Genomic DNA, 1,012,295 nt, shown 5'->3' with positions numbered 1-1,012,295 from the left:
TCACTTCAAAACCAATTGGTTCCTAAAGTAAAAGAATTCTTTAAAGGCTATACTAGATGGGTGCTTAAAGCCTGGTGTTGGAAACACCCTATTTTATAGGAAGCAGAGGGAAAAGGCATGGAAGCACTCATCTTGTTTGCAGACGGGTGCTTCCATGCCACTCTGGATGACGTTAGCTGGCTTTCAATGTCAGAGGCATTGAAAGTGCCTCCAACTATTGGCTGAGGAGAAATTTTCCCTGTACATGGAGTGGTTAGCCTTCATTTGCTTGTATGTTATTTTTGAGAAGACTGTGTTTGACAATGAGAAATTTATTTTTGATTTGAACAGTTTACTATATGTGATGGAAAGTATTAAATAATTTAAAAATTCTTTTGATTGCCACATACATTTAATTCAAATTCGTTGTACATAGTTTCTAATTTTTCAGAATTTTCTACTAAATACTAATACCTATTTTAAAAAATAGGATAAATTTTATTGTAGTTATATTCTAGTACTGGCATGTTAAACTCGTTTTGCACCACAGGCCATATAAGCTATTTTGCATTAGGCTGAGTGCCACGTGTCGTCAATACTCAAAAAATAAACAAAATACAATTTTTAGAATTACTGTATTTAGTATATACATAACTTGTTTTGTATCCTATGTTAGTTTTTAAATTAAAAATACTTTACAATCTAATAAAAAAATAAACAAAACCACAATTTATTATTATATCATTTTTTAGAGGACACTTGGCATCGTTTTCCACAAAACAGATCATCGAAATTTGGTTGAATGTCTTGAGCTGTTGTTGTTGTTATTTGGTTTTTAGGAGCATTAGCAACTAAGGCCATATTGCTCCGGGATATGCGGTGGTCATTCCCTGAATGACCTTTCCGCATCCTCCGTATTTGGTGGTGACGGGCTCGAACCCCGGTCTAATCAAGAAGCGTGTGCTACGCACTGCTGCTCCTTCCCACCTGGCTACGGAGGCGCCGTGTCTTGAGCTGATGTAATCTTTGAGATTGATGATAGATGGTGATTGGTTAATCTTGACCTTTCTGGAGTTTTGCAATTTTTCATCGAAGAAAAGTTGCTCACATAAATATGTGCTCCCGAACATAGCCAGTATATTCATAGCGAAAGAACATTTTCGGAAATTGATCTGCAGGTAAATAAGAGTAAAAGTCTGGAATTCCAACTTCTGTATATTTTTGACTTTAGCAAAAAGTCACATTGGATTTCAATTAATTCCATTTGTAAGCTCTCATCAACAATTTCAATATCAATAGAAAAAGACGAAACTGTAATTCATGGTTTTTGAAATCAGAAAATCTTTCATCGAACTCCATTTCTAACAAACTTTTTTTATGAAAACCCCAAACACGAGAGGTATTGGAACCTATAGTACTTAGTACCATGCTTGGGTTGGAGGTTGAGAAGACGAAAGACGATATTTGTTGACATTAGACTTCAACTGTAATTTTCAGGAAATACGTATGAAGGAAGGCTATGTATAAATATAGTGCAAATGCATCAGAAATACATAGCTATATCTGAATAAATCAGAATATTGGTAAAACGGCATCGTTTTAAGTTATATCTCATATTGTGAATACCTTCACAACGAGTTGCCATGATATTGCACTACTTCGAATAAGTAACGCTTCACCTAAGGAGAAGACTAATGTTACTTATTCTCAGATGGATACCACCACCCAGACGGCAATGTTTCAGAGCTATTTGGCCCTTCTTCGGTGGGTGGGTAGGTACCCGAGTGATGCAACGATGGCAAAACAGTTATGAAGTATAACTCCACAATATGAGAGATGCCTGATGGTGTATCATGTATTTAGACTCAAGCGTTTAGGGCATAAGCCTCAAGCTATGAAGGAGTCTAGACTATGTATAAATATAGTGCAAATGCATCAGAAATACATAGCTATATCTGAATAAATCAGAATATTGGTAAAACGGCATCGTTTTAAGTTATATCTCATATTGTGAATACCTTCACAACGAGTTGCCATGATATTGCACTACTTCGAATAAGTAACGCTTCACCTAAGGAGAAGACTAATGTTACTTATTCTCAGATGGATACCACCACCCAGACGGCAATGTTTCAGAGCTATTTGGCCCTTCTTCGGTGGGTGGGTAGGTACCCGAGTGATGCAACGATGGCAAAACAGTTATGAAGTATAACTCCACAATATGAGAGATGCCTGATGGTGTATCATGTATTTAGACTCAAGCGTTTAGGGCATAAGCCTCAAGCTATGAAGGAGTCTAGACTATGTATAAATATAGTGCAAATGCATCAGAAATACATAGCTATATCTGAATAAATCAGAATATTGGTAAAACGGCATCGTTTTAAGTTATATCTCATATTGTGAATACCTTCACAACGAGTTGCCATGATATTGCACTATTTCGAATAAGTAACGCTTCATCTAAGGAGAAGACTAATGTTACTTATTCTCAGATGGATACCACCACCCAGACGGCACCATTTCAGAGCTATTTGGCCCTTCTTCGGTGGGTGGGTGGGTAGGTACCCGAGTGATGCAACGATGGCAAAACAGTTATGAAGTATAACTCCACAATATGAGAGATGCCTGATGGTGTATCATGTATTTAGACTCAAGCGTTTAGGGCATAAGCCTCAAGCTATGAAGGAGTCTAGACTATGTATAAATATAGTGCAAATGCATCAGAAATACATAGCTATATCTGAATAAATCAGAATATTGGTAAAACGGCATCGTTTTAAGTTATATCTCATATTGTGAATACCTTCACAACGAGTTGCCATGATATTGCACTACTTCGAATAAGTAACGCTTCACCTAAGGAGAAGACTAATGTTACTTATTCTCAGATGGATACCACCACCCAGACGGCACCGTTTCAGAGCTATTTGGCCCTTCTTCGGTGGGTGGGTAGGTACCCGAGTGATGCAACGATGGCAAAACAGTTATGAAGTATAACTCCACAATATGAGAGATGCCTGATGGTGTATCATGTATTTAGACTCAAGCGTTTAGGGCATAAGCCTCAAGCTATGAAGGAGTCTAGACTATGTATAAATATAGTGCAAATGCATCAGAAATACATAGCTATATCTGAATTCTGATTTATTCAGATATAGCTATGTATTTCTGATGCATTTGCACTATATTTATACATAGTCTAGACTCCTTCATAGCTTGAGGCTTATGCCCTAAACGCTTGAGTCTAAATACATGATACACCATCAGGCATCTCTCATATTGTGGAGTTATACTTCATAACTGTTTTGCCATCGTTGCATCACTCGGGTACCTACCCACCCACCCACCGAAGAAGGGCCAAATAGCTCTGAAACGGTGCCGTCTGGGTGGTGGTATCCATCTGAGAATAAGTAACATTAGTCTTCTCCTTAGGTGAAGCGTTACTTATTCGAAGTAGTGCAATATCATGGCAACTCGTTGTGAAGGTATTCACAATATGAGATATAACTTAAAACGATGCCGTTTTACCAATATTCTGATTTATTCAGATATAGCTATGTATTTCTGATGCATTTGCACTATATTTATACATAGTCTAGACTCCTTCATAGCTTGAGGCTTATGCCCTAAACGCTTGAGTCTAAATACATGATACACCATCAGGCATCTCTCATATTGTGGAGTTATACTTCATAACTGTTTTGCCATCGTTGCATCACTCGGGTACCTACCCACCCACCGAAGAAGGGCCAAATAGCTCTGAAACGGTGCCGTCTGGGTGGTGGTATCCATCTGAGAATAAGTAACATTAGTCTTCTCCTTAGGTGAAGCGTTACTTATTCGAAGTAGTGCAATATCATGGCAACTCGTTGTGAAGGTATTCACAATATGAGATATAACTTAAAACGATGCCGTTTTACCAATATTCTGATTTATTCAGATATAGCTATGTATTTCTGATGCATTTGCACTATATTTATACATAGTCTAGACTCCTTCATAGCTTGAGGCTTATGCCCTAAATGCTTGAGTCTAAATACATGATACACCATCAGGCATCTCTCATATTGTGGAGTTATACTTCATAACTGTTTTGCCATCGTTGCATCACTCGGGTACCTACCCACCCACCCACCGAAGAAGGGCCAAATAGCTCTGAAACGGTGCCGTCTGGGTGGTGGTATCCATCTGAGAATAAGTAACATTAGTCTTCTCCTTAGGTGAAGCGTTACTTATTCGAAGTAGTGCAATATCATGGCAACTCGTTGTGAAGGTATTCACAATATGAGATATAACTTAAAACGATGCCGTTTTACCAATATTCTGATTTATTCAGATATAGCTATGTATTTCTGATGCATTTGCACTATATTTATACATAGTCTAGACTCCTTCATAGCTTGAGGCTTATGCCCTAAACGCTTGAGTCTAAATACATGATACACCATCAGGCATCTCTCATATTGTGGAGTTATACTTCATAACTGTTTTGCCATCGTTGCATCACTCGGGTACCTACCCACCCACCGAAGAAGGGCCAAATAGCTCTGAAACGGTGCCGTCTGGGTGGTGGTATCCATCTGAGAATAAGTAACATTAGTCTTCTCCTTAGGTGAAGCGTTACTTATTCGAAGTAGTGCAATATCATGGCAACTCGTTGTGAATGTATTCACAATATGAGATATAACTTAAAACGATGCCGTTTTACCAATATTCTGATTTATTCAGATATAGCTATGTATTTCTGATGCATTTGCACTATATTTATACATAGTCTAGACTCCTTCATAGCTTGAGGCTTATGCCCTAAACGCTTGAGTATGAAGGAAGGTTGTGGTGTGTATATTCTATAAATTTTAAGCCAGGTGATTTTAACAACAGAGATTCGCAACTTTTAAAATGAGAAGTTTTTCTTTTTCTATTTGTTTGTGCCAAAGTAATGATTTTTCTTTGAAAGCATTATTTTGTAATTTGATGTTTTCCTTGTAGTTTAAGATTAAGTTGGTTAAGATGGCTTGTAATGTCAACTGAAAAGGCTAGATCCTTTATCTATTGTACATCTTTTAATTCAGTAAATTCATAATTCTTTGTTTCCAAGAACATTAGAAGAATCGTTTTAAGACTGATTCGAAATCCATTGAACTTCTGTATAATAGGGTAGATCAGTGTGTTCACTTTCTATATCTTCCAGAAATGAAAATTGTCGATGATTAAGTCCATGTGCTTGAATAAAATTTTTAATTTTGGAGACTTTTTTTTTTTTTTTTTTTTTACACATGTCCGATATTTAAAGCCTTGGAACATAATACTTGCTGGTAAATAATTCAATGAAATTGTTCGAACTGATTATTACCATGGCGTTTGCATGTTTCTTTTAGTTTTGCAACAACACCTTAGTAATACCCGTTATGGTAGGTGCACCATCAGTTGCAAGACAAATCAACTTGCTCAATGGTAATTTATATTTATTCAGAATTTCCATGAATGTACCAAAAATATCAGCTCCAGTGGTTGTATCATGCATAGGAATAATTTCTAAAAGCTCTTCACTTACTTTCCAGTTGGGCGCCACCGTAGCCAGGTGGGCAGGAGCAGCAGTGCGTAGCACACACTTCTTGATTAGACCGGGGTTCGAGCCCCTGACCACCAAATACAGAGGATGCGGAAAGGTCAGGAATGACCACCGCATATCCTCGGAGCAATATGGCCTTAGTTGCTAATGCTCCTAAAAACCAAATAAGAATGGCCAGTTGAGCAATATCTCTAATGTCTGTACTTTCGTCCATTGCAATAGAATAAGCTTCAAATGTGGATATCATTGAATTGAGCTGATTTCGTAAATTCTCAGCTATTCAATCAATCCTATTAGCTGCTGTGTTTCTACTTAAGCTTACACTTTTGAAGCTTTTTACTTTCTCTGGACACAACACTTCCGCTACTTTAATTAAACACTCACTAATAAAATCTTCTGTAAAAGGTTTTGATTTGCTTGCAATTAAATGTGATAACAAGTAACTAGCTTTAACAGCTGCTATATTTTCCTCAAAGGTTTGTTAAACAAGTTTTGTCAATTTTTAAGAATTGATTTCAATTCTAACAACTTGCTTTCACAATGTTTCTCAACTGCAGCATGGGTTTGTTAAGGGAAAGTCTTGTCTGACAAATTTGATTGGTTATTATGATGTGGATACAAAGGAACTGGATGCAAAAAATAATTTTGATATCATATACTTGGATTTCTGGAAGCTTTTGACACTGTTGCGCATGGAAGACTACTGTACAAATTGGAGCAGAATGGTATTAAGGGTAAATTGCTACAAAGCTACACCGAACCCTGTGGAACTCCATTAGTTGCAGTCCTACAGTGTTGGGTCCACTGTTGTTTTGTATATTTATCAATGATATTGATGAAACTATATCAGGCTTAGTGTTGAAGTTTGCAGATGATACAAAGGTTGGCAGGGTTGTTAATGACAGTAATGGCACTGTGCTACTGCAACAGGATCTAGAAAATTTTGGCAGATGGGTTGAGAAGTGGCAACTGAAGTTTAACCTTGAAAAATGCAAAGTACTGCATATGGCTAGAAGTAATCCCAGAGAAACATACCAACTATGTGGTACTATACTTAAGGTGGTAGAAAATGAAAAAGACCTGGGAATAATTGTGCAGTCAGATATGAAGTTTTCTGAGCAATACAGACAGTCTGCCAGGGCAGGTCATGGGAGTGTTGTCAATGATATATACAGGAATTTTGCTAGGATTATCCCTCTGTATAACGCAATGGTCAGGCCACGCACTAAGTACTACATACAGGTCTGGAGGCCTTGTTTTAGGAAGGATGTAGATTTGCTTGAGCGTGTACAGAGAAGGGCAACAAGATTGGTGAGGGGAATGAAGGGATCCTCTTACCAAGAAAGGCCTAAGCCACTGAAAATTGTGGCTGGAGACTAGGCACCTGCGAAATGATCTGATTGAGGTGTACAAGGCCTTGAATGGGTTGAGCACGCTGAATTCTGATGGGATTCTTCCACGTTCAGATTATGAACCTAAGGGGGCATAAATTCAAATTAAGGAAAGACAGATGTAGAATAGATGTGTGGAAATTTGCCTTTAGCCAGCAGGTGGTTAATTGCTGGAACAAACTTCCATCTGTCATTGTGAAAGTTCATAGTTTAAGGAGGAACTGGACAAACATTTAGAGGGATTTGTTTTGTAAATTTTTTTTTTTTTTTTTTGCTGATGCTGCATAAGCTCACACACTTGCTTTCTTGCATCACATGCCACTACTACTACATTTTTATCATAGATTTCTTTATGACGTGTATCATAATGTCTTCTGATATTGTATTCTTTGCAGACTGAAATAGATTTACTACATATTAAGCATACTATTTTGCTCTTTTTCTGGATGTAGTAATAGTCTAGCTCCCATTTCTCTTGGAAGTTACTGCGTTCTTCTTTGATTATTCTTTTATTACTCATACTGGTATTAGGGGTTGACATAATGTTTATTTTTATGCATCTTTTTAATTTAATACAAATAAAACACAAAATTAACTGCACACAGTTAAAAATATAATTCACAAAAATACAACTGAGCAAACACTTTGCGCTGTAGTACTCGAAGCTGTTGGCGAAAGCTTAAAAATGAAACATTGTATCCTATCTTTTCTCTCTTTTTTGAATGCTGCATTGAAAATTGCTTAAATGTAAAATTCAAAATAAATTATGTGAAAATAAACTTGATTAGTATTTTTTTTTTTTTTTAATTTCTTTTAATTAAAAAAAAAGATTTTTAAGAAATCTTGGCAGGCCACAGCCTTTTTGCTGGGAGGCCTCATGAGGCCGTGGGTCACATGTTTGATCTGCCTGTTCTAATATTTTGCCGTTGAAATTTTTAGAAAAAGAATCTCTTATTAACATGCCTGAAGACCACCCTCTAACTGCTGTTGTTTCCATTCCCTCTTCCATCTCACAAGTTAGTGTTTTCGAAAACATATCCATCCCTTCTTCTCACAAAATTATGCAATATGCAACAGTTTTTTATTATGTCAATAGCTGAATGGTAATTCCGTAATATGCTAGAGTGAAAAATGCGCAATGTATTACTCAGTATTTCAAATGTGAATTCTACAAGTTGCATTGCTCAGGTTAATCTATAATTGAAAATTCTTCACTCGCTGCTCAAATTTTTTGATGGGTATGGTCATATTAAATTTTCAGTCAAACAATTTCTTGTGGAAAACTTTCCATGTGTTTCAAACATAATATAAAACTATCCTGTTTTTAACCTATTTGAATTTGCTGGATGAATCCACCATCGTTGTTTTCTCTTTCTACTCGCAATCAACTGTATACATAACTGCACAATACATCCAACTTAAACAACATCCATCTTGGAACTGAGAATAGAAAAAGTGAGTTGCTGGCATCCAATGAAACTTTAGAAACACCCTTTCTGGTTTGAAACAATCTGACGTTAGAAATGTTACGCTACGTGTAGTTTCCTGTTTTGGAGGTGTTTATAACCCCAGCTAATGCCGGCACTTTAAACTGCCCGTCCGTTATATCCCTAAGTAAATGTCAGAAATTGATTTACTGGCTAGTAAAATCACTGGGGCTTAGAGGGGAACAGGTATCCTGTGTGTTATCAGACACTCAGCCTAAAACACTGATGGATCCAATATCTCTCTATTACAGAAGATTTAGGAGAAGTCCGGTTGGCCTGCCTCCCTAAAATCCACTCATGCACACCTTCTCGATGGTAAGCCCTGTTATGACACTTAGGTGGCAACGAATGTGTAGAGTGGTTCTCTTCAAGACGCCTGGTCAGTGTGAAGAGGAAAAGACCAAACCCTCCAGCATGAGAGCACAACAATACAAATGGCCCTCAGTCCCCAGCAGCTTTCACTCTCCCTCTTACGGCAGCGAGAGGATCAGAGTGGAAGCAGAGGGTGCTAAGAATCTCTGGGTACAACCAGGCTGCCATGCACGGAAACTGAACTTGGCCTGTTATAACGTATGATCACTCATCGGTGAAGACAGGATATTAGAGCTGGAAAAGGAATTAGAAAATGTGAATTGGAATATCATCGGTTTGGCTGAAACAAGAAGAAGAAATGAATCACTTATAAGTTTATCAAGTGGAAATCTGCTGTACACCACTGGAAACAGTGGAAAGAGTGAAGGTGGAGTTGGGTTTCTGGTCCATAAAGATTTTAAAAACAACATTTTGGAATTCAAAAGGACATCACCAAGGGTGTCAAGGCTAATACTCAAGATTTCTAAGAGGTACAAGCTAAAGATTATAATGATTTATGCACCAACATCGAGCCATGATGATGAAGAGGTTGAAAAAATGTACACCGAAATTGAGAGTCTTCTAGATGAGCAGAAAACCCACTACACTATTGTTATGGGGGACTTCAATGCTAAGGTTGGAAAAAGGCAAAACAGCGCAGAAAGAGGAACTATAGGAAATTTTGGAATTGGTGAAAGAAATAAGAGGTGAAAGACTTGTGGAATTTGCAGAATCTCAAGGACTGTCAGTAATGAACCCTTTTTTCAAGAAAAGGGTGAACAGAAAGTGGACATGGAAGAGTCCAAATGGATTAACAACTAATGAAATCGACTTCATCCTCACTAACAGAAGATATATTGTGAATGATGTTACCGTTCTGAATAAGGTAAATGTTGGAAGTGATCACAGAATGGTAAGATGTACACTTGATATAGATGTAGGAAAGGAAAAAACTGACTCGAGTAAATAATACAAAGGTCTTTGAGATAACAGAGGAGGAGAAAAAGCAGTATGTACTGGAACTTAAAAACAAGTTTGAGCTTCTGCAGACTGCTGAGGACCAAGATATCGACGAGGAATATTACAACTTTCTGAAAGTGATAAAGCCCAAGAAACCTATAGGGAAACAGAAATCCAAAGAAGAAAAAATTAGTCAAGAAACACCTGTCATGATGAACCAAAGACGACAAATGAAGAGCAAGAAAAACACTGACAGGGAGAAAATTGAGTATACTGAGTTATGCAAAGCCATTAGAAAGAGACTCAGGGAGGACATAAGAAGATTTAACACAAGAAAAGTAGAACAAGCATTAAGGGAAAACAAAGGATTTAAATCAGCAGCCATGAGCAGTAATACAGAAAGACAAATGAAACTGAAGAATAGCGATGGTGTACTTATAAACAGCAGAGAAGGCATAATTCAAATAGCAGAAGACTACTATAGAGAATTATACAAGGAGCGAGGAAATGATACCAGCAGTGGGGAAGATGGATTGCAAAGTAGCAACACATACGACATACCGATATTCTTCCTGATGAGGTAGAACATGCATTGAAGAAAATGAAGAATCGGAAAGCCCCAGGGGAAGATGAAGTTACTGTAGAGTTGTTAAAATTGGGAGGAAGAGGCATAACACAAAAACTGGCAAGGCTCTTCACAAAGTGCATTAGAAAAGGTGTGATGCCTAAGCAGTGGAATAATGCAATCATAGTTTTGCTGCATAAGAAAGGAGATAAATCAGAAATTGGAAATTATAGACCAATTAGCTTGTTATCCCACATCTACAAGTTGTTCACAATGGTCATTACTAACAGATTAGAAAGAATACTTGATGAGAATCAGCCGAAAGAGCAATCTGGCTTTAGGACAGGATTCTCAACTATGGATCACCTTCACGTAATATCACAGCTAATGGAGAAAGCAAATGAATATAAAACACCATTATGCCTGGCATTTGTGGATTATGAAAAGGCATTTGACTCCATACAGCATAAGGCAATGTTTCGGGCACTGCAAAGACAAGGCATAGATACCCCATATATTATGATTTTGAAGAAAATATATGAGAGTGCTACCTCCTTTATTACACTAGACAAAGACAGTAGGAAATTTAAAATTGAGAAAGGAGTTCGACAAGGAGACAATATCTCCGAAGCTGTTTACTGCTGCCCTTGAGGAAGCTTTCAGAAGATTAGACTGGTCGCAGAAAGGAGTCAATGTGAACGGAGAGTACCTAAACCATTTACGATTTGCAGATGACATTGTGGTTATAAGCCACGATCCCAAAGAATTAGAGGAAAATCTTAATCAGTTATGCACAGTTAGTAAGGATTTTGGACTAAAGATGAATATGGCTAAAACAAAAGTAATGATGAACAAGTATGCCACGGAAAGGGAAATAATGATTGAAGGAGCAGTAATTGAAAAGGTGGAGTCATATACTTATCTGGGACAAGTTATTAGCTGTAATAATGATAAATGGCTGGAAGTCAAGAGAAGAATAAATTTTGGATGGATGGCATTCAGGAAATATAGTCACATACTGAAGAGCAATATCCCAGTCTGTCTGAAACGTAAAATAATGAACCAATGTATACTCCCCACCATGACTTATGGAAGTGAAACTTGGGCACTCACCAAAAGAATGGAAGAGAAGCTGAGAACTACACAGCGAAGAATGGAATGAATTATATTGGGAATCAGACTGTTAGATAAGAAGAGAAACACATGGATTAAGCAGCAAACTCAAGTAAAGGACATTCTTATCAAAACTAAAGAACTAAAATGGTCTTCGGCAGGACACATAGCTCGAAGACATGATGACAGATGGACTAAGAAAATAACAGAATGGTACCCAAGAGGAGCTAGAAGAAAACCTGGAAGACAAAGGTGGAGATGGATAGATAATAAAATAACAGAATGGTACCCAAGAGGAGCTAGAAGAAAACCTGGAAGACAAAGGTGGAGATGGATAGATGAAATTCATGAGTTTTTGGGTAGTAAATGGATGGCCAGTGCTCAAAACAGAAGGAACTGGAAAATTGCTGGAGAGGCCTTCATCCTGCAGTGGATTGAAAATGGCTGATGATGATGATGAAAATCACTGAACAAAATAAAATGCATTATATTTCAAAATTTTAGCATAAAATGTGGCTGGCTTTGCTGGAACTATCAAATCTGTCAGATCCTAAGTCAACAGCTGCTCATCATTATGGGAGCCCAATTTTAAATATATTTCAGCAAATAGAAGGTTGTGAAGGTAATTTTTGTGAAAGATTGTCTCACACTAGACAAATTAAGAAATTACTGATGAAATAATTGCGAATTTTTTTGAAAAAGAACAATTCTGTGACTTTGTTAGCTCCTGCAATGCAACCAACATGGAAGCTGCAATCACTTAATAAAATAGTTACAACAAAATAAAAATATCAAGTAAAAGAAATCCTTGTCAAACATTTCAAGTGAAATATCGTTATTCAAGAATAATCAAATTGCGTTGAAAAGATCATTTCAAACAATCTTTTTATATTTTAATTTTATTTCAATGTTTGTTCCTCTTTAAAATACATATTTTTTTGTAAATAATATATAAGTATATACAAAATTTAAGGCTGCCTCCGTAGCCAGGTGGGCAGGAGCAGCAGTGCGTAGCACATGCTTCCTGATTAGACTGGGGTTCCAACCCTTGACCACCAAATACGGAGGATGCGGAAGGTCAGGGAATGACCACTACATATCCCCAGCCCGGATAAAGGGTAAGAGTTGACATCAGGAAGGGCATCCATCCAGAAAAATTTCATGCCAAAACAGTAAAAATGCTGACTCATATATATATATATATATATATATATATATATATATATATATATATATATATATATATATATATGAGAAGAGGGCAAGAACAAAAAAATACAAAATTTATAATAAATTTGTTGAAAATAACAAACAGGGAAATGAAATGCTGATTTGGGCATCATAATGAACAGTTTATAAGTGAAAGTATGTCAGATTTCCACATCAAGCTGTTTATGTTAAACAAAATAACTCGGAGGTATTGCTTCTGACAAAAGTACCAGATCTTGCTGTCAGCTGCATATAGCAAGATATTACTATTGTTTTGTAATATGATACGTGGTGCAAACCAAAAGTTTGAAGTACTGGTATCAGTATATAGGCTGGTGAGGACTACTTCAAAGGGGAACAGTGCAAATGTTTAACTAACATAAGTTAATTAATTTTATTGCTCCAGTCCAGAAACTTTGGCTCACACCTGATGGAGTCCTTGACCCAGTAGTAGCACAATTGTTTTATTTAATTAAAATGCCATACTAAATTGAATTCATTTAATTTTTAAATATATTTTTGTTACTCCTATAAATAGCATTATTCTTAATAAGACACCAATTTTTTTTTATTTGTTAATTCTGAATAAGGGGCAGATTTCTTTATTTTTATTCAGAAATAAACAGTGATTATGAAAATGTAATGGCTAATGGCAAAACTGGGAGTTCATTTTAAAAAAAATCACAAAGGATATTTTTTGGAAATTCATCAAAAATAAGCTTGGGCAGGAAGCTACAAACAGTGTAATTCCAGAGTAATAAATATAGGAATTATATAAAAACTGAATTTCATGTAAATGTTAACTATAACTATTGCACTTTTGAAACTAATTCTTGACTCTTATTTTATTCCTAGCCAAAAACGACTTCTCAATTTCTTTCTCTTTGACTAAAGTATCTTGGAATTTGCCAGCTGTATTACATATTACAGTTTTGTTCAAAGATGGATATGTTAAGACTTAATATTTTTTTGATCATCTTAATAACAACTGTTCTTGGAAAAATTGGAAAGGATTATTATAATATTCTAGGAGTAAAGAATAGTGCAACAGAGAGAGAAATAAAAAAGGCCTTTAGAAAACTAGCTGTGAAATATCATCCAGACAAAAATAAAGGCAAGGATGCAGAAAAAATGTTTCAAGAAATAGCACAAGGTATGTTTCTGTTTTGTTTTTTTTTATGAAAACCCCAAACATGAAAAGGTATCAAAACCTATAGTACTTAGTACCGTGCATGGGTTGAAGGAGAAGTATGGGGGGAGGGGGGGGATGCCGGAAACTTTGCTCTAGAGACTAAACATGGGTTTCACCACTTCAAGCCTCCAATAAGCAATTTATTATACTTATTTTAAATGCTTTTCATTCTGAGATTCAAATTAAATTGAACATTGGCTTACACTAAATATAAAGTGTTTTTTAGCAATTCTTATGATGCAGTCATAAGAATTGCAAAATTGTTATGATTGCATTTTTTTGTATTTATGTAATTGTATTTTATGATGCAATCCTTGTCAATTAACTCTTAAGCTTTTGGGAATGTCTTAGGGAAGTGGAAAGTAAAAAAAAAAAAAAAATACTACAAGGTCTGATCTGTTTCTATAGTAATGTTAGTGGTAATAAAAAAGAATGAATTTGAGCTACTGGTTTATGCTGAAAATTGTTATAATGGAGTTAACAGAGACTTGGCAATGCCCTGGTAGGGGATGAGTTGAGTTTTTCAACATACAAGTGGTGCATAATATTAGTTACAGTAAAATGATGCAAGGAAGCAAGCTTATGTAGCACCTACCAAAAAATAAATATAAGAAAATAAAGTAACTAACTAGTGTCACCTTCTCTCCTTTCATTTACCTATTACTTTCAAATATTTATTCATTCCCTCTTTAAAGTAGATAAACGTTCGAAAACATAGATAGGGGTTATTCCAACAGTCAGTTACTCTTTGAAAGAAAAATTTTTGAATCTTCATTCTACAATTATCCCCACTCAGTTAAAATTTGTGCACCCTGTGTATGTCATACAACTGAGCCATAAAAATTCCCTTGCCATTTGGTTTACTTAAACCTTTCACAGTCTTGAACACCTTGATCAGATTGCTCTTCAAAAACTTGTTTCCATATATTTGTAGCCCACAAAACCATATCTCTTGATAAGAATATTGCTTTATTAACAATTGGCATTACTCTTCTCTACCCTTTCCAGCAGGGCCCAGTGACTCAATCTTTCCTAAAATAGAGTCTCCATCATTTGCTGATAACCCATGCAAGGTCTATGCAGTGCAGCAGCTAACATAAACTGATCACATCAAAGTAATAAGTTTGGTCTATGGTTTCTTGCAAGAATGAAGGTTGATGACATCTGGCCAGGGACCACCTTGTGGTTTGTCTGATGAGGCCATTTTTCCAGTTAAATATTAGTGTAAATGCCCATAATTGTAGGAAGGGCCAGATCATTACTTCCAGGTGTTGTAAACAGAGTGCCTCTCCATTGTTCAGATTTTGCTGTTTTTCTTCATAGACATTCTAGCTCATGATCTGGACAATGATCATGTAATTCCTGCTCTTCAGGAGGTGTTTAGAAAAAACCACTTTTGTATAGCTGATTTACTGTCTGCATGTTGGTCAGCCAGTGACTCAGCTGCTTTGTAATGTGCTCAATGATGACTACTTCATTTGTCATCACTTTAGGAATGTTTGCCATCTCTGTCTTTAGAACTCAATCCTTATGACTCTTGGTTGTGGGGATATCTCTAGGATATATCCAATCTGACTGATATGAAGGAAGGCATCACAAAGCATATCACTAGCATTCCCCATAACATGCTTTGGACAGTTGACCATGCTTTATTACATTTCCAATATACAGTCAGTCCTTATATAATATGTGTTTACACTACACGAATTCAATCATACACGATTTATAAATAGGGGAACAATATCTTATATAACATGAACCAGATTCGCCTTTGTGTTTACAAGAAATGGCAGTCGAATGCAGAATCACCCCAACCGAACGCAACACAATAGCAATGAAGAGAAGATTCTGAAAATGTATTTGTTTTTTATATCAGTGAAGGGGAAACACATTTCACCATAATAACGTAAAAACCAACACAATTCCAGCTATCGGTATTATCGCAAATGCAATTAGATCGAGTTTACTAACAGTTTATAACAGATTCCACTAGCAGAAACGAAACTGGAATTTTATTGTTTTATGGTAGTAACTCCTAGAAATGTGAGGTGTTAATAGTGTGTCTCTGCCTTTACAGTGTTGTTTATTCAGTTGCTACACATGCGCAGCTTTGTTTATATGTATCAAGCATGCCTCCTCGTTTTGTAATTGTGCTTTATTCCCTAAAAATGAGTAAAATACTTAAAAGGTGTGAAAAGGAAGCGTCCTGGTAAAGACACTGCAGATTCAGATCGAAAAAGAAAAGCAATACTGTATCGATAAACAGAGGCGGACTGGATCAAAAATTCTTACCCGGGAAAATTTATAGTGGTCTCATACTATGGTTAATGGCCAAAATCACACCGGCCTCCGGCCCACCGGGGTTTCCCCGGTAAGGCTTATGGCCAGTCCACCTCTATCGATAGAGAAAAAATATGAAATTGTGAAACGCTTTGAGCGAAATGAAAGATCATGTGATATTGCACGTGCTACAGACCTAAATGAGGCAACGCCGAGAATTAGAAAGAATGCAGAGAAAATAAAAACAACTTTCATAGCAGGAACAACTCAAAGTGTAATTAAAATCCATTTGATTAAGACACAAAGAATTGGAAGAGATGGAACGGCTGTCATCTGTTTGGATAGAAAATAAAACAAAAAACAAGTTTGCTTACGATAGAAGCAAAAGCATTAGCAATATTTTATTATGTAATAGTCGTAATAAAATGCTTACGTATTTTATTACGATTATTTATTGTGTTTGGTAATGTTTTGGTTACAAATGTGTGTTCAATCTTGGGTGGTCAGCACCTAACCCTATTTTTCCCATAGGGCCTGTTGTTTATATTGCACGAGGGTTTCTAGGAACACAATTATCGTGCTATACGAGGACTGACTGTACAGTGAATTGTATGTCTCGATCTTTGTCTATGAGGGCAGTTCAATAAAGAATGATCGTATTTTTTTTTTTTTTTTCCAACGTGCCTTTATTAATCATCCATATTTTGATAGTCCTTTTCAAAGTAGCCCCATTTGATGAAATGCACTTACTGCAATGTTCATTCTTCAAAAACATAGCGGAAGTCATTTTTTGATATGTGTTTGAGAATCAACTTCTGTATCTTTACAGCTACTTCTGATGACTAGAAACTTTTTTTTTTCTTATAGCTCCTTCTTTAACTTGGAAATAAATAAAAAATCGCAGGGTGCACAGGCCTGTAGAATGGATAAGCAGTATATTTAACATTAATGCTGGCTAAGTACTCAATGACAGTGGCCCCGGGTGCCAAGCGTTATAGTGATCAAACGATTTTCAGTGATTTCTAGAGCGTTTTTCTCGAAGCTGCAGTTTTGTTCAGTTAAAAAGGTTTTCTTACGTTTTCATTAAATACTAGTAAACTTAGACTTACGATCTGTAACTAAGTTTCAGAAAGGCAAATCACCTTTCTTTTTTCCATTTAAACTAATATACTAACTTTTATACCGCTTGGTCACTCTAGCGGCACTGCTCCTGCCTCCCCGTGGCGGGGCCGGTAACCTGGGAGAAGAAATCCACTCTCCCGGGGCTGAAAGGAGCAAAGATGGATAACAATACGTTCCCACCTTTAGAGCCTCCGAGCTCAAAACTAGCAACAAAACACACCGATGATAACTTTTCCCAACCCAAGAGGTTGAAAACAAATCCTCAAGAGGAGATACCAGCATTCCTCATACTACACTCTACATCAGACCGGCCTTTGAGTAAATTGTCCCCATTCCTTGTGCAAAAATGCTTAGAGGCTGTCGCAGGTTCACCAAAATCAGTAAGACGACTCCAGTCTGGGGATCTTCTGGTAGAGACCATGAAATCCCAGCATTCTGCAAAGTTTTTAAATCTGACAACTTTCGGCAGACATCCAATAAAAGTCACTCCCCATGCCACCTTAAATTCCTCCAAGGGAGTAATTGCAGAATGGGACTTATTAACCGTATCAGAGGAGGAAATAGTCAAAGAGCTACGAGAACAAAGAGTCATCCAAGCCAGGAGAATCATGACTCGTAAAGATGGTACTCTCATTCCAATAAGGAGCATAATCCTCACTTTTAGCTCTCCCATCTTACCAACATCTGTCAAAGCAGGCTATCTCCATTGCCGTGTCCGACCCTACATCCCAAACCCAATCAGGTGCTATAAGTTCCAAAAATATGGACACTCTCGGACTGCATGTAGAGGTGAGGCAATATGTCCTAACTGCGGATCGAAGGACCACAACCAATCCGATTGCAATGCTACCACTCCTCATTGCCCAAATTGTAAAGGTAATCACCCAGCTTTCTCCAAAATATGCAAACTATGGAAGCAAGGGGAAAAAATACAGAAATATAAAGTGGAAAACAAAGTCACTTATTCAGAGGCGAGAAGAGAAATAATCAAAATGGAGCCAAAGCTTACGTATGCCACAGCTGCCAAACAGGTGCAATCAGTAAGTATCCAAACAGACGTTACAGTTCCTCCTAATACATCTATCGCGAATTGGGCACGATCCATACTCACTTCTCCCAATCAGTGTCCTTCACAACAAACAACTGAACAAGCCAGCAATACTCCAATCTCCATTCCAGCCAATGCGTCAACAATGAAACCAAAAGCTACAGAAACCCCAATGGTGCATCCACGGATTTCAACGGAAATGGATATTGATCAGCAGAAAAATTCAGATGATGGAATTTTAGAACTCCACGCAACTGATGAGATGGACATGACACGTCCTTTCTTTCCTAAGAAAGACAAAGTGAAAATAGAGGTATAAACAAGCTACAACCAAAAAACTGTCAGAAGCAAAAACAACTAACAAGATCGCATAATGGAAAGAATTCTTCAGTGGAATTGTAGAGGCTTTCGTAATGCAAAAGATGACTTGCATGATCTCGTAAACCGCTATGAACCAGCATGTATATCCTTACAAGAAACCTATTTAAATCCACAAGTGTGTCCTACCATTAAAAATTATACCATGTTCAGAAGAGATAGGAGTATCGACTCGCCAGCCCGTGGAGGCGTGGTGGTTCTTGTTAGAAATAATATTCCATCTAAACCTGTTGCTCTTCAGACTCCTTTTGAGGTAGTGGCAATGCGCGCAGAAATTGGCATGACTATTACAATAGCATCTATATATATTCCCCCAAATTCCTCAATCTCCTCAGAAAATCTAGAAAATCTAATAGACCAGCTACCACCTCCTTTCTATTTGCTCGGAGACTTCAATGCTCATCATTCGCTGTGGGGATCTCCAACAATCGACAAAAGAGGTAAACAAATAGAAAATCTTCTCGATGTGTGCCAACTTACCCTTTTGAATACTGGACAGCCTACTTATGTACATTTTTCTACAGGATCCATGAGTGCAATAGACCTTTCAATCTGCTCTCCCTCCATATGTACTAATACAGAGTGGTCTGTTCTTGAAAATCCACTAAATAGTGATCATCTACCAATTCTCTGCAAGCTGCAAACACGGGTAAACTCCCCTTTTGCCGGGTCGCTCCAAATGGAAATTTCGTAGGGCATACTGGAATGAATATGCCTCAAATGTTCAGTTAGATGATGAAATAATTCAACTTCAACCCATAGATTATGTCACACAACGTATAACTAATCAAATATTACAAGCTGCCAACTCTACAATACCAAAGTCCTTGCCTGGGAAACGCAAACACAATAATTACTGGTGGAATCCGGATTGTACATACGCTAAACAGGAAAAAAATAGGGCTTGGAATTTGTTCCGCAAATTCCCCACAACCAGTAACCTAATTAGTTTTAAAAGGATGAAAGCTAAGTTCCGCCAAATAAGAAGGAAAGCAAAAAGAGAAGCATGGATTAGCTTTTCCTCTAGTATAAACAAGGACACAGATATAAGACTCATCTGGAAGAAAATACAAACAATTGATGGCAAATATGTCCAGTCCCCGGCTTCAATATTAAACTGGAAAGGAAAGGAGTTGTCCTCTCCGGCAGAAATTGCAAATGCCTTAGCCGAATCATTTGCCAGTATATCAGGCGTATCCACCTACAACCCAATCTTTCAGAAAATTAAAAAATCATCAGAGCAGCATAAGATCAATTTCTCCACTAGAGTTTCACACCCGTACAACCAGCCATTTACATTAACAGAACTTTTAGGGGCGCTCAATAAAACTTCCAGTAGTGCTGCTGGTCCAGATGGGATCTACTACGTCATGATAAGCCAACTAAACAACAGAACAAAAAGGGCATTGTTAAAATATTACAATCGAATATTTCTAGAAAATACTTACCCAAACTCCTGGCATCACTCAATTATACTAGCCTTTCCAAAGCCAGGAAAGGATCGCAGCTTTCCACATAATTACAGGCCGATTTCACTGACCAGCTGCTTAGGCAAAGTCTTGGAAGAAATGGTTCACAGGCGGCTAACGTGGTTCCTGGAAACTAACAACTTGCAAAATAACAATCAGTACGGGTTTCGAAAAAACCGGTCCATGTTAGATGTAATGATAAAAGCAGAAGCAAACATCCGAAATGCCTTCATAAGGGGACAACATCTGGTCATGATCAATCTTGATATTGAGAAAGCCTTCGATAACACCTGGCGATACAGTGTACTTCAAGATCTTCATTCTTTTGGCTTGAGAGGTCATTTACCCCACTTTATACAAAACTTCCTATGCCACAGAACATTTCAGGTTAGATACATGAACAATTTATCTAAATCATTTGAACAAGAGGAGGGTGTTCCTCAGGGGTCCATTCTTAGTCCGACATTATTTTCAATAAGAATTACAAACATGACACAGGATGTACCTAATACAGTAGAATCGTATATGTTTGCTGATGACCTTGTTGTTTCTTGTCAATCCCAAACCATGAACACCATTGAAAGACAACTCCAAACTTCCATCGCTAAAATTGAATCATGGGCATTGCGGAATGGCTATTCCCTATCAGAAAAGAAATCTAGTGCAATTCATTTTTGTAAAAAACGCAAACTTCACCCGGATCCAGAAATATTTTTAAAAAACAACCTGATTTCTGTCACTAACAATTTCCGTCTGTTGGGGTTATATTTAGATAACAAACTTAATTTTGCTTCCCATATTGCTTTCCTTCGAACTACATGTCTTAAAAAACTGAACATCCTGAGAGCAGTCTCTGCTAAGTCCTGAGGTGCTGACAGAAGCTCTCTCCATCTGTATAGAGCTTTAATAAGATCACGATTAGATTATGGATCACCTGTCTATGACTCCGCTAGGAAAAGTTCACTATTACGTCTGAACACCATACAGCATAGTGCTCTTAGGATAGCTGTGGGAGCCTTCAGAACATCTCCGGTCCACAGCCTGTATATTGAGGCAAATGAACCCCCTTTGCATCTCAGGAGAAAATCCTTATTGTGTAATTATGCAGCAAAAATTAAAAGCATGCCATTCCACCCTAGCTGGCAGTACCTGTTTGATCCTCAATATGCTGAATTATATCACAATAAGCCTAATGAAAACCGCCCCGCAGGGATTCGACTGCAAGAACTCACGATCAATTGGGATCTTAAATTTCACAACATATTCCAAGACCTTGCTACTCCTGAAACTCCCTGGACTGAATTCTCACCTCTCTGCGACAATTTCTTTTCAAGATGGGGAAAATCCTCTCTGGAAAATATAAACTATCAACAGCTCCATAAAACTCATTTGTTGGAAAACTCAGATAAAGTACCTATCTATACTGATGGCTCCAAAACAGATGCAGCCGTTGGTGCTGCAGCAGTTTCTTCTGCCTTCTCAGTTGCTGTGTCTCTTCCTACGGAATGCACTATCTATACTGCAGAATTATTTGCAATTAAACTAGCTCTAGATAGAATACACAACAGCTGTATAAAGCAATCTCTGATATACACAGACTCCTTTAAGCGCAATCACTGCCATTCAAACTACCATGTCGCCCTCACATCCGATTCTTAAAGAGATACGGTCCAAGTTATTTTACTGTCAAAAAGCCAACCAGAAGGTTACCTTCTGCTGGATACCTAGTCATGCAGGCATTCCAGGTAATGAACAAGTGGACACCGCCGCTAAACACCCTGACTCAAGCACTTCCAGGCAACAAACAGTGCCCTACACCGACTACAAATCCATTATTGAAACATCATGTAGGAAGCAATGGTCTGACCTCTGAAAAGCTCAAATAAATAATAAACTGCTGCAGATAAAAAAAGAGCCAAAATTGTGGACATCTAGTATCAGGAAAAGCAGGCGACAAGAAGTAATTCTAGCAAGGCTCCGCATTGGACATTCACATCCAACTCATCTGTATTTGCTTATGGGAGAGAACCCTCCTCAGTGTTTGTTGTGCCAGTCGCAGTTGACAATATATCATATTCTCATTGAATGTCCCCAACTTTCAACTACCAGAAAATCAACCTTTACATCCCTATCCCATTTGAAGGAACCGATTACCTTATTGCAGATTCTTGGCAATGATGCAAATTTGGAGGAACTGTTTACTTATTTGAAACAGATAAATCTCTATAATAGCCTATGATCACAATAACATGAGAAAGTTGTGATAAGCAAATATCGAACAGGCACAATATGGCCCAAGAGGCCCTTGTGCCAGAAAACCCAAATACAACAACAACAACTCAATGACAGTATGAGTAAATTTCACTGTAGGCACAATAAGTCTGTATGGTATTCTTCACCACATCTACAGCGAATCGTTTGTCTCCCATCAGAGCCATGGAGGTTGAATTTCTTCTCATCTGAGAAAATAACTGACTTCCACTACTTGGGGGACTGTCCATTTGACATGCTCCTTACACCAAATTAATTGGGCCTTTTTTATTTTTTGTGTGAGGACAATGGGCTAAAAGTCCATTTTTGAAGAGGCAGTCTGACTGTTATTGCACTTGCTACCACTCCTGTATGTTCTTCCCATTCTCTTTTCAGCTCAGAAGAAGAAGCTTTACGGTTTCTAAGGCATAAACGCTTCAAAACGCAGTCCTGTTTTGGGGTAGAGACTCGTTTGCATCCAGTGCCTTTTGTCCTATCAACAAAACCAGTGTTCTTGAGTTTGGAAAGAAATCTACTCACTGTTGACTAATTACAAGACACTATAAGCAATATGACGGGAAGAACATCCTTCCTCACGTAAAGCAACAATAGCACTCTTTCTTCATGGCGTCAGCTGCATGTAGCTCACCATCCTGACACAAGCAAGGAATGACTGCAACTCTTGTAGAGCGTGCTGATGATATAGCTGAAAGTAACAGCTGATGCAATCTGTAAGAAATATTGCCGTATACTTAATGTTATTTGAACGACAATTACAATTATAAGGGAGTGATGCACTTTCTTTGAACACCAGTGTATGCTTCAGCTTATGTTTTTTTGAGACGGAAACAAAATTTGAGAGCAGCATACTGTTCCTCGTGTGTCATCCTTTGTTATGTAGGCAATACTGAATGAGCGTAAACTTGACCAACTGCCATGCACACAACTCAACTGCATGGGTGCTATGTGATGCAGCTTGGTTGTTCTTAAATTCTGCAACTCAGCTAGAAATAGCAAGTAGTACGGTTGCTCATGAAAAATTACAATCATTCTTTATTGAACAGCTCTTGTACTAATTCAACCAAATGGTCCTCTACCTTGCTCCCTTGGTGGCAGTCTTTTAGACCTTTTTTTTTTCTTTTCTTTTTTTCTTCCACATTAGTAGTAGCATATGATGCAAGAAAGCAAGCTTATAACTCATTACCAAAAAAAAAAAAAAAAAAAAAAAACTCTCCAACAATTTGTCTAGTTCTTCCTTGAACTTATTCAGACTATCTACCACCACAATAACAGATGGAATTTTGTTCCAACAGTCGACAATCTATTGGCTGAAGGCAAACTTCTCTCTAGGCATCTCTCCTACGACCATTCTGCCACAATCTGAATTTATGCTCTCGTGTGTAGTCTGAGCAAGAGGAAAAATGCTACCAGTGTTGAGCTTGCTCAATCCTTTCAAGGCCTTAAACATCTCATTCAGATCACCTTGCAGGTGCCTTGTCTCCAGACAGTGCAGTTTACAGAACTGAAGTCTTTCTTGGTAAGAGCAACCCTTTCTTCCCTCCACCAATCTTGTTGCCCTTCTCTGCGTCCGTTTCAGCAAATCTACATCCTGAAGCCACTTTGCACTACCCTGAGTAGTACCACACAGTTGGTACGTAAATCTGAGATTACTTCTACCCATATGCAATACCTTATATTTATAAACGTTACATTCAATGGATAATGTCCATTCCAAATTTTGTTTTCTGCCATTAAGTTTTCCACCTAGAGCCAGCTGAAATGATATACTTAAACTATGAAAAGTATACAGTTGTCCCCTCTATCGCACTTTGTGCTTGTTTGCTCTAATGCTCTGTATTTTTGATACCTCCTCCCCAGAGTTGTGCTGTGTTCCTGTAAACTAGCACTATTCAGTCCAAACTTCTGGAAGGAGCTACTAATTAGCAGATGTTAGATTGCCTAAGAAGCTCCATCAATGAACTTTTTAATACTCTTCAATCTGATTTTCCATTCAGCTGTAACTCATGAATATAAGGTCAATTTGGGAAATGAAATTGCAAGAATAACTTTTGCATGCATTAAGTGGAGTAGAACTGAAGGTTATAATGAAAAAAGTGATTTAAACCAGTTTCAAGTTTGGAAGTATAAGCAGATGCCACAGAAAGATGCACTGTGTTTTATCAATGATTTACCACACCTTTGTGTATAAGAATAAGGAAATTAGAATTCTCTTATACTGGTCAATGATAAGACAGCATTGGGAATATGGTGTTTAAGTTTGGAGACCTCATTTATGGAAAGACAGGTGAAAGTGTTCAAGAGATTATACTAGTGAGAAGAGAAAAGACATTTGAAGGTGTTGGGGCAAATTGAATAATAAAATTCATTGTAAACATCGAAAGACCAAACGCAACCATCTTTGGTGCACAACCTCTGAACAGTATCATAGATTCGTTGATAACATCATCATCCCCGGGAAAGTATAAATTACATAAATTTGTAATCACTAGATCAATCAGGGGTTGAATTTTATATACTGATATGCAAAATTTAAGGACCAGTCAGGTTTTCACCTGTAGCTTCTCATAGGAGTGGCCTGCATATGGGAAAAGCATACCAAAGGAACCTCGTGAGGTACAGAGATGATGAAGGAAACAAAACGGTACAGGGGACTTTATTTTAAAATGGCAATATAGCACTAGCTGCCATGATACAGTTGGAACAAAGGGAAGAGGTGGTCCTCAGGAGGTTTGTTTGTTATTTGGTTTTTAGGAGCATTAGCAACTAAGGCCATATTGCTCCGGGAATATGTGGTGGTCATTCCCTTGACCTTTCCGCATCCTCCGTATTTGGTGGTCACAGGTTCAAACGCCGTTCTAATCAAGAAGCGTGTGCTACGCACTTCTGCTCTTTCCCACCTGGCTACGGAGGCGCCTCCTCAGGAGGTATGGCGACCCCTAATGTCGATGCAGGCTTTGCACCGCCTATCCATACTTAGAACAATGATGTTGATAAGTTCTTGTGGTGACATTGTCCATTCCTCTGTTAATGCCATCTTCAGCTGGTGAACATTTTCTGGTGGGTGTGGACGTGCCTCTAGGCATCTCCTAAGAGCATCCCATGTGTGTTCAATGGGATTTAGATCGGTGGAATGATCAGGCCAATGTCCTCACTTTCCAAAAGCATATCAACAGCTGCAGTGTGACAGGGTGTGGCGTTATCATCCATAAACACTAACTCGGAGCCAATGGCACCTCGGAACAGATGCATGTGGGGAGGGATTACTTCAGTACAGTAGCGTGCACTGGTTACAGTACTGCCTTCCAGTATCTGGAGTTGTGTACGTCCATCCAAGGTAACACCTCCCCAGACCAGAACACCTCGACCACCATATTGATCCCTTTCAGTTATGTTTGCGGGTAATGCCATGTCAACCTCTCACCAGATTAGCTGACTTCCAGAATCGCTGCTGAGACTGAATCTACTCTCATCAGTAAAGAGTACCTTAAGTAAAGATTTTGTGGTTGTAACTTTTAGAAATAGTGTTGTCCTTAAGTTTTGCACACCAGTATACAATCGATTAGAATGTTCTGCTGTGTTGTCTGCAAAATGCCAGCATCTTAGTAGGCTAGTAAAACGACTAAGTCATTCCAAAATTATGTAACAATGGATGATAGTACATGGGTCAGTTTTGCAATAATACTCCCACCTCGGATATGAAACAATACCTGAGAATAGAGTGAATCCCAAACACTTTTTCATTTCAGTTTCATTAGTATCTTTCCATTGTTGCATTCTTCCTTTCACTTTTCTTGACTATTCATAACCTGATGAGCATATAAATTTGTCTAGTTCACCATAAGATTTATGACATCTTCATTTATAAATTTATAATAAATGCGGTTAGAGAAGCTTTACCATTTTCCCTTATACTGTCAATATTTTGGATACCAGATTAACCTATGAAAGTTTCCTTCTGAGGTGGAGAAGTTACAAGTTCAATGACTTTTACTAACACTAGCAGAACCTTCTTCATGTTGCCCTGATGTACCTGCCGTATCCATCAATTGTGTCAATATTTGTTGCATTTCATTTCCACCGTCAGTATTAGGCTCTGAAACTATCTGGTACGTAATCATTGTCACTATCGCTAGAAAATGGCTCATAGTCACTTTCCTCCAACATTCTTCGCAACTCCTCTTCACTAAGTCCACAACCACCCATTTTCACACTAGAAAATAACTAACTTGAGGTCATGACCGAAACACTTCAATGTCAACAATATAACCCAAAAAGTAATAAAATTGGCAGGTAGTTGTAAATGAATCATATGTGATTCATGGATGTGGAGGGGTAAATTTGTATTCACAAGTCCGGGCATCACATATGATGCATAGTAAAAAAATGCACATAAAAAAACACTACATAAAATATACAAAATAGCTGTATGTGCATACTTACATACACACCTTAATTAATCTGATAGTTTCATATCTGAACTTCTGAGGTCACACAAATGTAATGTATGGGGACAGTGAATATTGACATTGCATATTTGTCTGAACTATTTGCAAAGTTCAATAAAATGTATTTACAGTTGCAAGGAAATAATATCAACCTTAAGGTCAAATCTGTAGTATCCACTTTTATTTCAAACTTAATTTTATTCAAGTGCAATATAGGCCATCACAAGCTATATCAATTTCCCTCTCTGTCTGAGCTAGAAAAGATTGGGGGGTACAGGATGACGATCTGCAAGTCTTTTGTGACCATTTGGATACGCTGCATAAAGATATGTCTGAACAGATTTAAGAATCTGCTTCTGATCGAAATTCCAGATTGGGTGATGAATCCATTTTTAGGTATTAGAGGAAGAACTATTTGAGTTACAAAATGATATTGAGCTTAAAACAAAGTTTTTAAGAAATCTTATCAAAAGTTTTGGCTAACAGAAGAAAATTTCTGATCACTATCCTGCACTATGGACAGTAGTTAAGAAGCTACTTATTGCATTCCCAACTTCATATTTAGTAGTTTTAGTGTAGGCATCGAATTTATCTCTAAGCAGCAAAGAAATCGACTCCAGATTACTGAACGTAGTGATTTAAGACTCCTAAGTGACTTTAAACCGAATTTGAGAAACTGATATTATGTTATCAAGCCCAACCCTCACATTAAAAATTCACAGAAAAATGAACTTGTTACTAAATGTAATTCTGAGACATTTTGTTAAATGAGCTAGAATCACTACTCGAGTAATTTTCAATACATTGAATTAAATAAAATAACTTTCATTGGCTTTGAAATAAATGTGCAATTAATCATTACTGTTTTGAATTATATATATTTTTTTATTATCTCCCTCATTGGATCATGCAGTCTGCTACTTTAAAAAATATTTTTATAAGTTTAGACTAGACCGTTGGGGATGCATTTTTGGAACCAAGGGGGCAGAGGCTCGAAAAAGTTTGGGAACCACTCTGCTAACTCCTCAGAGGTATAACTTCAAAAGTTGTACTTGTGAGGTGTTAACTGCTGCCTACAATCAGGCAGTTAAATAAACCAAAGTAAACAAAAGGAAATTGGCTTTTTATTCTTATAGAAATTGTTCTGTTTGTTTTCCTTGCATTATTCCAAGCAGCATTTGTGCCTTGTCGTTGCAGGATTCTATACCAATGTTCTTCCCCTTGTGAATATTAGTTTTTTGTAGTTTCATTTGTTTGTCTAATTTGGTTTATTTTAATTTGCTTGGTTGCACGTTAATACCTAACAAGTTAAAAATAACTTGTTAGTTACCAACAGTTTTTTATATATTGTTAAAAAAAAAATTAATTTGATACATCATTTGTTAATAACACCACATTTAATTCATATTTTTAATAATTCAAATTGTTTCATGTGCATTATTAGATGAACCAGTTATAAAACCACATGCATTAGGTGATCCTGTTATAAAATATCTTAAAGGAGTATTGTTCAGCAGATACAGCTGCTTTGTAATTCAGGAAGCGGCTGCATTTGTTAAGTCTGCCTATCTCCCTGACCCGTTTTCCAGCCAGTGGTCAGGTCAGAATTGTTATTTGAACTTGCATTTTAACATTTGTTATAATTACTGTGGGGGATTTTTACTTCCCAGATATTGACTAGAACTTGTGGGTTGTTCACTCGTACGCTAGCAAGACCTGTGGATTTATTGGATAATTGTTTTCTGCAGAGGCAACCAGAGAGAGTAATACTCTTAATCTGATTATCAGCAGTGGTTATTCGTGCATTAAGAATTTGCAGATAAAGGACCCACTGGGTGGCAGTGATCACAGAGTACTGATGTGGGATTTGCTTAAAGATATAACTACCATCAGGTGTAAAGAGAAGGGTTTTTACTTTCGTAAAAGTGACTACAGTGGGACCAACTGATGTTACCAATAGCATATTCTAAATGGGAAGCATTCGAGGAATTAATCGTGGAAGCTACTAGGGTTTTCATATCGATTTTTAAGAAATACTGTTCAAGGTTTAGACCTAAAAGAAAAATGCATGGGATGTATATAAATTATCAGGCAACACAGAAGCCTATGGTAGATATAAGCTAGTCTGTAATCAAGTCACAAGGGAGGTTACGCAGTTGAAGGCAGATTATGAGAAATCTTTGGCAAGGGATGCTAAGAAAAATAGCAAGGACTTCTTTACTTATATAAACTCTAGAAAGAAGGAAATGAATCAGTTTGGTCCATTTGATATTGATGGTTCGATTGTTGATGATCCTACTCAGATAGCTGACAAACTGAATGAGTATTTTGCATCTACATTCACAGGAGGAATTCTGTAGGGAAGTGGAAGACAATCTTATTAAATTCTAACAGGGCAGCTTAATGATTTTGTAATAACTGATAGCAAATTGGAGGAGAAATTGTTGAAGTTAAACATAAGAAAGGCACCTGGGGTGGATAGGATCTATCCAGTTGTATTAACGGAAGCAGCAAAAGAAGTAAGCAAATCCTTAGCCATAATTATGAGAGCATCCATGGACTCAGGCAAAGTCCTCACAGACTGGAGATGTGCAAATGTATCACCAATTTACAAAGGTGGATCAAAGGATGACATGAATAATTACAGACCTGTCACTAACTTCTCTTTGGGGAAATTAATGGAGTCACTGGTCAAAGAAGCACTGCAGGATCATCTGATAAGACTTCAGTTATAGTTCAGACACAACATGGGTTTGTTAAGGGGAATTCTTGTCTGACCAAGTTGATTGGATAATATGATGTGGTTGAAAGGAACTGGATGCAAAAAAAAATAATTTTGATATCATATACTTGGATTTCAGGAAAGCTTTTGATACTGTTGTGCATGGAAGACGCTACAAATTGGAGCAGTAAGTACGGTATTGAGGGCAAGTTGCTACAAAGTATGATAGGGTGGTTTAGTGGGAGAAGACAGAGAATGGTAATCAATGGACGCTGCTCTTCATGGACTGATATTGTTAGAGTCCTCCAGTGTTTGGTCCAATGTTGTTTTTTACATTTATCAATGATATTGATGAAGCTATATCAGACTTAATGTCCATGTTTGCAGATGATACAAAGGATGGCTGGGTTGTTAATGGCAGTGTGCTATTTCAGCAGTATCTAGAAAAGTTTGGCAGATGGACTGAGAAGTGGCAGATGGACTTTAGCATTAAAAAATGCAAAGTACTACATATGGGTAGAAGTAATCCCAGAGAAACATACCAACTGGGTGATATTACACATAGGGTGGTAGAGAATGAAAAAAACCTGGGAGTAATTGTGCAATTAGATTTTAGGCGGAGGGAGAGTTTTACCTGTGAGGTATCCCAGTTTTCTTCTTTTTTTTTTTTCTTTTTTTTTTTTTTAAAGAAGAAAACTGGGATACCTCACAGGTAAACCTCTCCCTCCGCCTAAAATTGGCTAACTCCTCCAATCTTACTTAAAATCACACCCAGGTCTCTACAAACAAGTGACTGAATAAAATACCCTACTGCCATGTAGGTGTTAAGCAGGATAAGAGGAAACAAGCACTGTAAAGCAGCTTTTAACAATTTCTGTTTGGAGGAGGAGGAGATTTAAAAGTAAGAATGTATCAAATTCCAGCATGTAAGTTGACTTTTGAAGATCACATTGAAATAATTACACTCAAACACCAGCCAAGCGGTTAAAATTTTACTATAAAATATAATAAAATAAGATAAATATGATACAAATATCGGTTAAACTAGACTATTACATTAAATACAATAAAATAGGTTAAAACAATTAAAAACAGTGCTAAAATCGTTTAAATATACTAAAATACTGAAGCTTTCAGAGACCGCTGTCTCCTTCCTCAACAGTGTACTATTACTGGCACGACACATCCTAAGTAACAGGCCCATAGCACTCAAACAAGTGATTCACCAGGTACATAGTCGACATTTCCCACTTGCACACTGGAAACGGAAGTGGCTCGGGAGCATGCCATACGAAATCGTATGACACGCTCCCAATTTGTTTTATTTTATTATATTTTATAGTAAAATTTTAACCGCTTGGCTTGTGTTTGAGTGTAATTATTTCAATATGGAATTACCCAGCCCCCATAGGCCTTTTTGAAGATCACATTACCTAAATAGGATTGCCAAAACATGAGTCGCTAATCTCAGATTCTCTATAGATTTAAAAAATATAGACAAATACTATCTCTATTTATTGCTCTGTTTTCCCTGGCTTTAATTATAATCTTGGCATCTGATTTGGCAATTCCCAAAAAATGCTGTCATTTGCAGTGATAAATCTAAATATGATTGCAACATATTCTTGTATAATTTCTCAGCTGCATATGTACATTCAGCATGCTGTCACAACATGTAATCAGACATACATTAGTGATTAGCTACTGATATTGAACTGCTACAAATTAAGAATTATATGACCCAACAATGAAGTAGTACATCTCATTAATGTATACAATGTTTAGAATTAGATATTCTTTCACTGCTTATTGAACTAATTTTTTATATTTCTCTGTGAATACTTCTAATAAGTATGAATGAATGAAATAAAAAATTTTTTATATAAATGCTTTTTTTATGATTAATAATATATAACTTGAAGGTTTCTTCATTTATATTGATTTTGTAACGCTACTTGCATACAAGTCTTTTTTTTTTTTTTTTTTTTTTGGTTCAATTATAAATTATTAGATTAAGAAAAATATCATTGTATCCAAATCTGAACTCTATTTTCTAGCATATGAAGTGTTGTCAGACCCAGAGAAGAGAAAGAAATATGATACACTTGGCGAAGATGCTTTTGAAAATGGCAGTGAAGGATCTAACAGGTTTCACTTCAACTTTGAAGACTTCTTTCACCACTTTGATGATGCAAGCTCATTTCATTCGGGCCAACACCAAGGACACCAAGGTCACAATCATGAAAATCAAGGTTACAAATTTTCATTTGGTAGTAATGGGGGATTCTTTAATTTTGATGATCTCTTTGCTGATAGAGGCTCAGAAGAGAGTAATTTTGGTGGTTTTGGTGGTTATGACCCATTTCCAGGTGAAAGTTCATTTTTTGCCTCTCACTTTAAGCAGAATCAGCATATTCATGGACAGCAGTATCAGTCTCAGCAAAGGTATAGTTATTCAGGTTAGTAGTTATTTCTGGCATTAACAATTTTCTGTAAAAATAAACTATTATGGCAATACCTCGCATAGCACTGATAATTGGTACTGAAACTGTTTCGTGTTATGTGAAACCATGCTGATTGAAGCATAATTATAATGGGTTTTAATTGAATGCGTACCAGAGAAACAGTCTATAACCAAGTTGTAATAAATCTATAAACAATTTGCAGTTGATAGCCAATTAAAAGGATTTGAAATTAAAAATATTGCAAAAATTGTATTAATGAAAGGTAACATCTTTAGAGATGAGAAAAAAGCTTTGTTTATTTAGGTATTTCAATAATAAAGTCTGGTGAAGTCGTCTCTTCATTTTCTCAGCATACAAGTCTTTGTAGCATCAAAACCCATCTTGTAAAATTTGCCGTATCTTGATGCTACGTTCAACATCCGGATCTCCATTCACAATCGCCTTGCAGGCCTCGTGAATCCATCCCCCCCCCCCCCGAAAAACTTCTCCAATTCTTTTGGTGCCACTTCGGTGTTATCCACTTCAGAATTGTTTTCCTCTTCTTCGTTTGCAGTTTGCTCGTCAATTTCAAGGATAGTTGCATCATCCAAGTCATTTGCATGTGAGTCGATGCAGTCACATACATTGGCAGTGTCAAAAAGTTTCAAATCCTAAGTCTTTTCTGATCTTCAATGTCTTTGGCAATTGTCTGAATTCGTGATTCAAAACCAGTGAAATAATTTGCGAAATTTACGTAATACATCGCGTTGTCATGAGTTGGTTACTGAATCAGAGCCTCCACAGCCACCACAAGGCGGAAGGACATTAGAACTGGAGGCGGAGAGAAGAAAAAGTTCAAAGTTTCAAGAAAATATGATGTGGACTACTTGAAGTTTGGATTTATTCAAGAACCTGGAAATGAACTGGATCCACGGCCGCTTTGTATTATAAGTTCTGAGAGTTTATCCAATGATGCCATGAAACCTTCGAAACTTGGCAGGCACTTGCAATCAAAACACCCAGATTTAGCTAAAAAGCCAGTTGAATACTTCCAAAGGATGTGTGAAAATTTGCAAAAGCAAAAAACTTCATTAACAACAGTGATTGTTGAAGATAAGTCCTTAGTAAAATCTTCTTATTTGAAAGCACTTCAAATCGCGAGATGTAAAAAGCCATATACGATTGGACAAGAATTAAGCCTTGCTTGTTACAAGCCTGTGAAGAGGTTTTGGGGAAACAGGCTGTCCAGAAACTGAAAGGAATTCCTATGTCCGCTAACGCACATAACTGTGAAGCGCAGAATTGAAGACATGGCCGAAGATATTGAAAATTAAGTGATTGCACTTGTAAAAAATTCTACATTTTATTCAATTCAACTTGACGAATCATAACTAACAAGGCAGTTCTTTGTTTTGTGAGGTTTGATTGCCAAGGAGAATTAAAGGAAGAACTCCTCTGTTCGCTAATCTTGTCGGGTAGAACAACAGGCTTTGAAATTTTCAATGCACTTAATTGTTATTTCCTGAAACACGGTATTGAATGGAAAAAATGTGTTGGGATATGCACAGACGGTGCCGCAAGCATGACTGGACATCGTTAAGGAGTTGTTGCAAAAGTGAAAGACGTTGGACACCCAGACATCTTGTTTACTCATTGTATTATACATCATGAGCAACTTGTGGCGAAAAGATTATCTCCAGAACTGCACGAAGTACTCTCTCTGATGTAATTAAAATTGTAAACGAAATTCGCCACAAAGCGCTCAATTCTCGAATATTTGAGGCTCTTTGTGAAGAAATGGGCTCTCCGCATACTCGTGTTCTTCTTCGCGCTGAGGTGAGATGGCTGTCGAGGGACAAAGTACTAACACAATTGTTCGACCTGCGCCAAGAAGTCAAGTTATTCTTCCAGCAGCACAATAATTTGAGGTTCCATGATCTCTTGTCCGACAATGATTGGCTAGCCAAGCTTGCATACCTGGCAGATATTTTTTTCTCTGTTAAACGAGCTGAACACATCCTTGCAAGGACAGCTTACGGACGTGTTCACACTACAAGGCAAAATGGATGCATTTCAAAGGAAAATATTGCTGTGGCAAACACGGTTGACTTGAAGAAGATCTGCAAATGTTCCCAAATTTTGATGATTATATGAAACAGGAGGATGTCAGGTAATAACTCTTGTTAGATTGCAATTACAGTCGCTCACTGACTCTTTTGGTCGTTATTGCCCAAAGGAAAGAGGAGCCCAGACACGGAAATACGTGGATAATAGATCCATTTTCGGCGAAAATCAAGGATAGTAATTTGAACATAAAAGAAAGCCTAATCGATCTATCATCCGACGACAGTCTCAAAGGTAAATTCCACTCGTCCCTAACAAGATTTCATTTTTGGCTTTCCGTAAAAAGTGAGTGCCGAGTGAAAAGGCCATTAAAATTTTAATTCCATTCGCAACTACATATATATGTGTGAAAAGACATTTTCATCAGTTAAGACAATTAAAAACAAGTACCCCTGTCGGCTGGAAATACAAACGGCTCTCCATGTTGCAGTAACATCATTGGAGCCAAGAATCCAACAGCTAATTTCAAACAAGCAGCAATAAATGTCACACTGATTATTTTGCTGTAATTAATCCTTTATACACCTCTATGTCGAGGTGCACTTGATATTTGATAATTGTTAATATTAATTGTTTCTGTTAATTCTTTTTTAATAAAATGAAATTTAATGTTTTTTGCATTTTTCATATGAATATATCTGCGTTTATTAATTATACTTTTTTTTATCATTATAAGGCCATTATATTATTAATTATGTTAACATTAATGATATCCAATTTTTTGCAAATAACTTGGAGTGCAAAAACAAGTGTAAGTACCATTTCATATTTAGAATGTTACTTTTATGGAAAAAATCATGGTAGTGGTCCGCGGGATTCAAAATTTTGAGTTTAGTGGTCCGTGAGGCCCGAAAGGTCGGCGACTGCGGGACTGTATGACCAAAATAACATTCTGTAACACAGGCAGGGGTTATGAACAAGGTTAAGAGCTTGTTCAATGAAATTAATGAGGAATTGGGAGGGACTGAATCATTTTTGGCTAGCAGGGACTGGTTTTCCCAGTTCAAAAAAACCAGACCAGAATTCGCAATGTAAAAATTACTGATGAGGCAGCTAGCACCGACACTGCAGGTGCTGAGGAATATTCTCCCATATTCCAAAAGTTAATGGATGAGAGCTTGCTACACCCCAGAAGAGAGGTCTGCCCCAGGTTTTAAGGCTGAAAAAGATTGGCTTACATTATTTCTGGGTGGTAATGCATCAGGCACTTTTAAGTTAAAGCTGATGTTGGTGTACCATTCAGAGAATCCACTTGTTATGAAAGGCATTATGAAGACTTGGCTTCCTGTTTTCAGGCACTCTAATAAGAAGGCATGGATGACCCAAACCACTTTTTAGTGAGTGATACTTATACTTATGTCTAGAGGCAGCCCAATTTTGTGCAGCAAACAACTTGCCCAAAAATGTTGTTTTAGTCCTCGACAATGCTCCATTACATCCGGCCAACCTTAAAGATATCCATAATGTTATGGATATGAAAGTTGTTTATTTTCCACCCAACACCACTTCACTGTTGCAGCCAATGGAACACAGCTCTTCCATCTGAAGAGCTGTTACTAACATATTGAAGCCCTACTACAATATGTTAGAAGAGAGAAAGACTCGCCAGACATCATTACTGTAGTTCTTTTCTAAGGCCAAAAAACCTGCAGAACTGGTCGACTCACCATCAGGCCCATCCCAATAACACCTCGTTATGCTACTGTCAAAGAACATCAATAAGGGGAGGGGACAGACAGTGGCATTACTACATAAAGATATTTCTACAGGAACGACGTACTAAGTTAAATTTTTATTTTATTACTTATATTTTATCTATAAATATTATTTATATCTTATAATTATAAAATAACCACAAATATTTAATATAAAAACACTTGTATTAACTCTTATGGTTCAATCTTCGTTGTGAAGGAACTGTCTCATTTAAATAGTTCTTCCTCGATTTACGGTGCTTCAGCTAATGACCCTGAGGAGGTAGAATGTAACTCCGTTGTAAATTGGGGCTACCTGCATTTTAAATCTAAATTTAGCTGGTGTAAAGGGTGTGTTTGCGTTTAAAAAAAAAAAAAAAAAAACTGCTAGTTTGAGTGACTAGATAGAAGTAATGTTCCTTGATATTACACCAATGTCCCTGTTAAGTTGAAATTCTGTTTCGAAGTGGAGAAACTCACTGTGTGAAGACATTTCATGCTCCGTATTGAAATAAAGGCAATTGGCTAATCTGGATTAGTACAATGTATAAGGCAGCTCTTTATGAAAGTTGGAAGTGCTCCACATGTGGTCTATTCACTCTAACTTTAATCCTGGCTTAAACATATCAAGTAAAGCTCTTGCTGGTCACTTCTGTAGAAGTACCACTGTACTGATTAGCAACTGACCAATGAGAACTTTATCTGATATGTCAAAGTTAGCGAACAAAGTATAGTGATGAGATCACCAGTGGAACCTTCCCTTTCTTTTTAATACAGAAATTGAATTGCAAGGGAGAGGTATGCACTTACTCAATTCCTCCTATCATGATGGGATTTGATGCAATGCACCAGAGCCCCAACATGGACTACACACAGGAAAGAGTAATAAATTCTGATTGAGGAAGAAGAGTTTCAGGAGAGATGTGTGAAGTTTTGTCTTCAGCCAGAAGGTGTTTAATTGTTGAAAAACTTCTGTTTTTGTGGAAGTAGTTTGAATAAATTCAAGGAACAACTAGACTCGCATATTGGAGTATATGTTAACCCAACTATTGGAGTATATGTTAAGTATAATTATAAATGATGTATACTTTTGCTAGCATACCAAAGCAACATAAATCGGAAAAGCACAGAAAATGTTACTCTAATTATTTCCCACCATATAAGCTGCACCCATGATTTAGCAAAGATTATTTAAGGGGGGGGAGGTTAGGTGCTGATTTATTTTATTGCACATACCACATTACTTTTAATTCTTTTTAAACAAAAGCATTTTATTACACACAAAGTATTTTCATAATACTGTACATATTAAGGTGAACCAAAAATACTTTATCTCAAAATCCATATATAAAAATATTATTCTAATTCATTTTTAAAGAACAATAAGAAAATGGGACATTGAAGGAAAATAGCACGGTTTTTTTTTTTTTTTTTTTTTTTGTTTGTTTTTAATTCATCTTCAAAACCCAAAAATCCATCACTGCCATCTTTGTTGAACTTGTAAGCAGCAGTAAGAAATTTCCTTTGTGTTTTAAAAGTAATTTTTGTGTTTTTATATCTCTAAAACGTTATATTCAGTTAAAGGTGACCAGATCTGGTACTAGGAATCAAAACATGACGTCACATTGACTGCTGGAAGGGGCTGGGATCGGTGCAGCATAAATAAACAAATTTTTTTATTTGAATTAATTTTTATTATAAAACTGGTTTATTAATTTTTTTTATTTGCATTATCTGCGGCATACAAATTGAGAAACACTGAAATAACGTGGTTTATATCATGGGCCTTATAAGGGCTATAGGAAATGCTGTGGTTTATTGAACTTTTAAATTTTATTTATTTATTTTATTTATTTATTATTATTTTTTTTTTTTGTCTTGTCCTGTATATGAATGATTTTTATTTTATTTTTTCTTTAATAAAAAGGTGGAGGCCATTGCAGAACTGTGACACAACGTATTGGAAATATGGTTACAACATACACACAGTGTTCTTGATTTGTGTATACCACATCCTAGTCAAAAGACTGAAATGGACGTTACAAATCTTCTGAAGCCTTCGATGTGATAGATGATCTGTAGTGTTTTGTGTACAGCAGAGGTCAGTTTTTCCCAACAGGAAATGGAATGGTTTTGCATCGTGCCTTAAATTTCGTTAGGCTAGCAGTTGGTTGTCCTCTGTTTTTGATATGCATAATACATGCATTTTTCTAATTTTTACATTGTAAAATGACTCAGTTTTAGCATTACTGTGGATCCTTGTTGCTATTTGTAGCAAGGATCTGCCTTTCTTTTTTTTTTTTTTAGATTTATTTTCCTATATTATTAACTAGAGTTGGATTTTCAAAGCAATGTAACAAACAGGCAAGGAAAATTGACAGCTAATCAGCCTTTCTGGGGATAACTATTTGTACTGGCTGCAACAAACAGTACTAAGTAACAGTACAAACAGGACTATTTCATACCACAGGATAATATTTATAGGTAACACCAGTAGTTAATGATTAATTTATAATAAGCAAATGTGTATACTTGCTTATTGTACTTTATTTGACCTGATATGTCAGGGTAGTCAGTGTAAGAGTGCAGTAATACATGGGTCTGAGTTGACTGTGATAGCAATCAATGAAATTGCTAATATGTTTGTTTAATGATATTCTTTTCATATTACTAGTTGTAAACTTCTCTGATGTATTTGGTTATGCCAGAGTATAAATATTTTATACTCCTATAAAATAGTATAAGTTTTTATACTATATACAAAATGCTAAAAGAAAATGTCACATGTCAATTATATGGTTTTATTTATGATGCAGTACACTGCAATACTACACCTAAATAACTTTATTCAATGGTTGTATATGAAACTAACCCTTACATTATGAGATTGTGCAGATTGCTAACTTTCCAAATTTATGGTGGCAACTTCATTTCTGTCAACTTGTTCTCCTGCACCATTCTGACAATCCCCCCCCCTCTCCCACAGAGAAACTGAAACTGTGGTTTCACCATTAAATTTCTTTGTTTGTCTCTAGTTAACAAATTGGCTGTCAGGTGTGCTTGTCTGCATAAAAGTGGTGGAATGCCTGAAATGAATTGGTAAATATCTGTAACATTGAACTGCTTTCTTTGTATGTTGGTAAAAAATTAAATTTGATTTAGCAAGGTCCTTCAGTGAGATGCCAAAAAAATGTGTTTAAGAAGGCCGTATCCAAGATTTTGTAACTGTATGTTGAGCCCCCTTTCAGTGGCAGAAAGTGCAATGTAATTGCTTATTTGGAAACAAATAAGCATGAGAATAATGTGAAGTACACAGAAAGCAATGTGAAAGTAGATTAAGCATTTCTAAGTGAAGATAGTGTCATGCTTGTGCGTGCTGATACTGTCATTTATTCTGGTAGGATTCTGTCCTCTTGGAACAAATTCTGGGCCCAAAATGGTCAACACCTGGGAGACAAATGCTTTACTAAAATAAAGCAAAACTTAGCTGAAAAAAAAGCCTTAAATTACATTTATTTAAATAATTCAAACACTGTGCTCATGTTTTTTTGTTTTTTTTTAAGATTGTATGAACATAACTATTATCACTTATCTCTATGTGAACATAATTTAGTCCTCTACATGTGGTTTTTATAATTTTACCATGTACAATAGTAAGATCCACTGTTTGAGCCAACCAGCTTACTTGATTTGTATTTTTCTGCCAGGCTTGGACTAAAATATTTATTTTTGATAAAATATTTTGTTTTGACGATGCAAGATTCTTTTTATGCAACATCTGTTGTTTTTTTTTTTTTATGTTTTCTTTAATTTAGTCAATACCTCAAAAACTCATGGCAGCACACATATGTTGGTATAAGAATTCTCTGATCAGGGGGGGGGGGGTTTGGATAAATGGCAGGAAAGTGAGAAGAACTCTATTTTGTAGATTTTTATTTTGTATTAATAACATATACAAAATTTTATTTTGTATTAATGTTTGGTAATGCTATTAGACTGGTTTTGAAGAAAATACTTTTCCACAAGATGATAATTTTTAAATTAGAATTGTTGGTAAGTCAGTAAAATATTTTATAGATCTTTGACCCAATCAGTCCCAATATATAAATTAAAATAGCATCTATCTGAGCAGCTTATTGAATTCTGCTGTTGGACCTGAGTTTGGGTTCTGAGAATTTCTACTTAGAAAAACAGTTATATTGAAAACTAGAATGTGACTTAAAATTATTCGGTACAGTTCAGTCTTCTCATAAAATTTTGTAGCTGGCAGAAGAAAAAAAAAAGTACTTCAACCACACTCCCTTTTTTTATGCAAAACTGCTGAGATTTTTGCAAGACCAACCACATACAATTTCACATCATGCAATTTCACTAATTCATTTTCCATCTTTACAAAATAGAACATTTCCCTTCTCCCCAACTCCACCCTTTCAAATGTTACAATGTTGATTTGGACAAACCATGTTCCACTAACATCTTCGAAATTCTTATAGGCACTAACTATCTGCAAAGAACAAATTATTGATATGTCTGCTGTAATGCTGTATCCTAATTAGTAGGCCTATCAAATATAATGTATTTAGTACATTTTTATGTCTGTAATTATAGAAACTCAATTTAATTTTATATGAAATGAAACAAAATTAAATGAAAGGCATTTAATTCTTAAAATATAAATTATTCAGACTGTATAGCCATTGACATAATTTATATTTAAACATAGTGTATCACAATAATAGACCTACACTTAGTTTAGTATTATATCCAATGAATATAATTTCATAAAAACAGCATGATGTAGTAGTGGCATGTGATGCAAGAAAGCAAGTGTATGAGCTTATGCAGCATCAGCCAAAAAAAAAAAAATCCCACCATTCCCTCCAAATGCCTGTCCAGTTCCTCCTTAAATTTATTCAACCTATCGACTTCCACGACAGATGGAAGTTTGTTCCAGCAATTAACCACCCGCTGGCTAAAGGCAAATTTCCGCACATCTGTTCTACAGTTGTCTTTTCTTAATTTGAATTTATGCCCCCTTAGGTTCGTAATCAAAACAAGTGGAAGAATCCCATCAGAATTCAGCGTGCTCAACCCATTCAAGGCCTTATTCACCTCAATCAGATCACTGCATGGGTGCCTAGTCTCCAACCACTGCAATTTGCAGAACTTTAGCCTCTCTTGGTAAGAGGATCCCTTCATTCTCCTCACCAATCTTGTTGCCCTTCTCTGTACACGCTCAAGCAAATCGCCATCCTTCCTAAAATGAGGCCTCCAGACCTGTACGCAGTACTCAAGGCGTGGCCTGACCATTGCCTTATACAGAGGGACAATCACCTCCTTTTCCTTGCTAGCAAAATTCCTATATATCATTGACAAAACCCCATGACCTGCCCTTGCAGCCTGTCTGCATTGCTCAGAAAACTTCATATCTGACTGCACCATTACTTCCAGGTCTTTTTCATTTTCTGCCACTTTAAGTGTAGTACCACACAGTTGGTACGTTTCTCTGGGGTTACTTCTACCCATAAGCAGTACTTTTGCATTTGTCAAGGTTAAACTTCAGTTGCCAACTCTTAGCCCATCTGCCAAAATTATATAGATCCTGTTGCAGTAGCACACTGTCATTAACAACCCTGCCAACCTTTGTATCATCTGCAAACTTCGACACTAAGCCTGATATACCTTCATCAATATCATTGATAAATATACAAAACAACAGTGGACCCAACACCAAACCCTGTGGGACTCCACTAATAACATTAGTCCACGAAGAGCAGCACCCATTGATTACCACCCTCTGTCTTCTCCCACTCAACCATCCTTTTATCCATTGTAGCAACTTACCCTTAATACCATTCTGCTCCAATTTGTACAATAGTCTTCCATGCGCAACAGCGTCTAAAGCTTTTCTGAAATCCAAATATATGATATCAAAATTATTTTTTGCATCCAGTTCCTTTATAACCACATCATAATAACCCATAAAATTTGTCAGACAAGTCTTTCCCTTAACAAACCCATGCTGTGTCTGAATTATTTTACAAGGAACAGAAGTTAAACTAACTGGTCTGTAATTACTCATGTCACCCTTCGATCCCCCTTTATGAATTGGAAATGCATTTGCACATCTCCAGTCTGTGGGAACCTCCCCTGAGTCCAAGGATGCTCTCATAATTATGGCTGCCTAAGGGTTTGCTTGGTTGCTTTGCCGCCTCCTTTAATATAACTGGATGGATCCCATCCACCCCAGGTGCTTTTCTTATGTTTAACTTCAACAATTTCTCTTCCACTTTGCTCTCAGTTATTACAAAATCATTAAGTACCCTGCTACAATTTGATTACCTTGTGCCATTTTCAATCCTTAATAATTCCTCATGTGTGAATGTAGATGCAAAATACTCATTCAGTTGGTTTGCTATCTGAGCAGGATCATCAACAGTCGAACCATCGATGTCAAGTGAACCAATCAGATTCATTCCCTTTCTTTTAGAGTTTATATAAGTAAAGAAATCCTTGCTGTTTTTCTTAGCATCTTTTGCCAAAGATTTCTCGTAATCTGCCTTCGCCTGCCTAACCTCCTTTGTGACCTGATTACAGACTAGCTTATATCTGCCATAGGCTTCTGAGTCGCTTGATAATTTATATGCATCCCATGCATTTTTCTTTTCTGTTATGAGTCTCATTAGTTCATTTGATAACCATTTAGGCCTAAACCTTGAACAATATTTCTTAATGTGAAATATAGTTGAGGCAGAATGTGGCATTTTGACTGCAAGCTGGTGCTTTGAATATATTGCTCAATAAATTTACCCATTATACAAGTTAACTCCTGTAGTAGTCTTATTATTAAAGACTTGATACAATTATTAATTATAATAAACTACCTTACTAGTAACAGATTGCAATTTTCTTTCACCATGCTTCTTTCTTTGCCCAGATTTAATTTTCAAACTAAATAATGGGCTTTTTTGTTTGAAAAACCAGTAAAACTTATGCTGTTGTCTGATCATGTCCCTGTTTCCCATTTGGGGGCTGTAGAGCGAAACAGCCTTAGCAGTTTCTGTGTGCATCTTCTGGTATTAAATGTTAGTGTTCTACAGCTGTAATAAGGGCATGAAGATGGGATTCAGCAAAAATCCCAACCAAGGGCCAAATTTAGTGTTACATTGTTTGATAATGCATTTTATCACTAATTAGTATTGCAATAAACTAAATTTTCACAAAATTATACTATGTCCATGGTAAACCCATACCAGTTGTACCATGGACTTGACTGTTTTCACCTACGTAAACTATGTTACTCTATTATGTCAGCAATTTTCGTTATTGCTAAATTCGTGTTACCTTCAAGGAACCTCTTTCTAAATCCCTACCACTGCTATGTCTTACACATTATCATTATGTAAAAGGTGATCAGTCTTTTTAACAAGTTCAAATGCATGATTTCATCATCTATGATGTGCAAACATCATGCCACAGTTAATTTCCATTGTTATATAACTTCTGTTTCATTTTAGTAACCTCGAGGCTTTCTTAGCCCTCTTCAGTAACACACCAAAGGGATTTTTCTTTTGTAAATTGTGCATGTTATATTTTCATTTTTAGTCAATACTATAATTACATAAGGAAATAATGACAGCCATTAGAATACATAAATATGAAGACTAACACCTTAGTTCATAACTCAGCATTAGGTAATGCAACAAGTTAGGCTCTTCATATAGTACTAGTTGATATGTGTACAGTGGATTTTCTGTGTTCATTCACATATTACCCTATTTTAAATGGAAGCATCTCTGTGCTCCTTGAAAAAAGCGTGCAGTTTATCAACATTTTTTTTTTTTTTTTTTTTTTTTTTTTGTTCAATTTTGTGCATGAAAGAGGCATTTTTTTTTTTATGCACAAAATGGAGAGTTCAAGGAATATTGATATAACACATTTCCATCAATTTTTTTTTTTTTTTTTTTTTTTATGATATTTTTGCAATGAGGTTATTCAACACAACCTCACTGCAATTATGAAACTTTTAGCAAGAATTTCATTGGTAGGGTTTGAAGCTATTCCACATTCTTCCCTGTGTCTCGGAATGTTTTTTTTTTTCCTTTCCCCAAAGAACATCAGATGAGGAAGTTAGAGGATGAATCAGCCATGAATAAATTTTTAGCCTTTCAGCCAAAAAATTTTACTTGAACAAAATACAAGAACTTGATCTTTAGAACAAAACTGTAGAATCTGGATAAGAAATTCCCACATAAGTTTTGCCCGCTACTAGGTTTGGTTTCTTGATTCCCAATTTCAACTCTATATATTGTAATGTATTATTTTCTCTTGTAAGAAGTTTCCTGTATAAAAAGCTTTCCTGCTTAATGAGTAGTTGATGATAAAGAATACAGTGTATTTTTATAATTGTTTTCCCACTTAATGTGTTTTTTAAATATAGAAATTCTTTATTTATATTAAAAAAATAATGGGAACATAAACATTTTGGTAATCAAACAAGTTTGTGCATAGCATCACTTAATTTCATAGTAAATCACTGAAGTAGGTGAAATGGCTTCATTTTTGTTACATCTTATATCGTGATTGCCTTCACAAGTTGCCCTGATATTGCACTACCTGTAATAAGTAATGCTTCGACAGTGGAGAAGATTATTATTTATTCTCTGCAGATACTGCCACCCCTATCCGCTGAGAAGTCACTGGTGAAGTGTTGCCTATTCAAGAATCCACTGTCGAAAGTAGTTCGGTATCAGGGCAACTCATTATAAAGGCATTCACAATATGAGATATAACAAAAATAATGCTGTTTCACCTACTTCGGCACTTTACTAAAAACAAAAATGATACTAACTTGTTCGATTAGTGAATTTTCCATAGACAGAGGCTTTAAGCGTTAACAGCTTTTTAGTATAAACATTATGATATAATGGAAGTGACATATTTCAATTGTTTCATTGATATCTATAATTCGATGTGTCAACCAGGTTAAGTGTTTTCTGATGGTTGTGAAGAGTTCCGAATTACTTAGTGGATTGTGAATTTTAAGGTATATTGATACTCCAAAGGAGCTCATTCTTCCAACTTTGGTAATGAGTTTAATGAACAGAATGTTAAACAATTAGAAATCCTCAGTTTAAAAATGTTTCCCCATAGGCAGAGTAAAATATTTATAAATTTTGAAATAGTACTTAAAAATGATCTTTAAGTTATATATGTGTATGTTTTCATTTTTATTTGTAGTTAATATTTCATACCCTTAAGGCAACTTTCCCTTGTAAGAGGTTCTAAACCCCCATGCCCTTGGGAAAAATGTTATCTGGGTTCTGCTGTATATAGAATTAGGTAGGATATAAAAAAAATAATAATAACAAATTAAAGACAATCTTTTATCTACAAGTCTCTCTCTCTCTCTCTCTTCAAAGATTATGCATGAAACGTTTGAACTGTGGACTTCTCAGTCCACCCCCACAGTTCATAATCTGATGTTATATAACTTATCTACTTTGCCTGTTTGAGACAATGAAGTATCATATTAAAAGGCTACAAGATACTAATCAGGTTTTTCTATATGATGCTATCATTTGCTTTGGAGGTGTATAGATGTGTTCATTGGCCAGTTTGCATGTTATGCAGGATGAAAACCTAGAACAAATTGTGCGGCCATCTGCTTCCTCTTCTTGAGATTAATAACTACATCCTCAATTGGATAGGCTTTTAAGAGATTCTCCAGGGGCCCCAACCGCATTTAAACCCAGACCTCTCCAAACCATGAATGGTCAACCTATAATGTCACTGTAACTATATACTGTTCTGTAAAATCAGTTATTTTGTATATAGATTATCTTTACAGTCTTGACTTTTTTTTTTTTTTTTTTTTAAATAGTATTTGTAGTTATTGTTTTAGAACTTGCTTTTATTATGATACCAGAAGCAGGCCTCAGGCTGTAGAGGAATGTCCATTTCCATGCCATTTTTCTCTTCCAGTTGATTACCTGTATAGGTGTGCCTAACTGGGAAATTTTTCTTTAATTTCTGAGATAGTAATTTAGGAAACGATGCGTGAAAGAGGCAGATAAACACTAGTGTAGGTGGTCCTCCTTGTTGAATAGTGCTCCATAGTATACTTCAGCATCCATTATTGATTCATTATAAAAAAATTTATGATATTTGTATATCTTATATAATGTGCATATAACTTTGGATATTTTATGGCTGTGAAAAGACAAAAATTGACACAGTGCCTGTTGAACCAGTCCAACATCACTGCAGCCCTGTGATAGTGAGAAATGTCTTGTTGAAGGATGCCTTGATGGTGGTCTACAAAGATGGTCACCATACCTTATAGCAAACTGCTCCTAGTAATGCAACAAGGTTCAACAGCTTTGTGTTGAGTATGCCACACTTGCCTGGTAGAAACATGATTCAATGCATTAGGCACCATATTTTCAGTCCTCCAGTACTGTGCCTACTGTAGATGAATTTGCTTGCTGACAGTTGTCAGCAGGGACACACATGGGGTTGACTGTCATAATATCAAGTCTCCCTTGATAAGGGTACCCTTTTGTGCCCCTGACTAATCTTGTTACTCCTCCCTATGCCTGTTCCAACAATTCCACATCCTTCCTAAAATGTAGCTTTCAGACATCTATACAGAGTACTAAAGATAATGCCTAACCATTGTCTTATACAACAGGATAATCACCACCTTGTTCCTGCTGGCAAAGTTCTTGTATATACTAGGCTTTTGGTACAAACTAAGAAATATCTTCACAGTTTAGGCCTAAATGGATGTCAGATGAACTGATGGAGGCTTGTGGCATAGAAAAAAAAAAAAATGGAAGGGGTGTATAAAAATTATCAGGCATCTCAGAAGCCTATGGTAGATATAAGCTAGTCTATAATGAAGTCACAAAAGAGGTTAGTCAAGCAAGGGCAGATTATGAGCAATCTTGGCAAAAGGATGCGGAAAAAAAAAAACCAGCAAAGACTATTTATGTAAACACTACAAGGAAGGGGATGAATCAAATTGGTACACTTGATATCGATGGTTCGACTGTTGATGATCCTGCTTTGTTTACTGAAAAGCTGAATGGGTATTTCGCATATACATTCACACATGAATAATTCTTTAGAGGAAGTGGATATCAGAAGTTTATCAAGCTCTAACAGGGAACAAAATTATTTTGTAATAACTGACAGGAAAGTAGAAAAGTAATTGTTTAAGTTAAATATAAGGCACCTGGGTTGGAGGTGATCTATCAAATTATATTAAGGGATGCAGCGAAGGAAGTAAGAAAATATTAGCCATAATTATGAGAGCATCCTTGGATTTGGGGGAAATCCCCACAGCCTGGAGATGTGTGAATGTCCCCAATTCCCAAAGGTGGGGGGAAAGCAAAATGTGATGTGAGTAATTACGTCACCCTTTGCTTTAATTAGATGAACTTCTGTTCCAAGGAAATTAATGGAGTCACTGGTTAAAGAAACAATGCAGGATCATCTAGACATGGCTGCAGTTATACTTCAGACACAGCATGGGTTTGTAATGAGGAAATCTTGTGTGACCAGTTTGATTGGACACTGCAATGTGGTCACAAAGCAGCTGGATGCAAAACATAATTTTGATATCATATATTTGGATTTCAGGAAAGCTTTTAATACTGTTGCACGTGAAAGATTGCTGTACAAATTGCAGCAGTGTGGCATTAAGAGCAAGTTGCTACTATGGACAAAGGGATGAGTGAGTGGGAGAAGACAATGGTAATCAATGGACACTGCTCTTAATGGACTAGCGTTATTAGTGGAGTCTCCCCCAGTGTTCAGCCCATTGTTTTCTATATTTATTAGTGATATTGATGAAGGCATATCAAGATTATTGTTCAAGTTTTCAGATGATACGTAGGTTGGCATGGTGGTTATTGGCAGTAATAACAATATGCTGCTGTAACAAGATCTAGAAAAATTAGGCAGATTTGCTGAGAAATGGCAATAGAAGTTTAACATTGACAAATGCAAATTACTGGATATAATAGCAGTAACCCCACAATATTGTACCAACTATGTGGCACTACATGCAGGGTAGTGGAAAATGAAAGAGACTTGGGGTAATTGTGCAGTTGAATATTAAGTTCTCTTAGCAATGTAAACAGGCAACCAGAACAGCGCTTGGGGTTCTGTCATTGAAATATAGAAATTTTTATAGCAGCAACAAGGAGGAGTAGATTATCCCATTGTGTAAGGCAACGGGCAGGCCACATCTTCAGTAATGCATACAGGTCTGGGAGTCCTAATTTTAGAAAAGATGTAGAGCTGCTGGAACGAGTACAGAGGAGGGCAACATGATTGGTGAATTGAACAAAGGGGTGCTCTTAGCAAGAAAGGCATCTGTTGCAGCAGCTGGAGACTTGGCACCTGCGAGGTGATCTGATTGAGGCATTTAGGACTTTGAATGGATTGAGCAAGCTCATTGCAGATTTGATTCTTCTGCTTGCTCAGACTATTCATGAGGGGAGCACAAATTCAAATTGACAAAGGACGGTTGTAGAATAGATGTAAGGAAGTTTGCCTTTAGCTGGTGGGTTGTTGATTGTTGTAACAAAATTCCATCCATTGTTGTGGAAGTTGATCACTTAGATAAATTTATGGAAGAACTAGACAAACTATTGGAAGGAATGGATAGGTGAAGTGTAAAATTTTTTTTTTTTTTTTTTTTTTTTTTTAAATGCTGTATAAGCTTGCTTTTTGCATCACTTGTCACTACTAATGACAATGAGTGTTAGGCACATGCAATAGTGATGAGTTTTTGTATACGTGGTTACATATGCTTTTATTTTTTGGACGAGTGACTAAAATTCACAATTTTTAAAATCTATTTCTTTATAATATTTATTTGCAAAGTATTTTTATGAGCATGAACTAAAAGTGAAAAATATTAAGCAGATCCTAAATAATAATACTCCTTTATTTACAAATATACATGGTATATAAGTGAATACTTTATTTTCACATTTAAATATTAGAAAGCAGTACTTATAAAAGTGTATGGATCTTTGTGTGAACCGCTTTACTCTTATAATAAATTATACTGTTTTCCAGTTCAACTCTTCCTTTAAAGTATTATTTTAACTTATTCTTTATAGTTTTATTTTAACTAAATTATACTGAGAAACAGTTTGACTCTATGTACTACAAAATGTATTCCTGAATATTGTTCATTAATCAGAATTTGGTATCAAATGAAGTTCTCTTTAAAAAAGGAATTATTGCCCTCAAATTATGATAATATTGCCCTCAGATTATGATAATACAAGAGAAAAATGTCTGCTTTTATTAACAGAAAACTAGCAGGAAGTAAAACTGAACAGTGTTTGTATTGTGAATATCAAAAATACAGATGTCATGGTACTTGTCTATTATCATGCTCACTAGTGTAAGTTTAGCATAACCAAACCAGACCAGACCAGTGTATATTTATATATATATATTTATTTATACATAGATTAGGTTAGACTTACTTGTAACTTACCCTTGTGGGAGAATAATTGACAACTACTGAAATCACTTTGTATCAATGATTAAATTAAATTATTCCTTTTTGCAAAAACAGATTTTAGTATTTCATTGTGATTTGAGCTTTCTTGATAATCCATCTAATCCATGCTGGGTTGTGAAATGATTTTTCAATTGCAGTATTATTTATTTAGTATGACCTTCATTATTTATGTATATTCTCCCTCCCCACACACACAAAATGTGGCAATCAACTTTCCAGACTGGTGCAATTAAAAGAACACCAAGTTGAAGGAGCTCAAAAGTGGTTTTATTTTTATTCAAAGTAATCAAAGCTGTTCTAAAAGTTTCTGAAAAAGCAGTGAAGGCCCAAATGCGACAAACTCTGTCTCTCTCTCAAAATTGCGGCCTCACTCAGGAAATTCACTTCAGCACTCTTCAAAACACCTGTACATAGAACAGCATTAGGATTTTCATGACAAGTATGGATGAAATCTTCACATTATGACACTTTCGCTCATCTATAATATTGCCCTCAGCACAAATTTTCACAGATTTTCCTTTTACTAAATCTGTATGCTGAATTTGACAAATTGTTTCCTTAGTCATATTCAACTCTCCATCAATCTGAAGGTCAAATGACAATCTCTTTTTGCAAGTTTGATATGCACCCACTTCTTGGGTCATTACAAACATCCTCACATCAGTCTTTGAACCCCTTATACCATTCAAACACACTGGTACAACTTTAACACTTCATCACAAACAGTTTTTACATTTTCTTTCGCAGATTTTTCCAGTTTAAAGAAAAATTTAATATTATTTCATTGCTCCATTGCAAAATCAAGACAGGAATATTAATTCGGCTATGGTAAAGAAAGCCTGCACGAGAAGCATGCAAAAGTTCGATGAAATTTACCAGTAAAAGTACTTTGATGTAGCGGCATGTGTATTGTTGCTCGCTCGGTAAACAGGCTGTGGGTGTTATCAGTCTGGAGCTTGAAACCCTCCTGAAGTGGGGGGGGGGGTAACCTGACCTTTTTTTCTTTAGTATCACTAATTGAATTAGCTAACTGAATCACGAAGAGTCATATTGGAAGTTCTGGCGTTGTAAAAAATGTTTGTAACGTAGTTTCACCGGTAAAGTTTTTCGAAGTTTGCTGTGCTTCTCGCGTGGGCTTCCTTTGCCTTTTTATTTTTTCTTAATAAACAATTTATCCACTAGTCCACCAGTGATTCAAAGAAAAAAGGTCAGGTTACCCCCTCCACTTCAGGAGGGTTTCAATCTCTCATGGGATTCAATTTCTACTCCTGGCCGATAATATCCACTGTATGTTTACTGACGAGCAACAATACAAATGCCGTTACGGCAAAGTACTTTTACTGGTAAATTTCATCAAACTTTTGCATGCTTCTCGTGCAGGCTTTCTTTACCTTTGCCATTAATTCTACTAACGAAACTGGTTGTTACTTGCAACCTGTTAGCTTACTGGACAATCTCTATACCACCATCTGTTAGAGAAAGTTTGAACATGACCACAACAGCACCAGTCCAGAAGCTTTATTGCCACACCTTCCATGTGTATATATGTATAAGCCGAACATTGGTTTAATGAGCATCGTAGTAATTAAAAATGTACATAGATCAGTAAAAAAGTGATTGTAAATACTGGAATTTGGCAAAATATTTAAGATTTTTATTAAAAGGTCAATATTTTTGAAATTGTGCCATATTTTAGATGTTACTAAATTTAGATTAATGCCGGATTAACAAGATTTATACTGTATTTTGAAAATATTCTTATTGTCTCAGATCAGAGATTATTCACTTCTTAATATATATGGTGTTGCCAAAGTATAATATTATACCTTTGATGACTAAATTTAAGGATATATTTTTCATATATTTAAACTAATTTAAAAAAGTAATATTTGCTGCAAATATTATAATAATTGCATATGAAAAGCACTGGGGCATATATTAAAAATAATTTTAAAGAAAAGCAGAGTATTCAGATTTTGAATTATTCATTTGGTGATAAAATCCAATAAATCAATAATAGAATGTTCTTCCAAGTAGCAGCAAACAAAATATACATGTTAGGAAAAGCTAAGGTTTCATGTAGGGTGCATGCCACTTATTGCAATCACAGATAATGTCATCACTTTTATGAATTCCCAATCAGATGTATACTAATACAGAAAAAAATGACATTTATTGTAATCAGCAGTTGAGTTTTTGCCTTATCACTGTTGTGCAGTGGCAGTGATTGTGACATCCACTTTTGTTCTTAGAATCCAACATGTTTGTGTGTGTCCAATTACTGAGTGATAAAAATTACTCTGTCTGTACTCCTAAAACTGCTTTACAGTAGAGCACCTTTTCTAATTTGTGATTTTAATATTTCTCTGTTTTAATGGCTTGTACAAATTCTAGGAACATTAGTTTCATTTCAAAAAATTAGAAAACCGCATTAAAGTATTTTTGTTTTCTTTCTCTCCACTTCCATCTTTTTATATACATATCTGTTCTGCATCAATAAATAATGCTCAACAGTTGTATTCTGGTTTCATTGGATATTGTTGTCAGTTTAGCTGAGTCTCAAAGTGATCATAATAAGTGGCATCCACTGTGGCGCGGCCACGGGCAGCAGCAGTGCATAGCACACGCTTCTTGATTAGATCGGGTTCAAGCCCGTAACCACTAAATACGGAGGATGCGGAAAGATCAGGGAATGACCACCGCATATCCCCGGAACAATATGGCCTTAGTTGCTAATGCTCCTAAAAAACAAATAGCAAATAACCATCCACTGTATTTGATTTGATAAAGTATATGAGAAGAGTTTCTATTCCAGGTATTTCCTCTTTATACATAAAGGTTATTTATTTTTAAAATTTTAATGTGTAATATATGTAAAGAAAAATTTTTTTTTTCAGTGTCTTATTTTTATGTAAAAATATTTCAGAAGCATCTTATTGTGAACAGTGTTTGCAGCGTTTTGGTACCATTGTACCATCAGTTCATTGTACAAACACATTAAACGCAATAAATATGATTTCTTTTATTGTGCCTTCTCATTTTGGTTATCCACATCTTCTTTTGAAATCAAATTATACAACTTTTCATTTGATTCTCTTACTCTAAATTTGTATTGAATTATTGTTGAAGCATTACCTTGATATCCAGCCCCATCACAAGTGGGTTATAAACTAGTCTATAAAACAAATTCAAAATCCTCATTTGCATTGGCATAATAAAATATTCACTGCACTGTGTTTTATAACCTTTCACTCAGTGAAAATTATTTTTAATTAAGTACATTTATTTAAACCTTTAAAAGATTCTTCATTTTTCTGAGTTAGGTGCCACACTTCAAAAGCTATGCTTCATTGCTTTTAGAGAATTAAATATATCAGTTCTTATCAGATTTTATTTTGTTTAATTTTAATAATTATACTCTTACTACTCTTAATTTTTTTAATTTAATTAAACAGTTGATTTAGAAGTTCTTGTACAGTCAGCTATCACAAGAGAATGTGGTATCTTGATCTTTTACTACTAAGATATAATCTTGTAACTCAATACCCAAAATTCTTAACCTTATTTTAATATACAGTTGAACTCTTAGTTTATGACCATTTGAAAACTTTCATTCTGAAAACAAGTTGCCTCTGGGACATTTGGTTTGTGAATTTTTTTTTCAACTTCGGCTGTCACCTTTAAGAAAGTAAAATGAGTAAGGATGAGGCTTTTTGAGGTTATAGATTTAATATACAATAAGACGCCCGTATCCGCGGGGGATACGTTCCAAGACCTACCATGAATGGCTGAATCCGCGGATATAAGCAAACACCTTCTGACCCCGTATATAATGTGATTTTCTTGTACATACATAGTATAATAAAGTTTAATTGATAAATTAAACACACAGTATGACATTACCAACATTAAATACTTTAATAATAAAATACAGTAGACTAGGGTTACTGGGATTGAATTAACCAGGACTCCAAATAAAAAAAAAAAAAAAAAAATCAACCAGAAATCATAAAATTCAGGTAATAACTAGAATAGGTATAAACATATTTTGCAAGTTGTAAATAAGCGACAACAACCGGCATTGTAAGTCGTCATTGGGAGATCGGTGTAGGTGGTAGATGACTCATCAACCGGTTAAATACCACTTTGCTTATTGGAGGCTTGAAGTAGTGAAACCCATGTTTAGTCTCTAGAGCAAAGTCCCCCCCCCCCCCATACTTCTCCTTCAACCCATGCACGGTACTAAGTACTATAGGTTTTGATACCTTTCGCGTTTGGGGGTTTCATAAAAAAAAAAAACCTATTATCATGCAACCCCCACTGGCTTCACACCTACCCCTCAAAACAAAAAGGGAGAGACCAAATGTTTAGTTTGATTTAGTGCGTCACGTCGATTGTTCTGTCGACCTGGAAAACACATTTTGTTTCGTTATTTATGTCAGGGATGTCAGAATTTTTTTTTTTTTTTTTTTTTTTTTGTTTAGAAATCACGAAAATCATTGGTAAACGCAAGAATTGTGCTTTCAAATTAAACAAAAACTTGAAATTATTCAAAAGTTTGAAAACTGTGCATCGGTTAAATCTCTAATGAACCATTATAATGTTGGTGACCAAACTATGCGTGACGTAAAAAAATAAAGGGAAATTATTCCATTTAAAATTGACATATTGGAGATGGGTAGTACGTGTTAAGTTTTTTTTTTTCTTGAGTAACTGAATAGCGGATAAGGGGCACAACTGTATACAAAAATGCAGTATATTGTTTAAAGCAGCGGTCTCAAACTAAAATTGCATGCGGGCCGAATGCACGATCTGAAAGCAGCTGACGGGCCGAATGCACGATCTGAAAGCAGCTGACGGGCCGCAATTTTTTTTTTTTTTTGACAGAATGAGAGTGAATATAAGCACCGTATTTACAACATACGTAATTGAAATGTATTTGCGGGCCGTGTAAAATTGCTTCGGGGGGGGGGGGCGCCGGATGCGGGCCGCCAGTTTGAGACCACTGGTTTAAAGTATACTGTATTTATGAAATATTAACAAACAATATTTTAATTTATTGCTGAGGGAAATGCTGGGTTATTCTTTCCAGTCATTTTTTGATAATTTTATTGTAGCTGTATAGGGGGTGGAAGGAGCTTCTTGTTAGTTTAGTTGCACAGCAATTTGACGTGTAGAAGCTTGCATTACAGCTCAACTGTAGTTTGATTGTCTACAAGTTAAACTAACTAATTATAAGCATGAACTAGAAGTTCTGTGGTTAATTTCTATTTTTAAGTTATTTAGGAATAACCATTCTCTCTATATGGAGTTTCAAAGTCATGTTAAACTACAGCACAATAATTATATATGTATATACAATTGATAAAAATTATAGGTTGTAGTGATAAAACGGAACATTTAAACTGAATAAATATATAATGGTTTATGGATCGGGGAAACAGATAATAATAGCAGAAATGCACAGCAACTGCCCAATGCCCATAATAAATTATAGACAAATAGATTAGATAAGCATATAGGTAAAGGAGCTGACTTGGCAGGTGTAGCTACAATGGAAAAAAATTAAAAAAAAGTGCCTCAAAAATAAAAGATTAAGTAAAAGTTTAAATGAAAATATATAAATATGCTATTTAATGATGTAGGTCCTAAGATTTTAACTACATCATCAAGAGCCGGCAGCAGAACTAAAGGAAACAGCGATAAGCAAGGCCTCTGTTACTGTTATGTATAACGCAGCACGCAAAGCATCTCATGTAAATAACAATTAATGTAATTGATTGATGTAAATAACAAAAAACAACGCTTGTAAATAACAAACAACCAAAACATGTAAGAATTTAATTTTCACCACGGAGTCAATTAAAAACCGGAAATAAAATCCCCCCGGACTCAGCCCCACCCCGGCTGACGTAGGAATCAGCCCACTCGGATGACTTGCAAAAACATCACCCTACAACAATATCAAGCAACAATAGGCGCGGCTGCGCACTCAAAAACCAAACCAGTGATAGAACAAACAATGAGTAGGGCAAACCCCTCGTTTACCGAAAGACCACCACCGGACAGATAAGTATAACTCCACTCGCTTATTCCGATAATTACCCGTTGGGCTTTGTTTCCCCTCTACCAGTTTGCCGAATCCGATGTTAAGATAAAAATACTTTCAAAAATTAACATTAAACTAAAAGACAAATTGCAATAAAAATATCCATATTCAATTAATTAAATAGACTTAAAGAGCAAAATAATCTCACTGCTAAGGCAAAACTGGTAAGGAGATAACAGAAACGGGTAATTATGAGACATTCCTTTAAAACTGGCTATCGAGCCGCCCAAAGCCCCCGATGAAGTAGCGGATAGATGACCAGGTGAGGGAATGTTAGTTAGTTAGTATTGTATGATGATTAATTAATGTTAAAATAACTATAATTAAAACTAAATTCATTATATATTATATAATTTAATACCATTACAGACCCCCAGGAATAGGTTAGAATAAAAACGCTAACTAAATCTCCTGTTCATTATACACCTTAATACCCTATAGAAAATAGATACCAGAAAAATTTAAGTAATCTAAGCAATCAAAATAATAAAAAAAAAAAAAAAAAATATATATATATATACACACACATACAGGGTGATTCACTATCAGTGCGACAAACTTGCAGGAGGTGTAGGGGGCACAGACGAATCGGAATCACAGCATTGCAGGGTCCAAAATGCCTTCGTCATGCGGGAGGTCGTATGAACAAAGAAGCAAAGAAAAAGAACAAACAGCAACTCGTTAGTGTAACAGAAATCATTTTAATGACAAGTTCTACATTGGCAAAAAGCCATGCTACAGAAGGTGTTTGAAAGTTCGACCAGAAGCAGTCACACAGCGCCACCGCATGGAATCCCTAACATTCTGGAAGATTCCTGGCATGTCTCGAATCTCCCCGGCAGCTACAGAGATGCGAGACGACGAGGTCTTCAACTGAATCAACGGGGGTCTGGTACACCAATGTCTTCATTTGACCCCAGCAGAAGTCCAGGCATGATAGGTCTGGCGATCTAGCAGGCCAATGAACCGGACCACCACGACCTATCCAATGCTGTCCAAATGTAACGTTTAGGTGTTGGTGGACATCATTGGTGTAATGTGGGGAGCCCTGTCATGCTGGAACCACATTGAGTGGTGCAACGACTGAGGAGCATGTGCTTCAATAAGTTCGGGCAGGACTTGCTGTAGAGAGATCAAGTATGCCCTACCGTCCAGACGAGGGGGCAGAAGGTACAGTTCAATGTGGTCTCCAACGATGGCGGCCCAAACATTGACAGAAAAACGGCGTTCAGTTGCAAGTGTTCGCGTACCATGGGAGTTCTCCAAAGCCCACAAATGGCCGTTATGTTGATTGAAGGTTCCCTCTCTTGTGAAACTTGCCTCATCCGTGAACAATACGGACGCAGCAAATGCGCTGTCTGCCGCACTCTGTTGAAGAAACCAAGTAGCAAAAGTCCTCTGGAGTGGATAATCCGCAGGCTCCAATGATTGGACGCGTTGCAGATGGTATGAACTCATTTGGTTTGTTGGCAGTATCCTCCATACAGTGGATTGGGAAATACCCAATCGTTGGCCTATTGCTCGCGTACTCTTACTCGGATTGCCTTCTGCAAGACGTAGGACATTCTCCTCATTGTCTGGCGTCCTCGTCGTTCGCTCTCGATTCATGGTACCTCTCATGAAACAACCAGTCTCACGTAACCTGTGCACACGTGCGAAAATCGTATGATGAGCACGCCTGTGCAGGAAACGTTTCTGGTACAAGCGCAGAGCGGCGTGCCCATTACAGTCCGCAGCTCCATACGCGAGGTGCATGTCGGCCAGTTCAACGTTTGAATACTCGTCCATCCTACTGCCTAGGGAACCGGTTCGCAAATGCTGCCTTCCAGCGGGATCGCTGTTCACGCGACCTCCCGTTCAACGTCCTCTAACGCATGACAAAGGCCTTTCGGACCCTGCAATGCTATGTGATTCCGATTCGTCTTTGTGCCCCATACACCTCCTGCAAGTTTGTCCCACTGGTAGTGAATCACCCTGTATATAGATATATTTTTTTTTAGCACCTAAGTATATTCCATCTCCACTGTGTATCGCAATGAAACTTATTTTAAACTCTTAAGGTTTCAATTTTGTTGTTGGACAGCTTGGGATCTCATGGCTATCCCATATCCCATGAAAATCTGATTTTTTTTTTTTTTTTTGGAATGTCTTTTTGTTATGCCACCATGTCTAAAGAGGAAACTCTTCAGATTTATAACCTGCTCTTCAGGAATATAAGTGTTCATAGAAGTTACTGGTCAGAATATTAACATTGTGACCATGAAATTTCAGAAAAGAAATGCATTTACAATAATTAATGCAAGTTCTCAATTCTAGAACTTTGAAGATGTACCCATATCAGATGTTAGAATTACAGCTTTAATAGCAGCAATTGTATTGCCTAGTCTGATTCTGTTATTCAATGTTGTACAATGCATTTTTTTCAACTAAAGGAAAAACAAACCCTTAACTTGATTCCAAGCAGATCAATTTTCACTCAGTTACCACTTGACGAATAGCTTCTAATGTAGACATATCTCATTTGATTTCACTCTTTGGTGAATGTTAGCATGATATTAAGGAATTTTAAAAAAATACTGGCTCAACGTCAAGACTTCTGAGCAGGTAGCAAATAACCATGTTTGAATCGCATTTTGACAGGAGAAACTATTTTTGGCAGCGACAGAGTTGGTCTATCTTGGCACGAGTAGTAGTATGGTTTTATTCATTGGAACTTTTTCGTTCAACAAACCAACTGAAGAATAGCACTATTATAGGAACATTACCCTGATGCTTTTGTTTTAACTGCAATGGGAATGAGTTCGGTATGAGAATTATAAAATGGGAGGGGGGAGGGGAATAGACTGATGTTGAACCGGAAGTTACATTACTGTATATCCTGGTACCTTGTGACTGCAGCCAATACCAATTTTTTTAATGTTATGTAACTACACTACTATATAAACATTGCACTAAACATTCCCTTGTGGGTAGCATGGTATAATCATTCCTACACCACATGGATAAGACTCCAGTTCGAATGTTGTCAGTGATGCGAGGGATTTTTATGGGTCTCTTTCAAATTTGATTCAGTAGGTCTCATGAGGGAAACTTAGTTTTTTCTCCCAGAAACTCAGGTTTTTCATCCAATAAACCAACCACAGAACATGCAATTTACACACATAATAGATGAAGTGCAATATTGCCTAAGTTGCTGAAGTGCCTTAAAAAAAAAAGTCTCTGGGAGAATATATAACTGTATATGTTGCCTGTAAATTGCAGTTCTTTGGTTGGTTTAATGGATAAAAAAAATCCAGAGTTTCCGAGATAAAAGACCGTGTACTCATCCGAGACTCCCTAACTTAGCCACATTAAAAAGGTCCACAAAATTCCTCACATCTACAGGATTCAAATAAAGGCCTTTAAAATGGTGTGGGGAAGATGTGCTGTTCTCATTGGAAGGAGCTAATTTGGGTTTTTCTTATATTTTCTTTAAGTCAACACATCCAAGGCGATATTTTTTAATGTCTATTCCTTCTAATATACTTCCTTTATAAACTCATTTATTCATAGGCTTATTTTCTGAATGGGGAAAAAAATAAAATATTAGGTTCTTTATTTTATTTAATAACTACAAAATGCTTCTACTTAATACTATCCACCCAAAATATGACCACCTACCTAAAAGTAAGTATATATCTAACTGCCACATAAGGTATGGACTCTATAAGGCCTCTGAATGTTGCAGTAGATACAAGTCACTTGGATTACATCCCATAAATCTGTGATATATATATATATATATATATATATATATATATATATATATATATATATATATATATATATATATATATATATATATATATATATATATAATTATTGATAAAAAATAAAGAAAGAAAGTTAAAACGACAATAACTGTAACTAATATGTAAATAATATTTATGAGTCAATGCAGTTGCAAGCAATCATGCAATACACCCATAATGTCTATAATATTAAGGATAATATAAAGAACCATTAGAATAAGTAAATCAATCCAATAATAATACCATCAGGGATCTAAGAAAACGCAAATATATATATATATTATCGCTTTTTACCGACAATCTAGATGACTTCAACTGGGGCCAACCACCCAGAATGAAAGCAAAAAACGACAAGTTCTCTGTTTCTGTGATGATCAATATATGCTAAGTAATTTAAATCTAACCAGAATAGGCCGGATGTAAATCGAATATAAATAAATCGAAAGAAGATAATAAAAGTTAAAAAAAATTTAGAAATATTAGAATCAAAGGTAAGAAATATAAGTAAAATATAAATGCAAGCATATATTAATCATCGTTGACCCGACAGAGAACGTAATTTAATGATTACAATAAGATTAAATATATAATACATACTACATATTGACCGTATCTAGGACATAATGTAATAGTCGTCAAAATAATATGTGGTGCCCCCTGTGTGATGGATACGGTAAAAATAAATAATTAAATTAACGCATAGAGAAACATGCAGATAGTAAGAAGAAAAACTAAAGGAGTAGGAATAATAGAACCTGAACTCCATAAAGGCGAAAAATAGTGGTATAGATAAGAAATAGTTTCTCCTACGTCCTCGGATTGCCCTAATAATTTCGGAGAAATAAAAGTAAAGAGTGTAGGACAGTTTAAAGACATTACAAGATATAAGTTGTGGCTCGGGTATGCCCGGGATCGCAAACCCGTTCCTATAGTAGGACCCTGAGCTGAATTTGCATGTTATCTCAGCGTGAACTTAAGTAAATTTAAATGAATTTAACTATATATATTAAAAAAAAAAAAAATGATACACTGTAATTTGCAAGCCGGTGGGTACGAGTTTTCTACGCCGTAAGACACCAAGAATGCAAAGTGTATCCTATTTGCATATATACATGGCACTAAATATAACGATTATATTGAAAATTATATTAAAACAATAGGTTCAGAAAACAAATTTTTGAAATTAATTATGTTTATCGCTTTCCTGAAATGATATTTCAGGTAAGCGATAGGGAAATTATTATTGATCAACCTGCCGTACAACGCTGTTAAGCCCGCTGAACAATTTTTATTACTATTGCAGATATAAGCAATCCTTAGACATTGCGATAAAATTATATTAGCATGCACTGATTTTGATATATTAGATTTCCAGTTTGTAAGGCTGACTACGTTAAAATTAAATGCATCTCTTTTATTATATATGTTTACGTCTATATTATTATTATGGAATATTTCTATATGAAGATCCAGATAATTTGCTATAGTATCGGAATTATTAGTTTTTTCCAATACTAGTTCTACTGGATATAATTTACTGTAATCCTGGACAAAATGTGGACAATTAAAAACACATATATCATCTACGTATCAATATATAAGTAGGTTATCTTGGAATTCTCTTTCTGTATAATGTAGATAAAGGTTTGCGATTATGCTTGATGCTGGACTTCCCATAGGGGTGCCAGTCACTTGTAGGTATAACGATGTTCCATCATATACATAATTATTAAAGATGCATGATTTTATTAGAGAATCCCAATAGGTTAAATCAACCTTTATAGCATTTTTATTTTCTAAATATAGTTTCTGGAGGACGAATTTTAAGTTATCAAGATTAATGCTCGTAAATAGACTGTTAAAGTCAAATGTTTGTATTTGATGAATATTGTTATTTTTTAGAGCATTTATAATAGGTAAGTTATTATTTATTATAATAGTTTTATTTAAGTTATTTAATATAATTTTAAGTAACTTTTCTAACATTTTTCCGGGAAATTTAGCATAACTATCTGTACATGATGTTATGAATCTAAAAGCAATCGGTGTTTTATGGAATTTGGGTATGCCATATATAAATGGATATTTTAGGTTATTATACTTTAACTTTAATTTTTTATGTAATGCAATTAATTTTTTGATTATTATATTAGAAGAAGATGTTATCTGTTTATATGTATGGCTAGACTGTAGTTCATTTTTTAAAATTTCTATATAATATGATTTACATATGATTGCATAATTGCAAGCAGCTTTGTCAACGGGAGTAATTACAAAATGTTCATGTATATCTTTGAGCTGCCTATTTATTAATTTGGTATTATATAGATTATCCTGTATGAATTTCAATTGATTATATTTGCTAGATATGATATTAAGCATTGTAAATAGCCACATGTGGTATGCTTCCACCGGTATGATATGGTTGTATGCTGATCTTATGCAGTATTTAAGTAAATCTAGATATAACAATTTTTTAAAGTTAGATTTATTAACAGGTAAATTAGGTCGAAATTTAAAACCCAGTGATAAAATATCTCTAAGTTCAGGATATGGGATTATATCTAAATTGCCGGTTATAATGTGATTATGGTTAGGATCCACGTACCTATGAAAAGAAGGTTTGTGGCAAACACATATCTCCTGTCCGATGTTAATATTGTGAAAGTTTGTAGCTATTGATTTATAGTTACACGCTTTAAGACCAAATGGTCTAGAATATCTAAATCTGATATTAATATGTAAGTTATTAATAGGCAGTAAGTCATTACGTAAATTAATAGTTTTATGTATATCTAAATCATCCATTAATTTATTTTGAAAGTATAAGATGAGGACAGAGTTTTCCGGCTGCTTGCTAACATTCAAAATATGAAATCTGAATTTGACAATGTCCGATATGATGTGCATAAGATGAGAAGATAGAAAGACGTAATCATTGGTTTTTCTATTTAGTGCTTTGAGTACACTAAGTTTAATACTGAAAAGTGTGTTATGTATTTTACTAATATTTATAGGATCCGTGTCCCACATTTTGAATAAATCTATGAAGTCTCCTATATGTTCTCGGTTGCTTTTATATGTGTTGGATTTACTATATTTCCTATTGCGATTATATTTACGAAGTTTGGCAATTTGAAACATATTATAAACGCAAATATCTTTTAAATTATTCGTCATATATTTTTGATTAAATTTATTATTTAGACCGTATGGATATAGTGTTTTATATTGTAACATGCTAATATCTTCTTGCAATAATCTTTCATATGCGTTATTAATTACGTTAAGTATTGAAATGAAAATATTACCAAAAGTATGTTTTTGGAAATGTCTGAATTCAATATCATGTTCCAGATTACCTGTTTTCTTGCTGGATTTTGTTATTATAAGTTTTAATATCGGAACGATGAAGGTTCATTCTAATATTTAGATTATTGCTAGTTTGAGCAATATATTTAACATTGCAAGTACGACATGTGATCATATATATGACGTTATTCATTTTACAGAAAATATGTGAATTCGTATTAATTGTAGCATGATTAGGATACATATAGGGGCAAGTAAGACATAATTTGTTATTACAAGGTTGAAATTTAAGAGATGGTGATCGGATATTAGTGCCAGAAGCATTATATGCTAAACTGCTCTGTAAAGTGTGTGATATTTGTGTATGTGTCGATGTATTAACATGGTTAGGATTACTATCCAGGGCAACAATAGTATCCTCGGTCACTTTTATCCTACTCTGCCGATGTAGTATATTATTATTATTATATTTAAGTGACATAATAAGAGCAAAGTTAATATAACATAAAGTAAAAGCAAAGTTAATATAAAATAAAATATAAATTAAAATCAAGATGCGCAAACATAAATCCATGAAGGTAAAATTAAGAAGCATTACATGCATTTCTTACTATCTGCATGTTTCTCTATGCGTTAATTTAATTATTTATTTTTACCGTATCCATCACATAGGAGGCACCACATATTATTTTGACGACTATTAAATTATGTCCTAGATACGGTCAATATGTAGTATGTATTATATATTTAATCTTATTGTAATCATTAAATTACGTTCTCTGTCGGGTCAACGATGATTAATATATGCTTACATTTATATTTTACTTATATTTCTTACCTTTGATTCTAATATTTCTAAATTTTTTTTAACTTTTATTATCTTCTTTCGATTTATTTATATTCGATTTACATCCGGCCTATTCTGGTTTATATTTGGTTAGATTTAAATTACTTAGCATATATTGATCATCACAGAAAAAGAGAACTTCTTGTCGTTTTTTGCCTTCATTCTGGGTGGTTGGCCCCAGTTGAAGTCATCTAGATTGTCGGTAAAAAGCGATTTTTTTTTTTTCTTTTGCGTTTTCTTAGATCCCTGATGGTATTATTATTGGATTGATTTACTTATTCTAATGGTTCTTTATATTATCCTTAATATTATGATATATATATATATATATATATATATATATATATATATATATATATATATATATATATATATATGAAAACCCCAAACACGAGAGGTATTAGAACCTATAGTACTTAGTACCGTGATTGGGGTGGAGGTTGAGAAGACGAGAGAAAATATTTGTTGCATTAGACTTGAACTTCTCTAGACTGTAATTTTCAGAAAGAAAGTTGTTCCAGAAAACAGCAGTTGAAAGAATAAACGAGGAAGATGAAAAGTTGGTTCTGTGAGATTGAAGTTGGACAGTAAATAGTAGTAGTATAAGAGGCATGTGATGCAAGAAAGCAAGTGTATGAGCTTGTGCAGCATCAGCAAAAAAAAAAAAAAAAATTACAAATCAATTCCCTCTAAATGTTTCTCCACTTCTTCGTTAAATTTATTTAAACTATCAACTTCCACAGCTGGAAGTTTAGTCCAGCAATCAACCACCCGTTGGCTCAAGGCATTTCTGCCCATCTATTCTACATCTGTCTTTTATTAATTTGAATTTATGCCCCCTTAGGTTCGTAATCTGAACAAGTGGAAGCATACCATCACAATTCAGCGTTCTCAACCAATTCAATGCCTTATATACCTCAATCAGATCACTGCGCAGGTGCCTAGTCTCCAGCCACTACAATTTTCAGAATTTAAGCCTCTCTTGGTAAGAGGATCCCCCTCACCAATCTTGTTGTCCTCTATACACGCTCAAGCCAATCTAAATCCTTCCTAAAATGAGGCCTCCAGACCAGTACTCAAGGAGTGGCACGCCTATATATGCAACAGAATCTAGATAATTTGGGCAGATGGGCGAAGAAGTGGCAACTGAAGTTTAACCTTGACAAATGCAAAGTACTGCATATGGGTAGAAGTAACCCCAGAGAAACGTACCAACTGTGTAGTACTACACTTAAGGTGGTAGAAAATGAAAAAGACCTGGGAGTAATTGTGCAGGCAGATATGAAGTTTTCTGAGCAATGCAGACAGGCTGCCAAGGCAGGTCATGGGGTTTTGTCAATGATATATAGGAATTTTGCTAGCAGGGAAAAGGAGGTGATTATCCCTCTGTATAAGGTCACGCCTTGAGTACTGAGTACAGGTCTGGAGGCCTCATTTTAGGAAGGATGTAGATTTACTTGAGCGTGTTCAGAGAAGGGCAACAAGATTGGTGAGGGGAATGAAGGGATCCTCTTATCAAGAGAGGCTTAAGTTCTGCAAATTGCAGTGGCTGGAGACTAGGCACCTGCGCGGTGATCTGACTGAGGTGTATAAGGCCTTGAATGGGTTCAGCACGCTGAATTCTGATGGGATCCTTCCACTTGTTCAGATTACGAACCTAAGGGGGCATAAATTCATATTAAGAAAGGACAGGGGTAGAATAGATGTGCGAAAATTTGCCTTTAGCCAGCGGGTGGTTAATTGCTGGAACAAACTTCCATCTGTCGTTGTGGAAGTTGATAGGTTGAATAAATTTAAGGAGGAACTGGACAGGCATTTGGAGGGAATGGTGTGATTTTTTTTTTTTTTTTTTTTTTGGCTGATGCTGCATAAGCTCATACATTTGCTTTCTTGCATCACATGCCACTACTACTACTACTACTACTACTACTACTATATACAAAGGAACAATCACCTCCTTTTCCCTAGAAGCAAAATTACTGTAAATCATTGACAAAGCCCTTGGCAGCCTGTCTGCATTGCTCAGAAAACTTCATATCTGACAGCACAATTATCCCAGGTCTTTTTACATTTTCTATCACCTTAATTAAGTGTACTGCCACACAGTTGGTACGTTTCTCTGGGATTACGCACGCCGAATGCTGAACGGATCCTTCCACTTGTTCAGATTACGAAACTAAAGGGGCATAAATTCAAATTAAGAAAAGACAGATGTAGAATAGATGTGCGGAAATTTGCCTTTAGCCAGCGGGTGGATAATTGCTGGAACAAACTTCCATCTGTCGTTGTGGAAGTAGATAGGTTGAATAAATTTAAGGAGGAACTGGACAGGCATTTGGAGGGAATGGTATGATTTTTTTTTTTTTTTTTTTTGGCTGATGCTACACTTGCTTTCTTGCATCACATGCCACTGCTACTACTACTACCACTACTTCTACCCATATGCATTACTTTGCATTTGTCAAGGTTAAACTTCAGTTGCCACTTCTCAGCTCATCTGCCCAAATTTCTAGATCCTGTTGCAGTAGCACACTGCCATTACTGTCATTAACAATCCTGCCAACCTTTGTATCATTTGCAAACTTCGACACTAAGCCTGATATACCTTCATCAATATCATTGATAAATATACAAAACAACAGTGGCCCCAACACAGAACCCTGTGGGACTCCACTAATAACATTAGTCCAAGAAGAGCTGCACCAATTGATTACCACCCTCTGTCTTCTCCCACTTTTATCCATTGTAGCAACTTACCCTTAATACCATTCTGCTCCAATTTGTACAATAGTCTTTCATGCGCAACAGTGTCAAAAGCTTTCCTAAAATCCAAGTAAATGATATAGGAATTATTTTTTGCATCTAGTTCCTTTATAACCACATCATAATATCCAATCAAATTTGTCAGACAAGACTTTCCCTTAACAAACCCATGCTGTGTCTGAATTATTGCTGCAGTCTTGTCAAGATGATCCTGCAATGCATCTTTAACCAGTGACTCCATTATTTTACCCGGAACTGAAGTTAAACTAAGTGGTCTGTAATTACGCGTGTCACCCTTCGATCCCCCTTTGTGAATTGGGGATACATTTGCACATCTCCAGTCTGTGGGGACCTTCCCTGACTCCACGGATGCTGTCCTAATTATGGCTGTGGCTTTGCTTCCTTTGCCACCTCCTTTAATATCACTGGATGGATCCCATCCACCCCAGTTGCCTTTCTTATGTTTAACTTGAACAATTTCTCCTCCACTTTGCTCTCAGTTATTACAAAATCATTAAGCACCCGGCTACAATTTAATAACCTTCTGGCATTTTCAATCCTTAATAACTCCTCATGTGTGAATGTAGATGCAAAATACTCATTGTTTGTTTGCTATCTCAGCAGGATCATCAGCAGTGGAACCGTAGATATCAAGTGGACCAATCAGATTCATCTCCTTCCTTTTAGAATTTATATAAGTAAACGAATCCTTGCTGTTTTTCTTAGCATCCTTTGCCAAAGGTTTCTCGTAATCTGCCTTCGCCTGCCTAACCTCCTTTGTGACCTGATTACAGACTAGCTTATATATATATCATAGGCTTCTATGTCGCCTGATAATTTATTTGTATTCCATGTATTTTCTTTTCTGTCACGAGTCTCATTAGTTCATTTGATAACCATTTAGGCCTAAACCTTGAACAAAACTTCTTAATAGGTATGAAATTTTTAGTCGCTTCCATGATTAATTCCTTGAATGCTTCCTACTTAGAATTTAATGTTGGTAACATCGTCAGTTGATCCCACTGTACAGAATTTAAAAACTGTATGAGACCACTGTACTCACCTTTACGGAAGCAAAAACCCTTTCCTTTACCCCTGATGGTAATTATATTTTTAAGCAAATCAGAATTAAGTACACTGTTATCACTAGTGATAACAGTGTACTTTGCTGATAAAGGAACCACTAGGTTCCTTTATCAGCAAATTCTTAATACACGAATGGTCACTGCTGGTAACCAGATCAACAGTATTACCCTCTCTGGCTGCCACTCGAACATGCTGCTGCAGAAAACAATCAACTGTTCCACAGGCTTTTCCGTCATATTATGCTCTTGCCTATCAATATACTCGTGAATCCTCGCTATAGCAAGTCAGCACAATATCATGTGAATTCCAGAAAAGCCTGGGTTTCGAATGATCTATCTAGTGGTTCAAATTAGGACAAAATCCTGCGCCCTCAAGTCTCACTCAACATGTCACAGTGAGCGTACTCGCAGCGACAGAATTGCGTTGTGTTTTTTCATCCCGAAACAACTCTTAGCTAAGGGCTGGTTCGAAATGCCGCCATAAATGATTCTTAAAAATAATTATTGTTCAGTGAATTGTATGTAATTTAGAAAGAATGATCAGAACGCAAAATAATAACAAACAAAATAAGGTTTATTTAACATATATGTATACAAGTGAGTACAATATAACTGGTAAATAAGTTAGATTAATTGGTATTTAATTGTTAGACAAATTAATTGAATGCAAGCATTATCTTGCTGTTAGCTATATTACAATGTTGTAATATTCTTCATATGGTTTTTCCACTAATTCCTTAGCAAGTACAAAATAATTAGTGTTTGTCAGAGCATACCACTGTTCAAAATATGAAACAGGTAATTATATTATCTTAATAGTGTAATTAGTAATTGACAATTAAATTAATAAGTCGCATTATTATTAAGGTTGAATACTAAGAAAATAATACAGTTGTCGGGGTATATTTATGTGAGGAAAGGTGTCTTATAAAGGCATTAAAACGTATGCAGGTAATAGGTTGGCTTTTGGGTGATTTAATACAGTTTGTTATTAAACAATAAGGGTTGTCTCACCCGAAAATATTCTGCAACGCCTCGGGGGGGGGGGGGGGGAATCTGTATCAGACATCAATACGATTCTTTTCTCATCTTTTCCTATTAATTATTAATTTACCTCTTCTTCACATAATGACAAAAATCGGCCAAAACTATCACTACCCTTTCTTCAGTCATGTCTTGCACCAAGATCACTGTGTCTCTCTGTGTGTCCGTCCTTCTTCCCCTTTTCCAATATATACCTCCGCATCCCCTCAACTGCGCTCCCTAAGAATTGTCTTATTCTCACGAGTCAACTATGTGGGGGGGGGAAGAATTAAATGGATACTGTACCATGCACGGCGTCGTAGTGACAATTAATATCTTTATAAAGGTCTTGTTATGCAAGACCTGCTGTGTCTTGTTCTGGTAATTTCTACTCATATACAATTCACCGTTCTTCGGACCTTTGCGTTCGATCAACATTCTTGTCCGCTCAGGAGAACGGGTGACGTCACTGTGGTGTAGTATTACGGCGAGCGCACCCCTGGGGTGTTTGAATTCGAAAGTAAAAGCTTAGCTCAAGTGACGCTATCGTTATATAATTTAGTTGTATAGGCCGTGAAAAATATATCAGGCATTATTAGGCCAAATACCTCTTGAAAATAAGTGAAAGGGCTGAAAATGAAAAATATGTTTCACACACCTTCCCCCTACGGATAAGAAATTCTGAGCGCCGAGAATTTCACAAGCTCAAAATTTCTCAAGTTTTTTTTTTTTTTTTTTTTTAAAAAAAAAACGTGTAACATGAATTCTACCGGTGTAAAAAAAATGAAGTGACAGACATCTTTCCTCTTACAGAATTCGGATTGTTCTCCACTATGATAAATGGTACCCCAAACAAAAAGAAAAAATGTGTCTACATACTTTTCAAAATCTTCTGAGTCCTCTAATCCTACCTTGGATGAGCCAACAACTTGGTCTGCAGACCTTAAACAAAATCCCATATTAGCAAGTAAATTTTCACAAGAGGTGTTTATCATATATGCAATGTCTATATTGTAGCAATGTTTATTTTTGTATTAACACAAATTGTTGTAGTATGTTGCACTGAATGTTCTCTACACAAACGTCTGAACTGGACAATTGAAGCACTGGAATACTGATAGGATTGTTCATTGTTGGTCAGGGAAAAATACTGAAACTTCTTCTCAAAGAATTCTTTGGTCACATTTCCTTTATAACAGCATTGACTCCGCACAATAGTATTACATGCAACAAAAAAAAATCAAAGAATCTGTATCTATTCTTTTTAACATAATTAGTATAATATGACACTAGATATACTATTCATTATGACAGTTAGCAACTGAGACAACACAAATATTCAATACATATGACATCCTTTTATAATAAATGTATTTAAAAATATATCAAGTAAACAGCAAAAAAAAAATATTCTTCTAACAGGTGAACATTTTTTTCTTATGCTATCTTATTTATTTATTTATTTATTTATTATTTTTTTTTTTTACAAGAAAAACATAGCAAACATCAAACACTAAATGATTATATAATATAAATCCTCAAATATAATTAAATTCCTGCAACTAATATACAGAATTTGCAATAAGAACAAAAAATCATAGAATACATTGAATAAATATGGCTGCAAGTTCCAACTTATACTTGCAATGTTATAAGACTACAAACTGAACTGTAAAAATTTAGGCAGTTATATCAACTGACCAATTGTATAGTTTTAACTGTTCAGCACCTTCTGATGGTGCAACCATCATCTGTGGAGAATATCTCACTAACTCTCCAGACATAGAGAGAGTTCTTGGGTTCACAAATCCTTAAAGTTTAAGGCCACTGAGTACACTTGTCAGCTGTGAAGACTGCATCATATTCCTTGAGTGATTTCATGGAGATAGTCCTTCACTATTCACTGGAACACCATGTCAGAGCATGAGAAAGACTAAATGTTCACTACAGTTCTGAATAATAGAATTTTTTGCATGCCTTCAGAGGAAAGTCATCTGTTGTGCACAATAAAGAACTAAGACATCCTGAAAAATCTCCTCGAAGCAACTGAGCAAGAAGAGGGTAAAATGTTAAGTGGATCTCATTTCTCTTTCTTTCTTTCCCTTTTTTTTTTTGATCAACACGTTCAAATGTCATGTTCACAATCTTTATTCATCTTTTCAGATTTGTTTTGACTTGTAGGAGAGGGGGTGAGGTCTCATGCCATTTACCCTTCATCTATACACTTTCCACTCACTTTTCTTGTACTTGATCACATTCCAAAACTGTCACCTCCTTATTTCTTTTCAATAAATGGATTTTTCTCTCTATTTTCAAAACAGAAACACACAAGTCACTCATGACAGATAAACAAGATTCCCATAAAAGGAATTGGTAACCAATCTCTAAACTTGAAAATTTTCAGCACACTGTTTTAATTATCAGCTGTTTGGATTATCAAAGGCAAGAGCACAAGATTGATACTTCAACAGTTTGCTTACTGTTCCCTTTTCATTATTGCAGTTGATATAGTCTAAATATGCATACCATCCAAACTCTCTTTACATTAATACAATATCATTAACCTTTCTAATGTCATATGGTACAAGGAAAGATACTCTTATCTTCATCTAGAAACACAGGTGTTACTATTTATTACACCCTACTCTTCTCTTCGGAGGAACGACAAAACAAGCAGTAACTAGGCGGAACCAGCCGTCCTCAGGCCACTTATTTCATCCGATCCTCAAAAGAAAAAGCCTAAATATATATATAGACATATGTATATTTTTTTCCAGAATCTTTTCTCTTGTAGTGAAATTTTAGTCAGCAATGAGAGAGAGAGAAAACAAAAGAAACTAGGGGGTGCACCCAAAAGGCCCTAGTATCCACTGCAACCTTCCTCTCAAAATTGGCCTATACAATTGCAACATGTTTTGTGGAATGAGGGTGATAATATAGGTTCCATAAGAAAATATTTTCCTCAATGGTCAAATTTGAATAAGAGTTCTAGTATTTATCTTCTTTTACCTCCTCTTTTTTTTTTTTTTTTAAAACAACTCCTGAAAATAACTCTTGTTTTTATTTGAAATCCAGATTCTCTTTCCATGTTTTCACCTTCATCCTTTAATTCTCTGTGCTCACTACATCATCCATAACAAAACTGCTGATAAACACAATGCTTGTGTCTGATGAGAACTAACCTTTCTTTTCCCTTTGTAAATAAAAACTTCATGGGTCTGATACTCTAATTAATCAGAAACTTCATTTAATGTATCTCTTAGCTTATAATCAAATCATCTTCAACCGAATGCAATATTCATCTCATGACACTATGCATCAATTTAGCATGATACTGGAATCATTATTCTTATATAACTTTCCCTCTCCAAGAACTGACTTCTTTTCTTTAAAGATGGAGGAAACACAATAACAAACTTTTCCTCATACTGTTTTCTCTTTCTCACAAATTTCAATTTTGCTTCTTTATAGTTTTAATCTCTCCACGCATCTCTTATAAGACCTGCCAAATCAAGGCCTCTGTCATCATTTGGTGTATTTAACCTCGCGGTAAGTGGACTTCCCAACATCCACTGAATAGTCCTATCTAATCCACTGGGTTGATCAGCGTGATCTGCACTTCCATGTTCTTCTGTATTTTGATCAGAAGATTCGCCTCTCTGCATCTCTGTTTCATGAGAGGAGCTTCCATGTTCTGTTCCTACTCTACTGTCAGAAGCTGATTCGTGAATTCTCACTTCATTTTGTGACGGTGGATTGAGGGTTACCACATATGGTGTGTGAGTTACACGACTACGACTGCGCAAATTATAGTCATGTGTCTGTGCTGGCCTATGGGTAGATTCAACTGTCTCCTCAGACTGTTTTCTCACTGATGGCCTATTTTGGTTCTCTTTTGGAGACATCATCATAGGTTCTGAAATAGGTGCAGTTCTGGTTGGCTGCAAATACACAGGTTGGAGGTCTATGGGTGGGATTAAATCACATTCTTCTATTATGGGGTCATCAAAGATCCATGTTTCTTTTGGCACTGTCTCTGTACCAGGTTGATCTTGTATTTCACCATCTTCTGATTCTTCTGACTCTTCTACTCTAAGTTCAGGAAACACTTTTCTATTTACCACCTTTGTCAATCTGTCAACATGCACTAACTGCTTGTCCTTAGGTTTATTTATATTCTGTATTTCAAAATTGACTGGAGAGGTCTGATTGATCACACGGTAAGGTCCTGTACTCAATCGAGCCAGTTTCTTCGTGGTACCGGCTTTTACCTTGGGAGTAAAAAGGTAAACAAGGTTTCCTACTCGAATATTCTTATCCACAGCTACTGCTGCTCTACGCTGTTCTTGTTTCTGCACTGCTTCCTCCAAATGTTCAGAGACCATTTCATAAGCTCTACGGAGTCGTGCACACATTTCTTCTGAATAGTTCTCTAAGGATGCGTAACTTGGCCTTAATTTTGCATGCCATAAATCTGAAGGTAACACTAAATCTCTGCCATAGATTAAAAAGTTGGGTGTTTCTTGAGTAGAACTGTGAGTTGCAGCATGATATACAGCCACAGCCAATGGAATCATTTCATCCCAGTCAGTCTGAGTCTGATTTATGACATGGGATAATATGTTCGCTAAGGTACGATTTATACGTTCGACTTTTCCGTTTGCTTGTGCATGGAAGCTAGATGTATGTAGTTGATGAATGCTCAACTTCTCACACACTTGTCGCAATAATGAGGACATGAAATTTGTACCTTGATCTGTGAGTATGTATTTAGGAATTCCATGTCTCGCTATCACATTGTTTATAAATGCTGTGGCTACTTCATCTGCCTTCTGAGTTTTGAGTGGAACTGCTTCAACATAACGCGTGAAATTATCCACTGCTAACAATAAATATTTGTGTCCTCTCAAGGACATAGGAAGTGGTCCTAGGATATCTAATGATACTCGCACCCAAGGTGAACTTTCACTGGGAACTCTCATCAGAGCTGCTTTAGCTTTCGGATTGTACCCTTTTCGTTCCAAACACGATGGACATGACTCAATATAATTCTTAATGTCGCTGTAAATCCCAATCCAGAAAAAATTCTTTTTTACCTTCTCTAATGTCTTCTGTAGAGACCAATGGCCTCCGTTGTCGTGGCATGCTTTCAATACCTCTGTCTTTAGGCCCACGGGGACCACTAATTGTTCTGTTGGCTCTTCTCTTGTCGCTCCAGGGTCAGATAAAGTGTAATGATATAGTATTCCCTCTTCAGATAAATAAAAGGTATCTGGGATTTTTGCTGATGCCTGGGGTATTCCTTCCAACTGTTCAATTAACTTTCTTAAAACCGGATCTTCTCTTTGCAGGGTTTTAATTAAAGTTCTGGTTTGTTGCTGAGGCATAACCAGTGATTCTATGGTTACATCAGCCGATATGGGAGCGACTAACTCAGTTGTTCTTGTTACCTTTGACCTTTTTGGTTTTTCCTCTGCTTCTAACACAGGTCGCGAGAGGAAATCTGCATTTGAATGCACTTTACCCGGACGATACACAATTTTATAGTCATACTCTTGTAACAGCATGCTCCATCTCGCTAAGCGGGGCGAAGGATTTTTCAAATTGAGCAAAAAGCTCAATGGTTGGTGGTCCGTTATGAGCGTAAAGTGATTGCCCACTAGAAAAGGTCTAAATTGCATAACTGCAAAGATAATAGCCAATGCTTCCTTTTCTGTTGTACTATAATTCAATTCTGACTCCTTTAATAGCCTAGAAGCATAGGCAACTGGCTGTCTTGTATCTTCATCCATCTGAAGCTCGAGACAGGCCCCTACACAGTACGCTGAGGCATCAGTAGATAAGAGAAATGGTTTTGTAAAGTCAGGAAAAACCAACAGAGGTTCAGTTGTCAAGGCAGTTTTCAGTTGATCGAAAGCGTGCTGCGTGGAACAGTCCCAAACAAAAGGTTTTTCTTTTTTTGTTAGCGAAGTGAGAGGTCTTGCTATCTCTGCATAATTGGGAATAAATTTCCTATAGAAACCTGCCATTCCAAGAAATGATCGGACTTGTTTTACGGACCGGGGGGGGCGTGCGTCTCGAACGGCGACTAAGTTTTCTCGATCCGGACGGATGCCTTCAGAACTAACTAAATGCCCAACATATTTAAACTGTTCTTTCAGGAACTCACATTTCTTAGGTTTTAGCTTAAGGTCGTATTCTCTCAGACGCTGGAAAACCTTTCGCAACCTCAAGAGATGCTCATTCAGGTTGGGCGATGCAATAATTATATGATCAAGGTAAGCGAAAATCGATTCTTCCCTGAGACCATGAAGCACTAATGATAAGGCTTTCAAGAATGACGAAAATCCATTTTTTAATCCATGTGGCATTCGAGAAAACTCAAATAAGGCTTCTCCAGTAGTGAAGGCGGTTTTGTGTCGATCAGCTGGGTGCACCTCAATTTGATGGAATCCACTTCGCAAATCAAGTGAAGAGAAGTAGCGCGCTTTCCCTACAAGTTGGAGAATTTCATTTAAATCTGGGACAGGATATGCATCTGAAACCGTTTTCGCATTCAATCTCCGAAAATCAATACACAGCCTATATGATTGGTCCTTTTTGCGCACCAAAACAATTGGCGCTGAATATGGGGAGTTGCTGGGTTGAATGATGTTTGCCTCCAAAAGTTCATTCACCTGCCTTCGAACTTCATCTTTCAACAAGAAAGGAACTCTATAAGCTGACTGCTTAACCGGTATACTGTCCGTCAATTTAATTCTATGTTTATATACCTTTGAATTTCCTAGCTGAGCTGGACATTTGGCAAAAACATCTCTATATTCATACAACAAGTCTGATAGTTTACGTTTCTGATCACCAGTCAAATGATCAAGATTAAAATCATTTAAAGTCACAGGAGATGTCTTATTGTCTTCTACTTCCTTACCTGCAAGAGTAACTGGATTAATTTCAACCCTTTCCAAACTAGCAATACCCATCCCCTTTGGAAGATATAAAGGCTCAGTTGACAAATTTGCCACCAGGACTGATACTAATCCATCGGCCTGTACTTTGTCCACTGAACAACGGACAGCTAAGTCCTCATGACCAAGGTTATAATTAGGCTCTGTTAACACAAGTTGTTCTGTGGAAACAGCAAGCTGGTTACAATATGCTGTCACCACCCTTTCGGAATATCCAGGTAGCACATGTTTACATGTGAGTTTAGCTACCACGGGTTTAGAACTCATAATTCGTTCCTTAACACCTACTTCTCTTAAACAAATATTCAATGGGATTGAGCGAACCATTTTTTTACCTAAGTCAATTATGAACGAAAAACGTCTCAAAACATTCAATCCTAATATAACATTATATTGTCCGGTGAAATTTCCATTAGCTACCAAAACATTATCTTGAAAACTTGCATTATCCAGTTTAATGTTTACTGTAATTTCAGTATGGATCGGTACTACATAACCAGATACACCCGTTACCGTCAAGTTTGGAGTTCTTCGATTTAGAGACTTATCATGTTTAATTTTATTAAATAAGTCTGTATTAATTAAAGTTACGCTAGCGCCTGAATCTACCAAAAATTTAGCCTCAACATTTTGAACTGACCCCATGATCAATGGCGATTGAGAATCGTTATCTAAGATATAAACTCCATGTTGCACATTTTTGTGGTTGGCATACGATTTAGCTCCTCTATAATAATTTTGACCTGGTAACACGTTTCTATGACGCAGATAGTCCCTTCTATTTCCTTCTGACATCCGTTTATGTCAGAAATACCTATCTCTACCTTGTCTGTAACTTACATTATCTACCTGGTTAATTTGCCTACCAAAAGTCGCTTTAGGGTGAGTTTGTACCTGATTAAACTTATTTCTAGGTATTTCTTTTGTTGCACCCGTGTAAGAGTTCATATCTGTCCTATTTCGATTATTATAATACATTTGGTTTGCATTTTTCACCCCATTTCCATTAAAATTGCAACTTTGTGTATTAACATAAGGCGTCCGATATTTTGGTAACGCAGTGTATTCGCGCGCTCCGCGACTCGGGCACGGACGGTTAGAATAAGTTGGTGTCGGTCGGGAGCTGCTCGGACGACGGCAAGCGGCATAGCGTCTTACTGCCTGTCTTGCTTCGTATGTAGGGTTACAGTATACATGCTTCCCAGCATAGCACGGAGCAGGAACGCGTCTCTCACTTTGGGCGAGTTCATTGTTACTGACACCTGAGGGCATAGCGTCTCTTCGTTCGTCAGACTGCGAATACGTAAAACTGGGCGCTCTGTTATTGTAGGGTGAAAAATATGGATAAGCCGCAGTATCAAAATTTTGACATCGTTCCGTTTCGTAAATTGGCGTTTGTAAATTATTACAAGTCGCGTTACTTACAGCTAAGGCTTTAAACGATTGTTGTAAATCTAGTATTTGATCTTGTAAAGGTTTAATAAATTTTTCGAAATAATTTTCCTGCTGGCTATCGACTTCATTATTAGATTGACAATATATGGCATTAACTGGTTTATGTTTTGTTTCTGTAATAAGTTCATTTGTTTCCTCTCGTTTCGAAATAATAATTGCTTGATGGAAAGTGAGGGGGTTTTGTGACAAGACTATCCTTTTAATTTTATTTGAAACACCCCTAAGAAATTGGGCTAACATTGCCTGATCTAAAATCGACTTTGCTTCAGGGGTTTCATTCTGTATCTTAAACGCCTTTCTTGCCAGGTTTTGAATTCAGGCTCCAAAGCTGGCGACATTTTCGTCAGGTTTTTGCACAGTATTAGCGAATTCGCTTAAACAAGTGACTATGGGTTCCGTTTTTTCAAAGTGAGCTAAGAAAGCATTTTTGAACACGTTATAATTTTCTTCCTTACGCAATTCAGTGGATTGTGCTAGAAATTCTGATGCCAAAGAACGAAATTTAGATCTTGAAATGGCGATCATTTCTGAGCTTTCCCAAGCCGCTAATTTCCCTACGCTTTCTAAAGTTTCAAAAAAATATTGGACCGATGGGCCTTCGTCTGTACCAAAAAAAGTAGGCACCAAACTTAGGTAACCTGCGATATTAGCCACACGCAGCCTACCTGTTTCGGGCGGGGCTTGCGTTTGTTGCGTATCAAACAATGCAGCAGAAAGGTCGGTTGAAGTTTGTGGGATTTGTTCTTCCATGTTGGATTTATAAGTGTCTATGTTAAATTAGACGACTCTATTAATATTTGAGTAAAATTTGGGGTGGAAAGGTCCCTCCAAAATAGTGTACTTACCTTTACGTAGCTGAAACAGAACTAAACAGTTAGTACTGAGCCATGCTAAGATCAAAATGAGTTTCTAACACATATAGCAACCAAAAATTTTTTTTTTTGTAATTTATTATTATTATTTGTTTTGACAAATCAATTAACTACTTCTAGTTGCTTCTAGTTGTATGTATTACTACTGTGTATGTACTTGAGGACTATGTTATTTGTATTGCTGAAAAAAAAACTAAAATTAATTAAAATGCCTCTAACCATTCTCTGTATACACACAAAATCACTAGTGTTAGACGTTTCCCTTTTATTCGATTACCACATTAATCCCTTATTTGTCTTCTATTCACAGTTACTCTTGTTGTGCTTTGCTCTTCAGTTTACAGTAATCCTCATAACTCACAAGCTTTCATATATAAAAAAAAAGAGGTTTTTCATCCCGCAAAAGCACATTTCATCTTGGTCACGATTAGCAACAGTGTTCCACAGGCTTTTCCGTCATATTATGCTCTTGCCTATCAATATACTCGTGAATCCTCGCTATAGCAAGTCAGCACAATATCATGTGAATTCCAGAAAAGCCTGGGTTTCGAATGATCTATCTAGTGGTTCAAATTAGGACAAAATCCTGCGCCCTCAAGTCTCACTCAACATGTCACAGTGAGCGTACTCGCAGCGACAGAATTGCGTTGTGTTTTTTCATCCCGAAACAACTCTTAGCTAAGGGCTGGTTCGAAATGCCGCCATAAATGATTCTTAAAAATAATTATTGTTCAGTGAATTGTATGTAATTTAGAAAGAATGATCAGAAAATAAGGTTTATTTAACATATATGTATACAAGTGAGTACAATATAACTGGTAAATAAGTTAGATTAATTGGTATTTAATTGTTAGACAAATTAATTGAATGCAAGCATTATCTTGCTGTTAGCTATATTACAATGTTGTAATATTCTTCATATGGTTTTTCCACTAATTCCTTAGCAAGTACAAAATAATTAGTGTTTGTCAGAGCATACCACTGTTCAAAATATGAAACAGGTAATTATATTATCTTAATAGTGTAATTAGTAATTGACAATTAAATTAATAAGTCGCATTATTATTAAGGTTGAATACTAAGAAAATAATACAGTTGTCGGGGTATATTTATGTGAGGAAAGGTGTCTTATAAAGGCATTAAAACGTATGCAGGTAATAGGTTGGCTTTTGGGTGATTTAATACAGTTTGTTATTAAACAATAAGGGTTGTCTTACCCGAAAATATTCTGCAACGCCTCGGGGGGGGGGGGGGGGAATCTGTATCAGACATCAATACGATTCTTTTCTCATCTTTTCCTATTAATTATTAATTTACCTCTTCTTCACATAATGACAAAAATCGGCCAAAACTATCACTACCCTTTCTTCAGTCATGTCTTGCACCAAGATCACTGTGTCTCTCTGTGTGTCCGTCCTTCTTCCCCTTTTCCAATATATACCTCCGCATCCCCTCAACTGCGCTCCCTAAGAATTGTCTTATTCTCACGAGTCAACTATGTGGGGGGGGGAAGAATTAAATGGATACTGTACCATGCACGGCGTCGTAGTGACAATTAATATCTTTATAAAGGTCTTGTTATGCAAGACCTGCTGTGTCTTGTTCTGGTAATTTCTACTCATATACAATTCACCGTTCTTCGGACCTTTGCGTTCGATCAACATTCTTGTCCGCTCAGGAGAACGGGTGACGTCACTGTGGTGTAGTATTACGGCGAGCGCACCCCTGGGGTGTTTGAATTCGAAAGTAAAAGCTTAGCTCAAGTGACGCTATCGTTATATAATTTAGTTGTATAGGCCGTGAAAAATATATCAGGCATTATTAGGCCAAATACCTCTTGAAAATAAGTGAAAGGGCTGAAAATGAAAAATATTTTTCACACAACCAATAAATTCACAAAAGTCTTACTAGCGTGAGACCAAGCCACAAGTTCCAGTCAATATTTGGGAAGTTAAAATCCCCTATTATAAGACATTCTGATTTACTAGCCCATTCTATTTCTCTGTATAATGGTTCATGTTGGCTGGTGGCGGCACGTGTTCGAAGTGTTTTCAAAGATATTCAATGATTTAGGAAGGATGTAGATTTACTTGAGCGTGTACAGAGAAGGGCAACAAGATTGGTGAGGAGAATGAAGGGATCCTCTTACCAAGAGAGGCTTAAGTTCTGCAAATTGCAGTGGCTGGAGACTAGGCACTTGCGCGGTGATCTGATTGAGGTATATAAGGCCTTGAATGGGTTGAGCACGCTGAATTCTGATGGGATCCTTCCACTTGTTCAGATTACGAATCTAAGGGGGCATAAATTCAAATTAAGAAAAGACAGATGTAGAATAGATGTGCAGAAATTTTCCTTTAGCCAGCGGGTGGTTAATTGCTGGAACAGACTTCCATCTGTCGTTGTGGAAGTTGATAGGTTGAATAAATTTAAGGAGGAACTGGACAGGCATTTGGAGGGAATGGTGTGATTTTTTTTTTTTTTTTTTTTGGCTGATGCTGCATAAGCTCATACATTTGCTTTCTTACATCAGATGCCACTACTACTACTACTACTACTACTACTATATGCGGTGGATTTGCGATTTGTACAGTTGTGAACAGCTGTTTGGAAGAAAAGTAACGCCGAGAGCGAAAGAGAAAACTAAGTTTTTTAGATGCAGAGGAAGCAATATTTGTAATGTGCTTGTACCAATTGAGGTTAAAAGTCGGGGTATTTCCCAAAAAAGATATGGGAGGTTTATCTTTTTCCCAAAAAAGTGGAGTGTCGCCAAAGATAAACATAGGAGCAGAAGAATCCTTTTTGCGAGATATAAGACAAGACTGATGTTATTAGTGGACTAATGGTATCAGTGGAGTCCCACAGGGTTCAGTGTTGAGTCTACTGTTGTTTTGTATATTTTATCAATGATATTGATGAAGGTATATCGGGCTTAGTGCCGAAGTTTGCAGATGATACAAAAGTTGGCAGGGTTGTTAATGACAGTAATGGCAGAGGTATACTGCAACAGATCTAGATAATTTGGGCAGATGGGCGAAGAAGTGGCAACTGAAGTTTAACCTTGACAAATGCAAAGTACTGCATATGGGTAGAAGTAAGCAGTGGTGGGATTCAAATAATTTAACAACCGGTTCGCTGCCCTAATGACCGTTCTAAGTATAAAAAAACTATATACCGAAAGGTAGTTTATTATTTCATGCAGTTAATACTTAAATAAGAACAATAAAAGAGGTCCACAAAACTAGATTATGTTTTGTGGACCTCTATAAGAAAGAGTTTTAAAATATTAATGAAAAAATATTAAATAATACCTGACAAAAAACTAAAACTGTTATTTAAGATATTTCCATATTGCTTCTTGATTGGCGTCCTCGCTTGCAATTTTCTTCGCTTTTATCCGAGCATCATCGACTGAGTGATCTATCCTTGACCACTGTAGGAGTAGGATCCCATTCCTTTAGAGGTAGGCCGATTGGACTAATAGTCATTGTGTTTGATATATTAGAAACAGTTAGGCGACTTCTCTTCTCTGAACATATTATGTTCATCTTTGAAAAACCCCTTTCCGCTTCTGCTGAACTTACAGCAATTGTTCTGACAATATTTTTAGCTCTTTGAACACTTTCAGGAATTTGTTATACTGGGGGGGGAGGTTTATATTATACTTCTTGCTTGCTTATTAATTACTTACTTTCGTTCGGACTTCTCTGGACAACACATCTGTATGGCGGGACGTTTTCCTTCCTTAATCATTTGTTCAATAATAACCCCAGTATACTCATGTGATTGTCTAGTGGTTTTTCATATTAGGACAATGGTCTCGGCCCTCGGTAACCCTATTCAACGGCAGGGAATAGGAAAACTGCAGCTTTGACCAGGGTGTTGTGTCAATACCCAAACTCTTTCCAATTCTAGGCAGAAATTCGAGTACCCGCAATAAAAGTTCTATATATAATTCTTTACTTACTCATTCGTGTGAATGGAGAATAGGCTTGAGGCATATGTTTAAAACAAAACATAGTTTAATGCAATCTATTACAGAAATGGTACATATTTAATAACTACCGCCCTAGTGGCAGTGACAAGCAAATCCTAAATCATTTGGTTACAATAATATAAATTGATTTTTATGGAAGTATTTAAGAGTTCTTAGCACTATTGATATTTTGGAAATTAATGGGCTCTTCACATAGGTGTTCTTCGTGTGGATACTTCATCTCAGGCAAGAACTGGCATGTGACATAGTTATACAAACGTGATGGGTGTCAATACTAAACTATCGCGCATAAGATGTGTTTTAACTTATTGTGCACTATTTTATCTATCGTTAATTGTGATAGACGACCATCTAAATGATGTGCTATTTAAGATAGCAGCATTAGGATATTCTATACTTAACAATAGCAACATAATAAATCATACTGGTTACATTCAGTGTCAAATAGAAGTAATGGGAGTTATTACTAAAATGTCGCGCTATTTAGGATAGCACCCATAAGATAAGTTTTACCCTGTGATACACCATGCTACCAATAGTAAATTATGATAGACTGAAATACTATGTAGTAAGCTACTTAAGATAGAAGCAATTAAGGTATTCTACGATTTATCAATGCTAACATAATTAATTATATTACTGAGGAGTAAGGTTTATGTATAGCTGTTGGGATAACTTACCTAAATACGGATGACTCATTCTACGGGGGGCGGAACTCGGTGAGGGGATTCCGTGCTTTCGCAGCCTTCCTTCGGGTTCTGCTATCTTTGCTCGCTCATTCTGTATCTTCTTGCGCTGTTCTTCAAGCTTCTCTCTGTACAGTCATTCTGTAACGTAATTCCCGTTTCCAAAAACTTACTGTATTTTTTCACTCTCTCTCATACAGACTAACTAACCGACTGCTTCTACCAAAAGCCACCACAAAACAACAACCTTTCGCTCATCGTCCACCAGGGTATATGCTCCTTATCGCATGAACTTTCGCCTCACACCAAGCTTGAACTAGCGTGGGACACTTTTCTCACGCGGTCAACATCAGACACACTGACCAGTATTTGTCAGGGAGAGCGAAGCTCGTATTTTCGTGGACTTGTGAACTTACTTCTACGTAGCGACTGTTATCTTCAGTTAGGAAAATAATGGCAAAGGGAATTTATAACTGAGAAAGCAACTAAGTCGAATTTTACCATTCTATATTTGACAAGAAACTGATAGCGGTTACTCATGTACGATTGGCATTTATATTTTCTGCTGAAACGGTCAAAACAACTCTTTAGCAAGAAGGGGCACAGCAAAGGGGGGGGGGGAAATGCATGGGAAATATCTGTAAATTAATATGAAAAATGTGGGCATTTTACACTCCTCGCCACTACCGCTGAGGATTTCAGTCGGGGTACACAACTAAGACTGAAATTCTCAACGTCCCTACTGGGGCTTTGACTTTTGTCAGGGGGGGGACAACATAAACATTCCTCCTCTTACAGTATGTAAAAGAAACTTAATTACTAACATATTATATGGATATAATCAAATAAAATACAAGACAAACAAAACAAAGCGTATAGCACTTAGTTCACTGTGTGGACTTAATGTATTCACACTTCTCAATGCTGTTCGCTCTCCACATGGAGGCCATTGTCTGCACCCATCTGTTGAGAAATTGTTTTTTTCTTTTTTTTCTCACCACTAAAGTCTGTGCTTCAGTTAACAGTTTCCCTGGTTTAAATAAGTGAGCATTTTGAAGCACAACAGAAAACAGATCTGGACTTCCAGGCTGAGGTTGTCAGGCAGTAAAAGAAAAGTTCTTCTGTAGTCCATGATTCGGTGAGGTTATTCTTCAGCAGGCTGGAGACACACAAAAGGAGCTTATCCCTCCAAGGAATGTTCTGGGCACTGCTTTTGTTCATAGTCCTTACTTGGCTCACAGGCACGACATAAAACATAAACAATCACACAATTAGTAACTGTCCTCAGGTCATGGACACAAAGCATCTGAAGTTCATTAACAAGTACATTGTAATTGTATACATGTAACTAAACATCACAATAATATAAACATGAACTAATAACTAAAATGGATCATTGCAACATACATAAAAGAAATATCATATATGTAAGGTTGTGCAAGAATACTGAAGTTAGGTCTATTTTTGACTATTGTAGACATTAGCAGTATCCTTACACAGAAATGAATGGAATTGCAATCTCTTCTGTCTCCACGCTTCAGGTTTTTTTTTTTTTCTTATGTTTGGTCTAGTCTTCCTTGGCTGTTACCACACGGCCTGGTGGTAAACCACTTTCACTATTCAGTTCTCAGGAAGAGCTTTTCTTGCCTTTACTAGGCCGATGAATTCCAGCCACTGGGTGCAAAGGTTCACTGTGCGGACTGCACAGTGGTCCGCCGGATGGTTCCAGGGACAATGAAAGGGATTGTTTCTTGGATCAGGCAAGAATTCTGGATCGGGACAGGAGAAGACTTTAGCATCCACCACAGTCCGGAAGGGAAGGACTTTTTCCAGGCTTCGTGCCTTTCTTTCTCCTATAGCTATGATCGTTTGGTATGGCTTCGTAAGGATGCTTAACCATGATCCGAAATGCCGAGATGCAAACGCTCCTGCCTTTGGGGTTGATGCAATATACTGATGGTCCCAACTTACTAGGGCAATCTCCTCTACTTTGAGTGCACTTTCTTGGTTACTGGCAAATAGAAAATCAATGACGATCCACTTCGAGAAAGGAGGAAGTGATCCAAGGGGGTGTGTCGTTGGTGACCGGGGAAGGGCAGGTGTGCACCAGGTTGGGCGGACAAAGCGATTCACCATCCCAAGTCTATGTTTTGAAACCTGCACCTCACCTTTCCAATTTAGGAAACTTCTCGTGCCATGGTTCTCATAGTGGCAGGGAAAACGCATTTCCAGGGCTGCCTTAAGTTTCCTCCTCATGGGTTGAGACCGCCTTACTTCCTTTTGTTTCCGCTCTTGCTGGGAAAGCTGCTGCGGGCTTAGAATCAGCTCAGCTCCAGAAGACTCCTGACAAGGACTTATGGATTGATTAGGCGCTGGGATCTCCCTTTCTGTGGTGGTCACCCTCTGTATCCAACGTAAAGGTGCTAGGAGGAAGGTCAGCATTGTAGCGATGAGGCATCGTACAGACCTGTGAAACTCCACCATCGCGACTAAACAAGGACGGATAAACACGACTAGTTAGTGAAGAAAATACTTCTGTTTATGCATTCCATCCATCCTCTCTTCCATACTAAAGATTTGCCCCACTTACACATCTTTTCCTCCTTATACTTTCGAATCCCGGGTGAGGGAGTATTTGGTACCATACATACTCCACATTTACCTTTCATTCATTCTTCCTGCTCTCACTCACAACCTCAAATGTCACTTTCTTGATTTCCTTGCATACCTCTCCGAAGACGAATTACTCAATTCATTTGCAAAATCAAACATGCCATGCATGGAAAAAAAACTAATATCCCCATCAGAAAACAAAAACTTTAGAAATCATTCTCTTATTTTAAAATAGCCCTTGATTCTCCTAATTAGCACAAAGTTTTGTTTATCAGCAGTCTGGATTTTTGAAGGCACAAACATGAGTACACTACTTCAGCAATCTTGTTTCTGTTTTTTTTTTTTTTTTTTTTTTTTTTATAGTCAATATTACCTATATGTTTTGTTCTATATTGACCTTCTTACATTAATGCACTATCACTTACTCCCTACTGTCATACATGATGAAGTTCTCATTAGTAGGTAAACTTTATTCAAAAAGAAATTATTGACGGAATTAGAATTCTGATTAATATTGTTTTGAGGATTTCTTTCCACAGTAAAGTTTTTTTTTTTTTTTTTTAAATATATATTATTTATATATATGTAGTACAAGAAGATGGATCCCAAGTCTAGATCTTGAAGTTCAGAAGTTACCTCCTATTCACTTAAAATTTTTTTTTTCTCTGGAAAGTGATAAAAACAACTAGTGACTGGGAGGAACCAGCCGTCCCCAGGCCAATTGCCCTATCCTCTCTCCAAAAGAAACCAAATATTATCTCCCTCTTGTTCTCCCTTTTTTTTTTTTTTTTTTTTTTTTTTTAGGATCCTCTCTCTTGACTTTTGGATTTCGATGTGCAATGAGAGAGAGGGAAAACAAAAAGTGACTAGGGGATTTCCGGACATTCCCTCAGCCACCTGTATCCTTCCTCTCTCCATTTTTATACCGCATAATTTCATAAAGTCTAGATATATTTGGTGGAGAAAGGTGTTTGCTTTAATAGTATTAGCTCAATGGTCATATTTGAATAGAATTCGGATACAAAATCTCTGGTTTTTTTTTCAAGGTTCATTGGAGTGGTTCGTGCTTCTGCGTGAGATTTATAAAGATAAATTAATTCTATTTTCCTACTTGTGCCATGTCATTCAATTTGCCATCCATTTATCTGGCTGCTGATAAAACACACTGCCAGAATCCAACAAAACTGATCAATTTCTTCACCTCTGTGGTCAGTTATGTACTTTGATCCTTTTCTTATCATAACTTCGCTTATCCCCTCTCTCTTTCTCTTGAAATAACACAAGTGTTTTTTTTTTCACATTAGTACAGGAAGATGATCTACTTATCTAAAATCTTGATCTCCTGATGTCATAAATTTTTTTTTTGTACTGGTAAAGTGGTATGTAAATTAAAAAGAACCCTTTTCTCAATAGTCCTACCACAGTTTAAGCAGAAATGCAAATTACATTCCCAATCATTCCTCATACTCTCCTCAAAAAAAAGACTCATGCTTGCTCTTCAGATCTGCTCCTATAGGTCTCAGTATTCTTTGCTCCTTTCATCTCATGCATTATTATGCAGGGGATGTGTATACATGTGTATATCCCTTCCCCCTTTCTTTTTGTATCTTCTCTCTTCTGTGTTTTCACCTGTGCCATTTATACTTCTCAATCCTTTTTCCCGCTTCCACTTTCTGTCACCAATCTTATTATTATTATTATTTTTTAAATTTTACTGGTGCTGGTTCTGAAACTGGTCGTTCGGTGTACACAACTGTCTTGCCAAAGCATTCACTTTGCTAGTAACTGTAATTATGGCTTGTTTCTCCTTGAAATCGATACACATCACTATCCTCACTTTAGTCTCTCCAGGCATCTCTCAGAATACCTGCCAGATCAGAACTACTGCCATCGAATGTTGTCTGTCAATTTAATTCTGTGTTGGATAACTTTTGAGTTGCCTAGTTGGGCTGGTGATTTGGCAAACACATCCCAGTATTTGCGTAACAGGTCTGATAATTGGTGTCTTTGATCGGCAGTCAGGTGATCAAGCTTAAAGTCCTCTATGGTTACTGGAGAAACTTCCCTTTTGCCTCTTTCCTGGCTCTTAGGGTTAATTGATTGAGGATTCAGGTTCTCCAGACACGCAATACCCATGCCTTTTGGAAGATGCAGCGGTTCCGCTGTTAAATTGGCGACGAGCACAGATATTTTCCCACTTTCGTCTACCTGGTCTATCGAATATTTCACTGCTAAATCATCCCGGCTTAAGTTTGAATTTGGCCCTGCTAATACTAGTTGTTTGGGAGGAGCAGCAAGCTGGTCACAAGATACTGTTACCACCTGTTCTGTGCTTGCTGGGAGCACATGTTTACATGTAAGCTTAGCAACTGTGGGTGTGGAATTCACCAATTGTTGCCGAATATCCTCTTCCCTCAGGCAAATCCCTAATGGAACTGATCGTATGATCCCTTTACCTAAGTCTAGGCTGAATGAAAACTTCCTTAATATGTTCAAGCCGAGGATGATATCATATTTGCCACTAAAATTTTTTGAAGTAACCAGAATTTTCTCCCTAAAAGTTGCCTTATCTAATTTAATATTAGCAGTTACTGTAGTGTGTATTGGCACAATATTTCCCGAAACTCCGGTTACAGTTAATTCTGGAGGTCTGAAATCTAACGATGTATCATTTTTAATTTTATTAAATAAATCTGCACTCATTAAAGAAACGCCAGCACCTGTGTCTAAAAGAAATCTAGTTTTAATGTTTTGTACAGAACCCAATACCACAGGTAGTTTAGTATTATCCTCCAGAATGTAAATGCCATGTTGTGTTCTGATGTCTCTGACTTCTGGCTTACTAACTTTACTAAAGTTAGGGGTTGGCAAAAGGGTTTTATTACATCGCGAATCCTTCCTATTAAGTTTAGAGCCCCTTTTTAGTCATAAATTTCTATCTCTATCTCGCCTGTAGCTTCCTGTATTTGTATAATTATTTTGTCTGCCCTGAAATGTTTTTGGCCGAATTTGCCCCTGAATATGCTCATTCCTATATGTTCCTCTCCTTATCCTAGAATAAGAGTCTATATTACTCCTATTATGATCAGCATAATACATTCTATTGGCGGCTTGATCTCGATTTTCATTAAAATTACAATATCGATTGTTAGCATAGGACGTCCTAACTTTTGGGGATGCAGTGTACACATCCGTTTCGTAATTCGTGCACGGGCGGCTGCGGAACAGTTGGGTGGGTTGATGGAAGCTGGGACGGCCGTCAAAAATGCGTCTTTCCCTTCGTTCGCGATTGTTTACCATATTTCTGGCTGCCTGCTGCCGGCCGTGGTATGGCAAGATTATGCGTCTTTCCGGGCGGTCAACGACCTCTGATCTGAAGGTCACGTTAGCGTCGGTTAGCGGATCTACTGCGCTGTCCGAGTGGAGGTAGGTAGCGCCTAATGCTGCCTGACCGTGGGGAGGGGAAAATTTGCCCACCTTCATAGTTTGCATCTGCTGACTCAGGGCGGCTATTTGTGTCTCTAAATTGTTGATTGTTGCGTGATTTACTGATAATGAACTTAACGATTGTTGTAAGTCGCGTATTTGATCTTGAATGGGTTCAAGAATGTGTTTGGGATTATTTTCCTGTCGCTCCCGTTCACTCTCGGCCCTTACAGGACTATTAATAACATGTACAGGGACAGTTTTTGTGTGAGTAAGTTGGTCATTAATTTCCTCTCTTTTCGAAATCTCAATTGCCTGTGAAAAAGTTAAAGGATTGTGTGTGAGCACCATTTTTCTAATTTTTCCCGATATGCCCCTAAGGAATTGGGCCAGCATTGCCTGGTCTAAAATGTTTAATACTTCAGGTGTCTCTCCCTGAATTTTGAAAGCTGCCCTTGCCAAATTCCTCACGCGCGTGCTATAACTCGCAATGGTTTCCGAAGGTTCTTGCACAGCACTGGCGAACTGCTGAAGGGAAGTGATAATTGGTTCCGTTTTTTCGAACTGAGCTAAAAAAGCATTCTTAAATATGTTGTAATTCTTTTCCCCGCGTAATTCAAAGGATTGGGCTAAAAAGTCGGCTGCCGAAGCGCGAAGTTTAGATTTCGAGACTGCCAAAAGTTCTCTGTGTCCCCAGAGTGCTAATTCTCCAACACTCTCCAAAGTTTCGAAAAACAATTGGACTGAAGGGCCTTCATCATTTTTGCCAAAGAATAATGGCACAAGACTTAAAAATCCTGCGATATTCGCTGAATGCGGTCTGTCTGGTTCTGGGGTGGGTGGTGGCTGTTGTGTTTGAGGTAGGGGGGATGATATTCCTGTTGTTTGAGGAATTTGATCCTCCATTTTTTTTTTAAAATTACTAGGAATTGGGAAATTTAATTGCTAATTTTGGGCCCCTGTCTTCCAAAATAATGTGACTTACCTGTTGCTGAAACAAAATTATGATGTTAGTAATCACTTATTTAAAACAAGAGTGTGTTATAGCATGTAGTCATTTGTTTATTAAATCTAATTATAAAAATAGCAATAATTTATTAATTAGTGTAGATGTCCTGTGTTGTTGCAAAGGAGTAATGCCTCCTACCTATTCTCTTAGTGCACGAAATCAACAATCTTACTACTTATCAGTAATCCCTTTAGATTCTTTCTCTTTGTGACTTCTTCTTCTGTGTAGACAGCTTTTCATCCCGCAAAATATTTAATCCTGGTCACGGCACCAGTGTTATACTGGGGGGGAGGTTTATATTATACTTCTTGCTTGCTTATTAATTACTTACTTTCGTTCGGACTTCTCTGGACAACACATCTGTATGGCGGGACGTTTTCCTTCCTTAATCATTTGTTCAATAATAACCCCAGTATACTCATGTGATTGTCTAGTGGTTTTTCATATTAGGACAATGGTCTCGGCCCTCGGTAACCCTATTCAACGGCAGGGAATAGGAAAACTGCAGCTTTGACCAGGGTGTTGTGTCAATACCCAAACTCTTTCCAATTCTAGGCAGAAATTCGAGTACCCGCAATAAAAGTTCTATATATAATTCTTTACTTACTCATTCGTGTGAATGGAGAATAGGCTTGAGGCATATGTTTAAAACAAAACATAGTTTAATGCAATCTATTACAGAAATGGTACATATTTAATAACTACCGCCCTAGTGGCAGTGACAAGCAAATCCTAAATCATTTGGTTACAATAATATAAATTGATTTTTATGGAAGTATTTAAGAGTTCTTAGCACTATTGATATTTTGGAAATTAATGGGCTCTTCACATAGGTGTTCTTCGTGTGGATACTTCATCTCAGGCAAGAACTGGCATGTGACATAGTTATACAAACGTGATGGGTGTCAATACTAAACTATCGCGCATAAGATGTGTTTTAACTTATTGTGCACTATTTTATCTATCGTTAATTGTGATAGACGACCATCTAAATGATGTGCTATTTAAGATAGCAGCATTAGGATATTCTATACTTAACAATAGCAACATAATAAATCATACTGGTTACATTCAGTGTCAAATAGAAGTAATGGGAGTTATTACTAAAATGTCGCGCTATTTAGGATAGCACCCATAAGATAAGTTTTACCCTGTGATACACCATGCTACCAATAGTAAATTATGATAGACTGAAATACTATGTAGTAAGCTACTTAAGATAGAAGCAATTAAGGTATTCTACGATTTATCAATGCTAACATAATTAATTATATTACTGAGGAGTAAGGTTTATGTATAGCTGTTGGGATAACTTACCTAAATACGGATGACTCATTCTACGGGGGGCGGAACTCGGTGAGGGGATTCCGTGCTTTCGCAGCCTTCCTTCGGGTTCTGCTATCTTTGCTCGCTCATTCTGTATCTTCTTGCGCTGTTCTTCAAGCTTCTCTCTGTACAGTCATTCTGTAACGTAATTCCCGTTTCCAAAAACTTACTGTATTTTTTCACTCTCTCTCATACAGACTAACTAACCGACTGCTTCTACCAAAAGCCACCACAAAACAACAACCTTTCGCTCATCGTCCACCAGGGTATATGCTCCTTATCGCATGAACTTTCGCCTCACACCAAGCTTGAACTAGCGTGGGACACTTTTCTCACGCGGTCAACATCAGACACACTGACCAGTATTTGTCAGGGAGAGCGAAGCTCGTATTTTCGTGGACTTGTGAACTTACTTCTACGTAGCGACTGTTATCTTCAGTTAGGAAAATAATGGCAAAGGGAATTTATAACTGAGAAAGCAACTAAGTCGAATTTTACCATTCTATATTTGACAAGAAACTGATAGCGGTTACTCATGTACGATTGGCATTTATATTTTCTGCTGAAACGGTCAAAACAACTCTTTAGCAAGAAGGGGCACAGCAAAGGGGGGGGGGAAATGCATGGGAAATATCTGTAAATTAATATGAAAAATGTGGGCATTTTACAAATTCCATAATCCTGGGAATTTTTTAAAACGTTTTCCAAGAAATCTCGATAATCATTAATATCAATTTGGTAATTAAAAATGTCATTAAATACAAGCAATTGTTCTTCAGCTGCTTTCCATGGAACTAGTACTTCTGCAATATTCCAGTAATCTGGTTCCAAAAAAATGAGAAATTGTAATTTTTTCCTCTCTTGAAATTGGCTACAACTTGCTTTTAAATGTTCGCAATCCATTAGTCTTTTTTTTTTTTTTTTTTCAAATTCGTTATGATGTTTTCTAAAAGTCTTTCTCGAGGAAGCCCGAGACAAATCGATGATTTTCTACAAATTTTATATTTTTGAAGGTTTCTGAAGTAATGAATTCATCAACTTTTTTTTCGTATGGAACCTTTTCCTTTCCAAGCATTTGAAATGCTTTAATAGATCTTATCACGAGTTTTTCAGCCTTTATTATGTCTGTATTTCTTGCTTGCAGTGCATTTGAAAGAAGAGAAATTTCGTTTAAAATATCAATCATCAATGCCAAATCAGTTATAAAATATATATTTTCAAGACGGGCAGCCATACCTAAGTACTTTTTATTTGAATAAAAATAGTGATGTAGCGCTGGATAAGCGCGCCACATAGCCAGGGTTGACCTTAAACTACAGGCAGCCCATCTTGGTCCCAAAACTCTACCAATCTTTATAATTTCAATTCCAAGTTGTTCGGATATTTTGGAAAGTTCAGTTTGGTTCTTATTGGATTGATGAAAAATAGTATATATCTTATCATTAAATATTTTAAAATGATTTACTTGCTTTGTTTCCTTTATCGAATCATCTAAAACAAGATGGAGGCGATGATTTAAACAGTGCCATATTATTATGTTTGGAAACTCTTTTGCAATCCTAGTGCTCACTCCAGATTTTCTCCCAAGCATAACATTGGCACCATCGGAGCAAAATCCTATTAATTTTTTTTCTAGGTAGTTCTTAGTAAGCCCAACATTATTTAAACTTTCCATAATTGAAAAATATATTGTCTCTGCATCTTGTTTTTCCAATTCAACTAGTTCAACGAAAATTGTTGGTGATGTAACTGAATCCAAGGCCAATTCTAATACAACAAATTCTGATTTTGGTTTATTATTGAAAAAAATCTGTCAAACTCTGTTGCCTTTTCATCCTTTTAAGGGCTACTGCAAAAAAAAATTTAAAAATGTTTCCTTTTAATATATTATAGAGTAGGAGCGGATATGTGCCAATATATTTGAATATTTTTACTGGTTTGTCCACGTGTGGTCATATCATAAACTTTTATAAACAAAGCACTATGCTTATACGATTGATAAACATCAGTCAGAACATACATTTTCTTCATTTTATCGATACTAAACGAAAATTTCTTGCTGAATTAATAAATGGCATTGAATACTAGGCACCCACCTTAGAGAGAACCCTGATCACAAGTGCCATTTTAACAACCGGTTCGCCGAACTCAACAAAAAATTAGGTATCGGTTCTGCCGAACCGGTGCGAACCGGCTGAATCCCACCACTGGAAGTAACCCCAGAGAAATGTACCAACTGTGTGGTACTACATTTAAGGTGGTAGAAAATGAAAAAGACCTGGGAGTAATTGTGCAGTCAGATATGAAGTTTTCTGAGTAATACAGGGAGGCTGCCAAGGTAGGCAGCCTCCCTAATCATGGGGTTTTGTCAATGATATATAGGAATTTTGCTAGCAGGCCAAAGGAGGTGATTGTCCCTCTGTATAAGGCAATTGTCAGGCCACGCCTTGAGTACTTTGTACAGGTCTGGAGGCCTCATTTTAGGAATGATGTAGATTTGCTTGAGCGTGTACAGAGAAGGGCAACAAGACTGGTGAGGGGAATGAAGGGCTCCTCTTACCAAGAGAGGCTAAAGTTCTGCAAATTGCAGTGGCTGGAGATTAGGTGTGATTTTTTTTTTTTTTTTCCTTTGGCTGATGCTGCATAAGCTAATACACTTGCTTTCTCGCATCACATGCTACTACTACTGAGTTTTAGAAGGATTGAAATCAACTAAGTTGTCTTTGCTCCACTGGAGAATTACCTGGAGATCGGCATTTAAGGAATTGGTAGCGCGGATAGATATTCGTAAGGTTGACGCTGATTGAGCTGCGCAAAATTTCTCAAACTGGAATGGGGAATGCAATGTGCTATCATAGGCAAAACTATGGACAGTATTTTCAGTCAATGGAAGAAGGTCATTAATATACAAGAAGAAGGGAGTGGGGAAAAGAACTGAACCTTGGAGGACACGGGCATTAGTGTAGAAGATAGAGAGCCATCTACCATCATCCTCAGTGAGCGATCAGAGAGAAAACTGGATAACCAATTACTAAAAACAGTTGGCAAACCATAAGATGGAAGCTTGTTTAGAAGACCTTTATGCCAAACACGATCGAAAGCCTTTGAGATGTCAAGTGTTTCACCGAACCTTTCCATTGAATGAGTCCATAAATGGGTAACATAAGTCAGAATATCACCAGTGGATCGACACTGACGGAATCTATACTGGCGATCGTTGATCAGACGGAAGGTTTCTAGGTAGTTTAAGAGTTGGCAGTTAATTGATTTTTCCATTACTTTAGAAAGAGTAGAATTGCAATGCGACGATAATTGGATTTGTCACCCTTTTTAGGAACTGGCTGGAAATGATCAAATTTCCAAGCAGAAGGAAAAACACCTTTGGAATAAGAAAGTGAAGAAAAGGCGGCAAAGAACAAGAGTAAATTCAGGAGCATTGGTTTTGAGAAGAAATGGAGAAATAGCATCAGGTCCTTTGGCTTTCTTAGCATCAAGATTCGTCAAAATCCTTTTGACGGAAGACCACAGGAGACATTGAATGAAGCGTGTTGGGAATGGTGGGAGGTGTTTTAGCAAGATTATTAATACATTACTTGGAAGAAACATGGGATACTAGCAGGTCATCTTTATCCTTGGCCATAGTGACAACAGAACCATCTGGTTTTGACAGAGTTGGGAGCTGAGATGGGCAATAGTTGCAGCCGTAACTTTGAATTTAACATCTTTAGAAATTCAGGATCACGATCGGACGACAGCAAATATAAAAGTGTCTCGCATCTGTAGTTTATCTTAAAATAAAATTATAAATGAATTGTTGATCAAGGGACTGGATTAATGCTGTGGTATTTTTTGGTAAATACATGGCCAGAATCTTTCCATCTTTGGATATGAGACTGTCAGTAGATGAGTGTGCTGGACAGTTACCTAAAAACAGTAATGCTTTTGGTTTGATGCATATTTTTCTCAAATGCCCTTGCACTGATGGTACAAAACGTTTCGTGCAACAAGGTCAAAAATAAATTTGAAATCTTCCATGCTCTTTGAACTGCTCACATATTCTACAGGGAGAAGTTTTCAGTTGATGAATTTAAACATTGCGGATTCTTACTTTTCTTGATTACCACGGGAGGCAGCTTATGGGTTTCTGTTTTATTCAAACACAACAATGGGGGTGACATAATCCTCACTTAATTTCAATACTGCCTTGTTTGGAGCTGATTTTAAATTCAAAGATTTCGTTGGTAATATTCTGTGAAACAGTGCAGACCCATCACAATTCTTGTCGCATCACGGAAACTTTCACACATACATTTTAGGTCACTAATAAATTGTTTTGCACTCTCAGCATCTGATGATTTTGCTTCACTGCTAATTGTTATTTCCCCAATGCCATTACGTTTCTGCCAACGCCATAGCCATCCATCACTGGCAGACTTATATAAAAGCTTGATACCAGATGTATCAAGCTTTTATACAAGTAGTATTTGCCATGTGTATAATCAATCGTGCACTACCTCATTTTTGCAGTCTTGATTTCTTCCTTTCCAGTCTAGGGGTTTTGTCCAACTTATCCAAGAAGGAATATAGTTTTCCTTCTGCAATCCATCCTCCTATTGTTCCGTCCAGAATACCCAACCTCCGTTCATTTTGTGATTTCGAGACACCACTTTTTACTTGTTCAATTATGGTCAGCTTTTCCTTAATCGTCTACAACTTTCTTTTATTAACGTTCACATTAACCCGTGAAATCAATTTAAATTAGCCTTTTTTTTTTGTAGTGACAACCATCCTTTTATCATGTTTTATACAAGAAAACATGATCGATAATCTAATGAGGCTAATACAACCTTGCATCTTTCGAATGCACTGCTCCCATCTGACCCATTTTCAGGAAAACCGTTTTGTGTTGGAGAAGATAAAGCAAATCGTGCTATAGATGTAGTGGTTAGCAAGACCTGCGCTATGGATGTAGCGGTTAGCAAGAAAATTAGCAAGTCCTGCCACTCAAGGAAACGGTAAAGTGGGACAGGATACCATCGCAAGAATAAAACTAGAACTGAGCAGGAATTTTTGTTTGATAAACAATCATTTTGCTTCAACTGGGCAGGAGGGTAAAGGTCCCTGGGATTTCCGAGAACTGTCACCTTTTCTCTCTTGCAAACACTAGGTCATTTGAATGGGAAAACCTCCTGCAGTGCACAGTTTGCAAGAGAACAATATTTTTCTCGGAATTTTTTCCAACGGCAGTAAAAATCTGCAATATAAAGGGCGGCATTATTTCATTTGTCAATGTTAAACTTCAGTTGCCACTTCTCAGCCCATCTTTTCTAGATTCTGTTGCAGTAGCATACTGTCATTACTATCCTTAACAACCCTGCCAACTTTTGTATCATTAGCAAACTTGGACATTAAGCCTGATATACCTATATAAATAAAACAATGGGCCCAGCACCAAACCCAGAGGCCACGTAGAGCAGGCCTGGGCAAACTATGCCTGGCGAGCTTTAATTGTATTTTAGAAAAAAGTTTATTTTATGTTTTGGGGACGAATAAAATGATGTCGAAAAATAAATTTGTATATCTAATACATTATAGAATTTGTCAACTTGTAAATTGTTTTATCATCTCTCTATTGTTCAAATTGAGATAGAATTTCAAATTGTGCATGAACCGGAGCGAGCCAGCAGGTGCTTCTATAACGGTATAACTTGGGATTATAAACCGCACGAAACTACGGTAACAGACAACCGGCGATGACGACAACAGCTTTGTTGCGGTGGCAGAGTAATAGAATAGGACTGCTGACCGGCCGCAGTTCCAATCTCTTTTCTCTGACGGTCATCCCAGTTAAATAAAATGAATTTTGTTTATACTCCGGGACGACCAAACGGTCAGAGTTGTTCACAAAATAGATAGAATACAAGAAACAGTACCGTATTCAGTAGTCACAGGCTTGAACCCCGGTCACTCAAGGCACGTGTACTTATGCACCGGCACACCTGACCACTAGGCTACACGGCCTGATTAGTTTTATTGCGTTATCTTTGGTTATCATCTTGGTACCAGTAGCGATAAAAATAATATTTATGCCCTTTTAAAAGTGAATAAAAAATGAAAAATTCAAAAAGAGCATCGTGTCTTTAATGAAGAGTGGAACCCAAAATATTTTTTTTGCTAAAATAAATAACCAGATTATTTGTCTCATCTGCTGGGAGAGCGTCTGTGTTGAAAGAGTACAATATTAAAAGACATTTCACTACTAAACATTTCGAATATGGTGCCAATTTAACTCCGGAAGCGAGAAATAAAACTGCTGATGGATTGATTCAAAATTTATCTATAGACAACAAAATGTGTTTACGCGGCTAAGGAAACAGAAGCTACTATAGAAGCAAGTTTTATTTCTCGTATAATTGCAAAAAGCAACAAGCCTTTTTCTGATGGAGACTATATTAAAGAATTTATGACTGAAGCTTGTGGAATTATATGTCCTGACATTAAACACAAATTTGAGAATATAAGTTTACCTCGGTGAACCGTAGTAAGAATTGAATGAGCAATTATTATCAGTATCAGAATCCATAACATTGTACTCGATAGCTCTTGAAGAGCTGATATATTTGAAAAATGCTTAACAAAATATAATTTACAATGGAACAAAATGGTAAGAGTAACAACTGACGGAGCGCCAAGTTTGACAGGTAAAAATGTTGGAGTGGATAAAATTTGTGACAATTCATTACATCAACAAGTATTTTTTAAAAATGTGTTAAAAGTTGAACGTCACGTCTTGTATTAATACGATCAAGGAGCCTGAAACAGACAATTCGTTAATTTTCTTCAAGACATTGAATCTGAGTACACAGATATTCCTTATCATAGCCAAATTCGATGGCTTAGCTTAGGAAAAGTTCTTCGGCGAGTATGGGATCTTAAAGATGACATCATTCTATTTTTAAAACTGAAAAATATTATGGACTTTCCCGAACTAACTGATAACTGGTTATGTAATTTTGCACTTACCCTGGACATCGTGACAGTTTCAACAGTGTTAGAAGGCAAAAATTTATACACCCATATGTTAAAAAATTTGAATGGATTTCAATTAACTCCAGTTGTTTGTTTGTTAGTTATTTGGTTTTTAGAAGCATTAGAAAGTAAGGCCATATTGCTCCGGAGATATGCGGTGGTCATTCCCTGACCTTTCCGCAACCTCCATATTTGGTGGTCACAGGCTCGAATATCGGTCTAATCAAGAAGGGTATGCTAAGCACTGCTGCTCCTGGCTACAGAGGTGCCAAAACTCTAGTTGTTCCTTCGACATTTATTGATTAACAAGGTAGACCACTTTCCAACCACGAAGTTGCTGAAGATTCCAGAAAATAAATTTCAAAAATATTGTGAAATTATCAATGCTTTCAATGACAACTTTTCATGAAGATTTGGCGACTTCCAAAAAATTGAGACAAGTTTGGCAATAGTGCGCAACCCATTTTCAATAGAAATTGATAGTGCACCGAGTGAACTACATCTTCAGATTATAGATCTGCAGTGTGATACTGATTTAAGGGAATTGCACCGTCGTGAAGAAATCTGTAAATTTTACAATACACTTAATTCGACGAACTTAAAAGATTTTGCCGGAAAAATGTTGGTTATTTTTGGGTCATTTTCTATCATTAATCTAAATAAAAATTCTTTACGATCAAACATCACCAATGAACATTTACAAGCAGTTTTAAGAATCTCAACTACAAAATTTAAAAAAAATGTTAAAAGATGTAACAGTTCCATTCATCTCATTAAATTCTTGGTTGTTAGAGAATAATTTTTTTTTAATATTTCTTCATGATAAATAATAATATACATCTAAAAATAGTATTTTACATGCAGCCCACCACCTTTTTGAATTCCTAATGGGGCCCTTCAGCCAAAAAGTTTGTCCAGGCCTGACGTAGAGCAATGTACATTTATTACCACACCAAGCGGTCTCTCACTCAACCATACCTTTATCCATTGCAACAACTTGCCCTTAATGCCATACCACTCCAATTTGCACAGCAGTCTTCCAGGTGCAACAGTATCAAGCTTTCCTAATATCCAAATTTTTTTTGCTTCCAGTTCCTTTGTGACCACATCATAGCATCCTATCAAATTGGTCAGACAAGACTTCCCCTTAACAAATCCATGCTGTATCTATTACTGTCGTCTTGTCTAAGTTCTCCTGTATCACTTCAACTAGTGACTTATTTGCCCTGGAACGGAAGTTTAACAGGTCTATAATTATTTGTCACCCTTTGAACCCACTTTGTGAATTGGGGATACATTTGCACGTCTCCAATGGTACCTCCGTAGCCAGGTGGGCAGAAGCAGCAGTGCGTAGCACATGCTTCTTGATTAGACTGGGGTTCAAGCCCGTGAGCCACCAAATACGGAGGATGCGGAAAGGTGAGGGAATGACCACCGCATATCCCCGGAGCAATGTGTCCTTAGTTGCTAATGCTCCTAAAAAAAAAAAAAAAAAAAAAAAAAAAACCATCTCGAATCCATAGGGACCTCCCCTGAATCTAAGGATGCTCTCATAATTATGGCTAAGGGTTTGCTTACTTCCCTTGTTGCCTCCTTAAATGGATAGATCCCATCCACACCAGGTGCCTTTTTTTTTGTTTGTTTAAACTAACACTTTCTCCTCCACTTTGCTCTGTTATTACAAAATCATTTAGTGCCCTGTTACAGTTTAGTAAATTTCGTCCTCCCCTCCCTTATAGAATTTCTCATGTGTAAATGTAGATGCAAAATACTCATTCAGTTTGTCAGCAACCTCAGCAGGATCAACAGTCAAACCATCGATATCAAGTGGACCAATCTGATTCATCCCCTTCCTTCTATAGTTTACATCAGTAGTCTTTGCAGTTTTTCTTTGCATCCTTTTCCAAAGATTTCTCATAATCTGCCTTCTCTTGCCTGATCTCCTTCGTCACTTGATTACAGACTAGCTTATATTACCATAGTCTTCTGTGCCACCTGATAATTTATGTATTTCATGCATTTGTCTTCTCTGCATGAGCTGCATTAGTTCATCTGACATACATCAAGTCTAAATCTTGAACACTATTTGGTATGAAAAGCCTAGTAGCTTCCAAGATTAATTGCTTGAATGCTTTCCATTTAGAATTCACTGTTTTTAACATCAGTTAATCCCACTGTAGAGAATTTAAAAACTGGTTAGTGGATCAGTAAACCAGAATGTCTTGCAACAGGGGATTTTAACTTTACAGTTATTGACAGGAACTTGTGGATTGGTCACTCACACACTAGCAAGACTTGTGGATTTATTGGAGGATTGTTTTCTACAGCAACATGTTTGAGGAGCAAGCAGAGGGAGTAATACTCTACAGTGGTCTCAGACCACTGTAGTCACCTTTGCAAAAACAAAAATTCTTCCCTTTCCCCTTGATGGTAGTTACATCATTAAATAAATCCCACATCAGTACACTGCTATCACTGTCACCTAGTGGTTCCTTAATCTGTAAACTCTTAATGCATGAATAATCACTGCTGATAATCAGATCAAGAGTATTACTCCCTCAGCTTGCTGCTCAAAAACATTGCTGTAGATAATCCTCCAATAAATCCACAAAAGTCTGGCATTTGAGTGACCAATCCACAAGTTCCAGTCAATATCTGGAAATTTAAAATCCCCCATTACAAGACATATTGGTTTACTGGCCCACTATTTCTCTGCACAACTGTTCATTGTACTCAGATTCATTAGGTCTATAATTTAAGGCCTAATGACTTTGATGAGTACATCTCATTTTCCCTTTCTCAGTGTTTGTCATACCAAACTAACTCAACATTGCACTGTCCACCCATGTCAACTGAGTGCACTTCCTTAGATTATATGTTTCTTAAATAACAACATAACCCTTCCTATTCTTTCTGTATACATTGTACTTCCCAAATTCCAATTCTGCACTTCTTATATCCATAGACACCATGTCGCTGATGTCCCAACAATATTTGCCTTTGATGCCTTGAACAGCAATTCAAATTCATCAAATTTATTTACAGTACTTCTAGCATTGGTGTACATGCAAGTATATACATGAACCTGTCTTACTCTTAGTTACCCTAACACAGCCCATGTATTTACTTGTTCCATGGTGACTCCCAGCAACTTGCTCTCTAGGCTGCTACAACATTACAATAGAAGCAGTGCAGCAATCACTTTCACCTCTGCTTGCAGCTACTGTTAATCTTTTAGTCTGAAACCCACCCTCCCAAATTATCAGTTTTCCTACCCACCTAACACTGCCCCAAAAGCATCAACAAATATTCTTGCACCCTTTCTATTTAAGTGCATCCCATCCCTGTAGAAGCAATCTCTCCTGTTAGCAAGCACAGAACACAATGAAAAATGTCTACCCCCATGAGCCTTGCACAATCTCTTCAGGGCCCAATTAATTGACAAGGCTCTCATCACACGCTTCTTCCTATCATGTCTGGGCAGAATTGTAGACACTTAAATTTAACCTAAGTTTAAATTTAACTTTGTTAACCAATAAGTAGAACAATATCACCTTTTGTGCCCTTTAAAGATGATATCGGCTCTATGTCATCAACTTTTGCACCTGGTAGACATACCCTAGTTCTGTTCCATCTATCCTTTTTGCATATATTCCCCCTCTCCCTGACAATAGTCACCTACAATAACTAGCTCCTATGGGACCAGCACATTCTCCAAAAGCAGAATGTGCTGGTCCCATAGCAGAATGTGCTATGGGACCAGCACATTCTGCTTTTGGAGATTGCTGCTGTGTTGCCTGATGCACAGGAGTGAGATCTGGCATTAGGTTGGGTAGTTGAGAGGGCATCTACCCTGCACCTCAAACTCTCATACATGACCATCAGAATGCTGAGTTGGCACATAATTTCTTCACTGTCTCTGCCCTTTACACACACACACACACACACACACACACACACACACACACACACACAGTGGCTAGATCATGTCCTGCTCTTGAAAAGTCTGCACATTTTTTTAGACTGATACGTTGGAGAATCGCCCCTTCAATTACCCCTGGAGCCACAGCACTCCGGCTAATCTGTGCACATTGCTTTGCTGCTCTAGTCTGGGTCATGATTTTGTTTAAGTACAATTTAATTAACAATGAAATTTAATAAGATTAATAAATTTTACTGATTAACTGATAATGTTATACTATGAAAACAGATTTCTAATACAGTGTTATGCATTTCACAGAAGCGCTCTGAGTGAGATTTTTTGGTGCGCCCTCACCAACTTGAAATTTACAGCAAATCAGTGAATTTTTGGGGCATTTTGTTCTCCCTAAATTTTGCTGCCCTGTCGGGGTAACCACTTGATTGTACCTTAAGCTGGCCCTGGTATTTCTATATCTAGTTTTACGCTATCAAGTTCAGGATATACGTTATGCTATTCAATATCATGTTTGTGATTTGGTTTTTAGCAGCATTAGCAACTAAGGCCATATTGCTCTGGGGATATGCAGTGGTTATTCCCTGACCTTTCCGGATCCTCTGTATTTGATGGTCATGGGCTCTAACACCGGTCTAATCAAGAAGCGTGTGCTACGCACTGCTGCTCCTGCCCACCTGGCTACGGAGGTGCCTCAATATCATGTAACAATGGCAGCAAGTTATGGACACTAAGTATTAACTTTCAAAATCGCTATCTAAATTCCAAATAAACCAAGGAGTTTGACTAGGACTATAAAGCTACTTATAGAAAATAATTTAATATGACAATTAAGTCAAAAAAACGACTAAATATAAATAAAAACTTGTTTGCTGCAAAATCTTGTCCAACATGTGGCTTGCTTATGTAGTTCAGGAATGACTGGACATGAGAGCTACTTATTTTATTTTAGTGCTTTCTTTCATCGATCTTAGTTTTATCCTTACTTTATTTATTTTTATTCTTGTTTATGTAATTATATTTTATTAAAATTTGGATTTTAATTCTTGTTTGTCAGTTACACAAATCTTGAGCTTCTTAAGTGTTTCTTCCATGAGAGCTGTAGTTAGATAATCTCAGGTGCAAGAAGCAGTTTCTACTGGATTATGACAGGCTTTTTAGCACATAAAATGTGCAAATAAGCTCATGAACACTCATTCGATTTTAGACATAACAAACCAGCATTATATGAGCAAAGACACTGATGCACCATAAAATGAACATATGTAAATTTGCTAATTCTTGGATGGTACAATAATGGATTGCCAGATTTGGGAAGCTCAACTTGTATACCATTATTATATCATCAGAATCCATTGTTTACATAAGTAGACAATGAAATATCAGATAACCACTGAATAATAGGGAAAGTTCCTTGAATAAATGATAAATGGGCCAGTAAACAATACAAGAATACATCATATTCCCATATAGTATATTGAATAAAAATGGTGGACAGAAATAATACCATGTTGAAGATTGGCTAGCATGCTGTTTAAATTGCATAGCAAAAACAAATGTTAAGAAGTTTAATCTTTCTTTTCTCTATTGTTACAAAATATTGGGTTGTAAGCCCAGAGAAAAAAAAAAAAGACCATGTCCAGCTATTATTCCCAGATAGGTAGGAGGATATGTCAAGTAAATTAGCTACTTTGAAGCAGATTGTCTACAGCCAGTCTTGGTATATATGGTGGTATGATTGATGTGCAGACCAATAAAAACATGCATATAAGTAAAGTTCAATAAGTCACTCTACTTCATTCATTCTGTTAAACTAGAATGACTTTTTTTAAATTTTTTTAATTGATTTTTTTATTCATCGCATGCAAAATTATATAATTAGGAACAAAAACAATACAAAATGTCACCTTTTGTATTTGGAAAACAGTTTTAAGAAATTCACACGAAACTATTTCAGTTTCAATAATATAAAACAATTAGAAAAACATTTTTTAATTCAAATAATTACTGTGAAAAATTAACAGATGTAACAGCATACAGAAGTGTTCATACATACATATAATTAATATAAAAATTTTGATGTATTTATTAGAATCAAAACAGATTAGTATGAAAATTACAAATTTAATTATAGACAAACAGAGAATCTACAATGACAGTTAAAATCAAGGAGGTTATTTCAAATTAATAATTTCTTGTATGCCTTACAATTTCCTATATTCTAGAAAGTTCTTAATTTGGAAAATTTGAAATTTATACATGTTGCAAGAAATATATCACAAAGCATTAATAAGACAACAAGAAAATTCAAACAATTTTTTTTTCAATTTTCACACACACACACACACACACACACACACACACACACACACACACACACACACACACACACACACACACACACACATGCCAGGGTTCTTTAAGGATTAAAAATATTTATGGCATAAGCATAATAAACTTATTAAATTCTTATTTGTAGATGCAGAAGTTGGACTTCTACGATTGGCGCATATATATATAGTTAATTTTCAAAACTGGTTGTGAAAGGATGAAGAAAAAATTAATATCTCTAAAAAAACTTGTTATTATATAAAAATATTATTTTTATTAATGAACAATACAGTAGTGAAGATTATCCATAAAAAATAAAGTTTGTCTACATTAATTTTTTTTTTGTGCAGACAATTTTAGAGCATCATGGACTTCAGTGTTCATAAAAATATGTCAGGACTTACAAAAATTCAGTATACCTCTATCCTGTACATTTTAAAGATATGTCTCTTTTCCCCCATTAAAGGTGGGATTGTATTTACTAAAAAAAATAATTTTTTTAGGAACATTTAAACAAGTTTACATGATTAAAAGGTATCATTCAAACAATTCAGACAGAAACAGATAGAACCACAGACACATGCTAGGTTTGTATGTATGATGCATTGCAGCTTCTGTAAAGAGTAGATACATAATTATATAAAATATCAGAACGGTTCTGGAGGACACTGTCGCTTTTTTTCCACACCAAATTTCATAATAGTGATATATTACTATATACAAATACAAAATGCCTAAACTGCTATTTGGTATAATAGTGGTTTGATAGATGTACTTTGTCATTAAAATATATCAGAAACACTATACTGAGCAAGTCAAAGTTAAGTTCAAAAAATATTAACAAAATAACAGTTCTGCCACACTAAATTATATCCAAGTACCAGTGACTGTGACAAAAAAAAAAAAAAAAAAAAAAAAATCACACCAATATCAAAGATAATTTTTTATCCATTCAGCATATAAAAAGAATGCTTATGTATCAATTTGATATTTCTTTTTCTAAGCATGTTCATTAAAACTAACTGTTCTGAAAAAACAAAATCTTTAATTTTGTGCATCATACTATAGCTTAAGTCAAAAGAAAGGACACATGGGATATATAAGTAAATCAAACAAGGCCACAGATCATAATTAAAAAGACAAAGTAACACTGGTGGAATAGGAAGAATATACAATTGGCACTCAAAGAGAAAGACCAAATCTAAATGGTATGAATACTCCTTAGGAATGTATATCTCCTCTGGAAAAAAGGCTCCTGGAATAGCAAAGATATCCCCTTTGTAACAGCATAACCATCAGCAGAAAAACAGAATGCAGGAAGCTCTCACTCTCTCTGATCTAAATGCCTGTATACATAGGGGCACGCTGTTTTTAACTTGTTTTCAAGTGGGCCCAAAGCATCTTTACACTGTTGCCATTTATTCCACTTTATATAATCTGAAAATATTGAATTTTCATTATTTATTTAAAATTCATATAAAGCAAAATCAAAGAGTCAGTGAATTTAGTTTTAAAATATAGTAAGATATTTACAAGCCAAAAAATTTTATATTATCTAATTTACAGAAGTCTTCTGCCAATAGCACATGCACAAGCTTTTTTCCCAATTTGATATAAATTATTACTCTTAACTATTTTTTAACAATAAAAAGTTAACTGTAAATAACAAAGCTGCATGCATAAGCCTTATGTGATTAAATTCTATACCTTCAAAAGTATCTGGACACACCAGTAATGTTGAAAATAAATTTTTAATAAAAAAGTTCATGCGCAAGAGTACCTCTGACCTCAAAGACAGCAATGAATTGAAAGTTGGTGCGGTCACCATACAGTTGAAGTGTGTCATACTAGAAACATCCTGATTACTACTAAATTGTCTGATATCATAATGAGAGTTTGACTGTCATTAGCAAACATGATATTTCAGAAATGAAAAATTCAGTTGACCCAATGTACCATTATATGTTTAACACATGCTAACTAGACAAAATGTCAGCACAAAACATGTTTAATAACAGTAAATGCCAAAAACTTGATACTTGTCATTACATCCATCACCAGTATCATCATCTGAACTCCACTTCCTTCTAAGAATTCATCTTCAGTGCCATCAAGAGCATTGTTGATTCCTCATTTCTTGAACAATTTAAGTCTCTAGAAGGAATTAGGATTTTATTTGGGGGGGGGGGGGGAGTGAAGGAAGAGATCTAGTGGGACATGCATAAGCCCTCACTCTGATATAATAGGCAACAATAATATACAGGTTTGATCTAATACAGTCGATTCTGGTTATTTGGGACACATCGGGACTAGTGTATTTTGGCCCGATTAAGCAGCTGCACCAATTATCCGAAGTTTCGTGTAAAAGTTCAAAATACAATAGACCACCACTTTACAACTGGTTCATTGTACAATCAAATCACACTATGATGGAGTCACCATAGTAAAGTACCATTCACTATATGATGTATAGTAAACGCCAGTCATCATGATCACGTTTGTGAATTGAATTTTAATTCTATTAAACAGCAATTCTAATTAGCAAAAATAGGAGGAATATTACCCACAAGCTATAAAAGTAAAGATATATTAAGCACAAATTTACCCTTTATTACCTTACCAATTAAAAAATTAAATGATACGTGAAAATCGGAAGATATACGTGAGAATCGGAATAATTAATATGTACTATAATATGTACATACTAACTTGTTGACATTTCTGTTCACTGACATTTGTGGGTGGAGGTTAAAATTTAAAACAGTTAAAAGATAAGCAACCAATAACAAAGAACTCGGCAGACACAAATTGCAAGTAACACGATGCATGTGAGAACAGAGTAACAAGTTATGAAGTTTTAAAAATAGGAATGAAGAGAAGATTCTGAAAATAATTTTTTTTATGATTGAAGATTTCATGGAAGTATTATAAAATATAATAGAAATATAAACATATTTCACCATAATAACTCACAGAATTCCAGCTGTCAGTATTATCGCAAATTCAATAAAATCGAGTTTACTATCCGTTAATGACGGATTGCACTAACAGAAAAGCCCAATAAACAGATGACTGCTAATTGTTTTATGGTTGTGACCTCCAGAAATCCGACCGAATCACGTGGTACAGTTGGAGACAATCGTGGGGTAATCTCCAGTGCTGCGGTCTCCTGCCCCAATTAAAGGGAATGTTGTCCCAGTTAAGCGAAGTAAACTCTGGCTATTTTCTTGAATGGGTTCTGTTTTTCAAGATTTTCCTCAAATAAAAAGTGCCCCGATTAACCGGTGGCCCAAATAAACTGTGTGTGTGCGTGTGTGTGTAAAATCAATGCATGCCCCTTCATACTATTAAAACAGGGAGGAGGATTTAAAGAAAACAGAGTCAGTTTTTCAGATAGTGTGCCTGAAAAAGTAATGAGGCAGAAAAAAAAGCCAACTGTTCAAAAAAATAATTTATTATGAAAATCATAATCCCCCAACATTATGATTCTTACATTTTAAAAGCAATTCTTGAAGTTCTTTTAACAATCTCCTTAAAGTTGGTTCAGTTATATTCTTTTGGATGAAATGAAATCATTTCTTTCATATTCATTTTCAGCTTCATAAAAAGACAGTAGTTCAGTCAGAGCCAAATCTAAAGGTGTGTGTGTGGGGGGGGGGGGTGATGATCTCACTAATTCCTTTTTGTAAAAGCAACCTTCCAATAATTAATGTAGGATGTGTACGTGTATTATCATGCAATAAAAACCAATTTTTCTCCTTGTTTGGTCTCCATGAAGTCTGGTCTGAACCGTTGAATTCTTTGCAAAAATTGTTCCAATAATTATAAATAAAATCAGGCATTTGTGGTTCTTCCTTCTTTGGGAAAGAAAAAAAAACTTACACTTGCGATTTTTGAAATGGATTTTTTTTTCTTTTCTTTCTTTCTTTTTTTTTTTTTTTTTCGTCAAGTGACTAGCAGCATTTGGAGCTCTGACGTTGTCTGCAATTTGTATTGAAAACACAAAATTTTGACGTTTCTACTTTCCATTAATGAATGTGGTATATAAAACTAGCACAAATTTTTTGTTTCCCTAAATTATCTGTTAAAATTGTCCTTATGTATTTCCAGTAACAAACTCACTTGCCAACATTTCTGCCATTCTTGTAACAAAAGGCTGGCCTTCTTGCTTCATCTAAACAGTCTTCTTGAAATTCCTTGAGGCTGTCACATCACAGACATTTTCTCAGGTATGCCAAACTGGGATTTCTACCTGTGAATCTGAAACGCTGATGGAACTGATATTTGGGAGAGAATCAAATAAGGTGGAGCTAATTTCAACGAAGTAGTAGTAGTGGCATGTGATGCAAGAGAGCAAGTGTATGAGCTTATGCAGCATCAGCCAAAAAAAAAAAAAAAATTTACAAAACATTCCCTTTAAATGTTTCTCCAGTTCCTCCTTAAATTTATTTAACCTATCAACTTCCACAACGACATATGGAAGTTTGTTCCAGCAATTAACCACCCGCTGGATAAAGGCAAATTTCCACACATCTATTCTACATCTGTCTTGACTCAATTTGAATTTATGCCCCCCTTAGGTTCGTAATCTCAACAAGTGGAAGAATCCCATCAGAATTCAGCATGTTCAACCCATTCAAGGCCTTATACACTTCAATTAGATCACCTCACAAGTGCCTCGTCTCCAGCTGCTGCAATTTGCAGAACTTAAGCCTCTCTTGGTAAGAGGATCCCTTCATTCCCCTCACCAATCTTGTTGTCCTTCTCTGTACACGCTTAAGCAAATCTACATCCTTCCTAAAATGAGGCCTCCAGACCTGTACACAGTACTCAAGGTGTGGCCTGACCATTGCCTTATACAGACGGACAATCACCTCTTTTTCCCTGCTAGCAAAATTCCCGTATATCATTAAGGACACCCCATGACCTGCCCTGGCAGCCTGTCTGCATTGCTCAGAAAACTTAATATCTGACTGCACAATTACTCCTAGGTCTTTTTCATTTTCTACCACCTTAAGTGTTGTACCACACAGTTGGTACGTTTATCTGGGGTTACTTCTACCTGTATGCAGTACTTTTCATTTGTCAAGATGGACTGAGAAGTGGCTTCCATTGCCACTTCTCAGTCCGTCTGGCCAAATTTTCTAGATCCTGTTGCAGTAGCACAGTGCCATTAACAACACTGCCAACCTTTGTATCATCTGCAAACTTCGACACTAAGCCTGATATACCTTCATCAATATCATTGATAAATATACAAAACAACAGTGGACCCAACACCAAACTCTGTGGGATAACATTAGTCCACGAAGAGCAGCACGAAGAGCAGCACCCATTGATGACCACCCTCTGTCTTCTCCCACTCAACCATCCTTTTATCCATTGTAGCAACTTACCCTTAATACCATTCTGCTCCAATTGTACAGTAGTCTTCCATGCGCAACAGTATCAAAGGCTTTCCTGAAATCCAAGTATTATGATATCAAAATTATTTTTTTCCATTTTCTTTGTAAACACATCATAATAACCAATCTAATTTGTCAGACAAGACTTTTCCTTAACAAACCCATGCTGTGTCTGAATTATTGTTGCAGTCTTGTCTAGATGATCCTGCAATGCATCTTTAACAAGTGACTCTATTATTTTACCTGAAACAGAAGTTAAACTAAGTGGTTTGTAATTATTTGTGTCACCCTGCGATCCCCCTTTGTGAATTGGGGATACATTTGGACATCCCTAGTCCGTGGGGACCTCGCTTGAATCCAAGGATGCTCTCATAATTATGGCTAAGGGTTTGCTTACTTCCTTTGCCGCCTCCTTTAATATAACTGGATAGATCCCATCCACCCCAGATGCCTTTCTTATGTTTAACCTCAACAGTTTCTCCTCCACTTTGTTCTCAGTTATTACAAAATCATTAAGCACCCTGCTACAATTTGATAATCTTGTGGCATTTTCAAACCTTAACTACTTATATGTGAATGTAGATGCAAAATACTCATTCAGTTTGTTTGCTATCTGAGCAGGATCATCAACAGTCGAACCATCGATATCAAGTGGACTAATCAGATTCATCCCCTTTCTTTTAGAGTTTATATAAGTAAAGAAATCCTTGCTGTTTTTCTTAGCATCCTTTGCCAAACATTTCTCGTAATCTGCCTTCACCTGCCTAACCTCCTTTATGACTTGATTATAACTTGCTTATATCTGCCATAGGCTTCTGTGTCACCCGATAATTTATATGCATCCCATACATTTTTCTTCTCTGCCAAGAGTCTCATTTGTTCACTTCGCAACCATTTAGGCCTAAACCTTGAACAATATTTCTGTTAAGAAATATTGTTCAAGGTTTAGGCCTAAATGGTTGTGAGCCCCTAAAAGTTTCATTGTTCTTAATGAAACTTTTAGGGGTTTACATCTGGTGAGTATGGGCTTGGCACAACCAGGTTTCTGAGCCGTATATCATCATTTGCTTTTCCAATCACAATTGGAGAAGCAAAAATTATTAATTTGAATTTGTTAAATGCATAAATTGTTCTCATAAAAAAATTCTGAACGAAATAAGAGAATCTACTTTCCACACGTTAATTGTAAATGAAAGTACTGATATTTCAGTACAAAAAGTATTAATTTTGTATTTTAAATTTTGAGTGAAAAATTAAACATATTACAAAACAGTATTTGGAGGTGTTTTGAAGCTTACAAACTGTGACAGTATGTCCATTTTAAAAAAAAAATAAAATTTTTGTATGACTAATATAATCTTGATATTCAAAAGATGGTAATGTTCTCATCAGATGGAGCAAGTGTTACTGCTTGGAAAGAAAAAATGGAGTAGCAGGAATTCTCAAAAAGGAAATATTACATCCGAACAACATTGTGCTTGCAATGTCTTGCACACCGAGAAGATTTAGGATTGGGCAACGCATGGAAAAATGTATCTATTATGCAAGATATAGAGACGTTGCTTAAACTGTATACACAATGTTTAGCAGGTCTAGCATAAAATAAGGAAAATTAGAAGAACTAGCCCAAGTTACAGAACATGATGTTGTATCTTTTAGACCATTAAATAAAGTCAGATGGTTATCCAGATATTTTGCAGTTGATGCTTTAGTAAAAAATTATGAAACATTAATTGAATATTGCAATGAGCAGATTAACGAATGCAATGATCCTATTAGTAAATAATGTTTACAAATTTTGACAAATTCACAATGTCATGTGGCATTAATTGCGCTCAATGTATTTGGAGAGCTTGCATCGCTTTGCAAATATCTACAAAAAAGTTGTTTAAACATTGATGCACATGTTAAAGCTAAAATAAACTTATGTTAAAGCTAAAATAAACAAATTAAGAAGCCAATATAGCTTGGAAAAAATATTTTCTGGAGTGAAAATGTGAAAGAAGTATTATCAAAAATTCAAAGTGATGTTGACACTGCAGCTATAATTCGCTTTATCAAATGTGTATGTGATCACTTAGATAACAGATTTCCTGATGATGAATTAAACAATTGGAAAGTATTTGATATTAATGCTATCACAAATGAAAACAATAATTTTGACTTTGGGAAACTTAATGTGATACGCCTTGCAAAAAAATATTCATGATTTATTAAAAATAACAAAAGTGATGTTATTTCTAAAATATCAGAAGAATATTCGGAATTAAAATTTATAATTGCCTAAAAAATTAAAACATTTAAAACTTTCGGTGACATTTTAAATTTCGTACTTAAAAATTTATAGTTTTGTAACATATCCATTCTCTATGATATTATGGGAACTTTTCAAGCATCAAGTGCAGACTGCAAGAGGATTTAGCACTATTAATTTAATTAAAACAAAAAATCAAAATAGAATACATGAAGATCATTTAAGTGACCTTATGAGAATCAAATTACAGAATGAATTTAACAGAAGAACAGAATGAATTTAACAGAAGAACAGAATGCATTATGGTGCAACAATAAATGTAGATGATGTCTACAAAAGTATGGACTTCTACAAAGAACAGAAGAGAAAAATTCAAAGAAAAATAAATAACTAACTGTAAAGTGTAAATTTATTGTTAACAATTTTTTTTATTATTATGTATGTCCCTACTTATAATTAAAACAATTTGTAAAAATATTGCACATATTTAACCTTGTCTGAAAATGTTTTACTCGGGTGCATTTCTGCACCAAGCAGCTATAAGAAAAATTAGAGGGAACATTGGTAGTAAGTAGTAAGTTTTCAAAGTTTAAACCAAAATGTATGTCATATGAACTAATAAGCTTGATAGAAGAGAAGAAAAATGCATGGGATGATTATATATTGTTAGGACACAGAACCCTACAATATGTATAAATTACTCTGTAATCAAATGAAGTATTTCATTTGATTACAGAGTAATTTATTCATTACTCTGTAATCAAATGAAGATTTCATTTGCTGCAAATAATCAAGTTAGCAGCAGGTTAGGAAGGCCAAGGAAGATCATGAAATGTTTTTTGACTAAGAACACAAAAAAAGTAGAGAGCAAGAAAGCAAAAAAATTAAAATAAAAATAAATAAATAAAAAATAAGGGAGAAAAAAGCAAAGAATTCTTTACTTAAGTGAACATTAGAAGGAAAGGAATAAATCACATTGGTCCATGTGATATGAATAGCATAATGATTGGATGGGTCACCCAATTGATGATCCTGTGCAAGTTGCAGACAAATTGAATAAACATTTTGCATTTATGTTCGCACATGAAGTTTTTAGAAATGGTGATGGCAGAAGTCTATTTAATACTGACTGGTAGTTAAATGATTTTATAACTGAAAGGAAGCTGGAAGAGAAATTGTACAATCTAAAGAAGCACATACAGCACCTGTGACAGACAGGATTCATCCAGTTTCATTAAAACCAGCTGCCAAAGAGGTAATCAAAACTTTGGCTATAATAATGAGAGCAACCTTGGATTCAGGGAAATTCCTTACAAAGTAGAGAAGTGAAAATGTGTCAAATATGGTTCGAAGGCTGAAATTGGTACTTACCGGCCTATAAAATTTTACTTGTATGGCAGGGTCACAGTCAGTAGTTAAAGTAACAGAAGATCATCCTTAGAGGAATGAAACTACAGTCAAACTTGGTTATAATGAGCATCAAGGGACTGACAAAATTTCCTCATTATAACCGTTACTCGCTATATCAGTGATAGTGGAGATGGGGAAACCCCTGGGGCTGTTAAACAATGAACACTTTTTATATCAGTGATGATTTAAATCTATCTCTTATTTTTTTAAATTCTCTATAACTTGATAAAAAGATAGATTCAAAAAACAAAAGAAATATCAGAGAGAAAAAAATAAGTACAGTAAACCCCCGCTATTTGTGTATTCGTGGTCGCTGATTTAATATAAAATGAAACCTAAAAAACATGTGAATTTTAAAGCACCGTGAACATTTTCCGATATAAAAAAACATGGGCGTGGCTAAAATCATCTTTCCCGGTCAAAACAGTGCTCAGTGGGTGGAGGATGACAAAATCACGAGTGTGAATATTTCCCGCTAATCCTTGTTCAGTATGTGTTATGCACTTGTCATGGAAAGTTTCGTTGTTTGCTTTTAAATGCTTATAAATTGAATAAATTTATTAATTTATAAATTGATTTGCTTACAAAAGGGAAAAATCTACCGTTTCGCAGTGTGTGTGTGTGTGTGTGTGTGTGTGTGTGTGTGTGTGTAAACAGCCTTTTTCGAGTGTGTTAACGGTTAAAACAAAGTGACTTTATTGTGGACAAGTTCTTTTCTAACCCCTACAAAAATATGGCTACGAACAACAAGGGAATTGTGATGTGAAAAGATATTGCACATATTTAAGGTGATGACATTAGAGAGTAAAATTGAGTTATTAGACAAAATTTCTAATGGTGAAAGTGTCTCTCGTCAGTGGCAAAACATTATAAATCAATGAGTCAATGGTACGATCAATCAAGAAATTGGAAGAAAAAATTCGCTGTAGTGTCCGTGAAAACGCGCTAATTGCTTCAAAAATTTGCTCTGTAACTCTGTAACAAAAGCCTGTGGCTTCCTTGCATTATATGACTATAGTAAGTCAGCAAATTCTGAGCTGCTGGGAACAAATAAATCTTTTGAAAAATTTTGTTTTATTGACCTAATTAGCACATTAAATGGTATTCTATAAATAGCTTTATAGTCCTAGTCACAATCATTAGTTTATTTTTAAATTTAGCTAAAAATTTTGTAAGTTACTACTGAATATAGGTAGAACCTTTGTATTGGTGATTTGGCACGAATATGGTATCTCGTAACTTTGTACCGAAGTGCACAGTAAGGGAATTCTAGTGTCTGAATTAAATTAGAATTAGTTAAATTAGAAAAAATGGAAAACGCTTTAAATCTGTGGATAGAAAACTGAACTCAAAATAAAATTCCGTTAAGTTCACTCATCATTCGTGAAAAGGCAAAATACCTTTATGAACACTTTAGCGAAACTGGTGATAGCACTGGCAAGATAAGTTTTTTTAGCTAGCAAAGGAGCTGGTTTGAAAGATTTGTTTGAAATTTCTAATAAATATTACATTTAATATTAAATTGTTTCTTATTTTCATTTCGATGCCTTATGCTTGTATTTCAGTATGTACTGTCTATGTACATAGTCATATTATGAAGGTACATATAATACATACATAGACAAAATTTTAGACTAATTTTTCTTATATATTTCATACTTTGGAAAGGAACCCTTTTATTACTATGGGAGCCATAACTCAGTATTTGCGGCATTTCTCAGGAACATAACCCCCGCGAATAGTGGGGATTTACTGTATATACCTACATATTATTTATATGCTTGTATTAATATGCTTGTATAAACTACAATACACTTAATATTAAACAATTTATTTGTCTGTAATTTTAAAACCATACACTTAATAGTAAACACAATTTATTTCTCTGTAATTAAAAACAATACTATTTAATAATAAACACGATTTCAATTAGTCTATTTGTGAATCATAAAATTAATGTTTGTTTTAAAGATATCACTTTCATATTTATTAAGTTTCCCCTTAAAACACTCAACACGTTAAGTCTCATTACTTGCCTCAGTTCCTTCAAAAAAAATTTACTAATATGTCCATTACACCTTGAGCTTGTGATCTCTGATTTTGATTCACTTTCAATTGTCATCATATCATCATTACAATCATCATCTTTACTATTGTCATTATCATCTTTGTTGAGCACAGCATCTACAATGTCACTCTCTGTAGGAAGACCACTAGTTAATAAGTTGTCACCTACTCGTACAAATTCATCAATGTTAGCTGTATTAAAACCTACAATGTTGTTACGTAGCAACCATTCAGATAATGGTAAGTTGTTTTCTTCATTTCCATCTTCATCTACAATTTCTTGAAGCAATTCAATGTGGTTGCCGAAGTAATGCTCCGTGCATCATTCAATAAATTTACAGCATCCAATATCGATATTAGACTATGTAAATTCTGTTCTCTTTGACTAATCAGATGTAGAACTACAAATCTTATATAAAATCCTTTCCAACTCTTGATTACACCTATGTCCATTTGTTGTAAAATTGATGTCACATTGGGAGGCAGAAACATTAGCTTAATGTTGGACAAATTTTGAGTCTGGGGATGTGCAGGACAGTTATCAACTATCAATAAAATATTTTTCTTTTTTTTTGAATAGCTCCTTATTGCAATCATTTACGTCTTGCCGAAAAATATCCAAAGTCACCCAAGCTTTCTTGTTTGCAATGTAATCCACAGGAAGTTTACTTACGTTTTTGAAACACCAAGGTTTTAACAATTTTCTGATAACAAACAGTTTTTTTTTTCATCAGTTCCTATCATATTTGCACTTACGAGCACTGTCAAGTGAGCTTTTGATTCCCCCCCCCCCCTTTATTGTCTGGTGTCAAATTATAAAAAAGTGCTGTTCCATCAGCGTTGTAGATGTCTTCCTCATTGAAATCTTTCCGGATTTCTGTCCAAACACGGTCAATCAATTTATTTGCCGTTACTGGATCTGCGGATTGAGATTCTCCACTAATTTTTGCATTAACGATGTTATGTCGGTTTTTAAATTGGTTCAAGCCAGCCGTTGTTACATACAAAATTGTCGTGTCCAAATTGTTTAGCAAATTTTTCCACTTGGGTCTTCAAGGTCAGACCGTCTATTAAAAATCCAGCATTTCTTTGTGTGGTGAACCATTGAAGCAATGCTTCATCAACGTTTGTAACCTTGCACTTATCTAAAAATTCCCCCTCCCCCTCTTTTTTTCGGTAATGTTCTTTTCCAGTGCTGATATGTTAACATCTTTATTCTTCCACAATGTCAAAAGATACACTTGAAGAGGACAAAGAAAACCTTTTACACACTTCAACATTTTTTGCACCACATTCTAACTCACGAATAATTTTATCGTTTTTTTTGCAAATCAAGAAACACCTTTTATTGGTAGACATGTTTAAGAGGGAAGGGTTCATTTCTAACTGATTTTACCTTAAAATGATAAAGTGATCTGCGTACAAAGTTCTTAAGCCCGAAAAGAATACAAAGTTCTTAGCACTGCTAAAATTCTTAGAAGTCCTGAAATAAATTTATGGTTTGTTGTTGTTGTTTTAGATTTGTTGGTGCATCAGCAACTTTGGCTATAATGCACTAATTACTGTCTGATATTTCTCTCGTTTTTCTTACAGGTGATAGGGGGTTCAAGATAAGGTGATATTTATTTATCAATTTTAGGAAAAGAAAAATTGTCATCCATGTTTTCTCGATCTCCTAGGACACACTGTAGTGTTAACTGATTGCAATTATGAAAATTAGAGGAAAAAGCTGTTTTTTGTTCTTTTTGATAATTGCGGGCATTCTATGATGATATGCTTTACTGTTAATGGGCATAAACAATTACTGCATTGTGGAGGGTCACTGTTTGTTAGTAGATAGCTATGAGTGAAGAAAGTATGACCAATGCATAATCTGGCTAGGATGGTTTCTTCCTTTCTGTTTCATCTCAGGCTGGATTGCCACTGTTTAAGTTCTCTTGATTTCCAAGTTTATTATTTGTTTGATCTTTTCACATGCTTGTCCACAGTTCTTTACATGTCTGTTTGATAAAGGACTTATGATCACTATAAGGAGTCCTGAAATTAGATGGCATCACATTTGTAGCAATTTTAGCAGCTAAATCTGCCTGCTTGTTTCCAACATGTCCAGGGATCCAACAAAATATTACGAGCTGTCCATGAGGAAAGCAAATAATTTGTATTTTCTTACCTACTTATTGCTTTTTTTTTTTTTTTTCCCTTCTTTTTCTGACCACTGCAACAAAAGCCTGTGGCTTCCTTGCATTATATGGCTATAGTAAGTCAGCAAATTCTGAACTGCTGGGAACAAATAAATTTTGCTGTTTTATTGACCTAATTAGCACATTAAATGGTATTCTTAAATAGTTTTATAGTCCTAGTCACAATCATTAGTTTATTTTTAAATTTAGCTAAAAATTTTGTAAGTTACTACTGAATATAGGTAGAACCTTTGTATTGGTGATTTGGCACGAATATGGTATCTCGTAACTTTGTACCGAAGTGCACAGTAAGGGAATTCTAGTGTCTGAATTATGGTAAATTGGTATCTCAAAAGTTTGAATCACATATGCTGGTGTTAAGAGATAATATTATTAGCTATTATAATTAACTTATAACTTTACAAGTATAAAGGCATAGCATTAACTTGATAACATATTACGTATAACATAAACTCGATGAAGTAATACATATAATGTAAATGAAATATCATAATATATATTTAAGAATGTAAACCTGATAAAATAATATGTATTATTGATGCATAACTGGTGCATACTGAAATTATTGTGTTTAAGAATATTACTATAGTGTAGTATTCTCAATTAAATTGAATTTTAATGGAAATCATGCCACAGACCACAGCAGCAAAGCAAAGGGCCCAAAGTAGCAGGAGTGGTGTGGCTCAGGAGAGAATTGAGGAGGCAATTGTCCTCCAAATCATAGCCTCACAAAATGTACTGCTTGTTTGATGTTTGTGGAACTATCTGGAACAGGACATGATACAGCCAAGGGCTTTGTGTGTGTTCAATGTAGAAAATTGTGAGGATATTAGGCATGAACTCAGCATTCTGATGGGCATTTATGAGAACTTGAAGAACGGGGTTGATGCTCTCAAGGTCATTAAGTTGGGGCCCATCAAGCATTCAGCTGCTCACCTCGATGCCAATTTCCATTTGCACAGCAGGTAACACAGCAGCAACCCGAAAGCCAGAATGTAATGGTCCCACAGGAGGTAGCTATTGTCAGCGACTCATGTCAGGGAAATGGGAAAAATAATGTGCAAAAAGGATAAGTGGATTAGGACTGCCAAGGGCAAAAGTTGATGACAATGTAGAGCAGATATCCTTTAAGGACACAGAGGATGATGCTGCTGTTCAGGTCGCACTAATTATATTAAGAATAGGAGACGTAATGGCTTACTTACCAAGCTGGCAGCAATGTTGAGAAAAGTCACAAGTTTCATAAATTTGAAAGTGTCTGCAATTCAGCCCATTTGTGAGGCGCCTCCGTAGCCAGGTGGGAAGGAGCAGCAGTGCGTAGCACACGCTTCTTGATTAGACTGGGGTTCGAGCCCATCACCACCAAATACAGATGATGCGGAAAGGTCAAGGAATGACCACCGCATATCCCCGGAGCAATATGGCCTTAGTTGCTAATGCTCCTAAAAACCAAATAACAAACAAACAAAAAAACAGCCCATTTGTGATAGGAGGGAGTACATGATGAAAGCTTTGTCAATCAATTCTGCCCTCGAATATCATGCAAGGTTCGCAGGATAGAATTTTTCATAATGGTCTGTGGACAAGGGAAAATGCTTCTATAGGGATGGGATAAACTTAAATAGAAAGGTAACAAGAATATTTATCGAGGCAGTGTTGGATGGGTCAGAAAATTGCTAGCTTGAAGGGATACACAGACTAACTGCATTGTTATTTTGGTTTTTAGGAGCATTAGCAACTAAGGCCATATTGCTCCGGGAATATGCGGTGGTCATTCCCTGACCTTTCCGCATCCTCCGTATTTGGTGATGACGGATTTGAACCCCGGTCTAATCGAGAAGCGTGTGCTACGCACTGCTGCTCCTTCCCACCTGGCTACAAAGGCGCCCACACAGACTAATAGATTAAGAACAGCCAGAAATAGAAGCCCAGCAGCCCAGATAGCAAGGTATCAGGAATTTCAAGGCCTGCTATGGGTTATCACAGAACAAGAATGGGTGCATGTATACCAATTACAGACCTATTAGCTTAACTTCTGTTCCAGGAAAAATAATGGAATGGAGTCATAGGTTAAAGAAGTAATGCAGGACCATCTACACCACAGGAGTGCAGTTTACTTCAGTCACAGCTTGCAATTGTTAAGGGGAGATCTTGTCTGACCAATTTGATTAGGTACTATAATGCACTGACAAAGAAACTTACAAATTGGAGCAGTGTGGCATTATGGGAAAGTTACTGCTATGGATAAAGGGATAGTTGAGTGGGAGAAGACAGAGTGGTAATCAATGGACACTGATCTTTGCGGACTAATGTTATTAGCACATTCCCAGGGTTCATCAATGCTGGGCCCACTGTTGTTTTCTATATTTATTAATGATATTGATCATTGTATATATCAGGCTTAATGTCTAAGTTTGCAGACGATACAAAGCTTGGCAGGGTGGTTAATTACAGCAAGAAAGGTATGCTGTTGCTGCAAAAAGATCTAGAAACATTAGGCAGATCAGCTGAGAAACAGCAACAATAAAGTTTAACACTGACAAATGCAAGGTACTGAACATGGCTAGCAATAATCCCAGAGTAATATATCATCTGTGTAGCTACACTCAGGGTGGAAAATTAACAGGACCTTGGGGATAACTGTGCAGTCTGATATGAAGTTCTCTGAGCAGTGCAGACAAGCTGCGAATACAGTTCATAGGGTTTTGTCAATTATATACAAGAATTTTGCTTGCAGGGATAAGGAGGTGATTATTCCATTGTATAAGCAATGGTCAGGTCAATCCTGAATATTGCATACATGTCTGGATGTAGAGTTGCTGGAACAGGTACAGAGAAGGACAATGAGATTGGTGATGGGTACAACAAAGGGATACTCTTACCAAGAAAAGCTCCAGTTCTGCAAACTGCAGCATTTGGAAACGACACCTGTAATGTGATCTGACTGAGCTGTTTAAGGCTTTGAATGGCTTGAGCAAACTTAATGCTGATAGGAACCTTCTTCAGACTATGTACATGAGAGAGCATAAATTCAAATTGAGGAAGGATGGTTGCAGAACAAATGTGTGGAAATTTGCCTTCAGCCAATGGGTGGCCGATTGGTAGACAAGGCTTCCATCTGTTGTCGTGGATGAATAGGTGAAATGAGAGGGTTTCCCCCCCCCCCCTGATGCTTTATAAGCTTGCTTTCTTGCATCACTTGCCACTATTAGTACTAATACTAGATAAACAACTTAGGTGGTCTGAAAATGGTAGTTATCACGCTGGTAAATGGAGTACACTGTATTTGCCAATGGTAAATGCAGGTAAATGGAAAAATGCAAACCAAAAGGGTAAATGTAATCCAATGGTAAATGCAAACATCGGTAAATGCAGTGTACTCCATTTATCAATGTGATACCTGCCATTTTTCAGTTAAGCCTAGAATAACATATAGTGTGAATATCACCAACTTTCATTATAGTTGATAATGAAAAATACAGGGTGACTGTACACAGTCTGACAGTTTTCTGAGCTGACAGACAGCTTGTGGTATAAAGCAATTGTTGGCCATATCTTGAAGAATACTAAATCACATCTGGAAATCTCATTTTAGGAAGGATAGTGATCTACTGCAAAGGGTGCAGAAATACTTGTGTGCCCCTCCCCCCCCCACCTGCAGGGAATGCAAAAGTATTTTTACCAAGAGAGTGGCCCGGGCTCTAACAATCTGGAAATTAGGCATCTGCACAAAAACCTACCTGAAATGCTAAGTCTTTAAAAGGGCAAGCAAACTGAATGGCGATGGCATCAGGCACACATAAGAGGGCAGAGCTTTATATTGAAAAACGATGGTTGTAGAAAGATATGCAGAGATTTATCTTGAGCCACAATAATTGTTGGATTTAAACTTCTTACTCATGTAACACTAGGTGAAAGTTAGTGTTGTTTAAGTACAAAGTTTAAATTTATTCAAAGGATTGAACAAAAAAAAAAAAAAAAAAATTTTTAGACAGAAATGGGGTAGGCAAATGAATTTTTTTTTTAAGTTCCACAATTAACTGATGAAATAATAATAATCACACACTTGATAGTAATAAATATATGAATACTTTGACTCTTGTGATTAATTCATATTTAGTATTACTAAAAAAAAAAAAAAAAAAAAACCACAGTATCAACAACTACCAAGAACAGTTGAAGCCTTATCAACTTCACATATTACGATATTCCACTTATTTCTTAAGAAACGTCTCAGAATTTGGAATATTCTCTAGTAAGGAAGAAACTTTAATTAAAAAAAAAATTACCTTTCAAAAAAGTCCACAGTCTTTAAGATTGTTTTTAATGATAACATCTGTCACAGCATCAAAGACAAATTGTATATTGTTAGTATCAGTGGCACAAGTGAAGTGAGTATAAATTTCTTTTGTGTCCTTACGCTTATTCAGACTTTCAAATTTCATTTGAATATATGCTGCAGCTTCTTCATAAGTGTTATTTCCTGAATAAAATTAACACAATTATATGATTAGAATCAATGACTAACAACTTCAACTTTAATATTCCAAAATTAGAGAAAATTTGCTAGACACTAAAACAAGAATTATTTCTATAATAACTGTTGAAATTAATGTTAAAATTATTATATAAAATTAATTGTGTATAATTAAATCTTACATCTATGTAACTAGGTATTTTTGAGAGTTCCAGCAAAATATCTGACAAGACTATAGTGCTTATCATTTTAAATTCTTATTTTGTTGAAATGAAAATATTATAAAGACTATCAAAAGATTTCATTTAAAAAAAAAACAAAGCAAAAACACTTCTTGACTAGTTGATTCCATAAATTTCCCCCCCCGACATTTTGACAGACAGATGCACTTGCTTGATGAGCAGTTTCCAAGAAAAATGGCCTGATTATTATTACTAACCCTTGAAATTTGTACAACAAAATGAATAATACTTTAAACAAAATTGCTTTAGTATTTAAAATGATTTCCATGTTGAAGCATTTTGGCCTAATCATCTGTGAAATTAGCTGATTAACATAATAAGATAACTTCTAACTAGTATAATCTTATAAAAAACTAGATGGTTTTAATTTTAGCGTAATTTTGATTTTTACTTATTTATTTTAGTATTATATTGGTTTTGTTTTTTATTATTCCTTTTCCTTTTGGTCTCTGTCGGGTCAGCTCTGATGTATATGGCTGCTCGCTTTTTCTGTCTGCTACGTATACATCGCAACAGAAACCAAGGGCTTGCTTATTGCTGTGATTCCTTTGATTTTGGTTGCCGGCCCTTGATGACGCAGTTAAAATCTTAGGACCTACAGCATTAAGTACCATTTAATTTTATTTAAAATTTTTATATAATCACTTTTATTTTTCAGGCACTTAATTTTTTCCATTGTTACTACACCTGACAGGTTAGCACCCCTATCCATACACTTATCTAATCTATTTGCCCATATATATATATATATATATATATATATATATATATATATATGGGCATATAGTTTTTTTTTTTCAAGTATCAACAAAATCGAAAAAATTAACATTAATTGCATAAAAAAAAAAAAAAAAAAATGAATGTTAAACATTCATAAATACTGCATTTCAAACCACATGTGTAGCTATACAATAGAGTGCACCCAGCTTTATGATATTAATCTGTTCTAGAGACACCATCGTATCGTGAACCCAATAACACATTGTTTTTTAGTTATTCGTTCCAAGACCTCGGAAGTTTGAATTTTCGCTATATAACTAAGCTGTTTATCTCTCTAAAAGGTCATTTTTATAATGTAAACTGCATTAGTTACCAATTCAAAACATTAAAATGCACTACACTTTCATCGTTATTTATCATATGTTCTGTTATAAGAATCAAATTTGAACACCTTTGTGATATTTTTCTAAAGCACATTTCTGGAAGTCACTACCATAAAACAATAAAAACAATTTGCACTTTCTGGTTTATTGGGCTTTTCTGTTAGTGTAATCAATCATAAATCAGGTAGTAAACTCGGTGTTATTGCATTTGCGAAAATACCAATAGCTGGAATTGTGTGGGTTTTTACGTTATTATGGTGAAATGTGTTTCCCCTTCAATCATATAAAAAACACACAAAAATACATTTTCACAATCCTCTCTTCATTCCTTTTTTTTTTTTATAGCTTTGTAAACTTGTTACTCGGCACGGATTGTGTTAGTTGCAATCTCACTTGCACGTATTGTGTTAGTCAGTTGCAATTCGTGCGTGCCATTAAAAAATGCTTATGCATGCTATCGTGAACTTTATAAAGAAAAGAGAAGAGATTATCTTGGAAACAAATGCCTCTTGAAGCATTTCTGAAGACTTTAATCGATGCATTTAATCGATGAAGACTAAACATTCTTTTAAATTTGTAAGTCATAAATAATTTCTTTAAATTATAATTTGCTTGATTTTACAGGCTATGTTTTCATTTATTTGGATAAATCAATCATTGTTTAAACAAACTAATTAGCTAACTAATTTCATTGTTGAGAATGTAATGCCTGTTTTTAACATTACGTCTATGGGAAATAAATTCCCACTTTACGAGTGCGTGCTAGGAATGAATTAACTCGTAAAGTCAGGAACTACCCACACACACACTGAAAGGAAACAATTATTTGAATACCTCTATGCTCTTCGTGTATACCTATGTTATACATGTAGAGTATACACAGGGATTGTCATCAAACAATATCAAACATGGCTAAAGAAGTAACCTCATGTTGGCCAAGTATATCCTCACAAAATAGTTTGGAAATGCCAAACGGAGATACTGTCATGAATGAGGATGTTGAACCAAACAAGAACATATCTTTTTGTATTGGCAGTATATCTTTCTTTTGTTGTTTCTTGTTATCTTTTAGAGCACTGTAAAATGATGTGTTGCCCTATACTATGAGTATAGGGCAACACATGCAAGTAATGATCTAGTGCAGTGGTTCCCAAACTGTGCTCCATGGACCCCCAAGGGATCTGCAAACAGTTCCCAAGGGATCCGTGGATAATTTCTGTAATGGCTACTTTGATTTTACTTATTTTTGACTGAGATCTTTCAAAATGGAAAAAAAAAAAAAAAAAAACCAACATTCTTCACACTACTAGCCTATGAGGTATGATTGATTGTATGCTCAAATAGTGACAGTTTATTATTCAGTTATTTTGTGTCAGTCTAGGCCTCTTCAGGCCTAAGCTGTCACAAGAATAAACAGAAATTTATTTATTCAATGTTTACATTTAAGAAGACCATTTACTGTGCAGAATTTTATTTTTAGGAAATTGATTATCCTATTAAGGAAAGGTTAATACTTGTGTTAATGGATCTTTGGCAGTATTATGCATACAGTCTTTCCACAATATTTCAGTGCACTATAGGAGGATCCAGAAAAGACAACCTTTCAAAATACAATTTCTCAGTTTGTCCTACATAGTAATATGCACAGAATAAACAATAAACAACAGATTTCATATATGACCTCACACAAAGTAATCTACTGGTGCAAGGTCTAGTGATCATGGTGACCACTGCATAGGACCATTCTAACCAGCTATCATACACATTTAAATAAGTCAAAAACACCATGGAAAAGTATGCAAAGCTGAAAGACCTGTGGATTAACTCACCTGGTGGAACTCTGCAAGGATTCTGGGGGAAAATCTTTTTTAATATCGTGGCCTGCACTTGTAAGTAGAAGGAATCCTTTTTTTTAGAGACAGAATATATTTAAACAAACATGTGGTAAGGTTTTTGCCAGTAACACTGACAGTACTATAAGGGCTTAGAGCAACTGCTAAATGGAGGTGTCATACAGAACACATTTATCTGATAAATGAGTCAAAGTAACACTTGCACACACATTAAAAGTCCTTGTTTATTGCTGCAGCAACTGATATTGGCAAGGTGTTCTGAGGGTAGCAACATTTCAAAAGAACAGGAAGCTAATGTTAGGGAAACAAACTTAACATTTTCGCTGCTGGCTTTCCCCATGACCTTTTTCACCTAGGATTGAGTCAATCTGGATTAGAAAGAGCAGAAATATTTTTGGGCTTTCTTCACTATGACTGAATTAATCAGCCTCTGGTGAAGGTTGCTTGACAAAGATATCTGGTTTTCTTTCTGTAAAAATTGTAAGAAAAAGTTTTAAGGGTAGGGTGGTTTCCCTCCAAGTAGATTATAATCCGAAGCTACATATCTACATTTAGGGAGCAGTGAGTGTGTTAAATAACTTCAAGAGATGTGTCAGGGTAGTAAATTATATAAGAACACTTTGTCTCAATTATATATACAGTAATGTCAGGAGTATCGACAATAAAATGAGTGAATTCTAACTCCTGGTCTAGGATACCTAACGTTGAAATAATAGAGCTAAGAGAATCAAATGGTCTCACCCTAAAACAGGCAATGATCAGTTTCATTATAGTACTTGCAATGTATATAGGAAGGTCAGGGAAGATAGAATGCTTCTTACCAAAAGCAGCCTGAGTGTGGCAAAAGCTTTCGATCAGAACCTAAGCACACTAGTATAAAATCAGTGATTCTATAGTGTGATAATTGTAAGTAAAGATATAATGAGAGTGGGGTAATCTAGAGACTAAAAGATTGTGAGATTATGATGAGGGCCTCTCTGAAAGTACAAGCAAAGAGAATAAATGAGAGCAAGTGTGAATGCCTCAATATGGGCAATTTCAATATACAAAACTGACTGGGGCAAGAAGGCAAATTACATGGAAACAAATTTTATAAATCGGCTAGATGATTGTTATTTATATCAACACATCAGAAAAAGTACTAAGGGAAATATATTCTAGGCCTGATCATCACCCACAAAATCAGATGACATCATGGGACTGAGAGTACAAGCACCATTAATCGGGGGTGATCACAGAGTTCTCAGTTGGATGATGACAAGAGAGGTAGCAGTTGTTAAGGCCAAAGGAATGGATTTCAATTTCAGGAAAGTAGATGACAGCTCACACAGTGTGAATATATTAGAACTATGGTATAACTTCAAAGGTATAGTCACAAAAGCCTTGAGAGCACAAAACCATTAAGAAAACATAGCACAAGGAGAATTCTAGATGGATGAATAATGAACTAGCCAGTTTTAATAGAGCGGGGGGGGGGGGATGGCACATGTGCCGAGAACATGCCACTCCACAACAACACTTGCTGTTGGGCGATGAGACTTTCCTTGACTGGAACCTGCTTTGCTTATGTCGTCTTTAGCCAAATTAATTTCCACGTGACTGCCATCACATGGAAATTAATTTATTGAACGTGAAAATCTAGCATGATTTGATACAATTGATAGAGAGGAGTGTAGGCTAAATACTGAAGCCATGCTTTCACCACTCTCTTTCTTACTAACCTGATCAAATAGCTGAACTTGTGTACTTTCCTGTGTTTTATATGCAGATTTATACAATGATCGTCGTTGCCATTTGTTGAATAGTATGATTGCAACAATACAAGTATCTGATTATAAATACAGTAATACACCGAAGTTACGCAATAGGTGGGTCCAACGAAAATCGCTTAAGTCGAATTCCTGTAAGTCGGGGCACAACTTTGCATATAAATTTTGTTTAATTGGGACCAAGGACTAACAAAAACACTAGTTTAGAAGAAAAATATTTAATAAAATTACAGTTCTTTATACATATTAATACAAAATATGTATTAAAAAAATAAATGAGTTACGTAAAAAAGTTATTTTGATGTCGATGGCTTCATAAAATCTAACAAATTCGTCTGACGACACAGCACCTTTTTTTCACGCAGAATTTCTTCGTAGCAAGCTAATAATTTTTTTATTCCTTGCTTTGTAGCTATAACACGTTCTTCGTTGGAGTCTATATTTTCTATCAATTGAGCTGAGACCTTCTGTCAAGCTTGCAAATGTCATGTGCTTTTCTGGTGGAACTGGGTCTGAAGTGTCGGATACTTCAGTGACGTTTTGCTCACGCATATCTGAGCTCATTCATTGTCAGTTCCTGACTATGTGAATCCAACAGCTCGTTGACATCATCACCATTGACTTCCAAATCTAATTGCCTGGAAAGATTAACAACTTCTTTCATCACACGAGTGGCACGATCAGTTTCTGGCATTGTTTTAGTCATTTTTCAAAAATGGACAAAGTTTCTTCCAGACACCATTCAATGTTTTTTTGTGAATTTCATCCCAAGATTCTTCAATGATTCTTACAGCATCTAAAACATTGAATTGTTTCCAAAAGTCTTTAACAGATATCTCACTATTTTGTCTCATAGCTTCATTCAGACGTGCAAACGAATGCCTCATGTAGTAAGTCTTGAATGTTTTGATGACTCCCTGGTCCATCGGTTGAAGCAAGCTGGTTGTGTTTGGAGGGCAAAAACACAACTTTCACACGTGGGTCAAAATTAATTAGGGTGGTAGGAGGGTGACCGGGTGCATTGTCAATAAGAAGCATCACTTTAAATGGAATCTGTTTAGACTTGCAATAACGTTCGACTTCGGGTATGAAGTGGTGACCAAACCAGTCCTCAAAAACGGAAGCTGTCACCCAAGCTTTATGATTTGACTTCCAAATCACTGGTAAGCTAATTTTAGATATATTTTTTAAAACTCTTGGGTTTTCAGAGCGATAAATTAAGAGAGGTTTTAACTTGCAGTCACCAGCTACATTCCCACCAACCATCACTGTCAATCGGTCCTTGGAAACCTTAAAGCCTGGAAAGTTTTTATCTTCACGCGCGATAAAAGTTCTTTTAGGCATCTTCTTCCAGAACAGGCCAGTTAAAGTATAATCCACTTTAAATACGATTTCACTGCTATAGTCACCTTCTATCATAGCCTTGATTTATTTGGTTTTTAGGAGCATTAGCAACTAAGGCCATATTACTCCCGGATATGCGGTGGTCATTCCCTGACCTTTCCGCATCCTCCGTATTTGGTAGTGACGGGCTCGAACCCCGGTCTAATCAAGAAGCGTGTGCTACGCACTGCTGCTCCTTCCCACCTGGCTACGGAGGCGCCTCATAGCCTTGAGTGTCTCAGGAAAAGAAGATGCAGCTTCTTTATCAGAACTTGCCGCCTCTCTCCACTCTCTGCGATACTGTGCCAGTTACAGCAAGTTTTAAATTGGTTGAACCAACTGTTACTAGCTACAAAGTTTTCATCTTTGCCCACCTTCCCAGCTTCTTCTTTCAACCTCTCAAAAATCAACTTAGCTTGATAGCACACAGTGTTCTGATCGACTGGACAATTCTTCACTTTTACTTGATTATCATACCATAATTTCAGCATTGTTTCCATCTCAGCAATAATACCATGGCATTTACGAATTATGCTTGAGTTCAAAGACTGAGCATTTTTCACCGCTCGAGAATTCTTTATCTTTTATGATTGTTCTTACTGTGGATTCCAGTATCTCAAACTTCTTTGCTAATTCACAAATTTTCATTCTGCTATCAAAATCCTTGATAATGTTAAGTTTACATTCCAAAGATATCATTTTCCTTTTCTTACTAGGTGCAGGAGAATCAGCATAGAACGACATAGTTTTTTTTAAGGGTTTAGAAAATTTATAACAAAACAATCTTAACTTTCGTTGATCGTAGAATTGTAATTGTGCACGTAGAGTTTGTGTGAAACATGTCCAATGCATATCCAAGCAAGAAAAAATCAAGAACCGCGTAACTCGAAGTTCGTGTAAGTCGGGGTATTACTGTACTTGTATTGTTGCAATGTTTGATTACAAATGCTTGTATTGTGTTCACTCGCACACTAGCAAGCTTTTTGTGGATTTATTGGATGATTGTTTTCTACAGCAGCATGTTACAAAGGCAACCAGAGGGAGTGACACTCTTAATCTGATTATCAGCAGTTATTATTCACATACAGTCAGTCCTCGTATAACACGTGTTTACATTACAAGATTTATAAAGAGGGGAACGACATCTTATATAACACGAACCGAATTCGCTTATGCACGATTCGCCCCAACTGAACGCAACACGATAGGAATGAAGAGGAGATTCTGAAAATGTATTTATGTGTTTTATATCAGTGAAGGGGAAACACATTTCACCATAATAACGTAAAATTCCAGCTATCGGTATTATCGCGAATGCAATTAGATCAAGTTTACTACCAGTTTATAACAGATTCCACTAGCAGAAAGGCAACTGGGAATTGTTTTTATTGTTTTATGGTAGTAACCCCCAGAAACGTGCTTTAGTAAAATGTGAGGTGTTAATAGTGTATCTCTGCCTTTACGGTGTTGTTTATTCAGTTGCTACATGCGCGCAGCTTTGTTTGTGTATCAAGCGTGCCTCCTCGTTTTGTAATTGTGCTTTATTCCCTAAAAATGAGTAAAATACTTAAAAGGTGTGAAAAGGAAGCGTCCTGGTGAAGACACTGCAGATTCAGACAGAAAAAAAAAAAAAAAAAGCAATATCGATAAACAGAGGCGGACTGGATCAAAAATTCTTACCCGGGAAAATTTGTAGTGTTCTCACACTAGCGTTTATGGCCAAAATCACACCGGCCACCGGGGTTTTCCCAGTAAGGCTTATGGCCAGTCCGCCACTGTCGATAGCGAAAAAATATGAAACTGTGAAATACTTTGAGCGAAATGAAAGACCATGTGATATTGCACATGCTACAGACTTAAATGAGGCAACGCCGAGAATTACAAAGAATGCAGAGAAAATAAAAACAACTTTCATAGCAGGAACAACTCAAAGTGTAATTAAAATCCATTAGATTAAGACACAAAGAATTGGAAGGGATGGGATGGAACGGCTGTCATCTGTTTGGATAGAAAATCAAACAAAAAACAAGTTTGCTTACAATAGAAGCAAAAGCATTAGCAATATTTTATTACGTAATAGTCGTAATAAAATAAGTATTTTATTCGTAAAAAATACTTACGTATTTTTTATTATTTATATTATATTAAATATAATATAATAATAATAAAAAATATTATAAAAAATTATAATATTTTTTTTATTACGTATTTTAATCGTTATAAAATACGTAAGTATTTTATCACGATTATTTATTGTGTTTGGTAATGTTTTGGTTACCAATGTGTGTTCAATCTTGGGTGGTCGGCACCTAACCCTATTTTTCCCATAGGGCCTGTTGTTTATATTGCACGAGGGTTTCTAGGAACACAACTATCGTGCTATACGAGGACTGACTGTATTAGGAATTTACAGATAAAGAAACCACTAGGTGGCAGTGATCACAATGTACTGATGTGGGATTTACTTAAAGATACTACATAAGGGGCAAGGGGAAGGGTTTTTGCTTTCGTAAAGGTAACTACAGTGGTCTCAAAGATATTTTAAATTCTATACAGTGGGACCAACTGATGATGTTACCAACAGCAAATTATAAATGGGAGACATTCAAGGAAGTAATCTTGAAAGCTACTAGGTTTTTTGTTCCAACTAAGAAATACTGTTCTAGGTTTAGACCCAAATGGATGTCAGTTGAACTAACAGACTTGTGGCAGAGAAGAAAAATGCATGGGATGAATATAAATTATCAGGCAACACAGAAGTCTGTGGTAGATATAAGCTAGTGTGTAATCAAATCACAAAGGAGGTTAGGCAAGCAAAGGCTGGTTATGAGAAATCTTTGGCAAAGGATACAAAGAAAAACAGGAAAGACTTCTTTACTTATATAAACTCTAAAAGGAAGGGGATGAATCAGATTGGTCCACTTGATATCAATGGTTTGACTGTAGATCAGTGGTTCCCAAACTGTGGGCAGCAGCACCCCAGGGATATTTTAAATTTGAGGGAAACACAGCAATACTCTACATCTGTCAGACACTGTACGAACTACTAGCTTGAGGTAGTTCACAGTTTCACGGGTAGTTCTGTTTTTCACAAGAGAATTGAACTTAGAGGAATCAGCTTGGTTAATTAATTTGAAATCAAACTGGTGTACATATGAGCTGCATTTTAATGAAGAAAATAGCCTACTGTGATTTATTGGAATACCCGGGATACACTTGTTGTAATTTGCTATCAAACCAAATAACAAAACAAACAAACTTGTTGTAAATAAGGCAGATATCAAGTAAACATTGTAAATGTAAATATCAATACTAGGAGGAAAGACCTTCTTGGGAAACTTGGGGGGGGGGGGGGGAACTTAAGTTCATTATTTGAATCTTGTAACCTCCTGCTGGTTGGACTCTGGAAACAGATACCATACTGATTTGACACCACATAGCTCAATATAAAATTGAAACTACATGCTCAAAAATGCCACTTTTGGAATAGATAATATAAATCATGCCATGACAGTCTCATTGCAACCGTTCACAGCAACTTTCATCACTACTAATTTTCTGATCAAATGATTTCCTAGACTTGACTGCATGGGAAATGATGAATTGTGAAATTATGTATTATAGAGGTGCAGTCTCATTGTAGCTGTTGACCTCCTTCCTGAGGCTAGAAGATTTTGTCATCTGCATCCAGTACATCTCTTCTGTGGAAGACTGAAAAGCAAGAATTCTATTTGTCGAGTACCTTTGACTGGGAAGATGACAAGGATCATCATGCTGTTCCATGGCAGCTGTCTCTTGTTAGGTTGATATTTCAAGTTTAGTAATGTTGTTTAGGACCAGCTAATATTAATGGGCTGTGACAGTCTCATTGTGGCTGTTCGTAGCAATCATCACCACCATTAAATTTTTGATCAAATTTTCCTGAATTTGGCTGCGTGGGAATCAATGCTTTATAGAGAAACAGTCTCATTTGCATCTGATGTTTCCCAGCTAATGATACTGGCTTTATCATCTTTATCTTCCAGTATGCCTCTTCTCATAGAAGATTGTACAGATGTATTTTACTGCTGTGTATCTTGGAGCTGAAAAATCAACATGCTTCCTGTGGTAGTAGTCTCACATTGTGCCTAATTGCCACCGGATATCCCTTTAAATGCTTTTGTATATAGTTAAAGTTTTAACTTTTAAATTTTCTTGCATTGTGATATCTACAAGTAAGATTCAAGTAAGGTAAAATATCAGAATTTCTGAATAAAATAATTACTAGGTTAATTTACACAGGGGTGTTTTTTTTTTTTTATTTTTACTGGCTCCCTAGTTTGGGCAACCTGGGAGCAGGATTGCTGGTGCCCACTGGTATTGCACTATCTCCGGTGGGTGTGTAGTGTATTTAGGGTCTAACGGCACCAGGAGTTTTCCCCCCATCTCCGTGTTGCTTTCATTGTAAGTGTAAGACAGTTCTCTGCCAGAGGGTTAAAGTGTGTGGGTTGGTAGATGGATCTCCAGTGTGTGCATTTCAGCACTACAGGAGATAGTGGACCCAGGTCAAGCTCCTTGTACGTTGGGACGGGCACTGAGCAGCAGTCGCCCGGATGTTAACTGCTCCCTGGTGGCGGGGCGGCCTGAAACAAGCAGTATGGCAACACATCCACATTAGGCTGACACACAAGCACCAACACTTTTTGGGCAGCTCTTCAGAGGTACTGCATCACCACAGATGAACAAGGTGAAGATAGGCAAAATGCCTAGAAGCAACCAGCGAAACCACACATAAACAGTTTCAACATTATCACAGTTTAAACACTACTTATTAAGTTGCTTTGACCTAACTACTTAATAAATGGAACTGTTTGATATTTCTTTTGGCCTAGGGGTGCAGTGAAAAAAATTACTGAGACACTAAGGGCACTGTGAACCAAGAAAGTTTGGGAACCTCTGCTGTAGATGATTGTTCTCAGATAGATGCCAAACTAAATGAGTATTTTGCATCTACATTCACACATGAAGAGTTATTCAAGAGGAGAAGGCCAGATGTTTATCAAACTCTAACAGGGAGTTAAATGATTTTGTAATAACTGAGAGCAAAATGGAGGAGAAATTGCTGAAGTTAAACATAAGCAAGGCACCTGAGGCAGATGGGATCTATCCAGTTATATTAAAGGAGGTGGCAAAGGAAGTAAGCAAACCCTTAGCATAATTATGAGAGCATCCTTGGACAAACTCAGGGGAAGTCCCAACAGACTGGAGATGTACAAATGCATCTCCAATTCACAAAGGGGGGATCAAAGGGTAATGCAAATAATTACAGACCTGTTAGTATGACTTCTGTTTCAGAGAAAACAATGGATTCACTGGTTAAAGAAGCACTGCAAGATCATCTAGACAAGACTGTAGTAATAATTCAGCCAGAGCATGGGTTTAAGGGGAAGCCTTGTCTGGATACTATGATGTGGTAACAAAAGAACTGGATGCAAAAAATAATTTTGATATCATATACTTGGATTTCAGGAAAGATTTTGATACTATTGCACATGGAAGACTACTGTACAAATTGGAGCAGTATGGCATTAAGGGCAAGTTGCTACAATGGATAAAAGAATGGTTGAGTGGGATAAGACAGAGTGTCCCCCAGAGTTCAGTGTTAGGCCCATTGTTGTTTTGTATATTTATCAATGATATTGATGAAGGTATATCAAGCTTAATGTCAACTGTCTGCAGATGATACAAAGGTTTGCAGGGTTGTTAATAACAGTAATGACAGTATGCTGCAGCAACAGGATCTGGAAAAGTTGGGCAGATGGGCTGAGAAGTGGCAACTGAAGTTTAACATTGACGAATGCAAAGTACTGCATATGGGTTGCAGTAACCCCAGAGATATGTACCAACTGGGTGGTATTACACTCAGGGTAGTGGAGAATGAGGGAGACCTGAGGGTAATTTGTCAGATATGAAGTTTTCTGAGCAGTGCAAACAGACCCCAGAGTAGTTCATGGGGGTCTTGTCAATGATATACAGGAATTTTGCTAGCAGGGATAAAGAGGTGATTATTACCTTGTATAAGGCAATGTTCAGACCTCACTCAAATAGCTTGAGTACTGCGTACAGGTCTGGAAGACTCATTTTAGGAAGGATGTAGAGTTGCTAGAACAAGTACAGAGAAGGGCAACGAGACTGGTGAGGGGAACAAAGGGGTGCTGTTATGAAGAAAGGCTTAAGTTCAGCAAACTGCAGCATCTGGAGACTAGGCACCTGTGAGGTGATCTGGTTGAGGTGTATAAGGCCTTGAATGGTTTGAGCAGGTGCAATTCTGATGGGCTTCCTCTTGCTCAGATTATGAACCTGAAGAGGCATAAATTCAAATTGAGGAAAGACAGTTGTCGAATAGATGTGCGGAAATTTGTCTTTAGCCAATGGGTAGTTGATTGCTGGAACAAACTTCCATCTGTCGTGGAAGATAATAGCTGAAATAAATTCAAGGAAGAATGGGACAAACTTTGGGAGTGAATGGATGGGTGAAATGGGAATGGTTTTTTTTTTTTTTTTTTTTTTTTTGGCTGATGCTGTATAAGCTTGCTTTCTTGCATCATATGCCTCTATTAATGTTGAATGTTGCAATCACATAAGTATGATTGCAACAATACAATGCCTCTGGCAGAAGCTACCAAAGATGCCACTTCCATGTCACATTTTTTGCGACTGATCAGATTTACTTTGTTGAGGTGCCCCTAAGGAGGTTTCACATCAAAAAGAGCATACAAAAGTTACTGAGCAATAAAAAGTACCAAAACCTGTAACAGCTACAAATTGATCTGTTAACAATACCACAAAAAAGTTCAGGCTGGCAAGAGAAAATTATGAGAAATCGCTGGCCAAAAAAGCAAAGGGCAAAGAATGGGGACATGAAGTTTTTCTTGTATGTGAACAAATAAGATTGTACCCTTGCATAATTATGTGGGAAAGTTAAAGATAACCCTGCTGATGTTGCAGTTGAATTGAACAAGTGCTTTGCATTGATACTGTTTACTTTGCATTGATACATGAAGAAAGACCCTTTGTGTGTCAAAGAGAAGCTATGCAATTGAAGCTGGAAAGCATGAAAATAGCAATACTGAAATTTCTGATGATTCTTTATTAGAAAAACTTGAGCCTAAAGACAAGTAAGGGTCCTGCAGTTGATGGCATATACTCAGCAAGTTTCAGGAAAGTACCAGGAGAATGCATTGAACCACTGAGATTAATTATGAGGTTGTCACTAGACTCGGGAGTTATTTCCTTGGATTGGAAAAGTGCCAACGTATTGATAATACATAAAGGTGACTAAGAATGAAGTGGGTAACTAGTCAGTTCTGCCATAACACGGTACATGTGTTCCTAAAAATCTCTGCATTATAGTATTTCATGCATTAAAAACAACAGTGCTTATGGGAAAAATAGGGATGGGGCATGAAATGACATTTGAGAAAGAGCACTCAAAAAAAAAAATAAAATAAATAAATAAAATAATAAAAAAAAATAAATAAGAATATATGTTCAGTCTGGCAAGTAAAACACTAAAAAAAAAAAAAGTTAGAAACCCAATAAAATTGATAACACAAGTTGAAATATCTTAAATTTCTAATAAATAAATAAATATTACAACAAATATAGCACTTTACCTTGACAAGATACCTTGTATTATCAGAGACTATGTACACTTATGTACATAGCGTAACTAATACTGTAATATATGCATATCAATTGATATTTCTGTTCACCGACTTTTTTTTAGGTTGTAAAATGAAAGCAGTAAAAAAGATAAGCAATCAATAACGATGAACATGGCATGCACAAATTGCAAAAGTGAGATAAGGAGTAACAAGTTTAGAAAGCTTAAAAAATAGAAATGAAGAGAAGATTCTGAAAATTTATTTAAGTTTTTTTATATGAATGAAGATTGCATGGAAGGGGAAGCACAATTCACCATAATAACGTAAAAATCCACAGAATTCCAGCTATCAGTATTATCACAAATGCAATAAAATATAGAGTTTACTACTCATTTATAATAGATTGCACTAACAGAAAAGCCCAATAAACCGGGAACTGCAAATTGTTTTATGGTAGTGACCTCCAGTAATGTGCTCCTCTGCTCATGCTATCACACTGCAGGAGCAGAGGAGCACATTACTCTGCTCATGCTATCACACCGCAGGAAATTTCTGTTCAAACTGAAAAACGCGAGCTCCCGAAAACATGATTTGGCCTACAATATTACCTCTTATCTTGTGAATACAGTGAATGACAACAGTGTGTCTCTGACCAATACAGTGCAGGTTTTGCATTCAACGGTGTTACTCACAGATGAAATTGTGCATGAGCTAACACGAAAATCACATTATACTCGCATTGTTCCCTGATACATCAGTCGTGTTGGAGCAAATTAGTGTTGCTAAAATCTACATTATAGCAGAATTGACTGTACTGGCCAGTTGGTCTGAACCAGGCAGTAGGGAAAATCATGGAAGCAATGACAACAGTGCATTACAGGATCACAAAGACAGGAATAGTATTCTAAAAAAAAACATGGCACAGGTTTGAATATCACACAACAAATCAAGAGTGTTTTGCTACTGGGTAACTGCTAACTCGTGAGTTCCCATTGATATCTGGAAAGTGTTAATTCCTTCAAAGGCAACAGACCTTTTATTCACGCACTCAAATTCATTTAACGATATGATAACGTTCTGCTTAATTCCCTCACCCGCTGCATCTGGCACATGCAATAAGGTTCACAGGAGAACCACCTTTGGAAATTCCCTGCCCACCTGAGCCAAGGTATCCTAATTGCTCTAGGTCATATGCTTTGCTGCTTGCTACTCTAGTCCTAGGAATACTCTCAGTTAAAAATAAATTGAATTAGCCTTAATGCATTAAACCTGAATACTAAACAACAAACAATGTTATGTGATATGCTTGCACAATAGTAATAACACTACACTATTACACATGTATTACGTAATATTTATGAACTACTACAATATTAAATATATTACCACCACAGTACTTCACAGAAAAAAAAAAAAAGAAAAAAAAAAAAAAGAAATCACAAGAATTACACCGATGAGCCAAAACATTATGACCACCTACCTAATATGATACTGGTCCTCCATGTGCAGCCAAAATAGCTCATACCCAAAGAGGCATGGACGCTACAAGATTTCTAAATGTGTCTTGTGGTATCTGGTACCAACACGTAACCAACAGATCCTTTAACTCCTGTAAGGTCCAGGGTTGAGACACTGCAGATCGGAGGTGCGGTTCCAACACAAACCACAGATAATCGATGGGATTAATGTCTAAGAATTTGGAGGCCAGGGCAATACCTGGAAGTCTTCCTCATGTTCCACAAACCAGTCTCAAACAATCCAGGTGGTGTGGCATGGTGCATTATCCTGCTGAAAGATGGCACTGCCAGAGGGGAAGACCATTGCCACGAAAGGGTGTACCTGGTCAGCAATATTGTTTAGGTTAGTGGTAGATCCATGCCATCCATGTGCCTGGTACATGGATGACTGGACCCAGGGTATCTCAGCAGAACATCGCCGCCACCAGCTTGTTTTTGTCCCATGGTGCATCCTGGAGCCATCACTTCCCCAGGTAAGATGCACACGTACCTGGCTGTCCACATGGTGCAACAGAAAACATGATTCATCGGGACCAGACGACCGTCTTCCAATCACTCAAGGTCCAGTTTCAATGCTCGCATTCACATTGTAGGCGCTGTTGCCAGTGAACCGTGGTTAGCATGGATACTCAGAGTGGCCTGTGGCTACGCAGCCCCATTTTCAGCGGGGTTTCATTTTCAACGTACCATCCGGGAGAACCTTCGCTCACCTCGAGCATCGATGAGCTGTGGTCGTCCAACACCTCACCGGCAGTTAATGGGTTCCCCCTCTTCAGACCACTTTCAGTAGGTACTAACCATGGCTGACCATTAGCACCCCACCAGCCGTGCAGTTTCGGATATGCCCTGACCCAGTCGTCTGGCCATGACAATTTGGCCTTTGTCAAACTGGCTTAAGTCCACTGCCTTTCCCATCTGAAGAACTTGTCCTTCAGATGGGAAACTAACACTGATTAACGGAGCTCAGTATCAGGTGTTTTTTTATACTGTGTCCTGACCCACCGTAGTTCACATGCAGTTGCTTCGATTTGCATAATGACTCGCTAGTCAATGTTTTGGCTCATTGGTGTATGTTCTGGATCTGTTTACAAACTTTTTGCAATAGTAATATTCCAATGCCAACTTTACTTCTAGAAAAACAAAAATAAACAAATCTCTGCAGTCAATGCATTTAAAACTATTCTCCTACTACATATTATAAATATGTTAAGCTAAAAACTTCCAAATTATTGCAAAAAAAAAAAAAAAAAGTCCTGAATTTACAAGCAAACTAACAAAAATCCAATACAGAATAGCCAAATTTGGTAGTAAAGTGATACTTACCTGTATATTCAGGAAAACATATGGTCAGAGGAGATTTAGCTATTTTCTCTTCAAATAAATCTTTCTTGTTAAGAAAGAGGATAATAGATGTCTCAACAAACCACTTGTTATTGCAGATAGAGTCAAACAGCTTAGTACTTTCTATCATGCGATTCTGTAAAAGAGCAAAAAGTCTTAAAGAACACAGTTTGAACATGCTCAGAAAAATTATATCAAATGAATCTGCAATTATAATAAAAATTTACAAATATTTGAAAATGTAATACTAACCATTTCTTCATCTTCGGCAAGAACCAAATCATATCCACTGAGTGCTACACAAAATATAATTGCTGTGACATCTTCAAAACAGTGTATCCACTTTTTCCTCTCTGATCTCTGTCCTCCAACATCAAACATTCTAAATAAAGTTAATTATGTATATTCATAAACATTCAGAAATAAATAATAATTTTATAACAACATAAATAATAGAAGTGCTTTACGTTTGTTTACATAAGGCTGACAATGTATAACAAGTCTAAATTACTTTAAATTTTAGCTATATCAGTAATTTTATTATGACAGATGAACTTAACTCCTATTGGCTTTTTGATGAATATTTTCACTTGTTTGTTCAATGACTCTTCACAGATTTACACAAAGTTAGAATTAAAAGTGCATTAAAGAATTTCTGATATTTTACTATTAATACTATGATGTATTTGGATATAAGCATGACCTCAGAGTGATAATCATAATTAAAGTACTCTTAAGGATTATTTGAAAATTTGATTTCCTAAGGTCATATTTCTTATTACATAAAGATCAAAATTTAATTCATAAACTACTGGTTGTGGAGTAAATTAAAAATTGGAATTCTGATCACGTTATCATTTTTCAGAAGTTAAAACTTCAGCAGATGTCCACAATATCATAAATAATTACTATTTATCCTTATTAAACTGCAAAATTAACTCAGCAGCAGCCACATCAGCATTTCTTGTATACATGTAACTTGGCAATTAAAATGGCTATCAGAGTGATATAAAGTATGACTTTTAATATTCCTTCAGTACAGTTTTGACTTTTGATCTGCATCCCCAATTTTTTTTGGAATTTGAGAATTATGTACCACATTAAGCAACTATTTATATAGCGTAAGAAAGTGTGAGCATGGTAAACAGACAGTTTGTAGGATAGTGACTAAACTAAAATAAGCTGTCAGACATAAGTAGAGGGGAAAAAGGGATAATAAAACTAATCCACACAAATGAGTACTTTATTTCTGTCAAGTTATCTACTACTGTGCAGCACAATACGACCTTCAAAGATTATATTAGAATACATTCTTAATAATAAACACCACCATTAAAAAATAAACTACCTGTAAATGAGCACTATTATGCTGATGGTAACAACAGAACATTTCCTTATCCAATGAAGAAAGCATAAGAATATCATAAAAAACAATAGCAAGCATCTAACTTCTTAGATCAGTAATTAAAAGAAACCGATGAAACTATTTTCATGACATCACAGACCAACCATAAGTAGTCAAAATCAGCAATGGTGAATCTTTTCTGCTCTATATTAAGAAAATTGAGCTGAAACAAAAATATAATAATGTTAGTGTCCCATAAGGGGAAAAAAAAATCTGACCAAAATTAATAAGTAGTCTTACTAATTAACAATACCTGAAAGTTTCTAATGAGAACTTTGTTACTGCATAAATCTGCACATTGCACTTATGGTTTTCATCAGCATCATTGACAGACTGTAAAACAAATCTGTCTTTAAATAAAAAAATATATACTTTTTATAATACAAATAATTTATGGATGGCCACCATGTATTTGCCTGAATGCTGCTCATGGCATGTCTACCACTGGTTTGCCACCCTTACATAATGAATAAGGCTTCAACAAATATAGGTCATATTACCAACAAGAATGCAGCAAAACTACAGATAGTTTAACACTTTGCTCAAAGCAACAAGGGTCAATCTGAACAGCAGAGAATAGGAACTGATACTCGAATCCCTGAATTCGAGGACACTGATCAAGCCTCTCTGACAAACCCTCTCCTATAAATTAGATTTAAGTTACAGAACAAATGACTATTTTCTAGAATAACTGTAAGTGGCCACTCAGTTAAAGTAAAAAGATCTTCAATCTAGTTTCTAGAATTATATTGCCATAAAATGAAGTTTAACTAAACCTAATAAATAAAAAGTAACACAAATGACTTCTTGAGGGAATTAGGATGAATCCTTCCCCCAAACTTTATATTCATTAAGAGGGAAATTTTGTGAAATTTTGTGCTCTTCAGTGAAATTTTTTAACAAATACAGTAGACTCTCAATTTTCTGAAATAGATGGCACAAAAAAAAAAAAAAAAAATTCCTGGATAATCGATTTTACTGTTAATCCAAACATACAGCAAGTAACCTCAATGTAAGAGATACATTCCAGGACTTCTTACATATGAGGGTGGTTCAATAAAGAATCGCCCTGACTTAGCTGCAGAGGTGCTAGCCTGTTGATTCTTGGCACAAGGTTTTAGTCCTTCTCTACATAGTCAACATGCAGATTTACACATTTTTTCCATCAATGAATGAGGCTATGGATACCGTTTTTGTAGAAGTGGTGAGGGTTGGTCTTTGAACCATGACTCTGTTGCAGAAATAAGTCTTGTCGTCAGAGAAGTGGGTCCCCCGAATAAATGATTTGAGGGAAGGAAACAAGAAGTCCGATGGTGCAAGATCGGGTGAGTAGGCTGGATGGGGCAGTATTTCAAATCCACAAGTAGCTGCTTGTGTTGCTGCAATTTCAGAAGTGTGAACTGGGGCATTGTCTTGAAGCATTCTCACACCTTTGGACAGCATACCACACCTACATGTTTTGATTTTCTCCCGTAATTTTGTGAGTAAGTTGGCATAATAGGCACCTGTAATTGTTCTACCTTTCAGCAGGTAATCAGTCATTATTACACCTTTCTCATCCCAAAACGCTATCAGCAAGACCTTTCCTGCTGACGTTTGGAGCCTTGCCTTCTTGGGGAGTGGGGAACCATGATGTCGCCATTCCATGGACTGCTTTTTACTTTCAGGGTCGAAAATGGTGTATCCAACTTTCATCCTGAGTGATTAGACGAGAGAAAAAGTCTTCCTCATTTTTTTTGGCACAGGGCTAACAACTCATGATTTCTATTGTCAATCAGCCTTCTGGAAACCAGTCAATAACCGGGGAATCCATCTTGCACTCAATTTCCGTAAATGGAGTTGGTCATGGACTGTTTCAACAGAGCCCACACTAATCTTCACCTCCTGGGACAATTCACGCACAGATATCTGGCAATCTTCCATGATTAACGACTCCACTTTCCTGATCATGCTGTCATCAATGGCTGAATGGGCTCAGATTCTATCAATGTCCAACCACATCTAAACTGTCTTATGCCAGTACTTCACAATGCCATAGGATGGGGCTTCATCCTTATATACAGCAGTCATCTCCTCGTAGATTTCCCCTTCAAGAACAGATACCGGATTACAGCTCTGGCTTCAACTTTGTCCATGATGCTACTTCGTCACACGTTCAGCTCTGTAAGAGAAAAACAAATTAAGACACCGATCTGAAATTTTACACCTTTAGTACAGAGATATGTATGATGCCACACACAAAATATCATGACTCTGCAATATGTGGAAGTAGGTGAGGGCGATTCTTTATTCAACCACCCTCGTAAGTCCAGTTTTACGTAACTTGGGAATGGCTAATAAAATATTGCTACTATTATGTCAAAATTACAAAAACCACATAACATCCTCAGAAAAATGAAGAGAAATAGTTATATATTTTTAATTAGTTCAATTAAAAACTTTATCTGGGGACAGCGGTGAAGTAGCCAGAGTGGCACATAAGAAAAAAAAAACATAAAAAGAAGAAAAAACGCATGTTATTGTAGTGTAAAAAGTGATATGTATTTCGTGGCCTTGGTTATTATAATTGACTTCATTGGTGCCGATCCCCTCACCACTTCTCGTATTCTGTCTTTCTACTTTATTGTGTTCACTGTTGCCACTGACAAATCTGAATTCCGCGCAATACTTGTTAATGTTTGACCATTTTCATACATCCTTATCGTTTTAATTTTCTGATCCAACTTGATCACTTTCCTTTTCTTGATAGATTTACTAGTACCACTGTCACTTATTCTCTTAGTCAGCACCATGATAATAGTCAAAATTAAATTTTCTGAAAAGAACTTCACAGGGTTAAGGAGAAAACCTGCTATTATCACCCCATGCGAGCTCACATTTTACTAAAGCACATTTCTGGATATCGCTGCCATAAAACAATAAAAACAATTTGCATTTTCCAGGTTATTTGGGCTTTTCTGTTAGTGCAATTTATTATAAACAGATAGTGGTTATTGCATTTGCGATAATACTGATAACTGGAATTCTGTGGGTTTTAAGTTTTATAGTGAAATGTGAAATGTGTGTTTTCCCTGCACTGAAATCTTCAGTCATATAAAAAAAAAATATAAATAATGTAACATAAGTCCGAAGCTACGTAAGTTGGGGACTTACTATACTGAAAAATGTTCAGCAACCTACGTGAAAAGTATGGCAATAGATAAAAAAAACTTACCACATACTACTTGCATGTCCAACACAATGCTTCCCTTTATTTTTTATAATGTCGCATATGGATTGGTCACCAACATTATAATGGTTCTTTAAAGATTTAATGAATGCACCACTTTCAAACTTTTAAATAATTTCAAGTTTTTGTTTAATTTGAAAACACAACTCTGACATAAACAAAACGAAATTTGTCCTCTGACGATGCACTAAAACAAACTAAACATTTGGTCTGTGTTTTTTTTTTTTTTTTTTTTTTATAGCAGCGGGGTGTGAAGACAGTGGGGCTGCAAGATAATAGGTACACTAATCTCCCAATGACAACTTATAATGCTTATTTATGACTTGCAAAACATCTGTTTATACCTTTAAATTTATTACTTGAATTTTATAATTTCTGATTGGTTGTTCATCCGATCCCAGTAAATCGAGAGTCTGCTGTATACCTTTTACTCCTAGCTATGCCACTGGCTTCAAAACAATATATTTCTTTTGAATGTTTTCAAAAATAATAATAAAATATAATACAGTTCAGTAAATACCTACTTGAAGTGCAGTCCTTTGAATGTGAAATGTGTTTCTACAATTCCTGTTGTTTTCACTCTAGTTCGCAAAACATCTTGCTGTGTTGGAATGTAATTTGGCTGTGAAATCCTGTCAAGGGCACTCAAGTAGCTGCATTAAATAAGAATTATTGTACCACACATCAAATTTCATTATATATACATAAATTTTAAAAATTGCTGTACATTCTGTATAATTCATTGGAAAATGAAATGAAACAAAAGTTTAAAAGCTAATTTTAATATGGTAAACTGAATGGAGGTGAATTAAGTAGAAAAAAAATACTCCAAGACTACATCAGATTTTAAATAATTCAAATTTAATGTAGTCTTGGAAAGCTGTGTTGAATATAGATAGCTAACAATGAATTAACATCATTTTGGTAGATCTGCTAGGGCCAATTTTGAAAGCCACAGAGCATTACTCCAGTATTTCAATACTGGAGTAATGAAGATAAAATAGTAAATCTATTTTATCTTCTTAGATGACACGATAAAATAGTTTAGATAAAACTAATTTTTGTACCAGTTTTAAATTCTACTATGGCAGTTCTGTCCTACTTATCTTCAACAGAAAATCTACTTCTTAAAGAAACTGTACATTTTGTTTTGAGAATTATCTTGTCACAATGATCAAACCCTCCAATACATTCTACTCATCCATTGTGTTGACCAGATATTTGCAATTTTACTATGGTTATTGCAATTTTATGTGTACAATTAGTTCTAGGATCACTGTTTGTTATAATTATCTATGAACACAGATTTTTTTCGCTCTCCATGGATACTCTCCTAAGTTTTGAGGCTATGCTGGAAGCAGTTTCTAGAGTGCCTGCTTTGACGTAATTGGCTTCACAGTTACCAATCAACACAGGAGGAAAAGGTAATTTCTCCCAGGAATCCATCCACCTTTTACTCCTGTTTTCTCCGTGGAACCTACCTTGTTAAATTCAAAAGATCAATTTTATGTTCCTTACTGTGTCCACACATTCATCTTTAAAGAGTGCTCAATTGTATCGGTAAAATGCATTTATAAGCAGTTCCCGTTTTCATCTAACTATACCTGCCTAGAAAGCACTATAACCTCTATTTCTGGCAATTTATTCAGTCATTAGTTAACCATTCATTTAGAGCTGTGCTCTCATTGCAAGTTTTATTAAACAACAATGGTTTGTTTCTGTCACTATCTCTATATGACACAGGACTTTTCATTTTTTGGTTTTCATCACATGGCCTAGTGTCATCTGGTGATATTATTTCTCCGGCTCTTTGATGGTTAGATGCAACCTATTGCTTTCTTATGTGTTCAGGCCTCCCTGGCAAAAAACCTACTGGGGGGGAGTCTGAACAATTGAGAGGCTGACAGGGAGGCCTAAAGTTACAGAATGAATAATCTCTGGAATACTGCAGCATATTCAATATTTGGTCTTAACTTTCTTTAAACAAGTTTCTATAGTAACAACATGTCTATTGGGTCTTCATTACTGTATAATTAAAACTCAAGGAATAATATGAGCTGTTATATTTCAAGTCCTCCCAGGTCCTACCACCATTTTTCCTACTAAAATACCATTGTACTTCAGTCTTTTCTTCTTTTTTATTATTATCTGCAGTGTTCTGCAGTTTTTTGGAAACTGAAAATGCAAAACATTGTTGCCTCGTGACTTTTTCTTCAATGACACTCAAAACTATTGGATACTTGTCACCATTAAATCTTAAGCTTGAAAATGATGTACTGCTAACTGATGAACCCCTGAATTTATTAAAATATATGCCACTACCCTCAGGACATAGCATGAGTCAGATTTCTGAAGGTTCCGGTTTTTGAAAGTGCTGCACACAGCCAAGTATCCAAAGGCAAATCCTTGTATTACAGGATAAAACAAATGTTAGATTTTTGTAATTTATGTCATGTATTTCAATATGACACTCAAAATATTTAAAAAGCAAAGATAAAATATACGTAAATAAACATGAAAAATTATATATATCATAATATATACCTCTTGCCCCCTTGCCTATACCACATCTTCACACCATATCACAGCCTAAACATAAAACAATAAAATACATAACATTAAAATCCAAAGTTTATAACTAAATTTTTAAAACTAACAAGTGGCCGAATTTGAAAAGAAGACACTGCATACTTATTGCACACTTATCAATTTATATATCTTGTTTATATCACATAGCTAGACGCCGAGGTTGAGGCAGCATCATCAATAGTGGAAATGATTGGTTCATAAATTTCAGTACTGGAGGGTTTCTTGCAAAATTTTCTTAAAGATATTGCACAAGTTAGCTTGCTCCATGCATTTTGATCTTTCCTTAAGAAGTTTATCCTTAATCCTGTACAAATTCATTTCGTCTTGTGATTCAATAAATGACTGCTGCTCTAAAGCTGATATTGTGTCTATTGAAGGTTTGTTTGCATCTGTTTCATGATCATCGCTTTCTTCATAATTCTCACATTCAGGTTCTGAAACCATTTCAACTATTTCTCCATCAGTTAAACTGATTCATGCAGATACATTATTGTCTGGCACCTCCGTAGCCAGGAGCAGAAGTGCGTAGCACACGCTTCTTGATTAGACCAGGGTTAGAGCCCGTGACCACCAAATACGGAGGATGCGGAAAGGTCAGGGAATGACCACAGCATATCCCCGGAGCAATATGGTCTTAGTTGCTAATGCTCCTAAAAACCAAAATAAATAACATTATTGTTTATTTCCATTCAGTTTTTCACATCTTCTAAAGCAAAATCCTTTGTAAAGCATTATTTGTTGATCCTTTAGCAAACTCCATAATTTAAAACAGTCATATTTTTCACTAACATTAAAACTTATAAAATCTGGTAGAGATTCATCACATTCTTCAAACAGGTCACAAAATATGCCAGACATTTTTCAGTGCTGCTGCTGCTGTTACATCGTTCCATGCCTTAACTAGATTCCAAAACAACACCTTGGCCTCTACTGCAAGCAAAAAGAAATTTCTGCATTAATTGCTGTCTGTAATAGACCACAATATTCCCTGGTACATTGGTTGATTACAGATGCACAATCTGGAGGAAAATAAACCACACACGTTACCCATTATCAAAATTGATGCACCTGAGTGGGCAGGATAGTTATCTAATGTCAGAATTATTTTACAATCTTTAACTAGTCCCTTATATTTACAGCGAGCATGTACTGCCTCCAGATTCAAAGTAATTCATAAACCAATCCAATATTATTTGAGAAGCTATCCATGCATGTTTATTAGTGTGGTAATGTACCAGATAATCCTTTACACCTCTTGGAGCACACTGGTGTGAACTTTTACCAATTACGGTTAGCTTTAGTTTGTGCATACCTGTAGCATTTGTGCAAACAAAAATGGTCATCCTCTCCTTTGACGACTCCACTCCAAATGCTTTATTCTTATCACTAGCTGCAAGTGTGCTCCAAGAAAGACATTGCTAAAACAATCCTGTTTCATCCACATTATATATTTGCTCAGCAGTAAGATTTTCATCTGAAATTAACTTCATATAACCCCTCCACAAACTTTTCAGCAGAATCCAAATCACTAAGTTTTTCCAGGCAGCTAATTTTCATATTCCATGACAAAGTTGAAGCGATGAAGCCAACTTTGTGAATAATCACAAGCTTTTTTGATTTTCAAATCATTATGGAATTTCCTTGTTTGCTGTAATAGCAAAATGCCCGATATTGGTATAAACCTTTGCTTCTTTGTTTAAACCATTCAAATAATATCACTGACCTCACTGATCATTGACAAGTGTAATGTTTTTTGGATACTCATAGCCTTAGGAATGCCAGTCTACATTAATATGTAGACAGTATATTTAATTGTAGAATATGAAATTTTATGTGTCACAAGATATGTGGAAGCATAAAATTTTATGCAACTCACCTTTTTGCTTCTTCAAGTCATACACAGTAGAACTGCCTATATTCGTCACAGTCTCTTAACTGAAGCACCATTATCCAGTTTTCTTTAGAAGTCTACATTTTGTTCAATAGAAAGACATTTATGTTTACACTTCATATTTCTATAGAGGGGTTTCCAGCTTTCCTCATGCATTCCAATATGAAATGATGACCTATCCTGAAAAACACACAACTGACTAGTGCAAAGCTGACACCTTGATGACAATGCCATAATTTCACCTGTACAGAATCTGAGTGAGTGGTGTGTTCAAATAAAAAATGGTGGAATAGGCTACCCATGACAAGAGTGGGGCTTAAAGGAGAACAAGCATTCTGTGTGTTATCAGACACCCAGTCTAAAACACTGACGGATCCAATATCTTTCTATTTCCGAAGATTCAGGAAAAGTCCGGTTGGCCTGCCTCCCTAAAATCCACTCATGCACACCTTCTCTATTGTAAGCCCTGTTACGTCACTTAGGTGGCAACAAATGTGCAGACTCTTCAAGACACCTCATCAGCGTGAAGAGGAAAAGACAAAATCCTCCAGCACATGACAGAAAGACAAAACAAATAGCCCTCAGTCCACAGCGGCTTTCACTCTCCCCTCTGACGGCAGCAAGAGGATCAAAGTGGAAGCAGCGGGTGCCAAGAATCTCTGGGTACAACCAGGTTGCCCTACACAGAAACTGAACTTGGCCTGTTACAACGTAAGATCGCTCATCGGCAAAGACAGGATATTAGAGCTGGAAAAGGAATTAGAAAATGTGAATTGGAATATCATTGGTTTGGCTGAAAGAAGAAGAAGAAATGATTCACTTATAAGTTTATCAAGTGGAAATCTGCTGTACACCAACGGAAACAGTGAAACGAGCGAAGGTGGAGTTGGCTTTCTGGTCCATAAAGATATAAAAAACAACATTTTTGAATTCAAAAGTACATCACCAAGGGTGTCAAGACTACTACTCAGGATTTCTAAGAGGTATAAGCTAAAGGTTATAATGATTTATGCACCAACATCGAGCCATGATGATGAAGAGGTTGAAGAAATGTACACTGAAATTGAGTCTTCTAAATGAACAGTAAACTCACTACACTATCATTATGGGGGACTTCAATACTAAGGTTGGAAATAGACACAACAGCGCAGAAAAGGGAACTATAGGAAATTTTTGGAATTGGTGAAAGAAATGAAAGAGGTGAAAAACTTGTGAAATTTGCTGAATCTCAAGGATTGTCAGTAATGAACACTTTTTTTCAAGAAAAGGGTGAACAGAAAATGGACATGGATGAGCCCAAATGGATTAACAACTAATGAAATCAACTTCACCCTCACTAACAGAAGATATATAGTGAATGATGTTACTGTCCTGAACAAGGCAAATGTTGGAAATGATCACAGAATGGTAAGGTGCACAGTTGATATAGATGTAAGAAAAGAAAGGAAAAAACTGACTCGAGTAAATAATACGAAGGTATTTGAGATAACAGAAGAGGAGAAAAAGCAGTATGTACTGGAACAAACTTAACAAGTTTGAGCTTCTGCAGACTGTTCAGGACCAAGATACCTATAGGTAAAAAGAAATCCAGAGAAGAAAAAATTAGTCAAGAAACACTTGTCATGATTAACCGAAGATGACAAATGAAGAGCAAGATAAACACTGACAAGGATAAAACTGAATATACTGAGTTATGCAAAGTCATTAGAAAAAGACTCAGAGATGACATAAGATTTAACACAAGAAAAGTACAACAAGTATTATGGGAAAACAAAGGACTTAAATCAGCAGCGATGAGCAGTAATATAGAAAGACAAATGATACTCAAACTGAAGAATAGCGATGGTGTACTTATAAATAGCAGAAGAGTAGTATAGAGAATTATACAAGGAGAGAGGGAATGATGCCAACAGTGAGAAAGATGGATCACAAATTAGTAACATATACAACATACTCGATATCCTTCCTGATGAGGAAGAACATGCATTGAAGAAAATGAAGCACCAGAAAGCCCTGGGGAAGATGAAGTTACTGTAGAGTTGTTAAAATTGGGAGGAAGAGACAACACAGAAACTGACAAGACGTCACAAAATGCATTAGAAAAGGTGTGACGCCTAAGGAGTGGAATAATGCAATCACAGTTTTGCTGCATAAGAAAGGAGATAAATCACAAATTGGAAATTAGAGACCAATTAGCTTGTTATCCCACATCTACTAAGTTGTTCACAAGGGTCATTACTAACAGATTAGAAAGAACACTTGATGAGAATCAACCGAAAGAGCAAGCTGGCTTTAGGACAGGATTCTCAACTATGGATCACCTTCATGTAATATCACAGCTAATGCAGAAAGCAAATGAATATAAAACACCATTATGCCTGGCATTTGGGGATTATGAAAAGGCACTCGACTCAATACAGCATAAGGCAATGTTTCGGGCACTGGAAAGACAAGGCATAGATATTCCATATATTATGATGTTGAAGAAAATATATGAGAATGCTACCTCCTTTATTAGACTAGACAAAGACAGTAGTAAATGTAAAATTGAGAAAGGAGTTCAACAAGGAGACACAATATCGCCGAAGTTGTTTATTGCTGCCCTTGAGGAAGCTTTCAGAAGATTAGACTGGTCGCAGAAAGGAGTCAGTGTGAATGGAAAGTACCTAAACCATTTACGATTTGCAGATGACATTGTGGTCATAAGCCACGGTCCCAAAGAATTAGAGGAAAGTCTTAATCAGTTATACAGAGATAGTAAGGATTTTGGACTAAAGATGAATATGGCTAAAACAAAAGTAATGATGAACAAGTATGCCACAGAAAGGGTCATAATGATTGAAGGAGCAGTAATTGAAAAGGTGGAGTCATATACTTATCTGGGACAAGTCATTAGCTGTAATAATGATAAATGGCTGGAAGTCAAAAGAAAAATAAATTTTGGATGGATAGCATTCAGGAAATATAGTCACATACTGAGCAGCAATATCCCAATTTATCTGAAACAAAATAATGAACCAATGTATACTCCCCACCATGACTTCTGGAAGTGAAACTTGGGCACTCACCAAAAGAATGGAAGATTAGCTGAGAACTACACAGCAAAGAATGGAACAAATTACATTGGGAATAAGACTGTTAGATAAGAGAAACACATGGATTAGGCAGCAAACTCAAGTAAAGAACTAAAATGGTCTTGGGCAGGGGACACAGCTTGAAGACATGATGACAGATGGACTAAGAAAATAACAGAATGGTATCCAAGAGGAGCTAGAAGAAAACCTGGAAGACAACAACGGAGATGGACAGATGAAATTCATGAGTTTGTGGGTAGTAAATGGATGGTCATTGCACAAAACAGAAGGAACTGGAAAGTTGCTGGAGAGGCCTCCATCCTGCAGTGGATTGAAAATGGCTGATAATGATGAAGATGACAAAATTTTTAAAAGTGCACTTTTCAAAAAGTACTCGAGTTTTCATAATTCCTGATGTTCAAATGTCATCTTTATCAAGTTCTACGGCATTTTTTATGAACACCACAATAAGATGTAACAGTAAAATACTTCAACACTAAACAGAAAAACAAAGCATAAAACTCTGCTTTACATTAAGTTGTAAATAGCGAATAATCAAACAAAAATTGAATTAATAAACAAAATATAGAAATAGTCTTAATTTTGACTGGAAAAAAAAAATAATATTAAAAAAAAAAAAAAAAAAAAAAGAGAAGTGACCAAATAAAAAAAGCAACAATTTTTTTTTATTTGGAATTATAGAGGAATTTCATAATTTTTTTTTCTAGTAGCACTAAACGGTGGGCAATATTAAAAAAAAAAAAAAAAGTTTTTCAAATCTGTCAGACACGCATTGGGAAAGTCAAATTGATGCTATAAAACTTCTAGTATTCAATCTACAACAAATTGATGATGCTCTTTATGAAATATATTCAGATTGTGATAATAAATTCAATTTAAAAACAAAACATCAGTCTCAGTCATTGTCAAATAAAATTAGATCTTTTAAATTCGTGAGGTCTATTATTTGGTTTGACATTTTATTTAATGTAAATTTTGTAACCAATTATTACAAAATACGCAATCGGATATATTAACATCTAAAAAAATTAAAGGAAACGATTATAAACTCTAGAACAGATGAGCATTTTGTATGTGTAATTGAAAACGCTGCAAAACTTGGTAACCGATTACAAATTGACACTGATTTTCCGAAAGATAACTTAAGAATGGGAAGGAAACAAAAAATTATTTGATTATGAATCTAGAGATGAATTTGCCAACACCAAAAGATAATTTTAAAATAAACTTCTTTTTTGCCATTTTAGATACTACAAGAAACGCAATACATGAACGTTTTGAACACCACGAGATTTATAATAACAATTTTAATTTTTTTACACTGTTTCAAGCGAGCTAAGTAAAATATCAAAACATGAAATTTTGAAACATTGTTCAGATTTAGAATTACAGTTATCATACAACACCAATGAGGAATGTCCAAAAGATATTGTTGCTGTTGATCTTGCAAATGAAATACATATTTTTATGTCCACAAATCTCCACAAGATATTAAGTTTTATATTTAAAAATAATTTAACCAGTCTAAAAATAATTTAGACTGGTTAAAATTATAACCAGCTCCGACGTCAACATCCACAGATGATGTTATGGATGATTATTATGAAAATCTCCAAGCAATGCAAGATCTCGTCCCAAAAAAGGACATTTTTATATTCAAGGGTGGTTTCAATGCAAAAGTAGGAAAGAGTTTCTTCTAGTCTGGAATGTGGTAGGTTTGGGCTTGGCAAGAGAAATGAATATGGAGAAAGTTTCATTGAATTTTGTCATCTGAACAGTCTTGTCATATGTAACACCTGCTTTCAGCACACCCGAGAAGACTCTACACATGGAAATTTCCTGATCATAAAAACAAGGAATCACAATGGAAACCTTTTTCAGCAAAGGTGGCATTCTAGTGTAATCACAGAAAAGACATTTCCTGGAGCAGATTATGGCAGTGATCATCAGCTACTCCATGCCATTCTCAAACTGAAGCAGAAAAAGAACACGAATACAGTTTTCCCCTGGATGACTGGATGTAGAAAATATTCCACCCGATTATATACTTCAAACAGGCAATCGTTTTCAAGCTCTATTAGAATTGGTTGATGACAAGATGCTGCCTGAGGAAATGTGGGATTATACAAAATATATTATTAAGGATTCAGCAAAAAGATACATTAGAGAGAGGTCAAAGATCAGGAAGCCATGGATTACAGAAGTTACGTTTAAACTTATTGAGCAGAGAAGAATTGTGAAAGCCGAGGGTGTACATCATTTTTTTTTTTTTTTTTTTTTATGAAACCCCCAAACACGAGAGGTATTAGAACCTATAGTACTTAGTACCTTGCTTGGGTTGGATGTTGAGAAGACGAAAGAAGATATTTGTTGACATTAGACTTGAACTTCTGTAGACAGTAATTTTCAGGAAATTATGTATGAAGGAAGGTTGTTCCAGAAAACAGCAGTTGAATGAATAAGTGAGGAAGATGAAAAGTTTCCTGGAAATGAAGGTTTCCAGGAAAGGCATGCAGCAGAAACAGTACATCTAAGAGACAGCGAGTGGAGAGACTTTGTTAAAGATGAGTCATTAATTAACCCAACTGCCCTCTACTGAATAGAATCTAGAAGCCTGAAGAGGTTTTGGGGGCACCACCACAGATGTGGGAACAATATTCCATGGTAGGGCAGATTTGCGATTTGTACAAAGTGAACAGCTGCTTGGAAGAAAAGTAACGCAGAGAGTGAAAGAGAAAACCAAGTTTTTTAGATGCAGAGGAAGCAATATTTGTAATATACTTGTGCCAAGAGAGATTAGAAGTCAGGTTAATCCCCAAAAGAGATATAACATCTTGCCTAGAAATCGGAGTGTCACCAAAGATAAGCATAGGAGCAGAAGAATCCATTTTGCAACGAGACGGAGTTTTAGAAGGATTGAAATCAACTAAGTTGTCTTTGCCCCACTGAAGAAATACCTGGAGATCGGCATTTAAGGAATTGGTAGTAGATATTCGAGAAGTTGAAGCTGATTGAGCAGGGCAAGGTTTCTCAAAATGGAAAGTGGAATGCAATGTGCTATCATCAGCAAATCTATGGATAGGATTTCCAGTCAATCGAAGGTCATTAATATACAAGAGGAAAAGAGCGGGGGAAAGAACTGAACATTGGAGGACACCGGCATTAGTGGAGAAGTTAGAAGACAGAGCACCATCTACCATCACCTTCAGTGAGTAATCAGAGAGAAAACTGGATAACCAATTACAAAAAACAGCTGGCAAACCATAAGATGGAACCTTGTTTAGGAAACCTTTATACCAAACACGATCAAAAGCCTTTGAATTGTCAAGATCAACTGCTTGTGTTTCACTTAAAATTTCCATTGAATTAGTCCATAAATGGGTAACGTAAGCCAGAATATCACCAGTGGATCGACACTGATGAAATCCATACTGGCAATCATTGATCAGACGGAAGGTTTCTAGGTAGTTTAAGAGTTGGCAGTTAATCGATTTCTCCATTACTTTAGAAAGAGTAGAAGTAATTGCAAATGGACGATAACTGGATGGGAGGGATTTGTCACCATTTTTAGGAACTGGCTGGATAGCAGCAAATTTTTAAGCAGAAGAAAAACACCTTTGGAATAATAAAGTGAAAAAAGGCGACAAGGAACAGGAGTAAGTTCAGGAGCACAAGTTTTTAGAACAAGAGAAGAAATACTATCAGGAACTGGAGCTTTCTTAGCATCAATGCACAATTTTAGTCGCATATGCTCTGACATCAACAACCACAGATTATGTTACGGTTGTTTATTATGATAATCTCCAAGCAACGCTAGATCTTGTCCCAAAAAAGGACATTTTTATACTCGTGGGTGATTTCAATGGAATAAGAAAGTGAAAAAAGGAAAAAAAAAAAAATTAGGAATAAGAATACGAAGCATCAAGATTCGTCAAAATCCTTCTGACATCCTCTTGACAGAAGACAACAGGCAGCATTGAATGGAGTGTGTTGGGAATGGGGGAGGTGTTTTACCAATATCATTAATACACAAGTTGGAAGAAAAATGGGATGATAGCAGGTCAGCTTTATCCATCGCTGAAGTGACAACAGAACCATTTGGTTTTGACAGAGGTGGGAGCAGAGTTAGGTAAAAGTTGCGGCAAGTAGCTTTGGCAAGAGACCAGAATTCTTGGCTACCATTAGGGCAAGAAGCAAGTTTTCTACTCTCAGCCTGTTCAAAATCTAGTTTGGACTGATTAATAAACGCTTTACAACTGTTGCTAGCTTTGGTGTAGGCAGAAAATGAAACTGAAGAATTGGAAACAAGCCAACTACGATATGCAACATTCTTCTCTTGAACAGCCTTAGCACTTTTATTGGAAAACTAAGGTTTAGATAAAGGACGAGATTTTAAAGTGGAGTGTAGAATAAAGGATTCCATTCCTACAAGAATAATTTCACTGACACGATCTGAGCAAACACTGACATCAGAAGTTTGAAACAATAATCTGACCAAGGAAAAGAAATCTTGCAGGTCATCCCATTTTTCATTCTTGTAATGCCAAACAACATGAGGTTGGGAATAGCCATGAGATAAAGGCTCCATTGGAGAAGAGACAATCACCAAGTTGTGATCTGAGGTGCCTAAAGGACCACTCATTTCGACCGTGTACTTAGAAGGGCTGTTTGTGAGAAAAAGATCAAGCATGTTGGCTGTATAGTTAGGATTGTCCAGTATTCTTGTAGGTAAATGAACAATGTGCAAGGTCATTAGTAATTGCAAAAGCCTCAGCATCTCGACCAGCTCGGTCGGTGTGGCTAGAAAACGGAAGCCAGCTGGGGTTGTGAACATTAAAATCACCAAGGAAAATCACCTCACTGTTAGGAAAGTTGGACTGCAGAAAGTCAAGTTGCAAAGAGAGGAAATCAAAGAGCTCAAAGTGATTAGTGGAGTTGAGAGAATTTAAGCCAGAGAAGATCGAAAAGAGATTTCAAATTACCAAGTCTCTGACAGGGAATATCGGAACAGACATATGTACCACTTTTGAGGCGAAAGGAATCATGCAGTGAATAATTTGGGCAACTGAGATAAGCAGTAGTTGTTTGTTTGTTTCTTATTTGGAGCATTAGCAACTAAGGCCATATTGCTCCAGGGATATGCAGTGATCATTCCCTGACCTTTCTGCATCCTCCGTATTTGGTGGTCACAGGCTCGAACCCTGGTCTAATCAAGAAGCGTGTGCCACGCACTGCTACCCCTGCCCAGCTGGCTATGGAGGCACCTGAGCAGTCGTTGAATCAACTGATAACGGAGATTCCGCTAGAAAAAGTACATGGGGTTTGGCAGACTGCAAGTGGAAATGGACATCGTTGAGATCAGAACTGAGCCCCACATTTCCATTGAAGGAAGAAGTCGAAAAAAGCCAGCAGAGAACTGATGTGTGGCACGTCACCTGGATTTGCTTAAAATTACAGTTGTGAAGGGCACCGAGTTTTTTCATAAAATGATTATGATAATAACCGTTTTTCCAAATCTTTACAAAAGATTTGGAAAATGGGATGGTGGCCATCAGATTGGAAGAAATCAATTTTCATTCCCTTACCAAAAAAAAAGAGATCTGAAAATTGACTCAAATTACGGGACTATTAGCCTAATTTTTTCATACTAGATTCTTCTTAAAAATCATATTAAAAAATTAAATAGAATTTCAAGAAAACTTGAAGAAATGCCAGAAGAGCAAGCAGGTTTTAGAAGGGGCAGAGTTCACAGAGAGTCAAATCTGGAGTCTATGACTGATTATTGAAAAATGCAAAGAATTCAATGTTCCAGTCGTTTTGTGTTTTATAGATTATTCAAAAGCATTTGATTGTGTTCGACATGAGAAACTAGGGGAAACAATGACTATCATAGGATTCCCAATTCACACAATTCAGCTACTGTACCAGGAACAGGAAGGTACTCGTGATAATCAACATGGGAAATGCAGACTTTTTAAAATCAGTAACAGTGTCAGGCAGGGCTACATTTTGCAACCTCAACTTTTTAATCTTTATGCCGAAGATATTATGCGTGAAGCTTTGGAAGATTTAGAGACTGGCATCAAAATTGGAGGACTGAAGATAAACAACCTTCATTATGTAGATGATAGTGCTAATTTGCAATTCCAAGGATAATTTTAAAGAAACTCTGAAGAGAGTATGTGAAGCAAGTGAGAAAAAAGTATTGTTTCTGAATGTATGGAAAAACTAAAAATTATGGTGATTGGTGATAATCACTATTCCAGGAAAGTGAAGGTTAACAGGCAAGATGTCAAAGAATTTGATGAATCTGATTACTTAAGGTCAAGAATAAATAAAAATGGTAACTGACAGCAGCAATTGCTAAAGCGCTGGTCACTGATCTGACAAAATTATGGAGAGATCAAGATCTACCCCTAAAGATGAAACTGAGAATCATTGACTCGTTATTTTTTCCAGTTGCCACTTATGGATGTGAAGGATGGAATTTGAAGTGAGTTGACAGGAAGAAAATTGAGGCATTTAAAATGTGGGATTATAGGAGAATACTGCATATTTCTTACCTTGATAGAACAAATGAGTTGCTATCAAATAAAATTGGAAGGCCTAAAATTCTTCTTCATAGCATCAACAAAAGAAAACTTAAAAATTTTTTGGACACATAGTAAGGAGGGAAATTTTCTGTTGAAGAATACACTGTGTGCAAAACTCAAGGACCAACACTATTTCTAAAGATAACAACCACAAAATCAAACGAAACAGCCTGTGGCAATTTGCATAACTGTGGCTGTTCAGTAGAAAGCTGGTGCGCATGCAAAAATCTGATTCGTGATGAGAGGGCTCACATAAACAGATAAAAGCAGCAGTTCAGCAGTTATGTGCAAATTACCGAATGGTGAGCACAATTGTTACAGACATTCGATTGGTTTCATACAGTGTTACAGACAACGAAATGGCCAGTAGACAACATCGAATTACTTACCAGGGGGTCGAATAAGTGGGAAGCTCAAGGAAGGTCGAAGTGCGAGGAGTGTGGCTGCAGTTTTCAGTATCGCTCATAGCATCGTCCCACATGCATGGTTGCGAACGACAGGTACAGTTGTTCGAAGGACCAGCAGTGGTTGTCCACGAAAAACAACGCCCAATGATGACCACTATATATTCCTACAGGCCAAGAGGGACCGACACCAGACAGTGGAATCCATTGCAAACCAGCTGCACAGGACGCAGGATATCGTGGTTTACTGTGGCCAGGTAACTCCACAAAGGTGGACTGTTTGCCCGACAGCCAGTACGCTGTGTCCTTTTAAACACCTGCCCATCGAGACACCGTTTATAGTGGTGCATCGACACACAAGGACTGGACAGCAGCACAATGGGGTAAGGTACTCTTTAATGATGAGAGTAGATTCAGTCTCAGCAGCGATTCTGGCGAGAAGTTGGTACACAGTATCACCCCACAAACATCACTGTAAGGGATCAATATGGCGGTCGAGGTGTTCTCGTTTGGGGAGGCGTTATCTTGGATGGACGTACACAACTCCAGATAATGGAAGGCAGTACTGTAACAGGTGCACGCTACTGTATTAAGATAATCCTTCCCCATGTGCGTCTGTTCTGAGGTGCCATTGGTCCCGAGTTCATGTTTATGGATGATAACGCCACACCCCATCGCATTGCAGTTGTTGATATGCTTTTGGAAAGTGAGGACATTGTTCGTATGGATTGGCCTGCCCGTTCCACAATCTAAATCCCATCGAACACATATGGGATGCTCTGGGGAGATACATAGTGGCACGTCCACACCCACCAGAAAATGTTCACGAGCTGAAGATGGGGCTGACAGAGAATGGACGATGTTGCCGCTATTTACTTTTTTTTTTTTTTTTTTTTTTAGGAGCATTAGCAGCTAATGCCATATTGCTCTGGGGATATGTGGTGGTCATTCCCTGACCTTTCCGCATCCTCCATATTTGGTGTCACGGCGCTCAAACCCCGGTCTAATCAAGAAGCGTGTTGTGCTACGTACTGCTGCTCCCTGCCCACCTGGCTACGGAGGCACCAATGTTACCGCAAGAACTTATCAATAACATTGTTTTAAGTATGGACAGGCAGTGCAAAGCCTGCATCGACATTAGCGGTGGCCATATCTCATACTGAGGACCACCTCTTCCCTTTGTTCCATCTTTGGTAGTGATGCATCTGTATCATGGCAACCAGTGCTATGTTGACATTTTTGAATAAAGTCCCTCTGTACTGTTTTGTTTCCGTTGTTGTGTCCTTCATGATTTCCGTACCTCATGAGGTTCCTTTGGTATGCTTTTCCCATATCCAGGCCACTCCTACGAGAAGCTACTGGTGAAAACCTGACTGGTCCTTAAGTTTTGCACACCAGTGTATAATGGAAGGAAAAATTGAGGTGCTGAGGATGACCTGCAGTTAGGTGGAAGGATGGGATTAGCGAACTTTTGGGCATGACATTTTGTGATGCCACTCGTACAGCACATGACCGATGCAGTGGAGGAATTTATTGATGGCCACAACAGCTCCTCAGGGAGCTATGTGACTGGAAGAAGACTTCTTATTTTATTTATTTCATTAAGAATAATGTTAAACAATACTCGTATCAGTATCTAGTGGTAAGCGCTCTTTTTTTAAATTAAAATTAATAAAAAAGTTATGTCCATTCATCAACAAAGATTAAATAATTTGGCAATAATATGCATAGAGTGATATTTGTGATTCTTTAAATATAAAAAAATACTGAGTGATTTTGCTACAGCCAAAGCAAGACAATTTAAATTTTATATAATGTTTTGTTATTGTTTTATTATTATATTATTATTAGTTATTATTTACATTAAGCTTATATATACTTTTTCAGATCAAAGCAAAATAAACGTAGTTTTCATTATTTTTATTTTTAACATATTTACTTCATGCATCATAATATATATTATTTTGTGTTTAAAAATAAAATATATTATTTTGGAAATATATTTTTTTAAATTTCCAAAAAAAAAAAAAAAAATTATATAAGAAAAAATGACCGTGAGGGGGTGGCAATAAGAAGTTAGCACCAGGGCGGCTATATAGCCTGGTGCTGCCCTGCCTATAGGTTAATGAAGTTCAAAGCACAAGATTTCTTAAACACTGTCAGATTAATGGTTTTATTAAATATGCTGAATCGTAATATAAGCAGATTGTATCTTGTTGTGGATTGCTGTCTTAGATAAAGTTTACTTCAATTAATCCTAGAAATAAGTGCTTTATTTAATTTAGTTATGTTTACCAACAAATTTCAATATTGAATCTCGGAACATCATCCCTATTCTTGTATGGGATGTCCTTCAATCACAGAGCTGCCTGTTAACATATTTCAGGTAGGGGTATTTAGAAATAGCCCTACAAACACTTGCATATACAGAGGTGAAGTTGCCAGTTCATCCCACAATGGAATTGAGATCAAGAGCTCGGCTGGTTAGGGTGCTTCAAGTTTGAGTAACATTAAGTGCTTGAAGTCTTCATGTTCTTGAACAACTTTTTCACTCAATGCCATTCCTTGTCGATAGGAGTAAGCATGCAATAAATTTTGCATATCCAATCTGCAATGAGTGTTTAGAGATCCTCTGGCATTCAACAGTGCTCCATAGTAAGATTAGCTGGTATTAAGGTATACACACACTATTACACCTCCTCCAATGGCCTGCATTGTCACTACATAATAGGATGGTACCAGGATGCACTCTTTCATGAAAAACATAAATCAAGATTCAGACTGCATGGCCTACAATTCACAATGCCCAAAAATTCTTTCAAGAATGCACTGCAAGAGTTGTTGCCAAATCTTGCATGGCATTCTTTGAAGAGTTTTTGCTTGGTGCAGGTAGAGATGTCTTCTGATTTGTCTCATATTAAACGAAGAGATTAACTGTTCCACCATTTCATGACAATTACACTCAGTAATCTGCTCCAAACAGAGGCTGACCACATCACCTTATTTTCAGCTGCAGTTTGCCAGTTCACCTACCTTTTCTGGATGCTTTCCCACTCATAAAAGACTGGCACTAGTCTTTAACCACTTGCTAAGGTGCTACCATCCTCTTTACTACAACACCAACTAAATGCGCACCAAGAATCATAACTCTCTAGAAATCCATGAAATTCTGTCCATTTTTCCATTGCTGATGAAATGATTTGTTGGGTCATATGGATTTATATTGCTTTTGTATGTGTCACATATTCTGTAACCTCTTCAATTTATATATTTTTGCATAAAGCCAAACCCTCCATGTTCCTGATAAAGTGACCAGGCAGCGTATGCCAAAGTGGAAATCATCCTGATCAACTGCTCTTCCTTTAGGCTGGGAAAATACAACTTGTAGTAGTTCTTTAGATGAAAAAATTTTTCAGTCCGTTCCTTCAAGATAAAGTTTGCAGAGCAAGATTCTTTTTGCCAAATGCTTGAAAAGGCATCTCCTAATATATTAACAACTGCAACTGGGTCTTAAAGGATTTAAGTCAGATAGGAGGAATTGCTCTAATTTTCCTGACCATTCCCACTTTGGAGCTAGCTCACTGTATAACTGTCCACTGGACACTGAAACAGACAGTCAGGGTAAGCACAGGATGTGTGGTACCATTTCATTAGTGGTGAGTAGATACCCTGTGAAAATATATAAATGTAGATATCAGTCACAGCAAAACGGCATTTGTGTGAGAGCAGCATGAAATAAGATGACCTCTGGCATTTCCATGTGCTGCAGTGGATATTTTAATAGCACATTCCAGTCTTATGTGATTGAAATGGATACATGTTGGATATTTCTTTCAGTTGTGGCAAGCAAAATAGAAGAAGTGATTTCACCACAGTGACACTCTTGTGTAAAAACATCTTCTTTGATAGGAGGCAATTACTTTGCTGTATCCTGGTGGAAGTGAAAACCAACGTCCTCTTCAGTAGGAGGGGACTAGTTTTTCCTAAAAATGCGATCCATGAAACATCATATCAAAAAAAATTTCCACCATGCAGTGAAAAGCTCCTAAACATTTTCTTGAATGATTCTTGCTACACGAGTTGATCTTCCAGCTACATCATATTGAAATTAAAATTCCAAGAAGTAACCAGTTCCTACAACATGATATCCTCCGTTAAGCTGCTTCACTTGGAGAAGTTTAGATTACTGCAAAATGGTTCTTTGTGCCACGACCAACAGCTGGTAGACAATCAGTGATTCAAGAGGGCTAGTACAAATAGGCCAGGTTATCCCTAGTTAGCCCATATTTCATCACTGAGTGATCTTTCAAGTCCGAGTACTCGAAAAGGATAGGTGCTTCAGGGTGTACATTTGATTATTGATTGGTCTTTGAAGTCTGTATACTCAACAGAGGCCACTGGAAACATCAATGTCTAACGAAGCATATTTCAACTCTTGCAACAGATCTGTGTTCATTTTCTGACTGCAATTTACTAATGACAATACTTCCACGGTGTGGAATTTTGCTTTCTGGAGTTTCTCATTTATTAAAAATACATTTTTCCGAGACTGGACATCACATTGAAATTGTATGAGCTGAATGTAATTTCTCATTAGCTAATTTCGTGGCAGGGACTTCAAATTCACGTTACATGAACAGCAAGGGCTTCGATGCCTCATAATGTAGCAAGCACATGAAGTGCAGAACTTCAGTGTCTTATAAGGGAGTGGTATTAGTGTTGCAAGTCTAATTATCTGTACAGTATTATAAATATTGGCAGGGATGCCAGCAAAGCTGGCTGGGACCATCTAGTACAATAAATTTTTTTTAAAAAATTTACAACTGTGCCATACCTAACGAAAGATGGCTAGAAAATTAATTTCACGAATTCCTGTCATTCTGACATCTAAAGCAAAACATATTTGAAGACTTGTTTTTGTCACATGGTAATGTGGGCAGCTACCTCGTGCTCTAATCTGTTCTTTTCTAGCTTCCATACATTCACAGTTCATAGTTTTTTTTTTTTTAACACTGCACTATGTTTCTCAATTTATAATTTTGGAAAGTAACAACAAAAGGTCAAAATTTAGGAATACAGTGCAGTGCTAAAAGAGGAATTTGTAATTTCCCTCTGACTTCGTATATTTGTTTTAGCCTTGTTTTTCTTGTGAATTACTTTAAGTAATTAAATCATAAACTGAAATGCTCTCCTGCTTAAACAAAACATCAGCTCTGTGAGTATCCAGAAATATTCCAATTGAAAATTAAATGGTGTTTGAAATTGCCCGGATCTTTGGCCAGCTGTGTGGTGAAATTGATGCTTTTCCCTGTTGGCAATACCTTGCCTAGTGGATTCCTTGTTATAATTCAAGATCAATATCTAGATTAGTTCAAGGAAATGACCTGCTTCTTGTGAAGTCTGCAAGTCCCCTCATTAACAAGTTTCAAATGGACCTGGTGTCATATGGCATATCTAACAGGAAAAGATCTTATCAATGTAATATTAAATATAATGCAATATGTAATGCAATACAACTGAATTGCACGTTTTTTTTTTTTTTTTTACTCTGTAAAACCTACTAGGCTCTCTCTCTCTGAAGATATTGCTTTAAAATTATTTTTTATTTTATTTGAAGAGATAAAGGATTTTAGCACCATTTTGGCAACTGTGTTGGAATCTTTCCCATACACGTTCCAATGCATATCTTGATATGCACCAGAATGATGTGTGTATTTCTTTTCTGATAGCAGAAGTAGAAATTTGATTTTGCATGGCTCAGTGTTTTTGAATAGAGAATATGGAGCCAGTATGCAACTCACATAGCATGCTCTTGTTGGTTTTTTAGCGTACCAACATCTTAGGACATTATGCTGGATTACAGATCATTTTCAGTCCCAAGGGTAGTCCATGGAATTGTTTTGTACCTTACTGAAAGTCTCAACAGCTTGTACTATATATGAGGAAACTTTCATTTGGTGTGTGTGTGTGTGTGTGTGTGTGTGTGTGTGTGTGTGTGTGTGTGTGTGTGTGTGTGTGTGTGTGTGTGTGTGTGTGTGTGTGTGTGTGTGTGTGTTTCCTTCTGTGAAACATACTTGTTAAGCTAATGTCATAGCTTCATGAAAACAGAATTTTTTTTTTTTATAAAGACTGATATTAATTACTCACACACTTGATAAAATCATGCATTATTTGGCAACACATTACAGCATCTTTTCTGAAGCCTTGCTCACTTGCAACTGGATTAAAGCTTGATAAGCACAAATATAATTTTCCAAAGAGTTTACAATGTGATCAAATTTTCATCTACTTTTTTAACAGGCTAAAATTTCCCAACTCTTAGCCCTGTTCATCATTGAATTCTGTTACTGAATAATCCATTCCAAAGATCAGATATCTTTCTACCACTGAGCAAATTACTCTGAAGAATGACTACTAGCAGTTGCACAAAAAATATACTCATGATTGTGAAGGAAAATTACAAAGCTTAGAAAGAACTGGTGAGTTCCTGTGGTAATAACGACCCCTGGAGTAGTTTACAAAATTTGTTCTAACAAGTTGAGGCACCCTGTTGGAGACATGTTAATGGTAGAACTTCAAGATCTTGGGAAAAAAGCCTGCAGCTTATCCTTGATCATCTGTTAGGTAATTCTAACCTAAAGGTAGAAGACACTGACACTGGACCTGAGGAATACTTGGAAATGAAGGAGTTAAATGATTGTTATAAAGATAAGGGAGATGAGTGACTTTAAACTTGAGTTAGAAATGGCTATTTCCAAGATCAAAAACAAAAAATGTCCATGAATGGACCGTATTGAGGGTGAGGTTATCAAGTGAAGTTTCAGATTGATTCCAAGTCATCCTCTCAGCATCTTCAATGCATGTCTGTGAGATGGGGTCTTTCCAGCGGAAGAAGGCATTGCAAAAACTTATTTTAAATCTCCAGTGAAACCAAAGGACACAGGGGAACCTTATTGCCTGATTGCTCTATTTAGTGGATTGGGAAAGTGTATGAAAGATTCCTGGCAGTGCAAATAGTGAATCACGTGCAAGGTAACTACATTTTATTTGGTGATCAACACAGTTTCACTGCAGGCAGGGGAACAGGATACATTACAGTAGCTGATCAATTGTGTGCAACAGTGCATGACTTAATATAATTTGGGCATTTTTACTGATTTCATGACAGTATTTGACACAATTGATTGGAACAGTATGTTGTTTGTTATGCAACAAGCAAAATGTACAGAGCAATTATATTCTGTCATAAAGGTTTATTTCACAAAAAGAACTGTAACTGTCAAGTCTTCCTGTGGAATGATTACAAGGAATATAGTAAGAGGTTGCTCTCAGGGATCTGTTGGGCCACTTCAACGGAACCCAGTGCTCAACGAATGGCTGAGATGAAACTATAATCATGTCTTGATAGTAGTTTATGTCACTGACCTGGTTTTGTTAGTGGAAGGTGATTCACGAGCACAACTGGAAGAACATTAAAATTGATTCTGTTGGAACTACATCAAACTGCATAGACTGACAGTGTCCACAACAAAAAGTAAAAAACTGTTATTGAAAGGGCACCTGTCAGTGACCAGAAACCTAGTGTTTTCTTTATATGGAGCTCATCTCTAGTCTGTGAAAATGATAAAATGCTTAGGGATCCTAAATGACAGGCAGCATTTTTCCCATATTACTTATGTAGCAGATAAGATCCAGAAATTTGTTGGAAGGATTGCACAGATAATGAGGAAAGAATAAAAGAAAGGACACTGAATTTATCCTATGACTGCATCTTCTTGCCAATTGTTAGTTATGGTGTACATATGTGATTAGACTGTGGGATGCAAAAGATGAATGTCTCAGGAAGCTGTTTTCAATAGAGCATGCAATGTTATTGAAGCAAGTGCAGCCTACAGAACTGTTTCTAATGATGCATTGCAGGTAGTGACTGGACAACTGCTTCTAGGCCTACATTTAGTTTTCAATGTCAATGTGTTTTCACTTAAGGCATGGAGTACCATACAGGCATCTACCAAATGAAATTGATTGCACTAGTGCATACAAAGAAGAGAGGGAACGATAGTACTAAGGGTTGAATTACAAATAAATTTCTTCCACATGTAAATATTAATGGTAAATCTTGGTCCAGATGGTTTAGTTGAAATTTACACACCACCTTCTTGACAGGACATTGTTGTTGTTGTTGTTGTTGGATTTATTGGTACAAGGGCTATCAACAGGACATGGATCATTTTTTGCAAAATTACACGAGTTAGGTAGAGTACTCCGATCTTAGGGAGGAATTAATAGCAAAGTTGCCAAATCTATATGCATTGAATCCTGAATGTGAACAACTTCTGGTAGGAACAGAGGCATATTTCATATCCTAGTTTGCCTTCCAGGTATTCTGAAGGTAATTAATCTTGTTACAAAATAGAGGAGCAAGGAAATTAATTATTGCACTGTGTAATGGTCTTGCAGTTGACTGGAAAAAAACCAGGTTGGATGATCCATTAGAACAGATTTCAATATTTCAACTGAGTAAATGCAGGATACGTGGTACCATTCTAATTATAGGTGGGAGCTTACCCTGTAGGCAATGATACCCAAATTGTTTCAGGGAGAAAGGCATCTTGGAGGATTCTTGTGTCGATGGACTCTGGACATTATTGCCTAATTTGAATGGATGTACTTCATTTTCTGTACGATACTATGAATTGTATCTGTAATACTGAATGTATGGTATTGTAAACATACAGCAGGGTGGACGAATTGGATAGTGAAAGACTGGTTAAAAAAAAAACAAAAAAAAAACCTTCCTTTGTTTTCCCATTTAGTAAAATCCTCTCCTAATATTTTGACCACTTGATTGCATGCCTCCCCCCCACCTCACAATCCTCATTTTTTTTATTATTATTATTATTTTTTATTTCCATTGCAAACTTGTTTATGAGTTCCCCGTATGAGACTTGTCTCCCTGATATATTTTCCTGAATTAACAAATATCCCGATAAACTATTTAAAAAAATCCAAAAAAAAACCTTGTTTATACTCCAGCACAACCACCAGGTTAGAGGAGTTTACAATAAATCATAAACAACTGTTAATCTTATTAAGGTCCACTCAAAGTGGCACGTGCTACTGCACTCTTACCCCCGCCCGCTCGATTAATAGGGGTGTTGGATCTTTTAACCGATTTCCCATCTTGTTCAAAAATAACCATAAACCACATTTTTTTTTACAAATTATTTTTGATTTTTTTCTCTAGTCCATTTAATGTAAAATATGAATATTGTCCCTTTTTGTAATCTAATTTTTGTCATATACAGTAAACCCCAGCTATTCGCGGTTTCGCGTTCGCCGATTTAACATAAAATGAAACCTAAAAAAAATGTAAATTTTAAAGTGCCGTGAACATTTTCCGCCATAAAAAAACATGCGTGGCTGAAATTATCTTTCTCGGTCAAAACAGCACTCAGTGGGTGGGTGGGAGAGGGGTGACAAAATCGCGATCGTAGATGTTTCTCGCTAATCCTTGTTCGGTATGTGTCATGCGCTTGTCGTGGAAGGTTTCGTCGTTTGCTTTTAATTTATATGCTTGAATAAATTTATAAATTGAATAAATTTATATGCTTACAAAAGTGATAAATCTACCGTTTTGCAGTGTAAAACAGACTTTTTCGAGTATGTTAACGGAAGAAAGTGACTTTATTGTGGAAAAGTTCTTTCTAACCAGTACAAAAATATGGCTACGAATAACAAGGAAATGTGAAAAGATCAAAGAAGGTGATGACATTAGCGAATAAAATTGAGTTATTAGACAAAATTTCTAATGGTGAAAGTGTCTCCTCAGTGGCAAAACATTATAAAATCAATGAGTCAATGGTACGATCAATCTAGAAATCGGAAGAAAAAAAATCTGCCGTAGTGTCAGTGAAAATGCGCTAATTGCTTCAAAAATTTGCTCTGTAACTTAAAAAATATGGAAAAAGCTTTAAATCTGTGGATAGAAGACTGAACTCAAAATAAAATTCCGTTAAGTTCACTCATCATTCGTGAAAAGGCAAAACTCCTTTATCAACACTTTAGCGAAACTGGTGATAGCACTGGCGGGATAAGTTTTTTAGTTAGCAAAGGCGCTGGTTTGAAATTTCTAATAAATATTACATTTAATATTAAATTGTTTCTTATTTTCATTTCGATGCCATATACTTGCATTTCACTACGTACTGTCTGTACGCGGAGATGGGGGAAACCCCTGGTGCCGTTTGACCCTAAACACACTTTACGTACTGTCTATGTACATAGTCATATTATGAAGGTACATATAATACATACACAGACAAAATTTTAGACTAGTTTTTCTTATATATTTCATACTTTGGAACGGAACCCCTTTATTACTATGGGAGCCATAACTCAGTATTCGCGTTTTCTGTATTCGCGGCATTTCTCAGGAAGTAACCCCCACGAATGGCAGGGGTTTACTGTACTTCCATTTTCCTTATTCCTGAATTTATCAACGGATTGATATACAATGATGAGCCAAAACATTACGACCAGCTAGTCATTATGCAAATCGAAGCAACTGCAGGTGAAATGCGGCACGTTCAGGGGTCAGGACACGGTATAAAAAAAAAACACCTGATACTGAGCTCTGTTAATCAGTGTTATGCTTGTTCTTCAGATGGGAAAGGCAGTGGACTTAAGCGAGTTTGACAAAGGCCAAATTGTAATGGCCAGATGACTGGTCAGAGCATATCCGAAACTGCACAGCTGGTGGGATTGCTCATGGTCAGTCACAGTTAGTACCTACCGAAAGTGGTCCGAGGAGTGAAAACCCACGAACTGTGGGTGAGGTGTTGGACAACCATGGCTCATCGATGCTCAAGGTGAGCGAAGGCTCTCCCGGATGGTATGTGGCAACAGAAGGGTGACTATGGCACCACTCACTGTAATTGGATTGCTAGTGACGGGAGTAATGTGTCACAACACACAGTACATTGAATCTGCTGAAAATGGGGCTGTGTAGCCACAGGCTACTCCGAGTGCCCATGCTATTCACCCATGCTGTAGCGTCCATGTCTCGACGCATATGAGCTGTTTTGGCTGCACGTGGAGGACCAACATCATATTAAGTAGGTGGTCATAATGTTTTGGCTCATCGGCGTATCATAGTTTGCCTAGGAAACAATATACAAGGTGATTCAGGAGGAATAGTAAATATTTTGGGAGTTATAGTATCGATTATTCTGAGTAAAAAAGTTCATATAAAAAAGTAAAGTGCAGCCATTATCAACCCACTGCAGGATGGAAGCCTCCTCAACAATTCATGCTGAGGGAAATGGACCATAATCTGCCACGCTGGTCCAGTGCAGGTTGGCAGATCGACCGTATTCAGCAGTCAGGGGCTTGAACCCCGGTCTACTCAAAGAGCGTGTGCTACTGCACTCCCGCTCCTGACCACTCAGCTACGGAGTCCAATTCTCCATTGAGAATTGGACATAGATGGACACAGCTCCCTAAATCAGATGTGACCAAGAAGCAGTTATAACCTGATGCTGTTTGATGTTAGAAGTGTTGTTAAGAATGCTGCACATCTTCACACGTGCCGAATATGCCAATATGGTGGTTGTCTATGGTTTTGCAGTGGAAATGCTACTGCTGCTTGTAGATAATACCATTGATAGTTTCCTAACCGCAGAATACCGGATTCAAGAGTGTTTACCAGTGTTTACACCAAACTGCACGAGACTGGTATAGTTCCCAGAGCTCATATTTCTTCTGAACGTGCAAATGAACAAAATGTGAATGAAACAGAACATTCTTCAGTCAGTATAAAGTAGTCCTACTATTAGCACACAAATAATTTCTACGGGGATTGGTGTTCCACAGACAAGAGTATGGCAAACATTACGTGAGCACGGCTTGTATCCATTTCACATACAGCAGGTGCAATGCCTTCAACCAGGAGACAATTGAAATTTTGTCGGTGGGTAAATGCTAATCGCCGATTAGCATTTACCTAGCTGATTGGGCCTGTTGTGTTACAGGGCCCATTCACCTAGAATTTCTGCAAAACAAATGTCCACTACTATTGGAGGAAGTTCCCTTGGCTACAAGGATTGGTATGTACTTTCAGCATGATGGAGCTCCTGCACATAATACCCATCTGGTGATACAATATCTAAATCAAACTTTTCCTGAACGATGGATCAGCCGCGGTGGTACCATTCATTGGTCACCAAGGTCTCCAAGACCTCACTCAGATTTTTTGTTTGTGAGGATAGATGAAAAGCACAGTATACAAAGAAAAGATGCATAAAAGAGATGAATTGCTTGCTCGCATTTTGGATACTGCTGCCCTCAAAGGAACGCCAAGACAACCTCAGAAGAACAACATGTCATATTACCACAAGAGTTGCAAAGTGCATGAAGTTTACAGTGGGATTTTCGAATATTTATTGTGAACTGTAGAAAAATTGTCAATTATTTGTTTTATATCATTCAAAAAGTCAATAAATACAAACAATAAGTCATTTATCGTTCTTTAATACCTCTCATAATGACTTTTGCGTACCACTTTGAAACAGCTGTATCTCCGTATCCATTGAGAATTGGACACATGTTTATATGAACTTTTTTACTCAGAATAATCGATACTATAACCTCCCAAAATATTTACTATTCCTCATGAATCACCCCGTATATATTGAACATTTGACTATTCCTTCCTCTATTTTCACATTGCTATCACAAATTACAATTCATCTGTTTGATAGTTTTAATAAGCCAGATTTTAATACTGTGTAAATGGTTGGAAGAGAAATTTAAGCATCTCCCTATATCTGTATTTGTTTGTACCTAACACAACCTTCTTCATTTGCTAAAGTATCCAAAAACAGTAGCTGATGTTGTCCTCTTTCTAATTTGAAGGAAAACAACCAGCTACCATTTTTGAATGTCTTCCATTTCTAGTTTGAGGGGCAATAACCAGCAACCCTTTTTTGAAGTTTTAATCGAAAAAAGGTATCGTTGTTGTTGGAGTGGGATTTATTGGCACAAGGGCTGCTATGGCCAAACTGCACCAGAAGGTGTAGTGTTGGGTACCCAGGTGTACAGAAAAAAATACACATGTATGAAGATAATAAAATTTCTCTTCTAATCATTAAAATATTATTAAAACTTTAATACACAAATGTTTTCAATTTGTGACTATGACTACAGCATAAAAATAAAGGAAGAAATTAAACATTAAAAAGTTACAAAACAATGGTTTTCTCAGGCAAACAGATGAAACTATAAATTCAAGAATAAGGAAAATATGGAGTCAAAAGCAACATCTATAGTGTACATTAAATGGATTGGGCTAAAAACAAGAAAAATTTGTTAAAAATTAATGACTTAGAAGTAATTTTCAAACTGATAAACAAGATGGGAAATCAGTTAAAAAAGATCCAACACCTCTCTTAAAAAGAAGAAATATAATTTATTAGAATACTTGTGAATGTAAGAAATATGTGTCAGGGACATGCAAGCGATGAGAAACTTACACACATCAACACAAACTAGTTTCCAAAGGCAATACAAAAAAATAATAATAATAAAATTAAAAAAAAATTAGAATTCAACATGCAATTTAGTGCAAATCAAATCTTGCATACACTTACTTATTCAATTACATCAACAATAAAATGGCAGAATACTGCCAAAGAATATCATGCATGGCCTGTGAAGTTCCTTTACATAGTAAAAAAGCAAATATAGAAAGAATTTGTAATTTCACATCATTAATCAAAATTATCGGATTTTTTAATAGAAAAAAAAAAAAAAAAAATGGTAAAAAATGATGCTAACTTTAAAAGGATACAATTTTTTTTTTTTTTTTCTGAAACACACACATGCACACACTCTAATGTTTTCATCACCCCAATTTCCCCTAATACTTGCTTGCCAGACAAACATCTTTAAATCCAAAAAACAAAAACTTTCATTTTAGCTTTCCAAATCAGGATGATGTTTTTGGGGTTTTTGACACAAACTACTCTGGTCATAGTGTGCTGATTCACAGGATCTTTATCATGTGCATATCTGCAATTGTACCAGTATTAAATGTGTTCATGGAGCAATCTGTGGGATCAAAAACCTGGAATAACTTACAGGGGGACCCCTCCTTCTGCCTACAGGAGAAGGAATTCCTCTGTAACTACAGTCCCAACTGAAACAACCATTTATATTTCTCTTGTCTCCAATGGAATTTCTATTCGGGTTTGAGTATAATATCATAAAAATGCCATTCAAACTTTGTTCCACTTACTACGAAGCTGAATCGTTAAGCTGATATTCCCTCGATCGAGCAAAGCACAGCTGAACACCATGATCAAGCCATAGACGTTTCATGATATTTGCTAGTTCTGGAGTTAGCTCTCCTTCTTGCGATGCCCCAGCTATGGTAAAAAACTGCCTTGCATCATCCTGAAAATGCATATTGTATGTACCATTACAACTTAGTAAAACAAATAATATCTAAGAAATGAAGTTATATTATATAAAAAGTTAATGAAATCATATTTAACACAGATAAACTTTTGTTTACCCAGATTCCCTGGCACTTTAGGGTTTAAGATAATCAAAAATTACAAATATTCAGAAGTTATAACAATGATGCAGCACTACAGAGCACAAGTATCAAATAAGTAAAAAAAAATATATAAAGAAATAAAAAAAATAAATAAATGCCCCAGAAACTGAAGTTACTTCACAAATTTTTACCATAAACTTTAAGTCTGCTAAGTGAGGTTTTCTGATGTGCACTAATGTGGGCACACCTACTGGAAGCTGTCAGAACCACAAAAAATCAACAAACATTATATTCACAACAGGAAATATGATTTATGTTGCAGGAAAAAAAAAAATCAAGCGAATAATTAAAATTATTCTTAAAAATATTCACTAGAGTGATACTGATGTGAAATTTTAGTACACACTTTTGCTCTAGATCATCCAGTGTATTAGAACTGAAGATGCATTAATACAGAAATATCAAATAACAAGTATGCTCTCACTGTTAACATATTAATACCTAACATACCAAAAATATACTGTTTGGTATTTCTAGTTGGGCTGTGTAATTTAAGACCAAACCAAGCTGCATCATATAGCAACTATGCAGGTGACCTATGTGCACAGTGTGAACTTAGCAGTCGGTCAAGTTTATACCTTTTCAGTTTCTCAGTGCATGGACGTGACATGCAAGGAACGGTATGCCACTCTCAAATTTTGTTTCTGTCTCAAGAAAACATCAGCCGAAGCATACGAAATGTTAAAAAAGGCTTAAAGTGAATCTATGCTTCCATACATAGCACAGCTCACAGATGGTTTAGAATGTTTAAAGATGAACATGATTCAATCACAAAAATCAGTGGTCCTGGATCGCTAATGTTCACGACTGTTTTGTGCTGTCACCACAAAAACCATAAACACTGCTTCTTTAATTTTGAGAGAAGATTGTCGTATAACACTAAGGCAACTGGCAGAGATATTCAGAATATCAGTGGAAAGCATTCACAGTATTCTCCATGACCATTTTCATATGACACGTGTTTGTGCATGCTGGGTTCCAAGACTACTCACACCTGAGCAACAGCAAGTCAAATGGCAGTTTGTCAGGAGCTGCAATGGATGGTTACTGAAAATGGTAAGGTTCTGCACAAGGTGATAATGGCAGATGAGACATGGCATCATCATTTCAACCCAGAGCAACAAAGCTCTGTGTGGAAGTTCACTTTACTGCCAACACAAAAAAAAAAAAGTTGTGGCTTCTTCAGGAAAGGTTATGGTCACCTCTTTTTTGACATTCAAGGAATAGTTTACCAGCATGTCGTGCCACGTCATATGACTGTTATGGAACCTTATTACACACTTTGTGGATCACATTCGTTACAAACGACCACAGCTGCATGCAGGTAGATGGATGTTGCATCACAACAATGTGATGCAACATCCATCTACCTGCATGCAGCTCACAATGCTCATACTGCCATTGCAAATTTAGCCAGCAATAATGTCAAATGTGTTCCTCATCTGCCCTACAGGCCTGATCATGCACCCTGCAATTTTTTTTGAATTCCAAAGTTAAAGAAAGAGCTGCAAGGAAAACGTTTTGTCGCTAGAAGAAGCTGTAAAGACATCGGCAGAAATTTTCAAACGCATGTCAAAAAAATGGCTTCCACCATGTTTTTGAAGAATGGCAGAAAAGTTGGAGTAAGTGCATTTTGTCAAATGGGGCTACTTTGACAAGAACCACCAAAATATGGATGATTAATAAAGGTATGTTGTAAAAAAAAAAAAAAAAATTATTCTTTATTGACCAGCCCTTGTACATTAGTCTTTTCATAAATTTATACTGATATAATTGATATACAGTAGATTCTCGATTTTCTAGAATAGATGGTAAAAATAAAATTCCCGAATAATCGACTTCCTGGTTAACCCAAAAATATCGAAAAATGTTCAGCAACATATCTAAAAAATATGGCGATAGATAAAAAAACTTACCACTCACTACTCTCGTGTCCAATACGATGCTTCTCTTTATTTTTTACGATGTTGATTTTAAATCTAATAGCTTCCCTTCGTTTTTTATGATGTCGCATATGGTTTGGTGTGGTCACCAACATTATAACAGTTCATTAATGATTTAACAGATGCACCGTTTTCAAACTTTTGAATAATTTCAAGTTTTTATTCAATTGAAAACACAACTCTGTGTTTATTCATCATTTTTGCAATTTCTAAACAAAAAAAAATTTTTTACTATAAAAAAATTGACACGCCTGACATAAATAACAACAAAAATTGTCTTTCTGAGGTGCAATGGAACACAATCCACTAAAACACACTTTTGTTCTCTTTCTATTGTTTTTTCGGTGGTGGGTGTGAAGACAACTGGGGGGGGGGGGGGTTACGGGATAATAGATTCATTCATTTTCCAATTAAGACTTATAATGTCACTTCTTGTTGCTTATTTATGACTTGCAAAACACCTGTTTATACCTATTCTATTTATTACTTGAATTTTATGGATATATATTTTTTTTCACTTTGGGGTCTTGAAGTGTTCCAGTTAATCCGATCCTGGTAAATCGAGAGTCTATTGTAATTATATCAATATAACCCAATTGATATAATTTTCACCATACTTGCCTATAAAATTCTATATCTATTAATAAACTGGAATATATATCATAGAAAACAGACTGTATATTGCTAATTGCTTTCACTTGTACATTAATGGGTGTTGGGTCCCTGTTGAGTGCCCATCAATATACGTATATAAGCTGTAATCAGCAGGTGATAATTTTAAATATTAATACCCTTTTAAAATCCCTTTTATCCTTCTTCACTATTGCCCTTAGTTGCACATAAGTAACTGGTGCATTAGACATGCTAGTACATAAACAATTGATAATTTATCTATGGTTATTATATTATTGGTTATTACTCAAATAATTTTAATGGCATAATAGTTTTAATTATATCAATATATATAAACTTTAACTAAATGAATAATAAAGAAAAGGAAAATGGAAAAAAAGAAGACAAGACAATCAGTATAGCAAATGTCAGTGGCTGCAAAAATATCACCTACCACATGTTGTGGAAACAATTAGAACATAAAATAAGAATATGCCAGTGGCATAACAAGCCAAGTAAGCGATAAATAGAAAGAAAACACCAGTATGTAACCACAGCAACAAACAAAGAAGGATGGGGGGGGGGGGTAAATCTAGATAAGGTGTTGCAGAAGGAATGTGATCCTAAAAGAATTTAGAAAGAATTCCAATTAAATAAGAATACCAAAACATAAATTTACACGAATGCCAATTAATTAAAATTTGGTTGCATACCCTTGATGGTACAAGTCCAACTACATGAAATATCACTATAAATGAGATGAAAACCAACTGCAATGTGACCAAAAGTGCGAAACAAAAAGTAAAATAAAATAAAAATAGATTGTCAATGTGCCCCATCTCAATGGAAGGTTACAAGGCCAACAACTGCATTTCGAACATTAAACAAATCAATGCATTACCACATTACAGACACTAATCAACCCAGCAACACAATGAATAATGGAGGTCTTTACGCAATGAAAAATTATAATAGATCAAAACACTTACAAGGCAACACCAAACCACTGACATATATAACAGTTAAACAAGAGTACATCCAAAAGAAATTGAACTATAGAGGGAGAACTATTTATCCCCCCCCCAACCTTTGTTTGTCGGCCCTGGAGTGCCATGCATTCTTCTCAAGTGATCTCAGAGTGCGTCAGATTTCAAATTTTTCATTTATAGAGAGCTCTTTATTTCTATATTTTAACTAGTTCTTTGCTACAGGTAGTAATCAGCAGTCTTAGACAATAAAGTTACCTTACCTTTTTCTTATTTGTATTATTCAAATAGTCCAGGTATCTACTAACTTTAACTGCTGTTTGGTCACTTGGTGGTACTGCTGCTGCCTCCATGAGGCAGGGCCAGAGTTCTGGATGGTAAAATTAACCCCCCCCCCCCAGGCAAAAAGGAGCAAACTTTACCATCCAGGTTATAATTAAGCCAAATCATGACACTTCTAATCCTAAAAGATTAAAAATTAGCCAACCTCAACAGGACTCTCCATTGTTTTTCCCGTTCTATTCATTATTGAATCAGTCACCCTTTCTCACTCAAAAACATCTAGAAAATTCTGCTGGTTCGCCAAAGACAGTCAGAACTCCAATTGGAATATCTACTTGTTGACACCGTAAACAAAGAATTAGCAGCTCTAAACAAGCAAAATCCCTATCAAGGTAACTCCTACAAAGGAGTCATCGCTGAATGGGACCTAATCACAGAGGAAGAAATCATCCAGAAAATACAGAATCAAAGGGTTGTACAGGTAAAACAGTTTCTTATTAGAAAAGATAATATATTGGTAACATGCTAACTTTCAGCACACCAATCTTGCTAAATACTATAAAAGCAAGCTACTTAAGTTGTTGAAGCCACCCATACATTCTGAATCTTATAAGATACTACAAATGCCAGAAATATGAGCATTCTCAAACTGCTTGTTGAGGAGTTTGTTTGTGCATGGTCCTTGGAACTACAAACTGACTAACCTTCCAAACTGCTACAGGTCATGTGCACAATGGAAATGGAAAAATAAATACAAAAATAAAAACAGATAAAAACACAAGGTAACACATCAAGGATGCCAAAAAAGCAAGTTTTGTCATATGTGAAACATACTTATGCTACAGCAACAACAGTCTAGGAACACAGACTGACACACGGATCGCTGTAAATATTTCGCTAGCTAACAAGGTCCAATCACTACTTACTTCCATGCAGCAGTCTTCTGAGCAATCAGTAAGTGCCCAAGCAAACAATACACAGATTTCAATCTCTCCAACCACCATCCCAACCGAGTCAACAAAAACAAAAGGACAGAACTATAATTTGATAAAAAGCAATTGAAATACCCATATAGATACTGATGACAAATCTGACCAAAAGGAAATATTAGAGATATATGCAGAGGACAGATACTGGGCATCTGTCCTCTCTTTCCTAAAAAAAACTAAACTGACAGAAATAAACCAGGTACTTACTATGAAGAAACAAACAGATTCATCTACTAAACAAGAATAATGCACACTGTAATTCAATGGAACTGGAGAGGTCTACAGGACTGAGTCCACTGCGCGCGCGCGCACACACACACACATCAAAGTATATAGGACCATAATGCAGCACATGGCAGTTGCCCTACATGTTTACTTTCCTCTACAGGACAATTTGCATATCACATATTGTCATTTGCATGCAGACATTTTAAAACTGTTGCACTGTTCAAAGTGTTGAGTAATGGAACAAAGAGCATGTTACATGTTTCAAGTTGATGAAAAGTACAACTGAACCCTATAAATTTGTAAAACAAGTATATGGTAATTTTTTTTTCACTGATTTGCAAGATTTCAGGATGGTCATGGGGATTTGAATGATGACAACTACTGTGAACTCCATAAATAGTTGAAAACAATGTACACAAATTATATATGATGATTGAATGACTATATTCAAATGATGAAAGAACTTCACATTAATAAGAAAATGATTTGGGTAATTCTGGCAGATCTACACTAAGTCCATTTCACACTGTACAACTGACAAACACAAGCTGCTCAGGGCTTGAATGAACTCTTTTCAATGCTTCAAGCTGTTGATGAAGATCCCTCTTTACTGGATGCAACAGTAATAGGCAATGAGTCAATGTTTTGAATGCAGTATTATTATCTTTTCCAGGTTAATTGCATGTCAAATATTTATATCCAATTTGAGTAAATTTCTTTTAAATCTATAGTGCTTATAAAGCCTTTGAACATTTTTAAAAATTAATTACTAAAAAATTAAGCCCTATAGAAAAATATGGTTTTCGCATACTTATATACCTGTAATGGAATTTTTGATGATAGCACCACAAGTTTGGTTACAAGAGGACCAAATCTGAAGGTGTTTATAAAGCATGGAAATGTTTCCACAGGACAAAGCATTAATAGTTTGCCTCCACTAAGAAAATAATCAGTATCATTAGAGTCCATTCTGCATCATATAATGGCGCCTCTATAGCCAGGTGAGCAGGAGCAACAGTGCGTAGCACACGCTTCTTGATTAGACTGGGGTTCAAGCCCATGACCACCAAATATGGAGGATGCGGAAAGGTCAGGGAATGGCCACCACATATCCCGGAGCAATATGGCCTTAGTTGCTAATGCTCCTAAAAACCAAATACCAAACCAACCAAGCATCATATAATACTTGCAAAGTACAATATGAAGAAGACAATCACATTTCTGGCCTCTACGTTCACAAAACCTGACCCAACCAGATTTTTTTTTTTTTGAGATGGCACACACATATAGAGATAATCCCATTTCTTTACACTCCCTGAAAGCTCACATTCAACATGCATGAGGTTAACACCAACTTTTCTTACATGTTTCAGGTAAGTGTTAGCAACAGGGGCACACCAGACAGATGGCTGCTGAGAGGGGTTAACCCCCCCCCTCCAGAGGAACTCTATATATAAACCCTAAGAAAAAGCAAACTAATCTTCTTTAGGTCAAAGCAGCAGCAGCTCTGATCCTCGTGGATTCCTTCCTTCACGTGGGCATCTATGTCATCTTCTTAAAAGCTGTATTGCCAATTTTTTAGACCTAAGGTATCTCCTTCATCCTCACTTTCTCCCCAAAATGAAGCAAAGGATTTCTTAGTTACTTATAAAATGCTTTTTAATGTGCTGGAGATTTTAATAACCTGCCTGATACACAATTAAATTGTGGAAACAGGGCTACAAGAACTGTTGAGCACCATTCAATGCTGCTCTAACAAAAGAGATTTATTTAAAGGGCTGGGATAATAAAATTAAGAAAACAAAATAAACTCATTAATTTTGTTTTATACTATACATGTTGAAATGCCTAAAATACTTGTTCTCATAAACTTCTGTGAAAAAAATCTGTAATTACAGTCAATTTTACAACAAAAAATTATGTAATTTATGACTATGGAGAAAATGAATTCAAAATGAGAATTTAAAAATGCTAAGATTCTTACACCACCCCCAAGACTTTACGCAGTCCTTCAATCTACAAGGTTACTCATTTACTGCAATAGTATTGATGAATGTCAAAGAAAATGGCTGCTGCTCTGTACAATTAGCCTGTCAAATACTGAGGAATACCATAAGTTCTAAATCAAACCATAATCTACTTTCAAGTCAGAGCTCCCAGAAGACCACAGTTGTGAAAAATCTGGTGGGGGGGGGGGGGCATTGAACTTCTTATAAGCTGTTATGCCCTTAATATTATAATTTTGTGATTGGAATTTATAAACATATTAAAAGATAAATGTTTGAGAAATTAATTTCTGGTGGAAAGAATAATTATTCTACTAAGTAATATAAGTCATTTAACTTATTACTGAATTTCCATTTTATACATTTTACTTACTGTTCTAGATGAATCAGCAAAATCTATCTTAAGCTGTCCCATTGCACGGATTATAGCCATTAAACTCTGAATAGTATTACTATGAACAACTGGGCGATACTGCAAGCATTCATCTTTTGAATAACCAGATTCATGAATAATTCTGTAATAAAATTTTGTAATACATTATCAGCAATATTCCAGCTCTGTTGTTAAATAAACAAAATTATTCATAAAAGTGTATTTTGAAATTAACTTTCTAGTGTAAACTTCCTTCACTAGACTTCAGTCTAATGAAAGCAGTTTACACTAGAATATTAATTAGTCTATGAAGTGACCTATTAGTTTACACTAAGGGTTAACACTAGAAAGTTAGTCTGTGAAGTTAACTAAGTTTACACTAGAAATGTAAACCAACAGTTAACTTCATAATATGAAATGAAGTGTAACAGGCAACTTTATATCTATAAAAACATAAATGATAAATTTATGTCAACTTGACCATTTATACTGTTAATAATTAGAACCTAATTGAAAAATGGGATTCCACCTCAAGAATTGAAGGATTCCTTCATAACTCTACTATTAAAGTAAAGGAGATAAATGGACTTGTACAGTGATTGACAGGTTGAATGTCTAACAAAGTACTGGTATTAGTTATATAGAACAAGGAAGCTCGACTTTTTTTTTGTGCCTGACAGGTTGAATATCTAACAAAGTACTGGTATTAGCCATATAGAACAAGGAAGATAGACTTTTTTTTTGTTGGCACAAAAAAAAAGTCTAAGTGTGTGTGTTCCCCAAATTATATATACATATAATTTCCCCAAGATGTCAGAGTCAAATATACATGGAGGTAATCATTCAATTAATTAACAACTCACCAGCTAAAAAAGAAAGCTGCTTGAAATCCAGTCTAAACATCTTCTCCCATAATTCTCATCTTTGGACCCTTTCAAGAAGCCTGACCTTTTTTTTTTTTTTTTTTTTTTTTTTCAATCTCCATACTTTGAGACAGTATTCCAGATGCAGTCTACAACTGCTGCCATATACAGGATTATAATCTCCCTATCTAGACAAGCAAAGCATCTGTTTGAAAAAATCATTGACAGGACAACACTGGCCTTCCCTTGCTGCCTGTCTACACCATAGGGAAAACTTGGTATCTACCTGCATCATCACAGGACCTCTTTGCTGCAGAATCACAACGAGCAGGACATGTGTGCTGGTCCCATGGAAAGTAGTAATTCTTTCTTTCGAGGAAAAGCCATGAGTTCGGGGTGAATTTTAAAGTGTCTGGAATTTTGCCAAGACATGACAGGACAATGTATGTGTGTGTACCTGGTCTATGGTGGCTCCTAGGTCCATCTGTACCTAGTGTCACTGTGATGCATACGAAAACTCTGTGAAATTGGCTTGATGTGAGGTTAATGAATGTATATGTAGTGTTAGTGAATGTTCTGTAGTATATGTTGTAAGTGTCAGGCCTCTTTGCCACCAGGAAGCAGCCATCACCTGGACAGCTGCTGCACAGCTGTCCAGGTGATGGCTGCTTCCTGTATTTTATTGCATCCAATGGAGGTAGTGCAAAATCAGTAGATATATTGACCCTGTACTCAGGTTACACAGTCCTGAATACCACACTAACTTAACTACGGGCTTTTTCCACTGCAGGGTGCAATGCATAAAATCCTGCATCCACAGGAGGTAGTGCTATACCTGTGGATGCCAGCAAAATCCAGTGCCCAGGCACTGGATCTTGGGTACCAGTAAAAATAAAAATAAAATAAATTAATTAAAAAAAAAAATTTTTTTTTTGCACCAGTGGACTTGCACCAGTACAATACTCCGTAACTATGGACTAACAATTCAAAAACAACTTCAAAAAAAGTCCAACGACAGTTAAAAAAAAAAAAAATGAAAGCACAAAACAGCACAAACATACAATATAAACTTATATACAGTTTCCTCCTCAAGTTACTAATTTCTCAATGTATTTGTTTACAATATCACGTCACATGTTCCTTCACCTCTAGCAAAGAGTAAATAGACACAAATTCTTTCTTTTCCAATTTTAGGACTATATTTACACCTTATAGAAACCTATGGCAGGTTTAGTCTCCAAAATTTTTACTTTTATGTTCTTTAGTAACCCGGTTTCTAACAATGTAGAGACTTGTTCATACAATCATGCTATCCATACATGTTCTTCTAAATATCTCAACAGTTACCACCACCTTTCAACACAAGTTGAAAGTTGGTATCTAATCTTGAAAATTGAGTCTAATCACCTGTAACTTGCTGCTGACCACAGTAATTCCAATAGTATTTCCACAATATTTTCAAATCGTACAAATTATGTCACATGCCATTGCATCACATTTTTACACCACACAAAGGAGCCTTGCCTTGCATTCTGCTAAAAGCCAGTTATAAGTGAATATTCAATCATTCACCTCTGAAGTGAAACTGTAGATTTCTATATCCAACTGAACCAGCTTAGCCAGATATGTATATCTTTAATGTTGAAGTTAATTCGACCAACACAAATAGAAATTAGATTCAATTAATAGAGTTCATATTTAAATACTATCCCTTTTTTTAAAGTCTTCACTATGCCCCATACAAACTATTACTGGGTTATAACCAACTAGTCAGCAATAAGGATTAAAAAAAAAAAAAAAAAAAATCTGTAATTGTTCTAGAAGTTAAGTTCTAAATTTTTAACTTTACTGTAGATAAAAACGCCGGAGGAAAAGCAGAGTAAATCCTAAATGTGCAAATGTAACTCAAACTCAAGGAAATGGAACAATTATCAAAGTTATCAAAAGTGGATATTGTTGGGATGTCAGAGACATGGTGTCACACAGATGTAAGCAGTGCAGAATTGGAATTTGGGGAGTACAATGTGTACAGAAAGGAGAGACAGGACAGGAAGGGAGGAGGGGTTATGCTGTTCATTAAGAAACACAAAATCTAAAGAAGTGCATCCAATTGATGTTGGTAGACAATGCAATGTTGAGTCTGTTTGGTGTGACATAAACACTGGGAAAAGGAAAGTGAGAGTAGGTGTGTGTGTGTGTGTGTGTGTGTGTTATAGGCCTAATAAATCTGATGAGAATAATGAGCAATTGTGCAGAGAAATACAGTGGGCCAGTAAATAAGAATGTTTTATAATGGGGGATTTTAACTTTCCACATATTGACTGTAACTTTTGGGTTGGTCACTCGCACATTAGCAAGACTTCTGTGGATTTATTGGATGACTGTTTTCTACTGCAACATGTTCGAGAGGCAACCAGAGGGAGTAATACCCTTGATCTGATAATTCATGCATTAAGAATTTGCAGATAAAGGAACCACTTGATGACAGTGATCACAGCGTACTGACGTGCGATTTACTTAAAGATGTAACTACCATCAGGTTTAAGGGGAAGGGTTTTTACTTTTGTAAAGGTGACTATAGTGGTCTTAGGGAGTTTTTAAATTCTATACAGTGGGATCAACTATGATGTTACCAATGAAGAATTCTAAACGGTAAGCCTTCAGGGACTTAATATTGGAGGTCAAAGGCACGCCGAGGGTGAAGCAAACGATGCTCTTGCCTCAGGTTAAAAGCTGAAAGGGGCGCCAAAAGAAAGATTAAATAATTGCCAACATTGCTATCATTAACCACAGGGCGCAATTTTTCATTCTTGCCTCAGGTATTAAAATGGCTCGGCAAGGCCCTGTGGGAGGCACTAGGCTTTTCATACCAACTAAGAAATACTGTTCAAGGTTTAGGCCTAAACAGAGGTCAGATGAATTAATGAGGCTAGTGGCAGAGAAGATAAATGCATATAAATTATCAGTGACAAAGAAGCCGATGGCAGATAAAGCTAGTCTGTAATCAAGTCACAAAGGAGGTTAGGCAGACTATGAGAAATCTTTGGCAAAAAATACAAAGAAAAACAGCAAAATGTTCTTTACTTATGTAAACTAGAAGAAAAGGGAAGAGTCAGATTGATCAACTTAACACAGATGGTTTGACTATTGATGATCATGATCAGGTAGCTAATAAACTGAATGAGTATTTTGCATCTACATTCACAAATGAGGAGTTATTCAAGGAGGGGAATGCCAGAAGTTTATCAAACTCTAACATGGAGCTAAGTGATTTTGTAATAAATGAGAGCAAAGTGGAGGAGAAATTGTTTAAGTTAAACATAAAGAATGCACCTGTGGTAGATGGGATCTATCCAGTTATATTAAAAGAGGTAGCAAAGGAAGTAAGCAAACCCCCTAGACATAATTGTGAAAGCTTGTTTGGAATGAGGAGAGGTAACCATGGACTGGAGATATTCAAATGTGTCCCCAATTCACAAATGGGAATCAAAGCGCGACATGGGTAATTACAGACCTGTTAGTCTAACTTCTGTTCCAGGGAAAATAATGGAGTCACTGGTTAAGGAAACAAGGCAGGATCATCTACACAAGACTGCCGTTATAGTTCAGACAGACACAGCATGGGTTTATTAAGGGGAAGTCTTGTCTGAATAAATTTGATTGGATACTATGAGGTAGTCACAAAGGAACTGGATGCAAAGAATAATTTTGATATCATATATACATGGATTTTAGGAAAGCTTTTGATACTCTGGCACACGGAAGACTTGTATAAATTGGAGCAGTATGGCATTAAGGGCAAGTTGCTACATTAGCATTAGTAGAGGCATATGATGCAAGAAAGCAAGATTATGCAGCATCAGCCAAAAAAAAAAAAAAAAAAAAACACTCCCATTTCACCCCTCCATTGGTTCGAAATACCTGTCCAGCTGAGCCTTATAATTTATTTAGGCTATCAACTTCCACAACAAGGAATGGAAGTCTGTTCCACCAACCAACTACCTGCTGGCTAAAGGCAAATTTCCACACATCTTTCCTCAATTTGAATTTATGCCCTCTCAGGTGATTATTCTGAGTAAGAGGAATAATCCCATCGGCATTGGGCATGCTCAAACCATTCAAGGCTTTATACACCTCTATCAGATCACCTCGCCAGTGCCTAGTCTCCATACACTGTAATTTGCAAAACTTAAGCCTTTCTTCGTAAGAGCAACCCATTGTTCCATTCACTAATTTTGTTGCCCTTCTCTGTACTCGTTCCAGCAGCTCTACATCCTTCTTGAAATGAGGGCTCCAGACCCATACACAGTACTCAAGGTGTGGCCTCACCATTGTCTTATACAAGGGAATAATCACCTCCTTATCCTTGCTAGAAAAATTACTGTATATCGTTGAGAAGACACCATGAGCTACTCTTGCAGCCCATCTGCACTGCTCAGAAAACTTCATATCTGCCTGCACAATTACCCCCAGGTCTTTTTCATTCTCTACCACTGTCAGTGTAGTACCACACAGTTGACATGTTTCTCTGGGGTTACTGGTTCCCATATGTAGTACTTTACATTTGTCAATGTTAAACTTCATTTGCCACCTCTCAGCCCATCTGCTCAACCTTCCCAGATTCTGTTGCAGCAGCATAACGTCAGTAGTGTCCTTAACAACCCTGCCAACTTTTGTATCGTCTGCAAACTTGGACATTAAACTTGATATACCATTATCAATATCATTTATAAATACAGAAAACAATAATGGACCCAACACTGAACCGTGAGGGACTCCACTAATAACATTAGTCCACAATGAGTAGTGTCCATTGATTACCACTCTCTGTCTTCTCCTCCTCAACCATCCCTTTATCCATATCAGCAATTTGCATCCAATGCCACACTGCTCCAATTTGTGCAGCAATTTTCCATGTGCAAGAGTATCAAATTCCTTTCTAAGATCCAAATATATAATATCAAAGTTATTCCCTGCATCCAGTTCTTTTGTGACTACATTATAGTATCCAATCAAATTGGTCAGGCAAGACTTTCCCTTAACAAAACCATGTTGTGTCCAAGCTATAACTGAAGTCTTGTCTAGATGATTCTGCAGTGCTTCTTTAACCAGTGCCTCCATTAATTTTCCTGGAACAGAAGTTAAACTCACAGGTCTATAATTACTTGTGTCAGCCTTTGATCCTCCTTTGTGAACTGGGGTCAGATTTCCACATCTCCAGTCTATGGGTACCCCTCCTGAGTCCAAAGGAGCTCTCATAATTATGGCTAAGGGTTTGCTTACTTCTTTTAATATAACTGGATAGATCCCATCCACCAAGGTTGCCTTTTTTATGTATATCCTCAACAATTTCTCCTCCACTTTCCTCTCAGTTATTACAAAATCATCTAGCTCACTGCCAGAGTTTACTTCACCTCTGGCATTCTCCTTCCTGAATAACTCCTCATGTGTAAATGTAAATGCAAAATACTCATTTAGTTTGTTAGCCACCTGAGCAGGATCCTCAACTGTTGAACCATCAATATCCAATGGACCAATCTGATTCATCCCTTTCCTTCTAGAATTTACATAGGTAAAGAACTCTTTTCTGTTTTTTTTTTTTTTTTCTCTTTGCATCCTTTGCGAAGGATTTCTCATAATTTGCCTTTGCCTGCCTAATCTCCTTACAGACCAGCTTATATCTATCATAGGCTTCCATGTCACCCATTAATTTATATGTATCCATGCATTTTTCTTCTCTGCCATATGTCTCATTAGTTCACCTGACATCTGACGATATTTCTTAGTTGGTATGTAAAGCCTAGTAGCTTCCAAGATAAGTTCTTTGAATGCTTCCCATTTTGAATTTACTGTTGGTAACATCATCAGTTGGTCACACTGTATAGAATTTAAATACTCTCTCAGACCATCGTAGTCACCTTTACGAAAGCAAAAACCCTTCCCTTTACCCCTAATGGTAGTTACCTCTTTGAGTAAATCCCACTTCAGCACACTGTGATCACTGCCACCTAGTGGTTCCTGTATCTTCAGATTCTTAATGCATGAAGAATCACTATTGATAATCAGATCAAGAGTATTAGTCCCTCTAGTTGACTCCCGGACATGCTGATGTAGAAAATAATCATCCAATAAATCCACAATAGCCTTGCTAGTGTGTGAGTGACAAACCCACAAATTCCAGTCAATATCTAGGAAATTAAAATCCCCCATTATAAGACTCTGATTTACTGGCTCACTCTATTTCCCTGTACAGTTTCTTATTATACTCATCAGAGTCATTAGGCCTATAGCACATTCCTACTCTCAATTTTGATCTCCATATGCTTATGTCACACCAAACTGACTCGACACTGCACTGTCCAGCGATGTCGACTGGTTTCACTTCCTTGGATTTTATGTGTTTCTTAACTAATAACATAACCCCTCCTCCCTTCCTATCCTTTCTGTACACATTGTACTCCCCAAATTCCAGTTCTGCTTTCCTCATACCTGTGTGACACCACATCTCTGATATCCCAACAATATCTACCTTTGATATTTTGAGCAATAACTCAAATTCATCAAATTTATTTACCAAACCCCTTGCATTGGTGTAAAAGCAAGTATACATGCAACTGTTCTTTTTCTTAGCTACCCTAACACAACCCATGTGTTTACTAGTACCGCAATGACTCCCAGCAGTCTCTGAAATATCCCGCATCTTGTTTTCCAGGCTGCTTTTTTTTCTTGTTAGTTGTTGGCGCATCAGCTTCTATCGCCATAATGCACCTCCCCAAAGTTTTTGCATTTTACTGTGATCCAAGCAGGAGGAGGGAATCTAACCCACGACCTTTGGGTTGCCAGACATGCACTTTACCTACCTGGCTAGCCCGGTCGGCCTCCAGGCTGCTGCTCAATCCAATAGAAGCAGGGCAAGAATCACTTTCATCTCTGCCAGTGGCTACTATTAATCTATTAGTCCTTGTATTCCCCGAAGCTAACAGTTTTCCGACCCACCTAACACTGCCTCGATAGCATCAGGAAATATTCTTGCACCCTTTCTATTTAAGTGTATACCATCCCTGTAGAAGCAGTCTCTCCTGTTAACAAGTACAGACCAGGCTGAAAAAAATTCTACCCCTTGAGCCTTGCACAATCTTTCCAGGGCCGAATTGATCGACAAGGCTCTCATCATATACTCCCTCATATCTTGTCCTAGCAGAATTGCAGACACTTTCAAATTCAACCCTAATTCACAGCTTTTTTTCAACAGTGATCTGTACTTGTTAAGTAATTCTGCAGGTCTCCTACTATTAATATCATTAGTGCTAACGTGTACAACTATATCACCTTTTGTGCCCTTAAAAGATGATATCTGCTCTACATAGTCATCACCCTTTGCCCCTGGCAGACATACCCTGGTCCTGCCTTCCACCTATCCTTTTTATAAAGCATGTTTCCCAGTTTCACTGACAATAGAGTCACCAACAACTACTAGTTCCTCTGGGACCAGCGCATTCTGCCTTGGGGGTTGCCACTGTGTTACGTGATGACCAAGTGCAAGCTCTGGCATTGATGAGGGCAGCTGAGAGCTTGATGGGCCCCTCAATTTAGATCCTTCGAGGGCATCCACCCTGTCCTTCAAGCTCTCATATAGGCCCATAACAACGCTGAGTTGTCACCTAATTTCCTTATACTCCTTACATCGCGCGCACACACAAAGACAAACCCCCATGGCAATATCATGTCCTGTACCCAATTGTTCCATAAACATCAAGCAAGCAGTGCAATTTAAAAGGCTGTGATTCAGAGGGCAACTGCCCCCCCCCCCCTTAGTTCTCCCCTGAGCCACAGCACTCCCATTAGCTCTAGCCTTTTGCTTTGCTGCTCTGGTCTGAGTCATGATTTCGATTTAATTTCAATAAAATTTCAATTTCAGTACAAAATTATAACCCTAAACTTGTATCCCAACACAGTTATAACACTACATATTTTTTCAGTATCGTGTATTATCTACGAGTTCCGTTTATATAAAATCCGTATCAAATTATGTATTAATTAATTATATTACGTTTGTAATCTAAGTCGTTATATGTATTTAGTTAAAAAGTACAATTTAATTGACAATGAAGTTAAACAAGATTAATAGATTTTACTGATTAACTGGCAATATTATATTATACACTATACTGCATTGGATAAAAGGATGGTTGAATGGGAGAAGACAGAGTGGTTATCAATGGACACTGCTCTTCATGGACTAATGTTATTAGTGGAATCCCCAGGGTTCGGTGGCCCATTTTTGTTTTCGATATTTATCAATGATATAGATGAAGGAATATTGGTGTTAATGTCTAAGTTTGCAGATGATACGAAGGTGGGCAGAGTTTCCAATGACAGTAATGGCAGTGTGCTACTGCAACAGGATCTAGAAAAGTTGAGCAGATGGGCTGAGAGGTAGTAAGTGAAGTTTAACATTGCCAAATGTAAAATACTGCATATGGTTAGCAGTAACCTCAGAGTAAAGTATCAACTGGGTGGAACTACACTCAGGGTACTGGAGAATGAAAACAAAATTGGGCCACTGAACCCTAGGGTAATTGTGCAGTGAGATATGAAGTTTTTTGAGCAGTGCAAAAAGGCTGCAAGAGTAGCTCATGTTGTCTTGTCAATGATATACAGGAATTTTGCTAGCACAGATAAGGGGGTGATTGTCCCCTTGTATAAGGCAATTGTCAGACCACACCTTGAGTACTGTATACAAGTCTGTAGGCCACATTTTAGGAAAGATGTAGAGCTGCTGGAATGGTACAGAGAAGGGCAACGAGATTGGTGGGTGGAACAAAGGGTCGGTGTTATCAAGAAAGGTTAAGTTCTGCAAATTGCAGCTACTGGAGACTAGGCACCTGTGAGGTGATCTAATTGAGGTGTATAAGGCTCTGAATGGATTGAGCAAGCTCAATGCTACTGGGATTCTTCCTCTTGCTCAGATTACTCACCTGAGGGGGCATAAATTCAAATTGAGGAAAGACAATTGCAGAATAGATGTGCGGATATTCGGCCTTTAGCCAGCGGGCGGTTGATAGTTGGAACAAACTTCCATCTGTTGTAGTGGAGGTAAGCAACTTAAATAAGTTCAAGGCAGGACCAGATAAACACTGAGTGAACGGATGGGTGAAATGGGAAGGGTTTTTTTTCTTTTTTTTTGCTAATTCTATATAAGCTTTCTTTCTTTCATCATCTGCCTCTACTAATGCTATCCACTTACCTTGTACCAACCATCTGGGATCTTAGTTAAAGTCTCTTGAGAAAATAACTTTTGATGCAAAATCCTGAAAGGTTTCAAAATTTCCTGGACCACCCACAAGCAGGTGAACATTACTGTTTAACAATTCAGGAATTTCTCATCAGTATCTGTATTGCATCAGAATAGAGATGACAGTCAAATAAAACAAAACATGAAACCACGTTTCTGTTTCTCCACATGTACACCAAGGATCTGGCTCAAGCCTCCTCTCAAACAGTTTTGACCTGAGTGAGCAGTGTCCAGTCAGTAAATACAAATGTATTCACTTTAGGAGAAAACCATGGCTTCAACAGTTTACAAATCCACATGGTCAACCTTCGGAACGTATTTTCTTGTTACCTCTCCACACTCAACTACTATTCCAGCATTGTTGCCAAACTTATACCAAGAAAGTCCAAATCCTTGTTTTCTCATTTTTCAGATCATTAGCCAGGGTCTGAAGTAATGTCTAGTTCGGTATTAGACAAGCCCTTTTTTAATTTACTTATCATGCCCAAATAAATAATATGTAGATCTAAAGGCAGTGTGCCAGCAAGTTCTTGAGGTTGTCACAGACATTCTTTCAGATATGCCAGACAAGCTGTACTTGCTACCTGGGAGTCTAAAAGCTGATGGAACTGATATTTGGGTGACAATCAAGTCAAGTAGATCCAATTTCTGTGAAGTCCGGATGTTCTATGACAGCCAAATCCTCTGCCTGTACCTTCACGATGGTGGGCTATTACTAATCCTGGGTATAACCTCCATGCATAAGCACACTGGGTAACCACCAGGTATGAACCAATGTAAGCAGGTGTCGAGGTGTAGTGCCCACACCACATGGAGAAATGCCATCCTTCTGTGTTACCAGGCAATACTAGGTGGCAGATAACTCATCAAACGGTGCAATACCACCACTTTGCTTATTGGAGACTTGAAGTTGTGGAACCCATGTTTAGTCTCCAGAACGAAGTTCCGGTCAACCCTTCCCCATCTCTTCCATCATGCAGTATGACTGATGACTTTGAGATTATAATGAACATCATGGAGAGATCCAATCTTCCTTACATTTCAAGGGTACAGCTCTAAAACGGTGTTTGCAGGCCGGCCGCTAGTTAGTACACCAGACTGAACCTATTTAACTCTTTAGGAGGCTTCCGGATCAGCTAGTGTATAATCTTGCTACCTCTACTCTGCCAGATAGTGACTGGAGTGAGTCCCAGTAGTGCGGGGGACATTGTTGAGGCCACGTTATGTCAAGGATCTGAGTATATTCTTACCATGTGTAAGCCATATCCAAAAATTTCATTACTTCATACAGCATGTCCCCCCCCCCCACCTTTCCTTACTATTGAATACACCATGACTTGTTGTTGTTGTTTGGTTTTTAGGAGCATTAGCAACTAAGGCCATATTGCTCCAGGATATGCGGTGGTCATTCCTTAACCTTTCCGCATCCTCCGTATTTGGTGGTGACGGGCTCGAACCCCGGTCTAATCAAGAAGCGTGTGCTACGCACTGCTGCTCCTTCCCACCTGGCTACGGAAGCGCCACCATGACTTGTCAAACTAACAGAGTAAGCTTATCTGCGAAAAGATCTAAACCTCCCAAAAACTTCCTAGCTCATTTCACAAATATACGTGGTCTCTTTAGACATGTCCTATCAGAGTGAATGGTGCCTCCTCCTTACCCTAATTATCTGGAATGCCTCACCGTGTGTGTGTGTGTGAGAGAGAGAGAGAGAGAGAGAGAGAGAGAGAGAGAGAGAGACGTGTCAAAGTGTCTCTGCGGATATATGTGAAATGTAAGGAAGGAACACTTCCTAATTCATTTCACAAATATACGTGGTCCCAATTCTAATCTCAATGATGTCCATTTCCACTTGCAGTCTGCCAAACCCCATGTACTTTTTCTGACAGAATCTCAGTTACCGGTTGATTCAACTACTGCTCATCTCAGATGCCCAAATTATTCGCTGTATGATTCCTTTCACCTCAAAGGTGGTATTGTGCATATGTCCGTTCTGATATTCCCTATAAGAGACTTGGTAATTTGGAATCTTCTCTTTTCGATCTTCTCTGGCTTAAAATTTCTCTACCTCATTCTGTCAAATTGATCTGTTGTCTCTACTGTTCTCCCAACTTCAATAATAACTTCGAGCTCTTTTACTTTCTCTCTTTGCAACTTGACTTGCTCCAGTCCAACTTTCCTAACAATTAGTTAATTTTCCTTGGTGATTTTAATGTTCACAACTCCAGCTGGCTTCCGTTTTCTAGTCACACCGACCCAGCTGGTCGAGATACTGATGCTTTTGCAATTTCTAATGACATTGCACAGATTGTTCATTTACCTACAAGAATACCAGACAATCCAAACCATACAGCCAACAAGCTTGTTCTTTTTCTCACAAACAACCCATCTAAGTACAGGTCGAAGTGAGTGGTCCTTTAGGTACCTCAGATCACAACTTGGTGATTGTCTCTTCTTCAATGGAGCCTTTATCTCGTGGCTATTCCCAACTTCGTATTGTTTGGCATTACAAGAATGCAAAATGGGATGATTTCAGAGATTTCTTTTCTTCTTTTCCTTGGTCGGATTACTGTTTCAAAACTTCTGATGTCAACATTTGCTCAGATTGTGTCAGTGAAATTATTCTTGTACGAATGGAATCCTTTATTCCACACTCCACTTTAAAATCTCGTCCTTTATCTTTTTTTTTTTTTGTAGTTGTTGGTGCATTGGCTTCTGTGGCCATAGTGCACCTCCCAAGGTTTTTTGCAGTACTTTGATCCAAGCCCGAGGCGGGATTCGAACCCGTGACCTTTGGGTTCCCAGGCAGGCACTTTACCCACCCAGCTAGCCCGGTCGGCCGTCATTTATCTAAACCATGGTTTTCCAATAAATGTGCTAAGGCTGTTCAAGGTTAGAACATTGCATATCGTAATTGGCTTGTTTCCAATTCTTCAGTTTCATTTTCTGCCTACACAAAAGCTCGCAACAGTTGTAAAGCGGTCATTAATCAGTCCAAACTAGATTTTGAACAGACTAAGAATAGAAAACTTGCTTCTTGCCCTAATGGTAGCCGAGCATTCTTGCCTCTTACCAAAGCTATTAGCTGCAACTTTTGCCCATTTCTGCTCCCACCTCTGTCCAAACCAGATGGTTCTGTTGTCACTTCAGCCAAGGATAAAGCTGACCTGCTAGCATCCCATTTTTCTTCCAACTTGTGTATTAATGATCTTGGTAAAACACCTCCCACCATTCCCAACATGCTCCATTCAATGCCTCCTGTGATCTTCCATCAAAGGGATGTCAGAAGGATTTTGACGAATCTTGATGCTAAGAAAGCTCCAGGTCCTGATGGTATTTCTCCACTTATTCTCAAAACCTGTGCTCCTGAACTTACTCCTGTTCTTTGCCGCCTTTTTTCACTTTCTTATTCCAAAGGTGTTTTTCCTTCTGCTTGGAAATTCGCTCAAAACTAGCCAGTTCCTAAACAGAGTGATAAGTCCCTCCCATTCAATTATCGTCCCATTGCAATTACTTCTTCTCTTTCTAAAGTAATGGAGAAACTGCCAAATCTTAAAGTACCTAGAAACCTTCCATCTGATCAATGACTGCCAGTATGGATTCCGTCAGTGTCAATCCACTGGTGATATTCTGGCTTATGTTACCCATATATGGACAAAATCAATGGAAAAGTTTGGTGAAACACAAGCAGTTGCTCTTGATATATCAAAGACTTTCGATTGTGTTTGGCGTAAAGGTCTTCTAAACAAGCTTCCATCTTATGGTTGGCCAACTGTTTTTTGTAATTGGTTATCCAGTTTTCTCTCTGATCACTCACTGAGGGCGATGGTAGATGGCTCTCTGTCTTCTAACTTCTCCACTAATGCTAGTGTCCCCCCAAGATTCTTTTCCAAAATTTTCTTTTCCCCCGCTCTTTTCCTATTGTATATTAATGACCTTCTTCCATTGACTAGAAATCCTATCCATAGTTTTGCCAATGATAGCACATTGCATTCCACTTTACATTTTGAAAAACCTTGCCCTGCTCAATCAGCTTCAACTTCTCAAATATCCGCTACCAATTCCTTAAATGCCTATCTCGAGGTAATTCTCCAGTGGGGCAAAGAGAACTTAGTTGATTTAAATCCTTCTAAAACTCAGTCTTGTCTTATATCTTGCAAAAGGAATTCTTCTGCTCCAATGCTTATCTTTGGTGACACTCCGATTTCTAGGCAAAATGGTATATCTCTTTTGGGGATTACTCTGACTTCTAATCTCTCCTGGCACAAGCACATTACAAATATTGCTTCCTCTGCATCTAAAAAACTTGGTTTTCTCTTTCGCTCTCGGTGCTTCTTTTCTTCCAAACAGCTATCCACTTTGTACAAATCGCAAATCTGCCCTAACATGGAATATTGTTCTCACATTTGGGGCAGTGTCCCCAAACCTCTCTCTCAGGCTTCTAGATTCCATTCAGAAGAGGGCAGTTAGGTTAATTAATGACTCCTGTCTAACAGAGTCTCTCCACTCACTGTCTCATAGATGTACTGTTTCTGCTGCACGCCTTTTCTTCTGAATTTGCTTCTCTAATTCCCATTCTCTCTTTCAAAACAGTCTGAACACGTGCTGCCACCAGCCAACATCCATTTACTGTCTAACTTCAAACTCACATAACCAACTTTTCATCTTCCTCGTTTAATCATTCAACTGCCGTTTTCTGGAACAACCTTCCTTCACACGTATTTCCTGAAAATTACAGTGTACAGAAGTTCAAGTCTAATGTCAACAAATATCTTCTTTCGTCTTCTCAACCTCCAACCCCAGCATGGTACTAAGTACTATAGGTTCTAATACCTCTCGTGTTTGGGGTTTTCATAAAAAAAAAAACAGTACAGAGAAGGGCAATGAGATTGGTGAGTAGAACAAAGGGTCGGTGTTATCAAGAAAGGCTTAAGGTCTGCAAATGGAAGCTTCTGGAGACTGTACGTGGCACATGCATGATAGAAAGAAGCATTGATATTTGTATCAAAATTAGTTTTGTTTTTATCTTAGTTTTATTAGCTGCAATATGTGAAATCCTGGAAGCATAAGACACAATAGGAATAAATATAGTTTTATAATATAAAAATAAGACCTTTTTGGGTAATCCCCATTCCTTTCTAGAGATACATATTACGGATGCAGTAAAATTCTTTAATTTTTCCAAAATTTTATTAACATTTACCTGAAATGTAAACTTATCATCAAAAGTCAATTCAAGATATTTAACACTGGAGACAAAAGGAATTTGTTTTCCATCTAGTAAAAATAAGAGATCTGTTTAATTTTCTTTTAAAGACCATAAAATTGGTCTTATTTTGGGAAATTTTCAATTTATTCAGCTGGCAGGACAAGACAGTTTATGTTGAGAGCTATGTCAATCAATTCAGCCTGGAAAGACTGTACAAGGCTCATAGGGTAGGGTTTCTCTCAACACGGCTAGTGCCTGTTATAGGGATGAGACATTTAATTAGAAGGGGTGCAAGGATATTTGTTGATGCTGTCAAGGAGCAATGTTAATGAGTTTCATTTCTTCCTTCTTCAGTTTCATTTTCTGCCTACACCAAAGCTCGCCAAAGTTGGTAAAAAAATTGTTAGTTTGGAGGATTAGACATACTAATAATTTAATAGCAATCCTAATCAGAGGTGGAACTTATTCTCACATTGTTTCTATTTTGATATGCATTAGCCTGAAAAGCACAGGGGGCTTACAAAACCTAAGGGGGGGCTACAAGGGACTAGCAATTACATAAGTTGCTAAAAATGTGGACAGGGACATGTTTACTTCATTATACATTAATACTAGGAGTTCAGCAAAACTTGGAAGAGTTTGAAGTATTGGTTGTCATAAAATGCTGACATTAACAGAAATACAGTATCACTCTTATACTGAGGAAGGAGAATTTTAATACAACATGATAAATGTATACAGAAAGGATAGACATAACAGCAGTTGGGAGGTGATGATTTATGTTAGGAAGCACAGACTGAAACAGTAGACACAAGTCAAGTTGCAATGTAATATTAAGTTAGTCCAGTGAGTTATAAACAGTGGGAAAACAAACATAAGAGCTTGAGACTGTTACAGGCCAAAATGTCTGCAATGAGTATCATAAACTATACAGATAAAGAGAGCGCCAGCAACTTGGAATGTCTTATCATGGGGATTTAAAGTTTCCAGATATTGAATGGAACTCATGCATTGGCAGCTCATTCAGTAGCACAATGCCTCAATTTGCTGGATGGCTTTTCTATGTCAATATGTTAGAGATGCAACAAGAGAAAACAATATTCTTGATTTATTCAAATTTAACTGAATAAATCAAAAATATTGACAAATTCAAATATTGAAGAGATACTAAAAAAAGGTTTTATGATAAATCTAGATTTATTCAAAGAAATAACTAAATGCCAATAGTAAAGGGAAGGAATTTTGTTTTTGCAAAAGGTGATTATAATGAACTCCGACATGTTTTAAACTCTTTACATGGGGACCAACTAATATTATTAAAAAAGTGCTAATACTAAATGGGAAGCATTCAGAGACTATATGTTTGTTTTGTCATTTGGTTTTTAGGAGCATTAGCAACTAAGGCCATATTGCTCCAGGGATATGCGGTGGTCATTCCCTGACCTTTCCGCATCCTCCTTATTTGGTGGTCATGGGGGCTCGAACCCTGGTCTAATCAAGAAGCGTGTGCTACGCACTGCTGCTACTGCACACGAAGGTGCCCAGAGACTATATATCTTGAACAAGATCTCTCAGTCTGCTTATAACTAAGAGATATTGTTTAAAGTTTAAACCAAAATGGATATCAGATGAACTTAGTGGGGGAGAATAAAAATATGTGGGATGATTATAAATTTTCACGGAATACAGAGTCCTACAGTAAGTATAACCTAATGTGTAATCAAGTTACTTAGGGGGTTAGGCAAGCTAAGGCAGTTTATGAGAAGTCTTTGGCTAAGAATGCCAAAAAAAAGTATCAAGGAATTCCTTTCTTATGTTAACATTAGAAGGAAATGATTTAATCACACTGATCCACCGAAAATAAATAGTATAATTATTGATGATCCTGTACAGATGGCCAATAAACTGAATAAATATTTTGCATCTATGTTCACATATGAAATCTATATATAATATACATTATTATTATTATTAATAGCCATATGGTGCAAGGAAGCCTGAGGCTTGCTGCACCAGGAAATAAAAAAGTTCCCAAGTTACCCTGAGACACAGAGAGAGAGAGAGAGAGAGAGAGAGAGAGAGAGAGAGAGAGAGAGAGAGAGAGAGAGAGAGAGAGAGAGAGTCAAAAGTAGAAGGGAATCACCAAGAAAGAGAAGAATGATGATATCCAGTTCTGGACCCTGGGTGTGCCAAGCCCATACTCACCAGATGTGAGCCCCCCCGGGGTTATTTGGATTTATAATAACTGAAAGAAACATGGAACAGAAAGTGCTGCAGCTATAAGTGAACAAAGCACCTGGATCTGATTGGAATATATCGAATTAATAGGAGTGAAACCATTAGGCAATCGAGGCATGAATTTGTTAAAGGGCAATCACATCTCTCACTATTCTGTGGAATATATCCAATTAATAGGAGTGAAAACATTAGGCAATCGAGGCATGAATTTGTTAAAGGGCAATCATGTCTCTCTCATTATTCTGTGGAATATATTCAATTAATAGGAGTGAAACCATTAGGCAATTGAAGCATAAATTTGTTAAAGGGCAATCATATCTCTCTCACTATTCTGATTAGCTACAATGAGTTTGTTACAAAGAATAAATTTTACACCATACATTTAGACTTCTATACTCTCTGACACTGTACATTTATGATTGTCTGTATTTGTAAAAGAATAAGAGAAGTTTTCCTCAATATGATATGTAGAATACTTCTGTATGATACTCTCCAGAAATTAAAACGAAAACAATTAAAAAATTGGAAATCTTCATTCCTGAATTTTTATTCTTGTGATCACAACATAGTTCGAAAAGCATTGTCAGCTTCAGGAAGGAAAATCGTTTTGCAATTTTTTCATTAATTTTTTACTTAATTCTGAATTGCGTTAAATTGATTTTTAATTGTTTTTTACTGTAAGATTTTCGAATTTTTAATTGTTTTCATTTTAATTTCTGGAGAGTATCATATGGAAGTGTTCTACGTATCATATTGAGGTAAACTTCTTATTCTTTTACAAATATTGATATCAACGTACAATGTACTGAGCATTAGAGCTCTGATTCATACTGGATATAGGTAGAATTAGGCACAAGTTACTACTGTGACTAAAGGAGTGTTATGTGGTATGAGAAAAAGTGTGGTTATAAATGGGCACTGCTCTTCATGGACTAATACAATAAGTAGAGTCCCACAGGGATTGGTGTTAGTCCCTTTACTGTTTTTAATATTTATTAATGATATTCGTGTGAATATTTCAAGTCTGATATTTAACTTTACTGATGATACAAAAGTGGGCAGAGTGATTAATGATAGTAATCAGGGTATGCTACTTTCAACAGGATCTTGATAAACAAAGCAGATGGCCCTGAAAATAGTAATTGAGGTATTTAAAGTCATAAATGCAAGGTCCTGCATTTGGGTAGCAATAATCCAATAACATCATTTTGGTGGTGTTCCAAACTCAACCAGTACAAAAAAAAGATCTAGAGTTAAGTATAGTGCAACAGAAATTCTCTGATAAGTGCAAACAAGTTTGTAGAACAGATCATGGGTTCTGTCAATAATATATAAAAACTTTGCAAACATGGATCTGTCCATGTTTGCAAACATGATCTGTCCATGTTTGCAAAGTATTACCTTATATTACCTGTTATATAAGGTAATACTTAGGCCACATCTGGACTACAAAATCAATATTTAGAAAACTCATTTTAGGAATGACAGACACCTGTCAGAAAGATTACAGAAAAGGGCAGAGAAGAGCATGGTGACCTAACTGAAGCATATAAAATTTTAAAAGGATTAAGTAATCAAAATGGGCTAAGATAAAGAAAGCCAACATGAGAACCACAGGAAACTTTTACCAGTCAAAAGCATTTCCTAGTACCGCAGCTTCTCCCTGCATTCTCGATAAACATAGGGTGCGTGTTGTCAGTAGCGGCAATAGAAATCGATAACAATGTACTGATCAGTTTTTTCTTATTATTAAAAGCAGATTTTCAGCGTTCATCGATAACAAGCCATCTGTTTACCGCGAATGAGGAAGTGCGTTTGACTGCTAAAAGTTTTCCATGGTTCTCGTGTTGGCTTTCTTTACCTTCGTCACAAAATGCTCATTATCTCATATTTTTTTTAATATGAAACACAGAAGAGGGCATAAATTTAAATCAGAAAAAGGCGGTTGCAGAACAGATGGACAGAAATTTCATTCAGCAAAACTTCCATCTAATGCTGTGAAAGTAGGTAGTTAGAATAAATTTAGGGACGGTATGAACAAATTAATCGAAAGAATTGAGAAATCATTTTTTTAAATTTATTTAATTATTTTTCTTTTGGTTGGTGCTGTATCAATATTGCTAACGCTAATAATCTCCCAAATTGCTTTCTTCCTGTACAGTTTTTAATTCAGCCTCACCAACTATGTGTCATTCTGGGGTGACTATTCTACAAATGTAATAGCATTTTGCTGCATTAAAACATGGATGCCACTTTTCTGACTATCCTTGAAGTCTATCTAATTCATCCTGAAGGAGGGCTACCTGGCACTGATCATTAACTCTTTCAATATTGATATCTGCAAATTTTGACATCACACTCTCTATGGCAGGGGTTGGCAAATTTTTGAGTGAAGAGCCATTTTTGATTTAATTAAAAAAAAAAAATCCAAAGAGCCGCACCTCAGCTCAAGCTGGGATGGGGAGTTTTAAGAAATGGAATAGAGTGTGAAGGTGTTCTAATGAAAAAATATTTTTTGAAATATTATTTATTAAAACAAAAAAAATGTAACAAACATCCAATTAGGTACGAATTAATGTGGCTTTTGCTGCTGAACTTCTTGAGAGAGTCTCTCAACATCAGGCAAGTATGGCGTAATTTTCATTTTTAAACATGCTGAGAGACTCTCATTGTTCAGACGGTTTCTTGATTTATTTTTAATATAGTTCACATACGAAGATATTTGCTTGCTGAAATACATAGCTTGTCGTACATGTGGGCTAAAAGTTAAAGAGCCGCAATGACATGTTCAAAGACCGCAGGTTGCCAACCCCTGCTCTATGGCATCAAAGTCTTTTAAATAAATCAGAAAAAACAGTGGTGCCAATACCAATCCTTGGGGACCCTATTTCTAATATTAGCCCAAACTAAAGAGTAACCATTAATCATGACTCTGACTCCTGCCCTGCAAACATCTTGTGATCCATCTAAGAACCTTACCCATGATCGCAACATATTCTAGCTTATACAGCAATCTCTCATGTGGGACTGAATCAATTGATTGCCAAAATCCAAATAAACACAAAATGATTTCCTACATCCAGCTCAGGATTTCTTTTCTAACTAAATATCACTGTACTGCATTCTTGATTGTTGCCTCCATTATTTTCCCATCAATGAGGTTAAGACTGACTAGTCTGTAGTTACAAATTTATGCTCTTAGAACTACCTTCATGTATTGGTCATATGTTGGCACTTCTGTGTTGGTGATATGTTGGGTGGTCGGAAAACTGCTAGCTTGGAGGGACACAGACTAAAAGGTTAACAGTGGCCGCAGGCAGAGGCAAAAGTGATTCTTGCACTGCTTCTATTAGAATGAGCAGCAGCCTGGAAAGCAAGGCAATGGAGATTTCCAGGCCTGCTGGGAGCCATCGTGGAACAAATAAATACATGGGCTGTGATAGGGTAACTAAGAGTAGAAACAGGTGCATGTACACCAACGCTAGGAGTAAAGTTAATAAATTTGATGAGCTTGAAGTGCTAGTCAAGACATCAAAGGCAGATATTGTTGGGATATCAGAGACGTGGTGTCACACAGACGTAAGCAGTGCAGAATTGGAATTTGGGGAGTACAATGTGTACAGAAAGGATAGACAGGACAGGAAGGGAGGAGGGTTTATGCTGTTAGTTAAGAAACACAAAATCTAAGGAAGTGTGCATCCAATTGATGTTGGTGAACAATGCAATGCTGAGTCTGTTTAGTGTGACATAAGCACTGGGAAAAGGAAAGTGAGAGTAGGTGTGTGTGTGTGTGTGTGTGTTATAGGCCTAATAAATCTGATGAGTATAATAAGCAATTGTGCAGAGAAATACAGTGGGCCAGTAAATAAGATTGTCTTATAATGGGGGATTTTAACTTTCCAGATATTGACTGGAAGGTGTGGGTTGGTCACTTGCACACTAGCAAGACTTTTGTAGATTTATTGGATGACTGTTTTCTACAGCAACATGTTCGAGAGGCAACCAGAGGGAGTAATACTCTTGATCTGATTATCAGCAGTGATTATTCATGCATTAAGAATTTGCAGATAAAGGAACAACTTGGTGACAGTAATCACAACGTACTGATGTGGAAATTACTTAAAGGTGTAACTACCATCACAGCTAAAGGGAAGGGCTTTTGTTTTCATAAAGGTGACTACAGGGGATGCAGACAGATTTTAAATTCTGTACAGTGGGATCAACAGACTATGTTACCAACAGCAAATTCTAAATTGGAAGTGTTCAAGGAAGTAATCTTGGAAGCTTCTAGGCTTTTCATACCAACTCAGAAATTCTGAATTGGGTCTAAACTCAGAAGTTTAGACCTAAACTTTGAACAGAATTTCTGAGTTGGTATGAAATTCTGTTCAAAGTTTAGACCTAAATGGATGTCAGATGAACTAATGAGACTCGTTGCAGAGAAGAAAAATGTATGGGATGCATATAAAGTATATCTGCAATAAGGCCTCTGAGGTTGGGATTATTCATACTACCAATTTTAAACACACACAAACCGTTTATGACTGATTGAATAATGAAATAAAATAAAATAAAATAAAATGATAAAAAAGACTGTAAAATAATATTTACAAAAAACTTTTAATTATTTACAAAAAACTGAAATATAACAAAAATAAAATAAGTAAATAAGTTAAAATACATTAAAATATAAATATAAAAGTGATAAAAAAGACGATAAAAACACTATTAGAACTTTCAGAGGTGTCTACCTCCTTCCTCAGTAATAGTGAGACTTAAGCGACACATCCTTAAGTACCAGGTTCAGATTTAAAGTTTTTTGTAAATATTATTTTACAGTCTTTTTTCATCATTTTATTTTATTTTATTTTATTTCATTATTCAATCAGTCATAAACAGTTGGTGTGCATATAAAGTATCAGGTGACAGATACCAGCTAGTCTGTAATCAAGTTACAAAGGAGGTGATGCAAGCAAAGGCAGATTACAAGAAATCTTTGGCAAATGATACAAAGAAAAACAGCAAAGAGTTCTTTACTTATGTAAACTCTAGAAGGAAAGGGATGAATCAGATTGGACCACTTAACATAAATGGATTGAATATTAATCATCATGCTCAGGAAGCTGATAAACTGAATGAGTATTCTGCATCTACATTCACACATGAGGAGTTATTCAATGAGAAGAATGCCAGAAGTTTATCAAACTCTTAACAGGGAACTAAGTGATTTTGTAATAACTGAGAGCAAAGTGGAGGAGAAATCGTTGAAGTTAAACATAAGGAAGGCACCTGGGGTGGACGAGATCTATCCAGTTATATTAAAGGAGGCAGCAAAGGAAGTAAACAAATCCTCAGCCATAATTATGAAAGCTTCCTTGGACTCAGAGAAGGTCCCCATGGACCTGAGGTGTGCAAATGTATCGCCAATGCACAAAGGGAGTTCAAAAGTTGACACGTAACTGTAGACCTGTTATTTTAACTTGTTTTTTGGAAAAAATAATGGAGTCATTAGTTAAAGAAGCATTGCAGGATCATCTAGACAAGACTGCGGTAATAGTTAAGACACAGCATGGGTTTGTTAAAAGGAGGTCTTGTCTGACCAATTTGATTGGATACTATGATGTGGTCACAAAGGAACTGAATGCCAAAAATAATTTTGATATCATATACTTGGATTTCAGGAAAGCTTTTGATACTGTTGCACACTTTTGATACTGCTGTACAAACTGAAGAGGTATGGCATTAAGGGTAAGTTGCTACAATGGATAAAGGGGTGATTGAGTGGGGGACAACAGAGAGTGGTAATCAATAAACACTGCTCTTCGTGGACAAATGTTATTAGCGGAGTTCCCCAGGGTTCGGTGTTGGTCCCATTGTTGTTTTGTATATTTATCAATGATATTGATGAAGGTATATCAGGTTCATTGTCCAAGTTTGCACATGATACAAAGGCTGGCAGGTTTGTTAATGACAGTAAGACAGTATGCTACTCCAAATGGATCTAGATAAGTTGGGCAAATGGGCTGAGAAGTGGCAACCGAAGTTTAACACTGACAAATGCAATGTACTGCATATGAGTAGCAATAACGAAAGAGAAACTCCAACTGTGTGGTACTATGCTCGGGAAAGTGGGAAGTGAAAAAGACCTGGGGGTAATTGTGCAGTCAGATATGAAGGTTGCTGAACAGTACAGATGGGCTGCCAGGGCAGGTCATGGAATCTTATCAATGATATATAGGAATTTTGCTAGCAGGGACAGGGAGGTGATTATCCCATTGTATAAGGTAATGGTCAGGCCACACCTAGAGTACTGTGTACAGGTGTGGTGGCCCCATTTCAGGAAGGATGTAGAGTTGCCAGAATGAGTACAAAGAAGGGCAACAAGATTGGCGAGGGGAAGAAAGCTGTGCTCTTACCAAGAAAGGCTTAAGTTCTGCAAATTGAATTGCCTGGAGAGTAGGCACGACACCTGCGAGGTGGTCTGATTGAGGTGTTTAAGGCCTTGAATGGGTTGAGCAAGCTGAATGCTGATGGAATTATTCCTCTTGCTCAGATTAAGAACCTGAGAGGACATAGATTCAAATTAAGGAAAGACAGTTGTAGAATAGATGTGCGGAAATTTGTCTTTAGCCAGCAGGTGGTTAATTGCTGGAACAAACTTCCACCTGTCGTTGAAGTTGACAGCTTAAATAAATTTAAGGCTGAGCTGGACAGGCATTTGGAACGAATGGAGGAGTGGAAATGGGAGTAGTTTTTTTTTTTTTTTTTCCTCCCTGACTAATGCTGCATAAGCTTGCTTTCTTGCATTGTATGCCTCTACTAATGCATTGCTTCTCCAATCCAAAGGAATTTCAGCTGAATCCAGTGATGACCTCATGATTAATCTTAATATTTTTGGTATCTCCTCTCTCTCTCTCTCAAAATTACTGAGTATATGCCATCAACTCCAGAAGCCTCACTTGCCTCAAGGCTTAAAAGTTTTTCAAATAAACCTTCTGTCTTTCACATGTAAAGATTCATGCAAAATGCTGCTCCAGATGGGTTATCTAAGACTTTCCTGCACCACCTATTATGCAATGATCTAATCTGTCTTCTTTGTATTTGCATACACAAAAAACTCTTTATTCCCATTATTTGCTCTGAGTGGATTCTCGCAATCATCTTTTGAGAGTCAAACCTTTCCTATGATACTATTACTAATCAACTTGTAGCTTTTATACATTTCGGTACTTTTCCATGCCATCTTTTTTCTGCTCTAAGCTGGCTAGCTCATTATTCATCCATATCAGCATCTTCCTCATGCTATATTTTTGTAATAGCATATAAACAATCATTACTGCTGTCATTACTGTTTTTAAGATCCCTCTAAAGTACTTAACAATTCTAACGTATTTGCCCAACTTGTGCTACCTGCCCAGTTGACAGAGCTAGTGATCTAAACTAATAGTCTCCTTGCCTGAAACTAAAACTCATGTTTTAGAGAGAAAGAGATTACAGTTTTAGGAAAACCCTACAACTGTAACCTCCCTCTCTCTCTCTCTCTCTCTCACACCCTCCCTCCTTATCACCCAACTTATAAATATGTGGTCACTCCCTATGAATGAGTCCTTTATCCTCTGCACAGTGAGTCATCTGGCTCATGGATAATAATCAGGTTATGAATATTATTTCCTAAACTGATATATGGAAATGCTTAACAATGCTTTTTTGGAAGGCAATCAACTCTCACAAATTTACTTTGTCTGATAACATAAGTAGAGCTGTGAATTTTTCATGACAAAAAAGATGAAATTTGCAGGTGGAAAAAGTGATAAATCATAAAATTCATGCACCATTTAGATTCCTAAATGAAAAAAATTCTTGCAAGTCTCACTCACATCAACAAAGCAGTAATACTTTAATCTGTACAACTACCTTAGAAGTTGGGGGGGGGGCTGAAAATTTATTTTCTTCAATTATATTCATACACCTTACATGTCAAATAGAAAATATAAATTTTGATGAAACATTATACATAGATCACTTCTCTTATACTTAGATACAGTGTTGTTCTGATCTATACTGTGAAGAAACAATCTTGATGTTAAACATTTGTTTCTCTTTTGTTTCCAAAGTTTTCTGTTAAAAAAAAATAAGTTGAATCATCAATTTCCTAAAGTCTGATTTTTTTTGATTTTGTCATAAAGCAATTGAACATACAGACATAATAACATAAATAATAGAGAGTGTGTGAAAGTGTGATTACTCTCCCCCTGTGCAACAATAAATATATTGATTGTTTGCTGTGAAAGTGATACAAGATGTAGATATGGTTAATGCTGAATATACAAGTTTCTAAATACAGTTAATCACTTAATTCATTCACAAATGCAAGGCAATATGCTTTCAAGCCAATATCTTTTTTCATGTGACACCATTCCTGTGATGGCAGGAACAGAAAAATGTGTGTGATGATGGTTCTTGCAACTATATCTGAAGTAGATTCTTTTATTCCACAGATACATTTATGCTTGCACACTGAGCTGCTCACACTGATGGGCTTCCCAATCTTGGTCTGTTCTTTATGGAACCAGTTTCGAAGAGGAGCTTCTTCCAGTATAATACTGGAAGTTTTGGTAGTACTTCTTTATTGAATCTGATGATGAAATCAGTCTGAATACCTTCCAACGTTTTTCCCACACATGCTTTTTCAAGAGTCCATGGTGCACTTAGAGTACACATTTTATTATTGAAATATAACATTTTATTAATGAGCATTACATCGGATAAAATTTTTCCTTTTGACTCCTAGGGATAAAGGAACTTTTCCCAGAAACTATACGTGAAGTACACCATACCCTGTACCTAATGCAATGTACAGAGATGGATTCATGGGGTGCATGTGGTGTTGACTTGGCTTTTAAAGGGGTGGAGGGGGGAGTTTTTTTATTTTTTATTTTATTGCCTGCAAGATGTTATTGGCTCCTTCGGCACACAAATAAGCCTTGAGAATAAAACTCATTAATAACAAAATTTAAAAATACATCTGACTTCTAAGAAATCAAGTAAACTTATATTGAATAAATGTAAATTGTTTCTTGGCATAGTAATGAAATTCTACATTTACAATAAACAGTTTCTATTCATTTTGGATAACTGGACCAGGCCAAATAAACTCAGCAATGTGTGATGAGAGATTTAATAATTAACAATATTAAAAAATAATCCCATCAAAAATGCATGCCTCTGTGCCAACCATGCAATGTTTATTTATACTCTCAGGTAAAAAAATTTCACAGCTAAAATACAGAATTGTCCCTTTTTGTTACAAGACAATTGTGAAATATCAGAGGATGATATAAAACTACACAAACTTGCAAAAAGAATTTATAATAATATAGAGTAATATGCATGGTTTACATCGAAATTAACAAATACAAGTGCATTTTTAAATGTAAACCAGATTCTGTTTGTACAATTAATATCACAAACCATTTGCCTTCCAGAAAATCTATTGTAGGCTCAAGAAATGAATATCACCATATGTTGTTATCATTTCTAGTATTCATGATTATGTATTAATATAATATGTTATGGTTATTTAACTTGTATATAGCTGATCACGTTTACTGCTATTTTTATAACATGAAATTCATTTTTTTTTTTCATATACTGATAGATTTCTCATGTTTGTCATTTGGGTTCATCGACACTCAGGCCATATTGTGCTAAATATATTATGGCTGTAAATTGCACATGTTCTGTGGTCAATTTGCTGAGCGAAAAACAGTTTCTGGGGGGGGGGGGGGGGGGGGAGAGAGAGAGAGAGAGAGAGAGAGAAAAAAAAAAAACACGTTTCCCATGCCAGAGACCGTAATTAAGCCACATTATGAAAAAAAAATCCATAAAAATTCCTTGCGTCATTGACAGAACTGCAACTTGGGTCTTTTCCAAACGTCTGAGAAGGATGATGAATATACCTACCAACTGTGCTACGCACAAGGGAGAATTCTCACACAAAGGCTTTATGCGAGACCAACCATTTTTTACAAAAATTTTACCGTATATGATTGATATTGACTCAATGTCAATATTATTTTATGACAAAAGAGTAAAAAATCAGATATATAAAAAAAAGACATTAAACCTTTTTATTTTTTAAAAAAAATTGAAAAACAAAAACAGGGAAGATTCAATCCATCGATGTGCAGATTCAAACAGCAGGAACTCCCCGACTTATGTAAGGGTTGCGTTCCGTGGAATGCTACGTAAGTTGGAATTTCCCCCATGCTTGTGCAGCACTTGCAACTGTTCTCACCAAATTGATTGAATCAAAAAAATGCGGTAAAGATGCAGACACGGGGTAAATCCCTGGTGCCGTTAGACCCGAAAATACTCAGAATCAAAAAAGAAATGGTCGACGAACATGTGAATGGAGTTATTTATTGTATTTATTCAATTTTTTATCTTATATGCCTAGGAAAAATTACAAAAGCATGCAATTTAAAAAATTTTAAAATTAAAAAATTACAAAAAAAAAGAGGAGACAGGCAAGGCATAATGTCGGTAAGTTATACCTCTCGAGCAACGTTCCCAGGATTGACGACTTCAGCTGATAAGTACACCGCTGCGGAGGTTGGTGGCTGTGGAGATTTAGAAGGGGTTGGCAGCTCAACCTTACAAAAGAACATATTAATAGATGACTGGACGGTGGCTTTTTTATTTTCATCATAGATTTCTTTGTAGCAAGCAAGCATATCATTCACCCCTCTGTTCACTTAAGAATCGTTTGCTGTCAGGATCCATCTTCTCAGACCAATTTGGCAAATTCCATTGCCAATGCAATTTCACGAAATGCCATTGCCATCTCTCTGGTGAGGAAGCGTCTCGTCTCCTCATTTGGTTCATTTTGAGCTTCGTCGGCATTTTCTTCTTTCGCTGCCTGCAAGCCAATAAGTTCTTTGTTAGATAATTCCTTCTCTTCTTCCTCTATTAACACCTGCACATCTTTGACATCAACCTCCAACTGAAGTAGCTCTGCAACCTTTACAATTTTATCTGAAACCTCTTCATACGATTCGTCTTTTTCAAAACCTTCGAAGCCTTTTACGTGCCTTGGGCATATTTTCTTCTCAGCACCATTTAAACAAGTCTTAGTAATTTCCATCCATAATGTTTAAGATGGCATGGTAAATATTGTAAGATTTCCAAAAGTCTCTTAACGTAAAATTTTTCTCATTGTCTACTGCATACAATGCCTGAGCAAATATTGTGCATAAATAGTATACTTTTAAATTTGAAATAACACCCTGATCCATTGGTTGGATGAGTGAAGTCGTGTTTGGCTGTAGAAATATGACTCTCATGTTCGAATTGAAACCATCTAGATGCATAGGATGTCCAGTATGCATCTAGATGCACAGGATGTCTATTTTGCTTCTAATAGAAGCAAAATCTTAAAAGAAACATTGTTGTCTTTACAATATTTGTCAACCTCAGGAATGATGCAGCATTTAAACCAATCCTCAAAGAGAGATATTGTTATCAATGCTCTATGGTTTGATCGGAAATGCACAGGTAGGGTGGCTTTATTGATGACCATAAATGCAAGAGGATTTCCAGAATGGTACACAAGCAGTGGTTTTAATCTGTAATCTGATCTGCATTAGCCCCAAACGAGAGCATGGCCCTATCTTTTGACACCGTGAAACCTGGCATTGTATTTTCCTCTTTGGCAATGTATGTTCGAGCCGGCACTTTTTTTTCAATACAGAGCAATCTCGTCTACGTTAAAAATTTGCTGCACTGAACAGCTGCCTTCATCAATAATTTTTTCAAACACATCACAAAATTTCCCTGCAGCTGCAGAATTGGCACTGGTGACTTCACCGCATACTTTAACGTTGTGGAAACTAGCGCGATGCTTGAACCTATTAAACCACCCGTTGCTTACCATGAACTTGGGTTGGGGTTTGCCATACTTATCCTTAATATCTTCATAAATACTTCTTGCTTATGCTTGAATGGTCATTGGACTCGGGGGCACTCGCTTCTGAATCTGATTTTTAATCCATGTTATTAACAGGTGTTCCATCTTCGATAGAGCACCTGAATGCTGTTTTGTGATCACTGTTGATCTTAAGTGTGTTGATCCTTTGACATGTTCTTTTATACGTGCACTGTCCTTTAAAATAGTATTCACTGTTGAAGCAGCGAGACCTAATTCCATTGCAATAAATGACAAACTTTCTCCTGCTTCATACTACTAAAATCATTTTCATCTTCATTTCTAAATCAATTTTGTTTCGTTTCCTGGCACTGTCAGCACTTGCACTTTCCGTTGATCCCTTTCCCTTCATCATTGTAATACATAAATAGGAATGAAGAGAAGTTTCTGAAGATTTGTTTTTTTATATGATTGAAGATTTCAGTAAAGGGGAACACATTTCACCATAATAGTGTAAAAACCCACATAATTGCAGTTATCAGGATTACTGCAAATGCAATAAGATCGAGTTTACTACCCATTTATAAAAAGACCAATCAAGTCTTCAGGAAGACTTGAACAGACTTCAAAGATGTTAGAAAAGTGGCAGCTACGTTTTAATGCTGCTAAATGCAAGGTCTTACACACAAATAAATTACACACACACTTGGTGGGATTGAATTAAAAACAGTGGAGGGTGGAAAGAGATCTCGGAATTACAATATGGGCATAAAGTTTTCTGAACAGTGTAAACAGGCAGCCAAAGAAGCCCATGGTTTATCAAAGGCTATCAATGATTTATCAAAGGCCTGTAGAGATAGGGAGGTCATAATCCCACTGTATAAAACAATTGTAAGACTACATTTGGAATACTGCATTCAAGAATGGAGACTTCAACTGAAAAAAGACATTAAGCTTCTTGAAAGGGTCAAAAGACAAGCAACTCGAATGGTGAGATCAGCAGAAGAACAACTGTATGAGGAAAGACTCCGATTACGTGGGTTACAGAGCTTGGCAACCAGGCACCTCAGAGGTAACCTGATTGAGATAGAATTGTCACTGTTATAAAGAATTCCAGAACTAGGGGCCATAAATTCAAATTACAAGGCCTCAGGTTTAGAATAAATTGTAGGAAGTTTTCTTTTAGCCAGCGAGTCATTCATAGCTGGAAAAATTTGCACTAGCAAAGGAGTTGAGACTGACAGCTTGAATAAATTCAAAGGTCAACTGAATACTTACCTGATTGAGGTGGGAAGCATATAATTGTGTTTTTTTATCTTCTTGATTGGTTTTTCTTTTTGTCCCCCCCCACTTCCAATGCAGTAAAAGTCTGTGGCTTCCTTGCACTATACGGCAAACACTATTGCTATATATGTCGGCGCCTCCGTAGCCAGGTGGGAAGGAGCAGCAGTGCATAGCACACGCTTCTTGATTAGACCGGGGTTCGAGCCCGTCACCACCAAATACGGAAAGGTCAGGGAATAGCCACCGCATATCCCGGAGCAATATGGCCTTAGTTGCTAATGCTCCTAAAAACCAAATAACAAACAACAACAAGCTATATATGTCTATACTGCTTTTAATATTTCTAAATTTATGAACATAAAATAACATAACCAAAGAGTAACTGACTAGTGTTATCTATTCTCAAGACAGCCTAATTTATCACCTTTAATTAGATCTCTATAATCCAGTGGAGGGGTGGAAGTAAAATACAATCCAAAGTAAACAAATTATATCTAAACAAGGTTCTGTGCCAGCTACTAAAGCATATGGCAGAGAATCAAAATTTAATCAAACCTCTCAAAAAACTGGCAATGTCAAGACTTAATCCTTGGCAGATCATCAAATCTTCCATATTTTGGGATGGTCATATTACATTCATGCAAAATACTGCATTTTAACAGAATTTAATGTACACAGTACTGTATAAATGTAGCCTTTGTCCCAAAAGGTACAGGAAAAGTAAACATGCGGCACCTCCATAGCCAGGTGGGCAGAAGCAGCACGTAGCACACACTTCTTGATTAGACCGGGGTTCGAGCCCGTGACCACCAAATACGGAGGATGTGGAAAGGTCAGGGAATGACCACCGCATATCCCCGGAGCAATATGGCCTTAGTTGCTAATGCTCCTAAAAACCAAATAACAAAAAAAAAAAAAAATAAACATGCACAATACAGCAAAGTAATGTAAAATAGAGTAAAAATTATATCCTCTTCCAAAATTAATTGGAAAGTGATTAATTATGCTGTCTTGAGTATAGATGACACTGAACAGTTTTTGGTTATGCTATTTCATTTTATTATTTATTTTTTTAATTGCCATTTGCTGTCCATATACAATCGTGCAATTAAGGTGTCTGACACTGGTGGCTCACTGTAAAATATCAGAATGAACCTTTGTTCTTCAGTGAAGCAGTGTTGTGAAACTTTTCCCAAAAGGACATCTTTTCTCCATTCCATACCTACAGGCAGGGTACATTTTGACAGGGTAAAACATGAATTGTCCCATTAATTAATGAAGATATCTTTCAGGCAGCACATGGTCAAATACAAATTGATGAAAGCTGCTTAGTCAATGCTATTTACAAATAATCTAAAAGTTTTTAAATATTCCTTAAGAGTAAATGTGTTTAATGAATCGTTACCTCAGTCAGAAACTAGGTATTTAGAATTGTCTAACTGCTATTTATAAATGAGTCTAAATCTCATTTATAAATAGCAGTTAGACAATTCTATGACATAACAAATTTCTCCATGTTATTTGAGTGCGGTAAAAACTTTTGTGATTGATGGGAAATCTCCATTCAGCATAAAAATTCTGTCAATTTGGTGGTTTTCTAGATTTACCCATTTTCAAAAACAGCCAGGAAATATGCAGTTTCTGATTGTAAATTGATGGATTTGGGCGGGTTCAAATGTATAGGCTAAAATAAAAAGCCAATTATTCTACCAACTGTGTCTCAGATGTTTCCTAAGGCAGTGGTGCACAAACTTATTTCACTCACAACCTTCCCCATGTAAATACAGAGGTGGGATGACCAGATTTTTAGAGAAAAAAATAGCATTTTATAAATTATAGAGTAGACAATTTTATTCGAGTACCGAGAAAGGAATAAAACATTTTTCTTTTTAATTTACACATTAAAATAATTGTTTAATTGAATACAGTAAAAACAACAAATCAAATTCTTATTCTTCAATTAAAATTACAAACCAATAAAAAATGAACAATAACAAAAAGCAATTAATGAGAAAGATGAGCCTGAATAATCGATAATATTTGGTCCATATTTGGCTCAATATATGAAATTGCTAATCTCATGTCACCTTCTGGATCAAGTCTGGAACGCTGTTTTGTTTTTATAGCTGTTAATTTTGAGAAACCAACCTCACATAAATATGTAGACCAGAAAGGTAGCAATGTTTGTATTGCCATTTTTGATAATTCTGGATACTCGTCTTGAAGAGAAAGACAAAATTTTTCACAAGTTGTAATGTTGAAACGAGCACGTAATGCTACATCACACGACAGGTCAATAAGATCTTCCTTTTGCTCAATGGTAATTTCGGGACATGAAGAAATATCAAAAGTTGTAATTGGATTACGAATCCAATACAACTTTTTTTCTGGAGAAACATGAAGTCATTTGGAAAAATTCTTAATTAGCATTTTCAGGTGGGTGGCAATGATATCTCTAAATTGTAAAATGTCAATATTACTGCTATTAACAAAAATCAGAAAAACGTGGGAACATTTCAATGTTATTACGCTCAAATTCAGTTTTCCAAAGATTAAGCTTCTTTTTGAAAGCTTCTATTTTATCACTGAGTATTGATATATTTGTTCCCTGTCCTTGAAGACAAATTTAAATCATTAAGTTTTTCAAATATATCAACAAGGTAACTAAGTTTCCCAAGACATTTTTGATTTGTAAACAATTGGGTAAGGTTCTGATTTGTATCTGATAAAAACAATAAAACTTCATGTTTGAGGTCAAAAAGACATCGAAACACTTTACCACTGGACAACCACCTCACTTTCGTATATAAAAGAAGCGTTTCATAAGCGGATCCCATTTCATTACAAAGTATAGTGAAAAGTCTGCTATTTAAGCTTCAACTTTTAATACAGTTGATCACACTTACTGCATCTTTCAAAACTTCGTACAAATCAGTTTGCATTTCCTTTGCTACTAATGCTTTCCTATGTATAATTCAATGATTAAAAACTGCATTTGGAGCAACTTCCTTTACTTTGCCCTTTAAACCTTTATTTTCTCCCGTTAACGCAGCCGCACCATCAGTACAAATCGCAACACAGTTCTTCCACGTCAGATTATTTGTTTGAAAGAAAATATTTATAACATCAAAAATATTCTCGCCTGTCGTTCTTCCCTCCAAAGCTTTGCAAAATAGAAAATCCTCCAAAATATCTCCCTTGTAGCAGTATCTGACATATACAATTAGTTGAGCAAGGTTTGAAATATCTGTAGATTCATCTAACTGCATTGCAAAAATTGGGCACCTCCGTAGCCAGGTGGAAAGGAGCAGCAGTGCATAGCACAGGTTTCTTGATTATACCGGGGTTCAAGCCCGTCACCACCAAATACGGAGGATGTGGAAAGGTCAGGAAATGACCAGCACATATTCGTGGAGCAATATGTGCCTTAGTTGCTAATGCTCCTAAAAACCAAACAACAACAACATTGCAAAAATTGGACTTTCTCTCAATCGATTTAATAAATTTAATTTTATGATGTCTGCGATAACCTGCAATATGCCACGAGACCGTCTCTGGACAGAGGAATGGTTTTTAAATCGTTGATGTACTTTTCTCCATGCATAATTGAAATCATTTTTATTGCAGCAGGGAGAATAAGGGATTCAGCAATAGTATGCAATTTCAAATTTTTTTCTATTAAATACGAAACTTCTAACGATGCTCTTAAAGCTTTTCAAGGAACTGCCGTATGTTTCTTCATGAAAGATTTCTGACCTTGCATGGCGTCGGCATGGCTTTTGAAAAAGGATTCAGTTTTTTTTTATTAGCTCTGGATGTTTCGTATGCAAGTGTCTTTTTAATTTAACAGGTTTCATGCTTTCGGTAGTCAGTTTTTCATAGCATATTACGCACAAAGGACATTGCTCATCATCAACAACACTGTAGGTGAAGCCGTACTTCATAAATTTCTCTTGATATTTTCTATTCTTTTTCATTCCTTTTGATTTGGAATATGATGGCTCTCTACCAGAATTTGGTGGTTGCACTTCACTTGAAATAACGTTAGTGTCCAAATTTTCACATGATATATTTCTTACCTTATTAGCTTCTGAAGTATCTGTAGCAATATTAATGTCGTCACTCCTCGGCCTTTTTGTTCTGATTACCTATTTGTCCATGGTAAAATATGTATTTTTTTCCTTCTTAAAAACAACGATAATAATAATGAAACGTGCAATACAAAAAGTAGCAGAAGAATGAAAAACACATCCAAGTTGTATGAAAGCACCGAATTACAAAGCAGAATAAAGCACGCGCGCAACACACTTGCTATATATATTTACTGCTACTGCATATTCGCACCTCTGGCCTTTAGGCAATTTGAGAATTTGTGCTGTAGCATAGCAAGCATGAATTAAGAGCTAAAGGGATTAATTGAATAGTACTTCTCGGTACTACTCATTGCTGAGTTGTACTGAGAAGCATTAATATATACTGAGAAGCTGCATCAGTCAGCTGCTTTTTGTGTCCATGGTCAGTGAGCAAATTAAGGCGAATTGCAGCAGCAGTAGGGTTCATTCATATCTCAGACTTAGTTCCAGTAGTAAGATTTCTACACATACAGTGAAATTTTTTACAATTGAAAAAGTAATTTTAACAACAGGTTTAGTAACAACAATAGCTTCTATATGCACAAAAAAAAAAAAATTATTTAAAAATTTCCGCGACCCCTTTCATTTATTGGCGACCCCTCTAGGGGTCGCACCCCACAGTTTGCGCACAACTGTCCTAAAGCATAGTCAGAAGAACAATATGAAACGAATAAGGTAAAATGTGGACTGAAAGCACCATAAAAACCTCATTACATTTAATTTAATAATATATATTATTAGATTAACAAATACAACAGTCAAAAGTCATATTACTGAGTACAAAAAATAAACAAAATTTAAGCTTGATTATTTACTTCATCTGCTTCACAATTGTGCTTTTTCCACTTTCTCCTGCACCTGAAATAAATAAAATTTAAATATAAAGCACTCTGAATTTTATATATATATTTTCAATCATAAGAAACTTTTTATTAAAAGTGCAAAAGACTGACTGGGTGAACTCTTTCTGGGCAAGACACCTGGGGTGGTTTATCAATGTTTCAAAATTTTGCCTGCCAATCAGACATTTTCAGCAGAGAAACAAAAATTTAACCTCACTATTAAAACTAAGTAAATTTAAAAAACCACAGTAGCATAAACTCCAAAAAATCAGAGCATTAAATACATTGAAAGGGCAGAATCTAAGGGATACCTGGTTCCTGGGCAAAGCGATGCTGTCACCCCTCTTGCTAGTGGATCAACCTACCACCTTAGTAGGTATATAGGTACACTGCGTTACTCCATTCACGTAGATGGTAATTCGATGTCAGTATATGCATAAATGTTGCAAGTTAACCGACTTTGAAAGAGGGATGATAGTGTGTGCCCGATACATGGGTCACTATCACAGAGGTGGTATAGAAATTGCAATATCCCTGTTCGACAGTATAAAGAGTATAATGGGAATATACCACTTCCGGAATAATCATCTCATCGGGGACAGTGCTGCGTACAGAGAAAGGTGGTGAACAAGGCTGTCAACATCTATCTTGCATTGTTTCAGCCAACTGGAGATCAAGAGTGGCACAAATCACCGCAGACTTCAACAAGAGAGGTGCCAGAAATGTCTCCACCAAGACCATCAGGTAATCATTAGCTGCAATTAGTTATGGGAGCCACCAACCCATCAGAGTCCCATTGCTAACACTACGACATGGGACTCTATCCTCAACTGGGCGAAAGAACATAGGCACTAGACCTTGGATGATTGGAGACTGGTCTCCTGGTCCGACAAATCCGTTTCTAGTTATTTTGAGCAGATGGGAGGGTGCATATCTAGCAAAAACCGCACGAAGCTATTCACCTGTCATGTCAACAAGGAACTGTTCATGCAGCTGGACAGTCGGTAATGGTCTGGGGCGTGTTCAACTGGCACACGTTGGAACCTCTGGTAAATCTAGATGCATCTCTGAATGGTCCAGGTTATGTGTCCATCCTTGAAGACCATCTGCATCTCTTCATGGTCACTGTGCACCCACAGGGCAATGGACTTGCAGCAGGACAATACACCTCCCCCCACAGAGCCATGATAACTAAAACATGGTTCGAAGAGCATTCTGCAGATTTTATTACCATGGAATGGCCTCCCCATTCATCGAACATGAACCCAGTGGGACATCTTTGGGACTGTGGAAAGGTTTGTTTGTTTGTATTGAGGTTTAATGGCACATGGACTACGCAGGTCATAATGCACCAGTTCATACGGTGTGATGTGTTTTAGGGCTGTGGAAAGGTCTGTTCGAGCTTTGGATCCAGGAATGCAATGGAATTATGGACAGTGGTGCAGCAAGCATGGATGGAAATACCTGTGGAACACTTTCGTGAACTAGTGAACTCAATGCCTTGCAGTGTGATTGCCCTTATCTGGGAGAAAGGTGAGCCTGCCGTTACTAGGTAGGTATCCCATTATTTCTGTCCACTCGGTACAATCTGCAGAGCTAAAAATATATATAAGCAAATAATTACAATTTAGCCTAATTAATTCAAGTTTTAAGTGTCCATCCAGATCCCTTCTTGCCAGCAGGACCAGTTTAAAATTATGGCTAAGGCTCTCATAATGATAGGAGTGCCCGTAGGCAGAATAGCTGAAATACAGAGGTTTGTTCTTAATCTAAGCAATAAGAAGTCATCCTTTTAGGCCTTGCATCTCCAGTATTATCTTGTTCATCACACAATTACCCATGAGAATTGGGGATGGGCTCCTGAGATATGATTTAGAGTGACTATGACTTCGCAACATATTTGGCTGGCTACCCATTTTTTGTGTTCAACAGAAAGCTCTTAATTCTTTGCATAAAAGTCAGGATGTACTGTTATATTGGCTGCAATAAAACAGTTACAATAAAGTTATAAATTCTTCTGGCCTTGGCTGTCCAGAATTTAAATGGACATTTATTTGTTTATATTATTTCCTTAACTACAAAGGTAGGTATACTGCAACATGAATGAATTGAAATATGTTCAAAAGGAACTGCTTTTATTACAAAATTTCAATTATTTCACAACTGATTACTTCCAAGGGGTCATTCGGTGACCTTGGAAGCAAATCATCACCACTCGTAACATAATTACCCTCCCCAAGCTCATTTTGGGTAGACCGGATGCTCCCAGCATCGATAGCCCACAAAGAACAGCAGAATAACTAACCGGCAAACATCTATAATCAGAATTGCCCTCAACCAAATCTGCTCGCTCAGCCATATGTTCCCAGCAAACATGAGTGAATTCCTCAACGATCTAAATATCAACCCTGAGGCGATTTGCATGGACAAAGCCTACAGATCAAAAGTCTTTGCTGATACCTGCACAATCTTGCATTTTTAGATCTTTCATTTCACCATCGCATTAGGTGGCTTCTATGTTAGAGGATGATATGCGCTCCTTCTCCTGTTCCAGACAGCCTGTAGCACCTTGCTGGCATTTCCCCGAACTCTTTTTGGACAGACACAATGTATTTAGAGTATTAAGTTGAACATAATGTCTTAACTTCTGTAATTATTGACCTGATCTCTGTATATTTTATTTTGCCCAATATAGATATTGTATTCATTTTTTATAAGTATTTACCCTCCTAGCATTTTATTGCTGTCTAGGGGTGGATGTAACTTTTCTTTACCTGATTAAATAAATAAATATATCTGGGTTTTACTCTTCATCCTATTTTATATCTCATCTTCAATTTTTCAGGAGTTTATGACCCTATTTCAATATAACATGCAATTAAGTAGGGTAATGAGTTAAAGTTTTAAAGTTAAAAAAAAAAAATTTTAATTTAACTTAACTCATTTTTTCCCATTATTTCCAATACTTGTGAAAGTAATGGATTTCATATAAGAACAAATTTTTTTATAATTTTTTTTACCTTAAGAAAAAGAAACCTAAACAAAAAAAAATTAGAAGTTTAGCACAGATTTCCAAGACTGAAATATATTAAATTGGGAAAAGGTTGCAATACAAATTCTAGCAATTTTGAGAAGAGTAATAAGGAATTAAAGCATTTTTGAAAGGGAATCTGCTGATTGAGTTTTCAGTTATACAACAGAATGGAGCAATGCAGTCAGGCAGGACTTCTTGCATTCTATATTTTCTATTATTTTCCTCATCTTTCTTTCTTTTTTTTTTAATGAGTAATCACTGGCCCCCATATGAAAAATTCCAGCAGCTACCTGGTAGTGACAGCAATAGAGAAAAAACTAAAATTTTGGCATCTTTGCAGTTCAAAAATGAATGGTTGTCAACATAACTAGAATTATTTCGAATTAGCAGATATTATTCAACAGGAAATCCAAAAAAATTACTTTCTTAAATCACTATGGAAACCAAAGATGAAAAGGTTTTTTTTTTATTTAAAAAAAAAAAAACAAGAAAGTGAAAATATGGATTCCTAATTATTTAAGAAATAACTTGCCACCAAAGTCACATTTATCAGAGCACAGTGATGCAGTTGCTGCAAGGCCCTAAGATCATAGAGGATCTAAAACTACACAATAAGTAAAATTTTTTTTGGCTTTTAATTGAATTCCCTTAACAGTAATTACTGGCCTTTTCATTCGTTTATTTATCTATTTATTGATTTTGAATCTATTTATTTCTATTCTCCACTCATTCATATCCCATTCAATTAAAATAGTCTACACATTTGCACATATGACAAACATTAAAAAAAAAAGCCTTCTAAGGATATATGCACCAGGGCCTCAGAGTAACTAAATCCTGCACTGCTTTGAGGGATGTTTTGCATAAAATGTCAAAATATGCCTACAATTACAAATATTCATTTTTAGGCTATAGAACTATCATTTATCAGCCAACATAGAATGTTTAGTGCTTCTGCAGTATTATTTCAAGATGGAAGAGGAAATTATCTGATGTAAATTTTTAAATATAGCAATTGTTGAAATTTAATAAATATTATATGCAACTAAGGTATCCATTATAAAAACAACAGAATAAATATATTTTTCATTTTCCTTGTGCAGTTTTAATATTTTTTTCTTTTAAAAACTTATTCAATGTAAGGTATCATAAGATAACTGTACAGTGAGCACATGGGTCACCGATTAGTTTTCTCTGCAGTCAGCATTTGGGAAAATATTTAAAACTCATTGCAGTTTGGTCTCTTCTTGATTAAAAATTAACACATTAGTGGGAAAAATCAAAAAACTTTATTTATTTAAAAAGTATCACACAGAAAATCATATATGTCAACAGACCGTGTTAGATTGGTGTGACTTTCTCAGGACCTATACATACAGGCAGGAATACAATAAAATCCTGTTACGACACTCCTACTCATAGCACTTTTAACACACTAATTCAGGCCATGAGGCCAGAAGAAGTGGAAGAGTCAGGGATTTTTAACATCTATAGAGTTCCCATTCAACACTATTCCTAAAGTCCAAAGAAGGAATAAACCCAAATCCTTCCTCCAGATTTTTCTGTTTGGGAAAGGGATAATAGAGACTGTAAATTCTAGAAATTTTTGTTTACTTTGCAAAAATCATACCATATTTATTTAATGAAATATTTTTAATATTTCATTTCATTTTAATAGCATAAAGAAAAAGTATTTTGGAAGTTTATAAAATTAGTAACATGGGGGTAAAAAAAAAAAAAAAAAAAAAAAACTTCACCATGAGTTGCCTTGGTTTTGCACTATGCACTTCTCAAAAATTAAGTATATTGCTATTTATTGAAAATAGCATACCATTCTCGATAAATTACGTACAACATAAAACTCTGTCCATTTTGTAGCAAGCACATTTTGCATAAAACATGGTTTCCAAAAAAAACTTTATTTGAAGTGTCATTTAGGAAAGAGGATTTGTAATGATAGCAATAAATTCACTCCTAATAGAAATTAACTCTGTTTTAGTTTAATTCTATGTTTGGATTTATAAATTTATTCAAAACAACAATAAATAATTCTTTATTTTGAATGTACTACTAAATTTTCACTGCATAAAACCCATCAAGAAGGGCATTATTTTATTTTAATTAATATTGTTTTCAGAGGTGTATTTTTGTTAAAAATTTATTTCGTTTAATTTTATTAATTAGTAAGTTTTACAAGACACTGTTAAATCTCGTACAATTATGTTGCAAGCACATCAGAAAATGGTCACATATGACGTCACTTCCTCTGCGGTTATACAGGATTCCCAAAGTTCTGAGCAGTTTTGAGATACCGCCATCCATGGTACGGGTGGCAAACTTTTCCAAGCAGCATGTAAAATAATTACGCCGATCAGCACTTAGCTTCACAAAATGTTTCTACAGAAGAGTAACTAGGTATTTGACACCCATGGCCAAATATCATAAATGGAAATTTTCTTATTATTAATTAGGCTGATCTTTAGAATAGGGTCCTCCGCCCTCCAGACTGTTTCAGTCTTAGGGTGTTTATCCCCCCTTCCTGCTGTTTTAAAATAGCAAAACGCGTTCCCGATTTTAAAACAGTAGTAGTAGTAAACGTGGTATGTGATGCAAGAAAGCAAGTGTATGAGCTTATGTAGCATCATCAAAAAAAAAAAATAATAATAAAATTCACACAACCATTCCCTCTAAATGTTTGTCCAGTTCCTCCTTAAATTTATTTAACCTATTGACTTCCACAACGACAGATGGAAGTTTGTTCCAGCAATTAACCAAACGCAGGCTAATGGCAAATTTCCGCACATCTATTCTACAACTGTCTTTCCTCAATTTGAATTTATGCTCCCTTAGATTCACAAGCAATCTGAACAAGTGGAAGAATCCCATCAGAATTCAGCGTGCTGAACCCATTCAAGGCCTTATACACCTCAATCAGATCACCGCACAGGTGCCTAGTCTCCAGCCACTGCAATTTGCAGAACTTAAGCCTCTCTTGATAAGAGGATCCCTTCATTCCCCTCACCAATCTTGTTGCCCTTCTCTGTACACACTCAAGAAAATCTACATCCTTCCTAAAATGAGGCCTCCAGACCTGTGCACAGTACTCAAGGCGTGGCCTGACCATTGCCTTATACAGAGGGACAATCACTTCCTTTACCCTGCTGGCAAAATTCCTGTATATCATTGACAAAACCCAATGACCTGCTCTGGCAGCCTGTCTGCATTGCTCAGAAAACTTCATATCTGACTGCACAATTACTCCCAGGTCTTTTTCATTTTCTACCACCCTAAGTGTAGTACCACACAGTTTGTACATTCCTCTGGGGTTACTTCTACCCATATGCTGTACTTTGCATTTGTCAATGTTAAACTTCAGTTGCCACTTCTCAGCCCATCTGCCCAACTTCTCCAGATACTGTTGCAGTAGCATACTGCCATTACTTTCATTAACAACCCTACCAACCTTTGTATCATCTGCAAACTTCGACACTAAACCTGATATACCTTCATCAATATCATCGATAAATATACAAAACAACAGTGGCAGGGGGAGGGGGGGGGAGAAATGCACTAACCACAGCAGGTTAGCCATGTCAATCACTGCCTTCTTCTTGCCACTATTTTGGAAGGGGGACCCTGTTCTAAAGTTTTACCATTAATTAATCACTATTTGCATTATAATATACTAAATTAAAAACAACAATAATTATTTAATTATCTGCTGTCATGTAATGACAATTGTTATTTAGGTAATAAGAACTGTCATGCGTTAATAAATTAAAAATTAAATTATATATTTATTGTATTGTATAAAATATTTATTTATATAATTTACACATTTATTGTTTGTTTTTTTGGTTTTTAGGAGCATTAGCAACTAAGGCCATATTGCTCCGGGAATATGCTGTGGTCATTCCCTGACCTTTCCGCATCCTCCGTATTTGAAATAATAAATAATAAATATTCTGTTTATACTCCGGGACGACCAAACGGTCAGAGGAGTTGACAAGATAGACAGAATACAAGAAACAGCACCGTATTCAGCAGTCACGGGCTTGAACCCCGGTCACTCAAGGCACGTGTACTTATGCACCCGCGCGCCTGACCACTAGGCTACGGCGGCCTTCTATTTGGTGGTGACGGGCTCGAACCCCGGTCTAATCAAGAAGCGTGTGCTACGCACTGCTGCTTCTTCCCACCTGGCTACGGAGGCGCGCCTGCACACACATTTATTACATAAAAAATACAAAAGTAGTCAATGCAATAAATATTTTATCTTCAACTGTATTCGGCGCGTACGATGAACCAGCGACTTTGGTCCCGGTCATAGTTGCCATACTCTAGTTACCTCTATTTCTGCTAATTACGTAAAGGAATTTTATGCTAAGCGCTTGTAATTAAAAAAGTAAATAAAACAATTTTACGTTTATAAGGTTAACGAATAAATGGTTGTACATACAGAATCAATGTCATGAAGGGCTCCTACTAAACTGCGAAAAATGTGACCGTTAGTTCGCCATCACGTTGAAAACACGAGTCATAATTTCTTGCGATAAAAGTGGATTTTAAACTGTATGTATATTTAGAATCATTTCTGCTTTTTTTTAAATGTTTACGCTATTTTTTCACATTGGGAGGCATATCAACAAGAACTGCATCTAAACACACATACAACAGAAGGATGGCTATCCCTGTTACAGTAACTATAAAGACAATTATTTTCATCAACTGTACCTCTGTGAAAAAGGATTTTCGACATTAGTTTCAGTAAAATAAAATGTGGACCTGAAAAACAGAATGACAATTGCAATTAACCATATAACGAATTTGTAACTAATCTGTCATTAGTTACAAATTATTAATTTGTAACTAATAATTTTTGACAATTTCAATTATTAAGTGTGTATATATATATATATATATATATATATATATATATATACACACACACTGAGTGATCACTGAATTATGACCACCCTTATGAAAAGTGAATGCGACCCGTTGACCACGTGAGGTACGAGAGTACGTCGACCTACGTAGCATAGATAAGGTGTCAGTGGTTCAGTAGGTAGTAATATTCCGAGCGTTATGGGTAAAGGAAGGATTTATCGGACTTGGATAAAGGGACAGACTGGGAGTTCGACGAGCTGGTGCCTAGATTTCCCAAACGGCTGAACTGGTGGAGTGTTCGAGAGCTGCAGTAGTTAAAATGTACCAGGACTGGCGTCAAAATGGTCAAACGACGACCCGACGGCAAAACTGCAAAGGTCAGCAAAAGGTTGAAGTTAGAGGTGAGGGCCGGGTCCGACGACTCGTACAGACGAACACTGTTGAACTACACATGAACTCTTGAACAGGCGCAACACTTTTCAAGAGTTGACTACCCAATACAACATGGGTCAACCTGGAACAATATTTGCCATGACCAGAGTCGCACGCTCCGGCTATACCAGCAGATTACCCCTACAGAATCCTCTCCTAACCAGGGTTCATCGGCGTAAAAGACTCGCCTGGTGCAAAGGGCGTGTAAGTTGGACGTTAGAGACTGAAAGAAGGTGTGCTGGTCGGATGAGTCGTTATTTACTCAACACAGTGGATGGTCATGTACGGATTTAGCATCGACAACATAAGGCTCTTTGATCCATCATGCATGGTATCAATAGTGCAGGCCGGTGGAGGCTGTTGTATGGTGTGGAGCATGTTTCACTGGCAGGAACTTGGACCCCTGGTGCATGTGGAATAACGTATCACTGGTCTCCGCTATCGTCAACTGTTTGCTGACTGTGTACATCCCGCTATGTTACACTTTTTCCCGAATGATGATGGTGTCTTCCAAGATGACAATGCGCCGAGCCATCGGGCACTTGTGCAGGAATGGTTTGAGGAACACAGTTCTGACTTCCAGTTTATCGATTGGCCTCCGAATTCCGCCGATATCAATGCCATAGAGCATTTGTGGGACACTATGGAAAGGCATATCAGGCGTCTGGATACACCAATCACCTCCATACGTGCATTGCTGGCTACATTACACACTGCTTGGTTGGCCATATTTCCCAAACGCTTCCGACATCTTGTTCAATCAATGCCACGTCAGATAGCTGCTGTACTGAGGGCAAAAGGAGGACCTACAAAGTATTAGATAGGTGGTCTTAATTCAGTGATCACCTCTCTCTCTCTCTCTCTCTGGAAAGGCATATCAGGCGTCTGGTTACACCAATCACCTCCATACGTACATTGCTGGCCACATTACACAGCTTGGTTGGCCATATCTCCCGAACGCTTCCGACATTTTGTTGAATCAACGCCAAGTCGGATAGCTGCTGTACTGAGGGCAAAAGGAGGACCTACGAAGTATTAGATAGGTGGTCATGTGTGTGTGTGTGTGTGTGTGTGTGTGTGTGTGTGTGTGTGTGTGTGTGTGTGTGTGTGTAATTATGTAGAAGAATATGGAATATGAGGAATAGAAATAGAGTATCAGAACAGATTAATGCCATCAAAATAATGATTGAACATTACATCAGTCCGTATATAACCTTATTTTTTATTTTTAAACTTAATACCAACTGGATAAATTGCATACAACTGGAGCAATTTCATAAGAATTTATAAGTATAGGGGTAAAAACTATACCCATGAGGCCAAAGGGCCCAGTATTTAGGTAACCTAAGTTGGACTTTTTTGTTATACCCTATAAATAAACACAGATTATAATCAAATAGTAAAATAATGATGTAGCTAATTATCGATATTTGGATACACTGAATGGAACATTAACTAGGGCTAAATATATCCCATCAATAATTAGCCGAGGCTATCTGTTTTTGTTTGCCAGTTTTTCTAAGTTCAAATATACTTAGAATTTACTGCAAATATACTATCAATTTAGTTTAATTACTTTAATATACATTAAATTTAGCAGAAAACTGGCAGAATAACTGCTAGCCCGACAGATAGCAGTGAAAATTTATTAATAAAAAATAATGGAAGTGAATCCAGAATAATAAAAGTGAGTACGAACTATTAATTAGTGCAATTTATTTATGTAGTGAAAAGGAAAGGCTTATGCCAAAATTAAGGCTAAGAGGAATAAAGATAGTAATAGACCTCAATCTCCCTCGAAATAGCAATTCGAGGGAGATTGAGGTCTATTACTGTCCTTATTCCTCTTCGCCTTAATTTTGGCATAAGCCTTTCCTTTTCCCAAGACGGTCAAAATTTACTGGTAGAAAAAAAAAAAAAGAAGCTGGCGAAGCGAATTTGATGGAAATTGTTGTTGTTGTTGATATTTGGGTTTTAGGAACACTAGCAACTAAGGCCATATTGCTCCGGGGATATGCGGTAGTCATTCCCTAACCTTTCCGCATCCTCCGTATTTGGTGGTCACGGGCTCGAACCCCGGTCTAATCAAGAAGCGTGCGTTACGCACTGCTGCTCCTGCCCACCTGGCTACGGAGGCGCCTTGATGGAAATGGCATCGGAGATAAACCAAATCAATTCAGAGGCCGTTATAGCTTGTTTGTTTGTTATTTGGTTTTTAGGAGCATTAGCAACTAAGGCCATGTTGCTCCGGGAATATGTTGTGGTCATTCCCTGACCTTTCCGCATCCTCCGTATTTGGTGGTGACGGGCTCGAACCCCGGTCTGATCAAGAAGCGTGTGCTACACACTGCTGCTCCTTCCCACCTGGCTAATGAGGCGCCTGCCGTTATAGCACAGATAAATTCTAAAGTTCCAAATTTTACACTAAAAAGCATACGAAGAAGGCATAAACTTAGCCGAGCAATTAGAATCATTTTTTTTTGAATGCAGATCCTTCGACTGAAAGGAGCACAAAGTTCAAAAGGGGGGCTTCAAACATGCTTAGCTCCATACCAAGAAATTTACAAAGGTCCATCAAACAAAAGCAAACAAACCCAGATTACTGAATTTTTTTTTTTTTATAGAGAGCAGAAGATACACGAAATCTAGACACTGCAGAAGGAAGTTTCCTCTTCATCGCTGCTAACAGCGATGAAGAGGAAAAATTTAAATGAATGTACATTAACTGACATCTATGTATCACAGTTCGTAAGACGTTTGTTCTGCTATTACTATTTTTTAATAAAAATAGTTTCCGATAGTAAAAAAAAAAAAAAAAAAATGGCGACTTTTCTTTTAGCTTTTGGAACGTAACCCCCCCCCCCTTTTTTTTTCCTTTTCTACTGTTTCTTAGTCCTGTATAACACGGTTTCACACTACACGAGATTTTATAGAAACATAACTACCCTGTTATACGAAGGTTACTTGTCTGTCTGTGCGCGTGTGTGTGCGCGCGCGCGCGCATAAAAGTAAAGTGCAGCCATTATCAACCCACTGTAGGATGGAAGCCTCCTCAACAATTCATGCTGAGGGAAATGGACCATAATCTGCCACGCTGGTCCAGTGCGAGTTGGCAGATCGACCGTATTCAGCAGTCGGGGGCTTGAACCCCGGTCTACTCAAAGAACGTGTGCTACTGCACCCCGCTCCTGCCCACTCGGCTACGGAGGCCGGTGCGCGCGCATAAGCAATATCCAACAACACGTCGTGTAACATACAGAAGCAATATACGGTACTGTATATATAAAGCAGCGGAAAATGAGAGAAATTTTATTTTTTATTTTTTTATTATTAACATCCTTTTATTACCGCATCAGTGGGCAGCCTGGTTCGGCTATGCAAATTTGGGTTGATTACATTGATTGGAATATCAAGAAATTCAAAACAGATTGAAAAAAATAAAAAAAATTTCCCATTATGTGGAAGGATTTCCCGGCCAAGGCTAGGAAATCCTTCAACATAATGGTTATTGTTCATTTTTATAAACTTCTTTCAGGGTGTTCAGTCCGTAGCGCTTCGAGCTGCAGAAAGACAAGGCATAAATTCCGAACGTATTCGCCAGAAACAGTGGTACTGCAAATTTTGCAGGGAAGATCAGGGAAAAGGTGTTGAACTGCACTGGGTTCATTCTGAGATACGAGGGTTTGTAGAAGCTTCCCAGATTTCAGGCGAATCCATTTGGAAGCATGGAAGTTGTGTCAAAGTGTACAGATTCCTCTCTTTGAATTGATGGTTTCCCAGGGTTTCATGCTAAGGTTTGCATAAAGCCCGCTCTTAAGAGATGGTAAAAGGGTAGCCCATCTCCCTGTTTAGCCATCAGGAGCCAATAATTCAACTCCAAGAAATCTCTTTAGTTGAGTAGAGGAGGCCTCTGACCAGAGTACCGATGCATAGAGCGGTATGGGCATCAAATTCCTCAGAACGTATTCCAAGAGGATACCTCGAGGCCTAAGACCGACCAAATCCTGCCGGATTGCCCAGAAGGCCGCTAGCGTTTTCAGCCTGGTCATCTTGATTTCCTCTGGACGGTAGTGTATCCAGTGGGGTAAGCCCCAAGGTCCGCATGATATCTTCCATGTCTTGCCTTGTACCTTGGCAAAGGCAGGTTGAAAAACCATAAAATGGTTGTTGGATATCGGGGCAAAGATGGCAGATATCCATGAAATAAAGTCCTCTCCGATTGATAGAGTGTGTTCTGGTGGGAGATACACAATGCAGATTTGTATCTTTTTTTTTCATTTTTGCTGAAAATTGCAATGATTGCTTCATAGTTTGGTGTTTTATTGCTGTGGAAATTTAACTGCCTGGAAGAGGTCTTGTAGAAGATGCAACACCGCCTCCTCTCTTATCCTTTCTGGAATTTGCATTATAGTGATGAGGGAAAGAGAGGAGAAACACAAGGTATTTCTCCTCATTAACCCATGTTTCCGAGATGCAGATGAAATCAATATCTTCCTGGAGATGCAGGGCTAATAACATTTCGTAGAAAGAAAGTTACTGACGTTTGGGTTACTACATCCATTTTCCTCCTGTAAATTGATAACGAAGACAGAAGTGGAAATGGAAGATACATGGTAGAAATAAATAAGCGTTTAAAAAAAATACAAAAATATTAAATACCGGGCAAATATAGCCAAAATTATAAGCCAATAAATAAATAATAAATTATAAGCCAATAAATAATAATAAATAATATATATACAGGGTGTCTCAAAAATATTGGTACAAACGTTTAGGGGAGGTAGGTAACATCTAAAGGAATGTGAATCGCATAGGAACCCATAACCGGAAACGTCCCCGTAAGTCGGTACACGGCGCTGTTCATCAGTTCGCGAGAGGGAAATTTTCTGATTTACTCATTCAAGCAGTAGTCGCCGCACGAAGAGCATGCATCGATATACGAACTGTGAGCTGGCAGACATGCACCTAGTGTATGGATTAGCAGAGGGTAATGGACGAGCTGCTCAACGAATTTATGGAGAGTGCTTCCCAGACAGACATGTACCGGACCACCGTTTGTTTGCGCGTGTGCATCAAAATTTGTGCGATTATGGGTCATTTAGAGGTAACAAGAGTAGTGCGGGCAGACCACGTTCGACGCGAACTCCCGCCATGGAAGAAAGTGTCTTGAATACCGTCCAGAATAATCCTACTAGCAGCACACGTGCCGTTGCTTCTGCCTCGTTGCAGTGTACAGCGTGTCTGGCACGACGATTCCTTACACCCCTTTCATCTCCAAAGGGTTCAGTTACTGCTCCCCCAAGATCATCCTGCACGTGTGGCTTTTGCACAGTGGTTTCTTCAAGAAAGTGTTCAAGACTTGAATTTTCCAGCCCATGTTTTGTTCACGGATGAGGCTTATTTCACTCGGGAAGGCTTATTCAATCAGCACAATGCTCATGTGTGGGCTCACGACAACCCACACGGTGTGCGCCCCCATGAGGCACAACATCGCTTCGCAATAAATGTGTGGGCAGGTATGATCGGTGACTGCTTAGTCAGCCCATACCTGTTACCATCCCGCATGAACTCCGCTAAATATCGGATCTTTCTTGAACAAGTTCTACCAGGGTTACTTGACGATGTTCCAGCAAATGACAGACGCAACATTTGGTTTCAACATGACGGGGCGCCTGCCCATTATGGAAGGTGTGTTCGTGACCATTTGAACAGGCGTTTTGGGCGTCCATGGATTGGCCGTGGTGGACCCGATGCCTGGCCCCCACGCTCACCTGATTTATCGAGCCTTGATTTCTTTCTGTGGGGGTTCTCAAATCTATCGTGTATGAATCGCCTGTGGAGACAAAAATGGATCTCGTGGCGAGACTCGTCTGAGCTGTTGCTACTGTCAAAGAAACTCCAGATGTGTTCGACCGTGTCCGCCAATTCATGCTACGTCGGTGTTACGCATGCATCGCGTCTCATGGTGGAACCTTCGAGCATCTGTTGTAACATCATGAAATGCATCCATCTCGTACTCCATTGTTAATATTATGTCAAATAAATGTTTGCCACTAATTACTATCTTGTGTCATTTCTGCTTCTTGTGCCTCTGCTACTACTTTCCCATGATGTTTCCGGTTATGGGTTCCTATGCGATTCACATTCCTTTCGTTTCCAATAGTTCGATTTTCTTAAATACTGGTGTTTTTTACATATAGGTATTATTGTTAATACAATACTGGTCTTTAAGCTAGCCTTATCACGGTTATCTTAATTATCTTAAAAGATGGATTAAACAACAATAGAATGATAATACAAAAGAATAATATATATATATATATATATTAAAGATAATAGAAAATAATAGAAAGAGTAAATCAATCAAATAATACCATTCAGGGATTTAAGAAAACAAAATCCATGAAGGTAAAATTAAGAAAAAAGAAATATAATGCACTATTACCTAAGTAGTGCATACTTAGGTTAAGTTTGCACTACATAAAATTGCTTTTTCTATTATTTCTTTTTTCTTAATTTTACTTTCATTGATCTTTCTTAAATTTTACCTTCATGGATTTTGTTTTCTTAAATCCCTGAATGGTATTATTTGATTGATTTACTCTTTCTATTATCTTTAATATACACATTATGGTTGTAATGCATGATTGCTCTTCAACTGCAATGACCCATAGATATTAGTTACAGTCGTTATAATTATTAACTTTCTTTTTATTACTGATATATATATATATATATATGCTAATTGAGTCCGCAATGCCCTCTATAGTCCAATTAAGTTCTATACATATCTGTTCCATAGTCAGTTTGTCAATGGTGTGGTTTCGCCATGAGTCTTGGCTGCCTGTCTTATTTTTTCACTGCATAAGGACCGCCTTTGGGCAAATCTACTGCATTGGCGGTTCGATCTTAGTATCGTCCGGTCGATGCATGGATTTGTCTGACGTTCGAAATGCAGTGATTCGCTGACCATTAAGAGACTTGTGGTCATCTGTCGAGATGGGGTATAATGGTCAGTATATTTTTTATCATTTTTAAGTTTAACTAGACACGTATCGTTGGTTGTGCACGTTTCCAATTTGGTGATATTTCACACAATTCGGACACTGGTGCTGTCGGGGGCCTGTTAAATTTCCTTATAATTGGCTTTTATATTTTAATTGGTCTTCATATATTGCTTAGTAATTAACTTCCAAATTCTTAATTATACTAGGAGCAGAGGCGTAGCTACCATATAGGCAGGCAAGGCAATTGCCTCCAGGCCCGACGTCTTTGGCTGTCTCCTGTTTTTGCAATTTTCATTAATTAAGTAGGGACCGAACATGTTTTAGCCTCCGGGTCCGACGTCTTTGGCTGTCTCCTGTTTTTGCAATTTTCATTAAGTAGGGACCGAACATGTTTTAGCCTCCGGGTCCGAAAAAGGCTAGTTACGCTACTGACTAGGAGCGTAGCTCCCACAATACCCTCTTTATTATTCTTTATTATTATTATTATTACCAGCCACATAAGTGCAAGGAAGCCTGAGGCTTATGCTGCACCACCAAAAATAAAAAGTTACCGTGAGAGAGAGTCAGAAGTAGAAGGGAATCACCAAGAAAGAGAAGAATGATGATATCCAGCTCAGGACCCTGGGTGTGCAAAGCCCACACTCACCAGATGTGAGCTCCTGGGGGTGAATTTATGTTTCTCCCCCACCCTTTGTTCTTTTCTTTACGTATTATTTTACGTTAAGTAATTATTTCGCTCGACTGGATTGCCATACTACTGGCACATATTTTACTTTAGTTTACACACACACACACACACTACTTTTTTGTGTGCTCTTCGCTCTAATACAAATAAATAAATAATCATTTATTCTTCTGTGCTAATATAAGTAGTTAAGACTCCAAACCGCCGAAAAGGTCACGCCCACAACTTCAAAGCACGTTATTTAGTATAAATTCTGAGTGAACAATTCGCAAAGCGAACGCCAGACAAACTCATTTCCCGTCAAGAGGCGGTAGGACTTGAGCAATGTTTTAGTGAGAGAAAAGCGTGCGGATGTGACTCTACTTCCGTCCAGGAAGGTTTCGCGATGCAGAGACAAGCTTTGAGTTTCAGCGCAATCATGGAAGGAAACAAAGAAAGAAAATTAATTTCAGAATGCGCGCGCATGAGATTTTTTAATAAGACAAATAGAAAAAGAGTGTAAACGGTATTTTTATTACATCTCTTATAAAAATCACACATCTTTTCACATGAACTACTTGAATGATAACTGTCGCAACAAGTTATATTTTTCTATTTAGCAGCGAAATGTCTAGTTTTTTTTTTTTTGTTCTAACAAATTAGTTTGAATTATATTCTTCCAAGGAGAATTTATGCACAAGGGACGAAGTGTTAACTGATGGCTGTATTTGAAGGAGTACAAAAATGGTTCAGAGCTGCTACCCAATGACGCCTGGAAGAGGGAGCCTACTGACTGTGCCTCAGCCCCTTGACAGCATAAATCTATTCCTATATTCTGCAACAATGGCCATTAGAATAACTTTTTTTCAGTCAGTCTTTCAAATTAACATATAGAAGGCAGATTCAAGAGGATTTCCATACAGGAAAAAATATCTAGTGGATGTGTATCCCCCCCCCCCAATATACCAGTGTAAAACTGGTCTTTTTATATAACAGGAGTTATAGAAACCATAATTTCGGTTCTTACCCATCCCCCTCGGAAGATACTCAAAGTAATACCTCTACGTTTAAGCCTAAATGGTTATCAAATGAACTAATGAGACTCGTAACAGAGAAGAAAATGCATGGGATGCATATAAATTATCAAGCGACTCAGAAGCCTATGGCAGATATAAGCTAGTCTGTAATCAGATCACAAAGGAGGTTAGGCAGGCGAAGGCAGATTACGAGTAATCTTTGGCAAAAGATGCTAAGAAAAACAGCAAGGATTTCTTTACTTATATAAACTTTAAAACGAAGGGGATGAATCTGATTGGTCCACTTGACATCGATGGTTCGACTGTTGATGATCCTGCTCAGATAGCAAACAAACTGAATGAGTATTTTGCATCTACATTCACAAATGGGGAATTATTAAGGTTTGAAAATGGCAGAAGATAATCAAATTTTAGCAGGGTGCTTAATGATTTTGTAATAACTGAGAGCAAAGTGGAAGAGAAATTGTTGAAGTCAAACGTAATAAAAGCACTTGGGGTGGATGGGATCTATCCAGTTATATTAAAGGAGGCGGCAAAGCATCTAAGCAAACCCTTACCATAATTATGAGAGCATCCTTGGACTCAGGGGAGGTTCCCACGGACTGGAGATGTGCAAATGTATCCCCAATTCACAAAGGGGGATCGAAGGGTGACACGAGTAATTACAGACCAGTTAGTTTAACTTCTGTTCCGGGTAAAATAATGGAGTCACTGGTTAAAGATGCATTGCAGGATCATCTAGACAAGACTGCAGCAATAATTCAGACACAGCATGGGTTTTTTAAGGGAAAGTCGTATCTGACAAATTTGATTGGTTATTATGATGTGTTTACAAAGGAACTGGATGCAAAAAATAATTTTGATATCATATATTTGGATTTCAGGAAAGCTTTTGACACTGTTGCGCATGGAAGACTATTGTACAAACTGGTTAAGTGGGAGAATACAGAGGGTGGTAATCAATGGGTGCTGCTCTTCATGGACTAATGTTATTAGTGGAGTCCCACAGGGTTCGGTGTTGGGTCCACTGTTGTTTTATATATTTATCAATGATATTGATGAAGGCATATGAGGCTTAGTGTCGAAGTTTGCAGATGATACAAAGGTTGGTAGGGTTGTTAATGACAGTAATGGCAGTGTGCTACTGCAACAGGATCTAGATAATTTGGGCAGATGGGCTAAGAAGTGGCAACATGAAGTTTAACCTTGACAAATGCAAAGTACTGCATATGGGTAGAAGTAACCCCAGAGAAAAGTAACAACTGTGTGGTCCTACGCTTAAAGTGGTAGAAAATGAAAAAGACCTGGGAGTAATTGTGCAGTCAGATATGAAGTTTTCTGGGCAATGCAGACAGGCTGCCAGGGCAGGTCATGGGGTTTTGTCAATGATATACAGGAATTTTGCCAGCAGGGTAAAGGAAGTGATTGTCCCTCTGTATAAGGCAATGGTCAGGCCACGCCTTGAGTACTGCGTACAGGTCTGGAGTCCTCATTTTAGGAAGGATGTAGATTTGCTTGAGAGTGAACAGAGAAGGGCAACAGGACTGGTGAGGGGAATGAAGGATCCTCTTACCAAGAGAGGCTTAAGTTCTGCAAATTGCAGTGGCTGGAGACTAGGCACCTGTGCGGTGATCTGATTGAGGTGTATAAGGCCTTGAATGGGTTGAGCACGCTGAATTCTGATGGGATCCTTCCACTTGTTCAGATTAAGAACCTAAGGGGGCATAAATTCAAATTAAGAAAAGACAGATGTAGAATAGATGTGCGGAAATTTTTCTTTAGCCAGCGGTTGGTTAATTGCTGAAACAAACTTCCATCTGTCGTTGTGGAAGTTGATAGGTTGAATAAATTTAAGGAGGAACTGGACAGGCATTTGGAGGGAATGGTGTGATTTTTTTTTTTTTTTTTTTTTTGGCTGATGCTGCATAAGCTCATACACTTGCTTTCTTGCATTACATGCCACTACTACTACGTTCATGTTTGTTGTTATTCGGTTTTTAGGAGCACTAGCAACTAAGGCCATATTGCTCCGGGGATATGAAGTGGTCATTCCCTGACCTTTCCGCATCCTCCGTATTTGGTGGTCACGGGCTCGAACCCTGGTCTAATCATACGTTCATGTCTTCTCTAACCCCCATCGCGGTGACGGGGTCTAACAGTATGCAATTTTTGTGACAATTTTTTTTTTGTAAAATATATAAAAGAACGCTATTTTCAACTAAAACTGCTACACTGATGGTGAAAATGACGAACAAAAAAAAAGGTGCAAAACGCTTTTTTTTTTAATGCAAGAAGTTTTTTGAACGTACAGTACATGCATTTCAACATCATTACAGAACAACAAATAGCAAAAAAAATTTGTTACAGGACATGACCAAATGTACCGAAGGATTGGGATCAGTTTTCAAATTAAACAAGAAAAACTGCGCCGTTAGCCTATGTACAGATAGGTTTTTTTAATCTTCGGGAACCGGGAAATCTTGAAAATTTATTTTACTGATAAAATGTTTGCTATCTTTTTGATAAGAATTTTTGTCCTTATTCTAACCATAAAACACTATAATAATGAATTGTACATTTTGTGTATAGGTAAAAAACTAAAATTTAAAACGAGACTCATGGTTTGATGAATGTAAACAGAAATTTTTATTACATTGACACAGCGTACAGATAGGCAACATTATTCTACAGAGTTATTCGAAAACACTAGGTTTGAGATTAGCATAAAAGAAATCCTAAGTAAACACTAATACTGAAACAAAACAAATAATAATAAAAACTAATATTAGCATTTAACATTTTTTTTTTTTTTTTTAATTTCATTTTAAAAATATAGTGCATTAATTGCTTGGTCGGAAAGCCTGGATCTTTGCTTAGTTACAAATAAGCCTGAAGTAGAAAAAAAAAAAATTTTCATTTTGGGTTGAAGTAGGACTAATTGTTAAAAGTGAATCTAATCATTTTTAAATTCGGTGTCAGTGTACACGCTTCATATAAATTCTTCTCACTTCTTAACGATGAAAATACCTTATTTGATTGGATTGTCTCTGCTTTTGCTGTTGAAATAGACATATCTCTCGCTAACTCTGTTTTTAGATCAGCTTCTAATTCCCCGGATTCCGAATTTTCCATTTCTTTGTTCGTATTATTTTCTCTTTCAGACTCTTCTACTGAAGTACACTTTTCTTTGAAAATTCGTTCCATTATCGATTTCGCATAATTTCATTTTTATTTGCCATAGCAAAAAAAAAAAAAAAAAAAAAAATATATATATATATATATATATATATATATATATATATATATATCATTATTAACCTCATTTAAAAACTCTCTGGGACTAAACCCGATTGGGTCACCTTGTCACCGCGTTGCTGGCACGGCCAAATTCGGGACGGATTCAAGCAAAAGAAGTGTGGGTTTTTCATATTCAAGAATAAATAAAGAAATTACCTTTATTCCGTCTATAAGACTTCTTATCCAAACTCTCCCCAAATGTTAATAAATTACAAATGATAATTTAAAATAATTTTAAAACTCGAAATGTGTTCCTCACCATCAGTTCGCGAGTAATTCAATACCCTAGGATCGCTGTCGTAGACCCCAACCCGACCCCAGAAATATCAAACCCCGCGTAATCTCTAGTGATGGAAGACATTATGTCAGGGAAAAAAAACAAGGGGGTTAAAAATATAAGTTAGAATACGATGAATAAAATCCACTTCATCGTATTTTATTTAGGGAGAAAATTTTTAGTGGGTTTTATTCGTCGTATTTTAATCGTATTCTGATGGTGAGGAAACAGATTTCGACTTTCAAAATTGATTTTAAAATTATTTTAAATTATCATTCGTAATTTATCGACATTTGAGGAGAGTTAGAGAAGAAGTCCTATAGACGGAATAAAGGTAATTCTTTTTTTTTTATTTTTGAATATTGATATAACTTAGGATAAATTGAGCCTATGGAAGCTCTTATTTAGGATTTATAGACTTTCAATTTTGGCTAGTGAAAAAAGGTTCCACTAATTCGGGACGGATTCAAGCAAAAGAAGCCACTTCCTCCGGAGGTGTACCCATAATCTGCAGTATAACCCTATTTGGATTATTTAAATATCTAATAAGGGACACTTAAAGACTATCTCTACGTTTAAAAGGCTGCTGTTTAATCTCCTTTAAAAGCTTATTACTTAAAGTAGAATTTTGATTTCCCAAATTACGAAAAGGAATCAAAAAAATTCTTCCGCTTGTTAGTAGATTTGCGTTATGATTACTTAGAGCTTCAAGTACGAGGCGCACTCGTTTTAAGCAGTTTAACAAATAACGCTCCCTCCAGGGATTACAGGCTCCCTCGGAGGAATCACCAGGTAGCGGATCTGGAAATGCCTCCCAGATATCAGGTATGGGTGGTAACCCATAAAACGTAGCGTCTGTCCCACACTCGGCAGCGGCAAACAGCGTCGCTTCTCCAGGGGCAGCTGAACAAATACTAGAAGAGGCAACGGAAACCCACCCGTGACTCATTTGACTCATATTCAAAGTCTAATGGCCCTTAAATGGGCAAGGGATGCGAAGAATTCCCCAGCTCAACATACTAAAGTCAAAACTTGGCGTAGCTACGTGCAATTTTAGAAGCTTGTATGCTGCTGGAAAGCTAGACAACGTCGTTCAACAGGTTGGAAGAATGACTTTACACCTATTAGGGATCAGCGAACTTCGCTGGCCAGTCTCATGAATGTGCCCCATATTACTCCGGAAGTGAAGCCCAAGACTGCAACCACCGCAATGGAGTTCTCTCAGAATTCAATAAATACGTTATAAACTACACATCAGTCACGGATAGAATGATATTACTGAAATTGCAAGTATAACCTTTCAAAATAAACATACTGCAGATATATGCACATACATCTGACCAACGATACGACGATGAAGTTGAAGCCTTTCATAATCTGCTGGATAAAATTCTTAGAAAATTAAGGAAGCATGAAATGACGCTGTTGATGGGTGACTTCTGCGCTCTTGACCAATTTTGGTCAAGGGAGGGCAGTTGGTAAATATGGACTGGGTGTAAGCAATTATAGAGGGAATAGACTATTTGAATTCTGTCAGGTAACCAATATGGTGATAACCAACTTCTTTCAGCCACATAGCTCCCTGAGGAGCTGTTGTGGCCACCAACAAATTCCTCCAACTGCATCGATCGTGTGCTATACGAGCAGCATCGCAAAGTGTCATGCCCAGAAGTTCACTGATCCCATCCTTCCACCTAGTTATTATTATTATAATTAGCCATATGGTGCAAGGAAGCCTGAGGCTTTTGCTGCACCAGCCCAAAAAAAAAAAAAAAAAAATTGAGTTGCCCCCCAGAGAGAGAGAGAGAGAGAGAGAGACAGAAGGGAATCACTAAGACAAGATGATGATATCCAGCTCAAGAGCCTGGGTGTGCCAAGCCCATACTCACCAGATGTGAGCCCTTGGGGGTTGCAGGTCTTCCTCTGCACCTCTTCTCCTCGGTTTTTCCTTCCATTATATTCTTCAACAGAAAGTTTTTCCTTCTTACTAACACATGGTTCAAATTGCCTAAACGTCGCCTATATAACTGGATATCTCCCATATAACCTACTCAGCATACGCAGATGACGTCACAATTGCAATACGACACGAGAGTGAATTTGAAGTCATTCAAAAGGCTCATGATCTTTATGCTCAAGCATCAGGCGCAAAACTCAACCACTGTAAGACCAGCGGCCTGTGGGCTGGCAACTGGAAAACTAGAACCGACTCCCCCATCCAAGGCACATGGTCCAGCGAGGGACAGAAATACCTAGGTGTGTACCTCGGCAATACCCTCCTTTTCTCCCAGAAGAACTGGCCCGAATTGCTGAGTCGTTTCAACAAAGTACTCGGAAGATGGAGAAGCGTGTGCGCCACATCTTCGCTGAGAGGGAGAGTGCTTGTGGTCAATCATATGGCGGCAAGCGTTCTCTGGCACACCTTCAAAATTCTCACTCCACCTGCTGACTTCCTCCACCAAATCCAGGCATCTATCCGAAGCTTCCTTTGGAACAAAACCAACTGGATGTCCTGCTCCAAACTTAGCCAACCACTTACTCACGGGGGTCAAGGGTTGGTCTCTTTAGACGACAAAATCACAGCATTCCGGATCACCTTTCTTCTTAAGACGCTGCAAACAAAATACGCACAATCCAACACTACGGATAAACTACTAGCCACAGCCACTAGAGGACTATCCCTTTCAACAATATTGAGAATGGACATGGCACCAGTACCACTCAAACTACCGCCGTTTTATAAAGACGCACTATACCGCTGGAAAAAGCTAAACCTTCACCATAATCTTGAGAGAACCGTAATCTTCCCGGAATACTTTCAGAACCACTCTTCTACAATAAAAGAATAATAGACCCTGCAAATGATGATATTCTCTTCTTCCCTACGTGGAACTGGGCAGGAATAAGAACCATAGGCGACCTCCTGACACCAAGCCTTGAATGGAAAGGATCAGAAGATTTGCCCATTAAAACCATTAATGCAAAGCAGCAACACATACATCTAAAATCAGCGATCACACAAGCTCTTCCAGACATCACTACAACTAAAGGGATTGGAAATGTCACTGGATCCTCGCTTACACCAACCTTCGTCATCACATCACCAGAAGACACGGTACCTCTGTCTCCTGCACCCTCCAAAAAAGTCTATCAGCTAATCATGTCTCGCCATGCAACCACGATTTTCCAGTCATCCACCTGCCAAGCTGTCCCTGCACCCGTCTCCACTCACCACAAGCCACCATCAAACTTTCAGTGGAACCTTCCGTACAGGACGAAATGTTCCAAATCGGACGCAGACATCCAGTGGAGACTGTGGCACAACATCCTTCCCACCCCAGTCAAGCTACAAATCTTCGGGTTACGCTCCTCAAACTACTGCCTCTTCTGCGCCACCCCAGGTACCCTGGAACACATATACCTGGCATGCCCTGTGAACAAGGAACTCGTCAAATACGCTTTGGGTGCAGCAAAGCTTGCCTGCAACCACGCCCACACTCCGGAGGACTACTGGTACCTACTTCACTCTGAGCAGACAGCACACACCACCTGCAACTTCCTATTCATTGCGGCCAAGGCCGTCATTTACAGCTTCTACTTGAAGCACACAAGAAGCAGTGATGACGTGCCACCTGTCGACACATCGGCGCAACATCTCAAGTGGAGCCTACGGAGGAAGTTGCAGAGCAGACTCCTACTCGAATTCCACTGCAAAAGACCAGAAACTGTGGATCATCTTAACAGCGAATGGAACAGTGGCGGTCACCTCTTCACCATCACTGAACAGTCCATCACCTTCAACGTGTGACACTTAACAGGAGAACGACCCAACCCCAAGAAACTGTTTTTTTCTTATTTCCTGAAATTAAAATATTGAAACCTTTGTATTTCTTTCTAAAAAGTTTTTCTTTATCTTTCCTTTTTGCTTTGTACATAGAATGTAAATACAGTAGTTGTTGTTGTTGAAAATGTATCTACTGTTCACGTTTTAATAAAAAAAAAAAAAAAAAAAAAAGAAATCACATAGACTACATACTGGTGAACAAACGCTTTAGGAACTGCATAAAGCGAGTAACAACATACCCCTGGTGCAGATATTAGTTCCGATCACGGCCCGTTAGTAGCTGTTGTAAATATACAACTAAAGGCACTTAAGAGAAGTCAAGTTACCAAACGACATATTGCTGTTGCAGAACCCCTTTAACTCTGCTTGACGCTTCAAACAAGCCTATCGTGGATGAAGAAGCTCGAAGGACATGGCAGCTGTACATTTAGGAGCTATTCAGTGACAACAGAGGTGATACAGAAAGCTATGAATACTGATCGGGGGGCCCAGAAATCCTCAAGGAAGAGGTACTATATGCGATATCGTTAGCAAAAAACGAACTCCACGGCCGGATGTAATCCCAGTGGAGGGCATGAAACTCGTCGAAGAAGAGAACATCAATGAAATCACAAAACTCTTTAATCGAATCTATTGCACTGGTGAAATACCGAATGATTGGTTAAAATCAAGTTTATCACGATCCTTAAAAAGTCTAATCCGAAGAAATGTGGTGACCAGTGCTGTAGTCGTAGTAAAATTAGCAGAAGGTATATTCTGTGAATGTTACGTATGCAGAGAGTATATTGTGCTTATTAATCGAATTCCAGAGGGTATACGGCGTATACCCATATATATAAATCCAGAAGGTATACGCTATTCACCTAAAAAAAAAAAAAAAAATCCAGGGGTATACGGCATATACCCTCAACTACAGCCCTGGTGGTGACTATTGTCTAATCAGTCTGATGAGCCACTCAGAACAATGCCCTGCGCGTTCCGAATGCCTTCGGAACCCGCGGGCTTGGTTCATTATCAACGTCCTTCAAAAATGTCTGGACCAACAAACAGACATATTTGTATGCTTCAAGACTACGAGAAAGCCTAAGACAGAATACAACTCACACATGGTTGAACTACTTCATGAGTCCTATATAGACGGAAAGGATATCCGCATTATTAAAAATCTTTACTGGGGTTAGACAGTTGCAGTCCGAGCCGGAGGAATAGAAACAAAATCAGCGTTCAACGAGGAGTTCGATAGGGTTGCATCATCTCGCCTCTCCTGTTCAATATTTTTATTCCGACAAAATATTCAAAAAGCCTTGAAAAGGTATGAACTTGGGTATAAAAGTCAATAGAGTCGTCATTAACAATATTAGATATGCGGACGACACTCTCATCCTTTGCGACATTAGTGAAGGCCTCCACAACAACTACTGAATAAAGATCAGCTCGACTGGAGCTCAATATTAATTGTAAAGAGAACCAAATTCATGATATTTAGCTGCAAACAACATGGAAATACAGATCTATCACTCAATGGCAATCCGATCGAACAGTCATTTCAGATACTTGGAAAGCACTATTACGGAGAACTTGGACCCCGAATGGGCAGGAGCGGGAGTGCAGTAGCACACGCTCTTTGAGTAGACCGGGGTTCAAGCCCCTGACTGCTGGATACGGTCGATCTGCTAACCCGCACTGGACCAGCGTGGCAGATTATGGTCCATTTCCCTCAGCATGAATTGTTGAGGAGGCTTCAATCCTGCAGTGGGTTGATAATGGCAGCACTTTCATTTTTTTTTTTTTCGGACCCTGAGAAAGAAATACGAAGTCGCATTGAAATCGCCAGAGCAACTTTCAAGAAAATTAGGTCACTTCTTTGCAATGACAACTTCAAACTTAAATTATGGCAACGTATGATCAAATGCTACATCTTGTCCATACATTTATATGGCGTTGAGACATGGATCTTCAAGGAAAATTCCTCGAACCTACTGGAGGCGTTCGAAATGTGGATACATCGCAAGATGTTGCGAATACCTTGGACGGACTCTGTAAACAATAACGAAGTCCTCAGCAGAGAAAGAACATTGATAACTATCATCAAATGTAGGAAAATCTCTTATCTTGGCCACATTCTACGGGGAGAGAAATATCATCTACCTCAATTGATAATAAAAGGCAAGATTGAAAGCAAACGGGGGATTGGTAGACAGCGAATGTCTTGGCTACATAATATTCAACAGTGGACTAGCATACGAAACGAACTGTTCAGATTAGCGGAAGACACAAATGCTTTCTCCTTAGTAATCGCTGACGTCCGGGGGACTGGAGAAGGCACTTGAAAAAGTTAACAAATAAATGTGCAATCAAACTGACAACTTTATGTAAATCAAGTCGCCATAATTTACCGGTTCTGCTGTCTTTACAGTCACTGAAAAAGTGGTACATGACAGTGTAAAAAAAAAAAAAAAATGGAGGTCCTAAAGTCTCGAAACTTTATTAGACAGTTGGACAGGAAGTGCATACTATGAAACGTCTGAGATAATTCTTTAAGAAATTAAAGGCAGATTACGCTGCTATTTGTTATTTGTTATTTGGTTTTTAGGAGCATTAGCAACTAAGGCCATATTGCTCCGGGATATGCGGTGGTCATTCCTTGACCTTTCCGCATACTCCGTATTTGGTGGTGACGGGCTCGAACCCCGGTCTAATCAAGAAGCATGTGTTACGCACTGCTGCTCCTTCCCACCTGGCTACGGAGGCGCCTCAGCAGATTACGCTGCACGCAGGGTTTTAGTGCTCATTATTTCACCACTTTCTAGTTCTTGATATACCTGCGCACCATTCCGCTAAAAAAATATTTAAGATACGTAAAAAAAATAATAATAAATAAAAGTCTTAAAAGTAATTTTTTAAACGTTAGTGGTGGCATTGCATTGCATAAAACAGTGTGCAGTAATTGCTTTTTAGTGGATGTCGAACTGATTTGGAATTTTCGAATTGGAATTAGAAAACATTAATAGCCTCTACAAACTAGGCAGAATTTTGTCTACCTCGGACAGACGGAACCGGCGTTTTTACTGTCGTAACAATAATAATAAAAAAAAAATCTTTCAGTTGTACGCTGAGGCAGGGTATGTTTTCGTAACCGTATACATATCATTTCTTAGTTTTAAGGAATCTAATCTATTCTATTCAGCCAGCTTCATGGTGGGAGTAAGAGCCAGTTATGAAAGCTGTGATCTTGGCATTTGTGCGCTAATTGCTCTGCTAGACAGTTTCTAAAAGGATCTGTTGTATCGCTGGCAGGAAACAGACGTTCTGTTCATTGTTAAACTCTCGCCTCCCCTCTCTCCTTATTCCATGTTTAATACTAACGCGTTTGTTGCGCGTTCGCGTATTTGATCCTTGTACTCGGTTCAGTAAGCCCTTGTTTATTCACGGTTACTGTTCAATAGTCCCCTTGTTTTCTTTGACCACGTTTGCATTATAGGCGAAGTGAATTGCGATGATGACACGACCTTTTTTTCGCTGTTCTTTGGTGTGGTCACTGAACTGTTTCTGTATAGATTCACGGAACAAGAAACTATAGCTTCATGGTGAAATTTACTTTAGGAAACATTTGGCTTATTTTTATGCTTTGACTTGATTTTAATTTTGAAAATGTACTGTACACCACTTTTTTATAATTTTTAGGGATATAAGTCATTGGGAAGAAACTTTATCAGAGTAAATGCGCGAATTCCTTAAATCTTTGTTAATTCCGCAGTTTTTAGGTAATAATGAAAAAAAAAAAAAAAAACTCTGAACAACTGGTCGAAGAATTGTAAATTACTTTAACCCGATTCCCGATGCCTTAAAATATAACACTTTGCATTGGCATCAGGATTTTCCTCTGATAACTTTTGGTGCTATTCGTGGTGAACAAAGTGAAAAGTTACACCAGTATATAAGCAGTACTGGCATTAGACTCTGCCGGCTTCTCGAATTGGGCACTGCACTGTTTTAATGCAAATCCTTCTTAGATATTGAGCACTGTTTTTAAGATCAACATTAGACTGCCACCTGAATAATCCCATGGAAAATATATCTCCCTCCCCTTCCTAACAGCAGTAGTAGTTATTTTATTATTTTTTTTACGTCACATAGACTTGAAGGTATTCCTTTTTAGTGATTTGGTATAACTAGCGCAACTGGCAGTATAAACAGCCGACGATTAAATTTACATCAGGTTTCATTTTCTAAAATCTCAACTTTCAAGAAACGTCTTTCAACAAATAATCATCCGCATAGAGAGAGAGGTGATGGTGGGGGAGAGTTGGCGAGCGACGATGTGACATTTATCGAGTAGCGTCAGTCATGATACGAAAAATAAGCTATCTTCCTATACCCGATAGTATAGCTCTATTTTGCAGAGGTTCTGCACAAAGTCAGCTTATCAGGTGGAGATAGACGGAAGTCTAGGTGCCACCTTAGACATAATAACAATATACCCGATAGTAAAAGAATACAAATAAATAATAATTTGCAAAAATATTGATTTTTACAACAAATAAAAAAAAAAAAAAAATTTGTCATGTAAATAAATTTTTTATATAAACCAATTTTTCATATTCCTTCCGTTGGTGTACCGGAATTGAAATATTGACATTCGTTATTTTATTTTTTGCATATTTTTTATATTAATTTTAACTTGATTGTTTCACCTCAAATTTATCCCCCTGCGCTGCAGCCTTATTTAACTTATATGGACCGCTCGCCCCTGGTTATAGGTACTGTATAATGAACCAACACTACCAAAGGTAGGTTCAAGCCATGATGTGTGCTATTGTTGATTTTGCGAAGTGAAGGTGAAGCCGCACATAAGTTAGAAAAATAATTTTATTATTTTAAAGTGTTTCGTAATTTTATTTTTCCCCTTGATACTTCATATAAAATGTAAGAATATGTTTATTAATGAATAAGTTTTTTTCTCTTAAAAAAAAGGAGCTATTTCAAATTACATAACAAGCGCAGATAATAGCCAAACTATACCAGTTACAATTAATCAAGATCCCCTTATCTTTTCCAAACTTATGATCCAGACCCACAAGCACTGTTATGCTGGCTTTGAATTTGAACAGCCATTGACTTGCTACCTCTCTTCTGCATATCTTTCCTAAGGACTAGAATAAACATATTCCATCTTCCAATGGTATTCTCTTTTCTTTATTTCTCCAAAACCGCAGAAATCTAAGGAACAAATTGGACCCACTTGAGTACTTTGATTATCGTGTTATCTGAATCGTGGATCTCTTGAATTTATCATATCATGTTTACAATATTACAAAATACCAGGTTGCAGGTTATAGTCTTTCCTACTCAAGAACTCATAAGAACGCGTAGAAGTGGTCATGTTTATTAGACTTTTATGATGAAATCAGGTTATTTATACATCCAGATCATTTGAACTTGCATGTTACAATTAAACTAATGCATACTTTTTTTTATTTAATCCCCTTCTATAACCTAATTTTAACATGCGCTTTAAATTGCTGGTATGTGGCGATGTCGGTATTTAATTAGAAAACTTTATTTGTGGAGTTTAATTTCTCTTCATCCGCGATATTTCAGTATTACTGACTATATATCAATAATCAATTCGGCATCCTTAATTCTAAGCCAATTGTGAATTCACATACCAGAAATGAATTTGCTTGATCAGATTTACACCATTATAGCAAATAAAACTGATTGAAACCCACTTTCATTAGCTTTTAACTCTATTCATCTCCCCAAATCTATTTTATTTGAGCTGGGAAATATACGGAATGTATTCCATCGAATGGCCAGTAAATAATAGTTCTAACTTTCTAAACCTGCCCATCTGCTCTGAGCTGTTGTTCCTATATCCTCGGAACAATCCTTTACGTCTTTGGACCCGAATTACTCTGTTTTGTTGCTGAGCTATCCGCATCCAGACTTTTAACTGAATCGGGAAAAGGGGCAATTCCATATAAATAAGAAGAAATACAGGTGCTGGAAAAAAAGGGGGGGGGGAAATCACACTTCGATTCACATTATAACTACGCCATAGCTAGATGTGAATTCAATGGCTTAAATGAGCAACAAATCAAAGAGCTGATAAAAAATCAAGTTTCGGAAAAGAATTTGTTTGAAACTTAAATTCAACTATTCTCTCCCTCATTCCATCAGTTACACTGCTGTTATGATGAAATTTCGTTCCTTAATTGCTAAAATTGCTAGAATTTATATTATTGATTTTCATATTTCCTTTTTTGACGTCCAGTATTCTGACTTCTCTACTTAATGGTCTTGTTATAAACTCCTCCTGTTGCTAAAATGCGAGACACCTAAAGCCTGGAAGGAACGTTCGTCTAATCTTCGTTTCATGATCTGTTCAAAAAATTTTTTGAAAGGTACGTTCTTCCTACTTAGTTTAGCAGATTATTAAACTTACACTGAGCAAACCAGACTGTTCCAACTTAAAAACCAACTTAAAACAAGCAAACCAGACTGTTCCAGCCCAAACACGTTTTTTTTTTTTTTTTTTTTTGGAATCCCAGCAAGATCCACCACTTCTGATCAGCTCTTTAATAAATTTTCCATTATAATAGCCCTTGAGAACAAACAGCAAAAAAATTGGACATTAACTCTGCATTTCACCATCGACGCTTCTACGTATGGTCATTTTTTTTTTTTTTTCTATCTCATTTGTGGAGATCTTTACAAGTTTCTCTGATCTCCTTTCTCACCAGATCCTGTATGGTTACGGAATGTTATCGACACACATTTTCTGTAATTTTCGCATCAATATTACAGCCAGTGTCATGACAATGCCATCTATTACGAAAAATGTTTGCTACAAACTCTGCAGCATCTGCGATGAATTCTGAAACTATTCTCTGTCAGATGGTAACCTTTCAAATTATTAATATCAATTAACAAGTGTGCAACTGCAACTATAAATTATCATGGATATCTTGGATTAATTTTTTACTTCAGATTATTATTATTAATTATGAGAGCATCCTTGGACTCAGGGGAGGTTCCCACGGACTGGAGATGTGCAAATGTATCCCCAATTCACAAAGGGGGATCGAAGGGTGACACGAGTAATTACAGACCAGTTAGTTTAACTTCTGTTCCGGGTAAAATAATGGAGTCGCTGGTTAAAGATGCATTGCAGGATCATCTAGACAAGACTGCAGCAATAATTCAGACACAGCATGGGTTTGTTAAGGGAAGTCTTGTCTGACAAATTTGATAGGATATTATGATGTGGTTACAAAGGAACTGGATGCAAAAAATAATTTTGATATCATATATTTGGATTTCAGGAAAGCTTTTGACACTGTTGCGCATGGAAGACTATTGTACAAATTGGAGCAGAATGGTATTAAGGGTAAGTTGCTACAATGGATAAAAGGATGGTTAAGTGCGAGAAGACAGTGTGGTAATCAATGGGTGCTGCTCTTCGTGGACTACTGTTATTAGTGGAGTCCCACAGGGTTCGGTGTTGGGTCCTCTGTTGTTTTGTACATTTATCAATGATATTGATGAAGGTATATCAGGCTTAGTATCGAAGTTTGCAGATGATACAAAGGTTGGCAGGGTTGTTAATGACAGTAATGGCAGTGTGCTACTGCAACAGGATCTAGATAATTTGGGCAGATGGGCTAAGAAGTGGCAACTGAAGTTTAACCTTGACAAATGCAAAGTACTGCATATGGGTAGAAGTAACCCCAGAGAAACGTACCAACTGTGTGGTACTACACTTAAGGTGGTAGAAAATGAAAGACCTGGAAGTAATTGTGCAGTCAGATATGAAGTTTTCTGAGCAATGCAGACAGGCTGCCAGGGCAGGTCATGGGGTTTTGTCAATGATATATAGGAATTTTGCTAGCAGGGAAAATGTGATTATCCCTCTGTATAAGGCAATATACAGAGTACTCAAGGCGTCTCGTGTGTCAGGAGACGCCTTGAGTACTGCCTACAGGTCTGGAGGCCTCATTTTAGGAAGGATGTAGATTTACTTGAGCGTGTACAGAGAAGGGCAACAAGATTGGTGAGGGGAATGAAGGGATCCTCTTATCAAGAGAGAGGCTTAAGTTCTGCAAATTGCAGTGGCTGGAGACTAGTCACCTGCGCGGTGATCTGATTGAGGTGTATAAGGCCTTGAATGGGTTCAGCACGCTGAATTCTGATGGGGTCCTTCCACTTGTTCAGATTACGAATCTAAGGGGGGCATAAACTCAAATTAAGAAAGGACAGATTTTTTTTTTTTTTTGGTAGTTTTTGGCGCATCGGCTTCTGTGGCCATAATGCACCTCCCAAGGTTTTTGCAGTACTTTGATCCAAGCCCGAGGCGGGATTCGAACCCGCGACCTTTGGGTTGCCAGGTAGGCACTTTACCCACTCGGCTAGCCCGGTCGGCGAAAGGACAGATGTAGAATAGATGTGCGGAAATTTGCCTTTAGCCAGCGGGTGGTTAATTGCTGGAACAAACTTCCATCTGTCGTTGTGGAAGTTGATAGGTTGAATAAATTTAAGGAGGAACTGGACAGACATTTGGAGGGAATGGTGTTATTTATTTTTTTTTTTTTACCCTGCCAACCTTTGTATCAAATAGTGTCAAAAGCTTTCCTGAAATCCAAATATATGATATCAAAATTATTTTTTGCATCCAGTTCCTTCGTAACCACATCATAATATCCTATCAAATTTGTCAGACAAGACTTTCCCTTAAAAAACCCATGCTGTGTCTGAATTATTGATCCTGCAATGCATCTTTAACCAGTGACTCCATTATTTTACCAGGAACAGAAGTTAAACAAACTGGTCTGTAATTACTCGTGTCACCCTTCGATCCCCCTTTGTGAATTGATGATTCATTTGCACATCTCCAGTCCGTGGTAGGCTCCCCTGAGTCCAAGGATGCTCTCATAATTATGGCTAAGGGTTTGCTTAGATGCTTTACCGCCTCCTTTAATATAACTGCATAGATCCCATTCACCCCCAGGTGCCTTTCTTATGTTTAACTTCAACAATTTCTCCTCCACTTTGCTCTCAGTTATTACAAAATCATTAAGCACCCTGCTACAATTTGATAACCTTCTGCCATTTTCAAACCTTAATAACTCCTCATGTGTGAATGTAGATGCAAAATACTTATTCAGTTTGTTTGCTATCTGAGCATGATCATCAACAGTCGAACCATCGATGTCAAGTGAACCAATCAGATTCATTCCCTTTCTTTTAGAGTTTATATAAGTAAAGAAATCCTTGCTGTTTTTCTTAGCATCTTTTGCCAAGGATTTCTCGTAATCTGCTTCGCCTGCCTAACCTCCTTTGTGACCTGATTACAGACTAGCTTATATCTGCCATAGGCTTCTGAGTCGCTTGATAATTTATATGCATCCCATGCATTTTTCTTCTCTGTCATGAGTCTCATTAGTTCTTTTGATAACCATTTAGGCCTAAACCTTGAACAAAATTTCTTAATAGGTATGAAACTTTTAGTAGCTTCCATGATTAATTCCTTGAATACTTCCCACTTAGAATTTACTGTTGGTAACATCGTCAGTTGATCCCACCGTACAGAATTTAAAAACTGTCTGAGACCACTTTACGGAAGCAAAAACCCTTTCCTTTACCCCTGATGGTAATTATATTTTTAAGTAAATCCCACATCAGTACACTGCCCCTAGTGGTTCCTTTATCTGCAAATTCTTAATACACAAATGATCACTGCTGATAACCAGATCAAGAGTATTACCCTCTCTGGTTGCCTCTCGAACATGTTGCTGCAGAAAACAATCATCCAATAAATCCCCAAAAAATCTTACTAGTGTGCGAGTGACCAATCCACAAGTTCCAGTCAATATCTGGGAAGTTAAAATCGCCCATTATAAGACATTCTGATTTACTAGCCGACTATTTCTCTGTACAATTGTTCATTGTACTCATTAGGCCTATAACACACTCCTACTCTTATTTTTGCTTTCGCAGTGCTTATATCACACCAAACTGACTTAACAGTGCACTATTCGTCTATATCAACTGGATGCACTTCTTTTGATTTCATGTTTTTTTTTTAATTAACAGCATGACACCTCCTCCCTTCCTATCCTGTCTAACCTTTCTGTACACATTGTACTCCCCAAATTTCAATTCTGCATTCCTAATATCAGTGTGACACCACGTCTCTGATATCCCAACAATATCCGCCTTTGATGTCTTGACCAACACTTCAAATTTATCAAATTTATTTACTATACTTCTAGCATTGGCATACAAGCAAGCATACATGCACCTATTCCTAGTTACCCTGACACATTCCATATACCCACCTGTTTCACGATGACTGCCATCAGTCCCTGAAACCCCCAGCACCCCTCGCTACTTATTCTAATAGAAGTTGTGCAAGAATCACCTTCACTTCTGCCTGCGGCTACTTCTAACCTTTTAGTGTGTGAATCCCCCAAGCTAGCAGCTTTCCGACCCACCTAACACTGCCTCGATAGCATCAGCAAATATTCTTGCAAGTACTTGGAAGTTGAAAATTTCGCTATATTACTAAGCTTTATCTCTCTGAAAGGTCATATTTATAATGGAAATTTCACTACACTTTCATCGTTATCATATGTTCCGTTATAAGAATCAGTTTTGAACGCCTTTGTGGTATTTTTCTAAAGCACGATTTTGGAGATCACGACCAATAAACAATATGCATTTTTCAGTTAGAGCAATCTATTATAAACGGGTAGTAAACTCGATCTTATTCCATTTGCGATAGTCCCGATAGCTGGAATTCTGTGGGTTTTTACGTTACGTAATATGAAATGTGTTCCCCTTCACTGAAATCTTCAATCATATTGCTCACTGGCTGCAATAGTGGCATAACTTAAAAATCGTAATTCTGAGAATCGATGAGGAAAATTTGGCTTTTAAAATTAGTTTGTTTACAATTGAAGAAATTATGTGATTGTTGAAATATTGCGATTCATCTCATCATACCCAGTGGTACTCAAAATTAGGCTGGTTTTATCAACATTCCCTTATGGGTAACCAGAATACTATAAAATGTAACCCCCCCCCCCCATTTTGAGTTGTGCCACTATTGCACCAACACACGCTCAATTTGTGACTTGGTCTCCTAAAGATGGAAGGTAATTAGGATGAACAACAACAAAAAAAAAAAAAAAAAACATTAAACAAGAGCTTTATTTATATTCATAAACTCAGTAACATTTATGAACTACATTTTAATCTTTGAGAACATAACTGTGGTAAGGCATAAATAAGAACAAGTTAGTACGTAATTATTGGTGTACAAACAAGTGAAATGGAAAAATTTAAGTAATTCTTAGAAAAATTTATTCCTTTCATAAATTAAATTTTAGACTTTTATAAAAGACTGCATGACATTTGGGAATTGTGTGATTGTTCAACAAACAGTGGAGCTCACTGTGCTTCTTTTTCGAAATAGAACTCTATAGCCTTTTTTCAATTCGAAATCTACAAATATTTCGAAAGGCTTTCTTGTTTTACTAGCTTTAACATTAGCTGATTTATAATCATCCTGTTTGTATGATGTTTTATAAAATAAAGAGTCCAAATGCTGCTTTTATGCTTTAAAGCTATCACTTCATCAGTATTTTCAATTAAATTTCATAGAAGTATGTCGGGCGAAATCTTTCAGATCGTAAAAATTGCAATGACTCGTCTCTGTCACCTTGAAAGGGTTTTCTGGCAAGTTCCAGCTAATGTAACATATTGTGATGGGAGGAATACATTTTAGCGATCTTTTAATATTTTTCTATAATAATGAGTAGCACAGTCACCCTCGATTTGCGTATTACCTACAACCAGAAATCTGCATTGCATTACACTCCAATGCTGGCATAACTCAAAAAAGGATCACTATTACACACAGACCACGCCCATTCAGTCCCAAGGTCGGGACAAACTGAAGAAGTGCCACTGTTGACGCTTCTCGATGCAGTAAAAACTCAGATGACATAAGGACACTTGTCACCTAGCGAGATAATATTGATCTCATACTGTACTCTTTATTGCATAAATATAGAATCCACTGTCCCAACCTCATCAGTTGTATTAACTCAAATTAAGAATTTTGAGTTGTGCCACTATTGGCAGCCAGTGAGCGATATAAAAAAAACAAAATTTCAGAAACTTCTCTTCATACCTATTTACTTATTACAATGGTGAAGGGAAAGGGACCAACGGAAAGTGAAAGTGCTGGCAGTGCCAGGGAACGAAGCAGAATTGATTTAGAAACGAAGATAAAAATGATTAAGAAATACTAAGCAGGACAAAGTTTGTCATCTATTGCAAGGGAATTAGGTCTCGCTGCTTCAACAGTGAATACTATTTTAAAGGACAACAGTGCGCGTTTTTAAACGAACAAGTCAAAAGATCAACAGATCCCAAAACAGTGTCCAGGTGCTATATCGAAGATGGAACAGCTATTAATTATATGGATGGAAAACCAGATTCATAAGCAAGTGCCTCTGAGTCCAATGACCATTCAAGCATAAGCAAGAAGTATTTATGAAGATATTAAGGATAAGTACGGCGAACACCAACCCAAGTTCGTGGCAAGCAACGGTTGGTTTAATAGGTTCAAGCATTGCGCTAGTTTCCACAACGTTAAAGTATGCCCACTCACTGATGATGAAGCCAAATAGCTTCGAAACGATCGTCTGGGTGGTGGTATCCTCTGAAAATAAATAACAGCAGTCGTCTCTACTAGCGAAACGTTATTTATTTGAAGTAGTGCAATACCAACTATCTCGTTGTGAAGGCAACCACAATATGAGATATATTTAAAACGATGCCTTTTACACTGCATACATAGTTCAAATTTATGGGTAAACTATGGTGTATCTACACCGATATTATATAGTTAATTACCTAAACCCATAAGATATTTCCAAATTATGCCTTGTGCATTTCGTCTTCAAATACACTACTCGACTATGTAACAGTTGTCCTGAAGTACAAACAGAAAATCCCCCCCCCCCCTTTTTTTAAATCTATTTTTCATATAGGGTTGATATGTATTTTTTTTGTTGTTTTAACTCCTGGTCAAAACTAACAAATTTAATAAGCATATCGAGGCAGTTTCTGCCTTTACGTAATTTAAAATTTCCTTTGTTTTCTTCACTTTCCAATTCACCGACATATTTCAGCCCGTGGAATGCTCTGCTATTTAAAACTTCTTCTAGCCATGTTGCGCAACACATTTTACCCTTTATCTTTGATTCTATCAAAATAAATAAGGCCATATCACCATTAAATATCCTTTTTTGTACACTTATTTTACTGTTTTATTTCATTCCAACTTGCAATCCAGTTGAAAATGGCACTTTGTCATTTTTAATATTGACCACTTTCTCGTTTTGTCAAAATCGTGAAGGAAAAAAAAACTTCACACAACATGCAAACAGTAGAGGCATTATTAATTAATAGTGTCCACTGGAAGGCTTAAAAAATGCACGTGATATTATCATCGTCGCTTGATTAAATTTCATGGGAAAAATGTGCGGGAGCAAGTCTAATAATATATATATATTTTTTTTTTTCGTTTGTTTTGTAACTTCTTTTGATTGCGAAACCATTTTGGGAGGATTTCGGAACTACCTGACCATAAAAGACGCGGTACCACTATTTCTCGATTTAACAGAATACGCAAAGATGATAGAAATGTTGGGGAGGAGAGGTTGAACACAGATCTCGAATCTGTCAGCTGCATTCTGGCTTTAATACTAAGTTCGATAAAATCGTAAGAAGAATCCAGAAATATGATGCGACGAGATACGTTTACAGAATACTCAAAGTTCAGGTACTGCACTTGAAAAACCAAACTTAAGATGCAAAGGTATACTGATAGGTAATTATTCTTTCTTGTGAAATAGCGATTACTTATCAGTACACTGATAATTTTTTTTTCTTTTAGTTGTTTATATTTGGTGTGTTAAATACTTAAAGAAAAGGTTAATGTAAACCAAAATGGTTTCAAATTCCAATAAGTTAAACATAAATGAATCAAAAAAAAAACCCCAAAAAACAAGCACTAGTTTTCTAAGAATAGATGTCTTACTATACATAGTAATAATTTCGCAATATACGATTCACAAGTTTACGATACACTGTACATGGATGCAATGCCAAACATGCTGTATCTGCCCACGTCCTTCATCTCGGAAGTTATAAACAATACTGCAATATACTTTTCGAACAAATATGATTTGACAGAGTGCAGTAGCATACGCGTTGGACTTGAGGGTGTTTCGTAAGCACTAAATGCAATTAATGACAATATTCTTGTAAATATGATTATTGGTAAATTCCTCTGACCTATGTGGTCATGCTTAAGTAGAGATACACCATTTATCATTATATTATTTACTATGTAAAAGCAAAAAAAAAAAAAAAAAATTGTGTGTGCCGAGCACGCATAGCAGAAGTTAAGTGAAACTTCTTTAGGCAAACATTTATCACTTTATCGAGGATCCCTACTGACCCTATGAATGTTTGAGGATTTTTTTGGCGCAAGGGCGTCTACGGCCATAGTGCGCCACCGTATGAATGTAGCAGGCGACGACGCTGCATGAATAGGAACCTCGGAGATACAAGACGTTCCGCTACCAAATCTAGTTTCGGCAAGTGCTGTAGCATCGGATGACATTTAGAATCATTTGACTTAGATAGAGCCGGAATCACTTTGTTCTTGAGAAAGCCACGACAGCTGTTACAGGCCGACAATTTGACTTACATCCTCATTTGGAAATGCTGTTTGAAGAAGAGCGTGATCTCGAGCTGCTACAATCCGCACATCGTTCTTGAACCAAAGCCGATCACACGGATGTTGTTGTTGTTGATTAATGGCCAAGATGTGTCTTTCCAAGTTTTTAAAGTAAATCAAATATTTTTTTCAGATTTGTTTATCAAATCTGATTTGCCGAATAAAATTAAACAATTCATGTATATTCGCATTATTGTCTAAGATCTGTTGAAGGGTAACGGGATTCTGGTTATTGTATGAACTCTGAAAATAAAGGAATCTGGAATTTCTGAATCGAGGGCATACCAAAAGAATGTGTTTTACTGAAAGCTGGACTTGATATTGAAAACAGAGTGGGGGATTTTTGTTTGTCAATAGATGAAAATGAGTAAGATCAGTATGGCCAATTCTCAGTCTGGCAAGTATTACTTCTCTGCGACTCTCTCTGATGCTGGAGTTCCATATTTCTGGATTAAGTTTTATTTCCTGTAGTTTATTGTTGACTTGATTTTTCCATATTTGGGCCCATTCATTTTCACTTTCTCTAATAATGATTGGACTAAAATCAGTGTGTGGAACTATCCTTGTTCTGTTTGGCAGTTCTGATGCTGACTTAGCTGCAATGTCTGCTTTTTCATTGCCTTCTATTCAGCAGTGTCCTGGGATCCAGCAAAGAGTTATTTCACAGTGTTTCTTTTGACAGCGGTTGATTAGAAAGTCAATTTCTTGTAGAAGAGGATGACGAGAATGTCGTTTACCCTGTATGGCTGAAATAGCACTGAGTGAATCCGAGTATATTAAGACAGAGAGGGACGACTGTTGACATATTTCACTTAATGCAAGCTGTATAGCATACAATTCTGCAGATAGAATGCTGCACTCAACTGGAAGAGATTTTGAAATTACGTGCGAAGGGAACACGGCTGCTGCACCTACATGTGACTGGGTCTTAGATCCATCCGTATAGATTGAGTTTTCCAGTGTGTTGTGAAGTATAGTTGGCATGCAACTGTCGGATATTACATAGTGGAATGGTATTTTTTGGCCACTGAGCGAAGTAAAGATCAATGTTTATATGATGTCTATTCCATGGGGGTAAAGGCATATTTGCACTTTCTGCAATTTTGTTGAGATCGAGTTTCCACTTTTTTATTACTTCTTGAAGACGAATCCCAGCAGGTCTGGATTCATTAGGCTTGGATTCATAAAGTGTTGGCCATAAAGGTTGGTTGAGGTATACCCAACAGGGGTGAGTTGGAAAGCTTCTTATTTTGGCAGCGTATTGGCATAGTCGTTGTCTTCTAAGATAAAAGGGAGGGTCGTGTGCTTCTAATTACAAGCTTTGTACTGGCGAGGTTCTGTAGGCGCTAGTGCTGATCGAAGGGCACTGTGTTGAATGGTGTTTACAGACCGTAACATGCTGTTTTTAGCTGATGCATATACTATAGTTCCATAGTCTAATTGTGACCGGATTAGAAAACGATATAAATTCAGCAATGACTGTCTGTCAGCACCCCAAGATGTTGAGGATACTGCACGAAGGATGTTTAGTTTCTGGAGGCATGTAGTTCGTAGATAGGTTACATGTTTACAGAAATTTAATTTGGTGTCTAAGTTCAGACCCAATAATCTTATGGAATCTGTCATCGGTATTTCTCTGCCTTTCAGTTTTAATACAGGTTCCGGATGAAGCGATCGTAATTTACAGAAGTGTATTGCTGCTGTTTTCCCCTCGGTTAATTGATAGCTGTTGCTTTCTGTCCAAGTTTCAATTTTGTTTATTGCTATCTGGTTGTCTTTCAATGGTAGCCATGTTCGATGATTGACAGGAAATAGCAAGATCGTCTGCATACATATAAACTTCTACTGTGGCTGGGATGTCTCTTATAATGCTACTGGTACGTAATGCAAAGAGTGTGGCACTTAAAATCGATCCCTGAGGTGCTCCTTCTTCTTGTGTGTGTGAATTTTGGACAACTCATTCTGGAATCTTACTTGAAAGGTCCTGAGGTGAAGAAAATTCTGAATGAATCTAGGCAGGTTACCTCTCAGTCCAAGTTTGCATAAGTCTTGGAGGATTCCATATCTCCAGGTTGTATCGAATGCTTTGGTAATATCGAAAGTTATCATTACCATGTGCTGTTTTTTAAGAAAAGCATTTCGAATGTGAGCTTCAACCTTGATGTGGACATCAGCTGTACTCCTGTTACGGCAGAAACCAAATTGATGGCATGATATAGCATCTTGATCTTCAGCAATCCAGACAAGTCTCTTGTGAACCATCTTTTCTATTATCTTTCCTAAACAGCTGGTCAAAGATATAGGACGATAACTATTGGGGGAGGAAGCATCTTTACCGGGTTTCGCTGTGGCTACCACAACTGACTGATGCCATGTATCAGGGTAAACATTCTCCTCAAAGATTCTATTGTAAAATTTCAGTAGTATAGATTTTGAGTTTAGGTGGCGAAGCATTATGTAGAAAATGCCATCTGGTCCAGCAGAACTATTTCTAGAATTCTGTAGAGCTTCGTTGAGTTCATTCATAGTGAACGGAAAGTTATAAGAATAAGATTGTTTTGTAACAAAGTTAATTTTATATTTTTCCACGGACATTTTTTTGCGTCTAAATGAGTCTTCATAAGATTGAGATGATGAAGTGACTGCAAATGTTTCTGCTAAACCCTCTGAAATATCAGTTGGAGAAGAAATATCTATTCCTTTCCAGGACAGGATTGGGACTTTGGTTTGTTGACACTTTCCACTAAGAATGCGAATCTTTCTCCAAATTATTCTGGGGTCAGTGTTTCTGCAGATGGTAGAACTGAATCGAATCCACGCATCCTGTTTAGCTTTTCTACGAATTCGGCGTGCTTCAGCTTTTAGCCGTTTATAAGGTTCTCCGTTGTAGCATCTCGGCGAAAAATGTTCCAAGCTTTGTTTTGTTTCCTTTTGGCAAGATAGCAATCCCTTGTCCACCAACTCTTATACCTTTGTTTCGTAAGGTTAACTTTTGGTATTGCACTGACAGCAGCTCCAAGTAGTTCTTCTACTATATGTCTAGTGGCATTATTAATAGGTGCAGTAAGAATCAGATGGTTATCAAATTGCACTGTTTTTGAAAACTTCTCCCAGTTAGCTCGGTGAAAATTCCACGTAATTCTTTGGTTAGATGTATAGTTTGTATCCGTCTGTATTTTGCAAATTATAGGAAAGTGATCACTGTTGTGAAGGTCAGTTAATACTGTCCAATCAAAGTTAGGATAAATGGACGAGGAACATATGGACAGATCCAGAGCAGAGCTAGAACCTGTAGGCAAGTGGATATAAGTATGCACACCGGTATTCAGTAGTGTTAAGTGATGGTTATCAAGTACAGTTTCGATCATCCTCCCTCTACGATCTATGTTCGGGGAACCCCACAAAGGATGATGAGCATTTAGATCACCTAGAAAGCATACAGGTTGGGGCAGTTGATTAAGTAAGTTGTCAAGTTCTGCAATGGAACATGAAACGTTTGGTGGAATATAAATGGAAATAAGAGTGAGATTAATTCCAAGAACAATACGAACGGCTACTGCTTCTAGATTAGTGGAAAGCTGAACGGGTTTCGATGGTACATTACTACGAACTAATATTGCTACTCCTCCTCTTGCTGGAGACTCAGAACATCTGTCATGTCTATATAGCGTATACCGTGAGAAGTATGGGGTATAATTTGACGATAAATAAGTTTCCTGTAGACAAATACACGAAGGATCATTCTGGTGCATTAATTATTTTAATTCGTCAAGATTGCTTCTTAGTCCTCTACAATTCCATTGAATAATTTTCTGCATTACTTGGGTTTAGGTTAGGTGGATTGATCTGATCGTTTGTTTTTCCCTCGATCCTGTTTATATTTCTCTCGTTTTGGAAAGACTGGGCGAGTAATATCCATCTCATCATCAGCATGAAGCAGGAGAACAGCATCTTCATTATCTAACTTCTCATCGATTTCCATAGTTTGTTCAGTTGGTTTATTTTGTGTACGATGAGCATCTTTCTCCTTTGATAATGTGCCTGAGTTGGGAACGTCTTGTGGCTCTGCATTACTTGGCTTACTCAATGGGCTAGATCCATCTGCAAGGATGGATCTAGCCCATTGAGTAAGAGATAATTTAGGAGGAATAGTAATATAAGTCTGTGTAGAAAATTCTTTAGGGTTTTTGACTGCATTGGAATATATGTTTTGGCAGGCATCACATTTAGTATCTGTTTACGTGCCTCTTGGTAAGATACATTTTTCTCTATCTTGTACTTCATTATTTTCTTTCCCATTTTCCATAATTCGCAAGTTCTAGAATATACGGGATGAGTACCCTGGCAATTGGGACACTTTGGCGTTGCAGCTGTACATTCAGTTTGGGAATAGTCTGATGAGCCACACAGGGGACAGATTGTCTTACCTTGGCATGCTGTTTGAGAATGACCATACTTCTGGCATTTAAAGCATTTAAGTGGATTTGGTATATAAAGTCGGATCTTACAGGAAAGGTAGCCAGCTTTTACTGATTCTGGGAGATTCGGACTGCTGAAGGTAAGGATAACATTTCTTGTGGGTGTAAGGACACCATCTTGTTTGGTCATAATTCTCTTAGCACCGACAACACGTTGTTCTTTAAGTTCTTCGGCAATTTCTTCCTCAGAAACATTAAGGAGGTCCCATTCCGAGATGACTCCCTTTGAGGTGTTTAAAGTTCTGTGCAGGGTAACCGAAATGGGAAGGCCTCCGAAGGTCGTTTGCTTCAGGAGTCGTCTAGAATGACTGGGATTGGAAGTCTCTATAAGAAGATCTGAGCGAAGGCGTTTGACAATTTTGGGAGTACCTGCTACAGCCTCTATGCTTTTCTGCACAAGAAATGGCGATAAGCTACTAAGAGGTTTCGTTGATAACGAGTGTATAATTAAAAAAACAGGTAGATCATGTGAAGAATCATCTTTTTTTATTCTTTTTGCTTGAGATGACTCAAGTTCATGCGAGCACGCAGGCTCTACAGTCGGTGATATTAATGGATCCATAATTGCTCCTTTTCGCCCTGAGTATTGGATTAATACTCAGACTACCAGCCCCGCCACGTGGAGGCAGGAGCGGTGCCACCAGTGACCAAGCGATACGAGATTAGTGGTTAGTTTGTTAGAGAAATTGGTTATATATATATATATATATATATATATATAAAATGAAGAAAGGTGTCTTTCCTTCCTTTATACGAAACTTAGTTCTTTATTTAGTAAAAGCCAAAATTAAATAACTTTAAATAAAGAGGGTTTTAACAATCTCTACAATCTGTCGCTTAGAGAAAAGACGCTTTCAAATCACTTTGGAAATATCGCTATGATCACTCGCTTGGCACTCGGGGCCGATCACACGGAACAGACTGAACCGAAATCATTATCCAGGAATGTACATTTAAACTGTGCGTGGATGCTTCGGTGTTTCCTAAAATCCTGTTGCTGCTCCGGCTGTGTATTACATGTTGAACCATTTGATGGAGTACTTCTGGCAGTCGGTTTTGGCTTCTTCGCTTTTCGTTTACGACTAGGCTTCGAGGATTGTATCAACTTTCCATGACTCCTTCCTAATTCACTTCTAACTCTGGGGAGATGTAAGGCTCTGAAGATGTGGATGGACCTTCTCTGGCTTCTTCATTCAACTCCATCGCATGCTGTAATTTCTTCTGCTGTCAAAGTAGCTTAGATCTCTCCTTTGTACTCAATGGTTTCGGTGGTCGCACTGCACGTATACGTGCTCTTACAACGCTCACTATAATTCAATTAATATTTCAATTATAATTGAAATATTAATTGAATATTAATGTTGAATTATAATTTTTTTTAAAAAACGGTGGAGAATGACCAAAGAAATAGCATGACGCAATCAGTAGGGTGGTTGAGTGATGCGTCGCTCGTGCCTGGTACGGAATGGTACAATGGTGGGGGGTGAATCATTTCGTGTCGCATTTTCTTGATGATTTTTGCCAATCTACGAACGCATTGTTATGTACTATACGCCTTACAACGCTCACTACAGTGGAACTCAGCTTTACGACTGGTTCACTGTAACGCTGCTTAATTTCGGTGATCGCACAAAAACAGAAATATTCAGTCCGGTACGATTGTTGGCTGTTCATAAAATAAGTAATGCGTTTACTTATGGGCAACGGTCACTTTTTTGTTGCATTTTTTGTCAATCCACGAATGCAAGTTACTCCCATCTGAAAGCTACCTGGAGTGCGCCTAAAGAAGTTTCATTTTAAAAAAAAAAATCAACAAATTTCTTGTATGGTATTAAATATAATCGAGTCAGCCAGCAACACTTAGCAAAAAAAAAAATAATAATAAATAATAATAATAATAAATAAACCATTAAATTTGAATGTGAAATTCCAGTCAGTGTCTCTTAATTAACAAGTAAAATAACAAAGGGATTTGGGTGATAACTGCGCTTTTTTTCCTTTTTTTTCCCCCACAACTGTTCAGATGAATAAAAAACCCAATTAGCAACGTGTGCCAAACTCTAAAGACTTCGCCTACTACGGCTAGTTTGGAAAAAAAGTAATCGAATTTTGATATGGTCCACGCTATTAGCGAGAACCTACATCAAAATTCGGTTATCGGCAGTGCACAACTGTCTACGGCAGTGGTTCCCAAACTACTGAGATCTACGACCATTTCAAAAATAAGTTTAAGGACCCCTCTATATACACACACATTTCTCTGTGTGTGTGTGTGTGTTATATCACATCTCCCATCTGTGTGTGTGTGTGTGTGTGTGTGTGTGTGTGTGTGTGTGTGTGTGTGTGTGTGTGTGTGTGTGTGTGTGTGCATGAACACCAGGTTTTCTGAAAAGAAAATTCAATGTTTTAAACAACTCAACTTTATTCTTATTTTTACATAAATATATAATAACTTTATTTATCATCAATTGCTATACACAGAACGAATAAGTTTATAGTTCCAGAGGGTCCATTTCGCGGACCCCCTGGAACTGGTACACGGACCCCAGTTTGAGAAAGGTTGGTCTACGGGAACAAATAAATGCAGCAATTTCCATGAGCTTTCGTCGGTCACTGTTCCTCAATTTGTTATTAATTTTTTTGTGTCAGCAACCACGCGCCATTTCTCTTAATAGCGGTTCTTACTCATCCACTCGGGCGCCTCCGTAGCCAGGTGGGCAGGAACAGCAGTGCGTAGCGCACGCTTCTAGATTAGACCGGGGTTCGAGCCAGTTTGTGAACCGGTGAATAAAAAATGTATTTTATTTACTTATTATGTAATAATTTAATATCAGCTCTTATATTTCTATTCCATTTATGTTAGCTTCCACTGTAATATTCCTAAATAAAGTTTTGGTAAATGTTTAAAAAATTGGCAGCAGTATCGGACTGCAGTTACTCAGCACTCCATCGATTACACTATATTACAAAAATCCTGGGTTCAGAAAGACCTATGACAGGCAGAACCTACTCAATATCACCATCTGGATTATCCCAACTTGTTAAGAGGTTTGACATGTATAGTATCTTATGGAGAGTGGCACCCGAACGTCAGTTCAACTATGCCTAATTACTGTAATTATGTTTGTGCAGTGTGTGTTGTTTAGTTGTGTCTGGCCACTTTGCCACCAGAAGACAATCACCTGGAAAGTCTGCGCAGTGCCCGTCTACAACGCGAGGAGGTAGGCCACAACTATACATGTACAGTGGCCAATCTCGAAAGGCTCTATTCTACAGCTCATACAGCCCTAACAACAGAGGAAGCAAAAATAAATAAATAATGAGGTTGGCGCGATGGCCACGACACTGGACTACCACAGCCTGGTTGACCGGGCTCGAGTCCTGCTTTGACGAAAGCGTCTCCATCACGCTGGGAGACCGGCATAATACTACTACTAATAGTAACAGTAGTAATGAATAATATTAAACCAAAACATCGCGAAAGTTGCTTTAGCAGACCTACCTCCCTCAAGATCGAAGTGATTGTTGAGACAGTAGCGCCGCGTTCAGGCCTCAGGCAGAGGAGCAAGTGACGCTGTCCAGACTCCACAGTATGGCTATCACAAGGTAAGGGTAAGACCATCCAGCCCAGCCAACCAGAAGTGCTTCCTGAACAACTATGCTAGTGACCACCCAGGAAGGAAGAAAACGCCAATGCACGAAGTGGAGCATCAAATGTCGCATGATGAACGTGTTCGAAAATACGTTCATCATGCGACCACCTATGAAATAACCAAGCTAGAGACCGATGTGACAATGTACAGGTAAAGACTGCATACCAAGCAACTACTCCTGATCACCGGAGAATTGAGCAATGATATCATGATGGAATTCGGTCTAGACAAATGCAACACTCACGGATTGCGTCAGGGGAAATTAGTCGGCCAAAACTACCAGCTGCAAACTGACAGAGAACAAAGCCATGACACGGGGAGAGACCTACAAATATCTGGGAATTATGCAAGCTCAACAGTTGGAGCACAAGGAAATCGAGACCTGGCTGACCAAAAAATACAGACTCAGAAGCCTGCTCAAAGCAAGGCTGAATGGAGGGAACACAGTTAAAGCCATAAACACCTATGTAGTCACAATGCTAACATACTCCTTTGAGATCATAGATGGGACTAACACAGAGCTGGAGGGTATCGGGAGAATGATTGGTTTGGTTTGTACTGGGGTTTAGTGGCGCATGGACTACGTGGATCATAATGCACCAACATGAGAAAGACTAGGACAATGATGACCAAGAGCCACTAACACCACCCTAAGGTCAGGCGTGGAGACAATAGCTCAGAAAGGAGGATTCTGAGAAGTGTAACCTGAAATAGTTAAGCAAGAACATACTCAACTGTTTGCAAAAAACAGTTCAAATAAGTATTTACATTACATCAATGACTGTTAATCAGTGACAACAGTTTATGACAAGAAACACAGCCAATTAAGTCTGATTATATTCACCCAAAAATTCAAAATTGCCCATAAAAGTTCAAGTTAAAATAGATAACATTAAAAACAAACCATAAATTTAAGATAAGGGTGTTAAATAGAAAAATTTTGTATGATCCAGTAAAGTTTTAATAATAAACGAAATGTAGCTTTCAGGGTTAAATGAACCCCTTCTTCAGCAAAATTCTAACGCGATAAAGACGTTAGAGACAAATTTAACAGATACAGAGTTGTGTGTGCAGTGATGAGATTAAACAATCAACTACTAGGATGCTGCTCGTTGTTGCATGGACATGTGTGGATTTGCTGCCAGCGTTTATCCAGTTTCAAGATAGTTGCCTTGTAGCCTTGTGCCGATTCGCAGTTCTTGAATTGCACGAGATGTTAAGCGACTCTAGCCAGAGGCAGTGGCGAAAGTGTCAGGATTGGTCAATCACTTCGTAGTCGCACTTGGGATTAAGGTCATGGTGGGTCGACCAGAAGTGTTCTGCAATCCGATCTACTATGTAATCTAGTATAACAGGCCCATTTATTTACATAAGGGTGTTGTTTTCACAATGTAAACAATCTATACAAGGCAAGGGTGACCTTTTGTTGCCCGCAGACCATGTGACTTTCAAGTCATGACTGCAGGCCACAACAGCCACAACTAATTTTTTTTCTGAATTCCATAATTAAACATAAAACACATCTGTAAATAAATAAAATACGATACATTCTTTATTAAATTGCAGACCAGTATATTGTAATAAATTATTAATTATTTTCCCATTTCACTTTCGCCTCTCAAACTTCTAGAAGCCTGGCGGACTAGAAAAAAAAACACAAGCCTCCAGTACGCAAGATTGCAATGTAAGCAATAAAATTATATAATTTTTATTCGTTTAAAATTGTAAATTAAAAATTTAGGAAAAAATATTTGTACTGACCAAATTTTAGTGCGAATTTTAGAGTTGCAATTTTTTTTTGCCTAATTTTCAATATTTAGGGTAGTCTTAGTTGCTGCAACCAGCGGCCTCCGTAGCAGAGTGATCAGAAGAGGGAGTGCGGTAGCACACGCTCTTTGAGTAGACCGGGGTTCAAACCCTTTACTGCTAAATACGGTTGATCTGCCAACCTGAACTGGACCAGCGTGGCAGATTATGGTCTATTTTCCAAAACATGAATCATTGAGGAGGCTTCCATCCTGCAGTGGACTGATAATGGCTGCAGTTTTAGATGTTGCAACTCACAAACTATTTTCAAAATGTATGTCAGTCAATCTTGTTTTTGACCTTTTATTCGAGAAATAGTTGTTCCCAGTTACAGATATTTCAAAAAACATCGAAGCATGCTTCTTAGCAAATTCTACAATTTTTGTAGTCTTCTACTGGGAGATTTGCATAAAATTGCAATATAGAACAATCATGGAATTTTTTTTCTCAGAAGTTCATTGCCCTTAAGTTCGATTAATTTCATCTGAAAATCTTTTTTCGCTAGCTCAACAAGTACATTAAATAGATTTGGAGGGGGGGAGTTTAAATCCACTTCTTTCGCTCTAAAGTTGTTAAATTTTGAACTAAATTCTTTGTCAATGGCCCTTTTTGTCAAATGGTAAATGCCAGCACACCTAAGCTATCTTTCCCAAGGTCTGAATTTTACTTTAAAAGGCTTTGATGCGAGCATATACTATTGTTCATAAATTAACGGCTTTTCCCCATTTAAATGGGATGTAATGTCAAAGAGAAATGAAAGATCACAAGTCTGGTCACTACTTTTAAATTACGGTACAATTCTGTGTTTCATTACCATAAAGGTACAAATTTCTTCTCTAAGGCTATAAAATTGTTGTAGCATTTTTCCTTTACTCAACCAACGAACTTCACAGTAAAAATAAAAACAAATTAATTTTCTGTTTATACCCTTGGTCAGGAGTTCACAAGATGGAATACAAGAAATAGCACCGTATTCAGTAATCATGAACTTGAACCCCGGTCACTTCAAAGCACGTGTACTTATGCACCTGACCTGTAGTATACAAGACTTCCATATTCAGTCTCAAGCTCTTCAAAAAATTGTTTAAGGTGGTGATGGTTTAGTGCTCGTGAATTTATATAATTCATGCTTGAAAAAAAAAAAACTACATGCATAACATTTTCAAATGTAACTGACCTTGCACATAAATTCTGGTGAATTATTCAGTGAAATGTAGCAAATTCTTTTAAGTTGAGAGAAGCTAATTCAGATTTTATTCTGGAAACTAGGCGGACCTTTGCCCAACCATGGCAGGTGCCCCGTCTGTTGTCACACTAAGGAGCTTATCAAAGGAGAGGTTAAACTTTTTCACTACTGCCACTACTCTTCAAAGATATCATTTATTGTAATAGTATCGTTTAGTGTTTGAAAGCAAAGCTTTTTCCTCTGTAACCCCTGAAAGCATAATCAACTCTACGTATAAAAACTGCAAGTTTGGGATTTATCTGATAAATCGATATGTTCGTCGATGGTCAGGAAAATGAATGAAATTCGGAAGACGGTTTTACTTATTTCTTCAACATGTTTCGTTATAATTTTGCGAGACAAGCAGATTTGCTCAAATTTTTCACCTTTTCTGAGCATAAAATTTCAGCAACAGCCAGAAAACGTTCTTTCACAAATTCGTCGTCTATATACTTTTTGGAATGCTTGGTAACTTTCTCACTAACAATAAGGCTAGCATGCACAATTTTATAGGAAACCTTTTGTCTGTTAATAACAAATGTATCCAGCTTTCCAATCTGTTGCATTAGATTTTCTACTTTGAGCTTTCTAATCTCTCCTTGAAATTTAACATACGAAAATGCATGATAGTGTAATGGCTATCTTTCCCAAGTCTGAATTTTACTTTGATTTGAGTATATAGTTCACAATTTAACTCCAGGGGCTCACAACTGGTGAGTATGGGCCTGGCACACCCAGGGTCCTGAGTTGGATATCATCATTCTTCTCTTTCTTGGTGATTTCCCTCTACTTCTGATTCTTGTTCGCTCTCTCTCTCAGGGTAAGACAGAATTTGTTTTTTTTGGCTGGTGCAGCAAAGCCTCAGGCTTCCTTGCACCATATGGCTAATAATAATAATAAATTATAGTTCATTAATTCATTATATGCGGAGATAGATTCCGAACATCTCAGATTATACATAATATAATTTGAAATCTGAAACCTCATTTTTTACTTCTAGATATTTCTAAATATTAATTTAAAGTAAACCTAATTAAGAAAAGAATCTGTTTCATCATGGAAGAATTAAATGTGTTAATTACAATTGGCAGTATCACGCACTGCTAGATGTACTAATTTGTAAAGAAATCGTGGATAACTAATATTAAAAAGTATGGCTTAAACCTTGACTTTTTCCATTGGATACAAGGATTTATTGTAAATAGATACAGAGATCATAATAGTATTTGGGCCATAAGAGTCCCGGAGAGCCGCAGGTTGCCCATGCCCTATCTAGACAATATATGAACATATGTACAAAATACCTTTATATAACAATAAAATTTATAAGGAGGGCAAACATTTGTGTTATCAGTTAACAATTTGTGATTTGGAAGGTACATCCACTAGAACTAGGAGTTTAACAGTTTTAGAGGAAGAAACTTGATAAATTTGTGTAAACTAAATTTATAAAATTATAAACAAGATTAAAGAAGGAAATTTAAAAAGATAACAATACAGTAGACTTTCAGAAAACGGCACCTTTGGGGATTCAAGATGCCGTTATCTGGAAAGTTTTGTTTTTATTTTTAATAAATTTAATTCAGAAATAATAAAGCTAAATAAGAAATAGAGATTAAGAATGCAAATTTATTAACTGCACATAAAAAACAAACATATTGACGATCCAATGTTATTTTCTGCATTAATACACTCCTGCTTCCACCCGTTCTATTTTCTATTATTATGTCGAGTTTGTCACTAAGCTTTAATGTTTTTAATTAGTCTTCTTCTCCGTATGAGGTTTATTAACTTTAGGAGCCATAGTTGGGAGGGGGGGGTAGTTTAATTTAAAATAAATGTAAAACAGCGGTATAATCCGTGATATTCTACTTCTGATTCCTTCTCTCTCAGGGTAATTCAGAAATTTTTTTTGGCTGGTGCAGCATAAGCCTCAGGCATCCTTGTGCCATATATATCTAATAATAAATAATAATATCAGTACAGAATTCACTTTCAAAATGGCGAATTTAAACAAAAAAAAAAAAGTAATCACGTGACTTGCCGTTTTCTCTTTTCGGCACTGCAAGACATCTGCGCTGTATGTAACCATACAATCTCAATGTGCTGATATTTGGGGTGCCATTATTTCAACAGTCTACTGTATGTAGTGGGCAATTTAAAAAGTAATTTTATTATTCAGAGTAATTTCATTGAGCATATGCTCTGACTCATCCCTTTCCATTGATGTTAGCACTACCCCACGGGGCATCCCACTGTAAGGCAAACTGCAACAGCCTATATTCTGGTTGTAAGTAGCAAAAGCTGGAATGGGGTCTGGTTGCTCACAAGGATAGCCACTCCTTCATGAGCAGGACCCTTTACAATTCAATCCTTACGAAAAATTGTGATGTTACACATGGTGGGATCATCATCTGCCTTTAGGTAAGTTGCCTGCAAGAAAAAGCAAACTGGCTTGTGCTTTTGCAGGACACCTGATGTCATCCGTATTTTTCCAGAATCCTTGACATGGCTAAATTCCATTACAGGAATTTAGCCATGATTTTGGCTTGATGGTCCATCAGGCGCCTTCCGAAGTACTGAGGGCTTACTTTTCTCAGTCTTGGATTTATCTCCTTTGGGAAAGTATGGACGCTGCCCTGTGTCCATTTCATTTCATTCTCCACAAAGAGTTCTTGTATCACCTGGTGCCTCCTCCTCCTCCCTTACATCCATTTTTTCTAGGGAACTAGGGGGGATTTCAGGCTTCTTGTTCTTTTCTTCAGCAACTTCTATTGTTACTCTTGGAGCATTAGGCGCCTCTGTAGCCAGGTGGGCAGGAGCAGCAGCAGTGCATAGCACACGCTTCTTGATTAGACCAGGGTTCGAGCCCGTCACCACCAAATACGGAGGATGCGGAAAGGTCAGGGAATGACCACCGCATAGCCGGGGCAATACAGCCTTAGTTGCTAATGCTTCTAAACACCAAATAACAACAACTTGGAGCATTAGGAATTACTGATATGGGAGTGACAGCTTACTGATCTTTCTGTGCAAATTTGTGAGCTTAACAGGTAGCATGCGAGATTGAATGATTCTTTTGGGTAGTATAGTCATTTCTGCTTGAGTTCCAAAGGACCATCTCCCTACTACCTTCTGAGCATAGGTAGGTTTGTTTATGTTCAAAGGTTTTGCCACTTTTCTTGCCTCCCAATATGATATGTTCAGCTCTGCCTTAAGTCTGATTTCCTTTTTCTTCTTTCCACCTCAGACATTCTAGCGAATAAGCAGAATACTCTCTCTTTGGCAGTTAATGCTTGATGGTTTTGAAGCTGAACATGTGTTTTGTGGTCCTTTGCAGCACAGTAAGCACATGCAAGAGCTCCATGACACAGCTTTCACGAGTGTCCACATTTGTAGAACTTAAAGCGCTGTAAAGGTTTAGGTAAATACGGACACATTGGACAGTTAATATAGTCAGCTCTGATCTCATTAGGAGACACTGGTGAATTAAATGACAAGATGATATTTCTGGTGGGAACAAGTTTCCCATCCCTTGCATGAATATTTGTTTTGCAGGTGTTACACTTTGGGGTTTTAATTTAGAACAATTTCCTCTTCAGACACTTCCATAAGATCCCATTCAGTGATTACACCACCATATGAGTTCAGTGTCTTGTGAGGGGTACCAACAATTGGATTTTCCCCATAAATGTAATTCAGAGGAGCTATTCTGAATGTTTGTCACTTCTGGACTATAATCTCTACAATAATATCACCTGAGCAAAGACTTTTGACAGATTTAGTAGGGACTGCAAATCCTTCCAAACCCTTGTAGATAAAGACATTTTTCCTAAGGGCTTCTCACTAGTAGAGTGAATTATTAGGTAGAGGCATTGGACCTGATATAACTTCAGTTTTCTGTCTTTTAGCAGAAGTGACATTATCTGGGTCAACATTCACGTTTGCAGATAGGGACCGGGTTGGAGAGCTGAAGAATAAATTACTTTATCAGGATTTATTTTTGTTTTAGTTCAATGTCTGGGCTCCCCACCCACCATTGAGCCCAAATGGGACACCCACTACTCTACAAGCAATAAATGCACTCGGAAGTGAGATGCCAGGGCTATTCAGACAATATAACCACACTGCCACCAGCCTGAATCCTATCCTTTGGACCAGTCGAAGTTTGCAGATGATACAAAGGTTGGCAGGGTTGTTAATGACAGTAATGGCAGTGTGCTACTGCAACAGGATCTAGATAATTTGGGCAGATGGGCTAAGAAGTGGCAACTGAAGTTTAACCTTGACAAATGCAAAGTACTGCATATGGGTAGAAGTAACCCCAGAGAAACGTACCAACTGTGTGGTACTACACTTAAGGTGGTAGAAAATGAAAGACCTGGAAGTAATTGTGCAGTCAGATATGAAGTTTTCTGAGCAATGCAGACAGGCTGCCAGGGCAGGTCATGGGGTTTTGTCAATGATATATACGAATTTTGCTAGCAGGGAAAAGGAGGTGATTATCCCTCTGAATAAGGCAATGGTCAGCCCACGCCTTGAGTACTGCGTACAGGTCTGGAGTCCTCATTTTAGGAAGGATGTAGATTTACTTGAGCGTGTACAGAGAAGGGCAACAAGATTGGTGAGGGGAATGAAGGGATCCTCTTACCAAGAGAGGCTTAAGTTCTGCAAATTGCAGTGGCTGGAGACTAGGCACCTGCGCGGTGATCTGATTGAGATATATAAGGCCTTGAATGGGTTGAGCATGTTGAATTCTGATGGGATCTTTCCACTTGTTTAGATTACGAACCTAAGGGGGCATAAATTCAAATTAAGAAAAGACAGATGTAGAATAGATGTGCAGAAATTTGCCTTTAGCCAGCGGGTGGTTAATTGCTGGAACAAACTTCCATCTGTTGTGGAAGTTGATAGGTTGAATAAATTTAGGGAGGAACTGGACAGGCATTTGGAGGGAATGGTGTGATTTTTTTTTTTTTTTTTTTGGCTGATGCTGCATAAGCTCATACACTTGCTTTCTTGCATCACATGCCACTGCTACTACTACTACCATGAGCATAGGTGCATGGCATTAACACAGTTGTGGGCACTGGATACCAGTGATGCTAATATGGAGGACCAGCAGAGTCAATGGGAAGTCCCCTCACTATGTACAGGTGCCACATCAAGGGGGACAACACCACCCACACAGTTCTTTCTTGAGCTAGTGGAAATCCTCTGGCAACATCTTGGACAGATGTTCAATTCTCCCACTCCAGAGCCATATTCAATCACAGCAAGGCAGCCACAATTGTTGATGTTGTACACGCTGGAACTAATGACATTAAGAGTAAGAGATCAGCAGATTTACTCAACAAGTACAGGTCAATGTTGCAAAAAAAAAGTCGCGAGTTAGGGTTGAATGTGAAAGTGTCTGCAATTCTGCCAAGACATGACAGGAGGGAGTACATGACGAGAGCCTTGTCAATCAATTCAGTTCTGGAGAGATTGTGCAAGGCTCATGGGGTAGAATTTTTTCAGCATGCTCTGTGCTTACTAACAGGAGAGTGATTCTACAGGGATGGGATACACTTCAATCGAAAGGGTGCAAGAATATTTGATGATGCTATCGAGGCAGTATTAGGTATGTCGGGAAAACTACTAACTTGGGAGGATACACAGAATAAAAGGTTAACAGTGACCACAGCTTAGGTAAAAGTGATTCTTGCTCTGCTTCTATTAGAATCAGCAGCAGCCTGGAAAGCAGAGCAATGGAGATTTCCAGGACTGCTGGGAGTCATAGTGAAACAAGTAAATACATAGACTGTTAGGGTAAAAAGGAGTAGGAACAGGTGTGTGTATGTATGTATACTTGCATAAACAACAATGCTAGGAGTATAGTTAATAAATTTGATGAGTTTGAAGTGCTGGTTAAGATATCAAAGGCAGATACTGTTGGAATATCAGACATGGTGTTACACAGATATAAGAAGTACAGAATTTGAGTTTGGGGAGTACAGACAGAAAGGAAGGAAAGAAGTAGGGAGGGGTTATGCTGTTGGTTAAGAAACACAAAATCTAAGGAAGTGTATCCAATTGACGTTGGTGGGCAATGCAATGTTGAGTCAGTTTGGTCTGACATAGGCACTAGGAAAGCGAAAATGAGAGTAGGTGTGTTTTATTATTATTAGCCATATGGTGCAAGAAAGGATAAGGCTTATGCTTGAACCACCATAAAAAAAAAATGAGTTACCCTGTGAATGAGAGAGAGAGAATCACCAAGAAAGAGAATAATGATGATATCCAGCTTAGGATCCTGGGTATGCCAAGCCCATACTCACCAGATGTGAGCCCATGGGGTTAGAGGCCTAATGAATCTGATGAGCATAATGAGCAAATGTGCAGAGAAATAGTGGGCCAGTAAAGGTGTGGTACCCACAACACATGGAGCTGTGCCGAGGTGTGGTGCCCACACCACATGGAGGAATGCCACCCCTCTGTGTTACTAGGCAGTACTAGGTGGTAGATGACTCATCAACCAGTGCAATACCATCACTTTGTTTAATGGAGGCTTGAAGTGGGGGAACTCATGTTTAGTCACCAGAGCCAAGTTCCGGTAAACCCTTCCCCATCTCTTCCATCATGCAGTATGATTGATGACTTTTGAGGTTATGATAAGCATCGTGGCGAGATCCAATCTTCCTAACATTTGGAGGGTACAGCTCTAAAACGGTGTTCGCAGGCCGGCCGCTAATTAGTACACCCCACCGAACCTATTCGTAACTCTCTAGGAGGCTTCCGGATCAGCTAGTGTATAATCTTGCTACCGCTACTCTGCCAGATAGTGACTGGAGGGAGTCCGAGTAGTGTGTATGCAGGGAGCATTATCGAGGCAACGTTATGTCAAGGATCTGGGTATATTCTTACCACGTGTACTCCATATCTAAAAATTTCCTTACTTCATACAGCATGTCCCACCCACTTTTTCTTACTATTGAATACACCATGAATTGTCAAACTAATAGAGTAAACTTATCTGCGAAAAGATCTAAACCTCCCAAACACTTCCTAATTCATTTCACAAATATACGTGGTCTGAATTCTAATCACAACGATGTCCATTTCCACTTGCAGTCTGCCAAATCCCATGTACTTTTTCTAACAGAATCTCAGTTATCAGTTGATTCAACTACTGCTCATCTCAGTTGCCCAAATTATTCGCTGTACGATTCCTTTAGCCTCAAAGGTGGTACTTGTACATATGTCTGTTCCAATATTCCCTGTCAGAGACTGGGCAATTTGGAATCTCCTCCTTTTGATCTTCTCTAGCTTAAAATCTCTCTACCTCATTGTGTCAAATTCATCTGTTGTCTCTACCATTCTCCCAACTCCACTAATCACTTGGAGCTCTTTGACTTATTCTCTTTGCAACTTGACTTTCTCCAGTCAAACTTTCCTAACAGTGAGGTAATTTTCCTTGGTGATTTTAATGTTCACAACTCCAGCTGGCTTCCGTTTTCTAGTCACACCAACCCAGCTGGTCGAGATGCTGAGGCTTTTGCAATTATTAATTATCTTGCACAGATTGTTCATTTACTACAAGAATACTGGACAATCCTAACCATACAGCCAACACACTTGATCTTTTTCTCACAAACAACCCTTCTCCAAGTACACGGTCGATGTGAGAGGTCCTTTAGGCACCTCAGATCACAACGTGGTAATTGTCTCTTCTCCAATGGAGTCTTTATCTCATGGCTATTCCCAACCTAGTATTGTTTGGCATTACAAGAATGCAAAATGGGATGACCTGCGAGATTTCTTCTTTTCCTTGGTAAGATTACTGTTTCAAAACTTCTGATGTCAACGTTTGCTCATATCGTGTCAGTGAAATTATTCTTACAGGAATGGAATCCTTTATCCCACACTCCACTTTAAAATCTCGTCCTTTATCTAAACCTTGGTTTTCCAATGTGTGCTAAGGCTGTTCAAGAGAAGAATGTTGCATATCGTAATTGGCTTGTTTCTAATACTTCAGTTTCATTTTCTGCATACACCAAAGTTCGCAACAATTGTAAAGCAGTTATTAATCAGTCCAAACTATAGTTTGAACAGGCTAAGAGTAGAAAACTTGCTTCTTGCTCTAATGGTAGCCGAGCATTCTGCTCTCTTCCCAAAGCTATTGGCCGCAACTTTTGCCCATCTCTGCTCCCACCTCTATCCACACCAGATGGTTCTATTGTCACTTCAGCCAAGGGTAAAGCTGACTTGCTAGCATCCAATTTTCCCTCCACCTCCTGTATTAATGATCTTGGTAAAACACCTCCCAACACGCTCTATTCAATGCCTCCTGTGATCTTCCTTCAAAAGGATGTCAGAAGGATTTTGACGAATCTGATGCCAAGAAAGCTTGAGGTCCCAATGGTATTTCTCGACTTGTTCTCAAAACCTGTGCTCCTGAACTTACTCCTGTTCTTTGCCGCCTTTTTTTCACTTTCTTATTCCAAAGGTGTTTTTCCTTCTGCTTGGAAATTTGCTCATATCCAGCCAGCCAGTTACTAAAAAGGGTGACAAATTCCTCCCATCCAATGATCGTCCCATTGCAATTACTTCTACTCTTTCTAAAGTAATGGAGAAATCAATTAACCGCCAACTTTTAAACTACCTAGGAACCTTCCGTCTGATCAACGATTGTCAGTATGGATTCCATCAGTGTCGATCCACTGGTGATATTCTGGCTTATGTCACCCATTTATGGACTAATTCAATGGAAAAGTTTGGTGAAACACAAGCAGTTGCTCTTGACATTTCTAAGGCTTTCGATCGGTGTTTGGCATAAAGGTCTTCTAAACAAGCTTCCATCTTATGGTTTGGCAACTGTGCTTTGTAATTGGTTATCCAGTGTTCTCTCTGATCGCTCACTGAGGGTGATCATAGATGGCTCTGTCTTCTAACTTCTCCACTAATGCCGGTGTCCCCCAAGGTTCAGTTCTTTCCCCCACTCTTTTCCTCTTGCTATCATTGGCAAAACTATAGATAGGACTTCCAGTCAATGGAAGAAGGTCATTAATAGGAAGTCCTATCCATAGTTTAGCCGATGATAGCACATTGCATTTTACTTTCCATTTTGAGAAATCTTGCCCTGCTCAATCAGCTTCAACTTCTCAAAAATCTGCAACCAATTCCTTAAATGCTGATCTCCAGGTAATTCTCCAGTGTGGCAAAGACAACTTAGCTGATTTCAATCCTTCTAAAACTCAGTCTTGTCTTATATCTCGCAAAAAGGATTCTTCTGCTCCTATGCTTATCTTTGGTGACACTCCAATTTCTAGGCAAAATAATATCTCTCTTTTGGGGATTACCCTGACTTCTAATCTCTCTTGGCACAAGCACATTACAAATATTGCTTCCTTTGCATCTAAAAAACTTGGTTTTTCTCTTTCGCTCTTGGCGTTACTTTTCTTTCAAACAGCTGTTCACTCTGTACAAATCTCAAATCCGACCTACCATGAAATATTGTTCCCACATCCAGGGTGGTGCTCCCAAAACGACTCATGCTTCTTGATTCCATTCAGAAGAGGGCAGTTAGGTTAATTAATGATTCATCTCTAACAGAGTCTCTCCACTTGCTGTCTCATAGACGTACTGTTTCTGCTGCATGCCTCTTCTACAGATATTTCCATGGGCACTGTTCTTCTGAATTGGCTTCTATAATTCCTGTTCTCTCTCTCTTTCAAAACAGTCCGAACACGTGCCGCCAACATCCATTTACTGTCCAACTCTAAACTCACAGAACCAACTTTTCACCTTCCTCATTTATTCATTCAACTGCCGTTTTCTGGAACAACCTTCCTCCAAACGTATTTCCTGAAAATTACGGTCTACAGAAGTTTAAATCCACTGTCAACAAATATCTTCTTTCGTTTTCTCAATCTCCAACCCAAGCATGGTACTAAGTACTATAAGTTCTAATACCTCTTGTGTTTGGGGTTTACATAAAAAAAAAGAAAAATCAAAATCAGAATGTCTTGAAAGGGGGGGATTTTTAACTTTCCAGATATTGATTGGGACTTGCACACTAGCAAGACTTTTGTGGATTTATTGGATGACTGTTTTCTACAGGAACATATTCGAGAGGCAACCAGACAGAGTAATACTCTTGATCTGATAATCAATATTGATTATGAATGCATTAAGAATTTGCAGAAAAATTCCAAGAGTAGCTCATGGTGTATTGTCAATGTTATATAGGAATTTTTCTAGCAGGGATAAGGAGGTGATTATTGGCTTGTATAAGGCAATGGTCAGGCCACACCTAGAGTACTGTATACAGGCCTGGAGGCCTCATTTCAAGAAGGATGTAGAGATGCTGGAACGAGTACAGAGAAGGGCAACAAGATTAGTGAATGGAACAAAGGGGTGCTCTTACGAAGAAAGGCTTCAGTTTTGCAAATTACAGTGTCTGGAGACTAGGCACCAGCGAGGTGATCTGATAGAGGTGTATAAAGCCTTGAATGGTTTGAGCATGCTCAATGCTGATGGGATTTTTCCTCTAGCTCAGAATAATCACCTGAGAGGGCATAAATTCAAATTGAGGAAAGACAGATGTAGGATAGACGTGCGGAAATTTGCCTTTAGCCAGAGGGTGGTTGGTTGGTGGAACAGACTTCCATCCCTTGTAGTGGAGGTTGATAGCCTAAATAAGTTTAAGGCTCAGCTGGACAGGTATTTTGAACGAACAGAGGGGTGAAGTGGAAGTGGGGTTTTTTTTTTTTTTTTTTTTTTTTGGCTGATGCTGCATAAGCTTGCTTTCTTGCATCAAATGCCTCTACTAATGCTAATGCTCTGTCTTTTTTAAAGTAGTGAATGCATACTAATGTATTCACTACTTTTAGGCTTGTGCATGTGTGATGGGCAGCAATGCAATTTTTAACAAAGAGACAGCAGAAGTTTACTTGATGAAACCAAACAGGCAACATATTTACAATTAACAAATAAATCAGCATGGTATTACAACATATTCACATTCAGATGCCAAAGTCAGAGTTTTAATGCTCTAACATTAATTCATGCATCATGGCACCAAGCATCAAAGCAAAATCACGATATATAAGGAACACTTAGTTTGACTAAGAGAGAAATTCTCAGAGATTAAAACTTTCTACAGGCTGGCACCACACTCAAAGTAGCAGAGAATGAAAAACACTTGTGGGTAATATTTTCATAGTCCAAGCAGTGCAGACAGGCTTATAGGGCAGTTCACAGAGTTCTGTCAATGATATACAGCAACGCTTAGTACGGCTTCAAACAGCACGGGTTTCACTATAACACAGTGAAATTTAAATTTAAGTCGAAAATTTATGTATAAATTAAAACTCATTAAATAGCCTTTTTTTTTATGAAAACCCCAAACATGAAAAGGTATCAAAACCTATAGTACTTAGTACCGTGCATGGGTTAAAGGAGAAGTATGGGGGGGGAGGGGGATGACGGAAACTTTGCTCTAGAGACTAAACATGGGTTTCACCACTTCAAGCCTCCTCAACACCAACTTTGAAGGGAACAGGCATTGTCTAAAACACTGATGGATCCAATATCTTCCTATTTTAGAAGAAGTTCAGTAGGCCTGCCTCCCTAAAAATCTACTCATGCAAGAGAAAAAGACCAAACCCTCCAGCACATCACAACACTACAAAACAAATGGCCCTCAGTCTCCAAAGTCTTTCACTCCCTCTGTTATGGCAGTGAGAGGATCAGGTGAAAGCAGGGGTGCTAAGAATCTCTGGGTACAATTAGGCTGTCATGCATGGAAAGTGAACTTGGCCTGTTACAACATAAGATCACTTATTGGTGAAGACAGGATATTAGAACTGGAAAAGGAATATCGGCTTGGCTGAAGAAGAAGAAATAAATCACTTATAAGTTTATCAAGTGGAAATCTGCTGTACACCAATGGAAACAGCGTAAAAAGAGCAAAGGTGGTGTTGGCTTCCTAGTCCATAAAGTTATAAAAAACATTTTGGAATTCAATATGTACATCACAAAGGATTTCAAGACTACTACTCAGGATTTCTAAGAGGTATAAACTAAAGGTTATAATGATATATGCACCGACATCGAGCCATTATGATGATGAAGAGGTTGAAGAAATGTACAGAAAGCTCACTACACCATTATTATGGGGGACTTCAATGCTAAGGTTGGAAAAAGACAAAACAGCACAGAAAAAGGAAACTATAGGAAATTTTGGAATTGATGAAAGAAATGAAAGAGGTGAAAGCCGTGGAATTTGCAGACTCTAGAAGAATGTCAGTAATGAACACTTTTTTTCAAGAAAAGGGTGAACAGAAAATGGACATAGAAGAGGCCAAATGGATTAACTACTAATGAAATCGACTTCAGCCTCACTAACAAAAGATATATTGTGAATGTTACCGTCCTGAACAAGGCAAATGTTGGAAATGATCACAGAATGGTAAGATGCATTCTTGATATTGATGTAAGAAAAGAAAGGAAAAATCTGACTAGAATAAATAATACAAAGGTTTTTGAGATAACAGAAGATGAGAAAAAGCAGTATATACTGGAACTTAAGAACAAGTTTGAGCTTCTGAAGACCTTTCAGGTAAGGTGATTGGATGGTTTGAGCAAGCTCAATGCTGAAAGGATTCTTCCAATCGCTCAGATTACTCACCTGACGGGCCAAATTCAATTTGAGGAAAGGCAGTTGTAGAATAGATTTGCAGAAATCTGCTTTTTGGCCAGGGCGTTATTGATTGCCAGAACAAACTTCCATCAGTTGTTGTGGAAATTGATGGCTTAAATAAATTCAAGGAAGAACTGGACAAAGTTTTGGAGAAAATGGATGGATGAAATGGGAAGGTTTTTTTTTTCTTCTTCTTTTTTCTGATACTGTATGAGTTTGCTTTCTTGCATCATATGCCTCTATTAATGCTAAACTTGGCTTTGTCCCATTTGCATTTTTTTTGGATCTAAACCAGAATGATTAATCAGGTTACCCCTTTTTACTATTGACAACTTTTGTTTCCCAGATAACTACTAAAAGTAAAACTTTCAAAACTATATGCAGTTACAACCAACTACTCTTTTTTTCAATTTCTCTCTTTTCTCAACTGTTGCAATAGTGTGTTACTCTACACCTCCTACACGTTTGTCGCACTGGTAGTGAATCACCCTGTATATGCTGCAATGCCAACTGTATTGTCTCATATATGCTGCACATATGACAGTAGTCCCCTCAGGCAATCAATGTCCACTTTTCTTAATTCCATCCTGACGACACGACAGCTTTTCATTTCACAATTTATTTTTCACCCCTCTAAATACGATTGAAAATATATCTGCATCTTGGTTAGAAATCATTGCCAACAACATGCGTTATGTTTGGCAGCATGTTTTGCCCCATTTGGCAAATGATTTCATTGGTTTTTAATCGCAAGTTCAGACAACTGCCGAAGACATTGTGAAGATCGGAAAAGACTTGGGATTCGAAACTTTGGACTCGGCAAACTGACTCACATGCAAATAACTTAGATGATGCAACTCTCCTTGAAATTGATAAGAAAATTGCATATGAAGAAGAGGAAAACAACAATTGTGACGTGGATAACATCGAAGTGGCACCAAAAGAATTTTCAACAGAAGAATTGAAGAAAGTTTTTCAGGGATTGACATTGCCTGCGAGGCAATTATGAATGGAGATCCAAATAAGGCAAATTTTATAAGATGGGATTCAATGTTACAAAGACTCGTATACCAAGAAAAAGAAGAGATGACTTCACCAAACTTCATTTTTGAAATACCCAAATAAACAATAAAGCTTTTTTCTCATCTCTCATGATGTTACCTTTTCATTAATAAAATTTTTGCAGTATTTTTTATTTCAAATCCTTTTAATTGACTATCAAGCGCAAATTGTTTATAGATTTATTATAATTTGTTTATAGACTGTTTCTCTGGTACGCATTCATTTAAAACCCATTATAATTATACCTCAATCAGCATGGTTTCACATAACACGGAACAGTTTCAGTACCAATTATCAGTGCTTATTGCTGTATAAACATTTTACCAGAAGAAACAAGATGATTATCACACTGTATAAGGCAGTGAAATGGTTAAGCTGCATCTTGAATACTGCATACAGGCTGAAAGCCTCATGTTAGGAATGATATGGATCTGTTGGAATGCATACAGAGAAGAGCATTAAGATTAATTAAGGACAAAAGAAGGTACTCTTATCAAGAAAGACTAGTTCTGTAAATTTCAGTGCTGATAAACCAAGCACCTATGAGGAGACCTCACTATAGTTTTTTTTTTTTTTTTTTTTTTAGGAGCATTAGCAACTAAGGCAATATTGCTCCGGGGATATGCGGTGGTCATTCCCTGACCTTTCCACATCCTCCATATTTGGTGGTCATGGGCTCGAACCCCAGTCTAATCAAGAAGCGTGTGCTACACACTGCTGCTCGCTCCCCGCAACCATTAGCAACTAAGGTCATATTGCTCCAGGGATATGCGGTGGTCATTCCCCGACCTTTCCGCATCCTCCGTATTTGGTGGTCATGGGCTCGAACCCCGGTCTAATCAAGAAGCGTGTGCTACACACTGCTGCTTCTGCCCACCTGGCTATGGAGGCGCCGAACACTTTTTTGAAACTCTTGGGGTTTGCAAACCACCAGCTGGAAACTGCTGCTTTACAGCAACTAATGAGAGATGCAAATATGCTAAATGCAGAATTCTACAAGGAGGCCCTTTCAGCTCTATTCTTCACAGCTATTTTCAAAAAATTCTCTGCCTCACTGAGTAATTCTAATTTTAAAACTTCATTTTGTACTACAAATTCTTCAGCCTCACCATCAATCCCAAGAAATCTAAATGTGTCATCCTCTCTCTCTAAGTCATAAAACTTCTGCTCTTAGCTCCATTATTTATTGACACCCACTCACTCACTCACTCCTTCACCCTATTTCTAGGTGAAGTTTTTGTTTTTGACTTAAAACAAAGAGGTTTTTGGATCATGCTTCTACTCAAAAGCATTCTGATATCTAAAAATGGATCTCTGCCAAACACATAAGACCACTATAATGCAGTACATTAAAGCCTAAATAGTTTTCTTTCTCAGCGATTTGGCGTGGGGATACATATTGTCCCCCTTCACAACTAGTGAGAGTAGCAACGTGTGGGGGGGGGGGATTGAGGCAACTAAGATATTATATAAAACTTTACGAAGATGAAATGTTGGCAGACTTTGAAACTTTGTCGAGCCTTTCACTGTGTAGAAAATGTTCTAAAATTTAATGGCATACAGGCAATAATTAAAAAAAAAAAAAAAAAACTATCACCAATCTCAAAAAACTAGTGCAAATTAAGGATGATTACTAAAGGACTTGATGTGGAAACTATAAAGATCAGTCGTGTGTTCGGGCCACGATGAGCAGCTTGTAGCTTGCAAATGGCAATTGTGGGTTGGAAGAATTATCCCACTTTATGCAAACATTTTGAATCAGAAGTTAAATAATCCAGGATTATTAAATCGAATTTTAAATCTGGAATTTCTTAACCATTTAGCACTAATGATCGACATCCTGCAGGAGCTCTCTTACCTTTCAGAAGCTTTACAGATTCACTATGGTAAAAGCAGATAAATTAATTATTCGAACTATCAATGCTATTGCTAATTGGAAAAATTCTAAAGGAAATTATGAAGTAAAATTGAGAACATGTTGAAGTGGAAAGAATTCGAAGGAACCAAAATCGAAATTAAAAAAATTACCTCATGACAAGTTATTAAATGCATTGTTTTATCCTTAAAGGATAAGTTATTAATGCAACAGGATGATTTTAAATTAAATAAAGAAAATAACAATACCAATGAAAGAAAATTTAAACATATGCTACCTGAAATCGTGGAATGTGAAAGAACTTTTGTCTCAGTTACAAGATGGTGAAAACCGAATAAGAAATTTGAGTTTTCTGATAAAATATGAAATAAAAATTAATGATTTTAGAGATTTTGTCGAAGACAGTTTATCTTTAAAATCAAGTGAAATTCCCTTTTCAATTAAGAAAGCCAAAAATATCTTTGAAACCATTGTGATTAGTAGTGCTGAAGCTGAGCGAACTTTCAGCGTAATGAATGATATTGAGTGAATGAATGAATAATGTTGACAATTAAACACGTTGCAGATTATGATAACCATACATCAAAAACCATTGCTTCAATTTGATCCAGATCGTTACATAAATCGTTCAAATCGTTGTTTGAACTTGAAATACCCACATTTCACGGTTCTGGTGCTGAAAAGGTCTGGGTGCACCAGGATAAAGCGTCCAGCCACAGTCACGTTCCACACGTGCTTTTTTGCGGAGAATGGAAATGGTGACAGGTATTCGTTCGATCCTGTTTGAAGATATACCTGTTAAATCACCTGACGCCGCACCCATCGATTTTTGAAAAGTCTTGGAAACCACCACCCTAGGACTGTTGAAGGTTTGTGGAAAGTCTGCCAGCAGGAATGGGACAAGATTGACTTGGCAGTTTTGCAGCAGGCTTTACTTCAATATAAATTGCAATGCTGTGCGATAGTCCATGAGCAGGAAAAACAAATAGAACACAACTGGTGGTGGCAGCATGGAATTTTAGTTTTAAAGGACTGTCAAAATCATTATCAAAAGGCCGAATCAACCCTCCGTATTTGCCTAGTTGTTAAAAAAAAAGATGAAAAAAAAGTTGCGCGTGTGATGAGCACGCCCGCTAGATGGTTTATGCGAAACATCCTTCACGTTTCTTTTAGGTATTTTGATTTGTATATATTGATTACAAAATAAGAGCTTTTTTATTGTAAATATTTTTAATATTGATCATTCACAGATTTTCATAATTTCTGGAAGACAAGGTACAATGGATTTATGATAACTAAAGTAAGAGATTTAGATACGTTGCACTCGAAAGTGCAACGTATATAAATATCTCTGTAAAACAGCATCCATTGATGTACCGATCTTGTAATTGAAGCGACATACGCAGCTGTTAGAACCTAACAATGGAATGTAAGGAAAATGCGAGATGAAAAAAGAAATTGTTGACAAATATTTGTATTGTTGCAATCATACTTACTGCAGTAGTAACTTCAGGAAGCATGATTGTGACATCATACTATTCAAAAATTCTAAAAGGTTAGAACTCCAGACACTGTCGTATTCAGTTATCATCGTAAGGCAAGGCATGACGAGGAGGTTTTAAGTTTTTTTTTTTTTTTTTTTTTAGATAGAACTAGGAATGTTTTACACTTACACGCATGGTTAAGGGGGTAATAAGCAGCATATGCCCCCACCCCTAAATCCGCTTCTGACTCGAGATATCATATCGGTCACAAAAAACGTGTCACGCGCTCTAATCACACTACTAGTAGTGCGAGCATGGGAAGTGCCTCTAGTGGAAGCCACGAATGACGTCACTTCCGTGACCGATCAGACTTAATCGGTAGAAAGTCGGAAAAACTGCAAGCCCATTGTTAAAATATTCGCAGCTCACCACTGGTTGTGGCATGGATGGGTATTGGGAAGCTGCAGTCAACTCTGACTGCTACTCCCTAATAGCAAAGTGACCAGAAACAACTAAACAACACACACCACTACACTCATTCCCGGTCTTTTACAGAGTACTGTTTCATCACAGAATATCATGGCAGAGTTGAACTAATGTCCAAGGGTCACCTTACAGAAGTTAAAATACATGTCCATTCCAACCTGAGACTGATTAAATGCCACACTATAGGGAAAAAAATTTATGAACTTTTTCTGGTCTGTGATGGGAATCAAAACTGAAATTTTGAACAAACAGGTGGAGAGCACTGTAGTCACAGTGCTGCTGCAAAAGCAGCATCTAACTCAAGAGCTGTCTGAAACATTGTAACAATGCTCTTTAAATTGCAGTGGCTATATAGATCTGAATCAGCATAGATATGGGCATCCAATGTATGTCAAAAGTTTGCAAAACATATATATAAAAATAATAAACACTATGGTAGAATTATCAAAAGGTAAGCAGAAACTGCCATGCTACCACAAAAAATATATGGCCCACTGTTAACCAATGCATTGGTATATCTGCTGCAATAAAATAGTTATAACGATGCAAAGTATAAACTGGAATTAACTTTTTTTTTTAATCACATATTCTTCTCCAAAATGCTTCCTTAATTACAGATAGTTCCTCCATGGTTCAATTATTGAGCAGATTTAAACACAACCATTTACACAACAATAAAATATGCAAAATGTTCTATATAAACTCAAATAAATAAAATTCTATAAAATGCAACATATTTGGTGATAATTTAATATCAATATGAGGCAAAGGAATTAATTTAGTTTTATACTTCTCACAATATAATAATGAATTGACCCATATCCAGAGAGAGAGAGAGGTAGTGTGATAATGTGGAGAACTTTTTTTTATCATACATCGTCATGAAGTTATTATTGTATTAATCCACTTACCATAGCAAGGCTAAACAGTGTAGTACAGCCCCCTCCCCAAGCCGAGTGTCAACCAGTGGTGAAGTAGTAATAGCGCCAAAATTCGTGAAATATATTTATTACTGGGTTATTTACTGGTGTCTCTTCTAATATATTTTTAAGAAGTTCGTTTAGAGCTGGCTGCGACTCAGAACGAGACTCACGTGGATTTTCCATGTGGAATTTTATAGATGGACCGCTTCTACGACGGATGAATCCTTTGCTCTAACTTTTAATCTTTCCAAAAATGATTAGAATATGCAACTGAATTATCTACTGAAAAAAAACTAAACTATTCTAGTTAACCTGTATATGGATTGATTCATAAGATGCTCACTTCCACACCAATAAGCGTGAATACCAAAAGAGCATCACATTGCCTCAGAAAATGTTTAAAATATTGATACTATAACATAAGAGTGATGTGAGGAAATATCACATAAGTGTATATCGACGTCTCTCAGTTGCTGTTGCAGTTACCAGGGAACCCTTCTAGTCAAGTACATCAAAAACAAAGTTATAACTAAAAACATTAAATTCAACTTTCTTGTTGTGTATATTATGTAAAACGATTGACCATTTGAAATTTTCTAACAATCTCGCTTCTTCAATAAAGTATAAAGCACTACACGATATAGTAAGTGAATGTTTCTGACTTACCTAAAAGAAGCAACTTTACTTCCCTAGACTGTCTTTCCCCTTCTGCTCGTAAATCTTTGTCAATTTTCTTTGATCTCTCTACTGCCTCTTTATCAGCAGCTGAACTCACTGCACATCCCATTTTTTGGCAGTTAGGCTTAACAACCGGCGTCACGTTGAGTGTACGAGTTTTCAAAATAGATACTATTAAAAAAAAAAAAACACTACGGTGGAATTTTCAAAAGGTATTCAGAAACCGACATTGACAGATCACTTACTAAACCAAGTATATGTAAAAGTATTTAATTCCGAAATGCCGTGCTATTCTTGTGACCTTTCTATTTCTCGCCATCTCTATTAAATCACATTCAATACTACGAAATGATAACGTTCACAAGCCGCTCCACTAACTACAAGAAATCAATTTACCATTACTCCCCACCCTTCCGCTGTAACTTGTGAACCAGCCGATATATATAAATTATAGTTTTTGCCACCAGAGTGACAATAAAGAAATAATTATATCATTATCCCTAAATTAAAATCTTAATAAATCACTAGTGTCACTTAACGAACGGCGATATTAAGAAACATTCATTTATATTTTTTAAAAAATAATAATAAAAAAAAAAAAAAATATATATATATATATATAACAGAGTGTAAACTTTAAATTAGAAGACAATGATATAATAAGAAAGTAAGAAAGAGAAAGAAAGAAAGAGAGAGGAGATTTAAAAAAGAGAAAAACAGAACATTTATAGAGAAGGGTAGAGGGGTAAAAAAAGTAAAGTGCAGCCATTATCAACCCACTGCAGGGTGGAAGCCTCCTCAACAATTCATGCTGAGGGAAATGGATCATAATCTGCCACGCTGGTCCAGTGCGGGTTGGCAGATCGACCGTATTCACCAGTCAGGGGCTTGAACCCCGGTCTACTCAAAGAGCGTGTGCTAACAGGCCACAACGAACGAACAAGGCGATTAATAGTTTAAGGGCAGAAGAATGCAGATAGGCAGAAGAGTGAAAATAAACTAATATAGTAATACTAATAGTAATCGTGGCATGTGATGCAAGAAAGCAAGCGTATGAGCATCAGCCATGATCGTTTTCTGGCATCAGTAAAAAAAATAATAATAATAATAAAAAAATTCCACAACCATTCACTCTAAATGTTTGTCCAGTTCGTCCGAAAACTTATTTAACTTATCAACTTCCACAATAACAGACGGAAGTATGTTCCAGCAATTAGCATTAGCAAACGCATATGAAGCAAGAATGCAAGCTTATAGAGCATCAGCAAAAAAAAAAAAAAAAAACCGCTTATTTCACCGATTCACTAGCTTCAAATATTTGTCAAGTTCTGCCTTAAATCTATTTAAGCTATCCACTTCTACAACGACAGATGGAAGTTTGCTCCAGCGATCAGCCACCCGCTGGCTAAACGAAAACTTTCGCACATCTATCCTACAACCGTCTTTCCTCAATTTGAATTTATGTCCACTCAGGCGATTATTCTGATCAAGAGAAAGAATCCCAACAGCATTGTGCGCATACTCAAACAATTTAAGGCTTTATACACCTCAATTAGATCACCTCGCATGTCCTTAGTCTCCAGACACTGTAATTTGCAAAACATAAGCCTTTCTTCGTAAGAGAAACTCTTTGTTCCATTCACTAATCTCATTGCCCTTTTCTTTACTCGTCCCAACACCTCTACATCCATCTTAAAATGAGGCCTCCAGACCTGTATACAGTATTCAAGAGCTGGTGTGACCTTTGCCTTATACAAGAGAATAATCACCTCTTTATCCATGCTAGAAAAATTCCTGTATATCATTGAAGAGACACCATGAGCTACTCTGGGGGACCGTCTACACTGCGCAGAAAACTTCATATCTGCCTGCACAATCATCCCCAAAACCTTTTCATTCTCTACCATTGTCAGTGTGGTAAAACAGAGTTGACACATTACTCTGGGATTTTTTTTTTTTTTTTATTTATTTTTATTTTATTTTTTTATTTTATTTATTTTTTTTTTTTTAAGGTCCTAGCCGCCGAAATCCCAGGAAATTAAGCGGCAGGACCTGCCAGAGTGAATCTACAGCTACTGGGTTCCTGGTCTGCCTCCACGGGGCGTAAGTGGGACAACGTTGGGCCTCAATAGGGGTCCAACGGCTAAATGACCAGATGAACAACGGTACAGAACACAACACATGAACAATTCAAAAAACACTTTTAAATCTCTGGCATTTCCCAGTGAACTGGTTCACCACAATGAAAGCAACGCGGAGATGGGGGAAACCCCTGGTGCCGTAAGACAACAACACACACTTACACTTACTTACTTACATTACTCTGGGATTACTGCTTCCCATGTGTAGTATATTTGTCAATGTTAAACTTCATTTACCACCTCTCACCCCATCTGCTCAACTTCTCTAGATACTGCTGCAGCAGTGTACTGCCATTGGTGTCATAAACAACCCTGTCAACCTTCGTATCGTCTGCAAACTTGAACACTAAGCCTGATATACCATCATCAATATCATATATACACACACAAAACAACAATGGATCCAACACTGAACCCTGAGGTACTCCACTAATACCATTATTCCACGAACAGCAGTGTCCATAGATTACCATACTCTGTCTTCTCCCACTCAAACGTCCCTTTCCCCACACCAGAAATTTGCGTGCAATGCCACACTGCTCCAGGTTGTTCAGCAGTCTTCCATGTGCAACAGTATCAAAGGCTTTTCTAAGATCCAAATATATGATATCAAAGTTATTATTTGCATCTCCATTAATTTCCCGGGAAAACAGAAGTTAAACTAACAGGTCTGTAATTACCTGTGTTCCCCTTTGATCCTCCTTTGTGGATTGGGGTCACATTTGCACATCTCCAGTCCATGAGTCCCTCGCCTGAGTCCAGGGATGCTCTCATAATTATGGATAAGGGTTTGCTTACTTCCTTTGCTGCCCCCTTTAATATAAATGGATAAATTCCATCCAACGCAGGTGCCTTTCTTGTGTTTATCTTCAACAATTTCTCCTCCAATTTACTCTCAGTTATTACAAGATTATCCAGCTCACTGCATGAGTTGAATACACCTCTGTCATTCCCTTCGCTCAATAAATCCTCATGTGTGAATGTCGATGCAAATTATTCATTTAGTTTGTTAGCTACCTCAGCAGGACCATCAACAGTTGAACCATCGGCATCAAACGGACCAATCTGTTTCATTCCCTTCCTTCTAGAGTTTCCATAAGTAAAGAACCGTTTGCTGTTTTTCTTTGCATCCTTTGCCAAAGAATTCTCGTAATCTGCATTCGGCTGCCTAACCTCCTTTGTAACTTGGTTACAGACCAGCTGATATCTATCATAGGCTTCTGTGTCACATGTTAATTTATATGTATCCCATGCATTTTTGTTCTCTATTACATATCTAATTAGTTCCTCTGACAAACATTTAGGACTAAATCTTGAAAAATATTTCTTTGTTGGTATGAAAAGATCAGTAGTAGTTTCCAAGATTAATTCTTTGAATCCTTCCCATTTTGAATTTGCTGTTGGTAACATCATCAGTTGGTTCCACCGTATAGAATTTCAATACTGTCTCGGACCACCGTATTCAGCTTTACGAAAGCAAAAACCTTTTCCATTACCCTTGAGGGTAGTTACCTCCATGAGCAAATCCCACTTCAGCACACTGTGATCACTGCCACCTAGTGCTTCCTTTATCTGCAGTTTCTTGATGTATGAAGAATCATTACTGATAATCAGATCAAGAGTATTACTCCATCTAGTTTTGGGGGCTGGTCACTCACACACTAGCAAGGCTTTTGTGGATTTATGGGATGATTGTTTTCTACATCAGCATGTTCGGGAGGCAACTAGAGGGAGTAATACTCTTGATTTGATTATCAGTAGTGATTCTTCATTCATTAAGAATCTGCAGGTAAATGAACCACTAGGTGGCAGTGATCACAGTGTGCTGAAGTGGGATTTACTCAAAGAGGTAACTACCATTAGGGGTAAAGGGAAGGGTTATTGATTTCGTAAAGGCGACTACGATGGACTGAGACAGTATTTAAATTCTATACAGTGGGACCAACTGATGATGTTACCAACAGCAAATTCAAAATAGAAAGCATTCAAAGAACTTATCTTGGAAGCTACTAGGCTTTACATACCAACTAAGAAATATTGTTCCAGGTTTAGGCCAAAGGGGATGTCATATGAACTAATGAGACATATGGCAGAGAAGAAAAATGCATGGGATACATACAAATTAACACGTGACACAGAAGCCAATGATAGATACAAGTTGATCTGTAACCAAGTTACAAAGGATGTTAGGTAGGCGAAGGCAGATTACGAGAAATCTTTGGCAAGGGATGCAAAGAAAAACAGCAAAGAGTTCTTTACTTATGTAAACTCTAGAAGGAAGAGGATGAATCAGATTGGTCCACTTGATATCGATGGGTCAACTGTTGATGATCCTGCTCAGGTAGCTAACAAACTGAATGAATATTTTGCATCGACATTCACACATGAGGAGATATTCAGCAAGGGGAATGCCAGAGGTGTATTGAACTCTGGCAGTAAGCTAGAGAATCTTGTAATAACTGAGAGCAAAGTGGAGGAGAAATTGTTGAAGATAAATACAAGAAAGGCACCTGGGGTGGATGGGATCTATCCAGTTATATTAAAGGAAGCAGCAAAGGAAGTAAGCAAACCCTTAGCCATAATTATGAGAGCTTCCTTGGACTCATGGGAGGTACCCATGGACTGGAGATGTGCAAATGTAACCCCAATTCACAAAGGAGGATCAAAGGGCGACACAAATAATTATAGACCTGTTAGTTTAACTTCTGTGCCAGGAAAATTAATGGAGGCACTGGTTAAAGAAGCACTGCAGGATCATCTAGACAAGACTTCAGTTATATCTCAGACACAGCATGGTTTTGTTAAGGGGAAGTCTTGCCTGACCAATTTGATTGGATACTATGATGTAGTCACAAAAGAACTGGATGCAGGGAATAACTTTGATATTATATACTTGGATCTTAGAAAGGATTTTGATACTGTTGCACATGGAAGACTGCTGCACAAATTGGAGCAGTGTGGCATTGGAGGCAAATTGCTGCTGTGGATAAAGGGGTGATTGAGGGGACGAAGACAAAGAGTGGTAATCAATGGACATTGCTCATCGTGGACTAATGTTATTAGTGGAATCCCCCAGGGTTCAGTATTGGGTCCATTATTGTTTTCTGTATTTAAAAATGATATTGATGATGTTATATCAAGCTTAATGTCCAAGTTTTCCGACGATACGAAGGTTGGCATGGTTGTCAAGGACACGACTGACTCTATGCTACTGCAACAGGATATGGAAAGGTTGAGCAGATGGGCTTCGAGGTAGCAAATGAAGTTTAACATTGACAAATGTAAAGGACTACATATGGGAAACAGCAACCCCAGAGCAAAGTATCAAACCTGTGGTATTACACTGACAGTGGTGCAGAATGAAAGGGACCTGGGGTGGTTGTGCAGGCAGATATGAAGTTTTCTGAGCAGTGCAGACGGGCTGCTAGGGTAGCTCATGGTGTATTGTCGATGATATATAAGAATTTTTCTAGCAGAGATAAGGAGGTGATTATTCCCTTATATAAGGCAATGGTCAGACCACACCTAGAGTACGGTATACAGGTCTGGAGGCCTCATTTCAAGAAGGATGTAGAGATGCTGGAACGAGTACAGAGAAGGGCAACAAGATTAGTGAATGGAACAAAGGGGTGCCCTTACGAAGAAAGGCTTACGTTTTGCAAATTACAGTGTCTGGATACTAGGCACCGGCGAGGAAACCTGATAGAAGTGTATAAAGCCTTGAATGGTTTGAACATACTCAATGCTGATGGGATTCTTTCTCTTGCTCAGAATAATCACCTGAGAGGGCATAAATTCAAATTGAGAAAAGACAGATGTAGGATAGACGTGAGGAAATTTGCCTTTAGCCAGCAGATAGTTGGTTGGTGGAATAAACTTCCATCCCGTATCGTGGAAGTTGATAGCCTAAATAAGTTTAAGGCTCAGCTGGACAGGTATTTCGAACAAACAGAGGGGCGAAGTGGAAGTGGTTATTTTTTATTTATTTATTTATTTATTATTATTATTTTTTTTTTTTTTTTGGCTGATGCTGCATAAGCTTGCTTTCTTGCATCAAATGCCTCTATTAATGCTAATGCTAATGCTAATGTCTCCCGAACATACTGCTGTAGAAAACTACCATCCAATAAATCCATAAAAGCCTTGCTAGAATGTGTGTCCAAACCACAAATTTCAGTCAATATCCGGGAAATTAAAATCCCCCATTATAAGACACTCTAATTTACTGGGCCACTCTATTTCACTTCATAATTGCATTCATTAGATTCATTAGGCCTATAACCCACACCTACTCTCATTTTTCCTTTCCCATTGCTTATGTCACACCAAAGAGTTTCAACATTGCATTGATCACCAATATCATTTGGATGCACTTCCTCAGATTTTATGTGTTTCTAAACTAACAGCATAACCCCTCCTCCCTTCCTGTCGTGTCTATCATTTCTGTACACATTGTACCGCTAAATTCCATTTCTGCACTGCTTATGTCTGTGTTACACAATGTCTTTGATATACCAATAATACCTGCCGTTGATGTCTTCACTAGCACTTCAAGCTCATTGAATTTATTAATTATACTCCTAGCATTGGTGTATTTACTTGTATTTACTTGTTCCACTGTGACTCCCAGCAGTCCTGAAAATTCCCATTGCCTTACTTTCCAGGCTGCTGCTCAATTGCATTTCAATACAAGTAGTGCAAGAATCACTTTTACCACTGCCAGGGGCTACTGTTAATCTATTAGTCCTTGTATCCCCCCAAACAACAGTTTTCCGAACCGACTAACTCTGCCTCGATAGCATCAGCAAAAATTCTTGCACCGTTTCTATTTAAGTGTATCCCATCCCTGTAAAAGCAGTCTCTCCTGTTAACAAGAACAGTCTATGGTTCGAAAAATTCTACCCCTTGAGCCTTGCGCAATCTCTCCAGGGACGAATTGATCGACAAGGTGCTCATCATTACTCCCCCTTATCGTGTCTGGGCAGAATTGCAGACACTTTCAAATTCAACTCTAACTCACGGGTTTTTTTTCAGCATTGTCTTTACTTGTTAAGTAATTCTGCCAGTCTCCTAATCTTAATATCATGTAATGCCAACGAGTACAACAATATTACCTTTTGTGCCCTTAAAGGAAGATATCTGCCTTACAACGTCATCAACCTTTGACTCTGGCAGACATACCCTGAACCTGTTCCATCTATCCATTTTGCACAATATGTTCCCCGTTTTTCTGACAACACAGTGACCTACAACAACTAGTTCCTTTGGGACCAGCGCATTATGCCTTGGGGTTGCCGCTGTGTGGCGTGATGTTAAATTTCAAGTTACCACATTGATGTGGGCAGATGAGAGCTTGATGGGCCCCTCAATTTAAATCATTCGAGGACATCCACTCTGTCCTTCAAACTCTCATATAAGACCTTAACAATGCGGAGTTGGCGCCTAATTTCCTAGCACACCTTACATCGCGCACAAACAAAGGCATTCCCCTTGGCAATATCATGTCCCGTTCCTGATTGCCCCACAAACATCAAACAAGCAGTGCAATTAACCACCCGCTGGCTAAAGGCAAATTTCCGTGCATCTATTCTACAACGCTTTCCTCAATTTGAATTTATGCCTCCTTATGTTTGTGATCTGAACAAGGGGAAGGATCCCATCAGAATCTAGCGCGCTAAACCCATTCAAGGCTTTATACACCTCAGTCAGATCACCTCGCAGGTGAGTAGTCTCCAGCTGCTGCAATTTGCAGACCTTAAGTCTCACTTGGTAAGAGGATCCCTTCATTCCTCACCAATCTTGTTACCCTTCTCTGTACACGCTCAAGCAAATCTACATCCTTCCTAAAATGAGGCCTCCAGACCTGCAAACAGTACTCAAGGCGTGGCCTGACCATTGCCTTATACAGAGGGACAATCACCTCCTTTTCCCTGCTAGCAAAATTCCTATATATCGTTGACAAAACCCCATGACCTGCCCTGGCAGCCTGTCTGCTTTGCTCAGAAAACTTCATATCTGACTGCACAATTACTCCCAGGTCTTTTTCATTTTCTACCACCTTAAGTGTAGTACCACACAGTTGGCACGTTTCTCTGGGGTTACTTCTACCCATATGCAGTATTATGCATTTGTCAAGAATACACTGCAGTTGCCACTTCTTAGCCCATCTGCCCAAATTTTCAAGATTCTGTTGCAGTAGCACACTGCCATTACAGTCATTAACAACCTTGCCAATCTTTGTATCAACTGCGGACTTCGACACTAAGCCTGATATAACTTTATCAATATCATTGAAAAATAAACAAAACAACAGTGGACCCAACACCGAACCCTGTGGGACTCTACTAATAACATTAGTCCACAAAGAGCAGCACCCATTGATTATCACCCTCTGTCTTCTCCCACTCAACCATCCTTTTATCCATTGTAGCAACTTACCCTTAATACCATTCTGCTTCAATTTGTAAAATAGTCTTCCAAGCGCAACAGTGTCAAAAGCTTTCCTGAAATCTAAATATATGGTATCAAAATTATTTTTTGCATCCAGTTCCTTTGTAACCACATCATAATATCCTATCAAATTTGTCAGACAAGAATATCCCTCAACAAACCCATGCTCTGTCTGAATTATTGTTGCAGTCTTTTATAGATGAGCCTGCAATGCATCTTTAACAAGTGACTCCATCATTTTACCCGGAACAGAAGTTAAAGTAACTGGTCTGTAATTCCTCGTGTCATCCTTCGATACCCCCTTTGTGAATTGTGGATACATTTGCACATCTCCAGTCCGTGGGGATCTCCCCTGAGTCCAGGGTACTCTCATAATTATGGCTAAGGGTTTGCTTAGTTGCTTTGCCGCATCCTTTAATATAAATGAAAAGATCCCATTCACCCCGAGTGACTTTCTTATGTTTAACTTCAACAATTTATTCTCCAATTTAATCTTATTTATTACAAAATCATTAAGCACCCTGCTGCACTTTGATAACCTTCTGCCAATTTCAAACCTTAATAACGCCTTAAGTGTGAATGTAGATGCAAGATACTCATTCAGTTTGTTTGCTATCTAAGCAGGATCATCAACAGTCAAACCATCAATATCAAATTGACCAATCAGATTCATCCCCTTCCTTTTAGAGTTTATATAAGTAAAGAAATCCTTGCTGTTTTTCTTAGAATCCGTTGTCAAAGATTTCTCTTAATATGTCTTCGCATGCCTGACCTCCCTTTCGAACTGATTACAGACTAGCTTATATTTGCCATAGGCTGCTGAGTCGCTTGATAATTTATTTGCATCCCATGCATTTTTCTTCTCTGTCACGAGTCTCATTAGTTCATTTGATAACCATTTAGGCCTATACGTTGAACAATTTTTCTTAATAGGTATGACACTTTTAGGAGCTTCCACGATTAATTCCTTAAATTCTTTCCACTTAGAATTTACTGTTGGTAACATCGTCAGTTGATCCCACTGTACAGAATTTAAAAACTCTCTGAGACCACTATACTCACCTTTACGGAAGCAAAAAAACCCCTTCTTTTATCTCTGATGGTAATTATATCTTTAAGCAAATCCCACATCAGTATACTGTTATCACTGCCCCCTAGTGGTTCCTTTATCTGCAAATTCTTAATACACGAAATGATCACTGCTGATAACCAGATCAAGAGTATTACAGTCTCTGGTTGCCTCTCGAAAATGCTGCTGCAGAAAACAATCATCCAATAAATCCACAAAATCTTACTAATGTGCGAGTGACCAACCCACAAGTTCCAGTCAATATCTGGGAAGTGAAAATCTCCCGTTATAAGCTATTCTGATTAACTAGCCCACTTTATTTCTCTGTACAATTGTTCATTGTACTCATTCGAGTCATTAGGCCAAAATGACTCAACAGTGCACTGTTCATCTATATCAACTGCATGCACTTCTTTTGATTTTGTGTTTTTCTTAATTAACAGCATGACCCGTTCTCCCTTCCTATCGTTTTCTGTACACATTGTACTCCCCAAATTCCAATTCTGTAATCCTAATATCCGTGTGAAACAACATCTGTGATATCCCAACAATATCCGCCTTTGAGATCTTCACCAACACTTCAAATTCATCAAATTTATTTAGTCTGCTTCTAGCACTGGTATACAAGCAAGCATACATCCACCTATTCCTATACCGAGTTACCCTAACACTTCCCATATATCCACCTGTTTCACCATGACTGCCGTCAGTCCCTGAAATCCCCAGCACCCGTCGCTCCAGGTCGCTACTTATTCTAATAGAAGTTGTGCAAGAATCACCTTCACCTCTGCCTGCGGCTCCTTCTAACATTTTAGTGTGTGAATTCCCCCCCCCCCCCCAAGATAGCAGTTTTGCGACCCACCTAACGCTGCCTCGAAAGTATCAGCAAATATTCTTGCACCTTTTCTATTTAAGTTTATAAATACTTGCTGATGCTATCGAGGCAGTGTTAGGTTGGTCGAAAAACTGCTAGCTTGATGATGAATCTGATTTCTACACTTTGTATCGATGGTTCGACTGTTGATGATCCTGCTCAGAGAGAAAACAAACAATGAGCATTCAGTTTGTTTGCCCGTGTCACCCTTCGGTCCCTTTTTGTGAATTTGGGGTACATTTGTACATCTCCAGTCCGCGAGGACTCCTCTGAGTCCAAGGAATCTCTCATAATTATGGCTAATGGTTTGCTTACTTCCTTTAATAATTATGGCTAAGTGTTTGCCGTCTCCATTAATATAACTGAATAGATCCCAATCACCACAGTTGTCTTTATGTTTAACTTCAACAATTTCTCCTCAAATTTGCTCTCAGTTATTACAAAATCATTAAGCACTCTACTACAATTTGATATCCCTGTGGCATTTTCAAACATTAATAACTACTCATGCTAGAATGTAGATGTAAAATGCTCATTCAGTTTGTTTGCTATCTGAGCAGGATCATCAACAGTCGAACCACCGATATTAAGTGCAGCAATTAGATTCATCTCCTTTCTTTCAGAGTTTATATAAGTAAAGAAATCCTTGCTGTTTTCTTAGCATCCTTTGCCAAAGATTTCTCTCAATTTGCCTTCGCCTGCCTAATCTTCTTTGTGACTTGTTTACAAACCAGCTTATATCTGCTATAGGCTTCTCTGTCGCCTGATAATTTATATGCATCCGATGCATTTTTCTTCTCCTCGTCGAGGCTCATTTCATTTGACAACCATTTAGACCTGAACCTTGAAAAATATTTCTTAAACGTTTCCCCGATTAATTCCTTGAATGCTTTCCATTTAGAATTTGCTGTTGGTAACATCATCAGGTGATCCCATTGTACAGAATTCAAAAACTGTCTGAGACCACTGTAGTCACCTTTACGGAAGCAAAAACCCTTTCCTTTACTTAAAGATGGTAATTATATCTTTAAGAAAATCCCGCATCAGTTCACTCTGATCACTGCACCTAGTGGTTCCTTTATCTGCAAATTCTTAATACTTGAACGATTACTGGTGAGAATCAGATCAAGGGTCTTACCCTCTCCGGTTGCCTCTCGAACATGCTGCTGCAGAAAACACTCATCGAATAAATCTACAAAAGCCTTACTAGTGTGCGAGTGACCAATCTACAAGTTCCAGTCAATCACAACCTGATTGAGGTGCCATATTATGCCATTTTAAAAGTTTCCTAAAAGAGTCAGCGAAGCATCCAAAGAAATGATATTAACTTCGGCGGTTACGTTTACGTTATATTCTGAAATCTCTTTCTTTTGAGGCCAATTTTCAATCAAATAATAAGAAGAAGTCCGCTGGTGCTAGATCTGGAGAGTAGAATGAATGGTGATTTGTGTAATTTCATATTACATTGGAAATTTCTTCGCAATAAGTGCGAAACTGGCGGTCGAAATGTCGTGCAATAAAAACAGTTTTTTTCTCGAAGTTGTGGCCTCACGAGGATAATGTACCTTAATAGCCTCTAGAGAATCTATTCATAGAACGCACTCTCCCTGTCAGGTATAAATTCCTTGTGAATCACACCTTGTTTCTCGATATGAGCAGTGTTGTCTTGATCCTGTACTGTTAAAAACGAAATTTTTTGGGCCTTAATGTGATTTTGAAGTTCACCATATGCTTTGACACTTTGACTCTGTGTAGTGGAAACATCTAACACTCATGTCCGGTGAAAAGAGTCACCGTCACCTCAGGGGAGGTTCCCACGGCCTAGAGGTGTGCAAATGTATCCCCAATTCACAAAGGGGGATCGAAGGGTGACACGAGTAATTACAGACCAGTTAGTTTAACTTCTGTTCCGGGTAAAATAATGGAGTCACTGGTTAAAGATGCATTGCAGGATCATCTAGACAAGACTGCAGCAATAATTCATACACAGCATGGGTTTGTTAAGGGAAAGTCTTGTCTGACAAATTTAATAGGATATTATGATGTGGTTACAAAGGAACTGGATGCAAAAAATAATTTTGATATCATATATTTGGATTTCAGGAAAGTTTTTGACACTGTTGCGCATGGAAGACTATTGTACAAATTGGAGCAGAATAGTATTAAGGGTAAGTTGCTACAATGGATAAAAGTTTGGTTAAGTGGGAGACGACAGAGGGTGGTAATCAATGGGTGCTGCTCTTCGTGGGCTAATGTTATTAGTGGAGTCCCACAGGGTTCGGTGTTAGGTCCGCTGTTGTTTGGTATATTTATCAATGATTTTGATGAAGTTATATCAGGCTTAATGTCGAAGTTTGCAGATGATAGAAAGGTTGGCAGGGTTGTTAATGACAGTAATGGCAGTGTGCTACTGCAACAGCATCTAGACAATTTGGGCAGATGGGCGAAGAAGTGGCAACTGAAGTTTAAAATTAACAAATGCAAAGTACTGCATATGAGTAGAAGTAATGCCAGAGAAATGTATCAACTGTGTGGTACTACACTTAAGGTGGTAGAAAATGAAAAAGACCTGGGAGTAATTGTACAGGCAGATATGAAGTTTTCTGAGCAATGCAGACAGGCTGCCAGGGCAGGTCATGGGGTTTTGTCAATGATATATAGGATATTTGCTAGCAGGGAAAAGGAGGTGATTATCCCTCTGTATAAGGCAATGGTCAGGCCACGACTTGAATACTGCGTACAGGTCTGGAGGCCTCATTTTAGGAAGGTGTAGATTTACTTGAGCGTGTACAGAGAATGGCAACAAGATTGGTGAGGAATGAAGGGATCCTCTTACCAAGAGAGGCTTAAGTTCTGAAAATTGTTGTGGCTGGAGACTAGGCACCTGTGCGGTGATCTGATTGAGGTATATAAGGCCTTGAATGGGTTCAGCATGCTGAATTCTGATGAGATCCTTCCACTTGTTCAGATTACCAACCTAAGGGGGGCATAAATTCAAATTAAGAAAGGACAGATGTAGAATAGATGAGCGGAAATTTGCCTTTAGCCAGCGGGTGGTTAATTGCTGGAACAAAGTTCCATCTGTCGTAGTGGAAGTTGATAGGTTGAATAAATTTAAGGAGGAACTGGACAGGCATTTGGAGGCAATGGTGTGATTTTTTTTTTTTTTTTTTTTTTGGCTGATGCTTCTTAAGCTGATATACTTGCTTTCTTGCATCAGATGCCACTACTACTACTACTACTAGTAGTACAAAACCGTTAGGGAATTTAGTTTTTTTTTTTACAAGTCTTGATGAAATCCTCTGATTATGACACTCTTCGCTGCTTCCGCTCGATCGAGAGGCTGTGAAGCACAAAGTACAGACATTCATTTCCTTAAATCTTTATGCAGAATTTGACGAATTGTCTCCTTATTCATATCGAATTCTTCTGTCGATTTTGACGTTAAAACGATGATCGCTTTCCACAATTTCCGGAACTTTTGCAAATCTGATCTCATTGCAAGGGTTCGACGGACGTCACTTGTTGAGTCATCGCGATCATCCTCACATCCGTCTTCATATAGTTTATAGCCTTAAGGCACAGTATTATAACTTCATTTCATCACCCTGATCAGTTTTTAACATTTCTCATATTTCTAATGCAGTATTCCAAGTTTATAGATAAAATTGGTATTTGGTCGTTGTACCTAATGATTTTCTAATAACTGGAAGCAAAGTGGAGGAGAAATTGTTGAAGTTAAACATAAGAAAAGGACCTGGGGTGGATGGGATCTATCCAGTTATATTAAAGGAGGCGGCAAGGCAACTAAGCAAACCCTTAGCCATAATTATGAGAGCATCCTTGGATTCAGGGGAGGTCCCCACGGACTGGAGATGTACAAATGTATCCCCAATTCACAAAGGGCGATCGAAGGGTGACACGAGTAATTACAGACCAGTTAGTTTAACTTCTGTTCCGGGTAAAATAATGGAGTCACTGGTTAAAGATGCATTGCAGGATCATCTAGACAAGAATACAGCAATAATTCAGACACAGCATAGGTTTGTTAAGGGTAAGTCTTGTCTGACAAATTTGATAGGATATTATGATGTGGTTACAAAGGAACTGGATGGAAAAAACAATTTTGTTATCATATATTTGGATTTCAGGAAAGCTTTTGACACTGTTGCGCATGGAAGACTATTGTACAAATTGGAACAGAATGGTATTAAGGGTAAGTTGCTACAATGGATAAAAAGATGGATAAGTAAGAGAAGACAGAGGGTGGTAATCAATGGGTGCTGCTCTTCGTGGACTAATGTTATTAGTGGAGTCCCACAGGGTTCGGTGTTAGGTCCACTGTTGTTTTGTATATTTATCAATGATATTGATGAAGGTATATCAGGCTTAGTGTCGAAATTTGCAGATGATACAAATGTTGGCAGGGTTGTTAATGACAGTAATGGCAGTGTGCTACTGAAACAGGATCTAGATAATTTGGGCAGATGGGCGAAGAAGTGTCAACTGAAGTTTAACCTTGACAAATGCAAAGTACTGCATATGGGTAGAAATAACCCCAGAGAAACGCACCAACTGTGTGGTACTACACGTAAGGTGGTAGAAAATGAAAAAACCTGGGAGTAATTGTGCAATCAGATATGAAGTTTTCTGAGCAATGCAGACAGGCTGCCAGGGCAGGTCATTGAGTTTTTTCAACGATATATAGGAAGTTTGCTAGCAGAGAGAAGGAGGTGATTGTCCCTCTGTATATTTATAAGGCAATGGTCAGGCTTCGCTTTGAGTACTGCGTACATGTCTGGAGGCCTCATTTTAGGAAGGATGTAGATTTTCTTGAGCGTGTACAGAGAAGGGCAGCAAGATTGGTAAGGGGAATGAAGGAATCCTCTTACCAAGTGAGGCTTAAGTCATGAAAATTGCTGTGGCTGGAGACTAGGCACCTGCGCGGTGATCTGATTGAGGTATGTAAGTCCTTGAATGGGTTGAGCACGCTGAATTCTGATGGGATCCGTCCACTTGTTCAGATTACCAACCTAAGGGGGCATAAATTCAAATTAAGAAAAGACAGATGTAGAATAGATGTGCGGAAATTTGCCTTTAGCCAGCGGGTGGTTAATTGCTGGAACAAACTTCCATCTGTCGTTGTGGAAGTTGACAGGTTAAATAGATTTAAGGAGGAACTGGACAGGCATTTGGAGGGAATTGTGTGGTTTTTTTTTTTTTTTTTTTTGGCTGATGCTGCATAAGCTCATATACTTGCTTTCTTGCATCACATGCCACTACTACTACTACTACTGCTACTACCTAACGCCGCTAACGGAATTGTTTGTTCTTTGATGTTTCTTGAGCAGCGTGATGACTATTAATTGTGTTATTCGAAGATAATAAAGCATTCAAACTCAGGTTGGTTTAATTATATTTATTTACGTAATTGAACAGAAGTCTAAATTGGAAATTTAGACTTATGTTCATTTTGAATTAAGCTTCTCATGATATTTTCTTATCACTTCTTCAGTGACAGCTATCTTTGCCATATTACCCTCACAAAAGTTCGCTTGGTGAAAAGAAGACTTATTTAGACTTAGACTTAGACTTAGATTTGGTCTTAGGTCACAAGAATAAGTAGTTCTTATGACCTTAGGATCTTTTGATCCAACTCATCTGCACTACTGGGCAGATGAGTTGATCTCTGGTGGCCCTGAAATGAGAGCTCCTCCGCTCCTACTGACTCGTTCAATTGTTAATTTTCGGCACCGTTTGGCGTGAATTTGGTCTGAGATGGGAAGAATATTTATGGACTTTGTTTTATACTGTGAACGAGTTTATCAGTTTTTACAAAGGACACCGAACATTATTACTAATTCAGTGATTTCCTGAATTTCACATACTAAGTGTTCTGGAATACCTAATATTGTCTTGATTTGTATTGAATGAAGCAAAATATGCAGATAACCTAAAGAAAATATGCACTTTTGGACAGGGTCGTATTCAAGGGTGGGGAGAGGGTGGCAAATGCCCCTCCTTTACAAAAAATTTAAATTAAAGAAAAAGAACCAGGAGGCGTTCTAAAAAAAAGTTCAAAATATTTGTCGCCATGCCCCCCTCCCCCCTTACGATGATACCTGGACCTGTTCGCCGTGTTCCCCTTACCCCCTTACGATGATACCTGGACCTGGTCTCCATGCCTCGCCTTACGATGATACCTGGATATGCCACTGCTTTCGGAGGTGCAAATTCAAACACAATCAAACCCCTTGTGTTTGAATAGTTTGGTTCCTGACAAATAATTTTCCTCAAATTGGCCTCAAAAAAATTCTTCCTTTCCCTTTTCTTCAAACAATAGGGAAAGGGATTATTATAAGGTTATACGGGAATGTGGTGTGTGATGTTTTTACCATCATTTAAAGTAGAATGTGGTTTTTCTATTGAGTTGTTTGTGCAGAAATAGTGACGAAAAATAAGTGAAAAGTTTTATTTAACCGAAAAAAAATATATATATTGACGTGCAAATTGGTGTTTTCTTTACATTTTGTAAATGATAATTAGGTTTTTATCTATTTATTAAAAATTTTTCACGCCGTATGCCACTTCAAAAATTTCTCTTTTGAATCACTTGTTGCTTGCCGTCTTGAATGTTTAGAAGACGTTTCAGTTGGAGCAGAAAGCTATAAAAGAATTTACAGGAATTTGTGAAAGTTTAGCAAGTTCTCATCGTGTATGTAATTTAGTTTCATTGGAAACGTTCGCATTGTTAGTTTTATAGGTAGTGCCAATTATTTTAGGCATAGATTTTCATCGTCCAAAATAATGGTGGTCTCTGAAATTATAAAATTAGATCGGTGTTTTTATTATTATTTATTTATTATGTGAAAACACTCGGTGATTTCTGTTAAAAACAAAACAGGTTGTACTTGTATTTTGTTAAATGTATAGTAAGCTTAAAATAAAGATGTGTAAAACGGATTAATTGGGGGGTTATCCTGCCTGATAAATTGAGTTGTCCAATTGAAAAGGAAATACATATAATCTTTGAAGTTTCTAGAATGTTATCAAAAAATTACTATATAATAATAAACGTTAAATATAATACTGTATTTTGCTACATTTGAAATCTAATCCAAGAACCGTGGAACTCAAAAAAAAAAAAAAAAAAAAAAAATATCTGAACGAAACCAAACTTACGAGAATTAATATCCCTAGTTTCTGAATACTTATACAATGGTGTTCAAAGAAAGTGCATCACCCAGGAATTTCACATTTCTAACTCTTTCTCGCGATGATGGTATGTTACATTAATGACTAGCATTACAAACAGAAATATAAATAAAAGATATTTATTAATAGTTAAGGCAAAGCTAAGCAATACAGCAATATTTGTAAGAGTTTAACTTCTGTTCCAGGAAAATTAATGGAGGCACTGGTTAAAGAAGCACTGCAGGATCATCTAGACAAGACTTCAGTTATATCTCGGACACAGCATAGTTTTGTTAAGGGGAAGTCTTGCCTGACCAATTTGATTGGATACTATGATGCAGTCACAAAAGAACTGGATGCAGGGAATAACTTTGATATTATATACTTGGATCTTAAAAAGGCTTTTGATACTGTTGCACATGGAAGACTGCTGCACAAATTGGAGCAGTGTGGCATTGGAGGCAAATTGCTGCTATGGATAAAGGGGTGGTTGGGGGGGAGAAGACAGAGAGTGGTAATCAATGGACACTGCTCATCGTGGACTAATGTTATTAGTGGAGTCCCTCAGGGTTCAGTGTTGGGTCCATTATTGTTTTCTGTATTTATAAATAGTATTGATGATGGTATATCAAGCTTTAATGTCCAAGTTTGCAGACGATACAAAGGTTGGCAGGGTTGTTAACAATGCTACTGACGCTACGCTGCTGCAACAGGATCTGGAAAGGTTGAGCAGATGGGCTGAGAGGTGGCAAATGAAGTTTAACATTGACAAATGTAAAGTACTACATATGGGAAACAGCAACCCCAGAGCAATGTATCAACTCTGTGGTACTACACTGACAGTGGTAGAGAATGAAAAGGACCTGGGGGTAATTGTGCAGGCAGATATTAAGTTCTCTGAGCAGTGCAGACGGGCTGCAAGAGTAGTTCATGGTGTCTTGTCAATGATATACAGGAATTTTTCTAGCAGGGATAAGGAGGTGATTATTCCCTTGTATAAGGCAATGGTCAGGCCACACCTTGAGTACTGTATACAGGTCTGGAGGCCTCATTTCAAGAAGGATGTAGAGCTGCTGGAACGAGTACAGAGAAGGGCAACAAGATTAGTGAATGGAACAAAGGGTTGCTCTTACAAAGAAAGACTTAAGTTTTACAAATTACAGTGTCTGGAGACTAGGCACCGGCGAGGTGATCTGATAGAGGTGTATAAAGCCTTGAATGGTTTGAGCATGCTCAATGCTGATGGGATTCTTCCTCTTGCTCAGAATAATCACCTGAGAGGGCATAAATTCAAATTGAGGAAAGACAGATGTAGGATAGATGTGCGGAAATTAGCCAGCGGGTAGTTGGTTGGTGGAGCAGACTTCCATCCCTTGTTGTGGAAGTTGATAGCCTAAATAATTTAAGGCTCAGCTGGACAGGTATTTCAAAAGAACGGAGGGGTGAAGTGGAAGTTTTTTTTTTTGGCTGATGCTGCATAAGCTTGCCTTCTTGCATCATATGCCTCTACTAATGCTAACGTCACTTAGCATGGCTTCAAACAGCATGGGTTTCACTATAGCACAGTTTTCAATTAAGTTTAAGTCTAAAATTTACTGTACATATTAAAACTCATTCAAGAGCCTAGACAGGTAGTATACATATGCTGCAGTGCCAAATCTATTGGCTTCCCTGCACATGTGGCAATAGCTCTCTTCAGGCAGTCAGCTGCAATGTGCAACAGTGTTCAGTATTCTTAATTCCATCCTGACAAGACGACGTGATAGTTTTTCAAACTTTTCATTTCGAAATTTATTTTTTGCCCCTTTAAATACGATCAAAAATATATCTGCATCTTGGCTAGAAATCACTGCCAAGCAACATGTGTTCTGTTTGGCAACATGTTTTGCCCAATTTGGTAAATAATTTCACTGGTTTTGAATCTCAAGTTAGATAATTTCCAAAGACATTGTGAAGGTTGGAAAAGACTTGGGATTTGAAAATTTTTACTCTGTCAATGTACATGAGTGCATTGACTCACATGCGATTTAGATGATGCAGCTCTCTTTGAAATTGATGAACAAACTGAATATGCAGAAGAGAAAAAACAATTCTGAAGTGGATAACACTTAAGTGCCACCAAAACAATTTTCAACAGAAAAACTGGATAACGTTTTTTTTTTTTGAGGGGGGGGGGGTTGACATGGCCTGCAAGTTGATTACGAATGTAGATCCGAAATTGAACGTAGCATCAAGATAAAGCAAATTTTACAAGATGGGATTCAATGCTACAAAGGCTTGTACCCCTAGAAAAAGAAGAGATGGCTTCACCAAACTTCATTATTGAAATACCTAAATAAACAACCACTTTTTTAAAGCTTTTTTCTTATCTCTCATGATGTTACCTTTTCATTAATAAGATTTTTGCAACATTTTTTTAAATTTCAAATCCTTTTAATTGGCTATCAAGTGCAAATTGTTTATAGATTTATTATAATTCGTTTGTAGACTGTTTCTCTGGTACGCATTCAATTGCCGACCGGGCTAGCCGGGTGGGTAAAGTGCCTCCTTGGAAACCCAAATGTCTTGGGTTCGATTCCCGCCTCGGGCTTGGATCAAAGTACTGCAAAAACCTTGGGAGGTGCATTATGGCCACAGAAGTCTATGCGCCAAAAACTACCAAAAAAAAAAAAAAAAAAAACGCATTCAATTAAAACCCATTATAATTATACCTAAATCAGCCTGGTTTCACATAACACAGAATAGTTTTGGTACCAATTATCAGTGCTATGTGGTGTATTGCTGTATTTGACAGGTGCTCACAGTATATTCCAAAATGAGCATTTGCAACCTTTATACAACAGTTTTGCTAAACACGCAATTATGGCTGAAATGTTATCAGAAGCCGTCAGTTTGCTTTAGTTTATCATTTTAAATGGAAAACAAAATGAAAAGTTCACCAGGTGGAAACTAATATTTAGTTGAACGACCTCTGGCCTTGATGACAACAGAACACCGTCGAGGTATTGACAAGATAAATTTCTGAAGATAATCAACTGATAGTTCGTGGTTCCAAACACGAATTATGGCTTCCTGAAGTTCACGAAGGGTCTTTGGTTTCTTTCTGGCAACTGCAGATTCCACGCGATGACAACAGTTCTCTATAGGATTCAGGTCCGGGCTGTTTCCTGGCCAGCTGAGTTGTAATGGACCATTCTTGCAACCATTTTTTCACTGTAACAAATGTAAACACATTATTGTCGAACCTCTAATGCAGAAATGAAGCTAAAGTAACTACAGAAGTGCCTACTTACACTTTTTTCCCAATGAGAAGGAGAAGAGTTGTCCTGAAAGATGCATTTACTTGACAGGTTGAAATGGGCTCTAATGGTTGGCAGCAATTTGCCTTCCAATATAGCCAGGTATCCATTGGCATTTATGGAACCTTTTATAAACTGCAGGTGACCCACTCCACGATATGAAATGCACCCCCATATCATTTGGCTGGTAGGGAATTTCACTGTAGACACCATACAGTCTGGATGGTATTCTTCACCACGTCTACAGTGAATCGTTTGTCTCCCATCAGAGCCATGCAGGTTGAATTTCTTCTTGTCTGAGAAAATAACTGATTTCCACTGCTCGGGGGTCCATTTGACATGCTCCTTGCACCAAATTAATCGGGCCTTTTTAATTTTTTGTGTGAGGAGGGCCTTCTTCTTAGGACAACAGGCTACAAGTCCATTTTTGAAGAGGTGTCTTTTGATTGTTACTGCACTTGCTACAACTCCTGTATGTTATTCCCATTCTCTTTTCAGCTCAGACGAAGAAGTTTTACGGTTTTTAAGGCATAAGCCCTTCAAAACGCAGTCCTGTTTTGGTGTAGAGACTCGTTTGCATCTGGTTCCTTTTTTCCTATCAGCAGAACCAGTATTCTTGAGTTTGGAAAGAAATCTACTCACTGTCAACTGATTACAAGACACTCTATAAGCAATATGATGGAAAGAACATCCTTCCTCACGTAAAGCAACAATAATACTCTTTCTTCATGATGTAAACTGCACGTAACTCGCCATCCTGACACAAGCAAGGAATGACTGCAAGTCTTGCAGAGTGCGCTTATATAGCTGAAAGTAACAGCTGATGCAATATTACATCATCACCTACGTGTGTCAATCTTATCTGATGCAATCTGTAAGAAATATTGCCATATACTTATGTTATTTGGAAGAAAATTATAATTTTAAGGGGTGATACACTTTCTTTGAACACCAGTATATATAGTATAATTTATTAAATATTAAATCTTGTATACTGTGATTTCTTATTATTGGCCAGAGGCCTAAATTAGGCAGTATTACTTCTGTTTTTTATATTTAGTATGTATGAAGGAATAATTAATATTGTTGTATGTCAAAACAAAGGGAATGTGGCAAGCAAACTTTTCTCTTTTTTTTGACTAGTTTCACCAGGTGGTGATGCCTAAAAAAAATAATCACTGCAATCATAGAAGTTTGCTACTTCATTTTATTGTAACAGATAAGCGAGGGTACACTTTGCACTGGCTAATTGTTAACAATGTGCCATTCACTATTTTGTGGGATCTACAGGTTTGAAATCACAGTGCACATATAACGCTGTACTGACCACCAGTACAGCAGTCAGTCCAATTAATTAATATCCTGTACAACATTTAAAATTTTGATTAGTCATAACCCACAAGTGAAAAACCTGGAAAAATCCAGATCCACAATATGCCAAAGTATGATAGTTAACTTTGGCTGTTTTGAGAGGCAGATTTACAAGTTTGCCACCACAAAGCATTTATGTAGTATGCTATCTCCCAAAAAAAAAAAAAAGCTTTATAAATTTTTTGTTAACAACAAATTCTTTTTGCAACTTACAAATGAAATATAAAATAGTAAAATTAATCAACAGTAAAATAAGTATTTCATTTAATATAAAAAATTATAGTGTCTTAGTGAAAATATTTTGCCTCTTATTTTAATTTCCACAAACTTACATGCTATTAAACTTAAGTTATTGGCAAATTTCTATTGTCAAGTACAGGGTAGAGCCTCCTGCTGCCACCTCCTTTAAGGAAGTAAACATAAGCAACAGACTAACCCAATGAAGCACAAATCAGGTTAAAAGTAACAATTTAAATCCAAAGTAAACACCTCTGAAACACATCACACCATATGATCTGGTGCATTATGACTGACGTAGTCCATGCGCCACTAAACTTCAATACAAACAAACAAACAAACCTGCCACTGGAAGTTGTCACGTTCTGTCATGTGCTTTACCACTTTCTGATTGGAAGATACCACGTGGTTTTTTTTTGTATGTTCTTTATTCTTGTGATCTTTATGTGTTTTCCACATATTAATACAGATAATCAACCCCTGTAAAAGACCATGGTAGTACAAAAACAATCTCAGTACTGCTACCAGTCATCTGGGTAAATAGGCTGTTCTGGGAGATCTTTCACTCCCACCACATGAATCGGCTGGCTGTTCCAGTTATATCACTCCATTCATACAAAAATACTCAGTGTAATTTATTCGTGTTCACAAATTGAATTTTTAATACATCTGAAGTGCAAGTCATGAATATTCTGGGATGGTCACAGGAGCTTAATACACAATACGTGCTCTGTGGTCTCAACCATTTTGATCGATTTTACTATGGAAAATATCAAATATCTCTTGTCTGAAAAATTGTTCTATAAATATCTTATGCTGATTTAGCATTATTGACATTAGTTGTCCACCATTTTTAAGTATTTTTCCTCCACCATTTTTACATAAGGACAAGAACTATAATAATAAAAATTTTAATAATAAAATTTAGCATGAAATTTTACTAATGAATGACAGTTCAGGAAATGGTGTACTATAAATTAATTTATAAAGTTTTAAGGTTTTCAGAATCAAAAAATATGCATTTTAAATAGTTTCTTCAGTGGTCAGAAATCAATTCCCTAAAGAACTTCAAAACAGCAACCTTTACATAATCAAAATTTTAGCACTTCAATAGAATATGCTGTTTTATCCACAGATTAAGATTAATCTGTGGATTTTCTCATACTGTAATAACCTTTTTTTAGGGAAATAAATTCAGCTCAGTATCATTTCCTTGTGTCACAGACATCAAGTTTTCCAAGTATACTTTTTAGTAAGTTCCCTATAATTCATTTTTATAAGTTAGGTTGACAGAGTTTGAGTTTTGAAGTAATATTTAATTTCCATAACAAGCATGACTAGACTTAGTAGACTATATATTCTTTTAATTAAAAGGCAGTGCTTAATTTTCTATAACTACATGTATAATAGCACACAAATAAAGAGAATATAAAATAAAACTTGCTTATAGTACAATCTGCATCATGACTGTTTATTTTTTTTACATCAGGCATAACTGAATTTGATATAGCAACACAATTTCAGTGGTGGACCCAGGATTTTCTAAAGGGGAATGCTAAAATACTTAAGTGTAGGATCTAAAGCAATATTTTGAAATCATCATGTAGCAGTTAAAAAAAATTATTTTGATCATTGAGGGACTATAACCCCTTTAGTTTCAAGCTGGGACTGTTACTGCAGCCCACTAGAAAAGTGCAGTACTAAATAAACAATACATCTTTATTTCAAAATGAGCTCATTACTTACCGTAAGTTCGCCTGTAATTTGTAAACATTATTTGTAATGTAACTTTTTCATTAATTTTTTTCATCTTTTGTTAATTTTTTTGTAGTACACAAAAGAATATTTGAAACAATGTTAAGTAATTCAGAAAACTTCTGGTTTGGGAAATTACACAGACACCTATAAGCAGAGGTACAATTGATTCTTGCATGCTTCTATTGGTATATCATTATTATTGTTATTGCTGTCTGGTGTGGGGGGGAGAATCCTACCTAGTGACAGGTATTGGTACCCAGTGGACAGGGTGGTTGTTATGTCCACCTATTATTACTATTTGTCGAGGAACTCTCTGCCTATCCTACAGGTGTTCAGGAATGTGACTTTCTGGATTTCTTTGTAAGTGCTCTCTGGTAGGCATATTGCTGCTAGACTCTTGTGTAGGATCTTTGGCACCATGTCGGAGGTTGACATGGTGATCAGGATTGTTATTACTTGTTCCACATGCCACCCCTTTGACATCCTGTCCTAGGTCTGTGTACCTCTTATCTTTTTCTTTTAGGTTTCTGGAGGTTGTTAGCATTAGGGCACCACTGTCAATAGATAGGTAGCCTCTTCTTTTAGATGAGGGTTATGTCTGGTCTGTTGTGCAGGATTGTCTTGTCTGTTGTTATGGGGTGGTTCCAGTACAGCTTGTGGATTAGGGTCTCTAGTACAGCCTGTGGTTTGTACTTGTAATACGGTATACTTTATATCAACTGGTATCCTCCTTGATTAAAAGGAGCAACTATGGATTTAAATAATTTTCCACCTCTAGAGCCTTCAAGCTCAAGACCAGAAACCTCCAATGATAATGACTCTAACCGACCTAAAAGGCTTCAAAGGGAAGCACAGTGCCATGACATGCCAAACTTTCTGATAATACATTCTCTGTCCAAACATCCTGTGGGAAAGTTATCATTTCTAATCCAAAAACATTTGGAATCCATTGCTGGATCACCAAAAATGGTGAAATGACTACAATCTGTAGACATCCTGATTGAAATAGTCACCTCAAAACATCCTGGATGGCTGCTAAAAACAACATTTGGCCGACTACCAATGTCTATTACTCTCCACGATTCCTTAAATTCATCAAAGGGTGTCATCACAGAGTGGGATCTACTTAAAGTCTCTGAAGAATTAGTTCATGAACTTAGCAACCAAAAAGTAATCAGTGCCAAATTAAAAAAAGATGGAAATCTCATTCCTATTAGATCTATCATTTTAACATTTAGCACTCTGAGTTGCTATCCACAGTAAAAAAGTTGGCTATTTAAACTTCCAAACTTTTGGCCTTACATTCCAAATCCTCTTTGTTGTTTTCAATGCCAGAAATATGACCATTCTCAGCAGGCATGTAGAGGTGATGCCATTTGTCCTATCTATGGATTGAAGGAGACCATACACAAGCAGACTGTTCAACCTCAACTTGATTTGCCCCAACTGCAAAAGAAGCCACCCTGCCTTTTCTAAATCATGTGAAATGTGTAAAACTCAAAAAAAAAAAAAAAAAAATCCAAAAATATAAAATAGAACATATCCTGAGGCACACAGACAAGTTATTGACAATGCCTAGTTGATCCTATGTGCCTCACACCCAGAACTATCTTTAAACTGCAGTTCAAACAGATGTGTCAACACCTCTCTATCTAATTGGATTAAAGCAACTCTATCAACCTCTGGGAAAGACACTCTAAAACTAAAACAAGCTAGGCAACTAACACTGTAATTAGTATCCCGAATGATACTCCAAGGGTCTTGCATGACACCGAAAATTTGAAAACTGCTGGAGACTGTAAGAAAATTGAAACACCCACCAACAGTATGGAAGTGGATTTACGTTCAGATAATGAGAACTTCATGTGAACAACACTATAGGTATTGGACGCCCCTTCTTCCGAAAAAATGCCCCACATATAAAAAACAGTCAGCTGAATCATCCTCAGCTAAATCTAAATAATTCAGAACATCATACAATGAAACTGCAGAGGACCAAGCAGTCATTCTGATGACTTAAGGCAGTGTTTCCCAAACTGTGTTCCGTGAAAAATCTTAATTAACAATTAAAAAAAATAATAATAAATTTTGCATATTTGTAGCATACACCACCTTTGTATCATAATATTTAACATAATTTTTTTTTTGTTATTAATATACCGGCATAGACTATAATATACTGGCATAATCAAATGGGCTGCTGATCACTCTATTTGGTGGTCTGAAAAAGTAGCAATGTGGTGATCTAGTATGCCATTCGTATATGATTTAGCATTGAGAACATGGGTTGAAGGAGAGGAGGAAGCGAACCGATATCATAGCTAAACTCACTTCCTTGTATAAATTTTTTTTGATAATTATTAGTGTTTTGAAATATTATTATTAAAATATGTGATATGGATTTGTGGTTGAACAAAGGAAGTTTAAAACAAGAAGCAAAGTACTTCTAGTAGTGCAACTGTGGTCGATGAAAACAAACACAATATTGTCACACTTCAAATTGAGGATGAACAATCGCAGCCTTTTGTCCCCCGAAAAATCCAAAGCGTAAAGCAGGAACCAACTAATAAAAGACCAAAACGAAAGTATAATGACAGTTATTTAAATTTTAGCTTTACACGTGTTGGAAATAAAGACGCTCCTGATGCAGAGTGCATCATATGTAATAAAATATTAGCAAACTGTTCTTTGACTCCCACTAAACTTGTGTTTCGTAAGTGTTCCATGAATGTGGTGTGAGATGAAAAGTGTTCCGTGAATATGTTGTGAGATGAAAAGTGTTACGTGAATAAAAAAGTTTGGGTAACGCTGACTTAAGGGAGTTACACGCACAGTTCAATCCCATAGGAGGTGTGTGTGTGCCTACTGGAAGTGTTCTTCTCACTACAAGTTTCACCAAAATTCTCAAATTACATCGTGTACAGACAAGGTAGGACCACAGTTTCTGCCTGTGGAGGAGTAGCTATTCTTTTTAGTTCTAACCATTGAAGCCCAGTTACAAACCATCCCAGATCCCCTGGCAGCTCATATTGCAGTTGGTATTTCAGTTACCATTGTTTCCATTTATATTCCACCATCTCTAACATTTCCCCATTCAGAACTTGACCATCTCATTACACAACTCCAATTTGTCTTTTTTTTTTTTTTATGTAAACCCCAAACACGAGAGGTATTAGAACCTATAGTACTTGGTACTGTGCTTGGGTTGGAGGTTGAGAAGACGAAAGAAGATATTTGAGATATTTGTTGACATTGGACTTGAACTTCTGTAGACTGTAATTTTCAGGAAATACGTATGAAGGAAGGTTGTTCCAGAAAATGGCAGTTGAATGAATAAACGAGGAAGATGAAAAGTTGGTTCTGTGAGTTTGAAGTTGGACAGTAAATGGATGTTGGCTGGTGGCAGCACGTATTCGGACTGTTTTGAAAGAGAGAGCGGGAATTATAGAAGCTAATTCAGAAGAACAGTGCCCATGGAAGTATCTGTAGAAGAGGCATGCTGCAGAAATAGTACATCTATGAGACAGCGAGTGGAGAGACTGTTAGAGATGAGTCATTAATTAACCTAACTGCCCTCTTCTGAATGGAATCAAGAAGCCTGAGAGAGGTTTTGGGGGCACCACCCCAGATGTGGGAACAATATTCCATGGCAGGGCGGATTTGCGATTTATACAGAGTGAGCAGCTGTTTGGAAGAAAAGTAACGCCGAGAGCGAAAGAGAAAACCAAGTTTTTTAGATACAGAGGATGCAATATTTGTAATGTGCTTGTGCCAAGAGAGATTAGAAGGTAGGGTAATCCCCAAAAGAGATATATCATTTTGCCTAGAAATCGGAGTGTCACTAAAAATAAGCATAGGAGCAGAAGAATCCTTTTCGCGAGATATAAGACAAGACCGAGTTTTAGAAGTGTTGAAATCAACTAAGTTGTCTTTGCCCCACCGGAGAATTACCTGAAGATCAGCATTTAAGGAATTGGTTGCAGATTTTCGAGAAGTTGAAGCTGATTGAGCAGGGCAAGGTTTCTCAAAATGGAAAGTAGAATGCAATGTGCTATCATCGGCAAAACTATGGATAGGATTTCCAGTCAATGGAAGAAGGTCATTAATATATGTGGGGGAAAGAACTGAACCTTGGGGAACACCAGCATTAGTGGAGAACTACCACCATCCTCAGTGAGCGATCAGAGAGAAAACTGGATAACCAATTACAAAAAACAGTTGGCAAACCATAAGATGGTAGCTTGTTCAGAAGACCTTTATGCCAAACATGATCGAAAGCCTTTGAGATGTCAAGATCAACTGCTTGTGTTTCACCAAACCTTTCCATTGAATTAGTCTATAAATGGGTAACATAAGCCAGAATATCACCAGTGGATCGACACTGACGGAATCCATACTGACAGTCGTTGATTCGACAGACGGTTTCTAGGTTTGGCAGTTAATTGATTTCTCCATTACTTTAGAAAGAGTAGAAGTGATTGCAATGCGACGATAATTGGATGGGAGGGATTTGTCACCCTTTTTAGGAACTGGCTGGATATGAGCAAATTTCCAAGCAGAAGGAAAAACACATTTGGAATAAGAAAATGAAAAAAGGCAGCAAAGAATAGAAGTAAGTTCAGAAGCACAGGTTTTGAGACCAAGTGGAGAAATACCATCGGGACCTGGAGCTTTCTTAGCATCAAGATTCGTCAAAATCCTTCTGACATCCTTTTGACGGAAGACCACAGGAGGCATTGAATAGAGTGTGTTGGGAATGGTGGGAGGTGTTTTACCAAGATCATTAATACATGAGTTGGAAGAAAAATGTTAGCAGGTCAGCTTTATCCTTGGCTGAAGTGACAACAGAACCATCTGGTTTGGATAGCTTTGGCAAGAGACCAGAATGCTTGGCTACCATTAGGGCAAGAACCAAGTTTTTTACTCTTAGCCTGTTCAAACTCTAGTTTGGGCTGATTAATAACTGCTTTACAATTGTTGCGAGCTTTGGTGTAGGCAGAAAATGAAACTGAAGAATTAGAAACAAGCCAATTATGATATGCAACATTCTTCTCTTGAACAGCCTTAGCACATTTATTATAAAACGAGATTTTAAAGTGGAGTGTGGTATAAAGGATTCCATTCTTGCAAGAATAATTTCACTGACACGATCTGAGCAAACGTTGACATCAGAAGTTTTGAAACAGTAATCTGACCAAGGAAAAGAAATCTCGCAGGTCATCCCATTTTGCATTCTTGTAATGCCAAACAACACAAGGTTGGGAATAGCCATGAGATAAAGGCTCAATTGGAGAAGAGACAATCACCAAGTTGTGATCTGAAGTGCCTGAAGGACCTCTCACTGCAACCGTGTATGTAGAAGGGTTGTTTGTGAGAAAAAGATCAAGTGTGTTGGCTGTATAATTAGGATTGTCCGGTATTCTTGTAGGCTTAATATGATAGCATAGCTTAATTTATTATGGTACTCACTTTTTTTTATAATCTGCAATTGATGTTTGAATAGGGTGAATGATAATTTAAATTTAAATTGGGAGTAAGCAAGTTGGGGTTTTAAAAAACAAAAGTTAAAATATGCGCACGTCTTTGTCCTTGGTTGTCAATATTAAAGTTGAAAATAAATGGTTAACACTGGAGGCCAATAGCCATAACAAGTGGCTTTCGTTATCCATGTCTTCAGTTGGCAATGATGGGTTGAGAGTAAACGTGGGACTGGCTGAGTCTATTAAGGGGGTGTGGTTGTGAGGTTGAACATGTGATGCTAGTTCTGTGTTGGTTTGACCTGTCCTAAAGCTGTTGTAGTACGCGCGTGCGCTTGATGTTTTAATGGAACCATATTTTGAAGTTGTGCTACCAATGTAACATGGATTGCTGTTAGGTTGACATTTTATTAGGTAAATAATATTGTTCATATCGCTGATGTGATATTTTTGTGTGTCTTTGTATGAATGAAACAATGAGTCAAGTTTATTATAAGTTGAGAATGTGAGGGTAATGTCAGTGCCTTTGAATATGCGGCGAAACTGATTGCAAAAATTAATATGGTAAGGTAGGATAATACGTAAATTATTATTAGAGGTATGTTTGGATGGATTGTTAATATTATTTTGGACAGTGAAAATGGTTTGTTGAATTAATTGAGTGGGATACCTTCTAGATATGAATTTTGTTGTAAGATATTGAAGTTCATAGTTAAGATCGTTTTGTGTAGAACTGTATTTTATAGCATTGTAAATCTGATTATAAAGAACGGCTTTTTTTAAGTTAAGGAGGTGGTGCGAATCAAAATGTAGGTACTTTCCAGTATGGGTATTTTTTCTAAAAATTCTTGTTCCTCATTTGGTGTCATTCCTATATATGGTGAGGTTCAGAAAATTAATTTGTCCGTTTTCTTCAAGTTCTAGGGTGTATTTTAATCTATTGTGTACTGAGTTAAATTTGATGAAAAGATCGTCTATTGTGGATTTTGGTGCTATTAAAAGGATGTCATCTGCATATCTTATAAATAATTTTATATCTGGGGGGTATGGTTGTAGTACATAGTTTTCTATTGAAGCTAGGTAAATTTCAGAGAAGGGGGCTGAGATACCTAATCCCATAGGTAGTCCGTATGTTTTCTGGTATATCTGATTGAGAAATCGAAAATATCTAGCATCTAATAAAAAGGCTGTAAGTTCTAATATACTATTAATTGAAAGGGAAGTGCGATTGGATAAGGTATTGTCGTCTGTTAAGAAATTATGTAGAGTTTGTAATGTTGAGGGTAAATGTACATTAGTGTACAATGAGACTACATCGAACGATGCTATTATGTCATTGTTGGTTATTGTAATGTGTTTTATTTTATCAAATGTTTGGGAGGTGTTGTTTATGAACAACACCTCCCAATTTTCTGAACCTCACCATATATAGGAATGACACCAAACTAGGAACAAGAATTTTTAGAAAAAATACCAATACTGGAAAGTACCTACATTTTGATTCGCACCACCCCCTTAACATAAAAAAAGCTGTTCTTTATAATCAGATTTAAATGCTATAAAATACAACAACAGCACTACAACTACAACAGCTTTTGGACAGGTCAAACAAACACAGAACTAGCATCACATGTTCAATCTCACAACTACACCCCCCTTAGTAGACTCAGCCATTCCCATTATCAAATTAAAATCCAGTTTTAAAATTTTCCAATATGAAGCCCCAGTTATAGAATGGTTCCACCGCCATTCCAATCTCCAAGTATTAAATACCAAACTACCTTACAACATCGCACCGGCTTGGAATCTCATGCACTTGAGATTTCCACGTGTAACCAGGAGCATCACGGGAACTTAGCTTTTAACTATAAACTTCAATATCTTACAACAAAATTCATATCTAGATGGTATCCCACTCAATTAATTCAACAAACCATTTTCACCGTCCTAAATAATATTAACAATCCACCTAAACATGCCTCTAATAATAATTTACGTATTATCCTACCTTACCATAGTAATTTTTGCAATCAGTTTCGCTGTATATTCAAAGGTACTGCCATTACCCTCATATTCTCAACTTATAATAAACTTGGCTCATTATTTAATTCATACAAAGATACACAAAAATATCACATCAGCGATATGAACAATATTATTTACCTAATAAAATATCAACCTAACAGCAATGCATGCTACATTGGTAGCACAACTTCAAAATATGGTTCCATGAAAACATCAAATACACGTGCGTACTACCACTACAACAGCTTTTGGACAGGTCAAACAAACACAGAACTAGCATCACATGTTCAATCTCACAACTACACCCCCCTTAGTAGACTCAGCCATTCCCATTATCAAATTAAAATCCAGTTTTAAAATTTTCCAATACGAAGCCCCAGTTATAGAATGGTTCCACCGCCATTCCAATCTCCAAGTATTAAATACCAAACTACCTTACAACATCGCACCGGCTTGGAATCTAATGCACTTGAGATTTCCACGTGTAACCAGGAGCATCATGGGAACTTAGCTTTCTTAAATACACGCGTTTACTCTCAACCCATCATTGCCAACTTAAGACGTGGATAACGAAAGCCACTTGTTATGGCTATTGGCTTCCCATGTCTTCAGCTGGACAGACAACCATTTATTTTCAACTTTAATATTGAAAACCAAGACGAAGACGTGCACTTCTACTTCCTTGCGCCTATTTTAACTTCTGTTTTTTAAAACCCCAACTTACTTACTCCCAATTTAAATTAGAATTATCATCCACCCTATTCAAACATCAATTGCAGATTATAAAAAAAAGTGAGTACCATAATAAATTAAGCTATGCTATCATATTAAGTCAATTATAAATGATATTTTAAGAAATCTACAATTATCGAATTGTATTCTTGTAGGTAAATGAACAATCTATGCAAGGTCATTAGCAATTGCAAAAGCCTCAGCATCTCGACCATCTGGGTCGGTGTGACTAGAAAACGAAAGCCAGCTGGAGTTGTGTACATTAAAATCACCAAGGAAAATTACCTCACTGTTAGGAAAGTTGGACTGGAGGAAGTCAAAGAGCTCCAAGTGATTAGTGGAGTTGGGAAAACGGTAAAGACAACAGATGAATTTGACACAATGAGGTAGAAAGAGAGATTTTAAACAAGAGAAGATCGAAGAGAGGAGATTCCAAATTACAAAATCTCTGACAGGGAATATCGGAACGGACATATGCACAAGTACCACCTTTGAGGCAAAAGGAATCATACTACAAATAATTTAGGCATCTGAGATGAGCAGTAGTTGAATCAACCGATAACTGAGATTCTGTCAGAAAAAGTACATGGGGTTTGGCAGAATGCAAGTGGAAATGGACATCGTTGAGATTAGAATTGAGACCACGTATATTTGTGAAATGAATTAGGAAGTGCTTGGGAGGTTTAGATCTTTTCGCAGATAAGATTGCTCTATTAGTTTGACAATTCATGGTGTATTCAATAGTAAGAAAAAGTGGGTGGGACATGCTGTATGAAGTAATGAAATTTTTGGATATGACGGACACATGGTAAGGATATACCCAGATCCTTGACCTAACGTGGCCTTGACAATGCTCCCCGCATACACACTACTCGGACTCCCTCCAGTCATTATCTGGCAGAGTAGAGGTAGCAAGATTATACACTAGCTGATCCGGAAGCCTCCTAGAGAGTTACCAATAGGTTCGGTCCGGTGTACTAACTAGCGGCCAGCCTGCGAACACCGTCTTAGAACTGTACCCTCGAAATGTAAGGAATATTGGATCTCATCATAACCTCAAAAGTCATCAATCATACTTCATGATGGAAGAGATAGGGAAGGGTTGACCGGAACTTAGCTCTAGAGACTAAACATGGGTTCCACCACTTCAAGCCTCCAATAAGCAAAGTGGTGGTATTGCACCAGTTGATGAGAGTCATCTGCCACCTAGTACTGCCTGGTAACATAGAGGGGCGGAATTCCTCCATGTGGTGTGGGCGCCACACCTCGACCCCTGCTTACGTTGGTTCACACCTATGTGGTCACCCACCATGTACTTGTGCATGGAGGTTATACCCAAGGTTTCTAACAGTCCCACCATTGTGAAGGTGCAAGCAGAGGATTTGGCTGTCACAGACCGTCCAGACTTCGCCGAAATTGGGTCCATTTGACTTGAGTGTCACCCGAATATCAGTTCCATCAGCGTTTTAGACTCCCAGGTAGCAAGTACAGCTTATCTGGCATATCTGAGAGAATGTCTGTGACAACCTCAAGGACCAACCTCGGTGTCTTTAATGTCCTCTACAATGGACACAAGAGGCAAATTGATTGAAGAATTTCTGAATAATAGTGATCATAAAAGAGTTAGCAAAAGCTTAAGATGCCGAAGTTCATGACAAGAAATATGCATTTAGTCAAAGCTTAATAAAGAGACGGCACCTGAATAATCTGTTGTGGTTATATGAATCATGATACAGTAGTGAGAGAAATCATTGGTTAAACTAAAAATGGAGTTTAAAGATCGCGATGAGGAAAGCGTAATTTAAAAAGAGTAATTGAAAAACTTAGCCTAGAGGAGGAGGGGTGCACCATATTGTCCTCTATTTGTTGAATTACAAAGTTGTATAAATAAAATAAAATTATATGAAATTAAAATTAAGAATTAAAAATTAAAAAAGGAATAAGGCCAATAGTTGAGAACAACAGACTTTCAATAGATTCATCTTCAGTTGGTGATAAAAAGAAGAGCGAAAGGGTTGCTGTAGATCTTAAGTACCTGAAATGTTTTGCTGAACACATGGTAATTTAATTCGCGTGAGATTCGAAATGGTAGACAAGGCAACCTGAAGTTTCGTGTTTAAGACGGCAAGATCAGTTTTGAGACGATACCATTCTATTATGAGGGTTTCGTATAGGAGGAGTTTATAATTTGAATTTAATTTGATGATGTTTGTTGCGGCATCAACTGGGGGGTTGTGGTTATGAATGTGTACATGTTGAGACAGTTCAGTATTTCCTTGCTGTGTCCAAAAACTATGGACGTGGTAGTAGACACGTGTTTGCGATGGTGGATGATCCAAATTTATTAGTAGTGCTCCCAATGTAACATGCATTACAGTTGGGTTGACATTTGATTAAATAAACAATGTTATTGATGTCTTTAGTCTCGTAAATGCAGGTTTTTTTGTATTTGTTAAAAGGGGCTCCTAATTTATTATAGATAGAAAAAATTATAGAGACATTGTTATTTTATTATTTTTAGCTATATCGTGCAAGGAAGCCTGAGGCTTATGCTGCACCAGCCAAAAAAAAAATCCCGAGTTACCCTGAGAGAGAGAGAGAGTCAAAAGTAGAAGGGAATCACCAAGAAGAGAAAAATGATGAATCCAGCTCAGAACCCTGGGTGTGCCAAGCCCATACTCACCAGATGTGAGCCCCTGGAGATAATCAGTGTTAGTGAAGGTATGACGTAATCGTCTAGCGATTTGGCAGTGGTAAGGCAGAACAATACGAATGTTGGACGGGTTGGATTTTTTATAACTGGGTTTAGAAACACTTAAACTACTAATCTTATTTTTAACAGTTGAAATAATTTGTTGGGATATTTCCTGGCTGTAAATTTTTCAGTGAGATATTTTAGCTCGAAAGATAGATCATCATGTGATTGGCAGTATTTGAAGACATTAAAAGCTTGGTTGTAAAGAACTGATTTCTTTACACTAAGGGGGTGATGTGAGAGAAAATGTAGATATTGGCATGTCTTGTTTTTTTTCTGGTAGATTTTCGTCTTTAGCTTTTTAAGTTGTTTATATATGGTTAAATTAAGAAATTTGATTGCCTTATTAGTTTCTAGTTCTAAGGTATATTTTAATCTTGGGTGTACTGAATTAAAACTGGTAAAAAGGTTGTTGATGGTGTTTTGGTCTGCGATTATTAGAACTATTAGATATTGGCATGTCTTGTTTTTTTTCTGGTAGATTTTCGTCTTTAGCTTTTTAAGTTGTTTATATATGGTTAAATTAAGAAATTTGATTGCCTTATTAGTTTCTAGTTCTAAGGTATATTTTAATCTTGGGTGTACTGAATTAAAACTGGTAAAAAGGTTGTTGATGGTGTTTTGGTCTGCGATTATTAGAACGTTGTCTGCATATCGGATGTAAAGTTTAATTTATGCCGGAAAAGGTTGAAGGGTTTGATGTTCGACCGTGGCAAGGTATATTTCAGATAAGGGCGATATTTACGACACTGAAGACATTAGTAACATAGTTTATTTAATCAAATGTCAACCCTACTATAATGCATGTTACATCAGGAGCACTACTAATAAATTTGGATCTTCCACCATCGCAAACTCACGCGCCTACTACCATGTCCATAGTTTTCGGATGCAGCAAGGAAATACTGAACTGTCTCAACATATAAACACTCGTAACCACAACCCCTCAGTAGATGCCGCAACAACCATCGTCAAATTAAATTCAAATTATAAACTCCTCCTATACGAAACCCTCGTAATAGAATGGTATCATCTCAACACCAATCTTGATGTCTTAAACACAAAACTTCTGGTTACCTTGTCTACCATTTGGAATCTCATGCGAATTAAATTACCATGTGTTCAGCAAAACTTTCGGGTACTTAAGATCTACAGCAACCCTTGTGCTCTTCTTTTTATCGTCAACTGAAGATGAATCTATTGAAAGTCCGCTGTTCTCGACTGTTGGCCTTATTCCTTTTTTAATTTTTAATTTTAATTTCAGATAATTTTATTTTATTTATACAGCTTTGTAATTTGACAACTAGAGGACGATGTGGTGCACTCCTCCTTCTCTAGGCTAAGTTTTTCAATTACTCTTTTTAAATTACGCTTTCCTTATCGCGATCTTTAAACTCTGTTTTTAGTTTAACCAATGATTTCTCACACTACTATTTCATGATTCACATAACCACAATGGATTATTGAGGCGAGTGCCATCTCTTTATTAAGCTTTGACTAAATGCATATTTCTTGAAATAATGATCTTAATTTACTAAATTTTGGATTTACTACCTATCTCCACCTGCCTACAGGATTTATTTCTGTAATTGACTTGTCAGTTTGTTCACCATCCACCTTTCTAATCATGACGTGGTTGGTATTTACTGATCCCTTTAACAGCGATCATTTTCCAATTATTTGCTCATTACAAACACTGGTAACTCTAAATCCTGATAAACCATCCAGTTTGCCTTATTAAACTTAGAAGTTTAATGAGGCAAACTGGTCTCACTATTTTGCCCAAATACTTTTAGACATATATATTCAAGAACAATCAACAGGTGATGCAGCTACTTACATAACTAATCAGATTCTGATTGCAGCTAATGCTTCCATTCCAAAGTCCAAGACATCGCACTCACTGAAATAACTGGTGGAATACAGACTGCTTTAATGGAAATAGGAGAAAAACCGTGCTTGGAATAATTTTTGCAAGTATTGTACACTGATAACCTGATTTCTTATAAAAGCCTCAAAGCTGAAGCAAGACAAATTAGATGGAAAATGAAACGTGATTTATGGATTTCTTTTGCCTCACCCATCGCACTCACTGAAATAACTGGTAGAATACAGACTGCTTTAATGGAAATAGGAGAAAAACCGTGCTTGGAATAATTTTTGCAAGTATCGTACACTGATAACCTGATTTCTTATAAAAGCCTCAAAGCTGAAGCAAGACAAATTAGATGGAAAATGAAACGTGATTTATGGATTTCTTTTGCCTCACCCATCACAAAAGACACTGACACACAGCTAATCTGTAGAAGGATATGAGTGCTAAATGGCAAATTCGTTCAGCTACCCTCCAATATTGCAGTGGAAAGGGAAAGATGTGTCTACTCCTGAAGAAGTTGCCAATGCACTAGCAGAATCGTTTGCCCCAATCTCCTCTTCTGCCTCCTGTGCATCACCTTTACAGAACATCAAAGCAGGCACAGAATGATATAAAATCAACTTCTTCACACACACCTCTCATTCCTGTACAACCAATCTTTTATATTAATAGAACTTAAATCATTAATAATTAATCATTAATCAAAGTTTCTATCAGAATGAGTAGCAGCCCAGAAAGCAAGGTGCTGGGGATTTCAAGGCCTGGTGAGAGTCATCATGGAACAAGTAAATACATGGACTCTGTTAGGGTAACTATGAGAAACATAGTATAATTACATGTGCACCAATGCTAGGAGCATATATAATCTTTTAAAGGCACAAAGGGTGATATTGGCACCAATGACATTAAGAGTAGGAGATCTGCAGATTTACTTAACAAGTACGGGCAATGTTGCAAAAAAGTCGTGAATTAGGGTTAAATTTGAAAGTCTGCAATTCTGCCCAGACACGATAGGAGGGAGTACATATGAGAGCCTTGTCAATCAATTCGGCCCTGGAGGAAATGTGCAAGGCTCAAGGGGTAAAATATTTTTCAGCCTGGTTTGTGCTTATTAACAGGAGAGACTGCTTCTACAGGGATGGGATACACTTAAATAGCAAGGGTGCAAGAATATTTGCTGATGCTATCGAGGCAGTGTTAGGTGGGTTGGAAAACTGCTGGCTTGGGGGGATTGACAGACTAAAAGGTTAAAAGTAGCCGCAGCCAGAGGTGTAGGTGATTCTTGCACTACTAATAGAATAAGCAGCGGCGTGGAGCGAGGGGTGTTGGGGGTTTCAGGACTGATGGCAGCCATCGTGAAACAGGTGGGTATATCGGATATGTTAGGGTAACTAATAATAAGAATAGGTACATGTATACTTGCATGTATACCAATGCTAGAAGTATAGTAAATAAATTTGATGAATTTTAAGTGTTGGTCAAGACATCAAAGTCGGATATTGTTGGGATAGCAGAGACGTGGTGTCACACAGATATAAGGAATGCAGAACTGGAATTTGGGGAGTACAATATGTACAGAAAGGATAGACAGGATAGGAAGGGAGGAGGTGTTATGCTGTTAATTAAGAAAAACATAAAATCAAAAGAAGTGCATCCAGTTGATATAGATGAACAGTGAACTGTTGAGTCAGTTTGGTGTGACATAAGCATTGCAAAAGCAAAAATAAGATTGGGAATGTGTTATAGGCCTAATGAGTACAATGAACAATTGTACAGAGAAATATAGTGGGCTAGTAAAGCAGAATATCTTATAATGGGAGATTTTATCTTCTCAGATATAGACTGGAACTTTGGGTTGGTCACTTGCACACTAGAAACACATTTGTGGATTTATTGGATGATTGTTTTGTGCAGCAGCATGTTCGAGAGGCAACCAGAGAGGGTAATACTCTTGATCTGGTTATCAGCAGTGATCATTCGTGTATTAAGAATTTGCAGATAAAGGAACCATTAGGTGGCAGTGATCACAGTGTACTGATGTGGGATTTACTTAAAGATGTAATTACCATCAGGGGTAAAGGAAGGGGTTTTTGCTTCCGTAAAGGTAACTGCAGTGGTCTCAGACAGTTTTTAAATTCTGTACACTGGGACCAACTGATGATGTTACCAACAGAAAATTCTATTAAGAAATATTGTTCAAGGTTTAGACCTAAATGGTTGTCAAATGAACTAATGAGACTCGTGGCAGAGAATAAAAATGCATGGGATGCATATAAATTATCAGGCGACACAGAAGCGAAGCCTATGATATATATAAGCTAGTCTTTAATCAAGTCACAAAGGAGGTTAGGCAGGCAAAGGCAGATTACGAGAAATCCTTGGCAAAGGACGTTAAGAAAAACAGCAAGGATTTCTTTACTTATATAAACTCTAAAAGGAAGGGGATGAATCTGATTGATCCACTTGATATCGATGGTTCGACTGTTGATGATCCTGCTCAGATAGCAAACAAACTGAATCAGTATTTTGTATCTACATTCACACATGAGTTATTAAGGTTTGAAAATGCCACAAGGTTATCAAATCGTAACAGGGTGCTTAATGATTTTGTAATAACAGAGAAAAAAGTGGAGGGGAAATTGTTGAAGTTAAACATAAGAAAGGCACCTGGGGTGGATGGGATCTATTCAGTTATATTAAAGGAGGCAGCAAAAGAAGTAAGCAAACCCTTAACCATAATTATGAGAGCATCTTTGGACTCAGGGGAGGTCTTCACGGACTGGAGATGTGAAAATGTATCCCCAGTTCAGAAAGGGGGATCGAAGGGGTGACACAAGTAATTACAGACCAGTTAGTTTAACTTCTGTTCCCGGTAAAATAATGGAGTCACTGGTTAAAGATGCATTGCAGGATCATCTAGACAAGACTGCAGCAATAATTTAGACACAGCATGGGTTTGTTAAGGGAAAGTCTTGTCTGACAAATTTGATTGGTTATTATGATGTGGTTACAAAGGAACTGGATGCAAAAAATAATTTTGATATCATATACTTGGATTTCAGGAAAGCTTTTGACACTGTTGCGCATGGAAGACTACTGTACAAATTGGAGCAGAATGGTATTAAGGGTAAGTTGCTACAATGGATAAAAGGATGGTTGAGTGGGAGAAGACAGAGGGTGGTAATCAATGGGTGCTGCTCTTAGTGGACTAATGTTATTAGTGGAGTCCCACAGGGTTCGGTGTTGGGTCCACTGTTGTTTTGTATATTTATCAATCATATTGATGAAGTTATATCAGGCTTAGTATCGAAGTTTTCAGATGATACAAAGGTTGGCAGGGTTGTTAATGACAGTAATGGCAGTGTGTTACTGCAACAGGATCTAGAAAATTTGGGAGATGGGCTGAGAAGTGGCAACTGAAGTTTAACATTGAAAAATGCAAAGTACTGCATATGGGTAGAAGTAACCCCAGAGAAACCTACCAACTTTGTGGTACTACACTTAAGGTGGTAGAAAATGAAAAAGGCCCGGGAGTAATTGTGCAGTCAGATATGAAGTTTTCTGAGCAATGCAGACAGGCTGCCAGGGCAGGTCATGGGGTTTTGTCAATGATATATAGGAATTTTGCTAGCAGAGAAAAGGAGGTGATTATCCCTCTGTATAAGGCAATGGTCAGGCCACGCCTTGAGTACTGCGTGCAGGTCTGGAGGCCTCATTTTAGGAAGGATGTAGATTTGCTTGAGCATGTACAGAGAAGGGCAACAAGATTGGTTAGGTGAATGAAGGGATCCTCTTACCAGAAGATGCTTAAGTTCTGCAAATTGCAGCAGCTGGAGACTAGGTGTGAGGTAATCTGATTGAGGTGTATAAGGCTTTGAATGGGTTGAGCACGCTGAATTCTGATGGGATTCTTCCACTTGTTCAGATTACAAACCTGAGGGGGCATGAATTGAAATTGAGGAAGGACAGATGTATGTAGAATAGATGTGCGGAAATTTGCCTTTGGCCAGCGGTTGGTTAATTGCTGGAACAAACTTCCATCTATCGTTGTGGAAGTTGATAGGTTAAATAAATTTAAGGAGGAATTGGACAAATATTTAGAGGGGATTGTTTTGTAATTTTTTTTTTTTTTTGGCTGATGCTGCATAAGCTCATATACTTGCTTTCTTGCATCACATGCCACTACAACCCCTACTACTATAGTAAATAAATTTGATGAACTTCAAGTGCTGGTCAGGATATCAGAGACATGGTGTCACACAGATATAAGTAGTGCAGAATTGGAATTTGGGGAGTACAATGTGTACAGAAAGGATAGGAAGGGAGAAGGAGGAGTTATGCTGTTAGTTAAGAAACGCATAAAATCTAAGGAAGTGCATCCAGTTGACACAGATGGACAGTGCAATGTTGAGTCAGTTTAGTGTGACATAAGCACTGGGAAAGCAAAAATGAGAGTAGGAGTGTGTTATAGGCCTGACTCTGAAGAGTACAATGAACAATTGTACAGAGTGATTGCGTGGGCCAGTAAAACAGAATGTCTCATAATGGGGAATTTTAACACTTGAACACTAGCAAGACTTTTGTGGATTTACTGGATGATTGTTTTCTACAGCAGCATGTTCAAGAGCCAACTGGAGGGAGTAATACTCTTGATCTGATTATCATGAGTGATTATTCGTGCATTAGGAATTTGCAGATAAAGGAACCACTAGTTGTCAGCGATCACAGTGTACTGATGTAGAATTTACTTAAAGATGTAACTACCATCAGGGGTAAAGGGAAGGTATTTTTCTTTCGTAAAGGTGACTACAGTGGTCTCGGACAGATTTTAAATTCGGTACAGTGGGACCAACTGATGTTGTTACCAACAGCAAATTCTAAATAGGAAGCATTCAAGGAAGTAATCTTGGAAGCTACTAAGCTTTTAATACCAACTCAGAAACAATGTTCAAAGTTTAGACCTAAATGGATATCAGACGAACTAATGAGACTCATTGCAGAGAAGAAAAATGTATGGGATGCATATACATGATATATGCATTCCGTAGATATAAGCAGTGCAGATGATATATTCTGCGCTTCTTATATCTACCATAGGCGACACAGAAGCCTATGGTAGATATAAGCTGTCTGTAATCAAGTCGCAAAGGAGGTTAGGCAAGCAAAGGCAGATTATGAGAAATCTTTGGCAAAGGATGCAAAGAAAAACAGCAAAGACTTTTTTTCATATGTGAACTCTAGACGGAAGGGGATGAATCAGATTGGTCCACTTGATATCGATGGTTCGGTTGTTGGTGATCCTGCTGAGGTAGCTGACAAACCGAACGAGTATTTTGTATGTACAGTCACACATGAGGAAGTCTGTAGGGAAGTGGAGGCCAGAAGCTTGTCAATCTATAACAGGGAGCTAAATGATTTTGTAATAACTGAGAGCAAAATGTAGGAGAAATTGCTGAAGTTAAACATAAGGAAGCCACCTGAGGTGGATGGGATCTATCCAGTTATATTAACCCATTAATGCCTATGAAAAAACTACCTATCAAAACTCATTTCACTCAATATTATGGTGAGGTTATAAGTCAAGGAAACAAACAATACCAAAATTTCTAAGCAAATATATTTATTTTTTTAGAAAAACAGGTGTCCTCAATTGCGAATGTTAGGCAGATAAGTGGTATTTTTCGAAGCAGCCTTTTTCAATGCACATTGTTTTCTGACAGTTCTTACCTCACCACCTAGCTTTCATATGACAAACCCAACATTTTAAATGTCTATCAAGTTTTTCTGGAAAGTGATGGCCTTCACTAATTTTCATGGAACTTCTGGCTTTTCACTTATTGCTTCTTGTTGATGGAGCATCTTTCAAATAACTTTGTACTAAGTTTCGACAAAAATCTAATTGATTCATTTTTATCTCTGCTGTCATTTGGTGCAACTTCCACGTATTAGCGATGGTCATATCTAACATGTATGTAAACACGACCCACCACCATTTCTTGCCTCTTATTGCTATCCTGTATAAAGATATACATTTGTTATGGGTATCTACATCACTCATTCCACTATTGTACGATGGAAATGATGTAGGTTGTTCTTCATTGACTTTAGCTCTTGCAGTTTTTGACCATTGTTTTACATATTGTAATGGTTAAACAAAATCATAATTGGTAAGAATAGAACATACGTTGTTATCTTTCCATTTTATACATAATATGCCATTGATGACATCAAATCTGTAGTCATAAGTACTTCTTTCCATTTTTTTCATTTCTTTTGATGCCATAATAGGATAGTGTTGAACTCGATTGTCCCTTACAGTTTCTTTAGGTCTTATTTTTGTTCCTTTTCAAAAATATCATTGAAGTTGTAAAATAATTGTCGAAGAAAACTATGTGGTTTGATGGATCCGGCACATGTTCCAATAAATCAATAATCACTTTTGCACCTACAGGTATACTCTTCACATTTTTGGTTTCTTTAGTTGGTTTTCCGCAGTAGATGTCAAAAGTGTAGCAGTACTTACCCAGAAGTACTTACCATCCAAATGTCCAAAATACTTCACAATTGACTTGTCTATTGACAGATTCTTGTGAAAAAACCCCACTGGCAAAATTGTTTATGAGCATAATCATTATTGGCCTAACTTTGTACATTCGATTTTGACAATTTCCAATTTCATCCTTTTTGGCCAGATGTACAGATCTCTTGACATGGCATTATAAATGCACGAGACACCCAAGTCCTCGTCCAGTGACCAATACATTCTTTCTTGAGGAAGGTTGTGATATCTTATCAAAAGCAGTATTGCAATAAAACTTTGCATTTCTTTGTTGGCTATAGTAAATTCATGATTGTTTTTTTGTTGAGCGTATATTATCGTTTGTTGACATATATAGTCTACGATTTCATCACTAAAATGTTTTTCGAATATTTTGGGTGGGGACAAATCTTTTAAGTTATTTTTTACAGCATCTAACTCACTTGTAAAACAATGTTCATTTGTTCTGAAAGGTGCATATTTTGGATGTCTCTTCAGCCATTTTGCTTTTTCGAAATCAAGATATATCATTGAATCACTACCACTTTTATCTTCTGGAACATCATCTTCTTCCGGGGGTAAAACCTCCTCTTCATTGGTATTTTCAAATGAAATTTCCATAGAACCAGTAATTTCTTTTGGAAATTAATTAAGGTCCTGTAAAACATCTTAATCAAACTTTTCATAATCTGTCAACTCGTCCAAATTTGGAGGTAATATGCAAAGTCAAAAACCTCATTATCGTTAGATTCTTGATTTGCAATGTCTTTGATAGCTTCCTCAAGTCTGGTGTATTTCTTCTTGCCATAAAAAATCTTTGGGTCCATCATCTCCCAGTTTATGATTCACTATAAACAAAATAAAACTTGTATACAGTAACGCCTAACGTCCCCATTTGAGGATGGCAAGATATAAACAAAAAAAAATAAAAAATAACTATAAAAAATTTAATAAATGAAATTTTGTTCATACTTACAGCATATATTGTGGCTCTAAATTTGATTGTAAAACAAAGACAATTAAAAAACACTCTATTAAAAAAAAATTGATGATAACTTCCGTGAGTCACTAGAAAAATAAATTGGCCTCTTGCAATAGTTACAAGATCGGTACTGAAGACATCTGGCACTGACGGCGGTATAGGAATCATTTACTGGAATTATATCAGAGCATCATTGGACTCAGAGGAGGTTCCCACGGAATGAAGATGTACAAATGTATCCCTGTTTCACAAAGGGGATCAAAGAATGACACAAGTAATTACAGACCTGTTAGTTTAACTTCTGTTCTGAGGAAAATAATGGAGTCACTGGTTAAAGAACCATTGCAGGATCATCTAGACAAGACTGCAGTTATAGTTCAGACACAACATGGGTTTGTTAAGAGGAAGTATTGTCTGACCAATTTGATTGGATACTAAGATGTCTTCACAAAGGAACTGGATGCAAAAATTAATTTTGATATTGTATACTTAGATTTCAGGAAAGCTTTGAATACAGTTGCACATGGAAGACTACTGTACAAATTGGAGCAGTATGACATTAAGAGCAAGTTGCTACAATGGCTAAAAGGATGGTCGAGTGGGAGATGGCAGAGGGTGGTAATAAATGGACACTGCTCTACGTGGACTGAGGTTATTAGTAGATTCCCCTGGGGTTCTGTGTTGGGCCCGTTATTGTTTTGTTTATTTATCAATGATATTGATGAAGGTATATCAGCCTTCATGTCCAAGTTTGCAGATGATACAAAGATTGGCATGGTTAATAATGACAGTAATGAATAGTATGCTACTGCAACAGGATCTAGAAAATTTGGGCAGATAGGTTGAGAAGTGGCAACTGAAGTTTAACATTGACAAATGCAAAGTACTGCATATGGGTAAAAGTAACCCCAGAGAAACATACCAACCGCGTGGTACTAAAATCAGGGTGGTAGAGAATGAAAAAGATTTAGGGGTAATCGTGCAGTCAGATATGAAGTTTTATGAATAGTGCAGACAGGCTGCAAGAGCAGATCATGGTGTCTTGTCAATGATATACAGAAATTTTGCTAGTAGTGAAAAGGAGATGATTATCCCTTTGTATAAGGCAATGTTCAGGCCATGGCTTGAGTATGGCATACATACTTCCTAAAATGAGGTCTGGAGGCCTCATTTTAGGAAGGATGTAGAGTTGCTTGAATGAGTACAGAGAAGGCAATAAGATTGGTGAGGGGAATGAAGGGGGCTTCTTGCGAAGAAAGGCTTAAATTCTGCAAATTGCAGCGTCTAGAGACTAGGCACCTGCGAGATGATCTGATTGAGGTGCATAAGGCCTTGAATGGTTTGAGCAGGTTCAGTGCTGATGGGATTCTTCCTCTTGCTCAGATTACGAACCAGAGGGAGCATAAATTCAAATTGAAGAAAGACAGTTGTAGAATGGATGTATGGAAGTTTGCCTTTAGCCAGCGGGTAGTTGATTGCTGGAAGAAACTTTCATCTGTTGTTGCAGAAGTTGATAGCTTAAATAAATTCAAGAAAGAACTGGATGAAAAGGGAATATTTTTTTTTTTTTTTTTGGTGATACTGTATAAGCGTACTTTCTTGCATCATCCTCTACTAATACTAATGCTAAAGAATCATTAAATAGATCTTCCAATAGTGCCATATGCTCATTTGGTGTTCATTATATTATGCTGAAGCAAATACTTGAAGAAGACTTGTGTATCCTGTTAATTTTCTATAATCAGATCTTCTCTTAAAATGTCTATGCTTCCTGATGCCATCCTTTCATTATCGTCTTACCAAAACCAGGAAAAGATCCTTCCCTGGTTCAAAAGTATAGGCCAATATCTCGTACAAGTTGAATGGGTAAACTTGTTTAAAGGATGATTCATACAAGGCTCACTTGGATCCCGGAGTCACAGAATCTCCTGCCAGATCATCAGTATGGCTTTCAGAACAACAGATCAACACTAGACATATATATTAAAACTGAATCTCATATCTGCAATGCCTTTGTCATGAAACATATCTGGTTGTGGTCAACCTAGATATTTATTGAAAAGGCATTTGACACTACCTGTCATCATTGTATTATTATAGATCTTTACTATCTAGGCTAAGTGATCATCTGCGTGAAATAATTCAAAATTTCTTTCACCTACATTCTTTTCAGGTCTGATATAAAAACATACTCTCTGCATCTCACATTCAGGACTCCTTCCTCCTGAATGTGAGAGGCAGAGTTGAAATTTACGTGTATCCAGATGACCTTACCATTTCCTGTCATTCTCAAAGTATGAACATCGAATGGCAGCTTCACTTGCAGTAACCAAAATAGAATCCTGGACATCACCACAGAACAGTTATTGGCTATCAGAAGAGAATTGCACTGCCACACACCTTTTTAAGCAATGGGCTCTTCATTCTGATCCTGAACTTCAGATAAACAATACTCCAACCCCACTTGTTACTACCGTTAGATAGCAAGCTAAGTTTCCAAGCTCACATCATTCATTTAAGAACTATTTGTCTAAAGCATTTGAATATACCTCAGTTCGTCTCATCTAAGTCATGGGGAGCTGATCAGTATATTTTACTGCATCTTTACAGAACTTTAATCCGTTCAAGCCTAGATTATGGTTGTCCGCTATATGACTGCCAGGACCACTACTTTACAACATCTGAATTTTACTGGGAGCTTTCATGACTTTTCCAATCCAGTCTTTATATTGCAGCACATGATCCTCCATTACACCTTCGTAGAAAAACATTACTGCTCCACTATTCTGTGAAGATCCAGTCTTCTATCATACCTCATTTGGGAGTATCTTTATAATACTCAGTGGAATTTCTTCTATGAGAGTAAGCCAAATGAAAATTGATCTGCCTCACTCAGGATTAAAGAGCTTGTTCAGTGTTGCAATGGCGATTTAAGGGGAATTTTTCAGAACACAGCTGTACATGTTCCTCCTTGGATATTCGTGTATGCCTCTTATGATATACATTTTCTCCAGTGGGGGGAAGAATGTTATACCTCCCTGCAATATCAGACAGTTGCACTCAGCTCACACTAATCTGAACTCCCATGTCTGTAAAATATATACCAATGGATCGAAAACTGACAGTATGGTGGGTGTTGCAGCAGTTTTCCCTTCACTTATGATTATAGCCTCACTACCGTTAGCATGCTGCATCTTCACTGCTGAATAATATGACATCAAGTTATGACACCAACCAGCCCAAAAGGCTTAGAAGGGAAGCTCAATGCCATGATGAATTACCAAATTTCTTGGTGATTCATTCTTTATGCTCCCAACCTGTGGGAAAATTATCACCATTCTCGATTCAAAAATATTTGGAATCAATTACTGGATCACCAAAAATGGTGAAAAGACTACAATCCGGAGATCTCCTCATTGAAACAGCCACCGCTTAACATTCTGAGCGGCTCTTAAACACAACATTTTGTGGGCTCACAGTATCAATTACTCCACACAGAACCTTAAATTCATCAAAGGATGTAATCAGTGAGTGGGACCTAATTACAGTCTCCGAAGAAGAGCTACTTCAAGAACTAAGTAGTCAAAAAGTTACAAATGTGAAACGGATTATGATTAAAAAGATGGAAATCTCACTCCAACGAGATCCATCATTTTAACATTTAGTACGCCAGACTTACCATCCTCAATAAAAACTGCGTATTTGAATTGTCGTATTAGACCATATATTCCGAATCCCGTTCGCTGCTTCAAATGCCAGAAATACGGGCATTCGCAGCAGGCATGTAGAGGTGAGGCCATATGTCCCATCTGCGGCTCTAAAGATCACACTCAAGCGGATTGCTCTGTCAAAACCCCTGTTTGTCCAAACTGCAAAGGAAGCCACCCAGCTTTTTCCAAAATATGTGAGCTATGGATTACAGGAAAGAAAATTCAAAAATACAAAATAGAAAATAAAGTCACCTTTCCTGAGGCATGTAGACAAGTTACGTTGACCATGCCTAGTAGTCGTTCCTATGCAGCTCGCACTCGGAACTTCGTTTCTACTGCAGCTCAAACAGATGTATCAGTTCCACCTAACACCCTCTCTAGCGAACTGGCTCAAATCTATGCTTTCAATCTCAAAGAAAGATAATTCTCCAAAAAGAACTAGCGAAGCCACAAATACTCCAATCAGCATTCCTACTCATACCCCATCAGTCCCAGTTGGAAGAGAACAATTAAAATCTGAATCAGTCTCTAAAAAAATAGAATCTCCCTCCAAAAGCATGGATGTAGATGAGCTGCTAGACAATGAGGAACCCATTCTAGAACTCCATGCAGATGACACCATGGATACTGGACGCCCAACATTCTCAAAAAAGGACCGGAAAAATGTCCCACGTACAGAAAACAGTCAGATGAATCACCCTCAGGTAAACTTAAATAATGCATAAGATCATACAATAGAACTGCAGAGGACTAAGCAATCATTCTAATGACTTAAGAGATTTAATAGCTCAATTTAATCCCATAGGTGTATGCTTACAGGAAACATTCTTGTCACCCCCAATTTTGCCAAAATTTTCAAGTTATACCATTTACAGACGAGATAGGAACTCAGAATCACCTGCACGTGGAGGAGTTGCTATTCTTGTTAATGCTAACATACCATCCAGGTCGATCCAATTGAGAACCACACTAGAAGCTGTGGCAGCTCACGTTGCAGTTGGTACATCGTTTACCATTGTTTCCATTTATATTCCGCCATCTGCACCACTTCTGTTTTCAGAACTTGACAACCTCATTGCACAACTCCCAACTCCAATTTGTCTTTTTGGAGACTTTAATGGACACCATCCATTGTGGGGATCGGCCACAATGGATAGAAGAGGCAAATTGATGGAGGAATTCATGCATAATAATGATCTTAATTTATTAAATTCTGGATCTCCTACCTACATCCACTTAGCAACCGGATCTGCTTCTGCAATAGACTTGCCAATTTGTTCACCATCCATATTTCCAATCATGACATGGTCGGTATTAACCGATCCCTTTAACAGTGATCACTTTCCAATTATTTGCTTGCTACAAACAGGGGTAACTTCAAATTCTGATCAATGATCCACTTGGCAGTTTAAAAAGGCAAACTGGGGTGGCTATGCTGCCCAGATACGCTTAGACAGATTTTATGTTCAAAGACAACATATTGATGATGTAAACACTTACATAACCAATCAGATTCTGACTGCAGCTCAGGCCTCCATTTCAAAATCCACACCATATTGAAAACACAGAAATCACTGGTGGAATACAGATTGTTTAATTGCCAAAAAGGAAATAAACAGCACTTGGAATAATTTCTGCAAGCATCCCACCACTAGTAACCTAATTGCTTTTAAAAGACTAAAAGCAAAAGCTAGACAAGTTAGGCGGAAAGCGAAACGGGATTCATGGATTGCTTTTGCCTCCACCATTACCAGAGATACGGATACACAGGTCATCTGGAAAAGAATACAGGCACTAAATGGCAAATTTGCTCGGCTGCCCTCTCCAATACTTCATTGGAAAGGGAAAGACATTTCTACTCCTGAAGAAGTTGCAAATGCATTAGCTGAATCCTTTGCAAAAATCTCAGCTTCTGCCACCAATGCCTCCACTTTCCAGAACATCAAAGCAGGTGCAGAACGGTATAAAATTAACTTCTCCACGCGCTGCTCATTCCCGTACAACCAACCATTTACGTTAATAGAACTTCAAGAATCATTAAACAGATCTTCCAATAGTGCTGCAGGTCCAGATAGAGTTCATTACATTATGTTAAAGCATTTACTTGAAGAAGACTTGAGAACCCTATTAATTTTTTACAATTGGATCTTCTCTGAAAATGCCTATCCATCTTCATGGTGCCATTCTTTCATTATCGCCTTACCAAAACCAGGAAAAAACCCTTCCTGTGTTGACAGGAAGGGTTTTTTTCTCTACAGGCCAATATCTCTTACAAGCTGCATGGAAAAAATTTTTGAAAGAATGGTTCATACTAGGCTCACTTACATCCTGGAGTCAGAGAATCTCCTTCCAGATCACCAGTATCGTTTTCGAAAAAAATAGATCAACCCTAGATGTGCTCATTAAAGCTGAGTCTCATATCCGAAATGCCTTTGTCATGAAACAACATCTAGTTATGGTCAATTTAGATCTTGAAAAGGCATTTGATACTACATGGCGGCATGGTATTATTATGGACCTTTACCATCTGGGGCTTAGGGGTCATTTGCCGGAAATAATTCAAAATTTCCTGCAATTGCGCTCTTTTCAAGTCCGATACAAAAACGTCCTCTCTACATCTCACATTCAGGAAGAGGGAGTTCCGCAGGGATCAGTACTCAGTCCAACACTGTTTTCAATCCGAGTTAGCAGCATGACACAAGATATCCCAAAAACTGTTCAAACTTATATGTATGCAGATGATCTTACCATTTCCTGTCAATCTCAAAGTATGAATACCATTGAATGGCAGCTACAACTTGCCATAACCAAAATAGAATCCTGGACTTCACGGAACAGTTACAGACTGTCAGAAAAGAAATGCACTGTCACTCACTTTTGCAAGAAGCGAGCTCTCCATCCTGAACCTGAACTACAAATAAACAGTACTCTAATCCCGCTTGTTAATACCGTTAAATTTCTTGGACTACTGTTAGACCGCAAACTAAATTTCCACGATCACATCACTTATTTGAGAACTTCTTGTTTAAAGCATTTGAATATACTTCGTTCGGTCTCATCTATGTCATGGGGAGCTGATCGGTGTACTTTGCTGCATCTTTATAGAAGTTTAATCCGTTCACGACTAGATTATGGTTGTCCAGTGTATGACTCTGTCAGGAGCACTACTTTAAAACGGCTAAATATGATCCATCACAGTGCTCTTAGGACTGCGCTGGGAGCTTTCAGGACTTCTCTGATCCAAAGTTTATATATTGAAGCGCATGATCCCCCATTACACCTGCGTAGAAAAACACTACTGCTTCACTATGCTGCTAAGATCCAGAGTCTACCATCGCACCCAAGTTGGGCATATCTCTATAATAGTCATTGGGATGCCTTCTATGAGAGCAAGCCAAATGAAAATTGACCCACCTCTCTCAGGATCAAAGAGCTTGTTCAGACTTGGAATGTCAAATTAAATGAAATTTTCCAAGACACGACTACACCCGTTGTTCCTTGGACATATGTGTCTGTCTCTCAAGATATATACTTCCTCCAGTGGGGGGGGGGAATATACCTTCCTGCAATATCAGACAGTTACATTCAGCTCATGCTATGAACAACTATGCCTGTAAAATTTATACGGATGGTTCAAAAACTGAGAGTATGGTAGGTGCTGTGGCAGTTTTTCCTTTATGTACAAGTTCAGCCACACTACCGCTTGCTTGCAGCGTCTTCACAGCTGAATTATATGCCATTAAGTTAGCGCTTAGTAAGATAATTGAGCTTTCCATCTCATCTGCCAAAATTTACACAGATTCTCTTAGTGCTGTCTCTGCCATAAGGAAGAATTCCTCCATTTCTCACCCTACATTGAAACAGATTCATTCCCAGCTATTCGCTTGCAGTGTCCAATTAGTCAATCAGTTTTTGGCATTAGTATTAGTGGAGGCATTTGATGCAAGAAAGCAAGCATATGCAGCATCAGCCAAAAAAAAAACAATAATAAAATAAATAAAAAATAACCACTTCCACTTCACCCCTCTGTTCGTTCGAAATCCCTGTCCAGCTGAGCCTTAAACTTATTTAGGCTATCAACTTCCACGACAAGGGATGGAAGTCTGTTCCACCAAGCAACCACCCCCTGGCTAAAGGCAAATTTCTGCACGTCTATCCTACATCTGTGTTTCCTAAATGTGAATTTATGCCCTCTCAGGTGATTATTCTGAGCAAGAGGAAGAATCCCATCAGCATTGAGCATGCTCAAACCATTCAAGGCTTTATACACCTCTATCAGATCACCTCGCTGGTGCCTAGTCTCCAGACTCTGTAATTTGCAAAACTTAAGCCTTTCTTCGTAAGAGCACCCTTTCGTTCCATTCACTAATCTTGTTGCCCTTCTCTGTACTTGTTCCAGCAGCTCTACATCCTTCTTGAAATGAGGCCTCCAGGCCTGTATACAGTACTCTAGGTGTGGCCTGACCATTGCCTTATACAAGGGAATAATCACCTCCTTATCCTTGCTAGAAAAATTCCTATATATCATTGACAATACACCATGAGCTACTCTTGCAGCCCATCTGCACTGTCAGAGAACTTCATATCTGCCTGCACAACCACCCCCAGGTCCCTTTCATACTCTACCACTGTCAGTGTAGTACCACAGAGTTGATACGTTGCCCTGGGGTTGCTGTTTCCCATATGTAGTACTTTACATTTGTCAATGTTAAACTTCATTTGCCACCTCTCAGCCCATCTGCTCAACCTTTCCATATCCTGTTGCAGCAGCATAGTGTCAGTAGTGTCCTTGACAACCCTGCCAACCTTCGTATCGTCTGCAAACCTGGACATTAAGCTTGATATACCATCATCAATATCATTTATAAATACAGAAAACAATAATGGACCCAATACTGAACCCTGAGGGACTCCACTAATAAAATTAATCCACGATGAGCAGTGTCCATTGATTACCACTCTCTGTCTTCTCCCCCTCAACCACCCCTTTATCCATAGCAGCAATTTGCCTCCAATGCCACACTGCTCCAATTTGTGCAGCAGTATTCCATGTGCAACAGTATCAAAAGCCTTTCTAAGATCCAAGTATATAATATCAAAGTTATTCCCTGCATCCAGTTCTTTTGTGACTGCATTATAGTATCCAATCAAATTGGTCAGGCAAGACTTCTCCTTAACAAAACCATGCTGTGTCCAAGCTATAACTGAAGTCTTGTCTAGATGATCCTGCAGTGCTTCTTTAACCAGTGCCTCCATTAATTTTCCGGGAACAGAAGTTAAACTCACAGGTCTATAATTACTTGTGTCAGCCTTTGATCCTCCTTTGTGAATTGGGGTCACATTTGCACATCTCCAGTCCATGGGTACCTCCCCTGAGTCCAAGGAAGCTCTCAAAATTATGGCTAAGGGTTTGCTTACTTCCTTTGCTGCCTCCTTTAATATAACTGGACAGATCCCATCCACCCCAAGTGCCTTTCTTGTGTTTATCTTCAACAATTTCTCCTCCACTTTACTCTCAGTTATTACAAGATTCTCTAGCTTACTGCCAGAGTTGAATACACCTCTGGCATTCTCCTCGCTGAATAACTCCTCATGTGTGAATGTCAATGCAAAATATTCGTTTAGTTTGTTAGCTACCTGAGCAGGATCATCAACAGTTGACCCATCGATATCAAGTGGACCAATCTGATTCATCCCCTTCCTTCTAGAGTTTACATAAGTAAAGAACTCTTTGCTGTTTTTCTTTGCATCCCTTGCCAAAGATTTCTCATAATCTGCCTTCGCCTGCCTAACCTCCTTTGTAACTTGGTTACAGATCAACTTGTATCTATCATAAGCTTTTGTGTCACGTGTTAATTTGTATGTATCCCATGCATTTTTCTTCTCTGCCATATGTCTCATTAGTTCATCTGACATCCATTTAGACCTAAACCTTGAACAATATTTCTTAGTTGGTATGTAAAGCCTAGTAGCTTCCAAGATAAGTTCTTTGAATGCTTCCCATTTTGAATTTGCTGTTGGTAACATCATCAGTTGGTCCCACTGTATAGAATTTAAATACTGTTGAAATACAAAAGCAGTAACCCTTCCCTTTACCCCTAATGGTAGTTACCTCTTTGAGTAAATCCCACTTCAGCACTCTGTGATCACTGCCATCTAGTGGTTCATTTTTCTGCAGATTCTTAATGCATGAAGAATTACTACTGATAATCAAATCAAGAGTATTGCTCCCTCTAGTTGCCTCCCGAACATGCTGATGTAGAAAACAATCATCCAATAAATCCACAAAAGCCTTGCTAGTGTGTGAGTGACCAGCCCCCAAATTCCAGTCAATATCTGGGAAATTAAACTCACCCATTATAAGACTCCCTGATTTACTGGCCCACTCTATTTCCCTGTACAGTTTCTTATTATACTCATCAGAGTCATTAGGCCTATAGCACACTTCTACTCTCAATTTTGATCTCCCAATGCTTATGTCACACCAAACTGACTCGACACTGCACTGTCCAGCGATGTCGACTGGCTTCACTTCCTTGGATTTTATGTATTTCTTAACTAATAGCATAACCCCTCCTCCCTTCCTATCCTGTCTATCCCTTCTGTAGACATTGCACCCCCCAAATTCCAGTTCTGCATTCCTTATATCTGGGTGACACCACGTCTCTGAAATCCCAACAATATCTGCCTTTTTTTTTTTGAGCAATACTTCAAATTCATCAAATTTATTTACTAAACTCCTAGCATTGGTGTGCACGCAAGTATACATGCACCTGTTCTTTTTCTTAGCTACCCTAACACAACCCATGTGTTTACTTGTACCCCAATGATTCCCAGCAGTCTCTGAAATATCCTGCATCTTATTTTCCGGGCTGCTGCCCATTCCAATAGAAGCTGTGCAAGAATCACTTTCACCTCTGCCGGTGGCTACTGTTAATCTATTAGTCCTTGTATCCCCCCAATCTAGCAGTTTTCCGACCCACCTAACACTGCCTCAATAGCATCAGCAAATATTCTTGCACCCTTTCTATTTAAGTGTATCCCATCCCTGTAGAAGCAGTCTCTCCTGTTAACAAGTACAGACCACGCCAAAAAAAATTCTACCCCTTGAGCCTTGCACAATCTTTCCAAGGCCGAATTGATCGACAGGGCTCTCATCATATACTCCCTCCTATCGTGTCTGGGCAGAATTGCAGACACTTTCAAATTCAACCCTAATTCACGGCTTTTTTCAACAGTGACCTGTACTTGTTAAGTAATTCCGCCGGTCTCCTACTCTTAATATCATTAGTGCCAACGTGTACAACTATATCACCTTTTGTGTCCTTAAAAGATGATATCCGCTTTTTGCTGGATCCCTGGGCATTCCCAGAAATGAAAGTGCTAACTTTGCCGCTAAACATCCTCAACCCGCTCTCTCACAACATCCTCAGGTTCCTTTCTCTGATTTTAAGTCTGTCATACGCAAAGACTGTTACGATAAATGGTCACAAACCTGAAAAGTGACACTAACAATAAACTTTACCAGATAAAAGAAGATCCAAAGCTGTGGCTGTCTAGCTTCCGAAGAAACAGACGAGAGGAAGTGGTCCTGGCAAGACTCAGAATTGGACACACTCACCATACTCATCTCTTTCTATTATTGGGTGAAAACCCACCACAGTGCTCATCCTGCCAGACGCAACTTACAGTCTGCCATTTCCTGGTTGATTGTCCCTTACATTCAACCATCCGGTCAAACACTTTTTAGTCACTCTCTAAATTGAATATATCACTTGATTTATCTCGCATCTTAGGAAATGAAGTAAATATTGAAGAACTTTTATTATATCTAAAACATATTGGTTTGTATACAAGCATATAATTTAATCTCTCTAACAATACGCTTTTTGTCAATTAACGATGAAGAGGCACAATTTGGCCTTAGTAGCCCTTGTGTCGTTAAACCGAACAACAACAACAACAACGGATTATTGAGTTTCCATCTCACCTGCCATAATATACACAGACTTCCTCAGTGCTGTCTCTGCCATAAGGAAGAATTTCCTTATGGCAGAGACATAAGGAAACATTCCCGACCTGCTAAACATTCTCGACCTGCTCTCCCACAACATCCTCAGGTTCCTTGCACTGACTATAAGCCTATCATTCGCAAAGCATGCTGCAATAACTTGTCATAACTCTGGAAAAGTAATACCAACTATAAACTTTACCAGATAAAACAAGCTCCAAAGCTGTGGCTTGCTGGCTTCTAACAAAACAGCCAAGACGTGGTATTGACGAGAATGAGAATTGGACACACTCATCATACTCATCTCTTTCGATTATTGGGAGAAAACCCACCCCAGTGCTCATCTTGTCACACTCAATTTATGGTTTATCATTTTCTGGTTGATTGTCCCTTACATTCTAATGTATTATCCTGGTGAACTGGTTGTGTCTATGAGTGTTCTCCGTCTGTGTGATCACCCTGTGGTAATGTGCTGGATTGTTTCTGGGGCTAGGTGACATCATCCATATGTGTCATCTATCATACCAGATTCCTTAGCTATGTACTTTGTCTAGTTCCTGGCATTGATTACCTGTTCTTGGATGGGGAACATGAAACTTTCAGTCATGGGGAAGAGTGTCCCACTTGTAAGCATGCCTTACAAGTGGGACACTCTTCACTACTGCTACTGGCAAATGATTGATGTTAGGAAGCAAACTTATAGAGCATCAGCCAAAAAAAAAAAACCACATCACCACCCCATCACCTTTAACAATTTGTCCAATTCTTCCTTAAATTTAATTTATTCTGATTACTTCCACAATATGAGATGAACGTTTATTCCAATAATCAGTGGATATCTGGTTGAAAGCAAACTTTTGCACACACATTCTACAATCTACCTTCCTCAATTTCAAAAGGTGATATTTTTATATGCATTGGCACTAATGACATTAAGAGTAGAAGATCAGAGGATTAACTTAACAAGTGCAGAGCTTTCCTTTACCTTTCCTAACACAGCCCATGTATTTTCTTGTTCCGCAATGGCTCCCAGCAGTCTCTGGAATTCCCTGCACCTTGTTTTCCAGGCTGCTGCTCATTCCAATAGAAGCTGTGCAAGAATCACTTTCACCTCTGCCAGTGGCTTCTGTTAATCTATTAGTCCGTTTATCCCTCCAAGCTAGCAGTTTTCTGACACACCTAACACTGCCTCGATAGCATCAGCGAATATTCTTTGCACCCTTTCTATTTAAGTGTATACCATCCCTGTAAACACAGTCTCTCCTGTTAACAAGCACAGACCAGGCCGAGAAAAATTCTACCTCTTGAGCCTTGCACAACCTCTCCAGGGACAAATTGATCAACAAGGCTCTCATCATATTCCAGAAAACGGCAGTTGAATGAATAAACGAGGAAGATGAAAAGTTGGACAGTAAATGGATGTTGGCTGGTGGCAGCACGTGTTCGGACTGTTTGGAAAGAGAGAGTGGGAATTATAGAAGCAAATTCAGAAGAACAGAGCCCATGGAAGTATCTGTAGAAAAGGCTTGCAGCAGAAACAGTACATCTATGAGACAGAGTGCAGAGACTATGTTAGAGAGGAGTCATTAATTAACCTAACTGCCCTCTTCTGAAAGGAAGCTAGAAGCCTGAGAGAGGTTTTTGGGGCACCGTCCCAGATGTGGGTGAGAACAATATTCCATGGTAGGGCAGATTTGCGATTTGTAAAGAGTGAACAGCTGTTTGGAAGAAAAGTAATGTCGAGAGCGAAAGAGAAAACCAAGTTTTTTAGATGCAGAGGAAGCAATATTTGTAATGTGCTTGTGCCAAGAGAGATTAGAAATCAGGGTAATCCCCAAAAGAGATATATGAACTTGCCTAGAAATCGGAGTGTCACCAAAGATAAGCATAGGAGCAGAAGAATCCTTTTTGCGAGATATAAGACAAGACTGAATTTTAGAAGGGTTGAAATCAACTAAGTTGTCTTTACCCCACTGGAGAATTACCTGAAGATCGGCATTTAAGGAATTGGTAGCAGATATTCGAGAAGTTGAAGCTGACTGAGCAGGGCAGGGTTTCTCAGAATGGAAAGTGGAATGCAATGTGCTGTCATTGGCAAAACTATGGATAGGATTTCCAGTCAATGGAAGAAAGTTATTAATATACAAGAGGAAAAGAGTGGAGGAAAGAACCTTACCTTGGGGGACACCAGCATTAGTGGAGAAGTTAGAAGACAGAGAGCCATCTACCATCACCCTCAGTGAGCGATCGGAGAGAAAAATGGATAACCAATTACAAAAAACAGTTGGCAAACCATAAGATGGAAGCTTGTTTAGAAGACCTTTATGTCAAACATGATCAAAAGCCTTAGAGATGTCAAGAGCAACTGCTTGTGTTTCACCGAACGTTTCCATTGAATTTGTCCATAAATGGGTAATATAAGCCAGTGGATCGACACTGACGGAATCCATACTGGTGATCGTTTATCAGATGGAAGGTTTCTAGGTAGTTTAAGAGTTGGCGGTTAATTGATTTCTCCATTACTTTAGAAAGAGTAGAAGTAATTGCAATTTGCCACCCTTTTTAGCGATTTGCCACCCTTTTTAGGAACTGGTTGGATATGAGCAAATTTTTAAAGCAGAAGGAAAAACACCTTTGATATAAGAAAGTGAGAAAAGGCGGCAAAGAACAGGAGTAATTAAGGAGCACAGATTTTGAGAACAAGTGGAGAAATATCATCAGGACCGGGAGCTTTCTTAGCATCAAGATTCGTCAAAATCCTTCTGACATCCTTTTGACGGAAGACCATAGGAGGCATTGAATGGAGTGTGTTGGGAATGGTGGGAAGTGTTTTACCAAGATCATTAATACATGAGTTGGAAGAAAAATGGGATGCTAACAGGTCAGCTTTATCCTTGGTTGATGTGACAACAGAACCACCTGGTTTTGACAGAGGTGGCAGTGAAGATGGGCAGAAGTTGCGTTCAATAGCTTTGGCAAGAGACCAGAATGCTTGCCTACCATTAGGGTAAGAAGCAAGTTTTCTACTCTTAGTCCATTCAAAATATGCAATGTTCTTCTCTTGAACAGCCTTAGCACATTTATTGGAAAACCAAGGTTTGGATAAAGGACGAGATTTTAAAGTGGAGGGCGGAATAAAGGATTCCATTCCTACAAGAATGGAATTCCTACATGACATCAGAAGTTTTGAAACAGTAATTCGACCAAGGAAAAGAAGAAAAGATATCTCACAGGTCATCCCATTTTGCATTCTTGTAATGCAAAACAACAAGAGGTTTGGAATAGCCATGAGATAAAGGCTCCATTCGAGAAGAGACAATCACCAAGTTGTGATCTGAGGTGCCTAAAGGACCACTCACTTCAACTGTGTACTTAGAAGGGTTGTTGTGAGAAAAAGATCAAGTGTGTGTTGGCTATATGGTTAGGATTATCTGTTATTCTTGTAGGTAAATGAATAATCTGTGCAAGGTCATTAGTAATTACAAAGCCTCAGCATCTTGACCAGCTGGGTCAGTGTGACTAGAAAATGGAAGCCAGTTGGGTTTGTGAACATTAAAATCACCAAGGAAAATTACCTCACTGTTAGGCAAGTTTTACTGCAGAAAGTCAAGTTGCAGAGAGAGGAAGTCAAAAAGCTCCGAGTGATTAGTGGAGTAGGAAGAACAGTAGAGACAACAGATGAATTTGACACAATGAGGTAGAGAGAGAGAGATTTTAAGCCAGAGAAGATCGAAGAGAGGAGATTCCAAATTACCAAATCTCTGACAGGGAATATCGGAACGGACATATGCACAAGTACCACCTTTGAGGTGAAAGCAATCATACAGCGAATAATTTGGGCAACTGAGGCGAGCGGTAGTTGAATCAACCGATAACTGAGATTCTGTCAGAAAAAGTACATGGGGTTTGGCAGACTGCAAGTGGAAAAGGACATCGTTGAGATTAGAATTGAGACCACGTATATTTGTGAAATGAACTAGGAAGTGTTTGGGAGGTTTAGATCTTTTTGCAGATAAGCTTACAGTAATCCCTGCCTCCATCATGCTTGTTTGTTTGTTTGTTTGTTTGGTTGGTTTTTAGGAGCATTAGCAACTAAGGCCATATTGCTCCGGGAATATGCGGTGGTCATTCCTTGACCTTTCCGCATCCTCCGTATTTGGTGGTGACGGGCTCGAACCCCGGTCTAATCAAGAAGCGTGTGCTACGCACTGCTGCTCCTTCCCACCTGGCTACGGAGACGCCTCTCCATCATGCAGTCATACTGCATGATGGAGGCAGGGATTCTTTCAAAATTATATCTTTTCTTTCAAATTCTTTTAAAATTATATCCCACATCAGTATACCATGGTAAGAATATACCCAGATCCTTGACATAACATGGGCTCGACAATGGCCCCGCATACACACTACTTGGACTCCCTCCAGTGACTATCTGACAGAGTAGAGATAGCAAGATTATACACTAGCTGATCTGGAAGCTTTCTAAAGAGTTATCAGTAGGTTCGGTCCGGTGTACTAACTTGCAGCCGGCCTGCGAACACCATTTTAGAGCTGTACCCTTGAAATGTAAGGAAGATTGGATCTTTCCATGACGTTCATCATAACCTCAAAAGTCATCAGTCATACTGCATGATGGAGGCAGGGATTCTTTCAAAATTATATCTTTTCTTTCAAATTCTTTTAAAATTATATCCCACATCAGTATACCATGATCACTGCCACCTAGTGGTTCTTTGATCAGCAGATTCTTAATGCATGAATAATCACTGCTGATAATCAGATCAAGAGTAATATCCCCTCTGGTTGCCTCTCAAACATGCTGCTGCAGAAAACAGTCATCCACAAAGGTCTTGCCATTGGGCAAATGACTACACAAGTTCCAGTCAATATCTGGAAAGTTAAAATTCTCCGTTGTAAGGTATTCTGATTTACTGGCCCACTCTATTTCTCTGTATTGTTGTTCGTTGTACTCATCACAGTTATTAGGTCCGTACTAAACTCATACTCTGATTTTTTGCTTTCTTGGTGCTTATATCACACCAAACTGACTCTTCATTGCACTTGCCACACTTGTGAACCGGATGCAGTCTTAGATTTTTGTGTTTCCTAACTAACAGCATAGCCCCTTTCTTCCTATCCTGTGTGTCATTTCTGTACATATTGTAGTATTAGAGGCATATGATGCAAGAAAGCAAGCTTATGCAGCATCAGCCAAAAAAAAAAAAAAAAAAAAAAAAACAAGCAAACCCCTCCATTTGTTCCAAATGGAGGGGTTTGTTTGTTTGTCCTGCCCTGCCTGTCCTGCTGAGCTTAAATTTATTTAGGCTATTAGTTTACACAACAAAAGATGGAAGCCTGTTCCACCGATCAACTACCTGCAGGCTAAAGGCAAATTTCCGTATATCCATTCTACACCTATCTTTCCTCAATTTGAAACTGTGCCCCCTCAGGTTCTAGGCCTTATACACCTGAATCCGATCGTCTCACAGGTGCCTACTTTCCAGGCACTGCAATTTGCCGAACTTAAGCCTTTCTTGTTTTGTTCCCCTCACCAATCTTGTTGCCCTTCTTTGAACTCATTCTAGCAACTCTACATCCTTCCTAAAATGAGGCCTCCAGACATGTACACAGTACTCTAGGTGTGGCCTGACCATTTCCTTGTATAACGGGATAATACACTTAATTGATACACTTAAATAGTTGATACACTTAAATAGAAAGGGTGCAAGAATGTTTGCTGATGCTCTCGAGGCAGTGTTAGATAGGTCGGAAAACTGCTAGATTGGGGGGATACAAGGACTAATAGATTAACAGTAACCACTGGCAGAGGTGAAAGTGATTCTTGCATTGCTTCTATTGGAATGAGCAGCAGCCTGGAAAATAAGATGCAGGATATTTCAGAGACTGCTGGGAATCATTGGGGTACAAGTAAACACATGGGTTGTGTTAGGGTAGCTAAGAAAAAGAACAGGTGCATGTATACTTGCGTGCACACCAATGCTAGGAGTTTAGTAAATAAATTTGATGAATTTGAGGTATTGCTCAAAACATCAAAGGCAGATATTGTTGGGATTTCAGAGACGTGGTGTCACACAGATAATAAGGAATGCAGAACTGGAATTTGGGGAGTACAGTACAATGTCTACAGAAAGGATAGACAGGATAGGAAGGGAAGAGGGGTTATGCTATTAGTTAAGAAATACATAAAATCCAACTTAAGCCTTTCTTGACATCGCTGGACAGTGCAGTGTCGAGTCAGTTTGGTGTGACATAAGCATTGGGAGATCAAAATTGAGAGTAGGAGTGTGCTATAGGCCTAATGACTCTGATGAGTATAATAAGAAACTGTACAGGGTAACAGAGTGGGCCAGTAAATCAGAGAGTCTTATAATGGGGGATTTTAATTTCCCAGATATTGACTGGAATTTGGGGGCTGGTCACTCACACACTAGCAAGGCTTTTGTGGATTAATTGGATGATTGTTTTCTGCATCAGCATGTTCGGGAGGCAACTAGAGGGAGTAATACTCTTGATTTAATTATCAGTAGTGATTCTTCATGCATTAAGAATCTGCAGATAAATGAACCACTAGGTGGCAGTGATCACAGTGTGCTGAAGTGGGATTTACTCAAAGAGGTAACTACCATTAGGGGTAAAGGGAAGGGTTATTGCTTTCGTAAAGGCGACTACGATGGACTGAGACAGTATTTAAATTCTATACAGTGGGACCAACTGATGATGTTACCAACAGCAATTTCAAAATGGGAAGCATTCTAAGAACTTATCTTGGAAGCTACTAGGCTTTACATACCAACTAAGAAATATTGTTCAAGGTTTAGGCCTAAATGGATGTCAGATGAACTAATGAGACATATGGCAGAGAAGAAAAATGCATGGGATACATACAAATTAACACGTGACACAAAAGCCTATGATAGATACAAGTTGATCTGTAACCAAGTTACAGAGGAGGTTAGGCAGGCGAAGGCAGATTACGAGAAATCTTTGGCAAGAGATGCAAAGAAAAACAGCAAAGAGTTCTTTACTTATGTAAACTCTAGAAGGAAGGGGATGAATCAGATTGGTCCACTTGATATCGATGGGTCAACTGTTGATGATCGTGCTCAGGTAGCTAACAAACTAAACGAATATTTTGCATCGACATTCACACATGAGGAGTTATTCAGCGAGGGGAATGCCAGAGGTGTATTCAACTCTGGCAGTAAGCTAGAGAATCTTGTAATAACTGAGGGTAAAGTGGAGGAGAAATTGTTGAAGATATACACAAGAAAGGCACCTGGGGTGGAAGGGATCTGTCCAGTTATATTAAAGGAGGCAGCAAAGGAAGTAAGCAAACCCTTAGCCATAATTATGAGAGCTTCCTTGGACTCAGGGGAGGTACCCACAGACTGGAGATGTGCAAATGTGACCCCAATTCACAAAGGAGGATCAAAGGCTGAAACAAGTAATTATAGACCTGTGAGTTTAACTTCTGTTTCCGGAAAATTAATGGAGGCACTGGTTAAAGAAGCACTGCAGGATCATCTAGACAAGACTTCAGTTATATCTCATCACAGCATGGTTTTGTTAAGGGGAAGTCTTGCCTGACCAATTTGATTGGATACTATGATGCAGTCACAAAAGAACTGGATGCAGGGAATAAATTTGATATCATATACTTGGATCTTAAAAAGGCTTTTGATACTGTTGCACATGGAAGACTGCTGCACAAATTGGAGCAGTGTGGCATTGGAGGCAAATTGCTGCTATGGATAAAGGGGTGGTTGAGGGGGAGAAGACAGAGAGTGGTAATCAATGGACACTGCTCATCGTGGACTAATGTTATTAGTGGAGTCCCTCAGGGTTCAGTATTGAGTCCATTATTGTTTTCTGTATTTATAAATGATATTGATGATGGTATATCAAGCTTAATGTCCAAGTTTGCAGACGATACGAAGGTTGGCAGGTTTGTCAAGGACACTACTGACACTATGCTGCTGCAACAGGATCTGTAAAGGTTGAGCAGATGGGCTGAGAGGTTGCAAATGAAGTTTAACATTGACAAATGTAAAAGTACTACATATGGGAAACAACAACCCCAGAGCAACGTATCAACTCTGTGGTACTACACTGACAGTGGTAGAGAATGAAAGGGACCTGGGGATGGTTGTGTAGGCAGATATGAAGTTCTCTGACAGTGCAGATGGGCTGCAAGAGTAGCTCATGGTGTATTGTCAATGTTATATAGGAATTTTTATAGCAGGGATAAGGAGGTGATTATTGGCTTGTATAAGGCAATGGTCAGGCCACACCTAGAGTACTGTATACAGGCCTGGAGGCCTCATTTCAAGAACGATGTAGAGCTGCTGGAACAAGTACAGAGAAGGGCAACAAGATTAGTGAATGGAACAAAGGGGTGCTCTTACGAAGAAAGGCTTAAGATCACCTCGCTGGAGACTAGGCACCAGCGAGGTGATCTGATAGAGGTGTATAAAGCCTTGAATGGTTTGAGCATGCTCAATGCTGATGGGATTCTTCCTCTTGCTCAGAATAATCACCTGAGAGGGCATAAATTCAAATTGAGGAAAGACAGATGTAGGATAGACGTGCGGAAATTTGCCTTTAGCCAGGGGGTGGTTTGTTGGTGGAACAGACTTCCATCCCTTGTTGTGGAAGTTGATAGCCTAAATTAGTTTAAGGCTCAGCTGGACAGGTATTTTGAACGAACAGAGGGGTGAAGTGGAAGTGGTTATTTTTTATTTATTTATTATTATTTATTTTTTATTTATGTTTTTTTTTGGCTGATGCTGCATAAGCTTGCTTTCTTGCATCAAATCCTCTGCTAATGCTAATAATTGGTAAAAAAATGCAGGGAAGCAAAAGTTTATATTTGGAATGTAGGATATCACATTAAAACAAGTGTGCACTGCTTTTGTTGTAAAAAGAGACAGTGCCACTTTGCTCCCTATAATAAACAATGTTATTGCTGCCAGATCAACAATTGTATCTGATGAGTGGGAACGTACCAAATTATCCAATATTTGCCCATATGACTAAAAATCACAACAGAAATTAAAGATCCGACTACAGGTATTCAAACCAACCACATAAAAAACTACTGGAAAAGAGCTAAAAGTATTTTTAAAAGAATGGATGGGACATCGAAAGATATGCTCGCCAGTTATCTAGGTTAATTTATGGGGCAGGAGAGGTATGGAAAGATATCTGAAGAAGCATTTCGAAACCACATTCTTCACATAAGTAAAAGAATCCTTTTTAAATTCAATATCCTTATTTTTATCATTATGTTAAATCATTCAAATCAATTTTTTGTCATTGTTGTATTGCTTTTTTAAATTTTTTCTGCCATGTATCCTTAAAAGAAATGAAGTCTTGGTCATAGTTTTTGAATGTGTCTGTCAGTTTTGTTTTTTTATTTTAGGATTTTATTTTGAAAATCAGAACTTTTATAGGTTAATGATAACGATGTGAATAATTGTAGTAATTGATATCATATTCAAATTTTTAATATTTCCACATTAAAATCTTTATTGGAATAGAATCCTTTAATTCTCATAAACAGTCCCCCCCCCTTTTTTTTTTCTTTCTCTCTCTACCACCACGGTGGCTTGCGGTAGTAGCGTTGATTCAGAGCTTATAAATTCTTCTGTGACATCTAATAAGAAAGCGGCAAAGCACATGACACGACAATCGTGGCCTCTGCCAATTATCAGCCAGTGAACACGTAGAAGATCTTGATGTCTTCCAGCAGTGGAAGACTCCGCTCTGTATCTGGTACTAGAACTTTGCTAGTTATTTGCATAATCCTTCTCAATAGCCATTGGTTATTTTTCTTATTTTTGTTTTGTTAATATTCTGTATTTATTATTGCTTTTCTTCTTTCTGTTGCCCATCTCAAGTAATACGAAAAGTAATTCTTTTTATTTGCATTATTATAAAATGTACAATAAATGAAAAGAAAAACGAACAACTCTTACTTAATAACTGTTAATAACACTAATGCAAATAAATAGGCTTGTTTCTTGCATGCTATTTCAAGATGAGTATCACTCATGTAATCTGCAAGTTTATTCCCAGCACAGAAATGTATATGTAACTAGAACACTCAGCATCATAAGTACTACAATAGCCATCATAAAAATTAAAGGGTGATTTTTCAACCTTGCCAAATCAGCCTTCCTATGCATCTCCTGTTGCCTATCTCTCTCAAATATGTATTTGAGAGAGATAGGCAACAGGATAGGAAAAGCTAAGCTCTTTTTCAAACAGATTACAGTAATCTAGGTGCAAGCCATTACCTTCTCTATGCATTTAAAAATGTTTATAATCTTGATTGTTTACTGATACTTCCTTTCTCATTTAAATAATAATTAATTTTTAAATTTAATCAGCACCATTCTAGGGGCCACAGTGCTGCTCAAAATATTTGTTTTTTTTTTTTTTTTCTCTGTTGAAATCCACTACTGATTTTGTTTTATTACGTATGAAAAGTCTGTAAAAGAATATTTTTGGAAAATATTTAAATGATACACACATGCATATAACTTAGTAATGCATATATCAAATTATTCAAATTTTGATGTTAAAGAACAGTACAGAATTATTTAAATAAAAAATGTTATTTTAGCTTAAAAATATATATATTTATTATACACGTAAATGAATGTTTGAATTTCTTGGACTGCATGATTGCTTCCACAGAATACATCTTTTGTTTATTGCTACAAGTCTTAATTCCCCACCACACTGAATTTGTAAGTTTTATTTTATCTTATTTCTGTCATTTCTCAAGTGTTTATTGTAATATCACTTTGTCACTGAAGAAGCACTTAAGATAATGTATAGCCACCCTTATCTACATACCTATCAGGTTTTTAATTTCATTAAATTCAGTCTATTTAATGCAGTTTTAATGCAATTTGCAGCAGAGTGTTTTAATATTGATAAATTTGTTTTCTTACTACATGGGTTAGGATAGGTTTTGCTTTATTTTATTTTATTTTCTATATTTGGTTTTTCTCTATTGTCCATATCTCATGCACTGTAAAGAAGTCGACATACAAGAATGTGTTGTATACATCACACCATGCCCTTACATTAGTAAAGTGACTCTGGAAATGTATTTATAGCTGATTCTTTAGCTTCATCACTCAGGTTCTAACCTATCAGTTTTAAATGTCAGTAAATATGAAAAAATATTTACAAATATTTTTGTAAAAACAGTAAATATGTAAAAATATATATATATGTAACTGCTGTTTAGAGATCTGAGAGACCACAATTATATTTCTAGTTTTGTTCACACCAGAGAGATAGAACTCATGACTGTCATATTGCTTATAATCTCAGTAGAGGTACTGTGAAAATACATTGCCACAGTATCTCAACTTAGGTCTGGTAATGTCACTGTGAGCACTACCTACTAAAAACAATATGAAGAAACTTGCACTAACTTATAAATGTGCTGTGGTCTTACAGACCTCAGTTTAACAGTATACTTTTCTTTATGTGAAAACATGCCCATATTTTTTACTTATATTTTGATGCAATCTTTTCAGATGGATTTCATCAAGAGCATTAAACAGAAGCATGTTCCTGTTGTACGCCGTCGTATCCATTTGAATAGACTTGAATGTATGAAACTTGCCTCATCCTCCGAAGGTGCTGCGCCACTAACAGACCCTGAACAGTTTATTGCTAAGTTTAGGAAGAAAAATTGTAACTGTAAAAAACACCATAGATCATCTAGTAAGTCCTCTTCTGGGCATAATTCTAGTAAAATAAATTATCCTGGATTTTCCAAAGCATCTAATTTATCACATATAAAAACACCTAGCCAAGAGGAAATTTTACCATCTGGAAATTCTGATAATGGCACTCCTAAGCTCAGTATTATTTTAAAGACTGATTGTTCGCTCTCAGATTCATATTCGAAAAGACTAAATACATTAAGCACTGATTTTTTAAGAGGTAGGTCCAAAAAATTTAAGCAAGAGATTAAAGTAAGAAATTCACTTTTTAATTACTATAGCCCACTTAAGGATCCAGACTTCGAGAATTCATTGCAAACTATAAAGCAGACACCATCATATTTGCAGAATTCAGAACAGATTCAATATATGAACCAAAATGAATTTTGTGCTTCTTTAGTCAGGTCTGGGGACTGTAATTTATCTGACTGCTCTACTGTTCCAAATGAAAATATTGATTATAAGGATCCATATGGTCTTCTGGGAAATTCCAGCTATATTTTTCAGGATAGTGAAGATGAAGAAGAAAATAATGAACCTGATTATTTCCTTTCTCTTCCAGTTGAAATTTTTGAGATGATTCTTTGTCAGCTTCCCATAATGGACTTAATGCTCTCCTTAAACAGAGTGGCCAAATACTGGTATCGTACAATAAATAATGAAAAGGTAGGTCTGTTTAATAAGTCATGAGTAATTCATTGATTATTATGCAATATAAAGAATTTGATTTTATATAAAAGGAAAGTGCTGGGTTGTTGGCATTATTAATTATTGACTAGTTAAAACAATCATTTTTTTTGGTCTTATTTCTGATCAATATATTTACTTTGTTATATTGATCTATAAGCAGAGTGGAATCTTAACTTATATTTGTATTTCATAAGAAATTTGACCATATTGAAATTTATAAATATTGATACCAAACTGGGTTTTTGTTTAGTTAGCTAACAAACAGGAATTCTTCAGTTTATTGAAACTTATGAACAACATACCAATAGTACAGGTAACCCTTGTATAACACGGTAGTTAGTTCCTAAAAAATGTCGTGTTGTGCGAAACTGTGTTATACGGGACTAAGAAAAAGTACAAAAAAGGCGGTGGTGTTCCAAAATCTAACAAAAATACACCATTCTAGATTTTGTGTATCTTCTACTCTCTTTAAAAAATCAGTAATCTGGGTTTGTTTGCTTTTGCTTCATAAATCTTTGTGAATTTTATCGTATGGAACTAAGCATTTTTGAAGCTCCCTTTTGAACTTTGGGCTCCTTTCGTTCAAGAATCTGAATTCAAAAAATAAGGTTCTAATTGCTTGGCTAACTTTATGCCTTCCCGTATGCTTTTTAGTGTAAAATTTGGAAGTTTAGAATTTTCATCTGGACTATCTTTCTCTGAATTGATTTGGTTTTACCTCCATTGCCATTTCTGTATTGCCAGCCTCTTTTTCTACCAGTAATTCTTAAACGTCTTCAGTAATCATACTTTTTTTATTTTTTTGGAGCATCAGCAACTAAGGCCATGTTACTCTGTGTATATTGTCTATAAATTGCATGTATCCCGAGGTAAATTTTCTGTTTTGCTGGATGAAAAACCCGAGTTTCCGGAAGGAAAAAACCATGCTACCCTCGCCTGAACCCGAAAACTCAGCCATGTTGTGAAAAAGACCCATAAAAATTCCTCCCATCATCGTTGGGATTTGAATTCAGGTCTTTTCCACCTAGTGTGTGAAGGAGGGCAATTCTATCAACTGTGCTACCCATGAGGGCTTCAGTAGTTATATCATCAAAACATAGCAAGTTCTACTATTGCACCAATTCCATTTTCCGCTGGTTCAATCATATTTCCTGAATGAACTGATTCTGGCCATACATTTTTCCAATAACACCTGTTGACAGTTTTACTTCTTTCAGCAATAAAGCTATGAATTTGATACAGTCCACGATTGTGAAATGTTTCCATGTCTCCGTTACTTCAACAGATTCGGAAACATTTCACAATCGCGGACTGTAATATTTTGTTGGGAAAGCCTGGTGTGCTATCCAATAGCATTAAAACTTTGAAATCTAGATTTTTCCACAAGTTCAGTAGCACAGAACGTAACATGGGGATTTCCCAACAAAATAAAATACAGGGATTTCTCAATAATTTTTTTTGACTAGTGAGTCAGCAGCGGGGATTCAAAAAGAGTGGAAATGTTGAAAAATTACATCCGAATAATATCCTGTTATGTGAGGTTTACCGAAATTCTCTAATCATGTTAGAGCGAAACCGGGTTATATAAGTACCGTGTTGTGTGAAGATTGCTGGAAATTATCAATTGTGTTAGAGAGAAACCGTGTTATAGAAATACTGTGTTATACGGGGGGTTGCCTGTATATTGGTTAAGAGGCCACATTCTGTTTATTGTGTTTTTGTTTTAAGCGGATAGAATCCACTTAAACAGAAGGCAGAGAGAATATTCATACCTGAAAATAGCCCACTAGCAAAGGAAGTTTACATCTTCATTATTATGACATCTGCACTTCTCCACGTGTGTTTTGTATTTTTTACAGTTTATGGATGTAACCATACAAAGGGATATAAAACTCAGATCACTTGGTGCAATATATTAATTGTTCTCAGATTCTTAAGTGTTGGATCTATAATCTTTAACCTCAATGCAGTCCTGCAAGAAATTGTTAATCGTGGCTAGGGCCTTCTAGACCTAAAAAACTCAAAAGCACACTTACAAATTTTTTTTTAAAACTTGATCAGTAATGCTATCTTTTATTAATAAGACATTTTAGGTTTGTAAACTAAAATATCTTATTTATAATTGCAGTAGTTATTTTAAAAAAATGTGTTTGTTCCTATTCACGTTTGGTTTGATGCCAGTGTTTGAAAGTTTATAACATGACTGCCTATAAAATTTTGCCTGAGAATTTTTTTATGTCATATACATTAATACAGCAATACCTCGCTTAGCACAGCTTCAAACAGCACTGGTTTCACTGTAACACGGTTTTCAATTAAGTTTAAATCAAAAATTTACTGTACATATTAAAACTCATTCAATAGCCTAGACATGTACTCTACATATATGCTGCATTGTTGTAGCCTAGCAACGCATACATATATGCTGCAGTGCCAACTCTATTGTCTCACATGCACATGTGCCAATAGCTCCCCTCAGGTAAAAAATGTGTTTGTTCCTATTCACGTTTGGTTTGATGCCAGTGTTTGAAAGTTTATAACATGACTGCCTATAAAATTTTGCCTGAGAATTTTTTTATGTCATATACATTAATACAGCAATACCTCGCTTAGCACAGCTTCAAACAGCACTGGTTTCACTGTAACACGGTTTTCAATTAAGTTTAAATCAAAAATTTACTGTACATATTAAAACTCATTCAATAGCCTAGACATGTACTCTACATATATGCTGCATTGTTGTAGCCTAGCAACGCATACATATATGCTGCAGTGCCAACTCTATTGTCTCACATGCACATGTGCCAATAGCTCCCCTCAGGTAGTCACCAGAAACATGCAACAGTGTTCAGTATTCTTAATTCCATCCTGACAAGACGACATGATAGCTTTTCCAACTTTTCATTTCACAATTTATTTTTTGCCTCTTTAAATACGATTGAAAATATATTTGCATCTTGGCTAGAAATCACTGCCAACAACATGCGTTCTGTTTGGAAGCATGTTTTGACCTATTTGGCAAATTATTTCACTGGTTTTGAATCACGATTTCAGACAATTGCCAAAGACATTGTGAAGATCAGAAAAGACTTGGGATTTGAAACTTTTTGACACTGCCAATGTACATGACTGCATTGACTCACATGCAAATGACTTAGATGATGCAACTCTCCTTGAAATTGACTAGCAAACTGCATATGAAGAAGAGGAAAACAATTCTGAAGTGGATAACACTGTAAGTGGCACCAAAAGAATTTTCAACAGAAGAATTGGAGAAAGTTTTTCGGGGGGGGGGGATTGATGTGGCCTGTAAGGCGATTGTGAATGAAGATCCGGATGTTGAACGTAGCATCAAGATATGGCAAATTTTACAAGATGGGTTTTGATGCTACAAAGACTTGTATGCTGAGAAAAAGAAGAGACGACTTCACCAGACTTAATTATTGAAATACCTAAATAAACAATAAAGCTTTTTTCTCATCTCTAATGATGTTACCTTTCATTAATAAAATTTTTGCAATATTTTTAATTTCAAATCCTTTTAATTGACTATCAACCGCAAATTGTTTATAGATTTATTATAATTTATAGACTGTTTCTCTGGTGTGCGTTCAATTAAAACGCATTATAATTTTACCTCAATCAGCACGGTTTCACATAACACGGAACAGTTTCGGTACCAATGTGTATATATATATATATATATATATATATATATATATGTATTAATGTATATATATATTAATGAAAAGCTTAATAACAATACAGTTTCAAAAAACAGTACAGTATGAGTAATGTGCACTTTTTTTTTTTCACACAAGATAACAGTGGATGCAAAAGTTTCAGTTTGACTACAGTTTTCAGAGTTTATAATGTAATTACAAGTAGAAGTTTTATCTTTAAATTTTGTTACAAGATTAAATACACTTCATATTGCCACAGTATGCATTAAATGCATACTGTGGCAATATGTTGTTTTCTGTTTGACACCAGTTTTTACAATTTATTATGCAGCCACCATTATGATTTCCTTGAAATTTTGTTAAGTAGATGCAATACACATTAAAGAAAGAATGTATAATAATTTTCTTTTCAAAAAACAATTCACTGTGAGGAGTGTAAGCTTTTTTATTTGCACACAAATGAAATTTCTTTTTTTTTTTATTCCTGATGTAAACAAATGGAAGCATGTGGTCTGCTTTAGCTGAGGAAATCAATTATGGCTAATCAACAATAAAGAATAAACTAAAAAGGCTTAGTAGCATTTCATACTTGATCCTACATTTTTTTTTTTTTTTTTCTGTGTAATAACTAACAGATTTCTGAAATTTCAGATCAAGAATAAACTAAAAAGGCTTAGTAGCATTTCATACTTGATCCTACATTTTTTTTTTTTTTTTTCTATGTAATAACTAACAGATTTCTGAAGTTTTCAGTGAAGAATAAAAGAAAACACTTATTTTTTTTGAAAGATAATGGGAGCTTCATGCCCTTCATCGTGGAGTAGATGAAGAACATGTGGATAGTTTGAACACATTTCATTAGAAATGTGGACAAACCATCCCGCTAATCCAGGTATGAAGCATACATGTATTTTATTTCATTCTTTGAGATTAAAGGTATCGAAGTATATATTAATTTATAAAAGTATGCATACTCAGCTAAATTTTGAGAAATCTGTTTATTTGCACTTGTTCTAGAAGATGAGGGGGGGGGAGTGTGAAATTTATGAAATATTTTAAGGAAGGCACAAGGTATAAAAGTTAAAGAAACTTCTATATTAAGGGTTTGCCAAAAGAGAGGAGAGGGAGAGGGTAGTCATAAATGGACATTCCTCAGAATGGACCTCAATAGTTAGTGAAGCTCCTTTGGAATCAGTTTTGTGGCTTCTCCTGTTTTTAGTTTTCTTTAATAACATTGATGAGCAAATACAGGGGAAGTTGCCAAAATTTTCTGAGGGTGGATGACGAGAAACCAGGGCATGTTGAAGAATGATTTTGATTGGTTGCAGATAGTCTGAAAATTGCCAACTGAAGTACTATATTAGACATATGGAGAACCAATTGAAAAAATGTATTAGATGCATAGAAAACCAGTTGAGTTATATAATGGGAATCACTAAAACAATGGAGGTATAGTCTCACTGTGGCCACAATCTAAAATCTCAGGCAGTTAACAGAAGGCTAAATCTTAAGAAGTTTACCTTGTTATCAGTGGAATAAATTACCCTGCCAAGGCAGTGGTTTTTTTTTTTGTTTGTTGGTCAATGCAGAGAAAAGTCTGCTTCATTGCATCATTTTGTTATTCCAATGATAATAATACTCTTTTATATTTTCTAATCAAAAGTTTTTTTTTATACCAGTATTAGTAACTGCAATTGGCTTAGAGTGCATTTTGCACTTGTCTGTGAATGTGTAGCCATTGCCATGCCCATTGGGATTGACATTTCAGTCCTCTCCCTGTATTGAGAGATTACGTCCCGAGATCAGGTTTAAAGGCATTTCCTTGTCAGGCTCATATTTTAGTACTCATTGTTATCATCAAAACCTGCTCGGTGTTACCCAAGTTGTTGCACTAATAAGTCAAGACTGTGTTTAAGACAGGCTCTATATTATCCTCCATTAATCCATTAGTATTTGCAGAATTTTTAAGTGAAAAAATAAAGGAGATATTAAGAACAGTATGTGACATTTTAAGTTCATTATTATAGTGCATATCAATGTTTACTATAAGAATTGCATTAAATGGTACAGACAGAAGAACTAAACATTGTAAACAATGTTTGGGAGAGTTAAATGACTGTTGGTTAAGGTGGAACAAATTTTTTTTTCTCTGCCATAAAAGGGAGATAAGACTAATGAAAATTTTTTGCTTAGTTTATTCCATGGAAAAAGCGGTATTTTCGATTAAAAGCTAATGTGCAAGACGAACTCCAACAGATAAAGGTGATTTGTTTGTCAATGGAAGTATGTTCTGTAACTGATTGCCTTCAACTTCTTATTAGGTAAGCTTGTTTTCGCCTTTTTTTTCATTATCTACTCGTTGTTCTGTTGTGTTAATGATATATCCATGAGTTCCTTAATCTGTCTTCTTTAATGTATTTCAATAAAGTCATACACAGGTTTAATTAAAGCATCTTTGTGAATTCTTATGTGCCATTTGAAACTGTATATTATCTTGTCGACTGAAAACCCAATTTACAACAAAAATAACAGTTTAGTGAGATTGAGGTGTGGAAAGGTAGTTTGTGGAATTTGAAATCTGCTGACTTACTTAAACAAGTAGAGGGCAATATTGAGGAAGAGTTACAAGTTAGAGTTGAATTTGAAAGTGTCTGCAATTCTGCCCAGGCACAGTAGGAGAGACTATGTGATTGAGCACCTTGTCAATCTGTTTTCCCCTGGAGAGATTGTGCAAGGCTCATGAGGTAGAATATTTCACAGCGTGGTCTGTGCTTATTAACAGGAGAGACTGCTTGTACAGGATGGGATAAACAAACAGAAAGGGTACATGGATATTTGCTGATACTATCAAGGCAGCGTTAAGTGGGTTGGAGAACTGTTAGCTTAGGGGTTACAGACTAATAGATTAGCGATTGCCATGGGCAGAGGTGAACGTGATTCTTGCGCAGTTTCTTTTGGAATGTGCAGCAGCCTGAAAAGCAAGATGTTGAGGATTTCAAGGCCTGCTGTGAGTCATTATGAAACAAGTAAATACATAGGCTGTGTTAGGGTAACTAAGAGCATGTATACTTGCTCTAGATCATGTATACTTGCTTCTACACCAAAGCTAGGAGCATAGTAAATAAATTTGATGAATTTGAACTGCTGCTGCTGGTGTTGCGCCCACACCACATGGAGGAATGCTGCCCCTCTGTGTTACCAGGCAATACTAGGTGGTAGATGACTCTCATCAACCAGTGCAATACCACCACTTTGCTTATTGGAGGCTTGAAGTGATGGAACCCATGTTTAGTCTCCAGAGCTAAGTTCTGGTCAGCCCTTCCCCATCTCTTCCATCATGCAGTATGACTGCTGACTTTTGAGGTTATGATGGACATCATGGCAAGATCCAAACTTCCTGACATTTCGAGGGTTCTTCTCTAAAACGGTGTTTGCAGGCTGGCTGCTAGTTAGTACACCGGATCGAACCTATTGGTAACTTTTTAGGAGGCTTCTGGATCAGCTACTGTATAATCTTACTACCTCTACTCTGCCAGATAGTGACTGGAGGGAGTCTGAGTAATGTGTATACGGGGGGGATTGTCGAGGCCACGTTATGTCAAGGATCTGGGGATATTCTTACCATGTGTACGCCATATCAAAAAATTACATTACTTCATACAGCATGGCCCCCCCCACTTTTTCTTACTATTGAATACACCATGAATTGTCAAACTAATAGAGTAAGCTTATCTGCGAGGCTTTGAATGGACAAAGCAAGATTAATGCTGATGGAATTCTTCCTGTTGCTCAGACTACATACATGAGTGGGCATGAATTGAAATTGATGAAGGATGGTTGCAGATATAGAATGTGCAAGTTTGCCTTTAGCCAACTTCTGCCTAATGTTTTGGAAGTGAATAGCCTGAATAAATTCAAGGAAGAAGTAGACAAACTGTTGGAGGGGAATAGATAGGTGAAATTAGATTTTTTTTTTTTTTCAACCCCTTTAGTTGTATAAGCTTTTCTTGCAGCAGTTACCTCTACTAATAAGCTTAATTTATTAGGAGAGGTAAATGAACCTGCCAATTATTTTCTTTGTTTCCCTGCAGAGTAGTCCCCCCTCCCCCAAAGCAACTCTATATGAAGATATTTTCTTCTACAACAAGTGAATTAAATGGACAGCACTATGGCGCTCTTAAACTAATAATAAACTCTTACAGTTTAAACATGATCTGAAAATTTGTCTTCCAGTGTCTGTACATCAAAACAAGAAGTAGTAGTCCTTTCAAGAGCAAGAATAGGTCACATCTGACCCACCTTCATTTACTCACAGGAGATGATCCACTACAGTGTCTACATTGTTATATAAATCTGACTGTTAAACACATTCTCATTGAATGCCCATGCTATAAACAAGACAGAAATTCAACGTTGCTATCATTGGTTAGCCTTTGGAAACCAATAAATCTAGAGAATCTTATCAGTGACAATGCAAATTTTTCTGAATTTTTCAACCTTGCTATCATTGGTTAATCTTCGGAAACCAATAAATCTAGAGAATCTTACTGCAATAATTAAAGACAAACACCAGCCAAGGAATTAAAAATTTTTACTATAAAAAAAAAAATATACAGAAATAAAATATAATGAAATACTGTGATACACTATCAGAAGACTAAAATATTACAATAAATTTAGTTAAAAATACCGAAGCAATAAAATTATATAAAATAAACTGGATTAAAAGCGACAAAACCTGAAGCTTTCGGGGACTGCTGTCTCCTTCTTCAACAGTATACTATTACTGCAATGACACATCCTTAAGTAGCAGGCCCATGGCACTCATGCACGTGGTCCATCAGACACATGGTCGGCATTCCCCACGCGCGCATCGGAAACAGAAGTGGCTTGGGAGCGTGTCAAACAGAACCGGTCATCCCGTCTGAGGACAACCGCCTCAAACAGGGGATGTAAACGTGTCCCTCTGTCCCTGTTAATAGTATTACGACTGGATGAACCGATTTGCAAACTCTTGAGCCACTTGCATTCTCAAAATCCATGGGCACAGTCCGTAATGACCGCGTCTTCAGGGGAGATCCGATGCTGCTTCTCCCAGAAATGCTCTGCCACAGCAAACCTCGCATAATTAGCAGTCTTAATAGCGGTCATGTGCTCCCCCAGACGGTCTTTCAAACATCGCCCCATCTCCCCCACATAACACTCCTCACAATCCGGGCACTTAATCTCATAGACCACACTACTAGTATAATCCCGGGCGACGGGATCTTTAACTTGAGACACCACTGTGTGCAATCTCTGTCCCGGAAGTTGCACACAGCGGGTCTGACACTCCCGCAGTGCCCGTACAATGCGTTCTGAAAGGCCTGGATAGTAAGGAATGTATGTGGTAGCCACAGGGGCAGGCGACTCCCTACAATTGGACAATACCCTATAAATATATTTGTCCAAGATCCTCTGGGGGGTACCCACACTTCCTGAGGTCTGCCGTGACTGCAAATTTCCATTTCCTTATCCTCGGGGGTACTACAGTGTGTCCCCACTCTATTCAACAATGCCCTGGCTACACTATTCTTATGATGATAAGCCTGTGTCGAGCTGTAATGAACATACTGGCCACGGCACATAGGCTTTCTATAAATTGTTGTCTTTATTCTAGACCCATCTCTGCTATTGTGAGGAGTGTTATGTGGGGGAGATGGGGCGACGTTTAAAAGACTGTCTGGGGGAGCACATGACCGCTATTAAGACTGCTAATTATGCGAGGTCTGCTGTGGCAGAGCACAACCGCCTGGTTCGTGTCAAACAGAACTGGATGACCAGTTCTGTTTGACACGCTTCCCGAGCCACTTCTGTTTCCGATGCGCACGTGGGGAATGCCGACCATGTGTCTGATGGACCACGTGCATGAGTGCCATGGGCCTGCTACTTAAGGATGTGTCATTGCAGTAATAGTATACTGTTGAAGAAGGAGACAGCAGTCTCCGAAAGCTTCAGGTTTTATCGCTTTTAATCCAGTTTATTTTAGATAAATTTATTGTTATATTTTAGTCTTCCGATAGTGTATCACAGTATTTCATTATATTTTATTTCTGTATATTTTATTTTTATAGTAAAAATTTTTAATTCCTTGGCTGGTGTTTGTCTTTAATTATTGCAGTATGCTTCAAAAATTTGCTTCAAAAAGTTGAAAAATTCAGAAAAATTTGCATTGTCACTGATAAGATTCTCTACATCTTCAAACAGGCCTATGGGGGCTGGGAAATGTAGAGAATCTTATCAGTGACAATGCAAATTTTTCTGAATTTTTCAACTTTTTGAAGCAAATTGGAGTTTTTAATCATTTCTGATTTCAGCCTTTTCTGACGTTACAAGAATTTCTCATCTATTCATACAATAAATAAATAGGTGCATTATAGCCAAAGCAGCTTATGCACCATCAAACCCCCACAACAACAACAACAACATCAAGTGAAAGAATTTGTGGAATTTGTTTACCGGTACCAATTTTAGTGCCCTTGATGTGTGCTGAGTATTATGATCCAAAGTATTGTACTCCTTTCGGGAAGTTTTGATACCGGAGAATAGGAAGAAGTTAGATGGATCCCTTTTTCCAACAGAAATTGTCTCATTGACATTGCTGCAGCTGGTCATATTCTTATTCTCACTAAGAATATGACATTGCTGCAGCTTGTTTTTGCAGTAAAATCAATCAAGCTGCAGCTTGTCATATTCTTAGTGAGGAAAATGTGTATCCTTCAGATGGAACATCCTCCTCACTTCCCTGATTTGACTCCGTTTAATTTCTTTCTATTTCTGAGTATCAAAACTTCACTGATAGGGCTCATTTTTGAGTTTATTTTTATTTATGTATTTTTAATGGCAATTTCCAAATATTAATTTATTAGATTCTATAATCCTTTTATACTGTGTATGGTATTATAGTGTTTATTTTTTAATGGTGACCTGACCCCACACACAAATGATATTAGAATCGTCAGCACTGTAGAGTACTGTGAAAAGGATGAACGTTGAGAAGGCAAAAGGTAGTTGTTGACATTGTATTTCTGTAGATTATAATTTTATTAACATACAAGAACTCTTGATCTGTGCAAACATTGCTTTGACTTACATCATCAAATAAACATGGATCTATATTATCAAGTGTCCCTCCTGACTAGCAGTTCCTTGAACCTTTGGGGGGGCCCTCAATGAAACTACCTTCGTTCAAATGTATTCCATCTCTATAAAATATGCTTATGCTAAGAGAGAGCTTAGAAGTCAGATTCTTCCCCAGTAATGGTATTTGACCTTGTATAGACATGAAATTTAGTGTTGTTGAAGATGAGCAAGGGTCTTTTTAGAGAAATTAGACTAGTCTGAGTTTCAGGATTGAAATGAACTTAGTGTTTTTCTCACCACTGGAAAATTACCTGGAGATTAGCATTCAAGAAACTGGTGGTGGATATTAAAGAAGTTTAAGCTATTTGTGCAAAGCAAACTGGAATGTGAACATATTGTACTGTCATCAGCAGACTGTGGACAGGACTTCAAGTTAGTAGGGTCGTTAATTACAGAATGAAATATGAGTAGATGATAGAACAGAACCCTGAACTCCACGTTAGTTGAAAAGTTAGAAGACAAAAAGCCTACCATCATATGTATAGAGTGATCAGAGGGGAAACTGTCTACCTGATTGCAAAAAAACATTAGGTAGATAGACCATAAGGCAGAAACTTTTTAAAAAAAAAAACGTGTGTCAAACACACGTCCTCCACAACAGGATAGTGGTATTGCCACTTCTCACTTATTTGGAGCAGTTTGCGTTTAAGTCCCACTGATGACTTTGGGAGTCTCTGAAAGGCGTCTTCAATTGGGGCTATAGTTAACTGATCTCAGGCAGGATTAAGATTTTCCCCCCTGAGTTAATTTGTGTTTTTGAACATGCACAACATACAGATTGGCCCAAACATATACTTTTACGACAACACACAGTGGTGCAGTATGTCTTAGTGTACCTAAAAACCAAACAACCAAACAAAAGCCTTAGGAATGTCAAAAGCAACAACTTGAGTTTCTCTGAACTTTTCAATAGAATTTGAAAGAGAATCTTTCAAGCATAATCATTGCAATCAAAAATAAATGGTATATTTATTTCTTGCCCAACTGTAACCCAAATGAAATCATTGATTTTATTCATGGGGACATGCAAATTTATGATTTTAGGGGTTGCAGTATCACATAGCCTGAGAAGGGGATATAACAGGTTTTTTCCTTTTTTTTTTTTTTTTTTATAATAAGGTTAGGTGGCCAAGCAATTGAACATACTTATTTATACTGTTTTACTAAGTTGGAGATTATAACAAAGATTTTCAGATTATCCGAGTTGTAAACACTTGGTTACAAAATATTTCAGGATAGGGTACCTTATCTTTTAATAACTTATCATAAATAACCTTCATTGAAGTTTGTAATTTTTCAAATACAAAATTGTATTTATAGATGTCTTGAGACTGGGCATCTATGAGGTGATCTGACTGAGGTTTTAAGGCTCTGAATTGATTGAGCAAGCTCAGTGCTGATGGAATACTTCCTCTTGTTTGGACTTAAACACATGAGGGGTCATAAATTCAAAATTGAGGAAGGATGGCAGGATACATGTTAGGAGGTTTGCCTTCAGCCAGCAGGTGGTTGACCGTTGGAACAAACTTCCATCTAGTGTTTGGAGGTGGGCAGTTGGAATAAATTCAAATAAGAACTAAAGAAATTATGGAGAGGTGGTCAGGTAATGTGGGAGTTTTTTTTTTTTTTTTGGCTGAGACTATAAGCTTACTTCCTTGCATTATATGCTACTAATAATAATAATAACAACAACAACTAGGAGGCTTCACCCCTGCTTGCTTTGCTCGCTTACTCTGTCATACCGCTACGTTTTATGTAGCAAACTGTGCACGGGGCAACTCCCGTGCACACTTTTCTACGTAAAATGTAGAGGTATGACAGATCAAATCTTTTCTACATAAAAGATGCACCTGTCGAAACACACTGATCGATATCTAATCAGGAAATCACCTATGTAATTATTTACTTGTGCATTTGTAGTGATGTAATTGCCCCACCCACTTGTACCATGTGACCTGCATCCCTCTTCTTCGATTGGCTACCCTACCCCTGCCACACGGCATTCTCAAGGTCGAATAAATATCATTATGTAATTATTTACCTGCATTTACATAGGTCACTTAGGAAAAGGCCTTTTGCTTCTGTTTCCATAATGCGTGAGGAATATTGTTGCATCCAAAAGAGCAGGACTGAAATATTTATAAACTATACAGATATTTAAAATATTTGTAAAATACTAAATTATGTACAAATGATGGGTCCCTTCATCAGCTGACATTAATATACAAAAAAGGTTACAATCGGACATAAAATGTTGCTGGGCGTGGTCATGTATTAGACAGTGAAGCATGTGCACGAGGTTGGCGAACGTTACGGAGGCAGTTATCTTGCAATGCGATGAACATTGGCATGCATCTCACGTATGTGCAGTACATTTCAACAGCAAGTGTCTGATTCTGCTTACTAACCCATTTTTGTGTTCTTTCCATTTAACATTCAATTTAACATTTAATGTTTTTTGTATATTAATGTCAGCTGATGATGGGACCCATTATCCCAATATAGTAGAGGTATGATTGTAAATAGTTTAGCGTTCTGTAAATATTTGTATAGTTTGTTATTGTTTGTATAAAAATAACATTATACTAACACTATAACGCTTGAAATCGAAATCTAGTCAGGAAATGGCCAATGTAATTATTTACTGTGCATTTTAGTGACGTAATTGCCCTATCCTCTTCTCTCTTTGGCTGGAATAAGTGAGGTAATTGCCCTGCCCTCTGTTCCCATTGGCTCGAATAAATATCACTAGGAAGAAAACTTTTTTAATGTATAGATAGATAATAATAATAATTAACTAAGCAGAATGCCAAAAGCTTTCTCTGGCAAAATTTTTTTTTATACCTTTTAAATACATTTTTTTTTATATCCTTTTCATAACCTCTGCTAATAAAACTCATTATTTTTTAATAACAAAATACTTAGTGTTAGTCATAGTGCAAGGAAGCATGAGGCTTTTGCTGCACCAGCCAAAAATAAATAAATAAATAAGAATAATAAATAAATAGAAGGTACATTCAAAAAGTTCTGTAATTTTACTATAAAAGTTTATCGAGTAAAAAGTTGGACTTACTGACCAAATCACCTTCAAAGTATTTTCTTTCTACGCACACACACACACACACACACACACACACACACACACACACACACACACACACACACTCTCTCTCTCAGCCGACCGGGCTAGCCGAGTGGGTAAAGTACCTGCCCGGCAACCCAAAGGTCGCGGGTTCGATTCCCGCCTCGGGCTTGGATCAAAGTACTGCAAAAACCTTGGGAGGTGCAATATGGCCACAGAAGCCGATGCGCCAATAACTACCAAATCAAAAAAAAAAAAAAAAAAACTCTCTCTCTCTCTCCCCCCCCACCCCCACCAGTCTTTCCAAGCTTTGAAACATTCTTTAAAATTGTGTTTTTTTTTTAGTAGGGATGCTTTTGCATTTCCTTTGATATCAACCACTGTAGTGAAATGACGACCTCTGAAGCCCCATTTTCAGTTTAAGGTACAGCCAGAAGTCAGACATTGCATGGTCGGGGGATTAGGGAGATTGCTGCATGACTGTCTGATTTTTTTTTTTTTTTGCAGCCAAGAACTGCTGAACTGCGATTGTAACATGACAGCAAGCATGCGACAAACTTTGCACAAACATGCGATGCAGTTCTAAATCTTGCATCAGGATTGTGTAGCACGCGTATAAGACAGTTCAACTTCCTGAGCAATCTCAACAGCAGTCATTCACCTATCGTTTTGCATAAGTTCTTTTACTTTCGTGACATTTTTGTCGTTTTGTGATATCGAAGGGCGTCCACTGAAAGATTTATCTTCCGTTGTTTCCTGTCCATTTTTAAACTGCAAAAACTATTTGTTTTCTGCTGTTTTCTTCAAAGCATTATCTCCATAAACTTTCAGTAATGCTTGCAGTGTCTCTGTAGCACTTTTCTCAGGTATATAGAAGAACTTGATGTTAGTACTCTGTTCAAATTGCAACATTCCGTGACAGTCAGCTGTGACACACACACAAGTGGTCAAGCCAGTTCCCATTTGGCTTGCCCCAAGATCAAAAACAATGCCTCATGAAACCTTATGGCCATAACGCAAACCATTTATATACCAGCATGTGATTCCAGAAATTTTTGAATATACTACATAAATAATAAAATAAAACAAACCACCTCACATACTTATCCAATTGACCTTTGAATCTCCTCAAGTTGTCTACCTTAACCACCCATAGAGGCAACTTGTTTCAGTAATCAATGACAACTGATTGGCTAAATGAAATCTTTCTGCCATCCAGTCTAAATTACTACCATAGTAATTTGAATTTATGGCCCCTGGTTCTGGGATCATAACAGTGAAAATTACATCTTCATTCATTTTACTTATTCCCCCTCAAAGCCTAGTATATACCTCACTCAGGTCTCCTCTGAGGTGCTTAGTTACCAAACTTGACAGGTTACATATTCAAAGTCGTTCCTCCTATGGGTGTCCTTTCTAGTCTCACCAGGTGCATTGTGACAGGTACATCTTTGGACATTTGGATCTTGAAACATTGTGTTTTTTTTTTTAGTAGGGATGTTTTTGCATTTCCTTTGATGTCTTTTCTTCTCTTATGTCTTTCTATAAGAGCAGTCTCCACACCTGGACAGTATTCCGAGTGGTATAGTGTACAGGTCTTGTGGCCCCAGGGTTCTCCCAACTATGTATTGATCTTTTGTGATGCAAAACAGATTCTGTAAATGCCAGAAAAACATACATTATAATGTAGTCTGTGTAGTGTAGTGTAATGTAATGTAATGTTGGCCCCTTGGTAGACCAAGGTCCCACTATTGCCTGTCCTTTACTAAGTGGAAGTAGGCCAGGCAGTAGGATCATGTTAGTCTCTAGTTGGGTAAAACCTGGGCTGGCCCAAAAAAAATTTATGGAAATGAGCATGGAGTGACAGTTTGAGTCCTGGAGAAAAAAGGGAGGAGAGGTAAAGGGGTGGATGATAGGAAGGCAATTGACCAAAAAATAGAAGAATAAGGGATAGAGGGGCATTTAGGGTGGTAGGGCCCACGAGGTGAAAGGTGTGTGTGTGTGTGTGTGTGTGTGTGGTTGGGGCGGAAGAACCCTTGAGTGTGAGAAAAGTCATAGGCTAAGAAGCCCTATGTGGGGTTTTGGTTAGACTAGACCAGCTGAAGACAGTGTCAGCATGCCATGCCATGCTGCCGGAGAAAATGAAACAGCTTGATGTCAGCAGGGTTAGTGAGCATTTTCCGAGATGGTTTTTCCACACCATAGTCAAGTTGACATGGGGGTGCTTGTCAGACACACGGGACAACACATACACTCCATCCAGTCACACACCTGTTATGCTTACGTGTACACAGCACACTTTTTTTTTTTTTTTTTTTAACATATGGACATATATTCTGGTGTGCAAAAGAGATGCACAGACACAGTCACATGTCTTCACTCAACATTTGCCCATCACCAAATGATAAGAGTGAAATAGGAATTGTGGTGAAAGGGAATGAATGTTAGTTTTGGTGAAAGAGAGTGACATGGTAAGGAAGCAAGAGAGAGTGAATGAGTGTTGTGGTAAATAGGAGTGAGTGAAGGAATGAATATAATTGGCTGCATGAATACACAGTTAAAAATAGTTTATATAGCTTAAGATACCAACACAATCTGATCTGTATACTAACAACACATACAGAACATAAAACACATACTATTAGATATCAGTAATTACTGACCAACTACTCTTATAGATAACTCTGTCATAATCCCAGTATTAGATATTAGTATACTAATTTACATTACATGCCATTAGTAAAATAATAAGAGGAGTTTACCTCAATATAGTACGTAGAACACTTCCGTATGATACCCTCCAGAAATTAAACCGGAAAAAACGAAAAAATCGACAACTTACCGGTAGATTAAGAATAAATTATAAATAATTAAATAATCAATTTAACACAATTCAAATCAATTTAAAACAATTAAAAATCAAATTAACGCAATTAAAAGAATCTAACGAAAATATTCAAAACGATTTTCCTTCCTGAAGCTGACAACGCTTTTCAACCGTATGTCGTGATCACAGGAATGAAAATTACCGAATCAGGTTAAACCTGAAACTTAAATAGTGATTATTTGTCCTCCGATGCGTAAAGGTCCACGCATCGGAGATCAAATATGGCCGCCGAACATTAACAGAATTCTCGTGTAATTTAATTTCAACGGTTTCTGCAATTAATAGTCGCGTATAATTATGTTGAACGTTAAGTATTTTGGCCTCGTTAAATAAAAAAGTATGTTTTTCGATAATGGCATGAAAGGCTAATTCTGACGCTGCTGAACGAGAAGCACGAACTGAGGCTTCATGTTGATTTACAGGAATATTAAGAGAAAATCACGTTGAACCTTGGTAAGACGAGTTGCAATCACCGCAAGAAATGTTGTATACCAGATCATTAATTTGTGTTGCGAACGTGGAAAGAACCGAGTGATTGTTCAGTATAGTGCGTAACTTCCGTATTGGCCTAGCTACAATTTTAAATTCGGTATCTTTAAAGAATCTGTTAAGCTGTTTGTGCCACTGTTCAACATATGGGACAGAAATAAAGTATTTTTTGATATTACTATTGTTCATTGGTGTAGTATTTTGTATCCTATCCCTAGCTTGTACCCTAATTCGGTTTATTGTGGTAATGGAATAACCCCTGTTTAAGAATCTGCTAGTTGATATTTGTATTTCTGAGTCCAAAGCAGAATCTGTCATTGAATATTTATAGGCATTTAGAAATTGATTAAAGATAATCGATCTTTTGTAGGTGAATGGGTGATAGCTATTATAATGTAGAAGCATACCGGTGTTTGTAGGTTTTTGATAGATGCTAAATTGTATTTTGTTCGAGTCCCGGGTAAGCATGAAATTTAGAAAGTTTAATGACTTTGTATCCGTATCCTCCCTTTCCAATGTAAATTTGAGTCTAGAATGAATATTATTAAACGAATGTAAAATGTCTTGGATAGTACTACTATCGGTAATAACTAAAACATCGTCTAAATACCTCCCATAGTATGTGATACGGGGTCGAAAAGGTGTCAAATGTATCTGCTCAATCGTTGAGAGATTTCTGACATTAAGCCACTCAGGCTCAAACCCATTGGTAATCCAAAAATTTGTTTGTACACCTTGTCACAAAACTGATGGTGATGTAGTTAGCCTCAACTAACAGTTTAATTAAGTGAAAAATTTCCTTAATAGGTAGCTTCGTATAATTAATCGGTGTTGAGTTTTTATTTAACGTATCCCAAATAATATCTAATGTGAATTCAACGTTTACGTTTGTATATAATGAGGTAACATCTAGTGAGAATAAATTGTCATTGTCACCGAGTCTACAGTCTGAGAGTTTAACATTGACAAATGTAAAGTACTGCATATGGGTAGCAGTAACCCCAGAGTAATGTACCAACTGTGCGTTACTATACTGAGGGTAGTGGAGAATGAAAAAGGACTTGTTGTTACCCCAGTCAGAAATGAGGTTTCAAGCAGTGCATATACGCTGCCAGGGAACCTCATGGAGTCTTGTTAATGATACACAGGAATGTTGCTCTTCTGGACACTACCCGAGCATGTTGTTTGATTTCCTCAGAACCCTTACAGGTGATGGCTGGAAAGCTCCCTGCAGAATATTTAATTTTATTGTCTGGCATATTATATTATACCAAAAATAATATTATAAGCACTATTATGGACCTAACATCTTGTCCCATAGTAATAAAAAACTATTCTAGAGCAGATTTGAACTTGGAAAGGAAAAGATTTTTGGATGAAATTTATCAAAATAAGATGGTAAATAAGTAATAAAGGCAGACAGACATATGTTTTTGCCAAAAAGGTAATATTATACATCTTAGAAAGAAAAATTGGTTGCAATTTTGATTTAAATGCTGCCTTTCTAATTACTGGACACGGCTTGGCTTCTACGCTATTTCAACTTTAGTTTGAAGAATAGCAGTTTATGTACATGTGGCGGGATTGAAACATCAAAACATATGCTTGAATGCATAAATTGTATACTGACTTAAGATCATATCTAGAGAGATCTGTAGGGATTTACATGGAGTGACTCCGGGTTATGTTCATTGATAAACGTCTCTTTACTAATAACTTTGTGTCTGAAGTTTTTCAAAGAAAGCTTCTTTGACTAGATACTAGAAACCTACCTCGTAGTGGCAGGGACAGCAACTCATCTTATTAAGATAAATGGATTAGTGTCAAAATTTATATATCTCAGGTGAGGCAAAATTGCATGATTTAAAATTGATAGTTGCATTGAGTTGAGTTATTTATAATAAAATTTTAAGTTAGTAATGGCTCAGTTGCCTACTCAAGAATATGTTTGATCTATGGATTGATCGTGGTATAGGGAATGGATTGCATAGGTATTTTAAATGAAATTCCCCCCCCCCAACTAGTAGTTTCCCTGAACCCGTAAGGTGTCCTCGGTTATAGTGGCAAAAACTCTTGCCCCATCTTTGTCCAGATATATCCTTTCTACAAAATAGATTCCTCCTACCTACAAGTGGGGGAGGGGATTTATCAATGATCAAAATATCCCCCCAAAGCCTTGCAGAGTCCCTCAAGTCTGGAGTTAATCCAAGATTTTCAGTATATTTTTCTCCAATTCAACTTGGAAAGAATTGCTGACATAAATACATTCCAACCTAACTTGTTTTTTTTGCATGGTCCTATATTTATCCAACAAATCATCAGTTTTTGTGTCCTTAATATAATTAGATATCATATGAAGAATATTGCTCACTTTACCCTCTTTAAAATCTGACAATCTGTTGGTGACATCATTAATTGTTCCTAGCAGACACATCCTCATTCTAGTTCACCTATCCTTATTACACCTATCCTTGTTACGTTACTTTACAGTGTAATCTCCCAATAAGGGCCGACCGGGCTAGCCGAGTGGGTAAAGTACCTGCCCGGCAACCCAAAGGTCGCGGGTTCGATTCCCGCCTTGGGCTTGGATCAAAGTACTGCAAAAACCTTGGGAGGTGCAATATGGCCACAGAAGCCGATGTGCCAACAACTACCAAATCTCCCAATAAGACCTGTTGAACCAGAGCATTATGCACTTGAGTTTTTTGTTATGCTGCTTGAATTTGGGGGGGTCAGCACTTCGCAGGTTAATAGAATCTTGAGTGCCTAATGAGTTCTCAGTTACATTCGTCTGTAGAGCAAGCACCCATTTCTTCAGTGCCTCTAGTAAGAAGCATTCGAGTCACCAAGTTTTAATTTGAGATCAGCATACCCTTCTTACATATTCTTACACTTCTTTTAGACTCAAAGAAAAGAACTCTATCAGCTGCTCAACAATTATCAACTAGATAGACCTTTGAATACATACCACAGGTTATATAAGCAATTAACTCCTGACCTACGTGGGAATTGCCTATGGCCATTTCTGGTTGAGTCACGATATCTCGGATGAAGTATTCAAGGTGAATTTTGGCACAACCATTATTAAGATAAGAATTAAAATAGAAAATATTACAAAATTGGGTTTACAGAATTTATATCAGCTAAATTTTCATCAGAAATGAAATATAATAATTAAGCAGTTATCAAAATTTTATCTACTATAAACTTAAAAATTTAAGCTTACAAGATACCAAAAAGGATGTATCTAAGCATATTTAGCATCAGAAAAGATAAGAATTAAATTTACAAGATATTTAAACAAATTGAAAAGGAAAAACAAAAATTTGTCTTCTAATCTCTAAATTCCATCTTCAGTCTCCTTGATTATCACTTCAGAGCCATTGAACACACTTCTGGTCTCTCTGACTACCAACTCTCTCTCAAGCCCACATCTGTTGCTGAACTCAATGTTAGCCTGCATCCAATGCCAACTTCATTATTTTGGGTCAACCGTAATTTTTTCTTCAGTTTTCTACTTTTTTAAAATATTTTTTTAAGACAACAAAATAAATAAAACTTAGAATAAAATGAAGTCTGGGTTTGATACTCCTAATTTTAAAATTTTATAAAGTTCCTAAAATATATATTTTTTAACCATTTAAGAGAGAGAATTAAATTTTTGAATGTCGATTAGGATTTTAATGTTATTTAATGATTCTTAGAAAAATATATTTAAGATAAATTAATTATTTGTTTTCAGGTTTATGAAGTTGAATTTCAAACGATGCCCATTTAGTGATGCACTTACTAAATTAAGAGCACATTCTTTATACTCAGTTGCAGAGGAAGTACTCTCTGAGGAAATTGCAGATTATAAAAAAGAGGTACAACAGAGAATTTGAAGAAAATTAATTATTTTGTTATGTTGTTATACAGGGTGTATTTATTGTCTACATATGAGTTCCTCATATGTAGACAATAAAAATATTTTATATCAACATAGTTCCGGAAATGCTTGGTTTCCGAGTTTTGAAGGTCTGTCTATGACACTTAACTGTTCACATCACCTTATAGTAATTGTTCAAAATGTCCACCTTCTGCCTGAATACCACTGGCAGAACATTACTCGTGCATGGTAATCTGCTGGTGACAAGGCCTGTACCCGTTGAAGATGGTAAGGATACAGTTGGTGTTCTCGCAACACTCTCCAAATAGTCGAACGTTGAACAGCCAGTTGCATTGCTAATCAGCGTGTGCTGATTCCAGAAGTGGCATGCACAACATCCAAAACCTCTCCCTCTACTTCAGGAGTCGTAGATCTTGGTCATCCTCTGTCAGCAACACGAGGTGTAAAGGTCCCATGTTCATAAAGGTGGCGATGGATACCTTCAAACGTTTTCCTGTATGGACATCTTTGTTCTGGGAACCTTTCGTGGTAGAAATGGCGAGCCTCCAGAGCATTGCCATCTGCCAAACCGTACATAAAATGCATATCCACTTACTCCTGATTTGAGTACATGGTCGTAATGGAAAACCACCAGATTCTGTCAGTATCTTGTGATGAAGGAAATCACCTGCGGGAGATAAGACATTCTGGTTAATAACTCGGGGAACCAAGCATTTCCAGAACTATGTTGATATAAAATATTTTTGTCTACATATGAGGAACTCATTCCTGAAGTTATGCTTTGTATTTTTGAGACACCTTGTATATGTAAGAAGAGATAAGTCTGATAAAGTTTGCAGTTTTATCTATTCTTACATACTTATATATACTTTTGCATCCTTTACTGCTGCTTTGCACGTTTTGGTGCATATGTCATACCTTGCTTATTTATTTTTATTTTTATCCATCAACTGAAACTTAGATTTTATATTACATTTAAAAAATATATATATATATCTAGGCGCATTATAGCCATAATAGCTTATGCACCATTAAACTCCCATAACAACAACAACAAAAATATATATATCTTGTATATATTATAAAATATAAAAAATTATATGAATTATATCAAAAATATAAAAAATTATATGAATAGTCAGTTGTACTGATTATTACTGTAAGAAGAATGTTACACACTGGGCAACTTAGTAAAATTAGTATTACTATTGGCAAATGCAAGGATGTAAAGCTTATAGTGTTAAAAAAGAGAAGAAAAAAAAAATCTGCTTCATTTACTTCATTTTCCCATACCTGCCAATAATTTGTCCAGATCTTCTTTAAATTTATTCAAATGACACTGATTCACAACATTAGTTGGAAATTTATTCCAGCAATTAATTACTCCTTTGCTGAATACAAATTTCTGAACATCTATTCTGCCGTCATACTTTTTCAATTTAAATTTATATCTCCTCGTGTGTCATCTGAGGAAATGTAAAGATGCTATCAATGTTTGGTTTACTTAACCCCTTTAAAGCCTTATATATTTCAATTTGGTTACCATCAGAAGGCTAGTTTCCGGAGACTGCAATTTATAGAACTTTCTTGGCTGCAAATTACAGAAGTCTTTCTTAAGATAATTCTTTCATGTCCCCCAATTAATTTTTTTAATTATCTCTGCACCTTTTCCAACAGTTCTATATATCCTTTCTAAGACGAGGTTTACAAACTTTAGCCTTAGCATTAGTAGAGGCACATGATGCAAAAAAGCAAGCTTATACAGTATCAACCCGAAAAAAAAAAATCCCTTCCCATTTCACTGATCCATTCATTCCATATGTTTGTCTAGTTCTACCTTGAATTTATTTGAGCTATCAACTTCCACAACAACAGATGGCAGTTTGTTCCAGCAATCAACTACTCACTGGCTAAAGGCAAATTTCTGCACATCTATTCTACAACTGTCTTTCTTCAGTTTAAATCTAGACCCCCCTCAGGTTTGTAATCTGAGCAAGAGGAAGAATCGCATCAGCGTTGAGCCTGCTCAATCCATTCAAAGTCTCCAGACGTTGCAATTTCCAGAACTTAAGCCTTTCTTCATGGGAGCACTCCTTTGTTCCCTTCACCAGTCTTGTTGCCCTTCTCTGTACTCATTCTAGCAACTCTACATCCTTCCTAAAGTGAGGCTTCCAGACTTGTATGCAGAACTCAAGGTGTGGCCTGACCATTGCCTTATACATAGGGATAATCACCTTCTTATCTGTGCTTACAAAATTCCTTTATATCATTGACAAGATCCCTTACCTGCTCTGGCAGCCTGTCTGCACTGCTCAGAAAACTTAATATTTGACTGCACAATTACCCCCAGGTCTCTTTCATTCTCCGCTACCCTGAGTATAACACCACATAGTTGGTACATTTCTCTGGGGTTACTGCTACCCATATGTAGTACTTTGCATTTGTCAATGTTAAACTTCAGTTGCCACTTCTCAGCCCATCCACCCAACTTTTCCAGATCCTGTTGCAGCAGCATACTGTCATTACTGTTATTAACAACCCTGCCAACCTTTGTATCATCGGTAAACTTTGACATTAAGCTTGATATGCCTTCATCAATATCATTGATAAATATACAAAACAACAGTGGACCCAACACCGAATCCTGAGGGACACCACTAATAACATTACTACACGTAGAGCAGTACCCATTGATCACCACTCTGTCTTCTCCCGCTCAACCATTCTTTTATCTATTGTAGCAATTTGCCCTTAATGCCATACTGCTCCAATTTGTACAGTAGTCTTCCATGTGCACACAGTATCAAAAGCTTTCCTGAAATCCAAGTATACGATATCAAAATTATTTTTTTCATCCAGTTCCTTTTTGACCACATCATAGTATCCAATCAAATTGGTCAGACAAGACTTCCCCTTGACAAACCCATTCTGTGTCTGAATTATTACTGCTGTCTTGTCTAAATGATACTGCAATGCTTCTTTAACCAGTGACTCCATTATTTTTCCTGGAACAGAAGTAAAACTAACAGGTCTGTAATTACTTGTGTCACCCTTTGATCCCCCTTTGTGAATTGGAGATACATTAGCACATCTCCAGTCTGTGGGGACTTCACCCGAGTCCAAAGATGCTCTCATAATTATGGCTAAGGGTTTGCTTACTTCTTTTGCTGCCTCCTTTAATATAACTGGATAGATCTCATCCACTCCAAGTGCATTTCTTATGTTTAACTTCAACAATTTCTCCTCCACTTTGCTCTTAGTTATTATAAAACCATTTAACTCCCTGTTAGAGTTTGATAAACATTTGGTCCTCTCCTCCTTGAATAACTCCTCATGTGTGAATGTAGATGCAAAATACATATTTAGTTCGGCAGCTATCTGAGAATGATCATGTACAGTCAAACCATTGATATCAAGTGGACCAACCTGATTCATCCCCTTCCTTTTAGAGTTTACATAAGTAAAGAAGTCTTTGCTATTTTTCTTTGCATCCTTTGCCAAAGATTTTTCGTAGTCTGCCTTTGCTTGCCTAACCTCCTTTGTGACTTGATTACAGACTAGCTTGTATCTACCATAGGCTTCTGTGTCACCTGAAAATTTGTGCATTGTGCATTTTTATTCTCTGCCACGAGTCTCATTAGTTCATCTAACATCCATTTGGGCCTGAACTTAGAGCAGTATTTCTTAATTGGAACAAAAAGCCTAGTAGCTTGCATAATTACTTCCTTGAATGCTTCCCATTTAGAATTGCTGTTGCCAACATCATCTGTTGATCCAATTGTATAGAATTTAAAACTCTCTGAGATCACTGTAGTCACCTTTACATAAGTAAAAACCTTTCCCTTTACCCCTGATGGTAGTTACATCTTTAAGTAAATCCCACATCGGTACACTGTGAACACTGCTACATAGTGGTTCCTTTATCTGTAAATTCTTAATGCATGAACAATCACTGCTGATAATCAGATCAAGAGTGTTACTCCCTCTTGTTGCCTCTCTAAAATGCTGATGTAGAAAACAATACAATCATCCAATAAATCCACAACAGCTTTGCTAGTGTGAAAGTGACCAACCCAAAAGTTCCAGTCTACATCTGGGAAGTTAAAATCTCCCATTATAAAACACTCTGATTTACTGCTCCACTCTATTTCTCTGTATAATTGTTCATTGTACTCATCAGATTCATTAGTCCTATAACAAACTCCTACCCTCATTTTTGCTTTCCGAATGCTTGTCACATCAGACTGACTCAACATTGCACTGTCCATCTATGTCAACTGGATGCACTTCCTTAGATTTTATGTGTTTCTTAAATAACAGTATAATCCCTCCTCCTTTTGTATCCTCTCTATCCTTTCTGTACACATTATACTCCCCAAATTCCAGGTGCCTCCGTAGCCAGGTGGGTAGGGGCAGCAGTGCGTAGCATACACTTCTTGATTAGACCAGGGTTCAAGTCCATAACCACCAAATACGGAGGATGCGGAAAGGTCAGGAAATAACCACAGCATATCCCCAGAACAATATGGCCTTTGTTGCTAATGCTTCTAAAAACCAAATAACAAACAAACACACAAACGCCCAAAATTCCAGTTCTACATCCCTTATATCTGAGTGGCACCACGTCTCTAATATCCGAACAATATCCTCCTTGGATGTCTTAACCAGCACTTCAAATTCATCAAATTTGTGTACTATACTTTTAGCATTGGTGGACATGCAAGTATACATGCACCTGTTCTTACTCTTAATTACTCTAACACAGCCCATGTATTTACTTGTTGCATGACCCCCCCCCCACCCCAGCAGTTCCTGAAATCCCCAGCAACTGGCTTCCTGGCTGCTGCTCATTCCAATAGAAGCTGTACAAGAACCAGATATTGGATGCAGTATTCGAGATATGGCCTAAACATTGCCTCATACAATGTGATGACCTTTTCTCCTTGCTGGCAGTGTTCTCACATATCATTGACAGAATCCCATAGGCTGTTCTAGCAGCCTGTTTGTACTGCTCAGAGAATTTAATATCAGAATGTACAATTACCCCTAGGTCTTTTTCCGTATCAGCTATCTTCAGTTTGATTCTTTTTCCTCCACCTAAATGGTGATATTCTGGGATTATTGCTACCTAAATGCAGTGCTACCTTGCATCTCTCATTTCATGTTTCATCACATTTGCTTAGTTTATCTAAGTCAGCAGTTCCCAACTGGTGGTTTGCAAACCCCTGGGAGTCCACAAAAATGTTCCGGGGATTTGCACTAAAAATTCTGAAATGGCATCTGCTGATATTCGGGTGACATTCAAGTCAAGTGGACCCAATTTTTGTGAAGTCCGGATGGTCTGTGACAGCCAAACTCTCTGCTTGCACCTTCTCGATGGAGGGACTGTTAGTAATCGTGGGTATAACCTCCATGCACGAGCAAACTGTGGGTGACCACCCACACCACACCACATGGAGGAATGACACCCTTCTGTGTTACCAGGCAGTACTAGGTGGCAGATGACTCTTCAACTGGTGCAATACCACCACTTTGCTTATTGGAGGCTTGAAGTGGTGGAACCCATGTTTAGTCTCCAGAGCTAAGTTTCGGTCAACCCTTCCCCACCTCTTCCATCATGCAGTGTGACTGATGACTTTTGAGGCTATGATGAACATCATGGCGAGATCCAATGTTCCTTACATTTTGAGGGTACATCTCTAAAATGGCATTTGTAGGCCGGCCGGCCGTTCGCTAGTCAGTAACCAGACCAAACTTATTGGTAACTCTTTAGGAGGCTTCCGGATCAGTTAGTGTATAATCTTGCTACCTCTACTCTGCCAGATAGTGACTGGAGGGAGTCCGAGTAGTGTGTATCTGGGGGGGGGGTACATTGACGAGGCTATGTTATGTCAAGGATCTGGATATATTCTTACTATGTGTACGCCATAGCCAAAAATTTCATTACAACGTACAGCATGTTCCCAGCACTCTTTCTTACTGTTGAATACACCATGAATTGTCAAACTAATAGAGTAAGCTTATCTGCGAAAAGATCTAAACCTCCTAAACACTTCCTAGTTCATTTCACAAACATACGTGGTCTCAATTCTAATCTCAGTGACATCTATTTCCACTTGCAGTCTGCTAAACCCTATGTACTTTTTCTGCCAGAATCTCAGTTATCAGTTGATTCAACTGCTCATCTCAGTTGCCCAAATTATACACTGTATGATTCCTTTCACCTCAAAGGTGGTACTTGTTCATACATTTGTTCCGATATTCCCTGTCAGAAACTTGGTAATTTGGAATCTCCTCTTTTTGATCTTCTCTGGCTTAAAATCTCTCTACCTCATTGTGTCAAATTCGTCTGTTGTCTCTACCGTTCTCCCAACTAGACTAATCACTTGGAGCTCTTTGACTTTCTCTCTTTGCAACTTCACTTTCTCCAGTCCAACTTTCCTAACAGTGCGGTAATTTTTTTTGGTGAATTTAATGTTTACAACTCCAGCTCACTTCCGTTTTCTAGTCACACCGACCCAGCTGGTCAAGATGCTGAAGTTTTGCAATTACTAATGACCTTGCACAGATTGTTCATTTACCTACAAGGATACCGGACAATCCTAACCATACAGCCAACATGATTGATCTTTTTCTCACAAAAAACCCTTCTAAGTACACGAATGAAGTGAGTAGGCTTTTAGGCACCTCAGATCACTACTTGGTGATTGTCTCTTCTCCAATGGAGCCTTTATCTCATGGCTTTATGTTTATCTATTCCCAACCTAATATTGTTTGGCATTATAAGAATGGAAAATCGGATGACCTGCGAGATCTCTTCTTTTCCCTGGTCGGATTACTCTTTCAAAACTTCTAATGTCAGCGTTTGCTCAGATTGTGTCAGTGAAATTATTCTTGTAGGAATGGAATCCTTTATTCCAAACTCCACTTTAAAATCTCGTCCTTTATCTCAACCTTTGTTTTCCAATAAATGTGCTAATGCTATTCAAGAGAAGAATGTTGCATATCGTAATTGGCTTGTTTCCAATTCTTCAGTTTCATTTTCTGTCTCCACCAAAGCTCTCAACAATTGTAAGGCAGTTATTAATCAGTCCAAACTAGATTTTCAACAGACCAAGATTAGAAAACTTGCTTCTTGCCCTAATAGTAGCCGAGCATTGTGGTCTCTTGCCAAAGATATTGGCCGCAACTTTTGCCCATCTCTGCTTCCACCTCTGTCCAAACCAAATCGTTCTGTTGTCACTTCAGCCAAGGATAAAGCTGACCTGCTATCATCCTATTTTTCTTCCAACTCCTGTATTAATGATCTTTGTAAAACACCTCCCACCATTCCCAACACGCTCCATTCAAAGCCTCTTGTGATCTTCCATCAAAAGGATGTCAGAAGGATTTTGACGAATCTTGATGCTAAGAAAGCTTCAGGTCCTGATGGTGTTTCTCCACTTATTTCCAAAACCCATGCTCCTGAACTTACTCCTGTTCTTTGCCACCTTTTTTCACTTTATTATTCCAAAGGTGTTTTTCTTCTGCTTAGAAATTTGCTGCTATCCAGCCAGTTCCTTAAAAGGATGACAAATCCTTCCCATCCAATTATCGTCCCATTGCAATTACTTCTACTCTTTCTAAAGTAATGGAGAAATCAATTAACCGCCAACTCTTAAACTACCTAGCAACCTTCCATCTGATAAACGATCGCCAGTATGGATTCCGTCAGTGTTGATCCACTGGTGATATTCTGGCTTATGTTACTCATTTATGGACAAATTCAATAGAAAAGTTTGGTGAAACACAAGCAGTTGCCCTTGACATCTCAAAGGCTTTCGATCGTGTTTGGCATAAAGGTCTTCTAAACAAGCTTCCATCTCATGGTTTACCAACTGTTTTTTGTAATTGGTTATACAGTTTTCTCTCTGATTGCTCGCTGAGGGTGATGGTAGATGGCTCTCTGTCTTCTAACGTCTCCACTAATGCTGGTGTCCCCCCCAAGGCTCTGTTCTTTTCCTCTTGTATATTAATGACCTTCTTCCATTGACTGGAAATCCTATCCATAGTTTTGCCAATGATAGCACATTGCATTCCACTTTCCATTTTGAGAATCCTTGCCGTGCTCAATCAGCTTCAACTTCTCGAATATCCACTACCAATTCCTTAAATGTCGATCTCCAGGTCTTTCTCCCTTTTGGGCAAAGACAATTTAGTTGATTTCAATCCATCTAAAACTCAGTCTTGTCTTATATCTTCAGTATGAGTTTCAGTACGGCTTGTATAATGTATTTAGGAAGGATAGGGTAGAAAGAAGGGGTGGTGGGGTAATGCTTCTTATCAGAAGCAGCCTGACTGCGATGATAGCTTTCCCGGATTCAGACATTTCACATGCTAGTATAGAGTCTGAATGGTGTGAGATAGTTGGAAACAAAGGTATAATGTGAGTAGGAGTAATCTACAGACCAGGTGATTGTGAAGATTATGACAAAAGCCTCTACATGCAAATGGAATGGGCAAGTAAGCGTCAATGCCTTATTATGGGTGATTTCAATTTGCCTCTAATTGATTGGAGTAAATGGGAAGGAAACTCGACATGGGGAACAAAATTTTTAAATCAACTAGATGACCGTTATATGTATCAACATGTCAGGGAAAGTACTAGAGAAAAGAATATCCTAGACCTCATCATCACCCATGAATCAGATGACATAACAGGGCTGACAGTAGAGGAACCAGTAGCAGGAAGTAATCACTGAGTTCTACGGTGGATGATGACGAGAGAGGTAGCAGCAGTAAAAGGCAAAGGAATGGGTTTTAATTTCAGAAACGGAAATTACGATGCCTTAAGGTACTACATGGCCTCTATTAACTGGGTAGATATCACGCAGAGAATGAATACAATTGAACTGTGGTACGCTTTTAAAACATTAATCACAGATGCCTTGAATGCGTATATACCATTAAAAAAATACTCCACGAGAAGGGTTCCAAGTTGGATGAATAGTGAAGTTGCCACATTACTTGAGCAGGAAAAGGTGGCATGGAAAGGTTACAGAGCAATAAAAAGTACTGAAGCCTATAACAGCTACAAGGTGATGTGTAATAGAGCCACAGAAAAGGTTCGACAGGCAAAGGCAGTTTATGAGAAATCACTAGCAAACAGAGCAAAGAGGGGGGGGGGGATAAAGAATTCTTCACATATATAAATGCCAAGAAGAGCAGGACAAACCAGATCGGACCTTTACGTAAGGGAAAGGGGATAGTAATAAATACACCAGCTGCCGTTGCAGATGAACTCAACAATTATTTTGCATCGATATTTACAAATGAAAAGCCTTTTGTGGCAATGGGAAATTGTGGGAGCGAAGTTAAAAAAAATAGTAATTAATGATATTGAAATTTCGCAAATTTATTTAATGAAAAAACTTTCGAGCCTATAGACCAGTAAGGCTCCTGGAGTTGATGGAATATGCCCTATAATCTTAAGGGAGGCGGCAAGAGAATGCATTGAACCATTGAGGCTAATTATGCGAGCATCACTAGACTCTGGGGAGATTCCCTTGGATTGGAAAAGTGCAAATGTATCTCCCATACATAAGGGTGGCTCTAAAAGTGAAGTTGCAAATTATCGACCTGTCAGTCTGACTTCAGTAGTAGGGAAAATCATGGAGGCAATGATCAAGGGTGGAATTCAGGATCATTTGGATAGAATTGAAATTCTCAAGGATACTCAGCATGGTTTTGTAAAGGGAAAATCATGTTTAACAAATCTGGTTCGCTATTTCAAAAGGGTCACTCACGAGCTGGATTTAGGGAATAATTTCAACATTGTTTATTTAGATTTCAGCAAAGCTTTTGACTCAGTCCCACATGAGTGGTTGCTTTATAAGCTGGAACAGGTTGGAATCACTGGGAAAATCCTTAGATGGATAGAAGGATGGCTTCAGGGCAGGAGGCAGAGGGTTGTGATAAATGGCTATTCCTCAGATTGGGTTGATGTAAGAAGTGGGGTTCCCCAAGGATCAGTATTAGGACCACTGTTGTTTTTAATTTTCATAAATGACATTGATGAAGGGTTAGAGGGCGTGATGTCTAAATTTGCAGATGATGTTAAAATTAGTAGAGTAGTTATTATTATTATTATTATTATTATTAGCCATATGGTACAAGGAAGCCTGAGGCTTATGCTGCACCAGCCAAAAAAAAAAAAATTCCCGCGTTACCCCCCTGTGTGTGTGTGTGTGTGTGTGTGTGTGTGTGTGTGTGTGTGTGTGAGAGAGAGAGAGAGAGAGAGAGAGAGAGAGAGAGAGAGAGAGAGAGAGAGAGAGAGAGAGAGAAGTAGAAAGGCATCACCAAGAAAGAGAAGAATGATGATATCCAGCTCAGGACCCTGGGTTTGCCAAGCCCATGCTCACCAGATGTGAGCCCCCGGGGTTAATGATCACTGTCAAGCTGAGCTTCTTCAGAGAGACCTAGATAGACTTCAGGAATGGTCAGAAAAATGGCAGCTATGCTTTAATCCAACAAAGTGTAAGGTATTACACCTGGGAAACAGTAATCCCAAAAAAACTTATTCACTTGGTGGAGTTCAGCTAAACCCAGTACTGGAGGAAAGGGACTTGGGTGTTACGATACGGTCAGACATAAAATTCTCTGAGCATTGTAAACAGGTTGCAAGGAAGGCCCATGGTGTCCTATCAATGATCTATCGAACTTTTGCAAGTAGAGATAGGGATGTGATAATCCCATTATATAAGGCTTATGTTAGACCACACTTGGAATACTGTGTTCAAGTATGCAGACCGCACCTAAAGAAAGACATTGAGCTTCTTGAAAGGGTGCAAAGACGGGTAACTCGCCTGGTGAGATCGGCAAAAGGGCGTCCTTATGAAGAAAGACTTCGAATATGTGGGTTGCAGAGTTTGGAAACTAGACACCTTAGAGGAGATTTGATTGAGGTGTTTAAGGCTCTGAGAGGCATCAGTAAAATGAATGAGGACGAAATTTTCAAGATTATAAATGATGCTAGAACTAGGGGACATAAATTCAAGTTACGGGGAGAAATGTTTAGATTGGACTGTAGGAAGTTTTATTTTAGCCAGCTAGTTATAAATTACTGGAATAAGTTGCCTTCATGGGTGGTAGAGGCCGACAGTTTGGGGAAATTCAAAGGTCATCTGGATAGTACTTTCGGGTAAGGGAAGCGCATAGGTTGATAGGTTTAATTTCCTTTTTTTTTTTTTTTTTTTTTTTATTAATTATTATTATTTAGTTATTTATTTTTTTGTTTTTATCATTGTTTTGTTCGGATTTTTTTGGCTGGTGCAGCATAAGCCATAGGCTTTCTTGCACCATGCGGCCGTTACTAATACTAATACTAATCTTGCAAAAAGGATTCTTCTGCTCCTATGCTTATCTTTGGTCACACTCCGATTTCTTGGCAAAATGATATATCTCTTTTGGGGATTACCCTGACTTGTAATCTCTCTCGGCACAAGCACATTACAAATATTGCTTCCTCTGCATCTAAAAAACTTGGTTTTCTCTTTTGTTCTCGGCATTACTTTTCTTCCAAACAGCTGTTCACTCTGTACAAATTGCAAATCCGCCCTACCATGGAATATTGTTCCCACATCTGGGGTGGTGCCCCCAAAGCCTCTCTCAGGCTTCTGGATTCCATTCAGAAGAGGGCAGTTAGGTTAATTAATGACTCCTGTCTAACAGAGTCTCTCCACTCACTGTCTCATAGACGTACTGTTTCTGCTGCATGCCTTTTCTACAGATACTTCCGCAGGCACTGCTCTTCTGAATTGGCTTCTATAATTCCCGCTCTCTCTCTCTCTCTTTGAAAACAGTCTGAACGCGTGCTGCCACCAACCAACATCCATTTACTTTCCAACTTCAAACTCACAAAACCAAATTTTCATCTTCCTTGTTTATTCAGTCAACTGCCGTTTTCTGGAACAACCTTCCTTCATACATATTTCCTGAAAATTACAGTCTACGGAAGTTCAAGTCTAATGTCAACAAATATCTTCTTTCATCTTCTCAACCTCCAACCCAAGCACAGTACTAAGTACTATAGGTTCTAATACCTCTCGTGTGTCGGCGCCTCCGTAGCCAGGTGGGCAGGAGCAGCAGTGCGTAGTACATGCTTCTTGATTAGACCGTGGTTCGAGCCCGTGACCACCAAATACATAGAATGTGGAACGGTCAGGGAATGACCACCGCATATCCCCGGAGAATATGGCCTTAGTTGCTAATGCTCCTAAAAACCAAATAACAACAACCTCTCGTATTTGGAGTTTTCATAAATAAATAAAAAAAAAAAAAAAAAAAAAATTTTTTTTTTTTTTTTTATTTATTTATGAAAACTCCTTTTTTCATTTATGAAAAAAAAATCACATATATTTTTGTAAACTACAAAATATATCTAATAATAATCAATAAAGTAAAATAAAATTAAATATAAAGTAAAGAATTGCTGACAAAAGAAACCACATCTCCCACTGTTCCTGATACAGTAATTAGTTTACTATTTTACAGTATATTGTGTTAAATGTTTTCATGCTAAATTTTTTTTTCTCAAAAACCATTGTTATGTATGGTTACTTAATAATAACTTTTATTATTATGCAATATTGCTTTTAAAAACGCAGTGCTGGAAATATTTTATAATAAAAATTCAGAACTGTTATACAATTTGAGAGAATATACGTTTAGTGGTTCAAAATAAAAATATTATGTTGAAAGGGGTTTTTTAGGATAAAAAATATTATGTTGAAAGGGGTTTGCAATTAAAAAAAGTTTGCTAACCACTGATCTAGATCATCTTGAAGTAGTACCGTATTTCCCCATGTATAAGATGCACCTTAATTTTGGGGCCCAAATTTTGAAAAAAAAGTGTATTACATAAAGTTATTGAACTCAAGTTTTATTCATCATAAAATTCATACAACTCATCACTGTCAAAACTCCCATCCATTAGCTTGTCCTCATCTGTGTCTGATGACGAATCACTGTCTTCATATATTGCCTCATCCTCAGTTCCATCTATGGCATTTGAAATGCCACACTTCTTAAATGACTTGACAACGATCTCAATCTTGATATTATTGCAGGATCTTTTCACCCAGGTACCAACTTCTCCTATAGTTGGTTTCTTCACTCTTCCTACTGGTGTCAGATTGTCCCCAGAAGACTTCATCCATTGGTTCCATTCGTCTTCCCTGTCAGCTTTGAAGGGTTTGTTAATGCTGAAATCAAGTGGTTGGAGCTGGGATGTCAAGGTATGATGGCAAATTTTGTTTTTTGCTCTGCAGCAATCTTCTTTGTATTTTTTGTTATGTCTGCCCTGAACTGATCAAGCACCAATAGGGCAGGTTTGTGTAAGAGCCCACCTGGTCTCCTGCTCCAAACTTACTCAAACCAGATCTTCATCCCATCCAACCCTTGTCATGAACGCGGACAATCACTCCTCGAGGAATGTCTTCTTTTGGCATTGTTTTGCATTTGAAAATCAGCATAGGAGGCAGCTTGGTTCCGTCGGCGCAACAAGCTAGAACAACTGTATAATGGCTCTTTTCATGTCCACTTGTCTTCACAGTTACAGTTTTCACCCCCTTCTTATCAACAATTCTGTTACTTGGGACATCAAATTGAAGGGGGACTTTGTCCATATTTGCAATCTGTCCCAACTCAAACTGATGTGTCTTCCGACATTGAATGACAAAACGATGAAATTCAAGGACCTTCTGCTCATAGCTTTCAGGCATCTTTTGGGCAAGTCTGGTTGTATACGCATACTTAGTCCATTCCGTTTCATGAACCTGAAACACCAGTTGTGTCCTCCTTTGAAATCAGTAACTTCTTTTTCATCAGAAATTCTTCTTGCCTCATGCTGAACCATCTTTGTGGACACAGGAATTCTAATTGCCCTTTGCTCCTCAATCTATATCTTCAATTCCCTGTCTTAATTAGGCCATTTTGTTGACTTGCCTTTAATGGCCTTCTTCTGCCATGGTTTCTTCTTCCCGTAGCCAGCCTCAGATTATTTTCTCAGTTGGAGGAGGACCAAACTTACATTCAGCAGCACGATTTCCATTCACTTTTGCAAACTGGATCACTTTTAATTTGAATTCAGCACTGTACAAAAATCTTTTCTGAGCCATTTCTGGGCAGAACGTGGCAAAACATAACCTAATATACCGGTAACAAGTGCGAAACAATGAGCGCAAAGACAAGTGCGAAAAGGTGGCAAATGCAAGTAAAAAAAATCTACAACCACTGTATAAGACGCACCCAGTTTTTAGACCCCAAATTTTTCGAAAAAAAGGTGCATCTTATACATGGGGAAATACGGTATGCCCTAATTACTGTCATTAAAGGGGCTCATATCTGGTAGTAGTAGTAGTGGCATGTGATGCAAGAAAGCAATGCAGCATCAGCCAAAAAAAAAAAAAATCACACCATTCCCTCCAAATGCCTGTCCTGTTCCTCCTTAAATTTATTTAACCTATCAACTTCCACAACGACAGATGGCAGTTTGTTCCAGCAATTAACCACCCGCTGGCTAAAGGCAAATTTCCGCACATCTATTCTACCTCTGTCTTTTCTTAATTTGAATTTATGCCCCCTTAGGTTCGTAATCTGAACAAGTGGAAGGATCCCATCAGAATTCAGCGTGCTCAACACATTCAAGGCCTTATACTGCAAATTACAGTGTCTGGAGACTAGGCACCAGCGAGGTGATCTGATAGAGGTGTATAAAGCCTTGAATGGTTTGAGCATGCTCAATGCTGATGGGATTCTTCCTCTTGCTCAGAATAATCACCTGAGAGGGCATAAATTCAAATTGAGGAAAGACAGATGTAGGATAGATGTGAGGAAATTTGCCTTTAGCCAGACTTCCATCCCTTGTCGTGGAAGTTGATAGCCTAAATAAGTTTAAGGCTCAGCTGGACAGGTATTTCGAACGAACAGAGGGGTGAAGTGGAAGTGGTTATTATTTATTTATTTATTATTTTTATTTTTTATTTTATTTTGGCTGATGCTGCATAAGCTTGCTTTCTTGCATCAAATGCCTCTACTAATGCTAATGCTAATACACCTGAATCATATCACCGCGCAGGTGCCTGGTCTCCAGCCACTGCAAATTGCAGAACTTAAGCCTCTCGGTAAGAGGATCCCTTCATTCCCCTCACCAATCTTGTTGCCCTTCTCTGTACACGTTCAAGTAAATCTACATCCTTCCTAAAACGAGGCCTCCAGACCTATACACAGTACCCAAGGCGTGGCCTTGGGTACTGCCTTATACAGAGGGACAATCACCTCCTTTGGCCTGCTAGAAAAATTCCTATATATCATTGACAAAACCCCATGACCTGCCCTGGCAGCCTGTCTGCATTGCTCAGAAAACTTCATATCTGACTGCACAATTACTTCCAGGTCTTTCATTTTCTACCACCTTAAGTGTAGTACCACACAGTCGGTACGTTTCTCTGGGGTTACTTCTACCCATATGCAGTACTTTGCATTTGTCAAGGTTAAACTTCAGTTGCCACTTCTTAGCCCATCTGCCCAAATTATCTAGATCCTGTTGCAGTAGCACACTGCCATTACTGTCATTAACAACCCTGCCAACCTTTGTATCATCTGCAAACTTCGATACTAAGCCTGATATACTTTGCGCAACAGTGTCAAAAGCTTTCCTGAAATCCAAATATATGATATCAAAATTATTTTTTGCATCCAGTTCCTTTGTAACCACATCATAATATCCTATCAAATTTGTCAGACCAGACTTTCCCTTAACAAACCCATGCTGTGTCTGAATTATTGCTGCAGTCTTGTCTAGATGATCTTGCAATGCATCTTTAACCAGTGACTCCATTATTTTATCCGGAACAGAAGTTAAACTAACTGGTCTGTAATTACTCGTGTCACCCTTCGATCCCCCTTTGTGAATTGGGGATACATTTGCACATCTCCAGTCCGTGGGGACCTCACTGAGTCCAAGGAAGCTCTCATAATTATGGCTAAGGGTTTGATTAGTTGCTTTGCTGCCTCCTTTAATAGAACTGCATAGATCCCATCCACCCCAGGTGCCTTTCTTATGTTTAACTTCAATTTCTCTTTCACTTTGCTCTCAGTTATTACAAAATAACTGAGAGCTTATATTTGCCATAGGCTTCTGAGTCACTTGATAATTTATATGCATCCCATGCATTTTTCTTCTCTGTCACGAGTCTCATTAGGTCATTTGATAACAATTTAGACCTAAACCTTGAACAAAATTTCTTAATAGGTATGTTCGTGTCGGACGGCACCTGGGATTTCTCCCATCTCCGCTATAGTATGAAACTTTTAGTAGCTTCCACGATTAATTCCTTGAATGCTTCCCACTTAGAATTTATTGTTGGTAACATCGTCAGTTGATCCCACTGTACAGAATTTAAAAACTGTCTGAGACCACTGTACTCACCTTTACGGAAGCAAAAACCCCTTCTTTTACCCCTGATGATAATTATATCTTTAAGTAAATCCCACATCAGTACACTGTGATCACTACCGCCTAGTGGTTCCTTTATCTGCAAATTCTTAATACACAAATGATCACTGCTGATAACCAGATCAAGAGTATTACCCTCTCTGGTTGCCTCTTGAACATACTGCTGCAGAAAACAATCATCCAATAAATCCACAAAAGTCTTACTATTGTGTGAGTTGACCAACCCACAAGTTCCAGTCAATATCTGGGAAGATAAAATCCCCCATTATAAGACATTCTGATTTACTAGCCCACTCTATTTCTCTGTACAATTGTTTCTTGTACTCATTCGAGTCATTAGGCTTATAACACACTCCTACTCTTATTTTTTCTTTCGCGGTGCTTATGTCACACCAAACTGACTCAACAGTGCACGGCGCCTCCGTAGCCAGGTGGGAAGGAGCAGCAGTGCGCAGCACACGCTTCTTGATTAGACCGGGGTTCGAATCCGTCACCACCAAATACGGAGGATGCGAAAAGGTCAGGGAATGACCACTGCATATTCACGGAGCAATATGGCCTTAGTTGCTAATGCCCCTGAAATCCAAATAACACTCAACAGTGCACTGTCCATCTATATCAACTTGATGCACTTCTTTTGATTTTATGTTTTTCTTAATTAACAGCTCCTCCCTTCCTGTCCTGTCTATCCTTTCTGTACACATTGTACTCCCCAAATTCCAGTTCTGCATTCCTTATATCTGTGTGACACCACGTCTCTGCTATCCCAGCAATATCCGCCTTCGCTGTCTCGCTGTCTTGACCAACTTCAAATTTATTTACTATCCTTCTAGAATTGATATACATGCAAGTATGGACTGTTATTTTGCTGTTATTTGGTTTTTTAGGAGCATTAGCAACTAAGGCCATATTGCTCCGGGATATGCGGCGGTCATTCCCTGACCTTTCCACATCCTTCATATTTGGTGGTGACCGGCTCGAACCCCGGTCTAATCAAGAAGCGTGCACTACACACTGCTGCTGCTCCTTCCCACCTGGCTACGGAGGCGCCACAAGTATGGGCTTGGCGCACCCAGAGTCCTGAGCTGGATATCATCATTCTTCTCTTTCTGGGTGATTCCTTTCTAACTCCCCCCCCCCCTCTCTCTCTGGTATTTTTTTGTCTTGGCAGCAGAAGCCTCAGGCTTCCTTGCACCTAATAATTAACTGCTTCACCAAATCTAGTAACTTGTCCCTAATGTCACATTGCTCCAGTTTATATAACAATCCTACATGTGTTATAATTCATAAGCTTCATTGAAACCAAAGTGTACAATATCAAAATTATTCTTTGCATCCAATTGCTTTGTTACTTTGCAGTAGCTAATCAGATTCACGAGGCACAATCTCCCTTTAAGAAACCCGTGCTATAATTGGCTTATGTTCTATTCCTGTCAAGATGATCTTGCATTACCTCTTTAAACTGTTGACTCCATTTTCCCTAGCACATAGGTTAGACTTGCACATCTGTGGTTACCCACTTCACCCTTTGAACTACTTTGTGAATAGGCAGTGCATGTCTCCAATCTATAGGGGCTTCTCCTGAATCTAAAGATGCTTTCATTATTATGGCTAAAGGTTTAACTTTCTTTTTTTTTTTTGTGTTCTTTGATTCTGCAGTTGAGTCTTCTATACTATTCTCCTCTATATGTGTCCGAACACCTAGTGTGAGTGGTACATACAGAGGAGATCTATTTTATAAATAGGTCCTCTAAGGTTATTGGCATTATTTGGCTGTTGTTTTAGGATATGTTTAATAGAGGCCAAACTATGAAAAGGTGGTGATTTTGTATTTCCCAGCTTCTTTTGCTATTTTTGCTATTCTATGCATAGAAGAATCATATAGAAGACTCATCCAAAGAATCAAAGAACATAATATGTACAATATGGAAGAATCCTAAAATCCAGCACAGCCCTACATGCATTCCAATGTGGTGACACATGGGATTTCAACAACACTAGAATCTTCTCTACAGGCAACCAATACAACAGAAGAAAATTTAAAGAAGTCTTAATAAAAATGTTTGGAGCCTCATCAATTGACAGAAAACAAGGAGTCAAATTCAATCTACAATATTTTCACCTTTTTAAAAAGGAAATAGTCCAGCTATCCAAAAGAGCAGCCCACATACAACCCCCTCCAAACTCCCAGAACCAGCCTGCACAACAATCACAGATGATCGGAGTACGAGAGCAAAGTTAACCCCAGGCTTCCCCTCCAACAAAACCGCTGGATCCAGGATAGAAAAACATGGCATCATTCTGTTGGTTAATAGACTTAATCCCTCACCTATAAATTAATTGTTGGCAGCACCTCATTATGCATATCAGGGTCTGGTATCATCGGCAAGCATGAGTCTGTCAGCAGGTAAGACTTTAATCTTCATGTATTTACTTATTTTAATATCTATTTTCTATTGTAACTATAATGGAAATGTAACCTTGAATACATTAGACATAAAAATTCTCAATTAATAATTCATCATCATCTATCATCGTTCCGCTATTCCACGGGTCGATGTATGAAGCCTCAAATGCTTTCTTTATATCCAAAAATGCCATCCATAATTTTTTATTGTGTTCATAACACTTTTCCATCAGTTGTCTGATGCAGAAAATTTGATCCACTGTCGATCTGCTTGGCCTAAAACCATCCTGTTCCTCGGCCATCCTATTTTCAATCGTTCCTCTTATCTTCTGCTCTAACATTTTCTCATACAGCTTACTCACATGTGATGTGAGTGTGATGCCTCTATAATTGGAACAGTTTTCCTATAATTGAACACTTAATAAACTATATTATTAATTTCATGTGATATAAGAATTTCATGTGTTATTATGTATAGTAATTAATCTTCATGGAAAACGGCTACATCACATCTTTCCCTAACTATATTAGAGGAAGAACGTAATTCCTTACTGCTTGTTCATAAAAAGAAACAAAGAATAAAAAGTAAGAAGTAAAGAAAACATAGAAAAAATGGGATGGCTCAGGCAATTTAAGGTCTAAAATCCTATTCATATAGAAAAAGGACCTTGAATAGTATTCTGAGAGTATGAATCATGAATTTGAAGACTGTTATGAGATAATAATATTTAAAAAAAAAAAAACACAAAAGTAGTCAAGGGTACAGTGATCTGTATTCAATCGGAACTAATCGGAACTAAGCAATCCTAAGCCTTGGGGCAAAAATGTTATAAGTACGCCACCCATTATATGTAGTCAATCTGGTAGTCAATCTTTCAATAGCATAGGTCTTCGATGCTTGGGGGGGGGCAACATGTCTTCCTAGCACCCCTTATTGTGATAGATAATTCCTTCAGTTTGCTCTCCTGAAGTTCGGCCTCAGGGAAAATTCCTGCCTCTGCACCCCCTTGCTACGCCCCTGCAATATTTGTGAATTGATAAAAATTACTATTGTAATGGTCTACGATTTGCATTTCAGTTAAATACTGATGGTTGATTATAAAACATGCTTGATTTCAACTTAAACATTATTTATTAATAAAATAATTTAAATAATGCAATGAATATAATAAAACAAAAATATCAAAGAAAAAGAAAATTACAAATATTTGTTTATATCTACAGAGAATTTAATTCTATATAAATGACAAACAAACTACATATAACTACAAAAAAAAATTAGAAAACCAGATAGTTTGTTTATAGTTGTATATATCTAGTATAAAATCATAGAAACAAAATATTGCAAAATATAGTAATTTTAATATTATAACATAAACTAAAAATATTCAATGACGGTGTTATTTTAATTGAATTTTTATCGCTTCAAAGGACCTTTCACAAGAAGCTACTGTTATAGACAGGGTAAGAAAAATTCATAATGCTATTTCTATATTTGGATAAGATTCTATTAGACAATACTCATGAACGAATTGGAGAAGTTGTAAAGAGGTTACAGATTTTATATCCTGCAGAATTGATAAAACATGATTTTTCAAATATCTATTGATATTTCAACAGATATTTGAAAAATTTTGTTTGTCCTCCAGTGCTAACCACTGGAGGACAAACCAAGAAGCTCAGAGGTGTGACATTACAAAATAGGCCATATTTTATAGAGGTTTGTAGTTGGAGTTTCTCTGTTATTTTCGACATTTGTAAAATATTTTTTTCTGTAAGTGATTATAAATCACGAATTTATAAATTTTTTCACTCTCACAAAATCACAAAAATTTCTGGAATCAAGTAGCACGTACAAAGATAATGCAGTATTTCTTTTAATAAAATTTTTATTTTTATTTTAAACAAAGAACACAAGTTGACCAGGAGCTATTATCCATGTCAGGAATATGCCTTAATCTTTTGACTGGTTATAGAAAGAAGTTGACTAGTATGACTTCTCAGTATGTGGGATAGGTGACTTCATATATGTTTTATGTTCCACTTACATTGTGGAATGGTAATCCCTTTGACCCTTAATTTGTGCTTTCTAATTGCGTAAATTGCCTAAAGGCCAGAGGTGGAAACAAAGCATACAAAGTTAAGTCTCTCGTAATCCATTCGTTACATGGAAAATTTCTTTATTCTGCAGAAACTTTTAAATGTAATTACCAAAATAATTCAAAAAATTCACTATAAAGAAGTTTGTTAAACACAGGTCCGATTGTAATTAAATCAAAAACAACGCAATTTTGAAATATATAACTGGTCGAAAGTGCCCTTAAAATGCTGCACCTGGGGCTGGTGCCCCACTTGCTCCACCCTAATTTCGGCTCTGTGTATTCATGCATGAGCATTATGCATTCATAGGCGTAAACTTTCCACACTAAGGCACTGCAACAACTAGGTGTATAATATACACAAATCCAGAAAATGAGATTGGGGAAGAAATTAATTGGCAGAGTAATTATACTCTGGCAAGACCATCAGGTCGGAAGAGTTTAAAATAAATCATGAATAAATTCATTAATCCTATTTAGTAGTTATGGACTTGAACCACGGTCCACTCGAAGAGCATGTGCTACTGCACTCTTGCTCTTGACCACTCCGACACGTCAGGCGGCAGTGCCTTATGAAAGCAATACTGCAAGTAAGTAAAAGAAAATAAATTTCCATTAAGTTTAAGATAGAATTTTCTAATGTTAGTATAGCAATATTGGAATCACTACAAATAGTGGCAATCCTGATACATTGAGAAAGAATGATATTACAATAAATACTTTTTGAAATATTAGATAGCCAATGTGTAAAGTTAACCACATCAAATTTAAAGGCATCACATGTATTTAAAAAGTTTAATAATTGAATACCATTATCAATATTAATTTCTAGGTCTAATTAATTGGCTTTTTGGTTACAAAAGTTGTTCTTTTCCAAGGTAGACTCCAGGATATATAGATGGCCAAAAACATCAAGAAAATTTGGACAATTAAGCACACATAAATCATCAACATGTCTAAATAAATGTGTCCCGAGAAAAAGAGACTTCAAACAACTAAAGATATATGTTAGCAATGAAACATGAAGCAGGACTGCCCATTGGTCTTCCTTGATTTTGCTGATAAATAATATTTCTGTCAAAGACAAGCATTGCAGACACACAAATTGACAAGGTTATTCGAAAAAGTGACATTGCATTAATTAACTGTTTATATTCCGGATAAATTTCCTGTAGAACTTCTTTTAGATTATTCAGATTAATGCTGGTGAAAAGACTATGAAAGTCAAATGTTTGTATATCTGTAATGTTACAGGTGTGTAAAGTATCCAAAATGGGTAGATTATTAAGTACAATTTTATTATTAGGTAAAATGGCTAGAATATGTTTAAGTAATTGCTCAAATGTTTTTTTTTTTTCTGGGAATCTGGGCATAACTGTTTCTGTAGGAGGTTATAAACCTGAAACTTACATGTGTTTTGTGAAAGTTAGAAATAAAATATACATAAGGAAAATTATATATGTTTAATTCCAGTTTTTTTGTTCAATATCAATAATTTTTTCATTTAGAGCATTTTTTTAAGAAGTTTTTGATTAAATCAGAGAATACTATATTGATCCTCATCTTGTAAGCTTCAATGGGCATATTATGCTTGTAAGCATATACAGTACAATACCTTAAACTTTTCTCATATAGTTGTGTTTTAAAAGAAGTGAAATTAATTTTTGGGATTAGCCTAAATTTATATCAAAAAGAAAATTTCTTTAAGTTCAAAATGTTCCACAATATCCAAATCTCCGGAAATATGACCATAACTGGGATCAATGTAAGATTGTAAATTTTATTGTTTGCAAATTTTGTTGTCCAAATCATAGGTGTTACTACATAAATTATTTGCTATAGTTTTATAATTATAGACTATTAAGCCAAAGGTTTATTAGAGTATTTATATTTTTTAATATGATTTTAATTTTAAACTAATTTTAATATGAATATTTTGGCTAGTAATGGGCAAACAATTATTGTGTGAATTAATACATTTGTTAATATTGATATAATCTATAAATTTATATTGAAATTTCAAGAAAAATTATACTGTGCGTGTTGAAGATTACAATGCTGAGATTTTAGTGTAAATTTACAAATATCATTAATAAGATGAAAACGATGGATAGACTTAAAGTTGAAAGTATAGATGAAACTAAGTAGGGCTTTACGTATGCTGTGGGTAATACTAAAAAGTATATTATGTATAGAATGCAAATCTGTATAATTATTGTTCTATTCACTGAGCACATAAGCAAAATTGTCCAATTTAGATTAATGTTTTTGTTTTTAATTTTGTCCTTGGATTTATTATATATCTATTATTTTGTCATCTGATAAGAAATTTAACCATATAAAATTTTTCACATATACAAGTATCTGATAATTGATTAATAATAAATTTATGATTAAATTTGTTGTTAAGTCCATATGGATAAAGAGTTTAAAATTTTAACATAAAAAGTACCTCTTGACTTATATGTAAGGCAGTATCATGAATTTGTGAATTCATGATGAACTCGTGAATATATATATATATATTGGTAAAACTATGGAATTGAAAGAGGTGATATTCAGTTTCATGTTAAATATTATTATTAGTTTTATTTTTATTTTTACTGTAGATGTTTATGTCTGATCTATGTAAATCTTAGGTGTAATTTATTACTAGTTTATCCAACATATATAATCATACACGTATTGCAAGAAATAAGGTAAATAACATTATGTAATTTGCAAAAAACAGCTGCTGCAAAGTTTGATGCTCTGGGTGTTAAGTGAAAATTTAGAAGTCATAAAAGTGTAGCAAAAAATTGTAGCAAAAAAATGTAGCATAAAAATGTAGTAAAAAATGTTGAAAAGAAGAGAAGGTGGCAGAGAGAGAGAGAGAGAGAGAGAGAGATGTGGTGAAGCGAAAAAAATGGAAAGCAATCAAAGGCAGCATGAGCAAAACCAAGGCAGAGCTAAATGTATAAACTATATATTATATAAAATCACTGAAATCTGTTTTCCATCAATATATAATTCAAACTGAGAATTAAACCTCTCTCTTTTAGTGAATCCCCATAAGGGCATAAATTTTGGACTGCCTGGTAGAATCTCCATAAATAATTGTGGAAAACAACTTATTTTTGAAAAATATAAAATCTGTTTGATAATTTTAATATATTTGAGTTCAAAATATAATTATCAGGAAACATTTTATTTTAAGAGATCATTGCTTATGGAAAGTTTTAGCCCCTGCCTCTTTTCTTTTTCAGAAGTCAAATGTTTGGTGTATTATAACTGTTTTGGTGTTATTATCACAAACAGTTTGGGATATACGTCATATTTTACATTGTGCAGGCTGTTCAGTACATGAAATTTTGGATTGCCTGTATTGCATTGCAACCTTTCTGTTGTATTTCAAGGACACTTACAAAATTAATCATGGGTAAGTATTTAAACTGACTGTTTTATTAATTTTAAGTTGTACAAAAATTTATTTACTGCATAAGTTTTAGTTAACCCTTTCGTGAGTGACCTTGTTGCATGTGGGTGAATTTCCTATGGTGAATTTTCAGTGTCAGTGGGCTCTGTGGAGTCAATTTTATCATTGGATTTTGAAATTTTGGAAAAAATTAACTTTCTCAATATTACAGTAAAGTTATTGTCAAAAATAAAATCAGAATTTTATAAAAATTTGTATTTAAAACCTGTACGGTATTATGATTGCAGGGATATTTCAAGGTAGTGAAAAAGCATCATCATTAAAGCATCATTTTAATGTAGCCATTTACCAAAGTAACATAAACCAAAACGATGCCAAATTAATTAATTAATTTAATTACTTTGGTAAGATGGCTACGTTAAAATGATGCTTTTACACTAACCTACATGTTAGTCATTCTACCTCATAGCATGAGACCTTTGCCCTTAAATAATTTATGGTCTATATCACTGCATACTATCAGGCATCTCTCATATTGTGAAGTTATACTTCATAACTGGGTTGTCACTATTGCAACACCAGGGTACCTGCCCACCCACCGAAGAGAATCCAACAAGCTTTGAAATGGTGCCATCTGGGTAGTGGTATCCGCTGAGAATAGCCGACCGGGCTAGCCGAGTGGGTAAAGTACCTGCCCGGCAACCCAAAGGTCGCGGGTTCGATTCCCGCCTCGGGCTTGGATCAAAGTACTGCAAAAACCTTGGGAGGTGCAATATGGCCACAGAAGCCGATGCGCCAACAACTACCAAATCAAAAAAAAAAAAATCAAACCGCTGAGAATAAATAACAGTAGTCTTCTCCACTGGTGAAGTGTTATTTATTCAAGGTAGTACAATACCATGGCAACTCGTTGTGAAGGCATTTACAATATATGAGATATAACCAAAACAATGCCAATTTAATTAATTAATTTAACTACTTTGGTAGATGGCTACGTTAAAATGATGCTTTTGCACTAACCTACCTGTTAGTCATTCTACCTTGTAGCATGAGGCCTTTGCCCTTAAATAATTTATAGTCTATATACTGATTCTTTAAATGCTTTGTAGGATTTATCTGCTATGAGATATGATCATCATCTGGTCCTGGCCCATGTACAGCAGATGCTATACTCTCTTCTTTAATCCAAATTTGATATCTGATTATGCTGAATGCTAGCTCACTTTTGGATAAGAGGAGATGATTTTGCTGACATTGCAGCCAAATCAGCAATTATCCTGAATAACCTTTTCCCACAGTTTCCTATATAGATTACCAAAAAGTAATATGAAAGGTGTATTCTAGTTGTTACAGTTCATAGCATGGACAGAGTAAAAACAGATTATACCAGATTAAACTTGTAATCAGACTATGGCTGTCAGGTTTGTGTGGTGACTTTGTAGAGGAAATTTTCCTTGTATAGCTAAATTCTTCTTATTTTGCACATTTTTTGTTTTATTTTAATTCGAGGTTTGGTATCACCACAACATGCACATTGCTTTCTCTTGCATCATTGCCATTTTAATGCTGTACTGTAGCAATGCTTTCTTGGATCAAGGCTGCCAACTGCATGAGAAAAAAAACTCATTGAATTTGCTTTGATGACTGCAGCAAACCATTTTCACATACTTATTACAATAAAATTTTAACTGAGCTTCATAATCAGGTAAATAATTTATAGACACCCTGTACATGTAAGTGATATTAAGTAGAGGGAAGAAATATATAAATACAGAAAAAGAGTTAAAAGAATAAAGAAATGAAAGAAATTACATTATATATGTAAAAAAATGTAAATATACATAAATATACAGTAAACCCCCGCTATTCGCGGGGGTTACGTTCCTGAGAAATGCTGTGAATACCGAAAACACGAATACTGAGGTATGGCTCCCATAGTAATAAAGGGGTTCCGTTCCAAAGTTTGAAATAAGAAAAACTAGTCTAAAATTTTGTCTATGTATGTATTATGTACCTTCATAATATGACTATGTACATAGACAGTACATACTGAAATGCAAGCATAAGGCACCGAAATGAAAATAAGAAACAATTTAATATTAAATGTAATATTTATTAGAAAATTCAAACAAATCTTTCAATCCAGTGCCTTTGCTATAGCTAAAAAACTTATCCCACCAGTTCTATCACCAGTTTCGCTAAACTGTTGAAAAAGGTGTTTTGCCTTTTCATGACTGACGAAAAGGAGAATTTTATTTTGAGTTCGGTCTTCTATCCACAGATTTAAAGCCTTTTCCATTTTTTCTAATTTAACATCACAAGTTACAGAGCAAATTTTTGAAGCAATTACCGCATTTTCACGGACACTATGGCGGATTTTTTCTTCTGATTTCTTGATTGATCGTATTGTTGACTTATTGATTTTATAATGTTTTGCCACTGACGAGACACTTTCACCATTAGAAATTTTGTCTAATAACTGAATTTTACTCGCTAATGTCATCACCTTCTTTGATCTTTTCACAATTCCCTTGTTATTCGTAGCCATATTTTTGTAGGGGTTAGGAAAGAATTTGTCCACAATAAAGTCACTTTCTTCCGTTAACACACTCGAAAAGTCTGTTTACCCTAACACACTGCAAAATGGTAGATTTTTCACTTTTGTAAGCATATCAATTCATAAATTGATAAATTTATTCAATTTCATCATCATCATCAGCCATTTTCAATCCACTGCAGGATGAAGGCCTCTCCAGCAACTTTCCAGTTCCTTCTGTTTTGAGCACTGGCCATCCATTTACTACTCAAAAACTCATGAATTTCATCTATCCATCTCCGCCTTTGTCTTCCAGGTTTTCTTCTAGCTCCTCTTGTGTACAATTCTGTTATTTTCTTAGTCCATCTGTCATCATGTCTTCGAGCTATGTGTCCTGCCCAAGACCATTTTAGTTCTTTAGTTTTGATAAGAATGTCCTTTACTTGAGTTTGCTGCCTAATCCATATGTTTCTCTTCTTATCTAACAGTCTGATTCCCAATATAATTCGTTCCATTCTTCGCTGTGTAGTTCTTAGCTTCTCTTCCATTCTTTTGGTGAGTGCCCAAGTTTCACTTCCATAAGTCATGGTGGGGAGTATACATTGATTCATTATTTTACGTTTCAGACAAACTGGGATATTGCTCTTCAGTATGTGACTATATTTCCTGAATGCTATCCATCCAAAATTTATTCTTCTCTTGACTTCCAGCCATTTATCATTATTACAGCTAATAACTTGTCCCAGATAAGTATATGACTCCACCTTTTCAATTACTGCTCCTTCAATCATTATTTCCCTTTCCGTGGCATACTTGTTCATCATTACTTTTGTTTTAGCCATATTCATCTTTAGTCCAAAATCCTTACTAACTGTGCATAACTGATTAAGATTTTCCTCTAATTCTTTGGGATCGTGGCTTATGACCACAATGTCACCTGCAAATCGTAAATGGTTTAGGTACTCTCCGTTCACATTGACTCTTTTCTGCGACCAGTCTAATCTTCTGAAAGCTTCCTCAAGGGCAGCAGTAAACAGCTTCGGAGATATTGTGTCTCCTTGTCGAATTCCTTTCTCGATTTTAAATTTGCTACTGTCTTTGTCTAGTCTAATAAAGGATGTAGCACTCTCATATATTTTCTTCAAAATCATAATATATGGAGTATCTATGCCTTGTCTTTCCAGTGCCCGAAACATTGCCTTATGCTGTATGGAGTCAAATGCCTTTTCATAATCCACAAATGCCAGGCATAATGGTGTTTTATATTCATTTGCTTTCTCCATCAGCTGTGATATTACGTGAAGGTGATCCATAGTTGAGAATCCTGTCCTAAAGCCAGCTTGCTCTTTCGGTTGATTCTCATCAAGTATTCTCTCTAATCTGTTAGTAATGACCCTTGTGAACAACTTGTAGATATGGGATAACAAGCTAATTGGTCTATAATTTCCAATTTCTGATTTATCTCCTTTCTTATGCAGCAAAACTATGATTGCATTATTCCACTGCTTAGGCATCACATCTTTTCTAATGCACTTTGTGAAGAGCCTTGCCAGTTTTTGTGTTATGTCTCTTCCTCCCAATTTTAACAACTCTACAGTAACTTCATCTCCCCCCGGGGCTTTCCGATTCTTCATTTTCTTCAATGCATGTTCTACCTCATCAGGAAGAATATCGGGTATGTTGTATGTGTTGCTACTTTGCAATCCATCTTCCCCACTGCTGGTATCATTCCCTCGCTCCTTGTATAATTCTCTATAGTAGTCTTCTGTTATTTGAATTATGCCTTCTCTGCTGTTTATAAGTACACCATCACTATTCTTCAGTTTCAGTATCATTTGTCTTTCTGTATTACTGCTCATGGCTGCTGATTTAAATCCTTTGTTTTCCCTTAATGCTTGTTCTACTTTTCTTGTGTTAAATCTTCTTATGTCCTCTCTGAGTCTCTTTCTAATGGCTTTGCATAACTCAGTATACTCAATTTTCTCCCTGTCAGTGTTTTTCTTGCTCTTCATTTGTCGTCTTTGGTTCATCATGACAAGTGTTTCTTGACTAGTTTTTTATTCTTTGGATTTCTGTTTCCCTATAGGTTTCTTGGGCTTTATCACTTTCAGAAAGTTGTAATATTCCTCGTCGATATCTTGGTCCTGAGCAGTCTGCAGAAGCTCAAACTTGTTCTTAAGTTCCAGTACATACTGCTTTTTCTCCTCCTCTGTTATTTCAAAGACCTTTGTATTATTTACTCGAGTCAGTTTTTTCCTTTCCTTTCCTACATCTATATCAAGTGTACATCTTACCATTCTGTGATCACTTCCAACATTTACCTTATTCAGGACGGTAACATCATTCACAATATATCTTCTGTTAGTGAGGATGAAGTCGATTTCATTAGTTGTTAATCCATTTGGACTCTTCCATGTCCACTTTCTGTTCACCCTTTTCTTGAAAAAAGTGTTCATTACTGACATTCCTTGAGATTCTGCAAATTCCACAAGTCTTTCACCTCTTTTATTTCTTTCACCAATTCCAAAATTTCCTATAGTTCCTCTTTCTGCGCTGTTTTGCCTTTTTCCAACCTTAGCATTGAAGTCCCCCATAATAATAGTGTAGTGGGTTTTCTGCTCATCTAGAAGACTCAATTTCAGTGTACATTTCTTCAACCTCTTCATCATCATGGCTCGATGTTGGTGCATAAATCATTATAATCTTTAGCTTGTACCTCTTAGAAATCTTGAGTATTAGTCTTGACACCCTTGGTGATGTACTTTTGAATTCCAAAATGTTGTTTTTAAAATCTTTATGGACCAGAAACCCAACTCCACCTTCACTCCTTTCACTGTTTCCATTGGTGTACAGCAGATTTCCACTTGATAAACTTATAAGTAATTCATTTCTTCTTCTTGTTTCAGCCAAACCGATGATATTCCAATTCACATTTTCTAATTCCTTTTCCAGCTCTAATATCCTGTCTTCACCAATGAGTGATCGTACGTTATAACAGGCCAAGTTCAATTTCCGTGCATGGCAGCCTGGTCGTACCCAGAGATTCTTAGCACCCTCTGCTTCCACTCTGATCCTCTCGCTGCCGTAAGAGGGAGAGTGAAAGCTGCTGGGGACTGAGGGCCATTTGTATTGTTGTGCTCTCATTGCTGGAGGGTTTGGTCTTTTCCTCTTCACGCTGACCAGGCGTCTTGAAGAGAACCACTCTACATGTTCGTTGCCATCTAAGTGATGTAACAGGGCTTACCATCGAGAAGGTGTGCATGAGTGGATTTTAGGGAGGCAGGCCAACCGGACTTCTCCTAAATCTTCTGTAATAGAGAGATATTGGATCCATCAGTGTTTTAGGCTGAGTGTCTGATAACACACAGGATACCTGTTCCCCTCTAAGCCCCCTTATTCAATTTATAAGCATATAAATTAAAAGCAAACGACGAAACCTTCCATGACAAGCGCATAGCACATACTGAACAAGGATTAGCGAGAAACATCCACGCTTGCAATTTTGTCACCCTTCTCCCCCCACCCACTGAGCTCTGTTTTGACCGGGAAAGATGATTTTAGCCATGCCCATGTTTTTTTATGGCGGAAAATGTTCGCGGCGATTTAAAATTCACATTTTTTTTAGATTTCATTTTATATTAAATCAGCGACCGCGAATACAGATACTGCGAATAGTGGGTGTTTACTGTACAAGTAAAAATGAAAATTGATTTATTTTTATTTGTATATTTATGTATATTTAAATTTTTTTTATATAGTGTAATTTCTTTCGTTTCTTTACTCTTGTTACTCTACTCTTTTCTGTATTCTTATATTTCTTTACTCTATTACTTATGTCTTTACTCCTTTTTCTATATTTCTTCTCTCTGTTACTTATATCACTTATGTTCATTATGGTTGTTGGGTACCTTCTGTTTGTCATTGGCCGTTCTCTGTAAATCTCCCTTTTTTTGTTTTCACCACCGTCTTTTTCCTTTTGTGTAATATATTGTTTATATATTACATAAACAATATAGTATATAAAAAGAAAAAAAACATGTAAAAGGAAAAAGCTGCTATGTTATATACAGGGTGTACATAAATTAGTCGGGCAAAATAAATGGTTTATTATGCATAGGTATACAGCCAAACATGAGAGTACACATGATTATAAGATAGTGAAACACATAAAGTTTACCTTTTTCGCAAATGTTTGATGTGGCTGCCCTTCATTACTCTGCAAATGTCCCATCGGTAAATCAGTTCTTGCCATATGTTTCTGAGCATGTTCACGTCAATCAAACCAAGTGCAGTGCTGATTCGTGATTTCAATTCAGGAATGGATGTCGGAAGCGGCGGACTGTAAACCTGATTTTTTTACAAAACCCCATACACTGAAATCTAGGGGTGAAAGGTCTGATGATCATGGTGGCCATGGATCATCTCCGCGACCAATCCAAACTGGTACTTCAGCACTGAGGTAAGCAGTGCGTAGCACACACTTCTTGATTAGACCTGGGTTTGAGCCTGTCACCACCAAATACAGAGGATGCGGAAAGGTCAGGGAATGACCACGGCATATCCCGGAGCAATATGGCCTTAGTTGCTAATGCTCCTAAAAACCAAATAACAAACAAACAACAACTGAGGTAAGAAGTAACCGCTATGTGGAAGTGACAGGGTGCGCCATCTTGTTGGAAAATGGAACCTCCATGCATTGTTTCCTTCAGGATTGGCATAAGGTAAATCTGAAGCATGTCCAGGTATATGATTCCCGTAACAGTTTTTTCAGCAAAGAAGAATGTCCCAAAAACATTAGAACAACTTACAGCACAAAACACATTTACCTTGGGAGTATCCCTTTCATGGTCTAAGGTGGCATGAGGATTTTCTGATCCCCAAATCCTGAAATTATGTCTATTCACTTTGCCACTCAAATGAAAAGTTGCCATATGTTTCTGAAAACTAACTGTGACAAGAAATCAACATCCCTTTCCATGCGCTCTAACATATCGGTGCAAAAATTTTCTCTCTTTGACAGGTCCATGGGCTTAAGAGCTTGAACAATTTGCAATTTGTAAGGTCTGAACATCAGACGTTTTTGCAGGATTTTGTTAACTGTTGATTTAGGAATTCCCAGCTGTAAACTAGCTCGTGCTGTACATTTTGTCGGACTTCTCAAAAATGAATCTCTCACTGCGTCAACCGTCTCATCTTTAATTTTAGGTCTGCCTTGCCCACTAAGCCTATGAGCCACACATCCCGTTTCGGTGAATCGCTTATACCATGCTACAATAGTGTCTCTTTTCGGGGCACTTTTCTGGTATTCTCAACCAAAATTTCGTTGCACTTGCACAGCGGAATGAGTTTCATGTAACCACAGACAGCATTTTGCTTTTTCAGCGCCGTTATATGTCTCCATCGTTACGAGAACACAGAAAGAATGATAAACAACCACGAACTACATCTCACTGATACGTGGACTTGAAACACATACGTGGATACCTAGCACCATCTATCTGCAAGCTTAGGATACAATACTACTCTTCTGCCATTGAACTGGTACCTTACAATTAATATTTCGCAAATTATTCAGTTACTAAATTGCCCAACTAATTTGTGTCCACCCTGTATATATAGTAGAACCTGGATAAGAAATTCCCGCAGAAGTTTTCCGGGTAAAAGGTTTTCCCGCATAAAAAGTCTGTGATAAAGAATACACGGTGTATTATTATAATGATGTTTTCCCACTTAATACATTTTTTAAATATAGAAATTCTTTATTTATTCATGTGTCGACCTTTATTATTTTTTTTATTTCTTCGCTGTGAAGTGTTTGTCGTTAAGTTCTCACGGTTCTGAATTACTTAGTGAATCGTTCTTATTTTAATTGTGACCTTTTAAGGTATATGAAAGCCGAACTTATAATACTGTACTTTATTAATTTTATTTCTGTAGATTACCATTAGAATTTTTGGTAATTCTTTAAAGAATAACCGTATTTTTGTCTATCTACCGTATCAGCTCTAATTATTCATTCCTCCTTGGCAGTTTTATTTTAATGGTACAAATAATTAATTATTAATTATACTATTTTATAATTTTATAATTTGGAAGGATGAACTCAAAAGGAATAAAAAGAAAGGCTTTGACATTAAAAGAAAAACTTGATGTCATAAAAACGGTGGAATCTAATCCCTCTTGCACATGAGTCGAGGTGGCAAAAAAATCTTAATATGCCAATTTCTACAGTAAATGAAATTATGTCACAAAAAGAAGTATTGAATCAAATAACCTTAATGTTTCATGTAAAGTTAAAAGGAGCCAAACTGGAAAAAATGGAGATGTGGAGAAGGCATTAGTGGTTTGGTTCAAGCAGATATCTGCTGCAAATGTTCCAGTTAATGGCAATGTATTGAGAGAGAAGGGTATTGAAATTGCTGATAGGTTTGAAGTGGATTTCATTCCTTCCGATGGGTGGATTGATAGATTTAAGAATAAATATGGTTTAGTTTACAAAATATTTAGAGGAGAATCTTCTAGTGTGAATATGTTACAAGTTGCTGAGTGGAGAAAAAAGGAACTACATGTTTTGATCAAGCAATATAGAAAGTGTGATATTTTTAATGTTAATGAATTAGGACTCTTTTATAATCTAGCAATAGCATTAGTAGAGGGATGTGATGCAAGAAAGCAAACTTATATAGCATCAGCCAAAAAAAAAAAAAAAAACCCCTTCCCATTTCACCCATCCATTCACTCCAAATGCTTGTCTAGTGCATCCTTGAACTTATTTAAGTTTTTGACCTCTACTACAACAGATAGAAGTTTGTTCCAACTATCAACTGCCTGCTGGCTAAAGGCAGATTTCTGCACATCTATTCTACAATTGTCTTCCCTCAGTTTGAATTTATGTCCCCTCACGTGAGTAATCTGAGCAAGAGGAAGAATCCCATCAGAATTAAGCTTGTTTAAACCATTCAAGGCCTTACACACCTTAGTCATATCACCTTGCAGGTGCCTGGTCTCCAGAAGCTGCAATTTGCAGAACTTAAGCCTTTCTTGGTAACACCAACCCTTTGTTCCACTCACCAATCTTGTTGCCGTTCTCTGTACTTGTTTCAGCAGCTCTACGTCCCTTTTTTTTTTTTTTATTGTATGATGTGAGCAGTTCATGAAGGAACCAGTTTTTTCCTTCTTCCTTCATGTATTGTGGCCGTGAGATCCAACTGGATAGTGAGGCACCATTGTGATGTCCAAGCCTGAGGCGGGATTCGAAACTGCGACCTTTGGGTTGCCAGGCAGGCACTTTATGCACCCTGCTAGCCCCGTCGCCTACATCCTTCCTAAAACGAGGCCTATACACCTGTAGCAGTACTCAAGGTATGACCTGACCATTTCCTTTTACAAGAGGACAATCACCTCCTTATCCTTGCTAGCAAAATTCCTGTACATCATTGACAAGACCCCATGAGCTACTCTTGCAGCCTGTCTAAACTGCTTAGAAAACTTCATATATGACTGCACAGTTACCCCCAGGTCCTTTTCATTCTCTGCTACCCTAAGTGTAGTACCACGCAGTTGGTACTTTACTCTGGGGTTACTGCTACCCATATGCATTACTTTACATTTGTCAATGTTAAACTACAGTTGCCACCTCTCAGCCCATCTGCTCAACCTTTTTAGAGCCTGTTGCAGTAGTATACTAACATTACTGTCATTAACAACTCTGCTAACCTTGTATCGTCTAGAAACTTGGACATTAACACTGATATACCTTCATCAATATCATTGATAAATACAGAAAACAACAATGAGCCCAGCACTGACCCCTGGGGGACTCCACTAATAACACTAGTCCACGAAGAGCAGTGGTGTCCCTTGATTACCACTCTCTGTCTTCTACCACTAAGCCATCCTTTTATCCATTGTAGCCCCTCGACGTGGGCACCTGTACGTGGTGAGGGGACCTCCCAGTGACGCTGCTGGACTTCCAGACTAGCATCACTGGGATCCAACGCCCACAGCCCAGGTTCCAGGCTTACATCAATGGAATCCGGCGTGTTTGCCGTGCGCTGCGACCCGTGGAAATTCGGAAAGGGGGATCCTGGTGGTTGAGGGGCCCAGCTTCAATACACCACTTTGGCCCCTGCTTCGACAAGACGGGTGGTCCTGGAAGGCCCGGCTAGGATCAATCGGCTAGTAGGCTCGCCTGCGAGGGTCAACCGTGTCAATGCCACGCCCCTACCCTCATGGTCCGAGGGACAGGATTCAGGCTGGCGGCGGTGCGGGTATAGTGTCTGGGTAGCCCTGGCGTCCCACTCCCGAGCGCATTTATTGCATGCCGGGTAGTGGGCATCCCTTTGGGCTCCGTGGTGGGTGGGGAGCCCGGGCACTGAACAAATAAAAAACCTCTATGAATCCTGATAAACTTACTCCTTCAGGGGCCCCAACCCGGTCCCTATCTGAAAATTTAGACAGTGAAGCAGATAGCATTATTGCTAAAAAGAGGCAGCGAACCGAACTACCATCAGGGCCAGTCCCAAGGTTCTTAATCATGCATTCTACCAATGAGACACCGATTGGTAAAATGTCGCCCTTTTTCATTCAAAAAGGGTTAGATGGGTTAGCAGGTTCACCCAAATCAGTTAAGAGGCTTCGTTCTGGAGACCTCTTAATTGAAACTAAAAATGACAGGCAATCTGAACATCTCCTCCGAACAATATCAATCGGAGGAATCCCTATAACAGTGACACCACACAGAACACTCAATTCATCGAGACGTGTCATTTCGGAGTGGGACCTTCTCAACGTAACCGAGGAGGAAATCTGCTCCGAATTAAAACCACAGGGAGTCATTGCCGTCAAGAGAATTACTGCGCGAAGGGATGGAAAAATTGTTAAAACCAGGAGCGTTATCCTGACTTTTAACTCTCCTAAACCTCCTGACGAGATTAAAGCTGGATATATCAACTGTTCAGTGCGTCCATACGTTCCGAACCCTTTAAGGTGTTTTAAATGCCAGAAGTATGGACATTCTCAAATGGCCTGCCGTGGAGTCCTTGCATGCGCTCGATGCGGTGCAAAGGACCACGAAACAACAGCATGTTCAGCCGCAAAACCCACCTGTATTAACTGTGAAGGCGAACACCCGGCCTTTTCACGAGCATGCCAGAGGTGGAAAGAAGAAAAAGAAATTCAATGGCTGAAGGCAGAGCTAAATATATCATACCAGGAGGCAAGGAAATCGGTCAAACCCCTGAATATCAAGAAACCTACCTACGCCCAGAAGGTAGCAGGGAGATGCTCCGTCGGAACTCAGACGGAACTCTGACGGAGTCTTTCACTCCCATCGCGCGTTACCTTTTAAGTTCTCAAAAACCTGCGCAGTAGGACCAATCAGCTGCCACTCCTATATCGGTACCTCCTAATGCTCCACAAGTTCCAAAGGTAACTATGAAAGAAAAGAATAAAAAAGGGGAAGTGCCCCCTAGTACCCAAGAAAAGATGGATGTTGAGCAGGAGGAGGTACCCGAAGATTCAGTCTTGGAACTCTTTGCGGAGGAGGAAATGGACACGGGACAGCGTCCATTCTTCCCCAAAAAAGATAAATCCAAGACTGATAAAAGTAAGCCCTCAGCACCTCGGAAGCCGCCTGATGGACCCACCAAGCCAAAATAATGGCTAAATTCCTACAATGGAATTGCCGTGGATTCCGCCAAAATGCAGAAGACATCAAGGCACTCCTGCAAAAGCACAAACCATCTTGCTTTTGCATACAGGAGACTTACCTAAGGGCAAATGATGACCCCAGGATGCACGTTACTGTCATTTGCAAGGATAGAACTGGGGATGGCCCAGCTCATGGAGGAGTCGCAATCCTTGTGGGCAACCATACCCCTTTTCAGCATCTGCAACTTACCACCAGCATAGAGGCAGTAGCAATTCGAATAACAGTGGGGTTTTTACTAACCGTTTGCTCTATATATTTGCCACCTGGTACTGACATCTGCCAGAAAGACCTTGATGATCTCGTAATGCAGTTGCCACCCCCTTTCTTACTTCTTGGGGACGTTAATGGACATAACACCCTGTGGGGTAGTGCTAGCATTAATAGAAGGGGACGAGTCATAGAGCGTATGCTCATTGACAATGACCTCTGCCTTCTTAATGTGGGAACAAACACCTTTTTCCACATGCCTACCCGTACGTTTTCTGCCATTGATCTCTCTATCAGCTCGCCTTCTCTTCTCTCTTCACTTACCTCGGAGGTAGAAGGGAACCTGTATGGAAGTGATCACTTCCCCGTGATAACCACCTTAATTACTGGGAGACCTTGTCTTCCTGTCAGGTTACCGCGGTGGAAGTTTGATCAAGCTGACTGGAGTGCCTTTCAACACCTGGCAAAATTTGACAACTCTACAGTCAGTCAGGAGCCTATCAATGATGCAGTTACGTACATAACAGAAAATATTGTCCATGCAGCTGCAACCACAATTCCAAAAACATCCACCCGGTTTCCTCCATTTCCAAAGCCATGGTGGAATCCAGAATGCACAGCAGCTAAAAAGGCTCAAAACAAGGCTTGGGGGATATTTCGAAGATATCCTACCACAGTCAATCTATTAGCCTTTAAACGTGCCCGAGCCAAAGCACGCTACATCCGCCGTCAGAGTCAAAGGGAATCGTGGATCCGTTTCACATCATCCATTACCCAGACGACCAGTACTAAGGTGGTCTGGGAAAAAATCCGGAAAATGAAGGGAAAATACACAGCACACCCCTCATCGGTCCTTGAACATAATGGATGTACTATTGCAGACTCTACTGCAATAGCCAATGCTCTTGGGGAAACTTTTTCTAACATCTCTGCAACATCATCTTACTCCCCAGAGTTTCTGGTCTTAAAGCACAACATTGAAAAACAGACCCTTAAATTCACATCAAAGGGTTCCCACCTATACAATGGGCCGTTTAATATCAATGAGCTGAAAACAGCACTCGCCCGTACAAAGGCTACAGCTGCTGGACCAGACAACATCCATTATGAAATGCTCAACCATCTTTCACCAGAATCCATGGACCATGTGCTCTTCCTGTACAACAGAATCTTCCTTGAAGAGCACTTTCCGGATACCTGGCGCAAGGCAACTATACTTGCTTTTGCTAAGCCGGGAAAGGATCTTAAATGTCCAAAAAACTATCGTCCTATTGCTCTGACCAGCTGTCTGTGCAAAATATTGGAGAGAATGGTCAATGCCCATCTCTTATGGTATTTAGAATCGAACGACCTTCTCTCCCGCTTTCAGTGCGGCTTCCGAAGAAACAGGTCCACACTGGACCACTTAATTAGACTGGAAACATCTATCTGAGATGCTTTCCTAAAAAGAGAACATTTGGTGTCCATCTTCTTTGACGTGGAAAAAGCGTACGACACAACTTGGAGATTTGGTATTTTAAAAGACCTTTACAACCTCGGTCTGAGAGGCCACCTTCCCATTTTTATTAAAAATTTTTTATCCTGCCGTTATTTCCAATTTCGTGTAGGATCCTCCCTTTCGTGGCCTTTTTGCCAAGAGGAGGGGGTACCACAAGGATCTGTCTTAAGTGTTACGCTTTTTGCCATTAAAATAAATTCTATTTCTGAACAACTTCCTCCAACTATAAACAGTGCACTCTATGTCGATGACTTCAGCATATTCTCTCAATCATGCAATATGAGGGTTATTGAGAGACAACTGCAACAAGCTATTGACCGTGTTAACACCTGGGCCACGGCCAATGGTTTCAGGTTCTCACCGGAGAAGACCCTTTGCGTCCATTTTTGTCGCAAACGTAACCTCCACCCCGAACCTGAATTACGACTTGGACAAAGCACCATTCCAGTTGTATCAGAGGCGAAATTCCTGGGACTCATTTTTGACAAAAAGTTGACATTTGTTCAACACATTCGTCAGCTACGTACAAAGTGTACGAGAGGGCTTAACATCCTCCGCTCTCTCTCTTCTACCTCTTGGGGTGCAGACCGATGCACTCTCCTACGTCTGTACCGTGCACTTGTACGTTCAAAATTAGATTATGGGTCTCAGGTGTATGCATCTGCTAGAAATAGGGCTGTTCGTTGGCTTGACCCCATCCATCACCAAGCCATTCGTATCGCTACTGGTGCATTCAGAACATCACCTGTCCAAAGTCTGTATGTCGAAGCAAATGAACCATCCTTGTCGCTTTGACGAATGCAGTTGTCTCTACAATATGCCTTCAAGCTGAAGTCCCTGCCGGATCATCCCACGTGGAAATCCGTCTTCGAGCCACGATGGGAAAATCTCTATAACACACGACGGACCGCCAATCGCCCTTTCGGCATTCGTGTTCAAGAGCTACTCAATGAGCTTAACATCTCGGTAGACAGGGTTGCTCGATCACCAAAGGAGCCCCTTCCACCCTGGCATGCACACACACCATCATGTGACTTCTCGCTGAAGGCTGCGATGAAGTCTAATACTCCGTCTTCTGTCTACCTTCAGCTCCATTCACAACACCGTGCAGAACACTCTGACTTCTTGCCAGTCTACACAGACGGCTCGAAGTCAGAATCGTATGTGGGATCTGCTGCTGTCTTTCCAAATAATACCATATCAGAGCAGATACCCCTTGACTGCAGCATTTACACTGCAGAGCTGCATGCCATAGAGTTAGCTCTAGATCACATAAGAAAACACCGTTACCAACGGTGTATTATATATGCCGATTCAATGAGTGCACTACAGGCTTTATCAGCGATGTCACACACCAATCATCCAACCCTGTCCCGAATTCAGCAGATAATATACAATCTCCATACAAGTGGATTCGATATCCTCTTCTGCTGGATCCCCAGTCACATCGGGATTAGAGGAAATGATCTGGCTGACATTGCAGCCAAATCGGCAGCCCTGAGGGATAATCTTGACCTGTTAGTCCCCTATACAGACTACAGGCAAGTGATCCATAGTAACCTACAATCTCAGTGGCAAGATTCGTGGCATCGACTGATTACTACAAACAAACTATGTCGAATTAAGCCTGTGATCCATCCTTGGCGGTCCAGCTTACGCAAGGATCGCAAAGAGGAAGTTGTTCTTACTCGGCTCCGCATAGGACACTGTCATTTGACACACTCCTTTTTGCTGAGGGCTGATGACCCTCCTATGTGCGAGCATTGTGACACCGTTTTATCCGTCCAACACCGTTTTATCCGTCCAACCCATGCTGTGTCTGAACTATAACTGCAGACTTGTCTAGATGATCTGCATTGCTTCTTTAACCAGTGACTCCATTATTTTCCCTGGAATAGAAGTTAAACTGACAAGTCTGTAATTACTCGTGTCACCCTTCAACCCTCCCCCTTTGTGAATTGGGGACACTTACACATCTCCAGTCCAAGGAAGCTTCATAATTGTGGCTAAGGGTTTGCTTACTTCCTTTGTTGCCTCCTTTAATATAACTGTAAAGATCCCATCCACCCCAGGTTCCTTTCTTATGTTCAGTTTCAACAATTTCTCCTCCACTTTGCTCTTAGTTATTACAAAACCATTTAGCTCCCTGCTAGAGTTTGATAAACATCTGGCCTCCACTTCCCTGCAGGCCTCCTTATGTGTGAATGTAGATGCAAAAAATACCCATTCAGTTTGTCAGCAACCTCAGTAGGTTCATCAACAATCAAACTGTTGATATCAAGTAGACCAATCTGATTCATCCCCTTCCTTCTAGAGTTTACATAAGTAAAGAATTATTTGCTGTTTTTCTTTGCATCCTTTTTCAAAGATTTCTCATAATCTGTCCTTGCTTGCCTAACCTCCTTTGTGACTTGATTACATATTAGCTTTTATCTACCATAGTCTTCTGTGTTACCTGATAATTTATCTGCATCCCATGCAGTTTTCTTCTCAGCCACAAGTCTCATCAGTTCATCTGCCCTTTTTTAGGCCTAAACCTTGTGCTAAATATTTCTTAGTTGGGATAAAAAACCTAGTAACTTGCAAGATTACTTTCTTGAATGCTTCCCATTTAGAATTGCTATTGTCAACATTATCAGTTGATCTCATTGTATAGAATATAAAAACTCTCTGAGACCACTGTAGTCACCTTTACATAAGTAAAAACCCTTCCCTTTATCCCTGATGGTAGTTACATCTTTAAGTAAATCCCACATCAGAACACTGTGATCATAGCCACCCAGTGGTTCCTTTATGTGCAGATTCTTAATGCATGAAGAATCACTGTGATAATCAAATCAAGAACATAAGTACCTCTAGTTGCCTCTCTAACATGCTACTGCTATAGAAAACAATACAATCATCCAATAAATCCACAAAAGCCTTGCTAGTGTGCAAGTGACCAAACCAAAAGTTCCAGTCTATATCTGGGAAGTTAAAATCCCCCATTATAAGACACTCTGTCCATCTGTCGTTGTGGAAGGTGATAGGTTGAATAAATTTAAGGAGGTACTGGACAGGCATTTGGAGGGAAAGGTGTGATTTTTTTTTTTTTTTTTTTGGCTGATGCTGCATAAGCTCATACACATGCTTTCTTGCCTCACATGCCACTACTACTACTACTCTGATCTACTGCCCCACTCTATTTCTCTGTATAATTGTTCATTGTACTCATCAGAGTCATTAGGCCTATAACAAACTCCTAGCCTCATTTTTGCTTTCCGAATGCTTATGTTACATCAGACTGACTCAACATTGTACTGTCCATCTATGTCAACTGGATGAACTTCCTTAGATTTTGTGTTTCTTAAATAACAGCATAATCCTTCCTCCTTTTTTATACTCTCTATCCTTTCTGTGCACATTGTACTCCCCCAATTCCAGTTCTGAATCCCTTATATCTGAGTGGCACCACCTCTCTGATATCTGAACAATATCCTACTTGGATGTCTTAATCAGCAATTCAAATTCATCAAATTTATTTACTATACTCTTAGCATTGGTGGACATGCAAGTATACATGCACCTGTCTTACTCTTAGTTACTCTAACACAGCCCATATATTTACTTGTTTCATGACCCCCCCCCCCGCCAGCAGTTCCTGAAATCCCCAGCAACTGGCTTTCCTGGCTGCTGCTCATTCCAATAGAATCAGTACCAGAACCAGAGACTTACATGTAGTATTCCAGATGTGTCCTAAACACTGCCTCATACAATGTGATGACCTCTTTCTCCTTGCTGGCAGTGTTCCCACATATCATTGACAGAATCCCATATGCTGTTCTAGCAGTCTGTTTGTACAGCTCAGAGAATTTAATGTCAGAATGTACAATTACCCCTAGTTCTTTTTCTTTATCAGCTGCCTTCAGGTTGATTCTTCTTCCTCCACCCAAATGGTGTTATTCTGGGATTATTGCTACCTAAATGCAGTGCTACCTTGCATCTCTCATTTCATGTTTCATCCCATTTGCTTAGTTTATCTAAATCTGCGGTTCCCAACTGGTGGTTTGCAAACCCCTGTGAGTCCACAAAAATGTTCCGGGGGGGGGGGGGGGGGTTTGCACTAAAAATTCTGAAATGGCATCTGCTTAAATTTACATTGGTATATTTTTGTAAATTACAAAATATATCTAATAATAAACAATTAAGTAAAATAAAATTAAATGTAAAGTAAAGAATTGCTAACAAAAGAAACCTCATCTCCCATAGTTCCTTATGCAATAATTAGTGTACTGTCTTACAGTATATCGTGTTAAATAAATGTTTTCCATACTAAATTATTTTTTCCTCAAAAACCATTGTTATGTATAGTTACTTAATAATAATTTTTATTATAGTAAAAATTCAGAACTGTTACATGATTTCAGAGAATCTAGGTTTAGTGGTTCACAATAAAAATATTATGTTGAAAGGAGTTTTTGTGATAAAAAACATTACGTTGAAAGGGGTTTGCAAGTCAAACAAGGTTGCGAACCACTGATCTAGATCATCTTGAAGTAGTATGCCCTAATTACTGTCATTAACCGCTCCACCAAATCTTGTAACCTGCCTGATCTGGTAACTTGTCCCTAATGCCCCATTGCTCCAGTTTATATAACAATCCTACTTGTGTTATAATTCACATTGAAACCAAAGTATACAATATCAAAATTATTCTTTGCATCCAGTTGCTTTGTGACTTTGCAGTAGCTTATCAGATTCATGAGGCACAATCTCCCTTTAAGAAACCCGTGCTATAATTGGTTTAATGTTCTATTCCTGTCAAGATAATCTTGCATTACCTCTAAACTGTTGACTCCATTTTCCTAACAAACTCCTACCCTCATTTTTGCTTTTGCAATGCTTATGTCACACCAAACTGACTCAACATTGCATTGTCCATCTATGTCAACTGGATGCACTTCCTTAGATTTTGTGTTTCTTAACTAACAGCATAACCCCCTCCTCCCTTCCTATCCTCTCTATCCTTTCTGTACACATTGTACTCACCAAATTCCAATTCTGCATCCCTTATATCTGAGTGGCACCACGTCTCTGATATCCCAACAATATCTGCCTTGGATGTCTTAACCAGCACTTCAAATTCATCAAATTTGTTTACTATACTCCTAGCATTGATGTATATGCAAGTATACATGTACCTGTTCTTACTCTAACGCAGCCCATGTATTTACTTGTTTCATGATAACTTCTAACAGTCTTGAAAATCCTAAGCATCTTGCTTTCCGGGCTGCTGCCCATTCCAATAGAAGCTGTGCAAGAATCACTTTCACCTCTGCCTATTGCTACTGTTAATCTATTTGTCTGTGAATCCCCCCCAAACTAACAGTTTTTTGACCCACCTAACACTGCATCGATAGCATCAAGAAATATTCTTGCACCCCTTTTATTTGAGTGTATCCCATCCCTGTAGAAACAGTCTTTTCTGTTAACAAGCACAGACGATGCTGAGAACAATTCTACCCCGTGAGCCTTTCACAATCTCTCTAGGGCCGAATTGATTGACAAAGCTCTCATTATATACTCCCTCCTATCATGATTGTGGAGAATTGCAGAATCTTTCAAATTAACTTGCAACTTTTTTTTTAAACATTGATCTGTACTTGCTAAGTAAGTCCGCAGATCTCCTAATCTCAATATAATATCATACTTTGTGGCCTTAAAAGATATCTGCTCTACAACATTATCAGCTTTTTCCCCTGGCAGACACCCTGATCCTGTTCCAACTGTCCTTTTTGCACAATATATATCCTGTCTTCCTGACAATAGAGGCACCAACAATAACTAGCTCCTGTTGGACCAGCATATTCTGCCCTGAAGATTGCCATTGTGTTGCCTGATGCACACATGAGTGAACTCTGGCATTGAGTTGGGCAGCTGAGAGCTTCATGGATCCCCCATTTTAATTCCTTTGAGGTCATCTACCCTACTCTTTGAACTCTCATAGATGCCCATCAGAAACCTGAGTTAGTGCCTAATTTCTTGACACACTGTGCACCTAGCACACACAAAGCTATCCTCTTTGGCTAGATCATGCCCTGTTCCAGAAAGGAACAGGATGTTCTGCAAACATTTCACAAGTTGCACATTTTTTTAGGCTGTGATGCTGTGGAGAATTTCCCCCTTCGGTTCTCCCCCCGAACCACAGCACTCCCCCTACTTTGTGCGCATTGCTTTGCTGTCTGGGGCATGATATCCGTTTAAATATGATTTAATTAATTATCAATGAAAATTAATAAGGTTAATAAATTTAATTGATTATTTGACTATACCAGACTATACTTGACTATACAATGTTATACTAAGCATAATGCAGTGATATGTATTATGCTATCTAGCTTTATGTTATACTTTACCTTACTCTGTCAATTTCGAGATATATGCTATAAAAATGTAACGAACACGATGTTAAATTAATTATATCCAAAATACAAAAGTTATATTATTAAATATAAGTTGTATTATTATTTTCTATAGTTATATAAAAGTTGTATTTAGTTATATCTAAATACAAAAGATATACATCAAAAAGTGATTAAAACCTTCAAACTACTTATATATTACAATTAAAACCCTACTAATCTTCTGCTCTACTTGTTACATGTTACGATATTTGTGCTGAAACTCTGATACAATAGAGGTGTGGGTAATGAGCCGTAACTTTCAAAATCGCTAGCTAAATTTAAAAAATAAATTAGCAAATGCTACCAAACCTATTTAATATATTTGTAAAATACAAATTAATGTGTTAATTAATAAAAAAAATACGATAAAATTATGAAAGAAAAACTTGTCTTTCGCAGGAGCTCAAGAAGTCCTCATTCCAAGAATTCCAAGAATTTTCACATTCTTGAAATGCTGTTTCAAAAATGTGAAAACACTTGCATTTAAATACAGGAACAATAAAAAACACCATGGATGACCTGTGCTCATTTTGATGAGTATTTAAGAGCTCTAGAGTCAAAGATGACATGAGAAAATAGAAAAATTCTTTTATTTGTTGATAACTGCCCTGCTCATTCAAAAAACAATGAGCACTTAATGTCCATGTGGAGATCTTCCCTTGGGATTCCATGTTAGTTTTGCATCCAGTGGATTAGAGAGTGATCAAAGTTTGTCAAAACTTCTTAAATTGAATAGTAACTTGTGATGAAACCTGTGTTTTACACTATGATCCAGTGACAAAAACAAGTCAAATGAGTGGGAGCATTTTGGTTCTTCAAGACCTTGAGCTTCTTGTTCGGCTGACAAACAAATGGTTTTTGTATTTTTTGACATAAAAGGCATTCGTGTTACACATTTTATGTCTCGTGGAACAACTATGAATAAGGAAGCATACTGTGAAGTTCTCCAAGTCAAACTTCGCCTTGCCATTTGTGAGAAACATCAAGAACTTTCTGGTGTTAAGTTGTTTCTCCATCAAGACAATGTCAGGCCCCATATAGCTAATATTGTGCAGACAGTGATCACTGCCACAGGTGCCAAGGTCCTGCCGCATCCACCTTATTTACTGGACTCACTATCATGACTGATAGTGAGTCTGAACAAGATGAGCCTGTTGTACTAACATTCCGAGATGCAGTGATCGGCTTCTTTTCACTGCAGCAATTCATTCATAGTGTGCTTGATGTTCCTGAGTCAATGTTGAAATGAGTTAGGGAAATTGATTTATTTTGTATGAAGCTGTCCCCAAAATATTTGAAGCAGTCTTCTCTGGATAGCTACTTGAAAAAATTATGAGAATTTTTTAGTTATTTTTTTTGTACCACTTATAATTATTGTAATTGATTTTTATCATTCTCATTATCTTTCTTCTTATTGCACCCTTGTTATAATTTTGAAATCTTATTAAATTACGACTAATAAACATTGTTTTGCATTAAATGATAATTTTTATTCTTGATAGTTTTCCTACACATATATGTATCTTTTAATTTTTATTTGTGTAGTTAATATTTCATACCCTTAGGTCATTTTCCCTTCTAAGAAGTTTCCTTCGTAAAAAGTTATAGACCTCCGGTCCCTTGGAAAACTTCTTATCCAGGTTCTACTGTGTGTGTGTGTGTGTGTGTGTGTGTGTGTGTGTGTGTGTGTGTGTGTGTGTGTGTGTGTGTGTGTGTGTGTGTGTGTGTACACAAAACTTTAACTAAATATACAAGAAGATGCAATAGAATAAAAAGAAAATTTGTAGAGCAAACATTAGTGGTTGCAATGCATTATCCACTACATCATGCTGCTTATAATAAATAAAAATAAATGGAATTTTTATATGGTTTACCATGTTAAAATAAATTTGAGCCACGTTAAAAATTTCGCTCTACTGGTTTACCATGCTACTGGCATTTTTGGGAGGATTGAGATAAAGGGTATTGCCAAAGGAATGCTCCTAAAATAATTTAGAAAAAGCCAATTTATACAATACTAAATAGAAATTTTAGAATATGTCAATTAGTTGAAATTTATCAGCTCCCTGAAGATAGAATCAGGTCTAAATTATGTGAAATCACTAAAAACAAAGATGAAAACCAACTACAACACTTCGCCAACAAAATGAAAATAAATAAATAAAATAGACTGACCATTATCTCCCATCTTTACAGAGGACCACAATGTCAATAATGGTCAGAAAATCACTGCATTTCAAACATTAGACAAATCCATGCATCGCCTTGATACACCGATCAAACCATAATTGCAATGGATTTGAATAATGGCATTTATTCAGTGAAAAATTATAATAGACCAGATCCTATATGGCAATACCATGCCACTGTCAAAGTCACTGTTAAATTAAAATATATAGAAAACATTAGGCTATAAATGGCAGTATTGAGTGCAGCATTAGCATATCAACTGTATGATCTTTGCTCTACAAATCTTCTTTTTATTGTATTTCTATCTTGTATATTTAGTTAAAGTTTTCAATTTATTTTACATGGTCAGTAGTGAGACCCTCTCCCCCCTTCCCTTTTGTCTTATTATGTATGGGTTTATTTTTACTTTTCGCTCTACTGGTTTACCATGCTACTGGCATTTCTTTCATTTATTTTAAGTTATACTAGGGGGCTTCAACCCCTGCTTGCTATGCTACTTCTTTTGATAAAATAAAATAAATTAAAATACTTATAGAAGCTTTCGACACTGTGTGTGTCTCTCTTCCTCAGCTATGAAAACATAAAAACGTTACATATGGAAATCAAGAATGGTACTGCGTGGTCATGCTAGATAAACAAAGCGAGTGCACGAGGTTTATCTAGCATGACCACGCTAAAACAGAAGCTTGTTTTTACTGCAGTAAAACAAGCTTCCGTTATGTATTTTAGGATTTGTTACATATTACCACGTAACCTGCATCCCTTTTCTCCCACTGGCTGAATAAATATCACTAGGATGAAAATTATTTTAATGTATAGAATGTAAATTAAAGTAGGACAGTAAGAAGGATGAGTGCTGCAAAAAGCAAATAAAACTGAAACACGTAAAAAAAAACAAAAGTGAGAAAAAAATGAGAAAAAGGATAACATTGGAAAGAATACGTACCTAAAAATTTTGAATATTTTAAATAAAAGGCAAATGTACCATAAATTTATATGCTAATAAACAACAAATTTAGACTGGTACTCTCATGATAATGCTGAGGTTAAATACTGTGAAATATCATGATAATGATACCGTAAACTATCCACGGCAAAATAAATAAATGAAAAACCAAAAACAGTGGACAAACAACCACTGAGTCCCATATTGTCAGATGGCTACAAGACAACAATGGTCTTGGAAATTACTGTACATCGAATGTACAAGTCCTTGCAGTGAATATTGACTGACAAACTGATGCCAGCCCATCAGTACATAAACCTGCAGCACAGTGGCCCTAATGCAGTAAAGAAATAAAAACAAAAAATTAAGTGACTTTTTCTTATCTATACACTAGATAAAATTCCCTATTACAATAAAATTCCATATTACAATAACATCTCTCTTCCTCCCAAGGCCCTACTTATAGAACAGCTATTATAAACCTGGTTTACCCAAGTGGAATCTTACTGTATTAGTACTTCCTTTTTCATCCTCATATATATTTTTGTTAATTCTTATTTTTTCCACTTGCCAAGCTATTAGATTACTTGAGGGAAGGGAAAGGAAAGCACCATTTTTATATTTTTAGTTTTAATAGCTATTATACTACTCCCCCTCCTGTAATGTGTGTGATATACATCTAGTCCTACTATAATGTAGCTCATAGTAGAATAGAACTGCACACCTTATAGATGATCCTGCTCAGATATCAAACAAACTGAATGAGTATTTTGCATCTACATTCACACGTGAGGAGTTATTAAGGTTTGAAAATGGCAGAAGGTTATCAAATTGTAGCAAGATACTTAATGATTTTGTAATAACTGAGAGCAAAGTGGAAGAGAAATTGTTGAAGTTAAACGTGAGAAAAGCACCTGGGGTGAATGGGATCTATCCAGTTATATTAAAGGAGGCGGCAAAGCAACTAAGCAAACCCTTAGCCATAATTATGAGAGCATCCTTGGACTCGGGGGAGGTTCCCACGGACTGGAGATGTGCAAATGTATCCCCAATTCACAAAGGGGGATCGAAGAGTGACACGAGTAATTACAGACCAGTTAGTTTAACTTCTGTTCCTGGTAAAATAATGGAGTCGCTGGTTAAAGATGCATTGCAGGATCATCTAGACAAGACTGCAGCAATAATTCAGACACAGCATGGGTTTGTTAAGGGAAAGTCTTGTCTGACAAATTTGATAGGATATTATGATGTGGTTACAAAGGAACTGGATGCAAAAAATAATTTGGATATCATATATTTGGATTTCAGGAAAGCTTTTGACACTGTTGCGCATGGAAGACTATTGTACAAATTAGAGCAGAATGGTATTAAGGGTAAGTTGCTACAGTGGATAAAAGGATGGTTAAGTGCGAGAAGACAGAGGGTGGTAATCAATGGGTGTTGCTCTTCTTGGACTAATGTTATTAGTGGAGTCCCACAGGGTTCAGTGTTAGGTCCACTGTATATTTTGTATATTGTATATTGTTTTGTATATTTATCAATGATATTGATGAAGGTATATCAGGCTTAATGTCAAAGTTTGCAGATGATACAAAGGTTGGCAGGGTTGTTAATGACAGTAATGGCAGTGTGCTACTGCAACAGGATCTAAATAATTTGGGCAGATGGGCTAAGAAGTGGCAACTGAAGTTTAACCTTGACAAATGCAAAGTACTGCATATGGGTAGAAGTAACCCCAGAGAAACGTACCAACTGTGTGGTACTACACTTAAGGTGGTAGAAAATGAAAAAGACCTGGGAGTAATTGTACAGGCAGATATGAAGTTTTCTGAGCAATATAGACAGGCTGCCAGGGCAGGTCATGTGGTTTTGTCAATGATATATAGGAATTTTGCTAGCAGGGAAAAGGAGGTGATTATCCCTCTGTATAAGGCAATGGTCAGGCCACGCCTTGAGTACTGCGTACAGGTCTGGAGGCCTCATTTTAGGAAGGATGTAGATTTACTTGAGCGTGTACAGAGAAGGGCAACAAGATTGGTGAGGGGAATGAAGGGATCCTCTTACCAAGAGAGGCTTAAGTTCTGCAAATTGCAGTGGCTGGAGACTAGGCACCTGCGCAGTGATCTGATTGAGATATATAAGGCCTTGAATGGGTTGAGCATGCTGAATTCTTATGGGATCCTTCCACTTGTTCAGATTACGAACCTAAGGGGGCATAAATTCAAATTAAGAAAAGACAGATGTAGAATAGATGTGTGGAAATTTGCCTTTAGCCAGCGGGTGGTTAATTGCTGGAACAAACTTCCATCTGTCGTTGTGGAAGTTGATAGGTTGAATAAATTTAAGGAGGAACTGGACAGGCATTTGGAGGGAATGGTGTGATTTTTTTTTTTTTTTTTGGCTGATGCTGCATAAGCTCATACATTTGCTTTCTTGCATCACATGCCACTACTACTACTACCTATATGGCAAGCACGTTTTCATATAACAATCATGGATAGGTTTCATAAAAGTTATAATTTGTTAATAATTTGCTTTCCCCATTTTCAGACTTATTTTGGTCAGTACATGTTATGCTGTAATTGGTAAATAATATTAAAATTTATTGAAATATAACATACACGAGCAGTATTGTTTTGTTTTTGCTGTCTAAATTTTCTATCAGAGGAAGGGGAAAAATCTTGTATTTGTTTTTTTTTTTAAAACAAAGCATGCTTTTTTCTCTCTCTCTCTCTCTCTCTATATATATATATATATATTTATTTTATTTTTTTTTAACCTTAATATATATATATATTAATATTAAGGTAGAAAGTTTGTATTAATATATTGAATAAAGTATGCATAAATGGATGTGAAAATTACACAAAGTGCCAGAAACTAGAAGGGTGAGGATAGTAGAAAAGGAAGTGTAGTAGATATGGGAAAGAATGTTAATATCCTAAAAGTTATGATGAATTAAGAAAATTATGGGCTGAATTAAAAAGCCAATAGAAGGTAGGTGAACTGTAAAGTAAAATTAAAACAGTAAAATACAAATAAAAAAATAAAAAGTAAAAAGTGGTAAAGCTGTCATTAGATGTGGTGGGGGGGGGACATATTTAAATAAAGATCGAATATAGGTAAAGCAAATATGCAGAATCTGATGTCAGCTGAAGCAAATATTGATACATGGTCAGGTATTTCATCAGTGGAACTACACCTGACCACGTATCAGGAACTGCGTTTCTATACTTGTCTCTAGTAGTAGAAGAAAGGTGAAAAGCCAAAAGGGAACAAAAATGTAATTAGCACATTCTTATACAGTATGGACAAGGTAGTCCCAATGCAGTGTCATTTATTAAGGCAAAAATAAGTAATTTTGTGTAGGATTTAAAAGCTGTAATTTTGTGGATATTGGAATTCAATAATTTGGAACAAGCACGTGGTATAGGGTGAGGTATTAAATTGAGGATAGGGTAGGGAAACAGGAGTATTTAAATACATATATATGTATTTAAATACTCCTGTAAAATAGCAGTAGAAGTAGGATAGTAGGAATGTTCGTATCACCCTCGTATACACTAATAGTTTTACAAATGGGAAGAACTGTAGAAAAGATAGCAGAAAGATATATATATATATATATATATATATCTCCTCCCCCGAAAATAAATATGTAACCACTTATCAGATTGTCCAGTTTTTTTATTTTGAGCATGCAGCTTCTTTTGGTGGCTGAATACATGTTGAAAACCAATTTTGTCTGAACTTTAAAAACTTCTATTTTTATTTGAATATTTAATGCTTTCTTGGATTTAAAAAAAATTTTTTTTTTCACTTATTGTTTCCAGTAAAGGTAGAAACATTATATAAATTTTACACACAAAATATAATCTTTGCAATGAGAGAATCCCATCTATAGCCAACAAGGCCTATTCAGCATGATCTGTTTTCTGGGATTTGCCATGAATTCCCTGCAGTGGATTTTGGAGTGAATCACAGGTGTTAGACTTTTTATTGCTAATTGTATTGCCTCCTTTCTGTTTATATTTTGTGTGTTAATTTTACGTTAAGTTACTCTTGTTTTTTTATTTATTTTATTCACAAAATTTTTGTAATTCCATACCAAATCTCATATTTGATTATAGTTATACACTGACTGTTTATCTTTTGAGTAAACTTCATTACCTGTAACTGATGTAAGCCTTTTCAGCACCTTGCTATCCAGGGGTGAAATGGTTATCTCAAATTGAATAAATAAATAGAATTAAATTGAATATAAACTGTGTACCAAACAGTAATTTACAGGAACAACATTAAGAATAATATCCTATTTTATATTATAAATGTAGAAAATTGATGTACACATATATACGAGGGGTGTTCATTTAGTTCGCAGACTGGTGCAAGATTTTGTTTACCATGCGAACTGTCCATAACTGCCACTAGAGGCACTTTCTCTGATCACTACTGAGCAGACCCTGTGTGCGCATGTCAGTACTTGTCGAGCTACTGTTGCGTGAAGAGTTTTTTTTTTTAGCTGTATATCACTGACAATCATTTTGAAGCAAACATCACGTCAGACATAAATTGAACAGTGATATGTGATTCGTTATTGTGTTAGATTATTGGGGCTTAAATTCATCGGAAACAGTTAAAGAGATGAATGAAGCATATGGTAATGAGTGGCTTGGTAGGACTGCCATATTTAAATGGCACAAGTGATTCAGTGAAGGCCGTGAGTCTGTTGCAGATGACCCAAGACCTTGTCAGCCTTCCTCATCAGCAAATCGCAAAAGCCCAGGAAATCTTGTATGAAGACAGGCAAATTTCACTTTGTGAGTTAGCTGTTAGGATGTCCATTTCATATGGTAGTGCTCACAATATTGTGAAAGATCACTTTAAAATGTCGCGAATCTGTGCCCACTGAATTCCACACAATTTGACTCCAAGAACAAAAACAGCGAAGAGTATACTTGTGCAAAGAAATGAGTGATTTTTTCGAAACACAGGGTCAAAACTTCTTAAATTGAATAGTGACTTGTGATGAAACCTGTGTTTTTCACTATGATCCAGCAACAAAAACAACAGTCAAGTGCGTGGAAGCATTTTAATTCTTCAAGACCTCGAGCTTCTTGTTCGGCTGACAAACAAATGGTTTTTGTGTTTTTTTACATAAAAGGTATTCTTATTACACATTTTGTGCCTTGTGGAACAACTATGAATAAGGAAGCATAATGTGAGGTTTTCAGAGTCAAACTTTGCCTTGCCATTTGTGAGAAACATCAAGAACTTTCTGGTGTTAAGTTGTTTCTCCATCAAGACAATGTCAGGCTCTATATAGCTAATATTGTGCAGACAGTGATCACTACCATAGGTGCCAAGGTTCTGCCACATCCACCTTATTTACTGGACTTAGCCCTGTGTGATTTCTTTGTTTCTGCGTCTGAAGAAAGCTCTGAGAGGCAAGCATTTCACGTCCAACAACAATGCTTGCAGAGCCACAATGGGTGCAGTTCACAGTCTTTCGAAAAGTGGCATGCCAGAAGCATTTAATGTGTGGGTACGACAGTGGCAAAAGTGTGTAAAGTTCAAGGGAGAATATTTCAAGGAGGAGAAATCCACAGAAGATTCAGATATTGACAATTAAGATATGATCTTGCACCAGTCTGTGAATTAAATTATCACATCTCATATATTAAGTTGATGATATTTACATTTAATTATATGGTACCACATCATTTTCAAGTGTTCATTTGCTAACTTGCAGGGTAAAATGAAAATGAGCTGCTGAGAAGGTGATTTATTAATAGAAATTAGTCTTCAGTAAATATTCAATATTGTTAGTCTTTGCATAATCTCCTTGAGAGTATAATACTTTGTCTTTATTTATGGATTTATATTAGAACTTTACTTAATTTTGAAACTGTTATACTGAACAGAAATATAAAGAGCAACCCATCTGAAAACATGACATTAACTTAATTGAAAGATGTACAGGGTGGCCAAAAAATAACTTTACAACTTATAATGACTGCCATTTTGGTTTGGTTTGAACCTGACCGTGCATATTTTACCGTTGAGCAGTGTAGACATGGCAAATTTATTATGGAGCACTTAAAGATTCAACAATGCATTCTTATTATTAAAACGTACTATGAAAATCAGTTGTCAGTAATGGTGACCTTCAGAAAATTGCATCCAATTCTTGGCAGAAACAATATGCCTTCCAGACCCACGATTACTTGTTTAGTGGCTAATTTTGCGGAAAGCGGTGCTGTGGCAGATAGACCAAGGTCAGGCCGCATTAGAAGTGCACGCTTAGTGAAGAATATTCAAATCGTGCATGAAAGTGTAGCTGAAGAAGAACCGACAATGTCTTCAAGGCGACGTTCCCAATAAATTGGAATTTAGCGGTTGTCTCTGCAGAATATTCTCAAAAAAGATTTTCATATGTATCCATATAAGAAACAGTTGATTCAAGAACTTCAGCCTTGAGATCATGAATGCTGTCACATCTACAGTAATTCAATCTTACTCGTCTCTAATGAAGACCCAAATTTTTATGAGAAACTCATAATGCGCAACAAAGGCCAATTTCAACCTCAGTGGTTATGTTAACAAACAAAATAGCCACTATTGGGGCACTGAAAATCCACAAGGGATTCATCAGCGGCATTTCATCCTTGCAGAGTGACAGTATGGTGTTATTGGACCTTATTTCTTCGAAGACGCTGCGGGTAACGTTGTAACTGTGAACGGTGACCACTACCATGCCACGATCGAGAACTTTCTGTCACAGCAATTGGATGAACTGAGTTTGGAAAACAGTTTTAGCAAGATGGCGCTACATGTCACACAGCACGAGCCACAATCGAAATTTTGAAGCAGCCAGTCGAACATCGACTGGCTGCCAAGATTGCTAGATTTAACTGCTGCAGACTTTTTTTCTGTAAGGTTATCTTAAAAAACGTGTCTATGCCAACAAGCCACGTTGATTGAACAACTAAAGAACAATATTTGAGGAGCAATAGTTGAAATATCTCCTGAAATTTGTGTAAATGTTATGAGAAATGCTCTTGAAAGAGCTCACATTTGTGTGGCAGCAAGAGGCGGCCATTTGGCCAACATTATATTCTACAAATAATTGCAAGGTCCAAAAGCATTTATGTTAAGATATTTTTTGTTTTGTGTTTGTTATAGGAATTATTTGAAATGAAAGTTGTAAAGTTAATTTTTGGCCACCTTGTATAATATATTGTAGAACACCATACTGTTTTATGATAATTGCTCTATAAAGTGTTTTAAAATAATTCTGTAAAAGAATAAGAGAAGTTTATCTCAATGTAATATGTAGAACACTTCCATATGATACTCTCCAGAAATTAAAACGAAAACAATTAAAAAAATCGAAAATCTTACATTACAGTAAGTAATAATTAAAAATCAATTGAACACAATTAATAGTAAATTTTATTATTTAACGCAATTAAAAATTAAGTAATAAATTAATTTAACAAAAAAAATATTTCAAAACGATTTTCCTTCCTGAAGCTGAGAACGCTTTTCGACCGTATGTCGTGATCACAGGAATGAAAATTACCGAATAGGAGTGAGCGTGAAACTTTAAATAGGGAATATTTCTCTTCATGCATGCATGCATGAAAAAGACCACGAATCGGAGATTAGATGTGGCCGACGAACATTAACAGAATTCTCATGTAATTTAATTTCAACGGTTTCTGCAATTAATAGTCTTGTATAATTATGTTGGACACTAAGTATTTTGGCCTCGTTAAATAAAAAAGTATGTTTTTCATTAACAGTATGAAAGGCTAATTCTGACGTTGCTAAACGAGAAGCACGAACTGAGGTCGCATGTTGATTAACACGAAAATTCAGAGGAAACCACGTAGAACCTTGGTAAGACAAGTCGCAATCACCGCAAGAAATGTATACCAGGTCATTTATTTGTGTTGCAAATGAGAATAGGACTGAGCAGTTGTTCAGTATAGTGTGTAATTTCCGTATTGGCCTGGCTACAATTTTAAATTCGGTATCTTTAATGAATCTGTTAAGTTGTTTATACCACTTTTCAACATATGGGACAGAGATAAAGTATTTTTTCATATTACTATTGTTGGTTGGTGTAGGTTTTTGTAGCCTATCCTTAGCTTGCACCCTAATTCGGTTTATTGTAGCAAGGGAGTAACCCCTGTTTAAGAATCTGCTGGTTAATATTTGTATTTCTGAGCACAAAGCAGATTCCGTCGTTAAATATTTATAAGCATTGAGAAATTGATTAAAGATAATCGATCTTTTGTAGGTGAACAGGTGATAGCTGTTGTAATGCAGAAGCATATCAGTGTTTGTAGGTTTACAATAGATGTTAACTTGGATTTTATTTGAGTCCCGAGTAAGTGTGAAATTTAGAAAATTTAATGACTTAGTATCCGTATTCTCCCTTTCCAATGTAAATTTGAGTCTAGAATTAATATTATTAAAAGCATGTAAAATGTTTGGATAGTGCTGCTATAAGTAATAACTACAACATCATCTAAATACCTCCCATAGTCTGTGATAGAAAAGGTGGCAAATGTATACACTCAATCGTTGAGAGATACATCTCTGAAATTAAGCTGCTTAGACTCAAGCCTATTGGCAAACCAAAAATTTGTTTGTATACTTTGTCTCGAAAGGTGATATAGTTGGCCTCAACTAAGAGTTTAATAAAGTTAAAAATTTCTTTTATAGGAATCTTCATATAATTAATTGGTATAGAGTTATTATTTAACCTATCCCAAAGAATATCTAATGTGTATTGAATGTTTGCATTCATATATATAACGAGGTAACATCTAGTGAGAATAAATTATCATTATCGCCAAGTCTACAGTTCTTAAGGTTATTAAATAATGTATCCTAGTTCTTAATCCCAAATTGTATCACTTGTCTAAAGGGTTTTATAATGCTATATACATGTGTGGCCAAGGATGAAAATGCCAAGTTTCTGTAGGAAACATTTGTCTGAATAGGAAATCCGGTCTTATGTAATTTTACCTGACCGAAAAATGCAGGAATATTGTATGTTCTGGCCTTCAATTCCTTTAACCGAGCCATAGTAATGTAGTCATTTTTTCGATACATGGTTAACGTTTTATTGTATTGATTGACCAAATTGGTAAATAACGCCGGGTCTACTTCAAGATAAGTGAAGCCATATGATACAACTGAATCTAACTTATTAATACAATAATACTCTATAAACTTGATTATATTAATAAGTTAGATTCAGTTGTATTAGACTACTATATTACCTTTCAAGACAAAGTATACAAACAAATTTTTGGCTTGCAATTGGGATTAAGCTTTGAGCGGCTTAATGTCGGAGATCTATCTCTCAAGGCACCTCCGTAGCCAGGTGGGCAGGAGCAGCAGCGGTGTGTAGCACACGCTTCTTGATTAGACTGTGGTTTGAGCCCGTGACCACCAGATACAGAGGATGTGGAAAGGTCAGGGAATGACCACTACATATCCCCGGAGCAATATGGCCTTAGTTGCTAATGCTCCTAAAAACCAAATAAAAAATGTATACACTCAAATGTAAATATACAAATGTATACGTGATATGGGTGTAGAAAAGGCATCAAATGTATACGCTCAACGATTGAGCGTATACATTTGATGCCTTTTCTGCCCCCATATCACATACTATGGGAGGTATTTAGATGATGTTTTAGTTATAACTGATAGTACCTCTATCCAAGGCATTTTACATGCATTTAATAATATTCATTCTAGACTCAAATTCACATTGAAAAGGAAGAATACGGGTACTAAGTCATTAAATGTTCTAAATTTTACACTTACTCAGGACTCAAATAAAATCCAATTTAACATCTATCATAAAACTACAAACACTGGTTTGCTTCTGCATTACAACAGCTATCACCCATTCACCTACAAAAGATCGATTATCTTTAATCAATTTCTCAATGCTTATAAATATTCAACGACGGAATCTGCTTTGTGCTCAGAAATACAAATATTAATCAGTAGATTCTTAAACAGGGGTTTCTCCCTTGCTACAATAAACTGTATTAGGGTACAGGCTAAGGATAGGCTACAAAAAACTACACCAACCAACAATAGTAATACAGTCAGTCCTCGTATAGCACGATATAATTGTTCCTAGAAACCCTCGTGCAATATAAACAACAGGCCCTATGGGAAAAATAGGGTTAGGTGCCGACCACCCAAGATTGAACACACATTTGTAACCAAAACATTACCAAACGCAATAAATAATCGTAATAAAATACGTAAGTATTTTATTACGACTATTACGTAATAAAATATTGCTAATGATTTTGCTTCTATCGTAAGCAAACTTGTTTTTGGTTTGATTTTCTATCCAAACAGATGATAGCTTTTCCATCTCTTCCAATTCTTTTTGTCTTAATCTAATGGATTTTAATTACACTTTGAATTGTTCCTGCTATGAAAGTTTTTTCCTCTGCATTCTTTGTAATTCTCGGCATTGCCTCATTTCGGCCTGTAGCATGTGCAGTATCACATGGTCTTTCATTTCACTCAAAGCGTTTCACAATTTCATATTTTTTCTCGATAGAGGCGGACTGGCCATAAACCTTACCAGGGAAACCCCGTTGGGCCGGAGGCCGGTGTGATTTTGGCCATAAATGCTAGTACGAGGCCACTACAAATTTTCCCGGGTAAGAATTTTTGATCCAGTCCGCCTCTGTTTATCGATATTGCTTTTCTTTTTCTCTCTGAATCTGCAGTGTCTTCACCAGGACCCTTCCTTTTCACACCTTTTAAGTATTTTACTCATTTTTATGGAATAAAGCACAATTACAAAACGAGGAGACACGCTTGATATACATAAACAAAGCTGCGCACGTGTATCAACTGAATAAACAACACCATAAAGGCAGAGATCACTATTAACACCTCGCATTTTACTAAAGCACATTTCTAGGGGTTACTGCCATAAAACAATAAAAACAATTTCCAGTTGCATTCCTGCTGGTGGAATCTGTTATAAACTGGTAGTAAACTCGATCTAATTGCATTTGCGATTATACCAATAGCTGGAATTGTGTTGGTTTTTACATTATTATGGTGAAATGTGTTTCCCCTTCACTGATATAAAAAACATAAATACATTTTCAGAATCTTCTCTTCGTTCCTATCATGTTGCGTTCCGTTGGGGGTGATTCTGCGTTCGACTGCCATTTCTTGTAAACACAAAGGCAAATCATACATAAGCGAATTCGGTTCATGTTATATAAGAGATCGTTCCCCTATTTATAAATCTTGTATGATCGAATTCGTGTAGTGTAAACACGTGTTATACGAGGACTGACTGTATCAAAAATACTTTATTTCTGTGCCATATGTTGAACAGTGGTATAAACAACTTAACAGATTCTTTAAAGATACCGAATTTAAAATTGTAGCCAGGCCAAAACGGAAATTACACACTATACTGAACAATTGCTCAGTTCTTTCCTCGTTTGAAACACAAATAAATGACCTGGTATACATTTCTTGCGGCGATTGCAACTTGGCTTACCAAGGTTCTACACAGTTTCCTCCGAATTTTCGTGTTAATCAACATGCGACCTCAGCTTGTGCTTCTCGTTCAGCAGCATCAGAATTAGCCATTCATGCCATTAATGAAAAACATACATTTTTATTTAACGAGGCCAAAATACTTAGTGTCCAACATAATTATACGAGACTATTAATTGCAGAAACCATTGAAATTAAATTAATTTAATTCTGTTAATGTTTGCCGGCCATATCTAATCTCTGATTTGTGGTCTTTTTCGCATATACGTGAAGACAAATAATCCCTATTTAAGTTTCATGCTCACCCCTATTTGGTAATTTTCATTCCTGTGATCACGACTTATGGTCAAAGTGTTCTCAGCTTCAGGAAGGAAAATTGTTTTAAAATTTTTTCGTTAAATTAATTTTTTACTTAAATTTCTAATTGGTTTAAATTGATTTTTAATTATTTCCTACTATAATGTAAGATTTTTGATTTTTTTTTTTTTTTTAAATTGTTTTCATTTTAATTTCTGGAGAGTGTCATATGGAAGTGTTCTACGTATCATATTGAGGTAAACTGCTTATTCTTTTACAAATATCGATATTAACATAGAACATTTTGAGCATTATAGCTCTGGTTCATACTATCAAAATAATTCTGTGTAACATTTATTTCTAGCTTGCATTATAGAGTATTTTATGCTCTCTACCTGTTTGAAAACAACTGGTCATGCACATCACAATCAGTTACAGTTCTACAAAAGCACATCACAGGACAGCAGAGTATCATAAAATATACGTAAGTAGTGGTTTATCTACTTTTTTGTTTGTTTGAAAATTAAGGCTTTCGAAATAAGTTGCCATTCTGTAGTGTGTTTTGCAAATGATTGACCAGTTTTTCCTTTCTGGAACTCGCATTTGTTGGTGGGGGGGATGCTCTCTTTGTCTAACTTATTATCTAATTAGAGTTACCACAATTCTTTTGCTTATTTTTTTTTGTCTTGTATATCATTAAAATTCATTGAATGGAAATCCCATCCATAATTTTGAACATGGTACACTCTGTCCTACTTCACTTTTTCCACCTCATCTGTGTAGGAGAATGGCATATGCTGATAAATGTGACGTTTTCCTACATAGATGGCAGTGGATGGTACTTAGCTTAAATCCTTCTGAAACCCAGGCCTGCTGTTTTCTGCTTTTTCTACAGGTACTGTTCCAAAATGGCATCTGTAATTCCACCTGGTTTTGTTTTTTTTTTAAACTAGCAACTAGCTAGCATCTTTTCAAGTTTCAACTTTAAATTAACTTAACTTTTATTTATTATATTAAAAGATTCAGAGATTATGTTGTGTCTCCCTTTCCTTAACATATAGTCTATTTTTAAGGTCCCCGGGGAAGGATCATAACTTGCAGGGCCAGCCACAAGCATGTTCAACCGGTTCTGTCGAACATGACTCCGCACTCAAATGTTCTAAATAATAATGTCATCTGCATCTTTTCTGCATTTCTATCAACGAACCTGCTGCCATCTTAATGTATAGTTACCACATTATCGTCACTCCAAGAGCACTTGTGCGAGTCGACCTGAAAATTGCTAGAGGTAGAGCATATAGTTCATTCTCGATGTTGAACATAGGATATTATTTGGCCCCAGGTGCCAAGCGATTGTGACTGAGCAATTTCTCTTTGTGCTTTCACTGCGATTTTCTAAAAGGTGAATTCTAGTTCTCTCTTTTACATTGCTCTCCATAAGAAATCCTTTTATTTAATAGCAGCTATTTTATGAAAAGTACTGGTAGAGTGCAAGGAAGGAAAGTAACCTTTCTTTATTTTTCATAGTTAATAGACTAACCCCTACTAATTTCACTTGGTCATACCAGGCACTGCTCCTGCCTCCCCATGGCGGGCTGGTAACCTTGGCAGAAAAGTTCATCTGCCAAGGGCAAAAAGGAGCCAACGTGGAATACAATATGTTTCCCTCTTTAGAACTGACAAGTTGTCGGCCAGAGATAGAAAATTAGCATGACTCGTCCCAACCAAAGAGTTTAAAAACCATTTCCTCTGCGACCGAGTTTTCTGCATTCTTAATAATGCGCTCATTATCAAAACAGCCTCTTAGTAAGCTATCCCCCTTTCTAATTCAAAAACATTTGGAAAGTTTTGCAGGGCCTCCCAAGATGGTTAAGAAACTGCAATCAGGGGACTTACTTGTAGAAATTGTCAACTGCAGGCATTCTGAAAAACTCTTACAAATGATAAACTGTGCTAAAATTCCAGTGAAAGTAACTCCCCATGCAACCCTAAATACATCTAAGGGTGTTATATCTAATTGGGACTTTTTGAATGTGACAGAGGAAGAAATTATAGAAGAGCTTCAGGAACAAAAAGTAATTGCTATGAAAAGAATTATGATTAAAAAGGACAATATACTCAAACCCACCAGAAATATCATTCTCACCTTTAACAGTCTAAATCTACCCTCATCGGTAAAAGCAGGATATCTACTTTGTTGCATTCGTCCTTACATTCCTAATCCGTTGAGATGCTATAAATGCCAAAAGTATGGCCACTCTCAAACGGCATGTAGAGGGAACCCAGCTTGTCCCAACTGTGGATCCTCCGATCACATTCAAAGTGATTGTTCAGCGAAAGAAATGACCTGTCCCGACTGCAAAGGTAACCATCCTGCTTACTTTAACATGTGTTAGTTGTCTGACGGCACCAGGGGTTTCCCCCATCTCCGCACTCTAAGACATGTGAGAGGTGGAAAATGGAGAAAAAAATTGTGACATACAAAGTTGAAAACAAAGTTAGTTATCAGGATGCAATAAAATTATTTGAACCCAGTATACCTAACCTTACCTATGCCAATATTGCAAAAAAATATCAAACAATAGCCACACAAACTGATGTTACCATTCCATCTAACATATCAATCTCTGACTGGGCTCGAGCTGTCCTCTTTCAGCAACGGTCCAATGCCCTGAAGAACTCAGACCAAGCAAGTAATACGCCTCTTACGTTACCAGTAAAATCTCCTCCTCCACCAGTGATTGTTACTACTTCAAATAATCCAGGTTTGACTTCAAAAAAGATTATTCAGGACACATCGATGGATGCAGAGTACTCATCCAAACAGGAAAATCTGATTCTGGAAATATTTGTAGAAGAAGAAGAAGATATGGATACCGGTCTTCCTACCTTTCCAAAGAGAGACAAACCAAAGCCAGAACGCCATAAGACAGCCACGGTACATCTTCTTCTAAATTCAAATAATGCCTTTCATTTTACACTGGAATTGTAGAGGCTTTCGTGGCAACATTGACAACATTCAGTACTTAATTAGATGCCACTCTCCATTGGGTTTCCTGTCTGCTGGAAACCTATTTAACTCCTAAAATTTCTGTTTCCATAAAAAAACTACTCAATGTAACGAAGAGATCGGAATACATCCGATTCTGCTCGTGGTGGTGGTGGTGTAGCTATTTCGATTAAGTGGTGTTCAAAATAGTGTAGCTATTTTGATCAAAGATCCCTGTTAGCCAAATCATTCTCCAAACCCAAATTGAAGCCGTTTCTGTGTGTCTGATTACTCAGATTGCGTTTACACTAGTCTCAGTCTAACTCCCACCAAATTATACCTACTCTTATAATGATTTTGAAGAATTTTTAATACAGCTACTCTCTCCCCTGTCTGCTTGCTAGGGGTTTTCAATGGCCACCATCCTTTATGGGGATCCTTTAAGTTAGATAGACAAGGCCGACTGATCGAAACTCTATTAGACAAACAAAACCTCACCATTCTTAATAGTGGTGCACACATACCCATATACAGTTACCTACTGGACAGACTTCTGTAATATTGACCTCTCGATTTGTTCCCTGATATTGTTTCCAGTCATTCAATGGTCTGCTCTGGATGATCCCATGGACAGTGACCATTTTCCAATTGTTTGTAACTTGCTCACTACACAACCACCATTAGACCAACCCTTCAGGAAATGGAAATTTTCTAAAGCCAGTTGGGCCCAAATTCAGTCAGCAATCACTGTGGACAAAAAGAACTATTCAGCTACAGCCTATAGATAAAGTAACTGATTATATCACATCCCATCTTTTAGTTGCAGCTAAATACTCAATTCCATTATCAAATCCCCCAACCCGACGGCACTTCAACCACTGGTGGAACGAAGAGTGTGCGAAAGCAAAGAAGGAAAAAAATAAAGCATTCAATTTATTCCGTCGATCTCCAACTGCAGCTAATCTAATTAGCTACAAGAAGCTAAGGGCAAAAGTGCGGTTCATTCAAAGGTAAGCCAAGAAAGATTCTTGGACTAGGTTTGCATGTACTATCAATAGAAACACCGACTCCAGATTAATATGGAAGAAAATCGGGCAGCTTTTTGGGAAGTTTCCAGTCATCCCTTCTCTAATTCTTTCTTGCAATGGGCAAGTACTGTCTGCTCCTCTAGATATAACGAATGCCTTAGGCAAAACCTTTGCCCAAGTCTCAGCTGCATCAAACTACACTCCCAATTTCCAACAAATTAAGACTGTCACCGAACAGAGACCCATCAACTTTAGAACTTCACTATCACTTCCGTATAATCAGCCTCTTCAATATTGTGAACTTTTTACAGGCCATCAGAACAACACGAAACAGTGCCGCTGGGCCAGATGGCATATGTTATGTCATGCTGCAGCATCTCGATGACAAAAACTTATAACTGCTGCTAGTCGTCTTTAACCAGATCTTCCTGGAAAATATTTATCCAACCTCTTGGCACCATGCTACAGTTTTGGCCTTTTTGAAACCAGGAAAAGATCCCTCCAGTACTAATAGTTACAGGTCAATCTCTCTCTGTCAAGTTGCCTTGGTAAAATTCTTGAAAAAATGATCCACAGTCGACTCACTTGAATAATTGAAACTCAACATCTACTGAGCAATTGTAAACATAGCTTTCGCAAAAACAGGTCCTCCTTAGATCTGATGATTAAGGCTGAATCTGAAATTTGCAATGCCTTTGTGAAAAATGAACACCTTGTTATGGTCTCCATCAATAAAGAGGAAGCATTTGATACTACCTGGTGTATGGTATTCACCATACACCAGGTTAGACCAAGATTATGAAGGTCACAGTGACCTTCATAATCTTGGTCTACAAGGCAACTTGCCTATATTTATTAGGAACTTCCTCCAGACCCACTCTTTCCAGGTTCGATACCAACACTTCTTTTCTTCTACATTCTCGCAGGAAGAAGGAGTACCACAGGGGTCTGTATTGAGTGCAACCCTATTTGCCCTTAGAATTGATTCTATTACAAAAGAACTCCCAAATACTGTGGAGGCGTATCTTTATGCTGATAATCTCTCTATTTCTTGCCATTCTCAGAACATGGGATCTATTGAGCGGCAATTGTAGATGTCCCTCAATAAAGTACAAAAGTGGGCTGAGTTCAGTGGATATCGTCTTTCCCATCAGAAAACAGTTGCGATCCACTTTTGCAATCAACGTAAATTTGGATATCAAATTCCACCATTCTGAATGCCAACAATGTCAGATTCTTGGGATTGATCCTTGACAGCAAGTTAAACTTCTTTGAGCACATTAATATGTACTACCTGTCTGAAAAAGCTGAACATGCTAAGAGCTTTATCTGCCCTGTCTTGGGGAGCAGATCGTACAACTTTGCCGCTCATATATAGACCACTAATTAGATCCCATTTGGATTATGGTGCCCCAGTTTATGATTCTGCCCGAAAGAGTGTATTATTGGCTCGATCCTGTACAACACGTACAGGATCGATCCAGTAAATCTATTAATCTTGATAAACTTTATTGTCAATTAAATTGTACTTTTAACTCTATATATATATATATATATATAACGACTTAATCGTAACAAATAATTAATACATAACTATAGTGGTACACGTGATACGGAAGTTATATAAAGGGAACTCGTAGAAAACACTAGATACCGAAAAAATAAATATAGCGTTAACTGTTTTGGGATATAACTTAAGGATTTAATTTTGTTTTGAAATTTTATTGAATTAAATCGGAATCATGACTCAGACCAGAGCAGCAAAGCAAAAGGCTAGAGCTAATGGGAGTGCTGTGGTTCAGGGGAGAACTGAGGGGGGCAGTTGCCCTCTGAATCACAGTCTTTTAAAATGCACTGTTTGCTTGATGTTTGCGGAGCATCGGGTACGGGACATGATACTGCCAAGGGGGATGTCTTTGTGTGTGCACGATGTAAGGAGTGCAAGGAAATCAGGCGACAACTCAGCGTTGTTATGGGCCTTTATGAGAGCTTGAAGGACAGGGTGGATGCCCTCGAAGGAAATAAATTGAGGGGCCCATCAAGCTCTCAGCCGCCCACATCAAAGCCAGAGCTTGCACTTGGTCATCAGGCAACACAGGGGCAGCCCCCCTAGGCAGAATGCGCTGGTCCCACAGGAACTAGTAGTTGTTGGTGACTCTATTGTCAGGGAAGCGGGGAACATGCTTTGTAAAAAGGATAGGTGGAATAGGACCAGGGTATGTCTGCCAGGGGCAAAGGTTGATGACGTTGTAAAGCGGATATCATCTTTTAAGGGCACAAAAGGTGATATAGTTGTACACGTTGGCACTAATGATATTAAGAGTAGGAGACCGGCGGAATTACTTAGCAAGTACAGGTCACTGTTGAAAAAAAGCCGTGAATTAGGGTTGAATTTGAAAGTGTCTGCAATTCTGCCCAGACACGATAGGAGGGAGTATATGATGAGAGCCTTGTCGATCAATTCGGCCCTGGAAAGATTGTGCAAGGCTCAAGGGGTAGAATTTTTTTCAGCCTGGACTGTACTTGTTAACAGGAGAGATTGCTTATACAGGGATGGGATACACTTAAATAGAAAGGGTGCAAGAATATTTGCTGATGCTATCGAGGCAGTGTTAGGTGGGTCAGAAAACTGCTAGCTTGGGGGGAGACAAAGACCAATAGATTGACAGTAGCCACTGGCAGACGTGAAAGAGATTCTTGCACTGCTTCTATTAGAATGAGCAGAAGCCTGAAAAACAAGATGCATGATATTTCAGAGACTGCTGGGAGCCATTGCGGTACAAGTAAACACATGGGTTGTGTTAGGGTAGCTAAGAATAGAAACAGGTGCAGGCATACTTGCGTGTACACCAGTACTAGGAGTTTAGTAAATAAATTTGATGAATTTGAAGTATTGCTCAAAACATCAAAGGCAGATATTGTTGGGATGTCAGAGACGTGGTGTCACACAGATATAAGGGATGCAGAACTGGAATTTAGGGAGTACAACGTCTACAGACAGGATAGGAAGGGGGGAGGGGTTATGCTATTAGTTAAGAAACACATAAAAACCAAGGAAGTGAAGCCAGTCGACATCGCTGGACAGTGCACTGTTGAGTCAGTTTGGTGTGACATAAGCATTGGGAGATCAAAATTGAGAGTAGGAGTGTGCTATAGGCCTAATGACTCTGATGAGTATAATAAGAAACTGTACAGGGAAATAGAGTGGGCCAGTAAATCAGAGAGTCTTATAATGGGAGATTTTAATTTAGTATTAGTATTAGTATTAGTAACGGCCGTATGGTGCAAGAAAGCCTATGGCTTATGCTGCACCAGCCAAAAAAAAAAAAAAATCCGAACAAAACAATGATAAAAACAAAAAATAAATAAATAACTAAATAATAATAATTAATAAATAAAAAAAAATAATAATAAAATAAAAAATAAATAAAAAGGAAATGAATCCTATCATCCTATGCGCTTCCCTATCCGAAAGTACTATCCAGATGACCTTTGAATTTCCCCAAACTGTCGGCCTCTACCACCCATGAAGGCAACTTATTCCAGTAATTTATAACTCGCTGGCTAAAATAAAACTTCCTGCAGTCCAATCTAAACATTTTCCCAGATATTGACTGGAATTTGGGGGCTGGTCACTCACACACTAGCAGGGCTTTTGTGGATTTATTGGATGATTGTTTTCTACATCAGCATGTTCGGGAGGCAACTAGAGGGAGTAATACTCTTCATTTGATTATCAGCAGTGATTCTTCATGCATTAAGAATCTGCAGATAAATGAACCACTAGGTGGCAGTGATCACAGTGTGCTGAAGTGGGATTTACTCAAAGAGGTAACTACCATTAGGGGTAAAGGGAAGTGTTATTGCTTCCATAAAGGCGACTACGATGGACTGAGACAGTATTTAAATTCTATACAGTGGGACCAACTGATGATGTTACCAACAGCAAATTCAAAATTGGAAGCATTCAAAGAACTTATCTTGGAAGCTACTAGGCTTTACATACCAACCAAGAAATATTGTTCAAGGTTTAGGCCAAAATGGATGTCAGATGAACTAATGAGGCATATGGCAGAGAAGAAAAATGCATGGGGATACTTACAAATTAACACATGACACAGAAGCCTATGATAGATACAAGTTGATATGCAACCAAGTTACAAAGGAGGTTAGGCAGGCGAAGGCAGATTACGAGAAATCCTTGGCAAGGGATGCAAAGAAAAACAGCAAAGAGTTCTTTACTTATGTAAACTCTAGAAGGAAGGGGATGAATCAGATTGGTCCACTTGATATTGATGGGTCAACTGTTGATGATCCTGCTCAGGTAGCTAACAAACTAAATGAATATTTTGCATCGACATTCACACATGAGGAGTTATTCAGCGAGGGGAATGCCAGAGGTGTATTCAACTCTAGCAGTAAGCTACAGAATCTTGAAATAACTGGGAGTAAAGTGGAGGAGAAACTGTTGAAGATAAACACAAGAAAGGCACCTGGGGTGGATGGGATCTATCCAGTTATATTAAAGAAGGCAGCAAAGGAAGTAAGCAAACCCTTAGCCATAATTATGAGAGCTTCCTTGGACTCAGGGGAGGTACCCATAGACTGGAAATGTGAAAATGTGACCCCAATTCACAAAGGAGGATCAAAGGCTGACACAAGTAATTATAGACCTGTGAGCTTAACGTCTGTTCCAGGAAAATTAATGGAGGCACTGGTTAAAGAAGCACTGCAGGATCATTTAGACAAGACTTCAGTTATAGCTCGGACACAGCATGGTTTTGTTAAGGGGAAGTCTTGCCTGACCAATCTGATTGGATACCATGATGTAGTCACAAAAGAACTGGATGCAGGGAATAGCTTTGATATTATATACTTGGATCTTAGAAAGGCTTTTGATATTGTTGCACACGGAAGACTGCTACACAAATTGGAGCAGTGTGACATTGGAGGCAAATTGCTGCTATGGATAAAGGGGTGGTTGAGGGGGAGAAGACAGAGAGTGGTAATCAATGGACACTGCTCATCGTGGACTAATGTTATTAGTGGAGTCCCTCAGGGCTCAGTGTTGGGTCCATTATTGTTTTCTGTATTTATAAATGATATTGATGATGGTATATCAAGCTTAATGTCCAAGTTTGTAGACGATACAAAGGTTGGCAGGGTTGTCAAGGACACTACTGACACTATGCTGCTGCAACAGGATCTGGAAAGGTTGAGCAGATGGGCTGAGAGGTGGCAAATGAAGTTTAACATTGACAAATGTAAAGTACTACACATGGGAAACAGCAACCCCAGAGCAACGTATCAACTCTGTGGTACTACACTGACAGTGGTAGAGAATGAAAGGGACTTGGGGGTGGTTGTTCAGGCAGATATGAAGTTCTCTGAGCAGTGCAGACGGGCTGCAAGAGTAGCTCATTCATAAACACCGAAAACAACAATGGACCCAACACTGAACCTTGAGGAACTCCACTAATAACATTAGTCCACGTTGAGCAGTGTCCATTGATTACCACTCTCTGTCTTCTGCCACTCAACCATCCCCTTATCCATAGCAGCAATTTGCCTCCAATGCCACACTGCTCCAATTTGTGCAGCAGTCTTCCATGTGCAACAGTATCAAAAGCCTTTCTAAGATCCAAATATATAATATCAAAGTTATTCCCTGCATCCAGTTCTTTTGTGACTACATCATAGTATCCAATCAAATTGGTCAGGCAAGACCTGCCCTTAACAAAACCATGCTGCGTCTGAGCTATAACGGAATTCTTGTCTAGATGATCCTGCAGTGCTTCTTTAACCAGTGCCTCCATTAATTTCCCTGGAACAGAAGTTAAACTAACAGGTCTATAATTACTTGTGTCAGCCTTTGATCCTCCTTTGTGAATTGGGGTTACATTTGCACATCTCCAGTCTATGGGTACCTCCCCTGAGTCCAAAGAAGCTCTCATAATTATGGCTAGGGGTTTGCATACTTCCTTTGCTGCCTCCTTTAATATAACTGGATAGATCCCATCCACCCCAGGTGCCTTTTTTATGTTTATCCTCAACAATCTCTCCTCCACTTTCCTCTCAGTTATTACAAAATCATCCAGCTCACTGCCAATGTTTACTTTACCTACATCATTCTCCTTCCTGAATAACTCCTCATGCGTGAATGTAGATGCAAAATACTCGTTTAGATTGTTAGCCACCTGAGCAGGATCCTCAACTGTTGAACCATCAATATCCAGTGGACCAATCTGATTCATCCCTTTCCTTCTCGAGTTCAAGTATGTAAAGAACTCCTTTCTGTTTTTCTTTGCATCCTTTGCCAAGGATTTTTCGTAGTCTGCCTTTGCCTGCCTAATCTCCTTTGTGACTTGGTTACAGACCAACTTATATCTATCATAGGCTTCCATGTCACCCATTAATTTGTATGTATCCCATGCATTTTTCTTCTCTGCCACATGTCTCATTAGTCCATCTGACAACCATTTAGGCCTAAACCTTGAACAATATTTCTTAGTTGGTATGTAAAGCCTGGTAGCCACCAAGATTAGTTCCTTGAATGCTTCCCATTTTCAGTTTGCTGTTGGTAACATCATCAGTTGGTCCCACTGTATAGAATTTAAATACTGTCTCAGACCATCATAGTCGCCTTTACGAAAACAAAAACCCTTCCCTTTACCTCTGATGGTAGTTACCTCCTTGAGTAAATCCCACTTCAACACACTGTGATCACTGCCACCTAGTGGTTCATTTATCTGCAGGTTCGTGATGCATGAAGAATCACTACTGATAATCAGATCAAGAGTATTGCTCCCTCTTGTTGCCTCACGAACATGCTGATGTAGAAAACAATCATCCAATAAATCCACAAAAGCCTTGCTAGTGTGCGAGTGACCAACCCACAAATTCCAGTCAATATCTGGGAAATTAAAATCCCCCATTATAAGACTCTCTGATTTACTGGCCCACTCTATTTCCCTGTACAGTTCCTTATTATACTCATCAGAGTCATTAGGCCTATAGCACACTCCTACTCTCAATTTTGATTTCCCTATGCTTATGTCACACCAAACTGACTCGACACTGCCCTGTCCAGCGATGTCAACTGGCTTCACTTCCTTTGACTTTGTGTTTCTTAATTAATAGCATAACCCCTCCTCCCCTCCTGTCCTGTCTATCCTTTCTATATACATTGTATTCCCCAAATTCCAGTTCCGCATTACTTATATCTGTGTGACACCACGTCTCTGATATCCCAACAATATCTGCCTTTGATGTTTTGAGCAATACCTCAAATTCATCAAATTTATTTACCAAACTCCTAGCATTGGTGTACACGCAGGTATACATGCACCTGTTTCTATTCTTAGCTACCCTAACACAACCCATGTGTTTACTTGTAACGCAATGACTACCAGCAGTCTCTGAAATATCCTGCATCTTGTTTTTCAGACTTCTGCTCATTTGAATAGAAGCAGTGCAAGAATCACTTCCACCTCTGCCAGTGGCTACTGTTAATCTATTAGTCCTTGTATCCCCCCCAACTAGCAGTTTTCCGACCCACCTAACACTGCCTCGACAGCATCAGCAAAAATTCTTGCACCCTTTCTGTTTAAGTGTATCCCATCCCTGTAGAAGCAATCTCTCCTGTTAACAAGTACAGTCCAGGCTGAAAAAAATTCTACCCCTTGAGCCTTGCACAATCCCTCCAGGGCCGAATTGATCGACAAGGCTCTCATCATATACTCCCTCCTATCGTGTCTGGGCAGAATTGCAGACACTTTCAAGTTCAACCCTAATTCACGGCTTTTTTTCAACAGTGACCTGTACTTGCTAAGTAATTCCGCCGGTCTCCTACTCTTAATATCATTAGTGCCAACGTGTACAACTATATCACCTTTTGTGCCCTTAAAAGATGATATCCGCTCTACAACATCATCAACCTTTGCCCCTGGCAGACATACCCTGGTCCTATTCCACCTATCCTTTTTACAAAGCATGTTCCCCGTTTCCCTGACAATAGAGTCACCAACAACTACTAGTTCCTGTGGGACCAGCGCATTCTGCCTAGGGGGCTGCCCCTGTGTTGCCTGATGACCAAGTGCAAGCTCTGGCGTTGATGTGGGCAGCTGAGAGCTTGATGGGCCCCTCAATTTATTTCCTTCGAGGGCATCCACCCTGTCCTTCAAGGTCTCATAAAGGCCCATAACAACGCTGAGTTGTCGCCTGATTTCCTTGCACTCCTTACATCGTGCACACACAAAGACATCCCCCTTGGCAGTATCATGTCCCGTACCCGACTGCTCCGCAAACATCAAGCAAACAGTGCATTTTAATAGACTGTGATTCAGAGGGCAACTGCCCCCCTCAGTTCTCCCCTGAACCACAGCACTCCCATTAGCTTGAGCCTTTTGCTTTGCTGCTCTGGTCAGAGTCATGATTCCAATATAATTCAATAAAATTTAAAACAAAAATTAAATCCTTAAGTTATATCCCAAAACAGTTATGTTATATATATATATATATATATATATATATATATATATATATATATATTTTTTTTTTTTTTTTTTTTTTCGGTATCTAGTGTTTTCTACGAGTTCCCTTTATACAACTTCCGTATCACGTGTACCACTATAGTTATGTATTACTTATTTGTTACGATTAAGTCGTTATATATATATAGAGTTAAAAATACAATTTAACTGACAATAAAGTTTATCAAGATTAATAGATTTACTGATTAATTGACAATATTATATTATGCAGTATACTACACTAAGCTTATGCTATCGTGTAAAAATGGCGGGAATTCACGAACGGTATTTCTACGGACTCGTAAGTATTGATTAGCTTCGAAATCTCGCTATCTCAATTTAGAATAAACTAAGGATCCTGACTAGGTCTATAATCTACTTATAGAAGATAATTTGATATAACAATTGGTTAATAAATCGACTAAATTTGGTTAAAAGACCTCTCGTTCAATTTGTGACACGTGGATTTGATACCGTTACCGATACTAAGTAATATCTACGAAATCTCTATCTAATTTAAACTTTAAACTAAGTATCGTAACTAGGAATATAAAGCTACTCTAGAAAATAAGTTAATATGACAATTAAAACTAATAAAGCAGAAAATAAATCAGGAAAAACTTCTCTGTTTGAAGAGCTTTAAGGAGCAATGTCTGCACAGGCCAACCTCGCACCCTCGCACCCATAAGCGTGCTTTCTTACATCAAATGCCTCTACTAATGCTAATGCTAAAAAGGAGGCAGCAAAGGAAGTAAGCAAACCCCTAGCCATAATTATGAGAGCTTCTTTGGACTCAGGGGGGAGGTACCCATAGACTGGAGATGTGCAAATGTAACCCCAATTCACAAAGGAGGATCAAAGGCTGACACAAGTAATTATAGACCTGTTAGTTTAACTTCTGTTCCCAGTAAATTAATGGAGGCACTGGTTAAAGAAGCACTGCAGGATCATCTAGACAAGAATTCAGTTATAGCTCAGACGCAGCATGGTTTTGTTAAGGGCAGGTCTTGCCTGACCAATTTGATTGGATACTATGATGTAGTCACAAAAGAACTGGATGCAGGGAATAACTTTGATATTATATATTTGGATCTTAGAAAGGCTTTTGATACTGTTGCACATGGAAGACTGCTGCACAAATTGGAGCAGTGTGGCATTGGAGGCAAATTGCTGCTATGGATAAGGGGATGGTTGAGTGGCAGAAGACAGAGAGTGGTAATCAATGGACACTGCTTAACGTGGACTAATGTTATTAGTGGAGTTCCTCAAGGTTCAGTGTTGGGTCCGTTGTTGTTTTCGGTGTTTATGAATGATATTGATGATGGGATATCAAGTTTAATGTCCAAGTTTGCAGATGATACAAAGGTTGGCAGGGTTGTTAAGGACACCACTGACGCTATGCTGCTGCAACAGGATCTGGAAAGGTTGAACAGATGGGCTGAGAGGTGGCAAATGAAGTTTAACATTGACAAATGTAAAGTACTACATATGGGAAACAGTAACCCCTGAGCAACGTATCAACTCTGCGGTACTACACTGACAGTGGTGGAGAATGAAAAGGACCTGGGGGTAATTGTGCAGGCAGATATGAAGTTCTCTGAGCAGTGCAGACGAGCTGCAAGAGTAGCTCATGGTGTCTTGTCAATGATATACAGGAATTTTTCTAGCAGGGATAAGGAGGTGATTATTCCCTTGTATAAGGCAATGGTTAGGCCACATCTTGAGTACTGTATACAGGTCTGGAGGCCTCATTTCAAGAAGGATGTAGAGCTGCTGGAACGGGTACAGAGAAGGGCAACAAGATTAGTGAATGGAACAAAGGGTTGCTCTTACGAAGAAAGGCTTAAGTTTTGCAAATTACAGAGTCTGGAGACTAGGCACCGGCGAGGTGATCTGATAGAGGTGTATAAGGTTATGAATGGTTTGAGCATGCTCAATGCCAATGGGATTCTTCATCTTGCTCAGAATAATCAGCTCAGAGGGCATAAATTCAAATTGAGGAAGGTCGTATGTCGGATAGATGTGCGGAAATTTGCCTTTGGCCAGCGGGTGGTTGGTTGGTGGAACCGACTTCCATCACTTGTTGTTGAAGTTGATAGCCTAAACAAATTTAAGGCTCAACTGGACAGGTATTTCGAGCGAACGGAGGGGTGAAATGGGAGTTGTGTGTTTTTTTTTTTTTTTTTGGCTGATGCTGAATAAGCTTGCTTTCTTGCATCATATGCCTCTACTAATGCTAATGCTAACACAATGTGCTGTGAATTGCTCTTGGTGCTTATAGGACATCTCCAACCTATAGTCTATATATTGAAGCCCATGAGCCCCCTCTGTACCTCCGCAGAAAAATGTTACTACTTTAATGTGCAGTCAAAATACAAAATTGTTCTCCGCACCCCATTCAGCCATACCTCTTTAATCCAACATTTCACACTTTCTATAGAAATAAACCATATAAAATATGACTAGCAGGCCTACAGCTCCTTAAAATATCACAAAATTGGAATGTTCCTCTCCGCAGTAGGCATAAAGAATTATTCTCACCCACCATGGACTTCCTTTCCTCAACCGACCTGTGATACTTATTTTCTCCAATGGAGAAAGAATCGTATACTGACTGAATGTGCAGCAACTCCATGCTAGCCATATTCAAAACTATTTTGACTTCTTACCGATATATACCGATGGTTCCAAATCTCATTCAACTTTTGGAGCAGCAGCAGTGTTTCCCTCAGCTTTCATATCAGCTTCTGTTCCACCTAAGTACAGCAACTTTTCAGCAGAACTATTTGCAATACAATAAGCTCTAGAATACAATAAGCAACTATGGATCACCTTCAATATCACAGCTAATGGAGAAAGCAAATGAATATAAAACACCATTATGCCTGGCATTTGTGGATTATGAAAAGGCATTTGACTTCATACAGCATAAGGCAATGTTTCGGGTACTGCAAAGACAAGGCATAGATACCCCATATATTATGATTTTGAAGAAAATATATGAGAGTGCTACCTCCTTTATTAGACTAGACAAAGACAGTAGGAAATTTAAAATTGAGAAAGGAGTTCGACAAGGAGACACAATATCTCCGAAGCTGTTTACTGCTGCCCTTGAGGAAGCTTTCAGAAGATTAGACTGGTCGCAGAAAGGAGTCAATGTGAACAGAGAGTACCTAAACCATTTACGATTTGCAGATGACATTGTGGTCATAAGTCACGATCCCAAAGAATTAGAGGAAAATCTTAATCAGTTATGCACAGTTAGTAAGGATTTTGGACTAAAGATGAATATGGCTAAAACAAAAGTAATGATGAACAAGTATGCCACAGAAAGGGAAATAATGTTTGAAGGAGCAGTAATTGAAAAGGTGGAGTCATATACTTATCTGGGACAAGTTATTAGCTGTAATAATGATAAATGGCTGGAAGTCAAGAGATGAATAAATTTTGATTGGATAGCATTCAGGAAATATAGTCACATACTGAAGAGCAATATCCCAGTTTGTCTGAAACGTAAAATAATGAACCAATGTATACTCCCCACCATGACTTATGGAAGTGAAACTTGGGCACTCACCAAAAGAATGGAATAGAAGCTGAAAACTACACAGCGAAGAATGGAAGGAATTATATTGGGAATCAGACTGTTAGATAAGAAGAGAAACATATGGATTAGGCAGCAAACTCAAGTAAAGGACATTCTTATCAAAACTAAAGAACTAAAATGGTCTTGGGCAGGACACATAGCTCGAAGACATGATGACAGATGGACTAAGAAAATAACAGAATGGTATCCAAGAGGAGCTAGAAGAAAACCTGGAATACAAAGGCGGAGATGGATAGATGAAATTCATGAGTTTTTGTGGGTAGTAAATGGATGGCCAGTGCTCGAAACAGAAGGAACTGGAAAGTTGCTGGAGAGGCCTTCATCCTGCAGTGGATTGAAAATGGCTGATGATGATGATGATGATGATGATGAAGCTCTAGAAAATTTGACTCTTCACCCATCTGCAAAATATTTAGTTTACACCAACTCTCTCAGCTCAATTAGAGTAATGCAGAATCCCTCTCATAAGGATCACCCTGTTTTAAATCAAATCTGGAATTTGCTGTTGAAAATTGAAGATCGTGAGCAACAAGTGAACTTTGCTGGATTCCAGCACATTCAAGCATTAAAGGGAATGAACTGGCTGATATTTATGCTAAAAATCCATCAACCTTAGACTTAACTTCTGTCTTCATTGCCGCTTCTGATTATAATATCATAATTCAAACAGCATACCATGCACAGTGGATAGAGCTATGGCATAAACAAACAAATTATAAACTTTTTCCATTTAAACAGGACCCAAAATTTGGGCACTCATGCATTCAAACAGTTCAGCGGGAAGTGGTATTCACATGGATTAGAATGGGGCATACTCGTCTGACTCACCTCCATCTACTCACAGGCGATGATTCTCCTCAATGTCTACACTGCTCTGAACATCTAACAGTCAAACATATTTTGATTGACTGTCCACACTATCAACAACATCAAACTTAAATATTTTATTCTCTGGCTAATCTAGATTGGATAACATTAAATCGTATCATTGGTGAAGACGCAAATATTAATGAACTTTTCTGTTATTTGAAACAAATATCAATGTATGAATGACTATTAGTTTCTGAGATGAAATGAAATTGAATTGGTTTCATATTAATTTTTTTTTTTTTTTTTCAACATTCCTATGAATAGGCGCACTATAGCCACAGCAGCTTGTGCGCCAATAAACAGCCATACCCCCCCCCCCACACACACAGAGGATGTTATTTAAAAATGTAATTTTTATGTAATACTCATTTTCAATAATATATGTATTGTTTTTACCCTGATAACATGTGTGGTCATCCCTGTTCTGCTAGCTCTTATTTTTATTTTAAAATTCTTATATCATGCTACTATAAAATTTGGTGCTTGTATGAAACAAGATTTTATTATTATTAATTTTCTAATCAGCACACCACTTTCCACCAAATGTATAGTGTAAAAGAAAGGTTTTTACATCACTACAATAGCCAAAGCATAGGTCTTGCTGTGCATAAACTTAACTGAATGCTGTGGTATTGTAACTATAATGGGCACAAGCATGCAAAGATAATTTAACATTTCTGGTTTAATTTATGATCTAGAAACAGAACTAATGACATTAGTGCTTAACTTATGTGAAACGTTCATAACTTCTCATCAATATTGTAGAGAAATTCTCCAGTTATAGTAAACAAAGTTTTTTATGAGTGCTACCATATTTTTTCTGACTCAGTGTTACTCTACAAGTACAGACATGGTTAGAGGAATCCGGACTACCGATGTTACAGGTGAGGGGTGGGTGAGACACTGAGAAAATAACAGCTGTTTGGAAAGGTAACGATGTGGCAAAGCTGAATATTACACTGGCTGATTGTTTACTTTATTTTGTAAGTTGCATCTGTGGTTGAAATTGCATGTACAGTAAACCCCCGCTATTCGTGGGGGTTACGTTCCTGAGAAATGCCTCAAATACCGAAAACTCGAATACTGAGTTATGGCTCCCATAGTAATAAAGGGGTTCCATTCCAAAGTATGAAATATATAAGAAAACTAGTCAAAAATTCTTTCTATGTATGTATTATATGTACCTTCATAATATGACTATGTACATAGACAGTACATAGTGAAATGCAAGCATAAGGCATCGAAATGAAAATAAGAAACAATTTAATATTAAATGTAATATTTATTAGAAATTTCAAACAAATCTTTCAAACAAGCGCCTTTGCTAGCTAAAAAACGTATCCCGCCAGTGCTATCACCAGTTTCACTAAAGTGTTGATAAAGGAATTTTTCCTTTTCACAAATGATGAGGGAACTTAAGGGAATTTTATTTTGACTTCGGTCTTCCTTCCACAGATTTAAAGCCATTTCCATTTTTTCTAATTTAACATCAAGTTACAGAGCAAATTTTTGAAGCAATTAGCACGTTTTCACAGACACTACGACGGATTTTTTCTTCCGATTTCTTGATTGATCGTACCGTTGATTCATTGATTTTATAATATTTTGCCACTGGAGACACTTTTACCATTAGAAATTTTGTCTAATAACTCAATTTTATTCGCTAATGTCATCACCTTCTTTGATATTTTCACATTTCCCTTGTTATTCGTAGCCATGTTTTTGTACAGGTTAGAAAGAACTTGTCCACAATAAAGTAACTTTCTTCCGTTAACACACTCGAAAAAGTCTGTTTTACACTGCAAAACGGGAGATTTATCGCTTTTGTAAGCATATAAATTTATAAATTGATAAATTTATTCAATTTATAAGCATATAAATTAAAAGCAAATGACAAAACCTTCCATGACAAGCGCATAACACATACTGAACAAGGATTAGTGAGAAACTTCCACGTTCGCGATTTTATCACCCCTTTGACCGGGAAAGATAATTTTAGCCACGCCCATGTTTTTTATGGCGGAAAATGATCACGGTGCTTTAAAATTCACATTCTTTTAGGTTCCATTTTATATTAAATCAGCGACCACGAATACAGATACTGCAGATAGCAGGGGGTTTACTGTATTTGCTATATGTCATTGTCAGTTAAGGTTAATTCTGTGAGAAACTGGATGTTTTGCTGTTCTTGTATGTTTGTGAAGGAGTCTGGCCCAAAATCCCGATAGGACAGAATCCCGACAGTATCTACTATATTGTAAAAATATAATTCTATATATTTATTAGTTTTTTAGTAAGTAAAAATTTACCTTATTAGATTAATTTTGTAGAAAGAATATAAAAATTACGAAAAATTTTTACGACAAGTACCTCTCTCAATTTGAAGATCATATTTTCTGTTACAGAAACAAACAGTTTTAAAATAGGATCAGCAAATAAAAATGACTTAATTAATTTTACTTTATTATATTGCATTTGATTGGCAATTTTTCAAGTCGAATTTTGGTAATTGTATAGGGCATTTGAGCAATTGAAATGCTAAAGATAAAAAAACTTGAAATAAGAATACTTTTGGAATATGAAAATTTAGAGTAATCTATTTTGGCAGCTGCTTCATAAATATCGTTAGCATAACTAAAACTATAATTATTCAGGTATTTGTTATTAGCTGCACCTTCATGAATTTTTTGACAAGTACATTAGGCATGACCATGGGCATTGGCAGGATATTTTGAATGGGGTAAGAGGAAAAAACATCCCATTTTCTGATTATTATTATAATACTTAACATTATTTAAGTATTATTATTAAGATTATTTAAGTATATTAAGATTATTACAATACTTAAACATTCGATTATAATTTGTATGATTTTTTGCAAATTTTAATGGGGGATATTGATATAATTAAACTGTGACTACTGTCAGTAATCTGGTTTTTGTGAACTGATTGTATACTGTTAGTATATATATAAGTGTGTGTTTATTCATTAATATTACATAAAACATTAGCATTATCATATACTGTTTACATAACTACAATGTACATGTTCCATGTGTTCAAATAAAATTGTAATAATTTTAGTGGTCATTTTGATTAAAAACAAAAAATGAAAAACATTTTTTATTTCAAAAACAGTTTCTGAGATATAGATGCTGACTTTGTTTTTTTAAATATGATCATATGTTGGGATTTTGGCTTGTTGGGATTTTAGCCATCGGGAATCTGGCTGTCGGGATTTTAGCCATCGGGAATCTGGCTGTCGGGATTTTAGGCTGCACCGGTGAAAAAGACTTGGCATTGTGAACATGAAAATCATTTGTAAGGGGAAATTCAAATACTATTATAAGATCTGCAAAAATATTTAAACTTCCTAATTCATTTCACAAATATACGTGGTCTCAGTTCTAATCCCAACGATGTCCATTTCCACTTGCAATCTGCCAAACCCCATGTACGTTTTCTGACAGAACCTCAGTTATCGGTTGATTCAACTACTGCTCATCTCAGATGCCCAAATTATTCGCTGTATGATTCCTTTCGCCTCAAAGGTGGTACTTGTGCATATGTCCGTTCTGATATTCCCTGTCAGAGACTTGACAATTTGGAATCTCCTCTTTTTGATCTTCTCTGGCTTAAAATCTCTCTACCTCATTGTGTCAAATTCATATGCTGTCTCTACCGTTCTCCCAACTTCACCAAACACGTGGAGCTCTTTGACTTCCTCTCTTTGCAACTTGATTTCTCCAGTCCAACTTTCCTAACAGTGAGGTAATATTCTTTGGTGATTTTAATGTTCACAACTCCAGCTGTCTTCCATTTTCTAGTCACACCGACTGGTCGAGATGCTGAGGCTTTTGCAGTTACTAATGACCTTGCACAGATTGTTCATTTACCTACAAGAATACCGGGCAATCCTAATCATACAGCCAATACGCTTGATCTTTTTCTCACAAACAATCCTTCTAAGTATACAGTCGAAGTGAGTGGTCCTTTAGGCACTTCAGATCACAACTTAGTGATTGTCTCTTCTCCAATGGAACCTTTATCTCATGGCTATTCCCAACCTCGTGTTGTTTGGCATTACAAGAATGCAAAATGGGATGACCTGTGAGACTTCTTTTCCTTGGTCGGATTACTGTTTCAAAACTTCTGATGTCAACGTTTGCTCAGATCATGTCAGTGAAATTATTCTTGCAGGAATGGAATCCTTTATCCCACACTCCACTTTAAAATCTCGTCCTTTATCCAAACCTTGGTTTTCCAATAAATGTGCTAAGGCTGTTCAAGAGAAGAATGTTTCATATCGTAATTGGCTTGTTTCTAATTCTTCAGTTTCATTTTCTGCGTACACCAATGTTCGCAACAATTGTAAAGCAGTTATTAATCAGTCCAAACTAGAGTTTGAACAGGCTAAGAGTAGAAGACTTGCTTCTTGCCCTAATGGTAGCCGAGCATTCTGGTCTCTTGCCAAAGCTGTTGGCCGCAACTTTTGCCCATCTCTGCTCCCACCTCTATCCAAACCAGATGGTTCTGTTGTTACTTCAGCCAAGGATAAAGCTGACCTGCTAACATTTTCCTTCCAACTCATGTATTAATGATCTTGGTAAAACACCTCCCACCATTCCCAACACGCTCTATTCAATGCCTCCTGTGTTCTTCTGTCAAAAGGATGTCAGAATGATTTTGACAAATCTTGATGCTAAGAAAGCTCCAGGTCCCGATGGTATTTCTCCACTTGTTTTCAAAACCTGTGCTCCTGAACTTACTCCTATTCTTTGCCGCCTTTTTTCACTTTCTTATTCCAAAGGTGTTTTTCCTTCTGCTTGGAAATTTGCTCATATCCAGCCAGTTCCTAAAAAGGGTGACAAATCCCTCCCATCCAATTATCGTCCCATTGCAATTACTTCTACTCTTCCTAAAGTAATGGAGAAATCAATTAACCGCCAACTCTTAAACTACTTAGAAACCTTCCGTCTGATCAACGATCGCCAGTATGGATTCCGTCAGTGTCGATCCACTGGTGATATTCTGGCTTATGTTACCCATTTATGGAATAATTCAATGGAAAGGTTCGGTGAAACACAAGTAGTTGCTCTTGACATCTCAAAGGCTTTCGATTGTGTTTGGCGTAAAGGTCTTCTAAACAAGCTTCCATCTTATGGTTTGCCAACTGTTTTTAGTAATTGGTTGTCCAGTTTTCTGTCTGATCGCTCACTGAGGGTAGATGGCTCTCTGTCTTCTAACTTCTCCACTAATGCCGGTGTCCCCCAATGTTCAGTTCTTTACCCCCACTTTTCCTCTTGTATATTAATGACCTTCTTCCATTGACTGGAAATCCTATCCATAGTTTTGCCGATGATAGCACATTGCATTCCACTTTCCATTTTGAGAAACCTTGTCCTGCTCAATCAGTTTCAACTTCTCTAAAATCTGCTACCAATTCCTTAAATGCCGATCTTCAGGTAATTCTCCAGTGGGGCAAAGACAACTTAGTTGATTTCAACCCTTCTAAAATTCAGTCTTGTCTTATATCTCGCAAAAAGGATTCTTCTGCTCCTATGCTTATCTTTGGTGACACTCCGATTTCTAGGCAAAACTATGTATTTCTTTTGGGGATTACTCTGACTTCTAATCTCTCTTGGCACAAGCACATTACAAATATTGCTTCCTTTGCATCTAAAAAACTTGGTTTTCTCTTTCGATCTCGCCATTACTTTTCTTCCAAACAGCTGCTCACTCTGTATAAATCGCAAATCCTCCCTGCCATGGAATATTGTTCCCACATCTGGGGTGGTGCCCCCAAAACCTCTCTCAAGCTTCTTGATTCCATTCAGAAGAGGGCAGCTAATTAATGATTAATCTTTAACAAAGTCTCTCCACTCGCTGTCTCATAGACGTACTGTTTCTGTTGCATGCCTCTTCTACAGATACTTCCATGGGCACTGTTCTTCTGAATTGGCTTCTATAATTCCCGCTCTCTCTTTCAAAACAGTCCGAACACGTGCTGCCACTAGCCAACATCCATTTACTGTCCAACTTCAAACTCATAGAACTGACTTTTCATCTTCCTCATTTATTCATTCAACTGCCGTTTTCTGGAACAACCTTCCTTCATACGTATTTCCTGAAAATTACAGTCTACAGAAATTCAAGTCCAATGTCAACAAATATCTTCTTTTGTCTTCTCAACCTCCAACCCAAGCACGGTACTAAGTACTATAGGTTCTAATACCTCTCGTGTTTGGGGTTTACATAAAAAAAAAAAAAAAAAAGATTCCAATAAACATTTTACTTAACACTGGCAACAAAACATTAACACTGGTCAAAAAAATACTAACCTATATTGAGTACCAGATTGGACCACCTTTGTTTTGAATAACAGCAAGTGTGCGGCATGGCATGGATTCTATAAGGTGTTTTGGTCTAATTGTAACCATTCTTTCTTCCAGGAAAATATCATGCAGCTGCAACAAAATTGAAGGAAGAGCATTTTATTGATAAATTGCTCTCTCCAACATATGCCACACGTTCTCAATAGCATTGAGATCAGGTGAATATGGTAGGCCAGGGAAGATGGTGGAAATCTGTGTCATATTCTCTGAACCATTCTTGCACGATTATGGCATGATGTGCTGTTGCATTGTCATCCATAAAGTGGCCATCACCTTTGGGTTAAAAGTGTAACATTGCAGAGTAGATCTGATACAGAATTCAGGTATTCTTTCCACCAATTATCAGCAGACCTAGTCCGTGCCAACAAAACATTCTCTTTGCCATGATACCACCTCCAAATGCTTTGATTATCTTCACAAGGCTTCATGAGATTCTTGCCACACTATCCCTACCATTACTGCAAAACAAAATATATTGTTATCCATTGTTCCACTGACCAGTCATATGATTCTCAGCAAGTGGATTTTTCTGTTTTTCCCTGAACCAAGTGGTTTCCGAATAGGCAAGCAACTACTAGTACTCAATTTCTTCAATTCCTTCACATAAAATGTTGAAATAGGACACTTCTAGACTTGGTTGAACTCAGATGTTATTTGCTGTACTGGTTGTCCTATTTTTTATTACAGTCCTCAGAATATGACGGTTTCACTCTTGAAGTGCATGTATTGATTTTCTGCCACATTTACGCTTTTGAGATGTTTGCTGCGTTCCAGTCATTAAAAACCTGTGAGATGGAATGCTTTTGAGAAACCAGCTATGTCTTTTGTTTCTTGAATCGTGGCTCCTACTAAATGTGTACCCATGATAAGACGTTTTTCAAAGTCTGATGGATCATGCGTTTTCCCCATTTTGGCTTCAGATTACTGCAGTTGAATAACCTATGCAGTCTTTATACTCAATGAGGCAATATTTCATTATCCCATGTCACAGTTTTATGTGCATCTATTTGCATTTCTTCTGTCTGTGACTGTCTTAATACAAAGGTTTGTATTTATTTTTTTGGCAAGTGTGTTTATAAGTATTATGTATTACCAATATTTTGTAAGCCTAAATAACTTTTTTTTAAAATTTTTTTTATGTAAACCCCAAACACGAGAGGTATTAGAACCTATAGTACTTAGTACAGTGCTTGGGTTGGAGGTTGAGAAGACAGAAGAAGATATTTGTTGACATTGGACTTGAACTTCTGTAGACTGTAATATTCAGGAAATACGTATGAAGGAAGGCTGTTCCAGAAAACGGCAGTTGAATAAATAAACGAGGAAGATGGAAAGTTGGTTGTGTGAGTTTAAAGTTGGATAGTAAATGGATGTTGGCTGGTGGTGGCACGTCTTCGGACTGTTTTGAAAGAGAGAGCGGGAATTATAGAAGCTAATCCAGAAGAACAGTGCACATGGAAATATCTGTAGAAGAGGCATGCAGCAGAAACAATACGTCTATGAGACAGCGAGTGTAGAGACTCTATTAGAGAGGAGTCATTAATTAACCTAACTGCCCTCTTCTGAACAGAATCAAAAAGCCTGATAGAGGTTTTGGGGGATTCAGGTACCATCGGGACCTGGATCTTTCTTAGCATCAAGATTCATCAAAATCCTTCTGACATCCTTTTGACGGAAGACCACAGGAGGCATTGAATGGAGCGTGTTGGGAATGGTGGGAAGTGTTTTATCAAGATCATTAATACATGAGTTGGAAGAAAAATGGGATGCTAGCAGGTCAGCTTTATCCTTGGCTGAAGTGACAACAAAACCATCTGGTTTGGACAGAGGTGGGAGCAGAGATGGGCAAAAGTTGCAGCCAATAGCTTTGGCAAGAGACCAGAATGCCTGGCTACGATTAGAGCAAGAAGCAAGTTTTCTACTCTTAGCCTGTTCAAACTCTAGTTTGGACTGATTAATAACTGCTTTACAATTGTTGCGAGCTTTGGTGTAGGCAGAAAATGAAACTGAAGAATTAGAAACAAGCCAATTACGATATGAAATGTTCTTCTCCTGAACAGCCTTAGCACATTTATTGGAAAACCAAGGTTTAGATAAAGAACAGGATTTTAAAGTGGAGTGTGGGATAAAGGATTCTATTCCTGCAAGGATAATTTCGCTGACACTATCTGAGCAAACGTTGACATCAGAAGTGTAGAAACAGTAATGCGACCAAGGAAAAGAAATCTCGCAGGTTATCCCATTTTGCATTCTTGTAATGCCAAATAATACGAGGTTGGGAATAGCCGTGAGATAAAGGCCCCATTGGAGAAGAGACAATCACCAAGTTGTGATCTGAGGTGCCTAAAGGACCTCTCACTTCGACTGTGTACCTAGAAGGGTAGTTTGTGAGAAAAAGATCAAGCGTGTTGGCTGTATGGTTAGGATTGTCCGGTATTCTTGTAGGTAAATGAACAATCTGTGCAAGATCATTAGTAATTGCAAAAGCCTCAGTATCTCGTCCAGCTGGGTCGGTATGACTAGAAAACGGAAGCCAGCTGGAGTTGTGAACATTAAAATCACCAAGGAAAATTACCTCACTGTTAGGAAAGTTGGAGTGGAGAAAGTCAAGTTGCAAAGAGAGGAAGACAAAGAGCTCCAAGTGATTAATGGAGTTGGGAGAACTGTAGAGACAACAGATGAATTTGACACAATGAGGTAGAGAGATTTTAAGCCAGAGAAGATCAAAAAGAGGAGATTCCAAATTACCAATCTCTGACAGGGAATATCGAAATGGACATATGCACAAATACCAACTTTTAGGCGAAAGGAATCATACAGCGAATAATTTGGGTAACTGAGATGTGCAGTAGTTGAATCAAACGATAACTGAGATTCTGTCAGAAAAAGTACATCGGGTTTGGCAGACTGCAAGTGGAAATGGACATCGTTGAGATTAGAATTGAGACCACGTATATTTCTGAAATGAATTAGGAAGTGTTTGCAAGACTTACAATACTAATTGCATAAGTCAACTTTACCTTTACTGTTGAGGTCTAAATTATAAGTGTAACTGATAGAAAGGGCATTAAAGAATAACTTTCCTTAGAAAGTTAGCTTAATTTCACTAACCTTTTTAATAAACTGTGCACAAATGCTTAACTTTAAAATGTTTTTCTTATGTGTTTGTCACATTATGAGGTGTACTGAACTTAAGCAGCAATACATAATACTTGATACATCAATGTTAATGGTAAGACATTGAGATTTTTTATTTTTTTTGGAAAACAGTGGCATGATATGCCACTGTTTTTCAAGACATTAGTTTCAGCTAAAGAATTTTGTTGGAGAAAATCCTTTATAAGGAAACAAAAGTTTGATTCTTATGCTTAAGTACCAATACAGTACAGTACAGTACAGTACAGTAATAATGTTCAGATTTTGGGCAATTTTGAATAATTGGTATGTTTGTTAATTTTCTTTTTGTTGAAACATGTATTTTGAAAACGAAATGCACATGGCATAATCCTTATCGGTTTTGATAATTAATTATATAGTATCGGTGTAAATACACCATAGTTAACCCATTAACTTGAACTACGTATGTAGCATAGAGGGCATCGTTTTAATTGTATCTCATATTGTGGTTGCATTCACAACGAGATAGCTGCTATTGCGTTACTTCAAATAAATAACTCTTCTCTAGTAGAGAAGACTACTGTTATTTCTTTTCAGCGGTACCACCACCCAGATGATCGTTTCGAAGCTATTGGGCTTCATCATCAGTGGTCGGCCAGGTACCCAGGTAATACAACAAGCCATCACAGTTGCGAAGTTGTATCCACAATATGAGAGATGCCAAAAGGGTGTGGTAGTAATGTATTTTGAAAACGAAATGCACATGGCATAATCCTTATGGGTTTTGATAATTAATGCTACATACGTAGTTCAAGTTTATGGGTTAACTATGGTGTATTTACACCGATACTATATAGTTAATTATCAAAACCCATAAGGATTATGCCATGTGCATTTCGTTTTCAAAATACATTACTACCACACCCTTTTGGCATCTCTCATATTGTGGATATAACTTCGCAACTGTGATGGCTTGTTGTTATTACCTGGGTACCTGCCTGCCCACTGATGAAGCCCAATAGCTTCGAAACGATCATCTGTGTGGTGGTTCTGCTGAAAATAAATAATAGTAGTCTTCTCTACTAGAGAAGCATTATTTATTTGAAGTAATGCAATAGCAGCTATCTCTTTTTGTAAATGCAACCACAATATGAGATACAATTAAAACGATGCCCTCTACGCTACATACGCAGTTCAAGTTTATGGGTTAACTATGGTGTATTTACACCGATACTATATAGTGAAACATGTATATACAATGGAATCAGTTGTTGAAATAGTAGTTTAATAGATGATACTTACAATTTCTCAAGAAACAACTACCAGAGAAAGTAACAAAGTGCTTAGTTTTGCACATTTGAAGTAAGTTTTATATATTTAAAGGGGCATTTAGATAGTTAGAATCTGCAGATTGATAAAACAATGGAAGCTGTTAAGTAAGGAGCAGATACCAATAATTTGTGCAGTAGTGAACTTCTATGTATTCATTTCACATTTCTCAAATATATATTATTTTATTTATTATGATAGGGTGTTTTAAACACTAATGCAGTAAATCATGACACGTTTACAGAGGTATTACATATGGCCGGGTTTCTTAAGTTAGGGGGGGGGACTACAAAGAACTTGTAAAATTGTGAAACGTAATTATTTCTGTTTTGTTTTGTTTGTACTCCAGCATGACCACTAGATCAGAGGAACTTATTAATCATTTTGACAATGAATACAATTGTTAACCATATTTAGTAGTCATGTGAGCTTCAACCATGGTCCACTCATATGCATATATTACTGCACTCTATGTTTAGCCACAGCTACATATGTAGATGTCAGAAAATCAAGAATAAGAGGTAAAGATAGAACAGGTATTATACAGTGTATTTACAACATGCATACATGCACATTCAAGTGGAGACAGTGTCAGTTACTAGCAACTGATGTCCAGGTAATTTTGTGGTAGTACCATAGATTACAGGCTTTTAGAAATAACTTATGATCTTTATTGGCTATCCTGAAACTTCTGTGAACTTGCCTGGATATTAATTGTTGTTACTTTGACCCTTGGCAGTTACTTGTTGGTGTGACAGTTTTTGTTAATGTGATCAAATTAGTTGATCACATTAACAAAACAATATACTCTATAGGTATGCTATACAGTATATTGTTTTGTTTTGATTTATAAGTAGCCATGAGAATTTCACATTGTTGAATATGGATTAAGAATGGTTCCTTGTTGGTCCACTGGATATTGATGGTTCAACAGTTGAGGATCCTGCTCAGGTGGCTAACAATCTAAACGAGTATTTTGCATCTACATTCATGCATGAGGAGTTATTCAGGAAGGAGAATGATGTAGGTAAAGTAAACATTGGCAGTGAGCTGGATGATTTTGTAATAACTGAGAGGAAAGTGGAGGAGAGATTGTTGAGGATAAACATAAAAAAGGCACCTGGGGTGGATGGGATCTATCCAGTTATATTAAAGGAGGCAGCAAAGGAAGTATGCAAACCCCTAGCCATAATTATGAGAGCTTCTTTGGACTCAGGGGAGGTACCCATAGACTGGAGATGTGCAAATGTAACCCCAATTCACAAAGGAGGATCAAAGGCTGACACAAGTAATTATAGACCTGTTAGTTTAACTTCTGTTCCAGGTAAATTAATGGAGACACTGGTTAAAGAAGCACTTCAGGATCATCTAGACAAGAATTCAGTTATAGCTCAGACACAGCATGGTTTTGTTAAGGGCAGGTCTTGCCTGACCAATTTGATTGGATACTATGATGTAGTCACAAAAGAACTGGATGCAAGGAATAACTTTGATATTATATATTTGGATCTTAGAAAGGCTTTTGATACTGTTGCACATGGAAGACTGCTGCACAAATTGGAGCAGTGTGGTATTGGAGGCAAATTGCTGCTATGGATAAGGGGATGGTTGAGTGGCAGAAGACAGAGAGTGGTAATCAATGGACACTGCTCAACGTGGACTAATGTTATTAGTGGAGTTCCTCAAGGTTCAGTGTTGGGTCCGTTGTTGTTTTCGGTGTTTATGAATGATATTGATGATGGTATATCAAGTTTAATGTCCAAGTTTGCAGATGATACAAAGGTTGGCAGGGTCGTTAAGGACACTACTGATGCTATGCTGCTGCAACAGGATCTGGAAAGGTTGAACAGATGGGCTTTACATTGACAAATGTAAAGTACTACATATGGGAAATAGTAACCCCAGAGCAACGTATCAACTCTGCGGTACTACACTGACAGTGGTGGAGAATGAAAAGGACCTGGGGGTAATTGTGCAGGCAGATATGAAGTTCTCTGAGCAGTGCAGACGAGCTGCAAGAGTAGCTCATGGTGTCTTGTCAATGATATACAGGAATTTTTCTAGCAGGGATAAGGAGGTGACTATTCCCTTGTATAAGGCAATGGTTAGGCCATATCTTGAGTACTGTATACAGGTCTGGAGGCCTCATTTCAAGAAGGATGTAGAGCTGCTGGAACGGGTACAGAGAAGGGCAACAAGATTAGTGAATGGAACAAAGGGTTGCTCTTACGAAGAAAGGCTTAAGTTTTGCAAATTACAGAGTCTGGAGACTAGGCACCGGCGAGGTGATCTGATAGAGGTGTATAAGGCTTTGAATGGTTTGAGCATGCTCAATGCCAATGGGATTCTTCACCTTGCTCAGAATAATCACCTCAGAGGGCATAAATTCAAATTGAGGAAGGACGGATGTCGGATAGATGTGCGGAAATTTGCCTTTGGCCAGCGGGTGGTTGGTTGGTGGAACCGACTTCCATCACTTGTTGTTGAAGTTGATAGCCTAAACAAATTTAAAGCTCAACTGGACAGGTATTTCGAACGAACGGAGGGGTGAAATGGGAGTGGGTTTTTTTTTTTTTGGCTGATGCTGAATAAGTTTACTTTCTTGCATCATATGCCTCTACTAATGCTAATGCTAATGCTTGTCATGTTTCAAGGATCAGAATTGATACTCAGTTATGTTGACTCCTTTTGTTTCTGTAAATTGCTTATCATGTAAATATAGTTATTGCTATAACCTATATGTGTTTCTGTCTCTATTAAGGCCAATTAGTCAGGATATTAGAATTGAGTGTACACAGTCTCAGAGAGCATATGTTACTTCTGGACTTGTATTACAAAAGTGGAAAATCCATTGATTTTGTTTCTTCTGCTTTCTGAATCCGGAAAAAGGATCACACTGCAGATTGATCTAAACATGGCCATTGAGTTCATATGGAATGCTTGGATTTAGTATTGGTATTACCAATGGCCACATGGTGCAAGGAAGCCTACAGCTTATGCTTTACCAGCCGACCGGACTAGCCGGGTGGGTAAAGTGCCTGCCTGGCAACCCAAAGGTTGCGGGTTCAAATCCCGCCTTGGGCTTGGATCAAAGTACTGCAAAAACCTTGAGAGGTGCATTATGGCCACAGAAGCCGATGCGCCAACAACTACCAAAAAAAAAAAAAAAAAAAAGCTTTACCAATCAAAAAAAAAAAAAGAAAATAATAATAAGAAAAATTTAAAAAAATAAATAATTAATAGAAAAAAAAGGAAATAGACAACCTATGCATTTCGCTCCTCCCATATGTAACTATCCAGCTGACCTTTGAATTTCCCCAAACTGTCAGCCTCTACCACCCACGTAGGTAACTTATTCCAGTAATTTATAACTCGCTGTCTAAAATAAAACTTCCTTCAATCCAGTCTAAACATCCCCCCCCCCATAATTTGAATTTATGGCCCTTAGTTCTAGAATAATTTATAACCGCGAAAATTTCATCCTCATTCATTTTACATATGCCTCTCGGAGCCTTAAACACCTCAATCAAGTCTCCTCTAAGATGCCTAGTTTCCAGGCTCTGCAACTTACATATTCGAAGTCTTTCCTCATATGGACACTCTTTTTCCGATCTCACCAGGCAAGTTACCATCTTTGGACCCTTTCAAGAAGCTCAATTTCTTTCTTTAGGTGCAGTCTTCATATTTGAACAGAGTATTCCAAGTGTGGTCTAACAATAGCCTTATATGATTAAGATACCCATGTCCTTATCTCTACTAGCAAATGTTTGATAAATCATCGATAGGACACCATGGGCCTTTCTTGCAACCTGCCTGTAATGCTCAGAGAACTTCATGTCTGACCATATCATAACACACAAGGTCCCATTTCTCCACTACTGGCTTTAGTTCAAATCCACGAAGTGTTCAAGAAGTCAAGTTCAAGTCCACAAAGTGTTCAAGTTCAAGTCCACGAAGTTCAAGTTCAGATCAAGTCCACGAAGAGCAGCATCCATTGATTACAACTCTCTGTCTTCTCCCACTCAACCACCTTCATCATCAACAGTCGAACCATCGATATCAAGTGACCAATCTGAATCATCCTCTTCCTTCTGGAGTTGGATGCCTTACTGAAATCCAAATAAACAATATCAAAATTATCCCATAAATCTAGCTCACGAGTGATCCTGTAAAAATAGCTAACCAGATTTGTTAAACATGACAAAACCATGCTGAGTGTCCTTCATAATTCTATTTCTATCAAAATGATCCATGAATTCCACCCTTGGTCGTTGCTCCCATGATTTTCCCTACTACTGAAGTTAGGCAGACTGGTCAGTAATTTCACAATTCACTCTTAGAGCCACCTTTATGTATTGGAGATATATTGGCAGTTTTCCAATCTAACGGAATCACTTCCAAGTCCAGTGATGCTCTCATAATTAGCTTCAACGGTTCAATGCACTCATTTGCATCTCTCTTAAGGTTGTAGGGTATATGCCATCAATCCCAGGAGCCTTACTGGCCTGTAGGCGTGAAAGTTTTTTCATTAAATAATCACGTGAAATTTCAATATCATTAATTACATATTTTTCAACTTCACTCCCATAATTTTTCTTTGACATAATGGGTTTTTCTTCTGTAAATATAGATGGAAAATAACTGAGTTCATCTGCAACATCTGCTGTGGTATATTATTATACCACATGTCCATTACTTAAGGGTCCAATCTGGTTTGTCGTTCTCTTCTTTGCATTTAAATATGTGAAGAATTCCTTAACACTCCCCCCCCTCCTTGCTCTCTTTGCCAGCGATTTCTCATAATCTGCCTTTGCCAGCCTAATCTTTTCTGTGGCACTATTACAGATTGCTTTGTAGCTGTTATAGGCTTTAGTACTTTTTATTGCTCTGTTACTTTTCCATGTTGCCTTTTTCTGCTCAAGTAATCTGGCAACTTCATCATTCACCCAACTTGGAATCCTTCTCGTGGAGTAATTTTTTTAATGGTACAGTAGAACATCGGTTATGCAGGACATCAGTTATCCGGAATAATTTGAAAGGCTGATCTTTCTTCTTTTTTTAAATTTTTTATTTATTTATTTTTTTATGAAAACCCCAAACACGAAAGGTATCAAAACCTATAGTACTTAGTACTGTGCATTAACGGTAGTACAGTAAGCACCGATTATAGTGATCACATTTTCAAATTGAATTTTAATTCTAATAAGGGAAAGATTGAGTTTACTACCTGTTTATAACAGATTTCGGTTTATTGGGCTTTTTGTTTTTACAAAAAGCCCAATAAACCGAAAACTGCAAATTGTTTTATTGTTTTATGGTTATGACGTCTAGAATCCTGTGACTTCAGAAATGTGCTTTAGAAAAATATCACAGAGACTAATTGGGTTTTCTCGGAAACCATGAATGAATTTCGGATTAGTTTAGCTCCACATTTGCTGTAATAAGTTCAACTCTACTTGCCTACACTTAATAATATAGAAGTAAACAGTTTGTAGTACAGCAAATTGGTGTTACCTCATTTTTCAAAGAATCCTTCCATGTATATGTCTGCCTTCCCACCTTAAAACACCTACATCGATATCATTAATAAATATCAAAAATAGTACTTTTAATTAAACTCTGGGACATTATGTGGAGTAAACAAAGTAAAAAAGATTTAATAAAGACACTTTTTATGATGAATTTTAATTAGTTTGTATTGGTGTGCAATGGACTGGTAATACAGTTAGACTCGAAACAATCCCAATAACTAAATAAAACTGGCTTTGTTTTGGATTTCAGTATCAAAATCTATCTTCAGACTTGAATTTTTAGGTCTGTAAAATTACCTACAAAGAGAAGTTAAAGGTTAAAAATGTGTGACATGGACCCAGAATGAACACATCCTAATCCTATTCCACCTACCTTTTTCACAAAATATATTTCCCATTTCCCAATGCATGAGAATAACCTCTAGCATTGAGTTGTGCTGCTGAGTTCATGATTTCACCCTCCCCATTTTATGTTTTTCAAGGGTATGGATCCCTTACTCTAGACATTCAAATTTGGCATTTTCAGCATGTATAAAGTCGTTTAACGGTAATTGTATGAGTACTTCTTTGTTACACTATTTTCCTGTTCATACTCTAATTTTTAATTGTAGAAATAAAAAAACTTATTTTTATTAAAGTTTCGAACACGCTTGTAATAAACACGGTCTGATATTCCAGTTAGTGAACGCTTTAAACAAAATTGATTGTGATCTTTTTATTTCCATTAATTTATTTATCCATTCTGTTTCCAGTCATTAGCCTTTTAAAGATTTGGATTTTATTCTCTCTCTCTCTCATGTGAACTCCTCTGGCCTTATGTAGTCCTTCTGAAGTATAAACAGAAAATTTGTTGGTGAAGAAACTTCAGTAAAGAAAGCCTGCACGAGAAGCACGCAAAAGTTCGATGAAATTTACTGGTAAAAGTACTTTGCCGTAACGGCATTTGTATTGTTGCTCACTCAGTAAACATACAGTGGGTGTTATCGGTCAGGAGTAGAAATTGAATCCCATGGGAGATTGAAGCCCTCCTGAAGTGGAGGGGGTAACCTGACCTTTTTTCTTTAGAATCACTGATGGACTAGTGGATAAATTGTTTATTAAGAAAAAAAAAAGGCAAAGTAAGTCCAAAGGAGAAGCACAGCAAACGTCAAAAAAGTTTACCGGTGAAACTACGTTACGAACATTTTTTACGACGCCAGAACTTCCAATATGACTCTGTTCGTGATTCAATTAGTGATTCTAAAGAAAAAAGGTCAGGTTAGCCCCCTCTACTTCAGGAGGGTTTCAAGCTCCCATGGGATTCAACTTCTACTCCAAACCGATAACACCCCACCGTCTGTTTACCGAGCGAGCAACAATACAAATGTCGTTATGGCAAAGTACTTTTACCAGTAAATTTCATCGAACTTTTGCATGCTTCTCGTGCAGGCTTTCTTTACCTTAGCCAATTTATTTTATTTATTTAATCGGTAAATTTTATTTACAATATTTTCTATACCATTTCCTAGAAAATCTTGCCTAAAATTCTCTTGCATCTTATCGTCTGAAGGTATATTACATGTGCTCAATGATGTCTTTATCCATAAATTGACTTTGGTTCTAGAGTATCCACATACTAGTTGAAGAATTTTGAGCTGCCGGGAACAGCTAAGTTTTTGAAAGATTTTGCTGTTTTATTAACCTAATTAGCATATTAAATTGTATTCTGTAAATAGTTTTATAGTCCAAGGCATGTTTGTTAGTTTATTTTTAAATTTAGATAGAGATTTTGTAAGTTACTATTATAAGTTATTAATATACTTAATATTAATTAAGTATATTAATATTATATTAATATATTTTGTAAGTTATTAATATACTTAGACCTTTAGTCTTGATAATTTGCCATGAATATCCTATCTCATAATTTTGTATGGTAGTGTGTGGTAGGGAAATTCTAGTATCTAATTCTAGTAAATACCTATTTACTAGTATCTAGTAAATAGGTATCTGGAAAGTTCAATTCATGCAGATTGGTGTTAATAGAATTGAAGTTTGCAGATCTATCTGGAATGGGACAAGAAACAGCCAAAGGAATGCTTTTATGTGTATGTGTTCGATGTAAAGAGTGTGAGGATATTGGGATTCTGATAGGTGTTTATGAGAGCTTAAAGAGCAGGGTGTATACCCTTAAAGCAATTAAGTTGAGAGGGCCATCAAACTCTCAGCTGCCCACTTCAGTGCCGGAGCTTACACATGTGCATCAGGCAACCCACAAGGCAGAATGCACTGGTCCCATAGGAGGGAGCTATTGATGATGAGTCTGTTGTCAGGGATACAGGAAATATATTGTACAAAAGGGATAGGTGGAATAGGACCAGGGTATGTCCACCAGGAGCAAAAATTGATGACATTATAGACGCATATCATCTTTTAAGGATACAAAAAGTGATACTTTTGTACACATATGCACTAATGACATTAAGAGGAGATCTGAGGACTTACTTAACTTAACTTACTGAGCAATATTGAAAAAAAGTCACAAGTTAGGGTTAACTTTGAAAGTGTTTGCAGCTCTTCCCAGATTCAATAGGAGGGAGTACATGATGAGAGTCTTGTAAATCAATTTGGCCATGGAGTGATTGTAAAAGGCTCATGGGATAGAATTTTTCTCGGCATGGTCTGTGCTTGTTAACAGGAGAGTGCTTCTATAGGGATGGGATAAACTTAAATAGAAAAGGTGTAAGAATATTTGCTGATGCTATCGAGGCAGTGTTATGTGGGTTGGAAAACTACTAGTTTGGGGGAGGGATGTACAGACTAAATACATTAACAATATCTTCTATTGGAACATGAGGCAGCTTGGAAAGCAATGGGGATTTTGAGGCCTGCTGTGAGTCATCATGGACCAAGGAAATGCATGGGCTGTGTTAGGGTAACTAAGAGTAAGGGTAAGAACAGGTGCATGTACACAAATGCTAGTAAATAAATTGGAAGTGCTGGTCAAGTCATTAAATGCAGACATTGTGGAGATATCAGAGATGTGGTGTCACCAAGATATAAGGGATGTAGAATTTGAATATGGGGAGTGCAATGTATACTCTTAGTTTACGAAGCACATAAAATCTAAGGCAGTGCATCCAGTTGACATTGGTGGCCAGTGCAGTGTCAAGTCAGTTTGATGTGACAAATACTGGGAAAATGAGAGTGGGAGTGAGTGTGTTATAGGCCGAATGACTGTGATGAGTACAATGAACAACTGTATAGAAATGATGTGGGCCAGTAAATCAGAATGTCTTATAATGGGGGATTTTAAATTTCCAGATGTTGGCTGAAAGTTGCCCGTTTGTCACTCACACACAGCAAGACTTCCCTGGGTTTATTGGATAACTGTTTTCTATAACAGTGTGTTAGAGAGGCAACAAGAAAGAGCAGTACTCTTGATCTCATTTCAGCAGTGATTCTGCATGCATTAAGAATCTGCAGATAAGAGAACCACTAGGTGGCAGTGATCACAGTGTATTGGTGTGGGATTTACTAAAGATGTAACTACTATCAAGGGTAAAGGGAAGGTGATGGGGATTATTTTACTTTGTGTAGGAGACTACAGTGGTTTCAGACAGTTTTTAAATTCTATACAGTGGGACCATCTAATGCTGCATCAACAAATTCTAAATGGGAAACATTCAGGGAAATAATTATAGAAGCTACTGGGCTTTCATACCAACTAAGAAATCATTACGAAATAGTTATTAACTATTGAGACATGGGACTCAGAGGAAAATACATAGGATGAATGTAAATTATCAGGTGAGGCAGGGGCCTGTGGTAGATATAAACTAGTCTCAATCAAATCAAAAAGGATGGTAAGAAAGTCAAGTCAGATTAAAAGAAGTCTGGGGTACAGAACACCAAGAAAAAAAACAAAGACTTCTTAACTTATATTAACAGTAGAAGGAAGGGGTTGAACACATTTGTCCACTTGATGTTGATGATTTTACTGTTGATGATTCTCCTCAGGTTGTTGATAGCTTCAATAGATATTTTGCATCTACATTCACACAGTTGGAATTCTTTATGTAGGGGAATCTCAGAAGTTTGTCAAACTGTAAGAGGGAGTTAAATGATTTTGTGATAACTGAGAGGAAAGTGGAAGAGAAATTGTTAAAGTTAAACATAAAAAAAAAAGGCACTTGAGATGAATAGGATCTATCCAGTTATAATAAGGTATGCAGTGATGGAGGTAAGTAATCCTTTAGCCATAATTATGAGAGCATCTTAGTACTAGAGATGTGCAAATTTATCTCCAATTTACAAAGGAGATAAACAGGGTGACCTGAGTAATACAGACCTGTTAGCTTAACTTCTATTCCAGGAAAAATAATGGAGTCACCGATTAAAGAAGAAATGCAGTACCATCTAGACAGGAGTACAGTTATACTTCAGTCATAGCATGGGTTTGTTAAGGGGAAACCTTGTCTGACCAATTTGATTGGATGCTATGATGCAGTGACAAAGGAACTGGATGCAAAAAAATTTTGATGTCATATGCTTGGATTTTAGAAAAGCTTTTGATACTGTTCCACATAAAACACATTTTGCACATTTTGATATTGTTCCACATAAAAGTACAAATTGGAGCAATGTGACATTAAGGGCAAGTTGCTCCTATAGATAAAGGGATGACTGAGCGGGAGAAGACAGTTGTTATCAATGGACACTGCTCTTCGTGGACTAATTTTATTAGTGGAGTCCTACAGGGTTGTGTTGGGTCCATTGCTGTTTTCTGTATTTATTAATGTATTTATTATTTATGTATATCAGGCTTAATGTTTAAGTAAGTTGCAGATGATACAAAGGGTAATAGTGTAGTTAATGACAGTAATGAAGGTATGCTGCTATAACAAGATTTAGAAAAATTAGGCAGATGGCTGAGAAATGGCAACTGAAATTTAACATTGACAAATGCAAAGTGCTGCATATGGGTAGCAGTAACCCCAGAGTAGTGTACGAACTGTGTGGTACTGTATGCAGGATAGTGGAGAATGTAAAAGATCTGAGGGGTAATTGTGCAGTCAGATGTGAAGTTCTCTGAGCAGGATGCCAGGACAGCTCATGGGGTTTTGTCAATGATATATTCAGGAATCTTGCTAGCAGTGATAAGGAGGTGATTATCCCTCTGTATAAGGTATTGGTCAGACCACATCATGAATACTGCATGCATCATTTTATGTAGGATGTAGAGCTGCTGGAATGGATACAGAGAAAGGCCAAGAGATTGGTGAGGGGAATAAATGTGTGCTCTTACCAAGAAAGGCTTCAGTTCTGCAAATTGCAGTGTCTGGAGACTAGGCACCTACAAGCAGTGGTGGATTCAGGATAGGGGCACTGGGGAACGTCCCCCCCTGTCGTTTTTTGGAAAATATACCCCAATCATTTAAATTTCCTTTAGCTACAAAAAGTTTTTTTTTTTTTCTTCATTGTTAACATAGAATTTTATGTATTTTTGCATTGTGGCTCAGCTATTTTCAACTGACTACAGTTGGCAACACTGATGCTAATGTGATCGCCATTCTAGTACACAAAATGGTGCCCCTCCTGTCATTTTTTTTTTTTTTTTGTATCCACCACTGCCTACAAGGTAATCTGACTGAGATGTTTATGATTTTGAATGGTGTGGGCAAATTCAGTGGTGATGGGATTTTTCCTCTTGATCAGACTATGCACATGAGATGTTATCTATTCAAATTGAGGAAGGTTGCAGAATAGATGTGCGGAAGTTTGCCATCAACCAATGGGTGGTTGATTACTGGAAAAGGCTTCCATCCATTCTTGTGTAAGTGCATAGTTTTAATAAATTCATGGAAGAACTAGACAAACTATTGGAGGGGGGGGGGTGGATAAGTGGATTGGAATTTTTTTGATGTGAAACATCCTTGGGGGCACAACCAAGTAATCTGATCGGTCACAAAAAATGTGTCACGGAAGTGACATCATCCGTGGCTTCCATCAGAGGCGCTTCCCACACTCCAGCCACTAATCTGTGCCAGGCAATCACTAGTAGTGTGATTAGAATGCATGACATATTTTTGTGACCAGTACCATACAGGATACAATTGACTTCATTCATTTTGTTTTGCTGCCGTACTCAGTTCAAAGTGCAGCACTGTTAAAAAAATTTTACATAAAATACCCATGACCATGAGTGGCAAGTTCAACATTAACTTCGGATTGGAAGAAATTAAACCATTAATTACTTTACTGCAAGAAACATTCGATCTAACTCTGAACACTAATCCCTCAATTAATACTGCCTATTGAATCAAAATCTTAGACAGTTACATGAGGCTCGTGCATTGGCCAATGCTCACAGTCTTCATGTTTATACAGATGGCTCAAAAACTGACATATCTGTAGGAGCTGCAGTGATCCTTCCTACATCAATTGTCTGTCTGTCCAGTTACCAATTGAATGCAGTGTTTTTACAGCTGAACTCTATGCAATCAAAATGGCTTTGAATCTCTTTAATGACCTTTTAAATACCCAGGTCATAATATATACACTCTTTGTGCAAATCAGATCACAATTATGTAACCTCAATGAAAATAAGCTGACTGTCAAATTTTGCTGGATACCCAGCCACATCGGATTCCAGGAAATGAGCATGCAGACGAAGCAGCAAAGCATCCTGCTTGCTTTGATTCCACCCCAGTTCCTTATTCTGATTACAAAAACCATACGACGGATATGTACTGAGATGTGGTCTGAAACATGGCATACCCAGACAGGAAACAAACTTCTTGAAATAAAACAGAATTCACAGTTGTGGAAATCCAGTTTCAGATTAAACAGGTATGCTAGCAAGAGCACGAACTGGCCATACACAACTAACGCACCTCTTTTTACTGCTAAAAGATCCCCCACTTTGCTTACACTGTAGCTCCCTACATGTTAAGCATATTCTCATTGACTGTGCACATTATCATTCAGCTAGAATTGCATGTTTCAAATCACAGCTTAACTTACAAAAATCTCTGCAACTAATCCATATACTTGGAGATGATAGCAATTTCTCAGAACTTTTTACTTACCTGAAAATGATCGACGTTTACATTCACTTCTAGACCTATAACGTATACAGTCACTTCTAGACCAAAGTAACAGGCACAATTTGGCCATAGTAGCCTTTGCGCCATTAAACCTCCCGCCAACAACTTACAGTTGAAGCCATTTTTCAGAGACATTTAGATACTTTGCAGTCATAAGTATGTCTCTTACTTTAGTTATCATAAATCTATTGTATCTTGTCTTCTAGCTGAAATTTTGGAAATTTGTGAATGATCAATAAAATATTTACAACACAAAAGCTCTTTTATTTTGTAATCAATATATACCAGTCAAAATACTTAAAAGAAATGCGAAGGATGTTTCACATAAAACCATCTACCACACATGCATGGCACACGTGCAATTTTTTTTTTTTTTTTTTTTTTTTTCTGCATAATCTTGCTTTCTTGCACCATTTAGTGCTATTAATACTACTACTAACTAATACTAGCTACAGAGAGTATGGTCATAATGTTGAGATGTTTCTCTGAAGAACTTCTAGAAAATACTGCATACTAAAGAGCTGTTAGAAAAAGCTCTTTTAGTATATAGCCACTCCAGATTATATGTTAGGAAGCAACAAAGAGAGGAGAGTGGCTGAATTAAACAGAGTTAGCTGCAATTCCAAGAGGCTTTAACTAACTGCATCCTCCAGGCATCTCAATTTCCAAACCATTATAAAGTTAAGTGAAATTAAAGACTGTTATACCACATGCAAATTTGTTTTAAAATGTTTATTGAAGGTTATCACATCAGTCTGTTCTTAATACATGCTGGCTACATTTTAAGCTTATCCTGAACCCCATCTTTAGATCTCCAAACAGGTAAGGGTTGCTTGCACTGGAACTGACAGCAGTAATCAGTCTCAGTGTTGAACAAACTTGCTTATAGTAGTAGTAGTGGCATGTGATGCAAGAAAGCAAGTGTATGAGCTTATGCAGCATCAGCCAAAAAAAAAAAAAAAAAAAAAATCACACCATTCCCTCCAAATGCCTGTCCAGTTCCTCCTTAAATTTATTCAACCTATCAACTTCTACAATGACAGATGGAAGTTTGTTCCAGCAATTAACCACCCGCTGGCTAAAGGCAAATTTCCGCACATCTATTCTACATCTGTCCTTTCTTAATTTGAATTTATGCCCCCTTAGGTTTGTAATCTGAACAAGTGGAAGGATCCCATCAGAATTCAGCGTGCTCAACCCATTCAAGGCCTTATACACCTCAATCAGATCACCGCGCAGGTGCCTAGTCTCCAGCCACTGCAATTTGCAGAACTTAAGCCTCTCTTGATAAGAGGATCCCTTCATTCCCCTCACCAATCTTGTTGCCCTTCTCTGTACACGCTCAAGTAAATCTACATCCTTCCTAAAATGAGGCCTCCAGACCTGTACGCAGTACTCAAGGCGTGGCCTGACCATTGCCTTATACAGAGGGATAATCGCCTCCTTTTCCCTGCTAGCAAAATTCCTATATATCATTGACAAAACCCCATGACCTGCCCTGGCAGCTTGTCTGCATTGCTCAGAAAACTTCATATCTGCCTGCACAATTACTCCCAGGTCTTTTTCATTTTCTACCACCTTAAGTATAGTACCACACAGTTGGTACGTTTCTCTGGGGTTACTTCTACCCATATGCAGTACTTTGCATTTGTCAAGGTTAAACTTCAGTTGCCACTTCTTAGCCCATCTGCCCAAATTATCCAGATCCTGTTGCAGTAGCACACTGCCATTACTGTCATTAACAACCCTGCCAACCTTTGTATCATCTGCAAACTTCGACATTAAGCCTGATATACCTTCATCAATATCATTGATAAATATACAAAACAACAGTGGACCTAACACCGAACCCTGTGGGACCCCACTAATAACATTAGTCCAAGAAGAGCAGCACCCATTGATTACCACCCTCTGTCTTCTCCCACTTAACCATCCTTTTATCCATTGTAGCAACTTACCCTTAATACCATTCTGCTCCAATTTGTACAATAGTCTTCCATGTGCAACAGTGTCAAAAGCTTTCCTGAAATCCAAATATATGATATCAAAATTATTTTTTGCATCCAGTTCCTTTGTAACCACATCATAATATCCTATCAAATTTGTCAGACAAGACTTTCCCTTAACAAACCCATGCTGTGTCTGAATTATTGCTGCAGTCTTGTCTAGATGATCCTGCAATGCATCTTTAACCAGTGACTCCATTATTTTACCAGGAACAGAAGTTAAACTAACTGGTCTGTAATTACTCGTGTCACCCTTCGATCCCCCTTTGTGAATTGGGGATACATTTGCACATCTCTAGTCCATGGGAACCTCCCCTGAGTCCAAGGACGCTCTCATAATTATGGCTAAGGGTTTGCTTAGTTGCTTTGCCGCCTCCTTTAATATAACTGGATAGATCCCACCCACCCCCAGGTACTTTTCTTATGTTTAACTTCAACAATTTCTCCTCCACTTTGCTTTCAGCTATTACAAAATCATTAAGTATCCTGCTACAATTTGATAACCTTCTGTCATTTTCAAACCTTAATAATTCCTCATGTGTGAATATAGATGCAAAATACTCATTCAGTTTGTTTGCTATCTGAGCAGGATCATCAACAGTCGAACCATCGATGTCAAGTGGACCCAATCAGATTCATCCCCTTCCTTTTAGAGTTTATATAAGTAAAGAAATCCTTGCTGTTTTTCTTAGCATCTTTAGCCAAGGATTTCTTGTAATCTGCCTTCGCCTGCCGAACCTCCTTTGTGACCTGATTACAGATTAACTTATATCTGCCATAGGCTTCTGAGTTGCTTGATAATTTATATGCATCCCATGCATTTTTCTTCTCTGTTACGAGTCTGATTAGTTCATTTAACAACCATTTAGGCCTAAACCTTGAACAATATTTCTTAATAGGTATGAACCTTTTAGTAGCTTCCACGATTAATTCCTTGAATGCTTCCCACTTAGAATTTACTGTTGGTAACATCGTCAGTTGATCCCACTGTACAGAATTTAAAAACTGTCGGAGACCACTGTACTCGCCTTTTCGGAAGCAAAAACCCTTTCCTTTATCCCTGATGGTAATTAAATCTTTAAGTAAATCCCACGTCAGTACACTGTGATCACTGCCACCTAGTGGTTCTTTTATCTGCAAATTCCTAATACATGAATGATCACTGCTGATAACCAGATCAAGAGTATTACTTTCTCTGGTTGCCTCTCGAACATGCTGCTGCAGAAAACAATCATCCAATAAATCCACAAAAGTCTGACTAGTGTGTGAGTGACCAACCCACAAGTTCCAGTCAATATCTGGGAAGTTAAAATCCCCCAGTATAAGACATTCCGATTTACTAGCCCACTCTATTTCTCTGTACAATTGTTCATTGTACTCATTCAAGTCATTAGGCCTATAACACACTCCTACTCTTATTTTTGCTTTTGCAGTGCTTATGTCACACCAAACTGACTCAACAGTGCACGTTCATCTATATCAACTGGATGCACTTCTTTTGATTTTATGTTTTTCTTAATTAACAGCATAATTTTCTTAATTATGCTAGACAGTGTCTTATTTCATTTAACTTCTAATAATGACAAATTTTGTGTTGTTCCTTTTCAAACAATTAAACCCTTTAAAGCATTCTTGCGTGAAGGGTTGACCATTTGGTTGGAGGCTGCAAGTCCTGATCTGACACCAATAGGTGTCAGTGCAGCAACCAACAGTTTCTTAGGTGTGTGTATATGAATGGGTAAAAGAGTCATGGAATTAGTGAAGGACAAGACAGTTACCATTTCCTTCAAGAAATGTAGAATCAGCAAACTGGCATGAATGAATCATCTTTAGTGCCCTTGATGGCACCAAAGATGACTCACTCATTGAAGAAAGCGAAAGTTTATACTGTAACAAGAGATCGTAATGATGAGGGTAACGGCAACGAGGTTCTGGCATTTTACAATAAGTGAAAGCTTTTGATCTATTCTAAAGTTTGGTTTTAGTAAACTCGTGTTTCAAACATATGTAATAAAATATATATTATCCACCCCCCAAATGCCATGTAAAATGTGGGTGCACTTATCTGTAGAATCTTATCATCCAGAAAATATGGTGGTGTATTACTAGTCAATTATTGTGATCAATATTTCAAGTGCAAATTTAGGTAGCTAATTTTTAATGTCTGTTGTTCTGTTTTTACACAAATTTGTGTTCTCTGTAATAGTTGTTTAATTAATTCATGTTTAGCTGCTATGAAAATTGTTTCTCACATTGCAAATGTTATAAAACTGTAATTTGTGATAAATAAATATTATAATATTCTTTTTGCCTTTTATCTGAAAAAAAAATTACAAATATACACAGTTGGTATTCAAAATTGTCATTACAAAGTTATCATTGCAAGTCAATTCTGAAACTATATATTACTATTATTATTTTAGATCTCCAAATCAGTCAGTGAAGTTTACTCATGAACAAATACGCATTTTAAATCACAATATGGAAAAAGGCCAAATAGTGAAGATTATTGCTTTTGCAGGTTAGTGCATATTTTCAGAATGATATGCCTTATTATTAATATGCAAGGTAAAATAAAAATGTGTGTTTGAGAGTTTTTATAGCAAAAGTTATATGTGAGCTTTGTAAGTTGCATTTTAATACAGATGTTTTAATTCTAATTTATTTTCACTAAGTGGGGAAAGATTATTATATTGACATTTATGCTTCCAATTAATGACTTATTGTTACATAAAATATTTTTTAACAAAAATTTCCCTGTTAATGGAATTATTTCCAAGTACCAGCAGGCTACCCTTATTATCATTGAATACTCTGTAAGCCTGGACCTCATGGGTTGGGTAGCACAACTGGTATAATCACTATTCCCCCCACTGGTGGAAGAGACCTGAGTTCTATTCTTGTCAACGACATAAGGAATTTTTATGGGCTTTTTCACAGTGTGACTGATTAGTCAGCCTCAGGCTAGGTTTTCCTCCCAGAAACTAGTTTTTCATCCAGAAAACAGCAAATCAGCCACAGAACATATACAATTTACAAATATATTATATATGCCACAATATGACCTCGCTTCTTGATTAGACCGGGGTTCGAGCCCGTCACGTGGAAAGGTCAGGGAATGACCACCGCATATTCCCGGAGCAATATGGCCTTAGTTGCTAATGCTCCTAAAAATGACCTAATTTGCTGACTTGCCTAAACCCTACAACTTAAGTCTTATTTCAATGAAATAGTTTTCATGAAAAATTCAGCACATTGAATTATTTTCAAGGTCCATATGGCCAAATTGTAGTGGTTTACAGTGAAAGAAAAAATTTATTGAAAGTTATGGCTTGAAAAAACAAAATGGAAGTTTTACAAGATGTGGCAAAAAGAATTAACACACCCTTTATTTTCTTTTCCACCATTTTTTTTCAATGAGTATGCTTCTTTTATTTAATGTGTGTGTGTGTGTGTGTGTACCTCTGCACACAGATTAATTAAATGTGTTTATCCCAGTGGGTACACATAATTTTAATTAAAAGCAAAATTGGAATATTATTTGTGAAGAGCAACAAATTGTATATAGACATACCCTGTGCCATATTTATGAATATATGGTATTTTATAAATGTTTTTTCTTATGCCAACAACTCTGAAAAAAATATTTTACTTTTGTAGTGCATATTTTATTTCTTTTTTTATTTATTATTGCTTTTTAAGTCAATGTTTAAGTAAAATAAAGCAGAAATTAATACTTAAATATATTAGAAAGTGCAGCAGAATTTATTTTTACAAATAATGATTCTATTGAAATAATTTTTAGCAGTTATTCATTAAAACGAAATTTTGGCACAGAAAATGATGCTTGCTTCCTTCAAGAAGTTCATTTGAAAATTTACTATAGTTTAAAATTCTATGATGAAGAAATGTTTTTTTTTTTTTTTTTAAAGCTCTTTTCCAGCATTACTTTACTCTAAAACTACTCTGTTCATCCATTTAAAATTAATTACTATTAAGAAAGCAGTGAAATATCACCATATATTTATCTGTAATAGAAGAAACTACAAAAATAGAATAAATGGCATTGATTTAATTGTATCCCATATTGTGACTATTCCTTCACAATGATTTACCATGTAGTAGTAGTAGTAGTAGTAGTGGCATGTGATGCAAGAAAGCATGTGTATGAGCTTATGCAGCATCAGCCAAAAAAAAAAAAAAATAAAATAACACAACCATTCCCTTTAAATGTTTTTAGCATTAGCATTAGTAGAGGCATTTGAGGCAAGAAAGCAAGCTTACGCAGCATCAGCCAAAAAAAAAAAAAATAAATAAATAAAAAATAACCACTTCCACTTCACCCCTCTGTTTGTTCGAAATACCTGTCCAGCTGAGCCTTAAACTTATTTAGGCTATCAACTTCCACGACAAGGGATGGAAGTTTATTCCACCAACCAACCACCCGCTGGCTAAAGGCAAATTTCCTCACGTCTATCCTACATCTGTCTTTTCTCAATTTGAATTTATGTCCTCTCAGGTGATTATTCTGAGCAAGAGGAAGAATCCCATCAGCATTGAGCATGCTCAAACCATTCAAGGCTTTATACACCTCTATCAGATCACCTCGCCGGTGCCTAGTCTCCAGACACTGTAATTTGCAAAACTTAAGCCTTTCTTCGTAAGAGCACCCCTCTGTTCCATTCAGTAATCTTGTTGCCCTTCTCTGTACTTGTTCCAGCATCTCTACATCCTTCTTGAAATGAGGCCTCCAGACCTGTATACAGTACTCTAGGTGTGGTCTGACCATTGCCTTATACAAGGGAATAATCACCTCCTTATCCCTGCTAGAAAAATTCCTATATATCATCGACAATACACCATGAGCTACTCTTGCAGCCTGTCTGCACTGCTCAGAAAACTTCATATATGCCTGCACAACCACCCCCAGGTCCCTTTCATTCTCTACCACTGTCAGTGTAGTACCACAGAGTTGATAAGTTGCTCTGGGGTTGCTGTTTCCCATATGTAGTACTTTACATTTGTCAATGTTAAACTTCATTTGCCACCTCGAAGCCCATCTGCTCAACCTTTCCAGATCCTGTTGCAGTAGCATAGTGACAGTAGTGGCCTTGACAACCCTGCCAACCTTCGTATCGTCGGCAAACTTGGACATTAAGCTTGAGATACCATCATCAATATCATTTATAAATACAGAAAACAATAATGGATCCGATACTGAACCCTGAGGGACTCCACTAATAACATGAGTCCACGATGAGCAGTGTCCATTGATTACCACTCTGTCTTCTCCCCCTCAACCACCCCGTTTATCCACAGCAGCAATTTGCCTCCAATGCCACTCTGCTCCAGTTTGTGCAGAAGTCTTCCTTGTGCAACAGTATCAAAAGCCTTTCTAAGATCCAAGTATATAATATCAAAGTTATTCCCTGCATCCAGTTCTTTTGTGACTGCATCATAGTATCCAATCAAATTGGTCAGGCAAGACTTCCCCTTAACAAAACCATGCTGTGTCTGAGCTATGACTGAAGTCTTGTCTAGATGATCCTGCAGTGCTTCTTTAACCAGTGCCTCCATTAATTTTCCAGGAACAGAAGTTAAACTAAGAGGTCTATAATTATTTGTGTCCACCTTTGATCCTCCTTTGTGAATTGGGGTTACATTTGCACATCTCCAATCCATGGGTACTTCCCCTGAGTCCAAGGATGCTCTCATAATTATGGCTAAGGGTTTGCTTACTTCCTTTGCTGCTTCCTTTAATATAACTGGATAGATCCCATCCACCCCAGGTGCCTTTCTTGTATTTATCTTCAACAATTTCTCCTCCAGTTTACTCTCAGTTATTACAAGATTCTCTAGCTTACTTCCAGAGTTCAATACACCTCCGGCATTCCCCTCGCTGAATAACTCCTCATGTGTGAATGTCGATGCAAAATATTCATTCAGTTTGTTAGCTACCTGAGCAGGATCATCAACAGTTGATCCATCGATATCAAGTGGACCAATCTGATTCATCGCCTTCCTTCTACAGTTTACATAAGTAAAGAACTCTTTGCTGTTTTTTTTTGCATCCCTTGCCAAAGATTTCTCGTAATCTGCCTTCGCCTGCCTAACCTCCTTTGTAACTTGGTTACAGATCAACTTGTATCTATCATAGGCTTCTGTGTCACATGTTAATTTGTATGTATCCCATGCATTTTTCTTCTCTGCCATATGTCTCATTAGTTCATCTGACATCGACTTAGGCCTAAACCTTGAACAGTATTTCTTAGTTGGTATGTAAAGCCTAGTAGCTTCCAAGATAAGTTCTTTGAATGCTTCCCATTTTGAATTTGCTGTTGGTAACATCATCGGTTGGTCCCACTGTATAGAATTTAAATACTGTCTCAGTCCATCGTAGTCGCCTTTACGAAAGCAATAACCCTTCCCTTTACCCCTAATGGTAGTTACCTCTTTGAGTAAATCCCACTTCAGCACACTGTGATCACTGCCACCTAGTGGTTCATTTACCTGCAGATTCTTAATGCATGAAGAATCACTACTGATAATCAAATCAAATTATTACTCCCTCTAGATGCCTCTCGAACATGCTGATGTAGAAAACAATCATCCAATAAATCCACAAAAGCTTGCTAGTGTGTGAGTGACCAGCCCCCAAATTCCAGTCAATATCTGGGAAATTAAAATCCCCCATTATAAGACTCTCTGATTTACTGGCCCATTCTATTTCTCCATACAGTTTCTTATAGGCCTAATGACTCATCAGAGTCATTAGGCCTATAGCACACTCCTACTCTCAATTTTGATCTCCCAATGCTTATGTCACACCAAACTGACTCGACACTGCACTGTCCAGCAATGTCGACTGGCTTCACTTCCTTGGATTTTATGTATTTCTTAACTAATAGCATAACCCCTCCTACCTTCCTACCCTGTCTATTCTTTCTGTAGACATTGTACTCCCCAAATTCCAGTTCTGCATTCTTTATATCTGTGTGACACCACGTCTCTGAAATCCCCACAATATCTGCCTTTGATGTTTTGAGCAATACCTCAAATTCATCAAATTTATTTACTAAACTCCTAGCATTGGTGTACACGCAAGTATACATGCACCTGTTCTTTTTCTTAGCTATCCTAACACAACCTATGTGTTTATTTGTACCCCAATGATTCCCAGCAGTCTCTGAACTATCCTACATCTTATTTTCCAGGCTGCGGCTCATTCCAATAGAAGCAGTGCAAGAATCACTTTCACCTCTGCCAGTGGCTACTGTTAATCTATTAGTCCTTGTATCCCCCCCCCCAATCTAGCAGTTTTCCGACCCACCTAACACTGCCTCGATAGCATTAGCAAACATTCTTGCACCCTTTCTATTTAAGTGTATCCCATCCCTGTAGAAGCAGTCTCTCCTGTTAACAAGTACAGACGAGGCTGAAAAAAATTCTACCCCTTGAGCCTTGCACAAACCTTCCAGGGCTGAATTGATCGACAGGGCTTTCATCATATGCTCCCTCCTATCGTGTCTGGGCAGAATTGCAGACACTTTCAAATTCAACCCTAATTCACGGCTTTTTTTCAACAGTGACCTGTACTTGTTAAGTAATTCCGCCGGTCTCCTACTCTTAATATCATTAGTGTCCAGTTCCTCCTTAAATTAATTTAACCTATCAACTTCCACAATGACAGATGGAAGTTTGTTCCAGCAATTAACCACCTGCTAGCTATAGGCAAATTTCCGCACATCTATTCTACATCTGTCTTTTCTTAATTTGAATTTATGCCCACTTAGGTTCGTAATCTAAACAAGTGGAAGGATCCCATCAGAATTCAGCGTGCTCAACCCATTCAAGGCCTTATATACCTCAATCAGATCACCGTGCAGGTGCCTAGTCTCCAGCCATTGCAATTTGCAGAACTTAAGCCTCTCTTGATAAGAGGATCCCTTCATTCTCCTCACCAATCTTGTGCCCTTCTCTGTACATGCTCAAGTAAATCTACATCCTTCCTAAAATGAGGCCTCCAGACCTGTACGCAGTACTCAAGGCGTGGCCTGACCATTGCCTTATACAGAGGGATAATCACCTCCTTTTCCCTACTAGCAAAATTCCTATATATCATTGACAAAACTCCATGACCTGCCCTGGCAGCCTGTCTGCATTGCTCAGAAAACTTCATATCTGCCTTCACAATTACTCCCAAGTCTTTTTCATTTTCTACAACCTTAAGTGTAGTACCACACAGTTGGTACGTTTCTCTGGGGTTACTTCTACCCATATGCAGTACTTCGCATTTGTCAAGGTTAAACTTCAGTTGCCACTTCTTAGCCCATCTGCCCAAATTATCTAGATCCCGTTGCAATAGCACACTGCCATTACTGTCATTAACAACCCTGCCAACCTTTGTATCATCTGCAAACTTCGACATTAAGCCTGATTACCTTCATCAATATCATTGATAAATATACAAAACAACAGTGGACCCAACACCAAACCCTGTGGGACTTCACTAATAACATTAGTCCACGAAGAGCAGCACCCATTGATTACCACCCTCTGTCTTCTCTCACTTAACCATCCTTTTATCCATTGTAGCAACTTACCCTTAATACCATTCTGCTCCAATTTGTACAATAGTCTTTCATGCGCAACAGTGTCAGAAGCTTTCCTGAAATCCAAGTAGATGATATCAAAATTATTTTTTGCATCCAGTTCCTTTGTAACCACATCATAATATCCTATCAAATTTGTCAGACAAGACTTTCCTTAACAAACCCATGCTGTGTCTGAATTATTGCTGCAGTCTTGTCTAGATGATCCTGCAATGCATCTTTAACCAGTGACTCCATTATTTTACCCAGAACAGAAGTTAAACTAACTGGTCTGTAATTACTCGTATCACCCTTCGATCCCCCTTTGTGAATTGGGGATACATTTGCACATCTCCAGTCTGTGGGAAACTCCCCTGAGTCCAAGGATGCTCTCATAATTAGGGCTCAGGGTTTGCTTAGTTGCTTTGCCGCCTCCTTTAATATAACTGGATAGATCCCATCCACTCCAGGTGCTTTTCTTATGTTTAACTTCAACAATTTCTCCTCCACTTTGCTCTCAGTTATTACAAAATCATGTATTGCACTACCTCGAATAAGTAATGCTTCACCAATAGAGAAGACGATTGTTACTTATTCTTGGTGTATACCACCACGCAGCCGGCTCCATTTTAAGGTTTGTTGGCCTATCATCAGTTGATATCACCAACATGTCACCTGAGACAAAGAGAGGATAGACTGTTAAAGATGAGTCATTGATTAACCTAACTGTTCTATTTTGAATGAAATCTAGAAGGCCGAGAGAGGTTTTAAATCAATTTGTTCCCCAAATGTGGGAACAATATTCCATGGTAGGGCAGATTTGCAATTTGTACAGAGTGAACAGTTGTTTGGAAGAAAAGTAATGCTAAGAGAAAAAGAGAAAACCCAGTTTTTAGATGCAGAGGAAGAAATATTTTTAATGTGCTTATGCCAAAAGAGATTAAAAGATTGGGTAATCCCCAATAGTAGCGGGTTCGAATCCCGCCTCGGGCTTGGATCAGAGTAAAATGCAAAAACTTTGGTAGGTGCATTATGGCCAACAGGTAACAAAAAAAAACCCCAATAGAGATATATGATCTTGTCCGAAATCAGTGTTCGAAGATAAGCATGGGAGCAGAAGAATCTTTTTTGCACGATATAAGACAGGACTGAGTTTTAGAAGGATTGAAATCAACTAAATTATCTTTGCCCTGCTGGAGAATTATGTGGAGAACAGCATTTTAGGAATTGGTACTGGATATTCAAGAAGTTGAAGCCATTTGTGCAGGGCAAGATTTTTCAAACTGAAAGGTGGAATGCAACGTGCAATCATAAGCAATTCTATGGATAGGATTTCTGGTCAAATGAAGAAGGTCATTAATATAAAAGAGGAAAAGAGTGGGAGAAAGAACTGAATATTGGGGAAGACCAGCATTAGTGGAAAAGGTAGAAGACTGAGAGCCATCTACCATCACCTGCATTAGTGGTGAGAGAGAAAACTGGATACCAAATTACAAAAAACGTTTGGCAAACTGCAAGATGGAAGCTTATTTTGAAGACCTTTATGCCAAGCCTTTGAAATGTCTAGAGCCACTGCTTGAGTTTATCCAAAATTTTTCATTGAATTAGTCCATAGATGGGTAATAAAAGCCAGAATATCATAAATTGATCGACACTGATGGAATCCATACTGGTGATTGTTGGTCAGATGGAAAGTTTCTAGATAGTTTCAGTTGGTGGTTATTTGATTTTTCAATTACTTTAGAAAGAGTAGAGATAAGTGCAGTGGGACAATAATTAGATGGGAGGCTCTACATCCTTCCTAAAATGAGGCTTCCAGACCTTTATGCAGTACACAAGGTGTGGCATTATACAAAGGGATAATCACTCCTTATCCCTGCTAGTAAATTTCCTGTAAATCATTAACAAAACCCCATGAGGCTATCCTGGTAGTCTGTTTGCACTGCTCAGTGAACTTTATATCTGACTGCACAATTATCCCCAGTTCTTTTTCATTCTCCTTTACCCTGAGTGCAGTACCACAGGGTTAATACGTTACTCTGGGGTTACTGCTACCAATGCACAGTACTTTGCATTTGTCAATGTTAAACTTCAGTTGCCACTTCTCAGCCCATCTGCCTAACTTTTCTAGATCCTATTACAGTAGCATACTATCATTAACGTCATTAACAACCCTGCCAACCTTTGTATCATCTTGCAAACTTGGACTTTAAGCCTAATATACCTTCATCAATATCACTGATTAATATAGAAAACAAGGGTATGTCCAAAACCAAATCCTGTGAGAATTCACTAATAACATTAGTCCACAAAGAACAATGTTCGATCATTACCACTCGCTCTTTTCCCACTCAACCATCCCTTTATCCATAGCAGCAACTTGCCCTTAATGCCACACTGCTCCAATTTATACAGCAGTCTTTTATGTGCAATAGTATCAAAAGCTTTCCTGAAATCCAAGTATATGTATCAGAATTATTTTTTGCATCCAGTTTTGTGACCACATCATAATATCCAATCAGATTGGTCTGACATGGTTTCCTTTTAACAAACCCATGCTGTGTCCGAAGTATAACTGCAGTCTTGTTCAGATTATTTTTCATTACTTCTTTAACCAGTGACTCCATTATTTTTCCCTGGAACAGAAGTTAAATTAACAAGTCTGTAATTACTCGTATCACCCTTTGATGCATCCTTTGTGAACTGTGCATACATTTGCACATCTCCAGTCCATGGAAACCTTCCCAGAATCCACGCACACTCTCATAATTATGGCTAAAGATTTGCTTACTTCCTTCTCTGCCTCTCTTAATATAATTGGATAGATTCCATCCATCCCAGTTGCCTTTCTTATGTTTGACTGCAACAATTTCTCTTCCACTTTCCTCTCTGTTATTACAAAATCATATAGCTTGCAAAGGTTAAATTGGGTTCCTTGGTGGAATTGACATTTAACAGAATCAAGAAATAATATGAAAACTGCCAGATGGGACATGCAATGAGCCAAAAGAAATACCGAAGACAAGAGGAGATTACTTGTCTTATTGAGTTGCATGAGGTAGCTTGGAGATCTTACTTTAATGAAATATATCACGAGAAGAAACAGACATGGGATCGTTTGGTTCAGACAACCATGCAAAAAGAGCCATGGGGGATGGCCTATAAAACTGTTATGGAAAAACTTTACCCTCCTGAAGTTTTTTTTTCAATCACAACTACTGAAAACAGACTCTTACATCGAATGATTCCATGGGTGCAATTTTGGAGGGAATTATCATCCTTATGTGGAATCCACAGAGCAGACATTGATGAGGTTTACACACCTTATTTATGCTGGCTCTTCCCACGAGGACTGTTTTACTCAATTTGAGATTTCTGAGGCCATCTATACTTTGCATGACGGTAAATGTCCCAGATTCGACCTGTTAGAAGTGGCCATGTTAAAAAGAGTCTGGTCAGTGTATCCCCAACTAATCATCACCTTGTTGAATAGGTGTCTTGTATATGTTTGCTTCCTGAAACCGTCCTTGAGAAACTTACTGTTATTAGATTCAAAAATTACTATTTGCGTAAAAATTTACATTACAGATAGATATGCAATTTGGTTTTACCAAAAATTAATTGAACAACTGACACTATTAGGTATGCCTTAGATGTTGTCGCTGCCTCTAATTCTAAGTATGTCCTCGGCCTTTTTGTGGACTTCAAAGGGCCTTAGATACCTTATGGTGGCAAAGTGGCCTGGTGAGGTTCTGGGAGGTCAGGGGTCTCTGCATGACTCTACAGATTAATTATGGACTACTTTCTGGACCACAGTCTTGTGGTTTCTGCTGGTTCCTGTCAAATTACTAGGAATGTTACTAGACGCTGCCCTCAGTAATCCATCCTTGGACCTTTGTGTTGGAACGTGATCCTTAATGGATGGCTTTCTATTGAACACCTGGTGGTGTTCAAAAGTTGCTAAGTGCCGGCATTCAACAGAAGCATACACACACTCTCTCACATCTAAGGGTGATACGAGTAATTCCAGACCAGTTAGTTTAACTTCTGTTCTGGGGAAATAATGTAGTCACTGGTTAAAGATGCATTGCAGGATCATCTAGACAAGACTGCAGTAATAATTCACGCACAGCATGTATTTGTTAAGGGAAAGTTTCGTCTGACAAATTTGATTGGATACTATGATGTGGTTACAAAGGAACTGGATACAAAAAATCATTTTGATATCATATACTTGGATTTCAGGAAAGCTTTTGACACTGTTGTGCATGGAAGACTACTCTACAAATTGGAGCAGTATGGTATTAAGGGTAAGTTGCTACAGTGGATAAAAGGGTGGTTGAGTGGGAGAAAACAGAGACTGGTAATCGGTGAACGCTGCTCTTCATGGACTAATGTTATTAGTGGAGTACCCCAGGGTTTGGTGTTGGGCCCTCTGTTGTTTTTTATATTTATCAATGATATTGATGACAGTATATCAGGCTTAATGTTGAAGATTGCAGTTGATACAAAGGTTGGCAGGGTTGTTAATGACAGTAATCGCAGAGGTCTACTGCAACAGATCTAGATAATTTGGGCAGATGGGCGAAGAAGTGGCAACTGAAGTTTAAAATTAACAAATGCAAAGTACTGCATATGCGTAGAAGTAATGCCAGAGAAACATACCAACTGTGTGGTAGTAGAAAATGAAAAAGATCTGGGAGTAATTATGCAGTCAGATATGAAGTTTTCTGAGCAATGTAGACAGGCTGCCAGAGCAGGTTATGGGTATTGTCGATGATATACATGAATTTTGCTAGTAGGGAAAAGGAGGTGATTATCCCTTTGCATAAGGCAATGGTCAGGCCATGCCTTGAGTACTGCCTACAAATCTGGAGGCCTCATTTTAGGAAGAATGTTGAGGTGAGTTGCTTGAGTGTGTACAGAGAAGGACAACAAGATTGGTGAATGGAACAAAGGGGTGCTCTTACGAAGAAAGGCTTAAGTTCTGCAAATTGCAGTGATTGGAGACTAGGCACCTGCAAGGTGATCTGGTTGAGGTGTATAAGGCCTTGAATAGGTTGAGCATGCTGAATTCTGATGGGATTCTTCCACTTGCTCAGATTACGTACCTTGAGAGGGCATAAATTCAAATTGAGGAATGACAGTTATAGAATAGTTGTGCGGAAATGGCTTTAGCCGGCGGGTGGTTAATTGCTGGAACAAACTTCCATCTGTCATTGTGGAAGTTGATAGCTTAAATAAGTTCAAAGATGAACTGGACAAACTTTCAGAGGGAATGGATGTGTGAAATTGTTTTATTATTTTTTTTGACTGATACTACATAAACTCATACACTTGCTTTCTTGCATCACATGCATCTATTACTACTACTGCCGGATTTGGCACCTGTCTTACAGACGAAGCTGCGGTACGTGAGAGTGTGTTTTGATTTTCAGGCAATCTCTAGGGTTTCCCCTGGACACTGCCCAAAAAACAAAAATGCTTTGTCCTTTCTGTACACATTGTACTCCCCATATTCATATTCTGCATTCGTTATATCTTTTTGACACCACGTCTCTAACATCCCAACTATGCCCGCATTTGATGTCTTGACCAGCAGTTCAGATTCATCAAATTTATTTATTATACTCCTAGCATTGGTGTATTTGCATGTAGACATGCACCTGTTTTTTTTTGTAATTCTCAGTTACTCTAACACAGCCCATGTATTTACTTGTTTCGTGATTATTCTTAGCAGTCCTTGGAATTCCCAACACCTTCACTCCAGGTTGCTGCTCGTTCCAATAAAAGCAATGCAAGAATCACTTTTGCCTCTGGCTATTGTCAATTTATTAGTGTGTGTGTGTGTGTGTGTGTGTGTGTCCCAAGTTGGCAGTTTTCTGACCCAAATTAACACTGCCTCGATAGCATCAGCAAATATTCTCGCACCCTTTCTATTTAAGTGGATCCCATCCTGTAGAAGTAGTCTCTCCTCTTAAAAATTCTTGAAAAGTTACAAAGATGGTAACACGCTTGCTGCAAATGGTAACTGGGACTTCTTGTAATGAGAACCTGTGAATATCTGGGTTACTGAGATTGGTTAACTACCTTAGAGGGATGCTGGTTAAATTTTCATGATATTCAGTAATGCTAGAAGCAGGGGACAAATTTCAATTAAAAGGGAAGAATTATGCATTGAATTCTAAGAAGTTTTCCTTTTATCAGTAGTTATTAATCGTTGCAATAAGTTGTATCCATGTGTAGTTTTTTTTACCCATGGTTTGGAGAAATTCAAAGGCCTGCTGGATTGATTGAAACCTACAAGGAGATGGAAACATTAAGTTGTCATGGTTTATCTTCAATAAATTCAAGGGAAGAATCCTGTTATACTAAAAAAGCCGACTGCGAGCATCGTGTATTGGGAATATTAATAAGATCACCATTAGACTCCAGAATGATCCCCCCCTCCCCCCCATTGACTGGAGGAGTCCCAGTCTCCTGAATCTGCAAAAGTGGTGCAAAAGATGTGATGGGTATCTATGAGTAAAGTTCCCGGCCTGGTACAGCAAAAGAACACAAAATTGAAGAAGCTCAAAAATGGTTTTATTTTTATTCAAATATTCACCACCTGATTAAATGCATTTATTACACCCTTCTAAAAGTTTTTGAAAAGACTCAGTGAAGGCATCTAAAGAGAGGATGTTCAGGTTGGTAGTTATGTTTTTCTTTATGCCTCAACATCCTGAAACCTCTTCCCTGTGAGATTAGTTTTTAGAATGAGTGGGGATGTTGTCAGACAACTAGCTGTCTTTCTCTTGATATTTTGGCTTCACCCAGGAAATTCAATTCAGTAATCTTTTACGTAGAACACAGCATTCACTCTCTCCCCTTCAGGAATAAATTCCTTGGGAATTACCTTTTTGTTAGAAAATATGATGCACATAGTCTTGATCCTGGACTTCTGTGAACAGAACGTTTTGGACCCCTGGGATGATTTTGGGTCTACCGCATGCTGTCTTTCGGTTGTACTGAAATACCCAACACTCATCTCTAATGGCAATACAATTGAGGAAATTTGGATTGTCTTCGCATGATGACACTCTTCGTTGTTTCCACTCATCCATAAGGTTCTGCAGCACAAATTTTGCACAGACCTTCCTTTTCTCTAAATTTTCATGCAGTATTTGACAAATCATCTCCTTATTCATATCCAACTCATCTGCTATCATTCTCAGAGCCAAAAGATGATCTCTTGCCATAATTGCCAAACTTTTGCAACTCTGTCCTCTTTTCAAGAGAGTGAAGGATGCTCACATCCATCTCTGAACAAGGGAAGGCCAACTTAATTTGCGATCTACTTTTTTTCTTGAAAATGTGCCGCGATCCACCATTTCAAGAATTTCATTGTACATGGTTAAAAAAGTTAATCAACACATTGAAAAATGTTGTTTATAAATTTTTAGATTAAATACAATTCAGAATTCTTATTTTGAATTTATACATATTTAAATTTTTAATTTATGTGAAGTTTGTGGCTTCATATCATCTGCCAAGCTTTCAAAATCTGGGATATATTGTGATAAGGCCAACCGTAAAGAATCTTCTGTATGGAAGTCCATAAGAGTAGAGAAGTTCTTCGTCTTTGTTTGTTTCAAATACGAAAAGGCAGATAAACATAGATATGTGGAACTAAAACAGGAATTAAAAGTTCACTGCAGTTTTTTACATTTGGGTACTTTTCTCGGCAAACATATTTCCAAAAGTCTTTTTCTGATGATCTGGCTTTTAGGAAGATATCATTTCACAATGTAATAATTTTATTTTTTCAAGTAATATTTTCTCCATGTGAAAAATCTCAGAATTTTTCTGCAATTTGTTTCGTATCTAAGTCGACATTAAATGGATAAGAAATATATTGAACAATGTCTTCAATTGTTTTAAAATCACTGAATATGGTTTCAAAATCATCCATAACTTTCTGAATTTCAGAAACATATTTCTCACTATTCAATTCAAAAACTGGATATTTTTGCAAATGATCTTGCATATTTGCAAAATGATCAAATTTTTTTTCTTTGAGATCTTTAGCCATTGCCAAAAATCGATATTTATATGCAGAAATATTACTAATCATGTCAACCACATTTTTTATTTTTTCCTTTTAATTCCAAATTCAGATCACTTAATTTACTGGTAAAATCTGCCAAAAGCCAGATCACACAACCACTCCATATCTTGTAGCTGCTGATAATCATCTCCCCTTTGATCAACACATTTTTTAATTTCATTCAGCAAATTTCGAAATCTCTGTAGAAACTTGATCCGATTCAGCCACCTCACATCTTTGTGTAATATCAGATCTGGTTCATTGTCATCGAGTTGCATTTTGAAGTCTCCTTTGAAGAGATTGTCCTCTGATGGAATTCACGATTTTGAAAGCTATGTCCTAAACACTTTTAATATTTAATCTTTTGCTGGCTAATACTTGTTGGTGAATGATACGGTGGTAACTCAAAAAATCTATGAATTCATCATCCTTTTGGCACAATGCAATGAATCCGTTAAGATGTCCCGTCATTGCTTTAGCTCCATCTGTTATTGATACGAGCTTAAATAGTGGTAATTTAATTTTTTCAGTAAAATTTTTGAATGTGTTAAATATATCAAGACTCCTAGTTCTTTCTTTTAATAAAACCATAACCAGCAGTTCTTCTCTAGTGGCAGAATCATCAAAAACTATATGAATAAAAACAAGCAATTGAGCTGTATCACTGATGTCTGTAGATTCATCCAGTTTTATAGAAAAGGACACATAATTAGCAATATGAGCACGCAGTTGTTCGCTCACATTTTTACTCATTTTTCAATGCGTTGCATCACAGTATTTCGAGATTATTGCAGATCTTGAAGAACACTTTTAATTTCAATTTTGTTATTAAAATTTTCAAAAAGAGAATCTGTTATTTCTAGAAATGCGTCTTTGATGAATTTGAACATCAGAAAATGGTTTGCATTTTTTTGCAAGAAGATGACTCACTTTAAATGATGCTACAGTTACTGCTTTAAATTGTAAATTAGGTGTCATGATGAAATTTTGTTGTTCGAATAACCTGGATTTAAGTTCTTTTAATTTATTTTTTCTAAGGTCACTACTAGGTGGAAAATCCAATTGCTATTTACCACGGAGTGCATCGGAGTGCCTTTCTAAATTTCCTTTTTTGGGTCTAGCCACGGAAGCATTGCAAATCAAACAACAACATTTTTATTTTATCATTGCAAAAAAGTATTCTAGTTCCCACTCTTGATGAAAATGATACATTTTACTCGTTTTTGTAGTATTCATTTTAAATAAAAGGCTATTAAATTAACATACAAGTACTGTCCAGTTATTAATATTAAGTAAGCTAAATAAGAATTCGACACATACTATGCTCTCCACATGTAACTGCATGAATTTTCAGTCGACAAGCCTAGCAGCTGTGCAGTGACAAGAATAGTCATGTGGTTCAACGGATTTGTATTAACCGTATGTAGTTGGGTGCATAATAATAATAACATTTAGATTTTGAATAATCTATTTTTTATGTATACAGTAGACTCTCGATTTGCCGGGATAGATGGTAAAAAAAAATCCCGGATAATTGATTTCCCGATTAATCCAAAAATACAGTAAGTCCCCGACATACGTAAGAGATATGTTCCAGGACTTCTTACGTAACTCGAGTTTTACTTAACTAGCTCGGGAAAATGACTAATAAAATATTGCTGCTATAACCCTGATATACGAAAATTACAAAAACCACATAATATCCTCAGAAGAATGAAGAAAAATAGTTATATATTTTTAATTAGTTCAATTAAAAACTTTATCTGGGGACAGCGGGGAAGTAGCTGGAATGGCACATAAGAAAAGAAAACATAAGGGAAAAAAAATGCATGTTATTGTACTGTAAAAACTGATTTGTATTTTATAGCCTTGGTTATTATAGTTGACTTCATTGGCGCCGATCCCTTCACCGCTTCTCGTATTCTGTCTTTCTTCTTTATCGTGTTCACCGTTGACACTGACAAAAAGGCCATTTTCATACATCCTTATTATTTTAATTTTCTGTTCTTTTCTTGATACTAGTACCGTTGTCACTTATTCTCTTAGTTGGCACCACGATGACAGTCAAAATTTAATTTTCTGAAAAGAACTTCACAGGGTTAAGGCAAAAACTCACTATTAACACCCCGCTTGAGCTCACATTTTACTAAAGCACATTTCTGTAGGTCACTGCCATAAAGCAATAAAAACAATTAGCATTTTCTGGATTATTGGGCTTTTCTGTTAGTGCAATTCATTCTAAACGGGTAGTAAACTCAATCTTATTGCATTTGCGATATTACTGATAGCTGGAATTCTGTGGGTTTTTATGTTATTATGGTGAAATGTACGTACCCCTCACTGAAATCTTCAGTCATATAAAAAAATATAAATAACGTAATGTAAGTCTGTAGCTACATGTCAGGGACTTACTATATCGAAAAATGTTCAGCAACCTATGTAAAAAGTATGGCGATAGATAAAAAATCAAAAACTTACCAGGTACTACTCGCGTGTCCAGTACACGAGTAGTGCGTATTGGACATGCATTTTTTTACAATGTCACGTATAGTTAGGTCACCAACATTATAATGGTTCTTTAGAGATTTAATGGATGCACCGTTTTCAAACATTTGAATAATTTCAAGTTTTTGTTTAATTGAAAGTACAACTCTTGCATTTGCCCATCATTTTTGCGATTTCTAAACCAAAAAAAAAAAAAAATAGTTACTATAAAAAAAAAATTGCAACATTCCTGATGTAAATAACGATACAAAATTTGTCTTTTTGCAGTGCGACGGAACACAACAATCGACGCGATGCACTAAAACAAACTAATCATTTGGTCTCTCTCTCTTTTTTTTTTTTTTTTTTTTTGAGCTGTGGGTGTGAAGACTATGGGGGTTGCAAGACTTATAATGGCACTTCTTGTCGCTTATTTACGACTTGCAAAACATTTGTTTATACCTATTCTAGTTATTACTTGAATTTTATGATTTCTGGTTGATTTTTTTTTTTTTTTTTCTTTCATTTGGAGTCTTGAAGTGTCCCAGTTAATCCGATCCTGACAGATTGACAGTCTGCTGTATTTAAAATTTGTCTTGATCAACCAAAATTAAAGCCGCGATCAATGGGTAGGTCGCAATCGAATTGTTGGCCACCCCTGACTTATACTATTAGAGTACACTGGTATGACTTAATGTTTAATCACCATAAACAATGTTTAACATCTCATACATTTCGATTGCAGATCTTCCCAGTTTAAAGCAAAAGTTAATATTCATTTATGGCCCCATTTCTGAATTGTGACATGTAACGTTAATGCCACTAACGAAACTGGTTGTTACTTGCAACCTGTCAGCCTACTGGACAATCTCTGTACCATCATCTGTTGGAGGAAGTTTGAACTGCAACATACCACTTCCATTTATTTTCAAACTCATCAAACATTACTCACAACAGCCAGTCCACAAACTTTATTGCCACACCTCATATAGACTGGTGGGTATGACTGTAGTTTGTGGTTAACAGATCACAGGCATGAGTGTAAAAAAAGAAGTCTTGCCTGACCATTCTGGTTAATTACTCTGATGGAGTCATAAACCTGTTGAATGCAAGAAATAACATCAACACGATCTTGATTTCAGTAAAGCTTTTGATAAATGTAATAACCTCATGAAAGGTTATTATATTTATCTTGACTTCATTAAATCTTTTGATGTGGTTCCTTGTGAAGGTCTGTTATGTTTATCTTTACTTCAGTAAATCTCCTGACATGATTCCTCATGAAAGGCTATTATATAAACTACAGCAGATTGTGATCACTGGTACAATACTTCATTGGATCAATGGCTGTTTTTAGCCGGCTTTTGCCTCTTTTGAGAACCCTTTGGTTTGAATTAGAAAGTCCACCATAATGGTGCATTGCTTAAGACACTAAATTTTGTTTAATACAGAAGCAATCATATCTTTTGTTAGTAGGCTCAGAATGCCCACATAAATTGAGCTGTTTGATTTCAGAGTGCCTATCTTTTTCTCTAATGATTACATTTTAAAAACAGGTACTGGAAAGACTTCTACCATTATGGAATATGCAAGATTGAGACCAGCAATGAGATTCTTGAATGTGATGTTTAACAAGTAAGTATGAGTTTTGTTTCATGTAATGACAAGAAAATCTGTCCAGTTTAATGCAGAACAGCATTATTTTTAGTTAATTAAAACTATTTTGTAATTTTGTGTACAAAAATTGGAGTACAATCAGTCCTCGTATAACACGTGTTTACACTACATAAATTCGATCATACACGATTTATAAATAAGGGAACGATATCGTTTATAACACAAACCGAATGCGGAATCACCCCAACTGAACGCAACACGATAGGAATGAAGAGAAGATTCAGAAAATGTATTTATGTTTTTATATCAGTGAAGGGAAGACACATTTCACCATAATAACGTAAAAACCCACACAATTCCAGCTATTGGTATTATTGCAAATGCAATTAAATCGAGTTTACTACCAGTTTATAACAGATTCCATTAGCAGAAATGCAACTGGAAATTGTTTTTATTGTTTTATGGCAGTAACCCTCAGAAATGTGCTTTAGTAAAATGTGAGCTAGTGAGGTGTTAATAGAGTTGTCTCTGCCTTTACGGTGTTGTTTATTCAGTTGCTATACGTGCACAGCTTTGTTTATGTGTATCAAGCGGGCCTCCTCATTTAGTAATTGTGCTTTCCCTAAAAATGAGTAAAATACTTAAATGGTGTGAAAAGGAAGCATCCTGGTGAAGATACTACAGATTCAGAGAGAAAAAGAAAAGCAATATCGGTAAACAGAGGCAGACTGGGTCAAAAATTCTTACCCGGGAAAATTTGTAGTGGCCTCATACTAGCGTTTATGGCCAAAATCACACTGGCCTCTGGCCCACCGGAGTTTCCCCCGGTAAGGCTTATGGCCAGTCCTCCACTGTCGATACAGAAAAAAAATATGAAATTCTGAAACGCTTTGAGCGAAATGAAAGACCATGTGATATTGCACGTGCTACATGCCTAAATGAGGTAATGCTGAGAATTAGAAAGAATGCAGAGAAAATAAAAACAAATTTCATAGCAGTTACAACTCAAAGTGTAATTAAAGTCGATTAGATCAAGGCACAAACCAGTTAAACCAGTTTAGAAGTTAAACCAGTTAGTTTAACTTCTGTTCCGGGTAAAATAATGGAGTTGCTGGTTAAAGATGCATTGCAGGATCATATAGACAAGACTGCAGCAATAATTCAGACACAGCATGGGTTTGTTAAGGGAAAGTCTTGTCTGACAAATTTGATAGGATATCATGATGTGGTAACAAAGGAACTGGATGCAAAAAATAATTTTGATATCATATATTTGGATTTCAGGAAAGCTTTTGACACTGTTGCGCATGGAAGACTATTGTACAAATTGGAGCAGAATGGTATTAAGGGTAAGTTGCTACAATGGATAAAAGGATGGTTAAGTGGGAGAAGACAGAGGGTGGTAATCAATGGGTGCTGCTCTTCTTGGACTAATGTTATTAGTGGAGTCCCACAGGGTTCGGTGTTGGCTCCACTGTTGTTTTGTATATTTATCAATGATATTGATAAAGGTATATCAGGCTTAGTGTCGAAGTTTGCAGATGATACAAAGGTTGGCAGGGTTGTTAATGACAGTAATGGCAGTGTGCTACTGCAACAGGATCTAGATAATTTGGGCAGATGGGCTAAGAAGTGGCAACTGAAGTTTAACCTTGACAAATGCAAAGTACTGCATATGGGTAGAAGTAACCCCAGAGAAACGTACCACTGTGTGGTACTACACTTAAGGTGGTAGAAAATGAAAAAGACCTGGGAGTAATTGTGCAGTCAGACATGAAGTTTTCTGAGCAATGCAGACAGGCTGCCAGGGCAGGTCATGGGGTTTTGTCAATGATATATAGGAATTTTGCTAGCAGGGAAAAGGAGGTGATTATCCCTCTGTATAAGGCAATGGTCAGGCCACGCCTTGAGTACTGCGTACAGGTCTGGAGGCCTCATTTTAGGAAGGATGTAGATTTACTTGAGCGTGTACAGAGAAGGGCAACAAGATTGGTAAGGGGAATGAAGGGATCCTCTTATCAAGAGAGGCTTAAGTTCTGCAAATTGCAGTGGCTGGAGACTAGGCACCTGCACGGTGATCTGATTGAGGTGTATAAGGCCTTGAATGGGTTCAGCACGCTGAATTCTGATGGGATCCTTCCACTTGTTCAGATTACGAACCTAAGGGGACATAAATTCAAATTAAGAAAGGCCAGATGTAGAATAGATGTGCGGAAATTTGCCTTTAGCCAGCGGGTGGTTAATTGCTGGAACAAACTTCCATCTGTCGTTGTGGAAGTTGATAGGTTGAATAAATTTAAGGAGGAACTGGACAGGCATTTGGAGAGAATGGTGTGATTTTTTTTTTTTTTTTTGGCTGATGCTGCATAAGCTCATACATTTGCTTTCTTGTTGCATCACATGCCACTACTACTACTACAAAGAATTGGAAGAGATGGAACAGCTGCCATCTGTTTGGATAGAAAATCAAATAAAGAACAAGTTTGCTTACAATAGAAGCAAAAACATTAGCAATATTTTATTGCGTATTAGTCGTAATAAAATACGTAACTATTTTATTACGATTATTTATTGTGTTTGGTAATGTTTTGGTTACAAATGTGTGTTCAATCTTGGGTGGTTGGCACCTAATCCAGTTTTTCCCATAGAGCCTGCTGTTTATATTGCACGATTTTGCATTGCACGAGGGTTTCCAGGAACACAACTATCGTGCTATACGAGGACTGACTGTAATGGATTTCAATAATTAAGCTTTATTAAAATTACAACTTGCGATTTCAACAACAAATTACAATAATAATAGATATTTAATAGATATCTGTATACTTAATTATTCAAGTTAGGAATTAAATAAGGTTTTTCACTCATGACTTTCCTTCTGTTAGGAGATATTTTTTTGCGGAAGTCACGTTTACAATTATAATCAGTATTTTTTTTTTTTTTTTTTTTGGTAAACAAAAAACATAAATAAAAAAAAAAAACAAAACATAAAAACATTTTTATATTTTATTTTTATTACTGAGAACCACTGGTGAGTTATCCTACCCTGTGAAACTAGTATATATATATATATATATTTTTTTTGTTTTAATGAAATCCCGAAACATGAGAGGTATTAGAACCTATAGTACTTAGTACCATGCTTGGGTTGGAGGTTGAGAAGACGAAAGAAGATGGCGCTTCCGTAGCCAGGTGGGAAGGAGCAGCAGTGCGTAGCACACGCTTCTTGATTAGACCGGGGTTCGAGCCCATCACCACCAAATACGGAGGATGGGGAAAGGTCAGGGAATGACCACCGCTTATTCCCGGAGCAATATGGTCTTAGTTGCTAATGCTCCTAAAAACCAAATAACAAACAAACAAACAAACAAACAAACAAAAGAAGATAGTTGTTGACATTAGACTTGAACTTCTGTAGACTGTAATTTTCAGGAAATACGTATGAAGGAAGATTGTTCCAGAAAACGGCAGTTGAATGAATAAACGAGGAAGATGAAAAGTTGGTTCTGTGAGTTTGAAATTGGACAGTAAATGGACATTGGCTGGTGGCGGCACATGTTCAGATTGTTTTGAAAGAGAGAGCAGGAATTATAGAAGCCAATTCAGAAGAATAGTGCCCATGGAATTATCTGTGGAAAAGGCATGCAGCAGAAACAGTACATCTATGAGACAGCGAGTGGAGAGACTGTTAGAGATGAGTCATTAATTAACCCAACTGCCCTCTTCTGAGTGGAATCTAGAATCCTGAGAGAGGTTTTGGGGGCACTGCCCCAGATATGGGAACAATATTCCATGGTATGGCAGATTTGCGATTTGTACAGAGTGAACAGCTGTTTGGAAGAAAAATAATGCCGAGAGCGAAAGAGAAAACCAAGTTTTTTAAATGCAGAGGAAGCAATATTTGTAATGTGCTTGTGCCAAGAGAGATTAGAAGTCAGGGTAATCCGCAAAAGAGATATATCATTTTGCCTAGAAATCGGAGTGTCACTAAAAATAAGCATAGGAGCACAAGAATCCTTTTCGCTAGATATAAGCCCCACCGGAGAATTACCTGAAGATCGGTATTTAAGGAATTGGTAGCAGATTTTGGAGAAGTTGAAGCTGATTCAGCAGGGCAAGGTTTCTCAAATTGGAAAGTAGAATGAAATGTGCTATCATCGGCAAAACTATGGATAGGATTTCCAGTCAATGGAAGGTCATTAATATACAAGAGGAAAAGAGTTGGGGAAAGAACTGAACTTTGGGGGACACTAGCATTAGTGGAGAAGTTAGAAGATAGAGAGCCAAATGCCATCACCTTCAGTGAGCAATCAGAGAGAAAACTGGACAACCAATTACAAAAGACAGTTGGCAAACCATAAGATGAAACCTTGTTTAGGAAACCTTTATGCCAAACACGATCGAAAGCCTTTGAGTTGTCAAGATTGACATCTCAAAGGCTTTCAATCTGCTTGTGTTTCACTGAACATTTCCATTGAATTTGTACATAAATGGCTAACATAAGCCAGAATATCACCAGTGGATCGACACTGACGGAATCCATACTGGTGATCATTGATCATATGGAAGGTTTCTAGGTGGTTTAAGAGGTTTTTTGCAGTTAATTGATTTCTCCATTTAGAAAGAGTAGATATAATTGCAATGGGATGATAATTGGATGGGGAGGGATTTGTCACCCTTTTTAGGAACTGGCTTGCTATGAGCAAACTTCCAAGCAGAAGGAAAAACACCTTTGGAATAAGAAAGTGAAAAAAGCGACAAAGAACAGGAGCTCACGTTTTTAGAACAAGTGGAGAAAAACCATCAGGACCTGGAACTTTCTTAGCATCAAGATTTGTCAAAATCATTCTGACATCCTTTTGACGGAAGACCACAGGGGTCATTGAATGGAGCGTGTGTTGGAAATGGTGGGAGGTGTTTTACCAAGATCATTAATACATGATTTGGAAGAAAAATGGGATGTAGCTACCATGAGACACTGGCAACAGAGTGATGTAGAAAAATTTGTATCAGTTTGATATCAAAAAACACTGGACTTTTAACCAAGAAAATATCAACCATTTGAAAACCTGGGGGAAAATTGCTGTATTCACTGGCCTAACTGAAAATTAAATTATGCTGTTAAGAACATAGAAGTCTGTGCAACTGTTATAAATATGGAAGCACTAAAATGTACAGACAGTAGGAATCTTTTAAGTGCTGGCTGTATATGTTTCAACCCAGAATCAAGTTACCATTATAACTTGTGGAATTGTGCCTGGATGCAGGGAGAGATTTTTCATGGTATGGATTCTTTCTCCATAATGCTTCGTATTACAGAGGATTATGAATATGTGGTTTGAAAAGAACAACATTAGAACACTGCAGTGGTCTACACAGAGCACTGGCCTCAATACAATTGGACATCTTTGGAATGAACTGGAATACAGAATTAGAGCAAAATCCAAACTGCCCTTCATTAATTGGAGCTCACAAATGTTTGAATAAATACAGATTTTTCTTTCTTTCTTATTTTTTTTTTTTATGGGTTGGGGGTCTTGTATCTTCCCATATACAATTACTTGCCCAACTTCTCTATCATGTAGTGCTATACATTGCATATCAACACTTACTATTTGAGATAATTGTTTATGAATTTCCTCTTTTTTTTTTAATATCTACACAGTGTCCCAAAAGTCCCTATCTATTTTATTAAAATATGCTAAATTTTAAATAAATGGCTTGAAGGATATGATTACACATTTATTTCTATGTAATATTCGAACATTAGATTACTGTCTGGTTAACTTTTCATTTTTTTGAATTTTAGATCCATATCATTAATGATGAATATGCAGGAACGTGTTATGGTAGTAACTTGTTGCATCAGAGGAACGAAATGTGGGATTAAAGACAAATTCACAAGAAAATTTCATAAGCCTGACCTACAGATAAAGAATTGTGATTTGGTGAACAAATTCAAAAGGACTGGATCGCATAACGTTTGAAGATAATCAAAAACTGTCAGTTCATAACATATACCACAGATTGACCATACCCAAACAACTATTCATAGAGTCTTGCATTTGACACTGAAGAAGTTTTATCACATTCAACTACTATATAATATAACGGACCACATTTCGTTCAGCGATGAGGCAACTTTTCGTGCCTGTGGTAAATTCAATCAACATAATTGTTCCATATAGGCCAATGAAAAACCACTGAATGGGAAAGAGACATGTAAAGTCAACTTATAGCTTGGGATGACGAAGCCTGATTTAAGGTTCCGTTTTATTTTCAGAAGCTACAGTCACAGGATCTGTTTACCTCAATATGCTTCAACAGTTTCTACTCAACTTCTTGCAGATGGTATTCTTGACACTGTAGTTCTTCAGCAGAATAGGGCACCATGTCATTATGCCAGAATTGTTCAGATACCTCAACAGGCATTTTCCAAATCATTGGATTGGACATGGGGGAAACAGGCCGTAGGCACTGTGATCTCCGGATTTGACCTGATTGGATTTCTTTGCCTGGGGTTTCATTAAATCAGAGGTTTATCGCAGAAAATTTCAAGATTTACCTGATCTGTGAGATTGCATTAGGCAGGCCATTCAGAAAATAAACCCCAAAATGTTTGCAAATGTGTTCTGCAATGCAGGATACTGATTTGAGATTGCAGAGATATTGATAGGGCACACATGGAAACTGCTGATTAATGATTATTGCAATGTATTCAATCTGTAATAATACTTATATTTTGTATGGAAATACATGTGTATTCAAGTCATTGAACTATTTGTTTAAAATTCAGCCTATTTCAATTTTTGGGGTCCCCTGTATATTTTGCACTTGAAAGCATTAACAAACCTTCACGTGCAGGTAGCATATGAAAGCGTGTTAATGCTTATATGTTTTAAAACAAAAAAAAAAAAAAATTACCTGTCCATCCCTTCCACTGATTTTTTCTAGTTCTTACTTGATTTTATTCAAAGTACACAATTCCTAAACAGCAGATGGAAGTTTGTTCCAACAATCAACCACCTGCTGGTTTGAGTGCAAACATCTATCCCCTGCAACAATCCTTCCTCAATTTGAATTTATGTCCCCTCGTGTGTAGCCTGAGCAAGAGGAAAAATGCCCTCAGCATTGAGCTTTCTCAATCCATTCAAAGCCTTAAACACTTTGTTCAGATATTCTGCAATTTAAAGAACTGAAACTTTTCTTGGTAAGACTACCCTTTTGTTTCTCATCGCCCTTCTCTGCACCCATTCCACCAAATCTAAAATGAGTCCTCCAGACCTGTATTCAGTACTGAAGATGAGTATAACTGCATTCCTCTCTAGATGGTCTGCATTACTTATTTAACCAGTTATTCTCTTATTTTTCCTGGAACAGAAATCAGGCTAAGAGGTCTGTTATTACTCATCACCCTTTGATCCCCTTTGCGAATGGATCTATATTTGCACATATCCAGTCCATAAGGACCTTCACTGAATCCAAGGATGCTCTCCTAATTATGGATGATGGCTTGTCCTTAATATAATCAGATAGAATTCCAATCTATCTCATGTGCTTTTTTACATTTACTTTCAACAATTTCTCTTCCACTTTCCTTTCACTTTTGGCCATCCTTAAATTCCTCGTATGTTTCACTTTCCTCTTCCATTTTCCTTTCATTTCTGGCATTCCCATCCCTTGACCCAATATAATTCATTCGTACAATTCATTGCCTTTCTTTTGTTTATATAAGTGAAGAAGTCTTTGCTGTTGTCAGATCCTTCATGTAATCTGCCTTATTTTGTCTAACCTCCTTTATGAGTTGATTGCAGACTAATTTAAATCTACTTTAGGCTTCTGTATTTCCTGATGATTTATATGCACCCCCCATATGTAGAAGAATAAGAGAAATTTACCTCAATGTGATGCACAGAAACACTTCAGTACAGTGCATTATAGCCACAGTTGCTGATGCACCGACAAACCCAACAACAACTTCAGTACAACACTCTCCAGAATTTAAATGAATATAAAATTACATCAAATAAATTCTCACACCCACAGCAACACTAATGATTCAACGCATCCGGAATTGAAGGCTAAAGTCCCCAACTCGACCCCAAAATGCATCAAACCACAAACACCAACTATGAGTGAAAGAAGACATTATGTCCATAAATAAAACTAAGTGAAGAATGATTATGGTAATAAAATCAATTTAAAATAATTTAAAAATTTAAAAAGCAACTTTCCTTCCTGAAGTGGATGGGACTTTTCAACAATGAGTCTTGATCACAGGATAGAAATAACGTGGGGTGTGTGTAAGTCGAAATATTAGAGAGATTATTTGTCAGAGAAATCTTCTCTCTGATTCATGGTCTTTTGCACGCATCAAACCACAAATCAGAGATAAGCGAATATTAATAGAATTCTCATGTAATTTAATTTCAAAGGTTTTTGCAATTAATACCTTTGTATAGTTGCATTGTATACTAATTATTTTTGCTTTGGTGAATAAAAATGTGGTTTTCATTAATGGCATGAAAGGCCCAATTCCAACACTTCTGAACAGGAAGCACGGACTGAGGATGCGTGCTGCTTAACTCTCAAATCAAGCATGTACTGCATCAAGCCTTGGTAAGATGAGTCACAATCACTACAAGAAATGTAGTGATTGTGACTCGTCATGTAGTGATAAATGTAGGTCATTTATTTGTGCTGAGAAAGAAGAAAGGAGGACTGAGCGATTGTTCAGTATACTCTGTAATTTCTGCATTGGTCCAGCCACCATTTTAAACTCTGTATCTTTAAAAACCTGTTAAGCTGTTTGTACCACTTTTCAATGTATGGGACAGAAATAAAATATTTTTTGGTGTTACTCTTATTGGTTGGAGTGGTTTTTTTTTTTTAAGCTATTTTTGGCTTGTATTCTAATTTGGTTTATTGTAACAATAGGGTAATCCCTGTTTTATGAATCTGCTGGTTAGTATCTGTATCTCTGAGTCTAAAGCAGGTTCAAATGTTGAATATTTATTGGCATTTAGAAATTGGTTAAAAATAATAGACCATTTATAGGTGAATGGGTGATAGCTCTTATAATGCAAGAACATACCAGTGTTTGTAGGATTATGATAGATGCTAAATTGGATTTTATTCGTGGCCTGTTGTAAGTGCGAAATTTAGGAAATTTAACAACTCTGTGTCCGTATTTGCTCCTTCTAGCGTAAAATTGAGTCCCTCGATTAGCGCAAGACTCAAATTAGTATGGTTTATAATTAGCTACCAATTTTCGATTAGTGTGGTCTTTAGGCTTGCCCTAGGCCTAAAGAAACTGAAGCTGGTGATGCTACGAAAGTCAGTACTAAACTACGAATGTAAATACACTGCTAAAGTATGCCTAACATTATAGAACATTATAGAAATACATTTCTTGTTTTCTTAGTGAGCGCACAGCTCTGTTCACAAAAGGGAGTTACTGTTTATTTCATATTGCATCGTACCTTCTCCATCGAGAAGGAAAAATAAACAAAAATGAATGCAAGATACACTGTAGGAAGCTAGTTGGGTTTTCTACCATAAGCAAATAAAAAGAAATGTATTATTTCAAACGTGTATTGTTACAACAATTAAAATATTTTCTAACATTATGCACTCTGAAGGACAACATCAGCTGCACCGCATTTATTATGTACATGCAGATCAGTTGCTTTCGCTTGTTCTTGTATTGCCTGTTGACGTGCAGACTGTTATCTCCTGCCATTATGTGTTGTTACATTAATTACTGTGCATACTAATTAATTAAAATAATTTCTATTAAATTTTTTTATATATTACATAACTATTAACTATGGATAAAAGGAAAAGTGTATCTGGTAGTGCCTCTGGTAAAAATAAAAGAAAAGTGATAATGTTAGGTGAAAAAATTGAAATCATAAAAAGATTTGAAGAAGGTAATAGTAAAATACAAATTTCTCAACATCTTGGAATGCCTGAATCAACGGTTCAGACAATTTTAAGTAAAGCCAGTGCATATAAAGGAAAAGGTAAGCTTGCTTCATCGTCAACACGCACACAAACCCCAAGAAATAGAAGTGTTATGATGATTGAGATGGAATGTCTTTTAGCCATTTGGGTAGAAGACTGCAATCAAAAAGGAATTCCAATCTGCACAATGACCATAAAAACAAAAGCCTTAAGTATTTTTGCAATGTTAAAGGAAAAGTCAACAATAGAAAACTTGGGTAGAACGGTAACTGAAGAAAATGTTCAAGCAAGTTCTTCCAAAGTAAAGGTGATTTTAGCGGAAACGGAAGAAAATTTCACTGCTAGTAAATGCTGGTTTGAACGTTTTAAGAAAAGAACAGGACTGCATAATGTTGCATTGACTGGGAAACGGCAAGTGCAGATAAAGATGCAGCCATGAAATATCCTGAAATTTTTAAGAAAATTGTTGATGACGGCAGCTACACAGATCAATAAATATTCAATGTTGATGAAACAGGCCTTTTTTGGAAACGAATGCCAAAAAAAACCTTTCTAGCAAAAAAAAGGATAGGCTCAACCATGCTATAAAGTTTCCAAAGATAGAATAACACTTTTATTGGGAGGCAATGCAGGTGATTTGAAATTAAAACCCATGGTTATCTATAGAAATGAAACTCTCAGATCTTTCAGTAAAACTTTTAATAAAGCTAGCCTACCTGTTGTTTGGCGCTCTAATAAAAAAGCTTGGGTCATGAAAGCTTTACTTGAAGAGTGGTTCACTAGCTATTTTTGTCCAAAAGTTAAGACCTACTGTGAAGAAAATAATCTTGCATTCAAATAATTTTAGACAAAGCCCCGGGCCACCCACCAGCACTTTCTGATTTGTGGAAAAACGTGAAAGTTATTTTTTTACATCAAAATACAAGTCTTTTACAGCCTATGGATCAAAGCATAATCGCTACTTTTCAGGCCTATTATTTATGCAGAACATTTGTGCAAGCAATTAAAGCAACAACTGGAGATGGTGCAGTTTCTTTAGTTGAATTTTGGAGAAATTGCAACATCAGGAAAGCAAGAGACAGTATTCATGAGTCAGGGTCTGAAGTAATATCCAGCAATATGAGAGCAGTTTGGAAGCATATTTTGTCACATTGTACAAATTATTTCTGTAGTTTCACTCTTCAACACTGTTGTTGATGAAATAGCAAATATTGGAAGAGATCTAGGCTTTGATGAAATTGACAACAGTGATGTTTGCTGGAATCACATTCAAAACAATTAAGTGATTCTGTCCTCCTTAATACTGATGAACAACAAGCATATGACTAGGCAGAAATTTGCAAGGAAGAAAATGTTCAAGAAAAGAAGTTGACATTAAAAGAACTTTAAGGAATATTTCGTGCAGCTGAAAATTTGAAACAACTAATCAGACCCAGATATCGAGTGCAATATGCCAATTCCCAGGAACATTGAAAAAGATGTGTATCCAAAGAAGCAAATTTATGATGAAAGGAAGAAAGAAAAGTCTACGCAAACCAGTGTTTTGAAATATTTTACAAAGAAATAAAGTGATTTATATATTGTAATTTTTTAATTTCAATAAACTTTTGATTACTGTACTGCAAATAGTTATAATTATCTTTTGCTTTTATACTACTTGTACATTAAATTGCTATAAAAAATGTATTTTTAAAAATATTGATTGGTATATTGAAGGTCTTGGAATAAATTAGGCTATTTTGTATTGATTATTAACTTCAATTAGTGCGATTTCGCACAGTGTGCCATTTTCACATAATAAATTAATCACGCTAATCGAGGGATTCCTGCATTATTAAATGAATGTAAAATGTCTGGAATAGTGCAATTATCAGTAACAACAAGAACATTGTCTAAATACTTCTCATAATATGTGATGCAAGGTAGAAAGGGAGTCAAATGTACATGCTCGATTGTAGAGAGGTAAATTTCCAATATCGAGCTGCTTAGACTCAATCCCATGGGCAAACTGAAAATTTGTTTTTAGCATTAGTATTAGCATTAGCAAGGGCACATGATGCAAGAAAGCAAGCTTATATAGCATCAGCAAAAAAACACACACACCCACACCCACCCCCTTCTCATTTTATCCATCCACTCGCTCCAAATGTTTGCCTAGTTCTGCCTTGAATCTGTTTAAGCTATCAACTTCTACAACGACAGATGGAAGTTTGTTCCAGCAATCAACCACCTGCTGGCTAAAGGCAAACTTCCGCACATCTATCCTACAATTGTCTTTCCTCAATTTGAATTTATGCCCTCTCAGGTGATTATTCTTAGCAAGAGAAAGAATTCCATCAGCATTGAGCATGCTCAAACCATTCAAGGCTTTATACACCTCAATCAGATCAGCTCGCAGGTGCCTAGTTTCCAGACACTGTAATTTGCAAAACTTAAGCCTTTCTTCGTAAGAGCAATCCTTTGTTCCATTCACTAATCTTGTTGCTCTTCTCTGTACTCGTTCCAACAGCTCTACATCCTTCTTAAAATGAGGCCTCCAGACCTGTATACAGTACTGAAGGTGTGGCCTGACCATTGCCTTATACAAGGTGATAATCACCTCCTTATCCCTGCTAGAAAAATTCCTGTATATCATTGACAAGACACCATGAGCTACTCTTGCAGCCCATCTGCACTGCTCAGAAAACTTCATATCTGCCTGCACAATGATCCCCAGGTCCTTTTCACTCTCTACCACTGTCAGTGTAGTTCCATACAGTTGATACATTACTCTGCAGTTACTGCTTCCCTTATACAGTACTTTACATTTGTCAGTGTTAAACTTCAGTTGCTGCCACTTCTCAGCCCATCTGCTCAACTTTTCTAGATCCTGTTGCAGCAGCATACCATCATTTGTGTCATTAACAACCTTGCCAGCCTTCGTATCATCTGCAAACTTGGACATTAAGCCTCATATACCATCGTCAACATCATTAATGAATACAGAAAACAACAATGGACCCAACATTGAACCCTGGTAGACTCCACTAATAACATTAGTCTACGAAGAGCAGTGTCCATTGATTACCACTCTCTATCTTCTCCCACTGAACCATCCCTTTATCCATAGCAGCAATTTGCCTCCAATGCCACACTGCTCCAGTGCAACAGTCGTGCAGCAGTAAATTTGTGCAGCAGTCTTCCATGTGCAACAGTATCAAAAGTCTTTCTAAGATCCAAATGTATGATATCAAAATTATTCTTTGCATCCAGTTCCTCTGTGACTACATCATAGTATCCAATCAAATTGGTCAGACTAGACTTCCTCTTAACAAACCCATGCTGTGTCCGAGCTACAACTGAAGTCTTGTCTAAATGATCCTGCAATGCTTCTTTAACCAGTGCTTCCATTAATTTCCCTGGAACAGAAGTTAAACCAACAGGTCTGTAATTACCTGTGTCTCCCTTTGATCCTCCTTTGTGGATTGGGGTTACATTTGCACCGCTCCAGTCCATGGGTACCTCCTCTGAGATCAAGGAAGCTCTCATAATTATGGTTAAGGGTTTGCTTACTTCCTTTGCTACCTCTTTTAATATAACTGGATAGATTCTATCCACCACAGGTGCCTTTCTTATGTTTACCAACAATTTCCCCTCCACTTTACTCTCAGTTATTACAAGATTATCTAGCTTACTGCCAGAGTTTAATACACCTCTGGCATTCCCCTCCCTGAATAACTCCTCATGAGTGAATGTAGATGAAAAATATTCATTTAGTTTGTTAGCTACCTGAGCAGGATCATGAACAGTTGAACCATCGATATCAAGTGGACCAATCTGATTCATCACCTTCCTTCTAGGGTTTACATAAGTAAAGAACTCTCTGCTATTTTTCTTTGCATCCTTTGCCAAAGATTTGTAAATCTTATCTTGCAAGGTAATATAGTTGGCCTCAATTAGAAGTTTTATTAAATGAAAAATTTCTTTAATAGGAAGCTTTGTATAATTAATCAATATAGAGTTATTATTTAGCATATCCCACTACATATAACAATATCTAAAGTATATAGAGAGGTGACATCCAGTGAGAATAAATTATCATTATTGCCGAATTTACAGTCCTTAAGGTTATTGAATAATGTATCGTAATTTTTAATTCCAAACTGTATAATCTGTCTAAAGGGTTTTTATTATATTGTATAAGTATGTGGCCAAAGATGGAAATGCTGAGTCCCTATAAGAAACAATGTGGTGAATGGGAAATCCGGCTTTATGCAGTTTTACCTGACCAAAAAGTGTAAGGATGGTGTATGTTTTGGCCTTCAATTCTTTTAACTGAGCCATGGTAATGTAGTCAATTTTGTCGTACTGGTTTGCCAAATTGGAAAATATGACTGGATCTACTTCAAGATAAGTAGAGGTATCATATATAACTGTATCCGATTTGTTAATATAATGAGATTTACCCAGCACTGCTACTGTATCTTTTTTATCTGCTCGTTTAATAACAATGTCCTTATTTTCCCAAAGCCCACATAAAGCTGAAATTTCATGGCTATTCACTACTTCATTAACTTGTTGAATAAGTAGGTTCTTTTGTGGAATATTCCAAAATCCAAATTCAATATCTATCAGTAACTGTTTTTAGGTAGATTGCGGGGCAGTAAATTTTAATTCAATCCCCTAGATAAAAGTGAAATCTGATCCTGCGATAATGTATACGAGGTAAGATTTGTAACCTGCTGATATGTAGGAATGTTGCATGTTGTGTGAGGGGGGGGGGGGGGTGCTGGAGAAACATATAGAGCATTCTGATTGTGTGTAAGCACATTGCATGTATGTGAGGTGGTTGTAAACAAACTCGTATGCACTTGGCCAGAAGCTTGTGATAATGTATTCAAATTGTGTGTTGACTCGTTGCACTTATATAAAGGGGTGATAAAAGCACTCGTATGAATCTGGTTTTTATCAATTTGTTTATGTGTCTGTTTTTAATTTTTGTAGCCTGATTTAGACATAGATAGACATAGCACAACATAGATTTATGAAGTCTTCAATACAGACTAATTGTTTGGATGTAGATAATTTTTCAATTTGTCTCGAAGTTTCCTAATCTGGGAAAAGTATCTTTGTTTGTTAAAATACCAAGATTTTTAAAGCCAATTTAACAATATTACGAGATGTGGTAAGTGCCAGCTGCTTTATGGCCAGAATTTTATGGTTGGAATTTGACCTTGGCAAATTTCAGAATGATGTTTTGTTGAAGACAATATTTTAAGAAAGAAATTTGGTAATTTTGAGCAGAGTATCTTAATGTTAACCTAATGTAATTTTGCACCAAGATGTACAAAAATCTCTCAATTGTATGTATTGATAGGTTATTGAGGGAAATTTCTCTTATTCTTCTACATATTGAATTACAAAATAGAACTGATTGAGCATAGCAGCTCTGTTTTATATTAGTCATATGCATCCCATGTATTTTTCTTCTTTGCCATTGGTCGAATGCAGTGCCGGATTAAGGCATGATCTAGTAGGGCCCTTGCTCTGGGTGCCAAAAATAGAACAATGAGGCAAGAAATATATAAATCAGTAAGAGGGTGCCGAAAAGCCTTTTTGCCTGGGGCAAGGAAATACCTTGGTCCATCTCTGGTCTTATGAGTTTATCTGACATCCATTTAGATTCAAGCATCAAATGGTATTTCTTAATTGGTATAAAAAACCTATTAGCTTCTACGAGCTTCCACAATTACTTCATTGAATGTTTACCATTTAGAATTTGCTGTCAGTAACATCATCAGTTGATCCCAATGCATAGAATAATAGGAAAAAAACTTAAGACCACTGTAGTCACCCTACTAAAGCAAAGGCCCTTCCCTTTGACTTGGTACTTACATCTCTGAGTAAATCACACATCAGTACACTTTGAAAACTGCAATAGAGTCTTTTTTCTGGGTCTTTTATCTGCAGATTTTTAGTTCATGAAGGGTTACCGCTGATAATCAGATCAAGAGTATTGCTTTCTCTCATTGCCTCTCTCTCTTGTGGTTGTGTATAAAACAGTCATTCAATAAATCTACAAAAGTTTTGCTACTTGGGGTAACTAACCTACAAAGTACCAGTCAATATCTGGAAAGTTAAAATTCCTTATTATAAGACATTTTGATTTACTGGCCCAGTCTATTTTCTGTACAGTTGTTCATTATACTCATTGTAATCATTTGGCCTATATTATACCCTTACTCTAATTTTTTTTTTTGACACAAGTGCTTACACCACACCTAACTGAACATTGCACTGGCCATCTATGTCAACTAGATGCCCTGCCTTAGATATTATGTGCTTGTTAACTAAGAGCATAACTTTTCCTCTCTCTCTCTCTCTCTTTCCCTGTCTGTCTTTTCTGTTCACGTTATACTCCCCATATTTAAATTCTTATTTGTCACATATGAGGAAGCACCTTGTCTCTGATATTCCGAAAATTGTTGACTTAACGAGTAATTCAAATTCAAAAAAATTATTTATTGTATACATGTACCGGTTTTTACTCTTACTAACTCTAACACAGCCCACGAACAATTAAACTTGCAAAATTGTGTACTTCAGTTTTTGTTTTGTTTTTATTAATTGTAACTTTATTATTGTGTTTAATTTAGCTAACTAGATGCCATAAATTATTTGTTTACTTTTATTAATAATAAATGGCAAGCCAGGATTTATTTAGAGTTAATTTTGGATGTTATCTGTATTGTTGAGGCAGCAAGGACCATGAAAAATAAAATATCCTCTAGATATGTTGTTTGTTCTAGAAGATTAGCGCATAGCATTAGTTACTTCAATACATTGAAATTCTTCTTTAACTGCTTCGTCTGGTAGTTTCAAAGGAATTTAACTCCATAGCATACCACATTTCATGGATCGCCAGTATGGCCACTGTCCGGTGTGGTCGCAATTTTCCGTGCTCCTGGATTTTGTATATGAATATTTGGTTACGTGCCTACTAGTTAAAGAAAAGTGTACTAATTAGAAGAACTACCATAGTGGATCTCAGGGTGAGGAACTTTTGTTTATTTATTGGGAACTTTGCCAGGTTATTTACGTTTTCTATCTATATCCTTTGTTGCCAGACTGTACTGGTCACCATGCAGCTGACAACAGGGCTATAGAGAGGCAATTATTCTGTGGTTGCCACGCAAATACCCTGCACTTGACTTGGGAGGCTTGTGTGACAATGGAATGTGTACCCCTTTGTGTGACAACGGAATGTGTAGCATTCTCTTCCGGCACAGGGATTAGTGAGTAAAGACCTCTACTCCTTCAGCTGTGACCTTGACTGCTGCATTTCACTATTTGTTAAAGGCTAATTTTGTCCCACAATTTCAGCAGAAATCAAAATTGTGCCACCACCGCAAAGAAATGGAAAATTAGAACCACTCTTCTAAGTGCATTTTTCACTCTGGTGTCCCCCCCCCCACGTGATCTAGCCTAAAACTTCACCCAGACATTACGTGGTGCCAAATAACTGCACAAACTTGTGATGACCATCAATTTTTGTCTTTTCTCACACTCTGTGTGACTATACATAAATAAACTCGTTAATCCGGATACCCCGATTTTCCGACTTTTCACAATGATGCCAGAATGGACCCAGGAAAGTGAGGCTAGACAAGCTGATCCTGAAGGGACAGTACTGGATAAGTCGCTGATCCTAAAAACTGAACTGGAGGATCTCCTAAAGGACCAAAGCAGTAGAGTGTCAGCGGCCCTTAGAGGACAAATTGTAACACTGTCTAATTTCCAAATTAGAAATAATCTTAATGAAGACCCAATGGACTGCGAAAGGGCTACCGCGATGCTCAAAGCATTCCTGGAAGTTGGAGCTAACCAAATGCAACAGCGTGCTCCAACCTATGCCCAAGCGCTGAGGAACACGCAAAGCAAAGAAATGTCGAGGACTGCAACTGTGGTGCCATCAAGTGGAATCCACCCAATAAGGCAACCACTGCTAAAAACCCCAAACCTCGTAGTCCTGAGACCAACTGAGGAAAATGCAACATGTACAAGTGAAGAATTAAAAACAAAAATTATGACTAGCTTAAAGGATGACCTGAAAATGACCAAAATAAAATCAGTACGCAAGACGAGGAACATAGGAATTATCATGACCGAAACAGACCAAAGAGGACATAAAAAACATTATCTCCAACCCCAAGATTTCTACATTAGGGTTAACTGCAGAACCACCGAAAAGAAAGACCCCGTCAATAAAAATTTTTGATGTTAGAAAGGACATTATACCATAACAACTCACGGAGGAAATTATTTCCAGCAACTTTCAAGGAATTGAAGAAGAACGGGAGCCCCAGCTTGTCCAACCAAAGTATGCAACTAAATCAAAAAATGGAACAAGCAATAATTGGATAGTGGAGTTAGCCCCCATAGCCTGGCAAGTTTTAAAACATCAATCCAGGGTGTATATTGAATGGGGAAGCGACTGCTGCCATGAATTTGTGGCTGTGCTAAAGTGCTACAAATGCTGCAGGTTCGGCCACACTTCGCATACATGTACTCAGACAACCGCCACATGCGGCCATTGTACAGAGAGGGAGCATGAATATAATTCATGTCCTAACAAAGATAAAGACCCACAGTGCTCCAACTGCAAGCTTAACAAGATGGACCATTCACACTCAGTAAGAGACCCTAACTGCCCAACATACCTGAGAATAAAGAGTCAATAAAGAATAGAATCGACTATGGGGACATGCCCTAAACCATTCAATTCTACAAAGCTCAAGATACTCCAACAGAATGCCCAACGATTAAAAGCAGTTGCAGAACAACTCAGAATTAAGGCGGATGAAGTGAATGCTGACATCATCATCCTCCAGGAGCCTTACACACACTTAAAGCATGTGAGAGGATATCCAGTGACGTACAAGGTCATCCAGGTGGAAGACGACACGCCCTGGGCAGCTGCCTTGGTGTGCAATCCAAATATAACAGCAACGAAGCTCACACAGTTGTGTACTCCCTGGGCAGCCTGCGTCCACTTACTTACAGCCTTGGGGCCTATCTACGTGGTTTCCCTATACTGCAGGCTCGGAGAGGAAATATTCTTTGCAACCCAGTACCTACTCGATACGTTGCCCAACCAGAGGATTCTCATTGGTGCCGATGTAAATTGCTGGTCCCAGACCTGGCATAGCATCACACCGGACCGGCGGGGGGGACAAGAAATGGACAGTTCCTTGAGGACTTCCTGGCAACCTCCCCTGTAGTACCAATCAACAGACCAACAGATCAGCTACCAACCTTCTGTAACACCCTGTGGGAGGCAACTATAGATGTCACCCTAGCAACCAACCACATTGCTGGCTACATTTCTGACTGACTGGGTGGTTCAGGACTCCTGGACGACTTCCGACCACAGGGTGATTACATTCCCGCTCCTCCAAACCATAACCAGATCACCGCTAATCAAACAGGCCACTAATAGGTTTCCAACTAAAAAAGCTGATTGGGAACTCTTCAAGGAACACTTGACTGCTGCTACAAATGAACACCTTTGACAACAACCCCAACTGAGGGAACCCAATGATCTACAAAGGGAAGTCACAAGGATAATCACAGCAGCTTCTGAAGCGGCAATAAAAAGAAAGAATCCGAGGCCTGGTGCTTGTCCTTGGTGAACACCTCAAATCCAACAGCTGAGAAGAGAAGTAATCACAAGACGGAAGCAGTTTCAAAGACTCCGACGTAGCTGGCCTGCAGCCGAGGTCACTGCCCCGAGGGAAAGCTATAGGAATGCCAGGAACCGCTACACCAACCTCATTCAAAAATCCAAGTGGAAGGCCTGGGAACAACTGGTCTCCACCACCAGAAACAACGATCCCTGGGAAGTGGTGTACAAAATTACCACTAACAACCTCCCCAGAGGTGAAGTCATCACATCAACAATAACGCCGCAGGGTACATTGGCCACAATGTGGGACGAGTAAATAGGAAATATATTGAACATAATCTTTCATGAACTAGTTCAGCCTTACACACTGAAGCAGCATGAGATCTGCCAAGTCAATGACGAATACCACACAGGGAAACTGGAGGCACCCTTCACTGTTGAGGAACTCCAAACAACAGCTGCACAGATCAGAAACAATAAGTGTCCAGGACTTGATCTCCTCAAACCAGAAATGGTGAAGGAAACAGTCGAAACCGCACCACAATTACTGCTAGAACTGTTCAATACATGTCTCTCTACAAGCACCTTCCCAGAAGACTGGAAGACAGCAGAAATAAAGTTGATCATCAAAAATCCAACGAAACCACCAGAAAAACCAGTCTTATCGGCCAATTGCCCTGTTTACCGTGGCAAGCAAGCTTCTAGAGCGGTTGCTACATAAAAGAATTCACACCAATACAATGCGGCCAGACTCTCAAGCCCGAAACAGTTTGGCTTCAATCCTGGAATCTCAACCATTTATGCGCTAAAGACCCTTCTGGATGCTGCTGCAGTGTGTGACAGGAAATACTTCCTAGTCATCTCAATAGATTTTGCAGGGGTGTTTGACCCAGTATGGTGGCCAAGCGTCCTCGCCAGACTCAGGAAAGCATCCATACCAATGAATCTATACTTCATAATGAAAATATACCTGTCTGGAAGAAGAAGAATACAAGTAAATGCACCATACAGGAGTCTGGCTAGACCTATCTTCAGGGGTTGTCCCCAAGGACCTGTTCTGGGGCTGCTACTGTAGAACTTGGTTCTGGATGAGTTCCTGGCCATGGACTTGGGAGAAGCTCGCACCCAGGCCTTCGCAGATGACCTTATTTTGACAATAACTGCAGACAAATTAACACATGACACAGAAGCCTATGATTGATACAAGTTGATCTGTAACCAAGTTACAAAGGAGGTTAGGCAGGCGAAGGCAGATTACGAGAGATCCTTGGCAAGGGATGCGAAGAAAAACAGCAAAGAGTTCTTTACTTATGTAAACTCTAGAAGGAAGGGGATGAATCAGATTGATCAACTTGATATCGATGGGTGAACTGTTGATGACCCTGCTCAGGTAGCTAACAAACTAAATGAATATTTTGCATCGACATTCACACATGAGTTATTCAGCGAAGGGAATGCCAGAGGTGTATTCAACTCTAGCAGTAAGCTAGAGAATCTTGTAATAACTGAGAGTAAAGTGTAGGAGAAATTGTTGAAGATAAACACAAGACAGGCACCTGGGATGGATGGGATCTATCCAGTTATATTAAAGGAGACAGCAAAGGAAGTAAGCAAACCCTTAGCCATAATTATGAGAGCTTCCTTGGGCTCAGGGGAGGTACCCATGGACTGGAGATGTGCAAATGTGACCCCAATTCTCAAAGGAGGATCAAAGGCTGACACAAGTAATTATAGACCTGTGAGTTTAACTTCTGTTCCAGGAAAATTAATGGAGGCACTGGTTAAAGAAGCACTGCAGGATCATCTAGACAAGACTTCAGTTATAGCTCGGACACAGCATGGTTTTGTTAAGGGGAAGTCTTGCCTGACCAATTTGATTGGATACTATGATGCAGTCACAAAAGAACTGGATGCGGGGAATAACTTTGATATTATATACTTGGATCTTAGAAAGGCTTTTGATACTGTTGCACATGGAAGACTGCTGCACAAATTGGAGCAGTGTGGCATTGGAGGCAAATTGCTGCTGTGGATAAAGGGGTGGTTGAGGGGGAGAAGACAGAGAGTGGTAATCAATGGACACTGCTCATCATGGACTAATGTTATTAGTGGAGTCCCTCAGGGTTCAGTATTGGGTCCTTTATTGTTCTCTGTATTTATAAATGATATTGATGATGGTATATCAAGCTTGATGTCCAAGTTTGCAGACGATACGAAGGTTGGCAGGGTTGTCAAGGACACTACTGACTCTATGCTGCTGCAACAGGATCTGGAAAGGTTGAGCAGATGGGCTGAGAGGTGGCAAATGAAGTTTAACATTGACAAATGAAAAGTACTACATATGGGAAACAGCAACCCCAGAGCAACGTATCAACTCTGTGGTACTACACTGACAGTGGTAGAGAATGAAAGGGACCTGGGGGTGGTTGTGCAGGCAGATATGAAGTTCTCTGAGCAGTGCAGACGGGCTGCAAGAGTAGCTCATGGTGTATTGTGAATGATATATAGGAATTTTTCTAGCAGAAATAAGGAGGTGATTATTCCCTTGTATAAGGCAATGGTCAGGCCACACCTAGAGTACTGTATACAGGTCTGGAGGCCTCATTTCAAGAAGGATGTAGAGCTGCTGGAACGAGTACCGAGAAGAGCAGCAAGATTATGAATGGAACAAAGGGGTGCTCTTACGAAGAAAGGCTTAAGTTTTGCGAATTACAGTGTCTGGAGACTAGGCACCAGCGGGGTGATCTGATTGAGGTGTACAAAGCCTTGAATGGTTTGAGCATGCTCAATGCTGATGGGATTCTTCCTCTTGCTCAGAATAATCACCTGAGAGGGCATAAGTTCAAATTGAGGAAAGACAGATGTAGGATAGATGTGTGGGAAATTTGCCTTTAGCCAGCGGGTGGTTGGTAGGTGGAACAGACTTCCATCCTTTGTCGTGGAAGTTGATAGCCTAAATAAGTTTAAGGCTCAGCTGGACAGGTATATCGAACGAACAGAGGGGTGAAGTGGAAGTGGTTATTTTTTATTTAATTTTTTTACTTTATTTTTTTTTTTGGCTGATGCTGCATAAGCTTGCTTTCTTGCATCAAATGCCTCTACTAATGCTAATGCTAATGACTCCAGGGCCCAACTTGAAGCTATTGCAAATCCAGCTTTTACAATTCTACAGGAATGGGCCTTAACCCACTGCTTGCAGATCTCGCCGGCAAAGACCTGCACAATGAAAACAAAACTACAAACCCGAAGACCGCCACAGATCAAGAATGGCAATGCAACTCTCAGACTTAACACCCAGATCAAATATCTGGGCGTCATCCTGTACCCCAACCTCTCATTTCAACCCCACTTCAAACACATAAGAAGGAAAACAAGGAATTATTCAGCCCTCATTACCAGGAGAGCTGGGGACTCAACATACGCACCCTAACCCTCTACTATAAAACCACCTTTCTTCCTATAATCATGCATGCCTCACCAGTCTGGTATCAGAAAGCCAAAACTGCAGTCAACAGAAGATCGCTTGATACTATCCACAGATTTGCCCCCCTTTTGCTTACTCATGCCTGCTGTACAGTGAGTACGCATGCCCTCCAGGTGCTGGCAGGTGCTCTCCCACTGGATCTTGACGCTGCTAGAACAGCGATGATATATTACCTTGCCAGAGGAGTACAAATTACCCATGTGGGACCCACCACCAATCCCGAAAACAACCATAAGATGGAGAAAACCAAGCTGATTAAACACCTGTGGCAAGAATGGCAGAGTAGATGGGCTCACGGAGAAGTCACAAGAAAATTCATCCCAGACATTGACAGGGTGTACCCCCCCCCAGTCTCCTCCCTGGTTCCTTCCAGGACTAAACACAACCTATCTGATAACAGGACATGGCCCTTTTAATGCCAAATTGACAGCATTTGGGCTGGATAATAGGCCTCTCTGCTTCTGTGGAGAGGGCTATTATCCAGCCTCGCATCTATGCATCATTTGATGCATAGGTGCGAATACTACGATGCCTCCTAATTATCAGAATTAGACATACGCTGCAGGACCAGGAGTTATATCTCCTAGACACAGAGGAGGAATACAGGGCACTTTCACGATTTGCCCAAAACATGTCCTCCAGAAGAACACCACTTGCGATTCACAGACCAGACTAATTAAAACAAGATAATTAACACCTTATAAATTGGATGCTAGGCTGACTTCATCCTTAGACCTCCCACAGCTTCACTAAGATCGCAGCTCTGCTGCCACCACCACCACCAAAGAACCAAGAACATCATCTCCTGGACACAGAAGATGAGCACACACCATTCAGCCAATATGCACAAAATACCTACAGCTGAAGAAGAATTGAACTTGTCTTCCACAATGACCGACAAACCAGGACGTTGACTTTACCTGACCAAAACTGAAAGGAACAGGAGAAAACCCAAATTGATGAGAAAACATACCCACTAGTACAAGAGTGAACGGAGGATATACCCAAATGATGTTGGACAGAGTGCAAACTTCTACCCTCCGATTGCACACTGGGACACAGGGTTCAACTCGGACTCATATCTAGAACTGAGATAAGCAGACTTGATCCTGAAACTGACTGAAATAACCTTTGAGAAAACAAAACATAAGCCAACCAAGTGGACTAGAAACCCAAACATCACAACTGAACTGAACAGCAGCAATTGCTGCCACATGCCCTATTGGCAACCTGCGCTGGGCTCTAGCCCAACACACTTTCATTCCCTTCCCTGGTGGGGGGCAGTGTTCCTGTCCCCTCCTCTCCTTGCCACCCCCTATTTTCTCCTGGTGGGGCATGGGCATGCTCCACTGTTCTGCCTTGGGGTCGCCTTCTCTATCATCCCAATACTTCTGTCCCCCCCCAGTCTTCAGTCTCCCTCCCTACTCTGCCTATATTGGAGAGGAGGGGGCAGTGTTCCTGTCCCCTCCTCTCCTTGCCACCCCCTATTTTTCTCCTGGTGGGGCACGGGCATGCCCCAATGTTCTGCCTTGGGGTTGCCTTCTCTATCATCTCAATACTTGTCCCCCCCCCAGTCTTCAATCTCCAGTCTCCCTCCCTCCCTCCCTACTCTGCCTATATCGCCAGCGACACCCCACACAATGAAAAATTTTTAAAAGTGTCCAAATTCTCACCGCATTCTCACTTTCCGCGTAACTAGATTCTAGTGTCCATCACCCCCTATTTTTTTTTTTTTTATTTATTTTTTTATTATTATTTATTTTTTTTTTTTCCATAGGCCCTAGACACTGAAATCTCAGGAAACTAGGTGGCAGGCCCTGCCAGAGTAAATAATTTCTCAATACTGGTGTACCTAGTCTGCCTCCACGGGGCCAAGTGTGGGCAGTGTTGGGCTCCTGCAGGGGTCTAGTGGCTAAATGACCAGAAGAACAACGATACACAACACTGCACTCATACAATATCCATACACTTTTAAATCTCTGGCCTTCCCAGTGAACTGGTATGCCTACAATGAAAGCAACGTGGAAATGGGAGAAACCCCTGGTGCCGTTTGACACTAAATAAACTTTATACTTTACCACATTTCATGTGGTATTCTGTGGTATGCCATGCAATTAATTAAAAAAAAAAAAAAAAAAAACTGAGAGGGAGAGAAAGACTTAGGTGTAAATTTTTAGCTTATTGATATTCCAGTATACAAGTCAACTTCTGTATTTTTGCTTTGAAATTCATGCTTAAGTGTAAATTTGTCATAGAAATGAACCTTCAGTCATCTTTCACATTTGTTCAGTGGTTTATTATAGTGAAATCTGCATTAGACACAAATTGCAAACAAAGCAGTAAGGATATATGGTATTTGATTATGGGGCGCCTCCGTAGCCAGGTGGGCAGGAGCAGCAGTGCGTAGTACATGCTTCTTGATTAGACCAGGGTTCGAGCCCATCACCACCAAATACGGAGGATGTGGAAAGGTCAGGGAATGACCACCGCATATCCCCGGAGCAATATGGCCTTAGTTGCTAATGCTCCTAAAAACCTAATAAACAAACAAACATTTCATTATGTAAAAAGTCACAAAACTAAAACAAACAAGCATAGGTGATGTGACATCACTTTTTTAGTGCCATATGTTTATGTTGGAGGCTTTATGTAATTGAACCATTTTTTGTTGCCTCTTTAATATTGAACTGTAAATTAATTTCTCTATAAACAGTGCCTCATTATGGAAGCATATTTGCTATTAGAAATAGAAGAGCTTGAAAATTTACTTTTTGAGAACTTGAAAAGCAAATCTCAAAAACATAACTTCCAGTGCATTCCAAAAACTGTTTTTGCTTGGTGGACAAAAATGTATATTTATGTAGTAGTAGTAGTGGCATGTGATGCAAGAAAGCAAGTGTATGAGCTTATGCAGCATCAGCCATATGTAAGAATGTATACTTAATAAGTTGTAAATATATTGGCATTAATGCCTTTCTAATCCTAACATTGATGATTTCGTAGTGCTTCAAAGATTGAATCACCAAAAATAATCTATGCTACAGAATTGCTCTATAAAAGGTGGAAATATTGCCCATTACTTTCAACAACTAAAACTTTTAGGTGGCATTTCGAGTTCTCCCTGGAATTCTTTGGACTTTTGTAATCCTTCAGCAGATCACACATGCATGATGTAAAAGTACCAGCCAAAAAGTGAGTGGGAAACAAGCACCCACCTAATAGATCGCACAGATCATGAACGGGTCCTGTGTGATCCATTCATGTCGCACGGATGAACAGTTTTCGACGAGTAACACCAGGTGAATGAGAACTTGCCACCAAGCTGAATAGTGACCTGCTCAGCAGTACATACAAGTTTACAAAGCTTAAAAAATGTCAAATGTGTGAGAGCTATATTTCTCATTTACTGTAGTTGTATTGGTTGAAGACACGCTTGTCATTCGCAGTATTCACAAGATAACACGTGATATGTAGGCTGATTTACATTTTCAGGAGCTCACATTTTTCTGTTCGAACAGAAATTTTGAGGTGGGATAACATGAGTGGAGGAGCACATTTCTGGAGGTTGTTACCATAAAACAATAAAAAGAATTTGCAGTTCCCTGTTTATTTGGCTTTTCTGTTAATGAAATCTAATTATAAACGGGTAGTAAACTATCTTACTGCATTTGCGATAATACTGAAAGTTGGAATTTTGTGGTTTTTACGTTATTATGGTGAAATGTGTTTCCCCTTCATTGAAATCTTCAATCATATGAAAAACATAAATGAATTTTCAGGATCTTCTCTTCATTTCTATTTTTTAAGCTTCTTAAACTTGTCTCATTTGCGTAATTTGTGCATCCCGTGTTCATCGTCATCGATTGCTTATCTTTTTCACTGTTTTAAATTTTACAATCCAAAAAAAATGTCAGTGAAGAAATATCATTCAAGCAAAACATACTTTGTCAAGGTAAACTGCTATATTTACTGTAATATTTATTTATTTATTAGAAATTTAAGATGTTTAAACTTGTGTTAGCAATTTTATTGGGTTCTAACTTTTTTTAGTGTTTTACTTACCAGACTGAACATTTTTTTTTGAGTGCTCTGCCCCATCCCTATTTTTCCCGTAAGCCCTGTTATTTTTAATGCTCGAAATACTATAACGTGGAGATTTTTAGGAACCGCGTTTTAGCAGAACTTTTTTTTTTTATTTCACCCAGTGTACACTATGAGAGCTGCATGTGAATCTAGAGCCACAAGTTCTCAATGCCTGATTTAGAGGATATAGATTTAAAATTTTAAAACTGTTTTTGTATGTCAGCCACTAGTCTAGTCTACCAGAGCTACTAGTCTAGTCTAATCAACCAGACAGGAGGCATCTGCACCAACTACTGTATAAAATCTTGCCACCTTTACTCTGCTCTACCAGTTATGCTAGAAAGAGAGAGAGTCAAGTAGTGTATACATAGGGAGGTCATATTTTATTAAGGAGCTGGATATGTCTTGCTGAATGTGTGTACCATGTCTAAAAATTTCTTAAAGTCATGTATGTTCCCCCAGACTTTCACCTGAACTCAAGTTAATGGAAAAAAACTTATCTAAAAAAAGATTCTTCTGTGACGATATGACTCCTCTCCAAATGACTGACAAGTTTTGTCACTTGTCAGTCATTTGGAGAGGTGTGAATTCAATTTCTATAAATGGCTGGAGGAAAATCTAAAGTCCTTTGCAATGAAGGATGCAGCTAGTAAATTTCAGGTGGAGGTAGTAGGGTTTCTCTTGTGAGTTAATCCAGCCACTAGTCTATCAATAGGTAGTTTGGCCAAAAAAACCTACAGATTGGCCTTTGAACATACACATGTAGACATGATACACAATGGCATAATTTGGTCTAAGTTGCTGATGCACCTAAAAATCCAACAACAATCTACAAAAAAGAACTATAGCTCCTAAAAACTTTCTAATTCATTTCAAAAATATATGTCCTCTCAGTTCTTATCTCAGTTGATGCCTATTTGAAGCTGCAAACTGTTGTGCCCACAGTTTTTTTCACAGAATCTTAATATCAAATCCCTTAACCACCACTCTCCTTTGTTCTTATTATTTCCTCAATGATTTCTTCTGTTCTAAAGATGCACATGTCCACTTTGATATTCCTTTGCACAGACAACCTAATATCCTCTTTTTTAATCTCCTTTAAATCTCTTTTCTTTGTTTTGTCACATGTATTGTCTCTGTCATTCTTCCTACTCCACAAATCACACATATCACCATTTTGTCACTTCAACTTCAATATCTACTACTAATTCCTTAAAATGCCAGTCTCCAAGTAAATTTGAAGAAAACTTAGTTTTCCGAAACTCCAAACATGATAGGTATTAAAACCTTGTACTTAGTATAAGGAATGAAGGGATTGCATTGGGTGAAGGCTAATAAGAAAACAGATGATACATGTGAAGGAAGGTTGTTTCAGAGAACAGGAGTAGGAGGGATAAATGAGGAAGAGAAAAGTAAGTTGTTTCTATGAGTTTCAAGAATATATCCAGCTCTTTTACATAATGTGGCATTGACAATGCCTCTCACATAGACTGCTCAGACTCTCTCTAGTCACTAGCTGGTAGAGTAGAGGTAGCAAGATTATACACTGGCTGATCCAGATGCCTTCTAGAGAGCTACCAGTAGGTTTGGTGAACTATCTAACTGCCAGCCTCTATAATTCAATCTATCTTATTTCTTGCAAAAATGAGTATGCTACTCTGATGTTAATCTTCTATAACACTCAGATTTCTAGACAAGATCACATATCTTTATTGAAGATAACATTGACTTCTGACCTATCTTGTAATGAGTGTATCACAAATATTGCTTCCATTGAAGAAACTAGGTTTTCTTTTTTGCCCTCAGTGTTACTTTTCTTCTAAAATAGTCACAAATTCTTTACAAATCTCAAATTTGCAAAATTAAGCTTATAATACAGTAAGAGTACACTAATAGGTGGAAGGAAATATGTCAGAACCTGGAGAATAACAATCCCTTCAAATAATGCATATTCCACAAGCATGTAATTGCAATTTCAGGTAAGATCAACATGAAAAGATTTTTCTTGCTCAGGAATGCATTGGCTATACCCATTTAACACATCTCCTGCTACAGAAATAATACCCCAACATGTTCACTTTTCCACTCTTTATTCACAGCAAAATATAACCTTATAGATTGTCCTTATTTCCATAAAAGCCTCACACGATCATCATCATTATAGGGATCAATGCAGACATTTTTTTTTTTTTTTTTTTTATACTTTTTAAAAAGGATTCAACTATACAACTTAGTTTAGTACTTCCTCTTAGTCCACCCTTATTTAACTATGGAATAAGAAAAATAGTGACCGGCACAGTTTAGCCAGAATTTGTTTTTGTATAATTAAACTTCCACTACAGCAATACGATTACAAATTCCTTGCAGCCTCTTCTGCCTGGTGCATTTTCAGTTGGTATTCCTCTGCATATCTGGTGAATGTGTCCATATCCAAAAGAATGTGTCTGTTCCCATTAGCAGTAAAATTGTCGAGATATCCAAATGTATTTTTACAAAATGTTAGCGATTTGGCTTTGCTCTTATAAGCTCTATCTTCAGCTTATAGCCTTTGTGCTCAAGTATGTTGTATTACATACTTGAGACTAGTTGTATTACATACTTGAGCTGTAGAATAGATGTGCGGAAATTTGCCTTTAGCTAGCAGGTGGTTAATTGCTGGAACAAACTTCCATCTGTCGTTGTGGAAGTTGATAGGTTAAATAAATTTAAGGAGGAACTGGACAAACATTTAAAGGGAATGGTTGTGTGAATTTTTTTTTTTTGGCTGATGCTACATAAGCTCATAGGCTTGCTTTCTTGCATCACATGCCACTATTACTATTACATCACAGAACATATTTGGCCAGAAATCATTCTGATGATGATGTCTTTTGTTTTTTGAGCAATGTAAAATGTCTGCTGGGCTCCAAATCATGACCTAATAATATTTCTCCTTTGGTCATCTGTTTCAACACTTTTCCATGGGTTTGCATTCCTGATGGCATTGGATATCAGTATAGAATAATGACCTAAGTGTAACAAGTTAGTGCATTAGCATCATGTTTGTATGTAGTCAATTACCAAAAATGGCATTGTTTTTGTTATTTCTCATATTGTGAATTTTTCCGTTTTTGGTAATTCACTATGTACAACATGACACTAATGTACTAACCACTTACATTTAGTGAATATTCTGTAGGTTGAGACTTTTGCCCTAAAAATCTTTTTATAGAGTAATGATTAAATATTCCCTGGTTTAAATAATAGCTGTTCAGTAATTTAGTTGTATTTTGTAGGTTTCTCCCCTCTGGCTGCTTATTCCCTACAGTAAGGTTTCTCTCTCAATGCATTTTATTATCAGTTTGAAATTTTCTTGTTATGCCTGTATTTTCAGTCTCCCAAAGTGTAGGTTCATCATTGATGACAACATGTTGCAATGAAAAGTGCATTTAATTGTATGTCACCTACTATATCTATATAAATGACAAAGCATTTGACATTTCCATCTATTTAGTGTGAAGGCTGGGACTTTTGAGTTGTAAATCATTGTGATCACTGATCAGACTTAATTTTTTCTCACAGAAATAGCAAAGAAATTGTACCACAGGACACATACGTGCAATAGATTTTCTTCACAATCCCATATCTTAGCTCTTTAGTTGTCTGCTATGGTATCCTATTGATTGCCTTATTCTCCTGTTCCAGGACCCCCCTCCCATGGTGGAGTTACTTGCATCTATTGAAACATTAAACAATTTAGAAAAATCTGGATAGAATAATAATGGTTGGCTAGTTAACCTGGTCTTAACTCTGAAATATTTGATCGGTTTCTTCATCATGCTTAAAGACATGGCCTTCTTTGTTAGTTCATGGTTAAAGGTAAGCAAATTTTAAAATAATTTTCTATAAATTTTCTGTAATAGCTGCCCATCCCAAAATACTGATATGCTTATTTTAATGATTTATAAAACTAAACCCTATTTTACTATATATGAAAATTGCAAAAAAACTACAATAAATAATGCTGAAGAGGTGCTAACTGCCACCTGAAAGCATAAAAAAGCCAAATTCAAACTAGCTAATGAAAAAAAAGAAACATTCACTAAACCCAGGGAAGCACAATGGCACAGTAACTTGAAAATATTTGTGCAATAACTTCTGCCTGGAAACGTGCAAGGAAACCACTCACTGCACCATCCTGATGGACAAATTTTGTATTCTTAATGGCTTCAGCAGTTAGCAGTGCTCATTGACCTCAGAATATTTCTGGCTTGAAAAAGTTTCATTTATTTGAATGAAGTTTTAAGTTGAGGGCTAGAAGTGCCAGAATACTAGATTTGAATGTCTTAATTAGTGATATCATCAAATGTTGCTGATATCAATAATAAGTCATCAGGTTATACCATCACTGATTGTGTTCTTGACTCTTGGAGGATTAATGACATCTCTCATATGAATGAAGCTGGGCTGTTTCTTAAAGCAAATGTAAATGGCAATTCACAGATCGCAACAAACCAGCCTGTTATCCTTGCTCATGAATATGTATTAAGTCCCAATCTGTGTTCAACTTTTATGTGGAAACAGCCAAAGCACATAACAATTTTGTCAAAGAATTAGCCATTAAGTCCAATGTTTTTGCCATGCTTGCCATTGGGTGCAAGTCCAGTGCTTTTTTGGCATTAAGTATGTAATAGTTTCTATATTCTTTCCCTTCAAATACCGTTATTTGTAACCAAGCTTATAAAAATGTTGCATGTGCCCTCATTTTTAAAAAAAATAGTGTTAGAATTCTGATTAGTCTCTTATAGTATACCTCTACATTCTGTTTCATATTTAGACCTTACTGTGAAAAAGAAAAGTTGTACAAATGAACCATCACTACACAGCAGTATTATAACAATCAAGAATGTATTGCAGTAATCACTCTGTAGATATTCTTGCATATTACTACATTGATAGGGTTGTGAACTAAATACAGACAAATCTGCCCACAGGTGGGAATGTATTTCTGTATTTTGAGCATATTTTATATTTGTGAGCCTGTATTTGGAATATAACCACATGTGAGAAAGGTTTCCAGTAGCAAAGCATATATCTTGTTATGGTGGCTTATGTCTGTTTTGGTGAACTTGTTGAAAAACCTAGGCTGTTATGGATTGTATTTAGACCATTTTGTATAAGATTTTGCATGTTAGCCCTGTCAATTAGGCAAATGAGATATTTACAGGTATTTTATATATAAAATGGATATGAATACTATCTACTTTTACATTGTTAATTATGCATTTCATATCTATTCTATGGGAATAGCAGATCATGGAAGACCTGCCTGAATACCTCCTTAGCTTGGTAATTTTTCATTTCCTATAATTGGCCTCCATGTTTGTTTGAAATGACATTGATTTTTGGTTATGGGGGTGGGGGTGCCTGTAGTCTTTGTTTAAAGTGAAGAGTCCTTAAACAATTTGACACAAGCAGTGATCTTAGAGGTAGTGAAATTTAGTGGTATGCTGCCAGTCAATTAACATTGAGCACACTATATAATAAACAATGGGCCTATGCTATCAGAGACCAACTGCTCATAACACTTAATTATCCTAATAACAGACTTGACCCTCCAAAATCTAACAAGTTAGCTTAAGTTCTAAGTTCATGGATGCATATTCCTGATAACTTTCCAAGTGAGATTCATATGTTTGCTATTTACACCTGCGATTACATTTTATATAATGTATTGTGGGTATCAGTGGTACTCATACTATGAAAGTACTGATAAAATTTAATTTTAGTAATGGATTCCATGGCGCCTCCGTAGCCAGGTGGGAAGGAGCAGCAGTGCGCAGCACACCCTTCTTGATTAGACCGGGGTTCAAGCCCGTCACCACCAAATACGGAGGATGCGGAAAGGTCAAGGAATGACCACCGCATATCCCGGAGCAATATGGCCTTAGTTGCTGATGCTCCTAAAAACCAACCAAACAAACAATGGATTCCATGTGATGGCTGAAATTGAAATGTGCTTGTGTAAATTTTCTCTTTGGAAATGTAGAGCAGTGTTTCTCAACCGAAAACCAGTGGCAGACCAGCAATGCTTATAAACGTTCCATCAAGGACCACTAAAATTTAGTAGACTACATTTAAAATTAATAATATCAATAGTAGTGTTGATTTTTTGAGGATATTAAGGAATTTTAGCATTTTGTAAGCCGGGGGGGGGGGGGTCATGGTTTCCTTCAACGTGATTTCCTTGTTCAAGTGTCCATCCCCATTCAGCCAGCCATTAGTTTTGCCAGGTGTTTTTTGGACAGGGATTCCACATTATGGGATAGAACCTTGCTTTCCATTGATGACATTTGTTATGCTCTTAATATTTGATTTTCTGGCTGTGCCATTGCATTTGGCAATTCCCTTTTTAAACAAATTCAGGGTAGAGCTGTGGGCTCACTGGTCAGTGCCATCATAGCTAACATCACCATGGAAGCACTGGAGGACATATTTGTGAATTTAGCAGTTCCTGTTAGACTCTGGATGCAATATGTCAACTCTATCTTTGCTATTATACCTCGGGACTGCTCCTCCAGTATATTAATTCTTTGTTGCATTTATTATATTCACCATGGAAATGGAGGTGAATGGTGTCCTTCAATTTCTTGATGTTTTGGTTCTCTGTACTGGTTCTCATTTGGTAACTTCAGTTTATAGAAAATCTATGTGCAGGGGTCTTTTTTTTTTTTTTTTTTCCATTTATTGAGTAAAGCGGCCCCTAGCCAAAAAAAAATCTGACAAATCCACCATACATATAGAAATAGTATAGTACAGTATACAATTATTTACAATACAAATTTCACATTCACATTACAAAATCAACTGTACCGTGCAGTGGTAATCCCCTCAGCTACAGCACAACAACCTGGCAAGCAGACTACAGCAGAAACCGATGAAGAGACACTATCCACAGTTGAGCACAAGCATCACATCCTAGAGACTGATCATCATAACGAGCTGGACAAGTAGGCTACAACAGAAACTGATGAAGAGAGACTTTCACAGTGAGCACAAGCATCACATCCTAGAGATTGATCATCACTGGTATTCTCCAAAAGACAAAGAGTTCAACGAACAGCCATCTACCAGCAGCCGGAGAGCTATCAGAAGTTACTCATATTAAACTTTTCCATGGAATTAGTCCATAAATGGGTAACATAAGCCGGAATATCACTAGTGTATCGACACTGACGGAATCCATCCTGGCAATCGTTGATCAGACGGAAGATTACCAGGTAGTTTAAGAGTTGGCAGTTAATTGATTTCTCTATTACTTTAGAAAGAGTGGAAGTAATTGTAATGGGACGATAATTGGATGGGAGGGATTTGTCACCCTTTTTAGGAACTGGCTGGATATGAGCAAATTTCCAAGCAGAAGGAAAAACACCTTTGGAATAAGAAAGTGAAAAAAAGCGGCAAAGAACAGGAGTAAGTTCAGGAGCACAGGTTTTGAGAACAAGTGGAGAAATACCATCGGGACCTGGAGCTTTCTTATCATCAAGATTCGTCAAAATCCTTCTGACATCCTTTTGACTTGAGAATGATGGGGAGTGTATTACCAACATCATTAATACATGAGCTGGAAGAAAAATGGGATGCTAGCAGGTCAGCTTTATCCTTGGCTGAAATGACAACAGATCCAACTTGTTTGGACAGAGGTGGGAGCAGAGATGGGCAAAAGTTGCGGCCAATAGCTTTGGCAAGAGACCAGAAAGCTCGGCTACCATTAGGGCAAGAAGCAAGTTTTTTACTCTTAGCCTGTTCAAACTCTAGTTTGGACTGATTAATAACTGCTTTACAATTGTCGCGAGCTTTGGTGTAGGCAGAAAATGACACTGAAGAATTAGAAACAAGCCAATTACGATATGCAACGCTCTTCTCTTGAACAGCCCTAGCATATTTATTGGAAAACCAAGGTTTAGATAAAGGATGAGATTTTAAAGTGGAGTGTGGAATAAACGATTCCATTCCTGCAAGAATAATTTCACTGACACGATCTGAGCAAACGTTGACATCAGAAGTTTTAAAACAGTAATCCGACCAAGGAAAAGAAGAAAAGAAATCTCGCAGGTCATCCCATTTTGCACTCTTGTAATGCCAAATAATATGAGGTTGGGAATAGCCATGAGATAAAGGCTCCATTGGAGAAGAGACAATCACCAAGTTGTGATCTGAGGTGCCTAAAGGACCTCTCACTTTGACCGTGTACTTAGAAGGATTGTTTGTGAAAAAAAGATCAAGCGTGTTGGCTGTATGGTTGGGATTATCCTGTATTCTTGTAGGTAAATGAACAATTTGTGCAAGGTCATTAGTAATTGCAAAAGCCTCAGCATCTCGACCAACTGGGTCAGTGTGACTAGAAAACGGAAGCCAGCTGGAGTTGTGAACATTAAAATCACCAAGGAAAATTACCTCACTGTTAGGAAAGTTGGACTGGGGAAAGTCAAGTTGCAAAGAGAGGAAGTCAAAGAGCTCCAAGTGATTAGTGGAGTTGGGAGAACGGTAGAGACAACAGATGAATTTGACACAATGAGGTAGAGAGATTTTAAGCCTTAGAAGATCGAAAAGAGGAGATTCCAAAATACCAAGTCTCTGACAGGGAATATCGGAATGGACATATGCACAAGTATCACCTTTGAGGCGAAAGGAATCATACAGCAAATAATTTGGTCAACTGAGATGAGCAGTAGTTGAATCATCTGATAACTGAGATTCGGTCAGAAAAAGTACATGGATTTTGGCAGACTGCAAGTGGAAATGGACATCATTGAGATTAGAATTGAGACCACATATATTTGTGAAATGAATTAGGAAGTGTTTGGGAGGTTTAGATCTTTTCGCAGATAAGCTTATTCTATTAGTTTGACAATTCATGGTGTATTGAATAGTAAGAAAAAGTGGGTGGGACATGCTGTATGAAGTAATGAAATTTTTGGATATGGCATACACATGGTAAGAATATACTCAGATCTTTGACATAACGTGGCCTCGACAATGCCCCCCGCATACACACTAATCGGACTCCCTCCAGTCACTATCTGGCAGAGTAGAGATAGCAAGATTATACACTAGCTGATCCAGAAGCCTCTTAGAGAGTTTTTACTAACTCTCTAATAACCTCTTTTAGAGAGGTAATTAGAGAGTTAGTACACCGGACCGAACCTCTTCAGGTTCGGTCTGGTGTATTAACTATCGGTCGGCCTGCCTGCCTGCCAACACCGTTTTAGAGCTGTACCCTCGAAATGTACGGAAGATTGGATCTCACCACGATGTTCATCATAACCTCAAAAGGCATCAATCATACTGCATGATGGAAGAGATGGGGAAGGGTTGACTGGAACTTAGCTCTAGAGACTAAACATGGGTTCCACCACTTCAAGTCTCCAATAAGCAAAGTAGTGGTATTGCACCAGTTGATGAGAGTCATCTACCACCTAGTACTGCCTGGTAACACAGAGGGGCGGCATTCCTCCCTGTGGTGTGGGTGCAGCTTACTAACAGTCCCACCATCGTGAAGGTGCAAGCAGAGGATTTGGCTGTCACACCGGACTTCACCGAAATTGGGTCCTCTTGACTTGAGTGTCACCTGAATATCAGTTTCATCAGCGTTTTAGACTCCCAGGTAGCAAGTACAGCTTGTCTGGCATATCTGAGAGAATGTCTGTGACAACCTCAAGGACCAACCACAAGGACCCTTGTTCTTCCCCCCCCCCAAACATTTTTGCAAAAAATACTGGCAAAAATGTTTGCATCACCTTTGTTTAAATGTATCCTGTCTCTACAAAACAGATTCCTTCTACCTATAAGTGCGGGCCAAGCTGATAGAAATTTCCCCCAAAAGCATTGCAGAGTCCTTCAGGTCTTGAGTTAATCCACAAGGCTTTCAGCATATAAACCCTGCTATCGTGCCTGGGCAGAATTGCAGACACATAAACATTGTGACTTAACTCGCGACATTTCTTCAGCATGGTCCCATATTTGTCTAACAAATCATCAGATCGTGTATGCTTAATATCATTAGTTCTCACACGAATAATAATATTCTCTTTACCCCCCCCCCCCTTAAAATCTCTCAGTCTGTTGGTGACATCATTAATAGTTGCTCCCTTCAGATATACCCTGGTTCTAGTCCACCTGTCCTAATTACAAAAAATATTTCCTGTTTCCCTGACAATGAAGTCTCCTAATAGAACTAAGTCCTTTTAAACCGAAGTAGTTAGCACTTGGTTATTCTGTTCTATGACCCGAATTGGGAGTGCATCACTTGGTAGGTTGCTAGAGTCTTGAGTCCCTGATGAGCTCCCAGTTTCATTATCCTCGAGGGCAAGCACCCGTTTTTTCAGTGACTCAAATTGTTCTAGCAATGCATCAAATTGTAACTTAAGATCGGTGGACTCCTTACAGTAGTGACAAAGAAAAGAATCTCCAAGCGAGCTAGGATTATCTACTAGGTCGACCTTGGAATTACATGTCACAGGTTCTGCAAAGGATAAAATCATGACTCACCCAGAAATTGCCATCACCTATTTCCATATGAGTCATGGTACCCTCTGATGAAGTGTTCAAGGCAGATCTTGTAATAAACATTATGAAATTTACTAATTATCAATAAAACAAACTTTCAAAAATTTATATTTATAATATAAAAAAATAAATCAAACTATTACGAGGAAAAAAACTTATTAAAATAAACTTTACAATATACTAAAAAACTTTTGAAATCCTACTATACTTCACTAATCCTGCTTTAATCCCCTCTTGTCTATGCTTCTCTAATGCTATGAAGAGCTGTAATAGGTATGTCTGCTCGCGATTCCCTAAGGCATTTTTCAGTACTGCAGGAACTTTATTTAATTGGGCACGATCACATTGTAGTGACCCTGTAGAAAGGGAGGTTGAGTTTGTCAGAATCAGAACTGCCTTATCTAAATGTGGTTGCTCTACTCATGTTCTGGACAGACTCCAGATAGTTGACAATGTCAGTTTGTCATGTGAATCAGGGTAACAATCTGGTTGCCACTGCCTCCATTCCCCACTATCCATGTGTGTCTGCACACTTTGCCAGGGTGCTGTGCTGATACTGTATTGGTTGCATTCAATTCCCTGGCAGGAAATTGCAATCAATTTTATCCAAGGTTAAACTGGTTATTCTACTTTTGCATACTGTGAATGTTGTATATTGGATTACTTGCCCGGATTGTGGGTGTGTTATGTCAGTCAAACCCAACACAGATTGGGCAATTGTATTAACAAGCACATTGTGCTGATTTTGACAGTTCAGCCATCTCTGATCATTACTGATGTGAGCACCATTTCAACTATAATTCCCTTTCCATCATTGAAATAATAGATTGGCTAATAATTTTCACTATCTCTCATGGATCGAGGCCCTCCATATAGCTGTGGCTTGTTCCACCATCAATCATAATGTTGGAACCTGTATACATCCTATTATGGAGGCTGTCATTTTACAACGTAACGAGCCTGGGAACCTAAAGGTCGCGGGTTTGATTCCCGCCTCGGGCTTGGATCAAAGTACTGCAAAAACCTTGGGAGGTGCATTATGGCCACAGAAGCCTATGTGGCAACAACTACCAAAAAAAAAAAACAACGTGACGAGGTGGTGACCTAACAACTTTCCTAATGTGTGTCTGGCAGTTAATGTCCTCTTCCGTTATTCCTGCCTTCCCTTCTTTCTTTTCTTTTCTTCACCAGGTGTGGTCCACACCTGGGTACCTGTACACTTGTGCAAGGCTACTTTTCTGTATTATGGTTGACCTGCTGCCGTAAGCTTCAGTAAGTTGACAAAGAGGCTCTTCACCTCAAAAGCTACTCACCCCATTTGCTTGATTTTATGTTTTTAATCCAACTTTGTATTTAATGTTTTTAATTAATTTGTTTGTTTTTTTAATTAATTTTTAATTATATATTTTTGTTTCAATAAACTTGTGGTTTTTATTTTATTTTATTAGTTATCGGTTGAGGCAGTATTGTTTTAGTATGTTTAACCCTGACACTTGAGGCCTTTCCTCTAAAATCAATAATTGTGAAATGAAAGGCAAAAGAGAAGGTTTAATTTCATAAAAAAAAAGTACAATGCAAAACAATGGAGTGTTCTTTCTGTAATTAGCAAGATCAGACTTGCAGAGTATATGCAAAATGCATTCTCTATGATCGATAATGAAAAGTTATGGCCAGTACCCTTGAGAGTAAGTGTCATACTGGAAAAAACTTCTTTTTAATTAGTGTACCTAGTTAAGTGGTGTAAAACATCTGTCTTTTGTAAAATAGATGTGTACAAATAAAATGTTTGTAAAAAAAAATTGTATCATTTAAAAATGTCTCCATCATGAAAATGCCAAAAAATGGTCACTTTACACTTGTGAAGTGCAGACAGCAGGCAGTGTTATAGCGAGCATTCACATTTGGGGGCGAGGGCCCTCTATGACTGCTGACATCATAGGGTGAGGAAGGTACCTACACCAAAAATGGGTTTTGGAGGGTAAGAAAGGGGTGAGGAGAACTACCTGATTACCAGGTAGTTCTTCTCATGTTCACAAAAATTGTCAGGGGAGGGGAAGGGAAGGGCTGTGGGCTTGTGAATGCTGCAGTCAAAGCAAGAAAAGGGTGAAGGGCCTTGGATCTTTCTTTGTTCTGCTTTAACATATAGGACTTCAGAGTCATAAAGCTTTTCTTAAACTTTCCACAAGGGCTCACAGACCAGCCCAGCAAGTAATAGGCCACAGACTGATGATTGAGAAATGCTGATCTAGAGCATATGTCAAAACAGAACATCACTCTGGAATTTCATTTGCTTGCAAGGGGCAGCACATGTCCTATGTGTGTGTGTGAGAGAGACTAACTTATATAATTTTATTTGCAGTTTTTGTTTAGTGTTCATCTTCCTAATGTAATGTTGGTATACTTTTTAGGTCAGTGTGCCAGAATGCAAAAAAGTGTTTTACTGATAATGTAGAATGTAGAACCATTCATTCTTTAGCCTGGGATACAGTAGGGAAAAGGTAAGCTTGAGGAGGCATTATGTATAAACTACTTGTTCAAATAAATGGATTTGAAAAATGGCTTGGTATTCTGATCATTTTGATATTTTACAACATGTAGTAAAATATCAAAATCTCCCCCCCCCCCCCCAGTGAGAAAGATATTTATATTTAAATTTCTTAATCTGTATATTTCTAATTGTTTTTTTTAAACACATTGCAGGTGTATCACCTGTAATGTGTTTAAAATACTTCTCTGATGTCATTAGAATAAACATGAAAAATAGTCCATTTTAAAAACCTGGTGATAAACATTTCTTGGTAAAATTATAAATTCTAATTTAAAATATGAACAAAAATTTACTGACAAATATGAGATAAAAACAAATGCAATATAATTGTGAACAAAGTTAAAAAGATATGATATTATTAAAAATTATATTTAATTATTGTTATAATAGTTATTTATTTAAAACAAGTAACCTAGATTTAATGTTTACAATTTATTTAAAACAAGTAACCTCGATTTAATGTTTACACCGCTTTATAATGCTGAAGATGATTAGTCATGAAATAAAGTTTATGCTAAAAACATATGAATGATATATGCAAGGTATGATTTAAGTAGTAATGATTAGGACATTATCAGACCCTTGATCACCCAGGGTTGTAAATTGTGGTATAGTAGATAACTATGCCATTACTAGGCCTAGGAGTGTCAAGTTCTGAAAACAGGTTTTAATGACCAGGCTTAAGCTCATTTGATTGTTTCAAAAAGTTTAAGAAACTATTAAAGCCAAATTGTACTGATTATTTAAATCCAGGAGGAATAATCTCTAATCTGTTCTGAATTTTAGATAAAATAGTGTTCAAATATGGAGCCACTTTTTAAGCTTTAGATAAGACATAAGAGAACTGTTTAAGAATTTACTTTATTATTTTAAACTTAAATTTTAAGCCTTGTGTATTCCTTCTTGGAGCTAATCGTTTAAAGTGATACCTGTTTAGCTAAATATATTAGCATTTATTATTGTAGATGTAAATTCCATGTCTTAATGTGTACTTAATTACTCTATTTTGTATTCTTTTTGATTTTATGTTCCATATGGGGGGGTCCCTTTTTTATCCCTTTTATCCCTTTTTTGTTAGCGCATCGGCTTCTGTGGCCATAATGCACCTCCCAAAGTTTTTGCATTTTACTCTGATCCAAGCCTGAGGTGGGATTCAAACCTGCGACTTTTGGGTTGCCAGGCAGGCATTTTGCCCACCTGGCTAGCCCGGTTGGCCCCATATGGGGTATGTGAATTCTAATGCTGGAGGGATAACATAAGTAAATAAGTTAAAGTATATTAGTGAGCATAGTTATTTACAGAAGGTTCCAGTTGCTTGATAAAATCTAATTTTCTCTATGTTTATAATGATATTATTTACGTATTTTAATTATTCCATTAATCAAATCTTAACTCAACTTTAATAAGATTTGAGTAATGGAATAATTAAAGTGATTATTTGTTTTTCTAGAGTTGGTAAATGTTATGTTATGATATTTCATGTTTTTTATAAATTATTTTCTCTCTTCCCAAATGCATGAAAAAATCTGTGAAAAAATGAATTTAAATGTAGTCAGGAAACTATTCATATAAAAAAATTCTATAAAACACACACCATATCGATTAAATATAAATAAAAATTTATTTACAGTTAAAATACAAAATACTATGCACAAATTAAAATCTTTACAATGTTAAAATTGAAAAAAGATGTATATAAATTTCTTTCTGCTGTCTTCAGCCAGACACTTCCCTGACAATAAATATTTATAAACTTCATAGTTCATGAAAGGATATTGAACAAATAGATAATCCATCAGCACAACACAGCAGTTTGATGTATTCTATCAGTGTTTCAGAAAATCCATAAGGGGTATGTGAATTTTAATGTTGGAGGGATAACATAAGTAAATAAGTTTATTTATAGAATCCTAAATATGAGAGTTGGTTTATGCATGGTTACTGCACATACATTATTACTACTACCCAGATAGTATGAATGCATCGTATAATTATATCTCATATTGTGAATACCTTCACAACACGAGAAGGTATTGAAGGAATTATTACTGCACAAGACATTAGTGTTGACAAAGCAATTTGATGTATTCCATCAGTATTTCAGAAAATCCCATAAATATGAGAGTTAGTTTATTAGCATTAGCATTAGTAGAGGCATATGGTGCAAGAAAGCAAGCTTATGCAGCATCAGCCCAAAAAAAAAAAAAAAACCACTCCCATTTCATCCTTCCATTCATTCAAAATCCAGCTGAGTCTTAAATTTATTAGGCTATCAACTTCCACATCAAGGGATGGAAGCCTGTTCCACCAACCAACTACCTGCTGGCTAATGGCAAATTTCTGCACATCTATCCTACATCTGTCTTTCCTCAATTTGAATTTATGCCCTCTCAGGTGATTTTTCTGAGTAAGAGGAAGAATTCCATCAGCATTGAGCATGCTCAAACCATTCAAGGCTTTATACACCTGTATCAGATCACCTTGCTGGTGCCTAGTCTCCAGACACTAATTTGCAAAACTTAAGCCTTTCTTCGTAAGAGCAACCATTTGTTCCATTCACTACTCTTGTTGCCCTTCTCTGTACTCATTCCATCAGCTCTACATCCTTCTTGAAATGAGGCCTCCAGACCTGTATACAGTACTCAAGGTGTGGCCTGACCATTGCCTTATACAAGGGAATAATCACCTCCTTTTTCAATTTTATCCCTGCTAAAAAAATTCCTGTATGTCATTGACAAGACATCATGAGCTACTCTTGCAGCCCGTCTGCAGTGCTCAGAGAACTTCATATCTGCCTGCACAATTACCCCCAGGTCCTTTTCATTCTCTACCACTATCAGTGTAGTACCACAGAGTTGATACGTTGCTCTGGGGTTACTGCTTCCCATATGTAGTACTTTACATTTGTCAATGTTAAACTTCATTTGCCACCTCTCAGCCCATCTGCTCAATCTTTCCAGATCCTGCTGCTGCAGCAGCATACTGTCAGTAGTGTTCTTAACAACCCTGCCAACCTTTGTATCGTCTAGAAATTTGGACATTAAGCTTGATATACCATCATCAATATCATTTATAAATACAGAAAACAACAATGGACCCAACACCGAACCCTGAGGGACGCCACTAATAACATTAGTCCCCGATGAGCAGTGTCCATTGATTACCACTCTCTGTTTTCTCCCCTTTATCCATAGCAGCAATTTGCCACACTGCTCCAATTTGTGCAGCAGTCTTCTATGTGCAACAGTATCAAAAGCCTTTCTAAGATCCAAATATATAATATCAAAGTTATTCCCTGCATCCAGTTCTTTTGTGACTGCATCATAGTATCCAATCAAATTGGTCAGGCAAGACTTTCCCTTAACAAAACCATGCTGTGTCCAAGCTGTAACTGAAGTCTTGTCTAGAGGATCCTACAGTGCTTCTTTAACCAGTGCCTCCATTAATTTTCCTGGAACAGAAGTTAAACTCACAGGTCTATAATTACTTGTGTCAGCATTTGATCCTCCTTTGTGATTTGGGGTCACATTTGCGCATCTCCAGTCTATGGATACCTCCCCTGAGTCCAAAGAAGCTCTCATAATTATGGCTAAGGGTTCGCTTACTTCCTTTGCTGCCTCCTTTAATATAACTGGATAGATCCCATCCACCCTGTGTGCCTTTTTTATGTTTATCCTCAACAATTTCTCATCCACTTTCCTCTCAGTTATTACAAAATCATCTAGCTCACTGCTAGAGTTTACTTCACCTCTGGCATTCCCTTTCCTGAATAACTCCTCATGTGTGAATGTAGATGCAAAATACTCGTTTAGTTTGTTAGCCACCTGAGTAGGATCCTCAACTGTTGAACCATCAATATCCAGTGGACCAATCTGATTCATCCCTTTCCTTCTAGAGTTTAGATAAGTAAAGAATTTTTTGCTGTTTTTCTTTGCATCCCTTGCCAAAGATTTCTCGTAATCTGCCTTCCCCTGCCTAATCTCCTTTGTGACTTGGTTACAGACCAGCTTATATCTATCATAGGCTTCCATGTCACCCATTAATTTATATGTATCCCATGCATTTTTCTTCTCTGCCATATGTCTTATTAGGGCGCCTCCGTAGCCAGATGGGCAGGAGCAACAGTGCGTGGCACACGTTTCTTGATTAGACTGGGGTTTGAGCCCGTGCCCACCAAATACAGAGGGTACGGAAAGGTCAGGTAATGACCACCGCATATCCCCATAGCAATATGGCCTTAGTTGCTAATGCTCCTAAAAACCAAACAACAAACAAACATGTCTCATTAGTTCATCTGACATTGATTTAGAACTAAACCTGGAACAATAGTTAAACCTGGAACATAGTTACTGCACGTACATTATTTCTACCACCCAGGTAGTATGGATGCATCGGTTAATTATATCTCATATTGTGAATACCTTCACAAAGAGTGGCAGAGGTGTAAGGTATGTTAGTGTCTAACGGCTCCTGGGATTTCTCCCATCTCCGCGGGTATACATTGTATCGGGCCAGAGATTTGAAGTATGTGGGGGTCATGTGCTGTATATTGTGTTGTGCCCTTTGTTCCTCCGGTCTATTAGCCGCCGAGCCCCTAGTGGGACCCGACGTTACCACACTGTGCCACGGGGAGGCTGACCGGGTGCACCACTGATGCTAGAGTACTCTGGCGGGTCCTGCCACCTACTTTCCTGGGATTTCAGTGGCTAGGACCAGATTTGAGAATGTGATGATCGCTGTTTCTTGAGCATCGGTTGTAATTTTAACAGAGCGTAGAGTTGTTCGCTGATAACTTGTTCTAGGGCCAAATAGGTCGGGTAATAATTTTGATGTATTTAGATTTAGACCTGTGGGGCATATATATATATATATATATATATATACACACACACACACACACACATATATATATATAAAAGGGAAAAAAAAAAACGTTGTGTAAGAGAAAAGTGAGGGAGGTAGGCAGAAGACTGGAGGGTAGGAAATAGAAGGGGCCGACGGGGAAGATGGCCCCTGATGACAGTGTGGCATGCCCAGTGCCTCACCAGAGAGAAGGAGTGGGGTGGACAAAAAAAAAAAATCATTGTGTAAGAGAAAAATAGGGGGGGGGTAAAAGGACAGATGGTAGGAAACAGAAGAAAGAAGCCAAAAAAAAGAGAGAGAGAGAGACCGACCCTGCAAGTGCAGGGTAGGTACAGCTAGCATGGCCAGTCAGTTGGAGCCGATACTTGGTGGAAATCCAGCAGTGTGAGTGCTGCTATGGTGGATGGGTCATGTTCAGGAAGGTCTAGTCCGGTGTCGTCACTGGGACTCCATTTGGCGAGTCTGTGTCGCATCCAGACTGAAGGCTGGTCCAGTAGTCCATGATAACGAATAGTGGGGTGGTCAAAACCGGGAGTCCAAGATATGATGGTCAAGTCCAGGGATCAATGGTAGGTCTCTTCTTGATGAGATGTGTCACGTCTGGTCAGGAGAAGTTGGTCCAGAAATCAATGATGAGGAATTTGTCAAGGCATGTGTGGACCTTGTCTTTGATTGCACTGCTAGTATTGTCCCAACCAAGTGGGGAGATCAGTTGACTACTTGAGATGTGAGCGATCAAGTTGGGTTCTGTACTCCGGATGGTTTGTTGGCCAAGTCTTGTGTAAGTTGGTCCAAGGCGTTAGCATCCATGGCTCAGTGATGCGCAGCAACAGTTGGCAGTCATGGTTGTTATGACCTATTGATTTGGATGCTAAGGTGGTGGTAGCTTAGTGAAATCTGGTCCTGCTATAATGTACACGAGGAAAGATTTGTAACCTGTTGATATGTCGGTTCGTTGAATACTGGGTGAGGGGGTGTTCGTGAACTAGCTCACATATTCTGTGGTAGTACGCTGTATGTCTGTGGGGGGGGTTGTCACCCAACTCGTATGAACTTGGTCGCAAGCCCCCGACAATGTGTTAGAATTCGCATGAACGTGTCTTGACCTATCCGATAATGTTTGCAACTTATTAACGTGTCTGTTTTTTTATTTCTGAGGCCTGTGCTTCCCATCGCAAATCTATGGAGGTCTTCAATACAGACCAATCGTTCGGATGTAGATAATTTTTTAATTTATCGCGAAGCTTCCTAACCTGGGAAAGGTATTTTTGTTTATTCGAATATCGAGATTTTAAAGCAAGCTTAACAATATTACGCGATGTCGCCAGTGTTAGTTGTTTTATGCCTGAAATTTTTTTATTTAAATTCACCCTGGCAAACTTCGGAACGATGTGTTTTGAAGGCAATATTTTAGAAAAGAAATATGGTAACTTTGGGCCGAGTACCTTAGTGTAGATTTAATGTAATTTTGCACCAAGCTATTCAAAAAATCTCCCATAATTGTGTGTATCAATTAAGTATTTTGGCCTCGTTAAATAATGTAACTTTGGGCCGAGTACCTTAGTGTAATTTTGCACCAAGCCATTCAAAAAATCTCCCATAATTGTGTGTATCAATTAAGTATTTTGGCCTCATTAAATAAAAAAGTATGTTTTTCATTAATGGCACGAAAGGCTAATTCTGACGCTGCTGAACGAGAAGCACGAACTGAGGCTTCATGTTGATTTACATGAATATTAAGAGAAAATTGCGTCGAACCTTGGTAAGACGAGTCGCAATCACCGTAAGAAATGTTGTATACCAGATCATTAATTTGTTTAATTTATCGATCAAATTAATTTTATAAACTCTTATTGACTATTTCATTCACTTCCTGTCTCTCCAGTAGTAAACAATCAATACACACAACTATGGGAGATTTTTCTATTCTACAACTGTCTTTCCTCAGCTTGAATCCGTGCCCCCTCAGGTTCTTAACTGAGCAAGAGAAAGAATCCCATCAGCATTCAGCTTGCTCAACCCATTCAAGGCATTATACACCTCAATCGGATCAACTTGCAGGTGCCTACTATCCAGGTGCTGCAATTTGCAGAACTTAAGCCTTTCTTGGTAAGAGCACCCTTTGTTCCCCTTACCAATCTTGTTGCCCTTCTCTGTACACGCTCAAGCAAATCTACATCCTTCCTAAAATGAGGCCTCCAGACCTGTGCACAGTACTCTAGGTGTGGCCTGACCATTGCCTTGTATAACTGGATAATTACCTCCCTGCTAGCAAAATTCCTATATATCATTGACGAGACTCCATGACCTGCCCTGTCAGCCCTTCTGCACTGCTCAGCAAACTTCATATGGTCCTTGAGGTTGTCACAGACATTCTCTCAGATATACCAGACAAGCTGTACTTGCTACCTGGGAGTCTAAAACGGTGATGGAACTGATATTCGGGTGACACTCAAGTCAAGTGGACCCAATTTCGACGAAGTCCGGACGGTCTGTGACAGCCAAATCCTCTGCTTGCATCTTCACGATGGTGGGACTGTTAGTAATCCTGGGTATAACCTCCATGCACAAGTACATGGTGGGTGACTACCCAGGTGTGAACCAATGTAAGCTGGGGTCAAGGTGTGGTGCCCACACCACATGGAGGAATTCCGCCCGTCTATGTTACCAGGCAGTACTAGGTGGCAGATGACTCTCATCAACTGGTGCAATTCCACCACTTTGCTTATTGGAGGCTTGAAGTGGTGGAACCCATGTTTAGTCTCTAGAGCTACGTTCCGGTCAACCCTTCCCTATCTCTTCCATCATGAAGTATGATTGATGACTTTTGAGGTTATGATGAACATCGTGATGAAATCCAATATTCCTTACATTTCGAGGGTACAGTTCTAAGACAGTGTTCGCAGGCTGGCCGCTAGTTAGTACGCCGGACCGAACCTATTGGTAACTCTCTAGGAGGCTTCCGGATCAGCTAGTGTATAATCATGCTACCTGTACTCTGCCAAATAATGACTGGAAGGAGCCCGAGTAGTGTGTATGCAGGGAGCATTGTCAAGGCCACATTAGGTCAAGGATCTGGGTATATCCTTACCATGTGTCCGCCATATCCAAAAATTTTATTACTTCATACAGCATGTCCCACCCACTTTTTCTTACTATTCAATACACCATGAATTGTCAAACTAATAGAGCAAAAAGATCTAAACCTGCGAAAAGATCTAAACCTCCCAAGCACTTCCTAATTCATTTCACAAATATAAGTGGTCTCAATTCTAACCTCAACGATGTCCATTTCCACTTGCAGTCTGCCAAACCCTATGTACTTTTTCTGACAGAATCTCAGTTATCGGTTGATTCAACTACTGCTCATCTCAGATGCCCAAATTATTCGCTGTACGATTCCTTTCACCTCAAAGGTGGTACTTGTGCATATGTCCGTTCTGATATTCCCTGTCAGAGACTTGGCAATTTGGAATTTCCTCTATTAGATCTTCTCTGGCTTAAAATCTCTCTATCTCATTGTGTCAAATTCATCTGTTGTCTCTACCGTTCTCCCAACTCCACTAATCACTTGTAGCTCTTTGACTTCCTCTCTTTGCAACTTGACTTTCTCCAGTCCAACTTTCCTAACAGTGAAGTAATTTTCCTAAGTGATTTTAATGTTCACAACTCTAGCTGGCTTCCGTTTTCTAGTCACACCGACCCAGCAGGTCGAGATGCTGAGGCTTTTGCAATTACTAATGACCTAGCACAGATTTTTCATTTACCTACAAGAATACCGGACAATCCCAATCATACAGCCAATACACTTGATCTTTTTCTCACAAACAACCCTTCTAAGTACACAGTCGAAGTGTACTTAGATTTGTCCACCCTAAAAGAGGGAGCAAATAACACGAGTAAGTTCGGGAGCACAGGTTTTGAGAACAAGTGGAGAAATACCATCAGGACCTGGAGCTTTCTTAGCATCAAGATTCGTTAAAATCCTTCTGATATCCTTTTGACGGAAAACCAAAGGGGGCATTGAATGGAGCACGTTGGGAATTGTGGGTGTTTTACCAAGATCATTAATACAAGAGTTGGAAGAAAAATGGGATGCTAGCAGGTCAGCTTTATCCTTAGCCGAAGTGACAACAGAACCATCTGGTTTTGACAGAGGTGGGAGCAGAGATGGGCAAAAGTTGTGGCCAATATCTTTGGCAAGAGACCAGAATGCTCTGCTACCATTAGGGCAAGAAGCAAGTTTTCTGCTCTTGGCAGAAGTGTACTTTGATTACTGTTTCAAAACTTCTGATGTCAACGTTTGCTCAGATCGTGTCAGTGAAATTATTCTTGAAGGAATGGAATCCTTTATCCCACACTCTACTTTAAAATCTCGTCCTTTATCCAAACCGTGGTTTTCCAATAAATGTGCTAAAGCTGTTCAAGAGAAGAATGTTGCATATTGTAATTGGCTTGTTTCTAATTCTTCAGTTTCAATTTCTGCCTACACCAAAGCTCGCAACAATTGTAAAGCAGTTATTAATCAGTCCAAACTCTAGTTTGGACTGACTAAGAGTAGAAAACTTGCTTCTTGCCCTAATGGTAGCCGAGCATTTTGGTCTCTTGCCAAAGCTATTGGCCGCAACTTTTGCCCATCTCTGCTCTCACCTCTGTCCAAACCAGATGTTTCTCTTGTCACTTCAGCCAACGATAAAGCTGACCTGCTAGCATCCCATTTTTCTTCCAGCTCATGTATTAATGATCTTGGTAAAACACCTCCCACCATTCCCATCACGCTCCATTCAATTCCTCCTGTGGTCTTCCGTCAAAAGGATATCAGAAGGATTTTGATGAATCTTGATGCTAAGAAAGCTCCAGGTCCTGATGGTATTTCTCCACTTGTTCTCTAAACCTGTGCTCCTGAACTTACTCCTATTCTTTGCCGCCTGTTTTCACTTTCTTATTCCAAAGGTGTTTTTCCTTCTGCTTGGAAATTTGCTCATATCCAGCCAGTTCCTAAAAAGGGTGACAAATCCCTCCCATCCAATTATCGTCCCATTGCAATCACTTCTACTCTTTCTAAAGTAATGGAGAAATCAATTAACCGCCAACTCTTAAACTACCTAGAAACCTTCCGTCTGATCAACGATCGCCAGTATGGATTCCGTCAGTGTCGATCCACTGGTGATATTCTGGCTTATGTTACCCATTTATGGACTAATTCAATGGAAAGGTTCGGTGAAACACAAGTAGTTGCTCTTGACATCTCAAAGGCTTTTGATCGTGTTTGGCATAAAGTTCTTCTAAACAAGCTTCCATCTTATGGTTTGCCAACTGTTTTTAGTAATTGGTTATCCAGTTTTCTCTCTGATCACTCGCTGAGGGTGATGATAGATGGCTCTCTGTCTTCTAACTTCTCCACTAATGCCGGTGTCCCCCAAGGTTCAGTTCTTTCCCCCACTCTTTTCCTCTTTTATATTAATGACCTTCTTCCATTGATTGGAAATCCTATCCATAGTTTTGCCGATGATAGCACATTGCATTCCACTTTCGATTTTGAGAAACCTTGTCCTGCTCAATCAGTTTCAACTTCTCGAAAATCTGCTACCAATTCCTTAAATGCCGATCTTCAGGTAATTCTCCAGTGGGGCAGAGACAACTTAGTTGATTTCAACCCTTCTAAAATTCAGTCTTGTCTTATATCTCGCAAAAAGGATTCTTCTGCTCCTATGCTTATCTTTGGTGACACTCCGATTTCTAGGCAAAATTATATATTTCTTTTGGGGATTACTCTGACTTCTAATCTCTTTTGGCACAAGCACATTACAAATATTGCTTCCTTTGCATCTAAAAAACTTGGTTTTTTCTTTTGCTCTTGGCGTTACTTTTCTTCCAAACAGCTGCTCACTCTGTATAAATCGCAAATCCGCGCCGCCATGGAATATTGTTCCCACATCTGGGGTTGTGCCACAAAACCTCTCTCAGGCTTCTTGATTCCATTCAGAAGAGGGCAGTTAGGTTAATTAATGATTCATCTCTAACAGAGTCCCTCCATTCGCTGTCTCATTGACGTACTGTTTCTGCTGCATGCCTCTTCTACAGATACTTCCATGGGCACTGTTCTTCTGAATTGGCTTCTATAATTCCCGCTCTCTCTTTCAAAATAGTCCGAACACATGCCTCCACCAGCCAACATCCATTTACTGTCCAACTTCAAACCCACAGAACCAACTTTTCATCTTCCTCATGTATTCATTCAACTGCCGTTTTCTGGAACAACCTTCCTTCATACATATTTCCCGAAAATTACAATCTGCAGAAGTTCAAGTCCATTGTCAACAAATATCTTCTTTTGTCTTCTCAACCTCCTACCCAAACTAAGTACTATAGGTTCTAATATCTCTCGTGTTTGGGGTTCACAAAAAAAAAAAAAAAAAAGCACAATTACCCCCCAGGTCTTTTTGACTTCCTTGAATGTAGTACCACACAGTTGGTACTCTTGGGTTATTGCTACTCATGTGCAGTACTTTACATTTGTCAATGTTAAACTTCAGTTGCCATTTCTCAGCCTATTTTCCAAACTTATCTAGATCCAGTTGGAGTAGCATACTGTCTTCACTATCGTTAACAACCCTTCCAACCTTTGTATCATCTACAAATCTGGACGTTAAACCTGATATACCTTCATCAATATTATTGATAAATATACAAAACAGCAGTGGGCCTAACACCGAACCCTTGGAAACTCCATTAATAACATTTATCCACGAAGAGCGGTGTCCATTGATTACTACTCTCTGTTGTCTCCCATTCAACCATGCCTTTATCCATTGTAGCATCTTACCCTTAATGCCATACCTCTCCAATTTGTACAGTAGTCTTCCATGTGCAACTGTATCAAATGCTTTCCAAGTACAGTTAGTCCTTGTAAAGCACAATGGTTGTGTTCCAAAAACCCTCGTGCAATGTAAAATCATGCAATATAAATAACAGGTCCTATGGGAAAAATAGGGTTTTGTGCCGACCACCCAAGATTGAACACACATTTGCAACTAAAACATTACCAAACTCAATAAATAGTTGTAATAAAATACTTACATATTTTATTACAACTATTATGTAATAAAATATTACTAATGCTTTTGCTTCTATCGTAAGGAAACTTGTTCTTTGTTTGATCTTCTATCCAAACAGAAACAGCTGTTCCATCTCTTCCAATTCCTTGTGTCTTGATCTAATGGATTTTTATCATTAGCAAAGCTTATACATGATGCAAGCTTATATAGCATCAGCCAAAAAAAAACACACACTTTTAGTTGTTCCTGCTATGAAAGTTGTTTTTATTTTCTCTGCATGATTTCTAATTCTCGGAGTTGCCTCATTTATGCCTGTAGCACGTGCAATATCACTTGTTCTTTCATTTCACTCAAAACGTTTTACAATTTCATATTTTTTTCTCTATCAACAGAGGTAGACTGGCTATAAGCCTTACCGGGGAAACCCTGGTGGGCCAGAAGCCAGAAGACGATTGCGGCTTGTGCGATTTTGGTCTTAAACACTAGTATGAGGCCACTACAGATTTTCCCAGGTAAGAATTTTTGACCCAGTCTGCCTCTGTCTATTGATATTGCTTTTCTTTTTCTCTCTGAATCTGTAATATCTTGACCAGGATGCTTCCTTTTCACACCTTTTAAGTATTTTACTCATATTTAGGGAATAAAGCACAATTCCAAAATGAGGAGGCACGCTTGATATACATAAACAAAGCTGCGCACGTTTAGTAACTGAATAAAAAACACACATTAGAGGCAGAGACACACTGTTAACACCTCACTAGCTCACATTTTTGTAAAGCACATTTCTAGAGGTCACTACCATAAACAATAAAAACAATATCCATCTGAGTTTCTGCTAGGGGAATCAGTTATAAATGGATAGTAAATTAGATCTAATTGCATTTGGGATAATACGATAGCTGGAATTGTGTGGGTTTTTACGTTATTATGGTGAAACGTGTTTCGTCTTCACTGATAGGAAAAAAAACAAATACATTTTCAGAATCTTCTCGTCATTCCTATCATGTTGCGTTCAGTTGGGGTGATTCCGTGTTCGACTGCCATTTCTTGTAAACACAAAAGCAAATCGTGCATAAGCAAATTTGGTTCGTGTTATATACAATATCGTTCCCCTATTTATAAATCGTGTATGATTGAATTCGTGTAGTGTAAGCACGATTTTATACAAGGACTGACTGTATACGATATCAAAATTATTTTTGGCATTCAGTTCCTTTGTGACCACATCGTAGTATCCAATCAAATTGGTCAGACAAGACCTCCCTTTATCAAAACCATGCTGTGTCTTAACTATTACTGCAGTCTTGTCTAAATGATCCTGCAATGCTTCTTTAACCAGTGATTCCATTATTTTCCCTGGAATACAAGTTAAACTAACAAGTCTATAGTTACTTGTGTCAAATTTTGAACCTCCATTTTGATAATACATTTGCACATCTTTAGTCCATGGGGACCTCCCGTGATTCCAAAGCAGCTCTCATAATTATGGCTAAGGGTTTGATTACTACCTTTGCTGCCTCCTTTAATTTAACTGGGCAGATTATGTCCACCCCGGTGCCTTTTTTTTAACTTCAACAATTTCTCCTCCACTTTGCTCTCAGTCATTACAAAATCACTTAGCTCCCTGTTAGAGTTTAATAAACTTTTGGCACTCACCTCATTGAATAACTCCTCATGTGTGAATGTAGATGCAAAATACTCATTCAGTTTATCAGCTACCTTAGCATGATTATCAATAGTCAACCCATATATGTTAAGTGGTCCAATCTGATCCATCCCTTTCCTTCTGGAGTTTACGTAAGTAAAGAACTCTTTGCTGTTTTTCTTTGCATCCTTTACGAAGAATTTCTTATAATCTGCCTTCACCTGCCTAATCTCCTTTGTGACTTAATTACAGACTAGTTTATATCTGCCCTAGTTTTCTGTGTCACCTGATACTTTTTATGCATCCCATACATTTTTCTTCTCTTCCATGAGCCTCATTAGTTCATCTGACATCCATTTAGGCCTAAACCTTGAACAGTATTTCTTAGTTGGAATGAAAAGCCTAGTAGCATCCAGAATTAAGTCTTTGAAGGCTTCCCATTTAGAATTCAAGTTTGGTAACATCATCAGTTATTATTATTATTATTATTATTAATGGCCATATGGTACAAGGAAGCCTGAGGCTTATGCTGCACCAGCCAAAAAAAAAAAAATTCCCAAGTTACCCCCTGAGAGAGAGAGAGAGAGAGAGAAGTAGAAAGGAATCACCAAGAAAGAGAAGAATGATGATATCCAGCTCAGGACCCTGGGTTTGCCAAGCCCATACAGTTGATCCCACTGTAAAGAATTTAAAAACTGTCTGAGACCCCTGTAAAAGCCCTTCCCTGCAAAAGCACTTCCCTTTAGCCTTGATGGTAATTACATCTTTAAGTAATTCCCACATCAGTACATTTTGATCTCTGTCACCCAGGTCAAGGTGTTCATTTGTAAGAGTATCTGCATGACTTTTCAAGAGCTCAGTTAGATCTTCAACTGTAACTTCTTCTAACTCTGCCTCTTCTGCCAGCCTGCTGATGTCTTGTACAACATTCTGCTGTGGCTTGAATCCTCTGAAGTTAAGCTTGAGATCTGGGAGAAGTTTACACCACACTCCATTTAGACAATTGACAGTCACTTCTTGCCAGGCTGTGTTAATGTGATTGATGCCCTTTACGACATCAAATGACTGCCAATATTCTCTGATGGTAATGTTGGACATGTCCAAAGCTTTTACCATTTCTCTAAATGTTTGCTGTAGATAATAAGCTTTAAAGGTGGCTATTACTCACCGGTCCATGGGTTGCAAAACTGATGTTGTATTAGGGGGCATGTAGACAACATTAACTTTAAGAGGCATCTGACTTCACTCAGATTTGTAGGATGTCCAGGGACACTGTCCAAAAGAAGAATAGCCTTGGTTGGTAAATTTTTGTCATTGCAGAATTTGAGAACAGTAGGACAAAAATAGTTGGTGTACCAATCCAAGAAGAAGTCCTGTGTCACCCAAGCTTTCTTGTTTGACTTCCAGTACACAGGTAACATGGCTTTGTTTAAGCCTTTCATAACATGTGGTGCTTCTGAATAGTACACCAATATTGGCTTCAATTTTAAATTGTCTGACACATTTTCTCCCAACAAAAGCGTCAGCCTGTCTTTTGATGCTTTAAATCCGGGAGTGAACTTTTCTTCATAGGCAATGAAGGTTCTTGAGGGCAACTTTTTCCAATTAAAGCCCATTTCATCAACATTGTAGATGAGATCTGAAGGATAATCACCCTCCTGTACTATGGCCTGAAATTCTGCAGGGAATGCGGCAGCCACCTCAGCATCTGCACTTGCTGGCTCGCCAGTAATTTTCATTTGGTTCTAGCTTTAAATCTCATGAACCAGCCCTTGCTAGCCAAAAAAATTCATTGCATTGACCTCCTTTTTCTCTTTTTTAAGTCTTCAAAAATTGACTTAGCCTTTTCAGTTATTAAAGCTTGGTCAAGGGAATGTTTTTTTTTGGTTCAAATCATCGACCGAAAGTGTCAGCAATTGCTTCATTTTTTCCAAAAGCTTACTTCTGCTGTAACTAACTTGTGTAGCATTTACTCTGGTAGAACTTTGCATTAATTGTTTTATTTTATCTGCATTCTTCATAATTGTAGTAATAGTCAAAGGAAGCATATTCATAGCCCTTCGCACATTAGGGCAGAACCTCACCAGCTTCCATCCTCTGAATAAGACAGATGGAAGTCTGTTCCTTTTTCACGCTTTCATTTACACTAGTATTCATTGAACTGCTTTTACCAGTTCAGTGAATCTTTACCAGTTCAAATGGCATCTCTTTATTCTATTAAATTAAAAACTTTATAGCACGATTGGCAAAAACCGCACACGGCTATCACTATTATTAATTATTATTTAATTTATTAATAGCACAATTAATAAATAATGTTAGTGTAATAAATTTCCAACATGTGTACATGGTGTAAACAACAGCCAACTGAATGCTTCATCACAAGGACCTTTACCTCCTACTTCCATGAGTGGCTACCTTGAGGGCAGAAAGCTTTCTCTTCCCTGATTGGCTATGCTATGGATGTGCTAATTGGCTCAGATTGTTCTTGATCATGTGAGCAGTGCATGATACATAGTACAGTATGATACCCATAAATTTTGTCTAATGATTTTAAACTTTCAATTTATAAAAAATTGCAAAAATAAATAAAATAAAAATGGCCTTATGGTTAGTGACTGGCGCTATTGCGAATCGGCACAAATCGGACTGGCACAAAATGAGGGCTACCTGTATGTTATGTTGTGAAGTTTTTGAAGCAATTGTGAGTTATGCATCTGCTGCCTAGGGACACAAGGTACAGAATGTGGTTTTTGCAAGACATTTAATAATGTCATGACAATTGCATTGTTAGCAATAACATTTGCATTTGAACTGTATGTAATGAAACCCTTCAGGTGATTGCAGGAAAGATACTATCAGATGTCTTAGTTGCAATGAAGACTTTAACATATTATGGTAAAAAAAAAAAGAGAAAGTTATAGTTTATTAGGTGTATTATCTTTGCCGATAGGGAAGGACAAGAAAACATTACAAATATAAATACTTTGATCTCTCATCAGTTAAAAAACTTTTAGAAGGCAAAAGCTCTAAATTAACCTAAAAACAATAAAGAAACATAAAATAAACCCATATAAAACTTAAATCAAATTTCCAATTCCAGTAGGCTAGTACTGAAATAAAGAAAACATTACAAATATAAATAAATTGAGATTTAAAGTGGAAATAGAAGCAACCTGACAAAATCGATGTGAAAACTTTAATAAAGGGAGGTAGATTTTCTGGCTACTTTTATTGCTTCTTCTTTGTCAGTTATAAGACTCGTCCTTGGACCTATTTTGGTTTGCAAATAACTTACTTTATTATGGGTCATGGACCATTTCAGAAAGGATTAAAGAAGTTTAGGCTATCTGAGACTTACTGATATCCTTTTATACAAATGGAGACAGATTTTCATATATTGAATTGTCCTTTGTGTGTGGATTTTATAATGACTTTAGAGATAGGATTGGAGAGTGTAAGTGTGGAAGCCTTGAAGGACTCTCTGCTGGAATTTCAGATTGTTGTTGGATTACACATGCAAGATGTTTCACAGAAACAAATCATTTAGTAGTCCAATTAAGTGGATAGTAGTGGCTTACCGTAATCCCACACCTGCAGAGGATAGGTTGGGGTGGGGGTCAGATGACTAGCCTACTGGAATTGGAAATTTGATTTAAGTTTTATATGGGTTTATTTTATGTTTCTTTATTGTTTTTAGGTTAATTTAGAGCTTTTGCCTTCTAAAAGTTTTTTAACTGATGAGAGATCAAAGTGTGATTGTTGAGGATGTATGCATTTTTGCTTGGATTGCCCATTTGATAAAATTTCTCCAAATGAAATGAACTATCACTCTGAAAAATGCTCAGGAGGCTTTCACATATTTCTGTACAGAATGGAGATATGCTGGTAGGTTTTAAGAAGATAGCTTTAAAAAATGTCCACCATCTCAAGACACATCATTTTTAAGTTTCCAACCATTAGAATAGATGCACGTAAGAGCTTTCTGATTTATATAGTCCCTTTATATTTCCATGATCCCAGTAACGTAGACATCTTTGTTTGTGAAATAATTTAAATATAGCATTAGTTGAGGCATATGATACAAGAAAGCATGCTTATACAGCATCAGCCAAAAAAAAACACCTTCCCATTTCACCCATCTGTTCACTCCAAATATCTGTCTAGTTCAGCATTAAATTTATTTAAGCTGTCAACTTCTGCAACAACAAATGGAAGTCTGTTCCATCAGTCAACTATCCTTTGGCTAAAGGCAAACTTCTACATATCTATTCTACAACTCTCTTTCTTCAATTTAAATCTATGCTCCCTCAGATTCTTAACTTGAGCAAGAGGAAGAATGCCATCAGCATTTAGCTTGCTCAACCCATTCAAGGCCTTATACACCTCAATCAGATCACCTCACAGGTGCCTGCTCTCCGGGCGCTGCAATTTGCAGAACTTAAGCCTTTCTTGGTAAGAGCCTTTGTTCCCCTCACCAATCTTGTTGCCCTTCTTTGTACTTGTTCTAGCAACTCTACATCCTTCCTAAAATAAGGCCTCCAGACCTGTACACAGTACTCAAGATGTAGCCTGACCATTGCCTTATACAAAGGGATAATCACCTCCTTGTCTCTGCTAGCAAAATTGCTATGTATCATTGACAAAACTCCATAATCTGCTCTGGCATCCCTTCTGCACTGCTCAGAGAATTTCATATCTGACTGCACAATTACCCCTAGGTCTTTTTATTCTCCACCTCCCTGAGTGTAGTACCACAGAGTTGGTACATTTCTCTTGGGTTACTGCTACCCATAGGCAGTACTTTGTATTGTCAATGTTAAACTTAAGTTGCCACTTTCAGCCTATCTGCCTAACTTTTCTAGATCCTGTTGCAGTGGCATACTGTCTTTAGTGTCATTAACAACCCTGCCAACCTTTGTATCATCTGTAAAGTTGAACATTAAGCGTGATATACCTTCATCCATATCGTTGATAAATACAGAAAACAACAATCGGCCCAGCAATGAACCCTGGGGGGACTCTGCTAATAACATTAGTCCACGTAGAGCAGTGTCCATTTATTACCATACTCTGCCGTTTCCCACTCAACCATCCCTTCATCCATTGCAGTAACTTGCCCTTAATGCCATACCATTCCAATTTATACAGCAGTCTTCCATGTGCATCAGTATCAAATGTTTTGTTTGGCAGCAAATTATAAAATAAATTAAAATAAAAAAATCAAGAGTAAAAATATCCTTTGCCCCATGTTTTTCAAGAATGGACCGTACAGAACACAACCAATCTGTAGCCTTTTCTTTGTTGACTAATCCAGACTAATCCCACAAATATTTTGCGAAACCAAGTTATTCCTGTCTTTAAATCTTTGGAGCCAGCCACTGCTGCATTTGAAGTCGTTAATTCAGTTTTTCAGTACTGTAGATAAAATAGGTAAAGGGATGTTGTATTTCTTTGCAATGTCCGTTTTGCTTCTTTCCATCATATTAGTCTCTTGTATAATTTTTAGTTTAATTTCCAGGCTTAATTCTGTCCATCTACGTTTTGTCACCATAACACTGCTAGATAAGATTTAATATAAACAAAAGACACAAGTTCCGCAAAAGACACCAGCTCAGATAAAATGGCACAAAAATTAGATTGCTGTATACGATAGCAAAAGACTCTTTGAACTGGGTTAACAATTACAACTGACCTTATTCCGCGAGGGAGTGCATGTAAACAACTTAGAAAAACTTTTTATTCTTTTGTTAATTTAACAACTCATCCTTCAGAAAGATGTTTTTCAGAGTGCACTTGACATAGCTACCATAAACTGCTTTTGTTTACGCAAAACTAATTTCTAACAAGTCAGTGCCACCTTCGGGAAGTAGGGAGCCAAGTGGCCAAGGCCAATAATCGGATCGCTATGCCAAGATTTGTATTGTATTAAACATACAAAATGACAATATTTATTTCTCATGGGGTGAATAAGAACTTTGTAATACATATTAACCGAATTTTGTAATAAACGAATATATTTACATAGAAAAGCCTATCCTTTCACTGGAGAATGGTATGTGCTTCATATAAACGAGTACTTTGTATAAACCGAGTTTGTATTAACGAGATTTTACTGTACCTACAAAAAAAATAATAATAAAAATATGAGTTTTAGTTTAGTTATTCTAAATGCCTGACTGCAGTCTACATGCCAGTATGAGATTAACTGCCACATGAGTATAAAGTTTCAGTTCTTGACATTAATTTACAGGTCATATCAATAATGTTAAGCAAGCCACCCTGTCTTTCCCCCGAAATACAAGGATTGCTTTCTTAAATGGAGGGGAAATACCATCTAAATCAGAACCACCACCTGTTGAGAGACACACACACACGGAGTAATTCGTTTAGACACAGCTATTTGTGTAAGAGCTTCCAGTTAAATTTAGCCTATATAATGCAGAGCTGGCTGTAGTAATTCTTTCTCAAAAATCATCCTTTCAAATACCCTAAGTGCAGTCTATGCAAAGCAGGATGTTTTTATTACAGACCATCCTCAGATAATTTAGATTTAGATCTGTTTAGTAAATCTTAGAAGAAATAAACTGATTGTAAAGCCTTTTTTGATAGGAAAGCTGGGATTTTAAACAGTGAACAGGCAGATTAATTAACAAAAGCCTAACATCACGGTCAACTTCAGAACAGTGGTTCCCATATTGTGTACAACCATACCTTTTTAAAAAAGTAGAAAAAAATGGACATATATTGGAAATGCAGACAAATAAGTTACTACAAATAAAGCAGTCTTGCTTTATTTGTAGTAACTTGTGCAAGCTTGTAAGTCATTTTTGCAAGATTGCATTGTGTGTGCGCACTCGCATGTGTGTCAGGTTTACCTCACTGTATAGAACCTGCTACTATCCTCTTTCCAAGCAACACAGTGCGAATACAGCTACAAGGTGGGTATTGAAAAATTGTGGCTTCATAAAAATTGTGAATATAATCTTCTTTGCTTACTTGGTTCTTTACTTAAAAGAATGCAAAAATAAATTCATAACATTTTGCTTTAGAGTACAAACTTATTGTGCTTTCTTTTTTTTCAGATAAACTTGACAAGTTTGAACATTGTGCCTTTATAAGATACAAATACCTGTAAGGGGGAAAAAAAAAATAAACTAGTTGTACCTGGGTAACATATAGCAGCTTTCTGATTATGGCGTAAATAGTTAAATCTAGATCCTTCAGTCTTCACCATTCTTGTTTAGCAGTGATATAATTCTACAGCAGTCACCTGTGGGAGATATGCAGCTGTCTCTATTTGCAGTTGGTTCCCCGTCTTCTCCAACAAATATTGCAGCAACTTCCGTTTTGGATGTAGGTACATTATATCGTCTCTTATATAAGTCTGGGTCTTCTGTAAATGTCATGTGCACATTCATTGTTGGATTGAACTGGGTTATTTAATTCATTTGTTTATATGACTCACAAATGGGTTAACTTGTCGCAGCATCTCGTCCAATTGTTGCATTACTTTGGCCATACACCCTTAGTTTGATTGTTTTTCAAGCCATTTTGTTGTTGCTTCAGCAGAATCGAAATATATAAAATATAAAGTTGTCTATATCCTGGCTTGAGGCCTCCGTAGCCGAGTGGTCAGGAGCGGGAGTGCAGTAGCACGCGCTCTTTGAGTAGACCAGGGTTCAAGCCCCTGACTGCTGAATACGGTCGATCTGCCAACTCGCACTGGACTAGTGTGGCAGATTATGGTCCATTTCCCTCAACATGAATTGTTGAGAAGGCTTCCATCCTGCAGTGGGTTGATAATGGCTGCACTTTACCTTTATATCCTGGCTTATTTGGATATAGCAGTGAGACTAGATGGTAAATCTCGTCATGTATTCTAAAACAGTATGGACCATTTCTGGGCAGTGATTTTATCTCTGCGCCCATTGATGCAAATGCCATTCACGCGCTTCTTGATTAGACCGGGGTTCGAGCCCGTCACCACCAAATACGGAGGATGTGGAAAGGTCAGGGAATGACCACTGCATATCCCGGAGCAATATGGCCTTAGTTGCTAATGCTCCTAAAAACCAAATAACAACATAGCAGCAAATGCCATTGCTGAGTTGTACTCTTGTATGTGTTCTCTGTAGTTATTTGCTTCACGTATATCCCCTGTAAGCAGCTCTCATAATAGAGTAGGTGTCTCTGACAGTGGGTGAAGTGAAAGCTTTCCATCATGACAGCATTTAGTGTATTTATTTGATGTGTTTAACTTATGTTCCCAGTATCTTGCATTGTAATACTCACAGTTGTGTCATTCTTGTCATGCTCTTCCATATTAATTACAGCTTGTTGATTATTCGCATCTAGTACTTCTGTTTGATTAGTCCTATGGCATTTTGCCCATCTTTGTAGTCGTAGAGTCTCATTTTGGTCTCTTAGTCTATTAGATCTCTACTCTAATGTTTCATTAGCATTTCTTCTACATTTTCTCAAAGTTCTTACACTGTTCAGCCCTTTTTACACTTCTTAAAACTTAAATTGGTTTATTAAAATTGAAAACATAAAATAAACATACATTGATAGCTTTCAGGCATAGGTTTCCTTTCTTCGGTCGAAAAACGTTAGTACAAAAATTAATAAAGAATGCCCGGTATGGTAGTCATGCGAGGTGAACCACGTGATCGTATGCTGGCAACAATTAGCAGTTGGAAAATTTGGGCAGCATACCTAAGCATTTTATATATATAGATGGTTTGTTTAATACTAAGAAAAATCTGTGATGGTATGATACATAATTTTACATCTATCCCATCATATGCCATGGTAAATGGCAGCAAAATTCAAATGGGGGGATGAAGATGATCCTCATAGTGGGTGACTTACAATGGCTAAGAAAACATTGATACAGTACAGAATGGTGTCACAGCTTCATTATCAATAACATGATCTCCTCAGAATTTCTCGGTATAGCAGTGAGATTTTATTTCAATCTGTCAAAGCAGATTGAAATGAAAAATAATAAAAATGGCCAAGTTCACTACCACCAAAGAAGGCAAAAGCAGTTCTGTGTTTGCTGAAAAGGCAATGTGACCAGTCATTTTTAAATTTAAACATGAACAGTTGTGAATTGTGTTCAAGTAGGGCAGACTGTAACAGGGATATACTGTGATATCCTGTTATGTAAATATAAGATGCTGTTCAAGTTTCAAAGAAAAGGAATGCTGACAAATGTTTCACCAAGACAGCCCCTCGACGTGGGCACCTGTACATGGTGAGGGGACCTCCCAGTGATGCTGCTGGACTTCCAGACTAGCATCACTGGGATCCAACGCCCACAGCTCAGGTTCCAGGCTTACATCAATGGAATCCGGCATGTTTGCCGTGCGCTGCAACCCGTGGAAATTCGGAAAGGGGGATCCTGGTGGTTGAGGGGCCCAGCTTCAATACACCACTTTGGCCCCTGCTTCGACAAGACGGGTGGTCCTGGAAGGCCCAGCTAGGATCAATCGGCTAGTAGGCTCGCCTGCGAGGGTCAACCGTGTCAATGCCACGCCCCTACCCTCATGGTTCGAGGGACAGGATTCAGGCTGGCAGCGGTGTGGGTATAGTGTCTGGGTAGCCCTGGCGTCCCACTCCCGAGCGCATTTATTGCATGCCGGGTAGTGGGCGTCCCTTTGGGCTCCGTGGTGGGTGGGGAGCCCGGGCACTGAACCACTTCAAAACTTCATGAATCCTGATAAATATATTTCTTCAGGGTCCCCCAACCCGGTCCCTGTCTGAAAACAGAGATGGAGAGGCAGATAGCATTATTGCTACAAAGAGGCAGCGAACCGAATTACCATCAGGGCCTGTCCCAAGGTTCTTAATTATGCACTCCACGAATGAAACACCGATTGGTAAAATGTCACCCTTTTTTATACAAAAAGGGTTGGATGGGTTAGCAAGTTCACCCAAGTCAGTTAAGAGGCTCTGTTCTGGGGACCTCTTGATTGAAACAAAAAATGACAGGCAGTCTGAACATCTACTCCGAGTAACATCAATCGGAGGAATCCCTATAACAGTGACACCACACAGAACACTCAATTCATCAAGAGGTGGCATTTCGGAGTGGGACCTTCTCGACGTAACCGAGGAGGAAATCTGCTCTGAATTAAAACCACAGGGAGTTACTGCTGTCAAGAGAATTACTGCGTGAAGGGATGGAAAAATTGTTAAAACCAGGAGTGTTATCCTGCCTGACTTTTAACTCTCCTAAACCTCCTGACGAGATTAAAGCTGGATACATCAACTGTTCAGTGCGTCCATACGTTCCGAACCCTTTACGGTGTTTTAAATGCCAGAAGTATGGACATTCTCAAATGGCCTGCCGTGGAGTCCTTGCATGCGCTCTATGCGGTGCAAAGGACCACGAAACAACAGCATGTTCAGCCGCAAAACCCACCTGTATTAACTGTGAAGGCGAACACCCGGCCTACTCACGAGCATGCCAGAGGTGGAAAGAAGAAAAAGAAATTCAACGGCTGAAGGCAGAGCTAAATATATCATACCAGGAAGCAAGGAAATCGGTCAAACCCCTGAATATCAACAAACCTACCTATGCCCAGAAAGTAGCAGGGAGATGTTCCGTCGGAACTCAGACGGACATGACCATTCCTCCAAAGGAGTCTTTCACTCCCATCGTGCGTTATCTCTTAAGTTCTCAAAAACCTGCACAGAAAAACCAATCAGCTGCCACTCCTGTATCAGTACCTCCTAATGCTCCACAAGTAACAAAGTTAACTATGAAAGAAAAGAATAAGAAAGGGGAAGTCTCCCCTACTACCCATGAAAACATGGATGTCGAGCAGAAGGAGGTACCCGAAGATTCAGTCTTGGAACTCTTTGCGGAGGAAGAAATGGACACGGGACAGCATCCATTCTTTCCCAAAAAAGATAAACCCAGGACTGATAAAAGTAAGCCCTCAGCACCTCGGAAGCTGCCTGATGGGGCCCCGGGTGCCAAGCGTTCCGTGGCCAAGCGATTAAAGTGCGTTCATTGAAGCGATCTTTTCAGAGCTTTTGCTATATATAGAGTTTCTTTTTGTTGTGATTACCGTTATTTTCATTTTATACTAGAGTAGCTCTTTGACACTACAGGAAGTAGGCAAAGGCCCAGAAAGGGAAGTTACCTTTCTGTTTCTTTTTTATATCTCTTACTAACACAACTAACAGCCGCTTGGTCACCTCGTGGCACTGCTCCTGCCTCCCCGTGGCGGGGCCGGAAACCTGGAAGGAAAAGTTATCCTTCCAGGGCTAAAAGGAGCAATCATGGAAAACGAAAATTTCCCTCCTCTCAAGACTGCAAATCCTATGGATTTGCAACAAAATTGTGACAATCAAAACCGCAAAAGGATGAAAACTGATGTACCTCAAATGGAATACCCATCTTTCCTCATAATGCATTCTTTAACGAATCAGTCATTAGGTACACTATCTCCCTTCTACATACAAAAATGTCTAGAAAGTGTAGCCGGATCACCAAAAATGGTACGCCGACTGAAATCTGGTGACTTATTAGTTGAAACCACCAACCGCAAACATTCTGAGTCTCTCCTCAAACTAACATCATTTGGTGGAGTCCCCACTAAGGTATCTCCTCATGCCACCCTTAATACCTCTAAAGGAGTCATATCCGAATGGGACCTATTGAACGTCAAAGAGGAAGAGATTGTTCGAGAACTCCAAGACCAGAAAGTAATTCAAGCGAGACGAATAATGTTAAAGAAGGACGGAGAATTTGTACCCACTCGCAGCATTATTCTTACCTTTTCTACACCGAACCTACCTTCATCAGTAAAAGCTGGATACCTAAACTGCCGCATCCGTCCTTACATCCCCAATCCTATTCAATGCTACAAGTGTCAGAAGTTTGGGCATTCCCAAACTGTCTGCCGAGGAAATTCAGTATGTTCAAACTGCGGATCAAAGGAGCATATTCATACCGATTGCAATGCCGAATCATCACGATGTCCAAACTGCAAAGGCAATCATTCAGCATTCTCTAAATCCTGTGAGCAATGGAAGCTGGAGAAAACAATCCAGAAATACAAAGTAGTTAACAAAGTCACGTATCTCGAAGCGAGAAAACACCTTCTACAAAGCATACCTAAACGTTCATATGCTGAAGCATCCAAAAGGTACCAAACAGTTTCAACTCAGATGGATACAACTGTTCCCCCAAAAGTGTCAATTTCTGACTGGGCTCGATCACTCTTATCATCTGCACCACAATCCACAAAACAAACTGTCGATAGGACTAATAACACACCAATCTCAATACCACCTACTACTCAGGCTCCAGCCATTTCAGGTCAAATGGAAAACTCAGATTATGCCAGAAAGAAATCATCTGATACCACAAACATGGATGTTGCAGAGAATAATACCTATGATGAACCCATTCTAGATCTATATGCTGAAGACGACATGGACACACGTCCATTCTTCCCAAAAAAGGAAAAAATAAAATTTGACCGTCAAAAACAGATCACGTCTAAAAAACAGACGGATTCGACTGCTAACTCTAAACCTACACAATGAATAACATAATCCAATGGAATTGCAGAGGGTTTCATAGCAATATAGATGACATATACGAGTTAATCGACCATTATCATCCTCTGGGTATATGCCTACAAGAGACAAATTTAACACCTCAAGTATCTGTATCAATTAAATATTATACTATTTTTCGTCAAGACAGGTCCACTGCAAAAAATGCTCATGGAGGAGTAGCCATACTGATAGACTCAACAGTTCCTTGTAAGCAAATTGTTCTCCAAACTTCCCTAGAAGCCGTCGCAGCTCGTATAGTGGTTGGCACTGCTTTAACGATCGTCTCAATCTATCTTCCACCCAATAAACCATGTTCAATTCAGGAACTGGAAAACCTTATTCTGCAATTACCGTCTCCCATCTTCCTGTTAGGAGACTTTAACGGTCACAATCCATTATGGGGATCTCCCGTCTCAGATAGACGTGGAGAGCTCATTGAAATGTTACTAGACAGACAGAATTTAACGTTACTGAACACTGGCTTATCCACTTACATTCATTTTCCTGCTGGTTCAACCTCAGCAATAGATCTTTCGCTATGCTCTCCTATCCTCTTCCCAAGTGTCGAGTGGACAATACATGACAATCCTCTGAACAGCGACCACTATCCTGTAATATGCCGAATTCAAACCACCCATTCTAAAACAACTGAAACCCAAACGAAATGGAAATTTTCCAAAGCAGAATGGGCAAAATATAAAAATTATGTCTCTTTTAATGATCACATAATTGAGTCTTCTCCCGTCGATACCGTCACAGAGCATATAACAACACAGATACTTAGAGCTGCAACAATCGCCATTCCGCAGTCTCAACTAGGAAACCGCAAGCATATCAATCATTGGTGGAACAAAGACTGTTACACGGTTAAAAGAGAAAAAAATGCAGCATGGAACCAATTCCGCAAATACCCAACCACTGTCAACCTTATTAATTATAAAAGACTTAGAGCCAAAGCACGATACATCCACCGAAAAGCCAAAAAAGACTCTTGGATAAAATTCGCTTCAACAATTAACAAAGATACCGACTCCAGAATAATTTGGAAAAAAATAAGGCAGTTGAATGGCAAATATCTTAAATCACCTTCAGCTATTCTTAACTGGAATGGGAAGGAGATCTCTGATCACACAGAGATTGCAAACACCTTAGGAACTGCGTTCTCTGAGTTGTCCGCCTCAATAGCTTATCATCCATCATTCCAAAAAATTAAAGCCGAAGCTGAGAAATTCAAAATAAATTTCAAAACTACCTATTCTTTGCCTTATAATCAACCACTCACACTATCTGAACTGAAAGAATCCATAAATACCTCTAGAAACAGCGCCCCTGGCCCTGATGGTATTTACTATATAATGCTGAAACATCTACATGAGAAATCTCTGTCCTCACTCCTAAAATTCTACAATAGGGTCTATTCTGAACACACATTCCCCTGTTCCTGGCAACATTCTTACGTAATAGCTATCCCTAAACCTGGAAAAGATCACTCGGCTCCATACAACTATAGACCGATATGTCTAACCAGCTGCTTGAGTAAAACTTTGGAAAAAATGGTGCACCGCCGATTAACATGGTACCTGGAGAAAAGAAACATAATCAGAAGCAATCAATTTGGCTTTCGGAGGAATAGATCATCTTTAGATCTTATGGTAAAGGCGGAATCAAACATAAGAAATGCGTTCATTAGAAATCAACATCTGGTCATGGTTTGTCTTGATATAGAAAAAGCTTTCGATACCACATGGCGTTATGGAATCCTAAAGGATCTCCATACTATTGATATGAGAGGCCATTTACCATCTTTTATTGAAAACTTCCTTCGCCACAGGTCTTTCCAAGTCCGATACCATCAGGCTCTGTCACAAACATACATACAAGAAGAAGGAATCCCACAAGGCTCTGTACTCAGTGCCACTTTATTTGCAGTGCGAATCAACAATATCACAAACAGAATTCCAAACACTGTCGACTCATATCTCTACGCTGATGACCTTACCTTATCCTGTCATTCCCAGAATATGAATTATATCGAGAGGCTCTTACAAATATCAATAAATAATATTGAACTGTGGATGACCCAAAATGGATACAGGCTATCAAAGCAAAAGTCTACAGCTATCCACTTCTGCAACAAGCGCAAAATCCATCCAGATCCTGAGCTACTCTTGGACAGTCATCCTATTCCAGTCATGAACAATATTCGTCTCCTAGGACTAATTTTCGATAAGAAGCTAAATTTCCAAGACCACATCAAAAACCTACGAACTATTTGCATTAAGAAAATGAACGTACTCCAGGTAATCTCCAGTACATCATGGGGTGCAGACCGTTACACTTTGCTCCGTCTATACAGATCCCTAATTAGATCTCGGCTGGATTATGCAGCACCTGTTTATGGCTCTGCTAGAGAGAGTACCTTAGCTCGTCTTGCTCCCATCCAACACACTGCTCTTAGGATTGCTCTAGGTGCATACAGAACATCGCCAGTTCAAAGTTTGTATGTTGAGGCCCACGAACCTCCACTGAATATCAGAAGAAAGATGCTATTGATGACATACTCTGTTAAAATTAAAAGTCACCCCACACATCCTATTTGGCCACTGCTACATGATCCTCAGTACATAATCCACTATGCAAACAAACCAAGAACAATTTGGCCTACTGGTATCAGATTCCAAAATCTAACAGAATGCTGGAATATTCAACTTCATAATGTTCTCAGTGACTTAAGAGATCCAGATCCTCCGTGGATTACCTTCGCGCCTTCTTGTGATGATTACTTTGAGCAGTGGGGAAAAGGTGCTATATCAGATATCAACATCCAACAGCTACATCTTGACCATACACAGAATTATTCCCTCTTTACTAAGATCTATACTGATGGCTCTAAGTCTGGTAATAAAGTGGGTGCAGCTGCTGTTTTTTTTTTTTTTTTTTTTTTTTTTTAATTTGGTAGTTGTTGGCGCATCGGCTTCTGTGGCCATATTGCACCTCCAAAGGTTTTTGCAGTACAGTGATCCAAGCCCGAGGCGGGAATCGAACCCGCGACCTTTGGGTTGCCGGGCAGGTACTTTACCCACTCGGCTAGCCCGGTCGGCTGCAGCTGCTGTCTTCCCTAACAGAACTATTTCACTTACACTTCCTGCAGAATGCAGCAGTTATACTGCTGAACTTCATGCCATTAAGCTTGCCTTGGAACATATTTCACTCCTGTCAATCAATAAAAGCATCATATATACGGATTCCAAAAGTGCCCTCACAATCCTTTGCTAAAAATCTTAAGACATGCGCTAATACGTCTTCACGAACATCAGCAAACTGTTGTCTTCTCTTGGATTCCAGGACACAACGGTATTAAAGGAAATGAATGCGCAGATAATGCTGCAAAACATCCCTCCAGCATAAATTCAACAAATGACCTTGTCCTGTATACTGATTGTAGATGCAATATCCAAAAAAAATGTATGGAGCAGTGGGCACTTATGTGGAGAAATCAAACACAGAACAAGCTGTTTCAGCTGAAACCTGAACCACAATTATGGAATTCCAGCCTGCGTAAAAATAGAAAAGAAGAAGTAATTCTAGCCAGAAGCCGAATAGGCCATACTCACCTCACTCATCTTTTTTTGCTTACAGGAAACGATCCTCCGCAGTGTACGCACCGCTTGAAACCACTGACAGTAAAGCATATACTCATTGAATGTAGCTTGTTTAACAATGTCCGACAGTATATTTTCAGCTCATTGTCATTACAAGAACCGTTGTCACTCAGCCGCATCATAGGTAATAATGCAAACCTCTCCGAATTCTTTTTGTACCTAAAACGAATTCAAATGTATGATCAATTTTAACTGCTCCCAGAGCAGTCATCACATACAGCTTCACTACCTTTGGTAGGCGCAATATGGCCAAAGTAGCCCTTGCACCAGAAACTCCCATAACAACAACAACAACCGCCTGATGGACCCACCAAGCCAAAATAATGGCTAAATTCCTACAATGGAATTGTCGTGGATTCCAGCGAAATATTGATGACATCAAGGCCCTCCTGCAAAAGCACGAGCCAGTTTGCTTTTGCTTGCAGGAGACATATCTAAAGGCAAATATCACAATTTTTCGAAAGGATAGAATTGCGGATGGCTCTGTACATGGGGGAGTGGCTATCCTTGTGGGTAACCAGACCCCAGTGCAGCCCTTGCTAATTACAACTAGCATAGAAGCCGTTGCAATTCGCCTTACGGTGGGATTTTTATTAACCGTCTGCTCTATCTATTTGCCACCTGGGACTGACATCTCCCAGGAAGACCTTGATGATCTTCTAACGCAGTTGCCTCCCCCTTTCTTACTTCTCGGGGATTTTAATGGACATAACACCCTGTGGGGTAGTGCTAACAGCAATGGAAGGGGTCGAGTCATAGAGCATATGCTAAATGACAATGACCTTTCCCTTCTAAATACTGGAACAAATACCTTCTTCCACATGCCTACCCGTACTTTTTCTGCCATTGATCTCTCTATCTGCTCCCCCTCTCTACTCCCTTCACTCACTTGGGAAGTGGAGGAGAATCCATACGGAAGTGATCACTTCCCTGTGATAACCTCGTTACAAAGTGGGAGACGATGTCTTCCCTTCAGGTTACCACGGTGGAAGATTGATCAGGCTGACTGGACTGCCTTCCAACATCAGGCAAATTTTGATCTTAGCACAGTCAGTCAAGAGCCTATCAATGATGCAGTAACGTACATCACAGAAATTGTTGTCCAAGCAGCTGCGAATGCTGTTCCAAAAACATCTGCCCGGTTTCCACCATTTCCCAAACCTTGGTGGAATTCACAATGCACAGCAGCAAAAAAGGCTCAAAACAAAGCGTGGGGGATATTCCGCCGATATCCTACCATAACCAACCTTATAGCCTTTAAACGTGCACGAGCCAAAGCACAATATATCCGCCATCAGAATCAAAAGGAATCGTGGATCTGTTTTACATCATCTATTAACCAGTCTACCAACTCTAAGGTAGTCCGGGATAAAATCCGGAAAATGAAGGGAAAATATACATCCCACCCTTCTTCAATCCTAGATTATAATGGATGCGCTATTGCAGATCCAACTGCAATAGCCAATTCTCTTGGGGAAACATTCTCCAACATCTCTGCTACATCTTCGTATTCCCCAGAGTTCCTGGTCCTGAAATATAAAATCGAAAAACAGGCACTTAACTTTAAATCTAAGAGAATTTATCCCTACAACGGGGATTTCACTATTCAGGAACTGAAAAGAGCCCTCGCTCTTTCCAAAGCAAGTGCTGTTGGACCAGATGGCATCCATTATGAAATGATTAAGCATCTTTCACCAAAATCTATGGATTATCTGCTCTTTCTATATAACAGAATCTTTATTGAAGGGCAGTTTCCGGATTCCTGGCGCAAGGCAGTCGTTCTTGCCTTTGCTAAGCCAGGAAAGGATCCAAAAGTCACTACCAATTATCGTCCTATTGCTCTGACTAGCTGTCTGTGCAAAATCCTGGAGAGAATGGTTAATTCTCGTTTAATATGGTACTTAGAATCAAATGACCTTCTCTCCAACATCCAGTGCGGCTTCCGAAGGAACCGGTCCACTCTGGACCATCTTATTAGACTGGAAACATCCATCTGGGATGCTTTCCTAAAACGTGAACACTTGGTGTCGGTGTTCTTTGACATGGAGAAAGCGTATGACACAACTTGGAGATTTGGCATCTTAAAAGATCTGCATAGCCTTGGCCTTAGGGGGCAACTCCCCATTTTTATTAAAAACTTTTTAGCCAATCGATCTTTCCAAGTTCGTGTGGGATCCTCACTCTCTCGTTCCTTCAGTCAAGAGGAGGGAGTACCACAAGGATCAGTATTAAGTGTCACGCTTTTTGCCATCAAAGTAAATTCCATCACAGAACAACTTCCTCCAACTGTAAACAGTGCCCTCTATGTTGATGACTTTAGCATATTTTGTCAGTCATGCAACATGAGGGTTATTGAAAGACAACTGCAGAAAGCTATTGATCGCCTCAACTCCTGGGCTCTTGCTAATGGCTTCAGGTTCTCGCCGGAGAAGACCATTTGCGTACACTTTTGTCGTAAGCGTAATCTTCATCCTGAACCTGAATTAAAGCTCGGACAAAATGCAATTCCAGTAGCAGCGGACACAAAATTCTTGGGACTCGTATTCGATAAAAAGCTGACCTTTCTGGATCACATCCGTCAACTCCGCACAAAGCGCACAAGAGGGCTGAATATTCTGCGCTCTCTTTCCTCAGCCGACCGGGCTAGCCGAGTGGGTAAAGTACCTGCCTGGCAACCCAAAGGTCGCGGGTTCGATTCCCGCCTCGGGCTTGGATCAAAGTACTACAAAAACCTTGGGAGGTGCAGTATGGCCACAGAAGCTGATGCGCCAACAACTATCAAAAAAAAAAAAAAAAAAAAAAAAAAAAATCTCTTTCCTCAACATCTTGCGGTGCGGATCGATGCACCCTACTACGCATCTATCGTGCACTTGTACAATCCAGACTAGATTACGGGTCCCTGGTATACAATTTGACCAGAGACAGTGTACTTTGATGGCTGGATCCTGTCCATCATCAGGCTCTCCGTATCGCTATTGGAGCATTTCGAGCATCTCCTGTCCAGAGCTTATACGTTGAAGCAAACGAACCACCGTTATCACTTCGACGTAAGCAGTTGTCTCTAAAGTACGCCTTAAAACTGAAATCCCTGCCAGACCATCTTACATGGCCATTCGTTTTTGAGCCACGATGGGAAAATTTGTACAACACCCGTAAGACTGCCAATCGTCCTTTTGGTATTCGTCTCCAAGAGCTACTCAAAGAACTTAATATTAAGGTAGACAAGGTTGCCCAAACACCAAAGCAACCCCTTCCACCCTGGCATGCTCATGTTCCAACATGTGACTTGTCCCTTAGAAATTGGGGAAAGTCGGACACTCCATCGTCTGTCTACCTGCAGCTTTATTTAGCACACCGAGCTGAACATTCTGACTTTGCGCCAGTTTACAGATGGTTCGAAGTCGGAATCATATGTGGGATCTGCTGCTGTCTTTACAGACAGCTGTACATCGGAGCAGATTCCCTCGGAATGCAGTATATTTACTGCAAAGCAGCACGCTATTGAGTTAGCCTTGGATCACATTAGTGAATGCCAATACAAACGGTTCATTTTATATTCCGACTCTCTCAGCATGTTACAGGCTTTAATATCTGTGAGTTATAATCCTCATCCAGTTCTGTCTAATATTCAGCAGAAGATTCACTTCCTCCGTGGACGTGAATATGATATCCGCTTCTGCTGGATTCCCAGCCACATTGGGATTAGGAAATGATTTGGCTGACGCCGCAGCCAAATCAGCAATTCCCAATAATAATCGCTGCCTGTCAGTCCCCTATACAGACTACAGGGAAATAATACACCAAAACATACACTCCCAATGGCAGGACTCGTGGAATACACAGACTGGGAATAAACTATATTGTATAAAGCCTGTAATTGAACCGTGGCAGTCTAGTCTGTGCAGGAATCGTAAGGAGGAAGTTGTTCTTGCCCGGACCCCGCATAGGACACAGTCATTTAACTCATTCATTTTTGCTGAGGGCTGATGACCCTCCTATGTGTGAGTCCTGTGGCACAATTTTGACGATCAGACACCTTTTAATTGACTGTCCAGATTTTAGCAGCACCCGTTTTACCGCTTTTAATCATCTGACTGAGCCTTATACACTCAGTCAGATTTTTTATCCAACAATGACAACGTGTCTGCTATTTTTAGCTTTTTGAAAGCAATAAAGGTTTTTAATTGTATTTAAAATTTATATGTTATTGTTATTTATTTATGTTTTTTGTTTTTAGATCTGGACATGGTGGCCTAATTAATTAGGTCACTGAGATGTTAAATTTTTAGGAATTACCTGGTCTTGGCGCATTATAGCCTTAGTTGCTAATGCGCCAATAAAATCCAAACCAAACCAAATCACCAAGACAGTGCTTCCACTCACACAGCAATTCCAGTGACTGAACTCAATCAATCTGGATGAAATTGGAATGCATTAGGTGGGTGTAGCAGCATCCATCTTATTCACCAGATATAGCTTTGTCAGATTTATTTTTGTTTCTTAAACCCAAATTTCATTTGGCTGGATATGTCTGATATAGCCTCTTCAGTGAACAGGTTATATCAGCTATGGAGGAATTTTTTTCAGGCTTTGATGAATCATTCTACTAGAATGGGATAAGTGTATTGTGCCATTGCCTGGAACAAGTATGCACAATTCCAAAGGAGACATTCACTGGTGTAAGTCCATTGCTTCAAAGCAAGGCTATAAGCTTTTCAATATCCTCCCCCATTGTTTTCAGATTAGAACCATGCAAACTAATGAATATCCTTGGAGAAACAAAAATTATTCATACTCTTTAATTTGTTAAAACTGGGAACCTCTATAATGAACTATAAATTCATGTAAGTACTGATGAAAGCAAATGTAAAAGTTCAATATAGCCAAAGAAACTCTTGTGGCAAAATATCCCAAACAGCAACAACCTGTTTAGTGGTTCTAATGGGAGGAACCAGTTGATTTTGTGGTTATCTATGACAGTGGTCAAGCCCCTGCTATTAGGAATTAATATGCTTAAACTTCATAGAGTAACTAAGTTCATTTCCCAAGCCTATTTATACAAGAATCCAGGGGACTCTAGTAGAATTTTTCCTCCTTTTTATTATCAGATAATAACTGAAAATAGTTTTGAGTTATAGTAAAAGAATATAAAATAATTTTTTTTTTATAAATGAAATAGAGCATTTAATTTAACTAATTATTATTTATTACACTTTTTAGATATAATTCCAAACTGTCTTCAAAATTGAAGGTTTATGACATAGTGAAGTACATTAAAAGAAAATCATCATTACTGAATAATTATTCATATTCATCATGTGTTTTGAAGACAGTAGAAACATTTATGTGCTCTAGTGATGAATTCATTACAACTGCCCACGTTCCTTCAAAGATTCCATCATTTGAAGAGAATGGGAATTTTGTTCCATTACCTCAACAAGATAGACTTGTATGTATTATGAAACTAAAAATTAAGTTGTTTTAGAATGAAGAATAATTGTTCATACATTGTATTTTCTCCCTTTTTAGAATATGCATTCATTCTTTAAATCTGAAACTTGGCAAATCTTAATAACCACAATACCTTTTTTATTTTACAATTTAATGAAATAATTTATTTTATAATTCAAAGTTTTGATTTTTGCAGTTGGCATCTCTGTGAAGTAAATGGTGATATTCATAAAATCTGTACATGTCATTGTGGCATGCATTAATTAGCATATTCTGAAATATTATAAATGCCTTGGTTTTTGTTTAGAAGTCTTTGTTTATTAACACTAAAAATACATTTAGCTTGGATTGTGCATTGCATTCACACAGTTTGGTCAGTTACAGATTTCTAGGATGTAAGGATGAGACTTTTTGGACATCACTGAAAAAAATGCTATTAATGGGAGAAAAATTAAGTCATAGAACGACCCATTGCCATCTTTTGGGTGACAATATACAAGAAAAGTGGAGAGACAGAAAAAATAAATGAAATTGTTCAATATTTTGAAAAAGCTAAACTTTATTTATTTATTATTATTTTTATTTTTAATTAATATTTTTTTTTTACCTTTTTGTTTCCATCCAAAACAAAAGGTTATTGACAGCATATAATATGTACACCAGATGAATCCTTGTGGTTATCTATGACCACTGTCATAGATAACATTTCAATTGATATGATTTGCTACGAATGGGTAGCAAATTATATGCAGTAGAAGCTGGAATAACAGTAGAAGCTGGAATTATAAATAAGGATCCAAATGGAATCATATATTTCATATCAGAAGCAAAGAAATTACTTCATCCAATCCCCATCAGTATAACTTTCGTATGACCAAACAAACCATGTCAAAACTAAAACCAATTAATATAATTAGGAAATGACATTAATATTAGTAATGGCCATATGGTGCAAGGAAGCCTAAGGCTTATGCTGCACCAGCCAAAATAAAAAAAAAATAAAAAAATAAAAAAAAGAGTAAAATAATAATAAAATAAAATTAAAAAAAATTTAATAAATAATAATTAAAAAAAAAAAGGAAATAGACAACCTATGCATTTCCCTCCTCCCATAGGTAACTATCCAGCTGACCTTTCACTTTTCCCAAACTGTCAGCCTCAACCACTAATATAGTAGTAACAGTAAATTCACATGATCCAAGCATGCAAGCGTATGTAGCATCAACCAAACAAACAAACAAAACAAAAAAAAAAAAAAAAAATTCACACATCCATTCCCTCTAAAGGTTTGTCTAGTTCTTCCTTAAGCTCCCAACTTTCACTGTAATTTTCAGGAAAGACATATGAAGGAAGGTTGTTCCAGAAAATGGCAAGTTGAATGAATAAACGAGGAAGGTGAAAAGTTGGCTCTGTGAAGTTGGACAGTAAATGGATGTTCGCTGGTGGCGGCATGTGTAACGACCATTTTGAAAGAGACAGCGAGGGAATTATAGAAGCCAATTCAGAAGAACAGTGCCCATGGAAGTATCTGTAGAAAAGGCCTGCAGCAGAAACAGTACGTCTATGAAACAGAGTGGAGAGACTCTGTTAGAGAGGATTTGGGGGCACCACTCCAGATGTGGGAACAATATTCCATGGTAGGGCAGATTTGCGATTTGTACAGAGTGAACAGTTGTTTGGAACAAAAGTAATGCCGAGAGAAAAAGAGAAAACCAAGTTTTTTAGATGCAGAGGAAGCAATGTTTGTAATGTGCTTGTGCCAAGAGAGATTAGAAGTCAGGGTAATCCCCAAAAAAGATATATCATTTTGCCTAGAAATTGGAGTGTCAACAAAAATAAGCATAGGAGCAGAAGAATCCTTTTTGTGAGATATAAGGCAAGACTTAGTTTTAGAAGAATTGAAATCAACTAAGCTGTCTTTGCCCCACTGGAGAATTACCTGGAGATCGGCATTTAAGAAATTGGTGGTGGTTATTCGAGAAGTTGAAGCTGATTGAGCAGGGCAAAGTTTCTCAAAATGGAAAGTAGAATGCAATGTGCTATCATCAGCAAAACTATGGATAGGATTTCCAGTCAATGGAAGAAGGTCATTAATATACAAGAAGAAAAGAGTGAGGGAAAAAACTGAACCTTGGGGGACACCAGCATTAGTGGAGAAGTTAGAAGACAGAGATCCATCTACCATCACCCTCAGTGAGTGATCAGAGAGAAAATTGGATAACCAGTAACAAAAAACAGTTGGCAAACCATAAGATGGAATCTTGTTTATAAAAAAAACCTTTATGCCAAACACGATTGAAAGCCTTTGAGATGTCAAGAGCAACCGCTTGTGTTTCACCAAACTTTTCCATTGAAATTGTCCATAAATGGGTAACATAAGCCAGAATATCACCAGTGGATCGACACTCATGAAATTCATACTGGCAGTCATTGATCAGACGGAAGGTTTCTAGATGGTTTAAGAGTCAGCTGTTAATTGATTTCTCCATTACTTTAGAAAGAGTAGAAGTAATTGCAATGGGACGATAATTGGATGAGAGGAATTTGTCACCCTTTTTTAGGAACCTGGCTGGATATGAGCAAATTTCCAAGCAGAAGGAAAAATACCTTTGGAATAAGAAAGTGAAACAATATGACACAAAACAGGAGTAAGTTCAGGGGCACAGGTTTTGAGAACAAGTGGAGAAATACCATCAGGACCTGGAGCTTCCTTAGCATCAGATTCATCAAAATCCTTCTGACATCCTTTTGATGGAAAACCACATTAAATGGAGTGTACTGGAAATGGTTTGAGGTGATTTACCAAGGTCATCAATACATGAGTTGGAAGAAAAATAGGATGCTAGCAGGTCAGATTTATCTTTGGCTGATGTGGCAACAGAAACAACTGGTTTTGACAGAGGTGGGAACTGAAGATGGGCAAAAATTGTGGCAATTAGCTTTGGCAAGAGACCAGAATGCTCCCCTACCATTGGACAAGAAGCAAGTTTTCTACTCTTAGCCTGTTCGAAATCTAGTTTGGACTGATTATTAACTGCTTTAAAAAGTGTAAATAATATATTTTAATTTAATGTGATTTTATTTTTTTAAAATTTAATTTAATTTGATTTAATGTCATGGTTTAATTCTCATCTATTTGGCTTACATGTTTTTATATTATCCCATAACCTTGAAAAGCTTTTGGCCATGGCCTGCACATATTGTATTTTTATTGTACAATAAAGATTTCTTCTTAATACTTAATAATAATTTTTATTATTATGCAATGTCACTTATAGAAACATAGTACTGAAAATATTTTATAATAAAAATTCAGAAATATTATACGATTTCAGAGAATATAGGCTTAGTGGTTCGTGAGAAAAATATAACATTGAAAGGGGTTTGCAAAACAAAAAAGGTTGGGAACCGCTGTTCTGGAGTTTATGTAAGTAAAGAAGTTCTTGCTGTTTTTCTTAGCATCCTTTACCAAAGATTTCTCATAATCTACCTTCGCTTACCTAACCTCTTTTCTGACTTGATTATAGATTAGCTTATATCTGCCATAGGCTTCTGTGTTGCCTGATAATTTATGTGCATCCCATGCATTTTTCTTCTCTGCAATAAGTTTCATTAGTTCACCTGATATCCATTTAGGCCTGAACCTTGAACTGTATTTCTTAATTGGCATGAAAAGCCTAGTAGCTTCAACGATTAATTCCTTGAATGCTTCCCATTTAGAATCTGTTGGTAACATCATCAGTTGGTCCCACTGTATGGAATTTAAAAACTGTCTGAGACCACTGTAGTCTCCTCAATGAAAGCAAAAACCCTTCCCTTTACCCCTGATGTTAATTATATCTTTAAGTAAATCCCACCTCAATACACTATGATCACTGCCACCTAGTGGTTCCTTTATCTGCAAATACGTAATGCACGAATAATCACTGCTGATAACCAGATCAAGAGTATTACTCTCTCTCTCTCTCTCTCTCTCTCTGGTTGCCTCCCGAACATGCTGATGCTGAAAACAATCATCCAATAAATCCACAAAAGCCTTGCTAGTGTGTGAGTGACCAATCCACAGATTACAGTCAATATGTGGAAAGTTAAAATTCCCCATTATAATACAATCTGATGTACTAGCCCATTCTATTACTCTGTACCATTGTTCGGTGTACTCATTAGAGTCATTAGGCCTATAGCACACTCCTACTCTCATTTTTGCTTTTCCAGTGCTTATGTCACACCAAACTGATTCATCATTGTACTGTCCATCTATGTCAACTGGAAGCACTTCCTTAGATTTTGTTTTTCTTCATTAACAGCATAATTCCTCTTCCCTACCTATCCTGTCTATCCTTTCTGTACACATTGTACTCACCAAATTTCAATTCTGCATTTCTTATATCTGTGTGATACCACACCTCTGATATCCTAGGAATATCCATATTTGATGTCTTGACCAGCACTTTAAATTCATCAAATTTATTTAATATACTCCTAGCATTTGTGTACATGCAAGTATACTTGCACTTATTCTTAGTTACCCTAACACAGCCCATGTATTTATTTGTTTAATGATGACTCCCACCAGTCGCTGAAATCCCCAGCACCCTGCCCTCCAGGTTGCAGCTCATTCTAATAGTGCAAGAATCATTTTCAGCACAAGAAGCAGTGCAAGAATCACTTTCACCTAATGAACTTATTCCAGTAATTTATAACTTGCTGACTAAAATAAAACATTCTGCAATCCAGTCTAAACATCTTCTTTCGTAACTTGAATTTATGACCCCTATTTCTAGAATTATTTATAACTGTGAACATTTCATTTCACTTTTGCCTCTCAGAGCTTTAACTCCTCAATCCAGTCTCCTCTAAGGTGCCTAGTTTCCAAGCTGTGCAACCCGAATATTCGAAGTCTCCTCATATGGACACCCTTTTGTCTCCTCAACAGGCAGGTTACCTGTCTCTGATATCCCTCTCAAGAAGCACAATGGATCCTCTCAAGAAGCACAATGTCTTATTTTAGGTGCGATCTCCATACTTGCACACAGTATTCCAAGTGTGGTCTATCAATAGTCTTATATAATGGGATTATCACATCCTTATCTCTGCTAGCAAATGTTCTATAAATCTTCAGTGGGACACCATGGGCCTTCCTTCCAACCTGTCTACAATGCTTGGAGAACTTCATATCTGACCATATAATAACTCCCAAGTCCCTTTCTTCCACTACTGACTTTAGTTCAACTCCACCAAGTGTATAAGTTATTTTGGGGTTGCTGTTGTTACCCAGGTGTAAGATCTTGCATTTTGCTGAATTCAAGCATAGCTGCTACTTTTCTGACCATCCCTGCAGTCTATCTAGGTCATTCTGAGGAAGCTCTGCTCGACATGATCATTAGCTACTCTACTGATCTTTACATCATCTGCAAATTTAGACCTCACACCCTCTATCCCTTCATGTATGTCATTTAAGAAAATCGAAAACAACAGTGGTCCCAATACTGATCCTTGAAGAACCCCACTTCTTAAATTAACCGAATCTGAGGAATAACCATTTAACAGAACTCTCTGCCTCCTGCCCTGAAGCTGTCCTCCTATTCATCTAAAGATTTTTCCTGTGATTCCAGCCTTTTCCAGCTTCTAAAGTAACTATTCATAGTAATAATAGTAATAACAATAGTAATCAATCATGGCATGTGATGCAAGAAAGCAAGCGTATGAGCCCATGTAGCATCAGCAAAAAAAAAATAAAATTTCACACAACCATTCCCTCTAAATATTTGTCCAGTTCCTCCTTGAATTTGTTTAACCTATCAACTTCCATAATAACAGATGGAAGTTTGTTCCAGGCAAATTTCCACACATCTATTCTACAGCTGTCTTTCCTCAATTTAAATTTATGTCCCCTTAGGTTCGTAATCTGAACAAGTAGAAGAATCCCATCGGAATTCAGCATGCTCAACCCATTCAAGGCCTTATACACCTCAATCAGATCACCGCACAGGTGCCTAGTCTCCAGCTGCTGCAATTTGCGAAACTTAAGCCTCTCTTGGTAACAGGATCCCTTCATTCCCTCACCAATCTTGTTGCCCTTCTCTGTACACGCTCAAGCAAATCTACATCCTTCCTAAAATGAGGCCTCCAGACCTGTATGCAGTACTCAAGGTGTGGCCTGATCATTGCCTTATACAGAAGGACAATCACCTCCTTTTCCTTGCTAGCAAAATTCCTGTATATCATTGACAAAACCCCATGACCTGTTCTTGCAGCCTGTCTGCATTGTTCAGAAAACTTCATATCTGACTGCACAATTACTCCCAAGTCTTTTTCATTTTCTACCACTGTAAGTGTAGAACCAAACAGTTGGTGTGTTTCTCTGGGGTTACTTCTGCCCATATGCAGTACTATGCATTTGTCAATGTTAAACTTCAGTTGGCACTTCTCAGCCCATCTTCCCAAATTTTCTAGAACTTGTTGCAGTAGCACACTGCCATTACTGTCATTAACAATCCTGCCAACCTTTGTATCATCTGCCAACTTCGACACTAAGCCTGATATTCCTTCATCAATATCATTGATAAATATACAAAACAACAGTGGACCCAACACAGAACCCTGCGGGCATTGATTACCACCCTCTGTCTTCTCCCACTCAACCATCCTTTTATCCATTGCAGCAATTTACCCTTAATAGCATTCTGCTCTAATTTGTACAGTAGTCTTCCATGAGCAACAGTGTCAAAAGCTTTCCTGAAATTCAAGTATATGATATCAAAATTATTTTTTGCATCCAGTTCCTTTGTAACCACATCATAATATCCTATCAAATTTGTCAGACAAGACTTTCCCTTAACAAACCCATGCTGTGTCTGAATTATTCCTGCAGTCTTGTCTAGATAATCCTGCAATGCATCTTTAACCAGTGACTCCATTATTTAACCGGAACTAACTGGTCTGTAATTACTCGTCACCCTTTGATCCCCCCCCCCCTTGTGAATTGGAGATACGTTTCCACATCTTCAGTCAGTGGGGACTTTCCCTGAGTCCAAGGATGCTCTCATAATTATGGCTAATGATTTGCTTAATTCCTTTGCTGCCTCCTTTAATATAACTGGATAGATCCCATCCACCCCAGGTGTCTTTCTTATGTTTAACTTCAACAATTTCTCCTCCACTTTGCTCTCAGTTATCACAAAATCATTAAGCACCCTACTACAATTTGATAACCTTCTGGCATTTTCAATCCTTAATGTGTGAATGTAGATGCAAAATACTCATTCAGTTTGTTTGCTATCTGAGCAGGATCATCAACAGTTGAACCATTGATATCAAGTGGACCAATCTGATTCATCCCCTTCCTCTTAGAGTTTATATAAGTAAAGAAATCCTTGCTGTTTTTCTTAGCATCCTTTGCCAAAGATTTCTTGTAATCTTCCTTCACCCGCCTAACCTCCTTTGTGATTTAATTACAGACTAGCTTATATCTGCCATAGGCTTCTGTGTCACCTGATAATTTATATGCATCCCATACATTTTTCTTCTCTGCCACGAGTCTTATTATTTCATTTGACAACCATTTAGGCCTAAACCTTGAATAATATTTCTTAATATGTATGAACCATTTAGTAGCTTCTATGATTAATTCCTTGGATGCTTCCTACTTAGAATTCAATGCTTGTAACGTCATCAGTTGGTCCCACTGTACAGAATTTAAAAACTCTCTGAGACCACTGTAGTCACCTTTACGGAAGCAAAATCCCTTTCCTTTATCTCTGATAGTAATTATATCTTTCTTTAAGTAAATCCCATATCAATACACTGTGCGTACTGCCGCTTAGTGGTTCCTTTATCTGCAAATTCTTAATACACGAATGATCACTGCTGATAACCGGATCAAGAGTATTACCCTCTCTGGTTGTATCTCGAACATGCTGGTGCAGAAAACAGTCATCCAATAAATCCACAAAAGTCTTACTAGTGTGCGAGTGACCAATCCATAAGTTCTAGTCAATATCTGGGAAGTTAAAATCCCCCATTATAAGACATTCTGATTTTCTAGCCCACTCTATTTCTCTTTACAATTATTCATTGTACTCATTCGAGTCATTAGGCCTATAATACACTCTTATTCTTATTTTTGCTTTTGCAAAAATAAGAGTAGGAGTGTGCTTATTTTATACCAAAACTGACTCAACTAAGCGTGGGGTGCTGGGTTCATACCCAGCACACCGCGCCCCATGCCACTGCTTATCCTAATAGGAGTAGTGCAAGAATCACCTCTAGCTCTGCCTGCGGCTACTTTTAACCTTTTAGTCTGTGAATCCCCCCAAGCTAGCAGTTTTCCAACCCACCTAACACCCCCCCTACTATTTCTTGAGTTGAAAAAATGCGATTGATGGAAATTTCTCGTAGATGAAAATACCTCAAATTTATCATTTCATTGTTTCCTTTTAACTTGAAAGACTTCCGACAAAGGATCTATTTGTATATTCTCAGTCCCCTGAAAAAGTCACGTATTGCATTTATTTTCCCACTTGTGCATAGAGTCGGGTGCTGGAGGCAACGGCCTTACAAAAGAATGGACAACTAGGTGCTCGATATATTTTCATAGCCATAGATCACTTAAGGTCAAAATTCAGAAATACATTTTTTTGGAGACTATTTAATTTATTTCTTTTGCTAAATTGAGGGAATTGACACGTTTATGTGCGTGTAAGTGGAAAGAAGGTGGTGAGTGTCTTAAGCCATATGCAGAAGGATCTGAAATGAAAGGAAATAGAACCAAAGAATCTGCAATATGGGCTTTGGGTACTTGAGAAATTTTATGATGAAATGTGCCACTTGTAATCTTCCAAAGCGCCACGTTTGGCACATGCGCCATAGGTTGGCCACCCCTGCCTTAAAAGATGATATCTGTTCTATAACATAAACTTTTGCCTCTGGCAGGCATACCCTGGTCCTATTCCATCTTTTCTTTTTACACAATATATTTTACACAATATATTGTGTAAAAAGTCAATAGAGCCACCAACATTAATTAAATCCTGTGGGACCAGTCTGCCTTGGAGATTGCCTGATACACAAGACTGAACTCTGGCGTTGAGTTAGACAGCTGAGAGCTTTACAGGCTCCTCATTAATTTCTTCAAGGGCATCTACCTACACTTCAAGCTCTCATAGATGCCCATCAGAATACTCAGTTGACATCTAATTTCTTGACACTCTCTGCACCTAGAACACACAGAGATATCCTCCTTGGCTAAATCATGTTCTGTTCCAGAGAGTTTGGCAAACATTTCACAATTTGCCCATTTTTTTAGGTTGTGATGCATCGGAGAATGGCTCCCCTCAGTTCTCCTCCAAGTCACTTTTTGCCCGTTGCTTTGCTGCTTTAGTCTGGGGCATGATATTTAAAATTAATAAGATCAATAAATTTAATTAACTAATTGTCAATGCTACACTATCTAATAGAATCCTAAATGCAGTGATGCGTATTACGCTATATAATTTTACGTTAGGGCTACATGTTTACAGCAATTAAAAATTTGAATTCCCTATCACTCTATACGAAAACAGTGGCTGCAAGATTCGAACGAAACAACGGTTTTACTTATATTAAGTAGTATCCTACAAAAACTCTAAATTAAAAATAAAAATAACCAGTGTAACTAGAACTATAAGGCTACTTATATAAAGTACAATATAAAGTAACAATTAGGTAAATAAAAAGGCAAACACATCGCTTTTTTGAAGCCTGTAATTCACAGCTGTAATTTTTAAAGAGAGTCAGGTCTAAATGAATGAATTTTAGCACAAGTTACCTATTATAAAACAAAGAGCCATAGTAGCACTCCCTCAGTTCAGGTAACTGCAAGACAAAGAGTAGAAGTAATTGCAATGGGACGATAATTGGATGGGAGGGATTTGTCACCCTTTTTAGGGCCGACCGGGCTAGCCAGGTGGGTAAAGTACCTGCATGGCAACCCAAAGGTCGCGGGTTCGAATCCCGCCTCGGGCTTGGATCAAAGTACTGCAAAAAAAAACCTTGGGAGGTGCATTATGGCCACAGAATCAGATGTGCCAACAACTACGGAAAAAAAAAAAAAAAAAAAAACCTTTTTAGGAACTGGCTGGATATGAGCAAATTTCCAAGCAGAAGGAAAAACACCTTTGGAATAAGAGAGTGAAAAAAGGCGGCAAAGAATAGGAGTAAGTTCAGGAGCACAGGTTTTGAGAACAAGTGGAGAAATACCATCAGGACCTGGAGCTTTCTTAGTATCAAGATTCGTCAAAATCCTTCTGACATCCTTTTGATGGAAGACCACAGGGGACATTGAATGGAGCGTGTTGGGAATGGTGGGAGGTGTTTTACCAAGATCATTAATACACGAGTTGAAAGAAAAATGTAATGCTAGCCAGTCAGCTTTATCCTTGGCTTAAGTGACAACAGAACCATCTGATTTGGACAGAGGTGGGAGCAGAGGCGGCAAATAGCTTTGGCAAGGGACCAGAATGCTCGGCTACCATTAGGGCAAGAAGCAAGTTTTCTACTCTTAGCCTGTTCAAACTCTAGTTTGCACTGATTAATAACTGCTTTACAATTGTTGCGAGCTTTGGTGTACGCAGAAAATGACACTGAAGAATTAGAAACAAGCCAATTATGATATGCAACATTCTTCCCTTGAACAGCCTTAGCACATTTATTGGAAAACTAAGGTTTAGATAAAGGACGAGATTTTAAAGTGGAGTGTGGGATAAAGGATTCCATTCCTGCAAGAATAATTTCACTGGCACGATCTGAGCAAACGTTGACATCAGAAGATTTGAAACAGTAATCCAACCAAGGAAAAGAAGAAAAGAAATCTCGTAGGTCATCCCATTTTGCATTCTTGTAATGCCAAACAACACGAGGTTGGGAATAGCCATGAGATAAAGGTTCCATTGGAGAAGAGACAATCACCAAGTTGTGATCTGAAGTGCCTAAACGACCACTCACTTCGACCGTGTACTTAGAAGGGTTGTTTGTGGGAAAAAGATCAGCCGTATTGGCTGTATGATTAGGATTATCCGGTATTCTTGTAGGTAAATGAACAATCTGTGCAAGGTCATTAGTAATTGCAAAAGCCTCAGCATCTCGACCAGCTGGGTCGGTGTGACTAGAAAACGGAAGCCAGCTGGAGTTGTAAACCTTAAAATCACCAAGGAAAATTACGTCACTGTTAGGAAAGTTGGACTGGAGAAAGTCCAGTTGCAAAGAGAGGAAGTCAAAGAGCTCCAAGTGATTAGTGGAATTGGGAGAATGGTAGAGACAACTGATGAATTTGACGCAATGAGGTAGAGAGATTTTAAGCCAGAGAAGATCAAAGAGAGGAGATTCCAAATTGCCAAGTCTCTGACAGGGAATATCAGAACGGACATATGCACAAGTACCACCTTTGAGGCGAAAGGAATCATACAGCGAATAATTTGGGCATCTGAGATGAGCAGTAATTGAATCAACCGATAACTGAGATTCTGTCAGAAAAGTTTAAACACATGGGTTGTGTTAGGGTAGCTAAGAATAGAAACAGGTGCAGGTATACTTGCGTGTACACCAATGCTAGGAGTTTAGTAAATAAATTTGATGAATTTGAGGTATTTCTCAAAACATCGAAGGCAGATATTGTTGGGATATCAGAGACGTGGTGTCACACAGATATAAGGGATGCAGAACTGCAATTTGGGGAGTACAATGTCTACAGAAAGGATAGACAGGATAGGAAGGGAGGAGGGGTTATGCTATTAGTTAAGAAATACATAAAATCCAAGGAAGTGAAGCCAGTCGACATTGCTGGACAGTGCAGTTTCGAGTCAGTTTGGTGTGACTTAAGCATTGGGAGATCAAAATTGAGAGTAGGAGTGTGCTACAGGCCTAATGACTCTGATGAGTATAATAAGAAACTGTACAGGGAAATAGAGTGGGCCAGTAAATCAGAGAGTCTTATAATGGTGGATTTTAATTTCCCAGATATTGACTGGAATTTGGGGGCTGGTCACTCACACACTAGCAAGGCTTTTGTGGATTTATTGGATGATTGTTTTCTACATCAGCATGTTCGGGAGGCAACTAGAGGGAGTAATACTCTTGATTTGATTATCAGTAGTGATTCGTCGTGCATTAAGAATTTTCAGGTAAATGAACCACTAGGTGGCAGTGATCACAGTGTGCTGAAGTGGGATTTATTCAAAGAGGTAACTACCATTAGGGGTAAAGGGAAGGGTTATTGCTTTCGTAAAGTCGACTACGATGGGCTGAGACAGTATTTAAATTCTATACAGTGGGACCAACTGATGATGTTACCAACAGCAAATTCAAAATGGGAAGCATTCAAAGAACTTATCTTGGAAACTACTAGGCTTTACATACCAACTAAGAAATATTGTTCAAGATTTAGGCCTAAGTGGATGTCAGATGAACTAATGAGACATATGGCAGAGAAGAAAAATGCATGGGATACATACAAATTAACACGTGACACAGAAGCCTATGATAGATACAAGTTGATCTGTAATCAAGTTACAAAGGAGGTTAGGCAGGCGAAGGCAGATTATGAGAAATTTTTGGCAAGGGATGCAAAGAAAAACATCAAAGAGTTCTTTACTTATGTAAACTCTAAAAGGAAGGGGATGAATCAGATTGGTCCACTTGATATCTATGGGTCAACTGTTGATGATCCTGCTCAGGTAGCTAACAAACTGAATGAATATTTTGCATCGACATTCACACATGAGGAGTTGTTCAGCGAGGGGAATGCCAGAGGTGTATTGAACTCTGGCTGTAAGCTAGAGAATCTTGTAATAACTGAGAGTAAAGTGGAGGAGAAATTGTTGAAGATAAATACAAGAAAGGCACCTGGGGTGGATGGGATCTATCCAGTTATATTAAATGAGGCAGCAAAGGAAGTAAGCAAACCCTTAGCCATAATTATGAGAGCTTCCTTGGACTCAGGGGAAGTACCCATGGACTGGAGATGTGCAAATGTGACCCCAATTCACAAAGGAGGATCAAAGAGCGACACAAGTAATTATAGACCTGTTAGTTTAACTTCTGTTCCTGGAAAATTAATGGAGGCACTGGTTAAAGAAGCACTGCAGGATCATCAAGACAAGACTTCAGTTATAGCTCAGACACAGCATGGTTTTGTTAAGGGGAAGTCTTGCCTGACCAATTTGATTGGATACTATGATGCAGTCACAAAAGAACTGGATACAGGGAATAACTTTGATATTATATACTTGGATCTTAGAAAGGCTTTTGATACTGTTGCACATGGAAGACTGCTGCAGAAATTGGAGCAGTGTGACATTGGAGGCAAATTGCTGCTATGGATAAAGGAGTGGTTGAGGGGGAGAAGACAGAGAGTGATAATCAATGGACACTGCTCATCGTGGACTAATGTTATTAGTGGAGTCCCTCGGGGTTCAGTATTGGGTCCATTATTGTTTCCTGTATTTATAAATGATATTGATGATGGTATATCAAGCTTAATGTCCAGTTTGCAGATGATACGAAGGTTGGCAGGGTTTTCAAGGACACTACTGACACTATGCTACTGCAACAGGATCTGGAAAGGTTGAGCAGATGGGCTGAGAGGTGGCAAATGAAGTTTAACATTGACAAATGCAAAGTACTACATATGGTCAACTGCAACCCCCAGAACAACGTATCAACTCTGTGGTACTACACTGACAGTGGTAGAGAATGAAAGGGACCTGGGGGTGGTTGTGCAGGCAGATATGAAGTTTCTGAGCAGTGCAGACGGGCTGCAAGAGTAGCTCATGGTGTATTGTCAATGATATATAGGAATTTTTCTAGCAGGGATAAGGAGGTGATTATTCCCTTGTATAAGGCAATGGTCAGGCCACACCTAGAGTACTGTATACAGGTCTGGAGGCCTCATTTCAAGAAGGATGTAGAGATGCTGGAACGAGTACAGAGAAGGGCAACAAGATTAGTGAATGGAACAAAGAGGTGCTCTTACGAAGAAAGGCTTAAGTTTTGCAAATTACAGTGTCTGGGGACTAGGTACCAGCGAGGTGATCTGATAGAGGTGTATAAAGTCTTGAATGGTTTGAGCATGCTCAATGCTGATGGGATTCTTCCTCTTGCTCAGAATAATCACCTGAGAGGGCATAAATTCAAATTGAGAAAAGACAGATGTAGGATAGACGTGAGGAAATTTGCCTTTAGCCAGCGGGTGGTTGGTTGGTGGAATAGACTTCCATCCCTTGTTGTGGAAGTTGATAGCCTAAATAAGTTTAAGGCTCAGCTGAACAGGTATTTTGAACGAACAGAGGGGTGAAGTGGAAGTGGTTATTTTTTATTTTTTTATTTATTTATTTATTTTTGGCTGATGCTGCATAAGCTTGCTTTCTTGCATCAAATGCCTCTACTAATGCTAATGCTAATGCTAAACTAAATAAATTAAATAAATAAATATTTAATTTATACAATAAAGAAAACAGTGCCCTCTCATTTCATGTAACTTCAAGACAAACTAAATAACTGAAAATTTTAGAAAATAGCACACCATATTTCTGAACTTTATTAAGATAAAACCCTATGAAAATAAATAGTTGGTTCTCAAATTTAGTATGACAGGTCAAAATTCCAATTAAAATGTACAATGTAAAAATGGAATACCTTTAAAAATGAAATATCTTTAAAAATATACAAAGTAAAAATGAAATACCTTTAAACCTCATTAAAAATTAGAATGAAAGGTCAATACACAAATTAAAAATGAAATACCTATAAACAAAATTAAAATTGAAATGAATTGCCTTTAATTTGAAATGTCTATAAGCTGAAATTAATTACTGCCTTAAGAACAAATATAGGAAAAACTTTTTTAAGGAGCATAAGCTATATGTAAAACATGCTCTGAAGGAAGTACAAGTCCTCAAAAATAACTAATTTTGATATTAAAGAGCACCAATAGAACTATAATAAAGAACTTTGTGAACCTAAAGAAGCAAAATATAGTGAACAGTGAGAGCCAGTAGAACTGAAATACTTATTTAGTACAGCCACTCCCCGACTTACATAAGGGTTGTGTTCCGCAGAACTCTAATTTCCCTCATGCTTGTGCAGCACTCGGAACTGTGCTTGCAGAATTTATTGAATCAAAAAAGAAATCTTCGACGAACATATAAATAGAATTATTTATTGTATTTATTCAATTTTTTATCTCGTGTAAAAAAAATTACAAAAGCATGCAATTTTAAAAATTTCAAAATTACAAAAAAAGAGACACAGGCATAACTTTGGTAAGTTTTACCTCTCGAGCATTGTTGCCAGAATCAATGACTTCAGCTGATAAGTACGCAGCTGCAGAGGGTTGAAGGCTGTGGAGATTTAGAAAGGGTCGGCCACTCAACCTTATGAAAGAACATATTAATGGATGACTGAACTGTGGCTTTTTTCTTTTCATCGTAGATTCCTTTGTGGCAAGCAAGCATATCATTTGCCCCTTTGTTAACTTTTAAGAATCATTCGCTGTCAGGATCCATCTTCGCAAACCTCACCATTGCCGATGCAATTTCACGAAATGCCATTGCCATCTCTCTGGTGATGAAGTATCTCAGCTCCTCATTTGGTTCATCTTGAGCTTCTTCAGCATTTCTTTTTTGACTATCGCTGCCTGCAAGTCAGTATGTTCTTTGTTAGATAATTCCTTCTCTTCTTCCTTTATTAACACCTCCACGTCTTTGGCATCAACCTCCAACTGAAGTAGCTCTGCAAACTTTACAATCTTATGTGTAACTCTTCGTATGATTCATCTTTTTCAAATTCTTCGAAGCCTTTTACGTGCCGTTGGCATATTTTCTTCCATGCACCATTTCAACAACTTTTACTAATTCCTGCCAAGGCCTTATAAATGTTTAAGATGGCGTGGTAAATATTGTAAGGTTTCCAAAAGTCTCTTAACTTAAAATTTTTCTCACTGTCTACTGCAGACAATGACTGAGCAAATGTTGTGCATAAATAGTATGCTTTTAAATTCGAAATAACACCCAGATCCCTAGGGTGGATGAGTGAAGTTGTGTTTGGCAGTAGAAATATGACTCTCACGTTCGAATTGAAATCATCTAGATGCGTAGGATGTCCAGGAGCATTATCTGATAGAAGCAAAATCTTGAAAGGAACGTCGTTGTCTTTACAATATTTTTCAACCTCGGGAATGAAGCAGCATTTAAACCAATCCTCAAAGAGAGATAGTGTTATCCCTGCTCTCTGGTTCAATCGGAAATGCACGGATAGGGTGGGTTTATTGATGCCCCTAAATGCACGAGGATTTCCAGAATGGTACATAAGCAGTGGTTTTAATCTGTAATCTCTTGCTGCATTAGCGCAAGAAAGTGCGCGGCCCTATCTTTTGAAGCCTTGAAACCTGGCATTGGCTTTTCTTCTTTGGCAATGTATATTCGATCCGGCATTTTTTTCCAATACAGAGCAGTCTCGTCAACGTTAAAAATTTGCTGCGTTGAATAGCCATCTTCAATAATGTTTTCCAACACATCAAAAAATTTCTCTGCAGCTGCAGAATTGCCATTGGTGACTTCACCACATACTTTATTGTTTTGAAACCAGTGCAATGCTTGAACCTATTGCCACCCGTTGCTTACCACAAACTTGGGTTGGGGTTTGCCGTACTTATTCTTAATATCTTCATAAATATTTCTTGCTTTTGCTTGAATGGCCATTGGACTCAGGGGCACTTGCTTATGAATCTGATTTTCCATCCATATTATTTAATAGCTGTTCCCTCTTCGATATAGCACCTGAAGATTGTTTCGGGATCACTGTTTATCTTAACTGTGTTAATCCTTGGACATGTTCTTTTATACGCGTACTGTCCTTTAAAATAGTATTCTTTGTTGAAGCAGCGAGATCTAATTCCCTTGCAATAGATGACAAACTTTGTCCTTCTTCGTACTTCTTAATAATTTTCATCTTCATTTCTAAATTATTTTTTTGTTTCCTGGCACTACCACTACTTGCACTTTCTGTTGGTCGCTTTCTTTCATCATTGTAATACGTAAATAGGAATGAAGAGAAGTTTCTGAAAATATGATTTTTATATGATTAAAGATTTCAGTGAAGGGGAACACATTTCACCATAATAACATAAAAACCCACACAATTGCAGTTACCAGTATTATCGAAAATGCAATAAGATAGAGTTTACTACTAGTTTCTAATTAGATGCACTAACAGAAAAGCCCAACAAACAGGAAAGTGCAAATTGTTTTTATTGTTTTATGGTTATGACCTCCAGAAACGTGTTTTCGAAAAATATCACAAAGGCATTCAAAATTGATTCTTATAATGGGAACATATGATAATGATGAAAGGGTAGTGAAATTTCCGTTATAATGACATTTTAGAGAGATAAATAGCTTAGTAATATGGCAAAATTTTCAACTTCCAAGGACTTGGAACGAATTACAAAAAAAAAAAAAAAAAAGTATTATTGGGTTCACATTACAATTCTTTCGCAATACCTCCATTTAGCCGTACAGATGAAAAATATGTTTCCATATATTTTTTTTTTTTTTTCAGTTTCACCAGCCAGCAAAAACACTTGTGTAAAGTCGAATTTCCGTAAGTCAAGTATTATGTAAGTTGGAGAGTTCCTGTATATACTTTAGCTATAATGTAACGTGGATTTATATTATAGTGCCATTTATTAACAGCAATAATAATAACTTTTTTAAGATGTTTTAGATAAACTTAGATGGAAAATCATTATTAATCAGCTTACATCTCAAGTCTCTTAAGCGATTCTATAATGTTATTTGCATTATTACATATTTTTATCAATCTAAAGCTTTGTGAAACAATGATATTACTGTGAATTCTCTTTGAAATATTAGAAAGCCAGTGTGTTAGGCTAACAGATTTAAAATGAAAGTCTTTGCATTTGTTACATACTTTAGTGTATCCTATCTTTACATTTAAATTAGGTAATAAGCCTGTTGTCACCAAGGAATATCTCAATTTTAAATTCCGAAACTTAGTATTGGATAACATTCATATGAATCAAATTATCAACAAATTTAAATATGCCCTAACAATTAATAATTCCTATATAGTACTTGCTTTAGTTACATTCAACTAATAGGACTAACTGTTTGCAATTACAAGCAGGTGGCATGCAACATCACAAAAAGTGATATTTAAGCAGAATGTTTTTTTCCATCTGCCTGAATATCAAGTCACAAAGGAGGTTAGGCAAGAGAAGGCAGATTATGAGAAATCTTTGGCAAAGGATGCAAAGAAAAACAGCAAACAGTTCTTTAATTATGTAATTACGTTTTAATTATGTACACTCTAGAAGGAACTGGATCAATCAGATTGAACCACTTAACATACATAGGTTGACTATTGATGATGATGCTCAGGTAGCTGATAAACTGAATGAGTATTTTGCATCTACATTCACACATGAGGAGTTATTCAATGAGAGAAATTCCAGAGGTTTATCAGATTTTAACAAGGATTTAAATGATTTTGTAATAACTGAGAGCAAAGTGGAGGAGAAAATGTTGAAGTTAACATAAGAAAAGCACCTAGGGAAGATGAGATCTATCCAGTTATATTAAAGGAGGCAGCAAAGGAAGTAAGCAAACCCTTAGCCCTAATTATGGGAGCTTCCTTGGTCTCAGGGGAGGTCCCCATCGACTGGTGGTGTGCAAATGTATCAGCAATTCACAAAGGGGGATTCAAAGGTGACACAAGTAACTATAGACCTGTTAGTTTATCTTGTGTTCTGGGGAAAATAATGGCGTCATTGGTTAAAGAATTCCAGCATCATCTAGACAAGACTGCAGTAATAGTTAAGACACAGCATGGGTTTGTTAAAGGCAGGTCTTGTCTGACCAATTTGATTGGATACTATGATGTGGTCACAAAGGAACTGAATGTCAAAAATAATTTTGATATCATATACTTGGATTTCAGGAAAGCTTTTGATACTATAGCACATGGAAGGCTACTGTACAAAGTGCAAGTTGCTACAATGGATAAAAGGATGGTTGAATGGGAGAAGACAGAGAGTGGTAATCAATAGACACTGCTCTTCATGGACTAATGTTAGCATTAGTAGAGGCATTTGATGCAAGAAAGCAAGCTTATGCAGCATCAGCCAAAAAATGAAATAACCACTTCCACTTCACCCCTCTGTTCATTCGAAATACCTGTCAAGCTGAGCCTTAAACTTATTTAGGCTATCAACTTCCACGACAAGGGATGGAAGTCTGTTCCGCCAACCAACCATCCGCTGGCTAGAGGCAAATTTCCGCACGTCAGTTCTACATCTGTCTTTCCTCAATTTGAATTTATGCCCTCTCATGTGATTATTCTGAGCAAGAGGAAGAAACCCATTGGCATTGAGCATGCTCAAACCATTCAAGGCTTTATACACCTCTATCAGATCACCTCACCAGTGCCTAGTCTCCAGACACTGTAATTTGCAAAACTTAAGCCTTTCTTCATAAGAGCACCCACTTTGTTCCATTCACATATCTGGATGCTCTTCTCTGTACTCGTTCCAGCAGCTCTACATCCTTCTTGAAATGAGGCCTCCAGGCCTGTATACAGTATTCTAGGTGTGGCCTGACCATTGCCTTATACAAGGGAATAATCACCTCCTTATCCCTGCTAGAAAAATTCCTATATATCATTGACAATACACCATGAACTACTCTTGCAGCCGGTCTGCACTGCTCAGAGAACTTCATATCTGCCTGCACAACCACCCCCAGGTCCCTTTCATTCTCTACCACTGTCAGTGTAGTACCCCAGAGTTGATACATTGCTCTGGGGTTGCTGTTTCCCAATGTAGTACTTTATATTTGTCAATGTTAAACTGCATTTGCCACCTCTCAGCCCATCTGCTCAACCTTTCCAGATCCTGTTGCAGCAGCATAATGTGAGTAATGTCCTTGACAACCCTGCCAACCTTCGTATCGTCTGCAAAATTGGACATTAAGCTTGATATATCATCACCAATATCATTTATAAATACAGAAAACAATAATGGACCCAATAGTGAACCCTGAGGGACTCCACTAATAACATTAGTCCACGATGAGCAGTGTCCATTGATTACCACTCTCTGTCTTCTCCCCCTCAACCACCCCTTTATCCATAGCAGCAATTTGCCTCCAATGCCACACTGCTCCAATTTGTGCAGCAGTCTTCCATGTGCAACAGTATCAAAAGCCTTTCTAAGATCCAAGTATATAATATCAAAGTTATTCCCTGCATCCAGTTCTTTTGTGACTGCATCATAATATCCAATCAAATTTGGTCCGGCAAGACTTCCCCTTAACAAAGTCATGCTGTGTCCGAGCTATAACTGAAGTCTTGTCTAGATGATCCTCCAGTGCTTCTTTAACCAGTGGCTCCATTAATTTTCCAGGAACAGAAGTTAAACTCACAGGTCTATAATTACTTGTGTCAGCCTTTGATCCTCCTTTATGAATTGGGGTCACATTTGCACATCTCCAGTTCATGGGTACCTCCCCTGAGTCCAAGGAAGCTCTCATAATTATGGCTAAGGGTTTGCTTACTTCCTTTGCTGCCTCCTTTAATAAGCCTCCGTAGCCAGGTGGGAAGGAGCACAGTGCGTAGCACACGCTTCTTGATTAGACCGGGGTTCGAGCCCGTCACCACCAAATACGGCGGATGCGGAAAGGTCAAGGAATGGCCACCGCATATTCCCGGAGCAATATGGCCTTAGTTGCTAATGCTCCTGAAAACCAAATAACATAACATCCTTTAATATAACTGGATAGATTCCATCCCCCCCAGGTACCTTTCTTGTGTTTATCTTCAACAATTTTCCCTCCACTTTACTCTCAGTTATTACAAGATTCTCTAGCTTACTGCCAGAGTTGAATACACCTCTGGCATTCCCCTCGCTGAATAACTCCTCATGTGTGAATGTCGATGCAAAATATTCATTTAGTTTGTTAGCTACCTGAGCAGGATCATCAACAGTTGACCCATCGATATCAAGTGGACCAATCTGATTCATCCCCTTCCTTCTAGAGTTTACATAAGTAAAGAACTCTTTGCTGTTTTTCTTTGCATCCCTTGCCAAAGATTTCTCGTAATCTGCCTTTGCCTGCCTAACCTCCTTTGTAACTTGGTTACAGATCAACTTGTATCTATCATAGGCTTCTGTGTCACGTGTTAATTTGTATGTATCCCATGCATTTTTCTTCTCTGCGATATGTCTCATTAGTTCATCTGACATCCATTTAGGCCTAAACCTTGAACAATATTTCTTAAATAAATTCTTTATTGCTGATAAGTACAGAACATGTACTAGAGACAATAATACTCATCACGGCGACATGGCCAGGAGTTTTACATTATAATATTTAGATTAATTGGCAAAACATTTTTTACCATTACATTGAAATTATTAGTTACACAAATTAAACATGTAAAAATGAAATTATAATAATGAAAATATGAGGACTGAACGTCATATGGAGGAAGTTATCCCAGTTCCACCGATGTAATCCACTCGAGGAGCATGTGACGGTATTTGTAGTCGGTAGCCATTTTTTGTAGGTCGACTCCAAGACGGAGCAGTGCCTGAATTTTGGGGAGTGCCTGGGCAGGTAAGAACCGACTACACAGTTTCAGCCGGTTGTATTTGAGGGTTAGTGTGGGCTCTGGCCTCAAGGATGGCGGAGGATTGTGCCACTGACAGAAATCCCAGATGTTTGGGGCGTTTATCACTCCTGTGTACATTTTTACTGAGGTCATTAAACGCCTGCTGTCAATTAACCTTGGAAGCCTGGGTGCATTTAGCTGCTTTAACCTTAGGTAGTGGCCTCACAGAGTATTCATTCCACTGAGCAGGGAAAACTCGTGTGGAAAGAACTGAGTTGTAGATTGAGAGTAATGCATCTAGGATATAGGGGCTACGGCATTTAATTTTGAAATGAGGTATCTTATCACAGCCTGCGGTACTAGATGGACGCAGGGAGTTAATTGCATATATCAGTTGCTGTCTTCTGATGGAAATTATGGAGAGGTCATCAGTAGCAGCAAATTGAGAGTTTTGGAGAGGGATTTCGGCAGAAGCGGACTTGGTTTTGAATCTTGAAATGTAGTTCATCCAGTTATCTAGATCAAGATTTGAATTAATGCAACTGTGTCTTGATGAGTATGGCGCTTTTCCTTTAGACAAGGTAGTATCGGTGTATCTCTTTATTGCTGATGCCTTGAGTCTGTTGAACATAGCTCTTGCTCTGGAGTATAGGATTCGATCTTGGGTTGTGCCAGAGATTTTCCACTGCCTGTGAAGGTACTGCTTGTTGTGGAAACTGCGCGCTAGATCTTTGGTCCACCAAGCTCTAGTTCTTGGAGAAATGTGTACGGTTTTGGCTGATGCATAGAGGGTGACTGTATTTATCCATCTTGTGATTAGGTCAACTGCGAGGATTGGGTCACATCCATCAAGCACATTCCATGGAATAGACTGTGCTGCCTCGAGGCACTTTTTTGGATCCAGAAAATTCGGAGAAAATATGATTTTCTTTTCAACAATATTACGGCAATTGAAGCTGAGCATAGGCAGAACAAGAAGTAATGCAATTGGGTCATGATCTGAATTGAAGGACGTTTTTGGTGGAATGTCGACTCTGCAAATTCCAGAACATAGAATCAAGTCAAGGCGATTGGCGCCTCTCGTTGGCTCCTCATTGATAATCGTGAACTTTGATAGAGAGAGATTGTTCATTAGTCGTTGATATGTAAAGTTGGTATGTAAAGCCTAGTAGCTTCCAAGATAAGTTCTTTGAATGCTTTCCATTTTGAATTTGCTGTTGGTAACATCATCAGTTGATCCCACTGTATAGAATTTAAATACTGTCTCAGTCCATCGTAGTTGCCTTTACGAAAGCAATAACCCTTCCCTTTACCCCTAATGGTAGTTACCTCTTTGAGTAAATCCCACTTCAGCACACTGTGATCACTGCCACTTAATGGTTCATTTATCTGCATATTCTTAATGCATGAAGAATCACTACTGATAATCAAATCAAGAGTATTACTCCCTCTATTTGCCTCCCGAACATGCTGATGGAGAAAACAATCATCCAATAAATCCACAAAAGCCTTGCTAGTGTGTGAGTGACCAGCCCCCAAATTCTAGTCAATATCTGGGAAATTAAAATCCCCATTATAAGACTCTCTGATTTACTGGCCCACTCTATTTCCCTGTACAGTTTCTTATTATACTCATCAGAGTCATTAGGCCTATAGCACACTCCTACTCTCAATTTTGGTCTCCCAATGCTTATGTCACATCAAACTGACTCGACACTGCACTATCCAGCAATGTCGACTGACTTCACTTCCTTGGATTTTATGTATTTCTTAACTAATAGCATAACCCCTCCTCCCTTCCTATCCTGTCTGTCCTTTCTGTAGACATTGTACTCCCCAAATTCCAGTTCTGCATTCCTTATATCTGTGTGACACGTTTCTGAAATCCCAACAATATCTGCCTTTGATGTTTTGAGCAATACCTCAAATTCATCAAATTTATTTACTAAACTCCTAGCATTGGTATACATGCACCTGTTCTTTTTCTTAGCTACCCTAACGCAGCCCATGTGTTTACTTGTACCCCTATGATTCCCAGCAGTCTCTGAAATATCCTGCATCTTATTTTCCAGGCTGCTGCTGCTCATTCCAATAGAAGCAGTGCAAGAATCACTTTCACCTCTGCCAGTGGCTACTGTTAATCTATTAGTCCTTGTATCCCCCCAATCTAGCAGTTTTCCGACCCACTTAACACTGCCTCGATAGCATCAGCAAACATTCTTGCACCCTTTCTATTTAAGTGTATCCCATCCCTGTAGAAGCAGTCTCTCCTGTTAACAAGTACAGACCAGGCTGAAAAAAATCCTACCCCTTGAGCCTTGCACAATCTTTCCAGGGCCAAATTGATCGACAGGGCTCTCATCATATACTCCCCTCCTATCGTGTCTGGGCAGAATTGCAGACACTTTCAAATTCAACCCTAATTCACATATTTTTTTCAACAGTGACCTGTACTTGTTAAGTAATTCTGGTGGTGTCCTACTCGTAATATCATTAGTGCCAACGTGTACAATTATATCACCTTTTGTGCCCTTAAAAGATGATATTAGCATTAGCATTAGTAGAGGCATTTGATGCAAGAAAGCAAGCTTATGCAGCATCAGCCAAAAAAAAAAAAAAAAAAAAAAAAAACCCACTTCCACTTCACCCCTCTGTTCGTTCAAAATACCTGTCCAGCTGAGCCTTAAACTTATTTAGGCTAATCAACCTCCACCACAAGGATGGCAGTCTGTTCCACCAACCAACCACCCGCTGGCTAAAGGCAAATTTCCGCACGTCTATCCTACATCTGTCTTTCCTCAATTTGAATTTATGCCCTCTCAGGTGATTTTTCTGAGCTAGAGGAAGAATCCCCATCAGCATTGAGCATGCTTAAACCATTCAAGGCTTTATACACCTCTATCAGATCACCTCGCTGGTGCCTAGTCTCCAGACACTGTAATTTGCAAAACTTAAGCCTTTCTTCGTAAGAGCATCCCTTTGTTCCATTCACTAATCTTGTTGCCCTTCTCTGTACTCGTTCAGCAGCTCTACATCCTTCTTGAAATGAGGCCTCCAGACCTGTATACAGTACTCTAGGTGTGGCCTGACCATTGCCTTGTACAATGGAATAATCACCTCCTTATCCCTGCTGGAAAAATTCCTGTATATCATTGACAATACTCCATGAGCTACTCTTGCAGCCCGTCTGCACTGCTCAGAGAACTTCATATCTGCTTGCACAATCACCCCCAAGTCCCTTTCATTCTCTACCACTGTCAGTGTAGTACCACAGAGTTGATACGTTGCTCTGGGGTTGCTGTTTCCCATGTGTAGTACTTTACATTTGTCAATGTTAAACTTCATTTGCCACCTCTCAGCCCATCTGCTCAACCTTTCCAGATCCTGTTGCAGCAGTGTAGTGTCAGTTGTGTCCTTGACAACCCTGCCAACCTTTGTATCATCTGCAAACTTGGACATTAAGCTTGATATACCATCATCAATATCATTTATAAATACAGAAAACAATAATGGACCCAACACTGAGCCCTGAGGGACTCCACTAATAACATTAGTCCACGATGAGCAGTGTCCATTGATTACCACTCTCTGTCTTCTCCGCACAACGTCATCAATCTTTGCCCCTGGCAGACATACCCTGGTCCTGTTCCACTATCCTTTTTACAAAGCATGTTTCCTGTTTCCCTGACAATAGAGTCACCAACAACTACTAGTTCCTTTGGGACCAGCGCATTCTGCCTTTGGGGCTGCCGCTGTGTTGCGTGATGACCAAGTGGTGGGCTCTGGCATTGGTGTGGGCAGCTGAGAGCTTGATGGTCCCCTCACTGTTAATCCTTCGACGGCATCCACCCTGTCCTTCAAGCTCTCATATAGGCCCATAACAACGCTGAGTTGTCGCCTGATTTCCTTCCACTCCTTGCATCGCACACACACAAAGACATCCCCATGGCAGTATCATGTCCTGTACCCGACTGCTCCGCAAACATCAAGCAAGTAGTGCATTTAAAAGGCTATGATTCAGAGGGCAACTGACCCCCCTCAGTTCTCCCCTGAGCCACAGCATTCCATTAGCCGAGCCTTTTGCTTTGCTGCTCTTGTCTGAGTCATGATTTCGATTTAATTTCAATAAAATTTCAATTTCAGTACAAAGTTAAAACCTTAAACTTGTATCCCAACACAGTTATAACGCTATATTTATGTTTCAGTATCAAGTGTTATCTACGAAATCCCCTTTATATAACTTCCGTATCAAGTTAAGTATTAATTAACGTCAGGAGACTGCTGACGAGGCTACTAGAGACGGTTGTGTTCAAAGCCGCTAAGTGAATTTTCTTATTTATTGATTTGAAATTATTGTTTTTCTAAAACTTTTGATTTAAATTTAGTAGTATAACATTATTTTGTGATTTTCTGATTAATTTGGTGTATTTATTCTTTACTCGGCCTTGTAATTGCATAAAAGTAGCGGTAAGGGTTTCCACGTGTTTCAACTCCGCTACCGTTCGTAATTTTCCCGCCTTTGTGATACGATAGTTATATACCGTACTAGATAGCGTTAGTTGAACTTCGTTAGCAGTTAAATTGTACGTTTAAATAAATACATATAACGACTTAGATTACAAACGTAATATAATTAATTATATTTAACATAATTAATAACATAACATAATTAATTATAATTAATTAACAAATTAATAGAATCATGACTCAGACCAGAGCAGCAAAGCAAAAGGCTCAAGCTAATGGAAGTGCTGTGGCTCAGAGCAGAACTGAGGGGGGCAGTTGTCCTCTGACTCACAAGCCTTATAAAATGCACTGTTTGCTTGATGTTTGCAGAGCAATCGGGTACGAGACATGATACTGCCAAGGGGGGATGTCTTTGTGTGTGCGCGATGCAAGGAGTGTATCGATATCAGGCAACAACTCGGCGTTCTTGTGGGCCTATATGAGAGCTGAAGGACAGGGTGGATGCCCTCGAAGAAACTAAATTGAGGGGCCCATCAAGCTCTCAGCTGCCCACATCAACGCCAGAGCTTGCACTTGGGCATCGCGTGACACAGAGGCAACCCCAAGGCAGAATGTGCTGGTCCGAAGGAACTAGTAGTTGTTGGTGACTCTATTGTCAGGGAAACGGGGAACGTGCTTTGTAAAAAAGATAGGTGGAACCGGACCAGGGTATGTCTGCCAGGGGCAAAAGTTGACGACGTTGTAGAGTGAATATCATCTTTTAAGGGCACAAAAGGTGATATAGTTGTACACATTGGCACTAATAATATTAAGAGTAGGAGACCGGCAGAATTACTTAACAAGTACAGGTCACTGTTGAACAAAAGCCGAGAATTAGGGTTGAATTTGAAAGTGTCTGCAATTCTGCCCAGACACGATAGGAGGGAGTATATGATGAGAGCCTTGTCGATCAATTCAGCCCTGGAAAGATTGTGCAAGGCTCAAGGGGTAGAATTTTTTTCAGTCTGGACTGTACTTGTTAACAGGAGAGATTGCTTTCTACAGGGATGGGATACACTTAAATAGAAAGGGTGCAAGAATATTTGCTGATGCTATCGAGGCAGTGTTAGGTGGGTCGGAAAACTGCTAGCTTGGGGGAGACAAAGACCAATAGTTTGACAGTAGCCACTGGCAGAGGCGAAAGAGATTCTTGCACTGCTTCTGTTAGAATGAGCAGAAGCCTGAAAAACAAGATGCATGGTATTTCAGAGACTGCTGGGAGCCATTGCGGTACAAGTAAACACATGGGTTGTGTTAGGGTAGCTAAGAATAGAAACAGGTTCAGGTATACTTGCGTGTACACCAATGCTAGGAGTTTAGTAATAAATTTGATGAATTTGAGGTATTGCTCAAAACATCAAAGGCAGATATTGTTGGGATATCAGAGACGTGGTGTCACACAGATATAAAGGATGCAGAACTGCAATTTGGGAGTACAACATCTACAGAAAGGATAGACAGGATAGGAAGGGGGGAGGGGTTATGCTATTAGTTAAGAAACACATAAAAACCAAGGAAGTGAAGCCAGTCGACATCGCTGGACAGTGCAGTGTTGAGTCAGTTTGGTGTGACATAAGCATTGGGAGATCAAAATTGAGAGTAGGAGTGTGCTATAGGCCTAATGACTCTGATGAGTATAATAAGGAACTGTACAGGGAAATAGAGTGGGCCAGTAAATCAGAGAGTCTTATAATGGGAGATTTTAATTTCCCAGATATTGACTGGAATTTGGGGGCTGGTTACTCACACACTAGCAGGGCTTTTGTGGATTTATTGGATGATTGTTTTCTACATCAGCATGTTCGGGAGGCAACTAGAGGGAGTAATACTCTTGATTTGATTATCAGCAGTGATTCTTCATGCATAAGAATCTGCAGATAAATGAACCACTAGGTGGCAGTGATCACAGTGTGCTGAAGTGGGATTTACTCAAAGAGGTAACTACCATTAGGGGTAAAGGGAAGGGGTTATTGCTTCCGTAAAGGCGACTACGATGGACTGAGACAGTATTTAAATTCTATACAGTGGGACCAACTGATGATGTTACCAACAGCAAATTCAAAATGGGAAGCATTCAAAGAACTTATCTTGGAAGCTACTAGACTTTACATACCAACTAAGAAATATTGTTCAAGGTTTAGGCCAAAATGGATGTCAGATGAACTAGTGAGGCATATGGCAGAGAAGAAAAATGCATGGGATACTTACAAATTAACACATGACACAGAAGCCTATGATAGATACAAGTTGATATGCAACCAAGTTACAAGGAGGTTAGGCAGGCGAATGCAGATTACGAGAAATCCTTGGCAAGGGATGCAAAGAAAAACAGCAAAGAGTTCTTTACTTATGTAAACTCTAGAAGGAAGGGGATGAATCAGATTGGTCCACTTGATATTGATGGGTCAACTGTTGATGATCCTGCTCAGGTAGCTAACAAACTAAATGAATATTTTGCATCGACATTCACACATGAGGAGTTATTCAGCAAGGGGAATGCTAGAGGTGTATTCAACTCTAGCAGTAAGCTACAGAATCTTGAAATAACTGGGAGTAAAGTGGAGGAGAAACTGTTGAAGATAAACACAAGAAAGGCACCCGGGGTGGATGGGATCTATCCAGTTATATTAAAGGAGGCAGCAAAAGAAGTAAGAAAACCTTAGCCATAATTATGAGAGCTTCCTTGGACTCAGGGGAGGTACCCATAGACTGGAAATGTGCAAATGTGACCCCAATTCACAAAGGAGGATCAAAGGCTGACACAAGTAATTATAGACCTGTGAGCTTAACTTCTGTTCAGGAAAATTAATGGAGGCACTGGTTAAAGAAGCACTGCAGGATCATTTAGACAAGACTTCAGTTATAGCTCAGACACAGCATGGTTTTGTTAAGGGGAAGTCTTGCCTGACCAACTTGATTGGATACTATGATGCAGTCACAAAAGAACTGGATGCAGGGAATAACTTTGATATTGTATACTTGGATCTTAGAAAGGCTTTTGATACTGTTGCACATGGAAGACTGCTACACAAATTGGAGCAGTGTGACATTGGAGGCAAATTGCTGCTATGGATAAAGGGGTGGTTGAGGGGGAGAAGACAGAGAGTGGTAATCAATGGACACTGCTCATCGTGGACTAATGTTATTAGTGGAGTCCCTCAAGGCTCAGTGTTGAGTCCATTATTGTTTTCTGTATTTATAAATGATATTGATGATGGTATATCAAGCTTAATGTCCAAGTTTGCAGACGATACAAAGGTTGGCAGGGTTGTCAAGGACACTACTGACACTATGCTGCTGCAACAGGATCTGGAAAGGTTGAGCAGATGGGCTGAGAGGTGGCAAATGAAGTTTAACATTGACAAATGTAAAGTACTACACATGGGAAACAGCAACCCCAGAGCAACGTATCAACTCTGTGGTACTACACTGACAGTGGTAGAGAATGAAAGGGACTTGGGGGTGGTTGTGCAGGCAGATATGAAGTTCTCTGAGCAGTGCAGACGGGCTGCAAGAGTAGCTCATGGAGTATTGTCAATGATATACAGGAATTTTTCCAGCAGGGATAAGGAGGTGATTATTCCATTGTATAAGGCAATGGTCAGGCCACACCTAGAGTACTGTATACAGGTCTGGAGGCCTCATTTCAAGAAGGATGTAGAGCTACTGGAACGAATACAGAGAAGGGCAACAAGATTAGTGAATGGAACAAAGGGGTGCTCTTACGAAGAAAGGCTTAAGTTTTGCAAATTACAGTGTCTGGAGACTAGGCACCAGCGAGGTGATCTGATAGAGGTGTATAAAGCCTTGAATGGTTTAAGCATGCTCAATGCTGATGGGATTCTTCCTGAAGCTCACAAAAATCACCTGAGAGGGCATAAATTCAAATTGAGGAAAGACAGATGTAGGATAGACGTGCGGAAATTTGCCTTTAGCCAGCGGGTGGTTGGTTGGTGGAACAGACTTCCATCCCTTGTGGTGGAGGTTGATAGCCTAAATAAGTTTAAGGCTCAGCTGGACAGGTATTTTGAACGAACAGAGGGGTGAAGTGGAAGTGGGTTTTTTTTTTTTTTTTTTTTTTTGTTGATGCTGCATAAGCTTGCTTTCTTGCATCAAATGCCTCTACTAATGCTAATTATTTATTTTTACTAATTATTTATGTTACGTAACCTAAGTCGTTATATGTATAGTTAAAAGTACAATTTAACTGACAATGAAGTTCAACAAGAATAATAGATTTTACTGATTAATTGACAATATTATGTACTATACTATACTATATTAAGCTTATGCTATCTAGTTCGTGATATTTTGTATCGCTTAACAATGGCGGCAATTTACGAACGGTAAACGCGTGGAATTGATACCCTTACCGATACTAAGTAATATCTACAAAATCTCTATCTAAGTTACTTTAAACTAAGTATCGTAAATAGGAATATGAAGCTACTCTAGAAAATAAGTTAATATGCCAATTTAAGCTAATAAAACAGAAAATAAATCAGAAAAAACTTATCTGTTCCAGGAGCGGCAAAAAGCTTTGGCCGCACAGCCTACTCTCATTTCCCAGTTTTCGATGTTGGGCCCATTATTGTTTTGTGTATTTATCAGTGATATTGATGAAGGTATATCAGGATTATTGTCCAAGTTTGCAGATGATACAAAGGTTGGCAGGGTTCTTAATGACAGTAAAGATAGTATGCTACTCCAACTGGATATAGATAAGTTGGGAAAATGGGCTGAGAAGTGGAAACTGAAGTTTAACATTGACAAATGGAACTACATATGGGTAGCAATAAACCAAGAGAAATGTACCATCTGTGTGGTACTACACTCAGGGAAGTGCAAAGTGAAAAAGATCTGTGGGTAATTGTGCAGTAAAATAATGAAGTTTGTTGAGCAGTGCAGATGGGCTGCCAGGGCAGGTCATGGAGTCTTGTCAATGATATATAGGAATTTTGCTAGCAGGGACATGGAGGTGATTATCCCGTTGTACAAGGCAATGGTCAGGCTACACCTAGAGTACTGTGCACAGGTCTGGAGGCCTCATTTTAGGAAGGATGTAGAGCTGCTAGAACGAGTACAAAGAAGGGCAACAAGTTTGGTGAGGGGGAACAAGAAAGGCTTAAGTTCTGCAAATTGCAGCGGCTGGAGATTAGGCACCTGCGAGGTGATCTGATTGAGGTGTATAAGACCTCGAATGGGTTGAGCAAGTTGAATGCTGATGGGATTCTTCCTCTTGCTCAGATTAAGAACTTGATGGGGCATAGATTCAAATTGAAGAAAGACAGTTGTAGAATAGATGTGCGGAAATTTGCCTTTAGCCAACGGGTAGGTGATTGGCAGAACAGATTTCCATCTTTTGTTGTGGAAGTTGATAGCCTAAATAAATTTAAAGCCCAGCTGGACCACCATTTGGAATGAATGGAGGGTTTTTTTTTTTTTTTTTTGCTGATGCTACATAAGCTTGCTTTCTTCCATCATATGTCTCTACCAATGCTATGCTAATATTAAACTTATTTATATGATAAGCACATATTACTGGGGATTTAAGTATCATTTCTCACACGGAATTTTGCAACTTGTTATCTTATGGATTTAATTTAGGCTTTGTACAAAAAGTTATTAAATTTAATTAAAAATAAATAAATATGCATTGACCTAATATAATTTTGTTTAAAACTTGCCTACAAATATAAAACACCATTGGAAGATTTCCAAATGTGGATTACTCTCACCTATGAAGCTATAGTACAACATATTAGCATTAGCGTTAGTAGAGGCATATGACGCAAGAAAGCAAGCTTATGCAACATCAGCCAAAACAAAAAAAAAACCGCTCCCATTTCACCCCTCCATTCTTTCCAAATACCTGTCCAGCTCAGCCTTAAATTTATTTAGGCTATCAACTTCCACAACAAAGGATGGAAGTCTGTTCCACCAACCAACTTACCTGCTGGTTAAAGGCAAACCTCTGCACATCTATCCTACATCTGTCTTTCAATAATTTGAATTTATGCCCTCTCAGGTGATTATTCTGAGAAAGAGGAAGAATCTCATCAGCATTGAGCATGCTCAAACCATTCAAGTCTTTATACACCTCAATCAGATCACCTCGGAGGTGCCTAGTCTCCAGACACTGTAATTTGCAAAACTTAAGCCTTTCTTCATAAGAGAAACCCTTTGTTCCATTCACTAATCTTGTTGCCCTTCTCTGTACTCTTTTCAGCACCTCTACTTCCTTCTTAAAATGAGGCCTCCAGACCTGTATACAGTACTCAATGTGTGGCCTGACCATTGCCTTATGCAAGGGAATAATAACCTCCTTGTCCCTGCTAGAAATATTCCTGTATATCATTGACAATACACCATGAGCTACTCTTGCAGCCTGCCTGCACAACCACCCCCAGGTCCCTTTCATTCTCTACCACTGTCAGTGTAGTACCACAGAGTTGATACGTTGCTCTGGGGTTGCTGTTTCCCATATGTAGTACTTTACATTTGTCAATGTTAAACTTCATTTGCCACCTCGAAGCCCATCTGCTCAACTTTTCAAGATCCTTTTGCAGCATCATACTGTCATTAGTGTCCTAAACAAACCTGCCAACCTTCGTATAGTCTGCAAACTTGGACATTAAGCTTGATATACCATCATCAATATCATTTATAAATACAGAAAACAACAATGGACCCAACACAGAACCCTGAGGGACTCCACTAATAACATTAGTCCACAATGAGCAGTGTTCATTGATTACCACTCTGTCTTCTCCCACTCAACCATCCTTTTATACCTAGCAGCAATTTGCCTCTGATGCCACGCTGCTCCAGTTTGTTCAGCAGTCTTCCATGTGCAGCAGTATCAAAAGCCTTTCTGAGATTCAAATATATGATATCAAAATTATTCCCTGCATCCAATTCCTTTGTGACCACATCATAGTATCCAATCAGATTGGTCAGGCAAGACTTTCTGTTAACAAAACCATGCTGTGTCCGAGCTATAACTAAAGTCTTGTCTAGATGATCCTGCACTGCTACTTTAACCAGTGCCTCCATTAATTTTCTTGGAACAGAATTTAAACTAACAGGTCTATAATTACTTGTGTAGCCCTTTGATCCTCCTTTGCAAATTCGGGTCACATTTGCACATCTCCAGTCTATGGGTACCTTCCCTGAGTCCAAAGAAACTCTCATAATTATGGTTATGGGTTTGCTTACTTCCTTTCACCCTGGGTGCCTTTTTAATGTTTATCTTCAACAATTTCTCCTCCACTTTCCTCTCAGTTATTACAAAATCATCTAGCTCACTGCCAGGGTTTAACTCATCTCTTGCATTTTCCTCCCTGAATAACTCCTGATGGGTGAATGTAGATGCAAAATACTCATTTAGTTTGTTAGCCTCCTGAGCAGGATATCCAGTAGACCAATCTGTTTCATCCCTTTTCTTCTAGAGTTAAATAGGTAAAGCACTCTTTGTTGTTTTTCTTTGCATCCTTTGCCAAGGATTTCTCATAATCTGCCTTTGCCTGCCTAGCCTCCTTTGTAACTTGGTTACAGATCAACTTATATCTATCATAGGCTTCCATGTCACCCATTAATTTAAATGTATCCCATGCATTTTTCTTCTCTGCCATATGTCTCATTAGTTCATCTGACATCCATTTAGACCTAAACCTTGAACAATATTTCTTAGATGGTATGTAAAGCCTAGTAGCTTCCAAGGTGAATTCTTTGAATGCTTCCCATTTTGAATTTGCTGTTGGTAATATCATCAGTTGGTCCCACTGTGTAGAATTTAAATACTGTCTCAGACCACAGTAGTCGCCTTTACGAAAGCTTAAACCCTTCCCTTTTCCCCCCGATGGTAGTTACCTGTTTGAGTAAATCCCACTTCAGTACACTGTGATCACTGCCACCTAGTGGTTCCTTTATCTGCAGATTCTTAATGCATGAAAAATCACTACTCATAATCAGATCAAGAGTATTACTCCCTCTATTTGCCTCCCGAACATGCTGATGTAGAAAACAATCATCCAATAAATTCACAAAAGCCTTGCTAGTGTGTGAGTGACCAAACCGCAAATTCCAGTCAATATCTGGGAAATTAAAATCCCCCATTATAAGACTCTCTGATTTACTGGCAGACTCTATTTCCCTGTACAGTTTCTTATTATACTCATCAGAGTCATTAGGCCTATAACACACACTCCTACTCTCAATTTTGATCTCCCAAAATGACTTGACACTGCACTGTCCAGCAATATCGACTGGCTTCACTTTTTTGGATTTTATGTTTCTTAACTAATAGCATAACCCCTCCTCCCATCCTATCCCTGTCTAACTTCCTGTACACATTGTACTCCCCAAATTTCAGTTCTGCATTCCTTATATCTGTGTGACACCACGTCTCTGATATCCCAACAATATCTGCCTTTGTTTTTTTGAGCAATACATCGAATTCATCAAATTTATTTACCAAACTCCTAGCATTGGTGTACATGCAAGTATACATGCACCTGTTCCTATTCTTAGCTACCCTATCACAACCCATGTGTTTACTTGTACCGCAGTGACTTCCAGCAGTCTCTGGAATCCCCTGCACCTTGTTTTCCAGGCTGCTGCTCATTCCAATAGAAGCAGTGCAAGAATCACTTTCACCTCTGCCACTGGCTACTGTTAATCTATTAGTCCTTATATTCCCCCAAGCTAACAGTTTTCCTACCCACCTAACACTGCCTCGATAGCATTAGCAAATATTCTTAAACCAGGCTGAAAAAAATTCTACCCCTTGAGCCTTGCACAATCTTTCCAGGGCCATATTGATCGACAAGGCACTCATCATATATTCCCTCCTATCATGTCTGGGCAAAATTGCAGACTCTTTCAAATTCAACCCTAATTCACGTCTTTTTTTCAACTTGACCTGTACTTGTTAAGTAATTCTGCCGGTCTCCTACTCTTAATATCATTAGTGCCAACGTGTACAACAATATCACCTTTTGTGCCCTTAAAAGATGACATCCACTCTACATCATCAACCTTTGCCCCTGGCAGACATACCCTCATCCTGTTCACCTATCCTTTTTTACGTAGCATGTTTCCCCGTTTCCCTGACAATAGTCACGAACAACTACTAGTTCATGTGGGACCAGTGCATTTTGTCTTAGGGTTGCCTCTGTGTTGCGTGATGATCAAGTGCAAGCTCTAGCATTGATGTGGGGAGCTGAGAGCTGCATGGGTCCCTCAATTTAGATCCTTCGAGGTCATCCACCCTGTCCTTCAAACTCTCATATAGGCCCATAACAAACCTGAGTTGTCACCTTATTTCCTCACATTTCTTACATTGCACACACACCAAGTCCCTTGGCAATATCATGTCCTGATTGCTCCACAAACATCAAGCAAGCAGTGTATTTTAAAAGGCTGTGATTCAGATGGCAACTGCCCCCCCCCCCCCCCAGTTCTCTTCACATCCACAGCACTCCATTTAGCTTGAGCCTTTTGCTTTGCTGCTCTTGTCTGAATCATGATTTCGATTCAATTTCAATAAAATTTCAATTTCAGTACAAAAATTATAATCCTAAATTTGTATCCCAACGCAGTTGTAACACTATATCTTTATATTTTTTTTTTTTAGTATCAAGTATTATCTTCAAGTTTCTTTATATAACTTCCATATCAGTTATGTATTAATTAATTATGTTACGTTTGTAACCTAAGTCATTATATGTATTTAGTTAAAAAGTACAATTTAATTGACAATGAAGTTCAACAAGATTTATAAATTTTACTGATTAATTGATAATATTATATACTATACTATACTATACTATACTATACTATACTATACTAAGCTAAGCTAACGCTATCTAGTTAGGGATATAATGTTGTATTGTATAACAATGGTGGCAAGTTACGAACGTTAAATCTACGGACACTTAAATATTAATTAACTTCCAAAATCTCACTGTCTCAATTCAGAATAAACCAAGGACCTTGACTAGGTGTATAAGCTACTTATAGAAAATAATTTAATATAACAATTAGTCAATAAAGCAGCTAAATATAGCTAAAAAACTTCTCATTCGCTGGCTATTCAAAATTTGTAAAACATGTGGATTGGATACCCTTACCGATACTAAGTAATAATCTACAAAATCTCTATCTAAGTTAAAATTTAAACTTAGTATCGTAACTAGGAATATAACGTACATAATTGTACGTTATATTCCTAATTGTACATAATTGTAGAACAACGTACATAATTGTAACATCTAACACTAGCACAATCATTAAGAAATTACAAGCCATGCACAGAAAGTTAAAATTAAGTAATCCAAATACCAAATTTCCTTATTTACATTGGATATCTAAGTTCCACAAATCCCCAATAGTTTCAGATTTATTACATCATGTAGAAACAGCTATGCCAGGCTCCCCCATAAAAAGCTAGAATCTCTACTCAACATCATATTACGTAACATAGGCGAATCTAGAATTATTCTTAATAACACCCCAATCTTAGAAAGTTTAAATGACAACACCAATTCTATAAAACTTAAAAGTACATTTGATTTTAAAAACTTATTTACAAGTATTTCTCATAGCAACTTGAAATCTATATTTAGCTATTATTATAAAGAGTATCAAAATATATTACCATGCAAATAGTATTATTGGGATAGCATCATTAACTTATGTTTATTCATTAGCTACATCTTTAATGGTAACAGTATATATAAACATACAGGTATAGCATTGGGGGCCTGCAGCTCATGTATAGTTGCTAAGCTTTATTTGCATTATTTTGAAAGATACTTAAATAAAAACTTCATATTTTATTACTACATTGATGATCTAATAGTCATAAATGAACCCAACTTTCTTAAAGACATAGTTAAGCACTATCCACCTGAATTAGAGCTAGAATGTACCAATAAACATAGTACCAGTACAGCTTGTCTAGATATAAATATTTACATAGAAGATAATAAATTATACACTAAAATATATGACAAATGCAAAGATTTTAGTTTTAAATCCATTAGCCTAACACACTGGCATTCTAATATTTCAAAAAGAATTCACAGTAATATCATTGTTTCACGAAATTTTAGATTGATAAAATTATGTAATAATGCAAATAATATTATAGAATTGCTTAGAGACTTGTGATCTAAGCTGATTAATAATGATTTTCCATCTAATATTATCTCAAAACATCTTAACATCTTAACTTAACCCGTTATTCCTGTTAATAAATAGCACTATAATATAAATCTAAGTTACATTATAGCTAAAGTATATAGTAAATAAGTATATCAGTTCTACTAGCTCTCACTGTTCACTATATTTTGCTTCTATTGGTTTACAAAGTTCTCTATTACAATTCTATTGATGCTCTTTAATACAGTCAGTCCTGGTATAACACGTGTTTACACTACACGAATTCGATCATACACGATTTATAAATAGGGTTGGTTGGTTGGTTGATTGAATATTATTGGCGCATTAGCTTCTAAGGCTATAATGCGCCAAGACTAGGTTTATAAATAGGGGAACGATATCTTATATAACACGAACCGAATTCGCTTATGCATGATTCGCCTTTGTGCTTACAAGAAATGGCAGTCGAACGCAGAATCACCCCAACCAAACGCAACACGATAGGAATGAAGAGAAGATTCTGAACATGTATTTATATTTTTTATATCAGTGAAGGGGAAACACATTTAACCATAATAACGTAAAAACCAACACAATTGCAGCTATCGGTATTATCGCAAATGCAATTAGATCGAGTTTACTACCAGTTTATAACAGATTCTACTAGCAGAAACGCAACTGAAAATTGTTTTTATTGTTTTATGGTAGTAACCCCCAGAAATGTGTTTTAGTAAAATGTGAGGTGTTAATAGTGTATCTCTGCCTTTATGGTGTTGTTTATTCAGTTGCTGCACGCGGGCAGCTTTGTTTATGTCAAGCGTGCCTCCTCGTTTTGTAATTGCGCTTTATTCCCTAAAAATGAGTAAAATACTTAAAAGATGTGAAAAGGAAGCATCCTGGAAAAGGAAGACACTGCAGATTCAGAGAGAAAAAGAAAAGCAATTTCGATAAACAGAGGCGGACTGGGTCAAAAATTCTTACCTGGGAAAATTTATAGTGGCCTCATACTATGGTTTATGGCCAAAATCACACTGGCCTCTGGCCCACCGGGGTTTCCCCAGTAAGGCTTATGGCCAGTCTGCCTCTGTCGATAGAGAAAAAATATGAAATTGTGAAACGCTTTGAGCGAAATGAAAGACCATGTGATATTGCACGTGCTACAGACCTAAATGAGGCAAAGCCGTGAATTACAAAGAATGCAGAGAAAATAAAAATAACTTTCATAGCAGGAACAACTCAAAGTGTAATTAAAATCCATTAGATTAAGACACAAAGAATTGGAAGAGATGGAACGGCTGTCATCTGTTTGGATAGAAAATAAAACAAAAAAACAAGTTTGCTTACGATAGAAGCAAAAGCATTAGCAATATTTTATTACGTAATAGTCGTAATAAAATACGTAAGTATTTTATTCGTAAAAAATACTTACGTATTTTTTATTATATTATAATAAAATATAATATAATAATAATAATAAATATTATAAAAATTATAATATTATTTTTATTACATATTTTAATTGTTACAAAACACGTAAGTATTTTATTACGATTATTTATTGTGTTTGCCTGTTTGGTAATGTTTTGGTTACCAATGTGTGTGTGTTCAATCTTGGGTGGTCGGCACATAACCCTATTTTTCCCATAGGGCCTGTTGTTTGTATTGCACGAGGGTTTCTAGGAACACAACTATCGTGCTATACGAGGACTGACTGTATCACATTAGTCATTTTGAGGACTTATACATATGTATATAGTAGGCACTTCCCTTAGAGCACCCCTCGACGTGGGCACCTGTACGTGGTGAGGGGACCTCCCAGTGACGCTGCTGGACTTCCAGACTAGCATCACTGGGATTCAACGCCCACAGCCCAGGTTCCAGGCTTACATCAATGGAATCCGGCATGTTTGCCATGCGCTGCGACCCGTGGAAATTCGGAAAGGGGGATCCTGGTGGTTGAGGGGCTCAGCTTCAATACACCACTTTGGCCCCTGCTTCGACAAGACGGGAGGTCCTGGAAGGCCCGGCTAGGATCAATCGGCTAGTAGGCTCGTCTGCGAGGGTGAACTGTGTCAAGGCCACGCCCCTACCCTCATGGTCCGAGGGACAGGATTCAGGCTGGCGGCGGTGCGGGTATAGTGTCTGGGTAGCCCTGGCGTTCCACTCCCGAGCGCATTTATTGCATGCCGGGTAGTGGGCGTCCCTTTGGGCTCCGTGGTGAGCCCGGGCACTGAACAACTTAAAACCTATATGAATCCTGATAAACTTATTTCTTCAGGGGCCCCAACCCGGTCCCTATCTGAAAATACAGACAGAGAGGCAGATAGCATTATTGCTACAAAGAGGCAGCGAACAGAAATATCATCTAGGCCTGTTCCAAGATTTTTAATTATTCATTCTACCACAGAAAAACCAATTGGCAAAATGTCGCCCTTCTTCATACAGAAAGGGTTAGATAGGTTAGCAGGGTCACCCAAATCGGTTAAGAGGCTCCGTTCTGGAGACCTCTGAATTGAAACCAAAACTGACAAGCAGTCTGAGCAGCTACTCCGTGCATCAATCGGAGGAGTACCCATAACAGTGACACCACACAGAACACTCAATTCATCGAGAGGTGTCATTTCGGAATGGGACCTTCTCGACGTAACCGAGGAGGAAATCTGCTTAGAATTGAAACCACAAGGAGTTACTGCCGTTAAGAGAATTACTGTGCGAAGGGATGGAAAAATTGTTAAAACCAGGAGCGTTATCCTGACTTTTAACTCTCCTAAACCTCCTGACGAGATTAAAGCTGGATACATAAATTGTTCAGTGCGTCCATACGTTCCAAACCCTTTACGGTGTTTTAAATGTCAGAAGTATGGACATTCTCAAATGGCTTGCCGTGGAGTCCTTGCATGCGTTCGATGCGGTGCAAAGGACCATGAAACAACAGCATGTTCAGCTGCAAAACCCACCTGTATTAACTGTGAAGGCGAACATCCGGCCTACTCACGAGCATGCCAGAGGTGGAAAGAAGAAAAAGAGATTCAACGGCTGAAGGCAGAGCTTAACATATCATACCAGGAGTCAAGGAAATCGGTGAAACCCCTGAATATCAACAGACCTACCTACGCCCAGAAGGTAGCAGGGAGATGTTCTGTCGAAACTCAGACGGACATCACCATTCCTCCAAAGGAGTCTTTCACTCCCATCGCGCGTTATCTCTTAAGTTCTCAAAAACCTGCACAGAAGGACCAGTCAGCTGCCACTCCTATATCGGTACCTCCTAATGCTCCACTAGTAACAAAGGTAATTATGAAAGAAAAGAATAAGAAAGGGGAAGTCCCCGCTAGTACCCAAGAAAAGATGGATGTCGAGCAGAAGGAGGTACCCGAAGATTCAGTCTTGGAACTCTTTGCAGAGGAAGAAATGGACACGGGACAGCGTCCATTCTTCCCCAAAAAAGATAAACCCAAGACTGATAAAAGTAAGCCCTCAGCACCTCGGAAGCCGCCTGATGGACCCACCAAGCCAAAATAATGGCTAAATTCCTACAATGGAATTGTCGTGGATTCCGGAAAATGCAGAAGACATCAAGGCACTCCTGCAAAAGCACAAACCATCGTGCTTTTGTATACAGGAGACTTACCTAAGGGCAAATGATGACCCCAGGATGCACAACGTTACTATCATTCGCAAGGATAGAAATGGGGATGGCCCCGCTCATGGAGGAGTCGCAATCCTTGTGGGCAACCATACCCCTTTTCAGCATCTGCAACTTACTACCAGCATAGAGGCAGTAGCAATTCGAATACCAGTGGAGTTTTTACTAACCGTTTGCTCTATATATTTGTCACCTGGTACTAACATCTGCCAGAAAGACCTTGATGATCTCGTAATGCAGTTGCCTCCCCCTTTCTTACTTCTTGGGGACTTTAATGGACATAACACCCTGTGGGGTAGTGCTAGCATTAATAGAAGGGACGAGTCATAGAGCGTATGCTCATTGACAATGACCTCTGCCTTCTTAATGTGGGAACAAACACCTTTTTCCACATGCCTACCCGTACGTTTTCTGCCATTGATCTTTCTATCAGCTCGCCTTCTCTTCTCTCTTCACTTACCTCGGAGGTAGAAGGGAACCTGTATGGAAGTGATCACTTCCCCGTGATAACCACCTTAATTACTGGGAGACCTTGTCTTCCTGTCAGGTTACCGCGGTGGAAGTTTGATCAAGCTGACTGGAGTGCCTTTCAACACCTGGCAAAATTTGACAACTCTACAGTCAGTCAGGAGCCTATCAATGATGCAGTTACGTACATAACAGAAAATATTGTCCATGCAGCTGCAACTACAATTCCAAAAACATCCACCCGGTTTCCTCCATTTCCAAAGCCATGGTGGAATCCAGAATGCACAGCAGCTAAAAAGGCTCAAAACAAGGCTTGGGGGATATTTCGAAGATATCCTACCACAGTCAACCTATTAGCCTTTAAACGTGCCCGAGCCAAAGCACGCTACATCCGCCGTCAGAGTCAAAGGGAATCGTGGATCCGTTTCACATCATCCATTACCCAGACGACCAGTACTAAGGTGGTCTGGGAAAAAATCCGGAAAACGAAGGGAAAATACACAGCACACCCCTCATCGGTCCTTGAATATAATGGATGTACTATTGCAGACTCTACTGCAATAGCCAATGCTCTTGGGGAAACTTTTTCTAACATCTCTGCAACATCATCTTACTCCCCAGAGTTTCTGGTCTTAAAGCACAAAATTGAAAAACAGGTCCTTAAATTCACATCGAAGGGTTCGCACCCATACAATGGGCCATTTAATATCAATGAGCTGAAAACAGCATTCGCCCGTACAATGGCTACAGCTGCTGGACCAGACAACATCCATTATGAAATGATCAAACATCTTTCAACAGAATCCATGGACCATGTGCTCTTCCTGTACAACAGAATCTTCCTTGAAGAGCATTTTCCGGATACCTGGCGCAAGGCAACTATTCTTGCTTTTGCTAAGCCAGGAAAGGATCCTATATGTCCAAAAAACTATCGTCCCATTGCTCTGACCAGCTGTCTGTGCAAAATATTGGAGAGAATGGTCAATGCCCGTCTCTTATGGTATTTAGAATCGAACGACCTTCTCTCCTGCTTTCAGTGCGGCTTCCGAAGAAACAGGTCCACACTGGACCACTTAATTAGACTGGAAACATCTATCCGAGATGCTTTCCTAAAAAGAGAACATTTGGTGTCCATCTTCTTTGACATGGAAAAAGCGTACGACACAACTTGGAGATTTGGTATTTTAAAAGACCTTTACAACCTCGGTCTAAGAGGCCACCTTCCAATTTTTATTAAAAATTTTTTATCCTGCCGTTATTTCCAAGTTCGTGTAGGATCCTCCCTTTCACGGCCCTTTTGCCAAGAGGAGGGGGTACCACAAGGATCTGTCTTAAGTGTCACGCTTTTTGCCATTAAAATAAATTCTATTTCTGAACGACTTCCTCCAACTATAAACAGTGCACTCTACGTCGATGACTTCAGCATATTCTCTCAATCATGCAATATGAGGGTTATTGAGAGACAACTACAACAAGCTATTGTCCGTCTTAACTCCTGGGCCACGGCCAATGGTTTCAGGTTCTCACCGGAGAAGACTGTTTGCGTACATTTTTGTCGCAAATGTAACCTCCACCCTGAGCCTGAATTACGACTTGGACAAAGCACCATTCCAATTGTATCAGAGGCGAAATTCCTGGGACTCATTTTTGACAAAAAGCTGACATTTGTCCAACACATTCGTCAGCTTCGCACAAAGTGCACGAGAGGGCTTAACATCCTCCGCTCTCTCTCTTCTACCTCTTGTGGGTGCAGACTGATGCACTCTCCTACGTCTATACCGTGCACTTGTACGCTCAAAATTAGATTTTTTTTTTTTTTTTTTTTTTTTTTTTGATTTGGTAGTTGTTGGCGCATCGGCTTCTGTGGCCATATTGCACCTCCCAAGGTTTTTGCAGTACTTTGATCCAAGCCCGAGGCGGGAATCGAACCCGCGACCTTTGGGTTGCCGGGCAGGTACTTTACCCACTCGGCCAGCCCGGTCGGCTCTCAAAATTAGATTATGGGTCTCAGGTATATGCATCTGCCAGAAATAGCGCTGTTCGTTGGCTTGACCCCATCCATCATCAAGCCATTCGTATTGCTACCGGTGCATTCAGAACATCACCTGTCCAAAGTCTGTATGTCGAAGCAAATGAACCATCCTTGTCGCTTCGACGAATGCAGTTGTCTCTACAATATGCCTTCAAGCTGAAGTCCCTGCCAGACCATCCCACGTGGACATCCGTTTTCGAGCCACGATGGGAAAATCTCCACAACACACGACGGACCGCCAATTGCCCATTCGGCATTCGTGTTCAAGAGCTATTCAATGAGCTTAACATCTCGGTAGACAAGGTCGCTCGATCACCAAAGGAGCCCCTTCCACCCTGGCATGCACAAACACCAGCATGTGACTTCTCGCTCAAGATTGCGACGGAGTCGAATACTCCAATTTCTGTCTACCTTCAGCTCTATTCACAACACCGTGCAGAACATTCTGACTTCTTGCCAGTTTACACAGATGGCTCGAAGTCAGAATCGTATGTGGGATCTGCTGCTGTCTTTCCAAATAAAACCATATCAGAGCAGATACCCCTTGACTGCAGCATTTACACTGCAGGGCTGCATGCCATAGAGTTAGCTCTAGATCACATAAGAAAACACCGTTACCAATGGCGTATTATATATGCCGACTCAATGAGTGCACTACAGGCTTTATCAGCGATGTCACACACTAATCATCCAACCCTGTCCCGAATCCAGCAGATAATATACAGCCTCTATGTAAGTGGATTCGATATCCGCTTCTGCTGGATCCCCAGTCACATCGGGATTAGAGGAAATGATTTGGCTGACACTGCAGCCAAATCGGCAGCCCTGACGGATAATCTTGACCTGTTAGTCCCCTATACAGACTACAGGCAAGTGATCCGTAGTAACCTACAATCTCAGTGGCAAGATTCGTGGCATCGACTGATTACTACAAACAAACTATGTCAAATTAAGCCTATGATCCATCCTTGGCGGTCCAGCTTACGCAGGGATCGCAAAGAGGAAGTTGTTCTTGCTCGGCTCCGCATAGGACACTGTCATGTTACACACTTCTTTTTGCTGAGGGCTGGTGACCCTCCTATGTGCGAGCAGTGCGACACCATTTTATCCGTTAAACATATTTTATGTGACTGTACCAATTTTAGAAATGCTTGTTTTACCGCTTTTAACCATCTGACTGAGCCATATACACTCAGTCAGATTTTATCCAACAATGACCATGTGTCTGCTATTTTTAGTTTCCTAAAAACAGTAAACCTTTTTACTCATATTTTAAAAAAATCTTATTATTTTAAGATTTACTATTGTTACTTGTTTACAGATATTTGTCTTTTACAGTTTATAATTGTTTTTATACTCTGACTTAGTGACCTAATTCATTAGGTCACTGAATGTTTTACTAATTTTTTTGACAAAGTTTTGGCGCATTATAGCCTAAGTTGCTGATGCGCCAATAAAACTCAACTAACCAACCAACCAACCCTTAGAGCATGTTACATATAACTTATGCTCATTGAAAAAGTTGTACCTATATTTGTTCTTAAGGCAGTAATTAATTTCAGCTTATAGATATTTCAAATTAAAGGCATTTCAATTTTAATTTGGTTTATAGGTATTTCATTTTTAATTTGTGTATTGATTTTTCATCCTAATTTTAATGAGGTTTAAAGATATTTCATTTATACTTTGTACATTGTAATTGGTATTTTGATGTGTCATTCTAAATTTGAGAACCAACTATTTATTTTAATAGGGTTTATCTTAATAAAGTTCAGAAATATAGTGTGCTATTTTCTAAAATTTTAAGTTATTTAGTTTGCCTTGAAATTACATCAAATGAGGGGGTGCTGCTTTCTTTTTTATATAAATTAAATACAAGTGGTTTCCTTAAAGTAAGGTAACACATTTTTTTTCTTAATAATGGTGAAAAGGAATCAGATGAAATACGGTGGACAGATAGACCCGTTAATAATGTTCAAAAAGACTGCCAGTGCAGTGTTGTGGTACTGTCAACTCACAGCAGATTCCAGTTGCAAAATGGCGACTACCATGCGGCTGTGGTCAAAAACAGGTGTTCGTGAAGTTACTTGCTTTTTACAGGCAAAAGGGTCTTCACCAAGCGACATGGTGAACTGGTTGCTGGTGAACTTCACCATGAACTGGTTGCTGTGTGTGTGGCGAAAAGGTGATGACAAAAAAAAAAAAAAAAAAAAAAAGCAGGTGTGTTTTTGGTGCAATGAATTTAAAGCGGTCCGTGTTGACATTGAAGATTGACATCGGGCGGGTAGGTCTTCATTGAGCAAGACAGAAGACAACAATTCGCGCATTAAGGGCATTTTTCTTGAAAACAGGCAAGTGCAATTGCACAAATAGTGAATGTGAGTAAGTTGACTGTTCACGAAATTGCTCATGATGTTCTTGGCTTTTGAAAGGTGTGCTGCCGCTGGGTGCCCTGGCAGTTGTCAGAGGAGGACAAGCAAAATGCATGGGGATGTGTCTGGAGAACCTGTTGCATTATAGCGATGAAGGAAGGATTTTCTTGCTCGTGTAGTCACAGCAGACGAAATATGGGTTCATCACTTTACCTTGGAGAGCAAACAAAACTCCACGACCTGAAAACATCCACAATCTTCTGCATGCAAAAAATTCAAAACTGTTCCCAGTGTCCGAAAAGTCATGTCCACAGTGTTCTGGGATCGGCAAGGCATTCTATTGGTGGATTTCTTACCGTAGGGAGGAACAATCAATGCACAGCTTTACTGTGCAACATTGGAAAAACTGAAAGCCAACATTCGACACAAAAGACCAGGACTCCTGAAAAGTGGCATGATTTTGTTGCACAACAACACAACTCCACACACTTCCCACCACTCGTGAGTGGTTGCACCCTAATCATTGGAAACTTTGGCACATCCCCCCAAGAGTCCAGACTTAGCACTTTCAAACTTCAATTTATTTAGCCATCTGAAAAAAACACCTTTCAGGAAAGCATTTCACCATGGATGAGAAAGTTCATCGAGCAGTGCGATGTTTGGTTACTGAATGTGGACACGGACTTCTTTGGTACTGGTATTGATAAACAGATCCATCATTGGGACAAGGTCATCAATAAATCTGGAGACTTTGTGGAGAAGTAAAAGGTAAAGTGCAGCCATTATCAACCCACTGCAGGATGGAAACCTCCTCAACAATTCATGCTGAGGGAAATGGACCATAATCTGCCACGCTGGTCCAGTGCGGGTTGGCAGATCGACCGTATTCGGCAGTCAGGGGCTTGAACCCCGGTCTACTCAAAGAGTGTGTGCTACTGCACTCCCGCTCCTGACCACTCGGCTACAGAGGCCGTTGTGGAGAAGTAGAGCATGTTAACTTATTTCTTGGTGTATAATTTCAACTTCGTATTATTCAACATCATTGAGAGAAAAAATGTGTTACCTTACTTTTCGGAAACTCCTCATATTTATTTATTTAATTTATTTAGTTTGTCTTGCATTTACCTGAACTGAGGGATGCTACTATTGCTCTTTGTTTTATAATAAATAGCATGTGCTAAAATTCATTCATTTAGACCTTGTTTATACTGGGAAAAGGTGGTAAGCTTCAAATCCTATTCATTCCTTTTGTTTTAATTGGTTCCTTTTGATTGACCATTTCAGGTATATTAGTTTACAATTTTATTATTATATCAGATAGGTTGAATTATTTTAATTATTTGTATTACAGTATCCTTACAATTGGTAATTTTTAATTTTTCGTTATTGTTTTATTTCAACATTTCTTTAATATAAATTCTACAATTTGTAATTCTAAGTTTCTTTATCATAATCCAATTTTTGTCTATTACATCATCATCATCATCAGCCATTTTCAATCCACTGCAGGATGAAGGCCTCTCCAGCAACTTTCCAGTTCCTTCTGTTTTGAGCACTGGCCATCCATTTACTACCCACAAACTCATGAATTTCATCTATCCATCTCCGCCTTTGTCTTCCAGGTTTTCTTCTAGCTCCTCTTGGATACCATTCTGTTATTTTCTTAGTCCAATTGTCATCATGTCTTCCAGCTATGTGTCCTGCCCAAGACCATTTAGTTCTTTAGTTTTGATAAGAATATCCTTTACTTCAGTTTGCTGCCTAATCCATGTGTTTCTCTTCTTATCTAACAGTCTGATTCCCAATATAATTCGTTCCATTCTTCGCTGTGTAGTTCTCAGCTCTCTTCCATTCTTTTGGTAAGTGCCCAAGTTTCACTTCCATAAAGTTATGGTGGGGAGTATACATTGGTTCATTATTTTACATTTCAGACAAACTGGGATATTGCTCTTCAGTATGTGACTATATTTCCTGAATGCTATCCATCCAAAATTTATTCTTCTCTTGACTTCCAGCCATTTATCATTATTACAGCTAATAACTTGTCCCAGATAAGTGTATGACTCCACCTTTTCAATTACTGCTCCTTCAATCATTATTTCCCTTTCTGTGGCATACTTGTTCATCATTACTTTTGTTTTAGCCATATTCATCTTTAGTCCAAAATCCTTACTAACTGTGCATAACTGACTAAGATTTTCCTCTAATTCTTTGGGATCGTGGCTTATGACCACAATGTCATCTGCAAATCGTAAATGGTTTAGGTACTTCCCGTTCACATTGACTCCTTTCTGCGACCAGTCTAATCTTCTGAAAGCTTCCTCAGGGGCAGCAGTAAACAGCTTCGGAGATATTGTGTCTCCTTGTCGAACTCCTTTCTCAATTTTAAATTTCCTACTGTCTTTGTCTAGTCTAATAAAGGAGGTAGCACTCATATATTTTCTTCAAAATCATAATATATGGGGTATCTATGCCTTGTCTTTGCAGTGTCCGAAACATTGCCTTATGCTGTACGGAATCAAATGCCTTTTCATAATCCACAAATGCCAGGCATAATGGTGTTTTATATTCATTTGCTTTCTCCATTAGCTGTGATATTACGTGAAGGTGATCCATAGTTGAGAATCCTGTCCTAAAGCCAGCTTGCTCTTTCGGTTGATTCTCATCAAGTATTCTTTCTAATCTGTTAGTAATGACCCTTGTGAACAACTTGTAGATGTGGGATAACAAGCTAATTGGTCTATAATTTCCAATTTCTCATTTATCTCCTTTCTTATGCAGCAAAACTATGATTGCATTATTCCACTGCTTAGGCGTCACACCTTTTCTAATGCACTTTGCGAAGAGCCTTGCCAGTTTTTGTGTTATGTCTCTTCCTCCCAATTTTAACAACTCTACAGTAACTTCATCTTCCCCTGGGGCTTTCTAATTCTTCATTTTCTTCAATGCATGTTCTACCTCATCAGGAAGAATATCGGGTATGTTGGATGTGTTGCTAATTTGAAATCCATCTTCCCCACTGCTGGCATCATTCCCCTGTTCCTTGTATAGTTCTCTATAGTAGTCTTCTGCTATTTGAATTATGCCTTCTCTGCTGTTTATAAGTACACCATCACTATTCTTCAGTTTCATTTGTCTTTCTGTATTACTGCTCATGGCTGCTGATTTAAATCCTTTGTTTTCCCTTAATGCTTGTTCTACTTTTCTTGTGTTAAATCTTCTTATGTCCTCTCTGAGTCTCTTTCTAATGGCTTTGCATAACTCAGTATACTCAATTTTCTCCCTGTCAGTGTTTTTCTTGCTCTTCATTTGTCGTCTTCGGTTCATCATGACAAGTGTTTCTTGACTAATTTTTTCTTCTTTGGATTTCTTTTTCCCTATAGGTTTTTTGGGCTTTATCACTTTCAGAAAGTTGTAATATTCTTCGTCGATATCTTGGTCCTGAGCAGTCTGCAGAAGCTCAAACTTGTTCTTAAGTTCCAGTACATACTGCTTTTTCTCCTCTTCTGTTATCTCAAAGACCTTTGTATTATTTACTCGAGTCAGTTTTTTCCTTTCCTACATCTATATCAAGTGTACATCTTACCATTCTGTGATCACTTCCAACATTTACCTTATTCAGGACGGTAACATCATTCACAATATATCTTCTATTAGTGAGGATGGAGTCGATTTCATTAGTAGTTAATCCATTTGGACTCTTCCATGTCCACTTTCTGTTCACCCTTTTCTTGAAAAAAGTGTTCATTACTGACGATCCTTGAGATTCTGCAAATTCCACAAGTCTTTCGCCTCTTTCAATTCTTTCACCAATTTCAAAATTTCCTATAGTTCCCCTTTCTGCGCTGTTTTCTCTTTTTCCATACTTAGCATTGAAGTCCCCCATATTAATAGTGTAGTGGGTTTTCTGCTCATCTAGAAGACTCTCAATTTCGGTGTACATTTCTTCAACCTCTTCATCATCATGGCTCGATGTTGGTGCATAAATCATTATAATCTTTAGCTTGTACCTCTTAGAAATCTTGAGTATTAGTCTTGACACCCTTGGTGATGTACTTTTGAATTCCAAAATGTTGTTTTTAAAATCTTTATGGACCAGAAACCCAACTCCAACTTCACTCCTTTCACTGTTTCCATTGGTGTACAGCAGATTTCCACTTGATAAACTTATAAGTGATTCATTTCTTCTTGTTGTTTCAGCCAAACCGATGATATTCCAATTCACAAATTTCTAATTCCTTTTCCAGCTCTAATATCCTGTCTTCGCCGATGAGTGATCTTACGTTATAACAGGCCAAGTTCAGTTTCTGTGCATGGTAGCCTTTTCTTAGCACCCTCTGCTTCCACTCTGATCCTTTCGCTACCGTAACAGGGAGAGTGAAAGCTGCTGGGGAATGAGGGCCATTTGTTTTCTCGTGCTGTCATATGCTGGAGGGTTTGGTCTTTTCCTCTTCACGCTGACCAGGCATCTTAAAGAGAACCACTCTACACGTTCGTTGCCACCTAAGTGACATAACAGAGCTTACCATCAAGAAGGTGTGCATGAGTGGGTTTTAGGAAGGCAGGCCAACCGGACTTCTCTTAAATCTTTTGTAATAGAGAGATATTGGATCCATCAGTGTTTTAGGCTGAGTGTCTGATAACATACAGGATACCTGTTCCCCCTCTAAGCCCCTGTCTATTACATACCATCCTTTAACTTCATACTGTAATACCAGGATCCCTTACTAAAGGGTCAGGTAGTTACACTTGTGGTATATCCAAAGTACCTTTATTAGAAGCTGTTTTCTTTGCTTTTTGCTTTCTTACTCTAAATTTTTATATCTCAAAATCTATTAGAGTAAATTGAGGGAAATTGAGGTGCTATGGCTTTCCTTATTCTTACCTCCTTTCCCCTTATGTCAGCATAAGCTTTCTTTTGCACATGAATATAATAAATACACCACAACTCAAATTATATACACCCTGTGCTGCCACTTTATTAGGTACACCCCTGCTGTGCACACAAATGGTTTGTGCCACAATGTTGCAAGTCACATGACCCCAGTTGTGGATATAAATGCAGCAGAACAACCTTTCTCGTGTCAGTTAAGCGTACAAACCGTAGCAAGAATGGGGAGAAGGAGTGATCTAATGGACTTCGAGCGTGGCATGGTAGTAGGTGCAAGACCTACTACCATGTTCTCCTGAACTTTTCACGCACCACAGTTTCAAGGGTGTATTGAGAATGGTGCAACGAACAGAAAACATCCTCTCAATGGCACACCTGTGGAAGAAAATCACTTGTAGATGAGAGAGGTCACAGGAGGATGGCTAGAATTGTGCCAACAAACAGATGGGCCACAATGTCGCACATCACATCAGAATACAACCTTGGTGTGCAGAACAAAATATTGCAATGGACCACTAGTTGCACTTTGTCGCGAATCGGCTACAACAGCTGATGGCCATATTGCGTACCTTTGTTATCAGTGAAGAACAAGAGAGCACGCCTCCTGTGGGCACAGCAACACCAACCCTATCTCTTCCATCATGCAGTATGATTGATGACTTTTGAGGTTATGACGAACATCTTGGGGAGATCTAAAATTCCTTAAATTTCGAGGCTCCAGCTCTAAAATGGTGTTCGCAGGCCGGCCGCTAGTTAGTATACTGGATCGAACCTATTGGTAACTCTCTAGGAGGCTTCTGGATCAGCTAGTGTATAATCTTGCTACCTCTACTCTGCCAGATAGTGACTGGAGGGAGTCCGAATAGTGTGTATGCGGGGAGCATTGTCGAGGCCACGTTACGTCAAGGATCTGGGTATATTCTTACCACGTGTACGCCATATCCAAAAATTTCATTACTTCATACAGAATGTCCCACCCACTTTTTCTTACTATTGAATACACCATGAATTGTCAAACTAATAGAGCAAGCTTATCTGCGAAAAGATCTAAACCTTCCAAGCTCTTCCTAATTCATTTCACAAATATACATGGTCTCAATTCTAATCTCAACGATGTCCATTTCCACTTACAGTCTGCTAAACCCCATGTACTTTTTCTGACAGAATCTCAGTTATCTGTTGATTCAACTACCGCTCATCTCAGATGCCCAAATTATTCGCTGTATGATTCCTTTCGCCTCAAAGGTGGTACTTGTGCATATGTCCATTCTGATATTCTCTGTCAGAGACTTGGCAATTTGGAATCTCCTCTCTTTGATCTTCTCTGGCTTAAAATCTCACTACCTCATTGTGTCAAATTCATCTGTTGTCTCTACCGTTCTCCCAACTCCACTAATCACTTGTAGCTCTTTGACTTCCTCTCTTTGCAACTTGTCTCCAGTCCAACTTTCCTAACAGTGAGGTAATTTTCCTTGGTGATTTCAATGTTCACAATTCCAGCTGGCTTCCGTTTTCTAGTCACACCGACCCAGCGGGTCGAGATGCTGAGGCTTTTGCAGTTACTAATGACCTAGCACAGATTGTTCATTTACCTACAAGAATATCGGACAATCCTAATCATACAGCCAATACGCTTGATCTTTTTCTCACAAACAACCCTTCTAAGTACACGGTCGAAGTGAGAGGTCCTTTAGGCACATCAGATCACAACTTGGTGATTGTCTCTTCTCCAATGGAACCTTTATCTCATGGCTATTCCCAACCTCATGTTGGTTGGCATTACAAGAATGCAAAATGGCATGACCTGCGAGACTTCTTTTCTTCTTTTCCTTGGTCGGATTACTGTTTCAAAACTTCTGATGTTAACGTTTGCTCAGATCGTGTCAGCGAAATTATTCTTGCAGGAATGGAATCCTTTATCCCACACTCCACTTTAAAATCTTGTCCTTTATCTAAACCTTGGTTTTCCAATAAATGTGCTAAGGCTGTTCAAGAGAAGAGCGTTGCATATCGTAATTGGCTTGTTTCTAATTCTTCAGTTTCATTTTCTTCCTACACCAAAGCTCGCAACAATTGTAAAGCAGTTATTAATCAGTCCAAACTAGAATTTGAACAGGCTAAGAATAGAAAACTTGCTTCTTGCCCTAATGGTAGCCGAGCATTCTGGTCTCTTGCCAAAGCTATTGGCCGCAACTTTTGACCATCTCTGCTCCCCCCTCTGTCCAAACCAGATGTTTCTGTTGTCACTTCAGCCAAGGATAAAGCTGACCTGCTAGCATCCCATTTTTCTTCCAGCTCATGTATTAATGATCTTGGTAAAACACCCACAATTCCCAACGTGCTCCCTTCTATGCCTCCTGTGGTTTTCCGTCAAAAGGATATCAGAAGGATTTTGATGAATCTTGATGTTAAGAAAGCTTCAGATCCTGATGGTATTTCTCCACTTGTTCTCAAAAACTGTGCTCCTGAACTTACTCCTATTCTTTGCTGCCTTTTTTTTCACTTTCTTATTCCAAAAGTGTTTTTCCTTCTGCTTGGAAATTGCTCATATCCAGCCAATTCCCAAAAAAGGGTGACAAATCCCTCCCATCCTATTATCGTCCCATTGCAATTACTTCTACTCTTTCTAAAGTAATGGTGAAATCAATTAACCGCCAACTCTTAAACTACCTAGAAACCTTCCGTCTGATCAATGATCGCCAGTATGGATCAGAAGAAGGCAGTTATATCGCCAGAAGAGGGCAGTTAGGTTAATTAATGATTCATCTCTAACAGAGTCTCTCCACTCGCTTTCTCATAGACGTACTGTTTCTGCTGCATGCCTCTTCTACAGATACTTCCATGCCCACTGTTCTTCTGAATTGGCTTCTATAATTCCCGCTCTCTCTCTTTCAAAACAGTCCAAACACGTGCTGCCACCAGCCAACATCCATTTACTGTCCAACTTCAAATCCACAGAACCAACTTTTCATCTTCCTCATTTATTCATTCAACTGCCGTTTTCTGGAACAACCTTCCTTCATACGTATTTCCCGAAAATTACAATCTACAGAAGTTCAAGTCCAATGTCAACAAATATCTTCTTTCGTCTTCTCAACCTCCAACCCAATCACGGTACTAAGTACTATAGGTTCTAATACCTCTCGTGTTTGGGGTTCACATAAAAAAAAAAAAAAAAAAAAAAAAAAAAAACACCAGCACTGGACTGTCGAGGATTGGAAAACAGTTGCTTGGTCTGATGAGTCGAAGTTCCTGGTGCATTGTGTTAATGGAAGTCTCAGAATTTGGTGAAAACAACATGAATCCAATGACCCATCATGTCTGACGACTACTGTGCAAGGTGGTGGGAGTAGTGTTATGGTGTGGGGAATGTTTCCTTGGCACACGTTGGATCCATTGATACCCATAGATTCACGTCTGAATGGCACATCGTTGCTGACCAAGTGCATCTGTTCATGTTGACAGTTTATCCTCAAAGCCTGAATCACTATGGAATGGTTCCAGGAACATGACAATGACTTTTCTTTGCTGCAGTGGCCCGCTCAGCAACGATGGATCTCAATCCTATTGAACAAATTTGGGATGAGCTGGAAAGGGCTGTTCACTGCAGGTCTACACCTCTGTTGAATCTCAAGGAACTGCGTGACACACTCGTGTCTGCATGGTACTCCATTCCTGCACAATGTTTTCAGCATCTTCTTAAATCCATGCCTAGACGAATTCAGGCTGTTTTAAAGGCTAAAGGAGGCTCAACACGCTACTAGATAGGTGTACCTAATAAAGTTGCAGCACAGTGTATTTTTGGCTCTCATTTTCTGTATTATTTTTTTCAAAGCTATCTTTTGGGCTAGCTGTTATTTTGCCTGTTTGCTGTTAAATTTAAATTGCCTTAATGCCTATAACTTTGAAAATTTGGATCTAGTTAAACAGGCAGATAACAAACAGGAAAAGATAGCCTTGCTAATTATTTATTGGATATATTGAATGGTGCTGGCCTTCGAAAACGTACCATTCAGGGTATCCTATTATTGATAATTTGTCTCATAATCCATGAACAGTCATTTCACAGTTGCTCTGAGTTGAACTGAGAAAAGCTGTATAGACTACAGAAGTCATTAATCACAGGATTTCTGTTGTTCATATGTTTTCTCTTTCTGGACCATTCTCGGTACACTCTAGATACTTGTACATGAATACCCCCCATAAGGGGCCTTGGTGTTGTGATACATGCACCAGCATGTCTGACCCCCAACTATCAAACTTCACTCAAAGTCACTTAGGTTACACCATTGTCCCATTCTCTCATTTAACTGCAATCCCTGTGTTTTTGCCTACTTGCTTTACGTAACCTGGTACAAATATGTGATATTTGTACTGTCATATAAATAGTTCTCTCTGATGGAGCATTCGATTGCTTAGTGATATGGGTTACCTAATAGATAATTTGGTGACTCAGCATACATTACATATTAAATTCTGTTATCTGATAACAATAGATAATCTGGTCACTCAGCATACATTACATATTAAATTCTGTTATCTGATAATAAGAATAAAATGTTACAATCAATTCAAGTTACTGTCACTCTAGAACACTCTGTTAAACTCTTTTCAAGATGCCAACAAAACTGCCAGAAAGAAGGGAGCAGTACAAAATTTTTAAATTTGTGTCAATATTACTGAAGTGCTTTTTTGTTTTCATAGAATATATCTGATGATGCTGAAGATCTATGGAAAATGATGTCTAATCCCAAAGATTTAAGAGTACGTGCTACACACGATGTCTATCTTAAGGTATATCAGTTACGAAAACCACAGTTAATTTATGATTGCATATTTGTTGATGAAGCACAGGATTGTAATGCAGGTAAATCTGATATTTAAAAATAATTAACGATACGATCAAAATTTGTTTTTGAGTTCTGTATTGTGAACTTTGGAATCGCATAATGAAAGTAAAGAAAAAAAAAGTGCTTTCAGTTCGAATCATCCTATCCTTAAATAGATAATGTATTTGAAGATTCAATGCTCAAAGCATAATATGATATGGGTTTAAATTAACTATATAATATTTGTGTAGATACACCATAGTTTACCCATAAATTAAACTACATAGTTTAACTAATTAAATATTTAATTAAACTTATTTAATTAAACTACGTAGTTTAATTTATGGGTAAACTACATATGCTTAATTATTAATTTGAACCCATATCATATTATGTCTTTCACATTGAATCTTCAAATACTGTATCATTCTATACACCATCTGGCATCTCTCATATTGTGGAACCGCTTTGCAGCTGTGATGGCATGTTTTGCCTTATCAGGGTACCTGCCCACCCACTGATGATAGGCCAACAGCCTTGAATTGGTGACCATCTGGGTGGCAGTATCCACTGAGAATAAATAACAGTAGTCTTCTCTACTAGAGAAGCGTTACTTATTCGAAGTAGTGCAATACCTGGTATCTCGTTGTGAAGGTAGCCACAATATGAGATACAATTAAAAAACGATTCCTTCACACTACGCACGTAGTTTGATTTATTGGTAAACTATGGTGTATCTACACCGATATTATATAGTTAAATAGATAGTGTTAACTGAATGTAAATAAATAAACTAGTTAATTTTTTTTTTCAGCTCTAAGCTTCAACTGAGAAAAAGTGTTGTTCAAGTTTTATAAAAAATATTAATACAGCTAAATACATCACATACTTTACAAAACTCAGCTGCTAGAGATCAGTTTTCTAAATATCAGTTTTGATGGCTGCATTAACCATCAAAACTGATATTTAGATTATTTAGATATGTATTAACCATGACCCATCAGCGGTCATGGAAAATTTTAAATCAGCAAAATATAATTCAATTGTTCATTTTTTATGCCACCTATATTTTAATCTTTTCTGAATAAGAAATTGTGAAAAATCCATGTTCTCTATCAAATACTTATTTTTAATTTTTGAAGATTAAAACTCTCTTATAGACCTTGTTGGTAAGCAAATGCAATTTTAGAAACCACACCCTTCAACATTGTCTTTGATTAGACAAGAGCCTATCAGTAACAGCTGCATTTGCTGCATGTTTCATGCAGCAATTGCTGCTGTTACTGACAGACAGTAACTTTCATGCAGCATTTGCTGCATGAAACATGAAGTGTATACATAATCAGTGATTACAGATGATGAAGCCAGAGAATGTTATCAATTGTAGGAAAGCACACAGTAGCGAAGCAAACTTGTCAGTAACCATTAGTGATATATGTCAATCAACTTATGCATATAATTACGTTTAGCTTAACCATGAATTTTTCTTAATTGTGCAATAATTTCTGGAATTTTCTGCGGAGAATTCCAAAGGGGAGAAGGTATTAGTAGTTTCAGCTGTGTAGAGCAGATGAAGCACAAATTGCCGAAATACTGACATTTTGAATTGACCTGGCCCAACTGAGACAGGATTAACAGGGTTAAGGTTGGATTAATATTTTGATTTATCATATTGCAATTCAGAATTATTGTGACACACTATGCAGGGTGATTACAAAGTAGTTTAACAACTTTAAACATTTATAAGCACCATTATTTTAGAAACTGTGTGAAGACAAATACATCAGATTAAAGAGGAAGAACACCTAAAGCTACAGCTACAGAATTTGAATATGAGCACTAGCAGTTATTTGACAAACATTCCACCAAAAATCAAGCTTCTCCCACACTTTATGCAGTCTTTCAGGGGTTACTTTTGCTATTACATTAATTATTACATTATTATATTACACATTACATTCATCCACATTCTTTGGTAATGGTGATTGATAGACATCGTCCTTCACAAAAACCCAAAAGATAAAACCCTATTGGCATGGAGTCTACGTATCATGAAGTGCCGATCCAGGCATGCTGTCACTTCTCATTGATAATGAGGTGAAGCACTATCTTGTTGGAAGAATAATTGTCCATTGGGATGAAGCACAAATTGCTGATTTGTAGTATCAGAAAATTCCCAAGCATATTTGGATAAACAATCTCGGTGATTCTTTTTTCATGAAAAAAGAAAGGCCTGTAAACTTTCTCTGAACTCAAAGCATAGAGCATGCTGACATTTCAGCTGTCACAAACATGTTCAAGTATGCACTCACTTGGTTTTTCTGTGTCACAAACAAGAACATTGTGTGTGTGTGTGTGTGTGTGTGTGTGTGTGTGTGTGTGTGTGTGTGTGTGTGTGTGTGTGTGTGTGTGTGTGTGTGTGTGTGTGTGTGTGTGTGTGTGTGTTGACATAGTCACTAACATGAAATGTGGATTCATCAGCGAACACTATATGCTCAGGCAGGTTGCTTTCATCATCATGCTTTGCTTGCCTTTTCACACAGAAGTTGATATGATTCACTTGTGATTGCTTGGACAAATTGATAGCAGTGAGGCTTCAACTGTAAACATTTATGCAGCACTTTCCAAATAGTTGGTTTTGGCTGACCCAGTTTATGACTTGCACATGTTCCTGATTTTCTCAGGCTTCTGAGAAATGTACATCTCACTTCCTCTATTGTTTCATCACTTGCACTTTGTCTGCCTGTTTTTTTGCATGAATCACATGAAATTCATGATAATGAATTTCTGTGCCACTGATAAGTGGAATTTCTGCTGGGAACATTCTTCTTCTTAAAACAAGTGTAAAATCATCTCTGAACTGTTCCTGCTGCTGATTTGGTTTCTTCAAACTAAAAGACACAATACAGTTTTTCTGCACCTGAAATCTCCCATTTTGTTAATGCTACTGCAGTGCCTATGGGGACAAATGCAACTAGTTGTTTCCAAAAATAAAAAAAAAAAAAAACTGAAATTTAGCTATCTTTCCATACCACCATACATACATTCATTCATATTTTTATCTACATACACTGCTATCAGCATCAGTGGCACGTTATACTTTCATGGGGCCCAAGGCAAAATGGAATTTGAGGGTCCCATCTAAAGAAGAAACTAATGAAGAACATTTTCAATTTCATTTTATTTTGACAACAAATTATATGACATAAGAACTAAATATAAAATTTCATCAAAATTGGTAAAACAATTTTTGAAAAAAACATAATTTTCAAATTAATTTTCAAAGTTCATTGACCTTGGCAGGTAGAAAGTTCAGTTTCCGATAAAAATCACTTAAAAAATAGTAAAAAACAAATTCAAATTATTATTTTAGGGCCACCCATAATTGCTTACATATACCCATTTATATATTATGTCCGTAAATTGTGTGTTCTCTGGTTGATTTGCCTGTTTTGCAGGACGAAGACCCCCCAGTTTCTGAGGAGAATTAGTAAAAAACAGCAATGAGTTTTTGAAACAGTGCACTTTGGACCCCCCTCTCTGATTGGGGCCATAGGGCAGATGTCTTTTTTGCCTATAGGATAACATGCCACTGATCAGCGTATGAAGTTGTTAAGCTACTTTGCAATAACCCTGTATTTTTTAAGTTGAAATTTAACTCCATTTGAGATAGATGCTGGGATAATAAGCTGTTTTCTGTAAGCACTTTTTACATTACTGATTATTTTATTTCTCTCTCTCTCTCTCTCTCTCTCTCTCTCTCTCTCTCTCTCTCTCTCTCTCTCTCTCTCTCTCTCTCTCTCTCTCGTGCTGTTATTGTATACAGGTAAATAAAATTGTACCTAAAACATAGCATGGAATGATGACATTTGATGAAAAATTTATTACTTTATAAGCTAGAAAACATAATACTATACATTATGTTCCCTATCTTGGGAACATCAGTAGTATAAAGTGAAATTTGAGATCTTCAAAATTAATAGAACAAAAAGAAAATGAAATCTTACTAATGAGGAACTACATTTTAATACCAACTAGGAAGACTTGAAGTGGATACCTAGAATCCTAAAACAAACTCTGTTTTTGAGAATCACTTTTAATTGGAGGAAGAAGGGTGTTCTGTTAATGGTGTGGAGTTCAGATTTGCAAAGGGAAAAAAGCTGAGTATGTAGAACTTAGTGAACATTTCACTTCTGCTAGTGTTGCTGACCTTCCAACTCTGGGAGAAGGGCAGCAGATTTCCTTGCTGCTAAAAGAACTGTTATATATCTTAGATCTGGAAATTGTATGGAGATAGGGAAGGAAAGAAGCAACTTGAACAGAAATGTCCAGGTTGGAAGAGGGGAAAGGAGGGACCTCTGAGGATGATGGAAAGAGCTCTAGTCAATAAGAGAAAGACATAGGATATTACCCCCCCTATATCCCTTTAAGTACTTCTACCCGTATGCAGTACTTTACATTTGTCAATGTTAAACTTCAGTTGTCACCTCTCAGCCCATCTGCAAAACTTTTCAGATCCCGTTGCAGTAGCGTACTATTGTTACTGTCTTTAACAACCTTGCCAACCTTCATATTGTCTGCAGACTTAGACATTAACCCTGCTATACCTTCATCATTATCATTGATAGATACCGAAAACAACAATGGGCCCAACACTGAACTCTGGGGAACTCCACTAATAGCATTAGTCCACAAAGAGCAGTGTCCATTGATAACCACTCTGTCTTCTCCCACTCAACCATCCTTTTATCCATTGTAGCAACTTGCCCTTAATGCCATGCTGCTCCAATTTGTACAGTAGTCTTCCATGTGCAACAGTATCAAAAACGTTCCTAATATCTGAGTATATGATATCAAAATTATTTTTTGCATGCAGTTCCTTTGTGACCACATCATAGTATCCAATCAAACTTGTCAGACAAGACTTTCCCTTAACAAACCCATGCTCAGTCGCACTATGACTGCAGTCTTGTCTGGATGATCCGGCATTACTTCCTTAACTAGTGACTCCATTATTTTCCTTGGAACAGAAGTTTGACTAACAGGTCTGTAATTACCCGTGTCACCCTTCGATCCCCCCTTTGTGAATTGAGCACACAGTTGCACATCTCCAGTCCACGTGGACCTCCCCTGAGTCCAAGGAAGCTGTCATAATTATGGCTAAGGGTTTGCTTACTTCCTTTGCTGCCTCCTTTAATATAACTGGATAGATCCCATCCACCCCCAGGTGCCTTTCTCATGTTTAACTTCAACAATTTCTCCTCCACTTTCTCTCAGTTATTAGAAAATCATTTAGCTCCCTGCTAGAGTTTGATAAGCTTCTGACGTCCACTTCCCTATAGACCTCCTCATGTGTGAATGTAGATGCAAAATATTTGTTCAGTTTGTCAGCTACCTCAGCAGGTTCATTAACAATTTAACCATCAATGTCAAGTGGACCAATCTGATTCATCCCCTACTAGAGTTTACATAAGTAAAGTCTTTACTGTTTTTCTTTGCATTGTATGCCAAAGATTTTTGTCGTAATCTGCCTTTGCTTGCCTAATGTCCTTTCTGACTTGATTACATACTATCTTACATCTACCATTGGCATCTGTGTCTCCTGATAATTTATATGCGTCCCATTCATTTTTCTTCTGTGCCATGAATCTCATTAGGTCATCTGACATGCATTTAGGCCTAAACCTTGAACAGTATTTCTTAGTTGTTCTGAAAAGCCTAGTAGCATTCCAAGATTTATCCCTTGAATGCTTCCCATTTAGAATTTGCTGTTGGTACCATCATCAATTGAGACCACTGTAGTCACCTTTACGAAAGCAAAAACTCTTCCCTTTACCCCTGATGGCATTAAATCTCTGAGTAAATCCCACATTAGTACACTGTGATCGCTGTCACCTAGTGGTTCCTTTAGTTTCATAACAATGTCAAAAAAATAGGCATTGCTTGTTGAAAGTGGGTAAAACAGAGTATAGGGTATGACCCAATAATTATTAATCATCCATTATGAGAACTTTTTATAACAGGTTCATGCATGCATGCATGTTTTGTTAATTTTGCTTTTACAGCAGACTCTCGATTTACCGATCGGTTTAACTGGAACACTTCAAGACTCCAAATTTTAAAAAATAAATAAATAAATCAACCAGAAATCATAAAATTCAAGTTATAACTAGAATAGGTATAAACAGATGTTTTGCAAGTCGTAAATAAGCGACAAGCAGGGTGTTGTAAAGTCATCATTGGGAGATTATTATCTTGCAACCCCCACTGTCTTCACACCCGACACTCAAAAAAAAAAAAAAAAAAAAGAGAGAAGATATGTTTAGTTTGTTTTAGTGCGTTTCTTCGATTGTTCTGTTTCATCGCACTGCAAAGAGAAAAATTTCGTTTCGTTGTTTGTCAGGGATAACGAAAATTTTTTTTTTTTTTTTTTGTTTAGAAAACACAGTAAACGAATTGCACTTTCAATTAAATAAAAACTTGAAATTATTCAAAAGTTTGAAAACGGTGCATCCGTTAAATTTCTAATGAACCATTATAATGTTGGTGACCAAACCATACACGACATCGTAAAAAATAAAGGGAAGTTATTAGATTTAAAATCAACATCGAAAAAATAAAGGGAAGCATCATATTGGACATGCTAGTAGTGTGTGGTAAGTTTTTTTTATCTATCACCATATTTTTTACGTAGGTTGCTGAACATTTTTGGATATACTTTACTGTAGTAAGTCCCCGACTTAAGTAACTTTGAACTTACGTTAATTTTTTTCACTCAATTTTTTTACTTTTTTAGGATTGTAAAATTTAAAACAGAATAATAATAATGAGCAATCAATAAAGACGATCACGGCATGCACAAATTGCACAAGCAGGATATGGAGTCACATGCTTAAAAATGGGAATGAAGAAAAGATTTTTAAAATTTATTAAGTTTTTTTTTATGTGGTTGAAGATTTCAGTGAAGGGGACACACATTTCACCATAATAACGTAAAATCCCACAGCATTCCAGCTATTGGAATTCTGTGGGATTTTAAAATGCAATACGATCAAGTTTACTACCCTTTTATAATGAATTGCAGTAACAGAAAAGCCTAATAACCCGGAATGTGCAAATTGTTTTATCGTAGTGACCTCCAGAAAGGTGTTTTAGTAAAATGTGAGCTTGTGTGGGGTGATAATAGTGAGTTTTCGCCTTAATCCTGTGAAATTCTTTACATAAAATTTCATTTTGATCGTTATCATGGTGCCGACTAAGAGAAATAAGTGACAGTGCTACTAGTAAAGCTATCAAAAAAAAAGAAGGAAAGTGATCGATTCGGATCAGAAAATTAAAATAAGGATGTTTGAAAATGGTCAAACATGAACAAGTATCGCGCGGAATTTAGATTTGTCAGTGTCAATAGTGAACACAATAATAAAGGAAAAAGACAGAATACGAGAAGCAGTGAAGGGATCGGAACCAATGAAGGCAACTATGATAACCAAGGCTACGAAATACAGATCAGCTTTTATTATGCAGTGTCTTCCTTTAATGTTTTTTTTTTTTGTATGTGCCACTCCAACAACTTCACCGCTGTCCCCAGATAAAGTTTTTAATTGAACTGATTAAAAATATATAACTATATTTCTTCATTCTTCTGAGGATATTATGTGGTTTTTGTAATTTTGACATATCATGGATATAGGAGCAATATTTTATTAGTCATTCCCTAGTTACGTAAAACTCGACTTACGTAAGAAGTCATATGTCGGGGACTTACTGTATTTTTGGATTAACTGGGAAATTGATTATCCGGGATTTTTATTTTACCATTTATCCCGGAAAATTGAGAGTCTACTGTACTTTGTATAAAGTGGTTTTCTGACTATCACCACAGAAAAGCAATACCAGTGATCACTGTATGAATTTACCAGAGAATTTTTATTGTGTAGTGTCCACCAAAATCACAATGCGCATCAATAACAAAAATAATCGTATTTTAAATGTGCCACTTATTTTTATTGACTGTTACTTTCAAAATTTTGGATTAAAAATCAACTCATCAGAGCACATTACCTTTACAAAGAAAGAAAGAGATCCTTTCGAATTATTCCAACACATCATTCCCCAAAAATTTAAAATTGTAACACTTTTAAATTTCTGATTTTATCACTTAAAAATATATGGATTTTACAACAACAGTTAATTTGTCTGCCTTAAATTTATTTAGGCTATCAACTTCCACAACAAAGGATGGAAGTCTGTTACACCAACCAACTACCCACTGGCTAAAGGCAAAAACTTGAACTGCTGTTCATCTTGGAGACAAATACCATTTATTCATAGTCTTAGGTTGCTAATATTTTTAAATTATAGAATCACCAGAGAAGGTGAATCTAGCATACAACTTAAAATTATTAAAATTGTACATTTAAAATTGTGTCATTTAAAACTGATCTTTTTGTCAAAACTTACTGGCTTCTTAACAACTGGCAAGTGGGCTTAAAGGCACATAACAGTTATGTGTTTAAATGAAGTCTCTAGCATAAAGTATAAGCACTTTATGCTAGAGACTTCATTTGATAATAATTTTAAAACCATCTGTCAGTTGAAGAGAAGCTAGTAAGCTTCAAAACATACTCCCTGTTTTGAAGCTTATTATTTCTCTGTTTGAAGCTTACTATTTCCCTGTGTCCCAGATTTTTAAATGTAGCAGATATGCCTTCTGTTATGATACTGTATAATTTAAAAAGATATTAGCAACTTAGGTAGAACCATGGATAATGTTATTTGTCTCTAAACTGAACATAAGCCAGGCTTTCAAGGTCAAATATTTGGTCCTTGGTCTTCAATAGGAGCAAAGATCTTCCCATGATTGAATTCATTTACTGCATCGAAATTATATCCCTGTGGTCATGTATATTTTATGGCATAGGGCACACATAGTCCAATTTTAGATGGTTAAATGTTTAATGATACACATTATAGTGGTTGTGTTTAAATATAGAAGTTTAAATTTCATACACCACTTGTCTATTCACTTTGACAAAATGTATTATTCACAGCTCAACATACTTTTGCCAATAGATACCACTTACCAACTAATGAGAAGCCAGTTAAAAAAGTTGTCCTGTGGTGTTCCAGGTTTTTAAACATATAGTAGATCCTTCTCTAGTGATGCTGTGCAATTTAAAAAGATATTAGCAATTTAAGCAGAACTGGATTAACAGACACCCCTTCTCCCCTATTAGTCCATTAAATCGAGGGTTTGCTGTGTGTATATATATATATATATATATATATATATATACACACACACATATATATATATGTGTGTATATATACACTTGGTCATCGACTTACGACCGGCCGCACTTACGACCACAAAAAAATAATAATAATAATAAATAAATTAATAATAAATCAGGAAGTCACTACTGAGGACACCCATAACCCAGGTGAGGAGGCACATCGATGACGGGAGGCCTGAGGACAGCACCAGGCACATACACTCAGTCGCTCTCTCTCACACATACACCCAGTCGCTTTCAAGCATCTGTTGCGGATGGTGTATTAATTAAAATTCTACTGAAATACGCATAAAATGTTTAGTAAAAGGAAAATGCCTTTATCTACATATACGCCAGCTAAGAAGTCAAGGAAAACTATTGATTTAGAGTGTAAAATAAAAATTATCCAGCAGTATGAAGGCGGAAAGAAAGTGAATACGATAGCACGTGACTTGAAGTTATCACATTCCACGGTATCGACGATACTTAAGGACAAAGAAAGAATTCGGGAAGCTGTGAAAGGTTCTGCACCTATTAAGTCTACAATTTTAACCAAACAACGACAGGAACCCATCCATGAAATGGAGAAATTGTTGTTTGTGTGGATGGAAGATTTAATACAAAAAAATACACCCATGAGTCTTCACATAGTGCAAGCAAAGGCTAGAAGTTTGTTTCAGAGTTTAAAATCACGCGCCGGAGACGATTACGCAGAAGATTTTCAGGCTAGTACTGGGTGGTTTAAGCGTTTTAAAAAAAGATTTGCTTTGCATAATGTCTCTTATAAATAAACAACTCCTACCTCAACCCAAGATCATGACCCTGACGATGCACAACTCAGCACAAGCAAAGATTAAAAATTGATTTTGTAAATTTCATTTGTATTAATTTTTACATTAATTTTAGATTGTATTTTCAATCAGTACAGTACATTATGTACAGTATTATTTTTCACATTATGCACAATATAATTATAGATTGTAGTTTTGTTTTTTTATAAACAGTATGAACAATAAACCAATTAAAATGTAGAGAACATTTGAATTTAACCTCAGAGAGAGAGAGAGAGAGAGAGAGATAGCCTAGGCGTAGAAACGAAGGTATGTACAGTATCGCTAAATAAAAGATGAAAACATTACTGTATTTAAAATGAAAAATAAAAGATGATAAAAATTTAAAAGATTATAAAAATAAATTATAAAGATAATAAAAAGATTAGAAAGGTTAAAAAATACTGTTAATAAATATATGGCCGACATACGACCAGATCGACTTACGACCTGTCAGTCAGAACAGAAGTCGGTCGTAAGTCGATGACCAACTGTGTATATATATATATATATATATATATATATATATATATATACACACACACACACACACAGGGTGAATCACTACCAGTGCGACAAACTTGCAGGACATGTAGGGGGCACAAAGACGAATCGGAATCACATAGCATTGCAGGGTCCGAAATGCCTTCGTCATGCGGGAGGTCGCATGAACAAAGAAGCAAAGAAAAAGAACAGAAACAGCAACTCGTTAGTGTAACAGAAATCATTTTAATGACAAGTTTTACATTGGCAAAAAGCCATGCTACAGAAGGTGTTCGAAAGTTCGACCAGAAGCAGTCACACAGGCTTTACAGCGCCGCCGCATGGAATCCCTAACGTTCTGGAAGATTCCTGGCATGTCTCGAATCTCCCTGGCAGCTACAGAGATGCGAGCGACGAGGTCTTCGACTGAATCAACGGGGGTCTCGCACACCAATGTCTTCATTTTACCCCAGCAGAAGTCCAGGCATGATGGGTCCGGTGATCTAGCAGGCCAATGAACCGGACCACCACGACCTATCCAATGCTGTCCAAATGTAACGTTTAGGTGTTAGTGGACGTCATTGGTATAATGTGGGGGAGCCCCATCATGCTGGAACCACATTGAGCGGCGCAACGACTGAGGAACATGTGCTTCTTCAATAAGTTCGGGCAGGACTTGCTGTAGAAAGATCAAGTATGCCCTACCGTCCAGACGAGGGGGCAGAAGGTACGGTCCAATGAGGTGGTCTCCAACAATGCCGGCCCAAACATTGACAGAGAAACGGCATTGAGTTGCACGTGTTCGCGTACCATGGGGGGTTCTCCAAAGCCCACAAATGGGTGTTATGTTGATTGAAGGTTCCCTCTCTTGTGAAACTTGCCTCATCCGTGAACAATACGGATGCAGCAAATGTGCTGTCTGCCACACTCTGTTAAAGAAACCAAGTAGCAAAAGTCCTCTGGAGTGGATAATCAGCAGGCTCCAATGATTGGACGCATTGCAGATGGTATGAACTCATTTGGTTTGTTGACAGTATCCTCCATACAGTGGATTGGGAAATACCCAATCGTTGGCCTATCGCTCAAGTACTCGTACTCAGATTGCCTTCTGCAAGACGTAGGACATTCTCCTCATTGTCTGGTGTCCTCGTCGTTCGCTCTCGATTCATGGTACCTCTCATAAAACAACCAGTCTGACGTAACTTCTGTGCACACTTGCGAAAATCGTATGATGAGGAGCACGCCTGTGTGGGAAACGTTCCTGGTACAAGCGCAGAGCAGCGCGCCGTTACAGTCTGCAGCTCCATACGCGAGGTGCATGTCGACCAGTTCAACGTTTGAATACTCGTCCATCCTACTGCCTCGGGGACCGGTTCGCAAATGCTGACTTCCAGCGGGATCGCTGTTCACGCGACCTCCCGTTCAACGTCCTCTACCGCATGATGAAGGCATTTCGGACCCTGCAATGCTATGTGATTCCGATTCGTCTTTGTGCCCCCTACACGTCCTGCAAGTTTGTTGCACTGGTAGTGAATCACCCTGTATATATATATATATATATGTGTGTGTGTGTGTGTGTGTGTGTGTGTGTATGATAAAATTTTAATATTTTTAGTGGCCGTTTTGATTACATGAAAAACATTTTTTTATTGCACAAACAGTTTCTGAGATATAGACTTTGTTTTTGTTTTTTTAAATACAATCTGTATGTCAGGATTTCTGCCTGTCGGGATTTTTGGTTGTCGGAATTTTTGGTTGTCGGAATTTTGGCCGTCAGGAATCTGGCTGTCAGGATTTTGAGCAGCACTGGTTATAAGGCAGTAGTTAGGCCATATTTGGAATACTGCACACAGGTTTCAAAACTTCATTTTAGGAAAGACAGATCTGTTGGAAAGGGTGCAGAGAAGAGTAACAAGATTAGCTGAGGGCACAAAGGGATATCCTTACCACAAAAAAGGCTGGAGTTCTGTAAATTGCAGTCCCCAGAAAGGCATCTCTGTGATGATGACCTGATTGAAGTATATAAAGCACTAAAATGGTTAAGTAAACTAAATGCTAATGGCATCTTTACCCTTTATCTGATGAAGCACACAACAGGACATAAATTTAAATTGAGAATGGATCATTACAGTATAGAGATGTGCTGAAATTCATGTTTGGCTAAAGCATAATCAGTTGGAATAAACTTCTACCTGGTGTTTGTGGATGTGGGTAGTTTGAATAAAGTTGAAATGAGGAGAAATTAACATTTTCCTTTTTTTTTTTTTTTCCTCTGGTGTAGTTTAGGCTTTCCTTTCTTGTATCATGTTGCAAATGAAAGGAACTGTGGATAATGGTATTTATTTCTATACATTGAATAGGCCCTAATATAATTCTTTAGTATTTTTCTATCTATATTCCAGGATACAGTGTAGAAGTTTGATCTGCTATTGCTGTTTCCAGACTTATACTTCTATATGTGTGTGTGTGTGAACACATCTTAAAATTAGAAAATCTGAAGCTAGCTTTAGAATACACTGGCCTAAGGGTGATATCAAAGACTAGAAACATAGTTCCATGTGGATAAAATTAGTAATATTCAACCTTTATACAAAAAAACTGGTAAAAATTTTAATGTGAATAAATAAAAATAATAAGTAATAAAATATATATAAAACACCTATACATAAAACAGTTACTGTTGAACAATTACTACTTTGTATTGAAGGTCATGTATTTCTAATCTTATACATTTTAAATGTGAATAATAACTTGGTTTGGAACAAAACTTTATAAAAATTGAAATTTTATTCTCCTTAAAGAATTGATTTTAAACAGAATCCTTAGTTTTGCTTGAAGCTTTGTTCAAACTCATGGTCCCATCCCTCCACTCTCATTTTGGAATAAAACTGAATAAAATCACTTAATAATAGACTCTTCTCGCGTGATAAATTTTTTACGCACAGCCACTGCACACCAAGTGCCATCTGTGAAACAAAAGCAGAACAGTTACCATATGAAGCAAGAAAGCAAACTTATACAGCATCAGCCAAAAAAAAAAAAAAAAAAAACTCTTTGCATTTCACCTATCCATTCACTCTAAAACTTTGTCTAGTTCTTCCTTGAATCTATTTAAGCTGTCATCTTCCACAACAAACGTAAGTTTGTTCCAGCAGTCAACCACTCGCTGGCTAAAGGCAAATTTCCACACATCTATTCTGCAACCGTCTTTCCTCAATTTGAATTTATGCCCCCTCAAGTGTTTAATCTGAGCACGAGGAAGAATCCCATCATCATTGAGCTTGCTTAAACCATTCAAAACCTTATACATCTCAATCAGATCACTTCGCAGGTGCCTAGTGTCCAGGAGCTGCAATTTGCAGAACTTAAGCCTTTCTTGGTAAGAGTAACCCTTTTGTTCTCCTCTTCAATCTTGTTGCCGATCTCTACATCCTTCCTAAAATGAAGCCTCTAGGCCTATATGTACTACTCAAGGTATGGACTGACCATTGCTTTATACAAAGGGAAAATCACTTCCTTATCTCTGCTAGCAAAGTTCCTGTATATCATAATGATATACAGGAACTTTGAGCTGCTCTGGCATCCTGTCTGCACTGTTCCTTGTTGACTTTCAGCCTTTCCATTCATAGCATAGGACAGTTATAGAGTGACGAAAAGTATTGAAGCCTACAATAGGTACACAAGGTGATCTGTAATAGTATTAGTCACATGGTGCAAGGAAGCCTATGGCTTATGTTGCACCAGCAAAAAAAAAAAAAATAAACAAAAAAAAAAAATAATAATAATAAAATAAAATACATAAAATAAAATAATAAGAATAAAAACAAATTAATAATAATAATGAGAAAATTTTTAAAAAATAATAAAAATTAATAAGAGAAAAGGAAATGGACAACCTATGCATTTACCTCCTCCCTTAGGTAATTATCCAGCTGACCTTTGAATTTCCCCAGACCTCTACCACCCACATAGGTAACTTATTCCAGTAATTTATAACTCGCTGGCTAAAATAAAACTTCCTGCAATCCAGTCTAAACAACTCCCCCCGTAACTTGAAATTATGGCCCCTAGTTCTAGAATCATTTATAACCTTGAAAATTTCGTCCTTATTCATTTTGCTTACGCCTCTCAGAGCCTTAAACATCTCAGTCAAGTCTCCTCTAAGGTGCCTAGTTTCCAAGCTCTGCAACTCACATATTCGAAGTCTTTCCTTATATGGATACCCTTTTGCCGATCTCACCAGGCGAGTTACCCGTCTTTGGACCCTTTCAAGAAGAACAATGTCTTTCTTTAGGTGGGGTCTCCATGCTTGAACACAGTATTCCAAGTGTGATTTAACAATAGCCTTATACAGTATAATGGGATTATGATGTCCTTATCTCATCTAGTGATTGTTCGATAAATCATCAATAGGACACCATGGGCCCTCCTTGCAACCAGTCTACAATGCTCGAAGAACTTCATATCTGATTGTATCGTAATACCCAAGTCACTTTTCTCCACTACCAGCTTTAGTTCAACTATGCCAAGACAGGTTATTTTGGGGTTACTGTTCCCCAGGTGCAATACGTTACACTTTGCTGGATAAAGCATAGCTGCCATTTTTCTGACCATCTCTGAAGTCTATCTAGGTCACTCTGAAGAAGCTCTGCTTGTCGGCAATCATTAACTACTCTACCAATCTTTACATCATCTGCAAATTTAGACATCACGCCCTCTATCCCTTCATCAATGTCATTTATGAAAATCAAAAACAACAATGGTCCTAATAATAGTACCACAAATAAGGTCAAGAAGTCTAAGGCTGCATATGAGAAAGCATTGGATAAGAGAGAAAAGAATAGGGACAGAGAATTTTTCATTTTTGTGAATACAAGGAAGAAAAAAGCGAATCAGATTGGGCCCCTGTGCATGGGGTGTGGGAAAGTCTTAGACAACCCAGCTGGTGTTGCAAATGAAATGAACAGGTACTTTGCATCTGTTTTTACTGATGAAAGACCCTTCATGCTGAGAAGAGGCTGTGCGAGTGAGGCAGACATATGAAGTTAGTGATGTTGTAATTACAGATGATTGTTTATTAGAAAAACTTTTGAGCATAAAGGCAAGTAAGGCTCCCAGAGTTGATGGCATATACCCTGTAGTTTGAGGGAGAGCACGTGATAGTGTATTGAATCATTGAGGTTTATTATGAGGGCATCTTTGTATTTAGGGGCAATTCCTTTGGATTGGAGAAATGCCAGTGTATCGTCAATACATAAAATCATTTCCAAGAGTGAAGTTGGTAACTACAGACCGGTTAGTCTGACTTCAGTGGTACGAAAAATCTTAGAGGAAGTGATTAAGAAGGGACATCCAGGGACATTTACATAGATATTGCATTCTGAAGGACATACAACATGTTTTTGTTAAGGATAAATCATGTTTAACTAACTTAGTAGGCTATTTTGATACAGTTATTCAAGAGCTGGATTTAAGTAATAATTTTGACATAGTTTATTTGGATTTTAGGAAACCATTTGACTTGGTCCCTCACGAGAGAGTACTGTATAAGCTTGAACAGGTTGGGATTTACTGGTGAGATTCTAAGATGGATTGCCCAGTGGCTGCAGGGCAGATGTCAGAGGGTTGTGATTAATGGGTATTCTTCAGATTGGTGTAACATTAGGAGTGAGGTCCCTTGAGGATCGGTTCTTGGAACACTTGTTTCTCATTTTCATAAATGACATAGACGAAGGGATAGAAGGCATGATCTCAGAATTTGCAGATGACGTAAAGATTGGCAAAGGTATTAATGTTCAAGCAGTGCACCTTCAGTATTATTTGAACAGACTTGAAAAGATGGTCAGAGCAGTGTCAGCTATGTTTTAATGCTGCTAAATGCAAGGTCTTACACTTGGGAAATAGCAACCCACAAATAAATTATACACTTAGTAGGGTTGAATTAAAAAACAGTGGAAGAGGAAAGGGATCTGGGAGTTACAGTACTGTCAGATATGAAGTTTTCTGAACCGTGTAAACAGGCAGCCAGGAAAGCCCATGGTGTCCTATCAGTGATTTATTGAACGCTATCCTGTAGAGATAGGGAGGTCATAATCCCACTGTATAAGGCAATTGTAAGACCGCATTTGGAATAGTGTATTCAAGTATGCAGATCTCATCTGAAAAAAGACATCGAGCTTCTTGAAAGGGTCCAAACACTGGCAACTCGTATGGTGAGATCGGCAGAAGGATGACCGTATAAAGAAAATCTCCAGTTATGTGGTCTACAGAGCTTAGCAACTGGGCACCTCAGAGGTGAGCTAATTGATGTTTATAAGGCCCTGAGGGGCATTAATAAGATGAATGAAGGTGGAATTCTCACTATTCTAAAGAATTCCAGAACTAGGGGTCATAAATTCAAATTACAGGGCTTTAGGGTTAGATTAGATTGCAGGAGGTTTCTTTTAGCCAGCAAGTTGCTGATAGCTGGAACAAGTTGCCTTCATAGCTGACAGTTAGAATAAATTCAAGGGGCAACTGAATACTTACCTGTGTGTGAGGAGGGAAGCATATAATTTGTGTTTTCTTATCTACTTGGTTGTTTTGTTTTTTTGCCAGTACAGCAAAAGCCTGTGGCTTCCTTGCACTATATGACCAATACTTACTACTATTCCCTACTTGTCTGCCAAGTCATATTCACTGTGCAGTCAGACAAGCTTTCATGACCTTGTGCTTTTGCAGTTTGCCAGAAAAATGACGGACAAAAGAATTGAATAACAAATCAACCTCAAATTTTTAACAAAACTGCAGAAAACACTCGTTGAAAGTTATGAGTTGTTACAACAAGTTTATTGGGAATTTTTACCGTCAAGATCTTGCATGTTTGGGTTGATAAAACATTTTTAGAAGGAAAGGAAAATGCAAAAAACTAGGGCATCTAGTATCTGATGAAATTGTGGACCAAGTAGGCACCAGTTCCTATAGTATGCCATTTTGTTGTTATTTGGTTTTTAGGAGCATTAGCAACTAAGGCCATATTGCTCCGGGATATGTGGTGGTAATTCCCTGACCTTTCCGCATCCTCCGTATTTGGTGGTGACGAGCTCGAACCCCAGTCTAATCAAGAAACGTGTGCTACGCACTGCTGCTTCTTCCCACCTGGCTACGGAGGCGCCTATGCCATTTTGTAGTCATCATTATGTACTGTGTCTGTATATAGTGTGAATGCATACAGACATATGTAATATAGAATAAAAAATTTTGAATAATTCATATGAATTACAGCCATAATTCAGGAGGTCTTTAAGAATTTTTTTAATAATAAAAAAAGTTATAATAAACTTTTTATAATAAAAGTTGTAATAAAAGTTAATAAACTCATAATAAAAATATACATACTATACTTCATCTATTTTTTAATGGAATTTGAACCTAGACTTCTCCAAATGAATGACAAGTGGCAAACCCACTGTACTGTCATGGAGGACACCATTAAGGTAATATGCTATAATTACATGTTTTGAAATAGAGGAAAATATATTTTTTTGATAATATAGAGTATATAGTAGCAGTGATGTGTATTATGTTAGATATATGTTCAAGATAAACTAAGGAATACTTATGCAAGAAACTCTAGTATGTAACATGAAATAATTATAATATTTAAAAAAATCTTTCAGATGTATGTATGCTATATCCTTATTTAATTTTTTTAATTTTTTTTTTTTTTTTTTTTTTTTTACTTTTTGTGAAATGTAGCTATGCTTGATGTACTGTTATCTCAGACTTGTCCAAAAATTGTAGTTGGAGATCCACATCAACAAATCTATGCTTTTAGAGGCGCTGCTAATGCCATATCTAGTATTAGAAGCACCCATACATATTACTTAACACAGGTTTGTTAACATTGATTTTTATTACTTTAATTAAATGAATGAAATATTAATTTTATAATAAAAATATACCAAATTATTTTAAATAAGGAGACACATCTCATTTATTGATAACACAAAATTTGAGATTACTTTTATTACTTTTAGTTTAACATACTAGAAAGTACCAAGCCCTTAGTCTAATTCTCTCAGTGTACTAAGGTGTTAGAGGCTATGCTTTGGGACTTCTGTGGAATCCTTTTTTGGACCAAATGGGGGTATGGTCTGGTGGTTCTTAGTAAAACAGCATAAAATGTAGACACCTACCAAAGTACATGCATCTTTGTATGTACTATGGTGCATTTAAAAATGGCAGTAAAATTTAATAAAACAAATTTTGTTACTAACATATGAGTTAATATCTCCTCATTTAAAATATCCCATGAAAGCTCCCATATAATGTCTTTCAGTAAATATGTATTAACTGAACCACCGGTAATGGTGTGGAAATCTATAACACGAAAGTTTGTAGGAAATTTTTTGTGGAAAAAATTTACCCCATTTACAATGATTTTATCTGTAATTTTAAAATTTTTCATATATCACCACTTCAGAACCTTATAATACAGCTGTTGCCTTCATTTAAACAACTAACTGAAGACTTTCAATATGAGTAACATAATAATCCTGAAGCATAACAACTTTAGATATGGTTTCAGAATGTATTTTTGTGCTGTAGAGAGTTCTAAAATAATTTTTTTCTATTTATCAATATGGTATTATAACTCTTAGCATTTACCCTAGTACAAAGGGTACTAGGAAAGTTTTGCAATATGACGCAACAATGAATCACAGGAAGCTGCTTGTTGCTGCATGTTGAGACATGTTCATACGTGCATAGTAGCCGCCACGCCAAGTCGATGGGCTCAGTTATTCATTAGTAGTGAGAGTGTAAAGTGCTTGCGATGGCATCGTGGTCACGAAATGAAATAAGGACAGTTTTGCGGTATAATTTCGTGCGTGGTTTAACCATAGACCAGTGCTTAGAAGAAATGACTCTTGCACTAGATGATGATTGTCCACATCGTACGCCGACCGGGCTAGCCGAGTGGGTAAAGTACCTGCCCGGCAACCCAAAGGTCGCGGGTTCGATTCCCGCCTCGGGCTTGGATCAAAGTACTGCAAAAACCTTGGGAGGTGCAATATGGCCACAGAAGCCGATGCGCCAACAACTACCAAATCAAAATCAAAAAAACCACATCGTACAACGATATTCAGGTGGTATAGAGAATTCCAGAGGGGAAATTTCACTCTGGAGGATTCTGAGAGGCCGGGAAGGCCACGAACGTCAGTTACAGAGGAAAACGTTACTGCTGTGAGGAAAATGCTTGACAAAAACAGGCGAGTGACCTACCAACAGGTAGAGGATACTTTGGGCCTAAATGCACCAGCAATTCGTTCGATTCTGCAAGATCATTTGCACGTGAAGAAACTTTGTTCTCTCTGGGTGCCGCATCAACTGATTGAAGAGCAGATGACACAACGTGTGACTTGGTGCTGGGAGATGTTAAAAAAGTTTGATAAGGGACAATCTCGGTATGTGAACAACATCGTGACAGGTGACAAGACTTGGCTGTACTATTACGATCTGCCGACCAAGGCTCAAAACAAAGTTTGGGTCTTTGATGATGACGACACACCCATAATTGTCAGAAAATCCCGATCTGTAAAGAAGAAAATGATAGCTGTATTTTTCAAATCGAGTGGAATTGTGGAACGTGTCGTTTTGGACACGCAGAAGACAGTCACAGCTAAGTGGTATACTGAACAATGCCTGCCTAAAGTCATTGGATCTATGAAGAACCTGCGGCCAAAGTCAAGAATGGACACCTGGTACCTCCATCACGATAATGCTCCAGCTCACCGCGCCAAAGCCTGCACCGAATATTTGACCACGACAGGACTGAAACTTCTCGAGCACCCTCCCTACAGTCCAGACCTTGCTCCCTGCACTGTTCCCGCATGTGAAAATGAAGCTAAAAGGGAGGCGGTTTTCCAGTGATGAGGACCTTCTACGGGCTTGGGACAACGAGTGTGCTTTACTCCCTAGTGAAACTTGGCAGAACTGGTTTAAAGATTGGTTTCGGAGGATGGAGAGGTGTATTGAATGTAGAGGAAATTACTTTGAAAAAATTAAATAAACAAAGCTGTATTGCAAAACTTTCCTAGTACCCTTTGTATATTGATAAATTTTTGATATAAAATTTTTGTCTTTTTTGTTGATTTAGTCTTTATCAGATATTATTCTTATTTTGACAATAATAAAAGAAAATAAAACTTATATATCTATATTCCCAAATATTATATTTATTTAGTTAAGAAATTAGTGAACAGTAATTTTCTTTTTAATGAAGTGAGGAAGATTGGTTTGGGATTTAAATTCAGAGTACTTGCTGTCAACATGTGGCCATTTCAAACAAAAAGTTTAAGAGGCTTATTCTGAACATTTGTTTGCTCTCATTTTAACCGTATCCCCGTCCGCTGGGGTACGTACCAGCCCCAACTGGGTTCAGCAAGTTAATTCTATAATTTTTACTCTAATTACAGAGCTGAAACTCGCTATAGTTGGAGCCAGAACTGTTTTCTTGAATTTTCCCACTTAAATTTTCAAAACCTTCTATTGAATTTCACGCAAATGACTAAAATGTGACATCAAGTATGCAATTTTTTAGGCCTTTTCAATTAATTTTTTTACCCCCGCCCTAACCAGCCTAGAGCTTATGAAACCCGACACTTGATTTGTTTCTTGGTGTAAAGTGCGCGAATTTCTTTTTACGGAGAGGAGCAGTTCTCATAAACAACTCCGCATGAATACGAGCGAAGCGTGGGAGGTATATATCACGTCACCAGTACAGCTACAATCGAGACGGTAAGGGAGAAGTGTAAATAAACAAAAGACGAACAGGAGCTACTGTTTTTGACATAAGAAGCAATAAAGCCATACAGTACCAATAACAGTTTATGGAAGGTGAACAGATCGTATATCCTATCTTCAGCGTATATTGCTCCTACGAACAGAAGATCAAGGAAATTCATCTGTTGGAAACGGGAAAAACTGGTGTAAAGCTGATAAAACTGCAATGCGCATTTGATTAAAAAAAAAAAGTTTGCTTTATTGTAATTGTTTTTAGTAAACAATATCAGAACAGCAGTTTCCTGGGTTTGATCTTCTAACCAAATTTCGAGAAAATATTTCTATTTATAGCTGCGTTATAAACTTCGAAACTGGTGCATCAAAAGAAAGAAAAAAAAATCATCCGCTATGAATTTCTTTCTTTCTTGAAATGTGTATTGTTCACATAACTGCAATATTTGTAACAATACAAAGCTAACAGATTACAACTAACGGCTGCTCAAAAAGTATCGTTAGAAGATATTTGCTTGTTACGCTTTGATGTCATCGCAAAGGGAGAAATTCTGTTTTAGCTCAGAAGACGAATAAATTCACTATCCACGGTCATAATGCTGTTCTGAACTGCAATAAACAGATAAACTCCGCTGACAAATAGACTTACTCCCCATCACTTTTATTGTTTTACTGTGGTTTTTGGTAGATGAGTCGGTGACTGCTAAATGCAGTGCAGTTTCTTGTATTCTCTCTCTCTCTCACTCTCTCTCCTCTCTCTCTATTTCGGGATCTCTGACCGTGTGGTCATCACGTAATATAAACAGAAAATTTGTTTGTCGGAATGCTGCCCATCAATTATCAACTCTTTTACCGACCTTCTAATGTATGTTGTGTTCAAATGATCCACTTTGCGAAATTCGAAAGTGCTACATCAATTAGGAGGAAAAAACGGTTTCCCCCAACATAATGAATTACTTTATAGGTATAATAATGATTTTACTGACTGGAAGAAAGTGTCCACAATAAAACAATTGTACAAGGCGAAAACATGCGGTCACTCAAAGGATAAGCAGTACAGCGATGTTTGAAATTTATAATGCAGTTCACTAGCTAATATTTCCAGAGGAATTATTCTGGATTTTTTATCAAATGAGGACCAGACCAAAATCGGACTAATTAGTAATTCCGCATCCTAGGATGAACTGACTAATTAGAACTCCAGCATCTGTGATGAAATGTCGTGCACGATATTGTTCGCTACAACAATAACGTAAAGCAACAAAGCAAAACATTGTAACAGAGCAATAATATGAAATATTGTTAGAAAGTAAAAATGCTAAATACTGTTCCCTAAAACAATAGTACAGCAAAGTGTTTTTCTTTTTTTTTTCGTTTCTACTGTGGCTTTCAGTTGAATTTTCTTGATTTTGTGTCAGTAGACAGAATATGTATTGTAATTTCTTCGATATGTATTGAAGAAATTTACAATATGTAAATTATTACAATATGTATTGAAATACATATTGAAGAAAGGAAATACGATAGTAAAATACACATTGGAAATAAAAAAATATTTCTGTGTTCAAACAATTTGGGAAAATTGTTTGAACACAGGAATATTTTTTTTGTAATTGTATTTTGTAATTTTGTAAAATCAAATGTGATTGTATTCAAACAATTTGGGAAAATTGTTTGAATACATTTACATTTGGGAAAATTACAACAAAAAGACTGATTTTACCCGAAGACATCAGATCAGTCCAAAGTAACTGTGTAGTCATTTGCATTCAAGTGATGTTTGAAATGTATAATCCAGCTTCCAATATATTTATGGCTAGTATATCCAATTGACGAAAAGGGGATTGAATGCCGTCCATTGTCCCTTCTAAGCTGAAATTATTCCCCTTTGGGAATATTGCAAATACTGATATCTGTCGAACAGAAGACAGTTTATGTTCCCCTACGGTAACGAATTACTTGCGGCAACATGAAGAGTAACTTCCTCTTTGATTTTACTGCAAGAAACTCAGAACAAAACATCTGTTCTAACTGCATACACGTATTGTTACTGTCCTGACATTATTTCTAGATGACAACTACTACCATGCAAAAAAGATTACTGTACTTTGGTTTGATATTACGGTAAGATTTTGATCTCCCCTACCGTAACAAATTACTGGCGGTAACATGAAGGGTAACTTCCTCTTTGATTCTACTCAACGGACTCTCAGAACAAAACACCTGTTCTAACTGCATAGGTTTATTGTTACTGTCCTGACATTGTTTCTAGATGACAATACTTTCATGCAATAAAGGATTACTGTACTATAGTTTGATCTTACCGTAAGGTTAGAATGAAACACTTCCCAATATTTCCAGAGGGATTATTGACTACTATTTGCTGAATTTACCGCAAAGAAGTTTTCACAATTATACATATGTAGAAGGCGAAAACACATACTCCACCCAAACAAATTATTTTCACTACAAGAAAGAGTTGGGGGGGGGGGGGGCTCAACGGATTTTCCACATTTCTTGCTTCTGCGCAACACGAGAACTTCAATTTAAGTAGTGACAACCACTGATATTTCACAATTTCACATTTAGATTTCAGACTTATTTTCATATTTAGATTCAGATTTACCTTAGAAAACGCATAGGAGTTATTTGGAAGAGAATTATGAAGAAAGGGCAGCTGATGAGCAGTCATCATCAGAAGATGATAGCTCCTTCTGTGAGGAATTGGACCATCGGAGTAGCACGGAGACAAGCGATGGCAGTGACAGCGACTGGGAGCAGCTGGAGGAGGATGTATATATCGGGAAGGATAAAAGCACGGTGTGGAGGAAAGTTGCCCCTCGTCTAAATATTCGTGCAGCTCGAGGTAACATTATTCATTTACCAGGTGTGAAGGCTGCAGGTAAGTCCGCCAAATCACCAATTGATTGTTTTTTATTATTTTTCGATAATGAAATGATAACTCATATAGTGAGACATACTAACGAATACATTGATAAAATATCTTCTAATTTTTCGTTGGCCAAGGATGCTAGAAGAACAGATAACGATGAAATGAGAGCTTTGATAGGTATTTTAATATTGTCACGAATGTCTGGGCTAGCAGGGATAAACGCGGAACATATGTGGCGTAAAGATGGACTTCGTCCGGAATTGCTGTCATCGGTTATGACCCATAAGAGGTTTTCATTCCTCCTTCGGGTTATGCGATTCGATAGCAAGAGTGATAGACACATTAGAAAAGAATCAGACTGACTTGCAGCGTTTCGTGAAATTTTTTTCATGTTTTTGGAGAGATGCCAGAGATTTTACTCACTTTCGGAGTATGTAACTGTAGATAAACAATTAGTGCCATTCAGGGGTAGATGCTCATTCCTTCAATACATCCCAAGTAAACCGGCAAAATATGGACTAAAAATATTTACATTAGCCGATGCTAAGATGTGTTTCACGTTCAATATGGAAGTTTATGTGGGGAGACAACCTCCTGGGCCATATGCCCTGTCAAATTCGCCCCTCGATGTGGTGATGCGGCTTGTTCGCCCAATTGAAGGAACCAACCGTAATTTGACCACAGACAATTGGTTCTCCAGTGTGCCTCTGGCTTCTAAATTATGAGAAAAAAACATTACTCTTGTTGGCACACTAAGAAAAAATAAACGTGAGCTACCAGCTGAATTGGTCAATGTGAAGGAATGCGAGCCGACTAGTAGTTTGTTCGCATTCCAAGATCAGACCACAGTTGTGTCCTATGTACCAAAAAAAAACAGAAATGTGATCCTAATATCGACTAAGCACCACGACGATACTATAGATCCTGACAGTGGCGACAAAAGAAAGCCGGAAATTATTACGTTTTATAATATGACCAAAGGTGGAGTTGATGTCTTGGATGAAATGTGTGGAACGTATACTACTTATCGGAAAACCAGAAGGTGGCCAATGGTACTTTTCCACAGGATTTTGAACATTGCTGGAATAAATGCCTTGGCTATTTTCCGTAGCAATAATCCAGAAGTGAGACTCCCTCGAAGCGAGTTTCTCGCAGAAATTGGAAAAAGTTTAGAGCAGCCACGGTAACTCTTCCAAAATATCTTCGTGCGAAAGCAGCGAAATATGCTTGTATTCCACCAGAAGAAATTCCTGGACCTTCCCAACAGTGTCCACCTAAGCCAGGTAGATGTTACAAGTGTCCCAGAAAGAAAGATCGTAAAAAAGAAATTCTGCGAAGCATGTTTAGAACGAGTTTGTGAGGAGCACTCGAAGACTGTCTGTGAATTATGTTTTGGGATGATACCTAAAGAAAATGTTCAAAGTAGTGATAGTGATGACTAAAAATACACACTTATCAAGTTGGCTTTTTTTATTTAGCTAAACTACTTTATATTAGCATACATAATTTATATGTATATTTATATACACAAACGTAGCAAAAATTATGTATGCTAATATAAAACAGTACAGCTAAATAAAATAGTCTACAAATGTGTGTGTGTCGCTACTACAACTTTTTCAGCAGGTCACTTCTTATGAGACATTCTTTCAGAAGTGGGGTGTTTCTTGCAAGTTAGTTTGAGCAACATAATGCAGAAGGCCTTAGTTTTATTCTATCTTCCTGGTGCACTTGTACATTATGACAAAGTAGATTTAGTTTATATTTAGAATTCAGTATCGCTTTTCATTATTCAAGCAGATAAGTTCAGATTTTTTTTTTAATTTTAATTAATTTAGAAATTAGCTTGATACAGCTTCTTCATATTCATTTAGGGATTACACTATTACAGATATATATTCATTTAGGAATAAGACTAATACAACTTTTTCATTCAGTTCGGTTTACTAATGGAAATTTGCACACTTTTTTATTCAGTTAGAAATTAAATTTACAATATTTATAACTTTTCTTATATTCCTTTAGGATTACACTAGCACGTTTAGAATTACATTAGCACATTTATTTAATTTTTATTTGTTTAGGATTACATTAGCACATTTATTTATTTTTTTATTAACGTAGAGATTAAGTTGACATCTTTTTTTATTCATTTAGGTTTAGGTTACCACATCTTCCTTATTTAGCTAGAGATTAGCTAAACATAGCTCATTATTTTTATTGCTAGAGATTAGATTGACACGTTAATTTTTTTTTTTTTTTTTTTTTTAATTCATTTAGGGATTATATTAGTATTAGCATAGCTTCTTAGTTAGGTGTGTAAACTTCAGAAGGATCAGAAATCTTCTTTTGGCTGGATGCAACTGTACTTCTGCAGCTTTTACATGAAGTAGTTTTGGCAGAGACCGAATGGCTACTCTTTTTTAGAGTTGTGGGATTTCACTACTGATGCCAATCTCTATGAGAAGCTCTTCGTGTGTATTATTCACTTCTGGATTTTTGTTCTGCGGGTTGTTTATGGTATTAATTCCTGAAATGTCAGGAATCCAAAAAAAAAAAAAATGCCATTGGTCATTTTCTGCTTTCCTGAGACATGAAGTAGATCACATTTCATCCTATGGGTCTATTCCACATTCGATCATATTGAAGCGTAATTTCTGGCTTTCTACTGTCACCACCGTTGCTATCTATAGAGCTGTCAAAGTGGGTTGTGTGGGAGCACATTTCTGATTTTTTTTGTGATATTCAGCTGGCAGTTCTCTTTTCTTTTTTTTTTCAGCGAGCCAACAAACAGTGTCTCTTCGTAAAATTTTAGTAGTCAAAGACAACGCTAGAACCAGTTGTTATAGGAGCATATTGTGATTAGTTTCTTCAATAAGGCAAACAAGCTGATTCATCACATCCGGACGTTCTTGAAAAGTTGTTTTTCAACATAAATCTCCATATTCTTTGTGTATAAAATCATATTTGCATAGCATAATGTAGTATGCAGTTCACATTTTGCTATTTTACTGGTACGTATTCTGGAAAAAAAGAACATTTATCGTTGAATGAAACTAGCTGTTTATCTTCAGGATATTACAGCACTATGTAATTTCTTCGGCATCTATCTAAAAACAAATACCAAAAAATCTGTAAATGCTGCTAATCAGTCTGTTTCTTTCTCTTTTGAGTCTGTTACTTCGGACCAACCATTATTATTCCACATCTTTTCCAAGTTTTAACTTGCTGCATGATACGTTCCTAAAAAGTTTGTTAGAAAGCTAATTTCATTGTTATATGTTCTTCTAACATCTGGGGTGAATCACTATCTGGGTTAACATTACATTATCGAAAGGACAATCCTATAGTGATTGGTGTTCTTGCTGCAGCCCTCGTACCTGGCAGATGACATATAATGTTCTGGGCTGTGTGGATATTTTGGAGGCCAGCAGTTTTTCTTCATTCGGTGACTTTATTCTTTCCGATATAGTCACGCTTTGTTTGTGCTGTTGTGATGTTCACTTGCTTGGCAGTCATCTTCATCAGTGGATGCTGAAGTTTCAATAAGGCATCCCTATTATAACCTTCAGCGCTGGAGTCTGGTTTCAGAGGTTACAGAATAAAACATTTAAAAAAAAATTGATTTCTATAAAAAGGAGCATACTACTAGCCCTGATGCGTGCCTACTGTACAGTTTTATCAGCTCTTCAAGTGCTGGCAGGATCTATTCCACTAGATCTTTACGTAGTTTACAGAGGGTTGTGTTACAGATTGAAAACAAGCAATTCCAACCGACTTCTTTGATATTAGAATCAACATGAATAATCATAACATCTAAGGTGAGAAGAAAAACAACAGGAACAAACTTTCTACCTTATGACAGACACAATGGGACATATCGCTGACCTCGCAAGTTACTAGAAAGTTTTCTCCAGAGGTTACCTACCTAACGGATAAAGGCAGAAGATAATGGTTCTCCCTATCGATGCAGAAGTCATATCTCACCACTGGACACTGTCGCTAAACAATAAACTGTGCAAATTCGGACTTTTTCATACTAACTTCTGTTCTTGTGGACAACATGAAGAGTGACAGCATGTGTTATTTGACTGTGACATTTATGAGGACTTGAGAAAAAAAATTGTGTTAGAGATTTTCATCCTGGATTGGAACATCATCTTGTGGAAAACAAAGAAATTCATTCCACCTTTCAGAACTTTGCTTCTCTTGTTTTCGAAAGATGCTGATCTATTGGACAAACACCAACTGCTGCCATCTGATTTGTTTTTACCTGGGCACTATTTGTGTTATACGCAGAATGTAAATATGTACTGATGAACCATATACCAGCTTAGTTTCAGTTCTACTATTATGTTTTATGCTGAATGTAAATATGAGTGTTAACATATTATTATAAAAATAAAGATATTTATTTGAACTTCATTTTGCTTTGCTGTGTTAAAAATATGACAAGCCAAAATTTACTTTTTTTTCATTTTTTTTGGTAGAAAATATCAATAAATTACAGCCATTAGAATGTCATAAACAAGAGACAAATTAAAAAAAAAAGTAGTATACCCTAATCAAGAATAAAAAAGAGAACGCAATCAGATTTTGGAAAGCATTATCTTTTCAGATAAAATTCAGTGAGAGGAAACAAACATTCTCTGGAACAAAACTTTCACATGCAACATTGCATATTGCAATTCAATAGCACAGCACAGGAATACACTGAACACAAACATTATTCATGATAACATTGTTTATTTATAAATTACTTGCATTTCATACACGTAATAATATAATATTGTTTACTAATAATTAATGATTACACTATTTTTTCTAAAATTGAAAAAGATTTGGATTTCATTTATTATAACATTGCCAAGTAGTTAGCTTTGGACCTTTGACAACCTCCTGGCCTGCTTCCCACAAAAAAAGAAAAAATACTTTTATTTTTCTCTCCCTCTAGGGTAAAAATGCAAAATATTGTTCCCTAAAACAATTGCAGTAAAGCAATGTGGATTTCTCAAATGCGCGCCAGACCAAAATCGGACTAATTAGTACTTCCGCATCCTAGGATGAACTGACTAATTAGAACTCCAACATCTGTGATGAAACATCATGCACACCGATATCGTTTGCTACAGCAATAATATAAAGAAACAAAGCAAAATATTGTAACAGAGCTATAATGCAAAATAATGTTAGAAAGTAAAAATGCAAAATATTGTTCTCTAAAACAATTGCAGTTTCGGCATCCTAGGATAAAGCTGACTTAGAGCTGCAATGCTGTTTTTTTTTTTTTTATTATTATTATTATTATTTATTTTCTTTATTTATTTTTTGTTTTTGTATGGGTGGCTCCTAGAACAAAAGTTCATCTCGGCCTCATTGCTCTGTTCAGTTTTTACGCATTGTCAGGGTAAGGCCAGTGTGTGTCGTGAAAAAAAAAAAAAATCATCCCGCTTAGGAATATCCCATGTTGGATGAAGACAGATGAAAAGGAAGGCAAGAGAGAGAGAAAAAATTTTTTCATTCCGCACGGGAGAAAGTGACAGGAAAGAAAAACTGTTTGTGAGCTTATGTGTGTGTTCTGTATTGTGATGTATTTGGGCATTCTGGCTACCTGGAAGCAGCGATCACCTGGACGACTGCCTCCAGGTACTCGTCCCTAGCAGGAGGGCAAGATCTCCCCTACTAACTGCACGCCCTCCTCCCTGGGGAACTAGTAGTAGTAGTAGTAGTAGTGGCATGTGATGCAAGAAAGCAAGTGTATGAGCTTATGCAGCATCAGCCAAAAAAAAAAGTTCCCAGGGAGGAAAGAAAAACTTGTATAAGATGAAGAGAGGGAAGGAGAAAAGAGGAGAAGCACTATCTCAGCCCAGGGAAGCCCCAATCCAGGATGGATTGCTAGAACAACACAAGAAAAAAAAAAATAATAATAATAAAATAAAATAAATAAATAATAATAAATAAAATAAATGAAAGTTAGCACTCTGGACCTTTGACAATCTCTTGGCCTTCTGCCCACCAAAAGGGTATTTTTTATTTCTCTCTCTCTCTCTCTCTCTCTCTCCAGGGTTGGACTAGAAAGGGTGGACTCCCTCCCCTAAGCAGTTTTTTCCCCTCAAGTGAAAGAAGGGAATTGGAAATTTCATGAAAATGAACCCTGTTTTTCCTTCATCCAGTGAACGGCTACTCTCTCAGCGCAAGAGAAGTGAAATTACATTTGCAGCTCAGAATGGAATTCAATCATTGAAACACATGACATTTTATGGTGAATTTTTCGGGCGTTGTGTGATAATGAAAATTCAATTTTTCTCTGGAAATTTTTTGATGATATCAAATGCATATCAAGGAAATATTGAAGTATTCAATAACAATTACTTACAATTTCCCAATCCCTCACAACGAGTAACGGATTGTTCTCACAATCTGTTACTAGCTGCGCATTTTTTTTTTTTTTTTTTTCCCGTTTGTACACCAGTGAGATGCATGTGAAGTTCCTTCGATATCAGTTTTCGAAGTTTATAACGCAGCTATGAATAGAAATATTTTCTTGAAATTTCGTAAGAAGATCAAATATACATCCATGAAACTGCTGTTCCGATTTAGTCCTCTAGAAACAATTACAATAAAGCAAACTTTTTTTTTTTTATGAAATGCGCATTATAGTGATCAGTTTTACGACAGTTTTTTTCTTTCCGTTTCCAGTATAGCTTCCAGTAGATGAATTTCCTTGATTTTTTTTTAGTAGATAATACATATTGAAGAAAGGAAATGCAATATTTTAGTTTTTCAAAACCAGTTCGTTGCAATTCTTTCGTACAACAATTACGAAAAGCAATAAAGCTACTGTTGTGAGTGAGCCATGCAAATTAGTGTTCGCAAGTAATGATGCTCAACTGTTTGTTTTCCACGAAAGTTGTTTACAGTTTCATTTTCTCCTTGGATCACCTTGATAATGTTAATGACGTAAGCTTGACCAGTCAATTATCTCTCTGCGTGCGTTGATTCGTTTTAGCCAGAGGCGCCGAGCTGACGCGCGAATTTTTGAATTAATGAAGTAACGCGTTTTATTTTCAAAGCTTGGATCTTGTTTTGCCGACATCAAAATTTAATAAATCGAAATGTGATCATACATTTTTGCTGTTTTAGAGTGAATTAATAGTTTTTGCTGAGCGCTAAAGGTAGGAAATCAAAGAATATACTTCTGTTTATGTATATTGAGAGTTTCAATTTGGAAAATTGAGTAGAAATTATGAAAATTATTAGTTTTCTTCAGGGGGAGCAACTTTCGAATTAGGGTTAAAAATTAGACAAAAACAGGGCGGACTTTGACCGGGTTAATAGTCCTCCAGTTGGTTAACGAAAAAAAGTGAAAACACAAGTGTGATTACTTTAAAAAATATATTATATAATATCGGTGTAGATACACCACATAAATTTACCCATAAATTTGAACTACGTATGTAGTGTAAAGGCATTGTTTTAATTGTATCTTGTATTGTGGGTGCCTTCACAATGAGATAGCTGGTATTGCATTACTTCAAATAAATAATGCTTCTCTAGTAGAGAAGACTACTGTTATTTATTTTCAGTGGATACCACCACCCAGACAATCGTTTCGAAGCTAGTGGGCTTCATCATCAGTGGGTGGGCAGGTACCCTGGTAATGCAACATGCCATCACGTGCAATAGCAGCTATCTCGTTGTGAAGGCACCCACAATATGAGATACAATTAAAACAATGCCTTTACACTACATACGTAGTTCAAATTTATGGGTAAACTATGGTGTATCTACACTATTATATAGTTAATTGCCTAAACCCATAAGAAATTATGCCTTGTGCATTTCATCTTCTAATACATTATCATTACTTACACCATGTGGCATCTCTCATATTGTGGAAATAACTTTCCAACTGTGATGCATGTTGCATTACCAGGGTACCTGCCCACCCACTGATGATGAAGCCCACTAGCTTTGAAACGATCGTCTTGGCAGTGGTATCCACTGAAAATAAATAACAGTAGTCTTCTCTACTAGAGAAGTGTTATTTATTTGAAGTAGCACAATACCAACTATCTCATTGTGAAGGCACCCACAATATGAGATACAATTAAAACGATGCCTTTACACTACATAGTAGTTCAAATTTATGGGTAAACTATGGCGTATCTACATTGATATTATATAGTTAATTACCTAAATCCATAAGAAATTATGCCTTGTGCATTTCATCTGCTAATAATTTTAAAAAAAAATGCATGCCAACAGTTGAAAGTGAATGGTAAAAATATACTTTTCTGTTTATTAGCCATTAATATTTTATATATAGCAAACAACATTAAAATATTTACATGCATATACCATACGTGAAGAAGGTATAAAGGATTATCAGAAAATAACTAATCAAAATAACATTCTTTGTCACTGTCTAAACTTAGACTTAAAAAAAAATGTATTATATATATATATATATTGATAACACAAAACTATAAACTATATAACTACAAAATGTAAGGTAAAAATATAATGAAATGTATGCCAGTAGAGTGGCTGACCAGTGAAGAGAAAAAGATTTTGAAAAATAAAACAGCAATAAATACATGAATAATGAGGAATAGAGTACTGTTGGAGAAACAATCCTAATTAATTTAGAAAAAAGGTTCCAATTATAAGAAATTTAGTGGCTCCCACTCAGCTAAGCACCAGTTTCCGAATTACGTGAAATATCACTAATCTGCCAACATTACAAACAGATAAGTAGAAAAAACTGAAAGTAATTTCGAATTGGACAGAAAAGACTGACAATTATGCCCCATCTCATCGGAGGACTAGTCTCCCTGACTATTATGGCCTCGTGGTTCTCTGACAAGATGGGGCATAATTGCCAGTCTTTTCTGTCCAATTCGAAATTATTTTCAGTTTTTTCTACTTATCTGTTTGTAATGTTGGCAGATTACAATTGCATATAGTGATATTTCACGTAATTCGGAAACTGGTGCTTAGCTGAGTGGGCCCCACTAAATTTCTTATAATTGCAACCTTTTTTCTAAATTAATTAGGATTGTTTCTCCAACAGTACTCTATTCCTCATTATTCGTGTATTTATTGCTGTTTTATTTTTCAAAATCGTTTTTTCTCTTCACTGTTCGGCCACTCTACTGGCATACATTTCATTATATTTTTACCTTACATTTTATAGTTAATAGTATGAACCGGAGCTGTAATGCTCAATACGTTCTATGTTGATATCAATTTTACAAATTTTATAGTTAAATACACGCAACCTGTTGTGGTTTTTGCATGTTTGCTGCCACTGATGTTTGCTCTACTATTTTCTTTTTAATTTACATTTCATTTTTGCTGTCTATTCTTTGATTCAATTGGATTTAATTTGAATTATATATATATATATATATATATATAGGTAAGATAGAAAGATAAGTAGATTGAGTATATAATTAGAGGAATGCTGACATCATCAACATTGCAAAAAATTAAATAGGTACCTCTAAAATAAAAGTAAATTAAAATAAAATTAAATAAAAAAATACATATAGTCTTTAATGCTATATATCGAATGATTTTAACTTTGTCATCAAGGGTCAGCAGCCAAAAAAAAAAATATATATATATATATATATATATTCATTTGTTGATTGGCAGACATCAGGGTTTCCCCCATTAGCTGCTGTTTAATATCATGTGGAGAGAGCAGAGTAACTATGTAACTACACAAAATTATCTACAGAACAATCAACAATATTTGTAGTTCTATATACAATTTCTAACAGGTTAGAAATTGTATATAGAACTACATAAAATAAAAGAAAGATCATCTTAAGCAAACAACTTAACTAGCCAGATGGCCAGTAGAATGGCTAAAATATATTTAAATACATCTTCAGGTCAAAAATAGAGTATATTACTCAAATCTCAATAACAACTTTATCACAACAATCTCAGTGTGATTAGACATCAGAACATCAAAGCTAATTAAACATAACTGTCAAGTACATTATCAAAGCATATACAGTGGGTGCCTCCGTAGCCAGGAGCAGCAGTGCATAGCACACGCTTCTTGATCAGACCGGGGTTCGAGCCCGTGACCACCAAATACGGAGGATGCGGAAAGGTCAGGGAATGACCACCGCATATCCCCAGAGCAATATGGCCTTAGTTGCTAATGCTCCTAAAAAAAAAACCAAATAACAATAACAAAAGCATATACAGCACAATTAATTAGTTTAAATATGCATATACCACACTCAAACCTTATACAGAAGGCATAAGGCTACAGTAATAATAACAGTGACATTACCAGCAGAATAAGTTACTAAACCAAAGAATGATTGACCTTACGATTAAGAAGCAGCAGAATAACTACATCAGCCTCCAATTAATATCCAGGAATTTAAAATTTAATTTTCACCTCCCATAAGTGAAAGTTTACAAAAAAAGACTCACTTATGTCTTCCAGAATGAAAGTTCATAAGACAGCAGACATTAATGATTACACATATTTGACACTTAATCCAATCAGGGCATAAGCTAGACCAACCAAACAATATATACACTATACAACTGTACATTAAGTCCAGCTCTCAGGGACCAATAATAATTACAAATACACCTTATTCCTGCGGCTTCCAACAAGGTAAGCACGGGTTTCCCAAGCAGTAAGTTAAAATCGAGACAGTCAACAACAATACAATATTTACACTATAATAATTACATAATTTCTAACAGATATAACAGAATATTTGCAATATTGCAACAATTACTAATTATACAACAGACTTTCTTGTGACTTTCAGACTAGGTGAAAGTTCATAAGCCACACACCTGTAGCTTCCAAACAAGGTGAAAGTTCATAAGCCACACACGTGTAGCTTCCAAACAAGGTGAAAGTTCACAAGCATATCATTTCCATAATAACAATCTGTTCCACTGACAGCAAAAGGGCATAGTGGATCAAAGTGCACAGTGGAAACAGGACGAAAGACACTATCTACTAGATTCTAAGCAGAGAAACACCAAGCAGTCAAGTATATCATGAAGATGCATGTTAGGAACAACTTGTGTTATCAGAGTTCATTATAACGGTGAAGTTGTCATTCAATTAAGGCAAGTTTCTGATATGAAATACACATAGCAAGAGGTAAAAAAGTAGGCTGACGTATATTTCATAGCCGACCCAACATAGACCAAAAAGGAAAGAAATAAAAATCAGATCAAATGTAAAATAAAAATTAAGAAGATAAGATTAAATAAAATAATATAGCAAGCCACACAAGAGGAATTTAAACCAAAATAATGTAAAATGAATACAAAAGGATATAGACAAAGGCAGACAACTTACTGTGGTGCCAAGCAGGAGCCAGTGAAATGGGCTGAGGGGAGCAAACATCAGCCAACCTTTATCGGTGAACCAAAGAAGTTAGCAAAATAGTTCTGAGCGCATTTATAACACATTACAGTAACCCCAAGTTTTGGAGGGAAGGAGTTGTAAATAGGTCAAATTTAACATTACTAGTGTAGTAGGGAGGTCAGCAATTAAACAAATGAAGCATATCAATCCAGTATAGTGGAGAAATATAAAACTGACAAAGTAGCGTTAAAAGATTCTAAACTTTGTTGGAGACAAAAAAAACAAAGGATAGCAGAAAAATAGCTTAAATATTGCTTTTGGTCAACCTAATCGCCCACAATAAATAAAAAACAAGGGGTAGTAGTAGTAGTGGCATGTGATGCAAGAAAGCAAGCTTATGCAGCATCAGCCAAAAAAAAAAAAAAAATCACACCATTCCCTCCAAATGCCTGTCCAGTTCCTCCTTAAATTTATTTAACCTATCAACTTCCACAACGACAGATGGAAGTTGGTTCCAGCAATTAACCACCCATTGGCTAAAGGCAAATTTCCGCACATCTGTTTTACATCTGTCTTTTCTTAATTTGAATTTATGCCCCCTTAGGTTCGTAATCTGAACAAGTGGAAGGATCCCATCAGAATTCAGCGTGCTCAACCCATTCAAGGCCTTATACACCTCAATCATGTGTTTAAGTCAGTAGAGTGTGATTAGGGTCAAACAGCGCCAGTGGTTTCCCCCATCTCTGCATAGTATACATTGTAGGTGTGAAACAGAACACTGTCAATGCCAGAGGTTTAAAGGTGTATGGATTTTGTATATGTGTAGTGTTGTGTAATGTTGTTCCGCTGGTCATTTAACCACTGGGTCCCAAATGGGATCCAAAGTTGCCCAAGTGGAAGCAGACCAGGTACACCAGTATTATAGTTATTTACTCTGGCAGGTCCTGCCACCTAATTTCCTGAGATTTCAGTGGCTAGTACCTATTTAAAAAAAAAAAAAAAAAAAAAAACATGCTATAGATATGGGTCAGCCAAAAGGAGTACTAGTTATGCGATTTGATATTATTAAATTTATGGGTGTAGGGTTCAAGCAATTTATTCGAACGCCAGTAGTTGTAGTTTAGGGGGTCCGGAAAATTTACCGCCGCATCAGTTTATCGCATAAACAATTTACCGCCGCGTCAGTTTATCGCATTTTACCATCTAGAAGCAATGAGATGTGTTTGGTCAAATCATAAAAAGTTATTTTTTATTTAAGTTTCTGCCTTAAGCTATGATTAGCATATTTTTGGAATTCTATGAACTATGAGGGAATAGTACGGAAATAAAAAAACACATGTATGGAAATATGTAATTTAATAGGTAGATTATGTATTTTAATAGTTACATGTATCACAAAAATAGTAAAAAATCCATTATTTGAACAATATAACAATTGGTTAATTTTAAAATAAACTAATTATAACATTAGGTGTGTCATAGTACACTGCAAAAATTTAAAATGAATGTTTATGCAATCTTCAGAATCAGTCACGTTGGGATAATTAGTTACTAAGAAACTGTAATATTTACAACGCAGTATTTTTTTTTATGTAAATTATTAATAAGAAATATTATGCGCTATACCTCTTAGATAATCAACAATATCACTCCGTTCACCGTATGCACTAACAAGCCTTTTAATTCGTTCATCACAATCGCGATACTTCTTTTTTTTTTTGTTGCCCCGATCACTTCCACTTAAATATTGTTCAGTGCGCATTTCGTTAATACATTTTCTTATTTTGAGTTTATTTTTCATCCTTTTGAGTTTGTGAACGCACCAACATGATGCGTTCACAAACTCAAAAGGATGAAAAATAAACTCAAAATAAGAAAATGTTGTGATTATAAGAGATTATAAATATATAAGTACCTCCCTAATCGGCATGCTCTGCCCCCCATCCCCTAAAACATGCTATAAGTTAAAAACATGCTACTTAAGTTAAAGGAATTAAGTAGGTACCTACCTAATTCCAATTTTGGAAAATAACAGGCAAATAAATTAAAGCACCTGCAGTGGTATGTATTTCTAGGAAATGTATACCTAGCATATAACTTCCATTTTTAACTGCACTTAATTCTTAAATAACACCTATAGAAAAGCCTTATTTTCAATTTAAAATGACCAATAAATTTATATAAATTATATGTATTTCCTGGCGATAAAATATGCTAGCGATCATTTGTAGGCTATAAATTGTTTATAAACTTAAATTTTCTTAAACTTTCGGCGATAAACATTCCTAGATTAAGTCTAGGAAAGTTTATCGCCCACTATTCACCACCAGCAATTAATCACTAGCAGTTTACTGCCACATCAGTTTATCGCATAAACAATTTATAGCCTACAAAAATATCACCAGGCAATACATATAATTTATATAAATTTATTTTTAACTTAAGTAGCATGTTTTAGGGGAGTGGAGGTAGGGCATGCTGATTAGGGAGGTACTTATATATTTATAATCTGTTACAATCACAACATTTTCTTATTTTGACTTTATTTTTCATTCTTTTGAATTTGTGAACGCATCATGTCGGTGGAATTTTTGAAATCAGAAAAAGGAAACCCGAAATTGTGCTTTAGTGGACATTTGTTTTATAAAGACAGGCAAAATGAAACAAAAATTCATTGGAAGTGTCAAAATTACCGAAAAACCGAATGTGCCACTCGAGTTACTACGGTAGATAACACCATCGTTAAAACATGGAAGGAGCACAATCATTGTGGAGACGCAGCAGGAGTTGAGGCAGCACAACTTCCTGATACCATTCGAACTTATGCAGAAACAACAAATAATACGCCTCATAGTATTATTTCAAATGTTTCGAGAATCTGTAGCCAAGCAGCAGCCCCTAAGCTTCCAAGTGTAGATGCAATAAAACGAACGATCCGAAATATAAGAAATCGAAATTTTGATGGCCCAGTTCTTCCAACGCATCGTAGAGACATAGTTTTTACAGAAGAATATAAAACATCATGCAATGGAGAATTGTTTCTACAATTTGATTCTGGACCCGAGGACAATCGTATGTTAATTTTCAGTACGAAAAGAAATTTGCAGTTGTTAGCGCGGAGTGAACACTGGTATGCCGATGGGACTTTCAAAACTGTTCCCTTACTTTTTTATCAGCTGTATACGATTCGGTGCCTCCGTAGCCAGGTGGAAATGAGCAGCAGTGCGTAGCACACGCTTCTTGATTAGACCGGGGTTCGAGCCCGTCACCACCAAATACGGAGGATGCAGAAAGGTCAGGGAATGACCACCGCATATCCCGGAGCAATATGGCCTTAGTTGCTAATGCTCCTGTTGTTGCCTCCAGAGAGTGGAGGCAACAACAACAAACAGCTGTATATGATACATGGATTCAAGGACAAAATATTGCTTCCATTGGTTTATGCATTATTGCCTAACAAATCTGAGGAAACGTATGTATCTCTACTACAGCAGCTGAAAGTATTGGAACTGGCTATGTCCCTGCAATCAATAACTATAGATTTTGAGACGGCGATGATGGCCAGAAGAGTTTTTCCTGATGCTTCGCAACAGGGTTGTTTTTTCCACTTTTCACAATATATTTTTTGTTCCATTCAGAATAATGGATTGAAACAACGTTATGAAACTGATGCTAATTTTGTTTAAATATGCAAATTTTGGCAGAAATTGCATTTGTGCCCACTCCAATTGTGATGGTCGTTTTTTAACATTGGTGTGAAAATGGTGTTTTTCCTCCAGAATCGCGAGAAGTTGATTATTTTGAGGATACATGGATTGGACGCCCAACCAGACGACATCTTCGTCGACCACCAAAGTATTCCCATGAAATGTGGAACGTAAACCAGCTTGTTCTTGGAGGATTACCAAGAACGAATAATTCTGTTGAAGGGTGGCATAGAAGATTTGAGAAACAAGTCGCTGCTTATCATCCCAACATTTGGAAATTTATCGATTGCATTAAAAAAGAACAAAGTATTAACGAAATGTGCACTGAACAATATTTAAGTGGAAGTGATCCGGGCAACAAAAAAAAGAAGTATCGCGATTGTGATGAACGAATTAAAAGGCTTGTTAGTGCATACGGTGAACGGGGTGATATTGTTGATTATCTAAGAGGTATAGCGCATAATATTTCTTATTAATAATTTACATAAAAAAAAATACTGCGTTGTAAATATTACAGTTTCTTAGTAACTAATTATCCCAACGTGACTGATTCTGAAGATTGCATAAACATTCATTTTAAATTTTTGCAGTGTACTATGACATACCTAATGTTATAATTAGTTTATTTTAAAATTAACCAATTGTTATATTGTTTAAATAATGGAATTTTTACTATTTTTGTGATACATGTAACTATTAAAATACATAATCTACCTATTAAATTACATATTTCCATACATGTATTTTTTTTATTTCCGTACTTTTCGGTAGTTAGTTCATAGAATTCCAAAAATATGCTAATCATAGCTTAAGGCAGAAACTTAAATAAAAAATAACTTTTTATGATTTGACCAAACACATCTCATTACTTCTAGACGGTAAAATGCGATAAACTGATGCGGCGGTAAATTGCTGGTGATCAATTGCTGGCGGTAAATTTTCCTAGACTCGTAGTTTAGAGGGGGAGGGGAGAGGAGATGGGGTAACCTCCCCTCCCACCCAGAGAGTGGAGGCAAAGGACCACGCAAGGCAGCATGGCTAGGAAGGCCTAATGGCAGCAGCTGAGCTGTGCTGGTGGTTATGCCACACCTGGGACACCATCCCATATCGTGCTGGAGAGGAACAGCCAACCAGTTTAAATGAGTAATGTTATAAAAATAATATCATAAATATATGCCAAGTAATCTAAAAATAACCATCAAAATATAATACCCCCATAGTTAGACAACCAGTGGGCACAAGTTTTCTAGACTATGAGACACCAAGGAGGCTCGGGGGTATTGGCTGTACATTATACACAAGCCTGAATGCAAAAGGAATATCAACTTGCTATTATACTGTTAATATCAGTATGGTTGTCAAATCAACTTTTTATATTTAATGATATTAAGTGCTGTCTTAAAATGATGGTAAAGGAAGGCTGAGGGGAAATTATTGCCAAGAAGTTTATTATAGAGAATTTTGATATTATCTAAGAACAGACTGTTGTTACATATAGTGGCTATCCTGATGCATTGAGAGAGTATTATATTTGAAAGCACTTTTTTTTGTGATGTTAGTATGCAGTGGGTGAACTGACCACATTGAAATTAAAGGCATCTCTTTTGTTATACGCCCATGAGCCAAAACATTATGACAAGTAAGTTGTTATGCACATCGAAGCAACTGCAGTTGGCATGGCACGGGTGAGGACACGGTATAAAAAAACACCTGATAATGAGCTCCGTTAATCAGTGTTACCCTTGTTCTTCTGATGGGAAAGGCAGCGGACTTACGCGAGTTTGACAATAGCCAAATTGTAATGGCCAGATGACTGGGTCAGAGCATATCCGAAACTGCATGGCTGGTAGGGTGCTCACAGTCAGCCGTGGTTAGTACCTACCGAAAGTGGTCCGAGAAGGGGAAACCCACAAACTGCCGGCGAGGTGTTGGACGACTATGGCTCATCGATGCTCGAGGTGAATGAAGGCTCTCCCGGATGGTATGTGGCAACGGAAGAGTGACTGAGGTGCAACTCGCCGATAATTGGAATGCTGGTGATGGGAGAAATGCGTCACAATGCACAGTACATCGAACCATGCTGAAAATGGGGCTGCATAGCCGCAGGCTGACTGAGTGGCCATGCTATCCACGGTCCACCGGCAACAGCGCCTACAATTGGCATGCAAGCATCGAAACTGGACCTTGAGTGATTGGAAGAAGGTAGTCTGGTCCAGTGAATCACAAACTTTCCTGTTGCACCATGTGGACAGCCGGGTATATGCACATCGTTTACCTGGGGAAGTGATGGTGCCTGGATGCACCATGGGACAAAAACAAGCCGGTGGTGTCATGCTTTGGGCGATGTTCTGCTGGGATACCCTGGGTCCAGTCGTCCATGTGCTTGGCACTCTGATGTCTGCCACCTACCTAAACACCATTGCTGACCAGGTACACCCTTTCATGGCAACGGTCCTTCCCTCTGGCGGTGCCATCTTTCAGCAGAATAATGCACCATGCCACACTGCCCGGATTGTTTGAGACTGGTTTGCAGAACATGAGGAAGACTTCCAGGTATTGCCCTGGCCTCCAAATTCCTCAGACATCAATCCCATCGAGCATCAGTGGTTTGTGTTGGAACAGCAACTCCGATCTGCGGCATCTCAGCCACGGACCTTACAGGAGTTAAAGGATCTGCTGGTTACGTGTTGGTACCAAATACCACAAGACACATTTAGAAATCTTGTGGTGTCCATGCCTTGCCGGGTACGAGCTGTTTTGGCTGCATGTGGAGGACCAACATCATATTAGGTAGGTGTTCATAATGTTTTGCCTCATCGGTGTATATGTTAATAGCAGTATGTGAGTTATTGATGTTAATATCCAATTCTAGGTAATTAGCAGAAAGGTCATTGTTATTAGTTCTTTCCAGAGAGAGTTTTTGAGGATAAATACCAGCAAAGTCCTGTAGAAATGTGGGGTAGTTAATTACCAACAAGTCATCTATGGACCTGTACATACTTATATCTGAGAGTAGGGTGGTTTCAGACCTGGTTATATAGGTTATAACACAGCTATGACACAGCTAGCAGGGCTGCCCATAGGAGTACCTTTGGTTTTTAGGTATACAGTGTTGGCATCAAATATGTAGTTATTAGAAATACAGAGGTTGATTAGATTGTTCCACTATCCAGGATTGCAATTTATAATGTGTTTATAATTATTGTATATTTTATTCAAGACTGATTTTAAGTTGGTTAGGTCTATGCATGTAAAAAGACTATTAAAGTCAAACATTTGAATGTGAGTAATATTGCTATTATTCAATGCATTTATTACAGTTATATTGTTATTTATAATTATGCTGACTGGTAGGATGTCCATAATGCATTTGAATAGTTGTTCTAAGGCTTTGCAGGGCTTATGAGCATAACTGTACTTACCAGAGATGATGAACCTGAAACCAGTGGGGTTTTTGTGGAACTTAGTTCTGAAGTAAATATAAGGAAATCTGCAGTTGTTAATGTTACTTTTTAATTTTTTGCTGAAAGCAATTAATTTCTTAGTGATTATACTGCTTAGTGATTATACTGATAGGTTTGTAGGTAGCACTGGAATTAAGTTCTGCATTTAAAGTCTGGAAATAAAAAGCTTTACAAATAATGACATAGTTGCTAGAGGCTTTGTCCACTGGAACGATAATGAAATGTTTCTGTAGATCTGCCAATTGTTGTTTATTTTGGAAAATTGGCATTTAATTCCAGCAGTAGGGGACCATGTGGCAATAAAGATTTATAGTTATGGAATATATTAGTTAACATTGAATTGATCCATATTTGGAAGGCTTCAGTGGGGATGTTATAATTATAAGATAGCTTAAAACAGAAGTTGAGTAAATCTTGATATAATTGCTTTTTGAAAATAGTAAGGATGATTTTAGTGTATAGCCCAAATTTAAAACCGTACAACATGATGTTTCTAAGTTCCTGGTTGGGTATAATATTTAAGTTGCCAGTTATAATATGACCAAACTGTGATTCTACAAAGGGTTGGAAGCTAGCCTGATGGCAAATACATACATGGACAACAGGATAAGTTTAAATTTATCCATTTTAGTGGCTAGAGATTTATAGTTGCAGGCTATGAGTCCAAAAGGTTTACAATATCTGAATCTGGATATAATGTTCAGATTCTGGCAGCCTATAGGAAGTAGATCAGAAAATTTATTAATGCAGCTATTGATGTTGACGCTGTCCATGTTAGCATTATATTTAAGTATGATGGTAGTATGCTCATTGTTATTCTGATTAATGCATGATTTTAATTTGAATTTGCAAATATCTGTTAAAAGATGAAGTAAGTGTTTAGATGTGAACTCAAAGTTGAGGATGAACCTGTAAAGAGCCTTCAGAATACTGTTTAGTACAAAATAATAGTAATAAGGCATGTGATGCAAGAAAGCAAGTGTATTAAAGTCAAAAATGGTTGTCAGATGAACTATTGAGACTTGTGGCAGAAAAGAAAAATGTGTGGGATGCATGTAAATTAGCAGATGACACAGAAGCCTATGGTAGATATAAGCTAGTCTGTAATCACGTTACAAATGAGGTTAGGCAAGTGAAGCCAGATTAGGAGCTTCACTTGCCTAACCTCTGATAATCTGAATGAGTATTATGCATCTACATTCACACATGAGTTATTAAGGGAGGAAAATACTGAAGTTCATCAAACTGTAACAGGGTGCTTAATGATTTTGTAATAACTGAGAGCAAAGTGGAGGAGAAATTATTGAAGTTAAACACAAGAAAGGCACCTGGGGTGGACGGAATCTATGCACTTATATTAAAGGAGGTGGTAAAGGAAGTAAGCAAACCCTTAGCCATAATTATGAGAACATCTCTGGACTCAGGGGATGTCCCAACGGACTGGAGATGTGCAAATGTATATCCATTTCACAAAGGGTGACATGAGTAATTACAGACCTGTTAGTTTAACTTCTGTTCCGCGGAAAATAATGGAGTCACTGGTTAAAGATGCATTGCAGGATCATCTAGACAAGACTGCAGTAATAATTCAGACACAGCATGGGTTTGTTAACGGAAAGTCTTGACTGACAAATTTGATTGGATACTATGATGCGGTTACAGAGGAACTGGATGCAAAAAATAATTTTGATATCATTATACTTGGATTTCAGAAAGCTTTTGATTCTGTTGTACACGGAACACTGCTGTACAAATTGGAGCAGTATATATTAAGAGTACCTGCTACGATGGGAAAAAGGGTGGTTGAGTCGATGACGACAGAGAGTGGTAATCAATGGATGCTGCTCTTCGTGGACTAATGTTATTAGTGGACCACCCCAGGTTTTGGTGTTGGGCCCACTATTGTTTTGTATATTTATCAAAGATATTGATGATGGTATATCAGGCTTAATGTCCAAGTTTGCAGATGATACAAAGGTTGGCAGGGTTGTTAATGACAGTAATGGCAGTGTGTTACCGTAACAGGATCTATAAAATTTGGGCAGATGGGTTGAGAAGTGGCAACTGAAGTTTAAAATTGACAAATGCAAATTACTGCATATGGGTAGAAGTAACCCCAGAGAGATATACCAACTGTGTGGTACTACACTTAGGGTGGTAGAAAATGAAAAAGACCTGGGAGTAATTGTGCAGTCAGATATGTAGTTTTCTCAGCAATGCAGGCAGGCTGCCAGAGCAAGTCATGGGATCAATGATATACAGGAATTTTCTTAGTAGGGAAAAGGAGGTGATTATCCCTTTTGCATAAGGCAATGGTCAGGCCACACCTTGAGTAATGCGTATAGGTCTCTAAGCCTAATTTTAGGAAGGATGTTGAGTTGTTGCTGGAGAGTGTACAGAGAAGGGCAACAAGATTGGTGAGGGGAATGATGGGGTCCTCTCATCAAGAAAGGCTTAAGTTTGCAAATTGCAGTGGCAGGAGATTATGCACCTGCGAGGTGATCTGATTGAGGTATGTAAGGCCTTGAAATGGTTGAGCAAGCTGAATTCTGAAGGGGATTCTTCCGCTTGCTCAGATTACGAACCTGAGGGTGCATAAATTTAAATTGAGGAAAGACAATTGGAAATTTGCCTTTAGCCAGTGGGTAGTTAATTGCTAACAAACTTCCATCTATCATTGTGGAAATTGATAGCTTAAATAAATTCAAGGAGGAACTGGACAAACTTTTAGAGGGAATGGATGTGTGAAATTGTTGTTGTTTTTTATGTTTTTTGGCTGATTAATGCATGAATAATCACTACCGATAATCAGATGAAGAGTATGACTCCCTCAGGTCGCCTCTCAAACATGGTGTTGTAGAAAACAATCATCCAATAAATCCACAAAAAAATTGTGTTTCCGAGTGATCAATCCACAAGTTCCAGTCAATATCTGGGAAGTTAAAATCCCCTATTATAATACAATCTGATTTACCTGCCCATTCTATTACTCTGTACCATTGTTCATCGTACTTATTAGTCATTAGGGCTATAACAAACTCTTACCCTCATTTTTGCTTGCCCACTGCTTATGTCACACCAAACTGACTCAACATTTCACTGTCCGTCTATGTCAACTGGATGCACTTCTTTAGAGTTTGTTTCTTAACTAACAGCATAACTCTTCCTGCCTTCCTATCCTGTGTGTACACATTGTACTTTCCAAATTCCAATTCTGTATTCCTCATATATGTGTGACACCACATCTCTGATACCCCAACAATATCTGCCTTTGATGTCTTGAGCAGCACTTCAAATTCGTTACATTATTCACTATACTCCTAGCATTAGTGTACATGAAGTATACATGCACCTGTTCTTACTCTTAGTTACTCTTAAACAGCTATTATTATTATTATTATCAGCATTATTAGCCATGAGGTGCAAGGAAGCCTGAGGCTTATGCTGCACCAGCCAAATAAAAAAAAAAAAAAAAAAATCCCAAGTTACTCTGAGAGAGAGAGAGAGAGAGTGTCAGATGCAGAAAGGAACACGAAGAAAGAGAAGAATGATGATATCCAGCTCAGGACCCCGGGTTTGCCAAGCCCATACTCACCAGATGTGAACCCATGAGGTAACTTATTTCATGACTCCCAGCAGTTCAGGAAATTCCCTGCAACTTGCTTTCCAGGCTGCTGCTCATTCCAATAGAAACAGTGCAAGATCACTTCCACCTCTGCCTGTGGCTACTGTTAATCTATTAGTCTGTGAAATCCCTCCCATGCTATCAGTTTTGTGACCCACCTAACATTGCCTCAATAGCATCAGCAATTATTCTTGCACTGTTTCTATTTAAGTGTATCCTATCACTGTAGAAGCAATCTCTCCTGTTAACAAGCACAGACCACGCTGAGAAAAATTCTATACTATTGAGCTCCCCCACAATCTCTACAGGGCCGAATTCATTGACAAGGCTCTAATGATATACTCCATCCTGTGTCTTGGCAGAATTGCAGAAACTTTCAAATTTAGCCCTAACTCGTGACTTCTTTTCAACTTTGACTTATACTTGTTAAATAAATCCACAGGTCTCCTACACTTACCGTCAGTGCCAATGTGTACAATGATATCACTTTTTGTGCCCTTAAAAGATGATATCTGCTCTACAACATCATTAACTTTTGCCCCCTGGCAGACATATCTTGCTGAGGCTATTCCAACTATCCTTTTTGCACAATATATTTCCCGTTTCCCTGACAATTTGGTCCTTGAGGTTGTCACAGACATTCTCTCAGATATGCCAGACAAGCTGTTCTTGCTACCTGGGAGTCTAAAACGCTGATGGAACTGATATTCGGGTGACACTCAAGTCAAGTGGACCCAATTTCGGCGAAGTCCGGACGGTCTATGACAGCCAAATCCTCTGCTTGCATCCTCACGATGGTGGGACTGTTAGTAATCCTGGGTATAACCTTCATGCACAAGTACATGGTGGGTGACCACCCAGGTGTGAACCAACGTAAGCAGGGGTTGAGGTGTGGCGCCCACACCACATGGAGGAACGCCGCCCCTCTATGTTACCAGGCAGTACTAGGTGGTAGATGACTCTCATCAACCGGTGAAATACCACCACTTTGCTTATTGGAGGCTTGAAGTGGTGGAACCCATGTTTAGTCTCTAGAGCTAAGTTCCGGCCAACCCTTCCCTATCTCTAGCATCATGCAGTATGATTGATGATTTTTGAGGTTATGATGAATGTCGTGGCGAGATCCAATATTCCTTACATTTCGAGGGTACAGCTCTAAAACGGTGTTCGCAGGCCGGCCGCTAGATAGTACACCGGACCAAACCTATTGGTAACTCTCTAGGAGGCTTCCGGATCAGCTAGTGTATAATCTTGCTACCTCTACTCTGCCAGATAGTGACTGGAGGGAGTCCGAGTAGTGTGTATGCGGGGAGCATTGTCGAGGCCACGTTATGTCAAGGATCTGCGTATATTCTTACCACATGTACGCCATATCCAAAAATTTCATTACTTCATACAGCATGTCCCACCCACTTTTTCTTACTATTGAATACACCATGAATTGTCAAAATAATAGAGCAAGCTTATCTGTGAAAAGATCTAAACCTCCCAAGGACTTCCTAATTCATTTCACAAATATACGTGGTCTCAATTCCAATCTCAACGATGTCCATTTCCACTTGCAGTCTTCCAAACCCCATGTACTTTTTCTGACTGAATCTCAGTTATCAGTTGATTCAACTACTGCTCATCTCAGATGTCCAAATTATTTGCTGTATGAATCCTTTCGCCTCAAAGGTGGTACTTGTGCATATGTCCGTTCTGATATTCCCTGTCAGAGACTTGGCAATTTGGAATCTCCTCTCTTTGATCTTCTCTGGCTTAAAATCTCTCTACCTCATTGTGTAAAATTCATCTGTTGTCTCTACCGTTCTCCCAACTCCACTAATCACTTGGAGCTCTTTGACTTCCTCTCTTTGCAACTTGACTTTCTCCAGTCCAGCTTTCCTAACAGTGAGGTAATTTTCCTTGGTGATTTTAATGTTCACAACTCTAGCTGGCTTACGTTTTCTAGTCACACCGACCCAGCAGGTCGAGATGCTGAGGCTTTTGCAATTACTAATGACCTAGCACAGATTGTTCATTTACCTACAAGAATACCGGACAATCCTAATCATACAGCCAATACGCTTGATCTTTTTCTCACAAACAACCCTTCTAAGTACAAGGTTGAAGTGAGAGGTCCTTTAGGCACTTCAGATCACAACTTGGTGATTGTCTCTTCTCCAATGGACCCATTATCTCATGGCTATTCCCAACCTCATATTGTTTGGCATTACAAGAATGCAAAATGGGATGACCTGCGAGACTTCTTTTCTTCTTTTCCTTGGTCTGATTACTGTTTCAAAACTTCTGATGTCAACGTTTACTCAGATCGTGTCAGTGAAATTATTCTTGCAGGAATGGAATCCTTTATCCCACACTCCACTTTAAAATCTCGTCCTTTATCTAAACCTTGGTTTTCCAATAAATGTGCTAAGGCTGTCCAAGAGAAGAATGTTGCATATCGTAATTGGCTTGTTTCTAATTCTTCAATTTCATTTTCTGCCTACACCAAAGCTCGCAACAATTGTAAAGCAGTTATTAATCAGTCCAAACTAGAGTTTGAACAGGCTAAGAGTAGAAAACTTGCTTCTTGCCCTAATGGTAGCCAAGCATTCTGGTCTCTTGCCAAAGCTATTGGCCGCAACTTTTGCCCATCTTTGCTCCCACCTCTGTCCAAACCAGATGGTTCTGTTGTCACTTCAGCCAAGGATAAAGCTGACCTGCTAGCATCCCATTTTTCTTCGAGCTCATGTATTAATGATCTTGGTAAAACACCTCCCACCATTCCTAACATGCTCCATTCAATGCCTCCTGTGGTCTTCCGTCAAAAGGATATCAGAAGGATTTTGATGAATCTTGATGCTAAGAAAGCTCCAGGTCCTGATGGTATTTCTCCACTTGTTCTCAAAACCTGTGCTCCTGAACTTACTCCTATTCTTTGCCGCCTTTTTTCACTTTCTTATTCCAAAGGTGTTTTTCCTTCTGCTTGGAAATTTGCTCATATCCAGCCAGTTCCTAAAAAGGGTGACAAATCCCTCCCATCCAATTATTGTCTCATTGCAATTACTTCTACTGTTTCTAAAGTAATGGAGAAATCAATTAACCACCAACTCTTAAACTACCTAGAAACCTTCCGTCTGATCAACGATCGCGAGTATGGATTCCATCAGTGTCGATCCACTGGTGATATTCTGGCTTATGTTACCCATTTATGGAATAATTCAATGGAAAGGTTCGGTGAAACACAAGTAGTTGCTCTTGACATCTCAAAGGCTTTTGATCGTGTTTGGCATAAAGGTCTTCTAAACAAGCTTCCATCTTATGGTTTGCCAACTGTTTTTAGTAATTGGTTATCCAGTTTTCTCTCTGATCGCTCACTGAGGGTGATGGTAGATGGCTCTCTGTCTTCTAACTTCTCCACTAATGCTGGTGTCCCCCAAGGTTCAGTTCTTTCCCCCCACTCTTTTCCTCTTGTATATTAATGACCTTCTTCCATTGACTGGAAATCCTATCCATAGTTTTGCCGATGATAGCACATTGCATTCAACTTTCCATTTTGAGAAACCTTGTCCAGCTCAATCAGCTTCAAGTTCTCGAAAATCTGCTGCCAATTCCTTAAATGCCGATCTTCAGTTTCAGATCTACAGGTAATTCTCCAGTGGGGCAAAGACAACTTAGTTGATTTCAACCCTTCTAAAACTCAATCTTGTCTTATATCTCGCAAAAAGGATTCTTCTGCTCCTATGCTTATCTTTAGTGACACTCCGATTTCTAGGCAAAATGATATATCTCTTTTGGGGATTACCCTGACTTCTAATCTCTCTTGGCACCAGCACATTACAAATATTGCTTCCTCTGCATCTAAAAAACTTGGTTTTCTCTTTCGCTCTCGGCGTTACTTTTCTTCCAAACAGCTGCTCACTCTGTATAAATCGCAAATCCGCCCTGCCATGGAATATTGTTCCCACATCTGGGGTGGTGCCCCCAAAACCTCTCTCAGGCTTCTTGATTCCATTCAGAAGAGGGCAGTTAGGTTAATTAATGATTCATCTCTAACAGAGTCTCTCCACTCGCTTTCTCATAGACGCACTGTTTCTGTTGCATGCCTCTTCTACAGATACTTCCATGGGCACTGTTCTTCTGAATTGGCTTCTATAATTCCCTCTCTCTCTTTCAAAACAGTCCGAACATGTGCCGCCACCAGCCAACATCCATTTACTGTCCAACTTCAAACCCACAGAACCAACTTTTCATCTTCCTCATTTATTCATTCAACTGCCATTTTCTGGAACAACCTTCCTTCATACGTATTTCCTGAAAATTACAATCTACAGAAGTTCAAGTCCAATATCAACAAATATCTTCTTTTGTCTTCTCAACCTCCAACCCAAGCACGGTACTAAGTACTATAGGTTCTAATACCTCTCGTGTTGGGGTTCTCATAAAAAAAAAAAAAAAAAAAAATTAAGTCACCGAGAATAACTAACTCCTGTGGGACCAGTGCATTCTGCCCTGAAGATTGCCACTGTGTTGCCTGGTGCACAAAAATGAGCTTGGCATTGAGTTGGGCAGCTGAGAGCTTGATGGGCCCCCATTTTAGTTCCTTCAATGGCATCTACCCGACTCTTCAACCTCTCATTGACACCCATCAGAATGCTGAGTTGGCACCTAATTTCTTCACACTCTTTGCACACAAAGATATTCTTCATGGCTAGATTATGTCCTGTTCCAGACAGGTATGCAAACATTTCACATTTTCACAGGTTTTTAGACTGATATGTTGGAGAATCTCCCCCTTCGGTTCTTGCCCTAATACACTGCTACATATTACGCTATCTAGTTTTACGTTATACCATACGCTAGTTAGTTTTTTGTTATACCTGCTATCAAGTTTGAGATATATGTTACGCTCTTCCGTATCGATCCAATATGCTACAATAATAGCGGCTATTTTCAAATGGTACAAGGTTCCATCAATACTAAGTAATAACGTACAAAATCTCTATATAAATTCAAAATAAACTAAGTAGCGTAACTAGCAATATAAAGGTACTTCTAGAAAATAAATCAATATGCCAATTAAGTGAATAAAACGGCAAAAATTTAAGAAAAACTTCTCTGTTAACTGAAGCCGTAAACTCACCCACACGGAGATACTCTCATTTCCAATCTACAATGGCAAAATCGATCAGTTCTGTTCGTATTGAATCACATTTTCCAGGAGTACATTAAATGGGATGCTCTTACCAAGAGAGAGGCTTAAGTTCTACAAATTGCAGCATTTGGAGACTAGGCACCTGCAAGGTGATCTGATTGAGGTGTATAAGGCCTTGAATGGTTTGAGCAGGCTCAATGCTGATGGGATACTTCCGATACTGTTATCGGTAGTTGAGTCAACTACCTAAAACAGTAATAAAAAATTTTGGGAGTTGACTCAACTACCGAAACCAGTAATGAAGCAGTTGACTCATCTACCAAAAACAGCAAATGTCTCCTTAGGCTAATGTTTCTCAATATTCTACTTATGAGATCCTTTTTTTGAACAAAATCAAAATCAGCAACCATTCTGTGACTCTACTCTGTCATTCAAGGCTTAGCTCTTAGTGATTTTTATTTATTATGGCATTAGCATTCGTTGAGGCATATAATGCAAGAAAGCAAGCTTATACAACATCAGCTAAATAAAAAAAATAAAAAAAAATTCCCATTTCACCCATCCAGTCACTCCAAATGTTTGTCTAGTTCAGCCTTAAATTTATTTAAGCTATCAACTTCCACAACAACAGATGGAAGTCTGTTCCAGCAATCAGTCCTACGACTGATTGCTGGAACAGACTTCCATCTGTCTTTCCTCAATTTGAATCTGTGCCCCCTCAGGTTCTAAATATGAGCAAGCGGAAGTATCCCAATCAGCATTGAGCCTGCTCAAACCATTCAAGGCCTTATAACCATTGCAACTCTATATCCTTTCTAAAATATGGCCTCCAGACCTGTACGCAGTACTCAAGGGGTGGCCTGACCATTGCCTTGTACAACGGGATAAACATTCCCTGTCCCTGCTAGCAAAATACCTATATATCATTGACAAAATTACATGACCTGCTCTGGCAGCCCATTTGCACTGCTTCATATCTGACTGCACAATTACTCCCAGGTCTCTTTCATTCTCCACTTCCCTGAGTGTAGTACCACACAGTTGGTACGTTTCTTGGGTTACTGCTACCCATATGCAGTAATTTGCATTTGTTAACGTTAATTTTGCAACAAAAATTTGGCAACTTCAGTTGCCACTTCTCAGCCCATCTGCTTATCTTTTTTGGTTCTGTTGCAGTAGCATACTGTCTTTACTGTCATTATCAACCCTGCCAATCTTTGTAACATCTGCAAACTTGGACATTAAGCCTGATATATCTTCATTGATATCATTGATAAATACACAAAACAACAATGGGCCCAGCACTGAACCCTGTGGGACTCCACTAATAATATTAGTCCATGGAGAGCAGTGTCCATTTATTACCACTCTCTGCCATCTCCCAGCCATCCCCTTATCCATTGCAGCAACTTGGACTTAATGCCATACCGCTCCAATTTGTACAGCAGTCTTCCATGTACAACAATATCAAAAGCTTTCCTGAAATCCAAGTATATGATATCAAAATAATTTTTTGCATCCAGTTCCTTTGTGACCACATCATAGTATCCAATCAAATTTGTCAGACAAGACTTCCCCTTAACAAACCCATGCTGTGTCTCAACTATTACTTCAGTCTTGTCTAGGTGATCCTGCATCACTTCTTTAACCAGTGACTCCATTATTTTCCCTGGAAGAGAATTGAAATTAACAGGTCTATAATTATTTTTGTTAACCTTTGAATCCCCTTTGTGAATTGGGGATACATACACATCTCCAGTCCATGGGGACCTCCCCTGAATCTAAGGATGCTCTCATAATTATTGTTAAGGGTTTGCTTACTTCCCTCGCTGCCTTCTTCAATATAACTGGATAGATTCTATCTGCCCCAGGTACTTTTTTTTATGTTTAACTTCAACAAATTCTCTTCCACTTTGCTCTCCATTATTACAGAATCATTTAGCTTCCTGTTAGAATTTAGTAAACTTCTGTCCTTCCCTTCCTTACAGAATTCCTCATGTTTGAATATAGATGCAAAATACTCATTTAGTTTTATAGCTATGTGAGCCGGATCATCAGCTGTCGAACCACCAACATCAAGTCGACCAATCTGATTCATACCCTTCCTTCTAGAGTTTACATAAGTAAAGAAGTATTTGTTTTTTTTTTTTTTTTCTTTGCATCCTTTGCCAAGGATTTCTCATAATCAGCCTTCACTTGCCTAACCTCTCTTGTGGTTTGATTCAAGACTAGCTTATCTCTGCCATAGGATTCTGTGTCACCTGATAATGCTTATGCTTCCCATGCATTTTTCTTCTCTGCTATGAGTCTCATTAGTTCATCTGACCTCCATTTTAGTCTAAATCTTGAACAGTATTTCTTGGTTGTTATGAAAAGCCTACTAGCTTAGAAGGTTAATTCCTTGTGAAGGCTTCCCATTTAGAATTTTCTCTTTTTAACAACATCAGTTGATCCCACTGTATAGAATTTAAAAACTGTCTGAGACAGTTTTTAAATTCACTGCAGTCACCTTAACAAAAACCCTTCCCTTTACCCTTGATGGTAGTTACATCTTTAAGTAAATCCCACATCAGTACACTGTGATCACTGTCACCGAGTGGTTCCTTTTTCTTCAGATTCTTAATGCACAAATAATCACTGCCGATAATGAGACCAAGAGTATTACTCCCTTTGGTTGCACCTTGAACATGTTGCTGTAGAAAACAACCCTCCAATAAATCCACAAAAGTCTTGCTAGCATGCGAATGACCAAACTACAAGTTACAGTCAATATCAGGAAAGTTAAAATCCCCCCTTACAAGACATTCTGATTTACTGACCTACTCTATTTCTCTTCAGAATTGTTCATTGTACTCATCTGAGTCATTAGGCCTATAACACATTCCTTCTCTCATTTTCTCTTTCACAGTGTTTATAAATAAATATTACAGTACATATAGCACTGTAATATATACATACTAGTGATATTTCTGTTCACTAATTTTTTTTTTTTTGGATTGTAAAATTTAAAACATTAAAAAAGAAACAATCAATAACGATGAATACAGCACGCACAAACTGTACAAGTGAGATACGCAGTAAATAGTACAAAGCTTAAAAAATAGAAATGAATGAAGAGAAGATTCTGAAAATTTATTTATGTTTTTTATATGATTGAAAATTTTAATGAAGGGGAAACACATTTCATCATAATAACGTAAATTCCACAGAATTCCAGCTATCTGTATTATTGCAAATGTATTAAGATTAAGTTTGCTCCCCATTTATAATTAGATTGTACTAACAGGAACACCAAATAAACCAGAACTACAAATTGTTTTTATTGTTTTAGGTAATGACCTCCAAAAATGTGCTCACGTTATTCCGCCTCACAAAATTTCTGTTCGAACAGAAAAATATGAGCTCCTGAAAACGTGAGTCAGCCTATAATATCACCTGTTATGTTATGAATACAGCGAATGACAAAAGTTTGTCTCCGACTAGTACAACTTCATTAAATGGGAAATATAGCTCTCACACTTTTGACATTTTTTAAGCTTTTGTAACCTTGTATGTATAGCTGCTCAGATCGCTATGTTCAGCTTAATGCTGGTTTTAATGTTCACCTGGTGTTACTCGCAGATGAAATCGCGCTTGAGGCAATGCGAAAATCGTGTTATACTCACATTGTTTCCTAATATATCAGTTGCTTTGAAGCAAATTCACGTCCGAAAATTCGTTTATAGCAGAATGACTGTATTCAAAATCCTGTTCAGATTTACTACAGTTATTGTGGTTACTGTATTTCTTGATATCTGATCTGTGTAGGTTGAGTCTAAGGTGCAGTTTATTTCTAGTTTGACCTACATATTTCATGTAACAGGTAAGGCATGTAATAATGTAAACTGCATTGCTGCATTTGCAGAAAATAGGTTCATCTGAATTATTGGTATCATGCTGCAAATGCATATAGGGGCACGTAAGACAAAGTTTGTTGGAGCATTTACTAAATTTTAAATAGGAATAAGGGTGATCAGAATAGGAAGTTGTAAATTCAACATTATTCAGGCTGGAAGCATTTAGATGCTGGTTTGCTCTGTGTGGTGTGTGTTAAATGTGAATGTCTAAATTTGGGGAAGGTTCGAGGAGCTATACAGAGCATGAGCCCCCATGATCAAATTTATACTATTCTGCCCCGTAGTATGTTATTTGTCAGTTGACAATCTATAAAAAGCATGTAGACATAAAGACTTAAAAATATAAAATAATAAATGCAATATGAAACATAATAATTACCAATCAAAAGATGCCAAAAAAAGGGGGGGGGAAGGGATTACTGACCTAGTAAGGAAGATAATGAGAAAAATTCCATAAGAAATTCAGAAGTGATTTAATCCAGTCAACAATAAGGATTGAAGAGTCAGCAAAATATAAATACTGAGTTAGTTAGATATATAAAGCAATCCAAGGTAGCAAACAACTAGATAATCCTTGTGAAATATATATATATATATATATATATATATATATTAAAATAATATAAACTTCTTACAGACTTTTAGAATAAATTAAAATTAATGAAGGAATCTGCAGATAAAGGAACCACTAGGTGGCAGTGATCACAGTATGCTGAAGTGGGATATATGTATTATCAACAATTTGTTAATTGAAACTTTTCAAATTGATTGAAACTACCCACTATTTCATGAGAAACCAGCAAGTCTTGAAGCAGGTTATGAATTCATATTTTAAACAAATAACAAATTAGCATTTCTCTGATGGTATTTTTTGAAAAATATTGTTTTTCTGGGTAACTCATAGTTAAGGGAATTTTTTATTTTTGTTGTTCGACAAGCGTAAACATGGTCTTAACATGTTTATTCATGGCATTTGGAATCTGTTGGCCAAAACATACACGGGACAAAATAGTTGTCAATTTTGTAATTTATTTCATAGGCCATATAGCTTTTCCTATATTAAAATAATTAATGTAGATTGATCCTTTATGGTACCAAAAGGTTAGATTTGGAAGAACCAAAGCATTGCCTGAAATATCAATTATGGAGTAAAGCTCTTGAAGATCTTGTTTCATTATCATTATTCATTTTATTTACTTATAAATGAGGAATTAGTACTGTTTTTGTGTACTCTATAATTGAAAATTTATAATGCTGTTTTTCAGTTTAAAAAAATTGCTGATACAAATAGTAATTGTTGAAACTGCAAAGAATTACAGTTTTCATTATTTCAATAATAGTCTTTCAGATTTGGACCAGAAATTGCCTATGTTGCTTCATGCGCACTAGAAGTCTTAAAAGGAGTAAAGCAAAAGACTCTGGTTGGTGGTTCTCAGAAAGGTAAATATAAAGCTAGCTTTATCAAGAGCTTTTACCATGAGCAGTTAATTTAAATATTATTTAAATATTATTAAATATTGATTTTCTACGTATGGAAAGGTAATGAAAACGTTACTGTACGTGGACTTATTTATTAAGTTTAGCTATCTTGATGTAAGTGCAATACCCAGTTGCACGTAAAACAAAGGAATTTCTTGGACAGTCAGAAAAAGATTAGCCAAAAGGTGACTACCCCTCTCCTTATAATGGAAAGTTCAATGAAAAATCAATGTATCTTAGGGCAATAACCAGCAATGTAATGAAATACAATCTGTATCTTGAAAGGTAGCACAAGTCTAATGCGTGTAGGTTGTGTTCTTAACATGGTTATGCTACAAGTTACATAAATAATGCATTCCTAAAAATTGTGATGTGAAAAAAGGTGAAATCACGCAGCTCTAAATTTGTGTTCCCAAAATAAATGACTTTGTAAGCTAACATTATATTCTGAATCAGACCATCTGCCTTTTCTTTTTTTAGGGATTTACTTCTTCATTCTTATAAGAAATGCTGTTGCCATGTACACATATTTCCACTTTAAATTCTGCTTAGTATAAACAGGGATATTATATGATAATATTAACCAATCGGATTAATGCCATCTGCGATAGAACATTACACCCGTCGTTATGCAGTAATGAAATAATGTTAAAATGTAGAGGCCTTCCTGTTGTTTAAAAACACAAAGCAATCCATGAACTAACCGGCCCCTAGGCAACAATGGTTAAACATAAATATTAAACTCAATAAAAATTATATATAAATAGCCGTCCATGGGAAAAGATACTTTGCAAGGGACTTTGTCGAAGGCTAAACCGCTACAAAATACCAAACCCATGGCTGGCAGAGCTATCAGTTTCTGTTGTCATCTGCCTGTATAACTAGCACCTAAAGAAGTCCATAAGTACCCGTAATATGGGTATAATATAATAAGATAGAAATTATTATAATAATAATAAAATTAAAATTATAATAAAATAGAAATTATAATAGAGAAATTAAGTATAGCTTATTAATAGTAATTTTACAGCATACAGGCTGGATGACATTTAGCCCGATCGATAGCTGAAACAAAATAGTAAATAAGTAATGCTGAGAACCAAATAATCTGCTAAACGTAGTAAGCTAAATTAGCTAACAAAAGGAGAACAGAGAGAAGGCTAATTAAAGTAATAGTTACTTTAATAGTTTCTATTACTTTAACTAGCCTTCTCTCCATTCTCCTTTTGTTAGCTAATTTAGCTTACTATGTTAGATAGGTGGAACAGGACCAGGGTATGTCTGCCAGGGGCAAAGGTTGATGACGTTGTAGAGCGGATATCATCTTTTAAGGGCAGAAAAAGTGATATAGTTGTACACGTTGGCACTAATGATATTAAGAGTAGGAGACTGGCGGAATTACTTAACAAGTACAGGTCACTGTTGAAAAAAGCCGTGAATTAGGGTTGAATTTGAAAGAGTCTGCAATTCTGCCCAGACATGATAGGAGGGAGTTTATGATGAGAGGCCTGTCGATCAATTCGGCCCTGGAAAGATTGTGCAAGGCTCAAGGGGTAGAATTTTTTTCAGCCTGGTCTGTACTTGTTAACAGGAGAGACTGCTTCTACAGGGATGGGATACACTTAAATAGAAAGGGTGCAAGAATGTTTGCTGATGCAATCGAGGCAGTGTTAGGTGGGTCGGAAAACTGCTAGATTGGGGGGATACAAGGACTAATAGATTAACATTAGCTACTGGCAGAGGTGAAAGTGATTCTTGCACTGCTTCTATTGGAATGAGCAGCAGCCTGGAAAATAAGATGCAGGATATTTCAGAGACTGCTGGGAATCATTGGGGTACAAGTAAACTCATATGTTGTGTTAGGGTAGCTAAGAAAAAGAACAGGTGCATGCATACTTGTGTGTACACCAATGCTAGGAGTTTAGTAAATAAATTTGATGAATTTGAGGTATTGCTCAAAACATCAAAGGCAGATATTGTGGGAATTTCAGAGACCTGGTGTCACACAGATATAAGGAATGCAGAACTGGAATTTGGGGAGTACAATGTCTACAGAAGGGATAGACAGGATAGGAAGGGAGGGGGGGTTATGCTATTAGTTAAGAAATACACAAAATCCAAGGAAGTGAAGCCAGTCGACATTGCTGGACAGAGCAGTGTCGAGTCAGTTTGGTGTGACATAAGCATTGGGAGATCAAAATTGAGAGTAGGAGTGTGCTATAGGCCTAATGACTCTGATGAGTATAATAAGAAATTGTACAGGGAAATAGAGTGGGCCAGTAAATCAGAGAATCTTATAATGTGGGATTTTAATTTCCCAGATATTGACTGGAATTTGGGGGCTGGTCACTCACACACTAGCAAGGCTTTTGTGAATTTATTGGCTGATTGTTTTCTACATCAGCATGTTCGGGAGGCAACTAGAGGGAGTAATACTCTTGATTTGATTATCAGTAGTGATTCTTCATGCATTAAGAATCTGCAGGTAAATGAACCACTAGGTGGCAGTGATCACAGTGTGCTGAAGTGGGATTTACTCAAAGAGGTAACTACCATTAGGGGTAAAGGGAAGGGTTATTGCTTTCGTAAAGGTGACTATGATGGACTGAGACAGTATTTAAATTCTATACAGTAGGACCAACTGATGATGTTACCAACAGCAAATTCAAAATGGGAAGCATTCAAAGAACTTATCTTGGCAGCTACTAGGCTTTACATACCAACTAAGAAATATTGTTCAAGGTTTAGGCCTAAGTGGATGTCAGATAAACTAATGAGACATATGGCAGAGAAGAAAAATGCATGGGATACATACAAATTAACACGTGACACAGAAGCCTATGATAGATACAAGTTGATCTGTAACCAAGTTACAAAGGAGGTTAGGCAGGAGACGGCAGATTATGAGAAATCTTTGGCAAGGGATGCAAAGAAAAACAGCAAAGAGTTCTTTTCTTATGTAAACTCTAGAAGGAAAGGGATGAATCAGATTGGTCCACTTGATGTTGATGGGTCAACTGTTGATGATCCTGCTCAGGTAGCTAACAAACTAAATGAATATTTTGCATCGACATTCACACATGAGGAGTTATTCAGCGAGGGGAATGCCAGAGGTGTATTCAACTCTGGCAGTAAGCTAGAGAATCTTGTAATAACTGAGAGTAAAGTGGAGGAGAAATTGTTGAAGATAAATACAAGAAAGGCACCTGGGGTGGATTGGATCTGTCCAGTTGTATTGAGGGAGGCGGCGGGGGGAGTAAGCAAACCCTTAGCCATAATTATGAGAGCTTCCTTGGACTCAGGGGAAGTACCCATGGACTGGAGATGTGCAAATGTTACCCCAATTGACAAAGGAGGATCAAAGGGCGACACAAGTAATTATAGACCTGTGAGTTTAACTTCTGTTCCCGGAAAATTAATGGAGGCACTGGTTAAAGAAGCACTGCAGGATCATCTAGACAAGACTTCAGTTATAGCTCAGACACAGCATGGTTTTGTTAAGGGGAAGTCTTGCCTGACCAATTTGATTGGATACTATGATGCAGTCACAAAAGAACTGGATGTAGGGAATAACTTTGATATTATATATTTGGATCTTAGAAAGGCTTTTGATACTGTTGCACATGGAAGCATGCTGCACAAATTGGAGCAGCGTGGCATTGGAGGCAAATTGCTGCTATGGATAAAGGGGTGGTTGAGGGGGAGAAGACAGAGAGTGGTAATCAATGGACACTGCTCATCGTGGACTAATGTTATTCGTGGAGTCCCTCAGGGTTCAGTATTGGGTCCATTATTGTTTTCTGTATTTATAAATGATATTGATGATGGTATATCAAGATTAATGTCCACATTTGCAGACGATACGAAGGTTGGCAGGGTTGTCAAGGACACTACTGACACTATGCTACTGCAACAGGATCTGGAAAGGTTGAGCAGATGGGCTGAGAGGTGGCAAATGAAGTTTAACATTGACAAATGTAAAGTACTACATATGGGAAACAGCAACCCCAGAGCAACGTATCAACACTGTGGTACTACACTGACAGTGGTAGAGAATGAAAGGGACCTGGGGGTGGTTGTGCAGGCAGATATGAAGTTTTCTGAGCAGTGCAGACGGGCTGCAAGAGTAGCTCATGGTGTATTGTCGATGATATATAGGAATTTTTCTAGCAGGGATAAGGAGGTGATTATTCCATTGTATAAGGCAATGGTCAGGCCACACCTAGAGTACTGTATACAGGTCTGGAGGCCTCATTTCAAGAAGGATGTAAAGATGCTGGAACGAGTACAGAGAAGGGCAACAAGATTGGTGAATGGAACAAAGGGGTGCTCTTACGAAGAAAGGCTTAAGTTTTGCAAATTACAGTGTCTGGAGACTAGGCACCAGCGAGGTGATCTGATAGAGGTGTATAAAGCCTTGAATGGTTTGAGCATGCTCAATGCCGATGGGATTCTTCCTCTTGCTCAGAATAATCACTTGAGAGGGCATAAATTCAAATTGAGGAAAGACAGATGTAGGATAGCCGTGAGGAAATTTGCCTTTAGCCAGCGGGTGGTTGGTTGGTGGGACAGACTTCCATCCCTTGTCGTGGAGGTTGATAGCCTGAATAAGTTTAAGGCTCAGCTGAACAGGTATTTCGAATGAACAGAGGAGTGACGTGGAAGTGGTTATTTTTTATTTATTTATTATTTATTATTTTTTTTGGCTGATGCTGCATAAGCTTGCTTTCTTGCATCAAATGCCTCTACTAATGCTAATGTTTAGCAGATTATTTGGTTCTCAGCATTACTTATTTACTATTTTGTTTCAGCTAGCGGTCGGGCTAAATGTCATCCAGCCTGTATGCTGTAAAATACTATTAATAAGCTTCTTAATTTCTTTATTATAATTTCTATTTTATTATAATTATAATTTTATTATTATTATCATAATTTCTATCTTCTTATATTATACCCATATTACGGGTACTTATGGACTTCTTTAGGTCGTAGTTATACAGGCAGATGACAACAGAAACTGATAGCTCTGCCAGCCATGGGTTTGGTATTTTGTAGGGGTTTAGCCCTCGACAAAGTCCCTTGCAAAGTATCTTTTCCCGTGGACGGCTATTTATATATAATTTTTATTGAGTTTAACCATTGTTGCCTAGGGGCCGGTTAGTTCATGGATTGCTTCGTGTTTTTAAACGACAGGAAGGCCTCTACATTTTAACATTATTTCATTACTATATATATATATTGTTGTTATTATTTTGGTTTTTAGGAGCATTAGCAACTAAGGCCATATTGTTCCGGGATATGCGGTGGTCATTCCCTGACCTTTCCGCATCCTCCATATTTGGTGATGACGGGCTTGAACCCCGGTCTAATCAAGAAGCTACGCACTGCTGCTCCTTTCCACCTGGCTACGGAGGTGCCTATATATATATTAGTTGTTCCATAATATATGTTTTGTGAAATCAATAAGTATTGAGACAAGGACCATTTTATACAGGCAAAGCTCTTTATAGCAACCTCCTAGGGGAATGAAAAAAGACATAATTAGTTTGTAAAATCAACAAAAGAACAAAGAAAAGTTTTGTAGGATTACATTTAATGTAATCCTCCGAAACTAATATATAATCTGCTAATAGTATAATCTAATTCATCATATACAGGGTGTCTCAAAAATATTGGTCCAAACGTTTAGGGGAGGTAGGTAACATCTAAAGGAATGTGAATCGCATAGGAACCCATAACCGGAAACGTCACAGGAAAGTAGTAGCAGAGGCACAAGAAGTAGAAATGACACAAGACAGTAATTAGTGGCAAACATTTTTACATAATATTAATAATGGAGTATGAGATGGATGCATTTCATGATGTTACAACAGATGCTCGAAGGTTCTACCATGTGATGCGATGCATGCGTGACACCGACGCGGCATGGATTGGCGGACACCGAACACACCTGGAGTTTCTTTGACAGTAGCAGCAGTGCAGACGAGTCTCGCCACGAGATCCATTTCTGTCTCCACACCGGCGCCTCCGTAGCCAGTGCATAGCACATGCTTCTTGATTAGACCAGGGTTTGAGCCCGTCACCACCAAATACGAGGATGTGCAAAGGTCAAGGAATGACCACCGCATATCCTGCAGCAATATGGCCTTAGTTTCTAATGCTCCTAAAAACCAAAAAAAAATCCGTTTCCACAGGCGATTCATACACGATAGATTTGAGGGCCCCCACAGAAAGATATCAAGGCTCGATAAGTCAGGTGAGCGTGGGGGCCAGGCAACGGGTCCACCACAGCCAATCCACGGACGCCCAAAACACCTGTTCAAATGGTCACGAACACACCTTCCATAATGGGTAGGCGTCCCGTCATGTTGAAACCAAATGTTGAGTCTCACAATTTCTGGAACATCGTCAAGTAACCCTGGTAGAACTTGTTTATTAAAGATCCGATATTTAGCGGAGTTCATGCGGGATGGTAACAGTATGGGCCGACTAAGCAGTCACCGACCATATCTGCCCACACATTTATTGCGAAGCGACGTTGTGCCGCATGGGGGCGCACATCGTGTGGGTTGTCGTAAGCCCACACATGAGCATTGTGCTGATTGAATAAGCCTTCCCGAGAGAAATAAGCCTTATCCATGAACAAAACATAGGCTGGAAAATTCAAGTCTGGAACACTTTCTTGGAGAAACCACTGCGCAAAAGCCACACGTGCAGGATGATCTTGGGGGAGTAGTAACTGAACCCTTTGGAGAATAAAGGGGTGTAAGGAATCGTCGTGCCAGACATGCTGTACACTGCAACGAGACGCTCGTTAGGCAGGGGCAATGGCATGTGTGCTGGTAGTAGGATTATTCTGGACAGCATTCAACACACTTTTTTTTCATGGTGGGAGTTCGTGTCGAACGTGATCTGCCTGCACTACTCCTGTTACCTCTAAATGATCCATAATTGCACAAATTTTGATGCACATGCGCAAACAAACAGTGGTCCGGTACGTGTCTGTCTGGGAAGCTTTCTCCATAAATTTATTGAGCGGCTCGTCCATTGCCCTCTGCTAATCCATACACTAGGTGCATGTCTGCCAGCTCACAGTTTGTATATCAATGCATGCTCTTCGTGCGACGACTACTGCTTGAATTAGTAAAAACCAGAAATTTTCCTTCTCGCGAACTAATGAACAGCGCTGTCTACCGACTTACGGTGACGTTTCCTGTTATGGGTTCCTATGCGAGTCACATTCCTTTAGATGTTACCTACCTCCCCTAAGCGTTTGTACCAATATTTTTGAGACACCCTGTGTGTGTGTGTGTGTGTGTGTGTGTGTGTGTGTGTGTGTGTGTGTGTGTATACACATACATACAGTAAACCCTCACTATTCCAGTTACGGTTAATCCGGATGTCGGATAATACCGATCGAAATATGAAAAATTCTGTTCACAGTTGAGTACTTCGAAAGACACTTGGGATTTAGAACAGCAGATAAGTCACTCTGACTGTGCAGAGAGAGAGACGGAACATACATTACATTGTCTTGAGTGTTGTTGTTGTTGACTCTGAGTCAGATGGATGTTATTGCTTATATCGCTTCGTTTGCTTACTTCTTTATACATATATATGTACATAAGTTAACATATTTTATATAATTATTGGTTCTAAAGAATTGAAAAGTGGAATAAAAATAAAACACATTACTTTAACTATCATTAACAAGCTCAAAGCGATAGAACAACTTGAAAATGGTGTTCCTGGAAAAAAAAATTGCTGAAGAATTTGGAATTGGCCAACAAAAAGAATCTATAAAGACATTTGCTTTAAATTCGATGTGAAAAGTGATAAAAGCAGTGTATCAAATATACAGACAAAAAAAAAAGCCAAAAGAAGTGTTGCTGGAAGAAGCTGTATTTAAGTGGTATTCATAGCAACGATCAAGTGGCGTTGGAGTGCGATGCCAGCACCACCAGATAAATGTATAAAAATACAATACATTTATCTATCTATCTATCGATGGAAGAATATATTGTCTTTTTATAGTTTTTTTAAGTAGAGGCTTTACAGTGTTATTTTTTTATTTATTTTCATCAGCACAACCTATATTTTATTTATTAAATTTTCCATTTATTTGTATTGTAAGTTTGTGTTCTAATCTTTTGCTTCACCAATCCGGATTTTTGCTTAATCTGGATTAGCGTGGGTTTACCGTGTGTGTGTATATATATTATTATATATATATTTTTTTTACAGTATTAAACCAAAAAAATGGAGATTGTACATTTTGCAATAATTGTATGATATAATAAGATTAATTTGTAAATTAATCTTATTACCCCATACAGGAAAATTGATTTTAGACTAAAATAATCTGTCAAATTGTGCTGTTTCAGCGGTAGAACAACTAAGATAATTACGAAGGAGCATGGTAGCAGTTAATTCACTGTCACAGCTAAGCTTTGGGATGGGGGGGGGTACAAATTCTAATTCTTGATGACCGACCTTCAACAAACCTCTTGCCCAATCACAGTAGGTTCCATTCTTAATTGCAACAAATTTCAGGTTCCATTAAGTCTTTAATAAGTTCCTCTTCATTCATGCATATGCCTTTATTTGCATATCCTGAAACACAAAATGCCTTTATTCACTTCGGTAGTCTTCAAAAGACCTTTTCCAAGTTTAGGCAATGATGCACTTCCTCTAGAATTTCTGCACTATAATTAGACTATTTTTCATGATTGATAGAGGAAGAAGCACGTAAAGCTACATTCACTGCATCATTCAAGGCAATAAATCCACCATGTTTGAATCAGTTGGCAAAAACGTTTTCGTCAACTTCCTCCCATGCTCAAACATATAAATACATTGCCTACAGCACATTGATTTCTCATTGTGTTTTCCTTTAGAGACAGCATAATTTTGCTTAATAGCATTTTTTGATAGTTTTTCTTAAAAAACACTGGATTACACCTTGATCAGGTGGATCAAGAACTGATGTCATATTAGGTGGCCATATTCAATAGTAATTGGATGTAGGCCATTCATTTGGTAATAAGGGCTGCAGTTATCCACAAACAACAAAATTTTTCTATGCTCCCCTGCCCATCTTGTGATCTAAGTCTCTGATCCATCCTTTGTAGATTTTTGATAACATTCCAGAACCTTTTGGTTTGCTCAATACATAGTCTGTAATGTCTCCAACCTTTTAAAGCACTGGGGCATTTGGACTTTCCCAATGATTAAGAGAGAGAGCTTCTCTGTACGAGATATGTTTCCCACTAGAAGAATGTTAATCCATTCTTCTAATGGGAAATTTCAGTTTTTTCACTGATACATTTCTTACCTTCAATTGTATGCATTTTATCCAGTTAAAAAAAAAAAAAGTACAGTTTCATCAGCATTGAAGGTGATTTCTTGTCATGTATCAGCAAATGTTTTTTAGACAATCCTCCTTTCATTCCTTCATAGCTTTAGAGTCATTGGCTGAACTTACACCACACACTTCTTTAAAAGATATTCCGTGTGAGTCGTAAATTTCTGGAACTATCCATCTTCTGATGGACAGTTCCAGATCTTGTACTAAGGCTGAATAGTTAGCAATAGTTAGCTGAATGGTTTGCATCCAATGTGCAAACCATTCAACCTTAGTACAAGATTTCCATATACAGGAAATTTATTTGCACATATCATCATTATTTCAGAATACTTTTTCAAGATTCAGATATTCAGAACTAAGAAATACTGTTCCAGGCTTAGATCTAAATGGATGTCAAATGAACTGATGAGACTTGTAGCAGAGAATAAAAATGCATAGGATGCATAAAAATTATCAGGTGATACAGAAGCCTGTAGTTAGATATAAATTAGTTTACAATCAAGTCACAAATGGGGTTAGGCAAGCTAAGATAGATTATGAGCATCTCTCACAAAGGATGCAAAGAAAAACAGCAGACCTCTACTTATGTAAATACTAGAAGGAAGGGGATGAATTACATTAGTCCACTTATCAATGGTTTAACTGTTGATGATTCTGCTCAAGTTGCTGACAAATGGAATGAGTATTTTGCATCTACGTTCACACATGAGGAATTCTTTAGGGAAGGGTATGCCAGAAGTTTATAAAACTCTAACAGGTAGCTAAATAATTTTGTGATAAATGAGAGGAGTGGAAGAGAAATTATTGAAGCTAAACATAAAAAGGTGCCTTGGATAGATGGGATATATCCAATTATATTAAGGGAGACAGCAAAGGAGGTAAGCAAATCCTTAGCCTGAATTGTGAGAGCATCATTGGATTCAGGGGAGGTCCCTGTGGGCTAGAGATGTGTGAATGTATTCCCAGTTCACAAAGGTGTATCAAAGAGTGACATGAGCAATTACAGATCTGTTACCTTAATTTTTGTTCCTGGGGAAAATAATGGAGTCATTGGTTAAAGAAGTAATGCAGGACCATCTAGACAGAATTGAAATTGTATTTCAGGCACAGCATGGATATGTTATGGGTGGTTTTATCTGACCAATTTGAATGGATACTATGATGAAGTTACAATAATTTTGAAAAATAATTTTGACATCATATATTTGGATTTCAGGAAAGCTTTTGATACTGTTACACATAAAAGACTGCTATACGAATTGAAGCAGTGTTAAAAGATTAAGGGCAAGTTACTCTTATGGATAAAGGGATGGTTGAGTGGGAGAAGATGGTGGTTGTCAATGGAAACTGCTGTTTTATCCTCACTGCAAGACCTCTGAGCTGTATGCAAACATCTGATCTGAATGTGCCATTAGCTTGAATGTTCCGTTATTTGGGGTGCCATTATTTCGACAGTTTACTGTATTTTGACTTCGTTAGCAAATGCTTCTTTAGTAAGAAAAATGTTAAAATCTTTTTGGTCAGAGGATCTCATTATCCTATTAAAATATTGATGACACAAACAGTTAGTAAATTTTGATATTTTTCCCTTCCAATTACCATTTGCTAATTGGGAGGTCCAGAACTGAAATCTGCAGCAGTTCTTTCAGTTATAAAGCTGCTCAGAGCGTAATGATCACACTTTTTTTTTTTTTTTTTTTTTTTTTTTTTATGAGAACCCCAAACACGAGAGGTATTATAACCTATAGTACTTAGTACCGTGCTTGGGTTGGAGGTTGAGAAGACGAAAGAAGATATTTGTTGATATTGGACTTGAACTTCTGTAGATTGTAATTTTCAGGAAATACGTATGAAGGAAGGTTGTTCCAGAAAACGGCAGTTGAATGAATAAATGAGGAAGATGAAAAGTTGGTTCTGTGGGTTTGAAGTTGGACAGTAAATGGATGTTGGCTGGTGGCGGCGGCACGTTTTTGGACTGTTTTGAAAGAGAGAGAGGGAATTATAGAAGCCAATTCAGAAGAACAGTGCCCATGGAAGTATCTGTAGAAGAGGCATGCAGCAGAAACAGTGCGTCTATGAGAAAGCGAGTGGAGAGACTCTGTTAGAGATGAATCATTAATTAACCTAACTGCCCTCTTCTGAATGGAATCAAGAAGCCTGAGAGAGGTTTTGGGGGCACCACCCCAGATGTGGGAACAATATTCCATGGCAGGGCGGATTTGCGATTTATACAGAGTGAGCAGCTGTTTGGGAGAAAAGTAACGCCGAGAGCGAAAGAGAAAACCAAGTTTTTTAGATGCAGAGGAAGCAATATTTGTAATGTGCTTGTGCCAAGAGAGATTAGAAGTCAGGGTAATCCCCAAAAGAGATATATCATTTTGCCTAGAAATCGGAGTGTCACTAAAGATAAGCATAGGAGCAGAAGAATCCTTTTTGCGAGATATAAGACAAGATTGAGTTTTAGAAGGGTTGAAATCAACTAAGTTGTCTTTGCCCCACTGGAGAATTACCTGAAGATCGGCATTTAAGGAATTGGCAGCAGATTTTTGAGAACTTGAAGCTGATTGAGCTGGACAAGGTTTCCCAAAATGGAAAGTTGAATGCAATGTGCTATCATCAGCAAAACTATGGATAGGATTTCCAGTCAATGGAAGAAGGTTATTGATATACAAGAGGAAAAGAGTGGGGGAAAGAACTGAACCTTGGGGGACACCGGCATTAGTGGAGAAGTTAGAAGACAGAGAGCCATCTACCATCACCCTCAGTGAGCGATCAGAGAGAAAACTGAATAACCAATTACTAAAAACAGTTGGCAAACCATAAGATGGAAGCTTGTTTAGAAGACCTTTATGCCAAACACGATCAAAAGCCTTTGAGATGTCAAGAGCAACTACTTGTGTTTCACCGAACCTTTCCGTTGAATTATTCCATAAATGGGTAACATAAGCCAGAATATCACCAGTGGATCGACACTGACGGAATCCATACTGGCGATCGTTGATCAGACAGAAGGTTTCTAAGTAGTTTAAGAGTTGGCGGTTAATTGATTTCTCCATTACTTTAGGAAGAGTAGAAGTAATTGCAATGGGACGATAATTGGATGGGAGGGATTTGTCACCCTTTTTAGGAACTGGCTGGATATGAGCAAATTTCCAAGCAGAAGGAAAAACACCTTTGAAATAAGAAAGTGAAAAAAGGCGGCAAAGAATAGGAGTAAGTTCAGGAGCACAGGTTTTGAGAACAAGTGGAGAAATACCATCAGGACCTGGAGCTTTCTTAGCATCAAGATTCATCAAAATCCTTCTGATATCCTTTTGACGGAAGACCACAGGAGGCATTGAATGGAGCGTGTTAGGAATGGTGGGAGGTGTTTTACCAAGATCATTAATACATGAGCTCAAAGAAAAATGGGATGCTAGCAGGTCAGCTTTATCCTTGGCTGAAGTGACAACAGAACCATCTGGTTTGGACAGAGGTGGGAGCAGAGATGGGCAAAAGTTGCGGCCAATAGCTTTGGCAAGAGACCAGAATGCTCGGCTACCATTAGGGCAAGAAGCAAGTTTTCTACTCTTAGCCTGTTCAAACTCTAGTTTGGACTGATTAATAACTGCTTTACAATTGTTGCGAGCTTTGGTGTAGGCAGAAAATGAAACTGAAGAATTAGAAACAAGCCAATTACGATATGCAACGTTCTTCTCTTGGACAGCCTTAGCACATTTATTGGAAAACCAAGGTTTAGATAAAGAACGAGATTTTAAAGTGGAGTGTGGGATAAAGGATTCCATTCCTGCAAGAATAATTTCACTGACACGATCTGAGTAAACATTGACATCAGAAGTTTTGAAACAGTAATCAGACCAAGGAAAAGAAGAAAAGAAGTCTCGCAGGTCATCCCATTTTGCATTCTTGTAATGCCAAACAATACGAGGTTGGGAATAGCCATGAGATAAAGGTTCCATTGGAGAAGAGACAATCACCAAGTTGTGATCTGAAGTAACTAAAGGACCTCTCACTTCAACCTTGTACTTAGAAGGGTTGTTTGTGAGAAAAAGATCAAGCGTATTGGCTGTATGATTAGGATTGTCCGGTATTCTTGTAGGTAAATGAACAATCTGAGCTAGGTCATTAGTAATTGCAAAAGCCTCAGCATCTCGACCTGCTGGGTCTGTGTGACTAGAAAAAGGAAGCCAGCTGGAGTTGTGAACGTTAAAATCACCAAGGAAAATTACCTCACTGTTAGGAAAGTTGGACTGGAGAAAGTCAAGTTGCAAAGAGAGGAAGTCAAAGAGCTCCAAGTGATTAGTGGAGTTGGGAGAACGGTAGAGACAACAGATGAATTTTACACAGTGAGGTAGAGAGATTTTAAGCCAGAGAAGATCAAAGAGAGGAGATTCCATATTGCCAAGTCTCTGACAGGGAATATCAGAACGGACATATGCACAAGTACCACCTTTGAGGCGAAAGGAATCATACAGCAAATAATTTGGACATTTTGGACACTTAGCTGTTGCTGAGTATGCTCATTAGTGCTATAATGGGAACCAAGTCAAAGGCTTTGGCTAGATTGATGTAAATTACATCCATCTGTTTATTGGTATTCAGGGTTTTTTAAGCCCAGTATTAAGAGTTGGTAAGTTTGTGGGAGTATACCTTCCATGTAGAAATCCATGATGGCATTCATGGAAGGCATTTTTAAATACAATTGATTCCAGTTATTTGGGACACCGGTTCATTGGGGCAGCCGTTTATTTTGGACAACATGCCGTTCAATTGGGGCAGGAGATCGCTGCACTCGAGATTATCCTATGATTATCTCCAACCTTACCACATGGTCTGGTCAGATTTCTGAAGGTCACAACCATAAAACAATTAGCAGTTTCTGGTTTATTGTGCTTTTCTGTTAGTGCAATCTATTATAAATGGATAGTAAACTTGATCTTACTGAATTTGCAATAATACTGACAGCTGGAATTCTGTGGGTTTTTACGTTATTATGATGAAATGTGTTTCCCCTTCCTTGAAATCTTCAATCATATAAAAAACAAATTTTCAGAATCTCTTCATTCCAATTTTTTAAGCTTCTTAACTTGTTACTCCTTATCTCACTTGCACATATAATGTTAGTTGCAATTTGTGCATACCTTGTACTTTGTTATTAATTGCTTATCTTTTTTACTGTTTTAAATTTTAAACTCCCCTCCCCCCCAAATGTCAGTGAACAGAAATATCAACTAGTTAGTATGTACATATTACAATACATATTAATTTAGCTATGCACGTAAGAGTAAATTTATTTTTATTTTGCTAACCTGTGGAAAATATTTTTCCGATTTTCATGTATCATTTAATTTTTTAATTGGTAAGGTAATAAAATGTAAATTTGTGCTTAATATATCTTTACTTTTATAGCCTGTGGATAATATTCCTCCTATTTTCTCTTTTTAGAATGGCTGTTTAATAGAATTAAAATTCAATTCACAAACATGATCCAAATGACCGGCACTTACTGCATATCTTATCTTATAATGAATGGTATTTTACTGTAGTGAGTCTCTCGTAGCGTGATTTGATCATACAGAGAATCAATCATTATGATTGATACTGTATTTTTAACTACTTACGTGAAACTTCGCATAATTGGGGCAGCCGCTTAATCGGGCCGAAATGCACTAGTTCCAATGGGTTCCAAATAACCGGAATCCACTGTACAACCAAAGTTGATTGTGAAAATGAGCTCAAGGAGCATATTAAAAATATATTAATATATTTATATATAATTTTAATATGTTAAAAAAGTTTAATTAATATATTAAACTGAAGTACTGTGTTTGCCTATATTAGTGTATGGATAAGCTATCATAATATTAATCAGTTTTGTAATATGGATTTAATTTTATCAACTGTAAATACTACAGGCAATGTCAGCAACTAAATTATATATTTTTATATTATTTTTATATTTCTCTTTTGATTTAATTAATGTATTCTGATAGTTAGACCTAATTTACAATGAAGTGCATATCACAATTCTCTCCAAAACATACTTGCATTTTGAGAAACTTTATTGCATTTTGGTTTCTTCTGGCTGAAAACTAAACTATTATGACTTTTCTTCTAAAAGTTAGCAGGTCTGCATTATGTTAACATTAATTTTAGTCAGTTTTTTGTTAAAATTAATACTCTCCAACTATTTTTTGTTGAATGATTCTGTTCCATTTTCCTTTTGTTTTTGTTATTAGGCTATGTGAACGGACACAGAGAAGGTCAACTAGCTATTATAGCAAGGAGTAATGCTACATTATTCAATGAAGTGGTGCGACTGTGTTGTGGTGGTCAGTCTCGCAGTGGAGATCCACTCCACATTAGAGGAGCTTTTACTGGGGTAGGAGCTTTTACTGGGGTTTTATCTACCACAAAGGTTTTGTACTTATCAATTTTTAGAAATCAGAATTGGGTAAAGTTTTAATACAGATCTGTCTTTCATCCAAAATTTTAATTCCAGATTAGTAATAATGATAATTAATTAAGTTACAATGAAATGCAATAAATCATATTTTACAGTTGCTTGTTTCATTTATATGTCTGTATTGTCATTTTATTCAATAATACACTGAAAGGACAGAATTCATGGGATGCCCGGTTACTGGGCAATGCGATGCTGTCATCCCTCTTGCTAGTGGACGAACCTACTGCTTGCAGTTATCTAGGTACACTGCATTCATATAGACGGTAATTCGATGTCAGTATGGATAAACGTCGTGAGTTAATCGACTTTGAAAGAGGAATGATAGTGGGTGCCCGACGCATGGATCATTCTATTGCGGAGGGTGTACAGAAATTGCACTATCCCCCATTCAAGATTATATCGGGAATACGCCATTTCCAGAATAACATCTCATCGTGGACAGTATTGTGGGTGGAGAAAGGTGGTGGATGAACGTGGCCATCGACATCCCTCTCACATTGTTTCAGCCAACCGGAGAGTGACAGGAGCACAAATCACCGCCGACTTCAACGAGGGAGGTGCCAGAAACGTCTCCACCAAGACCGTCAGGTGATCATTATCCGCAGTAGGTTATGGGAGCCGCTGACCCACCAAAGTCCCATTGTTTACACCACGACTCTACTCCTCAACTTGGCAAAAGAACATCGGCACTGGACCTTGGATGATTGGAGACTGTTTCCTGAGTCTTGTTTACAGTTATTTCGAGTGGATGGAAGGGTGCATATCTGGCGGAAACCGCACAAAGCTATGCACCCGTCATGTCAACAAGGAACAGTTCAGGCAGGTGGACGGTTGGTAATGGTCTAGGGGGTGTGTCAACTGACACACGTTGGGACCTCTGGTACATCTAGATGCGTCTCTGAACGGTCCAGGTTACGTGTCCATCCCTGCAGACCATCTGCATCCCTTCATGGTCAGCATGCACCCACAGGGCAATGGACTCTTCCAGCAGGACAGTGCAGCTCCCCATAGAGCCATGGTGACTAGAACATGGTCCAAAGAGCATTCAGCAGATTTTACCACCATGGAATGGCTTCCCTGTTCCCCGGACATGAACCCCGTGGAGCATCTTTGGGATGCTGTGGAAAGGTCCATTTGAGCTTTGTATCCCCCACCCAGGAATGCAATGGAATTATGGACAGTGAGGCAGCAAGCATGGATGGAAATACCTGTGGAATGCTTTTGTGAACTAGTGGACTCAGTTCTCACCGTGTTTTCCAGTTTAAAAGACTGTCAGGCTCTTGAAATTTTAAATACACACACACGGTTGTTAAAATTAAAGTATCCCTCCGAGTTCTAAGCATGTACTGAAGAGAAATTTGGACAACAGGTACAATAAAGAATGCACTTGCCAGGATGCTGTGGAAAGGTCTGTTCGAGCTTTGGATCCCCCATCCAGGAATGCAATGGAATTATGGACAGCGGGGCAGCAAACATGGATGGAAATACCTATGGAATGCTTTCGTGAACTAGTGGATTCAGTGTCCTCACCATGTGACTGCCCTTATCTGGGCAAAAGGTGGACCTGCCCATTACTAGGTTTTTTTTTTTTTTTTTTTTAGGAGCATTAGCAACTAAGGCCATATTGCTCCGGGAATATGCGGTGGTCATTCTCTGACCTTTCCGCATCCTCCGTATTTGGTGGTGACGGGCTCGAACCCCGGTCTAATCAAGAAGCGTGTGCTACGCACTGCTGCTCCTTCCCACCTGGCTACGGAGGCGCCCCATTACTAGGTAGGTGTCCCATGATTTCTGTCGTCAGTATATGTTGATTACTGAAATTTTTTATGTTCTGAGACCTTTTCACTATTTCAACCTCACTATAGATATCGTGTATGCTGCTAGTGGTGTCTGTCCTATTTGTATGAAATTTTATAATTACTGATGCAGAGCTATTTCATGCATCATTTTTGTAGACCATTGCTATTATTGGAGTATCCAAGGGCTGGCATGTTAAAAAAAATGATTTATTTTATTTTATTTATTTATTTATTTTTTTACTCTTTAATAGTCCTCTGGCCAAAAAAGGGTACAATTTCATTATTACAACAGCTGAGTTGAACAGTGTTTAGTTAACAGAGGTGTTGAATGCCTGGAAATCTGTTGAAAAAAATGTATGTAGAGAAATTTGGTGACTGCTGGCCACTCACAGCAGTGAGAGAATTTATTATTAGCTTGGACTGTACCATGTGGCATAAATCTCATTGACAGCTGGAACTGTGGAGACTTGGAAAAACTGCTCTATCACCTGAAGAATTCTGCTTCACAGTTTTCTTTACAAATGAGCATAAATTGCGTTCATTGCACATATTGCTTGCAGATAGTACCAGAGTATATCCTAGCACCATAAAAGATTATCAGGGGTTCTCAAACTGTGACCCTGTGTGATAAATGAATTCATGCAGCACCTTCATGAATAAAAATATTGATTTCATTTGGGTAGTTGGACAGGAAATAAATAAACCACTTACTTTTAATAATTAAATATTAATCTATATACCAATTAAAACAATGATAGAGCCTTACAACTTAAAAAAAACACACACAGCTGTTACATCAGAAATAAACAAATGGCAAAACACAACCACATTTAAAACCCAAGGCTCCCCCCTTCCCATGGACCATAGCCCCTCGAGAGATCATGCTTGAGAATCCGACTTATTTTATAAATTAGAATTTTATTTCTTATGAGAATTGCTTTGTCCTACCATAGTGATATACAAGTTTGAGTTTATATATATATGGTGCAGTTATGATTTATGCAGTCTTATTTTGCACAATTTTGAAATATTGTGCCCTTGTAATATAAGTAATAATAATAAAAAAATCTTATTATATGCATAAAAATTAAAGTAATGCACCACATGAAGAATCTCATGTTAACAAGTTGACCAAAGGAGACCTGGTAGAACTGGAAAAAGAAAATTTGCATGAAGTTGAGAAGGCATCCAAAAGTCAGCAAGATTCATCTGAAAACAGCCTGTTCATAGTCTAAATATCAAAGATTTGTGCAAAATTTTAGCATATATCAGTGCTGCTTTGAACATAATGTAGTGAATGACCCAACAATGAACAAGAGTTCAGTTTCTCGGCACAAACCCACATAATTAAATGTGGTTTTGTGCAGAGAAAATGCTGAAAGTGCCACTTCTTCATAAAGCCAAAAGTGGCATCTCTTGATGCACCTTCTACTTTGACTGGAAAGCTTGCTCATTCCAGCCAAGCTCAAGCTCCTGTGGGATCACCAGTTTTTTCCTCTTTGGGCTCTTCCAAAGAGGAACTGTAATTTTTCCATCCACTCTTCAACATAGCTTAATTTGTGAAGTTCTTCTAGATTTAAACTAAAGTCGTAGTTTTAACATCTTAATTTTTTAATTTGTTTTTTACATTCAAGTGTTTATTTCTTAAGTTACAGGTTACCTGTACTTTTTACTGTACTATACATAACTTTCAGTTGAATTTTTTATAAAAATAATTTTCTCCTACGGTATGTGGAAATTTTCTTTAAAAATTTCATTCAAATTTACTTTGTTTATGTTAATTATAAAAAAAATTCTATTAATTTTAATTTATCTGCATAAAATAAGCCAAAAAATTTTTACTTGGTGACTGTTTATGAATTGTATCCTCCCAAATTTTAATGCATTTCTATGGGATAATGGGTCTTAATTTGCATTGATCTTTGTTTACATATGCATTCCAGGAAGGAAACCACACACAAATTGCAACTGTCCTGTACAGAGTCCAGTCACAATATTATGACCATCCCCAATGCAGACATCACACATGCTTAGCGAATCATACAGCGCACGTGTCAAGTTCACACACCGCAAGCATATAAGGCTTGTTCGGCATCCGTAAACACAGTAACAGCCTCTGTCATGGGCAAAGCACGCAACCTATTAGACCTAGAAAAGGGCATGATCATTGGCTATTGGGCCAGAGCTGCCAGCATTTCTGACACAGCAGACTTTGTGAAATGCTCACGTGCTGCAGTGGTGAAAGTGTATCAAGAATGGACGAATGGAACAGTTTTGACGACCCGATGTGCCAGTTGTGGAGCCCCATGCACCATTAATCCCAGAGGTGAACGTCAGCTGAAACTGTTGGTCAGGACTGATCGGCATGCTACTGTTGCTTAACTGGTGAACTGAATGAACCGTGGGGCCACCAGAAAGGTCTCCAACATGACAGTGCAGTGAACTCTGTTGGACATTGGGCTCCGGAGCAGACACTTGGTGACAGCACCCATGCTGACGGCTTTTCATCACAAACAATGCCATCAGTTTGCACAGCAATACTGACACTGGATCCCAGAAGGCCACCCAGCCAAGTGGCAATGGGTGGCCTTCTCCAATTAATCAAGGTTTCTGCTCCACCAAGCGGATGGATGGTGGCATATTAGGCATGAAACCTTAATTATGAGAACATCCTTGGATTCAGGGGAGGCCCCCCAATGACTGGAGATGTGCAAATGTATGCTCAATTCACAAAAGGGGTTCAAAGGGTGACACAAATAATTATAGACCTATTTAATTATAAATTTACTACTTAAGTTTAACTTCTATTTTAGGGAAAATAATGGAGTCACTGGTTAAAGAAGCATTGCAGGATCATCTAGACAAGACTGCAGTAATAGTTCAGAGACACAGCATGGATTTGTTAAGGGGAGGTCTTGTCTGACCAATTTGATTGGATACTACGATGTGGTCACAAAGCAACTGGATGCAAAAAAATTATTTTGATATCATATACTTGGATTTCAGGAAAGCATTTGATACTGTTGTATATAAAAGACTGCTGTACAAATTGGAGCAGTATGGAATTAAAGGCAAGTTGCTTCTATGGATAAACGGATGGTTGAGTGTGAGAAGACAAAGTGATAATCGGTGGACACTGCTTTTCACTGACTAATGTTATTATTGGAGTTCCCCAGGGTTTGGTGTTGGGACCATTGTTGTTTTCTGTATTTATCAATGATATTGATGAAGGTATATCAGGCTTAATGTTCAATTTTGCAGATAATATAAAAGTTGACAGGGTTGTTAATGACAGTAATGATGGTACGCTGCTGCAACAAGATCTAGAAAATTTGGCCAAATGGGCTGAAAAGTAGAAACTTAAGTTTAACCTTGACAAATGCAAAGTACTCCATATGGGTAGCAGCAACCCCAGAGTAATGTACCAACTGTGTGGTACTACACTCAGCGTAGTGGAGAATGAAAAAGACCTGGGGGTAATTGTGCAGTCAGATGTGAAGTTTTCAGAGCAGTGCAGACAGGCTGCTAGAGCAGCTCATCGGGTCTTGTCAATGATATACAGGAATTTTTCTAGCAGGGATAGGGAGTGATTATCCATTTGTATAAAACTGTGGGCAGGCCACACCTTGAGTACTGCATGCGTGTCTTGAAGGCCTCATTTTAGGAAGGATGTAGAACTGATGGAACAAGTACAGAGAAAGGCAACAAGATTGGCGAGTTGAACAAAAGGGTGCTGTTACCAAGAAAGGTTTCAGTTCTGCAAATTGCAGCATCTGGAGACTAGGCCTTTGCAAGGTGATCTGATTGAGGTGTTTAAGGCTTTGAATGGTTTGAGCAAGCTCAATGCTGATGCCATTTTTCCCCTTTCTCAGACCACATGCCCGAAGAGCCACAAATTCAAATTGAGACAGAATGGTTGCAGAATGGATGTGTGAAAGTTCAAGGAAGAATTAGACAAACTATTGGAGGGAATGAATAGGTGAAATGAGAGGTGTCTTTTTTTTTTTTTTTTTTTTTTTTTTTTTTGGCTAATGCTTTATAAGCTTACCTTCATGCATTTGCCACTGCTAATGCTCTAACTAGCTTGAAACCCATAAGGAATTTGACATGCCTTATGTGCAAATTATCAATACCTGATTCATGGCTTATATTTAAGGTTTTCTGCAGTAATTTTTCTAGACTGTTCTAAGCCTTTATTTCTAGCCTTGGCCATTCTCTGATAATTGCTAAGTGGGAAGAAGCTGCTCCTATTACTGCTGATTCATACAACAATATTTTGAACACTGCTGACATAGTATAATATTTTGGCCAGTATGTGTTTATAATTATTAGTAATATCTTGTATATAGCATTGGTGACATTTAACATGTAGTTCACAATTTCTTTTATAGGGGATGTCAGGATATGGATGGAACCAGCTTGTTGATATTTACAGATTATTTGCCTTAGCTGGTGAACAGTGTACTAAAGGTAGGAAAATGTTAAAATTTTAAAAGAATAATATGTAATATTGAGAATGTCAAAAAAAAAAAAAAAAAGAAGCAGCTCACTTTTTTTTTTTATTCTCGTGCATTATTTTTAAAAATTTTATACTCTTTAATATATGTGATTTAACTTTTCAGATTTATCAGTAGAAAACAAATGTTAAAAATATGATGTTTTTTTTTAACCCAGCAGTGGGTTGGGACCCAAAAATTAGCAAAAATGGTGGTGGGTTATGTGACAATATCCAACTTTCTTTTTAATCTCTGAAAAATGTTTTGAGTTTTTTGACTTTTGCTTAAACAGTGCCAATGTCATCTTTTCTTAATGGATTGTAGTACTTACTGTATACACTTTTAAGTTTTAAAACATGCTGTGTTTTCTGTTATTTTCAATAACAAAACAAAAAAATACTAATTCTGAAAAAAATTTCAAATGTTTTTGACATAAAATAGAATCATCAGTCTTTTATTCTTTTCCATTTTAAACAACTATTAAGTGCATGAAATTTCAAACAAACATGTGCATTTCTGCTTATTATGTGCAAAAATATTATTAGAAAATTAAAAAATCATATTATATATGTTCAATACCATTAGCTACTTCAGTTTTTATGTTATTTCAAAAATTGAAATAACATAAAAATATACCTATCTTGCTTCCTGCAGTGTAGTGGTGATCTTGAGAAAATATCAGATTTGCTGTCTTTACTGTGTGAAAACAATAATAAATCTTACAAAAACAATTAGGGTAAGACTACATGTTTATTGATCTAGTGAGAGAAGAAAAACAAGTAATCTTAAACTATAGACAAACACAGCATCAGCACTTGTCCAGTATCATGCCACTCTTCAAGCAAAATAGTCAAAGGCTCTAAAGATGATGGTGAGTTGCCTGACAGGTTTTCATGGGAAATTTTTATACAAATCCTAAAAAAATTGCTTCAGATTCTATTAAGTAATAATTTGACTATATTTAGGAAGGTAGAAAATTTTTTAGATTTTTAATCATCATGTAACAGTTAAAGCAGTAATATCATTTTCAAATGACACCTGTAAGGTGACCTGCCACCACCCCTGGGTTAAATAATAGCACATCAAAAGAGATTGACATAATAGCAGTGGATCCCAAGTCTTGGTTTCTTTGAACTACAACTTCAGAAATTTAATACAGTAATTGTTACAGTAATCATTAATTATATCAACCTTATGCTTGTCAAAAAAAAAAAAAAAAAAAAAAAAAAAAGGAGTTTTAAATAAAGGAGTCATTGCTTGAATTTTTTTTTTTTAGGCCATCCTTCAGGTAGCTTTGACTGATTCCGAAAGGTCTGAAAATAAATAAAAATAATAAGGAAAACATATATGTTTCATCAACAATACAAAAATATTGAAAAGCTATTTAATCAGTTTTTAAGCCACATCTACTACATAAAGAGGAGGTTTCTAATTACCAGTCTTCTGCAGACTAACTTTTATATAAACATAGCTGTCAAAAGTAAACACACACAATATAATTTGTACAGATATCAGTTATGCATGTGATGCAGTTTACACAATCAAACACCCCTCCTTTCACTTTTCATGTGATATCCGCAGACTTATACAACTTTTTAAAAAATTTGTTGAGTAAAAGAATACTTGCATTAATAACAATAACAAGGAAGAACAATCTCGGCAACACTCACTGCCATAATATTCATATTCTTTCTTCAAATGCACCAACCTTTGTTTCTTCTAAAACCAGTCAAATCGGTTGGTTGTCTATATCTGGATCCTGAATTAATGATTATGAATAATTTAAAGAATGATATAAGAAAATAACTAATAACAAAATACTTGATCATTCAAGCAACATAAAAATTAAGGCACATTCTGACTCTACACTTCAGAATTCTAAATGGCAAATTGTGTTGGCCAATTTAAACTTGTCATTAATCTAACTAAATTAGAAGTGGCAAATCACTAGAAGGAAAGGACAATTTTGCTTATCACATAAGCAACATAATCCAAAAGAGCACAGTTTGTACTGTCATTAAATAAGCAGGATTAGCGTAGTGTTATTCTCTCTGATCTCTTAGTTTCTTGTGATTTTTTTAAAATTAAATTTAGACTAAAATCATGCCTTAGACTAAAGCATCAAAACAAAGGGCTCAAAGTAGCGAGAATGCTTTGATTCGGAGAAGAATTCTGAAGGCAGTTCTGTGAATCAGGTTTCTGTTGTGTGCATTACTTGTGCTCTTTTTACAGAGCTACCTCTAGTGGGACATGATATAGTCATGGGGGGCTTGTGTATGTGTGTGTTGGTTTCAAACAGCACGAGGAGTTTAAGCACCATCTTGATACTCTGATGGGATTATATGAGTGCCCAAAGAAAACCATTAATTCCCCTTTAAGGATTAAAAAGGTGTGATTCATCAAACACTCAGCTGCCGAGCACAATGCTTAAGTCCATTCTCCAGCATCATACAACACAAAGACATCCTCTGCAGCAGAAATCCTTGGTTCCACAGGAAGTGGCTATAGCTGGTGATTCAATTGTCAGGAAAGTGGGAAATATATTGTGCAAAATAGGACAGGTAGAATAGGATCAGGGTATGTCTGCCAGGGACTAAAGTAGATGGCTTTGTGGTCATCTTTTAAGGGCACTAAAGGTGATGTTGTTACACCTGTTGGCACTAGTAATATAAGAGTAAGAGATCTGAGGATTTAATTAATGGGTACAGAGCAATGTTGAGAAAAAGTTGCAAGTTAAATTGAAAGTGGACATGTTAGGAGGGAGTATGTGATGAGAGCGTTGTCAATCAATTTGGCACTGGAGAGACTGTGCAAGGCTCACGGGGGTAGAATTTTTCTCAACATGGGCTGTGCTTATTAACACAAATGACTGTTTCTACAGGGAGAGATACATTTAAATGGAAGGGGGCACAAGAGTATTTGCTGAAGCTATCAAGGCAGTGTTAGCTGGGTCAGAAAACTGCTAGCCTGGGAGGGATGTACAGACATAGATGAATGGCTGCAGGCAGAAGTTAAAGGGATTCTTGCACTGCTTCTATTCAAACCTGCAACAGCCTGGAAAGCAAGGTGTTGGGGATTTCAATGGAGTTCCTTGAAGAACAAGCAAATATACAGACTTTACTAAGAATAACAACAGTTGCAAATAGACTTGAATGTACACTAATGATACTAATGATAGTAGTATAGTATAAGTAAATGAATTTCATGAATTTTAATTACTGATCAAATCATGAAATGCAGATATTGTGAGGATATTGGAGATATGGTGTTACTCAAATAGGAGGGATTCCGAATTTGAATATGGGTAGTACAATGTCTACAGAAAGGACATAGTACATAGTATTGCTTATTAAGCAGCACCCTTTGGGGGGGGGGCAACTCTGCATTTGTATATGCTGTGTTGCAGTGGAATCTCTATACTGCAACACTATACAGAGATAGTATAGTGTTGGTCTGGTGTTCCTCCAGCAGTTTAGCCACAGGTGTATTAGGGAATATAAAGGTCATCCTGAAAAAAGGCCTCTGAGGTTGGGCAAATTCATATTTTAGCATTAAATCAGCTCATACACCAACCATAAGAATAAGTATTTACTGTAACTAAAATATTTACAAAATAAAATAAATATTTACAAAAATTGCTATTAAATTATATACATGTGAAAAACATTAAAACTGTGATAAAATCCTTGAGATAAAATACACTAAAATAAACTGGATTAAAAGTGATAAAAATCTCTGGAGCTTTCAGAAGCATCGGCTTCCTTCCTTGACAGTAACAAAACTTCCTGCAGCAAGTCCATATATAACAGGCTCACGGTACTGATACATGTGGTGCAGTCAGCGCATGGTCTGAACTGGAAGCGGAAATAGCTCGGGAATGTGTTAAGCAAAACTGTTCATCCGTACTTAGGATGATAGTTTCAAACAGAGGATGCATATGCATACCTCTGTCCCTATTCATAATATTGTGGTCGGATGAACAGATTCGTAGGCTCTCAAGCCATTTACAGTTCCAGAACCCATGCGCTCGATTCACAATAACCGCATCCTCTGGGGAGATTTGATGCTCCCAAAAATGTTCGGCCACAGCATTTATTGTAATCAGCGGTTTTTATAGCATTTGCATGCTCCCCCAGACAATCCTTGAGCCATCGTTTTGTCTCGCCCACATAACATTCCCCACAATCCGGATATTTTATTCTGTATACTTACACCACTACTCAGGTCCTTTGCTATTGGGTCTTTTACCTGAGACAACACTGTGTGCAACCTCCGCCCGGGAAGCTGCACACAGCGTGTTTTATAACCCTGCAAAACTCTAGCAAGATGATCAGTAACACCCGGATAGTATTGTCAGGGTATTTGGCTAAATTGATTTCGCCTATAGTGGGCCAGTCCAACTATGTCATAAAAGTCAGTAAAGAATTTGTGAATTTTGTGGAAGATTTGATTGTAAATGAAAACGAGAGCATGATTTCTTTTGATGTGGTGTCACTATTCACATGCATTCCAATTAAACATGGAATATATTGTGTTAGAAAATCTTTGAGTAACGATGTCTCTTTGGGTAATAGATCACTTTTAAATGTAGAGGATATTTGTTCTGGTGTGGAACTTTGTCTGGCCAGCACCACTACGGTGTACCAAGGCGTTATGTACAAACAGGTTCACGGTACAGCCATGGGATCTCCTATTAGCGCCATCGTGGCCAATCTGGCCATGGAGGAGTTAGAGGACAGGGTTTTTAGTGGATGTCAGTTTCCCATAAAGAAATGGAAAAGGTATGTTGATGATACCTTCACCGTGGTCCAGAAGGGGAGAGAGGATGATGCACTCCATTGGCTTAATAGCTTCTCCCAATTTATACAATTTACCTCAGAGGTGGAGACAGGAGGTACCCTTCCTTTCTTGGATGTACTGGTCTCTAGGATAGGCCATAGACTCAAAACTTCTGTGTTTAAAAAACCTATGTGCAGAGGCCAGTACACCCATTATAGTTCAGCACAAGCTGGGCAGCATAAGAATAGTGTAGTGAAAGCTCTACTAGATAGAGCAGGGTCACACTGCACTACCTCTGAGGACAAAGAATGTGAAATTAGATGAGCCACAGCAGACCTTAGAAAATGCGGATACCCCCAGAGACAGGTTTAGTAGAGTTGAATAGAGTCTAACCGTCAGGAACCGTTTGTTCCTGTGGCTACTGCATACATTCCTTACTATCCGGCCGTTACTGAGCATCTTGCTAGAGTTTTGCAGTGTTATAAAACACTCTGTGTGCAGCTTCCCGGGCGGAGGTTGCACACAGTGTTGTTTCAGGTAAAAGACCCAATAGCAAAGGACCTGAGTAGTGGAGTAGTATACAGGATAAAATGCCCGGATTGTGGGGAATGTTATGTGGGTGAGACAAAACGACGGCTCAAGGATCGTCTGGGGGAGCATGCAAATGCTATAAAAACCGCTGATTACAATAAGTCTGCTGTGGCTGAACATTTTTGGGAGAAGCAGCATCAAATCTCCCCAGAGGATGCGGTTATTGTGAATCGAGCGCATGGGTTCTGGAACCATAAATGGCTCGAGAGCCTACAAATCTGTTCATCCGACCACAATATTATGAATAGGGACAGAGGTATGCGTATGCATCCTCTGTTTGAAACTATCATCCTAAGTACGGATGGACGGTTTTGCTTAACACGTTCCCGAGCTATTTCCTCTTCCAGATCAGACCATGCGCCGACTGCACCACGTGTATAAGTACCGTGAGCCTGTTATATACGGACGTGCTGCAGGAAGTTTTGTTACTGCTGAGGAAGGAAGCCGATGCTTCCGAAAGCTCCAGAGATTTTTATTGTTTTTATCGCTTTTAATCCGATTTATTTTAGTGTATTTTATCTCAAGGATTTTATCACAGTTTTAATATTTTTCACATGTATATAATTTAATTTAATATAATAGCAGTTTTTGTAAATATTTATTTTATTTTAATTTGTAAATATTTTAGTTACAGTAAATACTTATTCTTATGGTTGGTGTATGAGCTGATTTAATGCTAAAATATAAAGGTCTCTTGCATGGGGGGGGAGTGCAAACCCTGCATCAAAGCAAGTGCAGAATGGTATAAAATCAACTTCTTCATACACCACTCATTCTCATACAACCAACCATAACCATTTACATTAATAGAACTTAAAGAATCATTAATTGGATCTTCCAATAGTGCTGCAGGCCCAGATGGTGTTCATTATGTTATGCTGAAGCATTTACTTGAATAGGACTTGTGTATCCTGTTAATTTCGTATAATTGGATCTTCTCTGAAAATGCTTATCCTTCTTCCTGGTAACATTCTTTCATTATCACCATACCAAAACCAGGAAAAGATCCCTCCTTTGTTCAAAATTACAGGCCAATATCTCTTACAAGAAAATTATACCCACCAGCTGTGTGTGTATAATTTTCAAAAGAATGGTTCATCCTGGAGTCACAGCATCTTCTGCCAGATCATCACTATGGCTTTTGGAAGAACAAATAAACCCCAGATATGCTCATCAGAGCTGAATCTCATATCAGCAATACCTTTGTCAAGAACATCTAGTCATGGTCAACTGAGACTTTGAAAAGGCATTTGGCACTACCTGGCATCATGGTATTATTATGAATCTTTTTCCTTCTAGGGCTAAGCAGCTATTTGCCTGAATTAACTCAATTTCCTGCTCCTTCATTCTTTTCGGGTCCAATATAAAAACAATCCTCTGCATCCCACATTCAGAAAGGAGTCATCCAGGGATTAATACTTAGTTCAGCACTATTTAAAATTTGAGATAGCAACAACTGTTGAAACTTACATGTATTCAGATGACCATTTAATGGACATCATCCATTGGCCACTTTACTATTTCCTATCGGTCTCAAAGTATCTTCTTCTTCCAGTCATATAGCTCCCTGAGGAGCTGTTGTGGCCACCAACAAATTCCTCCAACTGCATTGATCGTGTGCTATACAAGCAGCATCGCAAAGTGTCATGCCCAGAAGTTCACTGATTGCATCCTTCCACCTAGTTGCATTTCTTCCTCTGCACCTCTTCCCCTCGGTTTTGCCTTCCATTATATTCTTCAACAGAAAGTTTGCCCTTCTTACTATATGACCAAAAAACTTCATTTTTCTTTTGTTCATTCAATGAAGAAGAATTTTAGGCCTGCCAATTTTATTCAATACCCACTCATTTGTTCTTCAATCCAAGTAAGAAATATGCAGTATTCTCCTGTAACATCACATTTCAAATGCCTGAATTTTCTTCCTATCAACTCTTTTCAGATTTCATCCTTTACATCCATAAATGGCAAATGGAAAAATTAACGAATCAGTGATTCTCAGTTTCGTCTTTAGGGGCAGAACATGATCTCTCCATAATTTTATCAGATCAGTGACCAAGGTTTTAGCAATTGCCTGTCATCTCTTTGCATTATTTGAGCAGTCACTATTTTTATTTATTCTTGACCCTAAGTAATCAAATTCATCAATTTCTTCGATATCTTGCCCATTGGAGAGCCCATCGCTTGCAAAACGACGGGTTCTCCAACCTGAATTGCAGGTAATCGGTACTCCATTCTCACTTTAATACCTTTATATTTCTTAGACTGATATTAAATAGCAAGCTAAATTTCCAAGCTCACTTCATTTAATAAATACTTATCTAAAGCATTGAATATACTTTAATCAGTCTCATCCACAGGGAGCTGATTGGTATACCTTACTACACCTCTACAAGTCTTTAATCCGTTCACATCTAGATTATGGTTTTCTGGTGTACGACTATGCTAGGAGAAGCACATTACAATGACTAAATGTCATCCAGCACAGTGCTCTGAGGACAGCCCTGGAAGCTTTCCAAGGCCTCTCCAGTCTAAAGCCTTTACACTGAAGCACATGATCTGCCATTACCATTCCACAGAAAAACAATGCTATCTCACTATGCTGCTAAGATCCGAAGTCTCCCATCTCAACCTAGTTGAGAGTACCTGTATAATACCCAGTGGGATTCCTTTTATGAGAGTAAACCACGTGAAAACTGACCTGCATGTTTCAGACTTGAAGAACTTCATACTTGGAATGTGATTTAAGTGACATTTCTCAGGACACAACTCTTCCCATGCCAACCTGGTTATATGTTCAGTCCTCTCATGATGACCACTTTCTCCAATGGGAGAAGAATATTTTATCTTCTTCCAATATCAGACAGTTGCATGCAGCTCATTCTACTCTCAACTCCAATGCCTGTGCAATATACACTGATGGATCAAACACTAACAATGCAGTAAGTGCTGCAGAAGTTTTCCCTTCATTTACAGTTACAGCCTCATTTCTAACCACATGTGGTATCTTCACTGCTGAGCTGTATGCCATAAAGCTAGCCCTTGACCAGATTGTTGAACATTCTATTTCATCTGCCCCAATCTATGCTGACTCTCTCTCTCTCAGTGCAGTTGTGCAGTCTTTGCCATAAGGGAAAATTTCTCTTCCTGTCATCCTATACTGAAAACTATTCACTATCATTATTCTTCTGCAGTGAGCCCAATCAATCAGTAACATTTTGTTGGACCCTGAGATATTCTGGAACTCCAGAGGAATGAAAATGCTAACCAACCTCTTACCACATTCTCGCAACACCTTCAAGTTCCTTATATGGATTACAAGCAGTGGCGTAGCTACCATGTAGTCAGGCAAGGCAATTGCCTCTAGGCCCGGGCCCTTCAGGGGCTCGACGTCTTTGACTGTCTCCTGTTTTTGCAATTTTCATTAATTAAATAGGGGCCCGAACATGTTCTTTGCCTCCGGGCCCAAAAAAGGGTAGCTACGCTACTGATTACAAGCCTATAATTCACAAGGCCTGTTATGAAAACTGGTCACAGATCTGGAAAAGTAAAACTAATGACAAACTTTACAGATAAAACAAGGTCCAAAGTTGTGGCTCTCTCAATTCAGACAAAACAGATGAGAAGTGGTGTTGGCAAGGCTGAGAATTGGGCATACTCATATTATACACCTGTTTTTGTTATTGAGAGAAGATCCACCCCCAGTGCACATCGTGTCACTCCCAACTTCGGTCTACCATTTTCTTCTAGACAGGCCTCTTTACTTATCCATCCATTCCAGCACCGTTCAGTCATACAGCAGATTGAACAAAGCCCAAAGTTTATCCCATTTCCTTGGAAATTATGCCAGTATAGAAGAACTCTAAACATCTTAAATACTGGCCTATATGCATGTATATCATTCAGTTATTATAAAAAATAAGCTGTTTCTTATAACAACTGAATAAACACAAATAAACACAATTCGGCCTCAGTAATCCTTGCGTCATTAAACTTCATACCAACAACAGCTAAGTCTGAAGTATGGAGCTGATTGTTATCATTGTCATGATAATGCAATACTACATGAACAGTCTTTTTCCTATCTAGTTTCAATACACTTAATTTTTTGCCTCAAAATTTACGTGAAGTTCAGTATTTTTTAATTTGTTATCATTTGTTTTAATTTGTTATTTTAAATATTAATATTTTCCTATTTTAATTCTACTGCAAAACACTTAGAGTTGGATTTATTGTCAAAAATACAATTAAAATTAAAATTTTGCATAAAAACATAAAACTAACAAAAATTCATTATCACTTAATTTTACATTATTTTTTCTGGTTTCCTCAAATACATTGTTATAACAGTAACACAATTTTACTGTAATTTCATTGTGCAAATTGGATATCCCATAAATTTAAATTGTGGAAGAAGAGAAAAATAAGAAAGAAAAATTATATTATAATAAAAAATCTAGTGAGAATTTGCATGATGCTGTGCAGGAATACAACAAATCTGTTTATGAGAAATTATAAAAATTATTTTACTCTTTGAAAGTAGCTTTATCTCTTTTCTTATTCTGATAGCTATATCTCTTTAAACATTCACATTTATTTTTCTTATACAGATAAAATCAAAGATAGATTTATAAAGAGATTTTCCAGTTTTCAAGAGCTAAGACATTATGCCATCAGTTCAGAAGATGTTGAACTACAAGGCAGAATAAGGCTGGTGGCTCAGCATGGACATTCAATCCCAGATTATGTGAAGATAATTTCAGACAAGTGTAGATATCCTATTCATATGGCTAGTAAGTATTAATATTATATTATCAATATATTAATATACAGTTGGATCTCATTAATACAAAGTTCAAGGGACCTAAATTTTCATTTTTTGTAATAACGAGGTTTGTAGTAACAAGGTCCCCCAAAAGTGTCAAAATTTTACCGTGGGTTTTTTTTTTTTTTTTTTGGCACATACTATATATCTAAGAATAATAATATCAAAAATAAATTAATTAATTAATTTAAATTAATAAAATAATAAAAATAAAAAATAATAAAAGCTAAAGCCTTGTCTAACAATACAGTAATAAGAATAACACACTTTTTAAAGATTTTATTTTATTTGTAAGATAAACTAAGAGAAAAGCAATTAACGTAAATGAAAATATTGTACAGTATATATTTTGATATATACAATATTTTAGTATCAAAGTTACAAGGATTAATCTTAATATAAAAGGAGACATGCAAACCATTAACTTTTTGATAAATTAATCTAATTTAAAGAAAGAATCCAATGTTCTTTGCACAGTTTTTGCCCTATATGCATTTTTAACTACAGCACAGACATTATCAAATGCAATAGTCGTTTCTTTAAAATTACTGCAGGCCAATACATTCTCTATTATGCTCAATGCATTTTGATCATCTTTTTTAGATTGCAGTGTGTATGCTTCTTCACTTTTGCTGTCACTGGTAACAAAAACATCATTGTTTTGCTTGGTGCTCAGCAGCTCTTCTGGTGTTGTGTTGCTGTGGTAGAAACTACATCATGTACCTTCACAAACTCTTCAAATTCGCCAACAAAATCTATATGCTTCTTCAAATTCCCCCATTCCTCAATGTTGCTATCACATTCGTCTGCTGGACCATGTTTTTTCGATGATATTCTCTCCAAAGCCACTCTTTCTAAAGCAGTTGATTATTATACTTGATGCAATACTGTCCCAAGCAATAACAAGATTATGGATAGCTTCCAAGATAAATTGTTCCCTCCTTCCATGTTGAGGATCAAATACCCTGTCAGGCAGGCTCTATATGCTGTCTTGTGGTTATAAATAATGCCTTGATCCAGTGGCTGCATAAAACTGGTGGTGGAAGCCATATATTTGTCAACTTAAGTGTCTCGGCAGGATGTGCTGTACGACGATATATAATCATCAAAATGTTCCTTTTTTCTGAAGCCATTCTTCTGTCCACTTTTGATAACCAAGACTGAAAAATTTTGTAAGCAAAGCACTTCTATTGACCTCATAATCACAGTTGTTGGTTAACTCTGGATGTTGTCAAAATTAGTAGTTTGACTAATCAATTTGCATTCTGCATCAATGTTTCAGGGTCATTTGGTTCACTGTTCCTTGTATCCCTCTATTGCTCTCCCACCTCTGATATTGCTTAGCATCTGCATTACCTGGATCATGTTATCTCTCTTGTTGGAACTTCTTGTTTAGTAATCATGGCTGATGTCAATGCTAAATCCAGTTTCTGGTTCTCTGGTGCTGCTAACTCCAAGGAGGACTTCTTGTTATCTCATAAATTTTCTGTTCTAAACAAATTGGGTATGCCCTTCAGTTTTAGTTTTTTAAATGGGGAAGGCAACATTGATATTACTGTCACTTCTCAGTATATTTCCTTGCTTGTTGCTGATTTGTGGTTGAGGAACCTCTAGTGACCACTAGGCTATCTCGTTTTCTATAACCTATAATGACAATACATTTAGTCTAATTCTTCTCATTAAAGCAAATTCTGTGGGATCGCTTTGAAAAGTTGGTTAACTTCTTTAAAACATCCTACAGATAATCCAGATTTACCTTCCTGAGCATTGCCAAATTCATATTGATAACTTTACGTACTTTTCCATGGTTGCTATTGGTCCCTTCTCTCAAACTGAAGTTAATCTTGCTGTTGCTAAAATGAATAGCTCCAGCTGCTCTGGTTTAGATCGTATTTAAGAAATTTTCATTACGCAGTCTCATACATTTTGTCCAACTGTCTTACCAACATTATAAATAAATAAATAAATAAATTTTCTGTTTATACTCCGGGATGACCAAACGGTCAGAGGAGTTCGCAAGATAGATTGAATACAAGAAACAGCATTGTATTCAGCAGTCACGGGCTTGAACCCCGGTCACTCAAGGCACATGTACTTATGCACCCACACGCCTGACCAGTAGGCTACAGCAAACTAATATATAATTAATGTTTGAATGAAGGCCTATTTATTTCAATTTGTCATACGGTCTTATTGCCCTTCTGCCCCATCTACATTGACTTTAATGGTGCATTCGTCTTTGGTTCCCCATATTTATTATATATTTTTTTTCTTGCTCAGTTGCATCACGCATCTTGTCCAGTCCCTTTGTATAATCTAACTAAAAGCTACTTTGAAGATCAATCTGTTACTGTTACTCTCAGGCCTCAACCCATCAGTCAGTCATCCACAAGGTTCAGAGTTAGGTCCATTTACTTGGAACCTTGTCCTGGATGGGTGGCTCTCTAGGACTGCTCATAACATCCCTAAACTGGCATATGCCGATGTTTTCACGCTGCTTGTAAAAGGATCATCTCATTCCTCAGTTGAATTTGATGCAAATGCTGTTATGACTGATTTATCTCAGTCGTGCACCATCATCAAGTTGTCTATTTCATCAACCAAGATTACAGTGATGATGCTAAAGGGATTGCTTGATCCTTCCCAGCCTCCAGGGGTTAAACTTTCAAATAAGTCCCTGTCTTTCATAGGTAGGGTCTTTAGTGATATTTTTTGAACATACACGCACACACAAAACTTTTATCTTGTTCTTATACTTTAGTCTAATGAATGAAAAGCAGCTTCAAGTGAACACTTAGGCGCCTCCGTAGCCAGGTGGGCAGGAGCGGCAGTGCATAGCACACGCTTCTTGATTAGACCGGGGTTCGAGCCCGTGACCACCAAATACGGAGGATGTGGAAAGGTCAGAGAATGACCACCGCATATACCCGGAGCAATATGGCCTTAGTTGCTAATGCTCCTAAAAACAAAACAACAACAACAAGTGAACACTTGTTTTCCTTATTTGTCATATGTGTGGCAAAAAATGGTGAAACTTCTACAAACTGTGAACATTAAATTTTTTTTGTAAACTTGAAAGTCAGTAATGTGAAATGCTCATTACAATTTACAAAGATGCTATGACAAAAAAAGGCAGTTTTTGAGCAGGTTCAAAGGTTTTGTGGAGGACCTTCCTTTGAAGATGTAGAAAGAAGGCAGTTTCATGTCAACATTCCAAAATGATCCAAACATTAATGAAGTCCACACCTCATTTGATTGGAATGATAACTGGCCATTTGAGAAATTGCCAAGGATATGTCCCTTTCAGTTAGTTCAATTCTGGACATTTTGAGTGTGGATTTGGGCATAAGGTGAGTGAGTGCCAAGTTTTTTCCCTGCATTGTCGCTCAAGATCAAAGACATTGTCTAGTTGCCATTTCATCTGAGCTTTTGGGAAAGCTGTATTGGAGCCTGTGTTTTTTTATTTTTATTTTTTTTAACAAAAATTATGACATGCGATATGCCTTGGGTGTATGGATATGGCCCAGGGACAAAGATTCAATGCCCCACTGAAAATAGCTCATCACTAAGGCCCAAAAACGGTGCAACAGTCAAAATCACTTGTGAAGGTAATATTTGATCGCAGTTTTAAACAACTATGAAATAGTGTTAATCAGAATTTGTTCTGTGAGGTGTTATTGCTAATGCAGCAACCATGAAGTTTTAAAATGGCTAAGAGATGCATCCTGCTGAACAACCTGAAAAATGGTGATATGGCGTGTCACACATCACTCACCATCCAGAAATTTTTAAACAATAAAAACATTCCCATCATGCTGCACCCACCTTATTCACCTGATCTGGTACCATGTGATTTTTGGCTGTTCGCAAAATTAAGACAGGATATGAAAGGAAAGCAATTTGAGTCATTTCGAGAAACCCAACCAAATGAAATAAATAATAATTTAAGATATTTCTTGAATGGAATGGAATGGTGCATAGGTAAACTGTTGTTTGGAGATAATAAAGCACTCAAACCAACATTGGTATAATTATGTTTATTTCCAAACTGGAAATATGTATGTATTTGAAGTTCTTGGGACTGAAGTGACCCTTTGTGATGGTGATATTGCAAAGACAACTGTCACTGAAGAAATGGTAAGAAATTACTACAAAACATTTGACACCATTATGTATAATTTCCAATTCAAAAATAAACATAATTATACCAACATAGGCTTGAGTGCTTTATTATCTTCAGACAAAACAAATAATTCTTGAAATCATGAAAGATTTCCAAAAAAATATTTTAATTGGTGGCAGACACGATGGAACAAATGAATGGTTGCAGAAGGAATATTCTTATATTGAAAGAATATTAACAAAGTAAAATCATTAAATCATTGAATAAAATTAATTTTTTTGCAACATTATTAAACCTTGTGTATAAGTTTACTGTAAAAAAAAAAAAAAGAAAAGTTTTAAAAAGGACATTATTGTGAAATACTTGCAGTATGGTTTATGGGACACTCATATGTGAGGGACAGTTCATATGTGAGTATTATGAATATCTTTTTTATCCTTTACTGGTGAATAAACTATCAAGGACATACAACACTAAAGTTAAGGATGCAATACAAGATCTGCATAGATATCAAATTACAAAGGAAAATTACAGCACGGTTTTGTTAATAGCAGATCATGTCTGACTAAACTAATTAGCTACTACAAGTTTGTTGGTAAAGAAGTGAATACAGGGAATAACTTTTACATCACATATATAGATTTCAGTAGAGTTTTTGGCAAAGGGGAAGTTACTACTTTGAATAAAGGGGTGGTTAAGTTGTGAGACAGAGTAGTTATAAAAGTTATAAAGTTATAAATGAACATACTCCTCATGGACTAGTGTTATGATTGGAGTACCACAGGATTCTGTTCTGACTCCTTACTGTGTCTAAAATTCATTAATATTTCAAGTTTAATGTCTAAGTTTGCTGTTGATACAAAGATGTGCAGGGTAATTAATGGTAATCATGGTATGCTACTTCAAGATTTAGATAAATTTTTTGGATAGGCTGAGTAATGGTAGCTGTGGTTTAACACCGGAAAATGCAGGGTCATGCAATATGGAATAAATCTACAATCTGATATAGTTTTCTTGGCAGAACTTCTTTGAATTTTGTTTTATTATTGTGTTATTGTTTATTACATCATTGTTAAAAACTGTGACAAAGATTATATATATAGGAGATAAATAGGCAATTACTTCATTATATAAAGCAGTGGTCACGTTGCACATTGCATCTTCAACATTGCATACAGACTTGGAGGATCCATTTTAAGATGTGGACTTGTTGGAAAGGGTACAGAGTAGAGTGACAAGATTGATTAAGGGCACAAAGGCTTATTCTTATCAAGAGAGACTTCAGTTTTGTAATCTACACTGTTTGGAAAATGTCTGAGATGGTCTGAGTAAACTAAATGCCTTAAGAATTTTTATGTTTAGCCACATGATACATGTGGGACATGAATTTAAATTGATAGGGGATAATTGTAGACTGGGGCAATATTATCCAATAGGCACAGTAGACGGTGCTTAAGGCTAAGGCCCACAAAAACTAAAGGGCCTATGAAAAAAAAACTGACCATGCTATTTTTTTCTTTGTGTGATAAAAACTGTAACAAAGATTAGCATGAACTGTTTGAGATTTTTTCTTCATAAAATCACCAATGATATCTTCAGATGATGTTTTTTTGCAAAATCACAATCTCATTCTCAATAGAGGTTAATGTAAGGGATGAAAATTGCTGTTGTTCCACGATTGATTGGAGACAGTTTGGCCCCCCCCACTTCCCAGCTCTAGCTTTGAAAAAGAACACCCCTTTGCAGTTTGCTCTCAGAGTAGCAAGATACATCATTAGAGTGCAAATGAGTAGCATAAAAGCATGAACACAACTTTATTTCAGTCAAAGTATACACAACAGTTGATCCATTTACTGTGTATAGCAAAGGAGAAGAAGAAAATACAATACACCTAATTTATAACAGTATAATAAACAATAATATAACTCTAAAACAATGTGATAAACAATAACACAATAATAAAACACAATTCAAAAGTATTTACAAGATGTTTTTACTATTTACATTGAAATACTTACACTATTTTCAAAGAACATAAAAAAAGATACAATACACAGATGAATTTCACAAAAGAGGCAATCAATAAATGGCTGAAGTTGCAGAGCAACAGTAAGCTGTAGCTTCTGTTTCTGGCCTGCTGGAGTTTGTGAACACTCATAACTGCAGTTGAATACACCAGCCATATATGACTGAAACTTTATTAACATAAATTAAAAAGAATAATAATAAAATAAGACAGGATAAATTTTTGCTAATTTTCCAGTCTTCATGTGGAGAATAATTCCCATGCTCCTACAGTAACGATATCCTGCTAATGTTATTTAAGGGTTTCACTTGATAAAGGAGGTGGTCACCTTTGAAAGCTACGGTTGTTTTATCACTTTTATTGATTTAATTTGTAATATTTGTATATTTTATTTTTATATATTTATCTATCATTTTATTGCTTTACAACTCTACAGTTGTCAGTGTATTTTATTTTTACAATAAAATTTTATCCTGTCTTATTTTGTTATTATTCTAATTTAATTTTAATTTAACATAAATCTATTTTAATTTATCTTAATAAAGTTTCAGTCATATATGGTTGGTGTATTCCATTGCAGTTATCATGAGTCAGAACTTTCCCAACCCAAAAGGCCTATCTGAAAAATGAAGTTTGTGAACAGCCTGTAAGAATTCTTTGAAATTTTCAGTTAAATCCAGCTTGGGTTCATTGGCAAGGGAAGTTGCTCAGTTAAGAAAGCTGTTCTGATGTATTTCAAGTTGAGACCTGGAAATATGAAAAGTAAGCTGTTTTTGTGTTTCAGCAACTGGAATAAAAGGCTGTTGAAAGCAGTCTGGTCCCTCTGATGAAGTGATTTGCTGGAGATGATTCAAACTTCTATATCAGTGAAGATCCTGATATAGCAGTTTATAAGATCTTGTAAAGCTCTGCAAGTTTCCAGCATCTCCAAATGGAAACAATTGCACGCCTGCTTGTTGAAGATCCCGTGGTAGAACATAGGTCCTCTTCTAGTAAAATAATTGATGAAATTCCTTTGCACTTGTTCCAACTGGTATTTCAGGTGACAGGTGTGTGGATTCCAACGTGGAGAGACAAATTCAATGATAAGTAATACCATTGACTTGAAGAGAAGAACATGCATGTTTGTCTTTTAATAAATCCACTCTGTTTCCTCACCTGGCAACTGCATTTCTTATGTAGTTATCAAATTTACAGTTGCTCACAAAACCCCGATATCTCTGACATCCAAAACCATTGGTAATATCTGAGCCATCAACATACATTTAAATGTGGGGTGACTTTTCTTCTTAGAATCAGCAAATGAGAGATAACAGTATTTGCTTGCTGAAGGTGATTAGCATCATTAGCATTGTTCACTGTCCTGAAAATTTTAACATGTGTGTTGATCAAGATGTGAACTTCATTATTATGAATTACACTGATAAAGTTGTTAATAAAGGTGCTGAAGAGTAGGGAACCAATATACGCTTGAAGGTGGAGTGACTTAGAATCAGCAAATAAGAAAGAACAGTATTTACTTAACCTTGTGAGACACCAGTCAGAGGAGAAAGGGACTTTGAAGTACTACCTTGTAAGATTTCATAATTTCTTTAGTTTCTGAGGTAACTCATTATCTATGTGTGTGTGGAGACCCAATTATTCCACTGTATGCAAGTCTGGCACTAAGCAGGTGGTATGGAACTTTGTTAGAGACTTTGGGGCAAGGTCCATGTAAATATGTACTTGGCTGCCACAGTCAACCCTTCCAATAACAAAGTTCCAGAAAGAGAGAGAGTTGAGGTTTGTGATCATGGACCTACTTCTTATAAAAATCCATGCTGTACATCTGTGGTAAATGGAAAGAAATAGGCTGAAAGATGTTGGTGAATGATAGTATCAAAAATCTTTGCCAGAGAGTTCAGGAGACTTATGGGGTATAAGTCTCCTGAACCTTTTAACCTTGTTGTTCTCAACCCTTTGTTTTAAACCTTTTAACATTGTTGTTCTTAGGAATGGGAGGGGCATTGGCCTGATTGTGTGTAGAAGTTAAAGATATGGAGCATTATCTGGGCAATTTGAAGCATATGCTTTCTCCAGAAGATATGTGGAATCTGTCCAGCAGAGAGTTCATTTGTGATTTTGGAAAGCACAAAGACCATGCCCTGAAAATTAATTTCGGTAGTATTAAGCACATCCTCCTTGATGATGAGGAAGCTGCAGATACCTGCTGTGTTACAATTATTGTTAGCATGCCTGGAAAAGAAGTTAGCAAAGAGCAATGCCTTTTCTGGAATGAAGAAAAAAAGTATGATCCTCAGTGTCTAGAAGGGGGACCACCTTCTGGTCTCTTTTACATTCCTTTCACTGTTCCAAAAACACTTCAATTCTCCCTTGGATTCAAGGCTGTCTTCTACTGATTTCAGAAAGCTTACATATTGTCAGTTAACGAGCAGTCTGATTTCTTCTCTGAGCTCAATGAAGCATGGATGATAGTGGACTTCTCCCAGTTAATCTGAAAGGTTTTTTGCACTCTGCCTATAGGTAGATAAGTTGTTCTTGGATTTCTGTTGAGAACTGTATAGTATACTTATTTTTATGCCTCTTCTGCCTTTTGAGCAGAGGGAATAAAATCAAAGACAGCCTTGTTAGCAACTTGGAGAAATTCCTCAGTGATCCAGTTGACATCTTTTACATATAATAAGTGGTCCCAGTGAAAATTTTTAAAAACTGCAACCAAGACAATCCCAATATCTTTCTAAAATTGAGACTTGAAGGATAGTCTTGATGTTTGAAACCTGTTGGTATCTTAAGGCTACAGGAAAGTGCTTTATGATCGGATTGAATTAAGGAAGGAATTTCATGTACAACTGTGAGTAATGAGTCAAAGAATAGATTGAGCTGTGCTGAATTTCTGATATTGCCATGGTTTGAGTAAATCCCACTTGATCCATTAAATTCTGAAGAAATTTTGCTAGATAAATGAACGTTGAAATTGCTGAAGATGAGCACCTTCTGAGAACTGCGGATAAAAGCTACAATTCAAGAAGAGACTGCCAAAGTTTTTCATCCTTTGATGTTAGTGGCTAGTTTCTGAAACTGTTGTTGCCTTTGGAAGATGCTTAGAGGAACAGATAATCACAAGAGATGAATATGAGGAGAATCATGTTTTAAGGCAGGGGTTCTTAACCTTCTTAGTTCCATGGACCCCTTCTCAGAATAATATTTTTAAATGCATAAAATAAAATTACAAAAAAACCAATTTAATGAAATAGTTACCAAAATTAAAAAAAAAAACATTATACAGTAATATATGTGTTTCTATCTTAACACATCGAATAATAATCAAATACATTTAAAATACAGGTGATCCCTGCTTAACGCTGATAATTCGTTCCGTAAAAACAGAGCGCTAAGTGAATCCGCGCTAAGCGAGCGCCACATTCCCATAAGGTAACATATGTATTTGTGAGTTGCGGTCGGTGCCATAGGATATTTCCTAATCAATAATAAACGGTAGTGAAAAGATGCACAAATATCGGTCAAAATGTTTAATATTCAAATATTTGTACACATAAAATATTCTGCATTACATACGTATATAATTATGTGGTAACTACTTACGTATCAAAATTAAACTTAAAATTCCAATTAAAATTATGAATTTAATTGATCTAAATTGATTTAATTTAATTAATGAATTTAATCATGAAAAATGTGTCAATTTTGGGTTGAACTTTGGCCCTCTTCCAAATAAACTAAAAGGGGTTATTAATTTTAAATCCCCCGCAGCATTACCACCTACAATAAAGTCAATCGATCCTTTGCCGCTTTGAAACCTGGCATGTTTTTTTCTTCTTTCAATATGAAACTTCTTTTAGGCATTCGTTTCCACAAAAGTCCTGCTTCATCTGTGTTAAAAACTTGTTGAGAAGTATAACCCATAATATCCCTCTTCAATAATTTTAACAAGTTCTTTTTTGAAAGTTTTGGCTCCTTCTGCATTTGCGGCTTCTCCCTGGATTTTAAATCTATTCAACCAGCCCTTACTAGTTTTAAATGGTTCCACATTTTTTTTTTTTTTATGTGAGTTTTCTTGAGATCATCGTATTGGCTAATCTCTCTCTCTCTCTCTCTCTCTCTCTCTCTCTCTCTCTCTCTCTCTCTCTCTCTCTTTTTTTTAATAATATTTAACTTAACTGAATTTTGCATTGGATATTATCTTCAATAAAATTGGTTATTCTTTCCATTTCAATCCTAATAGCCGGCCTAGCCCTAATTGCTTGCAGTGGAATAGCTATCTTTCCCGCTGCTAAAATTAATTCTTTATTTTTTTTTATAATTGTTCTTACAGTTAAACTTGCAAGTCCTGAATTATGGCACACATCTTGTCTTTGACCAGAATCGATTTGCTTCAAAACGTCTAATTTAATTTTCAAATTCAGTCTTTTTGTTACATTTATAGTCTTCGTACTGCGCTTAGACGTTGTTGCTTTTTCATTCTTATCGGCCATTATTAACTCTTCGAAAATGTAACTGCATTGATTGCATTAATTATGATACAATGTTCAAGTAAACTGTCCGTTTCGCACGATGTCTAATACTGTACTGAGTAATGACTAGACTTTGGATAAATGCAAATAATGCAAATATTACAAGCAATATATTTGATCATTTTTTAAAATGTTGATCTCGGAACTACGTAACAAGTCACTGTACTGCAATTAAATTAGCGTGCGAGAAAATTTCACTGAGCGTGGGAAAATTTCTCAAGTCGGTGTGGGAAACATTTTAATTCTGTTTTGCTATTCATTTTCAAGCTATCGACTCCGTCAAATGAAACGATTTCGTTAAATATGCCAAAAATGCAATCTGTAAAAGAGCGTTATAGTGACCTGTGACAGTGTTATAGTCAGATACGGATTATAATATAAGAACAGCGTTATAGCGAATCAGCGTAAAGCGAACCGCGTTATAACGGGGGTCTGCTGTATAGGAAAGTTGAAGTTAAATTTTATTTTTCAAAGACATAAGTGTGAAGACTGTTGTTGTTTATCTTGAATAAGAACATTAAACTGTGGTGTGGTATTTGACAAGACAACACACATGTCATGTTGGTCATCTAATCGATTTCGATTTTTTGTTTTCATTGTTACAAGTGCTGAAAATCCCGATTCGCACAGATATATTGTTGCAAATGGTATCAAAGCTTCCATAACTCGCTTTACAAGACAGGGATAGGCTTCTCTCGGGGAACACCAGAATTCTCCAAGGCTTTTTGAGGTAAACTCCAATCGTAGTAAGTTTTTTGACCTAAGATCAATGAGTTCATCTTTGGTTAAGTCAACATCTTCGATACAGTTTATATCAAAAAGGAAAGGATTTCGGATCCATGGTTCAATTTTCATGCCTTCAAGATAGAAATAACTTTTAAAAGAGTTCTGTAATGTTTCCAAGTGTTCGCAGATATCTCTTTTCAAAAAAATTGAGAAAGAAGTTTGCATTTCAACTACAACTTGGTAAAGTACTTCCTGAAACAGTGGAAAGTTTGCAAGAATGTCGATCTCTACTCTCTTCTTCCATATTGGTAACTTAGCCAAGAAAGCTTGTAATATTTCAGTTGCATCCATAGTGGTGACTTCATGACCTTGAATGGAAAGATTTATCTCATTCATATGGTGAAAAATATCTGCCAGGTAAGCCAACCCATGGATAAAATCCTTCCTTTCAAAATGTTCCAAGAGTGGGTTTTCTCTTTCTTCCAGAAAAAGTGAAACTTCTGCCCTTAGTTCGAACAAGCGCTTCAAGACTTGTCCTCTGAAAGCCAGCGCACTTCTGTGTGGTTGAGAAGCACTTCATATTCTTCTCCCATTTCTTGACAAAATCTTTTAAAAATACGATGATTCAGAGAACTTCTTTTGATAAAGTTGATAACTTTTATGGCTGTTGACAATACTTCTTTCAGGGTTGTTGGAAGAATCTTTGTTGCCAGTGCATGTCTGTGTAAAAAAGCAATGAGTGATGACGACTTGAGGAGCTTCTTTTTTCACTAAAGTAGCAAAACCAGATGTATTACCAAGCATCGCAGGAGCTCCATCAGTGCAAAGAGAATGAAGTTTTCCTTTCCATTCAAAGTTTCGCTTGTAAAAAAAAACTTTTTACCATTTCGAAAACGTCGACGGCCTTTGTAGTTTCCGAAAGAGACTCACAAAATAAGAATTCTTCTTTGATGGCGTCAGCATGCACAGCGGACAAAAACAAGGAGCTGGCTACATTGAGAAATGTCTGTAGTTTTATCCAATTGCATACTGAAGGAGAATGGCAAGGCTGCCATTTCCTCGATGATCTGCTTCAAAATATTAAAAGACATATCAACTATTCTATAATGTATTACATCATTTGACAAGGGAACAGCTTCCAGTTTTTTTCTCTGTTCCAGTCCACAGACCAGTTCAACCATTTCCAGTGCACATGGCTTTACTAAAGTCTCTCCAATAGTGTGGGGCTTCTTTTGCTTGGCAATCCGGTAAGCAACTTTATAGGATGCTTCAAGAAAAGGTTTTCGTGAAATGGCAAATCGAAGTTTGGGAAGTGTCCCTGCTTTTTCGAACTGAGATTTTTTCGTACAAATCGCAGCATCTTTAGATGCATTTTCAGCATGGACAGACTTGAGATGGTCTTTCAGTTTTGCTGGCTTCATACTTCCGTTTGCAAGAATTTTTCCTCAAAAAACACTGCGGTATTTGAGTCCCGTCACATTCATTAATGCAAGTGAAACCAAATAATACATAGTTTTCATCATACTTTCTTTTCTTCAACATTTCAACTTAAATTTGGTCTGTAACAAATGTTAAATAATTGATGTAAAAATAATTAATGTAATATTAGCAACTAAGAAAGACATATACGAAGACTGTATGCATCGACAGACACACTGTGGGTGTGCATACACGCCTGTAGAGCCCGTCACCACCAAATATGGAGAATGCGGAAAGGTCATGGAATGACCACCGTATATCCCGGAGCAATATGGCCTTAGTTGCTAATGCTCCTAAAAACCAAATAACAAATAACAAACACGCCTGTAGCACTGCAGGGGCCTCCACCGTTGGACCAGTATACACACACATTGCAGCGAAAAGGTTAAATTACACACTTCAACTGTTATCTAAACCGTAGGACATGTTTGAACATACCTGGTTTACACTCGTAGCCAGCGTGTCTATTCGTGTTAAAAGTGGCCTACTAGGTGCTGATTTGCCGGATAGTTTGCCAACTACGTCGCACGATAGTCTGTCCACAGCAGGACTGCAATCAAGTGCGATATAGCGGCAGGTCTAATAACTGCCGTAATTTCAAAGTAACGATGAGCGTAAGCAATTTTTCGAGATATGCAATAACTATAATATGATATGAAAATATCTGTTATTTCTATTGGTGACTACAGATACAGCTAATACAATTGTAATTTATTACATACATTCATAAGTGAAGGAAATTAATGAGTTGATTTTTTTCCCATCCAAGTTCACGGATCCCCTGAAATCCTTCCACGGACCCCTGGTTAAGAAACCCTGTTTTAAGGGCTCTAACATCAATCGTGATTCCTAATAGTTTTTAGATAATGCAGTGTAGTATTTAGTTTAGAGGCTGGGAGTGGAGCCTGCAATGTGGAAAAATCAACTGGTTGAAACACTGAATTCTTGTCATGGCTTAATTTTACATCTTCTGAAGATGAGAAATGTGAGTGAGGTGGGAACAGGATGTGAAGTACTAACATGTGAGATGTGTATGAAAGTGGAAGTAAGAATGCTTTTTGAATTGTTGGCACAAAGGAAGTGTTCCCAGAAGAAGGAAAACTGTTTTTGTATATAAGAGTGTTGCGATGTTTGTTGCCACTGATCACCAGCAAAGTTTGTTTCTGGTTGCATGATGGTACATAACAAGCTTTAAATCAATTCTTTTTTTAGGCTCTTTTTCAGTGTACATTAGTGATAAGGTGGGTTTTTTTTTTTTTTTTGGAATGTTTTTGCTCATTCATGATTGTTGTTAGAACACTTAGCTGTTGTTAATGGCATTAAATTGTTGCTGCTACTTTAAACATTTTTAATTTTTTAAGAACAAAAGATAAGAACATTACAATCAGCACACTGATCAAATCAGCTGTTAAGTACTGTCTTGCTATCTGAAAAAATTATTAAAGGTAATTTTGATTGCTCATGCACCCATTAGAAATAGATATGCCTATAAAAATGTGCATTCACCCTATTTTAGACTAATGTCCAAAAATTTTCCTTTAATTAAAGAATGATTGAATGAGTTGACTGTTGAAATAAATTACCACCTGCTCTTGTGAAGTTTGAAGGTTTATCAAATTTGAAGAAAGGTTTGGATAAATACTCCAGAGAAATAAGTAAATAATGTGAGGGAAGGTGATATTGATTGCTTTGTTTTATTTTAAGCTGGTATTACATAAGCTGCTCCTTATCATTTTGCTGATACTAATACTAAATTTTATTATTATTATTATTATTATTATTATTATTATTATTATTAGCTGTATGGTGCAAGGAAGCCTGAAGCTTATGCTGCACCAACCAAAAAAAAATTCCTGAGTTACCCTAAGAGAGAGAGAGAGAGAGAGAGTCGGAAGTAGAAGGGAATCACCAAGAAAGAAAAGAATAATGATATCCAGCTCAGGACCCTAGGTGTGCCAAGCCCATACTCACCAGATGTGAGCCCCTGGGGTTGTGGCTATGTGTCTAGTCTGTCTCTGAATCCTCAGGCCAGTATTGGGACTGAAGAATACTAAGTTGGAAAGAGACCAGAAATGTACCTAGAGTGAAATCTATTGTAGGTGCTTAGTAGTACAGTCAGTCCTCATATAACACGATAGTTGTGTTCCTAGAAACCCTCGTGCAATATAAACAACAGGCCCTATGGGAAAAATAGGGTTAGGTGCCGACCACCCAAGATTGAACACACATTTGTAACCAAAACATTACCAAACACAATAAATTAAAGTCGTATTTTATTACGACTATTACGTAATAAAATATTGCTAATGCTTTTGCTTCTATCATAAGCAAACTTGTTTTTTGTTTGATTTTCTATCCAAACAGATGACAGCCGTTCCATCTCTTCTAATTCTTTGTGTCTTAATCTAATGGATTTTAATTACACTTTGAGTTGTTCCTGCTATAAAAGTTGTTTTATTTTCTCTGCATTCTTTGTAATTCTTGGCGTTGCCTCATTTAGGCCTGTAGTCCGTGCAAATATCACATGGTCTTTCATTTTGCTCAAAGCGTTTCACAATTTCATATTTTTTATCTATCAATAGAGGTGGACTGGCCACAAGCCTTACCAGGAAAACCACGGTGGGTCGGAGGCCGGTGTGATTTTGGCCATAAACGCTAGTATGAGGCCACTACAAATTTTCCCAGGTAAGAATTTTTGACCCAGTCTGCCTCTGTCTATCCATATTGCTTTTCTTTTTCTCTCTGAATCTGTAGTGTTTTCACCAAGACGCTTCCTTTTCACACCTTTTAAGTATTTTACTCATTTTTAGGGAATAAAGCACAATTACAAAATGAGGAGGCATGCTTGATACACATAATTGCTGGAACAAACTTCCATCTGTCGTTGTGGAAGTTGATAGCTTGAATAAATTTAAGGAGGAACTGGACAGGCATTTGGAGGGAATGGTGTGATTTTTTTTTTTTTGGCTGATGCTGCATAAGCTCATACATTTGCTTTCTTGCATCACATGCCACTACTACTACTACTACTATAAACAAAGCTGTGCATGTGTAGCAACTGAATAAACAACACCGTAAAGGCAAAGACAACTCTACCTCACTAGCTCACATTTTACTAAAGCACATTTCTGGGGGTTACTACCATAAAACAATAAAAACAATTTCCAGTTGCGTTCCTGCTAGTGGAATCTGTTATAAACTGGTAGTAAACTCGATCTAATTGCATTTGCGATAATACCGACAGCAGGAATTTTATGTTATTATGGTGAAATGCGTTTCCCCTTCACTGATATAAAAAACATAAATATATTTTCAGAATCTTCTCCTCATTCCTATCGTGTTGCTTTCAGTTGGGGTGATTCCGGTCCAACTGCCATTTCTTGTAAACACAAAGGCGAATCGTGCATAAGCAAATTCAGTTTGTGTTATATACAATATCGTTCCCCTATTTATAAATTGTGTATGATCAAATTAGTGTAGTGTAAACACGTGTTATATGAGGACTGACTGTACAGGCAACCCCCATATAACACGGTACTTCTACAACACAAATGATAAATTGTGGCAATCCTCGCACAACACAGTATTTATATAACACAGTTTTGCTTAGAGAATTGCAGCAAACCTTGCAAAACACAGCAGTTTTAAGCTTTTATGTAGGGGAAACTCTGTGTTACGTTAGATTGTGTTAGATTCTGTGCTATTGAAGTTATCCTTGTTTGAGACCATAACAAATTGTGACTTTGAAGCATGCAGTTCATGACTTTAAGGTTTTTGTAAGATTATTTTTGGTGTTTTTTGATTTTTTATAAATTTTTCCGGGTATGTATTACTAAACTTTGTTCTTAAGAACCGTATGTAATAATTTTGTTGTGAATCCAGCTCTAAATTATGCCTAAGGAAAGTAAAAAAGTACTGCTCAAAAGAAACTATTTCTCTAGAATCAAAGATACAAATTTTGGATCATCTTAAAAAAAAGGGGAAAAGGTATCATACATTACAAAAAGTTTAAATTTAAATGAAGCAACAATCCAGACGATAAAGAAAAATTAACAGAAAATTAGATTAGAACTGCTGTTGCTGCAGGATCTTTCATTTCTGCAAATATGACGGCTCGTCCTTGAGCACCAATTGAGAAAATGGAAAAAGCACTCAGTATTTGGATTAATGATAGTAGTAAAAAAATGGATTCCATTAGACAGCAATACAATTAAATAAAAGGCACTAAAAATTTATAACCATTTAAAAGAAAATAGAGAATCTTCTGTTAAACCAGAATTTGTTGCCAGTAAAGGTTGGTTTGAGCGATTTAAAAACCGTTTCTCATTACATAACAAGAATTTAAGTTTAAGGAGAAAGTGCATCAGCTGATAATGAAGCTGCCAAGAAGTATACGGAGAAATTTCAAAAAATTATTGAAGAGCATGGATACACACCACATCAAGTTTTCAATGCCAATGAGACAGGTCTTTGGTGGAAAAAAATGCCCAACAGAACATTTATTTTAAAAAAAGGTAAACTGCACCAGGTTTTAAGGCATCAAAAGATCATGTAAGGTTACTTATGCATCAGAAGATTACATGATAAAACCTATGCTAGCTTATAGATTCTCTAATCCTCATGCAATGAAAGGTGTTTAAAAACAACATGTTACTGGTATATTGGAAAGCAAATAAAAAAGCTTGGGTAACTGCCGATTTATTTAAAGAATGGTTTCTAAATTGTTTTGTGCCAGCTGTGAAAAACTAAAGGGGAAAAAAAATCTAGATTTCAAAGTTTTATTACTATTGGATAACACACCAGGCCATCCAAAAGATTTAAGCCATCCAAACTTTAAAGTAATGTTCCTACCATCTAATACAACTTCTTTAATTCAAGGCATTATATCTACCTTTAAACCTCATTACATCAGAAAATCGTTACAATGTATTTTTGAAAAAAACTGATTCTGAATCTATTGAAGTGATGGAGGTATGGAAACATTTTTCAGTTGTGGGCTGTATCGGAATCATAGCTTTGTCGTTCAAAGAAGTAAAATTGTCAACATTAAATGAGTGTAGAAAAATGTATGGCCAGAGTCAGTTCATTCAGGAAATATGATTAAAACGGAATCGGTGCAATAGTAGAACTTGCTAGGTCAGTAGGAGAGGAAGGTTTTGATGATATGACTACTGAAGACGTTCAAGAATTACTGGTAGAAAAAGAGGCTGGCAAAGTGCATTTGGTGGAAATGGCATCAGAGGTAAACCAAATCAATTCAGAGGATGATAGCAGTGCAGATAAATTCTGAAGTTCCAAATTTTAAACTAAAAAGCATACAGGAAGGCATAAATTCAGCTGAGAAATTAGAATCTTATTTTTTGAATGCAGATCCTTCGACTGAAAGGAGCACAAAGTTCAAAAGAGAACTTCAAAAATGCTTAGCTCTATACCATGAAATTTACAAAAATCTATCAAGCAAAAGCAAACAAACCCAGATTACTGATTTTTTAAAGGTAACAGAAGATGCACAAAATCTAGATGCTGCAGAAGAAAGTTCAGAAGGTGAAGGTATTCTGAAACAGAAAATTGTTTGATTGTGCTTCGCAGCGATGAAGAGGAAGAAAATTAAATCAGTGTACATAATTTGACATACATATCACAGTTTATAAGATGTTTGTTCAGTTATTACTATTTTTAATAAAAATTAAGTTTCCAATAGGTAAAAAAAAAATAGTGTATTTTTGTTAGCTTTTTGGAACGTAACCTCCTTTTTGTACTGGTTCTTAGTCCTTTATAACAAGATTTCGCACTACACAAGATTAAAATCTCGTGTAGGAACCTAACTGTTGTGTTATATGAGGGTTGCCTGTATATTATATAATGATAATAATCCTAAAGTAAACTAAATTTTCATAAAACTCCCACGCAGAATCTGTGTTCCTCCCCGTAAGACTGTATTAAAAATAAGAATTCTAACAGGTAATACAACTACAAAAAAAATTGCATTTTACAAATTGATACACATACACGATGAGATGGGAATGGAAATATGAATACTGATAATCTATACTTAGTTCTTTCAGAAGTTATAAAATTATAGGAATTAAACAGTTCTTGGAGCACCACCAGCCAAAAAAAATAAATTATTTAATTCACTAATGAAGTAGAGATATTAGAGATACTGAATTTTTTTAAACATATCATAATTTATGATTAAGACTACTGTTTTTATTTATGAATATATGTCAATAATGAAATGTGTAATCAGCTAAATTTTTAATGGTATTTCAGATGTGATCTTCTCTACAGCTCATAAATGTAAAGGCTTGGAGTTTGATACTGTTTGTATAATGAATGATTTTACCATTGGCTCAGTTCCATTTGGGAGTTATAATAGTGAATATAGTAAGTATTTTTATTGAATAATCTTACCTTAAAAGAAACCTTGTTTGATATCTGAAATTTTGCACCTGGCATTAGATTGGTATATGGGCATTATATAATTTGCTTGTATCCATTCCTGAAAAGGGCAACATCACTCCCATCCAATTATCTTCCCATTGTACTTACCTCTACTCTTTCCAAAGTAATGGAGAAATTAATGAACCACCAAATCAGACTACTCCAAAACTTTCATGGGATCACTGATTGACAATATGGATTCTATCAGTCCTTATCCACTTATGATGTATAGGCTTATGTTACTCACCTTTTGATAGATCCAGTGGAAAAGTTTTGGTTAAACTTGAGTGTTGCTCTAGAAATTTCTAAGGTTTTTGTTCATGTTTGGTACAAAGGTCTCTAAACAAGCTCCCACCATCTTATGGATTGGCAACTTTTTTTTTTTTTTTTTTTCAACTGGGTATCCAGTTTTCTCTCTGCAGATGATGGTAGATTGTTCTCTATCTTCTAACTTCTCCACTGATGCTGGTGCCCCAAGATTTGGTTCTTTCTCTCACTTTTTTCCTCTTAAATATTAATCAACTTCTACCACTGACTGGAAATGCTATCCATAGTTTTGCTGTTGATGTTGTACTACATATTCCACCTTCCAGATTGAGAAATCTTACTCTACACAAGCAGCTTCAAATTCTTGAATATCCTCCACCAATTCCTTAAATGCCAATCTCAGGTAATTCTCCAATGGGGCAAATAAAAATGCAGTTAAGCTTCAACCCTTCTAAAACTCAGTCCTGTCTTATTTCTCATTAAAAAAAGAGAGAGAGAGAGAGAGAGAGAGCATGTCGTAACTTGTAATCTCTCTTTGCATGAGTGCATCACAAATATTGCTTCTTATGCATTAAAAAAAAACCTTGGTTTTCTTTTTCACTCATTACTTTTCATTATGCATTACTTTTCTTATAAACAACTATTCACTCTGTACAAATCTCAAATCCATCCTGCTGTGAGATATTATTCCTACATCTGGGGTAGTGCTGCCAAAACTTCTCTCAAGCTTCTTGAATCCATTCAAAAGAGGTCAGTCAGGTTAATTAATGACCCATCTCTTACAAAATCCTGTCTACCCTCCCTCTCTCTCATATGCTGCAGAGACATTCTGTTTCTGCAGCATACCTTGGGCACTGCTCTGAATTGTCCCCTCTTCCAAACCAGTCCAAACACATGTTGCAGTCAGCATCCATTCATTGTCCAATTCCAAACTTATAGAACCAAATGTTTTTCTTCCTTATTTATTGATACTAGTACTACTGGTTTTAATAACTTTCATGTTTGGGGTTTTGATTGAAAAATTAAAATAAAATAATGATAATTGTTGACTTCTGCTTAGGATCATGGATAGTCTTGAAAAGGGTCACTATGCAATAGCACTGTTTCTATACTTATCTAAAGCTTTAAACTTATAAAATTCTACTCAACAAACTCAACAATCTTGGCTTGAGAGGGAAAATTAACCCTTTCCTTGAAGATTACCTTACTGATCAGCCATTTGTCATAAAAACAAATCAGTCTTATTCGGACATTTATTATTTCTCCAGGGGAGGAACCCCAAGGCTTACTTCTTAGACCTACCCTATTTGTTCTTTACATCAATGAATTTCTCTCTCTTCTTTCATCTTCCTACCTACCTAGTAGTGTATGCTGATGATATTTCCATTCTAATCACAGATAAAGACCCCAACCAGCTTCAACTCAAAATCTCTGCCTTGATCTCTGTAATGCCTAGTTGGCTTCAAAAGAATCAGCTTATACTAAATCCAGAAAAATCCAAATATATGGTGTTTGGAACGAAAAATAAACCACTAAATATTGATTTTGAAATAATGTACAAAGGAAAATAACTCAAAAGGGTGAATGAAACCAAGTTTCTGGAAATCTGGCTAGATGATAAGCAAAGTTAGGATAAACAAATGATCACCTTATGAAAGAAGACTTCATCACTAGCAGGAATACTCAGCCGAGCATCTGCCTGGGTGTCTCCTTCCCTTCTCAGACTAGTATTCCTTTCTTTCATTCAGCCTCACCTCACCTGTGAAATAATTTCATAGAGTACCATCTGTCAAGAAAATGTTGCAAGAATCAACTCCATTCTCAGTCAATGCGTTCATTCAATTTTGTGCTTTCCCTGGAATGCATTGGTTACTTCGAGATACCAGGAAGTGAGACTCCTAAACATCTGCAACTGCTACAGAAAACTGAGGCAGTCTTTGTTTACAATGCTTTGAAAACACCAAACTTTCCCCCTCTATCTTCAGATCCTTTTTCATAACAATAGAAGAAGAAGAAGAAGAAGAATAAATATCATACAATTTAAGAAATGAAGCAAACTTGAAGGTTCTGCTTTTCAGAAAATCCATAAGACAGAAAAATATAAAATACAGAGGCACTAAAATCTGGAATAATCTTCCTGAAAATATCAAAAATGCAATTTCACTAAACCAGTTCAAGAAACTACTAACTAAACATATCACCAGAGAGGTGTGATTCAAATTACCTTCCATTCAACTCCTGAACTTTAAAAACATTGAGGAAATGCATTACCGATATGGAAATAATATAAATTTGTTAAAGGAACAGTTGTCAAAAAAGTTTGTAATATTCTATGCAGACATTTCATCATTTTTTCTTTCATAATTGTAATTATAAAAATGTTCAAAATGTAATAAGTACAGTTTGCAAGAACCACATAACACATGATTTTTTTTTTACTTCAATCCTCCAACCTGGAGGGACGTGGTTTTTGCAGATCTCTACAATGAAATGTGCAAAATTTCCAATTTATCCATTTAATAATACCGGTAAAACTTCAGAATTGTATGTTTTTATTGCTATTCATATCTTTTTTCTAAGGGAACACCCCCCCAGAAAAGCCTTTGGCTTATGTGTTCTCCCTCCTTTTTTGCTGTTATTTTCCAACAAATGTAACATGAAATAGAGATAAATAAATTATTTTTAGTATTATAAATAAGTGTTTCCCTCATCAATATATTGCCATATCACATTGCTTTATTGTTTTCTCAGTATAACTCTTAGAGGTAGCATGCAATTTAACTGCATTTGTCATTTTGTGTGGATATAAATAGTTTTCTGTATCATGAATAACTAAAATTTATTGCTTCCAATAACATCAGAGAGGGTGAGAAGGCGGGCATATCTGGTATTACAGACTACTCTTTGACATCATTAATTTCTTAGGACATTAATTTCTTTCCAGTGTTAATGTACAGCTTACTCTAAATCTAATACAAGTGTATTAGATTCCTCTAAATCAAATTTTAACTTAGATAGAGATTTTGCAGGTTATTACTAAGTATCGGTAAGGGTATCCATTCCACGTGTTTTACAAGTTTTGCAGCTCCAGCGAATGGAAAATTTTTTAAGCTATATTTAGCCGCTTTAATTGTTATATTAAATTATTTTCTATAAGTAGCTGATAGACCCATTCAAGCTCCTTGGTTTATTCTGAATTAAGACAGTGAGATTTTGGAAGTTAATTAATACTTAAATGTCTGTAGATTTACCGTTCGTAACTTGCTGCCATTGTTATACGATACAACGTTATATCCCGAACTAGCAATTTACTGATTAATATTACCAATTAATCAGTAAAATTTATTAATCTTGTTAAACTTCATTGTCAATTAAATTGTACTTTTTAACTAAATACATATAATGACTTAGATTTTACAAACGTAACATAATTAATTAATACATAACTTGATATGGAAGTTATATAACGGAACTCAGAGATAATACTCGATACTGAAAAAATATATATAGATATATAGTGTTACACCTGCATTGGGATACAAGTTTAGGGCTATAATTTTGTACTGAAATTGAAATTGAATCGAAATCATGACTCAGACCAGAGCAGCAAAGCAAAAGGCTCAAGCTAATAGGAGTGCTGTGGCTCAGGGGAGAACTAAGAGGGGGGGGGCAGTTGCCCTCTGAATCACAGCCTTTTAAAATGCACTGCTTGCTTGATGCTTGTGGAGAAATCAGGTATGGGACATGATATTGCCAAGGGGAATGTCTTTGTGTGTGCGCGATGTAAGGAATGTGAGGAAATCAGGCGACAACGCAGCGTTGTTATGGGCCTATATCAGAGCTTGAAGGACAGGGGTGGATGCCCTCAAAGGATCTAAATTGAGGGCCCATCAAGCTCTCAGCTGCCCACATCAACACCAGAGCTTGCACTTGATCATCATGCAACACAGTGGCAACCCCCAAGGCAGAATGCGCTGGTCCAACAGGAACTAGTAGTTGTTGGTGACTATTGTCAGGGAAACGGGCAACATATTGTGTAAAAAGGATTGTGTAAAAAAGATTATACACAAAAAAAGGGTCAGAACAGGACCAGGGTATGTCTGCCAGGGGCAAAGGTTGATGACGTTGTAGAGCGGATATCATCTTTTAAGGGCACAAAAGGTAATATTGTTGTACACATTGGCACTAATGATATTAAGAGTAGGAGACGGTGGAATTACTTAACAAGTACAAGTCACTGTTGAAAAAAAGACGTGAATTAGGGTTGAATTTGAAAGTGTCTGCAATTCTGCCCAGACACGATAGGAGGGAGTATATGATGAGAGCCTTGTCAATCAATGCGGCCCTGGAAAGATTGTGCAAGGCTCAAAGGGTAGAATTTTTTTCAGCCTGGTCTATACTTGTTAACAGGAGAGACTGCTTCTACAGGGATGGGATACACTTAAATAGAAATAGTGCAAGAATATTTGCTAATGCTATTGAGGCAGTGTTAGGTGGGTCAGAAAACTGCTAGCTTGGGGGAATACAAGGAGTAATAGATTAACAGTAGCCACTGGCAGATGTGAAAGTGATTCTTGCACTGCTTCTATTGGAATGAGCAGCAGCCTGGAAAACAAGATACAGGGTATTTCAGAGACTGCTGGGAGTCATTGTGATACAAGTAAACACATGGGTTGTGTTAGGGTAGCTAAGAATAGGAACAGGTGCATATATACTTGCGTTAACACCAATGCTAGGAGTTTGGTAAATTAAATTTGATGAATTTGTGGTATTGCTTAAAACATCAAAGGCAGATATTGTTGGGATATGAGAGACGTGATGTCACACAGATATTATTATTATTATTAGCCATATGGTGCAAGGAAGCCTGAGACTTATGCAGCACCAGCCAAAAAAAATTTCCAAGTTACCCTGAGAGAGAGAGAGAGAGAGAGAGAGAGAGAGAGAGAGAGAATCACCAAGAAAGAGAAGAATGATGATATCCAGCTCAGGACCCTGGGTGTGCCAAGCCCATACCCACCAGATGTGAGCCCCTGGGGTTATATAAGGAATGCAGAACTGGAATTTGGGGAGTACAATGTGTACAGGAAGTTAGACAGGATAGGAAGGGAGGAGGGGTTATGCTATTAGTTAAGAAACACATAAAATCCAAGGAAGTGAAGTCAGTCGACATTGCTGGATAGTGCAGTGTCGAGTCAGTTTGGTGTGACATAAGCATTGGGAGATCAAAATTGAGAGTAGGAGTGTGTTATAGGCCTAATGACTCTGATGAGTATAATAAGAAACTGTACAGGGAGATAGAGTGGGCCAGTAAATCAGAGAATCTTATAATGGGGGATTTTAATTTCCCAGATATTGACTGGAATTTGTGGGTTGGTCACTCAGACACTAGCAACGCTTTTGTGAATTTATTGGATGATTGTTTTCTACATCAGCATGTTCAGGAGGCAACTAGAGGGAGTAATACTCTTGATCTGATTATCAATAGTGATCTTCATGCATTAAGAATCAGCAGATAAAGAAACCAATAGGTGACAGTGATCACAGTGTGCTGAAGTGGTATTTACTCAAAGAGGTAACTACCATCAGGGGTAAAGGGAAGGATTTTTTCTTTCGTAAAGGCAACTACAGTGGTCTGAGACAGTATTTAAATTCTATACGGTGGGACCAACCGATGATGTTACGAACAGCAAATTGAAAATGGGAAGCATTCAAAGAATTTATCTTGGAAGCTACTAGGCTTTACATACCAACTAAGAAATATTGTTCAAGGTTTAGGCCTAAATGGATGTCAGATGAACTAATGAGACATATGGCAGAGAAGAAAAATGCATGGGATACATATAAATTAATGGGTGACGTGAAAGCCTATGATAGATATAAGCTGGTCTGTAACCAAGTCGCAAAGGAGATTAGGCAGGCAAAGGCAGATTATGAGAAATCTGTGGCAAAAGATGCAAAGAAAAACAGCAAAGAGTTCTTTACCCATGTAAACTCTAATAGGAAAGGGATGAATCAAATTGGCTCAACTGTGGATGATCCTGCTCAGGTGGCTAACAAACTAAATGAGTATTTTGCATCTACATTTACACATAAGGTGTTATTCAGGGAGGGGAATGCCAGTGGTGAGTTAAACTCTGGCAGTGAGCTAGATGATTTTGTAATAACTGAGAGCAAAGTGGAAAAGAAATTGTTGAAGATAAACATAAAAAAGGCACCCGGGGTGGATGGGATCTATCCAGTTATAATAAAGAGGCAGCAAAGGAAGTAAGCAAACCCTTAGCCATAATTATGAGAGCTTCTTTGGGCTCAGGGGAGGTACCCATAGACTGGAAATGTGCAAATGTGACCCCAATTCATAAAGAGGATCAAAGGGCAACACAAGTAATTATAGACCTGTTAGTTTAACTTCTGTTCCAGGGAAATTAATGGAGGCACTGGTTAAAGAAGCACTGCAGTATCATGTAGACAAGACTGCAGTTATAACTCGGACACAGCATGGTTTTGTTAAGGGAAAGTCTTGCCTGACCAATTTGATTGGATACTATGATGTGGTCACAAAGGAACGGGATGCAGGGAATAACTTTGATATCATATATTTGGATCTTAGAAAGGCTTTTGATACTGTTGCACATGGAAGACTGCTGAACAAACTGGAGCAGTGTTGCATTGGAGGCAAATTGCTGCTATGGATAAAGGGATGGTTGAGTGGGAGAAGACAGAGAGTTGTAATCAATGGACACTGCTCATCGTGGATTAATGTTATTAGTGGAGTCCCTCAGGGTTCAGTGTTGGGTCCATTGTTGTTTTCTGTATTTATAAATGATATTGATGATGGTATATCAAGCTTAATGTCCAAGTTTGCAGACGATGTGAAGGTTGGCAGGGTTGATAAGGACACTAATGACAGTACGCTGCTGCAACAGGATCTAGAAAAGCTGAGCAGATGGGCTGAGAGGTGGCAAATGAAGTTTAACATTGACAAATGTAAAGTACTACGTATGGGAAGCAGTAACCCGAGACTAACGTATCAACTCTGTCGTACTACACTGACAGTGGTAGAGAACGAAAAGGACCTGGGGATAATTATGCAGGCAGATATGAAGTTTTCTGAGCAGTGCAGACAGTCTGCAACAGTAGCTCATGGTGTCTTGTCAATGATATAGAGGAATTTTTCTAGCAGGGATAAGGAGGTGATTATCCCCTTCTATAAGGCAATGGTCAGGCCACACCTTGAGTACTGTATACAAGTCTGGAGGCTTCATTTTAAGAAGAATGTAGAGCTGTTGAACGAGTACAGAGAAGGGCAACAAGGTTAGTGGATGGAACAAAAGGTTTCTCTTACGAAGAAAGGCTTAAGTTTTGCAAATTACAGTATCTGGAGACTAGGCACCTCCAAGGCGACCTGATTGAGGTGTATAAAGCCTTGAATGGACTGAGCAGGCTGAATGCTGATGGGATTCTTCCTCTTGCTCAGAATGATCACCTGAGAGGGCATAAATTCAAATTGAGGAAAGACAGATGTAGGATAGATGTATGGAAGTTTGCCATTAGCCAGCAGGTAGTTTGTTGGTGGAACAGACCCTCATCCTTTGTTGTGGAAGTTGATAGCCTAAATAAATTTAAGGCTGAGCTGGACAGGTATTTGGAACGAATGGACGGGTGAAATGGGAGTGTTTTTTTTTTTTTTTGTTTTTTTTTGACTGATGCTGCATAAGCTCACTTTCTTGCATCATATGCCTCTACTAATGCTAATGCTAAGTGCCACCCATCTGTTTGCTAGTGCCTAACCGTTGCCTGCTAATCACAAGTAGACATAGGCCATAGGGAAATGTGATCAGTGAGCCACTTCTTTTCCCAGGGCAACTGCTTGTCATTACTAAATAAAAAACTGGCACTGATGAAACAATTTAAGGCCACAGATGAAGAAGGGGGCTAATTTGGATACCCAGTTTCAAAATTTCTTGAGATAAGTGATGCCAAACTCCACACAATGTTTTAAAGATGTCTGTTGATCAGATCATTTTTGAGAACTGCTAAGTGGATTTTTTTTTCTATATTACTGAAAAATTATTGGTTTTTTGTAATCTTTCTGTTTAAAATTAGTAGTGCAGTTAGATCATAAGTATAGCATAGCTTAATTTTCATTACTCAGCTCATGGTAATCTGCTTGGTTTGATGAAACTTATAACAGGTACATAGTAGTTATAAAACTTATAAATTCCGATTAGTAGCTATTCATAACTTAGTATAATTATGAATTTTTAAAAAATTAAAATTATGAGCTTTAAAATGTGTTAAAATTTGCCTAATAAAGGAAAGTCCACATTCCATTCTGTAGTCTTATTAAATTCATGTATTAAAAATTAAAATTAAAACAAGATAACTAAACAATGGAATGTGCACTTTCCTTTCTTAGGCAAGTTTTGACACCTTTTAAAGCTCATAATTTAAAATGTTTTTTAAAATTCATAATTACACTAAGTTACGAATAGCTACTAATCGGAATTTAAAAGTTTTATAACTACTATGTACCTGTTATAAGTTTCATCAAACCAAGCGGATTACTACAAGGTGAGTGCTGAAAATTAAGCTACGCTATACTTATGATCTAGTTGTTACCTCAGAGCACATAAGGAATCCTTAATATATCATCAGTAGTTATTATTTGTGTTATTGTGTTTATCTTAGTGTCGAAGTTTACAGATGATACAAAGGTTGGTAGGGTTGTTAATGACAGTAACGGTAGTGTGCTATTGCAACAGGATATAGAAAATTTGGGCAGATGGGCTGAGAAGTGGCAACTGAAGTTTAACCTTGACAAATGCAAAGTAGTACTGCATATGGGTAGAAGTAACCCCAGAGAAACTTACCAACTGTGTGGTACCACACTTAAGGTGGTAGAAAATGAAAAAGACCTGGGAGTAATTGTGCAGTCAGATATGATGTTTTCTGAGCAATGCAGACAGGCTGCCAGGGCAGGTCAATGATATATTGGAATTTTGCTAGCAGGGAAAAGGAGGTGATTGTCCCTCTGTATAAGGCAATAGTCAGGCCATGCTTTGAGTACTGCGTACAGGTCTGGAGGCCTCATTTTATAAAGGATGTAGATTTGCTTCAGCATGTACAAAGAAGGGCAACAAAATTGGTGAGGGGAATGAAGGGATCCTTTTACCAAGAGAGGCTTGAGTTCTGCAAATTGCAGAACTCAAGACCAGGCACCTGGGCGGTGATCTGATTGAGGTGTATAAGGCCTTGAATGGATTTAGCATGCTGAATTCTGATGGGATTCTTCCACTTGTTTAGATTACGAACCTAAGAAGGCATAAGGGGGCATAAATTCAAATTAAGGAAAGACAGAGGTAGAATAGATGTGCAGAAATTTGCCTTTAGCCAGTGGGTGGTTAATTGCTGGAAGAAACTTCCATCTGTTGCTGTGGAAGTTGATAGGTTAAATAAATTTAAGGAGGAACTGGACAAACATTTAGAGAGAATGGTTGTGTGAATTTTTTTTTTTTTTTTTTGTTAATTCTGTATAAGCTTGCTTCCTTGCATTATTTGCCACAACTAATTGCTAAAATGATAATTTCACAATTTGTATATCTCAGAAAGATGGTGGAGCCTTAATCAGCATGCAGTGGTGTTAAAATCTTTTTTAGCATTTATAAATCAAAGGACTACAAGAAAATTGTCAACATGCTGTTTGTTTGTTTGTTTCAGGATTTGTTGGGCGCATCTGCAACTATGACCATAGTGCGCCAGATTGTCAACATGCATACTAATTCCAAAAGCTACCTTGCATCATGAGTATGCTGGTTCATTTTCTGTACAACGCACTTAAATACTTTTTTAGAACCTTGGTGCTGTGAATGAAGGATAGTGGGGAAGGCTTCATGAAGGTATCAAGACTATTGAAAAATTATACCAAGATAAATGCAACGATGCAGTTATAGTATACTACTTTTGGTGTTTGAAAAGGGATTCATGCAATGAGCACAAAGTGCAAATTCACCTAGGTGCAATAAAAAAACTTAAATGTAGACAGATGATATAATGAGATGATTTAGTGTGTATATTACCATGTGTTCTTAATACTCTCTACTGAACCCTCTGCTGAATGTTCGAAATACATATATTGAGATAATGTTTTCTCAGTAATTTTTTTTCCATCTTGCTTTCTTAGAAATGCTGTGTTTTTTACTGCTCCTCTGACAGCAACATGCTTATACTTTGCTCATTTTAGAAACTGTATTGTTATCCATTAGTCAGCTTAGAATTACTATTATTGTGTTTAACTGAATAATTTAACCAAAATAGGTGAATTTATAATTGATTAAAAAGTACCACTATTACAGACTGTTTTGACCAACTATCTGATGGGATCCTTACTGATATCTCCTCAGATTGGGTGGCCTCGGTCATGCAACCTTTAATGCATTCAGTCTAAATGAGCAATCATATAATGCATAGAAGAAAAACTTCTGATTAAACATGATACATTGAATATAATTCCTGCTATTGGGCTGTGTTTGGCCAAAGCAGCAAATTAGTAGATGAGTACAATTTTTATTTTAACACAGGAGAACAATAACCATCAGATCTAAACATTTTTGATTTTTCTTGTAAAAAATGTTATCCATATGTATTTTGTAGTGCTGAAACATGAATAATTATCACATTAAAATATTGCTATCATGTCTGGTTTTTGAGAAAATAAACATTTTTTTACTAGTTTATTAAATCATTGAACAAGCAATTTCCTTGAGTTTAAAATGTTTTAAATCTTAATTTCTCTTGTATGTTGATTCCCCCCCCCCCCAGTTGCCTGCATAAATGTACAGAAAGCATGAAGGCAAGTGAAGTTTGAACTTCACTTGTTTTAAGCTTGCCATACCACGCCATTTTTCTATGTAAGAAATGTCTTCATAAAACCTTTCCCTATGTTCATTGCTGTGATCACCCAAGTTTGGGAGAAAAATTAAAATGTGAATGCAGAAAATAAATTTTTAAACTCATACTACAATGCACTTCTTTATGCACTTGGAGGATTTGATAACAAGTTTCTCATAGTTTGCTGATCTTTGATTTCCTAAAAGGTTTTGGAAAAATGTCTTGAAAGCATTCCATTCTACATTTTACCCACACATTCATGATATCAAAAGGTCATAACCACTTGTCTGGCTTACCCTTATACAATGTGGACAGAAGTCCATGATATCAAAAGATCATAACCACTTGTCTGGCTTACCCTTATACAATGTGGACAGACATGCCAATAGAAAATTGATTTGCCTATACTGTTCTTCTAATAATAATAAAAGATTAATATGAAAGTTGTATATAATATGTAAGAAATTGTTTCAAAGCCATTCTGAATTAAAAATGATTCTGATTTTTTAAAATATGTAAGTTGGAAAATCTCACTTTATTTTAAATTTGTAAGTTGGCAAGTCTAAATTTTTGACAGTCTGAATGGTTTAATCAGGTAGACATATGGGCTACACCTCAAACCTTAAGCATTTAAGCTCATATAACCTAATTATGTAGAATAGATGTGTGGAAATTTGCCTTTAGCCAGTGGGTGGTTAATTGCTGGACCAAACTTCCATCTGTCGTTGCGGAAGTTGATAGGTTGAATAAATTTAAGGAGGAACTGGACAGGCATTTGGAGGGAATGGTGTGATTTTTTTTTTTTTTTTTTTTTTTGGCTGATGCTGCATAAGCTCATACACTTGCTTTCTTGCATCACATGCCACACTACTACTACTACTACTATTCTTGATTATTTCTCTTATTATTTTTGATTAATTATTATTTGACTAATAATAATTAGTCAAAAATATTATTATAAACTTTATGAAAATAAATGAAATTTATAATCGAAGTAACCATTTGTGTATAAAAAAAAATCTTAAAACAGCTCTCAAGACATTAATAAATATTTGTCATTGGTCTTTCTGCACTGAGCAGTGTTACAGTATTATCATTACCATTAGTAGAGGCATATGATACAAGAAAGCAAACTTATACAGCATCAGACAAAAAAAAAACCACTTCCCATTTCATTTATCCATTTGCTCCAAACATTTGTCCAGTTCTTCCTTCAATTTATTTAAGCAATAAACTTCCACAATGACAGATTGAAGTTTGTTTCAGCAATCAACCACCTGCTGATTAAAGGCAAATTTTTGCACATCTATTTTGCAGTTGGCTTTCTTCAATTTGAATTTATGTTCCCTTAAGTGTGTAATCTGAGCATGAGGAAGAATCCCATCAGCATTCAGCTTGCTCAACCCATACACCTCAGTCAGATCACCTGGCAGGTGCCTAGTCTTTAGAAGCTGCAATTTGTCTTTCTGTAAGAGCATGCCTTTGTTCCCCTCACCAATCTCATTACCCTTCTCTGTACTTATTCCAGCAGTTCTACATCCATCCTAATAAAATTAGGCCTTCAGACCTGTAAGCAATACTAAAGGTGTGGACTGACCATTGCCTTATACAATGAGATAATCACCTCCTTATCCCTGCTGGCAAAATTCCTGTATATCATTAACAAGACTCTCATGAGCTGCTCTGGAAGCTTATCTGCACTGCTCAGAAAACTTCATATCTGACTGCACAATTATCCCAAAGGTCTTTTTCATTCTCCACTAACCTGGTGTAATGCCACACAGTTGGTACATTACTCTGGAGTTGCTGCTACCATGTGCAGTACTTTCATTCGTCAATGTTAAACTTCAGTTGCCACTTCACAGCCCATCTGCCAAACTTTTCTAGATGCTGTTGCAGTAGTGTACTATCATTACTGTCATTAACAACTCTACCAAACTCTGAATCATCTACAAACTTAGATGTTAAACCTGATATACCTTCATCAATATCATTGATAAATATAGAAAACAACAATGGGCCCCCATGGGACTCCACTAAAAACAATAGTCCAGGAAGAACAGTGTCCATTGCTTACCACTCTTTTCTGTCTTCTCCCACTCAACCAACCCTTTATCCATAGCAGCAACTTTCCCTTAATACCATACTGCTCCAATTTGTACAGCAGTGTTCTCCCCCAGAAAATTTTGCCAGCCAGGTGGCATTATGAAGTAGCCAGATGGAAAAGTGTAATACTTCACAATATCATAAAATTTTGTTATTTATAAATGCGACTTAAGTGATTCAGAGCAAAAATTAATTGCATAATTTAACATTATATGCTCCTGTCACATTGACCTCGATCGCTTAGTATGTTCAAATTAATATTGATCGAGATCAGTGAGCAGTACCGTACGGTACCGCAAGAATTGCTTAAATTTTAGTTGGGCCATCAGTTCAATTCATTGGGTGGTGCGCCCATTCAATAGGTCCTGGGGAGAACACTGTACAGCAATCTTTCATATGGAAATGGTATCAACAGCTTTCCTGAAATCTAAGTATATGATAACAAAATTATTTTTTGCATCCAGTTCCTTTGTGACCACATCGTAGTATCCAATCAAATTGGTCAGACAAGATTTCCCTTAACAAACCCATGTTCTGTCCGAAGTATAACTACAGTCTTGTCTAGTTGATCCAGCATTGCTTTTTAACCAGTGACTGTTATTTTCCCCGGAACAAGTTAAACTAACAGGTCTGTAATTATTTGTGTCACACTTTGATCCTCCCCCTCTTTGTGCATTGGGGATACATTTGCACATCTCCAGTCTGTGGGAACCTCCTCTGAATCCAAGGATGCTCTTATAATTATGGCTAAAGGTTTGCTTACTTCCTTTGCTGCCTCTCTTAATATAACTGGATAGATCCCACCACCCCAGATGCATTTCTTATATTTAACTTCAACAGTTTCTCCTCCACTTTGCTCTCCGTTACTACAAAATCATCTAGCTCCGTTAGAATTTAGTAAACTTCTGTCCTCCCCTTCTTTACAGAAATCCTCATGTGTGAATGTAATGCATATGAAGTGAACCAATCTGATTCATCCCCTTCCTTCTACAGTTTAAGGAGTAAAGAAGTCTTTGCTGTTCTTCTTTGCATCCTTTGTCAAATATTTCTTGTAATTTGCCTTCACTTGCACTTTGTGACAATTACAGACTAGCTTATATCTAATATAGGCTTCTGTGTCGCCTGATAATTTTTATGCATTTTCCTTCTCTGCCACAAGTCTCATTAATTCATCTTACATCCATTTAGGCCTCATTCTTGAATGGTATTTTGGTATAAAAAGCCTGGTAGCTTTTAAAATTAATTCTTTGAATGCATTTAGAATTGGCTGATGGTATCATCATAAGTTGGTACCAGTCTATAGAATGTAAAAACTGTCTGAGATCAGTGTAATCACCTTTACGAAAGCAAAACCCACCCCTTTACCCTTGTTGGTAGTTACATCTTTAAGTAAATCCCATATCAATACACTCTGATCACTGCCACTTAGTGGTTCTTTTATCTGCAGCTTCTTAAAGCATGAATAGTCACTGCTGATAATCAGATTAGGAGTATTACATCCTCTGGTTGCCTCTGTAGTGTGCTGCTGTAGAAAACAGTTATCCAGTAAATCCACAAAAGTCAAGTTAGTGTGTAAGTGATCAATCCAGAAGTTTCAGTCAATATCTGGAAAGTTAAAATCTCCCATTATAAGACATTCTGACTTACTGGCCCATTTATATCTCTGTATAGTTGTTCATTGTACTCATTCAAGTCATTAGGCTTATAACACACTCCTACTCTCATTTTTGCATTCCCAGAGCTTATGTCACATGAAACCGACTCATCATCAATCAACTGGATGTACTGCCTTAGATTTTATGTGCCTCTTTACTAAAAGTATAACCCCCTCCCTCCCTCCTGTCCTGTCTGTTCCTTTCTATGCACATCGTACTCCCCATATTCAAATTCTGCATCCCTTATATCTGAGTAATATCCCAACAATGTCCGTATTTGATGTCTTGACCAGCACTTCAAATTCATCAAATATATTTACTATGATCCCATAGGGATCATAGTAAATAAATTTGTATGTACACCAAAAGCATTGGTGTACATGCAAATATGTATGCACCTGTCTTACCTTTAGTTACCCTATCACAGCCTATGTTGCTACCTGTTCCATGATTGCTTCCAGCAGGCCTTGAATTCTCCGGCACCTTGCTTTCCAGGCTGCTGCTCGTTCCAATAGCAGTGCAAGAATAACTCTGACCTCTTTCTCCTCCCCCTCAAGCTACCACTTTTCTGACCCACCTAACGTTGCCTCGATAGTATCAGCAAATATTCTTGCACCCTTTCTATTTAAGTGTATCCATTCCCCGTAGAAGCAGTCCCCCTATTAACAAGCACAGACCATGTTTGTTGTGAAAAACTTTACCCCATGAGCCTTGCACATTCTCTCCATGGCCGAATTGATTCACAAGGCTCTCATCATATATTCCCTTCTATCGTGACTGGGCAGAATTGCAGACACTCAAATTTAATCCTAACTTGTGACTCTTTTTCAAAATTGACCTGTACTTGTTAAGTAAGTCCGCAGATCTTCTACTCTTGATGTCATTAGTGCCAATTTATACAACAATATCACCATTTGTGCCCCATCAGACAAATATGATATCTGCTTTACATCATCAACTTTTGCCCCTGGCAAGCATACCTTGGTCCTGTTCTATCTATCCTTTTTGTACAATATATTTCCTGTTTCTCTGACAATAGAGTCACAGACAACAACTAGCACCTGTGGGACCAGTGCAAGCTGTGGCATTGATATGGGCAACTGAGAGTTTGATGTCCCCCCACTTAAATCCTTTGACGAAATCCACCCTGTTCTTCAAGCTTTAATAATGGCCTACAACAATGCTGAGTTGCCGCCGAGCTCACACAGAGACATCCAACTTGGCAATATCATGTCCCATTCATGATAGCTCTGCAAACATCAGACAAGCAGTACATTTTGTAAGGCTCTGATTCAGAGGACAGCCACTTCCCTCAGTTCTCTCCCAAGCCATGACACTCCCACTAATTTGAACCTTTTGCTTTGCTGCTGTGGGCTGAGGCATGATTTCAGTTTAAATTCAATATAATTAAAAATACTACACTAAACTTATATCCTAATGCAGTAATAACACTATGCAGTGGTTATGCTATGAAGTCTACATTACTGAATGTATATATAGTATTTCAGTAATATGTACAGTATTTCACTAGTAGGCATTGGAAAAATAAAATAACATGCTCATCACTGTAATAGTGATAACATACCAGTGTAAAACAATTTCTCTGAAATTCTTTTGTATTATTCACTATTTTTTTCGAAAAAATAGTCTGCAACTATTTGCATGTGAGCATCACGATACTATTTTTACATAGTAGAACTGCTGCAGTGCTAAGCGAATAACAATGCATTTATTATAACAGACAGTCAGAGGCAGTGATGTCATGGATGCTTGTGTGCCAGTGGTGGAAGATATGTTTTAAGTTAAAACTATTTTTATTTTTGTACAACATAAAATGGCTGAGGTGAGTCAACCTATACTCTGTGTTTTGACTATAGTGTTAATCCAAATGCCATAGGAAGTTTCCTGTACTGCTTATGCAGTATTTTAATAGTATATTTTTAGATAAATTTTGATATATGCTTCATTATTATTCTAGTTTGCGCTAATAGAAATCTTTCCCAACATGTGCAAGTTGAACACACCCCAGACCATTACCGACCATCCACCTGCCTGACCAGTTCCTTGTTGACATGATGAGTGCATAGCTTTGTGCGGTTTCCACCAGATATGCACCCTCCCATCTTCTCGAAATAACTGGAAACGGGACTCATTGGACCAGGAGACCAGTCTCCAGTCATCCAAGGTCCAGTGCCGATGTTCTTTCACCTTGTTGAAGCGTAGGGTCCTGTGTATATTTTTACTTACTTTTTTTTTTTTTTTTTTTTTGTACACCTATTCAAATGCTTCTCCCTTTCCCTTTGTTCTGATATTTATGATAAATAATATATTTTAATGAATTGCTGTGTACTTAGTTTTATTTTTAATTTTACAAATTACCCCTTTTTTTATGGTATAATTCAATCCTCATATAATTCAATATAATTGAAATCTTTTTTAAGTTGATCCTGATGGAGATAGGGGAAGGCAAATAAAATATTTTCATTTGACCTTGATTTACAGGGAATTATTTTTTTGAGGACTGTACTCAGATAAATTAATGTGCAATGCTTCATTTGCAAGCATTTTCACATTGTTAGTTCCACCAACAGGTATTATATCAGATATGTCATTGACACATTATGCTACTACTGAGTGCAGTCTTTTAACTGAAAATTATAAATAAATTTCAGTTTATCTTCTTACACTTATTGGATAAAACAGTGTCTTACTTCCCTAACTTATTTTCATTAAGGTAGATTAGGGAAGTAAGAAAAGGGAAAATAGGGAATTTATTTTCCCTTTTCTTACTTTTCAACATTGGTAGCAGCAGTAGGTCATATCAGGAGTCAAATTCTGTGCTAATTATGGATCCCTACTTTGATGTAGAGTTTGGCTTTTTTTTAAATAGTTAATTTTGTTTGATATTAAAATCAGCAAAAGTATCAATCCTTGGCAAGGTGTATCATATTGCTTTTGTTCCTGTTCTAATATCATCCTTAAACAATAGTGAAAGTAATTTTTTTTTATGTATATATCTGAAAACGAAATGCACAAGGCATAATTCTTATGGGTTTTGGTAATTAACTATATAATATCGGTGTAAATACACCATAGTTAACCCATAAATTTGAACTACGTAAGTAATGTAGAAGGCATCGTTTTAATTGTATCTCATATTGTGGTTGCCTTCACAACGAGATAGCGGTATTGCACTACTTCAAATAAATAACACTTCTCTAGTAGAGAAGACTACTGTTATTTATTTTTCAGAGGATAATACCACCCAGACGATCATTTTGAAGCTATTGGGCTTCATCATCAGTGGGCGGGCAGGTACCCTGGCATGTGACGGCATGTTGCATTACTAGGGTACCTGCCCGCCCCCTGATGATGAAGCCCAATAGCTTCAAAACGATCGTCTGGGTGGTGGTATCCTCTGAAAAATAAATAACAGTAGTCTTCTCTACTAGAGAAGCTTTATTTATTTAAAGTAGTGCAATCCCGCTATCTCGTTGTGAAGGCAACCACAATATGAGATACAATTAAAACGATGCCTTCTACACTACTTACGTAGTTCAAATTTATGGGTTAACTATGATGTATTTACACCGATATTATATAGTATATATCTGAGTACAGTTCTCAAAATATCTCGCTGTATAATATTTCTTAAATAATTGTATTGCTTCTTTTTCAATTTCTTTCAAAACTATTTCCTTACATTCGGTTTCAAAAGTTTTTAAGAAAAATATTGGTTAAGAAAAACTTTATTTGTATTACATTTTCAATTTATAGATAATTATTTTCCATTGTGTTCTGCATAATATAGACTCTTCACTAGAAGATGAATTCAATGCTTTGTATGTGGCCATTACTCGAGCAAAAAAGTGCTTGCTTATCCCACATTCTGTGTATTTTTGTCTTCTTGCCGCTCAGGTATGTACCCCTTCCCCTCTGTATCCATCCAGTTATTTAATTAAATTTGTTTTGCATATTTAGATAGATTATCTTAAATCATATAAAGGTTTGTTATTTATTATTATTTTTTTTTTATGTAAACCCCAAACACGAGAGGTATTAGAACCTATAGTACTTAGTACCATGCTTGGATTGGAGGTTGAGAAGACAAAAGAAGATATTTGTTGGCATTGGACTTGAACTTCTGTAGACTGTAATTTTCAGGAAATACGTATGAAGGAAGGTTGTTCCAGAAAACGGCAGTTGAATGAATAAACGAGGAAGATAAAAAGTTGGTTCTGTGAGTTTGAAGTTGGACAGTAAATGAATGTTGGCTGGTTGCGGCACGTGTTCGGACTGTTTTGAAAGAGAGAGTGGGAATTATAGAAGCTAATTCAGAAGAACAGTGCCCATGGAAATATCTGTAGAAGAGGCATGCAGCAGAAACAGTACGTCTATAAGACAGCGAGTGAAGAGACTCTGTTAGAGATGAGTCATTAATTAACCTAACTGCCTTCTTCTGAACAGAATCAAGAAGTCTGAGAGAGGTTTTGGGGGCACCACCCCAGATGTGGGAACAATATTCCATGGTAGGGCGGATTTGTGATTTGTAAAGAGTGAACAGCTGTTTGGAAGAAAAGTAACACCGAGAGCGAAAGAGAAAACCAAGTTTTTTTGATGCAGAGGAAGCAATATTTGTAATGTGCTTGTGCCAAGAGAGATTAAAAGTCAGGGTAATCCCCAAAAGAGATATATCATTTTTCCTAGAAATCTGAGTGTCTCATTTCTCATTATTTCTCATTACTTTAGAAAGAGTAGAAGTAACTGCAATGGGACGATAATTGGATGGGAGGGATTTGTCACCCTTTTTAGGAACTGGCTCGATATGAGCAAACTTCCAAAGCAGAAGGAAAAACACCTTTGGAATAAGAAAGTGAAAAAAGGTGGCAAAGAACAGGAGTAAGTTCAGGAGCACATGTTTTGAGAACAACTGAAGAAATACCATCGGGACCTGGAGCTTTCTTAGCATCAAAATTCGTCAAAATCCTTCTGACATCCTTTTGACGGAAGACCACAGGAGGCATTGAATGGAGCGTGTTGGGAATGGTGGGAGGTGTTTTACCAAGATCATTAATACATGAGTTGGAAGAAAAATGGGATGCTAACAGGTCAGCTTTATCCTTGGCTGAAGTGACAACAGAGCCATCTGGTTTGGACAGAGGTGAGAGCAGAGATGGGCAAAAGTTGCAGCCAATAGCTTTGACAAGAGACCAGAATGCTCAGCTACCATTAGGGCAAGAAGCAAGTTTTCTACTCTTAGCCTGTTCAAAATCTAGTTTGGACTGATTAATAACTGCTTTACAATTGTTGCGAGCTTTTGTGTAGGCAGAAAATGAAACTGAAGAATTAGAAACAAGCCAATTACGATATACAAATTTCTTCTCCTGAACGGCCTTAGCACATTTATCGCAAAACCAAGGTTTAGATAAAGGACGAGATTTTAAAGTGGAGTGTGGGATAAAGGATTTCATTCCTGCAAGAATAATTTCACAGACACGATCTGAGCAAACGTTGATATCAGAAGTTTTGAAACAGTAATCCAACCAAGGAAAAGAAGAAAATAAATCTCACAGGTCATCCCACTTTGCATTCTTGTAATGCCAAACAATACGAAGTTTGGAATAGCCATGAGATAAAGGCTCCATTGGAGAAGAGACAATCACCAAGTTGTGATCTGAGGTGTCTAAAGAACCTCTCATTTCGATCATGTACTTAGAAGGGTTGTTAGTGAAAAAAAGATCAAGCGTGTTGGCTGTATGGTTAGGATTGTCTGATATTCTTGTAGGTAAATGAACAATCTGTGTAAGGTCATTAGTAATAGCAAAAGCCTCAGCATCTCGACCAGCTGGGTCGTATGACTAGAAAACGGAAGCCAACTGGAGTTGTGGACATTAAAATCACCAAGGAAAATTACCTCACTGTTAGGAAAGTTAGACTGGAGAAAGTCAAATTGCAAAGAGAGGAAGTCAAAGAGCTCCAAGTGATTAATGGAGTTGGGAGAACGGTAGAGACAACAGATGAATCTGACACAATGAGGTAGAGAGATTTTAAGCCAGGGGAGATTCCAAATTACCACGTCTCTGACGGAATATCGGAATGGATATATGCACAAGAATCACCTTTGAGGCAAAAGGAATCATACAGCGAATAATTTGGGCAACTGAGATGAGCAGTAGTTGAATCAACCGATAACTGAGATTCTGTCAGAAAAAGTACATGGGTTTGGCAGACTGCAAGTGTAAATGGACATTGTTGAGATTAGAATTGAGACCACATATATTTGTGAAATTAATTAGGAAGTGTTTGAGAAGTTTAGATCTTTTCGCAGATAAGTGAAAGTCAAATTGACAATTCATGGTGTATTCAATAGTAAGAAAAAGTGGAATGGATATGCTGTGTGAAGTAATGAAATTTTTGGATATGGTGTACACATGGTAAGAATATACCCAGATCCTTGATATAACGTGGCCTCGACAATGCCCCCCACATGCACACTATTCAGACTCCCTCCAGTCACTATCTGGCATAGTAGAGGTAACAAGATTATACACTAGCTGATCCGGAAGCCTCCTAGAGAATTACCAATAGGTTCGGTCCAGTGTACTAACTAGCGTCCGGCCTGCGAACACACACACAAACACGTGCGTGTGTGCTGAAAAATTTTGAATTTGATGTTAAAATTTGATTTGTGTAAAAAATTATTGTATGTTATGTACACTCTTCAGTATGTACATTTAGGTAAGAACAGCCAGGTGTATAAGGGCAGTTAAGTGTCATCTCTTCATGCTGCAACCAAGCTTAAACCAAGGATAGGAAACAACTTTCCCATAGAGGAAAAAAGTCAGCTGATTAGGCAAAATTAAATTTAGAAATGGTAAAATCTAAATAGTGATAATACTAAATACCACATTTACCTGTATTGAGATGAAGGAAATGGCTTACCAAGGTCATCTTACAGTAAGAGTTAATAGGAAAAAAGTATGGTATTAAGACAGTTTCATCTTTACTGCTAAATGCAGATTTACTGCTAGCACCAGTGGCTTGTCAAGCCCTGATACGGAATTGCTTCCAATGAAGATTAAACTAAGTTAACTTATTCCAGGGGTAGGATTCTTTGCTGACATTGGAACAGCATGAACTGGCATGGGATATCTCCACCTTGGGGGCTGTTGACCTTACTTCAGTTGGGTAGAATCACTGCTGACACCATGGATTTGGGGTACTCTCCTGGTGTGGAATGAACATGTCCACGGGACCATTGTCTCCTAAAGTCACCGGGACTTGGAACCCAGCCTTGACCCTATCTCACATTTCCTTTTCTCCTGTTTTTTTCTTTTTTATTTTATTGGATTAGCCCACTGTATTGCCAGTCAAATGTATGGCCCCACTTCTTCATGGCAAGATATAGATACTGGATAGTAGTTCTCATTGTGATCACTACTCCCTGGTAGCTAAGAATCTAGTCATGCAACATATAACACCACACGCAACAACTGGTTTCCAGTTCAGCAACATCACAAGAAATCATGGAGTTGAAGGAAACTTCCAGCATTGCTTCAACCATTATTCAATACACATTGTCCTTTCTGTATGCATTGTACTAACCATATTCAAATTTCGAATCCTCTATGTCTGAGTTGCACCATGTTTTCAATATACCTACACTCTCTACATTAGGTGACCTAACTAATAATTTAAATCTACGAGGTTTATTTACTAAATCCCTGGGATTAGTGTATAAGCATGTATATGTTGGGAAAATAGTTGCAAGTTAGGATTGAATTTGAAAGTGTCTGCAATTCTGCCCAGACACGATAGGAGGGAGTATATGTTGAGAGCCATCTCAGTCAGTATGGCCCTGCAGAGAATCTGCATGGCTCATGGGGTAGAGTTTTTCTGTGTGGTCTGTTCTTGTTAACAAGAGACACTGTTTTTAGAGAGATGGGATACACTTGAATAGAAAGGACGCAAGAATGCTATCGAGGCAGTGATAGGTGGGTTGGAAAACTGCTAGCTTGGGGGAATGCAAAGACTAACAATTTAACTAGAACCACAGGCAGAGGTGAAAGTGATTTTCACATTGCTACTATTGATACATGCAGCACACTGGAAAGCAAGGTGTATAGGATTTCAGGCCCTGCTGTGGGTCATCATGGAACAAAAGAATAAATGGGCTGTGTTAGGGTAACTAAGAATAAGAACATGTGCATGTACACTGAGTGTACAGAAAATAATAGGATACCGACCTATTGACGGTAAGGCCCACCTTTCGCCTGGATAAGGGCAGTCACACGGCAAAGCATTGAGTCCACTAGTTCACGAAAGCATTCCACAGGTATTTCCATCCATCCATGTTTGTTACACCGCTATCCATAATTCTGTCGCATTCCTGGGTGGAGGATCCAAAGCTCGAACAGACCTTTCCACAGGGTTCATGTCCAGTGAATGGGAAGGCCATTCCGTGGTTGTAAAATCTGCGGAATGCTCTTCGAACCATGTTCTAGTCACCATAACTCTGTGAGGAGGTGAATTGTCCTGCTGGAAGAGTCCCTTGCCCTGTGGGTGCACGATGAACATGAAGGGATACAGATGGTCTGCAAGTATGGACACATAACCTAGACCGTTCAGAGATGCATCTAGACATACCAGAGGACCCAACGTGTGCCAGTTGAACAAACCCCAGACCATTACCGACCATTCACCTGCCTGACCAGTTCCTTGTTGACATGAGGGGTGCATAGCTTTGTGCGGTTTCCACCAGATATGCACCCACCTGTCTGCTCAAAATAACTGGAAACGGGACTCATCGGACCAGGAGACCAGTCTCCAGTCATCCAAGGTCCGGTGCCGATGTTCTTTCACCCAGTTGAAGTGTAGGGTCCTGTGTCATGGTGTTAGCAATGGGACTCTGGTGGGTCGGTAGCTAATAATCGCCTGATGGTCTGGTGGAGACGTTTCTGGCACCTCCGTCATTGAAGTTTGTGGTGATTTGTGCCACTGTCGCTCTCCGGTTGGCTGAAACAATGTGAGACAGGCGACGACAGCCACATTCATCCACCACCTTTCTCCACCCACAGTGCTATCCACAATGAGATGTTATTCTGGAAATTGCATATTCCCAATACACTCTTGATACTGTTGAATGGGGATAGTGCAATTTCTGTACCACCTCCACAGTAGAGTGACCCATGCGTTGGGCACCCACTATCATCCCTCTTTCAAAGTCAGTTAATTCATGACGTTTATCCATACTGACATTGAATTACTGTCTATGTGAATGCAGTGTACCTATATACCTGCCAAGCGGTGGGCTTGTCCACTAGCAAGGGGTGACAGCATCGCATTGCTCAGGAACCAGGTATTCCCATGAATTCTGTCCCTTCAGTGTATACTTGCATGTACACTAATGCTAGGAGCATTGTAAATAAATTTGATGAATTTAAATACTGATTAAGTTGTCAAATGCAGACATTGTAGGAATCGCAATGATGTGGTGTCACTCAGACATAAGTGATACTGAATTTGAATATGGGGAGTACAGTGTGTACAGGAAGATGAAATGGAGGGGTTATACTCTTAGTTAAGAAGCATATTAAATCTAAGGCAGTGCATCCAGTTGACAGAGGTAACAAGTGCAATGTTGGGTCAGTTTGATGTGATATAAGCACTGGAAAAAGAAAACTGAGAGTAGGAGTGTGTGTTATAGCCTAATTAATGTGAGTACACCAAACAGCTATACAGAGAAATACAGTAGGCCAACAAATCAGAATGTCTCATGATGGGGGATTTTAACTTTCCAGGTGTTGACTGAAAATTGTGGATTGTCACTTGCACACTAGAAAGACTTTTGTGGATTTCTTGGATGGATGACTGTTTTCTACAGTCATGTTAGAGAGGCAACAGGAGGAAGCATTACCCTTGATCTGGTTATCAGCAGTGATTCTTCATGTGTTAAGAATCTGCAGGTACAAGATTCACTTGGTGGCAAGCGATCACACTGTACTAATGTGGAATTTAATTGAAAACAATACTTCTGTCAAGGGTAAAAAGAAAGGCTTTTGCTTTCATAAGGGTGACTACACCATTCTCAACACCTTTGTTAAATTGTGTGCAGTGAGACCAACTAATAATGTTACCAGCAGCAAATTCTAAAATAAGAATTATTCAGGAAAGTAATCAAAGAAGCTACTAGGCTTTTCATACCAAAAAAGAAATACTGTTCAAGGCTTAGAATTAAATGGATGTCAAATGAACTATTGAGTCAAGTAGCAGAGAAGAAAAGTGCATGGGATGCATATAAATTATTGGGCACCAGAGAAGCCTATGGTAAATATAAATTAGTCAGTAATCAAGTTAAAAAGGATGTTAGACAAGGTAAGCCTGGACTGTACTTGTTAACAGGAGAGATTGCTTCTACAGGGATGGGATACACTTAAATAGAAAGGGTGCAAGAAAATTTGCTGATGCTATCGAGGCAATGTTAGGTGGGTCGGAAAACTGCTAGCTTGGGGGGAGACAAAGACCAATAGATTGACAGTAGCCACTGGCAGAGGTGAAAGAGATTCTTGCACTGCTTCTATTAGAATGAGCAGAAGCCTGGAAAACAAGATGCATGGTATTTCAGAGACTGCTGGGGGCCATTGCGGTACAAGTAAACACATGGGTTGTGTTAGGGTAGCTAAGAATAGAAACAGGTGCAGGTATAATTGCGTGTACACCAATGCTAGGAGTTTAGTAAATAAATTTGATGAATTTGAGGTATTGCTCAAAACATCAAAGGCAGATATTGTTGGGATATCAGAGACGTGGTGTCACACAGATATAAGGGATACAGAACTGCAATTTGGGGAGTACAACGTCTACAGAAAGGATAGACAGGATAGGAAGGGGGGAGGGGTTATGCTATTAGTTAAGAAACACATAAAAACCAAGGAAGTGAAGCCAGTCGACATCGCCGGACAGTGCAGTGTTGAGTCAGTTTGGTGTGATATAAGCATTGGGAGATCAAAATTGAGAGTAGGAGTGTGCTATAGGCCTAATGACTCTGATGAGTATAATAAGGAACTGTACAGGGAAATAGAGTGGGCCAGTAAATCAGAGAGTCTTATAATGGGAGATTTTAATTTCCCAGATATTGACTGGAATTTGGGGGCTGGTTACTCACACACTAGCAGGGCTTTTGTGGATTTATTGGATGATTGTTTTCTACATCAGCATGTTGGGGAGGCAACTAGAGGGAGTAATACTCTTGATTTGATTGTCAGCAGTGATTCTTCATGCATTAAGAATCTGCAGATAAATGAACCACTAGGTGGCAGTGATCACAGTGTGCTGAAGTGGGATTTACTCAAAGAGGTAACTACCATTAGGGGTAAAGGGAAGGGTTATTGCTTCCGTAAAGGCGACTACGATGGACTGAGACAGTATTTAAATTCTATACAGTGGGACCAACTGATGATGTTACCAACAGCAAATTCAAAATGGGAAGCATTCAAAGAACTTATCTTGGAAGCTACTAGGCTTTACATACCAACTAAGAAATATTGTTCAAGGTTTAGGCCAAAATGGATGTCAGATGAACTAATGAGGCATATGGCAGAGAAGAAAAATGCATGGGATACTTACAAATTAACACATGACACAGAAGCCTATGATAGATACAAGTTGATATGCAACCAAGTTACAAAGGAGGTTAGGCAGGCAAAGGCAGATTACGAGAAATCCTTGGCAAGGGATGCAAAGAAAAACAGCAAAGAGTTCTTTACTTATGTAAACTCTAGAAGGAAGGGGATGAATCAGATTGGTCCACTTGATATTGATGAGTCAACTGTTGATGATCCTGCTCAGGTAGCTAACAAACTAAATGAATATTTTGCATCGAGATTCACACATGAGGAGTTATTCAGCAAGGGGAATGCCAGAGGTGTATTCAACTCTAGCAGTAAGCTACAGAATCTTGAAATAACTGGGAGTAAAGTGGAGGAGAAACTGTTGAAGATAAACACAAGAAAGGCACCCGGGGTGGATGGGATCTATCCAGTTATATTAAAGGAGGTAGCAAAGGAAGTAAGCAAACCCTTAGCCATAATTATGAGAGCTTCCTTGGACTCAGGGGAGGTACCCATAGACTGGAAATGTGCAAATGTGACCCCAATTCACAAAGGAGGATCAAAGGCTGACACAAGTAATTATAGACCTGTGAGCTTAACTTCTGTTCCAGGAAAATTAATGGAGGCACTGGTTAAAGAAGCACTGCAGGATCATTTAGACAAGACTTCAGTTATAGCTCAGACACAGCATGGTTTTGTTAAGGGGAAGTCTTGCCTGACCAACTTGATTGGATATTATGATGCAGTTACAAAAGAACTGGATGTAGGGAATAACTTTGATATTATATACTTGGATCTTAGAAAGGCTTTTGATACTGTTGCACATGGAAGACTGCTACACAAATTGGAGCAGTGTGACATTGGAGGCAAATTGCTGCTATGGATAAAGGGGTGGTTGAGGGGGAGAAGACAGAGAGTGGTAATCAATGGACACTGCTCATCGTGGACTAATGTTATTAGTGGAGTCCCTCAGGGTTCAGTGTTGGGTCCATTATTGTTTTCTGTATTTATAAATGATATTGATGATGGTATATCAAGCTTAATGTCCAAGTTTGCAGATGATACAAAGGTTAGCAGGGTTGTCAAGGACACTACTGACACTATGCTGCTGCAACAGGATCTGGAAAGGTTGAGCAGATGGGCTGAGAGGTGGCAAATGAAGTTTAACATTGACAAATGTAAAGTACTACACATGGGAAACAGCAACCCCAGAGCAACGTATCAACTCTGTGGTACTACACTGACAGTGGTAGAGAATGAAAGGGACTTGGGGGGTGGTTGTGCAGGCAGATATGAAGTTCTCTGAGCAGTGCAGACGGGCTGCAAGAGTAGCTCATGGAGTATTGTCAATGATATACAGGAATTTTTCCAGCAGGGATAAGGAGGTGATTATTCCATTGTATAAGGCAATGGTCAGGCCACACCTAGAGTACTGTATACAGGTCTGGAGGCCTCATTTCAAGAAGGATGTAGAGCTGCTGGAACGAGTACAGAGAAGGGCAACAAGATTAGTGAATGGAACAAAGGGGTGCTCTTACGAAGAAAGGCTTAAGTTTTGCAAATTACAGTGTCTGGAGACTAGGCACCAGCGAGGTGATCTGATAGAGGTGTATAAAGCCTTGAATGGTTTAAGCATGCTCAATGCTGATGGGATTCTTCCTATAGCTCAGAAAAATCACCTGAGAGGGCATAAATTCAAATTGAGGAAAGACAGATGTAGGATAGACGTGAGGAAATTTGCCTTTAGCTGGTTGGTGGAATTTGCCTTCCACCAACCAGCGGGTGGAACAACCAACCAGCGGGTGGTTGGTTGGTGGAACAGACTTCCATCCCTTGTGGTGGAGGTTGATAGCCTAAATAAGTTTAAGTCTCAGCTGGACAGGTATTTGGAACGAACAGAGGGGTGAAGTGGAAGTGGGTTTTTTTTTTTGGCTGATGCTGCATAAGCTTGCTTTCTTGCATCAAATGCCTCTACTAATGTTAATGCTAATGCTAAGGCAGATTATGAGAAGTCTCTGGCAAAGAAAAACAGCAGACTCCTATGCCTATATTAACAGTAGAAGGAAGGGGTTGAATCACATTAGCCACTTGAGCACCAAGGGTTAACCATTGATGACCCTGCTTATGTTTCAGACAAATTGAATAAGTGCATCTAACATGCTACTGTAGAAAACATTCACACATGAGGAATTCTTTAGGGAAGGGGATGTCAGAAGTTCATCAAACTCTAACGAGCAGCTAAATGACTTTGTGATAACTGAAAGGAAAATTGTTCAGGATGGGCTTAAAAAAGGCAGCTAGGGCAAATGGAAGCTATCCAGTTATATTAAGGGAGGCAGCAAAGGAGGTAAGCAAACCCTTAGCAATAATTATGAGAGCATCCTTGGATTCAGGGAGGGTCCCTATGGACTGGAGAAATGCAAATATATCCTCAATTTATGAAGGGGGGATCGAAAGGCAAAATGAGTAATTACAGACCTATTAGCATTAGTAGAGGCATTTGATGCAAGAAAGCAAGCTTATGCAGCATCAGCCAAAAAAAAAAAAAAAAAAAAAAACCCCACTTCCACTTCACCCCTCTGTTCGTTCAAAATACCTGTCCAGCTGAGCCTTAAACTTATTTAGGCTATCAACCTCCACCACAAGGGATGGCAGTCTGTTCCACCAACCAACCACCCGCTGGCTAAAGGCAAATTTCCGCACGTCTATCCTACATCTGTCTTTCCTCAATTTGAATTTATGCCCTCTCAGGTGATTTTTCTGAGCTAGAGGAAGAATCCCATCAGCATTGAGCATGCTTAAACCATTCAAGGCTTTATACACCTCTATCAGATCACCTCGCTGGTGCCTAGTCTCCAGACACTGTAATTTGCAAAACTTAAGCCTTTCCTCGTAAGAGCACCCCTTTGTTCCATTCACTAATCTTGTTGCCCTTCTCTGTACTCGTTCCAGCAGCTCTACATCCTTCTTGAAATGAGGCCTCCAGACCTGTATACAGTACTCTAGGTGTGGCCTGACCATTGCCTTGTACAATGGAATAATCACCTCCTTATCCCTGCTGGAAAAATTCCTGTATATCATTGACAATACTCCATGAGCTACTCTTGCAGCCCGTCTGCACTGCTCAGAGAACTTCATATCTGCCTGCACAATCACCCCCAAGTCCCTTTCATTCTCTACCACTGTCAGTGTAGTACCACAGAGTTGATACGTTGCCCTGGGGTTGCTGTTTCCCATGTGTAGTACTTTACATTTGTCAATGTTAAACTTCATTTGCCACCTCTCAGCCCATCTGCTCAACCTTTCCAGATTCTGTTGCAGCAGTGTAGTGTCAGTAGTGTCCTTGACAACCCTGCCAACCTTTGTATCATCTGCAAACTTGGACATTAAGCTTGATATACCATCATCAATATCATTTATAAATACAGAAAACAATAATGGACCCAACACTGAGCCCTGAGGGACTCCACTAATAACATTAGTCCACGATGAGCAGTGTCCATTGATTACCACTCTCTGTCTTCTCCCACTCAACCACCCCTTTATCCATAGCAGCAATTTGCCTCCAATGTCACACTGCTCCAATTTGTGTAGCAGTCTTCCATGTGCAACAGTATCAAAAGCCTTTCTAAGATCCAAGTATATAATATCAAAGTTATTCCCTGCATCCAGTTCTTTTGTGACTGCATCATAGTATCCAATCAAGTTGGTCAGGCAAGACTTCCCCTTAACAAAACCATGCTGTGTCTGAGCTATAACTGAAGTCTTGTCTAAATGATCCTGCAGTGCTTCTTTAACCAGTGCCTCCATTAATTTTCCTGGAACAGAAGTTAAGCTCACAGGTCTATAGTTACTTGTGTCAGCCTTTGATCCTCCTTTGTGAATTGGGGTCACATTTGCGCATTTCCAGTCTATGGGTACCTCCCCTGAGTCCAAGGAAGCTCTCATAATTATGGCTAAGGGTTTGCTTACTTCCTTTGCTGCCTCCTTTAATATAACTGGATAGATCCCATCCATTAGCTTAAATCTCTTCCAGGGAAAATAATGGAATCACTGGTTAAAGAAGTAATGTAGGACCATTTGGACAGGCATGCAATTATTCTGTAACTACAACATGGATTTGTCAAGGGGCAGTCTTGTCTAACCAATCCAATAGATTATTATTATTGTGCGGTGGCCAAGGAACTGGATGCAAAAAATAATTGTGATGTTACATACTTGGATTTCAGGAAAGCTTTTGATACTGTTGCACATAAAAAACTGCTATATAAACTGGAGCAATGTGGCATTAAGGGAAGTTACTGCTACGGATAAAGGGATGGTTAAGTGGAAGAAGACAGAGAGTGGTTATCAATAGGCACTGCTCTTTGTGGAACAATGTTATTAGCAGAATTCGCTGGGGTTCAGTGCTGGGTCCATTGTTGTTTTCAATATTTATCAATGATATTGATGAAGATATATCAGACTTAATGTTGAAGTTTGCAGGGTGATTCATCAGGGTGAGCGACTGCATCAAGATATAGGATAATTGTGTCGATGGGCTGAGAAATGGCAGTTGAAGATTAATATCGAAAAATGCAAGATACTACACATGTGTAGCAATAACCACAGAGTAACTTATCAACTGTTTGGTACTACACTCAGGATAGTGAAGAATGAAAAAGACCTTGGGGGTAATTGTGCAGTCAGACATGAAATTCTCTCAGCAGTGCAGACATGCTGGCAGAGCGCTCATGGTGTTTTGTCAATAATATACAGAAACTTTGCTAGCAGGGATAAGGCCATGGTTAGACTGCATCTTGAGTCTGTATACAGGTCTGGAGGCCTCACTTTAAGAAGGATGTAGATCTGCTGAAACAGGTACAGAGAATGGAAACCAGATTGGTGAAGGGAACAAAAGCTCTTACCTAGAAAGGCTTCAGTTTCTAGTGACCAACCATATACAGGGAGATCCGATTGAGGTGTTTAAAGCCTTGAATGGATTGAGTAAGGTGAATGTTAATGGTATTCTTCCACTTGCTGAGACTACACACACACACAAGGGGGCAAAAATTCAAGTTGAGGAAGGATGATTGTAATATAGATGTTGAGAATTTTGCCCTCATCCCTCAGGTGGTTGATTGATTGTTGGAACAGGCTTCCATCTGTTGTGGAATTGGATGGGTTGGTTGAATAAATTCAACTGAGAACTAGACAAATTCTTGGAGGGTACAGATAGGCAAACTGGTTTTTCTTTTTTTTTTTGCGCTGATGCTAAATAAGCTTCCTTTCTTGCATCATCTGTCATTACATACATATACCTGTTTTTGCTCATGATTTTCCCTAGCACATCCCTTGCATTTGCTTCTTTTGTGAAGACAACCAGTAGGCCTTGTAAAATTCAACCAAATTCCACGCGAGCACACAAATACTGTGTGCACGTGCCACAGGAAGTAGTGCTGCTGTTTAGTCTGATTCATGAAAGTAGGTTCTGACATTGGGTTTAGCAGCTGATGAGTCCCTTGTTTTAATTCATTTGAGGCTGCCAACACAGTTCTTCAAGCCCTCATGTTTGCCATTCAGAATGCCGAAGTTGCACTTAATCTCTCACACTCTTTGCAATGAAAACAGTTTTCATTGCAAAGAGAATGGGACAAAACACAAAGGCATCCCATTTGGATATATAGGAAGACATGGACAAATGTTTGGAGCGGAATGGATGGGTGAAATGGGAAGGGTTTTTTTTTTTTTTTTTTGGCTGATTCTGTATAAGCTTGCTTTCTTGCATCATATGCCTCTACTAATGCTAATATGAGGTCCCACTGTAGATGACTTCATGTCATTTATAGTGATACATGATACAAATAGTATACATTATAAAATCCTGATTTGTAGAATTTTTATTTTTTTTTAAATATGATATCTTGTCAAAAAGCCCACTTTCTTCTTCATCTGCATCAATTAATTTCATTTTATTGTATTTTGAAATGTATGCAAAACTTTTTTTCCACACATTGCCAATTAACACAATTTTTAAGATCGATCCATCTAAAACAATCAATATTTTGAAAATGTGTAAAGCGGAGGTCTAAATATTGGATAAAGTTCCGATAAAAACCGTTCACATTGGAAATGAAGTAATTTTTTTTGGAGCAACCATTTTCTTCTAAATTTGTTAACTAATTGCATATAATGGGTGGTAGATACTGCATATCCATTCTTTCTTTTAATTTGAATTTTAAATTGTTTATCTCTTCAAAAACTTTCATATTTTATCGCCTTCAATATTTTTCACTGCACTGTGGAATGCTGCCTGACTGTGCATGAAATACAATCATACTTCTTGAGAGATCATCTTCAAAAAAACTTAGCAGAGTCCTCAGATGGTTGTCGATGGATAAGAAATAAGATTTTAGAGGCAAATACAATTTTAAAACTCTTTCAGTCACAGGTGTCAAAGCCAGCCATCTGGTCTTACTGTATCGTAGCAAGTACATGTACTCCACCTCTGCATTTTCACAGATTTCTTTTAATAACGCTGCCTTTACTGTAAATATATAAGAATAACTATAAATTTTGACAATGATGCCCTCAATATTAGTAGGAAGTTGATCTGCTAACTGAATAGTATTATGCACTATATGTGCAGTGCAACCTACTACAATACTTGGTTTCTGAAGATGGTTCTTTAACTTATAATAAACATTATTTGTTCCTTTTTCTAGAAGACCTCCAAAGTTTGTATTAGCATTGGCAGCACAAACTGCTAGAAGTTTATTTTCTAAATTATTATTTTTTATTATTTCTACAATTGAATCTGTAATTATTTCAGAAGTTTCTCCTGGAGAGATACAAAATCCAAGAGTTTTATTTGCACCCCTACTTTGTAGTAAAAAAAACAGGGAAATTAAAGAGGGAAATATTTTAATGTCGTGATTTGATGCATCTGTAAATATTGTTATAAAATGAACACTTTCTAAAGTTTTCAAAAGTTAAAAATTTTATATGGCACAAGTACCTTTTCTATAATTGCTTCGGTTTTTGTACAACCACAGGTAAATTTTTGATTGAATAATTTACGAATAATTTATGTTTTACAATCCACTGATCGAATACTGCCTCAGCATTGCCAATTCTTTTTCTTTGGATCCGAATTCAACTTTTTGAAAAAAAAACTACTTAATTTTGTTGAAGAAGCTGCAGCTGATAACGGCTGTTTATGCTTGTGATGTTATTCTTTCCTCCCAATGCAGTCGAAAACTCTGTTGCAGATATTGCACTGTACATTGTGCTCAATTTTGGATTTTTTGATGAAACCAAATTCTTCTTTTAATTTATCTGTAAATTTACAATATTGTTCTTCAACATGGTGGGTAAATCTGAAATTTATTATTTTTTTAAAAATAATAATAATTTCAGATTTTAGAATTTAGATTTAATATTACACTCAGGTTTTAAAAAAAAAATAAACATAATGCATACATATTTGTTTTTGTAAACATAATGCATACATATTTGTTTACAATTATCATGCAGCTAATAAACAATTAATAACCAACCTGCCAACCTTTGTATCATCTGCAAACTTTGACACTAAGCCTGATCAATATCATGAATAAATATTGAAAACAACGAGTCCAGAACTGAACCCTGGGGAACTCTACTGATAACATTACTCCACGAAGAGCAGTGCCCATTGATAACCACTCTCTATCTTCTTCCACTTAACCATCCCTTTATCCATAGCAGTAACTTGCCCTTAATGGCTCATTGCTCCAGTTTATACAGCAGTCTTTTATGTGCACCAGTATCAAAAGCCTTCCTGAAATCTAAGTATATGATATCAAAATTATTTTTACATCCAATTCTTTGGTCACTGCATCATAGTTACCTATCAGATTGGTTGGACATGACCACCCCTTAACAAATCCATGCTGTGACTGCAATATAATTGCATTCCTGTCCAGATGGTAATGGATTACTTCTTTAACAAGTGATTGATTCCATTATTTTCCCTGGAACAGGTGTTAAGCTGACATGGCTGTAATTAGTAACAGCAACTCTTTCATATCAGGTGGATAGTGCAATGTTTAATCAGGTTCGGGTGACAAAAGCACTGGAAAAGCAAAAATAAGAGTAGGAGTATGTTATAGGCCTAATGACTCTGATGAGTACAATGAACAACTGTACAGAAAAATAGTGGGCCAATAAATATGAATGTCTTATAATCGGAGATTTTAACTTTCCAGATATTGGCTGGATTTATTGGATGACTGTTTTCTAAATCAGCATGTTCAAGAAGCAACCAGATGAGTAATAATACTCTTGATCTGATTATCAATGATTATTCATCCATTAAGAATCTGCATTTAAAAGAAACAGTGTACTGATTTGGGATTTACTTAAAGATGTACCTACGATCAAGGGTAAAAGGAAGTGTTTTTGCTTTCATAAAGTCGAGTACAGTGGAACCAACTGATGATCTTACAAACAGCAAATTCTAAATGGAAAGCATTCAAGGAATTAATCATAGAAGCTACTAGGCTTTTTATACCAACTAAGAAATACTCTTCAAGTTATAGGCCTAAACAGATGTCAGATGAACCGATGAGACTCGTGGCAATGAAGAAAAATGCATGGTATGCATATAAATTATCAGGCAATACAGAAGCTGATGGTAGATATAAACTAGTCGGTAATCAAGTCACAAAGGAGGTTAGGCAAGCGAAGGCAGATTTCGAGAAATCTTTGGAGAAGGATGCAACAGCAAAGACTTCTTTGCTTACGCTAGAAGAAAATGAATCAATTTGGTCCAGTTGACATCGAAGTTTAATTATTGATGATCCTTCTCAGATAGCTGACAAACTGAATGATTGTTTTACATCTACATTCACACGTTAGGCATCCTCTAGAGAAGTGGAGGCCAGAAGTTTATCAAACTCTAACAGGGAACTAAATGATTTTGTAATAACTGAGAGGAAAGTGAAAGAGAAATTGTTGAAGTTGAACATAAGAAAGGCTTGGGATGGGATCTATCCAATTATATTAAGGGAGGTAGCAAAGAAAGTAAACAAACCCTTAGCCATAATTATAGAAGCATCCCTTGGATTCAGGGGAGGTCCCCGCAGAATGGAGAAGTGTGAATGAATCCACAATTCACAAAGGGGGATTAAAGGGTGACACAAGTAATTACAGACGTGTTAGTCTTTCAGTTTAAAAGAATGGAGTAGCTGGTTAAAGAAGCAATGCAGGGTCATCTAGAAAATACTGCAATTATACTTCAGACACAAGATTGGTTTGTTAAGGGAAAATCTTGTCTGACCAATTTTAATTGGATGTCACAGAAGAACTGGATTCAAAAAATAATTTTGATATCATATACTTGGATTTCAGGAAAGCTTTTGATATTGTTACATATGAAAGACTGCTGTACAAATTGGAGCAGTATGGCATTAAGAGCAAGTTGCTTTGGATTGGGCAAGTTGGATTAAGGGATGGTTGAGTGAGAGAAGACAGAGTGGTAATCAATGAGCACTGCTCTTCCTAGACTAATGCTATTAGTGGAGTCCACCAGGGTTCAGTGTTGTGCCCATTGTTGTTTTCTATATTTAACAATGATATTGATGAAAGTATATCAGGCTTAATGACCAAGTTTTCAGACGATACAAAGGCAGGTTGTTAATGATAGTACACTACAGCACCTCTGTAGCCAGGTGGGCAGGAGCAGCGGTACGTAGCACACACTTCTTGATTAGATCGGGGTTTGAGCCCGTGACCACCAAATACGGAGGGTGCGGAAAGGTCAGGGAATGACCACCGCATATCCCGGAGCAATATGGCCTTAGTTGCTAATGCTCCTAAAAACCAAACAACAAACATAGTACACTACTGCAACAAGATCTAGAAAAGTTGAACAGATGGGCTGAGAGGTAGCAACTGAAGTTTAATACTGACAAATGTAAAGTACTGCATATGGGTAGCAGTAACCCCAGAGTAATTTACCAACTGTGTGGTACTACATCAGGGTAGTGGAGAATGAAAATCACCTGGGAGTATTTGTGCAGTCAGATATGAAGTTTTCTGAGTAGTGCAGACAGGCTGCCAGACCAGCTCATGTCAATGATATACAGGAATTTTGCTAGCAGTGATAAGGAGGTGATTATCCCATTATATATGGGAGTGGTCGGGCCATATCTTGTTTTACTGTATACAGATCTGGAGTCCTAATTTTAGGAAGGATGTAGAGCTGCTGGAATAAGTACAGAGAAGGGCAACGAGATTTGTGAGAGGAATACAGGGGTGTGCTTACCAAGAAAGGCTTCAGTTCTGCAAATTATAGTATCTGGAGACTAGGCAGTTGTGTGGTGATCTGATTGGGGTGTTTAAGGCCTTGAATATTGAGCAAACTCAATGCTAATGGGATTCTTCCTCTTACTCATACTATACACATGAGGAGGTAAAATTCAAATCGAGGAAGGATGATAACAGAATAGATGTGTGGAAGTTTGCCTTTAGCCAGTGGGTGGTTGATTGCAAGAACAAACTTCCATCTATTGTTGTTGTGGAGGAGGTTGATAGTTTAAATAAATCCAGAAAAGAACTAGACAAACAATTGGAGGGAATGAATAGGTGAAATGGGAAGTAACTTTTTTTTTTCTTTTTTTTTTTTTCTTTTTTTTTTTTTATTTGTGATGCATATAAGCATTCTTTCTTGCATTGTTTGCCACTACTAATGCTAATAGGTTTTTGCATGCCCTGTTTTAAATCATATATTTATCCCTACAGGGGTTGGATCATTTTTATGAAATTTGTCTATTCTGGTGAGAATTTTTTTCCCTTTTGATGTATTTGGCTCAAAATAAAAGTTGATGTGATTCATACTTAATTAGTGCAGATTTTTGTACCAAAGCATTGATTGTAACAACACACTGGTGGGTTGCTCTCCTAGATGAATTTCCACTGATGTGGGGCTGATAAAACTCACTAGTGGTTATACATGCAGTTGCATGCTTGATGATGTTTCTTTCATGATAAGTTCCCTCACAGTGTTCAGAATGTAAAATAACAATTCCCCTTTGTTGTTTTGTATAGTCTAAGATACCATACATGTCTATAAGATACCATGCTGTTTTGTATTATATAGTAGTGAAGAATTAGAGATGAATGCCAATCAAAAATTCCAGTGATTCACCAGTGTGCCATTCCATCTGTTGAATTAACATTGATGAATGGGCAGAATGGTCTCCATTTATCTATTCTGTGCTGCAATATAACATGACTTGTTCTTATCTGTTGTTTGAAATTACATTGCTGTTAAAGTTCTGAGTTGCTCTTTGTGTTATAGTAAGAAACTATTCAAAATTAATAAATAAATAAAGGCACTTGTAAACTCTCATTTATCATTCAGGACATATACTTATATAGAAAAACCACCTTTCAAGGAAAGGAAAAATAAATATTCCCATATAATTAAAATTAGTTACTGCTTTTTTAAAATTGGGAAATACATCTAATTCATAGCAAATTATATTAACATAATGAAAGACTATTAATTATGTAACAGATATAAGGGGAAAATGATTAATTGGAAGAGAGGGCACTATATAATAATATAGTGCATCAAATTGAATTAATAAATTCAATTTGATGATATTATTATTAATATGATTATGATGGAGTTACTTCAACATAGTCAATAATAATAAATAATAATAAGAAGAAAACAAATCATTATAAAGTTACTCTTCTGTACAGGGAGAGAGGTGTTTGGGGAGAGGGTGACATAAGATTAGAAAAATAAGTCGGGATTATTTTGTAATGAAATGCTATGTTAGATAACATATATTACTATTCTTCAATATTAGTTACTTGAAATATTCAGTTTGCAATACTGTTATTAATAATAATAATAAGCCATTATAGAGTTACTCTTCTGTATAGAGAAATTTAGCGGAGGGGAGAATTACATAATATTAGAAATGTCCTAAGTCATGGTTGGTTTGTGATAATGGAACAGGAATGGCAGTAAGCAGTGCTTTATAATTAAAATTGGAGAGTTTGGGAAGAAATGCTGTTAAAGAAACAGAGAACTATGGAAAAAGGCTTACCTGTTGGAATGCAAGGAAGTGCATAAACTGAAGAGTACATGGAGGCAGAGGGATTTATAAAGCCTAAGGACAGATTTGTGGCAGGCAGTGGGAAGGAAGATCAATGAAAGGTTCCAGGAACAGGATTATTGGAATATATTCCAACTGCCTCTGATGGTTGGTGAAAAGTGGAATTGGAAACTATATTAAATGTCACCAAAGTCTTTTGACAGATAATAATGTTTAATTTCATGTACCTCTTTGCGAATTCAGTCCAAGATCCATTCCAATAAGTAAGTAAGCCTTTTCTGTGGTTCTCTCATGTTCTTTAAACAGTATTTTCTTCTCAGACTTTTCTGTCTTAATTATAAAGTGCTACTTATTGCCATTCTTCTTTAGTGTCACAAACTAACCCTAACTTATGATATATCTCTAACCTTATGTTACCCTTTACCCCTCCCCCAACTATCTCTCTCCAGAAAGGGTAACTGCATATTTCCAATACAGTGGTACCTTGGTTTGCGAGCATAATTTGTTCCGGAAATGTGCTCGTAATCCAAAGCACTCGTATATCAAAGCGAATTTCCCCATAAGAAATAATGGAAACCCAAATGATTTGTTCCAAAACTCAAAAATATTCATATACTGTAAAAATGATTAATACAAAATTTATAATATATATATATTTTAAAATATATTTTTAATATTTAAATTTAATATACATAAAGCAATCGAATTTATTAATTATTGGGTAGGACGGCTTTCACTGTTACTAACGGAATCACTGCTATCTGTTGACTTTTTCTTTTTGTGCGACTTTAACAAGGAACCTATCCAATAACACTTGCTTTTCCCTCCTTTTGAGGATTTCACGGAAATATGACATTGCATTGTCGTTAAACTGATTCATCGCTCGCACTGCCACAGCCTTACTCGGGTGGTGCTTTTGTACAAAATTTTGCACTGTTTTCCACATTTTACACACCTCCCTAATCTCATTTGAAGAGAGGGATGTCTCCATTTTTTTCTCCTCCTCAGACGAGACCTCTTCCATAACCTCTTGCTGTTGCTCGCGATGCAGATCCATCAGTTCATCGGTGGTAAACTCCTGGCCATGTTCCTCCACCAGCTCTTGAATGTCGTCCTTATTCACCTCCAATCCCATGGTCGTCCCCAAGGACACAATTTCATTGACAACTGGCAGCTCCTGTTCATGAACAAACCCCTCAACGCAATCAGATCACAGTTTTCTCCAAGCAGAATTGAGGGTTCTCTTTGTGACCCCATCCCAGGCTTTATCAATAATCGTGAGGCAGTTTACGATGTGGAAATGATTTTTCCAAAACTCTCAGAGGGTAAGGTTAGTTCCTTCGGTCACCTCAAAGCATCGCTGAAATAGTGCCTTGATGTAAAGCTTTTTAAAGTTCAAAATGACCTGCTGATCCATGGGCTGGAGTAATGGAGTAGTAGTGTTGGGAGGAAGTAACTTGACCTTAATGAACTCGAATTCTTCCAGTAAGTCGTCCTCAAGGCCTGGAGGATGAGCAGGAGCATTATCCATAACCAGCAAGACTTTGAGTGGCAGTTTTTTTTCTAAAAGGTATTTCTTCCCTGCAGGACCGAAGACCTCGTTGATCCACTCAACGAACAAGATACGAGTGACTCAAGCCTTGCTGTTGAACCTCCACATAACGTTTAACTGGCTATTCTGCACCCTGCATTTCTTGAACACTCGTGGATTCTCAGAATGATACACAAGCAGGGGCTTGACTTTGAAATCGCCACTTGCATTAGCACACAGCAAGAGGGTGAGACGGTCTTTCATGGGCTTGTGACCGAGCATTGCATTCTCTTCTGCTGTAATGTAGGTCCTCTTTGGCATCTTTTTCCAAAAAAGCCCCGTCTCATTGCAATTAAAAACTTGCTGCAGCAGGTAACACTCGGAAACCATGAGCTTCTGGAACTCGGCAACGAATGCCTCAGCTGCCTTAGCATCGAAACTTGTAGCCTCTCCGTGCCTCACAATACTATGGATGCCACTTCTCCTCTTAAAGTTATCAAACCATCCCCTGCTCGCCTTGAAGCCTTCTTTGTTTTCTGTAGACGTACCTGGCAGTTTACTTACGAGGTCGGCGTACAAGGCCTTTCCCTTCTCACAGATCAAGTTCTCGGTCACAGTATCACTTGCTAGTTGCTTCTCGTTTATCCACACCAAAAGCAACTTTTCTACATCTTCCAGAATACGTGGCTGTTGCTTTGATATTCTCGTGACTCCTTTTGCTACATCTAGTCCCCTTAGTTCTTCTTTCTTCTTTAATACTGTGCAAATCGTTGATGTAGACTTCTTATAAAATCTTGCGATGGCGGCCACTTTCACCTTGTTCGTGCTTCCCGATGATTTCCTTCTTAACTTCTACCATAATCATCTCCTTCTTCTTACCGCCTTCCTTTTCAACCCTTTTCTTCATTGGGGCCATTTTCGTAGTGTACAGTTAACAAAGAACAGTCACTACATTTGAACACAAAATAAAAAAATGCTTTACGCACATACACGTGGTCACAACGCTAGCACGAATGTTGACTACAGTGTTGACTACAGTGTTGACTGTATATGAATGAGGTATGCCGACTGAGATCGAGCATGCGAGACGATTACCCACAATCCCGATCAGCATGTGATCACGTGACGCTCTGCAGACAATTTTTAGGAAATAAAGCACAATTACAAAACGAGGAGGCACGCTTGATACACATAAACAAAGCTTTGCACATGTAGCAACTGAATAAACAACACCGTAAAGGCAAAGATACACTATTAACACCTCACATTTTACTAAAGCACATTTCTAGGGGTTACTGCCATAAAACAATAAAAACAATTTCCAGTTGCGTTCCTGCTAGTGGAATCTGTTATAAACTGGTAGTAAACTCGATCTAATTGCATTTGTGATTATACTGATAGCTGGAATTGTGTTAGTTTTTACGTTATTATGGTGAAATGTGTTTCCCCTTCACTGATATAAAAAACATAAATACATTTTCAGAATCTACTTTTCATTCCTATCGTGTTGCGTTCGATTGGGATGATTCTGCGTTCGACTGCCAATTTCTTGTAAACACAAAGGCGAATCGTGCATAAGCGAATTCGGTTTGTGTTACATAAGATATCGTTCCCCTATTTATAAATCGTGTATGATCGAATTTGTGTAGGGTAAACACGTGTTATATGAGGACTGACTGTACTCGTATTGCAAGACCTCGCTCGTTTATCAAGTTAAAATTTATTAAAAATTTTTGCTCGTCTTGCAAAACACTCGCAGACCAAGTTACTCGCAATCCAAGGTACCACTGTATATATATTAATATATTTCAAATATATTAATAATATCACTGCAAAATAAATAATCCACGTAACTAATACTGAAGAATAGAACCAGTGGCATATTATACCCTCATAGGCACAAGGAAAATTGGAATTTGGGGGTCCCATCTAAAAAAAAAAAACTAATAAATAGTATTTTCAATTTCATTTTTTTGTGACAACAAAACAAACAAATCATATGACATAAGAACTAAATATAAAATTTCATCAAACCATTTTTGAAAAAAGCGAGTAAAGTAAAAACGGTTAATCTTTTCAAAAGAACTTTACTTGAAGATTAATTTGAAAATTAGTCTTCAAGTTCATTGACCTTGGCAGGTAGAAAGTTAAGTTTCTGATAAAAATCACTTAAATATATTAGTAAAAAACAAAGTATTTTATTAAATTTTTGTGGGCTCCAGGGTTTTGAAGCAGTGATTTTGCCCCCCCCCCCCGCTGATCAGGGCCTTAGGCAGATGTCTTTTTTGCCTATAGGATAATGCGCCACTGAATAGAACAGTATGTTATCTAACATAGTCGTATTAATAATAGCATCACTGTAAAGTAGGTAATCCATATAACTAATATTGTCTGCAATTAATTTCTAACATCAGCTATTATTATTTATTGTAGTCAACTACTAACTTTGGCTATCTGGATATTGTAGCATAGCTGTTCTTTATCGTAAATAGCTTCTAACTTGTGTTATTATTATAACCCCTCTATAGGCCTGATAATGGGAAACATTGTATTCCCAAAGCATTGTCATATTTGTTTGTGTTGATATTGAGGTATTTTAAATTTAATTGTAACATTTCAATAAAAACAACTTAATCTATCATGTGATACATTAGTGTGGTATTATTAATTCTTTCTCAAAAGAGAAAAATATTTTAATATTTTATTACAAAACCAGCATGTCTTGCTTGGTAAATTACCTTTCAGACGGAATGACTCACCACCACATCCATGCATTCTCACAGTTTAATACTGTCTTTCTTTGTATTAATACAATGCTGTATCATTAGCTGTGTCCTATAAAATACAGTATAGTTGATATAAGAAGTGCAGGAAGAGTACTTCATTTTTCAGTGCATATTTGTACATCAGCTATAACTTGTTTATAACTGTAATTATGACTTACAATTGAAAGATACATCAAAGGAAGTAAAGATGGAAATTCTTGTTGCTTCTTAAATTTATAGAGCCTGAAATAATGCTAAGCAAATTACATCTGTTTTAGGACCCATTTTTTATTTAGAAAGAAACAAATGCTTTCCTACTAAAATCCCATTGACAAAAAAGCCTATAAGAAATATGCATTTAGTCAAAGCTTAATAAAGAGATGGCACTCACCTCAATAATCCATTGTGGTTATATGAATCATGAAACAGTAATGTGAGAAATCATTGGTTAAACTAAAAACGGAGTTTAAAGATCGTGATAAAGGAAAGAGTAATTGAAAAACTTAGCCTAGAGGCGGAGTGTACCACATCGTTCTCTAGTTGTCAAATTACAAAGCTGTATAAATAAAATAAAATTATCTGAAATTAAAATTTAAAAAAAGGAATAAGGCCAATAGTCGAGAACGACTGACTTTCGAAAGATTCGTCTTCAGTTGCTGATAAAAAGAAGAGCAAAAGTGTTGCTGTAGATCTTAAGTACCCGAAATGTTTTGCTGAACACATAATTTAATTTGCGTGAGATTCCAAATGGTAGACAAGGTAACCAGAAGTTTTCTGTTTAAGACGTCAAGATCAGTGTTGAGATGATACCATTCTATTACCAGGGTTTCGTATAGGAGGAGTTTATAATTTGAATATAATGTGATGATGGTTGTTTCGGCATCAACTGAGAGGTTGTGGTTATGAGTGTATACATGTTGAGACAGTTCAGTATTTCCTTGCTGTGTCCGAAAACTATGGACGTGGTAGTAGGCATGTGTGTTTGCGATAGTGGATGATCCAAATTTATTAGTAGTGCTCCTGATGTAACATGCGTTACAGTCGGGTTGACATTTGATTAAATAAACTATGTTATTGATGTCTTTAGTGTCGTAAATGCAGGTTTCTTTATATTTGTTAAAAGAGACTCCTAATTTATTATAGGCAGAAAAAATTATAGAAACATCAGTGTTTGAAGATATGACGTAATCGTCTAGCGATTTGGCAGTGGTAAGGGAGAACAACATGAATGTTGGATGGGTTGGATTTTTTATAACTGGGTTTAGAAACACTTAAGCTACTAATCTTATTTTTAACAGTTGAAATAATTTGTTGGATTAGTTTGATGTGATATTTCCTGGCTGTAAATTTTTCAGTGAGATATTTTAGCACAAAAGATAGACTATATTAATATAGTCTTATCTTTCGAGCTAAAATATCTCACTTGAAAAAATACTATATTAATTTGTAATACAAGTCATTTCTAGTACAAACTAAGGAATAAAAATAAATAATAATGAAGGAAACAAAAAAAAATATTAAATCATATCTGAAAACTCAGAACCTGTACCAAATATTTTTAACCTCACTTCCATTACCAACAAATCTGTCCTAATTAAAGAAGTAAGAAAGCAAGCTGATGTATGCTGTTAAGAAGTGAAACAGTGGGTTATTTTCTAGCTATGGCTCATACCACTGCATTATTTCAGGGGGTTTGGGGAAAGGAAGAAATGAAGGCAAAAGAAAAAATAAAGATGATAATAGAACATTCCCACACTCATATTTCACTAATAGCTTGGGAAAGGAAAACATTTGAGGAAAAAATAAAAGAAAAAGGGTGAAGAAGAAAGTTGAAAGGTTTCACGCAGAAATCCATGTGCATAACTACCCATTCCCTGCAGTTGAGGCTCTGAATAAAGAAGATTTAAATGTTAATTTTAAAAAAATTAAAGCCATTAAAGGAAGGGGAAAACAATTTTAAGTTAATAAAATAATAATAAAAATATTTTCATATTTTAAAAAAACTTGGAATTAACGTTAGAGCCATTAATTTCAAACAGAAAACAAATGCTTATGCTGACTCATGTGAACAAGGTTGCATTTTTTCGTATGCACAGGCAATATTAGAACTTCATTAAACACTCAGTTGCAGAAACACACGAGTATTTTAAATGTAGCTACAAACAAAATAAGAAAACCGGATGATGATGACAGATCTGAATTACTAGGACATTTTTGGAAAGCACGGATTATACCAAATTTGATAATAACATAGCATTAGATACAAATTTACCAAATTTAAAGTAGAAACAAGTGAGACTTTAGTGATAAGACCATTTAACAAGTCTGGAGACATTTAAAGGCCTGTACTGTTATCTGAAGAATAGAATCTTAAACAATGTCATATAAATTCAATTTTAGTATCAGTAGTGGAAAACGATGCATGAAAGCAAGCATCAGCCAAAAAAAAATCACGTCACCAGTCCGTCCACTCCAATAGTTTGTCTAATTTTTCCTTGACTTCCACATTTTTTACTAATTTTCCCTTGACTTCAGACTTCCCATTTCCACAACAACAGATGGAAATTTGATCTAACAGTCAACCCACCAGCTTAAGGCAAACTTCCACATGTCTATCCTACAAACATCCTTCCTCAACTGGCTCCAACTGCCAAGTGATTGTGATCAAGCATTTTCTTTGTGCTTAAAGTGCAATTGTCTAAAAGCGATTTATAGTTCTTTTAAGTTCCTATCCTTAAGAAATTTATTTATTTAATAACAGCTCCTGTTACAAAAGTACTTGTACAGAGCAAGAAAGAAAAGCCATCTTTCTTTATTTTTCATATTTTTATTACTAACACTTACTACTTTACTCTTGGTCACACCAGACACTGCTCCTGCCTCCCTGTGGCAGGCCGGAAACCTTGGCAGAACAGTTAATCTGCCATGGGCCAAAATAAGTAATTAGGGAACACAATATGCTTCCTCCTTTAGAGACAAGCTCTTGGCCAGACATAGAAACTGAACATGACACGTTGAACCTAAGAGGGTTTAAGACTAACTTCTCAGCGATAGATTGTCCTGCATTTCTCATAATGCACTCTCTTACAGATTAGCCTCTCACTAAACTGTTTTGCTTCTTATCCTGGAAAGTCTTGCAGGATCTCCTAAAACAGTCAAGTGACTGCAATCAGGACTGTAGACACAATCAGCCGGAAACATTCGGAGCATCTACTGAAAGTTACAAATTTTGCTGGAATTTCAGTAAAAGTCTCTTCCCCACGGAACCCTAAACACATCTAAAGGTGTTATATCCAGCTGGGATCTATTGAATATCTCGGAGGAGGAGATTCAAGAGTTTCAGGAGCAAAATGTAATTGCAGTGAAAAGAATCATGGTTAAAAAGGACAATGCACTCACATCTACAAGAAATATTATACTCACTTTTAATACCCCAAACTTACCTTCGTCCATAAAAGCAGGTTATCTTCTTTGCCGCATTCGACCCTACATTTCTAATCCCTTGAGTTGTTATAAGTGCTAAAAGTATGGCCATTCTCAAACAGCATGCAAAGGAAACCCAGTTTGTCCCAACTATGGGTCCTCCGATCACACTCAAAGTGATTGTTTGGCAACAGAAATGACCTGCCCTAACTGTACAAGCAAAACCATTCTGCTTATTCTAGGATATGCAACAAATGGAAAACTGAAAAGAAAATTGTGAAATATAAGATTGAAAATAAAGTAAGCTTTCAAGAAGCAAAGAAATTAATTTCTCCCAGTATTTCTAAACATACATACTCCAGTGTGGTGCAAAAATATCAATCAGTGGCCACCCAAACTGATGTTACAGTCCCTTCAAACACCTCAATCTCTGACTGGGCTCAGACTGTCCTCTCTCAGCAACAGTCCAATATAATGTTGGACTGTTGCTGAGAGAGGACAGGCAAGTTGAACCAGGCAAGTAATACTGCTCTTACGGTACCTGCAAAATCTCTTCCTCTAATGATTGATGCTACATTAAATAACTGAGGTTCAAGCATAAAAAAGAATATTCAGGACACATCCATGGATACAATTGACTCATCCAGACAAGAAGACCCAATTTTAGAAATATATGTGGAAGAAGATATGGATACCAGTCGGCCATTCTTCTCCAAAAAAGAAAAACCAAAGCCTGAATGTCATAAACCAGTCACATCAAAAAAACAGTCAGATACAGCTTCTTTTACTTAACACCAATAATGCCTTACATTCTACAATGAAATTTTAGAGGATTTCGTAGCAATTTTAACAATATTGATATTCAAGACTTAATTAACCGCTATTTGCCAGTTGATTTCTGTCTACAGGAAACATATCTAACTCCTCAAATTTCTACCACCATGAAGAACTATTCTATCTATTGACAAGATCGTAATACTTCAAATGCCACACTTGGAGGATGTGGCCATCTTGGTCAGTTCAAAGATCCCAACCAAACAAATTGTTCTACAAACTGAAATTGAAGTTGTTGCTGTACATTTGATAGCCCAGATTGTGTTAACTCTAGTATCAATATATCTCCCAACAGGACATACCTTCTCTTACCAAGATCTTGAAAACCTGCTAATACAGTTACTTTCACCTGTTTGTCTCTTGGGGGATTTCAATAGCCACCACTCCTTATAGGGATAGACTAAATTAGATAGACATGGCCGACTAATTGAAACCTTTCTGGATAAACAAAACTTTACCATTCTTAGTCCAACCACTCATATACAATTACCAACTGGACAAACTTCTGCAATCGATCTCTCAACATGCTCCCCAATTCTGTTTCCAATCATGGACTGGTCTGTTATGAACGACCCCCGTGGGCACTGACCATTTTCCAATTATTTGTGATCTGCTCACTGCACAACCATCATTAGCCCAACCCTGCAGGAAATGGAAGTTCTCTCAAGTGAACTGGGTCAAATTTCAGTCAGCTGTCACCCTGGATGAGAAATTTATATGAACACAGTCAACAGATGAAGCCACAGATTATATCAATTCATAAATGTTCAATTCCATTATTGAATCCCCAGTCTCCCCCTCCGCAATTAACCTGTGATACTTATCTTCATAAATAGGGAAAGAATCACCTACCAATAATCAATGTGAAACAACTCCATGCAAGCCATATTCAAAAATATACTGATTTTTTGGCAATATATACTGATGGCTCAAAATCATATTCAGCCGTTGGAGTAGCAACAGTACTTCCTTCTACTACCATTTCGGCTGCTATTCCAACTGAGTATAGCAACTTCTCAGCAGAACTCCATACAATAAAATTAGCCTTAGAAAACCTGAATCTTCTAATAAATACATAGTATAAAATACCCTTCTATAAAATACATAGTATACATGGACTCGCTCAGCTCAATTACAGCAATGCAAAATTCCTCCAACAAAGTTCACCCTGTGTTAAATCAAATCAGAAGTCTTCTATTGCAAATTGAAGAATGTCATCAATCAGTGACCGTTTGCTGGATCCCAGCACATTCAGGGATAAAGGGGAAGGAACTCGCTGACAAAACTGCTAAAAATCCATCAACTTTTGAATTAACCTCCGTCCATGTTCCAGCCTCTGACTACAATCCAATACAAACAGCATGTCTCATGCAGTAGAAAGATCTATGGCTCACTCAAACCAATAATAAACTCTACCAGTTGAAACAGGACCCAAAACTTTGGCACTCTAGCACCAAAACAGTCCGAAGGGAAGAAGTGGTACTTGCATGGGCACGAATAGGATATACATATCTGACTCACCCCCACTCAGAGGATCCTCGTCAGTGTCCACACTGTTCAGCACATTTATCAGTGAAACATATCTTGATTGACTTGATTGACCCACAGTATCAGTAGGACAGAACATCCGTCCTGTCTTCTCTAACAAATCTGCGAGAACTGATGACATTAAAGCATATTATTGGCAATGAAGCAAATATCAATGAATTTTTCTCTTTTCTAAAAAAAATTGGAATGTATCATAAATTCTGAAAGATCGCTGTAATAAAAATGAAGTCATTACAAGTGAATTTTGTTTTTTAGCATTTCACTATGAATAGGCACACTATAGGCCCAGAAGCTCCATTAAACCTCCATAATACACTTCCTCAATTTGAAATTATGCCTACTTGTGTGTAGTCTCAGCAAGAGGGAGAATGCGAAGCATTCAGCTTGCTAAATCCATTCAAAGCCTTAAACACCTCAATCAGATCACCTTGCAGGTGTCTAGTCTCCAGATGCTGCAATTTGAAGAACTGAAGTCTTTCTTGGTAAGAGAGCACCCCTTTTGTCCCCTCTCCACCAATCTCTTTGCCCTATTCTATACCCTTTCCAGCAGCTTTACGTCCTTGCTAAAATGAGGCCTCCATATTAGCAAGGATTTGCCATTGCCTTATACAGAGGGACAATCACCTCTTTATCCCTGCTATCAAAATTCCTGTATATCATTAACAAAACCCTATGAGCTGTCCTTTCCTGTCTGCACTGTTCAGAGAACTTCATATCTAACTGCACAATTATCCCCAGGTCATTTTCCACTACCCTGATTACAGTACCACACAGCTGATATGTTAATCTGGGATTCAATAAGAAGTACACTTGGTCGTCGACTTACGACCTATGCGACTTACGACCACAAAAAAAAATAATAATAATAAATAAATTAATCGATGACGGGAGGCCTGAAGACAGCACCAGGCACATACACCCAGTCACTCTCTCTCACATACACCCAGTCGCTTTCAAGTATCTGTTGCGTGTGGTGTATTAATTAAAATTCTACTGAAATACGCATAAAATGTTTAGTAAAAGGAAAATGACTTCATCTACATATACGCCAGCTAAAAAGTCAAGGAAAACTATTGATTTAGAGTGTAAAATGAAAATTATCCAGCAGTATGAAGGCGGAAAGAAAGTGAATACGATAGCATGTGACTTGAAGTTATCACATTCCACGGTATTGACGATACTTAAGGACAAGGAAAGAATTCGGGAAGCTGTGAAAGGTTCTGCACTTATTAAGTCTACAATTTTAACCAAACAACAACAGGAACCCATCCATGAAATGGAGAAATTGTTGTTTATGTGGATGGAAGATTTAATACAAAAAAATACACCCATGAGCCTTCACACAGTGCAAGCAAAGGCTAGAAGTTTGTTTCAGTTTAAAATCACGCGCCGGAGACGATTACACAGAAGATTTTCAGGCTAGTACTGGGTGGTTTAAGCGTTTTTAAAAAAAGATTTTCTTTGCATAATGTCTCTATAAATAAACATTTCCTACCTCAACCCAAGAACATGGCCCTGACGATGCACAACCCAGCACAAGCAAAGATTGAAAATTGATTTTGTAAATTTCATTTGTATTAATTTTTACATTAATTTTAGATTGTATTTTTGTGTTTACAGTACATTATGTACAATATAATTATAGATTGTAGTTTTGTTTTTTTATAAACAGTATGAATAATAAACCAATTAAAATGTAGAGAACGTTTGAATTTAACCTCATAGAGAGAGAGAGATAGCCTAGGCGTAGAAATGAAGGTATATTCAGTATCGCTAAGTAAAAGATAAAAACATTACTGTATTTAAAATGAAAAATAAAAGATTATAAAAATAAATCATAAAGATGATAAAAAGATTAGAAAGGTTAAAAAATACTGTTAATAAATATATGGCCGACATACGACCAGATCGACTTACGACCTGTCAGTCAGAACGGAAGTCGGTCGTAAGTCGACGACCAACTGTACCTTGAACATGAGAATTTTTCTAGATCTTATTTGCAGTAGCTTAGCCTTGATTATTGTCATTAACAACCCTAGCAACCTTTGCATCATCTACAAATTTAGTCATCAAGCCTGATATAATTCATCATTATCACTAATAAATAGCATTAACATTAGTAGAGGCATATGATGCAAGAAAGCAAGCTTATACAGCATCAGCCAAAAAAAAAAAAAAAAACCCTTCCCATTTCACCCATCCATTCACTCCAAATATTTGTCTAGTTCTGCCTTGAATTTATTTAAGCTGTCAACTTCTACAACAGATTTAAGTTTGTTCCAGCAATCAACCACTCGCTGGCTAACGGCAAATTTCCGCACATCTATTCTACAACTATCTCTCCTCAATTTGAATTTATGTCCCCTCAGGCGATTAATCTTGGAAAGGGGAAGATTCCCATCAGCATTGAGCATGGTCAGACCATTCAAAGCCTTATACACTTCACTCATATCACCTCACACGTGATCTGATTGAAAGTGATTGCCTAGTCGCCAGACACTGTAATTTGCAAAACTTAAGGCTTTTTTCATAAGAGCAACCCTTTGTTTCATTCACTAATCTTGTTGCCCTTCTCTGTACTCATTCCAGCAGCTTTACATCCTTCCTAAAATGTGGCCTCCAGACCTGTATACAGTAATCAAGGTGTGGCCTGGCCATTGCCTTATACAAGGGGATAATCACATCCTTTTCCCTGCTAGAAAAATTCATGTATATCATTGGTAAGACACCATGAGCTATTCTTGCAGACCATCTGCACTGCTCAGAAAATTTCATATCTGACTGCACAATTACTCCCAGGCCCTTTTCATTCTCTACCACCCTCAGTGTAGTACGACACAGTTGATATGTTACTCTGGGGTAACGGCTACCCATACGCAGTACATTTGTCAATGTTAAACTTTGGTTGCCACCTCTCAGCCTGTCTGCTCAACTTTTCTACATCTTGTTGCAGTAGTATACTGTCATTAGTGTCATTAACAACCCTGCCAACCTTCGTGTCATCTGCAAACTTAGACATTAAGCCTAATATTCCATCACCAATATCATTAATAAATACAGAAAACAACAATGGACCCAACAATGAACCCTGGGGGACTCCACTAATAACATTAGTCTATGAAAAGCAATGACCATTGATTACTACTCTGTCCTCCCACTCAACCATCCCTTTATCCATAGCAGCAATTTGCCTCCAGTGCCACACTTCCCCAATTTGTACAGCAGTCTTCTGTGTGCAAAAGAATCAAAAGCCTTCCTAAGATCCAAGTATATGATATCAAAATTATTCTTTGTGACCACGTCATAATATCCAATCAAATTGGTCAGATAAGACTTCCCCTTAACAAACCCATGCTGTGTTTGAACTATAACTGAGGTCCTGTCTAGATGATCATGCAGTGCTTCTTTAACCAGTGCCTCCATTAATTTCTCCAGAACAGAAGTTAAACTAACATGTCTGTAATTACTTTGTTTCCCTTTGATCCTCCTTTATGAATTGTAGTAGCATTCTCACATCTCCAGTCCATGGGTACTTCCGCTGAGTCCAAGAAAGCTCTCATAATTATAGTATAAGGGCTTACTTCTTTTGCTGTCTCCTTTAATATAACTGGATGGATCCCATCCACCCCAAGTACCTTTCTTATGTGTATCTTCAACAATTTCTCCTCCACTTTGCTCTGAGTTATTACAAAATCATTTAACTCACTACCAGAGTTTAATACACCTATGACATTTCTCCACCCCCCCCCCTAAAAAATAACTTCTCATGTGTAAATGTAAATGCAAAATATTCATTCAGTTTGTTAGCTACCTGAGCAGGATCATCAACAGTTGAACCATTGATATCAAGTGGACCAATCTGATTCATTGCCTTCCTTTTAGAGTTTACATAGGTAAAGAACTCTTTGCTGTTTTTCTTTGCATCCTTTGCCAAAGATGTCTCATAATCTGCTTTTGCCTGCCTAACCTCCTTTGTGACTTGATTACAGACTATCTTATATCTACCATAGGCTTCTGTGTCATCTGTTAATTTATATGTATCCCATGCGTTTTTCTTCTCTACCACATGTCTCATTAGTTCATCTAACATCCATTTAGGCCTAAACCTTGAACAATATTTCTTAGTTGGTATGAAAAGTCTGGTAGCTTCCAAGATTAATTCTCTGAATGCTTCCCATTTAGAATTTGCTGTTGGTAATATCATCAGTTGGTCCCACTGTAAAGAATTTAAAACCTGTCTGATACCACCAGTCACCTTTACAAGCAAAAACCCTTCCCTTTACTGCTGATGGTAGTTACCTCTTTAAGTAAATCCCACATCAGCACATTGTGATCACTGCCGCCTAGTGGTTCCTTTAATCTGCAGATGCTTAATGCATGGAGAATCACTACTGAAAATCGGGTGAAGGATGTTACTCCCTCTAGTTGCCTCCCGAACATGCTGCTGTAGAAAACAATCGTCGAATAAACCACATTTATTGGATGATTGTTTAGAGAAACAACAGAGAAAACTTACCTCTTTAAGTAAATCCTACATCAGCACATTGTGATCACTGCCACCTAGTGGTTCCTTTATCTGCAGATGCTTAATGCATGGAGAATCAGTACTGATAATCGGGTGAAGGGTGTTACTCCCTCTAGTTGCCTCCCGAACATGCTGCTGTAGAAAACAATCGTTGAATAAACCACATTTATTGGATGATTGTTTAGAGGAACAACAGAGAAAACAATGCCAGGAAACAAATCCTGGTGAACTCCACTAATAACATTAGTCCATGAAGAGCAGTGTCCACTGATAACCAGTCTTCTCCCACTCAACTATTCCTTTATCCATAACAGTAACTTTCTCTCCAACTAATAACATTAGTCCACGAAGAGCAGTGTCCACCAATAACCACTGTCTTCTCCCACTCAACCATTCCTTTATCCATAACAGTAACTTTCCCTCCAATTCATACAGCATTGTTTTATGTACAACAGTATCAAAAGTCTTTCTGAAATCCAAGTGTATGATGTCAAAATTATTGTTATATCCATTTCCTTTATTACTGCATCATAGTATCCAGTCTAATTGGTCAGGTAAGATCGCCCTTCTATTTAAGTGTATCCCTTTCCTATAAAAACAGTTTCACGGACCACGCTGAGAAAAATTCTACTCCATGAGCCTTGCACAGTCTCTCTAGGGCTGAATTGATTGACAAGGCTCTCAACAGGTACTCCTTCCTATTGTGTTTGGGCAAAATTGCAGACACTTTCAAATTAAAGGGGAAATTGCGATTTTTTTTCCCAATGTTTTCCTTTACTTGTTAAGTAAGTTCTCAGATCTTCTCTTAATGTCACCCTTGCCAATATTTGTACAGCAGTTCACCTTTTGTGCCCTTAAAACAACATCATCTACTTTTGCCCCTAACAGACATACCTGGTCCTGTTCCACCTATCATTTTCATACAGTGTATTTCCCATTTCCCTGACAATAGAGTCACCAACAGTAACTCCCTGTGGGACCAGTGCATTCTGCCATGGGGATTGCCAATGTGTTGTTTGATGCACAAGTGTAAGCTCTGGCATTTAATTGGGCAACTGAAAGGTTGATGGGCCTCCCATTTTAATTCCTCTGAGAGTATCCACCCTATTCTTCAGGTGCTCATAAATGCCCATTAGAACACTGAGTTCACACCTAATTTGCACACACTCTTTGCACCAAAAAACAGGAAGGCATCCCACCTTGGCTGTATCATGTCCCATTCTGGATAGGTCTGCAAACATCACACAAGTAGCAAATTTTTAAAGCCATAACTTGTAGGAGAACTGCCTACAAGTTATGAGCTGCCTACAGAAGTTCTCCCCTTGTCCATAATTTCCATTTAAACTCAATTTAAGAATACTATGCTATGCTAATTAATAGATACTTAATGCAGTAATATGTATTGTTTTATCAAGTTTATGTTATATGTATTATGCTATACTGTTGTTTGTAGTGTTTTAAATTTGTTATAGCCTTACTAGAAATAAAATTTATTTGCTAAAACAAAAAAAAAAAAAAAAAACTGTTAGAACCTTCAAGCTACTTATTTACCACAATTAAACCATGCAATTCCACTACCATGCCCCTATGTACTAGTTATATGATACGAATATTAAGTCATAACTTACAAAATCTCTAGTTAAAATTAAAAATAAGTAATGAAAATGTGACTGGGACTATTAAACTGTTTATTGTTTATGTATTAAATGTTAATTAAGTCAAAAAAAAGCAAAAATTTTCAAAAAACTTGTCCATTTCCACGAGCTCAAGATTCTTAGAGTGCAGTTCACAGCCTTGAACTGGATAATTTTTATAATCATAAACTTAACAAATTATCCCCCCTTCTCTCTGCAAACCTTTTCTCCCTGTAAAAGAAAGAAAAATACTGCAAGAATAAATTTAAATATATAGCTTTTTCCAAATTCTAAATTAAAAGGATATTAGAAAATAGCAAAGTGAGTCTGGATTCAAATTGATCCCCCAAAGTTGCAAGGGTTGAATTATCCCCCCCCCCAAGAAACCCAGGTTTTTTTCATCTAGTAAAACAAGCAAATCAACCATAGAATAATAGAAAATTCACAGGCATTATACATCGATACATTTTAGCCTCTGTGACTTAATGAAAAAATAACTCAGAGTGAGTTGCAAAGTAATGCCTCATATTTCATAACTTCTGAAGGAGTAGAGATAAATCAAAAAGAAAAGGAAAAAAAAGTGTACTTAGATTTAAAAGTAAGTCTAATATGATGTGTAATTTTCTACAATATGCCTTGCCTAACTCGATACATTTCATCAAATTTTTGTTTGCATTTTTCAAGTGAAATGCTTTTGGCTTAGAAACCAACCATCTCTTCAAGACTAGTTTTAACTTCTTCATGTGAGTCAAATCTGTTGTCTCAGAGATGTTCTTTTTAAGCTTTAGGAACAAAAAAAAAGTTGCTCAGGGACAAATCTGGACTATAGAAAGAATGCAGCACAACTTCAGACCACATGTTGTTGTGTTGAAAAAAACATTGCTATATTCCAGGAATTATTTGTTTGGTTTTTTTTTTTTTTAACTTGTCCAGTGTCTCAATGTGCTGAATTGACTGGCCCTTTTTGAAAAAAGTCAAACTTTTTTGGTAGTCAGAAACTCAGTAACTGCACATTGTTTGAATTGCATTCAAAATAGTGTGACTTCTAAATGAACATTTACAAATAAACACAGCTATGCATATGCTAACTAGAAACTTAGTTACACAGTAAACCTATTTGGAATTTGCTGCACCACACTATTTGCTATGCCTAGCACTGAGGTTATGAAACAAGAGGCATCACTTCTCAGTCAGTCCTCATATATGCTATGAATTTAGAGTATGAATGGCATTCCATTCATATTTACATTCCATGCAAATACTTAACAAAACTGGAATCCTTGCTGCTAAGTTATAAGTAAAGAAAGGCTTTCCTGTGAAAGTTTAGTTTTTAATTTTATGGAATTGTTGATGTTTTAAGCTCTTCTTCATAACTGTTATTTGTTTTAAAAATAGGAAAAATATGAGTATCCAGTATCAAGCAAACACTTGATTAATAATCTTGGAACAGATTCGTTGCATTGCACACAGTGCAAAGATAGCTTCAAACCAAATAGACTTCTAGTACTGTTGCGCCTTCAGATGGTTTTGGTAAGATTAGTTAATAAATTAAATAAAATTATATACTCTTAATTTTAATATATAATGTATTCTCAAAAATATGTATATACATTCTCATTGTAAATGTTTAATCACATATTTACAGTTGAACTCAAATTTTTTTCCATCTTTGTTTGGTATATTTTGATGATAAAAGGTGGCATTAGCTGTTAAAAGTAAAAGTAAACAATACCCATGATGCAACATTTTAAAAAAATGGTTGCTGGGCATTTGTTCAAACGGTACAATGCAATTTAAAAGAGGTTCTGAAATCTGAGAATGATTGTAAATATCAGACATTGAAGATTTGAATTTGCCATAAACCCACCATCAAAATGAAAATTCTCAAGAATTTTTGATAAATTTGAGGTGTAGGTACTATGCAAGATTTGTGCAAGCAGAGGTCCGGAAAACCCCTAATAATCAACAGGTGAGGAAAATTTTAATAAGGCATTCACCACAAAAATCTGTGAAGCAAACTGCTGCTGGGACTGGAATCTGAAGAGTAATTGTACATCACATTCCCAAATGAACTAAATGGAAATATTGTGCCAAGATTGCTACATGATTTGAATGAAGATGATCCCTTCAGTCAAGTTTTGTGAATGGTTTAAAACAGGGGTCCCCAACCTTTTTCATCGGAGGGCCACACAGAAAATTCATAACAAGTGGCGGGCTGGAGTTGGTGAAATTTTGATGACTAAAAACACTGTAAACCAAAAGCACAGTTTTAGCGACTTCACCAGGTCAAACGGAGTGTAACAAGATAGAAAAACTATAAAAAATTATAAACAAGGGATATTTATTGTAAATAAAGCCATAGTCATATCAAAAATCACAATTTTTATTGTTATAATCACATTTGTTATTACAGAATTAGCAAATCAATGAGATGTTTGTAGTTGTTTTGATTTAGCAATAATTGAAATGTTAGGTTTAATAGTAGAAGTTCCCAATCTTAAAAAGTCTTGCAAAAATGTTCATCGATGTTTGGATTTTATATATTTCATTTTTGAATATGTTTGTTCACATAGGTAAGTGCTATCAAAAATAGAAATTATTCTTCTTTCTAATTTTTTTAATTCTGAAAATTCATTTTCTGTCAAAGTTTTATAATTAATGTTTCATTTTTCAATAATGTTTTCAGGTTATCGTTACTTTAAAGATCTATGATTTCTAATTGTAGATCTTTATCTATTTGTGAAACATTTACATCAAATGGATTCTGAAATGTAAATAATTTTCTATTGTTTTCGAAATCAACAAATGCTTCCATCAATAATTCAAGATTTCACTTTCATCAATTACAATCGAAAAATTTATAAAATCTGTAATTTGTTGTTTCATCTTATCTTTAAAATTAGCAGACAAGTCTTCGATTCTTCTTGCTAAAGTTGATGCTGATAAACTTATAGCATCAAAGTGCTTAACTTGATCAGGGTATATTTCTTCTGCAATTGATAGGCACACTAGTTTCACCAACTCGCCATCAGTAAAAGCCCCTTCAGCAATGATTTGAGATGCTCGCAAACTAGCTCTAATTAAATTTAAATTCTGATTAGTGAAACATGTCATCTGTTGTTGTTGCCTCTTGAAATCAAAGCTCAGCTCTTGTAATTTCTTGTTTCGCAACTCTCCTTGAAGTTTATCGTAAGTTCAGGCATGTTTTGTCGTATAATGCCGTTTCAAATTATATTCTTTCAACACAGAAACTGCTTATCGGTTATTGTCCCTTATAAAAAAAATAATTAATCGACTAAAGTTCATTGAAGACACAACATTCGGAATCAATTTTTCTTTTCCATGACTCTTGATTTGCTAAAATTAAAATTAAAAATCCAAAGTTAAATAAAATTAAAAATAATACGCATTTATATAAATAGCACTAATAAATTGTTGCGCATGATAATCGGTACAGCGGCCCCGATGACCACGGTCTGAATGAGAACAGCTGACCAGGAGAAAGATTAATACGCGTACTCGTCTTTACATTGCAAACTGCAAAGAATGCATTGCATACAATTATTTCCCTAATACTTACTAGATTAATATTTAGATTAAATAAAAGAAATTTTCTGTTTATACTCCTGGACGACCACACGGTCAGAGGAGTTCACAAGGTAGAGAGAATACAAGAAACAGCACCATATTCAGCAGCCACAGGCTTGAACCCGGGTCACTGAAGGCATGTATACTTATGCGCTTGACCACTCGGCTACAGCGGCCTCTTATTAGTGATTAGCAATTGTTTTAACAGGCACTTGTTTTAACAGGCACTTGACAGGCACTTATTAACTTTACTATTGCACTTTTTGACACAACACTTCACCTGAAATACTCAAGGCTGTAAATTATAGCCTTGGGCACTCGCACTGTTGGGATTTCCGACATTGAAAGAAACACTGCTGCCAAGTGGAAGTGCAAAATTATATTTAGATGCATTTACATTATATTTTGATTAAAATATCTTTATATACGATATGTAGCAACCAAAAGTGATTTCTATAGAATAAATTTCGACGAGGCGGATGAAATAGTCTTTTGGGCCGGATCCAGCCCGCGGGCTGTAGGTTTAAAGCAAAGATGGATGAGGATGCATTAGCATTAGCAGAGGCATTTGATGCAAGAAAGCAAGCTTATGCAGCATCAGCCAAAAAAAAAATAAAGTAAAATAAATAAATAAAAAATAACCACTTCCACTTCACCCCTCTGTTCGTTCGAAATACCTGTCCAGCTGAGCCTTAAACTTATTTAGGCTATCAACTTCCACGACAAGGGATGGAAGTCTGTTCCACCTACCAACCACCCGCTGGCTAAAGGCAAATTTCCGCACATCTATCCTACATCTGTCTTTCCTCAATTTGAATTTATGCCCTCTCAGGTGATTATTCTGAGCAAGAGGAAGAATCCCATCAGCATTGAGCATGCTCAAACCATTCAAGGCTTTGTACACCTCTATCAGATCACCTCGCTGGTGCCTAGTCTCCAGACACTGTAATTCGCAAAACTTAAGCCTTTCTTCGTAAGAGCACCCCTTTGTTCCATTCACTAATCTTGTTGCCCTTCTCTGTACTCGTTCCAGCAGCTCTACATCCTTCTTGAAATGAGGCCTCCAGGCCTGTATACAGTACTCTAGGTGTGGCCTGACCATTGCCTTATACAAGGGAATAATCACCTCCTTATCCCTGCTAGAAAAATTCCTATATATCATTGACAATACACCACGAGCTACTCATGCAGCCGGTCTGCACTGCTCAGAGAACTTCATATCTGCCTGCACAACCACCCCCAGGTCCCTTTCATTCTCTACCACTGTCAGTGTAGTACCACAGAGTTGGTACGTTGCTCTGGGGTTGCTGTTTCCCATATGTAGTACTTTACATTTGTCAATGTTAAACTTCATTTGCCACCTCGAAGCCCATCTGCTCAACCTTTCCAAATCCTGTTGCAGCAGCATAGGGTCAGTAGTGTCCTTGACAACCCTGCCAACCTTCGTATCGTCTGCAAACTTGGACATTAAGCTTGATATACCATCATCAATATCATTTATAAATACAGAAAACAATAAAGGACCCAATACTGAACCCTGAGGGACTCCACTAATAACATTAGTTCACGATGAGCAGTGTCCATTGATTACCACTCTCTGTCTTCTCCCCCTCAACCACCCCTTTATCTATAGTAGCAATTTGCCTCCAATGCCACACTGCTCCAATTTGTGCAGCAGTCTTCCATGTGCAACAGTATCAAAAGCCTTTCTAAGATCCAAGTATATAATATCAAAGTTATTCCCTGCATCCAGTTCTTTTGTGACTGCATCATAGTATCCAATCAAATTGGTCAGGCAAGACTTCCCTTTAACAAAACCATGCTGTGTCCGAGCTATAACTGAAGTCTTGTCTAGATGATCCTGCAGTGCTTCTTTAACCAGTGCCTCCGTTAATTTTCCGGGAACAGAAGTTAAACTCACAGGTCTATAATTACTTGTGTCAGCCTTTGATCCTCCTTTGTGAATTGGGGTCACATTTGCACACCTCCAGTCCATGGGTATCTCCCCTGAGTCCAAGGAAGCTCTCATAATTATGGCTAAGGGTTTGCTTACTTCCTTTGCTACCTCCTTTAATATAACTGGATAGATCCCATCCACCCCAGGTGCCTTTCTTGTGTTTATCTTCAACAATTTCTCCTCCACTTTATTCTCAGTTATTACAAGGTTCTCTAGCTTACTGCTAGAATTGAATACACCTCTGGCATTCCCCTCGCTGAATAACTCCTCATGTGTGAATGTCGATGCAAAATATTCATTTAGTTTGTTAGCTACCTGAGCAGGGTCATCAACAGTTGACCCATCGATATCAAGTGGACCAATCTGATTCATCCCTTTCCTTCTAGAGTTTACATAAGTAAAGAACTCTTTGCTGTTTTTCTTCGCATCCCTTGCCAAGGATCTCTCGTAATCTGCCTTTGCCTGCCTGACCTCCTTTTTAACTTGGTTACAGATCAACTTATATCTATCATAGGCTTCTGTGTCATGTGTTAATTTGTATGTATCCCATGCATTTTTCTTCTCTGCCATATGCCTCATTAGTTCATCTGACATCCATTTAGACCTAAACCTTGAACAATATTTCTTAGTTGGTATGTAAAGCCTAGTAGCTTCCAAGATAAGTTCTTTGAATGCTTCCAATTTTGAATTTGCTGTTGGTAACATCATCAGTTGATCCCACTGTATAGAATTTAAATATTGTCTCAGTCCATCGTAGTCGCCTTTATGAAAGCAATACCCCTTCCCTTTACCCCTAATGGTAGTTACCTCTTTGAGTAACTCCCACTTCAGAACACTGTGATCACTGCCACCTAGTGGTTCATTTATCTGCAGATTCTTAATGCATGAAGAATCACTACTGATAATCAAATCTAGAGTATTACTCCCTCTAGTTGCCTCCCGAACATGCTGATGTAGAAAACAATCATCCAATAAATCCACAAAAGCCTTGCTAGTGTGTGAGTGACCAGCCCCCAAATTCCAGTCAATATCTGGGAAATTAAAATCCCCCATTATAAGACTCTCTGATTTACTGGCCCACTCTATTTCTCCGTACAGTTTCTTATTATACTCATCAGAGTCATTAGGCCTATAGCACACTCCTACTCTCAATTTTGATCTCCCAATGCTTATGTCACACCAAACTGACTCGACACTGCACTGTCCAGCGATGTCGATTGGCTTCACTTCCTTGGATTTTATGTGTTTTTTAACTAATAGCATAACCCCTCCTCCCTTCCTATCCTGTCTATCCTTTCTGTAGACATTGTACTCCCCAAATTCCAGTTCTACATTCCTTATATCTGTGTGACATCACGTCTCTGAAATCCCAACAATATCTGCCTTTGATGTTTTGAGCAATACCTCAAATTCATCAAATTTATTTACTAAACTCCTAGCATTGGTGTACACGCAAGTATACCTGCACCTGCTCTTCCTCTTAGCCACCCTAATAGAACCCATGTGTTCACTTGTACCCCCATGATTCCCAGCAGTCTCTGAAATATCCTGCATCTTATTTTCCAGGCTGCTGCTCATTCCAATAGAAGCAGTGCAAGAATCACTTTCTCCTCTGCCAGTGGCTACTGTTAATCTATTAGTCCTTGTATCCCCCCCAATCTAGCAGTTTTCCAACCCGCCTAACACTGCCTCGATAGCATCAGCAAACATTCTTGCACCCTTTCTATTTAAGTGTATCCCATCCCTGTAGAAGCAGTCTCTCCTGTTAACAAGTACAGACCAGGCTGAAAAAAATTCTACCCCTTGAGCCCTGCACAATCTTTCCAGGGCCGAATTGATCGACAGGGCTCTCATCATATACTCCCTCCTATCGTGTCTGGGCAAAATTGCAGACACTTTCAAATTCAACCCTAATTCACGGCTTTTTTTCATCAGTGACCTGTACTTGTTAAGTAATTCCGCCAGCATGTTTTTGGACAAGACGGTTTGGTCAGATGAGGCATTGTTCAAGCTCAGTGGTACAGTGAACCAACATAATTATTTATTGGTCCCCTGATAATCCAAACATTTATGTAGAGATGGCAGTGAATTTGTCAGGACTGACAGTCTGGCATGGTGTCACATCCAAGAGAATTGTCAGACTTTATTTTTTGAAGGGTCAGTTTCCAGTAATATGTACCTCCACATGCTGAATGTATCCACTGTGCCTACAATTTATGAATCGTATGAGAATGAATGGTTTACTACCAACAGTATGGTCACCTCCCCCCACATTATCCTTGTGATAGCAGGGGGGCTATCTTGATGATGATATCACAAACCAGTGGATAGGCCAACAAGGAAATTGTTGAGTATCCCCCCCCCCACCAAAGTTTGTCTGGTTTAATCCCACTTGACTTCTACTTATGCAGCTACCTTAGGGATGTAGTGTATGGTAGGAAACCAGCCATACTTCAGCAATTAAAGTATGAAATAAAACAGGTTTTTAAGATATCTCAGCAGTTAGTTTGGAGAATGTTTGTCATTCAGTTTTTGGTGGATGAAACTTGAACGATGCAAGAAGGCTGGATATAAAACACAGACAGAACCATACACAATCTCCAAAACTAAATAATGCAGAACATTCTGCAGAGGTCTATGAAGCAATATTTTTGATATTTATGAATTAATCAAACAGCACAGTCCAATAAGCCTTGCAAGAAACTAATCTAACCCCACAAGTGACTCCAGTGATTAAAAATTATATAGTATCTATCAAAAAGACAGGAATATTATTAACTCAACAAGAGGAGGCATAGCCATACCACATTATCCTTGTGATAGCAGGGGGGCTATCTTGATGATGATATCACAAACCAGTGGATAGGCCAACAAGGAAATTGTTGAGTATCCCCCCCCCCACCAAAGTTTGTCTGGTTTAATCCCACTTGACTTCTACTTATGCAGCTACCTTAGGGATGTAGTGTATGGTAGGAAACCAGCCATACTTCAGCAATTAAAGTATGAAATAAAACAGGTTTTTAAGATATCTCAGTTGTTGACAACAACTGTTGTCAACAACTCATTGTTGACAACAAGGTTCCTGCCAAACAAATCACTCTGCAGACCACATTAGAGGCTGTAGCAGTGTGTATCGTTTTAAATTTTACTTTAAACATAGTCTCTGTATACCGTTCCTCAAACAAAGAATTCACTGTGAAAGAACTGGAAGGCATTAGCATTAGTAGAGGCATACAATGCAAAAAAGCAAGCTTATGCAGCATCAGTGGCGCCTCCGTAGCCAGGTGGGAAGGAGAGGCAGTGCGTAGCACACGCTTCTTGAGTAGACCGGGGTTCGAGACCGTCACCACCAAATATGGAGGATGTGGAAAGGTCAGGGAATGACCACCACATATTCCCGGAGCAATATGGCCTTAGTTGCTAATGCTTCTAAAACCAAATAACAAAATAACAGCAGCATCAGCTTTAATGCTGCTTGGGGAATAGCAACCCACAAAAAAATTATATACTTGGTCAGGTTGAATTAAAAACAGTGGAGGGGGGAGTTACAATATGGGCAGATATGAAGTTTTCTGAACAGTGTAAACAGTCAGCCAGGAAAGTTCATGGTGTCCTATTGATGATTTGTCGAACGCTATCCTGTAGAGATAGGGAGGTCATAATCCCACTGTATAAGACAATTGTAAGACCACATTTAGAATACTGTATTCAAGTATGGAGACCTCATCTGAAAAAAGACATTGAGCTTCTTGAAAGGATCCAAAGCAAGGCACTTGAATGGTGAGATCGGCAGAAGGACAACCGTATGAGGCGCCTCCGTAGCCAGGTGGGCAGGAGCAGCAGTGCGTAGCACACGCTTCTTGATTAGACCGGGGTTCAAGCCTGTGACCACCAAATACGGAGGATGCAGAAAGGTCAGGGAATGACCACCACATATCCCCGGAGCAATGTGGCCTCAGTTGCTAATGCTCCTAAAAACCAAACAAACAACAACCATATGAGGTTGTTGAAAGACTCCATTGTGTGAGCTACAGAGCTTGGCAACTAAGTACCTCAGAAGTGCTTAGTTGATGGTGGTTAGAGCATTGAGAATGTGGTGCATGATACAACCCTCCAAAATATGGGAAAAGAGCAGTTTTGGTGTGAGTGAGCAATAATGGCATGGGGAGAGACTAACAAAACACTTAGGAATATGTGGATAAAGGCTTTAACATTGGAGAATTTGAAAAAATAATAAGTGTTACCTCAGTTAAATCCATATAAATGCACATGTTCCTACTGTTTTGATTTATATTTATCATAGGAGCCTTTCAAACAAAATATTTCACGTACCTGTTGATTTGCACTCTGAGACTGGATTTATAGTTCTTGCTGGCCATTGTATCATATGGACCTTTCAAGTAAGTGGTCTGGGGAGTTTGAATATTACTTTTCACTGCAATTGTTTTTATATATATATATAAGTTAATGTAACTACTATTCTACTATTTATATTACATTATGCAATTTCATAAAGTCATTAACTATAGAAGTATATGGCAGAAATGACAGTTGGACATGAATTGTTTGAAAACATTTGAAAAAAAAATTTTTCACAAGGTAAAACTGATTTCTGTTTTCTTCATATAAGTAGTTTAGTACATAAGTTAGGTAGCATAAAAAAAGTTGATGACTGCACAACCCCATCTTTGAAGACAGAACCCTGATTGCTCAGTGACATATAGATGAATCATACAGCCATAAGTAAGGTGTTCTGGAAATACAGTCGGTCCTCATTCCTTTTTTATGGAGACTATAATACACTTCCCCATAGGACTCAGGTGGTTTTGAATTTCTGGAAAATTAAGTCCAGAAAACAAAGTGAAATGCTTTAAGGAGGCAAACTGCAAGTCCCTTTCCCTCCAAAAAAAAAAAAAAAACTTATGTAAGCTAAAATCTGACCTTAAAAAGAAATAGAATGTATCACCTACTCACTTGACTTGTTGGTAGCATGAGAGCTCAGTGTGTAAGAGTTGCATAGCAGTCAGGGAGTAATCACATCCCTTATTAACCCTTGTGTAATGAATTTTGTATGAGTTTCATGATATCTACATTCATTATATTTTTGGGTTATTTATTTGAGATGTGTATACAGTTTTATTTTATTGAAATCTCAACAGATGATATCAGCATATTTCTAAAAATATATAACTCTGTTAGATTTTGCACAAGTGTCTGTGTATATTTTTGTACCATAAAAAAAAAAATTAATTTATTGAGTATTGAGTATGATTTTGCTCTTGGTAAAAAATCCTGAAGCATCATTTTTCTTGCTATCTATTTTTATTGCATTGATTGATCTTCTAATTTCATGAAACTGACAATATGTTTTTATTTGTAGTATAATTCAGAAGTTATTCCAGGAGGACCTCTATGTACTGTCTGTGCATCAACATCTTTATTTGTACCACCTATTCAACATCCTTCTTTTCCAATAGTTTCACAAAGTGTGAAAGACCAAGTGCATCTTTCATTTAGATTCCTTGTTGGACAATTTTTGAATGAATCCGAGGATGAATCAAAATCATAGCAGTAAATGTTTGAGTCTGGAAAAAAAGTATAAACTCTGTTTTAGCAGTTATCAGATAACTTGATATATATTTTTTTAAATATCAGTTATAGTATAAAAAAAGAAGCATACATGACAATTAAAACTTAATGTTGGTGTAATGTTGTGAACACCATTTTATAATTAAATTCCTTAGCATCATGCTCTGTCTGCATCATCATGACTTTTAAAATGATGGCTGAGGTTTTGAAGTGGGATCAAATAAAACAAAAATTTGATGTGGTGAAGAGTTTGAAGTGTGGTATCTCAACCAAAGATTAAAAACCAAGAATGTACTTCTATCTTCCACAAAATAATCAATCTTGTTATAAAAATATATCTTATCATCAGTGATTGGTACCTTTGGACATATTTGGAAGTAGGCTGCATGTTATTTGAATTATTTCATCTTTCTCTTTCACTCTGCTTCTTAGTGTCCAAGAAAAAAAAGCTGTTTCAACCATTTCATCTAATTCTCCATGTTACAGACAAGTTGTAGTTGACACATAAAGTCTAGAATGTAAATATTTGGATTTGTTGTCAAACCAGATATTTCTCATTGTGTGTCTCTTGTTTATCTTATCAATATATGCTAAATGAGACTCCTGTTTGTTTTGTAAAAAAATTAAATTAAAAAAGATAATAACAATAATATATATATTCTTTTTTTTCTCCTGCTCCGCTTCAAATGTCTATAACTTGCTGTAAGATAGGGAGAAATTTTCCATAAAATTTCTAATCACATACACTGTAAAATGTATTGCACTACTTAACTCTCACAAGAACAGAAAGAGCTTCCCAGCTGATTAATGTGATGATTATACAGTAACCTCCTAATTTATGAATACCATGTGTTCCTAAAAAGTAGTTCATAAGCAGAATTTTATAAATCAAAGGTGTTTTTTCCCATAGATATAATAGTATAATGAGAGAATGCATTTCAAAAATGAAAATTCACTCCCAAAATGCATAACAACTGCGATAACCATAAGATGTATATGACCTACAACAAAATTTAAAACTTTTTAATGAAATAGAGGTGGATTGCATCTGAAGAGCCATGATTAATGAGTTAGCATTAGCATTAGCAGAGGCATTTGATGCAAGAAAGCAAGCTTATGCAGCATCAGCCAAAAAAAAAAAAAAAAAACCCACTTCCACTTCACCCCTCTGTTCGTTCAAAATACCTGTCCAGCTGAGCCTTAAACTTATTTAGGCTATCAACCTCCACGACAAGAGATGGAAGTCTGTTCCACCAACCAACCACCCGCTGGCTAAAGGCAAATTTCCGCACGTCTATCCTACATCTGTCTTTCCTCAATTTGAATTTATGCCCTCTCAGGTGATTATTCTGAGCTAGAGGAAGAATCCCATCAGCATTGAGCATGCTCAAACCATTCAAGGCTTTATACACCTCTATCAGATCACCTCGCAGGTAGCCGACCGGGCTAGCCGAGTGGGTAAAGTACCTGCCCGGCAACCCAAGGTCGCGGGTTCGATTCCCGCCTCGGGCTTGGATCAAAGTACTGCAAAAAACCTTGGGAGGTGCAATATGGCCATAGAAGCCGATGCGCCAACAACTACCAAATCAAAAAAAAAAAAAAAAAACCTCGCAGGTGCCTAGTCTCCAGACACTGTAATTTGCAAAACTTAAGCCTTTCTTCGTAAGAGCACCCCTTTGTTCCATTCACTAATCTTGTTGCCCCTCTCTGTACTCGTTCCAGCAGCTCTACATCCTTCTTGAAATGAGGCCTCCAGACCTGTATACAGTACTCTAGGTGTGGCCTGACCATTGCCTTATACAAGGGAATAATTACCTCCTTATCCCTGCTGGAAAAATTCCTGTATATCATTGACAATACTCCATGAGCTACTCTTGCAGCCCGTCTGCACTGCTCAGAGAACTTCATATCTGCCTGCACAACCACCCCCAAGTCCCTTTCATTCTCTACCACTGTCAGTGTAGTACCACAGAGTTGATACGTTGCTCTGGGGTTGCTGTTTCCCATGTGTAGTACTTTACATTTGTCAATGTTAAACTTCATTTGCCACCTCTCAGCCCATCTGCTCAACCTTTCCAGATCCTGTTGCAGCAGCATAGTGTCAGTAGTGTCCTTGACAACCCTGCCAACCTTTGTATCGTTTGCAAACTTGGACATTAAGCTTGCTATACCATCATCAATATCATTTATAAATACAGAAAACAATAATGGACCCAACACTGAGCCCTGAGGGACTCCACTAATTACATTAGTCCACGATGAGCAGTGTCCATTGATTACCACTCTCTGTCTTCTCCCCCTCAACCACCCCTTTATCCATAGCAGCAATTTGCCTCCAATGTCACACTGCTCCAATTTGTGTAGCAGTCTTCCATATGCAACAGTATCAAAGCTATTCCCTGCATCCAGTTCTTTTGTGACTGCATCATAGTATCCAATCAAATTGGTCAGGCAAGACTTCCCCTAAACAAAACCATGCTGTGTCCGAGCTATAACTGAAGTCTTGTCTAAATGATCCTGCAGTGCTTCTTTAACCAGTGCCTCCATTAATTTTCCAGGAACAGAAGTTAAGCTCACAGGTCTATAATTACTTGTGTCAGCCTTTGATCCTCCTTTGTGAATTGGGGTCACATTTGCACATTTCCAGTCTATGGGTACCTCCCCTGAGTCCAAGGAAGCTCTCATAATTATGGCTAAGGGTTTGCTTACTTCCTTTGCTGCCTCCTTTAATATAACTGGATAGATCCCATCCACCCCGGGTGCCTTTCTTGTGTTTATCTTCAACAATTTCTCCTCCACTTTACTCCCAGTTATTTCAAGATTCTGTAGCTTACTGCTAGAGTTGAATACACCTCTGGCATTCCCTTCGCTGAATAACTCCTCATGTGTGAATGTCGATGCAAAATATTCATTTAGTTTGTTAGCTACCTGAGCAGGATCATCAACAGTTGACCCATCGATATCAAGTGGACCAATCTGATTCATCCCCTTCCTTCTAGAGTTTACATAAGTAAAGAACTCTTTGCTGTTTTTCTTTGCATCCCTTGCCAAGGATTTCTCGTAATCTGCCTTCGCCTGCCTAACCTCCTTTGTAACTTGGAGTATATGAGTTAATGAAGTATAGTACAGAAGGATGCATTTGCTTAGAAAAAGTCACTCTATAGCACTGCAGTTTAGCACAGCAGCTTTGGAGTTATGTGGGTATCATTGTAAAATTTAAATAGAAATAAATAAATAAATAAATAAATAAATAAAGTAACACTTTTCTATTATGCTTACAATTGGTTATCCCCTTATACACACACTAAAATTATCAAAACGCTGCTTATTTATTCACCCACTCACTGGAAATATGAAATGGCTTTGGAAAGAATAGTATAAAGCATCACCCAAGCAAAAAATTAATTGAACAGAAATCTTATTCAAAATAGAATTATTCTAAACAGAAGTCACCTTCGTCTAACAGGAGATGTTTTAGTAATTTGCATTTTCATCATGTGTGCTTGATAGTACATTTTGTCAAAAATATACTTTAAATAATGTCATATATATTTAACTGCATGTACAATATAAATTTGTAAAATATTTTAAAAATACAGTACATAAAATCTGAAAATATTTCATTCTTATTCATTTGACTTTTGAAAGGTGATGCTTTATGAAGTGCCAGAAAAGTTTGTAAGATTGAGAGCTTAAAAATTTAATGCTAAGTGTCAAAAAATTTGTTCATATGATAAAAAGTTTGTAAACTAGATGTCCATAAACTTGGAGCTTACTGTATGTATGAAATGTAAGAAAACTATTTTCCTTCTGTGTTTCATATGCCACTTATGTTTGATGATAGAAAATTTTAATTTATTGAATCAATTAATTGAATTAATTAAGAATGCAGAGTAACTATTTTGAGTTTATAAGTAAAAGCACAAAATCTGGTAAATTTTATGATTTACCAATTTGCGTTGGTAAAAGTTTGAAATACCAAAAAATGTTCCACATCAGTGGTACATTCACTTTCCTAATTTTTTAAGAAAGGGTGCATAGAGGGATTATCTATCCCTGCAAGGTTGTTGGGATTAACATATTTAATATATTCAGAATATATTGAATGTGCAAACACTGACAATGTTGCAGAGTTGGGGTTATATATCCCCTCATGCCTTTGTTAAAAAATCAGGAGTAATGAACCTGGAAATTATTTGCTTCAATTTTTGCCCCATTGCTAACAATATTTTATGGATAGCAAATATATCCTCCCTTTGCCCTTGCTTAAAAATTGTAAAAGTGATAATCAGGCAATGCATAAAGGGAAGTAGTGATAATTTCCTGCTTAAATCTCCTATCCTCACAAAGTCGTGTGGGTAACATTAGTCACTATATTTGGAGCACCTAGTATACATTACTTTATTCAGATAATGAAAAGGTTTGGATTTTTATTTGCTTTGGTAAAAGCCTGAAATTAAAGTAACTAATATAAATGAAAATAAAGTAACTAATAATTGCTAATTTTTGAAATGAAAGTTTATTCTGCTGCTGCTACTAACACCTTGGTTGTTGAATAAAAAGAAATTGTACTTGTTTCATGAAATGCATGCTTGCTTCATGTTTTTCAATAGCTACATATAAAAACTTCTGCAAATTTCTTATTTATTCTCTCTCTCTCTCTCTCTCTCTCTCTCTCTCTCTCTCTCTCTCTCTCTCTCTCTCTCTCTCTCTCTCTCTCACACACACACACACACACACACACACACACACACACACACAGCAAATTGGCTGGTGTGCTAGTTTATGTGGAACATTAAACTAATGTGTGGTGCCTACCAAGATTCTCCATGTATTATAAACTTTGAATTAGATTACATGCTAGCTCTGTGTACTGTATATAGCTGTGATTTTGGGTATATATTATTATTTTTATTTTATATAACACACACATTTAAAAAATAATAATAAAAAAAATTAAATGTAAATATTCCTAATGTTAATTTTATACATTTTTTGATAAGTTTCTAGGCAGAAATAGGATGACATCAGCATGTTCTGGATTTAATTCATTCGTGTTTATTGGATTAAAAATCCAGCTGTAATAAAAAATTTTTTGTTGGCAGAAATAGCAAGAATGAAATAGTTGGTACTGCAAGTTTTGTATTGAAAGATAAATTTCCCACCATTTCACAACTGAAAATGATCATCTATTAGTTTGGGGGATTTCATTCTGATATCATTTTGAATTTTGTGAAGTGGCAGTTCAACATTTTCATCACTTGAATCTTCCACATCAGATAAATCACCTTCCTCATTTTATTTCTCTTTGAACATTTAAGTTCTGGGCTTTGGTGTTGTGTGGCAATAGTGCAGTTGCACTTTCAAGTTCAGTAGTAAGTTGTTTTTATTTCTGTCCACTACTAGTTTTATTTCATATCCAATTTCTAATCTTTCTGTTTCATTTGCTAAGATTTAAACTTTTAATATCAACAGTGGAGAAACAATAGTGTAGAAGAACTTTGCTACTAGGGACAAGATGATTATCCCACTGCATAAGGAAATGGTTGGGCCATATCTTAAGTAATGCATACAGGTCCAGAAGCCTCATTTTAGGAACAATGTGAATCTGTTGGAATGAGTGCAGAGAAGAACAAGATTAGCTGGGCACAAAAGCATACTCTTACCAAGAAAGACTAGTTCTGTAAATTACATCATAAACTGCAAGGAGACCTGATTGAAGTGCTAAGACTTTAAACAGATTGAGTAAACTAAATGCTGATGGCATCCTTACTCTTTCTCAGATGATGCACATAAGGGAACATAAATTTAAACTGAAAAAGGATGGTTGCACGATAGATGCACAAAAACTTTAAGGAAGGTTAAATAAATTATGAGAGAAGATAGGCAAATTATGGGTAGCGGCAGGGTTGCTGTATAAGATTCTTACATTGTATGCCACTGTTAATTATTAATTAAAATTACACCCATAAAAAATTATATACCTAATAATTTAAATGATGTTACCTATAAAACACTAATAAACACAATCTATTAATATATGTTATATAACTAATATATTAATCTTTGTATCACTGTATTAAATTATTTTGAGAAACAGTGACCACTGCTATCAGTAGATAATCAAGTGGACATTGTCTACACAGATCTCTCCTTGGCCTTTGACTCAATCAACATTGATTTACTATTATACAAATTTAAAGTTTGTATCTCTAAATCCTTTACTGTCTTGTCTAAATTATTACCTATTCTTCTGAAATTATAAAGTCCTAATACCTAAGTCACACTTAATAATGGGATTCTGCAGTGTTCTTGCCTGAGCCCATTATTATTTAATATATATGTAAATGATCATTTACTTAATACTAATTCAGATTGCCCTTTATATCTTGGATATGCATATAATTTTAAGTTAAACAGTAGTTTCATCTACTCTCAATTAAACCTACAGCAAAATTTTAAAATAATTTCTTAGTAGGCTTTGGTCAATTATCTCAATATTAACACAGACAAATTCTTTTCCACAGTTATTTATACAGACAGTGACAGGATTATTTTATATTACAATTACATAATTCTACCCTTGCAATCCTCAAACACTACATGAAGGATCTTCTAAGGGTGACCTTTACATCCAATTGCAGATTTAAAGATATAATAATAAGACATTGTTTTCAAATATTAGATTTAAAAAGACACATTTCCTTTATCATAAAAGCTCTTAAAAACTAAACACTGTTCTGGTGGTTCCCACATTCAAATTAGTTTTTCCAGTGTGGTCATTGTATTACAAGACTTAAGTTGAACCAGTTGAATCAATTCAGATTAAAGCTGTAAAGTGTTCAGATTAGCTATGAAGAATAAAACAAAAACTTTTCATTGCAATATGTATAGAGACCTTTTCCATGATTTTTAACTTGAATAAGCCAGATAGCAGACAACCAATTATTGACCTTCATCTCACTTATAAAATACTTTATAGTATTATCTTAACTTCCACAAACTACTTCAATATATCTAAAAGTTCATACAAAACATTAAGGGTCGGTGCCCAACCCAATTCAGTGCTGTGCTCTATTCCAAGATGTATCCCAATCTGTGTTACTTTTCCTTAAAAAAAAAAAAAAAAATCATCAAATTGAAAGCAACTTGCTCTCAGTGACTGCTGGGTGTGATGTTGGATATCTTTTTCTGAACGGCATGTGGATTCCTTTAAAAACTACTGGGCTTTAATAACAAGACATACCAAATCCAGTTTATGATCAAAGAAGTTTTGAAAGAAAACAAATTAATGAACTCAAGAAAAAGAACTGAATCACAAACCTTTGGTGAAAGCAGTCCTGTGCAGCCCAAACAAACTGATAACTCTAGTTATGCTAGCCTCACTCATTTGAAAAGTATGTTCATGTTCCTCTTCTAGCTTGCATACTTCTACCATCATATGCTTTTTGAAGTGAAATTTGCTTGTTTCTTTTAAATATTATGCCATTTGAAAATCTGAACATAGCTCTTTATTCTGACATACTGCCCATCCATTTACTGAGTCATTACTCCTAGATATGTTAAAGAATGTGATGCATAAATTTGTTATACCAACAGTTTTTAAATATTCCACTTCCATTTTGGAAATACGTTACCAAACTATACAGTACACATACTCCTATTGAAAAATAATGTTCTTATTAATGCCAAAGTAGCACAATTTCATTTGGTAGTGCACATTTTGTGTAGGCAAATTTCCAGTACTCCTTAGTATCACTGAAAATAAAGAAATGTATGAAGCAGTGGATGTTTTGTAATGTCAGTTCCATCAACTTCAGTATAAGAACCTATAAGATGCTTATGAAAGAAGAAGGAATTGAAGTACAGCAGTGGCCCTTCCTTTTGGTGACCTGAAAAATGCACAAAGAAACTTTTTAAATATAGCAAATTATCCCAAGCTTGCCACTTTCCATTTTCTCATAGCAGTGCTGAGTGTGACAAAATATTTGACCAGTTGGGGAGTGGGGGGGGGGCGCTTTCACTATTCTGTATAAAGTCCACTATTGTTACCATTTCAGAAAGGAATCCAAAATAATTTGTTATTTTATGTTGTAAAAGAATAATGTTGGGAATACATCTTAATTTTCACAATCTGAAATTTTTCTGGAAAAATTTTCAAATGTGGAAATTAACAAATTCGTTGTCTGTTTTATATAATTTTAATTTCCCAATTTATGCAGCTCTTCCCCACACCCAAACCTTCAAAATCACATTCCTGTTTTAATTAATCTTTACAATTGTCATTGCACTAATTAAGCAGGCAGTTGTCCACTGGCTAATCCCTTGTCTATCAAGTCCTCCAAAACAGATCCTCCCCCCATCTCTCTCTCTCAAAATTTTAGAAATGCTTTAGACAGCAGTGTTTATTATAACCAAAACTTTACCTCAATATTTCTGAGAAGGACAAAGTGCAGAAGTATCTTTCTTGAAGATCATAATCAGCTGATGCCTAAATAGAAATCCACATTCAGAAAAGTCCTAATTAAGCTAATGTCTGAAAGCATGCTGTAATGGTAAACAATCCAATGACTGTATTTTAATCTGAAATTCACATCAGTGAAACTGAATTTCAAGTTCAAACTGTGGATTTAAAAAGCTACTGTTTTCTTCCTTTTTTCCCCAAAATAAATCTCTGCCTTAGTTACTTTATTTCCAACTTTTTGAAAGTTGGAAGTTGTGAAATAAGGAGCATAATATAGTAAAACTTGTTGATAGCCATCTGTGGTTCTGTAATAAACGTTGCAACTTAGAGAAATGCCATTATTTTCCATTTTTATATCTATAGCAACTACATACTTAACTATTGTACTGTGTTAGTTTTGCCACCACGTGCTTATTGAAGTACTATTTTGTTTGTGATTCTGTGATTGCTGGGTGAATCACAATCTCAATATTAAATCATTGAGTCTGAAGTTTTTGTAAAAGATGCATTTCTACGTACGAATTTTAATGATCAATCATGGGTACGAATACACTTACATTTAGGGCATTTTTAACTAGACAGTATTATATAAAATGATATGAACTGAGTCATATGAACAAAGTCATATGAACAGGTAAATTGGTGTATTTCCATTGTAGTTTTTTGGAATAGTGGTTAGAATTACTGTTAAACTGTGTTTTGTAATATCATACGTTACTTCAATGTTATGAGGGATACAATTACAAAGGGGGTTTTTTTTTTTTTTTTTTTTTTTTGCAATAATGCTACAGAGTATAAACAATGGCAACCATCTTTCTGGAGCAAAATGTTATGCTAGTCGGCATGTGGCTCACTTTGCACACTATGCAGTTTATTTTATTTTATGTTATTTTGATAAAAAGCAAGAATAAAGTAATTTGAAATAAATGAAACTGTTTGCTTCTCTTTTAACATTTTAATTTTTCAGTTTCTGCGTTGATTTTTTAATTAAATTTTTATAAAATAAAGTTCTGCTTGAAAAAAAAAATATAGCATGAGCGGGTGGTGATGGTGTATTTTCTGCACCAGTGAGAACGTGTTTTTGACCACACTTCTCAAAATGCAACGGAGGAGAGGAGAAAAATAAAAGACTTTATTAGCTACAAGGGATGGTCATGGAAAAGTTTTCATTTGTGCAGGTTGGTACAAAAAAATCCATTATATTTTGCATGACCAACAGAAAGGTAAAATATGTATAGAACCATAGCTGAAATTCAGGAAGACAAACACTATATAAAATAAAAAGGTAGTCAAGTTGGAGTGGGCTGGCATTGTGAAAATACAATTTTGCTGGTTACATAAACTGACTGATTATGACAAGAGGCTATTTTCACAGGTTTTACTGTTTTTATTGAATAAAATTTAATGTAGAATTTGAACATCTATCAAGAAACTTTTAAAAATAAATTAATAGAATGTGATTAGCATAACTCTTCATTCAGAAACATTGACTTCAGTCTATTTTCTGCTAATTCCAAACCCATGTTGTTAGCATATATTTATTGGATACGGTCACCATTCTCTCTACACAAGAGAAAAAGGCCTTGGTTTCATCAATGACAAGGAATTTTTATAGACTTTTTTTCACATTGTGGCCCAGTTAGTTGGTCTCAGGTGCATGGTTTTTCTCTTAAAAACTCAGGTTATTTGCAAACAGGAAAATCAACCTGAGAATACATTCAATTTAAATTTACAGACACAAACTGATGTCTTCTTAGCTTTAGTGCTTAATGCGCACACACACACATACTAATTCCAAGTTGTTTTCAGATATGTCATGTCTGTGATGGTGATTCAATTTCTACCATAGTGCTTTCCAGTAACCTTATATCCTTTTATTTATTCTCTCTCTCTCTCTCTCTCTCTCTCTCTCTCTCTCTCTCTCTCTCTCTCTCTCTAAGATTAATGGCTCTGTTAAAACTTCCCACAGACCTATCCTTCCTCAATCCTTGTAAAAATTTGGCTGTACAAATGCAGTGTTTATGCGAAAAATATCACTGCTGCAAAATATCCTGTTAGTTTCTTGCCCTCATGCTAGCAAGGCCTTGATTTTCTTTTCAAAATGGACAAGTCACAGTCAACAAGAACCACTATTCAAATTAATAACAGTGCCTTCCAATTTAAAACTGAAAAGCATTGGATTTCATTTGGATTTGCTGGTTGGAATTTGTCCGAGGCTAATTCCAATGAAATCAAACTTAGTAGACAGTATTACTTCAGAAGCTGTTAGATTTTTTGGTGGGGGAGAGGGAGAGAAAAAGAAAAAATTACTTGTTGGATTTTCAGTGGATCAGCAACTTAGACCATATTGCACTGTTGTGTATTATGTCTGTAAAAGTGCCGTGGGCCAATTTTCGTGTTGTGCATACTGAAAACCCCGGAATAACCCAGGGAAAATCCTACTCCCTCCACTTGAGGTTGGCTGACTAACCCTTGATTGAAGAGGGCTTCAGAAATTCCTACAGCCAAGTTCAGCAAACAAATTGAGACCTCTCTAAATGAGTGACAAGTGGCTTAATCACTATTTTCACAGAGAAAAATGCTTGATGGTTAGTATGTAATGCTGGGACGTGTTATGTTATGTTTCAGAAAAGATGACAATTTCCCTATCTGAACAAATGTGAAGTGTTGGTAATCCTCTGTGTGAAGAACCAACATAGGCTATGGGGCAAAAAGCCTCACCAGGCAGCTCACCTTTCGATATATACGACCTGGACACTATAATTTCAGTCCTTCTCATTGCTCCTGGAGATACATCCTAACACACTTTTCGTCATTTACGCACTTTCGTCATTTCGTCACTACGCACTCCAAGCGGCAGTGCGTAGCACACGCTTCTTGATTAGACTGGGGTTCGAGCCTGTGACCACCAAATACGGAGGATGTGGAAAGGTGAGGGAATGACCACCGCATATCCCCGGAGCAATATGGCCTTAGTTGCTAATGCTCCTAAAAACCAAATAACACTAAGTTTTCAATGAAAGTTCCACAAATGTAAATACTGCATTGATATTGTACTAATACACTAACCTCCAAAAGGTATCTGTATGCATATCAGCTTCAACACTAACATCAGTGTCACTCACTTCAATAATGAGTGGCCAATCAATATCTTTCCCTCTTTGGCAGCTATGACACACTTACCCGCCTGGGAAATGAACAAATATACTAGTCCTAGATAGTATACCAGGCCTAGTCCTCCATTCCTCATGTAGAACAGTGTGTGTGACATTCTGGTTTGGCTTCATCCAACATTACAGTTGATCCCATAAGGCTGTGCCAGCCATTCCAAATTTTTTATTTCTTTTCCAGGAAACTATTATCAAATAGCACTAATGATAAGGCATATGACATTCTCCTGTTGAAGCAAAATGTACCAAAGAACTGCCACCCACATCATAGTGAACACGAAATTGTCCAAAATGTTAAGGTAGCCCAATTACAGTGTTCTTTACACTATGCAAGGCAAGACTGCTGGTTGTAGTTGCTGATATTTCAGTTATGTGTAGCCTCCCATGAAAACCAAGGCTATGTAACTCCTCCACATTTTAGGGTGTTAATAGGGCTTGTACAACCCCTATTAACACCCTAAACTCCTGACATATTTTGAGCCCTGGTCATGTAGAGTACACTTCTGTGGTCTCTCTGTGTATTGCTTAATGGTGCAGGCACTGTCATACTTCTGTTTCATGATAAAATCACTGTTGGTTGATGCTGGATAGTGTAAACCTGGGTTGGATACCTAAGCTTACACTAGCAATATGGCCTTAGTTGCTAATGCTCCTAAAAAAAAAATAAAATAAAATAAGCTTACACTATTTTTTTCCCATTGTGCAGTCTGTGGTCATGTTGGCAGCCCTAAGTGTTATGTGTCCCCAAATTTAAACTCAGTGATGTCACAAACAGGGCTGGCCACAAGGATGTTCAACCAGTTCTGTCGAACAGAGCCCCACGCTCAAATGGTCTAAATAATAATATCGTCTGCATCTTTTCTGCATTTCTATCAACAAGCCGATCTTCTTAATGTCTAGTTGCCCATATTATCGTCACTCCAAGAGTGCACGAGTCAAATTGCTAGAAGTAGAGCGTATACTTCTTTCTCTTCACATGCTTCTTCATTCTCAATGTTTATGTTTCATTTAATATTGAACATAGGATGTTTATTTAAAAATGTAATTTTTATGTTATACTGATTTTCAAGAATATCTGTATTCTTTTTAACTTCTGGAGATAAGGAAATAACAAACAGAGCTCCACAAGTAATTCTCGAACAGGACCCTCAAATTATAATTACACATTTACTTTTAAAAATGTCTGTTTTCAGTAATACTTGTTTTTTTTTTTTTTTCTCTGTATTGCTTTCTTATGATGTTTTTCTTTAGCATTTAATATTATTATAACCATATATAAAGTAAACTCTGTAAAATCAAGAACATTTTACAAAAAAAAAAATATATATATATATACAGGGTGATTCAGGAGGAATAATAAATATTTTGGGAGGTTACTGTATTGATTATTCTGAGTAAAAAAGTTCATATAAACATGTCCAATTCTCAATGGATATGGAGATAGCTGATTGAAACTGGCACGTACAAAGCACTTATGAGAGGCATTAAAGAACGATATTACTTATTGTTTGTATTTATTGACCTTTTGAATGATACAAAACACAAATAATTGACAAATTTTTTACAGTTCACAATAAATGTTCGAAAATCCCACCACCAGCCTCAATTCTCTTTGCAACTCTTGTGGTAATATGACATGTTGTGCTTCTGAGGTCGTCTTGGCATTCCTTTATGAGGGCAGCAGTATCCAAAATGTGAGTGAGCAATTTGTCTCTTGTATTCACCTTTTCTTTGTATACTGCACTTTTCATCCATCCCCCACAAACAAAAATCTAACAGAGTGAAGTCTTGGAGACCTTGGTGGCCAATGAACGGGACCACCGCAGCCGATCCGTCATTCAGGGAAAGTTCGATTTAGATATTTTATCACCAGATGGGTATAATGTGCGTCATGATGAAAGTACATACCAATCCTTGTAGCCAAGGGAACATCTTCTAATAATAGTGAAAGTTCGTTTTGCAGAATTCCAGGTAAATGGGCCCTGTAAGATGATTTTGTAACACCAACAGGCCCAATCAACTGATAGTCGATGATACCGCACCACATATTTACAGAGAAGCAATGTTGAAAATTTGTTTGTACAGTGGCATGTGGATTTTCGTCTGACCACCTATGAGAGTTACGGGTGTTGTTGATACTGAAAGTAGCTTCATCGCTGAACAGTATTAATGGAATTAATCGGTGATTAGCATTTACTCACCGACAAAATTCCAATCACTGGGTGTCGTCTCCTGGTTGAAGGTGTTGCACCCACTGTATGTGAAATGGATACAAGCTGTGCTCACGTAATGTTTGCCATACTCTTGCCTGTGGAACACCGATATGCGGAGAAATTCTTCATGTGCTAACAGTACAACTACGTTCTACTGACTGAAGAATGTGTTCTATTTCATCCACATTGTTCATTTACACGTTCAGAAGAAATATGAGCGCTGGGAACTGTACCAGTCTCACACAGTTTGGTGTAAACACTAGTAAATGCTCTCAAATCCGATATTCTGCGGTTGTGAAACTGTTGACAGTATTCTCTACAAGCAGCAGTAGCACTTCCACCACAAAAACTAGAGAAAAACACCATATCGGCATATTAAGCATGTGTGAAGATGTGCAGCATTCTTAAAAACACTTCTAACACCAAACAGTGTCAGGTTATAACTGCTTCTTGGTCACATCTGATTCCGGAAGCTGTGCGTGCCTGTTTCAAACAGCTGTATCTCTGTATCCATTAAAAAAAACAGGACACATGTTTATATGAACTTTTTTACTCAGAATAATTGATACTATAACCTCCAAAAATATTTACTATTCCTCCTGAATCACTCTGTATCATTTCCAATCCAGAAATATTAAGAAAGCAACCTGACACTCATCTTTTAAGAACCCATGCAAAAAGGGGTGACATTTCTCTCAGTTTGCAGGATTATCTTATCCTTTAATCTGGTTTTGCACTGATAATGCAATGATCTGAATTCTCCAGGTAGTGCACTATTTCCAAGTAGTGCACTACCAGGACAACTCATTGCAAAGTTAAAAAGGGGGGAACTAGTTTTTTAACACATTGGCAATGATGCTAGAAATAGTATGATTAGTGTGTGGGCAAAAAATTTTTGATAAGAGTTTTTTATGAAAGTGGAATTTTTATGAATTATAAATGTTTATAAACTGTACCTTTGGTTATTTTTTCACCTTTGACCCAATTTTTTGAGTTTACCACCAGTGGCCTCTGAATAAAACTCCACAATATGTCTCCAACCAAATGTCATCTTATTATACTGCCCTTAGAAAAAGTATCAACTGTTACAAAAAAGGGAAGATTGTCCAGGAAAGCTGGCTGTGTGCCTACGGTGTTTCAATGAAAAACATAAGTAATAACCATTAGTTTTGACCTCATTATTTAGAATACAACTGTATTTGTTTCAAAAATAAATATATTTTTTCTTTTATATAATGATTTTATTAACTTATAACATCCATATTTATAGACAAGTGCATCGCTGGTGGTACACCAAACAACTTGTACCTATGCTATAGCTGTATGCCCAATATAGAAGGTCTCACTATTAAGTGAAAGATTTTTAGCTATATAGAAAGTGGATTGACAAGTGTACCACCGGTGTACCACACCGTCGCCAACGTGTTAACCTTTTGGTCCTGCCAAAAGATTAATTGGCCATTTCTTTAAAAGATGACACTGATATGACAGCCTATTTCAGGTCTAACTGATCATTTGTAGCTAGCAGGTGGTCTCTAGTGACAGCATGCAGACAAAATGACAGCTCACATTGAAAAATTAATAAAAAGTTGTTCAGTATGAGCAACCATGTAGTATATGACATTAAATTTTTCAAAGTTTTAAACTAAACTAGAGGAAAAACACCTATCTGATTGTCTAATGCTTAGTTTGCTATCTGTTTGTTTGTCTAGAAACCAGTTATTATTTGATGAAGGACCTGTTAGTCTTGAAGGAGGCGGCTATCCTAGCAGTCTGTCAGATTTAAAACAAACAACCTTTTGTTGAGACCATCTGTTTGAAAGAAGTGCAATATTTTTAAACAGAGGACATGGTAATGAGGGCAACTTTACAAAGGGAAGTTTACTCTGTTGTGAGAATTAAAACCACTGCATTATCTATGCTGTTTAAATACTGCTGGCCGCAAAAACAGATGAATGGACAAGACAGTCCTGCAAACATCTTATAATTTTCCCTGAGGCCACATAGCATTAGCAATATTAAAACTTTGAACCTTTCTTGTAGTGCTATCTCTTATCTGTAATTTGCAAGTGGTTTGCACTTGCTAATGTAAGTGTAACTAGTCATACAGCATATGCATGAGCTGGTGACCAGTTTTATGTCAATTTAGAATAGCTAAAAGCAAAGAAAGGTATAAAATTCCCAGTGTGGGTACAGCTGGAAAAATGTATGCTCAATTAAATCTATGGTTAATCTCTTCCATAAGTAGCAACTTACTGATGCACAAAACAACAGATTTAATTCCACACAACCAAGGTTTCTGCTACCTTCATAATATATAAAAATTGAAATTACATACAGCATGACAGCATTTACTGTGACTTTGTTTGGTCAAATCAATTGAACTGCTATCTACATTTGTAACCACTAACTAATCCTTCAGTCATTATAAATGTTTACAGATGTAAATGAGTTGAGTTGTGAGTACATTAATATTTATAGGTATGTGCTTTTCCAAAACTTGTAATAATTGTTGGATTTTCATGTTAATTTTTAATTAACAAGTTTAATTGTTAATTTTTAATTCTTAACATAAATGTTAAGAATTAAACTATAATAATAATTTGATAACAGAAATTAAAATAAAATCTGTTTTGAAAAATGTGTAATTAATGGTAAGGAACTCTCGTTGTGGCACATGCCCCTCAGGATTTTATGTTTTGGTCTCTATATATGAAACCTGATAAACACGATAATCAGGGTGATTTGCAGATAAAAACAGCGAGATGCAGAGGAGGTAAACACAATGGAGTTTGAAGCATTGGAGGTAGAGATCAGCTTAAAGAACTCAGATTAAAAGCTACCTTTCTTTCTTTTGATTATCTTTATAAAGTTCTTTATAAGATAATACAGCAGCTTCAGCTTTTCCAGCCCTCCACAACAACCAAACCGACCTGTTACACATATCCAGTTATATTAAAGGAGGCAGCAAAGGAAGTATGCAAACCCCTAGCCATAATTATGAGAGCTTCTTTGGACTCAGGGGAGGTACCCATAGACTGGAGATGTGCAAATGTAACCCCAATTCACAAAGGAGGATCAAAGGCTGACACAAGTAATTATAGACCTGTTAGTTTAACTTCTGTTCCAGGTAAATTAATGGAGGCACTGGTTAAAGAAGCACTGCAGGATCATCTAGACAAGAATTCCGTTATAGCTCAGACGCAGCATGGTTTTGTTAAGGGCAGGTCTTGCCTGACCAATTTGATTGGATACTATGATGTAGTCACAAAAGAACTGAATGCAGGGAATAACTTTGATATTATATATTTGGATCTTAGAAAGGCTTTTGATACTGTTGCACATGGAAGACTGCTGCACAAATTGGAGCAGTGTGGCATTGGAGGCAAATTGCTGCTATGGATAAGGGGATGGTTGAGTGGCAGAAGACAGAGAGTGGTAATCAATGGACACTGCTCAACGTGGACTAATGTTATTAGTGGAGTTCCTCAAGGTTCAGTGTTGGGTCCATTGTTGTTTTCGGTGTTTATGAATGATATTGATGATGGGATATCAAGTTTAATGTCTAAGTTTGCAGATGATACAAAGGTTGGCAGGGTCGTTAAGGACACTACTGACGCTATGCTGCTGCAACAGGATCTGGAAAGGTTGAACAGATGGGCTGAGAGGTGGCAAATGAAGTTTAACATTGACAAATGTAAAGTACTACATATGGGTAACAGTAACCCCAGAGCAATGTATCAACTCTGCGGTACTACACTGACAGTAGTGGAGAATGAAAAGGACCTGGGGGTAATTGTGCAGGCAGATATGAAGTTCTCTGAGCAGTGCAGACGAGCTGCAAGAGTAGCTCATGGTGTCTTGTCAATGATATACAGGAATTTTTCTAGCAGGGATAAGGAGGTGATTATTCCCTTGTATAAGGCAATGGTTAGGCCACATCTTGAGTACTGTATACAGGTCTGGAGGCCTCATTTCAAGAAGGATGTAGAGCTGCTGGAACGGGTACAGAGAAGGGCAACAAGATTAGTAAATGGAACAAAGGGTTGCTCTTACGAAGAAAGGCTTAAGTTTTGCAAATTACAGAGTCTGGAGACTAGGCACCGGCGAGGTGATCTGATAGAGGTGTATAAGGCTTTGAATGGTTTGAGCATGCTCAATGCCAATGGGATTCTTCATCTTTCTCAGAATAATCACCTCAGAGGGCATAAATTCAAATTGAGGAAGGACGGATGTCGGATAGATGTGCGGAAATTTGCCTTTGGCCAGCGGGTGGTTGGTTGGTGGAACCGACTTCCATCACTTGTTGTTGAAGTTGATAGCCTAAACAAATTTAAAGCTCAACTGGACAGGTATTTCGAACGAACGGAGGGGTGAAATGGGAGAGGGTGTTTTTTTTTTTTTTTTTTTGGCTGATGTTGAATAAGCTTGCTTTCTTGCATCATATGCCTCTACTAATGCTAATGCTAACTGTATGACCCAGTGTACTATTACCAAAATAGAAAAAAACCACTATAATAAATTTATATCTTCTTACCACAGTTTTTTCATTACATTAAGAATAATGTAAGATATGGAATTTAAAATTTGTTTGATTACATAGTAGGTCTTATTTCTTGAGGTTCACTTGTAAACAGATTCACTGGGAAATTTCCCAGTGTTCTGATGGCTGAGCCAATCCATTTCTGCGTATACATGTACATCAGCCTCCAAAATGTATCTGGACAACTGTTTTCATAACTGGATAAACAAATGGCTTGGATCGGTATATAATGAAGGCCTACAAATCACAAGTTTATCCCATCAAAAGATAAAATGGTATAGGTGATGAACTGCATGAGAAGCAGGTCCCAAGAACAGTTCCTTGCCACTAATAATGCATTTTTCTGGATAGAATTTCATATTTGTTATCAATGTTTATATTTAAGATTTAATACTATTTACATGTAATAATTAAATGCAGAAATCCAACAATTATTACACAACACCAATAATAAGCATTCTTATTACAGTACCTTTACATATCTGAATTCTTGGAGATTAAGAGATGCCAGATCTTATAGTAGTATGCCTGAACACTAGGCATACCTCTATAAGATCAGCATCAACATTCTTAACAGTAACATACACTAACTAATAATATTATAATTTAAAAAAAATTGTTAAATACTGAGGAATATACGTAAAACACCATACAAAAGCAGTATAGAACCTCAAATTGAATGGGACTAAAAATTTTGAAAAGTCTGCGAAACTATTTTGAAACACACTAATTTAAAGCTCAGAGCATAACATTTAGGGCTACCTACATGGTTGCAGCCAATGTGAAGGAATGGACTGCCAGTTGGACACCTCTGACATATTTTCATACTCATAATTTACATTACTATTTTTTTAATTCTATTGTTTAAAAATTATTTCTGTATTTTCAAGATCTCCTGAAATGCAGTGCCTTTCTATTGCTTTAAGTATTTTCCAGTTTCAAGGGTTTGCCAGTTTCAGTTAAAATGCAGTTAAGAAGGCAAACAGACTACTAAATGTGAAACTACATGGTTTGCTGTTTGTCATCGAGGAGGGTGGGGGGATAATGCTTAGTTTTGATTGGTATGTGGTTATTTAATGTCACTGTACGTATAGTTTTATGTGTTTCTTGTTCGCTTTTGCATCTTGCACTTCTTTTATCAGTTCTCTTTTCAGATCGTGATTTTCATTAAGTTGGCATGGTCTTATTTACTACTGGCATGGTCTTATTTACTACTGGCATTTACTACTGGCATGGTCTTATTGTACCATATGGCCGAAGCATATGAGATTGCTGGGATGAAAACTGTCTTATAATAGAGTGCCAGCGTTCTCTTGTTGAGGCCCCAGTCAGGAACTACTCGTTCTCTTGTTGAGGCCCCAGTCAGGAACTTCCTATTATTAGTGGGTTTACATAATTTTAAAAAAGATTAGGTTAGTTTACACCACTAATTCGGAACAGATTCAAGCAAAAGAAGTGTGGGTTTTATAACAGACGGCTAGTGAAAAAAAGATTAGATGAGTTTGCGCCACTAATTTGGGACAGATTCAAGCAAAAGAAGTGTACGTTTTTTGATAGATGAACTTTTGGCTAATAGTTTTTTTTTTTTTTTTTTACTTTCACATACTACAATATTTCTACTGTTCGTTCAGTTATTGATACCACTGGCCATCCATTTTCTATAATTACAGTTTTTTTTTTTTTTTTATGAAAACCCCAAACATGAAAGGTATCAAAACCTATAGTACTTAGTACCATGCATGGGGGGGGGTGTTTAGTGTCATGCGGCACCACAGGTTTCCCCCCCATCTCAGTGTTGATTACATTGTTGTTGTACCAAAGTGTATGGACATTGTATATATGTATTGTCATGTACCATTGTTTTTCTGGTCCTTTAGCCGCTGGACACCTGCTGAGGCCCAACATTGCCCCACTTTTGCCCTGTGGAAGCAGACCAGGTACCCAGCAGTCAATAGTTCACTCTGGCAGGTGCTGCCACCTAATTTCCTAAGATTTCGGTGGCTAGGACCTAAAAAAAAAAAAAAAAAAAAAAAAAAAAAGGTGAGTGGAGTGCACGTGTACATACATACAAACATGTATTTACATACACATCAATTGGTATAGGTTTGTGTGGTGAAGGCACTAGAATGAGAAGACGAGAGTTTTGGGCAAAATTTATTTTGATGGTTAAATTTGGATTGTGTGGGACTTTCGCTTACGTATAGTTAGAGTGGGGGGATAAAGTCAGAGATAAGGAGCTGATAGTGAAGGTAGCTCCAGCTTGCAGTGGGCATGTCTGTGCCCCACCAGAAAGAAGAGAAGGGTGTCGGGGGTTGCAAGAGACAGAAAGCCATCTCCCTTCCCCGGCGGGGAAGGAGAGGAATAGTGAGCCAGACAAGGGAGCTGGCCCAGATCGCCAATAGGGTGTGAACGCATGTGGCTGCGAAGTGGTCATCTATCATCAGTGTCCTACCATCCAGTGCTGATGGAGTTCGTTCAACCTTTCTAGTCAGGTCCCTACAATGACTGTGCAGGTTCTTCATCTTTTGGTGGGAGTCGCTCATGGGACTGAGTCCCGTCCACGTGTCATTATTAGGGAAGGATTTTCATCTGAGTTGAAAGTCCAATCATGTCCATTTGGTGTCTGTGCAGTGCGACAGCTCCTTGGTCGTTAGTCTTTATAGATTGGGCAACGCCCCAGCTGTGAGTTAAAAGAGTCAGATCTTTACTATCACTGTTCGTGGGATGTGTTGCCATCATAGTGGCGGTCTCTACATGTTCAATTCCATGCTTTGGTCCCATCCTGGGTTGTGTAAAGTCATTTGCACGCTACATGTTGGACTTGTCTTTGGTAGTCATGGTTACTCCGTGGCCCCTATGGCCTGTCCGGTAGTTAAAGTCAAGATGCTTGGATTCAGTCACAATGGAGAGACAGGGAGTCAAGATTCCTGTGTTTATTGTGCTGCTTATTCCGCAGGTCAGTACAGCTTGCGGAGGTTGTGCAAGCAGTGAGCTATGTTGGTTCAGGTTGCTCAGGGTTTGCCGTCTGGCATAGAGGCTCTGGGCAAATTTAGAGAATAGTTTGTAAGTTGCTTCATTTCTCCAGTAGATAATGCTCCTGGTTTTTGGGATTGAATTGTATCTGTGTGATCAGGTGTCCATGTAGATCGGTGTTTCCCAACGTGGGTCCCACGCCCCACATGGGGGAAATTTGATTGTTCAGGGGGGCAATTCAAAAATTGCTCGTCTAGAGTTTAAAACAACCGCCTACTATGATTTAACTTGTACAAAAGAAGAATTATTGGTATCTCAATTTGAAATAAGCATTCGTTAAATGTTGTACTTTCTATAGAACCGCACTTGAAAGTTTGGAGTAATATCAACTACAGTTTGCTCGGAGAGTATTGCTTACTATGCATAGTTTTTTTTTTTTTTTTTTTTTTTTTTTTTTTGTAGTTGTTGGCGCATCGGCTTCTGTGGCCATAATGCACCTCCCAAGGTTTTTGCAGTACTTTGATCCAAGCCCGAGGCGGGATTCGAACCCGCGACCTTTGGGTTGCCAGGCAGGCACTTTACCCACCCGGCTAGCCCGGTCGGCACTATGCCTAGTGAAGGAATAGTACGTACTGTATTGGACAATTGCTTATGGCATGCGCAATGCGCAAGCAAAGTGGTTGTCTACTGTAGCCTACCGCAAACTCCGCATGTTATATGAAATAGGTAATTCCTTTCATACAAACGCTTGTTTCGGCGTCGTGACTGTACATTTGGATAGGTTTGGCGATCTCAGATTAAAATAAAAAATTACTTTGTCTGCGCACAGAATTATTATTAATGAAGAACCGTGATACACAATGGTATGTATTTGTCGTATATGTAAATTTCTGTGGTCTCAGTAAATAAGCAAATAAGTCCAAAAACTCGAATTTGCAGGAGAGGAAAAATAAACTTCACACTCTCATATAAACATGCATATATTCGAATATACAAATATTTATTACTCATGCTAAAACTACAATAACGAAGATATCTGCATGTCACATAATTGTAAATAATAAATACTTTATTATAGTGCACTTATCTCATTTTTGACAAATTAGACTTATCTGCTTGTTCACAGAGACCACAGATTTAATAGCCCGAATTCAGTAATTTATTCATTCAAAAAGCATACTAATAATTAATTTTGATATATTAAAATAAAATTAAATTAACTTTAATGCATAGTTTATTTTTAGTTTTTGATTTATCTTATATTTATTTCTTTCAGCTGCACAGTAAAATGAGTAGTGCAAGTAAAAAAAAAGTTCGTCAGTATTCAGAGGAATACTTAAAATTTGGTTTCATACCCGCTGTCCACGATCAAAGGTCACCTTTTTGTCTTTTATGCCAACAATGCTTGACCAACGAATCAATGAAGCGAGGTCATCCTGTGGCGCATTTGAAGGCGAAACATAATGCTCATGTAAATTCAGATTTAAATTACTTTCAAACTTTAAAGAAGAATTTTGAAAAAAGAGCAACATTAAAGTCTCTGTTTATTGCTCATACTGCAATTGTCAATCGTACTCTTGAGGCTAGTTATGAAATTTCTTTACTCATTGCTAAATCTGGGAAAAATCATACTATAGGAGGGAATTTAATCAAACCATCAATATCAGCATTTCTTAAAACAGTTCTGGAAAAAGATGACAAAGACGTGAAAGCTATGCCACTCAATAACAATACTGTTATCAGAAGAATAGATGAAATGAGTGAAGATATTGAAATACAACTTGTTGGAAAGCTGAAAACAAGAAATTTCTCAGTGCAAATGGATGAATCAACTTTGAGAGACAGTGAAGCCGTACTGATAACTTATAAGATATATTGATAAAGGTAATTTCGCTGAAGAAATGTTATTCTGTAAATCATTAGAGAGCACCACTACCTCCAAAGATATATATATAATAAGCTAAAAAATTACTTAGATGACAACAATATACCAATGAAAAATATAACATCTTGTACCAACCGGGCTGGCCGGGTGGGTAAAGTGCCTGCCTGGCAACCCAAAGGTCGCGGGTTCGAATCCCGCCTCGGGCTTGGATCAAAGTACTGCAAAAACCTTGGGAGGTGCACTATGGCCACAGAAGCCGATGCGCCAACAGCCATCAAAAAAATAAATAAAAAAATAACATCTTGTGCTGCAGATGGTGCTCCTAATATGATGGGCAAGAAAAATGGCTGCTTAAAATTGATGAAAGATGAGAATCCAGAAACGCTTCTTGTGCACTGTGTTATTCATATGGAAAACTTGGTAGCTAAAAATATTTCGCCTGTTCTTAATGAAGTACTAAAATCAGTTATAAAGTGTGTCAATGCTATTAAAGCTAATGCCAAATGTGAGTGTCTCTTCAAGCTTTTTTGTGAAGAACAAAATACAGACCGTGTGAGACTTTTACTTCACACTGAAGTAAGGTGGCTCTCGAAAGGGAACTACTTGAAAAGATTTATGGAACTATTTGATACTATTAGTGACTTTTTAAGTGACAAACCTGAAATGAAGCATCTGTTAACGGTCGATGGTAAAGCATTTGTGAGTTATTTAGCCGATATCTTTGAAAAACTAAATATATTAAATAAACAACTTCAAGGAACAAATAAAAAACTCTTGTCGATGCAAAAGCGAAGATATTTGGTTTCATTACATTTATTGAATTATGTCAAAAATATATTTGTAACAAAAATTTTGAATAGTTTCGTTGGCTGCAAAAATGTGAAGTGACTGATACCGCTGTACTTGTTATTGTCGATCATCTGAAAATTCTGTCCACTGATTTAAAAGAAAGGTTTTCTGATTTAAAACAAATTGATTTTCCAACCTGGATGATGCAACCAATGTTAGTCGATTTGTCTGATGTATCAATGCAGTACCAAGAAGAACTCTCAGAAATGCAAAATGATGAGTCAGTTAAAACTTTATTCAATATAAAAGGAGCGATGGCATGGCTTTGTGATGAAACAGAAATTAAATACCCAAATTCAACCAACTTTGCAAGAGAGCTATTGTTACCATTTCCATCTTCATATTTAGCTGAATGTGGATTTAGTACCATAAATAATTTGTTACTAAAGAAAAGAAATTGACTGGATATCACAAAAACGGGGAGACTTGAGACTGAAGCTGACTAAATTGGAGCCCAATATAAAATCTCTCTGCGGCAAGCATCAAGCACAAGGGTCTCACTAAATTTAGTGCACTCATCTAGAAGTGACTTCACATGGAATGTTGAAATTATTAAATAATAATTATTAAAAATTAAAATATTATAGAAAAATCTTTCATATAAATTATTTTGTACTTGAATTTTAGTTGTCTATTATATGTTTTGAAAATTTACTTACTGTTTTTTCTTAATAATTTCCTAATGATTTCTTCCTAAAACCTAAGTCTTGTGTCCTGAACAAGTTGTAATTAGGCTTCATTTAGGGAATAATTCAATTTTTGAATATAAAAAATATGTATATGTTACATAGGGGGCATCAGAATTTTAGAAAGACTTAGGTGGGGCATGGTAAAAAAAAGGTTGGGAAACACCGATGTAGATCTTCATAGTGCTCACATTCGTGCATTATGTGGTCCCATGTCTCCAGGGAGCCACACACACACATGGGATTATCTGTGATGCCAAGGAGGTTCAATTTGTTGCGGATCACTCCGTGTCCTGTGAGGAGGTAAGTAGTGTAGAGTCTAGGGTTGAACCATTGTGGTTAGACCTGTTGGAGATTAGGTAGAAACTTTCGAGTAATATTGCCTTTGGTTGAGTCAGTCCAACATTGCTGCCAGATTGTTTGTAGATGTTTCCAGTCTTTTCTTCTCTGCCTGTCTGTTATTTATCGGATCTGTGGCATATTCTATATACGTTGTGGCTTTTCCACACCTGAGTTGCTGCTGCAGTCCTGTGTGGATTACTTCCAAGTTGAGAGGCAGGGTTCCCGTGATAACTTGGAGTGCATGTGTCGATACTGTATTGCATGTTCGGGTGATGGTTAGGAGGATCAGTCTGTGTATTATGTCCAATCGTCGGTGATTCACCACTGTTGAGGCCTAGTGATACCAGGTCCTGAAGGCATATATAATTGCCGGGATGATGGCTGCCTTGTAGAGGAGCACGAGGATGCGCCTCTTCAGCCCCTATCTCAACAGGTGACCCTGGCAAGAATGGCCACGTAATTTTTAATTTTTGTCTGTATGTAGTTGAGGTGGGGGGGGAGTAAACGATTGGTTTCTGTCTAGTGTAATTCCAAGGTATTTAAGTTCAGTGACAAGCTTAATGGTTCTATCATTGATTCTAATTTGCGGCAGTCTGGTTGGGGTTAGGTAGCCTTTTAGGAGTATGAATTGCTTTGTTTGTGATGATTTCCATCTGAGTTCTAGAGTTAGCGGCCAGTACCAGGGGGAGAGAGAGAGAGAGAGAGAGAGAGAGAGAGAGATCATCAGCAAATGCCAGTGATTTGACGTTCCCCAGATCCTTCCTCTGTAAGGATCTGGGGAGATCCTCAGAGTTCCATAGGAGGGGACCCAGTACTGAGCCCTGGGGTTAGCCCTGACAGACCCAGCGCTCCACCCTACAGTAGGGAGCATCTACTAAGATCCTTTTTACTTAGGTAGCTCCGCACACAGCCTTAGAGATTCATTGGTAAATGGGATGCTCTGAGTCTTGCAAGGATGCTTGGCCACCATAGGGCATCAAACACTCCTGCAAAATCAATCAAGATGAAATATTTTAGGTCACAACTCTCCGCTAAGTCCAGGATACGTTCCAGAGTGTCAAGGGTAGATCATCCAGGTTTAAAGCCGAATTGGATGTTTGCAGTTAAATTTGCTATGGTGTAGTGTTCTACTATCCTCTGTTTGAGCAGTTGTTCAAGTACTTTGCTTAGCACTATTGGTCGATATGATTCAGGCGTCTGTGGCTGTTAGGATGGGTTTTTAAGTTTCATGCTGGCCACCTTCCAGTCTGAGGGGAACCAGCTAGAGCTGAGGCAGTGGTTGTACAGGTCTAGGAGGAGGTCAGGGGTATTTCCGGCTCCACCATGTCTGGACCTGGAGTTCTTTTGCTTTTGACTTTGCTTATGGCTGTTTGTAATTCACGGTGAGTGAAAGGCTCTTAAATTCAGGTGGTTTGGTAAGCTTCGTTGGGCAGAGAAAGTTGTTGTTCGGGAGTATCATTTCCATTTAGTGGTTTGAAGGTGGTATTTAGGATATTGTTGATTGAATCTTGCAATTTTTTGTCATGGTGTCTTGATGGGTGATTGTGGGGGATGTCAACTCCCCTCTGGGCAGTTTGTTCATGGGTATGTGATATATTATGCTCCAAGTTGCCTACAGTAGACACCAGGTGCTCCCAGTACAGCTTCTTCTGCCACCTGATCATCGCGGTATATGTATTCCAGGCATCCCTGTACTGCTGCCTGAGGAACTCCACCTCAGGTGGGGGCCAGGTCTGTCTAGCTCTCTGGAAGGCTCGTCTCTTTTGGTTCATTTCCCGTCTCAGTACTTCAAGTTCTCATGACCACCATGGGACTGCTCAAAGCTGTGGGGTCCTTGTCCTGATCGTCCGGTTTGCAGCACTTGTTATGGCATTTGCTTTTGCACGTTGGTGGTGGTGATCCGGTGTGTAGCTCAGTAGTTGGTCGGTTTGTCTTTACTGATGACAGCCTCTTTGAATTGTTATCATTTGCTTTATCTACTGCATACCTGTTTAGTTTGAGACTAATGACTGGGGCTCGGTGGTCAGAAGTGGTCCAGTTCTCTTGAACCTTCCAGACTGCAGTGTGACTGACAAGAGATCTCGTAGCTAATGTCGCATCCAAGGTGGCTTCCAAAAGGGTTAAACTGAAGGTGGGTAGATTATTGGGATGGTTTAGGACAACAAAGCCACTGTTGGTCGAAAACTCTTTCATATGTTGTCTGTTCCGGGGTCTTGCTGTGCCACAGAGGTGAGCGGCAGTTCAAGTCAGCGGAGACAAGTATCCTGGATACATGCAGCTCGGTGAGTACATGTTGCAAGTACTGTGTTGCAGGGAGAAATCCTCGCCCTGACAACAGTACAAGGATATCACATACAATTCTCCCAGTGACGATATAATGTGTGCACAGGATGCCCACTCAGAACACAGATGGGTGATTTTGTCACTGTTATATTAGAGTTTCTCACCACTACAACCGCCCAGGGGGGGGGTCACCCATCTACCTGGACAATCTTGTAATTGAGTGGGTATCCCTGTACAGCCCTGGCACAGGTGTAAGGTACTTGTAGCAGTATGATGTCAAGATTTTTTTCCTCTGCCTTTTGCCTAATCTGTCCCACAATGGCCTATTGCACGTTTAGCTGGAGAAATTTAATGCAGCTTGTGTTGTAGCTTTTAGGAAGAGTCCCCATAGTGGATCTTTAGTTAGTTGTGCACCTTTTGCTCTTATGTAGACAGGGCATTTGCTCTCTCTGAGTGAATGTGTGAGGGAGTTTCTGCCACTTACAATTAGCACAAACTGATCGTTTGTTCAGGCAGTTTGCGAAGTTGTGCCCCTTCTCAGCAGAATGTCCGCATGTTGCTTCTTGTTGGGTGGGTGCATGTGGGTGCATGTGTGTGCGTGGTGTGCCCGAATCGGCAACACCAGAAACATTTTGGCACCGCGATGTGCTCCTTGTACCAGTGGGAGCTCCAATTTATGTATATTCTTGTAGTACTAGTAGTGGCATGTGATGCAAGAAAGCAAGTGTATGAGCTTATGCAGCATTAGGCAAAAAAAAAAAAAAAACACCATTTCCTCCAAATGCCTGTCCAGTTCCTCGTTAAATTTATTTAACCTATCACCTTCCACAATGACAGATGGAAGTTTGTTCCAGCAATTAACCACCCGCTGGCTAAAGGAAAATTTCCGCACATCTATTCTACATCTGTCTTTTCTTAATTTGAATTTATGTCCCCTTAGGTTCGTAATCTGAACAAGTGGAAGGATCCATCAGAATTCAGCGTGCTCAACCCATTCAAGGCCTTATACACCTCGATCAGATCGCCTCGCAGGTGCCTAGTCTCCAGCCACTGCAATTTGCAGAACTTAAGCCTCTCTTTGTAAGAGGATCCCTTCATTCCCCTCACCAATCTTGTTGCCCTTCTCTGTACACGTTCAAGCAAATCTACATCCTTCCTAAAATGAGGCTTCCAGACCTGTATGCAGTACTCAAGGCTGGCCTGACCATTGCCTTATACAGAGGGACAATCACCTCCTTCTCCCTGCTAGCAAAATTCATATATATCATTGATAAAACCCCATGACGTGCCCTGGCAGCCTGTCTGCATTGTCAGAAAACTTCAAATCTGACTGCACAATTACTCCCAGGTCTTTTTCATTTTCTACCACCTTAAGTGTAGTACTACACAGTACGTTTCTCTGGGGTTACTTCTACCCATATGCAGTACTTTGCATTTGTCAAGGTTAAACTTCAGTTGCCACTTCTTAGCCCATCTGCCCAAATTATCTAGATCTTGTTGCAGTAGCACACTGCCATTAACAGCCCTGCCAACCTCCTTTGTATCATCTGCAAACTTCGATAAGCCTGATAATACCTTCATCAATATCATTGATAAATATACAAAACAACAGAGGACCCAACACCAAACCCTGTGGGACTCCACGAAGAGTAGCACCCATTAATTACCACCCTCTGTCTTCTCCCACTCAACCATCCTTTTATCCATTGTAGCAACTTACCCTTAATACCATTCTGCTCCAATTTATACAATAGTCTTCCATGTGCAACAGTGTCAAAAGCTTTCCTGAAATCCAAATATATGATATCAAAATTATTTTTTGCATCCAGTTCCTTTGTAACTACATCATAATATCCTATCAAATTTGTCAGACAGGACTTTCCCTTAACAAACCCATGCTGTGTCTGAATTATTGCTGCAGTCTTGTCTAGATGATCCAGCAATGCATCTTTAACCAGTGGCTCCATTATTTTACCCGAAACAGAAGTTAAACTAACTGGTCTGTAATTACTCGTGTCACCCTTCGATCCCCCTTTGTGAATTGGGGATACGTTTGCCGAGTGGGCAGGAGCGGGAGTGCAGTAGCACACGCTCTTTGAGTAGACCGGGGTTCAAGCCCATGACTGCTGAATACGGTCGATCTGCCAACCCACACTGGACCAGCGTGGCAGATTATGGTCCATTTCCCTCAGCATGAATTGTTGAGGAGGCTTCCATCCTGCAGTGGGTTGATAATGGCTGCACTTTACTTTTTTACTTGCACATCTCCAGTCCGTGGGGACCTGCCCCCGAGTCCAAGGATGCTCTCATAATTATGGCTAACAGTTTGCTTAGTTGCTTTGCCACCTCCTTTAATATAACTGGATAGATCCCATCCACCCCAGGTGCCTTTCTTATGTTTAACTTCAACAATTTCTCCTCCACTTTGCTCTCAGTTATTAGAAAATCATTAAGCACCCTGCTACAATTTGATAACCTTCTGCCATTTTCAAACCTTAATAACTCCTCATGTGTGAATGTAGATGCAAAATACTCATTCAGTTTATTTGCTATCTGAGCAGGATCATCAACAGTCGAACCATCGACTGTTGATGATCAGATTCATCCCCTTCCTTTTAGAGTTTATATAAGTAAATAAATCCTTGATGTTTTTCTTAGCATCTTTTGCCAAAGATTTCTTGTAATTTGTCTGTTTTGTGATCTCTTGCCTGGCCTCAGGGGCCAGTTTGAGGAGCCTCCATTTCTGCTCTTAGTTTGGAATTTCGGCGTTATAAGGCTGATAGGATTTCTGTCAGGTAGTGCCTGTACACTTCTTCACATATGGAGGAAGGGCCGAGGTCGTTGTCAATGCCAAAAATGACTATAGAGGGCCTTTCTCTCTAGGCGGTTCAGCTGAGAGCCTGAGCGTGGAGATCCTGGAGTTTCTCATAATGAGATTTGCATCGTCCTTTGTTTCAGTTTCAATGATGACCCCTGTATTCCGCGTCTTTCTAATAGATCTGATCTTGGCAGAGCTGAAGACTTGGGTCAGGGAGTCGATCACCGTTTTCTTTACTTCTTCGCTAGTTTTGTGAGTGTCATTTGTGATGGGTTTAAGAACCACTAGATGTGGCTTTGGAAATAGTGTCTTCCTAGGAGTAGGCTTGTAGTGGTGGTTATAGTTGTGGTTTTTTACCTCAGCGCCTCTGAATAGATCGGGTTCGCTGTGGCATTTCACTTGCCCCACCTTGAAGGTGTGCCTCTAACTTGGCAGTAGCTACAGAAGGGACCTTCTCCAATTATGGACGGAAAAACCCGAATTTGCAGGCATACGTCGCCGAAACCGACTAAGTCAAAAATAATAAAAAAAAAAAAAAAAGTTATCCTTGTTTTTATGGACTTCGAACACAACCTTTTCCATATGATAACTGGCCATACCACTTTTCTATATGATAAAGATAACTGTCCTTCATATGACGGACAGTTATCGCAATCACTATTATCCGTTATTAAGGTTTTGCCTAGTATGGCAATGGCTAGTAAGCCTTTTAACGGCACTTCGTAACATAAAAGTGGGAATTCAGCAGAGTCAACAGCCTTTGGAAGATCGAAATACTGTATATGGCAACCATTTGTCCCAAGTACCTGATAACACAATCCATATTCAATAAGTTTGTTGCTTGTGGAAACCGGTCGCTCAGGAAGTTATATTTATCGAAACAATGTAATCAGAGAAGCCATCTACGTATAATTAAATTCGGAATCCGATATTCTAAAGTGGATGGAACGGATTTCGAAAGAATACCGGAAAAAAAAAAAAAAAACCCCATTTCGCTATTATGATAGTATTCAATGAGAGGTAAAATATATCAAAACAGTTAAATGAACCCTTGTAATGAGAACGGAATAGGTGCATTTGCCTTATTAGCCATGAAAGGAAAGCAATGATTTGGCTGCAAGTTCAAAAAAGATTGTTCTGCTTTAAGGCTAGGCGAAAATGACATATCATCCTCCATAAACTTATTTCGCCAAAGTCCGCCAAAACGAAGTTCGTAGCGTGCTAGTCTTCTACTTCGAACCACAAAGCATTGTCGGTATGTCATTAACACTGTACGATCGATACAACGTTTCTTCTGGCCGATATAGTCCGGTCCATTTTCGATAAAGTGTAAGAGATATTGTTCACCATCCGTAACGTGAACAGTCCTCAGGCTTCTGCCTTTCCCAACTTCCTGTTCCATGTTCCAGCGATTCGCCGAAAAAGTGAGTGAAAGCCCCTAGTTTTGTAGGTTGAAAAGACTTTTCCTAAGAGCACCTCACAGAACAGAATAACACATCCAGTGATTTCCGTCTATCGTCAGATGTTTGCTTGCCGACTGCGGCCAGTAACCTAGTAGTACACAATAAACTCATTTCGCGAAACCATTGCCTGTTTATTTGGCAGTAGGTTTGCGATTTGTGGAAAATATATGCACATTTAAAATTCAAAACGAAGTTTAATCGATAAATCAGTAAGTGCATGTCAGTTTACTAAAACATAAATAAAATCATTAATATTTCACAGATGAAAGTTTTCAGAACGTAAACAAAACGGAAAAAAAGAATCAAACTGAGTCCTAATCCCAAAAGAGGTTTTTTCCTGAAAAAAAGTATTTTCTGAAATATTTTTTCAGTGCTTAATCTGGTTCACCACACATTTTCAGCTTAATCACTGTTCACCACACATTTCAAAATAAGATATATATAAAATGGAAAAACCTATTACTACACATTGTTTATATTATCTATCTATACATTAAAAAGGTTTTCCTCCTAGTAATATTTATTCGAGGCAATTACGTCACTACAAATGCAATTAATTATTGGCAACTGCCTCCATAACGTTCACCAACCTCGTGCACGTGATTCTCTGTCTAACATTTGATGTTCCATTGTAACGTTTTTTGTATATTAATGAATATTGTATATTTGTAAATACTGTGGTTTAGTATTTTGTAAATATTTGTATAGTTTGTAAATATTTCAGTGAAATATTTTAGCCCTGCTCTTTCGGATGCAACAATATTCCTCATGTATTATGGAACCCGAAGCAAAAGGCCTTTTCCTAAGTGATCTATATAAACGCAGGTAAATAATTACATAGTGATATTGGCTGAAGTCCAGGATAGTATACACCGGCAGGTAGTTCGATGAAAGCGAGGAAGACTGCAATAATTGACAAGTGAAGGCACCTCCCTTTTCTGATTTTTTTGTGTCGTCGAGAGGGGAGAGGCTTGGCTTAGGTAGGGTGTTTATCCCTCCATCCCACTGTTTTAAAATGGGAAAACGAGTTCCCGATTTAAAAACCATGGCAAATGTGGTAAAAAAACATCCTAGGCATATCAACCTAGGATGGGCAGGGAAAGCAGTGGCATCTGCCAATCACTGCTTTGTTCCTATTTGTCACAACTTGTCAATCACTGCTTTCCCACTGTTTTGCTTGCCGCCATGTTGGAGGGTGTACACCGTTCTGGATTTTACCGTGATATTTATTTGACATTGAGCTACAAATGACAGGTAAATAATTACATAGGTCATTTCCTGCTTAGATATCGACCAGTGCGTTTCGACAGGTATCTTTTACGTACAGAAGATTTGACTTACTCTGTATACCTCTACATTTTATGTAGAAAAGCGAGGATGGGCGAACAGGAGGATAAGCCCCCAAGTTATTATTATATACAGTAAACTCTTGCTTTCGAAGGGACAGGCCCTAAAGAGCACGATAAGCGGGAGGCTATTTTTTTATTAGTGTTATGGTAGCCACTATTTTTCCTTTTTTCTGTTATTTTACTTTATTTACTATTATTTATTTATTTATTTTTTTTTTTTTTACGTTAATGAAGCAATGGTTTTTGATAGTATGAACCACATCTGTAATGCTCAATACGTTCTACGTTGATATCAATATACCTCAATATAATACGTAAAACACTTCCGTATGATACTCTCCAGCAATTAAAACGAAAAATTCGAAAATATTACATTACAGTAAAAAATAATTAAAAATCAGTTGAACACAATTAAAAAAATTTAACGCAGTTAAATTAATTAATTAAAAGAAATTTAACAAAAGAATTGGCAAAAGATTTTTCTTCCTGAAGCTGCCAACGCTTTTCGACCGTATGTCGTGATCACAGTAACAAAAATTACCGAATAGGGATGAGCATGAAACTTAAATAGGGATTATTTGTCTTCGCGCATGCGCGTAAAAGCCCACGAATCAGAAATTAGAAATGGCCGGCGAACATTAACAGAACTCTAATGTAATTTAATTCCGACAGTTTCTGCAATTAATAGTCTGGTATGTGGACATGTGTTTTTGTAAAGGGCGGCTCCTAGAACGTTAGTTCAACTCCGCCTCGTATCTCTGTGAAGAACAGTATCACTACAAATGGGCCAGATGTGTGTGACGTCGGTTTGTGTGTATTGTGTGTGTGTTCTGTTCTGTTCTGGCCTCTTGGCTACCCAGAAGCATCAGTCACCTGGATAGATGATTCTGGGTACTCGTCCACACCACGGGAAGGTGGGCCAGTCCCAATGGAGCACGTACTGTCTCGATACGAGACTCTGAACCACCTGATGTTGCCAAAAGGTGGGCCAGATTTCTCTGGGGGCCCACTCCAGAGGGGAAAAAAAATAATAATAAAAAATAAAATAAAAATTAAACTAAAAACAGAAACAAAATGTATTTCCCGTGGTAAAAAAAGACAAAAAAAAATAATAAAATAATAATAAATAAATAAAATTAAATAAAAAAATAATAAATAAATAAAATAAAATAAAAAATAATAAATAAATAAAATAAAATAATAATAATAAACAAATAAATAATTATAATAATTCCCCGTGGTGAAAAAGAAATTATATTAATAGTCTGGTATAATTACGTTGGACACTTAAGCATTTTGGCCTCGTTAAATAAAAAAAGTATGTTTTTCGTTAACGGCATGAAAGGCTAATTTTGACGCTGCTGAACGAGGAGCACGAACTGAGGCCGCGTTTTGATTAACAAGAAAATTCACCGGAAACCGCGTAGAATCTTTGTGTTGCGAACGAGGAAAGGACTGCGATTTTTCAGTATAGTGTGTAGTGTCCGTATTGGCGTGGCCACAATTTTAAATTCAATATCTTTAAAGAACCTGTTAAGCTGTTTGTGCCACTGTTCAACATATGAGACAGAAATAAAGTATTTTTTAATATTATGATTCTTGATAGGATACAAAATACTACATTGATGTAGTATTTTGTATCCTATCCCTAGCTTGTACCCTAATTCGGTTTATTGTAGCAAGGGGGATAACCCTTGTTTAAGAATCTGCTGGTTAATACAGTATTTTCCGGGATAGATGGTAAAAAACAAATCCCGAATAATCGATTTCCTGGTTAATCCAAAAATACAAAAGTTCCCGACATACGTAAAAGATACGTTCCAGGACTTTTTACTTCGTCGAGTTTTACGTAACTCGGAATGACTAATAACATATTGCTATTATATTATTATTATTATTAACAAATCTGAATTCCGCACGATACTTGTTAATGTTTGGCCATTTTGATACATCCTTATTATAATGGTTTCTTAGAGATTTAACAGATGCACCGTTTTCAAACTTTTGAATAATTTCAAGATTTTGTTTAACTGAAAACGCAACTCTTTTGCGTTTACCCATCATTTTCGTAATTTTTAAACAAAAAAAATAAATAAATAAAATAATTACTATAAAAAATATTTCGACATCCCTGACATAAATAACGAAACAAAAATTGTCCCTTTTCGCTGCAACGGAACACAATCGACGCACTAAAACAAACTAAACATTTGGTCTCTTTTTTTTTTTTTTTTTTCCTCTTTTTGAGCGGCGGGTGTGAAGACAGCGGGGACTGCAAGATAATAGGTACACTAATCTCCCACTGACGACTTATAATGCCGCTTATTTACGACTTGCAAAATATCTGTTTATACCTATTCTAGTTATTACTTGAATTTTTTGGTTTCTGGTTGATTTTTTTTTTTTTTTAATTTGGAGTCGAAGTGTCCCGGTTAATCGAGAGTCTGCTGTATTTGTATTTCTGAGTCCAAAGAAGATTTCTCGTTGAATAGTTATAAGTATTTAGAAATTAATTAAAGATAATAGATCTCTTGTAGGAAAACGGGTGATAGCCGTTATAATGTAGAAGCATGCCGGTGTTTGTAGGTTTACGATAGATGTTAAATTGGATTTTTTTCGAGTCCCGAGTAAGCGTGAAATTTAGAAAATTTAATGACTTTGTATCCGTACCCTCCGTTTCCAATGTAAATTTGAGTCTACAGTGAATATTATTAAACGAATGTAAAATGTCTTGGATAGATCATAGTACTACTACTATCAGTAATAACTAGAACATCGTCTAAATACCTCCCATTTGTATGTGATACGGGGTAGAAAAGGCGTATCGATAGGTTATAACTTATTGACTATTTCATTCACTTCCTTTCTCTCCAGTTATAACCTATCGATACACAATTATGGGAGATTTTTTGAACAGCTTGGTGCAAAATTACAGTAGATTAACACTAAGATACTCGCCCAAAGTAACCATATTTTTCTAAAATATTGCCTTCAAAAAAACAGCATTGTTCCGAAGTTTGCCAGGGTCAATTTAAATCATAAAATTTCGGGCATAAAGCAACTAGCACTTGCCACATCGTGTAATATAGTTAAACTTGCCTTGATCTCGGTATTATAATAAACGAAAATACCTTTCCCAGGTCAGGAAACTTCGCGACAAATTAAAAAATTATCTACATCCTAGCGATTGGTTTGTATTGAAGACCTCCATAGATTTGGGACGTGAAGCACAAGCTTTAGAAATAAAAAAACAGACACGTCAACAAATTGAATACATTATCGGGAGGGTCAAAACACGTTCATGCGAATTTTAACACATTGTTGCGCCTTGCGACGAAGTACATAAGAGTTGATTGACGACCCCGCATACACACAACGTGCTTCCACAGAATAGGTCAGCTTGTTCGCGAACTAGCTGACGTATTCGCCGAACACCTCCTCGCCCAGCATTGAACGAACCGACATATCAACAGGTTACAAATCTTTCCTCGTATATGCTATCACAGGATCAGATTTCACTTTTATCCAAAGGATTAAATTATAATTTACAGCCTCGAAAACTACCTAAAAAACAATGCGTAATTGATATTGAATTTGGACTTCGTAATGTTCCACAAAAAGATTTATTTATTCAACAAATTAACCAAGTGGTGAATAACATAAAAGAAAAGCACCTTCCTAAATTGAATACACATGACAGTTCAACTTTACGCGAACTTCCGGAAAATAAAGACATTATACAGAGGGCAGATAAATTAGATACAGTTGTAATACTCAATAAACATGATATTAATAAGTTAGATTCAATTGCTTCAGATACCTCCACTTGTAGTAGACCTGGCACTATTTACCAATTTGGTCAATCAATACAATAAAACGTTAACCACATATCAAAAAAATTATGACTACATTACTATGGCTCAATTATAGGAATTGAAGGCCAGAACATACAATATTCCTGCACTTTTCGGTCAGGTAACGATATATTATTTAATAACCTTAAGGACTGTAGACTTTGCGATAATGATAATTTATTCTCAATAGATGTAGTGGTGCATTTGAGCCGGAACAACGTTCCGGTACTTTTTTTCTAAATGTCATAATAGAAAATCATTAAATCTATACACCTAAATGAAACAATAGCATAATCAAAGGGGAGGGAGAAATATCTATTTTACCCATTGCTACTAAAAATATATATTAATAGTAATCTTTAAAATTAATAGATTTCTTTAAAAATTTATTTAAAAATAAAAATATAAATTTCGCAATGAAACTTGAACATTTCTTACTAAAGTACAATGTGTTAGATAAAGAGATCCAACAAATGAGTACATACTGTGATGCGTGCGAACACTGCATTTTGATTCGCGATGAGCTGAACGCTAGAACTGGTTGTTATATGAACTGAAGTCTGATTCAGTTACTGTACAGTCGATGTGGCGTTATCATATAATCTTCTGGAGAACGAGTGTTCGGTACTATTTTTTTTAGCAATACACCTCTGACTAAATGTTACCTCGTTATATACGAATGTAAACGCTGAATACACATTAGATATTTTTTGAGATATGTTAAATAATAATTCTATACCGATTAATTATCAGAAGCTTCCTATTAAAGAAATTTTTCACTTAATTAAACTCTTAGTTGAGGCCAACCTTTTGAAATAAAGTACACAAACAAATTTTTGGTTTGCCGATGGGACTGAGCTTGAGCGGATACATTTGACGCCTTTTCTACCCCGTATCACATGGGAGGTATTTAGGCGATGTTCTAGTTATTACTGATAGTAGTACTATCCAAGACATTTTAGATACATTTAATAATATTCACTCTAAACTCAAATTTACATTGGAAACGGAGGGTACGGATACAAAGTCATTAAATTTTCTAAATTTCACGCTTACTCGGGACTCGAATAAAATCCAATTTAACATCTATCGTAAACCTACAAACACCGGCATGCTTCTACATTATAACAGCTATCACCCGTTCTCCTACAAGAGATCTATTATCTTTAATAAATTTCTAAATGCCTATAAATATTCAACGACGGAATCTGCTTTGGGCCCAGAAATACAAATATTAACCGGCAGATTCTTAAACAGGGGTTATCTCCTTGCTATAATAAACCGAATTAGGGTACAAGCTAGGGATACGATACAAAATACTACATCAACCAACAATCGTAATATTAAAAAATACTTTATTTCTGTCCTATATGTTGAACACAAACAGCTTAACAGATTCTTTAAAGATACCGAATTTAAAATTGTGGCTAGGCCAATGCGGAAACTACATACTATACTGAAAAATTACTCAGTCCTTTCAACACAAATAAATGACCTGGTATGCAACATTTCTTGCGGTGAATTTTTTTGTTAATCAACACGCGGCCTCAGTTCGTCCTCCTCGTTCAGCAGCGTCAGAATTAGCCTTTCATGCCGTTAACGAAAAACATACGTTTTTATTTAACGAGGCCAAAATACTTAGTGTCCAACGTAATTATACCAGACTATTAATTGCAGAAACTGTCGAAATTAAATTAAATGAGAATTCTGTTAATGTTCGCCGGCCATTTCTAATCTCCGATTCGTGGGCTTTTACGGGCATGTGCGAAGATAAATAATCACTATTTAAGTTTCATGCTCACCCCTATTCGGTAATTTTCGTTCCTGTGATCACGACATATAGTCGAAAAGCGCTGTCAGTTTCGGGAAGGAAAATCGTTTTGCAATTTTTTCGTTAAATTTATTTTAATTCATTTATTTAATTTTTAATTTCGTTAGATTAATTTAGACAACGTACAAGTTATTGCAAACGCATCATATTAGTAGCAGCTAAACTCTGAATTAGCAAAAATATGCAAAAGCAGCATCGTTTAAGTTATATCTCATATTGTGAATACCTTCACAACGAGTTGCCATGATATTGCACTACTTCGAATAAGTAATGCTTCACCAAAGGAGAAGTCTGTTGTTACTTATTCTCAGCGGATACCACCACCCAGACGGCACCGTTTCAGGACTATTTGGCCCTTATTCGGTGGGTGGGTAGGTACCCTAGTGATGCATTACTTATTTCGTTAAATTTCTTTTAATTCATTTATTTAATTTTTAATTTCGTTAGATTGATTTAGACAACGTACAAGTTAGTGCAAAGTAGAGCAATATCAGTAGGCAACTCGTTGTGAAGGTATTCACAATATGAGATATTGTGAATGTTTTGCATATTTTTGCTAATTCAGAGTTTAGCTGCGTACTAATATGATGCTTTTGCACTAACTGGTACGTTGTCTAAATCTCTCGCAGCATGAGGCTAAAGCCCTTAACGTATTTCAGTTAGACTGATTTTTAATTATTTTTACTGTAATGTAAGATTTTCATACGAAGTATGAAAATCTTATGGAGAGTATCATACGGAAGTGTTCTACTATCTATATAATGTTGGTGTAGATACACCATAGACAACTCTTAAGAAACTATGAAGTAGTTGTTGTAGTAGGCATCATTTGCTCTGTTTCTCATATTGTGCTCTTCCTTCACGACGAGTTGCTGTAGGGTGTCGCCTTCATCTTGTGGATGGCCCTGTTCTCTTTGGTTACGTGGCACGTCTTGATTGGGTTGGTTCTCTTGCTGATTCAAGGCGCCATCTTGTTTCCTCTCTTCTGTGGGGCGACGCCCTTTTTCTGTCTAGTCACTCAACTCACTATCTTTTAGGACAAAATCCCCGCCCTCGGTCTCCAGAAGTTATATAACCCCTGTGACTGCAGCAAAGGATTACGTTGTGTTAAAGGATCGGACAATCGCGATGCGTCGACCCGATCCCCCGCAATAACTTATTTTAGTTGGTTCTTACCTGAGCTGGTGTGATTGGATATGGGCAGAGAGGATGAGACTTAGTAAAACACATAACAATATTTATTAACACAAAACAAAACTAAATATACAACACTTGCACTCTACTTAAGTGATCAGTTTAAATAGTGGCATTCAGGCATTAGTCACATTTCATAATGTCAATGTGTGAATCAGGTATTAAGCTAGTACATTCTGCTCTTCATAGAAATTCTGTAATTTCTCTTGCAACATTAACTCTTCACAATTCTTACCTTTTGTAGTGTACCAGATTATTCTAGGTTAATCGTCCAGAATGTTATAGACCCTTTTTGGTACTCCTCATATTCTGAGGCTAAACGCGAGTGGGTGTGTTTAATTCTCCTGGCTGCTAGTTATCTCTCAGTGCATCCTTCATCATCATTCGGAGCTTAGCGCTTGATCACGCTCTATTATGTTGCACTTTCTTATGAACATCAGGATGGGGATTTTCGTGTCTATGAGAGCATTCTGGTCGTTTAACCTATAGTGTATTAACATGTAATTCATTTGTGGTTAGGAAAGAAGCATTGAACAGGTTATCATTTTAGTTTCGGTTTCGGATTGTTACATTCACACGAATAATATAATTGCTTACCAGTTAATTCGTTCGCTCCTAGAATTCAGTGATACGACCTCCTTCTCTTCAGCTAAATCTGGGCGGGGTCCTCTACTGGGTTTCGGGCGACTTTTCTGGTGGCCGATCTGCTCCTTCTCAGCCTTTGTCTCTCGCTGCCCTTGCGATCTTTCGACTAGGTGTTCATCTGCGAAGAGCCAACTCTCCTCTCTTCGGTGTCCTCTCTCCGTCTCTGTCTCCGTCCGAATCTGTCTCCTTCTCTGTCGTGAACGCCGTCGTCCTCCTCCTCTCTTTTCTGACTCAGCCCTCCTGTATATATCTCGGACTTGAGCGCTACTTTCCCTCTTTAACTTTTTTCTTCGTTGATTACTCAACAATGAGGAATTCTTCGCTCCCTCCCAATGACAGTGGGGAAAGTCGTAAATATGACAGAGTCCTGTTCTTTTAGTTGCCCAAGTCTGCGTCACAGGCAGGTGTGAGCCTGGTTTTGCTATCAACCTAAACCTTCTATTTTGTTTATTATCGTTAGCGCGGGGCCGAAGTTCTCGCTGACTCTTTCTACCCCCGTTACGATCCCCTGTTCAGAGCGAAAGTAAGTTTGTGTTAGTCATGGGCTCTTGCCTTCTCATTGGCTCACTCACATCTTCTCTTTAATACTTTCGGTTTGGCTTTCCCTAACTTGAATATTACGAATTCTAATTGAAACTGTTTTTCGATAATTTCGCCCTAATATCCTGAATATCGGTTTTATTTATTGAACAAAGAATGAGATCTATCCGATCGTCGTGAGCTGAGAATTTATCAGTCTCACATTCTCCCCTGCTCTCACCAACAGAATCGCCGGATCCGGGACAATGGCTTCGCATCCGGAGATTCTGTTCGTGGGACGTGAAGACATCGACTTAAAATTTCCTCATGCTTCTTTCCTTTACAAACTGTAATCCAAATTATCTGTGTTATCGTAACATAAGGTGTGCACACAAAAATACTAAAGGTGTCAGGCTAGTAATAAACTAAGCCTATTACCATCGTGTAATATTGAGAAAAACTAATCTAGAGTAATCTGAGTATATAAATCACTCGAATAACATATAGCACAAGATAAACACTTTAACACATTTAACTTTAACAACACATAAGATAAATACTTGATTATTATAGGCGCTAATGTATATTTGCCTGACATATAGACGAAACATGCTTATAAAATATACGTGAAAATTATGTTAACAATATAAATGCTACAATACTAAATGTGATACATATTTGATTAATGGATAAATGCCTGTGCACTGGAGTAAGCTCACTAGAGTATGTGTGATCCCATCTCCACTTCTTCTAGCTGTGATACACAAAGTTTGTTCTTCACTAGCTCTTGATTGGCGGGGTATAGCATAATACTTTCTCTTTCTTGGTATGAATTCCTGGCACAGGTACACATGTTCTTCATTTCCACAAATTTCTCCGGGCGTTCCCGGGAGTAGACATGAAATAAGAATAAATGTATTAGTCTATATTCTTATCATTTTGCTAAATATATAAGCATAAATCAATCTAACAAGTTATATTTCAATTCTCTAAGGTATACAAAGGTTAATATGTGTCAAAGCTACATACAATCCTAAAACTACAGATAACATTCATATAGGCATTGATAATCACAAAAACATTCACTTTATCAAATAATTCTAAGCTAATTCTACATAACATTGATTCTGAGAACTTCTATTACATTTTTGATACTATAATGTCCATTGTTCTTTTTCTTCTGGTGCATTTGACCACTTCAAATGGGCCTCCATCTGAAAGGCCACCGCTCTGCAATACTCTGCATCCTTCCAGGGAAACTGTTTCCCGTACTATCGATCTCATCGAAGATGTGATAATCTGGGTGTTTCTTTATGGTTCGGTGAATCTCCTGTTGCATATTCACTTTCCTTTTGAAAACTTCAGGTGAAATAACATGAAGATCGCGGCTTGGCAACGCGCACTGATACCACTGCACACAGAAATAGACACAACACACACATGAATTACTGTAGGCACTATATTTAAGAGCTCGGATGTTCCAAGGGTTATAGTGAAGAGAATCTTATCTTCTCTTCTTTCCTTATTCTACAGGATCGACGTCATCTTCGTATAGATTTTCGTTGTAATATACCTGGTAGGTATTGTATGAGGTATCCATGTCACTTGCGTTATTAAATTTTTCGGAGCATAAGTTCCAGATCACTCCTCCTAATATCACTCCGATTAGGAAGACAGCAGGTATTCCTAGAATAGCATACATGATCTCTTTGGACCAATTCCTTTCAATTTGAAGTGTTAATATTGACCTCCCCCATGCATTCCATGCATGGCATTCATATGGGCCAAATTGATTCGCCTGAATCGAAGTAATGGTTAAAGTAGTACTGATTTCTCTGGGATTCCATTCCTCTATGTGTTTTCCAAATAATTCCTTCTTTATTGGGCCTTTCCAAGATACATTTCCCAATGGTGGTACGTGTTTAAAAATGCACTTCGCTTGAACTGTGTCTCCCAAATGTGCTGTAGATGAACTGCAGCTTCCTTTTGGCGGTCCCTCTACAAAGACTAACGATTCACTTTTCACAATGGGGTATCCAGAGATTTCTCCTATACATGTGTAACGACCTGATGTCTCGTAGGATATGTTTTTAATTGAAAAAGTGGAATTGATACTACTTTGAATTAGCCGATCTTCAAAATACCATTTTATCACGGGAAGGGGATTTCCCTTTACATCGCATTTCAACTGCACTGGGTTTCCTTTGGTCGTGGCCATGTCGGTCAGTGCCGTTTGAAGCGTAGGACCATATGACACTGCTATTACTAATGAGGCTTGGGCTGAACCCAATTCATTTCGAACCACACAAGTATAATTGCTATTATGGTCTTCACGGAGAACCTTTCTAATTACCAGAGTACTATTCCCTTCCTTCGTTAGTTGTTCATTATTTTTAAACCATTGGTAAAGAAACACATCTGGGTTTGCATACGCTTCGCATTTCAATTTGCATCGGTCGAATTCCCTAATAACTTTCGAAGTCGTTTCCAAGGAAACTCTGGGTCTGTACTTTACTATTATCCTTATAGAAATCATCATTGGATGAGGATATGAAACATGATTTGCTATGCAAGTAACTGCTTTTTTGTCGTGTTCTGGCGAAAATGTAAAGATCCACTTTAGATACGTATTTATTCTGATCTGGTCTGACCATAGATCTTGACTAGATTGCGTCGATCTTACTACCGAGTTTCCATCAAAGCTAATCCAGCGCAATATGGCGGGTGGTTTTCCTGCTAGGGATTTACACGTGAGAGTGGCTTGATCCCCCTCGATTCCGCTCAGGAAAGGCCCTTCTCCTATTAAAGGTGGCAACGGTGTTGCGTAAACAGTCAATGTAGCTACACTGGATTGGTATTGATGTGCATCTGTGGTTTGTACTTGACAGTAATATTTCCCTTCATCCATTAATTGTACCTGAGAGATTTGTAGTGCATAGTCATTTTCTTTAGACGATCCTATGATTTTATAACCTGGAAGACCTCGTGGTCTGTAGTAACTGTCAACATTCTTCCCATCAAAAACCCATTTTACCGTAGCGGTGATATTTGTTACCAATTTACACGAGAGAGTAACGGTTTGTCCTGCTATGGCTTCTTTATCTAGTGGTTGCCGGACAAAAAGTCCCGAGTATAGAATTGAGCTTTGAAACAATAGTGCAACTATCATGATTTGCAAGATTGTCGGAATTCCTATAGCTATCTCCATTCTGGCTAATAACGTCCTTTGATTTTTTTTTCTTGTTCTTCTCTGGCCTATCAGAGGGTAAGAAAGAGGTGAAATAGTAAATATCTTTTGTGGTATAGTATGAACACAGTATAAAGATCTAGATCCTGAGCTCCTTTCGTTCTCTTTTTTTTTTTTTTTTTTTTTTTTATAGTCATGTAATTGCTCTGTCTTGACCTTCATATGCTAATGCAATATCAATAACTCTGTGATTTCAATTTCCTACGTGATAGAGTTAGTAGATAAAGTTCTATTTGAAAATTATTTGTAGAACTAAAGTTCTGATATAGATCGCATCAAACCTTTATTCGAGATGAAAATTTGGGTTTCTTTTCTTTTTTTCGAAATAGCACAAGAAGAGAATCTCCGTATTTGGACCTTGGAGTTCAGATGTTATCTCGATTTTCTTTTAACTCTTTCTTTAAAGAGAATGATAGAAACAAGTAGTGACTGGGAGGAACCAGCCGTCCCCAGGCTAATTGCCTCTTCTCATCTCCAAAAACAAATATTACTTTTCCTTTCTTTTTTTTTTTTTTCTCACTAGATCCTCTCCTTGAACTTGAATTTAGACATGCAATGAGAGAGAGAGAAAACAAAAGGGAACTAGGGGGGTACCCATGAAGCCCTAGACCAATCGCATCCTTCCTCTCTAACTTTAATCTGGTATACTCAAAATATATTTTGAGGGGAAAAAGATTGATATCTGCTCAATAATAGTGTTTGTTCAATATTAATTAATCAAAAGTTCTGATACTATCGCCCCTTTTTTTTTTTGAAGAATAATTTATGCTTCTGCCTGAAATGTACAGTTATGATAAATTAAATCCTCTTTCCTGTGTTTCTAACTACACCATTTTGATACTTTTTGCTCATTGATCTATGCAATAACATAACTGTTGACAAAACATAATGATAGAGTCCCATGAGATCTATCCTTTCTCCTTTCTTTCCACTAAAGTAACCTTCTTGATGCACAGTGCCATATTAAGCCAGTAAGGACAACACAAGAAAATGCTAATTCTTGCGGTTTAACCATAAGCTCATTTTAATGCACTATCAACTTAACAATATAATCATATCCATCATTCGCCCAATTTCGTTCTGAAGTTGGTTCCTGTGTTTGTTCATTATCAGGAGTTGTGACACAACCAACAAATCTTTTCCACTAAACCTAGGTTATCTGAGTGTGGGGGTTGGCGCTTCTGCTCCCCCCCCCCCCCTGTACATAGGTTGTATCTTCCTTTTTAATGGTTACAACTACACTTTATAGGATATACTCGGCGTTTTTTTTTTTTTTTTTTTTTTTTAAATGACCTGTAATCCTATTTCTGCTAACCACAATGTCTCAGCAGTGCTCTTCTCATGTCAGTCTTCATCTCAACCCTTCTACTAAATGACCTCGTTTACCTTCTTAACCTGCAAAAGGCAAGAAATGCCTATTTTTCTGAAATATATTGTATCAGTTTTGAAGCTCATTCTCTTCTTAAAAAGTAGTCACGACCTGGGAAATTGGGCTCCCAGGTGACAATGGTTTCAGTTAAACAGAACGACCTTTCAACAAATAACCAAGAACCGGATTATTTTTTTTTTCAATTTTTCCAAGCGTCTCTAATAATACCTGCTAAATCAAAACCTCTGTCATTGTCTCGTGAATCCATTCTCGAAGCAAGTGGTCCAAGCATCCACTGTAACGTTCTTTCAGCCCTATCTGGTTGTTCCTCCTGATCTGTATTTCCCTGTACTTCCACATTTTGCTCTGGAGGTTCAGTTCTCTGCGCCTGCATTTCACTGGAGGGATTACTTTGCCCTATTTCTTCTTTTACATCGGAAGCTGATTCGGGAACCAACATTTCATCATGTGTGGGGGGAACAATCGTTACTACTTGAGGAGTATGGGTTGCATGACTCCGGCTACGCAAATTGTAACCATGTGAGTGGACTGGTGTGTGGGCGGTTTCAACTGGACCCCTGGTCTGCTCTATCTCTGCTTGCTTATCCTGTTTTACTTCTGACTGAAATTTTTGTCCCTTGTCTGGTAAATATCTCAACGGTATAGAAACGGGGAGCCTCGGGACCACAAATGAGGTCTCCATCGAATCATCCCATGGCTCTTCTTCGGTTTCAATTTCCTCATATAACTGTTTCGGTTTAGTTTGTTCCAAGGTTGAGCCTGGAGGAGTATCAGCTTCAGAGCGCTCGATCCGTAGCTCTGGAAAAGGTCTACGATCTGTTACCTTAGTAAGCCTATCTACATGAACCAATTGTTTATCCTTGGGCTTATAAATGTGTTGAATTTGATAATTTACAGGAGAGGTTTGTGCTATTACCCTATAAGGTCCGGTACTCTGACGTGCTAATTTGCGTGTCTGACCTGGTCTAACTTTTGGTGTATATAAATATACAACACTGCCTACTCTGATCTGCTTATCCACAGCTCTGGTGGAGCGATAACGTTCTTGGTTTTCTGCTGCCTCTTGAAGATGTTGTTCAACAATATCGTATGTGCGTTGCATTCTTGCCACCATTTGTTCGGAGTAATGTTCTAAAGAAGCATAAGTCGGCTGGCTTTGAGATGTCCAAATATGTTGAGGTAGGACCAAATCTCTGCCATATAACAAAAAATTAGGCGTTTCCTGTGTAGATGAGTGAACAGCAGAGTGATAGGCTGCCATGGCTAGCGGTATGCACAGATGCCAATCTGACTGCGTGGTATTGACCACGTGCGACAGAATTGCTGCCAGTGTCTTGTTCAGACGTTCTACTTTGCCATTGCATTGCGGATGATACGGAGTTGTCTCGAGCTTCTTAATCCCAAGGCGTTTGTAAATACTTTCCATTAGTTGACTGCAAAAATTACTACCCCGATCTGTTAACAGTACTTGTGGAATTCCATGTCTTGCCACAACAGAATTAATAAATGCAGTTGCCACTTCTTCAGCTTTTTGTGTCTTCAAGGGTACCACTTCAGCGTATCTTGTGAAGAAATCTACGACTACTAGAAGATATTTGTCCCCATCTAGACTCGTAGGTAATGGCCCAAGTATGTCCATGCTTACCCTGTACCAAGGTGCTGCCTCAGCAGGGACTCGCATAAGGCTTGCCTTTGCTTTAGGATTATATCCTCTTCTCTCCAAACATGAGGCACAGGTGTCCACATAACCCTTTATGTCAGTAAACATATTCAGCCAGAAAAAATCTTTTTTAGCTCTTTGTAATGTCTTATCAAACGCCAGGTGACCACTCTGAGGAAGATCATGACATGCTCTCATGATTTCCAATTTTAATGCATGTGGAACAACTAATTGTTCTAAAGGTCCCTCTCTAGTAGATCTTGCATCAGGAAGAGTATAATGATATAGTATTCCATCGTTCAGATAGTATGAATCTGGAATCTTCACTGATGATTGAGTATTATTCTCTAGTTGTGTGATTAAGAGGTTTAATTTGTCATCTTCTCTCTGTAACGATCTCACCAGATCTTTAGTGGCATTTTTTGGCATCACTAATGCTTCTAGGGTGATTTCAGTTGATAAGGGTGCAACTGTCTTTGAGACATTTCTCCTGCGTGATTTCGGCTCAGATTCCTCTTCCAGCACTGGTCGAGATAGGAAATCTGCATTTGAGTGTAGGCGACCTGGACGGTATTCCACTGAAAAATCATACCCTTGCAGCATCAAGTTCCATCTAGTTAATCTAGGATTAGGGTTCTTCAACTGAAGTAAATACTTCAATGCGGCATTGTCTGATATGATGACAAACTTTCTGCCATATAAGTAAGGTCTGAACTGCGAGATTGAATACACAACAGCTAGGCTCTCCTTTTCCACAGTGCTATATGATTTCTCAGCCTGCTTCAGCAATCTACTTGCGTATGCGATCGGCTGCATGGAGCCATCCTTTGTAAACTGTTCCAATACGCTCCCAATCGCAAAATCACTCGCATCAGAACTCAAATAGAACATCTGAGAAAAGTCTGGATAGATTAACAACGGTTCCGATATCAATGCTGTTTTTAACTTTTCAAACGCTGCCTGCGTCGCTTCATTCCAGACAAAAGGAGTATCCTTCTTCGTAAGATTAGTTAATGGACGAGATATTTCTGCATAATCCTTAATAAACTTTCTGTAAAACCCAGTCATCCCTAAAAATCTTCTCACTTGCTTAACGGTTCTGGGTGCCAAGCACTTTTTGATGGCCGCCACGTTCTCCGCATCTGGAAGAACTCCATCTGGATTGACCCTATGACCCAAATAAGATATTTCCTGCTTTAGGAATTCACATTTCGATGGCTTGAGTTTAAGGTCATATTGTCTCAAGCGTTGAAAGACCATTTCCAATCTTTCCATGTGAGTTTTGAGGTCGGGACTTGAGATAATTATGTCGTCCAGGTAACAAAAGATGGATTGTCTTTTCAATCCTTCAAGGACAATAGACATGGCTCTCACGAACGATGCTGGACTATTCTTTAAACCAAATGGGAGACGTCGAAATTCGTACAAAGCTTGGCCAGTAGTGAAAGCTGTTTTGTGTCGGTCCGCAGGGTGGACTGGAATCTGCCAAAAGCCCGCCTGCAGGTCCAAAGTGGAAAAATATCTAGCTTTCCCAAGGATGTCCAAAATCTCATGAATTTGAGGGATAGGGAAACAATCTGCCACTGTGTGGGCGTTCAATTTACGGTAGTCAACACAAAAACGTAAATTACCATCCTTTTTCTTGACCATCACAATGGGCGCTGAGTAAGGCGAGAAGCTAGGTGTGATTATATTAGCGTCCAAAAGTTCGTTGACTTGATCTTCTACCTGAGATCTTAGGGCGTAGGGAGTGCGATAAGCAGATTGCTTAATTGGAACACTAGAATCTAATTTTATTCTATGTTGCACAACATTGGATCGACCCAACTGGCTAGGTGACTTGGCGAACACATCGTTATATTTATGTAACAGTTTAACCAGTTCTCGATGTTCAGTAACAGTTAAATGTTCTAGCTCGAAATCTTCGATTGTCACCGGAGATGATCTTTCAGCCCTTCTTTGTTCACCTGCAAAATTAACTTTGCGCATATTAATAGGCTCAATTTTCGCTAATGCCATTCCCGCTGCGAGATGTAACGGCTCAGAGGACGTGTTGGCTACTGAAATAGCCACCTTCCTGTCTTTGGACAACTTGTCTAAAGAATTCCCAACTGCTAATTCACTGCTATTGAGATCATAATTGGGTTCAGCAAGAACCAACTGTCCTGGGTGGTATGTGTTTGCACACTGAACTGTCAAAATCGTTTCTGTGTTGGGTGGAATAATGTGTTTGGAGGTCAGTTTCCCGACACAGGGCTTTTGGTTGCCCATAATCCGTTCTCTCACTCCCATTTCTCTTATGCAAATCCCAAGTGGTACTGACTTTAAAATTCTTTTCCCTGCGTCTAGTACAAACGAGAATTTCCTTAAAACATCAGAGCCTAAGATAAGTTCGTATCGCGGACTTAATCTATCAAGAGCTACAAAAGCATCTACTTTAAAAGATTTCCCATCCAGAGTTAACTCTACAGTAATCTTTGTATTGAGAGGCACAATATTCCCAGCAATCCCACAAACAGTAATATCGGGAGGCCTCTGTCTTAAATATCTATTATGTTTGATTTTGTCAAACATTCCTGCACTAAGAAGGGTAACTGACGCTCCACTATCTATGAGAAACCTTGTTTTTATGCCCTGTATAAAACCTTCCACCAGGGGTAAATCTGTGTCATTATCTGCTGTATATACCCCGTGTTCTGCCCTATTCCTTCTCATACCCATTCGAAAAAATTTTTGTTGTCAACTTGACCTATCCCTACTCTGCCAACGTGAAGAGATTCCCAAATGATTTATTTGTCTCAGGTTCGTTCCCCTAGGTTGTCTATATTGAGTATATCTACCCTGGAATGCTTCCCTATATCCTGTGTTAAAATTATTTGCATTTATTCTAGCTGGAACACAGTTATTATTTCTACTATAAAAATACCTCCCAACTTTTGGTGAGGGAGTGTACACGTTTCTCCCCGCTATTCTCTGCCGATAAAAGTTGCCTCTCCTCGGCATAAAAGTGCGTCGTCTGCCTGCCGAATAATCGCTAACGTTGCTGCTTTCCAGTCCCTGAAACGACGCTTGCCCCCTGTGGTGATCTAGGTCATGTGATACTCTCTGACCGTAGCTGTCTCCCTGTCTGCTATAGCGTTCTCCCTGCGAAGCGCTCCCTCGTATTGGCCTCCCAGCTGTGTATCCACTAACTTCGGGCGGTCGCGAGTAGGAAGAGCAAGGTTCGCGTTGATCGCGCCTTATTTCTTTTAGTTGTCGATCTATTCCCATTGCGTAATTTTGAAATTTGCTATCAAGGGAAGACAAGTGCCTTTCTAAAGCATTAAAATTAACATCATTAGTTGACAAACGATCAAAAGACTGTTGTAAAGAAGAGATTTTCTCTTCCATGGGGGTCTCATTCTGTTTACATTGTTTATGAGTGGCATCTGCCAAATTAATAGTAACATGTTGCCTTGCATGTGTTAACTTCTCATTTTCCTCCTCTCTTATCGCCACTTCCAGAGCCAGTTGAAAAGTAGTTGGATTCTGGCTCAAAACTAATCTTTTCAATTTGATGCTTAACCCGTTTATGAACTGGGCCAGTAAAGTTTGGTCTCTTAATACCGCCACTTCTTGTGTTTCGTTCCGACTTTTGAACGCAGCCCTGCATAAATTTCTTAAACGTGTTCCAAATTGTATTACAGCCTCGCCTGCCTCCTGTTTAGCGGTGCTAAACAATTGTAATTGAGAAATTAAAGGTATTGGTCGCTCAAAGCGTTTAACGAAGGCTTCTTTAAAGCGTTCATAATTTTTCTCCGCTCTTAACTCGAGCGAATGTGAGAAAAATTCGGCCGCTGGCCCTTTAAGTCTAGACCGAATTACTGCTAATTTCTCGCGATCCGACCAATTTGCAATTTCGGATATCTCTTCTACAGATTCAAAAAACAAGGATACAGGGGGTCCTTCATCATCTTTACCTAGATAGATCGGTATTAGGTTTAGGTAACCCGCGATCGAGGCTGGTTGAACCCTTACTTGTTCTTGAGGTGGCTCTGGTTGCGTTGGGAACAATGTTTCAGATATAGCTAAACTTGCCCCATCTATATTCTGGCTCTCCATGTTCAGTTAATATTTTAATTTTACTGTTATTTGTACAAACAATAACCTTGACTTTACAATATAATTCTTCCCACTGAAAAAGAGCGCCTGTAATATTTCATTATATCAAAGCAAGTATTTTTAAGCTACACTCATATCATCAACACAAAATTGAGCCTTACCTTTTGAAGTTCGCATACCTGTATATTCACATTAAAAGTCAGTATAAAATGCTTATGCTAGCAATAAGCAGCAACTTAAATTTTACCTATTTTCTATCTTTTGGTTAGTCTTCTCTAGACTGGTTTATGAAACAGTTGCTACTTCTTGCTGTGCGTACTTAAATAATGTTAATAATGACATCAACAATATAGTATTATTGAATGTAGGAAATGTGAAAATAATATAGTATATTATTCTGCCAACATTCCAATGATACCAGCAATCATTGTTTAATTTCTATAAATCTCATCTTATTTCATCCTGGTCACGGCACCATTTTGTAGGGTGTCGCCTTCATCTTGTGGATGGCCCTGTTCTCTTTGGTTACGTGGCACGTCTTGATTGGGTTGGTTCTCTTGCTGATTCAAGGCGCCATCTTGTTTCCTCTCTTCTGTGGGGCGACGCCCTTTTTCTGTCTAGTCACTCAACTCACTATCTTTTAGGACAAAATCCCCGCCCTCGGTCTCCAGAAGTTATATAACCCCTGTGACTGCAGCAAAGGATTACGTTGTGTTAAAGGATCGGACAATCGCGATGCGTCGACCCGATCCCCCGCAATAACTTATTTTAGTTGGTTCTTACCTGAGCTGGTGTGATTGGATATGGGCAGAGAGGATGAGACTTAGTAAAACACATAACAATATTTATTAACACAAAACAAAACTAAATATACAACACTTGCACTCTACTTAAGTGATCAGTTTAAATAGTGGCATTCAGGCATTAGTCACATTTCATAATGTCAATGTGTGAATCAGGTATTAAGCTAGTACATTCTGCTCTTCATAGAAATTCTGTAATTTCTCTTGCAACATTAACTCTTCACAATTCTTACCTTTTGTAGTGTACCAGATTATTCTAGGTTAATCGTCCAGAATGTTATAGACCCTTTTTGGTACTCCTCATATTCTGAGGCTAAACGCGAGTGGGTGTGTTTAATTCTCCTGGCTGCTAGTTATCTCTCAGTGCATCCTTCATCATCATTCGGAGCTTAGCGCTTGATCACGCTCTATTATGTTGCACTTTCTTATGAACATCAGGATGGGGATTTTCGTGTCTATGAGAGCATTCTGGTCGTTTAACCTATAGTGTATTAACATGTAATTCATTTGTGGTTAGGAAAGAAGCATTGAACAGGTTATCATTTTAGTTTCGGTTTCGGATTGTTACATTCACACGAATAATATAATTGCTTACCAGTTAATTCGTTCGCTCCTAGAATTCAGTGATACGACCTCCTTCTCTTCAGCTAAATCTGGGCGGGGTCCTCTACTGGGTTTCGGGCGACTTTTCTGGTGGCCGATCTGCTCCTTCTCAGCCTTTGTCTCTCGCTGCCCTTGCGATCTTTCGACTAGGTGTTCATCTGCGAAGAGCCAACTCTCCTCTCTTCGGTGTCCTCTCTCCGTCTCTGTCTCCGTCCGAATCTGTCTCCTTCTCTGTCGTGAACGCCGTCGTCCTCCTCCTCTCTTTTCTGACTCAGCCCTCCTGTATATATCTCGGACTTGAGCGCTACTTTCCCTCTTTAACTTTTTTCTTCGTTGATTACTCAACAATGAGGAATTCTTCGCTCCCTCCCAATGACAGTGGGGAAAGTCGTAAATATGACAGAGTCCTGTTCTTTTAGTTGCCCAAGTCTGCGTCACAGGCAGGTGTGAGCCTGGTTTTGCTATCAACCTAAACCTTCTATTTTGTTTATTATCGTTAGCGCGGGGCCGAAGTTCTCGCTGACTCTTTCTACCCCCGTTACGATCCCCTGTTCAGAGCGAAAGTAAGTTTGTGTTAGTCATGGGCTCTTGCCTTCTCATTGGCTCACTCACATCTTCTCTTTAATACTTTCGGTTTGGCTTTCCCTAACTTGAATATTACGAATTCTAATTGAAAACTGTTTTTCGATAATTTCGCCCTAATATCCTGAATATCGGTTTTATTTATTGAACAAAGAATGAGATCTATCCGATCGTCGTGAGCTGAGAATTTATCAGTCTCACATTGCCATGATATTGCACTACCTCGAATAAGTAACGCTTCACTAATAGAGAAGACTATTGTTACTTATTCTCAATGAGTACCACCACCCAGACGGCGCCGTTTCAAGGCTATTAGCCTATCATCAGTGGATGACGTACAAGTACCAGGGTACCTGCCCATCCACTGATGATAGGCTAATAGCCTTGAAACGGTGCCGTCTGGGTGGTGGTACTCACTGAGAATAAGTTAATAGGCTTCTCTATTAGTGAAGCGTTACTTATTCGAGGTAGTGCAATATCATGGCAACTCGTCGTGAAGGAAGAGCACAATATGAGAAACAGAGCAAATGATGCCTACTACAACAACGACTTCGTAGTTTCTTAAGAGTTGGCTATGGTATATCTACACCGACATTATATAGATAATAAACTCTTAATGTATTATGCCTTGTGCATTTAGTTAATTTTAAAAGTGTTCTACGTATTATATTGAAGCAATTGTTAATATAATTTTTATGTTAATTAGGCTGAACTCTGTGAAAAAAGAATGAATTTTTAAAAGATTTTTTAAACATTTTGGGTATTTCTGTATAAATGTCATAAATGAAATATTAACATAATAATGATAATAATGAAATGTATCGATGCCAGTGTATAAACGCTATAACTGCAATATTAACATAATGATATGTATCGATGCCAGGTTGAATACAACGCAAGCACAAAACACACTACTGTATCAGCAAGGGAAGAAGAAGAATGATGCCACATTTAAAAAAAAAAAAACTCTTCACACCGATTTGTAATAAGCGGCTTGTCTTCAAATTTGAGAGTTAAATATGAAATAACCGTCACTTGCACTGAGTTCGATTTTTATGAAGTAAACAAACGTGCACAGTTAATGATTTCGAGAATTTAGTGTCTGTCACCTTTCCCAAAGCCAAAAAAAGAGAAAGGACAATATCTGGGTTTATTCCTTCTTGAGTCCTTAAAAAAAATAATAAAAAAAAAAAAAAAAACGACATAGGCGGAAGCAGTTTAAATGTGAGTGCTATAGCCTTCAAAAATTGCATTGCACTTCAGAGGATTGACCATGGGACCAGGGGATAAAAAAAAAAAAAAAAAAATGTTTCGAGCACGCATAGCGGAAGTTAAGTGAAACTTTAGAATCTTTGGAAACGTTTATTATCGCACACTGTAATTTCTTCCGCTGTCGAAATAGCTAAGAACTCTCCTTTATACTCAATGGAGGTGGTCGCATTGCACGTATAAGTGTTCTATACGCCTTACAACGCTCACTATTAGTCTTCGGCATGTTGAATTATAAACTTTTATGAAATACGGTAGAGAATGACGAAAGAAATATTTTGGTGTTAGATTTTTAAAATCGGACTCCTAGAAGCTGAAATATAGCGATTTAAAACGTAAACGCGACACGCGTGCGAGTTACACCGTGGCCGCGCTGTAGGGGTACAGATTGCATCATGCGTCGCTGCTATGTACGCGCCGTTCATAGCAGCGACATGTCATTCACTTCGTGTCGCAATGTCGTGACGATTTTTGTCAATCCAGGGTTGCAAGTTACTCCCACGTGAAAACTGCCTGGGGCGGGCCTAAAGAAGTTTCACTTTAAAAGAGCGTTAAAAGAGGGAGTGTTATACCAGGAGTATACTGTATATAAAAAAAAGCAATTATGAAAGTGTTAAACCAGAAAGAAAGTTTTCAAAGTTACATTAAGGCAAGGAAGGCCTTTTCCATCAGGCACTTTGCCTAGGATCCGAAGAAAATATAATTCAAACAGAACTCAACGAATTTATACCAACAATATAGTTCTACAAAGAAATTTTTAAACAGAAGTTTCTAAGATAAATACTTTCTTCAGCTGTTTCTATTATCATCATCAAATGTCGGACTGCAAATAAGTTTCGCGCTGGAATAAGCGTTGTGGAAAGAAATTTCGAAACCAAATTTATAAAAAGCTTTTGAATTTCTTTAAAAACAATTACATTTAACGCAAGGGTATTTTGATACGTCTGATATAATGTAGAGAGGCCTGGGAAAGAAGAGTGCAAGAGCCAACAACACCGAAAAACGGTCCTGTACTACCGTAGTAATAATATAACTATTAAAAAAAATTAATAATAATTATAACTATAATTTAACTACAATTTTCGTTTCAGTTATAGCTTTCAGGGTATTGGTGGAAGAAAGCGTTATGGTTTCAGTACAGTGAAACACTGCCTGCTTCATTAGCACTGGCATTAAAAGAGGCAATGATGCAAGAAAGCAAGCTTATGCAGCATCAGTCAAAAACAAAAAAACTCCCATTTCATCCCTCCATTCGTTCCAAATGCCTATCCAGTTCAGCCTTAAATTTATTTAGGCTATCGACTTCCACAACAAAAGATGGAAGTCTGTTCCACCAACCAACTACCCGCTGGCTAAAGGCAAATTTCCGCACATCTATTCTACAACTGTCTTTCCTCAATTTGAATCTGTGCCCCGTCGGGTTCTTAATCTGAGCAAGAGGAAGAATCCTATCGGCATTCAGCTTGCTCAAGCCATTCAAGGCCTTATACACCTCGCAAGTATAAGGCACTAATATCGCTTGGCACTCGCGATATTAGTGACCACAGCGACTTTCATAGTGATTATCTGGTACGCTTAACTGTAAATACGTTTCTCCTGAGTTTCGTAAGACCGGTAACTCTTGAGTATTCTTTTTAAATACATCTATCCAAATACTCTAACCTAGAAAGGAAAATCACCTTTGTTTAATCCCTTTTTATTTCTAGTTTATACTAACCCTTTCTTCTTCGCTTGGGTCACTAGGTGGCACCGCTCATGCCTCCACGTGGCGGGGGCTGGTAACCCGGGAGAAAATACAATCTCCCAGGGCCAAAAAGAGTAAGTCATGAGAAAATCAATCTCTGACTTATCTGGGCTGCCAGACGCACCCCAGACATCCAAAATGAAAGACAGTTCCAATGCAGGAACTGCCAAAAAACAGAGACAGAGAATTATCCTATTCCAACTTTCTTTAATTATCCACTCAACTGGTGGAAATGCAATTGGAAAACTTGCCATTTAGAGTCCAAAAGGAATTAGAAAGTAGAGCTGGACCTCCCAAGTCTGTAAAAAGACTAAGGTCAGGAGACATCCTCATAGAGACCTCTAACGCTAAACATTCGACTTTTGAACATTAACTCTTTGAAGAACTACCAGTAACTGTGACACCCCACATCACCTATATGGGTCTGAAGAGGAGATGCTAGAGGAACTTAAAGAACAAAGTGTTATTCAAGTGAAGAGAATCTCCACCAGAAAAGATGGCAATCTTACCCCTACACGAAATCTGATATTGACATTTAACACACCGCATCGTCTAACATCCATTAAGGCCGGCTATCTGGTATGCAATGTCAGACCATAAGTTCCAAATCCGCTACGGTGTTTCCGATGTCAGAAGTACGGACATTCTCAGAGAGCTTGCCAGGGAACCCCTACTTGTGCAAAGTGCGGTTCAGTAGAACATAACTGCCCCTCAACCAATATGCCAAACTGTGTAAAGGACCACCAACATTTGAACGCTGGAAAAACGAAAAACTTATTCAGAAATATAAAACAAACAACAATGTTTCCTATCAAGAGGCAATGCAGATAATTTCACCACCAACCCATCCAAACAGACTTATGTATGCCCAAATTATCAAAAAATATCAGTCAACAGCAACGCAAACTGAATTATCAGTACCACCAAAAGAGTCTTTCTCAAATTACGTCGAAACCCTGTACAGTGCAACCCAAACTCAAGGAGTCAATATCCAAACCACGCGAAAAACTACATTCCCCGAACCAATCAAAACTCACAGGCATCAAGAAGAAATGGATAGTAATGAAAAATCTGCAGAAGATGGTGTCCTAGAAAATTCTGTCGAAGAAGACATGAACACATGTAAGCCTTACTTTCCAAAAAAGATAAAAACAAGAGCGAAAATCAAAGAACTTCAACAACACGAAAACGTTCTGAAAGCCTAACAAGAACCAAATAATGAACACAATAATTCAGGGTAATATTCGTGGTTTCCGTGCCAATATTGATGGTGTTTATGATATTATCTCTAAATATATGCCAATATGTCTGTGCCTTCAAGAGACATTTAAAACCTCAAGATACACCAAAACTGTTTCAGTATAATATCTTTAGAAAAGACATAACCCATCGAAATACTGCACATGGTGGTGTAGCTGTTTTAGTCAATACACACGTTCCTGCCAAGCATGTTTTACTAAACTCTCCCCTTGAGGCAGCAGCAGTCGGTGTAGCTGCCGATATCCACATTATAATTTGCTCTTTGTACATTCCACCTAGCTATGGCTTTCATCAAAATGAATTAGATAATCTCATAGCTCAACTCCCTACACCTTTCCCCATTCTGGGAGATTTAAATGGTCATCACACACTATGGGGCAACAACAACAACATTGACCAAAGAGGAAAACAAATTGAAAAATTTTTAAACGATAACAACCTTCTCCTTCTAATGATGGGTCACCTACATATGTTCACCTTCCTTCTGGAACTAATACTGCAATAGATTTGTCCATCTGTTCAGTGGCCCTATATCCTTCTGTAAAGTGGTCAATAAATAATGATCCACTTTCATAGTGATCATTTTCCCATACTAATTGAATTAGTAGTTGTGGCATGTGATGCAAGAAAGCAAGTTGGTACGTTTCTCTGGGGTTACTTCTACCCATATGCAGTACTTTGCATTTGTCAAGGTTAAACTTCAGTTGCCACTTCTTAGCCCATCTGCCGAAATTATTGAATAAGCCCTCTTATTATCCTACTAAAATTCCGCAGTGGCTCACTGATAAAGCAAATTGGCAGATGTATAAAAACTAACTAAATTCGACACGAAAATAATCAAAGAATCCCCACCTGATTAAGCAGCTGAATACGTCACAAAAACAATATTACATGCAGCAGAAAAAAACATACCAAAATCCTCTTCAAAATTGCCGTTACACCCAAAAATCGGGTGAAGTAATGAATGCCGGGCAGCTAAAAAAGATCAAAATAAAGCGTGGAATTCCTTTCGTCGCAGTCCAACTACAGAAAATCTTATCCAGTATAAACGCGCCAGAGCAAGTTATGTTAGACGCTGTAATAAAAAGACAACTTGGATCCGCTTTGCTCCAACCAAGACAACCCTACAAATAAAAATTAAAAAATAATCAGAAAAATGAGTGGTAAACACCAGACGATTCCTGTTCCTATCATGGAATGGAGGGGACAATATTTCTGACCCTGCCCAAATTGCCAACATCTTAGGGGAAACTTTTGCCAAAGCATCAGCAACAGAAAGTTACACATCAGCCTTCAGAAGATTTAAAACAAATACAGAAAAACTAAAATTAAACTTTTCGTCTAAAGCTAATGAACAATACAACCTACCATTTGCTCTCTGCGAACTGCATAGAGACATGTAGACGCAGTGCTGTAGGACCAGGTAATATTCACTATTCGATGATACAGGACCTAAGTAATGAATCATTGCTGTCACTTGTTGATCTGTTCAATAGACTTTAACTAGAAGATACATTCCCTAAACAATGGCACCATGCTACAGTCCTTGCCTTCCTTAAACCAGGAAAATACCCGACAAACCCTACTAGCTATAGACCCATTGCCTCTGCAATGCCGCCTCCGTAGCCAGGTGGGAAGGAGCAGCAGTGCGTAGCACACGCTTCTTGATTAGACCGGGGTTCGAGCCCGTCACCACCAAATACGGAGGATGCGGAAAGGTCAGGAAATGACCACCGCATATCCCGGAGCAATATGGCCTTAGTTGCTAATGCTCCTAAAAACCAAATAACAAAATAACAAATAGCCTCTGCAAAATTCTTGAAAAGATGATAAACCGTCGACTGATATGGTACCTGGAAAACTTTAATCTCCTACATTCTGCACAATATGGTATCCGAAAAAACAGATCAACACTAGACATACTAGTAAGACTTCAGAACTCCATCCGAAACACATTCCTTAGATCGGAACATCATGTCATGTCATGGTGTGTTTTGATATAAGTAAAACTTACGATTTCACGTGGAAGTATGGAATACTTCGCGAATTATACCACCATGGATTTCGGGGTCATCTCTCGATTTTTATTCAGAACTTCCTGTACAAACGCACATTTCAGGTTCGTTTTAAAACTTCATTATCTCAGGTGTTCTTACAAGAAGGAGTACTCCCAAGGCTCTGTACTTAGTGCTACACTTTTCATAATTGCAATAAACACCACTGCCGAGCAGATTCCAAGCACTATTGATACAGCACAGTTTGTACATGACCTTAACATTTTGTGTCATGAAAAAAACATGAATACTGTTGAGAGACAATTACAAGTGGCAATAAATAAGATCAGTTCTTGGACACAAACTAATGGATTTCAACTCTGTCCGCATAAAACATTGTGCAACCATTTTTGCCGCCAACGTAAACTTCACCCACATCCGGAACTACAACTGAATGGCCAACCAATAGCAGTTCATCCCAGCATACGGTTATTAGGAATCACATTAGATCATAAACTTACCTTTTTAGAGCATATTAAAAAATTAAGAACATCCTGTCAACGAAAGCTAAATATCATCCTGGTTCTCTCAGCAACTAAGTGGGGAGCTGATCGAGTTACCATGTTGCGATTATACAGAGCCTTAATAAGATCAAAGCTTGACTATGGAGCACCAGTGTATAGCTCAGCAAGACCTAGTGTCCTTCGCTGGCTTGACCTTATCCATCATAGTGCAATACGCATTGCCATAGGAGCATATCGCACGTCTCCGATACACAGCCTGTATGCTGAAGCGCATGAATCCCCTCTCTCAATCAGAAGACAACTTATATTGCGCTTTGCATATAAAATTAGATCTATGCCTGAACACCCAAACTGGGAGTTACTTTTCACCAATCAGCACAGTGTTATACCGAAACCGTCCTTCTGCTAACCGACCATTAGGTATGCGAATAAAATACCTTTCAGATTAACTTAATCTGTCTTTTAATAATGTTGCAAATACACTTCCAATTTCGTGTGCTCCTTTACTTCACCTTCATGCGATTTATCCCTACATCGATGGAATAAATCTACATTACATAAAGAAAATTTCTTACAACTGTATCATGCAGTAGTGGATCAGTTCCCCAACTTCGTTGTAGTGCATACGGACGGACAAAGAATGAGGCCCACGTTCGAATTTCCGCAGTTTTCCCGAACATCACATTGGCCTATGAATTGCCATGTGAGTTTAGTATATTTTCTGCCGAACTAATGGCTATTCAGATTGCACTGAAGCATATAGAGTCCTCCGATATTGAAAATAGTATAATTTTTACAGACATTTTAAGTGCACTTCAAGCCCTGAAAAACTCCATAAATATCACCCACCCAGTCTTAAAGGAAGTAACCTCTTCTTTGCATACTTTATTCGAACTTGGGAAAAGCATACACTAGGGCTTGCATAAAACCGAGAAATTTCAAAACCGAGTTTAACCAAAGTTTATTCTTAAAACCGGTTTTAAAACCGATTTTCTCAGACTTAGGGTAAATAATTAAAAGCTTATAACACAAGTATTTATTTTATCTTGGGTAGATTGTACAAATCGTAATCAAATCTTTTAAACAAATCTATCACCTCTTATAGTAAAAAAAAATTAAAAAATTAAAATGCTCCAAAAAGGTAACCAGCTTGAGATTATACAAAAAAATAATAAGCCCTATAATAATAATAAATAAATAAAAATAAACAGCTTGGGGAAATTACTTTACTATTTATTGCTCAGCTTTTTTCTGAAAATGGCCCTTTAAAAAACACAGTATATTAAGCATTTTTCCTGATAGACTTGACCTTATTTTTGTGTTAAAGAGACCAGTGATCGAAAACACTCTCTCAGATTGGACACTTGTTGGTTTAATGGTCAGCAGTGCTCTATAAACATTCTTCAGCTTTTCACTTCTGCTGCTAGTTGCCTCCGAAATTTTAAATTCTTTACTGATTTCCAATTCACTGTGATATTTTGAAGGCTCTTCAGTTAAATCTCTTTCATATCATACTCTCTAATAATCACTATCATACTCTCGCGTGAGTGTATCTCCGACATCGGAACTAGATGAGTCTTTGTTTTCTTCTAAAAGAACAGTTCGTTTATTTTCAGTTTCTTCATTCAACGCTAAGACTCCTTCGGAATGTTTTGCAAATAATCTCTGATAAATCTCTTCAGCATGCTTTTTCAAAACTTGCTTACTTGGAAAATCAAAAGTTCTTGAACCTGAATCTTCTTTCCTAAACTTTTTGGGGTTGTGTAGATAGCTCAGCAAAGCCACAGTTTGGCAATTTCGTCTTGCATTGTAACGCTGCAAAAGGCTTTGGTGAAACTTTAAAGCAAATGGGGTTTCTGCTGTATCAAGCTTAGCAAACAGAAATTCTATTGAAGACTCTGCTTTAAGTAAGTCTGTATCTTCTGAGGTTATAGCCTTCAGAATCATTTCAACTGGTCGCAAAGTTTCACATAGCAATTCAAGCGTTTTCCAGTCATCGTCAGACAGCTTCAGTTGACAGTACTGCACATAGAGCATTTGGAATGCAATTTTTCAATTTCAAAAATCTCTCAATCATATAGAATGTGCTATCCCATCTAGTCTTGCAATCTAATACTGTATAAGTTTATGTTCTTTCCCATTAAATTTTGCTTTAACAAAATTTTGTAATATGTCATTTTTGGTAGGCGATTTTCGAAAAAGCTTGCAAATTTTTCTGACTTTGTTAATAGTTTGTGCAATATTGGCCATCGGATTGAAGAAATAAATGAGCTCATCGGTAAAGTCGGTTTGATAAAGCATGCCTTGCTGTCTTTCTTCAACTTCTTCATCATCACTACTTCCTTCATTATTTTCATTTTTTTTCTTCATTGTCTTTGGGAGACTCAGAGACTGTCACACCATAATTGATTGCTTTTCCATAAAGTACATCTATAACTGACAGATGTATACAATGGGCTATACATTGTTGATGATTAGGCATAATTTTCCTGCCAAACTTAATCATCATTGCTGCTCCATCGGTGGTGCAGGCAACAATATCCTCATCCAAGTTTTAACCAAATTCCTTCACGTGTCCATTCACAATTTGCTCAGTTCTTCTGCTATCAAGTGAACCATTAATCTCAATAAGACTTAACGACCAATGATTGTCTTTTGAATGCACATTTATATTCATATACCTTTTATTTTGTATAGACGTATATTCGTCTAGAGTCAATGAATACCGTGCACCCGAAACCAATGAATTTTTGAAATGCTGAATGAGTTCTTCTTTCTTAGTTTTATAATAATTCAGAACCATATTTTTAATTCCATTCACTGAGGCTGGTGGTAATTTATCGTATTTATTTCTCTGAAGGTGAAGGCTTGATTGTATAAACTCACTCTTGGCAATTGTATTAATAATAATAAAAAAAATATAGAATTAAAGTATGAAATTTTATTTTCCTTTAGATGACTTTTAGACCAACGCCATTTAGGCCTTAGATTCCTTTACACCAACGCCAAGAAATTAGGGAAAAAAAAGTAGTAACGAAAAGAGTTAAATCAAGCCATAAAAAAAAACGTAAATTAAAAGGAAAAAATTATTAGAAATGGTTGCTGAAACAGCAAGGCAATGAACTCTTAATGAATTGTTATTTAAAAAAATAATATAAATAAATTATTGTTGCGAAATACGGCACAGTAGTAGACAGTACTAGCAACAATATTGCTCATCACGGCAACTATGCCCAGGAGTATTACATTTAGGAAAATACAGGGTCGTCGAAAAAAGGTGTCCGTGATTTCCCTTTTAATTACCTTCGGAATGTTGCGCAGGTCTTTTCTCCGTTGTAGTATAAACTTGCTAGGGTTCCAACAATTCTCAGTTATGGTGTGATGTGTCAGTTAGGAATAAATGTTCTTTGCAAGAGTTACACTAATATTTGCATCCGGAGAAACCTGGCTTTCATGTAATCGTCTAGCAGTTAGTTAGGACAAATCCCGTGTTCTGAAAACTAACCCAGATGGACGTTGAGCTAGTCTGCAACATCAAAGATTGCGTTGTGTGATTTTCACCTTTGACTCCTTTCTATTTGATTAGAATCAAAAGCGCCGCCTTAACAGTTCTTTATCAGTAATCCATTCAAAGAAATCATGTGTCATCAGAGAGTAATCAATAGGCAAAAATTAGCAAACAAAACATGGTTTATTAAACATACTAAATTGTTACAAAATACAGTTAGACAAAACAGTGTATAAGGCTTTAGTAAAATAGCCTTGAGCTTTTATACCTTTACATATTTAGGTAACCAACGGATTAATTAATAATGGTATGGGTTTGCAAATTGTTATGTTCTTCATGAACAATCGACAGCCAAAGTGCGTTCATACATCGCGTAGCTGACGAATATTACACCACATTGGTGGAACATGTAAGATTGTAGGCCATGATTAATATTCAGTCTTACTATTTAATTATAATATTCAGTTTTAATGTTAATTAGGATTATTCAGTTTTAATATTTAATTATAATTAATTCTAATTAAATAACGTCCGGTATTCATGTACAAGTTATAGTATCTATTAAATATGAAATGCTAAGTAAAATAACAAAACTCTCATCAAAGTATGAGTGTGCGTGAGGATCGATGTCTTTAAGCACAAAAAATATATAAAAGGGGGGGATGGAAGTATGTTCGACTTAGCGCAATTAAGTTCCGTTTATAATTAAATAACGAGGGTTAACTTACCCGAATAATTCAGCATCGCCTCAGGAACTGTAGTTACCGGACAGTAGTTCATCTCGATTCCTTCCTATATCTCATTAACGAGTTTTTAGCCTTCTTCTTCTTCCGACTTTTCGTTTCCCCTTCTTAAGAATATTTTCTTCACATTCTAAAAAAGATTATCATTGCGACGGCTCTCTATCTTAACAAAATCCTAACTCAAACTCCGCTAACTGCCCTTACAAGTCACAGCTCTTTCACTGACCAACTCTCACTGTCCAAGGCTCGGCTCCAACTACTTAGAACACCGACTTCAACTATTCCCACACCCTAACTGTTAACCGAACTGCCTTCCCCCCTATTTCCCTTCTAGTTAGTTTCGTCAAACGGAAAAACATCTGGGGAACTGTATTTTTACAGCGTTCAGACTCAACCGAAAATCCGATTTATGAAAGTCGTTGAAAGAATTACATGTTTGTATGAGGCTCGCCCAAAAGCCAAAACGGACATAAAATCGTCTACTCCGACACAAGAAACTATGAAATAATAAACACTCTGCTGATGCCTGAATCAAACACAATACTAGTAGTGTTCTCCGAAAATCTAACTCCCCTGTTTTTCGTCAACAATACGCTTGCCCGCTCCGAACGAGTAAATAACGTACGGCAGGCGTCGGACGGTGGTTTTGGAATTTCGTGGGTGCGGCTCTGCTCCCATGCGAAAGCGAAAGTAATTTTGCCTTCTCCGGCGAGGTAAATATCGTATGACAGATACAGTGCAGCAAAAAAGTATGAGGCCCTTGTGCTCTCTAAGAATGTACCAATACGGTTAAAAATAAATGCATTTTTAACACCCCTCTGCGCCACCAGTAGATTTTGCGCAAGTGAAAAGAAAATTTCACATGCTCAAAATTTAAAGCATTACACAAACTCAAAGATTGAGCATGGGGCCTTTAGGGGGGGAAAATCAGACATCTTTCCTCTTACATAATCAAATTAACCTAAATTAAACAAAAGGTGTCAAATATAACACTGTGTTCAACACATAGTGTACAATACATAAATATTGTTGTCTGAGGATAATTACTGTTCATGTTTTTACACTTTTGCACATGACAACCTTACCTGGTTGGAGAGACAACAACAACAATCTTTGCAGCAAAAAAAAAATTAACACAGTAAAAAATGGTAAGTGTTCTTGGAGAATTATGACAGTGTCTCTCTTGGTTTTACTCATTTCTGTTTATTGATTGTGCTGTAGGATGTTCTTTTTGTTCACTATTGTTGGTTCTGGACCATCAAAGTTCTGTCGTATTGGAGAAACTATCTTTCATTATCTGAAGAATCGGTAAGAGTTCATCTCCTCTGGAACATGGAGGATGTAGGTGATGTGTGACATCCATCACCATTCGATGCAGTAACATGACATGAAACAAATAGAAGTACAAAGTATTAATATCTGTCCTTGTTTCTAATATTGTTTACAAAATATGATGTATATCTAACACAAAACAGAATTCACATCTATGACAATTAACAACCAAGACAGTACATTGTATATATAATGTTATTTCAACCTTTGTGTAATTATATATTTAAGCTAAATTGTATGTAGATTAGCCATCCCTTACAATACATAATCAGGGTTTAATACAAAAAAAAATGCTTAAGGAACAAACAATTACAATGGCTACATCCACCAAAATATAAAAGAGATAAAGAGTAACGTATTAGATTAATTGATAAGTAATTGATAAGTAATTGTACCTGAGATTATATAACTATTTATGCAGTATAATAATAATCAGTGCATAAATACTTCTGACAGATGTTGCACTTCTGTCAGTCACTTCTACACCTGTTCAGAAATTGTACAATACTAATGTCTGACATTCAATGGTTATATATGTCTAATATATATATATATAGAGCTAAGATTACATACATGATAATTCAATACTGCAGTAACATAAACTGGTTACAAACTGTGATTATTATGAAAACATATTATGTAATTGTTCAATATGAACATCTGACAGTAATATATCAGTCCTTATTTATCTCAACATTCAATCTGGTCAGTAGCCTTCTCCAACTTCACTAGTCCTTTAAACTCAAGCTACTGAATGGAGGTATTGGTTGAGTGCACTGCACAGTGCTCCACCAAGCGTTTCCAAGGACACAAGAAAGGGTTGTCTCTTGGTAATGGTAATAGTTCCTTATCTGGGCAAGGAGAAGTCCCTTATGTCTACTACTGTTCTAAAGGGAAGGGTCTCCTGTAGGAATTGTGCTTTTCAACCCCTTTGGTGAGAATTGACTAGCACGGCATAGCAATCAGGTCGATCCATGACCCAGAGGGTCAAGAATTTGAGAGCTCCTTGCTCTTGGACTGAAACCATGTACTGATTGTCACATCCAATTTTGAGAATCTCCTTTGCTGAGGGTGCATCTTCTTCACCTCTAAACCACAGGATATCCACAAACAACCTGTTGTTGAAGGGGATGATGAACAATCTGCAGGGGTTTTCTTGGGCCGACTGAGCACCAAGGTCTTCAAAGTTTCCGCATGGACAACATCTTGGCCCACATCTTTGTATGCCATAGCTCTCCACAGCCACAGCATCCGTGTGAGGAGGAAGGCTCTCAGTTTGGTCACAAAATTTAACACATTCCTGACTAATAATGTTGATGTAACTGCAAGTGGGAAGAGAGAAAAAAAAACACAAGCAAGGAGAACAATTCCATTTATTCACTCTTTCTCTCCTCACTCACAACCTCAAATGTCACTTTCTCGATTTCCTTACATTCCATTTCAGAAATGAATCACTCAATTTATTTGCAAAACAAAACATGTCATGCACGGAAAAATAACAAAATTCCCATCCAAAAAAAAATACTTAGAAACCATTCTCTTATTTTGAAAATCGCCCCTGATTTTCCTAATTAACACAGTGTTTTATTCATCAGCAGTCTGGAATCTTGAAGGCACGAGCATGAGTACAATACTCAGCAGTCTTGTTTCCGTTTCCTTTTCATTATAGTTGATATTAACTATGTGTTTGTTCTATATTGACTTATCTACATTCATATGATATCAATCACTCCCTTCATTTCATCCATGATGGAGTCCTCAATAGTAGGTAAACTTTATTTGAAAAAAAAATTTAATTATGGAACTAGAAATCTGATTCGTGTTGTTTCACATCCTTATCTGAGAGTAAAACTGAGAGGTGTTTTGTTTTTTTTTTTTTTTCCAAAATAGCACAGGGAGATGGATCCCAAGTGTAGACCTTGAAATTCAGATGTTACCTTCTTTTCCTTTAGTCTTTTCTTCAGGAAAAAGACAAAACAAGTAGTACCTGGGTGGAACCAGCCGTTCCCAGGACAATTGCTTCACCTCGTCCCCAAAATGAAAGAACCAAATATGATTTTTTTTTTTTTTTCTCTGGATCCAATCACCTGAACTTAAATTTTAGCTATGCAATGAGAGAGAGAGAAAACAAAAGTAACCAGGGGCTTACTGGCCATGCCCTAGACAAAATGCACCCTTCCTCTCTGCATTTAATCCTGTATAATTTTATAAACTTGATATGTTTGTGCAAAAAAAATAATAATGTCTGTTCAATAGAAATATTCCATCACTGGTCATATTTGATCAGAAGCTGTAGTGCTAATCTCCTTTTACTCCCCTTTTCTTTTTTTTTTCGGATAATGATTCTTACTTTACATGGAATTTAGGTTTTTTTTTTTTTTTCTTTCCTGTGTTTCCACCATCATTATTCCATACTCTGTGCTTGTTGCTCCATCCATTTACACAACTGCTGATAAAACATACTGACAGAATCCAACAAAAATGATCAATATCTTCACCTCTATGGTCACGTTCTTTGATCCTTTGTTTGCCATAACCTCGCTTATCCCCTTTTTTTTTCTCATTAAGGTAACCTTTTCCATATGGTGAAAACTGGGCCTGCTCACCAGTCAACACATGTCCCACTGTGTCTAACCTGATCCACGTTTACATTGGTGGCATCAAACACATTCTGTAGAAAATAACTGGTGGGTTCCTAACAATCTACAATCCAACTCTGCTAGCCAATACGATTCGGCTGCTAGCCTCTGACATATACATAAGGCCTGCCAATTACACTACATATAAATACAGAAAAGAAATGTCACTCTCATGTGCCTCTCCTGTTCCAACAAAGAAAAATTGTCCTGTTCCTTCAAGACAGAGGAAAGAATATAGTGAGCCTCCTCCCACACTGCTCTTTCATTCTTCAGGGTTTCTATCTTACAGTTTCTCTCTCTTTTTTTTTTTTTTTTTAATCTCTCCAAGCATCTCTAAGTGCACCTGCCCAATCAAATCCTTCGCCTTCAATTCGTCGGTTTAACCTCGCTGCCAGTGGCGCTCCTAGCATCCACTGAAAGGTCCTATCCACCATACTTGGCTGTTCATCTGGGTCTGCAGTTCTCTGTTCTTCACTATTTTGATCTGGAGGTTCACTCCTCTGATTCTCTGTTCCTATGGTAGGATAATTTTGTTCTGCCTCATCTCTTCTAACTGGAACTGACTCGGGCACTACTTCATTTTGTGGTGGAGAGATACTAGACACCACAGGAGGGGGGTGAGTCACACGGCTACGTAAGTTGTATGTGTGAGACTGGGTGGGTACCTGTGTAATTCTGTCTGAACTTCCAGACGGCTCTGTCCTCCACTGATTCCTCGATGGGAGAGAAGACAATGGGATTGATACAGGCAAACTCACCGTTCTATCTGGTTGTAGTCTCACAGGTCTGGGGTGTATTGGTGGAATCAACGCACATTCTTCTAATATGGGCTCATCAAAGATCCAAGTTTCCTTCGGCACTGTCTCTGTACATGTCTGATCCAGTGATTCACTATCTTCGGGTTCTTCTTCCTCTCCTATTCTAAGTTCGGGAAAAACTTTCCGATCGACAACCTTTGTCAACCGATCCACATGCACTATCTGCCTGTCCTTTGGGTTATACAGATTTTGTATCTCATAATTGACCAAAGAAGTTTGCCTAATTACCCGGTATGGACCTGAGCTTAATCGGGCCAGTTTCTTCGTAGTACCTGTCTTTATCTTAGGTGTGAACAGGTAAACTAAACTTCCAACACGAATATTTTTATCTACTGCCACAGCAGCTCTGCGTTCTTCTTGTTTCTGTACAGCCTCCTCCAAATGTTGAGACACGATCTCATAAGTCCTTTGGAGACGTGCACACATTTGTTCTGAGTAGTTTTCTAACGAGGCATAGCTCCGTCTGGTTTTTCCATGCCATAGGTCAGATGGTAGCACCAAGTCTCTGCCATAGATTAAGAAGTTGGGCGATTCCTGAGTAGCACTATGGGTTGCTGCATGGTACACAGCTATCGCCAATGGCGTCATTTCATCCCAGTCTGATTGAGCCTCATTTATGACATGCGATAAAATATTTGCTAAGGTGCGATTTAGACGTTCTACTTTGGCATTTGTTTGCGGATGATATCGAGACGTATGAATTTGATGAATATTCAACCTCTCACACACTTGTCGTACCAAAGAGGACATGAAATTTGTGCCTTGGTCTGTAAGAATGTACTTAGGAATTCCATGCCTAGCAATCACATTATTAATAAAAGCTGTAGCAACTTCATCCGCTTTTTGAGTCTGCAGTGGGACCACTTCGGCATAACGAGTAAAGTTGTCAACTGCCAACAGCAAATACTTGTTTCCTTTCAGTGTCATTGGGAGAGGTCCCAAAATGTCTAATGACACCCTCACCCAAGGGGCGTTTTCGACTGGGACTCTCATCAGAGCCGCTTTAGCTTTAGGATTATAACCTTTTCGTTCCATGCAAGATGGGCAAGATTCAAGATAATTCAAGATATCTGCGTACATGCCTGACCAGAAAAAGTCCCTTTTAACTTTTTCCAGTGTCTTCTGTAACCCTAAATGGCCTCCAGAAAGTAAATCGTCATGGCATGATTTTAAAATTTCCCCCTTTAGACCTTCTGGAACGACTAACTGTTCATTTGGGTCTTCTCGGGTGTTTCCAGAGCCAGACAGAGTATAGTGGTACAATAATCCATCATTACTCATATAAAAGGAATCTGGCACTCTTGTTGATGCCTGGAGTGTTCCTTCTAGCGCTTCGATTAATTTCCGCAAGATCGGATCTTCTCTCTGTAGCGTTTTGATCAAAGTTCTGGTTTGATTTTGAGGAAAAATCACTGGTTCCTGATTTGCCTCTGTTGATATTGGAGCGACTACCTTCATATTTCTTTGTTTCCTGTGCTTTTTCTGTGACTCATCTTCCTCTAACACAGGTCTAGAAAGGAAATCTGCATTTGAATGAACTCGACCAGGGCGGTAGACAATTTGAAAATCGTATTCTTGCAACAACATGCTCCAGCGGGCTAATCTAGGCGATGGGTTCTTTAAATTAAGCAAAAAACTCAATGGTTGATGATCAGTTATTAGTGTAAAGTGATTTGACACTAGAAAAGGTTTAAATTGCATGACTGCAAAGATTATAGCCAAGGCTTCTTTCTCAGTAGTACTGTAGTTCAATTCTGACTTTTTTAACAGTCTAGACGCATAAGCTACTGGCTGTCTAGAATTCTCATCTATCTGTACTTCTAAGCATGCTGCGACACAATATGAAGATGCATCAGCAGATACCACGAAAGGTCGGGAAAAGTCAGGGTAGACCAACAAAGGTGGGGTGGTCAGAACAGTCTTTAACTGGTCAAAAGCCTGCTGCGTTGAGCTGTTCCAGACAAATGGTGTTTCTTTCTTTGTCAAATTTGTTAGAGGTCTCGCAATCTCCGAAAAATTTGGAATAAATTTCCTGTAAAATCCTGCCATTCCTAGAAAAGATCGCACTTGTTTCGCAGTTCTTGGGGGAACTGCATCTCGAACAGCAGCCACGTTGTCAGGATCGGGGCGAATACCTTCAGAATTGATTAAATGCCCAAGGTATTTTAATTGTTCTTTTAGGAACTCACATTTCTTAGGTTTTAGCTTAAGGTCGTATTCTCTCAGACGCTGGAAAACCTTTCGCAGCTTCGAAAAATGAGAATCCAGGTCGGACGAAGCAATAATTATGTCGTCGAGGTAGGCGAAAATGGATTCCTTCCCAAGGTCATGAAGCACCAAGGAGAGGGCCCTTACGAACGCAGAGGGCCCGTTCTTCAATCCAAATGGCATTCGGGAAAATTCATACAAAGATTCCCCAGTGGTGAAGGCGGTTTTGTGCCGATCAGCTGGGTGCACCTCAATTTGGTGGAAACCACTTTGCAAATCGAGCGAAGAGAAATATCGCGCCTGACCAAGAGTTTGCAGTATTTGATCAATATGGGGGAGAGGAAAGCAATCAGAGAGAGTCTTAGCGTTCAATCTCCGAAAGTCCACACAGAGTCTGTAACTAGCATCTCGTTTCTTGACTAAAACAATTGGCGCCGCATATGGGGAATGGCTTGGTTGTATGATGTTGGCTTCCAAAAGTTCATTTACCTGCCTTCGAACTTCATCTTTTAACAAAAATGGAACTCTATAAGCTGTCTGCTTGACCGGTATGTTATCAGTCAGTCTAATCCTATGCTTTAACACCTTCGAGTTTCCTAACTGAGCTAGTGATTTAGCGAAAATATCTCTATACTCATATAACAAATCAGACAGTTTATGCCTTTGATCATCTGTCAAGTGATCGAGGTCAAAGTCTTGCAAAGTCACAGGAGCTGTAGTTTTCTCATTAGCTTCCTCACCTGTAAAAACAACTGTATTATCCCTAACACCCTCAAGACTAGCAATATTCATCCCTTTGGGAAGGTGGAGGGTTTCATTAGTCAGATTGGCTACAAGAACAGACACTCTGCCATCTGGACCTAATCTGTCTATTGAGCATTTGACTGCTAGGTCATCACGACCTAAGTTAGAGTTAGGTTCTGTCAACACTAACTGTTCGGCAGAAGCAGCAAGATGGTTACAAACAGCCGTTACTACTGTTTCTGATGAGGCGGGGATCAAATGTTTGGAAGTTAATTTGGCTACCGATGGTTTTAAATTCAAATACTGGTCTCTTACGCCTTGCTCCTCGCTACCCTCTTCCCTTAAGCAAATGTTCAAAGGGGCAGAGTGTATAATTCCCTTACCCAAGTCTAATGTAAACGAAAATCGCCTTAAAATATTTAATCCTAAGATTACATCGTACTGGTCCTTAAAATTTCCTGAAGCTACCAAAATCTTATCCCGAAAAGTCGCCTGATCTAACTTAAAATTTACTGTAATTTCTGTATGTATTGGAACCACATAACCTGAGACTCCAGTTACAGTTAAATCTGGACGTCTGGGATTCAATGATCTATCATGCTTAATTTTATTAAATAAATCTGTGCATAAAAGCGATACACTTGCTCCCGTGTCCACCAAAAACTTGGCTGGGATGCCTTGAACGTACCCATTAACTAGCGGCAGTTTGGCATCATTATTTAATATATACACCCCATGTTGTATATTTCTCTGATAGGCATAAGATTTATCGAATCTATGGAAATTCTGGCGAGGGGAAGCGGTTTTATTGCGTTGGAAGTTCCTTCCGTTTCGCACCATGTTCCTTCTTTGTCATAAATACCTCTCCCCATTTTGCCTATAGTCTACATGATTTGGTGATCTTCCCAAAATAGATCTGTGCTGAGTTTGATCAAAGGTACATTCATCTCTGGGTGTTCCCCTTCTTTCCCTTGTAAATGAGCTCATATTATCCCTATTTCGATTGTTATTATAGATTTTATCTGTTAATGTATCTCTATTTCTATTAAAATTACTGCTCTTTCCATTAACATAGGCTGTCCCATTTTTTGGCACTGCAGTGTATTCGCGCGTCGAGCGCCAATCATGCCGAGAAGGAGAAAAATTCGGTGCCGGCCGGCGATTGCTTGAACGGCCGCAGCCAGCAAAACGATTCTGTCCCTGCTCCCTAGCGTCTATGTGATTCGGTAACCCATGCTTCCGGTCATAATTCGGTTCTCCATAGCGTCGGTATTCGTGATTGTTGACCCCATTCGTATCATATCCTAGCAGCGCCCTTCCTGACTGTGAGTGCCTTACGGGGAACGCTATGCGATCGTAGAAAGGGGGGAATGCATAAGTTTCAGTATTAAAATTTTGGCTTGGATGATACCTGTTATTATCTGCGCTTTGTGTTTTTAAATTATTATGTGTAATATTATTTACAGCTAGTGTATGTAGCGATTGCTGTAGGTCTTTTATCTGGTCCTGTAATGGCTTAATGATTTCTTTAAGATAGTTTTCTTGTTGGTCCCATATTTCTCCATCACTGTTATTCTGACTATACATGGCATTAATTGACCTGTGTTTTGTTTCTGTAATAAGTTCGTTGGTTTCCTCTCGTTTCGCCACTGTAATTGCTTGTGTGAAGGTGAGAGGATTTTGTGAAAGAACCAGCCTCTTGATCTTATTTGAAACGCCCCTGAGAAATTGAGCCAGCATTGCCTGATCTAATATTGATAATGCCTCTGGCGACTCACTTTTCGTGTTAAACGCTAAACGGGCCAAATTTTTAACCCTCGTAGCAAAATTTGCTACGGTCTCATTAGGCAATTGTACAGCATGTGAAAAATTATGTAGACATGTCACACTAGGTTCCGTTTTTTCGAACTGAGCCAAAAATGCATTTTTAAACACACTATAATCTTTTTCTTTACGTAAGTCTACAGAATTTGCGAGGAATTCCGCAGCAAGAGAGCGAACTTTGGACTTACAGACAGCTATTAATTCGCAATTTCCCCAAAGTGCTAATTGTCCTACACTTTCTAGCATTTCAAAAAAATATTGAACAGACGGACCTTCATCTACTTTGCTGGAGAAAACTGGCACTAAACCCAAATAACCAGCAATATTTGCCAAATAAGGTCTGCCCATTTTGGGAGGGGGTTGTGTCTCCTGGGTTCCAAAAGGTGGAACAGAATTTTCTATACCCGAGGTTTGGGGGCTTTGTCCCTCCATTTTTGGCCTAATTAGTGTCTGTGTAAAATTAATGTCCCCCAAAATGGTGTAAAACCTACCTTTCCGTTGAGCTGAAACAGAAATATATTGTTAATAATCAACAATTCTAAAGCAAAAGGTGTTACAACATGTAGCAACTCATTTTATTCTTAATTTTTGATAAATTTTCTAGTTTAAAACATTACAAGTTGCTGCCTGTTGTTCAAATGAGTGTTCCTGGAGATGTCTGTATTATTTGTACTGCTGTAAAAAAAAATGCCTATGACTAGTCTCTGTACACACAAAAATCAGTGCTGTCCCAATCCTTTCTATTAGAAGTACGTTCCTCAGTCTACAACCATCAGAATCATTTACGGGCATTCATATAAATCGGGTTTTTCATCCCGCAAGGACACACTTCAATCCTGGACACAATTGGCACCAGTGTTGCGCAGGTCTTTTCTCCGTTGTAGTATAAACTTGCTAGGGTTCCAACAATTCTCAGTTATGGTGTGATGTGTCAGTTAGGAATAAATGTTCTTTGCAAGAGTTACACTAATATTTGCATCCGGAGAAACCTGGCTTTCATGTAATCGTCTAGCAGTTAGTTAGGACAAATCCCGTGTTCTGAAAACTAACCCAGATGGACGTTGAGCTAGTCTGCAACATCAAAGATTGCGTTGTGTGATTTTCACCTTTGACTCCTTTCTATTTGATTAGAATCAAAAGCGCCGCCTTAACAGTTCTTTATCAGTAATCCATTCAAAGAAATCATGTGTCATCAGAGAGTAATCAATAGGCAAAAATTAGCAAACAAAACATGGTTTATTAAACATACTAAATTGTTACAAAATACAGTTAGACAAAACAGTGTATAAGGCTTTAGTAAAATAGCCTTGAGCTTTTATACCTTTACATATTTAGGTAACCAACGGATTAATTAATAATGGTATGGGTTTGCAAATTGTTATGTTCTTCATGAACAATCGACAGCCAAAGTGCGTTCATACATCGCGTAGCTGACGAATATTACACCACATTGGTGGAACATGTAAGATTGTAGGCCATGATTAATATTCAGTCTTACTATTTAATTATAATATTCAGTTTTAATGTTAATTAGGATTATTCAGTTTTAATATTTAATTATAATTAATTCTAATTAAATAACGTCCGGTATTCATGTACAAGTTATAGTATCTATTAAATATGAAATGCTAAGTAAAATAACAAAACTCTCATCAAAGTATGAGTGTGCGTGAGGATCGATGTCTTTAAGCACAAAAAATATATAAAAGGGGGGGATGGAAGTATGTTCGACTTAGCGCAATTAAGTTCCGTTTATAATTAAATAACGAGGGTTAACTTACCCGAATAATTCAGCATCGCCTCAGGAACTGTAGTTACCGGACAGTAGTTCATCTCGATTCCTTCCTATATCTCATTAACGAGTTTTTAGCCTTCTTCTTCTTCCGACTTTTCGTTTCCCCTTCTTAAGAATATTTTCTTCACATTCTAAAAAAGATTATCATTGCGACGGCTCTCTATCTTAACAAAATCCTAACTCAAACTCCGCTAACTGCCCTTACAAGTCACAGCTCTTTCACTGACCAACTCTCACTGTCCAAGGCTCGGCTCCAACTACTTAGAACACCGACTTCAACTATTCCCACACCCTAACTGTTAACCGAACTGCCTTCCCCCCTATTTCCCTTCTAGTTAGTTTCGTCAAACGGAAAAACATCTGGGGAACTGTATTTTTACAGCGTTCAGACTCAACCGAAAATCCGATTTATGAAAGTCGTTGAAAGAATTACATGTTTGTATGAGGCTCGCCCAAAAGCCAAAACGGACATAAAATCGTCTACTCCGACACAAGAAACTATGAAATAATAAACACTCTGCTGATGCCTGAATCAAACACAATACTAGTAGTGTTCTCCGAAAATCTAACTCCCCTGTTTTTCGTCAACAATACGCTTGCCCGCTCCGAACGAGTAAATAACGTACGGCAGGCGTCGGACGGTGGTTTTGGAATTTCGTGGGTGCGGCTCTGCTCCCATGCGAAAGCGAAAGTAATTCTGCCTTCTCCGGCGAGGTAAATATCGTATGACAGATACAGTGCAGCAAAAAAGTATGAGGCCCTTGTGCTCTCTAAGAATGTACCAATACGGTTAAAAATAAATGCATTTTTAACAGGAAATATTTGATCGATTGCTGTGATCGTAGCAGCAAACAGTGTGGTAACTCACTAAGTTTTATTTGATATCTGAACAATGACCTTGGCTGCACTGTGAGTGTGTGCAGATTGACTCCTACGCGCACCGCCTCAGTCAGTGTCAATAAGATGGCGACCGTGAAACAGAAAGCGCAGTGTGTGTGTTGTGGGACGCTGAATTTAAATCTGTCATAACAGTGCAACGTCAATACCGACAAGATGCACCAACAGACAAGACTAATACTGTACATTGGTTTAACCAGTTTAAGGAAACTGGCAGTAGCCATCTTATTGATACTGACTGCGGCGCTGCGCGTAGAAGTCATTCTGCGCACACTCACGGCGCAGCCACATTCGTCACAAGGTCATCGTTGGGATGTCAAATACAATAGTGAGTTACCACACTGTTTGCTGCCACGATCACAGCAATCGATCAAATATTTTCGAAGGTAATTAAAAGGGAAATCACGGACACCTTTTTCAATGACCGTGTATGATAAATGTGGTTAAATAAAACTGTAAAAGAGTAGAGCAGTTATCTATTTCCAGGATCTAAACAAAAGACAAGGGCCAAGAATGATACGTTACACAAGAATAATTAGATATACAATATGATTAAAATACATGTAAAATCAAAGGAAAATTATAAGGAGAAAAAAAAAATTACGTCGTTGAACATTACAAGTGAAAAATATGACAGAGAAAGTAAATCAAAATCTGATCTGACAGACATCAAATGAAATAACACTTCATGTTCCAGCTCAAAATTAAAAAGCACAGTTTGAAAAGGCGATGTAGATGGTTAATTTCATCATTTGGTATGATAATCTGCCACAGTTTATACCACAGAATTTAGAAGAGTTATTCCAGTTGTACAGATGTGACCTCCACTCTGGGACAATGCAACGGCATTTCTTATCGGAAGTCTGCTGCAGGTCAACTCCAAGTCGCAGGAGTGCCTGTATTTTTTAGAAGTGCCTAGGCAAGTAAGAAATGATTACATACACCAATGAGCCAAAACATTAAGTCCACCAACCTAATTTTTTTTTTTTTTTGGTAGTTGTCGGCGCATCGGCTTCTGTGGCCATAATGCACCTCCAAAGGTTTTTGCAGTACTTTTGATCCCAGCCCCAGTCGGGATTCGAACCCGCGACCTTTGGGTTGCCAGGCAGGCACTTTACCCACCTGGATAGCCCGGTCGGCTCCTACCTAATATGATGGTGGTTCTCCACGTGCAGCCAAAACAGCTCAACCCGGCAAGGCTACAAGAGTTTTAAATGTGTCTTGTGGTATCTGGTACCAACACAAAACCAGCAGATCCTTTAACTCCTGCAAGGTCTGTGGTTGAGACGCCACAGATCGGAATTGCTGTTCCAACACAAACCACAGATGCTCAATGGGATTTATGTCTGCAGAATTTGAAGGCCAGGGCAATACCTGGAAGTCGTCCTCATGCTCCGCGAACCAGTCTCGAACAATCCGGGCGGTGTGGCATGGCGCATTATCCTGCTGAAAGAAGGCACCGCCAGAGGGGAAGACCGTTGCCATGAAAGGTTTTACCCGGTCAGCAATGATGTTTAGGTAGGGGGTGGATGTCAGAGTGCCTGGCACATGTATGACTGGACCCAGGGTATCCCAGCAGAACATCACAGAACACGCACCCGGCCATCCACAGGGTGAAACAGGAAACGAGTGATTCATCGGACCAGACAACCTTCTTCCAATCAACCAAGTTCCAGTTTCCATGCTCGCGGGCGCATTGTAGGCGCTGTTGCCGGTGAACCGTTGTTAGCATGGGCACTCAGAGCGGCCTGCGACTATGCAGCTCCATTTTCAGCAGGGTTCGATGTACTCTGTGTTGTAACACATTACTCCCGGCACCAGCATTCCAATTACCGGCGAGTTGCACTACAGTCGCTCTTCTGTTGCCACATACCATCCGGGAGACCCTTCGCTCACCTCGAGCATCGATGAGCGGTGGTCGTCCAATACCTTGCCGGCGGTTTGTGGGTTTTCCCTCCTCGGACCACTTTCGGTAGGTACTAACCACGCCTGACTGAGAGCATCCCCCCAGCCGTGCCGTTTCAGATATGCTCTGACCCAGTCGTCTGGCCATTACAATTTGGCCTTTGTCAAACTAGCTTAAGTCCGCTGTCTTTTCCATCTGAAGAACAAGAGTAACACTGATTAACGGAGCTCAGTATCAGGTGTTTTTATACCGTGTCCCAACCAGCGCATGCGCCGTAGTTTACCTGCAGTTGCTTCGATCTGCATAACAACTTGCTCATCATAATGTTTTGGCTCATCGGTGTAGTTTCAGACAGTTGTGTTTCAGGATAAGTGTGGGGTTATACCTCAAGGATGGCGGAGGGTTGCGCCACTGACATATATCCCAGACGTTTGGAGCATTTATCACTCCTGTGAACAATTTTACAGTAGTAATTAATCATCTTAAGTCAACTAACTTTGGGAGCCTGTGTAAATTTAGCTGTTGAGCCATTTCAAGGTTCTCAGATCGGCGAAGCTGAGTGGCTCATTTCAGCTGACGCCACGAAGAAAGAGTGCTATTGTTGCTTTACGTGAGGAATGATGTTCTTCCCGTCATATTGCTTATAGAGTGTCTTGTAATCAGTCGACAGTGAGTAGATTTCTTTCCAAACTCAAGAATACTGGTTCTGCTGATAGGAAAAAAGGAACCGGACGCAAACGAGTTGTAAACAAAACAGGACCGCGTTTTGAAGCGCTTATGCCTTAAAAATCGTAAAGCTTCTTCGTCTGAGCTTAAAAGAGAATGGGAAGAACATACAGGAGTGGCAGCAAGTACAGTAACAGTCAGAAGACGCCTCTTCAAAAACAGACTTGTAGCCCGTCGTCCTAAGATGAAGCCCCTCCTCACACAAAAAATGGAAAAGGCCAGATTAATTTGGTGTAGAGAGCAAGTCAAATGGACCCCCGAGCAATGGAAGCCAGTTATTTTCTCGGATTAGAAGAAATTCGACCTACATGGCTCTGATGGGAGACAAACGATTCACCATAGACGTGGCGAAGAATACCATCCAGATTGTATGGTATGTACAGTGAAATTCCCTACCAGCCAAATGATAGGAGGTGCATTTCGTATCGCGGAGTAGGTCACCTGCAATTTATAAAAGATTCCCTAAATGCCAATGGATACCTGGCGATATTGGAAGGCAAATTGCTGCCAACCATTAGAGACCATTTCAACCTGCCAAGTAACTGCATCTTTCAGGACGACTCTGCTCCTTGTCATCGGGCGAAAAGTGTAAGTAGGCACTTCTGCATTAGACGTTCGACAGTAATGTGTTTACATTTGTTACAGGTGAAAAAATGGTTGGAAGAACATTACAACTGTTAGCTGGCCAGGAAACAGCCCGGACCTGAATCCTATAGAGAACTGTTGGCATCGTGTGGAATCTGCAGTTCCAGAAAGAAACCAAAGCCCCTTCGTGAACTGCAGAAAGCCATAATTGGTGTTTGGAACCACGAACTATCAGTTGATTATCTTCAGAAATTGATCTTGTCAAAGCCTCGACGGTGTACTGCTGTCATCAGGGCAAGAGGCGGTTCAACTAAATATTAGTTTGCACCTGGTGAACTTTTCATTTTGATTTCCATTTAAAATGAGAAACTGAAGTAAACTGATGGCTTCTGATAAACATTTCAGCCATAATTGTCGTGAATACCAAAACTGTTTTATGAAGGTTGCAAATGCTTATTTTGGAATATTTTGAGAGCACCTGTCAAATATTACTTAGCTTTGCCTTAACTATAGGAGCAATATGGCCTTAGTTGCTAATGCTCCTAAAAACCAAATAACAACAACAAGCCTTAACTATTAATAAATATCTTTTGTTTATATTTATATTTGTGACGCGAAAAAGGGTTAGAAATGTGAAATTCCTAAGTGATGCACTTTCTTTGAACACCAGTGCATGCAGCAGGCAAAAAGTCCAGGTGCGTGTGATTATCACAGATTCGATAGCTGGTAACAGTTCTTAAAGCATTCCTTTCTATAGAGCCTGTCCTCAGAACTTATCACGGTTTGATGCACAGTTCATTGTAGATTTGGAGGCAGTTGGCTGGAAACATCCCCTAAGGGAATCAGTGTTTGTAAGCGTAAACCGCAGACGGAGGCAGGAGTCGGGGGGTTCTCCTCTTATCTTCTTTAGGCCAGAGATTATGGGAGATACAGATGGAGCATCAATTCGGGCTGTGATAAGCCGTGCTAGCGTGAGTGCATTTCTTGTCGTGATGGAAAGTCTCCAGAGGTAGTGCCTAGATTGGCTTGGAGGACAGATCTGGAGATCGTAAAAGGGTGAACCACCACCCTGTTCATCCATCTGAGCAACCAATATTCCAGACTAAGGTACTTGTTTAGGTGGGAAGCAGGAGCAGATGACCAAATTTCAGATGCGTAGAGAGAGAGGGGCAGGGGTAATGCACCTCAGGATGTACCGACAAAGCAGCGCTGGCTGATGCACACCAACAAGCCCCTGACGCACTGCCCAAAGTGACGCGTACGTCTTCTGTCTCATCCTGACAAAGTGAGGCTGGAAGGTGAGTCCAACATCCCAAGTGAGGCCTGGGTCTGTTCACTTCAAATTTTAACAGGAAAGTTGCCTATTCATTATGAAGTACAATACAGGTACTTTAAATATAATTGAAAAAGGGATATTCTACTTCTCTCTCGATAATATACAACTTGATTTAAATATTTTAATTCTACAGAGCTGAAACGATCCATTTTTGTTAACAAATGGCAAGACGACTGGAACATTTCTGTGCTTGATAAGGTAACAAGAGAATTCATTCCTACTGTCATGGAATTGAAGAAAGGGAATTTCCTTTGGTTTTCTCCTGGTCTGTATGGATCTTATTTACTGACTGGACATGGGAGTTTGAATTGTAAACTCTATAAACTAGGATTGTCTCCCACTCCATTATGTAATTGTGGGGTCGAGGAAGATGTTGATCACATCCTTGTGGATTGCCATCTATATAGCGATTTTAGAAATGAACTGCAGTTAACCACAAGGGTATTTTCTAGTGATAATAAGGCACTGTTGATTAGAACCTTAGATGATTTTAAGGCATTCAACTTATTTGCTATGCGTACTTTCCAGAGAAGGATGGAACTTAGATCGTCTCTTACGGCTGATTAACTAGTGATTGACATGTTGGATTCTGTCATGTAGAAATGATTGATGGCTAGATGGAAATTTACTATTACTATGGTTGTTATACCATAGATCTCTGTTATGTCGTATCGTTAGGTAAACTTATTTCTTGATGTTTTAAAATTTCACCTACACTGAAAAGTTGTTTGGATAAACTGTGTTGATTGACTTGTATATAAAGTATTCATTTCTTGGGATGTGAAGTTCCTAACTCTTCTTCTGGGATTTTATGGTGGAGTAGCTCACTGGATTAAATCTGATTAACAAGTTTAATCTTGCCGTTTGTGAGACACATCTTAAACCCAGTGCCGTCATTGTTGGACCTGTGATTGATGGACTCAGGACTAAACTCTACTCCGTATCATTGTTGGTTTGTTGAAGACCAACAACTTCTTTCTGTATTTCTTCAAAAGGATGGACCAAGAAGAGGAAATTAACTTGCTAATTCTGGTCTGATGTGGTACATCAACCTTGTTCTTCTTCATTCCCTCAGGAGGATGGGACCATAGAGATAACTTTAACTTGCTGATCCTGACTGGAAGTGGTTGTGGGATAATTTTTCCCATGACTGCGGCTTGCTGAAGATCTTCGAATGCTGCTGTTTCTATGTCGGAATGGGATTGCTCAAGGAAAAATTCTCCTGAAAGATGTGTATTTTTCCACTTCCTCCTATGTCTTTAATCTATGTTCTTCTATAAACTTCCGTTTCGTTGGTGAATCCACCAACGAAACGGAAAGTATAGAAAGGCGGTGGATCTGTTTGATCCACCGCCTTTCTATACTTTCCTTCCCCTACCATCCCATACTATTCCCACTGTATCCAATTTTCCTTTTATTCACTAAATTTGATCTATGCTGGGGGTTTACCCTAGTATGGATCAGCAAGATGATTGTAGATCCTGGCCGCCTCCACGTGGCGGGATGGGGTGGGACGTGGTGACCAGGTGTTGCCACTTCCCACCTGATAAGAGCAAGGTACCGGCCGACAACATAACAAATCATAACATTTACACACCCAACACACTACATACAAATGGCCGGTTTTGGCATAAGCTTCAACACAAGAAGTACAATAGCGGCTAATGGGGGAGGCTCTGGGGTCTGCAGCAACAACAACAACACATGAATATACCCTGGAGACCGCAATTAAAACAAACACACCATGACCTATTGGTGTAAGGGAAAAAAAAGAAAATAATGAATCTCTTTTTAATGGCATGGCAGGGTAGAAGGGATTCGAGTGAAACTGGTGCTGTTACCAGATTATTCATACCAAATACCAGATTATTCATATAGGAGAAACCCTGGAGAACACAATTAAAACAGACACCATGACCTATCTTGTGAACTCCTCTGATCTTCTAGTCGTCCTGGAATATGAACAGAAAATTAACTATATGCTCTGGTATAAGAATGAATTGTGGAAGTTTTTAAAGCATTTATTCTGGAAACTCGCTAGCACATTCATTACAATGGAGAATATTGTAAAAGAAAGCTGCCAGAACTTGGGTCACAGCCATACGCCCACGATGGTCACCACTAACGATGGGAGAAACAAAGTGTGGGTCAGCAACAGCATTAACAGAGATCCTGACATGCTAGTACTTGCATTTTCTGTGCTTATCAGTAAGAATGCGAGACACAAACTTGGCTAAAACGAGTCGCATTTCCAAATCTTGTGTTAAAATTGATTGATATTTTTCATCAAAAATACCAATTTCACTAGCAATTTCGCGGATGATCGCTGCATCGCTTCAGTGAAGAATCGTTGAAGCAATGGCTTTTGAAGGGCGGCCAGAGCAAGGATCATCTTCGAAGGACAAGTCGCCGTTTTAAACTTTGCAGACCACTAAAAAGTGTTCAAACGGCATCTTACCCCAAACGCTGTTTTTCACATTACATGGTTTTTTGTGCACATTTTTCCTAATATTAAACAAAACTTCAATCAAATTCGCTGCCTACTAAAATCACTCCTTTTAAAATGCAACGAAACCCACAAGACACCTCCATTCAACGCCTTCTAATTCAGCGCTGGAGATAAACGGGTTCATGCGTTACTATTTCGTTGCAGTGAATTGTTATAAATCGCAATTTAAAGATACAAAGTCAGTTACAGAGGTTTTCGATCACACCTCGTATATGTGTGCCATACTTTTTTAGTTTCCTGAAAGATGTGTATACTTTTTTAGTTTCCTTAATAAAGTATAAATTAAATAAAACAAATTCCTAGTTTGAAAAGTATTTTTCGATATACGATTTCTCGTATATGTTTATTGCACGTTTATCCATACTATATAATTTACACAACTTTTATTCATGTAATACATAATATAACAACGTTATATATTGTAGTAGTACTAATGCAGTATTATTAAATTCTAATAGTACTCCATAAACCCCTTAATGAGCGATGATAATCATCAGAAACAAAAGGCTCCTTTGGCTTCTCAGCTCAAGTTTATAAATCTCTGCTCTGATTTAACAATAGCAGTGAACCAGACTTGTAGTGGAAGTCGATACTGTACTTCTATTTTTTTTTTTTTTTTTTTTCGTGCAATTTTAAACACTTAATGCTTTATTGTGGCACGGTCGTTTGATTTTAAGACCCTGGAGAGATGCCATTTAGTACAAGTAAAATACTGTACTGTATTTACTTTCGTGGCAACAATTATATAGTTCTGAAAAACAGAATACTGTATTTCCTTCACATAATAACATGATTATAATTCATGAGTAATAATGATGCTTAAAATAACTCTGCATACATATCTACGAACTGCACAAAATTCCTTTGATTCACCACATGCATGTTCTTTATGCAGTTTTCAAAATACAATTTATTTATTATTATTTTTTTTTTAACCGTTTATCGTATATTCCGACTTACTCGTACACATCGGCTTCAGTTTTTTGTCCTGAAAATTTGGCGCTTAATCACATTCACCTTATACGATGATATTTTTTGGTCATCTTTCGCGTCTCGAGTAGAGATACATTACAGCAAACTCTGCATTAAGAACCGCTATCTATTTCTTAATTAAATTATTTCTTCTCTTTATTTTAAAATTTTACATTATGGCGCTATATGGTCCCAAGAATGACTACTGGCCTGACAAAGCAGTTCCACGCTGCACATATGCCTCATTGGCGTTCTGGGCCGATGCCCTTGCAGGTCCCCTTTTACTCCAAGTTTCCCAGCGTGGGGGGAGGCAACAGCCCTCCTGTCTCCCCTCCTCCTCGCCACCCATCTTTTCCTTCTGGTGGGGCACGGGCATGTCCCACTGACTACTCGGGGTGCTCTACAGGCACTGCTCACTGAGGCCCACCAAGCAGACAGAAAATACTTCCTGATGATTACAATTGATTTCGCGGGAGCGTTCAACACCCTTTGGGGGCCGAGCGTCCTCCGCAGACTCAGGCAAGCAAATGTACCGGACAATTTTTTCAATATCATGAAAAGCTACCTCTCAAATAGGGTAATCACAGTAAATGCACCTTATCAGAAATTCACAAGACGGATACACCGTGGCTGCCCCCAGGGCTCGGTCCTGGGGCCGACCTTATGGAACATGGTAATGGACGAATTTCTATGCCTTGACCTCGGGGAGGTTCGTTCACAAGCCTTTGCTGATGATCTCATCCTGATGGTGACTGCAAATTCCAGGGCCCAGCTTGAGACATTGGCAAACCATGCACTCCAAATCCTCCAGGACTGGGCAAAAACACACTGCTTGACCATATCACCATCAAAAACAAACTCTCTGCTTCTTAAAGGAACTCTCTGTATTACAAGACCACCACAGATTAAAATTGGAAACAAGACCATAAAGTTGTCAGAGCAACTGAAATATCTTGGCATAGTACTAGATAGAAAACTCTCCTTCCAAGCTCATCTCAAATACATCAGAACCAAAGTGAGAAACTATACTGCCATGGTTGCTAGGATATCCCGTCGGGACTGGGGTCTCAGCAAGCGAACCCTCTCGTTGTACTACAAGGCTATCTTCATCCCTGTGATTACGTATGCAGCCGGAATTTGGTTTGGCAAGGCTACGACTGCAGTAAACAGACGAATCCTGGATTCCACTCAACGCACGGTCCTGCTCTCCATCTCTCGTGCCTGCTGCACTGTGAGTACTCACGCCCTCCAGGTCCTGGTGGGGGCCCTCCCCCTCGACCTGGAGGTGGTGAGAAATGGAATGTTGTATCATCTGTCTAAGGGCGTGTCTCAGACCTGCTTGGGATTCGAGCTGAATCTTACCAACAACCAAAATTTGAGAAGAGGAGACTTCAAGCACACATGCAGTGGGTGTGGCAGGACCGCTGGACAAATTCAACCAAGGGGGAAATCACCAGGAGATTCATCCCAGATGTTAGCAGAATCTATCCAAAATCCCCATTATGGTTTTTCTCCAGGCTTGTATGCCACGTATTTGCTTACTGGCCATGGTTCAATAAAGGCAAAACTAACAACCTTTGGCCTAGAAGAGGACTCAACATGCGCCTGTGGAGGAATTGAGGACTGGGATCACCTCATGCACGAGTGCCCCCTCTACGATGACCTCCGCTGCCAGCTTATCACAAAGTTGACTTATATACCAAAAGGCAAAGAAAACCACTTACTGGATACTAAGGAAGAGTATCAAGCTCTCACCAACTATGCACAGCAGCTTTTCTTGAGGAGAAGACAACTAATTGCAGCAACATGATAACCCTCTACTAAATGAACCCAGGGACCCTGATGGTACTGGAACCAGGCAGCTAAACTTAACCAGCATTACCATCATTGGTGTGAACTACTATACATTCTCCAAAATGTCACCCATCAAAGATAACTACCAAATAACTACCTTTGAATAGAGACAACCCACACACAAATTAAGACAATCTAAGAAAGACAAAAGGTTCTTATTCTTCTGGACTTGTCTCTCATGGATGTGACCAATAAGACAATCTCCTAGATAAAGACTGACAATGCCACCGGCATGCCATTGGATGTCAACTTATTTTCTTGGCCAACTAGCATTCCGAACCATGTACCCTAACTTGGTTCACTTTAATACCCCCTCCCCTGGTAGGGAGAGGGAGGGGACGGGTTTCTGTCTCCTCCCCCTCCCTGCTACACCCTTTTTTTTTCTCCTGGTGGGGCCAGTCTCCACTGACCTTTCTGGGGTTGCCTTCCCTATCATCCCCATATTTCTATCTGTCCCCCCCCCTTCCTCAGTCTTCACCCCTACTCTAACTAAATATGCATTTTATTCTATTTTATTTTTATTATAATTTTTTTTATTTATTTATTATTATTATTACTTTTTTTTTTTTATTTATTTATTTATTTTATTATTTTTTTTTATTTATTATTATTATTTTTTTATTTATTGATTTTTTTATTATTATTATTTTTATTTATATTTTTTATTTATTTATTTATTATTATTATTATTATTTTTTTTTTTTTTTTTTTTTTTTTTTAGGCCCTTGCCACTGAAATCTTAGGAAATTAGGTGGCAGGGCCTGCCAGAGTAATTACTTCTAATGCGATCCCTCTATGCCTGACCTGCCTCCTCGGGGTTAAGTGTGGGCAACGGGGGGTCCCACTAGGGGCCCAACGGCTAAAAGGTCAGAGGAACAACACAACATGACACTACACAACATAAACATGTACCTTACACTTTTTAAAATCTCTGGCCTTCACAGTGTTCTGTGTTTCACAAACAGAGTACACAACACGGAGATGGGGGAAACCCCTTGGGCCGTTAGACAACGAACACTTTACACTTTTGACTACTCGGGGTCGTCTTCTCCATCGTCCCCATTTTTCTGTCTTTTATGCCAATCTTCAGTCTCCCTTTCCCTACTCTGTCTGTATACTAGCATACGCCCTACACGTCCAAATTTAATTACGACAAAATTCAACCGCACTCACCATATTTGGCCTTTCCAACTCTACAATTATCTCCGTTTTTTTTTTTTTTTTTTTGGCATTAGCAGGGCACATAATGCAAGAAAGCAAGCTTATACAGCATCAGACAAAAGCCGACGGGTTAGCCGGGTGCGTAAAGTGCTTGCCTGGCAACCCAAGGGGTCGCGCGTTCGAATCCCACCTCGGGCTTGGATATCACGATGGTGCCGCACTATCCGGTTGGATCTCACGGCCACGATACACGAAGGAAGCAGGAAAAAACTGGTTCCTTCATGTATTGATCACATCATACGATAAAAAAAAAAAAAAAACGCAGACCTTCTCATTTCACCCTTCCACTCACTCTAAATGTGGCGTCTCCGTAGCCAGGTGTGCAGGAGCAGCAGTGCGTAGCACGCGCTTCTTGATTAGACCGGGGTTCGAGCCCGTGACCACCGCATATCCCCGGAGCAATATGGCCTTAGTTGCTAATGCTCATAAAAACAAAATAACACCAACAGCTCCAAATGTTTCTCTATATTTTTTTTCTGCCTTGAATCTGTTTAAGCTTTCAACTTCCAGAACTACAGATGGAAGTTTGTTCCAGCAACCAACCACTCGCTGGCTAAAGGCAAATCTCCGCAAATCCACAAAAGTCTTGCTAGTGTGTGAGTGTCCAACCCACAAATTCCAGTCAATCTCTGGGAAATTAAAATTCCCCATTATAAGACACTCTGATTTACTGGCCCAGTCTTGTTTCTTTGCACAATTTCTCATTATACTCATCAGATTCATTAGGCCTATAACACACGCCTACATCGTTTTTCCTTTCCCAGTGCTTATGTCACACCAGACAGACTCAACATTGCATTGTCCACCAACATCAATTGGATGCATTTCCTTTGATTTTATGTGTTTCTTAACTAACAGCATAACCCCCTCCTCCCTTCCTGTCCTGTCTATTCTTTCTGTAGGCAAAGGATAAACAGCAAAAGTACAACCCGCACCAGAAGACATATCAGAACGAATTGCAAAACTACAAGACAACCAAATAATATGTGAATTTCAAGCCCAGCCGCGAACTGTCTGTTTGCGGCAGGACCTCGCAAACAATACCACCAAATCCAGTGAAACTTTAGGCGCAGAACAAGGAAATGACTTCACACATTCCACTAGGAAAAGTCGAAACAAAAATAAAGAAGTCTCAGAAATATTAGGACAACAGGAATCCACTGAAATGATTGGGGCATGTATGTATTCCGACAGTACGAACGCCAGAGTTGCCTCTTCCCCCTCAGATCATGTTCTTGCAAACCCACTCACCTATGCGCACATCGCTAAGCTACCTAAAAAGCATAACACTTTTGTAGGTAGAAAAACCCGCACATCCCAAAATTTCATTCCTGCTTTGGCCGAGGATGTAATCCAGCTCACAGAGAAAGTATTAACGTGTCTTCCTGTAACACACCTGAAACAAACAAACAAACGGTTTTCTGAAATCTATAACATTACTTCCGTTCAACCAGAGAGCAAATTTTTGTATCAAGGATAGGTAGGGCCCACAACACAGCCCAGAAACATTAAAGCCATGTGTGAGGGCGAACATGGGATAATTGTGGAAGTAAAGCAAGTGAAAACACGACACCCAGCTTACTCCTCCTTTATAATCTCTTGTCCACCAAATAAAGCAACTCGCCTACAAGACGTAAGCGCCTGGCCAGTAGGTACCTTAGTCAAGCCCTACAGAGACAGATGGGCCAGACCACTGGTTAAAAATGATGCAAGGAATCGGGCTCAATAGCAATCAAAAAAATTACCCCCAGCTGGGGATGCAGAACATCATATCTACTTGTTTGCACAAAACGTGAGGAGCATCTCAAATAAGCTTCACACCTTACAAACGATGATGATGCACGAGGACCTGGATTTCATTTGCCTAATCGAAACCTGGTTGGGAAATAGAAAACAGTTAGATCGGCTAACTGCGGCAGCAAACTACAAATGTGTGGGAACCGGAAGAACAGATAGACAGGGAGGGGGATTTATAATTTTCTATCGAAATAAATACCAGCCTATAAGAGAATGAACAACCAATTCAAATAATTTTGAAGGGATCTGCGTTACCTTTTCAAAAGAGCACGTGAAAATACAGTTATGAATCATATACCTTCCACCTGAGCACACAAAGGAGACAAGAAACGAACTGTATGCGTGGCTTGCTGCAAATCTAAAGCCATCAGTCGACACAATAATAGCGGGAGTTTTTAATTTGCCTCTTCCGAAACACAGGGAGGCCAAGAAAGAGCTGGATGCTACGTTAGGCGCATTGCACTTAACGCAGCTTCCGACACCAGTGACAAGGGGAATGCAGCAACTTGACCTGTTGTACCATAGTTCCTTAGACATAAGGCTAACGCAAAACTTTATAAAATTTAAGTCGGACCACAATCTCATTGAAGTAGAAGCAGCACTGAATATACATAAATACATGCAGGGTAAGCACACGAACTGGGCAAAACAAAGTAAGTATCTTTTCTCCGTGAAGTACATTAATGCAGAAGTCATTCTCAGTCAACTAACTAGTTACAACTGGAATGACCAGCAAGAAAAGCCAGTAGACGAAGCTTTAGAAATGATCACTAAAAGCTATACCAAACAGCATTGGAAGGAGCAGCAAAAGAAATCAAAATATCTGAGAGAACAAAAGAATAGTTCAACCCACAACTAAAAGCAAGTTTCCTCAGGAAGCAAAAACTGTATAGAAAATGTCAAAGAACAGGTCATCCCGCAGATCACGTTCGTTATAAGAAGGAAAGAGCACATTTCAACAAAGCAAAACGACAGGCACACTGCAATGTTGTTCATAACAAATTAAAACGAGCAAAAAAATTAATAGTAATAGAAATAGCACAGAGAGTATGACGGAATGCATTTTCAAGGAATGGGCTAATAACACTTTTGGTAACCTGCCTGGACTGAATCAAATTGAGACCACTGATAATAGTAACAAAATTTTGGACTTCTTGAAAGATTTAAACAAGCGACACTATTCGACAAAAGAGGAACCAACAAGACTTCCTTTGAGTGAAATACAAATCACTAAAGAGAGCGTAATGAAAGCAATCAACGATCTGCCCAATAAGGCCACTGTTGGACCATACAAATTTCCAATGTTCATCCTTAAAATAAGTAGCCCATTTATAATAGATCTATTACTGCACATCTATCAGGAAATCATCAGATCAGGAGCGTTCCCGCAAGCTTGGAAAAATTACATTGTAACCCCAATATCAAAGATAAAAAACCCAAAATTGGTTAAGGATTACAGACCAAATTTCTGTTAGTTACACCTTATAGAAGGTATTCGAAAAAGTACTGCTTCCCACCATCAATTAACACTGCTTCAGCCACCAAAAGCTTACTGTCAAGCACCAAAAGCTACAATCTTGCTTTACCATCTCGCGAGGAGTGCCACAGGGGGGAGGGTTCTTTCGGCTACCCTCTTCGCGGCCGCCCTGGAACCGTTTCTTGCACGGTACTACAATTTTATAACATATGTTGGCGATGTAAAATTCTTCATCACTTCCAAAGACCATGAATCAGCAGAAGGTATTTGCTTGGGAGCTATCTGGATTGCATCGGGCTCCGTATTAATGCACAGAAGTCTGCCCAAATGACCATAACTTACAAGAAAAATAAAAATTACATCTCGATCTCTGTGAACGGGTCTAGTGCGGAAAAAGTGCACTCTCACCTGGACCTGGGGCTTAAGTGGGATGATAGACTCACCTTTGCTCACCTTAGACTCACTTCGCCCATATGAAGACAAATATATTCGCCGCTTTATGGGCTACTACACAAGAACTGGTAAGAATTAGGGATCCTCAGTTAGCGAACAAGTACATTTTAATGTGTGTCCTGCCAATTGCAATGTATGCCTCGCAAATCTGGTCTTCAGCTCCAGATTCACATTATAAGTCCGTCCTTGGGATCGAGTACTGGTTCTTGTGATGGCTTAACAGAGTTGCTGATCACCCTTTTACTATCTCAAGGGCCATTCTCTACTCAAACCTTAACATCACACCCTGGATGCAGCGGACAATTAACAGGAACATACACACTCTCGCACAAATCTCACAGCAGAGTAGATGCTCCAGTCCTGGATATTCTAGTCAAACCGCGTGCCACTGCTAGACGTTGCGGAGAAGTAAATAATCCACTGCGTCCAGTCCTGAACAATCTTAGTAGCCTGCAAAGATTCTTCCCATCAAATGCGGCAAAAATATTTAACTCACTACACATAGATGCCGAAAAACTGTGTGAGGATGCAGCATACCGGAAAGAGATCTTCCAGAATTCGTACAGACTATGAATCGGCTGCAAAGTACCAAAGAATTGTGAGTAAAAGTGAAACTTTCTGCTTTAAGAACAATAATAATTTGGTAAGATGTTGACTGGAAAAATATACCTTCTATAACAGTTATGTAAATATGTAAGTTATATATGGAATTATTAGTGAATTGTAAATATATGATTTGTATAATATATGTACAGAATCACGAATGTGTAAATATTGTATATACAATAAACATAAAATTTATATATAATATTTCGGGACGAGACTACGTGTTCAGTATATGTAACCCACTGCACGTAGTATCTCGTACCCTGATATGTACTTAGCACCCTCCTGGCACTTTGCCGTCCCAGGGTGGTTTCCTTTTCTGGAATAAACAGATAATAATAATAATAATAATAATAATAATAATAAAAAGAAGAAATAAGAACCAGTAGTTTTTTCCCCTAACTTTCAAGTGTAATATGTTTAAATGCAACTCAAAATAAAAGTAAATTCACCATTGTACTCCCCAAATTCCGATTCTGCACTGCTTACAACATCTGCCTTTGATGTCTTCACTAGCACTTCAGGTTCATCAAATTTATTTCAAGCTCATCAAACGGCCCTAGCCACTGAAATCTCAGGAAACTAGGTGGCAGGGCCTGCCAGAGTAAAATTTCAAACTACTGGGTACCTGGTCTGCCTCCATGGGGCGTAAGTGGGGCAACGTCTTGGGCCTCAGCAGGGGCTCAGCGGCTAAATGACCAGATGAACAACAGTAGAGTGTAGAGTATGTTTAGTGTCAAACGGCACCAGGGGCTTCCCCCATCTCCGCGTAGTATACATTGTGGGTGTCTGCATGGGTAGCACAGTATTATCGTCAACGTCCTCCCCACACCGGGTGGAAAGGGCCGGGGTTCGAATCCCGTCGATGACGCCAGGAACTTTAGTGGGCTTTTTTCACTCCGTGGCTGAGTTAGTCGGTCTCAGGCGTTGATAGCAAGGTTTTTCCCCTCAGAAACTGGGTTTGTTTCGTCCAGCAAAACAGGCAAATCGACCAGAGAGCACACGGAATTTACAGACATGAATACGGGTTAATGTAATCATTTACGGGTAACCCTAATATAGTAATAATTTTTTTTTTATACATTGTGGGTGCGGAACAGAACACTGTCAATGCCAGAGGTTTAAAAGTGTACGGATTTTGTATATATGTAGTGTCGTGTACCGTTGTTCCTCTGGTCATTTAGCCGTTGCTTAGAAGGCTATGACCAAATCATGAAATAAACTTATGAAAATACATAGAACTTGATGAGGTAAATAACACTACACATGAACAATTCCCACACACTTTAAAATCTCTGGCATTTCCCAACGAACTGGTTCACCTACAATGTAAGTAACGTGGAGATGAGGGAACCTCTGGTGCCGTTTCATACTAAACACACTTTACACTTTACCTAAACATCATTGATGATCAGGTACTTCCTTTCATGGCAACGGTTTTCCCTTCTGACTGTGCTGTCTTTCAGCAGGATAATGTGCCATGCCACACCGTCCGGATTGTTCGAGACTGGTTCGCGGAACATGAGGAAGACTTCCAGGTATTGCCCTGGCCTCGAAATTCCTCAGACATCAATCCCATCGAGCATCTGTGGTTTATGTTGAAACAGCAATTCTGATCTGCGGCGTCTCAACCACGGACCTTACAGGAGTTAAAAGGATCTGCTGGTTACGTGTTGGTACCAGATACTACAAGACACATTTAGAAATCTTGTAGCGTCCATGCCTTGCCGGGTACGAGCTGTTTTGGCTGCACGCGGAGGACCAACATCATATTAGGTAGGTGGTCATAATGTTTTGGCTCATAGGCAGTGTGGGATTCAGCCGGTTCGCACCGGTTCGGCAGAACCGATACCTAATTTTTTGTTGAGTTCGGCGAACCGGTTGTTAAAATGGCACTTGTGATAAGGATTCTCTCTAAGGTGGGCGCCTGGTATTCTATGCCATTTATTGATTCAGCAAGAAATTTTTGTTTAGTATCGATAAAATTAAGAAAATGTATGTTCTGACTGATGTTTATCAATGGTATAAGCATAGTGCTTTGTTTATAAAAGTTCATGTATGCCCACACGTGGACAGGACCAGTAAAAATATTCAGATATATTGGCACATATCCGCTCCTGCTCTATAATATATTAAAATAAAACATTTTTAAAATTTTTTTGCAGTAGCCCTTAAAAGGATGAAAAGGCAACAGAGTTTGACAGATTTTTTTTCAATAAGAAACCAAAATCAGAATTTGTTGTATTAGAATTGGCCTTGGATTCAGTTACATCACCAACAATTTTCGTTGAACTAGTTGAATTGGAAAAACAAGATGTAGAGACAATATGTTCTTCAGTTATGGAAAGTTTAAATAATGTTGGGCTTACTAAGAACTACCTAGAAAAAAATTTAATAGGATTTTGCTCCGATGGTGCCAGCGTTATGCTTGGGAGAAAATCTGGAGTGAGCACTAGGATTGTAAAAGAGTTTCCAAACATAATAATATGGCACTGTTTAAATCATCGCCTCCATCTTGTTTTAGATGATTCGATAAGAGTGGTTAAGGATTCGATAAAGGAAACAAAGCAAGTAAATCATTTTAAAATATTTATTGATAAGATATATACTAATTTTCATCAATCCAATAAGAACCAAACTGAACTTTCCAAAATATCCGAACAACTTGGAATTTAAATTATAAAGATTGGTCAAGTTTTGGGAGAACCTGTAGTTTAAGGTGAACCCTAGCTGTGTGGCGCGCTTATCCAGCGCTACATCACTATTTTTATTCAAATAAAAAGTACTTAGGTATGGCTGCCCGTCTTGAAAATATATATTTTATAACTGATTTGGCATTGATTATTGATATTTTAAACGAAATTTCTCTTCTTTCAAATGCACTGCAAGCAAGAAATATAGACATAATAAAGGCTGAAAAACTCGTGATAAGATCTATTAAAGCATTTCAAATGCTTGGAAAGGAAAAGGGTCCATACGAAAAAAAAGTTGATGAATTAATTACTTCAGAAACCTTCAAAAATATAAAATTTGTAGAAAATCATCGATTTGTCTCGGGCTTCCTTGAGAAAGACTTTTAGAAAACATCGTAACGAATTTGAAAAAAAAAAAAAAAAAAAGACTAATGGATTGTGAACATTTAAAAGCAAGTTGTAGCCAATTTCAAGATAGGAATAAATTACAATTTCTCAATTTTTTGGAGCCAGATTACTGGAATATTGAAGAAGTACTAGTTCCATGGAAAGCAGCTGAAGAACAATTGCTCGTATTTAATGACATTTTTAATTACCAAATTGATATTAATGATTATCGAGATTTCTTGGAAAACGTTTTAAAAAATTCCCAGAATTATGCAATTCCTGAAAGTGTTCAAAGAGCTAAAAATATTGTCAGAACAATTGCTGTAAGTTCAGCAGAAGCGGAAAGGGGTTTTTCAAAGATGAACATAATATGTTCAGAGAAGAGAAGTCGCCTAACTGTTTCTAATATATCAAACACAATGACTATTAGTCTAATCGGCCTACCCCTAAAGGAATGGGATCCTACTCCTACAGTGGTTAAGGATAAATCACTCAGCCGATGATGCTCGGATAAAAGCGAAGAAAATTGCAAGCGAGGACGCCAATCAAGAAGCAATATGGAAATATCTTAAATAACAGTTTTATTGTTTTTTTGTCAGGTATTATTTAATATTTTACAACTCTTTCTTATAACATAATCTAGTTTTGTGGGCCTCTTTTATTGTTCTTATTTAAGTATTAACTGCATGAAATAATAAACTACCTTTCGGTATATAGTTTTTCAATTCCTACTATTAGTTCGCACTCTCCCTATATATATTTATATATCTTGTTCAAATTTTCAATCGTTAATAAAATACTTTTATTCATCCACTCAAGTTCAAATAAATTTTTTTAAACTTGTAGTGGATGACACTTGATGTTAATACAGTTTTTTCAAATATTAATTCATTAATTAAATTTAATTTATTAATTTTAGTTTTATATGGGAGAAAAAAAATTTCTCTTATATAAGATATTTAGCAGGATATAAATTTAGGAATAAATACCGTCAGTGGCGAAGCGTGTAGATTGCTGGAAAAAAATTTCTTTTTCAGATTCTTTTTTCATTCTGGGTTCTAGTCTGAGTCAAGGAGGGAGCAAAATGGAAAATGAAACATGTGAATAAAAATAATAGTCCAACACCATATATAGAAAGGAAAATGGAAAATTGCAAGGAAATTCGCTTTCTATTTTGCCACTTAATATTGTGATTCTGTCACTTTTTTATATTATATTTATATTACTTGTATATACATATTTATATTAATTGTAATTATTTAATAAAAAGTAACTAAAATAAAATTTTTTCTTTGTTGACCTAAGTAGGAATTGACTTTAAAAATTTTTTTTTATATTACTTGTTTTATACTTAGAACGGTCATTGGGGCAGCGAACCGGTTGCTAAATTATTTGAATCCCACCACTGCTCATAGGTGTATATAAAAACACTTCTATCTCCGTGAGAGTGACTTATTCAATAACTATTTTCCAAGGCAAAAATGAATTTTTAATTTAGTCAGCTATATGAAATAATATCCTTCCATTAAACAAACTGTAAAGTATAACTCGAACAAATATCGACTGATGGAAGAGAATCTTCAAAACATTCAATAAACTTATCTTAGTGGAGTTGTGACAGTTGAATTCGAAATTACCTTAAATTCTGTCGTGACAGTAATAATCTCTTCACACGCGGGATATTCGCTACAAAAAGGCTCTGAAGTTTTGTCAGGCTGATGACAAACACCAGAAGGCGAGCTATATTGTAAATCGTGCGTTGCTGACTTTTTCTTCGACGCTGACGTCATTGACGAAGAAACAGTCATTATCTTTCGTCGCTGTACGTCAACACCGGCACACTCACACACACACAGTTCAACAGAGAGTGACAGTGCGAAAATTGTCACTAAGCCAACCGACTGTCGTCAGCCAGGATATAGAAGAGAGCTTTCGCACACCCATCAAAAGCATGTGTTGCAGCTATGGCCACATATTCTTTGTGGTGTCTGATTGGAGAGACTTATTACATAAACCCCCTACCGACATGTTGCTTATCGAGAATTGTTTCTGAAAACCAAATGCCAGTGCGAAACAAGATTTGCCACTATTCATGTGTCCTCCAGAAAGCGAACTTGAGCGCAAAAGAAATAATGAAATCAGAATGGATTAAAGATTGCTAAACTTCCTGATTGGGCTGCACAATATACAGCCCTGTAATCCTTGCGGTTTTATTGATTTTATCAGATAATTTATAGCAGAAAAATCAAGAAGCAAAAGATTAGTGGAATTCGAACTGTGACAAAGAGGCTCCAATCTAATTTATGTGCGATAGTAGTCTTATCTATTTACTAATATACTATTAAGTTTTTTTTTTTTTTTTTTTTTTTAGTAGTTGTTGGCGCATAGGCTTCTTGGCCATAATGCACCTCCCAAGGTTTTTGCAGTATTTTGATCCAAGCCCGAGGCGGGAAGCGAACCCGCGACCTTTGGGTTGCCAGGCAGGCATTTTACCCACCCGGCTAGCCCGGTCGGTGTATATACTATTAGGTAATCATAATTACGTATGTACATACACTCCTCCCTAAAAGTTTGGAATCACGTTTCATTTTTCTTAATTTTTAAAGTTTTTATTAAAATAGGACCAACTTTTTTTTATCAGCTTTTATTAAAATATTTTCTATTATGTATAAAAACCAAAAAAAAAAGCTTAAATAATATTTAAGAAATTTCTAGAATACACCAGAAAGATGTAGAAGATTCCTAAATGAGATAGAACACTATAGAGGATTCCTGAATGTATAGAATATTGTAGATGATTCGTGAATGTATAGAACGTCGTAGATGATTCTGGAAAGTGGGAGTACTGCTTCAATATTATAAAATATTGTGGATGATTCTATAGTGCTTCGCAATAATTGAGGAGTAAGAACTTTAATTTATAAAATTAAACACCTGTCATTCGGAAAGAGTGTTTGGTGTAAGTTTTGTGTGTTTCGTGAAAAACATGGCAAGAAAGAAATAAGATATTGACTGTTGAAATAAAAAGTGCTGTTATAACTCTGTATAAAGAAAGTTATTCCATGAGAAGTGTTGGCAAAAAACTGGGTGTTTTTATTTAAACGAATACAAACTACCATTCGACAATTCAAGGAAACAAGAGTTTAAAGGACGTACCACGATCAGGACGACCGTGAGTAGCAATGGAAACACGAGACAAGACCACAACACTGATTTCTAAGCACAACAGACGACCTACTGTATCTGAAATCTGTTCCTATCGAACTGGGTTCGAGCTGGTTCCTATCGAACTGAGTTCGAGCTGGTTCCTATCGAACTGAGTTCGATAGGAACAGAGAAACTCTAGTGTCTACATCCACTGCAAAACTTCGTTTGAACAAGTAGGGCTTCATAGTCGTACAGCGTCCCGAAAACACTTATTAAAACCGGAAAATCAAAACAAAGGTTGGTTGGGCTAAGAACCATCAACAATGTACAACTGGAAGGTGTAAAAACGTATCGTGAATGGAAAAATCCAAATTTGAAAATTTTGGATCCTAGCGTAGAGTTTATGTGAGATGATCAACTGAAGATTTTTTGGTTTTTAGGAGCATTAGCAACTAAGGCCATATTGCTCTCAACTGAAGAAAAATTGTTGCCACATTGGTTGGTGCCAGCAGTCAAGCACGGTGATGATACCATCATGGTCTGGGGTTACTTCTATTTTTCTGAAGTGAGTGACATCATCAGAATTGAAGGAATTTTAAGGAATGAAGGCTACAAAAACATTTTCAATAATACATAATGCCTCTGAACTTCGAGTTTGTGAAAGAAATTTTATATTACAAGATAATGACCCGAAATAAAACTCTCAGCTGTGCAGGGACTTTCTAGCAACTAAGCACCCAAATCGTATGACTTAAACCAAATAGACCGTTTATGGGACCATCAAGTCCGTGAGTCTGCCCGCCTTCACAAAATGTATGGGAAACCTTGCGGATCGCTTGGAATAATATTACTCAAGATCATTATTAGACTTAAAGACACTATTATAAAATTAATCGCCAGAATGCCACTGATATGCCTTTCCATAGTGTCCAGTCTTCTAACGTCCAACTTGCATTCTCTTTGCAGCAGGCGAGTCTTTTACGCCGATGAACCTTGGTTAGGAGAGGATGCCATATGGGTTGTCTGCAGGTATAGCTCATGCGTGCGGCGCATGGTTATGCCAGATAATGTTCCGGGTTGGCCCATGTTGTATTGGGTAGTCAACTCTTCAATAGTGCTGCGCCTGTTCGAGTCGTCGGTACCGGTACTCACCTCTAACATCAACCTTTCGGTGACCTTTGCAGTTTTGCCGTCGGGTGGTTGTTTGACCATTTTGATGCCAGTCCTGGTACACTTTAACTACGGCGACTCTCGAACAGTCCACCAGTTTAGCCGTTTGAGAAATCGAGGCACCAGCTCGTCGAGCATCCACAATCTGTCATTTATCAAAGTCCGATAAATCCTTCCTTTTACCCATCACGCTCGGAATTTTACTACCTACTGAACCACTGTCACCTTATCTATGCTACGTAGGTCGACTAATTCCGCACTCTCGTACTTCACGTGGTCAACGGGTCACATTCAGTTTTCATAGGGGTGGTCATGCTTCAGTGATCACTCAGTGTATATACATGATTAATATATATATATATAATTGTTAATATTAATCATTTCAGTATTTTTCCTGTAAATTTTTCATTGCTTTATAAAAAATCTTAGAATACTTTGCAGTGTTTTTTTTTTTAATATTAAACCTTACATTATCATAGCTAATTTCAAAAAAATTAACGAAAACTTTTGTCTGTCATATGCTGTGATTCCATTCATTTAGACGGGGGTGTACATGCGATTTGTACAATGCATTTATTCATTAAATAATAATGATGCCATTATTATTAAATTAATTCGGTACCAGACTTCACGGGGGGGGGAGCTATGTTTTCTTCTGAGACTAGCCTGGACCCGACCAAGAATGACTTCTACAACCAGCTCCAACATACGCTGGATTCAATTCCGCAGACAGAAGTGGTCATCCTCGCAGGGGACTTTAATGCCCATATTGGCGTGGACAGATCTGGTTGGGAAACAACAATGGGCAAGTTTGGCCATGGGAAGATCAATGACAACGGCTTACGTTTGTTGTCCTTTGCCGCATCTAACAACCTGATCATTGGAAACAGCCATTTCCAGCACCCTCAAAAACATCAACTTACATGGCGAAATCCATCTGGCAAGGACTCAGCAATCCTGGACTACATTTTGATCAATGCCAGATTTCGCTCATCACTCATGGACGTTCGTGCCATGAGGGGACCTGATTGCGGATCTGATCACTACCTCATCCGGGCTAAGGTGCAGCTCAAATTACGGCATGCAAAAAGATCATCTCGGTCAGCCAAGCTGGACTGGAGGCAGCTCATGAATGCTGCCAACAAACAGGCATATCAGATCGCCCTATCCAACCGCTTCGAGATGCTGGCTGTGCCCGAGGATATAAATGAAGAAGAAAAGCAGATCTCTGATGCCATCCTGGAATGTGCCAAGCCCCTATGTCCACCTGCCCGACGTCGAACGCAACCATGGATATCAGACGAGTGCCTCGACCTCGTGGACAAACGGAAACAGGCAAAGTTGGTCGACTTTGAACGGTACCGGCAGCTAAACCGAGAAGTCCGACAAAGAATGACAGCAGAAAGAGAAGCATACTGGAACCAAGTGGCAGACGATCTTGAAGTGGCGGCATCCAAAAACGAGTACCGCACTCTCTACCGCACCCTCAGATGTCTGAGTGGAAAGACCAAATTGACTAGGGACAACATCAAGAATGCTGATGGGACCTTCGTGCGATCACCATCCGAACGCCTGCAACGGTGGAGTGAATTCTTCAAAGCTTTGTATAATCACGACCCACCTCAGGGACCGCCAGCAACAGCACTCTCGATCGACCCCCCTGAGGTCTCCATGGTCGATGTTGAGCCTACAGTAGAAGAAGTGAAAGCAGCCATACAATCCCTGAAGAATGGCAGGGCACCAGGAGTGGACCAAGTCACCACAGAAGCGATCAAAGCCGGGGGAGATGTACTGCTTCGCCGACTACACTCACTCCTCAAAACCATCTGGTGCACTGAACAAATTCCGTTAACATGGAGGAAAGCCATTATCGTACCGATCCACAAGAAAGGTGATAACCGGGACTGCAAGAACTACCGTGGCATCAGCCTCCTTCCATCATCGGAAAGGTCTTTATGAAGATCATCCAGTTAAGACTGCAAAAACATCGCGAGCAAACCAGTCGAGAAGAACAGGCAGGATTTAGACCCGGGCGAGGATGCTGTGATCAAATCTTTGCCATTCGTCAGCTGATGGAGGAGAGGATCCGGTGTGGACAGCGAACCGTCATTGTTTTCATTGACTTTAAGTCTGCTTTCGACTGTGTCCACCGGCCTGCCTTATGGAAACTACTAGAGGTTGAACATGTACCTCGAAAAGTCATCACACTCCTCCAAACTGCATACAATGGTTTAACCAGCCAGGTGCGCATCCAGAACGATTTATCTGAGGAATTTACCATCCAAACTGGAGTCCGCCAAGGGGATGTAGCCTCCCCGTTGCTTTTCAACATCGTGGTCGACGCCATTATGAGGCAAGCATTCAGAAACAGACAGGGCATACAATATGACAAGGATCACTATGTGACTGACCTGATGTTTGCTGATGATAGTGCTATCCTTGCCGGTAACGACGCTGAAGCCACGGACATCTTCTACGACATTGCCCGCATTGCCCGGCCATACGGTTTGAAGATCAATGCTGGTAAGACAAAGGCCCTGACAACAGATGGGTCGCAAGCCACCATCTATCTCAAAGGCGTCCAGATCGAGCAAGTGCAGGACTTTAAATACCTTGGGTCGCTGGTCCAGGAGAAGAAAGTTGCATCCACCATGGAAATCCATAGCAGAATTGGACAGGCGGCCACTGCGTTCGCCTCGCTCAAATGGTGTCTGTGGAAGAGGACCAACATTTCCACAAAGACTAAAATCCGACTCTTCCGGACTTTGATCCTGCCCATTCTTCTTTACGGATCGGAAACATGGATTTGTCTCAAGTTAGATTTGAACAAACTTGAGGTATTCCAAATGCGATGCCTGCGGCAGATCTTGGGCATCTCTCTTCGCGACCGCATCACTAATGATACCATCCGCGCCAGATGCCAACAGCAACCAACCATTGCCGACCAAATCCAGAAGCGAAGGCTCAGATGGTTTGGCCACGTATGTAGAATGGGCACGAACAGAATACCATCCACACTCCTTTGGAGACAACGACCCACCCAATGGAGCATCCAACGGACCGCGCCTAGGAAAACGTGGGCCAAGCAAGTGGAAGATGACTTGAAGAGCCGACGTCTCGACCTTAACCAGGCCAGGACTGAAGCCATGGATCGTAAGGTATGGAAGGACATCACAGAGCAAGTCCGAAACCCTGCGGCACCTACAGCAGCATACTGGTTGCGTGGCCAACCGCCTCCCCCAGCTGCCAGCTAAGGACCAAAGAAGAAGAAGAAGAAGCTAACTATATAACTTCCTCATCAACAGAGCTAGCATCATTAAGATCTTGGAATGGTTTAGGATGATCAGGTTACCTTTGCCCAACCTTTTTCCAATAGGAAAAGCCCCTGCTGCTCTATAGAGAGCTAAAAAGAACTGGCTGGTGTCTATCATCCCACGCTAATCACTCAATGCCAAGTGGTCCTCGAAGTAATAACTCGCGTCTCCAGCCCCAAGCAACCAGAGGAAAGCGTCTTCAATGTTTATTGCCTCAGAACACCATAGTATTCTTTGATAAGCTGGACACTGACTGTGAGCAGATGTGCGAAGACAGGGCCTACAGAAATGCAATTATTCAAGAACCTTCCCTTTGTATCAAGCCGGTTCTAGGTTGTTCCTCTTTTCCATCCCTGATGCTCCTGGGTGGCACTTCTAAGAATCATGATCGAGAACAGGTTGGAAGAGAGGATACAGTTGTTTGCTGTGTGCCCCTGTCTAACGTCCTACGTAGTCTTCTAATCCATATGCCAATTTAAAATGTGATGTGATCCCAGTGTTAATAAACTGTTATTATTTTTTTTTTATTTATTTTTCCATCGGTAAGTTCACAATACTTAAGTTCACTAAACATGTAGATTCTTCGTGTAAATTACACATTGCATGTTATATTATCACCTAGCATATACTGCCATTTCTGGGAGAAGTTTATTTCACACTGATTTAAATTAAAAAAATAAAATAAACTGAATGTTTTTTTTTCAAAAAAATATTAGATTAAAAATATAAGAAACAGCAAAAGTACAACCTGCACCACTTCAGAAGAAATAAGAACCAGTAGTTTTTTCCCCTAACTTTCAGATGTATTACGTTTAAATGCAACAAAAGCAGAGACCACGCTGAGAAAAATTCTACTACATGAGCCTTGCACAATCTTTCCAGGGCCGAATTGATTTAAAAGGCCCTCACCATATACACAATTCTATCGTGTCTGGGCAGAATTGCAGACACTTTCAAATTTAAACCTAACTCGCAACTTTTTTTCAACATTGACCTGTACTTGTTAAGTAAGTCCGCAGATCTCATACTCCTAATGTCATTAGTGCCAATGTGTGCAACAATATACCCTTTGTATTCTTAAAAGATGAAAGCTGCCCTACAAAGTCATCAACTTTTGTCCCTGGTCCTATTCCACCTATCCTTTTTGCACAATATATTTCCCGTCTCCCTGACAATACAGTTACCAACAATAACTAGATGCTGTGGGACCAGCGCATTCTGCCCTGAAGATTGCCTGGCGCACAAGAGTGAGCCCTAGTGTTGAGTTGGGCAGCTAAGAGCTTGATGGGTCCCCCATTTTAATTCCCTCGAGGCCATCCGCCCTACTTTTCAAATTCTCATAGAAGCCCATCAGAACGCTGAGTTGGCGCCTAATTTCTTGACACTTTCTGCACCTAGCACACACACACACACACACACAAAGACATCCTCCTTGGCTAGATCATGTCCTGTTCCAGAAATCCGCAAACATTTCACAAGTTGCACATTGTTTTAGGCTGTGATGCGTTGGAGAATCGCCCCTTTCGGTTCTTTCCGAGCCACAGCACTCCCGCTACTTTGTGCACGGTGCTTTGCTGCTCTAGTCTAGGCATGATTTCCGTTTAAATACGATTTAATTAATTAACAATAAAAATTAATAATGTTAATAAATTTAATTGACTATACTTGACTATACAATGCTATACTAAGCTAATGCAGTGATAGGTATTACGCTATCTAGTTTTACGTTATACCTTACGCTACGAAGTTCGAGATATACGCTATCAAGTCAGGCTATACCGTAACAATCACAATGTTAAATTAGTTATATCCTTAGCTAAATACAAAAGATATATGCCTAAAAAGTGATTAAAACCTTCAAACTACTTATTTATTACAAATTAAAACCCTACTGTTCTTCTGCGCTACTGTTACGTGCTACGATATTCGCGCCAAATCACCGTTCCAACAACGGTATCAGTAGCGAGTCGTAACTTACAAAATCACAAGCTAAATTTTAAAAATAAGCTAACGAACGCTACTAAGCCTATTTAATCTATTTGTTTAACACAAATGAATATGCTAATTAATCAAAAATATGATAATACGATTATATTATTCCACACAAATTCCTATCGTTCACGCGACCTGCAACTAACCTTACTGTGTACTGTTAAACAAGGGGCTGGCTGTGTTTAATTTCAATTACCAGTGACTGTTTCTAATTATGATAATTTTTTCTACACAAAGATGAAACGTCTTTTTTAAATTCTTATTGATTATAATGGTCAGCCTGGTATTTACGAAGACACGCTAATGATTTGGAAACTGCGAAGTGTGATACGTCAAAGACGTATTTTATACTGTAATGTAACTACTGTTCGGTGGGAAATTTCCTGAAATTTGACCGCACATTTTATGTTGCGAAGGCAATGATGATGATGATGTCACTGTGCATTCCGTTAAATCCCAAGGGGCCTTATATTGTCTTGTCACTTGTCATCGGTATCAATACAACATGTTCTAACACAGGTAATTGCGCAGAAATAAAAATACTCCGATGAGTACTTAGTAGCTGACAAACGTGTCATTTTTTCCCCCTTAGAGGGGAGATCTGGTTTCTCTTTATGTGGTCGCGTCCAATCATCAGTATCTCATGTCGTTCTTGTAAAGTGTCAGTTTATCCTTCATTTACGCAAATGTTTGTCACACAAGCTTCAGAACACATCACACCCTCCATCCTGTGGGAGCTGTTAACAGGATTTCGAAGTGTAAATGATGACATCGCGGCAGCTGCTCATGGGAGCTGCACCCTTGAAGTACAGTATCTGCTTTTAGGAGAAAAAAATGTCTAGACTTCAAGAGTTTATAAAACAACATAATAATTAATTTCACTAACTTAAAAAAATATCTTTAAAATAGCATTACAGTTCAAGGCAATTCGTAATTTTTAAAGAAGCTGAATTTTGGGACAGTACTTCCCCTCGTGTTAACCAGATTTCAATGAGTTTTCTTTCGTTTTATTTAGGTGAACGACGCCATAAAACTGATGGATACTAAATAGAAACTGCTCTCGGGAATACACTATATATCAAAACTAAAATTAGAGATACACAGGGGAACAGAAACGATAGCTTAAGCTAATGCAAACGTTTATCCTTCGTGGAGCAGATTAATTGTCACAGTCCCTGGCATTGCTGAAGATATATGAATCCCATGCCATCATTTTGTTTTGTTAATTCAGAAATACGTGACAAGGTTTCCCCCAATTTCCTATATGACTCTAAAATTACTGCGGCATTGAAATCAAGATGAAGCAAGCTACATGTGATTTAAAATTTATCACGACATAAATTTCGGACGCGTAAGTGATAAGAGTGCTAATATACGTTACAACTAGTGAATTATGCAGTGTTCAATAAAAAATGATCATAATTTTTTTCACAACATACCGTTATTAATCTATATGTTGATAATTCTTTTCAGAGTAGTCCCCATTTCATGAAATACACTTATTCCAACGTTTCTACCATTCTTCAAAAACGTGGTGGAAACCATTTTTTGACATGCGTTGAGAATTGCCTCCGATGTCTTTACAGCTTCTGACGATTGGAAACGTTTTCCTCTCAGCTCCTTCTTTAACTTTGGAAATAAAAAAAAAATCGCAAGGAGGACGGGGCTGTATGGCAGATGAGGAACCAGTGGCATAGCCAGGATTTTTTTGTCAGCAGGTACATTCACGAAAAAGGTGCCAATTGCAATTCACAAAAAAAAAGGCGCATTTTCTTTCTAAAAAGAGCCACACTACCAGATTTTGGCATCAGGGGGTACAATGTACTTGATGATCCTACCTAGCATTAATGTCAGATGACCCTACACATTACTAGATGATAGTACGAGTAATGTGAGGTCTCGCACTGTCATGATCGTGATGCAGTCCACCCACCTGCGTGCAGTTGTGGTTTGCGATGAATGCGATCATCGCAAACCACAACTGAATGGTAAAATATTCCTTGAATGTCAAAAAAAAAAAAAAAAAAAAAAAAAAAGAGAGATAACTATAACCTTTCCTACAAAAGCCACAACTTCTGCTTTTTTTTTTTTTTTTTTTGTGTGTGTTGGCAATGACGTAGATTTCCAAACAGAGATTTATTGCTTACTCTCTGCGTCAAAATGATGAAGTCATGTCTCATCCGCCGTTATCACCTTGTGTAGAACCTCACCATCTTCAGTAACTATCCATTGCAGCTCCTAACAAACCTACATGCGAACTTGTTGCTCAGGTGTGAGTAGTCTTGGAACCCAGCGAGAACAAACACGTGTCAAAAGCAAATGGTCCTGGAGAATACTCTGCGTGCTTCCTACTGATAATCTCAACACCTCTGCCAGTTGCCTTACTGTTATACGACGATCTTCCCTCACAATTGCAGAATCCGTGTTTATGGTTTCTGTGGTTACAGCAGTAGTTGCAGATACAGAACTACCGATTTTTGTGATTGAATCAAGTCTAGCTTTAAACATTCTAAACCACGTGCGAGCTGTGCTATATAGGAGCATAGATTCATCATAAGCCTCTTTTAACATTTCATATGCTTCAGCTGATATTTTCTTGAGAGGGAAACAAAATATGAGAGCAGCATACTGTTTTCGCGTGTCACGTCCATTGTTAGTAGGAGAAACTAAACAGGCATAAACTTGACCGACCGCCAAGGTGACACCATGCGCACGAGTCAACTGCGCATTACTATGTGATGCGGCTTGGTTTTGTATTAAATTCAGCAGCTCAGCTAGAAACAGCAAGCAGTACGGTTTTTCATGAAAAATTATGATCATTCTTTGTCGAACAGCTCTCGTATTAATAGTCATAATAATAATAATACAACCAACTGAAAGGAGTATAAATTCAATAAGCTTGTGTTTTTCTGTTTCTAGAAGATGAAATGAAAACAAAACAAAAAATCGTCTATGTGTAAGAGAGAGAGAGAAGAGAGAGATGCATGTTTCACCTTTGGAGTCGCAATTAGAATTATCGCGAAAAACAGGAGTTCTCTAAAAGCAAATGGTCAAAAGGTAGTGGGGAGGGATATTATGCTTGTTATGCACAGCAAGGAATTGTCCTTCTGTCCAACTGGTCCAAGATACCTGAGTACACTTTGCACAGTCTCATGAAGTCGATCGATGCCACGCCGGATGCAAGCGATTATGTCAGGTCGAAAGCCGGCCCAACAAGCTATTAGGTAGGTGGTCATAATGTTTTGACTCGTGAGCTCGGCATTTAATGTGCACTGGCAGCACCCAGATCGCACATAAAAAAAAAAAAAAAAAAATTTAAAAATCCTGTAGTTATCAAAAAATCGATCGAGTATTATTTGCGCAGAATTGCTGCATTCACTAGACGTCCAGAACAGAATAATCAGGTCCTCAGTGATGGGGAATGTATGGCGCCTTTTTCAAGTTAGTCAATTTCCTGTGGAAGTGCATCGTTTTTTATGAAGATTTTTAATCCTACAAACCCACAAACAAATTGGTCTTAGAATAAAAAATGTTTATGAAAATAAACAGTAACACCCCGTAGCCATGTTCCCTGGTAATTTATGCCAGTTCGCTGGCATAAATTCAAAAACAAAAAAAAAAAAAAAAAAAAAAATCTAGTCTAATTATATCATGCTAGTTAATCCATATCGCTTGGAGAGAAATACACCCTGCGTATTCGCTGAAACTGAACCCAAATTTGGTTCATACCAATGTTAATATTTATATAAAACAATATTTGTTAATATCAACAGCGTTGTCTTTTTGATATGTACAGTCATACCAAGTTAATATAATACTATATAAAGGATGGAACTATAGTTCCCAAATATATCACTTGAATTAAAACTCTGAAAATCGACAATCGTCTTATTTTAAATAAGGATCGATTTTGCAACAGCATAAAAGCAAGTTTCCAGCAAGGAAAAAAATAAAATAACTCGAGACCGATTAACTCGGCCGGTCTGAAACACCCATAAAAGTTTTTCCCATCCTCACTGGAAGTATTCCTCAAATTCGATTACTTACGGACACTGAATGCATTCCTTTTCAAAACGGTGTGAATTAACAGCGAAGCTATATAATAAGTGCTATTCACGAGGGCTTTGATTTGGAATCAAAAGACATTTATTATTAGCTTACAATCATAGCACTTTGAAAAAAAAACTGAAACTGGCATCCTTCACTTTGTGCGGTCGCTGATGAACGTACTCTCTCTTGCAGTGATTCTTAATGACGATCTCTTGATCCAAACAACATTTTTTTATATGGACGGAATCTGGACCTGCTCAATTGCCTAATTGGCCTAGGTGAGTTCTACTACCAGACTACTCTTTTGTGCGACGAGATCCAAGTACTGATGATGATGTGAGTGCCTGAAAGGGAAAGGTACGAACAAATTCCCCGCTCCGTACACCTTCAGCCCCAACGCTTGTTCCCTTTGTTTCTCTTATGTGCCTCACATAGGCACCGCCCTCTGAATCTCCTACCACACAACGTCTGAGCTACTTTTTCTGAATACGAAATGCACTAAAAATTCCTCAAAATAAAACCAATGCAGGGTCTCTGAAACCTATGGCAACCTGTTAAGCGCTGCCAAAAAATCGTGAATAACACGATTCACTATGTAAATTATGTTCAAATAAGCAGGAGTTTTATTTATCCATCCGCTGTGAAGCTATAATAAAGATTATTTATTATTTAAGAGAAATAGTTCCACCCCCCCCTCTCTCTCTCACTCAGTGCCAAAATCGGAATAGTTCAGAGGTGGCTACTGCCCGATTGGCAGCTCTGGCAATTAATAATACTGTACTAAAAATATAGAGGATGAAATAACGGTAATATAAGACGCCGATGCATGCTTGGATAAGAATCCGCGCCCAAAGCACCAGGCGGCTTGGAATCAGAACATCGTTAATCTTCTTATCCAAGGGTCTATCACAACAGAAGATAATATTTTTATTTATTTTATTTTTATATATAATGCATAAACCGATAAACTTATCGGTTTATCATTATATTGCATACAAGTAGAATTAAAATCGCGAAAAACAATATAAATAATATAAACAGCTATAAAGAAAAACATGGCTAAATAAAAGAATTCCAGTCTGTGAATGAATCTAATTCTAAACTATTAATTAAATTTAAAAAGGGAACTACGACGACCATAGTCCATTAGAAGACAAGTAAAATACTGTAATAGTTCTCTGTCTAGTAGATCTGGTAAGGGTAGAGAAATTATAAGGCAAAGGAGATCGGGACAGATGACCTTATTAATTTTATGGAAAAAGCGAAGTTAATTCTTTGATACAGAGAGAGAGAGAGAGAGAGAGAGAGAGAGAGAGAGAGAGAGAGAGAGAGAGAGAGAGAGAGAGAGGGAGAGATTGACTAGGGGAGTTTAGTGCATCAGCTACTCTGGTCATAGTACACGTGGTTTTGTATCCGTCCCCCCTTTCCCTCTAGTTATTGTCTTTAGCAGCTTAAGAAGCCAGAGGGCAAATAACAAACTTGCTGTGCAATTGCTTTTTGTCTTAAAAGTTGAGATCATAGTGTGAATGTAACAGCAAGCAAAACACTGAAAGTCAACTTACTCAAAAGGTATAAGTCTATACTTTGTAGTCTTTGTTACACTACAACCAGGACCGGCCACAAGCATGTTCAATCAGTTCTGTAGAATAGGGCACCACGCTCAAATGGTCTAAAACTCTAAATAATAATATCATCCGCGTCTTTTCCGGATTTCTATCAACGAGCCTACCACCGTCTTAATATCTAGTTACTCCATTATCGTCGCTCCAAGAGTTACGTGTAAATGTGTGTGATTATTGGTTCCTATTATTATTTATTCATGTTTCTATTTTTATGAGATGATTGCAATTGCTAAACAAATTATTGATTAATGTATTGAATATTATTAGTATTTAAAATTTTTGTTCAGTATAATATAAAATTATTTAATTATTTCTTAGTTACTGTAAAATTTGAAAAAAAATTAAAAAATTAAAAAATCACTATTACAAAAATACCCCGTATGAGATTGGGCCCGCAAGTAATTCTTGAACAGGATCCCAGAAATTTTAGGGTCGGCCCTGGCTACAACAAAACATTGGATCCAGATGTTGCTGAAAGGACGCAATGTCATGATATGGTATATTTTCTAGGGACTGGTGACAAACATGGAACGAACTTACTTTTACTCTGCTTAAAGCTGCTACTAATGCCTTCCGTTTTCCCTGCAGCCTGAGAACTCGATACGGTTCAATGGCCGCTCCTTCTTGACTGCCTTCAGGACGAAATTTTCTCAAAGCAGCTATCTTTCGGTGTTACAAAGACCTTCCGTTATCCTGAAGGCCTTTTTAATAGTGAAAGATAAAAATGGCTTTCCGTTATCTTGGAGTCTGTCTTTCTTCCTTTATTTTCTCCAACTAATAACTGATTTACGTTTCTCCCAAGCAGTGAGGTACTCGGACTTTGGTCATTGGCTTGGATCAGCTCCTAGACCACCTGCACAGCCATCCTACTTGTCTTCGGAATCGCTACAGACAATTCTGTCTACAATGCCCGATGGCGCCTCCGTAGCCAGGTGGGAAGGAGCAACAGTGCGTAGCACACGCTTCTTGATTAGACCAGGGTTCGAACCCGTCACCACCAAATACGGAGGATGCGGAAAGGTCAGGGAATGACCACCGCATATCCCGGAGCAATATGGCCTTAGTTGCTAATGCTCCTAAAAACCAAATAACAAACAATGCTCGATCAAACTCTACGCCATGTCCTTACCGACACTGAGATCCTGGTAAACTCTTCTTTCCTCTCATGAATGAACCCCTCATCTCTTCGAACTACCTTTTCTCCTTTCCCACCTAAAATTTTATATACTTTATTTCATTTTTTGTTCTTCTCACGCCTAGCAACCCATGGCTGTTATTTGTCCCCCATATGTGACAATAATTCTACCATGGGGAACACGTGAGGAGGATGGGTTGGTCCCATCAGGTGTGGCTAGCTTCAGTATCCGCGTCATTGTCTTTCTCCGTTCACAAGGGTCTAATGTTTCGACTACCCTTTTGTTTCAAAGGGCTCTCCTGAATTCTGTTGTTAGGGGGAAAAAATGTTGTCCCAGGTGTGTCTTTTACGTTTGCCAACTCTTCTATTCTTATCTTTTAGCTTTACTCAATCACAATAGCTTTCCTACTTCTCTCTACCTGTATTAATTACAAAATAAAATTCATACTATTTATATTCATTTTTGTTACAAAGTACATTATATTATATTGCAAGGCTTACAATTTATTATATATTATGTCTGGACAAGTGTGTGTTTTCATTAAACAATTTGCATATTATGGGGCTTTGCTCCTGGCCTTGTCTGCCAAAGTGAAAAAATCTTATATACCTAATTATTTAAAAGAAATCGTTTTTTTTTTTTTTTTAATAAGTAGAATTATTTGTGGTCACTGTTTCCTTATGTTTATGTTCAAAGGCTGCATCATATACTTTGGCATGTGTGATGCAGTTTGGTTGAATTTTTTTTTATTATTATTCTTTTATTGTTATTTTATCTATTGAATCGTGAAAAAGCATTAGTTTTTGAGTGTTCACCGGTATTTTTCTTGAGAAAACAATTCTTTTTGCTGACAAATTCTTTACAAAAGTGTTATTATCTTTACGCCTGGAGAGATTTCATAATGGAAAGGGGGGCCTTATCAATTTTCCCTCAGAGAGCGCGGGTGTTTCTGATGTCTTTACCTAGTTAACACGAAACCAATCATATCGCTTTCGAGAGCGCAGCTTGAATATTGTGGAAGTTTGGTGAAAGTCAGCACAAGTAAAACACCTTTAACTGGAAATACTTCATTACAGCAATAGAATGATTGGCTTTAATGCTCACAATTTTTATCTGCAGCGGCTTTAAGTAGACCATGCAACTGTTTGCGCGTTGAAGCAAAATGACAAGACTAGAAACCAGATAAAATATCAATTAATCTTCAAGATCTGTACTGCATTCCCTCTGTCCCTGAAGTTAAGAAAAAAAATACTTAATTAGCTCTCTAAACAAGTCTTCTGAACATTAAAGACTTCTTCTGTCAGCATGTGATCCACTGTTCTGCAAATTGATCGTAAATACTGAGAATACCATACGATTAAAACTGCAATTAATAAGTTAGTGAAGCATGGAATACAATGGGGAGAGAGAGAGAGAGAGAGAGAGAGAGAGAGAGAGAGAGAGAGAGAGAGAGAGAGAGAGTTGTAAAATGGATAGGAATGCCTGCTCATTCACTGACTGATGTTTTATACCTTACAATGAGTTAAAACTGACAAAGCTAAATCAACAAAAAACCAAAACACTTCATAGCAACAGAAAAATTAAACTGTAAGCAATAAAGTGACTGGAATTCAACTGATAGGTCTTCTTCAAATGTCACCCATATTATATAAGTTTTTAATAACCTTTAACCGCGTCATAGGAAATAATTCCTTCACAGAAAACTTCGTACATTAAGAAAAGAAATAATGGACTTACAAAGTCCTTTTTTAATGTACGAAGGTGTTGTTAGAATAAAGACATATCGTCAAAAGAACATACTATTCCTCTTCGTGATTCAGAAAAAAGAAAAATTAACGTAACCATATAGTTATGTTAAGCCAGTTAAGGGATCAACATCACGTGCGCTGCGATATATATCGGCTTGTCTCGGACAGTCCAAATGATACAAGAAAGTGAACTTTTACGGCACCTGACAAAAAAATGAAATTCCCGAATCACTCATACATTAAAATATAAAAAAAAAATTTAAAAGTAAATTCCGCTTTGAACTTTGCCAAACTCTCCTCCTCAACCATTTTGGCTGGTAATTTATTCAAGTGACTTACAACGTACTGCAAAGGCACACCTCACGAAATCGAGCCTTTTGCTACTCTCTAAGATTTTATATTTCTGCTCCCTAGTTCTTGTTTCTTCTTCCAGTGAAAATATGCTTCTCTCATTCATTTTACCAATTCCATTCAGGGTCTTATACAGTTCAATCGTGTTCCATCCAACTTGCCAAGTTTCGCAGTCTACATCTTCTAAGCCAGTCCACGTATGGACAACGTTCAGTGCGCTTTACAAACTAGGCTCTCTTCTTTGAACCTCTCTAGAAGCTAGGCCTGTTTATTTATTTATTATTCCCCCCTTTCAGATGCGGACAACAGACCTGAATAAAATATTCTAACCATTGTCTCATGTAAAGAAATAATGATCCTTTTCCACTACTTGAAAAGTTCAATCAATCACTAAATCACTGACAGTTAAAAAGTTATATATTTCCTTAATTTTTACAAAAGACTGGAGTTTGCAATAATCATTTTGTGAGTGAGCAAGTGGGCACTAGGCGCCAAAGCAACTATGGCTATTACGTCAGTACACTGTGTCTACGAATTGTGTGAATTTATATGGTCTACTTATCTCCTTGCAGAACAAAACTACTGGAAGATATAGCCATGCAACCCTTGCCTAAGACCGGCTAATTCAGCCATGTTGTGAAAAAAGGCGTTAAAAATTCCTCGCATCACTGAACCCACGCCTTTTTAGCCGGTGTGGAGACGACGGTGATTATATCCACTGGCTACCCGCAAGGGAAATTTTTTTTTTTTTTTTTTTGTTTGTTTTTGTCGCCACTTCACTCTACTGTTAAATTTGACATTAATTTTAAACTAACCTGGTATCTAAAACTTAAGTTACAGCCATGTTTTTCTTAAACGTAATTGCGTAAACTTTATAAAATATGTGACTCTCGATGTAATTTTAAATGATAAACTGACTTATGTCGTGAGAAATACATTTTATGCTACAAAACATGAAAATCAAGCAGCCTATAACAGGGCGCACCAGAAAGAGTCACTTATTTCGAATCTAAGGATGCGTACATGTAGAACGCAGGTAGCCGCTTATCGGAAACCTGCAGCGACATGCAGCTGAAGCTTCTCATTGGCTATGAACATATAGAAAGCAGTTGACCAGTGTAAAACTGTACACCGTCGCATACCGAGAAGTTGCACTGGTCAACTGCTTTCTATGTGTTTATAGCCAGTGAGAAGCTTCAACTGCACGTCGCTGCCGGTTTCCGGTAAGCGGCTACCTGCGTTCTACGTATTTTTTGTTCTGTATTTTTCATAAAACGATTGATGAAAATGTAAGGCTGCAACGAACGTATTGTTGCTGCGGTACAGCAACTTCATTACGCATATAGCGAATAGAAGAGCATTAACGTTAGCAGAATATGCAGACATTCACTTTGTGTGGTGTATATAAAGGAAATGCTAGAGCTGCAGTCACCGAATACCATCGTCGTTTTTCAACAAGGCGCACCCTAACTGATGTGTGTTTGTCAACGTCACACCGTAATTTCAGGGAATGGAGTGCAATGAAAGCGCATCGCGACGGAGGCCGGCCTCGTTCATATTCAACACAAACAAAGGAAGAGGTGCTAGATATTGCGACAAGCAGAGGAATAGGTGCTGGATATTGTGCATTAGACCCCTCATCGGCGAACGAAGAGTTGCTGCAAAAATGGACCATCCCAAAACTTTCGTTTTGTCCCAAACTGCGTGAACACGGGCTGTATGCATACCATTCTATTCGGTAGAGGGTTCAGGACTGCAAAGTGGCCATTCACTTGCGAGTGAGCAATTTTGTTTATGGATATTTAATCGTATCAATAATAGCCCTAACTTTCTTGTCAATATCCTGTGGACCGACAAGGCAACTTTACACCAGATGGGATATTCAACATGCACAATTTCCATACACAGTGAGTGAAAAACCCTCACGCCATTCGGCAATCCCGTTGACAAGTGGGGTTTAGCGTCATATGTGGGCTGGTATTGTAGGAAATAACTTTATTCATCACGAGTTCCCCTGCTCGCCTAAATCAGGCCCGGGCAAACTATGCCCCGCGGGGCCGCCGCATATTTTTGTGCGACCCGCGACTTTTAATTGTATTTTCGAAAAAAAGTTTACTTATTTTATGCCTTTTGCGACGCCTTTTTGAAAAATAAATTTGTATATGTAATATATTATAGAATTTATCGACTTGTAAATTGTTTTATCATCTCTCTATTGTTGAAATAGAGATAGAATTTGAAATTGTGCGCGAACCGGAGCGAGCCAACGCACCGGCCGCAGTTAGTTTTTTTTTGCGTTATCTTCGATTATCATCTTGGTACCAGCAGCGATAAAAATAATATTTATGCCCTTTTAAAAATGAATAAAAAACGAAAAATTCAACAAGGGCATCGTGTCTTCAATGAAGAGTGGGGCACAAAATATTTTTTTGCTAACATAAATAACCAGATTATTTGTCTCATCTGCAGGGAGAGTGTGTCTCAGCGTTGAAAGAGTACAATATTAAAAGACATTTCACTATTAAACATTCCAAATATGGTGCCAATTTAACTCCGGAAGCGAGAAAGAAAACTGCTGATGGATTGATTCAAAATTTATCTATAGACAATAAAATGTGTTTACGCGGCTAACTAAGAAAAAAGAAGCCTCTATAGTTCATCACCGATGAACTATAGAGGCAAGTTTTGTTATTTTTTATATAATTGCAAAAAGCAACAAGCCTTTTTCTGATGGAGACTATATTAAAGAATGTACGACTGAAGCTTGTGGAATTATGTCCTGACATTAAACACAAATTTGAGAATATAAGTTTATCTCGGCGAACCGTAGTAAGAAGAATTGGATATATTGATACAAATTTGAATGAGCAATTATTATCAGTATTAGAATCCATAACATGGTACTCGATAGCTCTCGACGAGCTGATATATTTGAAAAAGTTGAAAAATGCTTAACAAAATATAAATTACAATGGAACAAAATGGTAAGCGTAACAACTGACGGGGCACCAAGTTTGACAGGTAAAAATGTGAGAGCTTTAAAGAAAATTCAGGATAAAATTTGTGAAAATTATCCTGATTATAATTTAATTACAATTCATTGTATTATACATCAACAAGTATTATGTAAAAATGTGTTAAAAGTTGAACATGTCACATCTTGTATTATTAAACTAGTAAATTTAATACGATCGAGGGCCTGAAACACAGACAATTCGTTAATTTTCTTCAAGATGTTGAATCTTAGTACAGATGTTGAACAGATATTCCTTATCATAGCCAAATTCGATGGCTTAGCTTAGGAAAAGTTCTTCGGCGAGTATGGGATCTTAAAGATGACATCATTCTATTTTTAAAACTGAAAAATATTATGGACTTTCCCGAATTAACTGATAATAACTGGATTTGTGATTTTGCGTTTACCCTGGACATCGTGACACACTTTTAACACCGTGTTACAAGGGAAAAATTTATACGCCCATGATATGTTAAAAAGTTTAAATGGATTTCAATTAAAACTCCAGTTGTTTGTTATTTAGGAGCATTAGCAACTAAGGCCATATTGCTCCGGGGATATGCGGTGGTCATTCCCTGACCTTTCCGTAACCACCCTATTTGGTGGTTACGGGCTCGAACCCCTGTCTAATCAAGAAGCGTGTGCTACGCACTGCTGCTCCTGCCCACCTGGCTGCGGAGGCGCCAAGACTCCACTTGTTCCTTCGACATTTATTGATTAACAAGGTAGACCACTTTCCAACCATGAAGTTGCTGAAGATTCCAGAAAATAAATTTGAAAAATACTGTGAAATTATCAACGCTTTGAATGAACACTTTTCATGAAGATTCGGCGACTCACGAAAAATTGAGAAAAGTTTGGCAATAGTGCGCGACCCATTTTCAATAGAAATCGATAGTGCACCGAGTGAACTACAACTTTAAATTATAGATCTGCAGTGTGATACCGATTTAAGGGAATTTTGCTTTTTGCGAACTTGAAAAATTTTGGCTATTTTTGGACAAACATTTTCCATCATGAATCTAAATAAAAATTCTTTACGATCAAACATCACCGATGAACATTTACAAGCAGTTTTAAGAATCTCAACTACAAAATTAACACCCGAAATAAAAAAAAAATGTTAAAAGATGTAAAACAGTTCCATTCATCTCATTAAATTCTTGGTTGTTAGAGAATATATATTTTTTTATGTTATATTTCTTCTTCATGATAACAAATAATATACATGTATATCTAAAAATAGTATTTTACGTGCGGCCTGCCTTCTTTTTGAATTCCTAATGTGGCCCTTCAGCCAAAAAGTTTGCCCAGGCCTGGCCTAAATGCTGCTCATTACTTACAAAGCACATTGCCAAAAGTTCAAGATATTTCTTTAAGTGTACGTGCCAATATGTGATTTCGGCAAGATGGAAGGCCACCACATTTTGGCCGACAAGCAAGAACATTCTTAAATTATCGTTACCGGAATCACTAGATTGGTTGCGGAGGACCCCATTTCTTGGCTGCCAGCTGCCACGCTCTTCTGATCTTAACCCGTTGGATTTTTATGTCGGATCACACGAAACAAATTGTTTACGCCAGTGCTACTCAAAGTGTGGTCCGCAGCGATTGTATTTTACAAAACTACCGGTCCGCGACGGATTGGAAATAAAAAGAACTTCACCACTGACAGTTTGAGAAGCACTGGTTTACGCCACAGAGGTTAACAACCGAGATGACTTAACGTCCACGAAGCTGCCGCTGCTATTAAAAACAACAATGCTACTCGCGCGCGTACGGGATTCCTTCTCACGACGTATCGAAGCTTGTCTCCTGTCACATGGCACTCAAAACTCGTTGCTGCTACTTCAAACTGAGTGAAAACTTCTCTTCTTGTATTTTAATGAACCAGTCCCTCAATATATATCGACATCGATTTCAAGGACACCCTGTATAGACAGACTATATTTTAAAACAGGTTTCAAGAAAGGGAGGATTCTGTGCAAGTCGTTCTCTGATTTGTGTTCTCCTCAACTCCTTCCACCTTAAGAGAGTGGAAGAAATGAAACATGTCAGGGTCAGTCTGACATGTTTCAAACAACACCATCCCTGGATTCAAGACAAATGAACCAATGTTCACTTTTCAAATGAATCGTGATTAAGTTTTCAAATTTGTTTCCGATGTGTTCTCATCTGGAGAAGTACTTGGAACACTTCCCATTCTTCAGATATCACGTAAAGAAGATACTAGAGTGGCAATGATATGAAGAAGCATCATGATGAATGGCGGTATTAATCTCCACATCTTTACTAGTCAGAAGGATGATCTAGTCAGAGTCTAGTCTCCACATCTTTACTAGTCAGAGGGATGATCTTTACTAGTCAGAAGCATAGGGAGGAGACCTCTGTGTTTAGGATTAGACAATGGTTCTGTCTTTCACTTCGTGATCGAGTAAAATAAATTATAAGCACAAAACACAGAAAAATGAAGATTCTTGGAAAATATCATAAAAATATTCTTCTCAGAAAAGACTTTTCTTTCGACTCTAAACTTAAAAATGATTCGGGATTTCGATTCAACTAAGTAGCTATTTTAAATTTCGAGTTGGGAACGACTGAGTTAAAAATAATAATAATAATAATAGCAACTTGTAGAGAAGATTTAAACCACCATTCTGCTTTTTTAGTTCTTGTTATTCTGCTTTTTTATTCTTTTTATAAAGTAACAAAGGAGTGTTTCTGTTGGGTTCATTCGCCAAGATTTTTGCATTAAAATCTTCAATATTACCATTGTATGGGATCTGATGATGATGAAGAGGATATTGAAGCTTTGTGACGTACCTTTTAAACTTCGACAAGAAAAAGGATGCTGAATTGAGAAGCAAAATCCCTTTTATATAAGATTAGAATGGTTTGTTTCAATACCCTAAGGGTAGTGCGTGTGTATATATCTCAGAATTTAGCATCATGAAGAAACGGTTTCCCCTAATGGAATTTTTACACAGATTGCAAGTATTCCGAAATTTCTGATGCTTTTATCTTCACCAATTAATCAGTATTTTAATGATTATATATGAATGTTTCATACCTGTGTGGATGCGACATTTTTTTTCCCCTCTCTACTCTTCTTGTTGTATCCTAGGCCGGCTTTGGAGAAAAGTCACAATGGAGAAGCAAATATCTGTAGACAGAAATATGCATTTACTTGTACCTGACTTGATGGAACAAGACAGCGCAATAAAATGTCAATAGTGTGTGACATTTTGAACAAAAGGCAAAATATGATTATCCATAAGAAGTCCTGCAATATGACAGAATAAATCAGCATCAATATATTGATATTATACGTGAAACAGATGCAAATAATTACAATTAATGAGCTGGTTGCACACCAATATAATCTTATTTATTTTTAATTACGTAATACGAGTCATTTTAAATTGATTGCTAGTCAGTTATCATGGCTTCATAATCATTTTTAAAAATATATTTAACAGAAACGAAGACTTCAACTTGATTACCTATAGAATTCTTTGCACTCTTTAGAACGGTGTAATCGGCGGGACTTAACTAAAACTTTTTCGAGCTTTTTCTTGCAGTAATCAACAATCCCATTAACTGTGATAGAAGATACATGTATTCCTATAACAAACAAGACCTGGACATGGTTCACTATGGTGGCGCTGATATAGAGACTGCCTATTGGCGACTCTTAATCCGCTCTCCCTTGAGCGGATCTTTCCTTCCAACTCCCCCTGGCGGGAGGAGAGGGTTCCCTCTTCTCGCCTCCCCAAATTTTCATTCTGCTGGGGTATGGGCATGCCCCACCACTACTACCCCCTCCTTCCTACTTCACCCCCTAGTCTTCAGTCTCCTCTCTTAATACTTTCTCTTACACAGCGTTCGTCCCACACGTCCAAACTTAAATTACAACAAAATTTTGCCCGACCTTTTTAGGCTCCTAGAACTCGTCCTTTCAGCGTACAACCCCACGTAGCTCTCTTTAACGAAATCCTACCTAAATCAACCGCGATCACTTCACCCTTTTCTTTTTTTTTTTTTTAGGTCCTTGCCACTGAAATCCCAGGAAAGTAGGTGGCAGGACCTGCCAGAATATCACTTACTGGTAACACCTGGCTAGCCTCCTCGTGGCGGGGTATGGACAACGTCGGTTCCCAATAGGGGCCCGACGGCCAATAAGCCAGAGGAACAATAGACACAACTCACACACTTTTAAATCTCTGGCTTGACAGTGTTTCTGTATCCGATACAAGTACATACGCGGAGATGGGAGAAACCCCAGGTGCCGCTTGACCCGAATATACCTTATAACAAACAACGTGTCTGCGCGGTAGCACAGTAGCATGGTCACCGTAATTCCCACTAGGAGGAAAAAGCCCGGATTCAAATCCCGTCAATGGTGCAAACTTTTATGGGCCTTTTTCACTCCGTGGTTGAGCTGATCGGTCTCATGGGTAGATAGCAGGGTCCCCCCCCCCCCCAGAACTCGGGTTTTTCATCTAGAAAAACAGGCAAGTCGACCAGAGAACACACGCAGTTCAAGAACACTTGGGTAGTTGAATTAATATTCCAGGTGACTCTAGTGTGACATTTATTTATTTATAACAACGTAACGTATATTACACATGTTAAGTATAGCACATATCACTTTGTTTAAAACATAGTTATTAATATATTTGCATGTGTAGTTTAATATATTTTGTGGTCTGTGGCCTTTACCTCAAATATAAAAGTGATTCATAATTGAAAAAGGTTGTGAATCAAGACTAAAAGAAATCTATTCTTAATGCGTTTAAATGCCACATTCAGAGTTTCTGAGGAATGGGAAAAATTCCAAATTTCTGGGGTTGCAGATTTCTCGATTTACAAATTTAAATCACTCATCTAGCTTTATTTAAGGGGGACAGCAAAAATCAGCCTTTCAACGTTGTCCATCTGATTAAATTAACTGATTCTATCAATTTTATATTCTAATTCCATTACTGAGGAATATTTAGTTTGATTAACTATATAATATTGGTGTAAACACACCATAAACAACTCTTAAACAAACCACTATGTTAGTAGTGTGAAGGGCATCATTTTATCTATATTTCATATTGGGCTCTTCCTTCACAACGAGTTGCCATGTATTGCACTACCTCGAATAGGTAACGCTTCACTAAAAGAGAAGACTATTGTTACTTATTCTCAGTGGGCACAACCACCCAGACGGCACCGTTTCAAGACTTATTGGCCTTTTATCGGTAGTTTTTGTTTAAGAGTTGTCTATAGTGTGTTTATATCAATATTATATAGATTATTATACTCTTAAAGATATGATGCTTTGTTGCATTTAATTTTACTTAAATTTGACAAAGAACGCATTATGGAAAGTGAAAAAAAAAAAAAAAAAAAAAACGATAGGTTAATTCTAAATATTGATTGTTAATACAGTGGAATTAATAGTAAAATAAATTTTAATTTTATTTGTATGCAGCTTAGTAAATATCTCAATACACATAATGGGGGGAAAATGCTCTGAAAATCAAATGGACAGGCAAAACTGAGGGAACAGAAATCATGGGATACCTACCTAGTAACGGGTAAGCCCACCTTTCGCCCGGATAAGGGCAGTCACACGGCGAGGCATTGGGTCCACAGGTATTTCCATCCAGACTTGCTGTACCGCTGTCTATAATTCCGTCGCATTCCTGGGTGGAGGATCCAAAGCTCGAACGGACCTTTCCACAGCATCCAAAAATGCTCCACAGGGTTCATGTCCGGTGAACGGAGAGGCTATTTCATAATGGTAAAATCTGCGGAATGCTCTTCGAACCATATTCTAGTCATCACGGCCATGTGGGGAGGCGCATTGTCCTGCTGGAAGAGTCCATTGCCCTGTGGCTGAACGATGACCATGAGGGATGCTGGTTCCCTGTGGATGCATGATGATCATATGAGGGATGCAGATGGTTTTCAAGGATGAACACGTAACCTGTACCCTTCAGAGATGCTTCCACACGTACCAGAAGTAACAATGTGCCAGATGAATGCGCCCCAGACCATTACCGACCGTCCACTTGCCAGTTCCTTGATGACATGACGAGTGCGTATCTGGCGGTTTCGCCAGATACCCACTCTCCCGTCCGCTCGAAATAACTGGAAACGGGACTCATCGGACCAGGAGATCCCTCTCCAATCATCCAAGGTCCAGTGCCGATGTTCCTTTGCCCAGCTGAGGCGTAGAGTACTGTGTTGTGGTGTTAGCAATGGGATTCTGGTGGGTCGGCGGCTCCCATAACCTACTGCGGCTAATGATCGCCTGATGGTTTTGATGGAGACGTTTCTGGCACCTCCCTCGTTGAAGTCTGGGGTGAATTGTACCACTGTTGCTCTCCGGTTGGCTGAAACAAAGCGAGACAGACGTCGACGGCCACGTTCATCCACCACCTTTATCTGCCCACAGCGGTCCACGATGAAATATTATTCCGCAAATGGCGTATTCCAGATACACTCTTTATACTTTCGAACGGGGAAGTGCAATTTCTGTACAACCTCCGCGCTGGAGTGATACTTGCGTAAGGCACCCATTATCATCCCTCTTTCAAAGTCGGTTAACTCAACATTTATTTTTATTATTTTTTTTATTTAACAACAAGATATACAACAGGTGACCATTAACAGCGTATCTGAGAGAAGAACGATGAATACAATTGATAACAATAATACGAAATCCAACAGGAAGATAAACATTGATATAGATTTAAAAATTAAAATCATATGTACAAAAGAGGATTGCATTAAGTTAAGTTACCGGTAAAACAAATAATAAATTAATTAGTTAGAGAATAGAAAAATAATAAAACTAATAAACTACAATAGTTAAATGAGAGCTAGTCACTTTGCAGTTTAAGAGAAGTGGTAAACTTGTGGATGGAGCTCATCAGTGATTGGGAGTTGTCAAAGAAGTCAATGAGAGAGTCGTTTGCTGATTCTGTTCAGTGGACTAAACTTCATAAAGTCCGTGGTGGTAGAGTCAAGGCAAAACAGTGTAAGGTTCCTAACTTGTCCACACGGATAACTGAAGTTTATTTTACTAAGGATGTCAGATGTTTCATAAGTTCCAGTGATTACTTTGGCTAGAAGAGTGATGTCAGCAGTAACTCTTCTAGTGCACAGAGGCTTCAGATGAAAGTAATCACACAGCGATTCATAGTACACTGTGTGGTAAAATAGAGGATTACGGAACGTAAGGTAACAGACAAATTTTTTTTGGCCTGCTTCAATTTTGTTAATTAAAGTTTTCGTGTGAGGATTCCAGATGGGCGAGCTTAATTCAAGGATTGGGAGAACTATAGTTTTATAAAGGATGACAGCATATCTGTAGTTTTTGAACTTGTAGGTGTTAAGTTTGATAAATCCCAGTGTTTTGAATGCTTTTCTGGTGATTTTAAGGACATGGGCATCAAATTTAGCACTGCTGGAGAAGAGAATCGCCAAGTCGTTAACTTGGTCACACCTTTCAATTATCACAGAGTTAATAGTGTACTCCGTATTTATTAGTTGTGGAGACCTGCAGGATGAAAAAGAGATTACTTTGCACTCCGAGAGGTTAGCAGACAATCATTCAGAGATAGCCACAGAGAATTTATTGAGGGCGCATCGAAGCTGTTGAGAATCCGTTATCTCCTTCACTGCTGAGAAGATCTTAAGATCATCTGAATAGAGAGCAACTTGAATACTGGAGGTGCAGATGAAAGAAGGAAGATAATTTATGAAAACAATGAACAGTAGAGGACCTGGAAGAGAGCCTTGAGGTACTCCGCTTAGTGGTATAAAACGGCTCGAATTCACTTGATTGACGAACGCCCAAGGAACGATGCGTAATATAGCTGCATAGCCATGAGAGCAAAGGGTCACGGATACCATATTGCTTAAGTTTTTCCAGAAGTTTTTCGTGCGGGACTTTATCAAATGGCTTAGATATATCTGTGTAGACTGCATCAACTTGAAGGTGGTTATCAAGTGCTTCAGAGGTGTATTGCCAGAAAGGAAGCAAATCTGTGACTACAGACTTACCACTGCAGAAACCAGTTGATTCTGATCATTGAAAGTCCTGAAGAATTCGAAGAGATGTTTGTGTACTGCTCTGTCGAAGAGTTTAGCCAGACTGTTTTGCAACGAAATGGGTCTGTAATCAGTTACATCATTTTTATCACCTTTATTGAAAACTGGAACTATATTGACCTGCTTAAAGTGCTCAGGATACTTCTCCTGCCCGAGAGACAAGTTGAAGATCCGCAGTATGAGGGGCTTTAAGGTAGCGACAGTCATTATCCCTACTGACATCAAATTACCGTCTATGTGAATGCAGTGTACCTATACAGGGTGTTTCAAAAGTAATGGTCAATAATTTAAAGGTGAACTGTACATATTACAATATACAAAAAAAAAAAAAAAAAAGCCTTAAGTGAATCGTTTTCGAGATATTGTACATTTCTAGTTGGGATCCATCACTGACAAGGTGAACTGTACAAAGCTGGGATCCGCCACTGACTTGTTTGTTTAGGTTAGGTTATGCTCATTTTCTCCCTTTCCTCCTCTTTCAATGCTCTGAGACGTAGCAGGAATACTAGTACTTGTTAAAGGATAGTCACAACATGGAAAGAGATTACAGCAACGAAGAGTATGCGGACGTGCACTTAATGTATGGTTTAGCCAAAGCCAGTGCACTCGAGGCTGCACGTTTGTACCAAGACGCATTTCCTCGCCGAAGGCAGCCCAGCAGGCACACATTCATCCTTAGAGAACATGGGCGCTTCGCACATGGAGTACGAACAGGTAGGCCCAGAAGCATAACATCTGATGTTGAGGAAAGGGTGTTAGAAAGAATATTTTCAAATTATTATTATTATTATATTAGGGCCGCCCGTAATTTCTTACATCTACCCATATATTTATTTGTCTGTAAACTGCGTGTGTTCTCTGTTTTGCTGTTTGCCTGTTTTGCTGGACGAAAAAACACCAATTTCTGGTGGGAAAAACCTTGCTATCTACGCCTGAGACCGACTAACTCAGCCAGAGAGTGAAAAAAGCCCATTAAAGTTCCTCGCGTCATCAACGGGATTCGAACCCGGTGCTTTTCGACCCGGTGTGGGGAGGACGGTGACGGTACCACTAACTACCCGCGCAGACGATCACTCACGTACTAGTCGATTTTTTCCAAGGTTGCAGGAGCTATCTTGGAAAAAATTCAAGATTGCAGGAGCAAACGTTTTGCGCATTGCAAGGCAACTGCCTCCATAACATTCACCAATCTCGTGTACGTGCTTCACTGTCTAATACATGACCATGCCCGGCTTCATTTCATGTTCCATTGTAACGTTTTTTGTATATTAATGCCAGCTGATGAAGGTACTCATCATCCCGATATAGTATATTTCTATTAAATATTTTAAATATTTGTGTAGTTTGTAAATATTTTAGTCCTATTCTTTCGGATGCAACAATATTATGGAATGCATTATGGAATCCGAAGCAAAAGGCCTTCTCCTAAGTGACGTATGTAAATTCATGTAAATAATTACATACTGATATTTATTCGACCTTGAGAATGCCGCGTGGGGAAGTTAGCCAATGGGAGAAGAGGGAATGCGGGTTACGTGGAATAAGTGGACGGGGAAATTACGTCACTACAAATGCACAGATAATAATTACATAGGTCATTTCCTGATTAGATATCGATCTGTGTGTTTCGACAGGTGTGTCTTTTAGGTAGAAAAGATATGTCTTACTCCGTCATACCTCTATATTTTACGTAGAAAAGGGTGTGCAGGATTTGGCGAGCAAAGCGAGCAGGGGACGCGAGCAAATAATGATGACTAGGGGGCTCGCTTAGCCCCCTAGTCATCATTATTATTTTCATCAGCTGTTTATTCCACAAAAGGAACCATCTTTTGTGGAATAAAGCATCGGATGGCTAAATGCCAGGAGGTGCTAATTACATAGGAGGGTACGAGGTACTACAGGCAGTGGGTTACATATACTGAACACAGAAATATTATATACACATTTTATATTTACACATTAATAATTCTGTATATACATCATGCAAATCATATACAGTATTTACATATCAGTAATTCCATATATAAATTTTATATTTACACAAATGTTAAAGAGGGCATATTTTTCCAATCAATAGCATACCAAATATTGTTTTTCTTAAGTAGAAAGTTTCACTTATGATACATGAAACAGTTTCATTTAGTCGCAACCCTTTGGTATGTTGTCATTAAAGCTGATTCATATTTCGGTAAGTCTATAAGAATTCTGGAAGATCTCTTTCCGATATGTTGCATACTCACGGAGTTTTTTGGCATCTATCTGCAGAGAGTTAAATATTTTTGCTGTATTTTACGGAAAGAACCTTCGTAGGCTACCAAGATTGTTGAGGATTGGACGAAGTGGGAGATTTACTCCTTCGCCATGTCCAGCAGTGGCACGCGGTTCGACTAGAACAGTGGTGTATAACGTTTCACGTACAGGGGCCGATTTGTGCGTTACTTTTCCATATCTTGTGACATGTAAAAGGGAGTTTCTGTTTACATGTTGCCGTTTTTGTTGATTTTCAGGCTATATATAAAAAATGCAAATTACCAGCACTTGGAAATCTATATCAGTAATTTATATTTTAGATTTTATTAAAATTATAAAAATATGACTTACTTTTGTTTTTTAAAAATAATACCTTACTTTTGCTTTTAAATGCTCCCTTTGGAAAATTTACAACCTGAAAAGGATCACTGCTCTTCAATATTAAGGTGAATAAATAAATATGATACACCTAAAATTGAAAATATTCGAAAATTTTATTAAGTACAATACACAATTACTGAACAAAACTTTTAATGGGAATTTTTTTTTTTTGATAATTAACAAAATTTCAAATGCTGTTTTAGTTCACTGTCCGCGCGGGGCGTATAAAAACAATTCGCGAGCCACATACAAACCGTAGGTTGGAGACCACTGGACTAAAACATTATGCGAGTGTGTATGTGTACTAAAACATTGTGTGAGTGTGTATATTCCTGTTGATTGTCCGCTGCATCCAAGGTGCGATACTAAGGTTTGAGTAGAGAACCACTCATCTCCTAGGGCATTATCATGCGCTAGCGGATAAGAATGGTCAAGAGATAAGCGTATGCATGCGAGTCATTCAATTCCAGATTTAGTTCTAATTTTTATAAATCTCATCTTTTGATTTTTGTATTTCTTAAATTTTTAAACAATGTTCAAACAAATGCATATGTTAAATTAAATAGCTTAAATTAAAAAATGAAAATTAAAAAAAAAAAATTTTAAAATGAGAAATGAAAAATCGAGACCAGGCAGCGCGTCGCCACACGAATTTTTAATAACGAAAATTCAAGAATGTAAAACCAGACTGCACTTTGTTAAGTATTTAGGGCATTATTTCAAAAACAAAAGCTAAATTTCAAAATAATATTTCGGTTTTATTGTTATTATTTTTTATTCCTTTAAAATTACATATTCCCCTGTACAGCATTTTTGACTAGCAGGGCACATCACAACATTCATAATACATCACATTTCTTTAACAATATATCTTACATAAAATATATATAATCTGTAATAAATATTGGTTACATGAATCGCTGTTCTCCCAACTCCAGGCGGAAAAGTCATGAATTCGAATCCCATCAACGACATGAAGAATTTATATGGCCTTTTTTCAAAACGTGGCTGAGTTAATTGGTCTCAGGCGAAGGTAGCATGGCTATTCTCCCAGAATCTTGGGTTTTGAGATTTGTCCAGAAAATAGACAAATCGACCATAAAACATACACAATTTACAGACAATATGTAAAGCACAACATGGTCTAAGTTTCTGATGCGCTTAAAACCCTACCACAACATAATAATGGACCAAGTGTGATTTCTCTCATATAATCGGCATAACTTATTTTGTATTCTGCCAATAATTCCCAAATATTATTACTGGAAGAATTGAAGAATTATTACTGATCTCAGGTTAAGAAATTAACATACAGGTTATCTAGAAAAATACTGGTTGCATACCCCACTGCAGCCAAGAAAACAATAAACCAGAGAAGGTTCAGTGGGTTCTAGAACAGCATTATCTATTGATAGCACACACTGAGTAAAATACCAACAGCCTATAAATATCTCACACAAAGTGTCTGTGAAATGCTAATGGGTCTCGAAAAATATTTACTGAACCGCTCTGCTGCTGTAACATTACACCCTCTTCTCACTGCTGCCTTTCAACCTTGTTGCACATCTTGAAACAGTTACATGATCTATGAGATCCATTAATGTTCTTCGCAATGTATGCGTGCGAAACATGTAGTGTTTAATTCCTTTTAGCCTGGAAGATTCTACGGAACTGTGAACAAACCACTTCTGAAGTTAACTCTGAACAAAACAACCATTATTTTTAAAGTTCTGAATGAATCTTTTATTTTTCCCAGCGAACAGTATTTACGTCTTCCTTTTTTCTTTGTTCGTCAAAACCTTTTAACGCTTTACTAACCATTTTTCCCCATACCAACGGCTTTACACTGACATGCGCAACTCCTTTTACCTGACGTCTCCAATTTAATTAATCCATTCTTCTCAATCTCCTTTCTTAAAACTCATTTTCATAATGTCTCCCTCTTAGTACGATGGCGAAAAACCACAGAAATATTAATATTTATTTCTCATAAATATATTCTGACACAAAAGAAAAAAAAAAAAAAAAAACTTTGATTTCTCGATTTCTACCATTAAGAAAGAAGGGTGTAAATTTATTTTTTTGGAAAAATATTATAAGACTTTGTTAACCGTTTTTCTGTTGTGTTTGAGGTTGCTCTTTAGTTTACAGGTCAACAATGTTCACTTCATAATTCAGTCTCAAATAGCAAAGTTCGCTAAACTTTTATTTTCCTATTCGCTGATATACTCTTTTTTAAAGAAATTCACCAGATTTCTCTAAAAGTTTAAATAGAACATTGCATAATAATGTTGCTACTTTTAATTCATATATAAATTTACGTCTTTATGTATATATTCAAGCAAGTACACTTATACATGCATTCTCAATAATAATAATAATAATAATAATAATACAATACAATACAATTTTATTTATCAAGAGAATTCGTTTACAATAAATGATAATAATAATAATAATAATAATAATTGGCGCGATGGCCCAGTGGTTACAGCACTGGGCTACCAACCTGATGGAGTTCGAGTTCCGCTTTGACAGATGTGAACGCGTCTCCATCACGCTGGGAGACCGCCATAATAATAATAGTTAATAAATTACAATAATACTACTAAATAAATAAACAAACAAAATCATCGCGAAAGTCGCTTCAACGGAAAAACTTCCCCTAAGGTTGAAGTGACGACTGAGAAAAATAGTGACACCATCTGGTGTCGCTCACAAGAACTAACACTGTCACTGAACATAAGCTAAACAGGTCCACCTCCATATATGGATGATGATGTCAAAGAGAAAAAAAAATAACATACTGCATCGACTGGGGCGCAGGATAAAGTCACTCGCGTTCAGGCCTAAAGGCGGAGGAATAGGTTCGAAAAGTCGAAGAGAGACTCCTGCGGAAGAGAGTGCAGTAAGTGGAGCTGTCCCTCGTATGACTACCACAGCTGAAGGGCAAGATCACTCCAACCAATTGGAAGTGCTTCCAACACAACTGCGCTAACAACCACGCAGGAAGGAAGTAAACGCTGACGCATGAAGTGCAACATCGATATGAATACGATCATATTGACCAGGTTGGAATAATTCCCGGATATTCAGGTCACCGTAGAGCGAACCAGAAAAGGACCATCGTCACGAAGAACATGAGAGTTGATCGCTCAGGTCCTGCTTCAGCGATCAACACAATAAAATCCTGAGGAGAGTTACGGACCACCTCAATCGGCCAATAATACCACATTACAGTGAAACATTGGAGAGTATACACATAGGCGTAAAACCTGCTGCTCTAGCAGCCACTAGGATTAATGGAAGAGAAACGAGAGACCAGCAGGAAATAAAACGAAAAATGGTGCGCATGTCGAGTACGCGCGGTAGATGGTTTTGTAAGAAACATCCTTCGCGTTTCTTTTAGGTATTTTGACTTGTATATATTGATTATATTGAGCATTACAGCTCTGGTTCTAATTGATTACGAAATAAAAGAGCTTTTGTATTGTAAAAATTTTATTTATAATTCACAAATTTCCATAATTTCAGCTGGAAGACAAGATACAATGGATTTATGATAGCTAAAGTAAGAGACTTGTGATTCCAACGAACTTGAACAGCGGGCTTCCTAAGGACAATTCCAAACTCGACCTACTACTCGGTTCAACGTAAGCGCGATCTATTCGCTATGATTAGACAGCTCGGTAAACCTACAGTGTTCTTGACTTTGAGTGCCAATGAAATCGGTTTGATGCACGTTCTTATGCATATCGCAAACTACACCAGGGGAAACCAGACGCTGGATCAATTATTCCACAATCTCCCACACCTGAATCTGACCAGTGAACATTACACCTTCCCTTCTGATCACTCTCCCATCACGTTTGAGTTCAACTTACTAAGTTCACTGGCGACAGCGCCTACAGTGGGCACGCGAGCATCGAAACTAGACTTTGAGTGATTGGAAGGTCTTCTGGTCTGATGAATCACATTTCCTGTCGCACCATGTGGACGGCCGGGTATGTGCGTCGTTTACCTGGAGAAGTGATGGCGCCTGGATGGACCGTGGGACGAAAACAAGCAGGTGGCGGCGGTGTCATGCTTTGGGCGATGTTTTGCTGGGATACACTGGGTACAGTCATCCATGTGCCGGGCACACTGACGTCTACCACCAACATAAAAATTAGGTGGTGGGACATGCCAGAGTACAATAAATTACAGGATACACCTGGCCAGCCTCCTCGTTGGCATAGTACGGACAACGTCGGGTCCAATCAGGGATCCGAAGGCCAATAGGCCAGAAGAACAATGGGCACAACATACCACACAACACATGAGTCACACACTTTTAAATCACTGGCCTTGGCAGTGTACTGTCCCTCGATACAGCGAACACTCCCGGAGATGGGAGAAATCGCTGATGCCGTTTGACCCTCAACACACGACAACAGCTACCGCAGATCCACTATGCTACCCGGTCAAGATCCACAGCTTCAAATCTAGTCACCACCACTACCAAGATCCTCGAGGCATTTGAGCACCGTTCGGAAATCACCGTTACGTATATCGACGTCCAGGCAGCATTTGATTCCATATCCGTTTACGCATTGGCAAAGCTACTATGTGAGTATTACCTCATTGGTGGAGACGTGCACTGGCTAATTCAGACAATGCTTGAGAACAGGACCATTACTGTTCGCGATGGCAATCTGCGTTACACCAGGACTATTACAGCTGGAGTCCCACAAGGCGGGGTCCTGTCCAGAACGTTATTCTCGGCTGTTCTCGTACCATTCGTGACGGGTCGAACTAATATTACCTTTGCTGATGACATAAAACTGTTTACTTCCATCAGCCCTAGAGACACTGCAGAATACATCAATGCCTTAATCCTTCAGAAAATCCGAAACCTTGGGGCCTTCCTCTCCAGTTTCGGACTTCACATCAATCCCGAGAAGTCAAAACAGTTGACTTTCTCTCTCAAACGGAGCCCAACAATAGTGGAACCCATTTTAAGAGGGTCCACGGTTTCTGCCGTAACGTACAGATCTGGGCGTTAGTTTTGATCAAAAGCTCTCCTTTCTACCGCACTAGACCACTTGCAAATAAAGTTATATCGACTCCGGCGGATGACTAAACAACAACTTATGCACGTCCATGACCAGGCAGTTGGGTGCAGATATATTAAGAAGTGTTTATCCGGTTCTACTCTATGACGCCGAAGTCTGGACTTCAACTGCTACGACCCATCTTAAACGGATTTTCGCGGGGGATTTCTGACTACTGAAGTGGGCCATATGGAAGTTTCGGCTTCCCCCTGCACCAAGGACCACCCAGATGGCGGCAGCTCTCAACACCAGACGTCTTCCTACCATCATTCACGACAGAAGACTCGTCTTCGCCATCAAAATGATGGTCGGCATTATTTCAGTACCAGATTTCTGGGCTAACTGTGGATGGAGGATCCCAGTCCCAAGCTTTAGGGCTAATAAAATCCTACAGACCATTCCAAACCGGTTAAAGCTATTTGATCGGTTCTTACCCATGCAAATGCTGCAAGACATACAGTCTTTGGACGGCGACCTCTACAAATTCGCAGTTGATAAGAAATATAGGCAGAAAGTACTCGGTCGACTTCCTTCCCAGGACCACGTCAGAAGACATTAGAACCTGCTCCCGAGGACCTATCCATCACTGCCATGGATCCATCACTCCAGTTTTCAAACCTTTCTGGACTCACAATGCTTTTTTTTTTTTTCTTTTTGTTTATTATGTTATGTAATTTCTTTTATGTAAACCCCTGGCTTGTAGCAATGTACCTTCTGTATATAATAAAGAGTTCTTCTTCTATTTGTACCTAAACAGCACGTCTGCGCGCGTAGCACAGTGGTACAATCGCCGTCCTCCCCACACCGGGTGGAAAAGGCCCGGGTTCGAATCCCGTCGATGACGCGAATAACTTTAGTGGGGATTTTTCACTCTGTGGCTGAGTTAGTCGGTCTCAAGCGTAGATAGCAAGTTTTTTCCCCCAGAAACTGGGGTTTTTCGTCCCGCAAAAGAGGCAACCAGAGAACACGCGGAATTTACAGACATAATACTATATAATATCGGTGTAAATACACCATATATTACGTACACCATAGTTAACCCATAGATTTGAGCTACGATTGTAGCGTAGAAGGCATCGTTTTAATTGTATCTCATAATGTGGTTGCCTTCACAACAAGATAGCTACTATTGAATTACTTCAAATAAATAACGCTTCTCTAGTAGAGAAGCCTACTGTTATTTATTTTCAGCGTACCACCACCCAGACGATGGTTTGTGAATTTAATATGAAAAAAAAAAAAAAAAAACCCATTGGACCAGATCTATTAAACCAAACAAATGAATTATAAAATTCAAATCTAAATCATAAAAAATCTAAATTTAGACGATCGTTTCAAAGCTATTGTGAATTAAATGTGAAAAAAACCACTGGACCAGATCTATTTAACCAAACAAATTTTGAGTTATAAAATTCAAACCTATATCATGGAACTGTTTTGATGAGAACTTAAGATATCTAGATTTTTTATCAAGAAAACTGAATTTTGTAATGAACGAAAAAAAAAAAAAACCCAGGTGCTGCTCTTTTTTTCTCCCCTCTCAAATAACTAAAACCAGTACTTTAGATGAACCTCATCTCCAACCAAACTGCACAGAAGAGGTGGCTCTCCCCACCTTTTCAGAAACTTATCAGACCCTAAACGCCATTTTTCCAACTGTAAAAACCTTTGCATGGAAGCAGACATTGTTTGTTTCAAGTCCCAAAGATATCCCCTAAAGGTCCAAACCTTTTCCGTTTTCGAAGCTTCCACACATGATATTTTGCCTCTGTAATTAAAAATATAGTGAACATTTTTTTCTTGCCCAAGGGATGATCGAATTGCAAGTAAATTACCTCCTCTAGTGTGAACTGTCTCATCCTCAAAAATCTACAAATTCTTTTCCAAACTTCCTGCGCGAATCAACAGTAATAAAATAAATGGTACACTGTTTCAATTTCGGTACAAAATTGGCATAATCTGTTGCCTTTCTGACTAAATCTATACGTGATATCGTTCACTGGTATGTTTCCGTAACTAACCCTCCACGAAAAATCAATACGCGACGGGTAGTTTCCGCCAATTTTTAAATTTTTAAAAAACAACTGGGCATTATTTCCTAAATTTGGCTTTTCTGGATTTTCTGATTTAAACAGTGTCCGGTAGAGTCGTTTTAAACCCCCCCTTAAAGGATCTATGTCTTTCTCCCTTAACTGCGTGCACATATCCCGAATTTTTTTGTAATAGGAATTGTCTCTGCTTTTGTCCCTAGATAATTGCCGCCTTTAATTAAGGCTGTATTAAATCCCATAAAATATTTTATCAGTACTACTAAATGGTTAGATTGCACCATATTAGCCACATCCAGCAGCCTCTTACAGCTACACCTCAAATTAATTTTTGGAATACTTATTCCCCCATCTTCCCACGGTAAAAATAAAAATTTCTGCGCTATTTCTTGCCGTTTTCCTCCCCATAGTAACTGAAATGTTGGAACGTAAAATCGTCTCATTGTCCTACCTGTGATTCCTGTTATAAACACCGTGTATAAGATTTTAGGAAGAATCACGGTTCTAACAATAATGGATTTGTTCTCAAAAGAAAATTGTCCCACTTCCCACTCTTTTAAACTTTCCCGTATTTTAGTGGTGAGCCCTCCTACAGGTAGCATGGGACTCTCTCTAAACGGAACTCCCAATATTTGAATCGATTTATTCGACTCCACTTCTCTTTGTGGTAAAGGCCGATGTACCTATTCCCCTAACAATTTTATCCTAGTTTTATCTTCGTTTATGTTTAACCCCGACTTTTTACCAAAAGAAGTAACGAGTGACATAAATTATTTCACCGCATAACTCGTAGTGAGAGTGGCGGTAACATCATCCGCATACACTATACATTTACACTGCTCTGCCGGCTTTGGCAACGGTATCCCCTGAATGGCTTCAGTTCTGTCTATTCTTCCCAGTAGTGGTTCCAGTGCTAACGTAAATAACAAAAGACTAAGCGGACATCCTTGTTTTACTCCCCTATCAATTTTAATGTTTTTCGAAATTTCTCCATTTACCAAAAGTCGCGTGCTACTACGTGTATATAGATTTCTCAGGACTGTAAACAACTGAGATCCTACGTTCGTATCTTTAATTATAGAGAAAAGGTAGTCGTGGTCGATTCAATCGAAAGCCTTTTCTAGGTCGATTGCCGCCAACGCTAAATTGTAACTCTTTCGTTTCCGATATTCTAATATATCTTTTAATAGCCAAAGGTTATATTCTATCCGCCTCCCCGGTATACCGTAGCACTGTGTGCTTCTAACTACCTGGGTTACGTCGCGTTTTAACTTAGTTATCAAAATCTTTGCAAATAGGTCTCCAGTTAGCAATTTTCGTTAAACCCCGTCCATGCTTCGGAATGAAAGTAGTATAGGCATTTAAAAAGCCTTCGGGTACAACCCCTTCCTGAAAAAATTTGTTAAAGACGGCCAGAAGAATAGGCGCTAACAAGTTCCAAAATTTCTTATAAAATTCAAACCCCAAACCATCCGGTCCCGGCAGGCGTCGTAATTTACATGATTTTAGAGCCACGGTTAGATCCCCCATAATTATTTCCCTGTCCTGTAATGCTTTTTGCTCGGGTGTGAATTGTCCAATCGTCCAAATGGAGTTGTCTCTCTCTTTTTTTTGCAAAGCAAGCTCTTTTTCATAGTAATTTACAAAATTATTCATAATAGTTAGCGTTGTTGAATGTGTGTTGTCATCGTCTGTAATTTCCTGAACAGTTTTGGCTAAATTATTTAACCTTAGTTTTCTTTGGTAAAACGCAGCTGAAGGACTATCAGCCTCCCTAAATTTCAGCTGTATTTTTCGCGCCTTTTCTTTCTCTTCTTCCAATATTATACCGTCAATAATCGCTTGTACTTCCGCTGTTGCACTTTCATCCCCGCACCGGTGGTAAATTCTTTTTTCTTGTAGGAGATCTTTCAGTCTATTTCTGCATTGTTCGTTTCTTTCCTTAATTTTGGAGTAATAAAATGATTTAGCACTTTCTTTAATTTTCACCAACATTTCCCACTCATTTCTACCTTGCTCTACTATCTGTTTAATAACTGTTGTAAAGTCCCAGTCCTCTCTCTCTCTCTCTCCAGAACTGCTGGGTTGAGCTTCCAATAGCCATTACCCAGACTAACGTTCATAAATAAATCTCCCTTCCACATTACTGCCATGTGATCTGAAACTTGTCGACCTCCCGCAAATTTCACATGCCGTATCATTGTTATCTTATCCTTCAACTGACTTGTTGCATAAATGTGATCTATCCATTATAATCCACCGCGCCCCCCCTCATATAGTTGCCCAGCCCCTGAAACAGAGTTTTCCTTTCTAAAGTGGAATTTGGACTATAGACACAGATTAGTCTAATTGTGCGCCCCCCAATAACTCCAATCCACTGCCACAACCTGACCTTTTGTATCCCTACCTGCCAGTCGTACAGTCCCTAAAATTGGAGGAACCACTACTATTCCCACCCCTGTGGATCGATTTGTCCCAAAACTCCAAAATCCTAACAACCGGTATCTGTTTTGAAACTGCTGGATGTCTGCTAAGCTGGCGAAGTGGGTTTCTTGTAGAAACCAAATCTTCACCCCCCCATGTTCATCATAATTTGCCATATCATTCTTTGTTTGTTAATCGCTCTCAAACCCTGTACATTTAACGACATAAATGTTATTCCGGACATTATGAGCAGAACTTTACTAGAACTTCTGCTAAGATACTCCTATGTTCCGCATTTAATTTTAACTTGTTACTAGTGAGCAATACGGTGAGATCTCCAACATTCTTGTTTTTAATATTAGAAATAACGAAATCACCCCAGGTGAACTTAATATCAACTACCTGACCCTCCTCGTTTTCATTCCAAAGAAAATTCGGTTCTCCTCGAGTTTTAACAATTTCCGCCAAGCTTCGCCTATATTCCCTGTATTCTTTTGTGTTTCCTATTACATTTAACCATTCTATTCCTTCGTATTCCCTCGTTTGTATGCCATCTGAATCCGAATCAGACCCCGAAAGTGTTTTGCAATCTTTCTTACCGCCTGACAAAATTGATACCTCTTCCCCCTCTATTTGTTTTGTTTCGGTCTCTTCTTGAATTTCCTCTGTTCCCCCTTTTGCTCTTTTAGTTTTACCGCTTATTTCTTCCTTCTCCCCCCCGTTTATGTACATTTTGTACTGTGTTTTCCGCTTCCATATCCTCGGTTAGTTCTGCGTGTTCCGATTGTGTTACCGACATATCGTACGCTATTGTAAACGTTGGTGCGATTTCTTTAATCTGCGTCTCACCCCTCTGCGCTACTATAGTTTCCGCGCTCTCAGCGTTAGGCATATCTTTTAGCGGCTCGCTCGCTTTCTGCTGTCCACCCCCACCAGCAACTCTTTCGGTAAATGTGCGTTCCGGACATTGAATGAATTTATGCGTGGAAGCTCCGCATTTTTTACAATTATTAAGGCAGTTGGCCGTAATATGACCGGTGCCATTACAATTAAAACAACGTGATTTTTGACATTCTGCTCCCAAATGGTCTTTGGGAGCTCTCAAACAAACTTTCTGAACTCCTGGGTGATTTATTAATAACCTATGACCCATCAAATCGATGATGTTTGGCACGGGCGTTTTCATGTCAATATGAATTTGCACCGTACCTGTTTCCACGCCTGGCCATTCCTCATATTCTTTCCTATGAATCTTAACAACCTTACCAAACTTGTTAAAAAAACTCTCGACAGGACTCTTAGACATTTCTACCGGAAACCTGTCAATAGTAACCACTTTGCGTATGTTACCAATTTGCACAGGTTTGATCATTACGTTTCTAATAGAAAACCCTTTCAAAACCTTTTCTCTTGCCTCTATTGTTTTCAAGACCAACTGATATTTCTGCCTCGGTAATGGAGTTAATCCTTTTATCTCGTGAACCGAAACAACCTGAGTCACTCCCCGCATTACCTCTCTAATTGGAGAAACCTCTGTAGTCTGAAACTCCACTGTTCTTTCTCTAAAAAAGAACTGTGCCATAATTAATCTCGGTTCCTTAAGGAAAATGAATAGTTAAAAAATCCCGTGTCCTGCCTGACACCAGCAAAACGAAAAAAGAAAATATCTAACTTGGCAGAAATAAATTCCAAAGAAACGTAAAACAAAAGAAAATCAATCACTTACTACCCTCCTAAAGGAGGTTCCCCACAACGGGGAAACCTCAGCTGAAAGGACCGCCGCTAACCTCTTGATGCGATCGGACACTTTCTTCAACCTTCAGAACGAGTAGAACACCAATGAACGAAACAATTCACAAACTAGACGATCGTTTCGAAGCTTTTTGGCTTCGTCATCAGTGGGCGGGTAGGTCAACAAGCCATCTCAGTTGCGAAGTTATATCCACATTATGAGAGATGCCAGAAGGGTGTGGTGGTAATGTATTTGGAAAATTAAATGCACAAGGCATAATCCTTATGGGTTTTGATAATTAACTATATAATATCGGTGTAAATACACCATAGTTAACCCATAGATTTGAGCTACGATTGTAGCGTAGAAGGCATCGTTTTAATTGTATCTCATAATGCAGTTGCCTTCACAACAAGATAGCTACTATTGAATTACTTCAAATAAATAACGCTTCTCTAGTAGAGAAGACTACTGTTATTTATTTTCAGCGTACCACCACCCAGACGATCGTCTGGGTGGTGGTACGCTGAAACATAATACATAATACATAATACACCACATAATATTATGTATTATGTTGTACCACCACATAATATTATGTATTATGTTGTACCACCACATAATACATTATGTGGTGGTACAACATAATACATAAACATAATACATAAACGGGTATATGTAATCATTTACGCAGACATAATATATAAACGGGTATATGTAATCATTTACGGGAGACAGTAATATAATATAATAATACCTAAACATCGTTGCTGACCGGGCGCACCCTTTCATGGCAACGGTGTTCCCCTCTGGAGGTGCCGTCTTTCAGCAGGATAATGCGGCATGCCACACCGCCCGAATTGTTCGAAACTCGTTCCCGGAACATGAGGAAGGCTTCCAGGTATTGCACTGGCCTCCAAATTTTCTAGACATCAATCCCATCGAGCATCTGTGGTTTGTGTTGGAACAGCAACTCCGATCTGCAGCGTCTCAACCACGGACCTTACAGGAGTTAAAGGATCTGCTGATTATGTGTTGGTACCAGATACCACAAGACACATTTAGAAATTTTGTAGCGTCCATGCCTCGCCGGGTACGAGCTGTTTTGGCTGCACGTGGAGGACCAACATCATATTAGGTAAGTGGTCATTATGACCACCTACCTAATATGATGTTGGTCTATGCCATTATGATCTACACCATCTAATATGATGTTGGTCTACACCATTAGGTTGGTGGTCATAATGATCACCTACCTAATGGTGTAGATGACTCGGAGCTGGCGTCTTCAAGTGAAGACGCCTTATCAAGTTAAGATCTACAAGTAGTCGCTGCAGGAGGTCAAGATAGATGGTGCAAGAATAGATTAAGTGTTCCCAATCTTCAGTTTCTCCACAGAAACAGATTATCTTCAGAAAGACCCATATCATGCAGCTTTTTTCTTGATGGAGCCATATCCATTTAAAAGATATGATTTCTCACATTGGGCTCAGGGCATCTTCCTGAAAGATTACTCATCTCAAGGGGATTAAAATTATGTTCTCGACCTTGATGGTGGTACTCTATTTTGCCATGGTTGCTTCTAGGAAGTTTGTCGCTGTCAGATTGACTTTGTAGATCTTCAGCGTCTCTATTAACCAGCTCTGAAGCACGGAGTCGAGGGCCTTGCGGTAATCAATGTACGGCTTATACAGGTTGTGGTGCTTCTTGTAGGCTTACTCTAACTGTGGCATCAATGGTTAATTACTCCATGCATCCTTTCTGCTGTTCGGCCATGGTATTCTGGTTCTCCAAGTGATCCGACATCTTCTCTGTTATGCAGCTTGTCAGGATCTTGTACATCGTTTGGAGACAGTTGATCGGCTTGTATTTCACGGGTTCCTTGTATCTTCGTCTTTAGGCTGCACGTATGCGATTCCTTGAGTGAGAAACTTCGGGATTGTCTCTGGGTGCGTTATCAATTCGGGTGAACTACTCTGCTAGGTGCTTGTGCGTGAGAACACACACGAGAAAAAATCAGGAAGTACATATATACATATACACTGATGTGCAAAATTTAGGGACCAGTCAGGTTTTCACCTGTAGCTTCTCATAGGAGTGGCCTGGATATGGGAAAAGCATACCAACGGAACCTCATGAGCTACAGAAATGATGCAGGAAACAACACCGACACAACAACGGAAACAAAACGGTACAGAGGGACTTTATTCAAAAATGGCAATATTGTACAGACATTACTGGCCAGCTGCTTCGGATCTTGTCAACAATGCCACTTTCTCCAGTTTACAAAGTCTGGAAAACTTTAATTTAAGGCCAAGATTTAAGGCAAACACTTTCTAGTACAGTACATAATTTTTCTCTTGGAAATGAAAGATATCTTATTGGAAATCAAAATGCCTTCTGAGCTCTACAGGAATTTGCAACACAGGTTTTTAACAGACGACGCGGATTACTGAGCCGACTTCTGACCCCAAGAAAACTGTTTTTACGACCCTTCTGTGTTGAAGTTCAGTTTTATTTACTTGGGCTTCATTATTTCTTTAAGACAGTGTTAACCTTTATTATCTCTCTCTCTCTCTCTCTCTCTCTCTCTCTCTCTTTTATCTATTTTTTCCTTAATTATTTTATTTTCTTCCTTTTTCTTTAATAATAATTATTATTTTAACGTTTTATCTAATTAAATTTATTATTATTTTTTAAATTTTCTTTTTGAAACAAATATTATTTTGTCCATTTAAAATATTTTTATGCTAAATTTGCTAATTATGCTATTATATAAGTTTATTAGAGACGGCGAATTTTCACCTACTAGTACCCAGATTTAAGCTTCCTGGTTACGGGAACGGCTGGCATCCACTGGTATTACACTTTTTCCAATGGATGCGGGATTCTTTGTGGTCTTCACCACCGTACATGATTATAGGCGACTGCTGCACCCATACGACTTGCGCTTCTTCCTATGGGTGCTGGTAATATTACATTTAGTTTAGTACGTGCATAGTTGGGCTCGCCTCCTCGTGGCGTGTACGGGTACTGGGAAGCAGCCTTCCTAGTAGCTAAGCGGCCAGAAATAACTAATCAACACAGCGCTCATTTCTGACCATTTTACAGAGTTTTGTATATCATCACAGAGAACCATGGAGGAGATGAACTAACGTTTAGGGCCAGCCTTACATAAGACAAAAAAAAAAAGTCGCTTTCTCCGCTCTTAAAGTGTCTTACTCAACATCTAACTGTACTCACATCTATCGTACTGTCACCATAAACATTTTTCAGACGGGTATGGATTTCGATAGGCGTCACTTCTTTCTTAGTGAGAAATTCAATCGCCACTCTTTGCTTGATACGTATATCCGTAATATCCACCATTTTGAACTATCCGTGTGCAGCGAGCCCGATCAGAGCGCCACGCAATATGGTGAAACTAGAGCCCCCCCCCCCTAGTGACCACTGAGTGCCACGCGAAATGATCTAAGGCGCCACATTTAAAAGCAAGAAAATTGTGGCATTACTTTCGTACCTGTCCTCGTAGTTTTAAACTTGGAGGACGCATAACACTTCGGGTTCCGTGCATGGTCGCGGGTCACACATTTATGAAGGAATTGATCGTGCGCGACCCGCGAATTGGACATTCCTGAGATTAACCCATTTCCCCTCAAACAAAAACTGCTACACAAATCTCATTTCACGTTACCCATCACGTGGCAAAGTTCTACTAAATATTTTTCACGTGCATTCGATTACTGATAATAGAACGGCACCTGGAAAGTAACACAATATGCAAATTATCTATATCAACTGTTCCACTTGAAAAATTCGCTAGATTTTTTTAAAGTGTAACTAGGCTTATTATAACAGATAGACAAAATACCGCTCTCTAATTTAGCATACTTTTTGAATCCTTGTAGGCTCTACCATCGTAGATTTATCAATACCTGATCTCTATTTTAAAGTTTCATTCTTTATTGCACAGTCATATTAATAACTTATCCATGCTCAAACCATTTAGAATGACTGTAGTGGCAATTCTGAAACCATGCTATATGGTGAATCTGAAAGAAATCATATCAATAAGCTCTTTTATCGTATAATCGACAAGAAAACGAAGAGGTCGTAGATAATTTTATGTTAAGCGATTAGTCTGGAAAACGGAAACATTTCTCTCATCTTTTTCTCCAAATGAGTTTGTTTGTGTAGTTGTTAACAAGGCATAACGTTGCGGGCGCCAGTAATCGCTCACAAAGCCCGTATGAAATAATGATTTTACAAATATAACGTCTTATTTAAACTGTGCTGTGATGGTGGTAATAACTTGGGCAGAATTGAATGGAAATGTTATTTTCCGCTTGACCTCTTCCTGTTCAATTTTGTCTCTGGAAAACTTGTGCAGCCTTGTTTAAACTGTTTAGCGTGACAGTGAAGTATGAGGGAAGTATATCTAACATCAATATTATCGTCGACGACACCCATGATAATTAATTGTGGAATGTAAACAATGAACGTTCCTTCTTGGTAGCAGAGGTCCATTTCGATTCTTTAATGAATGTTATACCAATGACAGTTTCGAATATTACTGACATTTTTATTAATTATCTTATTAAATAGTATACCATATATTAATTAATGTTGATTAACTTTTTTATTCTACTTAAGTTCCCAACTTCCTTAGTTATTCATGCAAAATTAATATAAAAAGTAGTTTGTAAAGTTAATTGGCATAACTCGGAATATTGTAAAATGAGTTCAGAATCCACCTTTATTATGGTTTAGAAGTTGCTAAAAACACCTCACATTCACTTCAGATTAATTCATTTATATCAGATAACCCAATTTTAATTACTACATCAAAAATAACTCCATTGCTCACTGTCTGTCAGTGATTCACCACCACCGACAATAAATTACAAACTGAGCTCAACTCCACTAGATTAAACTTGATCTAATGACGCATTGGCTAGGTTTTAATCAATCATGTGGAATGTTTCAGACAATTTAAATGCTTAGAAAAATACAATATTGATAAAAATCCAGAGTTAAAAAAACTGCACGTATTGCACAGAAAAGGTGTAACGACTAAGGAAGTGTGAACTACTTTCACTGTTGCCCTCGTTAAACACCCGACTTCAAGTCCCGTCGATGACGTAAGGAATTTTTATGGGCCTTTTCACAACATGGCTGAGTTAGTCGTTCTCAGGCGAGGATAGCATAGATTTTTTCTCCCGCACACTCGGGTTTTTCGTCCAGCAAACATAAAATCGACCACAGAACACACGGTGGTCGAAATTTACAAACAGTATACACGGAGCAATATGGCCTTATTCGCTGATGCTCCTGAAACCTACTACAATGTTTCGTCCCTAATGACATACTGTTCCCAAAACAGAGCTTTATTAGCTTCAAAATGCTGCACAGTCTCATGACAACACCTCACTCTTCCCCGCTTCTAATTTGCATTCAGTTCTTTAGGGGACCCGCCTCGAAGAAACCTTCATTCCTATAATACAGCTGGTAGATGAGTAGATGACTCATTAGCTGGTGCAATACTACCACTTTGCTTATTGGAGGCCTGAAGTGGTGAAATCCATGTTTAGTCTCCAGCGCAAAGTTTCTGCATCCTCCCTCCCCCAATCTCCTTCAACCCATGCACGGTACTAAGTACTATAGGTTTGATACCTTTCGTGTTTTGGAAGTTTCCATAAAAAAAAAAAATAATAAAAAAAATTACACAATATCGTCAGCTAGTTCATGGGAGATGCTAAATGTGAGTCAATGTTATTTTGGGATTTTGCATTATTAGGTCATGAATGGCAACCTCATTTGCAAGTGTCGACACGTTAACAGTCCTCCCACTGTGGAGTGCATCTGCAACACTGTTTCCTCCACGCTTAAATTCTGCAACCCAGTTTTTGACTATCGCGTATGAAGGACAAGATTCACCTAATGTTTGACACACGTCTTCATGAATTTCTTTTGACGACATTCCCTTTAAAGGAAGGTACTCAATGACTGCACGGTGCCTGGTTCTCTGAACAGTTGGCATCTCCATTCACCTTCCACACTTTAATGCCCACTGTAAAGGAGAAGAATATAGTTAGAAACCTGAAATTTTCTTTGAACACACAGAAGATATATCATTCACATGTATCATTTTTCGGCCTTAATGTAAAACTCCTGGTCATGTCGCCGCAATGAGTATTGTGTCTAGTACTTGTACCGTACTTAGCAGCAATAAAGAAATTTATTATAATAGTCACAGCACAAATTGGTAACATTGTCTTTCACGAAAACTTTTGCGATCTATATTGGGCTTAAAACGTTTCAATTCCCCCACATATGTAAAACTATTGATAGGCCATTTCATGGACCAGTTAACCTCCCCCTCCCTGGATTATATCGAAGGTTAACCGACTTTTATAAGACATGTATAATCTGAGTTGTAATTATGAAGATTATTAAAAAAGCAATAGTAACATGTATATCACGAAAAACAAAAAAAGTTTTATTTAAAAGTGACGATTACATTCCCTCAAAGTAGTCATGGTCTCCTCTAAAACTTCATCCCAAACATGGTGGGCGTCTCATACTATGAGCAGCCAAGTTTTTTGAGAATGGTGAGGAAACAATCTATTTCTCGCAGTGTCTTATGCCGCCCGAAAGCGTTGACTTCAGTGGCGCCTTTCTCATGGAAAAAAATCCAAGCCCATCAACACAACACGCATGTCCGAAGAACAGGAGAGTGGTATTGAACGATTTCTCATTTCTACCGCTGAAGCAACGCCATCACAACACCAACCACGCATGACACCTTACATCGCGTATGAAGGACAAGATGCCATTCGGGATGACTGGTATCTCCACATGTGAGAGCAGATCATGTCCGCATGCTTCCTGCAAACCACAGAAACACAGAAATATTCCTTTACGTTTCGCCCCTATGTGATTTCAGTCTATCCATGAGCTCTGATCTTGCTTCGTAAACAGAGTTCAGATTCCCCGCAGTACACAATTACATTCCTCCTGTCAGTGAACCAAGTTTTTCAATTATTTACCCTTCTAAAACTGTTTCTGCTGCTCTGAAACTCTCCTGTCTCCGTTTATACGCTGCCTATGCTAAGTGATACCCCAGCTCATGACAGCGTGTTAGTGACCCTAGTAAATCAGGTAAATTCGGCAATTGGCGGTTGCGTGTAACAGAACTTGTCGAATTAGGTGTACGTTGTCTTGAATGTCAGATGCGGAAAAAATCCATTCGCTCCATCCCATAACAGCCTATTAGTTTGGTATTCGTATTCTTAGTCATTAATCTAAAATTTTGCAATATGAATGAAGCTTTTAATGACTACTACAATCAACCTTGTTACACGTTTGCGAGACTGCTTAATGCAGCTATAATTTTCCAAGCTGAAGTATATCAAAGCTATGAAGAAGCAGCAGTTCTTACAAATATCAAAGACATAGGAATCACCACTGTTCCTATCCCTCTCCAAGTTACCAACAGAGAATGAGAGTAAAAAAAATAATAATAAAATAAATTTTTCCCCCTTTCCAGTTATGAAGACTGCCCACCGTGGAGCAATGCGCCATGATAACGCAAGATAATCTACTAAAATTATAAATCTAACTCGACTGGCTAAATCATATTCCAATTATAAAGACACCCGTTAAAGAAAGAGTTACTCTCGGCACTACTCTGGGCAGCTACTTTACAGTACTTCCTTGTGCACACAAAGATCGCCAAAAATATGCAAATGGCCTACACGTTTCGCCATATCTGAAGCCATGAATAAAGTAGGCCATGAGATATCAGTAATTATGTCTATATAAATTTCATATATACTACTGAGAGTCTTGTCTCTTTTGCATAAGGAAAATATTCAAGTTTCCAGGCTGAAAAACCATTCCACCAAATAAGTCACCACAGTGTTAAACATCTTAGTCAATGTGCACAGTGTATTACATTTCAGGCGTGTTCGATTTTTTTAAAATCTTAAATTAGTTGAATTTTTTATTTTTCTGTGGTTAATAGAATTGAAAAGTAAATATTGTTATCTCCTTATTAATTAATTTCTAAGATTATAACTTCACAGAACACGATAAAAGGGTAGGTTTATGTTCTCTAAGCTTAGCTGTTCAGTTTAATTACAATTGTATAATATTTATTACTTTCCTCCCTTATACTTTTTTTTTTAAAGTTTTTTCTTTCTGTATATGTGTATTAGTATTAGTAATGACCACATGGCTCAAGTAACAAAACATAAGTAACGCCCCCCCCTTGGTTCAAGGAAGCCTATGGCTTCCTTGAGCCATGCTAGCCAAAAAAAAAAATAAATAAATAAAATAAATAAATAAATAAAAAAATAAAATAATAATAAGAAGAAGAAATTTAAAAAATTATAACAATTAATAAGAGAAAAGGAAATAGGAAGCCTATGCGTTTCCCTCCTCCCATAGATAATTATCCAGCTGACCTTTGAATTTCCCCAAACTGTCAGCCTCTACTACCCATGTAGGTAACTTATTCCAGTAAGTTATAACTCTCTGGCTAAAATAAAACTTCTTGCAATCCAGTCTAAACATCACCCCACCGTAACTTGAAATTACGGCCATAGTTCTAGAATCATTTATAAACGTGAAATTTTCATCCTCATTCATTTTTCTTATGCTTCTCAGAACCTTAACATCTCAATCAAGTCTTCTCTAAGGTGCCTAGTTTCCAAGCTCTGCAACCCACATATTCGAAGTCTTTCCTCATATGGACGCCCTTTTGCCGATCTCACAAGGCGAGTTACCGGTATTTGGACCCTTTCAAGGAGCACTATGCCTTTCTTTAGGTGCGATCTCCATACTTGAACACAGTGTTCCAAGTGTGGTCTAACAATAGCCATATACTGTATAATGGAATTATGACATCCTTATCTCCAGTAGCAATTGTTCGATAGGACACCATGGGCATTCCTTGCAACCTGTCTACAATGCCCGGAGAACTTCACGTCTGACCGTATTGTAACACTCAAGTCCCTTTCCTCCAGTACCGGCTTTAGTTCAACTCCTCCAGGTGTATAAGTTATTTTGGGGTTACAGGTCCCCAGGTGCAATACTTTACGCCTTGCTGGATTAAAGCATAGCTGCCATTTTTCTGACCATCCCTGAAGTCTATCTAGGTAACTCTGAAGAAGCTCTGCTTGCATGCTTGGTATCTCTTCACAAGCGTCACTACGTTCATCGTGTCTTATATAGCAATACACACGAAGGGTATATATTGCTATATAAGACAATCAATAATAATAATAATAATAATAATAATAATAGATTACTAGGGGCTTCGCCCCCCCCCCCTGCTCGCCAACCCCCGCGCACGCTTTTCAACGTAAAATGTACAGGTATGACATAGAAAGTCAAATCTTTTCTACAAAAAAGACACAATTGTCGAAACGCACTGATCGATATCTAATCATGGAATTGCCTATGTAATTATTTACCTGTGCATTTGTAGTGACGTAATTGCCCCGTCCACTTGTACCAGATGATCTGCATCTCTCTTCTCCCATTGGCTACCCCCCCAACGACGCGATATTCTCAAGGTCAAATAAATATCACTATGTAATTTACCTGCGTTTACATAGATCATTTAGGAAAAGGCCTTTTGCTTCAGGTTCCTCAATGCATGAGGAATACTGTTGCATCCGAAAGAGCAGGACTAAAATATTCACAAACTATACAAATATTTAAACTATTTACGCATATACAAACTATATTAGGACGATGGGTCCCTTCATCAGCTGACATTAATATATAGAAAACGTTACAATGAAACATCAAATGATGCCGGTCGTGGTCATGCTCGGACACTGCATGGTTCTGTTAAGGCGAAGACTTGCCTGACCAATTTGATTGGATACTATGATGCAGTTACAAAACAACTGGATGCAGGGAACAACTTTGATATTATATATTTGGATCTTAAAAAGGCTTTTGATACTGTTGCACATGGAAGACCGCTGCACAAATTGGAGCAGTGTGGCATTGGAGACAAATTCCATCCCTTGTCATGGAGGTTGATAGCCTAAATAAGTTTAAGGCTCAGCTGGACAGGTATTTTGAACGAACAGAGGGGTGAAGTGGAAGTGGTTTTTTTTTTTTGGCTGATGCTGCATAAGCTTGCTTTCTTGCATCAAATGCCTCTACTAATGCTAATGCTAATTGCTGCTATGGATAAAGGGGTGATTGAGGGGGAGAAGACAGAGAGTGGTAATCAATGGACACTGCTCATCGTGGACTAATGTTATTAGTGGAGTCCCTCAGGGTTCAGTGTTGGGTCCATTATTGTTTTCTGTATTTATAAATGATATTGACGATGGTATATCAATCTTAAAGTCCAAGTTTGTAGACAATACAAAGGTTGGCAGAGATGTTAAGGACACTACTGTCGCTATGCTGCAGCAACAGGATTTGGAAAGGTTGAGCAGATGGGCTGAGAGGTGGCAAATGAAGTTTAACATTGACAAATGTAAAGTACTACATATGGGAAACAGCAACTCCAGAGCAACGTATCAACTCTGTGGTACTACACTGACAGTAGTAGAGAATGAAAGGGACCTGGGGGTGGTTGTGCAGGCAGATATGAAGTTCTCTGAGCAGTGCAGACGGGCTGCAAGAGTAGCTCATTGTGTATTGTCAATGATATATAGGAATTTTTCTAGCAGGGATAAGGAAGTGATTATTCCCTTGTATAAGGCAATGGTCAGGCCACACCTTCAGCACTGTATACAGGTCTGGAGGCCTCATTTCAAGAAGGACGTAGAGCTGCTGGAACGAGTACAGAGAAGGGCAACAAGATTAGTGAATGGAACAAAGGGTTGCTCTTACGAAGAAAGGCTTAAGTTTTGCAAATTACAGTGTCTGGAGACTAGGCATCGGCGAGGTGATCTGACAGAGGTATATAAAGCCTTGAATGGTTTCAGCATGCTCAATGCCGATGGGATTCTTCCTCTTGCTCAGAATAATCACCTGAGAGGGCATGAATTCAGATTGAGGGGAGACAGATGTAGGATAGATGTCGGAAATTTGCCTTTAGCCAGCGGGTAGTTGGTTGGTGGAACAGACTTCCATGCCTTGTTGTAGAAGTTAATAGCCTAAATAAATTAAGGCTCAACTGGACAGGTACTTCGAACGAACGGAGGGGTGAAGTGAAAGTGTTTTTTTTTTTTTTTTTTGGTTGATGCTGCATAAGCTTGCTTTCTTGCATCATATGCCTCTACTAATGCTAGGTCGGCCGGGCTAGCCGGGTGTGTAAAGTGCTTGCCTGGCAACCCACAGGTCGCGGGTTCGATTCCCGCCTCGGACTTGAATCAAAGTACTGCAAACACCTTGGGAGGTGCATTATGGCCACAGAAGCCTATGCGCCAACAACTACCAAAAAAAAAAAAAAGACTAATGCTAAAGTATTAGCCAGTGAAGCACGCACACGAGGTTGGTGAACGTTAAGGAGGCAGCTGTCTTGCAATGCGACGTTCACCACCCTCGTGTTTCACTGTCTAATACATGACCACGTCCACATCATTTGATGTTCCATTGTAACGTGTTTTGTACATTAATGTCAGCTGATGAAGGGACCTATCGTCCCGATATAGTAGAGGTATTACTGTAAATAGTTTAGTATTTTGTAAATAATTTAGCTTTTTTTTTTTTTTTTGTAAATATTTCAGCTTTTTTTTTGTAAATATTTACATGGTTTTGTTATTATCTGTATAATAATATTATACTAATATACTAACATTATAATTCACTGATCGAAATCTAATCAGGAAATGACCTATGTAATTATTTATCTGCCGCATTTGTAGTGACGTAAATGCCCCTCCCTCTTCTCCCATTGGCTTGAATAAATATCATTAGGAGGAAAACTTTTTTAATGTATAGATAAATTATTATTATTGATTATTACTGTTTTGTATTGATTCTGTAACTCTCAGCGTTCTCACCATTATATAGGGTCTGGGTGCCCTGTGTGTGAGAAGTCTGTATATAAATAAACAGATAAATACCGTGTCGCTGCTTATTTTTTATACAAGCTTGTGCCCAGGATCGTGACTTGTGCATAACCACTATTAAGTTTTTAAATAAGTTTGTGTTTTAACCTCAATTTTTTTATTTAAATATTTATGCTGTAGTACTATTCTTGCAGACGGGTTTCCTGATCCGATGAGTCCCGTTTCCAGTTATTTCGAGGGGAGACGGGAGAGTGTGTATCTGGCGGAAGCCGCAGGAAGCTATGCATCCGTCATGTCAACAAGGAACTGTTCAGGCAGGTGAATGGTCAATGATGCTCTGTGGCGTATTAAACTGGCACACGTTGGAACCTCTTGTACATCTAGGTGCATCTCTGAACGGTCCAGGTTACGTGTCCATCCTTGCAGACCATCTGCATCCCTTCATGGTCATCGTGCAACCACAGGGTAACCTGTGGTTACCCTGTGGTTGCATGATGACCACCCTTCCAGCAGGACAATGCGCTTCCTCACAGAGCCGTGATGATTAGAACATGGTTCAAAGGGCAGTCCGCATATTTTACCACCGTGGAATGGCCTCCCCGTTCACCGGCCATGAACCCTGTGGAGCATCTTAGGGATGCTGTAGATAGGTCCGTCCGAGCTTTGGATATTTCACTAGAAATGAGATGGAATTATGGACAGCGGTGCAGCAAGCACGGATGGAAATACCTGTAGAAAGCTTTCGTGAACTAGTAGACTCAATGCCTCGCCGAGTGACTGCCCTTATCCGACAGAAAGGTGGGCCAACCCGATACTAGGTAGGTATCTCATGATTTCTGTTCACTCAGTGTACCTCAAGAGGCAATGATCCGATTCTCACTGACTGTCCCTACTGAAAGATCTAGTTGCCATTGTGGCGAAAGAGAATCATAGGAACATATTATGTACAACTCTGAGGAGTACGGCGATCTACGAACTGAATTGGTAGTAATCTCAATCTTATGGCAGAAGGCTGCGAGACAATTCTAGTTGATAAACAGGAGAACTTCTTGGCTTTCCAAGCCTTTTCAACTGCAATATTTCTTAGGCGAAAGACTCTTCTGCATTTGGAAGCCTTGGATTTGTAATGCGGTATGGTGTATGCGGAATTATCTAGAGTTCTGTGAAATCGTGGAGGCTTGAGTCTGCTCTATCCACTGCAACTCCAGCTCCTTGTGCTGGCATTTCTATTCTCGGCAGCTCCTTGTACTGGAATTTCTTCTCTCGGCATCTCCTTGTCCTGGAATTTATGCTCTCGGCATCTCCTCGTCCTGGGATTTATGCTCTCAGCAGCTCCTGGCTCTGGCATTTCTGTTCTCAGCAGCTGCTGGCTTTCCAACAACAGACTGTGAACAGATGCAGCTCTTTCCAAAGAAGTTTTGACTTTGCCTGAAATTTAATTATATGTATATTTATTTTTTATGTAATTTGATTATTTTCAATTTGTTCATATCAATCTTTTTTGGTCATGGCAGGTTTTTTCCCTCCCTGTACTTGGGCAAACAGGAGAGGGAGTATATAAAAGTACTGCTAAATTATGCGTCTGACAGCGGGGTTGCCATTGGTTGGCTGGGACCGCTTTAAGTAATAAATATCAATGTCCCCTCCAAAGAACCATCACAATTAGATGCATAGCTAACTGCGTTGTACAAGTAGAGTCACGATCAACAAACTGAACACGAGTCATCTTAGGAAATAGTCCAGGCTCCCACAGCCGGGACAGGCTACTTCCCGTTTCCTAGTCTTGAGCTTGTGTCAGTAATCCTTGGCAGTCCCGGAAAGCTGGAAAGCTTCTGGTCCTCCAACTGTTCATGCAGATCCCGATCTTCTCAGTCCGCATACCGAGGAGGAATTTAGTCACTGATCCCTCGAGTTAAATAGTAGATCAGCCCCTTTCAAAATTTGGATGACATACCATTACTCTTCCAAAACCCAACCAAATTACTGCATTCTCACTAAAGGAGCAAAGTCCGCATCCGAAGGTCCTATCTGGTTCAGTACTGACCCTAATTCAAAACTCCAAACCTACAGACTAAGGGAAGTCGACATGCCCTGTTGCACCAATTAGAAGAGCCTTTCATCTCTCATCTAGCAACATAGAACACTGTATAACTTGTGGCCCAACGCTTGGAAGAGAAGCTAAATCTCAAATTGAAGGTCCTGCAGCTACATATGAAGTCAGGCCAATATGCTTCCTTCAAGGTAGTCTGTTATACATCTTTTTTCGTCATGGCAGCTGATGTCTCCATCTAGCCTACTGGGGACTAAAGCCAGCAACATGACACTGGTGTTACTCACGCCTCTAATGATCATCCTCCATTACTAGAAGTCTTCTCTCACGAGTGACTCGCTCCTACTTGCCACACCTCAAGAGAACCCTATCCAATGAACCAGCTAATTCACGGTAGCCTGCAATTTCACCCACCTTTGCTCAGAACCTCCTAACATCCCTTATCTCCCATCAATCCAATCAAATCATGCGTCCTCTAATCATAACATTCCTGTCAGAATTTCGAATTTAAGATTTAAAAAATCCATAGTTTTTACTATCAGAGGATAGGCGGCCCACGGTCAAAATCAGAGTGAAATTCGTCAAGTCCTTCAGGCCTATGTGTCAGAACGCCAGATCCATCCAGAATAAGTTGGACACCTAGAAGAAACCTACTCTCCAAATCAGTCAATATTCTCTGTCCGGTAGAGACTTGGCCTTACTTATCACAAAACACACTCTTTTGCACTACTCCAACAGGATACAATATGTACTCCGCCACTCGTACTGACCGGCGAGGGGGAGGGTGGGTTGGCAGTCATCTATAATGCTGAGCGCTTTACTTATGTTCACTCTGTTCCCCCCACTTTACCATATCCTTGGAAGTGCTCCTCTCTCTCTCTCTCTCTCTCTCTCTCTCTCTCTCTCTCTCTCTCTCTCTCTCTCTCTCTCTCTCTCTCTCTCTCCTCAACTATCCCTCTGTCCAGATAGCTATTGTAGTAGCCTACATGCCGCTATCCCCTTCATTGGGCAGTATAGAGGAAATCAGCAACTGGCTTCACTACAATCTTCATCCACCAGCCATCCAAATCCTATGTGGAGATGTCAGCCTGCCACAAATCCTATCCTCGTTGAAGAACAAACTCACGATCCTCCTTGGAACATTAAACCTGAAACCGATAAATTCTGAACCAACCAGACGGCCTCACTTTCATAACCTAGCTTAAACCAATGTGCCCCACCAGCTGGAAATGACTCATGAGCTCGCTTTTCGTCTGACCATCTACCTACGATTGTTGTTATTGTAAGGTTTTAGGCGCATCAGCGACTTAAACCATATTGTGCCGTATGTATTATGTGTGTAAATTGTTTATTCTGTGGTCGATTTTCTGTTTGCTGGACAAAAAACCTGGTTTCCGAGAGAAAAACCATGCTACCCTGGACTGAGACCCGACTAACTCATTCATGTTCTGAAAAATACCCATAAAAATTGCTCGCATCATTGAAGGGATTCGAACTCGCAAGCGGAGGTCAGACGTTGCCTTAAGGTAAGTGTAAAGTGTATTGATGTCTAACGGCACCAGGGGTTCAACCCATCTCCGCGTTGCTTTCATTGTAGGTGTACCAGTTCACTGGGAAGGACAGAGATTTAAAAGTGTGTGGATTTTGTATATGTACAGTGTTGTGTATCGTTGTTCACCTGGCCGTTTAGCTGCTGGACCCCCCCCCCCTCCTACTGAGGCCCAACGTTGCCCACACTTGGCCTCGTGGAGGCAGACCAGGTACAGAGAATGAAGTTTTACTCTGGCAGGCCCTGCCAGTAGTTTCCTGAGATTTCAGTGATTAGGGCCTTAAGAAAAAAAAAAAAAACAAACTCGGTAGGGGTGAGCGCTGGAATGAGAAAAGCCAATTGAGGTTTATGCGGTTTAATTTGGACGAAGTTAAGTTTTTGCAGTTTGTGTGGGATTATACGCTGGCGTGTTAGGCAGAGTAGGGGGGAAGACTGAAGTCTGGGAGGAAAAGACAGAAGTATGGGGACGATAGACAAGGCGACCCCAGGACGTTCAGTAAGGCAGGCCCGTGCCCCCACCAGGAGAAGAATAAGGGTTGGCAGAGGAGGAGAGAAGACAAGACTGTCTCCTCCTCCTCCCCGCCAGGGGAAAGGGAGTAAAGGTACCAGGCAAGGGAGCCCGCTACAAATCGCCATCAGGCATTGACAATTAAGAGCACGTGAAGAGTCCAAGCGATCTGAATCGGCTCTTCCTTGGTGATCTTTTTCAATGTAGGAGTCAAATCCAGTCGCAAGGTTATACATGAGGCAGTCTCGTCCTATGATTGGTCATGTAATCTATTCAGGTCGCCGTGTGCACGTTATGAGGATGCAGCCTTGGGTCCTGGTGATATCATTTTCTTAGTTCGTGCGTTGGTCATTTGGTTTAGTCATCCAGCTAGTGGTCCAGTGCGAATAATTTGTATCCGGTTCATGTCAAGTCTTGTGTCAGTTTGTCTCTGGTTCAGACGTAGGTCTTCCTGTTTGTCAGTTCCCTCGTGAACAAGGCTAAATGATGGTCATGTTCGTGGTTGTAGGTTATTTGGTACAGGTTTCTTGTGTATTCCAGTTTTCTCCTAGTTTTGAGATTCATCATCAGCTTCCAGGTGTGCATGGTGGTTTGCTATAAGTGCTCACCTTCTAGCAAAGAGTTTCTGTGCAAAGATGGTAAGGGCTTTGTATTCATGTTCCGAGTTGAGAAGGTGCGGAAGCTAGATAGTTTTGCATTAAATGGCCCATGCCCTGTGAGCAGAAAGGTGACATGGAGCCCCGGTTGGAACCAACTCGGGGATGCCTTAAGGTGTTACGGAGTGTCGTCTCAGCACTATGGAAGCAGTGTCAGGATACAGGAACCCTTGCCCTCGAGGGTAGCACACTTGTAAGGTTCGCCGTCCTCCCTACACCGAGTGAAAAGACCTGAGTTCGAGTTCCGTCGAAATTTTTTTGTTTTTCTCCCAGTAACTCGAATTTTTCCAGCAAACAGGAAAATCGACCTCAGAACACGCATTTTACAAACAACATATGCACGGAGAAAAATGGCCTTAGTCGCTGATGCTCCTAAAAACCTATTACAACAACAAGAAGAACCAATACAAGATTTGGCCAAGGTTAACTGAGAGCTATACGAACCAGAACAGTCCGCTATCTGACTCTAACAGCAAGACGGAGCCCTACGATGTCCTGTTATCAACTGTCTCTTGAGGTTTTTGTGGCCACAGGTAAAAACATTTCCAATCAGACTATGTTAAGAAGGCTCAAATCAAGTGGATTCTAACAAAGAAAGGCAGTGGTTTGTATCCCATTAACTACTTTCTGCACATAGGGGGAACTCTGAAGACCGCCTCAAAAAACAAGAATACCTTAAATACCTTAATTCCATTAACCCCAAACGACCGCAGAGCTCGTCGAAAATGGTGCCTTGAACAACATGTGACTTGGAGCCCTGACAAATGGTATACAGTTCTGTTGTCTGATTAGTCCCGTTAAAGCCTATAAACAGATTCTGGACGTTATTTCATCTGGAGACTACGAGGAGTGCGGTACCATCCCTGCAACATCAGAGAAGGAACACTTATGGTGGAAGCAGTGTTCTCGTCTATTGCGGAATAATGATCAACAGTCGCACCTCTCTTCATGTTTTTGATAGGAGTACCGTAACTGCGCAAAAGTACAAAAAACAGATCCTCGAACCCTATGTGCGACTTTTTAGGGGTGCGATTGGATCAGATTTTCTTTTCATGCACGACAACGCCACTGCACATAGAGTTCAAGTGGTGGAGGAATATCTTAAAACTGAATATATCCAACGACTGCCGTGGCCAGCAAGGTAACCACTTAAATCCGCTCGAACATGTGTGAGTACCCTTTAGGCGTAGCATTGAACGCCGACAGCCAACTCCTCGGTCACTTGGTAAACTAGGAGTTGCTCACCAAGCAACTGGGCTAAAGGTATGCACTGGTAGAAGAATGGGATTTTTTGCCACAGAATCTTATAGACACCCTTATATCGAACATGGTTCACCGCTGTCAAGCCTGTTTTAGCCAGTGGAAAGGATTATACGCCGTACTGATTGTGATGTGACAATATTTTCGAGCACCTTGTAACGACTTCTGTGTCCTTTTTGGTAATTTTATACAACTCCTATAAATGTCCCTTATACCCAAAGCTTCTCGCTTTCTCCTCATTTCATCGTTATTCTAGGGTACACTACCATACCAAATTCTGTCCCGCTTCATCGTAAGCAGCACGATTTACAACGCGTTTTCTACGTGTTCTGTTAATTTTGTTGAGCAGTGTATGTACAGTATTTCTATACAATAAAGATGAAAAGCCTCAAGATTTAAAACTATATTTATTCTATGAATCTCTTTTTTACATACAATTGGTATGGAAAAAATAATAATTGTCGAATTTATATTTGTCTGATTTTAATGAAATTTGTAATAGCTCCACAAATATTTTTAAAAGGCCCAAATATAAAATTTCATGAAAATCTGCCTACTGAGAGTTGAGTTATTACATGCGGATGGACATGAAGACAACAGGCGCATTATGCATATATAATAATAAAAAATAATTTTTTTACTCTTTTTTATATGTTTCCTACAATCCTAATAAAATATAACTTGGATTAACCGTGTTTTTCAGTTATCCTAGCTCTAGTTTCCCTCAATTACCACAGTTAATCGGCGCTCTACTGTTTGCCGTGCCTTTTTCATCTCACAAATAGCCAAAACTACTGTATACTGTAATTCACTTAAAATTATCCGCGCTGTTTGTGCCGGTTAGGGGTCAGCGAGATGGATGGAACGCATGCTGTGTCTCCATGTTGATATGTCCAGACGAATTTTTTTACAAGCCGGCTGGCCAGGCCAGACGCAATTCGGTTTTTTTTTTTTTTTTTTGTTTCCTTCACCCAACGTCAATGCAAACCTTTATCGTATTTAGTCCACTCAAAGAGCGCGTGCCATTTCACTCGCGCTCCTGACCACTCGGCTACGTCGTAGCCTACTGTATAGTTCAGTTCTTTTATTGAATTTTGTACATAAACCCCTAGCTTAGAAGTAATGGCGGGCTTTTGCAAGAATGTTGCTGCAGATGTTAAGGTCCTTAATTAATAATAATAATTATTATCTAATAATTATTGTTATCATTATCAATATTGCCAGCTACCGACTATACATAACACTCTGATGAAGACTGTTATGTAATCGATTCTTACACTTGCCGGTTTGAAGACCAGCAAAAACAAAGATTAGAAGGATTTATTCCTTTCCAATCGAAAAAAGTGTTCAAAAGTAACATCCCACTTGATACCTAAGATTTCTTGAGGCAATGGAGCACACGAAACAAACAGGCTACTACTGTAATAGATAATTTCTTCCTGCTTTGTGCAATTAGCGTCACCAGCAACTAATACCGCTGTAATCCCTTTATGCCTGAATAATCCAGTCAAGAATATTAAGACTACGTCGATGATGTACCCGAACATAAGATCATAGACTACCAATGTTAGTTCGTAATTCCATCCGAAAGTAACTTTTGAGTTTTCTGCAAGAATTATGCGCATCATTACTAATATGTTTGATCATAAAGGTAATGCAACGTCAAATAGCTCTAGTTTGACGTATAATAAAATGTTGTTGTTATTCGGTTTTTAGGAGCATTAGCAACTAAGGCCATATTTCTCCGGGGATATGCGGTGGTCATTCCCTGACCTTTCCGCATTCTCCGTATTTGGTGGTCACGGTCTCGAATCCCGGTCTAATCAAGAAGCGTGTTCTATGCACTGCTGCGCCTGTCCATCTGGCTACGGAGGCGCCAGTAAAATGTAAATAAACATCGATTGTTATTACTTAATCTCTGTCGGGTATGCGAGTAGTATTTGTTACAGTGAAATAATAGCAATCATAACAAATAGAGATTACTGGCCAGTAGTGACCTAATCTAAATTTAATAGGAAACGGTGGGTTGCCAAGCAGCGCTTGCTACACATTCAGAACACAAACCTGATAAAAATGTATATCAGAATGATCATTTTCGAAGAATGATCATTTCCAACTGTATGGAGTAGAGTTGTGGGGCTCAGCTGCCAACACAACAAATTAAACCATTAAAAGCCGCAGAATACTGGCTCCTGAAGTGGTCGACCTGAAAGTATCATCTCCCACCACAGCAGCACACATCACCGATGTCCAAAGCCTTGAACTTAACCAGATTTTCAGCCTTAATGCACGAAAGACTAATCTTCACCATAAAATGATTACTGGAAGAACCTTAGAGCCCAACATTTGGGACATTGCGTGCTGGGATCCCCCAACTAGCGCTCCGCTCCACTCCACTCCGAAGCTTCTTGCTCTTCCTTCGAGGCTACATTTTAAAGATCAGTTCCTCCCTTATCAGAAGATCCATCTAGCTCAATCCTTGGATGCCGAACTGTGCAAAATCGCCGATAACAAAAAATACAGACGGCTCATCCTAGATCTGCACGTGTGTTCCACAACCATCAATTGATGTAAGATCGCTCCGACTTGGCAAGAATTTGACGGAAAACTGAATTCAAGAAAACTATTCTGTGTAATTTTTTATGTATTTTATTATTTTAAATTGATGTATTATTATTATTATTATTTTATTAATTTTCAAGCAAATATAATCTACTTTATTTTATTTATCCTGTATCATATTTCCGGCGAGATGATATCTCAGCCGCTTGTTAACCCCTGCCGTGAAGGGTATTGTAAATCTGGGTACCTGCGTGTACTTTTGCACCCTACAATAAAGATCATATTTATTTATTTATTAATCACTGCGATTATTTAAGTCTGAACTATGCCATAAAAATGGGCAATGCAAGATTCAGCTCACGTTATAAGAGCGACTTGTCAATCATGCTTTTTGCTACAAACAGCAGCCAGTTTAATAGGTAAAGGGTTTTTACTGATTCGCTGTCCTCGTTCTAGTTAGTGGTTCCAGTTGTAATGATTTTTTCAGTCAATTTTAGAATGCTAAAGGACAAATTGATGGAGAGAAATAAATAAAATTAACAGTGTATCACTAATATTACAATATTCATTTTAAATTTCTACTTGATTTGCAGTACTAACTGAAATTTCAATCGATCAACTGCATCAATGAAATACCTACCTTTATCTACAGTTGCATGAACGAGACCAGAAAACATTGCTTGAGGTATTCCGTACTATGCAGCAACTTTCAGAACTTTCAAAAACTATTTATATTTTTTATAAGAGTGGCAGTCATGGGTGAGATCAGGGGAATTTACTGACCAAAGAAAAGCTTTCTGCCACAGCCGAGTGACCACACGTGAAAACACAGTAGTGCGCGTTTGAGCTGACGGCAGTTCTAGCTCATGTGAATGTCAAATATGGTGCCGTTTTTGCATTCTCTCTATCTTGTACAATACCCTGACACACTATATAGCCATCTCGGAATATAAGAAGAAAAAATATAATCCGTAAACATAGAAAACGCCGTAGCCGAGTGGTCAGCGCACTGGTGCATCAGTACACGTGCCTTGAGTGACCCGGGTTCAAGCACCGTGACTGCTGAATACGGTGCCGTTTCTTGTATTCTCTCTACCTTGTGTACTCCTCTGACTGTGTGGTCGTCTTTGAGTATAAAACAGAAAATTTATTTTATTTTTACATTCATTTTTTTAAAAAATGATTTTCGCGCTGACATGAACGACAAGGGCATTTATCAGATGGCCCACAACTGACAGAGACCTCTGAGATTCCCGACCAACACTAATATCCCAGATTATGATACCACCACTATTTATCGCAACTGAACGGGAAAAAAGTGTGCAGTGGCTGGTGCTGTGACCGGGCTCTATCACTTGGGATGTTGAGTCAGGCGTGAATATAATCGTACTTCATCTGCTTCATGGTTTAACTGTTTAGGTTCCTCTAATTACATTTGTGCAGCGGCCTCCACCATATCACTTACGATACTCTGTTCTATCGCCTATTTTGAGGTAGATAGCGATTCTCTTTTTGTTACTCGTTTGAAAAGGTTTGGATTCGATTTCCGTGTATGACATTTGGAACAGATGAGCCCTTCTCAAAAGGTGTTCAGGTGCGGTTTATGATTGTTTCCCGTGCGTTTTCATTGCACAAATAGTCAAAGCATTTTGCAGACAAGAAGCCATGCATCTTGCAGACACGAAAACACCCCTGTTGCTTCATGATCTGCACAGCCTTAGCGCTAATTCAACACAACAGCCATCAGTTGTTGCAAACCTCTTTAGCAGCCGTGCTGAAGCAGCAGAGCCGGAACTAGGCAATCCTACGCTTGGGGCAAAAGTGTTATAAGTACGCCCCCATTATATGCAGGTAGTCAAACTTTCAGTAGCGTACCTAGGGTCGTCAACGCCCGGAGAAACATGTCTTCTTAGCGCCCTGATTGTGATAGATAATTCCTTCAGTTTGCGCCTCTGAAACTCAACGCCCAGGGGAAACCCCCCCTCTGCACCTCCCTTGCAATCTTTATGAATTTATAAAATTTACTATTGTAACGGTCTACGATTTGCACATATTTATTAATAAAATAATTTAAATAATACAATGAATATAACAAAACAAAAATATCAAAGAAAAAGAAACTTACAAATATTCGTTTATATCTACAGAGAATTTAATTCTATATAAACTACAACGAAAGTATATATAACTACAAAAAAAAATTAGAAAACCAGACAGTTTATGTTCATATATTTAGTATAAAATCAAAGAAACAAAATATTGCGAAATATAGTACTTTTAACATTATAACATAAACTAAAAGTATTCAATGAAGGTGTATTATTTTAATTGAATTTTTCTGGCTTTGAAGGACCTTTCACAAGACACTACTCCTACAGTCAGGGTAAGAAAAATGCATAGAGTTATTTCTATATTTGGATAAGATTCTATTATACAATACTCATGAACTAACTGGAGAAGTTTTAAAGGGGTTACAGATTTTATATAACATGATTTTTCAAATATCTATTGAAATATAAACAGATATTTGAAAAATTTTAATTTGTTCTCCAGTGGTTAGCAGTGGAGGACAAATCAAAAAGCTCAGGAGGTGTGACGTCACAAAACAGGCCATACTTTATAGAAGTTTGTAATTGGAATTTCTCTGTTATTTCGAAATTTGTAAAGCACTGTTCCTCCCTGATATTTTTTTCCGAAAGCGATTATAAATCCATTTTTTTCGCTCTCACAAAATCACTAAAATTTCTGGAATCATAAGTAGCACGTACAAAGATAATGCAGTATTTATTTTAATAATTTTTTTTAATTTTTATATTAAACAAAGAACACGAGTTGACCAGACGCTATTATTGGTGTCGGGAATATGCCTTAATCTTTTGATTGGGTATAGAAAGAAGTTGACTAGCATGACTGGAAAAATTAAAATATCCCGCGGCGCACTTGGACGCCGCGGCGCAGAGTTTGGGAACCGCTGACATAGGCTATCCACAACCGTATATTGTTTGTCGACGTGCGCTGGTTTATTATTATTATTTCTTTGTCCAACCGTATTGGACTAGTGTGGATACTTTCAATGTGTCAAGATGTGTGAAATTCAGTCTCTGGATTTATCTTTATCTTGTGTTCCTTAACCATCCCCCCCCTTAAGTGAAAACTATTCCCTTTGATAGAGTTTAATCTGGTGAGTTTGTTGTTTGGTTTTTAGGAGCATTAGCAACTAAGGCCATATTGCTCCGGGATATGCGGTGGTCATTCCCTGACCTTTCCGCATCCTCCGTATTTGGTGGTGACGGGCTCGAACCCCGGTCTAATCAAGAAGCGTGTGCTACGCACTGCTGCTCCTTCCCACCTGGCTACGGAGGCGCCAATCTGGTGAGTTGACTGATACATTTTGTTTGGCTGCCAGAGAAGTAGTAGCGCTGTGCTAAACATTTTTGTTTAAAATTACTTGCTTTCTGAAATTACCGTTGAATTACATGGACAAGATGGATGCCACTTATTATACAGCTTCTTCACTGGCAGTTTTATTTTCTTGTCTTGATCAAATACACCTAATTCAGGGTGTAGAGGATCTTCTAACTATAGTATTTGTCTTCCCAATATTCTGAGGATTCTTGGGATATCTTTGGGACATTTTAAAAGTGTTTATTAGCTTTCCTACAGTAGAAAAACGAAATTGAATTTTAATTACTTGTAATAATAGTTTCAGTTATGTCTTGTTGTTTGACCTAGCCATCTTGTCTTCCTCAGTTTGGGAGCCAATGAAAAATTAGTATTTATTTTGGAGGGAAACGACTTAATCATTTTGTTTGGGGTTTCCTTTTTGTCTGCAGGGGCAGCTCTTTAGTTTATATCTACTGATTGCATTCTGGGAATTTCATGGCAGCCTACAGTGGAGGCTGCCATTGCTAAATTTAACGCTACAGAAATTCATATTTCTCTTGGGTATAGGGTTACAGCTGGCAATTACTATCATATATGTATCTTTGGAACAAAATATTAGATACACCTTTCAGAAAATTTTAAAATTGACTGATAATATTACATATGGTACCTTATAGGGTTGTTCCAAGCATGTCTATATTAACATATTGTTGTCCCCATTTAGTAGGGGTGTTCTACTAAACTTTTGGGCTATTTTGGGCTACTTTTTTTTCTTTTTGTGATATCTCGGCTTCTAGGGGGTGTACAATCATAATCTTGGTGTCTATGGTCATAATTTGTCTTTATCTTTCATTCTCAAGGGTTTTTGGCTCCCCCTAGTGGTAATTTACGGAGATCGAAAATAACTCTGTTCTGGTGCTCCGAAACCTTTGGCTGGGCACTGTATCAGTTAGCTTACAGACATTTTTATATTCCTAGTGAGTTTCAGCTCATTCCGTTTATTTTCTCGTGAGTTCTAAGGCTGGTTGTAAAATCAGTTTTTCATCCGGCAAAATTTTTCATTTTTAAGCAAAATATTGTAACATTCATAACTTTCCTCCTATTCATCCGATTGTCTTCAAAATTGATATTTAGGCTATTTATCCACTTCTCCTTCTTTTGGTATATGTGGCGTCCCCTAGCGGCGATTTCTCAAAATTTCTTTAATTTACAAAAATTGCTTTTAGTGGTTTCTTCTTTCCAAAATGGCTAAATCTACTGTTAAAAAGGATACTGAAGTTCTTGCCCCCTCTGACTTATATATTGTTCTCTCTGAGGGGATTGTTCCCTCTTCTGCGGAAGAATCTGCTTCTTTTGTTTTGCCGGCAGCTCCACGTTTCAGTTGTGCTGGTCATCCCATTCTTCTCTCCTGCTCAGAGAATATACTTCAGGTTTTTCAATATTACAGATCGTTGTGTGAAAATGTGATTGATGAACAGCGAAGACTTACTTCGATAGGCAAGCATGAAATCCGGCAACACATTGATTTACTTGAGGAGATTGTTCGTCTGGTAGCTGGGCATTATGATAATTTCAATAATTGTATAGATTTTCTTCGGAATGGTCTTAATTTGACAGAGGGTAAACTCGGCGCCCTCAAAAACTTGTTGGATTCTACTTCTACTGAAAATACTCAGCTTATCTCTGACCTTAAAAATAGAGAACACGAACTGTTAGAGAAAGATGCAAAGGTGCACAGTTTGGAATCTACTATTGCGTCCCTGGAGGAAGTGTTTGTCCAGTTGGATCGAGTCACTCTTGATCTCAAGGACAGAGACTTGATAATTTCACAAAAGAATGAACATATTGCTAGTTTGGAGTCTTCCATTACCTCTCTTGAGGCTTCTCTTGCCTCCTTGGAGGATGTTTCTTCAGAAAATAGTGGTTTGTCTGAACTCCTAAAGTCCAGGGACTTGCAGTTGGCAGAACTTACTTCTAAACTTTTGGTTCAGGATGAACTGATTGGCAGAGTGGATGATGTCTTGGGAACTTTTAAAGTTAAGGAGGCTCATTTTGATGCTCTTCAATTACAATTAGATAATTTTTCTGAACAACTCACTGCAGTTTCTTCCAAGGTGTCTCTGCTCCCTGATTCTGTTCCTCTTTCTCATTCTGTGTCATCTCCTTCTCAACCTACTCAAGACGTGACTTCGGCCAGTTCTCCTCCTGATACGTCTGGTGATTTTGTTTTATTTATAAAAGCTGATGAAAATTGCCCTATGATTACCAGCGAAGAGATATATTCATCTGTTAAAGACAATCTAAAACATGCCATTAAAAAGGTAAGGATTAAATCTATCAAAACTTAGGAATAAGGGTGTGGCTGTGGAGACTGCTTCAGCTCGTGATTTGGACTCAATTCGTCGTTGTGAGAAGCTTCAGGATCTCCATCTTAAAACTGATATACCGAAAAAATTACAACCAACATTAGTCCTATATGACATTCCTAAGAATACTGATAAAGAAGTTCTTTTGGAGGATGTTTACTCCAAAAATTTTACGTCTTCTCCTCTCTCCTTTCAAGATTTTAAAAGCGAGTTCAGATTTAGATTCTTCATAAAAGCTAAAAACAAAAGTAACGTACATTGGATTTTTGAGGTCACTCCTCGACTTCGCAAACTAGTCATTGGATTACGTAACAAAGTGTACATAGATTGGTCTGTTCACACCCTAAAGGACTTTGTAATAACTTCCAGATGTAGCAAGTGTCTACAGTATGGACATTCTGCATGCCTGTGTAGACAACAACAACAACCTCGTTGCGGACACTGTGGCCAAACTGGCCATGTGGCCTCTTCTTGTTCCTCTGTGGATTCATCACCCTCATGCTCCAACTGTAGACTTAGAGGTAAGGATAGTTGTCATTCTTTCAAGGATCCGAACTGCCCAGTCTTCAAGGCAGCTTATAATGCTGTCCTTTCTAGGACTGCCTTCGATTAGTGATTGTTTAGTGTTCGTTTCGTATTACAGTTTATCTCATTATGTTAATTTTTATTGATTTTCTGTTTTCCTTGCGGTGTGTGGGTTGTTAGAATTTTGGCTTCCCACATACTGCCTGGATTTTGGTTTAGTATATATACTTATAAAAAAAAAAAAAAAAAAAATCTTTAGTTAATTATAGTTATCTTATAGTGTTTTCATAGTTGAATTTTAATCAATAGTGTTTGATTAGACCTTGTATAATCATGTAAATGTTTTGGTTTTAATTGGAGGTCAGACCGTGGTAGTTTTACTTCTCTTGTTTTTTCTATTGTGTTTTCCTTGCGGTGAGCGGGATGTTGACTTTGTTCGGCATCCTTCTTACTGCGTGGATTTTGTTTTCTGTTTTCTCCTCACGCAGTTTTTAAGAGTTAATTAGAACTGTATACTTTTATGCTTTACACTGTACTTTTGTGTAATCTCAGTCTTGATGGGGTTGGAGCTCTTTTGTGTAATATTAATTATGTCTTTACTTTAACAATCTAATTGTTTCTTGTCTATTTAGTAAATACTTTTCTTTCATATTTTAACTCGATTGGCAGTTAACTTGATATTGCTTTTTTAATGTACCAAACTTAAGGGTATATATACTTTTGATGTAAATATTTATCTATTTAGTTTAGCGCATAAATTTATTTTTAAATTAGTTTCATTTCCATAGTAGTCACCGGGAATATAATTCAAATTCCCCTTACCTTCTTTATAGTAGTTCCTGGCTACCTCCTCGTGGTTAGGGACGGGAGTGGGGGGTTGAGATAACTCTTTTCTCGGCCCCCTGCTGCTAAATGCCAGGTGCCGGCATACACACAACACTAACAACATATAACTCAACACTAGTCTCATTTAACTTTTCTTGTATATTTTCTCTATCCCTTGTAGCCTCTCTTTTTTTTTTTTTTTTTTCTGCCGGCAGTTGGCGCTATGCTTACTATTCGTGGACGTATAGGGGAAACCCTGGTTCCCACATTTAACTTACATAAATACTTGAATACTTGTCCAACCGTATTTAATACGAGATTCGCCATTTGTAGCTCGAATCCAGTGGATGGATTTTCGTGACATTTTATACAGGGTATTGTTAGAAAAATCGAACCAATGGAAATCCGGTTGTTATTATTATTTCTCATTTTTCTTTTATTTATTTTTTAATACATGCATATGCATGTATTAGCTGAAGCACTAGATACCGTTTTTTTTTTTTTTTTTGTTATAAATCATGAATTATTACAATTTGCTGACGCACCTGAAATGTAACACACTGCGTAGATTAACCAACTTTCCTTCTTTTTTTCTCTCTATGTGGACTTCAAAAAACACGAATTAGCACTGCACTGCTCATTTTTTAATGGTTGTTAGTCCGCTAATTTTTTCACAAATGAAATTAAAGTCATGGCTGTAAATTCCACGGTCATTTCTCTTGTTCTGTAAATGAAAAAAATCTGTTTCCAGTAAAGAACACTGCAACCTTATTCGAAACCGACAAGCACGGCCACGGAATATACAAAAAAAAAAAAAAAAAAAGAAACGCAAAAGTATCTCCCCATCTTAACAGAATGCAAACTGACTCACACCGTGTGGAAAAAGCGATCATCTCCACTCTATCAGCAGATTCAGTCATGTGATAGTTTCAGTTTTTTTCTTTTTAGATAATAGAGCATGAAAATATTTAGTAATTTGATCTTGAAAATGATTAATTCTCCTAATTCTGGGCTTTTAAAAATATTTTTGGAAACGTGCAGATTGCGGCAGGATTGGTTTCTTTTCTATGAAAACCGTTTTCTACAAATGTAAAAGGTGTTTCACAGCCGCTGTTGTGGAGAAGAAATCATTCTAAAAAGGTGTTAGTACTTCATGGCCACCTCTTGCCGATATGATATGGAAGCTGCACATCATGCCAGCATAAAATCAAACTTTGAAAGTTGGAGCGCTTTTCTCTTTCTCTTTGCAAGACAAATTGTCATAGAGTTTAATTTTTATACAACAGCGAACGCAAATTTGTGTGCACAGAATCACTTTGCATACATGATGAGAACGGAAGGTGGGTGACAAATTGATTTTAAACTCTGTTTAAATAGTTTGGGAACAAAAAAAAATAAAATAAAGGCACTGATTTTTTAGCCATTCAGGCGTTCTTGTCATAATCGGCTACCACTAACACTATAATTAATTGGCATCTCTCCTTGTAATAAACTTGTGGAACCGAAGGAAGATTCTAATTATAAATTTTGGCATCGTAACAAATGTCTTCCTTTCTCGTTTGCCCAATTAAAAGGCAGGGGTGTAATTAGCAGGTGCTAAATCACTGCACTGAGCTAAAAGATAAATCATTACGGCAACCTAAAGTTCGTTAATTGATGTGCTGATCCTCCGATAACTAGTAGTCGTAGTATAATTTCCGAGGTAACCTTGCTTCGTCAGAAGGGTTCCAGCCTATAAAGTGATAGTTTTGGAAAGCCCTTCGCTATTTCCAACACAAAAAGGAAGGGCAGAAGCAAGTCAGGATTGATTGAATTTTTGACAGCACCTGCCACTAGAAGGCGAAGGTATTAAGATAGGTGGGAGATGCGCTAATCCCAAGGTACTGTAAAGTTCAGAGAGAGAGAGAGAGAGAGAGAGAGAGAGAGAGAGACGAAACAAAATTAACTGAAAAGAGGGAGACCTAGTGCGAAGAACCATTCAGCATAAAATAATCTAAAATTATTGTGGAATTTAAACTCATGAAACAGACTTTACAAACCTCATTAATATGATATGCAACAACAATAATAATAGCTGGAGTCGGAAAAATGTTTGTCAATCTTTTAATTATGACAAAAGCAGCATTTATCATTGCAGATACAAGAAGCATATAATCCACACAAATGAAACCCCCTTAAACTTCCCAGGGATCTGAAGAGATTGAATTAATGGAAATCAGTTTGTCTGAAGTGTAAAAGTACTCTCTTCAATAATCTGGTCACGCTTCTTTGAACACTCTATATTTCTATATTAATTTTTTTTTTCAGGTGCAGTCCTCCAGATATGAATGTAATGTTCCAAATGCGATCTAACCATTGTCTTGTACAAAGGAAGAATGACATCCTTCTCTCTACTAGCAAAGTTTCTAAAAATCATGGACAGGACACCATGTGCCTCCATAAGGTTAACTTTACACTGCATGGAAAATTTTATGCCAAGCAAAAGAGAAATAGCACTGACCATTTGAAAAGAACAGTCAAAGCGGCATTTTCTCCATTGCTACCGAAATAATTCAACAAACATTGATACTTATACGGTACTTATATATTCTTAGTGTATAAATATATATAGACTAGTATACAGTAAAAGTATATCCAGTTTTTGTGCGCTTTCAGGTTCAAAACCTGAAATTGAAACTTTAATAAAAATAATATTTTTTAATATTCCTCTCAGTTATAATTATTATACTCAGTTGTTGTTGTAGAATTTTAGGAGCTTCAGCGACTAAGGCCATATTGCTCAGTGTGAACTATTTGTAAATTGCCTGTGTTCTGTGGTCGATTTTCTGTTTTACAGGATGAAAAACCAGAGTTTCCGGGAAAAAAAAGCCATGCCTTTGCCTGAGACCAATTAACTCAGTCACGTTGTGAAAAAGGCCATAAAAATTCCTCACGTCATCGATGGACTCAAACTCAAGTATTTTCCACTCGGTGTGGGGAGAACGTCGACTGTGCTACTGAAGTCATTACACTCAGCTGATATGATATAAATATATCATTAGAAGCTGAGTGTAATGAGTAACCGTAAATGGGTACATAACGCAGATTTGGATTGTTCCAATCAGTTTCGATGCATATACAGTATATATGTGAGTGTATGTGTTTTTTCCCCCTTTTTAATGGCGCTTTGACATATAAGTATTATTGTGCTTCCGAATCTGGTGATCAAGTTAGCCCAACTAGGTTAATTTAATCCAGCATGGCCTATATATTTAAAATGTAAAATTGAAAGTTAAAATAAATATAACAAAAAGGCAAAACTGGTATAGGGACAACAGAAACGGATAGGTATGAGACATTATATCAGATGGGCTGTCAATCCACTCAAAGCCCCCGAAGAAGTAGGGGATTGACGGCCACGTGATGGAATGTACTATATTATAATATTATTATATATGTAAGTAAATGTATTGATGTTTAAAATTAATATTGAATTAAAATTAGTATTGAATTAAACATAATATTAGCTGAAGGTAATGAAAATTCATTATCACATACTAATATACTTCATAAAATTAATATGTATAGGCCATGCTGGATTAAGTTAACCTAGTTGGGCTAACTTGAGCACAATAATACTTATATGTCAAAGCGCCATTAAAAAGGGGGGGAAAAACACACACACTCACATATATATACAGGCACGTATAATGTCCAATTGGCATAATTACAATGGCATTAACGTTGCACATAAGTATTCATTAAACTATAAGATAAAATCTAACCTATTATGCATACTACTAATAATAATATATATATATATATATATATATATATATATATATACACACATACAAATTCGATAGATATAGCATAAAATGGTACCTATCATGAAAGATTCAAATTCAAAAACAAAATTGGCAGTGAATATCTGCAACATACAAAGGACCCTATCAGCCTCTATATAAAGCAAAGCTAGTAATAATTCCATATTTACAAAATACAAAATCTAAAATACCAAATTTTATCAGTTATTACTGAATAAGGCTTACATTAAAAGGCACGTCATCATGGGGCTAGCGCCTCTCAATATATGCCTCAATAACAACCAAACTATCTGTTTCTGCTAGATATATGCCAGGCTAACCATACTTATGTTATACTAAATATAGTATAAATCATAAGTTAAGTTGAAATTTGAGTTGATATAAGTTTATTTAATAATAAGTTATCTGAAATTACGTTATGTGAAATTAACGGCAGACTGGCAAAAATAACCGCTAGCCCTGCAGATAGCAAAAACTAAAATAATTAATTTAAACATTATTAAAAATATACAAGTGAAAATATACATAACCTATGAAAAAATTATAACCAAGTGTTTCCATAATCTATGAAAAAATTATAACCAAGTGTTTCTGTTACTTAAAAAGAATATTCTTTTTAAGTAACAGAAGGAGTATCTGTTACTTGTGAAAAGCAAAGCAAAGGTATAAACCAATATTGAGGCAAAAGGAAAAGGCTGCAAGGATAGAAATAGTACCTCAATCTCCCTCGAATACTCTAATAGATTTTGAGGCATAAGATATTAGAGTTAGATAGTATACAGATAAGAGCAAAGAAAAAAAATGAATGGAAACTGCTTCGGAAAATTACCGGGGGTATAAAGCCCCGTCCCTTAGCAGGGTTCCTGATAATTCATTGTGTAAAGAAGCATGTACTTATAATAATTATTAAACGCGCATTTATGTATCTGAAGTGAAATTAAAATTAAATGTCAGAATAAACCCTAGCTGTCGCAGAAAATGAAAGAAATTTCAAAGCTCCCTCTACAACCAATTAAGATAACGGTTCCCTCTTCCTCCAATTGAAACTAATGTGGACAGGAGAGACCTCTGAACATAACGGAATATTAATGCTTAAAATTACCAATATCTATTTATGGAAATTTATTTTATTTTTGACAAAAAAAAAAAAAAAAAACACCTTAAGTAACAGAAATCAATTGAGAAATTGAAACAATAAGTAACAGAAACCAATGGTGAAAAAGAAACTTAAACCAATTACCATATAAAATGATGAAAAATTATGAAAAACACTAGATATTAATACAAAATATAAATCTACAAACAATTAAAAATTAAAAATTAATTCCCTCCCATAGAACAACTATGGGTACAACTTTTTCAGAGCATAAGACACAGATTAACAGTTCTATGGGAAGTGCCTAATATGTACATATATACACAAGCTAAAATGAAGACATCTGAATATTATAGCCCTAACTTTTTAACCACTGTATAAAGGTTAATACTTTCATGCCATATTTTCATAGCTATAAAAACAGCTTTACACAGATATTAAATATAAATGTAAGAGGAAAAGCAATTCTCCTAAGTTTATTAATAGATTCTTTTAGTGAAACTAAAATATTTTCGAGACTATTGCATTTTCTAATTAATCTTAATCCTTGCGATACAATAATATTACAATGAATTCTATGAGAGATGTTTGAATGCCAATGTGTAAGGTTAACTGTGTCATTTAAAATCTCTACGTTTGTCGTATACTTTAGTTTGTATTTTCTCATTTGTAATATCTATTTCTATATCTAGAAATGTGTCTGCTAACATACTCTGTTTATCAGTGCATTCAAGCTGTAATTCAGTAGGATAAAAAATAGCAATATCCTGTAAAAATTAGGCTCATTAATAGCAATAAAGTCATCTATAAAGTATTGTACTTTTACTAAATTTACTTTCATAGTGATGCAAATACAAATTAGCTACAATACACGAACTACACGCTCCCATATCTATTCCCGTATGCTGTCTATATACCGTATTCTACTACCATTGATGATATAGCAATTAAATAAACATAAGTCTATTAAACTGTCCCAGTAATACTTATCACAAGACATAACCCTATCATATGTATTATAATATTCACTGAATATCTTTTTTAGGTTGTCATGAGATATATTAGTGAAAAGATTTTTAAAGTCATACGTACCGATATGTCTAATTTCCGTGGAATTGATATACAGGTAATCCAAGACTATACCATTATTTTAAATAATTTTAGATTCCCCCACATTTTCCAATATAATTTTTAACAAAGATTCTAGCTTTTTATGTGGTATTTTTACATAACTATCTCTACAAGAAGTCATTTTCTTTGCCTTTGCTCTTATCTGTATACTATCTAACTCTAATATCTTATGCCTCAAAACCTATTAGAGTATTCGAGGAAGACTGAGGTACTATTTCTATCCTTGCAGCCTTTTCCTTTCGCTTCAATATTGGTTTATACCTTTGCTTTGCTTTTCACAAGTAACAGATACACTTGTATATTCTTCTTAAGTAACAGAAACACTTGGTTATAAGTTTTTCATAGGTTATGGAAACACCCACCTGTATATTTTTAATAATGTTTTAATAATGTTTAAATTAATTATTTTAGTTTAATTTCATATAACGTAATTTCGGATTACTTATTATTAAATGAATTTATATCAACTCAAATTTCAACTTAACTTATGATTTATACTATATTTAGTATAACATAAATATGATTAGCCTGGCATATAACCAGCAGAAACAGATAATTTTGGTTGTTATTGATGGCATATATTAAGAGGCGCTAGCCCCATGATGATGTGCCTTTCAATGTAAGCCTTATTCAATAATAACTGGTAAAATTTGGTATTTTAGATTTTGTATTTTGTAAATATGGAATTATTACGATTATTATTAGCTTTGCTTTATATAGAGGCTGATAGAATCCTTTGTATGTTGCAAATATTCACTGCCAATTTTGTTTTTGAATTTTAATCTTTCGTGATAAGTACCGTTTTATGTTTTATATATTGAATTTGTATATTCTCAGGCAAATGTAATGTCAAATTATTTTTGATGGCATTAATCTGTTCTGAATAGTAAATTTATCTGTTTTACATAAATAAATAAATAAATATATTTTTAAATTAATATATATATATATATATATATAAAATAGGAGTGCTTTTAGTGTGGAGAGAGAACAGCAAGTAGTGTAATCAACCAACGGGTTAGATAACAGGGAAAGGAAGTCGTAAAATAACACAATTCGAACCTGCAACACAAAAGCCGTCAAAATCAAGCAAAATGCAGCAAAAATTAAGGCCTCTGTTTGCTGCATTTTGCTTGATTTTGACGGCTGGCCCTCGTAAACGACGTTGAAATCATCTGAAGTACAGAATTAAGTACTTATAATATAATATTTTTGACTTTTGTGTTGCAGGTTCGAATTGTGTTATTTTATTACTTCCTTTCCATGTTATCTAACCCGTTGGTTGATTACACTACTTGCTGTTCTCTCTCCACACTAAAAGCATAACCTCCTATTTTTCATATACTGTATTTATTTATAGTCGTTAGGTGCCTTCCTCTTATTACAACTCCCGTACCTATTACTTCTATTCTATATATATATACATACATACATACATATATATACATTTTTGCATATAATCCTTTGATTTAACTAGCACTGAATGGTAGTAGTCGGAGCAGACGAGCATGTACGAGTATCGCAAAATGTACAATCCAGCTGAAATCTTCACGTTTCATAATTTGCATACTCTTTTTCCATTCCCACAAGGTAACTGTCCAATTCTTTTATTTTAGCCAGACTCACTGCTCCTGCCACATTGGGAGGCCATTTATTACATGCTCGACAATCTTCTACCCATAAGTGAACTTCATGAGATTCAACCATCTGTTACTTTTTGAGATCTTATGTTTGTGCCCCCTGGTCCTTGTCCCACTTACGAGGGAGAATAGACCTTCTTTCATTCATGTTACTTAATCCCGTCAGCGTCTTATACTTCTTAATGAAATCTTCCCCCTTAGATGTATAGTTGGCAAACTTTGCAGTCCACACCTTCTAAGCTATTCTTCATATGTGCATTGCTTTTCAGTCGTCACTAATCGGGTCACCCTTCTTTGAACACTGTTCACATTTGTATGGTGTGTGTGACAATGTCGCCCTTTTTCCCTACTAGCAAAGGCACATGATGTCCTATCCATAAATCATGGACGGGACACCATGTGCCTTCATAGGGTTAACTTTTTACACTGCATGGAAAATTTTTATGTGAGATTGAAACGTAACGCCTGTCTTTAACGTCGAATTACTTTAACTTCCTATCTCCACTCCAATTCATTCGCGACTTCACGATTTCTGTTGTCTTTTCGAAGCAACATGGCCTGGCTTCAAATGTTAACCACCCTTCCCATCTTCAAATCATTAAAACTTTGACAGCTTCCTTTGAATACCTCGTGAATATCACTTAAGAAAATTAGAAATAGGAGGGGACTCAACTCCCTTATTATACTGGTCCACCCTGAAGATTGATCATTTATGACAATCTTCTGTCTTCTATCCTTTAGCCAGTGATCCGGCTTAGACATTAACAGTAACTTAACCAGTAATCCCTCGTCTTGTACTACTGATTAAGAGTTTTAATGGGATGGGTAGCACTACCCCAATATGCAACAAATTATGGCAACACTGCAGAGACTTTGCTAGATCGACAAGAGCATGCAGTGGTCTCTAGAGGCTTGGGTTCATGGTTGGTTTTTTTGGGAAGGAGGGACAGGATCCACTTTCTTTTGTTATAGCTGATACCATTAAAGAAACTAGCACTTTGTGGTCCCCATCTGTGTGATTCGTATCCAGCTACCTCCTTCTTGACCATATTCCCACTTGTCATCTTGAGACTTCCATATTTTTAAAACAAGGTCGCAAGCTCACACTTTTGGAAAAGTGTGAAGCCATTTTGTTAGATCACCTTAACTTTTGACTTTCCTTCATTCTCCGTCTGGAAGGCGATTCCAGACGGATGATGAAGTGAAAGAAGCTGTGCTACAATAAAATCCGCAGAAACTAGACAATGGTATGAAAATTTGGTGAAAAGGTGAAGCAGGCTTAAACAGTTAGAGACTACTTGGAGAAATAATGTGTTCCATCAATAAATAAATAAACCTCGTTTTCAATTGACATATCCTCGTACATCAGGCGAGTTCAGAAAGGCACACCGATGATTGTCATGAACCTATTGTCAAGAAGAATACTTGACCTGCTTGACTACGTATGTCCTGCGCGATTTACTACTTAGGATAAATTTGGCCGCCCAGGGAATCCTCGCAATTTCTTATTCTCCTTATTCATTGTAATTTTTTTCTTAAAGCTCAGCTATGGTATCACTCTAAATCTTTTCTCACTTTCGTGAGACTTCGATCGGTATTCCGGAAGGACTACGTTTCCCTTTCTTGTAAAAGCATCACCTTATCAGATTCTTGTGAAACTGAATTTTACACAAGATTTTCGGAGTAGTCCTCTCGTACTCTTGTATGGTCTCCCTTCAACCTTTACGATATATTGCTGACTATTCACTAGCAGGACGAAGCACTGCACTCAAACCGAATCTTATGGTGAAGTGCAATCATTACTATCTGCGAATTCTCGTCGACTTTATCTGCTGTCCAAGTGAGATCGTTAAGTTGATACGCGTATTTTTCAGCACTGAAATATCCAGTGATATATACTATAGAGTAGCCACGTTGTATCTACATCTGAGTATTAAATCGTCGTCATACAACTACTATAGTTAGGCTTATTTCAGGTACCTGAATGCAAATTATACTATAAGCTTATTACATAGTATTCTAAACAAAACAAAACAAAAAAAAAATATATATATAGGTCAGGATATTTGTGTATCTATATATATATATATATATATATATATATATATACACAAAGAACCTAATTACAACCAAATGTAGGGAAGTAAAACAAGACTGGATGAATAAAATGGCAGAAGACATTTACGAGGACTTGACAAAGGGAAGAACAGACAAAGAGTATAGAAAGATTAAGTCATTACAATACAATCCCAAAACGAGGAGCACAATGATTAAAGACAAATAAGGGAACCTACTGATGGACCCAGAGGAAATTGGTGAGCGTTGGAGGAATATCTAGAAGAACTCTACTGTGGAGAAGAAACAACTGATGAGAACGACTATATTGAAACAGAAGACAAGGTGGAAGATGACGCTAAAAGCCCAACAATTACAAGGAGTGAATTTGAGTTAGCATTAAGTCAATTAAGGAACAAGAAAGCAGCAGGACCAGACAATGTCCAGGCGGAGCAACTCAAGAATATGGGAGGAGACATGAAAGGTAGGCTTTATCAAGTGATACAAAAAAATTCCACATGACTTTAACAAAAGCAGAACAATCACTCTTCTAAAGAAAGGAAATGCTAATGACTATGCCAATTACAGGACTATAACCCTACTGTCCCATGCATATGCATCCAAAATCATCTTGAATGTAGTGAAGAACAGGAACAAGAAAAGAATAGAAAAGGTCATCGATCAAGATCAGTTTGGCTTCAGAACTGGATGTGGGACAAGGGAGGCACTTCTAGCAATGAGAACAATTCTTGAAAGAAGAATGGAAATGAATAGGAGAACATGCATTGCTTTTGTTGATATACAAAAAGCCTTTGATAACGTAAATTGGAAGTTGTTCAGAGTCATGAAAAACTTTCGCCTGGACTGGAGAGACAGAAGGCTTATCCTGCATCTGTACAAGACACAACGTACTGAAATAGATATAAATGGTACCATAAAGGAAGCAAGGATCAGGAGAGGTGTGAGGCAGGGTTGCTCTTTATCCCCGTACCTTTTCAACATGTTCATCGAGGAATCCATAAAAAAATGAAGCAGGAAGCAAAGGGCATCAAGATTAATGGACAGATTCACTGCATCAGATTCGCAGACGACATAGCATTATTAGCTGACTCAGAGCAGGAGCTGAGTAAGATGTTGGAAAGGCTATCATTAAGGCTACAAGATTCACATCTAAAGATAAATGCACAAAAAGACTAAAATATCAAAATCATCACCAATAATGATGAACAACCTCAAACAAACATCACAATGGGGAACAACAAAGTGGAAAAAATGAAACAGTTTTGTTATTTGGGGAATTTCATTACCCAGGACAACCGGAGCACTACAGAGATCGGAAGAATCACCCTTGCCAAGCAAGCTTTCAGTAACAAGCAAAATATTCTAACCAGCAGACACATCGACAGGGAGACCAGAAAAAAGTTTGCTAAGTCATTCGTTTGAGTGTGCTGCTGTATGGAAGTGAAACCTGGACATTGTGCAAGCAAGATATCAAGAGACTGGAGGCATTGGAGATGTGGGTCTGGAGTAGGATGTTGAGGATTAGCTGGACCGAGCGACGATCCAACGAATCTGTCTTGAACGAGATGCAAGAAAAGCGGCAGCTACTCACGACGGCGGCAAAAAGACAATCTAAATTGTTAGGACACACCCAAAGACAATAAATTTTTAGTGAATATCTCAGAAGGAAAAATATTGGGAAAGAAAGGAAGGGGACGACCAAGGAAGAAAATTTTGGAAAACCTACTGAGGAAAATGAACTTTAGGGGATATGAAGAAATGAAACATTCAGCAGTAGACAGAGATGTATGGTTGCAGCGACAAGGTGAGGCCTTTAGAGTTTGATGATGATGATATATATATATATATATATATATATATATATATATATATATATATACATTAAAAAATTTTCCTCCTAGTGATATTTATTCGCGAACCAATGGGAGAAGAGGGCGAGGCAATTACGTCACTACATATGCAATTAATTATTAACAACTGCCTCCATAACGTTCACCAACCTTGTGCACGTGCTTCCCTGTCTAACATTGATGTTTCATTGTAACGATTTTTTTGTATATTAACGAATACATATACAGTATTGTATATTTGTAAATACAGTAATTTAGTATTTTGTAAATATTTTAAATATTTGTATAGTTTGTTAATATGTCAGTGAAATATTTTAGTCCTGCTCTTTGTGATACAACAATATTCCTCGTGCATTATGAAACCCCAAGCAAAAGGCCTTTTCCTAAGTGACCTATATAAATGCAGGTAAATAATTACATCACAGTGGCATATCACCACATTATCTGATGCCACGGAGACCACAACAAAAACAATTCCAAAAACTGCTGTTAACCAAATCCCAGATGCCACTGTGTGCCCTGCAAAATTAAATTTAAGAAAGAAGATGATAAACGTGGCCACATGGAATGTAAAAAGTTTACAAGAAGGCAAGATGGATATGATCATCAATGAAATGGATAGGTATAAAATTGACGTTTCAGTTGCAACCGAAGTCATGTGGACAGGACAAGGTCATTTCAAAACTGTAAACGGGTTTGTTGTTGTTTGGGTTTTAGGAGCATTAGCAACTAAGGCCATATTGCTCCGGGATATGCGGTGGTCATTCCCTGACCTTTCCGCATCATCCGTATTTGGTGGTGACGGGCTCGAACCCCGGCCTAATCAAGAAGCGTGTACTACGAACTGCTGCTCCTTCCCACCTGGCTATGGAGTTGCCTGTAAATGGGTTTTTGGTTGTTTTTTTCTGGAAGTGACCAAGTAAAAGAACATGGTGTCGCTGTCATTTTGAATAAGGAATGTTCAAGGTCTCTTCTTGGATAATAGAATGATGACGGTTACACTTCAGAACCAGCCAGTAAATCTCACAGTTTTCGTTGCATATGCACCGACATCAACATCCACAGACGAAGATATGAACGTTTATTATGAAAATCTTCAGTCAGCTCTTGATCTGGTCCCAAAAAAGGATGTTTTGATACTGATGGGTGATTTTAATGCAAAAGTAGGCAAGACAGTTTCTTCTAGTCCGGAATGTGGTAGGTTTGGTCTTGGCACTAGAAATGAACGGGGTAAAAGTTTAATTGAATTTTGTCATCTGCTTTTTTAATTTAAACTTGATTTTTCATTTAAACTGTAGTTAGTTGGTGCAGAGCTTTTCGCTTTTTTTTTTTTTTTTTTTTTTTTTATTTCGGTATAACCTTTTACTAGAATATCCGCAGTTTAATGACATGATATTTGACGTGCTAATATCACTGATGCGATCATCGTGAAGTCTTCGGTGAAAACATAGCGGTTTCGCCACTTGCACTCGTTTGGAGAGGCCTGGGTTCAGTTCCGTTATAGAGTGAAAGAATTTCTAAAGATACTTTGCAATCGGAACTGTAGTTAGCCGATCTAGCACGAAGGGAGTAGAGTTCTTCCCCGTCAGTTATTACGAGGTTTTCAGCCCTCGCGCAACAAGAAAATCGGCTCGCGAACACGCACTTATGTAGACATAATCCATAATGGTACAATATGTTATAAACCTAAAGTAATCTAAGATCATGCTTAGGCTAGTGGTTATTACGTTTCTATTTGAATAAATCAAAGTTTTATAATACTGATTTGTTCTGAATTACATGTCCTAGATGACACCTTGATTGCCATTTATCATTCGTCTGGAGCTAGGTTCAAATTCCGTTTGAAGATGAAGGAATTCTTAACGGCCTCTTCAGTCGGGAGAGTGGCATAGTCAGTCTGGTTCAGTCCAAATCGGCCTGGGGAACAAACTTGTAAGCCACATCGAATGGCGCACTATGATCAAATTAATCGATCCACAAAAGAAAAAGAAAACTTTTTCTTTTTAATTAAAATATATATATTAAATATATTATAATATATAATATATAAAATGTATTTTAATTATAAAACAAATCAAGTTTCACTCATTAGGCAATTCAATCGTATTAAAAAGTCTTTTAAATAAATTCTTAGTGCCATTTTCGAAATATCAAGTGTGATCATTATTTAATATTATTAATAATATGTTATTTAAATACCACTCCAGACAGACTTTTAGAGTTTCAGATGGCCAGCAATACAAAAATTATTCATCGCTAGTTTAAAATACATAATAGCATAGCTAGCAACATTATTGAAATAAAAAGCATACCCAACATTTTTGAAAATTAAGGCTACTGTAAATAGTAATATCATTTGTTCTAAAAGAAACTGAAGCCAATAACATTACTGTAAAATAAAAGAAGACTGTTTTACTATGTATATTCAAGAAGTGGCACAACTAAGACAGCTATTTATACTGATTTTTAGTGATGACGAAAAAAATTAAATTCAGGCAAAAATCGATATAAAAAAATTCAAGTAAAAATATATTTTTCTGAAAAGGATTTTTTTTGTGTTCCACACGTGGATTTTCTGTATCTAAGAACGTCTACCTTCACTGCACTTTACCGTTATATCGCTTTACTGACGCCATATCTATTACAGGAAATGACAACCTATCTCTGCTTTAAAAGTGCGGTCTTTTCCATCTAGATCTTTTCTCCAACAATAGCTGAGGTTCTCAATAAAAAGATGATGTTTCTGTTCAGATAACAGCTATGTTATTCCCATTTCTACTTTAAAAGCTGAACTCCAAGCTTCCTAGGAGAGACGTACCACCAGGGAGTCTGGCTGATCGGGTACTAACTTCATTTCTTTATATTTAGTTTGCACTCTTGTACTCTTACAAGCAATAATACCGCTGCCATTCTCTCGACGTCTGCAAAATATTTCTGTAGTGCCCATCATTCCGTTTCTGTTTGAGACTGTTTTCTTTTTACAATAATATTTTTGTCTTAAAGAGGGGTTTAAAGAAAATAGTTATAAATTTACTGCTGAATGTAATACATTTAAATATCCTCAAGCTGAACAGTTCAATAAATAATGTTTTAAGGAAGAGTGTCTTAATTACATGCTTCATTCCACAGCATGTACATTATACTTTCGAACTAAATTCGGTTTATATTATTATCCGTGGAAAATATTTGGATAGTAGCTAACCTGGCTCATTATAAAAGCGTATTTAAATATATAAATGAAAGATATCCCTTAAATATTTATTTTACCCGTAATTTATTTAACTATTCCATAAAATAAATTCCGTTCCACACCTTTTAGGGCACTTTGTTCACCAACTTTGAGAATTTTCTTCGATTTCATTTTACTTAGAACGTCTCCTCAAAATAAAGTTAAGTAAACTAAAAATATAACTAAGTAAAGGGGGAAAGTAATGTATAAAAAGTAATGTATCTCTTAACACATAGATTGCCCTCTGTATTTGATTAAAAAACAATGAAATTTTTTTTTTCTCCTCCAAATTATAAAATTGCCAGCGATATGGTCTTTACAAATTTATCACAATTAGGTGGATTTTCTTATATTCTCCTCTGTTTTTGTAGCCAGATATATTTGAACTGCCTAGTAAATACAATGGCCATAACGCTCAGATAGAATGAACTTCGCCTTTACCACAGAAGCTGCTATTGCGCCAATAGCTTTCAAATAACAACAACAAAGCCTTTACCACAAGATGCCTCAGTACTGCACTACTTTTAAACAAATAGATCCTCAAAGGTTAATCTGTCAGTTATTAGAAAAAAACAAAAAAAAAAAAAAACAGACGGTAAATCCAGAGAACGGTACCCCTTACAAAATGGCGTCGAGTAGAAGATGAGGGGGAAGCAGTGACGTACGGTTCGTAACTCCACCCACTCACTGCGTACCCCCTCTTCTTCTCGACGACTGCACATGGCGGTTGTCACGTGACGTAACAGTATGTCGGAGCTGAAAAACAACAAAATTAACGGCAAAACGGCACAAACAACAACAAACAACTACCTCACTCTATCTAATCGCTTTTTTTTTTTTTCATTTTTTTTAAGCTTGATCTCCGCTCAGGCGACCCTGACGGAGACTAGCCAGAGAATTATGGGCAGTCTGGCTACCTCCTAGTGGTGTGTGCGGGCAACGTGGAGTCCCATCAGGGCCCCGCGGCCAAATGTCAGAACACACAACAGACACCAACACAATACTGCACATTAAACACACAATACTTTTCTGGAATTTACAGTGTTCTGTATTTTTTCAGAGTGTATATAGGGCGCAGATGTGGGAAACTACAGGTGGCGTTTGACCCTAATACTATGCACACTATGGGGTGGGTATGAAAATACCAGGATCCGTGAGTGTGCAATACCACGGCAAATCGTCATAAAGTGATGTTTATTCGGCATAACCAGCATAATTAGATCCTTGTACTGAATACTTCTGGCCGAAAAATACGAGAGCAAGAGACACTTCCTAATCTTCATAAAGAAACGTATTTGTTTTCAATAAGGTTTACCTCTGCTCATAAAACAACACCACCAACAACAAAAACACTGAGAATGAATCAACTTAACTGATTACTAAATCCGAAATATTTAAATGTTACACAAATTAATAAATGAATAAAAAGATAATAATAAACGAATGACGAAACGACGTGCATTTATTATTATATTTTTTATTAATCCCAAATTTATTTTTTCCGGGAACAGTAAATATTTTTATGCAGTGAACTGTCAATTAATACAAAGGTAACGTTGTTTCTGCTGTTAAATTCCTTAAATCTGCTAATTAATTTCTCAATATTTTGTTTTATAACAGCAAAAAAGAAAAAAATTGCAGTTTCTCTCCCTTCGAATATGCCAACTTATCTCACTTTCTAGCATGCCACCTTCACCGGGAGCTCTACCAACAAAAAAAAAAATAACGCACTTACTAATATTGTTATGTACTAATATTATGCATAGTCATTAACCAATCAAAGTGACATTAGCAACTAGCTTTAGACTCAAGCGTTTAGGGCATAAGCCTCAAGCTATGAAGGAGTCTAGACTATGTATAAATATAGTGCAAATGCATCAGGAATACATAGCTATATCTGAATAAATCAGAATATTTGCAAAACGGCATCATTTTAAGTTATAGCTAGCTTTAACCATATAACAACTAGCTTTAACCATATAAGGAATGGTGACGTCACGTTCATCTTTCAATAGAAGTATTATAGATCAAACGTACCAAATGCAATATTCCATGGACGCAAGGGATCAAAGGAGTTCCCAAGTTCATTGTAACCGCTTTCTGACAAAATATACTAAATGTAAGACTTACCTAACGACTGACGTTTCACTCACACAAAACTGTACGTAATATATTCGTAACCGCAAATCTTCCAACACACAAAACAGCTACAAAATCACCAATTTTCCAAGCGACTTCAACTAAAATGAACTATCACGTGATTGAACATTTACGGTGACATCTATCGGAAAAGATCACCAAAAATTACAAAATTATCGCTAAAGTACTTCAGCAATAATCAATTTACCGATTAAAAAAATCATTCACTTCTTTAATATGAAATCAAATTTTAAAAATCTGAATCAAACATAAAGACCAATGAAATTAATTTAATCACCACAAACGAGTTTAAAAATATATAAATAAGTAAAACGCATTTTAAGTCATGCCCTGAAACTCATTTATGTATTTGAATTTATTCGCTACTAGGGACTCAAATAATCTTCATTCAATACCGATATTCGTAAAATAACAATTTATATTATCGACTCAAGTCTTTTCATTAAAATTTATTCAAGAAACCGGTAAAGTTTACACCTAGTTAAGAACCATTCTGGTTCTTAACTAGGTGTAGAGATTACTAAAAAAAGGGAAGAGGGTAAAAAGACACAAAAAACGTTCAGCAAGATAATAAATTGGTTAGTCTCTACAACCCGGTACCCCTTCCGATTGATCGTTGCGAGTAGTAGTGATTGATATGACTCGGGTGTTTACCTCCCCCCCCCCCACTTGTCGCTGTTCTAAATCCAATTTTAAAGGGGGAATAGAATTGCGTGCATTCTTGGTTCGGTTTGCTGTTTGCTGGGCGTAAAATCCAAAATATCGACTATTTCATGTAAAAACTAAGTAAAAACTTTTTATGTAAAAACTAAGCTAAAAAAATTCTTGCGTAATTCTCAGGATTCGAACTCAAGCCTTTTGCAACCCGTGTGGGAGCACAGTGATTATGTGATACTGTTCATAAGGACCCCATCTTAGAATACTGTCCTCGGTTAATTTCCTCATTTATCTTGTAAATGGTTGCCATAAGCTGAATATTAGAAGTCACGAAATATCCTCTTCAAGAAGCCTAACCTTCTTACAACATAACTTAGTATTAAGTGGGTATGTTATAAGTTACTGAAACTGAAATTATATCCTAACTATTACCGTCACCAACGTACATTTTCTAATACTACATCTAAAAGCTTTAATTATAATTTATTTATTTACTTTTAATAATATTTCAAAGTGTTATTTCAGTATTTTCCCACAACGTTAATTGTTGAGGAGGCTTCCATCCTGCAGTGGATTGATAATGGCTGCAGATTACCTCTTTTTTTATTATTATTATTTTTTAACAGTATTTTACATTTTAGCATTAGTATTACTAGTGGCAAATGATGAATGGAATCAAGCCTATAAAACATCATCTAAAAAAAACTTCCCACATTACTTATCCGTCCACTGTGATAATTTGTCTAATACCTCATTAAATTTAAACTATCCACTTCCACAACACCAAATGAAAATTTGTTCCAATTCAGTACTCTGACTGAAAGGAAATTTCCACACACCTATCCTGCAACCATTCTTCCTCAATTTGAGTTTTGTCCCCTTATGTGTTGTCTGAGCAAGAGTAAGAAAACCATCAACATTTAACTTATTCAATCCATACAAAGCCTTAAACACCTCAATCAGATCTCCCCGCAGTTGACTAGTTTCGAGACGTTGCATTTTCAGAACGTAAGTCTTTTTGATAGGAGTACCCTTTTGTTCCCCTCGCCAATATCATTGCTCTTCTCTGCACCCGTTCCAACAGAACAACGAGACTTCCAGTGCTGTATACAGTACTTAATATGTGTCCTCACCATTGACTTATACAGCGGAATAATTACCTCCTTATCCTACTGTATACGGCAGTGGCAATGGTTTATTTATTTATTTATTTATTATTAATGTGTGTTTTATATGGTTTATTTTGTTTTGAGGGATGAAAAACTGGATTTTCCAAACACTTTGGCGTTCGAAACCTTACGTGAATGAATAGTCAATTGAATGAGAGAGGGGAGGGGAGGGGAGGAGGAGGAAAAAGAAGTAGATCCCTAAGCTTTCCTTCAAAATATTATGACACTTGTGCAGAATTTTCCGAACAAAACATGAATATTAATCGCTGTACGAACACATTCATAAATGTAAAACGCCTTTCCGCATTTTTCATGATTCGTTGCTGAAGACTGAATAAGCACACACTTTCCCTTCGAGGTTTATGTACAATGGAGAGCCGACCCAAAACCACAGATGAAGTTCAATCAACTGGAGTTCAATATCGCAAACCATTACAAGCTAGGCCATAGAAGAAATTTTTCAAATGCCTCTTGTAGATTTTCGAATTTCTTCGTTTTGAAGCTTACCTTGTAGCTACCATTGACCCGTTCGTGATGTATAAATACTAATTTGATGAAGCAGTTCCTCCGCTTTTGCGCTATTGAATAATATCAAGATTTTATTCTAATGGTCCTGGGTTTTTCATGGAGTAGCTGTAATATGCACCGATGAGCCAAAACATTATGACTAGCGAGTCATTATGCAAATCGAAGCAACTGCAGGTGAACTACGGCGCGTGCGCGAGTCGGGACATGGTATAAAAAACACCTGATACTGAGCTCCGTTAATCAGTGTTACTCTTGTTCTTCACATGGTTTCCCATGCAGGGGACTAAGCGAGTTTGCCAAATGCCAAATTGTAATGGCCAAACAACTAGGTCCGAAACGGCATGGCTGGTGGGTTGCTCACTGTCAGCCGTGGTTAGTACCTACCGAAAGTGGTCCGAGGAGGGGGAACCCACGAACCGCCTGCAAGGTGTTGAACAACCACGGCGCTCATCGATGCTACAGGTGAGCGAAGGCTCTCCCGGATGGCATGTGGCAACAGAAGGGCGACTGTGGCGCAACTCTCCAGTACTTGGAATACTGGTGACGGCAGTAATGTGTCACAACACAGTACATTGAACCCTGATGAAAATGGAGCTGCGTAGCCGCAGACCGCTCCGAGTGCCCATGCTAACCACGGTTCACCTGCGACAGCGCTTACAATCGGAACGCGAGCATCGAAACTGGACCTTGAGTGATTGGAAAAAGTCGTCTGGTCCTACAAATCATGTTTCCTGTTGCAACATGTGGACGGCCGGGTACTTGTGCGTCGTTTACCTGGGGTAGTGATGGGGGCCAGGATGCACCGTAGGATGAAAACAAGCCGGTGGCAGCAATGTCATGCTTTGGGCGATGTCCTGCTGGGATACCCTGGGTCCAGTCATCCATGTGCCGGGCACTCTGATGTCTACCACTTAAAGTTTGTGGAATCGTTCTTAAAGGCTTTGCTTTGGTATTTATATTTGGCATTTATATTCTCGGCAACTCCTTGAGCTGGCATTTATATTCTCGGCAGCTCCTTGCCCTGCTGGCTATCAAACAGACTGTGAACAGATGCAGCTCTTTCCAATGAAGTTTGGACTTTGTCTAAAATTTAATTATATGTATATTTTTTTTTTATGTAATTTGATTATTTTCAGTTTGTTCATATCAATCTTTTTTGGTCATGGCAGTTTTTTCCTCCCTGTACTTGAGCAAATAGAAGAGGAAGTATATAAGAGTACTGATAAATTATGTATAATTGACAGCGAAGTTGGTATTGGTTGACTGGGACCGCTTTAATTAATAAATAATAATAATAATAATAATAATAATAATAATACAATACAATTTTATTTTATCCAGAGAATATGTTTACAATAAAAGATAAGATAAATAATAATAATAATAATAATAATAATAAACCAAGAGCCGCCAACATCACCCGAAATCTGCCGTGGAGAGACTGACAATTGCCTGGAAAGGAGGAAGGGGCCTGATAGACCTCATTGAGCAACAGAAGACAGCTATAGTTAACCTGAAGGATTACTTGCAGAAACACACGGCCGCACTTCAGCAGGCCATAAAAAAGATAGAGAAGCAGTATACCCCACTCAACCTAAGCGAGGAGCCCCAAACAAGGAGGCACAAACGAAACTAGAAAGATGGACAGAGAAGACACTCCAGGGCAGACACTACAATGATCTCCATAAAGATCACATAGATAAAATTGCTTCCAATGCATGGCTCACGAAGGTGTAAGGTGTACGGTATAAGGTGTATTTAGTGTCAGACAGCACCAGGGGTTTCCCCCATCTCCGCGTAGTTTTCATTGTGAGTGTACCAGTTCACTGGAAATGCCAGAGATTTAAAAGTGTATATGGATATTGTATATGTGTAGTGCCGTGTACCGTTGTTCATCTGGTTGTTTATCCGCAGGACCCCTGCTGAGGCCCAACGTTGCCCCACCTTCGCTCCGTGGAGGCAGACCAGGAACCCAGTAGACTTAAGTTACTCTGGCAGGTCCTGCCACCTAATTTCCTGAGATTTCAGTGGCTAGGACCTAAAAAAAAAAATAATAAAGTAAATAAATAAAATAAACTAATAATAAAAAAATTCTTATATTGTATTTATATTGCATGTATATATGTGTGTATACAAGTACATATACTGTATATACATACACACGCACATATGTACACACAAACGTGCATACACATACCAGCGTCAATCGTGGGGTTGACGTAGCTTGAGTTGGGCCGGGAAGGGGACATGGCTCACGAAGGGGACACTCTTCCCCGAGCATGAAGGATTCATGCTCGCCATCCAAGACCTGGTAATCAACACCAGGAACTATAGAAAATACATCGCCAAGGAGCCGGGAGTGTTCGAAGACTCATGTCGAAGATGCTACCTGGACTCAGAAACGATCCAACACATCACCGCGGGATCCAAGGTGATCACCCAGACTGAGTACACTCATAGACATGACCAGGTAGCCAGAATAATATATCAGAAGCAAGCAAGGAAATACCAGTTGATCGAAGAAAGTGTACCGTACTACGAGCAGGAACCCCAGGCAGTACTAGAGATCCCCAACTCACAAACTGTACTGGGACCGCGCCATAATAACGGATAAGACCATCCCACAGAACAGACAGGGCATAACCCTTGTGGACAAAATGGAAAAGCCTACCTATCTGATTGATATAGCGGTACCCAACACTGGAAACCTGCAGAAAACCCATGGGGAAAAAAAATCAGGAAGTACACGAAACTAAAACAGGAGATCAAAGAGATGTGGCGTATGCAACAAGTAACGACTATTCCGATCATCGTGTCAACCACAGGTATGGTGCCAAAGACCGTACATAACAGCCTAGCTGCAATAGGTCTTCCATTGAACACCTACAAGGAACTCCAGAAAGTCGCAATCCTGAACACCTGTAGGATAGTCAGAGTTCCTCGACCAACAGTAACACCAGACATAACAACAACCACCCTGTGTACTTGGTAGCAATACCCGTCACGAGGTGGAACCCCCAATCTGGGAGAAATAATATAAGAGCAATAATAATAAAGAAAGTGTACCATACTACAAGTACGAACCCTAGACAGTACTAGAAACCCCAACCCACAAGCTGTACTGGGACCGCGCCATAATAACGGATAAGACCATCCCGCAAAACAGATCGGGCATAACCCTTGTGGACAAGATGGAAAAGGCTACCTACCTGATTGACATAACGGTGCCCAACACTAGCAATGTCCAGAAAACCCATGAGGAAAAAATTAGGAAGTACACGAGCCTGAGACATGAGGCCAAGGAGATGTGGCATATGCAAGAAGTAACCACCATCCCGATCATCGTGTCAGCCACTGGTATGGTGCCAAAGACCCTACCCTACACCGCAGCCTAGCAACAATAGGACTTCCAGAGAACACCTACAAGGAACTCCACAACGTCGCAATCCTGAACACCTGTAGGACAGTCAGAGAGTTCCTCGACCAACAGTACCAGATATTACAATCACTCTGTGTACTTGGTAGTATATCTGCAATAAGGCCTCTGAGGTTGGGATTATTCATACCACCGATTTTAAACACACACACCAACCGTTTATGACTGATTGAATAATGAAATAAAATAAAATAAAATGATAGAAAAGACTGTAAAATAATATTTGCAAAAAACTTTTAATTATTTACAAAAAACTAAACTATAAGAAAAGTAAAAAAGTTAAAATGCATTTAAATATAAAAGCGATAAAAACACTACTAGAGCTTTCGGAGGTGTCTTCTTCCTTCCTCAGTAATAGTGACATTAAACGACACATCCTTAAATACCAGGTTCACGGCACACGTGGATGACCAGGCGCATACTCAGCATTCCTTTCACTTGTACCAGAACCGGAAGTGGTCTGGACACGTGGAAAATTAAAACGTTTATCTCTTGTCAAAACCACCGCCTCAAAAAGGGGATGAAGCCTAACTCCCCTGTCTCTGTTTATACTATTGTTACCAGAGGATCCAATCCACAGACTTTCCAGCCACTTGCGGTCCCAGAATCTATGCGCCCGGTCAAGGATGACAGCGTTGTCGGGGGAGATCTGGTGTTGTTTTTCCCAATAGTGCTCGGCAATGGCGGATTTATTGAGCTCTGCGGTCCGTATCGCTCGTGAATGTTCCCCCAGACGGTCCTTGAGACGCCGTCCTGTAGTAGTGCTCTAGTAGTGTTTTTATCGTCTTTTTATCGCTTTTATATTTATATTTTAATGCATTTTAACTTTTTTACTTTTGTTATAGTTTAGTTTTTTGTAAATAATTAAAAGTTTTTTGCAAATATTATTTTACAGTCTTTTCTATCATTTTATTTTATTTTATTTCATTATTCAATCAGTCATAAACGGTTGGTGTGTGTGTTTAAAATTGGTGGTACTTGGTAGTAGTACCCGTCACGGAATGGAATTCCCCAATCAAGGAGAAATAGTATAAGAGCAACAATAATAATAATAATACGTAAACATAACTGTGGTTTGTGTTGGAACTGCAACTCCGACTGCAATGTCTGAACCACGGATTCCATGAGTTAAAGGATCTGCTGGTTACGTGTACCACAAGATACCACAAGACACAGTTAGAAATCTTGTAACATCCTTGCCTCGCTGGGTACGAGCTGTTTTGGCTGCACGTGGAGGACATGCAGCCAAAATATTTTGGCTCATCGGTGTATACTGAATAATACTGAATAATAATAATTAATTAATAAATAATAATAATACACGATGCAATAAAACAAACGAGAAGTCTAATGTTAACAAATATCTTCTCTTGTCTTCTCAACCTTCAATCCAAAAGGTTCTAATACCTCTCGTATTTGAGGTTTTCATAAAAAAAAAAAAAAAAAAATCAAAATCATTGCTGACCAGGTACACCCTTTCATGGCAGCTGTCTTCCCCTCTGGCAGTGCCGTCAGCCAGGATAATGCGGCATGGCACACCGCCCGGATTGTTCGAGACTGGTTCGCGGAACATGAAGAAGACTTCTAGGTATTGCCTTGGCCTCCAAATTCCCTAGAAGTTGATCCCATCGAGAATCTGTGGTTTGTGTTGGAACAGCCACTCCGATCTGCGGCGTCTGAACCACGGACTGTACAGGAGTTAAAGGATCTGCTGGTTACGTGTTGGTACCAGATATCACGACACATTTAGAAATCTTGTAGCGTCCATGCCTTTCCGGGTACGAGCTGTTTTGGTTGCACGTGGAGGACCAACGTCACATTAGGTAGGTGGTCATAATGTTTTGGCTCATCAGTGTATACTGAATAATAATGCAATACAATAAAACAAACGAGAATAGAACTAGCTATTACTGGGAAAGCCATGGTTGAATTGTTTGGATAGTCAATTCCCGTTATTATTTCTTTAATTCGTTTTATTTTATAGTCTGTTGTAAAGAGAATAAAAAATAATTCATTGGAAACAAATTAGAAAGTTAATTATTTATTTCTTTATTTATTTAACGAATGCACACATAGCAGTGTGAGAGCCTCAGATAAACGTATGTACAGTATTTACTTAACCCTAGATGGCAGAGCATTCATATGATAGACTGTAATATTTACTTAAAATAGCAAACTATTTACATAATAAAAGTATCGTATTTACACAAACGAATACGTGGAAAAGAAAATATAATTAGCAACATTTTACTTTGTACGATACGAAATTAAAGAGTACAACGCAAAAATAAGAGTGATAGAAGCATATAACACTAGAAACATGCAATCCAAAAATATTTAAGGATACAGTAAGAGAAGAGAAGAAAATATACCAAGGCATTGAGTCAATAAAGAAAAATAAACTATCAATGTGAACTTAAAAAATATATGTACGTATATAATAAGCAGAAAATAACAACGAAGAATAATGATGGGGACAATGCATTGCGCACTTGCTTTTTGGACGTGTAGTATAGATGTTCAATAAAAAGTTATGTATCCTATTATAACTGAGCAATCAGAGCACTGAAGTATACTATGTTTGACTAAAAATACGGAATGAAAAATGACGTATATCGACATATGTTAAATCTGGATACTTCAAAACGAAGATTAGCAATGTTGATTAGCAAGAAGTCTGGCAGACTCTTGCTATTAATCAACAGCAAGAATAAATAAATAAATACATTTTTTATTTATACTTCGGAACTGTCATAAAGGGTGAGAGGAGATTGCAGGATTCAGAGAATACAAGAGCAGCAATGCATTTAACAGTCATGTAATCTACGACCACAGTCAACTGAAATAGTTGTACTAGTGATTCTTCGCGTTTGATCACTCATCTATGGAAATACTGTACACGCGATCTCATGCCATTGTATTCTCTGAATCCAACAAACTCCTCCGATCCTTCCAAAGCAAATGCTACCCTCACTGCAAGCGATCCACTGCATTAATTCTGAATCATCTTGTATGTTGGATGGAAGAAGAACACTGTGGCATCGTCTCCGTGGCTAGCATGCTTTATGATTGTTCTTCCTCATATTGTGGAAAGTACATAGGTTTGAATCCTGTCTCGACGGGGCGAGCGTTTATGGGCTTCTTCTTCTTCGTATTTTTCTTTCTTTCTTTTTTTTTTTTTTTTTTTTTTTTTCACGCAGTGGTCAAGTTATTCAACGTTGGACGAGGTCTATATGGTTCCCGTACCCCCGGAAATTCTTGTTTATAATTTCACACAACAAACAAACTAGTCGTGAAATACATGTAGTTCACAGAAACAAGACACTGATAACTCATGGTCTTAATTACTTAAACGAAAATTCTAAAACAAGCAACTACCTTAGTACTCCTTACGGGACCCAAATGCATTCAATCAAATGATAGCAAAGCCGTTGTAATTGTTTCTTTCAGAGGTAACCGGAGTGTTTTGCTGTTGTTTACTAATATTGGTGGTGTTTCAGTTTAACTAAGCATTTTTATCAGCATCCCACAGAACGGTTTGACCGTGATTTGACAGTAACTGGTTCTTTGAGAGCCAGCTGGAGTTTTGTCACCGTCTGCTAATGTTGGTGCATTGTTGAGCAGTGTTACTCAACGTTTGAATTAGCATCCTGTAAAAAGGTTTGGCAGTGAGTTTAGTAATGAAATCATTTGCGATAAACGTAATGGGATTCTTTACATTTGGAATGATTTTTTTTTTCTTAAGCTGACGTCTAAGTCACGAAAAATGAGCAAAGAAAGAGTGAACTCTTATGTTATTTATCATGGGCGTAGTTCTTCAGTTTAATTAAGGATTCTGATTTGTCAATATTCAGGATATCGAATGCATTCATTCGATTTCGTTAGAAGTGTCACATTAGCATGTCAAAAAAAAAAAAAAAAAACAAAAACAAACCCTGTCATATAAGGGGTTATCCGAGAACAACCTTAGCCATCCTGCGTATTGTCAATAAATTTCCTGTGTTTTCTGATCGCTTTGGCTGTTTTGAAACACCCGAATTTCCAGAAAGAAAATCTTGCTATCCTCGCCAGAGACTGACTACTTCAGTCGCGAAGTGAAAAAGACGATAAAAGTTCCTCACGTCGTTGTCAAAATTTGAACGCAGGCCTTTTCCAAGGTGGTTGCGAGAAGGGCGATTCTACCAACTGCTACTCTCGAGGCTTGAAGTATATCAGAAACCGAGTGATGAACGGATGCAAAAATAATGTCGTTCATTTGCCATTTGCCTTCTTAAAATCGTTATTGATCGCATACTGATTAATCGTTTTAAATATGATGAAGCACTTAGATTATAATGACAGGATGGATAATCAGCTGTCGAAAATGACGGAAATGTGATCGTATTCCAGAAATTGTTCATCCTGACGATATACGAGCATTAGATGCACTCATAACAAATGCAACTGGATTATTAGTAGATCCAAAAATGAAGGATTTCTAGTTGGATTTTGCAGATTTGAGACAGAGTATTATTACTGCCTATATATTTATGTGCTTATTGCCAATCTATTTACAATTAGACATTGATTGCATGCTGAGGTTTCAATGAAATTGTCAAGAAGAACAGTATTCACTTTCGAGCTGCGAAGAGATTTCTAAGTCAACTTCGTTTAGAAAAAAAAGTTTAATATTTCTAGATATACTACAGAGGGAAGATTATTCTCGTTTTAAATTCTAAGTGCTCATATTTGAACTCTTTACTTTGAAAGCCAGCTCATTTAGCCTCTAAAACTGAGGTCCGATTTTTTTTTTATGTCCTTGGATCGAAAGGGGCGGTTGGTCTTTTTATTACGCACATTGCCCTTTCCCATAAACGAGTGTTATGTTGGTGACCAACGTGGGTTGTGATATAATCTTGTAAGGAACTAAGAGATGAACGACTTCTAGAGAATTCTCTGTTCTACAGAATTTTCTGGTTTTGCTTATACAGAACAACTCACTAAAGCCCAATAACGTGTCCCTTTCTCGCAGTGTACTTGGAAACCACCTACCGTGTTCTGCCAACCTCATTTATAATTCCAAAAAATTTACATAATGCAGGCTATGCAAGCATTTTATATTAAAAAAAAAAAAAAAAAACATAGTGATACGAATTCGCATTATTGTTTATTTTATTTATTTATTGTTTTGAAAACACCGAACACGAAAGGTATTAGAACCTAGTGCCGTGCGTGGGTTCAAGGTTGAGAAGACAGAAGATACTTGTTGACAGACATAAGTTCTGTAGATTTCAGGAAATACATATGAAGGAAGATTGTTCCAGAAAGCTGAAGTTAAAGGGACAACTGAGGAAGAAGAGAAGTTAGTTCTGTGAATTTGCATTTTGACAGTAAAAGGATGATGAATTGTTTCGTCACGTGTTCGGACTAGTTTGGGAATTACAGAAGCCAATTCGGAAGAACAGTGCTCATGGAAGTATTTGTAGAAAAGGCATACAGCAGAAACAGACGTCTATGAGACAGAGAGAGAGGGGAGAAACTTCATAAGAGACGGTCATTAATTAAATTAATTAAACTGACTGGCTTTTTTTGAATGAAGTCTAGACGCCTGAGAGAGGTTTTCGGGGAACCATCCCCAGGTGTGGGAACAATATTGCATGGTGGGGCGGATTTGAGATTTATACAGGGTGAGCAGTTGCTTAGAAGAAAAGTAACGCCAAGGGTTAAAGAGAAAATCAAGTTTTTTTTTAGATGGAGGGGAAGCAATATTTGTGATTTGCTTATGCCAAGAGAGATTAAAAACTAAGGTAATCCTAATTGAGATGTGTGATCTTGTCTAGAAATCTGAGTGTCATCTCGCAAACCGGCGCCTCCGTAGCCAGGTGGGCAGGAGCAGCAGTGCGTAGCACACGCTTCTTGATTAGACCGGGGTTCGAGCCCGTGACCACTAAATACGGAGGATGCGGAAAGGTCAGGGAACGACCACCGCATATCCCCGGAGCAATATGGCCTTAGTTGCTAATGCTCCTAAAAACCAAATAACAACGACAACAACAACATCTCGTAAAGAAAAGAGTCTACCGCCCTTAAGCGATAGACTAAGTTTACTGAATTAACTAAGTGTTGGTGGCTATTTGAGAATTTGTGTCTGTTTGTGCAGGACAAGGTTTCTCGAACTTGAAAGTGGAATGTAGTGTGCTATCATCAGCAGAACTATGGATACGATATCCAGTCGGTGGAAGAAGGTCATTAATATGCAAGAAGAAAAGAGTGGAGAAATAACTGTTTCTTGTGGAGCATCGGCATTAGTGGAGAAGACAAAGCCACCTATCATCACTTGCAGCGAGCTGTCAGAGAGAAAACTAGGAACCCAAATAAAAAAATAACCCAGTCGACAATCCATAAGCTTGTTTAGAAGACCTTTTTGCCAAACTTGATCAAAAGCTTTGGAAATGCCAAGAGCAACTGCTTGAGTTTCACCAAACTTTTCCGTTGAATAGTAGAAAATCAGGGTATATTCTGTTATACAGAATATGATCTTATCTACTTTATTTATTTTTTTTCCCTATGCTTTATCATTTTGTACAGCTGTTCACTCACATAAATAACGAGCTGAGAGTTTATAAGTTAATATGCTTTAATTTCTGCTTTTTTTGGTTCATTTGTATTAGTTAAATTACAAAGTATTGATCTTTATGTTCGATGTTTAGGCTTTTAAAAATTCACATTTAGTACTGTATTATAGTAAATAATTTTATTAGTGCATTTTCAACTTATCATAATTGATTTTATTTTTTAGTTACCGGTAGATGTCTTTGTAAACATTCACTCATTAATCGTTCGTCTGCGTTGAAGTTCGCGGAAAAGTTTAGAGCTTTTAGTAGCCATTTTTGTGTTTTAAGGTTTCCAGTAATGTATGTGATAGTGTACTGACTTTCTTGATATGTATGAATGTGAGATACCTTTCATTTGGAACTATTAGAAGTTTTACTGTTATAGGCTTATGTAAGTACATATATTCATATGTATTTATATCCATAAACATGTATGTATGTTTTCATTTGAAATTTGGTAAGTGTAATATGCATACAGGCTTGTATATTCGTTTATACGGTTCCAGCTATTGATCGCTAGTTTATCGCCCAAATTATTTCACAGATCTGGCTGTCTTAATTTCATGTTTATAAAATTTTGAATATTTATTTTATCTTGTTTCTAATACTGTGTTGTTTTTACGCATGCAGTTTTTGTTATTTTTAATTATTTATTGTTGCTAATTATGATAGTATCCATAACTGGAAGTAATGTTCTGTTTATATTCCGGTGCGACCAGTAGTAGGTCAAAGAAGTGTACAAACTAATAAGTTCGACAATGAATACAATCATAGCAGTTACAGTCCACTGAAACGCTTATACTTCTACGCGCTGGCGTATCCTAAGATTAAAGTGACCAGACATAGTAGTGGCATGTGGTTTTTTTTTTATTATGAAAAACCCCAAACACGAAAGGTATCAAAACCTATAGTACTTAGTACCGTGCATGGGTTGAAGGAGAAGTATGGGGCGGGTGGGGGGGATGCCGGAAACTTTGCTCTAGAGACTAAACATGGGTTTCACCACTTCAAGCCTCCAATAAGCAAAGTGGTGGTATTTCACCGGTTGATGAAAGTCATACAGCATCAGTTATGTAGCCTCAGCCAAAAAAAAAAAAAAAAAAAATTACAAAACAATTGCCTCTAAATGTTTATCTAGTTCCTCCTTAAATTTATTCAACCTATCGATTTCCACAACGACAGATGGAAGTTTGTTCCAGCAATTAACCACCCGCTGGCTAAAGGCAACTTTCCGCACATCTATTCTACATGTGCGGAAATTATTATCATTCCCGGATTATGCGGGACAGTCCTGAATTTCAGTCGTTTTCCCCGCATTGCAAACTGCCCAGGAAAATGTCCCGGATTGGACATGTAGCCTCCATACTTAATGGCAAACATAATACAAGTCATAACCCCAGGGGCTCACATCTGGTGAGCATGGGCTTGGCACACCCAGGGTCCCGAGCTGGATATCATCATTCTTCCCTTTGTTGGCGATTCCCTTCTACTTTTGCCCTCCCCCCTTCTCTCTCTCAGGGTAACTCAAAAATTTTTTTTGGCTGGTGCAGCATAAGTCTAAGGCTTCCTTGCACCTTATAGCTAATAATAATAATAATAATAAATAATTCGCATTACGTCTGCCGGGAACCAGTGGTACAACGGAAAGTTTTCTATAATAAATAAGCTGTTGACGTCAACAAAAACACAGCTGACTGTAGAAACGCTGAAAGCAATATTTATTATTATTATTATCAGCCATGTGGATGTGGTGCAAGGATGCCTGAGGCTTATGCTGCACAAGCCAAAAAGAGAGAGAGAGAGAGAGAGAGAGAGAGAAGGGAATCACCAAGAAAGAGAAGAATGATGATATCCAGCTCGGGACCCTGGGTGTGCTAAGCCCATACTCACCAGATGTTAGCCCCTTTAAGTGCAATTTTGCTAATTCTTGTGAAGAATTTTATGAAGAAATAGCAAAAAGGAACAACTATTAAGAAAAATTCACTCAGCAGAAAAATGTATTTAATTATATTATTTAATTTCTCTTGTTTTTATTATTAAAAGAAGTATGTATTTTTATTATTATTATTTCTCAGAAAAAACTTAATTTTCACTAAACAAAAATGAAAAATCGATTAAAAACTTGACCCCTCTAATAAGTGTTTTTTTTTTCCTTCTAATTACAATTATTTTTTTCAGTTTACATCCTTCATGCAACCTTCTGTTCGTTATGTACTGTACTGTAACATGAGGGGTACCATATACTGAATTTCAGCCTTTCTGTGAAAAATAAAAAAATATATATATATATATTAAAATTGTTGGCCATATGGTGGAAGGAAGTCTGAGGCTTATGCTGCACCAGCCAAAAAAATTTTTTGAGTTACCCTGAGAGAGAGAGGGGGGAGGGCAAAAGTAGAAGGGAATCACCAACAAAGGGAAGAATGATGATATCCAGCTCGGGACCCTGAGTGTGCCAAGCCCATGCACACCAGATGTGAGCCCCTGGGGTAATATATATATACTGTATATGTAATGTATGTATATATATATATATATATATATATATATATATCTGATAATTAAAATAAATATGATATTTAAAAACTCTTACCACTATCAACTTAACTCATATTCATATACTGTATATATATATATATATATATATATATTTGTTTTTTTAAGAAGTTTGATATTTTATAAGTTTAGTTCAAAGAAGTCAATATATTTGTCAATATATATCATAAAGTAGATAAGAAGATTTATCTATCTTCTTATCTACTTTATGATATATCTTTTATTTTTGTATATCATCCTATATATTTTTATTATTTTTTGATTTATTACTTTATTATTTAGTGTTATTATTATTATTATTATTATTCTTTTTATTTAATTTTTTATTAGTTTTATTATTTATTCTTTATTTTTTATATATTTTTTATTTTATTTTATTTATTTTATATTTTTAACTGATACAGCAAATGCCTACCTGCAGCTTCATTGCACTATATGGCTAATACTGATATTAATAATACTAATTATTTGATTAGTTTGATTATTGAAATCTCTTGATTACTTATCATTGAATTATGCTCATTAATGGTTATGCCCATTATTTCTTTACTGTTATAAAACTGAATTTAACCCAGGCATATATGTATTTAAAAAATATCTTTTCTGATTACATCATAATAGCTACGTAGTAAAGTAAAGAAAAGAAAACGTTTAGATCCAAGTTAGACAATAATAAGCCAACAGACCAGGAGTACAAGATTTGACAGTAAATTAACATTTTATGTTGAAAAAACTGAGTTTTTTCAACATAAAATGTTAATTTATGTTGAAAAAACTCAGTTTTTTCAACATAAATTTTTTCAACACTTATTGATGGAAGCCAGTTAACTAATTCCTGCATGAGTTTATAAATAGTTTATGAAGAGAATAGCATTAGCATTAGTAGAGGCATATGATGCAAGAAAGAAAGCTTATACAGCATCAGCCAAAAAAAAGAAAACAAAAAAAAAAAAAAAAAATTCCCACATCCATTTGCTCTAAATGTTTGTCCAGTTCGAATTTATTTAAGCTATCAACTTCCACAATGACAGATGAAGCTTGTTCCAGCAATCAACTACCTGCTGGCTAAAGACAAATTTCCGTGCGTCTATTCTACAACTGTCTTTCCTCAATTTGAATATGCTCCCTCAGGTTTGTAATCTTAGCAAGAATGAGAATCCCATCAGCATTGAGCCTGCTCAAACCATTCACGGCCTTACACACTTCAATCAGATCACCTCGCAGGTTCTTAGTCTCCAGATGCTGCAATTTGTAGAACTTAAGCCCTTCTTGGTAAGAGGATCCCTTCGTTACACTCACCAACCTTGTTACCCTCCTCTGTACTTGTTCTAGAAACTCTACATCCTTCCTAAAATGAGGCCTCCAGCCCTGTACAGTATTCAAGGCATGGCCTGACTATTGCCTTATACAAAGGGATAATTATCTCCTTATCCCTGCTAGCCAAATTCCTGTATATCATTGACAAAACCCATGACCTGCTTTGTCAGCCTGTCTGCACTGCCCAGAAAACTTCATATCTGACTGCACAATTACCCCCAGGTCTTTTATTCTCTACCACCCTGAGTGTAGTACCGCACAGTTTATACATTTCTCTGGGGTTACTTCTACCCATATGCAGTACTTGGCATTTGTCAATGTTAAACTTCAGTTACCGCTTCTCAGCCCATCTGTCCAGCTTTTCTAGATCCTGTTGCAGTAGCATACTGTCATTAACAGCCTTGCCAACCTTAGTATCATCTGCAAATTTGGTAATTAAGCCTAATATACCTTCATCAATATCATTGATAAATATACAAAACAACAATAGGCTCTACATAACAAGCCATTAATAATTACAAAATAAAAAAGCAAGCAGGTAATAGCCATAGATCCTACTCACACTCATACAAAATAACTTCTAGAGACAAATTTAGATAGTTCTGGAAATAAAACAGTTGTTGAAACAAAAGCATTTATTTGAATGATTTATAAATTGTTCTTCAGAATTGGCTTGTCATGCAAATAAGATATTAAAAAAAACAATTAAATTCTTTAACTGTTACATATATAACTATTATTTTATATTGTTTGAAGATAAAAAATCATAGAAATAGTGCAACATTATGAAATAATTCACAAAAAAGCACTTCTTTGCTTACAATGGCATTACAATGATGAAACTTCTTTGCTTACAATGATGAAACTTACTTTGCTTACAATGGCATTTCTTTATTAGAAAATAAGTATGCTTACATGTTTAAGGACACTTTTTATTTGGAAAAGAATTACCCATTTAAAATCTAATTAACAATATATATATATATAAAAATTCACAAACATAAATTGTGTATTAATAGGGTGTAATGAATGATGTTTTTCCAGTGTATTTGCAACCTAAGGATAAGAAATATGTGGGAATTGGGAATTGATAGAATATCTGTTTATGGAGTGAAAGTAATTATATTAATGTTCACATGTTTACTAAGGTGTTACTGTTGCACAGTAATATACATCTTTACTCATTTTTGAAGTTATGACTATATATGAAGGGTTCTCATATGGAGCTTATTCAGACCAGTTAGAATATCTGTTTTTGAACTTAAGACCTATTAGTATGAACTGTAGACCTCTTATACAGCTTATGAACTATCAGTATTGATTAAAATGTAGTCTGTATTGAATAAAATTATTGAAAATATATTAATGTCCCAAATATAAGGTTATTTTACAAAATATATCCATTACTGAATCCTAATATATAATATATTCATATAAAAAAAAATAGTGGATACAATACTTGCTTATTGAATCAGTGGGTGAATTCAACCTTCACTTGAATAAGAATAACAATTACATACTAGTGTTCATGAGGTTCAATGTATACGAAGTGTGATAGCAGAGAAAAGATGGTACTTAACCCTTTGCATAAGAGCAGTGGTTAATCTGCACTCTGAGTATTGTATCCTGATCTGGAAGCCTTGTTTCAGGAAGGTGTGGATCTGTTGGAAGAGTGCAGAAAAAAAGCAACAAGATTAGTCAGGGGCACAAAAGAACATTCTTACTAGTAAAGACTCCCAGTTCTGCTTATTGTAGCATGTAGAAACTAAGATGTGATTGAAGTGTTTAAGGCTTTAAATGGATTGAGTAAAGTAAATTCTGATAACATTCTTGCTCTTCTTGGACGATACATGTAAGGGGGACATACATTTAACCTGAAAAAGGATGGGTGAAGATTAGAAGTACAAAAAGTTGCTTTCAGTCAGGGGGCGGGTTATCAGAACAAACCTTCATCCTGTGTTGTGAACGTAGATAGCTTGAATAAATTTAAGGAAAGATTAGACATTGTTAGAAGATTGTGCAGATGAGGTGTTTTTTTTAATTTTTGACATGCTATATAAGCTTGATTCCTTGCATCTGCTAATACTAATTCTGATGCCATCACTAAGACTAATACTTATGCCACTGCTAATAGCATTAATAAGACCAAATGATGCAAAGAAGCAAACATTTTCTGTAGCAGCCAAAAAATAAATAAATAGTATACTAATTCTATTACTAATTCTGCCATTACTAATGTGGCCACTAAAGTAATGCCACTACTAACAGTAACACCAATGCTACTACTAATACTAATGAAAGGCACAAATTGGCCACAGCTGCCCTTGTCTGCTAAACATCCACACAAGAACTAATAGTAATGCTGCTGCCAATACCGATGCTAATACCACTTATAATATTAATATATATTACCTTTTTTCTGAGTTTTATGATCCAGGCAGCCATGAAGTTCATCTGGTGCAGATAGGTGACAAGGAGAGCCTATGGTGTCCTCTAGATAATTTATGGAACAATTATCGATAGGAGGCTATAATTCCACTGCATAAACAGAGACTCCCAAACATTTATACCTTGTGCTCCCCCCCCCTTTAAACATTTCATAAATTTTATACCCCCTCCAGAAAAAGTGCAAATAACAGATTTGACATATAAATTAACGTACAATTGACATATAATAAACATAATAAGTAATGACTCCCTGAGGAATTCGACTAATAATCTAAGGAGAGCAGTGCCTATTAATAACCATCCTGTCTTCTGCTACTCAACTATCCCTTTATCCATTGCAATAACTTGCCATTGATGCCACACTGCTCAAATTTGTACAGCAGTCTTTCATGTGGAACAGTGTCAAAAGCATTGCTGAAATCTAAATATAAGATGAAAAATAATTTTTTGCATCCAGTTCATTTGTTGCTGCATCACATCACAGCAGCTAATCAGTTTGGTCAAACAAGATCACTTCACATCCATGCTGCAACAGCCATATGACTTGTTCAGGTTATCCTACATTACTTCTTTAACTGCTGGCTCTATTATTTTCCCTGGAACAAAAGTTACACTTGCAAGTCACTCACTTTTCACCCTTTGATCCCCCCTTTGTGATTAGGAGAGACAATTGCACATCTCCAATCTGTAGGGACTGTTCCTGAATGCAGGGATACTCCCATAGTTATTTTTAGTAATAGTAATAGCCATATAGTGCAAGGAAGCCACAGGCTTTTTTTTCCTGCACTAAAAAAAAAAAAAAAAAACAAGTAGACAAGAAAACACAAATTATGTTTCCCTCCTCCCACAGGTAACTATCCAGTTGACCTTTGAATTTATTCAAACTATCAGCTTCAACTACTTGTGAGGGCAACTTGTTCCAGCAATCAACAACTCACTGCCTAAAAGAAAACTTCCTACAATCTAATCTAAACCTCAAGCCCTGTAATTTGATTTTATAACTCCTAGTTGTGGAATTTTTTATAACAGTGAGAATTCCACCTTCACTTATTTTACTAATCCCTCTCAGAACCTTGTAAAGCTCAATCAAGTCATCTCTGAGGTGCCTGGTTGCCAAGTACCGTAATCCACATAATCGGAGTCTTCCCTCATACCGTCGTCCTTCTGTCAATCTCACCATTCGAGTTGCCCGTCTTTGGACCCTTTCAAGAAGTTCAGTCTCTTTTTTTCAGATGAAGTCTCCATACTTAAACACAGTATTCCAAATGTGTTCTTACAGTTGCCTTATACAGTGGGATTATCCATATCTCTACAGGATAATGTTCGATAAATCATTGATAGGACACCATGGGCTTTCCTGGCTGCCTGTTTATACTGTTCAGAAAACTCCATATCTGCCCGTATTGCAACTCCCAGAACCCTTTCCTCCTCCACGGATTTTATTCACTCCCACCAAGTGTATAATTACACTTGGTGGGGGTGAATAAAAATCTAAAGTATAATTACATTTGGTGGAAGAATAGCAAACCACAAATATGTGGGTTGCTATTCCTCAAGTGTAAGACCTTGCATTTAGCAGCATTAAAACATAGCTGCCACTTCTCTGACCACCCCTTTTAGTCTGCTGAAGTCATCCTGAAGGGCTGCTTGGCACTGATCATTAATGACTGTGCTAATCTTTACGCCAATTGCAAATTTTGACATAACGCCTTTTATCCCTTCGTCGATGTCATTTATGTCATTTATTGAGTGGGCCAAGAACCGATCCTTGAGGGACCCCACTCCTGATGTTATACCAATGTGAAGAATACCCATTAATCACAACCCTCTGCTGTATGCTCTGCAGCCACCCAGCAATCAATCTTAGACTCGTACCAGTAATCCCAACCTGTTCAAGCTTATACAGTAACCTCTTGTGAGGGACCGCGTCAAATGCTTTGATAACATCCAAATAATTATGTCGAAAATGTTCTATAAATCCTGCTCACGAGGATCTGTGTTATGGCCAGTGGTTTTCTTACCCGTTTTGCTGTTTGCTTTAATTGGGTATCTTCCGTCAGCTGGTGCATTATTTACCTTTTAACTTTTATTTTTAAATTTTCATAACGCGAGACACTTGACTAGTAGATTAGAAAGAAATGTGCATATGTTCATTTATTATATAGACATCATTGTTACATTTCTTTGATATCAAGGTTATAAGGTATATTCGGGAAAAACGGCACCTGGGGTTTCTCCCATCTCCGCGTATGCACATTGTATCGGAAGCAGAAACACTGTCAAACCAGAGATTTACAAGTGTGTGGGTCGTGAGTTGTAAGATGTTGTGCCCATTGTTTCTCTGGCTTATTGGCCGCCGGTCCCTTATTGGGAACCGACGTTGCCCATACCAGTAAGTGATACTCTGGCAGGTCCTGCCACCTACTTTCCTGGGATTTCAGTGGCAAAGACCTTAAAAAAAAAGAAGAAAGGTTGAAGTAATCGCGGTTGATTTAGGTAAGATTTCGTTAAAGAGCCCTGCGTGGGGTTGTACGCTGAAAGGACGAGTTCTAGGAGCCTAAAAGGTCGGGCAAAATTTTGTTGTAATTTAAGTTTGGACGTTTGGGACGAACGCTGTGTAAGAGAAAGTATTGGGAGGGAAGACTGAGGGTGAAGTAGGAAGGAAGGGGTCGATAATGAAGGTGACCCCCATTTTTTTTCAGTGGGGCATGCTCATTCACCCGCCAGAGTGAAATTTTGGGGAGACGAGAAGAGGGAACCCTCTCCTCCCGCCCTGGGGAGTTGGAAGGAAAGATCCGCTCAAGGGAGAGCGGATAAGAGTCGCCAGTAGGCCGTCTCTATATCAGGGCCACCATGATCCATGTCCAGGTCTTGTCCATTTGGGGGGAGGAACTGGGACGTCCCGTCTGAGAGTCAATAGTAGTGAGGTTAGGTTCAGAGATAGTCCGGTATTCCGTGGGAAAAACAAGATTCTGTACTTGGGTCCATCGGTGGAGTGGACCTTTTGTTCCTTCAGGAGCGGAGACATCCTGTCTGTGCCTTCCTTTGGGGCAAAGTCTCATCTTTGGTTTCATGTTGTGTTCATCATCTAGGTATTAGGTATGTTGAGGGTCTGACGGCATCTGGGATTTCTCCCATCTCCGCGTATGTTCTCTGTATCGGACGCCAGAGATTTAAAAGTGTGGGGGGTATGTAGTGTGTTGTGCCCATTGTTCATTCGGCCTGTTAGCCGCCGGACCCCTAGTGAGACCCGACGTTACCAATACCAGCCACGGGGAGGCCGGCCGGGTGTTACTAATATTTGTACTCTGGCGGGTCCTGCCACTTACTTTCCTGTGATTTCAGTGGCTAGGACCAAAAAAAAAAAAAAAAAAAATCGCGGTTGATAGTGATACTTAACAAGTTAGTATTAATAGTATACGACGTGGGGCTTTGCGGTAAAAGTGAGTTTTAAAAATCAAATAGGTTCGGGCAAGAATTTTGATTGTCTCTTAATTTTGACGTGTAGGGCTAAACGCTATGCAAGACAAAAGTTTGGGGGGAGGCTGAATACTGGGGGGGAATAAACTGGAAGTAAGGGGCCAACAGAGTTGATGGCCCCTGCAGGCAGTGAGGCATGCCCGTGCTCCACCAGAGTGCGAAAATTGGGGAGGGGAGGCAAGCCTCTCCTCCCCCTCCCCAATTTTCGTGGGGAAAAACCAGGAGGTTGGAAAGAAAGATCCGCTTAAGAGAGTGCGGATTTGGGTCGCTAATGGGCTGTCCCGGCGGGAGAGTGCCACCCTATATAGTCTCCATCAGTGTGCAGGCCCTGAAAAGCTGGCCGTTTAGTCTCATCCAGGTGGTTGCCGCCTCCGTAGCCAGGTGGGCAGGAGCAGCAGTGCGTAGCACACGCTTCTTGATTAGACCGGGGTTCGAGCCCGTGACCACCAAATACGGAGGATGCGGAAAGGTCAGGGAATGACCACCGCATATCCCCGGAGCAATATGGCCTTAGTTGCTAATGCTCCTAAAAACTAAATAAACAAACAATCATCCACGTGGGACACTTATAGGGGGTTAAATCTGAGATATCATCTTTCGAGACTGCATATAGTCTGGGTTCTATTTTCTGGTTATTATCTTGGGGTCATAATCAAGTCTACTGACTGTCACTATGGGGATTTATCCCTTCCGTGATGTTTACTAGTCCTCACACTACCTTTCATCATCAAGGTTTATAATTGCAGTTATTTTATTTGGGTGTATAAACGTCGACAACAGTAACTTTTTTTTTTTTTTTTTTTCAGAAAAAAAAAAACAACTGCCGTCGTTTACTTCTAACCATTAGTGCAACGCGGTGAATTGTTTGAAAGCTGTTTGGCTGTTGACGCTTTTCGCTATATGCAGATTGATGTTGTTGTGTTTACTTCTTCATCTTATCGCACCCCAGAGCTGTGCCGAGCCATTTTAGTACCTGAGGCAAGAATGAAAAATTGCGCTCTTCCCTAAAATATTAAAAAAAAAAAAAAAAAAAAAATTAAAAAAATGACTTATTTAAAATACATTTCTAGTACACATTTTAATAAAAATTAAAGGATGAAAAAAAATAATAAAATAAAAACTGTTTTAAAGTAATTTTTTTTGTCACAAGCAGTATTTATTGTAAATATATAACAGTTTTATTTATGCATCATTCGTTTCAAAAATGATAACAATATTATTATAATACTTGAAACAAACGTTTCGTCAAAAATATCACAAATTAGAATAATTTAAATTATAAATAAACAATATTTATAATTTAATTTAAACGAAGGATAATATCAATCGTTTCAAAAATAATAACAATATTATCATAATACTTGAAACAAATGTTTCTTCAAAAATATCACAAATTAGAATAATTTAAATTATAAATAAACAATATTTCTTTAATCAAAACATAAAATCTAAAACGTTGGCAATAATTTAATCTTTCTTTTAGCTTTTAACGTGAGGCAAGAGCCTCGTTCGCCTCGGCATGGCTTTGTCGCTTTCTTCCCCTTTCCATCATCCAATGTAAACAAATCTCATTTTAGGATGAATGTTGATCTGTTGTGCAAAGAAGGATAATAACATTAATAACAGGTACAAAGGGGATAGGGTATTAGTATGGTATCTTTACCAGCGTCTGGGAACCAAGCACCAAGTTTGACGAGGGTTTGATTTGAAGCGTTTAATTAATGCTTTAAATGGATTGAGGAAACAAAATGTTGATGGAAACCTCACTCTTTCTTGGGCGATGCACAAAGGGGGGCAATATATTTTAATCGGAAACTGATAGTTTGCAGAACAGGTGTGCAAAAATTTGCTTTCAGTCAGAGCGTAATCGATCGTGGAACAAAATTCCATCTGGTGTTGTGTAAGTGGATAGTCTGAATAAATTTAAAAAAAGGATGGAAAAACTGTTAGAGAGGATGGACAAATGATGTTCCCCCCCCCCCCTTAGTTGATGCTGTGTAACCTTGCTTTCTTGCATCATATACCAATACTCATAGTGAACCCTTCGTCATCATTCTCATGAATAACCAGTTTGGTTATTAAAAGATTAAAATATGCCAAACGCTGTAAACTTGGCTTCTTATTATTTGTTTCTTTGTTTTCGAATTTTTATTTTTCAAAATTCGTAGACTATGTAGCATTCTAAAGTACTGGTCAAAAAGTGCGGGCAACACAAATAGAACCTTTGACTCACATGTGGGTCGCCAGTTTGCGATCCCTGTTCCAAAGTGTAG

The 1,012,295-nt window shown here is 37.7% G+C and overlaps 4 protein-coding genes across 4 annotated transcripts; 2 read left to right on the top strand and 2 right to left on the bottom strand.

The window, feature by feature from the left end:
- Window positions 1-13,572: 13,572 nt before the first annotated feature.
- On the top strand, window positions 13,573-37,914 carry LOC150086826 (dnaJ homolog subfamily B member 9-like). The gene is made up of 3 exons (XM_090372285.1): window positions 13,573-13,783; window positions 31,615-32,016; window positions 37,747-37,914. Exons 1-3 carry the CDS (start codon window positions 13,573-13,575, stop codon window positions 37,815-37,817), a joined length of 684 nt encoding a protein of 227 aa, XP_090228411.1. The 3' UTR covers window positions 37,818-37,914.
- A 67,044-nt stretch (window positions 37,915-104,958) lies between these two features.
- Window positions 104,959-285,725, bottom strand: Galphai (G protein alpha i subunit). The gene is made up of 9 exons (XM_090371600.1): window positions 285,292-285,725; window positions 215,618-215,660; window positions 179,855-179,996; window positions 172,112-172,269; window positions 143,768-143,896; window positions 138,862-138,991; window positions 138,592-138,745; window positions 121,568-121,761; window positions 104,959-105,378 (listed from the first exon to the last, which is right to left on the bottom strand). The coding sequence occupies exons 1-8, from the start codon at window positions 285,410-285,412 to the stop codon at window positions 121,571-121,573; spliced, it is 1,068 nt and encodes a 355-aa protein (XP_090227726.1). The 5' UTR covers window positions 285,413-285,725; the 3' UTR covers window positions 104,959-105,378; window positions 121,568-121,570.
- Window positions 285,726-302,443: 16,718 nt separating this feature from the next.
- On the top strand, window positions 302,444-804,350 carry LOC150086824 (F-box DNA helicase 1-like). Its single transcript, XM_090371598.1, has 20 exons — window positions 302,444-302,552; window positions 353,382-354,239; window positions 360,140-360,267; window positions 375,329-375,452; window positions 399,722-399,894; window positions 435,662-435,781; window positions 480,212-480,309; window positions 498,509-498,587; window positions 538,723-538,812; window positions 573,896-574,124; window positions 629,575-629,737; window positions 648,025-648,161; window positions 686,497-686,596; window positions 702,242-702,384; window positions 708,659-708,737; window positions 718,741-718,923; window positions 738,115-738,228; window positions 757,015-757,121; window positions 794,563-794,697; window positions 804,093-804,350. The coding sequence occupies exons 2-20, from the start codon at window positions 353,382-353,384 to the stop codon at window positions 804,279-804,281; spliced, it is 3,249 nt and encodes a 1,082-aa protein (XP_090227724.1). The 5' UTR covers window positions 302,444-302,552; the 3' UTR covers window positions 804,282-804,350.
- A 42,554-nt stretch (window positions 804,351-846,904) lies between these two features.
- On the bottom strand, window positions 846,905-848,590 carry LOC150086823 (irregular chiasm C-roughest protein-like). The gene has a single exon (XM_090372284.1). It carries the CDS (start codon window positions 848,588-848,590, stop codon window positions 846,905-846,907), a length of 1,686 nt encoding a protein of 561 aa, XP_090228410.1.
- Between the last annotated feature and the right edge of the window lie 163,705 nt (window positions 848,591-1,012,295).

The sequence above is a fragment of the Mastigoproctus giganteus genome, chromosome 4 (genome assembly GCF_048544385.1).
Source record: "Mastigoproctus giganteus isolate SK-2022 chromosome 4, ASM4854438v1, whole genome shotgun sequence".
Taxonomy (NCBI): Eukaryota; Metazoa; Arthropoda; class Arachnida; order Uropygi; family Thelyphonidae; genus Mastigoproctus; species Mastigoproctus giganteus.
This window is presented reverse-complemented; position numbering and strand designations above follow the sequence as displayed.

What these genes read in the sequence shown, in the direction of transcription:
- LOC150086826 (XM_090372285.1), top strand. Translation starts at nt 13,573, where the DNA reads ATGGATATGTTAAGACTTAATATTTTTTTGATCATCTTAATAACAACT. An exon ending in GTTTCAAGAAATAGCACAAG is followed by an intron (nt 13,784 to 31,614) that starts GTATGTTTCTGT and finishes TCTATTTTCTAG; the next exon opens with CATATGAAGTGTTGTCAGAC. An exon ending in GCAAAGGTATAGTTATTCAG is followed by an intron (nt 32,017 to 37,746) that starts GTTAGTAGTTAT and finishes TTTAATAAAAAG; the next exon opens with GTGGAGGCCATTGCAGAACT.
- Galphai (XM_090371600.1), bottom strand. Translation starts at nt 285,412, where the DNA reads ATGGGATGTGCAGTGAGTTCAGCTGCTGATAAAGAGGCAGTAGAGAGA. An exon ending in TTGCTGATTCATCTAGAACA is followed by an intron (nt 172,270 to 179,854) that starts GTAAGTAAAATG and finishes ATGCATTTTCAG; the next exon opens with GATGATGCAAGGCAGTTTTT. An exon ending in TTGCCGAAGATGAAGAAATG is followed by an intron (nt 138,746 to 138,861) that starts GTTAGTATTACA and finishes GCTCTTTTACAG; the next exon opens with AATCGCATGATAGAAAGTAC.
- LOC150086824 (XM_090371598.1), top strand. Translation starts at nt 353,382, where the DNA reads ATGGATTTCATCAAGAGCATTAAACAGAAGCATGTTCCTGTTGTACGC. An exon ending in TACCTCAACAAGATAGACTT is followed by an intron (nt 574,125 to 629,574) that starts GTATGTATTATG and finishes TTGTTTTCATAG; the next exon opens with AATATATCTGATGATGCTGA. An exon ending in ATATCCTATTCATATGGCTA is followed by an intron (nt 718,924 to 738,114) that starts GTAAGTATTAAT and finishes ATGGTATTTCAG; the next exon opens with ATGTGATCTTCTCTACAGCT.
- LOC150086823 (XM_090372284.1), bottom strand. Translation starts at nt 848,590, where the DNA reads ATGGAGATAGCTATAGGAATTCCGACAATCTTGCAAATCATGATAGTT.